General features: G+C 52.0%; 37 protein-coding genes, 8 long non-coding RNA genes and 2 pseudogenes across 109 annotated transcripts; 22 read left to right on the top strand and 25 right to left on the bottom strand.

Annotated features, from left to right (window-relative positions):
- Positions 1-22,727: 22,727 nt before the first annotated feature.
- WDR87 (WD repeat domain 87) lies at positions 22,728-39,967 on the bottom strand. Of its 2 annotated transcripts, none has more exons than XM_053906022.1 (6): positions 39,776-39,967; positions 34,233-34,346; positions 33,047-33,214; positions 29,798-32,664; positions 29,080-29,348; positions 22,728-28,707 (listed from the first exon to the last, which is right to left on the bottom strand). In XM_053906022.1, exons 2-6 carry the CDS (start codon positions 34,305-34,307, stop codon positions 22,907-22,909), a joined length of 9,180 nt encoding a protein of 3,059 aa, XP_053761997.1. In that variant the 5' UTR covers positions 34,308-34,346; positions 39,776-39,967; the 3' UTR covers positions 22,728-22,906. The 2 variants fall into 2 exon arrangements, with proteins under 2 accessions (XP_053761997.1, XP_053761998.1); XM_053906023.1 differs by lacking the exon at positions 39,776-39,967 and adding an exon at positions 39,337-39,514.
- SIPA1L3 (signal induced proliferation associated 1 like 3) lies at positions 39,957-277,368 on the top strand. Of its 6 annotated transcripts, XM_019432059.2 has the most exons (23): positions 39,957-40,233; positions 92,319-92,402; positions 133,429-133,496; positions 177,160-178,980; positions 182,428-182,558; positions 190,456-190,644; positions 191,490-191,664; positions 194,647-194,750; positions 196,503-196,660; positions 202,618-203,194; positions 209,937-210,211; positions 217,494-217,745; positions 218,741-218,878; positions 228,967-229,094; positions 235,482-235,600; positions 237,835-238,262; positions 252,868-253,089; positions 264,344-264,509; positions 265,264-265,513; positions 267,813-267,956; positions 271,959-272,094; positions 273,764-273,845; positions 275,079-277,368. In XM_019432059.2, the coding sequence occupies exons 4-23, from the start codon at positions 177,468-177,470 to the stop codon at positions 275,220-275,222; spliced, it is 5,331 nt and encodes a 1,776-aa protein (XP_019287604.1). In that variant the 5' UTR covers positions 39,957-40,233; positions 92,319-92,402; positions 133,429-133,496; positions 177,160-177,467; the 3' UTR covers positions 275,223-277,368. The 6 variants fall into 6 exon arrangements, with proteins under 6 accessions (XP_019287604.1, XP_019287609.1, XP_019287603.1 ...); XM_019432064.2 differs by lacking the exon at positions 92,319-92,402 and having other exon boundaries at positions 265,267-265,513; XM_019432058.2 differs by lacking the exon at positions 92,319-92,402.
- LOC128778096 (pancreatic progenitor cell differentiation and proliferation factor-like) lies at positions 78,361-80,408 on the bottom strand (annotated as a pseudogene).
- Positions 111,362-115,633, bottom strand: LOC109256592 (uncharacterized). The gene is made up of 2 exons (XR_002075716.2): positions 115,253-115,633; positions 111,362-113,030 (listed from the first exon to the last, which is right to left on the bottom strand). It is a non-coding gene; the product is annotated as an uncharacterized LOC109256592 (long non-coding RNA).
- Positions 277,369-279,701: 2,333 nt separating the features above from the next.
- On the bottom strand, positions 279,702-293,239 carry DPF1 (double PHD fingers 1). Of its 12 annotated transcripts, none has more exons than XM_053906017.1 (12): positions 293,077-293,236; positions 287,077-287,237; positions 286,869-286,976; positions 285,226-285,353; positions 284,878-284,967; positions 284,421-284,499; positions 284,091-284,222; positions 283,165-283,215; positions 282,952-283,071; positions 281,716-281,828; positions 281,012-281,135; positions 279,702-280,873 (listed from the first exon to the last, which is right to left on the bottom strand). In XM_053906017.1, exons 1-12 carry the CDS (start codon positions 293,217-293,219, stop codon positions 280,803-280,805), a joined length of 1,320 nt encoding a protein of 439 aa, XP_053761992.1. In that variant the 5' UTR covers positions 293,220-293,236; the 3' UTR covers positions 279,702-280,802. The 12 variants fall into 12 exon arrangements, with proteins under 12 accessions (XP_053761992.1, XP_019287737.2, XP_019287738.2 ...); XM_019432192.2 differs by having other exon boundaries at positions 281,024-281,135; positions 293,077-293,228; XM_019432193.2 differs by having other exon boundaries at positions 281,012-281,105; positions 293,077-293,228.
- Positions 293,240-305,717: 12,478 nt separating this feature from the next.
- Positions 305,718-310,206, bottom strand: PPP1R14A (protein phosphatase 1 regulatory inhibitor subunit 14A). Its single transcript, XM_019432188.2, has 4 exons — positions 309,780-310,206; positions 307,475-307,555; positions 306,830-306,862; positions 305,718-305,938 (listed from the first exon to the last, which is right to left on the bottom strand). The coding sequence occupies exons 1-4, from the start codon at positions 309,978-309,980 to the stop codon at positions 305,810-305,812; spliced, it is 444 nt and encodes a 147-aa protein (XP_019287733.1). The 5' UTR covers positions 309,981-310,206; the 3' UTR covers positions 305,718-305,809.
- An 8,135-nt stretch (positions 310,207-318,341) lies between these two features.
- On the top strand, positions 318,342-346,225 carry SPINT2 (serine peptidase inhibitor, Kunitz type 2). Its single transcript, XM_019432086.2, has 7 exons — positions 318,342-318,849; positions 338,644-338,814; positions 341,693-341,752; positions 343,048-343,101; positions 343,646-343,807; positions 344,122-344,160; positions 345,547-346,225. The coding sequence occupies exons 1-7, from the start codon at positions 318,744-318,746 to the stop codon at positions 345,711-345,713; spliced, it is 759 nt and encodes a 252-aa protein (XP_019287631.1). The 5' UTR covers positions 318,342-318,743; the 3' UTR covers positions 345,714-346,225.
- Positions 346,226-355,115: 8,890 nt separating this feature from the next.
- On the top strand, positions 355,116-355,988 carry CUNH19orf33 (chromosome unknown C19orf33 homolog). Its single transcript, XM_019432087.2, has 4 exons — positions 355,116-355,249; positions 355,368-355,480; positions 355,623-355,697; positions 355,822-355,988. Exons 1-4 carry the CDS (start codon positions 355,147-355,149, stop codon positions 355,930-355,932), a joined length of 402 nt encoding a protein of 133 aa, XP_019287632.2. The 5' UTR covers positions 355,116-355,146; the 3' UTR covers positions 355,933-355,988.
- Positions 355,989-356,112: 124 nt separating this feature from the next.
- On the bottom strand, positions 356,113-363,876 carry YIF1B (Yip1 interacting factor homolog B, membrane trafficking protein). 2 transcript variants are annotated; one of them, XM_019432084.2, is made up of 8 exons: positions 363,744-363,876; positions 359,455-359,693; positions 359,268-359,372; positions 359,006-359,084; positions 358,814-358,871; positions 357,554-357,709; positions 357,379-357,472; positions 356,113-356,495 (listed from the first exon to the last, which is right to left on the bottom strand). In XM_019432084.2, exons 1-8 carry the CDS (start codon positions 363,784-363,786, stop codon positions 356,340-356,342), a joined length of 930 nt encoding a protein of 309 aa, XP_019287629.1. In that variant the 5' UTR covers positions 363,787-363,876; the 3' UTR covers positions 356,113-356,339. The 2 variants fall into 2 exon arrangements, with proteins under 2 accessions (XP_019287629.1, XP_019287628.1); XM_019432083.2 differs by having other exon boundaries at positions 363,735-363,861.
- A 2,344-nt stretch (positions 363,877-366,220) lies between these two features.
- On the top strand, positions 366,221-377,631 carry KCNK6 (potassium two pore domain channel subfamily K member 6). Its single transcript, XM_019432090.2, is given in 4 exon segments — positions 366,221-366,811; positions 374,585-374,980; positions 375,102-375,241; positions 375,243-377,631. Coding segments are annotated over 4 exon segments (942 nt in total). The 5' UTR covers positions 366,221-366,489; the 3' UTR covers positions 375,327-377,631.
- Positions 377,632-382,020: 4,389 nt separating this feature from the next.
- On the top strand, positions 382,021-408,177 carry CATSPERG (cation channel sperm associated auxiliary subunit gamma). Its single transcript, XM_053906016.1, is given in 30 exon segments — positions 382,021-382,591; positions 383,252-383,535; positions 383,623-383,676; positions 387,154-387,298; positions 387,554-387,680; positions 387,864-387,936; positions 389,080-389,235; positions 391,630-391,801; positions 393,715-393,852; positions 394,871-394,930; positions 395,163-395,282; positions 395,752-395,790; positions 395,793-395,855; positions 395,960-396,089; positions 396,600-396,711; positions 397,687-397,845; positions 397,937-398,049; positions 398,800-399,052; positions 399,321-399,380; positions 399,463-399,661; positions 399,765-399,886; positions 400,011-400,091; positions 400,182-400,238; positions 405,218-405,374; positions 405,578-405,641; positions 405,792-405,887; positions 406,187-406,276; positions 407,298-407,390; positions 407,480-407,579; positions 407,662-408,177. Coding segments are annotated over 30 exon segments (4,068 nt in total). The 5' UTR covers positions 382,021-382,119; the 3' UTR covers positions 407,941-408,177.
- A 7,848-nt stretch (positions 408,178-416,025) lies between these two features.
- Positions 416,026-423,321, top strand: PSMD8 (proteasome 26S subunit, non-ATPase 8). The gene is made up of 7 exons (XM_019432161.2): positions 416,026-416,403; positions 417,413-417,485; positions 417,599-417,701; positions 419,473-419,638; positions 420,653-420,753; positions 421,912-422,023; positions 422,765-423,321. Exons 1-7 carry the CDS (start codon positions 416,041-416,043, stop codon positions 422,900-422,902), a joined length of 1,056 nt encoding a protein of 351 aa, XP_019287706.1. The 5' UTR covers positions 416,026-416,040; the 3' UTR covers positions 422,903-423,321.
- Positions 423,322-423,851: 530 nt separating this feature from the next.
- On the bottom strand, positions 423,852-427,796 carry GGN (gametogenetin). 3 transcript variants are annotated; one of them, XM_053906013.1, is made up of 4 exons: positions 427,505-427,779; positions 426,776-426,876; positions 424,945-426,619; positions 423,852-424,034 (listed from the first exon to the last, which is right to left on the bottom strand). In XM_053906013.1, exons 2-4 carry the CDS (start codon positions 426,855-426,857, stop codon positions 423,917-423,919), a joined length of 1,875 nt encoding a protein of 624 aa, XP_053761988.1. In that variant the 5' UTR covers positions 426,858-426,876; positions 427,505-427,779; the 3' UTR covers positions 423,852-423,916. The 3 variants fall into 3 exon arrangements, with proteins under 3 accessions (XP_053761988.1, XP_053761987.1, XP_053761986.1); XM_053906012.1 differs by having other exon boundaries at positions 424,945-426,876; positions 427,697-427,796; XM_053906011.1 differs by having other exon boundaries at positions 424,945-426,876; positions 427,505-427,775.
- Positions 427,797-427,939: 143 nt separating this feature from the next.
- Positions 427,940-438,490, top strand: SPRED3 (sprouty related EVH1 domain containing 3). Of its 4 annotated transcripts, none has more exons than XM_019432130.2 (6): positions 427,940-428,772; positions 430,273-430,360; positions 431,539-431,707; positions 431,809-431,885; positions 434,132-434,278; positions 435,036-438,490. In XM_019432130.2, the coding sequence occupies exons 2-6, from the start codon at positions 430,277-430,279 to the stop codon at positions 435,699-435,701; spliced, it is 1,143 nt and encodes a 380-aa protein (XP_019287675.1). In that variant the 5' UTR covers positions 427,940-428,772; positions 430,273-430,276; the 3' UTR covers positions 435,702-438,490. The 4 variants fall into 4 exon arrangements, with proteins under 4 accessions (XP_019287675.1, XP_019287673.1, XP_019287676.1 ...); XM_019432128.2 differs by having other exon boundaries at positions 430,273-430,453; XM_019432131.2 differs by lacking the exon at positions 427,940-428,772 and having other exon boundaries at positions 428,876-430,360.
- A 1,890-nt stretch (positions 438,491-440,380) lies between these two features.
- Positions 440,381-443,057, top strand: FAM98C (family with sequence similarity 98 member C). 3 transcript variants are annotated; one of them, XM_019432133.2, is made up of 8 exons: positions 440,381-440,484; positions 440,598-440,746; positions 440,826-440,960; positions 441,371-441,576; positions 441,816-441,893; positions 441,985-442,101; positions 442,447-442,614; positions 442,726-443,057. In XM_019432133.2, the coding sequence occupies exons 1-8, from the start codon at positions 440,420-440,422 to the stop codon at positions 442,867-442,869; spliced, it is 1,062 nt and encodes a 353-aa protein (XP_019287678.2). In that variant the 5' UTR covers positions 440,381-440,419; the 3' UTR covers positions 442,870-443,057. The 3 variants fall into 3 exon arrangements, with proteins under 3 accessions (XP_019287678.2, XP_019287677.2, XP_019287680.2); XM_019432132.2 differs by having other exon boundaries at positions 440,826-440,990; XM_019432135.2 differs by lacking the exon at positions 441,985-442,101 and having other exon boundaries at positions 440,826-440,990.
- Positions 443,028-456,505, bottom strand: RASGRP4 (RAS guanyl releasing protein 4). 4 transcript variants are annotated; one of them, XM_053906010.1, is made up of 17 exons: positions 456,391-456,505; positions 453,692-453,876; positions 453,173-453,278; positions 452,996-453,058; positions 452,303-452,434; positions 452,050-452,203; positions 450,704-450,877; positions 449,313-449,429; positions 448,251-448,526; positions 447,063-447,143; positions 446,880-446,984; positions 446,649-446,767; positions 446,394-446,538; positions 445,573-445,609; positions 445,334-445,468; positions 445,103-445,215; positions 443,028-444,370 (listed from the first exon to the last, which is right to left on the bottom strand). In XM_053906010.1, the coding sequence occupies exons 1-17, from the start codon at positions 456,411-456,413 to the stop codon at positions 444,326-444,328; spliced, it is 2,010 nt and encodes a 669-aa protein (XP_053761985.1). In that variant the 5' UTR covers positions 456,414-456,505; the 3' UTR covers positions 443,028-444,325. The 4 variants fall into 4 exon arrangements, with proteins under 4 accessions (XP_053761985.1, XP_019287668.2, XP_019287670.2 ...); XM_019432123.2 differs by lacking the exon at positions 443,028-444,370 and having other exon boundaries at positions 444,382-445,215; XM_019432125.2 differs by lacking the exon at positions 443,028-444,370 and having other exon boundaries at positions 444,382-445,215; positions 452,050-452,161.
- A 4,899-nt stretch (positions 456,506-461,404) lies between these two features.
- On the top strand, positions 461,405-577,249 carry RYR1 (ryanodine receptor 1). 4 transcript variants are annotated; one of them, XM_053906002.1, is made up of 106 exons: positions 461,405-461,579; positions 466,409-466,528; positions 467,589-467,693; positions 468,771-468,845; positions 468,924-469,002; positions 469,266-469,378; positions 469,703-469,796; positions 470,834-470,927; positions 471,083-471,157; positions 471,642-471,798; positions 471,925-472,089; positions 474,035-474,156; positions 474,654-474,849; positions 478,904-479,039; positions 479,122-479,217; positions 479,301-479,419; positions 480,304-480,437; positions 480,951-481,192; positions 481,750-481,942; positions 483,153-483,369; positions 484,953-485,057; positions 485,272-485,375; positions 485,770-485,853; positions 486,664-486,971; positions 487,807-488,009; positions 488,980-489,154; positions 489,319-489,527; positions 492,406-492,800; positions 493,756-493,888; positions 494,758-494,918; positions 495,347-495,512; positions 497,618-497,704; positions 497,865-498,091; positions 499,376-499,988; positions 501,488-501,751; positions 502,095-502,295; positions 502,636-502,747; positions 503,977-504,123; positions 506,364-506,637; positions 507,357-507,471; positions 507,559-507,691; positions 508,099-508,193; positions 509,469-509,604; positions 509,848-510,034; positions 510,125-510,233; positions 510,640-510,760; positions 510,857-511,026; positions 512,097-512,317; positions 512,407-512,497; positions 513,376-513,516; positions 513,915-514,078; positions 514,196-514,274; positions 514,549-514,638; positions 515,114-515,254; positions 515,654-515,728; positions 515,828-515,903; positions 516,204-516,327; positions 516,920-517,035; positions 518,611-518,678; positions 518,784-518,905; positions 519,388-519,437; positions 519,853-519,913; positions 520,020-520,258; positions 521,495-521,576; positions 522,118-522,248; positions 522,469-522,801; positions 523,604-523,844; positions 526,446-526,533; positions 526,613-526,705; positions 527,572-527,586; positions 528,783-528,953; positions 530,507-530,566; positions 530,852-530,989; positions 531,540-531,652; positions 531,858-531,954; positions 532,204-532,310; positions 533,889-533,940; positions 534,075-534,143; positions 535,529-535,628; positions 535,898-535,977; positions 536,071-536,147; positions 536,982-537,055; positions 537,715-537,732; positions 538,844-538,924; positions 543,676-543,764; positions 543,860-543,988; positions 544,085-544,189; positions 546,356-546,437; positions 549,889-550,076; positions 561,647-561,988; positions 564,362-565,168; positions 565,852-565,928; positions 566,446-566,599; positions 567,597-567,683; positions 568,505-568,756; positions 569,321-569,451; positions 571,289-571,331; positions 572,524-572,654; positions 572,760-572,820; positions 573,287-573,433; positions 573,673-573,807; positions 575,823-575,979; positions 576,395-576,459; positions 576,548-576,648; positions 576,818-576,869; positions 577,012-577,249. In XM_053906002.1, exons 1-106 carry the CDS (start codon positions 461,532-461,534, stop codon positions 577,105-577,107), a joined length of 15,123 nt encoding a protein of 5,040 aa, XP_053761977.1. In that variant the 5' UTR covers positions 461,405-461,531; the 3' UTR covers positions 577,108-577,249. The 4 variants fall into 4 exon arrangements, with proteins under 4 accessions (XP_053761977.1, XP_053761978.1, XP_053761979.1 ...); XM_053906003.1 differs by lacking the exon at positions 527,572-527,586; XM_053906004.1 differs by lacking the exon at positions 537,715-537,732.
- A 92-nt stretch (positions 577,250-577,341) lies between these two features.
- On the bottom strand, positions 577,342-593,155 carry MAP4K1 (mitogen-activated protein kinase kinase kinase kinase 1). Of its 2 annotated transcripts, XM_053906007.1 has the most exons (31): positions 592,896-593,150; positions 592,669-592,726; positions 592,459-592,549; positions 591,684-591,748; positions 590,116-590,171; positions 589,979-590,026; positions 589,760-589,802; positions 589,597-589,669; positions 588,851-588,982; positions 588,366-588,428; positions 588,177-588,258; positions 587,648-587,764; positions 587,323-587,401; positions 586,742-586,800; positions 586,622-586,665; positions 586,497-586,541; positions 585,812-585,854; positions 584,967-585,129; positions 584,786-584,868; positions 584,310-584,394; positions 583,023-583,099; positions 582,874-582,934; positions 581,971-582,079; positions 581,828-581,886; positions 581,522-581,625; positions 580,794-580,968; positions 580,460-580,522; positions 580,178-580,267; positions 580,024-580,094; positions 579,309-579,364; positions 577,342-577,520 (listed from the first exon to the last, which is right to left on the bottom strand). In XM_053906007.1, exons 1-31 carry the CDS (start codon positions 592,992-592,994, stop codon positions 577,451-577,453), a joined length of 2,463 nt encoding a protein of 820 aa, XP_053761982.1. In that variant the 5' UTR covers positions 592,995-593,150; the 3' UTR covers positions 577,342-577,450. The 2 variants fall into 2 exon arrangements, with proteins under 2 accessions (XP_053761982.1, XP_053761983.1); XM_053906008.1 differs by lacking the exon at positions 580,460-580,522 and having other exon boundaries at positions 592,896-593,155.
- A 1,097-nt stretch (positions 593,156-594,252) lies between these two features.
- On the top strand, positions 594,253-605,448 carry EIF3K (eukaryotic translation initiation factor 3 subunit K). Its single transcript, XM_019432171.2, has 8 exons — positions 594,253-594,391; positions 595,241-595,339; positions 597,189-597,309; positions 598,974-599,048; positions 601,491-601,557; positions 601,660-601,737; positions 603,752-603,877; positions 605,382-605,448. Exons 1-8 carry the CDS (start codon positions 594,333-594,335, stop codon positions 605,411-605,413), a joined length of 657 nt encoding a protein of 218 aa, XP_019287716.1. The 5' UTR covers positions 594,253-594,332; the 3' UTR covers positions 605,414-605,448.
- LOC128778032 (uncharacterized) lies at positions 604,338-614,447 on the bottom strand. The gene is made up of 3 exons (XR_008423356.1): positions 614,092-614,447; positions 605,662-605,975; positions 604,338-604,521 (listed from the first exon to the last, which is right to left on the bottom strand). It is a non-coding gene; the product is annotated as an uncharacterized LOC128778032 (long non-coding RNA).
- On the top strand, positions 610,815-681,631 carry ACTN4 (actinin alpha 4). Of its 5 annotated transcripts, XM_053905973.1 has the most exons (22): positions 610,815-611,075; positions 654,617-654,731; positions 654,989-655,108; positions 658,296-658,382; positions 659,418-659,505; positions 660,122-660,200; positions 661,397-661,478; positions 662,253-662,338; positions 666,654-666,746; positions 668,379-668,609; positions 669,196-669,343; positions 672,650-672,800; positions 675,301-675,409; positions 675,598-675,738; positions 675,813-675,995; positions 676,103-676,237; positions 676,987-677,166; positions 677,875-678,021; positions 678,863-678,943; positions 679,251-679,316; positions 679,899-680,057; positions 680,194-681,631. In XM_053905973.1, exons 1-22 carry the CDS (start codon positions 610,914-610,916, stop codon positions 680,350-680,352), a joined length of 2,802 nt encoding a protein of 933 aa, XP_053761948.1. In that variant the 5' UTR covers positions 610,815-610,913; the 3' UTR covers positions 680,353-681,631. The 5 variants fall into 5 exon arrangements, with proteins under 5 accessions (XP_053761948.1, XP_053761947.1, XP_053761946.1 ...); XM_053905972.1 differs by lacking the exons at positions 662,253-662,338; positions 678,863-678,943 and adding an exon at positions 663,570-663,655; XM_053905971.1 differs by lacking the exon at positions 678,863-678,943.
- Positions 644,836-649,223, bottom strand: LOC128778031 (uncharacterized). The gene is made up of 2 exons (XR_008423355.1): positions 647,020-649,223; positions 644,836-645,578 (listed from the first exon to the last, which is right to left on the bottom strand). It is a non-coding gene; the product is annotated as an uncharacterized LOC128778031 (long non-coding RNA).
- CAPN12 (calpain 12) lies at positions 681,488-695,166 on the bottom strand. 9 transcript variants are annotated; one of them, XM_053905979.1, is made up of 22 exons: positions 694,771-694,997; positions 692,720-693,926; positions 692,250-692,319; positions 691,975-692,093; positions 691,677-691,810; positions 690,763-690,931; positions 689,685-689,759; positions 689,529-689,614; positions 689,384-689,458; positions 688,593-688,756; positions 688,273-688,505; positions 687,973-687,984; positions 687,634-687,842; positions 687,446-687,488; positions 687,289-687,348; positions 686,714-686,771; positions 686,263-686,333; positions 686,100-686,162; positions 685,400-685,478; positions 682,320-682,436; positions 682,174-682,232; positions 681,930-682,081 (listed from the first exon to the last, which is right to left on the bottom strand). In XM_053905979.1, the coding sequence occupies exons 2-22, from the start codon at positions 692,954-692,956 to the stop codon at positions 682,055-682,057; spliced, it is 2,160 nt and encodes a 719-aa protein (XP_053761954.1). In that variant the 5' UTR covers positions 692,957-693,926; positions 694,771-694,997; the 3' UTR covers positions 681,930-682,054. The 9 variants fall into 9 exon arrangements, 5 of the variants coding, with proteins under 5 accessions (XP_053761951.1, XP_053761949.1, XP_053761950.1 ...); XM_053905976.1 differs by lacking the exon at positions 692,720-693,926 and adding an exon at positions 693,974-694,106 and having other exon boundaries at positions 681,488-682,051; positions 687,973-688,505; positions 694,771-695,000; XM_053905974.1 differs by having other exon boundaries at positions 681,488-682,051; positions 687,973-688,505; positions 694,771-695,000.
- On the top strand, positions 687,602-937,762 carry LOC128778030 (uncharacterized). Its single transcript, XR_008423352.1, has 5 exons — positions 687,602-687,716; positions 688,224-688,299; positions 688,586-688,778; positions 689,541-690,220; positions 937,749-937,762. It is a non-coding gene; the product is annotated as an uncharacterized LOC128778030 (long non-coding RNA).
- Positions 695,055-695,900, top strand: LOC109256648 (uncharacterized). The gene is made up of 3 exons (XR_008423354.1): positions 695,055-695,208; positions 695,336-695,421; positions 695,690-695,900. It is a non-coding gene; the product is annotated as an uncharacterized LOC109256648 (long non-coding RNA).
- LOC109256659 (galectin-7) lies at positions 700,993-703,698 on the bottom strand. The gene is made up of 5 exons (XM_053906000.1): positions 703,682-703,698; positions 703,230-703,294; positions 702,737-702,825; positions 701,765-701,966; positions 700,993-701,208 (listed from the first exon to the last, which is right to left on the bottom strand). The coding sequence occupies exons 2-5, from the start codon at positions 703,242-703,244 to the stop codon at positions 701,095-701,097; spliced, it is 420 nt and encodes a 139-aa protein (XP_053761975.1). The 5' UTR covers positions 703,245-703,294; positions 703,682-703,698; the 3' UTR covers positions 700,993-701,094.
- On the top strand, positions 704,894-708,217 carry LOC109256647 (uncharacterized). The gene is made up of 2 exons (XR_002075731.2): positions 704,894-706,947; positions 707,301-708,217. It is a non-coding gene; the product is annotated as an uncharacterized LOC109256647 (long non-coding RNA).
- LOC128778029 (galectin-7-like) lies at positions 713,707-715,974 on the top strand. 2 transcript variants are annotated; one of them, XM_053905988.1, is made up of 4 exons: positions 713,707-713,736; positions 714,141-714,229; positions 715,001-715,202; positions 715,759-715,974. In XM_053905988.1, exons 1-4 carry the CDS (start codon positions 713,722-713,724, stop codon positions 715,870-715,872), a joined length of 420 nt encoding a protein of 139 aa, XP_053761963.1. In that variant the 5' UTR covers positions 713,707-713,721; the 3' UTR covers positions 715,873-715,974. The 2 variants fall into 2 exon arrangements, with proteins under 2 accessions (XP_053761963.1, XP_053761962.1); XM_053905987.1 differs by lacking the exon at positions 713,707-713,736 and having other exon boundaries at positions 713,843-714,229.
- LGALS4 (galectin 4) lies at positions 724,280-731,157 on the bottom strand. Its single transcript, XM_019432199.2, has 9 exons — positions 731,026-731,157; positions 730,637-730,725; positions 729,125-729,329; positions 726,702-726,836; positions 725,508-725,546; positions 725,290-725,319; positions 724,923-725,011; positions 724,615-724,780; positions 724,280-724,533 (listed from the first exon to the last, which is right to left on the bottom strand). Exons 1-9 carry the CDS (start codon positions 731,068-731,070, stop codon positions 724,387-724,389), a joined length of 945 nt encoding a protein of 314 aa, XP_019287744.1. The 5' UTR covers positions 731,071-731,157; the 3' UTR covers positions 724,280-724,386.
- On the bottom strand, positions 732,512-741,350 carry ECH1 (enoyl-CoA hydratase 1). The gene is made up of 10 exons (XM_053905992.1): positions 741,218-741,350; positions 740,148-740,343; positions 739,921-740,009; positions 734,668-734,792; positions 734,532-734,580; positions 734,267-734,331; positions 733,552-733,622; positions 733,388-733,459; positions 732,988-733,138; positions 732,512-732,807 (listed from the first exon to the last, which is right to left on the bottom strand). Exons 1-10 carry the CDS (start codon positions 741,255-741,257, stop codon positions 732,703-732,705), a joined length of 963 nt encoding a protein of 320 aa, XP_053761967.1. The 5' UTR covers positions 741,258-741,350; the 3' UTR covers positions 732,512-732,702.
- Positions 744,245-758,796, bottom strand: HNRNPL (heterogeneous nuclear ribonucleoprotein L). 4 transcript variants are annotated; one of them, XM_053905985.1, is made up of 13 exons: positions 758,683-758,796; positions 754,127-754,245; positions 753,272-753,509; positions 753,062-753,147; positions 752,138-752,234; positions 751,982-752,054; positions 748,513-748,584; positions 748,121-748,401; positions 746,929-747,050; positions 746,423-746,624; positions 745,415-745,472; positions 745,217-745,312; positions 744,245-744,641 (listed from the first exon to the last, which is right to left on the bottom strand). In XM_053905985.1, exons 3-13 carry the CDS (start codon positions 753,494-753,496, stop codon positions 744,583-744,585), a joined length of 1,371 nt encoding a protein of 456 aa, XP_053761960.1. In that variant the 5' UTR covers positions 753,497-753,509; positions 754,127-754,245; positions 758,683-758,796; the 3' UTR covers positions 744,245-744,582. The 4 variants fall into 4 exon arrangements, with proteins under 4 accessions (XP_053761960.1, XP_053761958.1, XP_053761961.1 ...); XM_053905983.1 differs by lacking the exon at positions 758,683-758,796 and adding an exon at positions 756,233-756,512; XM_053905986.1 differs by lacking the exon at positions 758,683-758,796 and adding an exon at positions 755,525-755,741.
- On the bottom strand, positions 781,518-789,453 carry RINL (Ras and Rab interactor like). Of its 3 annotated transcripts, none has more exons than XM_053905981.1 (11): positions 789,435-789,453; positions 787,598-787,863; positions 787,238-787,397; positions 785,813-785,915; positions 785,475-785,547; positions 785,326-785,390; positions 784,919-785,068; positions 783,736-784,827; positions 783,345-783,476; positions 783,027-783,196; positions 781,518-782,944 (listed from the first exon to the last, which is right to left on the bottom strand). In XM_053905981.1, the coding sequence occupies exons 2-11, from the start codon at positions 787,645-787,647 to the stop codon at positions 782,885-782,887; spliced, it is 2,055 nt and encodes a 684-aa protein (XP_053761956.1). In that variant the 5' UTR covers positions 787,648-787,863; positions 789,435-789,453; the 3' UTR covers positions 781,518-782,884. The 3 variants fall into 3 exon arrangements, with proteins under 3 accessions (XP_053761956.1, XP_019287713.2, XP_053761955.1); XM_019432168.2 differs by lacking the exon at positions 789,435-789,453 and having other exon boundaries at positions 783,736-784,029; positions 784,408-784,827; positions 787,598-789,295; XM_053905980.1 differs by lacking the exon at positions 789,435-789,453 and having other exon boundaries at positions 787,598-789,297.
- Positions 784,978-787,020, top strand: LOC109256655 (uncharacterized). Its single transcript, XR_008423353.1, has 2 exons — positions 784,978-785,089; positions 785,709-787,020. It is a non-coding gene; the product is annotated as an uncharacterized LOC109256655 (long non-coding RNA).
- On the bottom strand, positions 789,783-807,448 carry SIRT2 (sirtuin 2). Of its 4 annotated transcripts, none has more exons than XM_019432110.2 (16): positions 807,304-807,448; positions 803,739-803,803; positions 803,374-803,422; positions 803,031-803,144; positions 800,264-800,305; positions 800,001-800,107; positions 799,842-799,898; positions 799,274-799,342; positions 794,679-794,808; positions 792,837-792,896; positions 792,516-792,571; positions 792,254-792,330; positions 792,112-792,163; positions 790,844-790,914; positions 790,655-790,721; positions 789,783-790,535 (listed from the first exon to the last, which is right to left on the bottom strand). In XM_019432110.2, exons 1-16 carry the CDS (start codon positions 807,431-807,433, stop codon positions 790,377-790,379), a joined length of 1,305 nt encoding a protein of 434 aa, XP_019287655.2. In that variant the 5' UTR covers positions 807,434-807,448; the 3' UTR covers positions 789,783-790,376. The 4 variants fall into 4 exon arrangements, with proteins under 4 accessions (XP_019287655.2, XP_019287657.2, XP_019287656.2 ...); XM_019432112.2 differs by lacking the exon at positions 803,739-803,803 and adding an exon at positions 806,382-806,428 and having other exon boundaries at positions 807,308-807,405; XM_019432111.2 differs by lacking the exon at positions 803,739-803,803 and having other exon boundaries at positions 807,308-807,448.
- Positions 807,690-815,626, top strand: NFKBIB (NFKB inhibitor beta). 2 transcript variants are annotated; one of them, XM_053905991.1, is made up of 6 exons: positions 807,690-807,954; positions 812,894-812,999; positions 813,286-813,412; positions 814,295-814,383; positions 814,473-814,733; positions 815,477-815,626. In XM_053905991.1, the coding sequence occupies exons 1-6, from the start codon at positions 807,776-807,778 to the stop codon at positions 815,570-815,572; spliced, it is 858 nt and encodes a 285-aa protein (XP_053761966.1). In that variant the 5' UTR covers positions 807,690-807,775; the 3' UTR covers positions 815,573-815,626. The 2 variants fall into 2 exon arrangements, with proteins under 2 accessions (XP_053761966.1, XP_053761965.1); XM_053905990.1 differs by having other exon boundaries at positions 813,079-813,412.
- CCER2 (coiled-coil glutamate rich protein 2) lies at positions 815,675-819,887 on the bottom strand. The gene is made up of 5 exons (XM_019432117.2): positions 818,059-819,887; positions 817,782-817,822; positions 817,540-817,627; positions 816,662-817,212; positions 815,675-816,017 (listed from the first exon to the last, which is right to left on the bottom strand). The coding sequence occupies exons 1-5, from the start codon at positions 818,132-818,134 to the stop codon at positions 815,928-815,930; spliced, it is 846 nt and encodes a 281-aa protein (XP_019287662.2). The 5' UTR covers positions 818,135-819,887; the 3' UTR covers positions 815,675-815,927.
- On the bottom strand, positions 820,354-830,015 carry SARS2 (seryl-tRNA synthetase 2, mitochondrial). Its single transcript, XM_019432164.2, has 16 exons — positions 829,709-830,015; positions 826,977-827,072; positions 825,822-825,851; positions 825,150-825,290; positions 825,013-825,067; positions 824,443-824,506; positions 824,123-824,228; positions 823,414-823,461; positions 823,094-823,202; positions 822,730-822,775; positions 822,271-822,358; positions 822,077-822,186; positions 821,283-821,376; positions 821,100-821,192; positions 820,914-820,979; positions 820,354-820,827 (listed from the first exon to the last, which is right to left on the bottom strand). The coding sequence occupies exons 1-16, from the start codon at positions 829,973-829,975 to the stop codon at positions 820,684-820,686; spliced, it is 1,557 nt and encodes a 518-aa protein (XP_019287709.2). The 5' UTR covers positions 829,976-830,015; the 3' UTR covers positions 820,354-820,683.
- MRPS12 (mitochondrial ribosomal protein S12) lies at positions 830,143-834,724 on the top strand. The gene is made up of 3 exons (XM_019432166.2): positions 830,143-830,264; positions 830,563-830,630; positions 834,020-834,724. Exons 2-3 carry the CDS (start codon positions 830,582-830,584, stop codon positions 834,388-834,390), a joined length of 420 nt encoding a protein of 139 aa, XP_019287711.1. The 5' UTR covers positions 830,143-830,264; positions 830,563-830,581; the 3' UTR covers positions 834,391-834,724.
- On the bottom strand, positions 836,029-862,051 carry FBXO17 (F-box protein 17). Of its 3 annotated transcripts, XM_053905998.1 has the most exons (7): positions 861,795-862,051; positions 847,869-848,051; positions 840,996-841,358; positions 840,072-840,183; positions 838,273-838,368; positions 837,363-837,498; positions 836,029-836,566 (listed from the first exon to the last, which is right to left on the bottom strand). In XM_053905998.1, the coding sequence occupies exons 3-7, from the start codon at positions 841,339-841,341 to the stop codon at positions 836,423-836,425; spliced, it is 834 nt and encodes a 277-aa protein (XP_053761973.1). In that variant the 5' UTR covers positions 841,342-841,358; positions 847,869-848,051; positions 861,795-862,051; the 3' UTR covers positions 836,029-836,422. The 3 variants fall into 3 exon arrangements, with proteins under 3 accessions (XP_053761973.1, XP_053761974.1, XP_053761972.1); XM_053905999.1 differs by lacking the exon at positions 847,869-848,051 and having other exon boundaries at positions 861,779-862,051; XM_053905997.1 differs by lacking the exon at positions 847,869-848,051 and having other exon boundaries at positions 861,795-862,048.
- FBXO27 (F-box protein 27) lies at positions 894,431-901,081 on the bottom strand. 3 transcript variants are annotated; one of them, XM_053905994.1, is made up of 6 exons: positions 901,007-901,081; positions 900,378-900,760; positions 900,111-900,222; positions 899,933-900,028; positions 896,019-896,154; positions 894,922-895,226 (listed from the first exon to the last, which is right to left on the bottom strand). In XM_053905994.1, the coding sequence occupies exons 2-6, from the start codon at positions 900,727-900,729 to the stop codon at positions 895,083-895,085; spliced, it is 840 nt and encodes a 279-aa protein (XP_053761969.1). In that variant the 5' UTR covers positions 900,730-900,760; positions 901,007-901,081; the 3' UTR covers positions 894,922-895,082. The 3 variants fall into 3 exon arrangements, with proteins under 3 accessions (XP_053761971.1, XP_053761969.1, XP_053761968.1); XM_053905996.1 differs by lacking the exon at positions 901,007-901,081 and having other exon boundaries at positions 894,431-895,039; positions 900,378-900,827; XM_053905993.1 differs by lacking the exon at positions 901,007-901,081 and having other exon boundaries at positions 900,378-900,825.
- Positions 937,763-939,625: 1,863 nt separating the features above from the next.
- ACP7 (acid phosphatase 7, tartrate resistant (putative)) lies at positions 939,626-955,547 on the top strand. Its single transcript, XM_019432200.2, has 13 exons — positions 939,626-939,939; positions 940,691-940,972; positions 947,002-947,202; positions 947,510-947,692; positions 948,578-948,701; positions 948,915-948,977; positions 949,075-949,189; positions 949,280-949,387; positions 949,478-949,535; positions 949,613-949,680; positions 949,791-949,862; positions 952,606-952,743; positions 955,161-955,547. Exons 2-13 carry the CDS (start codon positions 940,852-940,854, stop codon positions 955,224-955,226), a joined length of 1,317 nt encoding a protein of 438 aa, XP_019287745.1. The 5' UTR covers positions 939,626-939,939; positions 940,691-940,851; the 3' UTR covers positions 955,227-955,547.
- Positions 955,548-962,637: 7,090 nt separating this feature from the next.
- On the top strand, positions 962,638-1,007,406 carry PAK4 (p21 (RAC1) activated kinase 4). 7 transcript variants are annotated; one of them, XM_053905963.1, is made up of 11 exons: positions 962,638-962,795; positions 976,038-976,167; positions 996,501-996,574; positions 997,788-998,046; positions 1,000,815-1,001,273; positions 1,001,488-1,001,925; positions 1,003,251-1,003,384; positions 1,003,603-1,003,729; positions 1,004,878-1,005,003; positions 1,005,836-1,005,970; positions 1,006,402-1,007,406. In XM_053905963.1, the coding sequence occupies exons 4-11, from the start codon at positions 997,843-997,845 to the stop codon at positions 1,006,555-1,006,557; spliced, it is 1,779 nt and encodes a 592-aa protein (XP_053761938.1). In that variant the 5' UTR covers positions 962,638-962,795; positions 976,038-976,167; positions 996,501-996,574; positions 997,788-997,842; the 3' UTR covers positions 1,006,558-1,007,406. The 7 variants fall into 7 exon arrangements, with proteins under 7 accessions (XP_053761938.1, XP_053761936.1, XP_053761942.1 ...); XM_053905965.1 differs by lacking the exons at positions 962,638-962,795; positions 976,038-976,167 and adding exons at positions 987,999-988,201; positions 988,654-988,717; XM_053905961.1 differs by lacking the exon at positions 976,038-976,167.
- Positions 963,429-964,586, bottom strand: LOC109256629 (uncharacterized). Its single transcript, XR_002075726.2, has 2 exons — positions 964,406-964,586; positions 963,429-964,004 (listed from the first exon to the last, which is right to left on the bottom strand). It is a non-coding gene; the product is annotated as an uncharacterized LOC109256629 (long non-coding RNA).
- A 12,359-nt stretch (positions 1,007,407-1,019,765) lies between the features above and the next one.
- Positions 1,019,766-1,024,684, top strand: NCCRP1 (NCCRP1, F-box associated domain containing). Its single transcript, XM_019432122.2, has 7 exons — positions 1,019,766-1,019,815; positions 1,021,182-1,021,798; positions 1,022,410-1,022,472; positions 1,022,557-1,022,608; positions 1,023,189-1,023,284; positions 1,023,873-1,024,011; positions 1,024,144-1,024,684. The coding sequence occupies exons 1-7, from the start codon at positions 1,019,766-1,019,768 to the stop codon at positions 1,024,282-1,024,284; spliced, it is 1,158 nt and encodes a 385-aa protein (XP_019287667.2). The 3' UTR covers positions 1,024,285-1,024,684.
- Positions 1,024,685-1,025,530: 846 nt separating this feature from the next.
- SYCN (syncollin) lies at positions 1,025,531-1,026,933 on the bottom strand. Its single transcript, XM_019432207.2, has 2 exons — positions 1,026,524-1,026,933; positions 1,025,531-1,025,694 (listed from the first exon to the last, which is right to left on the bottom strand). The coding sequence occupies exons 1-2, from the start codon at positions 1,026,916-1,026,918 to the stop codon at positions 1,025,685-1,025,687; spliced, it is 405 nt and encodes a 134-aa protein (XP_019287752.1). The 5' UTR covers positions 1,026,919-1,026,933; the 3' UTR covers positions 1,025,531-1,025,684.
- A 32,499-nt stretch (positions 1,026,934-1,059,432) lies between these two features.
- LOC109256564 (interferon lambda-4-like) lies at positions 1,059,433-1,061,037 on the bottom strand. Its single transcript, XM_019431989.2, has 5 exons — positions 1,060,758-1,061,037; positions 1,060,297-1,060,368; positions 1,060,078-1,060,221; positions 1,059,743-1,059,841; positions 1,059,433-1,059,648 (listed from the first exon to the last, which is right to left on the bottom strand). The coding sequence occupies exons 1-5, from the start codon at positions 1,060,923-1,060,925 to the stop codon at positions 1,059,550-1,059,552; spliced, it is 582 nt and encodes a 193-aa protein (XP_019287534.1). The 5' UTR covers positions 1,060,926-1,061,037; the 3' UTR covers positions 1,059,433-1,059,549.
- An 11,549-nt stretch (positions 1,061,038-1,072,586) lies between these two features.
- On the top strand, positions 1,072,587-1,073,845 carry LOC128778095 (interferon lambda-4-like; annotated as a pseudogene).
- Positions 1,073,846-1,085,876: the final 12,031 nt, after the last annotated feature.

Raw genomic sequence — 1,085,876 nt, 5'->3', positions numbered from 1 at the left:
GAATGTGTTTAAATGTCAGGAGGAAGAAACCATGAAGGAGAGTGAAAATACAGAAAAGAGAGAGCAGGCTGCTACACCAAGCTAATGTGATGAGAGATGAGGGTTAGATTGCACAAGCTCAAAGACTCCCTAAAACTTCCTCTGCTAATTTAGGACTAGGAGCTCTGGGAAAATGGAAAATGCCTGACACTTCTGCCCAAAACCTGAGCTAACACTCCTTTCCACCAGGTTTGCAGTGAGAGGCATTTCACTTTAACCAGTCTTGGCCTCAGAAAGGAATGCTCTTCTCTTTTTCCCTACTAAAGCCTTTATTTTTTTAATTTTTAATTGAATTTTTTTAATGTTTATTCATTTTTGAGAGAGAGAGAGAGAGAGAGAGAGAGAGAGAGAGAGATAGAACACGAGCAGGGGAAGGGCAGAGAGAAAGGGAGACACAGAATCCAAAGCAGGCTCCAGGCTCCAGCCTAATAGCACAGAGCCTGACACAGGGCTCGAACTTAAGAACCCTGAGATCATTACCTGAGCCGAAGTCAGTCGCTTAACCAACTGAGGCACCCAGGCGCCCCTCTACTAAAGCCTTTTATTTTTTTTAATGTTTATTTTTGAGAGACAGAGAGACAGAGCACAAGCGGGGCAGGAGCAGAGAGAGAGGGAGACACAGAATCTGAAGCAGGCTCCAGGCTCTGAGCTGTCAGCACAGAGCCCAACTTGAGGCTTGAACTCACGAACTGAAGATCAAGACCTGAGCCAAAGTCAGATGCTTAACTGACTGCGCCACCCAGGTGCCCCAGGCCTTTAAAAAAATTTTTTTTAATGTTTATTTTTGAGAGAGACACAGAGCGTGAGTGGGGAGAGGGGAGAGAGAGATGGAAACACAGAATCCGAAGCAGGCTCCAGGCTCTGAGCTGTCAGCACAGAGCCCCAGGCAGGGCTCGAATCCACGAACCTTGAGACCAAGACCTGAGCCGAAGTCAGATGCTCAAATGACTGAGCCACCCAGGCACCCCAGGCCATGCCTTTAAAAAATAAAGTGAAATAATGAAATTCAAAAGGTTTTATAATGAAGAAGTGCAACAGAACTTCAGGGTGCTATTACTATGAGAAGTGAAGGAGCCATGCTGAGACTGAGGTATAGGACAGACAAAAAAGCAAAACTTCGCAAATAGACTTACGTTTACAATCCTAGATTCTGCCACTTCGATGTTTCCTCTTGCCCTTTAGACTTCTCAGACTGAACAAAGTCTTATCTCACCTACAGCCACATGTCTTAATGAGCTCAGTGGGACCACTGCCACTCAATATACATTCTCCAAGTTGGGAAAAACCTATGACTCACGTCGTACAAAATCACAGGCTTCCTGATTCCCTCTTCATTCCCTCCTAGTTCACACACCTTTATCTTCCACAGAAGATAACATGCCCCTATTCTAGAAGAGACAGACTCTCATCACAGTTTTCCACGGAGTGTCACTAGCTCCAACATCATAATGGTTCAGACTCCCTCAATAACCCCCCCACCCCCACCCCCCACACACGTCTAGTGATACAGCACTAACATTACTAAGCACCTGAAAATCCCCATATGAATGTGCTAAGTGCCAGGACGTAGGAGGAATCTGGCCCTTTGTTATAGTGGAGTGGGGTCACTACAGTGCACTTGGGATGGAGAGGGCTTAAAAACTGACCTTGTATGACAGAGTGGCATTCGGTCATATTACATCAGATTACAAGACACACTACTGTGTTGGGGTGGGGGAGGGTACAGTGGGAGGAGCTTGGCCTGTTTACACCTGCCAGGAACTGCTTGAAGGGACTGTTGCTGCATCGTCTCCCATAATGCCTTAAACCAGGGCTGTCAAAAAAAATAGTTAAATTTGAATTTGATTCCCAGTTAAACTTGAATTTCAGGTAAACAATATTTGGGACATACTTATGCTTTAAAAAAGTATCAGTGTTTTAACTGAAATTCAGACTGGATGTTCTGCATTTTTATGCGCTGAATGTAGCAGCCCTCCTTAAAAGCACTATTATACACATATGCAGCCACACAGCTAGATCGTGGTAGGGCCACACACTCCAGGCATGCCCTTGGCTGCTATGCCAGCCACCGGACATGCGGGCATGCGCCCGTGAGGCTCTGGCCTTTATGACAGAGGCCTTGCATCAGCGGCCTGCGTGTGCAGCTGGCTCTGTGTGCTGATAAAGGGTGTCCCTGTGCCCTGTACGAGGGGAGCGCCGGGGCCGCATCATGCCCAGAGAAGCCGCAAAGCAAAACCTGTTAATAAAAAGCAACAGTGATAGGAAACAGAGCAGTCAGTACCTAAATATTTCTCTGGCTTCTTTCTGCACCACCTCTCACAGAGGCAAGTAGGTGGCAGGGCGGCCACTGAAAGGCAAACCTGAAAGAGATCACCTGGGCCGCCCCGCCTCCCTCCTTCTCCTTTGCCTTCGGTTTAGACGCCTTGACGAAACCGATGTCTGAGCGGGTTGGTGTAGAGCGTGCACGCTGCCTGAGCGGCAGCAATCGCTCCCTTCCGCGCTTTCCTCCGTGAAATCCTCCGCGCGGGCCGCACCGCCGCCTTGCTTGGGCTGGTGAAAGCCACTACCAAATTTTGGCGGGAAAGCACGCGAGACCCATCCGCTACGCGTGCGTGCGGGCGGGCACACGGGTGGAGCTAGGGCGCGCGCGGGATTCAGATGCGCGTGCGCGCGCTGGCGCGAGAGGGCGCCATCCCAGAGGGCTCTGCACGCGACCCCACTTCCTACCTCGGGAGCGCGCGCAGCTCGCTCCGCCTCCTCCGTGGAGTTCCGCCGCTGCCTTCCTTGGTCGCGCACGCGCTCGGTTCCTTTTTTCGAAGGACTCGCGGCTCCTGTGCAGTTCCGAGCTGGACCCTGGAAGGGAGGGATTGAGAGAGGAGCGTGAAAGGGTGGCCCGGCGGGAAAAGTGCGGCACCTGCTTTGAGGCGGGAGACTTCGTCCCTCCGGGCAGGGGGATGGAAAGGCACTCAGCGGCCAGAGGCTTCCACCCCCGGTTTGGGCCGCGGAGGCGGAACTACATTTTCCGACGTCCCTGGTGAGATGCTCCCTAAGCCGTACCTTTATCCATCTCTGCCAGGCACGCGAGGGCTACCGACTAGATTTTCCAGGGTGCTGTCGTGTCCTGCAAACTGCAGTTGCCAGCATGATCCCTCCAAGTTACGGGAGTTTCGCCTTTGCCTTCAACTGCCCCTTTTCTAGAAAAACTGGAGTATATTATCGATATTTCCTGCTTCCAATTTCTTTTCTCTTGTTCTCTCTTGAACCCACTCTAATCAGACTTTTTTGCAGCTATCACTCAACTAAAACTGCTCTGGTCAAAGCATTACCAGTGATCTTCATTTTGCTAAATCTAATGGTCGGCTTTCAGTTCTTACTCGACTTATTAGCAGCACTTGACTGAGTCGATCTTTACTACTTCCTTGATAGACTCTTTTAGTTTCTGTAACCTACAGTCTTGTTTTTTTCTCCTACCCAGTAGTCAGTCCTGCCATCTCTGTTTCCTATCCTGACCTTTCCCTGACCTCTTCATGTTAGAGTTGTTCAGGCTACCGTCCTTGGTCCTCTTCCTTATTCACTCACTTCCTTGGTCATTTTATCCAGCCTTGTGGCTTCAAGTATCATCTATATATCATCTATATACTGCCAAATTTACAGTTCCAGTCTGAACCTGTCTCCTGAACTCCAGACTCCTATATCCAGTTGCCTGGAAGACCACTTCACTTCAGTGTCTGATAGGCATCGCAATCTCAATTTGTCCAAAATTGAACTAATGAATTTCTAATCTTCTTCCCAGTATCAACTTCTAACTAACTTGATGGTGCTTCCAGCTTTCCACCTGGCCAAGCGAAAAACCTTGGAATCATCTTTGACCCTTTTCTTTCACATTTATATCTTATCAGCAAATCCTCCTGGCTTTACATCTAGACAGATCCAGATCTGCTCAATATTTCTCACTTCTTTGGCTTCTCTCTGGTTCAAACCCACTATCAAACCCTCTGAATTATTGTAGTAACCTCCTCAGTTATCTCCCTTCTTCTTCCTGCCCCCATCCCCTGACTCTATTACCACAATTTATTCTCCATCAGAGTGTTGTTTTTTGTTTTTTTTTTAATGTAAGTTGGATTGTATCAGTCCTCTGCTCAGAACCCACCTATGGTTCCCATCTAATGCAGGGTAAAAGCCAAAGGCCTTAAATGGCCCAAAAGCCATTATAAGATATCAGGAAAATCTGTATGGTACCCTAGAACTAAGAGAGAGTACCCAAACAAGGACAAACTTGGAAGGATGGTCCCTCTTCCACGACGGGGGTTCAGACCTTATTGGAGAAAGTATATAGTTCAGCTCACTGAGTAGCAAAGAATTTTGCTGGTTTTCCCAGGATGGAACTGGTCTACAATATCTGGGCAGATAGAAACCAACCCTCTGGAGTGCAGACAGTCCACAGATGGTCAACAGCCAGTGGCATGGGTGTGCAGAGGAAGCAGAGGCTTGCTGAAAACCATCTAAGCTGCAGGCCAACAGCACAGAATGCGATCCACAGGTTGGGGCCCTGGTTTTCCCATTAGTGCAGGAAGACCAGACCAAGGCTGCAAGGTCACTGAGAGACGGCATGTTCTTGGTGGCTGGCAGTGGCAGGGCTCCTTTGGATATCCTCACTTCTATACTGCTGACACGTTATTCAGTAGCTGGTAATGGCAAGAGAGCCCCGTCCTCCAGTGTCCTTCCAGAGACCTCCACTGAGAAAGCTTAACGTTATGCTCAATGCAAAGGAGAGATGCTTAAAGGAACTCTATCCATAGGACAGAGCATATATTGAAGGGTAAATTTGAAGTTGAGAGGCAATCCATTGACAGCATTGTCTCTAACATGACAAGTACTTTAGCATGTGCTCAGGTCCCTTTGGTCTTCTCCCATCCTTGCCCCCTCCATTCATGTTGATATTGTCCATTGGATGTTTTCTTTATTTTATTTGACCTAGCCTTTTAATGCAATAATAATAAGAAACAATGAACAATTATCAAAATATTTGGTGACTCCTTTCTTCCCATTTCTCTTGTAGGATTATTCTTTTCTTATTTTTAATCCTTCTTCTAAAACCGTTTTCAAAGTGAGACTTTCTGTGACAAACCTCGTGAAGCCTTGTGAGCCTGAAGTTATTATTATTGTTGTTTAATTTTTATTTGAGAGAGAGAGAGCATGCATGCACAAGTTGGGGAAAGGGACAGAGGGAGAGAGAAAGAATCTCAGGCAGGCTCCATGCTCACCACAGATCCCTATGTGGGTCTTGATCCCACGACTCTGGGATCATGACCTGAGCAGAAATCAAGAGTCAGACACTCAATCAACTGAGCCACCCAGGTGCCCCCTGAAGTTATTTTTTTTATAAAGTCTTCATTGATTGCCAATTTGGCTATAAACGTGGGTATAAATTTATTTCCCTTCAATATTTTATTCCACAGTCTTCTTGCATCCAAGAGTTACTACAAAGAAAGCTAATGTCAACCTGAACCTTGTTCCTTTGAAGATAATCTATTCTTGGCAGAGTTTGCTTTGATTTTCTTAAAATGCACTATGCGTCTAGATTTGTGTTTTTATTTTATTTTGCAATCTTTTTTAATTTTTTTACTTCTTGGAAATTATAATTCTCTCTTCAAGTATTTGTCACCATTTTTATCTCTTGGAACTCTTATTGCCTGGCTGTGGGCACTTTTATTTCTGTCCTCTATGTCTAAATGGCCTTTATTTTATATTTTTTCTTTGTATGTTTCTGGCTGTCTTCTGGGAGAGCTTCTCAAACTGATCTTTCAACTTACTAATTTCTGTGCTGTATCTATCCTACTGTCTCATCTATTTTGTTGTTTATTTCAGTTATTACATTTTTAATACCTAAAACTGCCATCAAGAGGCAGTGGGTGTAGGATATTCAGAAGCACTAACTGGTAGGCTAGGCTACTACAACTGATAAAAAATGGAATGTGTAGAAGGTCTAGTGGTTTCCAAATCTGGCTGTTTGTTGAAGCCCTATTGTGAGCTCTTAAGAAACAAAGAAAACTCCCGCACTCGCAGACCTAACCTCCAGAACTCCTGCACCGCCAGAGGAACCACTGCCTTTGTCCATAGGTCAGGAATGGCGGGAATTGGAAGGATCAGCGGTTGGAAGGGATGTGGGGAGAGTGCAAACCAGAGGGGAATGGCAAGGCACTGCCTCAGTTTATATTATTCTGTGTTTTATATTGCAGATCTCTTCCCTGATTTGCTTAAGAGTATTTATCTTGATTCTTTAAAATTCTATGTTCACATAGTTCTGCTCCAGATGGTGTGTTTTTCCATCATGTTGTCTCCCTCTTAAGGAATTTGTGCTCCTCAGGTCTGTGTCTACTTTGGCCGGGGAGCTCATGTTCTCTTGGGGCAATCAACCTCCCTACCTATTAACATGTACTGAGAAAGGGCTGAAAACTAGGGAATGTTGTTGGCAGTTCTGGCGAGTTTGAGGACAGGAGAGGAAAGAGACCTAGAGTGGAGTGCCACAGGCCCCAAATAGCCAGTACTGATTATTCCCATTTGTTGATATTGCACTAGGAAACTTCTCTGAGCAGGGTGTCACCTTCACACCCTCAGGGAGAATCTAGAAAATTTCTAGATTTTTTAAGCATACATTTAAGTCATTTAATCCTCACAAGATGACTAACTGTCCATCAAAATTCATGTTTCTCCTCCCATAGTAGAGAACTGAGGTGAGGAAGGGACTGCCCAGCTAAGGCTGCTCAGCCACTTGCGTTTTAGTGAGACTATTAACCATTCCTGCCAATGGAATATAAACAGAAATGGTAAGTGTTGCTTCAAGGCCAACAGATTTGTTTTCTTCACCTCCTCTTTCCTGCATGCAGAGGACTCCCAAAGCCCTAGCAAGGGGTAGAACCACAAGATGGAAGAAATCAGGGTCCCCGAATGATGGATGGAGTATGTATGATCAGGGATATTTGCCGTGTATGCAAAAGAGAAATAAGCTTTAATTTCATTCAGCCATTGAAATGTTAGTGTTTATGTTATAGTAGCTAGGTCCAGATCTGTCCAATACTCTTCACTTCTGCTGCTTCTTTCTCCATGGTTCAAACCAGCTGACCTCTTTCCTGTGAATTATTATAGTAACCTCCTCATTTGCCTCTCTGCTTCCATTCCCTAACTAATACAGGTAGGTGTTGGTAATATACCCATTTTGGGGCACCTGGGTGGTGGCTCAATCAGTTAAGCATCCGACTCTTGATTTTAACTCAGGTCATAATCTCATGGTTAATGGGTTCAAGCCCCACATCCAGCTCTGCACTGACAGCACAGAGCCTGCTTGGGATTCTTTCTAGGCCCCTTCCCTGCTGCTCTCTTTCTCTCTTTCTCAAAATAAATAAAAAAAATTTTTTAAATACCCATTTTACAGATGCAGAAACTTGACTTCATTGGCAAAGCTAGGATTTGAATCCAAGCAATCTAGTTCTAGACTCTATACTGCTTTCTAAAATTCTACTGGACTAAAGTCTGTTTCTTTCCAACTGCATTTTACTGAAGACTGCACAGGATATCAGACACATGCTAATATCTTTACTTTTAATTTTTTTAAGTTTATTTATTTATTTTGAGAGAGGGAGGGAGAGAATCCCAAGCAATCTCCATGCTGTCAGCATGGAGCCTGACTCAGGGCTTGAACTCATGAACAGTAAAGTCATGACCTGAGCTGAAATCAAGAGTCAGATGGTTAACCTACTGAGCCACCCAGGTGCCCCTTTACATTTTTGAGCCTCCAAACCCACCAATTACTGACTTACAATAAGCGTGTGGTCAGATCCCAAGAGATCACAGGGAACTGTGACTATTTTGTGTCTCTGTGTTTTTGTATTCTATAAGATGGTTGGTCAGGTGCAGCCGTCAGAGGAGACAGAGGAGAGGCTCAGGAAACCAGTTTATTATACTCACAGTTCCTAGAGATGGGAGGCATGGCACACCACACAGAGCCACACGAGAAACACACCAGGGTGGTTAGGAGGCAGAAGACAGGACTCAGGGGAAGGCTTAGGCCGTAGTCTTTGTTGGGGGATTCTGAGGGACAGGCAGGGCAGGGCAGGATGAACACTTTAAGATTGGCTACTTTAAATGTTCTCATTAGGTTTTGGACCTAAGAGGTGGTCCCCCGTTGCCTGGCAACTGTCCCTGGCATGATTAAGCCAGAAGAATAGTGCCTCCTAGTCTTTTGTTTACTCTCTCCATTATTACTACATACCTGTTTTTCAACTGCATCAAGGTCTCCAATTATTGACCTTTCTCCCTATTCATCAGCCTCCTCTTGGCTTCATTTCCTTCTCTATCCAGCCTAGGTACCATGAGCATTTGATTTATCCACTCCTTTGCCAGTGTCCTTAATCCTCATTGCCTCTTTTTCCTCCCACTCAGCAAAACCTTCCACGGTAGATCAGCCTAGCTCTGCACATTGGCCAAGTGTTGACAGTTGCCCATTTTTTAAACCCTCTGCCTTGACTTGACCAAACTTAAGCGAGGTTTCTCTTCTCTCCCAGACAGCCCCTGACATTTAACTTGACCTCATTTCTGAGGAAGCGCTAAAATGCAGAACATCCTCCCTTAACAGCTCTTCCTGCGAATCGGCTATCAGCTGAACACAGAAATATTTCCTGTCAGATGAACCTGATCATGCTTGCTGCTTACCTCCTTACTTGCCAGTTTCCCCATAAAAGTTCCTGTCAGTCCTCCCTATAAAGAAAAAGCCTTTATCTGATTTAACCACATTTATTGCCCTTGCATCCGTGCTTCTATTAAGCACTCCTGGAGAATATTGCACATCCTTGGAGATTGTTGCCTTGCAGACTCAAGTCTTTTCTCACTCCCTGTACTCTCCCAGCAAATGACTTTTTACTTCTCTCAAGAAAGTGAATGTATTATTAGATGGGCGCTCTTGCAAAGATTCTTTGCTTGACCAAACTTTGTCAGGCTCCTGAATCTTCTCCTTGGCCCATCTATGCACTTTATTTTATTTTATTTATTTATTTAATTTCATTTATTATTTTATTATTTTTAACGTTTATTTATTTTTTGGCAGACACAGAGAGACAGAGCACAAGCAGGGGAAAGGCAGAGAGAGAGGGAGACACAGAATCCAAAGCAGGCTTCAGGCTCTGAGTTGTCAGCACAGAGCCCAACATGGGGGGCTCAAACCCACAAACTGTGAGATCATGACCTGAGCTGGAGTCGATGCTTACCCAGCTGAGTCACCCAGGCACTCCACCATCTGTGCACTTTAAAATCCAGTTTTAGGGGAGCATGGGTGACTCAGTCCATTGAGCATCTGACTCTTGGTTTCAGCTCAGGTCATGATCTCACAGTTCACGAGTTCAAGCCCCGCATCAGGCTCTGCACTGAGAGCGTGGAGCCTGCTTGAGATTCTCTGTCTCCCTCTTTCTTTGCCCCTCCCCTGCTCACACACACACTCTCTCTCTCTCAAAATAAATAAACATTTAAAAAAAGATTATAGCTAGAAGGAACCCAAGACACAGCATTACTAAGTTACAAGCTATAGCATTTCTCCTGGTAAAATGGCCACTATGATGAGTGCATAGATTTCATAGTTTTAGAACTAAATTTATTGGTGTTCACTGCGTTAATAGCTTGGTATATCACTTTCCCAAACCACAAGAGCCAGGACTTGTCTTTGGTCACACGGAAGCTGGCAGCTGATGCATATTACATTCACTTATTTAAGAAATACTTCTGGCGAGTTTAACTATGTTACAGGCACTGTACCAGGCACTGAGAGTAAGCAGTGAACAAAACAAAGTGATTTTCTTCATAGAGCTGACGTAAAATGGGGAGAGATAGATGATAAATACAGAAATGGCAGTTGCTAAGTACCGTGGAGAAAAATAAAGCAGAGTAAGGAGGACGGAGGATGTTAGGGGGAGAAAGAGAAGGGGCCTCTCTGATAAGGCAACATTTGAACAGAAATCTGAAGGAAATGAAGAATTAGCCATGTGTTTTTCTGGGGGAAGAACATTCTAGGCAAAGGACTCATAAGTGCCAAGGCTCTGCCTGGGAATTGCACGTCACGTTTGAGCAAGGTTGCTGCAGCGTGAGAGGAAGAGTGACAGGAAATGTATTTAAGAGAGGTGAGAAGAGGGACTTTTGCTTTAGATGACGTAGGCCTTCTAGGCCATTGTAAGGACTTTGACTTTTCCTCTTGGATGGGGCACAATTGGAGGATTTTGAATAAAGGAAACAATGTGATCTGATGTTCATTTTAAAAGAATCCTTCTGGTTGCTATGTGAATAGAATATAAGAGGTCCAGGGTATAAGACAAGTGAGACAAGTGAGTTCTGTTTTTTTCATTTAATTTTTTAATGTTTATTTATTTTTGAGAGAGAGAGAGAGAGAGAGAGAGAGAATGTGAGCGGGGGAAGGGCAGAGAGGGAGGGAGATACAGAATCCAAAGCAGGCTCCAGGCTCCAAGCTGTCAGCATAGAGCCCAACACGTGTGCAGCTCAAACTCCCAAATGGTGAGATCATGACCTGAGCTGAAGTCAGATGCTTAACCAACTGAGCCACCCAGGTGCCCCAACAAGTGTATTCTTTATAATCCAGATAAGATGGAACTTGGGATGGTAAAGCTAGATGGGGCCTACTGATGGATTAGATGTGGGGTATATGTGAAAAAGAGGAGCAAAGAATGATTCCACGTAGCTTGAACAAATGGAAGAATAGAAATTGCCATTTACTGAGAATGAGAAAAACTGGGGTGGAGTAGTTTTAGAGGGATCAGATCAGGATGCTTTAAGTTTGAGGCGCCTATTATACAATCTACATAGAGATGTTAAAAGGCAATTCGATATACTAGTCTAGGATTCAGAGTAGAGATTCAGGCTGGAGAGAGAAATTTGGAATGATCAGAATATGAAAGTATTCAAGGCCAAGAGGTGGGATGTCAGCCCCTTTGCGCCACCTCCTCATTTCTTTATTCGTACTGCTCACTCCCTGGAGTTGTCCAAATCTAGTGTCTCTTGGACCCCAATACAAACTATTTTTTGATCCCATAACTTTTCACTGTGCCTTAGCACCCTCACATCCTCACATCCTTCCTTATCATACTTGCCCATGGTCCATGATCCATCATTGTAACCACTCTCTGGAATAGCCCCTCAACAAAGTTGCCCCTCTTTCCCTGCATAATATTGAACTAGGAAAACCTCCACCTTAGTTAAATTCAATTCCCTGCCTACTGCAGGCTTGCATCCGTGCAGATAAACAGCTGGAGAAATATTGACCATGCTGACTTGTTTCATTGAAATTCTTGACCACTAACCTCAAATAGGAACATACTGCTGCCTGGCAATTTTACCACATGTTCCAAGTCGATTCATTCTGTCACTGTCCCAGATCTCCGTTTCGTTACTTCTCCTGAAACTTCTAGTACCTCCTTCCTCCTTCCCTTAGTTGATGACTTTGCATCCCATTTCAGTGATGAAGTGAGAAACAACCAGAAGAAAATTCTTCGTGCTCCCACTGTGACATTTATACTCACCTATCCATCCTTCTCTCACTTACTATAGATGAACATTTTACTCCATGTTCTTATTTAGGACCCACCCCTGTGATTGCACACCGATTGTTATTACTAACCCTCTTAAGGTTATTACTCTAGTAATTTCCTCCTGTCTCCTGGATCAGTCCCATCATCATATACATATACACTGATATCCCTCATCTTTAAAAAAAAAAAGTTCCTTTCTTGAACCCATATTCTCCAGCTAGCACACCATTTCTTTCTCTGCTCCCTTTGTTTTTCAACATTTTTTATTATGGTAAAATACACATAAATTTACCATGTTAACCATTTCTAGTATACACTTCATTATAAGTACATTCATAATGTACAGTCATCACCACCACCCATCTCCATACTTTTAGTCTTGTTAAACTGAAATTCCATTCCCATTAAAGTATAACTTTCCTTTCCATCTGCCCCTCAGCCTCTGGCAACCACCATCCTACTTTCTGTCTTTATGATTTTGACATTTATGATTTTTGTCTTTATGATTCTAAGTACCTCAGATAAGTGGAATCATACAGTATTTGTCTTTTTGCGGCTGCTTATTTCACTTAGCATAATGTCCTAAAGGTTCATCTATTTTGTAGCATATTTCAGAATTTCCTTTCTTTGTAAGGCTGAATAATATTCCATTATATGTGTATAACACCTTTTGCTTATCCATTCATCTGTTGCTGGGCTCTTGGATATTTTAGCTATTGTGAATACTGCTGCTATGAACATGAATAGCTTTTCAAAATCCTGCTTTCAGTCTTTTGGGTTTATAACCAGAAATGGAATTGCTGGATCATATGTAATCCTATTTTTAATCTTTTGAGGAACTGCCATACTATTTTCCATAGTGGCTTTACCATTTTACATTCCCACCAACAATGTGCAAAAGTTTTAATCTTTCTGTGTCCTTGCCAATGCTTGTTTTCTTTTTCCTCTTCATTTTTTATTAATAGTAGTCATTCTAATGGATGTGAGGTGGTATCTCATCGTAGTTATGATTTACATCTCCCTAATGATTGGTGATGTTGAGCATCCTTTCATGTGTTTATTGGCCGTTTGTCTATCATCTTTGGAAAAAGATCTGTTCAAGTCCATTGCCCATTTTTTAACAGGGCTATTTGTGTTTTGTTGTTGTTGAGTTACAGGAGTTCTCTCTATATTCTGGATATTAATGCCTTTATCAGATACATGATTTGCAAATATTTTTGTCCGTTCTGTAGGTTGCTTTTTTATTCTGTTGATAGTGTCATTTGATGCACACAATTTAAAAATGTTCATGAAGTCCAATTTTAAAGTTAAAAAATTTTTTTTAATGTTTTTATTTATTTTTGAGACAGAGAGAGACAAAGCATAAGCAGGGGGAGGGGCAGAGAGAGAGGGAGACACAGAATCCGAAGCAGGCTCTAGGCTCTGAGCTGTCAGCACAAAGCCTGACACAGGGCTTGAACTCACAGACTGTGAGATCATGACCTGAGCCGAAGTTGGATGCTTAACTGACTGAGCCACTCAGGCGCCCCTAAAGTATTTTTCTTTTGTTACCTATATCTTTGGTGTCATCCAAGAAATCATCACCAAATCCAAGGTTGTGAAGCTTTTATCATGTTTTCTTCTAATAGTTTTATTGTGGTTTTACATTTAGGTCTTTGATACATTTTGAGTTGAGTTTTGTATATGGTGTTAGGTAAGGTTCTAACTTCATTATTTTACATGGGGATATCCAGTTTTCCCAGCCCCATTTGTTGAAAAGAATATCATTTCCCCATTAAATGGTCTTGGCAACCTTGTCAAAAATCATTTGACCATATATATATGCAAGAGTTTATTTCTGGGCTTTCTCTTCTAGTGGTTTATATGTATATTTTATGCCAACACTACACTATTTTGATTACTGTAGTTTGCAGTAAGTCTTGAAATCAGAAAGTATGAATCCTCTAGTTTTTTGTTTTGTTTTGTTTTTCAAGATTATTTTGGCTATTTGGGGTCCCTGAGATTGTATATGCATTTTAGGATAGGTCTTTCTATTTCTGCAAAAATCATCATTCAGCTTTTCATGGGATTGCATTGAATCTGTAGGTCACTTTGGGTAGTATTGACATCTTAACAATATTAAATTTTCCAATCTGTGAACATGGAATGTGTTTTCATTTATTTACATCTTCTTTACTTTCCTTCAGCAATGTGTTGTAGTTTTCAACATACAAGTTTTTCACCTCCTTGGTTCAGGTTAGATGGTAACTATTTCACTCTTTTTGATGCTATTGTAAATTGAATTCCTTTGTAATTTACTTTTCAGATTGTTCATTGTTAGTGTATGGAAATAGCAACTGATTTTTGTGTGTTAACTCTGTATCAGGATACTTTGTTGAATTCATTTATTAGATCTAACAGCTTATTTTGTGTATGGTGTCTTTAGGATTTTCTACATAGAAGATCGTATCATCTGCAAACAGATAATTTTGCTTCTCCCTTTTTTCTTTTCTTTTCTTTTCTTTTCTTTTCTTTTCTTTTCTTTTCTTTTCTTTTCTTTCTTTTCTTTTTAATTTGAGAGAGAGAACACATGCACAAGAGTTGGGAAGAAGAGCAGAGGGAGAGAGAGAGAATCTTTTTATTTTTTATTTATTTTTAATGTTTATTTTTGAGACAATGCGAGAGAGTGTAAGCAGCAGAGGGGCAGACAGAGGGAGACACAAAATCTGAAGCGGGCCCCAGGTCTGAGCTGTCAGCCCAGAGCCCGATGCGGGGCTTGGACTCACCAACTGCAAGATCATGACCTGAGCTGAAGTCGGTCGCTTAACCGACTGAGCCACTCAGGCTCCCCTTGAGAGAGAGAATCTTAAGCAGGCTCCACACTCAGCACAGAGCCCATGTGGGGCTCAATCGCACGACCATGAGATCACGACCTGAGCTGAAATCAGGAGTCAGATGCTTAACTGACTGAGCCACCCAGGCACCCCTGCTTCTTCCTTTTCAATTTGGTTGCCTTTTATTGCTTTTTCTTGCCTAATCTAGCTACAACTTCCAGTACTTGATTGAATAGAAGTAGTGAAAACAGGCATTCTTGCCTTGTTTCTAATCTTAGAGGAAAAGCTTTTAGCCTTTCACCATTGAGTATGATGTTTGCTGTAAGTGTTTTATATATGGCTTTTACTATGTTGAGGTAGTTTCTTTCTATATCTGGTTTTAGGAGTATTTTTATCATGAAAGAGTGTTGGGTTTTGTAAAATGCTTTTTATGTTCAACTGAGATGATCGTGTGTATTTTTTTTCTTTCATTCGGTTAATGGGTGTATTACATTGATTTTTTCTTAATGTTTACTTACTTATTTTGAGAGAGAGAGAGCAAGAGAGGGGCAGAGAGCGAGAGGGAGAGAGAGAATCCCAAACAGGTTCTGTGCTCTCAGCGCAGAGCCCAACGCTCATTTTTCCTTCTGTTATTGATTTCTGACTTCATTCTCTTGTTGGAGAAGGTACTCTGTATGACATCTGTCTTTTAAAATCTATTAAGACTTGGGGCACCTGGGTGGCTCAGTTGATTAAGCGTCCGACTTCAACTCAGGTCATGATCTCACAGTTCATGGGTGCAAGACCTGCGTCAAGGTCTGAGCTGTCAGAGCTTGGATCCTGCTTGGGATTCTGTATCTCCATCTCTATCTGCCCTTCCCCTGCTCACACTTTGTCTCTCTCTTGTCTCTCAAAAATAAATAAAACATTTTTAAAAAATCTATTGAGACTTAATTTGTGGCCTAACATATGGTCTGTTTGGAAAATGTTCCATTTTTCACTTGAGAAGAATGTGTGTGCTGTTGTTGGGGAGAGTGTTCTGAATATATCTGTTAGATTAGTTGGTCTTTTGTGTTAAGTCCTCTATTTCCTTACTTCTGTCTGGTGGTTTATCCATTATTGTGAGTAGGCAGTTGAAGTCTCCAGTTATCGTAAAACTATCTGTCTCTGCCTTCAGCTCTGTCACTTTTTGCTTTATATATTTTGATGGGCTATCATTAGGTACATAAATGTTTATTTGTTTATTTTCTTTAACGTTTATTTATTTTTGAGAGAGAGAGAGCATGAGCCAGGGGAGGGGCAGAGAGAGAGGGAGACACAGAATCCAAAGCAGGCTCCAGATTCCAAGCTGTCATCACAGAACCCAATGAGGGGCTCAAACCCATGAACTGTGAGATCATGACCTGGGCTGAAGTTGGACGCTTAACCGACTGAGTCACCCAGGCGCCCCATAGGTGCATACATGTTTATAATTACTATATATTCTTTGTGTATTAAAACTTGTATTAGTATATATACTATCCCTTTTTATCTCTTGTAACCATTTTTTATTTAAAGTATACTTTGTCTGATGCAGGGGCACCTGGGTGGCTCAAGTGTCCGACTCTTAATCTAAGCTCAGGTTTTGATCTCAGGGTGTTGGGTTCAAGCCCTGCGTTGGGCTCCATGCTGGGCATGAAGCCTACTTTAAAAAATAAATAATTAACTAAATAAGTAAGTAAGTATATATAGATAGCCACACTTGCTCTTTTGATTACTGTTTTCATGGACTAGAATGTCTTTTCCCATCCTTTTCCTTTCAGTCTGTTTGTGTGTTTGGATCTAAAGCAAGTGTCTTGTAGAGAGCAAATAGTTGGATCATGTTTTTTTAACCCGTTCTGCCAATCTCTGTGTTTTGATTGGAGACTTTAATCCTCTCTCTTTCTCTCTCTCTCACGCACAAAAATAAACATTAAAAAAAGAGAAAATGCTACCATAAAATTTTTTAAAAATGAGTAAGTGTATTTATGGTATTAGAAGTCAGGGTACTGATTGTAGAAGAAAAGACATACTAATATGAAATAGGGACAGGCAAAAATGACCTCTCTGGAGATGGATTGAAATTGAAGGTATTGGTGTGAACTCATGGTCTCTAAGATATGTATGTTTATGTAGATAAGCATGTTTATGTGCACATGCATATATGTACATTTATATGTATTTATACATACACATACAGTATTTCCTAGCTGTGTCTGTTGAAAGGGCCACAAAGTCACCCCAGTAGCAATGAGCACACTTAGTGCCCAAGTCTTAATTGTTTCCTAGGGCAATTAATAAATTATCACAAACCAGGCAGCTTGAAACAACAGAAATGTATCCTCTCATGGCTCAGGATGCCAGATGTCCCAAATCAAGGTGTCAGCAGGGTTGGTTCCTTCTGGAGGCTCTGAGGGAGAATCTGTTTGTTGGGGAACATCATCAAAAAGATGTGACAGCTGATTGACCCATCAACTGGACCCAGGCACTCGGAGGCTCCTCACTCCCTCCTCTACTCTTGGAATGCGGGCTCTGCTTGTCTTTCCCAGAGGCTCCCAGAGGCTGCTCCAAGGACAGAGCCTTGAGATAATGATGTGGTGCTGAAGGCACTGCATGGTTTATGTGACTGAGCTCAGGGCCTCTTTATAAACTTTTAAACTTTGGAGATTTGGTGGGCAGGATCCATTCATCTTGCTGCTGCCAAGACAAGCCTCGTATATAAGTTCCTTTTGCCACCTACCAACCTGGAGTGCCGTCTTCCTTCACTCTCTCTCTGCCCTCTGTGTACAGGAACCCATTTCAGATTATACCTGGGAAGCTCCCAAGAGGGTTGTGAATCGTTCTGTGCCTCTCTCCTATCTTCTCATGGTTGCTGGCAGTCCTTGGTGCTCCTTGGCTTATAATTGCGTCACTCCAGCCTCTGTCTCTGTCATCACCTGGCCTTCTTCCTTGTGCATCTGTGTGTCTCCAAATCTCCTCTCTGTATAAGAACACCAGTCTTTGGATTTACGATCTACTCTAATCCAGTGTGACCTCATCTTAACTTGATTACATCTGCAAAGACTCTTTCTCCACATAAGATCACATTCACAGGTTCTGCAGGTTAGGGCTGTAATATATCTTTTGAGGGGACATAATTCAACTCACAAAAGAGTTTCTAATACCATTCCCCATTAAGAGGAACCAGGTCTCCCCAGAGAAATAGCTAATTCCAGAGCTGGAGAAGGGTGGATATAAGATGAACCTGGAATATCTTGTTATTCCAGGAAGTTATGAAGTGCTAAAAAATAAATGAGGGGGGCATGTTGCAAGGATGCAAGAGGCTGAGGGCTGACTAGAAAATTTGGTGGGAATGCTGCAGTCAGAAAGCCACTTTACAGCCATTGTGGCAATGATTAGATCAACCAGTTAACTAATTAAGAATCATGAATGGATATTCAATCCAAGGAGAAATTTTGATGAGGAGCCAAATATTTGATTTTCTTGGAGGAGAATAAACAATAAAATATAGTGGAAAAATTGGGCAACACATTCACTAAGTGATCAAAATTAACATTACCAATGAGGAGTAAATGGACATCATATGCTCCAGATATGATGCACTAGCAGGATGAACATCATCTATACAGTATTCTCAAGAATGCATAACTTTGATCTGTTTATGAAGAAACGCCAGATGAATCCAAAACAAGAAATGTTCAACTAAGTGTGGGGATGGGTAGGTAGGGAGACTATATTTTTCAAAAATGACAATGTTATAGTCAAAATCCTAGATACAGAAAATAGAATGGTGGGGTGCCTGGGTGACTGCATCCGTTAAGCATCCAACACTTGATTTCAGCTGAGGTCTTGATATCAGGGTTGTGAGTTCAAGCCCCACATTGGGCTCCATGCTGGGCATGAAGCCTACTAAAAAAAAAAAAAAAAAGAAAAAAAAGAAAAAAAGAAAGAAAGAAAGAAAATAAAGCAGAATGGAGGTTGCCAAGTATTTCAGGGAGGGGAAGATAGGGAGCTAGTGTTTAATGAATACAGAGTTTCAGTTGGGGAAGATGAAAAAGTTCTGGAGATGGAGGATGGTGATGGTTGCAAAGACGTGAATGTACTTAATGCCACAGAACTGTACGTTTAAAAGGTTAAAATGGTAAATTTTATGTCATGTGTATTTTACCACAGTAAAAAAGTGTCAATGTTGTGAAATGCAAATAAAGGCTATAGAAATGTTCCAGATTAAAGGATATTAAAGAGACACAACAACTAAATGCAATACATAACTATAGACTGGCTCTAAGAACAGAAGGGAAAGAATGTTACAAAGGATACCAGGTCAAGGGACAACACTGAAATTGGAATTTGGATGGCAGATTAAAGTATTATATCAATTGAATTTATGGAATTGATAACTATACAGTAGTTATGTAAGAGAATATCCTTGGGGCGCCTGGGTGGCCCAGTCAGTTAAGTGTCTAGGTCTTGATTTCAGCTTAGGTCATGATCTCACAGTTCGTGAGATCAAGCCCTGCATTGGGGGTCTGCGCTGGCAGTGTGGAGCCTGCTTGTAATTCACTCTGCCCCTCCCCTGCTTGCACTGTCTCTCAAAATAAATATTTTTTTAATTTATTTTTATTTTTTAACGTTTATTTATTATTGAGAGACAGAGAGCATGAGTATGGGAGGGAGAGACAGAGAGAGGAGGAGACACAGAATCCGAAGCAGGCTCCAGTTTCTGAGCTGTCAGCACAGAGCCCAATGCAGAGCTCGAACTCACAAACCATGAGATCATGACCTGAGCTGAAGTCAGACACTCAACTGACTGAGCCACTCAGGCGCCCCATAAATATTTTTTTTTTTAAAAAAGAGAATATCCCTGTTCTTGGGAAATACACACTGAAGTGTTTTACGTAGCTTACCAACAAATAGTTCAAATATTATGTAATACACATACATACCCACATACCTGTATGTGTGTGTATACAGATTGAGGTGGGGGTGGAGCTTGGGAGGAATGACAAATGAGGTAAAATGTTAACAATACTTGAATGTGAATAAGGCTATATAGGTTTATTGCATTATTTTATTTTTTCAATTTTTTATAAATTTGAAATTATTTCCAAATGAAAAGTATAAAAACAGAAACAAAACCCCAAAGAGTTAATTGCTTTTATTCCATTCTCTTTTTATTTTTTATTAAAAAAATTTTTTTAGTTTATTTTTGAGAGACAAAACACGAACAGGGGAAGGGCAGAAAGAGAGAGAGGGAGACACAGAATCCAAAGCAGGATCCAGGCTCTGAGCTGTCAGCACAGAGCCCTGCGCAGGGCTCAAACTCATAAGCCATGAGATCATGACCTGAGCCGAAGTCAGACGCTTAACCAACTGAGTCACCCAGGTGCCCCACTAAACCCACTCTAGTCAGGCTGTCTATCCCACAACTCCACTAAAATACAGTTGTCAAGGTTACCAATTACATCTAGTTTGCCAACTCCAGTGATCAATTCTTGGTCTTTTACTTGACCTATCACTAGCTTTCACACAGTTTATGATTCCCTTTATGAAACGTGTTCTCTGGAGTTCTGGACACCACTCTTTAATGGTTCTTCTCTCACACTCCTGGCTGCTTCCTGTCAGTCTATTTGGCAGCTCCCTTTTAGTCTCCCCCTTCTAAACATTGGAGTGCGCCAGGCCTAGAATCAAGCCATCTCGGAGTTCCTTTGTGATGTCTGGGTCCATTTCCCAATCTCATTCTGGTGTCTTTATTCACTCACCCTAATTTGAGCATGTGGTATTCTTCTAGGAAATGTAAGGTCCTCCTCCCTTTGAGGTCTTACCCAAGTTCAATTCCCTATTACCTGTTTCCTGGTTCAGAGCAGTTGATAGCTGTGCACAGTATGGGAAGTCTCTCATACTACCCTGAGCACACATTCTAGGAGAGGGATGTGGGGCTGGAAACTCTATTTTTAAAGTCCTGGAGAGGTCCTAAGTGTAATTATCCCTTCAGAAATGAGAAATCTAGGGTCCAGTGAAGGGAAGGCCCTTGCTGTCAGCCATTCAGCTGATTACTGGCAGTATTTGAGCTAAGGCCAAGGTGTCTCTGCTGTCTCCTTAAGTGGTGACTTAACGTATGTGTTTTAGGAACTTCAAGAACCTGATGAAAACTGCAGACTTTTTCCAGTGGTCAGTGGGGTGTAGCTAGTACATTCTTTTTCATCTAATTTCAGGAGCTTCGTGGCCCCTTAGAGCACATCCAGACCTCAGGTTGCAAACCTCTGCTACATCAGAAAAATCCAAAACATGGAGAAATCTACAGGATAACTTGATTCTGTATCTTCAACAAATCAATAGTGTGAAAAACTGGGGAGAGGAGAGTATAAAATTTAAAGATTAAAAGAGTTTTAGGAAGTAACAGTCAAATGCAGTATGTACACCTTGTTTGAATTCTGATTTAAACAAAGTGTCCCCCCTCTGGGGGACCACCACCGAAATTTACATAGAGTATAGGATGACTTGAAGGAATTATTTTCTTAGATGTGAAATCATTATGTAAGAGAATTTATTTTTTAGAGATGAGCATCAAAGTATTTAGGGTTTAAATGTCATGATGTCTGGGATTTATTTTATTTTTTTATGTTTATTTTTATTAAAAAATTTTTAATGTTCATTTATTTTTAAGAGAATGGGAGAGAGAATGCAAGCCGGGGAAGGGCAGAGAGAGAGGAGGACATAGGATCCAAAGCAGGCTCTGCACTGACAGCAAAGAGCCCAATGCGGGGTTCCTACTCACAAACCACGAGATCGATCATGACCTGAGCCGAAGTCTGACGCTTAACTGACTGAGCCACCCAGGTGCCCCTGGGATTTATTTTAAAATACAAAGAAAAAAATAGATGAAGCAGTTTTTGCAAGAGGTTTATGATTAAATCTAGGAGATGGGGATCTGGAGGTTTGTTTTAATACTATTCTACTTTTGAGATTGAAAAATTTTCATAATAAAAAGAATATACCAATAAGAGGATATCTAGAGTGTCACAGCTAGTACCAAGGTTTTGAGGCTCCCTAAAGAGCCAACCATAGAATTCCTGACTCTAGGACCACAGCAGCTAGATTGTGTGTGTGTGTGTGTGTGTGTGTGTGTGTGTGTGTGTGTGTGTGTGTGTTTTGTCACGGTGTCTTATTTTTGACTGGAGGACCCACTGATATCCTACAAAATGAGTTAGATAGGTATTGCTGTTCCCTTTCTGGGAGTTTCAGGGAATTTGTCCATTTCACCTATGTTGTCAAAATTATGGGCATAGAGTTATTCATAGTATATAGTCCTTATTCTTTTAATGCCTGCAGGGTCTGTAGTGATGTTCATGGCTCTTTCATCCCTGATGATGGCAGTATGTGCACTATCGTCTTTCTGACATAGACAAACAGAGGTCAGAAAGGAAGGATGAAGGATGAAGCATGCAGAGCCAGCTGGACCATCCTTATTTCTGCTGCCTGGTCAGTCATCTTTTTGGGGCTTCCTGTCCCCTCCCATAACTCTTATACTCTCCATGTGGACCTATACTGCTTGGCCTCTGAGGTGAATTCGCCTTCTCAGAATGTTCTCTTGCCCTCTACCCCTGGCTTCTCCCACAAAGCTAAACTCAGGTATAGAGAGTGGAATAACAAAGGAGAGCTTGGGATGAGGGGTAGAAAATGGCATAGATGGCTCACCAAAAGCTGATGGAAGGTTCAGCTTACCTGGAGAGAGGCAACTCTGAAGTTCCCATGGTAGGGAGAGGAGATCAGGGAAGGAACACAGTTACTGTCAGGGACAACTTCCTCCACTTTACCACCCCTTCCCTTTAACTTTTGTCTCCTTCATCGCTAGAGGGAAGGGATCATGAGATACACTCAGGGTCTCCTCAACACTCATCACACCTGCCGTTCGGGACTCCCAGCCATCAGCATGCAGAGCTATGAACAGTGGAGTAGAGTCTGCCTCCATTGCAAACCTCCAAACACTATGCTGGGTCTTCTGATTCTAAAGTCCATTTTCTTTCTACTATATCAGTGCCTCTTATATTAATGCCAGATCTTCATTTATTTCTGTGCCAGATACTTTCCTTCCTGTGGTCTTTAGGGGGGGATGGGGGGAAGCAAGGAAGGAAGAGGACAAGGACAGACTCTTCTGGCTGAAGGCCTCCAGAGGGTAAGTGCCCAATGCCTTTTGGGATCTTTTCCCACTCTGAGGAATATATATCTGGCCTCCCTGGCTACCTTTCTGGAGAAGCAATGTTTGAGGAACAGGGACACATATTACAGGGCCTGCTGCAAATGAGAGCCTCCTCTTTATTCCATATATCGAAGCTTGTTTCTGGAGCTGGGTAGGGAAAGGGCTTTCGCCTGGCCCAAACTCTATGTGGGCCCTAGGGATAAGGGTCTAGATTATGGTGACAAGGCCTTTCTCCAGGTGGGAGTGAAAAGTCCTGACCTCCCGTCAGTCCCAGATTAGGGGGTGGGAGCAATGATGTGGGGCATTTCCTTGGTGAGGTGAATATCCGCTTCAGGCAGGCTCTTCCAGGCGAGTTCTAAGATCCCATAGTGAGCAATGCCCATGGGAAGTGTGGTACAGACATTATTCTGACCTGGGAGGGACACCACCTCCTGGAACTCCAGGGGACCCTTAGAGTTCTGAGAGCCACCACAAAACAGGTGGTAAAACAACCTCTCCCCAGGAGCTAGGTCCGTGGCCCATAGGGCCTCCTTGTAGCTGATCTCTTGGGACTGGGGCTCCCCCCTCAGTAATAGCTCCTGCAGAAGCCTCTGGATTCGGGGTGACTTAAGGTGGTACAGGTCCATGAGCTGGTAGAACTGTTCCATCCAAGTGGCGCTGTCATCTGCATATCGCTGTTGCAACATCCTCAGAACATAGTAGAGTGCCACAAACGTCTCCCATTGAGGCAGCTCTTCCTTCTTCTTGGAGACGGCCTGTGCCTTCTTTTCCAGCTTGGGCAATTTGGGAAACCTGCCTTTATCCTTAAAAGCCCAGAAGTCCTTTTGAAACATCAATGCAAGGGTTTGTTTTTCCACTGAGGCCTCAGCACCTGGGAACATGGCTTTTGTGGTGGGATGAAAGTGTCTCCTCTCCATCTCCCTGAGAGCAGCGGACATCTGCTCTGCCCGTGCGCTCCTGTAAGGCTCTCCTAGAAGGTGCCAGTTTATACCCTTTGGGGTTGGAATCCTTTGGGTATCTAATGGAGGCTTTGATGGGGGGACAGCCAGAGGTTTTAACCAGCTTTCCTTTTCCTTTCCTTTTATAGGAGGGATCACTTTCAGGTACTTTGGACCCGTGGGCTCCTTAGTGGGTTTTGCACTTCGTGATTCCAGGACCTGCTTGTGACGGTTCACAATGGCTTCGAGTTGGGCCAGATGTATCCAGTCTAGGTTTCCCTTTGAGGTGAGGTCTTTGAGAAGCTGGCACAATCTGTGGAAACTATCCCTAGAAAGCTGTTCTCCTGCCTCCATCCGTTCTAGGACATGGTGGAGCCACTCTACATCCGAGAGTCTTACCTCAGCGCCTGTTTTCTTAGCCAAGATTCGGGGCACAGGTAATTGCACCTCAGTCTGTCTCCTCAGAGATGGATGATGCCACAAAATCCACTGCCACTTGGGCCCTAGTGGTTTGCCTTGGAGTTTGTGAGCTTCCATGGTCTTCCTCAATATGTGAGATAAACATGAGGTCTTGAAGTCTGGCTCTGGGGACTGCAAAACTCTATCCAAAACTTGGAGAGGTAAGGGCTTATGTTTCTTCAACAGTTCTTTTTTATCCAAAAACCTTGACTCTGGAAATGTCCTGGATGTCTCAAGTGTTCTGGCCTTTTCTTCCCAGGATACTTGTTTCATTGACACTGGCACTGGTATCTTCTCTTTCCTGTCCAAAGCTATTGAGATCAGTTTCTTGGAAGGGACTTTCAGAACTTTTAGTTGTATAGCACTGTCTTTGATATCAGGGATTCTTTTTCCAATAGAGGGGATTATTTCTCTTCCTCTTCGGTCTTTTTGTCTTTGTTCTTGAAGCTTAGGTAATTTTTCTTTTTTTAAGATCTCTTTTTCCTTGTCTGCCTCTTCTTCCAGTGAGCTTTTCTCTAGTGAGTCTTTCTCACTCAGACTTTCTGAATCTTCCTCACTGATGCTTTCCTCCTCCTCCTCTGATACTTCCTCCTCCTCCACTGACACTTCCTTCTCTTCCCCTTCCTCCTCCTCCTCTTTTTCCTCCTCCTCCTCCTCTTTTTCCTCTTCCTCCTCACCCTGTTCCTGCACCTCCTCCTCCTCCTTCTCTTTCTCCTCCTTTCCCTCCTCTTCCACCTCCACCTCCTCCTCCACCACCCCCACCTCCATCACCCCTTCCCTTACTGCCCTCTCCTCCACTACTCCCTCCTCCTCCTCCTTTTCCTCCTCCTCCTCCTTTTCCTCCTCCTCCTCCTCTTCCTGCACCTCTTTCTCCTTCCTCTTTTTCTTTTTCTTCTTCTCTTTCTCCTCCTCTCCCTCCTCTTCCACCTCCACCTCCTCCTCCACCACCCCCTCTTCCATCACCCCTTCCCTTACTGCCCCCTCCTCCACCACTCCCTCCTCCTCCTCTTCCTCCTCCTCTTCCTCCTCCTCTTCCTCCTCCTCTTCCTCCTCCTCCTGTTCCTGCACCTCCTCCTCCTCCTCCTTCTTCTCTTTCTCCTCCTTTCCCTCCTCTTCCACCTCCACCTCCTCCACCACCCCCTCCTCCATCACCCCTTCCCTTACCGCCCCCTCCCCCACAACTCCCTCCTCCTCCTCTTCCTCCTCCTCCTCTTCCTCCTCCTCTTCCTCCTCCTCAGACAAGCTCTCTCCCTCTATTTCATCTAATAGGCTTTCCACTTCCTTGGAAAAGCTCTCCCTACTTTCCCTTTGACTGGGAAGCTCTCCCTTTGTTGTAACCACTGTCTTTAGCTCTTTTCTCTTTCTCGACCTTTGTTCAAGCAGTGGTATTACCTCTTCTTCCTCTGTTACTGCTCCCTCCTCTTCTTCCTGTATGATTTCTCTCTGTTGTCTGGCCAATCTGCTTTCTTCCTTGGTTATTTCTTCCTCTTTCTTTATCATTCTTTTCATTTCCTTGGCCAGTTTTCTCTGCTTCTTAGCCAGTTTCTTCTCATCTTTGGTTATTTCCAGTTGTTCCTCTGAAAAATCCCACTCTTTAGCATCAAGTTTATTTTGTTCCTTGCCCAATCTCCTTTCCTTTGCAAAGAATGACCTCTTTCTCTTTGTCAGCTCTATTTCTTCCTGGGTCAGTTTCGTTTCTTCTTTGATAAGGTTTTGAAGTGCCGGTAAGATTTTGCCGCTCGCTTTTGATTGTTCCTTGGAAGTGCCCTCCCTTTCTGTAGCCAACTTCCTTATTACTTTGGCCAGCTTCCTCTCTTCCTGGGCATACACTCTTTCTCCTCTGGTATATTCCAGTTTTCCTTTGGCAATGTCCCTTTGCTCTGTGGCCAATATCCTATCTTCATATGCCAGTATCTTCTCCTCTAGTGACAATTTCTTCTTGATTAGTTCTAGCTCATTCTTAGTCAGTTTCCCCTGTTTTAAGGCTTCTTTGGTCTCTCCTGAGAAGAGAGTTTGCTTTCCCTCAGCCAGCCTCACCTTCTCTTGGGCCAGTTTCTTCATTTCCATGTCCAGTGCCTTTTCTTCCTTGGTGCTCTCCCACTCTCCTCTGAGGAGTTTCAGTTCTTGAAATATTGCCCTCTTCTCCACAGCTAACTTCATCTTGTCCAGGGATAGATTGTGCCGCTTCTCAGCCAGACTTTCCTCTAATTGGGCCAGCTTTTTCTCTGCCTTAGCCAGCTTCTCCTTCTTCTGGGAAAGTTTTTCCTTTTCTTCCATCAGCGTCTCCTCTACCTGAACCAGTTTCTTCTTGTACACATCCATTTGCTCCTTTGCTTCAATTAATTTATTTCTGTTCTGGGTGAGGTTTTCTTTGAACTTCAGGAAGTTATTTTTCTTCTGAGTAAATTTCGCTCTCTCATAAAGCAGATTCTCCTTCTCCTGAGCCAGAGACTTCCCCCTCCAGGCTAGGATATCCTTGTTCTTTAGGAGTTTCTCCTTCTTCTGGACCAATTTTTCTTTTTCCTGGGCCAGTTTTAACTTGTTCTCCATCAGTTTTTTCCTTTTCTGGGCAAGCCTTTCCTCTTCTTCCGGCAGTTTCTCCTTGTCTTTGGCCAGTTTCCTCTCTTCCTGGATCAGCAACTCTTCTTCCAGGGCCAGTGCTTTCTCTTCCTTAATCAGTTTCTGCTCTTGCCAGGCCAGTGTCTTCTCTTCCTGGCCCAGTCCTTCCTCCTCCTCAGCTAACTCCTTCTCTTCCTGGCTCAGTTCTTCTTCTTTCCAAGCCAGGTCCTCCTCTTCCAATGCCAGCTCCTCCAATTCCTGGGATAGTTCCTTTTCTTGCAATGCCAGATCTTGCTCCTTCTGCTCCAGTTTTTCCATTTTCTGGACTAATACTGTTTTTGCCTCAGCCAGCTTCCCTCCTCTCTTTGCTATTTTCTCTTCTTCTCGAGCCAGTGCCTCAGATTTCTTGGCCAGTTTCTTCCTTTTCTGGGCCAGTTTCTCTGCTTCCTGGGTTAGCTTCTCCTCTCTTTGGGCCAGTTTTTCCTCTTTGTGGACAAACATCCTCTCTGCCTGGGCCATTGTCCTGTCTCTTTGAGCCAGCTTCCCATATTCTCTGGCAAGTTTCCTCTCTTCCTGGGCCAGCTTTCTCTCTTCTTGTGCTAACTTCTCTTCTTCTTGTGCCAGCTTCCTTTCTTCTTGGGCTCGTTTTCTTTCAGCCTGGGCCTGTTTCCTCTCGATATAGGCCTGTTTATATTCTTTTTGGGTTTGTCTTAGCTCTTCTTCTCCTCCTCCTCCTTCTTCTCCTTCTCCCCATTTCTGAAAAAATTTTTCTCCCTCCAGGGTCAGTTCCTCCTCCTTATCCTTGAACTGTGGCTCCTTGGACCCGGCTGATACCTGTTCCCAGATCTCTGCCCACTCATCCCATCTCAGCTTCCTCTTGTCCTCATCCAGCTTTTTCTCATCTGCGAGTGGCTTCTTTTTATCCGTTTGTGCTTCCTCCTCTTCCTCAAGATGCTTCCTGTCCGAAGCTTCCTTCCATTCATTCCAGGATATCCTCATCTCACCACGGGCCTGTGTCCACTCATCCCAGGACTTCTTCCACTCCTGCCAAGACAGCTTCCTCTCTTCTGTAACTGGTCTTCCTTCTTGTACAACCACTCCCTCCTCTGGTTTGGCCATTTCCTCCACTTCCTGACCCACATCCCTCTCTCCTTTGGCCACTTTCCTCTGTTTTTTATCCACTTTTATTCCCTGCCAGACTGCTTTCCTCTCTTGTTTAAAGGGCTTCTTAAAGGATTTCTTCTCTTCTTTCTTTGATATTCGTTTTCCCTTGGTTAGGTAACCTGGTTCTAAAAACATAACTTTCTTTTTCTTGCCTTTTTTGGAAATCACCTGGGTTTCCTGCAAGTTTGGCATGTTGCTTGCTTCCTTTTGCACTTGCTCATGTGCCTCTGGTATCTCATCCTCCCTCCTGATCACTACATCTTCTCTAATTGCCCCCTCATGAATAAAAATTGGTTTCTCCTCTGGCCAGGCTACATCCCAGTTGCGGTCCTCAAGCAGAACGCCACTTTTTTTCTTCAAAAAGGGGCAGATCTCCTGAAAAAGTTCCCAACTGGGCTGCCGATCTGCCAGTACCTCTTGAGCCATGGTCACTAGCTCCATGTTTAGAGCTTCTGACATTTTGGTTTGGGAACCAGATATTCTCAGGGTCATAAGACGACACAGAGCATCCCGCCATGATGAGCCATCTCCAGGGGTGGCCCTGTGGCCAGGCACTCCAGAGGCACCTCGCCCTCTGGCCTTCAGCGTCTTCACAACAGGTTCAACCTTTACAGCAGACAGAGATTTCTCAACTGTAACTCCAGATTCTTTTGTCTTCTTCTTGTGCCTCTTTAGGGGCTTCTTAACTGTTTTTTTCTTGCCTCTTTTGTCATGTAATTTCCTCAGCATCTTCAGGGTCAGTGCAGTATGGTCCTTTGGAGTGTCTTCCTCTGGAGGTTGTTGTTCAGCATCTTTTGAAATCTTTAACACACTTACGGTTGAAGACCTTCCAGAACGGATGGCTGTATCCTTCACCTCATATAGTGCAGCTTCACTCTGGTCACTTTCACCCTCTAAGGGACCTGGTGCTTTGCCAGCCCCTTTTATTTTCTTGAGGGCCCGCCATAATTTTCGGGCTGCAGGGAAGATCATGAGACATAGATAAGGAAGGCATGGCATGGAAGGCTTAAGTCACACCCTTCCCACTAATGGCATGAGCTAAGAGGAATTGCCATAAAAGAAGTAGCAACAGAGGGGCTGAGGCTTAAAAAAAAAAAAAAAGGATTCTCCTTACTTTATTCCAGTCCTCCCCCCTCCCAAATCCTATGAACATAAGCCTTGAAGTCTCCCTGAGTTTGGGTAGATTCTTCCTAGGAAAGTTCTTTTGGTGAAAACATCTGTCTACTTGTCTCTAGTCCTACCTGGTTGATATCTCTTGACCCATGTTAGCCCTAACTGTGTTGCCTCTTGGGGACCCTGAGGCATGAACCAGATCACCCCATACATACTGTGCTTTTTTCTCCCTGCTCGGCCCCGTCTTTGGCCTTTGCTGGGCTTGATGGCAACTTCAGATTCTTTAGGAACTTCAGGTTTCTTGGAAAGGGACAAAAGTTCAGAAATTCTTGCAACCTCTAAAGAAAATGCAGGCTTTTTGTCTCCCTCTGACAAGGTCAGGTTTTCATTCAGTCGCTGCTCCACTTGAGTGTGAAGCATTTGTAGATCTGTTGCCTGCATCCCCAGCAGATGGTCCAGGGATTCCTCCCCAATCATTTCCCGCCTATGAAAGTCAAAGGAGATTCCTCTGACATGGTGAGTCAGAGACAACAGGGAGAATGAGAAGGAAAGAACTACCATGGAACAGGTTAGGGGCTTGGCAAAGTGGCTAAGAGACAGTGTATGTCGAGGTAAAGAAAGTCCAAGAAGAAAGAAGAAATCTAGAAAGCCAAGGTGGCAATGAATGGAGTTGTTTGTATGGGGATTGTAGGGGTAGGAGAAAAGGATGAACAGGGGAACTTCGAGAAGTAAGGGACACACAGGAGTAGGAGAAGAAATGGGAGACAGGAGTGAGCAGTGGGGATTGTCAGGAGGGTCTAGGAATGGAAAAAGACTATGAAAGAAAAAGGACAGGAAGAATGAATGCACAGGTACAAAGAGATAGTGAAGGAAGGGAAGGGGAGAAGAAAACTAGAGGCTAGTCAAGAATTGCAGAAGGCACAAAAAACTTACTGCATCTCCTGGAAGGTCTCTTGGTGCTGGATCAAGTTTAGGAGTGAGGACTTAGTGTGGATTCCAGTGTCATCCATGAGGCTCAGGGCCTTACTCCTCACTCTTTGGTCCTTGTCCATCAATCCTTGGGCCAGAGGCATGGCAAAGAGATGAGTAATCATTCCTAGACGCTTCAGCCCTTCCCAGGCTAGCTCTCGGATCAGTGGATTGGAATTGGTGGTATCATCCAGTAGATGATGGGCTGTTTCAGAGCGCAGGGCTGAAGACACCTCGTAAGAGGCAAAGATTTGCCCTAATGCACCAATACAGCATTGGTACTTGAGTGGAGAAGCATGGATCATAATGTTGAGGATCGTCTCCACCAGGCTATTAATAGCTATTTCACTCATCTTTTTGCCCAGCCAACTGCGGTTTGCCGAGTCTGTAAGGACACTGTAGGTTACATCCTTGGATAATCTCATTTGTATGAAGTCTTCATCCTCCTTTTCCTGTAAATATACTCCTCCGTCACTTACAAATTTTGCCCTACTGTGCCAGAAGAAGAATTGTTGGGACTTGTCCCATTCTATTTCCCGCATAGGTGAATGCAGGGTGCACTGGAGGAATATCGGACTGCCCTCTGGCCAAAGACGGGCACGAATCACTGAGTTGGGGATGTAGCAGTCAGGAGCCAACAGCCATTTCCGCCCTTTACCAAAGTAGCATCGCAGTATTTGGTAGGGGTTGAGTCCCTCCCAGGTAGTCAGCTGTAGTTGGGGAGGAACCACGTAATGGGAGTGATGAGATTTTCTCACCTCCATCGAATTGGTTTCAGAATCATGTCTGAAGGCAGACAGTACTATGGGACTCCCTTGCTCATCTTCTATGACATGGGGCACCGTATGGTCAAAGGCAATGGCCCGCTTATTGACCAGTTCCTCTAGTCCCACTAATTCCTGTTGCCCCTTTTCAAGGTAGATATACTTGGGCACAAACATGGTCTCAAAGGAGAAGAAAAAGCTGGGTATGAAAGGCTTAGGGGTCTCTAGCACTTCATCCGGCATGCTCATAAAGGAAAGGCGAGACAGCAGAGTTGGGTGAAGCAGTTTGAGACAGGACACCAGATAAAGACTCTGGTTAAAGGTCACAAGCAAGTCACCCCGGTCATTTGCAAAGCAGAGTGGGCCAAAGTGCAGTGATGAGTCCAGCATAGCTACAAGTCTGCCATGGAAGTTCCAGACCCGGACAGAGCCATCAATACCACCTGTGACAAAAAGACTCAAGGACAGGCAGACGTCAAAGGATGTGATGGTACACTGGTGCAGAGGCAATGTCTCTATGAACGCTGAGCCTTCCTGTGACTCAGAGGACAGGAAAGCACGGAACTTCCAGAGACGCAGGCAGTTAGTCTCTGTGATGGCACCCACAGAATTGGGTAAGAGTATCAGGTGTTTTAGGTGACAGCTGCTGAGGATGCTGGTGAGGGGCTTCAAACGTACTTTCTTCCCTTCAAACACTGCTTCTGATAGGTGGACGTAGTCATCCATTCCATAGGAGCAGAGCAAAGCATTTTCTCGGCTACCAAAAAGCCCTTCAGGCAGCGTAGAGAGTGCCAGTACAGCTCCAAAATGCATGAACTTCTCTATTCGGGCACAGCTGTGCTGGGAAAGCACTCTTATCACACCACTCTGGTGTCCAGAGAACATTAGTCCTTGTAGACCCCGACCCAGGTAGAAATGCCCGTAAGCCAGGCATTGTACCCAGTCTTGAGAATCGGGTGAGGTGCACAAGAGATACTTGGCCGGGCATGGGCAACGGGTCGTGTCAAACACCAGCACATCTGCGCTGCCTGTCGCTACAAAGAGCTCCTCTTTCTCTGGGTCATAGGCCCAATCCACAGCTTGGTCCAGGAGTGAGAAGGGCCAGGTGAGGAGCAGAAGATCCCCTGTGACTGGGGACACAAAGCGCAATAAGCCATCGTCAGTAGTGCACAGGATCCGGAAGCAGTTATCACCGCAGCGGACCCGACGCACCTGCTGGGGAGCAGAGCCACAGACATTGAAGAGGCTGTAGAAGCAGGGCAGACGGCGCAAGGAGAAAGAAAAGGTAGTCTGGCAGAAGAAAGTAATGCTGTCAATAAACTGGAGTCGACAGAGCTCCTCCTCGAGTTCGAGCCACCGCAGCAGGTTCCCGGAAGTGAGGTTCCACTCCTTGATTAAGCCTTCCTTGCCAGCCGTCAGCAGGGTGTGGGCTTCGGGCCGGCTGCGGATACAGACTACTGATGAGAAATGGGCCTTGAAACTATGGATAGAGTGGCCCCGAATGAGGCTCCATACTTGGATTTCCCCAGTGTTGTTCCCAGCATAGAGAAGGCCCTGGTCAAAACAGGTGAAGCAGCAGGTGATAGAGGAGCCACTGGTGGTAGAAGTGAACCTCTCAACCTCAGCTAGCTGGCCGTGACCCTGGCGCTCGAGGACCCTCACCATAGTTTCACACAGGGCCAGGAGGGAGCCATTGGGGCCATTCAGCATGATGTCTTGGACAAGCTCATCACCAGGCATGGGAACCATGTGGGCTATTTGGAGGCCCTTGCCACTCCGCTCAATGATCCAAGTGACAACGGCCCCCAGGCTGCCTGACAGAAGCATTTTCATTTCTGGGTCATAGCAGAGGCAGTTGATGTTAAAGCGGCAGGGCACTATACTCAGGGGTTTGAATGACCGAAAGTGGTCCCCAAAGAGCCTCAGGATCAGGTCGCCACAGTAGGCCACGAGGATGTGAAAGGAACCCGTGTGGACCATGGACTGGATAGGCGGCAACCGTTCAGTCATGGAGAATACTCTCTTCTCGACCATGTCCTCAGTTTTGCTCTTCATCCATACTATAGCCTAGAAGACAGTAAGATGGAAACTGCCTAGAAGAGATAGTAGAAGAGGAAAGGGCAGAACAGTCCACTATTTTCCCCCATTCTTGTCCTGAAGAGGACTTGGAAGACTCTAGAGTGTTTTTACCCCCTGGTTATGGGAATTGGGAATACGGTAGAAGCAGGAAGCTTGGGACCCCTTCCCTAACCTTAGCCTACTTTAGGGGAACCAGAAAATCTACTCAGTGGGGAGACTGTAATCAGAGAAAGGATGAGGGGGGAATCTTAGATCTAGGTCACTTTCATCAAGAGGTAGATTTTCCTTTGTTGGTCTGGGGTGAGAGCTTATGTGGGCATGGCCCCTGTAGAATGGGCTAAGAAGGAGAAGAAAAGCTAGGCAGTTTTACCTGTATTTCTTTTGTGCTTGTCACCCAAGAGAGGGAGGCAAAGAAGCTGGCATCGCTGAAGTAATGGCATATAAGCGGCATATTGTGAATATGGCGAGACTCTCTGAACAGTATCTGGGACCGGTCGCTCAGCACAACTACATCCTTGTTTGAGTCATCTGAAGCTTGCTGGGGAGAGGTATGGCGTAAGTGAAGAGGCCAGGGCACACAGGCACTAAGTATATTCTCACACAAGTCCCAACCGAAGCAGTTCCCAAAGTCATGCCTCGTGCCCATTACCCCCCCACATGCACAGCTTTATCCCTTGTAGGACACTCGCGCTTCACAAGCGAGCCACACAACACCCAACACAAGAGAGAACCGAACCTCTACAGGGCCTATACGGGCAAATTTCATAGTGTGAGCACAGGGGAAATCATGTCCCCAACATACCTGTTCTCTATGTCATAAAAGACGCATTTAACACATTACCCAGGCAAGGGCACCACCGTATACCTACATTATATGTAACAGAGTGTGACCAAAAAAATCCATGCAGCTTGAAGTTCTTTTTATTTTTTTTATTTTTTAAATGTGTATTTAGTTTTAAGAGAGACAGAGCGTGAGCAGGGGAGACGCAGAGAGAGAGGGAGACACAGAATCCGAAGCAGGCTCCAGGCTCTGAGCTGTCAGCACAGAAGCCCATACGGGGCTCGAACTCATGAACCACGAGATCATGACCTGAGCCGAAGTCGGACACTCAATCAAATGAGCCACCCAGGCGCCCTCAGCTTGAAGTTCTTAAAGCTTAAAAGTGCATAAAGACTTTTAGGACACCCTACCTGGCTTTTAAACTTGACAGAGGAAGATAGTGTGTGTATTATCCCACCGTGATAGAGCATGTGCTATGAAACATGTACCTGGGATGGTTTACACAGAGCCAACCATAGCAAAACTGAGGTTGGCAAATGTTCTGTCCGGTGCCTTCTCCCTTCTCTTTGAGAAAAATCTCTCTCCCCAAAGTGTTCACCTTCCACTATCAAAGTGTACTTGCAAGAGATCCCTAGACTCATTTGGAAATTGATGGCCCATCTCCTACTGTGCCTGCTTCCTGCTTCCATGGAAAAATCTATGCTCCTGTGAAGTGCTCATAATGATTAACACAGATAGAGGCCAATAACAAGTTTATGTCCTACATATACATTACCTTGTTTTTATGTATGATGTCATTTATGAGGTATTTAAAATCCTGCCACGGGGGAATGAGTCTGGAAGAAGCCATCACCTTGATTATTCTGCGTCAGGACCGTTGCTCAAAAACCTGTGGGAATCCAAAAGAGGACAGCTTAGCCATTACTACTTTTTGAGGAGCTAGGAAACAAAAATCAATTCATGAAATCATGTTTATTGAACACTCTTTGAATGTCAGGAAATATGCATAAGACCTGCCTTCTCATTTAATCCTGAGGTGCTACTAGTAAGGTAGGTATTACCCCACTTTATAGATGAGAAAACTGAGGCTTAGGGAGGATAAATAAAAGAGTGGAGGATTGAATCTCAGCATTGGCTGTCCTAACTCACTAGGTTATTACAGGTGAAGGAAGCAGGGAGAGGGGCCAGAAAGGAATACCATCATAGGCAAATAACATTTCTTTTCTGCTGGTAGTGTGTCAAGAGAGTATTTTGCAAGGACTAGGAGTAACCAAAGCGTGGTCCCTGGACTTCCACTATGGGGATTCCTAGGGAAGGGGCCATCTTAACATGGAGAACCCTAGGTTCTGGTCTAGACCTACTGAAGCAGAACCATGGAGATGGGACCCAAGGGCCTTCACTTCTGACAACTTCCCTAGGTGTTTCTATGGACATTCAAGTCTGACTACTGAAACAGAAAATTGAGAGGATGGAGCCCAGGACTAAGAGTCGACCCCACCTTGCACTGCTGGAGAAAGGATCCAGCCATTTGACTTTGCAGGTTTTCCCAGGCTTGTAGAATCAAGTATCTCTCTTACCCGTGATGCATCTGCTGTTCATCATCCTTTTCCTCATTCCCTTCCCCGTGGCCTTCATGAGGACAAACCTCTACTTTTCCTTCTTGGATTGGGAATCCTACTTTTTATTTCATTTCATTTAATTTATATTTTTAAAGTTTCTTTATTTTGAGAGAGAGCACACAAACAGGGCAAAAAGAGGGAGAGAAAGAATCCCAACCAGGCTCCTCACTGTCAGTGCAGAGCCCGACGTGGGACTTGATCCCACGATCCTGGGATCATGACCTGCGCTGAAATCCAGACTCAGCTTAACTGACTGAGTCCCCCCAGGCGCCCCTATTTTATTTTTATTTTGTTTTATTTTATTTTATTTATTTTAAAGTTTATTTATTTATTTTGAGAGAGTGTGCACAAGCAGGTCAGAGAGAGAGAGAGAGAGGGAGGGAGAGAGAGAGAGAGAGAGAGAGAGAGAGAGAGAGAGAGAGAGAGAGAGAGAATCCCAAGCAGGCTCCACACTCAGTGCAGAGCCTGACATGGGGCTCAATCTCACAACTGTAAGATCATGACCTGAGGTGATATCAAGCATCAGACGCTCAACTGACTGAGCCACCCAGACACCCTGGGAATCCTACTTTTAATAAGCCCCCTCTGTCAGGGAGTGTGGCATTACTGGTCTGACGATGGGCTTGTCTTCCTCATTTGTAAAATGAAAATATCAGTCTTGCCTACTTCACAGGATTGTTGCAAAGATCAAATAAGATAATTCCTGTGAATTCCTTTTTAAGTATACTCTGGAGCAACAAACAACGATTGCTGTTTTTAGACTGGTTTAGTTCTCAGACAAGTATTTCTTTCTTTCCAAACCATACTTCGTACTTTTCAGTTGCTCTGGAAACGTGACAGCTAAATTTATAGTCTGGTCAGCAGAGGGCACTAGAGGCTATCCTTGTACCTGCCAGATGAAAGAAAACTGATGAACTTTGTTTTAAGAAGTGGCTCCTGAAGTGTGATCTCCTAGGCCAGCAGCGTAGGTTATCACCTGGGAACTTGTTAGAAATGCAAATTATCAGGCCCCGCACCAGATCTAAAGAATTGGTAACTCTGAGGGTAGAGTTTTACAGCCTCTCCTGCTGATCTTTATGCCTACTGAAATCTGAGAACTGCTTACTTGGAGAGTATTTGGAGTTCTAGATCAGTTTGGCCTGGGCCTCCTGAGGCAAGGTCAGCAGAATCCACCCTCTGGCATGGCTAAGCCTAGACCCTGTGTTGCCACAGAGACTTGGTGGCTGGGTTTGGGGGGAAACAGTAGGCAAAACTTGTCATCATCCTCTCATGTGTAGAGTGGGTTAGAGCCCCCTCCCCCAAAAGTTTTCACACCAATCACTTGATTAGTTCTCAAAAGAATTTTGAGAGGGAGATAATATTCATCTCCATTATACATTAGGAGGAACATGAATTCAAAGGGGAAAAGGGAGCTGTTGAAGACTACACAGGGTAGGTCCAATCCACAATTCAGATCCAATCCATAGTTCAGGATTCTTCTATCATATCAGAGGAGGAAGAGGTTCTGTCAGCTGGTGCTCAGGAAACTCTCTGACCCACAAACCTAATGGGAACTGGTGACTGTCAGGCACTAGTGTGCCTCTGTCTCTACTGTCCCCAAGGCTGCATGCTGCCCTCCTGCCGTATCTTTCCTTATTCTAGTCCCCTGTAACCCTATACTTGCTGCTGTCTTGGGCCACATTTCAGGATCCAGTGTGAGCTGCTTCACATCCTGCACATCAGTGGATGGCCCAGTGGGCCAGTCCCCATAGCTCAGATTTACCCCACTGGCTCCTCGACGCCCCAGAGTTAGGGAGAGAGTAGTCATTTGTAACAAATTTGTAGTCACTGTCATCAGTTTCCATTGTTTATAATATCTGCTCTGGTCCAACTTCTCTTGACTAGCCTGCAAAAAGCAAGCGGTTGGGACCCTTTGGGGGCAACATTCCTTGGGGGTCAGTGAGAAAGAAGGCCTTCAAACCCCAAACCTGTATTTTTTTTGCCACTCTCTCCTAACCCACATACCAGCTTCCTCCCGTTACCCTCAGAGGATACCTCTCTCCTAAAGTTCACCCACATTTGGTTCCCTAATCCCATTATCTATCCTTCCAAGCAAATCTGGAGTGAGCTCCAGATGCCTTAATCCCAATAGTCTTGACTTTTTACTATCTTGGTAACCCAAAGATGATCTAATGGGAGAATTCAAGCCCTGCAGTCAATTTAGGGGAGTTTGTACTTGGGGCCAAGGTTTGGTATGCCCTGCTATGGAGACAAACCAGGTCTGTGACTGGCACTGCACCACATACTTTTCTTAGCTGCAGTCCACTCCAAGCTACTTTGTCAGTGGTGGTGGGATGGAAGGCCAGATTTCGGCAAGCTCTGCCTTTGTAATAAAGAGAATTGGCTCTAGGGGGCACTGCACTCCATGACACCATTGGGCCCCTAGGCTCCTTGCGGGTCATTCATGCTCTGTTATAGGAAGGTGAGGGCATAGAGTTCTTGCCCTGTAGAGCTTATAGTTCAGCAGGGAAGGCAGACACCAAAGAGTTGTCATAAAATTGATTACAATGAGAAATTCTGAGTAATGGGTTATATCATTCTTTGAACTTCTCTGCAACTTTTAATCTTCTCAAACTTAAATTATTCTATAGATGCAGTTTTAAGAAGGAAAGGAACACAGTGCTGTGAGTACATATAACAAGGAGACTTGGCCACCCAAAAGAAGAGTGATGTGCCCTCCACACACTGAGGTGGTCCCTGCATGGTGGCTCTCACATTAGGGAACAGGGGTGCAGAAAGCTGGCACCAGAAGGGCCTAATTTGGCAGGGGGGCTGTAATGCCAGAGGTAATCCTAGGAACTGATTAGGCATTTAAAATATATTGTTTTGTTTTAATTCTTATAATGATTCTATGACTTAGCTAGCATCCTCCCTTTAAACAACTTTTTAAAAAGGACATAGTAGTCTCTCTCTCTGTCTGCCCCTCCTCTGTTTGTGCTCTGTCTCGCTCTCAAAAATAAACATTGAAAAAACTTAAAAAAAAAAATGAACATAGTAAAAAAGAACCAAAAGATACTAAGAAGCACATAATGAAAACGCCACCTTTCACACCTGATAACTTGTTCTTGTTTCCCCTTCACAAAGGTAACCCTGGTTGTGTCTTTTTGCAGGTGTTCTATACATACTCAAGTGTGTGTGTAAAAAATATCCTTAGAAATGGTAGTACACTCCATACGCTGTCCTGCACCTCTTTCTCACCGAGTATGTCTCAGAGATTAACTCGTATTAATACTCAATAGCTCTGTCTCATTTTTCAGCAGTTGCCAGCTGCATGGTACTTAGCATTTATTTATCCAAACTTCTATTCATGGACTTTGGGCAGTTTCCAACCTTTTGCTATGACAACCTCTGCCACAAATGAGTGTCTTTGTTAATGCCTCAGAGTTTTAATTTTATTTCAGTTTTGGTTAAATGAAATTTTAAAATTGAAGCAATGTAAATGTTTTCTCTTTAAACATAACTTATTTTGGATATACAGGGTTAAATATTAATTTCACCTTCCTCTATTTTTTTAATGTAATAATTAAAATGGCAAATATGGTTGCATTGTATTTCTGTTGGGTAGTCCCGCTTTAGATTGTCACCGTCTGGCGGTGGTCTGATATGCCCACCGGACTTAGCTCCTTCAAGGTAGGCACACTGTCTTCTCGGTGTCCTCACAATCACCCAACCTGGCATGAAGTAGGTGTTTAATACGTTTCTGTTGAATTAATGAGCAAATGAGTGACCCTCTGCCCTCCCCCAGGAATATGTGCTTCCCTGCTTCAAGTCTTACTGAGCATCTTCTTGGAAGAAAGAATGAGGTGGGAAAGGTATCGAATGGGTTTTCTTGACAGAGGACCTTGCACTTCCAGCCAGTTCCCTCGGTAACCCCTATGGAGTTGGAGTGGTATCATCCAGTTTTTGAAAAAAAGGGTCGGATTCTAGATTATGTCAGCAGGTGGGCTAAATCTGAACAAAATTCCTAGGTGGTAGGTACCCAACAAGCACTAGACACCCTCAGAATGTGTGATCAACGACTGAAAGGTGGCTAACAGGGCCTCCAGGGCAGCCCTGTGGGTGGTGGTCCTGAGGCTTCCGTCGAAGGAAGAGCTCTGGAGCTGCTTGCGCAGGAGAGAGGCCACCACATCCGAGTCCCTACACACTCGGGCATCCCTGCCATCGGCGTGGGCAGGGAGGAGGGCGTGTCCTACTCTTCGAGGCCGGGGCTATGCCTATTACCTGTGACGACAGGACCCCCGACAAGGGACGGGTACGGCGTGTGTGGCGACACCCGGGAGCTCCTATGTGAAGGACTAGACCTAGAAGGAGCGCCTAAGGAGCGACCTTGGGGATGTTGCGGGAGGACTCGCCCGACAGAGCAGTTACCCCCCAACCCCGCGCTCCGCAGAGTGTCCGAAGGGAGAGGAGTGAGCGCGCGTGCGCACTGGCGCGCGCCCGTAGGAAAAAGCCCAGCGCGCGCCTCCGCGCGCGCGTTCGAAAGGGGAAAAAAAAAGTCTCCCCCGCGGGAGCCCGCGGCGTTTAGGCCGGAGTTGGCCGGCGAGCGCGCGTGCGCGAGCGCGCACAGACGCCCTCCTCCGCCGCTCCCCTCCACTGGGGGTCTAGCGCACAGCTCCGCTGTCCCCGCCTCTCCTGAGGCTCGCGCCCTCGGGGTAAGTACCTCGCGCCTTGCGGAGGCGGGGGGGTGGTGAATCCGCCGAAGGAGGGCTGGAGGCGGACAGGGCTGGAAGAAAAGGAAAAAGCGCCCTCGCGGAACGAAGAGCTCGGCCACCGGGCTGGAGTCTGCAGAAGCCACGCCTCCATCTCTCACGCCCCTCGGGGCTGCGGAAGTGCTCTGGAGACTGGAGCGGCACCGAGGAGACAGGTGGACTACCATTCCCAGAAGGCGGCGCGGGGCTGCGCCTACTGCTCCCGGCAGTACCTGCGCGCCAGGCTTTTTTCAGTTTGCTGCCTCCTAGGGCGAAACTACAGTTCCCAGGAGGCCTCGCGCGAAGCGGCTTGGAAGTGGGCAGCCTGGAAGTCACTCGGGCCACCGGAGCTGGCGGCGTCTCCAGCGAACGGCGCGGGGCCGGACGCCGCGGTCGTGGGGCCCGCGGGGCGGGCAGCCGGGACGCCCAGGTATGTGGTTTCGGGTGCAGGGGTGGCCTCATGCACGGGTGGCGGGGAATTGGGGTCCACTCGGACCCTGAGGGTCAGCGCGGGCTGGGGACCCGGCGGACGGCCGGGTGTGGGCACCGGTTGTTGGGGGCGGCGGCGCCGGACTCGCGCCCTCCGGACCCGGCCGGACCTGTGCCCACATGATTCAACTTTCGAGACGTGCTACCCAGCGCTGTATGAAAGCATGGAGTGGGCGTCGGGTACCGATGGGTTCGCGTCCTGCCTCTGCCACTCGGGAGCTGCGTTCTGAGGAAATCATACCGAACCTCAGTTTCCCCTTCGGTAAAATGGGGAGAAGAGTGTCTTTTGGTGGGGGATTCTGTTGAGATGTTGAGATATGGCGAATAAAGCATTTGGCACATAGAATGCACTTACTACGTGTTTGCGCTATTGTTGGCTCCCAAGAAATAGGGTGAGGGTATTATCCATAAGCATAGGGTTAGTTGGAGGTGTGCGTGTAAAGGGTCGAGTCCATAGTTAGCACTCAGTGCAGGATGGCTGCCGTTAACAGAAATTATTTTGAGAGCTTTGGTTTGGGAGGCAGAGACCCAGATTCAAATTTAGGCTCTGCCATTTACCAGCCGTGTGACCTTGGGCAACTGACTTCACCTCTCTGTGGCTCGGTTTCCCTATCTGTAAAATGGGGATTTTAATAGCAGCCACCTCATAGAGTTGTTTGGAGGATGCAGTGAGAATACTATGTGTAAAGTGCTTAGAGCAGCAGCTGGCACATAGTCAGCGTTCAATAAATGGTACCATTTGTTCAGCCTTTTCCCAGCATCCCAGAGACCCTTTGAGGGTGGGGCTCTGACTAGATCTAGGTCTGGGCCACTGGGGAGACCACTGGTCTAGTTGATTTCCTCTTCTACAGCCTCAGGGTCCTCATTTGTAAAATGGGATGACAGTGTCAGTCTCAGAAGGTTGTAAAGATTTGCTGAGATTGTATTCCTAGTCCAGAGCCATCTCTTACTAAGTAACAGCTCTTATGTATTATAATTGTTCTTCTTCAATGTTCTCCATCTGGCCCAGAGACTGTCTAACTGTGGGCTGTGACATGACAGCCCTGAGCTCCCCCACACATTCACTCCCAGCCTCAGTGTCCCATCTGTGAAATGGTAGTCATAGGTTTTTGTGCCAGGGTTGTTTTGATGATTCCAGGAGATAATTCATGTTTAGTGTTTAGCACAGGGCAGGGTGCATAGTAAGCACTTAATAAATGTATCTTGTTTCTCTTAATAAGCCTTTGCTGCTTATATTTATTTACAGAGCAGAGCAGGGATGAGGTTAGTGTCCCTCCCGCCCTAATTTTTACTCACGAAAGATTAAATTGTGGCACATACGTAGTATTAGAGCCTGAGAAGAGATGGTGCTGGCTGGCTGTCATCAGCCCCCTGCTCACCTTTCCCACACTCCCCCCCCCCCCCCCAGCACATTCACTCTAGTGCTTTCTGTACCACTCTAGTGCTGCCAGCACTTGATTCTGTCTCAAAGCCATATTAGCCAGCTCCACATGTGGGCCTGAGCTTCCTTGATGTCCTCTGGTGACTTTCCCTTGGGCACCATGAACTCAACGTATTTAACCTAAACTCCTTCTCCTCCCAGACCCAGTAGTCACCATCTCAGCAAATGGGCCAACACTGACCCAGTTGCCCAAGGCAGAAACTTGAGAGTTGTTCCTCTCCCCAGCCTTTCCAGGTCCAGCTGATGGGGGAGAAGGATGCCATTTCATAGAAGCACCATTTCATTGGCCTGTTTTGGCCTCCCATCTCGTGGGCACCGAAAGTGCACCTTGGCCACTAAAGATGGCTTTTCTAATAAGGTTGAGTTGTTTCTTTTAGATCACCAAGGATTAATGTGTGTAAAACATTAGTAAGGGGCAGAGAAGACCCTATGGACTTGGCCTGACTGCAGTGGCCACAAGTGTAGCATAAAGGCCTGGTTTCCAGGGGGCCCATTTTTACCAGTGAGGATGAGTGGTCAGTTTCTTTCCCAAAAGTTACACTGTGTCAGTGAATTGAATATCCTGTTTGGGAAGAAGGCCATCCTGGGCATTTGAGGCAGTGCACACAACAGAGAAGAGGCTGGAAAGGGAATTTATTACATCCCTGTGTAGGCTTAAATCTGTTCCCAGAAACCTGTCATTGTGATTTCATTTGATGATGGGAACCCATGGTCTCAATCACATTTATGATGGCCACCAAATTTACCTAAGTGGTTTTTTTTTTAAATTTATTTATTTTTGAGAAAGACGGAGTGTGAGCGGGGGAGGGGCAGAGAGAGAGGGAGACCCAGAATCTGAAGCAGGCTCCAGGATCTATCTGAGCTATCAGCGCAGAGCCCAACACCGGCTCCAACTCACAAACTGCAAGATCATGACCTGAGTCAAAGTTGGACACTTAACTGACTGAGCCACCCAGGAGCCCCCTAAATGTTTTTTTTTTTTTAATATGAGGAAATAAAGCAGTGACTTAAAGAAATCCTGGTCTTAATTTTTAGTGACAACAGCACATGGTTTTTTAGCAGTCTGTGCGGAATGGTCTAAGAGTTAAATGTGAGCCTGTTTTTCAGAGATTGCAGTTGTCAAGTGGTAAATCAAAAATGGAATTTAGGATGCGTAGATACTGGCACTTTTTTTTTCCTATAAAACACATTTCACCGATATATTTCAAATTTGGGTTTAAAAAATGACACAGGTTGGGGCGCCTGGGTGGCTTAGTCGGTTGAGCATCCAACTTCGGCTCAGGTAATGATCTAATGGTTCGTGGGTTTGAGTCCTGCATTGGGCTTTGTGCTGACAGCACAGAGCCTGCTTCAGATTCTCTGTCTCCCTCTCTTTCTGCCCCTCTCCTAGTCTCATGCTTGTTCGCTCCCTCTCTCAAAAATAAACGTTAAAAAAGTCTTTTCTTTTTTTTTTTAACGTTTATTTATTTTTGAGACAGAGAGAGACAGAGCATGAACGGGGGAGGGTCAGAGAGAGAGAGGGAGACACAGAATCTGAAACAGGCTCCGAGCCGTCAGCACAGAGCCCGACGCGGGGCTCGAACTCACGAACCGCGAGATCATGACCTGAGTCGAAGTCGGACGCTTAAGCAACCGACTGAGCTACCCAGGCGCCCCAAAAAAGTCTTTTTTGAAATGATACAGGTTATGGTAACAGCTTGACCTTGATCTGTTTAACTCTAATAATCTAAATTAAATGTATTTATGTGGGGGTTTTTTGTTTATTTTGGAGAGACAGATTGTGAGTGAGAGAGGGGCAGGGAGAGAGAGGGATAGAGGATCCAAAATGGGTTTTGTGCTGACAACACAGAGCGTTTGAACACGAACCCTGAGATCATGACCGGAGCCAAAGTCGTACACGCAACCGAGTGAGCTGCCCAGATGCCCCTAATGTATTTATGTTTTAATAAGAGAATTAAACAGTCATCTCCTTTAAAGTGTTTGTTTTTAGCTTTTAGAATGAGAAACTTTTGGACTAGTTCGTGCATTTGTGCTTTGTTTAAGACTGATACTGTTCTCATTGCTGAAGACTGTTCTGGTCATGGACTTACTTTTACTTTGCCTGTATGGGAATGGGTTGAATTTTGCTTTAAAAAAAGTTATGCAGCGATACACAACGCTTGTTGTAACATGTCAAACAACACAGATGTGTAAAGAAAATAACAGGTGCTGCCCTCCACTCTAAAATCCCTTCCCCCAAAGATAACCATTTATGCGGGCAGTGAGTATTCCACTGTCAGGTTTTGTAGATAAACACAATGGATATGCTTTCTGCCCTTGGCAATTTAGGTAGCTGCTCTCCCTTGCCTTTTTCTGTGCTTCTAAGGATGCACATATTGATTGTTTTCTTCCTTCTCCCTCGCCACTCCCCCAAAAAGGAGGGGTAGGGATCAAGTCGCACATATTTGTAACTTGAGTTTCTCAATTGATGATAGTCAAGTCATTATGTACAGATCCTACTCATTTTTTTTTTTTTTTTTTTTTTTGAGATTTTATTTTTAAGTAATCTCTGTACCCAACGTGGGGCTTGAACTTACAACCCTGAGATCAGGAGTCGCATGCTCCACTGACAGAGCCAGCCGGGAGCCCCTGACTCATTCTTTTTAACAGCTAGACCCACATTCACATTCTTCAGTATGAAGAGGCCATGCTTTATTCCCCCATTCCCCTGTCACTGGACATTTAGGTTGTTTCTGGGATGTCTTTTATCTTTGCAAAAACACATCCAGTAAGCATTCTGGTACATCTAGTGGCTAAAAGCTCTTGGACCGTGAACATAACAGACAAGATCCTCACTCTCCTAGGGTGTACATTTTAGCTGGGGAGACATGCAATAAGCAAGGTAATTTTAGATGGTTTAAGTGTTCTAGAGGAAATGACAGGCTGAGGGGATAGAGAGTGGCTGATAGGGCAGGCTGGTGGTGAAGAAGAGTTGGTTACATTACCTCAGATGGTACAGGAAGGCCTGCAGGAGCAAGAGGCACCAGCTGTGCCAAGAGCTGGGGGAAGAACATTCCAGGCAGCGGGAACAGCAAATGCAAAGCCCCAAAGGCGAGAACGAGTTAACTACAAAAACAGGATCGGTGTGGCTGGAGAAGGATGAAATCACATTTTTCAAGTTCATGCTACTTTAATTTTTGTAAAATAATAATAATAATAGCGCCTTCTTTTTTTTTTAAAGTTTATATATTTATTTTGAGAGAGAGAAAAAAAGCACAAGTGGGGAGGGGCAGAGAGAGAGGGAGAGAGAATCCCAAGCATGCTCCACACTGTCAGCACAGAGCCTGACACGGGGCTTGAACCCACTAACCGTGAGCCCACAACCTGAGCTGAAGTCGGACGCTTAACCAGCTGAGCCACCCAGGCGCCCCAGCACCTTACATTTCTTAGTGCTTCGTCTATACTAGTTGCTCTTGTAAGCATGTCACACTTTTTCTCAGCCAGTCCTCACCAAAGTCCAGTGAAGTAGATAAGTTTATGGGACTCACTTTACAGATAAGGAGCCAATTCCGGACTCCCGACTCTGCCCACATGCCACACTGCTGCTCTTCCCAGGCGCTGTTTACTAGGCCGAGGCAAGTTTGTGAAGTGGCTTCAGCAGTTCCTTTCGAAGTTGTCTGACCTGCAAAGCACTGTGGACTATATTTAGTTCATCATTCACAGACAGCAGGGGTGGTCCGGGGATGCTGTGGCATCGTTTCTACCGACAGTAAGACATGAGGGGGTCACTTTCTGTCGGGATGTTTGGTTGGTTGTTTCAGAACTGAAGGCCTGTCCTCAAATAAGGCAAAGTTGACTGCTTGAGGCGTGGTGCTGAAGGAGAGTGAACAAGGGGAGGGTCCCATTTGGGTGAGCTTTGATGGGGAACTTGGGCTGGTAGGGTGTTTCTAAGCACCAGGCCAGCATTTTTGACTGTTAAATATCAAATATGGTCCAGTAACTAAAAAGATACCTGGCTCTGCAGGTGCCGTAGCACCCTGCTCCAGCCACCATGACTGTGTCCATTTTGACTTGATGTAGCCTGGCCTTGTGGGTTGTTAAATATGTTGAACGCAAGCCAGGCCTGGCTAGATGTGAAGACAGCGGTGGATGCATTTTCAGACCAGGAGAAATGTGGAGAACATCTTTATCCAGCCATCTATGAAACATTTTGTTCTACCCTAGCCTGTGTGCCAGGCACCGTGCCAGACGCTGACAGTAAGGAGTCGAATGAGAAGACACTGGATGTCAGAGGTCTGCAACAATGTCCATTAGAAACCCACTGTGAGCTACCAACGTGGACCATACACAGAATTTACATTTTTATAATGGCCAGTTAAAAGTAAAAAGAGGGCCACCTGGGTGACTCAGTCGGTTGAGCATCTGACTTTGGCTCAGGTCATGATCTCCGGTTCGTGATTTCGAGCCCTGCGTCAGGCTCTGTGCTGACAGCTCAGAGCCTGGAGCCTGTTTCAGATTCTGTGTCTCCCTCTCTCTCTGCCCTACCCTGTTCTTGCTTTGTCTCTCTCTCAAAAATAAATAAACCTTAAAAAAAATAAGAGTAAAAAGAAGAGGAAGAAACTAATTTTAATCGTATATTTTATTTGATCTAAAATATTATCATTTCATATGTAATCAGTGTAAAAATTATTGAGATGTTTTACATTTTCTTCCCACACTAAGTCTTCACAATACAAAGTGTATCTTACACCTTTAGTGCATCTCCATTCGCGCCAGCTACTGAACATCTCAGGTGCTCAGTAGCCACATGTGTTGGACAGCGTGGGCCTGGGGTATGAGACTCACATAAATCAAGGGTGGTAGTTCACAGTGACAGATCAAAGATACTGTCCCTGTTTTATCTTGGTGAATAAAGGTGGGTGAGTGATGAAAAGCATATTAATCACAGGCAGGTATAGCTAACCCCACAGCTGTCATCCATCAAAGGTGCCTTATGGGCCTGGAATTGTGCTCATTGCTTGACGTGTGTGACTTATGTTCCGAGGTGGCAGGGACGGGTTATCCCTGTTGTACACGTGAGGAAGCTGAGCTCTGGCAATGAGAGGCCACTTGCTCGAAATTAGGAAGCGATGGAGGCTAAATTTGAACTCTGGTCCAGAGACCATACTCTTAAATCTCTGTCGGATATGCTGTATTCGTGTTTGAGGGGGATGGGCTCTGAGTTTTGAGCAAGAGAAGCCACAGGAAGGACTCATCACACAAAATGGATCCCCAGAGTTTGTCAGCAACGATCCTCGAGTTTATGTTGGTGCTGGGGTGCTGGTGTAGACCTGTGTGACTGACACTTGCACTCCTTACTTTGAGCTCCCGGTTTGGTGGAAACAGGTCTTATCTCCTAGGAAAGAGAGAGGACTTTGGAGACTGAGGAGCAGGGTGGGCGGGGACAGTGAGGGAGGCAAGAAAAGGGCCCAGCCTTTTGAAAGGCCGTTCTAAACTGCTTCTTTGGGCACGAGGCCTCTTTTCTCCTACTGCTGTGGACTCTGTTCCCCGAGGGTGTGGCCCTCTGTGGGAGCTGTGTGGCATCTTCCAGTGAGCTCAGCAACAGCCGTACTTACCCAGCACGTGAATCTTGCCTTTGCTCTGATCAAAAGTGGCATTGCTGGATGGGGGGAGTGGGGGGAGCGATGCCGCAGTGGTTCCCTCTTTCATCCATGAGAGTCATTGTTCTGGACTTCTAATTACTCTCCTGGTTCAGGGTTGCCCATCTCGGGGGCAGGATGAATCTGGACCTCCTACCCAAGTATGACAGGTACTGGAGATTCTCAGTTTGCTCATGTCCCCAGGTAGTGGCCTGGTGCCAGTCCCTGTCCCCTGGTGGTGACTCATGAGGGTTTTAACCTCTCCACAACTTTCCTCTCTTGCTGCTGGACAGTGCCTGGTATGTAAAAGACACTCAGTAAGTGTCTGCTGGCTGAAGTAATGATCCTAGCCAGCATTCACCAAGCTCTTACCGTGTATAAAGGCCCTGCTCTAAGTGCTTTTCTTGTAATTTCTCATTTAAGCCTCAGAATGACTCGATGGGGTAGGTACTGTTATCATCCCCCTTTCCCTGATAGGGAAGCAGGTCCTGAGAAGTGCATGTCCAAAAGCGGGAGTGTCAAAGTCAGGATTCAAACCCAAGCCATTGGCTCCAGAGTCCAGGCTCTTAAACACTCACTGTGCGGTCTCTTGTGGATGGACAGATGGATGAACGGGGTGGGCAAGCAGGACCATACGGACTAGTTCCAGCCTCTCCACTCCACGTGTGGTCTCTGTTCTCCTGTTCTGGGACAGCCCTGCTTCAGCTCTCAGGCCCCTTCGTGTCTGGAGGCTTGAACACCTGTCTGGGCACAAGATTTTTCTATGATTCTGGAACCTGCACTTCCCCTTTCTCTAACAAACGCTAACTGGATATTCAATATTGTTAAGGAATTCTTATTTTTTTAAAATGTGATAATGATACTGTGGTTCTGCTTAAGAAAAAAGTCCTGATCTTTAAGCATACATTCTGAAATACCTGTGAACTGTTAAGGTGTTCATGATTGGGTTCAAAATAATATGGGCAGGCCGAGAGTAGAGGGAGACTGTGTGTATGGGTGAATGAAGAGATGAAGTGAGATTGGCCATCAGTTAATAACTGTTGAAGCCGGCCGATGGGGGATTATTATATTCTCTTTTCACCTTTGTATGTTTGAAATGTCTCATCCTGAAAAGTAAGAAATAAGGACAACGAAAGTCAGAATTTGTGTATTTTGAGCTCAAGTGTAGGTGTGGGGAGTTCCCTGCCCCTGCCCAGTCCACTTGTATGATAAAAACAGGGTTTTTTGGTTTTCTTGTTGGTGTTTTCGTTATGGGAGTCAGTGGTTGGCCCAAGGCTTTGGAAACCCCTTAGGTAAAGCAATGTCCAGGAGCAGTGAGGACTCTGGAAGGTTCCAGCGGCCACACGCTTCTCCGGCTGCTCTGAGCGCCGGCTGCAGTGGCATCGGCTCTGTGAGTCAGTTTCCAGAGGTCCTGCTTCCCTGAGAAATGTCTCCCTGCAGCACCTTGACCGTGGGGCCCCTCCCACATTTTTTCCAAAGACATGTTTCAACAGGAGGCATCAGATCCTCCCCCAATCCTCCCCTCAGGACAAACCTGCACCCAATCCTTCCTTTGATGGGTCTCTGTTAAAGCCCCACATGGAACCAGAATCCGGCATTTGGTTTGCCTCTGGCACTGCAGTGGGAGGCAGGGAAGGTGCCCCCTTTCAGTTCTGACTTTTGCCAACAGAAGGAAAGGGGCAAGATGCAGCTTGTGACAGACAGACGGCGCCTGGGACCTGATGGTATTCCTCTTCAAGCCTACGGTTAGAACTCCTTCACGACACAAGAGTAGAGAGGCCCCTGTCGCATTTGTTCTTTTGGGGACTCTCACTTAGCCTGAATCCTTGTGTGGAAATGGCATGAAAAGAGGACACCCTTGTTTGGGGGTTTCTGCTTGGTGTTTGCCTCCCAGGTGGGTAGAGATGGTTGTTGTGAACCTGCTCTGGCTCTGATCCTGCTAGAGGCTGGCATGTTCCAGCTCAGGATGAGTTCTTTTCTCCGGTGCCCCGTGTCTCTACACCACATGCTTGGTTTGTGGGCAGGGGAGGCAGGAGAGCCCCTGCCTCAAACCCCTGCCCCCAGCATTCTCTTCGGTTCTGCCCTTTCTTTTTCTTTCAAAGGCTCTGAGGTGAGCCCAGTGTGGAGAAACCACTAGGAGTGCTGTCAGCAACTTAGCTTGATTTTCCCGTGTGTCCAGTGTAGACCTGCACGTGTGGGATCTGAGGGTGCCAAACCCCAAATAGTGACTCTGCATCTGATTTTTCAGCTTACTCATTCAGCGGGTGTTCACTGAGCTGAGCAGTCCTCCAGGAACGGGGAATGTGGCAGTGAGCAAGACAGACAAGCTTCTCCCCTCCTCGGGCTGTCCTTCAAGTGGGGGGTTCAAACAGTAAACAAGATGGTAGTAAGTGCTAAGCAGAAGAAATTAAGCAGGGAAGGGGGATATGAAGGATTAGGTTGGTAGCAGGTGTTGTGTTGAGGTTTTAGGCAGGAGGGCCAGAGATAGCCTCCCTAGGAGGTGACTCGAGTACAGGCCTGAAGGAGCTGAGGCAGTGTCAGCAGTGGGGGTGTCAGGGCAGAGGGAGCAGCCAGTGCAAAGGCCCTGAGACTGGGCCTGGTAAGATTGAGGAGCTCACAAGGAGGCCCTGTGGCCAGAGCAGGAGATGAGGGCAGAGAAGTGACAGGCTTGCTGATCTTGTAGGATCTGGTACAAGTGTGTCTTCTCTCTGAGATGGGGAGATATTGCAGGGTTGATTGATTTATTAAATTTCATTAAATTTTGAAAAGTGGCCACATGTGCATGAAACCGAAGGCGCAAAAGTAAGACAGTCACCTCCCTTGCTCAGAGGCCACCACCATTCCCGTTTCTTGCTGGTGACCAACTTCTTGACACCGCATTATTGGAGTGAGTTCCCTGGCTTGTATTAGGTTGAGCCATATGAAATTACCTTTTTGCCGTCCAGGAATGTGTGAATATTGGCAATTTTATGAGGTTCGGTGTAATAGCTTCCTTTGCACAGCCTGAGAAATCTGACCAGGGCTTTCCTGCTGCCGGGGTTAGTGGTCGGAGGCCAAGACTCCCCTCCCCCTTTCTGTATCCCACACTGCTCTTTCAGTGACCGGCCCAACAGTGTCAGCAGTGCCGGCGAATGCAGAACCCCGGCCCCACCCACAGCCCCCTACCCAGTCTTGCTATTAAGCCTGATTAGAGGCTGCCTCTTCCTGCTGGGACCTTACCTGGGGGTGGCGTTTGTCATTCTTTGGCTTTCTGCATCTTGGTGCCACCAGTTTTGAAATCACAGATAACTCCCAGAGGGAAGGGCAGCCCTGGACTCTTGCCAGATGTTTGGCATGACTCACATGGTGGGGGTGCTCTCTGGGGCCGGGCAGAGCTGGTGGGCATTCTGGATCAGTAACTGGGCAGAGTAGCTGGCAGAGTGTCCGTGGGATATCTGCTGGGGCTGCGGAGGTTCAGGCTGCGGGAGGAGGTCTGAGGAGTGATGGAGAAAGGCCTCAGCCCCTCCTGTGTGTCGCATCCCTGCACTGACCGGGACAGTGTCATGTCTCTAGAAGCCCCAGGGCCCTGGGCTGGGTTCTGGGTGTAGTAACATAAAGGTAAAGGAGTTCTGGATCCAGCTTTGGAGGAGCTCCGTTAGGAAGTTGTGTCAGTTGGTATGCCTTTGGTTGCAAACAATAGTAATAGCAACAAAAGCAGCACCGAATAGGTAATTTATATAATGTCTACCCTGTGCTAGGCACTGTGCTAGGTAGGCACATCCCACAGAGTGACTCATCCAGACCTCCCAACAATCCTGTAAGAGAAGTATTCATTTTATTCCTCTTTTGCAGATGAGGCAGCTAAATTTAAATAACTTGCCCAAGGTCACACAGCTAGAGAATGGTAGTGACAAGATTTGGACCCAAGGACTCTTGACTCCAGAGGCCTTGCTCTGAAATGACTTGTGTGCTTCTGCAGTGGTTCTCAAACCTTAGCAGACAGCAGAATCCCCTGGAATGCTTGTTAAATTACAGATTGCCAGGCCCCACCAAGAGTTTCTGATTCAGTAGGTCTGGCTTGAGAATCTGCATTTTTAACAAGTAGTCAGGTGTTACTGGGTGCTCCTCGGCCTGAGAGGACATCTGGAGTACCACTGATCTATTGCAGTAGGAAACCCAGATGAAATTGGCCTGAAGTCAGATTTATGATCTCATGCAACAAAGAAGCCCATGGTTGGCGCCACCTTAATTGATTGACTAAGCACTTCCACAGTGCCTGTAAGCAAGCCCTCTGTTGTGTCACTGTGCCATCCTTGGTTTGTCTCCTGTGTCCTCAGACTCTCCTCGTGGCCACAAGATGACTGCCACAGCTCCAGCTGTCATACCCCGACAAGGCTGCATCTAGTAGTAGAAAGAGGGCATCTATTTATCACTCAATGTTTATCTCTAACAAGTGAGGAAACTTTTCCTAGATACTCTGCCTCTCAGATTCTCCTCATATCTCATTGGCCAGCATTCTGGCACGTGACCACACCTGGGCAAATCACAAGTAAGAGCCGATCATGATGTAGTCTCAGGGCTGAGGCTGGAACTGTCCTTACCTGAAGCACATGACTGCTGGGAAGACAGTGGCTACAGGAATAAAATTGGAGTACTGTTTTTTTGTTTTTATGTGTTTTTTTTTGTTTTTTGTTTTTTGTTTTTTGTTTTTTTTGAGTACTGTTTAGGAAAGGACTTGGAGAAAGGGATGGAATTGGTAGGCAAACACCTGGGTCTGCTGCAGAAGTTAGTAAAACAAAGTGGAAGCATTGCACTCATACATTTTCATGTCATTGTACTGACCCGCTTTGTTTTGTAGTTACCTGAATCAGGACATCACTTTTGTTCTCTACTAATGTCCACCTTCGAGAAGATGTACGCAGAGTCCCTGTACTGTAGGAGCTGTCGGTCTTATCGGGAAACCCAATATTTTGTTTGAAAATAGAGGCAAACCCAAGCTGAGTGATGAGGCAGCAGTCTGAGGGGCAGTGTGCATGTGTTTGAGAGCATTTTCTCTGCTCAGAAACACTTGGCTCTCCCTCCTCTCTCTGCTCTTGACCAGTTGCTGTTCAAAGTGCTCCTCGCAGAGGCTCAGTTTCCCCTCCTGAGGACTGGCTCGAAAGGTGGTTGTATGGATGAAAGGAGAGGATGCAGGTCAGGTGCTTACCCCCGTTGCCGGCACGTGGTTGCTTACAAATATGATCTCTGCTATTAACACATGAGATTTATTAATTGAATAATTAAATTACTATTTAATGATCCCGCCCCCTCCTTCTAACAGCCTGTGAAAGTGACCATTCATTTTGCAGACTGAAGTTTCCTGTGGATGCCGATTAGTCCCACATATGGACAGACACAGTGTAAAGTTACTGCCCTGCCAGACTACAGAGGGACTGAGGAATGGAGCGTGGGCTTGAGCTGAGGTGGGGCTGGTAGTGATACTGACCTCCTAGGTAGTTGGGTGGATGCCGTGCATTAAAGTATGTAAAGCACTTAGAACACTGCAGTCCTGGCCCCCAGTGAGCACTTAATACACACCGTATAGGTGGTCCTTGGACAGGTCAGGGGTTAGGGGCACTGACCCCCCGCACAGTTGAAAATCTGAGTATAACTTTTGACACCCCCAAAACTTAACTACTAATAGCCTACCATTGACCTCAAGCATTACTGAGAACATACACGTATTTTGTGTGTTGTATGTATTTTATATGGTATTCTTACAGTGAAGTAAGATGGAGAAAAGAAATGTTATTGAAAAAGTCATGAGGAAGAGAAAATACATTTATAGTACTGTACCATAAAAACTACATAAATGGAGCTGCACAGTTCAAACCCATGTTCAAGGGTCAGTGGTATTTTTTTGTGGGTGAAAAGGGCAGCAAGAATCTTTATTTTTCTTCCCTTCAGCTGCCCATAGTTACCCCCTATTTTAAGGTATAAGCGGAATCTGATTGAATCTGAGGGCAGAATGTCATGACTATAGCTGATAGTTGTTGAGCATTTTTTGTGGGTTAGGCTAAGTGTTCCCCCATACAGACCTCACCAACTCTCACACACATCCCATTTTACAGATGTGGCAACTGGGACCCAGTTGGGGCGGGGGGGCAGTCTCTCATCTTGAAAGGGGATCTGGGTGTAGTGGTTAAGAACTGGAAACCCAGAGTCGCTGTGCTGGGATTACCTCTCTGCCCCACCACTTTCTTGCTAGGTGATCTCCACGCTGTGACTTCTCTATTTCTGAACTTTCTCACTTGTGAAGTAGCAATGATAATAGTACATCCTAGGAGGGTAGCTGTGTGGGCTAGGGGAAATAACTCCTAGGAAGTGCTTAGAAGGGTGCCTTGTGCAGAGTGAGTACCCAGGCTCTGGTGGTTGTTAATATCAGGCAAAGCCATTCCGGGCTGTGCTTCCAAAGCTGGCCGGAGGGGCCCAGAGGCGGTGCTTAATCATTAAGCTACATTGCCTCTGCCTCTGCCTGAGTGAGCAGACCGGGAGTCCGCACCGGGAACGGAGCCCACCTTTGGATTGTGAGGTTGTGAATGAAGCGGGCAGGTGCCAGCCCAGGGCAGGGGAGGCTGTGGGCACGGATGCAGCCCGGCTCAGTCAGTGAACAGGTGGCCCGTTCCTGGATCAGCAGTAACAGGCGAGCCGTCTTTGTTACCTTGGAGCTTTCTCTTAAGCCCATTCAGGCTCCTCAGACCACGTGTCTGGTGAGTAAGGAGTCCTTTTTTTTTCCCTCCCCCAAAGGGACTGCTGGCGAAACAGTCCTCTTTGGGAGCACGCCTGTTTGCGCTGAGCTCCTCGTGGGGGAACTCCAGTGGCTGGCGTGTTCCCGCGGCTATTGAATAAGTCGCTGTTAGGAGCTGGCACGGCAGGTTCCCGTTTCCGCATTCCAGACACCCACAGTAGGCCGAGCGGGGGAGGCACCGGCCGGGGGCAGCCTGCAGAGCTCGGGCAGGTGGCCTTGCCGGGTCCCGGCCAGTCACCTGCCAGCTCTGTGATCAGGGCTGCGCTCAGGACGTCTCTTGGGTGAGTGATGTTTGCTAAGTTTGGTAGTAACTTGTAGAGGAGAGAAAGGTAATGATGTGTTTCTTCTTTTCGGGAATTAGACTGGTGGCTTTTTTGTTTTCTTTTCCTCCCTTCCTCTGGCGTGAAGTGTTTACCTGTCTGCTCCTAACTGTGAAGAACGGTGGGCGGAGTATCGAGGGAGTGAGAAGAAAATGGAGGATATTTTCTCTCCGGAGAAGGAACCAATTGGTGGATGTTGAGCTCCTGTGGGATGCAAACTTCTGTGTCAGGGGCTGTGGGACATCCCGGCCTGGTACAGGGGAGCTGTGTGATCTCAGGCAGGTTCCTTTCCCTCTCTGGGCCTCAGTTTCCCCATCTGATGAAGGGGGAAGTAGGAGCAGTACCCATTCATCTTTCCAGTGAATCGTTATGTAAAGTGCTCACAGCCTGGGCAGGGAGTCGTCCTCAGTGTCAGCTAGCCCTGTGCCCCTGCCCCCCAAATTCCCTGGCCTTATCTTTGACTTCTTAACTGCTGCTGGCCGCACTCCAGCTGCTCAGGCCTCCTTCTGTTCCTCCCTGAGGGCCTTTGCCCTGGCTGTTCCCTTGGCCTGGAACACTTCCCCCAGTATCCCCAAGACTCCCCACCCCCTTCCAGGTCTCTGCTCAGATGTCACCCTCTCCGTGGGGCCTCTGTCCCTATTAAATAGCACTTTCTCCACCACTCTTAGTCCTTCACTGTGCTTTATTTTTCTTCATGGCATTTATTACTACTTGACATACTTGTTTATTATCTGCCCCTCCCCCCCCACCTGTAGGCTCCATAAAAGGGCAGGGACTTCGGTCTCTATTCTTGTAGAGCAGTTCCTGGCATGTGGTAGGTGTGGGATAAATTATTTTATGAATAAATTTATGATATCAGGTGCAACATTGTCCGAGGATGGATGACTGTCCCCATTTGGGGTTTGAGTTAGAATGCCCCCAGACCTGCAGCTGTGGGGGAGGTGGCATTCCCACACCCTCGCTTTGATTCTCATCAAGCCTGTCTGAGGCATCAGGGCCTCTGGCTTCCTGTCCCTCATCCCCTGCAGTCTGGAGAATCCGGGGCCTGCCAGTGGCTCATCCGGGCAGCCTGGATTCATGTGGCTGGGATCAGACAGCCTTGGCCCTGGTGAGAGTTGAGGCTGCGTGCAGGTTAAATCGGGTGGGGAAAGCTTTGTCCAAGACACTGCCCGCACGTGCACACACCTGCGTGTATCTGGAGAGCCCACTTAATCGCCAGGTCCTGCCCAGTGTTCCTGCAGTAAGGTCAGGGAATGCCTTGGAAATCAGAATTAACTGGCCAGGCATGGTTTATTGGTCTTCCCTGCTTTAACAGGCAGTAATTCTTGTTCGGGGGCTGAACGCATTGTGATTAAATGGCGAACTCGGAGAGTGTGTCGTGGCTGATCCCACCTCGTCAGTGCTCTGGCTCCTGGTGTCGGCAGTTGGTTCTGTAAAAGTGTCCTGGGCGGGGCTTCCCCAGGCTCTGCGGAGCGAGGTCAGTGGCCCTCTCAGATTTCTCCGGACGGCATGAGACACCGAGGCACCGAGGTGCTGATGGACTGCCGGCTGCATCCTGCACTGCCACACCTTTGGGCCTGAATGTGCCAGGTGTCCAAGGAACTGCTCCTCCAGCAGTTAACTGTGCCCTTTGAGCCCCAGGGGCAGTGGTGCAGTTTCAGTGCCCTTCCTGAAAGACTGTGGCTCTTCATGCTCAAGTCCCAGCACTGCCCGCACTCTGGGCACAGTGCTTGCCTTCTCCGGGCCTCTGTTTCCTGATCTGGAAAATGGGAATAATTAATAATTCCCACATTAGATGAGAAGTTCAGGTGAGATCAGGTGACCTAGTCAAGCACTGTATCTGGTGCATAGAGAGCACTCGCTACTTGGGGGTGATGATCATGAATTAACTCCAAGCTCCTCTTCAATTTTTTTCTGTCCCTAGTTTGTGGACTCCTCTCTGCCCCACCCCCATGTCAGCATCCTCCCACAGTCCTTCACCCATAGTAACAATCAAGTACTTATGTGCGTATCTTTCTACCTTTCCTCCCATGGTTATATAATCCTGTGGAGAGAAATAGTATCCTACAAGGGATAATATTACCCTCATTTTCTTGCATTTTGCTTTTTTAAAAATATTTTATTTTTGAGAGGGGGGAGAGGGAGAGAGGGAGGGAGAGAATGCGAGGGAGGGCAGACACACACACACACACACACACACACACACACACACACACACACACAATCCAAAGCAGGCTCCAGGGTCTTAGCTGTCAGCACAGAGCCCAGTGTGGGGCAGGATCCCACGAACTGTAAGATCATGACCTGAGCCAAAGTTGGATGCTTAACCAACTGAGCCACCCAGGTGCCCTGCATTTTGTTTTTCTAACATGGCAAAACCATATAGATATGCCTCCAGATTCTCAGATAGCACTCAGATTTGTTCTTTTTGATAGCAAAAGATGTGTGTAACACATGGTGGTGTGGGTGTACCATAATTAATTTGGCTAGACCATCACTGATGTGCATTCCCTTTGTTTCTGTTTTTTTTTCAAATTATTATTTTTATTGATAGCCTTCTTTAATTAGTTTGCAGGTGTCCAACCTGCTTAGCCACCTTGTTAACTTAAGCTCTAAGCCTTTGAAAATGAATATGAAGTAGTATTAGTATAATGATACCTCTTGCCCAGATAGAAGATGTGTTTTCTGAGGGTTCTCACCAGGTCCAGCACAGTGTTGAACTTTCTACTTTAAATGCTTTTTAATTATAAAAGTAAGTAATAGATTCATCACCCTTAATATGGGTTAGTTGTGTTTAATGAGTACTTGTTAACAAAATAACAGAAGGTTCATATTTTTTTTCCATTTTAAGGATCTTTGTTATCAATATGCAAGAGATTTTGTTGGGATCTTTGATCGATGGGCACATATCCTTTTTAGGTGGCACTTTAATTATGGGATATATTTGGCTTTGTGAAACTTGTACAGTGGTGTGCCCAGATAGAGGTTTATTCTAGTTTTCTATTGCTACATAACAAGGCACCCTAAAACTTAAATGCCTTAAAATGACAGACTCTGCTTTACTGAGGCTCATGCGGACGGCTCTTCTCCTGGGCTTAACCGGAGTTTCTTACGCTGCAGCAGACAAAGGGTAGATGGAGCTGGAGCACTCAAGATATCTCGGCCACATTGTGCCTTGGAGATGGCTGGGCCCCTCTCTCTGTAGTCTGAGGATCTCTTCTTCCGTGTGGCCTCACCAGCCAGTAGCTGGACTTACAACATGGCAGCTCAGGGCTTCTGATGAGCCTTCGTAAGGCATAGTCCAGAACTGGCCCAGCTCACTTTCAGCCTCATTCTGTTGGCTCAAGTGAGTCACAGGTCAGCCCAGATTCAGTGTGGGAGGGACAGTGGAAGACTTGAGTTCCGAGAGATGTGCCCACTGGGGGTCATCTTCAGAGACTACGACAGCCTTCGTTTTCTCACGTAAGGAGAGGTGCAGAGGTTAGCAGGGAAAGGTGGTGCTGCAGCTTACCATCTCTCCAGTGTCCCAGGCTCTTCTTTATCTGCACTGCTGCTGCCCTTAGCCTCGTAGCGAGAAGAAGGCTGTTCCACCTCCAGCCCCACATCCTTGTCACAGGCAGGAAGAAGCAAAACTCTTAAGGAAGGGAGACAGTACCTCTATTGTAGGACACCAAAGCCTTCCCTGAAATCTTTAGCTGACTTCTGCTTGTGTCACTTTGGCTAGAGAACTCCATGACGTGACCACCCCTAGCTACGGGGGAGTCATGGAAATGCAGTTTTTAAATTTGGACTTAACCACCACCCTAAATGAAGGGTCAGTATTGAAGAAGGGAGAATGGACATGAGAGTAGGCATCCAGAAGGGGTCTGTTCAGACAGCTAGAGAAGTGGTGAGGTGGCATCTTGTATTCGTTTATCATCTGTTCAGTAAGTACTTGGGATGAGCAGTGCACCAGGCTTCTTTCAGAGGCTGCAAGTATGAGGGAAGGAAGCACAGCTGGGGGTTAAACTGACCAGGATCATTTGTAGGCCTTCACTAGATCATTGCTCAGCTCATGGCTGTCCTCCATGTGCATGTTAGAAGTTAGACTAGTGAGAATCATAATAACCAGTCTCATTAAGGGCCTCCCTTGTGTAGAGGAGCTGTGAACCAACCCATTCAGTCTTCACAGTGGCCCCATGAAGTAGGCACTGTGATCACCCTTCCTTTTCTGATACAGAAACAGAGGCACAGAGAAGTTAAATAACCTACCTGCCTACTTACCGCAGCCAGGAAGTAGTGCAGTCGACGTGTGATCTCTGGTGGTCTGGCTCCGGAGTCCGTGAACCACTGCGCTATATTGTGTGAGTTCGTTATAGGAAACATTTCTTGTTGAAATGAATATTTAAGTGATGGCAGAACAAAACATGAAGCAGAAACCACCTACTACTTCATCCCCTCCGCTCCTACCTCCTGCCTCATTGGTCCCATATGTCAGTAACTTGGTGTACATGCTCTCTCACCTCTTTCTAAATATATTCCATTTTTTTAAAGATGGCCTTTGGACACGCAAAATCAGATTAATCGGAATCCTTGGTGCATGAAACACTGGTGTTTTTGGCTCATGCAAAATTGTCTGTTATAATTAACAGTAGGCTATTAGGACATTTTAATGTCCAAGGAATTTAATGCCCAGGAATTAGGACATTTTAATAACACATGAACCTGTGTGGTACTTCCCATTCCATACCCTGCCTCCTGTCCCAGAGGTGACCACCATCTTGAGTTTTTTATTTATCATTCTTTGTCTTAAAAAGAACTATTTTTGAACTTTATGCAAATGATACTGTACTGTATATAGTTTGGTGGGACTTGCATTTTTCCCATAGTGTTGTGAATCTAAGAGTGATCCAGACTATTTTTGTATAGCTGTAGTTCATTCTGGTTTTTTTTGCTGCTATATAATATTCCATTGGCTGAATGTACCAGATTTTTATGTTAGTCATTTGCATGCCAATGAACATTTCATTAGTTTCTAGATTTTTTGCGATTCATGGGCTACTGTGAATGTTGTTACACATGTTTCCTAGCATGTATTGACATGAATTTCTTTTGGGTGTTATTAGGCACGAGATTGGCGGGTCGTAGGATGTGAGCATCTTTGACTTCGCCAAATACTGTCAGACTGGTCTCTGAACGTTGCCACCAAGGGCTTGGTTTGGTAAAACTTTTTTATTTTTTGCCAGATATGAAATGAAATCTCATTGTAGTTTTGATTATACTCCTCTGAAGACTGATAAGGCAGAATATCTTTTATCTTTCTTCTGGATAAAACTTGCTCATCACTTTGCGGCATTTTAGTATTGATTTGTAGGTGTTCTTTTTTTTTTTTTTTTTTCCCCCAGAGAGAGAGCTTGCATGAGCAGGGGAGGGACAGAGGGAGGGAGAGAGAGAGAGAGAATGAGAGAGAGAATCTTAAGCAGGTTCCATGCCCAGTGCAGAGCCCAACACAGGGGGGCTCGATCTCACAACCCTGAGATCATGAACTGAGCAGAAATCATGAGTTGAACGCTGAACTGACTAAGCCACCCTGGTGCCCCTGTAGGTGTTCCTTATATACGCTCGACCCTTAAACAGTGTGGGAGTTAAGGGCACATACCTACCCACATAGCTGAAAATCTGTATATAACTTTTGACTCCCTAGAAGCTTAACTACTAATTGTACTGTTGACCAGAAGCCTTACTGATAGTGTCAACAATTAACATGTATTTTGTATGTTATACATATTATGTACTCTATCCTTAAAGTAAACTGGAGAAAAGAAAATGTTATTGAGAAAATCATAAGGAAGAGAAAATACATTTATAATACTGTATGAACTATGTAAATGGACCTGCATAGTTCAGACCTGTATTGTTTAAGAGTCAGCTGTGCTCTGGTTACTAATCCTGAGGCTGCAGCCTATTTAACCTAATTGAAAATGTGGTTCTCATGTCATTATTTCCTTGGTTGTTCCCACCCGTTTACCCTCTCCCCAGCTCCATGATAGCTCTTTGTGTATCTGCAAGCTCACAGTGATTCTTCTTTGGAATAGTTCTCAATTTATGGACGTTTTTATACATTTGTATAGATATAGGACTTGTTCCACTCACTCTGGATGGTCTTTTGATCCCAAGTGTGTCAGGATTAGGTTCAATTGCATATAATAGAAAACCGTATATAAAACAGAATACAATGGCCTAAGCAAGATAGAAGTTTCTTTCTCTATTACATAAAGGAGCCCAGTGATATAAGCAGGCCAGGGCTACATTCTTATTGTGGACGCAGGCTCCTTCTTCCTCTTGGATCTATCATCCTTGTCCTGCCACCTCATGATTCAATATGGCTGCTCAAGCTCCAGCCATTGCATCCCAGCCAGCAGGAAGGAAGGAATGAAGATGGGCACCCCTGTCTTTTTAAAAAGACTTAATGGAGGGGCGCCTGGATGTCAGTTAAGTGTCTGACTCTTGATTTCGGCTCAGGTTATCATCTCACAGTTTGTGAGTTCAAGCCCCGCATAAGGCTCTGCACTGACAGTGCAGAGCCTGCTTAGGATTCTGTCTCCCTCTCTTTCTGCCCCTCCCCCCACTTGCTCTCTCTGTCTCTCTCTCAAAAATAAATAAACTTAAAAAAAAAAAAGACCTAATGGAAGTTGCACACGATAATTCTACTTATATAGACTCTTGCTCAGAACTTAGGGTACAATACATAGTTGCAAGGAGTCTGGGAAATGTAGTCTTTATTTCACATGCCCCTGTCCTTAGCTAAACATCAGAATCTGGGGGCACCTGGCGTGGCTCAGCCAGTGGAACATGGCACTCTTGATCTCAGGGTTGTGAGTTCAAGCCCCACGTTGGATGTAGACATTACTTAAAAATAAAATCTTTAAAGATCAGATTCTGCTAAGTTAAAAGGGGAGACTAAACATTGGATTAGGCAGCCAGAGGCTTTACTAGTTCTGAAGTGTTCCTTAAAAATGGCTCTTTTTTTTTTTTTTTTAGTTTTTTAACGTTTATTTTTGAGAGAGCACAAGTGGGGGAGGGGCAGAGAGAGCGGGAGACAGAATCTGAAGCAGGCTCCAGGCTCCAAACTGTCAGCACAGACCCGGACGCAGGGCTTCAACCCACGAACTGCAAGATCATGACCTGAGTTGAAATTGGTGCTTAACCAACTGATCCACCCAGGTGCCCCTCCCTAAAAATGGCTCTTAAAGGAGCTGCCAGGCACTAGGATGGTACCTGAAGGTCATGTCGCTTTGGTTCTTTGATTTATTACACAAATATTAATCGAGCACCTGGTTTGTACAGATGCTGTTTTGGGAGCTGGGACGACTGTAGTGAACAAAACAAATGAAATTTCCACCCTCATGGAGCTTACGTTATAAAAGGGAAGACAGATAGTAAAGAAAGACATATATAGTAAGTCCAAAAGAGATAATCGGTGTGAAAAAAAATGAAGGTGGGTACATGGAATGAGAATAAGTAGCATGTGATGCTATTTAATTAAATCTCCCCCCAATTTTTTTTAATGTTTATTTATTTTTGAGAGACAGGGCAAGCGGGAGAGGGGCAGAGAGAGGGAGTCACAGAATCTGAAGCAGGCTCCAGGCTCTGAGCTGTCAGCACAGAGCTCGATGTGGGGCTCGAACCTATGAAGCATGAGATCATGACCTGAGCTGAAATCAGGAGTTGGATACTCAACTGAGCCACCCAGGTGCCCCTTTTCAAAACATGTTTTAAGGTTATTTAAGTAATCTCTACACATGCTCCTCCTACTGAGCCAGCCAAGTGCCCCTATTAAATTTTGAAGACTTCTGGTGCTGTTTGAGAGAGTGGGGTTAGGGAAGGCTTCTTTCAGAAGATGACATTGGAACAGAGGTGAAGAGAGGGAGTCGCAGAGCCATGTGGGTATCTGGGGGAAGAGCATTTGGGTGAAATAAGGGCCAGTGAGAGGTTCTGAGGTGAGAAGGTGCCTGGCATGCTTGAGGAACTTCAGAGTGCCTGCAGGGCTGGAGAGTGGTGAGTGAGGGAGAGATGGGGCGGTGGCCGGGGGGTGGGGGGCGGGAATGAGAGGGGTGATGGGGGCCGATTGTGTGGGGCCTTGGGGCCACAGTAAGGACTTTGGCTTTACCCAGACTGACACGGAGCTGCAGGAGGAAGATGTCATCTGATCATTAGCCCTTGGCGGTGAAAGTAATCACGAGCTGCTTTCTCAGCCACCCTCTCGGTTTAATCACCTCTAGACACTGTTTGAGAAAAGTCAATAATAGCTTCAGCTCTTCTTAGCTCATGACCACTCTGGGTTTATTTGTATAGGCTGCTGCCCACCCCCACGGGATTATTTTATAGTTAAATAGTTCAGTTTTTATCTATGAAAGATAAGATTTTTAAGGACACAGTGACAATATCATGGTCATGATTAAGGTAACTAACAATAATTGCTTGACATCATCTAGCATCCAGTACATTTCAGATCCTCTCATAAAAGTCTTAGAATTGATTTGTTCCAATCAAGGTCCACTGTGGGATTTGGTTCACATGCTTGTTAAGTGTCACTTAATCTGTGGGTCCCCCCGCCATCCCCATTTTTCCCCCCTTTTTTCTTGGATAGTTTATTTGTTGAGAAAAGCCACGTAATTTGCCCTGTAGATCTCCCACAGCCTGTGTCTGGGGTTGTATTTCTGTGGTGGTGGCTAACAAGTTCTTCTGTCCCTGTGCTTCCTGCAAATGGGTGGTTGGGTTTGGAGACTGGATCAGATTCAGGTGTGAGATGTGCACACACACGCATATTGGTGTGTGTTCTGGGTAGGGATGGCAGGGCATTCTCCTGGCTGTTGTGTGTTCTATCCTCAGCAGATGGGTAAAGCCTGTGTTCTCTTTCAGTGACGTCCTGTAGTTAATGGCTGTAAATAACCATTTCTGACAGCTGTGATTTTACTTAGGGTTTGCAGAAATTGTGACACTTGTAATTCTGTCCTCCTCTTCGCTTATTAGCTGGAGTATTCCTTTAGAGAGCAACCTTTCTCATCTATTATTTAGTTACCCTGAGGGTACTGACTCTTTTGAACTTTTGTTTACATTAGAAATGAGTATTGAACGACTGGGCTGGTGGCTTCTGATCTGCGGATTTTTCCTTCGGTGATCCAAATCCTCTTTGTTTTTGCATCCATTCATTCGATGTGTACGGGCCTCTACTGGCACACCTCATCTTGGATTTGGGAATAAACAGATGAACCGCCACAGTCATCTTACTGTTCAGGCGCAGCTGCTTCGGGCCTTACCTTTGACCAGGTGGGGCCCTGTGTTCGTATGTGTCACCCACCGTAACCAGGGAGAGATGACTCTAGGCCGTTGTTGACATTTCCATTTTTTGTTCTCTTTCCCTGGCCATGAATTTTTCAAACCTACAGCCTCTAGAGAGTTCTTGTTCCATGCCAGGGGATTAAGCCTTTATGCTTGGGGCAAGAGGTTTTTGAGCATTTGGATTTCTTCTGATCTGAAACTCTCTTCCTAGACAAAAGAACAAAAACTGGCTCTGCTCCACGGAGAGGCTCTCCTTCTAGTAGCCTGGCCAGGGGCGCGCTCTGACCCCAGGCACTGTTGTCTGGGTCATAAATTCTTTAGAGCACTAGCACGCATGAAATCATTTGGATGCCTTGGGATCAGTTACGCATTATATTGCACACTACCTAAGGGCTTTCTTTTCTTCTGGAGATTACAACACATTTACTCCCGGGGGGGGGGGGGGGGGGGGGGGGGGGGAAGGGCAGAGATTTGATGTAGAATGATGTAGAATTCATTAATTCATTCAGTCACTGACTTGTGCCTTTGGCAAATATTCATTGAGCATCACATGTGTTCCCAGTGCTCGGGTCAGAACCTGAGAAGGCCTGTCCTCCTGGGGTTTTGGTTCACATTGAAGGACACAGAAGAGAAAGTAGTAAACAAATTAATAAGGTGTTTCAAGTGGGGTCGAATCATGCTGTGAAGTGATGAAGCAGACTGATGAGAGAGCCACCTGGAAGGCGGAGAGGGCTGTGGGAGGCTGGGGGAGAGCTTTGTCGGGTAGTGATAGCAGCTGAGACCGTAATGGTACGAAGGTGCCAGCCTCTCGAAAGATCTGCGGGAAGAGGTCCTGGCAGAAGGAACAGCAAATGCATAAGTGCTGAGGCAGGAAGGAGTTTGGTGGGTGGAGGAACAACAGAACAGTGGTGTGGCTGGAGCCTTGTAGAGAAGGAGGTGGAAGGGTGGGCAGGGGTGGGAGCCGGGGAGAGGGCTTGGTGTTTATTCTGAGTGTCCTTGCTGTCATTGCCTCTGAAGGAGTGGCAATGGAACAAGGAGGGAGGCAGCCTTCCCTGGAGGGAGGAGAGGTGCCTGGCCTGCAGAGTGGCATTGGTGCTTGACAGAAGTGCATGGCCTGACAAGTTGCTAAGGGATTGGTCAGAGCATGGGGAGGGGAGTAGATTTTCCAGGGTTTCAGGCTTTGGGCTGCAGGTTTGGATGGATGGCAGTAATGACGGTCCCCGGCCCCCTTTAACTTGGGCTGGGGTGTCCTACTCACACACGTCTCCTGTAACCCTCTTTACGGTAGACTCTTACTCCCCATTTCGCAGATGAAGAAACTGAGGCCCAGAGAAGCGAAGCCCTTGATCCTTGTCCCTCAGCTACTTGGGTCTGGTTTGGAACCTCGGTGGCCTGACCCACAGTCTGACCTTACTCCCCTTTCTCTCACTCCAGCCACAGCTGTTAATTCATGATGTTGACACAGCCTGTGCCCAGGAGGAGCTAATGTCCTACATTTATGAAACCAGGAAGGGATCAAGTCCACATCGGTGGCCCTTCCACCATCCCCACTAACCTAGATCCTGTCGTGCCTTTTATTACATTATTTATTACAGGGCAGAAAACAGGGACTTTCTGGGTGCCGACACATACGTAACTTGACACTTGGGCCAGATAAGGTGTATATAGGCCCGGGACTTGGAGCTCCTGAGCCTGCTTAACTGATTGGGCTGAAAGCCTCCTTGCCCATCAAACTCTTCTTACCTCCTCCTCCAGCGATCCACATGTAAAGGGAGCTCACCCCCCACGGGGTGTGTGTCCTGTGTGATACCTCAGCCAGCCACATGGCTTTCCTTGGCATCTTCTGGGAGACAGGTGTGAGCCCACCCTCCATCTGCATGTGGAGCAGGTGAAAGGAGGTGCTGACTTTGGTCCTGCTTGTTCTCCCCTTGCATGCTCCTCTTGGAGATGCTGATCATCTCCTACTCCTTCTTGCATTTAGGTCGCTTGGCAGAAATTTCATATTGATCTTTTTTTTTTTTTTTTATTGATTTAAAACTTACATCAGCCAAATGCCGATTGTAAACATTTCAAGCAGTGGAGCAGTATGTAAAGCAAAGCATGGCATTTCCTTGTTCCTCTCATGTCCCTGGCACCTGGCCCTCCCCCAAGTGTCTCTCGCCTGCCCAGAGTGACATTAAATGCGCTCTTCTTGCTGTGCGTGCAGTAGATCGTGTTCAAGAGCCTGGGCTCTGGGGCCACGGTTCTTCGGTTCAAACCCCAGCTTTGTCATGTACTGATTTGGGCCTTTACTTAATCATTCTGTGCCACAGTTTCCTCATGTGTGAAATGGTGGTGATGGTCCTAACGTCTTGGCTTGTAACGATTCATCGTGCTAATATAGGTAAAAAAGTTAAGAGTGGCACCTGGCATGTGATAAGCACTCACGTTAGCTCTTTTTATTACACATACGTATGCCTATAGTTGTTTGTTGTACAAACATACTCTCTAGGTATGTTGTTCTACAGACGGCACTTTCCTTTAACAGTCTGCCTTGGAAAGCCTACTGTGGCAGTGGGTCAAGGTCAGCCACGCTCTTTTTGATGACTTCATAGTGTTCCATCCTGTCAGTGCCGTGTTACTGGACATACTGCTCACTTCCACCTTCCATATTGTAACTCTGAACATCTCACACACAAAAACCTTTGTTTTCTCCTTAGATTTTTATTAGACAAAGTTCTGGAGTTGCAATTACTGATACAAAGTGTATAAATATGTTTAAAGACTTGCGATATTTGTTGCTGACTTGTCTGTTTATTAACCATAGGTATTTCCTTGTTTGTTGCCTGTTTTTCTAGGGGGTAGTTTTTATTTCTTATTGATTTGTAAGGTATCTTTATATTACTGAAGGTAGGAATCATTTGTTACAGGTTGCAGATTTACATCCCCAGTGAGTTGTTTACCTTTTAATTTTATAATGTTACTAAATATCACACTCAGGTTTTTTTTGTTAATGTTGTTGTTTGCTTTTATGCTTTGGCCTTTAATTTAAGATGAGATAAATACTGTATTTTCTTCCTACTTTATAGTTTCTTTCTTTTTCTTTTTTCTTTTTTTTTAAGATTTTAAGTAATCTCTACACTCAACATGGGGCTTAAATTCAAAACCCTAAGATCAAAAATCACATGTATAGGGGCGCTTAGGTGGCTCAGTTGCTTAGGCATCCAAATCTTGATTTCGGTTCAGGTCATGATCTCAGGGTCATGAGATCAAGCCCCATGTCTGGCTCTGTGGTTGAGCGTGGAGCTTGCTTAGGATTCTCTCTCTCTCTCTCTCTCTCTCTCTCTCTCTCTCTCTCTCTCTCTCTTTCTCTTTCTCTCTCTCTGTCTCCCCCCCCCCCCACTTCTCCCCCACTGCACTCTCTCTCTCTCAAAAAAAAAGAAGAAGAAGACAAAGAATCACGTGTATAGCTTCATTGTTCACATCCAACATCTGGAATTTTTTTTTTTTTTTTTCTGGTGTTAGGTGGGATAAAGATCTTAAACCTACGCCCTGCCAATAGTTAATCAGTTATCTCTTGCAGTATTGATTGAATCATCTGTCCTTTCCCACTGACTTGAAAAGCTTAGTACAAGCCTGGTCCTGGTCTGAGTGTTTTTATTGTTCACCTTCAGCCCCTGCCATAACTCAGTGAAGCAGGTTGGTAATACCCACTTCACAGCGATGAAACTGAAGCACAGAGAGGTGACCTTGCTTACTGTCTAGCAACTTGGATGAGGCAGAGTCTGGTTTGGAATAGAGTGGATTTAGTCAATAACTGGCTGCCTTATTGCTAATGTATTTTCAGCGGCTTTTCCTGCAGTTCCTTGGCAAACTTTCCTTTTGTCCATGAGTGATTGTCGTCTTGATGGCCCCTCTGCTGCAGCTGACTGTGTTAGGCCTGCCCCCTGCCTCACTGCCCAGCCGGGGCTTCCACGATGATGATAAATGCCAGTGGAGGTCACAGGCAGGTGTGGGTGCCTCAGATGTTTTATCCTGCAGGACCGCCCTTGATGGGGGCCCAGTTAGGCAGGGCCCAGAATTTTTCTGAGTTCCTAAGAAGTCCACGGTGGCCAGTGTGTGGCCATGTCAGTGAAGGACTCATCTGTCCCCCATGGCTGGGCCCAACCAGGGAAAAAGCCGACGTCAAGGGTGACAACTTGAGTACATGCAGCAGTGGACAACATTCTGGGACCTTGATTGAGATGAAAAAAAAAAAGAAAGAAAAGAAAAAGACAGAGGTCTACCAGTGGGGCTGTGGGGAGCTCAGCAAAAAGATCTGGAGCTCTGTTGCTGGATCAGTAGAACTGGTTGCCCACCTGTGTGTCGTGAGGCCTGACATCAGACTGCTAAGCTTTGCAGCTTTGCCTTTTCTTGGCTGGGTGTCCTTGGGCAAGTAACTTAACCACTCTGTGATTAAGATGAACCTCAGCTTCCTCTTCTGGAGTAATAATGGCTCCTACCCTAGGTTCTTGTGAGGAATAAATGATCCCTGCAAAGTGCTTGGAACTGTGGTTGGCACATAGTAACCACTCAAACAAAGGTTAGTCATTGTTTCTTTCCTTGTCCCCTTTTCTGTGTTCCTGAGGGCGGGGATAAAGGTTCCAGGAGATGTACAAAAGTGTGTGCAGGCAGATATCATCACTTAGGTATTTCCTGAACACCTACGAGATGGCACACAAATGCTAGGGCCACAGCGGAGCCCAGGATAGACACAGTCCCCACACTTCTGGCCCTGACGTTCTCGAGTGGAACTGGACTCTAAACAAACATAAATAATGTGATGTTAGGTAGGGAGATGTGCTGTGAAGAAAACCGACCAGGGGGAAGGCTGGAGAGTGGCACAAGCTACTATTTTAGCAGAGGTGATCAGGGCAGACCTCTGAAGAGATGACTTTAATCAAGACCTGGATATGAGGAGCCAGCCATGGAAACATCTGGGAAAGAACATTCCAGACAGCATAGTAAACACAAAGGCCCTGAGGCAGGAGCTTACAGAGTGCATTCTAAGAAGTACAAGGAGGCCCTGTGGCCAGAGGGCTATGAGGGAAGGGAAGGTGAGAATGGCAGAAGATGAGCTTAGAGAGGGAGCCAGGTAGGAAGTTCTTGGCCTGGGTTCTTTGGGTTGAAAATACAGGAGCCCATGTCCGATCCATCCAAGCCTAGAATTCTGAGATGCATCCTGGAGCTTGGGACAGGCATTGTCTGCTGGTGTTGTGATCAGCAGACCTGGGGCCCAGCCAGTCTCCCCTCTCCATTTCCCACCTCTGCCTCTACATTCTATTTGGTTCCTTCCCTTTCTAGGCTTCTCCAGGCATCAGGGTGTCCCCAGGCTCCTTCCTTAATGGGGTGTCCAGGTCCCAGCCACAGTTGAAGACTTGACTGGCTGTTTCCATCCTGGAACAGGGGTCTGATCCAGCTTTGGTCTGTTGGCTATCTCTCCTCCAGTGAGCTCTGGCAAGGCAATAAGCATGACACACACACTTCTCATAAAATGAAGACTTTCTTTGCCCACCTGGCCTGGGGCATCATTCCTGTTCTTACATATGAAGCATTATCACCTTGTGGTGAAGAACCGGGGCCAGAAGGCCTGGATTCAAAGTTCAGCTGCTTGCTAGCTGTGTGACCTTGGGTTTATCACTTCACCTCTCTGGGTGTCAGTTTCCTCACCTGTAAAATGTGGATGGTAAATGTTTCTACCTCAAGGGGCCATTCAGAGCATTAAATAAGTTTACGTAAAGAATTTAGTTTGGGGCACCCGGTTGGCTGTTGATTGAGCGTCTGACTCTTGATTTCGGCTTGGATCATTTCACAGCTTTCTGGGTTCAAGCCCCGCATGGGGCTCTGTGCTGACAGTGTGGAACCTGCTGGGGATTCTCTCTCTCTCTCTCTCTCTCTCTCTCTCTCTCTATCTCTCCCTCCCTCCCTCCCTCCCCCCCTCCCCCACTCTCTTTTTCAAAATAAATAAACTTCAAAAAAAATTAAAAAAGAAAGTAGTTTGAGCCATAATAAGCACTCAAGAAATATTATTTATCATCGTCCTTATTTTTCCTCCATGAGTTGGATAGTGCTCTGTAGTTCAAGCTAGGACTTGGGAACAGAGTCTGGAATTGATCCCAGCTCCACCCCAACTAGCTCTGTGATCTCGGCCAAGTGAGTAGCTTCTCTCTGCCTCGTAGGGAGAATCACAAGCTGACAGGACTTGTTCACTGCATGGATGTGTGTTGTCTAAGGTTTGGGGTTCTCGTGAAAATGCCAGCGATCCCAGGTGTCTGGGCGCAGTGCAGCCCTGGCTGCAGGTCTCACCCCATGAGTGTGAACTGATGGCAGGGGTGATGTTTGGACCTGCCTCACCTCCTTCACAATGGCTCGTGCAGGGCCCTTCTCTATGTGGCATGGCAGCACAATGCTCCCTGTAAGCACGTCCTTCACCTCTTAGGCTGAGCTCCGTAAGAGCAAACCCAGGTCTGACCCACCCAGCCCCAGGCCCCCAGCAGGCTGTGCTGAGTGGGAGCACAGAAACACCTTCATCAGGTTTCTTGTCTTGTCAAAGACATCTGAAAAACAGCTCAAGAAGTGTCGTGTTTGTGTCTGATCATACCTGTTCCCTGGACAGTGGCACTCTGAAACCTGGCTGGGAATTGGCATCACCTAGGGACTCTTCCCAACAGTTGGGATTCTCTGGCTTTATTCCTGGAGCATCTGTTGGGGCAGGTGTAGTGGATATCATCTGCTGGTTTGGCCCAACAACCATTCATGATTGTTTTGTGGTTTTCCTTTTGAGGATTTGCTCCCCCACCATCCAGTTCATTCATTCACTGAGCCCAGCTGTATGTATGATACTACTTTCTCTGGTGGGGGAGGGGGATGGGGGTGGCAATGAATCAAAAGCCCTGCCCTTGAAAATGAAATGGGGGTAACTAACTATCTTAGAAGTTATAAATTATAAGTTATGCAATAGATAACTGTACATTAGCTGGCAGGATTATAGCACCAGCACTTTCTAATTTCAGTAATTACACTGTAATTGAGAGAATATCATTGTTCTTAGTAGACACCCACTGATTTCTGTAGGGGTTAAAAACAAGAACAAATTCAGGGAAAAAGGGAGGCAAACCACTATTAGCTGAACAATCATAAAAATGGCTAAGATATTTATCTTTTTTCAGTTTGGGGGTATTGTCATAAAGGCAGCCCTAACGAAATGCTCTGTTGTACGGAATAGGTTTCTGCTCAACAAATCAGTACTTACATTCACAATTTGAGTTTAAAGATTCTGGGGCACCTGGGTGGCTCAGTTGGTTACGCATCTGACTTCGGCTCAGGTCATGATCTCACAGCTCATGAGTTCGAGACCCGCGTTGGGCTCTGTGCTGACAGCTCAGAGCCTGGAGTCTTCTTCCGATTCTTTGTCTCCTTCTCTCTCTGTCCCTGCCCTTCTCATGCTCGCTCTCTCTCTCTCTCTCTCTCTCACAAAAATAAGTAAACATTAAAAAGTAAATAAAGATTCTGAAAACTTTAGTGTGTAGAATGTTTATAGATTGTTTTCATTTTTTTCTTTATATTTGTATTTTTCAATTTCTGGAGAGAACTTTTAGAAACAGGAGTATAAAAACAACTTAAAAAGCGCCTCCCCCACCTTCTTCCGCCTTGTGGAGCATTCTGGTCCATGTGGTTTGGATGTGGAACGGGAGCAGTCCTGGGCCATTCAGACTGTTCTCTTCCTCTCTGCCCCAGTGACTGGCTCAGGAAAGGGCTCATGAGTCACATCAGTCTGCTCAGAATTTATACATGTCTTTGGCGAGAGCTGCCAGGAAAGAGGTGCTTTCTTTCTACTGGGGTGCTGAGTTGTGGAGCATAAGCCTAATGTTGCTGGGAGCCATCCTTGCCCAAAGGGTCAGATGGAAAGAACACTGGAAGTGATTGGTTCTTGATAAATTCTTTGGGTAACTGGAAATTGGAATGACCCCTGAACTTTTCAGTAACGTGAAGCAGAAAATTGCTTTTTATTTTCTTCTTGAGCCAGTTTGAGTTGGGTCTCTGCCACTTGCAACCAAGAGTCCTTTAAGTGATTTGGTAATTCTTGTGGGCTCTAGAATCTGTACTTTAAAATTCTCCATAAATGGTTTGTATGAATCAGATGTTTGTGAACCACTTTGCTAGACTTTTCTCTGTGGTGGTCCTGAGACTTAAGGGAGCAACAGACTTGGCCTGGGGAACGTGTTAAAAATATAGAGGCTCTGTTCCACGCTGCTGGTGGTTCTGATCTGGGGCTTGGGAATATCTGAGTTCTGAGCAACGTCTTGGGTGACTAGACGTACCTCAGAGTTTGAGAACCACTCTTGATACAGTGCAGGGATCATGCTCAGCCTAGGGCCTTACCCACAGAGGGGACCCAGGGTCTTTCTCAAATGAATGAAAGTAGTATGAGTTAAATCTCTGGACAACAGTCCTTTCTTGCCTGTTACCCGGTCTTGCACACTATATCGTGCTTTAAGGGAAATTTGGTTAGATATGGGACCTTTATTAGCATAATGGTTTTTACCTGTGTGTAGTAGCCCCTCTGCTAACTTAGAAAAAGCTGGATATAGTGCATGCTGAAATGTTGCTTCAGATTCAGAACAAAGTCATCTCTTGAAGAAGGGTTTTGCTAATAGTGGAAACTATTTAAGAGGGTAATTACTGACTCAGTCCCGAGTAATTTATGGTGAATACTTCCCTCACGTGTGTGTGTGTGTGTGTGTGTGTGTGTGTGTGTGTGTGTGTGTACACACACGTGTGTGTGCCCATACTTACTTGGAGGTGAAGGAAGGGCCACAGCCCTTTTACTTGGGTGAAAGGGAATCTTTTGAGTTGACCCATTGGGCCAGAAAATCCCTTTTCAAATACTGTCTTGTAGCAGCTTTGCTTTTGAGGCCCCCGAGAGCTGAGAGGAAGAGGGTGTAGAGCTTGACTGACTGTCCTGTTTGGCTCTAACCCCAGGCACGTGTGACTTTGCCATTGTCTGGAGTCTTTCCCCCCCCCAGGATTTGTACCCCATGCTGAGTTCCTGTAGCTCAGCCACCAGGAATTAGGGCTGGGCTGGCCAGGATTATTCCAATTTGAACTGATCATCTTCAAATATTTTTGTGTTCCCTCAAAAGAATTTTGATAAACTATATCTCCTTGTGCATTATAAAGCTAACATCTAAAATAGTTGTATGGTAACTGTAAAATATTATTTGTGGGAGAAATAATGTAGTACATATTTTGTAAGGTGAGATAAGATGGAGATTGACTGTAATTGAAATATTTTATAATATGGTTAGATAAAGTAGGTTTTTCACTACCTTATTGTGTAAAGCACACAGAATCTGAAAGAAAAATCACATACATTTTCCCCTGGGAATTTTTTTCTAGGGGAATCAAAATTTTGATGGTCCTGCAAAACATTCCCTTTAAACGAACCAGGGCCACTAACCTATATATACTGCTTTGAGTATTCTGAATTTAGGGAATCCCAGCACGGGCCAGAATATCCTGTTTTTAAAGCCAAGATTCATATTTAACAGAAAGATGTGTAAGTCAGTGAAGGACAGGCAAGCCTGGGGGTTTAAGGAGCTTTCTTATTCATTAAAGACTACTTCCTCCAAACCAGTATTTTCATGTTTTGTGTTGTTTGGTGTCCTAGAGGCTTACACACCCCCTGAGCAGTGCTCCTTAGGATGAGGTGGGCAGGTGTAGTGTAGGGGGATGGACAACCGAGAAGGCAGGCTGGTTTGCAGTCAGATCAGTTTTGGGAAGGAGAACTTGGGGCCATTGAGGATCTGAACATTGCTTCCCTTAAAAAACATTTGTGCCCTTGGATCCATTAAAAGTCTGCATTAAACCCCTGGGGATAAACACATTCAAGCTTGAACAATGTCACCCCAGAGAATCTGGCTGTTTCTAATCTTATGGGAGGAAGTCCAAAGGTAGATGGCTTATAGATGGTTGATTGGTTCACTACCATCACCATCATCGCAGACCCAGTTTATCTCATTTCCTTGGTTCTGGAGACTTCTTCCTGTGTGCAACCCTAGCCTGATCCCCTGCACTCTGGCAGTGTTGGGCATCCTCGGCAGACAAGACAGTGTCTAAAGGAGTAAGAAGCTGGGCAGCTGTCTCCAGAAACCCTGGAAACACACTCCTTTTATCCTATTGGCCCAGTGGAGATAGGCCAGCCTATCTCCTAGACATAAGTAACAAACTAATATGTTAAGATGTAAAATGCTCAAAAAAAAAAAAAAAATCACTCCTTGAATACTAAACAGTTAATATGCTGGCTAAAAAACAGCTTTCACAGCCTTCACCCCGCCATTCCCCTCTGGTCAACAGCATCTCAAACTTGCATCTCTGTTGACCTCAGCCAACCTTTTCATGTCCACACATGGTTCTGACCTTCTACTGATTGTATTTAAAATGTAGTCTTGAGACTTCCTACTCATCATTTGTTAAAAATGTTACCTTGAGAGCATACAATTTTCCCATATAAAAATTAGATGAAAACACGTAATTATGTACATTCCACGAAGTTTGAATATTAAGAACCAAAAAGATATTTTACTGGGGAAAAAATGTCAACCTGGAAGACATTCTTTGCAGCACCCGTCATAAGCCCTCAATAAATATTGCTGTTGAGTGAATTAAGTGGTGAGTGAAATAGGAGGAAGTACAGGACAGTGGTTGAAGTGACAACTTTTTTTTTAAATTTTTTTTTTTTAACGTTTATTTATTTTTGAGACAGAGACAGAGCATGAACGGGGGAGGGGCAGAGAGAGAGGGAGACACAGAATCGGAAGCAGGCTCCAGGCTCTGAGCCATCAGCCCAGAGCCCAACGCGGGGCTTGAACTCACGGACCGTGAGATCGTGACCTGAGCTGAAGTCGGATGCTTAGCCGACTGAGCCACCCAGGCGCCCCAGAAGTGACAACTTTTAAGAGCCCTGGAATCAGACCTAAATTCTAATCCTGCCTCTGCTACCTTTCCACTGTGTGTCCTTGATCATATCATTTAATTTATCTGAGCCTCAGTTAATTTCCTAGTAAAAAGAGGATTAACTCAAAGGGTATTGAATTGGTAAGGATGGCTTAGGTTCTGCTGCTGTAACAAATAACCCTCATATCTCAGTGGCTTAAAAGACTTCTCATTGAGTCTCATTAATACCACATATTCTTCATGGTTTGGTGGTAGTCTCTGCTCTACATCGTCTTCATTTGGGGACCCAGGTACCACCATCTGGAACAGGTTTACTTATGCAATAAGGGAAATACAGGGGTTTGTACATCAGCTCTCAAATCATCGCACATGGAACTGACCACCATTGCTTCTCTTCATATTTCATTGGCTAAGGCAAATCTTATAGCCACTTCCAACTTGAGGATGGCAAGGAAATGCAGTTCTGCTCTGTGCCTGAAAAGTGAATGAGAAATAATTGTTAGAGTACTATCATCTAGGGGTGCCTGGGTGGCTCGGTCGGTTAAGCACCTTCTTCTTGGTTTTGGCTCAGGTCGTGATCTCACGGTTCATGAGTTCGAGCCCCATATCAGGCTCCGTGCTGACAGCATGGAACCTGCCTGGGATTCTCTCTGTCTCTCTTTCTGTTCCTCCTCTGCTCTCTCTGTCTCTCAAAATAAATAAACTCTTAAAAAAAATTAAAAAAAAATTAAAGAATACTGTCATCTACTACAATTGCCCTGAAGTTTAAATAAGGTAAATTGTATGAAGCTGTTATCATTAAGCCACAATAAAAGCAGGAAATGTAAGTGCTAGTTTGTTATGGTTGATTATGGCAGGAGAATAAATGATTACTACTTATAGCTTGCAGATTGCAGTGGGGCGGGTGGATGAGCTTGGTGACTAAGGTGCTGGCCTAGGTTCCAATATCAGATCCCCTACTTGCCCTGTTAATAAGAGTAGTTATAGTAGCAAACTCCAGGGGATGTGGTGATTTGATGTTCATGCATGGAAGGGATCAGTCCAGAGCCTGTGCTGGACACAGTCAAAAGTGGGTTGTTCACAAATAATAAAATACCTAGGAATAGGCTTAATCAAGGAAGTGAAAGACCCGAATGCTAAAAACTATAAAACATTGATGAAAGATATTGAAGATGACACAAACAAATGGAAAGGTACTCCATGCTCATGGATTGGGAGAATAAATATTGTTAAAATGTCCACACTACCCAAAGCAATCTGCAGATTTAATGTCTGTATATACACATGTATATGTATGTATATATGTATGTACGTACGTATGTATACGTACGTATATATGTATGTATACATATCCATTGTATGTGTATATATTGAGACTACATCAAAATAAAAAACTTTTTAAAACTTTTTTTAAATGTATACACACAATGGAATATTAGTCATAAAAAAGAATGAAATCTTGTCATCTGCAATAATATGGATGGATCTAGAGATTATACTGCTAAGTGAAATAAGTTAGAGAAAGACAAATACCATATGATTTCACTCAGGTGGAATTTAAGAAACAAAACAAATGAACAAAGAAAAAAAGACAAACAAAAAAGCAGACTCTTAACTATAGAGAACAAAATGATGGTTTCCAGAGGAGATATGGGTGGGAGGATGGGTGAAATAGGTAAAGAGGATTAAGAGTACACTTATCGTGATGAGCACTGAGTAATGTAATGTATCTTGTTGAATCACTATATTGTACACCTGGAACTAATACTGTATTTTATACCAGAACTGAAAAATTAAATTAATAAATAAAAATACATTTGTCTGGGGGAAAAAAAAGTAGGTTGTTACTATTGTTGTCATCAATATTGCTTTGTTAGGTGGCCCTGAGATAGCCTACGTAGAGTTAATTTAAAATTACTTAGCCACTTGTCTTTTACTTCTTTCTCAATTACACTCTATTTACTCTTTCCACATACCCTACAGGTTTTGACGTCATTTCTCATGAGTCATTCATTTCTAAATGATTTGCAAATTTTTTTAACTTTTTCAAACTTAAAAAAAATTTTTTTTTAATGCTTATTTTTGAAGGAGAGAGAGAGACAAAGCGTGAGCAGGGGAGGGGCAAAGAGAGCGGGAGACACAGAATCTGAAGCCAGCTCTAGGCTCCGAGCTGTCAGCACAGAGCCCGACGCAGGGCTCGCACCCACAAACCATGAGATCAGGACCTGAGCTGAAGTCGGACACTTAACTGACTGAGCCACCCAGGTACCCCCGAACTTTTTAAATTCTACACCCAATGTGGGGCTTGAACTCACGACCCCAAGATCTCAAGAATTTTTGTGTTCTACTGACTGAGCCAGCCAGGCACCCCTAAATAACTTGCAGGTTTTCTTTAATGTTTATTTACTTTTGAGAGAGAGAGAAAGAGGGAGAGTAGGGTAGGGGCAGAGAGAGAGGGGGGGACACACAGATTTCGAAACAGGCTTTAGGCTCTGAGCTGTCAGCACAGAGCCCGATGTGGGGCTCAAACTCACTGTGAGATCATGACCTGAGCCGAAGTTGGGTGCTTAACCAACTGAGCCACCTAGGTGCCCCGTGTGATTTGCAATTTTTAAACATCTTTATTGAGGTATGACTTTTTGCATCTGGCTTCTGTTACTTAGCATAATGTTTTTGAGATGTTCCATGTCTCAGCATGTATCAGTAGTTTACTTTTTTTTTTGCTGACTAATATTCTATTATATGGGTATGCCACATTTTGTTTATCCATTCGCCAGTTGATGGATCTTTGGATTATGTCCAGTGTTGGGCTGTTATGAGTAATGTGGTGATGAACATTTAGGTATAAGTCTTTGTGTGGACATATGTTTTCATTTCCACCTAGTAGAATTGCTGGGTCATTTGGTAACTCTTGTTGTTTAACTTTGTAAGAAACTGCCAAATTGTTTTCCAAAGTGACTGCACCAAAGTGCACTGCAAAGTGACTACATTGTTAGCAATGTATTGAGGATTCCAGTTTTTTCATGTTCTCACCAACACTTGTTATTATATCCTAGTGGATGTGCAGTGGTATCTTCCTGCAGTTTTGATTCACATTTCCCTAATGACTAATTGATCATCCTTAAATGTGCTTATTGGCCATATGTATATCTTCTTTGATGAAATAGCTCTTTGAATCTTTTGCTTATTTCTTCTTGAGTTGTAAGACTTCTTTATATGTTCTAGATAATAGTCACTCATCAGCTAATGTAATTTGCAAATATTTCTCCTAGTCTGTGACTTTTCTTTTGCTTTTTACTGGCTGCTTGGAGTTTATTTTCCACTTGGTGGAAGGCACACATTACAGGTTGTCGGGAAGGCTCACGTGTGGCTTTGATAGTAAAGTGTGGGGTTCTCTGAACTTCCTTTTTGGTGTTTTGCTGCTTTGATGAAAGAACCCAACTGCTTCTGCTTGCTGCAACCTGTCTCGTCTACTGGGTGGGGCAGGGAGGGGCTCTGAGGAGCTTAGTAGTATATCCTCAAGTCTGGTGGCTGGTGATGGCCACCCAGGACTGGGGCCTGGTGTTGGCTTCACCAGGCTGGCCACCAGGCTGCTTCTTCATGGCTTCCCAGGCCATGCCATAGGTGATCATGCCACTGGAGGCCTGGGGAGATTCCGAGCATTGTGGGGACTCTAACACTGTGGCCATGAACCAGAGAGTGGACTTTATGAAAAAGAAGCTTGCCCACCAGCATCCTGAGTGGGCCTTCGGGGGACTGGGTGGTGTAGGATGGCTTCCCCAGGGTACTCTGTACTTCTGCAGGAGCTGTTACTGGAAGTGGAACCCAGGCGGTGCTGGTAGTAGTTGTCGGTGGCCACGAGTGAACGAGCCGCTGGAGGGAGTGGCTGCCTTTCTGTTGCTTGTGGGCTGGTGGAAACCTGGGCGGCAACCCCCTGCTCATCCCCTGCTTAGGCCTCAGCATGTGGGGACAGGGGCGCTAGGCTATGGAGCCCGTTTGCAGAGGAGACCATGGGAGGAGGCTATACCATGAGACACGGGGTGTATGTGTTCATTTTCATTCATTCGTTCATTCATTCATTCATTTTGAGAGAGAGAGAGCACGAGCAAGGGAAGGGCAGAGAGAGAGGGAGAGAGAGAGAGAATCCTAAGCAGGCTCCATACTGTTAGTGGGGAGCCAGATATAGGGCTCAAACCCACCAACCGAAACCAAGAATTGGCAGCTTAACCAACTGAGCCACCCAGGTGCCCCAGTATTCATTTTCTAAATGATGTCTTTGGAAATGCAAAAATATTTAATTGCAGTGAAATCTGGTTTATCAATTTATTCTTTTATGGATTCTGTTTTAGATGTCATTTCTAAGAACTGTTTGCCTAATTCAGTATCACAATGATTTTCTTCTGTTTTTTTCCTAGAGGTTTTATAATGTTTAGCTCTTACCTCTTACCTTTAGGACTGTAGTCCATTTGACACAATTTTTGTGTATTATGTGACGTTAAGGGTCTCAGTTTATCTGTTTGCATGTGACTGTCCAATTGTCCCAGCACCATTTGTTGGAAAAAAGGCCGTATTACTACAATGAATTATGTAAGCACTTTTGTTGAAAATCAGTTGACTGTTAATGTTAAGGGTGTATTTCTGGGCTCTCAGTTCTGACCCATTGATCTAAAAGTCTGCCCTATTGCCAGTACCACACTGTTTTCATTATTGTAGCTATTTTTTTATAGTTTGTTGATAAATTGGGAAGTATAAACCCTTACTTTTGTTCCTTATCAAAACTGTTTTGGCTATTTTGGGTCCTTGCCTTTTCTTGTAAATTTTAGGATTGTCTTGTTAATTTCTGCATAAAAGCCTACTTGGATTAGATAGTGTTCATGTTGTTCTATATATAAATTCGGTGAAAATTCGCATGTTAACAGTAATCTCCCACTCTATGAACATGGGATGCTTCTCCATTTATTTTGATTTTCTTCCATTTCTCTCAGCATTTTTATTTTATAATTTTCAGTGTACAGGTCCTAACACTTTTTGTTAAATTTATTTACTTATTTATTTACTTAGTATTTATATTTGGGAGAGTGCAAGCCAGGGAGGGGTAGAGAGAGGGGGACAGAGGATCCAAAGCAGGTTCTATGCTGACAGGCTGACAGCAGCAAGCCCGATGTGGGGCTCAAACTCACGAACCATGAGATCATGACCTGAGCTGAAGTCGGACACTCAACTGACTGAGCCACCCAGGTGCCCCACTGTTAAATTTATCTTTCTCTTCTGGTGTTATTTCTTCTTGTCAATTGTCATCCTGAAGGACTTCCTGTCGTATTTCTTGTAAATCAAAATTTGGTAGCAGCTAAATTCTCTGTCTAGGAATGCCTTTATTTCACCTTGCTTTTTAAAGTATAGCTTTGCTGGATATAGAATTCTTGTTTGGTAGGATTTTTTTCTTTCAGCGTTTAGAATATGTTATCCTGTTGCCTTTTGACCTCCATGTTTTTGGTGGGAAATAAGCTGATTGCATGATGCTTCCTGTGCATGATAGGCTGTTTTTCCTTTTTCTACTTTTGTATATATATTAAATATAGTATATGTTACATTTATGTTTATATATATCTTTTGCCTCTCTTCCTTTTCTGGGACTTCCATTATGTTCACGGTGGTGTCCTTGATGGTGTCCCACATGACTCTGAGAGTGTTTATTTTTATTCATTTTTCTTCTGTTTTTTTATTGTTTGTTTCATATTGGTAATTTCTGTTGATCTGTCTTTAAGCTCACTGGTTCTTCCTCCTGCCATTTCAGATCTGCTGTTGAGCCCCTCTAGGTGAATTTTTTATTTCAGTTATTGTCATTTTCAACTTTAGAATTTCCCTTTAAAAAAAATTTGTTTCTTTATTGTCTCTCCTTTAATTATTTTTAGACATGGTTTCCTTTGTGAACATGTTTATGGTAGCTATTTGAAGTGTGTGTCTGCTAAGTTGAACTTCTGGGCCCTCTCAAAGACAATTTCTGTTAACCACTTCTTCCTGTGTATGGATCACACTTTACTCTTTCTTTGTGTGTCACAATTTTTTTAGGTCATACATTTTAGCAACTCTGGATTCAGGTCCTGTCCTTCCTAGGTCTTTGTTGTTGGTATATATTTTTTAAGGTTTTGCTTTTAAATCACTTTCCTGGGCCAATTCTTTGGCCTCTGCTGCCTCTCTCTCCTCATGCTTCTGCTATTTTCTTAAAAAAAAAAAAAATCTTGTCTTAATTTTAAGCATAAGTTACTAGGGGTTGCCTTTGGTTCAGTATGGTTTAATGGTCAGCTAGTGCTTGGTCAGAGGTTGTCCTGAAAAAAAAAAATAAGGCTTCCACTCTTGGCCAGTGGATCTGTGTGTGGGTTGGGGAATATTTTTAAGTTCAAGCAATTTATGAATCTGCCCCAGCTATTGCTTTCTGCTTTGCTATGTGGTGTCTTTTCTGCATATTCTTAAAGCCTCATGTTGCACCAGGTATATGTGGATAGCTAGGGCCCTCTCTAGTCTCTCCAGAACTTGTGTGCAGCCTTGTATGTATATGCATTCTTCAGATCAGCAGGGATGCAGGGGAGCTTACTAAGACCCACTATGGCTGTCTTATTCTGTGGATCTGTTCAATTCTGGCTTGTCTGTCTATAGGTCTGCTCCTTGCTCCCACCAGATTGTAACCACAGTCTAGCCGTGATCATGGTCTTTCCCATTTGTTTGCCACTGAGATTGCTGCTATTTCAGCAATCTCAGCGGGGCTTTTCCTTGCTCTGCTTGGAGTCAGTCAACCCCTACCCCCCTGCCCCCCAGCAGTGAAGTTTTCATGGCTTGCTCTGCTTTGGTCCGATTATAGCTCCGACTCTAGCACTGCTGGAGTGTGTGATGGGAGCCTGTGATGGGACATGTGACGATCATGTGATAGAAACAAGCTAAGTTAAATACTGCATACCTACACTGTGCATACTTGGAAGTTCAACAGTTTCCCTTGAATAAATGTTTCTCGGGTTATTGTACACCTTTGATTTCTAGAGTCCTCAGATGGCTGTATTTAACACTTCAGTTTTATTTTTGGATTTTAGAAGAAACAATTTTCTGAGCTCCTCATTTCATCATTCCAGAGATCTGGTTGGCAGTTTGACTTTTGATTTTCTGTTTATCTTAAGACATACCCAGAGGTATTTACAAATTTCAAATTTCAAATGCAAAACCTGGCTTTACTTTGTGATCTGTTGAGGAACTTTAAAAATTGTTTTTGGGGGGCACCTGTGGCTCAGTTGGTTAAGCATCTGACTCTTGATTTCGACTCAGGTCATGATCTCACAGTTTGTGAGGTTGAGCCTCACGTTGGGTTCTGCACTGATAGCATGGAGCTTGCTTGGGATTCTCTCTCTCCCTCTCTCTCTGCCCCTCCTGCTTGGGTTCTCTCTCTCTTTCTTTCTCTCTCTCAGAATAAATAAACATTTAAAAAAACTGTTTTTGTATTTTACTTTTTATTCTTTCTTACAAACAGTTGCAAACACAAGATATAGAGCAACATATATTATCTAATCATGACCAGTCTTATCTCATTTATATTCTGAATTCACCTTCCCCCCCGCTGCCCCGCCTGTTATTTCAAAGCACACACTATATACATTATCTCCTTTCACCCACCAGTATTTCAGCATGTAGTTCTAAAAGGAGGTCTTTCTTTTTCTTTTTTATAAAATTTTTAAATGTTTATTTATTTTTGAGAGAGAGCGCGTGTGCGCACGAGCATGGGAGGGGCAGAGTGGGGGAGACAGAGGATCCGAAGCAGGCTCTGTGCTGACAACAGCCCAAATGCAGGGCTCGAACTCACGAACCGTGACACCATGACCTGAGCCTAAGTCAGACACTTAACCAACTGAACCACCCAGGTGCCTGGAGAAGGTCTCTTTTTAAAAAACGTAACCACAATACCATTATTATCGCTAAAACAGTAGTAACTCCTGAGTAACATCAGGTAGAGTTGGGGAACTTTGAAAAATAAGATTCCCAGACCAGTGAGATAAGACTCGGTGGGGGAAGGTCCAGGGTTCAGGATAGGTTAAACTCTCCAGGTAATTGTGACATGCAGCCGAGTTGTGAACCATTCTTAGGTTTCTCGTTAATCCTTTCCCAAAATTGTTCTTCCTTGATAGTTTAAATGCATTAGAGTCAGAGTATTGTGATAGGAGAAATTCTCTTTTGGAGAATTTAAGGTTTATTTTTTTCTTTCTTTTCCTAACATAGAATCAGTTTTTATGAACATTCAATGGATATTTTATAAAGACTGAATCTCATCTGCGTTCTGGTAAAAGAGTTTTATATAAACCTTTAAAACCAAGTTGCTAGTTTGTGTTATTTGAATTTCTCTAGCCTTATTTTTGGCCAGCTTTATCTGTTACTCTCCTAAAAGAAGTGTGTTCTCACAGTGATTATGATTTTGCCAGTTCTTATACTTTTAAATATTTTAAACATTTAATTTCCTTCATAACTTTTTGCCATGTAGAGTGAAGGAAAATGGCAGCAGACTGTCTCCCTGCCGCCGCCCGTCCCACCAGCTCTTGCATTTTCCAGTCCTTAGTTGCACTTGGAATGTTTTCTGATGTTGGTGTCATCAGCTGTGTTGAGTTGACATCAAATGCCATTTCAGCCCTTCTGTCACAGGCCCTGTCTCTGCAGGGTTCATGTCAGAGACCCAGCCTTCAGCTGTGTCTTCAGTACAGCAGGACGTTGCCGCCTCCTGCCCACCCTCAGAAGCACCTGCTGCATTTCTGATCATTGTGTGTGGTAGGCACTTTGGGGAAATACGCACGTTAGAAGTGGCAAGCTGTGATCGAACACATGATTTTGCATGGCCCGGGTGTGTACTGGGCTAGTTCTCTACCCACTCCGTTAGTACCATTTGGTCTAGACACAGAGTCCCCCCCACTTCCCGGCTGTGTGATCCATGGCTCACTGTTTTTCCCAAAGGAAGTGCTAATAATTCATTTTGAATTCCTCTTGGGTTTTAATCCTTGGTCCAGAAATGATCTCTTTGAAGAAATGTTCCTCAGGAGGGAGAATCAGCATTGCAGGGAGCTGGCAGGCAGCTGGAAGGGAGCTGCCCTTCCCAGCTTGCCCCAGTAGCCATGGGCTTCTGCCAGTCACATGTGCCACCTGCTTGGGCTCAACAAGGGATGCTTTGCAGTAACTTGCTCAAGATGACAAGGACAGGTTTGGACAGAGCTCCCTTTCCTTAAGGGAGAGTGACAGGGCCTTGATTTCGCGGGGGCTGGAGGGATGTCATTTGACCAGCTCAGAGTGGTGGGTCGTGGACTCCTGATCTGGGATTCAGGAGCATTCCTGTGTCTTCTGGATGACTTCTGCCACAGGCCTACCTCCCTCTGTGTTGCCCATCAGAGGCCAACTCTGTTCTCCAGTCTGCCGCAGGAGGGAGAGGCCGGATCATGTCGTGCCAGCCATTCGGGGCGGGGAAGTGGTTTTGATTCGCCTCCACCCTCCTCTCCAGTGTTTTCTAATGCTCAGAATACTGGCCAGGATTGTCTTGCTTCTGTGTGGCCTCCAGAGACTTGCACCTCTGCAGCCATTCTCATTTGTTCTCCTCACCTGCCAAGCAGTCGGGGGTCGGGGGTGGGGCAGGTGTCAGTCGTGCAGATGAAAAACAGGGAGGGCTCAGGACTTTTCTATATCCCAGGGTTGAGGGCAGAGCCGTTCCCACAAGGCCAGAGGAGCAAGCACAGTGGTTGGAAACATGGCTTCCCAAGGTGGACAGACCTGGGACTTAACACTGCTGACTGGGGAATTGGCTCCAGGTTACCATGCCCTTCTGGGCCTCAGTTTCCTCTTTGCAGTATTAGTTTCCCGGGGCTGCCATAACCAAGTACTAGAGACTGGGTGGCTCAAACAGCAGAAATTAATTGTCCCGTTGTTCTAGAGGCTGCAAGTTAGAGATAAAGGTGTCAACAGGGCTGATTCCTTTTGAGGCTCATGAGGAAGAATCTGTTCCGTACCTTACTTCTAGCTTCTGGTGGTTTGCTGATAGTATTTGGCAATCCTTGGCTTCTGCTGCATCACCTTAATCTCTGCCTTTATCTTCACCTTGTGTTCTCTCTGTGTATGTCTGTGTCCAAATTTCCCCTTCTTGTAAGAACACTAGACATATTGGATTAGGGTTACACCCAGTGTAACCTCATTCTAACTTAACCAGCTACATCTGCAGCAACCCTATCTCCAAATAAGGTCAGATTCTAAAGTACTGAAGGTTAAGACTTCAACACATAAATTTGAGAGGGACATAATTCAACCTATCGCATTGGTCATACTGCCCATGTACCAGGGCTGTTGGGTTATTAGTTCATACCAATAAAGCACTTAGCTCCATTCCTGTCACATAGTAATTGCTCAGTAATGTTAGTCTTATTGAGGGGCTTTGATGACCTCCTCTCTCCATGGGACCGTTGCCATACCTCCTGATTGACTCACTGCTTCTGTTCAAGCCTCTTCCGTTCCATTCTCCAGAGATAGAAATGAAGTCACATCATAGCCCGTTCGTAAACACTCCAGTGATTTCCCATTTCTAGCAGTCAGGATCTTAGGGCTACAGGGAACAGAAAACCCAACCCAAACTGGTTTAAGGAAATTGAGAGATTATTGGCTTAACATAATTGAAGTCCAGGGGTAATCTGGTTTAGGTACAGCTTGATCCAGAGTTCAGATAATGTTATTACCAATACTGAGGTTTTTTTCTCCTTGATCTCTCAGATGGTTCCTCTGAGCTGTTTTTACTCATAACATTTAGGGCACCAAATGTGTGGGGTTTTTCCTCATACCAACTGATTCTCCAACTCTCCAGATGCCAACTGGGTATGTTGCCATTCAATTCATTTCTGACACTAACTACCCAGAGTTAGCACAGACCCTGCAGGTTAAGGGCTCAGTCCCACAAGACTGCCCCCACTTCAGACACCAGTAGAAAATTCCAGATTGCCACCTGTACTTTTGACCAACTGGCTGTAAATTGGGGTTCCAATAACCCCCTTCTCGGGTTTGATGATTTGCTGCTAGAATGGCTCACAGAACTTAGGAAGACACTTTCCTTACGTTTCCTGGTTTATTACAAAGGTTGTGACTAAGGAACAGGCAAATGGAAGAGATGCATGGGACAAGATCCAGGGGAAGAGGCACAGGGCTTCCATGACCATTTCAGGCACACCACCTCCCATGTGTTCACCAACCGGGGAGCTCTCCACACCTGGTGTTGAGGGGCTTTTATGGAGGTTTCATTATGCAGGTACTGTTGATTAAATCACTGACCGGGGATGGTTAGCTCTATCTCCAGCCCATCTCCCTTCCTGTAGGTTGAGGGATGGGTGGGACTGCCAGTTCCAACCCTTTCACCATGCCTTGATCTTTCTAGTGACCAGCCCCTTTCCCGAAGCTATCTAGGGGCCTCTCAGCCAAGGGTGGCTTTATTAGCATAAACGCAGGTGTGGTTGAAAGGGGCTTGTTAGGAATAACACAAGATGTTCCCATCACCCCTGTCATTCAAGAAATTCTAACGATTTTAGGGGCACCTGTGTGACTCAATCGGTTAAGCGTCCGACTTTGGCTCAGGTCATGATCTCGCAGTTTGTGAATTCCAGCCCTGCATCGGACAATGTGCTGATACCTCAGAGCCTAGAGCCTGCTTCAGGTTCTGTGTCTCTGCCCCTCCCCTGCTTGTGCTCTGTCTTTGTCTCTCAAAAATAAACAAACATTAAAAAAGAATTTAAAAAATACATATATAAAAAAAGAAACGTTAAGGATTTTAGAAGCTTTGTGTCAGCAACCAGGGACAAAGACCAACTATATATTTATCACAGTTCTGGTCTCAAGTTGGTTGTTCTCTGATAGTTACAAGATGATTGCAACAAATCTCAGCCTCAGCCTTGAATTATGAGGCGCAAGTCCAATGGAAAAAGAGAATGAAAGACCTTTTTCGTGGGACCTTCTCCAAAAGTTCTTAAATTCACTGTGTGTCGGCTTAGGTCACGTGCCACAACCATTACCATTGCCACGACGGGGGGAAGACAGGATGCCTTCGTGGGCTTTGTTAGGCCGGGGTCAGGGCTGGAGCTCCCTGGATGTCTATCTCGTGGCCTGAAAGTGGGGGCTGTCTGGACTCCAAGTGAAAATAGGGTGCTTTGTGGGAAGAAGTCCTTGTTGTGGCCTACACGTGCACCATGATGCGGCCCCTGCCAGTCTCGCTCACGGCGCAACAGCCAGGCTTTCGTGTAGTTTCTCAAACAAGCCAAGCTGTTTTCCTACCTCAGAGCCTTGGTATGTGCTCTCCTCTGACCTTAAAATGCTCTCTGCCTGTTGGCTTTTCACCTGGCCTTGTCCTTCTTTGTTTATTTTTTTAAGTTTCTTTATTTTGAGAGAGAGAGAGCATGCGTGCACACACATGAGCGTGAGCAGGGAAGGGGCAGAGACAAAGAGAATCCCAAGCAGGCTCAGTGCTGTCCACGCAAAGCCTGTCATGAGGTTTGATCACATGAACCGTGAGATCACCACCTAAACTGAAATCAGGAGTCAGCTGCTTAACTGACTGAGCCACTCAGGCACCCCTGGTCTTGTCCTTCTTATCCCTCAGATCGCATCCTAAATGTCAAGTCTTCTAAAAGGCCCTCCTGGACCATCCTGAATCTAAACTAGGGCCCCTGTTATTCTCACCTGGCAAGCCTTCAGAGAAGTTATCATATTTAATTATACATTATGTTTACCTTTACGTGTTTAATGTCTGTCTTCCCCACAGGAAGGTCAAGCCCAGGCCTATTTATATTCCCTCCCATTGCGTCCCCGATACAGAATAGGTGCTCAAAAAAACCCAAAAAAACAAAAAGGTTTATTAAATGAATGTGGTTGAATTGGAATAGTTTACTCATTTAAAATTACTGCTAGCCTGTCACTGAACTGGAGCAGGGAATAATGACTAGCCGGAAGTATTAAAAACCTGAAGGGAAAGTTTTACTAGTTGATTAACTGGAATGCATGCTTCAGCCATATTTTTGTAGGCCTGTTGGCAGTAATGATGCCCAGAACTTCCTTTTAGAGTCTTGGGGCCAGTTGACCTCTCACCTACATCTCCTAACAATGAAAACTTCACGTTCACTGGAGTATGACAGTTAACACATGTTTTTAATTAGCCTGTTAGTCATCTTATATCTGAGGAGGCCAGGGAGTGGAAAGCTAAGGTCAAGTGTTTTGACCACGCTGCTTACACTTCAGAATCTCTGCGAGGAGATTCTTGTCAAGGATGGAAGCCTTGTTCCAGGTCACCCCCTTCTCTCCTAAAGCCACAGTCAGCCTCTTAGTGCAGAGTGGAGAGGTCGCCAGTTTTCTTCCCTGGCAGAAGGCAGGTGTGGGAACGCTCAAGGACGTGGGGGTGTATCTTATGGAAGAGTTAATTTGGGCAGTCATCAGGTAAAGCAGAAATACTGTAGAGTGAGACCACCTTTAACCTTTCCTTAAGATGTCGAGCATTAGTTAAATAATAGATTTGGCTGCTGTCACAGACCCAGAATAGTAGTGGTGTAAATGAGAGAGCAGTTAATTTGTTGCTCATGAAACAGTTTGAGAGTGAGCAGCCCGGGGCTGACACGGCGGCTTCGCAGCGTCGGGGGCTTGCCAGTTTGTCACTCCCCATTCCCGGGATGTTGCCCTCATCTGCGTGGTCCAGGATGACTCCCCACCATCATGGGCATTCCAGCCCAGGGGAAGGGAGGATGTGAGAGAAGACAGAGCCTCCTTTAGTCTTAAGGCAGGACATTTTTTTTTTTTTTTTTACCTAAGATTCATACAAAATTTACCCTTTTGAGTGTACAATTCAGTAGTTCTCAGTGTATTCACAAGGTTGTGCCCTATCATCACAATCAAATTGCAGAACGTTTTCATTACCCCCCAGAGAAACCCAGAACCTATTCACTCCCCCTCTCCCCCTCCTCCCAACCCCTGGCAACCACTAATCTACTTTCTGTCTCCATGGATTTGCCTGTTCTGGACCTTTCATGTAAACTGAATAATGCAATATCGGGCCTTTTGTGTCTGGCTTCTTTCACTCAGCATAATGATGGCCAGTACTTCATTTCTTTCTATGGCTGAGCATTCCTTTGTAGGGGTGTACCACATTTCGCTTCTCCATTCATCAGCTGATGGACCTTTGGATTATTTCCGCTTTTTGGCTCTTCTGAATGAAGTGTGAACTTTCATTTATGTATAAATTTTTATGTGAACGTATTCTTCAGTTTTCTTAGATGTATACCTAAAAGTGGAATTGATGGGCCATGTGTAACTATGTTTTAACTTTTTGAAGAACAAGGCAGAGGTTCTTAATGTTGGTGTGCCAGGGACTTTCTGACGTCTACTTCTCAAAAGTGAAAGTAAAGAGGTCATCTCCATCTACCCCTCTAAATTACTGGAGTTCAGTTCCTGAATTCTACCACGCTTCAGAGGGGTGACCAGAAGTCATACACACCTCTTCCACTCCCATCTCATTGGTCTGAATTTGGTCAGGTGACCAAATTGCTGCAAGGGAGGCTGGGAACTATAGTCTTCATTCACATCAGCCATGTGCCTGGCTAAATGTAGGAGTTCAGTTATTAAAGGGAAAGGGAGAATGGGTATTGGGAGAAGTCAATATTACACTATACCGCATGCAGCCAGTTTCTTTCTGAGGTCTGTTCTTTCTTCTGAGAAGCACCTGCCAAAGGAGTTTGCCTTTAGAGGCCACGTTGTATGAAAAATGTGCTTTTTGAAACACTAGATGCTACTCAGAGGGGCAGGCTGCTCCATGATGAACTGAGCTTGCCTAAGGGAATAACATATGCTTGACTCTCATCTCACATTCACACCAGAACAAATGCTCATGAAGTGGAATAGTGGACATCTGTGCTATTTAAATTATTTGTCCTTTTTTAGGGGGTGAGAGGATTGAGGGGGTCAGGTGCATCATTGAATATGTGTGAGGTAAACATTTGATGCAACCTCTTTGTACCTTTTTGCTGTGCCATAGATGTGTGGTTGGCTTCTCAAATGACCAAATGTTGGTATTGTATTGGAATGCTTGATTCTAAGTGTCAGAACTCATCTTAGATCACCCAAGGCAGATGGGGACTGATTTATCAGCTCAGAATCCAAGAAAGTTAGCAACAAAGAGAGTGGGCAGCTTGGGTGTACAGAGGTAGGATATTGCAGGACACGTATGGCCCATTGGCAAAGTGACCTCCCCATGGTCTTGGTTGTAGGGGTTGAAGACCAGTGATACTGATGATAATAATGGTAACAGCTGGTCTTTATTGATCACTTACTGTATACCTGGCAGGGTGCATGGATGAATTCATTTTACAGCAACCTTGAGAGCTGGACCCTGCTGTGTCACCATTTTCCTGATGCACAGGGATTAATTGACCCGCTCAAGATCATGTTTGTTTATTTGTGGTAGAGGTAGGATTTGTCCCCAGAGGGTCCACTTGTGGCCTGTGCTTTTAATTTACCTTAGGAGGAAGGAGAGGGGGAAGGTAAAGTGCAGGAGTAGAGGCTTGAAATTCTGGACAGAAGAATGTGTGTTTACTTTCATGCCTTTGTTTCCCCAGTATTTATTTTTAACGATGACTTTTGAGTTTCCATAATTGTGCCATCGCACTGGTACATCTCCCCCCTCCTTAGCGCCACCATGTAAAAGCTCAAGTGACTACTGATCTCTTTATCAGTTCTAGGCCAGCCCTCAGCCTGGTTTCAGGTTTTAAGAGCCAGTGTTTTGCTGTCCTAGTTTTAAACATGAATTTTTAAAAAAAGCAGTTGATTTGTTACTAAGCACATATTTACGGCGCGCACCAACCAGGTGCCGGGGACACACAGGTACATCATTAAGCAAGTCCTTGCCCTCATGAAATTGACGATCTGGAAGGGAGGCAGAGGATTTAGACACTAAACAAATAACTTCACAAACATTGACTGCCACCGTGATAAATACCATAAAGTGAAAATATAGGGAACTTGGAGGGCATATTAACGTGTGGAGCAAAGGGCCAGACCCAGGGGTCGGGGAAGGTGGCGAGGGGGCTTCGTGAGAAGGTGTGTGTCTGTGCAGAGCCTTGAGGCCGAGAGGGCAGCATCTGGGCAGAGGGGAAGCAGACCACCTCCAGGGTGAAGTTGAAAGGCCTAAGTACTGGTCGTAACCTGCCAACTCCCACTGGACTCTGAGGAGAATGCCTGCCATCAAGGCTCCGCCCACCCCCTCCCCCCTCCCCCACCCCCCAGCAAGTCGGTTTCCTCATCTTTAAGATGGGAGCGGCGACTTTGGTCCTGGTGTCCACTGCACCGGTTCCTGTGAGGGGCAATTGAATATTGTAGACAAGACCTCTAGAGCTGCTCCAGGCATGCGGCAGGGGCTCTGTGGGTATTAAGTGATTAAACCTTTTATGTTGTGGGACTTAAAAACAGCTAATAGAAAACCAGAATCCAAGTTAGGAAAGTGCTTGACAGGTGGGCTACCAGACATGGGGTGGGGGTGTGAGGCGCAACCACTGGATACCACCCCCCGGGAGGCATTCAGAAATGTGTGGAGCCGTTTGGTCTCACGGTAACATGGGGGCCAAGAATGTTAAATTTCCTGCGATGCAGAAGACTGATGTCGTAACGCGGGATTGTTCCACCCAAAGTGCCGGCAGTGGTCCTCTGGGGACGGCATCCACTAACGTAGCTCTTTTGCTCTCCCTCCTGCTCCTGTTGGATTTCCTTCCCTCCATGGAAATATGGCTGCGTGTGTAGGTGCAGGCTGCCCGTGAATGCCCCGACCACCAGTTCCACCTCCTACAATGTTCACAAGCTACCCCCACCCTGTGGCACTGGGAAGCAGTGCCAGCTCACTGGCAGGTGTGAAGCCAAGTAAATAGTCCTGGTTTATCAGTCAGGGTTCTTGGGTTGCAAGCAATAGAAACCAGCCTGGACACGTGCACTAGAAGTAAGACTGGGGTCAGGCAGCCCTGGGGCATCTTGAGGCGGGTATTCGGGGCCACGTCTTCAGGGCTGTCCTGGCAGAGGAGGAGGCGGTGAGGTGGCAGTGAAGACTGTAGCTGGCGTGAATCCCAACCTCACTGCTGCTTCACAAGTTTCCCAGTCTTTCTGTGCCTCGGTTTGTCAGCTGAAAGGGATAAACATAGAGTTCCTGCGAGGACCCTGTAAGGTGACACTTGGGACTTTTAAAACAGTGCTGAGTACAGAGTATGTGGCTAGATGAAAGCCACTATTTTTATTTTATTCCTGTTATTATTATCATTATTTTGTTATTTGTGTCGTGAGTACGTTATTAGTAGCATTAGTGTTATTTTTGTCAGCAGCTTGGAATTCACATTCCTGAGGAAGAGCAGCTGATTGGCCCAGCTTGGATCATGTGGCTGGGCGGGGCCTGTGATTTGCCATGCTGGCCGCCCACTGCCCTACCCCCAGGCCCCTGGTTATTTGCCTGTTTTGTGCCATGGCCTGTGCTGAGCACAGAGGACACAGAGGAGACAGTCGTAACACAAGGTATCTTCCTGACAGGTCTCAAAGTTCAGAGGGAAAGAGCTGGAGAATGAGGATCCTGGTTAAGACCAAGTGCCTAGAACAACACTTGGCCCTTAGGAGGTCAGTAAATAGTTCTTTTTTTTTGTTTTGTTTTAAGTTTGTTTGTTTATTTATCTATCTATCTATCTGTCTATCTATCTATTTATTTATTTATTTATTGAGAGAGCGAGCGAGAGAGAGAGAGAGGACCAGCAGGTGAGGGGCAGAGAGAGAGGGAGACACAGAATCTGAAACAGGCTCCAGGCTCCAAGCTGTCAGCACAGAGCCTGACACGGGGCTCGAACCCATGGACCGCAAGATCATGACCTGAGCCGAAGTCGGATGCTCAACTGACTCAGCCACGCGGGCACCCCCCCCCCACCCCCAGTAAATAATTCTTGAATGAACAGACACACAGGAAAATGCAAGAAGTTTATGGGAACACACAACCAAAGCATCTACTCTCTATAGCCACCACTGATTTTAAAAGAAGCTCATGGTTGCACCTGCAGCTTCCAGGTAAAGCGCAGAGGGGCATGTGCCTGCATGTTCTTGCACACAGTAGATGTTTAATAAATGGCCACTGAATGATCTCCTAGGTGCGTAGCCCTGCAGCCCACCCAGTGTGATGGTTGGGGACAGACCCAGAATTGGGGAGCTGGCTGCCTTTTCTGTGGAACAGGATGTGTAGACGTGGCTCCAGGATGCATCTCTGTGGAATGCGGTTGCTAATACAAATGAACTTCCTCACGTCACAAGGCATCTATTATGTGAACAGTTGGATGACTCACTGTGGGCCTGGGCGGGCTCTCAAGGGGAGTTTCATAGCCGCGGTTACGTTTCAGGCTTCCCTTCAGAGAATGGCTTTTCTCCACAAAAAAGACTCTTAATAAGAAAGATAATAATAGCTAGCACTTACCAGGTGCCTGACACTGTTCAAAGGGATTAACCCATGGAATCCTCATTACATCCCATGAGGGCAGTATTAACATGATCCCCATGGCGCTGAGACTCAGGGAGGAAAAATACCTTTTGGGTTCCCAGCCAGTGAGGAAGAGAGTTGGTATTCTGGCCACGGTCTCTCACTCCAGAGCTTAGGCTCTTCACGCCATACAGTCTCCTTTCTCTCCGTAGTACTGAGTTTAAAACAGTATTTCATTAATTTGCACACGGTACCTCAGTGAAAAATAAAATCAACTTTCTTCCTTCCCCTGAAGCAGTCACAGAAGCAGAAGCAGCCACTGTGGCCTGTCTCCTTTCAGAAAGTCTCTGTGTATGTACGACTACTGTATAAATGCTGGCCAGTCTCTCATCAACACCGAGGGCAGCAGACCACAGTCCACGGGCCATATTTGGCTCCACTGCCTGTTTCTGTAGGACCCAGGCTTTTACACTTTTACATTTTTAACGGTTGAAAAAAAATCAAAAGAACATTTCATGACGTGTGAAATCACACGGCCTTTGGGCTTCCGCATCCATGAATAAAGTTTTACTGAAACACAGCCAAGCTCCTTTGGTTATGTATGGTGTGTGGCTGCGTCCACGCCGACAGCAGAGGTGAGCAGTTGCGACAGAGACCACATGGCCCCCAGACTTAAAGTATTTACTCTCTGGGGGCTCTTCGGAAAGGGTTTACTGATCCTTGCACCACATGCTTTCCTTCAATAGTGTGTCGTAGAGCACTTTCCTTGCAAGGTGACTGTGTTCCCTTCCCCCTCACCCATTTGTTTCATGGAGACAGCTGGGCTGCAAATTGTGGGCCAAGCTCAGGTGTGCGGCAGGAGGTGGGTTGGTTGGTGCATCCACTCACGCTCACCCTAAGCATTTCTTGGGCACCAGCTGCGTGGCAGGCTCCCGGTTGGCAGCCACAGCAGGTCTGGGCCTGCGCTCAGGAATCCACAGGCACGTGGGGGAGTCAGACATTCTCAGGCAGTCCCACCCAAGGATGCATTCCGGTGCCTTCTCTGACCCTCTCTGTCCATTACTCCTGCTTTGTTTTTACTTGTGACCCTTTTTAAAAATTAGGCCATGCATTTATATGCTTGAAAAGTCCACCTGTGTGTGTGTGTGTGTGTGTGTGTGTGTGTGTGTGTGTGTGTGGACACACAGTGACAGGTCTTTCTCTGCTACTCCTTTTCCTGCTTGCCTTGTTCCTCCACCCCTTAAGCAATCATTTGTATTAGTTTTTGCATATCCTTCTAAAGTGTTTTAATGCAAATACTGATAATCTATTTTTATACCCCTTTTCCTTATACAAAATGTAGCTAACACCCTATCCTACACTTTGCAGTTTTTTGTTTCTTTTTTTAAATCTCTGTTTATCCAGTCCAGTGGTTGAACACTAGGGGTTAATTAGGGGAGAGAGAAAGGTGTGTATTGAGGAAGAGCATGTATTGAGAAAACAGCATGAACAGCATGTGTGGAGGTCCTGGGGAGTGTGGCTTCCTCCAGGTAGAGGGAGGGCCTGTGAGCTAAAGCAAAGGAGGAGGGCCCTGTTCTGTCTGCCAGGGCCTGAAGGTCGAGGGAGGAACTGTGGCCTTGATTCTAGGAGCACCTGGGTGTGAGGTTCTGCTCTGTTTCCTTACATGCCCTGCTTTTCTCTGTGGCCAAGTGCATGTGGCCTTTATCACGTGTGGCAAAGGAGAGGCCAAGAATGTCCTTGAGATCAGGTTATTGACTGTGGTTGATAATGAAAGAAAATTTCTCTTGTAAGCTCTTCCTAGGAGTTGTGATCTAGCATCTAGTGGTTTGCAGGCCTGTGCCTCTGGCCTCAAGGGTCCTTACCAATCATGTGACACAGGACAAGTCCATCACCTCTCATCTTTTCAGTAGACACAGTCACGATGCCAACCACAGGGGTTTTTGGAGGGTCACACACACACCGTGCTCAGTTCCGAGGTTGCTACATAGTAAATGCTCAATATGTGGTAATGAGGGCTTCATTTATTTTTATAGGCTTGACTTGGGCTCACACTTAACATAGCTCACAATGAAGACTTTTGATTTGGGAGCCTGATCACCTGGATACTGATAACCCCTCCCTGCCAGTTACTGTCTACGTTGGGCAAGTAACGTAACCCCTGCGTCTTGGTTCTTTGCTGAGGAGGAAAGGAGTTAACATTTGTGTTGCACTTAAAATAGTGCATGCAAGTAGTGACCTCAGTGGATGCCAGCTATTATTATTATTATTGTTACTGCACACACTCTGCTTTCCGTCAGAGTCTCTACGTGAGACTCTGGGGAACTTAATGTCAGTGATAGCAGTGCCACCATCATTTCAGGGAAACAGTGCCCTTTGTTACCATTAGCACCTCACCACTTCAAAAAAACACCCTTCTACAAATACCTGGAGCAAAGGATTGTCAAGAATGGTAATTCCACTAGACTTCTCTTTATATGTCATGGGCCATATAAAACCACGTGACTGCCCTTAACTGCAAGGACGGCTGGGAAATCTAGAGTTTTCCTAATTGTCTCTCCCAGTAGAATAGAAATGCGTTATCACAGGGGTGCTCCGTAAGTATTTGCAAGTCTAACCATCAGGAGGGGCTCTCCTCCCAGCATATGACACACGTCCACGTCCACATTGTTGGGGTTGATTTGCAGAAAGTAACCTATGGATTGTGACAGAACTCCTGGCCTCCAGCCTGAAGTGCTGGAGGAAAGTTTGTGAGGGACACAGTTCTAAAGCCCCTTGAGTTGTATCCGTCTAATCAGGGCAACAATTATACCTCCTAGATCAAAGTCGAGAGGCAGGCTCTGGGGAAGAGTGCCTAGAGCAGCTGGAGAAAGGCTGCAGAACCGGTTTTTTTTTTTTTTTTCCGTGCAGGTCTGTTTACCTACTTGCCTGTTTGCCTAGAGGACCATCCCATTGGCTCCTAGAGGCCTTCCAGGTCATCACCTCCCTTGGGCTGGGCCTCTTTTTGCAGATGGCTGGGCCCCCTTGGGCCAGGGAGTGCCTACTGTGTGTCAGGGCACTGTCCAGGGTGCTGGAGATAACAGTAAGTAACACTGTGCACCGACCATGTGCCAGGCATTGCAGGTGCTTGGTTAACTCAGTTAACCCTCTCAGCAGCCCCAAGAGATGGGTCTGCATTAGGCCCATTACAGACATGTGAAAAAGCAAGTCTTGATTAAAAAAAACAAAAAAACAAAAAACGGGGTTCCTGGGTGGCTCAGTTGTTTGGGTGTCTGGCTCTTGGTTTCAGTTCAGGTAGTAATCTTACAATTCGTGGGATTGAGCCCCGTGTCAGGTGCTGTACTGACAGTGTGGAGCCTGCTTGGAATTCTCACCTTCTCTGCCCCTCTGCAGCTTGAGCTCTTGTTCTCTCTCTCAAAATAAATAAACTTAAAAAAATCAAAATAAAACCCTTACTTTTCATAATGTTCATTTTTTTAAATTGAATATCTGGTATTTCAGAATAACATGAACCTTTTTATTGATGGCTTATTTTGTTAGCCTAATTTTTTTTTTTTAGTATTTATTTATTTATTTATTTTGAGAGAAAGAGGGTGGGGGGAGAGAGAGAGAGAGAGAGAGACTATGAATGAGCCAGGGAGGGGCAGAGAGAGAGGGGACAGAGGATCTGAAGCTGGTTCTCTGCTGACAAGAGAGAGCCCAATGCGGGACTAGAACTCCTGAAACATGAGATCATGACCTGAGCCGAAGTCGGATCCTTACCCAACTGAGCCACCCAGGTGCCCCTAGCCTGATTTTTTTTTAATAGTGTTTGCTTTTCAGAGCACTTTCAGATTCATAGCACAATGGAGGATACCCCCTACCCATGCACGGTATGGGGGTGCATACTTACCCCACCCATGCATGGACCTCCCCTGTTATCAACATCATCCACCAAAGTGGTACATTATTACAATTGATGAACCTACACAGACATGGCGTCATCACCCAGAGTTCATAGTTTACAGACTCTTGGGGTACATTCTGTGAGTTTGGACAAATGTATAATGACACATACCCACCATTGTAGTACCATACAGAGTAGTTTCACTGCCCTAAAAATCCTGTGTGCTCCACCAGTTCATCCTTTCCTCCTCCTAACCCCTGGCAATCATCAGTCTCTTTGCTGCCTCCATTGTTTTGCCTTTCCCAGGATGTTGTATGATTGGAATAATACAGTATGTAGCCTTTCCAGATTGGCTTCTTTCACTTAGTAAATACACTTAAGGTTTCTCTATGTCTTTTTACGGCGTGAGTAATATTCCACTGTTTGGATGTACCAGAGTTTATCCGTTCATCTACTGAAGGACGTCTTGGTTACTTCCAGCTTTTGGAAATTATGAATAAAGTTGCTATACACATCTCTGTGCAGGTTTTTACATGAACAGAAATTTCTAACTCCTTTGGGTAAATACCAAGGAGCATGATTGCTAGATCGAATGGTAAGAGTATGTTTACTTTTATAAGAAACCACCAAATTGTCTTCCAAAGTGGCTGTACCATTTTGCATTACCATTAGCAGTGAATGGGAGTTCCTGTTTTCCCACATCCTCACAAGCATTTGGTGTCAGTGTTCTGGATTTGGCCATTCTACTATGTTCTGGATTTGGCCATTCTACTAGGTGTGTGGTGGTATCTCGCTGTTGTTTCTAAGTAAGCTCTATGCTCATCATGGGACTTGAACTCATGACCCCGAGAGTCACATACTCTACTGACTGAGCTAAGCAGGTGCCCCTCTTGTTTTAATTTGCATTTCCCTGTTGAATATAATGTGGAGCATCTTTTCATATGCTTGTTTGTCATCTGTGTATCTTCTTTGGTGAAATGTCTGTTAAGATATTTGGCCCATTAAGGGCGCCTGGGTGGCTCAGTCAGTTAAGCGTCCGACTTTGGTTCAGGTCATGGTCTCATGGTTTGTGAGTTCGAGCCCCACGTCAGGCTCTTTGCTGACAGCTGGGAGCATGGAGCCTGCTTTGGATTCTGTGTCCCTCTCTCTCTGCCCCTCCCCGACTTGTGCTGTGTCTCTCTCTGTCTATCAAAAATAAATAAACGTAAAAAAATAAATTAAAAAAAGATATTTGGCCCATTTTTTAAATCTTTTGCAAATATTTTCTCATAATCTGTGGCTTGTCTTCTCATTCTCTTGACATTGTCTTTAACAGAGCAGAAGTTTTGAATTTTAGTGAAGCCCAGTTTCTCAACTCTTTTTTTCATGGATTATGCCTTTGGTGTTGTATCTAAAAAATGATCACTATACCCAAGGTCATCTAGGTTTTCCCCTGTGTTATCTTCTAGGAGTTTTAGGATTTTTTGTTTTACATTTAAGTCTGTGAACGGTCCCTTTTGCATTAACTTTTGCAAAAGATGTAAGGTCTGTGTCTAGATTCGTTTTTCTGCGTGTGAATGTTCAGTTCCAGCACCATTTGTCTAAAAGATTATCTTTGCTCTGTTGTGTCATCTTTGCTCCTTTGTCAAAGATCAGTTGACTGTACTTATGTGGGTCTATTCAGTTCCATTAATCTATTTGTCTGTTCTTTTACCAATACTACACTGTGTTAACTACTGTAGCTTTGGTTTTTGTTGTTGTTTAATTTTTCTTTTAATATTTATTTTTTGAGAGAGCATGAGTGGGGTTGGGGCAGAGAGAGAGGGAGACACAGAATCCAAAGCAAGTTCCAGGCTCTGAACTGACAGCACACAGCCCGACTCAGGGCTCGAACTCACAAACCATGAGATCATGACCTGAGCCAAAGTTGGATGCTTAACTGACAGAGCCACCCAGGCGCCCCTTAACTACTGTAGATTTGTAATTGGGTATTATCAGTCCTCTGACTTTGCTCTTCTTCTTCAATATTGTTTTGGCTATTCTAGGGCTTTTGCTCTCCATGTAAACTTTAGAATCATTTTGTCAATATTCAGAATCACTGGGATTACATTGAATCTACAGATTAAGTGGGAAAGAACTGATATCTCTTTTTTTTTTTTTTTTTTTTGAGATGAGGTTTCACTGTGGTGCCCAGGCTGAAGGCACTGGCTGTTCATAGGCATGATCCCACTACTGACTAGCACAGGAATTTTGACCCTGCTCCATTTCCAACCTGGGTTGATTCACCCCTCCTTAGGCAATCTAATGCTCCCCTGCTCCTGGGAGGTCACTGTACTGATGCTGAACTTAGTGCTAACACCCAGTGGGCATCCTCATGCCTCAGCCTCCCGAGTAGCTAGTACTACAGGCATGCGCCCACCACACCTGGCTGGAAAGAACAGATACCTTGACAACACTGAATCTTCCTATTTATGAACATAGAATATCTCTCCATTTATTTAGTTCTTTGATATCTTCCATCAGAATTTTATAGTTTTCCTCTTGTACATATTTTGTTAGATTTATACCTAAGTATCTCATTTTGAGGGATGCCAGTGTACCAAGGTATTGAGTTTTTAATTTCAAATTCCACTTTTTCATTGCTGGCATATAGGAAAGCAATTGAGTTTTTATATTGACCTTGTATCCTACAGCCTCGCTATAATCAACTATTCCAGGAGCTTTGTGTTTTCTTTTGGTTTTTATTTGATTCTTTTGGTTTTTATTTGATTCTTTAGGATTTTCTACACTTACGATCATGTCATCTGTGAACAAAGACAGTTTTATTTCTTCCTTTCCAATCTGTATACCTTTTATTTCCTTTTCTTGTCTTATTGCATTAGCTAGGACTTCCAGCATGATGTTGAAAAGTAGTGGTGAGAAGGGGCATCCTTGCCTTGTTCCTGATGTTAGTGGGAAAGCTTTGAACTTTTCAAATCAACTACAATGTTACTGGGGCACATGGGTGGTTCAGTTGAGCATTCAGCTTCAGCTAAAGTCATGATCTCATGGTTCATGGGATCGAGCCCTGTGTCAGGGTTTGTGCTGACAGTGCAGAGCCTGCTTCGAATTCTCTGTCTCTCCCTCTCTCTCTGCCCCTCCCCCACTCATGTGCATGCACTCACTCTCTCAAAAATAAATAAACATTAAACATTTTTTAAAAAATTAACTAAGATGTCATAGACTTTTTTTTTCATTCATTAGTTCACCTAAGCCAAATGTTTGGAAGGTGGGGACCTTGCATCCACATCCCTTAGCCCAATTCTGACCACGCGATAGGTTTTAAAAACATTTCTGAATGAATAAGTAAATGATGCACGTGGTACAGTGAACAGCTAAACAGAACTTACATGGAGTATCTTCTGGGCAGATGTCAAATCAGGGTTAGAGAGGCACTTAGAGAGGTGGAGGGCAGTGACTGAAAGCAGACTCGAGCCATGGGCTGGAGGTTCAAATCTGCAGCTTACTTGCAGGGCAGTGCCCTTTTCGGGACTTCGGCGTTCTCATCTGTGAAGTGGGGATAATAATAGGACCTACCCCTGAGGTGGCTGTGAGGGTTAAAAGAGTTGGAATTGTCAAGTGTCTGTCTCACAGGCACATGTATAAGAGTTATCTATTGCTAGTGGGCCTTGTGTGGTAGTTTCGAACAAGAAGAGTGATTGAGTTTTAGCTTCAAGTATGTGGAGTAACAGCAAGCTCGATTCCAGGGGAAGGTGAAGCTCAATCCAGTTCAACCAGTGACTTCAGCCAAAAACAGCTGTCCAGCAATGATCTTGTATTTTATATATAAAATATAAAATTTTATACCCAACTCTGATCAACAAATTTGCTTAGTACAGATCTGGTTATAGAGGTGGAATTTGTGGAGTTGTGAGCAACTATGTGTGCTTTGTGGGAGAAGCTGGGAGAAAGATACAGCTGGGCTGAGTCTCCTGAGAATAATGAGTCACTTTCTCAGATGCCCTGTTTTTCCAGTCTCAGGGAGCACTGCCATAAGCCCTGTGCAGGGGTGGCCTGGGCAATGGTTAAGGGCCCTGCGATGCATTTGCTCCTTTACTAAATTGTGACCTTGGGCAAGTGACATCACTTTCTCAAGCCTTGGTATCTGTCTCCGTAAAATGAAGAACAAGTTCATCACAGGCTTATTAGTGAGCCTTGAACTAGTGAAGCACCTTGTACAGTTCCTGGCACATAGTAAGTGTGCATTAAAGCTGCATTAATATTATTGTAATTGTTTTTGTTGTTTTTATTGTTCTTTGGTTCCTGTGGAATATGGCTGGTCCCATTCTCCACAAATAGAGTTTACAACTCTAGCAAACTAGAGCCTGTTGTTCTGGTGAACCCTTCCGAAGAGAGTCATCATTTCCTTAAACTGACTAGAAATAAAGATTCATGTATTCATTCAGCAATATTTAGAGGGCTTCTGCTCTGTGTCAGACACTCAACTAAAAGAGGATACTGTGTGATATGAGCAATTGGTGAGAGAGGTACCTTAGTGGGGTTAGGAAGCACCTGTCTAAGGAAGTGACATTTGATATGAGATTTGAAGGATGAAAAGGGGCCAGCCATGCAAAAAGTTGAGAAAAGAGGGTTCCTGGCAGAAAGGACAGCAGGTACAAAGGCCCTGAGGTAGGAACGAGTTTGGCAAGTTGGAGGAACAGAGAAGAGGCTGGCATGGCTTGAGTTGGATGAACAAGATTGAGAATGTGATGGGAGAAGTTTGTAGGCCCTGAGTTTGCTCCCTGAAGCCTCCACTTTCTCCCATCCATGAGAGTGTTTGGAGGAAAGGGCTGTGGGAGGCTGATTTTGGCATCTGGGAAGAGGTGTGAGGGGACCAGAGGCCTGGCACCTGCCTTGCTCCAACTTTCTGAAGGCCCTTACTCAGAGACTCCAGTCCATGAGGAAAAGACCCTTCACCCCAGAGCTAGGTTCCCTGATTTAAAACACATTTTTTTTAATGTTTTTATTTACTTTTGAGAGAGAGAGTGTGAATGGGGGAGGGGCAGAGAGGGAGGGAGACACAGAATCCAAAGCAGGCTCCAGGCTGTGAGCTGTCAGCACAGAGCCTGACACGGGGCTCGAACCCACGAACCACGAGATCATGACCTGAGCCGAAGTTGGACGCTCGACCAACTGAGCCACCCAGGCACCCCCTAGGTTCTCTGATTTTTTTAGACAATAGTGTGGTTTACATTTTTATCCCAAAGGTGGTGGCTCAGCTGTGCTTTTTTTTTTTTTTTTTTTTTAATTATTTTGAGAGAGTGAGAGAGAGAATCCCAAGCAGGCTCTACACTGTCAGCACAGGGCCCTATGTGGGGCTCGAACTCATGAACCATGAGATCATGACCTGAGCCAAAATCAAGAGTTGGACACTTAATTGACTGAGCCACCCAGGCGCCCCAAGCCCAGCTGTGCTTTGATGCTCTGTGTCTGAAGCCTACTTTCTTCTTCCCCAAAGTAGGACAACCGAAAGCTAGCTGCCCTGGCAAAGTGCCAGAGAACAGCGCAGCCAAATGGAGCCTGTTTCTTGGGGGGGGGGTGGGGCAGGGAGGGGAGAGGCGGGGATTAATGAGCTCTTTCCTTTGTGCCAGAGGTAAGGAAGGTATTAAAATACCAAGGCTTGGTACAATAGAGCAGCAGGTAGACTCCTAGACTTGGGTTTCAGCTCTGACTTCCCCACTTCCCCACCCATGGGACCTTGGGCAAATGATTTACCTGTGCCTTGCCTTTGCTTTCTCATCTGTAGAATGGGGACAGTAGTTCCCGTGCTTAGAAAAGTGCACACAGGAAGTGCTGTCTATAATTATCATCACCTTGCGATTTTACGTTACAGTGAGATGAAGTCCTCTTTCCTCTAGTTGTTCATGAACAGTTACGATGCTTGGATTTGACTCCTGTTTCTCCGCATCGGCCAGATTCTTGCGCAGAAGCTTGGTGTCTGGTAGACAGCCAGGTCTCTGGTGCCAGAAGCAGCTCTGCCCCTGGGTGGTGGGGCGGGAGGTGGAGGGGTGGAACAGGTTATTTGATGCCAAGAAGCTGAGGGTTGATGGGATATCTGTCGCTAGAGATCGAGGGCTGTGTGGAACCTCCACCCTCCACAGTGGCTGCTCCCTCCAAAGGGCCAAAGGGCCAAAGACCCAGGAATGGAGATTTTCTCAGAGCTCCCTCATTTGCATTCACTGAATGTACCTGAGAACCACCTAGGAATCTTGCTAAAATGCAGATTCTGACTCATCGGGTCTGGGGAAGGACCGAGGGCCTGTGTATCCAAGGAGCTCCCAAGGGATACCAATGCTGCCAAATGCCCCTGCTCCTTGGACCACAGCTCCTCCCACTGGACCCCTCTCACTGAATCCAGTCTGCATTTTCACCAAATCCCTTGATGGATGATTCACTATTTTTTTTTGCACTTTGAGAGCCTAGATCCAGGGTTTCTCAACCTCAACACTGTTGGCCTTTTGGGTGGGATCATTCTTTGTGTTGGGGGCTGTCCTGTGCACTGTGGGACTGGCCACTGACCACGGGATGCGAGTAGCAGCAGTGCCCCGCCCCCACTCGTGACCATCGAAAGTGTCTGCACATGTTCTCTGGGGTAGGGGTGGCAAATCACCCCCAGATGAGAACCAGTGGTCCAAAGCCCTCAAGCCTAGCTGTGCCCACAGATGCAGCAGAGGTCGTGGCTACTTTCATTCTGGGTGGAGTCAGGATCCACACCAAGCCTTCCTACTCAGGACGCATTCTTTAACTTGTTAATGTCACCGCTCATTGGCGCAGCACATCCAGGCTGGGCCTTGGGTTTCCACCCACCCAGTGAAGGTGCTAGGTCCTTACTGAGCCAGCCTTAGAGACGAGGATTTGGGGTTCACTGCTGTGTTTGTTGATGTTGCTTAGAAAGACAACCATGGGGGCCACCCACCTGGCCTCTTGTTTGGCCTGGTGCCCGCGCATGAATAGAGCTCATATGTTTACTTAGGGTTCTGTGTGACGGGGTCCGGGAGGCACCTTCTCTGGTGTGTCCTCTGCAGAATTCTAGAGTGGTGTCGGCTCCTGTTTCTGTCACTGCTGAGCCACCCTGGAGTGTTTCTGAGTCATTTTATACCACATCTTGATCTCTGTGACCAGATGGACTAGATCACCAGACGCCTGGGGACAGAGATAGAGGCATCTTCTTTTGGTTTGTCAGGTCTGGCAGGTGGTAGGTGCTCTTGTTAAATAGATCTGAGGGCCTCATTCAGTCACTGGATGTCTCTTTGGGGGGCCTCTGGTGTGGCAGGCACCACCTTGGGCACGGCATGAAAGGGGAAAGCAGCAAATTGAGACAATCAGAGGGTTCTCTTCACACAAGACCCTGATCGTGGAGGGAGTGTTTATTGAATTCCGTCTCCTGCCAAGTCCCGGGGGTCTGGAACACTAGCCTCACCTTCATGGAGCTTTCTGTTTGGTCTGGGGGTATGGATGAAGTATAAACATATAAACAACCAAACAAGCCAAATAATTGCAAGTGGACTATAATTACTGCTGTCTCATGGCTGGTCAGCAGGTCTTTTGAGAGAGTCTGCTTTTTCTTGATGTGTAGCTGGTGGGTGATCGCAGGGTCTCAGAGGCCCAGTGGACATCTCTACCCACCTAAGGGGTGGGAATATGTTTTATTGGGTCACTCACACTAATAGTAGCAAACGTTTATATAGTTCTGAGTGCCAGGGCCGATTCTAAGTGTTTTAAATTCCCACAACTTTATGATGTTGGTTCTATCATTATTCCCCTTTAACAGATGAGGAAACTGAGGCACAGGGAGGGGAGATAACTTACCTTGAGATCCCACAGCTGGTAAATGGCAAAGCTGGGATTTGAACCTAAGCTCTCTGTCTTTAGAGTCCTTGCCCTTATGCACTCTGTGAACGCATTAGGCATTTGGACGGGACCAAGATGGCTCACTGGTCGATCTGTCTGGAGACCGGAGGAAGGCTCTGCTGGTGCAGAAAGGGGAGCACCAGTGGCAGACCTTCAGGGAAGAAACACCTCCTCACACCCCCAGAGCAAAGGTCATGGAGCAAAACCTAACAGAAGGGAAAGGGAGAGAGCAGTGTCACTGGTCAGTTACCATCACCCTGGAAAGACCTGGCCTGGTTCCTGGAGCTCCCCTGCAACATGAGTTCAGTGGGTCCATTGCTGAGGAGGGGGATGTGCTGATAGCTTCCTGGAGACCGTGCAGAGTAGCAGTTACCAGGAAAAGTGTGGCTGCTGAACTCTGTACTGCGCTGTGCTACCCTGTTACAGAGAAGACGGTCCACCCCATTTTCTCAGAGCTAGAGACTGATTTCTGTTAGGGGCTTGCTGGGAACAGGGAGATCTGGGATGGAGGTTGGGTATGAGGCTGTGAAGTCTTGTAGCCAATGGCTTCGGAGTCACACCGTAGGTAACTTTTTCCTGACTCCACCCTATACTAGCTGTGTGACCTTGGGCAGGTGACTTCCCCTCTCTGAGCTTCAGGCTCTTTGTTTTTAAAATACCTACATTATTGAGCTGTATGTGTATGGGAGTGGTGGTGTCAGTTCACTGAGGTCATCTTACGTGAAGTGTTTAGTCCAGAACTTGGCACTCCATGAGCACTCAGTACACGAGAGAGATTATGCTGTGGGAGGTAGTGTCACCAAGTGCTTAAGGCAGGGCCTCTGGAACCACCACTCCCAGCTCATTGGCCTTGGGCCACTGGCTTTAGCCTCCATGCGACTGCATTTCCTTATCCTAAAACAAGGGTAATGTTAGTCCCCTCCTCATAAGGATGCTGTGAGCATTCAGTGAGTCAGTACTTGTGAAGCATTTAGCACACGTTAGCACATGGGCTGACACTCATGGTAAGCCCCGTAAGCACGGGCTGTCATGATGGCGATCAATTAAGAACGTGAGCGTGAGGCCTAGCAACTAGGTGAGGAGAAACCTTCCACTGAATTATGTTATGAATGGGTTGGTTTTAGAAAACTACAGTTTGGTCAGCCTGCTCTCCTTTGGGCACGAGGGATGGCGACGTGAGGTTCTGTTTGGTTGTATCAGAGACTCTTGTCCTCCTTTCGGAGGAGAGTTGGCCTCTCGGGGCTGAGTGACATGAGCTCAGAGGGGACAGTGAGGAAGCCAGGGAGTGGAGGAGTGCTGTGACCTCCAGGAGTAAAGGAGGGTTCCATTCAGGTTCTGCTATACGCTGGCTCCATGGTCGGTTGTACATGGTGAGAGTGAGCACGAGAATTGACAGACCTGGGTCTCAGGTGTTCCCAGCTACTTTAGGCGAGTTCCTCAGGCTCGCTCAATATCAGTGGTCCATCAGTGTAGATCTTGGTCAGTGCTGGCTGTTGTAGGGACAGCAGAGTAGCGAAGAGGTCAGAAGGGCAGCCCCAGAGTCAGTCACCTGGGTTCAGCCCTGGCTGTGGGACCTTGAGCAAGTGACTTAATCCCTTCTGAGCCTCAGTTTCCTCCTCTGTGAAGTGGGAGTAATACCACGTGCTTCACATGGTACCATTTGAAGATCGTGAGTCAATCTGTATAAAGTCCTTAAAGCAGCACGTGGCACAGAGAATGTCCTTCATGCATGTTGGCTTTATTGCTGTTATCTTTAACCCATCCTAGAAGACAATGTAAGTAGCAGGTATAAACCATGGATGTGTCCCAGGGGAATGGCGCCCCAATGAGGGAGTTTGGGAGAGATCTCAGCCTCTGGAAGGGTTATTTAGAGCAGGCATTTGAGCTTTTATGTTTCTAGAATGGTGCAAGGTGCAAGGGAGAGAGCGTGCTGACTGGGAATGATGTCTTAGTGCCATGGGCACAGGTTTCCCAAGGTCAGATCATAGCACTAGATAATTTGAGGTGATGTATGAAGAAACACTTTAAACATTTTAATAGCTGTACTTTTATTTTAATGCGTAACAGGAAAAGAATTTCAATAGCACATCAAACCCAGTGTTCCATGGCTATTTCTGCTTTGGGTGAGGCTAACATCGGTATGTAAGCCAAAATAAAAGTGAATACAGTTAAGGAACAATGCAGAGTAAGTGATAGTACAGGTGGTCTGGGGATAGACATGGCAACAACGGTGCCGGTGTATGTAGATCCTGGCAGTTGGGACACATGACGGTTGAAAAAGCAGCTCCCTCGCGAGGTTGCTGAGCCATCAGGCCCCCGCTGCCCCTTGCCTCTTCTGCTCTTTCGTGCGACTGCAGTCACCTCAGATGGCTGTGGTTCCCTCCATCAGGTGCCAGGCAGGGGATAAAACGTGCCGAGTATTCGATGCTGGCACCTTCTCTGTCTGCAGTGGAGTGTAGACACTGTGGAATGGCCTTGAGCAGCTAACTGTGATAATGGGAACAGTCTTCAACCAACACTGAGTGAGTGCCAGCAACACGCTAAGCAGTTTGCATGCACGATGGCATCGAACCCTTACTCTATGAGACGAACTGCTGGTTGGGACACGTTGGGCCTCAGGTAGCGAGATGCCTGGTGATTCTTGCGTGAGTGATGGAGACAGTGAATTCTCTCGCTGCAAAGGATGGAGGAGATAAGCTCCGTGGCCGTTGCAGAGGCTCAGTGACACCTTCGAGAACTGGCTGCTTTCTCTCTATTTCATAGCCCCTGTGTACATCCGTTTCATCCCGGTGTTGGTCGTTGTGTGGTCATAGGATAACTGCCCTGGCCTGATGATCGCATCCTTACACACGGCGTCCCAAGCAGGGAATAGTGGCAGGGGAAGAGGCTTTTTCTTCCTGTGTCTTTCTTTTCCAAAGGGAACATGCTCTCATAAACACTCCTACCCCCGGTAGACTTCTCTTTATCTCTGAATGGCCAGCCATAAAGGAGCCAGTGATTGCCCCTGGTTACAAGGGAGGCTGGGAAAGTGGATGTCTCCGTAGTGGGGGGCAGCAAGGGACAAGGGTCGGGAGTGACCATAAGCTACACAGCTAAGTGTCTGCTGCAGGTGGATACTATTACTAGCTCCCCTCTATAGATGAACAAAATCAAGGATCAGAGAGATGATCCTATAGATCATCCTGTAGATGAAAAGATGGCTTGCCTGGGTCTTTATAGAGTTTGTAATGGCAGAGCAGGGATTTGAACCCACATCTTTCCTCCTGCAGAGCCTGTGGTCTTAACCCCCGTCTAGTACTGTCTTCGTGGCAGGGGACACCCAGATGGCCATAATGCAGGGTGATGAGTGGTGAGTGGTGAGCACCGAGTGCCGTGGGAACACAGAGGACAGAGATTCTGCGCTGCAAGGTCAGGGGGAGTGAGCTGGAGAGGAGAGAAAAGAGTGTGTAGAAAATCGTGCTCAGGGATTGCTCTGGCCTTTGAAAGATAAGTAGGACTCCTGCCAAGTGCAAGGGAAATGGCATGAGGAGGGTGGGCTCCAGAAGGAACCGAAGTGGGCATTGGGACAGTGCATGCTGGGTAGATTAATCAAGGCTCTTTGCATTGTCAGATGAATTTGTCTTGTGTCACTGGGAAGCCGAGAGGAGAGGAGCTTCAGACCTAGCCCAAGTAGGGGGCTCAGACATGTCATTGGGGCTCTGCTCCTATCCCTTGCTCCACTTGACTTCACTGTGCAAACAGGCTGGGTCAAGGTGCAAATGCTCCTGATCTATGAAGCCAGTGGAAAGGGGATTTCTTGTCTTCAGCATCTTTATACAAGCCCCAGGGAAGACTCTAGTTGGGTGTGTGCGTCCATTTGGGCCGCTATAACAAAAATGCCATAGATTGGGGAGCTTATAAACACAGAAATTTCTTTCTCACCATCCTGGAACCTTGGGGCATCCAGGATCAAGGTGTCGACAGATTTGTTGTCTGGTCAGGGCCAGCTTCCTGCTTCATAGATGACCATCTCTTTGCTGTGTCCTCACTCATGGCAGAAGGGGAGAGGGAGCTCTCTGGCACCTCCTTTAGAAACGGGATTGGCCAGATCACTTCCCAAAAGTCCCACCATCACACTGGAGATGAGGTTTCAGCATACAGAGTTGGTGGGGGACACAAATATTCAGTCTGTAGCCATCGGTCATGTGCCCATCCCCGAAGATGGTGTCTGAGAGTGGGATGAAGGATGAACACAGCCACAGCCTTGCCAGGACGGTGGAGCGGCATGGCAGCATGGTGGAGGGGCACCTCCTGACTGAGGAGGCAGAGCTGCTGGGCATGCCACATACGTCCACTAGTATCTGTGCTAGGTGCCTTCAGCTTCCGTACTTTAGTTTCCTAATCTGAAAAATGGGACTAATGTTATCATTCCTACCTTGTGCACAGGGTCTGAGGCAGATTCCACTTAATAAGCATCCGCCAGTATGTATAGGGAGTACTCCATGGAACCCAGAGCAATGGCTTTCCTAAGTGGAAAGCCTAAATTGCTACTTTGCCAGGATCTCGTATTACACACTGAAACTTAGATGGCTTGGGTTTGAATATTAGCTCTCGCACATCAGAGCTGTGTAAGCCTGGGTAAACAACCGTACTTCTCTGTGCCTCCATTTTCATATCAGAACCAGGGAGAAAAATGCTTAGGACACTTCCAGGCATATGGTAGAGGTCAGTAAATATTTTTTTGATGAGTGCACGAATGGAAAAGCTGAGTTGGAAGATACCTACAGGTTGTTAGACCTTTTTGGATTTGTATTGCCAGGGGGCCCTCCAGAAAGCCATTACTCCATTGGTAGTAGATGAGATGACCCATTTCCCTACACCTTTGTCAATACTTCTCTTTTAGGGTCTTGTTTCTCAGAAAAAAATCATTGTTCTCTTAATCCGTAATGAAACCAGCCTGATGTTATGGACACGTAACAAAACGTCCAAAGTTTTCAGAGCTGCAAACTGAAACATGTAAGGTAAAATGACGTGATGTCTGGGATTTACTTTACTTCGGCAAGAAGGAACGGGAGGAATAATAGATAAGGAATAAACGGAGCTCGTGTGGCAGAATCTTGGTAATTATTGAATCTGGGTTAGAGTACCTGGGAGTTCATTGTACCTTTGCACGTTTTTTAGAATGTTAACAGAACAAACCCAGCCCCACTCAACCCCTAGCGCGCACACACACACATACACACAGCCTAAAATTGAATAGTGGTGAACAGCTCCTACTGCACACAGGCAGTTCGAGGGCCCATTGGATAAATGACAGTCTTAGCCCTCGGTATCTTCCCCTCATCCTCTGCCTGGAGCCCCTTTGTGGAGAGAGCCTTTGGGCTCAGCAGCTGAAAGCGTAGTCACTTTCAAGCCCAACATAGCAATTTCTCCTGTGAACCAGGCATTCAGTGACCTTTTTCTGAAATGAGGGTTTTCTCTTCCCTCCCTGGAGGGGAGACAAACTCCCTGGTGATTAACCCCCGGGAAAACCCCCTTCAGACGTGGGTGTGGTTTTGCCATTCGGTGGAGGGAGTCATGAGCTGCTCTCATTCAGGGATCTGTGTGCTGGTGGCAAAAACATAACTGGCTGATGCTCCGCAGTGACCAGACACTGAGTCCAGCCCCGCTAGTCCTCTGAACACACAAGAGAAGGCCTTGCCTGTCCCTGCCACACAGGCTTTGCTCCCAGCCCCCTCTCCAGATTCACTCTTAAATAGGTGGTGGGCTGGGAGTTTTCCAGCAAGGCTTGTTCCCATCCCTCTGCAGCACTGGGAGTTAGGGAGGGGCCTTCACATCCCATCTGGTGCCGGGTGGAGTCTCAGTCAGTGGAGGGTCAACAGCCCAGGGGCTGACCCTGGACCCTCGAGAAGGGTCATCATTTAAGAATGTCTCTTAGGCAGCCCCGCAGGAGACCCACATGTGGATGTGGTCAGCTGTAGCTTCCGGCTCTCTCACTTGTGCTGAATTTCGGCAATTTCTCATTTCCTTTAGGAAACAGAATGAGTCTGGAGAGAAGTATGAATAATCATGATGACACGCTTGGCAGTAGGAACATTGGGAACCTTGCCCTGAAGCTCAGGGTTGGTGTCACTGTTGCCGAGGTCTTGAGCAGTGTGGACCAGGGAAAAGGGGACTCCTTGAGCCTCATGGCCTGGGTTCAAGTTCCAACACCACCATTTAACAGCCAGATGACCTTGGGAAAGTCACTTAACCTTTTTTGCCTCAGTTTCCTCATCTGTAAAATGATGATGATATCTGCCTCATAGGATTGTAAGGATTAAATTAGAGAATATCTGTAAAATGTTTTAAATGGCCTCTTCTGTAGTAGTTGCTCAGTTAATGCGGACTGTGGCAGTTACTGTTATGGTCAGGCACAGTTAGGATTGAGAACTGCTGGTCTGTAGTAGGGGTCAGGTGGAAGCAGAAATTGGAGGAGAGGAGCAGGGAAGGCTCCTTTCTCCCCACGTCTGTAGTTTGAGGAAATAGGCTTAATTTTGCCATTTGAAAATATTATTTTTCACTTGATGTTTAAAAGTCTCACAGAAAAGCACAGGTAGGAGACTTTAAAGGGGGGAAAAATCTCTCTTTCCATATTTCTTCTATACACACACTGTTCACACTAGAAAAAAAGACTGGAAGGAAGTAAACCAACATCTTTACAGTGGTTATCCCTTGGTGGGAAGATGATGGGTAACTTTATATTCTTCTTTGCACTTTCTTTATTTTCCAAGGTTTTTTTTATATGCATATATAAGCATATATTGCTTTCATAAGCAGAAAAAATATGTTAAAGGTAAGGAATCATGTGAGCTGTGGTTTCTGGGAAGGTTGGGTAGAATTCTCCCGGGATGTAGCAGGCTGTTTAATGTTTGTGTCCCAAGAAGCCTGTGTTCCAGAGTTCCTTGATGAGGGATACACTCCAGCTCTGTAACATTTCTACTCAAAAAGTTCTTAGTGTCAGAGCCGACTCATTATATGTCCCTCTACCTGTCCAGCCCTGCTTTAGATAGATAGTCACACTCTCTCCTATCCTTCTCTTGAGATGAAAGAACTCCAGTTCTTTTGTGGCTTTGACCTTGAGAAGGAGCCTCATTTTCAAAGTGGGCGTAACAGTAGTAAGTCCCTCATGGGGTGTCGTGCCTCTCAGTTCACTGCCATGTGCATACAGGTGCTTACATGGTAGCTAAAGTTATGAATCACCAAATCGAGAACAAACCAGTTGACTTCTTTATTCAGGAAGCATGGATTAAAGACCTGTTCTGGGCCAGGTACCAGTGAGCAAGGCAGACACAGCCCACCTCTCCACAGAGAGAGGGAGAAACACACAGCCACCCTGATGAGTCCTGTGTCCTAAATGTTCAGGATAGGATTTTTTGGAGCCAAAGAATAGGGGCTTCCCAGAGGCTCCCCAGAGAAGTGAAGTTTAAGTAACATATTCCAGGTGCAAATGGAAAAAATGAATTTGGTGGACATCTCTAGATAAGCTTCGCTTCTGAATGTTTCCAGCTGCGGGCAGGGAGCTCCAGATGGGCGTTGCTATGGAAGCATCTTCCAGTTCTCGCTTCCTGACGGAGTTTATTTCCGAGTTTCCCGTGCCCATGCCAGTTCCCAGCTGTAAATACAGACATGGTGGGGGTCCCTTCTTCCTGCAGTCTCAGAGCTGTGCAGAGAGCGGATGTGGCTGGAAGCCAGCCTGGGAGCCTCCTCCCGACAGTTAGTTGTGGAACCTGCCGTGTGGTGGCTTCTCTTCCATCCAGCCTCTTTTCTCTTTTCTTTGTCCTCTCGTGGGACTGTGCCAGCATGCCCCAGCCTGTGTTTTGAAACTTTAGACCCCAGCTTGTATTTGATGGAGAAATGAGCTCATGAGGGCTTCCTCCGCCACCCAGCTACCGGAGAAGTTGAGTCCAATCTCTTTTCATTCCGATCCCCCACTGAGGCTAGATTTGCGACCCTCCTGACAGAAACTGGGCTGGCTGTCCTTTGGGGACTGTTTATGAAGAAAGGGCTTGCTGACCTGAACAAAGAAACAGCAAACAAGATGGGGGAGGGGTGTAGCTAATTGAGACCTTTCAGTTACCCTTCAGTGCTTTAGAATAATAATTGCTAATGTGTGGAGAATTTACAATGCATGAGGTATTCTTTAAATCATTTCTAATCCTCTTAACAACCCAATGAAGTGTTTATCATTACTATCCCCATTTAACAGCTGGGGAAGCTGTGGCAGGGGCAAGTTAAGTCATTGGCCAAATTGCTGTTACTGCTCTTAGAGCACCTTAAGGCCTGTCATCTTTGCGGCTCAGGCAAAAAAAGGAGGATTTAACCAGAGCGTGCTGGATGGTCCAGAAAAATGAAAGCGAAGCCTCAGGAAGGATTGTGTACTAGTCAGTTACTTGGTTGCAAGTAACAGAAACACCATAAACCCAAGGGAAAGGATTGGCTCGGGCAACTGGAAAGTCCAGAGGTGGGGTCACCTTCTGGGCTGGTTGGGCCAGGAGCTCAGGGCCATCACAGTGACCCACTTTCTTTCTGTCCTTCCATTCTTCCCTCTGATAATTGGGTCATCCTCAAACTTGGCTGCCCTGGAGGTTGCAGACTAGCTGTCCCACTGGTCCAGGTTTAAGACTATTCCTGGCTGGAGAGAGAGGGAAGGTATCTGCCTCCAGTCACAGTGCAAGACATCAGAGCTCCTCTCTGATTGGACTACCACAGGTCCCGTGACCTTCCCTGAACCAATCACTGGGCAGGGTGGAATCACCAACGGACTGGTTGCTCCCACCCAGAAACTCCTAGAGGAAGAACAGAATGGGTGCTGGGAAGTGGCCAGCCTGTGGATTGGAACCAGAACACGAATGTCACTATCAGCATTCTTTCCCCATGGCTTCCCTCTGCCTGTGTCTGCTGTATTCATTCTCTTATATTAGTGTGACTGTCTGTCTGTCTCTCTCTCTGTCTGCCTTTCCTTCTAATGGCTGGGAAACCTGGTTATCCACAGACCAAGTTATACACCTTGCAGTACAGGCTCCTGCAGAGAATAACCCTGTATTCTCTCAGCCCAAGCCCAAAACAACCCAACAAATAGAAAATATCTCCCTTTCGACTCATTAATCAGGACCAGGAAGGGCTTCTCAAGACAGGCCCCGCTGAGGTCAGGCACTCTCCTTGGGCTAATCAGCTGTAGGCAGGGAGGGGTCATTGTTCACTCTGTCCTCTTGTGGGTACCTACTGTGTCCCCTTCCCAGGTCCTCTGGGCTGGGAGTTATTAAGCAAGACCCTGAGAACAGTGATTAAGCTGTACCTTTTTACTATACGAATACTAAAACTTCATTTCACTCCTGGGCCACTAGAGGATGAGGGGTGTCCCATGCAGTGTCCATGTTTCCAAAGCAGTACCCTGTAGAAAGGCCAGCCCAGCATGCCATGATCCCTGCCTGCCTCCTGCCCCTAGCCTCGTCCTGTGGGTCCCTCTGCATCTGCCAGCCAGCCACCTGGCCTGCTTTCAGTTCCTTCAATGCATGGCATTTGTTCCCTGCCCCTGGGATGCTTCCTCTTCTCCCGGTCTTCCCCCGCCCCTTCCGATTCTGGCCTGCCCTGCTGACTCTTCTTTCAGATCTCTCCTTAAACCTGACTCCCAGGGGCCTGCCCAGGCTGTGCTCCACCCTTCGTCCCTGAGCTGCTCAGCTGATGTATTCGGGCCTGTCATCCTCTCAATGATAGCAGCTCTGTGAAGGCAGGGACTACACCTATTTTGTTAAATAAAGGTGTAACACCTTCCACCAGATACATATCTTACTGAATCTTGCTGAGGAAATGAACAAAATTATAATAGTAATGTAATAAAAGCAGTAGTGATGGCGAGCAGTGGCTACTTCATAATAGGTATACTGCTAAGCACTTTTACGTACAAAGCTTTTTTTTTTTTAAGTTTATTTTGAGAGAGAGAGAGAGAGACAGGGTGAGTGTTTGCATGCAAGTGGGGGAGGGGCAGAGAGAAAGGGAGAGAGAGAAAATCCCAAGCAGGCTCCACTGCCAGTGCAGAGCCCAATGCAGGGCCTGAACCCACGAAATCATGAGATCGTGACCTGAGCCAAAATCAAGAGTCGAATGTTCAACCGACTGAACCACTCAGGTGCCCCTACATACAAAGCTTTTAAATGATTGCTCCCATTTAACAAATATAATAATGACAGTAGTTACTTATCAAGTAGTGAGTGCCAGCCATTATTCTAAGTCCCTTACCTGTGTCATCTCCTTGAATCCTAATGGCAGCCCTCTGAGGCCACATTGCTCTCATCCCGACTTCACGGCTGAGGTGCGTAGTAAACATAGTTTACATAAGTTGTTGGGCTTTAGTCCTTTTTCCTTTTTCTTCTTCTTTTATTTTAAGTATATGTGCTGCACAGTCCTTTTTCCTTCCTGGCGTGGGGAGGAAAAGCAGGAAGAGGGCGAGAGAGGTAGGAGGGCTTTGAATACTGGCGTGAGAATACTTGCCGGGAGGTGACGTGTTTGCCACACTGCCCCTGGCAGCATCTGTAGAAGTAGGAAGTGCCTGTTAGACGCAGAAAGGTTATTTGACATAAAAAGGTATTTGTGCGTAAGGCTTGTCTAGTGTTGGGCAGAGAGAAGATGGGACCATCACTTTGGAGGGGACTTTGGCAGGACCTGTCATTGTGACCCCCACACGTGCCTGTCCTCTGTCCCAGCAGTTCCATTTTAGGACTTTTGCCTATAGGCATTTCCAAGTGTGGGAAGTGATCTGTGTCCAAGGCAGCTCATTACAGCACCAATTGTCAGCAAAGATGGGAGCTGTCCCTCCATGTCCATCCGTAGGGGACTGGGTGAATTCAGTTGTCTGTACAGTGGAATGCAGAGGCAACCAAGGGGGACCACAGTCCTGAGAGGGAGTACCTTCCCTGTCTGCGGTACACCATCAAGTATGAAAAAGGAAAGAAAAAGGAATGTCTTCTAATAGTGATTCTTATATCAGAATCTGAGGGAAGAGCATAGGTTTTATGAAGGTGCCAGTCCTGGTCAGCCCTCGAGCACTTTTTAAAAAAATTTTTTTAATGTTTATTTATTTTTGAGAGAGAGAGAGAGAGAGACAGAGCGTGAGCAGGGGAGGGACAGAGAGAGGGAGACACAGAATCTGAAGCAGGCTCCAAGCTCGAGCTCTCAGCATAGAGCTCAACGTGGGACTCAAACTCGTGAACTGTGAGATCATGACCTGAGCCTAAGTCGAACACTTAACCGACTGAGCCACGCAGGAGCCTCTCAAGCACTCTTAACTCTCAGACTAGATCCTTCAGGTTTCTAAATTTTTTTTTTTTCAACGTTTTTTATTTATTTTTGGGACAGAGAGAGACAGAGCATGAATGGGGGAGGGGCAGAGAGAGAGGGAGACACAGAATCGGAAACAGGCTCCAGGCTCCGAGCCATCAGCCCAGAGCCTGATGCGGGGCTCGAACTCACGGACCGCGCGAGATCGTGACCTGGCTGAAGTCGGACGCTTAACCGACTGCGCCACCCAGGCGCCCCAATCCTTCAGGTTTCTACAGCGGGTGCTGTGTTCCTGGCTCTGTGTGTGTATATATTTTATATACAGACAGATGTATCCAAAATTGTAATATACGTATGCATGTGCTTATTTCATTACTTGATTCAGGTCTCTGCTTGAATGGCTGGGATACTGCCTCAGGCCTTCCCGAGCACCCTAAAATGGCCTAAAGTGACCCTCCTGTCATTTGCATCTCCTGTTTTATTTTTCTTTACAGCACTTACCAAGAGCCAAACCATAACTGATGTTATGTTTGCTTTTTGCGCCATTCTTAACATGTGAGCTCCTTGTTTTATTGCTATGTCTCAGCATCTAGAGCAGGGCCTGGCTCCTAGTATTTTTTAAGTGTGTGCGGAATGAATGTGAGCAAGCCTGAATAGTGACTGTTTTCCCCATGTTACGGATGTGGACCTGAAGCCCCCCAGAGGCCTTGCCATCTTTTCATGGAACAAACCGAATACCCACTGCTATTCTGACTGGAGAAGAGGCAAGAAATTTGCCCTGGACTGCCATTTATGCTTCTCCATTGACTCACATTTCCTTGAGAGAGGTGGATACAGGCCAGGGTCTCTTCCACTGGGGCCTCTGCTTGTGAAGCACGGAGAAGCGTGCATGGGTAGCTTGGATGATGATGTTCTGGGCACTTACCTCATGGAGAATAGGTAGAGGGAGAAAGAAACTTCCATTTGGAAGGCCTGCCTCCTCAGGAGGACCCTTCACTTCAGCCCTCTGCTTAATATCATCAGAGTCCAGTTTGCCCAAGGGACACCCTCAGACTTGAGAAGCTGAGAATGTCGCTTATTATTTCTTCAGTATTCCGGTTACTATGACAGCTTTGCTAACATCTTTTAGGCCTCCCTCTGTGCCAGGCACTTTGCCAGTCACTTGATACCTGTTAGCTCATTTAATCTTCCCAACAGTCCTGTCGAGGGTAGAAATTACTCCTCCTCTCCCCTCCCCTCTGTACTGATAAGGAAGCCTGGGACTCAGAAAGGTCTAGTGAGGAGTCATGGGTCACACAGGTGCTAAGAGGCAGTGCTGGGACTTGATTGTGGCTGTAGCTGACTACAGAGCTGGTGCTCTCCTGGCCACGTGGCCTTATTGCTTCTTCATCTGCTTTTGGGAATTCTCCCAGTGACCAGAAGGGAAGGGTCTGGTTTCCTATAATGGGGTATGGATTGTTAATCGTGTTGCAGAGCCCTGCTGGCCAGCACGAGGCCTTGATGGGTTGGAGGAAGCGGGTGGAGACCTTTTGCTTATTTCAGACAGACATTTGCCACACAAATGACCAAACTTCTCTTTCTCGTTGGGATTGGTTTCCATCTTGGGCAGAGGAGAGAGTTGGATAAGCGGCCAGAGGAATTCTGTCATCACCCAATCAGATCTGACCCTCCTCTGCTGATAACCCCTCCCATGGCTCCATCTTACCCAGAATAAGAGCCAAAGTCCTCACCTTGCCCAACGAGGCCCCACACAATCTGCCCCATTACCTGTGGGTCCATCTCCTCCTTCTGTTCTCCTCACTTGCCCTGTTCCAGGCACATGGGCCTCCTTTGTGCTCCACAGACACCCAGGTATGTGCCTACCTCAGGGTCCTTGTACTGGCTCTTCCTGCTACCAGGAAAGCTCTTCTCTCATACCCACGTCCTCCCTAACATCCTATACGTCTTTGTTCATATGTTACCTCCTCAGGGAGGTTCTCATCTCTCTTTTCTATTTTTCTCTGTACCACTTAACTAACCTATCTCTTACTTATTCTATTGTTCATCTTCCCCACTAGGATCATTAACTCCAGTGTTCTGTTCACCTGGATTCCTAGTGCCTAGAGCAGTGCCTGGCACCAAATGGGCACTCAGTAAACATTTCTTGAAAGCATGAATGAGCTCCCAAGTACAGAATGGTCCAATCTTGTATTATTGTGCTGGGGGAGGAAATGGGTGTGGGGGTGGTCCTGTTTCCGCTCATCAAGCCTCAATGAGCTCCTCTCGTGCCAGGCTGCAGCTCTGGGCTCCAAACGCCAAGCTAAATACATCCTAGTTCTCCAAGCTCCATTTAAGCCATGGAGGGAGGGTGTATCTGTTGGGTATAACTCAGATCCTGCACTCATGGTCTGGCTGCAGGGGAGGCTGTGAGAGCCAGTTCCTGGCCTTTGTAATATCTGATAATGGGAGGCAGGCCCGGCCTCCCACCAAGACCCATAGGTGGGAAATTCCCAAATCATAAGGAATACTATGGGCAGCCAAAATGTTTTTAATTCTTTAAACATTTTATTAAGCTCTGTGTGTAGATATATAAGCAAGGGCACATGCTGAAAGTGTGTAGCTAGATGAACTTTCACAAACTGAACACACTCATGTAACCTGCTCTAAGAACAGTATTTCTAGCCCCCAGAAGTCCCTTTCCTATTCTATCCCAGTTACTCCTCTCCTCTAGGCAAAACCACTCTCTTGATGTCTCACACCTGACTTTGAACTTTATGTAAATGCTCCTTTGTGTCTGGCCTTTCTAGTCAACATTATGTCTGTGAAAAGTCCATATCATTGCATGTAGTTAGATTTCATGCCTACTCACTGTATACAGTCACAGGGAGGCCTTACTGGCAGGAAGAAACCAGCCTTGAGAATAGCTAGAGCAAAATGTGCAAAGGCCCTGGGGTAGGAATAAGCTTGGAAGGGAAAGAAGGCCAGTGTGGTGGGAGCATTGAGCAATGGGTGAAATGGAAGGAGATGCAGTTCGAGGGATTTTTTAAGCAGAAAGCAATGTGATGTGATTCCTGTTTGATTTGATCACTCTGGCTGTGTGTGGAGAATAGAATCTAAGAAGGCAAGAGGGGACTCCAGGCCACCAGCAGGGATCTGATGGAGTTGTCCAGGTGAAAGATGAGGGTGGTAGCTTGGCTTAGAAAAGAGGAGGGGGCGCCTGGGTGGCTCAGTGGGTTAAGCGTCCGACTCTTGGTTTCAGTTTAGGTCATGATCTCACGTTTGGGGAGTTCGAGCCCTATATCAGGCTCCAAGCTGACTGTGCGGAGCCTGCTTGGGATTCTCTCTTCCTCTCTCCCTGCCCCCCCCACCCCGCCCCCGCTGCCTCTGTCTCTCTCAAAATGAATAAATAAGCTTGAAAAAAAGATACAGAAAAGAGGAGAAAAGAAATGGATTTAGGAGATATTTTTGGAAACAGTGGCAATAGAACCATTCAGTGAACTTGCCATGGAGGCCATGGAGGATGAGGGAAGGGAAGCCATAAAGGATTCTGTTGCGTGTCCGCATCAAAATTTGTTGGCTCATCCCTGCTAACAGACACTCAGGTTGTCTCCCATTTTCCTCACTTGCAGAGGCCGCTCCAGCCAACACCCACATGTACACATCCTTGCCGAGCTGGGTCTCAAAGGATCAAGGGCAAGGTCATCCAGACAGAGGGGACTGCTCGAGCAAAGGCTGGGGCTTCCCCTACACCAGTCCCAGCTCAGACTGGAGCGTAGGCTGCAGAACGGTAGCGGAGGACCTGAATCAAGTAGACTTGCTGCCTGTGTTGAGATGTTCTCCCATGCTGTCCCCAATACCCCCCCCCCCCCACCTTCCCCAGAGCTGCTTTCTCATCTGTTCCCCTCCCCTCTGCAGGTTAGTCCAGAACTTCGGCCAGCAATGCAGTAGCAGGTGTTTATATTGGAGTTGCTGCCATACGAGGGGCCCTTGCTCTCTGTGCGAGGTCAGCTTTGTTCTCCTGTCTCGTGAGTCACAGTGGGGCTTAAAGCATTGGCTGGCGAGGCCTTTGGTTTGGGGCCAGCCGTAGAGGATGCCTGGCCTGCAGGAAATGAATGAGAAGGCCTCCTGTGTGTATGAGCTTGATTCTCTTGGGTCTTCTGTCCCCCGTTCCCTCCTGTTTCTTGTCTCTGGCCTTGTTCCTGAGAGTGTGGGTTCCTCGGGCGGCAGCCACTGCAGGCCTCTCTCCCCTTTTCTGAGAGACTTTGGGCATTTGGGAGGCTCTAGGCCACTCGGCTAGAGAGGGCAGCTCAGCCAGCGTGAGTTGAAAACAGTGTGACCTGCAAGCGCCGGAGGAGACAGAGCCCCCTGCCCTTGTCTCCCTCTGCCGTCCGTGCCCGCAGGTCCCTGAAGATCTGGCTGCCACCATGGCTTGGGCTTCTTTTTTGTGCTATGGGGAAGGGCTGGCCAGACTGACGTGTCAGAATTAGCATCTCCGGGAATCTGCCTCCTACCTGCCCAAGGGCTGTAGAATAGGAGGAATTACGGATCACAAGAAGGTAACACCCGACATGTTTCAACTCATACTAGGTCAAAACAAGAAGGGGGCAGGACGGACAGCCTTGAGAAAAATACAGGGCATTAATGAGTTCAGCTAAGTACTCTCCCAGGTTGCTAGAGGACGTGTGAATCATTGCAGCCTCTTTAGAAGGCAGCCTGAAAAATATTTTTTTATTTTCGAATGAGCAGAATATGCACGTGATAAAACACCCAGATGGCACCCAGAAAGTAAGTCTCCCCCTGCCCATCCACTGTAACCTGGTTCCCCTCCCGCGAGGACACCCATTTCAGGTGTGTTCTTCCAGAGACTCCATACAAAACCAAGCGGATGCTACATACACAGCTCTACATCCTGATCTTGGAACCCCTTCCGTAATATAACTATATAATACCCATAAGTAGTCTTCAGTATAGCAGTCCTGCTCCTGAGAATCTACCCTATAGAAAAAAATGGCCCCAGTGCCAAAGGATGGTTATTACAGTATGGTTTTCAGGGGCAAACCAACCAACCCCCAGAAATAAAATAAATGCCCATTTTTCAGGGAATGATTGAGTAAAATATGGCACATCCATACTGTGGAATATTAGCTGCCAAAAAAAAACAAACAGTGGGTAAGACCCACTATTAGTTGATTTGGAGGCATTTTTGTGAGAACATTTAAGGGAAAGCAAGATTCAGAGGAGTAAATATGATATCCCATTTATGGAAATTATAATGACTAGTGTGTGTATCTGTGTTGTATTTGAGTGATGGTATCACACTCCCTTTCTCTTCCACGTCACATGGCCTTCTTAGCCCAGCGTTCTGTCTGGAAGATGTTGCGGTATCCTTAATTGTGGTCCAGACAAACTTCATACATTGGTCAATGTTAGAGATCCCTTGGGAGGGTGTTCCGGCCACAGGTGGAGAGTCCATGGTGTTGGTGAACCTTCACTTGGACCTCAGACTAGGAGAGGCTAACATGGGTGCTGCGTGAAAAGTCCCTTCTACCTGACCATGACAGGCACTTTGACCTACTTCCCTTTCTCTGTAGAATGAATAAAGCAGAGTTTGGTCCGCTGTTTGAAGCACTCATTGCTACCAGATCTGCTGCTTGTAAGAATGACACAGGGGAGGGGCATCTGGGTGGTTCAGTTGGTTAAGCATCCGACTTTGGCTCAGGTCATGATCTCACGGTTTGTGAGTTTGAGCCCCACATTAGGCTCTGTGCTGATAGCTTGGAGCCTGGAGCCTGCCTCAGATTCTGTGTCTCCCTCTCTCTCTCTGCCCCTCCCCTACTCATGCTCTGTCTCAAAAATAAATAAATGTTGAATGAATGAAAGAAAGAAAGAAAGAAAGAAAGAGAAAGAAAGAAAGAAAGAAAGAAAGAAAGAAAGAAAAGAAAGAAAGAAAGAAAGAAAGAAAGAAAGAAAGAAAGAAAGAAAAGAAGAGAAAGGAGGGAGGGAGGGAGGAAGGAAGGAAGGAAGGAAGGAAGGAAGGAAGGAAGGAAGAAAGAAAGAATGACACAGGGGAGTTAGAGAAATGGTAAAGTTGAGGCATCAGGTCCCTGGCTATGTTCCAGATGAAGCTTCTTGGGACAGGCAACACAGGTGATAATTTTCCTTGTGTCCACAACCAAGCCCACTGCACAAGAACCATGCAGTGAAATGTTTCTCACATCCCACTCTTAAACCAGATAAGTCCTACTGCTGGGGAAAGTGGACCTAGAAGGAATGTTCTGGGTGGACACATCCCCACAAGACCGTTGCATCGCACCACTCCAGGGGCACTGTTTGCCCTGTGGTTTGTGATGGCGGTGGCCCTGTAGATGTTCTCTATGAGACTTCATTCCTTCCCCTTTCCTACTTCTGGTTCCAGGATGCATTCTTCCAGGGCTCTGGTGTTTCCCTCAGAATGGGTGTGGCTGACAGTGGTTTGGGGCTAATGACCCCTTTGGGATATAACTTGTCTTCTGCTGGTCTTCACTTGCAGTGGGACTTAAAGGGAAAGGCATAAGGGTCAAATTGACCCAAATTCCTCCCCTGACTAAACCATGTTTATTCACACTGCTTTCTCTCCTTCTCCTCCCTCCCCCCTCTCCTCCTCCTCCTCCTCCTCCTCCTCCTCCTCCTCCTCCTCCTCCTTCTTCTTCTTCTTCTTCTTATGTTTATCTATCTATTTTGAGAGAGAGCACATGTGCAGACCGGGGAGGGGCAGGGAGAGAGGGAGAGAAAAATCCCAAGCAGGCTCCTCACTGTCAGTGCAGAGCCTGATGTGGGGCGTGATCCCAGAAGCCATGACGATCATGACCTGAGCCAAAACCAAGAAAGAATCAGACTCTTAACCCTCTAAACCACCCAGACGCCCCCTCCCCTTCTTGACTATATCTCTTGCTCCTCCCCACCCCCACTAAAAAGACAGAGAACACTTCTTGTCTCTGTTTTCTCTCCTACATGTTGTTGATCAGAAGTAAGAGCTCCCTTCTTTCTGGCTTACCTATTTCTCTGTGCCCCTCAGAGATGGAAGGACCTTGTTGTTACTGACTTAGAAGCTTGACCTTGCTTATGGTGTGTGTATGTATAAAAGGATGACCCTGAGGTTTCTGATTTGAGCAGATGGGTAGCTGGTGGTGTTTAGTGGACCAGTCTCTACCAGTGGATGGGAGAGAAACAGGTATGGGTAAGGATATTACGTTGATAGGTAAGGATCCGCGTGCGTATATATACGTGAAGAGAGAGAGAATTTAACATCTTTATTGAAAATACAAAAATGTGCCCCACAAAAAAAGCCAGGCAGTGATTTTGTTCATTTATTTAATTCATTTAACAGGCATTTGGTGACCTGCTGTCATTCTGTGCACAACCTGAAGCTGGCAGAAAACCACTTTGGAAAAATTCACGAGACACGTGCATCTTTCTTTTCAGCCTTACGCTCGTGGCCATCCCATCGTCAATGAGGCCTATGTGTCCTTGATTTGAAATTCACATCTTTACCAGCCTCCTTCTTTCCATTCCTCTGCCCTCGCCCTGGTCCCAGCCACTGCCTCCTCTCCTTGGGTATTACAGTGGCCACCTCATCGTTCTCCCTGCTTCTTTTAAACCCTGACCATCTCTGCACAACAGCCAGAGAAATCTTTCAGAAATGTAGATCGGAACACATCACTCTCCTGCTTCCCCTCATACTTAGAATAGAAAGCATGCGTATGACCGCGGCTCACAGGGCGCTCTGGATGTCTGCCACGTCCTGGAGCATTCCCTCTTGCACCACAACCATCTAGCCACACAGGCCTCCGGTGCATTTCCTTGAACAGCCTCCCACATTCGCCTCCATCTCCTGGGATACTTTTTTTTTTTTCCTTAACTTTCATTAGAGACTTTATTTTCAACATAGTGATTGAATCACAGTAGCCCTTTGAGTGCCTTTTAATTGAGATATAATTGACATGTCATAAAATTCACTCTTTTGAAGTACACAATTCAGTGGGTTTTGGTGTATTCACAAGGCTATGCAACCATCACCAGTATCTAATTCCAGAACATTTTCATTGGCCCCAAAAACAAAACAAAATTCATCAGCAGTCATTCTCCATCCCGCCCCCCGCCCCCATCCCCTCCTCCCAGCCCCTGGCAATCACTAATCTACTTTCTGTCTGTCTGGATTTGCCTCTTCTGGACATTTCATGTAAATGGCATCATACAATACATGGTCTTTTGCGACTGGCTTCCTTCACTCAGCATAATGTTTTCAGTGTTCATCCATGTTGTGCATGAATCAGTGCGTCATTCTTTTTATGGTTGAATAATATTCCATTGTGTAGATGCGCTGCTTTTTCTTTATCCGTTCTTCAGTTGATGGACATCCTGGAGACTCTTACTTCCACTTTTCACATGACTTCCTTCTCCTTTCTCTTCAGTTCTGGGCTAAAATTTACCCTGGTTTCCTACGTGGTACTTCTCACCATTCGTACTCATACATGTATTTGTTTGCCTGTTTGTTTATTTTCTGTCCCCTGTTCTGGACTGTAAGGTTTGTGAGAGCAGGGACTGTGCCTGCTTTTGTCTACCAGGTCTCACACCCTGGCGTGCACAGTGTCCAGCCTAGGGGAGCATTTCATAATTACTGAGTGAGTGTCTCAGGAGATCTCCTGTAGGTCTTATTTTACCTCCTCGTAGGGCAAAATGGTTGTAATCCGGTTCTGTGAGAAATTCGCTACCTAGCTTTCTGCCTGCTCTTGAGGAGAGATTGAGGGTCCTCTAAAGCATGAGGACACTTCAAATGGTGGCAGGTTTCTTGAGGGGTTTCTCTGGTGTGGAACTCTGTGGCCCATTGGCCGTCTGCCGTGTAAGACCATAATATCCTTTGAAAGTACACTCGGCTGCCAGTAGCAGAGACCAGAAATAATAATAGTTTACATTCCACGGAAGGTGGTGTCTCTGGTGATTAAAATGTCCAGAGGTTGACAGCCCTTGGCTGGTATGGCAGCTCCACAGATGTCAGGAAAAGCAGGATCCTTCTGTCTTTCTGCTTTACCGTCCCTAGCAGAAGGCTTTCATCCTAAAGGTGGCATCGTGGTCCAATATGACTCCTGGTGTCAAGCTAGAGAGTCTGAATCCAGATGGGAATTGGGCGGCGGGGTGGGGGTGGGGGGTGGTTTACAAAATTGTAGTCCACTCCATGTTTCTGGTGAGGAATTTTCCTTGAAGCCCCACAACAACTTCTGCTTACCTCTTGTTGGCCACCCCTAGCTGCAGGGCAGGTTGGGAGATCTTGCATTAGCTGAGCACTCGGAGAAGAAAGGGAAGGATGGCTACTGGGTGGGCAGCTAGCACCCAGTAGGTCTGTTTCCTGCCCACAGTACCCTGGGCCCTGGAGCCAGCTTCTCCTCCCTGGCCCGGACCTTCAAGCTTCCTTCCTTCCCTAAGGGGCCAGAATCAGAGCAGTGCCTTTCTCTGTGTGTCCAGTGGAGCAGAGAGTGGGGTTTTGAAGCTTTTCACAGACCTTCCATCCAAAAAATTCACCATGTCACCAGCAATAAGAACAATGGCAGCTCACCTTTATCGAACATTCGCTATGTAATAGGTTTTGTTCTAAATATTTTTCATAGAGGGGCGCCTGGGTGGGTCAGTTGGTTAAGCATCCAACTCTTGATTTCATCTTAGGTCATAATCCCAAGGTCGTGGGATCAAGTCCTGTATCAGGCTCTATGCTGAGCGTGGAGCCTGTTTAAGATTCTCTATCTCCCTCTCCTTCTGCCCCTTCCCTGTTTGCGTGCACGTGCAGTCTCTCTCTCTGTCTCTCTCAAAATAAAAAATAAAAACCTAAAAAATAAATAAATAAACATTTTCATAGAATAATTTATTTAGGCCTCACAACACCCCAATTATTATTTATTATCCCCATTTTATAGGTGAGCAAACTGAGGCACAGACAGGTTGAGTAATCCTAGATGTTCTTACTAATGATGTTTTTTTTTTTTCATTCTTCCCTTTCAATATATTATGAATAAGAGGATTAAAAAATAAAGACTGACCTATTTTGGTAGATTGACCACTCTTCCATCTTCCATCTGATTAGCTGAGATCTGTGGGAGTGCTTTGTGGAAAAGCACCCGGCAGTCAACCACATTGACGAGCTGTCTTTATGGAGTGCAGGAAGGGGCTTAACTGTTGGCACATCTAGCAAATGGCTGGTGACAGGAGGAAAAAGGACCCACAAGCTCTGCAAGATTTCGCCAGCCTGGGAGCCTGGGGCCAGCAGACCCCAGTGCAGTTGTGCCAGCGGGCTGGGCTTGGCCCTTAAAATCACAGTCTCCCCGACTGCTCTTACAAGTCCATAGGGAGAAAGAAGGCAGCTTGCAGTTCAAGTCCCCCGAGAATTAATTCAGACACCACGTCATCCCTGGATGCCTGTGACCAGTCACGCTTAGTGGAAATCTGATTCCCAAAGTTCATCTCTGAGTCCTTTTGAGACACTTTCAAATCCGTGTTCGTGGCCGCTCGCACTCTCCACAGCCCGTGGCAGCCAGATCCTGGCTGAGGCAAGATGTCTTAGTTAGGCGTGCATTTGGCCGCAAGTATCGGCCTGAAACAGGCAGCATTGTCATTTCAGTACATAAGATGCCGTGTGTCAAGTAACATCTGGAGGGAGAAGATGTGGCTCAATGGTGTGGCAGAGGGCATGGTCAACGCCAGCGCTCCTCTGGCTCTCTTACCCCCTCGTGGCCACAGATGGCTGCCGGACCCACTTTCCCAGGGGGCCAGGGCACCCAGAGAATTCAGTCCTTCTGTTCTGGCAGAGTAGTGTTCTGGAGACAAGTGGGACCCTCTCAAATCCGAGTAGCATCACACCTGCATTCCAAGCTAGTGAAGGGACAGAGACTGTGAATGAGTCTTTTTAAAACTTTTTTTTATTTTTGAGAGAGAGACAGAAAGGGCAAGTGGGGGAGGAGCAGAGAGAGAGAGAGAATCCCAAGCAGTCTCCGCACTGTCAGTGCGAAGCCCAGTGTGGGGCTCGAACTCACGAACTGCGAGATCACGACCTGAGCTGAAACCAAGAGTCAGACGCTTAGCCGCCTGAGCCACCCAGACGCCCCTGAATGCGTCTTTTTGTGAGACGGACACTCTCCTAGAATTCCTGAATGAGACATCTTCACTTACACCAACATGAAGATACGCTCCTGTGTTCTCTTCCAGACACACTTGTATTTTGATCCATCTGAAGTCGATGTCTGGATGTGGAGTCAGATGTGTTTCGGGGCTCAGCCCATACTCTTAACTGCTGTGTTTGGGAAGTGGCATTGTTGGCAGTTCTGGAGCCGGATCAACTAGGTTCAGATCCCGGTGGATTTGTGCCATCTACTTGCTGTGTGATCTTGGGCAAGTTACCTCTCTGTACCTCAGTTTGCTGGTCGGTTAGAAATGGGGATGCTAGCAGACCCTCTTCACAGGGTTGTTCTAAGGGTCAAACGAGTTGATAGTTAACTGAAAACAGTGCTGGCATGTAGTCAAATCAAAGCAAAAACCTCATGCTTTAAACCAGAGTGAGAATTTGCAAGGCCACATGGGTCTGGGAACTCGGCAGGGAATCCCAGTCAGTGGGGGAGTGAAGTGTGTCACTGAGGTTACCGTCTCTTCCTCTTTACAAGAAATTGCCAGCCGCGGTCTCAAAATGTCTGTTCCTGTGTATGCTCCCACCCGCGGTGACTGAGAGTTCCCCTTAGCCTGTAACTTCAATAGCATTCGGTGGTGTCAGAGTCTGACATTTTGGCCAGTCGGCTGTGCGTGAAGTGGTCACACGTTGCTGCCTTCCCTCAGCAGTTTCTCTGCAGAGGCCTGTCTTGAGCCACTCTACCGCGGAGTTACTTAGGCTAGGCTGGAGGTAGGACAGTGAAGTCCCCAGAGCCCTATGTCATGATGCTTATCCTCTGTGGGGGACAGGAAATGAGGATGTACGACCCTGGAAGTCAGTGACCCGCCCTAGTCATATCTGTGGACTGAATCAATCAATGAAAGAACTAGTGCTAAGTCGTTAGTGTGTTATTAATAGAATATAGGTCCTAAGAGAAAGCATGATTAATTGCAAGATGATCTCAGCGGCTGCCATACAGTGTAGCAGTTGAGGGCCTAGATTTTCCCAAGGCAAAGTCTTTTCTTCGCACAGCAGCTTTTCTTTGTTGGCAGGTGGGTAGAGACAGTTGAATGAACAGATATTTTCCTAAGTCCCTATTCCAAAGGTGGGATGAGGATGGGCATAATGGGAATCTTCTCTAAATGAAAGATGATTGAACCTCTTTATTAATAGGTGGGTAGGTCCCTGTGGCCCCAATGTGAAGCTCTGGTAAAGTCTAGAAAGGAGAAGGGAGCTTGTAGCAAAAGCCCCCAGTGAGCTGGGTTCTCCTTTACCTTAAGTCTTAGTGCCTAGATCAGCCACTTGCACAGCGAGCTGCGCGGAGGAGAAAGGTCTGGCTGCCCCCATGAGCACTTGGTCAGGAGGAGTGCGTGTGCCCCGGGCGATCTTAGAGGGTGGATGAACACTGGCCAGGGTTGTGTGTCCTGCTCTAAGACAGAGAGCACCAGAGGAAGCCACCATCTCTGGGCACAGGGAGAGAAAAGAGCCTCGTCCTAGCCTTTGGGGCTAGTAATCCTGCCCACTGGAAGGGCAGGTGCCAGATTACGGGTCGTAATCTCTGACCCGTCAGATCAGCCACCACTTCTTGACCTGGTCTGCAGGGAGGACCAAGCCAAGGGGAGTGGAGAGGTGTAAGCGGATGATTCTTTCCGTACGAGCTGAGATCAAAATCTAAGGGAAGAATAGAAATGTGAGGCCCAGAAGTACAGGAGCAGAAAGGCCCGGGTGCTCGGGCTGCTTTGGGATCAGAGAGCAGCACCCTGGCTGGTTGCCCCTGCAGAAGCACCTCACGCAGAGCCATGGCAATAATGCCTGCTTCATTAAGATGTCAGTGAGGATCAAAACCAAGGTCAGTAACATGTTAATACTTTGAAATGTGATAGAAGAGATCGGCTTTCCATATGTTACTGTGGAATGGTAGAACTTCTGTCGGACACTTCCCTGAAAGCCCAATTTTTAAAGCAGAAAAAAAGTGGAGCTGCTGTGTTGCTAAATGGGGGCATGGGGTTCCGCAGCCTCACCCGCTGCCTCCCCTTACCCTCTGCAGTCTCGCCTGAGGACCGTACCTCTGGACCCTCTAGAGAGGCCTGGCTCTGCCTCCCCCTGGGCCCAAACAAGCCACATAAGCGTTCTGAACCTCAGTCTCCTTATCCATCAAGTGGACAGTTCAAACTGGATCAGAGTGTTCTTCACCCAGTTCCTATGGACAGCAGCTTCAGAGCCCTTTAGCATTTTTGAAACACAATATTTTGTGGGGGTATTTTTTTCCCCCTCTTTCTGGAGAGACATGACATAGTTTTGTTTTGTCAGCTTCTTAGAAAAGATCGTGTTCACCGAAACATGAAGGAATGCTGTATTGATTTCTGAGGTCCCTTCCGGTTCCATCAGTCAGTGATTTCTGTTGTAAATGACAGAATCTTCCCAGCTCAAACTGGCTTAAACTGCACAAGGAAGTTAATGGCTTTGGGACCTGAAAGTCCCAGAGCTGGCCTGACTGGAGCCAACACTCAGGTATTCTTGTCAGGAAGCTATCCTTCTCCGCTTCTGGGTTCTGCCTCTGTCAGCTTTGACTTCTTTCTCCGGTACCCCCCCCCTCCCCCGACCTCCCAGGTGGCAGAGAGGCCTTCAGCAGCCCCTACCTTCCTTCCATCCCATCCCTTTCCCCCCAGTAATTCCAGCAAACTTTCCAGGGCCTACTCTGATTGGCCCTGCTTAGATCATGTGTCCCTCCCAGAGCCAATTGCTGTGGCTGAGGGGAGGAACCAGTCAGACTGTGAGTCAGGCCAGGCTATCCCCTCACCCCAGCTTCTGTCATCTAGGATTCTGTTTCTTGGTATAAACCCTGGGAAGCGAGACGCGTGGCCCCGCGACCAGGTGGGCTGTTGCTCTGGCGGGTGTGCTGGGATTGATGAGGCAAGTCCAAGGGCCTCTTCCCTTCCCAGGTGGTGTGAAGAGGGGCTCTGGGAGGTCTGGGGTCCTGGCTGAATTGCTGACCCTGTAGCCCACCTTTGCTGCCATTTCCACAACCCCTCAGCATCGTCCTCTCTGCTGTGACCCCTCCCATGTGTGAGGGACCCCACACTGGTGGATATGACAGCTCCCTCCAGTCAGAGAGATGTGGCACCACCACAAGTCACTGCTGATGTGACTTTAAAGAGCCATATACATCACTCTAGAGAAAGGAAGGAGGAAGAATGAGAGTGGCAGAAAAGCAATTTCCGCTGTATTTTAAAAGGCAGCTATTAAAATTTTACAGGAGCTTTATTGCAGGGGCTTTCTGATCATCCCAGGAATTTTTTTTTAATGGAAAGTCTGGTGATAAAGGAAATGTTCTGGGTGCTTCTGGTTCCCTCATGCCCTGTCAAGCATCTTGAAAACCACAGTTGTCAGGGCTTCATAGACCAGCTTGGGGGAAAGCCAACTACCCAAGAGACTATTTCTGAGTTTTTAAAGAGTGTGTGTTTTTCTGTATTTGCTGTTTCTATGTATAGTAACTCTGTCTAATTTCATTTTGTGCTTTCCTAAATGCCTTGGTAGTGAGCTATGGGAATTGTCAAGAACTGCACTCAACTCTGCCCTTCTGTGTAATTGAGTCATTTGGTTTTGTGAACAAATGGAAATTCAGGTCAACCTGCTTAAGTGTAAAAAGAAGCATTTGCACTTACTTCCTGGGACATTGTGCACTGAATAGCTTCAGGTGTGGCTAGATCCAGAGCCTCACATGAGGTTGCCAGGACCCTGTTTCCTTGTACCTCGTGGCTCTGTATTCTTTTGTGTTGGTTTTGTTGTCAGATAGGCTCTGAAGCCGCTCTGTATATATATCCAACCAGCTAAGCAGTGCCCCAAGAGAAATAAACCCATCTCTTTCCCTATAGTCCCAGGATATGTCCTGAGACTGCTTTTATTGAACCTAATCACCATGGCTTCAATGCCAGGGCCACTCCGAGCCATCTCTGAGGCAAGGAGCAGGAAAGAGGAGGTTAGTGGCTTTGTTGGCCAGACCTGGATTGTATGGCTAGCCCTCCAGGACCCCTTCCCATACAGTGTTCACAAGGATCTGAATCTGCCCCACACTTCCCGGTTATTACCTTCCCTAGGAATCTGCTCTGCCTTTTCCCTATTGGGATTCTTAATCCTGGGTCCATAGACCCTTGAAGGGTCCTTGGATAGAATTTAGAGGATCGCAAAGTTGGCTGAGAAAAAGGTTACATCTTTATTCCCTCTGCCATCTGGAATTTAGCATTTCCTTTTCTTCAGAATGAGAGCCAAAGCTACAGTTGTATTGCAGTACCTGTGACTTTGTCACCACTAGAAATTAAAAATATTTCCATATCACATTACGATTATTGCAGATATTGCAAAATATCACTTACACTCATCTGTTTCTAAATTACTATGGTTATTGGACACACCATTAGGATCTTATAATTTAAAGCATTCATAAAGAAGCACGAATATTACTGTATCTCAGATTAGGTTTTATTTTACAGATACTTTGATATCTTAATATAATTGGTTTCCTTTATAGCCTTGGGTATTGTATCTTGTTGACTTAAAAACATGATTCTGAGAAGGAGTCCACACTCGTCTTTGGCAGGCTGCCCACAGGGCTGTCTGGCATGAGAAAAGTTAAGAACCCCTTTGGGTTTCTCCAGGAACCTCTAGGAGCAAGATTATTGAAGATATCCTGATTCCTAGATTCTGGAGAGCTGGCTAGCTACTCGCTAGGTTTCCTTCCTGAGAGCTGGCTGGAGTTTGAGCTCAGCCTTGGTGTTTGAGTAGCGTTTGGGCATCGTGCTATTGGGGAAAGGGAGGCATTATCTGCCTGTAGTTAGCTCTCTCTTCATTGACCGCCATGGCCACTGGCTTAGCCACATGATCAGGAGTAGGTGAGTAGGCTCTGGAGCCAGGCTTCCTGGGTTCATCCCATCTGTAATATACTTTTGACTGGCCAGGCAGCTTCAGCTAGCGAGTTGTTTTTTTTTTTTTTAATCCATTCTGTGCCTCAGTTTCCTTTTCTATACCATGAATGTAATCATAAACGTCTATTTCTTAGGGTTATTGAGAGAGTGAAATGAGTTAGCACATGTCTGCTAGGACATGGCCTGGCACAGGGGGAGTGAGAGTCATTATTTAATGGCCATTCCTTATAGGAAGGTTCTGGATTATCCTCTCAGATCTCATCTCCCTGACTTGGTAAACCTGGCGTAAACAGAAACATGAGGGTGAACAATACAGACAGTGGAGACATTCATTCATCCATAAAATATCTATTCAAATGTGAACAACCATACTAAATATTCAAAAACATAAATTAATAATATACAGTTTTCATGATATAGCCATTCAAATATGAACAACCATACTAAGTATTTTAAAACATAAATTAATACTATAAAGTTACAAGTCAGGACAAGCGCTATTTATCTCTGCCACTTCTCTATTCAAAATTGTCTGAAGGAAATATCCTTATAATGGCCTTCCATCTGCCGCTATCACCTCCCTGCCCTCGTCTCCGACCACTCGCCCCCTCACTCACCCTGTGCCAGGCACATGGGCCCCTTGCTCCTCCTAAAATTCTCCATATACATACCCTGCCTCAGGTCCTTTGCACTGGCCATTCCCATGGCCTGGAATGCTCTTGCACAGAAAGTCACACAGCCTGTGGTCCTCCTGAATTAAGGTGTCTGTTCTGTGGCCACTCTTGCAAACAGCAGGCCCATCATTCTCCTCAGCCTGCTTAGTTTCCATCAAGACTGCTGACTACTCCCTGACTCCGCATCATGTATTTGTTTTATTGTCTTCCTCCTTTACTGGAATGTCTTCTCTCTGAGGACAGCAGTGTTGTCCTGGTCACTGGTGTTCCCTTGGTGCCTAGCACAGAGCAGGTGTTCAGTAAACATTTGTTGAGGGGGTGAATTTGTAAATGACAGAAACTGCGGCAGGAAGACTCAGACTGGCCAAAGACATAACCTTGTGTTGTTCTTCTCCACAGATGCACGGTCTTTGACATTGGCTCTCGTGGGACCCTCGAGGGACAATAGTGCCCAGAACACACTGAGGGTGAGTACAGTGTGGCTGTTTGCTTAAATTTTATAACTAGTCCACATAGGTCTCTATTATCTTTAAAAATTACTTGAAAAAGTATTGAGGGGAAAATGAAAGTCTCCTTCACTGTCCTATGCATCACCTGCAAGTCTAACACCTTCCCTGAGAGCTAATTACGTCAGCAGTCAGGTGGGTGTCATGACAGACCTCTTCCCGCGAATAGTCCTACTTAACGCACATGCGCACTTACATACTTCGCAGCACAAAGAGAAGAGAAGTCATGCTGTATGTGGGTGCTTCCACAGTGTGTTTCCACACCATCCCTAGCAGCAGAGTATCTCGGAGATCTTTGTTCGTGGCACACATCTGTGTATCACACTCTTTTTTAATTCAATTTTTTAAATTTACACAGAATAAAATTCACTCTCTGGCATAGAGTTCTCTGAGCGTAAGCAATTGCAATGTTTGTGTAACTGCCCACCACCATCAAGAGACAGACTGGCCCCCTCACCCACCCTGTGTGGATGTGCTGTTCCTCTGTAGGCTGAAGATACAGCGTAGGTACTGACACAGAATTAAAACATGTACATATGGCAAATACCTGTGATATAAAGATTTTGAATATGTTATAATTAGGTTTATGGGGACTTTGCTAGTGAACATCCTGTTCTGTGTCTTTGGCATAGGCAAAGCGATGGCACTCAGTTGCCAGTGGGGCATTCCAAAATGAGGGCGCCAACCTTTGTTGGCAGGATGCCATGCGGGTGCTTGGGAGTGAGGGCGCTGTCTGATCCTCGAAGCACCAAATGCCCTTAATGGTATGGCAAGTGGAGAACAGAAGATTCTGACGTCCAGACTCTGCCCGGTTTGTGTAACCATGATGTTGGCTAAGTTGCAGGGACCAGCGGGTTGACCCTTGGGAACCGAGTGAATCTAGACAGCAGCTTCTCTTCTTGGCTGCTTATTGGGTCTCTTCACCTTCCTTCATCCTGGCCCAAGGCTCTGCCCAGGTACCTGGAGCGTGTTCATGGAACAGTCTCAAGGGGCTGCATTTCCATCAAAGGATGCTTCTCAGCACAATTTCTTTATTAGCTCTTTTATTTTGAAGGAATTTTAGACCCCAGAAAAGTTACACCAAGCGTGCAGAAAGCTCACGTACCTACCCTTCACCCAGCATCCCCTAATGTCACCATCTTAGGCAGCCTTGGCACAGCTACCAAAACCAGGAAATGAGCACTGGTCCAGTACTGTGAACTAAGAGAGTTGAGTCAAGTTTTGCTAGTTTTCCACCGATGTCCTTTTCTTTTCTTTAAAAAAAATTTTTTTAAGGTTTATTTATTTTTGAGAGAGAGAGCAGGGGAGGAGCAGAGAGACAGGGAGACACAGAATCTGAAGCAGGCTCCAGGCTCTGAGCTGTCAGCACCGAGCCTGACGCAGGGCTCGAACCCATGAGCTGTGTGATCATGACCTGAGCCAAAGTCAGATGCTTAACTGACTGAGCCACCCAGGTGCCCCCTTGATGGCCCTTTTCTGTTCCAAGGTCCTATCCAGTATGCCACACTGTGTTTACTCGTCCTGTCTCCTTATTCTCATCCAGTCTGTAATGGTTCCTCAGTCTTTCTTTGTGCTTCATGACCATGCCAATAAATATGCCTTTGATCACCTACTGTTGTGTTCTAGGTACTGGGGATTCAGGAGTGAACAAAGCAGAATCCTTTCCCTGTGGGAACTGACATGCTACTGGAGAATAGAACAACAGACAGACAAGTGAATGTAGGAGAAGTCCGTAAGACAGGAATGGGGCTGCCTAGGAGGAACAGGAGTGATTTTAGGCGAGGTAATCCGGGAAGGCCTCTCTGAGGAAGCCCTGAATAAGAATAAGGCTCCCAACCTAATTCATCCACCAGCCAGCAGGAGATCTAAATAAATTATTTCACTTCGAAACAGGGTTTCAGGAATTGCAGCAACAGGACACTGTTTCCTCTCGGTGGGGCAGCCCCTTCTTAGCTGTCGCCTTTTGTTGCCCTGTAAAAATGCAAAGCATTGCCAGATCCTCTGACATTTTTTTTTCCTGATAGACAGCAAAAATGAAGAATTCTTGCTAGTCCAATAAACCCAAATTATGCTACATCAGATAACTTTTAGTGATTTGTGGATGAACATATTTTGTTTACCTTGTATTTGTTTATTATTATTATTTATTAAATTGCTTTTGTAACAAAAGATAACTGATTTTTCATTTTGGTAGTAATGTAGATTCCATTTTATTTTATTTTAGAGAAAGAGAACACAAGAGAGGGAGAGGGGCAGAGGGAGAAAGAATTCCAAGCGGGCTCCGTATGGAGCCCAACGTGAGGCTTAGTCCCACAACCCTGGGATTATGACCTGAGCCAAAATCAATAGTCAGATGCCCAACTGACAGCTCCACCTGGGGGCCCCAGTAGACTCGTGTGTGTGTGTGTGTGTGTGTGTGTGTGTGTGTGTGTGTGTGTGTTTAAGTTTAAAAATGAATTGGATTAGTGGGGCTCCTGGCTGGCTCAGTCGGTGGAGCATGCAACTCCTAATCTCGGAGTCGTGAGTTCAAGCTCCACATTAGGTGTAGACATTACTTTAAAACAAATAAATAAAAATAAAAACGCATTGGTTTAAAGAAAATATTAAGTAAATAATTGCATAGATGGGACTAGATACAGCTGAAAAGAAGAGCAGAACACGGTGACTGAGGCTCGGTAGGCACTATTCTAATTCAGTTTCCCACTCTTTCTCCTCTAGTTTGGGGGTTCTCATCCGGGGACCTGAATAGAGGTTGGCAAACAGTTACCACGGACAGGTGCCCTGAACCATTTGTGTTATGGTGGGTCCATCAGCCAGGAATGCTTTTAGCTACCAGAACGGAAAGCCCAGCTTGCAGCATTTTAAACCACCGAGCATTGATTTCTCTCCCATAACAACAAACATGAAGGTATTTGGTTAGTTCAGAGGCTGAGTGGTGTCCAGCCTGGAGCTTCTTTGATTTACTCGGCCTTCCCTCACGATTACAAGATTAGTGCTGTAGCTCCAGTCAGAACAAGGAGGGGAAGGCCAACACCCAGCCACACGTGTTTTCCTTTTCTGGACCACTTACGAATTCTCCCCAAAATCCTCCCACAAGGTTCCACTTACATCTCACTGGCCAGCAATGTGTCACGTGGCCTCCCCTAGCTCCAAGGAAGGTGGGAAATTTCATTTAGCTTTTTCAGCCTCTCCTGAGGAGGAAGCCAGAGGAAAAGGGAATTGAGAGTGTCAGTCGGGTTAGCCAGCCAACAGTGTCTGGCTCCACAGGGGAAGGGAAACAATAATAATTAACATTAATGGGTACTGACTCTGTGCCCAGCCCTTCTGTGAGCACTTTACACGCATGATCTCATTCACCCCTTGCACCCACCCTGTGAAGTCGCTGCTATGATCTCCCCACAGGAATGACTTGGAAACTGAGGCACAGAGTGGTAAAGCCACCTACCAAGTCAGGGAGCCAGGGTGGGGACCTTTGCAGTCTGTCTCCAGAGCCCTCGCTCTTGGCATTACACTTGGTTACCTCATAAGAGGTAACCTGGGGTCCCCAGACTGCTGGCTGTGTGACCTCGGTTTTAAATTCTTCCAGCAGGGGAGGAACAGGGCAGCGTGTTTTCTTTGGGGAAGTTTCGGTCATTACAAAGCTTTCTTGTGAATCACGTCCGCCCTGTGCTCTACCTTTCCCTGGTCCTGGTCCAGTCCTGGTGAGCCAGCACCGCACATCTTCCTGGCTTGCAGATGGCTGAGAAGGCTAGTCCTGGCCTCCCCTTTCCAAAGAAATCTTACCTGTGCTTTTAATGCATCTTTCTAGAATGAGGCTCAGGCCTTGTTTCCTTTTTTGGGGTTCTGCTGGTCGATTCAGCACACATTTAACGTGCTCCTTCTCTGTGCCTATTCCTGAGGGGTAGTAACCTCATGGCTGGTGGACCCTGCACTTAATGGGGCTCCTCCTCCCAGGAAGGAGGCAGGCCCTCAGTGACAGTGACAGCCCAGAGCAGTTCAGGGCTGTATGGGGGAAGCCCAGGGGATGGTGGACCCCGGAGGTGGCTAGCCAACCTGGAGGTCATCTGGGGCTCCTGGAAGCAGCTTTGGGCCTTAGAGAAGAGAGAGATTCATCAAGGAGCAGTTTGCCCTTCTCCACTCCCCCTGTCTTCAGTGAAACTCCCCTTTCTTCTTTCTGAATCGCCATCCCTTCCTCTGTAAAATTAGGGGTTTGGACTTGGGTTTCCATCCATCTGTCTCGTAAACATTGGTCATTTCCCATTTCCTGCTCTTGTGCTGGGCACGAGGCTTACAGGGTGGCCCTCCTGGAGAGAGAGTATTGTGGGAGAGATCTCTGGGTAAACAGCCTGGAGCGATGGGAGTTCTAATAGGGGAAAGCCACAGGACTGTGGGAACTTGGGGGGACACCGAACCCTAACTTGACATTTCAGGGCAAGTTTCTTGAAATCGAAATGGCGAAATCAGGAATGGTTTCACGTGGTAGCCAAGAGCAAGAGCTCCAGAGTCCGGCTACGCGCAGAGCAGGGAGTGTAACCCAGGAGCTTCCTAACCCTTGAGAATTGACAAGTGATTATGGGGGGCGCCCGGCTGGCTCAGTCGGTTAGGCATCTGATTCTTGATCACAGCTCAGGTCTTGATCTCAGGGCCGTGAGTTCAAGCCCCGCATTGGGCTCCATGCTAGGCATGAAGCCTACTTAAAAAAAAAGAAGAAAGAAAAGTGATTATGAATCTCAAATACTTAAGAGTAGTGCCTGGCACAAAGTAGCGACATAATACATGAGATGGTGGTGGTAGTGGCCGCAGTGACAGCGGCAGTGGTGGTGGCTTATATGCCTTAGCCTTGACTGTGTGTCCCAGGTTAGGCAGCTTCGTCTCCAGCCCGTAAGATAGTAAGCACTAGCTGGTGGTGTTAAGATTACTTATTTACCAAATAGGAGTGTTTACCTTGTGCCCAAGCTGGTATGGTGCCAGGATTAGCAGTGCTGTGCTCTGGGGACACGGCTCGTTCAGCTGAGACCTGGGCCAGAAATCGCACAGGAACAGAGCAGAGTGTCTCTGTTGTGTATTGGAAACCCACTGTTGTTGGCTTCCCAGTCCTTTTCCACCTAGCCAGTCCCTGGGCCTTTCAGCACTGGCTGCTAGCACGTGGGCTGCCCTTGACCTCTGCGGCCAGAACGCATGGATGCTCTGCTCAGCCCATCAGCTGAATCCCAAATTAGACCTGACAGCGTGATTTATTCTCTGGGATGGAGCTGGAAGGGCAGAACCCCAGTGGGTGATTCCGAGGGAAGGTTGTCAGCCCGAATTAGCCCGGGCCCTTTCATGCAGTCTTGCTGGTTCAGCTTCCTCTAGCTAATAGGGTTTTCCAGGGTGTTGCTGGCTTCTGAGCCTCCTCCTGTCCCCAGGGGCTGAGACTTGACTGTGATCCCTGAGGAGCTGTGTCTGATGAGGGCCTCGAGGTGGGCTCTTTCTGAAGGGAGTGGGTGCTCTGTGTCCTTTCATCGTTTGCATCAGGAATTGAAAGTGGCAATTCCCCAGGGAGTAGTCCGTCTATCCACCCCACCCCCACCCCCACCCCCACCCCCACCGCCTTCCTTTCACTGAGGTTCAGTTCTGGCAACAGGAGGCCACGCACAACCTTGATACTCACCTCCCAGTCTGTGATCACCCTTGTCTCTGGGTCTAGCTGCCTTCCTTCCATCTCAGGAATGCTAGCGATAGGCAAGCTTCTGCTGCGATAACAGGTTGACCCTGAAATCCTAGAAGTTGGAAATAACGAATGTCAATTTCTTACTTGTGACACAAGGTAGGTTAGGTTGGCAGGGGGCACTTTACCTTGTACCTCAGAGATGCAGGTCGATGTGGGCTCCAGTCTTGAAGCCTCATGACTAGAACACATAGCCTCCAGGGTCACCGTGGCAGAACAGGGAACTAGAGACTCCCACAGCACAGCACTTAGATGCTGAGGCCCAAAGTGACACAGTTCACTTCCGCTCGTACCCAGAACTAGTTACATGGCCCTGCCTAGCTGCAAGGGGCTAGAAATGTGGAGGTACGTGGGTATTCAGTGAACAGTAAATGTCCTGGCCACAACACTCAGGTGTGGTATTTATTAAGCACCTTCTGTGGGCCAGACCCTTTAGAGCTTTGGCAATACAAAGGGGTCCTCACCTTCCTGGAACTCATTCTCAGTGGAGGAAACAGAAGTTAAGTAATTACAAAAACAGCTGTGTGATTGCATCTGTGCTAAGTGCCCTGATGGAGGAACCAGCAGGGCATATCTAAGGGGAGTCTGATGTGTTTTGGAGAGATCAGGAGATGTCTGTTGTGAGGACTGACATTTGGGAGGAGGCCTGAAGGATCAGTAGACTTTAATGGAATGCGAGGGAGCTCTGGGCTAGAAGAGTTTGACTCTGCGAAGGAACAGGACGAAGGCCAGTGTAACTGCAGGGTCACTACAGGGAGAAGTCAGGAGGAGATGGGTATTTGGAACACCTACCTTTTGGAGCTGTTGCAAGAACTGAGCTCAGTCATTGTTTCAGCAAATACTGAGTTCCTGCCCTTTGGCAGGCAGAGTTTCAGGTACTAGGGGCAGAGCAGTGAACAAGACAGACAAATGTCCCTGCTCTTGTAGAGCTGAAGTTCTAGAAGGAGGAGCTAGACAATAAACAAGAAAAGCAAATAAGGTGATTTTACCTGGTTAAAAAAAATATATATGTATGACCAATACATAGGGTACTTTGTAATAGAGAGTGTATAGCTCGGATGTTTTTAGCTGTAAATGACAGAAAACCCCATGCATGCTGGCGTAGGCAGTCAGGGAATGTGTCCAGAGGTCCAGTCAGGGACCAAGTCCAGAGGTTCTTTGGGCTGTTTTTTGGGCTTGTGACATGGTAGCTCAACAGTGGTATTGAGGACCCAAGTTCCTTCTGCCACAGCTCTGCTGTTCCTGATGCCGCCTACACTTTAAGGCAGGTCCCTTCCACAGTCCTAGTGTGGCAGTTAGGGACACTAGGGGCACTCTCCTTTGGGAGCAGAAGCTTCTGCAAACTGTGTGTGCCCCAGGGACCTCTGCTAGCTCACTTTTGTGGGTAATGAACTGTAAGGGCGGTGGGAGGGCAATGGGGAGGCTGCTGCCATAGTCCAGATGGGAGGCGATGGAGGACAGGACCAAGGTGGGGGGAAAGGGGGGGCAGCTTGGGAGGTGGACTGGACAGGGCTTGCTAATGGCATGGCTGCTCAAGAGAAGGACTGCTGAGCAGACACACACACATACGCTGACACAAACGTCGACCTTGCACCGTCTTCTTCCTGTGAAAGCCATGGTACACATTTGCACATTACAGACTCAGAAATCTTGCAGAAAAGATCCTGCATCTTCGCCTGCGAGACCTTATTTTTTAAAAGACACTTAGTAACATGTTCTACAAAAAAATCTGAAAAATCTTGCTTTAATGGTTCTCATCCTCACCGCATATTAGAGTCATGTGGGGAGTTTTAAGAAACCCCAAGGCCTGGGCCCCACCCCAGACCAGTCCATTAGAATCACCAAGGGTGGGACCAGGCGTGGGGTGTTTACTTTAAAGCTCCCCAGATGTTTCCAGGGTGCGGCCAAGGGTGAGGACTACTACTTCATCGTATCCTTGGGTGAGCTTCACATTTATTAACCTGTATTGTTTGTTCGCTTCTCTGATTATCAAAGTAATGCTTGTTGTTTAAAAAGAAATCAAAGGACTCAATCCTCCAAGATGATCACGATTGCAAGCTAATGTGTTCCTTCAAAATCTTTTTAAATACTTGGGCTAAAAAAACCACATGTGTCCTATAACATGGTGTTTCCCATCTTTTCAAAGAGTTGGGTTTTTTTGGTTTTTTTGTTTTTTTTAAGTTTTGGGGCCTACTTGAAATGTTTAGGGATTATAAATAATATAATCAGCTGTCTACTTATATTTTTAAAGTTTATTGACTTTGTGACACATTTAGAATCACGATATCAAAAATGCTGAAATCTAAATGTTGCTTCCGTCTTCTCACATACCATGAAAACAGTGTTACATTCTCCACAGACATCCTTGTCACGAGAGTCACTTTTTGGGCCATTTACACATATTTCTAGCATCCATCATTTTCACGTTCATCTGAAGTGTTTATGATGTGGCACTTCTTTATTTTTTTTTTATTATTTATGTTTAAATGTTACTTATTTTTTTTTTAATTTATTTTTGAGAGACAGAGACAGAGCGTGAGCGGGGAAGGGACAGAGGGAGGGAGGGAGGGAGGGAGGGAGAGAGAGAGAGAGGGAGAGAGAGAGAGAGAGAGAGAGAGAGAATCTGAAGCAGGCTCCAGGCTCCGAGCTGTCAGCACAGAGCCCGACGTGGTGCTCGAACCCACAGACCTGAGCTGGAGTCGGACACTTACCCGACTGAGCCACCCGGGCATCCCTATCGTGGCACTTCTTGAACCTATGTATGATGTTTTCATCGGAGACTGTATCCCAAGCCTCAAGAACCCAGTCATATATATCAGTCAGGTTTTTTTTTTTCCAATTAATTTTCCTTTTAGTTGTGTATGGGTAATTTCTGAAGTACAGGCACTAACTTGCTATGTTACATTTAAAAAGAAAATATATTTTCTGGGGCGCCTGGGTGGCGCAGTCGGTTAAGCGTCCGACTTCAGCCAGGTCACGATCTCGCGGTCCGTGAGTTCGAGCCCCGCGTCAGGCTCTGGGCTGATGGCTCGGAGCCTGGAGCCTGCTTCCGATTCTGTGTCTCCCTCTCTCTCTGCCCCTCCCCCGTTCATGCTCTGTCTCTCTCTGTCTCAAAAATAAATAAATGTTAAAAAAAAAATTTTTAAAAAGAAAATACATTTTTTAAGGACAGTTACTGAAAATGGGTGAATGAATAAATGTGAATACATAAAAGTGATTACATAAGTACTTGTTTTTGAGTCAGACTAATCATCCCAATATGAATTAAAAATGTCAATTTAGGGAAATTAAATTTCACCCCCCACAGCGGCATTTTGCTTCAAGACAGGTTGCCTTACACACACTTTTTTTTTCCATTTTCAAAATTCTAGTTTAATGCCACTCTCTGTATCATAAGACTTTTACATCCAGTATTTTGTTTAGAATAAGTGGATCTGCTTACAATTATTTGCTCCTATTCTTTTTTGAAAGAATATTTAAAGGACCTGTTTAAGTGACTCACAACACTTGGGATTGTGATGTTGAGCCCTTGAGAATGTTTTCTAAATCTTTTATAACATATGCTGCCTTTTTATCGTTATCTAGACCAGCATCATCTAAGTTTTTAGGTGCTAATGTGTCTTTCCCAAATACCACTTTGTTCAAAATAAAATAGTACGAAAACTCTGAAAGACAATTCTTATTTCTGAGCATCATTTTTGGGGGGAAATCTTACTTTATACTTGGACAGTTCTTGTAATCAAAGTAAATTAATTAGGTTAAATACACAGAATTAGCTCAGTGGTGTTGGACTTTCCTGCCACGAGCAATATAGTTGGAGAGCCCGAGCTCTCCGACTTTCCCAGCTTAATCTCATTCATTCATTTATTCATCCACTCATTCAGCATTGATTAATTTCCAGTCAGCTACCCTAAGAACTGGTATAGATGACAGTAGTAAAAATGGCCTGTGCTGGAACCCCAGCCCTCCAGTTCCACCTGTGTGCCTATGGCTAAAGCACTTACCTTCCTGTGCCTCAGCTTCCCCATCTATAAACTAGAGGTAGTAATACTACCTACCTCATAAAATGGTTTGTGGAGAGTCAGGGATTTAAAATACAGATCCATGATCCCAGGTGGAACATGATTGAAACAGACTATCCAAATTATCCAGGGGCACCTGGGTGGGTCATTCCGTTAAGCGTCCGACTTCAGGTCCTGATCTCACGGTTCGTGAGTTCGGGGCGAGCCCTGCATCGGGCTCTATGCTGACAGCTCAGAGCCTGGAGCCCGCTTCTGATTCTGTGTCCCCCTCTCTCTCTGCCCCTCTCCAGCTCATGCTCTCTCTCTCTCTCTCTCTCAAAAATAAACATTAAAATAAATAATCCAAATTATCCAGAATTCCAAAACACATCTAGCCTAAGAGGTTTGGAAAGGATTCATGAGGTATGAAAGCACTTAGCATAATGCCTAGCACATAATAAATGCCATGTAAATGGTACCCATTTATTATTATTTAAAGTGCGTTGCCTCATCTTCCTTAATCATCATCTTGGAAATGCAAATGATAACCATAGTGAGATAACATTCCACACCCACCTCGATGGCTAAAATAAAAGACGATACAGGAGGAAATGAGGTCAGAGAATTAATGCAAAGCCTTGTAGGGACTGAGGCTTTGTCCTAAATGTATAGTGGGAGGGTTCTGAACACAGAATGGACGTGATCTGAGTCATGTTAAGAGTCCCTCTGGCTGTGTGTGGGAGCAGGAGTGGGAGCCAGGAAACTAGGGAGGAAGTTCCTGCTAATAAGTCCATGGTCCGGGCAGGAGACACTATGCGGGGATGTACGCAGGTCCTCATGTTTTCAAGGTGGGACCAACCGTAAGTATGAACGGACTAGGTGTAGGATGAGAGAGGGGCCGGCGAAAGACGGCACTAAGGTTTTGTCCTCACCACCAGGAAGACCTTGAGTTGGGGACCACCTGAGCGGAGGTTTGCAAGGAGAAAGCGAAGGTGGTGTAAAGAATCAGGAATATGCACCTTTGGGTCTGTTAAACGTAGGCAGCTGCCCGAGCTGGCTGGGAAGCAGTCGGTATCCTAGTCTGGAGTTGAAGGGAAAGGTCTCTGCTGCCGAAGGAAATGTAGGAGCCCTCAGCAAAGAGACAGTATTTAAAGCCAGGAGACCAGATGAGATCACCGAAGGATGCGTGTTGATAGAGAAGAGAAAAGCTGTCCAAGAGTCAGAGGCTGAGAAGGAGGTATCTGGGGGAGGCAGAGACCCAGAGAGCACGGAGCCTGGAAACAGCCTTGAAAGCTGGGGACATGACAGACAAATGGTTGATGGGCGCAGGTTCAAGAAAGAGCTTTTGGGTTTGTTTTTATTTATTTGTTTGTTTTATTCATTTTTGAGAGACAGAGACAGGGCATGAGCAGGGGAGGGGCAGAGAGAGAGGGAGACATTGAATTCTGAAGCAGGCTCCCGGCTCCGAGCTGTCAGCACAGAGCCAGACGTGGGGCCCGAACCCACAAACCCCGAGATCATGACCTGAGCTGAAGTTGGACGCTCAACTGACTGAGCCACCCAGGCACGCCATTTGTTTGTTTTTAGAACAGTTTCAAGTTTACAGAAAATTGATCTCACAAAGGTATGAAATGGATCCAACCTTAACGATAATACAGAATAGGTTGATGTCCCACCCGTGTGTTCCTCCTGCTCTCCCCTACCTCCCAATCTTTTTCCGAGACAGGGCCTTGTGCCCACCTTCCCAGCAGACACGAGCTGTGTGAATGTACGGCCCCGCGTGTTCTCTTTGTTGCTCTGTCGCTGGTGCTGAGGCCACCACATCTGACGCACAGTAGCCGCACAAGGTCTTCTCTGGAGGAGGGATTAGAACTTGAAGGAGCCCTTGCAATCAGAGGCTGTCACTCCAGAATGTGACAAAAATGTGTCTTCTGGACCTGGGCTTCTGGCTCCTCTGGGTATCTTCCCTCTTCCCACCATGGGTTTTAGGGGGAAGGAATAATCGGGAATGAAACCCGGACATCCGGGTGGTCCCCAAACTAACCATTTACTAAGTGCCCGGTCCCGTGGCGGGACTGACATGGCTTCCCCATCTGTAAATGGGATACTAACAGTATTGACCTCACAGAGCTGTTGCGTGGAATCAATGAGGTAATGCTGTGAAACACCGTAGGTGTAAGTGTGGGCTGTTGTTAAAAGTAATACCGTTACCATTCTTCTGACTTCATGGCACTCCCTCTCTGGTAGGGGAGATAGATATCAAATAATCACTCAAACAGCCACATAATTTAAGTGGTAAGTAAACTCTAAGGAAAAGCCAAGGTGCCTTGAGAGAATAGCAGGGTGGGAGGTGAGGGTCTTATTTGAGGCTCGGGTGGGGATGGGAGGGTCCGAGAAGACTTTTCTGAAGAAGTGGCCCCCAAGGATAAATAGGAACTCGCCCAGGGGCGAGGTGTTTTGAGCAGAGAGAATAGCCTGCAAAGAGGCCCTGAGATGGTGCACAGCTGAAGTGTGTTGGAGGGACCCAGGCCGGTGTGTCCTGGGGTGGGGCGGGGGTCGAGTCAGCAGGCCCAACACGTGGGGCCCAGTGATAGAGATTTGGACTTTCTTCCCACAGCTCCTGGGAGCCACAGAAGGGTTTTAAGGAGAGCAGTCATACTATCTGGTTTGGTTTCGTTTGGTTTCTTCACTCCTGTGTGTACTTTCAAGTCTTGGTGTCCTGACTCCTTCCTCAAGGACCGTTTGTCACGCCTGCTCAAGCCAGGGTCAGGGTCAGACGCTCCAGCCCTCGCCCAGCATGCAGCACCCTGAAGCGTGCTGTCTTCTGCCACTCAGTGTGCAGGGTTGAAAGGAGCTTTACATCTGGAGAAGGTGCCCTGGTCCAGGCTCAGGGATCCTCAGGAAAGACGTGGCTTGTCGATCCATGCCTGCCCGGCCACCGGGGGTGGGGGGGGCGCCGCATCGCGGATCACAGCAGCACCGCCTCTGTCTCAGAAAGTCTCTGGGCATTGCTGACCTGTGATCCCTTCCTCTCAGAAAAGAGACCAGCCTGCTCCCCGCAAAGATTGCCTCGTTTCACCCCACACCTGGAGCTACCGACTGCACCCTCCCTCCCCGGTTCCCTGTTTATTTTGTCAGATGCCAACCAATATGTTGTCTCAGTTCCCTCTCCTGGGCCAGGCCCCGGAAAGAGGTGGGACAGGAGGGGGAGGCGAGTTTCCAGATGACCTGTGTCTCCTCATCACTGCACAGGAAATAGCTATTTTGTGAGCCATTTGTTTTTGGAGGCCCTATATCAGTGCCCCAGCCCCTCAGGGTGGACCCAGGTGAGTCTGCCCACCTCCCCTTTGTCGTCCCTCCCCCCCCCCCCCCCCCCCGCCCACCTTCCAGCCTGGGAATCGTGTCAGATTCCTGGGGTGTGGAGAGGCTCAGGTACCCTGAGCATCTCCTCTGCGGAGTGACGTCTGTCGGTTGCTGGGTGAGTGGAGGGCCCTGCTGTCCTTCCTCTGCTTGCCCATGGCTGCCTGCTCCCAAAGCAAGGAGGGCTGTGACCTCAGGGGGAGGGGGCCTCCCTTCAGAGCAGTTGGATACATTGTGTCTCAGGAAACCCAGAAAGCTTACAGCCTGGGCTCCAGAGCTGTGCCACCCACGTAGTTGACAGACTCTTCTAGAGACTCTTAAACAGATGGGTTCCCCACCCAGGCCTGGTCCTTGCTGTTAAGTGTGTCACAGGTATTGATTAATTTAATCCTTCCCACAGCCCTATGAAGTAGGTACTGTCGATTTTATAGATGAGGAAACTGAGGCACAGGTAAGCCAGGTCACTTGTCTGAGCCACACAGCTAGAACGTGGCAGAGCAGGACTCAAACCCAGGCCGTCAGGCTTCATAATCACTGTTCTGTGACTGCCTGCCCACTCCCCTGACACTGCACACACTCTCCTTACCACATCACCCTGTTTATTTTCTCCTTAGCACTTACCAGAATCAGTTTGTTGACTTGTGTGTCACCTGTCTACACCCTTTAGCATGTACGATTGATGATACAAATGATGTGTCTTATTCGTTACTGTAAACCCAAAATAGTATCTGGGATAGGACCAGGCACACGGAGCTTCTCAGGCAGTATCAGTTGAAGGAACGAACCACAGTTGCCAGTGAAAAGGATGTGGAGATACTGGATCTCTCATAACTCCACGCACGGGAATGTCCAGTGGTACAGCCGCTTGCCAATACAGGTTGGCAGTGTCTTAAAAATTAAATCTATGACTGCGACATGATCCAACCGTTGCACTCTTGGGTGGTTATCTGTCCCTGAGAAATAAGACTAATGTCCACACAGAAACCTACACACAGTTGTTCACAGCAACTGTACTCAGAACAGTCAAAAGCTGGAAGCAGCCTCGAAGTCCTTCAGCGGATGAATGGTTGCACATACTCTTGGTACCACGCACCAGTGTGGATGAACCCGGGGAAATTGCGCTGAGCACAAAGTCAGTCCCAACTGGGATCATGCACATGCCGTGTAGGACTTCCACGGCTAGGGAGAAGTCAATGCCTGGCCACTAAGCTTCAAAGGACAGACTGACTCTCTAGTTAGGAGTAATGCAGCTGGTGACTAAGTTGAGGCCAGTGCTCAGTGATCACTCTGAAGATCCTAGGGCCCCTAAGAATTATGCTTCCTCGGGGCACCTGGGTGGCTCACTTTAGTTGGGCATCCAACTTCAGCTCAGATCATGAGTTCGAGCCCCACATCGGGCCTGCTGCTGTCAGGGTGGAGCCTGCTTTGGATTCTCTGTCCCCCTCTCTCTCTGCCCCTCCTCCTACCTCTCCTCCTGCCCCCCTCAAAAATAATAACATTAAAGAAAAAAGAAATAATGCTCCATCTATCTACTCTGCCTCTGCTCTCTAATGGAACAACAAAGCCTGGATGACAGTGCATCTGTTTACAACATGGTTTACAGAATATTTTAGGCCCAATGCTGAGGCCTACTGCTCAGAAAAAAAGATTCTTTTCAGAATATTACTGCTCACTGACAATGCACCTGGTCACCCAGTAGCTCTGATGGAGATGGACAAGGAGATTCATGCTGTTTTCACGCCTGCTGACACAATGTCCATTCTGCAGCCCACGGACCAAGGAGTCGTTTCAACTTTCAGGTCTTAATATTTGAGAAATACATTTTGGTAGATTCTAGCTGCCGTACGAAGTGATTCCTCTGAGCAAAGTAATTTGAAAACCTTCTGAAAAGGATCCACCATTCTAGATGAAGTTAGAACCTTCGTGATTCATGGGAAGAGGTCAAAATATCAACATGAACAGGAGTTTGCAAGAAGTTGATTCCAACCCTCATGGACGAATTTGAGAGATCCAAGACTTCGGTGGAGGAAGTCACTGCGGATGTGGTGGAAACAGCAAGAGAACTCGGATTAGAAGGGGAGCCTGGCGATGGGACTGAATTGCTGCGATCTCATGATAAAACTTTAGTGGATGAGCAGCGACTTCTTATGATGAAGAAAGGAAGAGGTTTCTCGGGATGGAGTCTACTCCAGGTGAAGATGCTGTGAAGATTGTTGAAATGAAAACAAAGGATTTAGAATGTTACATAGACTTGGTTGAGAAAGCAGCAGCAGGCTTTGAAAAGATCGTCTTTTTTTTAAAAGCAGTTCTCCTGTGGGTAAAATGGGTGAAACAGCATCACATCTACACAGTAATCATTCATGAAAGGAAGAATCAATCAGTGTGGCCAACTTCTCTGTTGTCTTATTTTTCAAAATTGCCACAGCCATCCCAACTTACAGCAACCACCACCCTGATCAGTCAGCAGCCCTCGACATCGAGGCGAGACCCTCCACCAGCAAAAAGATTACCACTCACTGAAAGCTCAGAGTTGATAGCATTTTTCATCAATAAAGGATTTTTAGGTGTTTATTTATTTATTTTGAGTGAGTGTGTATGTGGTCAGGAGAGGGGCATAGAGAAAGGGAGAGAGAAGAATTCCAAGCAGTCTCCACGCTCAGTGTGGAGCCCAACGTGGGGCTCAGTCCCAGGACCCTGAGATCATAACCTGAGCTGAAATCAAGAGTCAGATGCTTAACTGACTGAGCCACTCAGTCACTCCAATAAAGAGTATTTTTGGGGCGCCTGGGTGGCTCAGTCGGTTGGGCGTCCGACTTCGGCTCAGGTCACGGTATCGCAGTCCGTGAGTTCGAGCCCCGTGTCGGACTCTGTGCTGGCGGCTCAGAGCCTGGAGCCTGCTTCCGATTCTGTGTCTCCCTCTCTCTCTGCCCCTCCCCCGCTTGCTGTCTCTCTCTCTCAAATAATAAACATTAAAAAAAATTTTTTTAAGTATTTTAAAATTAAGGTATATACGTTATTGTGGGGTTTTTTTAAAGACATAATGCTATTGCACACTTAGTAAACTATACTATAGTGTAAACATAACTTTTATACACACTGGGGATACAAAAATTCATTTGACTCACTTTATTGCAATACTTACTTTATTGCAGTAGTCTGGAACTGACCCCACAGCATCTCTGACGTGTGCCTGTATGTGGTATCTCTGGGTATCTTACAAGTATATGTGAGTCTACAATGATCTCAATAAAAAATTATGTTTTAAAAAAGTTGCCAGAGAGACTGGAGGAGAGACAAAGGGGGAGCAGCGGGTGGCTGTGGCCAGAGAGGCTAGGGTAAGGGCAGGGCAGAGCACAGCACAGGGCCTCCTAGACCAGGGAGTTGAGAGTTTATCCCGAGGTCAGGTCTGGAAGGGGTTCAGGCAGGGGAGGGACCTGGCCAAATCCACGTTTCTGCAGGAAAGATTGGGGTGAAAGAATCTGGTAAGTGAGAGCTGCAAGAAGGGGACCTGAATGTGGGGACAAGTGAACTTGCTGGAGAGCCTTTTAGGGGTGCAGCTGCCCAGCCTCCCAGGGAGAGGAGCAGGGATGACTGACGGACCCTAACTTGCTGGGAGTTAGGTCCTAACTCCTGTGTGTGGCCACCCAAATCTGGAAAGGGGCTTTGTGTACAAGGAAGAGGTCCTGGCTCCAGCCTCCTCATTCATGTGGGACAAATGGCTTTATAATAACCCCTGGGCCACCACAGTTCCCTAAGAATACATGTCCCTGTGGTCTCCTCACCCCCCCCCCCAACCCCCAGAGATGGGGAACTCTAGGGGAGGGAACAAAGTACTCAGTTGATACGTGTCATCGGCCAGGCTCTGTGTCTTGTTTGGGGTGTGGGTTACACAGGTATAGACGTGTGTCAAGGTTCATTAACCTGTACATACAAAACAGGTACATGTATGCAATTATACTTCAGTAATTAAATATATTCCATCAAATAAGAATGATAAAATAGTTCATTTTTTTTATGTTTTTATTTTTTTGAGAGAGACAGAGACAGAGTGAGTTAAGGGAGGGGCAGAGAGAGGGAGAGAAAGAGAATCCCAAGCAGGCACCACACTATCAGCACAGAGCCCGACTAGGGGCTCAAACTCACGAACCATGAGATCATGACCTGAGCTAAAACCAAGAGTTGGACCCTTAACCAGCTAAGCCACCCAGGTGCCCCATAGTTCATATTTATGAAGCCTTTTCTCTGTGCCAGGCTCCATGCTAAACACTTGACACGTGTTAATTCATTTTACCAGCACAACAATTCTGTGAGATGGGTACTTCTCGCATTTTATAGATGAGGCAGCTCAAGGGAGATCACACGTCCCTGGTCACAGAGCTCCCTGGTGGCAGAGCAGCGATGGCACCCGGCACAGGCAGACTCCGGAGCTCAGGTTCCTTTGGTTTCCCAGTATTCTCACCCCGGCCTTTCTCCGATTCTGATGGGCCGGTGGTACACAGCAGCTGGGGAGGGCTCCTCCTGAGGGCCTCTGGCCATGTGCTGTTGCAGAGAGCCCCACGGAGGTCAGATCTTAGGGCAGCCCAGATCCAGAAGTGCGACCTTTGATTCAGGAACAGAGCCGCTGCGGGAGAGCCAGGCTGGGCTTTCTTGTGCTCTCTCATCCTCGTCCCCAGCCAGCTGGGGATTAACCGCCTGCTGTTCTCAGTAGAAATAGAACATAGGAAACTTGCTGCAGCTCAGCTCGGCTCTTGTGATGAATGAGGGAAGTAACCCTCTGTGGGAGGTTCTTGAGCCCTTGTGCACAAAGGACAGCACAGCTGGCTGTTTCTGCGGCATCACATGCGTGGTGCCATCTGGGCAGGCAGGGGACATGCAGCTTGAGACCTGTACATAATCTCCTTATGTTGGGATTCAGGGTGTCTCTGATGCCCCATTGTCCTCTTACAGAGATTTCTCCTTGTTAACAGAAAACGGCTGCCTAGTCTTTGGGTCTCCGTTAGGATGCATTTAGATGCAGGTAACAAACCCCCGGCATCATTTGGCTAAATAGCAAAGAAGTTTAATGTGTCTTAGATGTCCATCGGGCAGTGGCTGTCTGGTGGGTGGGATCAGTAGTTCAGATATCTGTCATCAAGGACTCAGGTTCTCAGCGTTAGCCTTACCTTAGTATGGAGATATAGATAGATAGAGATATATAGATATATCTAGATACAGATACATATAGATATATCTAGATACAGATATAGATGTACCTCTTTGTCCCAAAATGGCTGCCAGTGACAGGGCTACTAGCTTTCTTGTCCACAGACATTAGGAGAGAGAGAGAAAAAAAAAAGGCATCCTTTGTGGATTATAAATACTCCCTTTAGTCCGTGATTGGTCCAGCTTAGGTCATAATATCCCCACCCTTGCCAGGCCAATCACATCACCAGAGGAATGACATACCTTGATTGCCTTTAACCAGTTGGGGCCCATTATCCAGGAGAAGAGGGAAGTAGGTACTGAGTAGACAATCAAACACCTGCCACAGCTGGGAAAGGCCTCCAGACTCCTCCCTGACCAAGGCTCACTAAATTAAAAAACTGTCAGGCCCAACAGTTTGTGGCATTTAAGGACACAGAAGTATGATTTTCATTTTTTAGTGTTTATTTTTGAAAGAGCAAGAGGGGTGGGGGTGGGCAGAGAGGGGAGGGGGACAAAGGATCTGAAGCAGGCTATTCGCTGACAACAGAGTGCCTGATGTGGGACTCGAACTCACGAACCGTGAGATCATGACCTGCACTGAGATAAGAGTCAAACGTTCAACCGACTGAGCCACCCAGGTGCCCCTGCTTTTCTTTTGAAGAAGTACAGTGATTTGTGTCCAGTTTGTGCCTTCTGCCTCCCCTTCCACCCTCACATAACCCCACAAATGGGGAGCACGTAGAGTTTGTCTCCCATAGACTACTTGTCTTTTGGCAAAAACTGTGTTGCCTCCTTTCCCCGTGGGTAAGTTTTTCTTACTTTTTCCTTCATTCTCTGTTTTTCCTTCCATTCCTTCCCCACCCTGAGGTGTGAGTGGTGTGGTCTATAGCTATGTACATATCCTTGCAAAAAGATATACTGAGATTTGAATAAGAGCTTCCAGAAATGGTTTTGGGCTCCATATATCATTTCTTCCGGTTTTCACCTAACAGCATGTTTTTGAGATTAGCCATGTCACTGTGTGCTCCTGTGTGTTTGTTTGCCCTCTGAACGGCCATAACGTGATGTATATCCGTGACTCCTGACATTTCCAGTCCCCCGTGTTGGCACCCAGGTCACCCCCAGCAGACAGCATTCCGTGAATACCCACATACGTGTGTCCTTCTGAGTCCCTGGGCTTATATCCAGGAGTTGTGTTATGGCAGGAGACAGACAGACAGGCATCTCTCTTCCCCCAGGAATGGCCAGCCTCCATGAGGCTGCTCTGGCCCACACTCTCCCCAGAGTACAGGAGAGGGCCAGCTCTCCCATTGACTTGTCATCATTTGCTTTTATCCTGCCTCCTAATTTGTGTCAAGCCAATGAAGTTGGGGTCTCAGGTTTCAATGCGCTTATTACTGGTCTGGCTGAGTGTTACCTCCTGCCCCCTCCGGCACCCTCCTGCACCTGTACCCTGATTCAGGCTTCCCTTAGCATGAGTGGCCTATTCAGAGATGAAGGAAGGTGGGGGGGGCATGGTCATTAGGGGCAAACTCTGGAGCCCAAGCCAGGCTTGGGTTCAAATTCTGAGCCTGCCATCTAACCTGGCAAGTTACTTAACCTCTCTGAGCCGGAGTTTCCTTAAATAGAAAATGGAAATGATAGTGGTATCTATATGCTAAGATATACTGCAGATTTAATGAGATAATATATATAAAGCATTTTGGACAGTATCAAGCATATATGTGATATGAAAATATCAGTAGTTAGTATCACTGTCATCATTATTGAGTGTTGTAAGGTTTCTAAACATTCAAATATTTTACTCTCTCTTTTACCCTATCTTTTCTTTTTTATTTATTTACTTATTTTCATTTTTGTGAGAGGACACACACGAGCAAGGAAGAGGAGCAGAGGGGGAGAGAGAGAGAATCTTTTTATTTAAAATTTTTTTTAAATGTTTATTCATTTTTGAGAGACAGAACAGAGCACGGGCAGGGGAGGGGCAGAGTGAGAGGGAGACAGAATCCAAAGCAGGCTCCAGGCTCTGAGCTGTCAGCACAGAACCCAATGCAGGGCTCCACTGTGGGATCATGACCTGAGCCAAAGGCAGATGCTCAACCGACTGAGCCACCCAGGCGCCCCAAGAGAAAGAGGATCTTAAGGGGTCTTCATAATATCAGGGTGGAGCCTAAGATTCTCTCTCAAGATTCCCAACTCGGGGCTCAATCCCAGGACCCTGGGATCATGACCTGAGCTGAAATCAAGAGTAAGATGCTCAACTGACTGAGCCTTCCAGGTGCCCCATTACCCTCTCTTTTCTTTTAATTCACATCAGATTGTCTGCCTATGGAGGCATTTCTGGCTTCTGTCTGCTGGCTTCTTAGGGAGCATGAGAGAGATTATAGTGAAACTTGTACAAAGACAAATCAGGCCTGGATATACTCCTCTGTCCCACATTTGGGCAGCTGGTATCTATTCATTTCCAGGTATGTGATTGTATTTTTAATGTTTAAAAACATGGTATTTGAATTTTTAAAAATTTCAACATTATAGAGGTATATGAGGTCAACATTGAAAATGTTGCTCCTTCTTTCCTGGCACCCCCCCCTCCAGTCTTACTTCTGGGAGATAAAATAATGATTGTGAACAGTTTGCTGTGTCAGCCGTGTTGTTAAGGGTGTGAACCCTGGACCCAGATGCCCTGGGCCTACATCTTGGTTCCAGCACTGACTGGCTCTGTGACCTACCCTTTGCTGTTGCTGTCATAACACGGTGTCGCAGACTGGGTGGTTGAAACAACAGAAACTTAGGCTCTCCAGTTCTGAGATCTCCAGTCTAAGACCACGGTGCCATCAAGGTTGGTTTCCTCTGAAGCCTCTCTCCTTGGCTTGAAGGCATCTGCCGTATTGCTCTTGTTCCTCTGTGCACACGTGGGCCCCACACGTCTTGTCTGTGTCCTGATCGCATCTTACAAGGACATCAGTCAGATTGGATTAGGACACACCCTAATGGTCTCCTTTTAATTTACCCCCATAAAGGCCTCATCTCCAAATACAGTCACATTCCGGGGTACTGGGGTTAGGGCTTCAACATCTGACCTTGACATTCTGTGCCTTGGTTTCTTCATCCATAAAATGGAGACAGTACACTGTGTCTACCTCATTAGGCTTTATGAACATATGATATATAACGTGTACAAAGTGCTGGCACCCGCTAAGTGGTATATTCCCATTTGCACTTGGTGTTGGAATCACTGGGTCCACAGATGTACATGGTTTCAATTTAATTAACTGACAAATTGCCTTCAAAGGAGTTTCTGCCAGTTAGTACCCCCCGCCAACAGAATAGGGACCTGTTTTTTCTTGCCTGTTGGTTTTGTTTTAATAATGGAAAATTTCAAACATTTACAGAGGCAGAAAGAAGAGCACGCAGAGCCCACAGGTGCAGACCTGTCACTAGAGCCTGTAGTTACTGGCACCCCGCCAAGCATGCTTCCTCCAACCCCTTGCCTTTGGATTATTTTGAAGCGGTTCCCAAACATCGGATCATTTCGTTTGGGAGGGGTTTAAACTCCATGCTCACAATGTTCCTGTGCCTTATGGAAGAGAGGAGGAGATTTCCATAAAATAATCCTTCGTTTGTGTGGGGCTTTTCACTTTCCAGCTGCGTCTTCTCCCCCTCAGTCTCAGATGCCCCTAAAATGCAAGCAAGACAGGTGTATCTGTCAAGAAAACAGAATCAAGGTATTTCTAGGGATTACTCCAAGTATTTCAGGCAGAAGGAATTCGACACAGAGAACTTGTGTTAATGAGCGATGGAGGAACAGAGGAAAAAACAGGGACGGGGAGGCAGTCCTGAGACTAGAACCGGAGCTGGAGGGACACAAGGGGGAGGTGGCATTACTGGAACCCAGGGCAGTGGAAGTGTCTGAGACTCTGTCCAAGGTGGAGGGTGAGAGGGAGAAGCACGCCCATTAGCTGAACTTAACCAGGAATCCTGGGAAATGTAGTTCCCTGTGATTCAGAGCGGAACCGGCAGTGGACCAATCAGAGAAGTTGATACCCATTTAATGGTTGCGAAAACCAGAGTGTCTAAATGACCTGGTCAGGGGTATGTTGCTTAGTGATCTGCACCATCCTGGACACTGGGGTCCCTTGAGGCAGCTCTTTGGGCACTGCCTGCCTGGTGCTAGTCCCTGCTGCCTGGGACAGGCCTCCCTTGAGAGGCTCAAGGCCATTTGCCCATGGTTACATTTTCTTCCTTTGCTGGAGGAATCCTTTCCAAACTTCCCCCGCCCTGTGCTCACAAGACACTCCCTTTTGCTCTGTCAGAGGCCTGGGTTGTGCCGTGACCTAATGAAAACCCTCCTGAGGACCCTGTGCCTGTAGGCAGGGTGGCTCTGCTTGCCTGCAGAGTCCTGGGTGGGGGGATGCAGGGAGCCCCGGCGTGAGGCGCCAATGTCTCGGGCCAGGAGAGAGGCCAGAGGAACGTCCCAGCACTGAGCGATGCCAGCTGGCATTTAGCGGGCAGTTGTGCACCAGCCAGGCGCTAGGCACGTGGGGTGAGAGGTATACTGCGCATTCTCCTGGAGCTGCTGGCTTTGGGAGGGTGGGGGAAGCCGGGGGAGGGGCAGGGTGCCAGCTCTGTAGACCTGGGAGTTAAACAGCAGTGTGGGGGTAAAATAAAAGTGTAGGCGGTCAGTCATCCAAGAGAGCCCCCAGTCAGAGATGGCGAGGACTGCTAACGTTAACTGGGCCCTGCCCGTAAAGCAGGCCTGTTTCAAGCACTTCACACTTCACATAGATTCACTTCTTGGATTCTCACAGCAATCCTGTGAGGAGAGAAAGGCAGAGAGTTAAGTAACTTACCCGAGGTTGCACAAGCCAGTGTTCCCGGTGATCACCTGCGCTGGGCGCTGCTCTAGAACTTTACCTGTCGACTCCTTTAATGTTCACTTCAGCCCCGTAAGGGAGGTACGTCTGTTATTTCCATTTTATAAGTGAGGTAACTGAGGCACAAAGAGGTTAAGTGACTTGCCGAGGTCATGTGGCAGAGCTGGGACTCAAACTCAGGCAGCCTGCCTTCCGAATCTGTGCTCTTAACTGCTACGCTGCACCTAGTCAAAGATAAGAATTAACATTTGCTTGCAGAGTGCTTTCTACTGTACTTTCTCAGATTTCGTGTCCTTAAAGGGGAGACTGATCATGGTAGCCATGTGACGGGCAAGGAAACGGCAAGGATAAAAAGAAGCTGATGGTGATAGCAGCCAGCACACCTCCCTGGCATCCCACCAGGTCCTGTCCACATAGGGATATCGAAGTTTCCTCCCATGCCCTATGAGGTAAATACTCACAGATGAGGAAACTGAGCTGAGGGAGGTGAAACGCCCGTCGTTCAGAGCTGGGAGGTACGTAGCTGTACTCAGGTCCTGTGTGCGTCACATTCTGGATCATTCACCAAACACTGACTGTGTGCCGACTCTGTGCCAACTGTGCCCAGCACTGTGCTAGTGCTGAGGGACAACAGCGAACAAAACTGTCATTGAATTCAGATTCAGGCAGGACCAATGTCCACCAGCTGCCATCCATTCTGGTTGCCTCTTGCCTTTGCCTTACTAGTTTCTAAATATTTTGTATCTCAGCCTGGGATAGAAGTAACAGATACTCAGCAGTTCTGGGATGCTTCAATAGCTTCACATGTCAGAAGCCCAGGTGTTTGCTTCTGAAATCCTCTTAGCCTTTCCTCATGTTTGCAAGATGGTTGCTGTGGCTCCAGGTGTCACATCCTGTCATAGCCATGAGGCAGGAAGCAGGGAGCCAGTCAGGACCATGTTTCTGTCCAACCCCCCCCACCCCCCAGCAGACTTCTCGGCTCCAAGCTAGAAAAGTGAGTGTCTGGCTTTTTCAGCATCAATATTGGCAGGTAAGCAAAGGAGAATAGGATTGGAATGTTAAGGGGGGGCCAGTGAGTGTTTGCTCTGGCTTAGGAGGTGAGCTTTACATTCCGCTCAGGCCTGACCCCAGGTGTTTTTCTTCGTGCCAGGGACATTTGTGCAGTTATTCATACAAGGCAGGAGAGCCAAGAGGTTAAGAGCATTGACTCTGGAGTCAGTCAGCAGGATTCTTGGAGCCCAGCTTTGCCACTTACCAGCAGCATGACCTGGAGCTTCAGTTTCCTCGTGTATAAAATGGCAATGATAATAGTACCTCTGGCAAAGGAATGTTGTGCGGATCAAATGGGTTAATCTGCAGGGCACCTGGGTGGCTCAGTCGGTTAAGTGTCCAGCTTCGGCTCAGGTCATGATCTCACGGTTTGTGGGTTCAAGCCCCACATGGGGCTCTGTGCTGTCAGCCCAGAGCCTAGATCCTGCTCTTGATTCTGTGTCTCCCTCTCTTTCTGCCCTTCCCCTCCTCGCTCTCTGCCTCTCTGTCTCTCAAAAATAAACGCTAAAATGGGTTAATGTGCATAAAGTGCACAGAACAGCGCCAGGCACATTGTAGACCCATAGAAACGTTAGGCAGTGTGATCATTCTTTCTCCCGTTCACCAGATGTCATTGAACAGCCCTTGTAAGTGCCAGCACTCACTGGGAGGCAGGGGAGGAGGGGTGGGGCCTGCCCACAGGAGCTGGTCTCGTCAGATGCGTGTACATGCAGCACCCAACAGGAATGCCAGGTGGATGGCCTTTCCAGACACCACATCGGGAAGAGAATAGGCCAGACAGGGAGGGCACAAAGAGAATAGGCCAGACGGGGGCAGTGCCAGATGGGCGGGTGGGGGGGAGCGGTCAGGGAAGGCATCACTCAAGAGGCGGCTTGGGAAGTTGATCTAAGGAAGAGGCAGGGTTGATGTGCAAAGAGCAGGGCAGTTACTGCATGTGGAACCCAAGGCCAAGGCAGGGAGGCTGGGGTGCCGCTCCAGGGACATGTGGTTGGGAATTAGTTGGGAGTCCTGGGGGTGTTTGGCTATGAGTTGCATGGAGAAATCATCTTTGAATCCAAATTTAAAAAAAAAAAAAAAAAAAAAGATCATCTAGAGTTGGCAAAACCTTTTGGTCATGAGGAAAGGTCTTTGGAAGAGGAGATCCACAGCCTCCGCGATGGAAATAATGGAATCAATAATTGATCACTGAATTAGACACCATGCCCTGTGCTTCATATTTATTCCTCAGTGAGCCCTCCCAGCCTCCTGTGAAGTTAATGGTGGCATTTCTCTTTTCCAGAAGAGTCACTGGACCTTCCCATGCATTTAGTCATTCATTGCTCCTTTAGCAGGGATGTGTTGAGCGCCTGCCACCGGCAGGGGAGTGAGCAGCGAGAAGTCTAAGTTTTGTGGAGCTCATGCTTTTGCTGTGGGGGACAGACCAGCAAACTATTAGATGGAGAGGTGAATTGAAGCCAAGCTTTCTCGAAAGCCATGCTGTGAAGTGGTTAGGGATACAGGCTCACATTCCAGCCTTATCTCTTCCTGGCTCCATGTGACCTTGGGCTACTGACCTCCCCTCACAGAGCTTCAGTTTCTTTGTCTGTAAAATGAGGATCTGGGTAGGACCTCTATCAGTCAAGATCGAACTCTGATACAAGTAACAGGAAACCAACAAGCGGTGGCTTAAATAAGGGAACCGTTTTCTCTTGTACGAAGGAAGACAAGGGAGGATGGGTAGACTGGGGCAGGGCCTCTGGCTGGGAGAGTGGGCTCCTCTGACTCCTTGCCCTGCCATCCTCTGCATGTGGCTTTCAGCCTCATGATCACAAGATGGCTACCTCACCTCCACATATGGCATCCACATTCCAGGAAGGAGAAGGGTGGAAGGGCTGTGCTGGCTGTTGGAAAGCAGTAGCTTTACCGGAAGTTCTTTCACCCACCCCCAGCCTACTTCCCTTTAACCTCTCACGGGCTAGAATGGGACACGTAGGTAGCTGAAGCTGCAAGGGAGCCTGGCAAAGCAGGCTTTTTGGATGGGCACCCTGCTGCTCCAAACAAATTCGGGCTTCTCTCCAGGATGGAGAGCAGGTTTGGATTTGAACAACCCTGGAGTCCGTGCAGCCACAAGTATGAGACATTGAGCATCTGGAGCGGCCCCCTGGCGAGGGTAACAGTATTCTCACACTGAGGGCCTGAGTCCTTGCTCTTGTTGTCCAGAAATGACATCGCTTTGTGCTCAGTTTCTTCATCTGCCCATTGGGAGTGGGATTCCTTGCCGTAGGCTTCCTGAGCAGCATTCATGAGCTCATGAAAACCTGGATGGGAAGGAGTTTGAGGCACATCCCACCCGTAGGAGGGCTGGAGCTGGCTTTTGTTTGGAAAGTTGTCAGATTTTCTTTTTCTTTCTTTCTTTCTCTTTCTTTCTTTCTTTCTTTCTTTCTTTCTTTCTTTCTTTCTTTCTTTCTTTTAATGTTTATTTATTTTTGAGAGAGAGACAGAGTGCAAGCGGGGGGCGGGGGCAGAGACAGACACAGACACAGAATCCAAAGCAGGCTCCAGGCTGTGAGCTGTCAGCACAGAGCCCGACGTGGGGCTCGAACTCACAAACCATGAGATCATGACCTGAGCCGAAGTTGGACGCTTAACTCACTGAGCCACCCAGGCACCCCCGTTTTAGAGTTATTTTTTTCAGGCTTTCTTCTATGACTGCCTCCGTACGTGTGTATAAATGTTTAACGTCATAGTTTATTTAACCATTCTGTTGTTGGACGTTCAGGTTGGTTCTATTTTTTTTTTTTTTTTTAATTTATAACCAGTGCCATAATATTTTTTCTTTATTTCCATTGTTTCTTTGGGATCAGTTCCCAGAAGTAGCATTACAGGTTCAGAGGGTAGGAACATTTTTAAAAGCTATTGCCAGATTGCCTCTAGAAAGGTTCCCTCAACTGTGAACATTAAAAAAGAAAGAAAGAAAGAAGAGAAGGAAAGTTGTCCTAGCAATGAGTGGCCGATTTCATAGTTTCCTGGGCTCCTGTGGAGCCATCGCTTTGGGCTCCTCCTGAGGGCCCGGAGCCCCCTTCCAGCTCTTCTGCCTCGGTGTTAGCATGGGCACCCATCCCGCATGCGGGCCCTGGGCAGGATGTTTGATTACTGTGTTATGCAAACAGAGCTGCAGGCCTTTGCCATCTGCCAGCTGGTCCTCGGGTTGACAAGAGGCTTTGCACCTAGTCAAGGGTCAAGACTAGAGCCTTCCTGGAGCTCACTGTGGGATCGCTTACAGGGGCAGGGCTATGATGCGTGCTCCTAAGGGCAGCTTGGCCCCACAGCCCCCGTGCCACCACCCTCCCCCAAGGCCTCCTGCAGGGTGGGGGCAGGCCCTTGCCCCTCTGTCCCCAGCTGTTGTGTGGTGAATTGTCCCCAAACCCCTGCTGTGCGTGTAGCCCCCCTTCCCTGCCTCCCTGAGGGCTAGGAGGAAGTGCACTCTCCCCCAGCATTCCCAGGATGTTTGTACTTGGACAGGTGAAGTGGCTCTGCCGGTTCTGGGAAGCGGAAACCTTTTTTAAAGGAGAGAAAGTGAATTTTGAGCCAGGGGAGCAGAGAATGACTGGGGTGTGTTGGGGGTGGGGGCGGGGCGTGTGTACAAACACACACAGGTCTTCAAAGAGGGTCTTACTTGTTTTTTAAGATTACACGTGTAATAGTACAATCTCATTGTTTAAAAAGAATTCACCCAGTGCGAAAGGCTTTAAAGCTTTGTTACTGTGACACCTAACATTTGCACTGAGGAGTATGTAAATTGTAAATACACAGTTTAGGAAACACTTCTAAAGCAAGCACTTATGTAACGCCCTGGTCAAGAAAGAATTTTAGGAGCGCCTGGGTGGCTCAGTCAGTTAAGCGTCTGACTTGGGCTCAAGTCATGATGTCACGATTTGTGAGTTTGAGCCCCACGTCAGGCTCTGGACTGACAGCTCAGAGTCTGGAGCCTGCTTCAGATTCTGTGTCTCCCTCTCTCTCTGCCCCTCTGCCACTTGTGCTCTCTCTTTCTCTCTAGAGTCAATAAACGTAAAAAAAAAAAAAAAAAAAAATTTTGCCAGCAGCCCAGAAGCCTCTGTGTACCCCTCCATTGAACACCCCCTCTCACCCCCAGAAGCCACTCCTCTCCCAGACTTCCATGTCACCATTTCTTGCCTTTTGAAGATTTGTTCGCAGATGAGAGTATAAGTAACATGGTTTCATTTTGCCTGTTTTTCAACTTTATACAAACAGAATCGTAAATTATGCACATTGTTCTGTGTCTGCCTCTTTTGCTCAGAGTCATGTCTCAAAGCTGCATTCTGGCTTTGATGTCAGCACATTTCTGGTACCAGAGTTCACTTCCATTGATACGCAGGCTTTACAGATGCTCATATTTGTGCATTTTGTTTGATGAGTATTAGAAAAAATATAACGAATCCCGCACTGGTCTTATTAAGGTTTTAGTAAGTGAGTTGGTTGAAAGGACTAACTTAAGTAAATAATAGTACAGGTGGTCTGCGGGTGTACAGGTGAGGCACGTGACTTTGGGAAGTTTTGGAGCTTCAGAGTCAATGATAGAATCACACACACACACACACACACACACACACACACACTGTCACTCCCCTCCCTGGGGTAACCACTTACAGGTAGAGGTTGGCCTTCCAGATCTTTGCTCTGCATCATCCTCGGTGGATATATAGGTATAAAATATGTAGCATAGAGAATTTTTAATACTAATTTTTTTAATTGTAAGAGGGAGTGTGCCATTCTTCTGAATTTCTTCTGAATACATTCTTCTTGAGACTTCTGGGTTGATTCTCTGATTATAGCAGCCAGTTTCCTTGTAAGATTCCATGTCAGGGTAGGGGTGAGACTGGACAGGGCAGGCGTAAGTCCTTCCTGGAATATGAGAAATTAGGGGCTCTAACAATGCCACACGTGGCAGTGGTTCTTTTTTTTTTTTTTTTTTTAATCTTTATTTATTTTTGAGAGAGAGAGAGAGAGAGAGAAGGAGTGTGGTTGGAGATGGGGCAGAGAGAGAAGGAGACACAGAATCTGAAGCAGACTCCAGGCTATGAGCCATCAGCACAGAGCCCGATGCGGGGCTCAAACCCACAAACCGTGAGATGATGACCTGAGCCGAAGTTGGACACTCAACCAACTGAGCCACCCAGGCACCCTGGCAATGGTTCTTTTACTTAGCAGACAGTTTGGGATCTGCCTCCTGACTTTTTTTTTTCTTTTTTTTAAATAATCTTAGCCAATTCCTTAGTTTCTATCTGTTCTGGTAATTGCTGGGAACTTGGAATATGGGAGGGAGTTAAGAGGGACCAGGCTTGTACCTTAGGGGGGTCATCTCGGGCTCCTCCAGCAGTGCAGCAAGGTGGAGTATTGGGACCAGGGTTTGCTCCCAGGATCCCAGCATGAGCCTGATTTCTGTCTGAAAATCACTCAGGGATGGAGAGCAGGCATTTATTGAGGCCCATCCTGCTCACAGCTCTGTCCCTGCTTTTTAGAGATGACTGTGGTTATGGTGGCCATAGAGTCACCCACCTGGTTCCAGCCCCACTTCTGCCTTTAACCTCACTGAGTGATCTGGAACAGGTAACTTGCCCCTCTGAGTCTCACTGTTCCCTTCTGCAAATTGGGGAAAACCGTAGGGCCCTCCCCCTGGGATGCTCTGTGGGCTGAGGGGGGCCGCCATTGTAACCCGTAGCTTCGGGAACCTGACATTGGAGCAGGCCTCCAGTCTGGGTCTGGGTGGCACAAGTGCTCATTTTTGCTCTTTCTTTTGATGACTGGTCTCTCATGCGGAGTGGTCCTGTGAGAGGTCACAGGGCAGACCCTGGAGTCAGCAGACCCAGGGGGTCCAGACCCCCATTCCTCCTCTCATTCTCTTTGTGACCTTGGCCAAGCACTGTCTCCTCTCAAAGCTCAGCTTCCTGATTTTGAAACGGAGATGACGAGAGCACTGCCTCAGTGGGACATTAGGAGACGAGTTCAGTGTTCTGCAGCAAGCACTCCATGGGGCTGGGGACTGGCCCTCAGCAGCCCCCAGGGTCGGGGCAGGTAAGGTGATTATTGCTGGCAGATGGTGCCCCCCTGGCTAGCAAGGTTCACTCCCCTCCCCTCCCCTCCCCTCCCCTCCCCTCCCCTCCCACCACAGGGAGCCTTTCTGTTTCTGTCCACCCCCCCACACCCCCACCAAATCTCCTCAGGTGAGGAGAAGCAGAGCCTGAGATGCCCCCTGTCAGCCCCCTAAGAGCAGGATGGAAAGAACAGGGCTTTAACAGATGTTCTCTGACAAGGATTCCCTGGCTGTATTTAATCAAGATTGTCAAATATTGATTTAATCTCCAAGCCCAACAGATGTGATCTTAGCAGGCTTCGGTGGCAATTAGCTGGGATTAGTTCACAAGTCAGGCTCCGTGCTGACAAGACACTGTCTTCTAAAGGAGGCTCGGCCTGGTCACAGGAGTGAGCCCGTTGGGGGACATACTAAACACTTAGCCACCACCCCAAACAACAACAGCCGTGGGAGCAGACCCCAAAGCATCACCCCACACAGTGATAGTGGGGACTCTTGGGGCTCCAGGCAGCAGCTGTTTACCAGAAAGTTTCAGAATCAAAATAAATGTCACAGGTACACCAGTGCATGCGGCTTAAAAATGGGCCTGGCCAGAGCCAGTGAGATCCCGGTAGGCACGCCCGGCCGCTCAGAGCAGTGATTGTCCCCCTGCTTAAGTCTCCCCCGAAGGGGCTTCCCCGACCCCAGGCCCCTCGCCCATCCTCCAGCCAGTGCAGCTCTGTCGCATCGTCCCAGTGCACACGCTTGGCCTGCTGCTCCTGGGTGGGCCTGGCACGTGCCCATGCTCCAGGGGGCATCCTTTTTTCACTTTGCATTTCAAAGTCTCATTATTTGAAGTGACTAGGACGATGCCCAGAATTGGAACAAGATGCTTAATCCACATGCACTTTGGGGGAGGTGGCAACACCCTCGCCTAACCCACCCGACCCCACAGGGACTCAGAAGGGGCGCCTCCCATGGGCCTGGCTGTGGGCCCCCCAGGAAGGAGGGGCTTGCCCAGCTTCTTGCTCAAGACAGGCCACCCCGGGCCAGCCGGCTCCTGAGCCCAGAGCAACCAGGGCTCCTGCCAAGGCCACATTTGGTTCTATTTGTTTGCCTGAGATTTTCTTTTTATTGTTATACAAGTAAAATTTTAACAGCTAATACTTGTATGTCCCCGTGTGCCAGGGATATTCTGTCTCTACGTTCATTAACTCATAACATCCCTAAGAGTTAAGTCCTATTATTATCTCCATTTTACAAATGGGAAAACTGAGATGTAGAGAGGCTAAGTGACATGCCCAAGGTCTAGGTAATTAAGTGGCAGAGCTGGGAATTGAACGTGAGTATTCTTTGCTTCCAACCACTGAGCTACAGCCACCATATCAGGAAATCTCCAGGATCTGATAATAAGTAAGAAAAGCAACTATGAAGGCTGTTTATTTTTTTTTAATTCATCTCTCTATGTAAGCATGTAATTATACAAGCATTCAACCTACATCACTTCAGCCATACTAGTTAGCAAACTAAAAGAAGGCGACATTGTAGTTTAAGGATTTAAGTACAGCCTCTGTTTCACCGAGGGGCATGTGGATACAAGATGGGGTGCCCCTTCCTTCCCTCGGTGGGTCCGGATACAAGCAGCTTGCCAGGCCAAGGAGGAATCTCCACTGGGAGTTTTCAGACTCCACGAGCCCTAGGGGCAAGGTCAGCGTGGGGCCGATGCAAGGCTCACCTGTGGAGGTGAGTCTGGGCTTTTCAGGGCGTGGCGTCCCCCTGCCCATGATTCTCCTCACATGCTCACTTCCAAAAGTGAAAACTTAAAGCCTGAGACGCCCCTACCCTGTGCAGTTGTGAGCATTTCCATGTAGACACAGAGAGGAGGGTCTGGAAGAAAGCATGCAAACCTATTCACAGGGCTCCTCTCTGCGGAATGTGGATTCGGGGCAGGGCCTCATAGGGGAGCCTGAAGAGGGCCTTGAACTTACGGGCTTGTACAAATTCAAGCACAGACATGCAGAATTTTTTTAAAAGTTGTCCTTTTATCTCCACTCAGGTTTTACTCCTTAGAAGTAACCACTGTTAACAGTTTGGTGGGTGCCCTCCTAGGCCCTTTCCTTTATAGACATTTATGTTCTCTCTCTCTAATGAAATCTTTTATTTAAGCTCCATTATTTTGTTTGGTTTTATTCTGCAATTTGCCTCTTTCCCTCCACCAAGTGCACCATAGAGAAGAAACTCTGAAGCTAGATTGCCTGGGTTCAAATCCCAGTGACACTGCTTTCCTGCTGAGTGACTTGGGCAGGTTACTCAATCTCTCTGGACTCAGTTGCATTGGCTTTTTAAAAAAAAAAATTTTTTTAACATTTATTTGTTTTTGAAAGACAGAGATAGGTGCAAGCAGGGGAGGGGCAGAGACAGAGGGAGACACAGAATCCAAAGCAGGCTCCAGGCTCTGAGCTGTCAGCACAGAGCCTGACGCGGGGCTGGAACCCAGGAACTGTGAGATCATGACCTGAGCCAAAGGATGCTTAACTGACTGAGCCACCCAGGCGCCCCAGTTGCATTGGCTTTAGAATGAGGATGCTGTGGGGCGCTTGGGTGGCTCAGTCTGTTAAGCGTCCGACTTCAGCTCAGGTCATGATCTTGTGGTTTGTGGGTTCAAGCCATGCTTTGGGCTCTGTGCTGACAGCTCAGAACCTGGAGCCTGCTTCACATTCTGTGTCTCCCTCTTACTCTGCCCCTCCCCCACTTGCACTCTCCCCCCCCCCTCAAAAATAAGTAAACATTAAAAAAATGTTTTTAATGAGGATGGTGACAGCCTCTTCCTCAAAGGGTTTCATAAGGATTAAATGAGTTCATGTGTGTAAAGCGCTTAGCCTGGTACACAGCGAGCACTCCTCTAAGTATGAGCTGTACCCATTCACTTCCCGGCATGTGGGCATCTTGCACGCAGGACACCTGGCACTACCTCTGCCTCACTGTTTACTACAGCTGCATTGTGTCCCTGGAGTTGGGGTACCCAAATGCATTTAACCCATCCTCTGCCGCTGGGCTTTTAGGCTGCTCCCACCTCTTGCATATTACGGCAGTGTGGCGGTGTGGCTTCTGGCATGCACTGGTGGGAATATCTGAGGGACAGATTCCTAGAAATGGAATTGTTAGTTTAAAATAAAATAGTGTGTTGGGGCGTCTGGGTGGCTCAGTCGGTTAAGTGTCCCACTCCAGCTCAGGTCATGATTTTGCTGTTTGTGAGTTCAAGCCCCGCATCAGGCTCTGTGCTGACAGCTTGGGGTCTGGAGTCCGCTTCGGATTCTGTGTCTCCCTCTCTCTCTGCCCCTCCCATGCTCACACTTCGTCTCTCCCTCTCCCAAAACTAAATAAACATTAAAAAAAAATTTTTTTTTAAATAAATAAAATAGTGTGCACACCTAAAACTTAAGCACATAATTACAATTCATCCCCTTATTCCCCCCAAAGAAGGGGAAGAATCATTTGATTTACACACATCAAAGAGAACAGGCTTCTCAGGAACTCGGACTCCTGGGACCCTCTCCAGTTTGAGTATAATGACTGTAAGATTTAAAGAGAGAGCATGCTCTGGGTTCTTTGACCTTAAATAGGAAAGTGCAAGTTTTTATGGCGTGAATAAAAAATACCTATTTGGTCTTCTCTCCCCAGTTCCTGGCCCCAAGAGCTTCTAAAACCCTTGGAATTTTCTGAGTGGTTTGGGTGATAGGGGCCTCTTTTGTTCTTTAGAATAAGACCCTTTCAACCATACCTGAGTTTATGCTAATGAGGTGATTTTGTGGCCTCCTAGATAGCTTCTGGATGGGGGCTGGTTGCCAGGGAAACCAGTCCTGTGATTTGAGGCTTGAAACTTTCAGCCCCACCCCCCTGACCTCTGGGGAGAGGAGAGGGGCTGGAGATTGCATCAGTTCCCGATGGCCAGTGATTTAATCAATCATGCCCACACAGTGCGGCCTCCGTAAAACCCTAAACAGAGTTCAGAGAGCTTCTAGGTTGATGAGCGCATCCACACGCTGGGAGGGTGGTGCACCCCAAATTCCATGGCAACAGAAGCTCCTGTGCTCGAGACCCTTCTGGACTTCTTGAATATCCCTCCATGTGACTGTTTACTTCTATCGTTTATAATAAACCAGTAATAGTAAGTAAAGTATTTCTCTCAGTTCTGTGAGCTGTTACAGCAGAACCTGAGGAGGGAGTTGTGGGAACCCCAATTTGTAATCAAGTCAGGTAGACATGTGGGTAACCTGGGGACGTCCCCCCCCCCCCACTGGTGATTAGCATCTGAGGTGGGGGGGGCAGTCTGGCGGAACTGAGCCTGTGGGGTCTGTGCTAACTCTAGATAGTGTCGGGATTAAATTAAATTGTAGGACCCTCATTGGGGTCTGCAGAGAACTGGAGAGTTGCTTGGTGTGGAAGACCCACACATCTGGGGTCAGAAACACTGAGAGTAAAAAACAGATCAGAGTAGTACCTGGGGCCGTGGAGGGGGGCGGTGTTGCTCTCCTGTTTTGGGGCTGATGGCGCAGTCTCTGCCTCAGGGCTTCCTAATGAGATGTCCGGAAGTTCCATCCCATCCGTTTTGTTTCCTGGGGGAAGCTCCACAGTGGGCCTGTGTATGCTCGGGTTTCCAATAAAGCGGAGGAAGACATGGAGAGAGAAAACAGATTCTTAACCTGAAATCTGCTGAGCTGATGCTGACTTTCTAGAGTTTTTGTCCTTATGAATTGATTTTGAAGATAACTCGCATCATTTGTGTATCCACACAACACGCTCATTTGGGCTGCCACGTCTTTTAGAGCGCTGGGGGCAAAGGTGTGGGAGCCACACTGACAAGGTTTGGGGCCTCGCTGTCCTGCCTGCCTACCAGCGGTGTGCCACAGGACCTTTGCCTCATCTCTAAACTGGTCCTGCTAGAAGTCCCTGCTTTGTGAAGTTATCACAACACCTGTTAATACACGCCGAGTGTGTGTTAGCCTTGCTGTTACTACTGTCATCACCACATCATCACCCCCTACCCTGCCTGTGCAAGAACGCACATAGTAGACCCTATCCCACTGCAGACTCAGAGCTGCTCAGAGTCCCAAGGGGGACCAAAGATACTCAGAGGCTTCAAACTCCAGTGGGCTAACTCCGATAGTCCAGGGGGTGTGCAGACCCCTGGGAACTCACCAAAGGGAGGATGGGGAGGATTGTGTCTAGGGAATGGTAGGAAGGAAGGTAGGTAAAAAAAACAAAACAAAAAGGGTAGGTCAACAGCACTGAGGGACAAGGGTGTGGACAAGGCTTCCCAGAGGAGCAGTCCCCCGAAATACCTCCCGCAGTGGTCACCAGTGCCCTTCAGACCGATAATCATCATCATACGTGACCCCCTCAGCATCCAGCGCTGCGGACCACCTGCCCCTCCCCAAACCACCCCCACTGTTGGGGCCTGCGGGACACCTGCTCCCCTGCTTGCCCCCTGCATTTGCAGCAGATCAGGGCTTGGTGTCAGGCCCTCATTTCTTTGCTCTCTTCCTTCCCCTGTCCTCAGCCCTGGCTGCATATTAGAGTCAGCTGCAGAGCTTTTAAAAGGCTCTCTCTCAGGCCTGGTCCCCACCCCAGAGCAGCTGATTCAGACTCTCCGGGGGTGGATTGTGAACACCTATACTTTTACAAAGCTCTCCTGGTGCCTCTAATGGACAGTGGGGATGAGCACTCCCGCCTGCCTTGGACAAGCCCACGGGGCCTCGTACGCTGGCCACTCCCAGCTTTCCTGCCCGTGCGTGTCAGCCTCATCCATCGGCATGCCTGGTGCACGGCAGGCGTCCTCTCTTCCTATCACCTGGCACCCCACAATGAGCCCTCCCGTTGGGAGCAGCCCCCAGCCCCACCCTGTCACAACATTGTGTTCCTTTAAACTGCTGACCACCCTTTGAAGTTAACTTGTTTTCTCTCTTGGTTTACTTACTTCTCTGGCTTCCCTCTCCTGGGAGTAAGTCCATGAGGGAGAGGTGTGGTCCTGCTCAGGGTTGTATTTTCTTCAGCACCTACAACAATAGCACATAGTAGGTGCTTGAGAAGTCTGGTGAATAAATGAATGCATCTTTGGTGCTTGGTGTTTGTGAAATGAATGAATGAGTTATACATGCCTGGTCAGTGTTCAATAAAAGAATAAGTTTTTAGTGCTTTTTCTCTTTTGACTCAGTGAACTTTTTGGGCTAAATGATTTGGAAGAATGTGATAGGTGTTGGTCGTATGAATGAATAAGCTGTAAGGACTAGTTCTTACTGGACGAATGAACGACTTGTACCTGCCCAGAAACTGCTGAATTGCCAGGCGCATGCAGTGGGGTCATCATTCCCCCTGAGCCTCTGAGAGTAGCCCTCAGACTTGGTGCCACAACCCTGAAGTGTCCAGAGCTCTTAGGTCTCACTAAGTCCCCATTGCAGTGACTGGATCACATTTCCTTGAAGAGGTAATCCCTGGAGCAGATGGGGGCACCCTTGGACGCAGAGGTCTGCTTAGGAAGGAGACCTTGGATACCTACCTACTCCCCCATCCAAAGGCCTGTGCGGGGGCAGTGTACACACACACACACACACACACACACACACACTTGCACGTACACACACTCCACACATTACTTTCAGCTTCCTGAACATGCTTCTTCCCAGGGGCAGACATGCTAGGTCACCAAGCAAGCACCACCTACCCTCCTTCAGGTCACAGACCCTCACTGAGCTAGCGCTCCTCCTGGTCTGAGGTTGTCATCCATCCACTCATTTATTTAGCAGGTATTTGTTAATGACCTACTGTATGTCAGGCCTGTCGGGGAGAGGCATGCAATAATAAAGATTCTCACATTTCAGTGCCTCACAAACCTTACGTATGGCGGCCAGTTAATTACATGGTAAATGATGTACATACACTGAGGCAGGTAACCCCAAAGAGAAATGCTCTGTAAGAGTGCTCTGAGCACGGGGCACCTGGGTGGCTCAGTCGGTTAAGCATCTGACTTCAGCTCAGGTCATGATCTTGCAGTTTGTGGGTTTGAGCCCCGCATCAGGCTCTGTGCTGACAGCTCGGAGCCTGGAGCCTGCTTCTGATTCTGTGTCTCCCTCTCTCTCTCTCTGCCCCTCCACTGCTCACCCTCTGTCTCTCTCAAAAATAAACATTTAAAAAAAAAAAAAAAAGAGTGCTCTGAGTACTCAGGTTGGGGATTGAACAAGGCTCATGAGGAAGAAAAGTCATGTGGAGAAAGTGACATTTGTCCTGAATCTTGAGAACTATCTAGGTAAGGGAAAGGGCAACGTGGATGACAGGTACAAAGGCCCTGAGGCAACAGGGCGGATAAGCCATAGGCATGTGGAACTGAAAGAAGGACATTGTGGCTGGGACCCCCAAAGCAAGGAGAAGAGGAAAGGAGCCTTGAGGGCTGAGGTGAGGATTTTGAATTTTCTCATAAGATTTGAATTTATACTAAGATTCAAATGTGAATATGAATCCTAAGATTGCTCTGCCCGCTCCATGGCAAAGGGCACTTACAGGACCAGGAGCAGAAGGAGAGGTAATGGGGAGGCTACGGTATGTAGTCACCCAGCTCAGACTGGCATGGGAGAGCTCCCATGGGAGAGTCAGCAGGATGTGGGGTAATGGATTGGATATGTGAAGGGAGTTTCCAGCTGGAGTCCTTGGATGGAAGGAAGTGCCTTTCCCTGAGATGTGGAAGAAGCCAGTAGCTTCTGCTATTCCTATTCTGACAGATATTGTGGCATACCACTCTGTCAACACCAGTCTTCGATGTATGACTTGATTTGGCCAGTCAGATGTGAGAGCAGTGATACGTGTCATTCCTGAGCAGGAACTGTCGCATAGTTCGGCCATGTCCCTTACCCGTGAAATTGGCCAGGTCTCATGTAAGCGCTGCTCTGTCACCTGGGAGTAGAGCTGACATGAGAAGGCCCTTGGCCCGCCCCTGGTAGACATGCAGTATGAGCAAGAAGCAAACCTCTGTCGGGTAAGCCCCTAGTACATGGGGGTCTCTGTTCCTAGGCCATAACTTAGCCCACCCTGACTATTCTGAGAAGGAACGGGCTTTGTGGATGGGGAGAGGTCAAGGGTTCAGGTTGGGAATGTGCAGTTCGCAGTTTGCAGTGCATGTGAAATATATATGTGGTGATGTCAAGTAAGCAGTGGCTACCCGAGTCTGGAACTCAGAGGAGCAGTTGGATCTGGAGTTATTTTGCCCTGTGTCACCAGTGAGGAGAAGGAGAATTAGAGGTCCAGGACTTTGCCCACTGGGCAACCCGCAGGGCTCCTGCTTGAACTCAGGACTGCCTGACTTGAGGAACGAAGCTGCCGGATTAGTCCCAACTCTGCCACCTTGTGGCCACCTGGTCTTGGGCACATTACTTGATCTGTTCACTTCAGCTTCCTTATGTTAAGACAGAGATAATATCTACTTCATAGAGTTGTGGAATTAAGAGAGATAACAAATGTATAGTGCTTAGAGAAGGACCTGGACTCTAGAAGGATCACATTCATGGTAGCTGCTGTTATAGATGTTGTTTGGTTATGTAACTAAAACATCCAATGGTGGGAAGTACAATTGTGGTAGCTTTGGGTCCAGCTTGACTCAGACGAAAATGATGACTACAGCTCCCACATCCACCCCGTAACTTTCAACCCCTTTCACAAACGGTTCTTCCTTCTTCCCTCATGGTCACAAGATAGCTGCAGTGATTCCATCCCTCATATCCTAACTCCGGGTAAGAGGGTAAAGCACAGCCTTCAGCCCTAGGACTCTTGGCACCCATGTCACTGGGTCTCACTGGTTTTGATCAGGTTACATGGTCAAGAAGGATCTCCTCCTCTAGCCCACTGGGTGGGAGTCAGAGAACGCAGGTTCCCAAAGGGAAATCTGGGCTGTTTTTGTAAAACAGCAGAGGAAGCAAACCACAAGTGTCTGCCACTGGAAAGCTTGTGTTTTTCCCTTCTGCTCTGCCCTGGGAGGTTCTGCAGACATCCTGACTCCTTCACAGAAGAGCAAGGCCCTTCAGAGCCAGAACATTGAGGCCACTTGTCTGCTGTTTCAGCATCCAAGTTTTGGGGGCCTGATAAGGGAGCACCCTCTCAGCTCAGACTTCCCCAGCTTCTTCACAGGTGACAGTCTGGGAGCATTTACACAGGCACACTATTAGGTGCCTGCTCTTCTAACAGACCATGACATTTTTAGGGAGCCAGTGTGGCCAGCCCCAGACGGAAGTCCTCATTGGCCCATGGGCAATCAGAATGATCCCAGATTCTTGGCTTTCCCAGCTTTCCTTGCTCCTAGAATGGCCATATGTGACCACATTCTGGCCAATTAGACATAAAAGAAAGTCATTTGAGGTAGGGGGGATGTTCCGGCAAACATTCTCCTTCCTGATGAGGGTCAGATGGGTAAGAAGTAAGAACAGTCTCATCTCATCCCTTGCTTTCCCCCTTGCGCATGGTTCGGTGAGAAGGGGGGCTATGGCTGCCAGCTTGCCACTCTGAGGTCGGAAGCCAAAGATGTAAGCCAGCAGCACGCTGAGGGGAGCAGGGGATGATGGGGCAGAGGGGAAAAAAGTGCCTAATGTCATTGCAGTGTACCAAGAGTGGAGCCGCCATACCTGGTCTGCTTGTTACATAAGATAATGAAATACCTTCATTGCCTGAGCCACCATTGGATGGTATTCTGTTACTTGCAGCCAAATGCATCCCCACCTGACTCTCCCACTGCTACTTGCTTCTCGTCATGCTGCCGTCTCCCATTTTTCCCCATCCACCGTCCCCAGCTGCTTTCCTTGTACACAGCAGTGGGTATTAGTCAAGGTCCTCCTATGCCAGCAGCAGAAGCCACGTTTGACAGTCTTGGGCAGAAGCAGAATTTATCAGGGGCTTACGGACCACCAGGAGGCCAAGAGGAGCGGGCATAGAAAACAGGCAGGAACCAAGGAATACTGGAGAGAAGAAACTTGTACAGACAGGCGCAGAAGAGAACACTCAGCCGCTGAGCCTGCCCCTGGCTGTGCTTCAGTAATTGGGGGCGTGGGGAGAGGGGAGAAGATATATGAAGGGAGGAACCATAGTGATAGTAGTGGCCATGAGATAGGTGGTATTCTCCCCACTCTCTCCAGATTGAAATTGAATCACAGTTTCAGTAACCAGTCCATGGCATACCAGGACCCGAACCCAGGCAGTCTGGCCTTCATTATGGGGGGTTCCCCATCAGAAAGATGGGCATGCTTTTAGGAGGGGGGAGCCTGACAGCAGGCAGCTGGAAAGGGACCATTGTGCACCAGTCCCTGAATCCCAGAGAGGCTGTGGGTATCACTCAGCCTTCCGAGCATCACCAGGAGACTTGGCTACACCTGCTCCGGGAAGGGAATCTGTGGAAAGACACCAGGGCCTCAGGAACATCTGTGTGTTTTCACAGGAGGGAGCAAAACAGATTGGGGGTTTCTGACTGAGCTGGAAACAAAATGCCATCAGCAAAGCCCATCTGTCAGGAGGTGCTTGCATAAGCAGGTCGGGGTCACGTCTGGGCCACTGGTTTTCCCAGCCAACCCAAACGTGGCCTCAAAGGGCTAATCTGCCAGGCTTTCCCAGGCTGACCCAGAGGTGAGACTGCACTGCCAAGCATAAGGAGTGCCCCTGGCCAGGGGCACCTGGGTCAGTAGGTTAAGCATCCGGCTCTTGATTTCAGCTCAGGTCATAATCTCGTAGTTCAGGAGTTCAAGCCCCACATTGGGTTCTACACTGACAGTGCAGAGTCTGCTTGGGACTCTCTCTCTCTCTCTCTGCCCTTCCCCTGCTTTCGGGCACTCTCTCTCAAGATAAATAATCTTAAAAAAAAAAAAAAAAAAAGTGCCTCCGGCCAACCCAGAGAGGGGGCTTGGAGTGGGGGAAAAGAGGTCTAATTCCCCTTCCCAGAGGCAACCAATGTTAGCAGTTTCTTGAACATCCTCTTAGAGATCTTCTCTGCATGGTAGTTCGTTGTTGTTGCTGCTATTTTTGTTTTCAAACTGAGAGAAGTTGCATACAATTCAAGATTTCTAGTTTCTGGATTTAAAGATCCTGGGTGGCTCAGTCAGCTAAGCATCCAATGCTCTTAGGCTCGGGTCATGATCTCGCCATTCCCAAGTTCAAGCCCAATGTCGCATTGGGCTCTGTGCTGATAGCTCGGAGCCTAGAGCCTGTTTCAGATTCTGTGTCTCCTTCACTCTCTCTTACCCTCCCTCCTTCCCCCCCCCACTCAAAAATAAGTAAACATTAAAAAAAAATTAAAAATCCAGTGATCTGGCATCCACATTCCTGCAAAGCTTGGTCCCCAGAGCTGAGGCCCACCTGCTTCTTTAGAAGATATCTCTGCTCTCCAGCTCACCCAGGCTCACCTGGCCTTGCTCCTGTCTCCCCTAACCAACCCGACTCTGGGGGCTTTCCACTGCCTTCCCCCTTCTCTGCCCCCTCCCCTGTGTGCCTCCCTGCTACATCTTCAGGAATGCTCTCTTGGGAGCTAGGAAGACGGGTAAACTCTTGCTCCCGACTCCTCCCCCACCCCCTTCTGGTTCTCACTTTCTCAGGTGCTACAGGCTTGCCTCCCTGTTTTGCTCCATGAATAATCTGCTTCATGCTTCCCCCTGGGTCTCTCTCTGCCAGCTCACTCCATACCTAAGGACATGGGTTAGGAAACGCCCCCTACACACACACACGCACACACGTACACAGCCTTCTCCTTCCTCGGAAAGCACCATTAGTCATTGGTAGGCTTCCCTTCATAAGGAAGGCTTCATTGGAGAGTTGACATCATACAAGGGAGCCAGCCTGGTTAAGAACCAAGGAAGGATATCCAGATATCCTGGGTGGGGTTCGATATGTCAACAGGACAGAAAAGAAGGCCAGTGTGATGGGATCTAAGTCAGGGATGGGGAGAGGCATCAGGAGACTGGCAGGGACCAGAGCCTGAGGGGCTTGTGGGCGAGCAGATGAATTTAGATTTTATTCTAATTCGGTAAGGAGCCACTGGGGAGATCTCAGCCAAGAAGCGACAGGAGCTGATGTTCATGGTATCTATTAATCACATAGAGTTCCAGAGCCATCCCCTGTCCCAAACCTACCAGTGCTCATGGTGACTCATCTGTCATTTTTACTTCCTTTTTTGGTGGGGTGGCTGGTCAGGCAGATTGCAGGACAGATAGACAATAGTCCAGCCTTTACCTGCAGTACTCACAGGGGGTGGAGGAATGTGTTTAATGACACCACAATGGACAAGTCAGCCAGCCAGATTCTGAAAGTGGGGAACTCCACGGGTTGCATGACCTCATTCCTTCCACAAGTAAATAGCATCAAAATAAAGGTGATGGGGGGGAGGGGGACAGTAAAGAATAGAAGAGACTTAAGAAATATTATCTGCCAAATTAGAGTAGGGATCTTGTTTGAATCCTGATTTGAGCAAACCAACTCTAAAAGAAACCTTTGAGACACCGGGGGAAATGTAATACAGATATGAGGTATTACATGATATTGAAGAATTCTTGTTAATCTAGATGGGTGTGATGAGAGTATTTTTGGTTAATTTTTTAAAGGCTTAACTACTAGGAGTGGCTCAGTTGGTTAAGCATCTAGTTCTTGATTTTGGCTCAGGTTATGATACCATGGTGAGATCAAGCCCCACATTGGGCTCTGCACTGACAGAGTGGATCCTGCTTGGGATTCTCTCTCCCTCTCTCTTTGCCCCTCCCTGGCTTGCAAGCAAGTGTGTGTGCTCGCTCTCTCTCTCTCTCAAAATAAATAAACCTTAAAAAAAATAAAATAAAGGCCTTGACTGCTAGATAATATAAGCTTAAGTATTTATAGGTGAAATGAGCTGATACCTGGGACATACTCTAAAATATTCTGTCAAAAAAAAAAAAAAAAAAGTGTAGGAGTGGGTGGGTAGATGAAACGGAAATGGCGAATAGTTAATGGTTGTTAAAGCTTGTCGGGTGCTCAATAAATACACTATTCTGCTTTGGGTATGTTTTTAAAAATATTTTGTTTATTTATTTTGAGAGAGAGTGTGTGTGCACAAGTTGGGGAGGAGCAGACAGAGAATCTCAAGCAGACTCTGCACTGTCAGTGCAGAGCCCAGTGTGGGGCTCAAACTCACCAACTGTGAGATCTTGACCTGAGTCAAAATCAAGAGACGGACTCTTAACTGACTGAGCCACTCAGGCACCCCTGCTTTGGCTATGTTTGAAATTTTCTCTAATAAAAAATGTTTTAAATGAGTATAAAGCTGTCACACACAAAGTTTCTCTGGGAACAGTAACATCACATCTCACCTTTGCCTTCTCTCCTTTTTCAGCATGGCAGGGAAGACAGCCCAGCAGCCTGCTGGCCCTCGCCCACATCTACTGCTTGCTCTGTCCTGCTGAGCCGCCCAGTCCGGAGACCCTAGGACAGCACCTGCCTCCTGAGGTTGTCCCGGCTCGGTTGTCCACAGCGATGGTGGAGAACTGGACTCCACAGGCTCACAACCTTCCGGTCAGGCTTCAAGGGCCAGCATCCTTCATCCTGGGACTGGCGGCCCTGAACAATGGCTGAGGGCCAGGGGACCCCATAAAGTTACTCGGCAGCTCACGGGAGCCAGTAGCACTCCAGTGCCCGTGGACTATGACCACCTATCGGCCCATTCCCAGTGATGGTGTGGATCTGGCAGCCAGTTGTGGGGCCAGGGGGGCCGATGTCCTCCCCGGGCCACACGCAGGGGACTATGCTCCCATGGGATTCTGGGTCCAGAACGGGGGCATGCCGCAGCCCATTGGTGAGAGCCCAGTCGGCGCCACCACCCGCCCCAGTCCCACCACCCCTGCAGTGCCCAAGATGGGTGTGCGCGCAAGAGTGGCCGACTGGCCGCCCAAGCGGGACGCCCTGAGAGAGCAGAACAACCCAAGCCCCTCACAGGACGCAGACGGCACGAAGGCCACAAAGGTGGCCCATTCCATGAGGAGCGTACAGAACGGACAGCCTCCTGTCAGCACCCCGGCTTCCTCAGTGCCCAAAGCCTTCCACAGACTCTCCAGGAGAAGGTCCAAAGATGTGGAATTCCAGGACGGGTGGCCCCGGTCCCCCGGCAGGGCCTTCCTCCCCCTGCGGCACCGCAGCAGCAGCGAGATCACCCTCAGCGAGTGTGACGCGGAGGACGCGGGGGAGCCGCGGGGACCCCGGCACACAGGGGCCCTGCCCCTCTTCCGCGAGTACGGCAGCACGTCCTCCATCGATGTGCAGGGCGTGCCGGAGCAGAGCTTCTTCGACATTCTCAACGAGTTCCGCAGCGAACAGCCGGAGGCCGCGGGCCCCCAGCCCCTCAGTGAGCTGCTCCAGGCTGATCCGGGACCCCACGTCCCGGGGGGCGGCGGCGGAGCCAAGGGGGACCCCCGCAACGGGCAGCCCGCCAAGGACAGCCTCCTGGTGCTCCAGCCCGCCAAGGAGAAAGAGAAGGCCCGCAAGAAGCCCGCGCGCGGCCTGGGCGGCGGGGACGCGGCCGACTCGTCCATCTTCCGGAAGCTGAGGAGCGGGAAGACGGACGGCGAGGCCGGCCGGGCCCCGGGGGAGGCCGAGGAGGGCCGGAGCCCCCCGGAGGCCGGCCGCCCGTGGGTCTGCCAGAAGAGCTTCGCCCACTTTGACGTGCAGAGCATGCTGTTCGACCTCAACGAGGCGGCCGCCAACAGGGTGGCCACGGCGCAGCGGCGCAACACCACCACGGGCGCCTCGGCCGCCTCCGCCACGGCCGCCCTCTCGGCGTCGCGGGCCCACGGCCTGGGCGGCCTGGACGCCGCCTTCCCCAGCACGGAGGACCTGAACTGCAAGGAGAACCTGGAGCAGGACCTGGGCGACGACAACAGCAACGACCTGCTGCTCAGCTGCCCGCACTTCCGCAACGAGATCGGCGGCGAGTGCGAGCGCAACGTGAGCTTCTCGCGGGCGGCCGTGGGCTCCCCGGGCGGCAGCGGCGGCGAGGGCCGCCCCGCCGAGCCCGCCCTCAGCGCGCACCGCACCAACGCCAGCATCTCGGTGCTGGAGGTGCCCAAGGAGCAGCAGAGGACGCAGAGCCGCCCGCGGCAGTACAGCATCGAGCACGTGGACCTGGGTGCCCGCTACTACCAGGACCACTTCGTGGGTCGAGGTGACGGGGGGCAGGCGGGTGGCAGCGGCTTGTCCCCAGGACCCCCGCCGCTCATGCATTCCCTATGTGCGCCCACCCACATGGGGGGGGGGCGGTGGGGAGCAAGACAAAAAAAAACTTGATTAATGTGCAAAATATATAAGGCAGCATAGGGTGGCAAGTGCTATGGAGAAACAAAGTAAGGGAGAGGGAAATCGTGTCAAGGTCAGAGGCTTCGCTTGCAATAGGGAATGGTTTGGGAGGACCTCCTAGGTAGTTGAGTACAGAGCTGAAGGAAGGAGCTGTGTGGAGCTTGGGGACAGTGTTCCTGCACAGGGAAGAGCAAGTTCAATAGTCCTGAAACACTAAAGGAGGAGGGAGGAGGCCAGTGTTGCTGGGACAGAGTGGCTGAGAGAGTGTGGCAGGAGCTGAGGGAGAGAGGTGACGAGACACACAGTGTGGGACTTTGTGAGTCATGACGAGGACTCTCACTGTCTTTGCCCTGAGTGAGATGGAGCCACAAGAGAGTTCTGAGGAGCAGAGAAGGCCCTGAAGTGACTCAGGTGTTCACAGCCTCCTCCTGGGGGACAGATGCTGGGGGAGGGGGAAGCAGGGAAGCCAGGGAGGAGGCTGCTGTAGTAATCCAAGCAGGAGAGGATGATGGACACATCCAGGTTGGGAGCCCATGAGTGCGGGACTAAGCAGGCAGGTTCTGGATCCCCTCTGAAGGTGGAGCTATTGACGTTTAGAAGTTGTTAACATGAGGGAGACATGGGCTTCCTGCATCATTAGGTTCATCAGTGCTGGTGGGACAATTTGAGGAGACAACACAGCATCGTGCAGAGAACCCAGGCAGCTACAGGAGCCGGGCAGGGCTGGGGCAAAGGGCAGCTCCTGCTCAGCTCCAGCTCACCGTTGTCATGCAGGAAATACAGGCAAACCCAGTGTTGCCAGCCTTTCCGATCTTTCAGGATTCTCCTGAAATGAAGCTTTTTTTTTTTTTTTTTATGCGGATTCTCCTAATTTTTAAATGCTGACAACTGTATTGGTTTAGAATTGGAATTGCTCATAACTGCCAGTGACAGACTTTAACTACATAGAAGCTTATTTCTATGATATAAAGAAGTCTGGAGGTCAGCAGCCCAGGGCTGGTGTGGTTACCCCTCAGCATCAGTGGAATGCCATCCTTAGTGCATGTCCTCCAGCCCTCAGGTGGTCTGGTCCAAGATGGCTGCTGCAGCTCCAGCTGTCGCATCCATATTTCCAGGCAAAGAAAGAGGAAAGGGTAAAGGCAAAAAGGCAGATCTCTTGTCAAATCACCTCCCTTTAAAAAGCTTTCTCAGAAGCCCCATCCAGCCACTGCTGCTTATTGACCACTCCTATCTACAAGGAAGGCTGGGAAATACAGGTTTTCAACTAGACAAATCCCCTTTTCCTCCCCTAAGAATAGAGGGTTTTTCTTGAAAAGAAGGGCAGAATAGAATGGATAGGCAGCTAGTACTCCACAGCAACTATTTAAAAAAATTGTTTTCAGCCAGTGTCCTAGTCAAACCTAACAAATTTCAACTAAGTCATTCCACAGGGCTCAGAGTGCGTGCAGGCTCTGGAGCTCCAGCATTGGAGTCCAGACAGCCCTGGGTTCAGGGTGCCTGTGTCATAGCTTATTAGCTTGTATGACATATTTCACCCCTGGGACTCTGTCCTCACGTGAGGAATGGAGACGATTGTAGCAGCATCGCATGTCCCAAAACAAAAGGACACAGAAATCGAAAGGATGGGGAAAAAGAAAGTTCCAGACAGTTGCTAATGAGAAAAGTTGTGAATGTTTGTGCACCTGGCAACCTGGGTTAGGGGGATATAAGTGAAAAACAGATAAGGCTACAGGGAGAAGTAAACAATCAGTGGGAGACGCTGACAGGGTCTCTCTGAAATTCACCCATCTAGTGGTCAAGAAATCAGGCTGTAGAGGATTTGAATGACTCAGTCAAAACCTGATTCTACATTTTTGTACCTAACCAACAGAGAACACATTGTTTCCAACTCACATATAGAAATACCAACGTAAGATTGGTGAGGATCAAATAAAATTGTACATTAAAGCACTTAGTTCTTCATTGGGCAGATAGTAAGTACTCACTAGGGAGCTTTATTTAAGAAAAATTTTTTTTCTTTCAAAATTGGACTTCTTGGTAGCCCTGGAAGTTTATAAATTCCTCATCGGTCATTGTTCAGTGAGCGCCTGCTATATGCCAGGAATGCAGGGCGCTGGGTATGCTTCGGGAGAAAACAAAACAGAACAAGCCCTGCAGATGTTTAGGAATGAACCGATTATCTGTGGAGCAGATACTGCTTATGCTCTCTGACCTGCTGGGGAGATGGTTTAACCCAGTGCAGGTACTGGTCTGACTGGCACCGTTAATTAACACATTATTTAGGCCTTCGATAAGCTTTTGGTTCACTAAAAGCATCTCATGAGAACAGGAACCATCAGCTAAATATTCAGAGCACCGGGATGGGAAGGAATTTCTGGCAAGGGGTGGATGTTGACTTGAGTCAAGACAGGCTGCCGGTGGCTATCCACCACAAGCAGGAAACCCTTGGGTTACACATTGGAAAAAACTGTTTGCTGGAAGGATTAGAAAACAGCAGCATGTTTTAGAGAAAGGGGGAGACAGCTGCTCTTTAGGGGAGAGAACAGGAGACCTGCTCCATGATTCAGTGGCTCTATTGAGGGAGGGAAAAGAGTAGCGTTTAAGTATCCTAGGTGTGTAGAAGCATGGTTGGCTAAAAGCGATGCTTGGGGACTTGAATCATGGTCCCTTTTCTGTGACAAACATCACGCCCTGGGATGATAAGAGCTAGCATTTCTTTCGTGCTTACTGTGTACTTGGCTCTGTGCTAAGTGCTTCACGCCTGTTAACCTGTTTGATCCTCACAACTGTGCTGAGAGGTGTGTCCAGCCTTACTGCTCCCGTTTTCCTGATGAAAGTGCTGTGGAGTGCCTTGGCCTGGGCCGTCCATCTAACCTAGTGGCAGACACCCCGGATTTGAGTCCTGCGAGCAGCGCGGTAGAATAGAATCTTAACCGCTTCACAGGGCTGGTTGGCAGCTGAGCCAATGATGGACGTTTGCAAATCTGGGATAACCATAGGCTGTGTTTTTTACGTGCCAGACACTGTGCTAAGCATTTAATATTTGTAGTCTCATTTCACCCTCACCTCACATCGACTCGATGAGTTACGGGTAGTGTCAGGGCGCCCGTTTTTCGGATGGAGGAACTGAGGCTCAAAAAAGTTCTGTGACTTGGCTGAGGTGGCACAGTCAGGTCTTGCCGTCAGTCTCTCTGTCGAGTGTGGCCATGACCAGGCGGGAGGTTTGTGTGAGCAGGATCCCATGGGTTGCCCAAGAACCTGCCCCGGGCATCACCCCTCCTTCCCAGAGAACTCACTCTGAACGCTTCCCTCTCAGAACATGCCAATTACTTTGGTGTGGACGAGAAACTGGGGCCAGTGGCTGTGAGCATCAAGCGGGAGAAGTTGGAGGACCACAAGGACCACGGGCCTCAGTACCAGTACAGGATCATCTTCCGGACCCGTGAGGTAAGTGGCATCACCGTTATTAGTTTACGTAAATTACAGCTCGATAGCCCCTCACCCTCTGTGGTAGGTGCTTCCCCTGCTTCACCTCACGCAGTCCTCCTAATAACCTCCCGAGAGCACTTCTGTTCGTGTCTCCATTTTACAGAAGAGAAGACTAAGACTCAGAGAAATGAAGTGACTTGTATGGGCTCAGTGAATAAGGGGCCAGGCCAGGAGTGGGATCTTGGAGAGCCCACAATACTTACATTGTACAAGAGATTCACTCTGGTTAGAATAGGAAATAAAGGGAGACGTGTAAGGGATCCTTTCAGGATCATGAGATGTCCTGCAGAATGGAAAGAATTAAGGCAGCAAGCCTCAGGCACGGCAGGAATTGGGGAATCTCAGCCACAGCAGGCACTGCTGTTGGTGCCGCTCAGCTCAAAACACTCGCAGCGCTTTCAAGTCTGAGTAGAGAAACCCGTTGTCCTGGTTTGGGCAGAGGAGGTCTTCCCCTAGACTAAATATCAGCCGTGGCTAGGGAACAAGGCCTGCTGGGGGCATCCTGCTCAATTAGGACTCTCAATTGTAATTGACAGAAATCTAACTGGTTCAAGCCAGAAATAGAATTTTTCGGTTCATATAACTGCAAATCCGGGCGGGGTAGGGCTAGCTTCAGGCATAGCTGGATCCAGGCACTCAGATGATGTCACCATATTCTGCCTCCAGACCGCTCTGTTCCTCTAAGCTCTGCTTTTTTGCATTGTGAATGTCATTCTCTTCTCTTCTGCCACCAGCAAGCTCTCTCCATGTCATGGGAAAATGGAGACTGGCTGCTCAACTCTTCTACATCTTTGTACGTCTCCTCCACAAGGAAGAGACACTTGCTGCCAAATCTGTGGGAAGGACTCTGACTGGCTCTGCTTGGATCACGTGTGCTCCACTGGGACAGGGCAGCACACTGTAATTGACAGTTCAGTCGGAATCACCTGGGGGAGGCAGTTCTTCTGCCAAGAGGGGCGCTAGGCCAGCAAAAACAGCAGACTTCCAAAAGACCCAAGTAAGGAAGAGCTTTCCAGGAAAGGGATGGTAGTCAGCTGGGCAGGCCCCCCAAAGTGGGTCTCCTTCAGCCCTGCATTGCCCCATCCGCCTTGTTCCTGGCCTTTGCCCAGGTCCTGGTGGGACCCCAGCAGCCTGCTGCTGCCGCCAAGGACTTTGGGTGTGAGGCCAGCCGAGCCTGGACGTCATCCAGACTGGCAGATGGTACACCGAGGACCCTAGCCCCATCCCCTCACGGAGACCCTCTTGCTGAGGGGGAGTGGATGACACAGAGGCTTTGTGGCAGCTTAGAGGAGGCAGTCCCACAGTGCCCCCACCTCTCCTCGTCACCGGCACCTCTGTCACCCAGCCCCTCTTCCCTCTCCTCACCTCTCTGGCCAGATGAGCACTGGGGCAGAATGTGACGTGACAGCTCACATGGCATCAGATTGTGTCACGTCATCTGGGGAACTGCTGGGTGAAATAACAAACACTAGCAAATAATATTTCATTACAACTGCCGTGACATCGCAGATCTACTTAATAACACTGTGTCGGATGTTTTCTTTACCCTTTATGTACATTCATTCACTTAAGTGTCATGACAGTTCTGTGATGAAGGCCCGGTTGTCCTCATTGACAGATGATGAAACAAGGCCCTGAGAGGTTGAGGGCTTTGCCCAAAGCAGCATCCAGTAAGTGGCAAGGGGAAGAGTTGGCCTGCTCTCTAGCCCCACTCGGCTGCCTCTGGGATTCCACTGACGGGGCTCAAAACTGCACAGCAGACCCACTGATGAGTTACAAACTCAGCTTAGTGCCAGCGCTTTTGTGCTACTGTTTCTTATTAATAAAAATGGAATATGTAGAATGAATTTTTAAAATACCGGCCTGCACTGCATGTACTGGGAGTCATGAGACTTGGGTGCGGGGATGTTGGGTCGGGGTATATTGTTTCTGCTGTGGTTCCTATTCAGTGAGTTTGAAACCGGCTCAGTGCTGCTCCTGCCTTGTGCCTGCTTCCACGCACTTCCTAGCCCCAACACCCACAAAACAAGCCTCCAGTACCCCCCCCGCCCCAGGATCGGCATGAGGCTCTTGAGGCCCCAGGACACAGGTCCAGGATTCATCCACACGGCAGAGATTCACCCAGCACCACTACCTGTCATCCCTGCTGCACTCTTGTGGGGGAGGCAGACAATACGCACATACTTTGATAAATTACACAATGTGGTAAGTGATGACAAGGTAGAAAGTCAAGCAAGGAAGAGATAAGTGTAAGGGGCGGTTCAGTGTTTAGGCAGAATGGTCAAGGACATATCACTGGGAAGATAACATTTGAGTAATGACCTGAAGGACATGAGAGAAGGAGCCATGTGGACATCTAGAACAAGAGCATTCCAGGCAGAGGGAACAGCCATTGCAAAGGTCCTGAGGCATGATCACATCTGGCACATTGGAGACCTGGTATGGATTCCTAGTTCAGCCATTCACCAGCTGTGAACCTGTACACCTGGCTTCTCCTCTCAGAGCCTCAGTTTCCCTCTTGGGAATCCCAGTCTTCCCACAGTCCCTACAATCTCTATAGTCATGGATCCAGTGGGCTTACACATTAGGCAGTGCTTGGCCTGGCACTTGGGAAGACCCCAGTGAAGTTAGCCATTGGTAAGGGTCTCAGTCTACTGTCCCCTTGTCACATTCCTGGCAGCCCTGTGAATTTTGGCCCACCATGAGGTTCACAGCCACAACCGGGCCTTTTTCTAACCCCACATGCATGCAGGCTCAGCCCCGAGCCCAGCTCCTGGTGGAGCTGCCCTACTGGGCACTCAGACCTGAGGACCTCATCACCTGAGTTGGAGGGCGGGCAGTGGCCAGCAAGGTTTGCTGTGCCTCTTCCTCAAGCCCTTCCTATCATGGCGACAAGGTGGACAGTCCACAGCCCCCAGTAGTAACAACAACAGTATCCGCAATAATACCTAACACTTTTAACACACATTCTTGCCAGACAGTGTCCTAAATGTTTTATATGCGTGAAGCCCAAATCTTCTCAACAGTCTTATGACATGGGTCCCATTATTCCCATTCTACAGATGAGGATGGGAGGCTGAAGCCCAGGGAGATCATCATTTGTCAGAGTCACCAATGGCAGAGCTGGGACATGGACCAAAGCTTCCCGGGGCCTGGGCCCAGGCTCTTAACCACTCAGCACACTGCCTGTAGGGTTTGAATTCTAGCTCTGGGAATAGACAGCCCTGGGTTCAGTCCAGTTCTGCCACTTACTAACCATGTGACCTTGGTTTTTTACTAACCATGTGATCATGTTGGCTTTACCGCTGGATTCAGTTTCTTTATCTGTGAATGGGCTCTGTGCTGTTTGTTCCCTGTCTCCTAGAGCGGCAGGGAAGGTTCTCATGGACTCGCACACGTGAGGTGGTAGCCTGAGGCTGTAAGGCAGTGAGTACTCCAAGTGGTAGATGCTACTACGAGCCTGGCCTGTCACTGTCCCCACCACCCCCCGCCAGGGTCCGAGGGCCATGCCAGGAACCAAAGGTGGAGTTCACGGGCAGAGTTCTATCCTCCTGTCCACATGTACATATCTTAGGCTCCCGTAAACCAAGGTGTGGGGTCCAGGGTGAAGCGCCTGGGCTGTTTTCCAGGCCAGCAGGCTGGCCCGCCCCAGATGGCCACCCCCGGCCGCTGAGCAGACAGTCGAGTGGGCCCATATCTCCCGGCAGATGGGTTGTGAGCGTTGGCAGCACTGAGCTTCCCGCCAGGGCAGGAACAGACTTGGAGCTGGGCTCTGGCATCACACGCCTGAACAGTGCCCCCCTCCCCCTGCCCCGCCCAGCCTGGACAGGACGAGCCCTGGCCTGAGCCCTTTGCTGGCGTGTCTCTCCCAGGACACAGGAAAACCCCAGGCAACCAGGGACGGTCTGGCCTCCAAGCCCAACAAGTCCCCCTTAGCCCAGCAAACGTGAGTTTTTGATGGGCCTTGATTTTCTTAGGGTTAGAGGTTTGGATTTGTCATTTCTTTTTTATTTAAAAAGTAACAGTCACTCATTAAGAATTTAAGTATATAAGGAAGTGTACAAAGTAGAAAAGGGAGAGTCTCCTATTAAGTGAAAAAAGCAAGTGTAATAGTGTGAATCGACTAGGACTTCATTTGTATTCAGTAGGTAACTCTGATCGCCTGTGTGCGTGTGTGTGTGTGTGTGTGTTTATGGAAATAATCTCCAAAGCATATTGTTAAGTGGGGAGAAAAGTCAACTATAGCTTCCTATTAAAGGTGAAATGTAAATTCTTAACTATGCATATGGTTTTGTACAAATACATTTGACACGTGTATACATAATAATGGCTAACATGTATTGAGCGCTCACTGGATGCCAGATACAAAGCTGAGCACTGTATGTGGATTATCTTATTGAATCTTTACAGCCCTTTGAGAGAGTCATTATCTGCATTTTATAGATGAGGAAAAAGGCACAGAGAAATTAAGCAACTTGCCCAGGGTTACACAGTTAAGGAATGGGTAGAGTCAGGACTTGAATCCAGGCAGACAGACTCCTAGGTGACCTCCCAGAAGTCCCCGACGCGTGCACCCACCGCCCAGCAGAGAAAAATGCATCTAAGTCAGGAGCCAACAAAGAACAACCTGTGCAAACAGAAACCTCCCTGCATACATGGCCTTGAGACTTTTCTATGGCTCGTGTGACTGCTTACCCTCAGCGAGATGATGCCGGGTATCGTTGAGGATGAGGTCACACAGGGCCTTGCAGGCTGAGCAGGGTGTATAGATTTTACTTGGAGAGAAATGGGAAGCCACTAGCCCGTTCTGCACAGAGGAGAGGCGTGGTCTGACTCAAGCTGCTGCAGGAAGAGTGGCCTGGGCCGGGGTGGCAGTGGTGTGGGAGCAGGGAGACCAGAAGGCAGCTATCATCATAGGCCAGGTAGGCAATGATGACAGACAGGACCAGGTGGAGAGTAGAGATGGCCACTCGTTGTGCCCTGCCAGTGCCCTACTTAATCTCCCCAGCAGAGAAGGCAAAGCTGGGAGCTTTTCAAGTAGTGGCTTTTGGTCAAGTCTTCAGAGCCAAAATGTGACAGTAGGCCACCTGTCTCTAGAGTGGGAGAAAGACTGAGGTGCAGGACCATGCTTCTGCTTGGCCCCAGCAGAGGGCGCTGCGGGCCAGTGTCAGCAGGATACAAAAACAGATCCAATTGGTGCATTGATTGAAACCCACAATCCCAGGGCCTCCCAGACTGGCAGGGCAAAGCATCCAACATGGTTGCTTTTCATGATCTGTTTCAAGACTACTGTCCTTAGGATAAAAGCTACTTGTTTTTTTATTAATTACCAAGGCTACAGCTGGGAACTCCAGAACACAAGATCACTCCATTCCTTCCATGCATGCCTCTTGCCCAGGTCCTATTTGGCAAGCTGTATGCTTAGAGGCAATGCCGTGACACATTATTTTTGCCATCTCTTGTGTCTGTTGACTTAGGACAGGCATGTTTTTCCAGGTACTACTGATTAATCCTTCTTAGTCTTTTTTTTTTTTTTTTTTTGAGAGAGCGACAGAGCACAAGCAGGGAGGGGCAGAGAGAGAGACACACAGAATGTGAAGCAGGCTCCAGGCCCTGAGCTGCAGCACAGAGCCCTAGGCGGGGCTTAGGCTCGTGAACCACGAGATTATGACCTGAGCTGAAGTCAGATGTTTAGCCAACTGAGCCACCCTGGCATCTCATCCTTAGTCTTTGTATCATAGCTTCAAGTATATCTTGGGTGCTTGTAGCAATCCCCTGAGGGGGGGTGTTTTTCCCGGTATTGCTGCCAATACCCTGTCATGCTGCCTTGCTGGGGCTGGAGCTGCGTGCCTGGCCCTGGGCATGGCATCACCTGATGGTCAGCTCACGTTGTGGATAGAGAAGCCTGAGCTGGTACAAGTGAGGACCTGAAGCCACAGGGACTCTCAGGGCTAGCGGGACATGAATTGGTACAACCACTTGGAATATTCTTGGGCAGTTCAGGAAAATTAAAGATGAACATGCCCAGTGACTCTGCAGTTGCCCTCCTAGGTATAGACCCAGAAGAAGATTTGTTCATGTGCAATAAGAGGAGCTCCTGTGAGTGTTCCTAAGAGCAGTGTTCATAGCTGTCCAACACTGGAAGCGGTTCCCGTGCTCAACAGTAGAATGGAATAAATCCGTTGTGGCAATACAGCCGCTTCTCACAGCAACGTGGCCAATCTCATATCCACAGCATTGAGAGAAACAAGCCAGATATAAAAGAATACAAACTGCCTGAAGCTCCAAAACAGGCAGAAATAAATTCTGGAGTTTGAAGTCAGGGTGGAGTTGCCTTTGGGGAGGAGGGAAGGAGTTTTGGGGGGCTGAAAATACTTTTTTGATTTGGTGGGGATTACCTAGGTGTTCACTCTGTGATCATTCCTTTAGGTATGCTTCCATGTGTTGAGTACTTTACTGTATGAGGATGAACCTCACAGCCAAAAATAAAAATAAAACACTGTCAGCGGCGAAAGCTGTAAGTTTTGGAAAATTCAGGGCTGCGTGGGAATCCTGGTTTAGTCACTTAGCTGTGGTGACCTTGGAGAAGGCACCTAACCTCTCTGAGCTTCAGTTTTCTTATCTGCAACATGGAGATGATAAAACCTCCCCCTGAACAGACGTGTGCACGTAATTAGGTAATTACTGTTGTACCACTGCACCTTCATAAATGCGACTTTGTTATAAAGGTATATCAGTTAGAAACTGCTTTGCCTGTAGAGTAAACCTGAAGACCTGAGTAACCATAGCTAAAACAAATAGAGGGTTATTTTAATTCTCTAACAAGAAGCCTGGAGGTGGGCAGCTGCAGAGATGGACTTCTCTGGTTTTCTTGTTGTCTCTTTCCTCGCAAACACAGGATGGCTGCCACAGCCCCAAACATCTTACCCTCACACCAGTGTCCTTAGCAAGAAGAAATGGGCTAGTGGAAAGGGGCTTTCCTTTAACGAAGGGAAGCAAATGTGTCCAAGAAGTCCTTCCCCAGCTGAATTCCCCTCACATTTCATTACCTGTAGCTAGTCATGTGGCCAGCTATAGGAAAAACATGGAAAGCACCATCTGGGAAAGTGAAATGAGGTGGCCGTGATTGGCCTGACTAAAAGTTTTCAATCCTGGCTGCACAGCAGAATCATTTGAATGGCACTGAAAAGGTGTGTGTGTGTGTGTGTGTGTGTGTGTGTGTGTGTGTGTGTGTGTCTGTGTAAGTATACATTGGTATAAGTATGAATATGTATATGCACATGTACGTAGATGCCTGGGCCCCACCACAGACCAACCATGTTACTACAGTAATATGTTCACACGTGTTGTAATGAAGACAGTGTTCGTTGAGGGTTTGCCTTGTGGAGCCTGTTTTATTCATTATACATCTTACTAGCTGACATAATCTGTGTCCCCACTTAAATGCCAGTCGGGTGAAGACCAGTTGGGTCTTTGTTTTGTTTGCCGCACCCAGAACAGGGCTAGGTCTCGGGGGCACGTAGTCGGTGTTTGTTGACGGATGAAGGTGTGCTCCATCCGTTGTCTCATTGACTCATCCACTTAATCCTCCCGGCGCTCTTCTGGGCTTTGATGCCGTCACCGTACCCATTTCGTGAAAGAGAAGCTGAGGCCCAGAGATCTGAAGGCGCTTGCTCAAGATCACACAAGCAGGAGGCGGCAAGCTCAAGTCCTGGTCCAAACCCCGGGCTGGCCCTGGGACCCAAGCTTCTCTGACCATCGCACACGTTGCTCTGAGAATAGGACACCCTCCTGGGCTCTTGTTCCTTCCTGGGTCCTGAGAGCCTCCTGACCTTCTCTTCTCTCCCTCAAACAGCTCATCACCCTGCGGGGATCCATCCTGGAGGACGCCACACCCACAGCCACAAAGCATGGGACGGGGCGGGGCCTGCCCCTGAAGGATGCCCTGGAGTATGTCATCCCGGAGCTCAACATCCACTGCCTGAGGCTGGCTCTCAACACGCCCAAGGTGACCGAGCAGCTGCTGAAGCTCGACGAACAAGGGGTGAGCCGGGGTTCCGGGTGGGGGGCCCCTGGGACCGTAGCCTGCAGCCCCATCCTGGTACCTCTTTCTGTCTTGGTCTTTTTTGTTGTTGTTCTTTTTTCCAAGAATAGAAACCCACCTAACCTAGTTTAGGTAAAAAGAGGGATCTCTTAATCAAATTCCAAGGGAGCCAAGAGCAAGAATATGACTGGGTCTCAGGAGGAAAATGGTCTGGGGATGAGACACCCACCAGGTTTCATGGTGGGGGACAGGCTAGGGGGCATGTTCCCATCTCTGCACACTGGCTCCCTTTGCTTCTCCATCCTCCCACAGCTCCCAGAGTTTCTGTGAGAATAACAGCCACGTGCAGACCCCAGCTAGCTGACTCTTGGTCCCAGGAGAGCTTCTGACTGGCCCACGCTTAGGTCAGGTGTCTGTCAAGGTCCAGTCACCAGTGACCAGGAGAATGAGATACATAAAATAAACATGTGGTCACTGAGGGCCCACTCCCTGAAAACAGTTGACTGCACTGAGCCCTGAGCCCTGGAGAATTTCCTCTTGCCAAGTCTTAGCCAGTTCCAGTCCACCTCCTGTGGGCAGCCAGCCAAGGCAACGGTGTCTTAATTCTTGAGAGTGGCGTGGCCCTCCGTAGAGAAACGAGAGTGGGCTGTGCGACACCTTGTTGTGCCTCTCTGGAATGGGAGGGGAGGGGAGGGACAACTGGGATGTGCCCCCCACACCTTTCTCCCTCCTCTCTGGCTGCGGCCCCGAGTTATTATGTGACCCCAGGAGCTCCTTGGGCACCGCGCCTGAGAAAGCCCCTTTTTCCCCTCCCTCTGACGTCTCTGCCCGGCCCGCCTCTGCAGCTGTGCCGGAAACACAAAGTGGGCATCCTCTACTGCAAGGCCGGCCAGAGCTCGGAGGAGGAGATGTACAACAACGAGGAGGCCGGCCCCGCCTTTGAGGAGTTCCTCTCCCTGATCGGGGAGAAGGTCTGCCTGAAGGGCTTCACCAAGTACGCCGCCCAGCTGGATGTCAAGAGTAAGTGGCACAGTGGCCTCGTGGGGGAACCAGTGGGATCCCGGTGGACCACCACCCCACGGCCACCCCAGGGGCAAACGTCACAAGGCCTGATGATACCTGGGTAAGGACGCAGAGCCGTGGGAGCTCTCAGACTCTGCTGACGGGGGTGCAGAGAGTGCGACCGCTTTGGAAAGCAGTATGGCATGTTCTAGTAAAGTTTAAAGACCCACCTACCCTGTGAGTCAGCAGTTGCGCTCCTAGACATGTCCTCTGGGAACTCATGCACATGTGCGTTGGGAGATGTCCTGAATATTCATAACCACCAGTGCTTGGATGGTGCCCAGCGTGCACGGGCAGAATTGTGGTATTTCGTGCGGCAGAGAGCTGTGTGGCAATGACAGCAGTGAACTAGAGCTGCAGGCGTCAGCCTGGACGAAGGCCACGTACTTGATGTTGAGCGTGGACAGGGGGCCTCACAAAAGCAGGTGCCGAAAGATGGCTTTTATTCAACAGTGTATTGTCTGGGGGGGTTGTTCTGACGTAGGAAAACTACAGAAAAGCAAGGCCGTGATGGACATGACGTTCAAGGTAGTGGTTGCCTCCAGGGAGAGTGTGGATATAACTAGGAAACGATACTCACATTTTCACAAGAGTATTGGTGGCAGGCGGTCTGTTTCTTAAGGCAGGTGCGAGGTACAACATACCCGTTCTGGCATTTCCACACATAAATATGCATCTATATGCATAATATGTTTATATATGATCTATAGGATTAAAATATGTCCTGGCAGTTTTGGGGGGTTGGAAGAGTGATGTTGTAAATTGGCGTCACGGCTCCCTATGGGAAGGACCCCTTAGAGGTGAGCTGTAGCTGGGATAGTTGCTTAGGCTGAGTCGGGCCCTGAGCGATGGGGCTGTGGCTTGATCACTGGCTCCTCACCTTACCTGGCCATGCCTCAGTTTCCTCATCTGGAGAAGGGAGGCCCAGATGAGACCACGTTTAGAGACAAGGATGAAGTGTTAGGCGGGTGCTTATGGCTGTTGTCTGTTGAAGGAAGCAGTGGGAGGGATGAGCCATTGCTCGTTTAGGGGTGTTGGACCAGTGGCTTTGGCTGTCTCTGCCTCCGTTTCCTCATCTGTAAAGTTGTGTTTACCTCGGGAGCGCGGTGTTGAACTATCTTACTGAGCCCTCGCTCTGTGTCAGACCCTGGACCTGCCTGGCCTCCCCGAGCTGCCTGCATCCTGTCCGCTCCTGGCGCTCTGGAAGCCCGCAGCAGGAGTGGTTCCGCTGGTGATTCCTTCAGTGTGGGGGCAGTGTGCTCAGAAAAAGGAAGCGGAGACTTACTGTCCGCCTTCTCAGACAGATGCCTGCTCCTGAGGGTCAGCGTCCTGCACGAAGTGATGGCCATAGTCTTTCCCCCCGTCCCCGAGTTGGCCGTGAGCGTCAGATGCTGGCACAGTGCCTCACAGAGAATCAGCACTCGAGGGCACACCAGCCGCTGCCACGTGGCTTCTGCAGGAAGCGGATTTTCTCTGAGGATCCCAAGGAGCACGGTGCTCCCGGCCAGTCTCCCCAGCTACCAGACAGGGATGCCCTGGGCTTGCAGCCACCTGAAGGTCTCCTGGCTTCAGGCCTGGCTCTGGCACTGACCAGCTGTGGCTTCAGTGCCCTCACCTGTCACAGCTACCCCCCACCCTAAAATGTGAGGCCTCAAGAACGGGGACTCTTGGGCCTGTTCTACCACTGTTTCCCCAGCACCTTCAACTAGATAAAGCTTGCTGGAAGAATGGGCTTCCCGGGGTGAACATGACACCCTGGAGTTCCTGGCAACATGGTTCGTGGGCTCATTCACGCGCTCCACAGAAACCTCCCAGCCTTCCTCCCTGGGCAGTTCAAGATGATAGGAGCATGTATGGGGCACCTGATCTTATGTTGGAGTGGGGAAGGGCTCCTTGAGAACATGGCATGTGGCCTGAGGAGAGTGAGTTGGAATAAAGGAGGCAATGAAGGAGCCCGAAAGTATTCCAGGTAAAGGAACGGCACATGCAAAAGCCCCGAGGTCTAAAGGCTGTTGTCCAGGGAAGTTCATGTAGAGAGAGGATGAAGTGAGGAAGGCAGGCAGGACCCACCGTGCAGGGCCTTTAGGGCTGAAGTTTAGGGATTTGGGTAAGAGCAACACTGAGTCCTGTTAAGAAAACACTGGAGTCCCACATCCCGAGTTCCAGTCCAGACTTCACTGCGCATTGCAGTGTGACCTTAGGCAAGTCCCTCCCTCCCTGTGCCTCAGTTTCCCCCTCGGAAACATGGAGCCAACAATCAGATGTGCTTCTGCCTGGTCACAACCCCCTCCCGTTAGAGATAACCAGTATCCTGACTCTCGTGATTATCATTCATAGTTTTGCCACCTATACATGCGTCTCTAAACAGCATTTGTTTTGCCTGTTTTTGAACGTAACGCGAATGGAATCACACGCTACATGCTCCTCTTGTGTCTGGCATCTTTCATTCAACATTGTATATATGGGATTCGCCCATGTGGTGACTGTGGCTCGTTTCATGGTTGATCCATTCTTGTGACTGACATTTGAAGGTGTCTGTACCCATATCCCAGGGCACATGTGTACCTTTTCTCTGGATTATGATCCTAGGAGACGAAGTGTTGAGTCATCAATTAAGCTGATCTTTAGGTTCACTAGATGTTGTGAAAAAGTTTTCCAAAGTGGTTGCACCAATTCGCATGCCTGACCAGCCGCATAAAGGGCTCCAGTCATTCTACATCACCGCCAACCCTTGGTACGGTCAGACTTTTAATTTTTTTTTTTTTTTACCAGTCTGGTGGGTGTCTAACATAAGGTTTCCTTTTTACCTAAATTTATTTAATTTTAAAGAGTAGAGTGAAGTGAAAACATCAAGCTAAAAACTAACACAGATGGCATGTGGGCTGTGGCACAAGCCCAGAGGTTTGGGAAACGTGGTGCTAACTGGTGTTTCTGTTGCAGCCGACTCTACGGGCACCCACTCCCTCTACACGACATACCAGGACTACGAGATCATGTTCCACGTCTCCACCCTGCTCCCTTACACCCCCAACAACAGGCAGCAGGTCAGTGGGGCCCAGGGCAGGGGTCCCATGTGATTTCCAGTTGGTGCACAACTGAACCCCAAGGCAGTCTCCCTCCCCGCGGTCGTTAGCTGGCTGTCTGGCTGGCATGGGCTCTCCTGCTGCCGCCCATGGCCTTGGAGACCCTCTGCACCATGGTCACATCACCTGGGGGATGGAGGCTAGGTCAGGTGTCGTTTGAGATCAGTTTTTTCCTAGCTGTTCCTTAGCCACCCTGCTTGCCTGTAGCTACCCCAGCTCCCCTCAAGGTCTCTTGAGTCATCAGCGGTCCTGTGAGAAAGAAGAACAAACCAGTCAATGTTATTTCAACCAGAAGTAACAGAAATACGAACCAAATTGGCATAAACAATAAATGGGTTTTACTGGGTTATGTAACTCTGACGTGCCAGCACAGGGCTAGCGTTAGGTACGGCTGGATCCGGGGGCTCAAAGCATGTTAGGGACCCTTTGAATTTTGCAGCTCTGCTTTTCTTCATAGTGACCTTATTTTCAGGTCTTCCCAGGTAGTGGCAGAGATGCCCCCTAGCTGCCCTCAGCTCACATCCCACCAACGTAGCCACCCCAGTGGGGGAGACAGCTGTGCCTCCCTAGTGTCCCAGAAACGTTTCAGGGCTGAATCTTGTTGGACTATTCACTTGCCAGTCCCCGGGGCCTGGGGCAGGGAAGGAATGGGCTGACTGGCCGAGCCGGAAGCACGTGCCCACCCCTGGGGATGGATGGGGTCAGCTCAACTTGAAACGCTGATAGAGATCAGGCAGGTGCTTTCCTGCAGGGGAGGGACGTAGCTGTCAGGAGAAGAAGGAAAGGATGCTAAGTGGGCAAGAACAGCTAATACCTGCTTCCTGCAGCTCCTCTCCTAGATGTGCCGTGCAGATTCTGTCCTGAAACAACTCTTCCTAGTTTCTAAAGAACAGAAACCCCACAGACTTGTGGTTCAGCAAGTGTATATTATTTCCATTGGTACAGGTGACGTTGTAGATTTTATAGACCAGCAGTGGTCAGGTGTCCATGGCCTCATAAGGTTAACCTGTGAGCATTCTGTAAGAGCTGTGTGCCGTGCGCTGCTCTCACACCGAGGACACAGCAGTAGGCCGCAAACGAAACAGGCAAAACCACTGGCGTCGCAGGGCTGACGTGTTAGTGGGAAGGGACAGACCAGAAACAGAAGGAAGAGGGAAGAGCCACCGTGTGCCGAGTGTCGATAAATGTCGAGTGACGGCGGCAGGATAGTAGAGAGAGGGCATGTCGTGGGGACACTCAGCGAAGGCCTCCATGGGAGGGAGGTGTCTCAGCAAAGACCTGAAAGAGGGAGCCACATGGAGTTGTCTGGGAAGAATGTTTCATGCCGAGGGAACAGTCACTGCAGAGGCCTTGAGGAAACAAGGCATGTTTGAGGAGCAGCAGGAGGCCTGCGTGGTCGAACAGAGTAAGCGAGGGAGAACGTGGGAGGAGATGTCAGAGCGGCGGTGGGGGCAGGTGGCACGGGGGGCATGGGGCCCCCTGGGCCATGTGGGGACTCGGTCTTTTCCCCCGAGTGAGGTGGAGACACTGGAGGGCTCTGAGCGAGGAGAGACACGATCCGACCAAAGTCCGGGGCTCTCGCTGGCTGCGTGTGGGGACCAGACGGGAGAGGGGGGCAAGAACCACAGGGCGGTGGGAGGCTGCTGTGAGGGTCCAGGCAGGGCCCTCAAGCCAACTGGTGCCGCCCTCCTGTCCCCTGTTTCCATTCACCAGCTACTAAGGAAGAGGCACATAGGAAACGACATTGTGACGATCATCTTCCAGGAGCCGGGGGCGCTGCCTTTCACCCCCAAGAACATCCGCTCACACTTTCAGCACGTCTTCATCATTGTCCGAGCCCACAACCCCTGCACTGATAATGTCTGCTACAGGTATGCACCTCCCACGTGGGCCCCAGGGAACAGCCCCGGGACGGCCCCCAACCCCTGCACACACAGGAAGTCACAGCAGCCGATTCCCAGCCTCCAGGCAGCGTGCAGAAAGACAGCCAGCAGAGAGCAGCCGCCCAGGTGGGCCGGCTCCTGTGTTGCTTTCAGGGAAGCTTTGTCCTCACATTCCCGCGCCTTCCAAGAGAGCGATCCTCAGCGAGAAAGGGGCATGGCACCCCAGTGTTGATAAGGAGACCGTCGGGAATTTGTAGTTGCCTGGAATCTTTTGGTTGCAAGGGACAAAAACTCCTCCTCAACCTGGCTTAAGACAGAAGGCATTCGTATACATCGACTCCCAAATGACAGGTTCGGGCGTAGCTGGATCTGCTCCACTTTCCTATACATTGCCTCATTTGCTGGCAGCTCTGAGCTCGACATCCTCCCAGCTGCAAATCCAGCAAAAAGAAAGCTTTGCTTTCCCAGGAAAAGAAGCCCCAGAATTGCGGCTCACTGATCTGGTTGGGGGTGAGGTGCCCATCATAGAGTGAAACCACCCCTACGCCACGCCTGGGTAGCGGGCACAGGGCTGAGGCATAGGAGTGGTGGCCCAGGGGGAAATCACAAGTTGGAAGGACGGGGGCAGGGATAGAGGTGTGGTTCTGGTTCACAGATCAACAGGCGACACAGGCCGCAGGCTCATTCAGCATCCTCCCCAAGCCCCAGTTCTCACCAGCGGAGTGGCCAGCACCCAGAGGCCAGATGGAAAGCACTCTGGGTGTGGGGTGAGGAGAGAGCCCTCGTCCTTGAAAACCAGCTGATCAAGGACCTAGGCCCCGGGCCAAGGGCAGCACTTGCCCCTGGGATAGCACCGCAAGCTCCGGGGAATGGGCAAGGGAGCGCTATTTTCCATTTTCTGAGAACGGTTTGAAATTCAAAAGGTACAAAATGTAACATAAAAAAGTAAAAAAGGTCACAGTCTCCCACCACCCAGCTGTCCTGTTCGCGGTTTCTTGTGCATCCTGATGTTTTATACATACACCAGCACGTGCTTACAAGTATTCTTCTTCACCTCTTTAACACGAATGGAGCATAACACACGCTGTTCTGAATCCTGTATTTTCTCACCAATCCTTGAGATCTCTCCAAACCAATACATAAAGTGCTTTTTCATTCCATCGTGCGGATGCATGAGAATCTCCCCCCATCGATGGGCACCTGGGCCGTTTCCTGTCAGCCGCTCTTCCCCTCCATCCGGCAGCGAACAACCTTGCATCCGCTCTCCTTGCACTTGTGTCCGACTATACAGATGGGAGAATTCCTGAAACTGGAGTCCCTGGGCCCAAGGGTGTGTGCGTCGTGCACTGGTAGTCTTGAGGAATTGCCGGAATCTCCCATTTTCTTGTGTCAGCCAGGTGTGTGAGAGAAGGGAGGGGGGGATCCACCGCGTAGCGCGTGTGGTTCAGAACACTGTCCTGGATGTGCCGCCCAGGTGGCTGCTGGGAGCCAGCACACTGCATGGCAGGGCCTCCACGGGGCATCAGGCCACAGGCCCCCTGTGTCCTCACCCGTTTGCATCTGGTACTCTGAGCAGCAGCTACCCGTGCCCACACCTCCGGGCTGTGAGAGCCAGAGCTCACTCGGAGGTCCCACGTTCCTCGGCAGCTGAAAGGTAGCCCTGGTGAGGGAAGATGGAGTTGTGCGCGCGCGCGCGTACACACACACACACACACACACACACACACACACACACACACACCACAGAGGAGAAGGCCTCCCTCTCCTGGCACATCAGAGGCAGGGGGTTGAGCCGGGGGCATGGGGGTGGCCTTCCTCCCCTTCCCATGCTCCCACCAGGGCTGTCACGGCAACCTTCCACCAACCCCCCACCTTTCCAGGCCAGCCTTTGCATGGTGTCCAGGATGCTTGCTTGCTTCTGATTCACAAACCCTTCTTGTTTCTTACAATTTAATTTAAAATATTTTTATTATGCAATATTTTAAACATCCTGAAAAGCACAGAAAATAATATAACAGACACCCATGTGCCTACCACCAGATTTAGCAGATGTTAACATTTCGCCATATTTGCTTCAGCTCTCTCTCTTTTCTTTATTTTTAAAGAAAGAAAATGTTAAAGATACAACCAAAGCTTACCCCCTCCCACACCCTCTCCCTTCCTCTCCCCTCCTTCCCTACAGGCAGCTGCTCTCCGGACAGACCACACCCGGTCCCCTCTGTGTCCCCAAACACATTTCTGTGGCAGCACTCATGCTGTAAAAATGACTTATTAGCGTGGCCCTTGCCTCCCTTGAAGGTAGTAACCCCATGTCACATTCCCCTTCATGTATCTATTGTGACACGGGGCTTGCCATACAGTGAGCCTTAAAAACATTTTTGCTGGCCGGACAGATGCCTGGCCCAAATATCATAGGCACCGAGAAAAGAATTGTTGAATGAGTAATTGTGAATATTCTGGAAATACTTACTGAGCTACAGTGACCAGGTGACCTGGTGTCGCACCGTCTCCTGGTTGCGTGATGAGGTGCCGTCCTTTCCGGTTTCAATGTGCCGTTTCTGGGTGGCACACCAGCATCCCTGCAGCCTGTGGGGTGTGAAAACCCAGTCCATCCTGCTGGGAAGCAAAGGACCCGCTGTTCTGATTGTCCAGAAGCCTTCAGCAGCTTATAATTTCGTGGTTCTTAAAATCATGAATCAGGACTGTGGGGAAACCCAAAATCCATCACTCTACGCAGCCAAGTGCTGACCGGAGCCGTTGCAGCGCTGTTCACAGCTGTAACGTACAATGCGAACATACCGTTAATTAGAAAGACTGGCGAAGTCATCTGGTCCATCCCCCGTCCTGTAGGCAAGGCCACGCCCACACGGTTTTGCCCAGAAAACCTGCCTGGTTTGTGTGGCCTTTGAAGAACTGCACCCCTGGAAAGTGCCTTTTTCCGTCAAACCTGCACCTGCTGTGCATTGGTAGAAATCTGTTTCTTCCTGGTCTGTTCAAGTTTAAATCGCTATTTAAATCAATAGTGAACACCTATGCTGGTACTGGTGGACCAGCTAAGCTCAGTGTGGCATCTGCCCACATGGCACTCCTGCACTGGAGGAGTGTCACTGGACAGTGAACAGTGCAGCAAGGGATCTGGCCTGACCCACCTGGGGTGTGCAAGGGCTCCTTTGACAGTCTCCTGCCCCAGGCTCCTTCCAGTGCTTTCCTCATGGGGCAGCCATGGTGATCCTCGCAGGTTGTCAGTCTGGTTGTCACTTGTTGCTAGCACCTGTGTCCATCATGGACCCTCAGGAAGCAGATGCCTCCCTTAGGGTTTTAACTGAGGGTTAGTGAACAGTCCATTCACAGGTGTGCTTAGGTTAGGGGAACAAGTACAGGAAAGTGAGGCATCTGGGAACCACCAGCAGCAGGGAGCCATCACCCACCCCTTCGGCTTGAGGTTAGAGAGGATGGGAGAAGTTTCTGGAAGCTAGAGAGAGCTATGGCTCTGGGAGAGGGGGCACCAGGCAGGAGCTATCTATGGCTGTGAGTTGAAGGATCAAGGACTCAACCACAGCCGCTATCCCAGCCCAACAGGAAGGCCGTGAAGAGAAATAAATTCTTGAACCTCTCTCTCCTGTCACCTCCTGGTGCTTCCTGTTGACCAAATTCACTGGAAGCTGGAGGGCATGGGAACCCAGGTGAAGGTGATAGCCTGCAGAAACCTACCTGCCAGGGCACTGAGCAGGGCAGAGAGCAGCAGACACCAGATCTGGGGGTGCAGATCGTGACGAGCCAGCCCAGGTGGTGAAATGATTGCTTGGTCTCATGATCAAGATGAAAAGCGCTAACACGCCATCAAGGCCCTGCGAGGCCTGGCCCCCAGTGACCTTTTGAGCATCCGACTCTTCACTGTCTGGGCTCAGACCACCCCAGCCTCGTCTTTCACAGTCAGGCGTTGAACACGCAGTGCCCACTGCCTGCAGGGCCCTCCCCTCAGCTCTTCCTCTGGCTCCTACTCAGCCTCCGATCCCAGTGTAATAATCACTTCTTCAGAGAGGCCCCCCTGGGGTCTCCCTGTCCATATCAGGTCCTTCTGTTGTTCTGTCTGTACCCCATTCACTTCCTTTGTCTTTATAAATTAATTTGTAAGTTTGTTTAGTATGCCTCTCTTCCTGGATTATAAAGCTCTGGAGGCCAGGGACTGCTGTATCCCCAGCGTCCAAGAGAGCATCCCAGAAATGCTCGTCTCAAATAGATGCAGGAATGTTACGCTGCCCCCTTTGCCACGTTGGGGGAGGGTGGGGGCTTGGGAGTCAGAACCCAAACAAGCCTTACACTGTGTTTGGGTTCCATGGAATATGTTTTAGTTAGGAATCTCATTATTTAAAAATTACCCTACGGTGGGAAGAGAAGCATTAGGAAATCTCTCCTAACGCAGTACTCATAAGGTGAGGTTTTTGTGGAGGATGAATACAATCCTCTAAGAAAATCTTAGCGAGCTGACTGCTCGCTCATTTCCAGCAACTCATACTGCTTTTAATCATCATCATGTAAACAGCATAGCTTGTGGTGTCTCCACCGCCCTTTAACATCTTCCAGCCAGTGTCGCGCTCCCCTGCCCCTGGGTGGTGACTCTGGGAGGAGCCGTAGCCTCTCTGCCTGACTTCCTGACTGTAGAAATCGGCTGCTCTATAGCCACGGGAGTCTCCACTCAGTTTGGTCATTGGAACAACACGTCTGAGATACTCATCAAATCTCCGGATTTGACTTCTCAGCAGATTCTCCCACCTCCCAGCTCAGGGCTGCTCCTTCTCCCCTCTCCTCTGTTCCATGTTGACCTGTTTCTGGCCTGTCGAGGGTTGGAGCACGAGGAGGAAATGGGAGGCAGGGGAGTGTCCCTGGGACTGTGACCACAGCTGACTGCGAATTCTCTGGGCTCCCTGTCCACCCTCTTGGTCCCCCAGGCTCCTCTTGACTACAGGCTCACCTCAGAGGCCCCTGCTGCCAGCGAGAGTGGGTGCAGAGATGATGGTGTTCGCCACCCAGCTTTCTCCAAAGATGTTCCTTCCAGCAGCTCCCTCTGTAGTTTGCGTAGGGGGTAAGAAGGTTCATTGGTTTGGCAGAACAGGTTTTAGATTATTTCCTTTTTACTTTCTCATCCATTCGCTATTTTCATTTCTGTCACCACGGCACCTCGGTCGAAACTGAAGTAGGAAGGGTGCCTTCTAACCTCTCGTTACAATGAATTTTCAAAATAACCCACGTAGAGAAGATTTACAAAGTATGTTAAACAATGTCACACAAATGTTTGAAAGAAGTAAATCACATAAATGTCCTGTATCAGTCAGATGTTCCGATAATAATGCTATTTAACAAACCACCCCAAAACTCAAGTAGCTCACAGACATTAACATGTCTCTCTGGCCCACACATCCACAGGTCTGACTGGCCTTGGCTCCCGGCCACGGATTGGGTCCAGGTCTGCTACAGGTGTCCCTCATCCTTCTGGGGCCCCCATGGGGCATGTTTAGCTCCCGGAGAAGGCAGGAGCACAGGAGGCATGCCTTGCTTGAAAACCATTGGCTAAATCAAGTTACCCAGGATCAGTAGGGTGGGGACGTACCTCCCCTCAAAGGTGGAGAGGGAGGAGTGAGTGTTTGCCAAACTGTAACCTACCACATAGTTTGTATGTATGTAAGATGAGAATAATCGAAAGCGGTAGGAGAATTCTTCTTTGAACAGCAGTGGATGTTCTAACAGCAGTGGATGTTCTAGGAAGTAAAAAAAATGCATATCCACGCCCTAAGGCTATCGAAAGTTTCCAGTCTAGCCAGCAACTTACTAGTTAGACGTAACTATTTCCATTCCTACAAAGCACACTCCTGTATCTGATTGCATGTTTTCTTTCTGAAGGGAATCTCAAGTGCCTTTCTTTCTACCATCTATTTCTCCCTCCTCAGTATGGCTGTGACCCGATCCAAAGATGCTCCTGCTTTTGGTCCCCCCATCCCCAGTGGAACCACATTCCGCAAGTCTGATGTCTTCAGAGACTTCTTGCTGGCCAAGGTGATTAATGCCGAGAACGCTGCACACAAGTCTGACAAATTCCACACCATGGCCACCAGGACCCGCCAGGAGTACCTCAAGGACCTGGCCGAAAACTGTGTCTCTAACACACCCATTGACTCCACTGGCAAATTTAACCTCATCTCCCTGACCTCCAAGAAGAAGGAAAAGACAAAAGCACGGGCAGGCGCTGAGCAGCACAGCGCAGGCGCCATCGCCTGGAGGGTGGCGGCCCAGGACTATGCCCAGGGGGTAGAAATTGACTGCATTTTGGGGATTTCCAATGAGTTTGTGGTGCTCCTGGACCTTCGCACCAAGGAGGTGGTGTTCAACTGCTACTGTGGGGATGTCATCGGCTGGACCCCAGACTCCTCCACTCTCAAAATCTTCTATGGGCGAGGGGACCACATCTTCGTGCAGTCCACAGAAGGCTCTGTGGACGACATAAGGGAAATCGTCCAGAGACTGAAGGTAAGGGAGAGAGCTCGGCAGTGGTACAGCACTTCTGTGGTTTGGCCCAGGCCTTAGGGAACCACCCCACTTAGGGAACCCCCCACTCCCACCCCAGCCCAGTCAGTCAGGCCAGGACACTAACTGGCCCCAAGAGAACCAGAATTGCCACTTACACACTAGGGGGGCTTGTGGGCCCTGCACCCTGGGTTCTTTTCTAGGGAAGGTTTGGGCCAGGGATCCAAGGCTCTCCATTGTCATCACCTTGGGAAGACAGAGATGTATTTATTCACTCTAGAAGTTGATAGGAGATACAAGTTTATGCTTACATTCAAAATGTAAGGGTACTTTGGGGAAGAATTAAAATAGAATGAAAAGCTTCCAGGCCACTAAAGGATAGGGCATAAGCAGGGACCTGGGGAGAACATGAGAAAGCACAGTACAGGAAACAAACAAACAGAAAATTATATAGCGGGAATAAGTCCACATCAGTAATCACGATAAACCTGAGTGGCTTAACTTCCTCTGTTAAAAGATGAAGGTTCACAGTCTGGGTGAATTCTTACCCTAAACACCTGGTAGACCTCTCCGACTCAGACTGGTGGTCAAAGCAAGAGTGACAGATTTCAAGTCGGGTGACAGCTAGGTTGGTGAAGGCTTGAAGCACTGTGGTAGGAAGTACTCGGGCCACATCTGAGCTCTGTGAAAGGGAACGCTGTAGTCAGCAATGGGCTCTTGGTGGGTTTAACAGGAGGGCGGGTCGTGCATGTGAAATAGGGAAGGGTGCGTAACATGAGACCTGGGTTCTAGAGTCAGAAGGCCTGGCTTCAAGTCCTGGCACTGCCACTGGCCAGCCGTGCGACCTTGAGCCAAGTTCTTAACTGCTATGTGACTCAATTTCCCCATCTGAAAAATGGGAACAAAAATTACCATACGTCATGTGAAAGTTTTAAGGATTGGATGAGTTATGCCGCCCAGACAAGCTTGCCTGACTTGGTGGGCTGTGACCTCCAGATCCCACCATGTTCACCCTTCTGGGCCTTTGCACTGTCTCATTAAATTCAGGCTGCATTGATAAGGCCCTGCCCTCAGCTTTCCTCAGCCCAAAATTCATGCTTAGCTTTAGGTAACAACATTAGTTTTTGGTAGCAACACGGATGTGGGGTCGGAGACCCAGGGCCTCCATCTGTTTTATTCACTTGCGTATGTCCCATGCCTCCATCAGGACTGCCTGGCACGTAGTAGGTGTTCAGTAAATACTAATTGGTTGGCTAGTTGAATAAGTTTAATTGAACCCTGAGTCTGTGCTAATAAGCATTTTACGTGTGTGATCTCACAGTCTTTGACCACCCCATGGAGTGTAGGTACTGTTCGTGTCTCCACTTGACGAGATGAGGAAATTGAGGCTCAGAGAGGTATAGATACTCACATAAGGTCATGCAGCCAGCAGATGGCAGACTGGGATCTGAATCCAGGTTTTCCTGACTCCAGAACCTATCTGTGCCCAAACTCGAGACTGGTAGCTTATCGGCATCTCCACCCGGGTGTCTGTAAGCCCCTGAAACATGTGCAAGAGCAAACTCCTGGTTTTCCTCCCCTGCCCCCCAGAATTTTCCTGTTAACATAAAGGGCAAGTCCGTTGCTCCATTTATTGAAGTCAAAAGCCTTGGCATCAGCCTTGCTGTTCTCTTCCTCTCACACCCACATCCCGTCTGGCTCCGGTGGGCAGTCTCCAGCCACCCCGCCCCTTCCACAGCCTCCCCCAGCCTCTCCTGGACTCTGCAGTCACCTCCTCCCTGTCTCCCTCGCCTCCACCCTTGCTTCCCTATGTTCTGTCCTCAGTAAGGCAGTCCCAAGGGGTCTGGTCCCATCACTGCTATGCTCAGAACCGTCTGCCCACCCTAGGTGAAAGCCAGAGTCCTTGCAGTAGCACATGAGACCCCGCGTGATCTGGCATCCTGTCGCTCTCTCTGCCCTGGATACACAGACCTTTGCTGCTTCCCGAGTGTGCTAGGCAGGCAACCAGCCTTTCCACTGCCCGCACTCTCTCGCTGGAGCACTTTAGTCACGTGTCATCTTATCAGGGAAGCCTCATATGTAAAATCGCAACCCCCCACCCCGACTGAGCATATTCCACCCACTTACCCTGCTTTAATTTTCTCCATGGCACTTACCACCACACAAAGTGTATTTGTGTATTTGTCGTTCACTGCGCTGTCCTTAGCACTCAAGCCCGTATGCAGGAGACGCTCAGTGAACTTGTACTGAACGCATGGGTGTATCACTACCCTATAGTAATAGCAAGAGCGAACATTTGTGGAGGGCTGTCCGACCCTGCTCAGTGCCTGGCACGACTTGGCATTTTCTTCTTACAAAAACCCGGTGAGGGAGATACCATTATCATCCCCACTTCACGGATGAGGAATCTGGAACCCAGAGAGTTAAGTACCTGGGTTCTTTAACACGAGAGGATGCTTCCTCCCCAAATCCTGACAGCAGCTCACGTTTCTTGTGCAGTGACCGTGCCAGGCACCGCGCCAGGTTACACATTTTACCCACATCCTCTCTGTGCCACTCCGTCCCACACCCACCCCCGAGCCTACTGTTGGCGCAGTGTTTTGCAGCCCGTTACCGCAGCCCTCCTCACAATCTCAGTGCCCCAAAGCCCACTGAGGAACCAGGTGGCCAGGAAGTGATGACGTAAGCCATCTTCTGCGAAGGGACAAGCCCATCTTAAGTGACTCATGATGGCAAATCTGTCTGCTGCGCAGAGCCCTCCAGGGCAAGGAGTCCCTGCCCTCCCCAGCAGAGCCAGGAGTCAGACATCCTTCGTTTGTTAAGTTATGCCCCTGTCTCTGAGCCGGACAGTGCTGGGACACAGCAGTGACCATGATGGGCCGTGGCCGCCCTCCCGGGACTCCCATCTGAGGCAGATACCGAACAAGGAGTTACAAGTGCCGAGAGGTTAAAGAGGAAGTATTGAGGATGCCAGGGAACCTATCGTGGGGAGAGGTCTCAAGCCCACGGGTTGGATGTAGCCCCCAGACATACTCAGTTGGTTACCAAAGCTTAGCATTCGGAAGACTTCATAGAAGTGTGTCTTTCCGGGGGATCTGGCTGTGCTGGACGTGCATTTGCACAGGTCAGCCGAGGCAAGGCCATAAGTGCCCGCTTCAGATGGGGCACAAGTGCAGCATTTAGCCACATTCCACCAGCCTGCGTCTCGTGTACACTGCCCACCGAGTACCCCAGCTTGTGAGCCTGGGATGGGGGGCTCCCTGAGGAAACAACTTTTAAACCGAGATCAGAACAAGAAGTAGGAATCGTCCTGGTGAAGAATGAGGGGGAAATTAAAAAAGGGGGCAGCGGGGAATACAGCGTGGAAGGTAAAAGCAAGAGTTAAAAAGTCAGGTCTGTACAGGTCTTAACATCTGAAAGATAAGCAAAGCAGTTGTACCTGCTTCACAAGTGAGATAATGGTGAAATTGGGCATATGAAGGGCTTAATCAGTGCCTGGCACACACAGATCAGTCCCCAGGAAGATGAACTTTAAAAAGGCAGGGTTGGCCTGGCAGAGGGTCCTCTGAACAGGTATGTGTTTGGTCTCGTAAGGTGTTCCCTGTGCCGTGGGGCCTTTCTAGAATCTTGTAAACGTCAGGAATGCTTCTATTCTTCAGGTGGGGCTTCCTTTGGTTTGTGAGAAAAGCAAAGGGGACAGAATTGTCAGACATTTAAGAGAGCAGGGGTGCCTGGGAGGCTCAGTTGGTTAAGCATCTGACTCATGACTTTGGCTCAGGTCATGATCTCACATTTTGTTACTTCAAGCCCCGCATCGGGCTCTGTGCTGACAGTGCCGCTTGGGATTCTCTGTCTTTCTCTCTGTGTCTTTCTCAAAATAAATTAACTTTAAAAAAAAAAAAAGGTTTGGGGCGCCTGGGTGGTGCAGTCGGCCAAGTGTCCAGCTCAGGTCATGATCTCACAGTTCATGGGATCTAGCCCCTCACTGGGATTTCTGCTGTCAGAGCAGAACCTGCTTCGGATCATCTGTCCCCCTCTCTCTCTGCCCCTCCCAACCCTCTGAAAAATAAATAAACATTAAAAAAAAAAAGGGGGGGTTTTAAGAGACAGCAGCTACAGAGTTCAGTTACCGGCTCTCTCCTCTCTCCAAAATGATCGAAAACAGCTGTAGTGGGTCGCTACAGGCTGAGCTGCTAAAAGAGACCGAGAGATCCAGTGGCCAAAACAAGGCGGGAGTTTCTTTCTCTTGTAGTTAATGCCCAGGCTGCTCAAGGTGGCAGGGACAGCTCAGGGACTTACACCCCTTTTGTCTTGTGACACCTCATTTTCCTTCTGTATCGGTTGGTATGACTCCATATCCCCGTTCCTGTCTGTGGGGAGGCAGAAGGTGTGAGTGTGGAGGGCAAGCAATTTTATTTTGAAGAGCACAACCTAGAAATTCCATCACTTCCACTCCTGTCCTGTTGGCCAAAACCAAGTCATATGTCCGTACCTAGCTGTGAGAGAAGCTGAGACATGGGGGGCCTCAGCCGGGTGGCTGTGCGCCCGTCCAAATCTGTTTTGCCGTGGGAGGTCTTGGTACTGAAAGGAGGAAGGGAAGAGTGGAGAATGGACGGCAGTCAGCAGCCTCGCTGAAGCCTCTGAGGAAGGTCAGGCCCTCCCCACCCCCTCCTGGCCTGGTGTGGCCTAATTGGTCAGGGGCACAGACACACCAGACGTTTCTCTGTAACTCACAACCAGATTCTGTGGACACAAGGGTGACTGCTTCAAGGAGAAGAATTTTGACTCCCCAAGCAGAAGTCACGGGCTAGGATGAAGTCACAACTTTCTCTTCTGATGCACTGAACACCAGGCTTTCCTCTGCAACCGGTTTTTCAAACTTTTTAACTATGGAAAATGTCGAACATACACCAAAGTAAAGAGACTCACCTAGCGAACTCCTGGGCCTTCACCAGTTTTCCGCGATTATCAGCCAGCCCGTGGCCAGTCTTGTTTCTTCCTTCCCTCCCTTCCCTTCCACCTGATTATTTCGAAACAAATCCTAGACATCCTGTCATATCATCTGTACACATTTCAGCATTTATCCTGAAAACACACACACCCCCAAAAAACAACTGTCTTGTCATTGTCACACATAAAGAAGGAACAATAATTCTTTCTTGTCACATGAACAAGTTGGACTGTGAAATCAATTACTGGGTCTCAATCAAGAATTTTTGAGGACAGGATAGGAAAGAAGACAGAGTATCGCAGTCCATCCCAGTAAGTAAGGATAAGTAGTCCTTTGTGAGGTGTTGCCCCAGTGCTACATTTGTCCCCCACTTTCCAAATTCTCCCCATCTGCGTCAAATGTGGTTATGTCTTCAGGTGAGGCCTTTCCCGTCCACACTCTTCATTTCCTGCTACCTACACTCAGGAATGTGATCGATTTGGATTGCAAGGAATATTTGTGGGTTAACGCACGTGTGAATGCATAGACTGGTTTGTGACATACAACCTGCTTAGTGTGCATAGTGGCCAGAAAAAGTGTGAAAGCCACTGTTGTAACAAGTACGTTCAAATACCATAACTTCTAGCCGGGGAATGGCTTCTCACAGGCAATTTGAACTATTACACGTTCTCTTTCCTTAATGCAGTTTTAGGAGAGGGCAGACAGATCTCGATGTGACTTGTTTAATAGCCGTAGCCGTGGCTTGTTAGGTTCTTTTCTCCCAAGAAGAGGAGAGAATCCCTAAGGACATGCTGAAGGGCTGAGGTCCTCTTCCGCGGGTCCTCCTGTTTACAGTATACAATATCATGGCAAAAACCACACACGGATGAAGCAAGGCCTTGTGTGGTCTGGTCAGGTCCAGGCTGGAGGACGGTCTGAGGAGGAGATTGGGAAGGGGTTTGTGGCTCTGAGAATGAGGAAGTAAAGAATATGGCGCGAGCCCCCACCCAGAAAAGATCCCAGGATCTCTGGTCGGTTGCTCCTCTGGCTTACTTTGTTCAGAGTCACTGTGTCAGGATAAAATAGTTGTGGCTTAGAACAACAAAGGTTTGGGAGGGAGGGGAGGGGAGGTGATGGGCATTGAAGAGGGCATCTTTTGGGATGAGTACTGGGTGTTGTATGGAAACCAATTTGACAATAAATTTCATATATTAAAAAAAAAAAATAGAACAACAAAGGTTTATCTGTTGCTCACACTACATGTCCGTCTTGGGTTCACCAGAGATCTCTGCTCCACATTGTTCTAACTCTGGAACTCTAGCTGACCAAACAGCCATTATCTGGAATAATCCTGGTAGCTGTGGTAGAGGGGAAAGGCCTACGGGGGGGGGGGGGGGGGGTCTCACTCTAGCAAGTAAATGCCCCAACCTAAATGACATGACAGTTCCACTCACAACTCAAGTTGTGACCAAAACAAGTCCCAGAGCCCACCCACCCCAAGGGGCCAAGAAGTATAATACTGCCATAGCTGGGAAGGAGGGAGACCAGGGGCCTTTGGAATACATGGCTGGCTCCTGACTGCCACCATCTCTGCAAGCTAATAAGCCATATAGTTGTATATCCACATTTCGTCTTCAGAAGTCAGGGGTCCAGGCTGAGACTAGGTAGGTGTTTGTGCTCCTATACCCTGGCATCACCTGGGAGAGATGGGAGTCAGCAGGGTCTTTGGCCCCAAAGCGGGGAAATCTGTACAGGGATCGTCCAGAGCTGGCCCCCAAACAGCTTCTGAGGCTAGATCCTACCTGTCGCCTACAGGTCATGACCAACGGCTGGGAGACGGTGGACATGACCCTGCGGCGGAACGGGCTCGGGCAGCTGGGCTTCCACGTGAAGTATGATGGGACAGTGGCCGAGGTGGAGGACTACGGGTTTGCCTGGCAGGCCGGCCTCCGGCAAGGTAGCCGACTGGTGGAGATCTGCAAGGTGGCCGTGGTCACACTGACCCACGATCAGATGATCGACCTCCTGCGCACCTCTGTCACTGTCAAGGTGGTCATCATCCCGCCTTTCGACGACGGCACGCCCCGGAGGTAAGGGCATCTGCCCTGTAAGGTGGGAGCCAGGTGGGGGTTGGCAGCTTCCAGAGAGCCCGCGTGTGCCCCCGCCCCAGTACTGTCACTCGAGGGCCTTTCTCAGGAGGAAGAGCCACGACGGCAACCAGGTGAGAGTCCGTAACTATCAAGCACATACTGCGTGCCAGTTACGGTTGAAGCTCTGCAAATGCGTACTGTCCCATTTAATGTCTGTAACAGCCCCACGAGGTGGGCACTCTCATCAGTTCCATTTTGTAGATGATGCACACAGCGTGAAAAGTAGCTTGCCCCGAGGCCACACTGTACTGGGTTCACTCCTTCAACACATATTTATTGCGCCCCGAGTATGTGCAAGCTCCATTCGAAGCTGGGGATACAGCAGTAACGAGACAGAGCGCCTGCTCCCTAGAAGTTTGTGTTCTAGAGGAAGGGACAGGCAGTAATTAAATAGATATAATGCAGGACCAGGCAGTAATAAGGCTTAAGAAGAAAACTAAAGCAGAGTAAATAAAGGGCCTGCCCCATGGTGGGAGAACTGCTTACTTACATTATCAGGGAGGGCTACTGGGTGGAGGCAGCCTTGTGGTCTTCTCTGGGCCAGGGGGTCCCAGACAGAGTGTGGACAGAGGCTCCAAAGTGTGAGTGTGAGTGTGTGTGACACATCTGTCCGTGCAGCATGGAGAGACCAGTGTGGCTGGAACAGGGGTGAGAGGTGGGGGCAACCTTTGGGGGAGCTTATGGTCACAGTGACAGGCTCAGGTTTTACTCCACGGAAAGTGGGAAGACAGCGGAGAGTTTGTTTGGGTTTTTTTTTTTACTGGAACACTTCAAACATATTAAAAGTGTACTGAGCCCCGTTTCAACACTAAGCAACATGTGGCCAGTTTTGGGTTTTCTTTTTTTTCAATCTCTGTACCTCCCTATCTTGGATTATTTGAACCCCTATCTTGGATCATTTGAATCCATCCCAATGTTTAGAATGTATCTCTACTCAATAAGCACCTCTAAAAAATTATGATGATGCTTAAAAATTTTAACAGTAAGTCAGTATCAATTACCCATCTGTGTTTACCTTTCTGTTGTATCAGAGAGATCTTTTTTAAAAATAATTGTTTTGTTGGGGCACCTGGCTGGCTCAGTCAGTTAAGTATCTGACTCTTGATTTCGGCTCAGGTCATGATCTCACAGTCCCCGTGTGGGGCTCAGCACAGAGCCTTCTTAAGATACTCTCTCTCCCTCTCTGTCTGCCACTCTCCCCCTAAAATTAAAAAAAGAAAAATGTTTTTAGAAGAGTTGTTTTGTTAATCAGGCTCCTCCTGTTGTATGTGGTTGATGGGTGTCTTTAGGCTCTCTTAACCTATAAGCTTCTCCTTCCTCTTTTCTATTCCCCTTGCAGTTTAGTTTGGGAAGAAGCCAGGTTACTTGTCCTTCAGAGTTTCTCACTTCCTGGATTTAGCTGCTTGCATCCCTCTGATGTCCTTTACCCTGTTTCTCTAGCACATGAATTTCCTGTAAACTGGAGTTTGATGTAGAAGCTTGATCCAATTCCGGTTAAATTTCTTTTTGGTAACACCACTTCCTAGGTGTGTGTCTGTCAAGAGGCACCACGTGTCTGGTTGACCCTCCGTGAGTGACCCTAAGGGCAGCCGGAGGGTTAGATGGTAGCAGCTGACCCGTCATTATGCATTGTCCCCCTCAGCAGCTCTTCGACATGATTGCCTAGATCAGTTATTTTGTCATGCATCACATGGTACCGAGTGGTATTCTCAATTCCATCATTCCTCCTTCATTTATTGACTGAAATTTTTCTAAAAAGAATGTCCCTTCAGTAACTATTTGGTTACTCTGAGGTGTAATTTATTATATGGAAAAGGCAAGGTAAATGCAGCTTTCAGAATAATGAGTTGGTACCCTAGCAACCTCCAGAGGTGACCGGAGACAGAAAGAGAGAGAGAGAAAATCACTACCTTCCAAGTGCTGGAAACACAGTTGCACAGGAGACAGTCAAGGCCTTGGCCCTCATAGAGCTACCGAATGGATCAGGGGAGGCAGACGATAAACAAGTAAGCAAATAGGATGATTTCACATAGCAGAGGGGGAGGCAGTTGAGCATAGTGGGGAAGGCAGGCTCTACGGTGAGATTACCTAGGTTTGAATCTTAGCTCTGCCCCGTAGTGACTGTCGCCCTGGGCCAGTGGCCTCTTACCCTGTGCCTCGGTTTCTTCATTTGTAAAATGAGGACAGTAATAGGTCCTTTCCCCAAAGGCAGTTGGGAAGTTGGAGAAAAGCTTTGTAAAGCACAGAGAACAGCCCTTGGCCTGTAGGAGGTGCTCTAGAGACACCAGCTGGGAGATACTGGGTGTGAGGAAGTAAAGAGCGCTGCCCGACTTTGGACAGGGTGGTCAGGGAAGGCCTGAAGGTGAGATGGAGCCAGAAGAAAGGCCTTCAGGGGGGAGTGGCCATTACGAAAGTGAGGACAAAGGCCCTTGGCTTGTTGACAGACCAGAAAGGGGGTCAGGAGCAGAGTGAGCCAAAGGGGAGGTGAGGTGAGGGGACCCTGAGGGCTACATACATGTGACCTCACAGGGCTGGCGTCATCCTCATTTTACAGACGAGCAAGCTGAGTCCCAGAGTGGACCCGTCGCTTGCGCAGGGTTGTACAGCTACTAAGTGGCCGACAAACCTCAATCCAGGTGTCCCGGCCCCGCCGTGTTCCACCGCCTCAGAACGCTGTGCGCATGCCCAGGGGTGGTGGCTCCATCCGCCCCTTCTCGCTTGCTCTGACCTTGGTAGGGGGCAGTTCTGGGCACGGCGAAATCCTTCAGCCAAGGGCTTGGCCTCCCCTCTCCCACCTCCCCACTCTCCCGGCCTTGGGACTCCAGTCTAACCCCAGGCGTCCCCTTCTCTCAGCCCACTTGTGGCGCCTTGGCCCGGCCACACCCGCGCCGGGCTCTGCAGGGGCAAGTCGAGCCAAAGTAAGTCCGCAGGCGAGCTCCCCAGCAGACTCCCCCCCCCCCCCCGCCTTGCTTTGCACCCACACCCATGCCCACACGTGTGCACACGGTAAGCCAGCCCGCCTGCCGGACGACTCCAAAACTGGAGGTGCACGAGAGGCCACACAGATTCCCTGGACCTGCAGGTAGGGGCCAACTGAAGCAAAAGTGAAAGTCTGCAAGTTCCTTCTCCAGCTTTGGGGAGGCTTTGGGGAGACCAGGCCAGGGAGGGCATGACCAGACAGATGAGCCCCGCTCCCTGCCCTCATTAGGAGAGCTGTCAGCCTGCCGCCTTTATAAGGCAGCCACAGAAACAGAATGTCCTGTTTGCAAGGGCAGGTGTGGGCTGAGACTTGTGTGGTTTTTGTTGTTCTTCAAATGCAGAGGTGTCTGGCTGACCTCATTTGCAGAGCTGATAATCCCAACTCGGGGGTCTGTCCAGCCTCTTGCTGCAGCCCTGGCCTCTTCTGGCTCAAATGGCGAGATAAGCTCTGAGGGGAGACGCACAGGGATGGGCAGAGGTGCTGTCCCTGCCACCAGCCAGGCTCAGCATGGTGTGCATCTGGACCCCATGCTCTTCAGACACTGAATAGGGTAGAGTGAGTCATCCACACACTCCCAGGCCACAGGACGAGTTCTTGAGTGATCCCAGCACCACTGGCCACAGCTGAGCCGGGCCGGGTAGCTGCGAGAACGTCCCACAGCCTAATGAGATGGTCATGTTGATCTTGGGCGCTTGCACAGGCTCAGGAGGGATGTTCTCATCTCACTTTTCTCTGTCACTTCCTGATGGGGAAGGCAATCTGGGATGCTTTTATCCCCTTTAGTTAGACTCAGGAGCTCCAGTCAGGGGGTTAGAAACTCCTCCCTGAGAAGGAAAATTGAAACCACACAAGTAAGTAAGAGAGGTAAGAAAGGAGTCCCCGTGGCCTCCAGCAACTAGGCTGTTGGGAATTGAGGACAAGGAGGCAGTGAGGACAGAGGTCTGTGATCCTGGGGGCGGTCCTCTCTCAGATGCCTCCTGCATGTGGCTGAGGTTGGAACACGGTGTTTAGTGCAACACTATTGGTCAAGCACAAGACTAGAAGCAACCTAAATATCTAACCACAGAGGACCAGCTAAGTAAATCCTAGGGCATCCGTGTGATGCAATAGTATTTGATTGTTTAAAGGAAATAAAGTGAATTTGTTTGTGCTGAGAGGGCCTGGTAAGAAATAGTAATTGGGGGGGCAAAGAGGGAGGGGGGAGCAAGATGATATTTGGAGTTAAGTGTGCTATTCTTTTTATTTCTATTTTATTTTTTTTTTAATTTTTTTTAATGTTTGTTTATTTTTGAAACAGAGAGAGACAGAGCATGAGCAGGGGAGGGTCAGAGAGAGAGGGAGACACAGAATCTGAAACAGGCTCCGGGCTCCGAGCTGTCAGCACAGAGCCCGACACGGGGCTCGAACTCACGGACCGTGAGATCATGACCTGAGCTGAAGTCGGACGCTCAACCGACTGAGCCACCCAGGCGCCCCGATTTCTATTTTAAATACTGTTTGCATAGGATCTCTCTGCATAGATATACCTGCATAGAATATTTCTGAAAGAACAGACAAGAAACTGGAAGCTGTGGTTGCTTCTGGTGGGTGAAACTGGGGAACAGGGATAAGGGACAGGAAATGGCATTTTATCTCACTTTAATCTTTAAAAACAGTTCAATAAGTAGGAGCGCCTGGGTGGCTCAGTCAGTTGAGTGTCCAACTCTTGGTTTCAGCTTAGGTCACGATCTCACAGTTCATGAGATCGAGCCCCAGGTCAGGCTTCACATTGACAGCACAGAGCCTGCTTGGGCTTCTCTCTCTGCCCCTTCTGCCCCTTCTCTGCCTGCACAAGCGTGGACTCTCTCTCTCTCTCTCTCAAAATAAATAAATAACCTTAAAAAATACAATTCAAAAACCAAATCAACGAAGTGGGTTTCTCAAACTTTTCCATGTGTCAAAATCCTCTTTGGCAACTTGGTAAAATGCAAATCCCTGGGCCCCACCTCAAGGAAGATTCTGATTCAGGTGAGCAGAGATGAGACCCAGGTATCTGCATTCCTCTGCTGAGTTCTCAGGGTGGTTTAGGTGCCAGTAGTTCTCAGGCCGGTGGGGAACAGTTTGTTCCAGAGCCCCCAGGGAGGTGTGGCTGGACTTGAGAAGATGGAAAGGACACTCACCTCTGAGCCTGTGGGAACAGCAGACAGATTGGCCACAGAATCGGCTGGAGGAGGCAACAGCATCAAATCCTGTTTATTAGGCATGTGGCACATGCCAGACTTTCTCCTAATGTTCTAGAATGCTTGCAGCCACCACCATCTTACAGATGAGGAAACTGAGGTTCTGAGAAGGAAATCGTTCGCCCAAGGCCACGCAAGCTGTAAGTGGCAGGGCTGGGATCTGAACTGGCCATCTGTCCCAGAATCCCTGGCTCCCCACCGCCCTGTGCTGCCTTCAAGATTATTGGATAATGTTTCCCTCTCTGAGATCATGCCCAAGGACTCCTCGCCAAAGGCCAGGCTGTCAGTAACTGGGAGAGAAGTCACGGACCCAAGAAATCCACTCATTGGTTCCCACACCACTCTTCAGTGGGCCAGTGTGCATCGGCGTTAAAGTTGTGGCCTTTGGAATCAACTTAACTGTATTTAAATCCAGTTTCCACCTCTTACTGGCAGTGTGACCTCGAACAGGTTACTTAACTTCTCTCTCAAGTGCGGTGCAGTGATCAGGATTCTGGTTCCCAACAACAGAACCAACTCAAACTTTGTGAAGCAAAACAAAGCCTTTACTGGCTTCTGTACCCTGACAAACCAGGAGACAGAGCAAGATCTAGATGGGGCCAGATGCAGGGTCTCGGACGCCCTCACCAGGAATCTTCATCACCTATCTCCTTTTCTGTCACTGTCATTCTCAGGCCATCTCGCACTTGGTGGGAACAAAGATGACCCACCCTTCTTCACAGCTTCAGCTTAGGACTCCCCAGTGCAGCAGCCCCAGTGAACTAGATCCTTCCCCCAGGAGTTCCAAAAACCATTCCAGAGTTGATGCTGTCTCCGTGTAAGGCACATAACAGTCCTGTGCCAGTCGTGGTGTCCAGAGGGAGAGGAGTTTCTGATTGGCCGGGCCCGGGCGACGTTCTCATACCCGGAGCCGAGAAGTGCACGCAGACGTGCTCTCAAGAGAAGAGGTGTGAAAGCTGGGCCGGCCAGAGCAGCTGTGTGCGCTGCAGCACCGTGATGGTACCCTCGTCCGCCTCCACCCGGGCCTGGCATTTCTACGGGTTCTGCTGAACATTTGTATTGCTGTCACTCCCCATGTGATGCCTGGTGAGGCATTGGTGTCAGGAGCTAATGTTCCTAAAGAACACGGCGTGCTGGGCCCAGGTGCCAGAGCACCTACTCGGGTCACCTTTTGAAGACTCCCTAACAGCCACGTCCTGAGCCCCCAGCCACCAAATCCACCAGATCTCTGCCAGCCCTGAAAGTTCCCTCTAGAGGACTCAGGAGAGCCACAGAGGATCAGCTCGATGAGGGCACGAGAGCTTCCGGGCTCCTCCAGGCTCAGCTCCCACAGCTGTTGGGAGGTGGATGTCGCGAGCGCAGCCCCCTCCTTGGGCTCAGAGCCCCCTCCCGTGCCGCACTGCAGCAGCGGTGGAGAATGCCAGCCCAGCCTGCGGATCTCCCCGCCTCGAGCCAGGAGCACCGCAGTTTGCATGCCAGCCTGGTCTGGGGGGAGTCACAGGCCGTTCTGCATCTATTTCAAGGTTCTGGATTTCGTGGCTTTTTTTTTTCAATCACCCTGCAAAGTAGGTCACCTGCTCCTCTTCCAGCTGCCTTTGAGCTTCTTTGGAACAAGGCAGATACTATCCTTTGATTCTGAGGGCATCCGCCTTTCTGGCCCCGAGGACTGCTGTGGGGGAAGGGGGTGGGTGCTGAGCCATTCCATGGAGGACATTGGCCCACTTGAGGCCTGGGTGAGGGAGAAGGGTGAGGAAGGAAGGCAAAGAGAGTGTGAGGAGAGGAGATGAGGAAGAGAGGGCCAAGCGGTCAGAGCCTGGGTGTTGGGCCCTGTCCTGACTTCTCCGAGCTGCTAAGTTTCAGATCAATTTAAACGGTATCTCCTCGGCCTTTAAAACAGGCCTTCATGGTTCAGATTTGGCCAGGAAACCCAGCCCAGTGTGACGAGACGGCAGCCTCTCCTGGGCAACAGGCAAGCGTGCTGGTGGGCTGGGGCCCTTCGGAGTAACCGTGTTTTTCTTCCCAGGGGCTGGCTGGAGACCTATGACATGAATACCTCGGAGCCGAAGACGGAGCCAGAGAGCATGACCCCCGGGGGCCGGCCCCCCTACCGCAGCAACGCTCCCTGGCAGTGGAGCGGGCCCGCCTCCCACAACTCTCTACCCGCCTCCAAGTGGGCCAGCCCCAGCACCCCCGGCCATGCCCAATCCCTGAGCCGGCCCCCGAAGCAGACCCCCATGGTCCCCTTCCGGGAGCCCCAGCCCCTGCACAGCAAGAGGTAAGGGCTAAAGAGGGGCGCCACCCTGTCTCCCTCCCGTCTAGCTCCTCTGTGCTTTGCCCTTTTCTCTCTCCTACCCCTTTTTTCCAGTCTCCTTCTCCCCTCAGTCTTTCTCTCCTTCTCCTCCTTCTGCCTCCCTCCCTTCCTTCCCTTAAATTTTCATTACGAGCCTCTTGTGTGAGGGCCCGGTGCTGGGGAGCTCCATGTCGGAGGCTGGATATCCATCAGACCATGTATGATTAAAACTATATATTTTTTAAAAGATCAAGGGACTGAGAAGCACGAAATTCAGGGTAGTGATTGCTTCCTGGGGGAGGCAGGGAAGTGGAAAGCAGGCCTGTGTTGGTGCCATTCTAGTTCTTGGGTTGGGTGGTAGCTTTAGGAGTTGGGTTTTATTATGATGGTGGATACCTTGCAGATAAATTATTTCGAATGTAGTGTATGTTTAAAAATAAAGAGGGGTGCCTGGGTGGCTCAGTCGGTTGGGCGTCCGACTTCGGCTCAGGTCATGATCTCGCGGTCTGTGAGTTTGAGCCCCACGTCGGGCTCTGGGCTGACAGCTCAGAGCCTGGAGCCTGTTTCGGATTCTGTGTCTCCCTCTCTCTCAGACCCTCCCCTGCTCATGCTGTGTCTCTCTCTGTCTCAAAAATAAATAAATGTTAAAAAAAAAAAATTTTTTTTAAATAAAGAAAATTTTCCAAGAAGTGAAGGAATCCAGCTTGCAGAGGGGCATCTTGCTTCCGCAGCCTGTCAGGCCTCGGTCAGGGCTGTGGAAGCTGACCACTGCATCTGTAGTGGGAGAGGGAAGGCGGGGGTATCCTGGTCTCCCACCACCCTGAGGGATGGTTCAGCAGCCGTCCCTCCATCCTGATGGGAGGGTGGCAGATGAAGCCGATGGGATGTGGTTGGACCTGAGGGAAAGGTCTAGCTTCCCTCCTCTGAGAGCAGGAGCATTCTCACTCACCCCTACCTCCTTCCTCCTGTTTTTGTTCCAGGCCTGTCAGCTTCCCAGAAACCCCTTACACAGCATCACCAGCAGGGGCCGACAAAGTCCCTCCCTACCGACAGCCTTCTGGGAGCTTCTCCACCCCCGGCTCGGCCACCTACGCGAGATACAAGCCATCTCCAGAAAGGTCAGAGTCTCTTCACTCTTTCCAAATTAAGGAATCTGATGAAAGCTGGGGATCCTTCTTCCCCAGGAAATGTACATACCCTACAAGTTCATTTGCCATTTTCTGGGGTTTCTGGATCCCTGAAGGTCATCGGAGGACCTCCAGGAGGATTGGCTATGTCCATTAAGATTTTGGGCCAAGCTGTCCTGGGCAAGACTCACTGTTGGCTTTCCTTGTAGCAGAATTTCAGTTGCCATTTTCTTAACACATGTATCCCTTGTTTAAGCAAGACCATCTGCCTTTTAGCTTGGCCATTCAACGACCTCTCCAGCTCCTCCTATGCAGGACCAGTCCACCAGCATTACCCAGTTTTCCTGGCCTTTTAGACTTCAGTCCTGTCCCCTTGGACCCGTCTCCAGTCTGACAGCCTGAGGGATCCTCTCAACTCCTCCATGGTTCCCTCATGCCCAGGCTATCCAGCTGCCCTCAGCCCTGGTGCCCTGTGCCCTCCTTCCTCCAGGATCTCCATCTCAGGGGCAGCCGCCATATACCTGTGTCCTCAGGCCAGAGCCATGGGCTTCATCCTGGGTGTCTCCCTTCTTCCTCCCCATTACTGCGGTCCATCCATTCAGCCTCCTGAGCAGCTCGGCCCCCCACACCCTCCTCCTCTCCCCAGTGCCTCACCCTGGCCACCTCCCTGAGTCCCCAGCCCTCTGTCCCACCTCCTGTGGTCCACCCTCCACTCAGCAGCCACGAGATCTTTCCGTATCAGACCGTGCCCGTCCCCTGCTTCAAACCCTCCCACGTGTCCCACGGCCCTCAGGACACAGCCTTAGCTCCTCCCCGTGGCCACCAGGCCCCACCCGCCTCTCCAGCGTTGTGCAGTGCCACGTATCACCCTCCTTGGCCACTTGCACTTTCCTGAGTAGGCTGTCTGAATTTCAGAGCCCTCCTCCGTGTTCCTCCCTCTCCTACAGATTCTTCACACTCTTCACCCCACACTCCCCCATCCTGCCAGCTTGAGCATTGATGCTCCTCCTCTGGGAAGCCTTCCCTGAACCTCCCCCAGCACTAGGTGCTGCCACTCTGCCCTCAGTTCCCTGTGTGTTTCCTGACCGTGGGCTTGAGCATTCTCCCTCCATTCTGTTAGCGCAGTTAAGAGAACGTGTGTGCGCACACATATCTTCAAGATCTAGGACCTTCCCGGTTTGTACGTGACCGTCACACAGCACAGGGACTGGCACGTGGTAAATCCTTGGGTGGGGTGAGTGCGTGAGTTTGTTTAGATAAGACCCCCCACCGCAAGAGCAGGGATCTGTCCACTCAGCCAATAGGTCTCGACCTTCATCATGCCTCAGGATCACCCAGAAAGAGGCCTTGAAACAAACATTTCCTCGGCTTCACCCCTGAGGCTCCGACGTGCTAGGTCTGGAGCGTAGAACATACAGGATCGATGCTGCCAGTCCAGGGAACACACTCTGAGAGCCACTGAACTAAACCATTGTTGGATTCTAAGCCTCTGCTGTAAGATTGGGTAAAACGTACTTCCTCTTCTGTTTTCTAGCCACCACCATTGAGCTTTCATTCAGCAGCGGGTCTCACACCTGCTGTGTGCCAGATGCATAGAGCACTCTTTGAGCTCCTCACTTATCTGTGGGTTCCTGTGGTCACTGCTGCTGGCCGTGGGGGAGAGCGTGCCCTAGAAACAATGTGCACCCTGACAAACACTCTGAGAGTCTCAAGTCTTGGAAGAGGGAGCACAGCCCGGCCCCAGAGGTCAAGGCTGGCTGCCTGGAGGAGGTGACATTTGAACAGGGCTCTGAGAGATCACTAGGAGTTTGCCCCAGAGAAGAGGGAGAAAGCCATTCTAGGCAGAGCAAAGGCCACAGATGTGAGTAAGCACAATGGTGTGGAATACAGTAGGAATGGAGGGGAATCTGGTGTGGGGGGACCACGGGGACGCCTGGGCAGCAGCAGTAGCCAAGGATAGAGGCTAGAAATGGCAGTTGGTACAAAGTGATTGGGCAAGAACGGAGATGGTAGGAATGATGTTACTGGTAAGTCCAGGGAGCATTGTTTTTCAGAGTCTTGAGGTGTCTCTCCTTTATTGTTATTTTTAAGCTTTTTGAAATAAGTATAGATTCACAGGAAGTTGCAAAGAAATGCACAGGGAGCTCCACGAACCCTTCACCCAGCCTCCGCCATATAGTATCAAAGCAAGGCGTTGACGTTGGTACAACCCATGGAGTTTATTCAGAATTCGCCAGCCATACGTGTGCATGTGTGTGTGGCGAGGGTGTGTGGCTCTGTGCAGTTTTGTCACGTGTGTGGTATTGCATAACCACCACTACAATGTACACACTCAACTGTACCATCACCACAAAGCTCCCTCCTGCTACCCCTTTATAGCCACACCCACCCCTCCACCATTTGGCAACCATTAATCTGTTCTGTGTCTCTGTTTACTGCTATTTTATGAATGTTCTATAAAAGGAATCATATAGTATATATCCTTTTGAGATTCTTTTTCACCCAGCATAATTTCCATGAGGTTCATTCAAGCTGTTGTATCGATAGTCAGTTCCTCATAGCTGAGCTGTATTCCGTAGTTTGTTTAACCAACCATTCTCCCATCAAAGAATATTTGGGTTGTTTCTGGGCTTGGGCTGTTACAAACATTCATACTCTGAACACGCATGAAAACAAATTTTTATTTTCCTGGGATAAATGCCCAGGAATACAATTGCTTGCCAAGATATGGAAACAATCTAAGTATCTGTTGACAGATGAATGGATAAAAGAAACACAGGGCATATACACAACGGAATATTACGTAGCCATAAAGAGAGGAAGTCCTGCCATTTGTGACCACATGGCTGAACCTGGGGGTTTTTACACTAAGTGAAATAAATCAGACAGAAAAAGACAAATACTGTATGGTATCACTTATATGCGGAATCAAAAAAGTCAAACTTAGGGGGCGCCTGGGTGGCTCAGTCGGTTAAGCGTCCAGCTTCGGCTCAGGTCACGATCTCACTGTCCGTGAGTTCGAGCCCCGCGTCGGGCTCTGTGCTGACTGCTCAGAGCCTGGAGCCTGTTTCGGATTCTGTGTCTCCCTCTCTCTCTGACCCTCCCCTGTTCATGCTCTGTCTCTCTCTGTCTCAAAAATAAATAAACGTTAAAAAAAAAATTTAAAAGAAAGTCAAACTTAGGGCGCCAGAGTAGCTCAGTCAGTTAAGCATCTAACTCGATTTCGGCTCAGGTCATGATCCCAGGGTTGTGCTGTGCACTGAGCATAGAGCAACTTGAGATTCTCTCTCCTTCTGCCTCTCTCCCTCGCTCGTGCTCTCTCTCTGTCTCTCTGTCTCTGTCTCTGTCTCTGTCTCCCTAAGAAAAAACAAGTAAAATTAAAAAAGAATAAAAAGAGAGAGTGTAGGTCAATCGGGCTTTAAAAAAAAAGTCCCAAACTCATAGAAAAGAGAGGGTAGATTGGTGGCTGGTTGGGGTGGGGGAAATAGGGATATTTTGGTCAGGGGGTACCAGGTTTTGGTTGTAAGGTGAGTACGTTCAGAGGATCTAATGTACGTCCAGGCACGGTGCCAATAGTTAATAATTCTGCATTGTGCACTTGAAATCTGCTAAGAGCGTAGATCTTGGGCGTTCTCACCCCCAGAAAAGGCAACTACGTGAGGTGAGAGATGTGCTAATTAGCTTGATTGTGGCAATCATTTCACAGTGCGTACGTATATCAAATCATCACGTTGTACACTTTAAATATATGAGTTATATTTGTCAGTTATACCTCAGCAAGGCTTGGGGGGGCGGGAGAGATGCTTCTAGAGTGCTACTTGCTCAGCAAATGGAGAAGAGTGTTACTTCAGTGAATGTGTGTGCTGACTGTTCTGCAGCACACGTAGAGAAGTGTTGGGGGGGGCGGGGCAGGGAATACAATCGCTTGCTGTGTGGTAAGCCCATTTTTAGTTTAAAAGGAGCTGCCAAACTGTTTTCCAGAGCGCGCAGACCATTTTCCATTCCCGCCGGCAGCGTGTGAATGATCAGGCTTCTCCACATCTTCACCACCATTGGCTGTCGCCACTGGTTTTCATTGTAGCTATTCTGCTGGGTGCGTGAGGAGACGTCACCGTGGTCTAAATTTGCGTCTCTGTAATGGCTGGTGACGTCTTTTCATGTGCTTGTTTATTTGCCAACTGTATACCTTTTTAGGGAAGTGTCCATGCAAGTCCTTTTGCCCGTTTTCTAATCGGATGCAGCATTTTCAGCTTTGGAGAGTTCTTTGTATATACCGGACATGAGTCCTTTGTCAGCTGTGTGATTTGCAAATCTTTTCTCCCAATCTTTAGTTTCTCCTTTTGTCTTTTTTTTTTTTTTTTTTTAATATTTATTTGGGGGAGAGAGCAGGTGGGGGAGGGGCAGTGAGAAGAGGACAGAGAATCCCAAGCGGGCTCTGTGCTGACAGCAGCGAGTCCCGATGTGGGGCTCAAACTCATAAACCTTGAGATCATGACCTGAGCTGAAATTGGACCCTCAACTGACTGAGCCACCCAGGTGCCCCCATCCTCTCGTCTTCTTAACAAGGATCTGTCACAAAACAAAAGGTCTCAATTTCGACAAGGTCCCAGTTACATTTTTTTGCTCTTTATGGTTCATGGTTTTGTTGTAAAGTCTAAGAAAGAACTCTTTGCCTCAATCTGGGTCCTGAACATTTTCTCATTTTTTCTGGTTTTTCACATTTATGTCCATGATCCATTTTGACTTCGTTTTTGCGTAAGGTGAGAGGTTTGACTTTTTTTTTTTTTTTTTTTTTTGCCTCCTGACACCCAGTCTGCTTCAGCACCACTTCTGGAAAAGGCTGTCCATCTTCCATTGCATTGCTCTTGCTCCTTAAAGCAAAAAAAAAAAAAAAAAAAAAAAAAAATCGTTGGAAGGGGAAATCAATTGGGCACGTTTGTGTAGGTCTATTTCTGGATTCTCTAGTCGGTTCCACTGAGCTGAATGCATGATCTCAGTGAGTACTCCCAGTGACTCCACAGGTAGGTACTTCATTATCCCATTTTACAGAGGGGAAACTGAGGCTCAGTGAGGTGAAGCCACTTGGTCAAGGTCACTCTTGCAGGAAGTGGTAGAGCTGGAACAGGAACCCAGGCCCATGTGATTCTGGAGAACTGATACCCATGACCTGTCCTGCCAAAGATCTCTGAGCTTATCCTCCAAATCAGGGTAACATACACAGTCCCTTCTGGAGTCCCTGCCCCAGGAAACTGTTCAGGCTGTCTGGCATGAACAAGTGGGAAAAGAACACTTCTTCGTTAAACATCAGCCCTTCCCAGCCTATCCCTCTCTTCCCAGGACTCCACAGGAAACCCAGTTCTCAACAGTTTGTTTGTGTGGTTTTTATCTCGGTCAACATCTAGGTTCCAAGCTTTGCAAAGTCTGCTAGCACAACGCATCCCCTAAAGCCTCAGAAGTGTCTTTCCCAGTCAGTCACTAGCCCGTGGTAAGAGGCCTGGAAGCAGGCCAGGGCTGTACCGGTGTTAGCCTCAGCTCCTTTCCCCTCTCCTCTCCGCCCAGCTTCCCCAGGACCTCCTGGAACCCTTGTGACCCCTATGTCTCCTGCTGTCTCCAGTGGGCCTGCTACTTGCCGAGTTCATCAAGCTCTTAGAATTGTGACAGCCCTTAGACACAGAATCTGTCTGGTGCCCATCCTGGATTTACTGAGAGGTAGTAAGATGGCCTTTATCAGCCGTGTGAGTGTGGGCAAGTGACTTCACCTCTCCACACCTCAGTTTGCTCACATGTAAAATGTCTGTCCCTGAGCAGTGTTGAGAATATTCAAGGAGGAAACCCTTGCAGAGCACTTAGAACTGTGCCTGGCACATAGTAAGTGCTCCTTAACGGTTATAACAGTTACCACCAAGCGCAGCGCCTGTCCTGGCAGCGGGGGCAATTGCTGCCTCTGTCCTCAGGAGTTTGCCAGCCTCGTTGGCAGGGTGAACAAACCACTCAACTCAGCACGGGGCATTAGGACGCACAGTGCACCCGGCTCAGCAAGCCTGCAGGGGGCGGCCAGACCTTTGCTCAGCAGACCACCTGGATGGCTTTTCTTTTTTCTTTTTCCTGTTTTTCTCTGCCAGTTCCGTAAAGAATGGTGAGGAGGCATTTGACTGCAGGTGACAGAAAACCTAACTTGAGAAGGCGTGAGGCCCTAAAGGGGATTTGTTATCACATAGCCCAGAGGGAGGGTGGCTGTAGGGCTGGTTTAGGGAAGTCCTCAGGGACTGACTCCTTTAGAGATCCATGGTGGCTGTTGTGACCCCCAAGCAAAATCAGTGCCCTGCAGAAAAAAATGAAAGAGCTTCTGTTTGCTTTTGAGAGGAAAGGAGCTGGGTCTCTTGGGGCGTCTGGGTGACTCAGTCAGGTAAACATCCGACTTTGGCTCAGGTCATGATCTCACAGTTTGTGGGTTCAAGCCCCATGCCGGGCTCTGTGCTGACAGCTCAGAGCCTGGAGCCTGCTTTGTATTCTGTGTGTGTGTCTCTCTCTGCCCCTCACCCACTCATGCTCTGTCTCTGTCTCTCAAATGAATGTTAAGAAAAAAAGTAAAGGAGCTGGGTCTCTTACCTATCCCTGAACCATCCCCTGGCAGGGCCACATTGGACCCACTTGACTATCTTAAATTTGTCAGGATTTATTCAGGTCACATGGCCGAAGGATGGGCACCACAGGGGAACCTGGGCCTTACCAGCAGAGACAAAGAAGGTGACAGTTGTTGGTGTGGCAGCCAATAACGACGACATCATCCACCCACCTCACCGGTCATCTTGGAGTTCACCCACGCATTCCTCCTTCAGTCCGTGTAGGAGACCAGCAGAGCGGCCAGAGCCCTCCCCTCCAGAGAGGCTCTTGCCCGCGTTCACATCTGTCTTGGTACTTTCTTCCATGGCCACGTAGGAAGCCCAAAGCCAACATCCCGGCAGCCCAGCCCTGCCGACCTGAAGGCACTCCCCACCAGGCCTCTTCAGGGTCCGCCAGCACATCAGCTCCTGCCTGAAGATGCCTGAAACTATAGTTAGTTTCTCACCACAACCAAAACCCTTTATCTTTAAAGTGGTGTCATCTTCCAAGAAAAGGTAGAAGACTCTAACATTTCTCAGATGAGGTTGAGAATAGCTCTGATCTTCTCTTCTTCTGGGGATTTTTGCCCAGAGCCAGGCATGGTGAGGTGCCGGCATGTCCGCATTTCCAAGCAGCTTGACCAGGACTTGGCAACGTTTGAAACGGCGCCAAAGGGGACGTGCGCGTGCACACACACACACACGCCCCAAAGAACGGGCAGCATAGGTCAGTCATTTTACATTGGGATAATAGGGTTTGTTAGGGAATTACGTGATTGGACAAAGTACAGGTTGTCTTCGTGGAGGGACAGGAGCTGAGTGGTGAAGCATGGTAAAATACTTCCAGCTAAAGACAGTCCGTCAGTTAGGATCAGGTTTAACTGCATAATAGAGAAAACAGTGACTCAGGCGAGACAGTTTCTTTCCCCTGTGTTGTCAGAGACCCAGGCTCCTCCTCACCAGCTCTCTGCTGTCCTTGGCCTGTGGCCTACTGATCGTAAGGTGGCTGCTGGAGCTTCAGCCTTAAGGAGGTGACGAGGCCAGGCACCGCAGCACACTTGCAGAGGTTTCTCGGAAGTCCCATGCACCACTGTTATCACACTGGCCAGGCCTGCAAGAGAGCCTGGAAATGTGGTCTGTGAACCAGTTACGTTGCAGCCCCGGGTACAGCTGGGATTCTGTTCCCAAGCCACAAGCCCACGATAGATACTGGGGGAGCCTTCGCTCATACCTTCCACTTTCCTTGGGCTGACCCCGGCCACCGCTGACATTTTCCTTTAGTACTCGGGATTTGATGCAGACTTTTTGAGGAAGTGGAATAAACACATCAACACCTCAGTTTCCCTCTGTGGTGGAGCCACATTTTACCAGGCAGTTGGCTGGCTGCTGAGTCAGTATTGAATACTGCTGTGCTTTTTCTTGTTTTGGCTCTGTCTGCCTTCCTTGGAGGTAGTAGAAGTCAAGGTTTGGGGAGGTGGGGATAATACGTATTTTCTTGGCAGGTGGGTGGAAGTGGGTTTTCAGGAAGTCCGGGGCACCCCTGGAGCTCCCCTCTGCTGCCCGGGGGGCGGTGAAGCCTAGGGGTTTAGAGTCAGGCTTTGCAGAAACAGCCCTGGCTTTAGGCTGGTAGGATGGCCCCAGAGATGTCAGTTCACTCCTCTTTTCAGTGTTGGGGGTTCCAGTTTCTCAGCCTCCCAAGTTCCGAAGGAAGCAAGTTGGGGAAATCACAAAATCAGCTTCATTAACAGAGGCTCCGTGACTCTCCCAAAGTGCCGGGCCTGTGTCAGTGGGGTGTTCTAGCCACAAATAACTGAAATTTGGCTAGCCCAAACATTGTGGGAATGCATTATCGCACAGAAAAGGAGGCTCAGAAATAGGTCAGGCTCCAGGGAGGGTTAATCCAGCATTTCAACAACGTCATCAAGGGCCCAGTCCCTTCCGCCTTCTAAGTCTTGTATGCTCAGCATTGGCCTCGTCCTCAGGCTGCTAGCCTGAGGTCAACAGCGGGTCACGGTGTTCTGTCTGGACCCAGCAATACCCAGGTGAAAAAGAGAAGCCATCCTTCCTCGTCATTGCTCTCAGGAGCCAGGAGGCTTACCTCAGAAGCCCTCCCCTGCACACTTCCCCCATTTCAGTAACAAACACCTGAAAACGTCAGTGACTTAAATCAGCAAAGGTGTATCTGGTGCCCACGCTGGAGCTCCACTGCTGGTTGGCAGAGGACCTCTCGGGACCCAGGCTGCCAGAGGCAGCCACTGTCCCCAGGTCGCTTCCCTCACAGCTTGTTGACAAGACCAGGCTCAGACCCCACCTAGCCAATCTCAAGGGGCCAGGAAGTACGATCCTCCAGCCACGTGGAGGGCCAGAAGTATTTTCTGAGACGCTTCTTAACTCTCACAACCTCTCACATCATATCAGCTAAGATTGTGTTGTCTGCCTTTCCCTGAACCAACCCCAGGCAGAGAGAAGGGTTTCAGTCATGACTGGCTCTGATCTGTGGTGGAATGGATGTTGGAGGTGCCCTTGGGATTCATTCCAGGACATAGAGCTAATGCACCTGGGACGTGTGGCCATAGGGAGAACCTTCTGCTGATTCCTCCCTTAGGTCTCAGCCGTCGCTGTGGGTATACAGAGCCAGCCTCCGGGAGAGCCCCTGTCTGCGAGATAACTTTTGTTATTTCATCCACTCTGCTACCCTGTGAAGTAGAAAATGTCATTATCCCATTTTTCAGATGAGAAAACCGCAGCTCATACTAATGAGCACTTGCCTGACCAACGTCACATAGCTAGTAAGGGATGGGACAGGGGTTTGAGCCCAGCTCTGTCTCACTCTGAAGCCTGAGCATACAGCTTCTCTCCTGCAGCGCCTTACTCCGACAGAGGGATGTACACTGAGTTCTGGCCTGTTGGCCACTTCTCACAGCTCTGTGTGTGTCAGCCTCGGGCTAAGTGCTGGGCACACAGGACATCAGTCAGTCCTTTGAGGAAAGGCCTACTGCGATCACCAGCTTAGGAAAACTGTAGCTCGGGGGCTAGGAAGTGACTGTCCCTGGCTGAGAAAGAGGTGGTGGCGAGGTTTGAATCCCAACCTGTCCAGCTCTAGGCCTCCTGTACCTACAAACGCTTCAACCCGAGACAGGCGTGGGGGGCGGAGCTGCTGGCAACACCTCACCCCATTTCACAGCCAAGAAACAAGACCCCTGGGGAGCCTACCAGTAGGGCCTCCACCCAAGTGGCTTCTGCCCCTCCTTCCTTGAAGGACCCTGCATTGCCCGGCACTCCCTGGCATGCTTCCCGGGCGAGACTCATTCCTGACCCTCAGCTAATAGCACGTTTCCAGGATTACTCATCTAGGATCCCCTCCGCACAGAGCCTCCAGTGTATTTAAAACCCACCAGTGAGCAGGCCGTTGGGCTCAGATGGTTTTTGACACGCCAGCCCTTCACCCTGTGCTTGCCTCCTCTCGCTCCCCTGCAGGTATGCGGCCGCCCCACACCCGCTGCTGTCTTTTGATCCCCACTTCAGCCACGACGGGATGTCCAGCGGCGACTCCTCCTCAGGTGGCTTGACCAGCCAGGAGAGCACCATGGAGCGTCAGAAGCCAGGTAGGGCCTCCCCGGGACCGGCTGCACCCGCCTACCTTGCCCAGCGGGGCTTCCTATAATTTGCGAGGGGGCACACCTCCCCCCTGTCAGCAACGGATAGAACACAAAGGAAAGCTGTTGGAGCCTCATGTAAGATTAGGGAGGTCGCCCCAGAGAGCAGCAGGGACCAGTGAGCCTGATCCTCCTCTGTCCAGACACGGCGTCAGCAGATGGCACGCACTCAGGAGCCCGTGTACAGACGTGCGACGTGGAGGTGTCAACCTCCCAGGGAAACAGCAGAGAAGGACTAAAAGTGGTGCTCTCAGGGGAGCAGAACTGATTGTGTTCTGAGGCTTTTCATTACATAAACCCTCCTGTGCTCTTTTCTCACTGTTAGATGTGCAGCACATGCTGAGAAAAGAGCCAGATCATGAGTGTCCAGCATGATAACAGGTCACAAAGTGAACACACCCACGTCCCACACCTAGGGTAAAAGGCTGAACATGGCCAGCCTCCGAAAGCCCCGCAGGCCCCTCCCAGTCAGCACCCCCAAAGGCCATCCCTGCCCTGCTTCTCACAGCCAGACTTCGTTTTGCCTCATTATGAATTTCATGTATATGAAATACTCCTGCTGGCTTGATGCGTTTTGTGTGCACGTCTGGCTTCTGTCGCTCAGTACCATGTTATTGAGAGTCAGCCACACGGCTGTGGGAGGCAGTGCAATTTCTGAGTCGTTCTCCGTTGTTCAAATGACCCACAACGTATTACTCCGTTCTGGCACTGATGGACATTTGGGTGGCTTCCAGCTTGGGGCTGCTTAGACTAGTGCTGTTGGGAGTGTTCTCATACCGGTCTGTGCTGAACACACGCTCACACTTCCGCCGGGTATATGCCTGCAAGTGGAATTGTTAGATCACATGTTTAACTTCATGCAAAGCTGCCACGCCTTTGCTCAGAGTGACAAGCCATTTCACACTCCCTCCCGTGACAGAGGAGAGGTGTGGCCGCTCCGTATCCTCACCAACCTTTGGTGGACGCATAGTGGTGTCACATTGTGGTTTTAATTTGCATTTTCTGGTGCCTGATAAGACTGAGCATCTTCTGATCTGTTTATCTTCCTATGTATGATTAATTGTGGGCATGTACACTTTGTGGAATATTTGAAGTAGAATTTCACATAACAAACTTGTCCCCCCTTGGAAGTCTGAGAACTACCCGATGAATGGGTGGGTTCAAAAGAAAGGAAAGGAATGAAGTGTAAAAGAGCATTGACATTGGAGGCGGGGAGACATGGAGCTGTCCTCTTAGAGAGATAGTCGAGAATTTCCAGGTCAGCTTTCCAGGCAGCTCCAGGGGCTGACCGTGTCAGAGTCGCCAGCTCCCTCAGGCATGGTGGGACAGGGAAGAGGTTGTGTGTCCCAGGAGTAGCGGCCTGGGCAATTTCTCGGCCCCCCCAGCCCTATGGTTCCCTTAAACCAGGGAAAACAGTTGTACTTCAGGCAAGTAGGTCGCCATCCCGACTTCGCTCCCTTCTGCTGCCTCCGGGGCCTGCAGACATGGCTGGCTTCTCTCCTCCACACACCCGATCCTGCCAGCCACTGCCTGCAGCCCTGTGCTCTTCTCCACAACAGACAGATTTGCATCTTTCCTTCCCCACCCAGTTCAGAAAAAGAAAAGTGTTGCTTGGCAATTTCATTACACCAAAGTGTAAAATGGAGAGGAAATTTTTCCAACGTTCACCCAAACAAGGTGTCACAGAAACTCACCATTGTCTTTCTCTTCTCTCTTCCGTCCCCTAGGGCTTGGCTCCCCCCTTACTTCCTTGGGACCTTGTTATAAGTTGACTTAACACCACTACCCACCCCCCCCCCCCCGCTACACACACACACACACACACACACACACACACACACAAAGAAATCAGGGCAGTCTGTGATTAGAAATCATCATGAAGCCTAGGGGCGCCTGATGGCTCAGTTGGTTAAGTGTCCAAGTCTTGGTTGCATCTCAGGTCGTGATCTCATGGTTCATGAATTCAAGCCCCATTTTGGGCTCTATGCTGACAGTGAGGAGCCTCCTTGGATTCTCTCTCTCTCAAAATAAATAAATAAACATTAAAAAAAAGAAAGAGGTCATCATGAAACCTAGAATGTGCTCAAGACCCAGACAAGGTAATTCATGGTGGAGAATCGGGCACTGTGACAAGACATGGGGATTCACCCAGCCCTGATCATATGATGTAATCATAGTAACAGCAGGACAGTTTTGCATGCTTGTTATACACCCGGCGCTATACTGGGTACTCTCCATGCCCTCTTACTTCACATTTAATCATCTCAGGAATGTGACAGAGTGGGTACTTTTTACTGGCCCATTTTAGAAATGAGGAAGGTGAGGGGCGCCTGGGTGGCTCAGTCAGTTAAGCGTCTGACTTTGGCTCAGGTCATGATCTCACAGTTTGTGAGTTCCAGCCCCGCATCAGGCTCTCTGCTGTCAGCATGGAGCCTGCTTCAGATCCCCTGTGCCCCTCTCTCTGCCCCTGCCCTGCATGCGCATGCATGTTCTCTCTTTCCCTCTCTCTCTCTCTCTCTCTATCTCTCTTTCTTTCTCTCTCAAAAATAAACATTTTTTTAGATGAGGCATAGGAAGGTTGTCACTTGTCCAAGGTCCCTGCTGGTGAGAGGCATAATTGCGATTGAACCAAAGCCTATTGGGTGCTAGGACCCCTCAGCCCCCACCGTCCACAAACACCACCCACAGCCCCTCACCCACAGAGTGTGAGTATTTCTCAAGCTTGAGAGCACCCAGGTTGGGAAGGAGGCCCCTGAGTCACCAGCTGCCCGAGTCTGTGCTTGGCCACAGTTGTAGCACATCTCTCACAACCAAATTCATGTCTGTCACCTGCCTGGTATGACAAAGGAGATCATTCCATCAGGAGAGCCAGAAGGTTACCAGGGGCCATTCAGAGACCCAGTGAAGGGCTCAATATCAGGGCCTGTTAAGGACAGAACTGAGGACCCTGAGGCAGCGCGGGAGGGGAAGGGACCTGGTCCTCCATCCCACTGTTCATTTGACCTATCGCTAATGATAAACACCACACTGGGCACCACAGTGTGAGCCAGACGGGCACGTTCCCTGCCTTCTTGGAGCCCACAGTCTGGTGGAGAGACGGACAGTAGATGGGCACACAGTGATGAATGATCACTGTTAAGGCTGAATATCAAGTGGAAACTGTAACACAGTGCTGAGACAGATGGACAGGGTTTGGGGGAATCTCTGAGCAAACTACATTCAGGTGAGGATAGAAAAATGTTGGGAAGAGAACATTCCAGGGAAGGAGAATAATCAAAGACCCTGAGATAGCAGTGAGCGTAGGAGGAACAGTAAGGAGGCCGTGTGGCTGGAGAAGTAGTGGAGGATGAGGTCAGAGAGGGGACGGGGCCAGAGCATGTGGGGAAGACTTTGTCCTTCGCTCAGAGTGGGACAGGAGCTCCGTCCTTCTGAGCGAAGGAGGAATGGGACCTGGGTGTTCACAGGGTCCCTCTGACTGCCGATTCTTGCAGGATAGGTACAGGGGTGGTAGGGATGGGCAGGTTCTAGATACAGTCATTTAAAGGTAGAGTTGATGGCACTTCCTAATCCTCTACATGGATATGAGAGAGAGGAGACAAGGTTGATACCAGGTTTCTGCCCTGAGCAGCTGAAAGGATCGAACCACATGGACTGAGCAGGAAAGACAGTGAGTGATGCAGGTTTGGGGGAAGATAAGCAGTTGGTCTTGGCCATGTTCAGCAGGAGGTGCCTGGTAGCCACCCCAGAGGAGGCGTTGTGAGGTAGCCATCTATACGGCAAAGGTCTGAAGTCGGGAGAGGTCCGGGCCAGGGACAGAAAAATGGAAGCCACCAGTGTCATAGGTGGTACTTAAGGCTGGCTATGGCTGTCACAGGCTTGGCTCTCTCTAGAAACGTGGTTTCCAGCATGATCTGGCCACCTCCCAGAAACTAATACTTCCGGGCCTGTGGGATGCTCCAAAGAGGAAAACCATCTCCAGAGGTAGAGTAGACAGATGAAGTGTGGGCAGCCTCCCCGCCACCACGTGGACTTTCCAACCAGGCTGCTTTCTGTGGTGGCCCTGAGTGTCCTGCCCAGCCCACGCAGAGCAGGAGCCTTCCCCAGGGGAACATGGGCCCAGCGTGTAGTAGTGAGCTCAGGCTCCAACAGGCCTTGTGGGAAGTTCAGAGTCAGCCGTGTGACCTTGGCAGTGACCTCATCTGTCCCAGCTTCAGGTCCCTCCTCTGTGGCGGACATCCTAAGTGTCTCTCCTTCCAGCATGGTTTGAGGGTCCAGTGAGGTCACAGCTGCCCAGCCCTCAGCATAGGCCCCAACCCATCATTAAGAGAATGGCAAGTCCTGCTTCTCAAACACATGCTCCCCACCGATGCCAGTGGTGTCATTGCTGGGGAAGCACAGAGAGAGAGTGCAGATGTGGACGGCACACACAGGTCTCAGGCCCTCTCTGTGTGACATTGGACCAGCTACTTGAATTCTCTTGAGTTTTGACGTTCGTCACCTTTTGGAAGGGGTACTGATAGCCACCTCACAGTATTCCTTGGAGGACACAGCAAGATGATGTGTGCAAAGCAGTTTTAGTAATACCTGACACAGAACATGTGTTTAATAGGCACCGTTATTGTAATTATTTTTTTTTTAATTTTTTTAAAGTTTATTTATTTATTTTGAGAGAGAAAGTGCACAAGCAGGTAAGGGGCAGGGAGAAGGAGACATAGAATCCCAAGCAGGCTCCGCACCATCAGCGAAGAACGCAATGTGGGGCTTGAACTCACGAACCGTGAGATCATGACCTGAGCTGAGATCAAGAGTTGGGTGCTTAACCAACTGCGCCACCCAGGCATCCCTGCTGTAATTATTTTAAATACAGAAGTGATCAAAAGTGTGGGCCTTGGGGTTAGACCACCATGGTTCCTCTGTCCTCTGTTAGTGCATTTGTGTTTGATAGGTAGTAACTAGCCCTCCACTAGAGGGTTTTGGGGGTTGTTTATTTCTTTTTTGTTTTGTTTTTTAGGTCAGTTGCTAAGTTCAGGCACCTCGACTACCTGGAAGTTTAGACTAATTTACACCCATACCGACCATCACGATTTTAAACCTGTTTCACCTTTGAAGCAGCAACTCCAGTTGTGGAGTTCCGTCCCAACACAATCCCACTCTTGCTCAGGGACGCATGTAGAGGGAGAGCCACCCAAACGTTGTTGTAAGGAAGAATTGAAAATAGCCTACATGTTCATGGTTGAGGAAATGATGTCCGTTCAACATGATGGAATACTGTACAGCCGTTAAAAATAAGACAACTTTGGGGCGCCTGGGTGGCGCAGTTGGCTAAGCATCCGACTTCAGCCAGGTCACGATCTCGCGGTCCGTGAGTTCGAGCCCCACGTCAGGCTCTGGGCTGATGGCTCGGAGCCTGGAGCCTGTTTCCGATTCTGTGTCTCCCTCTCTCTCTGCCCCTCCCCCGTTCATGCTCTGTCTCTCTCTGTCCCAAAAATAAAATAAAAAAAAATGTTGAAAAAAAAAAAAAAAAGACAACTTTATGTTCAGTTACGTGAAGATGTATTACAAGGATGTAAAGGGAAAAGCAAGTATAAGTATGCTGTAAAGTAAAAAATCAAATTGTAGAACAGTGCTTAGTGTGACTGCATTTTTGTTTACCAAAATAAGTTATGCACATTTAACCAGCAAAGGATTGCTACCTTGCATATATAAAGAACCCTGCTCGCCAATAAGATAGAAGTCAATCCTATGGAAAAACGGGAAAAGAGGGCACCCGGGTGGCTCAGTCGGTTGAGTGTCCGACTCTTGATTTCAACTCAGGTCATAATCTCAGGGTTGTGGAATTGAGCCCCACATTGGACTCCACACTGAGTGTGGAGCCCGCTTAAGATTCTTTCTCTGCCCCCTCTCCCTCACTTGTGTGTGCTCTGTCTCTCTCTAAAATAAATAAAAATGAAAAAGAGAAAGAGAAAAAAAAAGAAAAATGGGAAAAAGATAGGAACAAGTAATTTACAAAATAGAAAATCCAGATGGCCAGTAAGGATGAAAATGTGCTCAACCTTCCTTGAGGATGTTGACAGAGGATGGTCCTAAGGCTTCAGTGAATTAACCCTTGTAAAGCACTAGACTGGGGTCTAGCACATAGTAAGTGCTTAGTAAATATTTCATCACTGAGTGTTGTTATTCCCCAAGACATAACTTGATGGGGTCATGGTGCTATATGAGCTGGGCAGACAAGCTGGCAGAGGGGTGGGACCATTTTTAGGGCCAGATTCATCAGGTGGACTCAGGCCAGGGCCTGAGTCACCTCTAACCGCTGATGTGTCTCCTGTCTTCCTGCAGAGCCTTTGTGGCATGTGCCCGCCCAGGCCCGGCTCTCAGCCATGGCGGGAAGCAGCGGGAGCAAGCACACCTCCAGGCAGGACGCAGCAGGCAAAGATTCCCCCAACAGGCATTCCAAAGTGAGTCTGGGCCCCACCTGCTTAATCCTGGGGAGCCAGGACTGCGAAGCTGGCTACTTCACTTCCCTGACCACTGTGGGTCTGACAGTGTCACCTGGGTGTGGGCCTCTGAATGCCATACGTGAGCACATCCTTCTCCTTTGCCATCCACTCCAGCAGAGGGGCCAACTGCTTGGTCTAGAGCCAGACAAACGCACAGCCAGCTCTAGCCCTCACCAGCCAAGTCATCGCCAGCAAATCCCTTTGCCTCCTTGTGCCACAGTTTCCCTACGATTACACTGGTCATGGTCAGTGTCTTCACCAGCTCAGGCTGCTGTAACAAAATACCATAGACTGGGTGACTGACAACAGAAATTTCCTTCTCACAGTTCTGAGGCCGGGAAGTCCAAGATCAAGGCTCAGGCAGATTCAGTGTCTGGTGAAGACCCACTTCCTGGTTCATAGATGGCCTCCTTCTCACTTCGTGTGGTGGAAGGGATGAGGGAGCTAGCTCTCTGGGGTCTCTTGTGTAAGGATGTAAATGTATGTATGTGGATTTAATAATCCCACTCACGAGGAATGGATAACTACATATAGGGGTATAAATATGTAAATATGTATAGGGATTTTATAATCCTATTCACGGGGGCTCTACCCTCATAACCTAATCACCTCCCCTAATGCCATCACACTGGGAGAGGCGCACCAGCGGTCAGCCTGTGGCAGTGAGCTAACTGCTCTAACAGATGGTCCCTAAATCTCAGTGACCTCACACAGTAGAAGTTTGTTTCCCTCTCGTATAACACAGTTGGGTGTGGATATTCAGTGAGCAAGCTTTCCACATGGTGATTCTGGAACCCAGGCTCCCTATCCCTTGTGGCTCTGCCGTCCCTCAGGGCCTCAGAGCCCTCTGCTGGGTCCTTGCCTGTTTCTGGCAGGTAGGGGTGGGAGAAAGAGGGGTTGGTGTGCGAAGTCTCTATAGCCCAGGCCTGGAAATGGTATGAATCGTTTCCACTTGTATTGCATTGGCCAGCACTCCATCACGAGGCCACACCTCGGCGCAAGGGAAGCTGGGAAATGTAGTCCCGAGTGCCCCGGAGAAAGGAGGTCGTTTTGGTGAGCACTTGGCAGTCTCTTTGCATCCCTTCATAAGGTGGGAATTTGATGGGTGCATTCGATGTGCCAGGCCCTGGGACCACAGTGATGAAGTGGACAGATGTGCCCAGGTGCTCCCAAAGCTGACACCCCAGTGTGGGCAGCAAGCAGTAAGCAGATAAACAGATGCATTCCATAACACCAGGAACTGGTGTTTGCTGTGAAGGATAACCAAGGCAGAGGTCAGGGCAAAGACTGTCAAGCACTACTGCTTTAGGGTGAGGTGGTCAGTGAAGGCCTTGTGAGGAGGCCTTGAATGAAGTAAGGGGCAGTCCATGAAGATACCTGAGGGAAGAGCCTTCCAGGCAGAAGCAATAGCAAGTGCCAAGGCCCTGCTCAGAGCACAGTGATCAGAAGGGAGGGGGCAGATGGAGTTAGAGGGCAGGACGTGGGACCAGACTGCACAGAGCCTCAGGGTGAGGACTCTGGCTCTTCCCATGAGTAAAATGGAGCCACAGGAAGGTTCTGAGCAGGGAAGGGACATGAAATGGGGCAAGTGTTCACAGCCTCCCTCTGGCTGCATATAGGCAAACCGGGGGCAGAGGTGAGTGGGAGACGGGGATGGGGCAGGAGGACCAGGGAGGAGGCTGCTGCCATGGTAGGTACAGTGGGAGGTGGTGGTGACAGGCCCGCGGTGGAGCCGTGGAGGTGGAGAAGTGGCAGGTCCTAGATCTCTTGACGATGCAGGCCACAGGATTTGCTGTTGGGCTGCACACAGGTGCGAGAGCAACAGCAGGTCCCGGCTGACTCCAAGCCTCTTGTGTGGGGCAGCCGAAAGGCTGGAGGGGCCTTTATTGGGGCGGGGAAGAGGGATCCGGGAAGGAAGGTCAGGAGCTCAGCTTTGTATGCATTGAGCTTGAGCTGTGGACAGCACGTCACACGCATACTGTCACGCCTCCCTCTGAACAAGCCCATGAGGCAGGGTTATCAACAACCCAGCTTCACAGGTGTGGAAACTGAGGCACAGGAGAGCTACGTCACTTGTCTGAGGTAACACGCTCAAAAGCAGGGGAGCCAGAGCTTGGGTGTGGGGAGGACCCAGGGAGGGAAGGTTGGCCCCCACTGTGGACTCTATGGATGACACTTCTCTTGCCTTCCAGGGAGAACCTCAGTACTCCAGTCATTCCAGCAGCAACACCCTCTCCAGCAACGCATCCAGCAGCCACAGCGACGACCGCTGGTTTGACCCCCTGGACCCCCTGGAGCCGGAGCAAGATCCCCTCTCCAAGGGTGGCTCTAGTGACAGCGGCATCGACACCACCCTCTACACCTCCAGCCCCAGCTGCGTGTCCCTGGCCAAGGTGCCTCGGCAGCCCAAGCCACACAAGCCCCCGGGAAGCATGGGCCTTTGCGGCGGCGGACGGGAGGCCGCCACGCGGTCCCACCACGCAGACAGACGGCGGGAGGTCTCGCCAGCCCCTGCGGTTGCCGGTCAGAACAAGGGCTACCGACCGAAATTGTACTCCTCAGGCTCCAGCACCCCTACAGGCCTGGCGGGGGGTAGCCGTGACCCACCAAGGCAGCCTAGGTAAGACACTGCTCTTCACCCCGGTCCTCCAAGCAGTTCTGACCGCCTTCTGCTTCCCCCACAGTCCTGACAGGGGGGTTCCCCTCCCTACAAGCATGCTGCTTGCAGATGGATGTGCTTACACACTAGTTTGCTTACAGAGTTGGGAGCCTCATGGACCACCCACTACTGCCCATCATTCACCTTCTAGTACCCTGGGTAGAGGGAAGGAAACCCCTGGCTGGCTGTTTCATCTGCCTCTGGTTTACTCTGACCCTCTCTCTTTCCCTCTCTCTCTGCTAAGACAAGTGGTTTTATGCTTTCTGGAGGTCACAGACTGTATGTGTTAGGCATGCATTCGGCTGGAGGTAACAGGAAATCTGACCCACAGTAGCTTTTAAAAAAAAAAATTTTTTTTTAAGGTTTATTCATTTTTCAGAGACAGAGCATGAGCGGGGGAGGGGCAGAGAGAGAGGGAGACAAGACACAGAATCTGAAACAGGCTCCAGGCTCTGAGCTGTCAGCACAGAGCTCGACGCGGGGCTCGAACTCGGGCAGTGTGAGATCATGACCTGAGCCGAAGTCGGACGCTTAACCGACTGAGCCACGCAGGCACCCCTGAGCCACAGTAGCTTAAACAGACGGAGCTTTAACAGTCCCCCGATGAGAACTCCACAGAGGGCAGAGCCAAGCTAGTACAGCAGCTCAGGGAGGGCCTCAAGGCCTGGCATCCTGTGTCTTCCTCTTCCACCATTCTTACCATACTGGCTGCGGCTCCCTTGTCTCCAGATGGCTGTGGTGCCCCTGGGGGGAATGGGCCCAAAAAACAGAGGAAGATGGCTTCTCCTAGTTCCCTTTCCAGGAAGAAAGCAACAGCTTTCCCAGAGCCCTTTGAACAGAGCGAGTCACAAGGAAGGCTGAGAAATCACAGCTTAACCCTCTAGCCAACACAGCGAAGGGCAGTGGTCTCCACACAGTCCCCTAGAGGGCTCTTCAGCACAGATTGCAGGACCCCACTCGGAGTTTCTGATTCAATAGGTCAGAGCACGGCCTGAGAATATGCATTCTTTTAAGTTCCTGGTAGATGGTGATGCTGCTGGTCCGGGGACCATCCTTTGAGGACCACTGGTGGAGAGGCAGGCAGGGGACCAAGGGAGAAAGACCTGGCATTGATGGGCCATCAGTCTGGGGCCTAGACTGCACACACTCTGGGCACCTTATGAAAGCCATGAAATGTCTCTCTGAAGAGCGCACTGAGGTGGAAAACCGTTCGGCAAGTCGCCAAGCTCAGCCTGGAGCACGTGCCCCTCACAGGTCTGCAGCCCAGGCAGGGGTCACAGTGCTGCAGTCCCCAGTGCAGACCCCAAAGGCCACAGCCTTCCTTCTCCATTCCCTGACTGCCCCTGAGCAGGGGCCAGCCCGGGACCCCATAGGGAGTCCTCGTCCCCTTTGGTTTCCTCAGGCCTTTGCCAGTCCTCAAACTACGGCCTCTGTCCACGCAGACCACACAGGACCCATGCACCCAGGCAGTGGCCTCAGACCTTGACCGCAGCCTACAGTGCACTTCTGTCTGTGTCTATGCAGAAATATCTGTGTTTAAAAAAAAAAAAAAAAAGGCGAAGCAAAAGTGACCCAAACAGTACTCAGCCTAACCGTGTGTGAAGCACTTTGATGTAGTCTAGTCTGTTCAAAATGTGAATGCAGCTCAATACCTCCTTCAGTGGTCTCATGATTTAGCAGTGGTTCTCTGACCGGTTTGGAAACTGCCGTGTTTGAGGGTGCCTGCGTTGTGTGGGTACCTCCCCTTGCCCTGGTCAGGGGCCCAGAAGGGTGAGGATGGAGAGGGTGTGCGGCCCAGTGGGTTTAGTCTCTGGCTCAGCCCATCTCCCTAGACAGGTGGTTCTTAATCAGTGAAACTCACAGACTCTGGAACAGCTCTTTCATTCCTTATTTATCCCTTCGTTTCACTCACAGATATTTCTTAGGGACCTGTTGTGTCACAGACACTAGGGTGGGAGCCGGGGTGAAATAATGAGCAAATTCAGATGAGGCCCCCCCCAGCCCCTCATCTCAGCCCATCATCCGCTGAGGGAGACAGACGACAATTAGGCCATCACTGAGACACCTGTCAAAGTGCACTCACCTAGAGGGACTCTGCACCAGGAGAATCCTGGGTGCCGCGGGGTCCCAGGTCTCAGCTCCGCTAGTCCCTGTACTGGACATAGGCCTGTGTTCGTAAATCTGAGTAACCGTAGGGTTTTGAAATCTGCGATATAAAGGCAGCGGCTCTGAGGAGAAGACTGTGGCTGAAGCAGGGAGTGGGTATAAAATTACCCTGTGTCTGACAGAAAGATTTGCTGAACCCAGGAATGAAGGGAATAAAATGGGAGAGGAGCCCACTACAAAAGAGGGCCCAGCGGTTGGGAGCTTTAATTTGCATACAGACAATTGATGCTAATTGCAAATCATTCTTATCTACTCATTAAGCTGCTTCCTGAAGTTTTCTCCTAGGCAACCAGGCTCTGGCATGGAACAGCATTTCCCAAAATGGGGTGCTCGAGGTGATTTGGGTGGTATAGGAGGAAAATGTTTTTGTTTTTGTTTTTTTTAACAGATAAATGTTTGCTTTAATGAGTATTAGGAAAGGTGTTACCTGCCCATCCCCTGCTTTTACAGATACTGTCTTGGACAAGTTGAGGAAAATTGAATGAGTTGATTTAAAGAAACATCTGCATGGTAGATGAGAGTATGGACCTCCACCAGGGTTCAAGCCCTCCTTCTTGCCTTGCCTTGGCTGTGTGGCCTTGGGCAAATGACTGAACTTCTCTGGGCCTCGGTTTCTTCGTCTGTAAAATGGGGGATAAATCACATACCTATCTCATAAGGATATGGTAAAGATTTAATGACCTACTGTGTGTAGGACCCTTAGAACCATACCAGGCAGTAGGCCTTGAGCCTGCCTGTCATTAAAATCACAGGGGATTGTTATAAAAAGAGGAGAGGTATGCCTCAAACTAACCAAATCAGAATGTTTCTCCGGGGCCATGCCTCTTTCAGGCAGTTCTGGGGACACCAAGATGGCTGAGACAGCCCCAGGCCTGCCCTCTCGGGGCTCAAAGTCCAACAGGGGAGACACACCTGTTCCCAGAGTGGTCAGGGCCAAGGTGAGGGAAGCACCTGGGATGCGGGAGCCCAGAGGAAGGGCCAGACCCCATTGTGTGAGAGGCTTTCCTAGAACAAAGAGGCTGATGCGAGCCAGGGGACTAGGAGGGCAGGGCATCCCAGATAGAGAAGGTGTGCAAGTCCCATGTGTGGGCCTTACTTGGCTGCCCTCCCACAACTTTCCCGTCTTGGCGGGGGAACCAAGTTCCCAGTTGGTCGCTGAGCACCTGAGCCCAAGAGGCCCACATGTGCCTCCACCTGCCGCCGGCCCGCGCTGCCCCTCACACCGGTCACCCCACCGGCCTTCTGCATCTGCTCTCGTTTATCTCTTCCCTTGGGCTGAGCTGGAATGACAGCCTGCTATCGAGGGCAGGCACGCGAGCTGCATAGCTGCCCCGGTCTCTGCTTGCACAGCACGTTGTAATAGAGCACCCGTGTTTATTCACACAGCGAGTGCTCATTGTGTGCCTGGCCCTCTGCTGGGCGCTGCGGGCACACACGGCCCCTGCTGTCCTGGCACTGACCCGGTACCGGGGAGCCAGCAAGCAAATAATGATCAAAGTAATAGATGAACTGTGCTAGGGGAAAGCCAGCAGAGGAGACCCACTGGGATCCATGAGTGGATACGGTCCAGGACTCAAAGGAGTGTCTAATCTAGCCCAAGGGGCAAAGGTAGGTTCAATGAGGAAGGGTCATTTCTGCCAAAGATAAGAACAATAAGGAGGTGGGAGCAAGTGAGTAGTTTCCGAGGGGCTGATGATATATTCTTGACCCAGGATGCAGTCACATGGTGTCTGCTTTGTAACTGTTTCTTCAATTATATGCATATACTTTGTACACTGCTCTGTGTGTCAGCTATTATACAATTTTTTTAGGTATTTATTTCAACAGAGACAAAGCAGGAGTGGGCAAGGGGCAGAGAGGGAGAGGGAGAGGGAGACAGAGAATCCCAAGCAGGCTCTGCACCGTCAGCACGGAGCCCGATGTGGGGCTCAAACTCACAAAACCATGAGATCATGACCCAAGCTGAAACCAAGAGTCAGACACTTAACTGACTGAGCCACCCAGGCACCCCTGTACAATTTTTTTTTAAAAAGAGAGAAGGGGGGGGAAGGGGGGAAAGGAAAGATGGGATGTAAAAGGGATGTCTCGATGAATGGGAAGGAGTAGCATGTGCAAAGGCCCTGAGGTGGAGAGGAAGGCGGATGCTGTTAGGTCACTGAACACAGGCCCCTTGGCTCAAGGGTAGAAACTGAGGGGCCAGCTGATAAGAGGTTTTTGGGGAAGTCAGCAGGAGCCAGACCATGCAGGGCCCTGTCCACCACATTACAGAGTTTGGATTCGATCCCAAGAACTGTGGGCAGCAAGGAGAGGTTTCAGCAGAAAGGGTAGTACAGGCGGATTTATGTTTTGAAAGATAGTGCTGGAGATGAGACTGGAGGCAGAGCCTCAGGGACAGGGCTGAGGCGGAGATATGAGTGAGAAGGAAGGGGTCTGGACCAGAGGACAGAGCAGCTACGCCTGCATCACAAAGTGGCATTGCTAGGACACCAGGAGGGAGGGAGACACAGGTCCAGGATGGTGCCAGGGAGCAAAGAGTCGAGGCTGACTGCTGAGTGTCAGGAGGCTGCTGCAGACAGGGTGGTGAGGTTCTTGAGAAGAGACTGGGGCAGGGTCAGCCCAGGAGGCACATTACTCTTAGGTAACAGGACGGACGGCCAGGAAGGCCTCTTACAAGGTTGTTATTTTGTAGGAAGCAAGAGATTGACCCAGGCAGAAGAAACAGCAAATGTCACGACAGTGAAGGTGAACTCATTTGCAGTGCTTAAGAAATGGCCAAGCGGGTGCGCCTGGGTGGCTCAGTCAGTTAAATGTCTGACTTCGGCTCAGGCCATGATCTCACAGTTCGTGAGTTCAAGCCCTGCATCGGGTTCTGTGCTGTCAGCGCAGAGCCTGCTTCGGATCCTCTGTCCCCTTCTCTCTCTGCCTGTCTCTCAAAAATGAATAAAACATTAAAAAAAAAAAATGATCAAGTGGCCAGAGAGGGAGGAGCGGACAGGGCAAAGGGGAGAGTGACAGGAGGTCAGTTGTGCACGGTAGGCCGGAACCCAGTTCTGGCAGGCTTACTGACCATGGTCAGCTGCTGGGATTTGATTCTGAGGGACATGGGAGCCATGGGAGGCATGTGAATGCACAGTCTGACTTAGTTTTAAAAAGATTACTCTGGACTGTTTGAAAGGTAGAAGGGATTGAGTTTGCCCGCAAAACTCAGGGACTGCCACCAGGGGGATGGGCCGTGCCGAGTAGGGAAACACCTATCCGGTCCCTCCCCGTGCTCCGGCCCCGCCATGGAAGCCGCCACAGCCTGTAGCAGCTTGTGCCCATCGATGATTTCAGTGACTTCGCAGACTCTCTCCCCAGACATTCGTCATGGGAGCCCGGCTTCCAGGCGCACTGCCAGGCGCCAGCGCCTGCTGTGGGCACCGCAGTGGGCTGAGTGATCCCAGGCGGGCAGCCACCTGGCCCCCCGCCCTCTCCTGAGGCAGCACACGCTTCAGAGCTCCCTGGGTTTGCAGAGCTGTGAAGGGGCACTCAGAGGCTCTCCACTCCACGTGGAGCTGACACAGCCAGGCAGGAAGTACGTGGCTTTGCCTCCCCAGGCTGTGCCAAGAGGGAGTCTCTGGGATACACTTCTGGGGGCACAGCTCTTAAAGGTAATGTGAGGGCCTTGGAACCCACTGGGGTCACACACAACAGAGATCCACTTGGGAGAATCACAGTCAGCCTGGGAGAGGAACCCAAGCCCTCTAAAGGAAAGGAGGGAGCAGTGCAAAGGCCCTGAGGTGAAAATGTTTCTGTCTGGGAACAGCTTCCCTTTCACCTGGCTGGAGCCCAGTAAGTGGGAGGAGCTGAGGGCAGAAGGGGCAGGCCAGATGGTGTGGGGCCTTGTGGGCAGAGGGGAGGACTCTGCCTCTGCCCTGAGTAAGGTGGAGCCACAGAGAGTCCTGGGCAGAAGCGGGCTGCGATCTGACTCGGTGTTCACAGGCTCTCTCTGGCTGTGTTCAGTGAGAGTGGGCAGGAGGAGACTGCTACGGCGATGGGCGTGGGGGTGGAGGGGGTGAGCATTGGCGGGTTTCTGCATCACTCTGATCCCGTATCCTCCCTGCAGACCTGCCACTTCTGCTCCCAGGCCACTGAGTGGAATGTGGCCACTCGAGACTCCTACACGATAACTCCAGCCACACGCGGGGACTGATTGAACTCTCAAGGTCATGCCACGCACTAGGGAGAGAGGGCAAGATTGGTCTAGCAGTTAAGGCCAAGCAGTGAGGGATTCCTGGGCTCTGGCCTCTGACTGCCTGCGTCCGGATCACAGCTCCAAAGCTGACCCAACCGTGTGATCTCCATCATGCTCCTTAGTTTCTCTGAGGCTCAGTTTTCTCATCTGTAAAATGGGAGTAATGATAGGATCTGTGGTCTAAGGCTGCCACAGTGAACCTACATCATGCACTGAAAGTACTTAGCACGGGGCCTGCGACGTAGCCGGCTCCAAAAATAGCAGCTGCTGCCAGGCTTTGTTTGCACGTATTACATATCTGTCGTGACTGCAGTTGTTGAAAGTACAGGCTTGGGGTTCAAAGCGGGGGTCTCTTGAGCCAGACTGGGTTTGCATCCTGGCTCCATCCCTACCAGCTGCATCATTTTGGGGGCAGGTTATTTAATCTCTCTGGGGCCTGGTTTCCCACTTGAAACACGGGGTTGGTGGTGGTTCCTGCCTCAGGGGGTTGCCAGGACAACTCAATGAAGATGCTTGGGGCAGGGCCTGGCCATGCTCACAGGCTCAGCACAGCCAGCCCTGTCACTGCCACCACTCTTCCTTCTGCGCAGGGGCTCAGCCACCCTAGGCCACCCATCAAGACTTGAGTGTAAGTGCAGCTCTGATTTCTCCATCCAACCCATGGTTTTTCAGCTTTTTTTGTAAGCCACAAAACCTTTTCCTCCCACAAAATCTTAAGTGCTTCCCTAAGACAGAACACAGATGAATGCATAACCTCTCCAGTGGGGGAGGTGGGGGTGGGATGGCCGAGCAGGATGCCCCCGCCCCAGTCCTGGCTGAGCCCAAAGTCCCGGCTTTTAGCCCCTGGGCACACCACGTTAACAGTGCACACAAGACCTCTTGAAGTGGTGCTGTCACTGCCTCATTTCTCAGAGGAGAAAACTGAGACTCTCTGAGGGGGAAGGACCCGAGCTCAGGTCCCAGCGTGTCACTCAGAGCTGGGATTGGAACTCGGGTCAGGTGGGCAGCACGGCCCATGTTCTCACCCCACCCCATGGTGCCTCTGGTCTTCAAGTCACAGCTGAGGCCCAGAGGGGGATACCTGTTCCTGCTGGTGCATCAGAAAGAAAGCATGCTCACTCTGGATTGGTGGGTGGGGTAAGAACTCCACCCCGTATGGGGCACCTGGGCTCATGGCCCCACCTCAGGGCTGGGTCAAAATACACAGCACGCTCGGGGTGGCGGGGGTAATAGTTCTGTGTTGAGGCCTCACAAAGCTGAAGACAGAGACAGTCATGGGAATGCCTTTGGCTACAAGTAACAGAAAATTCCAGCTTGGCTGAAGGCAGTCTGTTATCTCACAGAACACAAAATGCCAAGTTAGGGGGGTGGCCAGGATTGGGTGATTTATTGACTCAAAGACCTAAGTTCTTTCTCCTCTTTGTGTTCTGCCTCCGTCAGCCTCCACGCTGGCTCCCCTCATTCTCAAAGTGGCTGTCCTTCAACCAGGTAGTCACAGTGTCCAGTGGAAGAGAAGGTGATGTTTTCTGCAGGTGTTTTCTGTTTGTTTTTTTAGCAAAGAAATTTTTTCCCAAAGTCACCCAGCAGACAGCCCATATACGCTCTCCCCAAAGTCTCACTGGGCAGAAATACAGTACAGACCCATCCATACCCATCCCAGACAAGTGGCCTCACTCAGGATTTGCCCCCTGGGCGAGGTGTCTGGTCACCTTCCTCAAACAAAGGAGGAGTAAAGTCAGCCTCTGTTTACAGGTTGAGGGGGGATTAGGCTGACACCCAAAAGGTCTGCTGCAGGACCCGAAGCCAGGCAAGCCCATCTCGAAGGAGGCCGTGGATGGAGCTGGCTGGCTGGCGGACACAAAGGGTGTTCACCTTTTTCCCTTCCTGGTTTAATCATCTCTTGTTTTGTCAGCTCACAAAAGCTGAATGAACATGCCTGAGGGCAAGGTAGAGGAATGTGCTGTAGAAAGTAAAAGTTAGGGTGATCTATTCATAGAATGGACCCCCTGCGGCCATTGCAGAGAGGGGGGTTCGTGTGGACTGACACGGAGAGAGCTACAGAACGTACGGTTAAGGTGAAAGGGTGCACAGCAAGCTTATGATCTGCTGCCATTTATTTTACAAAGTGGGAAGGATACACACTCCCTCTCACACACGTGTGCTTGTGTGCGCACAGCTCCCTGTTGAAGAAGAAGAAAGGATGGGTCTTGGTTGCAGGGAGAGACTGAGGTGTCAGGCGGCACCTCTGTGCTCTGTGCCATTTGTACGGTTTCATTTGACTTTTATTCTGAACACATCATTACTACCTCCAGAGATAATCAGTTAGTGTAAACTCCTCCCCGAGATTTTTCTCTAAACCTGCAGCAGCCCAGTTCTTTCAAACATTTTTAAAAAATGTTTTTTAATGTTTATTTTTTGAGAGAGAGGAAGAGACAGAGTGCAAGCGGGGGAGGGGCAGAGAGAAAGGGAGACACAGAATCTGGAGCAGGCTCCAGGCTCCGAGCTAACAGCACAGAGCCTGACGTGGGGCTCGAACTCACGAGCCACAAGATCATGATCTGAGTCAAAGTCAAACGCTCAACTGATAGAACCACCCGTGCGCCCCTCTTTCAAACATTTTTGATCATTACCCGAAACAGGGAAAGCATTTTACATTTACAACCCCCCAACGGATGTCCAGAATGAAGCTTCACAAAGCACTTACCCTTACTGATGTTTTTTATTCCAGTCTGTTTGGTTTGGGGGCCTTTTCCCCCTTAATAATGGTCAGGAGCCACTCAAATGATTTAATGGCCCACAGTTAGGGAAAAACTGTATGGTTCCTTTTTGTAAAAAAGACAAAACAAAAAAAACTCAATAATAATACAGTGTAACTGTGTATGTAAAAAAAGGAAGAACAGAGTCATGCTTTGTACTGTGCCTTGTACTCAGACATCTGTCCTCGTTCATAAACAAACCTACCTTACTCTTTGAATTGGCTGCATAGGTTTTGATCATATGGGGGTACTTGGAACATCTGTTAATCCCTTGTTAAAAGATGTTCAGGCCTGGGGCGCCTGGATGGCTCAGTCGGGCATCTGACTTTGGCTTAGGTCATGATCTCACAGTCTGTGAATGCGAGCCCGCATCGAGCTCTGTGCTGACAGCTCAGAGCCTGGAGCCTATTTCAGATTCTGTGTCCCTCTCTTGCTCTGCTCCTCCCCTGCTCATGCTGTCCGTCTCTCTCTCTCAAGAATAAATAAAACATTAAAAAAAAAAAAAAAAAAAAGATATTCAGGCCGGGTCTAATTTACTGTTTTGGTTTTTTTTTTAAGTTTTTATTGTGTTAAGTAGTGGGGCTTGAACTCATGGCCCCAAGATCGAGAGTCGAACAAGCCTCCCACAGAGCCATCCAGGCACCTCTAACTTGATTACATACAGTGTTGGCAGTGAACATCCTTGTGTGTGCCTACAAGTACTTGGACAGGCTTTTCTGTCACACGGATTTCTGAGAGGTCAGATGTTAAACCACCGCCACTCATCCTTCACTTCTCAGCTCAGATGCCCTCGCCTCCCTGGGGAGGCTCCCTGGTCACCCTGCCATCCCTTCCTGGTGTTATACACTCCATGGCTCCCTGGACACCCCCCCACACACACCAGTTTGCAGCTGTGGCCACATGAATAGATGTTGCTAAATCATAGAAAGCATATCTAGTCAGAGCTTGCTTGTTTTAAAAGAAAAACATTTTTTTTAACGTTTATTTACTTTTGAGAGAGAGAGAGCGCGCGCACGCACACACAAGTGGAGGAGGGGCAGAGAGAGAGGGAGACACAGAATCTGAAGCCACCCAGGCTCCCCTGAGAGCCTGCTTTTTTTAAATCCAGTCTGACATCTCTACCTTTTGATTTGGCCATTGAAACATTCACATTTAGAGAAATCATTGGTAATTATTGCATTTACATTCCCTGTTTTGCCATTTTCTATATGTTCACTACCTTTCTTGCTCTGTTCTTCCTTTACTGCCACTCTTCATGTTAAATAATGTATATTAGTGTACTGTTTGGATTCCTCCTGCTTTTTTCAGCTATTTTTCCCAAATTCTTATAATATGCATCTTAACAGTGTAATTCAAATTTAGTAACTTGGGACGCCTGGGTGGCTCAGTTGGGTAAGCATCCAGCTCTTGATGTCAGGTCAGGTCATGATCTCACGGTTTATGAGTTCGAGCTTGGCATCAGGCTGTATGCTGACAGTGCAGAGCTGCTTGGGATTCTCTGTCTCCTTCTCTGCCCATGCGCCTCCCTCCCCTCAGCGTGCATGCACGCTCTCTCTCAAAAATAAGTAAGCATTAAAAAAAAAAAAAAAAAAAAGGGGCGCCTGGGTGGCGCAGTCGGTTAAGCGTCCGACTTCAGCCAGGTCACGATCTCGCGGTCTGTGGGTTCGAGCCCCGCGTCAGGCTCTGGGCTGATGGCTCGGAGCCTGGAGCCTGTTTCTGATTCTGTGTCTCCCTCTCTCTCTGCCCCTCCCCCGTTCATGCTCTGTCTCTCTCTGTCCCAAAAATAAATAAAAAACGTTGAAAAAAAAAGAAAAAAAAAAAAAAAAAAGACTTTATTGTTTAAAAAAAAAGATTTAGTAACTTAATTTCAATAAAATATAGAAACTTTTCTCCAGTATAGCCACATTCCTTTCCCCCTCTTTTGTGCTATATTTGTCATTTTATTAAATCTACATTTGTTATAAGCCCAACAATATAGTGTTGCTGTTGTTGCCTTTTATAATCTTCTATCTTTAAGGAAGTTAGAGAAGAAATAAAACATAAATCTATAGTCTTTAAAAAAAATTTTTTTTAATGTTTATCTTTTGAGATAGAGACAGAAAGACCGAGCACAAGCAGGGGAGGGGCAGAGAGAGGGAAACACAGAATCCAAAGCAGGCTCCAGGATTTCAACTGTCAGCACAGAGCCTGACACAGAGCTTGAACCCTCAGACTGCGAGATCATGACCTAAGCCAAAGTCAGAAGCTTAACTGACTAAGCCACACAGGCGCCCCCTCTATAGTCTTATTCTAACCTGCAAATTGACTTTCTTGGATCCTTCATTTCCTCCATATGGATTCAGGTCATCATCTGGAGTCATTATCTGTTGTTTTCTTCTTCTTCTTCTTCTTCTTCTTCTTCTTCTTCTTCTTCTTCTTCTTCTTCTTCTTCTTCTTCTTCTCCTCCTCCTCCTCCTCCTCCTCCTCCTCCTCCTCCTCCTCCTCCTTCTCCTCCTCCTCCTCCTCCTCCTCCTCCTTCTTCTTCTTTTAGATTTTATTTTTACGTAATCTCTACACCCATCTTGGGGCTCAAAGTACAACCCCAAAACTGAGAGTTGCACACTTCACCAACTGAGCCAGCCAGACGATCCTGGAGTCATTTTCTTTCAGCCTGAGGACTTCTTTTTATCTCACCAGGCAGATGAGCTGGCAATCAGTTTCTCAGTCTTTTTATCTGAGAATGTTTTTATTTTGCCTTTATGTGTAAAGGATAGTTTTACTGGATACAGAATTCTTGGTTGGCGGTTTTTTCTTTCCACACTTCGAAAATGTCATTCCATACCATTGTTTCAAATAAGAAGTCTGTAGTTAATTATATTGTTGCTTCCCTTTATATGATGAATCCTTTTTCCCTTGACATTTTCAAGGTTTTTAATCTCACCATTTGACTTTGAACTTTTTCTGGATGTGAATATCTTTTTTTTTTTTAACTTTAATGTTTATTTATTTTGAGAGAGAGAGAGAGCACAGCAGGGGAGGGGCAGAGAGAGAAGGAGACACAGAATCTGAAGCAGGCTCCAGGCTCTGAGCTGTCAGCACAGAGCCTGATGCGGGGCTCAAACTCATGAGCTGTGAGATCATGACCTGAACCAAAGTCTGACCCTCAACCAACTGAGCCACCCACTCGCCCCTGGATGTGAATATCTTTGTATTTACCATTCATAGGGTTTGTGGAGCTTCTTAGATGTGTAGATGATTTTTTTTTTTTCATCAAATTGGGGGAATTTTCAGCCATTATTTCTTCAAATCTTTCTTCTGCCCTTTTCTCTCTTCTCCTTCTGAAACTTTCATTGCACACGTGTTGGTTTGCTTGATGCTATTTCAAAGATTTTGGTATAGCAGAATGTCTTACTCATTGAACTAGGCAGGCAGATGGGAGGAGCCCCAGGCTAAAATGCCACAGAGTCCCTCTTTTCTTACCTGAAGTACAGCAGTTTTCCAAGCATAGATGATTCTTGCATTGCCATATGCCCTTGGTCAATTGCCAGAGTGCTGAAATGGTTGTTTTTGTCAATTTTGTGCTTTCTGGGGGGAGAATATTTGCCAGTCTCCTCATTCCATTATAGTCAAAAGTCCCACCCCTTCATATTACTACATTGACCTTCAAAAAGGATTTATTGACTTAGATGCCAAAGGCATTACTTTTCTCACTAAGTCCCTCTTACTTAAAATGGAATTGGAATTTTACTTAACTTTCATTATTTAGTTGCTTGTTTGTTTATTTATTGAGAGAGGCAAAGAGAGAGAATCCCAAGCAGACCCTGCACTGTCAGCACAGAGCCCCATGCAGGGACAGAGATCGTGACCTGAACTAAAACCAAAAGTCAGACATTTAACCCACTAAGCCACCCAGGAGCCCCAATTTAAAAGTTTTAGGGGCACCTGGGTGACTCAGTCATTTAAGGATCTGACTTCAGCTCAGGTCATGATCTCACAGTTTGTGGGTTCAAGCTCCACGTTGGGCCCTGTGCTGACAGCTCAGAGCGTGGAACCTGCTTCGGATCCTGTGTCTCCATCTCTCTCCGTCCCTTCGCCACTCATATTCTCCCCTCCCCCACCCCATCTCTCTCAAAAATAAACATTAAAAAAAAAATTTAAGGAGCACCTCGGTGCTCAGTCAGTTGAGCATCTGACTTCAGCTCAGGTCATGATCTCTCATTTCGTGAATTCAAGCCCCTCATCAGGCTCTGTGCTAACAGCTCAGAGCCTGGAGCCTGCTTCAGATTCTGTGTCTCCTTCTCTCTGCCCCTCTCCTGCCTGTGCTCTGTCTCTCTCTCTCTCACACACAAAAATAAACATTAAAAAAAAATTGGGGGAGGGGGGCGGCGCCTGGGTGGCTCAGTCGGTTTAGCATCCGACTTCAGCTCAGGTCATGATCTCAGTTCATGGGTTTGAGCCCCGTGTTGGGCTATGTGCTGAGAGCTCAGAGCCTGGAACCTGTTTTGGAATCTCTGCCTCCCTCTCTCTCTGCCCCTCCCCCGCTTGCGCTCTGTCTGTCTGTCTCTCTCTCTCTCTCAGAAATAAACATAAAAAATTTTTTTTTTAATTTAAGTTTTAAAAGTCACTTTGTCTCAGTGGAATAAACAGGTGGGTCCCCAACAGCTGGGTTCTGGTCAGCAGCATGAGGTTCATTGTAGTGTTAATTCCGTGGGAATCCAGCATTTCAGATACTGAGCTGGGGTTTTAGATTAGATCAGTAGGAATGGTGTCTGATGTATAGCGAGTGCTCAAAAAATATTTGAATGAAGAGGCTACTGAGCAAGTTATATTTTAAGTAAAAAAAAATAAAGTTTACAGAACAATGTATTAATGTCATTCCGCTTATATAAAAATACAGTCCCTCTACCCCCCAAAAAATTCTTCATGCTCCCCCCCACCCCAAGTAAAAGGTTCTACCTCTCTGATTGTATTCATGTGTATATTTGTAATGCATAGGAAAAGGGAGAGAGAGAGAGAGAGAAAGCACGAGTGACCGAGAGAGAGAGAGTGAGCCGGGAAACTGTAAACCTTGTTTACCCCTAGAGACGGGTAGGACCCCCACCTCTAGCTATGTAAGTCGTGCCCAGGAGACAGGGAACCTCGGGGTGCATCCACCCACAGGGGGTGACTGTTTTGGATTCCCAGTGGTACCAAATGTGCCAGAAGGGCATTCCTGGGGTGGGATTGGGGGGCGGGGGGGGGGGGACCTCCTAGGCAACTTGGCCTTCTCCCTATATAGATTTCTGTATTGGAACTTTCCACAGCAGCGATGTATTTGTATACCTCTTGTGCAAAGGAATTTTTTTGTTTCCTAAGAGTACATTTAAACAGATCAGTTCTGCATAATGGGGAACATACTTGATTGCTTATTTCTCTTGTTTTTACTTTGCAGTGACGTGAGCTCCAGGGCCGGCTACCCTGCTCAGGTTTACAAAACCGCCAGCACAGAGACCCCTCGGTCCTCCCAGGTGGCCCAGCCTAGCCCCTTCCAGCTGTCCGCCTCCGTCCCCAAGTCCTTCTTCTCCAAGCAACCCGTTCGCAATAAGCACCCCACAGGGTGGAAGAGGGCAGACGAGCCCCCGCCACGGCCACTCCCCTTCACTGACCCAAAGAAGTAAGTGCCTGGACGCCCGGCAAGGTTCTACAAGAGCCAAGCCAGGCGTCTCTGGGTGGGGAAGGAGGGGACACCTCACTCACTCATTCAGCAGGATGCTGTGCCAGTCCCACACTATCTCTGTGGACAGAGATCCCTTAGTTGGGTGTTCACAGGGCCCCTTGGCTGCCCAAGGGGCACAGCCTTCAAGGAGCTGCTATGCAGGAGACGGGGTTTGGGGAAGGCTGAGCAGGATGGAGGCTGAGAAGGGAGAGGAGGTGGCTTCTGGATGGATGAGCTGAAAGGAGAGCCGCCAGGGTTGCCTGGCAGACAAGGGTTAACGAGGGTTAAGAGGAAGGGCGAGGTTGAAGAAGACTCTAGGTCCTGTAGCCGGAAGGGCAGGCTTGCCTTGAGGTGAGGGCTGAGCTGAGGAGCAGGCTTGGCTGGGGGAGAGTCCCGGGCGGGTTACGTTCACGAAGCACAGAAGACATCAAGGAGGAGGCGGGGTAAGGAGTCTGGAGCTGAGGGGAGAAGTCAGGCTGGAGGGGGAAATTTGGGTGTCGTCTCACAGGGGCACGAGGCTAGAGGCATACCCCAAGGCCGGGAGTGTGGGTAGAGAGGAAGGGGGAGTGCAGGGCAGGGCCAGAGTCCTCAGTGTGCAGAGAGTATGCTCTGCATAGGAGGAGCCCGGGTGAGGAGCCCTGGGCATGATGGGCTGTGAGCTGGGCGTCGCTTTGAGCCTCATGGAGGTCCCCCAGGGTGCAGGAGAGAAGGGTAGGGTGGAATGGGAGGAAACTGTGTGCTCAGCTCATTTGAGGCATTTTGCTCTACTGTAGAGCAGAAGAGAGGGGAAGAGTGTGCATTAGGGAAGGATTTCTGTTTTATTTTTTTAAATATATATTTTTTTCAACGTTTTTTATTTATTTTTGGGACAGAGAGAGACAGAGCATGAACGGGGGAGGGTCAGAGACAGAGGGAGACACAGAATCGGAAACAGGCTCCAGGCTCCGAGCCATCAGCCCAGAGCCTGACGCGGGGCTCGAACTCACGGACCGCGAGATCGTGACCTGGCTGAAGTCGGACGCTCAACCGACTGCGCCACCCAGGCGCCCCAGGATTTCTGTTTTAAGTTAGAAGACGATACCTCACATTTACTGAGTGCTCACTGTGTGCCAGTCTCAGTTTTAAGCTCCTGTACGTGAATTAGTTCCCTGAGTCCTCACAACAGCTCTGTAAGGCAGACCTGCCATTCACCCCATTTTACAGATAAGGCAACTGAGGCCCCGAGTCACTCAGCTGGTAAGGGATAGAAGTGGTCCAAGGCTCCTCTTCCATTGGGTGTGGAGGGAATCTGCCCTCCTCCCCCAGTTCTTTGTAAAGTCTTTCATGACCTGGGTGGACCATTCAAATGTGTGGATGACGCAGAGCTCAGAAGGAGACAGGTGTCAGGAAGACAGAAACGTGACCCTGCAGATGTCCGCAGGAGAGGCTGGGCAACTCACACCGAGAGTCCAGTTCACACGCATCACTCACAGCCAGGGACACGCGGGAGTCTAGGCTCTGACCCTCCGCTCACCTCCACCCCCGGGCTGGATGACGAGGGCTCCATTGACCAAGCACACAAGTACCAGGCACCGGCTGCGGCATGTGCTTCGCCGAAACTCCTGCGCAGACCCTGCTCGGTCGGCTTCCTCCCTCCTCTGGCCTCCCATCCTCCCGCTCGCCCCCTCCCTTCTCCACTCCACTGGCCTCTGCTGCACCTCATGCTTACCAAGGCTAGGCCAACCTCAGGGCCTTTCCGGGGGTTCTCTAGTGCCCGGAAAACTCCCCCACCCCGCCCCAGATCTCAGGGCTGTCTCCAGGAAGCTTAGTCTGATGCCACCTCGTCAGATGGGCCTTCCCAACTAGACCTGGCCCCTGCCGTCATTCGGTCACTTCTCTCGTTCTTCTGGAGAACAGGTGCCATGTCTCGGCTGCCTGGCGCTCCGGGTGCTCCTTCAGTGAACGTACGCGCCATGCATCTCGTCGCGTTCTCGCTGCAACCCCGTAAGATACTACGAGACCCCCACTGTTCAGGGTAGCCAGAGGGTCAGTCCCTGCTGACCCCCTTCTGCTCTTCCACCACGGCAGCCGCTCTGGCTGTCCTTCCCCCGCGTGCGTACCTACTAGGGCCGCGCCAGTGAGGTGCCACAGACTGAGCGGCTCGACTCCAGAAATGTACTGTCTCACGGTTCAGAGGTCAGATGTCCGAGATCAGGGCACTGGCCGGGTCGGTTCCTTTTGAGGGCTGCGAAGGGGAACCTGTTCCAGCTGGTCTCCCAGCTGCTGCAGATCTGCAGGCCACCTGTTGGACTCCGTGGTCTGTAGATGCATCTCCCCAGCGTCCGCCTTCGTCCTCACGCAGCCTCCTCCCTGTGGGCGCGTCTCTGTGTTGGCGTTTCCCCCTTTTATGAGGACACCAGTTACTGGACGAGGGTCCATCCTCATTGTCTGAGACCCTATTTCCAAATAAGGTCACGCTCTGAGATACTGGGTTTGTACTTCAGCATCTTTTTGATGGGAGGGGACCCATAACACCACCTCTCAGGTCTTAACCCAGACACGCCATCCCTGGGGAAATTCGGTCAAGCCCACACCAGGCTCATCCCTTCCACTGACCTCATGCTTCTTCCCTTCTGCGGCACCTGTCCCAGGGTACATCAGAGCATCATTTCCTGGCGGCTGGCTTCCTCTCTGTCCCCCATGGTGGACTGAGAATTCCAGGAAAGCAGAGGTGCCATGAGCCCCACCCCGGGGCCCAGTACACAGTAGGTGCTCAGGTGATATGCCTGAATATATGATAACACTGAACAAACAAAAACCCACTTTTCCCTATGCTAAGACTCAAACAGGGCTTTTTATAGATGTGTATATTTGTATAAATGTATGTGTGTAAACTAAGTATATAAAATATATATATAAAAATATCAAATAGGGGCGCCTGGGTGGCTCAGTCGGTTGAGCGACTGACTTCGGCTCAGGTCATGACCTCACAGTTTGTGAGTTCGAGCCCCGTGTCGGGCTCTGTGCTGACAGCTCGGAGCCTGGAGCCTGCTTCGGATTCTGTGTCTCCCTCTCTCTCTGCCCCTCCCCCGCTCATGCTCTGTCTCCCTCTCTGTCAAAAATAAACAAACATTAAAAAAAAAAATTTTTTTTTAATATATATCAAATATTTGGGGACACACATAAAATAGTTTCATGGCTTCTTATAATATTCAATAATTTAGTTATAGATACATTTTTTTAAAGATTTTATTATTAAGTGATCTGCACCCAACATGGGGCTTGAAGTTACAACCCTAAGATCAAGAGTTACACGCTTCATGGACTGAGCCAGCTGGATACATTTTTTAAATCACATGCAGAAGATAATATGTTAATTTAGAATGATTGCTTTTGTCCACACACTCGCATTTCATAAAGTTGTTTTATTCAGATTCTCTCTGAGCATTTTGGAGATAGTGTCTTTATCATTGTTAAAGATACTTCTAAAAAAAAAAAAAAAAAAAAAAGATACTTCTGAGTCACCTAACCTAATTTTCCAGAAAACACCGTCTTCAAGCTAAATTATTTGAGGTTAAACATACCTTTTTTTTTTCCTGCCTATGAAGCTGTCACTGAAATTTAATCCCAAGGCACAAGAACTCATTTGCATAACTTATTTACCTCCGTATGTTAATACCCACTTTACCAACTACTGTCAGAAGCCCTTCCCCTACATTAGCTCATTTAATCCTCACTATGCAAGTACTTTGCATCCCATTTTCCAGATAAGAAAAATTGAGGTACAGAATGGTTACGTTACTTGCCCAGATTCACTCAGTTAGTTAAGGTTAATCACTGCAAATGTTATGTTCGTTCGTTGTGTAATTTGTCCCCACAAGGTCACCACATATTATGAGCTCATCACCCACCCCCACCAGGAGTAATTACCAAACCTGTCTTTCTTTCCTTCCCTTTTCCTTAATTCCGGTCAAAGACCTCTAACACGCCCCATGGAGAAGTGCTAATGGCCTCATCCAACGCAGGGGTTCTCCCTTTCAGCCTGACTGCTGGGCTCGGGCTGTACAGACCCAGCCCCATTGATCCTCCTCACAAGAGGGATCTGTTCTTACCTCCCATTTCCAGATGAGGAAACTGAGGCACAGTTAGAAGTACATAGCCAGGTTACCCAGCTTTCTAGCTGAGTAACGGAGCCAGGATTCATACCTGGCAAGGTAATTAACCATCAGAGTGTCTTGTCATATAAACCACCCAAGGAGGACTCCTGTGCAGGGCAGCGACTCCTATTTCCTGAGGACTAATTTCTTGGACAGAGCAGTGTCCTCTGTATTTGGGCACGTGCTCTAGTTGACCAAACGATGGAGTAAGCTAGTGAAGGACAGAGGATCTGTGCTGTGTCTCTCGTGCTCGGCCCTTCTGCTGCAGGCCCTGGTCAACACTGGGGGAGGGACAGGCCGACAGTTCTGCCTCAGGAGATGGCCAGACACCCCTGTTTTGACCACTTAATTCTGCTGGCCATCACAGAACAGCGTGAGGGTCAGGATGGGAATCCGTCAGCTGCCGACCCCCACCTTAACCCGTCAGTTTCCCTCTCTTTAAAATGGGGTGACAGTCATCCCTAGCTCCAGGGTTGTGAGGATTTAGTGAGTTAATCCATGGGAGCTTCTCCCCACCCCACCATGTTCCAGCAGCACAGAGCTTAGCAGGTGAGGGTGTGACCACGCCAGCGTGTTTCTCTACCGGCAGCGGCAGGAGATGCGAGGCTGGAGCTCAGATCGGGAGGTGGAGTCAGCAGCCCCTAGCCGTCCTGGGCATCTCCTCCCCGGCAGGCTGATCTTAACCCAGCTGAAGGGACGGCAGTGCCCCTGTGGGCTAGAGTGGCCCCTGGGCCACCCTAAGAAGCCTCCCCCACAAACAGGCACAGCCAAGAACAGGCCGCTGCTCTTCCAGGGAACGGCCATACTGACACCACGTGTCTCCAAGTGTCACACTAGTCAGCGACATTACACAGGGTTGTTTGGACCCATACAGGTCGGGCCCTGCCCGACCCTGTCCCCGCAGACTCTGGGCCCAGTAAGGAGGCAGGCCCTAGCGAACAGTTTCTGTTGTCACACTTAAGGACCCAGGCCCCAAGCATCCTCACGTAGGGCCCCTGAGGGGACGAGGGGAAATACCGTGTGTGGGGCAGCCTGGATAGCAGGAGCGAGTGAGCACTCGGGGTGACAGGGGTAGTCCCTGAGTCTGACCGTCTCAGTTCACATCCCAGCTCCACCAGCACCTGTCGGCATCGGTGCCCCCACCTGTGGGGTGAGGCGATGGTAGAACCTCTCTCACGGCAGCCGTGAGGAAAGAATGCAGCCACACACGAGACACCAGCACCGGGGCGAAGGCCCAGCAGCTCACCAGGAGCAGCTGCTACCACGACCCATGCACGGTCGAGCACAGCTTCCATCATGAGTGAATCTCACGGTGGCTCAGAGCATCCGGCAAATGTGGATGCTGAGTGTCCTCAACTCACTGTGCCTCAGTTGCTTGCCCCAGCCTCAAAAGGGGAGGACAGGAGTACCCATCCTAGAGGTGACATGAGGATTTCAGTGAATCACAGGGAAATGCCTGGTCACTGTTGGCTGGGCTGACAGGCACTGGCGTCTATTGGTTGACGGCTGGCCTTCGGGCTCCTTCCTTCCTCGGATTTAGGTCCAGCTCAGCGCAGCCACCAAAGGAGCAGGGGAAAGCCTGTCCCCAACATCCACCCCCCACTCCTCCCACGGCAGGGCAGGCCGCCACTGCTTGCTCCTACAGGGCTCTCCCAGCCATCCTTCCAGGAATATCCTCCCTCCGCCTGAGGTGCAGACCTGCTGTGTGTCCTCGCCAGCTGTGCTGGCACAGCCCCCAGCTCAGACAGGCTGACAGCGGTGCTAATTAGCTTAATTAACTCGGCCCCGAGGGAGCCGCCCCAGTTGGAGGCCAGAGCCCAGAGTCAGCTGGGAGCAGGCCCGGCCAAGTCAGAGCCGTTGGTCGCCTTCCACCTCTGGCCCTTGTGTCACAGGAAAAAGGAGTTGCTGTTGTCTGGCTCCTTACTGCAGAGCCTTCTTTGTAAGTTGCCTTTCTTTAGTTGCCTTTCTTTTTTCTCCACTGCAAGTGGTTTAATTCCACGACACGGCAAAGTCCCAAGTTCAGGCAACATGGGCAAATTAGAGATTATGTCCGGTGCTGTAGGGCAGACATCGAGAGAAGGCACATCCTTCCTGGCGTTTTCTTCATTTGAACTTTGAAAGGTAAAACGTGCGCAGGATAAAAACCAAACTAGTACAAAAGGGTTTGCAACACAAAAGAAGCATCTCTCCCTTCTGTGGCGCCCAGCGGCCCAGCGCCCCTCCCCACATGCAGCCATAGCTCTGTTTCTGCTGCATCCTTCCTGGAATGTTCCAAACATGATGAAGCCCCTGTGATCGTGCGTGCTTCTTCCCCCACCCTCCTCTTCATTTGCCAGTATGGTTCCCCGTCTCTACCCTTCTGCCTTTTTCTCTTTCTTGCTCTTCTCTTAACCTCGGTGACGGTTCCATGTTAGCACCAAAGAGGTGATCTCATTCTTTTGAATAATCAGAGAGCGGTCTGTTTTGTCCTCAGGGGTCATTAGGTTTTGACAATTACGGAGACCAGAGATCTTGAGAAAAAGGAAAAAGATCAGAATGTGCGAGCCCGGTTCGGTTGGCTTTGTTAACCTGGAACTGATACCACTTTAAATTATTGCTCAGAATTTGCAGTGTAGGAAATACGTTGGAAAATTCTTCCAGGAGGAAAAGAATTAAGAGCACAAATGATCGATTTGACTCTCCAAACTGAATTCCGTCGTCCTTTTCCCCTTTAGACGCGTCGTGGCAGCACACAGACAGTGTCGGGCCGCGGGACCGGCTGCGGATGAGATGTGTTGCCGAGTTGAGGGTTGGGGGAGGCGGTTGTAGCAGGATGTCCTCTGGTGAGCCAGCCTTCCCCCGCAGAATCAGGAATGCCCCCAGGAGAGTCCTGGAGGTCCTGGGAGCTGGGAAGGAGATTTTGCAAATAAACACAAAGGAAACAGAGCAGGGAAGGAATACTTGTGTTCTTTGGCTTAACTTTTTTTTTTTTTTTTTTTTTCAACGTTTTTTATTTATTTTTGGGACAGAGAGAGACAGAGCATGAACGGGGGAGGGGCAGAGAGAGAGGGAGACACAGAATCGGAAACAGGCTCCAGGCTCCGAGCCATCAGCCCAGAGCCCGACGCGGGGCTCGAACTCACGGACCGCGAGATCGTGACCTGGCTGAAGTCGGACGCTTAACCGACTGCGCCACCCAGGTGCCCCTGGCTTAACTTTTTAAGATATCTCTGTACTTTTTCCTCTTTCATAGAAGTCATTTAAGCTTGTTGTAAAAGGAAGGAAGAGGGGTGCCTGGTTGGCTCAGTCAGAGGAGTATGCGACTCTTGATCTTGGAGTTGTGAGTTCAAGCCCGACCATTGGATGTAGAGATTACTTAAATAATTTTTTTTTTTAAGAAAAGGAAGAGAGGGGGCACCTGGGGTGGCTCGGCCAATTAAGCGTCCAACTTTGGCTCGGGTCACCATCTCTCACTTCATGAGTTCGAACCCTGCGTCAGGCTCTGTGCTGACAGCTTGGAGCCTGGAGCCTGCTTCGGATCCTGTGTCTGCCCCTCCCCGACTCACACTCTGTCTCTTTGTCTCAAAAATAAATGAACAGAAAAAAGAAAAGGAAGAGAGGAAGGTTGGCAGGAAGGGGATGGGCAGGTGGGTTAGTGGGTTGGTTGGGAGGAAGGAAGGTTGGTTCTGTGTGATTCACACTGAACAGCTACTTCTGAGTGCTTGCAACATGGCAAGCCTTGTTCCCCACACAGAACAGGATGCAGATGGCTGCAGGTGAGGTGGGAGTGGGACCACAAGCACACAAGTGCCCACGACAAACTGCCAGGAGGTGAACAAGTGAAGCAGCACTCAGGATTGCGCGATCGAGCACATCTGGGCTGGGAGGGAGCGCCAGAGGGCTGAGTGGTCAGGGAGGCCTCTCTGAGGAGGCAACATTTGAGAAAAGCTGGATGGGTGAAAAGCTGCCATTCGTGGGAAATGCCACTGAGGACACTCTGGGCAGACACAACAGCCAGTGCAAAGGCCCTGGGGCAGGAATGTGTCTGGCATGTTTAAGGAGCATTGGGAGGCCTGTGTGGGAGGAGATGAGGGCAGAGGCAGAGGAGGGCTTATCGTCAAGGATCTCATGGCTGTGGTGAGGCACATTCTTAGAAAGTGAATCCCAAAAAAAAAAAAAAAAAAAAAAAGAAAGTGAATCCCCCAAGGGTACCCATCTTTTGGAGTTGAGAGTTTGGTAAATGTTAATGTATCAAACTAAGCTGTGTGTAAACTCAGTTACTGCTAAAAATGATTTCACGCTATACATACCACTTCTTTATTTCTGTGCTGTATCTGAGAGAACCTCTTCCGGTGTCATGTGGATCAGGTCTGCCTCTCTTACTCTGTGGGGCCATCGTCCTTCTCTGGGAGGCTTCACCCTTCCCCTTCCTGAAGGACACCCTCCCAGAAGTAGAGCCCCTCGGGCCGAGAGTATGCATGTTTGAAAGTGTTCTGCGGGGGGGTTTGCATCTGTCCCGGAGGACGGCCTTGTAAACGGTGCCCCTTTTTGCCATAGACAGGCTGAGGTCCCAGCCGGCAACCTCTCCAGGAGAGATGGGCACAGCACATGACATGCCCTGCGCTGAGTCCCACACATCACCCCCTTCCTTGCAGGGGATTCTGGAAAATGGCGAAACCCCTTTGGCATGGGGAGGGGTAAGCCCCCTTCCAGCTCCCATGGGAGGAACTCACTGAGGGCGTATACGCTTTCTGTGTCTCTTTTTTGGATCTAAAGCTTTTCATTTGCCCAGAGAGCACACTTCAGAGAACACCGTAATGGAGCCAGCATTACCCTAGACCTGGAATTCTAATTTGGGGAGGAATATGACCTGAGAAGAAAAAAAACTCGCCACCCTATCTTCCTTCTTTTGTTAAAATCCCAAGGTGGCAGCTGAGAAAATGAGAAAGGAAATACAGACTTCAAAACCCTCAGGAGCCCTAGACATCTTATTTCTTCCTGGGTTCAAAGACTTTTTCTTTCCTGAGTTACAAAATGATAAAGTCCAGGTGTCACCTTTTTTTAAAATAGTTGTTAAAATGATTATTATTGCGATAGCCTGCGATTAATAAACAGAGACAGTTCAGAAGGGTATCAGATAAAGAGGGAAAGTCCCTTCTCCCCACCTCCTAAAAAGACGCCTACTTCCCAGAGGTAATTTACCATTGTTCATGATTTCTCCCAGAACTTTTTTTCTGCATTTAAAAGATTATTACTAAGCCAAACGCGATGATGTTCCACACACCGTTCATCCTTTACATGCCATGTCTGTGGTACAAACATGGCGGTCAAGTACAGTGGTAACGTCTGTAGGCCCTGCAGCCTGGTGGCCTCGGCTAGAATCCTGACTCCTCCACTCACAGGGGCTGTGTGACTTTGGACGCCTGTTGTGTAGTTACTCTAGTCCCTTTGTACCTCAGTCCCCATCTGTAAAATGGGAGTAACAGTAATAGTGGCTCCCGGGGAGGCTGCTGTGCAGATTCAACGAGTTGTCGTGCATGGAGTCCTCGGGATGGTGGACAGGGCCCGGTACACAGTGAGGGGCTGTTAGCTGTCATTATTTCCCTCCTGGTGACACCTCTGGTCAGGGACCCAGTTTTCACCAGGAAAGTCAGACCTGAGCCCAAAGGCTGGGCCAGAGTCTGAGAGCTAGAGGAGGCCTCAGGGGAAGTCCCAGGAGTGGAGGACGAGGAGCCCCAGGGGAGCCAGAGGATGACGGCCTGTGGGGCCAGCAGAGGGGTCAGGGGAGCAGTGGAGGAGCGTGCGCAGTTCGGGGCCAGCCTCCGGTAAGCAGTTGGGAATGCTTCCCAAGCATTGGCTCTGTCGGGTGCCAGCTGGCACTTTCTAGCAATCCCCACAGTGCTGGGAGGTCAGCACGTTCTCCAGAGGATCGGAGAGGTGGTGTGATGTACCTGCAGCCTCTCAGCAAGAACGACTCAGACCCAGGCCTGTCCGCCTCTGGGGGCTCCTGCTTTTATTTTAGCCCCAGGCTGTGCCTCAGTGGCTTTTAGATGGCAGTGTTCTGGAAGGCAGCATGGGGTCCCAGTAGAAAAATGGGGATGGTGGCCATCAGGGGGCCCCAGGGCCCTGCCCCGGGTTCAGGTGCCTGATCTCTGGATCTTCCCAGCCACCCCATGATTCATGAACTCTCTTAGCCCATACGATGGGTGAGGAAAACCAAAGTTAGGGACATCTGACGATGGACCCTGGGGGCCCCGGCCAGAGGTCTGCTCTCCGTGGCCCAGCACTCACCCCATGGGGACTTGGCTCCCAGGAGATTATCCCTCTGTGAGATGCCATGGGACCCCATCTCTCCTCTGCAGTTGGAAGCCCTGGTCTGGGCCACCCTCATCTCTCACCCCAACAGCTTGCAGGAACTTTCTCACTGTCTCCCTCCTCCCGCTCTTGGCCCCACTTCCGTGAGGGTCACTTTTCCATCCAGCCACCAGAGTGATCCTTCTAAAACACAAATCAGGATCTCACACTCACCAGTTCGGAATCTCAGAGGCTCCCCAGATGTAGCCCCAGGTCTCCTCTGTGGCTCATTCCTGCAGTTCCTGCAGGATCTGTCCCGTCGCCTCCCAGACCTCCCCTCACACCACCCATCCCCTCCCTGTTCCCTCACTCAGGCCACCCCGCCTGTGGGCCCCTCCACTCCTCACTTACCAAGCTTGAACCCCTCGTAGCCCAGCACCTGCTGTTTCCTCTTCCTGGAGTGCTCTTCCACCCTGTGGGCTCCCTCCTGCTTCCCCCAGACTTCTGTCCATACATTCGTTGTCAGTCTCCCCGACTGGAGGTCAGCGCCATGTTCACTGCTATGTGAACAAGGCATGGCCCAGAGCGGGTTCCCAGAAGATAGAAACACTTGCGGGACGAGTGAATGGTGAGGATAAACGCTGCCCCCCCACCCCAGCTCACCTTCACCAGGTGACACGGAGAAGGCTGTGGCCCCTCACCCGGTGGCGGTGGCAGCCAGCCTTGGGTCAGGACCGCTTTGAGAAGCAGCTTGAACCCCCACCCCCCCCAAGACCCCTCTGACCCCGATCCTGTCATTCTAGGCAGGTGGACACCAACACGAAAAACGTCTTCGGGCAGCCGCGGTTGAGGGCGTCCCTCCGAGACCTCCGCTCCCCACGAAAGAACTACAAATCCACCATCGAGGACGACCTGAAGAAACTCATCATCATGGACAACCTGGCGCCGGAGCAGGAGAGAGACGCGGGAGTATGTAGAGGCCGCCCCACACACGCACACACAGTCTGGCGGGCCAGGCGGTCATGGGAGGGTGAGGGAGGAAGACAGGGCCCCCTGCAGTCACTCTGCCCATGGCCTCCACCTGGGGCACTGCCGGTCCCGTCTGGGTGTATGTAGCTTCGCAGTCAGGGGTCGGGTCGTCACATTAGTCAGGGACCTAATCGCAATGTAAGCCAGCCTCGGTAGGCACGTGGGGCATTTCTTCCACACTAGGGTAGCTCATGTGACTGGGAAGGGATGCTCTTAACTGGCTCTCATGTCCTTCTCATGGAGCCCAGGCCGGAAGCAGCCTCCACCCACCCACCCTGCACGGTCCAAGAGTGGAGGCGGGTTCCCAGGAAAGTCAGGCTCCCTTAGACACTGCTTCCCTTCACTCTTGTGCCCACCTACTCCTGGTTGGCTGTGCTCTCCTGTGGGCCCAAGCTGGCCCCAGTCTCTCCAGGGCGCTGTCCCCAGCGGTCCCCACTGATGACTGGCGTTGCCTTCCCTGACCTTACCTGGAACGGGAGAGTGGCTTTGGCCTCTTGAGGGCCAGAACCAAGTGGGGCGTGACTGGGGGAGGAGCTATCCCCAGGGGAAACTTGGGATTCTTTGAGCAGAAAGGGGCAAAAGCAGATGCCGGGGGGGTCAGAAACACAGCCATCCAAGACGGGAAGGTGCCTCCGAGGACAGTGACCGTGAGCCAGGCCACGACCGCGGCCCATGACCCACCCTGTCTCGACAGCAGTCCCCACAGAAGAGCCTGCAGCGGACGCTGTCAGATGAGAGTCTGTGCAGCGGGCGGCGGGAACCCAGCTTCGCCAGCGCTGCCAGCCTGGAGCCGGGCCTGCCCAGCGATGTGCTCTTCAGCAGCACCTGCGCCTTCCCCTCCAGCACGCTGCCCGCCCGCCGCCAGCACCAGCACCCCCACCCCCCTGGCGGCGGCAGCCCCAGCACCGTCCCTGCGACCGGCAACGGCTTCCCAGAAAAGAAATGTGAGCCCGGGCCCCTGGGGCTGGCGGGGGAGTCTCCCTGGCGATGGGAAGCGGGGGAGGGGGGACAGTCAGCACTGGAGATCCTCAGTGTTGGTGTCATCCATGGTAGGGAGGTGGGTGCATAGGAGTTTCAGTCGGGTACCGATGGTGTGGCACAGGGTGTCCCACAGAGCAGGGGATTGTCGGCCAGGCACCTGGGGGGTCACCTAGAAGTCTGGAGTGCCCCAAAATTGGAGTCATCTGAGACCAGAGAGAGGGTGTCAGCACCCCCTGCTGCAGCCTGGAGGGCCGTGAGGATCAGGCCTTACAGTTGCTGCGCCCCCAGATCCTGTCCCAGCACCAAGCAGATGGCTTCGCGAGTGTTTATTTACTTACCTGATTCCCCCCAAGTCTGCCAGCTCTTGGAGGGAGGGGGTGTAGGGATATGACTCATCCATCCTTTGACTCATCCAGCGACTGCTTACTGAGCATCCCCCACGAGGGGGGCACCGTGCACATGGCCCCCATCAGAACCGGTGCACCATTTCGGGCTGGCCCTGCCTTTGGTCCACCCTGCAATCCCTCATTCACAACCCCAAACACTCTACAACTGAGAGGTCATGCAGAAGTTTGGGCCAAGCTCACTGAGCAGCAAAACCCAACCCAGACGGACATGAGGCTATGTATTTGTTGTTCTTCTTTACCCCATCTGGTGTGAGTGACCGTGAACTTCACTGCAGAACACTGTTGTGTTGGATACGGGGTGCTGCCCAGCCGTTCTGGGTGTGGTATGTTATAGCACCTGCACAGCTTTCTCCGATTCAAACAGATCTTGACTTCGGAGATGTGTCCCCAGGGGTTTTGGCCGAGGGCTGTGTCCTGTATTATTGGGATGGAGCCTCCCAAAGCCTCCTCTCACTCAGTCCCCATCTCAGCTCGAGGCGAATCTACCCCTCACTGCATTAAACTGAGACTCAGATTAATACGTGGAAAACGCTTAGCACGATCCCTGATATGCGGGAAAAGCAGTAGCTATTTATTATTTTGTTAGCATTCTACCGTCTGGAGCAAGCATTTTAATCCATCGCGAGTCAGGTTTGTACCTCCGGACTGCAGAGCAGGGCTAGAACGGAGTATTAACAGGGACCTTCTAAACCCCAAACCCTCATGGGGTTGGGCTTAGAGCAGGGTCAGTGCAGGCCACGCAGTCCAAAGGCAAATGTCACTACCAGGCAGTGTGAATGCGGGCGAGACGTCTCGCTCTGAGCACAACTCAGGGCCGTAACAGCACCTCCCTCCTGGCCAGTTGGAGGTGAGGCTGGGAGATGATCCCCATGACACAACCCGGCATGGTGCTCAGCAGGAGGACATGTGGTCAGTCAGGCCTGGCCTTTCCTGCCTGAGTCACCTCCTGACCTCTCGGTGCCTCACGGCAGTCCTCTGTCCCCTCCCCTTTGGCAGCTGTGAGGCATCAGCAGGCCGAGGCCCGGGGCCTACAGCTGGCACGTGGGACTCAGCCGATGGCTGCGGCAAATGCGGCCGCTGGTGCTGTCACTCCCAGGGGCCTCTTTCTCTGCCTGGCCTGTCACACGAGGACCCAGCAGCTCTCCCCACGGTGACCCTGCCATAACCAGACACTGTCCACGCACTAACGACCTGGATTTATGTCTGCGGGCTGGCGCTGCGTCCTCCGCTCCACACCTCCAGAAGCAGACTTCTGGCCTGTCCCCTGCCGTCCCATCTCAGGGCCAGCTTCCGAATCCTGAAGCTCCCCCTGCACCCTGGCTCACACTCACATCCCCTCTTCAGGAAGTACTTTTGCAAGTACAAAATAGATCCAGGGGCTGCCGCTTGTTCCCCTGCCCCCACAGCCTCACCTGTCCTGTCCGCTCTCCTCTCCCTCCTGGACCACGGCAGCCTCCTCACTGTCTCCCCGCTCCCCGCCCCCACACGGTCCGTCTTCTACACACAGCCAGAGAGAGCCCGTGAACACCTCTGTTGGGTCACATCCCTCCCTGCACAGAGCCACCTGAGTGGCTCTGTGTCACTCAGCAAAAGACAAAGTCCTGACCCACGAGGCCCCACAGTCCAGCCCCATCACCTCTGATTTCACCTCCTGCTACTCTGTTCCTCTCTCTCTGTCCCCACCCTCGTAAACACCTGATACTCCCACCCCTTTTCCTGCTGGCATGTGTCATCTTCTAATAATTGTATTAATCGTTTGTGCTGTAACAATTCTGTAATGTTACACACTACAGAAAGTTTGTTTCCTTCACGTTGTCATTCTCCCCCATCTCCCGTCTCCACTCTTGCTACCCAGCCACCATCTCAGCCTCGGAGCTCTCGCTGGCCGATGGGCGGGACCGGCCACTGCGGCGCCTTGACCCCGGGATGATGCCACTGCCTGACACGGCCTCTGGCCTTGAGTGGTCCAGCCTGGTAAATGCAGCCAAGGCATACGAAGGTAGGCGCCTTCTGCCCAACCTGTCCTGGTCCCTACCGACCCCCTGCTGTGTTCTAGAAGGATCAGTGGAGGGCCTTGGGGCTTTGAAGTGGGACACGCTCAGGATCCAGAATTAGGGGGAGCAGGGTTCACATCCTGCCCTGTCACTTATTCACTGTGCAGTCCTGGGCAAGTGTCTTTGTCTCTCTGATCCCGTTACCTCATCTACGAAGCAGGAATGTGACCTGTGCCCACTGCCCAGGGCTACGGTGAAGATTACAGGAAACTGTGTGTAAAACATGTCAGGCACAGAACAAGCCCTCAAAAGACAGTGCCTTATGTTATATCACCGGGCAGACTTACAATAACCCAAATTGCATTTAGATTTGCTTTGGCTGCAGGTGGCAGAAAACCCAAGTTTTCTTGACTTAAATAGGCAAGTTAACAATGACTTAAATAGGCAAGGTTTTTATGCAGGTTAAAAGTCCTGAGGTGGGTGGTGTGGGCCTGGTGTGGCACTTCCACAAATTCATTAGGGTGCAGGCTCCTCAAACCCTCTGCTCTGCCATCTCCAGGGAGCCTTACCCTCATGGTCCAAAATGGCTGCCAGAGCTCTGGCCATCATGTCCAGCTCCAACCAGCAGGGGAGAGACACATCCCCTCCATTTAGGGACGTGTCTCTAAGCCTGGCGCTCCCCCTGCACTTACTTCCCAATGGCCAGAATATCACACACAGCCCCACCTAATAGCTTCAGGGCAGGCTGGGAAATGAGGCCTTATGCCCAACTAAAATTTGGGATGCGTTATTATGGAAAAAGGGAAAACAGGTGACAAGGGACAGCTAACAATCTCTGCCATTTCTTTCCCACGTGACTTGGGCGAGCAGCTTTATCTTTCTAAGAGTCAACTGTAAAATGGGACTTCTGGTGATCCCTAACACACATGAACATGTTCTTCTGGCTCATTTTTTTCAGTATTTTTCAGACTATAGCTTTGCTGTCCTTCCTCCAGGAGGCTCTCCCTGATATCCCTTAGTCTAGATTAGGCACCTGCTCTGGGCTCCCACAGCCCTGACCCCTCTGCCTGTGCCTCCTCCCTCCCGGCCCTGACCTCAGGGCCTCCGCTGTCTAATGAAGGGTCTGTGTCCCCACTGGACTCTGAGGGCAGGACCTGGGGCCAGCTCGGTCACTACTGGCTTCCCAGCATGGGTCTGGCTCAGCGCAGGGTGCCTTAAACCAGACCCATACGGTACATGACCTTCATATTTCCATGTTTGGGCTAGTCCACATCTGGCAGGTGGCCCTGGAGGAAGCTTCCCTCCTACCGTGCAGTCTCTCCCAGTCACTGGGGGAAGGCAGTCAGGCCTCTGGTTATGGGTAAGGTGGCACAGGAGAGCAGTCAGGGAAGACGGAAAGACCAGGCCAGGCCTCTGAATCACCGGGAGGGGAGTGGCTGCCAGCAGGGGCCCAGTGCTGCAGGCAAATTTGACCCTTCAGAGGCCTGACGCTCTCAGTGGGGGACAGGGTTGCTCCATGTGGCGTTTCCAGGAGGAGGTGACCGCGGGCCACCATGACGTTACAGAGCGTCTCTAGGGAGCCAGCACTTTATCACAGACATCACTTCTATTCTCTAGTGTGAGGGATGTGTTAGGATTCCCGGTTACAGATGAGGAAACTGAGGCTCAGCCACCAGAGTCACCTACCTCCCTGGCCAAGGGCACACAGGGCAAGGATTTAAGCCCGGACCCGAACGTTTTCCAGAAAGATGGGCATGGTTTCCTTTATAGAAAAGGAAACTGAGATGGCTCTTACACTTTTAAAAATACACTCAAGCTCTCTCCTAATAAAATAGATGCAAGTCACAACTCACTGAGCTACGCGTCCTCACCAGTCAGAACTGCAGAGATGGAGTTCGAGAGCACTGCTTGCGGGGGAGGGGAAAGGGGCCCCTCGCACGTGGCAGGTTCAGTGTAAGGTGGGTGCGAGCCCAGTACCTGCTGCCAGAGTGAAAATGCACGTGCTCTGTATCCCCACAAATCTCGGGGGTCTTGGCATGGGGAGGCCTTTCCTCTAAGTGTGACCCAGTTGACCGTCGTCCCGTGGTGCCTCCAGCCCGGCACAGACTTCATGCTCACCCACTCTCTGAACAGCTGTGGTGGGAAAGCAGGGACAGTTTGGGGGACAAAAAGGGAACTGCATATATTATACTGGTTCATTTATTGATTCCACAAACCAGACGCTGCTGGCCCCAAAAGTTTCATGTGCCCCGCCCCCGCCACCACCACCACAAGTCACGGGTAGTGTCGGGCTGAACATTACTTGGGTCCAGGACTTTGGGAGGGAGGGGCACAGATGGGGCCCAGCAGAGGATGTGAAAAGTGAAGGCACGGCGGTCTCCTGAGGGAGGTAAGGGCAGGCGTGGTTTAAAGGCAACGCACAGCCCACTGCCTGGGTTTGAGCCCCAGCTTCGCTGCTGCTGAGCACGGTGGCGACCGGTCCGCCTCTGCTGCCTCAGTCTGCTCATCTGTAAATAAAGTCGGATGATATTCCTACTGCAAAGTGGTTGTTAGCGTTAATGAATTTACGTAGGCTCACGGCACTTGTGTCATCATGGGGCGCCTGGGTGGCTCAAGTCAGTTAAGCGTCTAACTTCAGCTCAGGTCATGATCTCACAGTTCACGAGTTCAAGCCCTGCGTTGGGCTCTGTGCTGACAGCTCAGAGCCTGGAGCCTGCTTCAGAATCTGCATCTCCCTCTCTCTCTCTGCCCTTCCCCCATTCACGCTCTGTCTCTCTCTCTCAAAAATAAAACATTTAAAAAATTGTTTTAAAAAAATGAGTGGCACCATTTATAGCACCTGCATATTCCTGAGGGCATTTGGGTTTTCAACCCCAGACTCAGGGTCCAGGAAGAGAACCTAAGGGCCTTTATCAGCTGTCTTCTCCAAGTCTCCACAGGGGCCCCAGGGGGTCTCACAGCTGCCTGTGGGGGGAGGGGGGCCTCATTCCCTGGGTTTCCTGAGCAGTGGGCTCTTTTTTTGATGGGGTGCAAGGGGAGTGTGGGGGCCATGTCCCAGGAGGAATGCAGGGAGAGGTGCCAGGGCCACCTCCTCTCCACCCCGTCCCCCCGCCCCCAAGGTCCAGGCATCCTAGGGCCAGGATCACTGGTTCTGTGGGAAGCAGCTGAGAAGCTCCAAGCCTCTCCCTGGAGACCCAGATGCCAGCAGATGTGTGGAAGGCAGAGCTGTCCAGACACTGGTTCCCAGCTGTGGGCTTATGAGAGGGGCTGGGGCAGCCAAAGCCCCCTCCCCAGTGGCCACTCCATTTACCCCCAAGATCAAGCCCTGCATTGAGCTTTGAGCTGACAGCTTGGAGCCTGCTTGGGATTCTCTCTCTCCCTCTCTGCCTCTCTCCCACTCACTCCCACACTCTCTTTCTCTCTCTCTCAGATAAATAAACCTCAAAAAAATAAAAATGCAGGTGCTCAGGTTGGGACCTGGGAATCAGAGCTTTAACAGCCATGTGATTTCTTTTCTCTCCTCGGTATACATGGTATTCTGTCTTCTCTTTCTGCTTTTGAAATTTCACAGAGCTTCTCAAAACTACAGTGCAAATGAATCCCCGTGTACTTCTCACCCAACTTCAACCCCATCCTCTTTTGGCCACTTTTTTCATACCATTTGTTTGTTGATGAAACCAGGTCATTTATGCTGAATTTGGGTGGTTACTCTGTCACGCTGCCATTTAACTTGTTTCTGTCCCTTGCATTTTGTATAAACTGGTCACTAGTCTACAGGCTTGCTCAGCATCAGGATGAGATTTTGTTGTTAGTGTCAATTTGGTTTGGTTTTTTTGGTTGGAGCCCATCCTAAGTGTGTGATCTAACAAAAGTGATTGGGAGTGTCACGGAGGTCTGGGTGGGAGGTGTGCTGGGAAAGGTGGTTGGTCGGTGGGGCGGGGGAGCAGAGGGAGGAGGCACTGGAAGCCCTGCTGACTCCTCTCCCCTCTCCCGTCTCTGCCCGGCAGTGCAAAGAGCTGTCTCACTCTTCTCCCTCAACGACCCAGCTCTGAGCCCGGAGGTCCCACCTGCACACAGTCCTGTCCACAGCCACCTGAGCCTGGAGAGGGGGCCCCCAACCCCCAGGACCACCCCTACCATGAGGTGAGGTTTCCCTGGGAACACCTGGTGGCCCAGCAACTCGGATCCCTGAGGGTGGCCGGCCTGCCCCGTGAAGGAGGGGGACACCAGGCGGATGAGAGACAGCAGCTGCTTGCCCATCCCCCACGCCCCCTTGGCACAGCCAGGGGGGCGTCTCCCCTGAGGGACTTGGGAGTAACCCACACACCGGAACCCAGAGGTGACCTTGTCCGGGTTAGCCTGGTCCTCGTGGGTGGAGACAACGCAGCGTCATCCATATGGTCAGTCGACCTCCAACTTCAAAAAACCTCTAAGTGGTGCCCCCCACTGCATCCTCACCCACCCCGGTCCCTTCCTCCCTGCCTTTGATCCCCCCCCCCGCCCCCCGTCTGCCCCTGGGTCTCCTCCGCACGTTGCAGAATTCTGAGGATGGCCACCTGATAGTTACTGTTCGCCTCTCCCCTGGCACGGCCCGCTGGGCCAGCTGTGGAAGCGCTGACGGAGGCCCTACCCGCGTGAGGCTTCCCGGGGAGAGAAGAGGACATGGGTCATCGCACGTTTAGTGCAACAGACTTGACCGCACTAGGTTGGCAAAAAATACAAGGCAGGCTCACACCAGAGGTGCGCTGTACTTTATGGGCAAATTAAGTAATTTTCGAGGGAAATTTTGACTCTCCTGGGTTTTGGTGTTTTGTTTTTGTTTTTGACTCTTCTTCACACCCCTCTTTTCACTGGCTTTAGAACTCAACCTCCACCAGAGATGTGGCCCGACTGTAATCACAGGAACTCGGCACTTACAAATGTGCCAATACAGTGAGGGCGGGAACAGGCTGGGTGTGGAAAGGGCAGGACTGTGGGCTCTGGGCGAGCTCCTGGATTCCCTCCGCCCCTGAGCTGACCCTCTCCCACCTGCCCTGCAGCTGCAGGCCCCCAGGAGCCAAGACTGTGGTGGAAAGAAAGGGCAGGAGGGCTCAGTGTCTCCTCTCCGCTGCGGCAGCACACCCTGCCCCGCCCCCCACAGTGCCTAGTGGAGCCCCTACAGGGAGGGGCTGCCCCTCTCCTCCTCAGGGGCCGGGCAGGCCAGGGCTGGGTTCCAGGGTGCAGAGTCCCCTTCTGCCCAGCGGGTAATGACGAGGTGACCTCCCAGACTACACTGGGCGCGGAGCTCTGTTAGATCGAGACTGTGCATAGCGCAGGGCAGGCTCTCTGTCACGGGGGCGCCGTCATCGTCTTTGTCAGTGTCCTCCATTCCCGTCCCCGAGGGCAGGCCCCCATGTTCAGTGTCCCGTGGCAGACACCGTGCCCAGGTCTGCGAGGTGCTCAGTGGATGTGTCTGTGAGGTGGGTTCTGGTTTTGCTCTGTGTGAGGCGCTCACACCTAAAGCACACGCGTGGTTCAGGCCCCGCAGGGGAGGCACACGTCAGGGCGGGCACATGCACAGCCATCCACAGGCTGCCACAGCCCTCCGTCCACATCCACAGATGTACTGTCTTTGGGTAAAGCGCAGCAGGGAGGAGGGCTGGCTCCTTTCTGGCTTCCCCCAGAGCCTCCCTCCAGGCATCCCTCAGGACCCCAGCAAGGAAAGGACTCTCCAGAACTTCGGGGACAGGAGTGTCCCGTACCCCCTGTTCCTCCGGAACCCTCCCTGGGGGCCGGTGGGCCTTGGGTCTCACCCTGCCCCTTGTCTTTCCAGCGAGGAGCCTCCCCTGGATCTGACAGGCAAGGTGTACCAGCTGGAGGTGATGCTGAAGCAGCTGCACACCGACCTCCAGAAGGTAAGGCCGCCAGGCGGCCAGCCCTCGTGGCGCACCCCCCCGTTCCGCCCCCCAGACACTCGGGTGTGGGGCGTGGGCAGTGAGGCTGCGGCACCTGTCCCCACCCGACCCCTTCCACGCTGGGAGAGACCACCCAGCTTTGAGTGTCGTCCTGAGTAAAGAGTAGAAGGTGACCGTGCCAAAGGCTGGGAAACACATGGAGGAAACCTGCCTACAGTCTCGGAGGAAGAACACATTGGCCCCAGCCTTTTTGGGGGGCAGGGGGATGATATTTATCAACCAATGTAACTGTCTGCCTTGTTGATCTAGCAGTTCCACTTGTGGGAGTTTGTCCAGCAGAATTTCAAGCATAGGTACAGAGATCCATGAGCAAGGATGCTCATTGCTGCTCTGTTTGCAATAAAAAAAATTGGAGCCGGTGCAGCTGTCCCTCCACGGGAGAACGGTTATATAAAGGACAGGACACCCATGCAGTGGAATATTCTGCAGCCAATTAAAATAATAGCAGGAATCTGTGTATTTACTCACATACAAAAGAAGTCCAGTAACTTAAGTAAAAACTGAGCAAGCTACAGAACTATTTCCTAGAACATTGTCATACTTTAAAAAAAAAAAAAAATTAACATCCACAGGGCAGAGGGTTATCTAGAAGGCAGCGTTCCAAATTGTTCATTATACGTACCTCCAGGGTGTAGAAGAATGAGGAGAGAAATAAGGGCAGAGAACTTCCACTTGTTGCTTTATATACTTTCGGGCAAAAAACCAAAAAGGTGGCAGAGTGTAATGTGGAAGCCTCAAGCACAGGAATCATAGGGGCCCAGGTTCAAATCCGACCCCACCATCTAATACTGCCTGAGCTTGGACAAGTCAGCGGCCTTCAGATGTGACATGTCCTGGAAGGGCGTCTCTGAAAGGCCAAGGGAGCCTGTATGGCGGGCAGCCTGCGCCCGCATCCCAAGCTCCCCACTTTCCGTTAGGAGAGGCTGGGTTTCCTCTCTCAGGAAACTGAGGCTAACAGTCCCCGAGTCCTTAGATGGCCATGAGGGTAAAACGGGGTGGTGGTAACTACAGTGAGGTCTGTTGGAAGAGTTGAGGAAATGGGTCCAGAGAGATGAGGCAGTCTGCCCACGGTTACGAAGCCGCCGAGAAGCAGAGCTGGGGCTTGAACCCCTGGCCGCCTGGCTCAGGAGGCCTCGTCTGTGCCCACCCGCTGACGCTGGCCCCACTCCACAGGAGAAGCAGGACAAGGCCGTGCTGCAGTCGGAGGTGGCCAGCTTACGCCAGAACAACCAGCGCCTGCAGGAGGAGTCACAGGCCGCCAGCGAGCAGCTGCGCAAGTTCGCGGAGATCTTCTGCAGGGAGAAGAAGGAGCTCTGAGGCGGCGAGCCGCCCCCACCCCTGCCCGGGCCAGCCGCGGGCTCCCGCTCTCCTGTCTCCCTTGGCTCGCTCCCAGTTGCGGGTGTGACCACGATAACCCAGCCAGGGCCCCACCGCCCTCCTCGTGGACACGGAAACCCTGGATGGCCGCAGGCCCCGCCCCGGGCTGTGAGCTGTGGTCTGCTCAAGGTCCTCCTGCCCCACAAGATGACATGGTCTCAGGCCTCCCTCTGAACTGCCCATCTCTGGTCCCTGGGGACTGGACCGTGCCCACGCCGCACCCAGGAGGCCCATCTAGCCTCTTCCTAGGACCAAGCCATCAGAAGCTGTAGGAAGGGGAGAGGGAGGGCAGGTGTGTGTCTCCAAACCCCGCAGCTCCAGGAGTCCACAAACCAGGTTTCTTCACCACGTGCAACGGAGTTTGGGCTTGTGGGGCCAAGCCCCCTGCATGAAAAACCAGTGTGAAACTGGCCCGTGCTTCCCCTCGGCCCCAGAGAGATGAAGGCCTGTGTGGAAACTGGCCAGGGGTCTCAGTCCCAGTGCACTAGCTCCAAATGGCACGGACAGTATCCCCTCCCAACCTCGCTCTTCCAAAAAGCAGCCAGGAGCACTTTGTTAGAGTTTCACTTCTTTCTTGGGACCCTGGATGGAGAGAGGACACCCCCAGCATCCAAAGTCAACTTCTTTGAGGGGAAACTCTATTTGCACACTCGGGACTGTTTATACCGTCTTTTTTCTATCCGCCCCTCGACCGCCAAAGGCCACAGCGCCCAGGCCATGCCACCTTCCAGCTACTGCCCTGGCCCCAGGCAGCAAAGCCCTGTCTCTCCTCCCCAGGCCCCGCCAGCTCCGACCGCACAGCCAGGGCCTCTTCCGGGCACCAGGAGGGGCTCCACGCAGCCCTCCGGTCAGGGCTGGAAAGAAAACAGCCTGCAACTCCTCTCTGGTTCTGTTTTCCCTTCGCAAGCGGACGCCCGGACACCCTCACTGTGCTTCCCGGGGAGTGCTTTGCTGTGTGAACCCCCCCATGAGACGCTGGTTCTCTAAAGGCAATAAGGGGCAGCTTGCCAGGCAGCCGAGCCAGAGTGGTACTACGCTGTTCACCCAGGAAACAGAGTTTCTTTTTTTCCTTTAAAAACAAAAAAAAAATATATATATATATATATATTTATTTTTTCATGTAGAGTTGCGCCAGAACAAGTCTGTATGGCCACAATCTGTGGATTCCCCCAACCTCAAGCTGAGGATCAAGGTGTGTCCCCCGTGGACTGGGACTCAGTGGGAGGACTCAGAGGGATAAAGTCAGGGTGGGCAGGTGGGTGGCCTTTCCCATTTTGGGAGGCCCCAGGCAGGGGGAGCTGGCCCGGCTCCGAGCAGCACCCTCTGGGCTGGAAGCCAGCAGCAGGTCGTCCAGCCTTTGTCCAGAGACACCCCGCCCCCTGCTTTCTCTTTGAGGCCAGAAACCTCAGGGCAGGGGGCTCCGGAACTGCACAGGACACAGAGAGGTGCCGGGCTGGACAGGGAGGTGCCACACTGGGCCGGCCGGCTGGGGCAAGAGAAAAGGGCGCTCCTGTCTCCCTGTGATCAACCTCTGACCCCAGCCACACCGCAGTCCCTCGAGAAGCCCTCAGCTGCCATCTCCTTTCCCTCACCTGTGGTGTGAGATGAGGGCTTCAAGGTGGGACCTGCTTGGTCCTCAGTCCTGGCCAACTACTGTGATATCTCTGCCCCTCTTCCCCACCCCTTTTTGGAAGGGTTCTCCGGGACCTCCCCACCGCCTTTTCCTCAGACCCTAACCTGGAGGCTGCCCCCCCTCTTTTTTTTTAAGTTCTCCTCATCTCTTCAGATCATTTGAATCATTTTGGGGACCTAATCATGTACATTGACAAGTGTAAATTATGATTTTTGGTTTTGTTTTCTGTTATTTTTTAAGGATCTCTGCAAAACAAATCTATTTAATTTGAGGTTAGTGTTCAATCTGAAGGCTTGAAGATAGCAGGGGTTTTTTTTCATATGCTGATTTCATTTGGATTTTTTATTCTTTATTGTCTTTTTTTTTTTTTTTTTTTTTTTTTCCCTATCCCTGTCTTGAGATTTTTCTGGCATGTTTCTGGAGGTTTCAAAGGAAATAAATGTTTCATAGAAATGGCTTGTGTGTTCACTAGCTGGGCAGCTGCCTGGAGTCACTCATGGGAGGGTGTGGTCCAGCGTCAGCCTCCTTCCCCATCCCCCTGGTCCCAAACGCCATCTCTCTCCCTCTCTCTCTCTCTCTGTCTCTCTCTCCCTCTGTCTCTCCCTTTGTCTCTCTGTCTCTGTCTCTCTCACGCACAAACACACACGCACACACACCCTTCCCTAAGAACCAGCCTTGAAACCCAAATGACAGGAATCCAACACTGAGAATGTAAAAAGTCCTTAAGTTAAAAAGGGAGCTTCTACTGAAGAAGTCATATACTGGAGGCCAGAAAGCCAGACCTAGCCCACGGAGTTGCGCTGGTTTTAGATTTAGTGGTCAAACTTTTAAAAATCTGGAGGTTGGCCATAAAGCCGGATTTCCAGCTTGGTAAATCTGCCCTTTGAAAGCGAACTCAGAAAGAACCAAGGGGCCCCTGTCTCCTTTGGCTGCGGTCTCCCCAGGCCACACCCTCCCGGTGCTGGCTTATTTGCATGTCCCCGCCCCCATCGGTGGGAGTAGGCCTCCCGCTGCCAGTCAACTGGTTGGTGGTTTCGGGTGCAAATCAGCCCCTGCTTCCAGGCCAAGGGGAGCACAGTGAGGTGGGGGTGTCCCATGACCTCACCCCTGGGTCAGGCCTCCCTCTAGGGGCTCTCCTAGCTGGGGAGAGGCCTTAAACTCCTGTCCTGGATCTGCATCTGCCCTGGTGAAACACTTGCGGTTTGACCTGGGGATCAGGGTCCAACCGATTTTCTGAATCTCAGAATTCCACGTGAAAATCCAAGGTCTGGACTCTTGTGGGAAGTCCGGATCTGAGAAGCGGCCCAGCCTCTCGACAGGGCTGGCCAGGTGGCTAGATCTTCCTGACCCACCCCACCTACTTACCTGTCATGGAGTGTTCCATCTCTGAGCTAAAACCTGATGCTCCTCTGACTCAGCCTCTCCCCTCCCCCCCCCCCAAAAAAACATCTTTTTCCAAAACGGGTATATATCCTTTTTCCAGAGGAGGTGGACCAGCTATTTCCACATCTAAAAATTCTAGAGTGTTCCAGACACTCTCCCAGTCTCCGCCCTTCTTGAGGCCCCATCTCCTCCCCATTCGGCCCTCCCCCAACCGGCATGGGAACCATGGAACAAGCTGTTCTCACATTCTCTCCTGGAGCCTGTGACACACACCAACGTCCAACGCCCCGCAACTCGCACCCACACTGTGCCCTGCTGGTCCCTTCCCCATCTTGATCTTGCCCCAGTTTCCAACTTCCTCGGCCATCCCACGAGTGCCCTCTTGCACCCTCCTCCCCATCTCTCTCCCTCCCATCACCCCTGGCTCTCTTCCCCAGCCAACCTCTGAATCCTTTATACCTTTGGCTCTCTCCCCGTTTCTCTATTGTCCCCCCAAATTCTTTGTCCTTATCTCCCATGAAGTCTCATCTCTGTGTCATTGTCCTGAGACTTGGCCTGTCCCTGGGTCCTGACTGTATCTAACCCCAAATGTGCCTCCCTCTTATTCTTTGGCCTCTCTCCTAATTTATGTGCCCTGGTTCTCTACTTCCCCTCACCGAATCTCTCCCGCTTCCCTAAATCACCGGCTCCTTCCTCCTTCTGTCTCTCCCTGATGTCTCCCTCTCCCACTGAATCTCCATCTCTCTTCTGTTCTCCCCCCTCCCGTCACTCCTGTGGCTCACTCATCTACCTCTCTCTCCAGATCTATTTCTTCCCTCTCCTGCTCTTTTTCTGATTCTCTATAAATGTGTGGCTCTGTGTCTCTCTCCTGATCTTTCAGTGTCCTGGTTCTCTCCTCATCCCACCTCGCCCAAATCTGCCTCCCGCCCAACCTCGTGTGCGTGTCATTCTCTCCTTGGTCCTTTCCCCTCCGCTCTTTGCCCCACATCCGGATGGGGGACCCCAGGTGAGGCGCTCTGGGGACCCAGAGGAGGTGCTCTGGGCACCCCCACCGCCTACCATAGCCCGGGAGGGGCGGCCTCTTCATCTTTCCATCCCTTCCCCCAGGCCCCAGCTCCCGCCTCCCCCCTCACTGCTGCTCACTGCAGCTGCAGCAGTCCGTTGCCAGGGCAACCACAGCTGGCTGGGCGGGAGCCCCCTCCACCCCATCCCCCCTCTCCTTTCCCGGCGAGGCTGGGAGGAGCTGGGACAAAGCCAGAGAAAGGCGGGGTGCAGGGGGGAGATGGAGGGAGATGGAGGTCGGGCCCGCTCCAGCTGTTAACCTTGGTCAAGTCTCCCCCTAGGAGGCCCCCATCTCCCCTTCTTGGTGGTGCCCCAGTCCAGCCTGGAGAACGAGGCAGTCGTGGCCAGAGGGGTCAGGCCCAGTTTAATACACAGAACAAGTTAATTCACAGCAGAGGCAGGCAATAAAGGAGACTCGTTTACAAGGGAGGGGGCATGCCTGGATTGGGGGAGACCCCCCCAAACCCACCACCTCCCCCCACTTGCAGTCTCAATTTCCCTTTTTTTTTAACCCGAACAACAAACACACACAACCACAAGAAACAACCACGCCCCCTCGCTACCCCCAAAATGGCCAGCGAGGGTGGCAGGGGGCAGCCCGGCCTGGCCGGTGGGGAACTGGAGCAGGGGAAGGGGGAAAAACTAGTCCATTGTAGAGTCTGTGCTTCTCATTCCAGCAGGCGCTGGGCAGGGGCCCGCCTTGCCCGCCTTGCCCCCCCAGCCGACGCCCACCAGCCAGGGCAGGCGGCAGGCACAGAGCGGGCAGGGTGGGGCTCTCAGGGAGGGAGCAGGAACGGAGTTCAAAACCATGGTTCACGTCATGCAGTATCCACGGTGGGCACCAAGAGGGGGCGAGGGTGGACACCACACCCACCTGCCCTGGGCACGAAGGGGGACGGTGCCCACACTGGGTGAGGAGGTGGGACAGCTGCAACTCCAGAAACTGGGGGGTGGGGCTGGTAGGCAGGAAGCTGGCATAGACCGGTGCCCAGTGGATGCGCTCGGCAGCACCCCCTCCACCCAGCCAGGCCTTATAGGACTCTTTGTATATATTAATTTCTTTTTTCTTTCTTTCTTTTTTTTTTTTTTAACTTTTTGACTTTTTCTTTAGAAAAACGCTGTGTCCGTGCCCCGGGCTGGCATCTACCACCCCTCATGCCCGCCCAGAGGCGGGGTATGGCTTTGAGGGGAGCAGAAGCCCCCGGTGCCCATTCGCCAAGGGATGGGGAAGGAGGGAGGAAGGGAGAGGGGCCCTGCTGGGCCCACCAACCCACAGGGCAAACATTCCACCTGCACAGAGGGAAGGGGGTGGCCCCGCCCCCTCTCAGGCTTCCCCTGTCCCCCTCCACTGTGGGGCACTGAGGGCGGAGAGAGCGTGGAGGAGCTCCGAGAGGCAGATAGGTAAGCACCACCCCAGAGGTCCGGGTGAGCCAGAGCCAGGCCTAGGTGAGGGTGATGTAGGCAGAGGCCTTCTCTTTCAGGTGCCGAAGACAGAGGTGACAACTCCAGCTCCCTGTGGGGGTGGCCAGAGGACAGGGATTTAGGCCCGGGTCCCCAAGAGGCTGACCCAACCTCCCAGCCAGCAGACACGGTCTTTGGTCTTCAGCCGGAAGACAGCTTTCCGACCCACCCGCCCCCGTGTCATGCCCACCTCTTCTCTCACCTTCCGGGGGCTCCGCCATGGGGGGGCTCAGGCAGTACATGTGGTAACCCCGATCGCAGTCGTCACAAAACAGCAGCTGGTCCTGGGGGGTGAGACCCGCCCAGCTGGCACCCTGGGGGCACGGGCACCAGAAACCGGGGTGGGGGGCTGGGGCAGGGGTAGGTCAAAGGGACCGGGGAAGGCGGTCCCTCCCACGAGAAAGGGCTCCGAGACGGGCTTCGCATCACGGAATCTTTGCGAAACCCTGCTTGGCCAAGCAAAACACCCCTGTGGTCGGCCGGTTTGCAATTCGCAGTCTGGGTTTTATAGATTCTGTGGAACACTTCAAACGCCACCGAGATGGTCTGACACCAGCTCTGGAAGCAATGGACGTTGGGTTCAGTTCCCAGCTCTACTAATTTCCTAGACGTGACCTCGGGCACGTCATTTCCCCTCTCTGAGCTCAGCGTCTTCTCTGCGGAGTGGGAACGAGAGCACCTACCTCGGAGGGTGGTTGGGAGGAGTCAGAGAGATGAGGAGCACTAAGTGCCGGGCTCAGTTAATGGACACTAAGCAATAATAATAATACAGGTTACTAGTGTTCACCAGGGAGGGGCTCCAGGGAAAGGCTTTAGGCCCGACTGGCAGAGGCGGAGGTGCCGGACGGGAGGCCACCTGGGGGCATGTCCCAGGGGAGGCGGGCGGGCACTCACGTCGTTCTCCGAGGTGCCGCACAGGCTGCAGGACTTGCACTCGATGCACTGCCAGCGGTAGGTCCGCACGGCCGCCGTCATGTTCACCGTAAACTGTAAACATGAGGGGTGTCCTGGGGGCCAAGGGGCAGGGATGCAGTTAGGGCTCACCACGCCCCCGGTGGTGACTGACCCCCCCGCCCCCGGGGAGGAGACGGCTCGGCCCCCACCCCTGGGTCCTAGGGCCGGAGGAGCTCCCGTGGCCCACAGCCCGACCCCGCCCCGCGCACGGTGCCCAGCGACCGTACCGCAAGCAGCGCTGCCGCGACCGTGGCCACCAGTCTCCTACCAGCCACCATGGTAACCACATTCTGCTCCCCAGAATACCATGGCAACCGCATTCCATTACCCGCAGTGCTGTGGCAACCACTTTCTACCACCCACAACACCCGGGCCGCCACATTCTGTTAGCCGCTGTGCTGAGGCAGCCACATTCCATTACCCACAGCAGAGTGGCCGACAGGTTCCGTTAACCACAGTAACGCGGCAGCCACGTCCTCCCAGCCACGGCGCCGTGGCAACCGCCTTCCACAGTGGGGTCCCCACGCTCTGGGTTCCCTGTGACCCAACGCCCGTCCCCCAGGACGGGCGGGCGACCGAAGTGTTCCCGGCGGTACCAGCGCGACGCCGATCCCACAGCCGTCGCACTACCCCAGTGCGGAGACCCCCTCAGCCGCCACCCGGTGCCACAGGTTACGTTCCACGCTACCCCCGTTGCCGTGACAACCCTATCGCACTCCCCGTGATACCATGACAACCACAATTCATTACCCACCGTGCTGAGGCAACCACAGTCTATTACCTACAAGCCCACCCTGGGAAACCACATCCCACTAACCGCAACTCCGTGGCAAGCGCCCTCGGTTATCCACAGTGCCCAGGCAACGGCCATCCATTACTCACTATCACGGTTCCCTACCCACAATGCCTTGGCAACCACCTTTCACTGCCCCTCGTGCCATGCTAAGCACGTGCTACGACCGGCAACGCCGTGATGACCGCATCCCATTATTCCCAGAGCCTCTCTGACCACCCCTCCCCCTCCCAGTTTCCCAAGGTCCTCAGCAGTTGAGTCCACTCCACCAGCTCTGGATGCCCCCAGCCCCAGGCCGCACTTCTCCGCCTCCCAGCCTCCAGATCGGGACTCCTGGTGTCCCCTCCCCCCGGGCCCCCAGCAACCTCAGGTGAGGGTATCACCTGATCGCCCACAGTCAGCACAGGAGATGAGGTCCTCGGGACACCCCGTCTTCTTGGAGCCACCCAGGCAGAAGTCACAGTAGCCGTTGGGGATGACAGTGCCATCGGGCGCCTTCTTGGCTGAAAGACAGCAGGCGGGGGGTTGACGTAGGCGGGCGGGGGCACCTAGTCAAAGGTTGCTGCACAAGTAGGGGCAGAGGGAGGCGTCCCTACCTGTGTGTTTCCTCTGTGCCTCAGGGACCCAGGCCAATTCTTTGTAAAACTCTGGGGTTGGGGGGACAGAGAGAGGGGCTCTCACCATAGGCAAGGCTCCACCCTGCCCCCCAGCCTCAGCCCCGGGATGGACCCCTTTATCCAGGCATGGGGGAGGTAAGGAGAGAGAGTAGCTACCCCAAGTTGTGGCCGCGGCAGAACAGGGATGGGAGCCCAAATAATTCTCATCAGGAGCCCCGAACTCTTTGAGGACAACTCACTCTTTATTAGGCAAAACTGGCAAATAACAGCTTTAGGAAGAGCCCCCCTGCTTCCCCTTTCTACCACACAACCAGTGCCAACTAAGCCCCGACTAGATAAAAACTGGGGGTACCACTGGCCAAGATCTGATATGCAAACAGACGGATGTTCACAAGAAAAATTCTGAACACAGAGGTGCCCGGTGCGTGGTGAGGACGGGGTGAAGAGACCGCCCTCTCCCACCAAGAGGTGGGCGCGAAGACAGTTTCTCCGCTGGCGGAGCCTCTCCCGAGCCCTCTCCCATCCCTCGGCTGTCAGGGCTGCCACGAGATTGGCACGGGCAGGCGCCGAGGGCTCCCAGGCCACAGACCCTGCCCCTCAGCCAAAGCTTAGCAAAAAAGGGAGAACGGGAGGCAGAGAGGGAGGGGAGTCATCTATCACCCCCCTCCCCAAGCTCTAATTGAAACAATAAATCAGACCCAGAAATATTACGCCCGGCCGGGAGCGAGGGAGAGATGGTTGGTTGCCATGGCAACCCCAGAGCCAGCATCCCCATGGTCGGTGGGGGGAGGGGACCGCTGAGCTGGAGATTTTCCAGAAATGTCTAATGTGCCCCCTCCCTCCCAGGCTCCTCAGCCCCCACTCCCGGGGCCCCTCACTACCCCACAGCCCGCCTGCCTGCTCACGTTTATGGTTGTTTTTCCGGTGGAAGGGCAGGGCGTGGCGCTCGGCGTTCTCCTCCCCCTCCTCCTCAGCCAGGTGGGTGTGGGTGTAGTGGTAGCTGAGCCCTGGCCGGTTCTTATACCGTTTCCCACAGACTGGAGAGCGAGCAGGGAGGGCCGGTCAGCCCTCCCAGCCCATGCGGCCTCCACCCTGGCCTCGGGGATCACACCTCCCCCCTCTGCCAGAGGCCTGAGCATCCCCTCCCGCCGGGCTCTAGAACAGGAGGGAGGGGGCCAGCAGGGGAGAGGTCCCTAGGCCCCACTCTCTCTTTCCCCCTCTTCAGAAGGACTCACTATCACAGACATACGGCTTGTCTCGGTCCTCCAGGGATGCGGTGTCCTGGCGTTTCCGGAGACCCCCGATGCCATATGCCTGGGGGGAGAGGCGGGATGAGGGGCCAAGAAGGGAGGCAACTGAAAGCGTTTTCATCACTGGAGCCTGAAAGGCGAACCGCAGCTCTGCCACTTCCTGACTATGGGCCTCGAGTAACCCCCTTGACCTCTCAGAGGCTTCCTCATGGGTGTGAAGGCGGCTCCGACCCACTATACAATCTCTGTTTTGCCAATGGGTTCATATATCTGAGCCTCAGCGTCCTCTTCTGTGCGATGGGCATAAAATCCTCTACCCCTTCAGGCTGCTCTGGCAATTAGGTGAGGCCAAACCGGGTTAGGGTCTGACCACGATAAACGCTCAGTGTATGGGATCCGTCACTGAGGAGAGAGGTGAGGGAGAAAGATTTGGGGGTGATACCTTTCCTTTAGCCCTGTTCTTCCTCCTGGGAATGTCATCCTCCAAGTCTTCCACCTCGAGATCATGTGGAAACTCCAGCAGCTGCTGTTTCTGGACACCAGAAGGGAGACTGAGGTCAAGAAAATGGGGGATGCTGTCCTTCTCTGTGGGAGTTGCGGACACAGCTGGAGACTGGGGGCGCAGGGCAAGCAGGGAGGTCTTCCGAACAGAGATGAGGTGTGGAAGGATGCGACTCAGGAGGCCCAGAGGCCCTAGGGAACCAGGGGAGATCGGAGAGCGGGAACAGGGTGCGCCAGGGCAGGTGGCGGGGGTGACAAGGCGGCCGGGGCCCCTGAGGGGTGGTCCCACCTGGCAGTCCATAATGGTCTCCTCCTCCTTCAACTCAATCTTCTTCTCCCCTGTCTCAGCACACAGCAGCGCCTCAAGGACAGGCCCTTCGGGGAGGCCACCCTCCTTCTTCAGGGGTGCCTCACAATCTGGGGACAAGGCCATGGTGGGAGGTCAAGTGGGGAAGTTGTCCCTGGAGGATTTCTCAAACTGCCCAGGTTGGGGAGCCATGCCCTTTGCTTCAGGAAAGAGGTGTTCCCACACTCGACCAGCAACAGACTCAAAGATTCAATCACGCATACTGGGAAGGAGGCCGAGACCTGGGAAAGACACGGCCAGGCCCTCGGATCCGCTCAGACACACTCAAACGGAGACACGCCAGACCTTCCCTCACTTACACCTGGATGCACGTGGAGAAACACAGATTCTCAAACAGGGTACACATGGGAGATACAGACGGATCATCTGGAGACAGCCAGACACACAAAGGAGGAGATACACCCAGACACTCAGATACACCCAGTCACGTAGAGGAAACATATCCGAACCCTGGGATACACCCAGAGACAATCAGAAAGAGACACTAAATCGTCAGCTATACCCAGATCCACGTAAGGAACACCCAGCCAGACCCTACCAGACATGTGGACACACACAGGGGAGATCCAGACAGACACATCTGGAGAGAATTACTCAGATGGACACACACGGACGTACACGGGGGAGCCACACACGGCGCCTCTGAGGCAATCGACACACCCAGAAAGACAGGCAGATGGACACTCCATGGCGCCTTGATCGGCTTAGGTCAGCGGGCTCTGCTCTGGTGGCAGGGTACCCGCTTGGGATTCCGGCTTTCTCTCCGCCCCTCCCCAGCCCGTGTGGGCACTCTCTAGATAAACAAACAGACAAACAAACTTAAAAAAAAAACCCACACAGATGGACACTTCAATATACCCGGACCCACACAGAGGACGAGGGAAGAGAAAGAGCCAGTGACTCTAACAGTGCTGGTCACATTCAAGAAGCGATAAGGCCAGACGGTCTGGTTGGACCAGCACACGTGGGCAGAGATACACCTGACATAGCAGATACTGGGGGAAGAGATTCTCCCAGACATTCCAAAGCATCCAGACACTCAAAAGAAGAGACACCAGACACCCCGATGCACTCAGACACACCCAGAAACCACCGGACCCTCTGGGAGACCAGACACACACGAGATGAAACAAACCCGCTAATGTCCTTGGAAACACCTAGAAAGAGACACAGATACTTACATCCACTCCACTACCGACGCAAAGGCTTACCACCAGACACTCTCACACACGCACACACACTCAGGCGCCCACAGGAAGAAAGACAGCCGCACAGCAGCACATCCCAGTTCACCGGGGAGGAGCCACCTAGGCACCTAACAGATAGCACCGGGCCCCGGAATACACCTGGGCCCCAGTAGGAGAAGCCACGTCCAAGTCCAAAGCAGTCACTCAGGGAAAACCGGAGAATGTCTGGACTACAGCCAGACACACACCTGCAGACACTCGCTAGAAGGGAAATAAAGGCAAATGCTCAGAACCACCCAGGCGTCACCACACACGGATCAGCGTTTGCCCTGGGCCCGGCTGGGGCCACCCAGGGGCACAGGATGGAGCTCCACCCACCGATCTTGTACTCGCAGGGCCGGAGTCTGGGGTCCTCCAGGATGTTAAGTCTCCGTTTCTTTCTCCAACAGCGCGCGGGGTACGTGTAGATCTGTCCCGGGGCCAGACCTGCAGGTGAGGAGGGCGGTGAGGACCGAGAACGCTGCGGCCGGCCGCAAAGCCGCTGCCCCGCCCCGCCCCACCCCGCCCCTGCCCTCCCAGCGGGTACCAGGGCCGCGGTGGGTCTTTTCCATCCAGATGTAGCAGTTGTTCTGGGCCACGCCGGTCTGCGAGTCGAGGAAGGGCAGGCGCAGGCTGCGCTCAGCGCACAGGCGCGCGTTGTAGCTGCGGCAGTGCTCAATGGCCTCGCGGTAGAAGTCCTCGCCTAGGCTGTGAGGGCGAGCGAGCGGGCGAGTGGCTGTCACCAAGGGCAGGAGCGCCGGGTCGTCCAGCACCCCTCCCTCAACGCGCCGCTCGGGAATGGGTGATCCGACTCCTCCAGTCTCTCCCCTCCTGTGGCTCCTGGACTCAGGAGCCCCCAACCTGAGACCCAAGCAGGCCCGGAGCCAACCGGTAGATACACACACATGATGTAGAAACAGACAAAAATACACCAAGACCCATCCATACGTGCACATATCAAAATACACAACACAAACAAATCACACAGGATTCACACACAAAGAGAGACATAGCCCAAAACTCACAAAGGAGAAACAGACAAATCTCACATACGTGCACACACAAATATCTACTGAAAAAAACACAAACATCGCAGATACATAGTGTGGGACAGGCACAACACACATATATCCACGCACAAATACACATCACATATCCAAAGACACACAACATAAACAAAGCACCCACACAAAGACACACAACATGCAAACAGATCACAGACACCACACTTCACACACACACTCATGCAACCAAAGACACACACATACACAAATGTTAGAAGCAATGTTAAAACAAACTACCCACATGTGCACCTACACACATATCTAAAGACACAACACAAACAAATCACACACGCACACACACACAATGTCCAGGCACACTATACAAAGAAATCGCACAGATTCACACAGGACACACACGTACACACAATCATAAAGATACACGATATAGAAAACCAACATCTAAAACACCACATATCCAAACACAAAGATATACACGTATACAATATAGAAACAGGCAAATCCACCCATATTCACACAAAAATGTACACATAAATACACGCACAACTACAAATCCAGACACAGAACACAAATGATGCGGCTTCAAAGGACATGTACATACACTCAAAGACCCAAATATCCCAAGATACCTGGTAGACTGAAAGATATTAAACACATATCCACACACATATCCAAACACACACACAAAAAAAAACAAAAAAAATAACAGTACAAACAAGTGACACACACTCCACACGCCAAGACAAAGGTAGTGTGGGCTTCACTTAAGTTTACCAAGGCTCCCGCACCTCCAGGCCATTTCACTCTCTCCCCAACCCCGGGGGTCGCCGGGCGGGACATGACCCCCTTCCCCGAAAAGGACCCGAAGAGGACTCCGAGCTCCCCACACCCTCCGCTCGTCCAGGAGCAGCGCATCGGACACCGTTCTTGCCAGAGACCCATGATCGCACACATTCGCACCCCCGCGCAGCACGGCCCACGGTGACAGCCCCCCAGACACCCCTTCGGCCCCACCCCCGGCCGCCACACACACACGCCCGCGCAGACCCGCCCGCGCGCCCTCCCCCACCTCCCGCCGGCCCGCAGCACCTCAGGGGGCCGGGGATGACCGTGGCCATCTTGCTCCCCGGGTCCTGCCCCCAGCAGGTCCCCGCCGGGTCGGTCCTCCCAGCGCTCGGGCGGGCGCTGAGGCCGCCCATCCATTCATTCCCGCGGGGCGGGAGCACCGGGACCACAGCCAATCACGACGGCGGGGCGGGCCCGCCCGGGCCATGCTGGGAGTCGTAGTCCCGGGCCCGGGGACCTGCGGGACCCCGCGGGGAAGCGGGTGCAGAGGTGGGGCCCAGGGAGCGCGCAGTCACTCACACACGTTCGCCCAGACGCACGTCTAGTCTCCCGGGCGGACACTCACACATGCACACCTGGACTCGCACACACCCACATACGGCAGTTTACACACACATTCACACGTATACTCACAGCCTCCCACGTAGACTCACGCACACTTCACTCCCACACCTTTACAGACTCACGTACATTTACACTCACACAAACACTTCAATGCCCTGAGACTTAGAGGTACCTAAGAGGTGCCCATACAGACGTCCACCGGCTAAGCCTGCGCTTGGCTCACTGACACCTCCCCCTCCCCCCTCCCCCCTCCCCCCTCCCCAGTCCCTCCCAGCTCCAGAGAACCCTATCTAGTCCCTCCAGGGCTGTCACTCTCACAGTGACCCCGCCCTGCTCTATCCCTTCCTTCCACGGGCTAGACCGCACAGTGCTACTTTGCAGCGGGAGCCACACCTTGTGGATTCAAATCCTGGCTCTGCCATTTGGTGGCCATGTGGCCTTGGGCAAATGACTTAACCTTTCTGGGCCTCGGTTTCCTCACGTGTAAAATGAGGATGACACCTCATTGGATTGTCGTAAGGATTAAATGAGTACATATGTGTAAAGTGTTTTTAAAAGGTACCTGGCAGGTAGTAAGTGTTCAGTAAAACTTCACTCATTCCACAAAGAGGATTTGATATGTAGTTAAGGTGTAAAATAGCCAACCCTTCTAGAAAGAATAATACCCTGGGGCGCCTGGGTGGCTCAGTCGATTGAGCGTCCGGGCTGCCGCTGGGGTCAAGATCTCACAGTTTGTGGGTTGGAGCCCCACGTGTTGGGCTTTGCGCTGATAGCACAGAGCCCGCTTCCACGCTGTCTCCCTCTCTGCCCCTTCCCCTGCTCACACGCGGGCACGTGCGTGCACGCTCTCTCATAAAAATAAATAAGCTTTAAAAAAAAGAAGAAGATGGAGGAGGGAGAAGAGGAGGAGGAGGAAGAGAAGAAGAGGAATGCCTGGTACATAAAAGATGCTCAGTATTTGTTGAACGAGTAAATATACTGAGTACCCATGATGTGTCAGACACAGTTCTAAGTACTTGATTCACTGGTGCAATTCTCATAATGACCCTCTGGGGTGATGCTATTTTTACCCCCCATTTTCCAGATGAGGAATCTGAGCCCCTGGTGGCTCTTTGAAGGTGGGACTAAGGGAGGGACTCACTCACCTAGATATCTGTACCCAAGTGCGTTTTTACTTCCTTCTTTTTCCCACTGTCACTCACACAGACTGTACCCTAAGCGATCCCCAGATAGTGAGCTGACCCACCAAGCTGCACCAACACTCACCTGGACCCCCCCTCGCGCCCCCCCCCCCCCCCCCCCCCCCCGTCCAAAGTTTGTGTTCAAGTTTGAGCCCCTGCGTGGATTAAAAACGCCCACAAATGTCCTTGTCCACCAGGGGGCTCTCCGGCAGACAGACTGCATAATAGCCTTCACCTCTTTTGTCACTTGATGCCCCTACCTACCCTCTGGTGAGAGACACCCCCAAGGTCTTCCATACTTATCACTTCTACACACACACACACACCTCTAGTGTCTCAGACCCCTCCCACAAACCACAAACCCTCCCCCATCTCCCCCAGATAAGGCCTTGACCTTCCCCCTCCCCTACCCGCAACAGGACAGAGTAGGTCTCTGCTTCATATCTGGTTGAGAGTAGGTGGCAAGGAGAGTAAGTCGGGATGCTTACCTGGAATGGTACCCACATTTTCACTCTGGTCTTCAGGCCCCTCCCCTGGTTACCCCGTATCTCATCCAGAGTAAGCCCTCCCCCTCTGCCCAGCAGCTCAGCTCAGAGAATGCCCTTGCCACCTTCCTCTCTCACCTCCCACCACCCACACATGCTTACACTTGCTCCCCACACCTCCAGCCTCAGACACCCCAGCTCACTCCTGCCCCACCCCAGAACCCTTGCATCCATTTGATCGGTTTGGAGGCTGAGTGTAGAAAACTCCATCACCTCCCCGGAAGCCCTTGTTCACCAGCACGATTGAGCCCCCCACCCCCCACCAGACCCAGGCTGAAACTTGCCTCCCTTTCCCTACCGCTAGTAACCCTCACAGATCCCCCTCCCACACTTGAACTCCCCTGCCCAAGCAGGGGAGTTCCACCCCCTACCCCCACCCCTGCAGACGCCTTAGAAGATGAGAGCAAAGAAGGGCACTGGCACCCGCACCCTAACGTTGCCCAGGCCCCCGCAATGCCCTATGTGGGAACTGGACCGCAAGAGAAATCAATATTGATGCTACGACTACTAATCACTACATTTAGTCAGGGTCAGGCTCTGTACTAAGTGCTTTGCAAAGATCACAAGCCCCATGGGATAATAGGCTCTGTTAGGAGTCCCCAGTACACAGATGGTAACACTGAGGCTCTGGAGGAGGGGGAGAAGGGAGGGGGAGAATTAGGGCTCAAGATGAGGTTTGAAACCAGGTAGTCAGAATACCCAGCCTCGCACTCCTCCAGCCTCCCACTCCCAAGGGGATTTGGCTCCCATTCTTTCAGAAGCCAGTGTCTGCCCTCAACCCCAGGACCTGTCTGAAGAGGAGAGCAAAGAAGGGCAAAGCAGGGCGCTGGCACACCCACCCCAACGCTTCCTCTGACCTCCTCCCAGAGGTCCCGCCAGGGTCAGAGGGAGGAGGCCAGAATGCCTGTAGATCCACCAACCTGCACAGGAACCCTGTCCCAGCCAGCTCGAGGGTGTTCCTCGTGGGGCACACCTCCGTCTGTGTGTTAAGACAGAGTGAGGGAAGCAGAAGGGTGTCACCGTCACACACCTCCTCACACTGACCCCGGCTCCGCACACGCCCTGCAAGCTCTCCTGCTCACCGCAAAGCCACACGTGTAGGCGCGTGCCTATTAACCTCCGCCCCACTCCTCTCCCAACAGACCCCGCCAGAAACCAGAAACAACTGGGGGCCTAGGGTCCAGCCATCAGGCCCGGCCTTTAGGAGGCTGGGGGGCGCTCCCGGCCCCTTCCCCCTCCCCACCCCCCAACACTCGCTGCTCAAGGTCAAGGCGGCGAGAGCAAGAGGTTGGGGGAAGGGGGGGAGGTCGCCACAGTCCCTTTGTGCGGCGCCGCGGGCGTTCGCCCTCCGCCTTCTCCACCCCCACCCCCACCCCCCCACCCCCCGGGCAGGGGCGGAGGGGGAGGGGAGTGCCGCGCTCGCCAGCCGGGGAGGGAGGGCGGGAACGGCCGCGCGCCTGTCACTCTGAGCCCGCTGTCACCGCCGGAGGAAAGGGGGTGGGGAGCGCTGGGACCCGGGAGTCCAGGATCCCGAAGAGGGAGCGAGAGAGAGAGATGGAAAGAGAGAGAAAAGAGGTGGCTAAGAGAGGAGAGGGATGGGACAGAGCTAGGCTTGAACCCGGGCGTCCAGGTTCCCAGCCACCGGGCCCAGGAGGAAGCTAACGCTCGGAGGAGGGACGCGGACAGGGAGAAAGGGAGGGAATCCCCCGAGATTGAGGGTGCTGCCAGCATCCTCTCCCGAAGCATCCGGTCCCAGATGCTCTGGTTAGATGTGTATGGGCGGGGAAAGGGAGGAATCCCACGGTCTAAACTGACCTGGGCGTCGGAGCTTCTAGGTCCCGAAGACCCGGGGAGGAAAAAAGGGAGCCAGCAGGGATCCGACCGGGAACCCCGACGTCTCAGCTCCCACCCTGCGGCCACGCGGGCCGAGGTCCCCGGAGAAGGAGAGAGGAAAGAGAAAGGTGCTCTGCTGAGGGGGAAGGAGGGTGGTGAAGACCCCGGAGGCTGAGGTCTGGACTTGGGCGTTCGTACTCCCAGCCCTATGCCCCCCGGCGCCCCCGGAGACACGGAGAAGGAGAGATGGAGGAGGAGGAGAGGGAAGCCCCTACCCCCACTCTGGGTGGGGAAACGGCCTCCGCCACCCCCCAACCCGCGCCACATTCCTTCACTGACAGCGACAAAGAAGAGACGCCCCCGCGACCCTGAAGGGGCTCCCGCCCCCAACCCCAAGGGGCAACAAGGGGCGGCAGGTCCCCCAGCGGTGGGGGGGACGAGCTGGAGGGCCCCCATTAAACTACCTTCCGCGCGCTGCGTCCCCCTCCCCAAGAGGCGGGGGAAGGGCCAGGGGTGGGGGGCGGGATGGAGGGACGTGAACGGCGGGGACACTCACGACTTGAGCGGGTTCTGAATGGCGGTGGCCATGGCCCGCTCGGCTGGGCCGCCTCCGGCCCGGGGCGCTGCTGCCGCCGCGCGCGGGCCCAGCCCGGCCTGCGCCGCCCGCTCTGCCGCCCAGCGCGCTACGATTTCATTCATTCTTGGGGCTGCGGCGCGAGCTGAGCGGGGCGGGCCGGGGGCGGGGCTCGGCCAATCCCCGCACCTCCCGGCGCACGACGGGACGTGGAGTCTAGGGGCGCACAGCGGCGCCCGAGGGCGCCCCTGACCGGACTACACGTCCCAGGGGGCGCCGGGAGGACCACACGCCCATTGGCTGCTGGGGATACAGGGCGGGGCTGGGCTCGTCCCAGAGCATCTTTTCCGCCTCCCTGGGGGTGCTCCATTCCCACCTCGGGCTCTCCATCCACCAGGAACCGCGGGCGCGGGAGCAGGTGGCCCCTGGCTTCTGGGTCTCCCCAGGGTATGTGGATGACCCAAGGATCTGTTGTGTGTTCTTGTCTATGCCTGCTTGTCTGGGTGTCTCTTCTGTGTAAGCCAGCCTGTAAACGAGCACAGAGGTTAATCGGTGTCTTTGTTCACTTAATCAGTGCTTGCCAGGTGCCGGGCACTTTTCTAGGCACTGGGACACAGAGCAGTGACCAAAGTCGCTGCCCTCAAGCAGCTCACCTTTTAGTGGAGAAAGACAAGATGACAAAGAAGAAAATAAATAGACAAAATCAATTTAGAAAATTATGAATGCTATAAAACGGCTTCTCTGAGAAGATGACATTTGAGCTGAGACCCGAGAAGTTCCAGCCAGGAGACAGGAGGGGAAAGGGAACACGCTCTGACAAGTGCAAAGATCAGTGAGAAAGCTGGTGTGATCGGAGCAGGATGAGTGAGGGGAGAGACAAGGTTGGGGACAGGGCAAGGACCCAGATCATGTAGAGCCTTGTAGGACATTACAAAGAAAATGGATTTTGTTCTAAGTGCAATCAATCATCGACTCTCTTCTTTTTCACACACACACACCAAGCCCATCAGCGAATCGTGTTATCTCTACATTCACAAAGCAGATCCAGGATCTACCCACTCTTCTCCCTTCACACCCTCCACCTGGTACTGTCCACCACTGTGTCCCGCCTGGACAACCCCATGTCTGTTCTCCCCATGGCAGTCAGAGTGCGCTACCTAAAACATATGGCGTCACAACGCTCTTGGGCTCAAAACCTCCGGGGGCTTCTTTCATAACTGGAATAAAGTGCAAAGTCCTCAGTCCGCCCTCAATGCCCCAAGTGATCCCCTCCCCAACCTTCATCACATTTCTAACCTCATCTCCCTCTTTCCCTCATTGGCTAACTTTGCTCCAGTCACACCGGCCTCCTCCCTGTTCCTGGAGCATTCCAATCCATGTCAGCCACAGGATCTTTGCACTTACTGTTCTCTCTGCTTAGAATATTCCTCCCCGATATCCACATGGCTCCATCCCTCGCTTTATTCAGGTTTTTGATTAAATGTTACCTCCTCAGATCTAACCTCAGCTAAAATAGCATCCCCCATAACTCTGTCCTCTGAAATGCCTTTTCTTCCAATGCATACCATAGTTTGTCATCTTGTACTAAATCTGTTTAGTTATTTGACTTAGTGTCTGTCTCTGCCCATTAGAATAATAGCTCTGTGGGGCGCCTGGATGGCTCAGTCGGTTAAGCGGCCAACTTCGGCTCAGGTCATGATCTCGCGGTCCGTGAGTTCGAACCCCGCGTCAGGCTCTGTGCTGACAGCTCAGAGCCTGGAGCCTGTTTCGGATTCTGTGTCTCCCTCTCTCTGACCCTCCCCTGTTCATGCTCTGTCTCTCCCTGTCTCAAAAATAAATAAAACGTTAAAAAAAATTAAAAAAAAAATAGCTCTGTGAGGGCAGGGATTGTTGTTCCATCCACTGCTGTCTCCCCAGTGCCTAGAACAGGGCCTGGATGGGGCGCCTGGGTGGCTCAGTCAGTTAAGCGGCCGACTTCAGCTCAGGTCATGATCTCGCGGTCCGTGAGTTCGAGCCCCGCATCGGCCTCTGTGCTGACTGCTCAGAGCCTGCAGCCTGTTTCAGATTCTGTGTCTCCCTCTCTCTCTGACCCTCCCCCGTCCATGCTCTGTCTCTCTCTGTCTCAAAAATAAATAAATGTTAAAAAAAATTTAAAAAAAAGAACAGGGCCTGGAAAATAGTAGGTGCTCAATAATTATTTGTTGAATAAATAAGTGAATCAACTAGTTGTCATGCTCCATTTGTCTCCTCGCCATCTACTCTGAGGCACACAACTAGCGGGGACAGAGAGTCAGGTGGGGTCCAGACTGTGCCCCACACAGACACTTGGACAACCTGAGTGGGGGGTGGGGTGCTGCATTAAGGAAACCTTCCCAGCACAGGGTCTAGAGTTCAAGGCAAAGAGAAGGGAGAGGTTAGCAGGCACATTCACTCCTTTCTAGAGGATTATGGTCCCCAGCTCTGTGTGGGCAGGCTGGACACAGCTGTGCTGGCTCTTCCCCGGGCTCTTAAGCTCACAGTCCAGTGGGTTAAGAGACCCGTCACCACACAATGGCCGCCAAGAGTGGAGGAAGCCCAGGCAGAGGGGTGGAGGCTGGGATAGAGAAGCACAGGCGCTGTGGGAGCCCAGAGGAGCCTCCTGACCCAAAGTGGGGCTTGAACTCATGACTCTGACATCAAGAGTCATATGCTTGGGACACCTGGATGGCTCAGTCAGTTGAGCATCTGACTTCAGCTCAGGTCTCGTGGTTCACCAGTTCGAAGCCCCGCATGGGGCTCTGTGCTGACAGCTCAGAGCCTAGAGTCTGCTTCAGATATGTGTCTCCCTCTCTCTCTACCCCTTCCCCGCTCACACTCTCTTTCCTCCTCTCAAAAATAAATAAACACTAAAAAAAAAAAAAGTCTCATGCTGTACAGACTGAGACAACACCCTGGGGCGGGGGGGGGCTTTTGTAGGAGATTCCACGAGAATCCTTTCCAAGTCCTGACCCCTTGCCCTCTCCAGACACAGGGTAAGTGTCTGTTCTGACATCTTGGGGTCCTGATGCCTACTCTTCCCGTCACTGGAGTTTTGGGAACAAATACTGTCCCTGGAAGTCCCAAACTTTGGTCACTTCACTTAACCCTGGAGCGCAAGCATCTGGCCACCAGAGGGCACTGTGGCTCCAGTCTTTGTCCACACGGGTTGTTCTGAATCCTCAGACCTGGGACAGATACCCAGGTGGCAGTGGGGCCACTAGTGGAGACATGGTCCACCCACCCTGAGCCTCAGACCCTGCCCAGCACCCGGCCACTGGTGTCTGACATCCTAGCCCAAAAGCTCCTGTGGAATCACTAGGAGACCCTCTGTTCCAGACTCCTGGGGGCCCCCCCTGGGCTTCTGAGGAAGACGCTATTGCTAACCTCCCACCCCACATCCCTCTCTTCCCCACTAATCTTCCGAGTATCCAGCCCTCCCCTAAACCTCCCTTGGGATGTTCAGACATGACCTTCAGAAGTCTCCTGACCGGATGTGGATATCAAAGTATAGACGCGGGGCGCCTGGGGGGTTCAGTCAGTTAAGCGTCAGACTTCAGCTCAGGTCATGATCTCACAGTTTGTGGGCTCGAGCCCTGCATTGTGCTGAGAGCAGAGAGCCCACTTAGGATCCTCTGTCTCCCTGTCTCTCTGCTCCTCCCGCGAATGCGCTCTCTCTCTCTCTCCCTCTGTCAAAAAATTAAACACCTGGGTGAGGGGCACCTGGGTGGCTCAGTCCATTAAGTGTCCGACTCTTGGTTTTGGCTCAGGTCATGATCTCACGCTTTGTGAGTTCGAGCCCTGCATACTCTGTGCTGACATCGCGGAGCCTGCTTGGGATTCTCTCTCTCTCTCTCTCTCTCTCTCTCTCTCTCTCTCTCTCTGCCCCTCCCCCACTCGTACTATTTCTGTCCCTCTCTAAATAAATAAATAAACTTAAAAAATTTTTTTTGAAGTACAGAGGAGGTGAGGTTGGGGATCACACAATACCAGGGCAACAACCATAATGATCCATAATAATAACAACAATGATAATGTACAGTCTCATTGGTTTAGCTCTTCCTGTGTGTCAGGACCTGTACTGAAGTGGGGTTTTTTTGTTTGTTTTTTTTTGGTGTTTTTTTTTTTTTTACAGGTTTTACATCACTGAATCACACCGACCACCCTTAGGGAGCAGGACTTACCACCTCAGCATCAGACAGGCAATTTAGGCTCAGAGAGACAATACCCTCACCAAGACCTCCTACCCGTCAGGACAGGGAGAGCTAGGATTTGAACCCAGGTCTGACTCAGAAGTTAAACTCACCTTTCTTCCCTGCGCTCCTCTGAGCCGGGAGGCTAACCGACTTCCTGCGTCAGAATCCACTCAGGCATTCTGTGAAAGTGCCATCCCTGCCCAACCCCGCCCCCCAACCCCCCCCCCCCCCCGGTCCTAGAGATTCAGGGTCTCTGTCAATAGCCCCCACCACCCATCCCGAACCAGCCCCCACATCTCTCCAATGACCTCATGGCATGAGAACCACTGGGTTAGAGCGTGAGGACAAACACAGAGAGAAGACACAAAATACAGCTGAAGGGATGACCGTCAAGCACTGGGCTGCCGCGGGGCCTGGGGAGGGGGGTCACAGCACAAGCCACAGAGCCGAGAGTGGATGGCATGGGCTCCGTGGGCCAGTGTCCCGTGCGCCCCTGTGGCTCTGCGGGAACTTCCTCAATCTTTCTGGAAGTTCAGTATCCTCATCTATAAACTAGGATTAATTATTCCAGCTTCACGGGTTTGTGGTGAGGATGCTGGGGGTCCACGCAAAGCACTTAGAACAGCGCCGGGCACACCTCACGCGGTAAATACCCTCTGTGGTCCTCATGCCATAAATTCCTGTGGCTGAACACCTACTGTGCACCTCACCTGGGCTCAAGGTTTTGCACAGCAGCCTGGCGGGGGTGGGGCATTATTCCAGCCCCCCCCCACACACACACCGCCCACCCCCCATTCTCTGGTCAGAGATCACAAATACATCTCAAACGCTGGACTTGAACTCGGGTGTGCCGACCCCAAAGCACCCTCTGCGCGGCCCTGACGGGGTGGCTGTGGGAAGAGTCCTGGTCACTGAGCACTCTCACCGGCTAACTGCCCACACTCACGTGACCCTTGCAACAACTCCTGAGGCGCGGAGCTGGTGAGACCGCTGTCAGGTAGGGAAGGAAGGGAAGGAAGGGGAGGGGAGGGGAGAGGAGTGGAGGGGAGGGGCGGGAAGGGCAGGGCAGGGAAGGGAAGGGAAGGGAGCCCGTGGAGGGCTCCAAGGATAATGGAATGCTGTTTTAGAAGGATCCCCATGGTCTCACGTGTGGGCCGAACTGCGGGAGCAAGGAGGGAGCACAGAGACCCACCAGGGAGGAGGCTGAGGAAGTTCTGCCGGGAGGACTGGGCAGAGTGGGGGTGAGGAGGAGATGAGACGTGGCAGAACTTGGCTGCTATGACAAATGACTACAAACTCAGGGGCTCAAAACAACAGAAATTTCAGGGAGCCTGGGAGGCTCCGTGGATTAAGCCTCCAACTCTTGGTTTCAGCTCAGGTCATGATCTCACAGTTCATGGGTTCAAGCCTCACATGGGGCTCTGTGTTGGCAGCATGGATTCTCTCTCTCTCTCTCTCTCTCTCTCTGCCCCTCCCCCCACTCTAACTATCCCTGTCTCTCAAAAAACAAATAAACAGTAAGTAAATAACATAACATAACATAACATAACATAACATAACATAACATAACATAATTCCTTCCCCTCCAGTTCCAGAGGCGCTAGGAGAGAATCAGGTGGGCGCCTCTCCCAGCATCTGTGGCTGACGCCTTTCCTGGGCTTGTGACCGTCCACCCTCCACCCTTCAAATCTCCCTCTGCCTCTGTCTTACACGGACCCTCGTGATTGCGTTGGACCCACCAGGATAACCCAGGATAATCTTCCCTACCTCAAGATCCTTAACTTCATCACGTCTGCAGACTCCCTTCTGCCACGTGAGGTAACATAGTCACAGGTTCTAGGGATTAGGACACAGACATTTCGGGGGGCCATTTCTCTGTCTGCCACACTACCCTGTTGAAAATCACAATCGGGGCGCCTGGGTGGCTCAGTCGGTTGAGTGTCCGACTTCGGCTCAGGTCACGATCTCACCGCTTGTGAGTTCGAGCCCCGTATCGGGCTCTGTGCCGACAGCTCAGAGCCTGGAGACTGTTTCGGATTCTGTGTCTCCCTCTCTCTCCGCCCCTCCCCTGCCCCCGGTCTGTCTCTCTCTCTGTCAAAAATAAACATTTTAAAAAATCTTTTTAAAAAGAAAGAAAACCACAACCTTCCCCTCCCTAGCACTTCCAATCTCTTTGCTGTGTCTCATTTTTTCTCTTTGCTTAATTTTCCCCATAATTCTCATCACCTTCTAATATGTAATTCACTCATTTATAATATTGTCTATTATCTGTTTTGCCCTGTTAGAGTGTAAGCTCCTGATGTAGGCAGACATAGAATGGGTGCTCAGAAATACCTGAGACTGAATGAATAGATTGCTCTCCAGATGCCTGGACCATGAGCCGCTCCCACACGCAGTGCATGGGGGCCCTATTTCCCCAGGCCTAGCCTAGTGTTTATCCAGTTCACTACCGTGTGTTACCACGCACTCCATGCATGCTTGCTGGTCTGTTCTGTTGGTCAATGCCACTGCCAACACTTGGTATCATCCAGCTTGCCTGCTTGCTTGCTTTTTCTTTCTTTCTTACTTCCTTGCTTTCTTTTCCCTTTCTTTCTTCTTTCTTTCTTTCTTTCTTTCTTTCTTTCTTTCTTTCTTTCTTCTTTCCTTCTCTTTAAAGATTTTACCTTTAATGGGGCTCCTGGGTGGCTCAGTTGGTTCAGTGTCCAACTCTTGATTTAGTCTCAGGTCATGATCCCAGGTCGCGGGATCAAGCCCCACATCAGGCTCCAAGCTGAGTGTGGAGCCTGCTTAAGATTCTTTCTCTCTCCCTCTGCCCCTCTCCTCTGTTCACACACTGTTTCTCTAAAATCAAATAAAAACTTGGGGCACCTGGGTGACTGAGGCGCTTGAGCATCCGACTTCGGCTCAGGTCACGATCTCACGGCTCATGAGTTCCAGCCCCGCATCAGGCTCTGTGTTGACAACTCGAAGCCTGGAGCCTGCTTCGGATTCTGTGTCCCCACCCCCCTCCTTACCTTCTCTGCTTGTGTGCTCTGTCTCTGTCTCTCAAAAATGAATAAACATTAAAATAAAGTAAAATAAAATAAAAATAAAATAAAATAAAATAGCAAAACTTTAAAGATTTTACCTTTACCTAATGTCTACACCCAACATAGGGCTCAAACTCATAACCCCAAGATCAAGAGTTGCAGGCTCCACCGACTGAGCCAGCCAGGTGCCCTGGTATCATCCAGCTTTCTAATTTTTGCCTGATCAATAGGTGTTACCTGATATCTCATTGTTGTTTTATTTTTTTGTTAAGATTTTTATTTTTAAGTGATCCCTACACCCAATGTGGGGCTCAAACTTACAACCCTGCTCTGCCAACTAAGCCAGCCAGGCACCCCTCTCCTTGTTTTTGTTTGTTTGTTTGTTTGTTTATTTTTGAGGGAGGGAGAGAGAGAGAGAGAGAATGAGTGGGGGAGGGGCAGAGAGAGAGGCAGACACAGAATCCGAAGCAGACTCCAGGCTCCGAGCTGTCAGCACAGAGCCGGATGCAGGGCTTGAACTTACAGACTGTGAGATCATGACCTGAGCCAAAGTTGGATGTTTAACGGACTGAGCCACCCAGGTGCCCCTCCATAGTTTAATTCTTTACATTTAGGTCTTTACTTCATTTAGAGTCTTTGTGTGTGGTGTGAGGTAAGGATCCATTTTCTTTTTCTCCATAGAATGTGCAAGTTTTCCTAAAGTCACAGTGAACAATCCATCCTTTCCTCCATGGAATGGCAATGCAACCTGTCTCGTCTTATGTCCCTAAACGGGCCTGGGTCTGCCTGTCTGTTCTGTTCCTTTGGTGCATGCACCTGTTCTTGTATCCCACTGTTTTTTTTAACTGTGGCTTTGCAGTTGGTCTTAATATTTGGTAATGCAGAATCCCCTCTTCCTTTTTTTTTTCCCTCAGGGGAGGGGCAGAGAGAGAGGGAGAGAGAGGATCTCAAGCAGGCTCCCAGCTGACAGTGAAGAGCCTGATGTGGGGCTGGAACCCATGAACCATGAGATCATGACCCGAGCCAAAATCAAAGTTGGACACTTAACCTGCTGAGCCACCCAGGCAACCCTAGACCCTCCCTTCCTTTTTAATGTTGACTTAGCTATCTGTATACCTTTATTCCTCCATATAATTTTTTAAATATTTATTTATTTTTGAGGGAGAGAGAACATGAGCAGGGGAGGTGCAAAGAGAGAGAAGGGGACAGAGGATCCAAAGGAGGCCCTGCACGAACAGCAGCGAGCCCGACGTGGGGCTCAAACTCACAAACCATGAGATTATGACCTGAGCCGAAGTCAGACGCTCAACCGACTGAGCCACCCAGGTGCCCTGTGCCTCCATATAAATTTTAGAATTGGTTTATCAAGTATTTAAAAAAAAACATTTTGATTAAGATTGCTTTAAACATGTGGACTAATTTTGAGAGAATTGACATGTGGATAATATTAAGATAGCGTATCTAAGGATATGGATGGTTTCATTTTTTTCAGAATACCTTCTGTATCCTTTATTGACATTTTAATTTTTTTTTTAATTTTTAACATTTATTTATTTTTGAGACAGAGAGAGACAGAGCATGAACGGGGGAGGGGCAGAGAGAGGGAGACACAGAATCTGAAACAGGCTCCAGGCTCTGAGCTGTCAGCACAGAGCCCGACGCGGGGCTTGAACTCACGGACCGCGAGATCATGACCTGAGCTGAAGTTGGCCGCTTAACCGACTGAGCCACGCAGGCGCCCCGACATTTTGATTTTTTTAAGGTAATCCCTGTGCCCAACATGGGGCTCCAGCTGATGACCCTGAGATTAAGAGATGCATGGGGCACCTGGGCGGCTCAGTCAGTTAAGCGTCTGACTTCTGCTCAGGTCATGATCTCATGGTTGGTGAGTTCAAGCTCCACATTGGGCTCTGTGCTGACAACTCGGGAGCCTGGAGCCTGCATCAGATTCTGTGTCTCCCTGTCTCTCTGTTCCTCCACTGCTCACACTCTGTCTCTCTCTCAAAAATAAATAAACATTAAAAAAAAAAAAAAAAGAGTTGCATGCTCTACGGACTGAGCCAGCCAGGCACCCCTAAAACTTTGTTTGAATTGGTTATTACAGGGGCACCTGGGTGGCTCGGTTGAGCTTCTGACTCTTGATTTCAGTTCAGGTCATGATCTCACTGTTCACAAGACCAAGCCCTGGATCAGGCTCTGCGTTGACAGCATGGAGCCTGCTTAGGATTCTCTCTCTCTCTCTCTCTCTCTCTCTCTCTCTCTGTCTTCCTCTGCTCCTCCCCAGCACACCCTCACTCTCTCTGTCTCAAAAATAAACGGGGGAGGGGGGATAACAAAAAGAAAGAAAGAAAGAAAAATAAACATAAAAAATAAACACGAATTGGTTATTATAGTGTTACAGAAATGATCCTGATTTTTGTAGGTTGATCTTATATCAACCATGATAATCTCTTTGCTGACTTGCTGCCCTGCTTATTATGAGGATGAAAAGTATTTCTAAAACATTTTAGTCACTTGTGACTACCAGCCGAATCATTGACAAAAGCCCATTTCTAATATTTATCGTTCTAATTAGCAAAGCCTCTGGTGTTGATCAGATGGATGAGTGCCTGGTAGCAGCTGCGTCTGGAGCCTGCTCTTTTAATTAAAATTCATCTGACACCTTCTCCCCCCCCCCCCCCCCCCCCCCACCCCCGCCGCGTTCCCAGAGTAACTAACCTCTGGGGTGCAGTTTAAAACCAACTCACATAGCCACGAGGGGGCGCTGAGACCTCACTTCTATACGAGGAGGCTTACTGTGTGCGGAGAGAGAATGTGGCCACCAGGGGGCACTGTTTGGGGGCAAGCACCTACTGTGTGCCCGACACTGTTCCAGACATGAGGACAGCCATACTCAAGGCAGGCAAGGAGCTAATATTCTGAAGGTTGGGGAGTGTAGACAGACAATAAAGTAACAGATTGTGTCAGGGTGTAATAAATTCTATGGAGAAACTAAATCAGGGTGACAGGATAGTGACAGAAGGCGTGGCTCCTTAGATAAGGGGCTCACAGAAACCTTTCTGAGATTACATTAAAGGAGGATGAGGGACCCTCAGAGAAGAGTGCTCTGGGCAGAGGAAATGTGTCTGTGGTCCCGGAGGGAGTGAGGTGGGGAAGCGGGAGAGTGCAGGGAGGAGTATATAGGGGAGGGCTTTGGCTTTTGTTCTGAGACCAAGCGAAGCCCACGGAGGGGTTGTGATATGAAAGGTCTCCCAGGTGGGTTGTTTTGTGAAAAAGAGCAAGGTTGGGGCAGAATCTAGGTTCCCACTTGTTTGTATTTGCATAAAGAAATCGTAGAACAATACCTAGAAATTGATTTTAAAAATGATGAATTGGAGGAAAGCGGAAAAGGGAAGGGAGTGGATGGAGACAAAGGGGAGAGCGAAGGAAAGGTGTTATCTGGCTGCTGAGTGGGAAAGACAGAGGCAGGGAGCCTGGTGAGGAGGCAAGTGGGGCAGTTCAAGGGTGGCAGGTCAGAGACACGGTGTCCTTTGGGGCTTTGCCACATCAGAGGGCTTGAAAATCAGTGTTCCCAAGGTACATCTGTGCTAGCCAGGGATGATGCTTAACCGACTGAGCCACCCAGGCACCCCCTGAGATATCCTATCTAAAGGGCAATACAGGGGCACCTGGTTGGCTCAGTCAGTTATGCATCTGGCTTTGGCCCAGACCTTGATCTCATGGTTCATGACATTGAGCCCCATATTGGGCTTTCTGCTGTCAGTGCAGAGCCTGCTTCAGATCCTCTGTCCCCCACCCCCTGCCCCTCCTCTGCTCACACTCTTTCAAAAATAAAATGAACATTTAAAAATAATTAGATAGGACATCTCAGGAGTATGAGCAGTCACTAACACTGTAGTATGAGTTAGTCAACCTCTTCCTGACACTGAAGCATAGCAATCACCGCTATGGTTTATAGGAGCATTGTAGGGTAGGAGTTGAGTAGTTGGGCTCTGAAGTCAGGTGCAAGGGACTGAAGACCAGTGCCACTTTCCAGATGTGTGACCTTGGGCACATGATGGCACTAAACTTGGCCTCAGTTTCCTCATCTGTGAAGTCCCCATTTTCCAGATGAGGAAACTGGGAAGCTCAACACATGGGACACCCAGGACTTTAGAACCTAAGTTTTGAGCACAGACCACCTCCACAAAACGAGGAACCAAAACAGGTTGTGAGAGGGAAGTTCAAAGGGTTCCGTGGGCCCCAGAGGATGTTCTGGGAGATGGGCCCGGGTGATCGGATGCCAGGAGGGATACCTTCATCTTCCACACATTCATTCTCTATGCATTTAGGTGGAGGAAGGGAGACACTGAAGCCTGAAGTCTGTCTGTGTAGGGACAGCAAGGCCACCTGAAGGGCTGGACAGGCAAGGTGTCCCTGCATTCCCCTCTTCTTCAGCCACGTCTTCTCTTCCTGCCAGAGCTCAGACCCCCTGGGATGGGTGCCTGAGCCTAGCTGGGCTGCTGGGTGGCACGGGGTAAGGACAGGGGCTGGGACCTCAAATCCAGTCAGTAGTAGAGGCAATATGTGAAGTGTGCTTTGCCCTGGGGGGTGGGGGGTGGGGTGGGGGTGGGCGGGGGCAGAGATCCCCTTGCTCTGGCCCTGGCCCACCCCGTATCCTGACTGTACACAGCCAGGACTACAGGTACAACTAGATCTGTTAAAATACTGAAATACTTCTAGTTTGGGTTAAATAGCTACCACAACTTCTGAGCCCTAGCCCCTCCCCTGTAACCCTTCAGGCCTCCCCCTGCTCCAGCCCAGGGGCCTCCCTGATCCAGCTCCAGGGGATTTGTACATCCTGATTAGCCGATGGCCCTGCCAATATTTGGTATCTTCCCCGGCTTAGCCTCAATGTCAGTCCCTCCACCCACAAGGTTCAGAGTCCTCCGATAAGGGTACCCGTTTCACACAAACTCCCATGCATCCTTCAAAGCCTTGCCTCAATGTCACTTTCTTCAGGAAGCCCCCTTAAATTGGTCTGTTCATGGCGTCTTGTGGTGATGTTGGGCACGTTTGGTTTTGCACGTCTCCCATGATGCAAGGACCACAGACCATCATTCCCACAGGAACCCTGAATGACACCTACTGGGGCCTTGCTGGCTTGTGCTGGGCCGACCAAGGCTGGTGGGGTGGGGGGGTGGGGAATGACAAGATGAGTCCCGGGGGGCAGGGGTGCAAGGTCAGCAGGGCCTGTTCTCATGCTCTCTGGCTGAGGCGTGAGCCTCCATCTGTCGGGCCAGCTGCGGGTGCTGGGACACGAGGAGACACAGCGGGAGAGAGGGAGGTGTTGGGGGAGCTCGGGGAAGCCCAGTGATCAGGGAGAGGAAAAACAGGCACGCAGTGTTGTTATAGAACCATTACATACAACTTATAAACAAGCCAGGACGGTGTGGAGTGAAGGGGAGAAGGGAGGGGGCCGCAGAGGCGAGAAGGTCAGGGTGGTGCGGTCCGGGCCGGGCCCTGGAGGGGGCTCAGGCTGCTGTCACCAGAGGGGCTGGGCTGGCGGAGACCTGGCTGCTTGTGGAGGCCTCGAAGCTTCACCAGCAGCTCCTGGACGAAGTCCTGAGGACAGGGCAGGGGTCCTGAGAACATGGGGAGGGGTGGGGCCAACCCCACCCACCCAGCCCCCATTCCCTCTGACCTGGTCAGTGAGAGGGAGTAGGGGTAGTTAGGGAGGGGGACGAAAGGCAGAGACTGGGAAAGAGAGAGGGAGACACACAGAGAAAGACAGGGAGAGAAACAGAGAGAGTCGGAGAGAAACAGTGAGAGACACAGGGAGAGATAGAGACCCAGAAACTGGGACCAAGACAGAGACAGAGACAGATGCAGAGGGAGAGACGAAAGGACAGAGAAGAAATAGCCACAGAGAGACATCAAGAGGTTTCTCAGGCCAAGAGATCACCAGGAAGGTCCCCAGGGACAGAGGCCTTCGCTCCAGGGCAGACAGACACACAATGACGTTTGTCCCTCAGGCAGCCCAGAGCCATTTAGAGAAACATGAATATTTTTCCCTTTTAAAGCAGGGAAGGAAGTGGGAGGGGTTGGGCCGCTCAGCTTCAGGGCCTGCAGGGGTGGGAGGGCCCCAGAGGTGGGGAAGGGAGAAGCAGCCCAGGGAGGGGAGTAGGGGATACCCGGAGAGAGGCTGAGCCCAAAGACTGGAGGCCCCAAGGAGAGAACAGCAGAGGAAAGGCAGAAACCGGAGACAGATGGGGAGCGTCTCAGTGGGGAGGAGATAATGGGGCCCCAGTGGCAGATGGGGAGAGAGGAGCCAGGGTGAGGAAGACAAAGACACCACTGGAGATGAGAAAAGGGCTGAGCGACACAGAGGGCTCCCCAGAGTTCCCTCTGACGACCCTGGGCAAGACAGCGCCTTCCCTCCTCCCCAGGGACCCCCTTTTCCCCCAGGATGCAGGGGGCCAGAACAGGGCCTGCCGCGTGGGAGGGCAAACTCACCTCTGTGGGGTTCTTGCACGACTTCAGGAGTCCCTAAACACCCCAGCCCCCCGAAAAGAAAGAGAAAATAGTAAATGGCTAGCACCTAATCCCCTCCAGCCCCTTCTTTCCCAACAAAGCCCCGAGGCAACAAGACAAAAGGAAGTCAGACTCTAGGGTGGACTTCCCATCTGGTTTCAAGAGAGGAACATGGCCCAAGGGTCTTACGGAGCAAGGAGGGGCAGAGGGGGCGTGGTGGAGGGCGTTAGGGTAGAGTCCAGAAACTCGCACCGTGACCAGCTCTGAATCCAGAAAGGGCCAGAAGGTCACACAGTACTTCCTGTCTCTGGGAGAGCACAGGTCCTGACAGCAAGGTCAGAGCAGTCAGACTGCTTGGCCTTGACTCCCAGCTCCGCTCTTTCTGAGCTGGGGCCCCGAGCAAGTGATTAAATCTCTCTGGGCCTCATTTTCCTCATCTGGAAAATGGGAGATAATTATAGTGATAATAACAAAACGGAGATGATAAACCCTTGACAGGGTTTGTGAGGATAAAATGAGTTAAGTGCAAAACAACTGGAACAGTGCCTGGCACATACTAAGTGCTCAATAAACCTGGTAACTATTGCTGGGGCGGCAGCTTTCCCCCCCCACCCCACCCCCACCTACCTGGATCTTCCGGCTTCTCTCCTCTTCACTCTCTAATTCCAACAATTCATCAATGTTGACCTCATCAGGCATGTCTGCCTCCTAAGGCAGGGAGGGAGGGGTGGTCAGGGTCCCTTTCCTGTCCCTCCCTCGCCTTTGTCCAGGGCTCTGGAGAAGCCCCACCAGCCCCAGGGCCCAGCTGGCGTGTTCTGGAGCAACAATGTGGCAGTCAGGGACAGCACCGCCAAGGCGGGACATCTGGGTGTTGGGGGGGGGGAGGGGGAGGGGTGACAGATGGGTTGACAGAGGCCAAGGGGCCTGTACCAGCTCAGATGCCTGGGCCCCAGGGCCCAGAGAGCCTTGGGGCTGGCACAGGTCTCTCCTCTTGGCCCCAGTTCCCATAGTGGGAAACAGGCCTGGTCGAGTCTTGGAATGTCAGATTCTGGGATTCAGGAGAGGGGCTGGCTCTGCCCTTTCAAGGAAAAGTCTAAGCACTAGGTGTGGGGGAGGGGAGCAGGCAGGCCAGAGCCTCCTGCTGGGGGGCAGCCCCTTGCCCAAGAGGACAGCAAGGGTGGGTAGGGATCAGGGCAGCCCCCAGGGTCAACAGTGTGCCCTGGTCAGTCCAGAGAGGTGGCCACCAAAGCCCCCCAGAGTGGATGGGCGGGATGAGCCACGAGCCCAACTGTAAGCAGCCACGAGGGGGATTTCTAGTATAGCCTCTTGGGGCAAAGAGCCAAATGCAGGCTCATTATCCCTGTGGGGGACAGAATCCAGCTGTCAAAGCAAGAGATCCCTGAGGCTACAGATTTTTTCCTCCCCCACCCAAAGTGCTTCTGACTTCACTGTGGACCTCAGGGCTGGCTGGTCCTGGGTTTGTGTGCGGAGAAGGGGCAAAGGCAGGGAGAGTCTAGAAGTGTGTCACACAGCCTGCGCGAGGCTCTGCGTGTGAGCCAGAGCCCGATGCCAAGGGGCTGGGGCCGGCCCAAGAGGCAGAGGTGTGCGGCCTCGTGTGTGTGTGTGTGTGTGTGTGTGTGTGTGTGTATTGCACGGGGGGCCTATGGTCCCGTGACTGGGAGGCGTGTGGCTCTGGCTTAGCTGTGTCATCGTCAATGTGTCATGGCAGCTATAGCGCCCACTGTCTGAGGATGTCACCTACCACTGGCAACTGGACTTCTCTGTCCACTTCCAGGAGCCTACCCGCATGTCAGAACAAAAGGACCCCACGTCACCGTGAGGGGCCATGGCTCCTTCCGCCTCCAAGCCGTGCTGAGGAGCATTTGTGCGTCCTGCCGGTACAGCGACACAACCATCAGGTCCCCGTGACTGCGTTTTTGTGTTGCACAGTGTTGACTTCAAGCAGAGACTCCAGCCCAGCGCGTGAAATGTCTGTCTGCGGCCTCTGCGTCAACACCTCAGGCGGTAGCTTCGGCCCCGGATGCCCACGGACAGGACGGCGGTAATTTCTGCCGTCGGGCATCTGTTTCTACCTGTGTCGCTTGTGTGGTTTTCTGTCCGGGTGTAGCGGTCATTCCTGTGATTTTATGTCTGTGAGTGGCTGTCGCATCTGCCATTGTGTTTGCCACGTGGTTATTGGTTTTGCTTTTAGGAGAAAATGGGTGGCTGTTAGTTGAACCATTTGGTGTCCCGGGGTAGGTGAAGCTGGGACCGTCTGTGAATTGCTACACTGTGTATCTATGAAGAGCTGTAACCGGAGCCCTTTTGTGTGGTTGTTGTTGTAACTGTGTGTCTGCATGGGGCTGTGGCCTGTGCTAGGACGCCTGTGGGTGCCTGGAATTACGGCACACGTTGATCTGTAGGTGACCACAGCGAGTGTCCTTGAGAGTCTGTACGTCTGTACCTGGCTGTTGCTTCTGTTGCTGTGTCTGCTAGTGGCTCTAACTTGTCACTGTGCACGTCTGTAAATGCTGTTGCTTCCTTTGCTGTGCGTCTCGTCTTCTTAGTATCTTCCCCGTCACCATATCTATGTTTGGCTTTAAGACCTCCTCCTCCCCCAACTTTTCTCCAGATATGGCCGCTCAGGCTCTGCAACTTTGCCTCCTCACCCCCCGTGTGCTCAATCACTGGCCTTCCCCAGGTGTTTGGACACATCTCTGGAGACCCAAGTGTGTGTGCGTGTCCACAAGCATAGTGCCATGGAGGGGAGACACTAGGGCCAAGGAGTCCCATGAGTGCCTGGTCCCTTGCGTGCGTTCTCTTGTGTGACCGAGGCCAGCACAAGCAACCAGAGACCCGAAGGGCGTAGAGTGTGCGGGCCCGGGGTCTGTGGGTCCCTCCCCCCACCCCTCCATACCCCTCCCTGCCTCACCCTGCCGCGGTACAGCTCCTCCAAGCGCCCGTCGATCCACTTCTCCACGTCCAGCCGCCGCTGCAGCTCCCGCCGGTCATACTTGACGGTGACACGCGCGTGACGTTTCTGCAGCCCCCCGGGGCTTCCCCCCGGCCCGCGGGCCCGCGACGGAGACTGCAGCTTGCTCAGCACCCGCTTGCCCAGCCGCTGAGCTGCCATCGCGGTCCTGGCCCCGGCCCCCGCGCAGCACTGTGCGCTTTCGCCAGGCGCCCAGGGGGCCTCTTACGGGCCGGGGCGGGGCCGGCCGGGGGCGGGGGCTCGGGCTCGCCCGGGGGCCAGCTCCGCCCCAGGCGCCCGGACCTCAGTTTCCCCGCCTGCAGCGCAGGGACTGGTCTCTGCACCGAGTAAAGCCCGCAGCCGTGCACGGTCTAGGTATGGGCGCGATCCCGGAGTCCCAGGCCGGGGCCCGGCGGCTGAGGCTACCGGTGGGGGGGGGGGGGGGGGGGGCGGGGTCCTGGGACAGGCTCTTGGGGACCCGGCCTTTCTGCGCCCCCTGGCGATTGCAAGGGACGGTGCAGGAGCCCGCGTGCCATCTTTCTCTGCAAGGGAAAATGGAACTAGAGTACTCACAGCACATCATTTGTTCGTTATTTCAATTATTCCTTCACCCACGCAGCCTTTCGTTCATTTATTCACTCATTCTATTCAACAAGTGTGTATTCATTTGACATCATGTCGTCTGTTAGCTTCTCTCTCATATCAGGCTCCCTAAGCCCGATAGCATCCAGATGGGTAATAACCACTCAAGTTATTACCAGGCCCCTCCCCAACACCCTTCCCTACGGGTTTCTTGGTGACCTGTGCACAGGGAGAGGGCACCTGCTCCCTTCAGTCCTCTCAACTTATATATATATATATATATATATATATATATATATATATATGCAAAATCTCAGTAGTATACACACACGCACGTGCGCGCGCGCACACACACACACACACACACACACACACACACACCAGGCACTGTTCTAGGCACTAGAGATAGAGAACAGAAGACAAGCCCAGTCCTCAGGGACTTGATATCCTCGTGGTGGAGACAGGCTGTAAATACAATAAGTAAGCACGATTATACAGCTTATTAGAATATGACAAGTTCTATGAAGGAATACAAAGCAGAAAAGGGGAAATGGAATGAGGGCGGGGTTGCAATTTTAACAAGGGCGATCACAGGAGTCCGTTACTTCACCAATATTCCCACTTCTTTTTTTAAATTAAAAAAAATGTTTATTTATTTTTGAGAATGAGAAAGAGAGCATGAGTGGGAGAGGGGCAGTGAGAGGGGGAGTAACAGAGGACCTGAGGTGAGTTCTGTGCTGACAGCAGAGAGCCCAATGCAGGGCTTGAACTCATGAACCATGAGATCATGACCTGAGCTGAAGTCGGATGGTCGACCAACTGAGCCACCCAGGCGCCCCACCAGTATTCCCACTTCTTTTAAAATTTTTTTATCAAGTTTATTTATTTATTTTGAGAGAGAGAGTGCACAAGCAGGTAAGGGGCAGAGAGAAGGAGAGAGAGAATCCCAAGCAGGCTCCACACCATCAATGCAGAGCCTGATGTGGGGCTTGAACTCATGAACCATGAGATCATGACCTGAGCCGAGATCAAGTAGGAAGCTTGACTGAGTCACCCAGGCACCCCCAGTATTCCCACTTTTAATTTTAAGCAGCAAAAATGATACTTTAAAACTTAAGTTTGGCCATGCCCCATCCCTGCTTAAAACTATCCATAAGTAGGCAACGGTTCCTTAGCTATGACACCAAAAGCATAAGCAACAAGAGAAAAAATAGATGAACTGGACATCATCAAAATTTAAAAGTTTCGTGTTTTAGAGGACATAATCAAGAAAGTGAAGAGACAACCCACAGAATGGGGAAAAAATGGAAATCATATTTCTGATAAGGTACTTGTATCTCAAAAAATTTTTAATGTTTATTTTTTGAGAGAAAGAGGGGGGGGGAGGGGCAGAGAGAGAGGGAGACACAGAATCTGAAGCAGGCTCCAGGCTCTGAGCTATCAGCACAGAGCCCGACGTGAGGCTCGAACCCACTAACGGTGAGATCATGACCTGAGGCGAAGTTGGATCCTCAGCTGAATGAGCCGCCCAGGGGCCCCTGACTTGTGTGTAAAATAAAGAAGTGGGGGGGCACCTGGCTGGCTCAGTCAGTGGAGTGAATGACTCTTGATCTCGGGGTTGTGAGTTTGGGCCCCATGTTCAGTGCAGAGATTACTAAAAAACAAAATCTTTAAGGGGCCCTGGGGGGCTCTGTTGGTCGAGCATCCCACTCTTGATTTCAGCTCGGGTCATGATCTCACAGTTCGTGAGTTGGAGCCTCATATTGGGTTCTGTGCTGACGGCTCAGAGCCTGTTTGGGATTCTCTCTCTCTCCCTCTCTCACTGCTCCTCCCCACCTCTAAATAAATAAATACATACATACATACATACATAAATACATAAATAGGAAATACCAAGTGTTGGCAAAGATGCAGAGAAATCAGAACCTTCATACGCTGATGATGGGAATGTAAAATGGTGCAGCCACTTTGGAAAACAGTCTGGCAGTTCCTCAAAAGGTAAAACTCAAGAGTTACTGTATGACTGAGCAATTCTACTCCTAGGACTATACCAGAGAACTGAAAGCATATGTTCACACAAAAACTTGTACGGGAATGTTCATAGCAGCATTGTTCATAATAGCCAAAAGGTGGAAACAATATAGCCCATCAACTGATGAATGGATAAGTAAAATGTGGTACATCCATACAATGGACTGTTATTTGGCAATAAAAAGAAATTAAGTACTAGGGTGCCTGGATGGCTGCGGTCACTTGAGCATCTGACTTCTGATTTCAACTCAGCTCATGATCTCTTAGTTTGTGAGATTGAACCCCACATCTGGCTTAGTGCTGACAGCACAGAGCCTGCTTGGGATTTTCTCTCTCTCTCTGCCCCTCCCCATGCTCTCTCTTGTGTGCTTTCTCAAAATACGTAAATAAATAAACATTAAATAAAAAGAAATTAAGTACTGACACATGCTAGAGCATAGATGAACCTTCAAAACATGCTAAGTGAGGGACACCTGGGTGGCTCAGTCGGCTAAGTATCTGACTTCGGTTCAGGTCATGATCTCACATTTGTGGGTTTGAGTCCCATATAAGGCTCTGTGCTGACAGCTCAAGAGCCTGGAGCCTGCTTCAGATTCTCTGTCTCCCTCTCTCTCTGCCCCTCCTCTGCTCACACTGTCTCCCTCTCTCCCTCTCAAAAATAAACATTAAAAAAAAAAACAAAAAAAAAAAAACATGCTAAGTGAGAGAGACTAGATTCAAAAGGCCACATGTTGTATAATTATCTGTAATGTCCAGAACAGGCAAATCTACAGACAGAAATTAGATTGGTGGTTGCCCGGGGATGAGAGAATTGTGGGGAAGGGGAGCGACTGCTGCCGAATATAGGGTCTCTTTTGAGGATGATGCTATTTTCTCAATTGATTGTAGGGTTGGTTGCATAACTTTATTAACACACTAAAACCCTTGAATTGTACATTTTAAAAGGGTAAATTGTATGGTATGTGGCTTATATCCCAATAAAGCTGTTACATTAAAAAACAAAGAACTCTCCATAGCTCCCCATTGTCCTGAGGCATTCAAAGCTCTGCCAAGCATGGGGTGTCTCTCTGAATCAGATGGGGGTCCCCAATGTGGGGCAAGGATCAGGTGGAAGCCAGTGGCTCAGAGGTGAAAGGATTCACCTGAAGCAGAACAAAGGCGACAGAAGTTTATTGAATAGGCCCCAAGGGAGCAGGGGTCAGGACAACAGAGGAGAGGCTGTCTGCAAGGAGGCACTGGGTGGGGGCGTATTTAAAGTGAGAAGGTGAGGAGGTATGGGGACATGTGGAATTTTCTCTTTCTTAGTAACTGTGCCTGGTTGTCAGGAGCCCATTGGTCAGGTAGGGCCTACGGGTATTTTGAGGTGGGTCTCCCGATGGGCCCTTCTGTATTCAGCCAGGTGGTGGCTGTGGGCCCTTTGTCCTTGATCAAGTTTCCATTGCTGGAACCTGTTGTTTAAAAGCAGCCTCTATAAAGTGTGGTCCCATCTCACACCTTTGCCCTAATAGTTCCTTCCATCAGGGAAGCTCTTCCTGAGCGTGATATCAGCAGGGTTCATTCCTTCATCTCCCTCAAATGTCATCTGTGCAGTAGGGTCTTGTCTGACACCCTATCTTATATTGTAACTCCCGTGCCCCCTCACCTGGCTCTGTCTTATCCATAACATTACATTTTAGCATTGTATACAATGTACTCGTTTTATTTATTGTCTGTTTTGCAACTGCTGTGCCAAAGGGCAATAGGTGTGGTCTACCAGAGTACAGGCAGAAAGGGGGTGCACTGTCCGCAGAGAATTTAAAAAATAAATGAAAACTGGCCAAAAGTTGGCCCAGTTTTTATTACACCATGCGCTGACAACTTCTAAGCAGTAGAATAAAGCAATAGAAATAATCCTCCAAAATAATCCAAAAATCTTTCATTGGTTTACTTGTAAACAATTGACACAATTACTGTTGAGTTTTAATAAAAGGCTTCCTGTTATTTTTATTACTGTATACTTTAGTAAACATTGTATTCGTAATAGTTTTCTATTGTTACATAATAAACTACCACCAACTTTGTAGCTTAAAACTTATTGTTTCGTGGTTTCTGTGGATCCAGGCCAAGCATGGTTTAGGGGGGCCCTCTGCTCCACCGTCTCACTGAGCTATAATCCAGGTGCCAGCCAGGGCTGCTGTCTCATCGGAGGCTCAACTGCGGAAAGATCTGCTTCCAATTGCTTGACCTAATAAGGATGAGGTCTTCATTTTCTTGCTGGTTATCAGTTTGGGCTGCTCTCTGCTCCTAGAGGTGAAGTCCTTGCCATGTAACTTTCTCCATAGGTCCTCTTACTATGTGGCAGCTAATTTGTTTCAAAGCCAGCAAAAGAGAGTCTCTCTCTCCAGTCCACTAAGAAGGAGTCTTGGGGGAAAAAAAAAAAAAAAAAGGAGTCTTGGGGTGCCTGGGTGTCTCAGTCGGTTAAGTGTCCGACTTTGTCTCTTTGGGAATCCTCTGTCTCCCTCCCCCACTTTCAAAAAAAAAAAAAAACATTTAAAAAAGGAGTTTTACATAATATAATCATGAACTTCCTTTGCCATATTCTATTGAGAAGAAGCAAATCCCAGGTCCTGCTCACCCTTGAGGGGAAGGGGGTTATACAGCCCATGAGTATGGGGGCTACCCAACATCTGTTTGCTACAAAGTTCTAGAGAAGTTAATGTAGAGAATTCCCAGGGTGACTGCTGGCTCAGTCAGTAGAGCATGTGGACTCTTGACCTCAGGGTCATGAGTTCAAGCCCCACAATGGGGGTAGAGATTACTTAATAAATAAATAAATAAATAAATAAATAAATAAATAAATAAAGTTAAAAATAATTTTAAAAATAATTTAAAAATATAGAGAGGGGCGCCTGGGTGGCTCAGTCGGTTAAGCGGCCGACTTCGGCTCAGGTCATGATCTCACGGTCCGTGAGTTCGAGCCCCGCGTCGGGCTCTGTGCTGACAGCTCAGAGCCTGGAGCCTGTTTCGGATTCTGTGTCTCCCTCTCTCTGACCCTCCCCCGTTCATGCTCTGTCTCTCTCTGTCTCAAAAATAAATAAACGTTAAAAAAAAATTAAAAAAAATAGAGAGAACTCCCAGGTATACAGTTGACCTCTGCCATATGAAGATTCAGGTTCATTTTGATAGTAAGTTCATAACAATTTGGTATCATTTGGGCTTGTACAGTTTGAGTCTCCAATCTCTGTGATTCTACATAATCTTTCATTTAAGTGATAATAGATTAGAAACTAAAATGATAGCACAATGATTGTAAAGATGAAGAAATTATTCTGTCATTCTACATATTCTTTTGAAATTTTTATTTAAAATAGTGAATCGGTATGAACTGCAAAATGCAGTATTTTTATTTGGTAAGTGAAAATTTTCATTCATAAATGAAATATTTTCCTGAATTGAGTAATATCTTTGAAATTGAAATTTATTCATTTTCAATTGTTAATTTTAAAACTAGAGAACATATAAAACGGTGATTCTTACATGATTCTTACTGAAATAATTTTCTGGTAGTGAGGAAGAGGTATAAAAAATTATCCACGGGGCACCTGGGTGGCTCAGTCGGTTAAGCATCTGACTTCGGCTCAGGTCATGATCTAGTGGTTTATGGGCTTGAGCCCCCTTGTTGGGCTCTCTGCTGTCAGCATGGGGCTTGGAGCCCGCTTTGGACTCTGTGTCTCCCTCTCTCTCTCCCGCTCACTCTTTCTCTCTTTCAAAAATAAATATTTAAAAAATTGTTTCAAAAGTTATCCACTCCAGGTGTCAAATATGCTAGTTCCACCACTGTTACCAACATTACAAAGTGAGTTTCACCATGGCAGGAATTTTACTTTGTTCACTCTTGTATCTTCTCCAGCATTTACAGCAGTACCCGGCTCATGGTCGGTGGTCAGTGAATATGCTGAATGAACAGACAGATGCCTGAATGAATGGATGAATGAACCTGTGATTCCTCTCCAGCCTCAACTCTCACCATAGTCCTGTCTTCCAGCTCAAGCTCTGCCTTAGTGGGATGGGATGGGGGTCGGGGATTTGGGTGCTAGAGAGACCTTTGTCCTCACAGATTCTTGACCCTGGGTGCTAGGACCTCACTGCGAGATTAAAGAAGATGGTGGGCCAAGAATTTTTTGTTTTTAAGTTTATTTATTTTGAGAGAGAGAGCTCACACATGAGCAGGGAGGGGCAGAGAAAGAGGGAAAGAGAGAGAATCCCAAGCAGGCTCTGAGCTGTCAGCGCAGAACCCGATATGGGGCTCCAACCCACAAACCATGAGATCATGACCTGAGCTGAAATCAAGAGTTGGATGCTTAACCGACTGAGCCACCCAGGTGCCCCTAATTTATTTATTTTATTTTATTTATTATTAAAAAAAATTTTTTTTTAACGTTTATTTATTTTTGAGACAGAGAGAGACAGAGCATGAATGGGGGAGGGTCAGAGAGAGAGGGAGACACAGAATCGGAAGCAGGCTCCAGGCTCTGAGCCATCAGCCCAGAGCCCGACGCGGGGCTCAAACTCACGGACCGCGAGATCGTGACCTGAGCTGAAGTCGGACGCTTAACCGACTGAGCCACCCAGGCGCCCCTATTTGTTTATTTTAGAGAGAGAGAGAGAGAGAGAGAGAGAGGGAATGAACTGCACTGTAAGTGCAGAGCCCCATGTGGGGCTTGAACCTATGAACCAAAAGATCATGATCTGAGCAGAAATCAAGAGTCAGACGCTTAACTAACTGAACCAGCCAGGTGCCCCCCAACAAAATTTTTTAAAATAAAGATAGGGGCACCTGGGTGGCTCAGTCCCTTAAGCGACTGACTTCGGCTCAGGTCACGATCTCTTAAGCTTGTGAGTTCCAGCCTGGCGTGAAGCTCGGTGCTGACAGCTTAGAGCCTGGAGCCTGCTTCAGATTCTGTCTCTGGCTCTGTTTGCCCCTCCCCTGCTCTCTCTCTCTCTCTCTCTCTCTCTCTAACACAAATAAACATTAAAAAAAAAATACAGTAAAGAAAATAGTGGGGGCGCCTGGCGGGCTCAGTCAATAGAGCCTGGAACTCTTGATCTTGGGGTTGTGAGTTCGAGCCCCAGGTTGGGTAAAATTACTTAAAATCTTTAGAAAAAAATGCACAAAACTGCTTAAGGTAAACACCATTTTGATAACTTAATTAAGGCTCTCCACATATTATTATGACAGGAGGGAGGCTGAATAGTGGGAGTAGCCCTGTATCCCTTAAGGCACTGTTGTCTTTCTTGCCTCAGGACTTTTGCGTTCGCTGTTCCTGTTGCTTGCAATGTGGAATGTTCGTCCGTCAGCCCTTCTTATCCTTCAAGGGTTCATTATCAAAGCTGCCTTTTCACTTCCACCGCCCCAGTCCCTGATCTTTCAGTCTGCGCTTCCCCGTCACTCCCCCACTCTAATCGCTCCCCCACCCTATACTTCTGTCTTCACTACTCTCGGCTGTTCCAGTCTGGTGAGGAAGGGGCCAGTCTGACGTGGTCACTGTTGGATTTCCAGTAACGCGCCAAGTAGGCGCTCAGTGACCGCTGGCATGTAGAAAGGAGTAAATTCCTCGCCCTCAAAGGGGGGCTGAAACGAGGCGGGCTTCCAAGCCTGGAACCACAGGTTCTGCACCCTCTCCTCCCACCCCGAGGCCCAGCCCAGGAGCGAGGGTACTCGGACGTCACCAAACCTCGGAGCAGGTAACAGGAGCCTCGGGGCTCAGCAGGTTTGCGTTTCCTCACCTGCTAGGTCCTACCCGCGGCGGAGCCGACGCAAGCCCCGCCCCTTTCCCCCAATCCTGGGGCCGGCGCAGGTGCTCCGGGGGAGGAGGACTGCCGCCCAGGTGCCTGCTCCCTGCGCCTGCGCTCTGCGTGCTCCGCCTCGCCAGGTGCGCCCCGCCCCCTCCCCGGCCGGCCACCTTCGGGAGCTGCTTCGAGGCGCCCGCCATTGGCTCTACCGCCCACCGAGCGCTTGTGGGTGTGGTGGGGGTCTGAACGGTGGGAGAGTCGGCGAAGGGTCGCCGGAGGCAAGGAACGAGAGAGAGGCGGGCTGAAGCGTCGTGGGCGTAGCGGACAGACCGTCCGCGCACCGAAGGTCCGACAAGGGGTAGTCCCCGAGACTCCGGCGGGAGCGCCAGGGCGGCACCTCGCAGACCCTCTGGGAGCGCCAGCACCTGAACACGAGGCTCCCCAGTGCGCGTGCGCGGCAAGGGTCTTCCCGCACCTGATCGCGAGACCCTAACGGCCAGCCGCTTGAGGCTTCGCCTGCGCTGCCGGGTGGAGCCCGTCATGGCGCAGCTGTGTGGGCCAAGGCGGTGCGGGGTGCTCCTCGCCCTGCTGGCCTCGCTGCTCCTTTTCGGGGCTGAGGCGGCCGACGGAGAACGTAGCGTCCACGGTGAGGGCCCGGGAGGGTCTCCTGGGAGGAGCGGGAGGCAGAGAGGCCGAGGGTGGGACATTAGGGTCTGGCGGCTGCGTTGGGGTGCGAAGGGCCTTGGGTGAGGTATGATCAGGGCGAATTGGTGGGAGAGGAAATTGGGGGCGACCTGGTGGAGCGGGGGCGTGGTGGAGCCGGCTGCGGGAGATTGAGTCTGGGGAAGAGGTTTGGGAGCCTTTGGGAGTGAGGACGAGCGGCGGAGCCCGGGTTGGTAAAGTTTCCTGCGGGTGAGGGAGGAGACTAGGGCTAGTGACCAAGAAGGAGTGGCACTGGCCAACAGGAAAAGGGTGAGAGGCTCAACAGAAGACCAGCCACTTCCTGTCAGAGGAAAGTTCCATGGCCCAGAAAAGCCCAGGGAGGCCAAGCCTGAGAGGGGGTTGGATTAGGTGACGCAGTTTTAGCCTCTGACAAAAAGCCCCCTCGCCCACCTCTTTGGATATTGGACGACCGCCCCCGGAGAAATTTGCAGTAGAGCGCCTCCAAAAAGAAAGGTGTTTCAAAGGAAGGAGAAGCAAAGCAAAAATGTTGGAGGGGAGAAACGTTACCAGGGTGCAAGACTGGGCCCTTTGGTATAAGAAGAGTATTGGCATTGAGAAGCTGGGGTTGGGTTTGTGAAACTGGTCCTTAGAAGCTGGCGGAGAACAAGGCCCAATGTTAAACCTCTACATTTTACGGAAGTTTGGCCTGAAACGTCTTTTTGAACAAGTGTTATAATCTCAACTGCTTCAGACAAGGACAGCCAGGCTTTGTGGGGGGGGGGGGGGGGGGGGGAACACTTTTGAAAGAAGAATTCATTGATTCAGCAAAACTTATTGAGCCCCTGCTATATGTCAGGGATGGTGCTGGCACCAGTGGCACATTTGTAACTTCCAACAAGCCAGGTCCCTGCACTTGGAGAGCTTATATTTTAGTTGGGGGGGGGGGGGTGGGGGGGTGGGGACCGAGACAGTGAGTAGGTAAACATTTAGATAAAGAGCAGCCACCGCAGTATTAAGTTACTAAGAAGTAAATGAACAAGGTGAAGTACACAACAGGATGATGTAAGATGATGGGGGCTGCTCAGCTCAGGTGGTCAGGGGACGTCTCTCTGAGGAGGGTGACATCTTGAGCCCTAACAAGAATGAGGAGGCAGCAGCCACATAAGAACCTTGTGGATGAGAGTCCAGTTGGAGGTGATGGAGTACAAAGGCTTTGAGGTGGGGGGCAAGCCTGGGGGTATTCAAGGAAAAGACAGAGAACCATCATAGCTGGAGCAGGAGGGGGTGGGGGTGGGGAGATAATTGGAGGAGGATATGAGGTGGGAGAAGTCGGGAGGAGCCAGGGGGCTTTATAGGCCAGCATTTTGGGTGGAAGGAGAGAAGGGATGTGTGCACACCAAGTCATCACCTGTGGTGACTTCAGAAGACTGTTAATGTCCCTACACTGGAGGCAGGAAAAATGAGCTAACGGGGATATCACGGGTTGGTGGGAGAGGATTAAGTCCGTAGGTTAAGGAATCAAGAATACAAGCGTTGATCATTCTTGCAACCTGAACTAGAATTTGACAGTACTCCTGGACTTTTTTCAGTGATGTGATTATGTTAGGATGTACCTTCCAGTTACCTGGCCTGGATTTTCTCAAAACTGAGTTTAGGGTTAACCTCTTGCTTACTCTGAGCTCCCGTGTGTTGTTTAATCCTTGAAACAACCTGGTTTGGTGGTGAAGTTACAGGTCTTGCCTCAGGTCACACAATAGTAATTGACAGAGTCACGCCTTCTCTTTTCCCAGTGGCCTTTCTGGTTGCTGTAGACGGCTGGACCTCCTGACCTTTCACAAGTACTGCTGTCTGGCTGTGTGAACTAACGACCTTGCTTATCTGAAGTTCTGTTTGTTTGAAAGCTTTCAGATAGTTTAATTTGAGGCAGGAGGTAGTTTTGATTCCCCACCCCGCTTTCCTCTGATTGCTTTGATTTTTCTCAGGCAGCAAGGTCTTCCACTCAGAGCGAGGTGTTTCTCCAGCCACTTGCAACTGCATAGGTGCCACTAGATGAGTATGAGGCCAGGATGGTTCGAGGGTCACCTACCTGGGTGTGGAAATCACTGAGAATGAGAGGCAGCGTGGAAGACCGTGAACTGAGAGCTGAAGTCATGAAGTGAGGAGTAGTGATCTCAGTTAGCAGGTGATACACAGGGTGGGGTATAATCTACTTTAATGATGAGATTAATGGCTAGGGTTTGAGAGGGCAGGAGGAGAATGGTGTAGAAGCAGTTCCAGGAGCAAGGAGCCCTACTCTCTTGGAAGGGCACAAGAGAAGGCATGTCCTCAGGGGAGAGCGGAGTTTGGTTAGAGTAAGAAAGTGACGAGAATGTTGAGAAAGAAGATTGAGGAAATGAAAGATTTTTGCTTACAGTAGTTGGTAAGTCCTGGAAACCCCGGGAGTTAGGGAGAAGAGAGATGGGAACAAAACAGGATGTATGGGGACAAGGGGGGTAATTCAGGAGTCTGTGGCTGATGTGATAAGCAGGTGATAGGAGTGTCATGTGGTTTCAAGACTGACAATGTTGAGCAGGTGCTGGGTGTTGGAGGGCGGATAGGAAGGGGCATGGGATGTAGTGACACTTGCAGGCTAGACAGTGTCCTGACTCCAGACCTCTGCCGATGGAGGTGGGGAAGAGCTGGTGCTGCTCTGGGTGTTTCTAGCATTCAGGGAGAGTGCCAGTTTGCCGTGGAAAACACACAGATTATAAACTGTTCATTCCCAAGAGGCCTCAAACAGGCTTTATGTGACTTGTATAGTTTGTAGAACTGGGGAATTTTTTATGGAAAAATTTGTCTTGGGGCTCTGCCTGAAAAATGTGAAGATGAGCAGCACCAGGTCAGTGTTCCCACATAGCTCCTATAGTGCTCCTTTGGAAAGGGCATAGACTACTCTCCCTCAGTCTTTATGCACTTGGCCTGCCCACTGTATCTCTAAGCATTTGAGTTGTGACACCACGCCCCCCATCTTAAGAATATGCCCAATTTTGGGGCGCCTGGGTGGCTCAGTTGGTTAAGTGTATGACTCTTGATTTTGGCTCTTGGTTTTTGCTCATGATCTCACGGTTTGAACCCTGCATCAGGCTGACAGTGTAGAGCCTGCTTGGGATTCTCCCTCTCTGCCCCTCCCTCATTCACTGTTTCTCTCTCTCTCAAAAATACATAAAAATAAATATTAAAGAAAATATGTGCCCCACTTAGTAAATGGAGGTAAAAAAAAAAATAACAGCTCCTTATAAATTGTACAGTGTGGTATGTGTGTGTGTATCATCGCTGTTAGCAAGGGAAAAGCCCTTATCAGGTGGGCACATATGTGTGTGATTTTTTAAATATCGTCCTAGGTGATAAATCCTGTTACTTGGAGTGCCCCAAAATACGTAATTTTAATTTTGATCAGTACAAGGGCAGATAATACATTTGGCCCTTGACCAGCACAGGGTACAGTTGAAAATCCACATGGAACTTTTGATTAGTTCCCCCAAAACTTAACCTACTAATAGCCTGCTGTTGACTTATCAATAATATAAGCAGTTAATTAACACATATTTTGTATATGTATTAAATACCGTATTCTTAGAATAAAGTAACCTAGAGAAAAGAAAATGTTATTAAGAAAATCATAAAGAGGAAAGTCAACTGTGTATTCCTTTTCAGAATAGAACCTCAGCAATTCCTTTGGGAAGTTTAAATGTAGTTCCTGCTGCCAGTGACTTTATGCCTGAACGTGGGCATCAGAACTCACATTAATGGTTACTGGGCTCATAGTCCTTTGTTGATTGTTCTTGGGAATTTCCACTAGAGAAAAGTTCAGCAGCCTTCATTTGAGAGCCTCCACTGCACTTTCAAGTGATCTTCAGTTTCCATCAACCTCTTGGGTTAATTACAGTTCCCCCAGAACTTTGACTGAATGGTCAAACTTTCCAGCACTTCTCCAGTAAGCATGTTATTAGTCACCACTCCTTTCTCTTCTCTTCACCCCCACAGATGGTTGTAAACTGAGTGGTTGGAGATCTGACAGATGAGAGCTAACGTGCAGTTGGTGTTGGTGATCAGCTGAGGGTTCTCCCAAGTAGCGTCTTGTATTTTTGCCCTTCACAGAAGAAGCACTTGTTTTGCTTGCTGTCGAGACAGTTTGATTCCAGGACAGTCTGAAATATTTATTCATTGATTTATTCAAGACGTATTTATTGAACACTTACCAAGTGCCAGGTACAGTAATTTCAGGCGCTGGAAATAGCACTGAACAAAACAAATGACCTCCTGATCCATGGCACCTACCTCGGAGAGGAGGACAATACAGTAAACAAACAAACAGTGAATATATATGTGGTGACAAGTACTGTAAGAACAGTAAGATGTGGTTTGGTGTGTCTTAGTATTGAAAACATGGCCTTTGAGATACAAATGATAACAGTCTCTAAAGACAATGAGGGCCTTACTTTCAGGTCCACTGAGGGCAACGCAGCCCCTTTCCACCAGAAACATTCCTTTGCTCTGGTCAGCATTTGAGAGCTTGGCCTGTGATAGAGAAAGCAAACTTCTCTTTCACCTGGCTCCTGGAGCACTCCTCATTTCACCTATCCCCAAAGTCATTGCAACTCTCAGGCTTGTCTTGAGGTAGTTGGCCTGGAAGCCGAGCCTCTGCTACGTGCTGAGGCTAGACCGAGGCTAGCTGAGTGGTGAGGTAGCCCGTGATTCATGTGAGAGGGGAGAGAAGCCTGGAGGGGTCACACTGAAATGACTTCATCAACCCCAGGAAGCCCGGTGGCCTACTGGTGACATGACTAAGGCAGATTTCACAGATGACCCCAGAAGTATTAGCATGAGGATTATGGGTGTCTTTGTGCAGTCCTGGTCACAATGTCCTTTCACGTGTTGTTTCTGACAAGATCTTTTGAAAACTGAAAAGGAACGCTGGAACATGGATGCTGAGTCCCGGTAACTTTGAAATTATTTGAAGTACATTTTCCATTATTAGAAATCCATTTTTGAGATGAGGGCAAGAATTTAAGCTGTTTTACACACTAGTGTTTGAGATGGATCTCACCAAAAGGGTCCTGGGTCCATGGCTTCTGAAGTCCTTGAGTTCATAGGTCATATTTTGTGTGTGTCTTTACGTCTGCCATTTAGAGTCTAGAGCATGCCCTTAAGCAGGTGAAAAAATACTAGATTTTATCAATAATGACCTTTCAAATGGCCACTGCACATAAATAAGTATACAGTATGTCCGTGGTATTGAAATTTAATGGGGTGATTAGGGAAACATTTCTAAAAAGGTCTTTAGGGGGTGATAATGGAAAAAAATCGAGAAACACTGTTCTAAGGAGAGGATTTATTAGTTTTGATCAATATGTGAAAATGGACCACTATTCAGAAAATGTTAAGAATTCCTGAATGTGAATTAAAAAAAATTTTTTTTAATGTTTATTTATTTTTGAGAGAGAGAGAGACAGAGAGCATGAGCAGGGGACGAGCAGAGAGAGAGGGAGACACAGAATCCAAAGCAGGCTCCAGGCTCCAGGCTCCAGGCTCCAGGCTCCAGGCTCCGAGCTCTCAGCACAGAGCCCGATGCGGGGCTCAAACTCGCAAACCGTGAGATCATGACCTGAGCTGAAGTTGGATGCTTAACCGACTGAACCACCCAGGTGCCCACCCTCCCTGAATGTGAATTAACAGGGAGTCCCACCCATTAAAGACATTGAAACTTTCCTTCCAAGTTATTCAGATGGGCTACTGTGATTCTAGTTACAGATTTAGGTAAGGGTGGAATTTATAGTCTTGTGTGAGTGATGAATATGAGGTGACAGTGGGTAGGAATGGTGGTTTGCATGGTGTTGGTGTTTATAAAATGTAAACTTATGTATCAAAATGTTATATCTAAAATGCCAAGATTTTATATCTAAAACAAGATTTTATGAGTCTTATAATTTAAGTTGGGTTTGTCATTGTAAATGTTCTTTCCTTATAAATACCTAGCAGTTATTTTGAAGTTTCTGAATTACTTATCCTAATAATGACAACTTCCAGGCACCCAAACCTAGAGGAGATGGGTAGTTTTCTGTACTGAAAACAGAAGCACTTAAGTATATAGAACCTGCCCAGCTAACCAAGATACGTGGATTTATAGATCACTTTCAAATAAGGCTGGTCACAGAATAAATGTCAACTTTGGAATTTGGCATGGTAGAATTAAAACAGCCAAGAGTTCATCTCTGATATTCAGTACTTCTCCACTTACACAGAACTTTTAAAATTCTCTCGTTCCTTGGTGAAAAGATACTTGAAGGTCCAAATGGGTAACCAGGGCATTTGTGTTTTTATTTTCCCCAGGCTCTGAACTCTTAATCTCCAGTAACGTGCAGTTGCAGGACTTTGATCCATGTGATAGTTTGCCATTGTCTTACTATGGGTGCAGATAAGGGATGGTGTCACTTTAAGCATGGAAATGGTCACACAGCAGAGAAACAAAGGGAGGAGTGCTGATGGTTGAGTTGGTTTGATCAACTCCAGCTTGAGGTGGTACTTCTGGTCTTCCTTATCCCTGGGTCGCATCAGTCATCATATTCGGTTGGACTTTCGAGTGAACTGTGTCATTCTTTTTTATCTTCATTCCCACTGTCCCTTTATTGGTCTGGCCTTCATAAAAATATAATATCTACTACTTATTCAAAGCTTTGTGCTTATAATGGAATACAAAACTCCTTTAATCTTTAACACTGTTTATGTTTTTGGTCGGTGGGTCAAAGATATTCCTCCCATTTGAGTTGTTAAGAACTGCATCCATCCGCACCCGCAGAATGTATCTCAGTGGAGCCTATGGAGGAGAAACTGACTGAGCCTCCTTACTTTACTGCTAACCAGTGAATTCAAGTTTCAGTGAGTGAATGCCCTTTCCCAGACAAGTTGCTGTCAAAGCAGCCTCAAGATTAATAGTGTATTCCAGACCAGGCGATACAAGTCTAGATGTCACAAAAGGGGACTTTTTGCTAACAAATTTGCCGAAAAACACTTTTATACTAACTATATCCAGAATATGTGTAAATCACACAGAGAGACCCTCACTTCATCTTGGGCTGAGTTATATTTATAATGTCCTCAAGATAGTTCTCTTGCTCACATTCTTAGTTTTACCCTAAACGAAATGGATTTTAAAGAGAAAACTCTCCTGTTTTCTGCAGAGTATTTCTGACACCAGATGAATGGGCTTTTCCACATCAAGCAGTTTTCCAGTTCTAAGTGAACACCTATTTAACTCACTTCTGACACCGACTCCCTGGAGTTAGCACAGACCCCGAAGATTACCAGCTCAGTCCCACAAGACTGCCCCCTCCCCCATCTTCAATTGAAAGTCCTAAGTTGTCACCTGTACTTCTGACCTACTTGCTATAAATCAAGGGTTCCCACAACCCCTTTGGGTTCAGTAATTTGCTACAATGGGTCACAGAACTCCAGGATACATTTACATACAGATGAATGGCCAGATGAAGATCTGGAGTAAAGGGTCTGGGGAGGGTCCCCAGCACAGAAGCTTCTGTCCTCGTGGAGTTCAGGGTGAGCCACCCTCCTGGTACATGATGTGTTCACCAACCCATCTCTCCTAACCCCTTCAGTTAGGGTTTTTTTACTGAAGCTTCATCCTGTGGGCATGATTGATTAACTGAAACTCCCTTTCACCTCCTCTTCCTAGAGGATGAGGGTGGGGCTGAAAGTTCCAACCCTTCAATCTTGCCTTTGTCTTTCTGAAAACCAGCCCCCATCCAGAAGCTATATAGGGGCCCCCCAGCCACCAGTCATCTCATTATCACTCCAGAGATTACCAGGCTCTTAACTCTTGTGTTAGGAACCCAGGTCAAAGACCAATTATTAGAACAAAGGTGCTCCTAGCACTCAAGAAACCACAAGGATTTTAGAAACCTCTGTGTCTGAAGGTGCGGTTGGGGGGGCGGGGGGCGGGGGGCAGTGACCAAATCTATCTCTTACTATGTCACAGCTACACTGGATTCACAATCAGAGCTTTGCTTTATCTTCCTGAGCCCCCCAAGATTCTTCCATTTATATATTCCAAGCTTCTAAAATCTGCAGGATTTTTTTTTTTTTAAACCAGCCAGGCCTAAATCAGTGAACATGTGGCTTGCTGAATTAAAGAATACGGGTTTAGGGGCGCCTGGGTGGCTTAGTTGGTTGAGCATCCAACTCATGATTTCGTCTCAGGTCATAATCCCAGGGTTGTGGGGTTGGGCTCCTCACTGAGGATCCAAGCAGACGCTTGGGATTCTCTTCCTCTCTCTCCCTCTCCCTCCCCTTCTCCCCTCCCCACCTCTGTCCCTCTCTCCTGCTTACACACAGGCTCTCTCTCAAAAAAAAAAAAGAATATGGGGTTTATACATTTTCCAGCTTTATTGTTAGGTTAGTATGTGTTTATTGAATGTACTGTTGTTCCCATGTTATGAATGAGGAAAAAAACAGGGAGGTTAGGAAGACTGCGTTAGGTAAGACAGTGGATAATAATGGCAGCCAGGGATCCCTCCACACATAGATCCTTTACCAGAATGAGGATCTGTCCTACACACTTTTTCCAAATGACTTTCATATGTGTCACTTCCCATACCAGAACCTTTGGTCATTTCCTTTGTACCTTGTGTTGGCTTACAAGCCCTTTGAATTTCAGGGCTTGTAATGTGATTGAAATATTTTATGTTATGTGATTTTTTTGACTTTTGTTTTTCTGCCCAAGCGAGCCTTGTTCTAATTATAAACCCCTGAAGGGCAAAAGACCGCATCCTCAGTCAATGCTTTCTAGGGATGACTACTCAGCCCAGTTTACCTTGGAGGGTTCCAATTTATGCCACTTTATGTCACAGAGTGACTATTAAGAATGCCCCCTTTCATTCTGAAAAATGTCCTCATCTGGAGGGTACATTGTATGGTGACCCTGTTTACATACAATAGCTATTCACCAAACACTTGTTGCTTCATACTGCTCAAGATCCTAAGGAATTTAGCACATTCAATTTTATTTCTCATGTAGTTTAAAATTTTTAACCAAAATTTTTATTTTGTTTTATTTGTTTTAATTTTTAAAAATGTTTTATTTATTCTTGAGAGAGAGAGAGCGCCCGCGCACACACGAGCAGGGGAGGGGCAGAACTAGAGAGGAACACAGAATCCGAAGCAGGCTCCAGGCTCTGAGCTGTCAGCACAGAGCCCAACGTGGGGCTCAAACTCACAAGCCATGAGATCATGACCTGAGCCAAAGTCAGGCGCTTTACAGACTGAGCCACCCAGGTGCCCCTTTAACTGAAAATTTTACACAGCAGGGACCATATTCCACTATCCTGAGAAAAACACTGCTGACCCTTAACAACAACAACAACAAAAAGTAATGTATTCACAAGATTAGAATACTCACACTGTGTATTCTGGATGGAAAAAAACTGGAAAAGTCTCTCTCCCTCCTTCAGTTCCTTTCCTTAAAGGTAAATTCATACACGTGTCTAAATTAAAAGTTTAGAAAGCAATTACAATACATAAACCATTCTCCTGTTTTTCTCCTCAGTCTTAGACATTTTTCTATACCAGCACACACATATTTGCCTGTCTTTAACAGCGCTGTTATGTGCATGTCTTACAAGTTACTTAACCAGAACAAATAAGATGTCTTGATGGTGAATTTTCAGCTGTTGTAGGTCTGCGAACACCAAGCCCTCTGGGAATGTGGTAACCGTTGCCCCTGTTGTTTGAAACACTTGGATTAAATGACTCTTGATTGCTTTATTTGCTTTTTGATACTGAGGAGTGAACTGTGCTCTTATTTTTTGTGTGTAAAATAAGATTTTCAAATGTCTGAGAATTATTATAACAGGTAATTTCTCTTTCATCATTGTCTTTAGAATTTTAAGTTGCTTTAATGGAAAGAGTAGTGCTGTTTTTAGCAATGGGAGGGTATGCTACAGTGTTCTTGGCAAAGGAAAAACCTGAGGAATGCATGGTCAGTGTTGTTATAAGAAATGTGAACCCTAGGAGTCTATTTGATAGCTTCTGACTGCACGTATAAGGCTTGCTGAGTTCTGTAATGACAGGGTGGAAAATCTGAACTGGGTGTTTTTATAAACACTCTCTAAAGAAGAGATTAAACGGTATCATGGTTGCTGCCTGCGTATGGCCTAAGAGCTATTTACATTTTTTAATGTTTGAAAAAATCAAGAATCAGTAAAAGTTACATGAAATAAAATTTTAGTGCCCATAAAGAAGGTTTTACTGAAATGACAGCCATGGTCATTCATTTACATGTTTGTCGAAGGCTGCCTTCATGCTACAATGCTGCAGTTGAGTAGTTAGAACAGATTGTGACCCACAAAGTCTGAAATAAAGGCAATCCCTGTTTTGCATGGTTTCTGGCACGCACGGATTTTAGTTACCAAGTATATTAACTCTGGGTACTTGGATAAAGTACAAGTTTCAGCTCTTCGGTCACAGATCACTATGTAAATGACATATATGCATGGTGATTGATCACTGTATATCTGTTACTCAGTTTACACACACAGCAAATCATGTGGTTTTCTTGCCTCCTTGTTTCCTAGTAATAAACCCGTGTTCCAGTTGATTAACCTGTGGTTAATCAATAAAGGGAATTGACCAAAAAAGATGAAAAGTGCAACAAAGAGAAAAAGTGGTAATGCTGGAAGCAAAATTCCAGTGGAACAGGGGCACCTGGGTGACTCAGTCAGTTGAGCGTCCGACTTCGGCTGAGGTCATGATCTCACCGTTCACGAGTTCATAAGTTCGAGCCCCGCATTGGGCTTGTGCTGACAGCTTGGAGCCTGGAGCCTGCTTTGGATTCTGTGTGTGCCTCTCTCTCTGCTCCTCCCTGGCTCATACTTGGTCTCTCTCTCTCTCTCTCAAAAATAAATAAACATTAAAAAAATGAAAAACAAAAAATTCCAATGGAGCATAAGCGGAGTGATAGAAGAACTCGCTTACTTTGGGAATGTCGAAACTGCCTTGATTTGGAAGACTGGATGTGCAGCCAGAGAAGCCTAGTGAGGGTCCACGTATCAACAGAAACAAGGAAAGTGGTGACAAAAACAATGATGTTCCAGTGGAAGTACCACTGGCAAAAAAAACCCACAAAAAGTAAAGCACCTCTCAGAGCAGTTGTGATATTGAAAGAGAAAGGATAAAATGTTGGGAGCTGATCCAAACCTAGAAAGATGTGTGACAGTTCACTAAGACTAATTGAAACGATGCTTGCTCCATGATCAGAAGTTATAGGACTAAAGACCATCACAAGCACTGTTCAAGCTACTCTTGGTAATTTTTTTTTTTTTTTGCAAAGAAATTTAAACACTTTAATTCTCAAGTTTCTAATGTTTTAGCCACATTGTACTAAGTAAATATTAATTTTACTGTTCATTCTATACATTTTTAACCCACAATTTTTAATGTTTTGACAAACAAGTTTAAAGGTCATGAAGTTGGTTTCCATACTTTCATGCAAAGCAAGTACTGGCTGTGTTCACTATTTGGCCAGGTATAAAAAATGTTTTCTGAGCTTTGCTCTAGATAAACAGATGGGTGGGAGGAAAAGGACCATTTTATGAGTGACTTCAGGCTTGTGAGATGATCCCAGGCTTTTTGGCCTGGTCTCAGGCATAACAGTGAAGCAAGGAGTCAGGGTTGTTCACAAAGCTGGAGGCATCACAATTCCCAACTTCAAGATGTAAGACAAAGCTGTAATTATCAAGACAGTATGGTACTGGCACAAAAACAGACACTTCGATCAGTGGAACAGAATAGAGAACCCAGAAATGGACCCACAAATGTATGGCCAACTAATCTTTGACAAAGCAGGAAAGAATATCCAATGGAATAAAGACAGTCTGTTCAGCAAAGGTTGGGAAAACTGGACAGCAACATACAGAAGAATGAACCTGGACCACTTTCTTATACCATACACAAAAATAAACTCAAAATGAATGAAAGACCTAAACATAAGACAGAAAACCATCAAAATCCTAGAGGAAAAAGCAGGCAAAAACTTCTTTGTTCTCAGCCGCAGCAACTTCTTACTTAACATGTTTCCAGAGGCAAGGGAAACAAAAGCAAAAGTGAACTATTGTGATCTCGTCAATGTAAAAACCTGCACAGCAAAGGAAACAGTCAGCAAAACTAAAAGGCAACTGATGGAATGGGAGAAGGTATTTGCAAATGAAATATCAGATAAAGGGTTAGTATCCAAAATCTATAAAGAACTTTCAAACTCAACACCCAAAAAACAAATAATCCAGTGAAGAAATGGGCAAAAGACAGGAGTAGACACTTTTCCAAAGAAGGCATCCGGATAGCTAACAGACACATGAAAAGATGCTCAACATCACTCATCATCAGGGAAATACAAATCAAAATACATGTGTGCTGTTTCGAAGGGACGCGTGCACTCTAATGTTTATAGCAGCGCTATCAGCAAAATGGGCATTTGGGTGGCTCAGTCGGTTAAGTGTCCGACTTCAGCTAAGGTCATGATCTCACGGCTTGTGAGTTTAAGCCCCACATTGGGCTCTGTGCTGACAGCTCAGAACCTGGAGTTTGCTTCAGACTCTGTGTCTCTCCTTCTCTCTCTCTCTGCCCCTCCCCTGGTAGCACTCTGTCTCTCTCTCTTAAAAATTAAAAAAAATAATATAAACAACAGATGGACATAAGGGAACGGAACCAAAAATAATATAAAAACAGGGAGGGGGACAAAACATAAGAGACTCTTAAATATAGAGAACAAACTGATGGTTGCTGGAGGGGTTGTGGGTGGAGGGATGGGCTAAATGGGCAAGGGGCATTAGGGAGGACACTTGTTGGGATGAGCACTGGGTGTCATACATAGGGGATGAATCACTGGAATCTACTCCTGAAATCATTATTGCACTATATGCTAACTAACTAGGAAGTAGATTTAAAAAATAAATAAAAATAAAGAAGTCAGGGTTCTTTAGTCTGTAGCACCCATGGGAGTAAAAAGCCTGTCAAAGGCTAGACTCCTAGGAAAGTTCTTTTTGCTTGTTTTAGAAGTAAACTTAATCTGTGTATAAACACATGAATAAAAGAAAACACCAAGTTCAAGGCAGTTGTTTATTCAGGGGAGAGAGAGAAGGTGGGATTGAAGTAAGGGGTATACAAAGGTTAGAATTTGTTAACGCTGAGAAGTAGATATACTTGTGTTATGGTATGTTCTCCGGTTTTCAGAATATTTGAAATGGTTTATTAACTTAATTTTTTTAGAGTAGGCACAGCTACAACTATACATTTTTGGAGAATTAGATACTGTCTTAAGCCTGTAGAGTTAAATGAAATTGGTAGTGCCTGGGAGCCTAAAATTCCTATGATGTCCTTGTTAGCAGGTGACAGCAGGTTATTCCAGCCCATTGCACATGGAGTGAAGGTGTCTGAGCCTTTGGTTTGTTGTCTTGGTTAAAGCTCTAGTGACTTTAGAACCAGAGGAACCTGTTTTTCATGGCAAAGACCAGGCTGTTTGGCAATTTTATAATAGCCAATGTTCAAAATGCCTGCCAGGGTTTCGTAATTTAGGTTCATATTTCAGATAATATGTGATTTTTAACCATTTCTGATGCTTTTCCAAGAGAATGTTAACTAGTTCCTAAAGACAGGAATTCCATTTTTACATATTCTGAAGCAAGTAGATACACATTTGGTGCTCTGCAGCTTTTTTCCATTTTTCTTACTCTGCATTTTGAAAACTTACAGGATGTATTTCATTTTCCACTAGAATTTGTGAGCGTACAAATAGGACCTGAGGCATTTTTCATGATTGTTTTCCAGTGCTATTCTAAGACCAATATATTGTTTTGTCATCTCTTAATAGTAATTTTTATTACTAATATTTATTACTATTTTTTATTAAATAGTAATATTTATTAGGGAATAACTTCCTGAAAGTTTGTCCTACCAGGTTCCTCTCAGCCTTGACCAGTGGTGCTGTCTGTGACCTTGTCATTAAGTGTGACTGTAAACAGGCCCAGCAAAGGGCCTGGCCTTTTGAGCCCTCAGATTGTGATGAAGGCCCTGAGGAATGTTTTGGCTTTTAGGCAACTTCAGTTTCATGTTTTCCCCACTGCCTGTTACTATAGTGGCTTTTTCTTTCTGTCCATCTGAGGGGTGGTTATGTTAATACTCAGGCTCTGATTGGACCACTATTAAAAATAGTGTACATAATGTGCCTGGCATAATGCTTAGTGAAGGCAATAGGTGGGGTTTCAAAAAATAAGTAAAGCTCTACATTCCTTTTTCCTTTTTTTTTTTTTTTAAGACTTGTTTGTTACTTTTTGATAGTGCGAGCTGGGGAGGGGCAGAGAGAAGGGGAGAGAGAATCTCAAGCAGGCTCTGTGCTGGCAGCACAACCTGATGTGGGGCTCTATCCCCTGAACCACGAGATCATGACTTGAGCTGTTAAGTAATCTCTACAACAAACTTGGGGCTTGAAGTCATAACCCCAAGAATTGCATGTTCCATCAACTTAGCCAGCCAGGCACCCCCATTTTGGTTCATTTTTATTTTAACCTGGATCTACCAAGGTACAGTACTTTAATTAAAAGTAATTTTTTTTTTTTTTTTTTAAAGGAAGATGATAAGTCATGGAAGCCATGTTACATACTAAAGTATTTCTGGCTTTTTGTACAAGCCTTTTGGAGAACAATGAAAGGGAGTGGAGAATGTATGGCCTGTGCTTCCTAAAAGAACATTGCCTCCTTTAAAACAAACAAAATTATTTATTTATTTATTTATTTATTTATTTATTTATTTATTTATTTAGAGAGCATGCACATGAGCAGGAGGGGGGGGGCAGAGGCATAGAGAGAGGAGAGAGAGAATCCCAAGCAGGCCCCGTGCTGTCAGTGTGGAGCCCGACCCAGGCCCGATTCCACAAGCCTGAGCCAAAATCAAGAGTTGGCACCTAACCAAGAGCCACCCAGGCACCCCCCAAAATTCTTTTTCATGAGTTCACTTCTTAAGCCTAGTGAATAAAAATTTGTATCATAGAGGCTTAAAAGCAGTTGAGTTAGTAGAAGCATGTGACAAAATGAGAATTTTCTCCATTTGACAGGGTACTTTCATACTCAAAGAAAGGATCTGTCTTGACACAGTAGGGTGTGGTTAAATTTCATCTTTATTGAACCTAGCTTCAGCCAACTAATCTGCTACTTTGAGCTCTTCTACTCTAATGAAATTTGTGTAAAAAAAGAGAAGCTGTTTTTATTAAGAAATTTTCAAATGTATACAACAATAGTGAAAACAGTTCTTTTTATTTATTTATAGTTTTTTTTAATGTTTATTTTTGAGAGAGAGAGAAACAGCGTGTGAGTGGGGAAGGGGCAGAGAGAGAGGGAGACAGAGAATCTGAAGCAGGCTCCAGGCTCTGAGCTGTCAGCACAGAGCCCAACGTGGGGCTTGAACTCACCAACCAGAGATCATGACCTGAGATGAAGTCAGATGCTTAACAGACTGAGCCACCCAGGCGCCCCTGGGTGAAAGCAGTTCTGTGAGCCCACGTGGACTATCGTTCAGCTTCAGTAATTGTCCACATTCTGTCTTTACAGGCTTACTGTATTTTTAGTCCCAAGTTTTCTCTTAATAAAGATACATTTCTGAATTCGCCTGTGCAAAGGAAAAAGTGAAGTCCCCCCCCCCCCCAATCCCCTCTTACCCCACCCAGGGAACCTAAAAATAAGGCTGTTTTCTGAAACTTAAACTATGAAGTCAATATGTGGTCATTAAGAGCAGATGTGAGCAGCTGTCTGGGACATAATGGCCTCTCAGCCTTGCAAGATTTGTTAGGAAGGGACCATCACATCTACAGAAAGAATGTTCCAGTCAAAGAAGCAGCAGTCAGTATCAGCAGTCAGGAAAGGAAGTGTCACAGAGGCACATCTTGACTGTTTTCTTGACCGAGGTGTGTCCTGAGTTGTCTACTGTGTGGTTCTGGCCTGCCTGGTAGATCCTGATGGAGAAGGATGTTCATAGGAATTCTGCTGTAGACTTTTCCTTACTCTGACTCCAAGTGACATGCTCCATTTCAGCTTGCTTTCCGAGGTGGTATGCTGGTTCATATATATATCCAACCTGCTTGACAGTTCGTCAGCATCCTCTTGTGTGCTTTGCTAGCAAGGATCACCGTCCCTGCATCTCATCAGCTGGGGCACTAAGAGTAAGCGTGTGAGTTTACAAAAATAAGGGCCAGATTCTGGGCAGTGCGGACTTCACCAAGGTAACTACTATCCATCCCTAGATAGGCTTTTCTTTCTTCTTTATACACTCAGCCTTCTCTACCTGCACAGAGTGTGTATCCGGCTCCCTTGCTTAGGAAAAGCTACCGAATTCCCACCCTTGATACAGTGGTCTCCCCGTTGCATTCTCTGTTATGGTGTCTGGTGGTTCCCCCCTGGCTGCCTTGAGCTTTGTTCGACATTGTGTCATGTTTTTGTTTTAACTGAGATGTAATTTACCTACTATACAGTTCACCCATTTAAAGTATGCTATTCCTGGGGTACCAGGGTGGCTCAGTTGAACATCTGACTCTTGATTTCAGCTCAGGGCATGATCCCAAGGTTGTGGGATTGAGCTCCGAGTTGGGCTCTGTGCTGAGCGTGGAGCCTGCTTGAGATATTGTCTGTCTCTCTCTCTCTCTCTCTCTCTCTCTCTCTCTCTCTCTCTCTCCCATTCCCTTCCTCTCCCTCTACCCCTCACTGTGGCTTGTACTCTTTCTCTCAAAAATAAAAATAAATAATATTAAAAACAAAGTGTGCAATTCCTCCCTTGGGTTTTTTGTTAAAAAGACTGTCCCTGAAACTGCTCAAGAAGCAAGGACACAAAGCAGTCAGTGATCTCCAGGGTGCTCAGCTTGGCAGGGTACTGGATAGGCTGTTGCTTCTTCTGTAGCAGTTGGGTCCTCCCTGCCTTGATGTTGTTTTCAGTTGTGGTTCATAAGTGGATCCTGTGGCTCTTGTCCATCTTGTCTTGTTCATAGCGGTGCCACCTCGGACATTTGACAGCCACGGGGGTTGAGTGGATCGTACACCAGAGAACCCTTTTCCTATCGTATTTTCCTTGGGCCTTTGTTGACTGTGTATGGTTTTTTGTTTGTTTTGTTTTTGAGAGACAGCGAGCTGGCAGAGAGAGAGGGAGAGAGAGAATCCCAAGCAGGCTCCATGCCATCTGTGCAGACCCTGACACGGGGCTCAAACTCACGAACTGTGAGATCATGACCTGAGCTGAAATCAAGAGCCAGATGCTCAACCAACTGAGCCACCCAGGTGCCTTGATTGTGTATGTTTTGTGATCTTTGGCATGTTAGCAAAAGTATCTGCTCCAGGTGCACAATCCGCCGATTCTGGTTGATGTGTTACGGACGGGAGGTGCCCCTAATTTTTTTAACTGCCTTATTAAAGTATTTACATGCCATAAAATCAGTTATTTTAAGCATACGATCCAGTGATTTTTAGTATATTTACAGAGTGTACAATCATCTCCACAAATTAATTTTAGAATATTTCCATCATCCCCAAAAGATCCTTGTGCCCATTTGCAGTCATCACCATCCCCCAATCGCCCAGCACCAGGCAGACACTAATCTACTTCCTGTTTCTCTTGATTTGCCTTTTCTGTACATTTATAAGATTCTACTCGTATGAAGTGTCCAGATAAGGTACTTTTTAATTGGTGTTTTAATGGATGGTTGCTTTCAAATTAACAGAAAATTTCTTCAGAATATGCTTTTTCTGCTGTACTAGTTACCTGTGATTTATTGGTGTGTGTGGGAGTTCCTTGAGGTGTTTGTTTTGCCCAGTACTACACCCTTTTTTATCCATAGATTGATGTTTTGTCGAACATTTGGTTTCACGCCCATTAGACGTAAGACATATTTTGGGGAAAAACAAGATCTTGCCCTATGCTTTTGAAAGCTGTCCCCTAGTTAGTGAAGTAAACCTAACAAACATGAAAACAATTAGAGGAGAGTAAATGACAGCTTATAACTTATTTGAGATGTTAATTGAACACCCTGCAGATTGGAATGCCCTTCTGCCAGAAGACAGACGGGTGGAGGCCAAGGAGTAGGAGAGGTGGTTTGGACTCATGATCCCAGAAAGATGATAGGTGGTACTGGGCAGACATTGGATCACATTGTCAGCTCACTCCCTTTTCAACTTGCTTTCCATCCTCCTGACTCCTCCAGGAGAAAGGCTCATTTTGGTGCAGGAGACCTCCAGCACTTGCTTATCTCTCTCTCTTTTTTTTTTTTAAATGTTTGTTTTTATTTTTGAGAGAGACAGAGACAGAATGCGAGTGGGTTAGGCGCAGAGAGAAAGGGAGACACAGAATCCAATGTGGACTCCAGGCTCTGAGCTGTCAGCACAGAGCCTGACACGGGGCTCGAACTCATGAGCTGTGAGATCGTGACCTGAGCTGAAGTCGGACGCTCAACCGACTGAGCCACCCAGGCGCCCCTCTGTCTTTTTAAGAGAAAGCAGATATCTAGGTCTTTTGGAGGTATATGTAGCTGGCTGGAATTCTGTGACATTTTTGTTTGTTTCCTTTGTACTAGAGTGGGGTCAGATTTGGGGGCACCTTGAAACCCATGCCCCTCTTGGAATGCTCAGATGGGAGCCATTATAAGTGTTGGAACGGAGGAGTGCCCTCAGCTGCCTTTGGAGTTGGGACAAGGGTTAGCAGCTTCCTTCTGAGGCTTGTGTGGAAATTTCAGTGTGAAGTGGCTGACTTGGGCAAACAGTGGATAAGGAAGGTTAAGACAGGTCCAGGTCCTTCCTGACCTCACCTTGCCGGCTCTGGTCTTTCAGTGCTAAGTTCCCCCTTGATGCCTGGTGTGATGGGCACATACCCGGAAGGATCCTGAAGTGTGATATGTTCTTTTGCCTTTGAAAGCTATATTTCTTTTTTTTTTTTTTTTTAATCTTTTTTTAATGTTTATTTTTGAGAGAGAAAGAAGAGAGCAAGCAGGGGAGGGGCAGAGAGAGAGGGAGACACAGAATCCTTAGCAGGCTCCAGGCTCTGAGCTGTTAGCACAGAGCCTGATGTGGGACTTGAACTCACGAATCTCAAGATCATGACCTGAGCGAAAGTCAGACGCCCAACCGACTGAGCCACCCAGGTGTCCCTGAAACCCATATTTCTACCTTGGATGTCGTGTGTCTTAATTTTTTTTATTTTTATTTTTATTTTTTTTTTTAGTGTTTGTTTATTTTGAGACAGAGAGAGTGAGCAAGCGGAGCGGGGGCAGAGAGAGAAGGAGACACAGAATCTGCAGCAGGCTCCAGGCTCTGAGGTGTCAGCACAGAGCCCGATGCGGGGCTTGAACTCACAGAGCCGTGAGATCACGACCTGAGCCGAGGTCGGACGCCCAACCGATTGAGCCACCCAGGCGCCCCTCGTGTGTCTTTAATAAGTTGAGGCAGGGACAAAATCAACGTGCAACTGAAGTATAGTTAAGTTGGGTGGGTTGGTGTCTTTGTTATTAGGTGATGGGTTTCTTTCCTGTGCAAGGAAGGAATCACTAAGCCTAATGGCAACACTTTAGAAACCACTCACGACTCACGGAGAATCTGTGCTGGATCCTGGGCTCTGGGAAACAGCGGGCCTCCTCTTACAGGTCTGTGCATGTTCTCCGTTGGCAGGATTGCCCTATGAATCCAACTGGTCTCTCTGCTTTGTGTTTTAGAATTCTGTCGAGTTTCGAAGATAGTGGGAAGATGCCGGGCCTCCTTCCCTAGGTGGTGGTACAATGTCACCGATGGATCCTGCCAGCAGTTTGTGTATGGCGGCTGTGAAGGGAATAACAATAATTACTTGACCAAGGAGGAGTGTCTTAAGAAATGTGCTGGTGTCACAGGTAAGACAGTGGTCCTTGGGGAAAGGGCGTAACTTAGAGACCATTTATTAACTTGGGTTGTGGATGCCTTTTGCATTTTGCTAGTTCTTCACAGCTAAACCTGGGGGATGTTTTTAAAAAGCAGAAGAAAGGCCCAGTTTGAAGGTCACCCACATAGTGGTTTCACAGCAGTACTCTCCCTCCTCTTCCCAGAAGGAGAGTAGGCCACAGGCTCGAGCTGGGGGAGGGGGACATGACCACATGACCACCTCTTCTCCCCGACTTCCCTTCTCCCACTGCTGAGTGTAAGTCCCCCACCAGGCCTGGCATAGGAGAGTCCTCCAGGGCCACTCAGACAGGTTGCCCTCCTTGCTCCCTGGGCATTTGGGTTATTTTTACCTCTGGGGCAAATGCCTTGAGGAGCTTACCCAGCCAGCCAAGTTGTGAGTCAGATTAAAAGCAGAACAGACTTTCTGGAATCTGTCCTTCTCCCAGCCCTTACCTGGGAGGGACTCAGTGGAGTCAAGAGAATGTTGACTTTGAGAGCCTCATAGTTTAAATAAGAACCTAAAGCCCCACAGCAGAGGGTACTGGCTCCGAACTGAGCCGTGAGGGCCTCCTTGAGGGCTGTGGCAGTGAGACATTGGTCCTCTGGGGTTTGATCCCTTCCAAGTGCTCTAGAGACCTGAGGATTTGGTTAGCCGATAAAATGTCATCGGCGATCTCCCTAACGTTGTTACGTGACTTTTCTCATCCTTTCTTGATGGCACGGCATCACTGCTCAGGCCCTGGATCAGGATTCTGTGAGGACGCACCGGTGCCCTCAGTACTCCCACGTGCCGCCAGCCTGTGCGCCTTGGGCCAGAGGCAGGTCCTGCATCCTTGTTGGGTTTCATGTCTCCTCATTCACTGGCTATAATCTCTCTTGGCTTTGAGAGCCATTCAGAAGTCAGATACGCTTATTAAAGTTGTGTATAAAGAGGGGGAAACAACAGTGGCCTTGGCTGTGGCCTGAGGTTCAAAACATCGTGCTTGAGCACACAAGTCCACAGTGACCGAGTGCCTCCAGGAACCGTTTACTGATCTTTGTGTGCCGCTGCCCAGCAGACACTCAACAAGTATTTGGATGGCTGAGGGCTGGGTATTGCTTTTGGATCATACAGGCTAGTCCCTCACCTTTTGGGAGCAACTGGCAACCTTACCAGATGGTGACTGAGGAGAATACCATTTATTATATTTTTTTGTGGTCAGCTGTGACCGGTATGGGAACAGGAATTAAAGGGAAATATTTTTGCTGCCTTTTCTGTCAAGAGTTGACTGTCGCAATTGTACCTGCCTGTTCTAGTTTCTCTTTACTTTTTCAGGAAAACAGTCGGAAGTTTTAAGAACACAGGCAGTGAACAGTGGGCACTCAGGATGTTGCCATGAGGGGTCATGGGTGGTTGTGTTTGCTGGAGAAGGCAGACAGCTGTCTCCCTAGAGGTGGGCCGGAGTCTGAGGGCCCAGAAAGCTCATTTGTTGGCACCTGAGTGTGGCTCCACTGCATGTGTTGTTGAAGCACTCTCTCGTGAGTCTTTCATTGAGTCTCGTGAGGAGAGCTGGAGCAGCCAGGGCAACTAGTCACGGGGTCTTTTGCCAGCATATTCTCTCCCAGGCGGCTAACCTCTATGGGAAGCCGAATGAGAATGTCAGCTTATTAATTTATAATGAGAACCAGAACTACCCTGGGGACCAGACACTTGGGTCTCTGTGCCTGCTGCACCTGTAGTCCATGTAGGCGAGCCTCTCAGGCAGATTCCCAGGAGGTTGCTTGATGTGGACAGAGGCAGAACAAGGGGAGCTGGTTTGTGATGTGAATGTTCAATGGCATCAGGTTAGGCCGGCCCCGCGCCTCCGCACAAGGTCTGCAGGGACCAGCGGGGAGGCGGAGGAGCCAGGTTCTGTCCCTCCTGGACCCTGCCCACACTTCCTTGTACTTCCTTAGCGGGCTAGCCTCTCCACCCCTCCCCCCATAACTTGGTGTGTATGTGTGAGATAAAACATACGTACCATAACATTTACCGTTACAACCATTTTTAAAATTTTTTTTTAAAGTTTATTTATTTTTGAGAGAGAGAGAGAGTGAGCATACAAGGCAGGGAGGGGCACAGAGAGAGGGAGACACAGAATCTGAAGCAGGCTCCAGGCTCTGTGCTGACAGCTCACAGCCTGATGTGGGGATCAAATCCATAAACCATGAGATCATGACCTGAGCCGATGTTGGATGCTTAACCAACTGAGCCACCCAGGGACCCCCCGTTATAACCATTTTTTAAATGTACAGTGGCATTAAATACATTTCACACTGTCTCACTTTTTTTTTTAACTTTTTTTTTTAATATTCATTTTTGAAAGGCGGGGGCGAGGGGGCAGAGAGAACAGGAGACACATCAAAGCAGGCTGTAGGCTCTGAGCTGTTAGCACAGAGCCTGACATGGGGCTCGAACCCACAGACCGCGAGATCACGACCTGAGCCGAAGTCGGATACCCAACCAACTGAGCCACTCTGGTGCCCCTATGTACTCACTTTTTTAATTCATTAGGTGAGTTAATGCAGTTAAACAGATTATTTGGTCTCGGAGGCCATTCTGTCTTTTTAGAAGTCACTTCATACATCTTTGCTCTGATTCCCAGGGAGTTGATCTTAAAGTTTCACCCACAAGGGCAGTCTTGGTTCCTTATTTCTAAAGTTCTAGCAGGCTTGTGGTCCAGCATGTACATCAAAGGGCCCACATAAAGGAGAAACGGGAGTCACTGTGAGAGGTGCATGGGACCATGGCTGCTCAGGGACTCTCTTTGTTTTGTTTCACCAGGCAGTCTTGAGGTGCACTTTCTCACCATGTTGTTTGTTCCCTTGTAGAGAACACCATCGACGATCTGGCCACCAGCAGGAATGGAGCAGATTCCTCTGTCCCAAGTGGTAGGTTCTTAAAACAACCGAGGATATGATGAGGACTCTCTGGACCATGAGGACATTTGTAATTTGGGAGCAGTACAAGGGCTTCCGCCTCCTGGTCTGTTTATCCAGAATTGGCAAACAGGGCTTCTGCCTGGGCTGCCAGCTTTTGGCTCCTTTCTGGCATCCTTATGCTGGAAGTTCACATTGCCCAACGGGCAAGAGGGCCACGGGGTTCTACACTGCTTCTGGGTTGGCCTCTGCTTCTTCCTACAGGACAAGGGACTGTGGATGTTGCTGTTGCCTACAGCTCAGGCCCCTTCCTTCTCTCTGAGCTGGCCTCTGCCTGCTGTGCTGCCTTTACTGCCCCACCCCACCTCTCCTTCCCTGATCTGTCTCCTTTGTTCTCTGTCCTCCTTGCTGTCTCCCTCCTGTGCTGAGTCCTCTGTCTTCTGCCATCCCCGCCTCCATTCCCACTGCAGTCCTTGATCCTGAGCTTTGTGTTAGCTTGCTTTGTAGCGCTGACAGCAGCTGCCCCATTCCTCCTTTATGCTTAAAGGACTCTGCATGTATCGGGAGCCTGGGGTGAGTGGTCCAGATGCACTGGCAAGTCCAACCCAGCTTTCTTGAAGGCCAGTTCCCAGGCAATGGGCTCTGCTGGGCAAGACTTGCTGTGGAGGGAGGGAATCTGTGCCCGCCGCCCGCCCCATTTGAGGACAGCTCCCGGGGCCAGTAGCTATGCACTGATTGCAGCCTTGGCTTTGGCCCTCTGGTTCTGACATCGGTGCTCACGTGTGAGTGAGCATTTATTAGTTCAGTGGTTGGCTGGCTTGTTAGAGTCCCTCTCCAGTTTTGCTAAGCCAGGAATCCTGTGACTGTCCCAGCCATTGCTTTGTCTGGGTTCACTGTTTATTTACAGGAAGGTCTCCAAGGTCATCCAGAATCTCAGGCACTGGCTTGATAACTCTGGTTTCCATCCTATTTCAGAAGAAAATATCCCAGGAGAAGGAGGGGCCTCCCTATGTCAGAGAATGAATGAACAAGACCATCTTCCTCATCGCCCCACAAATTGTGGCTGGGATTAGTTTCCATAGTAACCCTGAGGCATAAGGCAGGCCTCTCCATCCAGCATTCATTCCGGTGTGTGTTGTAGAGCCCGTTAGGAGTGGGAGGTGACAGACCTGACCGTGGAGGGGGCTCCATTCCTGCTGGGTGCCAGCGTGTCGTGCTCCCTCAGTGGGCCCTGTAGACTCAGCCCCAGCCAGGCTATGTGTCCTATGTCCAGCCCAGCCTCCCTGATCTGGATGTTTGTGTTTTAGTTCCCAGAAGGCAGGATTCTGATGACCTCGCCAGTGACATTTTCAACTACGAAGGTATAACTTTTAAAAAATATTTATGGGGAAAAAACATGTTTTCTTACTTCGTTGGGAATTGAGACACACTTGAGTATTTCCACTACAGAAGTTGTAGAGCAGAGCTTCCTGACCTTTTCCAGGTGGTAGAACCCACAAGGATGCCCCAGGCCTGCAGGAAGTGGATGTGCCACAGCATGTAGGCGGGAGCTTGACTTTAGAGAGGCGATATGGCGTGAGGCTCTGCCTCTCACCACCTGCATGGCTGTGGGCAGATCACTGTAGCTCTGCCTCTGAGTCCCCTACGACAGATCTCTTTGAGACCAAGAACAGTGCCCGACTTAGAGTGATCTCTATAGCAACAGAGTCCGGCTGTAAAGAGAAAGATATCTGAAAACATGGAGGAGTGTCAGTTGGGCCAGGCTGGCCACGTCTGTAATTTATAAGTTCCTTTAGCAGAGAGTTGTTTCTCTGTTGGCAGCAGTGTGACTGCTCTGGAGCATTCCAGCTTTGTTTCACGTCTGGGCCCTGCTAATCTGTACTCCTTGGATTGTATCGCTCTCAGAATACTGCACTGCCAAAGCAGTCACTGGGCCTTGCCGTGCGTCCTTCCCACGCTGGTACTTTGATGTGGAGAAGAACTCTTGTGACAACTTCATCTACGGAGGGTGCCGGGGCAATAAAAACAGCTATCTGTCCAAGGAGGAGTGCATGCACCACTGCTTTGGTGAGCCCGGCTGATTCCTAAAGCCAAGAAACGGTGGGTGGATGAGGCCACTGGTCCATTTCCCCATCCCTAAAAGGAAGGCCTTGGAAATGCTGTCCGTTGGACTCTGCCATTCTCTGGCGCACTTGTGGGGAACAGGTGGGCTTTGGGCCTGGCTGTTGCACAGACATGTCCTAAGCCCCCACCAGGGTGGCAAGGCCCTCAAAAGAGCTGGAAGAAACCCCTCAGAAAGAGCCTCCTGGGCGCACCTAGTTGCTGGCAGCTCTGGTGGGGAGGGCTGTGAGCTGACCTGAGGGTTGTGTATTCTCTTCTAGGCAAGCAGTTGTATCCTGTCCTACCCCATGGCACTAAAGGTAAGAAGCCTCTGGCCCTCCTCCACCTGCTTTCCCTGACCAAGCTCAGCTGTATTTTTGCAGGCTCTTGTTGTCCTCACATGTAATCCTTCACTGTAAACACCTTTTTTGGTTGAGAGTCATGTTTCTGCACAAGAATGGTCAGGCAGCTTGGAACATATGGTGGATGTTTGTCCCACTATGCAGTGTAATAAATGGGGGCTGAAGGGAGGCGGTCTCCGCCCAAGCAGCCCCAGGGTGACTGGAGGACAAGTCCTACTATTATTTTAAGACTTGTGGGGTCTGCTGCACATGGGCCTGAGACTGGCTCCAGGTTTGGAGGGAACTTTGCCGCTGTGGGGTGTACTGAGCTGGTCACTGGTGACAGGAAGCCGCAGAACCCTTGCTGTGTGTGGGCAGAGCGAGGTAGGGCCAATGCTATTGTCCCCAAGCAGTCTGGTCTGACAAGACACCTGGCCTCCTCTCACTTTTGTTTCTGATTGTGAGCTTGAGTCACGGATGGTGGTGTCTGCGCAAAGGACCTGCTACACTGGTTTGACCTCTTTCCACCTATTTCCCTGTTAAGGAGCCCTGACCTGGCCTGCATGTCTGCTCTGTTTTAGAGGAGGAGCGAAGCTAGAATCTGGTTTGCCAGGCGCGGGGGTGCAGAAAACAGCCCGGGTTTGGAAGGTTGGGGGTAGAGAAAGAATTGCCCCTGTCAGTTCTGTAGCCAGAAGGGGAGAGGGAGCCAGGGAGCTGTCACAGAAGGCCACATTCTTTAGGTGGGGCCCCACCTGAAAAAAAGCATCTTCGATGACCAGTGAGACTGCAGTGGAGCAACCACTGTTAAATTTACCTGGGCAATTAGCACGAGGGTCCCCTCCCGGCCCCGCTCCGAATACGCCCTTGCCTCCACCCTTACTTCATTCCATAGGCAACCAACCACCCCAGCCACCTGCAGGGCCACATCTTTCTCCAGCTGGTCAGTGTGCCGTGTGAACACAAAACCTTGGGGTTTTATGTTCACACACTTGCCAGAGGTGTGTGCTTTTTACATCATGGTACACAGTTTTTGGCTTGGGACTCCTGTATGGGTTGCCCTGAGAGGTGGTAGGAAAATACAGAGTTGAAGTGGGGTTTCCTTGTTCAGAGAGAACACAAATACCCACTCTGTGTGCACATAGCACGACGCTTCCTTTTTTCAGTAACCTGCTTCTCCAGACACTAGAGATTCCTTGAGAACTCCCCTGGCGGGCAGTGCCAGTTGTCCACACCCTCCCAGGTGGGAGTCACAGGGGGTCTGGCAGAAGGGCTGCCAGTCCTTACCCTTCGTGAGCTGTGTGCTGCCCTGCTCTGGCTGTGGTCCTTCTCATCCTGCCGGTTCTGAGGCCTTTTTCTCCTCTCCAGTGGTGGTCCTGGTGGGGCTGTTTGTGATGGTCCTGATTGTCCTGCTGGGGGCCTCCGTGGTCTGCCTGATCCGGGTGGCACGGAGGAACCAGGAGCGCACCCTCCGCACCGTCTGGAGCTCTGGGGACGACAAGGAGCAGCTGGTGAAGAACACCTACGTCCTGTGAATGCCCTGCCAGCAAGAAGCCGCCCTTCCTCGGGTCTCCCTGTTGATGAAGAGAACCTGGGAAGGGAGGGGAGACAAGTGCAGAATGTGTGTGTGCTTTTTAAAGTAGAGTGATTGGTTTGTATTTGTGCGATCATTAGGGCTTCGGGTCTCTTTATTTCTCCAGAAGGTAAGAGGGCTGCTTCCTGGTCTCCCGGCTGGGTCTGCTTCGAAAACCCTCTCAGAGGTGGGTTCTGTCTCATGTTGCAAGTGGTCTGGCCCCAAACCAGAGTCGGCTGCTCTTCAGTTTAGTTCTTTGCCCCAGGTATTAGTTTTCTTTGCTTACCTTGAATCCTGTAGTGTCTTTTCTCATCACAGAAGTAATGTTTTAATAGCTTTCTTTGTTTTTTGATTTGTGTGTGTGTGTGTGTGTGTTTTTTAAGTAAGCAGTAACAAATTTTTTTTTATTAGGCTTCTGAAAGGAAGAGAATAAAATGTACAAGCTTAATAAAAAGGGCCTTCCCTTAAATTTCAGCAAGTGTTTTTTTTCTTTATGGGACTGCTGATTTAAACTCTACCAAAATTAACACAGAATACTATGTAAGATGTCCCATTCTAGAAATGAACTCCTTAAAAAAAAAATCTCATCTTTCAGATCTTTCTGAATGAAATGCATCTTACATTGCAACTGTATGGCTATAAAATTTGACCAAACAGGGGCACCTGGGTGGCCCAGTCAGCTAAGCGTCTGACTTTGGCTCAGGTCATGATCTTATGGTTTGTGGGTTTGAGCCCTGCCTCAGGCTCTGTACTGACAGCTCAGAGCCTGGAGCCTGCTTGGGATTCTGTGTCTCCCTCTCTCTCTGCTCCTCCCCTGCTCACACTCACTTTCTCTCAAAAATAAAATAAACATTTTTTAAAAATTTAAAAATTTGATCAAACACTTAGCCTTACCACCTGTGGTAATCTCTGATATTTCCTTATTCTGTTTCACTTTTTAAGGAGTGCCTGAGTGGCTCAGTTGGTTGAGCATCTGACTCCTGATCTCAGCTCAGGTCTTGATCTCAGGGTTGTGAGCCCAAGCCCTGCATTGGGCTCCATCCTGGGGGTGAAGCCTACTTAAAAAAATAAAATAAAATTCTAGCCATACCCTACTGAATTGATTTGTTTTTAATAATTATTTTTTTAAGTGTATTTATCTGTTTTGAGAGAGAGAGAGAGAGAGAGAGAGAACACGTGAGAGGGAGAGAAAGAATCCCAAGCAGGCTCTGCACTGTCAGAACAGAGCCCGATGTGGGGCTTGAACCCACAAACCGTGAGATCATGACCTGAGTCAAAGTCAAGAGCCAGATGCTTAACCGACTGAGCACCCCAGTGCCCCAATTTTTATTTTTTTATTTTTTAAATAGTGAGCCACTATGAACTGTAATCCACACCTTGAGGGTACAGGAGGGTGGGAGTGAGGATGCATCCTATCCAGGGGAAGACAGACCTTCCTGAGATTGGAGTGGTTTTGACTCCAGTCACTTTGGCATCCATGGTTTTCATCTTTTCCTGTAGCTCTGCAACCTTCCTCAGGTGTCCCACGTGTCCCTGCAATGAAATGAAGACAGGGTACTGCCTGGCTGAATTTGGCTTCCAGACTTGGCCCCAGTTGTGCCTACCTGTGAGTGTTCCCTTCCTGTCTCTAGACTCTGGAAGCCCTTCCTTCCTCCCCATCTTCCAAACATATAGTCCTGAGCATGGAGTAGCACCAGGACGACCCATGGGGTCAGGCAGGCAGGCGGTCTGGGGCTTCTCCCTGTGGAGGTGACTCAAGGAGGTAAGGTGGGCCTCAGTCTGGGACTGGATAGAGGTGACAGTTTTGGAAGTTGCTTTGGTCCCCTTCCCTTCACTCTTCCTAAAAATCCCCTCAGGCTAAAAAGTTCACATTCTGTGCATTAGGGTAAAGACTTGTATCCCGTTGGGCTTAGAAATGTATTTAGAGGTAAGTTGGGCAAAAGCCTGCCTCATTTGTGGAAGACCTTGCTTGTTGGTTCTGGCCTCTCCCTGCCAAGCATTCTAGGCAGCTTGGCAGTCTAGCCTCGGAGATGATGGTGAGCAGCTGAAACCTGCCTGCCATGTCCCAGATAAATTGGGACCCAGCTCTGGGAGAGCCTGTGGTCCAGGCAAAGAGGACCTTGAAACTGGGAAGAGACTCTCCGCCCACCGTTCCAGGTGTGCAGCAGCGAGCAGGCCGCTCAACTCCTCTGAACCTCCGGCTTCCTCACCTGTGCTGTGGGTGGGTGTGAGGGCCACATGAAATCACGGGTATTAGGTTGCCCAAAGTAAGTGCTCAGCAGGGGCGCCTCCTTCAGGGGGCTGGTGTCCACCTCTGCCTCCTCAGTAGCCAGCAGCTCTCCCCTGCACCCCCCTGCCACCCCATGAGCCACCCTCAAACCCACTCATGGCTTCCGGTGTGGGACCTTGAGTCCAATGATGCCTCTGGCTGAGCAGGGGACCTTTCCACCTACATAAGCAAGAGTTGTCTCTCCTTCATAACTGAGTCACGTGAAAGAAAAGAGTTGTTTTTGGATTTTAAAAGAAACTGTTGGGAGTCACTTTAAAGTAATTCTTCTGCAGTAGGAAGATCATCAAGTGAATTCTCTTTAACACCATCAAGACCAGTTGAGCTTGTGTAGGTTTTTCATACAGTGTACTCTTTATGTTTCTGACACAGAAGCTGTCACTCTGACTCACTTGTGCGGAAATGTGTCCCATGCGTCTCGTGGTTTGGGACGCCCCCACGGCCCCACTTGCTCCCGGCTGATTGACTACATTGGACCTCTGGACCCCTCTTGGTCTGCCCGTGGTGTCTCACTATCGCACTATTCCCGTGTGGTCAGTCAACTCCTGCCGGGCCACTGTGGCCCTTGAAACTAAACTGTGCCTGTTTTCGACTCTCTGGACCATTTACAGGCTAACGGTATTGGCTAACAATGTTTGTTGGAAAGGCTGCCCAGCAGTGGGCCAGTAGCCAAGGCATTCAGTGGTCATTTCACAGCCTTTGTCATCCTTGGGCTCCTGGTATCACTAAGAGGTGGAATGGATTTTTAAAAAATCAACTCAACAAAGACCTGTCACTGTCTCCTCCTGGTATATACACTTTAGTAAGGCCATTTGTTCACTGACTGTAGCTGTCCCTAGAATGGGACCATTGTTTCTAGGCCATCTCCTGGGTAAAGACCGAGTCAAAGGGGCTGGGAGCTACATAAACGATTTTGAAAATTTGGGATTCTTTCCTCCTCACTGCTGCATATGGTGCGTCTTTCCGCCCTAATGTCAAGCCCTCCTGATTGGTGCATCCTCTGGGGGGTTGGGGGGGTGGGGTGGGCAGGCCGACCACAAGGGGCTTCAGAGATTGGAGTTAACGTTGAAGAGTCTGCTTGGATTCTCCCTGGGATGACTGGTCGTGCATCGTGAAGACTGGGGCCACTTGGTGGTTGAGTGCCCTGCGTGCCGGATCTCCCTGCAGCGGTCCATGTCGTTGCTGTGACTTTGTAAACATGCTACTAGTTCATTCTCAGGTGACCTTTACAAACAAAAGGTCTAAGGTGTGAGTAGGTGATAGAAGAGGGGACGCTATCCCTACTGGGACATGGGGCGCCTGGGGGGGCTCAGTCAGTTAAGCGTCCGACTTCAGCTCAGGTCACGATCTCAGCTCATGGCTTCAGTCCCTGTGTCAGGCTCTGCGATGACTGCTCAGAGCCGGGAGCCTGCTTCTGATTCTGTGTCTCCTCCCTCTGCTCCTCCCCAGCTCGTGCTCTGTCTCTGTCCCTCTTTCACAAAAATAAACATTAAGAAGCAAATTTATACCTACTGGACAGGAAACCCTCAGGGACAGGGCACCTTAGACCCTGATGGTAGGAGCTGCAACCAGTGCTCCGTCCTGGAGGTCCAACACCACAGCCTGCCAGTCACCTGGCCTGCCGAACCCTGCACCTGGCAGTGTGGCCTGTCCTGGGCGATTCTGCTGTGCCCGGTGCCATCAGCAGCAGCTCCTGAATGTGATCCCCACCCTGCACGTTTACAAACACACGGACCTGCACAGACTCGTTCCACTCTGGCTGATAACAAAATCACACACTTCAGATGCCCAGGGAGCCATGGCTTATGCCGTACATAGTGATTGAGGCGACAGTACTCCGTGGCACTGCCCACGTGCTGGTGTCCAAGTCAGGTTTAACCAATCCTGAACCAGAATCAGTGCCCTGTGCTCCAGTAATCCGTGTGTTGACATGTGGGAAACGACGAGCCATAATGTCTCCCCATTGGGCACAAGGGTTGCTTTTGGGCCTTGTAATTGGTAATGACGCCAAAGAACCGAGGTCAGTCTGAAGTCCCTTGGGTGGATCCTAATGGATGATAATATTAGTGTTGGACTCCATCCTGACGTAGGCCCTGCTGATTCACAGCTGGAGGCTCGACGACAGGCCGGCCTCCTATCAACAGGACTCACCGCTGCTTGGAGTCTTGTTGAGATTGCTTTAAATGCTGCGTGAGAGAAACAGTGATTCGGTCTCGGGTTCTGTTAGATGATTAATCAGGGTGGCATACTCGTGTGAAAATTCACCAGGAGCCAGGAGGGGTGGCTTGTCAGGAGAGGTGTGTCTCATGCGGCTACAAGGCTTCCTGGGCGTGCCAAGCATATGTGACCCTGCCAGCTGGTTACCTGGGCCACTTCTCAGGGTTCGGTTTGCAGGGAGTGCCTTTCGGGATGAGGTAATGGCTCCCTCTAGGACAAAGAGCAGGCTTGCTTGCTGCTTCCTGTGAAGCAGAAGGTTCCCCAAGCTCTGCTCTTGTAATGCAACCCATCGCCCCCATCGGGCAAACGAACCCGACACAAGCTGATGCTTTAAGCTGCTTGCCGTAATAAAGCCTTTTGTCACTGACCCAGGAATCTCAAGGCTTCTGCCAGCATTTTGGAAACAGTTACAGGCTGACTTACTAGCTTGCAAATAGAGTGACATCAAATCCCAGACACAACAGTCAGCTGAGTGGTGGCCAAGCCTGGCTTTCCCTGGCCGGGCTGTCAGCCCCTTGGCACATCCCAAAGGGTGGCCCATCAAGATGTTCTGATCATTAGTTTTCCAGAATGTACAGGGCCAGTGCAGCACTTCTGTGGGAAAGTAAACAGTCTCTACATACTGTGTGCTTAAAGTCCTCCATCTCCTGGGATGTGGTTAAGTTCAAAGAAAATATTCCAGAACAGGGATTATGATGTTTATAGCACCAGGACTCTGTTCATGTCAACTTCAGGAAAGAGATGAAAGCGGACCTTGCACAGCAGTTACTTTTCCAATGAGCAAGGTCAGTCCTCAGATGAGGAGCACAGGACCCCCACGGAGGACTGTATCCCAGCAGCCCACCCCCCTTGGCTTCCCTGGCCACTAAAGTTGGCATCCAGCAACCTCTTCATAAATTGCAGTGATTAAATAAAAGCTTTAAGGGCCTCCGTGACTCTCCAAAGAATGTCAGCTGGAGAAATGTTAGAGGAAGGGTAAGCTGATTTAGTAGTGAATGACCATATTGCGGGACAGTTGGGGACACAAGTCCCTTTTTCCTACAAAGAAGGGGTTGCTTACACCCTCAGAACCAAGTCATTTTAGGCAGAAATAATGTGGAAACACAGGAGGGCAGAGCTGTTAAGAGATCAGGGGCAGGCAGGGCCAGGGGAGACATAAGCTACTGTCCCCGCACCTGTTAGCATGGTACACAAATACTGAATGGAGGGATTATTTTCTCAGAAGCAGGACAATCTTTAGCCCTCACCTGTTTCTCATCAGGCATTTGTGTTCACCTTCCAGGCTTTAATCTGGTGTCCATTTGTCAATCTTCTGGGTTAAAGCAAGGGAGTAAGTGTATATTCACTGCCACCAATAGGGAGTAGTGACAGGATCCCGCATCTGTTTTCCCTCTCTTTCTTCCAGGAAAGTCCCCAGGTTTTACCTCGGTACATGGCTACCCAGCTAGGAGCTGGGAGATCATCATAGTCTCCCCTGCAGCTAGACGTGACCATGTGTCTGACCTGGCAAGAGGGACATGTGCTATTTCCGAGTGAGGTCCTTAAAGGAGTTGGTGGGCCCTCCATTTGCCCTTTCCCTTCCCAACAACCCAGTGATGGAAGCCAGCTTCCCTGTATGTCCAAGGGCATCCCTGGAAGGATACAGGACAGAGGAAGGAGCCTGGGTCCCCGAGTGATTCTGTGGGAGAGAAAAGTGAAGCTATCTTGTTAACGCTTTCTGTTCTTTTCCACACCCTAACTACAATACAGTTAGTACAATACAGCCAGGAGTGAACAGAGGGGAACTTGGAGGATCAGGCCGTGCCCTTCCCCAGAGCCACTCACCCTCCCCACAATCTTAGCAAAGTAGTAAAAAGCCAGCCACTTCATCTTGTGTCTGGAAGGCCTCCCACTACTGCTCTGCAACCTACTAGCTCAGTGTCGTTGGGTGTAAAACCATCTTTTTGAGGTTCAACTGCCTCATACAGAACATGGGATCCTACTGCCAGTTTAATGAGTAATCTTAGGAGATTGTGTTTGTGAATAATACAAACTACCGTTTATTGAGCATCCACTTACCTTGTGCCAGGCAAAACCATCACTTTCCGAGGGAAGTCTTCCACCGTACAGAGGGCAAAACAGGCAGAGTGGTTGACTTAATTGTCCACAGAGCAAGAAGAGAGAGAGTGAGGACTCACCTGTGAGCAGACTGACCTCCACAACCCACGCTCATAGCCACTCTGCCTGCTGTAACCTGCCATCGCATTAGTAGAGTGCCTGGCATCAGGTAACCTCGCTAATTCACCAAATGACAGCACGCACCCTTTCTGGGTGCTGAGCAAAGCAGACAAGGTCTCCAACCCACGTGGAATTTACGTTTTGCTTGGAGAAACATTTTTTTCTCATATCCTGCATCTAGTTGTGGGCAAAGCCACAATCATGATTCACCACCTCTTCTCACTCAGAGTAAAGATCAAAGATCTTTGATGTACAAGTCCCCCCACTGTCCATCCCTCCTGACCTACATTTCCCCCTCCATTCTCACTGCCATTCTGAACTCCTTGCAGCTCTTCATCACACGGGTACATTCCTGCCTCAGGACCTTTGCACTTACCATTCCTGCTGCCTACAACACTTCATGTGCTTGCATTTGCTTACCTCCTTATCCAGATCTTTACTCAAAGATTTCAGTAAAGCTTTCCCTGTTAACTCTTATCTGAAATCCAGCCTCTTCCCAACAGACCATATAGTTATTACCTAGCCCCCTTTTTAGCAGCATTTTTCTTCTTAGCACATATTACTTTTTAAAACGTAGCTTTATTGAGGTGTGAGTTACATAAAACTCACCCATTTCAAATGTGCACCTCAGTGGTTTTTAATAATTTCATCAAGTGGTGCAATTATCACCATCAGTCAGTTTTAGAACGTGTTTTCATCCCCACCCCAATAAGATCTCTCATGCTCAAAGTCGGTCCCGTTCTCCACGCAGCTAGCTCCCAGCAATGGCTAACCTGCTGTCTCAATAGCCCTTCTCGGAACACTTCCCATGAGTGACATCCTACAATACGTAGTCTCTTGTGTCTGGCACCTCTCACCTCGCATGTTTTTGAGGTTCACGTGTGATGCAGTATATGTCAGTTCATTCCTTTTTATGGCTGAGTAACATCCCAGTATAGATACATTTTATGTCCGTTTACCAGCTGATGGGACATCTTAGTTTCCATTTGTTTCTAACATTCTGTACATTTTACGGGGCGCCTGGGTGGCTCAGTCGGTTGGGCGTCCGACTTTGGCTCAGGTTATGATCTCACTGCTTGTGAGTTCGAGCCTCGTGTCAGGCTCTGTGCTGACAGCTCGGGGCCTGCAGCCTGCTTCGGATTCTGTGTCTCCCTCTCTCTGTCCCTCCCCTGCTCACACTCTGTTCTCTCAAACAAACAAACAAAAAAAATTAACATTCTGTACATTTTACTGTGTTTCCCCCACTGGAATGTCAATTCCATGAGGCTGGAATTTTTGTTTTTGTTACCTCTGTATCCCCAGCACTTGGACTGCGCCAGGCACATAGTAGGTACTCAACAAATACACGATGAAGGAACTGAGAATAAGGATAACTCCAGATAGAAGTAAGCAAGGACTATGCTGACCATCAAGCAGGGGAAAGAGGTTAAAGGGACGGGCAACGTGGAGCCGGCAGTCAGAGCCGGCCCCCCTGAGGAACCCACTCCGGAGCAGAGGCCGCAGTGCACAAGGCTGATCACCCCCCGTTCATCATCATCCCCAGGCCTCAGTCATCACTGCCACCTGGATGCCAGCCCTGCCTGCCCGCTCCTGCAGGTATGGCAGCCCAGCTCCTGGTGGCAGGGCTGGACCAGGGAGGGACCCGCGAGGACACTTAGCCTCACAGCGATGGGAGCAGACGGCTCAGGTCTCCCAGCTTCGCCCTTGGACCGACTGGCCAGGCCCGGCGCGAGGAGGGCAGACTGGATTCGGGGGCTGTCCCTTCCTCTGAGCGTTCACCAGGTGAGCCACAGGAACCAGGCAGAGCCTTGGCCGTGAGCCACACTGTCTGGGTGTGAATCCCGCTTCTAGCCCATCCGTACTACATTGCCGTTCATCATCTTACTTCAATGTTTGGTCCCTCAGTTTTCTCATCTGTAAAACGGGGATAATAACAATACCCACCTTTTCATTGAACAAACCAAAACATTATTTTACAAGCACTTACTCTGTGCCAGGCACAGTCGTAGGAAACTACTCTTTTTGATCCTTACTACAACCCCATATGGTAGCTGCCGTTTACAGATGAGGAAACCGAGGCACAGGGAGGCAAAGCAACTTTCCTGAGCTCACACCACTACTAAGTGGTACAGTGGGGCTTCGAATCCAGCGGGCTCATTCCAAGTTCATGCTCTTCACCCCTTTGGACACTGCTGCTCACAGAGCCATCCAGGGGTTGTTGAAAGTGACTTCAGAGTGTGAAACCTTTGGAACGGTGCCTGGCATGTGGTAAGTACACAGGGAGTGTTAGCATGATGACGGGACACAGGTCATGGGGAGGCACCCTCCCTCTCGTTCCTTCAAAAGCAGGCATCTGCTTTTGAAAAAAAAAAAGCAGGCATCTGCTTTTGAAAAAAAGGCTTCCCTTTTGAGGGAAGCAGATGACAGTTCTAGCCCCCTCCCCAGAAGTCTACAGCTAGCTGCTCATACACTGCCCTCCCGAACCCATCCACACAGTTCCCCCTCACTTGCCAAGTCCACCAGGTGGGGTGGAAATACAACAATTAACTGAGGAAATCCCCATTTCCCACAGAGGAAAACTTGGGTGGTCCCGGGGAGGGGCTGTGAGTCAAGGCTAAGGACTCTGAACAAGGCTGGGTGGGGCTCCGCAGAAGTCCTCGGGCAGGCAGCTCCCATGCTCCTCCCCACACCCCTCCCTCTGCCCTCCTGGCACTACAAAGGCCCTCCTGGCGCTCCCCACATACCTCCTCTCACCATGGAGTTCGACCTGGCTGCAGGTGCGCTCCTGGGAGGTGGGGAGTTTGAGGGGCAGGGGGCCGGGTGGAAACCCAGAAACCTCCTCCAAGGGCGCATCTCCTTCGCCCGGACCAGCCCACCCGACTTCTCTCTCCACAGCCCTGGACTCCACCTCCAAGAAGCCACAGGGGACAGCCCAGGTGGGAGACCACAAACACAGCACCCCCAAAGTTCAGGGCCCGTCAGAGGCCGGGGCGGCAGATAAACCGAAGGTAAGTCACCTCAGGACCAGGCACGCGCCTCCCGGTGTGAAGGTGGGGTGTTGCCTTTGAACCCAGGGTCCCGCGAGCGTTGGGGCTTCCAACCTGGGGGCGGGGTAAGGGGTCCTGGCCTCACTGTCCCGCCTCCAACTAGCATGGCCACGGTCACCGCAGCTCCTCAGACTCCAGCAGCAGCAGCAGCTCCGGCGACTCGGACGTGGAAGCAAAGGTAAGAGGCTTTCCCCCTCCCACCGGCATTCCAGGTGAGGGCAGAGTCCCGGCCCACATGCCGGGCGATCGTTCCACCGATGGAACCGTCTCCTCTCCCATCCCCACCGCCCTCGGCCCCACAGCCTCACGCTGCCGCGTCGGACAAGCACAAAAGCACAGCCGGCAAGGTCAAGAAGCCCAAGGTGAAAAAGCAGAAGAAGAAAGAAAAGGCGAAGAAAGAGGTTCCTCACTGACCGACCTGGGCGGGGGTCTCATTAAACCTTTTCTCGGCCGGACGGCCGCCTTCCGGTCTCGAGGTGCTGTGGTGTGTCGGCCCCGCCCCGCCCCCCCCCCCCCCCCCCCCGTCCCCCTGCCCCGGCCTGGCCTGCCCCCTGCCGGGCAGCCGCGCGCGCCGCCAAGGAGAGGCCGCCCACGCCGTGCCCATCACGGTTTATTGTTTCCTGAACAGCGGCCGCACCGCGGGGCGGCCTGTGCAGCTGGAGATCTCAGCACCTCGGCGAGGGGAGGGGGCGGGGTCTCGGGAGGGGGGCAGCGCCGGTACCAGGGCGGGGGGGCGGGGCCCCCGGGGGCGACGGGCAGAGGGGAGGCGGGCGCAGCCGGCCGTCCGGAGCAGCAGCTGGAGGCGGGGGCCGGGTCGCCCTCACCGCACCAGGTGGAAGGTGAGCCAGTACATGAGCAGGGGCTGCGCCGCCGCCACGGCCATGGTCAGGTACATGCGCAGCTGGTTCCTGGCCCCGCGCACCGGGACCCCCTCGGCCGCTGCCTCCGCCAGGATCTTCAGCCGCAGCGTCCGGATCTGGGGCGGGAGGGGGGTTCACCCTGAGTCGTCGCCGGGGCGGGGCGCCTGGGTGTACTTCCAAGCCCTGCCTCTCTTCCTCCACGGGGGTGGCTGGGCTCAAGTTTCAGCTCATGGGGAGCCCGGGTTCCCCCCAAACCTCCAAACAGATGGCGAGGACTTCCTCCTACCCAAGCCTTGTGAGAAAACGTGACGGTTCCAAACTCCAACGGCAGGAGAGTCCCCTGAGATGGGGACTTCGTGGGGCACACCCTGCCTGAAGAGGTGGCTGGGCTCAGCCACGGCTGCTGCCACGGGCTTATGTTGGCCCGAGGACAATTTTTCAACACAAGCCAGGATGATTTAAAAAAAAAAAAACCAACAACAAACTTTTAAATAATGACACCTAAGTCAAAGTTTATCTGAGGGTCAGACTTGGCCAGTGTTTGCCCTCTGCTCCTCACATATGCTCACACTGCATCCTCCCAGTACCCTGAGATGCAATCATTCCCCTTTTTACAAAAGGGGAAACAAGGTTAAAGAGGGGAAGTGATTTGCCTGGGACCCAGAGAAGCTACTGCCAGGGGTACTGAAACTTTTTTCATCCTAACAGACGTTCTGGCAGGAAAGCCCACCATGTAAGGAGTGTGGAGTGAGGGCAAGAGCCCACTTTAACAGCCCAGCGGGGCTCCTTCTCTTCCTTCAGGCCCAGCTTGGACACCCCCTCTTCCAGGAAGCTCTCCTGACTCCCAGGCTGGGGTAGCCACTCCAAGGCTGCTCAGTGCAGCAATGTGCCTCTTGTATCAATTCCCAACCTGACATCCTCTGCTTGGATGCCTCCAGGGGACCCCAACTCTGAGGGCTTGTGCCCTCAAGCCTCATCCTCCCCTGAACCCCAGCTCACCATGAACACAAAGATAGACACGCAGCACCAGCCCAGCACCAGGTAGTAGCCAATCTTCCCAAAGAGCAGGCCCATAAGGACCCCGCCAATCATCCTGGGAGGAGAGGGGAAGGCTGGTCTGAGGGAGAGGACTCAGGGCTGGGGCTGGCAGGGGGGAAGGGGGAGGGGTACTTACCCAACATATTTGTAGCCCAAGAAGGCCACCAGATCGATAGTGGTGAGGTCGGTGTTGACAGTGACCAGGTAGAGACTGAGCAGGATGGCCAGCACCTCCAATGTCAGCCAGGCCAGCGCAGAGCTCGCCTGCAGCCCCAGGAGGTCTGGGGAGAACCTGCCGGCACCAAGCTCTGTCACTTGGCTGACCGGCTCCCACCCTCCCAGAGGATCCACCTGCAGACAGCCTGTGTTGGGTGGGTCTAGAGACTCAACAGTGACCAAGATGGATCTGGACCCTGCCCGCACGGAAATGTCATTCCAGGGAAGGCTGACCTGTCCTCAGTGACAGCCCAGAGAAGCGAGGGCTGGGATGAGGGAAGCACAGGGCAGGGGAGTTGCTGGACCCAGCTGGGAGAAAGTATCAGAGAAGACTTCCCAGAGGAGAGGATACCTGAGCTGAGGCCCGAAGGAATAAGGAGCTGACTGGGGAAGAAGGACCATGGTCTCTGCCACATCCCCATTGCCTCAACAATTAATGGATTCTAATGACAATTGTTTTTGATGCCACAAAAGAAATGAACTGGGGCCCATGAGCAAGAGGTGGGGGCTTGGCCCAGGCTGGGGGATGGAAAGGCTTCCCCGAGTAAGTGCCATCAGAGTGGAGACGTTGCAAGTGAGCAGGTGCTGAGCAGGTGACGCAGGGAAGTAACATACTCCTGAGTCAAGGCCCCGGAGAGGCAGCACCAGGCCCTCTGGAGGATGGAAAGAGGCCCAGAGTGGCACAGCAGAACGAGGAGGGGCAGAGCGAGGCTGTGTGGAGGCCGTGGAGTGCCAGACTAAGGGGCCAGGGCTTGATCTGGGGAGGGGAGAGCTACGGGCAGCTTCTGAGCAGGGTGGGACTTGGCCAGGCCCACATCCCAACAACACCTTTAGCCGTTGCAGAGGGGATGTGGGCAGGGCAAGCTGGTGAGGAGGCAGTGAGGACAAGCGTGATCTGGTGATGGAGGCTAAGAAGGAGGATGGAGTTAGAGTCGCCCACTACAGGTGTGGTGATAGGCTACACATGGGTGGAAAGCGAGGGAGGAGGGCAGGGTGACACTGAGGGTGTCACTAAGGGCCCTGTGCCAGGCTGGCTCTGAGGGCGACACCAAGGGCCCTGCGCCAGGCTGACTGGGAGCACGGTGGGGCTGCCCTGAGAGAGGAGATCCAAGACACCTTCCTGACTGCCCCTCAGCCCCCCAGCCCTCACCCCGCTCTGCCTACTCCAGGCCTCCCTTACCTATCCTGGGTCCCCAGCGCCAGGCCAGCCACCAAGACATAGGTGATGAAAGCCATAGCTGTGGGAGGCAGACACACAGACACGGGTCAGAGGAAGACGGACCATCCTGGGCCACTAGGCACCTAAACCTCTGCCCTAGACGTGCCCACCCAGAGGGAGGAGGGTGCCGGGCGGTGACGGGGAGGGTGAAACCTGGAATGTAGAGGTCAGGAGCATTGACGTCAAAGCGGGGGGCGACTGGTGTGTCCTGCTGGTACTGTACTTCCCAGTCCTGTGGGGAGAGTGGGGGGAGCAGCAGGACCCCCAGAGCTGGGCTCCTGCCGCACGGCGCAAACCCACCCAGCCTGCCCCTCCCTCACGCCGGCCCGGCCTCTGACTCACCCTCTACCCTCCACCCCCACCCGGAGGCCCTCCCTCCTCAGACCCTGTTCCCCTCGGCGGAGGCAGTGCTGACCTGGTGCAGGTAGGGGAAGAAGAGCAGGCCTAGCTTCTTGCCCACGTACATGGTGTCCACGGCAAAGTAATACTTGAGCTTGGTGACGGGGATGAAGCGGTCAATCTGGGGGGAGGGAGAGCCCAAGCCTGAAGCCCCGGCCTCACGGCCCCCGCCTTCCCCCGACGCCCACCAGCCCAGAACTCACGTTCTTATCCACCAGCTCCTTGCCCTGTGCGGCCAGGCTGCTCCCGTAGGCCATGGCCATGTTGGACACAGGATCGGCCAGGAAGGCCTCCTGGGGCGATGCAGAGGCTGGCGCGTAGCCCAGGCCTCCAGGTGCCCGCTGGGCCCCATAGCCCCGGCTCTGGGCCGAACTTGTGTCATCGAAAAGCTGGTGGGGGTCAGCCATGCCCGGCTGGGACACCGGGATCCTCCGCTTTGACGCTGCAGGGGAAGAGGAGTGGGGAGCCTCACTCATTCTGCAGGTGCTCTCCTCTCGCGGCAGTGAGGCACTGGTTTTGGTGTCAGATGGGCCACCCGGTCAAGTGCAGGCAGGCTCTGTCTGCCCGTCATGTGTCCATCCAAATAACAGTGATGATACGTTGATGGCTACTAGGTACTTGGCCTACTGTGTACCAAGCCTTTTACAAACAAGGTCTCTGTGTCTCCCTTCATGCCCTCCTTCACTTGTTCGCTCCAGCCACACGGCCTTCAATGTTCACCGGAAACACCAGGCCCGCTCCCACCTCACGGCCTCTGCTCCGGCCGTTCCTCTGCCTGGATGCTTCCCCCCTCCCCTCTGCCAGGTCTTGGCTCTGTGGTGCCTTCCCACCCGACCATCCTGTCTACAACCGCATGTCCCTTGGCAGCAGGGACATCCCCCGCCGCCCACCCCCTTCCCCGCTTCACTTACATCGAGAACTCGGTGCCGGCTGACATGTTAGCTGTTTTATTTTGTTCACTGTCTCCCCACTAAAATGTGTGCCTCCAAGGGGCGGAGCTTCGTCTTGTTCATGCATGAACCCCTCGCCCCTAACACGGGGCTAGGGCAGGTGCCTGACAAAACCCTGCGAGGTAAGAGGCTATCTCCACGTCACAGATGTGGTAACCGAGGCTCAGACAGGGGAAGTGACTTGTGCAAAGGGCCACACTGAGTGAGTGACAGAGCAAGAGTCTAGCCCAGGCGGGCCTGATAGCTAGGGCAATAACTGAACCACGCACCAGCACTCAGCACATACCAGGCTGTGTGCTCAGCACTGCGGATGAACTCATTCAGTCCTCACTGAAAGTGGGGCAGCCCCACTTTGTGCCAGTGCTATCACTGTCCCCACTTGACAGACAGGAAAAGCGAGCCCCAGAGAAGTTCAGGCCCTTGCCCAAAGTCACTCAGACAGTATGAAGCAGAGCCGGGTGTTAGGTCTGGAAAAAGTCCCTCTGGCTTCCTGTGGGGAACAGACTGGGGTGGGAGGCAGGAAGAGGGGAGGAGGGAGAGGTATGGGAGCAGGGTGGGAATCGGGATGGAGGGGTGGGACAGTGATGGGGAGGGGGATGGGCTGCTTCTGGCCAGATTCTGGAGGGGGTAGGGATGGGGCCTGCTGGAGGTGGGCTTAGTTAGGGTAGGGTAAAGAAGAGGGAAGAGAAGGGGAATATGGACAGGGCGGATTTGAACCCAGCACTCTGGCTCTGGGGCCCCAGCTCCTCAACCGCAAGCAATGCCACCACAGCAGATACTTACGGAGCTCCTCCTATGTGCCAGGCGCCCTTGTGGGCACAGGGGAAGGGTAAGAGGGTTACAATGGGATGGGGGAGAGGAATCAAATAATCTGTGTCCTGGCTTTGCACTTCAGTTCTCTCTTCTGTAGAACAGAGTCAATGGCCCAAGGCCAAGGGACACTTATAGACTCCTCAGCTCCTGGCCTGGCACATAAAAAGTGTCAATTCCTGTCACCTGTTATGGATCACTAGTCCCTCAACTCTTCCTCTCAGTTATCTGCAGCCTGAAAACAGACCCAGGTGTGCTCAATCCCACAGCAAGCGGCACTGGCCTGGCCCCTTATCCCCAAGGCCCACTCTCCTTTCCCCTCTCCCACTTCTGAAAGTTTTGGTGCAAGCCCTTCTTCCCTCCCCATCACTCCCCAAGCCCTTGATATTTGGGGTTCTGGCCCCACTAGCCTCCTAAACACCCCTCTGCACTGCCGGGCCAAGACTGTTAGCCACTGTCATCCGACCCAGGCCCTCGGAAGCATTCGATGCCACTATCCCAAATGCCAATCTCCAACTCTCTGCTCCCTTGGTTTCTGAGACACTGTACCTAAGTCCTTCTCTTTCCTGAGCCCCACAAACACCTCCTGAGCACCCCTATGTCTTAGGCTCCGCTGCAGGCATGGTGGATATAGCAATGATCAAAAAGACAAAAACTCCTGGGACACCTGGGTAGCACAGTCGGATAAGCGTCTGACTCTTGGTTTTGGCTCAGGTCATGACCTCACAGTTCACGGGTTTGGGTCCCACTCTGGACTCTGTGCTGACAGCGCAGAGCCTGCTAGGGATTCTTTCTCTCTCTGCCCCTCCCCCACTGTCTCTCAAAATAAATAAACTTAAAAAAATTAATTAAAACGACAAGAACTCCTGCATTTGCGGAGCTGACGGTCTCGGGATGGGTCCCTCTCCAGCCTTGGCTTATTTTCAGCTCTCTGAAACATGGGGCCACATTTTCCACCCTTCTGGCTTTGCCTCTCACCTAGAGCAATCTCACCCACCTTGGGTGCCTTGGGCCCTGGGCTCTGTCTCCAGTTGCCACCTCTCTCCTGGCTCCACATCCATGTGTGGCCAGTTCCGGACCACGCCCTCTGGCTGCCCCTGGGGCCTCACGTCAGTGTCCAAGCCCCTGACTCCCCTTCTTTCTGACATCCAACCGACTAGTTGCTGGTTCTCGCCCACTGTGGCTCGGTGCTTATCCTCTCTTTTCAGACCTTGTCATCTTGAGCCTGACTTCGATGTCCTCCTACCAGGTCCCCCTGCCTATTCTTGCCCCACCAACCTTCTCTCCGTCAGCAGCCAGATTTTAAACGCAAAAGAATATTTCATGTCTGCTGCCGAAGATCAGTCCCCACTGTGCTGAGAATAAAAGCCACACGCATGACCCAGCTATGCCAACCACCCTGGTTTGCTACCTCTCCTGGGGCTCACAGTGCCCAGTCGCACTGGCCTCTCGGGCCCTGACTCTGCCAAGCTCCTGGCCCACACAGACTTTTGAACATGCACGGCTATCCCTTTGGAACATCTCCCCACGATTAACACCTGCCAAAACAGCACTCAGACCTCAGCTCAAGTGTTTCTTTTGCAGAGACCTTCCTCACTCCTCAGTATAAAGCACCAGCCTCACCTTGTTCTCATAATATCCAGCGTTCTTTTTTCCCTTCTGAGCATTTACCACATTTGCTAACTATATATACATTTGTCCACTTGTTTACTGGGTACAAGCTTCCAACGCTTTTCCTTCCCACCACAAATCCCCTTCTCCGGTCGAATTCCTCACAAGACATACCTCTTTCAGGAGGCATCACTGACACGCCCAGCCTGGGTCACACGCCTTACGTGGACTACCACAATCCCTCCATCCCGGCCCTGACCCCTCTGCCTGTGCTTCCCCCATCAGGTTACCATCACTCTAAACTGCCGCTGTCTTCTGCTTTCTACTGGTAGTGCATGAGGACAGGAACCAAGGCTGTCTGGGCACTGCTGTGGCCTCGGCAACACCCACCACAGGGCCAGCCAGGCACCTTATTATTATGGTTGAAGAAAGGAATGAGCACATGGTGCCTCTGAACCCCCAGATTTTCTTGCTGACTTACTTGTTCCGAGTTTAGTGTCTGCCTCGCCACTAAACTCTGAGTTGTAAGTTAACAAGGACTAGTGCTATGCTAGTTACTACCAGGTACCCAAATTCCAGCAAAGGGCCTGGCACAAGGGGAGCTGCGGCAGGACATGCTGAAAGAATAAATGAGATGTACGCACAGTCACGGAGATGAAGAAGAACTTAAAGAGAGATACAAATTAAGAAAAACGGGAAGAGGGGGTGAACAGTCCAAGATATATAGGTTCAAATCTTATGTGAGAAGTAAACATGGCCCTCTGAGCTCACGAAGGGCTTGAACGCTGTCCTACGGAGCGTGGGCGACAGACGGAGGCCACGGAAGGGTGGGGAGAAGGCAGCTCGCTAACTGCAAATGAATGAAAGTCGTCTTTTCCTGCACACCACACATTATCCCGCCCAAAGTTTTCTTCCAAAGGAATTTCCTAAAGAAAAGAAGAATCCACCCCAACGCGCCCCCTACCCGGACCTGGCATCTTAGCGCTGTGCACACCCTGAAGCTCTAGATCCCTGACCCCGTGACCTCCGACCTGCAGCGACCTCGCCAACTGCCGCGGCAGCCCCGCCACGCCCCCCGCCAGCCCGCCCGATCTCCTCGACCGGCCACGTACGCCACTTACGCTGCCGGGGCGTCCCCGCCGCCGCCAAGCCTGCCGGGTGCATCCTTTACCGCCGCAGCCGCTGCTGCCGCCGCCACCGCCCCAGCCGCTGTTCGAAATGTGCCCGCCCGGCTCCCTTAGCCACGCCCCAGCGACGGCGCGACAGCCAATAGGCATAACGATCGCATAGAGGCCACGCCCCTCGCGGAGGCCTGGACCAGTTGGCAGCGGGCAAGAGGCGGGGAGCGGAGACCCGTGGTGTAAGGCGAGAGTCAGCACTAAGGCGGATAGGTGGGCGGAGCCGAGGACAATCCAGGAGTAGGCGGTCTCGCGCATGACGAGAAATGTAGGTATCGGGACAGGAGACTTCTGGGAAATGGAGTTCTCTTTATAGACGGACGCTCAATTTGGATCACAGAGAGCACTGGAGAGCCAGAGAAGGGTGTGGAGCAGGAAAGGAGAGATCCATTTGTGTTCTCGAGGGCCTAAGAGGAGTTATGCAGACTCTTACGCTTGTACAATTAAAATTACAATTTTAATTTTGTATTAAAGTGAATACATAGAGTGAGAAGAGGACACCCAGTAAGTCAGGTAGGAAGAACCAGGGGTCTTTCTTTGGAGGTATCTTTAGACATTTATCCAGAGATTCATAAAAATACTCTTGCGTTGTGACCTGGCTTCCCCTGTCTGCCAAAACCACTCTGCAACCTCCAGCAACACATCACACACACCCGCAAGTGAGGAGCCTTAAAAGTTAGGTTTCCTCAATCTTCTCTCTGTCCCTCAGTCTCCCCCTTTTCTGTCCCTCGGTCTCCTCCACTTATCTCAGGCAAAAATAATGGTAGAAGTGACTTCTGGGCAGTGATAGCACTCCAGAAGGATGTCAGCAAGCGTCCCTGTCACTGTGGCTTTCCCTTTCCTCCTCTGAGATCTTGTCTTTTCTAGGAAACTTGAGGACTGTTTCTGGTTTCTCAGTTATGAGTCCTGGCTCATTCGCGGTCCTTTTACATGAGTGAGGCTCCCCCATTCCCCTTCTGCACCTCTGGCGTACCATCTATCCCTCTGGCTCCACTGCCATTTCTTCACCTTCAGTTCTCCCTTCTAAGTTCTTCCGTGACTATTTTGTAATGTTCACAGCATTTTATTAATAAAGCAAGTGTTTTGGCTTCCCGTTGGCCTCATATTTACCCCTTACCAGTTTTGGGATTAGTCCATTTTTAAGCCTAAATATTCTCATCTGTTTAATGGGCATAGTATAGGAGAGGATGAGGATTCAGTACAAGCCCACTGTACAGGACCCGGCATATTGTAAGTCTTTGATCACTGGCAGCTACAGTTACTGGTTTTATTATCAAGTGTCTCTTCCTGTGGGTTGTCAGCCTCAAGTTGGGCTCTGCCCCTAGAACTGCCACAGTTTCATAAATAGAACCAGCTAGGGTGTGTCTGAGCTGGGCGCTAAGCCCCACTCCTCTGCCATTCTGATGTGGCGGGGATCCTGGCTGCCCTCCAAAGGCCTGAAGGGAGAGTGCTGAGTTACAGCTGGAGGGGGATGTGAGGAACAAACAGGGAACCGGGAAGGAAAAATTTCCCCTTAAACAGAGGTGTGATTCTGGTTCTGCCAGAGAGACCCCGGCTCACTCATATTCACCTTTTTTTTTTTTTTTTTTTTTTTTTTAAATAGGCTCCACACCCAGCACAGAGCCCAACACGGGCTCTGAGACACACAACCCTGAGATCAAGACCTGAACTGCCATCCAGAGTTGGATACCCAATTGAACGAGCCACCCAGGTGCCCCTAACTTTTTTTTTTTTTTTTTTTAACCTAATTCCCTTTAATGTCTCAGCTCAGATATCCCCTTCCTCGGGTAGTTTTCTTGACCTCCCCAAACTGGATCAGGTTACCTCTTTGGGTTCCTGTGGGCTCCACAGTCCTTTAGGCTTCCCCCATCCCAGCTCCAGTTACTCTCCTGTGCTTCCCTGATCACACACCTGACCCTCTGGGCTGTGGCTCTGTTGAAGCAGCAACAGGAGCTGAGAGCTGAGAGCCCCCTGAGGGCCACGTCTAGAACTCGAGGACAAGGTCTAGAACTGTCTTGGTCGCTGCTGTATTCCCCGCATCACTCACCATAGGGTCAGGCACAAAGTAGGCGCTGAGCAAAGATCTGAGCTAAGGCACCCCACTCTGTCCATGGGGGCACAGACGACGCCTGCCTCTGTGGTGTCCCTCATTATACAAGCGTCCCCTCCGGGTGGACGCAACCAGAGCACGACGTGGCAAATGGAGCAAGGACTGGATTTCAGTTTGTCCTCTTGTCCCCTCAACCACGAGCCTGGATGCAGTGCGCGATCTTTGCCGCCCGGCGCGATGGCCCTGAGGAGTTGGGGAGCAACTTCTCGGTCTGCGAGAGGAAAAAAGTTAGGCTTTTCTCTAACATAGGGAGCCGCGACTCCTGGGCGGAAGAGAGGGAAGGAATGGAGGGAATGGAGGAACCCCCCCGCCTCCTCCGCCCTTCCCGTCCCGTTGGACTCCTGGGTCCGGGAACGCGCGGCTCCGCCCTCACACCTGGCGCTGGGGCGTGCCTCAGTTTACCGGAGGCGGGGCGTTCCTCCACCCCCGCCCCCCTCCTTTTCCCTCTTCCTCTTCGGGGCGCTAGCAGCCGCGCCTCGAGCACTGCCGGAACTGAAGCTGGGCTCCTGGCGGCCCGGAGGCGGGGGCCACGTCAGCGGGGCGGCGGGGGCCGTGCGAGCGCCGGTCGCGGCGGGCGCCATGCGGCGGGGCGCACTCCTGGCGGGCGCCCTGGCGGCCTACGCCGTGTACCTGGTGCTGGGCGCGCTGCTGGTGGCGTGGCTGGAGCGGCCGCACGAAGCTCGCCTCCGGGCCGAGCTGGAGACGCTGCGCGCGGAGCTGCTGCGGCGCAGCCCGTGTGTGGCCGCCCCCGCCCTGGACGCCTTCGTGGAGAGGGTGCTGGCGGCCGGACGGCTGGGACGCGCCGCTCTCGCCAACGCTTCGGGGCCCGCCAACAACTCCGACCCCGCCTGGGACTTTGCCTCCGCTCTCTTCTTCGCCAGCACGCTGGTCACCACCGTGGGTACGTGAGCGCCGCCCCACCTGGGGACCCGGGAGTCATCATGAAATACTCTTACCCCAGCGGATCACTCGCAGTCCGCTCTGGAACTAGAATCCCCTGGAACACCCCCCGCGCCCCCCCAACGAGGATCCAGGACCCACACCGGTGGGATCCGCCTCCCTTGGGAAGCCCCCATCCAAGCCCTTCCTCCCAGCAGGAAACCTCCCCCCGTCCCACTTCCCTCCTGGACTAGGGCTGCCCTCAGGGTACCTTCCAGGGAGCATCTGGGACCCCATTCCTCTGCCGGAAACCCCTGGGAGCTCCATCCGTCCAGTCCCCTCTGGGCCTAGGACTACTTTCAGAGACCTCTAGCGAAGACCCAAGACGGTCCACCTGAGACCCTCTCCCCCTCTGGACCCGGACCTCAACCACACAAGGACCTCTGCCCTTCTCTCTGGGCTCAGACCGCCATTCCCTCCAACACTATCTCCTGAGTCTCCAGATATGTCCTTCGGGGATGCCCCTTGGGAAATCCTACCCCAGCCCCCTCCTGACCCTGGTGCCCCAGCAAAGACCTTGAATCTCCACACCCTCTCAGGGCACCATCACTACAGACTTTACTTCCAGTACAGACCCCTCAACAAGGACCAGGGCCCCGGGTCGGTGATTTCCAACCCCTCTGGACCTAGACCAGTCCCCAGCAAGGGCCCCCATCCTCCTCCAGACCAAGGACCACCCTCATCCTCATATTCCCCATACTCCCTAGCAGGCAGCCCTGACTGCAGACACAGGACCCCTGCATCTTGACATCTCCCCTGTACTGGGAACCTCCAAGGCAGGGTTTTCCTCCCAGAAGGGCCACCCCCATTCCCTCTGTACCTGGGACTTCCAATTCAGCAGCTCCCAACTGTGGATGTATGAGAGGGACCCATCATGGTGGGAGCTAGAGCACCTCCAGGAAGGACCAGTGACCTTCCAACCAGAAGCTGGTCAGCCAGGACTTCCACCTCTCCAGTCCCAAAACCAGCTCCAGCAAAACTTCTAGCACTTTCCAAACTAGAGACTCTCCATAGGAGCCTCTTTGAACACCAGAACCCCTAGATGAGGCTCTCACCACTCTCTGGACCCTTGTACCCCTCAGTAAGAGCCCCAGAGCCACCTGGACCTTCTCCCAAGGACCCCAGTGCCCTCTGCACACACTGTCTTTGAGAGCCGCATCCTGCTTCACACACCCCCCTCCACAGGAGGCCAGCTGAGGGACTGTGCTCTCCATACCTGCTACCCCTGTCCGCCCTGGATTGCCTAAGAATGGGAATCTTCTGGAGATCTGACACCCCTCCAGTCTTCTCCAGACCCACCAATGGGACCTCCGTCTGCACTCCAACACTGCCCCAGCCTGCTTTGGGCCTGAAATTCTCCCTTCTATCAAGGATGCTCCAGGACCTCAGCACCCTGGAACCTTCCCCAATATCCATTCATGACCATTACTGCTTTCCACCCTTCATACTCTCCACCAGGACCTGGGACACCTGTCCCCTCCCATCATCCCTTTAGCACTGTCTACCTGCATCAGGTCCCCTCAAGCATCCTTGGGCTCAGAAACCCCCTTGCCTGACGACTCCTGTCCTGATCCCATTTGTGATTCACAAGATGTCCCCACTGGTGCCTGTCCCCTCCTTCCTCTGAACTCAGGATGCCAGCCCCAAAACAGGATCCATTTCAAACCAGGGCACTGGGACTCCCCAGATCCCCTTCTCTGAACACCACCGCCCCCCCTGCCTCCAGCAGATGGAACTGACCTCCTCCCCCCAGCCCTACCCTGAAAGTCCCTTCTTGCTTCGTGGCCAGACCTGGGAAATTCCTTTGTTGTCAGGTTCTGCGGGTCCTCCCCACTGCCCTTACCTAGCCCCCAAACTTCCTCTTTGTCTCTGCAGGGGATTTGGACTGGGGGAGGAGACTGCGACAGGCCCAGACTCTTAACTCCCCTTCCTGCCGGAAGTAGCAGGTGGCCTAACCTTTGGTGCCACCCATTGTGTGGTGCCCATTGTGTGGACCAGCAAGCCAAGACCACAGACAGCAGAGCCAGGATGCTTCTCCCAGACTCTCTTCTACAAGCTGGCTGGGCCGGCCCGACCTGCTTCTGGGCTTCACTGGTCACATCAGTGTCTCCCTTTGCCTCCTCCCAGATCCTGGCTTCTGACAAGTCGCCCCAGGCAGGACAGGTGCAGAAGCCAAACTCAAGGCAGGCACACGCAGGCTTCGGTTCCCACTCAGCTGCTGCTCCTCTGGGCCTCAGTGTCCCCCCTCATCTCTTGAATGGAGATCATCGATCGCACTCCCCACCTCACAATAGTAGTGAAACCCATAGAGTACTTAGCACACACGGGCTTTAACTAGGTCAGTGCAGCAGCCTTGTGGGGCAGGTGCCATTTGCGGCAGTAGAAACTGCAGTAGAAACTTTTTCAGCAGTAGAAACTGAAGCCCAGAGAGGTTGGATGATTTGCCCAAGACCACACGGCTAGGAAGGCGTAGAGAGATGGGAACTGAGGCCATGAGGCCTCAGAGCCCCATGCTTTTAACCGGTACACCATGCTAGGTTTCATAGGCTTGCGTGAAGAAGGGTGATATTCCTGTGTATTGTGAAAGAAAAGTTTATTCTTTTTTTTTTTTTAAGTTTATTTATTTATTTATTTATTTTGAGAGAGAGCACAAGTGGTGGAGGGGCAGAGAGAGAGGGGTCAGAGGATCAGAAGCAGGCTCCGTGCTGACAGCAGAGAGCCCCGTGTGGGGCTTGAACTCAGGAACCATGAGATCATGACCTGAGCCGAAGGCAGATGCTTAACCTTAATTGACTGAGCCTCCCAGGTGCCCCCAAAAGTTTATTCTGATACTTGTTAAAAATGGTAAGTTACTGGGGCCCCTGGATGGCTCGGTCGGTTCAGTGTCCAACTCTTGATTTCGTCTCAGGTCATGATCACAGCTCAGGTCACGATCTCACGGTTTGTGAGATCAAGCCCCATGTCGGGCTCCACACTGAGCAGAACTTGCTTGGGATTCTGTGTCTCCCCCTTTCTCTCTGCCCCTCCCCCACTTGCTGTCTCTCAAAAAATAAACAAACATTTTAAAAAATGGTAAGTTATTGCAATAGGGGAGTGAGACTGACCTCAATTCTGAATATAGCAAAGACAGCTGGAGATTTAGAGCCAAGAGTGGAGTGAGGGGTCAGTGGATAGAAAAGTTACCAAGAGGCGACACAAGGGGAGGGGGATTCTTAGTAAACTGGCTTAGGATCCCTGCTAAAACCGGGCCTAGTCAAGAAGAGAGCTCAGAGGAACCTGGCTGCCGTTTGGTCAGGGAGGGAGTCCTTGCGGTGCTGGTGATACCTGAGGTTTACTGAGCCTTGGCTATCATTGTCATTGTTGGTGAAGCCAGGAGGCCTGGATTTATCTAGAGAGGTAGAAACCACAGCATCTCTGGTTTTGCCTTAGGCCGGCGTCTTTGGAGGAAGACCTGGGGCCTGGAATCCATCCAGGCAGCCTTGCTGCGGTTGAGGCCAGGCTGGGGTGGAAGAGTCAGCCCACCCGGAACTGGGAACTGGGAACGGGAGAGAGGAAGTGAGCGTTACAGTCATGCTAACTCCTTCCGTGCCCTTGCTAAGTGCTATGCCCAGTTCCAGCCTGGAAGGATTATTGCAACTGTGCTTGAGGAAAGGGATTGTTTTGAGTCCATTTTGCGGTACTCGGAGCAAACTGAAGCTCTGAGGGAAGAAACTCCTTGGCCAAGGTCACACAGGGAATAAATGGCAAAGCACTGAGTTGGACTCTGCTCTGTGAGGTACAGTTGAGGCTCACAGCCTCCATTCTATGCTAACTCCGTGATGTCTCTGTTTATAAGGTTTTTGTGTCATTAGCAAAACTATCATTTCAGCCAGGCCACTGGAGTTTCTCCATTCAAATCCTTGTAATTAATGAAGGTTGGAGCCATATGTGAGGTGATAAACCTCACATAACAGTTGCTTAAAAAGATGAATGTTTGTTTCTGGCTCATATTCAAGGTTGTCGGTCCAAGACTGGAACGGTGCTGCATCATTGGAGACCCTTGTGCTCCTCTGTGTAGTTTCCATTCACAGGGTCACCTCATGGTCCAAGATGGCTGCTCAACCCCAGTCTTCATGTCTATGTTCCAGCCAACAGGAGGAGGGAGGAAAGAAAGGGGATAGGCATTCTCCGCTTTTAAAGGACACTTGTTTTTAAGTTTATTTTGAGTGAGAGAGAGAGAAAGGAGGGGTAAAGAGAGAAGGAGAGAGAGAATCCCAAGCAGGCTCTGCACTGTCAGTGAAGTGCCCGACATAGGGCTCGAACTCACCGACCACGAGATCACGACCTGAGCCGGAATTAAGAGTCAGACGCTTAACCGATTGAGCCACCCAGGCGCTTGAGGACACTTTCTAGAAGTTGCTTGCTTCTCTCATGTATAACTCATTGACCAGAAATTATTACAGAGTCATTCCGAGCTGCACAGGGGGGATGTCTTTATCCTAGGTGCCCATGTGTCCAGCAAGACCCAGAGGATTCTTTTTTACCCCAATTTTTTAAAATGGTGGTAAAACATACATAACAAAATGTACCGTCTTAGCCATTTTTAGGTGGACAGTTCGGTGGTATTCAGTACATTCATATTGTTATACAACCGTCACCACTATTCATCTCCCTTTTCATCTTGCAGATCTGAAACTTACAGGGCACCTGGCTGGCTCAGTCTGTAGAGCATGGGACTCTGGTTCTTGGGGTCATGAGTTCAAGCCCCACGTTGGGCTTACTCAAAAAAAAACCACACACGCACACATACTGAAACGATACCAGTCAAACAATTATCTCCCCATTCCCTGCTCTCCCCAGCCTCTGGCAACCACCATTCTAATCTTTCTGTTTCTTTTTTTTTTCTTTTTTCTTTTTTTTTTTAATTTTTTTTTTTTTAATGTCTATTTATTTTTGAGACAGAGAGAGACAGAGCATGAATGGGGGAAGGTCAGAGAGAGGGAGACACAGAATCTGAAACGGGCTTCAGGCTCTGAGCTGTCAGCACAGAGCCTGACGTGGGGCTCGAACCCACGGACCGCGAGATCATGACCCGAGCCGAAGTCGGCCGCCTAACCGACTGAGCCACCCAGGCGCCCCTAATCTTTCTGTTTCTATGAATTTGCCTACTTTCAGCACCTCCGACAAGTGGAACCCTATAGTATTTGTCTCTTTGTGATTAGCTTGTTTAACTTATAATGTCCTCAAGGTTCATTCGTGTTATAGTATGTGTCAGATTGTGCTTACTTAAAAAAGGTTTTTTAAATGTTTATTTATTTTTGAGAGAGACCTTGCGTGCGCATGAGCGGGGCAAGGGGCAGAGGGAAAGGGGGACACAGAACTCTACACTGTCAGTGCAGAGCCCGATGCAGGGCTGGAACCCATGAAATGTGAGATCAAGACCTGAGCCGAAACCAAGATTCAGATGCTTAACCCACTGAGCCACCCAGGCACCCCTCAGTTCTTTTGACTATATCAAAACCAGGGACCTTTTTGTATGGAAGACAGGCGCAGATGAATGTCTGCTCCTGTGTGGGGTGTTTCCACATTTTCATTGATCACAGGGTTGAATCTGTGGTCTTTGGGGCGAGACGTTTTACTGTCAACGTAAACCAGGGCCCTTACCACCCCAGTCACACTTCTGACCCTTTGGTTTGATTTTTTTGTAAAATGAAAAGACATTTTATTTGAAAAAAATTTTTTTTAACATTTATTTATTTTTGAGAGACAGGGAGAGCGTGAACAGGGGAGGGGCAGAGAGAGGGAGACACAGAATCGGAAGCAGGCTCCAGGCTCCGAGCTGTCAGCGCAGAGCTGGGTGTGGGGCTCAAACTCACAGACCATGAGATCATGACCTGAGCTGAAGTCAGACGCTTAACCAACTGAGCTACCCAGACGCCCCAAATAAAAAGAGATTTTAAATTATACATTGCCAAAGTAAGCCGGTATCTCCAACACCTGAATTCCCCTTTATCATCTTTCTGTTTTTTTTTTTTTTTTATAATTAAAAAAAATTTTTTTTTTTATTTTTGAGAGAGAGAGAGAACAAGTTGGGGAGGGGCAGAGAGAGATGGGGACACAGGATCTGAAGCAGGCTCCACACTGTCAGCACTGGGCCTGATGTGGGATTTGAACTCTCGAACTGTCAGATCATGACCTGTGTGGAAGTCGGAGGCTCAACTGACTGAGCCACCCAGGTGCCCCGATCTTTCTGTTTGCAGCACTCACACCCACGCTAACCTTCCTGTGTTCCCGCAGCCCTCCGGTAACCCAGTGGGACTTGGCACACCCATTTTAGAGAAAGAGATTCTAAGGCTCTGAGCCAAACTAGAGCCTGCACCCTTCATTCATTATTTTGACTATTGATCAAGTGCCCACTATGTGCCAGGTACCAGGGCTATGGCGGGGAACAAAACAGACAGGAGCCCCTGCCCTCGTGGAGCTGCACCCTAGCGGGGAGACACTAAGCAAATAAGGAAACCACATAGTATGTCAGAAGGTGGAAGTGCTATGAACACAAACCAAAAATAACAACAGTTAGGGAAGAAGGTATAACAGTTCAGGTAAGGTGGTAAGGGAGGGGAGGCCTCACTGAAAAAGCTGACATTTGAGCAAAGACCTGAAGGAAGGAGAGGGAACCAGCCCTGGGGTGGGGGAAGAGCTTTCCACGGGGGGGGGGGGGGGGAACAGTCAGTGCAAAGGCCCTGAGGTGGGAGCCGTGCTGCCTCGTTAGATTGTGCGGGGTCTTGTGGGTCATGATGTCCTTTTACTTGAGTGGGATGGAGCCAAAGGGGGGCTCTAAGTGTGGGAGGATCATGACCTCACTCAGGTGTTCATCGGGTCCCTCTGGCTGTGTGTGGGGAACAGACTCCTGGCAAAGGTCAGGGGAGAAGGGAGACCAGGGAGAAGGCTGCTGATTAGACAGGCCCAAGGTGGGGCCATGGGACTGAGGTGCGGTAAAGCGAGTGGGTTCAGGATCTATACGAAGTTTAAGACAACAGGACTCACTGACAGGTGGAATATGGATGTGGGTGAGAGAGTCAAGGACACGAGGCTCACGGCCTGAGCAGTGGAGGGTTGGATGTGCCATTGATGAAGTTTTAGGGTGATGGGAGAGGGGGTTGGAGCTGATGGCCAAAAAAGAATTCTTGAAGACATCTTTGGTACAAAAAGGTGATTGCATTAAAGTACAGGGACAGGACCCATGGACAGTTAGGCTAACTGGTTATGTACCATGGACTTGGGGGAGGTAAAGTCAAAAGGGAAGTTTCCAAAGAGACTTTCATATGCTAAGAAAGACTCACCGCTTACTGGAGGCCTAGCTATTGTCAAGCTAAGGTTGTTCTTCCCTCCAGCAAAGCATTAAGACAGTAGGGAGTTCCTGAACTTTAGGCCACTGATGGGATTGCCTCTTTCTTATAAACTGTTGGAGACTCTTCCCAGTTTAACCATTTGATTTTTGTCCTTTCCTGTTTTGGGGTAGCCTGGAGCATCCAAGGAATATCACACATACCCCCTAGCGGCAGGGGGAGAGGGCAGGTAGGCTAGTTTGTACTTCGCAGGGCCCTCGGCCTGCCCTATGTTCCCTCATCACCATCACTTGAGAGACTGTGGGAGGGGCAGTTTCCAGGGTGAAATTAAGCGTCGCTTTAGGGTGGCCGCGGACTCCCAAACGGAGGTGCCAGGCGGACAGAAGGCTTTCCCCTTGCTCCCGCAGGCTACGGGTACACGACGCCGCTGACCGATGCGGGCAAGGCCTTTTCCATTGCCTTTGCGCTCCTGGGCGTGCCGGCCACCATGCTGCTGCTGACGTCCTCAGCCCAGCGCCTGTCGCTGCTTCTGACCCACGCGCCCCTCCTCCGGCTGACCACGCGTTGGGGCTGGGACCTCCGGCAGGTGGCCTGCTGGCACCTGGTGCTCCTGCTGGGAGTCGTAGTGACCACCTGCTTCCTGGTGCCGGCTGCCATCTTCGCGCGCCTCGAGGAGGGCTGGAGCTTCCTGGACGCCTTCTACTTCTGCTTCATCTCTCTGTCCACCATCGGCCTGGGTGACTACGTGCCCGGAGAGGCCCCCGGCCAGCCCCACCGGGCCCTTTACAAGGTGCTGGTCACAGGTGAGTAGAGCGGCCGGCCGGGGACCAAGGGTGGGGCACGGCCTTGTCCCGGAGGGTCTGGGGGGCCCGGCCCTGTCCCGGGGGTCTGAGTTCACCTGCCGCCCCTCCGCCGGCTCCGCAGCCTACCTCTTCCTGGGCCTGGTCGCCATGATGCTAGTGCTGCAGACTTTCCGCTATGTGTCCGACCTTCACGGCTTCACGGAGCTCGTCCTGTTGCCCAGTCCTTGTCCCGCCAGCCCCGGCGAGGATGACGACGATCGGGGTGGACATCGTGGACCCGCAGCCGGAGTCGCAGCAGCAGCTGGCCGCCGGCTCCCACGCCGACTACGCCTCCATCCCCAGGTAGCCGAGGCCGGGAGGGCCTGGCCCGCGGCTGAGGGGGCCACGTGACTGGCGCTGCCGTCCTGGACCGTCCGCGAGCGCGCGCCCGAGCTCTCGAGGCACTGCCACCGGCCGGCCGTCCTTTGTTGGACGTGTCCCTGTCCCAGGTTCCACCGCCTCATTCTCCCGCCCCCCCCCCCCCCCATCTCTCACTCCCCACACCCTGGGCTCTCTGGCTTCCCTCTCACTCTCCTTGTGTCTCATTCTTTTACTGACTTCACCTGCCTCTCCCTCAGCCGCTCATCACCTGCCAGTCCTAGCAGGCTCTGGGCTCGGACCTCATTCCGGGCACTCGACTGGTCACTACACTGTGGGCAAGTGGCTGCCCTTGTCTGAGCTCGGATGTCCTCGTCTAGTCAAATGGAAACGATACGTCCACTCATCCCCAACCCCCTCCCATGAGCAGGCCCCAGGCTGAGCGGTGCTAGGGACACTGCAGTGGTTGGGATGGCCCCGGGCCCTCCTCTCACGGGTTCCTAGTCCAGCGAGGTAGACAGACCTGTCCCCACACAGTGACGACCCAGAATAGGCAGGACTGCGGTGGGGGAGGCAGGGTGGCCGGCAGCGCGTTCGAGAAGGCCCGGGCAGAGCGGGCAGGGCTGAGGTGGATGGAGGAAGCACGGGGACTCTGCCCGATCCAGCCCGCAGGGTCAGGGAGATCTTTCTAGAAGAAGGGTTAACAACTCGGCCCTGAAATCTGAGGAGTAGTCAGGGGAAGAAGGTGGACCTTGTTTTATCTCAAGTGTCCCTCGGGAGCAAGACCCACGTGGCGAGCGCGGGGGTTGGGCCTGCGCCACAGAACCCTCCTCAGCAGCCTGGCAGGCAGGAAGCTGAGACAGGATCCGAATGGCACGGACGCCACTGGAACAGCTGTTCCCGTTTCCCGGGCACTGACCGCGTGAGTACTCTGGGCTCTGGAGCCAGCCTGCTTGGGCTCAGACCCCAACTCAGCTGTGTCGTGCCGCTGTCCTCGGGCAGTCACTTCACCTCTGTGATTCTCAGTTTTCCTCATCTGTAAAATGGCAATGATAGCAGTAGTTACTCCGAAGATGACTTCACAGAGGCTGCCGTGTTATGCTGTGACGCTTTCTTTGGCCAGGTTCCGTCCAGGGTTCTTTACACACGAGGAAGATGATGTCATCATCCTTTTCCACTGAGGCACTGGGCGTGGAGGTCCCGTGTCTTAGACACAGAGCTGGGAGGGGACTGATTTTCTGTATACTGCCCCCAGATTTGCCTCCTTCCAAGATGGTACATCGGTCATAGTTCTTGGCGCCACAGGCCCTTCTACTCAACTGTTACCTCTACCAAGCCCCGTGGAGGTTACAGAAGGGATAGGGTGTTTGAGCTGGACCTCGATAGCATTCAGGAAGAGAGGACACTTGGAGGCATTCCGGGCAGAAGGAACCATGTGTGTCTAGAGGGAGGAAAGCGTGTCAGATATCAGCTTCTGGCAAGTGGTTTACTCCAACTGGACTATGGGGTGAACGGGGGAAGGAGAGGAGGCGCGGTGGACGTGCGCGCATCTTAAGTATCCTTAAATGACCAGCTTGGGAACTTGGCGTCTTTCTCGAGGGTACTAGAGAGCCATGGAAGGATCTTGAGCAGGAGAGGGCTATGGTTAGGTTTGGGCTTTAGCTGCTATGTGGAGGTGGACCAGAAGGGGAAGACTGGGGCCGGGTGCACAGGGGAGGGTGGGACAGGAATGGAGCGGGAGATGATGGGGCTGGGCAGGGCTGAGGAAAGGGGGAGACGGGCAGTGGAGGTCATGCTCGGGAGGCCAAGTGGACAGGCCTTGTGTAGGCCTTACAGACTTGGGAGGGACAAGGCCAGGCAAAGGCCCCAGGATGGTTGCCTGCCCCTGAGATGGGAACCTGGGAGAAGACAACAGGTTTGAGGGGAGACACTGAGGCTTGTTTAGAACATGGTGGGTGTGAGGGGCTAAAGGGACATCCAGAGGAAGGCATCAGGTCACAGGAACCTCTGGGCAGAGCCTCAGGGTGTGGTTGAGGCTGGAGACAGATGGGGGAACGGAAGGCCCTGAGTGTGGGTGTGGCAGCCGTGGGTGGGAGGAAGAGAGAAGACCCACCTTGAGAAGTCAGCCTTTGGGTATTTATATATTCATGTCAGTAAGGAAACGCTTCGGATGAGCACTAGGCATTATATGGAAGTGATGCATCACGAAATTCTACTCCTGAAACTAAATTACACTATATGTTAACTAACTAGAATTTAAATAAAAACTTGAAACATTAAAAAAAAAAAAAAAAGTGAGAGCTTTGGGCTGCAGGTAACAAGATCCTGACCAGCACTGGCTGAAACAATGAGATGATCTCTATTGCCCGTCACCAGAGCTGGGGAGAGCTCTGGGCAAGAGACAATCCACAGCTCCAGGAGGGTCTTGGGGCCCAAGGTTCCCAATCTCCTTGTTCAGCGGCCCTCAGCTGAAGACTTGGCTCCACTTGGGCTCTTCTCATGGCCCCAAAGTGACCGCCACAGGTCTGGGCATCACAACCAGACACAATAACTTTTAGTGCAAGAAGAGGGGGGCATCTCTCCCATATTGTCCCTTTGGAAGCAAGGAAATCTTTTTCCAAGTGCATCTCCCCAGAGACTTCCTCCTCTAGCTCATTGGTTAAAATTAGCTCACATGCCCATTCTGAACCAATCATTGGCCGGAGTGATGGAACCGCCGTGATTAACTTGGATGCCTCAGGATTCCCCTGCCACCTGAAACTGAGGCTGGGGCTGAGATTTTGGTCTGGAGGCTGCTGAACGTGGGAACAACACTGGGAAAAACACTTCTTCTTTTTTGTTGTTTATTTATTTTTGAGAGAGAGAGAGAGAGAGAGAGAGAGCAGAACATGAGCGGGGATGGGGGGCAGAGAGAGGGGGACACAGAATCTGAAGCAGGCTCCAGGCTCTAGGCTCCGAGCTGTCAGCACAGAGCCCAACCCAGGGCTCAAATTCACAAATTGTGAGATCATGACTTGAGCCAAAGTCGGACGCTTAGCCCACTGAGCCACCCAGGCGCCCCGCACTGGGCTTCTATTAGAAAGGCAGAAGGGGGAGAAAGGGCAGATGTTGATTAACTGGCAGTCAGGATCATCATGTACAATTGGGCAGGTTGGGAACGACATAAGGGATGTCCAGATGGCAGGGTGGAAACAAACGGGGGCTGAAGTTCAAGACTGAAGATGACCGAAAGGGGCTTCTTTTTCTAGTTAACATAAAGGCCCCATATGGCAAGCAGTGACCCTTTTTTTCCTTAATGTTTGTTTATTTTTGAAAGAGAGGGCATGAGTGGGGGAGGGGCAGAGAGAGAGGGGGACGGAGGATCTGGGGCGCGGGGTGGGGGGGGGGGAGGGGGGGGCGGGGACAGCGCAGGCTCTGCGCTGACAGCAGAGAGCCCAATAAGGGGCTCGAGAGATCATGACCTGAGCTGAAGTCAGATGCTCCACCGACTGAGCCACCCAGGCGCCCCAGCAGTGACCTTTCAACTGGTGTCCTCACACAAGAGAGAGGAGCTTACAAAGGAGACAGAAAAAGGAGACCCATAGAGGAGTAGGAAAACCAGGAGGGTAGGGAGAATCCATAAGAGATGAGAGAAATTTAAGGAGAATTCACCATTGTCCAATCATGCTAAAAAGTTACACAAGATTGTTTTAATAACAGTGATAGAAAACCCATAGGATTTACTATGTGCAGGGTGCTGTTCCAAGCTCTTGATACATAATTTATTTAACCTTCTCAGCAACTCTATTAGGTACATTTTCTACATGTGACAGTGGAGGAAAGGAGGCCCAGAGAGGTTAAATAGCCTGCCCAAGGTCACGCAGGAAGTGCAAGACTGGGATCTGAGCAAAGTTTTGGTTGGTCACCTTGTCCCCCAGGAGCGCAGAAAACATCTGCTGTCTAGCTCTTTGCCTGCTTCCTGGCTCCTCGTGGCCCACCTTGCTGCTAAAGTCAGCCGCTGGCTGGGGAAGGCAGTCACTGCTCACCTTGCAGGAGGTGCCTGTGTGATCTGCTTCTGCTCCTCACTGCTTCTCCTTCCAGGTTCCTCTAGAACAAGAAACCACGCCCTGTTCAATCCAACACACAGGGGGGAAAAAAAAGCGTAGGCTAAAAATTCAAAAGGTACAAAAGACTGTACAGTAGAAAGTCAGTCTTTCTCCTACACCCAGGCTGTGTTGACCGATTTCTCAGGCCTTCTGGGCAAATAGCAGTATCCATGTGTGTGCATGTGTGTGTCATTTATTTTTTCCTTCACTCTATTCAGGTGGTACCTAGTATGATAAGGTGGTTATAATTACAGACTTTACAGGCAGAGTCCCTGGGTATAAGTCTTAACTCTGTCACTCTCAAGCTCTGTGACTTTGGGCAAGTGATTTCACCTCCTCGTGCCTGAGTTTGCTAATCTGTAAAATGGGATGATGACAGCACCTACCTCATGGACTTCTTAGAGAGTTAAGCAACTTAATATCTGTAAATCTCTCAGACTAGTGTCTGGTACTCAATAAATTGTTGACTAATGATTACTGTCTTCATCTCTGCACCTTAATTTTTTACATTATATAAGTCATCTATATCTATGTCTATATCTTTTATATACTTTTTAAAGTTTATTTATTTTGAGAGAGAGGGACCAGAGGAGGGGCAGAGAGAAAGGGAGACAGAGGATCCAAAGCAGGCTCTGTGCTGACAGCAGTGAGCCTGATGTGGGGCTCGAACTCATGAACTGGGAGATCATGACCTGAGCCGAAGTTGGACGCTTATCCAACTGAGTCACCCAGGCACCCTTATATACTTTTTCTAGCACTAGTCTCATTTCTGCACCTTGCTTATATCACCAACCCAGTAAAATTAGGAGATCATTCCTGAGACATACGAGTAGGTCTCACATCCTTTTTCTATGTCTGCAGTGCCTCCTCTAGGACACACATCCTGTAAATTACCTTAACGTCTCACTAATGGACATGTGGGTGTTTGCCAATCTTTTGCTGACATAAATGATGCTGATCTAACAGAGGAACCTCCCCCTGGTAGGGCTGCATTCCTGAGTGGGGTGTGGGGAGGGGTGCCCTCTGCACCGAAGCCTCTGTGACTCTGTTCATGAGTGTAGAAGGGCTCAGGTACATAGCTTGTGAGTTTCTTCCCTCAGATGAATTCACTCCTCTGTGGCCTGTGGGGCTGGGGCAGTGGGGATAGACTTCCATCAGCTGTCATTTACATAGGACATCTGTTCTGTGCTGTGTTGGACAGAGTTGGGAACAACAGTGATGGAGAGAACCCTAGGTCTTGCCCTCATGGAAACTGTGATTCATTGGGAAGCAGTCATGGCCTAGTGTGGTCAGGGGAGGGATGGGGACTGGTCATATATTACAGACAAGACACCAGAGAAGGGAAGTGGTCAGCCAGTGACAAAGTATGGAGTAGTGTTCCAGAGGCTGCTACTGCGGGGAACACAGTCTGGAGGAGAGAGAGCAGGCTGATCAAGGATATTCAAGTCCCTCCGTAAGACTGGCGGTAGAGGGCACAGGTCTACAGGGAGAACAGAGATGAGCTGGATGGGAAGAAGAAAAGGGATGAGATTATGCAGCGCTCTGGAAACCAACTGGATTATTTCCCTGAGGTCCTGGGGAGACACGGAGGGCTTAAAGAACTATTTCTCAAGGTGTGGTCCTCAGACCATCAGTATCAGCATCACCAGAAAACTTGCCAGAAATACCAATTCTCGAGCCTCACCTGAGACCTACTGAATCAAACTCTGGGGGGTGAAGCCCAACAACCTGTTGTGTGTGTGTGTGTTTGTTTGTTTGTTTGTTTTTCCCAACAACATGTTTTAACAAGCTCTTCCAGCGAGTCTAATGCACACTAAAGTTTGAAAATCATAGATTTAGGGTAAAGTCAGCTTTGCAGTTCATCAAAAAGTCATGGTCTGAGTCCTTAACTGTTAGGCATCAGAATACAAATGAAAATTGTTAATCTACTGAATTTATCTGCCAGGCACTCTCCAATGTTATCTTCCAGACTGCCCACAACTCCATGAGATGGTTGCTTGCGTCCGTGTTTTGTAGAGGAGGAGGGTGTTAAGCCGCAGTCGGATTCATTCCCACAAGGAAATCAAACGTGTTTTTAGGAGAATTTTTTTATACAAAAGCCCGATTGCGCACAGGACGAGTAAGGGCTACCAGAACAACCAGCGGGAGCTCCCTGAGGACCTACCTATCACAAACTCTTGTCTCTAGCACCCTCAGCCCCCCAGGCCTCGTACACCAGGGTATTGAGCCCAGCTCTCACCGCGCCACCAAGTCGCAGGCGCCGGTTGGGACAAGCGTTACCGTGGAGACAGGCGCGTGGGGCCGGCAGGTCTCGGGAAAGGCGGAAGTAGGTTGTGGAAGTGTGGGCGGCCATTTTGAAACCGGGCAAGAGGGGCGGGACTGGAGCGGCCAAGTGACGGTTGACCGGTTTTAACTAAGTGACTGGTACCGCGGGGCGGGGAGAAGAGGGAGGTGCCTGGGGCCACCCCAGGGAGGGATGCGGGGGGCGGGGGGCGGAGAGAAGGGGAGGCAGGGGGGAGGCGAGAAGGGGAGAGGCAAAGCAAGGGGAGGGGAGTCCAGGGACCGAGCATCGGAGGGGAGGGGAGGGGCGGAGAAAGGGCGGGGCGACGAGCAGGGAAAGACTAAGCCCAGAAGCGGAGAGATGAGTAGGGGCGAAGCCGCAAGAGGCGGGGCGTAGAGCCGGTCGCTGTCCAGGGCATGGAAAAGTGTCGTGAAAAGAGAGAGTGGGGTGAAAAGGTGTCGCGTCTCGGGGGGAAGGTGAGGATAGAGAAAGTGCTGACCGACAAGGTAGCGCCGGAGTGGAAGGAGAAAAAGGTGCAGGGCGAGGAGAAGGCGCGGGGCGAAGGGAAGGCCAGTGGCGAGAAGAGATCCCAAGGCAAAGGGAGGGTATCTAAGGGGGATGGGCGTGGTTTTAAGAGGGGGCGGGGCGAGGGGCAGGCTCGAGAAGAACAGCTCTCCAAGGACCAGGGGAAAGGGCGGGTCGATAAGGAACGGGTCGAAGAGCTAGGATGGGTCGAGGAACAGGGGCGGGACAAGGCGGGGAAGCAGAGGGAGGAGCAAACTCCAGGAGAGAGAAAGGGGCGGGGACAGGGAAAGGGGCGGGGCGTGGGGAAGGTCTGGGCCGAGGATCCAGAGAAGGGAGAGGCTAGATACAGGACTCTGTACCAGGGTAGGGCCCGGGCCAGGAGAAAGGGGAGATGCGAAGAGATGTGGGGGGGCGGGGCAAAAAGTGGGGGCGAAACCAGGTGCAAGTGCAAGTGCAGGTGCACGACCAGAGGGAGCAGCAGGACTGGAGAAAGTAGGTGGGGCACAGACAAAGTCAGAAACAGTAACCGAGACCCGGTGAAGAGTAGGGGCCAGATGCAGAGCAGAGGCAGAGCAAAGAACAACTACAGGGCGAGGTTAAGGGGTGAAGCGAGGAGGCGAGGCGAAACCAGGAGCAGGGGCGTGTCCAGGAGCAACAGTAGAGGAGGGACCTGGACTAATAGTAGAGGTGGGATCCAGAATAGGAGCAGATACAGCACCTTGGTCAGGGGCGAACTCTGGAGTAGAAGCGGAGCAGGAAGCAAGTGCAGGGGCGGGGCCAGAAGCAAGATCAGGGGCGGAGCCAGAAGTAAGAGCAGGGGCGGGGCTAGAAGCAAGAGCAGGGGAGGGGCCAGGAGCAAGAGCACGGGTGGGACCAGGAGAAAGAGCAGGGGTGGGGCCAGAAGTCTGAGCAGAGGTGGGGCCTGGAGCAAGCGCCAGGGGAAGCTCAGGAGCGAGGTAGCATCTCAGAAGACGGCTTTCCGGCGCAGTCTTGCTGGCGGGTGTTGACCCCCCCATTCTCCAGGTTGGAGCCACGTTGCGCGCTGCCCCGCGATGTACCCTGCTGGCCCTGCGTGGCCGAAACTCCGAGTCCTGCGGGCGCTGTGGGCACTACTGGCGGTGCTATTGGCACCGTGGAGGCTGTGGGCGAAGGAGGATATCCAGGAGTGTATCTGGCACGTTGTTCTGATCAAGTTCGAGGCGGTAGGCGAGGAAGGCAGGAGCGACCGCTTTTTTGATCTAGAGCCCCTGGAGAGCCTGGACAGTGTGTTCAGCCTGCTGGTGGATGCACCCACCGACCAGAGCGAGGTGAGGGGACTGGGGTCAGGTGAATGGGAGAGGTCATGGATCCGCACCCCACTGGGCTCTGGACATTTGCCCAACCTCTTCTTGCAGAAATACCTGGGCTTCCCATACTACCTAAAGATCAACTACTCCTGCGGTGGAGAGGTGAGTGCAGCAGAGGTGAACTCATTCTGTGTGGGCCCAGTTTCCCCAATCTGTAACATTTTAATAGTGGTGGCACCACCAGACCCTGGGGACCCTAAGGATTCAAGAAGATTCCCAGTATCCCACCAGACACATAGTAGGTGCTCAAGTAAGGTTGTTTTTTTTGCCATTAAAAAAATCGAGATGTAACTCACATAAATTCAACAGTTAAAGTGTGCAATTTAGTAGTTTTTAGCATATTAACAAAGTTGTGCAACCATTACCATTATCTAATTCCAGAACACATTCATCACCTTAAAAAGAAACCCTGTACTCCTTTCCTCCAGCTTCTGGAGACCACTAATCTCCTTTCTGTTCCTATGAATTTACTTATTCTGGACATTAAATGTCAACGGAGTTGTACAATAGGTAGCCTTTTGTATCTGGCTTCTTTCACTCGCATGTTTTCAAGTCTCATCCATGCTGTAGCATATATCAGTATTTCCTTTCTATGGCTGAGTAATATTTCATTGTAAGGACGTGCTACGTTTTGTTTATCCATTAATCGATAGATATCTGAGTTATCTACCTTTTTGGCAATTATGAATAATGCTGTTATAAAGATGTGTGTACAAGTTTTTGTGTGGACATATGTTTTCAGTTCTCTTGCTGGGTCAAATGTTAACTGTTTCACTTCTGAGGAACTGCCTGATTGTTTTCCAAAGCCCCTGCACCATTTTACATTGCCATCAGCAACGTATGAGGGTTCCAGTCTCTCTAAATCTTCACCAACACTTGTTCGTCTTTTGGTTATAGCCAAAAGATGTGGGTGTGAGGGGGTATCTCATTGCGGTTTTCATTTGCATTTCCCTCATAACTACTGATGTTGAACATCTTTTCCTATGCTCACTGGCCACTTCTCTATCTTCTTTGGAGAAATATCTATTCAAATTCGGTGCCAACCTGGGTTATTTGTCTTTTTATTGTCGCATCGTAAACTTTATGTATTATGGATACTAGTTCCTTATCAGATGTATGATTTGTAAACATTTTGTCACATTGTGTGGGTTGCCTTTTTACTTTCTTGATGGTGTCCTTTAAAGAACAAAGGTTTTATGTTTATTGAGGTAAAATTCACATACCATAAGATGGCACCAAAGTTTTTGACCTTGATGAAGTCCTATTTATCAGTATTTTCTTTTGTTGTTTGTGCTTTTGGTGCTGTCTAAGGCTATGCCTGGGTCATGAAGATTTACTCGCGTGTTCTAAGAGTCTTTTCATTTTAGCTGTTACATTTGAGTCTCTGACCCATTTTGAGTTACTTTTTGTGTATGGTGTGAGGTAGGGGTCCAACTTTTGCATGAATATCCAGTTATCCCACTACCATATGTATAAATGAATTGTTTTGGCACCCTTGTCAGAAGTCACTTGACCGTAACTGTAAAGGTTTACTTCTGGGTATAATTCTGTTCCATTGCTCTGTATGCCTGTCCATATATCAGTATCACATAGTCTTGATTACTGTAGGTTTGTAGTAAGTTTTCAGATCAGGAGGTTTGAGTCCTCCAACTTTGTTGGTCTTTTCCAAGATTGTTTTGGCCCAAGTAAGTTTTTTGTGGACAGTGGAGGGTTGTGGCCTAGAAGCGAAGTTTTGGTGGCAGCAGGCCGGGGTTTGAATCTGCCATTGACTTAACATTTCCTTGGAGGAAGTGTAGCATGATAGTTAATACTGTGGGCTCCAGAGCTGGGCTGCCCGTGTTCAAATCCCAGCTCTGCGACCTAATAACTGTGTGATCTCTGGCAAATTCCTTACTTCTCTGTACCAAAGTTCCCTCGTCCTTAACAAGGATGCAATAATGATCATACCCACTCGACAAAATGATTAAATATGTGACAGCCACTGAGCGCAGTGCCTGGTTCATAGAAAGGGCTCCGTGAATGCTAGCAACAAGTTTGTAGAGTGTGACCCTGGGCAGACAGTTTTACTCCACGAATCTTCTCTCCTTATCTGTAAAAGTGTGATAATAATACTTTTCTCTGGCCATTCAACACCTTCAATGAGTCAGATTCTTTTTTTTTTTTTTAAACAACATGGGGGATATAATGATTAACAACATGGCTAGATTTTTCTTATGGATTCAGGCTACCAGGGAAGCGATCGGCAAATAAATACATAAGATAATTTCTGGAGAGTCATCAGGGTGAAGAAGAAAATAAAATGTCCTATGTTAGAAAGGAGGGTGTTACAGGGTGGTTGGAGAAGGTCTCTGAAGAGGCTTGAACAGAGACCTGAGTGATGAAAAGGACGACCATGCGGAGACTTGGGGGAAATATCCCAGGTCAGGGGAATGGCTAGTGCGATGGTCCCGAAGAAGGACAGCTGTGTGTGAGGAGTCATGAGTGAGGGGACAGTGGGAGGAGGTGGGGCAGGGAGGTGATGAGGGCCTTGTGAATCACAGGGAGGGCTCTGCTTCCACTCTGAGTGAGATGGAGCCCGTGAGGAGGTTCTGAGCAAAGGAGGGCCCGATGGGACTCCAGCGTTCCCAGGCTCCCTCCTGCTATGTGGGGGTGGGTGGACAGGGCAGGGGCAGGGAGACAGTGAGGAGGCTGACTCAGGGTCTAGTTGAGGGTGGACAGGACCAGGGTCACTGCCGACAGGAGATCCCTGCCTCACCAGCACCTGCTACCGTGTGGTTGAAAAACTCGGAGATAGGGCCGGGACAGGTACCGTTGGCAGGGTTGACAGGGCCCTGGCCGAGGCATTCCTCAGGATAAAGGGCTGTGCAAAGGCGGCTGGACCCATTAAGTCTCTCTCCCTGGTCTCATAGGCCACCCCCCGCTCACAGCGTCTTGAATGCACCTTTTTCTTGGGGCTGCCTCCAAGCCTTTGTTCATGCTGTTCCACACACCTGGCACACCCTTCTCCTTCTGTCCTTTCTTCTGCACCCTAAGCCCTGACTGCCTTTCTCCACCCAGCAAGTGTCCTGGCATTTCCAAGAGCTGGCCCTGACTGTCTCCTTCCCCTCCTCCCCCGTTCCTTTCTGTGTAACTGCCCCATCCCCCCTCACCCACAGGCCCCGGCCGCCAAACCTGGTGGGGATGGCAGAGTCAGATTTCTACATGGGGCTAAAGCCTCAAGGGTGGGACTGGGACCCCTGGAGTGAGGGAGGCTCATTCCCACTTTCTCATTTGTGCACATCCCATGCCACCATTCTCTGAGTGTTTCCTACATCCATGTCCTGTCTGAGGATGATGGCCCTGGCCTCACCTCCTCCAAAAACACCTACTGACTCCCTTCACAGCCCCTGGCCCCTCTGCCTGTCTCCTAGCCTGGTCTGTCACCTCCCCAGCACACGGCCTACACCTTGTTCTCCGACCTTCCCATGGTGGAGACTGTTCTCCCACCCAGTCCCAGAAGATGGGCTGCTAAAGGTGGGCTCAAGGCAGGGGTACCCAGAACCTCTCTTAAAGACACATTTGTGGCCACCTTGCCCTCAGTCCTCCGAGGCCCAGGTCCGCAAAGGCCACCTGACAGGGCTGAAGCCCTTGGTGCTGGTGACCTTCCAGTCCCCAGTCAACTTCCATCGCTGGAAGATAGAGCAGCTACAGATCCAGATGGAGGCAGCCCCCTTCCGCAGCAAAGGTGAGCCTGGAGGGCACCCGGCGGGGCCGTGGCCTGGCAAGGGTGTGGGGAGCTTGCTGGGGGCCTCAGCGGGAGGCTGGTGTCATCAGAGGGGCCCGTGGCCTGGCGGGAGCATGGAGGTTTTAGGGGGCCGCGGTGGGGTCTGTGACCTGGAGCAGGGACACGAGGAGTTACAGGGAGATCCCAGTGGTCTGCGGCCTTGGTGGGGGGCCACTGGGAGGCCCGGCAGCCTCAGTGCCCACTTCCTGCCAGCAGAGCGGTGCAACGCAGAGGAAGTGTGTGCCATGAGCTGGTACACGCCCATGCCCATCAAGAACGGCAGTGTGGTCATGTACGTGGATGTCCGCAGCAATGGCCTGGGGCCCTTCATTCAAAATAAAAGGTGCCCTTTCCCAGGTCCAGGGCAGCGGGTAGGCTCTGGGAGGGTCCTCCTAATCTCCAGATCCCCGAAGAAGCCAGGAGGAGACCAAAGGGAGGGAGTAGGGTAGGGAGGTGGTTGTGAGCTATGGCAGGAGCCCCTGAAACCGGAACCCTCACCTGTGCCCTGCCCCACCCCTGCTGCCAGGTTTCACGTGAACATCAACGGCTTCTTGCAGAAACAGCAAGATAACACGCTCCAATTCACTGTGGGAAACGAGGTGAGGGGCGCAGGTGGTAGAGAAACGTGGTAGAAAACGTGGGTTAAAGACAGCAGGCTGGGGCCCCAATTACTTCCCACACAAGCGGGAGACCCCACTTACAGAGTGCTCACTCTATGCCCGGCCCTCGGTGGAGGGCTCCACTGAATACGCAATCACCTTCGGTCTTCGCAATGACTCCGGGAGGGAAGGTACTCTCACAGACCCATTTTCGAGAGGAGAAAACTGAGGCCCCAAAGGGATGGAGCCATTTGCCCACAGTCTGTCAGCACATGGAAGGAGACTTGAAACTGTGTCTGCCTGTCTCCTGCACCCATAGTCTTTTTATTTTTTATTTTTTTAACGTTTATTTTTGAGAGTGACAGAGTGTGAATGGGGGGGGGGGGGGTGGAGCAGAGAGAGAGGGAGACACAGAATCTGAAGCAGGCTCCAGACTCTGAGCCGTCAGCAGCGAGTTGGATGCGCGGCTTGAACTCACACGCTGGGAGATCATGACCTGAGCAGAAGTCTGACACTTAACCAACTGAACTACCCAGGCGCCCCTCCTGCATCCGTGGTCTTGATCATGGTGCATTCATCCATTCATTCATTCAGCAGTTCATTCGGTGAACACAGAGACCCAGATAGAGCTGAAATTCTAGGGGGAGAGACAGACACCATATAGTAAACACGAAATCAAGTAAATTCCAGAGTAGATGAGAAGGTCGTAAGTGCTCTGGAGAGCGTTCAGAGGCAAGGGGATTAGGTCTGTGCAGGAAAGGATCGCACGGTTAATGGAATGGTCAAGAAAGGCACAACTGAGAAGGTGGACATTTGAGTAAAGTCTCGGAGGAAGAGAGGAAGGAAGCACGTAGATAGTTGGGGGAGAGCATTTCATATACGGGGAACAGCCAGGGCAAAGGCTCAGAGGTGAGCGTGTGCCCGGTGAGCCTGTGAAGCAGTGAGGAGGCCCACGTGGCTGGGAGAGAGCGAGCCAGGGGGAGAGCGGTGGTGGATGGCGTCAGGGAGGTGACAGGGACAAATCGTGTGGGGCCTCATGGGTCAGGTGAGGACTTTGGCTTTTACCCTAAATGAGATGGAGCCATGGAGGGTAGGGGGAGTGTTGAGCAGCCCTCCCGCCCCCCCTCCCCCCTCCCCCGGCAGATCTTCAATCTGATACCCCGGTACTTCATCAATGTCCCGTCGAGGCCCCTGTGGCACACCGTGAACCAGACACCTGTGCTCATCCTGGGTGGCATTCCCGATGAGAAGTCCGTCCTGCTGACCGACACCAGCTTCACGGACTTCTTTCTCGTGGAGGTGAGTGGTGCAGGGAAGGCGCTGGGCTGGGGCTTCTTGAAGGGTGCTGGGCCTCAGCCCTTCAAGAGTGGGCCCCGGAGCTGTGGAAAGAGTCCCTGAAGCCATAGCAGCTCCCACGAGAGGCAGAGAGCGTGAAGGGAAGACACAAGCCTCTGCAGCCAGACCCTCTGGCTCCAGATCCTGGCTCGGCTCCCCGCTGGCTGTGTGACCCTGGGCCAAGTGATCTCACGTACCCAAGCTTCGGATTCCCCCTCTGCAAAATGCAAACGGTATTTCTGTTTTGTCTCATGGGATCACCGTAAGGATGGTTCACGTCAGTCGGACACAGAACGAGTACTTTGCCAAAATTGAACAACGATGCCATTGTAATACCCAACAAAATCAGCTATAACCCTTTCATACCTTCTAGCAGGGTCTTACTTAGTCCGTTCTCGCCGGCTACCTAAAAATATCTCAAAGTTTTTATCCGAATCTAGTTGACACACGATGTCACGTTAGTTTCAGATGTACAGCATAGCGACTCGACGTGTTTCTACATGTGCTGTGCTCACCGCAAGGGTACCCGCCGTCTGTCCCCACCCGACACTCTTCGGGTATCATTGGTTGACTATGTTCCCTATGCTGTTCCTTTCATTCCTGTGACGTAGTCATGCCCTAACTGGAAGCCTGTGTCTCCTCCTCCCCTTCTCCCCACCCCTCTCCCCTCTGGCAACCACCGATTTGTTCTCGGTGTTTACAGGTATCATTCTGCTTTTTGTTCGTCTGTTTTATTTTTGAGATTCCACATGTAAGTGAAATCGTAGGGTGTTTGTCTTTTTCTGTCTGACTTATTTCACTAGCATCATGCCCTCTAGGTCCATCCATGTTGTCACAAGTGGCGAGGTCTCATCTTTTTATGGCTGCGTGAGATTTCACGCGCATATGCGTGTGTGTGTGTGTGTGTGTGTGTGTGTGTGTGTGTGTGTGTACCACATCTTCCTTATCTGTTCATCTATGAACGGAGCCAGACTTCTTCCATACCTTGGCTATAGTAAATAATGCTACAATAAAACATAGGGTGCATATATTTTTTCAAGTTAGTGGTTTCATTTTCTCTGGGTAAACAGTAGGGAAATTACTGGATCATAGGCTAGTCCTATTTTTCATTTTTGGGGGGACCTCCATACTGTCTTCCACAGTGGCCGCACCCTTGTGGTTTGGATTGGCATTTTCCCGACGGCGAGCGATGGTGAGCACCTTCTCATGTGTCTGGCCGTTGTGTGTCGTCTAAAAACATCTTTTGAGAGTTGGTTTGTTGTTGGTTTGTTTGAAGCAAGTGTTTGAACCAACACACTGCATTTGGTTAAGGCTCTTGTACTCTTCTCACCTGTACGCCTGCATCCCGCTCCACCCGCTTCCCCTCATCGACCGCCTTCTTTTCAAGCAGTGAAAGCACCAGGGCTTTCATCCTATGGGATCTGGCCGCTGGCTTCTTCATGGAGTGGATGCACTTGCTCCTCTGGCCCCTGTGTGGCTCAGGCTGCCGTAAATAACAACACCGCAGACCGTGGGGCTTAAACAAGAACTTATATTCTCACCGTTCCGGAGGCTTGGAAGTCCAAGATCAAGGTGCCAGGAGAGGCCTCTCCCCGGCTGGCAGCAAGTGCTTATATGGCCTTCTCTCTGTGCCCACGAGAGCAACGAGAGAGATCTCTGGTGTCTCTCCCTCTTCTCATGAGGAGACCAGTCCCAGAGGATTAGGAGCCCACCCTTGTGACCTCAATGAACCTTAACTATCCCCTTCATGGCGGGGTTAGAAATTGGGAGTGGGGACACAGTTCGGTCCATTAACGCCCCATATAGTTTTTGCCCGGAAACTGGTGTGGGGCTCTAGAAGCGTGATGGATTTTAGTTCAGCCTTTTGGGCAACGACGCTCCACTGGTGGTGCTTTCCCACCGTTAGTGAGCATCGCCCATGCTAGCGATTGGTCAGTGAGCTCAGATAGCGTCAGCCCGACAGCCAGCCGTGTTCAAGGTAAAATAGGGTTGTTTCAGATGTGCCCCGAGCCAAGCATGCGATCTTTGGGATCCACATAGGTGCAACCCCGGCTGTGACCTGGGGGACTGAGGTTGTTCTGCACCGTTGAGTGTGTTGTGCACTGCCAAACTCTGGGGAGAAACACAGAGTCCCAATTGGCTCTGTCCTGGGTCACCTGCTTTCCTTCCCCTTGTCAGGGAAGCTCGGCCACAAGGTACTACTTGACGGTGAGCAGGGAGGGAGCCCTGGGGGCAGGTGTCTGTGTCCTTCCCAGGCAGTTTTCAGAGCAGCTGTGTCCCCTGAAGGCAGGCCGTGGGGGGGTGGGGGGAGCCGAGGCAGGCCTGCTCACCGCTGACTCTGACTCCGCTCCCCCACAGTTGAACATTGACAGTTGCTGGGTAGGCTCCTTCTACTGCCCTCAGGCCAGTTTCACTGCCACCATCTATGACGCCATCGCCACCGAGAGCACTCTCTTCATTCGGCAGAACCAGCTCGTCTACTACTTTACGGGCACCTATGTCACCCTCCACGAGAGCAACCAAGGCAGTGGTGAGGGGGTCCCTGGCATCTCAGGAAAGGGGTCCTGCCTGTGGGAGTCCCAGGGAGGGCGCCTCAGGGAACCCATCCACTGGATGCCCCCGGGACTGGAATTGCATGGGTGGGGAGGGGGGCGTTGGAAGGACTTTCCAAGGTCCTTAATGGTCACCACCCACCCTATATGGCTTTTTCCTACCCTCTATATGCTGGTGTGAGGCTTTCCTCTGGACCTGTGAGCGAGCAGAGGGTAGAGGGAGGTGTGAGAGGGAAAGAAGGGAGCAGAGAGAGAGCGAGAGACACGTGCGTGCACACACACTCACACACACACACTCACAGAGTGTCAGAAAGGCAGAGAAAGAAATGCAAGAGAGATGCATAGCAAAAGAGAAGTTGGGGAGGTGCCTGGGTGGCTCAGTCAATTAAATGTCTCACTTCAGCTCAGGTCATTATCTCACGGTTCATGAGTTCGAGCCCCTCGTTGGGCTCTCTGCTGTCAGCACAGAGTCCACTTGAGGTCCTCTGTCTCCCTCTCTCTCTGCCCTTACCCCGCTTGTGCTCTCTCTTTGTCTCTCTCTCAAAATAAATAAGTAAACTTAAAAGGTTAAAAGAAATTTGGGGGATGGGAGAGAGGCCGGGAGGGTCAGAAAGGCAGAGAGAAAGTAGGACGGGCAATTGCAGAGGAAAAGCCTGAAGGAGACTGATCACGAGGAAAAAGAGAGAGACTTGATTCAGCCTTATCTTTTATTTATTTATTTTTAACGTTGATTTATTTTTGAGAGAGAGAAGAGAGACAGAGTGTGAGCGGGGGAGGGGCAGAGAGAGAGGGGGACACAGAATCCGAGCACAGCCTTATCTTTTAAATGATACCCAAACCCTTCTAGTTCTTCTCAGCTTTCCCCCCTATTAAGTGAGAGATGTCATTTTATAGGGTTACAGAAACTCGTATTATAACCTGCATTTCATTAGTTAAGGCCCGTTCCCAACAGCTTCATTTTTCTCCCTCTCTCACTTAGGACATTGACAGTAGGACGAACCAAATTAAAATGGACTTAAGTCAAAGAAAGGGGTGCTGGGGCTCCTGGGTGGCTCAGTCCGTTATATGTCTGACTTGATCTCAGCTCAGGTCTTGATCTCACACTTGTGAGTTCAAGCCCTGCGTTGTGCTCCCTGGTGGGCATGAAGCCTACTGAAAGAAAGAAGAAAGAAAAGAAAGAAAGAAAGAAAGAAAGAAAGAAAGAAAGAAAGAAAGAAAGAAAGAAAGAAAGAAAGAGGGAGGGAAGAAGGAAGGAAGAAAGAAAGGAAGGAAGGAAGGAAGGGAGAGAGAGAAAACAAAAAGGAAAGAAAGACAATGAGAGAGAAGGGGAGAAAGAAAGAAAGAAAGAAAGAAAGAAAGAAAGAAAGAAAGAAAGAAAGAAAGAAAAAGGAAGGAAGGAAGGAAGGAAGGAAGGAAGGAAGGAAGGAAGGAAGGAAGAAGAGGGTGTTTTTGGCTTAGATAGGTGCACTTGATTTCAGGTACAATTGGATCTAGGTGCTCACTGTAGCTTAAACAGGCCCCTCCTTGTGATAGCCTTGGTGATTGCCCCCCTCCACCTAGCAACCGTGGCCTTCTATCCTTTCAGGGGCTCCAGGAAAGAGCATCTCTTTGTTAGTGGTTGCAAGCCAGGACTGTCTCTGATTTGTCCGGCATGGTCACATGCTCAGCTGAACCCACTGCTCTGGCCAGGGGAATACGAGGGCGGGTTAGACTAATCTATACATCGTGGACAGAGTATGAGCAAGAGGGATTTACTCAAAGGTACTGGGCCCTATGCCAGGGGCCCCTCAGACACCGCACGGAATAGCCATTAAGGCCGTGGAAATATGGATGAGGGTCAGGTCCCAGGTCTATAGACATGGGTCTGAGGTTCCGTGCTGGCCCCACACAGGGAGCTGGGTTCGTGTGTTGGCCAACGAGTGCATCAAGAAGCTGTGCCCTGTACATGCCCATGGCAATGGCTCAGAGTACATCATGGCCCTCACCACTGGCAAGCGGGAAGGCTACGTCCACTTTGGGACCATCACAGGTAAGGGTTGGGGCCTCTGGCGGCCCAAGAGACCACTCCATACCCTGGCATCTGTGAGAATTCCAACGTCTAGCGCCCATCCCTCACCAGGCGCCCTCAGGAGGGGTCCCAGGCTGGAGGTTGTCCCTGTGAGTGGGAATGGGTTCATGCATTTACAGGGGTGGGACTTGGGTGTGTTACATATCTTTCATGACGTGTGTGGCTTCAAAGGACAGAAGCCCAAGCCAAAAATCGTCTAGGCATAAAGAATTTGCAGACTTAAACAAGCGAAAAGACTAGAGTCCAACTTCCGGCATGGCTAGGTCCAGGGGCTCCCAGGGTATGTCATCAGGATTCTATCTCTTGGCAAGGTAGCGTAGCACAGTGATTATAGCACAAGTCTGGGGAGAGATCGCTTGAACGCACCCAACCCAAGTCACCTGTGGCTTTGGACAGGTGACTTAACCTCTCTTTTTGGTCTCGTTTTCCTCATCTGCAAAATGGGGCTAAGGATTATATTGGCACCTGCCTCATTGGGTTGATGAAAGATTAAATAAGTTGGCGTGTGTAAAGGTCTTAGAACAGTGTTAGGGACATGGTGGCTGCTCTAAAAGGGTTTATTATTATGAACCCTGAGATTTGGCCTCATTCTCAGGTAGCTACCCCTCTCCTGGGGGCTAAAGATGGTCCCAGGAGCTTGGGGCTCACACGTCCCCGTCCCCGCAGGTGGAGTCACCCCAAAAGAATGAAAGCAGCCTCTTCCATTAGCTCTAGCAGGAATCCAGGGTGCACTCTGATTGGCCCATTCTGGGTGTGTGCCCGGACCTGAGCCAGTGACTGTGGCCAGAGACAGACCTACTCTGGTAGGTCAGGTGTGAGCGAGGGACAGGTCAGGGTGAGGCCCGCCCCCCTGAAACCCCAAGGACTAAAGGGGGCGGAGGCACCGGCCCCAGGCCACCCTGGACGGTTGGAGACCTGGCGTGGTGGGATGCCAGATGGGCTGGGAAGGGCCTGAGCACCGCCCTGCCCTGCTCCGCAGATGGCCGCGTGTCCTTCGAGTTGCTGCCCCGGCAGCGGTCTGTGTGCGAAGGGTTACAAGGTACCTAGCTCCCAGAGACCTCTGCGGCGGGCGGGGGTGGGGATCAAGGGTGTGGCAGAGCAGGGAAGGGGGGGGAGAGGTCCGTGTGAAGAACGGTGTCTTGGGAGGGGTGGGGAGTCACAGGGACGTCTTGGGAGGGGTGGGGAGTCACAGGGACGGGGTGAGGGTTACGGAGACCGGGGGGGGGGGGGGGGGGTCCGGGGCTGCTCTGAGCCCGCCCCCTCCTACCCAGTTGTGAACTGCTCCATAATTTGGGCCGTGTTCATTGCTGGAGACTACAATCTACTGCTGCTCGTGCAGATGGAAGACCCCACCACCAGGAAGTATTTCCAGGTGGTCAGCTACGACCTGGGTAATTGGGATGCTGTTGGGGGGCTGAGTGGGAAGGGCCAGAAGCCCAGATTGTGAACCTCCTGCCGGTCTGTGGGGTCCGTGCTAAGGCAGACAGCGGGTCCCGGGTAAGGGGTGGTGGTGGAGCACAGACCCGGTGGGATGGAGAAACAGAGGAAACCAATGTGACTGGAACAGAGGGAGACTAGGGAGGGCGGGAGATTGGAGACGGGAGCAGAAGTCAAACCTGAAAGGGCCCAGTGGCTCACAATAAGGAGATGTAATTTTATTTTACCTGAACAGAGAATAGGGCTGCCATGTACAGTTGTGCAGGCTGCACACTGTACTCTCCAGCCAAGAAGTCAGAGGAGGCAAGTCCTGTGCCCTGACATATGCATTTAAAGAAAACTTAAGGGCTAACAGGCCCAGATGAGAAGCCACTGGAGGGCTTTTGGGAAGGGGTGGGAGGCTGGTGACTTGCCCAGTTTCAGGTTTTGAAAGCTCAGAGCCTCAGGAGGTTTTGCCGTGTTCTCCCCGGTTGCAGTCAGTAATTACCTGGCCATCCTCTACACCATCCCGGAATTCATCCCTGACGGTAGGAAGGGAAGGCAGGGGGGTCTGAAAAGTGGATGAGGGCCGGGAGGGACCTGGATGGCCCTCCCCTCACTGCTGTGTCCACTCTGCCTCTCCCCCGGCCAGCTAGGGGCCTGGAGTTTCTGATGCTCCTAGGGACAGAGTCTCATACCACCTTCCTGATGGTACCCAAGGGCATGTTCTACAACCAGTATAGCAACCTGCTGTATATCTGGGGCAACTTCCTCCTGCAGAGGTACGAGGCCGGACGTATTCTGCCTTCTCAGCCCCATTAGGGCGGGGGTCCTTTCTGGAGCCATCAAGTTGTCAGAGCATGCCTAAATTCAGAAGTTACCAGGATTGGCATGGGGGAAACACGGGCTGCGGGGATGGTTAGGGCTAGGATGGGGAAGCTGATATTGTAAAGATCTGAGAGGCCTTTCTTAAATGAAAGCTGATGTTAAGGACCCAAGCTGTGCGAAAGGCACTGTCTGGGGGAAAGGTTCGGACACGTTGCACCCCTCAGGAACTTAGGGGCTGTTGGCAAACCGCTGGATGGGCCAATTGCTCCTGTCTCCAGATGGGCGGGTCACCCAGAGGCTGGGGAGCAGGACCCGGAATCCCAGGCTTCCTTGCGTGTTCTCCTAAGGCTGGCAGAGAGCTGAGTAAACAGTTCTCGGGTCATGTTAGGCCTGGAGTTGGGGGAAGCAGATATCCTCCAGGGGCCTCGCCTGGGTGTCCCTCGTTCCCATCTCTGCCCCCGCAGCTATAACTATGAAAACTTCATCTACCTGGCGGACTTCCCCAAGGAGCAGTCCATTAAGTACCTGGTCAACTCGTTCCGTGGGGACATGGCTATTGTCACAGAGACTGAGGAGGTGGGGTACCCTGCTCCTCTCCCCAAACCCCAGCGGTCTCTCTTCTCCCTCTGTCAGGGGAAAAGGGTTCAGGGGAGGAAGTGTCCTCAGGGATCCCGTGGAAGGGCAGCTGAGGACCCTGGAACTCAAAGAGAAGTGGTGTTTTCTTCCAAAGTCTTTCAGCAGAGTTAAAGACTCAGAGTCCTGATCTGATTTCCACAGAGGGCCCTCTTTCTTTCCATCATGTGGTTCATTTCATAAATATTGAGTGCCCACTGTATGCCTGACCCAGCGCCAAGGATACAGTGGTGACTGGGTCAGCCGTGGACTTGCCCTCAAGGGTCACAGGCCAACTGGGAAGACAGTGTTTCCCAGAAAGTAACGATTCAGGGGAGGCAGGGCTGCAGTGGGGAAGATAGTATCTCAGGACAGATGTTCAGAAAGGGGGTGGGGCCCAGCTTCCAATTCAATCTGTGTGTGTGTGTGTGTGTGTGTGTGTGTGTGTGTGTGTGTACCAAGGAGGGCTTCAAAGAGGAGGCTGCGTGGAGGAGGGACATCCTTAAGGTTGGACGGACTCCTCCAGGCCGAGTCTCAGAAGGGGATGAGGTCTAGAGTCAAATGTGTTGGGGGGGTGGGTATCAGTGCGGAGATGGGAAACTGAGGCCAAGGGGATGGTGGGTCCCTGGAGGGTGCAGAATGAGGAGAAAATAGGGCTTGCCCCTAGGAACCCTGGCCTGCAGGGGTGTATACATTAGGAATGCTTCAGTTTCAAGCCATAGCCACTCCAGCCAACGAAACGTTGGAGACAGTTATGGCGAGCGGGGGCTGGAAGCAGGGGTGGCTGGGTTGTGGGAAGTCGAGATGGCATTATAGAGAGAAGGTGTGCGCGCTTACCTGGCCTCACCCCCAGAGAATGGGGCCACCACGCTGGGCGGAGAGGTGGGGCCAGAGGTCCCCGCGGCCCTCACACATACCCACCTGGCTGTCGCACCCCAGATCTGGTACCTCCTGGAAGGCAGCTACCGGATGTACAAGCTGTTCCCATCCAGGGGCTGGGAGGTGCACATCAACCTACAGGTGATGCACCAGTCCTCCGTCTACACCCCCAATGAGACCATGGTCACCCTCTTCTACGAAGACACCAAGCTGTACCAGGTGCCAGGTGGGGGGGGGCACGTGGGAACATGGGGGAGCCTCAGGGCGGCTGGCTGACACCAGCTTACCCGGCCCTGCCTTCCTGCCACAGCTAGTGTATCTGATGAAAAACCAGCAGGGCCAGCTTGTCAAGAGACATGTGCCCGTGGAGCAGCTTTTGATGTACCAGCAGCTCAGTAATCACTACTTCTTTAAGCGGCAAGGGTGAGAAGACACTGGACCCCAGAGCTGGGTGCGGCCCACACAGAGCCCCTATTCCAGGAGAGAGAGGGAGCCACCCCCAGGGCTGTGACGGGGGAGCTTAGGGTCGCTGGAGGCTCCAAGGAGGGGCCTGACTGAGACTGAGGGCGGTGGGAGCATCAGGGAGAGCTTCAAGGAGGAAGAGGTACAGGAGCTGTGAGCTAGAGGGTGAGGAAGAGTTAGCCAGGGGACACGACGGAGAAGGGGTTCCAGGCAGGAGGAGCCACATGTGCAAAGGCCCTGAGGAGGAAAGGAGGTTGGGCGTTCAAGACTGAGAGAAAGTACAGTGCAGACAGAGTGCAGTGCTGGTGGCAGGGTGGACAAGGTGAGCCTGGTGGTCACAGGGAGGGTCCTGGGGAGCCATGATGGGACTAAAAGGAGGGACCGCATGGCCAGATGCAACTGCATTCAATAATGATCTATCTGGTCACCTGAGAGGAGCCCGGGAGGCCGCTGGGAAAGGGGTCAGGGAGAAAGGAGGTGGAAGAAGGCTTGAGTTGGGAATGGGGAGGAGGTCTAGGAGAAGGTCCAGAACGCCCGCCTGAGGGACCCAGGGACGTCCCGGAGAATTTGTCCAGGGGCACCGGGGGCTGAGGCTGAGCAGGAGGGTCAGGGCCGGATTAGACCCGGATGGCAGCGCAGAGATGGGAGGCGGACCTGGGGGGGCTCGCGGAAAAGTCAGTCGCCCCCCCCCCCTTGCCCCCCGCCACCCAGGAGCCACCTGACGCTCTCCTTCACCAACTTCTGTCCGTTCTCGGTGCTGCGCCTGCGGGACCTGCCCAACCCGCAAGTCTACTCGCGCCAGGAGCGCTACCAGGCGCGTCCGCCGCGCGTCGTGGAGCCCTCGGGCTTCCACAACGAGAACTCGCTCGCAGTCTACCAGGGGCTCGTCTATTACCTGCTCTGTCTGCACTCCGAGTACCACAAGGTGGACGCCTGGCGGGGGCCGGGTGTGGTCCGAGGCGGGGTGAGGAGGCTTAGAAAGCAAGGGCTGCGTGGCTCGAGAACGGCTGTGGAGGCCGGAACCGCCTGGGGGAGTCTGAGGCTAAGGGGGCAGGGGGAGCGGGCGAGCAGGGCCTCGGAGAAGCGGCTTTAGGAGTGTGGCTGCGGCGTTGGACGTAGGGCTCGGGGGCAGGCCAGGGGCTGTGAGCTTCGGCTTTGGGTTAGCGGCCGGCATGCCGCCGGCCTGGGGCCGCCTCCGCTGCCCCCGCTCACGGTGCCCGTCGTCCCCGCAGCCGTACGCCGACCGGGTGCACGACTCCACCTGGAGCTGGTCGAACAAGAAACAGGACCAGGTGCGTGGAGAGGGCTGGGAGTCGGGGGTGGGGGCGGTGTCCGCCGTCGGGGTCCGATTTTGCCCCACATCCGGTCCACCAGGATTACTACTTCTATCTGGCGAGCAACTCGCAGAGCCCGGGGAACGTGTACATTGACATGGCCAGCTACGAGAAGATCTACGACCTCAAGGCCGACTACGAGCTGCCCGAGCGCATCTTCCTGGACAAGGGCACCAGCTACGTCTTCTCCGTCTTCCTGAGGGTCGGGGGGCAGTCGCTGGAGTTCACACCCGAGCGCGGTCTGTGGCGGAGGCCGGAGTGGAGCTCGAGGGGCGGGGTCTGCGAGCCCAGGGGCGGGGTCTGGGGGCGGGGCGAGGCCCTAACCCCTCCCGGTGCTTGCAGTGCTCACCTCCGAAGAGCTGAAGAGCACAGTGGATCTGGGCGTGGTGCTGGCCGACCCGGGCTGCATAGAGGCGGTGGTGAAACAGAAGTTCCTCATTAACCGCAACTCGGTGCTTTTCCGGGTGAGACTACGCGGGGAGGGCGTGCCGGGGTGGGGGCGGAGCGACCGGCGCTGGGCACCTTTCGAACCGTCCCCGGGTCCTCAGGCAGGGTTGTTGACGCCTTCATTTCTGCCCCCAACCCCAGGTTACGCTCAGTGATAAAAGGTCTTGCTTTGACCAGGGCCTTAGTGGACATCACCTCTTGGAGACCTCCATGTTGCTCAAGGTTCGGTCCAAGTCTGGAGGGGAGGGATACGGGAGGAGGGAAAAGACCGAGCCTGCGGAGCCCACCATCATCACCGGCTCTTACCCACAGGTGGCGGGCGCGGTCGGACATTGCTTCCAGAACACACACCAGGGACCCCGCATGCAAGTATTGGACTTTGGGAGTACTGGGCCCTGTGCTAGGAGGGAAGGGATTGGGTCGAGACCCAACAGGACTGATTCTGAGTCTCCCCTGGGAAATCCCACTAATGCACTCATAATTTCTTCCTTTTCGTTCATTCACCCACCCACACATCCACTCACTCTTTTCACCCACTCATGTTTGCAGAAAGGGCTGCCTTTGTGGTTGTATAGATTGCACCCAGGCTTGTATTTTCCTTCTAATATTTTTCTGCAGGGGGCAATAAAGCATCTGCGACACAGGACTTTTGTTCCCAAATGGCACAAAGGAGTCATGTGAGCCAGCTTGGCCCTTCTTTCACATGTGACTCTTCATTTCCCCACTCACATGTGCGTTCTTCACTCCATGGGGTCCTTAGTTCCTCACTTGCTCACACATGCAGTGTCCCTTTTGCACAGAGACAGACACTGAGGCTCAGAGATGTGCAAACATCTGCTCAGAGTAACCCAAGGAGCTAGTAAGTGGTAAAGGAGGGACCTCACCCAGATGCTTGTTCTCACCCACTTCCTTGCCCACTCACCAGCAGACAGACTTGCTGCTCCTCCCTCCTGGCTTGGTATATGGCCCAGAACAGTAAAATGGGGGTTGTAGGGGTGCCTGGGTGGCCCAGCCAGTTACGCATCCAACTCTTTTTTATTTTAATTTTTTTAATGTTTATTATTTGAGAGAGAGACAGAGCCTGGGCAGGGGAGGGGCAGAGAGAGAGGGAGACCCAGAATCTGAAGCAGGCTCCAGGCGCTGAGCTGCCAGCACAGAGCCCAACGTGGGGCTCGAACCCACAGACCGCGAGATCATGACCTGAGCATCCAACTCTTGATTGCCGCTCAGGTCAGGACTCACAGTTTGTGAGTTTGAGCCCCACCTCAGGCTCCGTGCTGACAGCTCAGAGCTTACTTGGGATTCTCTCTCTCCTTCTCTCTCTGCCCCTGCCATGCTCATGCTCTCTCTCTCTCAAAATAAAGAAATAAACTTTAAAAAATTTAATAATGAAAAAAAGGTTGTAATAGCCCCCAACTCCTTCGCAGGGAGGGAGGAGAGCAGGGAGGAGTGGCTGACCACAGCATCCAATAAGTGTTTCCTGATATCCTTAGTGATATGCATTATTTTCCTCTTTATCATAACCCCAGAAGGTCAAAGTTAAGGTCCTTATTTTTGACCCAACAGATTCCTTCTGGGAATCTAATCTGTAACATACTGTTACAGAAAAAGGTTGCAAACAACCTAAATGTCCACTAATAGGGAAGCGGTTAAATAAATCAGGGTGCATCCATGCAATGGAAAACTATGCAGCTGTAAAAAAAAAAGTTGGGGGGCAGGGGAACAAAGATCTCCATATACTGATATGGAATAGTCTCCAAAACATATTTTATTCTTTTTTTATGTTTTATTTATTTTTGAGAGAGAGAGAGACAGCGAGCACAAGCAGGGGAGGGGCAGAGAGTGGGGGGACAGAGGATCCGAAGCGTTCTTTGCTAACAGCAGTGAGCTGGATGCGGGGCTCGAACTCACACACCATGAGATCGTGACCTGAACTGAAGTCCGATGCTCAACCAACTGAGCCACCCAGCCACCCCAAAGTGTTTTTAGTCTTAAGAGAAAAAAGCAGGGTACAGAACAGTTTGTATAAACCATTAGCATGGAGGAGGTTAATTGAGAGCATATATTCACACTGGCTTTTATTTGCATGAAGAAAGTGGGAAAATAAATGAGAAAGTCCTTATAGTGGTTTGCTCCCCTGGGGATGGAGGAGAGGTAGGACAGTTGGGGAACAGGAATGGAAGTGAAACTTTTCACTGTGTGTGTGTGTGTGTGTGTGTGTGTGTGTGTATCCATGTGACCATGTTACCCATCTAAAAATTAAAGTTTAAAGAAAACCTATCAGTACTTTTTTTTAACAGAATATTTATTATTTATTTTGAGAGAGAGAGAGGGAAGAGAGAGAATCCCAAGCAGGCTCTGCACTATCAGCATGGAGCCCAATGAGGGGCTCGAACTCATTAACCGTGAGGTCATGAGCTGAGCCAAAACCAAGAGTCAGCCGCTTTCAACCTACTGAGCCAGCCAGGCCCTCCAGAGGGTGTGTATTTGGAAGTCTTGGAGCCTCTCCCTGGCTCCCAGTGCTGGGGAAAAAAATGGAGACTGAAGCTAATTGATGAACCGTGGCTCCCTGATCTGTAAATATGTTGGATGAAGGAAAGAACAAATTAATTTGCACATAATAGGTGCTCAATCGGGGCGCCTGGGTGGCTCAGTCGGTTAAGCATCCGACTTCGGCTCAGGTCATGATCTCAGGTCATGATCTCATGGCTCATGAGTTCGAGCCTCGCGTTGGGCTTTGTGCTGACGGCTCAGAGCCCGGAGCCTGCTTCGGATTCTGTGTCTCCCTCTCTCTCTGCCCCTCCCCCACTTGTGCTCTGTCTCTCTCTCAAAAATAAATAAACAAAAAAAAAATAGGTGCTCAATCAAATTTGGCTGGATGAATAAAGGCTGGGAGCTATCTCTCAGCAGGCCCCAGAGATGGGCCTCCCTCCATGGGGGAACAGGCTGGCCTCAAGGGGGTAGACTGGGAATAGATTTCACTTGGTGCACACAGAGCTTATGCATTCCTTCCTCTGGTGCTGGCTGAGTGCCCACCACATGCCAGCATTGTTTTAGGTGCTGGAATTAGAGCCGTGAACAAAACAGAATTCCCGGCGTTGTGAAGCTCGTGTTCTGGCGAGGGAAAGTGTATTTGTTTCCCGGGGCTGCCGTAACAAATTACCACAAGTTGGAGTGCTTATTCTGTCCCAGTTCTGGAGGCCAGAAGTGTGAAATGAGGGTTGGTTTCCTCTGGAGGTTCCAAGGGAGTCTCTGTTTGCATGGCCTCTCTCCTAGCTTCTGGTGGCTGTTGGCAATCCTTGGCTTCTAGATACATCACTTCCCTCTCTGCCTCTGTCTTCACAAGGCATTTTCCTTGGGTGCCTGCATCCAAATTTCCTTCTTCTTCTTCTTCTCTTTTTTTTAACTTTTTGAAAAAGTTTATTCATTTCTTTTGAGAGAGAGAGAGAGAGAGAGAGTGTGTGTGTGTGTGTGTGTGTGTGTGTGTGTGTGTGTGTGCGCGCACGCGCGCGCGTGTGCACATGTGTGGGAGGGGCAAAAGTCGAGGGAGAGAGAGAACCCCGAGCAGGTTCCCCACTGTCAGGGCAGAGTCCAACATGGAGCTCGAGCTCACGAACCGAGAGATCATGACTTGAGCTGAGATCAAGAGTTGGAGGCTTACCTGACTGAGCCACCCAGGCGCCCCTAAATTTCCCTCTTCTTATAAGGATGCTGATCTTTGGATTAGGGCCCAGCCTAATCTGATGTAACCTCATCTTAACTTGATTACACCTGTAAAGACCCTATCCCAAATTAGGCCACCCTGGCAAGCACCAGATCAGGAGTTCAACATATCTTTTTGGGACACACAGTTCAACCCACAGCAGAGAGCCAGACAATAAGGAAGAGAAACAAAAGATATTGTGTGCCAGAGGTGACGAATGGTTAGGGGGAAACAAGTGGGCAGGGAGCATGGGGGAGATTAGCATTTTGTGTGTTTTTTTGTTTGTTTTTAAAAAAATTTTTTTTTTAACGTTTATTTATTTTTGAGACAGAGAGAGACAGAGAATGAACGGGGGAGGGTCAGAGAGAGAGAGAGAGACACAGAATCTGAAACAGGCTCCAGGCTCTGAGCGGTCAGCACAGAGCCCGATGTGGGGCTCAAACCCACAAATGGTGAGATCATGACCTGAGCTGAAACCACGCAGGTGCCCCTATTAAAACTTAAAAAAAAATTTTTTTTTAACGTTTATTTTTGAGACAGAGACAGAGCATGAACAGGGGAGGGGCAGAGAGAGAGGGAGACACAGAATCTGAAACAGGCTCCAGGCTCTGAGCGGTCAGCACAGAGCCTGACGTGGGGCTTGAACTCATGGACCGCGAGATCATGACCTGAGCCGAAGTTGGCCGCTTAACCGACTGAGCCACCCAGGCGCCCCGGAGATTAGTATTTTGGACGTCTGGATGGTATAAGGGTGAGAGAGAGAGAGAGAGGCTTCTAGGACAAGATTTTAGCCTGAACATGGAGGGATGAGGTACCATTAACAAAGATGGGTTGTGGATAAACTGAGTCTGAGATGCCCATTAGACCTCCCAGTGAGTGAGTGGCTGAGAGCGGTAAAATCTTGGGCCCAGGCCTAGCATGGGAAGTGCTGCTTCCTCTATGGCCACCAACCCCTCTCCAGTCACTGTCAAGCCCAGGCCACAGTCTTTGGATGCCCATGTCCCTTTGGCGCTTGGATAGAACCCTTGGACCCTACCACCGAAATGGGCCAGAGGCTGTTCATTCTGAAGACAACGTCATAGGAATTCCCTGACCCCTGACCCCCATCCTGGGCTCCGCTTCCCTCATATATCCCAGGCTCCTCCCCATTCTCTTTTATGAGAATTCAGGCCCAACCTGAGCCCGGTGCAGACCGCCTAGGGGTTGGCCGCTCCACAGGTATGGGTGTTAGTGGTTTTGCGTGTCTTTTGCTGGAGGCAGCAGGAACCAACCTGTCTCAGTTCCCATTCCGTCTCTACCATCACAGGCCTAGCTTTGGGTGAGGAATAAATGGCTTGACCTCTCTGTGCCTCACTTTTGCCATCTCTGAAATGGAGATATTAATACTCTACCATGCCAGGCTTGTTTTGAGGGTTAAATTTGAGTTCGAAGTGCTGGGAACATCACCCGGTGCCTTGTACACAGTAAGAACTACATAAACTTTTGCAGTTATTAGAGTATTGTTTTAATAATAATAACGATCAAATGGCAATGATGAGGGTGAGCCTGGCAGGAAGTGGTCCTGTGGGGGGGGAAGGGTGTCCTCCCCGTCCAGCACCCCCCCCCACCGGTCCCCCCTCCCCAGGACCGTTCTGCTCCCACTTAGGGCAACTTGATGGTCCCAGTGCTTATCGGCTGCCCTCCGGGCAAGCGCCTGGCCTTCGACATCACCTACACCCTGCAGTACAATCGTCTGCAGAACAAACACTACTTTGACTGCGTGAGGGTGGACCCCGAGATGCCCTGCTTCCTCTTTCGTGATGGTGCGTGTCCAGTCCCCTCGCCTCATTTGTTCACTGTCCTCTGTCCCCAGCACTCGGCCGCCTTCCCTCACTGCTTGCTCACCTCCTCACTCCTCCTCCGCTCCTCCCCTTGGTCCTCTCCTCTCTCCTTCCTCCCCTCCATCCTGCACTTCTCCGGCCAAAAGCTAATTTCTTCGCCTCCTGGTCTCCCTCCGACCCCACAGTCTTCTACCCTTTCTTCTTGATCCAAGACTTGGTGACGGGAGATTCGGGCAGTTTTCAGGGCAGGTAAAGACATAGCCAAGCCAGCGACTGACGGGCGTTGGGGGGCGGGGGGGGGTGTGGGAGTGGGTAGGGGGACAGAGTGCGGGCTGGATGGTAGAGGTGACGCAGGACTCCGGACACCGAAGCCATTCCCCGCACCTCTTGACCTGGCAGCTATGTGCTGAAGGTGGTAGGCGGCGGGCCCACCCTGGACACCATCAGGGAATACAGCGAGGAGGAGATTTACCGCTTCAACAGCCCCTTGGACAAGTAATTCCTGTGGGCCCGGGCCCATAACCGCCCTCCTCCTGCAGACCTCTCTTGCTTCCCAGCCACAGACCTCACCCTTGCTGCAAGCACCACCTACCTCGGTGTCTGGGGCCCTGCCCCAGGAGCAGGCTCCTATGCTTGCCCCGCCCACCCCACTTCGTGAGGCCCCGCCCCCCTGAGGCTCCCCCTACCCCTTCCCTCCACCGCTTACAGAGCCAGCCTCTCTCTGCACCTGCGGGGAGACGGGGCTCCCCTCTCCCCGCCCCCCTCCCCAACTAAGGTTACACGGTCCTGCACAGGACTCACAGCCTCATCTGGACCACCAAGAACACCACGACCACCAAGGACTCGGCCTTTAACATCATGTCCCATCAGAGTCTGGGCATCGAGTGAGTCCACGGCCTGGCTGCTGGTCCCTTTATCCCCCACCTGCCCAGAATCTGCCTGGGCTATGCATCCCTTCTGCCTCTGGGAGATCTTTTGAGCCTCAAGCCCGGCTGACCGTCTTCGTGTTCCTCAAATGGGGTTGACTGTCTGCAGTGCTGGGCCCTCTTACTCTTTCTTCAGGCCTTAGTTCAGATGTCCCTTCATGGGAGGTGGGAGGCTTTTCTGACCATTCTGAATGGGGTATTGGCTCCCACGTCCTCCTGTATTTCCCCCTTCTCACCCTCACGTCTCTGCTTGTGCCTGCCCCATCTGAACCTGACCCCTCTCGGCTGTCACTGTCTCTGGTGTGGTCTGTCTCCCTCATAGGTCCAGGTCCTGATAAGACTAAACAGTATCTGTTGAATGAGACAATGAGCAAATTCATTCATTCAGTCACAGTAGGCATTTATTGGGATTTGAATGGCGGTCATGATGAATGAAGAAAACAATGGAGGAACAGATTAGTATATAGGGACTCAAAAACGATTTTTGATTCAGTGAAAGGAAGAGAATGGTGCCATGAGCAAACGAGGGAAGCGAATGAATGAGTGGAGCAACAACTTTCCCCTAGTCAGTATTCAACTTGCATTTATCGAATAAATGAATAAAGGAAAGAATAAATGAATGGAGATGTGACTTTGTGCCCAGTAGGCACTCAAGGTATATTTGTGGGATGAAGGAATGAGAGCAGCAAGGAATAAACGAGGACTTGGCACATGATAGATACGCAACCCATACACTAATGGAGGAATCACAGACGGAGACGTTAAGACAGGAGGAAATGAGTGAGTCAACAGCCTGTCACGTGGTAGGCACGGAGTCAGTCTTATTGGATGAACGAATGAAGGAGTGAATCAAGGAAGAAGGAATGAGATCGCACCTCTCTAGTGCGCACCCAGAGTTTGTGGGCTGGAGGGAGAAATCAGAGGTTGGCATGTGCTAAGCGTGACTTGTGTCGCACGTTGCCTGAACTCGGGTCCCCAGGTGGCTGTGTCTGGAGAACTCCCCATGCTACGACGCCGTTCCCCATACGATCTTCGCCCCTGAGTTCTTCTTCAAGGTGCTGGTGAGCAACAGGTGAGCCAGGCATGTGTCCCAGGGAGACTTGGGGGCTTCCTATGGGGTGCCCGACTCCTCCCCCAGGCCTGAGCCCCATACCCCCTCAGAGGCGTGGACAAGAGCACATACTGTGACTACCAGCTCATCTTCCTGCTGCACATCCACGGTCTGCCACTCAGTGCCAAGCGGGCCTTCTTCATCCTCATGGTGAGTGGCTGCGAGGAGCTGCCCTGCTGGGGGAATGGGGCTCTGAGGCCGCCCAGCCAAGCCTGTCGTGCGGCGTCCGCAGGTGTCATCCAGCGTGTTCATCGGTCTGGTGACCCTCTACATCATCTTCTGCCTCCTGTTGCCTGTTATGGTGAAGGCCTGGAACAGCCTCCGCTGGAAGATCAACAACATCATCATGTCAGAGTCCTACTACACCTACACTTCTAGAAATTGCAGTGGGACATCTGAGACCAGATCCACGGTCAGCTCCAGAGCCGGCTCCAGTGACAGTTCCAAAGTGGCAGAGGCGAACCAGCGTGCACCTGAGCAGACCTGGAAGAAGAAGCCGTTGGTTACCTGAGCCACTTGCCTGCCCCCATCTCCACCCGTGCTCTTCCCTCACTTCCTGGGCCACCTTGGAAATGCATCTATCACCCATCCCAGGCCCTTTTTTGTTTTGCGTCAATTTCCACTTCTTCAGACCTAAATCCTCGTTTCAGGATTAGCCGTGGGCTTGTAAGGACTCACGTTCAGTTAGTTTGTACCACACAGCCATATAGGTCATTAAAGTCAAAATCCTTCTGGGCCACCTGGTAAATGGCGGCTTCTGTGTGTGCCTGTCGACTCCGCCCCTCCTCGGGAGGCCCGCAACCTCCCTACCCTCCAGCAAGGTCTTCCGTGACCCAGGCGTGTTGCCATGGCTTGCATATGTTCTGATTGTTCAGTGCCCAGGTTTAGTGCCGGTCATTTAATCTTTTGAATTCCAATCTCTGTTTAGTGTCTAGCTTAAGGAGGGCACTCTGGAGAGGTTAGGATTTTTGATTTAGTTGCAAGTAGCAAAAATTTCACTCAGATGGCCTACATAGAAATGGTAATTTATGGGTTTTAATAATATAGGTTTCAGGTCAGTTTGATGTCAGTTCAATGTCTATAGGACTCTGGTTCCATTTCCCTGTAGCTTTCCCTGACCTTCCCTTCTCTGAGTATGGTCTCTAACCTCAGGCTTGCCCCCCTCACAGTCTGAGGCTGCACATCCGCATATTTTATTGTCCAGAGGATGAAGGGGGTGGAGCCCAACATTCCTAGGCAAGTCCCAGTCAGTCACTCAGATTGGATGGGGGTGGGTCCTGAGCTTACCACTTTACTACTCACGCTGCCAGAGGTTTAAGCCAATTGGAGCCCACCCCTGGAGCTGAGGGCAGTCCCACCCTAACCTCTTGATTAAGTGTGAGGAAGGACAGTCCTTGTAAGGAAAATGCGCTATCAAGAAGGGAAAAGACCAAAAGGCAAAACACCAAAAGCCAAAAAACCCAAGAACACAACTGCACCTTGTACTCTACCCCCGTCCGCCTAACAAGCTCAACGTCAGCTTCCCCAGAGATCTTGGGTGAAGTGACTATGGAGGCTCTCTGACCATACCCCTCTACTCCCCTGTCTGGGAGTAGAGGCCCAGGGGACGCATATTCTGAGGGGCATTAGGGCAGACAGCTGGACCAGCTTGTCCGTGATGAGATAGCATAGCTCCAGAGCAGGCAAGGCCACTGAGGTCATGTTTTGGAGCTTGGAAATTATCAGGGGAGTACTCAGAGCTGAAAGGCCAAAGGATATGGTTAGATGTAGAAAGATACTCCTGTAGAGGACAGCTCAGACTGGAGCAGAGATCCCAGGGAGGCAGTAGTCCAGAGACCTGGGCAGAAGAGGATGGGGCCAGACCAAAGCCTGGTGTAGGGTGGTGAGGAGGCAGCAGGTGGGAGAGATGCCCAGAAACCCCAGTGAGCAGGCCATTGGGCTAGAGGGCTACGAAGGAAGTGGGAGCAAAGGAGGCATTTAAGAAAAGGTCCAGGGCTCTGCCCTCAGGACTGAGGGATAAAAAGGCTGTCCCTGAGATGGAGACCAGGGAGAAGGAGCTGATTTGGGGGACAGACTGAGGCCTTTGGGGTCATGGCCAGTATGGAAGGGCTGAGAGACTTCTGGAGGACACCATCCAAAAGGCTGCAGGAATTTCAGATCTGGGGCTCAAGAGGGAGGTCAGGGATGGTCAAGCAGTATAGCACAATAGCAGTTAAAGACTCATCTATCAACAAAATGAATTGCATTGATGCAATGAGGGAAAGCGTAATATCCTGTTTTGTGCTGTCTTAGTCCACTCAGGCCGCTATATCAGAATATCACAGGGGCGCCTGGGTGGCGCAGTCGGTTAAGCGTCCAACTTCAGCCAGGTCACGATCTCGCGGTCCGTGAGTTCGAGCCCCGCGTCAGGCTCTGGGCTGATGGCTTGGAGCCTGGAGCCTGTTTCCGATTCTGTGTCTCCCTCTCTCTCTGCCCCTCCCCCGTTCATGCTCTGTCTCTCTCTGTCCCCCCCAAAAATAAATAAAAAACGTTGAAAAAAAAAAAAAAGAATATCACAAACTGATCAGCTTACAAACAACAGAAATTTGTTTTTCACTGTTCTGGGGGCTGGAAGTCTAAGATCAAGGTGCTGGCAGTTTCAGTGTTGGGTGAGAGCTTGCTTTCTGGTTCATAGATGGCCATCATTTTGCTGTGTCCTCACCCGGTGGAAGAGGTAAAGGAGGTCTCTGAGGTCTCTTTAATAAGGGCATTAATTCAATTATGGGGGCTCCTAAAGGCTCCACCTCCTAATACCATTACATTGGGGGTCAGATGTCAACATGTGAATTGGAGGCAGGGACACATTCACTCCGTGGCAGATCTCTTTTCTTCAGCAAAATATACTTTCTCCTCAAGGGCACATGGAACATTCTTCAGGATAGAGGATATGTTAGGTCATAAAACATATCTTAATAAAACTAAAAATACTGGGTTAAAGTGTCCTATTAAAAGGCAGAGACTGGAAGATTGAATTTAAAAACAATGATCCAGGGGCACCTGGCTGGTTGAGTCAGTAGAGCATGCAACTCTTGATCTCAGGGTTGTGAGTTCAAGCTCCATGTTGGGTGTGGAGATTACTTAAAAATAAAATCTCTAGGGGAGCCTGGGTGGCTCAGTCAGTTGAGCACAGACTCTTGATTCCAGCTCAGCTCATGATCTCACGGTTCAAGGGATCGAGCCCAGTGTTGTTGGGCTCTGCGCTGACAGCAAGAAGCCTGCTTGGGATTCTCTCTCTCCAACCCCCCCCCCCATCCCCAGAATAAATAAACTTTAAAAAGTATTTAAAAAAATAAAATCTTTAGGGGTGCCTGGGTGGCTCAGTCGATTGAACATCCAACTTTGGCTCAGGTCATGATCCCGCGGTTTGTGAGTTCGAGCCCCGCATCGGGCTCTGGGCTGATGGCTCAGAGCCTGGAGCCTGCTTTGGATTCTGTGTCTCCCTCTCACTTCCCCTCCCTTGCTCATGCTCTGTCTCTCAACAATAAATAAACATAAACAAAAAGTTAAAAAAATAAATAAATAAAAAATAAAAATCTTTAGAAAATAAATAAAAACAATGATCCACCTTTATGGAAATAAAAATGATTATAAGAGAATATTATGAAAACTGTACACCAACAAATAAGATAACTTAGATGAAATGGAAAATTTTCTAAAAATTTAAAAACATAAAAACTACTAAAAAACATAAAACATAAAAACTGCTAAAACTGACTCAAGAAGAAATAGAAAATCTGAGTATATTGAGAAGAGGTAAGGAGATTGATTCTGTAATTCTAAAAATGTTCCAACAGGGGGCTCCTGGCTGGCTCAGTCAGGTTTGATCAGCGCAGGCTGATCTCAGGTTTATAAGTTTGAGCTCCATGTTGGGTGTAGAGATTATTTAAAAATAAAATATTTTTTTAAATGTTCCAACAAAGAAAAGCCCAGGACCAGATGTCCCTACTGTTGAATTCTACCAAGCTTTTAATGACAAATGATCACAATGCTTATCAAACTCCTCTGAAAAATTATAGAGGAGAGAACATTTCCTAACTTATTCTTACCCTCACACCTTTATAACAAAGCCAAAGACATTACAAGATAAGAATATTAAAGGCCAATATCCTTCATGAATATAAACATGAGAATTCTCAACAATATACTACCAAACCAAGTTCAGCAGCACATTAAGAGGATTACATACTACGAGCAAGTGGGATTTATCCCTGCAATGTAAGAGTTCAAAATACAAAAAGCAATCAGTGTAACACATCACGTTAATAGAATGAAGGAAATAAAATTATTATTATCTCGATGCAGAAAAAACATTTGATAAAACAGTCTTTTATGATAAAAATACTCAATAAACTAGGATTAGATGGGAACTTTCCTTAATATGATAAAAGCAATATATACCAGTCCCATAGCTGACATCATAGTAGTGAAAGATTGAAAGCCTTCCCTTGAGATCAGGAACAATCAAGGATACCCACTTCTACTTAATGTAGTAGGGGAAGTTCTAGCCAGAAGAATTAATCAAGAATTTGATTCCTTTCCCAGTTGGAAAGGAAAAACTAAAGTTATCTTTGCAGACAACAGAATCTTATATGTAGAATACACACCCCCCCACACACAAACTGTTAGAGCTAATAAGTGAATTCAGTAAACTTGCAGTATGCAAAATCAACACACAAAAACCAATTGCATTTCTACACACTATCAATGAACAATCTGAAAAGGAAGTTTCAAAATAAACCCCAATTCTATTCACAACATCAAAAAAGAATAAAATATTTAAAAATAAGTTTGTACAAAGAGGTAAAAGACCTGAATATTGAAAACTACAAAACGTGGCTGAAAGAAATTGAAGAACACTTAAACAAATGGAAAGACATCCCATGTTCATGAATTGGAAAACTTAATATTGTTAAGATGATGGTACTACCTGTATTCGTTTGCAAGCGCTGCCATAACAAAATACCACAGATTGGGTAACTTAAACAACAGAGATGTATTTTCCCACAATTCTGGGGCTTAGAAGTTTAAGATCAAATTGTCAGCAGGTTTGGTTTCTGAGGCCTGTCTCCTTGGCTTGCCAGTAGCTGTGTTCACATAGTCTTTCTCTATGTGGTCACATCCCTAGTGTCTCTCTGTGTGTACAAATTTCCTCTTCTTAATACAGACTCTTGTCAAACTGTATTATGGCCCACCCTAATTGGCCTCATTTTAACTTAATCACCTCTCTAAAGGCCCTATAGCTAAATACACCCACACTCTGAGGTACTAGGTATATATTTTGAGGGGATATAAGCCCATAAGAAGACCCAAAGCGATACACAGATTCAATGCAATCTCTATCAAAATTCCATTGGCAAATTTGCATACACAGAGAAACCCACCCTAAAACTGATATGGAATTTCCAAGGGCCCTAAATAGACCAAAGTATCTTGAAATAGAGGAACACAGTTGGGGGTGCCTGAGTGGCTCAGTCAGTTGAGCATCTGACTCTTGTTTTTGGCTCACGTCATGATCTCAGGGTCATGGGATTGAGCCCTGCATCAGGCTCCACCAGCATACTGTTTTGATTACTCTAGCTTTGCAGTTTTGAATTAGGAAGTATAAGTCCTCCAACTTTGTTCTTTTTTTTTTTTTTAATTTTAGAGAGAGAGAGAGAGACAGACAGAGTGTGAGTGGGGGAGGGGCAAGAGAGAGGGAGACACAGAATCCGAAGCAGGCTCCAGGTTCTCAGCTGTCAGCACAGAGCCCGATGTGGGGCTCAAACTCGTGACCTTCGAGATCATGACCTGAGCTGAAGTTGGACACTTAATCGACTGAGCCACCCAAGTGTCCTTAGAGCATGTGACACTTGATCTCAGGGTCATGAGTTCGAGCCTCACGTTGGGTGTGGAGCCTATTTAAAAATAAAATCTTAAAAAAAACCATAGTGAGATATCTCATCATACCCATTAGGATGTCTATAATAATTTAATTTTTTAAACATTTATTCATTATTGAGAGACAGAGACAGAGCACGAGCATGGGAGGGGCAGAGAGAGGGGGAGACACAGAATCTGAAGCAGACTCCAGGCTCTGAGCCATCAGCACAGAGCCCAATGTGGGGCTTGAACCCATGAGCAGTGAGATCATGACCTGAGCCAAAGTCGGACACCCAACCGACTGAGCCACCCAGGTGTCCCAAATGTCTATAATAATTTAAATAACAGGTACAACAGGGGTTGGCAAGGACATGGAGAAATTGGAACACTTGTACAGTGGTAGTAGGAAAGTAAAATGGTTCAGCTGCTGTGGAAAATAGTTTGGTGGTTCCTCAAAAAGTTAAACATAGAATTACTATATCATCCAGCAGTTCCGTTCCTAGGTTTATCGCCCAAAAGAATTGAAACCATGCTGTCAAACAAGTACATGTACATGTATGTTCACATCAGCACTTTTCACAAGCCAGAAAGTGAAAACAGCTCAAATATTCATCAATGGATGGATAGATAAACAAATAGTGGTATACCCATACAATGGAATATTATTCAGCCATAAAAAGGATGAAATACAGATACATGCTGCAACATCTATGAACATGAAAAAAAAGGCTAAGTGAAAATAGCCATATACATAAGGCCACATATCAAATGGCTCCATTTATAGAAAATACTTGGAACAGGTGAATACACAGAGACAGAACGCAGATTGGTGGTTACCAGGGGCAAGGAAAAAGGAGGGAATTGGAAGAAATTGCTTAAGAGACATGGCGTTTCCTTTTGTGGTGACAAAAATATTTTGGAGACAGAGGTGGTATTTGTACAACGTGGTGAATGTACTAAATGGCACTGAACTGTTCACTTTAAAAGGGCTAATTTTATTTATGTGATTTTTCACTTCAATTATATATATATATAATGGTATTTACCAAGGATAAATATAGAGCAATAGAATATAACAGATGACTTAAAACATTGATGATTTAAGAGATTATTGAAGAGCTTTTAATATGACACAAATGTCTTTCATTTTGGTGGGAAAGCAATGGTTTATTTAACAAATAGTTCTAGAAAAATTGACTATGAAGATGAAATCAAATTTAAATCCCTACTTCACACCATATGCAAAAGTGAATTGAAGATTAATCAAAATTACATGTGGAAAAACACAATTATTTTAGTAAAAGAAAAATTAGAGAATATTTGTTTTACATTGGCATGGGAAGAACTTCTAAGCAAGATAGAAAATACAAAAGTCACAAAGGAACAGTAACATAAATTGACTATATAAAAATAAAAATTAATGGGGCGCCTGGATGGTTCAGTTGGTTGAGTGACCTGACTTTGGTTTAGGTCATGATCTCACAGTTTGTGAGTTCCAGCCCCGTATCCGGCCCTCTGCTGTTAGCACAGAGCCCGCTTCAGATCCTCTGTTCCCCTCTCTCTCTGCATTTCCCCTGCTTGTGCTCTCTCTCAAAAATAAAAAATAAACTTAAAAAAAAAATTAAGGGGCACCTGGCTGGTTCAGGTGGTAGAACATGTGACACTTGATTTCAGGGTTCTGAGTTCGAGCCCCACATTGGGTATAGAGATTACTTAGAAATAAAATTTTTATAAAAAAATAAATAAAAGGACAAATAAAAATTTTTCATAGTGCAGCACCTGGGTGACTCAGTCAATTAAGCACCCAACTTCAGCTCAGGTCATGATCTCACAGTTGGTGGGTTTGAGCCCCGTGTTTGGCTCTCTGCTATCAGCACAGAGCCCACTTCAGATTCTCTCTACCTCCCCCCCCCCGCCCCTCCCCTACTGGCACACTCTCTCTTCTCTCAAAAATAAAGTTAAAAAATTGCATAGCAAAAGATAAGTAAAAAATGTATATTCAGAAAATAAACAATAGACCAAAAACTAGTCGCAACAGACAAAAGGTTTTATCTGCAATATACATAAGTACTTAAAAACTTATAGGAAAAGGACCACACCAAAAATTTCAAAAAGGAGGAGCTCCTAGGTGGCTCAGTCCATTAAGTTACCGACTTCTGCTCAGGTTATTATCTTGGGAGTTCAGGATTTCAAGCCCTGCATCTGGCTCCGCACTGACAGAGTCTCTCCCCTCCCCCCAACATGCCCCTCCCCACTTGTGCTTGCGCTCTCTCTCAAAAACAAATAAACTTAAACAAAGAAGTGTTTAAAAAAATTTCAAAGAGGAAATCCAAATGTTCAATAAACAGGAAGGATGCTCAACTTCATTAGTATGTTAATACAAACTAAAGCAACAAAATCTAGTGCTTATCCCTTAGCAAACCGGCAGGAAAAAGAAGCTACAAGGTCTAGCAGCAGTGATGCTACCATCTATAAAATGGAAATGATGGCACAGAGCTCTACCATCGCCCCCTCCTGGCTTAGAGGAGCTTCTGTGAAGGTGGAACCTTGAAGACCGAAAAGCAGGGTCCGGAACGCCCAGGCTGAAGCCAGTGCAGCCATATTGGTTACGGCAGGTGGGGGAGTCGTTGCGACCGCTGCCATTGTCAGTTAGGGCAGGGGCGAACTTCCGGTCACCATCTTGAATGACAGCAGAGGCGGAGCTCTGACTGACATGTTCATTAAGGGCCGGGCTCCAAGGGCACCGCCCCGAGAGCGACTGAACGCTAACCGCGGCGTGGCGGGGCCGGCAGCCGTAGCCCCGCCCCCGGCTCTGGGCTCCACCTTTCGGCCCCACTTCCGTCGGGCGAGAGGCTTTAGGCGTCGCTGCCGTAAGTCGGGGAGGAGGTTTGCCGCATCACGGAAGATGGCGGCCGCGGCGGTGAACGGGTCGCCCGGCGCCTCGGGCTCAGGGCCTGCGGCGGCCTCGGGCGCAGTCCTGCAGGTCGCGGCCGGCATGTACGAGCAACTTAAGGGCGAGTGGAACCGCAAAAGCCCCAATCTTAGCAAGTGCGGTGAAGAGCTGGGCCGTCTCAAGGTAGGGTTCGGCGGGGGCCTCTACGAGGGGTCTAGACCCAGCCGAGTTCCCGGCCGTGAGCGAGACCAGGGCGGGCAGGGGGATCCAGTAGGGTGAAGGATTCGGAACTGCCAAAGTGTGCGCTTACAGGGGTGAAGAAGTGAGAGAGGTTTGGAACGGATCAAATACGGCCCCACAGTGGGGGGGGGGGGGGGGGGAGGTGTGATGGAAAATGTTTTGGTACAACCGAGTGAAAGGTTAATGTTTTGGTGTTTGGAGGCCTAGCTGAGAGTACCGGGGTTTTTCTCATGGCGGGGGCGGGTGGGTTCTTGACGAAAGCAGGTGGGGAATGAGGACCGGACAGGGTGATGAAGGAAGCCTGAGATGAGGGGTGTATGGTTAGACCAGACCAAGTCAGGATCGGAGATCTGGAGGTTAGGGACGCATCTGTGGGGATGGGAGGGAGCAGCTGAGTTTTGAAGGCAGGACTGAACCTAGAAAAAAGATTCTTATAGAAGAGGACCAGAATGGTGCCCAGGGCGCTTCAGACCAACCGTGTTTGTGAAAGAGTACAAGTATTGTGGGCTGGACCAAGTCCCTGAGCGAGGTGTGTCGGATAAGGAATGATGTGGGCTGGATTATGGGGGGGATGTTGGCTCCCCTCCCTCCCTGGTGTAGATCTGAGGGTGGATGGGAGTTGATAGAATGTGGGAAAGGTCTAACAAGAACTGAAGGTGCTAGTGTCCCCCCACCCCTTTGATTCCATTGAGTCAGGCATGAAGTATGTCTCCTGTTTACCTAGTGGGGCTATTAATAATTGTAACATGAGGTCCTCCTAAATGGGCACTCCGTGTGCCCAGGCCCTGTTCTGAGTGCTTTATGAGGACTGACTCCTTTAAAACTCACAACAACCTTATGAGTCAGGGATGATGATTAGCTCCATTTCCTAGGTGGGAAAACTAAGGATTAGAAAATATAAGTAACCTGTTCTTGCAGTCCCATCGTTTTCTTTCCCTGCTCTCCTTGTCAGCTGGTTCTGTTGGAGCTCAACTTCTTGCCAACCACAGGGACCAAACTGACCAAACAGCAGCTCATTCTGGCCCGTGAGTGTCAACTGGGGTTGGTGGGGAGGGGTGATGGGCTGGCGGTGATGGGAGGAATGGTGGTCAGGAGAGGGACTCAGTCACCCCCTGAGAGCCTGCTCTGTCCCCCACAGGTGACATTCTGGAGATTGGGGCCCAGTGGAGCATCCTGCGCAAGGACATCCCTTCCTTCGAACGCTACATGGCCCAGCTCAAATGCTACTACTTTGATTACAAGTGAGGATGGGTCCTGCCCCTCGTTGGGTGGGGGCAGGGAGTTATATGGTAGGCTTTTTTTTTTTTTTTTTTTTTTAATTTTAAGTAATTTCTGCACCCCTTGTGGAGCTTGAATTCACAACCTCCAAGATCAGGAGTCGTGCATGCTCTACTGACTGAGCCATGCAGGTGCTTTTTTAAATCGCTGCTGGTCCAGCCACTCAGGTCATCTTCCTTCACCCTGGAACTCCCTGTTTGCCTAGCTGTGTCTCCAGAAGCTGCAGGGTCAGGTGGTTGCCCTGGAGGTCCTTATCCTGGGATTGTACCATCCAGTCTCTGTTGGCCTCCAATCTGTTCCCTTCTCCACATTCCCACACTACATTTCCACTGCCCGCTCCTGTCACCTTTCACCTGCCCTGGCTCCAGCCTTGCCCCCTTGGATTCATCCCTCACGGCAGCCAGTAGAATCTTTGTGATACTAAATTTTGACCAATGTCAGTCCCCTACTTGGAATCTGTGATGGCTTTCCATAGCCCTCAGGCTCCAGACTAAACTCTTTCCTGTGGCCTCCGATGCTGTATCAGCCCTGACCCCTCTGACTTTGCTCCCCCCCCCCCCCCCCCGCCCCCATCCTGCACCTGTCTCTCCCACTGGACTCCTAAAAGCAGAGGGATTTTGGTCATTGCTGTGTTCCAGTACTGCCTAGCATGAGGCTGGGCATAGAGCAGGGATTTGCTGGATATGTGTTGAATATAAGACTTAATGATTTTTAACTCAATGGTGCCTGAGTGGATTAATGATGAAGAATTTGATATCAGGGGTGCCTGGATGGCTCAGTCAGTGAAGTGTCTGACTCTTGATCTCAGCTCAGGTCATGATCTCACTGTTCGTGGGATCAAGCTCCACATTGGGTTCTGCACTGACAGCTCAGAGCGTGCTTGGGATTCTCTCTCTCCCTCTCTCTCTGCCCCTCCGCTGCTTGCACTCTCTCTCAAAATAAATAAACTTAAAAGGGGGGGGCACCTGGGTGGCTCAGTTGGTTGGGTGTCCGACTTCAGCTCAGGTCATGATCTCGCATTTCGTGGGTTCGAGCCCGGCGTCGGGCTCTGTGCTGATCGCTTGCTCAGAGCCTGGAGTCTGCTTCGGATTCTGTGTCTCCCTCTCTCTCTGTCCCTCCCCTGCTTGCGCTCTGCCTCTCTTTCAAAAATAAATGAACTTAAAAAAAAGTAATAAAAAAAAAAAGAATTTGACATCAGAAGTCAGGCAAACCTGAGTTTGAAAGTCATTTTACCACTTCCTGATTATGTGATCTTGTGCAAATGACTTCACCTTCCTAAGGCTCATTTTCCCCCCTAAAGGAAGAATGATAATTCTTAATATCATAATCGTAGCTAACACTCACACAATATTTATTTTAGCCAAGTACTGTTCTGATCATTTTATTTGTAGCCAGGTACTGTTCTGAATATTTTACTTGGATTAAGTCATTTAATTCACTTAACCCTTATTCGTTTGACCCACCTTCTATGAGATGGATGCTGTGGTAGTACTCATTTTACAGTTAGGGAAACTGAGGCTAAGTCACTTTACTGAAGTAAAGTCACTTGCTTGGGCCCATGTGGCTTGTGACTTCATGCCTCTCTGGGCTTCAGTTTCATCTGACTACCAAGGCCCTGATACTTCTCCAAGGAGACCGCACAGGGCCATCATCAGGGTCCCTGGAGCCTAGAGTGGGCGGGGCTCCTAGGCACTTAAGCCTTCCTTACCTTGTTTCCCCCACCCTGGTCCACAGGGAGCAGCTCCCCGAGTCAGCCTACATGCACCAGCTCTTGGGCCTCAACCTCCTCTTCCTGCTGTCCCAGAACCGGGTGGCTGAGTTCCACACGGAGTTGGAGAGGCTGCCTGCCAAGGACATCCAAACCAATGTGTACATCAAGCATCCTGTGTCCCTGGAGCAGGTGAGGGGGCGATGGGAGGGGCAGGTGTGAAGGTGGTGGTGCAGGCACAGACATTAGGGAAGACTTCCTGGAGGAATGGGCAGGGTTCACCTGTTGTTGGCTCATTTGCTCATTTGTCCACAGCTGTTGAGCCCCAGCCATGTGCTGGGTTGGTTTTCAGACCACTGCAAGCAGAACAGGCTGAAATCCATGATCTGGTGGGCATGACATTCAGATGAGGAAGCCGACAGTACATAAAAAGATTTTTTTAAAAAGGTTAATTTATGTGGTCTGTCAGGTATTAAGTGCTATGAAGAAAAAGTAGCAAGGAGGGTGGTGAGTCGGGGCAGGGGTGAATTTTTTGATAAGGTGGTCAGGGAAGGCCTTGCTGAAAAGGTGACATTCGAGGAAGACTTGAAAGGGGTGAAGAACCCAACCATACGGACATCTGGGGGGAAAGTGGTCTTGGTAGAGGGAGCAGCCAGTCCAAGGTCCAAAGGCAGAAACATGCCTGGCATGACTGAGGGAAAGCAGAGGACAGTATTTCTGGAACAAGGTGAGCACGGTCAGGGGAGAGCCTTAGTACCTGACGTTAGGAAGGAGTTCCTAAGGCTGAGGTCTCACGGGAGGATTTTGTTGGGGTTGGCGGGGAGGATGGGAGAGAGAGCAGTTATGGCCGGCAGCACAGCTAGAGCAAAGGAATGGAGGAATGAGCTTGGGGTGGATCCAGCTCTGTCTCTCCTGTGATTGGAGGATAGATAAGATAATTAGCTACCAGTCCAAGGCAGGTTGGAGAAGGAATGTGTGTGTGTACGTATGTGTACGTGTGTGTACATGTGTGTACATGTACAAACCAGGGAAGGCTTCCTGGAAGAGGACGTGTCCAGTCTGCCTGGGGAATGCATGACTGTATGGCAAAGGGTGTTCTAGCAGAGGGGATTATGAAGGCACTGGGGATATGGTGGGGCCTCAGCTGGTAGCCCTCTGTGCTACCTCTTCCTCATCCTCTTTTCCTGCCCACCCCCACCTCTACAGTACCTGATGGAGGGCAGCTATAACAAGGTGTTCCTGGCCAAAGGCAACATCCCTGCTGAGAGCTACACTTTCTTCATTGACATCCTGCTTGACACTATCAGGTGCGTGAGGGGCCAGGGTCCTGTGGGGTTCGGAGAGAGCTGGGACTCGAGTCAGAAGGCCCCAAGTTGAATCCCATTCTGGCCATTTGTGATCTGGGGAAGCTGGGCATATCGGTTCTCCTTTTCTGTGAACGGGAACTTGTCATGAGATTGTGGAAAACAGCCCTCATTTTACTCTGGGCCGTTAATCCATGTGCCCATATGTGTCAGATCCAGGGGTGGGCTTGGCACCCGGACAGAGCTCGGCAGACGAGAAGCAAGCCTGTCGTAGAAGTGCTCCAGCCCGCGAGGCATGTGACCTCACCTCAGATCACCTAAACTGTGGAACCCTCGGCTTCCTCTTCCTTAGAAAGGGGCCGTGAAGTCCCACTAGCCCCTCGGGTTGCTGCGTGCACAAGAGACATCGCACGGGCGGGTGGGCCGACATTTCCATGTGCCTTGAGGAATAAAAGGGTCCAGGTGGTGGTGGAGCTAGTTCATGGAGGCAAAGTGCCAGACTGAGCTGGGTTTCCATTTCTTGGATGGCAAAACCAAGCCCAGAGATGTGGTGGGAGTGAAGAGGGGATTTAATGAGTTTAAGCTGTTTGCAATTAATATTTTGGCTCTCCAGAATGAACAGGGAGTGACATAATGAGTGTCTGCTTACCTACCACTTGGTCTGGGAGATAAAATGCCTCAGAAATGGATGCATACACTCCCTGTCACTGTTTTTGCCCCGGCGCTGTTTTTCTACTTCAGTGTTGATCTTGGTACCTCTTAACAGTGGTAGCAGGGAACCCTCTCAGGATCAGATCTAGAAATGGGGTACAGCACCCTTGTGTGTGTGTTGGGTGGGGTGGGGGTGGGGGAGCGTTCTGTAAAGAGGTCCTCTCACGTGAATCCCAGGCTGGGTTTCAGACAGTCTGAAGTCCTCATGGCTGAGAGTGGGATTCAGAGTGTGGGCCCAGGAGTCTGAGAGCTCTGGACCCTATTGTGGCCCTGGCTTTGCAATTCTGGTCAAGCTATTCCCCGTCTCCAAGCCTTGATTAAACGGGGCAGGTAGCATGTTCCAGCCATCAGTGCTGAACTGAAGGGTCAGAGCTCACACCTGTCAGGCCGGGGAGGACAAGGCCTGGAGAGTTGTCTGTGCTCAGTAATGAGAGTCTCATCTTTCCCCAGGGATGAGATTGCTGGGTGCATCGAGAAGGCCTATGAGAAAATCCTTTTCACTGAGGCCACCCGGATCCTCTTCTTCAACACACCCAAAAAGATGACGGACTACGCCAAGAAGGTGGCTGGGGTATAGGGCAAGGGGCCGTGGGGTCAGGGGTGTGCTCACAGCAGGGTGGGATGGCCTAGAGGGACACTGGAGCAGGATTGCTGAGGTCGAAATCCATCTGTGTGACCTCAGGCCGGTTGCTGAACTTCCCTGAGCTTCAGTTTCCTGATCTGTAGAGTGGAGCTAGAATTTAACATGTGGGATGAGCACAGCACTTGGCATGAGGTGGAGGTGGACACGTGATACCTGTTGAGCTGTTGTCCTTAACAGAATTCCTTGGAGGTTGCAGCTTTTCTCCACTAGACTTTGCCTCACTCGGCCTGGGGTATTTATGCAGATGCAGTGCCCCTGGAGATGGTTTATGCATGTGGTGTACTCACCCCAGTCACTGAGCAGGGTCAAGAGCAGAGCGGAAGAGGTGGAATTGAACTCGAACAATGGTGACAACTGATCTTTAGTGATCGTTTACTCTGGGCCAAACACTTCTCCGTGCTTTAGAGGTGTTGATTCACTGAATCCTCATAGCAGACCCAGGGAGGTGTGTGATCAGAGTCCGTGTCTCAAACATGGAGAAACGGAGGCACAGAGAGGTGAAGTTATCTGTCTAGAGTTGTGCGGGTAGAGCAGGTTGGTAGAGTAGAGCAGAGTAGGGTAGAGTACCAGCAGGCCCATGTCGGTTCGTGCTGGCTCTATGGGGTGGGGAGGGAGCCTGTGTGATCACCCCACCCATCTGTCATCCTTCCCTTTCTGCAGCGAGGGTGGGTTCTGGGCCTCAACAACTACTACAGTTTTGCCAGCCAGCAGCAGAAGCCAGAAGATACCACCATCCCCTCCACGGAACTGGCCAAACAGGTCATCGAGTATGCCCGGCAGCTGGAGATGATCGTCTGAGCCATCAGGGGCTGGGGTGGGGCAGGGCTTACGTTATTTAAAGCAGTTGCAGTGCAGGGCTCCCCCCAATAAAGGTGGATTGACATTCTCTCTTCCAGGCCCTTGTCTCCCCGGGCGGAATGATGGAGAGACAAGTTCCTTATCTCTGAAGAACTTAGAAGTTGGGGGGCCCTCTGGGGTCTGAGATAACCCTCTGTTGGGTCAGCCTCTGTCCAGTGGCCATTGCTCAGGGTTTCAAAACAGCTGCCCACTGCAGGGGCCCAGTTGCAGAAGGAGCCCCGGTCCCAGGCAGAGGGACGGTAGTAGCCAGCCGTGGACATACAGGGAGGCCAAGCTAAGGCTCGAGTTTTTCAGCGAAGGGGGTGAAGCATCACAATTTTAAAAATGTTTGCAACTAATTAAACCAGTTTGTTAAATGACCTATGAAATGGAACCCGTCTGTGGGCTACCAGTTTGAGACCTCTGTGGAACCATTGGTGTGGGCCCTAGCCTGGGATTGCCCTGGTTCCCACCCTTCCTGAGCCAGTGCTGTGACTTACGACCTCCTGTACCGCCCCCAGCCTGTATCTCCTGCCTTGAAGTTCTCGAGAAGGTATTTTAAGGCAGAGTCCAAATCTGGCTGAGCCATTTGTGGGATGTGGGATTTTCAACAAAGTCTTCCAGAGTCCATTTTCCCTGCTGTAAAAATGGAATGATCACCCCTGCTTTCCAGAGTGATTTGTGCTGAACATCTGAACTTGGCACCGATCAGCTCAAATGGAGCTCATGGGGTTAAGGGTAATGCGACCGTCTCACCTCTGGGCCCATCAGTCTGGATGCTGGATCAATGGAACCTCCGTTCTGCTGTTCTGGGTCCAGTCTCCCTGTTTCCAGGATGTGCTGCTTTCATGGAGACCTCTGCCCTCCCGATCCCATCCCTTCGACCCTAAGCAAGTGACTGACAGGTAGCTAGATATCTAGATGGTTATTTTATTGTCAAGGAGGGGGAGGCAGAGGGCATTGAGCAGACTGCACTCAGTTGGAATGGGTGGCCTGCAAATCGTAGTGCTCCAGCCCGGCCACCAGGGAGCCAGCCAGCTTGATGGTGGCAACCCAAGGCGGCTCGCTCAGGTGGTTGGTGGGCGTGCTCAGCCTAGGGGGAGGGTAGAATCAGCAGGGCATTGCCATGTGGCCAGGCCCTTAACCCTTATAGGTTTCACTTTCCCCATCTGTATGAGGGGCCATGTTTGAGCATCAAAACAGTCTAGGGCAAGGCTGTATCCATTCAAATTTAAAAGGGGGGCTAAGGGTTGCTGACTCTGTGTTCTGAGCATCCCCTCAACCTGTCCTGCCTCCACTGAACCCCAAGGGATCCAGAGCAGAGGGTCTGCCAGTGATTCAGAGTCTCAGGAACCAAGGTCAGATGGACCCTGATGACCAGATCCTGAGATTCAGAGTGTGTGTGTGTGTGTGTGTAGGGGGGTGGAAGAGGTGTAACTGAAGGATGCTCTCTGGCTCTAAGGACTCAGGTGTAGCCTCTGCAGCACAAGGACTGGGGCATCAGTGCCCTCTGGCTGCCAAAGCCTTGCGTCAGGAGAAGAGGCTGGAGGGGTCAGGAGTGCCAGGGGCTAGGCCAGGACTTTTCTGGAGGCATGCATTCCTCCCCTCTGCCCCTCTCCCTGAAAAGCTTGGGACATGGTCCTTCTTGGTGCCCTCAGGACAGGGTCAAGGCCTTGAATAGGATCAGGCCAGCTGGCACCAGCTTCCCTCCCTGATGGCTCCAGAAGGTCACAGGGGCAAGGGTCAGCTTGGAGATCTGGATACCAAGAGGTTGGGCCTAGGTGTTCCCTCTCCCTTGTCATGGGTCAGGATGGTGTCAAGTTTCTTCTAGGTCCCCAGGGGATTGGAACTCAGTTGGGTTTGAGATACAGCCAAGGGAAGGGTAATGGTTCGGCTGGAGTCAGGACACCAAAGCTGAATGGGTCTCTATCCAGGAAAAGTCGGGTTCAGGACTTTTAAGAGGTATTCCCTCCCCTCCCTACACCCCGACGACCTTCCCTCACCAGGCAGATACGTTGCGTGGTAGACGGCGATGACGCAGCTGGTGGCGGCAGTAACACTTGCAGGGACAAGAGTTAAGCACCTGGAAGGGCGGCCAGTGGCGAGTGGTGCCCGTGTTAGCCATCCCTGCTGGAGGAGCCCCGCCGCCACCACCCCCTCCACCTCCGCTGTCAGTCACGGTGGCTGCAGTACGTTCGCGAGGACCATCTCCGGGGGCGCCCGCCGCGCGGGTCGCACCCCGGGCTGCGCGGGGACCCTTGTTCCTGCGCGTGCGGGCCTTGATGGGCGCGGGCGCAGGCAGCGTTGGCTCCGCTGTGGTGGGAGCTGGAGCCGGGGATGGGGCCAGGGCCGGGGCCTGGTCGGCAGCCAAGGCGAGGGGCAGAATGGGAGCCGGGGCGGGAGCCAGGGTCGACTCCAAGTGGCCCGGGACTGGGGTGGGAGGGCGGGCCACAGGCGGCGGCGTTGGCTGGAGCACCGGCGGCTGTGGTGTGGGCGGTGGCGCGGGAGGAGGCGTGGGTGGTGGCGTGGGCGGCGGCGGTGGCAGCAACTCCTGTGGGCCTGTTGGCCCGGGGCTCGCAGGCTCGCCGTTGGTGGGCGCCGGGAAGATGAACATAGGCGGCGCCAGCAGGGCTGGTGCAGGCCTCCGGGACCCCGGACCCGGGTGCGTCTGCCCTGGTGGAGGCGGTGGGGAGCCCCAGGGCCCTGAGAGCGTGGCCGCGCGCCGTCGGGGCGCCCCGACACTGCCGCCGGTTCCGTTGAAGCGGAAGTGGCGTTCAGGGCCATCGGGAGGGCTCGCCCAGTCGAATTTGGGCTTCGAGCCTGGAAAGGTGGTGTAGGGTGGCGGCGGAAGGGCCCTGGCATGGGACACAGGCGCCGAGGGGGGTCCAGAACACCCCTCGCCGTCTCCATTACCGCCTTCTGCTTCTTGAGACTCCCGAGGGACCTCTCCCGAGGGTCGAGAGGGCCCAGGAGCCAGAGACCCCTGCTTCAGGACTTCGGCGTAAGAGATGGAACCCGAGGCAGCGGAGAAGAGTCCTCCTCCTCCGCCTCCGCCTCCGCCTCCGCCCCCGCCCCCGAGCGAGGCTTTGGCAGCTGAAGAACTCGACGCTGCCGCAGGGGCCAAAGGGGGCCCTGACTTGAAGGTGACTTTACACAGCAGGCTCAGGCCAGACTCGGAGACCGCGGGCCGGGCCATTTCGCCCTCTCCTGCTTGGGGAGGTGCCCCTCTGCGGGCTCGCCTGGCCATCTGGCCCTCGCTGCCGTGCCCCACCTGGCTTTCTGTGGGGGTTGTGGCGGGTGTGGCCAGAGCAGGAGTGATTCTGTGGCCCGGGGGCTGCCGGTCGGAAGGTGGCGGTGGCGGTGGCGGTGGCGGCGGCGGCGGCTTCCGCGGCGCCAAGAAGGGCGGAGTAGGGGATGGGGCCCTCGGGAGAGAGTCGGGGTCCTCTCCAGTTCGTTGCCGGGGCGGCGGCGGCAGTGGACGAAGGCTCGGAGGATCGCCCTGGCCGCGATGGCTCGCCGCCAGCAGACCGCGGATCCGGGGCACCGGCGCCGGAGTGCCCGTGGGTTTTCGCCACTTAGACGGCGCGGGCAGCAGGGTCCCCACGGGGGGCGGGGGTGGTGTGGAGACCGCGGCCGCAGCCGCCTCCTCTGAAAGGGGCGTCACTGGCGAGGGCAGTTCTAAGGTCAGGGGCAGGGGCGAGGGTGAGACCTGGGGCTCCGGGGGTACCAGGATTCCCGGGGGCGCGGAGCTGCCAGGGAACCAGACGCCCAGCCCTCGAGCCAGGCGCATGGCCGGGGAGGAGGGGGTCACCTCGGGCTCCACCGGGGACGTACGGCGGGAGTCAGAGGAGCGGTCCGAGGCCTGCTCTTTTCGGGAGCCTCCGCCCGCGGAAGGCTCCGACTGCACGTTCCCCATTTCTGACGGAGGTCGGGGACTGTGATCGGAAAAACTTCCGCCAGTCAGTCCGCCCAAACTGTGGGGACTCTACGAGGCTGACTGTATTTGGTCGTACACGTCCGCGCCAGACCCTCCCCTGTGCTCCAAGATCCGTTCAGGCACTCGTCTGTCACTAGTCTCTCGCTGCATTCCTGTTCTCTGACTCTCGAGGCTCAAGCCTTCTTCCCCATCGCCCATGCAGCTGCTGTCAGGCCTTCTCCCTCATGGCCCCATTCAGCTGCTATTCAGACACTTAGGCTCCATCCTCTTAGTGTACTCAGATTCGGTCCCTGTTCCCCCCACCCAACCCTCACCCCGGCTTGTCCCTCAGGTCACATCCCTACACTTTGGCCATGTCCCCGGTCTCCAGGCTCTAAGACACAGGTCTTGCCCGCTTTTCTGTCAGTCTGTCAGGCCACATCAGTGATGATGATGGTGCTCAGTAGCCTACAAAGCCTGCAAGGAGTTCAAGCTTCTCTCCAGGCCTTCAAACCTGGCTCTGGAGACCCAAGCCCCGCCCATGCTCTTTGGTCCCGCCCCCGATTGTGTATCGGGCCTCATCAACCCCGCCCCGGCCTGGCCTCGCCTCCGCGGTTTTCTTGTCTTACTAACCCTTCAGTCCTCACCTCTAACCCTCCGATCCCTCTCTCTGTGACGATCATTTGAGTCTCTCCCTCTTCCCAGGCAGCGGCAGATCTTCGGGTCTCACTCTTAAACTTTTACGGCTCCTGGTCTACCAGCCTCCTTCAACACTCAGGCCCCACCCCTTCCCCCAAGCTCCGCCCTGGCCCCGTCTTCGCCCAGAGGTTCCCACTCACCGACTCCTCCAGCCGACCAAAGTTCAGACCGCGGCCCCCTGGGCCCAGGGCAGGGCGGGGAACGGCCGTAGCAGAAAATAACCGAAAAGAACGGGGGTGAAGCGGGTGATGGCAAGTGGGCGAGACAGCGGGGGCGGACCCCGAGATCTAGGCCCCGCCCCCGGGCTCGAGGCCCCGCCCTCCTGTGAGCCAGCAAGGGGCCGGCCCCTGACGAACCTGGATCTCCCTTTGAAATATTCCGCTGTCTTCCTCCCCGCCCCCAGACCTTGTGGCCCTAGGCCCCACCCCTTTAGTACGTTGTCCTTAGCTCCTCCCCTTTATAAATGCTCCGCCCCCTTCGTTATTCCCTCCCTCGAAGCCCCGCCCGTTACGGACACCGCAACGTAGCTCCTCCCTTTAGGCGCTCATGTGCTCCGCCCATAAGGCAATTTACTTCTAAACTCCGCCCTTTAAGGACCCCCACTGCATCTCTTCCCAAGACCCTCTCCTCCCTCAGGCCTGCCTAGAAGGCTCAACCACCGTGGACCCGCCCCTTCCATGACGCAAGTGCTTGTCCGCGCCCTCGGCGTCCTCAACGACTCTCCTTCCCAAGGCCCTCTGGCCCCGCCCCCTTGCGAAGGCTCCCTTCTCGCCCCACCCCTTTTCGATCCCTACCAGGTAGTCAGCCCCTCCCATTTAGAACCCAAAGAGCAGACCCTCACCTTTTTAGAACCCTGAGAACAGGCCGTGTCCCGGACCCTTCCCCCCATCCTCAGGGATCAATGGCGCGGATGAGTGGGAAAGTGGGGTGATCTTCTCTGGATCCCGAGAAAATGGGGGCTGGGGGGCTGTTCGCTGGAGCCAGTGGCGGGCTCTAGGACCCAGCGGGCAAGTACGCCCGCCTCGCGCTTACCCCTCCCCCAAGCCGCCCCCTCCCCCTCACCCATCTTCCAGGTTCCCCCTCCCTCCCCCGTCGCCCCGGCTCCCGGTGCCCGTCTCTAGCGCCGCCGGAGCCAGCGAGGGAGCCGGAGCGAACAGGAGGAGGAGGAGGAGGAGGCCAAGTCGCCGCCGCTCGGAGCCCGGCCGGAGCCTCCCAGGCAGGTGCCAAGGGGGGCGAGGGGGCGGGGGCTGACAGACTGCCTGTCCCGGTGAGGGGGCGGCCAGGACCGCGCTGCTCCTCCTGCCCACCGGGGCGCCCCCAGACCGAGGCTGGAAGGACAAGGGGTTGGGGGCCCCTAAACTGCGCGGCAGCCATTTGGGGTATCAGTCTCCATTTGGGGGCCTGGACTTCTCCGAAGACGCCCCATTCATAAAATTCCGAACTGGACCCCTACCATTGAGGAACTCTGGGGACCACTCCCCCAGGGAAACAGATGTGTGGGGAGCGTAGGGCATTCAGAAATCCCCGCGTCCCATCCCAGCTAGGCCCTGGGGGACCCCTGCCCTCTTTCTCTGCTTCACCTGTTGTCGGGGGAGGCGGGCGGACAAAGGAAGCAGCATCACGTGACTGCTCATTCACAAAATCCCATCCCATTGAGAAAAGGGGGCTGGGGGCGCTGCGACCGCCCCTTACCCTCCCGAAGGGCTGGGGAAAACCGGCAGCCTGCAGGTGGGGGAAGGGGCTAGAGCTCGCTGCCTGGGTCCCTAAGGTTCAGACGCCAGGGTCCCTGCGCTAGGTGGTAGTGAGGGGCTGGACGCTGATCACGATTACTGGGCGGAGGGCTACGTCCCCTGAGCTGGGGGGCGGGGTAAGATGGTTCTGAAGGATGCTGGGGCGGGGAGGGGGAGGAGGAGGGATCAATTCTCCACCTCCCCTCAGTCTCTCTCCCTTGCCTTCCATGGGCTGGGACCTGAGGGAGCAGGCTTGATTTTTGTGAATGAAATGCACTCTGGTTGTGTCTCGGTCGTCCGTTTCTGGCTTCCTCTGCCTCCATCTCCCTTTCGGCCTCTCTCTGGCCATTTCTGGTTCTCTCCCTGCTCCCTGCCCATCTCCCGTTGCTGGGTGACTCAGTGAGCTTTGCATCCGGTCTCATTCATAAATCCGGGAAGGGGTGGGGGGAAGAGAGCCTGGGTTTCTCACCCAGCCAGTGGCCTGGGCGGCCGAGTGTGGAGGCAGCGTAGGGGGATCTGGAGCTGAGTTGATGGGCTCTAAGAAAATACATATGCGCAGGCACCCAGCTGTGAGGGGGAATGATGGGTGGGGCTGTGGGAATGTGCTGAGGGATGAGAAGGAGACTGGGTTGATAGGGGAAGAGCAGGGAGGGGGAAGGGAAGTGGAAAACTGGGGCTGTGGGGGTCAGGATGGGAACGATGGGGAAAGGGACGAAGGTGGGTGCGGAGAGAAAAGGTGGATACGGAGAAGGTAAGCATGGGAGAAAAGAGGTGGCATGAGGAAGAAAGAAGCCATGCTGGAAGAAGGTGGGCATTGGGGGTGGGGGGAGAGGCAGGTATGTAAGGGAAGGTGAGAATCGGGGCCTGACGGTGCAGTGGATCCAGATGTGAGGGACGAAGAGGGAGATGAGGCTTGGGGCGAACGCTGAATGGCAGAGCGGGATCGGAGCTCACTGACTTTGTCCCTGTCTCCCCACCTCCTGCAGGTACATGGTTCAGGTCCGAGCCGTGGTGATGGCCCGAGATGACTCCAGTGGGGGCTGGCTGCCTGTGGGGGGCGGGGGCCTCAGCCAGGTGAGCGTTTGTCGGGTCCGAGGGGCCAGGCCCGAGGGGGGGGCCCGCCAGGGGCACTACGTCATCCACGGGGAGCGCCTTCGGGACCAGAAAGTGAGCCACCCCGGGGCGTGGGGGTAGGGTGGGGGCATGGGGAAGTAAGGGGATGGGGCTGGGAGTGCAGAGGTGAAGTCAGGTCGTCTCCCAGCCCAGAATCAACCTGGGGTGTGGGATGTGGTTTGGAAGTGAATACCTGTCTTTGGATAAGAACTGGGAGTTTGGGGAATATCTGGGGTATTCGGCAGGTCCTGTCCACTGCCGTTGCCTGGAGGGCTATCACAGCAGCCTCCTCGCTGGCCTTGCCCTGCTCCTGCTCTCTCCCTCAACCGCAGTCTGTTCCACAGGGGCCCTGCTGACCCCTGACTCAGAACCCTCCTGTGGCTCCATCTTGCTCAGAGATCCTTGCCAGGAGGCCCTACACCACTGGCCCCTGTCTGCTCTAAGTATATGGAGGCATTTGGTGGGGAACCATCTGGAAGCGTCAAATAGGGTTTCCAGTCCTATATGTGGGTTCAGCAGGAGTATCCTGGGCTGTCTGGCATGAGCTGGAAGGACACTGTCAAAGTTTCAGCAGGGGATGTGGTAGAAAGACGTGGATTGTTTGAAAAGGCTTGGGGGATGGGTTGCATCTCAGAGCCGAGGTCAGAAGGAACAACCAGGGGGATTTGAAATGGTGTGAAGGAATACAGTGACGTTGGGCCAGGATATGAGGAAACATCTAGGGCGTTGACCAGCATCTGAGGGGGAAATCTATGGGAGTTTGATAAGAATTTGGGGGTAGTGTTTTGGGAGATTATTGGGGCATCAGAAGGAGATTAATAGTAATACCTTGAGATGTTCAGCAATGTTTGGGGGGGTATTATTGAGTCAGAAGGAGGGATGTTGGGTTATCAGAAGAGGCTACTAGGAAAAGGAAAATGTGGAGACCAAGGGCTTGGGGGAAATATTGGAGCATCAGAGGTGTGCTCAATAAAATTGGGGAGTGGTGTTGGGGTGTCGATCAGGGTTCAAGGGTACACCTAGGGTTGAGAAATGAAATTTGTGGGATGCTTAGGTATGCAGATAGACTGAGGGTTAAGAGGAAGACACAGGCATGTCTGGAAGGGGGTGTCTGACCTGCCCCCTCCCTGCCCCCTCAGACCACCTTGGAGTGTACCCTGAGGCCAGGCTTGGTTTACAACAAGGTGAACCCCATCTTCCATCACTGGAGCCTGGGCGACTGCAAGTTTGGGCTGACGTTTCAGAGTCCCGCAGAAGCTGACGAGTTCCAGAAGAGCCTGCTGGCTGCACTGGCTGCACTGGGGCGAGGTGAGCGGTGCAGGCCGTGGTACTGGGGGATGGGGTGGAGGGGTGGGAGAATCTGGAGCCTGGCCTGGGGAGCTCACTGTCTGCCTCTCTCCTTGCCCCAGGCTCGCTCACCCCCTCTTCCTCCTCCTCTTCCTCCTCCCCTTCCCAGGACACCGCAGAGACTCCCTGCCCTCTGACGGTGAGTCTCCTCCAGGACACGGCTCTGCTGGGGGTGCCGGGGGGCTGTCTCTATCAAACATTCTTGAGCATCTCTGTATATCAGGCACCATGCCACATGCGGGGGACACAAATCTGGGCCCAGACTGTTAGTGTCAACTTAATGCCAGCTATCCTTGTTTTCCCATTCTGTCGTGGGTCACACATTCATTCAAGGGTATTTATTGAGCACCTTCAGTAAGTAGTGTTTTAGGCACTGGGGATACATCAGTGAACAAAACAAAGTCCCTTTCCTCATGGAGCTTCTATTCTAGTGTGGAAAGGCAGAAATTTTTTTAAAAATTTACTTTAGAGCGAGAGAGAGAGAGAGAGAGAGAGAGTACACGCATGAGCAGGGGAGAGGGGCAGAGGGAGAAAGAGAGAGAATCTTAAGCAGGCCCCACACTCAGTACGGAGCCCCACACAGGACTCAATCTCATGACCCTGGGATCATGACCCGAAGCGAAATAAAAAGTCAAATGCTCCACCGACTGAGACACCCAGGCGCCCCAAGGCAGAAACTTTTTTTTTTTTTTAAAGATAAACTATCTTTTACAGTAAACAAATTAATGACAAGTCCAGCCTTCTAGTTATTCAGGGTATAATCCTTGAACTCATCCCTGACTTTTCTCCTTTTTTATGCCCCTCATCCAATCTGTCATCAAATATTGGCCTCCCTTTCAAAATGATTAGAATTTGAATGTCCAGCCTCACCCTCCAGCTGCAGCATTCCCACCAGCTTCCTATTGCCAACTGCCCCCCTCCTCTTCCCTACTGCCTGGAAGTTCCCCCCACACGGCCAGAGAGACGCTATTGATATCTGAGTCAGATCATGGCCATTCCTCTACTCAGACCCCTTCCAGAGCTCCATCTCACTCAGGGTAAAGGACAAAGCATATAAGATCCCATAGCATCCGGCCTCCTATCCTCCGTTTTGCTCACTCTGTTCCAGCCACACTAGCCTCCTCACTGTTACTCCTACACAGCAGACACGTTCCTGTCTCGGGGTCTTTGCACCGCTGTTCCTTCTGTCTTGGAATACTCTTCCCCAAATTTCCACACGGCTCGTCCCCTTATTTCCTTCAGGGTTTTTATACACATATCGCCTTTCCTGAGTAAGCTGTTTAAAAATCGCGTCTTCCAATGCTCCTTATCCCGTTCTAATTTTTTCCCCATCTTCTGGATATTTCCCTTATTTCCTCTCTAAATAGACAATTTTCTTACCTGTTAGCATATTGCCTGTCTCCTGTGCTAGAATGCCAGCTCCAGGAGGCAAAGATCTTTTGTTGCTTTCTTGCTGCATCTCCAATGCCTAAAACAGTGCCTGGTATACAGTAAGTGTTCAGTAAATATGTGTCGAATAAATTTATTGAATGAATAAATGCACATAATGTCAGACGCGATTTGGCATTTGCTGGGAACAGTGGGAGTTGCTGAGACTTAGGAGAACAAAACTGGTTCCCGGGGCAGAAAAGCCGGAGTCCCAGGGTCAGGGGAAGATGTGGGTGGGGCTACCCAAATCACGCAGACAGTTCCCACGTACTGAGTGCTCACTGTACTTTCCGCTCTCTGAGAGTTACGCTGTACTTTCCACGCTCCGTCTTACGTCCTCACAGTGGCCTTTGTGAGCCTGGCATGTCATGGGTGCTCAATGAATGTTTACTGAAGCTAGTAATGGATGAAGTCAGAATGATCCCCAAGCTACAGAAAAGAGTCCGAGGTCTGAGAAGTGACGTTTCCGTTTGTAAGGGACGGTTGGTTTGGGTGAGGAAGGAGAACACTCCTGGTGGGTGAAGCTGCCCCCGTAAAGGTGTGGTGGTGGGAATGAGGCAGGAAGGTGGCTGGCCGGCCAAGGGAGAGGGGTTCTGGGAAGGGAGGATATTTTGATGTTCTATAGGTTGGTGAGCTGAGCAGATAAGAAGAGGGGGTCAAATAACAATAACCATTTCCAGTCTCCCCATACTTCAGGCATCCTCATGCCCTTTACAGTGGGCCCTAACCACATCCTTATGAATAGACACTATTATGATCCCCATTTTGCAGAGAAGGAAACTGAGGCTCAAAGAGATGAGCTCACTTGCCGGAGGTCACACAACCAGTCAGTGGCAGAGCCGGGGCTTGAACCGAGGCCTGTCTGGCCGCAGAGCCCTCGCTCGCCACGGGAGGGGGTCTATGTGAGGGCATCGGCTGTGCCGGGGGTTCGGCTCTGAGGCCGCCAATCTCCTCCAGTCCCATGTGGACAGCGAGTCCTCCTCCAGTCACAGCCACCAGGAGACGCCTCCCACCGCGGCGGCGGCGGCCACTATCATCACCGTGGAGTCAGCTTCTGGCTTCGGGCCGGCCACGTCCCCCCAGCGCCGGCGCTCCTCCGCTCAGGTGCGACCTCTGACCTCCAGCAGAAGTCTGGGGCTCCGGGTGAAGTGGGGCAGGGTGCTGGGCCCCGAGGTAGGCGGGAGCTGAGACCCCCAGAAGGGCAAGAAAACCACAAACAGATCCTGGGGGCCGGCTGACTTGAATTGATGGCAGTCGTGGTGGGAGGGTGCTTGGAGACTTCGGTCCTTCCGAGGGTTGGGTGAGGGCTTCCCGTGTCTCCTGCGCTCTTGAAGATTTTGGAAAGTTCTGAGTTCTGAACTCAAGGGTTTGGGGGACGGCGGGGACAATCTTCGAGTATATGAGGGAGTTTTTTGTACTCATGGAAGGAGTTCTTTAGACTGCTTAATTTGTTAGGAGGGCCATGGTATCCAAGGAGGTTAAAGCTCCCTGGGGACCAGATTCCTGCGTCCTGAAGGAGGAGATGGCTGGGGTCCAGAGCTCCCAGATCTGGGAGCTGGGACTTCCTGAGTCTTGAGAAAGGACAGGCCTGGGAGCCTGGACCACTGGGTCCTTAAGGTGCGGGCTTGGTGCCTTTGGTCTGTTCTTTGATATCCTCTGTCCCCTGTGAGAGGAGTGGGCTGAGGGCTTGGAAGTCAGTGCCGGACCCACACACTCAGGATCCCAGGACAGCCTCCTAGGATGAATGAGGCCTGAGGCGGGGTCTTTGGATTCTCAAGTCCTCTGCGACTGGGATGGATTGTGGTGGAGTGTGGGGGTCACGGGCCCTGCTAACCTGTTCTCCTGTCCCTTCGTCCCGCAGAGCTACCCTCCGCTCCTACCGTTCACGGGGATTCCGGAGCCCTCAGAGCCCCTGGCCGGGGTAGGGGGCCCGGGCTGGGGCGGCCGTGGCTATGAGGATTATCGGCGCGCTGGGCCGCCCGCACCCCTCGCCCTGTCCACCTGCGTCGTGCGCTTCGCCAAGACCGGCGCGTTGAGGGGTGCAGCCCTGGGGCCTCCCACCGCGCTACCCGCCCCTCTCGCCGAGGCTGCGCCCCCAGCGCCCCCGGCTCGCCCACCACCCGGCCCCGGCCCTGCCCCTGCGCCGGCCAAGGCCTCCCCGGAGGCAGAGGAGGCGGCGCGCTGCGTGCACTGCCGTGCGCTCTTCCGCCGCAGAGCTGACGGGCGTGGTGGCCGCTGCGCGGAGGCCCCGGACCCGGGTCGCCTGCTGGTGCGCCGGCTCAGTTGCCTGTGGTGCGCCGAGAGCTTGCTCTACCACTGCCTGTCAGACGCCGAGGGCGACTTCTCGGACCCGTGCGCCTGCGAGCCGGGCCACCCGCGTCCCGCCGCGCGCTGGGCCGCGCTGGCCGCCCTCTCCCTGGCGGTGCCCTGCCTCTGCTGCTATGCGCCCCTGCGCGCATGCCACTGGGTCGCGGCACGATGTGGCTGCGCTGGCTGCGGGGGTCGCCACGAGGAGGCGGCGCGGTGAGGACGGCCTGGTGGGTCCAGTAGCTGCACCGAGGACCCAAAATTGAGGGTCCAGGACCCTGGACTCTGTTCGGACCCCAAACCCAAACCTAGGCACACCCGGAACTTGGAGCTTGAGTTTGGATTGAGAGACCCCAGACCTGGAACCTGGACCCCAAATCTAGGACTGAGAGACCCCAGACCCAGCTTCATTGGGATGTCTGTCCAAGAGGTCCCAGGCATCCTGAGTTCTGGTGTCCCCATCCTGCCGCCATCCCCTCCCTGACCTAGACTGAGGAGACTCCAGGCATCCCCCACACTCTACACCTCGGGCAGGCTGGGGAGCATCTGTATCCCTGAGAGACGCAGGGCCCTGCACCCCAACTCCCTGTTCAAATAACCAACCCAGACCCTATCATGCCTGACGCCATGAACCCTCAGATTACAGCCCTGGAGTTAGTCAGGAGTTACCAGTACCCGACCCTGCCTGTATACAATTCCTCCCAGATCATGAGACCATAGAACCCAGATTCACCCCAGAGGGTCACCGAATGCTCACCTAAAACTTGGGGCACCCATATCTGAGATGTTCTTGTAGCCTCCAGGACCCCTGAGACACCAAACTCTCTTACAATGCCCTGAGTCGTTCGATATGCCCAGATGTTCTCTGACCAAGATGACTTGGGAGACCCATCTCAGAGTCTCTCCCATTCCCCCCAACCAAGATCCAGATGTCAGACTCCAAGATGCTCTGGGAGCCAAGGACCAAAGACCTCTGTAGACCCACCCACCCCAAGGCAGTGTTCCCAGGAGCTTTGGATCTCCTATAGGGGACTCTGATGTGCCTCGTACTCCCCTATGTAGTACTGAAGGCCACCAACACCTTGGGGCCCAAGACACTGGTCCCAAGTCCTTTTTCAAAACCCATTAGACTTGGATTTCAAGCCCCATAATAGTCTGGAATCTTTGGCTGCTTTGTATCCACAGATCCTCAATTCCCTAAAAGCTGGAAGCCCAGCTCCCAGAAGATGGGATGTTCATGGCAACCCAGACCTCTGACCCCTTGGCCCCCAGCCCCTGAGCGACCCCAAGGTGCTTTGGGAGCACTGGTCCCAAGACCCCAAGGTGCCATTGATACCCCAAATTCAGGGCTCAAGCCTACACAACATTGGGATGGTCCCTGCTCAAGACCTTGGTCCCTCCATACCAGAGACAGAACTGAAGTGCCCCAGGGCCATAGCACCTTCAGATCCCAGATTTCTTTGGACTCAAGCCTCTTAAGCCTGATATTCCCCAAGACCTGGTGCCCTTGAATCCTGATGTCTATAAGCCCCTGAAACCCCAAGGTCCCAGACCTCTGAATTCAAGTCCTAAGGATCCCAGCCCAAGCCCCCAGCATCTCACAGAACTACCCTTTTACTAGGGTAAAAAAACAAACATTTTGAGCTCATGTTTCTGAATTCCAGAACTACCCCAGAGCTCCCCCACTCCCATCTTTAGGACCTAGCATTGCCATAGATGATTGCGCAAGCTGTTCAGTAATCAAAGCCACACAGTCAAGGTGGGGGTGTGGCTGGAATTCACACTGCACTCTGCTGGCTACACTGTGCACGAAGTCACTTTTTAGGCTAGCTATGGATCTACACACACAGACACACATGCACACCCCTTGCACTCAGCCCCAAGCCTGACCTTGAACCCAAGTCCTAGTCCAAACTTCTTCTGTTCTGCCCTGTTAACCCCTTCCCTTCCATCTCAGAGTTGGGGATTGCTTTGCGAAGTTTGAAAGCCTATTTCATGGCCCTCTGTGATCCCTCTTCTGGGCAAGGGGGTTGCCACAGTCTCTTTCCAGAGTGGGATGGGACTTCCAGGGTACCTCAGATCTGATGGCCTGAATGGGAGGATCAAGGTCTTGGAGCAAGACAATCTCAATGCTCTGTGGGCTTGGGACCTGCATCTGGTCCCAAGCATCTGGAAATGTGCACTTACCTTTCTTCATTACCCAGACTTGGATGACCTTGTAGGAGTTCAAGGGATAGGTCAAGGGGGTCAGAGGGCTAGATCCTTCTGTCACTTCCTTTAAATTATTAACTATTTATTACATCCGGAACCTGTGAGATTCAGCTCTCCCAACCAGACCCTGGGATGGGTGAGAGAACAGGGGGATGTCCCTCCCATCCCCACTCTGCCCAGCTCTCATCACTGTCAGACCCACCAGAGCTGAGGGCGGAGGGACCGGGGGCTGGGGCAGCCTGGGTCCCCATCCCCCTCTCTGTGCCTCGGTCTCCTCCCTTCCGTGGTGGGCGGGGGGAAGCTCCATTCTTAACCTACCTCGTTTTGGGGAGGGGTGGGACGGGGACCAGAGTGCTGTAAGGTGCTGTGGGATCTGCGGATGAAGCGGTGGGAGCCGGGGAAGGTTCCCCCGGCCCCCACCTCCCAGCACCGCCTCTCCCAGGTCTCCCGGTCCTGCTCCCTGCTGATACCCACCTCTGATCCATGATTCCTCTTCATCACCCCCAAATCAGGGGTGCGTGGAGGGCTGACCCTGGGAGCCAGGAAGACCTCAGACCCTGGAGCCCCCAGGCCCAATTTCCCAGCTGCCTGCCCCTCAGATTGGATGCTTGGCCCCCAGATTTGGGGGAGGCACCCCGACATTTATCTTCCTGATCTCGATTCCAAGCCAGTCTGTGACCTCAATATTGTTATCAGTGCAGGCTGCAGTGGTGGGGGAGGATGGGGGCCAAAGACCCAGCCTTGTCATTGGGGAGGGGGCATGAAATATTCGCTCCAAGAAACGTCTGTGACAAAGTCTCAGCCTGTGTCCTTTATTTGCATTGATACACCCCATCCATCACCTTCCTGAACACCAAGCCAGTCTCCTACCCAATTCATCCTTTCTCCACTTCCTTTAGTCCCAGGCAGGCCCTCCAGCTGAGTTGCACACATTCAGTCACTCAGGTACATTTACTGTACACCCATTATATGCCAGGCCCTGTCCTAGGCACTGAGGATGAAGCAGTGAACAGAACAGACAAAACCCCTTTCCCACAAGAAACTTCTGAACTTTATCGTGGAGGAGACAGTAAATGACATGTTCGAAATGATGTGTACTATAGAGAAGAATAAAGTGGGGAGGGGGGTACAGTCATTTTTAGCCAGGGTGGTCAGGGATGCCTCACTGAGGAGCTGACATCTGGACAAAGCCTTGAAGGTGAGGGAGTCCTGCGGACGTCTGCAGGGACATTCTAGGTAAAGGGGAACTGTTCCCTGCAAAGCCCTGGGGGAGGAGCATGTCCGGTAAGTCTGAGGGACATCGGGGAGTGAGTTTCTGGGGGGGAGGAAGCAAGGAGGAAGGTACTTCAGGGATGAGGGCAGACCTGTGCGGGTCCTTGCAAGCCATCGCACGGACTTTGGTGTTCACCCTGAGTGTGATGGAGATACAGGAAGGCTCCAAGCATGGGAGGGATGTGACCTGACTCAGGTGTTTACACGTTCCCCCTGGCCGCCTGCGGGGAAGACACTGGGAGTGGGTGGGAGGGAGATGGAGAGGCGGCTGCTGTGATGGCCCAGGGGGAGACTGGCACCAAGATCTGCGTGAGAACAGTGGAGGCAGGGAGAAGTGGGCAAGATAACGGATCTATTTTGAAGACAGAATCCACCAACTTAAAGAGTTTACAAAAAAAAGGAAAGGAATCAAGGCTGTGATTCCAAGGTTCCAACTTGAGCAATCTTTAATGTCTTGTTAAAGTCAACAAATGGTCCCAAGTACCCAGCCTTGGGGTAGGCAGGAGCATGCAGGATTAGGTCATGATTTTAACAACAGCAACAAAAACAGTAGCGGTCCTAACAGCAGTCCTAGGTTAAGTGATTAAAAGCAAGGACTCCAGGATCAGGTCTAGTTTGAGTCCTGGCACCACCACACATTCTCTCGGCCGTATCCTCTCTGAACCTCATGTTTCTCCTCCCTAAAACGGATCTGAGATGCTTTAGTAGCACACACAAAATATTCAATATATGTTGTTAGTTACTGAGTACCCCGGGATGTCTACTAAACATGTACGTACAGGACTCATTCTCACGACTAGTTTTATCCTTGTAGAGCTAGGAAGCAATTTGGCAGGGAGACACAGGTGGTGAGTGGTGGACTCAAACCCTAATCCTAACCCAGGGTGCAATCTCTTAATCACGACGGGATATTGCACCTGCTCCCTTTCCAAGGCCTAGGGAGCCAGAGGGGTGAGGGCCCAACTCCCGCATCGTGATCGATGAGAAGGAGGGCCTCGCTCTGTTGGGGGTGCGTGTGTGAGGGGGTGGAATGGTGGAAACAAGTTTCTGCATTTGGAGCGGAGCTGGGAGGACAACACTTGGTCTAGGGTGCTTCAAGAGCAGAGGGCATCTGAGGGAGGATGAGAAAAAGGCAACCGAAGTTTCTAAGCTGCAGCAATAGCGACACCCGCTGGCCTGTCGCGACAGCTGGGATCCTGAACGCACGCGCGGGATTCACAGAGCTGGGGGATTCCACGGTCCTGACTGAGTTACCCGAAGGGCGGCGCTCTAGGTCTCCGCGCCGGCAGGTCTGGGGGCGGGCCCTACTGCCTCCTGCACCAATCGGAACGCCGAAGGCCCTTAGGGGCCGATTGGACGGAGCCGCAGCAGGGCGCCGGGCGCGCACGCCGCTCCTGGGGCGGGGCCTCCCTCCGGCCGGCAGGGGGCGCGCGCCTGGAGAACAGGCAAGCTTTCATGGAGGGGGCGGAGGCGGAAGCGCGGGAGTGGGTCGCTGTGGCCCGGGACCTGCAAGCCTTAGGGTAAGGGGAACGGGGGGGAGGTGGTGGCTAGGGGCACAGGAGGGGACAGGTTTGCCCTCAGAAATTCCTACTGACCTCTCCAGCCCCCTCCCGCTGCCTCGGCCCCGCCACAGGTATGAGGGTTTCTCGGGGGCGACGTCGCTGGGCACCTCGTGTCCAGACTTCAGGGCGCTGTGCGCGCGGCTGGCGGCGGAGCTGGCCACTCTGGGCGCCCTGGAGCGGGAGCGGGAGGAGAGCGCGGAGGTGCTGAGGGCCGGCGACGGTACGTGTGGAGCGGGCAGCCCGGAGGGGTGGGGCCGCGGAGGTCGCCGCCGCGCCCTGACGTGTCTCGCCTCCTGCAGGCCCCGGCGCAGAGGAGGCATTCCTGCGACAGTTGGCCGACCTGCTGCGGGAGTTGCATTGCCCGGACTGCGCGCTCTGCGGCGGAGACTGCGCGACCGCGCTGCGGGAGCGCGGCGCGTGCCTGCGCCTGCTGCGTGAGCCGGGGGCTGGCCCAGGATGCGGAAGTGGGCGAGGCTACAGCCTCTAGAGGGGCGGGCTCAGCACCTTGGGGTGGAGCCAGGGTTCCCCTAAGGGGGCGTAGTCAGAATTGAGGCGGAACCGGAGGGTTGGAGGTGGTGGGGTTAGAATTTTGACGAGAAAGGCCTGATGTTTGAGTGGGTTGGGTTTGCTGTTGCGGGCCAGGTGTTTCCGATGTGGGCCGGGTTCGAAGTGCGAGCGGGGGACAGGGTCTCGAAGTGGGTGGAGCTTATCCTGGAGGTAGAGCCGGGGTTCTAGGTGCGGAGAACTAGAAGGCGAGAAGCAGATGGAACTTTCTGACCCCGGTGGGTCGGTGGGTCGGGTGGCAGCTCTCCTTGATTGCACCGCTCCTTTTTCCTTCTTTTAGGCTTTCTCTGTTCAGAACTCCAGGCTGCCCGCCTCCTCCGTCTGTACCCGCGGCTGGATTCCAGCCCCGCACCGCCCTGTGGGGAAGGGGCAGAGGAGGGAGATGACGTGGTTCAGGAACTGGTCCTTACCTTCCAAGCTCTGGGGCTGCCCAGACCTACGCCTGGGACCGCTGCCAGCCGGCTGCTGTGGGAGTTGCATGACAAGGTAGAGAGCTGGAGTCCCTTCCGCACCGGGGCCACCCCACTTTCCTTGTGGTAGGGGGAGTCCTTTCTCCAAAAGCGGTTCTGGCAGGAGTGCCCCAGCCACGGGGATATTTTTCTAGAGCAGTGACCACCATTCTTGATTCCGACGCCTGGGTCTTCAGGACCATGGGGAACTGGAATGCACGGAAAGTACATCTGGTTTCTGCCTCGTCAACCTCAGACTCCTCCTTCTCCCGTCAGATCTCTGAGCTGCTGCCTTCCCTGCCCCCAGGATTCCTGCAGCCCCTCCTCAGCAACCCGCTGGATGCACCCAGATGGGTAAGACTGTGTGTGGCTGTATGCCAACAGCGTCCTCACCCAGAGATGAGAGTCAGGGGGACCCCTGGCATGACTGAGGCCTTTTTCCCAGGAGGCATTGGAGTCTCTGTGCCAAAGGCTGAGAGATCAGTACTGCTGTCGCCGCTGCCTTCTCCTCAAGCGCCTGGACCTCACAACATCTGCCTTCCACTGGAGCGATCGGGCAGAGGTGTGGGCATAGAGGACCTTGGCAGGAGCAGGGAGGACCGGTTGTGTGGGCCACCAGTACTGGGAGGAGGAACGAAGGCCAGGAATATTTCCTTATACCAGGTTTTTAGATTCTTGTAAGGTTTGGGGCTCTAGAATGGCAGGGCCTCCAGGGCATTCTAAAATCTAGAGGCCCAGGACATTCTAGAATTCCCAGCTTTGAGCTGGGAGTGTCTTTGGAACTATACATAACTCTTGTTTAGAGATGTGGGGGGTGAGACCCTAAGTGGAGAAAGAGATGCTTCCAAGATGGCAGATGCCACCTGGGGAGGGCTCTTGGGCACCTTTTCCATGCCCCCCTCCCCAGGCCCAAGGAGAAGCCATGAAGGTAGTGCTGATCCCAATTCGGGAGGCTCTGAGCCCAGAATCAGATGTCTCCATCGCGCATGTCCTGGCTGCCCGAGCGGACCTGTCTCGTCTTGTCCCAGCCACCAGCAAGGCTGCCCGCCGAGGGACCTGCTGTGCCATCAACAAGGTGGGCACCTGGGGGTAGGGAAGGGCCCCAGCATCCTTGGCCTTCACACTTGGCTCTCTGGTCTCCGTGTTCATCTTTCTTCCCTGAACCTCAAATCTGATCAACTCTCAGGTGCTTATGGGCAACGTGCCAGACCGAGGGGGCCGTCCAAATGAGCTGGAGGCTCCCATGCCCAGCTGGCAGAGCAGAAGAGAGGACGGAGGTGGGCGGAAGGCAGGCCGCCAGAGCTGGGGTCGCAAGAAGAAGAAGAAGTAAAGGGGAACTGGTGGTTGAGTGGGGGGGATCCTCTCTGCCAATCCTCGCGGAGTCATTTTGAGAGTTTATCTTGGCATCTGGCTCCCAGGCCCCACATCCTCTGTTCCTAAGTTTCCAGATGTCCTTCCCCCATCCACCACTCAACAGCAAGGACCACGTTCTCTAGAAAATAAATTTAATTTATGACAGCTGTAGGACCTGTCTCTGTGGGGTCAGGCCAGGGGTGCTCAGGTTTGAGAAGGGGTAGGGGTGTCTATGTCCACTGGGTTTCAACAGGCCCCTGTTGCTCTGACCCTCATAGTCCTTTGCTCTTTAGCAACACATCTTTCCCTTCCTATGGGCATAGGGAAGGAGACATGCCGGCATTGGACGAACAGTTCTCAGGTGCCCACCATGTGCCAGCCCCATTCTAGGCACCAGGAATACAGTAGCGAAAAGTATAGATTATAAAAACCCCTGCTGTCCTGGAGCTGACATTTCTGGTGACGAGGAGCAGACATTCAACAAGATAAATAGGTAAAAAAGTATTGTTTGTCAGATGGGTAAAGGACTTTGGGGAAAAAACAAAGCAGGAAAACAGGAGCAGGACTGGGGGTGGATTGCAACTTCGAGTATGGTCAGAGGAGCCTCACTGAGAAGGTGACATTTGAGCTAAGTCCCAAAGAGGGAGCCATGGAGGCCTCTGGAAGAGCACTCCAGGCAGAGGGAACTGCCACTGCAAAGGCCCTGAGGTAGGAGTATTTTTGGCACGTTCAGGGACCATAGGGTTCAGTGTAGCTGAAGCAGGATGAGTAAGGGGGTGGGTGGTGGTAGGTAAGGTCAGAGAGGTGACAAATCGATTGTGGGAGGTGGGCCACAGTGAGGACTCTGGCTTTCCCCGAGTGAGACCGAGGCGTGGAAGGGCTCTGAGCAGAGGAGGGACTCAGGTGTTCACAGGCTCCCTGTTCCATCTCTACTCCAGCCTTCTCTCCTGTCTCTGGAGCCCCAGAGTTAGGAACTCTGCCCAGCCTATCCCCTCCCATCCTGACCCATGCTGTCAGTGTAGCATATTGGTAAGGAGCTTCCGTTTTAGAGGCAGACAGAAGGCCAGGGTTTGAGTCCTGCCTCCAACACTTAGGAGCTCTGCCACCTTAGAGAGCAGCTTAACCTCCCTGGGCCTCAGTTTCCTCATCTGTAAAATGGAGATGTAAGGACTCGGTGAGATGATACTTAGGTCTAAACATATCCACCATGAAACCACACAGATGCTAAGTGCAGGAAAACAGAATACAGGTTGTAGGCACTCTGATGCAAAAGAAGAAACTTTTGGAGTAAGAAATGACAAACTCTTCGCTGAAGGCAGTGTGGATGCGAAGGAGGTGACGCCTTTGGGGGTCCTGCTGGAGGCCGAAGAATAGGACTTGAGACTGACTGTGGGGGAGGTGAGAGAGGTCAGACCCAAGCAGGGTCTAGGAATTCAGCGTGGAGGGCTGGGTGGGCAGGGCCGTCGTTCGAGGGGCACCTGGAAGGAGGAAGACATTGGGTGATGCGGGGAGTGTATGGTGTCTAGGAGAAACTGCGAGGGGCGGAGCCTCACCCAGACTTCTGTTTAGTGGATGGATGAACATCGCCAGGGATGTTCTGGCCTTTTTTTTTTTTTTTTTTTTTTTTTTTAACTCAATCTGAAGGTCTGTACCTTTGAAGAGTAAAATTTATTCCACTGACATAAATTATAGCTCCTGGTGAATTCGGCCTTATCTTTGTCCTTTTCTTTTTTCTCCTCAAAATTCTTTTTCTTTTTCTTTTTTTTAAATGTTTATTTATTTTGGAGACAGAGACAGAACATGAGCGGAGAGGGGCAGAGAGAGAGAGGGAGACACAGAATCCGAAGCAGACTCCAGGCTCTAAGCTGTTAGCACAGAGCCTGACGTGGGACCCGAGCTCACAAGCTGTGAGATCACGACCCTGAGCTGAAGTCGGATGCTTAACCGACTGAGCCACCCGGGTGCCCCCTCAGAATTCTTTTTCTGTTCTACTAGTGGCTAGCCCCTCTTCCCACCCCACCAGACTGAAATTTTTATTTTTCCCTCAACATTAGAAATTAGCCAGTATCTATACTCTCCTACCCAAGCAGGGGAGGACTCTTTCACCTTTTTGCTTTGCTATGCTTTTCCAAATCTGCCTTGGTTCCCCCAACCAAATGGCCTGGTCTCCCCTGTATCCAGCTGGCGGTAGGGGGGCAGTCCCTCCTCACCGTCTGTGGTTCCCAGGAAGGGTGCGGGGGCTCTGTCTGAGTCCAAGCATGGCGCAGATAGTGCCCCGTCTCCGGCTCCAGGGATAGTGTGTAGGAGAGATTGTCCTCTGTGCCTGTTTGTGGGGTGACGGGCGTGGGTGGCGTGGTTGCGACGGGAAGGGCCTTGTGACCTTGAAGTTAATCCCCATCCACCAGGCCCCCTTCCCAGGACTGCCACACCCTGGGTCTTACCACAGCTGGCGTGGGGAGCTGGTGTGGGTGGGCCAGGGGCTCCTGGGGGGCTCACATCGCCCTTGGCCCCTGGCCTTTTCTTACACTCCACCTTCACACGGTCTCTGCAGTGTTTGTGGCAGCACAGCCCACAGTCTGAGGCAAGGTCAGCAGTTAGCGGCCAGAGGCCCAGCCTGGGCCCCCCAGCCGCCCAGCCTGTAGGTGCTGGATCCCCTCCCCACCACTGATGCCTCACTCACCCCGACAGCGGTAGCCTTGCTTGGTGACGCCCCAGAGCTGGTAAGAGAAAGCAGAATTGGTTACCTAGGCGAGGGGAGAGGGCTGTGGATGGGGGTGGGGTTGGTCTCTGGAAGCATGGAGACCATGTGGTTTGGGAAATTCTCCAGGCTAGGGGCTTAAGGGGGGATCTGGGGATTAAAGGGATTTGGAGGTTACTGCAAGTCTAGGGAGTCATCTAGGATATTAGAATTAAGTAAAATCTGGAATGAATGAAATGTACATTCTATGGGCAGGGATTGGGTTTCCTGTTGCCTGCTTGAGCCCCCCTCCCCAGCCCTCAAGTCTAGAACTGACTGACACACAGGAGGTACTCACTAAATATTTAGTGAATGAAAAATAGGTTTGGAAAAGTAATCCAAGGTATGTGAATTCGTTTTGGTTTGGAGATTGAGAGATCTGTCCATTATCCAGAATTTGAGGATACCTTCAATTTGAAAGTTATCCAGGGTCTGAATTAATCTGGATCCTAAAGACTTGGAAATTGATTCTGTTTGGAGATAATCTACAGTTTTGGATACCCATGGTTTGGCAGTGATCCAGGATGGAGATCATCTGGGATTTGGGCATTATCCAGACTTTGGGTATATCCAGTTTACACGGGATGTGGGGATTATTCGAGCCTGGGGGCTTTTCTGGAACTTGGGGATCATCTGGGACTTGGGGACTGTGAGCCCTCCAGGGCAGGGCTGGCCTTTTGAGTCCAGGACTTAAGGAGTTAGGACTTGGGACTCTTCAGGGGGGATGGGCACTAGGGGTGATGATAGAGGGGCAGGGTGCTCACGAAGCCACTGCAGCTGTCACAGAAGGTGGGCTTGCGGAAGGTGACTTCATGGAAGGTGTGCAGGAAGGCCAGGCCCAGCTTGGAGCAGATGGCGCTGGCCCGGAGCAGGTACGCCGTCAGCTCTTCTCGGGTGAAGGAGCCATTCCTAGGGGCACAGACCACCTCAGCATGACTGGCCCCCTTCTCCCAGACTCGCGAGTCCCGGCAACCCCAGCATCCTCATCTTTGGGGGACCCAGAGGTCGGGAGTGCTTACCCCGGGCGGGGCGGTGGGTGAAGCCCATGGCAGGCGAAGGGGAAGTTGCCTGAGAATCGCTCAAAGTCCTCCTGAGAGATGGTTCCTCGGCCTTCAGGGTCATAATTCTTGAACACAGACTTCAGAGGAGCATGGGGAGGGCAGAGTAAGGCCAAATCATGATCCTCAGTCTTAGATCTCGTCCTCTGCGTCGGGACTGTACAGATACCTTCCCTCCTGGCCCCTCCTCACCTCCACCAGCTGCTCCACGTGCTGACCCAGGGTGACCCTGTCAGGCTTGGGTGTCACGCCAGGGGCCCACTCCACCACCAGGGGCGCTTTGAAGGGGGAGGGTGGCTGGGGCAGGGACAGAGGGGCACAGTTAGTCAGTGCATGGGCTGGGGCCGGGGCCAGGGGTCAGGGGTCAGTTCTCACCAGACTCTTGGGGCAGCGGGGCTCCCGGGCATAAGAAAGCTCATAGATCTCGTCCTCCGTGTAGAAGAGATCCAGGGAAAGCTGCGGGTGGGCAGGGCATTACAGACCCTCCTCTCCAGCCTCTGCCCTCGGCCTGCACCCTGCCCGGATCCCCACTCTCATCCTCCTCCCGAGCCCCTCTTCTCTGGGGACTCCTAGGGTCCTCTCTCCCACCGAGCCACCATTCAGTCTCCACACCCCTGTTCCCTAGTCCAGAAATGCCATCTTCTCACTGAGGCCTTTTTTGGTCCTTTTTAAAATTGTAAACCCCTGTCACTTTCCTTGCTGGTTCCTACTTTGGCCTTCTCTATGGTACTTATCCTCCGAAAGACCATATGATTTACTCACTTACTTTGTTTTATTGGCTGTCTCTCCCCTACCGGGAAGTCAGCCCCACAAGAACAGCAGGAGGTTTTTGTTGTTGTTGTTGTTGTTTTCATTTTGTTTTGTTTTTTCTGACTTGCTCACTGCTGTGAGCCTAAGTGCCTAAAGTAGTGTCTGGCTCACAGCAGGTGCTCAATAAATATTTGGGCTTGATAGCCTTCTAGAATCAATAAAGCATAGGGCCTTGGGCCCCACTCATCTCAGGGCAAGGCCAGCTTCACAGGCAGGCCCCATACTTTGAAGGGCCCCCATTTCATTTAATGCCCTGCTGTCATCGTCTTGAAATTCTTCAGAATTTTGAACAAGGAGCCCCACATTTTCATTTTGCGCCGGCCCTGCAAATTATGTAGCTGGTGGTCCTGTCTTGGGTCTGCAAATCAGTCTTAGACCTCATGGCCTTCAGAATCCCAGTCTCTCTCAATTTGTAGCTCCTTGGCAAGGAGGGGGGAGGATATATATGTTGTTATTTATGTTATATAAATAGAACGTAGCTAGAATCGCACACCCTCAATCTCAGGATGTAGTATGGTGGTTAACAGGTTAACACACGGGTTCTGAGGCTGAGCTGCTTGGGTTCAAATGCAGGTTTTACTGCTGTGGGACAGTAGGCAAGTGACTTCACCTTGTGGACCTCAGTTTCCCAATCTGCAGAATGGGTGCCACAAGGGTGCAGATGCTCTCGCGCCCAGGACTGTAAACCCCTGCACCCTCCAGGCGCAGTCTAGGGGCGCCCAGCCTGGGCAGGGGTGGGGCGGGGCGGCTCACCGTGAGCAGATGCAGCAGGTCCTCGTTGGCACTGCAGGGCGGGTGCTGCCTCTGGAGGGCTGCCAGCTCCTGCAGCCGCAGGTAGAGGTTGTTGAGTTTGGGGAGGTGCAGGCGGCCGTCTGGCAACCTGTCGGGCTGTGCCTCATGCAGGGACACCAGATCTTTGAGGTGCACGCCCAGTACCGGCAGCCGGAAGCCCGTGCAGTCAGCCCAGGTGCGGCGGTAACGGGCGTAGTTGTTGTGGGCAGCGAGGAGCTCAGACAGTTCTAGCAGGGCCTGTGGGGGAGGGGCGTATGGGGGGGGGAGGTTATGGGGGAGGCCATTTCTGCTCCCTTAGCCACCCGCATGAGTTCCGGACTCCCAGGGGTCCAATGGCATTTTGGACAGCTCCCCGAGCCCCCTCCCGTCCCCCATTGGCCTCAGCAACCTCCTCCCCCAAACTGCTTTTCCTTTTGGGTCCCCATTTCAGAAAGCTCCGTATCCCCCATTCCCCAGGCTAGTGATTTTTTTCCAAAACCGAAATCTGATCGTGCGTGCTGTCATCATTACCAAACCTTCCCAACTCCCCATTGCCATCTGGATAAAGCCCAGACACCTTAGTTCAGCTCGCAGGTCTCAACAGGATCCCCCACCCTGGGCATCTCCAGTCTAATTTCCTGCCAGATCCTGACTTCAGCCATACGCTGGACTCAAGAGTACCTCACTCTCCCCGTGCACTTCCCAGGACACGCCTAACCCATGCTCCTCCCATGGGTGGCCTAAATTTGGTGTCCTTAGGGGCATCATTTCACTCCCCGCCTGGACTGCAGGTTCTCTGCGTGTCTCCCTCCAGTCCTGCTCAGGACCGGAAACACGGAGTAGAGAGGGGTCAGCATGATGCACGCATGGTGGAGGAGGGAGGAAGACAGGCAGAGGACAGAGCCTGGGGGTCTGTCGGATTTGGAGGAGCAAGGTCTCCAGGTGGCTCCAGGGCCCCTAGGTGGATGGAGGGGATTGGGAGAAAGTGCGGGGTGGTTCAGGATAACTGGCCGCTGGAACCCTGGGAGAAGAGTGGGGGTTCACCTTGGTGCTGTCAGGGCTCAGATGAGCGTGGGAGTCCTTGAGTCTGGAGATGGCACTGTGACACAGGCCCCCCGTGACCGCCATCAGTGTGTTGAAATTCTGGAGCTCGTGGAGCCTCTAGGAAGGAAGGGTGATGCTGAGATGGTGGGGTCACATGGAGGATAGGCAAAATGGGGTTTCACGTGACAGCATCCAGGTTGAGCTGGGGTGTCAGGCGTGTGTGGGTATGGACCAGTGTGGGCATCAGGTTAGATGTGTCAGGCAGGGGTGGGCCGCAAGCAGGTATATGGTCATATATGGGCATTAACGGGGGGGGGGGGTCGAGCAGGTGATGTGAGTTCAGAGAACAGTGTGGCGGGAAGGGGGTAGTCAGGCAAGTGTGAGGAGTTGGACAGGTTTGGGGACTAGACAGGTGTGGGGGATTCAGACAGATGTCAGGGTGCTGGGCACCTGGGGGTCAGGCAGGGAGACAAGACGGCCTGGGCTCTGGGCAGGAGTTAGGAACCGGGCAGAGGTGAATGGGGCCAGAGTGAAATGGAAGGGTCAGAAGGACATGAGAGACAAGTGTGGGGTCAGCCGGGCATCAGGGGCAACTGTCTCATCCTCCTCTTTTTCAAGTTTGCAGGGCAGAGGTCGCTGTGGGGAGGAGGGCGGGGGGGGGGGGGAGCCAGGGAGGAGTGGAAGACACTCAGCCGGAGGAGGCCAGGGGCAGACACTAGAACCTCCAGGTCTTAGGGGCCGGACAGGCGGTCAGGCAGACAGGCGAAGCAGTGCGTTGGAAGACGCGAGAGGAAGGGCGTGGTCTGCGAGGAAGTACGCAAGGGGGCGTGGCCACGGTGGGGGCAGGAGGCTTCCCTTTTCTCCAGAAAGGAGAGAAGGTATCTATTTAGGGAAGGGGAAGAGAGGGGTTGTGACACAGTGGGGCTGGGCCAAGGACAGACCTGACGTGATGGGGAGGGAAGTATGCAGCCGAAGGGACGGCTGGGGCCTAGAGACCGAGGTGAGGGTGACGCAAACGTGGGGGCATGGAAGAGACGCTTTCACTGCCCCGTAGGCAGAATATTCGGGCATGGGGCTTGGGCAAGGGGGGGGAGCATCGTCAACAGCTACGTCTAGGACCAAGGAAGGGAGTGCCGGGGCGGGTTCGACGTGGCGCTATCCAGGCCAGGAAAGCGCACAGTCCGGGTTTAGAACCTCGGGACTGGGGCCTCGGGGGCGGAGTCAGGGTGGGCGTGACGCGAGGAGGCGGGGCCAGGATGTGGATGACGTCACCACTCGCGCGGGTCAGCTGTGGCCGAGGGCCGGGCAGCAGGAATGCGAGGGGGGGTTGGGGGGGTGGGGTCTGAGAACTGCGGGTGGCGGTTCCCTCAGTCCCTGGGGGCGGGCCTCACCTGTGCCACTTGGATGAACTTCTCCAGCACCTGCGCGCGCTGTGCCGGCCCGGGACGGCTCAGCACCATGACCTGCACCCAGCGGGACACGCTGTTGCTGAGGCCTACGGATCCCTCCAGGGCCGGGCAGCCCCGCACGGAGCCCTGCAAAACGTAGCCCCGCAGATCCTGGGGCTGGGGGTGAGGTGGGCATCAGGGTGGGCAGGGGTGCCGCGGCCTTGCCGTCACACGCCCATCCCCCTAGCAGTCGTGACCTCTGAGGCCCTAGTCTGGCTGTCACATGTCCTTGACGTCACCGTGGCCCTCTCCCTCTGAAGAGAAATATTTAAATAAAGTCAGGCACTGTTCTCAGTCCTTTGTTATATTAACTAATTTAATCCTCACATCAACTCTACGAAGTGAATACCGTGAATATATTATTCACATTTTAGAGATGAGACTGTCAAGGCACAGAGAAGATAACTTGCCCAGGGTCGCACAGGCGAGAGTCGGGGTGGGAACCCAGTCTATTGCCCCTACCTGTATACCTGGCTGGTATGCCGTCAGCAAAAGGAAGAATGGCAAAGAGACACAAAAGCGATTTCTATTCGTTCTGCTCAAGGGGTCAACATTCCATGCCCACATGTACTGCACATGTGTGTGTGTGAACAGTCAGGATATTTCCAGATGAAGGAACTGGTGGTGACCTTCCCTTGAAGTGGCGATGGCAATAGCTAATACTTACACACACACACACACACACACACACACACACACACACTTATATATACCATAAGTATACTTATATAGAGGTTGAAGCACATGAAGTGATCATTTGGGTAGGTAAAACATGGCAAAATACAACAATTTCAAATGGTTCTACCAGATAGCATTCACTCTGGACCGGGCACTGATCCTACGAGGCAGGAACTGTGAAATCCCCCTTTTTATAGATAATGGAACTGAAGCACAGTGAACTTCAATGCCTCCCGAATACATTAATAATTAATAAAATATTCTGAGCACTTACTTACTACTGTGCCAGGTAGTGTGACAAGCATTTTTAAGCGGACATTTTAATTGAATTCTCCTGACCATCTACTGAGGTATGGGGACCGCCATCTTACAAATGAGACACGTGAGTCCCAGAGAGGCTGAGAAACGAATTCAAAGTTACACAGATAAGGAGGGGCTGCTGGATTTGAACCCAGGGGTTCTGTCCTCAGTCAGCTTAACTCCTTTTACTGAACCTTCTGGCACCCATCTTGAGAGTCTGAGATCCCTGCCCAAAGCCCATGCCCGGGCCCTCTGACTTTTGGAGGCTCCCCCACTCCTAGTCCTCCCCAGCTCGGGGAGGGCGTCCTCACCGTGATAGCCTGGAAGGAGCGAAACTCCAGGTAAGTGAGATGCTGAGCCAGCTCCTCCGTCTCCAGGTGGTCGAAGAGCAAGGACACTTTGCGCTTTTTGCCGAGGCCTGGGCTGCTCAGAGGGGGCGGGGGGCCAGGGCCCCCGGGGCTCAGGCTGGGGGCAAAGAGGGGCAGGGTACTGGATGGGTGCGGGGTGGAGGACGTGAGGGTGAGGAGAGAGGCAGCCGAACGGGGGTGGGGAGGGCTGACTCACAGGGTGGAGGAGTCTCCCAGGCTCCTCTGGGCAGAGTTGCCCTCCTGCTCCACAGTGGCCCAGAAGCGCCCGATAACCTCTTCTAGCTGAGGCTCTTGATGCACTGTCTCTGGGTGTTGGGTCAGCCAGTACCTGTGGGTAGGTTACAGACAGGGGTGGGGGTGGGCAAGGTCTCTAAAGGAGGTCTCTTGGGCTGAGGAATCTCGGGCCAGGGGTCTCTGGAAGGTCAGGGTTTGGAGAGGCCCCAGCCTAGGGCTGTCTCTAGAAGTGGGACAGGGGGCCTCTTAACACAGGCTGGGGGATCAGTGGAAGATAAATTGGGGGGATCTCTTGGAGGTGGAATTGCTAGGAAGCAGGATAGTGGAGGGGTCTCAGGAACTAAGCCAGGGACCTCTGAGGAGTGACATTTGGGGAGAACAAGGTGAGGGGGTGTTAAAAGCTAGGCCGGGGTATGCGAGAGGTGGGGGTTTGGGGCATCAGAGCTAGAGGTCTCTAAGAAGTGAGGGTTCTAAGGGGCAGAACTGGGAGGGTCTTAGGAACCAAAGCGGGGCTGTCTCAGAAGCGGTATTTGGGGGAGCAGGGCTTGGATCTGTGGGGGATTGGGCTGGAGAATCCCCGGGAGGTGTGTTTTGGGGGGAAAGAGGCCGGTGGGGACCCCGGGTCATGGGAGTAGCGTTCTTGACCCCACCCTACCTGACCAGGTGGCAGATCTGCAGCCGCCTCAGCTCCTGTGTGTCCCCTGTGGCTTCCTGGTACTTGAGTTCCGGTCAAGGCTCTGCCAACCTGCCTGCTCACCCTGCCCCCATCTTCCAGACCCGCCCGTCTCTGCCCTCCGCCCTCCACCCGCTGCTCATGGCCCTGGGAGGATATAAGGTCAGCAGGCGGGCAGCGAGGTGGGCGGAAGGCAGCACCCAGCTGTGCATGGCCAGTACCATGTTGAGAACGTGGTCCCCACGGCGCAGGCTGCCAGCTGAGTCTGGGGGCGGGAGGAGGGGACTCTGTCAAAATGGCTCCTGGGCCAAAGACTGCAGAGTCTCCACAGCCAGTTGGACTAGCTGGTTCCGACTCCGGCTCTACCGGTGACTCCCTGCATGAACTAGGGCAAGCCACTTAGCCTCCTTAGGGTGTCTCAGTTTCCTGGTCTGCGCTGTGCGTAGACCAGCACAGTACCTGGCAAGTCATGGTGTGGATGGAAATAGCATCAGACCTCCTCCTCCTCCACATCTCGGGAAAAAGAAACGCACGTGTTTCTCTCATCCCTAATGTAGTGCTTGAGATTCACTCCGCACACACTTGCTCCCATTTTATACTCCCGCCCCCCCCAAACTGAGGCCTACAGAGAGGTGGGTGCTTTACCACCTGAGGGCCAGGGAGGCTGGGGACACTCACCGAAGGACTGAATACATTTCTCCAGCAGCTCATCTTCGCTGCAGCCGCCCTCATTCAGCATGCCCAGAGCCATGGAAGCCATGACCTTGCTGATTTCCCGGGGGCTGGGGCACGTCTTGTGGCGCCGGGCCTGTCGGGGCCGGCCCCGCCCCCCTGTCTTTGCTGGGCATTCCTGGTGGGACTTCCTGTGGGCACACCCCCCAGGGAATCATGGGAACCCCTTCCTTTGGGCCGACCCTCAGAATTCTTCTTGACCCCCAAGACCCGAGGCATTATGGGAGAAGCTTCCCAAAGGCAAAGCCCCAGACGAAGCCTCCTGACCTACCATGGACTCATGGGAGAAAACCCCTGCAGTATTCCAGATAATGGGAGCCCTCTCTTACAGGTAAACTCAAAGGATTACTCCTGCCCCCCTCAGGGAATCGGGAGAAAAGACTCTCAAGACCACCCTGAACCCCCAGGAAATCATGGGAGAAGACCCCCAGGATTACTACAGACCCTACAGGGAATCATAAGAACTCCTTCCTCCAGGCATTGGCTCCAATTCCCCTTAACTATACAGTCCCAAGGCATTTTGGAGAGACTTCCTGTTGGCCGACCCCTGGGACGACTCTTGACCTCCCAGAGAATCATGGGAAAAGACCCCCCCAGAATCATTCCTGTCCTCCCCAGGTTCTGCCTTCAGGGAGACTCTTCCCAATTGCCCTTTGCTCTAAAGCACTGCCCGCTCCCTCCCCCAGCCCTCGGGAAAGCAGCAGACCCTGAGATCCCATCTGTCATCCCTCTCCCAGCTGGAGCCCCCACTGAGGTGACACACCCCTCCCCCAAGACAGTATCTTGGTGGGACCTGAGTCTTAGCCACCAGCCCGGGTCCCTGGGTTTGGAGAGAAGATACAGGGGCAAAGTGGCCTCACCAGGGCTCTTCAGAGCTGGGCAGGGTCCCTGGGGCTGAGGCAGCTTCAAGGAAAGTTTAAAAATAACCCTCGCTCTGCCTTGTGCCTCCCTGAGGCTCGTGTTCCAGTTGGGGAAAGAGGGTAATGGAGAGTCAGGGGTGGTGGAGGAAGGAGGCAGCAGAATTCAGGGTGGCACGGCCTTGGCTCTCACAAAATGGGATTAGAGACACTTATGTTGGCTGTGTGACTTTGTGCTGGTCACTTCATTTCTCTGGGCTTCGGTTTCCCCATATGAAAAAGGAGAGTCGTCCTGAGACCTTCCCAAGGAATTTATTATGAACATTCAATGCCTTGCTCTTCAGAAGTGCTAAATAAAGGACTTAGTTCACTCAGGCTGTTAAGTGGCCAGAGATGGGAAAGTTGAACTTGAGATAGAGAGAAAGTGATGGGGCAAACCAGAAGCCAGGCCTGGGGCGTGGGGTGAAATCAGAGACTCTCCTAACGAAGGCAGTGCCGTGTCCCAGGGGCATCATAAGGGTTCAGGGAATCAGTATTGACTGTGGTTAGCTGGTATCGACTGAGTTCTGAATACTTTTTATTTTTATTTTTTATTTATTTTATTTTTTATTTTTTTCTTTTTCTTTTTCTTTTTATTTTGGGGGCGCCTGGGTGGCTCAGTCGGTTAAGTGTCCGACTTGGGCTCAGGTCATGATCTCACGGGTCAGTGAGTTCGAGCCCCATGTCGGGCTCTGTGCTGACAGCTCAGAGCCCGGAGCCTGCTTCAGATTCTGTGTCTCCTTCTCTCTCTGCCCCTCCCCCGCACACGCTCTGTGAGCGCTCTCTGTCTCTCTCACACACACAAAATTTTTTTAATGATTTTTTTATTTTTAAGTAATATCTATACCCAACATGAGGCGCGAATTCGCAATCCCGATATCAAGAGGCACATGACCCACCGACTGTGTCAGCCAGGCGCCCAGCAATGTGTTTTACAAGCCCTCCAGGGGGTTCTGATGCACACTCGGGCTTGAGAACCACTAGTCAGACTGTCTCACTGAGGACTTCTGGGAGGAAGAAACCAGGGCACAGAGCAGTTAAGTGACTTACCTAAGGTCACACAGACAGGAAATGAGGTAGCCAGGTCTCCACCAGTAAACTGCTGGCTATTATAGGGAGGGGACCCCTTTACCCATCAGAGCCATGCCAGAGGAGGCCGGAGGAGCTACCCAGGCTAGGGACCCAGCCACCATCACCCCTGTGAGGACAGGAAAGCAAGCTTGCCCAGGTGACAAGATGCCCATTCCAGAAGCTGCTGGGCCCTTACCTGTGGACCGGCTGCTCTCTGGAGCGTCTGGAGCAGCCAGGAGTGGTTTAAGAAGCAGGGGAGCCGCCATGCCCTGCGTCACACTCCCCTCCCCCGGGGCAGGGCCCTGCGGGAGCCTGGAGTTTCCAGTCCAGGGGCAGGGGGCAGCGAGGGAGCGACTGTGATGGGGAGCGAGGAGGACCCCAGGGAGGACAGAGACAGCCAATCTAGGGAGCAGGGATGAGTGGGGGCGGGGTAGCAGAGGCTACAGAGCAGCTCAAACTCCAGAGACAGCGAGGACAAGACCCAGGGGCTCATACAAACAGTCCTGGCCCAGCGGCTCTGGACTCCCTGCAGCATCTTTCGCCTGGTGCCCCCTGCCCCTGCTCCTGTCGCTGAAGGAGCCCAACACCCTACCAGCCGCCTTAGTACTCCCCGGCCTTCCCGCGCAGCCCGAGGCGCGCTTAGGGTGCTCCCAGTCTTCCTGGGGAGGGTCCTCTCACCTCTTGCTGTCTTTCCTGTTCATGCTTCCTGGTGGGGGGAGGGGGTCTTGCCAAAGTCTGGCTCAGTTCTTCCTCCTCCCCAGTGCTCCAGCTTCTTAGCCCCTAGGGAGCTGGGGCCTCCTCTGGTGCTTGGGAAGGAAAGAGGAACTTCCCCTCCCCACCCAGCCCCAGGCCAGGGGGAAGGAAGAGGCTGGGGAGAGACCAAAGGTCCCCCCTCCCCCCACACGGGGATCCCTTCAGGCTGAGGTTTCCGGTGCTGCCAGCCCCCACCCCCAGGCGGCCAGCGGGCTCTCTATCTCCCCCATCTTTTCTGTCTCGAGACCCGAGATTCTCTGTTCCCTCACTGGTCTGTTCTGTCGCTGTCGTACTTCAATGAGAACCGTTCTTTTGTTTTTTCTTTAAGTACGCCTAATATGACACATTTATGCGAAAACACGTACTCAGAAGTCTATTTCTACAAGGACATGTTCACGTATGTAATACACAAAGGTGTGAGTGGAAAGTCACAAGACACGGTACTTCGTGTATTTCTTATGTTTCTTTTATTCCTGATTTTAGTTTTAATGAGGCCATTTGTGTCCCAGAAAACATTTTTATTACCTTTATTGTGACAAACCCTGAGGCAGCGCCTACTGTATACCACACAATGTTACAGGGGCTTTAAAAAATCAACTAATTTAATCACGACATAAACTTAAAGACTGTTATTTTATTGTGAAAAACATTATAGATGGAGGTAAACCCTCTGGGGAGCCCCTTCCCCGTCTCACTGTCCCTCTTAGGCAGGGGACCCGTAGCACATACTGCTGGGGGACATCTGCTCTGTGAGCTATGCATTTGTTGAGGTACATAAATACGTGCTCCTAGAAACAGACTCTTCTTTCGAGTATGTTTTTTTTCTTTTACCTAAGTGTGTCATGCTTGACATATTTTTAAGTTGACGTACAAAAAAAAAGCGCAGATCATACGTGTGTAGGGTGATGAATTGTGATAAGCTGAATGTGTCTACGTGACAGTCACGAAGTCAAGAAACAGAACATTCCCAACCTGCACGAGCCCCCTGCATAAGCCCCAACCCAGCGCCTACCTCCTGAAACTTACCAGTAGCCTAATTTCTAGCAGGATAGTTTTGCCTAGTTTCAAGCTGTTGATAAATGGAATGATTTATTGTGTCTGACTTCTTTTATTTAGTCCTGCTTTCGTGATGCTTTCATGTTATACCTGGTTGTAGTTTATTCCTTTTTGTTATCGTATAGTCTTCCTTTGTGTGACTATTCCATGATGTATTGATCAATTTCCCCGTAATGGACAGCTGAGAGGCTTCTGGCTTGGGGCTATTGTGACTCAGGCTACTGCGAACATTCTAGCACCTGTCTTTTGCTGAACGTTAAAGGGTGCAGTTCTGTAGGTAGATACCCAGGAGTGGAATAAATGGGTCAGAGTAATTAATATGCTTCTGCCAAACCTAGGATGTTAGTCAATTCAACCAAAGTTCTCTTAGAAGTATATTTTTACTCCTTTCTTTTTTTCACTAAAAGAAGTCACCATGGACTTTTTTTTTTTCATGCCAGAACATTTAGACAAGCACAGAGCTCATTCTGTTTAGCTTTTCCATTACGTGATATACCGTATGCTCTCAGGCCCTCTCTCTCTCTTCCTCTCCCTACCTCTTTACCACCCCCCCCCCCCCCAGTCTCAAGCAGTGCCGTCCATGATGTGCTGTCTGTCAGCCCATCTCCCTAGTATCTGCGAGGTGATGTAACGCTGTTGGCGGAGTCTAGCTTGTGGTGTCTCCACACCCCTCCCCCTCCCCCAGAAGTCTCAGGGAGGGAGATCAGTAAAGCCCCTCCCTCCCCCCCCCCCACCCCCCACCGCAGTAGCGCAACTCTCAAGACCTGCAGGGATGGTTAAAACCAACAATAACACCATCAACCACAAAGGAAAAGACTTCTGAAGCAAACCACAAAAACTCATAAGGCAGAAAAAGGATGCATTTGATAACATCCAAATAACGATTTCTCTTAATGAAGGCACCATGGGACAAATATCCGATAAGACGGCAGAGTGGGACAACGTATTCAGAATGTCTAAAATCAAGGGGGGGGGGCACCTGGGTGGCTCAGTGGGTTAGGTGTCTGGTGTCGGCTTGGATCATGATTTCACAGTTTGTGAGTTCAAGCCGTGTGTCAAGCTCTTTACTGACAGCTCAGAGCCTGCTTCAGACCCTCTGTCTCTCTCTGTCTCTGCCCCTACCTCACTCACGTGCATGTGTTCTCTCTCTCTCTCTGTCTTAAATATAAATAAACATTGGGGCACCTGGGAGGCTCAGTCGGTTAACTGACTGACTTCGGGCTCAGGTCACGATCTCACAGTTCCTGGGTTTCGAGCCCCGCATCCAGCCCCTCATTGGGCTCTGTGCTGACAGCTCGGAGCCTGGAGCCTGCTTCTGATTCTGTGTCTCCCTGTCTCTCGGCCCCTCCCCTGCTCGCACTCTATCTCTGTCTCTCTCTCAAAAATAAACAAACACTAAAAAAAAAAAAAAAATTCAAATATAAATAAACATTAAAGAAATAAAAAAAAAATCAACGGGAAATTAATCTTTAGAATGTGAAAGTCGCAGCTGCAAATCAGCAAGAGACACAGCGGCTCTGATAGAAAAATGGGCCAAGAGTGTGAGCAAGTGTGAGCAAACCCAACTCTGACAGGCACCTGAGAAGATGCTAGAAATTCTTGGTAACTGACCAAGGAAGTGCAAATTAAAACAACGGTGAGTCACCCTATTGGTCTGGCAAGATTGGAAGTTGAGGACAGTCTCCAGGGAGCTCTGCAAAGCCCCCACAGCCACAGAACAGGTGTCCGTAGAGCTGCATGGGTAGGTCTTAAAACACAGCATGATGACTGACAAAAAAAAAAAAGAAACACTATTAATATCTTATGATATAATGCACAATGACACAGAATAATTTTGTTATACATACAATTCTAAGGAAAAGCTTAATATTTAACATACCATGTATGTATAATAAGCATATAATTATATCGGACTGTGTAATTACATTAGCCCAAATATATAATTATGTAATTATGCATCATGTAATTCAAGAATATGGTACAAACTTATGTGCTATATATGACGATGATATTAACATTTCAATATTTAACTATTTAACACATAACAACATATACACATTAACATTTTATGTGTAATTTGAGCTGTAAGGTATTTTTTTGAAATATTTATTTTTGAGAGAGAGAGAGAGAGAGAGAGACAGAGATAGAATGTGAGCTGGGGAGGGGCAGAGAGAGAGAGGGAGACACAGAATCCGAAGCAGGCTCCAGGCTCTGAGCTGTCAGCACAGAGCCCGACGCGGGGCTCGAACTCACAAACCACGAAATCATGACCTGAGCTAAAGTCGGACGCTCAACTGACTGAGCCACCCAGGCGCCCCCAAGGTATTGTTTTGTAGAACTTACTAGATACCATTACATGTTAACAATAATTTTAGTATTATCAATAAGTTACCTGTATCAGTAAGTTACTATGTCATAGGCTCTAAAAGGTTCCCCCCCCTTTTTTTTTCCTAAAAGGTTTCCTCATGGGATCTTCCCCATGACCCCCGGTTGTGGGAACTATTCCAAATTCGCCCAAGTGACAGATGAGGAAACTGAAGCCCAGCGCCACAAAGGTGCGTGACTGACAGGAGGCCCAGGTGGGTATGATGTCCTGCACTGGGGCTCCAGGCCCCACAGCTGCCTGTTTTAGGGAGCTGCAGAGCCCCTCCGCCCGAGCTCCCCGGAGCCTGTGGGGACCGGGAGGAGCCGGTGCCCCCTCCAGGCCCTGGTGGGCCAGAAGCAAGAAAGAGCTGGTTACCCCAAGTCTCCCCTATTTACAAAGCCCAGGGAGCTCAGCTGCATGAAGGGATGGCCCAGCTAGTGGCCCTCGGCGGCTCAGGCTGCCCCTGGGGAGGGAGGTTAGAACTTGGGAGTGGCGTGGGTTGGGGGTGCTGGGCCCCACCCTGGGGATTTGGGTTGTTGTTATAATCAGGAGACTTTATGCGACTATCAAGACAACAAAGTGGGACGGTTAAGAACCCTAGCTCTGGGTTCAGACCCTTTGCTCGGCCTCTGTGCGACCTTGGGCAAGTCGCTCCACCTCTCTGCGCTCAGCTTGTCTCATCTGTAAAATGGGCACCACAAGTTACTGACTTCACAAGATTGTTGTACGAACTGCATCATTCATTCCAGTCGTGTCCTTAAAATTATTCATGGTGAGGACCATGCATGTTGACTTCCTCCTGTAAATGATGGGGACAACAGCAGGATTGGTGTGAGAACCAAACGAGATGCAGTGAAAATATCTTAGTTTGGGGTCTGAAATACAACAGGCCCACGAAAGACACCTCCTATGGCAATTATTCCTGCCTCAAAAGATTTTATCACGATGATGATGATGTCGGCAACACTTCCATAACATTTACTGTGCACTGGTACTAAGTGCTGTAAACACATTATCTCATTTAATCCTTACAAAAGCCCTGTGAGGTCCGTATTATTAATATTCTCCTTGCCAGTTGGGGAAACCGAGGCGCCGAGCTGCGATGTGACTTGTCCAAGGACACGTAAGGGAGTGGCGAGACTGGGATTCGGATCCAGACTGTCTAGCTCAGTGCTTTTTTAAGCATGGTGCTTTTTAAAGTCGGGAGACCTGGTGTGCATACCGGCTCCGCTGTAGGACCTATAGCAGCGGCTTCCCGGCTCAGAGCCTCAGTTTTCTCTCTGTGAAATGGGAGAATGACGGCATCTTCCTTACCAGGGAGGTGGAGAGAGGGCAGCTACCTTCCAGACTCTCCCGCTACAACCCCCCACCCCACCCACGCGTACCTCCGGCCGAGGTTTGGGGTCTGCGGGTGGGGCTCCGGTGAGGGGGCGTGGCCTTGGACGTCCTGGCCCAATGGGAACCGGGAGGGGGCGGGGACCTCCTCCCAGCTCTGTCCAGCACGCGAGTCCTCCTCGCAGTTCCATCTACCTCGCGGGTGCCCCAGAGGTCTCCGACCCCAGCCCACCCCCAGCCCACCCGCCCAGCCTGCGGCCCCCTCTTCCTATTCCCCGATCTCAGCCCGTGCCCCTCGGGCCTCGACATCATGGGTGACGGAGGAGAGGGCGAGGATGAGGTCCAGTTTCTGCGGACGGTGCGTATCTCTGTGCTAGGGGTCTCTGGGGTCATCTCTCCGGTCCCTCTGAGTGTCTCTTTGTCTCCGGGTGTCTCTGTCCTGATTGCTCGTGGTCTCTGAGTCTCGCGGTCTATTCCTCCGTCCCTTGGGTGACTGTCACTCTGTCTTTCTCCTTTTTTTTGTCCCTCAGTCTCGCTCACCTTTCTCACCATAGAGAATTAGAAGAATTTGGGACTGCAGAATGGGGAGGGGGATCTTCGGCCATCCTCTCTTCTGACATTAGCTATTTGTCCCAGAGAAGAGGGGCCGCTGAGACAACACCCCCCCCCCCCACCACCCTGGAAGCCAGCACTTGGGGAAGGTGGTTCTAATTCCTGAGCTTAATTTAGCTGTTCCCCTGCCCTGCCCACCCCCCCCCCCCCCCCCATCTAGGCCTAATTCTCTTCTTGCTGTAGACTCTGACCTAATTTAAATTCTTGGGAAGGGGGCTGGGGTGGGTTGGGTCATCTAATTCCTTTGAACTCCCAGATCCTGAGGGTCTCCTGGGGTTCCCTTGGGTTCCAGGTCTTTCTTCCCTCCTCCCTTTTGGTAGGAGGGCCAAATATGGCTGCTAATGGTCTCTGGGTAGTGTCTCTCCCTATTCATCTCTTTGGGTTGTCTCTGTGTCTCCGTCTCTCCATCTCTGCCTTCCTGTCTCTCTCTGTCTCTGTCTCTGTCTCTTTGTTCTTTAGCTTTAGGCTCTCTGCATTTCATTCTGCCTCTCTAGCTCTGTCTCTCCTGGCATCTCTGATCCCTGGCTGGGGGGCAGGGATGGGAATTGGAACAACAGGTGTCCCTCCCAGAATAGCTGGCTTTTCTGGGGACTGGGCAGGGGACAGGGAGAGGATAGGGGGGAGGGCCTGTCTATCTCAGAGTCCTTTCCACTTCTCCCTCCCGGTGGCTCAGCTGGGTGTGGGGCCGTGAGTATGGTTGGGGGGATGATGTTCTCTCTTCTGGGCCAGGTCTGCTGACCCTGCACTAGCCCCTCTGCTCCTCCTCCCAGGCCCTGGGAAATGCTGACACAGCATTCCAGGCCCCAGAATAGGACCCTGATGAGCTGGGTCCGGTTTCCTGGGAGGGAGGACCGGACAGCTGGGGCTGGTAGTGAAGGATAGGGACAGCTGGACATTCGGCCATGGGAGGAGGCCTAGCTTCACCCTAGACTCTTGCCCCAGCTCCAGCCCCTTAGCAGACACCATGGGTTGGGCTCACCCCTCCTCCCTGGTCCTAATAAGACCATGGCCATGGCCATGAGCCCTTAAGCAGCCACTCTGCGTCAGGTCCCATGCCCAGGGCCTCGGCCTCCTGAGATATCTAATTATATCCTCGGCTGCCCTATCTTCTGAGGTAGGGCCCTATCTTTATCTCGCTGGGAGATTTGAGGGAAACCAAGGCCTGAGTGGTAGAATCACTTGCCCAAGGTCAAGGCCAGGAAGTGTCATCTCTGGGTGCCTCTGGGAGCCAGCCTTCCCGCTTTCCCAAGAAGAGAACTGAGCTCAGACTTGCCAGGTTAGCCTGTGCTGGGTTCTGGAGGTCTGGCCCCGGCATCTCTTGTCCCCAGACTAGGTCTGTTTTCGTGAACTTTACTGAGATCACGTGGCTTTTCCCTCAAACACTTTGGACCACATCCCACCAGTCAGAAATACATTTTATATTGTCACCTACTACGTGCAGATGCACACATATTTTAAAAATCCAACTTCACCGAGGTACAATCGATATCAATAAATCGTGCCCATTTTAGGCGTCCCAATTCAGTGAGTTTCGACAAACTTTACACACCCACGTAACCACCATCATAATCGAGACATAGAACCTTTCCTTTACCCCGGAAAGTTCCCTCTTTTCCATTAGTCACTTCTAGGCTTTCATATTCAATATATGCTCCTTTGCCTCTGCTGCTTTTGCCCGGCGCATTTTTGACATTTATCCACGTGGCGCATATCGAGAGCTCATTTCTCTTTGTTGCGGAGTGGCATCGCGCTGTGTGGATATGCCACAATTTGTCTATCGGTTTACCTGCCGACGGACATTTGGGTTGCCTCTAATTGGTGCTGTTAGGGACAAATCGGGTGCGTTCACACACACCTATTTTTAACTGGGACGAGTTTCATAAAATGTAGGCAGCCCTTGGAACCGAGGGGCATGTTGCTATGTGCTGTTCTTGCTCCGCTTTATTTCACCTTTTAAGCACGGGGGCACGGCCCCCCAAATGATTTCATTTCCCCTTCGTGGGTGGCGACCTCTAGCCGCGCGAGGCTGGGGTGTCTCAAAGCACGGCCCACGTCAGAGCCTGCTGAGGGCTGGTAATGGTCCCGGTTCCCCGTCCACCCCAGATCCACTGAATCGTGCTCTTAGTGTCGGGCGGGAAACTAAGGCAGGAAGGAAGCTGCATTTGTAACCAGGCCACCTTCCTTCATTCTGCTGCAGGAGAAAGTTAGAGAATCTTGGTGTGCTGGGTAGGCTTCCAGTCTCTGGGTTACATGCTGGCTTTGCCATTGGCCTGCTTCCTAACTTCGGGCAAGTGATTTTAATGTTTCTCTCTGAGCCTCAGTTTCCTAATCTGGAAAGTGGGGACGAAAATAGGTACCATAAGGACTCAGGGGATCCACGCAAAATGTCTCCGAGCTCATCTCCTCCCGCTTCCTTGCTCGTGCTGCCGCCGCCATCCCGTCTCCCTTTCTATTCCTCAGCGCCCTCAGCGCCCTCCAGCCACAGGCCTTTTGCACAGGCTGCCCCCTCTTCCTGGAACGTTCTTCCCCCAGAGATGAGCAGGCCTGATTTCTTCTTGTTATTTGGACCAGGCTCAGCTCAAATGTCACCTCCTTGGAGAGGCTGTCACTTCACCCCCTCACTGATGTCACACACCCCTAACCCCCAAGGCCACTCTCCTACATCACCCTGGGTGATTTCTTTTCCACAACACTTATCACTGACATTCAAATCATTCACTTGTTTATTGCCTCTCCCCCACAAGGATGTCAGCTCTGTGAGGACAGGGACTTTGTCTGCTTCATTCGCTGCTCTGTGTCCAGTCTAGATCAGTGCCTGGCAAGAGCGGACGTTTAATGAGCGTCTGTCAAAGGAATGTAAAAGCTCGGAGCGTAAGGCCTCGCAGACAGTAAGTGTTTAATAAGTGCAAGCTCTGTATCCCTGTGCACACGCGAGCGCCCAGCGCGTGCCGGGATGTGGGGGTTGGAGACTAAAGGGCAGAGCAGTTATGGGGCCTCCTGCCGACACATCAGACGTCTCCTTCCTTCCCGGCTGAGGGCAGACGGAGGGCTGTGCGTGTGCTTCGAAGCCCAGGACTGGGGCACCTTTGCATGAGATGCCGGATGGAAGGGCTGGAGGCCGTGTGGCCTCGGGCGGGACGCCTAACGCCCTGGAACCCGTTTCCTCGGCTGTAAAAGGAAACAACCGCTGCCTGACTCAGCGGTGAAGAGCCGGAGTCTCTATCATTCTCGACTGTCGGAAAAGTGTCGGCCCCTCCTCCGCGTACATTTATATCAGTGCTAAGTGTAGATACGGGCAACTTCACTAACACGTGGAGAGGTGGCCTAGTGTTCTAAGAGTGTGACACAGAGAGCTGGGATCAAATCCCAGCTATGCTGTGTGACAGCGGTGTGACCTCTGGGTCCCAGTTTCCACAGGTTTCCCTTCTGGTCACCTCCGAGGGTCGCTGTGGGGATTCCGCGATGAGTTCGTATGTGTTAAGTTCTTGGAAGGGGACCCAGCCCATCGAAAACGCTTTCTTTTACTTACAACTTCAGCTTATAATCTCGAAAGCACTTCAAACTTCGAGAAAAGCTGCAAGGTTACTTCAAAGAACCCCCACGTGGCCTGAAGTCATTTCCCCCACAGGTTAAGATTTGGCACCCTTGATTTACCTCTCCCCCTCCCTCTCTCGGTCTACACTTCACTTCCCCCCTCAACTCTTTGGGGATAAGTTGCGGACGCGGCACCCTTCACTCCTAAAGTACTTCAGTGTCTGTTTCCGAAGAAGCAAGGGCAGTCATACAAAACCGCAGCACGGTTATCAATGTCAGGAAGCGTAGCATTGCTCTGATGCCATTATCTGTCGCCGTCCTACCTCGGCGTTTACCGGAGATGACAGGGGGTCCATTGCGGGATGTCCCTGCCCACCCTGGAGCCAGTCTGGGCTCTGGAGCTGCATTCACGTACCATTAGGAAGAACTCCTCGGGGGCGCCTTGGTGGCTCAGTCAGTTGAGCGTCCAACTCTTGATGGCGGCTCAGGGCATGACCCCAGGGTCGTAGGATCGAGCCCCGTGTGGGGCTCCGCACTGAGCTTGGAGCCTGCTCGGGATTCTCTCTCCCTTTCTCTCTCTCTCTGCTCTCTCTAAAATAAAATTTAAAAAAGGGAAAGACAAGAAAGCACTCCTTAAATGATAGCCATTACTGAAACAATACACAAAAGAGAAATTAGAGAAGGCTGAGCTTAAAAGCCATTGAACTTGGGGTGCTCATAGTTTCCACCCCCAGTGGCTCACCTTGGGGGCCCTACTGGAGCCAGCTGGACTGGGGTTCAAATCCCAGCTCGTCCCCTTAATCAGTCATGTGGCCTTGGAAAGCTGTGCCCCCTCCTTGAGCCTCAGTTTCCCCATTTTAAAATAGGGATGACACTCGTGCCTGTCTCGTGGGGCGTGAGAAGTGTGTGGAGCCCTGGGCACAGGCTCCTGTGTGATGACTTGTGAGGTGGGTGTTATCAGTCGCCACCTGTCCCGTGAGGAGAGGGGCGGGGTGATGGCACGGTGTCTGTGGGGGCCCTGACCCCGAGCTTTGCCCGCAGGACGACGAAGTGGTCCTGCAATGCAGCGCCACGGTGCTCAAGGAACAGCTCAAGCTCTGCCTGGCGGCCGAGGGCTTTGGCAACCGCCTCTGCTTCCTGGAGCCCACCAGCAATGCCCAGGTGTGTGTGGGAGTGTGGGGGTCTGTGGGGGCAGAGGCCAGGGTCCAAAGAAGAGGGGTGTGGGTCTGAAGAGAGGGTGCTGCTAGGAGAGAAAACAGAGAGGGGCTGGGAGGGAAAAGGGGCTGAAGGTTCCAGGCAGGCGGGAGGGGAGGTCTGAGGAGGGAGAGCAGGGGACCTGAGGGAAGAGGGAGGGTGGCTGGGGGCATGGAGGGCCCTGAGTTCAAGGAAGAGGGGGGGTGAAAAGGAAAGAGGGCCAGAGGTCGGAGGCAGGTAGGGGTGGAGAAGCAGGGGCTCGGGAGTCTCAGGAGGCAGGTGTCTAAGGGGGCAGAGGGCCTTGGATCCAAAGCCAAAGGGCCTGGAGGGCTGGGGGACACTAGCGGGGGACTGGGGGGCTGACTGGGAAGGGAGTTAGAGGCTGAGAGTGGAGGGAGCCTGGGTCTGAGGGCGAGGTGGACTCAGGGTCTGAGAGAAGAGGTGACCTGGGGGGTGAGGGCAGGGACTGGGAGAGGGAAGGGACGTGGAGTCAGATCGCGGAGGAGGCCAAGGGTCTGAGCGGGTTAGAGAGTCTTGGATCCAAGGGGGAGGGTGTCTGGGAGTCAGAGGACTGGGTGGGAGACTGGGGAGGGAGGAGAAAGGTTGGATGTGATTTGGAAGCAGGGTTCACGGGCGTGTGAGGGAGAAGACAGGAGTTGGGAGCGTCTGCTGGTGACAGCAGGAGACGGGGGGCGGGGGGCTCCTTTGGGATTGCAGAAATTCGGGTTATCTGCAGGGGGAGGCATGTCCTGTGGCGTTGGAACAGGTGCAGCGTGTCTGAGAGAGGGCTGAGGCTCGCTTTGGGATTAGGTGGGGGGTGGGAAGCTTCCGTGAGGCTCGGCTAGGGTTTAGGTGTTTGAGGGAAGGAGGCATGTCTTCTGTGATGCCGGTGTCCGCGGGGGTGGCAGGGTGCAGGGGCTCCTCCGGGGACCGGGGCCAGGTCTGGGTCTCCAAGGGGTGTGGGTATTCAGACCGGCGCTCAGGGGCCTTCGCGCCCCCCACTCACATCCCCCCCCCCTCACCGCAGAACGTGCCCCCCGATCTGGCCATCTGTTGCTTCGTCCTGGAGCAGTCTCTGTCGGTCCGGGCCCTGCAGGAGATGCTGGCCAACACGGTGGAGGCTGGCGTGGAGGTGAGGCTCCCGGCCTGGCGGGGCGCGGTGGCAGGGCTGGGTGGGAAGCCACGGGGGTCGCTCACCGCCTGCTCTTCTTCCTCTCTCTGCCCCGCCCCTCACAGGCCCTCAATTTGGATAAGTGGGTAGGTCTGGCCTTGGGTGTCACCTGCCTCTTCCACCTCTCCCGGCCCCAGGCCCTGCTCTTGGGCCCACGTCCTGCACACAGGGGCTGGGGGTCTCCCCCACCCCAGCTGTCAGGGGCTGTGGAGCCCAGACAGGCCAGCCAGGAAGGAAGGAAGGGGGTGGGGGCTTCTGAGCCCCCCGACCCGTTCCCGTGCCTGCTCCTTTGTCCTCTTTCCCATCCTTCCCTCCGCCCCTGATCCCAGCTCTTCTCTGCATGGGACCTCTCCTCTCACCTCCCCCCTGCCCCAAGTGTGGGTCACCTCTGCTCCAGGAGTGGGTCTGCCGTGTGATTAGGTGGCCCCATCACATGGCGCCCTCAGAGCATGGGCATGTGAGAGCCAGGATGGGAGGCATGACGCCATCGAGTGACCGGGTGTATATCCGATGTACCCACCCCGGGAGGGGCCCGGGCTCCTTGTGCTTCGGCGTGTGTGGCGGCGCAGGGCGGGGTCCCTATGAGGATGTTCAAATATTTAACACCTGGTAGGACTACCCAGGCGCACATGGGCTGCCGCTCAGCTGTCTTATGACAGGTTACGGCGAAAGGGACCAGGGTCCACGGAATACGAGTTAGGGGGGACTCTCAGGAGACCAACCGGAAGAGCGGTTCGGCCTCCCTGAGGGACTCTGGGGCCTGCTCAACAGGATGAAGGAGGCAGGGAGGACAGAGCGGGCTTTGGGAACTAGAAAACACCCTACCCACAGGCTTCTCAGAGACACAGCCCCTACTTCCATGAATGGGGAAACCGAGGCCGAGAATCTGTTGAGGGTCTGAGCTAAGGCTTTCTGGTGTCCGGGCGAGCATGGTATTTTATGGGGAGCGTATTGCCACGTAGGATAGGCCGGACGCCTGGTGGGGGGGGGGGGTCTGGTCTCACTCTGTGCCCTCTCTCCACCCCCTCCCCCCTGCAGTCGTCCCAGGGTGGGGGACACAGGACACTCCTGTACGGCCATGCCATCCTGCTCCGGCACACGCACAGCGGCATGGTGAGTGTGAGAGCGAGGGGGCGGGGGCAGGGGCGGGGCGAGGGCCGGGAGGAGGCTGACTCCCCTCTGCGATCCTAGTACCTGAGCTGTCTTACCACCTCGCGCTCCATGACCGACAAGCTGGCCTTCGACGTGGGACTCCAGGAAGATGCCACAGGTGTGGGGCTGGAGCGGGGAGGGCGGCGACGGGGGCGCTGCGGCCAGGGGCCGAGGTGGGGAAGGTGCAGGCCCGGCGGGGGCAGGGACGGGGGCGACGAGGGAGACTCGGACCAGCGTGGGGGGACCCGAGGCAGAGAGTGTGAGGGCGGGAGGCAGAGAGGGGGTGGTCGTGATAAGAGAATTTGGGGCCGAGGGCTGGGGACCCCTCGGGGAAGGGCATTCTGGGTAGTCCTCATCCTGACAGCCCTGCCCCCTCCCTAGGGGAGGCCTGTTGGTGGACGGCACACCCGGCCTCCAAGCAGAGGTCGGAAGGAGAGAAGGTCCGCGTTGGGGACGACCTCATCCTCGTCAGCGTCTCCTCAGAGCGCTACCTGGTGAGCAATCCCGCCCCCCACCCCCCACCCCCTGGCATAGCTACTACTGCCCAGGGCTGGGGGCGCACGGGGTCCCCCGTCTCCCGGTCACTGATTTGCCAGCTCTCTGGCCCCAGCGGTCGGTCGCCTGATTCCTGGTTTCCCGACCTCTGACATCCATTTCTGGTCTTCCGGGCCCCACTGCCCAGTTTGATCTTGGTTTTCCGATCTGTGATCTCTGATTTTCTGTCCCCTGTCTGCCGGCTTCCACCTTTGGTTTCCGGCCTCTGACTCCGGACTATTCTCACCCACCGTCTCTGACCGCCACCTCCCGGCCGCCCCCAGCACCTGTCGACGGCCAGCGGGGAGCTCCAGGTGGACGCCTCCTTCATGCAGACACTGTGGAACATGAACCCCATCTGCTCCGGCTGCGAAGAGGGTGAGGGTCCCAGACCTCCTGTCCCTAAACGGAGACCCCCAGAACAGACCTCCCACCTTGCCCGTCAAACATGTCCATACTGACCCCAAATCCAGAACCCTGGAGTTCAGACTCTAAACCCCACACTCAGTATCAGACACCCAAATCTAGACTCCAAAACTCACATGCCCCACTCAAGGTCCTGGAGGGCAGACCCTTAAACTCAGATCCAAAGCTTAGAGCACCGCATTTGGAACTTAGCCCTCAGATCCGCAAGCCTTAGAAGGCAAATACAGATGGAGACCTCAGCTCCCCACACCCAGACCCCCACATTCAAACTCAGATATCCAAGCCAAGACCTCTAATTCCGACGCCAAATCTCAGCCAACTGACCTCAGATCTCCAAACTTTAACCCCAGACATCTAAAATCATCTTCCAAATTCTTCCCGTGCTAAGATCCCAAAGCATGACCCCAAAACTTTGACCCCAGCTCTTAACACCCAAACCCCACACCCAAGCTGAGACTCAAACCACAGATCCTGAAACTCAGGCCTTAATGTCAAACCCACCAACTTCTAACTCTGAAGCTTCTCCAACTCAGACTTCGAAACTGTCGACGATAACTTCAGACCCCGAACCTCAGAACTCCAAAATCAACCTTCAAAGTTCAGACCCCAACCTCAGACCCAACCATCAAACCTCTAAACCCAGACCCCAAATCAAGACCTGACACTCAGAGCCCAATATCCAGAAATGTTAGACTTAAACCTCTGACCCCCAACCTCAGAAATCCAAACTCAGACCCACATTCCCCCCCCAACCTCAGCCCTGTATACCCAGACCCCCAAACTTAGATTCCCCACCTCGGACCCCAAATCTCATACCCCTGCTTCAGGCCTCAAACTTAGCCCAAATCTCAGACTGCCACTTTAGATCCTAAAACTCAGATCCCCAACCTCCCACAGGGGAGAAGCAGGACCCCTGAACTCCACTTTGGCTCCCAGGCCTCTCCAGGGCTCCAGCCCTACAATGAACACTTTCCCTTGCTCCTTTCCAGGCTATGTGACCGGAGGCCACGTCCTTCGCCTCTTTCACGGACACATGGATGAGTGTCTTACCATTTCCCCCGCTGACAGCGAGGACCAGCGCAGGTCTGGGTTGGAGACAAGAGGCCCTGGGGTGTTGGGGCAGGAGGGGAAGGGTAAAAGCAGGCTCGGGCCACCTGGACCCTATGGGTGGGGTTGGGGATCACATTCTGGGAGGAGGGCGACTGAACCCTTGACCTCACTCTCTCCCGTGTCCCCAGACTCGTCCACTACGAGGGGGGATCTGTGTGCACCCATGCCCGCTCCCTCTGGAGACTGGAGCCACTGAGAATCAGGTGGGAGGGGCTGGGGCTGGGGCTAAGAGCTCCTGGGGGGCCTGGGAGGGGAGAGAGGGTCTTGAAGGAAGATCTGAGAAAGAAACTGGAGGATTTTGAGGGGAAATCTGGGGAGCCCCAGAAGGTGATGAAGGTCTTCAGGGTCCCAGAGTCCTGGAGGAAAAGGACCTAGGGGAGGGTGGGCGTTCCTGAGGAGAGATTGGGGATCCCGAGTAAAAGTGTGGGGAGTAGAGGGAGAGAAAGTGGTGGGTCTGGGGAAACTGGGAGCACTGAGGAGCCCTGAGGAAGTTGTGAGGGCCTGAGATAGGACTGGGGTTCCCAAAGGAGGGCCAGGGGGTCCTAAGAAAGATTTGAGGGCCCCAAGGAAGGTTTGGGCCCCCCTGGAAGAAGGCTGGAGGCTTGATGAGGTTTGGACCAAGACTGTGGTGTCCATGGGAGGACTGGGGGATCCTCTGACCCCCCCCGGCACCCTCACCCTTTGCAGCTGGAGTGGGAGCCACCTCCGCTGGGGCCAGCCTCTTCGTATCCGGCATGTTACCACTGGGCGGTATCTGGCGCTCACCGAGGACCAGGGCCTGATGGTGGTCGATGCCAGCAAGGCCCACACCAAGGCGACCTCCTTCTGCTTCCGCATCTCCAAGGTCGGTGGGGTCAGGGTGCCCTCCCTCACTTGGGGCCCCAAATCCGGCCCCAGCCTCCATTCTGCAGTCTCTCCCCGATTAAATGCGCAGGCAGAGGAGGCTGACCTCTGTCCCCTGCCCCTGCAGGAGAAGCTGGATACGGCCCCCAAGCGGGATGTGGACGGCATGGGTCCCCCTGAGATCAAGTATGGGGAGTCACTGTGCTTCGTGCAGCACGTGGCCTCAGGCCTGTGGCTCACCTATGCGGCCCCGGACCCCAAGGCCCTGAGGCTTGGCGTGCTCAAGAAGAAGGTGGGTGCCTGGTGAGGGGAAGGGGCGGGGGTGCTGGCAGGGGCAGGAAGGAGACCGAGAGGTGATCATGCTTGAGCCTCTGGGAGTTTGAGGGTAGGACTGAGAGAAAGATGGGGACTCAAAGACAAACTGAGATTGAGAGAGGAAAAAGAAAGAGGGATAGATATACAGGGGGGAGAGGGAGAGGAAAAATGGGATGGAAAGAATGAATAGAGTGAGGGAGAAGGAGAGAGAAAAGGGAGAGAGAGGGAGAGGGAGAAAGGGAGAAGGACAGGGAAAGAGAGAGAGGGAGAGAGAAACATAGAGACAGAGAAAAGCAGAGACAAAAAGACATGGAGACAGAAAAACAGAGAAAGATAGAGACAGAGAAGCAGAGATGGAAAAGACAAAAAGAGACAAAGACAGTGACAAACAGACCAAGAATAACATTCGGCAAATTATGGAGTGTCCCAGTTGTTCTAGATGTGTGTGTGGAAAAATAGATGAGATATACAGACCTGTGTCCTGCCCTCCCAGACTCAGACATGGTAAATAAACCACCTGTAATGAAGTACATAGCATTCCAGCTGCAGAGTGGAAAAGCTACTCTGGGCAGAGGGCATGGCATGTGCAAAGGCCCTGAGGTTGGAATGAGGTTGATTTGTTGCAATAACAGAAAGAAGATCCAGTTTGGCTGGAGCGCAGTGATTGAGGGACAAGTCTTGGAAGATAAGGACAGAGAGGAGATGGGAGCAGATCATGTAGGGCCTTGTGGGCCATGGGGAGGGTCCCACCTTTTACTCCTAGTGAGATGGAACCCCAGTAGAGTTTTGAGCAGGCCAGGGAGGTGACCTAACTCAGGTTCCTTAGCTGCTCGTGGGAATAGATAGGTTTGGGGTGAGGCCCAGAGTTGGAATAGGGAGCCCAGGGAGGCGACTGCTGCCATGGTCAGGTGGGAGAAAACAGTGGACAGGACCAGGGTGGGGAAGGTGGCAGATTATGTGTGTAGCTTGAGGGCGGAGCCAACAGGATTTCCCGACAGACTGGATCTCGAGGTGAGAGGGGCAGGGGTCGAGGATGATGCCATGATTTTTGCCCTGAGCCACTGGAAGGATGGAAATGCCATTAACTGAGTCGGGGACAGCCAAGTGTCAGCAGCTCAGGATGACAGGGATCCAATGTGTAGAACAGAGCCCCTCGATAAAGAGTGAATGAGTGGGAAGACTAGGGAGATGCTCGTTTCAAAAAAAAACGAAGCTTGTAGTTGGATACCTGAGCGGAGGATATAGAAATGGGCCTGGTCCGAGGCGGGTAGTGGGAGCCGTCAGCGGTGGGTGGTATTTACAGCCACAGGACTGGACGAGGCGCTGGGAGGTCAGCTCAGGAGAAAGCTGGAAGATGGTCTCATCTTACAGAGAGGCTTTCAGGCATTCAGCCTGGGACATGTTAAGTGAGGGTGTCATTACACCTTTCTGGTGGGAGGGTGTTAAGTCAGCAGTAGATACAGGTGGAAAGGGTCTGGCCTGGAGACAGACAGATAGACAGGACAGTCAGAGAGGGAGACACAAACACAGAATCAAAGGCGGATAGAGACAGAAGGCAGAGAGAGATGGAGATACAGACAGAGTGGGAAAGACAGGGAGAAAGAGACAAAGCATGGGGTAGCGATGTGAGACGTAGGGAGAGAGACAAAGACAGAAACAAAGAGGGGCAGGGAGATGGAGCCAGAGGCAGAGGGGAGACGGGGGGGGGGGGGGGGGGCGGGGGCGGGGGGAGGGACAGAGAATAAGAGTCAGATGAAGAGGGATAGAAGGGGGTGTCTGGCAGAGAGATTTAGTGGAGGATGGGGGCAGCTTTGGGGCTAGAATCTGGATGGAGATCTGGGGGCAGATGATCCGTCCTTGGTGCTGGGCCCACTCCTGACCTCTCTGCCCGCCCCCACCCCCCCCCCCCCCGCCACTGCCAGGCCATGCTGCACCAGGAAGGCCATATGGACGACGCCTTGTCACTGACTCGCTGCCAGCAGGAGGAGTCCCAGGCTGCCCGCATGATTTACAGCACCGCTGGCCTGTACAACCAGTTTGTCAAGTGAGCCACTCTGCCCACTCTGCCCCCCCCCCCGCCCCCTGCGGGGCCACGCCTTGACCCCCAGGCTCCCCGTGGTCATACACCTGACCCCTCTAATCCCACCTCTGACTTCCACACCCCTAACATACACAGGATCCCTAACCTCTAAACCTCTGACTTCTGTACACTTGACCCCTAATCTGACCTTGACAACCATGATTTTGACTTCACATCCCTGATCACCCCTGACACCCAGATCCTTGATCCTGGACCTCCCCAGCCCTGACACCTGCTTCCACCCACCCCCCTGTGCTTACACAGGAGTGAGTCCCAGTCCTAGCTCTGTCGCTGGCCACTGTGTGGCCTCAGGCCAATGTCTGTCTCCGAGTCTCAGTCTCCCCCTCTGTAGAATAGGTGTGTCTGTAAGAGTCCTTTGGGGACAGGGGGTGGGACTCGCGAGCGCCTCAATGATAGTCAGCGCTCGGGGCTCCTGGCTGACAGGTGCGCCGTCCCCACAGGGGCCTGGACAGCTTCAGCGGGAAGCCGCGGGGCTCGGGGCCGCCAGCTGGCACAGCGCTGCCCATCGAGGGTGTCATCCTGAGCCTGCAGGACCTCATCGGCTACTTCGAGCCGCCCTCCGAGGAGCTGCAGCACGAGGAGAAGCAGAGCAAGCTGCGCAGCCTGCGCAACCGCCAGAGCCTCTTCCAGGAGGAGGTGGGGCCGTGGCGAGGGCGGGGCGGGGCCTGTGGACGCGGGGGCGGAGCCTGAGGGAGGGGTGGGGCCGCAGCGAGGTTGGGGCGGGGCGGGGCCGCGGGGCGGAGCCTGAGGGACCTGAAGGCGTCTGTAGTGGTTTCAGAGCCGGCGGGGCCTGTATAAACGGGGCGGGGCCGCAGGCCTTCGGGGAACAAGTGAGGGGGCGGGCCTTGAGGAGAATTTGGGGTGGTGGGCGGGGCCTTGAGGGAAAGGCAGGGCGTTTGTCAGAGCAGGGGCGGTGCGGGTGGGAGCGAGTTGCGACCGGAGCGAAGGGGGTGGGGCAGGCCTGATCCCTTACCCCGGAGTGGGGCGGGGCCTAAGCGCAGGTCTGTGCCGAGGCGAAGCCTGTAGAAGCGGCCAGGCCTGGGAAGAAGTCTGAGGATGACGCTGCGGGACTCGGGAGTGGGGGGGGGAATGGTGTCTGTGGGGGCTCGGCCCGCAGTTGGGAGGACTGAACCAAAGTGGGGTATGGGAGGAGGCGCAGGGCCAGAGGTGGGTTTTGGGGCGTCAGGGAGGGTCCTCTGCTGGAGTCAGGAGCTGGGGGGGTCCGTGTGTTCTGAGAGCAAGAAGGGAAGAGATGTGGAGCGGGCTCCGCCCAACAGGGGGTCAGAGTGAGGGGGACCGCACGGGGTGGGAGGAGGGGACTGGACAAAGGCCCCGAGGTCTGATGTCCCCACCGGGTGATAGGGGAGCATGTTCGTTTAAAGGCTAACAACTGACCCTCCTCCTCTCCAGGGACTCCCCAATCTGATCCAAAAGTGATAATAGTAACAACAACGAAACTTATTTGTGGAGTGGAATTAGTATAGGCCAAACGTTTAGAACCGTGCCAGCACGTAGCAGATGATATATAGGTGTTAGTGGTTATTATTACTTTGAATTTGGCCTTTATTGTGTGCTAAGGGTGCTATATACATGACATCCTCCTGATAACCCCATGGGGGTTGTAATTCCCATATTACAGATGGATCACAGAAGCTCAGAGAGATTAAATAACAGCCATCTATCTCCCCAACAAATATGCCAAGGGGTACAGCTGTCAGCAAAACAGACAAAAATCTCTGTCTTTATGGAACTGACATGTGAGGAGGATAGATGATGATCAATAAAATAAGAAAATTACATGGTATATAAGATGATAAGTACTGAGAAAAAAATAAAGGAGGGAAGTAGCAGGGAGTGCTGGGGTTGTTGCAATTTAAAATAGAGTGGTCTTGGGGAGCCTGGGTGGCTCAGTTGGTTAAGCATCCAACTATTCGTCTTGGCTCAGGTCATGATCTCACAGTTTGTGGGTTTGAGCCCCACCTCAGACTCCGTGCTGACAGTGCAGAGCCTGCTTGAGATTCTCTCTCTCCTTCTCTCTCTGCCCCTCCCCTGCTCACTCTCTCTGTCCTGCTGTCAAAAATAAATAAATTTAAAAAAATTTTTTTAAATCCTTAAAACAGAGTGATCAGTGGGCGCCTGGGTGGCTCAGTCGGTTCAGTGTCCAAACTCTTGATTTCCGCTCAGGTCACGATCTCAGGATCGTGGGATTGAGCCTAGCACTGAGCACCAAGTGTGGAGTCTGCTTGGGATTCTCGCTCTCCTTCTTTCTCTGCCCCTCCCCTGCTCACGCGTGCTCTCTCAAAATAAATAAATAAACTTAAAAGAAAAATACAACAGGGGCACCTGGATGGCTCAGTGGGTTGAGCGCCTGACTCTTGGTTTCAGTTCAGGTCACGATCTCACGATTTTGTGGGTTCGAGTCCTGCGTCCAGCTCTTCACTGCCAGAGCAGAGCCTGCTTGGGATTCTCTGTCTCTTTCTCTCTGTGTCTCCCCCACTTGCACTGTCACTGTCTCTCTCAGAATAAATAAACTTTAAAAAAAAATAAAAAATAAATAAAATAGACTGGTCAGGGAGGGGACCTGAGTGAAGAGAGGCAGCCACATGTACACCTGGGGGAGGGACAGAGAGGAGACAAAGGGGAGAGCAGTGCACAGGGAGTGTGCTTGGCAGGTTCTAGAACCATGAGGAGGCCAGGGCGACTTGGGACAGGGTGAGCTAGGGGCAGAGTGGGAGGAGATGAGGGCAGAGAGGTGACGAAGGCCAGGCTCTGGGTGAGGACTTTCACTTTGGGAGCCACAAGAGGGATGGGTTCCCTAAAATCACGACTAGTTAGTGACTCAGCCACTCTGTGTGACTCCAACCGCCCTCTACCCCCGTGTGCTGCCTCTCTTACTAGTGATAGGGGCCCCCAGCATAAAGACACAGTGATTGTCACAGTAGCGCTATACGTAATGGCCAAAAGCTAGAAACAGCCCAAATGTCCACCACCGGCATGGATCCGCAAATGTCGCGTGTTCACACACACAGCGGATATGGATACTACTCCACCACGAAAATGAAGGGACTACAGCCACGTGAAACGGTGTTCTTGAACTTAAAACATAACACCCAGCAAAAGACTCCATGTCCAGAAGAATACTTATTGTGTACGCCAAGTTCAAAAACAGGCAAAACTCAATTAGACTGTTTACTGACGCATACATAGGCGGTAAAAATAGAAAAGCAAGGAGAGGATTTCTACAAAAGCCAGGACAGCGGTTATTCCTCGCAGAGAGGTTTGTGTGGTCAGGAGGGGCATCCAGGCGACTTCTGCGTGGCTGGCGGTGGTCTCTTTCCGGGCTTGGGTCACGGTTGCACAGGTGTTCTTTGTATCTGTTGAGCCATACACGTTTGATGTTTGGTGTGCACAGATCTGCCTTTGCAAATTTGCCTACTTGCTAAAATCTATTTGTGACCCTCACATCAATACTTGCAACATCTTCGTGGTCACATGTGAACATGTGGGGAGTGGCAAAAAATTTGTGTCGGTGGCCCTCATGTTCCCGGCTGAGGCTGAACAGGGTGATGCTGCGCCTTCTTGTTTCAGCAGTCGGCCTGTAAACAGGTGTCCTTTTCATGGTATATTTAGTGCCACATTTTCCACACGCTGGTGTTTTTTTGTTGAGTTCGCTGTTTAAAGTGGCCCCCAAGTGTAGCGCTAACGTGCTGTCTAGTGCTCTCGAGGGCAAGAGGCTGTGGTGGGCCTTATGGAGAAAATAAGGGGGGGATATGCTTCATTTAGGAGGAGTTAGAGTGCTGTTGGCCGTGAATTTAATGTTAATGCATCATCAATATATATTAAATCAGTGTCTTTAAACGGACACACATATGTGCCAAGATTATGTATTGATTGACGAAAACGTGATTCAGAGCAACTCCCCGTGTTTTCCCCGGGAGAGGTGAGTGGTTCAGGATTTGCTAACTCCGTGTTCATGGTGACTTTATAGAACCTAACTACCGCGAATAACAAGAGCTGACTGTATGTATTATTGTATGTGCTTTTCTGTATGCCTTTTATAATTCACAATAAGAGAAGACAAAGTTTAAAATGTAAAATGCAAAAAAAAAAAAAAAAAATCTCTCGGGTGGTTGGCGCGGAGAGTAAACTGAGCCAGCTAGGACCCAGAGTGGGATGCTTGGAAGTGGATAGGATGGAAAGAAAACTTCGGGAAGGAAAAGCACAGTCAGTCCTGATGGTCTTTTTTTTTAATGTTTATTTTAATTTTGAGAGAGAGAGAGAGCACAAGCAAGGGAGGGGCAGAGAGAGAGGGAGACACAGAATCCGAAGTAGGCTCCAGGCTCTGAGCTGTCAGCACAGAGTCGGACGCGGGGCTTGAACCCACGAACGATGGGATCGTGACCTGAACCAAAGTTGGACCCCTAATTGACTGAGCCACCCGGGGGCCGCAGTCCTGATGTTAATAAGGACGTGTTATGTTGGGAACCGAGGCAGAGAGGACAAGGACGGATGTGGGGAACTGAGGAGGAGAGGAGGGTGATGGGAGTGAACGGGAACGTGGAGCTAATGTTGTTGGATCTGGGAACATAGCTGCTGGTTGTTGAAGTTGAATGAATTAGCAAATCCAAGAAGGGCAAGGAAGAGAGGGCCTGGGACTCCCATGGTGACCCGCCCCTTTTCCCCACCCTAGGGGATGCTCTCCCTGGTCCTGAACTGCATTGACCGCCTAAATGTCTACACCACGGCTGCCCACTTTGCCGAATTTGCAGGGGAGGAGGCAGCCGAGTCCTGGAAAGAGATTGTGAACCTGCTCTATGAACTCCTGGGTAAGGGGCCCGGTTCTGGCTTCCCCTAGAGCACCCCAGCTCCTCAGTGCCATGGGGTCTGACGCCTCTTTGCCACCCTCAGCCTCTCTGATCCGTGGCAATCGTACCAACTGTGCCCTCTTCTCCACCAACCTGGACTGGCTGGTCAGCAAGCTCGATCGGCTGGAGGCCTCCTCTGGTAGGAGAACCCAGGGGGAGGGGACAGGGGCTGGCACAGGGGAGGGCCGCAGTCACTCGCCTACCATTCTGCCACCTGCACAGGGATCCTGGAGGTGCTGTACTGTGTCCTGATTGAGAGTCCTGAGGTCCTGAATATCATCCAGGAGAACCACATCAAGTCCATCATCTCCCTCCTGGACAAGCACGGGAGGAACCACAAGGTTGGCCCCTCGCCCTGACCTCTCATCCCCTGAACTCTGAACCCTGACCTTTTCCCAGGGCCCCGGAATTCTCCACCTCCCTCACTCCCTTTCTCCTCCCCATCTTGTCTCTTACCTGGACTCCACTCCCACATGCTTCCATCTCAACACAAGGGTCTTAAACTTACAGTTCTTAAATGGATTCTGGGCCACAGGTGTGCTTCATTAGATCTCTGCAACATTTTTATTTTTTAATTTCTGATTTTGTAGTCTTTAGGTGGGCTGCATATACGCCCTCCAGCTCGCCACAGGTCCTACCCGTTTCTGAGAGAGACAGAGAGACAGAGTGTGAGTGGGGGCGGGGCAGAGAGAGAGAGAGGGAGACGCAGACACAGGATCGAAGCAGGCTCCAGGCTCCGAGCTGTCAACACAGAGCCCAACGCGGGGCTCGAACTCACAGACCGCGAAATCATGACTTGAGCCGAAGTCGGACCCTCAACCGACTGAGCCACCCAGGCACCCCGCCCCGCTGAACAATTTCTAACCACCTCACACATGTACATTATCACCTGGCACCCGAAGACACACGTGTGCAGCCCCTGCTGATCTCCTCCTGATCACTAACCAACCTTTTCCCTCCTCCCTCTGACTCCTCACCTCCTACTCCAGTCTCTCCTTCCTTAACACTGCTGACGTCTTACCCCAGATCCTGCGGCCCCCGGCCTGACCTTTCTCTTTGACCCTTGACCTTCCTCTGTGAGCCCTGACCTCGCACTTCCACCACCTCCTTGCCCATCAAAATCTCCACCTCTTGTCCTGGCACATTATCCTTAACTTCTGGCTTTCCACCCTGGATTTCCCCGCCCTGGTGCTCTCACAACCTGACCTCTGACCTCGACCTCCAGGTGCTCGATGTGCTGTGTTCCCTCTGTGTGTGCAATGGCGTGGCCGTGCGCTCCAACCAAGATCTCATTACCGAGAACTTGCTCCCTGGCCGTGAGCTTCTGCTGCAGACAAGCCTCATCAACTATGTCACCAGGTCTGGCCCGTAACCCCTGACCCCAGCCTGACCTCACCCTGACCCCAGACCTCTTAACCCTTTCCCAGATCAGAGACTCCACACCCAGGTGGATGTCCCTTCCTCAGTCTCCCACCCCAAGACTTAACACCTGGTCCTCACAGATGTCCTCTCTTGCCCCAGCTCACCCCCGGCCCCCCCTCCTCTTGTCCTCTCTCCCTCTTCCATTTCTGCCTCTGTCTGTTCCTCTCTCTTTCTCTGTCTTTTTCTGCATTTGCTCTTTTTGCTATCTATCTCCCCCTGTATCTGTCTCTATTTCTCCTCCATTTCGTTTTCTCTGTCTCTCACCCATCTCTCTCTATTTTTTGAGGTCTCTGTCTCTGCTTTCTCTCTCTCTGTCTCCATGTCTCTGCCTTCTGTTTTTCCTGTGTGTATCTCTCCTTCTCTTCTCCCTTCCCCCCCCCAACCCTGCAACAACCTGGCTTTGCTCCCCACCTCTCCCTCACCCCCTCTCCTGTCCCATCTTCCCTGCAGCATCCGCCCCAACATCTTTGTGGGCCGAGCAGAGGGCTCCACACAGTACGGCAAATGGTACTTTGAGGTGATGGTGGACGAGGTGGCTCCGTTCCTGACAGCTCAGGCCACCCACCTGCGGGTGGGCTGGGCCCTCACTGAGGGCTACAGCCCTTACCCCGGTGGCGGCGAGGGCTGGGGCGGCAACGGGGTCGGTGATGACCTCTATTCCTACGGATTTGATGGGCTGCACCTCTGGACAGGTACCTGACCCTTCCGGGGACCCTCATCCCCGATCATTGGCCCCAGAGCTTCTCAGACTCTCACCATACACCTTAGGCTTCTTGGGATCTTGATCCCCACGAGAGGCCAAATTTTGACCTCTGATTCCTAATTTTCCAAGACCCCAACCCTAACGCTTCCAGAATCTTGCCCCTAACCTGCTTCCTCATAGTCTCCAGAACTCTGACCCCAGGAGATGTATGATCTCTGACCCAAGAGATCCTTGAAAACTGCCCAGATCATTATGACTTCTGACCCTTGACTTCCAGCCCCCAAGGGTTCCAGAATTCTAACTCCAGGGTGACTGTAATCTCTGACTCCACAGCTCTCAAGACCCTAACTTCAGGGGAACCTTGACCTCCTCCCTTATCTCAGAGATCCAGGACCCTCCATGGGAACACTCGACCTTAGGGTTTCCAGGATCCAGATCCCATAAGATTCTCTAATATCTGACTCTTGCCTCTTGAGACCATTAGACTCTGACCAGTGAGGTCTTGAGACCCCTGACTTTTGACTCTTCCCTGTGACCCTGGCGCAGGACACGTGGCACGCCCAGTGACTTCCCCAGGGCAGCACCTCCTGGCCCCTGAGGATGTCGTCAGCTGCTGCCTGGACCTCAGCGTGCCATCCATCTCCTTCCGAATCAATGGCTGTCCTGTGCAGGGCGTCTTTGAGGCCTTCAACCTGGATGGACTCTTCTTCCCTGTTGTCAGTTTCTCGGCTGGTGTCAAGTGAGGACTTGCCTTTGCCCCTTGCCAGGCCCCAGACCTGGGACTGTCCCAAGACACCTTCCCTAGTTACAACATGGCCTACTATAAGGCCAGGAGCCTACCTTCACTGGGCAGCCTACCCTCAGGACTGACTGGTCAGATCCCTACGGGAAGGTCCCAGTGATCTCTACATGGTCCCAAACACTTTAGTGTCCTCCCATTGATCCAGACCCTCCCAAAGACCTCAGCTTCTTCCCAACCCCATATCCTTCCAGCGACTTTCACGTGTCCTCCAAATTGCACAATGACCTTCTAATAACTCTTCCAGTTAATTCCCAAATGATGTTAGACTCTCCCAATGACTCTATGTCATTCCAGTGACCTCCAAATGACTCCAGAATCTGACAGCTCTCTTCCAATGACCCAGACCCTCCCAATGACCCCCCAAATTATCTTGGATTCTCCCAATGATTCCATGCTTTTAACCGCTTTTCAGTGATCCCAGCATCTCCCAGTGATCTTCTAATTATTCCATGATCCCCCAGTGACCATAATTCCTCAATATCCCCAATTATTTCAAAGGTCTCTCAGTAACTCAGTCTTTTCCCAATGATCCCAAGCTCTGTAAAGAGCTTCCCAGTGTCCATTCAGTGGTGATTAGGGTTATCTCATAGTTACACCAGATTTTCCGTGATTTCCGGATGACCTTCTTGGTCTCCCAGAAACCTTCAGTATCCTCAAACATTCTATTGAGCCAAGGTCTCTTCCAGTGGATCTTTCTATGATCTTGCATTAACTCCCAATGAACCCACACTTTCCTTTTTTTTTTTTTAATGTTTATTTTTGAGAGAGAGAGCACAAGTGGGGAGGGGCAGAGAGAGAGAGAGAGAGAGAGAGAGAGAGAGACAGAGTCCAAAGCAGGCTCCAGGCTCTGAGCCGTCAGCACAGAGCCTGACGCAGGGCTCGAACTCACAAGCTGTGAGATCATGACCCAAGCTGAAGTTGGACGTTCAACCGACTGAGCCACCCAGGTGCCCCCTCCTTTTTTGATTTTCCACTGATTCTCGTTGACCTCAGACATTCTCTTTGACCTTAAATGATCTCCATGACTCCATGGCTGCCCGGTGATCTTTCCCAGAACTTTCCACAGATCCCAGGATTGCTCCCTTACCCTGGGAGCACAGATTCTCCTTGTAATCTGCCTCACCAGTAACCCCACTCTCCCACTCAGGGTACGGTTCCTTCTTGGTGGCCGCCATGGCGAATTCAAGTTCCTCCCTCCACCTGGCTATGCCCCATGCCATGAAGCTGTGCTCCCTCGAGAGCGACTTCATCTGGAGCCCATCAAGGAGTATCGGCGGGAGGGGCCTCAAGGGCCCCACCTGGTGGGACCCAGCCGCTGCCTCTCACACACTGACTTTGTGCCCTGCCCTGTGGACACTGTCCAGGTACTGCCTGCCCTGCAAGGGTTTCCTGGTGAGACAGACTCCCTTAGGAGTCAGGGAGGTGGGGAGCTGATTTGGAAGCTGGGAATCTTGTTGTTTAACAACAGATTGGGAAGCTGAGGCAGAGTGGAGGCAAAGAACTCTCGGAAGACAGAATCCCACCTTCTGGGAGTCCTCACTGTAGCCCCCTAAAGAAAGGACAATTATTAAAGTTTTTGGGTTTTTTTTTTTTTTTTTTTTTAGAGAGAGCATGAGAGCATGTGCACACACACCAGGGAGGGTCAGAGAGAGTCCCGAGCAGGCTCTGTGCCCACAGCACAGAGCCCCATGTGGGGTTCGATCTCACAAACCGTGAGAACCATGACCTGAGCTGAAATCAAGAGTTGGATGCTCACCCGCCTGAGCCAACCAGGCGCCCCAAGAAAAGACTATTATTGCCCCTGATTTACAGTTGAGGAAAGTGAGACCCAGAAGAGTTAAGCAACCTATATAAGCCACACAGCTGATTTGAACCCATGTGCGGATTCCAAAGTTTGAGATCTTTTCCACTAGTCTGTTGGCATCCCTTCCATCTGGGCCTTCCCGCTCCTCCTGTCCCAACTTGAACTCCCCACCCCCACAAACATGTCCCTATCAGAGGCCACATAAGTTGTGTTCAAGAGCCTGACCACGAGGGTCTGATTTTCTGTGTGTTACCGTACGTATGTGGCTTTACTTCTCTGTGCCTCAGTTTCCTCATCTGTGAGGAAAGGGGATAACAACAGAACCTACCTTGTCTCACAGTTGTGGAGGTTAGATGAATATCTGTGAAGCGCTCAGCACAGTCCTGAGTAAATAGGAAGGACTCAATACAGTTAGTGTTATCAGTAGCAATAGTGATATTATTTCATGGTGAACTAGCCATCCCCTGTAGCCAGGACAGAGCCTGGGCCCCCTTCTGGATGTCTCCCTCCTGCTCCCCCAGCTTCTCAGCCTCATGGGCTGTCCACTTGGCCTCCTGGACATCCCTCCCACCCCCTCTGCTTCCCCCCATGGCCTGCCCTGGTCCGAACGAACCATCATTATCTCTTGTCTGTAGAACACTAACAACATAAATATTTATTATGCACCCACTGTGCGCCAGACACTTACATAAACGACGTAAGATTGAGTAGTTATCTGGATTATATCACTGAATCCTTATGAGGTAAGTATTGTTCCGATCCTCATCGTACAAAGAAGGAAAGAGACTCGCCCATTCATTCAGCAACCACTTTCCAAGCATCTCCTCTGAGCCTGGCTGTGGGATGGGCTGGGGAAGTGGTGGAAACTGAGGCAGCCCCAGGCCCTGTCCTCATGGAACAACCAGTCCAAAGGGGGAGAGAGTCCCAATTCCTAGATAATTCCTTAATTCCATGATTCGAAGTCCTTACTCAGCTGGACTGAGTGTCAACCCTGGAGTCAGGTGATGGTGATGAGGAGCAGGGCTCAGAATAGCAGGGAAAATCTGGGGGAACCGTCCAGGGCTCATACGTGTCCTTGGGGAGAGGGGTCATGGTGCAGCCTGGAAGGAACACAGGGATCTCATGACCGTTCCCTGCCTCCAGATTGTCCTGCCTCCCCATCTGGAACGCATTCGGGAGAAGCTGGCAGAGAACATCCATGAACTCTGGGCGCTGACTCGCATCGAGCAGGGCTGGACCTATGGCCCGGTGAGGGGCCGCCTGCAGCATGAGGGACTCAGGCTAGACTTGCCGTTGGGGGAGTGAGCAGGGAGGGGCCAGTGGTTGGGGGAAGGGACTTTAGGGCACCAGGACGTCCTTGGGGTTCTTGTGGCAGAACTAAGGGCAGGAGGTCAGGGGCCACAGTCTGGGAGTGTTGGGGGGAGGGAAGGGACCCTGAAAGTTGACACTGGGGTTTCTCCAGGTTCGGGATGACAATAAGAGGCTGCACCCGTGTCTTGTGGACTTCCACAGCCTACCAGAGCCCGAGAGGAATTACAACCTGCAGATGTCGGGGGAGACGCTCAAGTGAGGGGGGGGGGCAGGGAGCAAGGGTCTGGGACCGACTGCTGGTGAGGAAGAGGGCAAGGAGAGACAGGGATTGTGAAGCAGAGACAGACAGCTAGAGAGACTAGAGAGCTAGTCAGTAAGAGAGAGAGAGAGACGTGGAATCAGGGAAAGAAGTAAGTGGACAGGAAAAGATGGGCACCGTCAAAGAGATACAGAGACGAAGAAGCAACGCCAGACAGGAGTCAGAGAGACAGAGACTGAGACAGAGGGATGGGGACAGACACCCAGAAAGTCAGAGCAAGAGATGTGAGAAACCGACAAGGGCGGGGGAGGAGGGAAGCCAGGCTGGGGGAGGGGAGGCCAGGGGCAGGAAGGCTGTGTGAGGTGACACTGCCCTCCCACCCCGCCCCAGGACGCTGCTGGCACTGGGCTGCCACGTGGGCATGGCAGATGAGAAGGCGGAGGACAACCTTAAGAAGACCAAACTCCCCAAGACGTGAGTGCGGGTGGCCCAGGTCCCTCTGGGGAACAGAGCTTGGTGGGGGGGGGGGGGCTGGGGATGACGTGATAAGGGCTGGGCAGTTGAGGGGTCTTGTATGAGGCTGAGGTCAGAGACAAAGGGTCACAGGTTAGGGTGAAGGTCATAGGACAAGGGGTCAGGGCCCTGGAGTCAGTGGTGAATGTCCTGAGGAGGGGTCAGGATTATGGAGGCAGGAGTCCCAGAGGGACAGTGGGTGTGAGTCAGGACCCAAGGTCAAGGTCTGCCATGGAATCAGGGAAAATGAGAGAACAGAGGTCATTTCTCCAAGTCAGAGTCAAGGAGTCAATAGAAAGAGGTGAGAAGCTGTTGGAGTCATAAGTGAGGGTCCCTAAAATTATAGGTGAGAGGTCCTTGGGGATAGAGGTCAGGGTTCAGGGGTCAAGGACTCCAAAGCCAGGAATTTGAAGTGATAGAGTTCTGAGGTCAGCGGTAAGAAACCTCAAAGTTAGAAGTGAGAGGTCAGAGTTCCAGGGTTGAAGAGGAGGCTGCCAAAATCACAATGCAGGGGTCAGAGAGGCCAGAGGTCAGTGGCATGAAAGCCCTTGCTAGGCTCACAGGATCCTGGGTAAAGAAGCCAAGTATCTCAAAGCTTATTCGACAGAGTCATAGAACCCTGATGTCAGAGATCAAAGGTCAGCAATTCCAAAACTCAGAGCTCAGGATCATGGAATCCTGGAGCAAGGGTCAGAAGTCAGAGATCCCACTGAGCAGAGCCCAGAGGTGGAGGTGAGTGTCTCATCTCACCAAGCCCTGCCACACCCACAGGTACATGATGAGCAATGGGTACAAGCCGGCGCCACTAGATCTGAGCCACGTGCGGCTGACACCGGCGCAGATGACGCTGGTGGACCGGCTGGCAGAGAATGGGCACAACGTGTGGGCACGAGACCGTGTGGCCCAGGGCTGGAGCTACAGTGCTGTGCAGGACATCCCAGCGCGCCGAAACCCTCGCCTCGTGCCCTATCGGCTGCTGGACGAGGCCACCAAGCGCAGCAACCGGGACAGCCTCTGCCAGGCTGTGCGCACCCTGCTGGGCTATGGCTACAACATTGAGCCGCCTGACCAGGAGCCCAGTGAGTGCAGACCTCAGGTTCCTGACCCTGACTCCTGCCGTGATGCAGACCTCGTCCCTTGACCCTTGATTTCTGGCCTGACTCAGCCCCTGAATGGGCTACATCTACCACATTGAGCCTTTCTGCACTCCATAACCTTGACCCTTACTCTGACCCCGACCCTGAACCCAATCTTGACCACTGACCTTCATCATACACAAGCCCTGCCTGGGCTATGGCTATAACACTGAGCTGCCAGGTCAGGAGCCCAGTGCGCACTATCCCTAATCCCTGACTCCAATTCCTGACCCCCAACGCTGACTCCTAACCTCTAACCTCTGGACCATAGCTTCAACATGGAGCCACCCAGCCAAGAACTCAGAGAGCTTCTAACCCCTACCCTTACCCTGACCCCTGACCTATCCCAATCCCAACCTCAACCACCCATCCTGGCTGTGGTCCCCAACTCCAATTTCTATCCCCTCCTAGAGCCTGACTCTGACACTCTCTCCCTGATCTGGCTCTAGGTGCTTAAATCTAAACATCGACCCTAATCTTGACCCTTAACCCTAGACCATGACAGTGACAGACCCGACTTTCTGTCTCTGTCAGCATCTCTTCTCTCAGGGCTCTGACTGCTAAGGAGAGGGGGTGGGGGAGGAGTCTCACTGAGTAGGTCCTTTCCACCTCTGGCTAGTCTGAGATTCACCAGTTCTCCTATAACACCAAGAAATCGTCCCTCTTCCCCCAGCCCCCCAAGGCCCTTACCTTCTCTGGTGTCTCCCACCAACCTCTCAGTGCCTTGGGATCCGCTCCCCACCCAGTCTCTGACTCTGCTTGGCCCCTGACTCTGTAGGTCAGGTGGAGAGCCAGTCTCGTTGGGACCGGGTGCGCATCTTCCGGGCAGAGAAATCCTACGCGGTGCAGAGTGGCCGCTGGTACTTTGAGTTCGAGGCAGTCACCACCGGTGAGATGCGAGTGGGCTGGGCGAGGCCTGAGCTGCGGCCTGACGTGGAGCTGGGAGCTGACGAGCTGGCCTATGTCTTCAATGGGCACCGCGTGGGTACTCCCTGGGCTCCCTTCTGCCAGACCCTGTGGTCCCTCCGCACAACTCATACACTCCAGCCCTGCCTCTGTCTGTGCCCCACTGTCCACTCATCCCTGCATCTGCCTTACCACTCGTCCATCTGTTCACCCATCCCTCTCTGTCCATGCACATATCTATCCATCATCCATCTTTCCATCCAACCATCCATCTGTCTATTCATCCATCCACCTATCCACAAATCCGACTATCCACCCATCTACTCATCTGCCCAAATAACCACTTACCCATCCACATTTCCATCCGTTTATTCATTTTTTTGTTAGTTTAGCCGTTCACTTATTTAAGCAATTTGTGATTTCACTTATCGATCAAATCATTTGATGCATGCATCCATCCACTCATCCATTTACCCACCTGTCCACCTATCCATCCATCTACCCACCCACTCATCCATCTATCTGTCTATAATTTCTTCCTTCCTTGTATCAACCAATGTAGAGTAAGCTTCCATTCCATTCTTCCTTCTGGCCGTGCACCCTACTTCCCATCCATCCATCTCGTTATCCATTTACCTATTCTGGGGGCATATAGGTATATGTGAGTCTGTAGAGGGGACATTGGTAGGTTCACTTTTCCCTTCCATCCCTCTAACTTACCACGGCCCTGAACCCCCGACTACCACTTTGGTGGTCTGCATAACCCTAGCACCAGCCACGGAAAGAGTAGAGAACGCAGGCAGAAGGGATGGGATACAGAGATCAGTGGGAAGGGAAAGCATGAAAGCCTATCCTTTACATTCCAAAGATCATGGATGCAAATATGGGAAAAGATGGGGACCCTGTGGGGGTGACCCCTTGTCTGTCCCACATGTCTTGAACCCAGTGCCTTGCATGTGTATCTTTACATGTCTCTCCTCGCTTCTGCATGTCTCCATTTCTCTGTGTCTCTCTCACCCCACATCTTCCCCTCACCTCCTCACAGGGCCAGCGCTGGCACTTGGGCAGTGAACCGTTCGGGCGTCCCTGGCAGTCAGGCGATGTCGTGGGCTGCATGATCGACCTCACAGAGAACACCATTATCTTCACCCTCAATGGCGAGGTCCTGATGTCCGATTCAGGCTCTGAAACGGCCTTCCGGGAAATTGAGGTTGGGGATGGTAAGGGCTGGCCTCGTGGCCCCTTTCTGGTTTTCTTTCATCTGACCCTACACTGCATCCCTAGTCTCCCCCGTTCCATCCTTTCCTTCCACAGTACCTCCTCCCCTCCTGCTCCCACTCTGCCCACCTATCCTCACCCCTGCCCATCCATCCCCTCCCACCAGGCTTCCTGCCTGTCTGCAGCTTGGGACCTGGTCAGGTGGGTCACCTGAACCTGGGCCAGGATGTGAGCTCCCTGCGGTTCTTTGCCATCTGTGGCCTCCAGGAAGGCTTTGAGCCATTCGCCATCAACATGCAGCGCCCGGTCACCACCTGGTTCAGCAAAAGCCTTCCCCAATTTGAGGCTGTACCCCTTGAGCACCCCCACTATGAGGTGAGGACTGACCCCACTCAATACCCTCTGATCTGCCTCCAAACCTTATTCTTCCCACAATTCCCTTCCCCAAGTGTCTCCTTTTCTTCCGTGTTAGCCCACAAACCATGTAGAAGGGCATGTTGGGACAGTTGAGCTCCCAGGGCTACCTTGTCAGGTATAACCTCAGCAAACTACAACCTGTCTGAGCTCCAGGGACCTTGCCTATAAAATAGGGGGAGGGGAAAAAAGAAGAGCTGGATTAATCCCTCCCCATCCCCTTCTGAATCATTTAAATACATTGGAGATATCATGCCTCTTTTTTTTTTTTTTTTTTTTTTAATGTAAACTCTATGCCCAGCGTGGGGCTTGAACTCAGGACCCTAACCTCAAGAGTTGCCCACTCTACCAACAGAGCCAGCCAGTTGCCCCCATGATGGTTCTTTATCCCTAAACATTTCAATATGCATTTCTTCAGAACAGGCTATGCTCTTACAGAACTGCAATTACAGAAGTCAGGTCATGAAAATCAGGAAATTTAACACCAATACGTACTATTACTTAATTCATGATCTGTATTCAAATTTTAGTAATTGTGGTGATTAAAAAAATTTTTTTGGTACAGAATCAAATCCAGGATTACATGTTGCATTTAGTTGTTATGTCTCTTTATTCTTTTAATAATTATTTTTAAAAATTTTTTTGAGGCGGGGAGAGAGAAAGCATGAACATGAGCAGGGGAAGGGCAGAGTGAGAGGGAGAGAGAGAATCTTAAGCAGGCTCCATGCTGGGCGTGGAGCCAGATGCAAGACCCGATTTCATGACCAATTGTGAGATCATGACCTGAGCTAAAATCAAGAGTTGGATGCTCAACCAACTGAGCTACCCACGCTCTCCTCTTTATTCTTGAATGTAGAACGTTCCTGAGTCTGTCTTTGTCTTTCATGACATTAACATTTTTGGAGAGTACACACCAGTTATTTTGCAGAATAGCTCTCATTTTGGTTTGCTGAATGTCGCCACATGATTAGGTACAAGTTACACCTATTTGGCAGAAATACCAAGACATTGTGTCCTGCCTGATGGAGAATATCAGGAGGCACATAATGTCATTATGTCTTATTAGCAATTACATTAATTTTGACTGTTTGATTTAGGTGGAGTCTCTCAGATTTCTCCACCATAAATTAATTTTTTCTCTTTGTAATTAATCAATAATTTGTGGGGAGGCATTTTGCAACTAGGTGAGAATGGATGGGTTTAAAGCAGGGGAATCTCCAGTTTGGATGTGACTCTTGGAAAGGTCTCCATTGAGAATGGATTGTAGGGGACAATAGCAGAGGCAGAAAGACCAGAGCCAGAGGAGGGAGAGGCTGGTGGAACAGATGTGGACCTCCTAATTCCTGCTACTGCCAGATGTGTTCTCAACCCAAAGAACAGAATGCTAGACAGCCATGAGAATGAATAGACTAACCTACACACAACCACCCGGGTGAATCTCACAGACATAATCCCGAGAGAAAGAGGCCAGGCACAGGGTGCCTGGGTGGCTCAGTCAGTTAAGCGTCAGGACGCTTGATTTAGGCTCAGGTCATGATCTCATGGTTCGAGTGATTGAGCCCTGCATCTGAGCTGACAGGGCAGAGCCTGCTTGGGATTCTCTCTCTCTCCTTCTCTCTCTGCCTGCATCCCCCTCCCCCATCTCAGCAATAAATAAATAAACATTTTTAAAAATTTAAAAAGGAAAGGAGCCAGACACAAAACACATCTTGTAGGATCCCATTCGTAGAAAGTTCAAGAACAGGCAGAGCTAATCTATGGTGTGCTAAATCAGGAGGATGTTACCGTGAAAGAATACCTCCGAAGTTTAGTTACTTTGCACACAAATCACAGGAGGGAGATGGTCAGTAGACTCTTGCCCAAGAGCAAAACAGGGTCTATAAGAGATGGGAGAGAGTAGAGAAAAAGACCCTGCAGACGTTCTGAGAACAGCAAATCTTGGCCACAGTTTCTGGGTAAAATTTGTTGGCTGGCAGAAAGGGAGCACAGAGGTCTTGGTATTTGGTCTTTGAAGAGAGACACCAAAGAGTGGGAACCACTCCAGTTGTTTTTGGAGTCTCCAGAAGACCTTGGAGAGCCTGTCTTTGGAACGTAGAGGCCAGGCACCTGCTCTCTGTCAGCTCCTGCCTCTTGTTTAAGCCAGGCTGGTACATTTCTCTCATCAGAATCCCTCACTGCCTTTGAGAGAGTGGTGTCTAAGTGGGCACCAAGGGGGCTCCTGAGGGACTTGGTCAATTTTGTTTCTCCATCTGGGTGCTGGGCACACAGGTGGGGCCACTCTATAACCTCGTCATGTTGTGCATTATGACACGCCCCCTTCCCTTAATGTTGTGTCTCCATATACAGAAAGTTTAGCAAAAGTTCATCTGGGGAGCCTTTACAAAACTCTGCCCCTTCTGGCCTGCTCTCCCTGAGACTCTCCCCAAGAGACCAGGAGGGCAGGGCCTTTGTCCTGTTCACTGATGTGTTCCTGGCACTTGGAACAGTGCCTGGCACACAGTAGGCTCTCAGTAAGTATTTGTGGAATGGATGGATGGGTGGATGACTTAGTCTGGAGTGAGACACACAGGTAGGTCTTGGAAACTCCCCAAGTGATTCCAGTGGATTCCAGTGTCTGACCAGGGCTGCCACTGTACAGGTGCCTAGACAGAGATTGGCAGAGGGCTGAACGCACCCCGCAGCCAAGCTGTGTGTCCCACGGGGAGCGCATCCGCCCAGAGGAGCGAGTCTGGCTGATTCTCACAGGTGCTCTAAGGCCTAACGGCGGCTCTGTGAGTACCAGGTTTGGGACCCATGGCCTAGCCTGCCTGCCCGGCTCAGTCTTCCTGCTTCCCTTCAGGTGGCCCGCGTGGATGGCACTGTGGATACACCGCCCTGCCTGCGCCTGAGCCACCGCACCTGGGGCTCCCAGAACAGTCTCGTGGAGATGCTCTTTCTCCGGCTCAGCCTTCCGGTCCAGTTCCACCAGCACTTCCGCTGCACGGCTGGGGCCACGCCCCTGGCGCCCCCAGGCCTGCAGCCCCCCGCCGAGGATGAGGTCAGAGCGGCAGAACCCGACCCGGACTATGAAAACCTGCGCCGCTCAGCGGGGCGCTGGGGCGAGGCTGAGGGGGCCAAAGAAGGAACTGCCAAGGAGGGGGCACCCGGGGGCAACGCCCAGGCTGGGGCAGAGGCCCCGCCCGCCAGGGTGGAGAACGAGAAGGATGCTACCACAGAGAAGAACAAGAAGAGAGGGTGAGTCAAGGGTGGGGCCAGGGTGGGGTTTGGGACCCCCAATTAGGTAACCTCAATAACTTGAGGAACCCCAATGTATCCCAGAGTGGCCCTATATATGTTAAGAGGAGTCAGAACACTGAGGGAGACTATCATGCCACAAGTGAACCCCATTCTTTTCCTGGGATGCCCTCATTTCCTTGAGGATGTAAAATCAGAGTACCCCACTATATCTATGGAGAACTCCCCTATCCTTGGGGGTACCTAATGGGCCTCAAAGCATTTCACCCAATGGACTTCATTATCCATGGACACTATAGTGGACAGACACTAAAATATCATGGGAGAGTTGATGGTACCCCAGGGTATCCCAGTGAACACCACTGGTCTTCTAGATTGGGGTCACTTCTCTGTGTCAAATGTGCCCCCAAAAAGCTAACTTCAAAGGAGACTCTCAAAAGGCATTAAACCTGATTTGAAGCAAATGTGTCTTCCTCTACTAGGCAGTGGTTTTCAATGGGATGTAGTTCTGTGTCTCTCGGCGGGTGTTTGGACGTGATGGACGATGTTGGTCATCACGGTTTGTTGAGGTGGTGGTACTGCTCCAGGAATCCTACATGCCTTCAGTGTATAAGACAGTACCACACAATGAAGAATTGTCCTTTCCCAAATGCCTTTAGCACCCATATGAGAAATGCAGACTTGGGGAACCACTGTAGGCCCCAAAGGGAACCTCCATGTTCCCAGAGGCACTTTTAAATTTGGGTGACTGGGTATCAGCAAGCACAGAGCACAGATTCTCCAGAATGGATTATGCGGACACAGTTGAGAGTTTTATCCTTCAAGAGGCGAGGTCTTGGGCATTAGAAATGGGATGTATTTAGGATGGACGGGGGGCCATGAATGTTGTGGTGAAGAGGCCTGGGGGGACTGGGCTTGAAAGCTGGCTCTCACGGTAGCCTTTCCTCATCACCAGGTTCTTATTCAAGGCCAAGAAGGCCGCCATGATGACCCAACCACCAGCCACTCCCACTCTGCCTCGACTCCCTCGAGAGGTGGTGCCTGCCGACAACCGTGATGACCCCGAGATCATCCTCAATACCACCACGGTGTGAACCTGGGGCCCTTAACTCCGAGACCCCTCAGATTTCCAAATTTCATGCTGCCATCTCTAGTAATTTCCCTTCCTGGGGACACCCTGATATGTACTGAAGTCCACAAAATAGAGCACACACTGAGTTAATCCCTTGAACTCCTGAATCCGTATAGCTAGGGGTCTAAAAATTGCAGGGAACACCATGAAGCTATAAGGCACACTGATAAAACTCCCAGGGATCCCAGAATCCAGAGCATATAGCAATGTGGACTTGGGACCTCAATATTTGGGTTCACCCATATAAACTCGATACCCCCAAATTTAATAGCTACTCTCGTATATTCCTGGGAAGCAAAATTGACAATGATCTCAATAAAGTTTAGGGATTTCCCAAATCTGGAATGTTTTCTGAGACAGGTAGCTTCGTGGTTAGGATTATGGGCTACCTGGGTGCCAAGTGGGTAAGTCACCTCAACTGCTCTCTATGCCTTCTCCTTTATGGAAGCTTTATGGTTCTCCCATCAGTAAAATGAGGATAAAAGTTGTACCCACTTGATGGTGATTATAAAAGTTAAGGAAATTAACTTGTGAGTTAACTTGTAAGTTAACTTGTTTGTTAACTATTATTTATCAGTAACTTTGCGATTTGGAGAGGGACCCAAATTTGGGGGTATCACAAATAGTCCCAGAGGATTCCCGAGTCTAAAAATATATCAGTAGACACAGAAACAGGGACATAGACCCAGGGGGTCTCAAAACCAGTAATTTATTGTTGAACTCCCAGAGGACACTGCAAATCCAGAGAGGCCAACTTAGAGTCCCAGGGAAGCCCTGTGTCACCCGCCTTCCAGACTGACCATTGATCCCCCTTTGCCTCTCTAGTACTATTACTCCGTGAGGGTCTTCGCTGGCCAGGAGCCCAGCTGCGTGTGGGTGGGCTGGGTCACCCCCGACTACCATCAACACGACATGAACTTCGACCTCAGCAAGGTCCGGGCAGTGACGGTGACCATGGGGGACGAACAAGGCAACGTCCACAGCAGGTGCCCAGGAGGGGTGGGGACAGTGGGAAGTGAGAGGTCAGTGCTGGGCACCTGGCTCGGCAGCTTCCCTCCCCCTCTTCTTCTCCTCTTCTCTTCCTGTTGACTTTCCAACAATGGCTCCTGCTCTTGGTTTTTTCTCCTCTTCTTTTTCCATTTGTTCTTTTCCATTTTCTCTTCCTTCTTCATCTCACCCTCCCCTTTCTACATTTCCTCCTTTCCCTGTTCTCTCTTCCTGCTCTTCTTCCCTCTCTTCCTCCCAGAACCCCCAGCCAACTTCTAAGAACCTTCACTCTGAGGGGCTCAGGGTTTCGGCATCAGGTCTGCAGGTGGTGGGGGTTTAGGTATGGAGCTCTGAGGTCATGGTGTCCTGGGAGTTTGGGGAAGGAAGTGTCCAGAGTCCGTGCACTGACCACTCCTGTTTCCTCCAGCCTCAAGTGCAGCAACTGCTACATGGTGTGGGGCGGGGACTTCGTGAGCTCGGGGCAGCAGGGCCGGATCAGCCACACGGACCTTGTCATTGGCTGCCTCGTGGACTTGGCCACTGGCCTGATGACATTTACTGCCAATGGCAAAGAAAGCAACACCTTTTTCCAGGTGAGCCCGGCCCTCAGCAACTTAGCAACAGTGTTCTCATGTCCCACTACACTGGGATGACCCTTCCAGACCCCCTCTGAGGACAGATCCCAGAGAGACAGGACAAAAACAGCTCCTAGTCTGCCCTCAGGACAGGCCAGACCTGGGTAGTTCCGGGGGGACCACCTAGTTAACCTTGCATTGAACTGACACCCAGAACGGAGGAGACAGCCTTGACCCTGGAGAGTGGTCCATATTCCCTCTTAGGCCAGGTGACATCAATTGCCAACCTTTCACCAATCAAGGAACACCCTAGGATGAATCCTAAGGTAGCCTTTTCCTTTTCAACGTTTTACGATGAAAGATCTCAAACGTACAACAAAATTAAAGGAATCGTACTTTGAACACCCACATACCCACTACCAAGAATCTACCACCTACACTGGCTTTATGACATATTTATCCACCTATCCACCCATTAATCCATCTAACTTGGATTCTGTAAAACTTTATTTTATTTTTATTCTTTAAACTTTACTTATTTTGAGAGATCGGGCAAGCAGGGGAGGGGCAGAGAGAGAGGGAGAGAGAGAATCCCAAGCAGGTTCCATGATGTCAGCCCAGAGCCCGATGCGGGGTTCGATCTCACAAACCGTGTGAGATCATGACCCAAGCCGAAATCAAGAATCGGATGCTTAACCGACTGAGCCACCCAGGCGCCCCTAAAACTTTATTTCAAATGGAGAATTTTCAAAAACATGCAAAAATAGAATAGCGTACTGAACCTCCATGTCCCCACCACCCAGCTTCAACGAGTACGCACTCACAGCCAATCTCGTGTCGTCTTTAGCCTCCACGCCCCCCTCACTGCCATACACTCTGGATGGTTTTGAAGGAGTCCCCAGATATCTTTTCATCTCTTTTCAGTATGTATCTCTAAAAAAATAAGGATTCTTTTAAAAAGCATGACCACAATACCACTTGGATCTAAAAAACAAACACGAACAAATCCAATAATTCCTAATTAATTAACCAAATATCCAGTCCATGTTCCCATTTCCCCGGTTGTCTCAAAACTGTCTTTTTCCCATTTGTTCATTTGAACTGGAATCCAAATAAGATCTTCTATTTTAATTGGTTGCTAGATCCCTCGAGTCTCCTGTGTAGATTTTCCTTCCAGCTCTCTCTCTCTTCGAAATGTGTTTGCTGAAGAAACCAGGCTGTCTGTCCTGTAAAGCTTTGCTTCTCAAAGTGTGGTCCCTGGACCGGCCGGGTCTGCCTCACCTGGGGGCTCATTAGAGATGCAGACTCTCAGGGCACCTTGGGTGGCTCAGTCGGTTAAGCGGCTGGCCCTTGGTTGCAGCTCAGGTCATGATCTCACGGTTTCATGAGTTCAAGCCCCGCATCGGGCTCTGCACTGGCAATGCAGAGCCTGCTTGGGATTCTCTCTCTCTCTCCCTCTCTCTCTCTCTCTCTCTGTCTCTGCCCCTCCCCCCTCAAAATAAATAATAAAACTTAAAAAAAATTTTTAAAAATGCAGAATCTCAGGCTTCCCCCCAGACCTGCCCAATGAGAATGCCAAACTTAATCCTGGGAGATTTGTGTGTCTACCGCCATCGGGAGTGCCGGCCTAGCTTCTCAGTCTGCATCTGGCTGTCGCATCCCCCTGGTGTTGTTTTAACATTTTCCTCTGTCCCCTGTATTTCCTGGGAGCTAGGAGACGGGTCCAGAGGTGCGGTTAGATTCAGGTTGGGCAAGACGGCTTCACAGACGATGGTGTTTGTGGTGTGGGGGTTCCGCTGCGGAGATCAGAGGGGCTGGAGGGAAAGCGCAGTCAGAAGAACTTTCTGGGTTTTGAAGCATGAGTCTTGGGAGAGAAGTGGGAATGGTGGCGGGCATGATATGCACAGTGATCCCGGGGGAGCTGGAGGTTGGCCTGGCCGGATCAGAAGGGGGACAGCCCGTGAGCAGCCTCGGGGTCATTGGGGCGCTTTCAGTGCCTGAGTTTGGATCCGTAGACACCAGCAGGATCAAGCTGGGGCAATCGACCCCAGGGTTCAGAATCCACGCTCAACATCACCTCCAGGTCACCCGCTTCCTCATCCTGCCCTCTTCTGTCTTGCCAGGTGGAGCCCAACACGAAGCTGTTTCCTGCCGTCTTTGTCCTGCCCACCCACCAGAATGTCATCCAGTTTGAGCTGGGGAAGCAGAAGGTGAGGGTGCGGTGATGGGGCAGGCTGAGGCAGTAGGTGCGGGAGGTCAGGCTGGCAGAGTGGCTGAAAAGTGGGACAATCCGGGAGGTCTCCCTGGAAGCAGAGTGGCAGGACAGAGAGGGCTGGGAATCGTGACCGGTGAACACCTCTGTGCCTCCAGAACATCATGCCTCTGTCAGCCGCCATGTTTCTGAGTGAGCGCAAGAACCCGGCCCCGCAGTGCCCGCCTCGGCTCGAGGTGCAGATGCTGATGCCTGTCTCGTGGAGCCGGATGCCCAACCACTTCCTGCAGGTGGAGACGCGGCGAGCCGGCGAGCGGCTGGGCTGGGCCGTGCAGTGCCAGGAGCCACTGACCATGATGGCGTTGCACATCCCTGAGGAGAACCGGTCAGGGCCGGCCCAGACCCGCAGGGGTGGGACGGGTGTTGCAAGCCCTCTGGGGTCCAGATCCCCCTCAGTGCACCCCTCCACCCGTACCCCAGGACTCCAGACAACACCCCACTAGGCCCCAGACCTACCTCAGGGAACCCTGACTCAGCACGGGCATCCCCAGATAAGACAACAGGGGACTCCAGACCCACCTCAGAGGGCTTTAGGCCCATATTAGTGGACCAACGACTCACCTCCAGGGACCCCAGACCTACCCCACAGGGCTCCAAGCCTATGTCAGGGGGCCGGGTCCACACTGAGGAGCCACACAACACTCCAGGAGCCTCAAGTGCACCTCGGAGGGTCACGGACATTACTCAGAGGGGCCTGCACGCGCCCCCGGTTGTGCTGGGAGACACGCCCACGGAGACTTCCGGATGTGTCCCGTGGGGATCTCAAGCCCAGTCCAGGGGACCCAGACACACCCGGGGTAGAGATGTGTTCACATGTATGGCAGGAATGCTCTTAGTTACTCTGAACACACAGTCCAGTCCCAGACTCACTCCAGGAGGCTGTAACGTGTGTCATCTTCCTTTTATTCGTTCATTCAACAAACGGCTCTGAGCTTTTCCTACGTGGCCAGCAGCATTCTGGGCTGGAGACACCAAGCTCTTGTGAACAGACACTCCAGCAATGCTCACGTATAACTCTGGGGCTCAGACTTGCCCAAAGGGACTCAGGCCCGCCTCCGGGAGTCCCAGATTCACTCACTCACTCTATCTATCCATCATCCACCCATCTATCTATCTACCTGTCTGTCTAACAAGCATTTATTGAACACTCACTATGTGCGAAGTCCTGTTTAGGTTCTGGGAATACAGCAGAAAACAAAAACAAACAAACAAAACCCCAAAAGGCAGACAGGTCCTGCCCTGGTGGGGTCTACATTCTCGTTGCACTCAAACATAGCCAAGTTACTCAGCCCTGCCAGAGGGAGGTTCAGTTTCCATTTGGGAATCCCAGACGTATCTTAGGGTCACCAGATCTCCTCTGGAGATTCTCAGATACTGAGTACCAGACCATCCCAGGGATCCCAGACATATCCCAAGGAGCCCCCAGACCACCTAGGGACTTCTAGAACCGTGGAAAGACCCAGCTCCACACACCTCACAGCACCCTGACCCAGCGGGCCCCCCGGGAACCCCTGCTGGGGTGGCCGCCACTCTCACCGGTACCCCTCTCTGCCTCTCTGTGCCCCTGCTTCCCACGTCCTCTGCTGGCTCTGGCCCGTCTCCGCCGCAGATGCATGGACATCCTGGAGCTGTCGGAGCGCCTGCACCTGCAGCGGTTCCACTCCCACACCCTCCGCCTCTACCGCGCCGTGTGCGCCCTGGGCAACAACCGCGTGGCGCATGCTCTGTGCAGCCACGTGGACCAGGCGCAGCTGTTACACGCCCTGGAGGACGCGCACCTGCCGGGCCCGCTGCGGGCGGGCTACTACGACCTGCTCATCAGCATCCATCTGGAAAGTGCCTGCCGCAGCCGCCGCTCCATGCTCTCTGAGTACATCGTGCCCCTCACGGAGGAGACCCGCGCCATCACTCTCTTCCCGCCCGGAAAGAGTGCCGAAAACGGCCCCCGCCGCCACGGCCTGCCTGGCGTTGGCGTCAGCACCTCGCTGCGGCCTCCACACCATTTTTCACCGCCCTGCTTCGTGGCTGCCCTGCCGGCCGCCGGGGCGGCGGAAGCCCCGGCCCGCCTCAGCCCCAGCATCCCTCTCGAGGCCCTGCGGGATAAAGCACTGAGAATGCTGGGGGAGGCCGTGCGCGGTGGTGGGCAGCACGCACGTGACCCTGTCGGGGGCTCTGTGGAGTTCCAGTTTGTGCCCGTGCTCAAGCTCGTGTCCACCCTGCTGGTAATGGTTTCCTCCTGCTTCCTTCTGTCCCATTCTTCTTCCACATTCCAAACAATCCATCCACCCATACGTCAACCTCCCTCTCATTTGTGCCTCCAACCGCCCGTTCATCTCTCCATCCTTCGTTCCCTTTTCCTCCCATCCGTTCATCTGTCATCTGTTAATCTGCTTATCGTTGTTTTCTCCCTTCTTTCCATTGGTCCATCCAACCATCATTCATCCATCTATCGATCCATTCATCCTCCACCTACCTTTCCATCCATCCAGTTATTCAAACGTACTCCCATCTTCCCATCCACGAGACCATCCACTTATTCTTCTATTTTCTGCCCACGTACCCATCCATCCATTCATGTACCGTCCATCCAGTTTTCAATCTAGTTGTCCATTCATCCTTCCGTTTACTCATACATCAGTACACCCACTGTTCCATCTGTTCATTTACCCACCTACCCACTTATTTATTAATCTGTCTTTCCTTTCATGCATCCAGCTATCATCCGCCTTCCCCCTGTGCATCCATCCATCCACCCATCTACAGATTCATCCATTCCTTCATCTTCCACCTACCTGTCTGTTCACCGATGCATCTCTCAATCCATATGTATGTGGACCCATCCACCTACCCACAAATCCGCCCAACCATCTACACCCATTCGTCCACCTCCCATCCACCCATTCTTCCTCCTCTATTTCATGGGCCCTTTCATTCACATACCCATCTAATGACTCATGAATATGTACATCCATCCAAATTTTCGTGCCCAAACTATCCACCCATCCATCATCCAAGCATCCCATTTCATCCCATCCCCTGGCTATTTACCCATTTATCTGTTTACCCATCCACTCATTTACATACTCATGCACCTGTCACATCATCCATCCACCTACCCACCCATCCATACACTACATATCCTGTCATCTATCCACCCATCTCTTCCTCCACCTTTACTTTCATCTTTCCATCCATATCTGCCCATCAATTTCTCTCCCCTTCAGACCTCTGATATTCCATCTGTTAAGTCAGCCACCCAGTCCCCCCTCCCCCACTTACCCATCTCTCTTTTCCCCACTGTTTTTCCCTTTCATCTACCTTCTCTCCCTCCGTCTGTTAGCGTTTTCATTATGTTTACTGAGTGCTAGCATATGCTAGGAGCTATGAAGGCATCCATCAGGGTAGGGCATGGTCTGTTTCAGAGTCACATATGCTCAAGTTTAGGAGAGAACATTTGCTAGTGAAGGGAGAGGCACTCATGTTTGGCTCTGTGGTCTGGTTGGCTATGTGCTTAGGTGGGACACAGGGTGTGGATCTGGGGGGATCTTAAGGAGGCTGGAGAGCAGGGCAGGGGGTGACATTTCTCTGTGTTGGAGGAATCACATCTAGCCCATGCAGGAATGAGTTTGGCATATTCAGGAGAAGTAGGTTGGGGAGTGAGGCTGGGACTTAATTTGAGGTCTTGTGGGCCACAGTGAAGGATCCAGGCTTTGTCCTATAGGTGATGGGCATCTTTGATGATGAGGATGTGAAACAGATCTTGAAGATGATTGAGCCTGAAGTATTCACTGAAGAAGAAGAGGAAGAGGAAGAGGAGGAAGAGGAAGAAGAAGATGAAGAGGAGAAGGAAGAGGATGAGGAGGAAGAGGCACAGGAGAAGGAAGATGAGCAAAAAGAGGAAGAGGAGACAGCCGAAGGGGAAAAAGAAGAAGGCCTGGAGGAAGGGCTGCTCCAGATGAAGTTGCCAGAGTCTGTGAAGTTACAGGTAGGCTGGTTCTTCCTGTTCTCCAGCCTCCACTCATCCAGGCTGGAAAACACAGGATCTGGTGGGGGATGAGTCTGGACCTTGCCCTGAGGCAGTGGGGAGCTATGGAAGTGCCACAGGTGGTTGGCATGCTTCTGGCTTCAAATGGCCTCTCTGGTTGCCATGTGGCAAGTGAATTGGAGGGATGAGACCACGGAGAAGTCTGGCTTAAGGATCCAGGCAGGAAATGACGGCGGCAGATGGGGCAGGGCCATGGAGAGGGGAGAGGAAGCAAGAAAAGTTTTTAAGGAAGTCCTGATGGTCTCACTGCCGTCATCCCTACTGCATGGCTGTCCTCCCACAGATGTGCCACCTGCTGGAGTATTTCTGTGACCAAGAGCTGCAGCACCGTGTGGAATCCCTAGCAGCCTTTGCGGAGCGCTATGTGGACAAACTCCAGGCCAACCAGCGGGACCGCTATGGCCTCCTCATGAAATCCTTCACCATGTCCGCAGCTGAGACTGCCCGACGTACTCGCGAGTTCCGCTCCCCACCCCAGGAGCAGGTCTTCTGACCCCTGATCCCAGCTGGCATTATTTTTAAATCCCAACATCAACCCCTCCCCCCACTCTGATCGCTGATGGTACTAAACCTCCAAGCTCAGGCCTGACCCCTGACCCTGTTGATATATTTATCTCTTACTCTTCTATGTCTCTCTGAACCAATAGGACCTCTTAGTAGGACCTCAGACTGACCCTGACTCCTTTCAAACCTCTAATTTCTCAGATAGTCTTCATTAACTCATGGCCTTAGACAGGGACTCACAATTGGATCTTTGATCCTTGATCTCAGAATTTCTGCTCTTGAGCTTCTGACCCTCATTCTAACTTACGACCTTCCCCTAGATAAACATGCTATTGCACTTCAAAGATGGTGAGGATGATGAAGATTGTCCTCTCCCTGAAGAGGTCCGGCAGGATTTGCTTGAATTTCATCAAGACTTGCTATCACACTGTGGTAAGAGAACAGAGAACCCTTCTCCCAGACTTTCTCTTGTGACCTTTCCTGAAGTTTCCCTAAGATTTCCTGATCTTAAATATTTACAGTTTTGGTGCAATGTAACTTTTGGTTGAACGAATGAATGAGCAGATATATTAGTGAACAGATAGAGGATGAGTGGAAGGATAAGCTTATAGGGGTGTTTGAGCGGATTATATATGGATGGATGGCTATCAGCAAGTGAGTGATGAGTGTGTAAATTGGTGGGTAAAGAGATAAATGAGTAAAGAAATGGGTGAAGAGATGACTGAGTGGACATATGGATAAAGAGAAGGATGATGGATGGATGGATAGTTGAATGATTAAAAATTGAATGGAGAGATGGTGGGTGTCTGGTGGGATGAATGGATAATTTCCATTGTTTCTGATAACTTAGTTAATAATCTTACTGAGATTCTTTTATATATGATGAGTTGTTTTTCTCTGGCTGACTTTCAAGTTTTCTGTTTGCCTTTGTTTTGAAACAGGTGGGTATGATGTGTCTAAGTGCAGAGCTCTTTGATTTTATCCCACTTGGAATTTGTTAAGTTTCTCGGATGTATAGATTCATATTTTTCATCAGATTTGAGGGACTTTTGGGCTATTATTTCTGCACATTTTTGTGGCCATTTTTCATTTCTGTTTCTGGGATTCCCATTATGCATATATTGATATATTTTGTGATGTTCTGGTCCACAGGCTCTAAGGTTCTGTTAGTTTTTCTTCATTCTTTTTTATTCTTCAGACTGGATAACCTCTATTGTCCTAACTTTAAGTTCACTGATTCTTTCTCCTACCAGATCAAATATGCTATTGTATTCCTCTAGTGATTTTAAAAGTTCAGTTATTGTAATTTTCAGCCCCAAAAACTTCTATATGGTTATTTTTTTATATGACCTGCCTCTTTACTAATATTCTCTATTTGAGGAGTCACTATCATCATACTTCTCTTTAATACTTTAGACATGGTTTCCTTTAGTTCTTTAACCTATTTACAATAGCTGGTTTAAAAAATATTTAAAATGCTTCAAAGAATGAATAAATGAACAAACATATGAACATATAGAGAAATAAATGAAGAACCCAAGAGGGGATACATGAGTGAGAAATGAATGAATGAACCAATGAATGAACAAAGAAGTGAATGACTGAGTAGATGAATAAACAAACAGATGAAGGACACCCTCTATCTTCTTGACCAACTCCAGGAATTCAGCTGGAGGGAGAGGAGGAGGAGCCAGAGGAAGAGGCCACCCTGGGCAGCCGCCTGATGAGCCTGTTGGAGAAAGTGAGGCTGGTGAAGAAGAAGGAGGAGAAACCTGAGGAGGAACCACCTGCTGAGGAGGCCAAACCCCGTGAGGACTGGGGCCTTAGGGAGGGACAGGGATGGGGCAGACGGCCTTGCATTTGGGGAGCCTCTGGGTCCAAGACAGGCCATGAGGAATAGGGAAAAGGGAGGGGTGGATTAATGAGGGAGGAGGAGTGGGAGGTAGGGTGAGAGAAGAGGCATGCTGGAAGTGTGGCCGAAATGTGGGGGCTGCACAGGATGTGTGTTGGACCGGTGTGCCATATGGCCTGCCAGAGCAGAGACATACATCCCACCTCGGGATGGTGGAAGCTCCTATACCAGCATGGCTTCTGTGTTCTCATGGATTTTCTTTGTTTTTCTCTTTGTTGGTTTTTGTTTTGTTTTTTTGTTTTGTTTTGTTTTGTTTGTGAAACAGTTACTATGACGAGGGATTAGAAACACTGTTATGATAAGTGTTGGGCCAGTGGGTCATTGTGCAAATTATACATCAGCTCTATCCAACAAGGACAGAATCCCTGATGTTGGTACAGGGTTTAATTCTACAACAGTCAAGGCACTGTTGGCTTGGCTGAGGAATATTGTAGGGGGGAAAAGTCACAGTCTCTGTTCTTCAGGAGTTTAGAATATTGTAACAGATACACATATACATATACCATAATGTCAGGTGGCCATGGGTGCTAAGGAGAAAAATAAAGCTGAGTGATAGGAGACAGTGGGATAGATGGAGGGGCAGAGTGGAGGAGTGAGGTATGCAAAGATCTGGGAAGATGATTGGTACAAAGGGAACAGCCAGTGCGAAGGCCCTGAGGCAGGAACATGCTTGGTATGTTTCGAGGCCAGTGTGGGAGTGAGCAAGAGGAGAGGGGCAGGAGATGAGGTCACCAGGGCAAGGCCCAAACTTTAAAAAAAAAAGTGGGGGGGGAGGTGCTGGGTGATTCAGTTGGTTGAACATCCAACTCTTGATTTTGACTCAGGTCATGATCTCATGGTTCGTGAGTTCGAGCCCTGCATTGGGCTCTGCGCTAAGAGTGCAGCATTCTCCCTCTCTGCTCCCTGCCCCCGCCCCCCCCCCCCCAACTCTTGCTCTCTATCTTAAAATAAACAAATAAACTTAAAAAAAAGAAGAAGAAGAAGAAGTGCCAGGGCCAGATTGTGTAGCGCTTCTGGAAGGTCATGAATTGATATGACACCATCATTCAGTGTCAGTGCATGGAGGTTTCTCCTAAGCCTGAGACACATGAGACCTCTGTCTTTTCTCCCCCCAAATCCTGGAAAGGAAAAGGGTTGGGAGAGAGAGGCAAAGAGAGAAATGGATGCTGGATGGCAGGATGATGAGTCTCAAGGAGGGACTGGGAAAATAAACCCGTTAACCTTGACATCATTTTCAAATGACACCAAATGACATCAAATGACAGTTTTTCTTTGTGTCTGTTGTCTCTCTGGAGGAAAAATCAGCAGTACTTTTATTTATTTTTGTTTTTTTAATGTGTATTTATTTTTTTTTTAATTTTTTTTTCAACGTTTTTTATTTATTTTTGGGACAGAGAGAGACAGAGCATGAACGGGGGAGGGGCAGAGAGAGAGGGAGACACAGAATCGGAAGCAGGCTCCAGGCTCCGGGCCATCAGCCCAGAGCCTGACGCGGGGCTCGAACTCACGGACCGCGAGATCGTGACCTGGCTGAAGTCGGACGCTTAACCGACTGCGCCACCCAGGCGCCCCTAATGTGTATTTATTTTTGAGAGAGAGACAGAGTGTGAGTGGATGAGGGACAGAGAGAGGGAGACACTGAACCAGAAGCAGGCTCCAGGCTTTGAGCTGTCCAGCACAGAGCCCGATTCAGGGCTTGAACTCGTGAACCGTGAGATCATGACCTGAGCCGAAGTCGGACGCTTAACTGGCTGAGCCACCCAGGAGCCCCAAAAAATCAGCAGTATTTTTACAGAACAAGTGGAATTGCGACTTGTGCTTTCAAAGGTGCATTATATATTTGAAAGGTGCTTATAATGGTGCTCTGGTATTTTGAATGATACATTTTTTTTTCCTCTTGAAACCTTTAGGGGGCCCTTACTGTCTGGGTATTAGGGTGAAGAGAACAGGGAGGCTCTTAAAGCAATACAAAAAAAAAAAAAAAAAAAGATCTGCCAGAATCTGCCCCCTCCTGGCAGGTGACGGTAGGGACGGTTAGTAACTGCGAAGCCCTCTGGAAAGAGGGGCCCTTGCTCCGTTGTTCGGCTCAAGGCCGCAACCCGGCAGTGCGTTCTGACCCTTGCGTTCCCTTCCCAGAGTCGCTGCAGGAGCTGGTGTCCCACACGGTGGTGCGCTGGGCTCAAGAGGACTTTGTGCAGAGCCCTGAGCTCGTCCGCGCCATGTTCAGCCTCCTGCACCGGCAGTACGACGGGCTCGGGGAGCTGCTGCGTGCCCTGCCCCGGGCATACACCATCTCACCATCGTCCATGGAGGACACCATGAGCTTGCTTGAGTGCCTGGGCCAGATCCGATCGCTGCTCATCGTGCAGATGGGTCCCCAGGAGGAAAACCTCATGATCCAGAGCATTGGGTGAGGCTCTGAGGCTCTGCCCCTTCCCCTGACTTTGCTCTTCCCCTGGGAAGGAGGGGAGCCCTCCCAGCTCCAGCACGTCCCCCTGGCTCGTGTCCCCCGGATGCAGTGATGTCTCCTTCCTCCGCTTCGGGCCCATCCTTGCGGCGGGGTACTTCTCCCAGTAGCTGGCCCATCTCCCTGGCTGAGGTCTCCTCCCCTTACGTCTCCATCCGACCTCTGGGGTGACAGCTCTTACTCACCTGTGACTCTTGGCACAAGATTGACCTTCTCTGAGCTTCATCTTTATCTCTGGGCCGGGGAAGAGCCGTGCCTCCCTTGTGGAGTCACAGTGAGGCCTAGTGAGCTCCTGCGCGTAGGGGTGGTAATGATGATACGAATGACAGCATTGAGCACTCACTCGGTGTCAAATGTGCCTCATTCGGTCACTCAGCAAGCGTTTATTGAGCACCTACTTTGTGCCAGGCCCTTTCTAGGCATCTGGGGATACGACATGCAACATGGCGAGGGTCTCTGCTCTAGGGGAGCCCACCTTGGATCCATGCCTCAGTTTCCTTATCTGTACAATCGGGGTAATTTCATTCCTGCCATCCAGAGTAGACGTAAAGATTGAATGGGTTGGGATCTGTGAAGGGGGACGGTGAAGGCTCTGGGGGCTCTCCCTGGACTTGGGTCACACCCGGCCCCTGGAAACGCCACCGTACTCTACCTATTCACAGGAACATCATGAACAACAAAGTCTTCTACCAACACCCGAACCTGATGCGGGCACTGGGCATGCACGAGACAGTCATGGAGGTCATGGTGAATGTCCTCGGTGGCGGCGAATCCAAGGTAAGGGGCCTGTGTGGGCCGAGGAGCTCAGGGCAGGGGGCCACGGGGGGAGGCACTGACCAGCGGCCCGCTCTGCCTCCCCCCCAGGAGATCCGCTTCCCCAAGATGGTCACAAGCTGCTGCCGCTTCCTCTGCTACTTCTGTCGCATCAGCCGGCAGAACCAGCGCTCCATGTTCGACCACCTGAGCTATCTGCTGGAGAACAGTGGCATCGGCCTGGGTGAGAACACCCGAGCCCGGGGTGGAGGGAGAGCTGTCCCCCGGGGCCCACGCTCAGCAGTCTATCCAGGCATCCATGTCTGCTGGCTCGCTCACTCGTTCGGTCATTCAACAAACACTCACTCTCAACCCACCCTGGAGGTAGCCCTTAATGAGCGGTGCTGAGGGTCCACCCAGACAGCCGTGGCCCTGGCCCTCACAGGGCTCACAGTGCAGCGTGGAGGACACACAGTGACCGCCCAGGGTGCTCAGCCGTGGGATGGGGAAGCACGGGCCAGTGGAGGCACCTGACCCAGGCTGTAAAAGGGATGGTCAAGGAGGGCTTCCAAGAGGAGGTGAGACAAGCAGGAGTGAGACTGTCAACTACAATCCTCTAAAGAGCACTCTCTCTGCCTCTCGCCCTCACAGGCATGCAGGGCTCCACGCCTCTGGACGTGGCAGCTGCCTCTGTCATCGACAACAATGAGCTGGCCTTGGCATTGCAGGAGCAGGACCTGGAGAAGGTGTGGAAGGAGGAGGCCTGGCCTCCGCCTGGCCCCTTGGGGCACCTGCTAATTTGGGAGCCAGTCTATGGGATGGTCCGGGATTGAATCAGAGGGGGAATAATTTGCAGGGAAAGAACAAGGGCCCAGTCACTCACCACAGGGCCGAGTGCAAATCCACGCTTCACCCTCCCGCAGCTGCATGACCTTGGCACATTCCTTGCCCCCCACCCCGTACTCCCCGCCCCCCACTACTGTGTGTAGCAATGAAGGGCATGGGCTCTAGAGTTCAGCACCTTACAATAACTCCCCTTGCTCCCTTGCTGTGTGGCCTTGGACAAGTGACTTAAATTCTCCAGGCCCCTGTCTCCTCATCTGTAGAATGAATATAATAATCCAATAGGGTTATTCCGAGCACAGAATGGGTTAGTCCATGAAACCATTGATAAAACAGTAAGCACTCAACAAGAGTTATCTGCTCGTATAGTATTACTCGTCCAACAAACATTTACTGAGCACCTACTACGTGCCAGACCTGACCAAGGCAGCAGGGGTACTACAGTGATTGAGACAATCAAAAATTCTTGTCCTCATGAAGCTGACGTTCTAGTTGGGAAGATGAATAATAAACAAGATAAATAAGTAAAACATATAGTGTATTAGCTAGTGACGAGTGTTAAGGATGAAAAAAGCGAGCAGGGGAAAGAAACATCAAGTGTCAGGAGGGTGTCCAAGTTGAGACAAGTGTGATCAGAGAATGCCTCCCTGAGAAAGTGACTTTCAAATAAAGCTCTGAAGGAGGAGAGGGGCCATGTGGACATCAGGGGAAGAGCATTCCAGGCAGGGGAACCGCCAGTGCAAAGACCCCGAGGCAGAAGTGAGCTTCATGAGTTTGAGACCAGTTTGGTTAGAGCAGGGGGAGTGAGGGGTTAGGGGTGGGAAGTGAGGGCAGGGAGGTGACAGGGAAGATTGTGCAGAGGGTCTTGTGGGACCTCTCCATTTTACCTGGAGCGAGATGGCGCCACAGGAGGGTTCTAAGCAGGGAAGGGACGTGGCCTGACTCAGGCTGTTTGCAGGGTCCTTCTGTGCGTGGGATAGACTGCGGGAGCAGGGAACCCAGGCAGGAGACCATGTGACGGTCCAGGTGGGAGGTGAGGGCTCAGGGTGAGGATTATCGTTCGCCGAGAGATCCAGACCTGAATGAGGTCGCAGAGCTCCAGCGACGGGCAGGGAAGGGAGCCTTGGGGAGGAGGTGGTGCGGGTCTGGCCTCCGTCTGAGCCCGTCTCCACTCCCAGGTCGTGTCCTACCTGGCGGGTTGTGGCCTTCAAAGCTGCCCCATGCTCCTGGCCAAAGGGTACCCAGACATCGGCTGGAACCCTATTGGCGGTGAGCGCTACCTGGACTTTTTGCGCTTCGCCGTCTTCGTCAACGGTGAGTCAGGAGTTGGCGGTGGCGGGACAGGAGGCCGGGGGTCCCCGACCCAGCCAGCCTCCCTCAGGGTGTGGTCCCGGTCCTGGTCCTGGCTCGGCAGGGATTCCTCCAGGCGGGCTGGGGCAGGGTCCAGAGGCCAGTGGGGGCCCGGGGTTAACCCTTGAGGTGCTGGGTCCTGGGCTGCCGGGGCAGGGTCCCCGGGGCCGCGGCTCATGAGGCCTCCGGACCCGCCGGAGCCGCCAGGTGAGAGTGTGGAGGAGAACGCCAACGTGGTGGTGCGGCTGCTCATCCGCAAGCCCGAGTGCTTCGGGCCTGCCCTGCGGGGTGAGGGCGGCTCGGGGCTGCTGGCCGCCATCGAAGAGGCCATTCGCATCTCTGAGGACCCGGCGCGGGATGGCCCGGGCGTCCGCAGGGACCGGCGGCGTGAGCAGTGAGTCTCCCACCCCCTTCTCAGCGGCAGAGCCCAACTTCCCCGTGCCCCTTGCTGCCTCCCCCACACGCCACCCCCCTCCTTCTGCAGCTTTGGGGAGGAGCCCCCCGAGGAGAGCCGGGTGCACCTGGGACACGCCATCATGTCCTTCTACGCTGCCTTGATCGACCTGCTGGGACGCTGTGCGCCGGAGATGCATGTGAGAGCTGGAGGTCCAGGGACAGGGAGGGGCACGCCTGGGCGACCTCGAACCTCTTCAGTTGGGCACCTGACGACACTGACGGAGCTCTCGTGATGTGGGTGGTCTCAGGCTAGCCAATCCTGGGGACACACCAGTGACCAAGACTGCCCTAGGCCTGGCTCTCACGGAACTCCCAGTCCAGCGGCGGGGGGGGGGGGGGGTGCGGGGACCAAGCACTGAGAGCCGGGGACAGTCGGGGCTTCAGCAGAGGAGCACTAGGAGCAGAGGAGTCAGGGCTGGGAGATCGAGAGCTCGCCCCACGAGGAGTCCTGCTCTGCCTGCCGGTGGGTCAGGAAGGGATGGATGGACTAACGACCAAATGGGGCAGAGGGTGCTGGATGACGTGCCCCCTTCCATCTTCCAGCTAATCCAAGCCGGCAAGGGCGAGGCCCTGCGGATCCGCGCCATCCTGCGCTCCCTCGTGCCCCTGGATGACCTTGTGGGCATCATCAGCCTCCCGCTGCAGATCCCCACGCTGGGCAAAGGTGCAGAGGGGGCAGGACTCGGCAAGGAAGGGAGGCTGGGGAGGGAGCGGGTGGGGCCGAAGGGCAGCCCTGACCCCCTGCCCTCGTGGCCCGCAGACGGGGCTCTGGTACAGCCAAAGATGTCGGCATCTTTCGTGCCGGACCACAAGGCATCCATGGTGCTCTTCCTGGACCGGGTGTATGGCATCGAGAACCAGGACTTCCTGCTGCACGTGCTGGACGTGGGGTTCCTGCCCGACATGCGGGCGGCCGCCTCGCTGGACACGGTGAGCAGCCCCGCCCCTGCCGAGCCACCCTCCCCGCCGCCCGTGAGGGTGCAGGATGGTCAAGGGCACAGCGGCAGCGCTTCTGTTTGTTCTGGGCATGTGTACCTATCAGAATCCTCCCTCCCCACCCCCCATCAAGACAGAAAATGAAACCAAGAGGAACTCTGAGTTCTGGACGAGGGTGGGTGGAAATCTTCAACATCTCATCTTTCTTATTTAAGAAATGATCATTCTCGGTGATGGCTCAGCACCAAGGAGACAAAGACTTGCGCTCAACAGCAACAATAATAGTTATATAGATATTTAATAGTTATATCGTTAGAGAATAGTAGGGGACAAAGCCGAGTAAGATGAAGACTGAGAACTGACCACTGATGTGGCCAAATGGAGGTCACTGGTGACCTCGATGAGCACTTTCAGTGAGGCGGTGGGGTAAAAGCCTTACTGGCGAGGGTTTACGAGGGTCTGGCAGGTGAGGCATTGGAGACCGTGAGTGGACGTGACCAGCCCAAACCAAAGTATGGGAAACTCCGTGGATAAATGATCCAGTTTTTCTGGCAAATAAATAGCACTGAAAAGAGGAGGAAAGGAGACCGTTACAGATGAAAAGACCTGAGACCCAGCAGCCAAATGCAGTAGGGGGGCCTTCCTGGTGCCCTGATCCAAACAATCCCGGCTACAAGTGAGACACTTGGAGAAAGTTGGGGAAGGACTTTACGCGACTGTTAATTCTGTTAGGTGCGAAAACGGCAGCGTGGGGTGTTAAACGGAAGCAGGTGTCTGAATGGAGACACAAAGCTGAATATCTATGGGTGGAGTGGTAAATGGCTGGGGTTGTATAAAAGTATCACAGGAAAAAGGGTGAGGGAGAGGACAGAAGCATGCAGAACTTTGTCTGCAGGGCTGTCTACTCTGGGTAACGAGGGCTCACTACTTGGTGCCTCGGCCGCGGTGGGTTTGAAAATTTGCATGGTTCCAAGAGATCGTAGAGACTGGGAGGAGCAGGTGTGGGGGGAAGATCCGAAGCCAGGGGCGCGAAGCGGGCCTGAGGCCCCGGCTCTGCTCGCCAGGCCACTTTCAGCACCACGGAGATGGCCCTGGCGCTGAACCGCTACCTGTGCCTGGCGGTGCTGCCGCTCATCACCAAGTGTGCGCCGCTCTTCGCGGGGACCGAGCACCGCGCCATCATGGTGGACTCCATGCTTCACACGGTGTACCGCCTGTCCCGCGGCCGCTCGCTCACCAAGGCGCAGCGCGACGTCATCGAGGAATGTCTCATGTCGCTGTGCAGGTGGGGCGAGGCCGGGGGGCGGGGGCGGGCCCGCGGGGGGCGGCCGGCCTGGGGGCGAGACCCCCACCGCCCCGCGCCTGTCTCCGCAGGTACATCCGCCCGTCCATGCTGCAGCACCTGCTGCGGCGCCTGGTGTTCGACGTGCCCATCCTTAACGAGTTCGCCAAGATGCCGCTCAAGGTGAGTGAGGGCGAGCCCTCTCCGGCGTGCGCCGCCCTCGGGCCGCCTCGGGGCTCTTTTGTGACGCACCGCCCGGCCCCGTTAACCCGCCAAGCGAGGGCGGCGTCCCCACGGAAACCTCTGAGGCGTTCTCATTGCCGCACTAGGATTTCCAGGACGGTCGCTTGGCGTCGTCGGGGCCTCTAACGCTCCCTAGTTAGCGTTTAATTTGCCTCACAGTGAGCCAGTCCTCGCCTAGATTAGCACGTCTTTGCGTGAGCACACCGCTTTTCCTAATCAGCGCGCTTACTCGCACGCCCAGACCACCAGCCTTACGCTTTTCCAACGAGTGCATTCATCTGAATACATAGCACCACAGCTACTCTGAATATTCGCAGTCTTTCCTGTTAGTTTTTTCGTTTGCATGCTGGTTTGCATAAGGAGACACCCCTTGTCTGGACTGATTTACACAATACGTCTGAATCAACCCCCATTTCAGATTTGCCTATTGGATGTGGAGGTCCTCTTCCCAATTACCATATATTTGCATGGGGCTCTGCGTGTATTTGCCCGCCATGGTAATTCACAGAAGCGCAGATCACTCTGTCCATACGTCCGTTTGCACACAACCCTACCCGTGGATTAATCTTAACATACTTATTTGTGTAAAACGACAACAGACAAACCCGGCCCTGGCCCAATGCCTATCCTGACTCCACGTTAGAGCGCTGAATTATCATAAAAGGCCCCAGACCACTCCCCAATAAGCACTTTCCCTTAGTACCTGCATGACCCACGTCCCCTTCATAATTTAAAAGCCCCGGCCTCCTTGGCTTTGCTTTTGCCGGCCACCTACTACGCGCCCCTCATTTGTGTGTCGCCCTCTTGCTCCCACCCAGCTCCTCACCAACCACTATGAGCGCTGCTGGAAGTATTACTGCCTCCCCACAGGCTGGGCTAGCTTCGGGGTCACCTCAGAGGAAGAGCTGCACCTCACTCGTAAACTCTTCTGGGGCATCTTTGACTCACTGGCCCACAAGGTCCGGGCACGTGGGGGGGGCACCTAAAGGAGCCTGCTGGGAGGGCTTGGGGGCCAAAGTGGGGGGGTCCAGAATGAAATTACCAATTCAGGGGTTCAGGGAGGGAGCTAGTTCTGCAGGTTTGGATCCAGGAGAATCTAGGAGTTGGGTCTCTGGTTTGGCTGTTACAGAAGAGGCGATGGGCGCTAGTCTGGGGGCTTGGAGAGGGGTGATGCCGGGGTGGTTTGGAGGGTCCAGGTGGGCTGAGGTTTGGGTTTCAGGGGGAGAGACCATAACTGATGTCTGGGGGCTCAGGGAAGAGGGGTTGATTAGCAGAGGGGTGAGTTTGAGGCCCTAGGGCTCCAGGATTTGAAGGCTCAGCCAGGCCTGCAGTGACCCCCCCCCCCCGGCATCCCCAGAAGTATGATCCAGAGCTATACCGCATGGCCATGCCCTGTCTGTGCGCCATCGCAGGGGCCCTGCCCCCCGACTACGTGGACGCCTCGTATTCATCCAAGGCCGAGAAAAAGGCCACGGTGGATGCTGAAGGCAACTTTGACCCTCGGCCCGTGGAGACCCTCAAGTGAGGAGGCCTGGGGGCAGGAGCGGGGTGGGGACCGGGGACCGGGAGAGGGAGAAGGATTCGGACATGGAAGGATGGGCCAGCGCTAACATCTGCCCACCCCATCCCCCCTAATAGTGTGATCATCCCGGAGAAGCTGGACTCCTTCATCAACAAGTTTGCGGAGTACACACATGAGAAGTGGGCCTTCGACAAGGTTGGCGTCAGGGTCCTCCCTCACCCCCCAGCAGCCCCCGTTCCTGCCAGCCTTTCTCAAGACCCCACCTGCCCCCCCGCCCCAGACCCAGGTCTTCCCTGAGGCCCCAGATTTCCCTGGGACCCCAAACTCTTCGGAGACCCCAAAGCCTCTTCCAGAGCCCCCCGCCCCTCCAGGGTTTCCCCTCTGCGTCTCCCGGGCTGCTCTCTCCTCCTCATCCTGCCCCCTGCCCCCACCTCCATGGTGGTGCGACCTGTCCCCTCTCCACCTCCAGATCCAGAACAACTGGTCCTATGGGGAGAACATAGATGAGGAACTGAAGACCCACCCCATGCTGAGGCCCTATAAGACCTTTTCAGAGAAGGTGAGCAAATCTCAGGGCCCAATGCTGAGGGTCCAAAATGAAACCTCCCAATTCGAGCGTTCAGAGAGGAGTGAGGCAGCTTCATCAGCTTGGATCTAGCTGGGGCTGCGGGTTAGGGCTCCGCATGCATGGACTTTGCCCTCCCTCAAACGTGGCTGCCTCCCCAGACCCCGGACTTCTAGTGTTCCTTCTCTTAGAAAGAGTCAGACTGGATTCGATTCCTTGACTGTGCCATTTAACTTCTCGGAATCTCCAGAGTAAAATGAGATCATGAGAGTTTTGTTTGGGAGACTCTGTTACAGAGCAGGTAAGAGACCGGAGTTCGAATCCGAGCTGGACCACTTCCTCCTAGCCACGTAGTCGAGGCTTTCCACTTCTTAGGACACTGGAGGCCAGTAAGGCTGAGGCAGGGACTCCTCCCTCTACCTCCCTCCCATGCCATCTCACCACCTCCACGCCTTCCTGTCCACCCCAGGACAAAGAGATTTACCGTTGGCCCATCAAGGAGTCCTTGAAGGCCATGATTGCTTGGGAATGGACGATAGAGAAGGCCAGGGAGGGAGAAGAGGAGAAGACAGAAAAGAAGAAAACGCGGAAGATATCCCAAAGTGCCCAGGTGGGGGCGGGGCCGGGGCAGAGGGCGGGGTCATGGGAGGTGGTGAGCGGCGGGGGCGGGGCCAGGAGAGTGTGGGGCCAGGCGGGAGGTGGGGTTGAAAAGGGAGAAGGGCCAAGGAAAGGACGTGGGCGGAGGGGGGGCGGGGGTCAGGGAAATCTTGGGGGCCCGGAGCCAGATGCCCGCCAAGGCTGAGAGATCTGGGAAGGGAGTGGGCGTGGGTCTGAAGAACTGCGAAGGGCAGAGGAGAGAGGGCGTGACTTAGCGACAGGGCCTTGGGGGGGGGGGGGGCGAAGAGCAGGGGTCTAGGGCCAGTGGAGGAGGTAAACTGGGTAAACTGTGTTGGGGCCCGGACTTCCTGCTAGTCCATCAAGCACCCCCATTTCTCCCTCGTCCTCCCAGACGTATGATCCGCGAGAAGGCTACAACCCCCAGCCCCCGGACCTCAGCGGAGTTACCCTGTCCCGGGAGCTGCAGGTGAAACCCCTGATCCTTTATCTAGAGGCATGGAGGTGTTTGTTGGGGTTGAGAAGGACATCCTCTGAGTCCGGGCCTTGACTCTTTCGTCCATTCCAGGCCATGGCAGAACAACTGGCGGAAAATTACCACAACACGTGGGGGCGGAAGAAGAAGCAGGAGCTGGAGGCCAAGGGTGAGAGCGTCCGTCCCATCCCCGCACAGGCCCTTCTTCACCGAAGTCCCCTAACTCCAGAGTCCCAAGGGACTAGAGTTGTGTGACTTTGAACCATTGCTTTCGCCACCCCCGATAATAACAACATCTACTACCATAGGGCTGTGGTGAGCATATGACGATCCTCTGAAAGCCATGATTCGGTTCCCTTACCTCTGTTTTTATTACTCTAATTATGCGTGCTCTCAGCAGCAAGAACCACTTCAGTGAGAGTGGCCTGGGTCTCCCCAGTCCTCTGATTTCTGGTCTTTGCGGCTCCAGGTGGTGGGACCCACCCCCTGCTGGTCCCGTACGACACACTGACAGCCAAGGAGAAGGCACGAGACCGAGAGAAGGCCCAGGAACTGCTAAAGTTCCTGCAGATGAACGGCTATGCTGTCACCAGGCACGTGGGCTGCAAGCCCGGCCAGGGAGGGGCGGGGAATGTGAGAGGAACGAGCCAGGCCAAAACTGGGAAAAGCTGGGCTGGGGTAAAGCGGCGGAGCCAGGGAAGGCAGGTGGCTGAGAGGGGTGGGGCCCGGAGAGCAGAGGTGGGGCCAGAAAAAGGAGGTGGCTATGAGGGTGGGCCCTGGAGAGTGGGGGAGGGGCCAGGGAGAGGAAGCCAAGATGGGGGGGCCTCCTCAGAGCGGGGAGCAAGGTCAGAGAGTGGGGGGCCGGGAGGGTGGGGCCTCGGGAGAAGAGTTAGGACCTGGGAGGGGAGGAGGCTAAGAGGGTGGGGCCTGGGGGACTGTTTGGGGCCAGAGAGGGGAGGGGCTAGGCCTGGGAGGAGAGGCAAGGCCGGGGATGACAGGAGGCTAAGAGGGCGGGGCCTGAGGGGAGGCGGGGCCTGAGGAGGAGAGGCGGGGCCAGGGAACCGCTAGGAGCTCGAGGGGGACCCGGCGTGGGGCAGAAGCCTGCAGCGGCCGGCCGTAGGAAAGCAGAGGGGAACTGGAGAGGAGCGGGGAACAGGGCTGACCCCTCTCTGCCTGTCCACGCAGAGGCCTTAAGGACATGGAGCTGGACACGTCTTCCATCGAGAAACGGTTCGCCTTTGGCTTCCTGCAGCAGTTGCTGCGCTGGATGGACATTTCCCAGGAGTTTATCGCCCACCTGGGTACGGGGGAGTCCCTCCCCATGCCTGCCATAGCTACAGGTTCACCCAAGGACCCGGCGCATGCATTTCTCCTTCCCTCCCCTCACCTCATTATTGTGCCAGACACTGTTCCTTCCAGGTGTCGAGACCACAGCAGTGAACGAGACAAAGATCCTTGTCCTCCAGCGTTTACATTCCTGTGGTGCCTTCAGACGATTAACGTCAGATACCTTAAGTTTTTAGAAGGCAGTTAGTGTTTGGGGAAGAAGAATACACTAGAACCAGCTAAGGAAGACTGGGAGTTGTGGGGGGGGGGTGTTGGGGGAGTGGAGCCCTTTAAATTTTAAATAGAGTAATTGGGAAGACCTTGAAGGAGCTGGGAGGGGGCTGGCCATATATCTGAGGAGAGTATTCCAGGCAGAGGAACAGCCAGTGCGAAGGTTCTGAGAAGTCCCTGGGGAAACAGGAGGCCCAACTGGCTGAAGCAGAGTGACTGAGTGCGGACAGCGGGAGGAGACGGGGCAGATCATGTAGGGCTTTGCAGGCATGGGGAGGACTGTGGCTTTTTACCCCAAGTGGAATAGCACCACGGGAGGGTTCTGAGCAGGAGAGAGCCCTGACCTGCTTCAGGTGTTCACAGACTCCCCTTGGCTGCATTAGGGACAGATTGTAGGCGTAGGGACCAAAGAGGGTGAGGATTGGGCAGATTCTGGGCCTCTTTGGGGGATGGAGGCTGTTGGTGTGCCCCATACGTGCCTCTTACACCCCACTAAGAATCACAGCTGGCCCCTAGAATCCCTCCCAGCTTCCCCCAGAGATCCCAACATTCCTCCCTGAGAGCCCCCCAGGACCCCCAGTCCCCCTCAGATGAGTGGCACAGCAGGACGCACTCACACACCTCGCCTCGAATCCCACATGCTGATCCTCCATGCTGAGCGCCTCTCGGCAACTCCCTCTCCTCTCTGTGCCTCGGTTTCCCCATCTGTCCACCGTAACCAGTCACAGTTCTGTCCTGTTCTTGCTGGGTGACCTGGGCTGAGTTATTTCATCTCAGTTCCCTCATCTGTAAAATGAAGGAGGGGACCAACTGTACAGACCTCCAAGTTGGGAGGAGATCGTGCGAGGGCCAGGGACATTATTAGCATTATTATTATCATTAATTATTACTCTCACTGTTATTATTACCTGAAATTGACTTCTGCTTTAAAATTAATTCTAGTCTGCCAACATTGACTTCTTGTTTCATTCATTCATTCATTCATTCATTCATTCATTCCACATTGACTCAGTGCCAAGTACTGAAGTTCAGGAAGAAGAGGGCTGGTGAGGAAGCGGATGTTCCATGACCTTACTCCATCCTAGTTTATCCTCTTCCCCATTTTCAGCCGCAGGAAGGGCTTGATCAAGGAGTTAGGGGGAAACACAGGAAAGACAGGAGAGAGAGGTTTACCTCAAAGCCAACAGAGGTGGCTTTATACCAAGCATTAATCTCCCATCTTTTCCTCCCTTAACCCTCGAGTCCCCTCCCTCCCTAGGCACCTTCTGAGTTCCCCAGCCTTGAACCCACCATCACCTCTCTTTTCCCTCCGCCACCAGAGGCTGTGGTCAGCAGCGGACGAGTGGAAAAGTCCCCCCACGAACAGGAGATTAAATTCTTTGCCAAGGTGAGAGGTGGACTGAGAAGCTGGAGGGGGCTGGGGACTGGTGGGCCCCTTCACCCAGTCCCCCTTCACCCAGCCCGCCTCGTCTCTTCCCCACCCCACCCCCAGATCCTGCTCCCTCTGATCAACCAGTATTTCACCAACCACTGCCTCTATTTCCTGTCCACACCGGCCAAAGTGCTGGGGAGTGGTGGCCACGCCTCCAACAAGGAGAAGGAAATGATCACCAGGTGGGCTACCCTGGGACCCCTGACCCCGCCTCCTGACCTCGCAGGATTGCAATCCTGGACCCTGTCCTCCCAACCTGGGACTGTCTGGGCTCTGTCCTGGGTGTTGGGCACTGACCACTCTACCTACAGAGGTGACTGAAGGGTGAGGGTGACTCCCTGTCCTCTTGTGCCCAGGACCGAGGGGTCTCCCAGGATGTAGGACTTTCAGGCAAATGGGACGAATTGGTCGCCCTGTCAGAAAGGCAGACCAGCCTCCCCACCCCCCAGCACCCCCGTGTCTGCCCGTTACTCTCAAGCTTGCTCATCTCTCTGCCCCTTCCCCACCCTTCCTGTCACCTTCGTTCTCTTCTCCACCATCCTATGTCCTCCTGGCTGTGTCTTCTGTCCCTCTGTCCCTGTCCCTAACTGTGCCGCTGCTGTCCTTGCCCCGTGGTGTCCTCACTGTCTGTTTCCCCCGTCCTTATGTCCCTTTCTTTCTTCAGCCTCTTCTGCAAGCTTGCGGCTCTTGTGCGGCACCGAGTTTCTCTCTTTGGTAAGTAGCTCCCCGCCCCCGGTTCGTCTCTCTAACCTTCCCTCTCTCCCTGCAATCTCCAACCCCACCCTGAAGAAACAACTCCCGGTTCAGGCCTCAATTTGAACAACCTCCACCGTGTTGTTCCTCTGGACCCAGACACGGACTGGGTAGTCCTAGGGACAGGGCTGTGCCTGGGACAGCCCTGGGCCCTGCCCTCGTGGAGCCCCCAGGCCGGTGGGGACACAGACTCATCCTCAGACAGTGATGGCCCGAAGGTCAGGGCTAGGATGGGGGAGGTGCAGGCAGAGCGGGTTGGGGGAAGGACCAGGTCCTGTGGGGGTCCAGGTGGAGGTGGGGCGGGGGGGGAGGTGGATGTAGGGGAAGGCGCTGCCCTTGTAGCCCTTCCTCACCCTCTCCCGTCTCCCTTCCCCAGGGACGGATGCCCCAGCTGTGGTCAACTGTCTTCACATCCTGGCACGCTCCCTGGATGCCAGGTATGGGGCCTGGTGGCCACCCCCGCCCCAAACCCCTGTTCTCCTTGACCTCCTGAAATCCCGAATCTCAGATTCTAGAACTGGCGCGCCCCGGCTTCCCTCCTAGGACGGTGATGAAGTCAGGCCCCGAGATCGTGAAGGCCGGCCTCCGCTCCTTCTTTGAGAGCGCCTCAGAGGACATCGAGAAGATGGTGGAGAACCTTCGTCTGGGCAAGGTGTCCCAAGCACGCACGCAGGTGAAGGGTGTGGGCCAGAACCTCACCTACACCACGGTGGCCCTGCTGCCGGTCCTCACCACGCTTTTCCAGCACATCGCCCAGCACCAGTTCGGAGACGATGTTATCCGTAAGGACCCCTGACCCCAAGGGCAGGGCTGGGGCCGGGGGTGGGGTGCGATTCTGCTGACACCAGCCATCCCCGTGGGCCCGACAGAATCCCCAGGTGTCTGAGTGTGCATTCAGTGAATTGGTAGGTAACAGAATGAGTTCATGAGACAGAATGAATTAATGAGGATATAAGCTCAGCAGCTTTTTTTTTTTTTAACGTTTATTTATTTTGAGAGACAGAGACCGAATATGAGCAAGGGAGGGGAGAGACAGAGGGAGACACAGAATCCGAAGCAGGCTCCAGGCTCCGAGCTGTCAGCCCAGAGCCCGACACGGGGCTCGAACTCACAGACTGAGAGATCATGACCTGAGCCGAAGCCGGACGCTCAACCGGCTGAGCCACCCAGGTGCCCCTGTTTAGAGAATTTTAAAGTGTCCAGAAGAGCCAGAAGAAGAGACTTGTTCGCAATTTGCCCCGTTTGCTTAACCTTTCACTTTATGAGCAAAAGTATTTGCAGACCTTTTTGTTGAACTTTAGAATGTGAGTTCCACAGACCGTGACACCTCATCCCTAAATACTGAGTCTGCACCTCCTGGAATGAGAACCTTCTGTCTGTCATGTAATCACAATATCATTATCACCACCTAACCCGACTGTGCTTGAATTTCCCTCATTACTCTCAAAATGTCTTTGATTTAAAAAAAAAAAATTCAGAATCCAGTCAGGTTTTTTTCCTTGCATTTGGTTGTTATGTCCACGTAGTCTCTTCAATCTAGAACTGCCCCCTTGCCCTCTTTTTATCTCGAGACATTAGTAAAGTTGCTGAGGTTCCTAACCTGGTCTTCTGGGGGTCGGCAGGGGGATGACCTAAAATTATCGTCAGGGTTGGATGTTTGCATTTTTCTGGAGAGTGTCCATCGCTATCATCAGAGAGATCCATGACTCCCCTCCAAGGAAAGAACAGCCTTTACTGAGTGCCTGTTGTGTGCCCTCTTCCAACTGGTTTCCAAGCATTAATCTTTGGATCCTTACAACCACCCCATGAGGAAGATACTGTAGGTATCCCCATTTTACAGATAGGGAAACTGAGGCCAAGAGAGTGTTGGCACTTTGCTCAAGTCACAAAACTGGTAAATGGCAGGCTGGCTCTCGACTGCCCAGCTCTTACCCAGTATTTGGAGGTGAGGGAGGAGGGCGGGGGAGGACGGAGATGGTGGGTGCTTCCCCCACCCTCACCCTCCCTCTCTCTCTCAGTGGATGACGTCCAGGTCTCTTGCTACCGAACGCTGTGCAGTATCTACTCTCTGGGAACCACCAGGAACCCTTACGTGGAAAAGTAAGGAGAGAGAGCCATAGTTTGGGGCTGGGGTGGGTGCTGGGGGGATGGGGGGAGGAAGGAGCAGGAGAAGATGGGGGTGGGTGAAAAACAGAAATGAGCAGTCTTCCACGACGGACATGCTCGGCGGCAGCTGCAGTTCACCGAGGTGGCCACTTGAGGGCACTCGGGGGAAGGCCAGTGAAGGAAGCCCGATCGGCCCCAGGCGCCTGCTGGCCAGGATGGCAGGTGGCTCCCTGCCGGGGTGCAAGCTTGCCCCGGCAGGAGGCACGCAGAAGTGAGGGTGGTACACAGGAGCCACAGCACGCTGGGGGCACCGAGGAGGGGCCCCGGCAGTGCCCGTGTGGGTGGGCTCTCCTGAGCTGGGATCACCAGTTAGAGCGAGAGGGCACATGAGAACCCAGGGAAAAGGCCACGTTCGTGCTTTGGGTGGACGGCTGGGCTCCAGAGAGTTCTGGGGAGACGCACTCCTATGGAGACGGAGGCTGGGACGCAGCACCGGGCGGGGGACGTGTCAGAGCCAAGCAGGCCCCTCTTCCAGGCTGCGGCCGGCCCTCGGGGAGTGCCTGGCCCGCCTGGCAGCGGCCATGCCGGTGGCGTTCCTGGAGCCTCAGCTGAACGAGTATAACGCCTGCTCCGTGTACACCACCAAGTCTCCCCGGGAGCGGGCCAGTAAGTGGTGTGGGGCTGGGGCGGGTGTGAGGAAACGTCCTACCCAGCACGGGCCGGGGGAGGGCCCGCTTTGGGGGGGCTCCGAGGGCTGAGGATTCCCCAGGTTGGGGGCACTCCAGACTGGAGGAGTCTGGAGCCCGTCGGGGCCCGGGTTTGTGGTGGGGACACCGAGGTCTGGGAGTGATGGGTTGGAATGCCCTGACCCCTCTGCGCACCCCAGTCCTGGGGCTCCCCAACAGCGTGGAGGAGATGTGTCCTGACATCCCGGTGCTGGAGCGGCTCATGGCGGACATCGGGGGGCTGGCCGAGTCGGGGGCCCGCTATACAGAGATGCCGCACGTCATCGAGATCACGCTGCCCATGCTGTGCAGCTACCTGCCGCGCTGGTGGGAGCGCGGGCCCGAGGCCCCCCCGCCCGCCCTGCCCGCGGGGGCGCCCCCGCCCTGCACAGCTGTCACCTCTGACCACCTCAACTCCCTGCTGGGGAATATCCTGCGAATCATCGTCAACAACCTGGGCATTGACGAGGCGTCGTGGATGAAGCGGCTCGCCGGTGGGTCTGGGGGGGCACCAGGCTCCTGAGGACTGGGGCCGAAGCGTCCTGGGGCTCGGGCCCTTTGATCTCATGGTCTGAGAGGGAGATCCCCAGGGTCTGTGTTTTCCTGGGAGTTGGCAGGAGTCAGAGTCCAGGTTTTCTCAGGCTCAGAAGGCGAGGAGTCATCACAAGCGGTCAGAATCTCGTGTTCTCAGGGTCTGGGATGGATGGATGGGTCCTGGAAGTCCTCCAGGCCGGATTCTGAATTGCTAGAGCCTTGGAGAGGGTTAGGAATTGGGTCAGAGGCCTGGCTTCCTTATACAGAGGGTCAGAGAACCAGGTCACGCATCAGGGGCCCTGATACGGAGGGGTTTGTAGGTCAGAGGTCAAGAAATGAGTCTTTAAAGGGATGGGATTCCTGGTTCAGAAGTTCTCTGTCAGAAACTGGGCCAAGCTAGAGCTTGGGGGCTGGGCTCAGAGGCCGGGGTCAGAGGTCAGAGGCTGGGGTAAGAAACCAGGGGTCATAGTCAGAAATCACACAGTGAGTTAAGAGTTTGGGTAGGGGCTAGGTCACAGGTCAAAGATTAGGGTGAGAGGTCATAGGCCAAGGTAAGCTATCAGGTTATGAGTCGGTCACGGGGGGGTCAGAGGTGGCTGGCGTCACAGGTTCAGGTCAAGGGCTGTGATTGGGACCAGGCGTCAGGGGCTGTGTCAGAGGTCAGGGCCCGAGCTCAGGCGTGGGATCCAAGGTCATAGGTCAGGTGCTGGAGTTAGAGGCTGGCCGGCAGCGCGTGCCCCTCCGTCCGCCTCGCCCCTGCAGTGTTCGCCCAGCCCATCGTGAGCCGGGCCCGGCCGGAGCTGCTGCATTCACACTTCATCCCCACCATCGGGCGGCTGCGCAAGCGGGCGGGGAAGGTGGTGGCCGAGGAGGAGCAGCTGCGCCTGGAGGCCAAGGCGGAGGCCCAGGAGGGCGAGCTCCTGGTGCGGGATGAGTTCTCTGTGCTCTGCCGGGACCTGTACGCCCTCTACCCGCTGCTCATCCGCTACGTGGACAACAACAGGTCAGCGAGTCCCCGCCGTCCCCGTGCACATTCAGCCTGACCTTGGGCTTCCCGGAGCCCCATCTGACCCGTCACCTTCTGAGTTACTATAAACTTTTTCCAGCTCTCACCCACCCACCCCCCAACCTTCTGACCACCCCCCCATTGCCTCTGGCCCCACAAAATCCAGCCCGCGGGTGTCTGCTCCCCTTCTTCTCCTTCACACCTCCTGAGGCCGAGCCCCCGCGAGGCCGCCTCTGGGCTTGGGTGGATGGGGCTGATTCGCGCAGTTAGGCCCAATGGTCAGGCCTTCCTCTGTCACTGAGGGGAAACGAAGACGGTCCAGATCTGGCCAGCCGGACTTTCCTCAGAAACAGGCCTTTAGGAGAAGCAAGAGCAGGTGCGGCACCTGGGTGGTTCAACCCATTGAGCGTCCAACTTCAGCTCAGGTCATGATCTTGCAGTTTGTGGGTTCAAGCCCTGCATCCGGTTCGCTGCTGTCGGTGCAGAGCCCGCTTAGGATCCTCTGTCCCCCTCTCTCTCTGCCCCCCACCGCCACTCATGCTCTCTCTCTCTCAAAAATTAAAAAAAAAAATTTTTAAGTCAATAGCAGGGGCACCCGGGTGGCTCAGTCAGTTAAAAGTGTCCGACTTTGGCTCAGGTCATGAACTCACGGTTCATGAGTTCGAGTCCCGTGTCAGGCTCTGTGCTGACAGCTTGGAGCCTGGAACCTGCTTCTGATCCTCTGTTCCCCTCTCTCTGTGCACCCCCCTGCCCCACTCATGCTCTCTCTCTCTCTCAAAAAATAAAAAAAAAATTTTTTTAAGTCAAAAGCAAGAACAGGTATCAACCAATTGCTAACATCTCCCTAAAATCAGAAGCAGGGTTCAGAGAATCATTAACTCCTAGGGGCAGCCTAATCCAGGGATAGTGAATACGTTTCAACTCCTAGTTCCATCCTGGTTGAAAAGATTTTCAGGTTGCATCAGGGCTTTGTAAGAAAGGGGGCTCTGATTGATTAGCTATGCCTGTCACGGGAGCAGAAATGGGAAGCATTGGTAGGAATGTTGTATACACCCATGCACACCCCTCTTCACACGCACGACGGGGTGTATTGCTGTAGTGTAGGTTCCCAGGAGTCCGTGCACCGCATCGGAGAGTTTGAACAAATAAATTGTGGTGCATTCCCACCGTGGAATACTACACGGCAATGAAAATGAACAAATTATTGCAGGATACAATGATGTGGATGAATGTCACAAATGTCAGGTCGAAGGAAGCCAGGAAAAATAAAAATAGAGTACCTATTACATCTATTCATGTAACGTTCAAGAGCAGACAAAAATAATTCATGGTCAGCATAAGGGTCATTCAAGTGGAGGGAAAAAGGAGTGGCTGGGAGGGGTGTGAAGATACTTCTGAACCCTGGAAATGTTCTATTTCTTTTTTTTTATTTCTTTTTTTTTAATGTATATCCAAATTAGCATATAGTGCAACAATGATTTTAGGATTGCTTAGTGCCCCGCACCCATTTAGCCCATCCCCGCTCCCACACCCCCTCCAGCAACCCTCTGTTTGTTCTCCATATTTATGAGTCTCTTATGCTTTGTCCCCCTCCCTGTTTTTATGTTATTTTTGTTTCCCTTCCCTTATGTTTATCTGTTTTGTCTCTTAAAGTCCTCATATGAGTGAAGTCACATGACTTTTGTCTTTCTCTGACTAATTTCACTTAGCATAATATCCTCCAGTTCCATCCACATTGTTGCAAATGGCAAGATTTCATTCTTTTTGATTGCCGGGTAATACTCCGTTATATATATATATATATATATATATATATATATATATATATATATACACACACATACACACAGCATCTTCTTTATCCATTCATCCATCAGTGGACATTTGGGCTCTTTCCATACTTTGGCTACTGTCGATAGTGCTGCTATAAACATGGGGGTGCATGTGTCCCTTCGAAACAGCACACCTGTATCCCGTGGATAAATGCCTAGTAGTGCAGTTGCTGGGTCGTAGGGTAGTTCTCTTTTTAGTTTTTTGAGGAAACTCCATACTGTTTTCCAGAGTAGCTGTACCAGCTTGCATTCCCATATATTTTTTTTAATGTTTATTATTTTTGAGAGAGAGCACAAGCAGGGGAGGGGCAGAGAGAGAGAGAGGGAGACACAGAATCCGAAGCAGGCTCCAGGCTCTGAGCTGTCAGCACAGAGCCCGACTTGGACCTCGATCTCACAAACTGCAAGATCATGACCCCAGCTGAAGTCGGACGCTTAACTGACTGAGCCACCCAGGCGCCCCTATTTTTTGACTTGGGTGGTGGTTACACCAGTGTGTTCACTTTGTGATAACCATCAAGCTGACACTTTATGTTATACTTCAATAAAAAGGTTAGAGATAGAAAAAAGGACTTCCTTTTTTTAAAGCAATGGGTAAGATGTTTAGATCATCTGAATGGCCAGCTTACCCTAGAAAACTCCATCCCATCCCTCCCGTTGGAATCTCCAGGTCCCCCCATCCCCTCCCCTGAGGGCTCTGTGTGTGGCGTCCTCTCCTGGGGGGCCCTGACCCCATCCCTCACCGGCCCCTTCCCTGCCCACCCAGGGCGCACTGGCTGACGGAGCCCAACCCCAGCGCCGAGGAGCTGTTCAGGATGGTGGGCGAGATCTTCATCTACTGGTCCAAGTCCCACGTGAGTCCCCGTCCGCGCTGGCCCTCCTTCCCATGACCCTTACTGCCCCGTCTGATCCTGACACTGCCTCCCCCACCAGAACTTTAAGCGTGAGGAGCAGAACTTTGTGGTCCAGAATGAGATCAACAACATGTCATTTCTGACCGCTGACAACAAGAGCAAAATGGCCAAGGTGGGTGCTTTGCTCTGAGAGCACGTAGCAGGGAGGGCGGGAGCACCCTCCAGGCCTTCCCACCTAACCCCTTCACCAGCTAGCCTTCCCTGCCCTGGCCACGTGCCCGCAGCCATCACAGCACCCCATCTCCCCCCTGCCTCATCTCCTCCCTCCTCCTCTGTCTTTTCCCTTCCCCCCATTTCTCTCTTCTTCCTCCATCTCCTCCCTCCTCCCCATCTCCCTCCTCCTCATTCTCACTCCCTATCCCCCTCCTCCTATCCCCCTCCTCCCTATCTCTCCTCTCCCTCTTCCCCATGCCCTTCCTCTCCCTCTGCATCCCCCTCCTCCCATCCCCCTCCTCCCATCCCCCTCCTCCCTATCTCTCCTCCTGCCTATCTCTCCTCTCCCTCCTTCCCATCCCTTCCCTCTCCGTCTTCCCCATGCCCTGCCTCTCCCTCCCCATCACCCTCCCCCTCTCTCTCCTCCCCATCACCCTACTCCTATCTCTCTCCTCTCCTCCTTCCTCTCCATCTCCCTCCTCTGCCTCCTCCCCGCCTCATCCTTTCTCTCCTCCTTCCTCCCCTCTCCTCCCACTTTCCCCTCCTCCATTCCTTCCCTCACCCCAATATCTTCCTCTCCCATCTCCTCATTATCCCATATGCCCCCGCTCCTCTACCCTTAACTTCTCAGCACTGCCCTCTTCAGGGGCCTAAAGACCAAACCCACCCGCCCATTTCCACTCGGGGTCCGGAAATGCCCAGCTAGGGGCTGTGTGTCGGGCTGGGGCAAGGGGGCTGGGGTGGGGCCCACTTGAAGTTGGGCCTAGGGATCTCTGAGGGGCCGGGGTAACCCTTCTTGTCTTTGTCTGCACCCTGACGAAGCAGGCGGGAGATGTACAGGTCAGCCCCACGTCTGGGACCTTCCGCATGCCTCTTGGCTTAATTCCCTCTTCTCCCCCACACCCTGGCTTCTGCATCCCCTCCAGAAAATTCCTGCCCCTGTTCCCTGCCTCTCGCCCTTGGCTTTCAGCCCCCATCCTTCTCTCCCCCATCCCCACCCCCAACCACCCATTCCCTTCCCAACGCTCAGCTTTTGCCAATTTAACGTTGTTTTTTTTTAACTTTTGTTTAAAAAAAAATCTCTCAGCTTTCCTCAAAGCAGCGAAGCATTGTGGTCTGAGGTCACGGGGAATGGGAATGGGGTGGGAAAGGCACGCGCATGGTTGGGCTTAAGGCTTGGGCTCCGGAACCAGGCAGACTTGGGTTCAAATCCTGACCCTTGGCAGTTGGCTGTGCGACCTTAGTCAAGTGTCTTATTTTCTGAGCCTTGGATGGCATCTGGCCGGTGGCCCCCGGGGCCCCGGGGCTCTGCATGTGGTCTCAGCAGTGTCTGGCTCACACACAGGCCGTGCTCCGTATTGCGAGCCGGAGTGAATGTGGCTCCGGCCGAAGTTTGCCATTGGGGCTTCTCGTTGGCATGACTGGGGTGGCCCTGGCCCTGGGTCCGCACCCAAGGCTCCAGAACACGACTGTGGGACTCTGTGCCCCGTGTTTCTGCTTCCAGACCTCTCTGGATCTCTCTTACATCTTCTGTCTTCCTGTCTCCTTGTCTGCCTGAGTCTCTCAGTGTCTCTCTTTTTCTCCCAACTTCTTTTGTCTCTTGAGACTCTTTACGGTTCTGCATCTTTATTTCATTCTGGGGACCTCACTCTCGGGATATCAAGTGTAGGGTTGCGCATGTTGTGGGGGAGGGGAGGTGCCGTACTAAAAGTTGTTAGGGGATTCTGGGAGAAGACTGCCAGAGGTTGGGAAAGGTCCAGAATTTGGGGAAATCTGGAATTTGGGATAGAGGTTGGGAACTGGGGACAGAGGCTCGGTCTGGGAGGGTCTGGGGTGAGGGCTGGGGGCCTGAAGTGAAAGATCAGCAAGGTCTGGGGTGGAAATGGATGCGGGCTCTCAGATGGGGGAGGAGATGCCCGGCACCCAGGCTGCGGGCTGGAGCCCAGGCCGTGGACAATGGCACAGGTTGGGGCTGGGGCCTGGGGCCTGGGGCCGGGCTGCGAGTCGGGCTGGTGCTGAGCCCCATGTCCCCACAGTCAGGTGGCTCGGACCAGGAACGCACGAAGAAGAAGCGCCGAGGGGACCGGTACTCTGTGCAGACGTCACTGATTGTGGCCACGCTCAAGAAGATGCTGCCCATCGGCCTGAACATGTGTGCGCCCACTGACCAGGAGCTCATCGTGCAGGCCAAGAACCGCTATGCCCTGGTGCCTGCACAGCCCCGTTATGGGAACCTGCCAGCACCCTGCTCAGCACCCCACCAAGCCCCCAGGACCCTACTGAACCCCCAGGATCCCACTGGGAGTCCTCTCTTGGGACCCTAATGAATCTTTCTCCAGGACACTGAGGACTCATGGGATCCCCTGGGATGCCCTGAACCTTCCCCTAGGTTGCTGAGAATCCAGGGCTCTGCCCAATATCCTAAGATATCTTAGGATATTGGGCAGAGCCCTGGGACCTAAGGATCCTAATTGGAACCCCATCGAAACCCAGGAATATCATTAAGACCCCTGGGATCCAAGGACCATATTGAGCCTTCAAGGACCCTCCTGAACACCTTCCCCCAGAACCATGCCTAACCTGTTAGGACCCTGAAGGCCCTACCAGAGACACCATGAGCCCCCCTGAGACGCCTCTGAGTCCTCCACCAGGACCTCCCATTGGGACCCATTGAGTCCCCCATGATCCCACCGGCCCTCCCCTGAACCTCTGGGTCCACACTGAGCTCTCCAGCTCACCAGCTCTTTCCCTCAGGACCCTGCTGACCCCGCCCTCTGGGCTCTGTTGACTCTCAGGGTTCCAGTGAGCACTCTGATCTTAAGTACCCCCCAGGATCCTAATGGCTCCTTCCCCAGAACCACACCCAAACCTGTGATGTATCAGGATTCCTGAGATCAACTGATCCCACTCTCTGAACCCCCTGAGGCTCCAAGGAGGACTCCCAGGATCCCATGCACCCTTAGTATGGAATAGCACCCCCCAGCCTTACCAGCCTTACCTGAGAAGTCCTTCCAGGACCCTGCCCAAGACCCCTTGAGTCTCCCCAGGACTCTGCTAAACACCCTGACAACCTATTAACTCCTCTGGGGCCTCGAAGACCCCTGACTCCCCCTGGTATCACAAACACCCTCTTTCCTGGAGCCCTAAAGTCTCCTCCCTTCAGGACCTCAATCTCCTCCTAGGACCTGCTGAGTCTTGCCAAGAACCCACGGAGCCCTCCAGGGCCCCTCTGACCCCTCAGCTTGGTCTTTGAGGGCCCCTCTCTTCTGGGAATCCCCCCCCCCCTGCTGACCCTTCTTTGGCCTCCATGAAAACCCTACTGGTGACTTGGTTGATCTGCCTGATCCCTCATGACCTCTGCTGATCTTGTTGTCTCCCTTATACTCCCCCCCCCCACCTCCTTTGATCTTCAAAAACTCCCTGCCCATCTCGCAGCCCCACTTTGACCCCCCACTGACCTCCAATAATCCCTCGGTGGCCTCATTTGACCTTTGAGGGCATTCTCTCATCACTCCCTACCTCCACTCACATCCCCACAAGGCCCTTCTAATCCTTACTGTCTCTTCAAGGTGCATCTGTGGCCTCTAGGACTCCCTTCTGACAATTCCTGACCATCGGACCCTTTCAGTTTCTCTCAGATGCCCCCCTCCCCACAAGCCTCTCACCAGCTGCTGGGATGATGGGCCTGGAAGGGAGAGGGAAGTGGGTTAAGGAGGATGCTGGGCCATCAGAGTGACCCGGTCTGGCCATGTCTCCCCAGAAAGACACAGATGAGGAGGTCCGGGAATATCTGCAGAACAACCTTCACCTTCAGGGAAAGGTACCCTCCTTAATCTGCAACCAAAAGGGGCACGTTAGGACAGTAGCAACAATAATAGCCAAGTACACTTACTCTGTACCAGGCAGGGTGAGAAGGACCTTAACGTGTGCTCACGCACCGAATGAATGGTCAGAATGAATGGTCACGGCACCGAAAGGGGGGCGGGGCAGCCAGAGAAGCCCACCTCGAGCGAGCGGAGGGGCCCTCAGACGAGCCCGGCTGGGGAACCGGGAGCCAGCAGGGGGAGGGACCCTCACGCCGGCCGCCCTTCTTCCCTCCCGTCAGGTGGAAGGCTCCCCTTCTTTGCGCTGGCAGATGGCCCTGTACCGGGGCCTCCCGGGCCGTGAGGAGGACGCCGACGACCCCGAGAAGATCGTGCGCAGGGTCCAGGAGGTGTCTGCGGTGCTCTACCATCTGGAGCAGGTGGCTGGGCTGGAGGGGTCTTGGGAGGGGGCGGGGAGCTGGGGTGTCTGGGCGGAGCAAGGGGCGGACCTTGAATCTGTGGGCGGGGTCTGAGGGTGAACCTTGGGCCTCTGGGTGGAGCCTGGAGTTAAACGCGAGGCTTTAGAAAGGAATTTGGGAACCCCACGGGAAGGACCTGGTGCTTAGATCTCGGGCCTAGGGGCGGGGTCAGGGTCAGAATTTGGAGTCTAGAGTGGGGCCTGGTGAAGACGCCTTGACTCTGGGCAGGACCGTGGGTGGGTCTCTGGATGGTGACGGGCCTGGGTAGTGACCCTGGGCCTGTGGGCGGGCCTAGGACAGACATTTCGGTCTGGAAGCAAAGCCCAGGTTCGAACCTTGACTCTCTTGGTACGGCCGGGGAGTTCCTACAGCCCTGTGAGTTGGGCCTGAATTTGGGCCTGGGCATAGATGGGCAGTTTCACCCAGGGGGTCTGGGGTAGGAATCACATCGGGGTAGAGGCGGGGACATGACAGATTGCCGCCCGCGTCCCCCCCTACCCCGCCCCCCCAGATCGAGCACCCTTACAAATCCAAGAAGGCCGTGTGGCACAAGCTCTTGTCCAAGCAGCGCCGGAGGGCGGTCGTTGCCTGTTTCCGCATGACCCCCCTGTACAACCTGCCCACGTAAGACCCCCAGGGTAGAAGGAAGCTTGAGGGGCGGTGGAGAAGGGCTGGCTGAGGAGGCGGGAGGACAGAATGCCGACCCCATGGGGCGTTGGGGAATGGTTGGGAAGGTAGATGTGTGGAAGGACAGAGGAGGCGTGGAGCGGGGATGGTCTCAGTGATGCCACACACCTCCTCTCCTCCCCCCCCCACCCCCACCCCGCAGGCACCGTGCATGTAACATGTTCCTGGAGAGCTACAAGGCCGCATGGATCCTGACCGAAGACCACAGTTTTGAAGACCGCATGATAGATGACCTTTCAGTGAGCTGGGGCCTGCCTGGGAGTATAGGGGCAGGGCTGGATAGGGCTGGGGGTCAAGGCTGCTGGCTGCACATTTCCGGGGGTCACCCTTCACCTTGAGGGGTATGGGGAGTGGCGGCCCCTGGCTTGGGTGCAGCATGTGGGGAAAGAGAGAAAATCCAGCCACAGCCGGGCTGTGTGTGTGTGGTGGGGGGGGGGAACAAGTGGGGACTCTAGAACCCCCTTTCCCAAGCCCCACCCCTCCCCTAGAAAGCTGGGGAGCAGGAGGAGGAGGAGGAGGAGGTGGAAGAGAAGAAGCCTGACCCCCTGCACCAGCTGGTCCTGCACTTCAGCCGCACTGCCCTGACTGAAAAGAGGTGAGGACCGCCCCCCCCTCAATCCTGGGGAAGGAATCTGCTTCCTCCCCGCCCCTAGCAACCACCCTGCTCCTCGAGGCAGACCCTGTGTGTCCTAGGGGAGCCCCACAGCCCATCCTTCAATGTCACTTTATGAGGACAGGCAGGGCCACCGTGGACCATTTTGCAGGCTGAGCACTTCACAAGGGCATCGCTTCTGAAGAGTTCACATCCTAGGCAATATCAGCGTAGGCTTGTCTGGATGAAAGTGTCTTGCTCAGACAAAATCAGTAAGTTACGAGAAAGAAATCAGCACGTCATAACAAATTTCCCACAGATGGAAGAAAGGAGAAGAGGGCTTTTTCTGATGCACACAAAAGCTTTGTACAGGCTAATGACAGTCTTGGGACTAAAACAAGGGTGCTGCTGGGAACAGTAGTAACAGGCAACATTTATCAAGTGCTTATTATGTGTCCGGCCCCGTGCTGGGCCCCTGACGTATCTACTCTCTCACTTAATCTTCGCACTACGAGACGGATACCACCGTCAGCTCCTTTTTGTGGATAAGGAAATCGAGGCGTAGGGATTTATGTTTCACACATCCACGAAGTCAGGAGGGAGAAAGTCCAGGGCTGGGCAGCGGCACGATGGCAGATGGGGACCCGGGCTCTGTTCGGGCTTTCTGCCCTGCCATTCTGACCTTTTGTCTTGTGGTCATAAGATGGATCGCTGAACTTCCAGACACAACCACATGCCAGGCAGAAAGAAAGAGAAAGCCTTTTGTTCCCTCTGAGCAAAATCAAGATCTTTTTTATCCAAGAAAAGGCGCTCTCCTTGGTGGGCTTCTGTACATCTCTCATCTGCCAGCATTCTGACATCAGGCCACCACCAGCTACACGGGACACTGGGACACTGAGCGTCCTGTTTTCCATCCTTTGGAAAGCCATGACTCTGGAGTTATATTATCCAGGGTTGAATCGTGGTACAAGCTGTGTGGCTTGGCCAAGAAGGATCTTTGTGCATCTGTAAAATGAGGCCAGTAGTATCTACCTAATAGGATTATTGTGAGGATTAATTTGTTAATACATATATAAAGCACTTAGAACAGGGACTAACTTAGAGTAAATATTCAATGGGTGTTGGCCGTTACTACTACTACTACTATTATTATTATTATTATTATTATTATTATTATTATTATTATTATTTTTGCTGAGGACACCCAAGAAGGTCATAGTGGTCAAATGAACCAACAGGTGGCAAAATGGCCCTAGAAGCTCCAGGTGTCCATCACATCATTTTGGCAACCCCAGTGGAAAGGGAGCACATCTACCAATAGTTCCAGCAACACTCCCAGAACGAGTTCCAGTGGACCAGCATGAATCCCATAACCATCTCGTATCTATTTATTACGGTGGCCAAGCAGATCGAAGATACCAACTGGCTCATCCTCAGTCACATGCCCACTCTGGCCGTGGACAGTCTCTCCCACCCAAACCACACAGCCTGAGCATGGCTCTCCAAAGGAAAACCGGAAGCTGTTATGAGATGGGGGTTCTCTCCACCAGGTCCTGACTCTCTCCTCCCTTACTTCCTCAGCAAACTGGACGAGGATTACCTGTATATGGCGTATGCCGACATCATGGCAAAGGTGAGGCCCTGCCCCCATCCCCCAGGCCAGGCTCCCTTCTCCCCAGCTGCAGTGCCTGTCCACTGACAGGGTTGGGGGTGAACTGGGGCGTCTGCCCTGTTCACCGCCATCCCTAACTGATGCCCCATCCCCAGAGCTGCCACTTGGAGGAGGGAGGGGAGAACGGCGAAGCCGAAGAAGAGGAAGTTGAGGTTTCCTTTGAGGTAGGTGGGATCAGGAGGTCCCTGAGAAAAGGATAAGGGACCCTGCCTTCAGTCATTCCTCATTCATTCAGCCTGTGTTCACAGAGTAGTGCTCTGGGCCCAGCCCTGTGCTAGGTGATGTTGGGGACACGGCAATGACTCAGTTTACTGGCAAGACAGATACATCGAGCAGACAGCAACAATATTCATGGTGGTGATGAGGGAAGCTCCAGGCAGAGGGGTCAGGGTCGGGGAATCCAAAGAGCTCAGGGAGACATGGGGGGGCGGGGGGAGTTTAGGGGACTGTGGAAGCCCAAGCAAGGTGCCTGACCCAACCTGTGGGGGAAGGGTGTCAGGGAGGGCTTCTCGGAGGAGAGATGTCTGAGCAGGAAGATAAAAGGAGTGTGCCAGATGAAGAAAAGGAGAAAGGTGTTTCAGATAGGGGGAACAGCATGTGCAAAGGCCACGCAGTGAGAAAGAGCTGGTAACCACGCAGCTGACCCATCCATTCATCATTAAGGCAGTCAGTAAGCACTTCCCCAAGTTTCTTAACCGTTTTTCTGCCAGGGTCCCTTTTGGCGTCTGGTGAAGCCTCTCTTAGAAGTATGTTTTTAAATGTATAAAATGAATTCATAGCAGAGGAAACAAGGATCAAAATATTGTTTAAAAAATTGTAAGACAGTCATAACTGCCTTTAGGGTTAGGGTTAGGCATCCTTCAAATGACACGATTTCACAGTGGGGCCAGTAGCTACAGTAACTGATGAGTAATGAACATAAGCAGTGTTTTAAGATGGCTGCAAAAATAACGCGGCATGGAAACATCTGTGGTCCTTCTTGGTGACACAACCATGGGTTCTAATATTGCTATGATTTATAATGGAAGGAAATGCTCCGTTTCAGTCAGAGGGCGGTAAACATAAAAATATAATTTTTCCCCTGTTCAAGGCCCCTTTGGGGGTCCATGTGTGGGTCCAGGTTAAGGTTGCTCCGTGTCTGGCCCCGCACTGAGCACAAGAGACAAATCGTGGACTTCAGTCCCAGGGGATAGAGGGAGTTCACAATTAAAGAAATGAGGTGTGGGGACGCCTGGGTGGCTCAGTCGGTTAAGTGTCCGACTTCGGCTCAGGTCATGATCTCGCGGTTCTGTGAGTTCGAGCCCCACCTCGGGCTCTCTGCTGGCAGCTTGGAGCCTGCTCCAGATCCTCTGTCTCCCTCTCTCTGCCCTTCCCCAGCTTGCGCATGCGCTCTCTCTCACATTTTAGTAAGCGTTTTAAAAATTAAAAAAAAAAAAAGAAAGAAATGAGGTGTGGTTGGAGCAGGGAGGGTCAGGGTGAGGCTGTGAGGGGAAAAGGCGGGCTGGCGAGCCTGGACTCACTCGGTGCCGCGGGCCTGGCTCTGCCACAGGAGAAAGAGATGGAGAAGCAGAGGCTCCTGTACCAGCAGGCGCGGCTGCACAACCGGGGAGCCGCGGAGATGGTGCTCCAGATGATCAGCGCCTGCAAAGGTGCCCTCGTGCAGGCCCTCCTCCCGAGCACACGCATCCTGTCCCCACTCCCCGGGGCACCCTCGCCCACCCCGCATGCCTGTGCTTTGCACGCCAGCACTCACACATTCCACTTGCCTCGCCATGTCTCACCCGTCCCTCGCCCTGGCATGCTGCTCCCCCCCTCCCACTTCTCCCACGTACCCTGGGATGGCTGTTTTCTGGTGGGTGGAGAACAGTGCTCTCAAACTGAGCGGACCCTCTTATGCCACCCTCCGTCCCCCCGGCAGGAGAGACGGGCGCCATGGTGTCCTCCACCCTGAAGCTGGGCATCTCCATCCTAAATGGAGGCAATGCTGATGTGCAACAGGTAACAGGAGAAGGGACTTGGGAAGAGGGCTAAGAGGGGTGGGAGGTTCCTGTGTGACTCCCAGCTCCTCCTCCCCGCCCACCCCTTCTGTAGAAAATGCTGGATTATCTGAAGGACAAGAAGGAAGTTGGCTTCTTCCAGAGTATCCAGGCGCTGATGCAAACATGCAGGTAGGGTCTAGGGGACATCTTTCAGTCACGCTCTTTGCGGTTGCTGTGCCCCCACTCGGTACCACCGCCAGCAACAGAGGCCCACTCAAACTAGCTCAAATACCAGGGAGCCGATCATCATAACAATAGCGAGAGGCTTTAAGAATGAACAGTTGGAGGGGCTCCTGGGTGGCTCAGTCGGTTAAGCATCCAACTTCAGCGTGGGTCATGATCTTGGTTTCATGACTCTTGGTTTCAGCTCAGGTCATGATCTCACGGTTGCTAGGTTCGAGGCCCGCATCCGGTTGACAGTGCAGAGCCTGCTGGGGATTCTTTCTCTCCCTCTCTCTCTGCCTCTCCCCTCCTCATGCTGTGTCTCTCTCTCAAAATAAATAAGTAAACTTCAAAAAAAAAAAAAAAAATGAATGAACAGCTGAAGCCCAAAGCTTGTGGAGAATTCAAGGGGCACTGAAGCAGCAGGGAACTGGGGCTCTCTCTGATGACCCCTATTAACTTGACTACTACCTCTGCCTTTGTTCTCTTCTGGCAACTGACTCCTCCCCTCCCCCACCAGCTTTGCTAATTGAGGGTTTCTGTTTCCTCCTGATTTCAACTTGTGCATATTTCATCCTGTCCCCACCTTACTTGTGAGCTGCGGCCACATGGCTTCTTCCAGTTCTGTTTCTGCTTCCTCTCGATGATTTCAGCTCATTCCTGGTTTACCGTGGCCCTCCACTCGCTAACGGCAGGGTGGGGTGGGGGTGGGGGTGGGGGCGTTGCAGGGCTCTGAAAGAGGGCAGAGGCCTCAGCCCATCTTCCCCATCTTTCCTTCCACCTCCCCCGCCCCTCGCACAGCGTCCTGGATCTCAACGCCTTCGAGAGACAGAACAAGGCGGAGGGGCTGGGCATGGTGAACGAGGATGGAACCGGTGAGGCCCTCTCTTGGGCTTCCCTGTCCTGGGACATCCTCTTCCTTCGGGATCGCCCCCTCGCCCACATTGCCCAAAGCTCCCTTCCTCCAAGACTCCTCCGCTCCACAGCCATCCCCAAGCTCCACCCCCCACCCCCACCCCCACCTCCCGTGCAGTGGTCCCCAGGCCTGCCCCCACATTCCTCCCGGGTCTCCCTCCTCGGGGTCCCCACCCTTGGCTGTCCTTCTGTCCTGTGTTCTCTCACCCATCACCACACCGACCCCTGCCCTCCACGTGCCCCAAGTCTCCCACCCTGGTTGCTGTTCTCATTAATGTCCCTAATCCGGGTTAATCGAGTCTCCTCTTTGCCGTGTTGTGACGTGTCTAACTTTTCTGCCCTGATCCTCGCCTCCTGCCCTTCCACCTCGACTTGTACACCTGTTTTTCTCTTCCCTCTTCTTTCTCTCCCTCCACTTTTACCCTCATTTCCTACTCTTCCTTGGTTCCATCTGTCTCCTTATCGGTCTGATTCTCTGTGGTTGTTCCTCTCTTCGTGTCGATGTCTTCTTCATCTCTGACTGTGTCACTATTTTTCTGTGTTTGTCTCTGTCTCCTTCCTGTCTCTTTTTTTCCCTCTTTTTTCCTGCTTCCTCCTCCCATCCTGTTGGCTGCCCCAGTCATCAACCGCCAGAACGGTAATTCCCCCAGCCCATTCCCCTTGCTATGCTGCTGCACCCCTCCCTTCTAACCCCCAACTGCCCCCCTCCACCTGGGGGCTGAGGATCTGGGACATCCAGGGAGGGAGGAGCCCTTCAGCGACGCATCCCGCCGGCAGAAAGTCTTGAGATCAGGGGTCCAGAGACCAAGATTCGGGTCCCCGATTAGCCACTAACAATACCCGAGACTAAGAACAAGTCTCTTCCCTTCTATAAGCCTCAGTTTCCCCATGTGTAAAATAGAAGCTAGAGAAGATGGCAAAGATCCCTTTCCAGCTGGATGTTCTCAGACTTCCAGACCCAGATTCGCAGTCCCGGGGTGGGGTAATCCCCACTCCCACCTACCCCCGCTCTCTGCGCCCGCGACCCCAGATTGGTCAAGTCTGTGGTTCCCATACGCCAACCGGATTGGTTGCCCCCAGCATCCACTCTGATTGGTGTGCGTGCCTCCTCTGCGCCTGCTCTGGTTGGCCCATCCCTATCTAGCCTCCCTTTCTCTCTTCCCTCCTCTAGAGCCCACGGTGACTGGCTTCTTTCAGATGCCCATTCTGATTGGCCCATGTTTACACACCTCCCCCCCCTCCCCCGCATCTCCTGGATTGGCTGATTTCAAGGCATCTGAGCCAATTGGCTGGCTTTGGATCCACTCCCTGCCCAATCCCCTCCTGCTCAGAGCCTTTGCGTGAAATTGACTCCAATCCCCTTAATCCATTAACTCCGCCCTCCGTGGCCCTGGATGGGGGCTGAGGGAGATACCAGCTGCCTGAACTTCTGCTGGGTAGGCAGACATTCCCAGACGGCACACAAGTGGTGACGTCAGAGGAACACAGATATTTAGAAAGACACTTGAGGCCCCAGCTTCATGACTCCGGACCCTTCAGGTCTTCATTTGCTGATGCCTCTGAAATCGGGACCCCCTGGTGTCATGGATGCCCGTGGCCCTCACAGTGTCTTTGAAGTGGCGGCTGCTCCTCCCTGCGCACCCGTGCTTTGTGCATGCGTGTGCAGTGTGCAAGGGCCGTATGCATGTGTGCGCTCTCCCCTGACACATCTGACGCTTTCTGGGCCCTGCCCCCCCTCTTCCACCTAGGAGAGAAGGTCATGGCAGACGATGAGTTCACCCAAGATCTGTTCCGTTTTCTGCAATTGCTCTGCGAGGGGCACAATAATGGTGAGGAGGGGCGGGTGGGAGAGTGGATGAAGAGGAGGCCAGGGTTTGGGGTCAGTCTAGAAGGGTTGCCTGAGTTAAACTCCAGGCCCCTCCCTCCTTATCAGAGGTGGCCTCACCACTCGCCCTGGCCCCGATTGTCCTCCATCCTTTATTTTCAGCCATTATCAAGCCCTGCCCACCCACCTTCCTAAATCGCTCTTGAATTTCTGGAATCTAGCCCCTTTGCTACACTTTCACCTCTTCTAGCCAGTCCAAATTCCCCAAAAGAAATCTGCCCCCAAACCTACCTGCCCCCAGATCAGTTTGCCCAAATGAGCAATTAGCCACATGGCATTTTTCCACAGGCATTTTGCAGCAGCTGCCAGAGTTAAGTAGATGCAGTAGATTTCCATACTTTGGTTTTGGGGCGGGGGGGGGGGGGGGGATCACATGGCATTTAAAAATGAGTTTATTAGAGTCACTTCTTAATTTCACTTCTAAAATACTCTGCCAGGTGGAAGGCCTTACAGATCCTTTCCTAACTTAAACTAGAGTTTCCCCAACTTTTTTTCTGGTTCAGGCGGTTTAACCAGATCAAGGCTGACACAGCAAGCTAGTGAAACATACATAGCTCACAGCCTTAAAGGGACCATCAAACTTCTGTACAGCAAACTTTCTACCCAATGCCATTTCCTATAACAAATATGCAAGTCTCAGGGTTGTGGTTGTGATACTTAGCAGGTAATTGTGAAACCACAGACTGCCCAGAAACTAAGCTTCATGACAAGAATGGAAGTAATCATAAATCTAACTTCCATAGAACCTGCATCCCATTTGCTAATGTTGGTGAAGGTAACTCATATGTAAATTTCTTTAATCCACACTCTTCTCTGTTCAAAGGATAAAGCAGGATCCATTGCTCTGCATTCTCAAAAGCTCTTATGTCCACAGCCAGTTTTTCTTCAAGGTTCATGAAATACTTTTGTGCCATGTGACTAGGACTTTGTTTAATTGTAACTAAGGTGGAATCAGTCTTTGGGGTTTTAAATGAATTTTATTCCCTGGATCTATGATTATTTGGAAACGAGAAGGTGCTAAAGGGGGGAATTCCTCTCTCCTACCAAATTTACAAGCCAGTCCTCTGCATAAATTCGTGGACCCATTAACCAGCCCAATCAAATAAACATTTGAAATATCTTTCAAATCTCAGGTGCCTCGCATGTCTTGAGTATTTGGTGCCATTCGAAGTAGACAACAGGTTTTTCTCTTGTACCTGTCTGAGACTATGTTCTTGGTTGACAGCTTTTTATGGGAGAGGGGAGCTGTATATGTAAACATTTAGGCATATAGCCCAGTTGAAATTAACACAAAGGAGTTAGAAAACATATACATTTGCTTCTAAAATATTGAATATTTGAGCATAATCTTCATCTACAGTGTGAAACCAGGCAAAATGGTTTATGAAATAGAAGTGATTATGATACAGCAATTACGAAACAGATGTCAGATGGACAGTAAAACTTTGGGGGGAAAAAACCTTTCAAGGGCTGGTAAAGCCATCCTGGGCAACATGACATTGCCATGAACGTGCAAAGGACTTAGCTGAAGTTTGTTTTCATTGCCTTCACAATTTGATGATCATTTGGCAAATGGGTCTACAGAGGTGGTTCTCAAACTTAAGAGGGCCTCAGAATCACCTCGAGGCCTTGTTAAAATACAGATTTGAGGGCTCCGCCCCAGATTTTCTGATTTAGTAGTTCTGGGATGGAGTCCAGTAATTCTTGTCTCTGACAAGTTCCCAGGAGATGCTGAGGCTACCGGTCTGGGACCCACACTTTGAGAATCACTGCTCCAAAGTGCAGCTGTTAACCTCAGCACTCTTTAAGGCTCTTTAAGAACAGCTAATGTTTATTGAGCCCTCGTACCAGACGGCTATCCTAATTTTTTTTTAATTTGGAAAAAGCATTTATTTATTCATTTTGAGAGAGAGGGGTGCCTGTGTGGCTCATTCGGTAAAGCGTCCAACTTCAGCTCAGGTCATGATCTCGCGGTTTGTGAGTTCCGGCCCCATGTCGGGCTCTGTGCTGACAACTCAGAGCCTGGAACCTGCTTCCGATTCTGTGTCCCTCTCTCGCTCTGCCCCAACCCCGCTCCTGCTCTTTCTCTCTCTCTCTCTTTCAAGAATAAATAAAACATTAAAAATTCTTAGAGAGCGCAGTGTAAGTGGGGGAGAGAAAGAGAAAGAGAGAGAGAGAGAAGGGGAGAATCCCAAGCAGGCTCCATGCTGTCAGCACAAAACCTGATGCGGGACTCCATCTCACAAACGGTGAGATCATGACCTGAGCCAAAATCAAGAGTCAGACGCTTAATTGACTGAGCCACCCAGGCACCACTGTCCTAAGTTTTTTATGTACGCCAAAGCATTAAAAATTCACAAGAGCTCCATAAAGTAGGGTGTGCTGTAACCACCATGTTACATATGGGGGAACTGAGGCACAGTCTGTGCCACACATAGGGATTCAATAACTTGCCTGAGGTCACACAGCTGGGAATTCATACAGCCCACTCCTACTTACCTTTCCCGCCTCAGTTGAGGTCCCTTCCCCCAGGGAGCCTTCCTTGATTACGTCGTCATCAGCTGAGTTAGGCATCTCCTCTGGGCGACTGCAGCCGCCTAGGTTTCCCACCTCACAACCCTGATCATTCTGCTCGGTATTCCCCACCACCACCACCCCTACGACCCATGAACCCATGTTTCTAATTATTATTATTACTAACTTCTCAACCGCAACCAAAATAGAGAGAATGGTCTAATAAATGGTACCCATCACTCAGCTGTAGCAGTTATCAGCTTTTTGCCATAGAAGAATGTTTTTCAAATAGTGGCAACCAATGCACCAGAGGATCGTGAACCCGTGTATTTCAGAGGCTCTCATCTGAATTCCACGCTGATATGCCTGGGGAGCATAGTTTTAAAATACACTAAAGCCCAGTGTTCATTCACCCTCAGAGATTGTAATTTATTTTTTTTATTTTTATTTTTTAAATTTTTTTTTCAACGTTTTTTATTTATTTTTGGGACAGAGAGAGACAGAGCATGAACGGGGGAGGGGCAGAGAGAGAGGGAGACACAGAATCGGAAGCAGGCTCCAGGCTCCGAGCCATCAGCCCAGAGCCTGACGCGGGGCTCGAACTCACGGGCCGCGAGATCGTGACCTGGCTGAAGTCGGACGCTTAACCGACTGCGCCACCCAGGCGCCCCCAGAGATTGTAATTTAATTGGTCTAGGGTTGGGGCTTGAGCAGGGGGACTTTGAAAAGCCTCCGGGTGATTCTAACATGCAGCCAAGGTTGAGAGATTGAGGACTACGAATGTAGTGAGTTAAGATAATTTTTTTAAATATAATTTATTGGCAAGTTGGCTAACATACAGTGTATACAGTGTGCTCTTGGTTTGGGGGGGGGTAGATTCCCGTGATTCATCGCTTACATACAACACCCTGTGCTCATCCCAAGAAGTGCCCTCCTCAATGCCCATCACCCATTTTCCCTTCTCCCTCACCCTCCACCATCAACCTTCAGTTTGTTCTCTGTATTTAAGAGTCTCTTATGGTTTGCCTCCCTCTCTGTTTGAAACTATTTTTTCCCCTTCTTGAGATCAGAATTCTTTTGTAGGTAACTAGACTAGCACAGGACAGAAAATACCAGAATACATAGCACATGTGTGAGTATGTGAAACTTCTGTTTTGGGTATATGTGGATATAATTTCAGTTTAAACACATGTACTGAGTTTTAATGTAAAATGGTTCCCCTACTGTAAGCTGCAGTCAGAAAAGATTGAAAAATTACTACACGAGAATATAAACTTCACAAGGACAGGGACTTTTTCTTTTACTGCTGTATTCCCAGGGCCCAGAACAGTGCCTGGCACATCGTAAATGCTCGATAAACTTGTAGTACCGAAGAATAAGTGGCCAATCTCCATCTCACATTAGCAGATAGTATGTGCTCAATAAATAGATATTGAGGGGAGCCTGGGTGCCTCAGTCGGTTGAGCATCCGACTTCGGCTCAGGTCATGATCTCGTGGTCCGTGAGTTCGAGCCCCGCATCGGGCTCTGTGCTGACAGCTCAGAGCCTGGAGCCTGCTTCCGATTCTGTGTCTCCTGCTCTCTGCCCCTCCCCCACTCATGCTCTGTCTCTCTCTCTCTCTCTCTCTCTCTGTGTCAAAAATAAATAAACGTTAAAAATAAATAAATAGATAGATATTGAACAAATATCCAAAAGAAATGGCAGATATTTATCTCTTCTGGCTTTGGCTAGGTGCTCAGTAAATATTTGTTGGATAAATGAATGAATAAATAACCAATCTTCCATCTCCCCCATCACATAGTAGGTGTTCGATAAACATTTTTGGAAACAAACGGAAGACTGAATCTCCATTTTCCCCTGCTATACTGTGGGTGCACAAGAAAGGTGTTTGCGCAGGGGGGAGGGGGGGAATGAATGAATAAATGACCCTCCACCATATCTGGCATGTAGTTGGCCCTCAATAGTTATTTACATAAATGAAAAAATGATCCTCATCTTCCTCTGACACACAGTAGGTACTTGATAAAGATTTATTAAATAAACTAACGAGAACAATTAAATGCCTCTGGCATACAAGAGGCACTCAATAAACCTACTGCATAAATGAATAAACGACCCACTGTCCACCTCCCCTAGCACACGGCAGACTCTCAATGAACGAATGGCTTTTCATCTCCCCAGATTTCCAAAATTACCTACGGACACAGACAGGGAACACGACCACCATTAACATCATCATCTGCACGGTGGACTACCTCCTGCGGCTGCAGGTGAGGCTGTGAGGCCGTCCAGGTGTGACCCGGGTGGGGGGTTGTGGGGCCCCGGTTGGCCCCAGCACCCCTTCACACCCCGTCGGTCCCCCCAGGAGTCCATCAGCGACTTCTACTGGTACTACTCCGGCAAGGATGTCATTGAGGAGCAGGGCAAGAGGAACTTTTCCAAGGCCATGTCGGTCGCTAAACAGGTGTTCAACAGCCTCACCGAGTACATCCAGGTAGGACCCGCCCTCTGGGGCGGAGCGAGGCCCCCCCACCCCCTATCCCCGCACCCTGCGCCCTGCTTGGCGCTCACTGCAGCCCTCTGCCCCCAGGGCCCCTGCACCGGGAACCAGCAGAGCCTGGCGCACAGCCGCCTCTGGGACGCCGTGGTGGGATTCCTGCACGTGTTTGCCCACATGATGATGAAGCTCGCTCAGGTTCGAGACCCTCTGTTGTTCTTCCTGCAGCTGTTCTCGGGCATCCCCGAAGCGGCTCACTTCCAAGTCAGTTTCTCACCCAAGTCCCGCTGGCATGTGCCAGAAGAGTTCCCTAGGGGTGGCCAAATCCATCTTCCTTCTGGATTGGCTCTCTGCATGACCCCGCCTCCTCCTCTGCCACCACCAATCGGCTGGCTTCCCATGCACACTTCCATTGGTTTGACGTTTGGGCCCCGCCCCCTTGGGCCCGGAGTTCCTCTATGATTGGTTGGTGTTCTTTTCTCTGGGGTGAGGTCCTCTCAGACTCCGACCTCCCTGGGGATAGAAAGGGGGTGTCTTTCTAGAACAGGGACTGGGGCTGAAGGAGTGTTTTGCTTCTTTATTCTGCCTGCGGCAGATGACGCCCATCTCGGGCACCCATGATGTAAGGTCCCTGTCGAGTCCTTCTCCCATTTCTAGAATCCTGTGTACCCTTCCCCTATCACCCCTGCCCCTTTGCAGTCTGGTCAGTGCCTCATGCTCTGCTTCTGTCTGGTAAACATATTCGAGGCTGTACCGTCCGCATCCTGAACGGCATAAATGTAACAGTGTTCCAGCAGATGGCAGTACTCTGTACGCCGAATTATAATTTCCCCGCAGGAAGCGTCTTGAGGAAGGGGAGCCTTTTTCTAGTTACTCAAAGGTGCCACGGGGGCTGGCAGAAATCCTGTCTGCTGTCACCTGACTTTTTGAAAGGAGCTGAACTTGGAAGGCAATTCCTTAGTTTCAGTGCGGTCGAAGTTGTGTTATTGGTGTCATCTTCAAAGTCTAGCGAGTACTGGTATTTTAGTCTAGAATTCCAAATCCTGCAGTGCTAATGCATTAGCCAAGGACCAGGGCTGGGTTGCATGGGCTGGGAATCCAATGCAAAGTGATGGCCTAAGCGGGGTGGGGGTGTGGGAGGGATTTATCAGTTCACACCAGAGATCCAGGGCCTAGAGTGATGTCAGCTGAACTATCTGCCTTCTCTGGCTTCATTCTCAAGCAGGCTCTTCCCCGGACTGAAAAAAAAGGTGCCCCAGGCTTCTATGCACCCCCCTCCCCCCAAAAGCTCCAGGGGGAAGATAATCCCTCTTTTGTCGGAGCTCCCACTTGGGATTCTCTGTTTGGACCATTGGGTCACATGCTCTTCCCAGAACCAATCACCGTGGCCAGGGGAGGGCTCTGATTGGCCAGATCTGGTCACATACCCACCTTTGAAACCAGCAAAGTGGGGTTAGCCCCACTTGCTCTGAGACTGGGATTGTTTCCGGAAGCAGGGCGCTGCCTCGTGCATCACCGGCAGGCGCACACCACGGGCACCCACAGAGTTGGATTTTGAGATTCCGGAATGTTGGGAGTTCAGAGTCAGAATGCCGAGCTTTGGAACTGTGTTAGAATTAGAACTCTAGAAGGAGCATTCGGGTAGAGGAACCTTACGTACCCTTTATCCAGCATCCTTCCCCCTTCTCCATTGCATTAGGTAGAACCAGATGAAATGACCACTCGGTGGGTCAAAAATGCTCACATATTAGCAGTTTTATGTAGCTCAACAGAATACCTGTGGGGACCATGAGGCAGAACTCTGACCATGTAGGAAGTTTCTGTAGGCACTACATGAGGCACTGTGACTGGGGAGGCAATGTGCCCCCACATTCTTCCCAAATTGTTCACCGAAAGGCATGTGGCTGAGTCCTCCAGCCTTTTTCCTGAACCCAGAGTCTTGCTTTTTCCATCACATAGTCACTCAACAAACATGGATCAAGCAGCCACCATAAACCAGGCACAGTGCTGAGCTCTCACCCCTTCCCAGCTGTGTCTCCCTACCCAGTACGTGCCCCTCTCTGTCTCTCTCAGCTCCAAGCTTCTCTCCCAGCCCTCCTTGTCCGCCAGCTCTTGCCCCCACATAGCACCCGTTGGGCCTGCTTACCCCCCAAAGTGCCAACCCCACCCCCACAATCTTGTCTCTCTGCCCCTTCCCCTGCTTCCGAGGAACATGTGTGGAGTCGGGTCCCCTCGGAGGTAAGAGGGGGAGAAAAAGGGGTCTTAGGCCCCGTGGGGTGGGTCAGGAGGGGTGGAAGCAGCTGGAGGTGGGGAGGCGTCTCTGCAGAGACCAGTTATCCCATGGTTGGGGTGTGGGGTCTCTAGGACTCGAGCCAGATCGAGCTGCTGAAGGAGCTGCTGGACCTACAGAAGGACATGGTGGTGATGTTGCTGTCACTACTAGAAGGTAAGTGCCCAGCGGGTGTGGGTAAGGGGAGGGTACAAAGGTACAGACAAGCAGGGAATGGCCCTCGGAGACCCAGGAGACCCTAACCTTCAACTTCATCCCACATCGTGTCAGGGTCAATGGGTTGATGAAGGAGTCACAGTACCAAACTCAGTAAACCCTTACTGAGCACTTATTATATGCCAACTGTACACACTTAGTTTTGTGAATTCCCGGGGAAATCTTAATAAGGTGGGTGGCCTGGACACTCTTTAAAATGTATGTACCTGGGGCGCCTGGGTGGCTCAGTCGGTTAAGCGTCCGACTTCGGCTCAGGTCATGATCTCACGGTCTGTGAGTTCGAGCCCCGCGTCGGGCTCTGTGCTGACAGCTCAGAGCCTGGAGCCTGTTTCAGATTCTGTGTCTCCCTCTCTCTGACCCTCCCCCATTCATGCTCTGTCTCTCTCTGTCTCAAAAATAAATAAACATTAAAAAAAATGTATGTACCTAATAGTTATCTATGTTCATTTGTTAAATGTGTCACTTAGCTTTTGCTGCCTCAGGAATGTCCTCAAAACTTAGTGACTTAAAACGACCATTATTTACTGCTAATGAATAAGACATTTTAACTGGTAGACAAAGACTTTTCTACAGAGATTCACAGTGTCCTCATTCCTTTCCATGGTTGCATCATACTCCATTGTGTGAGTGAACGGTGATTCATTTAGCCACACCCCAGTCAGCGGACATGCAAATTAAAAAAATGTTTTGCTATTACAAAAAATGTTGCAATGGATAATCCTCCTACAATCTTTCAATGTTTTTGATGTGTAGTCATTAGCTTTTAAAAATTAGAAGGTTCCTGGGGTGCCTGGGTGGCTCAGTCGGTTAAGCATCCGACTTCGGCTCAGGTCATGATCTCACGGCTTGTGGGTTCGAGCCCTGCACTGAGCCCTGTGCTGACAACTCAGAGCCTGGAACCTGCTTCCGATTCTGTTTCCAGCTCTCTCTGCTCCCCTCCCCTGCTCGCTCACTCTCTCTCTCTCTCTCTCTCTCTCTCTCTTTCTCTCTCTCCGTCAAATATAAATAAGCATTTTTTTAAAAAATTTTTAATGTTTATTTATTTTTGAGACAGAGAGAGACAGAGCATGAGCGGGGGAGGGGCAGAGAGAGAGGGAGACACAGAATCCAAAGCAGGCTCCAGGCTCCGAGCTGTTAGCACAGAGCCCGATGTGGGGCTTGAACTCACAAACCTGAGCTCATGACCTGAGCTGAAGTCAGACGTAAATAAGCATTTTTTAAATTTTATTTTTTATTTTTTAAAATTTACATCCAAATCAGTTAGCATATAGTGCAACAATGATTTCAGGAGTAGATTCCTTAGTGCCCCTCACCCATTTAGCCCATCCCCCCTCCCACAACCCCTCCAGCAACCCTCAGTTTGTTCTTCATATTTATGAGTCTCTTATGTTTTGTCCCCCTCCCTGTTTTTATATTATTTTTGTTTCCCTTCCCTTATGTTCATCTGTTCTGTCTCTTAAAGTCTTCATATGAGTGAAGTCATATGATATTTGTCTTTCTCTGACTGACTAATTTCACTTAGCATAATACCCTCCAGTTCCATCCATTTAGTTGCAAATGGCAAGATTTCATTCTTTTTGATTGCTGAGTATTATTCCATTGTATATACATACCACATCTTTTTTTTTCAACATTTTTTTTTGGGGGGGGGACAGAGAGAGACAGAGCATGAACGGGGGAGGGGCAGAGAGAGAGGGAGACACAGAATCGGAAACAGGCTCCAGGTTCCGAGCCATCAGCCCAGAGCCTGACGCGGGGCTCGAACTCACAGACCGCGAGATCGTGACCTGGCTGAAGTCGGACGCTTAACCGACTGCGCCACCCAGGCGCCCCTACATACCACATCTTTATCCACTCATCCATTAATGGAAATTTGGGCTCTTTCCATACTTTGGCTACTGTCGATAGTGCTGCTATAAACATGGGGGTGCATGTGTCCCTTCGAAACAGCACACCTGTATCCCGTGGATAAATGCCTAGTAGTGCAATTGCTGGGTCGTAGGGTAGTTCTATTTTTCGCTTTTGAGGAACCTCCATACTGTTTTCCAGAGTGGCTGCACCAGCTTGCAATCCCAAATAAGCATTTTTTAAAAATCAGAAGGTTCCGTAAAAAAAAAAAAAGCAGGGAAGGAGTGCCTGGCTGGCTCAGTGGAAAGAGCATGCGACTCGATCTTGGAGTCATGAGTTCAAGCCCCATGTTGGGTGTAGAGATTAAATAAATAAACAAATAAACGTTTAAAAATAAATAAAAATCAGAAGGTTCCCTTTAAACATCAGATTCCCAGCTTTTCATGAAAATTGGAAAGATTTGGTGACCCTTCCCCCCACCCACCCTGCCCACATTCTCGCATGGCAAAAAATCAGCTGCACCGGCTTAAATAAGTAAAGTATATCAATGTCAAATCTAATTTTGATGACTGCACTATGATTATATTAGAGAGTGTTCTTGTCTTTTAAGGCATATACACTGAAATGTTCAGGATAAAAACACCATGTCTGCAGCTTACTGTGGAATGGCCCCAGGGGAAAAATAGAGGGGGGAGTAGGGGAAGGGGAAGAGAAGGGAGAGAGGGAGACAGGAATTAGGCAAATGTGGCAAAATGTAAATAGTCAGTGAATCTGGAATAGGAGGGTCCCCTCGCACTGTTGCAACTTTCACGTAATTGGAAGCCATGTTAAGATTGAAAGGTACAGGGGCGCCTAGCTGGCTCCATCCATGGAGCATGCAGCTCTGATCTCTGGGTCGTGAGTTCAAGCCCCAGGCCAGGTGTAGAGATGACTTAAAAATAAAAATTTTTAAATCTAAATAAATAAATAAAATGGAAAAGTACAAAAAGAAGCTGAAGCCAGTTTGCTTCAGACAGGGGTGGGATCCGTTTACCAGAGTCTCCACTTCTCCCTGCCCTCTTAACTTTGGCCTACCTTGCTCATCTACAGATCTGCTTGACCTCAGAGGACAAGTGGAAGGCTTAGGCGTGTGAGCTCTGAGGTCATGCAGCTCTGGGTTCAAGTCCTCCTCACCCCCTCGTTGGCGATGTAACCCTGGGCGTGTGACTTTCTCTGGGTCTATTTCCTCATCTGGAAACACAGATAGTAACACACTTCCCCTGCACTTGGCGTGGCATCTGGGACCTGCTGTTAGCTTATGCCACGGTCAGTTTTATTGAGGACTCCCCCACCTATCAGGGAGGGGACCAGCCAGGTTCACACATGATGCTGATGCAGATCAGGAAATGAGCTGTGCCCTCTGAGGCGAGGCTTGGGAGCTGGCCAGGGAAGCTTCCACCAGCATAGGGGATCCTGGTGGCTCCTGAGCTGGAGAAGGAGCGCAGCCCAGGGGGGCTCCAGAGAGGAGGTTCCACCAGCCACACTGACCAGGGCCTGCCCACAGGGAACGTGGTGAATGGCATGATTGCCCGGCAGATGGTGGACATGCTTGTGGAGTCCTCATCCAACGTGGAGATGATCCTCAAGTTCTTCGACATGTTCCTGAAACTCAAGGACATCGTGGGCTCTGAGGCCTTCCAGGACTACGTCACCGATCCCCGTGGCCTCATCTCCAAGAAGGACTTCCAGAAGGTGGGTGCTGGAAGGCGGGTGGGTTGGGGGCACCAAGTGGCAGCCATGCCCCGCCTGGCTGCCTGCCTCGGGCAAGAGACTTCTCTGTGAGCCTCAGTTTCTTTAGCTGTCAAGCGGGGATAACACCGTCTTTCGGGTTGTTTTGAAGATGAAATGCATTAACACAAATGAGAACCTTTATTTCTGCTATCATTAACAGTCATCATATCATAATCATTATAGGTAACAGTTATTCAGTTGAGAAACGCTTGCTGCATTTCTCCTGCATGCCGGGCCCTCTTCCGGGGCCGAGACAGACACAGCCCTGCCTTCACGGGGCTTGTAGTCTAATGGGGGAGGCAGTCACCAATGACCATTACAGGTCAGGTAATGAGGCTCTTAGGAGGGAAGTGCAGGAACCAGCTTCATCCAGGAGCCCACTCACCTGCCCTGTCAGTCCTCCCAACCCAGCGCTGCCTTCTCTCCCTACGGAACCCCAGGTAAGTTACTCGTCTGCTCTGAGCCTCAGTTTCCTCCTCTGTGAAATGGGACTAGGATAACAACACATCTCACAGGACTGCTGTGAGGCGGACGGTGTGTGGACAGTGCCTGGAACACGGGAGCCCTGAAGACATATTACCTACCGTTACTCCTGCCCGATCTCTTCCGTCACCATCGTGTTAAGTTTTTTTTTCTTCTGAAATAACTTCTGGCCTATAGAAAAGCTGCAGGAACACTACATCGAATTTCTGATTACCTTTTCACCCAGATTACCCAAACGCTCGCTTGTTACCACATTTGCTCTCTCATGATTCCCCTTTTCTTCTAAATACTTGAGCGTGTATCTCCTGAGAGCAAGTGCATTCTCTTACATAACCACAGAACAATTAGGCAAATCAAGAAATTAGCATCGAGGGGCACCTGGGTGACTCATTTGGTTAAGTATCCGACTCTTGATTTCGGCTCAGGTCATGATCTCACAGTTTGTGAGTTTGGGCCCTGCATCGGGCTCTGCGCTGACAGGGAGGAGCCTGCTTGGAATTTCTCTCTCTCTCTCTCTCTCTCTCTGCCCTTCCCCGCTCTCTCTCCCTCAAAATAAGTAAACATTAAAACAAGGAAATTAGCATCGATATGATGCTGCTATCTACACACCTTAGTTCAGTTTTCACTCGGTGAAGAAATTATTCTCCCTGCTAACGACCCGATCCGGGACTGCATTTAGACATCCTGTCTCTTTAACCTCCTTCAATCCAGAACCCTTCCTTGATGTGTCTCTGTCTTTCATGACCTTGATATTTTTGAAGAACAGAGACCAGTGTTTTAGAGAATGCTTTATAATGTGTGTTTGTCGGGATTTTCCCCGTGACTCGATTCAGGTTACACATCTTTGGCAGGAATATCATAGAAGTCATGTGTCCTCAGTGCATCATATCGGGAGGCGTGTGACGTTGGTTCTTCCTATCGCTGTTGGTTGTAGCTTGGCTCGCTTGGTCCAGGTGGTGTTTACCTGCAAATGTACCGTCCTTCCCTTTAATATCTGCTGAGGATGTGCCTCGGGACAATGCAAATATCCTGCTCACCCTCCTGGGTCAGCATCCATTGGTGATTCTGCCTCAAGCTGATGGATGGTGGGCTTCTTTTTCTTTCTTTCTTTCTTTTTTTTTAATGTTTATTTATTTTTGAGAGAGAGAGAGAGCAGGGAAGGGGCAGAGAGAGAGGGAGACACAGAATCCGAAGCAGGCTCCAGGATCTGAGCTATCGGCACAGAGCCTGATGCAGGGCTCGAACCCAGGAGCCACGAGATCATGACCTGAGCTGAAGTCGGACACTTAACCGACTGAGCCACCCAGACGCCCTGTTTTCTAATTTCACTGCACCCTTTACCTTTATTAGGTACCATTTTTCTGTCCTTGTTCATTTATTTCTTTTTTTAGGTTTATTTATTTTGAAAGAGAGAGAGAGCAGGGGAGGGGCAGAGAGAGAGGGAGAGAAAGAATCTCAAGCAAGTTCCGCATTGTCAGCGTGGAGCCTGATGAGGGGCTCGATGTCACAAATCATGAGATCATGACCCGAGCTGCAACCAAGAGTCGGACGCTTAACTGACTGAGTCACCCAGACACCCCCATTTATGTATTTTTTATACCAGGGTAGACTCCTGCTTCTTATTTTAACCCAGAGGTTGCAACAGTTGCTGCCCATGCAACAAGCATTTAAATAAGTCCAGGGTCTCCCAAGTTACAAATAAAGTGTCCCCGCCCCCCAGTGCCCTCGGAGAGCCTCCCGTGTCTCTCCTTCTCAGCCAAGCCTTCCAAGAGCCGTCTACCTTCGCTCCCTCCTTCGTCACCTCCCACCCCTTCCCCAACTCAGGGCTTGCCAGCTGCGGTCCCCGTCACTCTGCGGAAACTACCCTGACCGAGACGGCCAGTGACCTCTTCACCCCCTGTCATCTTCGGGCATCTGCCATGGTTGGCCATTTCCTTCCCTCGGCGATGCCCGCTTCCCCGGGCATCTGTTCCGCACACTCGTGGGACCACTCCCCGCTCCCCTTCCCCCCCCCCCCCCCCCCCGCCAACCTCTTGCAGCCTCTTAATCGTTGCTATTCCTGAGCCCTCCAACCTTCCAGAAGAAGAGCCGATAGTTATCATGTTCTCACTTTAGGCCGGGTCCTGTGTACCAATGAGTTAGTTCATGCGGTCCTTACAGCGACCCTAAGTGGTAAGGACTGTTTAGTTTGGTCTTGTTTTATCCTCATTTACAGAAGTGGAAACTGAGGCACAGGGAGCTGAAGTGAGTGCTCTCCGCGTCACACAGCTCACGACGGACAAAAAGTGGGGTTAGAACTCGGGCGGTCTGTCTCCAGAGCACAGATTCATCCCTTAAGCTAGTCTAACAAATAGTGAACGTGACCTGGGTTCCAGCTCGTGGCTACAAGTCCCAGCCCTACTCTCAGGACGCGGGTCCAGGGAGAGAGTCCCAGTCAGTGAGAGAACCAAGAAGCACCATGCAGGAGCCAAATACACATCATGTAATTGTGTAATGATTCTTCTCAGAAAAGGAAGCCATCAACAAAACGAAAGGGCAGTTTATGGAAAGAGAGAAAATGTTTGTAAGCCACATATATGATGAGGGGTTAATATCCAGAACAGGCAAGGAACTTACACGACTCAATAGCAAACAGAACAAAACAAAGAAACTGATTTTAATGTTTTTATTTTTCGTCTTGAGAATGAGCGAGCATGAGCGGTGGAGGGGGAGGGAGGGGGCAGAGGATCTGAGGTGGGATCTGTACTGACAGCAGTGAGCCCAAGGGAGGGGCTCGAGCTCATGAACCATGAGATCCCGACCTGAGCTCAAGTCACCAATTTTAACCTAATTTTAAAATGGGCAAAAGACCTGAAGAGACATTTTTCAGAAGACATACAGGGGCACCTGGGTGGCTCAGTCGTTTGAGCCTCTGACTCTTGATTTTGGCTCAGGTCACGATCCCGGGGTCGTGGGATCAAGCCCTACATTGGGCTCTGCACTGAGCGCGTAGAGCCTGCTTCAGATTCTCTCTCTCTCTCCCTCTCTCTCTCTCTCTCTGCCCCTCTCTCCCACTCTCACTCTCTAAAATACATTTTTTAATTTAAAAATAACTAAAAATAAAACTTACAAAAAAAAAAGAAGACATACAAATGGCCAACAGGTACGTGAAAAAGTGCTCGATGTCACTCATCGTCAGGGAAGGGCAAATCACACATACAGTGAGCTACACCCGTGAGAGGAACCAGTCCCCAGAAGACAGGAGAGAGCAAGTGTGGACAAAGATAGAGAAAAAGGAACCGTCGGGCACCATCGGTGAGGATGTAAATGGGTGCAGTCACTGAGGAAGACAGTGTGGAGGATCCTGAGGAAATAAAAATAGACCCACCATAGGATCCAGCAGCGCCACTGGGTGTGTATCCCAAGGCAATAAAACCATTATCTCGAAGAGCTTTCTGTGCTCCCACGTTTGTTACAGCATCGTTCACAATAGCCAAGGTATGGAAATTACCTGTGCATGTGACTGATACAGTGGCTATTATGTATTCTTCTGCCTTTAAAGAGAAGGAAAGCCTATCACTTGCAACAACACGGATGAACTGTGAGGGCATAATGCTAAGCGCGTGGTATCACTCACGCGTGGAATCTTTTAAAAGAATTGAATTCGTAGAAGCAGAGGCTTGAAAAGGGAGTGGCGTGAAGGGCTTGGGAGCGGAGGAAACAGGGAGAGGTTGGCAAATGGGTACAGACGTTGAGTTATAAGGTGAATTTAAAAAATGAACCGGGTAAAGATCCCTGTTGACTGTTCAGAGGTTCGCACGTTAACAAGATTTGATGTGATGTACACATCTTACCGCTCAGTATCCTCTCGGTTTCACAGAGTTATAATCCGTAACTTTAAACGTGCGTTGGGTTTTTTTTTTTTTGGAATAAATAATACGTTCGCATGACTTAAAAAGCAAAATGGAACAAGGTATGAAGTGGGACGTCTCACTCCCACTTTCTCAGCCCACTTCCCCCCACCTCCCCACTGCCGTGAGTAGCATTAGTTTCCTTTGCATCCTTGCGTTGTTCTTTTCCAATTTTGTTATTCTCCTCCTTTCTTGCATAACAGTCAGTGAACTACATGCATTGGTCCATATCACTTAATATGTTCTGGAGATCAGAGAGTGACCTCATTCTCTTTTCACAGGTGCTAAGTATTCCACTTTAGGTATATATTATAGTTTATTTGATTATTCTTTGTTGACAGACACTTGCTTTGTTCCTAGTCTTTTGCTTTTACAACTCATGCTGTAGTCAGGGCTGCCATGGATAGTTGTGCGAGTTGTACACTGTACAGAGGTACAGTTTATAGCCCAGATATTGTACATTTGTACTGCAGATAACCAGCAGATGGGAGTAAGTGCGCCGAGGAAGGCTCCATTTGGACCCCTAGCAGTGCTGGCTACAATTGCCCCTGTACATACATCATTTTTTATGTGCAGTTGTATCTAAGAATATTCCAAAGATTTCTGGGTTAAAGAGTAAATGCATTTGTCATTTGGAGAACTTTTGCCCTCCATTTTTCCCTCTCAACAGCAGCATGTGAGCGTGCCTGTTGCCCCACAGGCTCGCCACCAGACCGCATCGTCAAATATCTGGATTTTTGCCAATCTGATAGGTGAAAAACAATATTGCTGTGCAGTCTTAATTCACATTCCTCCAGTTATGGGTGCAATTAAGCATCTTTTTATGTTATTTCTTTTGCGTCACTTGTTCGGTGAACGGACCATGTCCTTGGCTTATTTTTCTATTGGGAGGTTGGTGTTTTTCTTCTTGCTTTCTAAGAACTCTTATCAGGCTGATTATAACTTTGTGAGTGGTCGGAGTTGCACCTGTTTCTCCTCGCTCGTCATTTGTCTTTGGACTTTGCTCGTGGTGTTATTATCATTGCTTTGGCTGTGCAGAACACTTTTGCTTTTCATGTAGAAAATCCTTTGAAATATTTTATTAATTTTTCATGAAGTAGATAAGACAAGCACGTACCACTATGGTTGAGGTCACCTTTGGCCCCCCACCGCCAACCCTGTTCTCATCCCACCTTTCCAAAGCCTGCCACCGTCATCCACTTTAGTTTACATCTCTCCGGATGTTTATTTCTGCATTTCTGTTCACATGTGGATCTGCATTTTTAAAATATAGCATCGTTTTCTGGTTTCCCAAGTTCTTTGTGGTTGATGGAGCACGGTTGGCAAAGCGTGTCTTCGTTGATAAGTACTCGGCAGATTCCAAAGCATCTCCTACTATTCATTTATTCTTGGTCAGTACTGTTTTGAGGTTTTCCTTTCCTTCTTTTTTTTTTTTTAGTCTGGAAATATTTTTGTATGTGTCTCCTAAGTTCATCCATTTAAAACGTACAATTCAATGGGCTTTTTTTTTTTTTTTTTTTAGCATACTCACAGAATTGTGCAAACCATAGCTACGATCTAAGTTTAGAACATTTTAATCACCCCAAACAAGAAACCCTGTACCCTTTAGGTCACTTCCCATTTCCCCCACCCAGGGGCCTGGCCACTGCTAATCTACTTCCTGTCTCTATGGATTTGCCTCTTCAGGACACTTCATATAAATGTAATTGTACAATACGTGGGCTTAAAACGCTTTTCTCTCATAAGGAAAATTCCTTTTCCTTTTACAATAACAAACCACAATGTCATTATAACTCCAAACCAAAAAGGAAACAATGAAAACAGAAAGAAAAAATATCCACAACTCTTTTTTAAATGATCAAATATCTAGTCCATGTTCACATTTCCCAATCTCATAAATATCACATACAATTTAAAAAATTTTCTGAACCAAGATCCAAACGAGGCCCACCCACTGCTCCTGGCTGATCTTTCTTTAAACCCCCTTTTATCTACTGCTCTCCAGCACTTTTCCTTTGCCTTGTAGTTGATCTGCTGGAGACCCAGGTTCTTGGTCCTTTAGAGGAGCACCCACTGATAGAAACGCGATGTGAGCAACATACATATTCTAAATTTTTCGAGTACCCATGCTTTAAAAAAGTAAAAAGACACTCATAAGGTCATTTTCAACAATACATTTAAAAAAAATTTTTTTTAACGTTTATTTATTTTTGAGACAGAGAGAGACAGAGCATGAATGGGGGAGGGTCAGAGAGAGGGAGACACAGAATCTGAAACAGGCTCCAGGCTCTGAGGGGTCAGCACAGAGCCCGACGCGGGGCTCGAACTCACAAGCCGTGAGATCATGACCTGAGCCGAAGTCAGACACTTAACCGACTGAGCCACCCAGGCGCCCCAACAATACATTTTTTTTAAACAAAATTTTAATGTTTATTATTTTTGAGAGAGAGACAGAGTGTGAGTGGGGGAGGAGCAGAGAGAGAGGGAGGGGGACACAGAATCCGAAGCAGGCGCCAGGCTCTGAGCCGTCAGCACAGAACCTGACGCGGGGCTCGAACCCACAAACCGTGAGACCATGACCTGAGCTGAAGCCACCCAAACGCCCCCACAATATATTTTATTTAACCTAGTACATCCAAAACATTATTTCAACATGTAGTCAATAGAATAAGTTATCCAATATTTTAAACTCTTTTCTCATGCTGAGTCTTTGAGGTCTAGTGTGTATTTTATGCTTTCGGCACATCTCAGTTTGCACCGGCCGTGATCCAAGGGCTCAGCAGTCGCACGTGGCCCTTGGCTGTCATTATAAAGTGCCTGTCCCGTTTGTAGAGTTTCCCACAGTTTTGATCTGGCTGAAGCAACCTTGTAGTGTCATGTAACATGTTCCTCATTCCCCTGTGTTTCCTGTAAACTGAGACTTGGGTCAAGAAGCCCATCAGACTCACGTTTGGGTGTATTTGTTTGCCTTGCCAGCACATCCTCTGCGGGGCACCATACGCTTCTCAGGAGGCACGTCCTCTCCTGGTATCTCTCCTTCGGTGAGGTCAGCAGCTCCTGATGTTCGACACCCAGACACATTAGTGCTTGCGAGATTGCAAAATGACGATATTCTCGTCTCTAAAAGTTTGACCATTTAGATTTTAGGAAATATGTTTCCTGAACACAAAGCATCATGTGATTCCCAAGCACTTTACAAACCTCTGTATTTCACATGTTTTTCAGTTTCTTTGTGGTTTAGGGGCACCTGGGTGGCTCAGTCGGTTGAGTGTCCAGCCCTTGACTTTTCAAGTCGTGATCTCACAGTTTCGTGAGTTCGAGCCCCACATGGGGCTCTGTCCTGACCTCGCACAGAACCTGCTTGGAATTTCCTGCCCCCTCCCCCCCCGCCTCCTGGTTGCGCTCTCTCAGTCTCTCTCACAATAAATAAATTAACATTTAAAAAATAATAGGGGTGGAGCGCCTGGGTGGTTCAGTTGGTTAAGCGTCTGACTTCAGCTCGGGTCATGATCTCACGATCTATGAGTTCAAGCCCCGCATTGGGCTCTGTGCTGACAGCTCAGAGCCTGGAGCCTGTCTCCGATTCTGTGTCTTTCTCCCTCTCTGCCCCTTCCCTGCTCACGCTCCATCCCTCTCTCTCAAAAATAAATAAATATTTAAAAAATTAAAGAAAATGATAATAATAGGGGTGCCCAGGTGGCTCAGTCAGTTAAGTGTCCGACTCCAGCTCAGGTCATGATCTCGCTGTTCATGAGTTCAAGCCCCACGTCAGGTTCTGTGCTGACAGCTCAGAGCCTGGAGCCTGCTTTGGATTCTGTGTCTCCCTCTCTCTCTGCCCCTCCCCTGCTCATGTTCTGTCTCTCTCTCTCTCTCTCTCTCTCTCTCTCAAAAGTGAATAAACATTAAAAATAATAATAAGCAAGTTCAGGATTTTTAAAAGGACTTTGGAATTTTCAAAAATTATAAAAGGTAAAAACTCTTCTCTGTTTCCAGGATGCTAAGGTCACTTGACAAATATGTACTGAGCATCTACTCTGTGTAACAACAAGCAAAACAGACAGAGATCCCACCCTCAGAGCAGATGGCCCAGTGGGAAGGGGCAGATGAAAATAACTAAATAAACAAAATAATTCCGGGTTATAATCTGAAGCCTGAAGGAAATGAGCGGGGTGGCATGTGGGAGAGCATGGGTGGAGTAAACCCTGTAAACGGGGTGATCGGGGGAGGCCTTTCCAGAAAAAAAGCATTGAAGCCGAGAGCTGAAATGTACCATGTGGAGGTGGGGGAGGTTGTGACATCTAGATAAAGGGACAGGGAGTGTAAATGCTGCATGGTGGGAACCAGAGGGGTGGCAAGGAGGCCAGCGTGACCGGAGAGGGCTGTTGCTGGGTAACAGGGAAGGGGTGGGAGGCAGCAAGCCACGCAAGGCCTGGTTGGCTGCAGGGGAGACTCAGACTTTTAACGTGAATGAGATGGGAGTCAAGGGACAGCCTTGAGCGGGGGAGGAGCGTGTCCTTAGATGTTTATCCGCTTCCCCTGGCCGTGTGTGGGGACAGACAGTGGCTTGACGGGGAACGGGGCGGTCAGGGAAGAGGTTGCCGTGAGAGGCCAGTGGGAGACAATGGGGGACAGAACCGGTGCGGGGACAGGGAGGGGGCAAGTGTGTGTGGGCTCTAGATCTGTGAAAGCAGAGCTGACAGATTTGCTGATGAATCAGGTGTGGGTGGTGAGATAAAAAGGAGGAATGAAGGGTGACTCAAAGATTTTTAGCTTAAGCAGCTGGGTGGGTAGCGATGCTATTCCTGAAATGGCTAAGACAGTGGGAGGAGAGGTTTTGAAATCAAGAGTTCAGTTTGGGCCATTTCCAGGTTAGGGTAGAGATCCACAAAAAGATGTCAGGTAGGGCTTCAGCTGTTCAGTGTCTGGATTCCGGGGAGAAGTTAGGGCTGAGACGGAACCTGGGCAGTTATCGGTGTGGGATAGTGTTTAGAGCCCTGGGCCTCAATAATATCTCCGTGGGGAGTGTACATCTCACGAAAGGGGTGCAGATTCCAGGCCTGGTGCCCCCCAACCTTTAGAAGTCTGGAAGAAAGGGGGACTCCGGCATAGGAAACTGATAACAATCAGAGAAAAGAGGTATTTTGAAAGAAGGGGAGCGTTCAAATGGATGAGGACAAAGAGAGCCACAGATCACAGGAGCAGAGTCCAAGACTGAATGGAGGGGATGAAATTCCAGACACCCCCCCCCAGGGAGGGGGCGTTTTAAGAGGGACAGTGTCACTCCGCATCATAAGGGGAGGAGGCAGGTTGGGGGGGGGGGGCGAAGGTACGTGGTGAGGAGTTCCTGTGTGATTATGTCTCCAGGCTCTGTGGTTTCTAGAACCCTTCATCATTTGCAAAGCGTGTTACTCATTTAGAAAGCATTTTGCAAAAGTTCTTGGCTACAAAGCACTTTTTAGAGCCAGAAAATTTCGCTTCTGTTCATACCCCAGAGCAGAATTTCTCAAACTGCATGCTGCAATTCATCTGTGGGGCATGAAATTCATTTAGTTAAGTCGTGACCAGCATCTTTAAAAATAAAACAGAACACTGCAGTGTTGCATAGCGAAAGTCAGAATTGTGTCATGAACCCCCTTTTTTTTTGAGCCACACTGCAAAATGCATCCTTACTGTGGGTGCAGTCAAAACATTTGAAAAAGTGCCCCAGAGAACTTCTCGTAAAAAGGACATAAGAGATCAAAGCACAAGAACGTTCAATGAAAGTGGGGTCTGTAAAGTAAAAATCTGGAAACAGCCTAAATGTCCACCATCAGGAGAATATATAGTGTTACATTTATTTTAAAAAAATACCACACAGCAGTAAAAATGTATTTGTTTGATCCATATATCAACATGCATAGATCCTGAAAATATACAGTTGAGTGAAAAAAGCAAGTTTCAAATTACAGGATTATAATAGCAATTTTTTAAATTAAAAAAGTGCACAGGATACTATGTATTTTTTTATTTTTTATTTTTGGTAACATTTTATTTATTTTTGAGAGACAGACAGAAACAGAACACAAGTGGGGGAGGGGCAGAGAGAGGGGGAGACAGAATCCGAAGCAGGCTCCAGGCTCTGAGCTGTCCGCACAGAGCGCGATGCGGGGCTCCAACCCACTAACCGTGAGATCGTGACCTGAGCGGAAGTTGGCGCTTAACCCACTGAGCCACCCAGACGCCCCTTGGATCCTATGTATTTTTGTGACAGAATGCCAGGATATAGATAGTAGAAGTATTGACACATGTTTGGAAGGATCCATCAACTCCAGGATAGGGGTTACTTTGGGAGAAGGTGGGGCTGGGGTGGGGGGAGGGGAATGGAACAAAATTGCAAGGAAGGCTCCAATCATACCTGCAATGTTTTAGTTCTTAAGTATGTAGAATTTGAAGAACGTGTCAGCATGACCCATTGTTACTTCTGGGGTGACGGGCACATGACTGTTCCCATTTGAAATTCAGAGCCCCCCACTGTGTCATCCGTCCATCCTGTAGTTGCCGGAAAGGGGTGGGGACAGCACAAAAGGGCCTTGGGGAAGGTTTGGGGCGGGGGTGGCGAGTATTAGCGGGCCCTAGCCTCAAGGGGCTGGCCTGGAGGAGAGAGTAGTTACCTACAAGGGCTGCTCACTTTTGAAGGAGGCACACGGCCAGCACAGGGAGGAAACCAGGGAGGGAAATGCTGCAGCTCCATTCTTTTCCTGCTCCCTGACCCCAACTGGACAGACCCAGCTGCAGCCACAGGGTCCCAGAGAGCCTCCGGTGTAGCCCACAGGTGCCATCAAGTGGGGAGGGTAGACAGCAGGCCAGCAGGGCAAACCAGGATGCCACATGGAGAGCCTGGGGCACCGTTTCTTTACCAATTACTACACAAGAGCTGAGTTTCGTCAATTCACACCTTACCACCTCTGAAAAAGGAGTGGATGGGGGCTCAGCTTTGCGGAAATGCACGATTTCGGTATTTGAATGGCTGGTTCAGCCCTGTCTGTGCCAAACTGCCGGGTTTCAGCCTTGGGTGCTGGTTGCGATTCTGGAATCTTCTGTCTTTACGAAAAGTCCACATTGTGGCTCCCCAGGCCACCCCTCTGACCTACCCCCCGGCTCACCCCTGCCCACTCCCAGGCTATGGACAGCCAGAAACAGTTCACGGGCCCCGAAATCCAGTTCCTGCTTTCCTGCTCCGAAGCGGATGAGAACGAGATGATCAACTGTGAGGAGTTCGCCAACCGCTTCCAGGAGCCAGCCCGCGACATCGGCTTCAACGTGGCGGTGCTGCTGACCAACCTGTCCGAGCACGTGCCCCACGACCCGCGCCTGCGCAACTTCCTGGAGCTGGCGGAGAGCATCTTGGAGTACTTCCGGCCCTACCTGGGCCGCATCGAGATCATGGGCGCCTCGCGCCGCATCGAGCGTATCTACTTCGAGATCTCGGAAACCAACCGCACCCAGTGGGAGATGCCTCAGGTGGGCAGGCCTGCGCACGTGCATGCTTGCCTCCTCGGGCTTCGGCGCATGCTCCTCGCACGCCGGGACCCCACAAGCGTGTACCCGCTTTGTACATCCGCTGTGCAGGTCCTGAGGGCCCTTGCTCTGCTCATGCAAGCCCATGCCCACCCTTTTGTACACACTTCACGGGCCCTGCTGTGCCCTTGCACGTCCCCGGGTCTCCCCTGCCCACCTCTTGTAGATTTAGCCCACACGGGGATGTACACCCCTCCTACATGCAGCAGCGTCGCTGTGCCCTCGCAGGCTTGAACGCCGTGCCTGCCACCTGCACGCTCACCCCAGGAGTTCTAGCTTGTCCTTACAGTTCTGTTGCAACCACACCCACACTGTCGCCTACTGGAACACTTTGGTTATCCGTGGTTATACACCCTTTGCTCACCTTGCCGCCGGCCCCCGGTGTGCCTTCTCTCGGCCCTGGCCTACCCGTGCCCACTCTTTTGCACACTCACCCTGGGGGCTCTGGGATGCCCTGTCATGCTGGTCTGCCCCTCACCAGTCACCCCCATGTGCTCTCTGAGGTCCTGTCACACGATGTCCGTTTATTTGGAGTCCACATGTGGGTGCACATCTCTTGTACGCTCGCCCCCAGGATAAGTCCTGACACACCATATGGTTGCCCACCCCTCACATATTCACCCCCGCCTGCCCTCTCTGTGGCCCTGGCGTGCCCACGATCACTCATGCACACTCCGACCACCCTCCGGCTCACCCATAAGAGCCCCTGAGTGTCCCCGATGGCCAGGCTTACTCCTTGGCCTCGTGTGCCCCATCTCAGCCTCTCATGTGCCTGCCCACAACTGTCTGAATGTGGCTTACACACTCACTTGCCCCAAGAGTACACTCGTGTGGCCCTGGCAGGCCTCCAGCCCACCTCCCACTTAGCTTGCATGTTCCCATTCCCTGTTCTCTCTCTCTCTCTCTCTCCCCCCCGCCCCCCCATTCCCACGTGTCCTCACACACCCTCAGCCTCCAGCCCTGCCTCTGTTGCCCTGGTGGCCCTCCTGCTCACACACACTGCACATCCCTTACACTCACGCTTCCCGTTTGCTCCTCACCTGCATGTTCCTCCCACATGCTCTTGCACACCCCTTCCCATCTCCTACTTGTAGCCCATGAGGCTCGCACGCCCATCCCCTCCTCATAAACTGGGCCCCTCCTGTCTGACACCTGGCTGGAGCCCACTTGGGCTCATGTTCCACACTGAACCCCGTCCTCATATTCCAGGCCTTACTGCACTGACTCTCTGGTCCCCCCTGCACACTCATGCCTGCCTCACGTGCCCTGATACTACCCACAATGGCACTACCCTCCGGTTCGGGCCCCGGGCCCTTGCGTGGCTGACCTGTGTGCCCACGTCCACGTGCACACTGGAGCCCCAGGTGGTCGCATGCTTCCCCACAGCCTCCCCTACTGCCACGCGATTCCTCCCTTAACCACAGGACGCTTGGACATTTTGCACAGTCGCCTGTGTCCCTTGGGACACGACTGCATACTCCCCACCACCTCCCATCTGGCACAAAGGTGGTTGCACCATCCTTGCCCCAGGATGTCTGCCGCATCCCCGCGTCCGCAGGAAGCCCCGGCTCACCGCGGGCCCTTGCACTCCTGTACATGCGGTGGGAAGCTCCTCCCACCTCCCCCCCCCCGCCCCCACCTCCTGCCTCTCACGTGCTGCCCACGTGCACACTCTTTCGCTTAGTGTTACTCCTCCAAACACCCACTTCTGCCTGCTCACCCCCTCCCATTCCCACTTTCTCCTTCGGGTCAAGAGTCCATGCCCGCGGCCGCGGACCTCCGGTGCTCTGCAGCCATATAATAACACGAAGCGCTATGTGACATTTATTAGGCACCGGGCACTGTTCTAATCCTTCGGCATCTATGAACTCATTGAATCCTCACCCCAACCCTGTAACTGAGGTCCTACGATGATCCCCACCCCCCCCCCCATTCCAGAGAGGGAAACTGAGGCCCAGAGAGTTCCGTCCAAATCGCCCAGCTACTCGGTGGCAGAATCAGGACTGGAACCCAGACAGGCTGGCGGGCTGCGGAACTTTGGCCCTCAACCACTACGCTCCGTCTCTCGAAGGAGCGGATACCACTGATTCTGGAGCCAGCCTGTGGGGGAATTCGAGTCGTCTGCCACCTCTCAGCTGCGGCACCCCCAGGACGCGACTCGCTAGGCCCCCGTCTCCTCATCTGCGAAACGCGGATGAGAGTCCCTCTGTCTGGGAGTGTGTGCGAGGACGAAACGAGTTCCTCTGCGGGGAATGCTCGCGGCGCGCCCCCCCTCCCCCACCGCGCTCACCCCGCGGCGCCCCGTCCCGCGCGCAGGTGAAGGAGTCCAAGCGCCAGTTCATCTTCGACGTGGTCAACGAGGGCGGCGAGTCCGAGAAGATGGAGCTCTTCGTGAGCTTCTGCGAGGACACCATCTTCGAGATGCAGATCGCCGCGCAGATCTCCGAGCCCGAGGGCGAGCCCGAGGAGGACGAGGACGACGGCGCGGCCGAGGCGGCCGCGGACGGCGCGGAGGAGGGCGCGGCGGGGCCCGAGGGCGCGGCGGGGCCGGCGGCGGCGGGCGTGACGGCGCGCGCGGCGGCGGCGGCTGCGCGTGCGCTGCGCGGCCTCAGCTACCGCAGCCTGCGGCGGCGCGTGCGGCGGCTGCGGCGGCTCACGGCGCGCGAGGCGGCGGCGGCGGTGGGCGCGCTGCTCTGGGCGGCGGTGGCGCGCGCGGCGGGCGCGGGCGCGGGGGCGGCGGCGGGCGCGCTGCGCCTGCTCTGGGGCTCGCTCTTCGGCGGCGGCCTCGTGGAGGGCGCCAAGAAGGTGACGGTGACCGAGCTCCTGGCGGGCATGCCCGACCCCACGGGCGACGAGGTGCACGGCGAGCAGCCGGCCGGGCCCGGTGGCGAGGCGGACGGCGAGGGCGCGGGCGAGGGCGCGGGCGACGAGGCGGAGGGCGCGGGCGACGAGGAGGCGGCGGCGCACGAGGCGGTCCCGGGAGGCGCCGACGGGGCCGTGGCCGTGGCCGAGGGGGGCCCCTTCCGGCCCGAAGGGGCGGGCGGCCTCGGGGACATGGGCGACACGACGCCGGCGGAGCCTCCCACGCCCGAGGGCTCCCCCATCATCAAGAGGAAGCTGGGGGTGAGAAGGCCGGCGGGGTCCCGGGGGCGGGGGTGGTTTGGAGACGTCGGGGCTGAGAGGGAGGACGAGCCCGGGAGGGAGACTCAGAGACAGAGGGAGGAGAGAGAACCTGAGAGACAGGCACGCAGAGACAAGGGATAGAGAGACACACGGAGACTCAGATGGAGACTTAGAGAAAGGCTCGCAGTGAAACAAGTAGTATTTCTGGGAGAGATAAAGATATCTGGAGTTAGAGACAGGAGAGACCCAGAAGCCAAATTAGAGGGGAACGGGGACCAGGAACTAGAACAACCCAGCACAGGGTCGGGGACACTGGGAAAGCCCCTCAGACAGAGACAGATGGTTGTGAGGGTTTAAGTAGCCCACATCCTCAGGCCCTCCCTCCAGGAGCGCCAAGGGGTGCGGTGTCAGGGGGATGGGAAGCCCTGGGGAACCAGAGCTCCACTTGGAGTCAGGCTGACTCTGCACAGTGCTTTGACAAGGCGGTCCACTTCTCTAAGCCTCAGTTTCCCCTCTGGAAAATGAGACTCAATCCCTCTTCTGATGGGAGGAGAATAAAACGTAGATTGTCTAGGGGAAATGACCGGGAAGGGACACAGGCAGGAACAGGCAGATCAGCTCTGAGAGGCACTTGGGGGGGGGGGGGGGGGGGGGCTCCACCCTGATGATTGCCCCACCGCCAGGTGGATGGAGAGGAAGAGGAGCTGCCTCCAGAACCAGAGCCCGAGCCGGAGCCGGAGCCGGAGCCTGAGAAAGCCGAGTGAGTGGCCTTGGAGTCCAAGGGGCCCACCCTCTAGCACCGCTTCCCTCCTGGATCAGGAGTCTCCTGAGGTCGCACCGTGTCCTCAGCATCACCCAGCCCAGGCCAGGGCCAGAGGAGGGCCTCTGAAAGGGAGTGGGGAAACGAGTGTTCCTGTCTTGCCCCCAAGTCTTCATGTGGGCTGTTCCCTCCGCCTGGAACACTTTCTCCCATGTTCATCTGTTTTCCTCCTCTTTTCCATTTTGGCTCGCGTGTCTCCTCCAGGAAGCTTGCCTTGACACACATCCCCCACCATCAGGTCAAAGAGGTGTTTCTGGGCCCCCACAAAACCCCGAGCCTCCCCCATCCTGGCCCTGACCATTCTGGGCCACCGCTGCCTGGTGACCAGTCTGTACCCCCATTGGACTGAGCCCCATGGAAGGGCAGTGACCCATCACTGTGTCCCCAGTGCATGGCTCTGAATGAATGAATGAATTTCCCAGGCACCTCCTCACTCTCTCTGTGTCCTGCCCTGCAGTGCTGAGAATGGGGAGAAGGAAGAAGTCCCCGAACCCCCACCAGAGCCCCCCAAGAAGACAGCACCTTCTCCACCCCCTCCAAAGAAGGAGGAGGCTGGAGGCGGGGGTTTGGAATTCTGGGGAGAACTGGAAGTGCAGAGGGTGAAGTTCTTGGTGAGGACCCGGCAGGGGTTTGCTGACACTCCTCCCCCACCTCCCCTCCCCACCCTCACCCGTGCCAGGCTCATCTCTCAGAAGCAGCCAGGCTGGCTTGAGGGCAGAGATGTCCCCAGGCAGAGTCAGGACCTGGTGACGGGACAGCATTTCAGGTGGCTTGGCTCCTCGGCCTCTCCCTGTTCAAGATCTTTATTCCAACCTCCACACTTTGCTCATCTGGGGCGCCCTGCCTAGGCTTCCCACCCCCATCTGCCATCCAGAGCTAAATCCAGCCAAGGCCATGGTTCCGTTCCTCCCACCATGACCTGTTTCTTGGCCCTCGGCCTTCGGGTCAGAACCACCACACCAGTCCCAGCCACTCCTGTTCGGGGTGGGGGGGCAGAACTCATCTCCTCATCCAGGCCAGGAAGAAGAGAGGGAGTTTGGGAGGACAGGGCTCAGGGCTCTGCCTGTCCTGCCTCCTCTCCAGGCCCAACCTGACCTGAGGGGCTGAAGGAAACATGTTGGAAGGAAGGTGGTCCAGTGAGGATGCATGGGAAGAACGAGGAACAGGAAGAACGATGGAGAGAAAAAGAGGGAGGGAGAGAGAGAAGTAGCTGCCCTCTGCCTGGGGTAAAGACAGGGCGGCCTCACACAGGAAGCAGCATAGCAGAGAAGTTGGGAGTGTGGACTCTGGAGCTTGAGTGCCTGGCCTCAAACCCCAGGTCTGCTGCTGCTTGGCTGTGTGCTCTTGAGCAAGACATCTTGCCTCCCTGAGTCCCGGTGTTCTCATCTGTGAAATGGGTATATCTGCTGTGCTCACTCCATTAGGGGTGTGGTAAGATTACACAAGTTTCATGTGTATAAAGCTCTGAGCACAGGTCTTGGTATACAGTAAGCACTCAATGACTAGGAGGTTGTGAGAGCAGATTTCGGATTGTGGGTGGATGATGGGGTGAATTCTCCAGGGAATAAGGTGGACCGTGAGCTCTTTCTCTTTCTCTCCCCATCTTAGAACTACCTCTCCCGGAACTTCTACACCCTGCGATTCCTTGCCCTCTTCTTGGCATTCGCCATCAACTTCATCTTGCTGTTTTATAAGGTGCTCATCACGAGGGGTCAGGAGAATCAGACGCTTACCTGGGCTGGGGGAGGGGGGTGACTCTGCCCCTACCAGGTTCCCAGGGCCCCCGCAGTGAAGGGACAAGGTGTGGGGTTGGGGGTTCCGAGGTGGGTTCTGCCTGGACATCTGGATCTTGGGACCCGCATGGGAGTGTGGGTGGGTATCTGGGCGCATCTGGGACAGACGCCTGACTGCGTATGGCAGTTAGAGCAGGGAACCGGTTTGGAGTTCCATGCTCAGCTCTGCCACGTGCCAGTCTTGTGCCCCTGGGCACACACCTTCGCCTCTCAGCAACATGCACTGATTCAGTTAAGCTTTTTTGCGTTCTCGTAAGTTAAAGAGAAATTTGCGGGAAGGAGGAAATGGGCAGCTCAGGGAATGGAAGGAAAGGGCTAAGAACCAGGCCTCCTAAAGGACAAAAGGACCCTTTGGGGTCTCGCCAGGGATCTAGATAACAGGACAGAGAAGCAGTTTTGCAGAGTGGCTCCTGTGGGATAGAATCCGGGCTCTAGCGCTCACTGGTGGCATCACGTGAGGCAAGGTGCTTAACCTCGCTGTGCTTCAATATCCTCCTCTGTAAAATGGGAGACGGACTCTGATTTACTAGCTAGGGTTCTGGACCCACCCTCCATCTTGATTGACAGCCCTAACGAGATTGTCTCCGACAGGGCCCCCCCACCCCCCCCAACAACTAACCTCTGCAATGGGGGCCGTTCGTCTGGTCAGTGGGTTCTGGGTGGGGCAGAGCAGGTGTCAGGACACCAGGGTCCCCGCCCTGACCGACCTCTCCCCCGCCTCAGGTCTCAGACTCTCCACCAGGGGAGGACGACATGGAGGGCTCGGCAGCCGGGGACCTGTCAGGTGCAGGGTCTGGCGGCGGCTCTGGCTGGGGCTCGGGGGCCGGCGAGGAGGCGGAGGGTGACGAGGACGAGAACATGGTGTACTACTTCCTGGAGGAGAGCACGGGCTACATGGAGCCTGCCTTGCGTTGCTTGAGCCTACTCCATACGTTGGTGGCCTTTCTCTGCATCATTGGCTACAACTGCCTTAAGGTGGGTCGTGGCCATGATTCTGGGGCAAGGTCTTGTGAAGCAGGGAGAGGTGCTGGGCCACTAGCTGACAGGGTCTAGGGCAGGGGCTGGGGGGACCTCCTTCGGTGGTTGGGAAAAGGGGGCCTGGGTACAGGATTGGGGCCTCCGCAAGGACGCTATTTAATATTCAGGGAACTAATGTGGGTCACAGCTGAGGAGCAGGTCCTGTGTCTATGTTAATTTCTGGATCAAGAGGCAGAACTTCTCACTGGGTATATTACTTCCTGCATACTGGTCAGTTGGTGAATTAGTGGGGCCCGGCGGGGTCTGTGGGGCCTCAGACATAACGTGGGTGCTAACAGGGGCACGTGGATTCAGGCACCACTTCTGGGCTTTCCTGATTTTTTCCCACCACAGCCCTGACCCGTCTGCCCACCTTTCCCCAATTACTGCCCTGATTGCTCTGGAGAAGCTCCCCTGATGTGGGGTCTCACACCTGCTCCAGCAAGATCTCCTGGCTCCCGCTGAGGCTGTGGTCTCCTAGGGAGCCTGACGCCCACCCCTTTGCCTGCCTGCACAATGTAGGTGCCCCTGGTGATCTTTAAACGGGAGAAGGAGCTGGCCCGGAAGCTGGAGTTTGATGGCCTCTACATCACGGAACAGCCTGAGGACGATGACGTGAAGGGGCAGTGGGACCGACTGGTGCTCAACACGCCGTAAGGCCCGGTTCCCCTCTGGGGGTGGGGGGTGGGAACAGAGCTGGGTTTCCTCCCCAGGCCGGGCCTCGGCCTCAAAAGACCAGTCGCTGCCAGTCCTGACTCAGTCTCCCCAAGCCTTAGTCCTCCTGTCCATTATTTAGACAAATCTCCCGTGTGTTAAAGTACCTGTGGGGGTACTGGTAACACATGGGGATCCCTGGGGCCCAGACCCTGGAGATTCTGGTTCAGTGAGTCTGGGGTGGGGCCCAGGAACCTGCATTGAAACCCTGCCCCCACGTGTGATTCTTACCCCGCTGCCACAAGTGGGAAATAGGAAATCATTTTGCTTTTAAATTGACCCCAGAGAGGGAGCGAGGGTGTGTGAGAGCAGTGTGGTGGGACTCTGGACCCCCTCCGCGCCCTCCCAGCCCACTCCGTTCCCCCTCTCCCCCACCCCCGATCAAGTCCAATTTCGTGTGTTCATGCAGCAGGGGCTCATCATCTCTAGAATAAGAACGCAAGGTCGGGCAGCCTGGGTTGACCACATGCTAGCTAGGAATTCTTGGCCAAGTCATTTAGCCTCTCTGTGCCTCAGTTTCCTAATCTGTAAAATGAGGACAAACAATAGCACCGAGGGTCTTGTAACAATGAAACGAGACGAACTCATGTGGTTTTCGGGGTACAGTGAGCCCTGGATAAGTGTCGGAAGTTCTTTTATCGTGGGGTCCTGCCCAGGAGAAGCGGTGAGAGGAGGGAGAGGAACCACACCAAGGACATCCTGTGCTCTCATCGTCACCATCGAAGGCACATTGAACTTCTACGCATTCAAGCACACGTGCTTAACGGAGAGAGAGAGGGAGAGACATCTGTTTAAAGTCGGGTCCGCCCAGGACCTCCACGTCTAAATACCGTTTCCCACAAAAAAGGAACCAGGCTCCTTGGAGAAGCGGCAGATTTCAGGCCTGGGGCGGGGAAGTGCAATCAGCCTGGATCACCTTGTGTCAGAAAGCAAAGCTGTGCTCCGTGGAAAGCGTGCAGCCAGGGGAAGGGGCTCCCGCTGGACAATTCAGGGACAATTTGAGCATCAGTAAGGATAGGAAGTGCCAAGAATCGAAACACATCAAATAGGCGTGAACCCCTGGATTCATAAGTCTCCACTCCAAACCCAACAAAACTCCCAGCAAGCCCACCCCTGCAGGATTTTAGGGCATCAACTTGTCAATCAGAAAAGTGGGAACGAGGGGCAGCTGGGTGGTTCAGTCGTTTGAGCGCCCAGCTTTGGCTCCGGTCACGATCTCACAGTTCGTGAGTTCGAGCCCCGCGTCGGGCTCTGTGCTGTCAGCACGGAGCCTGCCTGGGATCCTCTGTCCCCCTCTCTCTCTCTCTGCTTCTCCCCTGCTCACTCTCACTCCCTCTCTCTTTCTCTCTCTCAAAAATACATAAAAATGTGAGAAATACATTAAAAAAAAAGAAAAGTGGGAACGAAAGGGTCAGACTCATCCAATAAGCCTAAACAGGGTGAGAGAGCACATCACTCCCTTGGCCGCCGGAGCAGGGCCAGGCTGCTGGCTCGGACTCTGCCCTGCCCTTCACGCACCAGAGCTGCCTGGCCCCCCGTGCAAGCCCGCTGCCTCCCATGGGCCCCACCAAAGATGGCAATGGGGGTAGCGGTTGACCCGGGGAAAAACTTCGCCTGGCACGAGGCCTGCGGAGCCTGACTCCCCGTGAGACGCAACCCTACCGCGCGGGGTCCCCTGTGAGAAAAGCGTTGGAACTTCCGACCACCCTGGCCCGGCTGGTGCCTCTGGGTCCTTCTGGCCCTGACACCTCGGGGTCTCTCTGTCTCTCTCGGCAGGTCTTTCCCCAGCAACTACTGGGACAAGTTTGTCAAGCGGAAGGTGAGGATGTGGATGGGGAGGTGGAAGGGTCTCCCAGGCTGGGTCTCTCTGGCTGCCACCTGGCCGTCCCAGTCCCGTCCCAGTCCATCCCACTTGCTTTGTGTGCGACCTTGGGCAAGGGGCTTTGGCTCCCTGAGGAGTACCTCAGTTTGCCCGTCTGGAAATGAGCGTGACAATCACCCCCTCCCTCTGTGATGACATAATATGTGTTATGAGCAGAGCACAGTATCTGGCTCAGAATGAGTACTCAGTTAAATACTAGTTAAGAGAGAAGAGGTGAGGCATATTATTTGAAGCACACAGACTCTGGAGCTGGATTGCCTGCTTTTCTACTCCTGTGTCAGCCTTTCAGTGCCTCAGTTTCCCTAAGATTCAAAGTGAGGTAGTAATAGGACTGACCCCACAGGGTGGTTGTAAAGATTCTGTGGCCTACGACCCGAGCAGTATCTGGCACATAGGGAAAGTAGACAAATGTCGCCTGTTACCATCATTCATTCACTCAACATTTATCAAGCACCTGCCATGTGCCAGGAATCCAACAGTAAACACAACAGTGATTCTGACACTCGAGCTGGCAACACAGATGATGAGCACATATATAAGGTTTAGGTGGTGATAAGTGCTGTACAAGAAAAAAGCAGTGATGGAGGGTGGGGAGGGTGTGTGTGTGTGTGTGTGTGCGCGCACGCGCTGGCCAGGAGAGGTTGCCCTCTCATGTCCGGTAGGCAGGAAAGGGCACACTAGTTAATGAGGTAAAGGAGTGAGTCAAGTAGAAATCTGGGGGAAGAGTGTCCTAGGCAAGAGGAATAGCCAGTGCAAAGGCCCTGAGGCAGGAATGTGTCTGGTATATTTGAGGAACTGCAAAGAGGTCTGTGTGGCTGAAGCAGAATGAATGAGGGGGGTGAGTGGGAGAAGAATTCACTGATGGCAGAGACCCAATTATATAGGGTTCCTTCACTACCACCTTAATAATAATAAATTATCCCTATTAATTTGGTTAGTGAATCAACTGAAACTTTATCACTTTTGGACCCTCCCCCTGAGGATCTGAAGAAAGCTCTGAACCTTGTCCCTAGAAAAATGCAAGCCCAATTTCTCACACTAAGTTCAGAATGTCCCCAGAATGCCCCACACAGGCTATGCCCTCCCCCACCCCAGCCACGTCCACATGTCCCCACAATCCCTGGTACAGGTCCTGGACAAGCATGGGGACATCTATGGGCGGGAGCGGATCGCCGAGCTGCTGGGCATGGATCTGGCCACGCTGGAGATCACAGCCCACAACGAGCGTAAGCCTGAACCACCACCGGGGCTGCTCACCTGGTAAGCCAGGGGCCATCCTGTACAGGCCTGGGGCCATCAGGGAAGGTGGCCAGGGACTGAGCCTCTCAGGCATCCGCCCGTCCTTCTTCCTCCCACCCCGTATAGGCTCATGTCCATTGACGTCAAGTACCAGATCTGGAAGTTTGGGGTCATCTTCACAGACAATGTGAGGAGGGGCTCATAGGTGGGGGGTGGGCTGCGGGAGGAGGGCCTTGGGAGGGCCAGGGGCTCCACCCCCAGTATCCCTGACCAGGGACCGACTCCTGAGCCCCCATGCACCTCTGGTCCTATGATACCCCCTGGCCCCCCGAAGCCCCTTGTCCCTCAGGTGCTCTTGATTTCTCAATCTGTGTCCTTCAGCAGAGGGCTCCCCAGCTACCCTTAGGATGGCTTCTCACCCAGAGTGCTCCATTACTGCAGAGTGCTCCCAATCCTCCAGTCGCTCCCTAGGCAGAGATGGCATCGTGACTCCCAGAGCACTCCCATGCCACTCAAATGTTCCTGGACCCCCTGTTCCCAGAGTGCTCCCTACCCCCCCCCCAAGTGCTCCTTGGCCCTCATGAACACTCCCCTCAGGAGTGCTCCCCAGGAATCCTGCACGCTCCCTGACCCCTGACCCTGTGTGCCCACAGTCTTTCCTATACCTGGGCTGGTACATGGTGATGTCCCTCCTGGGACACTACAACAACTTCTTCTTTGCGGCCCACCTCCTGGACATTGCCATGGGGGTCAAGACGCTGCGCACCATCCTGTCCTCCGTCACCCATAATGGGAAGCAGGTGTGGCAGGGGGCCTGCCTGGGGGGTGTGAGCCAGGCAGGGATGAGCTGGCAGCCTGAGTAGGGGTGGAGGGGTGAGGGTCGGGCGGCTCCGGCGAGGAAGGGCAAGGCTGGGCGGGCTGAGCCAGGGTGGGTGTGGGTAGTGAGACCCCGGAGGGGGGGGCCACATTGACCGACTGGGGGTGAGGACCGGGGGGGCCGGCCGAGCGTGGAGCTGACCAGCCCCCTGCGCACCCCCAGCTGGTGATGACCGTGGGCCTCCTGGCGGTGGTGGTCTACCTGTACACAGTGGTGGCCTTCAACTTCTTCCGCAAGTTCTACAACAAGAGCGAGGATGAGGACGAGCCCGACATGAAGTGTGACGACATGATGACGGTGAGCCCCTCCCCCAGCACTCTTGGCCTGGTCACTGACCATCTGGCCCTTAGTGTTCCCGTCTGGGAGGGGGGTTGATGGTAGTTCCCACCTCGTAGACTTACTGTGAGGGTTCCATGAGGTACTTTGAACAGTGCCGGGCACGTGATCGGTGCTCAATGAGCGTCAGCCCCCGTCGTCATGTTATTTGAGCCTTTAAAGCTGTTGTTATTGGAAAGGTGCTCAGACACGGTGCCCCTGTCGCTTGCAAAGCATGTGATTTGGGGCCGGCTAGTCAACCTACTCACGCTCTGGTGTTCCTCCCCTGTAAAACGGGTGTGTGACAACAGTGCCTACAGCCTAGGGCTGGTTTTAGGACCCAGTGCAGCTCCCTTAAAAGTCTTACAATGGTGCCTGGTGTGTATTAAGGATTACATAGGTGTTAGCTACTCTCATCGTTATCGATAAAAGTTTCACCCAAGTATGCGACTCTTAATCTCAGGGTTGTAAATTCAAGCCCCACATTGGGCGTAGAGATTACTTTAAAAAAAAAAAAAAGAAAGAAAGAAACATAGGGGCGCCTGGGTGGCTCAGTAGGTTAAGCATCGGACTCGATCTCAGCTCAGGTCATGATCTCATAGTCTGCGAGTTCAAGCCCCACACTGGGCTCTGTGCTGGCATCATGGAGCCTGCTTGGGATTTCTCTCTCTCTCTCTCTCTCTCTCTCTCTCTCTCTCTCTCTGTCTCTTTCTGCCCCCCCCCCGCCTCTCTTTCAGTCTTTCTCTCTGAAAATAAATAAATAAACTTTAAAAAAATTTAAAAATACATACATATAAATTTCACCCCAAGTACCAGCATGCCCTGCTTGTTTATACTTTCTCTTCTATTCTGAGAACAGTGCTCATAACGCAGATTGAGCTGACCTTACTAGAGGCACAGGCCACGGTTGGAAGAATTGTCTCAAGGCTTCATCTCACAAGATGTCCTGTAATCTTGCACCACGTTCTGAGGGCCTAGTCCAGCTCTTCAGCCTGACATTTGAGGCCCCACCAGACCTAGTCTTGACACCCATAGCCCTATTCTCACCAGTCACTGGCCTTGGCTCTTAACCAAGACAACTGGGAGCTCTCACTTCTTGGGGACACAGAAAGAACAGGTGTAAAGTCTTTCCCAAGTGCCACGCAGACCGTGCCCTCCTACCTGTTCAGAGCCTTCTCGTAGCTCCCCAATGCCATGGGATAAAATTGAATCCCTCACCATGGCGTCCGAAGCCAGGGAAGATCTAGCTTTGCCCGAGTCTCACCACAGTCTTTCTTGCTTTTGGCCGTCTGGCTGCCTGTTTTCTTTCAGTTCCCCTAAGACCATGTGTTTCCTCCCACCCAAGCCCTTTGCATCTGACATGCTCTCCATCCTCCACCACGGGCCCCACGGACACGCCCCTCTTTCACTTGACACGTCACCTTTCAACTTAAATGCTGCCTCCTACAGGAAGCCCTCCCTAACCATTGGCTGGGCCTCATTTCTCTCCCTGCTCTTTCTCACAGGAGCTCTATTTTCTAACCTCACCGAACCTCTTTCGGTTCCTCCCAGGAACAAAATATATTCTTTGCTCCCCAGCGGTGTCAAAACACATGTGGTTTTCTCTGCCTGGAACACTTTCTCCCACCTAACACCTCCTTCAAGTCCCAGCTCACACATGTCCCCTCTTCTAGGGAAGTCTCGCCTGATCACCCTGGCTGAGTCAGCCTTTCAAAACTTCAAAGCTGCCTGTGCTTCCCCCACCTGCCCCCTGATCACACTGTGCTTCCCCGCCCCGGCTCTGCCCTTTCTGCCTGTGCTCTCCCTATCACAGCCATGATCACTTCTGGGCTGTCACTATCTGATGACATGTTTGTGAGCCCTGTGAGGCCAGGGCCCAGAACTGTCTCAGCCACTGCTACGTCTCCTGCCCCCTCAGCCCAGGGCCTTGGAGGTACTTGGCGGATGTCGAATGAGGGAGCGCATGACCGGTAGGCTTCTCTCCCTTCCCCCCACAGTGCTACCTGTTTCACATGTACGTGGGTGTCCGAGCTGGTGGGGGCATCGGGGATGAGATTGAGGACCCGGCAGGCGACGAATACGAGCTGTACCGGGTGGTCTTCGACATCACCTTCTTCTTCTTTGTCATCGTCATCCTGCTGGCCATCATCCAGGGTCAGTGCTGGTCGTGGTTGTGCGAGTGGGGGCTCGGTGCCCAGAGGCAGACTAGCTCCTTTAAGAGTGCAGGCCCAGGATCCAGTCTGCCCGGATTCACATCCTGGCTCTGCCTCTGCCTCTTCCTACTGGGAGACTTTCGGCAAGTCGCCTCTCTGGGCCTCAGTTTCTCCATATGTAAAATGGGGCTATTAATGATACTAACCCCGCAGGGTTATGATGAAAATTAAGTCAATTCCTAGGTGTTTTACCCATAATAAGTGCTCAATAAATGCTAGGTATTATTATCTTCAGGAAGCAGGGTGAGATTAGGGAGAAGGAGGACGGGGGGCAAGGCTCCGAGGTAGGTAGCCAGAAGAGGGAGGAGCCCGAGCTGGGTCAGAGGTTGGGCGTTGACCTGCGCCCGCCACCGCAGGTCTGATCATTGACGCTTTTGGCGAGCTCCGAGACCAACAAGAGCAAGTGAAGGAAGATATGGAGGTAGGTCAAGTCTGGGGGTGACCCAGAGGGATTGTGGGAGGCTGGGGGACGAATGGGCCCGGATTCTGATGTCTCCCACCACCCACAGACCAAGTGCTTCATCTGCGGCATCGGCAGCGATTACTTCGATTCGACACCACACGGGTTTGAGACCCACACTCTAGAGGAGCACAACCTGGCCAATTACATGTGAGCATAGGTCCATTGACCATTCAAGGGATGGGGGTGTGGCCGACAGCGAGGTTGGGGGGAATGGGCACTGGCCAGTTAGGTGTGGCATCCAAGTGGGTGGATTCCGAGCCAATCAGGAGAAAGTTAGTGTAGTCCTCACCTGTCTCCACTGCCCTTCCATCCCCAGGTTTTTCCTGATGTATCTGATAAATAAGGATGAGACAGAACACACGGGCCAGGTAAGGGGGTGTTAATGGGAGGACAGCGGGCAGGGACATGGAGAATTTTAATATAAGGTCAAGCAGCAGGTGGCAGTAAAAAGCTCATGTCAACATGAGCTTTTGAAGATGTGACCAATTCTTCCTCATGCCCCAATCCTAGGAGTCTTACGTCTGGAAGATGTACCAAGAGAGATGCTGGGATTTCTTCCCAGCTGGCGACTGTTTCCGCAAGCAGTACGAGGACCAGCTTAGCTGAGACACCCCCAGCTGGCCCTTCACCCGCACCTCAAGTGCCTTATACTCACAGCAAGTCCCTTAGTCCCAAACCCCGCCCCCAACAGCAGCTGGGGGACAGGTGACCATGTACTGGAGAAATAAAGTCTGTGCTACACTCCTGACATCGTTGTGCTGGATCGTTGACGTATGAGGTATGGGTGGGCATCTGGGAATCTTCCCTCCCCTTCCCCCCTTGAAGAACAAGATGACAGCAGAGGCTGGAGTCATGTTTATTGGGAGACAAGTGCACGTCATGATCACTAATGTATGTCCGTAGGGGAGGGGGGTGCGGGGACTGGTTCCTAACACCCCCCCCTAGAGACTCATTCCTGGATGTAGAGGTTGCTGGGGGCCGTAGGATCATCTGCTGGGCGTGTCTCCACCACCACAGGCCTGGGGAAGGAGGAGAGAAGTCAGTTCATTCATTCATTCATTCATTCACAAAGGAGTTGATAGAGCCTGTGCCAGCACAGTTCTGGACTCTTGCAGTGATGTGCAGAGACAGTCTCTGCCCTTGAGGAGGCCAAAACGAAGACCAGCATGAATCAGTGAATAACATGACTGCAAACCACTCATGTAATGGAACACATTGCATGGAAACCTATCCCAAAGGGCTGGCCAGCGTGCCCCGAAGAATAGCGGGTGGAGCCTGAAAGAGGCTCAGGAGGGAGGGAGCTTGGTGAAAAGTCAGGGAAAGGTGTTCTAGACAGAGAGAACAGCCTATGCAAACGCTTTGAGGTGGGGGAGAGCTTGGGGCTTGGCTGCAGAAGTCAAAGTCTTGTGTGCTGTGGCCAGGACGGGGTATTTATCTTGTATTTATCTTGTGGCCAGGATTGGGTATTTAACGGGAAAGTTTAAATGGGGAGAGTGACACAATCGGATTTAGATTTTAAAAGACCGCTCTGGCATGTCAAAAGGCTGCAAGAGATCCTTGAAGGGGCTCTCACCGGCTAAATCTGGGAGTTCTCGTGCCTCGAAATTAATCATGATACTAATATAGATTGTAACCCACAGAATAAAATGGAAATCCAGGAGACTGTGCTGAAATACACACACACATACATACATACATGGCAGAGAAAGGACCGTTTTCCCCACAATAGCATGCCAACTAATGAGTGCAGAAATAGGAAATCCCCACTGGGTAACTATCCTAAAAATATATTCAGGCAAAAATCAATAATAGATACTAAAAGCCGTGAGTAAAAGTCTGATAGAAACGGTATAATTACACAGTCTCAGCAAATCACCACAAAAGATACTTTTTTTTAGCACAAAAGTAACTTCTAGTGGAGAAACCGGACTCACCCCACCTTCCCCAAATGTTCAAAGATGGCGTGACCAGTACTGGGACAAACTGACATGATATGATGGACTGACGACCCGCCATCACTTCCGCGGTACCCCTGCCCCCGAAATGCTTAACCTGGAAACCTCAAACCCAACTGAGGGACATTCTGGAAAACAACCTTCCTGTACTCTTCAAAAGTATCAAGGTCACGAAAACTGACCAGGCTAAAGACTAAAGAACTGTTCCAGGCTAAAGACTAAAGAAACACCACTCTTAAATGCAACCCATCATTTTGAATTGTCTCCAGGACCAGAAAAAAAAAAAAGTATTATTTTTTGGTTATAAAGAGTATCATTGGGCTAACCGGTGAGACCGGGTATGTGGATTAGAAGGTAGTGATGTCTTGCTGTCATTTTCTTGATTTTGACAGCTGCGCTGTGGTCTGTAAGAATGTGTCTTTGCTTGGATTTAGGAAACAGTTCACACCCAGATAGAAAAAAAATGACACATATACAAAAGAGGATAAAATATACATGATAAAAACAAAGCACACACACACACACACACACAAAAACAAAAACAAAAACCAACCAAAAAGCTAACATCTGAGGAACTGGATGAATGAAGGGGATACGAGAATTTTTAAATTTCTTTTTGCAACTTCTCTGAGTCTAAAATTATGTCAAACTAAAAAGTGAAAATTAAAATTAAAAAAATAAAAATGTCCCCTTGGCTGCTGTGTGGGGAATAAGGCACAGAGATAGAAGCAGGGAGACCAAGAGACAGAATGCCCAGGCCAAAGATACAGGTGGCTAGAGAGATCTCAAGACACCTCTCCAAACTGGAAGCCCCCCTCCCCGGTTCCGTGTTCCCCTTCCTTAAGTCCATACCTGGGGGAGCCAAGAAGACGGAAGGTGAGGGTGGGGTCTCTCAGCTCCTGCAACAGCTGGGGGAAAAGTGTGTGTTTCAGTATCTAGAAGACTCTTCCCCTTTCCCTTAAAGGGAACGGGGGTGGGGGAGAGGTCTCTAAACTTTTAGTCTTAGATCCAGAAATAATTCTAGTTAACACCATTCACCAGCTGTGTGACCCCCCAAGCAAGTTCCTTTTCCTCTCTGTGCCTCAGATTACTAACCTGTGAAGTCACAGGACCTTCCTCATATGTGATGGTGAAGATTAAATACAAACACGTATGGGCAGCATCTGACACATCTATGAGCTAAGGACCATTTTTCACTCCATTTTCCAGATGGGGAAAGTAATGCATGGGAATGTTAAGTCATTTGCTTGAGGCCAATCAGCTGGTTCCAACCCAGGCCGTCTGTTCATGTTCTTAACCACCCACATCTCTCTCTAGTGACCTCCATTTTATAGTTGGAGACTGAGGTTCAGAGAGAGTAGACTCTCTCGCACCAGATCCCCCAGTGGCCTGGAATGAGCTCTAGACCCAAGAGACCCTGGGGTATAGAAGGGGACCTGGCTGAACTGAGACCGGAGGAAGCTTCTAGTCAGGGCTTCCCACCCTGACTCAATTCTCCTGATCCATCTGATGAACTGGATGCCTGATGGGGAAGGAGCGGAGTTGTGGGCATTGGGATGAAGCTTACCTGGTCTGAGCCTGGAGCCCACACCTGCACTCCATGCTTCCAAAAGGCCTGGAGCCGGCCCCCGACCATAGCTGGGAGACAAGCAGTGCCTGTTACGCTTGGGTATCACTGAGCCTCCATTCTGGACCGGGGGCCCTCCCATCCCTGCACGTACCCACGGCCTCTACTGCTTCAGTCATAGGGATCTCTGGAGTTCGAAGTCCCCGGACTGGGTCTCCCTCCGGAGTCACCAGCTTCAGAGACCCTAGAAGAGGGTAGAGAGAGGGCTATAAGAGTGAGGCTCAGAAGGATGCTGAGAGACTGTACAATAAATTCACTGAGAAGCAAAGCAGGACAAGGGCAAGGCCCGGAGGGGCTCAGCATTTCTGAGAAGCACAGGGTCTGCGAAGCTGAGATCCAGGAACAGTGGAGAAAAGACTGGGAGGAGGGTCCTTACCGTCCATCAACACCATCACCTTGTCTTCCTCTACCTGGGTCACCTGCACCGGTCCCCTGTGCTCTGTTCGACAGGCAGAGGTTCAAAGACCAATTCCACCTGCTTCTGCCTTCCTCCGCTAGGCACCCTCTCCGTTCCCAAGCTAAACCCCGCCCATCACAGCGGTCCCGACGGGTCCTCAATCTCACCGGCTGTATGCATCCACCTCTCTCCCCTCGCCCCAGCTGCAATCCCTTTCCCAGTTACCCCAGTTACATCGCAGGCTAAGCACAGCCCAGCCGCCCAGCCCACCCCCTCCCAGCAGCCCCGCCCCCAGCGAGCCTGCCCCACCCACCTGTGCTCATCTCGCCCAGCCAGCAGGAGAGCGCGCCGAAGCGCACGGTGTGGAAGAGCACCGAGTTCGCCGGCCGCCCCGGGCTCACGCCGATGCAGACGGCGGGCAGCTCGGAGCCCGGCCCGGTCAGTAGAGCGAACACTGGAAGGGGCGTCGGTAGCGGGAACAGCACCTGCTGCAGGCCGCACAGGGAGGGGCGGGCTCAGAGTCGTGGGGCGGGGCCTGAGAGGGGACGGGCCTGGGAGGAGAGCCTGCAGGGAGCTTCCCAAGTATATTTCCTGGGCCCTCGGTTTTGGGGGATGGCACCTAGAAACTTCAGGGGGTAAGGCCCCAGAGGCGTGAGGTGATGCCTCCTTAGAAATGGGTGGATGTGGCTCAAAGTTGGCGTGCCTTGTTTGGAGCGTGCCGCCTTAATGACAGCGAGGCGGGGTCCCCGGAGGGGCGTGACCTCACAGGCAGCAAAGTCTCCTTAGAGTCAAAGGATCTGAGTGGGGTCCCCTTAGAGACCCGAGGAATGGGGCATAGGGCCTGAAGGATAATTAGGCTGGAGTGAGAGGCGGAGCTTAAGGATCCGGAAGCTCTCCGAAGGGGGAGCGGGGCCTCGGGGGAGATTGGAGCGGGGCCTCGGGTAGAAGCCGAAACTTCATGAAACTCTCAGCAGAAGCGTAACAAGTGGAAGGCCCTAGCATGCAACCTCACAGAGTCCCCAGCCTCAACAGCCCCCCTACCCGGACCAGCAGGAACTTGTTCATGGGCTGGTACCACTGAAGCAGGACCACGGACGTCTCCAGTGCGCCGCACAGGAACGGGCCCCCCGAGTTCGCACCCTCCGCTGTGGGAGATGGGTAAGGATGGGTTAGGGTCAATCTTCTCTCCCCTCCACCCCCCCCCCCCCCCAAAGGGCACACAACTTCCCCGGGCTGTTGACAGCCCGCCTTAACAATGTAACCCCCTTGGGTAGATGCAGTCCCTGCCCCGCCACGCCCCCTTTCCTCACGTTCCCCCCACCCCACCCCCTCAGGATTCTCTCTCACCCACGCAGCAAGCCCGGCACCCTTTGGTGTCCTGGATCTTGGTGGAGACCATATTCTTCCTGCAGGAGAAAGCACGTGTAAATGCGGAGGGGCGGCAGGAAGGGGGGATTGCGGGGGCCTGTGGCGCCACTGGGGGCTGGTACCTTGCCAGTAGCCGGTGGGGGCTCATGTGAGCGATGGGGCTTCCCGCTCTGGTCTCCTTGCGCTCCAGCAGGCCCAGGATGCTATGAGAATACAGGTGGGGGGTCTTTCCTACGGCGTATGTGTGTGTAAGGGGAAGCAGGCAGTTAACGGACACCAGACACAGCCACCTTTCTCTGTCCCTTCTCTTGGCCCTATCCCTTTGAAACTCCCAAGGCTTCAAGTCTCAAACACTTTTATTTCTTCGTTTTCCACTCAACATATTGTAAATGTCCACCTTAGGCCAGGTCCTGTGCTTGGCTCTGGTGAACAGTGGTGAGTAAAATGAGTATGTTCCCTAGCCTCCCGTGCTGGTAGCCGCAGGAGAAACTATGGACACTTAGCCAGCCAGGTGAAGGTGCACACGCTACTAAATTTAAGAAGAAACCGGTCTAGAAATTCTCTTGAAGTCTGTCATCACAGATGTGATATTAACTAACTCATGAAGCCGATTTGGCTTGGTGTTTCCCCGTCAATTAGAAATTCTTTTAGGCAAAATGTTTACAAAACAGTAACACAAAATTGTAACCTCTATCTACTCCCTCACTCTATTTCACAAAAGTGTGGGATAAGTTCCAACTGTCATCTAAACGTCAAAGAAATGCAAAGACTTACTGTAGACCTTACCTCAAAACTGACTTGAGGTGGGACTAGTGTGAACCCCATTTTATGGGTAGGGAAACTGAAGCCCAGGGAGCAAGTCCCACAGTGAAAAAGTGGCTGAGATTTTTAACTGCGGGCTCTGTGAAGGGGGAGCCTATGTTTTTGTTTGTTTTATTTTGTTTTCAGCTGTGCCCATCTACCTCCCAACCCCCTCGACCCCTTAACTTCTGACCCCACTCCCCCCACCTGACCCACAGCCAGACCTGAGAGGGACATGAGGACATTGTTGATGGAGTACACCCAGGTAGTCCGGCTAGGAAAGAGCTGCAGAGAACGAGGCAGATGGCTCCCATAAGACCCCAGCAACCCCCAACTCCAGCCCCTGCCCTCGGTCCCCCATGTCTGTCCTCACCATTTCCAGTGTGGCCTCCTGATCATTCCGGTTCAAGATGAAAATGCCTTCCTCTGCCCCCAGGAGCAGGTGCTGGTCTGTGGGGACAGACACAAGGACACTGGAACCTGCCTCATCCTGGGGGGGCCTCCCAGACCCTGACCTGACCCCAAACACTGCTAGTCTGTCCTCCAGCCCTGACGCTCAATTCTCTCTTACTCCCAGCCTCTGTCTCCCCAAATCTGAACTCAAACCCTGACCCAGTGCCAGCTCAAGCTGGTCTCATTCTTATCTACCTCTCAAGGCCGGACCTGCAAATCCTGACCCCTGTCCCCTCAACTTTGACCCCAACATGAGTCATGCTTCCCCACATAGCCTTCGAAGTTCCATCCTTCTCTTCCCCAGTCCTGACCCCCAAATGCTAATCTTGTCTCAACACTGATCCTCAAACTCGGGCCCCCTGAAATGTGGCTTTTTCTGTCCAGTGTGTCCCCCTCAAACTCTAACTCTGTTTTTTTTTTAAGTAAGTTTTAGTCATTTTTTAAAAAAGATTTTAAGTAATCTCTACACCTAACATGGGGTTTGACCTTACAATCCTGAGATCAAGGGTTGCCCACTCCACCGACTGAGCCAGCCAGATGCCCCTAATGCTGGGTCTTTAACATTTACCCCTCACTGACCTTGTCTCCACATCTCTCATTCCCAAATCCTTTCCCTTTCTGCCTACATTCCCATCCCCCAAACTTCCGACTCCAAAATGCAGACCCCAGCCTCTGTACCGTTAACCTCCAGCTGAGGTTAAAGGGTCCAACTTATACCCCAAACTCTGACCATTCTGTTATATCTGATATTCCTGGACCCTAAACTCTTACTTTCCTAATTTTCACCCACAAATTCATTTTCACTCTACCCGTATTTGATCCCCAAACCCCAACTGTAACCCTGGGCTCTGGTCCTGCCTCAGTTCTGCCCCTCCCCATCCTATTAAGACCCTCCCCAGGGGGCGCCTGGGTGGCTCAGTCAGTTAAGCTTCTGACTCTTGATTTCAGCTCAGGTCGTGATCTCACAGTTTGACTTTGAGCCCTGAATCGGGCTCTCTGCTGTCAGCACAGGGCCCCCTTCAGAACCTCTGTCTCTCTCTCTCTCTCTCTCTCTCTCTCTCTGCTCTTCCCCCATTCTTGCATGTGCGCGCTCTATCTCTCAAAAATAAATATTAAAAAAAAAGACCCTCCCCCACCCCTGCCTCTGTGCCTCCATTAAGGGCCCTCCCCATCCCCCTTCCTTTCCGTGACGCTCCTGAGTGCCCACCCTTGGTGGAGGGGTGTATCCAGGCAGCCGTGCTGTGGATCCGGAGGGGGCAGCCATTGAACAACTTCACGAGAAGGGCACATCCCTAGGCGGGCCACGGGGGGCAGAGCAGCAGATCCAACAAAAGGAAGGAGGGGACACGAATGTGCAGGGGTTAAGACTCTGACGCAAGAGCACCAGCATTCAAATCCTGCCTCTGCCTCCTCAAAGGTTTATGACCTTGGCAAGCTATGTACCCCTCTCTGCCTCCGTCTCCCCATCTGTGACATGCGAGATGATGTCACTGCCTGTGATACCAAGCTCTATCTGTGAAGGTTTACACCACGTGTAAACATGAGATCGGGGTCTGGCACAAAGGCACCGCTCAACAAATGTCACCTAGCGTCATTGTTACTCTTCCTGTCCCCACACACTATCCCACCCCTAGGCACCCCCAGGCATCTAGAGGTGTGAGTCCTCAACACAGCTGGTCTCACCTTTCTCTTCATCTTTTCCTTCTTGGGGGGCAACAATGGGGGCTGACCAGGGTCCCGGGGGGTTGGGTTCCAGAGTGAGGGTTCTGAGACAGGGTGGGGGAAAATCAGTCCCCAAAGCACCCCCCTCCCCTGCCCAACCCATAACCCCCTGCCCACCTCCTGCCCCAGCCTGCCCCGTTACCTGAATGGGCAGTTAGGTGGGGGCTTTGGGTGGCTGGGGGAGGCCCGAGATGGGGGGTGCGTGGGGGAGGCCCACTGGCACACCGGACCAGCACCCCGGGGCTCAGTTGCCCATCATCCCCAGTGCCCCCGGGACCCTCATCTGATGAAGAACGGAACTTGGGCTATGGAGATGGAGAAGACGTGTGGGGAAATACATTAGATCCCAACCCTGCCTCTGCCAGAACTGACCTTGCTCATGGCTCTGAGCCCTCAATGTCCCACTATCATTCCAGGCGTCAACCCTGACGCCCACAACACACTCCATCAACTAAAGAGTTAATGCCAGGGGCGGCTGGGTGGCTCATCAGTTAAGCTTCCCACTTTGGCTCAGGTCATGATCTCCAGGTCCCAGGTCATAGTCTCCAGGTCCCATCAGTTTGAGCCTTACATTGGACTCTAGGCTGACAGTTCAGAGCCTGCTTTGGATTCTGTGTCTCCCTCTCTATCTGCCCCTCCCCCGCTCGCTCGCGCGCACTCTCTCTCTCTCTCTCTCTCAAAAATGAATAAACGTTAAAAAAAAAAAAAAACCACAACTAAAGGGCTAGTGCCAGCTAGCTTAGTCCTGGGACCAGTGTCCCTCTGGCTAAATACTTTGAATTCCCATCCTGAGGTTCAAGGATGCTCCTTCCCGACTACCATGTGTTCAGCATCCTGGTCTCCCAGACTTCAAGGGACCTAGTGTCCCAGACTCCAGCCTTAGAGTGCCCAGTATCCCAGCCTCTAGGGACCCTGGCCTCCTGGTCCCCAGCCCCCAGCCTCAGCCCCCCGCCCCCGGCCCCCAGCTCCGTTGGCCCAAGGCCTTACCTTGGGAGGCAGTGGAGGAGGTACGTCATCTGCAGGGGTGGGGCTGGAACACAAAGATTGGGGAAGCAGGCAGAGGTGTCGGTAACAAGGACTGGGGGCAGATGGGAGTGGTTTGGGACTGGAGGTCTGAGAACAAGAGGGTGGGGGTGACTCGGTCTGGGCTGGAGCTGATTGTTAGGGCTGTTAGCATAGCCGTGAGGATACTGGCAACCGCAACACGGGCTATCAAGTGGGGACAACGCGTGAAGCCTGAATCTTCACAGCCACCTCGTGATGCAGATCGTGTGAGCTCCCGGGGGCCAGGTTCTCACTCGGTGCTGGGCTCTGCCCATGAGCCCACTGCAGAGGAGATGCACAGAACGGATGGGTGGGCGAGAGGCGGACCCAGGCCTGGGGGCTGGGCTGACTGCAGGCACTGAGGTTGGGGTTTGGTGTTGAGGGAAATTTCCAGGGGGGAAGATGCGGGTGAAGGCTGGGCTTTGAGGGTTAGGGCTGTGGCGGAAAGTCTGGGGCCAGAGCAACATCTGGGAGCTGAGGGCTGGAGGCCCGGGGCTCGGCGCGGGTGCGGCTGGAGGAGGAAGGAGAGTGGGGGCGGAGGCTGGGGTCCGGATGGAAGGGACATGGCGGCTGTAGGAAGGTGAGGGTGGGGGAGGGCCAGTGGGGCTGGGGGCCGCGCCTCTCTTACATGTCCACGTCGTCGTAGTCATCGTCTGACTCTGACGGCTGCCTCCTGAGGAGCGACAGGCGTGACCGTCAGGCGGCTCCCTCACATATCCCAGCCCCCTCCCCTCCACACCGAGGGTCCCTGACCTAGGGCTGCTGCTCCTGAAGTCTCCAGGGGGCTGTAAGTGGGCCTGTGGGATAGTAAAGGGTCAGCAGTGCCTGGCGGAAGGGGAGGGCATCTGAGGTGAGCGGGGGGAGGCACCTCACCGTGTGGGCCGTGGGTCTGGACTCCATTCCTCTGAGCTTCCGGAACTGCATGTGCCGCCCTGGAAGGGAGGAGGGTAACACAGTGAGCCGAGGAGATGGATCTGAGAAAAGGGGAGAATTTGGGGGGTTGAGGTCAGGCTCTTAGGACTGGCGCTGTCCCTTGGTCGGGTGGGGAAAATCTTGGTTTACAGGATCTCATGTGGGGGTCAGGGTTTGGGACCAGAGAGATGGGGCTCAAAGTTATCCAGTGCTTGCTTTCAGCTTCCACTTGGGTGGTGGGGATCGGACAGAGATTTCTGAGGGCTCTTGGGGGGGGGGTCCTTGTGTTATGGGAAGTTTCATGGAGTCTCTACAGTCATTCTGTAGCTCAGCTGGTGATGAGGTTTTCTGGAGTCTCTTGCGGGGTCAGATAGTGATAAGGGTCTCTGAGGGTCTGTGTGGAAATGACGAGGGTCTCCGGGGTCTATCATGAGATCAGATGGTGGCGATGAGGGTCTCTGGCAGGATCACAGAGGGAAGAACGGTTCTCTTGGATCCATTATCGGGTCAAGTAACCCCAAGCTTAAGGCGTCTCTACTTACGACAGCAATCAGCATCTGGGATCCCTAGAGAGCTGGATCGGTGAGTGGACCTGATCCTCCGGGGGACGGCAGGGGGCACCTGGGCAGAGTGGCAGCTGCATCAGGACCGTGGCCCTCCCCCAGACACCCCTACCACCCTGCGAGCCCAGCCAGGAGCCTCTGGCTCTCCCACAGCCCTCTGTGCCCCCAGCCCTGTGCCCAGCTCCCCATCCCTCCTCCCCCTTTTCCTTCTAAGAGAGGCCCCAGGAAAGCACTCCAGGCCCGGCGCCCAGCCTAAGCAAAGGCTGGGAGGTTCCAAGGCTTTTGTCAGCCGGGGCGCCCTCACCTCAGGCTCCTCATCTTCGATCTCGACAACAGGGGCCCCCTTCCCTGGATTCCTCAGTTTGTCAAGAAGATCTAGAATCAGGCTTCTATTTAGCCTGGGCTGGGACACCAGTTGATGCTGGAGAGGGGGAGGACGGTGTCAGCAGACAGAAGGCTGGTATTGGGGACACGGGCTCAAGAACCTAAGGTAATCTGGGGGCGGGGGGCAACTGAGGAAGAAGGCAGGGAACTCTGGGAAACTGAGGCTGGGGGATTTTAAGGGGTTGGAAAGGATTAGAAGAGTCTAGGGTTCCCAGCAGGGGCCCTTGGAGAATCCCACAGGTACCTTAGCAGGGGGAAAGGGCTCCCCCTTGAATTCCTGAGTATACCCAGGACTGGGTCTGGAGGCCCTTGGGAATCTGTGAGTTTTAGCAACTCAGGGTATCTTGGCAAAAGGTCTAGGGTACATTTTGGAGAGTTTGGGAGAGGTCCTGGGGAATTCTGGGGGTGAGTTTGGGAAGGGCTTTTCAGGGAAGGGAGGGGAAGTTTACACTGAGCATCTTGGTGGCACCGGGTCGTTTCTTGGGGTTCTTAGTGAGGGTGACTTTGACAAAGTTGTGGAAGGCAGCCGACCTTAGGAGGAAGAAGTTCTGGGGTGAGGAGACCAGAGACTCTCCTATTATACCGTGGTTTCTGGCTCTGCCCTCCCTGGCCCTCCCTCACCCTCTCCCCTCTCCTACCATTTGCCTTTTTCTTTTAGCCTGGGGGGCTGGTAACCACTCTTCGACATGAGGAAGAGAACTCTGGAAGAGTAAGGAGAGGACACGGTGTTCAGACTCTCAATGACTCGAAGGGTCCCCAAAAGCACGGAGATCACCAGGGAGCAAAGCAAGGGACAGAACAAGAACAAGGTTTAGGTTTTACAGTGCACTGGGATGTCCCTTCCAGGGGACTCTGCTGATCACAGGACAGAGCTACCGCAGTTATGAAGAGAGCCTCGGGGAATCCCTGCTGCGGGGGTGGAGGGCTGAAGGGGGTGGAGCCCTCCCAGTGTGGAGGGCTGAAGGAAAGGCTTTCTGGGTTGACAGGCTCCTTGGGGGTCTGAGATGGAGCTCAGAGGAAGGGGTGTCCCCTGTAGGGGGCCTTGGTGTGGGGCAGCAGGCTGGGGGATGGCAGTCAGGGTCAGGGCGGGGTGGGGCCTCTGGGCCCAGGGGGACTTGCCTACCTGAGAGGGTGCACGTCAAAGAGCGGTGGCTGTAGCTCGGCTAGTTCAATGGCAGTGATGCCCAGGGACCAGACGTCACACAGCTCATTATATCCCCCCTTCAGGGCCACGGCTGCCACTTCTGGAGCCATCCTGGGGGCAGAGACCCTCAGAAAGCCAGCGGTGACACAAGGCGGGGAAGGGGAATACTCCTTGGTATGAGGGTGGGTGCGGGAGAGAGACAGAGAAGGAGAATGGGGCACGGAGAGAACCAGATGCAGAAAGAAACATCAAGGTGAAGAGACAAACAGAAGTAGAGACACAAAAAAGTCAAGACAGGAGGATCAGAATAAAAACCAATACAAAGAGGGGCGCCTGGGTGGCTCAGTCGGCTAAGCGACCGACTTCAGCTCAGGTCACGATCTCATGGTTCACGGGTCTGGGTTTGAGCCCCGCGTCTGGCTCTGCACTGACAGCTCAGAGCCTGGAGCCTGCTTCCGATCCTGTGTCTCCCTTCCTCTCTGCCCCTGCCCTGCTCATGCTTTCTCTTTCTCCCTCTCTCAAAAGTAAATAAAAACATTTTTAAAAATTAATACCAAGAGATCTAAGTAAATGTAAAACTCGAGAGAGAGCCAAAAAGAAAACAGAATGTTCAACAGAAAAAGGCAGAGGCAGGGAAAGGGGCCGGGAAGGAGATTCCCAGTGATCCAGGTGAGGAAAACCACTGCCCCCACTCCACCCCCAGCTACCCGCCAGGCATCCCTCACCAGTAGGGCGTCCCAATGAAAGAGAGGCGTCGGGCCAGTGTTGCCCCAATCTGGGCCGAGATACCAAAGTCAGCTGGAGGCAGAGAGAGACATGGTGACCTGGGGTCCCCTATCCCCTTGGTCCCCAGCCAGACTCCCCCCAACCCCCACCAATCACACTCACCCAGTCTGACCTCCCCAGCGTCATTGATGAGGATGTTGGCTCCCTGAGGGGGGAGGAGGGAAATTAGAGGCTGTCAGAGACACCCCCCCCAACCCATACTGCCTCCATCCCCTGGCCCTTCCCAACTGCCCAGCTCAACACCACCCTGAGCCCGCCAAACACCACTTCCGTCTCCTGGGCCCCCCACCCACCAAGGCCACTTTTCTGCCCCTAGACTACCTTGATGTCCCGGTGTATCTTCTTCTGTGAGTGCAGATAGGCAAGTCCCTGGGGAAGAGAGTGGACATGGGGGCTGTGAGTGTCCGGGGGCTGGAACAGGGCCCAACCCGACCCAGGCCCACCAGACTTCTCCTCACCTGGAGCACTTCCCGGCAGACATAGCTAATCTGGAGCTCTGACAGGGGGCCTGTCACTGCAAACATCACACCCGTGGCGTTGGGTGGGAACCAGGAAACCTGGGAGCCCCTGGCCCCCACCCACACTGGCTGAGATGATGCCACGTGGGGAGGGAAAGCGTATAGGATAAGTGGGAGGGGGAGACGGAGGGACGTCCCCGGGCAACGCAGGGAACATGAGGCTGGAGGGAGACAGATTCATTAAACAGATATTTACTGTGTCTACTGGGTACCAGGCACTGTGTTGGGGCACTGAGGAGACAGCTGTGGACCAGAGACAGACATCCCTGCCCTTGTGGTGAGAACATTCCAGGGAGACAACAAACAAACAAGATGAGTAAAGCATAGCACATGAGATGCTAATAAATCGTAAGAAAAAAAAATAAAGCAAGAAAGAACAACAGGAAATATGTGTGGGAAGGGGTATGACATTTTACAGGGTGGTCGGTGAAGTCTACTCTACTCTGAGAAGGTGACGGGGTGAAGACGTGATCAGTCCAGCTTGGAGGGGAACAGGAGAGCAGGTGCAAAGGCGTAGAGGTGGGAGAATGCCTGGTGGGTTTGGAAAGCAGCAAGTGGGTGGAGCAGAGTGGGGGAGGGAGAGAAGTGGTAGGAGGCGAAGTCTGGCAGCTTGGGTGCAGGTGGGGGACACACTGGGGAGCTTGGGCTTCTCTTTGGAGGGAAATGAAAGCCCAGGGGGGGCTCTGAGCAGGGGGTGATGTGACTTTGCAAAATGAGGAAAGGCAGAGGGACACAGACACACACACACACACACACACACACACACACACACACACAGAATGAGACAGAGAAACAGAAAGACAGAGAAACAGGAACAGATCCAAACTGAGATCGAAAAACATGAAGAAAGACGTTCTGAGAAACATAGAAACACAGAGGGGACAACAGGGAGACAACAGACAGAGAGAAGTGGTCGGAGACCAGGTTCAGCGGACTGGCTGTGTGGGCCACTTCCTCTCTGAGGGCCTCAGTTTCCCCCCTCTTTGATGACTTCTTAATGAATTTCTTCCTCTGCTAACATTTAAGATCTTGGGTTCAAAGGAGACAGAAAGATGACCAAAGACAGCGGTGGCCATCAGAAATTGAGAGGCGATCAGAGACCCACCCCCCTGCTACCCTCAAGTTTTCCAAAAGAGTGAAATGAAGGTTGAGAGAGAGAATCAGGAATCCAGTCACTCAGCCAACGAAAACGTGGACCATACTATGGGCCAAAAATGCAGAAATATTCAAACACCGCCACAGACACATTGGTGAGAAAATGCAGATGGGGGAAGATGGGAGGGGAAAGCAGAGGGGATCACTGCATGCAGAAGGATTGGGGCTGGACTGTCAAGTCCTGGAGGACAGGGCCCAGGGCCCACTTGGTCACTACACCATCTAGCACCAACCAGGCCAGGCCCCAGGCCCAGAGTGGGGCTCAGTGCGGGAAATGTGGACCAGAAAGACAGTCCCAGGAGACACAACCCCAGAGACACAGGAGGGATGGACCCCCTTGCCCTTCCTCTCACCTTGGTAGATGTCCTGGAGAGAACCAGCCCCACAGAATTCCATGCATATCCAGAACTTCTGCAGCCTACGACAATTCAGGAGTAATAACAACGGCAGTAATAAGTCATTATCGTAGGACAGCCCGGCTCACTGTCTGTTTTGTTCCAATTCAACAAAAACTTTAACGTAACAGCTGTCATCCACCTCGCCCACCAGAGTGAGATCATTCCACTTCCATTTTACAGGTGGGCAAGTTGAGGCTCTGAGAGAAAATGTATGTTCAGGGTCAACAGGACTCAAACCCACATCTTTGGACTCCTAACCCCGGAGGACTCCTAACTCTGCTGTCCCATGCTAACCCAGGAGACAGGGCAGATATCTCCCAGGTTGCGCAGGTTAAGGGAGGGATAGAGGGGCCCAGGGTGTCAGGTCTGGGGGACAGAGGTCATCACTAGGACATCAGGGATATTAATTTAGGGGTCAGGGGATTTAGGGAATTAAAGGAGCAGAGAGTGGAACCGGGGCACCTGGAAGGCAGGATGATGAAAGATTGGTTTTAAGGGGCCTTGTTTTCAGGTTTGGTTACTATGAAGGGACCACTGTTGGGGATCCCCGCTCAGAAATGGGCGTCCTGAATTGGAGAATGCTCTGGTCAGAAAAGTGGGACTTCAGACTGGGGATCAAGTTGGGGGGGGGGCAGTTTAAAAACAGGGGTCCAGGATTGGAGGTCGGGAATGGGGATTCCAGGCTAGGGGCCGGGGAGGGGGGTCCCAGGGCAGGCTTGAGGCTCATCACCAGAGATAACTCCCATGGTAGGCCACGATGTTGGCATGCCGGCAAGTTTTCAAGATGAGGATTTCCTTCTGAAGTGTGGAAACATCATCGTCTGTGAGGAGGGACAGGAAAGAAAAGGCCGCTGCAGGGGAGGAATATGCGGGAGGCAATACCGTGTCCCAAGAGGAGGGGAAGGGGTGTGGGGAAGGAGCTGCCGTCTCCTCTTCTCACCAGGCTCCATCTTCACCATCTTCACTGCCACCAGGTCCCCCGTCACCTTGTCTCGAGCCTTGTAAAGGGGAAGTTGGCAGTCAGGCAGGCTCCATTCGCCCGAGTTCCTTCTCAGCATCCCTGACCAAAGCCAAGGACTGGGACTCTCTCTCATCCCCTTCCCTTCTTGGGCCTCATCCCAAAGTCTCACTGGTTTAAGGGTGATGGAGAAGGAGGGGTGTCCTCACCTTGAAGACTTCTCCATAGGTGCCGCCACCGAGCCGCTGCAGCAGGTCGTAGTGGTCCCGGGGATCCCTATTAAAGATGTCGGGGTCCACGAGGTCCATCCCTGGGGGCTGGAGCTGGGCCCGCGCCCAGGGGCCAGCAGGGCCTCAGGGCTCGAGTGTGGCACCTCCCTCCCTCCCCACAAGTCCTGCGTCCTGCACCCGCCTTGCTTTGCCTCCACCGGCTGTGGCCTCCCCCCTCCCCACTCTCGCTTCCTGCCCCAGCACAGGGCTGTGCCCTGCACAACGCTGTGCAGCCGGCTCCACCCCCTGTCCCCTGGGCCCTGAGAGCCTGTCGGTGAGGGGCAACTTGCTTTGGGACCCAGGGGACCCCCCCCCCTCCAACTCAAGGGCCCTGGGCTGAATGTAAACCAGATGCAAACTATCTTATGATCTGGGGGGGGGGGGGGGGGGGTGCCCTAGCACCCCCTCCCCCGTTCTGGGCGGTGGCTAAAAACCACAGTTGAAACTGCTGAGTGCTTGAGGAGATTGAGATGGCAGGCCCGCACAGAAGCGGTCAGGCAGTGGTGCCTGCTCCCTGTTGTGCATATATATACTTAGTGGTACGCGCTTATGCACCCACCGTACGTAGACCAGTACCCATGCCTGGATACCTGTGTGAACACATGTGGATGTACTCAGAGCACATACCCCTATGTATATGACACATGCTTGTGCATTCACGCCTACAGTGAGCAATCCGTACGCATATAACTCAAGACAGAACGCATGGGGCACTAGCCTTCACCGGCAAGACTGGAGCCAAAAGGGGATCGAGCGCCATCCGGCAGGGTCCAGGAGCCCTCACTCCAGCCGCTGTGGAGCAGGACACCAGCTTTGCGGGTCCCTACCCCGGGAGTTGGGGCGGAGCGTGAAGACCAAGTTCAAGGCTTGAAACTCCAAAGCTCAGGATGCCAACTGGGGCAAAGGGGACCTCAGGGAGCACCTCCCTGGGAACTTTGGCTGTGGCCCAAATTAAGGACTACTACGTGCACCCCGGCAGTTTTGTGACTTCACGATCACGCGCAACACGACGCGCGGGCGCGCAGCTAGACAGCCGTCTTCCTCCTCGGGAGTTCGCGCGCACGTTCTAGGGGCTACAACGCGGTACGCGAGGCCCGGGAAAAACGTTAGCCCCGCCTCCTCGCCCCGAGAGGGCGCCTGCGTACTGAGCTAGATGAAGCCTTTTCTCTCGCTGTAGGTCCAGCTCGGGTGCAGCGTATGCGCACGCGCCACACTGCGCCTGCCGGGAAGAGTCACGTGACAGCTGTCGTAAGCGCCTCAGAGAGGAGACAGTAACGTAGTTTCCGTTTCCACCCCTTCTTCCTTTTCCGGTCCTGGCGGACGCCGGTTCGGTTGGATTCTCGGCTCCGGGCCCCGGTGTGGGAGGCGACCGTAGTCATGGCGATGTTTGAGCAGATGAGAGCGAACGTTGGCAAGTTGCTCAAGGGTATCGACAGGTCTGAGCCCGGTCGGAGGGAGCGTTTCTGGCCAGGCGGCGTGGTGGAGAGGATTTTCTAGAGACAGCAAGGGGTGGTCGGGATCCTGGACTTGCTCGGCAGTAGGCTTTCCCACTCTTCCTGGCGGAGATGTTTAAGGAAACGGCGCTGCTTGGACCTACGGACAGGAGATACAGCCTTGCCTACCTCTTACTGCTACCCCCCCCCATTTTAATTGCTTTAAGGTCTCTCTGCTTCTCAGCTTTCCCTCTCATAGCCTCAAGATTCCCGTGACTGTGTTCCTCAACCTCTCACTGCGTGTCAGTGCCTTTCCATGTCGTCTTTCTTTTTCCTCTCATGGCATTTATTCAGCACACGTCACTGGAATCTACTCTGGCAGGCTGGGCAGTGCTGGGGACCAGAGGTGACCAAGACAGCTGCAGGCCATGCTTTCGTGCAGTTCTCAGTTCAGAGTCCAGACAAACCGGACAGTAGGCAGTGATAGTGGTCAGGGCTGGAGTGGGAGAAGCTAAAAGGAGTCTGGGCGCAGAGGGGGAGAAGGGGGTGAGTGGCAAAGATGTCCAGGAGACCAGGTATACAGGTTACAATGACTGATTGGCTGAGAGGTTAGGGGTGCATCCTAGAAAGGACCCAGAGCTCTGATGGGGTTCAGAGCTTAGGCTTAGGTCTGGAAAGTTGGTAACTGTTATTAGAGATTATATGGCTGATTCAAGACTTTAGTAGAGTTAAGTGGTTACTGCCAGATTTAGAGGGAAGGAGGAACAGATTGCAGTGCCCCCCCTCACCCACCAAAGTGACTGGTCTCAGCCCCCGTCTCCTCACTGCTCACCCATCTTGATTCTTCTGTAGGTACAATCCTGAGAATCTGGCCACGCTGGAGCGGTACGTGGAGACACAGGCCAAGGAGAATGCCTATGATCTGGAAGCCAACCTGGCCGTCCTGAAGCTGTGAGTGTCTGCCTCCATCCCCGCCTCCAGGCCAGCGACCAGCAGGGTACCACTGGCAACATTGGATGAGGCTGAAGTTGGGGGTAGCCTTTGGGATGTGGCTTTTCTTGGTGTGCAAAACTAGGAAGCCAAGGGAGTTGGGGCAGGAGGAAAGATGGTTTTTAAAAAAGTAATTACAGGGTACCCGTATAGGTTAGTACAAAACACAAACGAATAGCTAAGTTAGTACAAGTGAACCCCCATGTGATCACCACCCATAGCGTAGAGTTGAGTGTTGCCCAGGGCCCCAGGCCCTTTGCCTTGTATGCTTTGTGCCACCACCTCACCCCCACCCTGGTGACCACTTTAGGCTCTCGTGGTCTGGCTTCGTGTGAGTTTACCACACTCGCACGCATACTGATTAGCTTAGCTTAGTTTCGTTTGCTTTGAACTTGACGCAAATGTAGTCAGACCGCGTGAGCTTTTCTAGACTCGGCATCTTCCTCGTCTCGCTGGGTCTGTGAGACCCATCCATTTTGTCTGCAGCTGCAGGTTTTTGTTTTTGCTGTTTAGTGCTCCGCTGTGTGACTGCCTTAATTGTCCATTCGCTTGTTGACGGATAGTCGAGTTCCTTCCTCGCGGTGCTTTCTCAACATACCGTCAGTTGTGTAATTTTTATATATTGTCTCGATTCTGACGTCTGGGAAATGGAGATATAACAACACATGTACTGATGGGGTCGTCTAGATCGTTTCTGATGATAACTGCTGCTCAGTGGGTGCTTCTCATGCGGTAGCTACCGTGCTGTCAGCTTTTGTGTGTTTTAACTCGGATGCTATACTGCCCTTGTGAAGAAGATAGGGTCGTTCTTGTCCCTTTTTTCGAGGGAGGAAACTGATGCACAGAGAATTTAAAATAGGCAGTCCAGGGTCCCTTAGCAGGGAAGTTTAAATCCAAGCAGTCTGGACCGAGAGCTGCTGGAGGGGAGGGGGGTGGGTAACAAGGTGACGGGTGTTAATGAGGGCACTTTTTGGGATGAGCGGTAGATGTCGTATGTAAGAGATGAATCACTGGGTTCTGCGCCTGAAGCCAAGACTACACTGATGACGAACTTGAATTTTTTTTTTATTATTACTATTATTTTAATGTTTGTTTATTTTTGAGAGAGAGGCAGAGAGCATGAGCAGGGAGGGGCAGAGAGAGAGGGAGACACAGAATCTGAAGCAGGCTCCAGGCTCTGATCTGTCAGCACAGAGCTCGACGTGGGGCTCAAACTCATGAACCACAAGATCACGACCTGAGCCGAAGTCAGATGCCTAACCAACTGAGCCACCCAGGCGCCCCAACTAACTTGAATTTTTAAGGGGATGAGGGGGGCTGGGTGGCTCAGTCCGTTAAGCATCCGACTCTTGGTTTCTACTCGGGTCATGATCTCGCGGTTAGTGAGTTTGAGCCCCATGTCAGGCTCTGCACTGACAGTGCGGAGCCTGCTTGGGATGCTTTCTCTCTGCCTCTGCTCGTGTGCTCACTTGCACTTTATCTCTCTCTCAAAAGTAAAAAAAAAAAAAAAAAATCCAAGCAGTCTGGTTCCAGGCCCTCAACCACTATTCCAGACTAATACTTACATTGTCATTTGTGAACCACTTAACAGCATCCGCCTTACTGGGTGGTTGGGAGGATTAACCGTCCCCCATCTGCAGAACAGGGACGTAGGTGAGGGAGGTTAAGGTCACAGAGCCAGAATGCTGTGATTGGGAATGGAGCCCAGGCACGTCCAGCTCCCAAGCTCTGGGCCAAAGCGCTGGGCATCTGATGAGACCCAGGGACCGGCAGATGCCACGATTGATGTGTCTCTTGTTCCCCTTCTCAGGTACCAGTTCAACCCAGCCTTCTTTCAAACCACGGTGACTGCCCAGATACTGCTAAAGGCCCTCACCAACCTACCCCACACCGACTTCACACTGTGCAAGTGCATGATCGACCAGGCACATGTATCCTTCTCATTTCCAGGCCGGGCGTGTGGGCGAGGGGGGAGGGCAAGGTAGGTGAATTCACGGGGAAGGGTCTGTGAGTTCAGCCGCAAACACTTGGGTGCCTGCTCTGGGCTTGCAGTGCTGGATGGGACATTTTGGTGGCTGAAACAGGTCTGGCCCCTGCCCTCACAGAGCTCACAGTCCAGTGGGGGAGTAGGTCCTCTATCGATGACAGCCTGGAGAAGTCAGGGGTTGGGGTTTAGAGGGGCCAGAGGAGAGGAGGCACCTGCCCCTGCCTGGATGTTAGGGAAGACTTCTTGGAGGAGGAGACATCCGAAAGATGAACGAAATGAAATATTAAGGAAGGGTGATCAAGCAGAGGGAACAGTACGTAAGGAGGCCTGGAGGAAGAGAAGAGCTTGGTGCTCTTTCAGAGGCAGTAGAGGAAGTTCAGCGCAGCCTTACCACAGATTTCAAGATACGTTTTGGTCAGACTCAAAAGGGCACTAGGAAACTATAGAAGGTTTTAAAACCGCAGAGTATTATGGGTAGGTTTCTGCCTTAGAAGGATTCCCATGAGGGTTCTTGCTGATTAAGGAGGAGGAAGTGGGGCCTGAGCACCAGGCAGGAGTCATGAAGAGCTGAATTGACAGCTGTATGTGGCACACTGCTGGCCTTTAGTGACGGTGTTGAGTGAAAATGAACTGCCCCCCCCTCCCCCAATCTTGCTCTGACCTGCTTTTTTGTGGCTGGTCCAGCACTTGGCCGGGTGGGCCTCCCTCTGCCCGGCGATCACTTGACACACTTGGCAGAGCCACCCCATCCACACCGTGCCCCTTGGTGCTGGCACTCCCGGTCCCCAGGGCTGCTGCACGCAGCCAAGCTGAGAAGTGGTGGCTTACGCCTTGAACCTGCACTGCCAGGTGTGTCCGTGGGGGGTCTACCTTCTGAGAAACTGTCCACCTTCTCCAGAGGTCTGCTCTGGTGGCTTAAAAAAAATAGGCTGGGGTGCCTGGGTGGCTCAGTCGGTTGGTTAAGCGTCTGACTTTGCCTCGGGTCACGATCTCACGGTTCGTGAGTCCAAGCCCCGCGTCGGGCTCTGTGCTGACGGCTCAGAGCCTGGAGCCGGCTTCAGATTCTGTGTCTCCCTCTCTCTGCTCCTCCCCTGCTCGTGCTCTGTCTCTCAAAAATAAATAAACATCCAAAAAAATAGGCATATGGTATGGCGTTACAAGTACAGAAAGAGTGTATGGTGGAAAAAGACAGTGGCTTCCTCCCTCCCCTGTCCCGCAGCCACCCCACTCCCCACCGCCAGGAGACAACAGTTGTTTGCAGTTCTTGGGTACCCACCCTGCCAGGGATCCCCTGGGGACGCACAAGTACAGTTGTGTGCGTTCATGTCCATATGCTCCCCACCCCCACGGTGGCGCTCATGCATGCTGGTATGCATCTTGCTTTCGTATCCCAGCGTGCCTTGTCGCGCCTCCGCGTCGGTTCTCAGAGAGTTGACTCGATCCCGGTATGTGGACAGGCCAGTCGCTGACTTAATTGTCTCCTGTCCTTGGCTCACCGTTTGCCTTCACAGTTGTGCTTCGGCGGACAGAAGGTGGGCGCGGGGAGATGGCTCGGCCGCGGCCTCCCGAGGCTCAGGTCTGTTTTCCCTTAACGCTTTCCTGTCTCAGCAAGAAGAACGACCAATCCGACAGATCTTATACCTCGGGGACCTGCTGGAGACCTGCCACTTCCAGGCCTTCTGGGTAACTTGGCTCCCGGGGCGGGGGGCAGGGTGGGCTGCTGGGCCCGGCACGGCAGCCTGCTGAATGGGATGACCCTGCACATTTGTCGTCCGCCTGCACGGTGGTGGGCGGTGGCTCCTGTGCCCAGGGCTCTGTGAGTGTGACCGCGTGGATTTGTCATCCTCGCAGAGTTCGGACTCCCACGTCGCCCCTTGTGCCCCCAGCACCCAGGGCAGGGCACCCGTGCGTGCCCCCACATCTGTCCTTCCTGCCGAAATCCTCCACCCTCTGAGTGCTCCCTCCCCTTCTTGCTCTAACTGGGGCCCCACCCTCCACTTCTGCAGTGGCCCAGCGGGATGGCCGGGAGCCATCGTTCCCAGATCCCGTCTCCCCTTGCACACGCTCAGTCCTGAAGCTCAGGTGTCGGCACTTCCTGCCCTGCCTTGTCGGTTTCGGCCCCCTGACAACTGCTCCTCCTCTCGTGAAGGACGGAGCTCCTGTGCACTGCCCCACTCCTGTCATTCTTCGATGCTTGAAAAGCCAGAGCGGTGATCCTTCCACCACCTCGACCTTCGGGTTTTTCCAGCCCCTGTCTTCCATGTGGCCTCGGCCCCTGCCTCCCTGTCACGCCCTAGATCAGCCCTCAGCGTGTTGGACCCCTAAGGAGTTTAAAAAAAAAGAAAAAGTACCGGTACTTGGCTTCAGCCATCAGAGCCTGATGTGACCGGTGTGAGTGTGGTGTAGGCTTTGGGGTCTTAAGCAGTTATCCCAGATGATCCGGATGCCTGGCGAAGGTTGGGAGCCACTGCCCAGTACTTGTCTTCAGTAATTGCTCCCTTCTCTGCCTGCGAACGGCAGACGTTTCTACCCTCTGACCACTTCCTCCTAGCTTCCCAGCTCGCCCCTGCGAGGTCTCCAGCCTGGCAGTTCTTGGGCCTGGCCGTCATTTCTAGTCCTCTGTTCTGCTTTCTCCTTTAGTGTAAATTGTGCGTCTGTATCTGAGACCAGAGAGAGGGGCTGGAGGAGGGCCCCCAGGGAGCACGTGACAGCCCAGCCCCACAACCCTCGACCCTCATCCCCTCCCAGCCTAGGGCCTTGCTCCTTGCTCCCCTCCCGGCTCTTTGCACCTTCTCATCCCCTCTCCCCCATCCCGTCTCATCTCAAGGTCAATGAGGTGACCTTCCACCTCATTTTGTGGGAAAGTCCAAGCAGCCAAAGCAGAACTCTCCCACACGGTATTGCCCTCAGCCCCGACGTGTGCTGGCGGCTGACCGAGCACTTTTCTGTTCCAGTGGGTGAATTGTCCCTGCTCCCATCTCCGGCCACCCCTCCCTCTCCTCGGGCGCCGTTCCCCTTCCCTCTCGCCCACTCAGTGCCACCACACCCGCGGCTCCCTGCTCTCTTGTAACAGCAAACAGGGCCTTCCCAGATTGTTCTTGTCACCAGAGAACACGTCCACCGTGTAGTTCGTTCCTAGCCTACAAAAGAGAACTCTCCCTTGACCTTCGCCCTCCCTACTACCTCTGTCTCTTGCCCCTTTCCTCTGTTCCCCTCAGAGCAGAAAGGCTCCCGTCCCAGGAAACCCCTCGGTGTCCAGCAGAGCGGTCCCATCAGCTACCCTGCTCCAGGGGCAGGCTGCTGGCGCTCGGTCTCGCCTTCCCTCCCTGCTCACGTGACCCCACTGCACTCATTCCATTCAGGCTCTCATGACCAGCCTTCTGCCCCCCGGTCCCCAGCACACACAGTGTGGAGCCCACATTGTCTGCCCCGTCGGCTGCCTCTGATGGGGTGGTCACGCTCCGCTCCCCCGGGCCTTTCTATCATTTGGCTTCTCTGTATCCTGCCTCACTGGCTGCTCTTTTTCATTGTCCGTGTGGGTTCCTCATTTTCCTCACTAACGTGGGTGGGAGCCCTTGCTGGGTTTGAACAGAAACCTGAAGGAAGTGGGGGTGCTGGCCATGGGGAAGGAGAGTTCCAGACCCAACACCAGCCCGCACGAAGGCCTGGAGGTGGGTGGGTACGTGGTATGTCTGAGGAGCAGGGAGGAGGCCCCTGTGGCTGGAGAAAGGGGCCGAGTGGGAGGAGGTGATAGGCAGGTCCTGTGGGGCCTTGTGGGCCATGGGTGGGACACTTGACCTTTTCAGATCCGAGTGAGACAGCAGGGGGAGGTGGGTGAGCACAGTTAGCGAATCTGTCTCTGTTCCCTCTTTGGGTCTGTGGTTTCTGCCTTCTGATTCAAACCCTGGCTCTGTGATTTGGGGCAAATCACTTTGCTGCCCTGAGCTTTGGTTTTTTATCTCTAAAATGGGCATAAAGCAGTAACTTCCATCATAGGATGGCACGCAGAAGAAAAGTTGGCATGTGGGGTGAATGCTCGAGTGTTAACTTCTATTGTTAATTTCATTAATCTTAATATTCTTGGTGTTATTAACATTGTCGTGAGCATTATCTTTGCTTTCCCAGCAAGCCCTGGATGAAAATATGGACCTCCTGGAAGGTATAACTGGCTTTGAAGACTCCGTCCGAAAATGTAAGTCCCTCTCTGTGCCTGGGCTCCCCAGGGGGAAGGGGTAGGGAGTGGCAGCAGGGTCCTGGGGTGGCCCTTCACCATCTTTGTCCCTGATCTCTACAGTTATCTGCCATGTTGTGGGCATCACTTACCAGCACATTGATCGCTGGCTACTGGCCGAGATGCTCGGGGATCTGACCGGTAAGGCCTCTCTGGGTCCCTGGTGCCAGTCTGGGAGGCTGGGGGTAGTCAGGGGCAGTGGGCCTCCACCAGTTCCTCGGCTGGTCCCACCCTTGCTTCATCAAGTCATTCGAAGGCACAGCCCAGCTCATTACTGAGGGAGTGAGGAGCTGGCGTGAAACGTACTCTTCCGTGGAGATCCTGTGGCGTTCATTTATTCTGCCTAAGTTCTCTGAATGCCTTCTCTGTACCAGGCACTGTTCTAGGCCTTGGGGATACAGCAGTAGCGAAACAGAATGGTTCGGGTTTGCTCTCATGGGAAACAAATAACAAGATGAGATGCGTGTGTTTCGTGTCAGCTCGTGGGGTGAGGTGGCTAGGTCCCTCAGTGGAGTTAGGCCAGGAGCCTGAAGGCCAAGCAGACGAGGCTGCTGAGGCAGGGACGCGCGAGTCTCATTCACAGAGCGGCCAGGGTGCCTGGCGGAAGCACGGTGAGCGAGGAGCAGAGAGGTGGTGGCGGGAGGGAGAGCCTCAGATGCCACGGGGCCTCTTGAGGACTTAGTCCTTTGTCCTGAGTGATCTGGAGCCCCAGGAAGGTTCTGAGCAAGGAGGGACATGATCAGATTGGGTTTTTTAAAAAATCCTTCCAAAAGAAAGAAAGAAAACTGTGTTTATGCAAGAAGGAACACAGAAAGAAAAATAAAATGAAGAAAAGTGGTTATTCCTTGGAGGGTCAGGGGTGAGATTTGTCTGAGTACCTTATTGGGTAGTTCTGCTCTTTGATCCGGGTAGGTGTACATGTGTGATTTTAGTTTTTTTTAGCAGAAACTAACTTTTGTTGGACACTGTTTCAGGCACTGTACTAAGTGCTTTACATCAGATATTTTATTTGTTTACTTATTTATTTTTAAAGTTTATTCATCTTTGAGAGACAGAGCATGAACAGGGGAGAGGCAGAGAGAGAGGGAGACACAGAATCTGAAGCAGACTCCAGGCTCTGAGCTGTCAGCACAGAGCTCGACGCGGGGCTCAAACCCATGAACCATGAGATCATGACCTGAGCTGAAGTAGGCCACTGAACTGACTGAGCCACTCAGGTGCCCCAATGTTTACATATTTAAAAGTGAAATTAGGGGCATCTGGGTGGCTCAGTCAGTAGAGCATCTGACTCTTGATTTCGGCTCAGGCCATGATTTCACGGTGGTGAGATCCAGCCCTTCGTGGAGCCTGCTTAAAATTCACTCTCTCTTAGCCACTTTGGGTGGCTTAGTCGGTTGAATGTCTGACTCTTGATTTCAGCTCGGGCCATGATCCCATGGTTCGTGGGTTAGAGCCCCGAGTTGGGCTCTGCACTGACAGGGTGGAGGCCGCTTGGGATTCCCTCTCTGCCCCTCCCCCGTACTTGCAGGCTGTCTCTCCTTCTCAAAAAAAAAAAAAAAAAAAAAAAGATTGTCCCTCTTCTGCTCGTGAGTGCACTCTTCCTCTCTCTTAAAAAAAAAAAAAAAGGTAAAAGTCAAAAAGGGATGAAACTGCTTTCAGACTTGAGTCTAAAGAGAAGCAGATCAATCCGTATCAAATCGCTAATAGTCACACAAAAGAGTGACTTCAAGGAGCTGGACCCTCTAGCTGAACGTCCTTACTGGCGTATTTTTTAAGGGCAAAAACCAGACTGCAAAGAAATTCCCAACTGATGATCTGGGCTTATTGTTAGTGACAGTGATGACATAATTTTGGAACCATTTCAAAGTTGCGTGGAAGAGCAGAGAAGGAAGCTCACTACTGTTGTTAGACACGAGGATTTGCCCTGGGGAGAGAAAAGTGAAATAGAAAATAAAAGAAGTTTAGCCAAAAGCTCTGTAAGGTAAGGGTTGGAAAGCTAAAAGGCTCCCTCTGGCTGCCGTTTGGAGAATGAACCATAGAAATGCAGGAGACACTGGTGGCCGGGAGTTGGTCAGGGAGGGTGCCCTGGCCTTCGGCTGCCTGGTACTGTGGGCTCAGGGTGACTGAGCCCCTGCACCGCCTGTGTCACCTGCAGACAGCCAGCTAAAGGTGTGGATGAGCAAATATGGCTGGAGCGCTGATGAGTCGGGCCAGATCTTTATCTGTAGCCAGGAGGAGAGCATCAAGCCCAAGAACATCGTGGAGAAGATCGACTTTGACAGTGAGTGGTGCCTCCAGGCCTCGGGCTGTGGGGCTAAGGAGATGCCCTTCGATAGACCAAGGCTAGGGCCCCCAGGGACTTGGGTGGTTACGTTCTGGTTCAGGGCCAGGAGATTTGCATCTGCCAGACTCCATGGACCTGTTTTCCAGGCCTCCCTGCTGAGGGAGGGATGGGGGGGTGTCCTTCCTTGGGACACCTCAGGGCTTGGACGGGCCTTGCAGGGTGTCTCCACACCTTTACTGGTCGCGAGGGCTCTGTCCTTGGGGGTAGTGCCAGTTCTGGAGTTGGGTAGCTGGGTGGAGATCTTGGTTCTCTGTTTCTTAGCTGTGCGCCTTTGGGCAAGTGATTTTACCTCTCTGTGCCTTAGTTTTCTCATCTAAAAAGTGGGGATCAGAGCACCAGTCATTATGACAGATACTACGTGGTTCCTTACACTTCTAAGTCATACGGTCCTCACGTGAACCCTGAATGGTAGGGGCTGTTATTGTAAAGTACCGAACAAGATCATAATAACCTACCTCACGGAGGTATGAGGGCAAAGTGAGACCATCTACGTAGAGCGCTTCGCAAAGCTCTGCCGCGTCAGCCGTGGTCATCGCTGTCACACACACGCTGAACTAGCACAGGCCCCACAGATCCCTCAGCTGAGAACAGAGTGAAATAGCTGTGAGGTTAGTGCTCTCACCTGCTCAGTACATGTGTCTGAGCGAGAACCTGGGGCCGGGGATGGGCTGCTCCCTTGCACCTTGGGTCTCCTCCCCGTCCCTTGGTACGAACCTAGTGTTTTTAAAGGTATGTCCTGGTACAGCATGCCTTCTCAGTACAAACCAGCTGATTTGGTACTAACTTAGGAGCATGATCGAGTGGAAAATCAGCTCTGCGCTTAGGGACTGTGGCCCTTCACTCTAAATGAGAAGTGCCCCCTGTGTTGGGGCTCAGGTGGGAAGTCACTGGAACAAGGGGCTCTGCAGTGAGGAGCTGGAAGTCCAGTGTTTCCGGCGTCTTGCACATAGTATATAGTCAATGTCACTGTGAGAGTGGTGAGAATAGCAAACAGCTTGTACCAGGCGTTGCTCTAAGCACGTCATTTAACCCTCTGATTGTGCGTGTGTATGTGGGGGGGTGCTTTATGCAGTTGGGGAAACTGGTTTTAATTAACTCGCGTGAGGTCACCCATCTGGTATGAGGCAGAGTTGTGATGAGGGCTTGGGTGTCCTTGCTTTGGTCCCGATTTTTAACTACTGCCCCGACTGCCTTTGCGGGGCACCTGGCTGGCCCAGTAGGTAGAGCATGAGCTCTCGGGGTCATGAGTTCAAGCCCCATGCTGGGCATAGAGACTGCTTTAGACAAACAAACAAAAACCAAACTGCCTTGTGAAGGTGACCAGGGCCCAGAAGGGGTTTGCGATCTGCCACCCCTGCAGAATTGTGGGTGTCATGGCTGCTGGCTGGAGGTTGGTCTCCCGTTCTTCCCGTTGACCTGCTGCCCCTTCTCTCCTCAACAGGTGTGTCCAGCATCATGGCCTCCTCACAGTAACTCGGCAGGCGCTTAATAAAGATTTATTGACTTCTCATTCCTGTTGTCTCCTGCTCTTTGGCTTCCTGCCTCTGCCCCTCGCCCCCCAGAGGGAGCCCAGGAGCAGGCCTCTGCCCTCCCTTTGCAGGTGCCCCCTCCGCCCTGGCTCCTGTCCAGTGGCCTGGGGACTTCGGGCTCCTCTCTTCCCTCTTCAGGTTTCCTTCCCTGCCCCACCCCGGCAATCGACTTTCCACCCCCACCTTCCTGACCTGTCAGGTCACAAGTAGTGAGCGGGCGACCGAGTCACCCAGGAGGAGGAGGAGGTGAGGAGGATGTAGGAGTCCAGCCTGGCGGCTGGGCGTGGGGCTCTTCCGCCCTCTCGAAAACCCAGGTGAACAGGAGCGGCTTCCCGGTGAAGGGAGGCTCCACCTTTGCCCTTTGGTCTCACGTGTAGGCGCCAGAGGCTCCTCAGCGGCCGGAGGATTGAACGGAGGAGGATTCAGTCGGCCTCCTATCCCGGCTACTGTTCACACCGTTGTGTGTCCTCGGCCTGGTGACTCTCCCTCTTCCTCGGTTTCCTCATCTGGGAACGGGGAAGAACGACGCCCATTTGTGTCGAGTTGGGGAGTTCCATCAGCTCTTGCCAGTAACATTCTCTCGGGGCCTAACTTGTTCTTGGCTCTCAGAAAACAGGAGTCATTGCTAATTTCAGATCAAGAGTTTGGGGGCACCCGGGTGGCTCGGTTAAATGTCCGACTTGGCTCAGGTCATGATCTCATGGTTCATGAGTTCGAGCCCCACGTCGGGCTCTGCTGACAGCTCAAAGCCTGGAACCTGCTTCAGATTCTCTCTCTCTCTCTCTCTCTCTCTCTCTCTCTCTCTCTCTCTCTCCCCCCCCTTCATTTGCATTCTGTCTTGTCTCTCTCTCTAAAAAATAACATTAAAAAAGTTTGTCCCCAAGGCTGCAAACTAGTCCTCACCATTCTGCTGAGAGACATTACAAGAAAATTGGGATTTTTGGCTAGGCCATTCTCCCCCTGCCCTACCACCCCATCCCCCAGTCCCAGCCTACACCAGCCAGGAGGCCTAGCCAATGTTAGTTGATGTGTACCTGCGCTGATGATTCCTATTTTACATAGGAAATATTTCAGAGTCTTGGCAGAGTGACCTCGGGAAAGTGTCTTCCCCTCTGAGCCTGCTGTCTGCAGGAAGAGGGGGTGGAGACTATAGTGACTGCCTTTGGGGGAAAGTGGAGGAAAGGAAATGCCATAAGATGTCGAGTCCCTGGTGTAGACTGGCCGCTTCATTCTTGTAAGCCATGAGGCGTGAACTTTGCCTATGGGGAGGGCAGTGGCTCTGCCCCAGCTGTCACCCTTCTCAGCCCTCCCTCCTCTGCTTGCATGCACACCCATCATTCTTTTGAGGACACTGACTTGGGGAGCCGGGGTAGGGCGGGACACCCTTTGCCCTGGGTTCCAGACCTGAGCAGGAGCCAGGAACTAGGGTGTGCCCGAATCCTGGGGACAAAGAGTGCTTCTGTAACTAGTGACGTGAGAGCCAGCTCTACGAGGTGGCAGCTCATAGTGGCTGCTATTTGAGTTAGCAAAAGGCACCCCGGCTGGATGAGTATGGCTCCCGCTCAACCCACTTGACAGGTGCCTTTGTGTAAAATACAACCTGCACAACTGACCGTGGCTGCTCTGCAAGGAAGAGGAAATGACCTCTACCTCTTTTGAAACCACATCCCTTCCTGCTTAGTCTACCTGCTTTTGCTCTAGGAGGATCCTTTGAGCAACTAAGAACTTGATCTAGAGAAAGCCTGCCTGGGTTCAAACCCCAGCCTAGCGCCTTTTGGGCATATTGGCTAACCTCCCTGTGCTTCAGTTTTACAACCAAGGAGAGTGCCCACTGAAGTCGTTGCTGTGAGTTAATGCTTTAGAGGAGTTTAGAACAGTTTGGCATATAGTTAAGAGATGATACACCTGACACCTGTCATGCTCACTTGGGCTTAGGGGTGTTATTTCATTTGCTTCCATAGTCCCCTCTAGACACCCCAGTATCTGTGCGTGTTCTCACTCTTAAGAGGACATAGCTCTTTTTCGTCTTGTCTCACTAACTACAATTAACGATGGAATACATCAGGGGCGCCTGACTGGCTCCGTCGGCATAGCCCGCAACGCTTGATCTTGGGGTCGTGAGTTCAAGCCCCATGTTGAGCACAGAGCTTACCTAAAAACATAAAATGTTGTCACAAATAACATTTATCAATAAATAAAGGGAGCCTTTAAGCCTCACTGACGGCGGGCCAAACTCTTCAACTCTGAGCCCTTTGTGTGGAAGATTTTTCTGTGTCTGTCGGAAGCAGGCAGGGTGGGGCAGATGGCCCATAGCCCCAGTGGCTCTCCCTGCCAACTAGGCCCAGCATAAAAGTTCTGGATTTGTTCTCCAGGTCACAGCCAACACTCCTGGATCTTTGGCCAGATCCTGGCATCCCTTGGGAACATGGGCTGCTGCCCGGGCCTTGTCCGCTTCCTTTGCGTGCCATTGGATGCCTTCCAGTGACTTTGAGAGAGGTGGGGAGAAGTCTGTGGGCTCCCATACCTGGAGGAGCCATGTTTTCTCATCCCCATTCCCGGTAGCTGACTGTGACCTTTCACACTGTGGGCCAGTTCCTGCTCTAGTCAAACTTGAATGCTTACCTTCTTACCTTCCCTGAATCCAATCAAGTTCACACTCCCCTGTCCCTCACGTCCAAACCTTGGGAACCATCTTGAGTCTGGATTCTTCCCTCATTCTCATGGCCACCCCCTGCCCCCATCCAATTCAGGACAGTAAGCCCTGTCAGCTCCACTTTCCCACATCCTTCCACTGCCCCACCTGCATAGCTCCCTCCTCCTCCAGGACCCTGGCCCTGTCCCCCCCTCACCTGGACCGTTGTGGCAGCCTCCTGGCTGGTCTCCCTGTGTTTACTCCACCTACAGTCTGTTCCCCTCCTGTGGCTGCTGGATCCTGTAAACACTAGCGGATCCCAGCCATCCCCTGCTTAGGGTCCTCCCTTAACTTCCCATTGCATTTCCAATAAAATTCGAACTCCTAAGCATGGTTTTAAGTCCATCCATTCATTCACGTAAGATTTATTAAGCTTCTGTCTTGTGCTAGACGCTGCTTCAGAGACTAGGGATACAGCAGTGACCAAAGATCCCCACTCTCATGGGCTGACGTTCTTGGGAAGGAGACAGATAAACACGGTAAATAAGCCAAATGGTATGTTGAATGGTTATCAGTACTCCGGAAGAAAAGCAAAGGAGGGAAAGTGTAGGATGCTATTTTACTAAGGTGGTCAGGGAAGGTCTCACTGAGGAGGTGATATTTCTGCAGACCTGTAGGAGAGGAGGCTGTGTAAGCCCCAGGGATCCAGTAACTGGGAACAGTGTTCCAGGCAGTGGTAACAAGGTATCATCCAGCACAAAGGCCTGAGGCTGGAACTGGCCCGGTATGTTTGAGGAACACCAAGGAGGTCAGCAGTGTGGCAGAAGCTCAGAGATTGAGAGGGAGAGGAGGAGGTGAGCTGAGAGAGGAAATGTGGACAAGATGGGGAAGACCTTGTGAAGCTCCAGGGGTCTCTTGTTCCAAAAGCGGGGCTGGGCTGGGCCAGGGCAGGGAAGACTTCTTCTTCAGCCTTTCCTCCTTTCCTTGACTTTGACTTGTACTCAGTGTTGCACCAAGGAGGGGTTCTGAGTAGAGGAGGGAGAGACTTGATTTGACTCAGGTGTTTACTGGCTCCCTTGGGCTTCCTGTGGGAAAGAGAGTGGGGTTGGGGGACCAGGAAGGGGAGCAGGAAGCGGGTGAGAGGCCGGTGCAGTGGTCCAAGGAAAGACAAGGCAAGGGTGGACAGGACTAGGGTGGGGCCATGGGGGGGGGGGGAGGAATGGGTGGATTTTGTATATACTTAAAAAAAAATTTTTTTTTAACGTTTATTTATTATTGAGAGACAGACAATGTGAGCAGGGGAGGGGTAGAGAGAGGGGGAGACACAGAATCGGAAGCAGGCTCCAGGCTCTGAGCTGTCAGCACAGAGCCCGACCCGGGGCTTGAACTCACCAACTGCGACATCATGACCTGAGCTGAAGTCGGTTGCTCAACCAACTGAGCCACCCAGGTGCCCCTGTATATACTTTTAAGATAAAACTGACAGAATTTCCTGAACTGGATGTAGGGTGTGAAGACAAAGAGGAGGCAAGGGTGAATGCAAGGTTTGTGGCCTGCAGAGCTGGAAGACTGCAGGTGCCATTAACTGTGACGGATGGGGATGACTGTGGGGTGATCAGGTTTGGGAAGATCAGAAGCTTAGCTTTGGATATTTAAATTTGAGAGGGCGGGGCGCTTGAGTGGCTCAGTCAGTTTAGTGGCCAGCTCTTGATTTCACCTCAGGTCACGATCTCATGGTTGAGATTTAGCCTGGCGACTGGTTCTGTGCTGACAGCATGGAACCTGCTTGGGATTCTCTCCCTCTCTCCCTCTCTCCCGTTACCCCGTCCACATGCTTTCTCTCTTTCAGAACAAATAAACTTAAAAAAATTTTTCGAGAGGGCTATTAATGTGGCAATGTCATTTATCTGTATTTATTTGCTTATATATTGTTGCCCTCCCCCTTCTGAGCCACTTGAGAACTAATCATGCTTGTCAGGCTTAGCACTCCATTGCCAATGCCCAAGAGCAATGCCTGGCACACTGTAGGTGCTCAGTGAATGTTTGTGGAATGAATGAAGAACAGACAAGCCTCCAAACTCCTTTACCTTCCCAGTCAGCCAGTATCTATTCCAACCCACCTAATTCTCATGTCTATTTCATGAATCCTTCACGTCTGTGTTCAAGTGTCCTCCTTTTCTGAAAAGCCTACCCTGAGTACTTTTTAAAAATATTCCATTCATGCTTAATTTTTCTCCATAACACTTATCACCTTGGAATATCCTTCCTAAAATTTTGTTTGTTATCTTCCTTCACTACAAGGTAGTTCCACAAGGGCAAGGATTTTTGTCTCTCTTGTTTAGTGTCAATGCGTAAAACATGATCTGGCACACAGGAGGCGTTTAATAAATATTTGTTGAAATTGTGTTGTCGAATGAGAATACAGGCCCCAGCAGGTTAAGGCTTGATGGCGGGACCCGCCTTATGAATCATTCATAAATGGCCCCGCCCACAGGCGGAGAACGCGCGCTCACGCGGGAGCGGGGACGCGGCTCGTACTTGGGCCGAAAGGGTGGTCCGGGAAGTGGACTCTGCGCAGGCGCCGAGCTCCCCGAGGCGGGTCTCAGCCCTTTCCTGGTTAGGAGGCGCGCGCGCGCGCGGGAGGGCGGCGGCGGCGGCGCGGTGCGCAGGCGCGGCAGGCAGTGCGCAGGCGCTGGGGGAGGGCGGGCTGAAGCAGCTGAAGCGGCGGCGGCGGCGGCGGCGGAGGCTCGGGCAGAGGGGCGGGAGCTGCGGCGGGAGCGGACGGGCTGGTGGGCGAGCAAGAGGCGGCGGAATGGTGGACTACCACGCGGCGAACCAGTCGTACCAGTACGGCCCCAGCAGCGGGGGCAATGGCGCCGGCGGCGGAGGCAGCATGGGCGACTACATGGCCCAAGAAGACGACTGGGACCGGGACCTGCTGCTGGACCCGGCCTGGGAGAAGCAGCAGCGCAAGGTGCGCGGCCCGCGGGCCGGACGGGCTGGAAGGGGCGCTTCCGAGGGAGGCTGGGGGCCGGAAAGGGGGTTGGAGGGTCTTGAGAGACAATTGGAGGGTCTGTGATGGGAATCGGGGGTGTTGAGAAGGAATTGGCGGGATTGGGAAGGGGTTTGGAGTCCTGAGAAGGAATTGTAGAACTTGGGCAAGGAATTGAGAGTCTGAAGAAATCATTGGCGGCCTAGTAGGGAATATGGAAGTCTGCAAAAACGAATCAGAGAGCCCGATGAAGGAATTGGACGGTCTGGGCGGGATATTGGGGGAAATCGAGAGAAGCTTGTAGCCTCTAAGATGGAATTGGGGTCTAAGGCGGGGTGGAAGGTTCAGAGGATGGTTGGGGGTGCGGAGAGAAACGGGGGAGTCTGGAATTCGTGGGCCAGGATGGAATTAATGTCGGGGAGCCTGAACAGGAGCTCGAAGATGGAGGGGGTTATTTGGAGTGCAGAAAGGTCCGAAGGTTGGGGTTGGGGAGAGTTCTAAAGGGGATGGAGATTCTGGAAGTCTGAAGATGGAGTAGGGGTGCTAAGAAAGGAAGGTGGAGTCTGAAGAGTAGTTGGGGGGGGGGACCTGGGAGACTTGGAAGATGAGAGGGGCAGAGGAAAGAAGTGGGTGTGAGACTGTGGCATGGGGTGCGAGGATGGGCAGGGGTGCGAACAGAAGAAGGGAGCTGTAAGGAGTGCTTGAGGGGTTGAGGATTATTTGGAGTGCCCTGTTCTAAAGGGAAGAGGAGAAGATTGGGAGGCAGGAGGAGTGAGGAATTGATGAAGAGGGTGAAGGGGATGGTCCCTGGAGTGTTTGAAGAGGGGATTCTGAAGAACTGATTCAAGGTTGAAAAGCTAGGTAGGGGGTTGGATGGAGCCTCAGGAAAAGGTAGTGTGGAAAAGGTAAGCATGGTGGAGAGAATGTGAGCGACGGAATGGCGGGTAATGGGAGGGAGGTTAGTTTAGGAAAATGAAAGTCTCATTAGGAACACAGTGTGTGAGATGGACCGAGGAAGAGGAAGGAATTTGGAGGGGGGAGGGCTTTTAGAGGCGCAGTCCCGGGACTGCAAAGTGGGGTGGTGGGGGGAGGGAGAATAAGGGAAGAAGCGGTGAGTGTCCAGGAAGAATTGCGTCTTTGGGGGGAAAGGGGTGAAGGGACCCTAAAGCAGCGTCTGTTTTCAGGTGGCATGTTGGGGTGTGGAAGCAACTTAGGGGGGACCACAGTAGTGAAAGGGAGATCAAAAGGAGTGGGAGGCCCAGAGGAGGTATTGGGGGGGGGGATAATTCAAGGTGGTTGAGGAGGGGAGCTCTCATGATAGAAGAGAGGGTTTGAGTGTGTGCAGGAAGAGCCAAAGAAAGGAGTATGTTGAGTGTGTGTGTGTGTGTTGGGAGGGGTTGTGTAACGTGTGTGTGAAGAGAGTAGCAGGTACTTGAAGTTAGAGGCTTTTAATATGTTCTGGAGATCGGGTTTCCTTCCCAGGTTTGTTACTAATCAGTTTTGTGGTCCTGGGCAAGACTCTTGCTCTCTTAGTACAGTTCGTCATGTGTAAAATGAGGAGGGGTCGAAGGAGGCCCTTCTGTGATGCTGCAAAGATGGATGTGTATGGTATTGGGATTTTGGAGGGTGGGCTTGGTGGAGTTTTTCAGGAACGTGGCGGGCAGACTCAAGGTGTTTGAGCGGTGAGCTGAGGAACTAGAGTGGAGAGTGTGACTGGAAGCCTCTTGAGGGTGTGAATTGGCACTCAGGGTCTCTTGGCAGCCCCCCCCCCCCCTCCGCCCCCCAGCATGGAGGGAGAGGGTGAAAGGAGCAGCTGTTCCAAGGCAGCCTGGGGTGGGGCCTGGCATAACCTTGAGTAAATTCCCAGCCTCTGCTTGAATTTCCTCATCGGTAGTGGGGGTGGTGGTGGTCTTATCCATTGAGCCACCTACCTCAGGGTGGGCAGCTTGAGATAATCTGAACTACAAATGCTTTTTGAGGGTAGAGAGAGGTCTAGCCAGCAGCCACAACAATAATTTATTGCCTGAGGCAGTGCTGGGTTGGAAAAGGTTAAGAGTTGCCAAGAGACTTGGAAAGTCGGGAGGGGGACAGGGGGCCACAGGATTATTTTTGAGAATTTCTGGGATCTGTCTTCTCCAGCTCCGAGTGCATGGGAAGGTGAATCCCTCTTTTCTTTCAGGTACTGGAGGTGAGGGAACCTTCCTTTTCCTTCCCTTCTGTCTTCTACCCTTCCCCAAATGACTCCTTTTGCTAGCTCACTTCCACTCCCTTCTGGGAGTTAGGGTGTGTGCTCCTTCGTGGTTATAGTCTCCCTTGCACACTGGGTGAGGCCGGGGCGCCATTCATGTCTGCCTGGGTGGGAACGAGGACTCAATGGAACCCCAAGGCCTTGCTGCTCTGTGTTATTTTCCCTCTTCCTTTCCTTAAGGACTGGGCAAGGTTGAGGGAAAGGGTCGCTCACAGCGTCCTCTAATACAAGTTGCTTCAAGTTCTTGGTGAGGACCAGATTCTAGTATGTCCAGCTTTATACCTACTGCAGCAGATATTTACGTGTAACTGTTCTTTGCAGGAAAATATTGCTTCGCTGCTGTGCACTCTCCTGTTATGGATCAGGGATCCTTTATGAAGGGGGGGGAGGGGGTAATGGAAAAGAATATATACATAAGTTTGGACTGTCCTTTCCCTTCTAAAAGGACTCCCCCCCTCCCCGCCCCCTGCTCCTTCCAAACAGTCTGGCTGAGTTTTTCGACATTACAGTGTCGCTTTAGTGAATAACAGGTTGCCCTTCTTGCCTCTCCAAGGCTGAGCCCCTGGCACTTGTGCGTATACTCACATACTCTGAAAATCTGTGTCCAGGATAGCTGTAGTCCCTTCAAGTGTGTGGAATTGAATTCTTCTAGGGATTAGGCAAGAGTTGGTTGAGTCAGGGTGTGTGTGTGGCTTCTTCCGGTGAAGCCATTTGCCCTGACTTCTGAGACCCCTGTAACCAAGGCATTACCTGATAAGTAGGTTATGCAACATTTCTGATGTGGAAGGTCCTAGATTTTCTCCTGGGGATGGGCGAAGGACTGGTCTGGTTTCTGAGCAGATTCTCCAGCAATTACAGTTCTTGGCCACGGTTCTTTCTCCTAGTTGCCAAAAGGGGCCTGGGTAGCCTTGCTACTACCCCTGCTCTCCAGGACAGGAGAGGTCTCTTGACAGCTCGTCCAGAACCTCCTCAGTAGATCAAGAAGAAATGCCTCCTTTGCTGGGCTTGCATGTTCATTGAAACATCACTGCTCACAGGGCAGGGCCTCACTGTTTAGATCCCTGACCTTTGGCTCTGGCTGTATTAAGGGTGAGTTAATTATTTGAACGTTCTGATGGTGTTTTGTTTTTCTCCGACAGGTTTTTTTTTTTTTTTTTTTTTTTTTTAAGGCTAACAATAGACGCCCCAAAGTAGCCATCTGTTATTTTGTTCCATTACTTTAATTGCTTCCCTCTTAGGATCTGGCTAAGACTGACAGGTCCTTAGCAGCTTTTAAAATTAAATAACATACCTACAAAAAATAAATAAATACATACATAAATCGATGATAAAAACTTAAACGAGCCTAACTATCATCTAGAAATGAGACTGCAAATATGGGAGGGGGACAGCTATGCTCTGCTCTCTCGGGAGATGGGTGGGGGAAGCCACTGAGCCACTAGCACTCTATTCCCTCCCCATCCCCTGACACTGTTTCGGAACACAGCTTTTCTGATGACTGCCAAAGAGGGGAGGTGTTGGGGGAATGGCCCCGGGAGTAACAGTGCCCCTGGTAGCCACTCACACTCACTCAGTCGAGAGCTGGTCTGTGAAGTGGGAGCGGTGCCTGCTGATACATCTAATCCTAGGCGGTCCAGGGTGGCAACCCAGGGTTGCCCTCTGCCTTTTGAAACACCCTCCCTGGTTCCGGCTTCCAAGACCAACAAGGAGGCTACCCTGGCAGCAGGGAGCTGACTCACCCTCCAGGTTGGGACTGGGGCTAAATGGTTTTATTTAAGGGCAGCCAGTTGCCTGGCCTCAAGCAGACTTCCTTGTGGGGAAAGTGTTTGGTGACATGTTGGAGGAAAACAGCCCTGGAAATGAGGGTGATGTTTTAATATCGGTGTTGCTGGTGCTGTTAAACTCCCGAGATGCAGTCAGGGAGGTCATTTAAGAGGTGCGAGTGCACTCTCAAAACGTCTTTTTAATCAGATTTCAGGGGAGCAGGGACCAGTCTGCATTCTGGTCTTAAGCCTCTGGGGTGGGGACCTCTGTCATTTAAAATTTAAACACGTACTCCAGCCATGGCAGACTTTGGCCAGACGGCACTGTTTTTCAGTTACCTGAGTGAGTAGCAAGAGTAGCAGAGGACAGTAAAGCGAGTGGAACCAAAAGAGAATTGATTTGAGAAGGCGCAAGGAATTTTTGAGACTGTTGAGATGAATACGTTTGGCTTTTGCTGTATTGGTTGACAGTGTGCTGGGATTTGTACAAGCCTTTGGCCAAATCTTAGGGTTCTTAAAACAAGGATTCCCTTACTGCCTCCACTGGGGGGGAGGGGAAGGGCAAAAATAATAAGCGAGCAGCAGTTTGCTCTAGTTATCAATTGCTCCTTCAAGTTTTCTGAATAGCTAAGTAGCAACATGTTTAGCTCTTCCCTGGCATTTTGTATATTTTAACTTATTTACTGTGTGTGAGAGAGAGACAGAGTGTGCACGCGAGCAGGGGAGGGGCAGAGAGAGAATCCCGAGAAGGCTCTGCACCGTCAGCTCAGAGCCTGATGCCGGGTTTGAACTCACAAACTGTAAGATCATGACCTGAGCCAAAATCAAGAGTCAGACACTGAACTGACTGAGCCACCCAGGCACCCCTAGTATATTCTAGACCAGTGTTTCCCCCCAGTTTATCCCTGTTTCCTTCCCTTAGTGATGTCCGTAGTCTCATCAGTCACATTCAAGTCCCTTCCCTCAGTTCACTCCCACTGCTTTTATTTATGTATTTGTTTTATGGAATAACAAAATACTCATGTTACCTTGTTTAAGCTCCTCTTCACCCCTTTTCTTTTTCCATGGAAATAAGAGGCAAGTGATAGCAAGGTGGTCATTCAATGGCAGTGGTGGCTGAAACACAGGTAGGTAGGCAGGCAGAAGTTTCTGCTTGAGCACATTTCAAATTCTGTCATCCATGGAGGTTTGAAAGAAGTCTTTATAGCACGGGTGGTTTGAGAGTCCAAGATTAGTCCTCGTTTAGGATGAGTTTAAAGTTTAAAACATCAAAGCACAGTTATAAGGAAACTTAGTTTTACAGTGTTGGCAGTCTAGACGCCAATGGCCAGAATTTGTTATAAAGTGTCCGAAAGTGGCACAGTAACATGTGCTTTTCTTCAGGAAGGTTTATGAGTTACATTTTAGTCACTATCTCAGGTATCAAGGAGTGTTGGGGTTAGTGGATCAAGAGAAACAATCGTTTTAAATTCCAGACTCTGTACAGAGTCATCTTATTGGGTGGAAAATTAACCAGCTGGCTGGGAGGAGAAGGATCTTGCCTCCCTCCATCCAGAAAGTGAAATCTTCATGTGAATTTAACTGGCAAGGGTGTCTTTACATCCGTGCTGGTGGGAAGTTTTATCCAAGTAGCGGTCTCCCTGGGATTATAAAAATCTGAGACATTTGTCTTGGTGTTGTGCCTTTTTTGGTTGTGTTCTTTCCCGTCCTTCCCCCTCCCCTTCCTCTGTAAACAATCGATGCATTAACTTGGAATGTCCAGGGAAAGTCTTGAAAAGCTGGTTGGTGTAACTTGGTTGCCTTCTCTTTAGTGTGAGCAGCAGTTACTCTGGAAGAAGCCAGTGGCCTTTTTCTTAGGTGTACTTTATTGAAGTGACTGGGAAGCCAATGGATTGAGCTTATTTGGGATTTGCTATTTGCCGCCTATTTCTGTGCTGGCATCTGCATTTCTGGGATGAGCCCCATCCCCCCAAGAGTGAGGAACCATCCTGTGTTTCCAGAAGAGACGTGGTTCCCCCAGCCAGAGGAGCTGCCGCCCCTGCCTCCTTGCACCTGCCCTTGTCTCCCTGTTTCCTAAACTTTAGTCATTTGTGATTTTTTCATACCATTTAAAATTTTTTATACACTTAAAACTTTCTTTAAGTCAATTTGCCTTAGTTTTAAAAGGAAAAGTTATATAAGTATGATAAATGAAAAACTCAGCCTCCCTGGCCATAAATAGAAGGAAACTGCAAAAATAAACATGCTGAGAACCAAACAATGTCCTTAAATTCTAGCTAAGTTTTATTCCCGCTGAAGGCTCTGGGCCTGAGGCCTGCTCTCTCTGTTAAAAAGAGGGATTGGCAAGTGTCAGTGAGGTGCTAAAGACCACAGTACCAAGCAGAGACTTTCTCTTTGAAGTAATCAGAAGGTTTACAAGAATATCAAAGGAATAAACTCATGGTGATTCAAGGGTTAATGTAGGATGTGAATAATCCTCAAAATCTCCCAAGTGTGCATGCCACACTTGGAAAAAACGATCTCATTCAACCCCGGAAACATTCCGGGCAGAGTGACTTACCCAGGAACACACACCCCACCGTGCTGTACTTGAACACATCACTCAAGATCACAAGACTCTGGATTTATCTCTGCTTTCAAATGTTAGGCGTTTTTGTTTGTTTTTGAAGAAAGCAGGGCCACTTTGTAAATACAAGAATTGTGGGCTTATCGCTTGCTCCTCACACAGCTTTCTTTTTAAGGCTCTGGCTTTCTTACACATACACACTGAAAGTTTGGCTGCCCCCAGGAATAAACTGCACTGCTCTCCTGTTTGGGTATCTGAATCTTAGATTCTAAAAGGAAAGCAGTGCCCTCCTGCCGAGTTAAGAAAGGCTTATTTAAATGTTTTTCTTCCAAATAGCAGAGCAGAACAGATTCTTTGTTTTCCAGTGGAACTATGGACACAGGGCAGAAGTAGTTGGAAGTGGCCGTTACTACTTGGGGAACACAATGAAGTCATCTTGGGAAATATCGTTGACGGTGTTGAAATGATTGAATGGGATGCTAGAACACCAGCCACACAATAGCATTTGTGTCTTCAGCTTCGGGCAGGAATAAAGAAGACATTGTGGTTTGTTTTATGCTTTTTAAAGTCCCCCCCCCCCCAAGGTGTGGGTCTGAGTGATGTCTGTCACTGGCTTTCTAGTGGGTTTTTCTTTTCATCTTTCCCCCCCTCCTTGATGGCTGTTGAGAGTGGGTGGAAGCCACATTTCTAGGTGGATGGGAGGCCGTGCCAGGGGCAGGCGGTAGGCCTTGCTCCTCGTTCTCCACAGATGAAGAGAACACATTTGGTTTTTTAATCTCCAAAAAAGCCTAAGATAGAGGGTTTTCATATCCTACCTCCCGAGTAGTGACTCTGATTTACAAATATCTTAATTAGCAGCCATCCAGGAGGGGGGCATAGCAGGAAGTAAAATGGATATATTTTTTTTCTCTTTTTAAAAAAATTATGTATATTTCATTTCGATGGCAGAGAAGGCCAATTTGAGATTAGAAGAACCATCACGGGAGGAAGCTTGAAAGTGATTCAACCACCAGCCATGCTGGGAGGCTGAGGGGGTGTCACTCTAGGAGAGTTTGTGGGTCTTCAACCTGTGTTATTGAAACGACAGGCTTTTACCAAATGCCGAGGGTGGTGTTGGAAGTCTGCTTCAGTCAGTGTCATTGCCTCAGTCTGTGCGTGTGTAATAGTCAACATGTAAGTCTCTGTGATCAAAATCTGGGTATGAGTAAAAGGTGTTTAGTTGATGTCACCATGGAAACTGAGTCACTTATTGTTTTGGGGAGCGCCTCCATCCCAGAGGCAGCACTAATGGTGGAATGTTGGGCTGTTGGGCAGAAATCTGCCGCCAGCCGGTCTCCCAGGAAAGTCTCCACAGGCACCGTGGCCGTGCTGGGTGGGTGGATGAGAAGCTTGTTTCCTGGTGCAGGAATCGGGCCGGGCCATTTTATCCCTGAAGGGCGTGCGTTTGCGCATGAGAGCGGGAGAAGAAAAAGAGTCAACCATGAAAGCCACTGTTGGCTTTGTGGCTGGGATGTGTGCTTTTTCTCCAGGCATTTAGAGTTGGAATCCCAGCTATGTGACTTCTTAATAGCAGGGCAGAATGTGCCTGCATCTTTTGCCTGCTTTCACAAACACTGACAAATTAAAAAGAACTCTGAAGTTTCCAGCAAATCCCAAGTGCAGTTCATTCCATGATAACATTAAAAACAAAAAAATCTACATCCTTCCTACCCCAACTCTGACAGTAAATAAACTTTTTTCTCCCTGTTACTTCCCCCTCTTTCCTTTAAGGGATTGAATACCTTTACATTAGACTCTGAATCTGATGAAAATATTTAAATGCTTTTACAAAGTACTTATTTGGCTCTTGCTGGCATGGATTGTGTTTGGAAGAGTCAGGTTTTCTGTTTTGTTTTGTTTTGTTTTTTTAATTTTGTAGGCTTGTATGGTCTTCCAGTTCTGCCTTATGATATAAACTCAGTTTCAGAATTCAAAATGTCTGGAAGCAGCTGGTTTTCCAGGCTGGTTCAAGGGCGGTCTGATGAATCAACCCTTCTTACAGGCTGTCTGCTAACCAGTCCTGGAAGGTCTCCAGACGGTAAACATCACCAGGATTGTGAGGCAGGTTTTTTTTTCTTTTTTTTTTTTTTTGGTCATTTGAGCTATGCTGCCAAGTCTGGGAGGGTTTGACTTTCTGTAAAACAGAAAGGTCTGTATCAAGATGTCTTTTTCAGAGATGTCAGGCCTGAAGTCACCCAGCGCTATGTCTGCTGGTAGAGTGAGAGGAAATACCTAGCCTGATTTGGGGAGTGCATTCTTGACCATTTTGGGAAACCGATTTTCCCCTTCCTTTTGTAACTTTCTTTAACTCACTGACACAAAGGCAGTCTGCAGAAAAGAATCCAGTCCGGCCATCCATTCTAGGGTCGGTTGGCCCCAAGCTGCGTAATGTCAAGGAGCGGCGCCCGGCTCTTACCTGCTGCCCAGAAACCCCCTAGAGATTCAAAGGGAACAAGCTTTCACCATAAAAATAGAAGACTCACTGCTCATTGAGTTCTCTTTTTGCAGCTACCTTAGACTTGAGAAAGTTCTGGGCCTCTTTAATAAACAACCACAAAGCAATGCTTGCCAAATACGGCCTGCTCCAGGGCTACAGGGTTAGCTTAGGAGACAACTTTCTTGCCTAAAAATAAATGCGTGTTCCTATCAAACATTCCAAGCATTGTTTAAACATGAGACTTCTGAGTAGTAGTTCAGGCTTTGTGGGTTCACTTATATCAGAATGTGGGCAGTTTGGGGAGCCAGCTCCCCATTTTGGGATTGGCCAGTGGCCACCAAGGAAATCAGATGACCAAATGCAAACCATCTTCCATCTCATTTCTGTATATTCTTGATCTATTTATAGGCTGATGGGGGAGACAGAGAGCAGGCATATAAGCAAAACTAGGCAATTTCAGACAAGATGGTGTGATGGGGGTGTCAATTAAATCATAATAATCGCTAGCGTGTTACCCTGTGCTCGACTCTACCCTACGTGCTCTACCTGGACTGCGAGGTAGGTGTTGTTACCCTAACCGGACAGGTGCGGAAATGGAAGTTTAAGTCACTTACTTGAGTGATAGTGCCAGGATTTGAACCTGGAAGGTCTGGTTTTCAAGCCTGTGCTCCTGTATCTACATATACTACAGTCTGGTGATTGGGAATGGCTTGGGGAGAGGTGGGTGAGGGGACTAGGGCACAGCGCAGGCACTTTCGATCAAGAGGAAGATCTTGGAAGACATGATATTTTAGCTATTCCCTAAGGGATGAGGGAGGGAGCCAAGAAAGCATTATGGGTAGGCTGTTCCAAGCAGGGGGACGAATGTGTGGAGGCCACGAGGAACAGAAAGAAGGCCAGAGTGGCCAGAGCAGGGCATGTAGAAAAGACAGAGCTCTCTCAGAGCTTGTTTGTTGGAAATGGCGATGAGGCCTAGAGTCTACAAATTCAGTGCCTCTTCGATTCCATTAGTCCAGGAACCTCATGCTTCCAGGATTCTGGCCCTGCACCCCTTTCCTCTCGGGGCCCCTGGACCGGCCAAACCAGAACTGACTTCTGAAGTGGGAATCCTGGGACTGTGGAGCATTAAACTAAACAAAAGCTTCAATTATCTCTGTGCTCATTGCTGCAGTAGACACCTGTGTTTGATTAAAGCGTTGGTAACTTTTGAATCTGGCGTTTTACAGCACCGTGGACTCATGTGGCCTTGTACTGTCTCTCGTAGAGAACTTAACTCTTACCCTCTGAACAAATTCCAGTCCCCTTCAGTCCCATCAAGAGGCCGCTTGATTTATAAAGCATCTCTGGTAAAATGTTGTGGTTGCCTCTTTGAAGTGGGAAGCCAGGGAGCCTGATTTTTTTAACTGGCTCTTCTCCTGGGACTTCCCTTTCTCTGTAAATCCCTCTTCCATTTACTCAGTATTTCCGCCTCATTTCTTTTGGTCAGGTGCAGCCGTAGCTAGCGTGGTCCTAGTTCCGGGAGACCTACATGCAGGCTGATTGGTTCTGAGACGTTCAGCTTTCCGTACCCCACTGGAAGCCAATCCAGTAACACCGTGGATTTCATTTTGCCCATGGCTCCCCATCTGAAGGCACGCCTGTCAGACTAGTTATGTGGCTTTCACTCAGGGTGGGAGGAACAGCGAAACAGCTCTGGGCTGTCGGTGGACACTGTGTACACACAGCACCCAGCAAGAAGCTGAGTTCACAGACCGTAAAGCGTCCACCTTGAACGTGGGCTGGGATTCCCTTTGGCCTTCCCTTTGTGCAAGTCGGCAGCAAAAATCAGCCCTGTTGACAGACTAGAAAGGAGTGAATGAATATGAAACCACCCTGTGATGGCATGGCCAGCCAGCTTCTTGGGCTGGAAAGAAGATGGCGAGGTTTCCACTCTCCTGGCAGAATACCCATGTGAACTTGTTAAATCTTTTAAGTAGCTGTATAGGAGGGGAGATAAGTGCATGTGTTTTTACCCTTATCCCCTTAAATACAAAAATAAAACCTCCCCTTTATAAAACCAGTTCAGAGTGGGAAGAAAGTGTAATGGCAAATGGAAAACGTGGCCAATTATATGGAGTCCTACCCCACGTTTGGGATACAGCTGTAAGTTTCCACGGTGGGTGGCTTATTATGCATTTATGCTGAGCTGAACCTGCTCCAGGCTGTTCCTGCAGATAGAAAAGGAAAGCCTTGGGGGTGGGGGGGGTGGGGTGGGGGTGAAAGAGCTGTCTCTTTCCATCACACTGTAAAGACTCAGAAGGTCTTTTGAAAGACTTTAGCACTTGTCACTTAGGTAGCAGAATTGGGGGCCGCAGAGCAAAGTGGGTCTGCATTTTATAGCCAGCCAGCATGTTGTGTAACATGAGTTGGGGCTTCATGGGCTGTGGAGTCCAGCACTCAGGTAGAAACATGACCGGCAGGGCCAGACAGCAACCCTCGCTGGGCCCCTCTGCAGAGCGGAGCTCTGCACTGAGCCTTCAGGGGTATGAGAGAAACCGGAGACCTAGCCCATGCTCTCAAGGAGCTCACGGTGTAGATGGGGAGAGAGCAAAGCCGCATGAGACTTCAGAAGGACACTAAGCGGCACGCCGACGAGCCCGCAGCACTCTAGCTGTGTCGCGGGAGAGCAAAGGGGTGAATAAGGGCAGGTGGGGTCAGTCATGGAAACTTTCATAAAGGAGGTGAGTGTTCAGGAGGGGTCGGCCTTTGCCCCAGCTGTGCGCAGGTTTCTGGGGGAAGTATTAGGGGGTCTCTTGTGTGCGACTGAACAGTAGCCCTTAGATGTGTCTTACGAGCAGTCCTACCACTTCCTTCCGCTGATGAGCGTTGTCTTTGGGGAGTTTCACGTTTGAGGCTCCATGCTCGGTATATCTTAGCCATGCCTTGAAACCTCTGAACAGCCAGATCCCAGGGTCCGAATCCATATCCGTTCACAGGGCCTGTCACTTTCGCGGCTGTCGTGGGCAGGCCAGATGTCCCACGTGGGAGTCTGCCCTAAGCCTTTCCAGGGCATTTGTCTTCAGCTTGCTGATGGTCCCTTCACAATAAGCACAGGCCTGAGAAAAAGAGAGAGAGAGAGAGAGAGACTAGCTTCTTTGGTCCAGGAGTCTCTCCAAGCCTTGCGCCTCGTGGCCCATCCGGGTGTGTGATGTCACCACTGCCTCCTAGTCCAGATGACCACTCAGTTCTGTACTGAGATCACAGAAATGAGTAGGGTTGGTCCCCGACAGCCTGGTTGGTTGGTGTGCCACAGTTAACATGCTGTCCCTGGAATGAGGGTGGCCTGGAAGCGTTCTGCCTTGAAAGTTTATTCTTGCCTGCCAAGCTCGGCTTACAGGTGCTATTTTTTTCTTTAAATAAATGCCTTAGAGCCGGCTTGTGGAACTTAGACTTCCCATCCCAGGAAATACTCCAGTGTGTTTAAAAAAAACCAAAACACCATTCATTCAGGTGCTCATGGCCAACTGTGTGACTCAACTAGTGCAGTGCCCTTGATATGCTTTTCCAAGATTGACATACTTGAGTTACAGTCTGTGGCCCCACTGCAAGATAAGGTCAGGGTGGCTGCCCCATGCCTCGTTCTTTGTGTGGTTCCGGGTTGGGTCTTTCTCCCTTCAGTCATGATGCTTGAGAGCTGTGACACAGCTCGGCTCATGCAGGTGAAGTAGCGGCTGAAATCATCCAGTAGGACCTGGCCTCCTCCTTTAGACTGCCTGGGATCAGTAGGTTTGCTGTGGAAGGATTTGGTGGCAATGGTGAGGGGGGCAGGTGTCCCCCGGAATGAGCCAGTCTTTGTAGCTTGGCACCTAACTCTTTGTGCCGTTATGGAGAGAGAGCTGCAGAATAGTAGCAGAGCCGGTGTGTTTCTTTATCCAGCTTACGATGGCTGCAAGGCGGGGTCTGCCTGACCATCCTTCAGGGGGAACTTTTCCCCACTTCTGAAAGGCTGCAATGGAAGTGGACTTCCTTCGAGGACAGAACCTGGGGCTCATCAGTTGTCGTTGGAGAATGCTGGCTCTGCCCACCTTTTGGGAGAGCTTTCTGGGGGAGGAGTTGCAGAATTTATAGGGTCACCAAGTTTCATGCGCGAACCCAGGCTCTGGGAAGAGCTGCCTGCTTAGCTAGTGGGTTAACCGATAGCACCCAGCCTACCCACCAGACTAGAGGAGGCGGCTCAGATGTCACTGGGATTCAGGCTGTCTCTTGGCCCAAGCAGCTGCAGCCTGGGAGGGGGCGTTGAGGGTGCTGAGCTCCTGTGGGAGGGGGTTCCTGCGCTTCCATCTCCATACTTGGTTCTGGTGACGGGACCAGAGGAAGTGAAGGGTGTGCGGTGGGAGGAGGGTCAGAGCACAGCCTTTAGAGGGAGACAGACCTGGGTTCTGCACCCATGCCCTCCACCTACTGGCTGTGTGACCCTGGGCAGGTGATAGAGGTTAAACCTCAGTGTCCTCCTTTGAACAGATCATCATCCTACCTCAACAGGCTGATTCTAGAATTAAATGAGATAGTATATGCAAAACACCTGGCCCAGTGCCCGACATTGTGCTCAATAAATGTAGCTTCTTAATGATTACAGCGGCTCACCATCCTGCGTGCAGGTGGGCCCTGCTGCTCGCATCTTCTCTTTTTTTTTTTAAATTTTTTTTTCAACGTTTTTTATTTATTTTTGGGACAGAGAGAGACAGAGCATGAACGGGGGAGGGGCAGAGAGAGAGGGAGACACAGAATCGGAAACAGGCTCCAGGCTCCGAGCCATCAGCCCAGAGCCCGACGCGGGGCTCGAACTCACGGACCGCGAGATCGTGACCTGGCTGAAGTCGGACGCTTAACCGACTGCGCCACCCAGGCGCCCCTCGCATCTTCTCTTTAAAGGAGTTAAAGGGACCTGCTGAGACCTGCAGTTCAGTGGAAAGCCACAACATGTGCCCGCATTCCTAAGGTGCCCCCCCAGGGAGCTCTGAACCCTAAAACCTAGCCAGTACCTTCAAAGACGAATCCTCTGTCAAGTGACAACCCGCACTTGAGCCGTAAGTGACACAACCTCTCCCCAGCTTCTGAGGCTATCTGTGCCTCATTGCCTAGGAGGTAGCTTCTTGTTTCTGAGTTGCGAGTCCTGAACGGTTTCGTGTCTGGATGAGCCATAGGCAGTGCTGGCAAGGCTTTTTCATGAGTAACACACAGCTTGTTATTAAGTTTGGGATAAGCCCAGGGGCTCTTTCCCTGGGTCCCCTTCTTTCCCTGTCCCCTTTCCTGCAAAGCAAAAAAAAAAAAAAAAAAAAATCTTTATCCAGTCAAATTAGAAACAACCTCCAGCTTCGGGTCAGCCTGCTTTCTCTCAACTGGTAAGATGTAGAAAGAGGAGGAGCCTTTCGCTACTAACCCCCAAAATAATGATCCAGAAATGCTATCAAACGGCATAGAGGCGTTCGGGAGCCTGCGCCCAGTTGCTGACCCGGAACGTGGGACCTTCTCTAGGGGGCTTAGCAGAGCCATGCCCCTTTCAGGCTCCTTCCCCGGTGCTTCTCACGCCTGCCGCTCCATCCTCTTTACCGCCTTCCTCCTGCCCCCCCTTCCCGAGGTCACTTCCTGATGCCATTCCTCAACTTAGCCCCTATCCCCCCCAAAAGCAATCAAATCCATAACCTAATAAGGCAAAAGAATGAGGAGAATGTCCGCCTCCCAGCCTCTCCCCTAACAGGGCGCAGGGCCGCAGCAAATTTGGAAATTGGAAAATGTTACAATGGAGGGGGCAACTGACTGGTGGGAGGGCTGGGCGTGCAGGCGGGACCCTGCCGGAGGGCCACCCGGTTTGCGCCTTCCAAATCCGGCCGTGCACACCCCTCACACGGTAAAGTGTACCGAAAGTAACAGCTAAGTCAGCTGCACCTCCTGTCGGGATTCTCGCAAGGAGGAGAACCGGAGAACCGAAGGCACCGACATGAAGAGTCCTCAGTGGGAACCCCCTCGGAGAGGCACCCCTCGGTCACGACTGGGACTCTGCAAATCCAAACACTTTCTCCCTCTGAGATGAGCAGTTTTCTTCCCCTTGACTGTGCCAGGGTTAATTTAGCCTGAGCGTTAATTAAAACATGTCGACACTTAGAGTGGGGCCCCCCCAGAAACCTGTCACCCCTCCTACATCATTATCCTGGGCAAATTGACCTCTGACGCAGTTTCCATTCTCCACTCAGGAGGAGGAACGAGCCCCTCTCTGCCTGGGAGCCTGGGGTGGGGTGGCTGGCTGGGCCAGACCTACTTTGTTTTGGAAGGTCAAGCTTAGTAATTAACCTGAACGCTTCTGGGAGGGGGGTGAAGGAGAAGGAACCAGCGCTAAAGATGTGCCAGGTCTTTCAAATTGCTAATTATCAGCAGGCATGAGGTCATCCGTAAATATATCTAATTCTTTAGCTGTAATTAAGGCACTCATTAAAAGCGCAGGGAAGTTTTGTTTTTTTTAAAGGAAAAAACACAAAAAGCCTTTGTTTCGACTTGACAGGATGGCTCAAAACAGGCGGAGGACTCAAGGCACAGGACTAGTTTCCTGCCTTAAGAACCTTTACAGGAAATTCACTGAAAACAATATTCTTGACCCTGCCAAAGAGGCAAACCTGGGGTGATGTCATTGTTTGAAGCTGTCACTGTGAGCCTGGCTTTGGGGGAGGAGGGTTGGTGGGATTAAAAAAGGAGTATGAGAGAGAGAGAGAGAGTGTGTGTGTGTGTGTGTGTGTGTGTGTGTGTGTGTGTGTGTGTGTTTAGCTGTCTGTACAAGAGGCAAGTCCATTGAAAAGCAGGGCAGGAGGGAAATCACAAGTGGGGGTCTTTGAAATATTCTTAGCTGTATTCAACTTTTCCAAGTTTAAAAAATTCTCTCTTACTATTTTTGCTCCTCAAAACGCTGCTGCCTTTTTTAAGAGACAGCCTTTTCTGAGCTGTTCCGCATTTAGTGCTTTCCTTTATAGTTGGATTTGTGGCCCACAAGGCAGGGCGCTGAGTTCGGCACTAGGTAAACGCCGCTGCTTTTCTGAGAACAAGAGGCTCCATCCTGGAGCGTGGAAGCCGAGACACAGGACTAGTTTAGTGTATCTGTTTCTTCCACAAAAACCATTCTGGAAAACTACCCAATGCCAGTGAGTTGGCATCTATAAGTTGTTAATCTTCCCATGTGCCTCCAGGAACCGTCTGGAGCATCTCTGAAAAAAGGACAAACTTAGCATCTTGTCATTTTTCTTCTGGCTGGAAGTCTAACAGAGAGGCATAAACACAGTCTTAAAATGAAAGCAACAAAAATAAACTCAAACCAGCCCTGCATGAAGACATTAATGCAAAATATGCAAGCTGGCTTACTAGTTATGCGGCAGAAGACAGTCATAAGAAGATCCAGGCCTGGTTAAGGCGAGTTACGTCTTTTGAGGTGTCTTTTCCGTAGAATTCCAAATAAACCACGGGTGATTTACACAGATGAGGTTATAATACGGTGTCTCATTTCATCTTTGCATAGTCCAGTTTCTCGATAAACCTCTGCAGTGCTAATTCAGGAGCAGGGTACAGTTTAGAGTGCCCCCCACATGGTCCTCTCCTTAAACAACATCCTAACAGCTTTAGAGGGAAGTTTGGGGATTCAGTAGGAAAGCCATGTAAGTTTCCTGGCGTTCACATCCTGTGATCTGTTAGTTTTCTTTTTTCCCCCCACCCCTCAGCTGTTAGGTTAGAGATATAGCAAGAAAGAAAACCAGCGTAGCTCCTGTCCTCATAGAAGTTACATTCTGGAGGGGAAGATGGGCAATGAAATCAATAGTGAAAATGAACTGGATATTAGGGTGACATGTGAATGTGGCCTTTGCTTTACTGTTTTCTTCGACATTGACCTCCAGGTGAGTCCTGAGTGTTTGGTTCCTGGTGTGTGGTTTCATAAGTTCCCCAAGGCTGAAGAGTCACCTTGGGATCCAGCCTTTCCTGGAACTATCCTGGTTTGAGACATGTTGCTGGAAAGAAATAACAGATGTAGGCAAGAAGGATGCTCCTCCTGGTCAAGGAAGCCAGAGTACGCCGGTGTCCCCTACCAGTGGCATTTAGACTTTGTGTGGGGGAAAAGCCTTGGTGGCTCAGTCTGGTCTTGAGTGGACGGATAGAAGAGTCTCGAAGCTGTAAGCCTGCTGTTTTTACTTAGATTGTGTGTGTACGTGAGGCAGCTGAGGGGGAGCTGGTGGAGATCATGATGGGGTGGTGGCAAAAACCACAGCCATTGCCTGGGAAGATTGTTGCCCTTGGGTTTGCTCGGGCCACTGCTTGATTCTGGAGCTGCTCTGGGCATCTGGAGCCGTGGATTTATGGTAACTGGCAGGAACTGAGCCCCGCATGGCCTCGGGAAGTTGGTGAGGTTAGCACCGCTTTTTGATGGGCTGGTAACAGTCCCAGGGCTGACAGGTCATGCTTGTAGTCCTGGGATTTTGTTCTTTGGGAGCACTCTGGAAATCATCTCTTGGAATGCTAGCTCGCTTGCTGATGAGGTAGAAGCAAGAGTTGAGGGAAGGAGGGAGAGGCAATTGCTGCCCAGCCAAAAATCTCAAGGCTCGGTCTTCAATGTATGGAAACTTTAGTGCTTTTCTGATCTTTAGTGGAAATAGCTGTTCACTCTTAGCACCAGTTGGAAAGTGTTGGCAGCCAAAGGGGGGTCATTCCTCTTGGGCCCCACGGAGCCAGTATATCCTGTGTGTCTAACATTTTCCTGACCATACCTTTGCCCCATCTCAGCCTCCCAGCCCCACTATTTGGAAAGAATGGCTCCTAGGTCTCCCAAGGAAATTAGTGTTTGTACTCTAGGGAGTTGGGGACCACGTAACACCCTCCACTCCCACCTGGGATTTCAGGTTGTCTCTGGGTCTTTGGGAGCACAGCATGGTGGGGTGGAGGCCACAGGAAGCTGGAAGTTGTGGGGAGGGGGTGCGCTTTGTCCTGGCCTGTAGCTTGTCATTCTGGGTGGGTGGTCCTGTCATTTGAGCCATTGTGAGAGGAATGGATGTGAGTGCTCCTGGTTTTCCTCTGGAGCTGAGAGACTGCTGTGCTGGATTATCATAGGGCAGGTGACAAAAACCAGTGAAGCAGCCTGGGTAGGGGTGGGGCAGCCACAGCTCAACTCCGTCTGATTGTGGCCAGGTGTGAATGAAGGCCTGGGACTTCATTTCCCAAGAATTTGGAACATAGTTTTATGAGGCAATTAGTTCAACTTAAAAGAAAAAAACCTGCAAACCATACAAAATGGGGCCTTTTGGGCCCCAAGAGTTACCCATTTGTGACCTCTGACCTTGGACATTTGCATGCTCTTGATCCTGTCTGCCTTTCCTTCGAAAGTTCCTTCTTTCCTCTTGACTGGATTTCTACTGCTTAATCCTCTTATTGGGAAGGCGAAAATCCATTTTCTTTTGCTCCTTGTTGACAGCTCTGATAAAACGTGGTTGAAATGAGTGGCAGTGAAAACGAGTTGCCTTATCTGTGATTTTCCATCTTTGGACCCTTCCATCTCCTTCCCCTCCACCCCGCCCCCCTTACCATAGGTAATTAATTATTAGTAGGCTCCTCAAAATTCCTGTCACCGTGTGCTTGTTTTTAGGACCTGGCTCCATGTTTCTGTGAACAAAAATAACAGAAAGTGTTTTTTTGTTGTTTTTGCTTTAGAAGGCCCCATACAGCACTTGGATACAAAGGCGGCTGTTCTGCACACACAATGACCCGGTGAACAATGCCAACGTTCAAAATAAACAGCCAGTTCAAAGTTTGCACCTAAGCAGCAGATGTACAGAAATACTCAGGATGGATCACTTAAATTTGACTTCTGGAAGATACTGGCAATCTAGGTTTTGTGAAAGAGACCCAATTCTGAGATCTTTGTAGAAAGGCCACAACGTGACACTAATTACTGATGAGGTTTGACGGATTTCTGAAAAATAGGATATACTAAGTGTGCAGTAAATTTGTCGACTTAAAAAATTTGACACTTACCCCTGAAAAATTCATATATTTTTTTTTTCTAAGCTCTAATTGAGGCCCTTGTCAGTTGTACGAATGGTCCCACAGAAAAGGATCCTTGTTGAACTTTGCATTTGGACTCGTCTGTCTGGGAAAAGCCAGGAAACTCTCCATAAAGGCATGGCTCTCAACTTTAACTTTTTTGGGCTCTGTTGCCTCCGCACTGGCTTGAGTATTTCCTGGCTCAATTGTTTTCTCAAGCTGGCCTTGAGTCCTTAGATGTTATTTGTGTGCCTAGAAATAGCTGGAGGAAAAATGGTTGTAATGCTTCACATTTCACGTTGCTCACAGACTCTCCGCGGATGGAAACTCTCTCTGCAAGGGAAAGCGCTTCCCACCCAGAAAACCCGCTGGGTGCTGGAGCCTTCACTATATACCCCGGTGAGGAGGATGAGAAAGCTTCTAGCTGTCCACAGACTGTCAGGCCAAGGTTCCTTAGGATAGGACTCAAAGCAGTAGAAGTTCTCCTGTGTGGGCTTCGCTGCCACTCATATGGACCATACGGGGCAGGGGGGAGGGGGTGGGGGACAAGGTTGTGTATTTTTTGATCTATGTCCTTTTGGTGGATTTGGAATGAACGGAGGAGGAAGGGAGTGAATTATGGAGAAGGGAGAGGTGAAGAAACACATCAATAAGGAGCAGAGGGTGAAGCCTTCTCACTAGTTTTAATTTATTTTACTTTTTATTTTTCCTTCTCACCAGTTTTAAGTAATTGATCCCATGATTGATGGAGAAGATGGGGTGGTCCATCCACTAATTGTGTGTGTGTGTGTGTGTGTGTGTGTGTGTGTGTGTTTTAAGAGCTCTGCATTTTTTTTCTTAATGTTTATTTTTGAGAGAGAGAGAGAGGGAGAAGAGCGCACATGGGGGAGGGGCAGAGAGAGAGGGGGAGATAGAGAATCTGAAGCAGACCTGCACTGTCAGTTCAGAGCCCAACACAGGGCTTGAACTCATGAACTGTTGAGATCATGACCTGAGCCACCCACGTGCCCCCACCCATTCATTATTTACTGAGCATTTATCCGGTATGTGTCTGTCATAAACAGGTTACTGGGTAAAATCAAATATGCCTTTCTGTCCTCATGGAGCTTGTAGCCCAGTGGGGAAGATTGGCCCTTAAATAGCAACAACAGCAAAAATCCCAAATATTTAGGGTCTTCCAAGATGTGATCACTTTTATGAAGAAAAAGAGCAGAGCCCTTTAAGAGGGTACAGTGGGGCAATTTGCTGTAGTTTGAGTAAGAGCCATTAGGGGATGGTGACTGGTTAATGAGACCTGGAGGGTGAGCAGCAGCCAGTTGGGGAGAAGAATGTCACAGGCAGGAGTACCTGAGGAGCATGGGAAGAGAGGGAGAATGGGACCAGGGTGGCTGGGCCGAGTGCGGAGGGTAATGTGAGATGAGGTCGGAAAGGTGACGGTAGCCAGAATGTGCCTCCAGTCAGGATCTAGGGTTTTATTCTAAAATTTTTTTTTATTTTACATTTATTTATTTTTGAGAAACAGAGTGAGACAAAGCGTGAGTGGGGGAGGGGCAGAGAGAGAAGGAGACACAGAATCTGAAGCAGGCTCCAGGCTCTGAACAAGCGGTCAGCACAGAGCCTGATGCGGGGCTCGAACCCACGAACTGTGAGATCATGACCTGAGCCGAAGTCAGACGCTCAACTGACTGAGCCACCCAGGCGCCCCAAGGGTTTTGTTCTAAATGCAGTTGAGAAAGCTTTGATTCTATAAATACTGATTTCGTGCCAGTCACTGTTTGGGGCTCTGAGTACACAGCTGTGAAGAAAACCAACAACACCAGCCCTTGCCTTCATGGGGCTCCCAGTCAAGTGGAACACCATGGAAGCATGTCTGTCTGTCTGTCTTTCTTTCTTTCTTTCTTTCTTTCTTTCTTTCTTTCCGTTTATATATTTATTTTTGGGAGAGAGCACACAAGTGCAAGCAGGGGAGGGGCAGAGAGAGAGGGAGGGAGGGAATTCCAAGCAGGCTCTGCGCTGGCAGCTTAGAGCCTTGGTGGGGCTTAATCTCACGAACCCGTGAGATCCTGAGCTGAATTCAAGAGTCGGACACCTAATTGACTGAGCCTCCCAGACGCCCCGATTGTGTTTTTCAGTTGAAGTGTGGCTGATGCACAATGTTTCATTAGTTTCAGGCATATGGCAGTAGTGATTGACAACTCTGTATGTTTTGCTGTGCTCACCACAGGCATAGCTGCCACCGGCCACCATAGAACACTATCACAGGACCACTTACTATGTTCCCTATGCTGTACTTTTTATCCCCATGACTTACTCATTCCATAACTGGAAGCCTGTACCTCCCACTCCCCTTCAGCCATTTTGCTCATCCTCCTTTCTCCTCCCCTCTGGCAACCATCGGTTTGTCCTCTGTATTTGTGGGTCTGTTTCTGCAATTTATTCATTTGTTGTTGTTGTTGTTGTTGTTTTTTAGATTCCACATAATAAGTGCGTATTTGTCTTGCTCAGTCTGACTTGACTTAGCATAAGTCATCCACGTTAGGTCCATCCACGTTATTGCAGATGACAAGATCCCATTTCTTTTTTATGACTGAGTAATATTCCAGTGTGTGTGTGTGTGTGTGTGTGTGTGTGTGTGTGTGTGTGAGAGAGTGAGAGAGAGAGAATATACCATATCTTTATTCATCCATCTATCGATGAATACTTGCTTTGCTTCCATATGTTGGCAGTTGTAGATAACGCCACAGTAAACATAGGGTTTCAGCCTTGTGTTTTTATTTCCACCTTACAAATGAGGCAAAAGATTCAGAGAGGTTATGTGACTTGCCCAAGGGCACTCAGTAAACAGGAGAACCAAGAATCATACCGTACTCTTGTTTGTCTTTCTGGGTATTTCTCCCATGCCGGGGCTGAGTGGTTGGTTTGCGTCTCTCTGACTTCATGTCCCTGGTAGTAGGACTTAGAGCAGAGCTCATGGCAGTCCTCCACGGACGTCAGGCATGTATTGGCACCAGAGCACCTACGGTCTGGGTCCTGGAGAATGGGGTATGGCAAGAGGACAGAGTTGGTGATGCCCCTGCTTCAGTAGCTGAGAGTCATGCCAGTCCACGGGCATTTCACCTTCACTTCTGTGTCTTAGATTGGATACAAGCATTTGACTGAGCAGCACATCCAGGGGAGCCTGTCTAAACAGTGGTGTGGTGCTGGAGAGTTGACTCTCTGGCCAGACTAGGTGATGGCAGTAGGAGTTGTTCTCTGTGTTGCTGGTGGGAGGTGCCCAGCTACATTCCTTTGCAGACAAGCACAAACTAGATATTTTTGAGATTGAAGGCCTAAAACCAGCCAAAGAATTAATTCTGGTCTGAAAAGCATATGGTGAGAGTACAGCTAACCTGGCTTGGTTGTTGCTTCCTCGACTTTGTCGCTTATTTAATAAGCCTAGAAATATGTCTCAAGAGGAAGGATTTTTGTGAACATCTTAAGCCATGTTCCTTATGGCTGACAGTAGAGGCCCCCGGCTAGCTAGGGCTCAGCTCCCATTTTGCCGTCGTGTGCACTGTGGCTCGTGAGGTGCTGGGCAGAGGTTTCAGCTGCCACCATGGGGTTTTCTGATGAAAGGTCAGCTAGGTGGACCCAACTCTTCATCACCCAGCTAGGAGGCCTTGTAGCAGAGCAAGAGCAGGGCCTGGACACAGGGGCTCCTGCGGTGCACTGCGGGGCCAAGCGGAGGCCGAAGTTGGACCTGCCGTGTTCTCAGGCTCTCTCTGGCCTCGGAGGCTGTAGGCACGAACATAGGCCGTGAAGCCAGAGAGGCTCTAATGCTGATCCTGGCCCTGTGCTTACTGCCCGAGGCACCTTGGGCAAGGAAGCCTCGATTTCCTCACCTACAAAATGGGGCCAGTGATGTATCTTCCTAAGGCTTGTCAGGATCCAGCGAGGTGATGGTGTGGGGCTTGTCTGGCATGTTGTAGAGATCAGTATGTGATGGCTGTTTTAATTACTAGTCTGTCTACTAGGGTGGAGGTTGGGATGGAGTCTTTCTGAGGTTTCATCCTGTGGGATGTAGAGTCCCAATAAGAGTAGGGTGGGGTCAGGGACTATTTTTCAACTAGGAAACTGCAGCCAAAGATCTAAAGGAAGAGTGCTGTCTTAGGTGTAAATTTGAAGCCAGCTGCTCTTTGAAGATTGGCCTTGAGTTCTAGCAAGTTCAGCTGCTAGGTATGTCTGCATTAAGCATTGAAGGGGTCCTGGAAGTGAGTTTCCTAGAAAGAGGCAGCAATCTATTACTCATCCTGATTATGTCAGACGCAGGGCGGTGGATGGAGCCCCTGTGGCTTAGGGGCAGACTCCGTATTGCTGGCTGAGAAAGCCAAGCCGGGGGAGAACGTGCGCCTTGTACGGCAGTGGCCTGCGAGTGGGCTGCAGACCTCGCTGAGAGAGGCCGGTGGGCCCCTCAGGGCCTCTGAGGGGGAAGCTAGTGAGGTATTCTGTGTCCCTGCTGAGCACCGCATGTGTCCTTCCCTCTGGGAAGCCCCCCCCAACCCCCCCTCTGGCAGGACGTCTGTGGCCGGATGTGGAAGGTAAACAGGCAGCCAGCCCTTGTGCTCTACACTGCAGACAGGCCCAGAAAGGCCCCAAAGGCGCAAGCTGCAGCTTTTCATCTCAGGAAGCCCTGAGGTCCTCCTGGCTCTCCTGAAGCAGCCTCACTGTCCCTTTGCCAGGGCAGAACCAGGTGCTCCAGCGTCTGGGTGCCAGCGTGGCCAGGTGCTGATGATGCAGTTTGAGTAACAACCCCGGGCCCTCCTGTCCACTCTCTACTTGGGAGCCAGATAACATCCTGCTTGAAATCTCGATCGGTATCCCTTGCCCTTGGGACCAAATCTGGAAGTCCCCTCGGCCCTGTAGGACCTCCTCTCCCCTTCCCGTCCGACCACTATGCTCCAGGCACACCAGCTGCCTCTACTCCATACTCTTTCCCACTTTCCTGCCTTCCCTCTCCACATCCCCAATAATCCCAGCTCTTGCTCATTCTTTTTTTCTCATTCTTTTTTTTTAATGTTTATTTTGAGAGAAAGAGAGCACACACGTTCAGGGGAGAGGCAGAGAGAGAGAGAGAGAAAGAGAGAGAGAGAGAGAGAGAAAATCCCAAGCAGGCTCACCACTGTCAGTGTAGAGCCAGACACAGGACCTGAACTCAGGAACCAAACCATGAGATCATGACCTGAGCCGATATCAAGTCGGGACGCTTAACCAACCGAGCACCCAGGCGCCCCTTTTTTTCATTCTTTAGATCTAAGTTTATACTCCTCTTTGTTGGGAAGTCGTACCTGACCCCTCCAGCCTAAGGTTCGGTCCCTCTCTTAGGGGCATGTCTGTTACCTCTACTTATCCTTCTAGGTTGAACCAACCTTTGCTCTCTCTGCTCACCGTGAGACTGTGAGGGCCTTGAGAACAGAGGCTGGATCTGTTTTGTCCACTGCTGTATCATGGGACAGGGTCTGCCAGATACAGGTGCTCAGTAAATAAATATCTATTGAATGAACAGACAGATAGCCAGCCCATCAGCCACCTCTCCACCCATCACTTGTTTTAATGTCTCTTGTGGGACAGTGCCTCTGCTTGGTGTTAGGGGTAGAGATTGATTGCCCACAAGCCATCCTCTGAGAAGGAGGGTACTGTCACTCCCCAAGACCAGGCCGTCTCTGCAGGCCAGTTGAATCCCATCTAAAAGCTGGCCCTGTTGTAAGCTGTGTGCTCTGGAAGGTCCTAAGAAGTCCTCCCCTGGGTCACTTCCAGCCACAGTAGCCAGCTGTCCTCACGGAGTTGAGCATCAATGCCTGTAGTGATGAAGCACAAATAGGATGCTTTTTGAGTGGGGAAAGGGGGGAAATCATCGTTAGAACAGAATCCTATTCTGTGCAAATATTTAACAAGCTAGATGTCCACACATTGTGTGCCAGGCACGGGTCTAGGCAGCAGGGACACAACGGTGATCGTGACAAGAAGGCCCCTGCTCTCAAAATGGTACGGGTGGCTAAATGCAGGGAGACCTGTCTTTTTTTCTTTTTTTAAACTTTTTCTTTTTAGACAGAAATTGCTACCTGTAAGTCAAATTAACTTATATAGTAAGAGACAGTGAAGTGTTTTGTTTCTAGGGATAGCTAAAAACATCAAAACATAGCCCTGTGGTTTAGCAGACTAGCCACCTTCCTGAAACCCAGCTCACTATTGTACCGTGTTCTGAGGTAGCCCACTTGTGTCCGTGTCCTGAGCTGAGCCTGGAGACAGACGTGCAATACCAGGAAAGGAAGCGCGGTCCGGGCTATGTTTGGTGGTCATCGTTATTTCTGGAGCATTGGCAGAGAAGTCCGTACCGCGGAAAATCTAGAGAAAGATAGGCTACACGATGTGGTTGAGCAGAATTCGATAGCTGCCCGTGACTCTCCAGGCCATGGGACCCAGAACGACAGGCCACCCTGTGTCTGCTGTCAGGCTTGGCCTTGAGCTTTGTCTGCCTCGTCCCTCCACACCTCGTCACTGTTGGTGAGAGCCATCCTGGGGAATCGGCCGCTCTGTGTTCCCGAGTCTGCGCCCCTGGGACCTTCTCTCTGTTCCGGACACAAAACCTGAGACTGTTTTTCCTTTTAAATGCAACTTTGTTCTGCAGGAGAGGAGAAAGGCAAGAAAGAGATTGCTTGTTCATTTGACGATAGTGAGGTGTGGTCTGATACCCCTTTGAAAAGGGCCTCTTTGCCCCAGCGGCCTTTACTGGGTAATGAGAGGAGGGGCGCCCAGGGAACTCAGTGGGAAACTGAAGCCGGAGGGGAGGGCAAGTTCAGCTTCTACCTTGGAGCAGTGGAGTCTGCGTCTTTGTAGGAAAACAGAATGGTGCCGGATGGCCCACAAGGGAGGTTCTGTCCTGGGAAAAAGAAATGTCCTTGGATGTTGGCCTTGGGGCATCTAAAAAATCTGTAAGCCTTTGCTCCTCACTTCCCGTATACTTCTCAGCCCGCACAGCTCCTGGAGTCTGCTCTCCGCCATCTCTAGAGACTGGCTGGCTTCCACCCCCGAGGGGTGTGTGCGGCACTGCCTGGTCAGGACGGGTTTGTCCCTTCCCGTGTGCCTGGCATTGTGCTAGGCGCTGGGGATTCAGGTGGTGGCGCCTGCCCTCCTTTCTCAATCTCTGTGCAGTGCGTGATCTTGTCAAAACCCTCACACGCACCCACATGAACACGTGTAGAAGTAGGGAGAATCGTAGGTACCCATCACCCAGCACAGCAGCAGTTGTCAACATTTTGCCAAACTTGTTTTCATCATCTCCCAGCACATTCCCCACTTCAGATTATTTTAAAGGCCACTCCAGACATCACTCATAAATGCTCCAGTGTGTTGGTCTGATATGGGTATATGTGTTTTATATAACCACGCCGTTACACTTGATGCTTCTGACCATGTCTTAAGGCAAAACCCAGAAACTCCTCCCCTTTGCCTTTCTTGACATCACCTTCTTTCTACTTTTCCGACTCTTCCTTCCCTCCCCTATCTCTGGCTCCTTTCCCTTTCCCTGCTTCTTAAATGTGGGCATTTCACAGTGTCCTTTTTCCCCCGGAGGATTTTATCCACCCTCCTCCCTGGCGTCTGGTCTCACCTCTCAGTGCATGACTCCCGTGTCTCTAGTCCCGACACACCTAGTCTCCCATGCAATTATTTGCTCACACATCACTGTCCCCTGTTGGACTCTGACGTCCTTTGTGGGAGAACCTGGTCTATCTCCTCCCTGAACGCCCCGCACCAGCACCGCGCCCAACCACGGGAGAAGCTCAGGAGATGTTTGAATGGGTGACCGAGTGAGTGAATGCCTGTGGCATATCCCAAACCAAACTTGTTCTCCAGAGCCTGCCTCGGGTCTTTCGTACCTGGCTTTGACATTGCCCCGTCCGTAGGTCATCCAGGTCAGAAGCCTGGGAATCATCTTTTGACTTCTCACGCTGTAGCAGCAGCCAGGTTTTACTGATTTCTTTCTCTGAATCCTAAGCTTCCTCCTTTCCTTTGCCACCGCTGCTGTCCTGACTCAAGACCACACACTTAAAAGTGCAGATTGTAGTCAGGCTTGGCATGACTTGCCGTGCCACGATTCGCTGTCTTGAGCTGTGTGACTTCGGGGAAGTGCCTTAACTGCTCTGTGAGGATAGTGCCTGCCTCCACGGGCTGTGGTCGGACCTCAGTGAGTTAACACTGGTGTGCCCTTTGCTCCACGCCTGTTACCCAGGAAGTGCTCTGACATCCGCTCCCAGCATCATCCCTGTGGTACCGTCCTTGCCCAGGCCTCCTGCCGCGGCCTCCCAGCTGGCCTCACTCCAGGCCCCTGGTTCATCTTGTTAGTGCCGTGAACATTATCTTTCTGAGACTCACATCTAATCGGGTCACTGAGAAGCCTGCCCCCACTGGCCAGAGAGCAACTTCTGAGTTCTTCAGCCTCTGTCTACCTTCTGACCCCAACTGACACCATCCCCTGCCACTTCTGAGGGGTCCCCAAACATCTGCATGTTTGTGTTTTTCGCTCTTGATGTTCCCACTACGTGGACCGACCTTCTTCCCAGGTCATCACCCTATCAGAATAGTGCTCCTCTTTCACAGCCCAGATCAGGTGTCACCTGCCCTCCGCTGTCCTCGGACCATACCGCCCGCCCTGCAGCGACTGGCTTTCCAGTGGCCCTCTCCAGCAGGACTGTGCACACCTCCAGGGTGGAACTGTCAGGTTCTGCAGGTCTCCCCAGACCCTTGGCTGTGATTCTCTTTACCTGAATCTCTGCTCCCCCAGGAAGTGGGAAAGCTACCTGAAGGCCAGTGTCACCTTAGTAGATGTTTAGTAAAAATAAACAGTATTTTCCATGGTCTCCGCCTGTAGCTCTTTCTTTTTTGTTTTCTTGTCCCAGAGGAGAGGGTGCTATGGAAGTTAGAACTCATGGCAAGGGTTTGCTCCCACCGGAGAGAATGGCCGCCTACCTTGGCAACCCTGCTGTGAATTCGGGCTGCCTTTCTGTGGTTCTCCCCATCAGGTTCCATCTGTGGGCACCAGGCCAGACCCTGGGCGAACTTTGGGATACAGGCCTTCTTATCTTCCCTTTGTTTGTCGCTCCACCTTCCAGAAGGGAGCAGGCCTCCACCGTCAGGAATGGCAGCACATGTGGTGTGTGCCTTCCTCCAGCCGCCTGCCACCCACGGAGCAGAGAGGATCAAAGGCTTTAGCAGGGGAGGGGTGGGAAGGGCTTTCACGCCAGCGGTGCCAGAACTCCTCTTTCCCCTTCCGGAGCCCCACGGACAGAGCCGGGTCTTCCACTTGATCCGGTGGGATGTAGGGACTACCGTGGAAGGGCCGCAACCATTTGGAATAGATTTTGCACGGAGGATTTAAGATTTAAGGCAATGACATTTTTCAGCAGCACAACTGTTTTTCAAGTTGAATCTCACATGTCTCTGCCATATTATAAAATAGATAAAAGGAGCTGCTGAGGTTAAATTTGAGGAGGGGGCTCCTGCCCTCACCCCCGGCACCCCTGAAGGCAGAGCTCTTTGGGGGATGCTGTTTGAAAATCGCCTCTTGGTATGACTTTCAATTCTCCGCTCTTGTTGGCCATGGAGTGTCCCTTTGTGAAGCCCATCGTGGTTCGCCCTCAGGCCTCTGTGTTTCTAAAGAAGGTAGCCAAGGGTGGTGCGCGGGTGATGGTCACCTCGTAGCCCTGGCTTCCTGGTCGTGTAGAGAGCAAGGTTTTGACAGAGGGCAGCACGTGATAGTGGTTCTGCCTTCGGGGTCCTCTCCATCTTCACTGCTGTAACCCTGCCATCCACACGGCCACCAGGGGGGTCTTCCTGCACCATAAGTCGGGTCATGCCGCTCCCCCTGTGAGATCCTCCAGAGACTTCCTGTTGGTCTTAGAATGAGACCAGACCTCCCCACCCCGCCTCCACCCCCATGGCCTGTAAGACACCCTGTGAACCAGCCCCTTCTGCTTGTCCTCCCTCTGTTCCAGCCATGCTCCTACTCAGTCAGTTGGCTCTTGTTTGTTTGGGCTCATTAGTCACCTCCACAGAGAGGTCTTCCTTGATTGGCTGAACTTGATTTTCACCTCAGCTGCCCCCTCCTCCAGTTGCTCTTGCCACATTGCCCTGTTTAATTGCACCACCACAGTCCAATATCTTCTTTTCTGTTTCTTACCTCCTCCACTAGAGCAGAAACTTCGTGAGGGCTGGGAAGTTTGTCCGTTTTAATATCAGTGCTCAGAATAGTAGGTGGCATGTGTAGACACCCGATACATTTTTTTTTTTTGAGAGAGAGAACATGCAAGAGAGAGTGGGGGGGGGGGGGAAGGGCAGAGAGAGGGGGACAGGGATCTGACATGGGCTCGAACTCATGAACCTTGAGATCACGACCTGAGCTGAAGTCAGACACTTAACCAACTGAGCCTCCCAGGTGCCCCAACACCGAATACATTTTAAGATTAGAATAAATGCTTGAGAGTTTGGGAAGGGCTCAGAGAAGTGTCTCCTCCTTCTGTGGGGCCGGGGGCTGCCTGGGAAGGGTGTTTGATGCCAGCATTTTGGACCCAAGCTGGGATGACTCTAGAATCCTGGGAGGCCCAGCTACCTTCTTTGGTTCTCACACAGTGTCAAGGCACTGAGACCTGACCATCTTGTTCCCTGCTGGGCGGAAAGCCTGTGCCTGGCAGCGCAGCTCCCGTCTCTCCTTTTTGGACTCCCCTGGGAGAAAGCAGGTGGTTGGGGCTCTCTGAACCCATAGAGGACTGGCTGTTCTGCTCCAGCCTGAAATTGATTTCCTCCAGGCCCTGCCTTGAACCAGGCCCTGTGAACAGAGGGAGGGGTCTAACCCAGGCCTCTCCTGCCACGTGTGAGGAGAGTGATAGAGCCACTTGGCCTGGGAGCCACCAACCTCCCCCCACTTCTCTAAAAGGCACACAATGGCAGTTGGGCTGCACCTTTGTTTTATGAGTCACCAGTGATAGCCTGTCATAAATTGTTATTTCCTATACTTTCAGAGCTTTATCAGGCCTCTCCTTTGCAATCCGGGATTTGATGCAGGGTCAGTTAACACATTGTGTCGAAATCTGTCATTGTGCCCATATAAGGCAAACTCCTCGGGTTACTTTTTACCTTGGCAGAATCACAGGAATGTCAAGGTAACCAGGCCACCTCAGCATAGCTCTGATTCTCGTTGGGTCACCTGACTAGCCCTCCCTCTCCCATGACTCACCCTGCGGCCCAGCGCTGGGCCTCTGGTGCTGGCGGAGGATGGCATTGGCCAAGGGCCTCCGGGACTGCATTTGGTTTTGTGTCTTCGTTAGAGTGGATCGGATGAGAGAAAATATGTGAGGTATCTCACATGGGGCCCGACACGGCAACAACCAGAAACAGAAAGCAGGCTCAGCCAGACTTGAGGTTGGTTAGGAGACGTGTGGATCCTGACCCTGACGCCTCCCAGCTGTGTGACTGTGGCAGATTGCTTCAGCTTTTAGCCTTATCTGTGAAATGTCGAGCACTGAGAACAAATTCTGGTAAGCAGTAAGTGTTCAATAAATGTGAGTCACTTGTACAGTTAGATTAGGGTGGGCCTTATACCCGACCCAGTCATAAAAACACCTCTTGCTGTCTTCGTCGAATGTTCGGCTCCTGAGCAGCACTGATGGGGCAGGTGGAGCTGGTAGGCTGAGTCCTCCCTGGAAAGCCGAACCCACATCTTCACAGTGGTGCTCCATTACCTCCCCTCTTCCCAACGCACACGTGCACACAAAGGCACTCCTGTTGTGATGGGGCCGGGAGTCAGATCTGCCCCTGAGAGTGGCAGGGACCTCCCTGTCCTCTGACATCACACTGCTCCTGGAGACAGTCGCCCCTTACTGCGGTTTGGCGGGGCCTCAGTGCCAGCCCCAGGAAGGCCTGTAGGTGGGGCGAGCCAGAGTGAGAGTCTAGCCCTGTCACTGTGCCAGGGTAAACGGTTTCACCATTTTTAATGGAGCAATTATGAGTCAGAGGTTTCAGTCTCTCTTTACTGGTTCCTCCCAGTCCTGTAATTACCCTTTGGCTATAGAACCTTCTTTTCGTTTTTCTTTTTTTTTAAAAAAAATCCTCCTGAGACATTGGTTGATATTGTCTGTCTTGTATATTCAGGGGGACTAAGATGGAGTGAATATGGTAAAGGAAAAAAGAGGCCCCCCAAATCGAGAATGATTTCTTAACCCACAGAAATCGTGCCCCCCATCCCCCACCGTCACAGGGCCAGGAAGTAGAGCTAGAGCCTGCTCACATGAGGCTAAGGTCTAGAGTGGATAACTCTGAACGCCACCAATTACCTCTTGGCAAACTCCAAAATCTAAGCCAGGAATTTCTGGTCTGAGGCACCTCCCAGATTGACGATGGATTCATTCACTCTCTCAGCCAGTACTCACTGAGCCCATGTTCAGTGCCAGCCCCAAAGAGGAGTTGCACTGAGCCTCAGGAGAGGGTGGGCAGGCTGACGAGTACCCAGCACCTCCATGGGCCGCCTGCCAGGGCTGGTCCACTCAGAGATGAGAGGAATTGATCACGCAGATAAATGCCCTATATTCTCGCGGCCTGCTTCTCAAAGGGATCATCTTACTCCCAGGCCTGAGAGCGGGAAGCCAGTGGGTCAGAGCGCCCATGAAACAAGTGCATGTCCGTGAGCGCCGCCCCAAGCTCCGGTTTCCCCCACTGTGTCAAGAGCACAGATTTTCGGACCAATCCAGTTCTGCCCTAGCCATGTCACTCACTCCAGACACCCCTCCCTGCCTTCACTGGAGGAGGTTTCGGACCTGATCGGTGGACCATTAAGTCAGAATGTTCCAAGAACATTCCAAGAAAAAGGAAAAAGGATCACCAGGGAGTTTCGTGGTCAAAAGCGAAACCTGCACCACTGTTAGAAATCACTTGTAGGCCCAGCATGATTGCCCTTCCGCTACCAAGGCCCAGTTTGTGGATCATGTAAGTTCCAGCAGGAAGCAGGCTGTCTTGCTAGAAGGTGAACAGAGGGAGAAATGGTGGTGTTTGCCCATATGCCCCTGCCTGCACACTCTTCTCACTTCTCAGTTCTGTTGGGGAGTCACTGGGGTGGGCCTCGGCTCAGGACAGAAGCACTTGCCTGAATGACACTTGCGTCCCCTCAGTGCCCCCTCTGACCTTTTCTCCCCACGTGCCAAATGCCTGTTATCTAGATAAGCAAGTTCATAGGTGGATTTGTCCATGATAAAATGTTGATTCTAAAGACTGGTTTTCTTAGGCACCTGTTCGGATTCCAAGACACACAGTCTCGGGGCCAGAATTGGCTCACTTGGCTATCTTTTTGAAGGATCAAAGTTTAAACCAGACGATCTTTAATCTCCCTTCCTACCCCGAAACCTGAGCTCAACTGTAAGCCATTGAAAGTAAATGGGGTTTTTGTAGCTCAGACTCCCTGTTCTCCAGGTGAAGAGCCCCTGTGCCTGATCGTTTCACAGCAAAATGCCACACTGGGCCAGAGGAGGTGGAGGGCATGTCCCCAGTCTGCTGCTGCCCTAATTTAAAAACTGTCTTTTGGGAGGTGGAAGTTTTCTTTCTCTTTTAAAGGTAGCTATTTCAGGTAGGCCTCACCCATCTCTTCTTCCTGTTAAAAAGCTTTCTTTTGAGAGCTGAGTGCCGCCTTCCACCTCCACCCCGTGGCCCCCACCTGCCTTTAGTTCAGACCCTTATCTCCCTGTGTACTCTCTGTGGGGAGGGCAGGCTCTTCCCCTGTGGGGAGGACCCAGTTCTTTGCAGTGTAATCTGAGTAGCTTTGGGTTGGTTGGTTGGTTGGTGGGATAGCTCCTGAAAAGGTCTGTTTGAGAATAGGGCACCTCCCTACCCTGGGCTGCCTACCCCCTGCTTCTCTGAGATTTCTTTTAGCCCCAAGGTCCAGTTCAGTCTAACAAATCCAAGGGCTGCGTAGTTCTAACTGGGCCTCGTATTCCTTCCTCACTTAGAGAATGCGAGAGTTTAATAAATTAGAGTGGTGGTTCTCAACCCTGGCAACGTTTTAGGCTCACTTGGTAAGCTTCCTGAATTCTGTTGCTCAAGACCCACCTCCAGGTCCTTCGTTAGGCCTGGGGTGAAGTTTTGGCATTATTATGAAACTCTGAGGTCCATATATTTATTGTCAATTGATTTCCAGCAAGAGTAAAAGACATATTCAATGGGGAAAGAGTAGTCTTTTCAATAAATAGTGCCAAGACAACTGGATATCCACACGCAAATAATGGAGTTGGACCCCTGCCTCACACCATATACAAAATAACTCCAACTGGATCAAATATCTAAATATAAGAACTAAAACCATAAAACTTAGAAGAAAACGTAAGCATAAATCTTTGTGACCGTGGGGGCACTTGGGTGGCTCAGTCGGTTAAGTGTCCAACTCTTGATTTTGGCTCAGGTCATGATCTTACAGTTGTGAGATTGAGTCCTGCATCAGGCTCCGTGCTGAGTATAGAGCCCGCTTAAGATTCTCTCCCTCTGTCCTTCCCCTGCTTGCACATACATGCGTGTGCTCTATCAAAAATAATAATAATAATAATAATAATAATAATAATTTTAAAAAATCTGTGTGATCTTGGATTAGGCAATGTTTATTAGATAGGACACCAAAAACACAAGCAACCAAAGAAAAATAGTTATATTAGACTTAGTGAAAATTAAAAACTTTTGCTTCAAAGGACACTCAGAAAGTAAAAGTAAAAAGATAATCTTCAGGATGGGAGAGAATATTTACAAATCATATATCTGATAAGAGTCTAGTGTCCAGAATATATAAAGAATGCCTGCAACATATCAATGAAAAGACAACCAGTTAAAAAATGGACTAGAAGACACATTTTCCAAAGAGGTTAATCAGATGCTCAACATCATTAATTATTAGGGAAATGCAAATGAGACACCACCTCACACCCACTGGGAAGACTATAATCAAAAAGTCAGATAATAACAAGTGTTGGCAAGGATGTGGAGAAATTGGAATGCTCATATGTTGCTGATGGGAATGTAAAATGATGAAGCCTCTTTGGAAAACAGCTTGGTAGTTCCTCAAACGATTGAACGTAGAGTTGCCATATGATCCAGCAGTTAGACACCTAGGTATATACCCAGGGGAATTGGAAACACGTTGGCGCAAAAGCTTACACATGAATGTTCGTAGCAGCATTATTCATAATAGCATAAGTAGGAATGACCCAAGTGTCCATCAACTTGAGAATGAATGGATAAACAAAATATGAGACATCCATAAAATAGAGTGTTACTCAGACAAGAAGTGATGAAACACTCACTGATACAGGCTACAACGTGGGTTAACCTGGAAAGCACAATGAAAGAAGCCAGACACAAAGGTTACATACTGTATAATTCCATTTATATGAAATGTTCATAAAAGGCAAATGCATAGAGACAGAAAGTAGATTAGCAGTTGCCAGGAGCTAGCGGGGAAGGGGAAATAGGGAGTGCTCACAGTTTGGGGGTGATAAAAATGGTCTGGGATTAGATAGTGGTGATAATTGTACAGCCTCATGAATAAATTAAAGCTCACTGATTTTTATACTTTAAAAGGGTGGGGTTTATGGTATGTGAATTACAACTCAGTTTTAAAAAATTGGCTCTCCAAACTGTGCACTTGATTAAAAAGAATACACGCATACCTATGATACAGCAACTCTGCTTCCATATTGCGTTAGTTATCTACTGCTGGGTAGCAAATTGCCTCAAAGCCTGGTGGCTGAAAACAATATTCATTGTCTTAAAAACTGAGAGAGAGAGAGAAAATAACAAAAACCAGAAGAGCTCACAGGTAATTCTAAGGTACAGCCAGGGTCGAGGACCTCTGGACTTCAAGGATCTCGGGAAGTGTGAAAAACCAGGTCTGATCATTATATTCCTTTGGTTTGGTAGTCGCGTGGCCAGGCTAAGGGAAGGGAGGTTTGGGGGAAGACCACTTTGTGTCAGCCGCCAGAGTGTAGCCAGCAATACTGGGGGGGTGTGGCTTCGCCCCTTTGGAACAGGAACTACACAGTAACGAATGGAACATCTACTGATCACTTACTCTCCGCAGCCTGTGCGTATTGCCCTATTGAATGCTCACACCGTGCCTATTACCTTCATTTTACAAAGGAGGGAACTGAAGCTGAGGGAGATGACCTCTGTTTTCTAAGGCCTCGCACAGTAAGTGGCGTGGCGAGGCGAGGATTTGAACCCATGTTTGAGATTCGAGATTCGAGAGCCCTTGCTCTGGAGCACTGTGCCACTCTGTCCTCTCCTCAGCCTGCCTCGTAGCCTGCCCACTGCTACCCACCGCCTAGGTCCCGCCCTTGAGCCAGGGTCTCTGCAAGTCCAGTGGCCTTGATGCCTGAGTGAATGAGGCTCCTGAGGGCTCGCTCCTGTCCTTCTGTTGGAGTGGCAAGCCGCGAGCAGCATCTTCCGTGGCTTGCGTGTGGAATATCTGTAGCCCCAGGATTTATTTTTGTGAACTTTTGAAAGCAAGCAGTTTTAGCCCTAAATCTTGGGACTCTCACCAGTACAAAATGGGAGTAGAAACCATGAAGTCATAAATGACTAGACGTGAGAGGCCCCAAACACATTCCATTCATTGTAGGATTTACTAAGGACCAACTGTGCAAGGCAGTGGGGTCCTGCGGCAAACAGGACTCGGCTCTCATAGAGATTCTGGTAGGCTTGGGAGGAAGACTGGTTCTGGACAAAGGACATAATTTCTGAGAGTAATAAGTACAATGAATATGACCTACCGGAGTAAAGTGATTGCATGGTGCAGATGTCAAGGGCAAGGAAGACCTGGGGTGATGTCATCTGAGGGAAGTCCTGAGTGATGAGAAATAACCGGCCCTGTAAAGACCTACAGGAAAGTTTTCGACGAGCGCTTATCGCGAGGTAGGAACTACACGCAAGTCAGTCCGTTGGAGCGACAGCGTGCTCGCTTTCTGGTGCTTTACAGGGTGACTGGCCGAGGCAGGAACGTTGGCTGCCGGGGAGGGGGTGTGGGGGAAAGCTGGTTTCTGGATGGACACGCAGGACCTTTGGAATGCTCACTACTCCACTCTGCGGTATTTATACCTCTCCTCCGACTGGGAAGTCAGAGCTTTTTTGTGTATGCTGAGAAAAGTCCGAATAAGGCAGCGTCGGGCCAGGACATAAGCAACATTCCATATTTCCCTGTAATTGCTTTCGAATTAGGTGATGTCGTCATGGGGCAGGCACACACAGCATGCCTGCTCTGTCCCTGGCTGGCTATGGATTGAGTCCTGGGCGGGCAGCTCACTGTGTCCCCCGTGCTGCGAAACCACCAGCCTCAGTTTTCCGTGCTGGCGGGGCTGCATCCATCTACGTTGTGGCCACGTTATCATGACCAGTCCGATATCTGTTCTCAGCCTGCTCCCTGGTTTCTGTCCCCTTCAGATCTGGTAAAGGCAGTGGGTCTTCAAAAATAGTACTCACACATACGATCTCAGAACCGTCCAGAGGCTCACAGAGCCCCTCGCTCCCTGGACGGTCCGTGTGGATGTTGCCAGGGTGATCGCCTTTTTGCCTGAGCCACTGGCAACCCAGATTCCCTTCGGCTGAGCTGTCGGGCCCTGAAAGGGCCTTTATGGTGGGAGCAGTTTCTGCTTTCAGGAACTGAAAAGATGCCCCGCTGGGGCTAGGCCTTGTCTGAAGCCTGGCAGTGGCCAGGCAGATGGGCGATAAGAAGGCTGGATGCCTGTCCTAGGAATAAATAGCCGTCCCTCCCTTGTGTCCAAGCCCCAGACACCCTTCCTGAGGACCCGTGGAAGCAGGAACCATGGGCAGCATCAGAGGCCACAGCAGGCAAGGTGGGAGTTCAGGAAGTGGGACGGCGCCCTCCCCCTCAAGGCAGCTGATGCCCCAGCGGAGCGGCAAACCCGACACGGTATTGCAGAGACGGGGTCTGAAAACTCCCGGCACCGTAGGGAGCCCTGTCTTGCCTCCGTGTACCCTGGGGGAGTTTGCCGTGACCAATTGCAGTCAGTCCTGGGCCTCGTGGGTCAGGCTGTCGGCCCGGGCTGTCCCGCGAAGGGGGTGGGCAGCGTACACGGTGGAAGGCGGGGGGTGCGGTGTGAGGCAGCAAAGAGTTTTTCCTAAAATCGTGTGAAGCGTGGAGTCAATGGAATCCACATGTGAGCATCTGCCGCGTGAGTAGAAATAGTGCAGCCTTCGACCCTGGTCCAGGAGCCCTCTTTGCCGGGGCCGATCCTTGAAGCCAGCATGCTCGCCCCCCGCCAAGGGACTGGGCTGAGCCTGCTTCCAGACCCAGACTGACTTTGCAAGAGACTCCCTTTATTCTGGGTTCAGTGGAATCCCAGCTCCCAACAGACACGTCCCTCCACACCACCCCCTTCAGTACTATGACCGTGTTTTGTAACAGGGACCGTGTTTTGTAATAGGAAGTCGTTGAGAAGAAGAGGGAAGGAAAGTTTTTTCAGCTGGGCGGCCTCATCCCACCAGGACCCTTTCCTCTCGCACTCACCATCACTGTCCCCACTGGAATGCCACTTGGTTGCTCTGTCTTAAGATGTTTGCTTCGGATTCAGTACTGCCCCAGAGTAGACAGGGTTTACCTCTTTGGGTTGGAGGAAGGAGTCATTGATGAATGGCTCATTAAAGCCCCCTGCTGCCACATTCCCGGCTGCTTAGGTCACCTCCAGAACAATATCCATCATTCATTCACCCAGCCGCCCCACATCCTGGCCACTGGGAGGGGTCCTTGTGACACAGGAAGGACTTTATGACCAGTGATGGCCTCCTCTCCCTCCCCCCACATACAGAGTGACAAAGCAGAAACCGCCCAGGGGCCCCTCTGAAGCTTGCCGTCCCCGGTGCACCACCGCACTGGGAGTGGTGACTGGGTCCCAAAGGAGCCAACAAGCTCCTCTTTCTCTTCTGCCGGCCCTCCCTCTCCCCCACTCACACCCTGTGCTATTTTAGCAACCAGAGAAGAATCTTGAACAGGCTGCCAGTGTGCAGAGGCAAGTTCTAAAGCCTCTTCTCTGTGGTTTTTTTTTTTCACGTGTGTTCTCAAAGACAGACAAGTCCACATCCTTCCTTCCTCCCCAGATAGGCCAAGGTCTGGGCGCAGGCTCCCTTCTCACAATGGCAAGGACAGGCTGGGAGCAACAGGGCCACCACTGGCTTTGTTTTTGCTGCCTCACAGTGGGTCCAGGCCACCCTTGAAGAAGTAGGGGAGCTTTTGGAGGCATAGCTCTGCCTGCCCGCCTCACTCTGTGAGCTCCCCTCCAGCTTGGGGGCTGAGGTGGGGCTGGGGCCATCCTAACTCTGCTCTGCTGGCTCTGCTTTGCCAAGCGTACTTAGCGTCCCACTCAGGCCTTGTGGATGAGCAGCCGCCCCTTGTTTGAAACTGTTGACGAGCTCTGTGACCTTGGGCAAGTCACTTACCCCTCCTCGCCTCAGTTTCCTCATCTGTAAAATGGAGATGATAGTTTACACGACCATGAGGTTGGAGGTTTTAAAGAGTCCCTATGTAGAAATGGTAGGAAGCAGTAATTAGCGATGGTTGCATAATTACCTTTAGCATGCCCCCCCCCCCCCCCCGAATGTAAATTCTGCATCTGTTTCGCTTCTTCCCATGCCCAGTGTCTAGTAGGGGTTCCAAGTTGGAAATCAAAGTAAATTCATTGAGCACCTGAGGACAGGGCCACTGTTCCGAGTCCGTGCTTACCATGAAAATGGCCTTAACAATAAAGCCTAGCTGAGCTCGATGCTCTTTGTCTTTTCCTCCTCCCATAGGGTGCCAGTAGCTCTGGACAACCCCCCCCCCCCCCCAATAAAATAGAAACGCTGAGCTTGTCTTTCTCAGTCACGACAGTTAGTATCTCCAGCATGGCTCCTCTGTCTTCCTCCCACTGCCGAGTTTCTCTTGGAGGCTTTTTACTCTCTTTTTTTCCTGGTCCTCACGCATTGACCCTTGCCCCCTTCAGCTCTGTCCTCAGCCAGCAGCAGCCAATGTGACCTTTGGAAGGCCCCGTGAGGTAGGCCCCACCAGCCTCATGGCACAGCGGCTCTACCTTGTTCCCTCTTTTTCTCTCTCCAGCCTCCTGGAGGGCCTTTGCACATGCTGTTCTTGTTATCTGCACAGTCTCCCTTATTTTTTGTCTTCACTCATTCTCAGTCCTATCAGAGTGGGAGAATTACCTCGGAAACTACCCTGTGTCTGCCCCTACCTAGATCAGGAGCTTGCATGCTGAATGCTCTTTAGCTCCCTTTCTGGGGGCAGCGGGGAAGAGGGCAAATGCATGACACCTTGGAGTGGGGCCTCTGGGGCTCAGAGGACCTGGCTTTAGGTCCGGCTCCGTAACTGCAGGTGCGTGACTCCCTGTGGTCAAGTCACAACACCTGTCCGACCCTCGGTTTCCTCATCTGTAAAATGAGCCCGTAGTGGCTCCTACCCCACAAGGTAGGTATGCAGCTGGGAGAAATTAATACGTGACAAAGTGCCTAGAACAGTGCCTGGCACGTAGTGAGCTCTATAGAGGTGGCCGCTCCGGTCATTACTATTACTTTTCCTGCGGCTGTTATTTCTGTAGCTGAGCGGTCGCTTGATTACTGACATCCTCTCCCTGTTCAGACTGGGTGCTCCACGAGAGTGCAGGCTGTGTCCACTTTTGCTCACTCCTGTGTCCTCGACACAGGACCTGGCCTGGGGTCGACCCCCAGCAAATGCTTGTCAAGGGAATGGACGTATTCCAACCCCACGGGGGCCTGGGGCATGCGGAGCAGTGGGACCTGTCGGCAGTTGGGCTCTGTAGCTCAATGCTCTGAGAATTTTGCACAGCGGTGGGTGGTGTGGTGGGCACACGAGGCCTCTGTCTATTGAAACCACCCCTCCACACTGTCTACCCCACGCATCTTAGCCTAAACCGGTAGGGAGAGAAAGTGTCGAGTAGAGAGTCATTCTTGTGGCCAACTAGGAACAACCGAATGTTTAATGTCCCGTTCAGATCCCAGCTCCTGCTGCCCAGTCACTGCGTAAAGAAGTGGTGGTCTGGGGTTGATTCGTTCCCTGAAGATGGCCTTGTGAGGGCCTGTTCTCCTCGTCTGTGAGCCTCGAGTGTCAGCACGTGCCCGTCATCTTCCAGAAGGAGAAAATAGCCACGCGGGGCATAGGGGTGGGAGGCCTGTCGGTGGGGTTTCCATTCTGTCTGTGGCCGGCTCAGGAGAGAGTTCTTCCTTCTCGCTGCCCAGGCCAGGCAAGCGGATACGCTTCCTAAGCACCTGCTCGGTGTCCTGCTGAGGACGCTGCCTGCTTCCAGCTAGGGACACAGAAGTACAGGGCATAGTGACCGTTGACTTGAAAATAGGTCTTTTTTTGGACATACGTGTAATCCTGAGTGCTAATAGAATCTGTGCCAGGCACAGTCTGAAGTGATTAACTTGCATTATGTTGTTCGATCTTCATTTAAGAGAAGTTAACTGTCCCCACTTCATCATCGGACAACGTGAGGCTCATTGCTTATCCAGGGCTACCCTTCGGGCAGGTTGCCTCACCGGCAGAGGCCAGAATTGAACCCAGGTCCGTGTGAGCCCCAAGCCCCAGAGCTCTTACGTGCTCCCCAGAGAAGATGAGCAAAGGATGGGGTACACGTTTGTGAGGACAGATAGCCTGAACCCCACGAGGCGAGTTTTGTTCCCAGCCTCCACAGGACGAAGGTTTCCTGCAATTTCATTTCCTCTCCAAACCATGGAGGTGGGGTAAGGGCCTTTGCAGAGAGGGGAGCAGCCACTGTGCATGCAGACAATTCATCTGGCATTAACTTTATGCCAGGTACCGTGTCGGGTGCTTTAAAGCCTCTCCCCCACTTAATCCTTGCAGCAGCTACGGGAGGTAGATTCTGGTGAGTCCATCCGACAGAAGGAAACCGAGGTGTAAGTAGGTCCGGGAGTTGGCATTGAGACCCAGACCTGTGCCCTTTGAGAGCACGTGGGCATAACCCAGGCAGGCTGAGGTGATGAGGGCTGCCATTTAGACACGTTTCTGGCCCTGCGTGCAGACCAGGGGCCTGCATCTTGGCCCCAGCAGCACTGGAGCACTGGGGAGCTTGCCCTCTGGGAATCGCCCTCTTCCGTCCTCAGCCTTGGGATACGATCGGTCGCTTTGCCGCTCGCAGGCATCTTTCAGGTACACGCACGGGCAGAGGCCAGCTTTCCTGGCCACTTCCTGCCCCAGCCCGGCCTGCTGCCGCCCGCTGGTTTGTAGGACGGCTGAGTCGCGTCTCGCTGCCCAGCACCGCAGCTGGCCGTGCCTCAGACATTACAAGGGCATGTGAGATGTGGGACGGAAGTCCTGCCCCCTTGGAGCTTGCACACGTGCAGGCAACCTCTAGGAACACACGGAATGACTAGAGAATGCTTTTGAGAGCCGCCGGGGGCTGCGTGGTGGCCAGGGCAGACAGGGGAAGGAGAGGATACTCTGGAAGCAGTGGCAGGATTTCAGGAAAGGAGGAGATCTGGGGAGGCACAGCGACGACCGGGGCCGTCATGTGCTCTGCGGGCTCCGCCATCGCGAATCCTCACGCTGACCGTGACTTGGGTGCTGTCCTCGCTACCACGTTACAGACGGGGAGGCAGATGTTAAGGAAGGTCGGATGATCTTTCCATATGAGTAGTGTAACCAGCAGTCTGGCTCTGGTTTGTCTGAATTCAGAGCTGTATAGAGGGGGTTGGGGAATGAGGCAGAGAAGGCACATTCCTGCTTCCTCAGTGTGAGCACCCGCTTGGTGGCCAGAGTTCAGGCATGTGCGGAGGCAGAGGACAACACCCAACTGTGAGAGCCCGAGAGAAAGGTGCTATGATACCTGTGCAGAGGGGGGAGCATCCGAGTCAGAATCGGGCCGGGGTGAGCCAGTCGGTGTGGACGTCTCAGAGGAGCTGCGCTTCAGGCTGGTCTTGAGGGATCGGCAGGTGCCGGTTTAGGAGAGGCGCAGGCAGGGTACAGGCACCCTTACTGAGGGGACAGCTCCACACAGGATGGGGTCTGTGTCCCCCGTGCAGAGGAACTCTTCACATCCACCGTTTGGGTTTGGAAGGAAACCTCACGCCCATCCTTGCTGCACGCGTGTTGATTAGGTGGCTCCTTTGTCTGGGAGGGGCCTAGTGTTGCGTCTGAATGAGCAGGAGTGGTGACAGTTGTCAAAACACATGGTGCTCCGCCAGAGGCTCCTTGGAAGCCCCTCGCCCCCCACGTGGCCTCTGCCTGCGCCTGGGCACGGAGCGTGTGCTCGTACGCTCCTGGCCCTCCGCCCACATCCATGCTGGCCACTGCAGATGGAGGCGGCAGGGCGGGGTGCGGGTTATGGGGGTTCTGTGAGAAACAGAAGCGTGGCATTTTTCCCAGACCCTGCCGTGGGAGGCTAATTGGGCCAGTTCCCCCAGAAGGTGTCTAGACGCGTCCACCTTTAACCGATGTGACGCGCTTCCCGGGGGCTGATGTCCGGTGACATGCCCGGCCAGCGGGGCCTGAGTGGCTGGCGCCCTGTGCTGGGTGTTCTGGAGTTGGGATTTGGGATTTGGGTTGCCGTTTGTGGCCCTCTGTACCCGAATGCATCCTTTCATGTCCCAGCGTCTGCGTGCCCTGTGTTTCAGACACTTCCTCGGATATGGCTGTCTAACTCTGGCGGGGGGTGCCTACCTCCACTTGCCTTCCAGCCTCCTTAAGCTCCCCTCAGGTTTGGAAGGGTGGGATGTGGAATGTCCTCCAAGGAATGGAGGCTTGCGCAGGGCTCAGAGGCTCTGTGCTCCCGGCCTTTTAGGGGAGGCGCTTGCTGCCAGGCCACCCAAAACTCCAAGGGAGACTGACTGGAAGGAAACCTTACATTTTCAGCAGGCTTTTCTTTTCCATCTGCTTTCCTGTCTCAGGTCATCTCTGTGCCGGCAAGGGCTCCTACCTGAGAGGCGAGGAAGCCAGCCCCGGCTGGGACCTGTGGTCTCATCTGCCTGCTCGGGTCGGGGGAGGTGGTGAAGGGCTCTGTGTGTCTGTCCCAAAGAATGTAAGAGCGGGGACCCTGTGTCTCGTTTCCACACCCGGGGTCTGGCGCTGGGTCACATTTGCATGACTGGGTTCTAGTCCATGCTGTGCCACTTATCATCCAGACAATCGTGCGGCGGGTCTGCTAACTACCCTGAGCCTCGCTTTCCTCAGATTGACTTGCCTGGGTTGCTTAAGGACCAGAAACAGTGTATAGGAAGGCCCCGTGGTGGCCACTGTTGTCCCAGGGTCAGGGTGGTGGCCCAGCCCTTTTGTTAGAAGGCCCCAACGGTCACACTGACCCTCCAGGTCTCTCTCTCGTGCTTCCCCAGACGTTCACAGCCTGGTGCAACTCCCACCTGAGGAAGGCTGGCACACAGATCGAGAACATCGACGAGGACTTTCGAGACGGGCTCAAGCTCATGCTCCTTCTGGAGGTCATTTCAGGTGAGGCTCCTGTGCAACGCAGCACACCCCACACCCGGAACAGGTGCCCTGTCCCACGTCCAGGGGACTCGGCCCACCCCAGCTGTCCCTAAGCTGCCGGGAAGAGACTGAGGCTTTGAACGACTGCACTGCAGCGCATCCAGGCGCCGGCCTGTGGGGGGAGGGCGGGCCAGAGTGCCATGGCGGCCAGTTCTGGAGGGCAGTAGGGACATTAAAGTTTCCCTTTCTCCCCCTCTTTCTCGGGGTGTGGCTCTCAGGTGAGCGGTTACCTAAGCCGGAGCGGGGCAAGATGAGAGTGCACAAAATCAACAATGTGAACAAAGCCCTAGACTTCATCGCCAGCAAAGGAGTCAAGCTGGTCTCCATCGGAGCAGAAGGTGAGCGGGGATGGGACAGCTCGGCCCCTGGCTTGCAGGCTCAGAGCCTCAACCTCCGTACTCCAAGCAGGAGCTGTGTGGGTGGCAGAGAGAGCACTTGGTGGGGTATAAAGCCCCAGTATATACCCCAGCAGTGACCACAGTGACTGTCCTCGATGTGATCGTTGGGTCCCCAAGCTCCTCCTCCCTTCCACCCACAGAATAATCTAACACTCGGGAATCCAGTGCCCCCAGTTATGCAGGGCAGGCCTCTCCTGCAGGGCAGGAATGACTTTGTCCTGGACCCTGGACACCCTCACTGGCCCTTGTGCTGGGCCTCAGAAACACTGACAGTCACATCACCTGGCGTCCCTGTGCCTGGAGCACCTTTGCCCTTTGGCCCTGCCTGGTATCTGGAGATCTCAGGGGAGAAGGACTTTCGAGGCCCGGTGTCAGGGCTCTGGGGTGGGGAGTGCAGGTCCAAAGGTCAGTAACCAGACTTTGCTGGCTGCAGGGCCTGAGGGAGTTTGGCCCCTGACTGGATACCCAGGACCCTCTGTGCCCCGTGGGGACACCCAATACTGCGATTCTTCGTTCTAGACCTTTCCACTAGAGCAACAACACGCTGCCCTCCGGCAGCCAGCTCGTCTCGAGCTCACAGGCGCTTTTGGAGACGAGGCGAGGCCTGATGGAGCCCAGAAGCTCCCTGTCAGCTTGCACTCACAGTTCAGCTCATTAGAGCAGGATTTCCTACACCCTGACATCCATGTTGTCCCAGCCTCTAAAAAACAAAGAAAACTAATTGCTGTTAATGACAGGGCTCTGAGAGGTTGGCCAAGACTTGAGGCCAGAGTGTGCGTACTGAGTTCCAAGGCTCTGCCCCGGCTGGGACCTCTCGGGGAGGGGTGCCAAGCGTCACATGCCACAGTTGAGGTGGTTGGTGTTTGTTTAAAAAAAAAGCAAAACCCCCAAAATCAGTCGGCCTTCAGATTTTCTGTCCTTGCATGGATCTTTCCTCCTGGCTCCACTCCAGCCTTCTGCTTCTCACAGCTGCACTTATTTTGCTCAAATGCTAGCCTGTAAATACAGAAGGGGTTAGAGGAGAGACCCGGTGGCATGCATCAGTCTTCATTTGGAGAAAAACTCCGTCTAGAAATGTTCTGCGTTCATGCCCAGATTGGTTCACTCCCAGTCCCTGTGACCGCTGGGCCCCGGGACAAAGCTGGAAAGCAGCTACTAGAGGTGCCCCGAGGGCTTCAGAATACCTGAGAGCCCCAGCCCCTGCCCTGCCTCCCATCGCCCTACCCTCCACATGGTCTGGGCCGTAGCCAAAACATGACTGTCTTGTGGGGGCACAGCTGTAGGTCCGGGAAGCATCTGGTGCATGTGTCATGAGAGAATCCGTCTTCCGCCTCGTGGGAGCTCTCTGAGCCCTCCATGATCAGCTTCCTTGTGCAGCCGGCTGGGTGTGGGAGCTCCAGCCGCCTGTCCAGACTGCGTGCATTCCCCTGCTGTGGAGTGCCTGGCACTTGGGAGGAACGCAGCATAGGTTTCCTGACTGGATATCTGCCCTTGCCCCAGGCTGGAGAGACTCTGCCTGGTTTCCCTGTATGGGGTTCTTAGCCCTGGGAAAGGGCCCGGCAGACATTGTGTCCTGCCGTCCTTCCCCTGCCTCTGGGCAGTGGACTGTGCTTGTTTTCTTATCCTGACACTCTCAAGACGAAAACCACCCTCTGCCATCAACCTGTGGCTTCTAGGGGGCGGAGGGAGGTTCTCCTCCGTTGTGGCTGATGGGCCCCACCCTTTCCTCTCGAGTGTGTCCTTGGGGAAGGCCTGGCCCTGTCCCCTGGGTGATCACTTTACCTCCTTTCCAAATCAAGCCCACCCTGGAGTTTTCTGTTCTCGAGGGTCTGTGGGCAAGGTCTCTCTTCCTGCACCTGCCGTGCTGAGACGTTGGAGGGTGGAAGGCGTTTAGAGGGCTGCAGAGGCACATCTGGCTGGCAGACTCAGGGATGAGGCCACTTGCACTTCTCTTACCCAGCAGTAGACACATGGCGCCCTGAGTGTCGCCAAGATGATTTTTCCGTAAGCTACTGAAGCTGAAGACCATGTGGTACAGACCTTTGAGGCAACTCCCAGAAGTTTGAGAGTAGTTGTTCGGTTAGTGAAGAAAGCATGTACCTTCCCGGCCGAGCCTGGGGGCCGCTCTCCCTGTCCTGCAGCATCCTGTCTTTCACAAGGGCCGAGGCCAGGTACTGAGGGGCGATCTCAAAGGCAGGCAGTGAACAAGTAAACCAGCACATACGTGGTTACAAATGATGGTTAGCATGTGAGGGGCAGAGCAGGGTGCCGGCGAGAGAGGGGCACTGGGCGGGCACCTTCAGATTGGTGGTTGGTGGGGGTTATTTCGGAGAGGTGACAGCAGAGGCTTAGGGGGTGGGAAGGACAGCCACCCGAGGAAAGGGTCAAGGGGTGCACTTCGTGGGTGGACAAAAGGCGTGAGGTCCTTCTAGCAAGAAAGCCTGGCTTGCCGAAAGGACACGGCCGGGGTGTGCCGGGCATCAAGGGGCAGGGTCACCCAGGGCAGGGTTTGTAAGTGGGATGTGAGAACATGGGCTTCATTTTAGATGTAGTCGGGCTTCGGGCAGGTGAGTGGCACAAATCTGATGCACCTTTTAAAGTGGGCACCCTGGCTGTTGTGTGGAGGTAGACTGCACGGGGCACGGAGGGGGAGGTGGTGTGTCGAGCTCTCGGGGGGAGACCACAGTGGCCTGGACAACGGTGGCAGCAGTGAGGTTGGAAGGAAGTGGGCAGACTGTCAACAGTAGCGCGGCACGCACCCGCCATGGGGAGACGCACCCTTGACGGCACGAGGGAGGTGCACACAGAGGGCCGGGAGTGCGGGCCCAGCGCCTGGGACACGTGTCAGGGAGGAGCGCTCTTTTGAGCTGGGCGAGACGACGGGCTGGCCGGGTGAGAACAGGCCTGTGTGGCGGACAACACGTGCATGGGGGCCCGCAGGTGCTGAGCATCAGAAGGCTTGGGGGACGGTGCTTCCCAGTGTCCGTGTAGCATCTCCCAGGGAGGGTGGCGGCCAGGCCTGGATGGCTCCCGTTGGACCATCGGAGCTAATCTCTACGTAGAGCCAGAAGGAGTCCCCTCTGGTTTCAGCAACCTTCTCACCCTCTGCCCCCTTCCGTGCATGCAGAGATTGTGGACGGCAACGCAAAGATGACCCTGGGAATGATCTGGACCATCATCCTCAGGTTCGCCATCCAGGACATCTCTGTGGAAGGTGAGAGCCTAAGGCCTGGCAAAGAACAGCCTCTTCTCCCTGTCCTGGTCCTGTCCAGGTTGGGGTGCGTTAGATGGTGATTTGGGGGTTTTGTCTTCATGCTTGAGGCTCTTCCGTGTTTCCCGGCATCACTCACGGGGCCTGGCCCCGAGCAAGAGTGGTTAGTGAGATCTGGCCCGGGCTGCGGGTGAAGGGTCCCCGGCCAGCCGCCCAGCTCTGGCATCCACCCAGAGCCCTCTGGCTCCCATGGTCTCCGTCTCAGCAGACCCTCACACGACCGTTGTCGAGTGGGCATGAATGTCCCCATTTTCCAGTCAAGGAATCTGAGTCGCAGAGCAGACCAGTGGCAGGGTCAGGCCTGGCCTGGTTTTTTTGCGTTAGCACCTACATGTTTCTGTTTGACACCCCCACCCTCAGACCTTTGCCTCCGTGAACCTGGGGCCAGTCCCTCCAAGCACATGTGTGTGCCATGGTGTGAGCACAGTCATCCCGGCCAGCTTGGGGAGCGGGTTCCCGCAAAGGCCGCAGCGGTGACCCTGCACTCCGCGCTCCCGGAGCCGCCCACGGGGAGCAGATAGATGCCCTGGACCCCTCCCTCACCACTTCCCTGAAGCCGCCGCCACATCCGGGAGACCCCGGGTGTGCAAGGCCCAGCGCTCAGGCCCCTTGGCTGGTTCTTCACCGTTCAGAAGAGTCCAAGGCCAGCATCAGGGGCTTGTTTGGCAGTGTGTTCTGGAGGGTAAAGGGACGGGCTTTGCGGGCAGAGACGTGGCGCGGCGTCCGGCCCTGGCCTGTCCTGTCACTACCACTTCCTGGGGTGACCCCGGGCAAGTGACTTCTCCGGGCTCGGTGTGCAGGCCAGCGGTTGGGATCAGCAGAGGTCTGCCGGGTGTCTGGAACACGAGGGCCTCTTCCTGCTGGCCCTGCTGCTCTTCCGTCCGACTCCTGTGCCTGGGCTGAAAGTCTCGTTCGACGGGGCCGGGTTGTGGGGATGGGGTTTTGAGCCCGTGCTCACCATCCTTGTGCGTTCTGCAGAGACCTCCGCCAAGGAAGGGCTGCTTCTCTGGTGCCAGAGGAAGACGGCCCCATACAAGAACGTCAACGTGCAGAACTTCCACATCAGGTGAGTGCCCGGCCAGAGCACCCCAGCCCACCGCCTTCCCTCATCCCGCCCCAGGATGGAGTCCCGTCCTCCCATTTGGCCCTCTTTCCCTTTCCCTGGTTCTGTCCCACGGGTTGGGGCGCACGCACTGGTCTCCCACGGTGGGCTGTTGCCCTCCACTGTAGGCCCATCCCGTTCGGCGGGGTTTGCACGTACAGGGCTCAGCAGGTCATGGCCATCCCAGAGGCCAGCACTCACTCATAAAGTACTAGCCACGGGTCAGGCGCCGGGCTAAGCGTTTACGTGTATTCGCTCATTCAGTCCTCATAACAACCCAGCGAAGCGTAGCCACTCTTACTGCCCCGTCTTACAGACATGGAAACTGAGGGAGTAGGAGATTATGGGGCTTGCCCAAGGTCACACTGACGGTAAGTGCCAGAGGCGGGATCTCACCCCAGACCAGCTGGCTCTAGCAGTCATGCTCATGGCCACTCTGCCAGACGGTCTCCTTGCAGTGCCCGGCGCACGCACTCCCTCAGTAAATGGGAATTAATTGTTCCTATGGGTGCCCCAGGCTGTCAGCACTTACGTCATGGGGAGAGGGCCCTCCTTTTAACCTTTGTCTTTCCATCCCCAGCTGGAAGGATGGCCTTGCCTTCAATGCGCTGATCCACCGACACAGACCCGAGCTGATCGAGTATGACAAGCTGAGAAAGGTTTGCCTCTTGCACATCCCTCAGTGACCCAGAGATCCACAGAGTCTGACCCTGACTCTGGGTCACCTCTTCCACGCCCGTCTATTGCTGGCATCCGAAGGTGGATTCTGTGCTCACATGGGCAGGCTAGGAGAGCCTTGTGCCAGCTGTCACCAGGCCCCAGGCTTGGTGGCTGATTCTTACCTCCCTTGCTCCCCTTGGGGACTATCCCCTTCTCCCCTTATGGGCATTGTGACTGCCCACGGTTATTTTGGGGCCTGGCCGGCCGTGCCTTCTGGGTCCCCTTCCTTAACCTTTTAGACTCTAGAAGCATTTCCTCTCTGCCTAGTGGAGAAAAGGGCTGAAGAATTCCAAGCCATCACTACCAGCAGGTGTTTCCCATACAGGTTCCCATTCTCGTTTGCCTTTACAAAGCTTGTGAGCCTGTAAAACCAAGGTCCTGCCCTCTAGGAGCTCCCAGCCAGTGGAGAAGGTGGGATAGTGTGTCCAGAGCAAACCAGCCCCATGAGGCCATGCACATGTGCTCAGGCTGAATGAGGGTGGGAAGTGGGTAGGGCCAGAGAGGTACTGCAGAGGAAGGAGGCCATGGTGAGCTGGCATGGTCCAGGAAGGGCCTCTGGAGGAGGAGGCAGCCTAGAGCCAAGGGGAGGGCATTCCCAGTGGGGGAAGCACGAGCCTGCACTTGACCTGTTCAAGCTCCTCTGAGGAATCGAATTGGGCTCTAGCTGAACATCAACTAAGGCACATGAGCGAGGGTCTTTAATCCTAGGAACAGTGGGGAGACCGTGTGAAGGCTGGACCATGGGAGCTCTCGGCTTACCCCTGACCTGTCGCCCCCCCCCCCAGTGTTCTCTCAGGTCTGGACCACACTTTCTGGGTTTCAGGACAAAGGTCTCAATCTGGGGGCCGGAGGGCTGGAAGTTGTGAGAAAAGAGCACACCTGCATTTTCTCTGGGGGAAAGGTCCACGCTTTTTCCCACAAAGATTCCCAGACGCGTTCCTTTGAGGATTGACTGTATGTGGGTGCCCTCCTCCCCAATCCCCATAGCAGCGCAGGGGGCCGAGAAGTGCCTAAAGAAGCCTTTCTAGTCCTGCCCCTTTCCAGGATGCCTCCCTTCCAGGCCTGCCTCGTTCTGTGCTTCTGCACCCTGCCCCTGACAAAGTCCTTCCTCCCTCCTTCACCTCCCTCCTCCCAGGATGACCCTGTCACCAACCTGAACAATGCCTTTGAAGTGGCCGAGAAATATCTAGACATCCCCAAGATGTTGGATGCAGAGGGTAAGTACATCCCTTTTGTTCAGTCACCACCCTGTTCTGCGGGCATGTGTTGCGGTAACTTCAAGGAGCTGGCGGTGCCAGTGAGAAGGGCTGGATGAATCTGGGTGAACCGGGGACAGTGGTGCCGCCTGGGAGCCAGAGAGGGAGCAGTCTGAGCAGACCAGTCAGGCTCAGGGATGGGGAAGCAGGGGAAGGAGGAGCCGGAAGATGACTGGTTGTGGGGCCCACGTCTCAGAACAGGACCCGCGTGTCCTGCTGGAGCCCTGTCGGAGTCCTGCCCCTCTCGTGGGATGGGCAAGCCAGGTGGCCAGGGAGGGGCTGGCTCCTGCAGACATCCAAGGCCACTGTCTTCCCTGCTTGCCCCCGGCGTGGAGTCTGGAGTCCATCAAAGCGGAGTGTTTGTTTTTCCTTTCCGGCTTTGCTCCGTTTCCCAGCCGTGCACCACCCCCAGCCAGGACCCATGTCTCTGGCCTCTGGTGGCCCTGGGGGTTGACTGTCCAGCAGCCCCTTGAGGCCACTCTCAAAGAGAGGAAGTGGCCTCATTTTAATCCAGTTCCCACAGCCTTGGCCTTCCTAGAGACCACAGGGAATGGAAGGGCTGAGGGTATGGACAAGTCTCCTGGAGTCACTGGGGGTCACTGAATCCATTCTGAGGGTCCTTCTCCTGGGATGCCTGTGGCCTTAGGAGACTTTGGATCCCAGTGAGTGACCACCTCTCCCCCGCCCCCCGCCCGCCCCTACTTGGGCAGTTTAACCCTTGTCGTTCACTTACAGACATCGTGAACACGGCCCGGCCCGACGAGAAGGCCATAATGACCTATGTGTCCAGCTTCTACCATGCCTTTTCGGGAGCGCAGAAGGTACCGGGCAGGGCCAGGCAGGCCCACCTCGCCGCCACTGCCCAATGCCGCCGCTGCCTCTCGCCTCCCACGCTCACCTCATTTCTCTTGCAGACGGCAGTGGCCTCTCTCCGACTGGAAGCCATCCCCCCCGACTCCAGGCGTCACTGCCCGTGTAGTCTTTGCTCACAGTATCTATTGAGTGCCTGACCTGCGCCAGGCTATTCCAGGCACTGAGGATACAGTAGTGACTGAGTCAGGCAGGATCCCTGCTCTCATGGAGCTTACATTCCAGTGGGCATGACCGACAACAGACATGTCCACAGATAAAAAGTCATTTCACATGGTGATAAGCACAGTAGAGCACGTAGGGCAGGATGGTGGGATAGAGATGTCTGTGGGGCTGCTTCAGCTGGGGGCCCTGACAGGAGGCTTCTGCTGGGTGACGTGGGCAGCCACTTGGAGTGATGAGCAGGTGCTGCCGGATGAAGATCAGCAGGAAAAGCATTCCAAGCAGAGGGTAGAGCAAGTGCAAAGGCCCTGAGGCAGAAATGAGCTTGGCTTATTCGGGGAAGAGTGGAGAGGGAAGAAATGAGGTTGGAGATAATAACAGTGCCATGGTGTGTAGAATCACCATAGTCTGAGATCCGGAGTTCATTCTGAGGGCCCTAGAAGACCGTTTGGTGGCCTGTTCTGGGGTGGTAGATAGTTAATGTAAGATGTGATCTTACTGATGTTTCCAGAAAGATCAGTTAGCTTTTGACTCTTCTAGCCCTAAACCAGTCTTTTTTTTTTTTTTTTTTTTAATTCATTACTAGAGAGAAAGAGAGAGAACAAGCAAATGAGGGAGCGGCAGAGAGGGAGAGGGAGAGTCCCAAGCAGCCTCTGCACTGTCAGTGTGCAGAGCCCAACGCGGGGCTCGAACTCACGAACCATAAGATCGTGACCTGAGCCGAAATCAAGAGTCGGATGCTTAACCGACTGAGCTACCCAGACGCCCCTTCCTTTGCCAGTAGCTAGTGTCACAAACCCAGGTCTGGTTAGAAAAGGACTCCAGCTATTCAGACTTCCCTCTTTCCCGCTACGAAACCTCAGCGGTACGTGCCCACACAGCCGGAGCCGGGGTTTGGCTTCCAGTCCAGAGCAAGCGCTATTCCTCCCGCATGAGCCTAGGGTCCGGCCCCGGCCGCCCTCCCTGCATCTTTCACTCTCTCCTGCCTCTCTCTCTCTCTTTCTCTCTCTCTCTGCGCAGATATTGTAGGCACTCTGAGGCCAGATGAGAAAGCCATCATGACTTACGTGTCCTGCTTCTACCACGCTTTCTCGGGGGCTCAAAAGGTGAGCTGGGGCGGGAGCACCCCTCGCTGCTGTGCCTGCAGACTTGCCCTCGCTGTCCCCCGCATGTCCCCACCACCCACTTGTGGTTGGAGCCCCAGCATGGGGACTGACCTGGGTCGGGTTCTCGTGACTGTGGGCCTCTGGTTCCACCACTGAGCCGGCAGTCCAGTGCGGCCACGGCACCGATATTCTCTCCGTGAATACGTTCCCCCCCTCCCCTGCCAGGAGGGTGGTGGCGTCCCAGCGGCTCTGGGCGGTCGAATCCCAGCAGAGCTGCAGTGCGGGCACTCGGTTGCCCTGCCCTCTCCGTGATCCACACCCGGCCGCTTGCCCGCCGCACTGGCACCTCACTGGGGCTCCTTCCCTCCCAAATGCCCCAGGAAAGGCTTGGCATGAGCAGGTTAGACTCTCATCTCAGCCTGTACCTGCCCACCCAGTTTGCCAGGCCCCTGTCCCTGGTGGCCCCGCTGACAGGAGCGGAGCATCAGAAGTGTCTGTTCCCAGCAGTGGCTGTCCGCTTCCATGGGAGAGAGGCCTGCTTGGAGGCCTATGCACCTGTGTGCCCTCCCCTTGCCTCCTGGTCTCTGGTCTTGGGCAGTAGTATCCTCCCAGTGACTTGATTTTTGTGTCACCGATTAGAAACAGGCAGGGAAGAGGAGAAATTAGCTCTTGTTTCTTGAACACTTACTACGTGCTGGCAGTCCTCCAAGGACTCTGCACCTACAGGTTCTGGGACAGTCCTGCACACACCCCCGGGGCGTGGGTGCCAGTATCTTCACTTAAAAGGGGAGGAGGCTGAAGTTCAGAGAGGTCACAGGGCAGCGGCTGCACCTGCTATTGCCTGTGGACCCTGCTCTGCCACCTCTTGGCAGTGTGACCTTGGATGGGTCACTTCCTCAGTTTCCCCATCTGTAGGAGGGTGAAATGAGTTCATGTAGGCACGGGGTGATTTAAAACAGCGCTGAGCCCCGTAAGTGCTCAGTAAATCATCGGGTGGCTGGAACAGCCTCGCAGGGCCCGCCCGTGCCCACCGTGGTCCTTCCAGCCCCGTGGCCAGAAACAGCTTCTCGTAGCCTCTCACCACCTACCCAGCGTGTGACTGCAGCTCCTGTTTGGCGTGTTCTGCTGGAGGGCAGAGGAGGGGGGTGGGGGCGGGCAGCCACGGAAGATTCCAGGACTCAGACCCTGACTGACAGCACGTTTGCCACTGGACTGGCCGCTCTGCAGGCCCAAGCCAGCCTCGGCCCACCACATCCCCCCTGTCTGCCCAGACTGCCCTCCTGTGCTTAGAGCCGAGCTCCGCTGTGGTTGGGGCTGGGCAGCCTTGAGGGATTTGTGGGAGTGGATACTGGCAGGAAAGCTCAGGCCAGAGCACTGGGCGTTTTTGAGGCAGCTGGGCCCCTCTTATGCGAGAAGCTGTTGGGAGCTGCCCGTTCACCAAGGGACGTGCCGCCTCCAGGCTTCTCCAGCGCCGAGTCTGGCTTCCTCCGGCCTGTGTTTACGTCTCAAGACAGCCTTGTGATGCTTTTATTATTGCTTCTTGTCCTCGGGGACTCCATCCTGTCTCTTAAAAGAGTGCTCTCTGGCATTTGTTTTGTTTTATAAATACAAGGTGAACCCCAGGCCTGGCACCAAGCATGCCTGTTCCCTCCTGATAGTTTATTTCTGGTCAGTAAGCATTTACTCCTTATTCCCTTGTTCACTCACTCATTCATCAACTCTGAGTACCTAAAACATACCAAGCCCTGAGCTGGGTGCCAGGAATTCATCTGTGAAGCAGAGCACCGCTGACTAGCAGCTCCTGCCTTCGTGGGTCTGCCCGGCACGGTGGGTCTGAACATGGGGTGCCCGTTGTGTCTCCGAGCCAGCGGTCAGGGACTGACCTCTGGGACTCCCCCCACAAGCTGTGACCTTAGCTTCTGCTTCCTGCACTCACCGGGGCTGGATGTTCATTGGCTGAGGCCCCTGTGCACCTCATCTCTGAGGAGCAGTGCCTGGGGCTGCTGCTGTGTGTCCTGCGGCGTGACTCACGGTGTGTGCCCGTGTGCGCACACACCAATCTCCGCTGGCCCCCGCTCACCTCCCCACTGGTCCCAGAAGCAGTGTGTGGATGGGAGAGGCTGGGCGTCGGTGCCTGCCGCTCGCGGGTCTGGAGCCATCCCCAAGCCTCTCTGTTTTCCTTCCCCGCCACTCTGTAGACCCTCCTCACTATTTCTGTTCCTGTTCTGTTGCCGTTTCAACTTCTCCTCTTGGACCCTTTCTGTGCTTCTTGAAAGGTACCTGGTCTCTCCTCTCCCCGTGTGGCGCCCCCCCTTGCTCTCCTTCTTCTCTACTCCTTGCATTCCCTCCCCCCGCCCAAAAGCAGGACGAGGGAGGACGTTGTCCTGTAGTTCTGAGCAGAGACTGGTCAGTCTCCACCACTCCCTGCCCTCTGAAGCGTGGCTCCCTTCTGCCCCCAGGATTGTGACTTCTGCCCAATGAGCCATCAACACCCACCTCCGAGGGGGGAATTAGGAAAGGGACACGTGTGCTTTGCCTGTGCACTGACCACGGACTTCTCTGGAGGGCACCATGCAGCTATCCAGTGCTTGGCCTTTCTGCCATGGACCTTCCCACCCAGGGCGAGACTCCAGGGCCAGGCCTAGCTAAGGTCCCCTCCGACACACAAGCCTTACCCAGCCTTCCTCCCTGAGGACCTGTTTATCCACTTCCCCGTAGTGGGAGGGCTTTCCGGCCCTCCGCACCTCCAGGGTCCAGGCTGAGGGGCCCAGCTGTCCAGGGAGGGGGTGGTGCCTTAGCAGTAGGGTATGGGGACTCCGCCGGAGCCCTTCAGGACACGGCTGCTCAGGGTGCTGTCTTGCTGGAGCTGTGCTTCTCTCCTTCCTTCCTTGGGGAGTGCTGTGGGCTGTGGATGAGCCAGCTTCCAGGGGATGAGCCCATCAGGAGGGAGGGTCACCAGCCCTCAGGCGGCCCTGACTGTGGTCTTCCTCTGCCCCAGGCGGAGACTGCTGCCAACCGGATCTGCAAGGTGCTGGCCGTGAACCAGGAGAATGAGCACCTCATGGAAGATTATGAGAGGCTGGCCAGCGACGTAAGTGCCACTCCTCCTGCCCCTGGTGGCCCCACTAGAGCAGAAGGATTGGGTCGCCTCTCGTTACCCTTGGCCGCAGGTCATGTGAAGCTTGCAGAGGGGCGAGCAGGTATGGCAGTGACACTTTCTAGATGAAGCCGGTATGTGACCTTCCAGGCTAGTTTCACAAGGCCTAAGGGTCAGGCTGGCGTGTCACCTTGCTCCCTGGCTCCCTCCGTCTTGAGCTTGGGTTCTTACAGAGGTACTCAAGGAGAGTTCTTGAACACCCCACCAGACACGGTGACAGGACTGGAGCTTGTCGTGGCGGGCCCTGTGCTCTCCACAACCGCCCTGGGAGGAGGGAACTCCTGTTACCCCCTTCTCCAAGCGGAGAAACAGACCCAGAGAGGCTCAGGCACCAGGCATGTGGCTGGTGCAGTAGAGAGCCAGGGTTTGAACCCAGGCAGTCCCACTCCAGAGCCTGAACCCACAAAGTCAGCTGGGAATGTGGGTGTTTAGTAATTGTCTTCTGGATTCCCTCCTGTGTGTTGAAAATTTCCATATTAAAAAAACAAAAACATTGAAGCTCCCCGAGAGCCATAGTTTGACTGCTCTTCCAGACTAGTGGTTCCCAGACTTTGAAGTTTCATGGATCAGGAATATTTGGAAAAGTATTTGACAGCCAAACTCTAGTGACCAGCTTTTTGTTTTGCCAAGTTAAGGGTATTTTTAAAAGAAAAGGCTAACCAAGGTGCCTGATTGGCTCACTTGGTGGAGTGTGCAACTCTTGATCTTGGGGTTGTGATTCGAGCTCCACGTTGGGTATACAGATTACTTTAAAAAAAAAAATTAAAAAGAAAGAGCTACCATTTGTTACCACCATCCATTCTATCACCAAGAAAAAGTTTGAAGGTTATATCTTGGGATCCCATCCCTTCCTAAGAAAGGGCATTTGGCTCCTTGCATCAAGATATAAAGACACATAGATACCTTTTTCCTTGCTTTTTTCTTTTTGCCAGAACTTGGCATTTGGGAACCACTTCTTTTAAGTGTATCTACGGTAGACAATAGCTGGTTTTACTCTTCTAGAATGCCCGGTTTGTTTGCTTGTTTATACCCGGGCCTCACTCTATATGACAGATACAAGCGGCTCATCAAAACACACGTCACTTTTTTTTTTTTTTTTTTTCAATTTTGCTTTCAAATTGAAAGGCCGTGCGTGGCGCCCTGGCCTCCTTAGAGGAAGCCTGGCATGCGGTGGGCCCTTCCCTTGATGCGCTTACGGCCCACGAACGAGGAGGCAGTGAGACGTCTCTCTCAGACGATGCTGAGCTCACTGAAATGGCGCTAGTGAGGTCATGTGGTGGGAGGTGATGGGAGGGATGCTGGAGTTGAGGCCCCCTTAGATCCGAGAAGAAGGAAGACCGGGAACAACGGCATGAACAGGAAGTGAGCAGAGAACAGCACGGTGGCTCACAGGGGGCGTGCATCCCCGTACTTCCCGGCCGTAGGATCCCAGTGGGGATCATGGGGAAGCCAGGCTGGGGAGCGGGGGTGATCCCCGAGACGGGGCCCCCGAAGACCCATATCCCTCGCACCCGTGCGCGGGGCGAGGCCCTTCCCGGCACCCTGAGGCTTGTCGCGGGCCCACAGCTCCTGGAGTGGATCCGACGCACCATCCCCTGGCTGGAGGACCGCGTGCCGCAGAAGACCATGCAGGAGATGCAGCAGAAGCTGGAGGACTTCCGGGACTACCGGCGCGTCCACAAGCCGCCCAAGGTGCAGGAGAAGTGCCAGCTGGAGATCAACTTCAACACACTGCAGACCAAGCTGCGCCTCAGCAACCGGCCTGCCTTCATGCCCTCCGAGGGCAGGATGGTCTCGGTGAGCGCCCGGGGGGGGGGGGGGGGGGGATTGGGGCCCGGGAGGCACAGCCCAACTCCCAGGCCAGCCTGTGGCCTGCAGAACTGCAGAGGGGCGGCTCTATACCACCCCGGGCTTATCGCGGGGCCAGCGCTGCCTTTCTTAACTAAGAGGCACAGCCTATGGGGTGCAGGGGTGTGGTAGGGGGCCCGCTTGACCCTTCACCGCGGTCCACCTCCCCCATCGCTCCTTAGAATTTTAAACCCACCCCCAAACCCACACCTTATTTTGTGTGGCATTATTTCACTTTGGACCCCCAGTTGGCCATGATTCCAGACCACCATGTGCTCAAGGCCCCTTTTCAGGAGAGGGATGGTATTCAGCGGACAGTCACCGGGCTCTCATAGCGCCATCCATGGCATTCATTCATTGTCACTTATTCATTTAATGCAAAAACTGGATCGCACCTGCCGTGTGCCGGGGCCCGTCTAGGCATCTGGATACAGCAAAGCAGGGGATAGAGGTGACCCCAGCCCCTTGCTGCTGCCCGCCTTCACCTCAGCATCCCTGGCCCCTTTGTGAGCCCTGTCCTCTCGTGTCCTCGTAGGATATCAATAATGGCTGGCAGCACCTGGAGCAGGCAGAGAAAGGCTACGAGGAGTGGCTGCTGAATGAGATCCGCAGGCTGGAGCGGCTCGACCACCTGGCAGAGAAGTTCCGGCAGAAGGCCTCCATCCACGAGGCCTGGACTGACGGTACGGTCCCCCAGCTCCCTCAGGCACACGCACGTGTGTGCACGCACAGCGCCTCCTGTGTTGTTGGGTCTGTTTGTCAGACCCCTCTTCCTGCTGCTTGGGGACGAGCCTGTCAGAAATGCCATTTCTGGGTTCACCCGGCCCCAGGCAGCAAGCGACACTTTGGAGCCAGGTCCTCCTTGCCGCCCCCCCTGCTCTGGCCTCAGAGATTACTTCCAGGTGGGCCCCTTCCTGGATGATTGGAGGCTGTCATCTAGGAATGCGGCCGAACCTTATGCGGCTCCATCGAGAAGTGACCCTATCCCTGTCCACTCTGCCGTGTCCTCCCCGAGGATGGTGGCCGTGCCGGGGCAAGGGAGTGGGCTCTCCCATCCCTGGAAACCTGTGTTCAGATGTCCCGCCCACCTTCCCTCTCCTACTCCTTTGTGGCTGTGGACTTCACACTGAAGGGCCCGTGCTGGTTGGGCCTGTGTGCCTGAGCTTGGTCCTTAAGGGCAAGGCCAGGGAGCCGCCTCTCAGTTCTGTTGCCTGAGCTGCAGATGGAGCTTGCTGACCACCTGCGCCCCCCGTGGGAGCTCCTCCTCCCCCGCAGCCACCTGTTCCCTGGCTCCGGGTGTGGGATCCCATCGCGTCCCCGGCCCTCGGTCAGGACCCGCACCGTGGTTGAGATTCCGAATCCCGGAGGTCTGAAAGCCTTTGGAAAATGGCCAGTGCCTGGGAAAGCCAAGAGCCGGGACTCGTGCCCTCCCACTCTGGCCGCCTCCCTCCCGACTGTGCCCTACCACCACCGCTCTTCCTGGCTGATGTCACGCTTCTTGTGTTGCTCAGTGTGATGTTTCATCCTTCCACCCCCACCGTCCCCCACGAGGCCCTCACTGAGCCTCTGGGGGCTCCTCCAGCCCCCATCTACCCAGCTGTGGGGCAGGCGGCCCCAGCACTGGCCAGATGCTGAGATCTTGCTAGAAGCACCCATTCGGAGCCCACCCCACCCCGCCGGCCTTCGAGCATGCAACTCTGCGGGATCCGTAGACCTGGGCCTACGTCCCCCGTGTCCCTGGCTGCAGTTCGACCAATGCCCTCCTCACACCAGTGCAGGCCTCCGTTTTCCAGCAACAGCCGCCAGATCCAGAGCAATACCCTAATCCAGCCTCTGCTGGGGAAAGAATGCGGAGGAGGCGATGAAGAGCCAGCTCGGGCCAGGGATGCAGGCGCCTCCTTCTGCCTTGCAGAGGCGGCGTCCACGATGAGGGGGGGGTTGTCATCTGGTTCATCCGCTCATTTATTCATTCATTCGCCTCTTTCTTGAGCACAGCAGCTTCCCAGGTGGGCGAGGTCCCTGCCCAGGGAACTGACGAGCCAGCCGACCCTGGCATTTCTTTAGTCGGGGGGCCCTTGGGCACACAAGTGGGTTTTACAGCATCCGTGTTCCCCAGCTGGACTCAGCTCGCTCCTCCTGTCATTATCCATGTCCTGCATCTCCATTGTCTTCCCACCGGCGCTAGGTGGCTTCCCCATGGACCTCCCTTGGCCCATGTTATCAGCTCTTCAATCCCTCACCTGGAGCCGCAGGAGGCTCTGGGAAGATGGTTTCCTGAGGCCGAGGGGTGTGGGTGTGATGGCCCGCCAGAGTTCCTTTCCTGGGAACGACTGGGACTGGCCTTCACTCAAAGGAGAAGTTGGCTCAGCCCCTAGCCAGGGCCCAACTGGTTCAGCGGCCTCCACACGCCCCTGTCGCACCCCTGCCTCCCTGCAGGCGCTTTGGCATCTGGCCTTCCGCCTCGCGTCAGCCTGGAGCCCCCAGGCGGGCTTGCCCACTCTCGTTCCCAAGACCTGAAGCTTCTGTCCCCTGAACCACTCGATTGTGCAACACGGGAGGACAGACTGACCTCCTGGCCCCTCTGTACTCCTGGGATCCAGCGGGTAGCGGCCTTCTTTCCCCGGAGGGGTGGGCCCAGAGAGCGGGTTGAGCCACCATCATTCTGTGCCTCCCTCACCACCCGCCACAGCCTGCCGGGGCAAGGGTCCAGGTGGATGCTTTGCAGAGGGTTTTGGATTCTCTGGGGGAAAAGATAAAAATGAGCCCCTGGGTCCCTACTGTGGCTTCCCCTTGGCCTGAATCCAAGGCGTCCACGGCCCCGGGCCATTCCTCCCGGATCCCCCCCCTGCCCGTGCACCCCTTGCCAGCTCTGTTGCAGAAACTCTGCTGAGGCAGAGAAGCGGTAACCTGCTATTTGTGGTTCCCACCCTTGGGAGACAGCAGTTTGGGGAAGGGAATTGCAAGCTTGCCTTTGTGGCTAAGCCTCCTGCCCCAGCGCCAGGCCCTGTCCTCGGGGTGGAGGAGATGCGATGGTGCTGGTTCGGCGCCCGCCCTTCCCGAACGTCACCTCACTGAGACTTGACACTGGACACCGCCGTCGGCCCCATCTTACAGATGAGGGGACAGGTGGGGAAAGGCCACGTGCCGTCCCTCCGCTCTGCGTTGCCGCTCTGGTGCCAAGCTGAGTGAGGAGTGGGGTCTCTGAGCTGCCATTCCAGGGGTACCCCGAGGCGGCTTGCCTGAAGCAGAACCCCTTGAGGAGCCGGGGGTCCCAGTCACCTTCCCAGGCTGGCATTCCGCTCCCCCCACGTCTGCGATACCACGCCGCACCGTGCTTGCAGGGCTTACTTACTTGAGCTGTCCTGGGGTATGTAATTAGCCAGGCTCCAGGACTAATAACAGTGTTCCTCTCTTCCTTCAAAGGGCCTGACAATGGGCCCCACCTCACTGCACACAGAAGGCCCGTGGGATGGCGTGGGACACGTAGGTGTGTGATAGGACCCCACCCCGAGGGAGCCTGGCCTCTAAGTGCCAGGGGGCAGGCACAAGGGGTGGGGCCCCTGGAGAACTCTGACACTCTCACACTTGCCCTTCCGTCGCTCCGCTGAGGCCTGGGCTGCACCCCCTGCCGCCTCTCCAGATGTCGGCCCTCCACAGATGGGTCCACCTTGGCAACCGTGGGAGCACTGTCCACTTCTGGTCCACCAATAAAGGGCCCTAAGTTCGGAGCACGCAGGTTGGATTGGGATATCTGTCTCAGACCCACTGGCCCCACAGTGTCTCCTAGCTCCGTCCAGGATATACTTGGGCTTAGAGATCCCTTGAAAAGGCAAGGGAAAAGGTTCTGGAAGTTTCTAGCCTTCACAGCACCATCCCCAGTGAGGCAGGATGTAAGGTCCGTACCCCGTTTCCTTCCCTGTGGTCAGACGACCCTCTGGACTCCCACTGCCCTGTTGTCCGAACACCTCCTGCTGTCTGCCCCACCCCAGGAAAGGAGGCCATGCTGAAGCATCGGGACTACGAGACGGCCACCCTGTCAGACATCAAAGCCCTCATCCGAAAGCACGAGGCCTTCGAGAGCGACCTGGCCGCACACCAGGACCGCGTGGAGCAGATCGCAGCAATTGCCCAAGAGCTCAAGTATGTGTGGCCCGTCGTGTCCCTGCCCCACTGTGGGGGCAGCGTCCCGAGTCCAGCCCTCTCCACCCCCACCGTCTCGTTTCAGATGGCAGGGAAGGGCCTTAAGGGATGATGCCCACCTTGTCTTAACCCCAGATGAGGATAGTGGGACCTGTATTCTCAGGCAGAAGGTCTCTGACCCCTTTCCTGATTGCTTAGGCTGTAGTAGTCCCTGAGACTCTACCTTTTGCCTGCCACACCAACCAGGACCCCCACCCCCACCCCGTGATGGGGTGGGCGGCCTAGCCCCCGCTGTTGCCACCCGCTCCTCCCTAAGGGGACTGGTCTGCACAGAGAGCCCATTGTTCTGCCCGGCCCCTTTCCTCTCTCGCTCAGAATACACTTATTGTGCGAGCTTCCAGGCAGCCGGGTTCTTTGCCCTCCGTTCCCCGCCCCAGTCAGATAAACTTGTGCACACAATTAGTACACTGAACCTCCAGAGCCGGTGAATGGAGCCTTATTCCACCAGCACAGCGGCCAACGGCAGGGACGGCCCAGGGAGCGGGAGGCCGAGGCCATTACTTCATGGAAAATCTGCAGGCCCTGGAGGGGCGCTCCCAAAATAGCCGTCTGCTCAAAAATAGGATACTTGGCCGGAGCTGCCCTTTCCGCAGACACCCCCACCCTGCCGGTCATCCCTAAAGTTCTGCTTGCTCCTATGAGGCCAGCAGTGGTGCCTGGTGGAGCCCCTCGCCAGGCAGGGCCTGTTTCCTCCCTGACTCGCGCCCTCAGCACTGCCCAGTTGCTTTGAGGGTTGCCCATTTGCTCACTCGTGAGGCCTTCACCGTATTGGGAAGACACAGTCTCTATTGGTCACTGTTAGGGGCACCCCTAGGGGTCTTGCAGCCTCTTCTAGGGTTGAGCCTCTGTCCCTGGCACACCCAGGTGGAGGAGAGTGAGGTCACATGCGAGATGTTCATAGGGGTCACGGGAGGTGGACGTGTTCCACCACTGACAGGCGAGCTCCTAGAAGCTGGTGGGAAACAGTCTTGGAGTAAGTCCGTGGGCACCGAGAATGCTGTGTGGGACCTGTTACCCAGAGCCAGAGCCGGGGAGCAGGTGGTCACTGAGCTTTTCTGGACCATGGTGGCCCTGGACTGTTTGGGGTGCTGTCTGTTCCCCCCCGAAGATGAGTCAGAGAGCCAAGTGCTGGCCAGGGTGAGCCTGGACAGACAGCCTGGCTGAGCGTTGGTTAATGACAGCAACAAAAACTCAGAGCACTCGGCGCTCTACACGCACCAGTTCGTGTAATCCTTCAGCAGCCCCATGTTATGGAAGGGGAACTGAGGCACAGAGAGGCCGAGAGACTTGCCCAAGGTCACACTGCTGGGGAGTAGTTGAGACAGGACCAGAGCTCAGGCTGCCTACCCCTCTGTGGAGCACAGCCTTGTTGCCCCTCCTAGCCCCTTCTGGCCCCTGTGTCCCATCTGCCTATCAGAGTCACCAGACGGTCCCCAGCCCCATCCCATGTCCTGTTCCTCCCAAAGTCGTTCCCTGCTGCCCACCCCTCATCAAGCCCCCAAGGTTTTGCCTGTACCCCGACTCCCTGGGAACCTGCCACTAAGAGGATCCGGTTCTGGAGCCCAGAGACTGATGGGAGGAGGGGCAGGAGGCCATGCTCGTGGCTGAGGGGCCAAGGACTATTGTGACAGTCCACGTTTTTCTTAGGTATGTTACTAGTTGCTTAGAATGACATCGCAGGCTCATTATCCATTTTTTCTTAGTGCCCATTAAAATAAAATAAACCCCTTTAGGGGAGCCTGGGTGGTTCAGTTGGTTAAGCATCTGACTCTTGGTTTCAGCTTAGGATTTCAGCAGCACTGACAGCACAGAGCCTGCTTGGGATTTCTCTCTCTCTGTCCTTCCCCAGGTCTTTCTCTCTCTCTCAAAATAAATAACCAAAAAGATTTTTTTAAATGAATAAACCCCTTTAACCTCGCTGTTGCTACACTTACCTACTGGGTGCCAGGGACTGCTCTCAGCACTTCATGTGCACCAGATAACTGGATCTCCACGGTATCCCCACGCCTGTTTCACAGATGGGAAAACTGAGGTATCCAGAATAGGGAATTCACGCATCCGCGGTCACACAAGTAGAAAATCAAAGAGCCGGGATTCAAACCGAGGGAATTTGGCACCCATCCTTTAACCAGCGTGCTCTGCTAGACTTTTTTAAGCTAACAAAGCAATTAGATACAAGCTTCGTTGAGGGCCACACTTTGGGGGCCTCTGCATTAGTGTGTAGTGAGCCCTCCACCCCCACCCCTGCTGCCCCTCTGTTACCCCCTCCTACATTCCTCCTACCTGGGGAGGGGCATGGGCTAGCGGGGTCATTGAAGACTGATCACCTTAAATGTTCGTGTCCCCCGGCACCAGGGGGAGGGCGGGACCCAGCACAGCCTTGACTGCCCCCTGCTGGGTGTCATCGCCCATGCTCTCCCCCCCACCCCCACCCCCGCAGTGAGTTGGACTACTATGACTCCCACAATGTCAACACCCGGTGCCAGAAGATCTGCGACCAGTGGGACGCCCTTGGCTCTCTGACCCACAGCCGCAGGGAAGCCCTGGAGGTGAGGAGGGGCGACGTCCCCCGTGGAGCCCTGTGCCCCGAGACTCTCAGGACTGGGGGAGGGTGTGGGCAATGCCTGGACTCTTGAGCTTCCCCTGATGCTCCCTGAGGGAATATTCTCTGACCCTTTGGGGCCCTCGACCACCATCCACCCGCTCACCTCTGTCCCTTCCCTGCCCCGTATACCAGAAAACAGAGAAGCAGCTGGAGACCATTGACCAGCTGCATCTGGAGTACGCCAAGCGGGCAGCCCCCTTCAACAACTGGATGGAGAGTGCCATGGAGGACCTGCAGGACATGTTCATTGTCCACACCATCGAGGAGATCGAGGTCCGCTCCCACCCGCGCTTCTTGTGGGACTTCCAAGGGCCCGGGCTGCCCCTCACTCCTCCTCCTCCTTCCAGGGCCTGATCTCCGCCCACGACCAGTTCAAGTCGACACTGCCAGATGCCGACAGGGAGCGGGAGGCCATCCTGGCCATCCACAAAGAGGCCCAGAGGATCGCCGAGAGCAACCACATCAAACTGTCGGGCAGTAACCCCTATACCACCGTCACCCCGCAGATCATCAACTCCAAGTGGGAGAAGGTGGGCAGGCTCGCCGGTGGGACCAGGGCAGGGCTGGCCGGGTGAGGGCCCCCCCCCCCCCCGCCCCCTGCCGACTGCTGGTGCTCACACCCCCCGCCCTCCCCCAGGTGCAACAGCTGGTGCCCAAGCGGGACCACGCCCTCCTAGAGGAGCAGAGCAAGCAGCAGTCCAACGAGCACCTCCGCCGCCAGTTCGCCAGCCAGGCCAACGTCGTGGGGCCCTGGATCCAGACCAAGATGGAGGTGAGGAGCCGGCGCCCCTCGCAGCAGGTCCCCAGGGCTCCCTGGTGGGTCTGCCGGGGCTCCCGCTCCAGGAGCGACAGCAGCCTCAGGATTGGGAGAGTCAGTGATTTCATTGCTGGAAGTGGCAGCACCAGCCAGAGGGAATCTTGGTGGAGGAGGCAGGTGGAGGAGGGTTTGAGCCTCGGCCCTGCCCTGCCCGCTGACCAGGAGGTCAGGTACAATGTAACTTTTCCTTGGTGTTCTCATCTCCGAAAGGGGGTGGAAACAGCCCTGGCACCGCCTCAGCAGATGCTTAGGGCACTGCTCCGTGGTGGCCCCGTTACGAGCACTGGTGTCTCGGGCTGGGCGGTCCGAGCACAGACCTCTATGGCGGGCTCACCAGTGACCCTTGGGTCCCGGCCCAGGGAGCCTGTAATGATGCTGATGGCAGCTCTGGGTGTGCCTGGTGTGCCTTCCGAGTGCTCGCCGCACGCCAGGCACCATGCTGGGAGGGGGCTGCGTGGCCACCGTGGGAACTCACGCTTCAGGTACTCGTGCTCAGAAGCACAGATTCTGAAGCCGGCCGGGCCCGGGTCCAGATCCTGCCCCTGCCTCTCACTGTGAACAGTTGCCATCTTTGGGCCTCACAGGGAGTCGAGGGAGTGCGGAGGTTGGGCATGGCGAGCCTTGGTCCGGAAACCGCCCCCGTGGCCGGTCGTGGCCGAGCGTCCGGTAGCCTCCCCGACCCAGCAGCACCCCGTCCCATGCAGGAGATCGGGCGCATCTCCATCGAGATGAACGGGACCCTGGAGGACCAGCTGAACCACCTGAAGCGCTACGAGCGCAGCATCGTGGACTACAAGCCGAATCTGGACCTGCTCGAGCAACAGCACCAGCTCATCCAGGAGGCGCTCATCTTCGACAACAAGCACACCAACTACACCATGGAGGTAGGCCCGCCGGCCGCGCGGCCCAGGCCTTTATTCCAGACGGTTTTGCTCAGTAGAAAAGATGTCTGCCGCTTTTTCTCTCTCCTTTTTCTCTGACCGAAAACACTAGATCAAGTGTGTCCGCATTTTTAAAAAATCAGTTTCCCGCAATTCTTCCGTCACCACGACAACACGGCCTCAGGACGCCCCCTGGAAGAGCCGGGAGGGGAGCACCTGCCCCTCTGTGAGCTCAGCAGTTTTGTTCTATCCAGTCAGCCCGTGCACCCGCTTGCCGTGCCTGGGTTGAAGCGTCAGCCTCTTGGTAGCCTGAGCTTGTCCACGGTGACGCTTTACACCGTGAAAACGCACAGATCAGAGAAACCCGGTGTTTCCCCAGAAAGCTGGTCAGACGCTGCCCACCATACCTCTGCGGCTTCCACGTGGATGCCGCACAGGTGCCGGGCCCTGGCCCTCACTGCTTCCGTCACAGGAGGACCCCAGCGCTTGGCAGGGGCACGGGGCGGTGCCGGGCCAGTATCCCCATGTGCACACGCGGTGCGCAGGAGAGCCTGGGGCTGGGGGCGTTTGGGAGAGCCAGGGCCAGCCCACCTCCGGGCCGCACGCCCTGTGTGAGGAGGGCCGGGTTCCAAGCCCCTGGCGGCCGCGGCTGCGGTAGACTTGGAGGCCGCCCCGGCCTGAGCCGCGGTCATCCCCTCGCCCCACCCCCAGCACATCCGCGTGGGCTGGGAGCAGCTGCTCACCACCATCGCCCGCACCATCAACGAGGTGGAGAACCAGATCCTCACCCGCGATGCCAAGGGCATCAGCCAGGAGCAGATGCAGGAGTTCCGGGCGTCCTTCAACCACTTCGACAAGGTGAGCGGTTTCCTCTGCCCCTGGCGTCTTCCCTCCCTGCTGTCGTCGTCCCATCCTGCCCCCACCGTCTCTGCATCTGTCCGTTCACCTCACAGTGCTGAGTACCAGTCACCACTCAGCGGGCTGGCAGGGCCCTGGCCAGCAGAGGGGGTGCAGGGGTGTGTCACCTTGACCCACAGCCTAGGTAGGGTTCCTCAGGATGAGAAGGGGGGCGGGGTCCCAAGTCCTGGCCCCGGGGCCGTGCGTCCTCGCCAACCTGCCGGTGAGACCCTGGGATGGACTCGGTCCCGGCACACCCGAGATCTGAGACCTGACCGTGCACCTGGCCCCCGCACACACAGAGCATTCTGAAAATTCAGGTCTGGACTGGCAGGCCCGCTAGGAAGGCCCTGAGGGCCTGAGTTGGCTGCAGTCCCCACCCGCCCTGCCGGGCCCCGCGCATCACGAGGTGCACGCTCAGCTCTGCACTGTCTGGCGGGGACCTGGTGTCCCAAGCAGGATGGAGTGTAATCTTTTTCTCCCACCCCAAATCCCGGAGGCCAGGAGAGTGCCCTGTTCCCCCCCGCCAGGAGCCCCAGGACTCAGTGCTCAGTTCTGTACCACTCAGCTCCCACCCCTGCTCTGGCCGAGGCCTTGGGCGGAGGCCTCTGACCGCCCTCCCCCCGCTCCACCGTCCCTGGCCATCACCTTGTCCGTGTCACCTCTAACTCTGTGTTTCCCCCCCGATGTGTTCCCCTCCCCCCGCCCTCTGCATGTGACCCTGGCCCCTCTCCCCGCGTCTCCGTGCCGGCCTGGTCTCCACACCGCCCCTCGCACACACCCGCCTTCGGACACCCGGCAGGACCACGGCGGGGCGCTGGGGCCGGAGGAGTTCAAGGCCTGCCTCATCAGCCTGGGCTACGACGTGGAAAATGACCGGCAGGTACGCGCCCCCCTGGGCCCCAGCGGACTGTGGCATTAACTGCTCTTCTCTCTCTCTCTCCTTCTCTCTGTCTCCCCCCTCCCTCTCGCCACTCCACCCCTTGCCATGTGTGTGCCATTTCACCGGCTCTCTTGCCTCCTCCCTGCCCTGTGTCTCTCTGGACACCTTCCCCCTTACCTGGTCTCTCGGGGCCACCTCTGTCTCCCCGGCTCCCGCCACTGTCCTGTTTCCCTGCTGTGCACATGGGGCGGCCCCTCTTGCCTACTCTGGGCCTGGCCTCCTCTGCTGTCCCTGCGTCCTCGAGCAGAAGCAGACAGGCAGCATGGACTCCGATGACTTCAGGGCTCTGCTTATCTCCACAGGATACAGCCTGGTATGCAGCCTCTGCCTCCCCCTCGCTGCTGTGCCTCTCCTCCCCCACTCCTCTACCCCCTCTTCTCTGCGCAGCCTCCCCCCTCCTCCTCACCGCCTCCAGAGTTTCCGTGTCCTCGGGGACACTCCCCCACCAGAGCAGCGCGGCCTCACCGCCTCCTCCTCTGCTGCCTCTGCTGGGCTGGGGTCTCTCCGATGACTCCCTGAGCTGCCCACCTCCTTTTCTGGAAGTCTCCGGAGAGAGGAGGTCAGGCCTCTGGCTCTCTCCCCTTTTTCTTTCTCTTTCTTTCTTTCTTTCTTCCCTACCCTCCAGAACTAAGTCGTGAGCCTAGGGCTGAGGAGCAGTAGACTTGTTTGATCCATTCCCCAACTCCCACTTCCCAAAAACGTGGGTGGGGAGGACAGAGGGAGCGTATCCCCAGTCTGGGCGAGTGGGCCCTTGGCCTGGGGAGCCAGAACCCGTGGAGGCGGGCCGATGGCACGGGCTGACGGCAGGTGGCCCTGCTCTCCTGGCTCCGTTCCACTAGGCCGGGCCCTGCCCCGCTCCAATGCAGCCTGTCCCCCACCCCACTCCCCCTTGCAGGGTGACGCTGAGTTCAACCGCATCATGAGTGTGGTTGACCCCAACCACAGCGGCCTCGTGACCTTCCAAGCCTTCATTGACTTCATGTCAAGGGAGACCACCGACACAGACACGGCTGACCAAGTCATTGCCTCCTTCAAGGTCCTGGCAGGGGACAAGGTAAGCAGGAAAGGAAACCCCGGGGGCACCTGGGCTCCCGGCAGGGAGGGGCCCTTGCAGCCAGGACTGGGAGAGGGGGGCTGGGCAGAGCCGGTGGGGGTGGGGGTGGCTCACAGTCCCACCCTCCCACCCCTAGAACTTCATCACGGCCGAGGAGCTGCGGAGAGAACTGCCCCCCGACCAGGCCGAGTACTGCATCGCTCGCATGGCGCCGTACCAGGGCCCTGATGCTGTGCCTGGCGCCCTCGACTATAAGTCCTTCTCCACAGCCCTGTACGGAGAGAGTGACCTGTGAGGCCCCCACTGGAGAAACCCCAACCGAACGCGCCCTCCTCACAGCCTCCAGGAGGGGCTGGGGGAGCCCTCGGCCCTTCTCCCCGCTGTGGGGGCCTCCCAGGTCCTGTTCCTCTGACTCTGTATCTATGCAAAGCACTCTGTCAGTTCTTTCCGGGGGGGTGGGGGTGGGGGTGGGGGGTGGGGTGGGCAGGGAGGGGCTGGGGCAGGCTCTCTCCTCTCTCTTTGTCTGTTGGCCCCCTCCCCCTGCATAGAGGTGAGGGAGACTTTCGGGGTCAGCGCTTCTGGTCTGGTAAATATATATGATGTGTTGTTTTGTTTTTTAACTGTGTGGAGGGGACCGTGGATTCCCACAGCAAAACAGGTCCCCTCCAGGCCCTAGGAATGCCCCCCACACTTTGTCCCTTCCCCTTGCCTACCCCCACCCACCACCACCACCACCACCACCACCACCACCACCACCACCACGAGGTCCCTTCAAGGCCTCCCACATCCAGGCCAAAGCCCTACGTGCCTTGTCCAGGAACCGCCCTGGCCTGCCCTGGGCCCTGCAGTGGGCCCAGCAGAGGGCGACACAGCTGCCCAACAGGAAAGAGGACCCCGCCTCGCTCCCTTCTTCCCTCTCCCCTCACCTGCGATTGCCAGGAGATGAGGGGGTGCAACTCAGCACCCTCCTTTTCTGCAATGGAAGAGTAGGGTTGGGCAGACCAGCCTCTCACCCCCACCCCCAGCCAGCCCCCGCCTTGCTTTGTCCAGACATGTATATCTCTCAGATTTTTCTAAGGACCAAAAAGCAAAAACAAAAAAAAAAAACAAAAAAAAGAAAAAAAAGAAAAAACACAAAACAACAAAAACAAAAAATGCACACACAAGAAAAACCTATAAAAAAGGAATTAAAAACTTTCAGAGAATTACTATTTACTTTATGAACTTACGGATTTATTATATAAATATATATTCACCTAGCAACACATCCTTGCCGCCTTCTGCTCTCATGATGAAGACATAGCTGATCTGCTGCCCTCCCCCAGCCCCTTCCCGCTTTTCCTCTCTGCCGTCTGTCATTGGGCATGGGTCTCTGGGGACCCTCCCGAGGTGGAGGGTGGGCTGCTGGCCTGGCCGCCTGTTAGTTGATGGGTTTTGCTCCCTCCCCCTCCTCCCCCCTCCCCATTTTTGAGTTTATTCTGATTGATTTGATTATTTTTTTTTTTTCTCGGTTTCTGGATAAACCACCCTTCTTGGGGACAGGATAATAAAACATGTAATATTTTTCAGAAGGATTCCTACGGTGTTCTCTCTTTTTCTGTCTCCCGTCTCCGTTCTCTGCTTAGCAGAGCCACGGGAGAACCTCTTCCCAGAGCAAGGCTGGGCCTGGGAGATCCCCGTCCCCGTGACTGTAAAAATGGGTGCTACCGGGGACCCGCTCTTGCCAGGCTCCGAGCGCTAAGTCGCGTAGCCTGCACGAGAAGAGTGCCGTCGCCATCCCCGCGTCCGGATGGGGAGAGCAAAGCGCAGAGAAGTGCAGGGAGCTGCGTGGCCAGCATCGCCCGGCTGGTGGGCACTGGAGCCAGAAGCCGCTCCAGGCGGGCTGGCTCCCGCGGCGACGCTCCGAACCGCCGCATCGCGCCAGAGCACCGGCCCCGCGTGCCAGGCAGAGGCGGAGGGGGTCCCGGCGGCTCTTCCGCCTCCGGCCGCAGGTGCTGCTAGGAGAAGGTGGCCACCTCCATCCACTGGGGGAGAGAGGACCGCCGGCTCGAGGCAGAGGTCCCCGGGGAGGACGCCCACCGGCCGCCCCGAGCCGCTCCCTCCGGCCCAGGCTCACCTGTCTGCGGGTCAGGCAGACGACGCCCTCGCCTCCCTCCAGCTGCCGGCTGCAGTGGCCTGTGCGGAGAGGGCGGGCTGAGCACCCGCCGTGGCGCGTGGGAGACCTCCTCCCCCCCGGCCCACCCGCGCCCGGGCGGCACTCACGGAAGATGCAGGTGAGCTGGGCTGCGCACGACACGAAGCGCTCGAAGTCCACCTGCAGGCGGCTGTCCCGGTAGCGGCTGGTGAGGGCCTGGGTCAGCTGGTTGTTCAGGTGGAAGCCTAGGGGAGGCCACCGCTGAGCCTCGGCCGTCCCCGTGAGCCCCATCTCGGCGCCGCGCCCCACCGCGAGTCTCCCCGGGGAAGACACCGAGCTGCTCCCGCCCCTCGAAGCCCAGCTCTGCCTCGTCCCCCGCCGTGCGGCCGCGGGCAGCTCCCTTCACTTGTCCGCGCCGCGGCTTTCTCCTCTGTCAGACGGGGACGGTGACGGCCCTGACCCCGCAAGGCTGTGCGAAGATGCCCCACGTAGAGCTCAGAACAGTGGCACACAATGACTGTATGTCAGTCTTATTGTTCTTTAAATTCTGGTGAGTTTCTGCTAATGGACCCTGGAGGATGTTTCTGTGCAGCAAAACGTCGTCAGTCCCACACAGAGCCTCTCTTCATACTCCTACCAGAGGCAATTTCTAAACTTTAGAAATCACCTGATAAAAATCACCTCTGATGACACATCTCAATAGGCTTTTGACAGACCGCATTGCAGGTCAGGTAACCCTCCGAGAGGCAGGGCTGCAGGACGGCTCCCCCTTCCCCCACGTGGCCACATAAACGCAGTTCTGAGGACGATTTCATGGACTTCTGCCACCTCCTAAAGCCCATCTCTGCCCCCTGTTCTGTGCCTTCGTTCACCAAAGAAACGCTTGTCTGGTGCCATCACCTGCTGGGCCTTGTGTGAGGTGCTGTGAACGGCCTGGAGGAGGTCGGGGGCCTGCAGCCCCACCCTGGCAGTGTGACCTCCCACAGCCCCCCGGCCTTCATCTGGCCTGAGCCGGGGGGGACCCTGGCCGGAGGAGGTGGGAGAGCCCAAGGAGGGGCCAGAACCCCTCAGCTGCCCCCTCACATTCCTACTGACCTTTCATGCAGACTGCTTCCTCTGGCCACTCTCGTGTGCTGCCTGGTGTGGGGTCCTGCCCGGGATCCCCTGCCGCTTGGGAAACCCCTCACGCGGTTCACTAGGTCCCTGCTGCCCCTCCCCAGGGCCCCCATTGTCCTTAACCGCCCGGTGGCCTTCGCAGACCACGCCTCATCTACCCCTCCAACCCCTCCTGCACTTGGACCTTGCGCTTTGTCTTGCCTCCCTGGTACACGATGTTCCTTCTGCCCAGAACGCTCCTAAGCCTTGTGCCGCCTCCTCCAGGAAGCCCTCTCCGATCCCCCCGCCCTTCCCGCCTGCAGCGTGGAGCACCTCCTTGGCTCCCTGTGTCCACCCCGTCCCCACCCTGACCCCTCTGGGCTGTCCCTGTCCTTGGTGGCTCTGGAAGCCGCTGGAGGTAAGGGAAGGGTTTCCGGTCACCAAACCCCCAGCGTCAGCCGGCATAGGGCCAGGAGCAGAGCAGGTGTCCGGGGAACACGCAGAGTGTGGCTGAGCTGCAGCAGGTCACTTTTCTTGCTGACCTCCCGCCCCGAGACCTCCCCCCATCTCCAGGGGCCCCCGGAGCTTGCTTCCTGCTGGTCCCCTCCCCTGCACTCCCTCCTCCATACACAGTGGGACCTTCCCTTTGCTCTTGGTTCCAGCCCCCCACATACCCTGACCTTGGACTTGCCTTATCTCCTTCCTCTCCTACATATTAAAAAAACGATTTTTCAAAGAGCCTAGGTCCTCATGAGGCCTCATAGAGCTTTGCTTTCTCACCCCACTGATCTTTCCCCTCTGACCACTGCCTCCCCACCCTCCTCCTCTGGCCACACCAGCCCCCTCTCTCATCTCCATTACCTGGCCCCTTGAAGCTGTTGCAGCGGGGCCCACGCTCTGATCTCAGGGCCTTTGCACAGGCTGCCCCTTCTGTCTAGACCGCCCCTGGTCCTGTGTCCCCGAGGTTCAGTCTCCCTTAGCACCCTGGTCCTTCCCTGGCCGCTGTGTCCCAGGCCACCACTCCCCCCCGCCCCCCCCCCCACACACACACACATACACCTGCTTTCTTTTCCCGCCATAGCATGTGTTACCATCTGACCCAGATGATCTTGTTCGTCGTCTGTCTGCGGCACCAGAACATCAACCCCCACCCGCAAGAGCACTTTATCAGTCTTCTGCCTAGATTAACACCAGGCACGGACGAGAGGCCCAGTAATACGAACAGCACAAACCCTCCATCACCCCTCGCTCTCGCCTCTGCTTCTGTCCGCCCGGGACTCCATTTCTGTCTCTGTGCCACACCTCCCAGCCTTCTGACTCCATCTCCCCTCCGCTTGGGCTCTTTTCTTGCACATCTCTGGACTTCAAAGGTTCTCCCCCAGGGGCCCCCTGCCTCTCAGACTGGGTCACAGGCTGTCAGGCTTGCCTCCCGTCCCCCCGTGTCTCACCCTGGGCTTGGCTGTGGCAGACGAGCCCTGGGTGGGGTGGGGTGGGGGGGCGACAGGGAGTTCCCTTCTGGTCCCAGCCCCTCCACGCACGCACATCCCTAACTTGCTTCAGAGCCCAGGGAAAGCCTTGCTCCCTGGCTCCGCCCCCTCGGGCTGGATTTCGTGCTACACAGAGGGAATGAGGCTGTTCCTCTCCTGGAAGAAGCCAGCCTTTCCTAGACCTTTGCCGGGGCAGTGACTAGAAGCAGGTTCCCCCCAGCGCTGAGCCCTGTGGGCTCCTCCCAGCTGCCCTGTGTCCTGGCCATTTTACACGGAGACTCCATCAAGGAGATGGACTCAGGTGCCCAGGGCCCCCCCGGGAGTAAGTACAGGCAGGATTCCAGCCCAAACTCAGGGGACTATGGGCCATTTTACCGCAATGCCCTGGGGACCGGTGCCCGTCAGACACGGGCTCCCAGGCTTCCCCTCTCTTCCCCTTCTGGGAGGCCCTGCTCCAGGCCCCCAGCACCCTCCCAGGCCCATCCCCCCTCACGCCCCGTCTCCCGGGGGCATCCAGTCCCGGCCAAGAGCTGGCAGCAAACTAAGGTGAGCAGGCAGCCAGGCCTGCGAGAGTACAGCGGGTAGGAAAGGGAGCAGACCCGTCCCCGTGGCACCCCCGCACACACCTGCCGCATTCAGCGCCAGCCTCAGCTCGTACGAGTTCATGGTTCCAGAGGCGTCCTCATCGAACTTGTCAAATGTGGCCTGGGCAGGGAGGCACGGGTCAGTCCCACCCCCCGAGCCCCCCAAGCCCCCTGAAAAGGGGACCTTGGAGGCCAGTCAGCCTGGGTTCCCACCTAGCTCCCTTTCTTCCTGGCTTCGGGCCCTGGGCAAGCAGCTCTACCACTTTGAGCAGGTTGCCCAGTCTGTGAAATGGGAATACTAGTAACAGCCGGACACATCGGGATTCCACCCACCAGGGGCTTCGAGAGGGCTCGGCACAGGGAGGCCCTGGACCACTCCCTCCTCCCAGGGCCGGAGAGGCGGGAATTAACACCTCCCGCTGGTAGACAAAGGCCCCTCAAGGGGAGGTGACTTGCCTAAGGTCGCAAGGCCAGAGGGGGGCCCGACCTGGGAGCCGGGATTTCAAACCAGGACCAGAGCCTGTGTTTTCCACCCATGAGCCACTTAGTGCCCCTGGAGGGACCACAGAAGGGCAAGTGGGACAAGGCCAGATCCCTCCAAGTCGTCCCTCCACGTTGGTATGACGTGGTCCACTTTCTCCTCCCCTGGGGCCCCGCGAGCCCACAGGAGACCTATGTCCTCGTTAGTAAAAGTGCCTTACCTTCCGGGAGGAGGTGGCTCCCCCAACCACCCCCCCCTTACCTGCCACTCCAGGAGATGGCCCCAGAGCTGCTGGAAGTGGTGCAGGGTGAGGCTTCGCCCGTTCTGGGGATGGGGCATCTGGTTAAAGTCATTGTCCCCAGAAGGGGGACACGGGCCCCAGCATGCCCATCCTCCCTGTCCAGGTACTGCCCCCCTCATATACCCCAAAACAGCGCAGCAGCTGCTCACAGGTCCTGAGCCCAATCTCTCGAGGGGTCCGGGCGTGGGACCTGGCTGCAGGAAACAAACGAAGCCGAGTACTTCCTGTGAGCTGGCCGTCATCACAAGTGCTGGGGACTGCCGCTATCCCCTACCACTGTCCTCACGCCAGCAACTGAGGCTCAGAGAGCCAAGTGACCGCCGGGAACTGGCAGAGCCGACATGTGAACCCAGGCAAGGGGATTCCAAGTCCCCTCGTGGCAGCTACGCCCCCTGCCTCCCTTAGAGAAAGGGGGTCCTTTTGAGTGGGGTGGCCTCAGTCCTGCCACAGGCCCCACACGTGGGAAGACGCTGTCACGCGGAGTCCAGGGCTCCCGTGACCTGACTCCCAGCAGCATCATGAATTAACACATATGGGGGGGGGTCCGTGGGGTCCACCCCGGTCCCCAACTCACCAGGCTCCAGGGCGATGCTTAATAAGGTCTGGAGCTGAGGGGCGCTGAGTGCTTCCTCCTGCTCAAGGAGAGAGAAGGTGTGAGGCCATTCACTCAGGCCGTTCACAACACAGCACAGCTGGGGGCTGACCAAATTAGCATGCTGGCTGGTGCTGGGGACACCGCAGTGACAGAGAGCTCATGGTCCAGGGAGAGCTAGAGACCTGTCCCCAGAGCAGACAGGGCTGCAGTGGAGAAGCACTGGGCCCCTGGAGTCCACAGCAGGCCTGCAGTTGACCAGCCCCGGGGGGAGAGTGTGGGAGAGCTTCCAGAGAAGGGCATGTTAGAAAGATGAGACTTTAGCTGGGGCAGGGGGTGTGAAGGGAGAGAGGGCCATCCAGGCAAAGGTACACAGACTGAGCAAAGGCCCTGAGGCAGGGAAGAGCTGTGAGCACTTTGAGAGCAGAAAGGAGATTTAAGCACAGAGGGACGGAGAAACTAAAGCAAAATGAGACACCCAGGAGGGTGGGGGTGGGGGGGTGGTCGGTGTCCAAGGGGAGGGGTGGACCCCCTCCGTCCTGTCCCCCCATCCTCACCTCTCCGGCCAGCTCCTGAAATAGCTGCTCCAGCCCCAGCTCCAGGGGAACGTAGGGGACCTGTGGGGCAGGGTGGGGGTTGCGTGGGGTTTAGTGCCGGCCCAGAGGACCCCCACCCGGTCCTGCCCCGCAGTGCCCATCCCCTGCAGCCCCTCACCAGGAGGGCGTGCAGGTCGGCGCTGATGACGTCATCGATCTCCCTGCAAATGACACAAGGGAAGTGGGGGAGGGGACGCTCTCCCCCCCCCCCCCCCCCGCGTCTGGGGCCCCGGGCAGATCCCCGCGGGGGTCCCGGGAAGCGGGGCCCTGGGGCTCCCGAGGGCGGGTCCGGGTGCCCGGGCTCACACGGCGGTGTGGCGGCGCTCGGAGAAGACGCGCAGCGTGAAGTCGGCCTCGTCGCCGGCGCGGGCGGCGCTGGGCACCACCAGGTAGTGGCCGGGGCGCAGGCGGCAGCGGCGGCTCACGTCGCGGCGGGCGCAGAAGGGCGAGCGGTCGGCGCGCAGCAGGCCGGGCAGGAGCGCGCGGCTGCGCGGGGAGTCCCACAGGCCCAGCAGCTGCGGGGCCAACGCGGCGCGATCGTGACCGTGACCCGGGCCGCCCGCGGTCACGCTGTCCGCCCGCCGCCCTGGCGCCGGGTGCCCGAGCCCCCGGGGCCGGGATCTGGGGGTCCCCGCCGCGACCCACCTCCTCGGGGATCTGTAAGGAGGAAGAACGGGGCGAGTCAGAGCCCCCCACACCTCCCTCTTCTTCCCATTCTGCCATCATCACGCCCCTGCCCCTCAGTCCCTGTCCCGGCCAGCCCATCTGCGACCCCCTCTGGACCCGGCTCCTGTCTGCACCCTGGGCGACCTTCCCTGCCCCTCGTTCCCCACCCCCCCACCCCCATGCCCTGGGCTCTGTCCTGTCTCTGACCTCCACCCCTTCGGCCTTCCCAGCCCCTCCACGCCTGTCCCCTGCTGCTTCCGCTAAGCCTTGGGGTCCCACCTGGAACACGTGGAAACCCACGGTGAGGTAAGTGAGGCCCTGGGCCCTCAGGCGCCTGCGGTTGCGCTGGATGAGTGACAGAAGGACGGTGCACTTGGGGATGCGGCCACCCCTCGCAGGGCCCCACGCTCCCGCCGCCCCCCAGCCCCCCCAGGGCCCCTCCTCATCATCGTCCTCTTCCTCATCGGGCTCCAGCAGCGTCAGTCGGAACTGGGGGTTGGTCCAGAAGGTCTCTAGCGGACGGGAGAGAGGGGGTCACCCGGCCTGCCACGGCCCTCCCCCCCCCTTGCTCGCTTCTTGGGGCGCCCTCCAGGCCTCACCGTTGCCAGGCTGGCTCCCGCCAGAGTTGAAGCCCCGCACCCAGCGGCCTTGGAAAGTGTGGATGTGCCAGCCACCCCCCGCTGGGCTCGGGCCCAGCACCTCGGGGCTCAGCGAGCAGACCTGGACCGTGTTGAAGCATCGGACGAAGTCCTCCAGCCCCATCCTGCCGGGTGGCCAGCGCTCAGGTCCTCCCCAGCCGCCACCTCCCCGGGGCCCCCGTCTGCCAAAGACCCCAGGATGACTCCCCCACCCCCACCACAACCCTCCCTGATTCCTCAAACATCGCCAAGTACCCATCAGTCCACCAGACGGTACCGCGTCTCCGGAAGGGACCCCAGATCGCTGAGCCCCCCAGCTCCCCCGGATCTCTCCAAGTCCCCGGCAATGCCCCACAGACAACCAAGCTCCATACATTCCTCCCCAATATTGCCAAACTGCCTTCAGCCCCCAAACATCAAGACCCTCGGGCTCTCAGCAGCTGGTATCCTTAAGCCCCTTCAAATGCCCCCGACACCAGCAAGCCTCCTACAATGGCCCTAAATGTTAGCCAGCCCCCTTCAGCCCTCCAAAGATTACTGCTTTTCCCAGTTCCCCTAATATCACTGCGAATTCTTCCTCGACTCCCCCAGATAGAACCCAACCCCGAAGTTACCACCATATGGACAGTTTCTAGCTGTTAAGACTCGTCCCCGTGAACGAGCCCCATGTCCCTGCGAGCAGGCTTCGCCCCCTCCCTGAGCCCCGGGGGCCTGGCGCTGGTCCAGAGGCAGGGCTGGGCTGGGCTCCTCACCAGAACTCGCCATCCTCCTTTTTGACCAGCAGGGCGTCTCGGCACTCGGCGGGGAGCGCGTCCCAGCGTGGGCAGCTAGGGAGACTGGGGGGTGAGGGGAGGGCGGGCGGGTCCGAGCCCCCCACCCACCCCAGATCCATCCCACCTGTCGCTCCAGGCCCCGGTCCACTCCACGCGGCCCCATGGGTTCCGCAGCCGCAGCAGCCGCACCTTGGTGAAGCCCAGGGACACCTGAGGACGGCATCATCCGTGGGCGGTGGCGCCGAGGCACCCCTGTAGCCCGTTCACGGGGGATACTCACCTTGTATGTGCCCGTGACTGAATACGCGTGTCCCTTCACCAGCCCGTCTTCGGTGCGGTACTCGCCCCGATCACTCTGGGCGGAGGACAGGGGATGCTGAGGCCGCGGTGGGGGGACAAGAGAGTGGCTGCTCCTCTCTGCCCCCCCCCCCCCGCCCCCTGCTCCTGCCACCACAGCAGGAGTCAAGCAGACCTCCGAGAGGGTGTCGGATGGGGGAGTGAAGGCGAGAGGGGAAGGAGAGAGAGGAAGAGGAAGATGAGACAAAAATACTTGGAGAGGGCAGAGAAACCCAAAGGACCGGGAATCAGTAACTGAGCACAGGATTAAGCAAATGAATGAGTGAAGGAATTAGACCAATTCAGCGAATGACTATGTGATGGGTTCACAGATGAACATATGACTCAAGCTGAGCCCATGAAAGTCAATCCTAAGACTTTTGCTGAAATTCTCAGAAAGAGGCTTTGCCTTAAAAAAAAGTGGGGGCGGGGGCGGGCGCCTGGGTGGCTCAGTCGGTTAGGCCTCCGACTTCAGCTCAGGTCATCGGCTCAGGTCATGATCTCGCGGTCCGTGAGTCCGGGCCCCGCGTCGGGCTCTGGGCTGTCAGCCCAGAGCCTGGAGCCTGTTTCAGATTCTGTGTCTCCCTCTCTCTCTGACCCTCCCCTCTTGATACTCTGCCTCAAAAATAAATAAACATTTAAAAAAATTTTTTTTTAAACCACTTAAATAATAAAAACCACTGGGGTGGTAGGAGGGACCCGCAGTTGTGGGAGCCCTTTGGAGCCCATGAGAGGAATGCCCGCCCAGGAATGAAACTAATCCGGAACCAGGAATAGAAAAACACATTCTCAACATCCACTGGATGAGCACCTGGATTCAGCTGTGCCTGAAGCCCGTTTGGTTATGAGAGCAAATACATTTCCTTTTGACTTGCCGGAGTTGGATGGGTGAGAAAGACCAGCCAGCAGTGAACACAGAACAGAGAAGAAGGCACAGGAGTCCACCCCCCCCCCAACCCTTCTCAAGCCCTGACTGTGCCCTGGTCCTGATGGGGGTCCCCATGAGGGTGTGACTCTCTCACCAGGGCAGTGGCGCCCACGAGGGACTCCTTGGCCAAGGCATGGCGCAGGGCGGAGAAGAGGCCTGGGGTGTCTCGCCTCAGGTAGAGTACCTCGCCCACGCCGCCTGTGAAGTCCACGAAGGCCTCATTCATGTGGCCGCCTCGCATCACCTCATAGGAGCCGTGGAGCCTGTGGGGGCAGGTCCGGGGTGAGAACGTCTCGGGCACGTATGAGCATCTCACGCACCGTCCCCGCGCCGGGACCTGGGGTCCCCTGGGGTGCGCGGGTCCAGGGGGCCAACCCTGACATCTACAGCCTCCCAAGGTGGGTAGGGGACTGTGGCACAGTCTGGAAGCCCTTGGAGATTGGACCTGTGGTCCCTGGGCCACACGACTGTGTGATGTGGGAGATCACAGGAGAGCTCTGCCAGAATTCTGGGCATCCCGGGAGCCGTGTCTGAAACTCTGAGTCTCCGGGAGATGTCCGCGTTGGGGGTGATCTCTATGGGGCTTGTGGGGGATTTCAGAGCCACAGGGTGGAGAAAAGCAAAGATCGAGGGTTCCATGGACTCCACTCAATATTTGGGAGGTGCTTTGGGCTTCCCAGTATAGTAGGAGAGATTTTTTCTGGATTCTCAGGTCCCCCAAGGGGGGAGATCTTAGCTCTGGTGGCTCCAGGGCCCGAGAGAGGAGATTTCAGGCTCCTGAGGAATTGCGAGTGTTGGCGGGTCTCTAGGAACGTTTTGTGTGAAGTGTGGATAGAGGGAGGTATTGATAATTTGGAGGCCCTCGGGGGATGGTGTGACCTCGGGGGCCTGGGAGCCGTGACGTGGTTTGGGACCCTTGGCGGGCCGTGTAGAGGGTCCCAGCCGTCCGCCTCCGGGGACCCCTTGTGGGGTGGGGCCTGCCGGCTGGGACGTGTGCTGGGTCCTTACTTGGCATAGGCCTTTTCCAGGAGCGGGGCCCAGAACTCGTTCCGCTGATCTGAGCGCACGAATATCAGCTTCCCGTCACGCACCGGCAGCCTGTCGTCCACCACGACGTCCACCCAGCGGCCAAACTGCCAGAGCTGGTGCGAGAAGGGCAGGGTCCAGGCTTCCAAGGACCCCATCCTCCGACCCCAAGCCCTGCCGCACCGGCCCATGGATTACAGCCCCAAGGGGACAGTGTCAACGGTGACATCCATGTCACCGTGGGGGAGACTGAGGCATGAACAGAGGTCCTGAGCTCTACCTGGAAGTGGAAGACACCTGCGTAGCCCCCTTGGAACCCCTGTCCAGGGGGCACCACCCGGCACAGGAGTCGGGGATACAGAGTGAGGGAGGCAGCGGCCGCAAGAAACCAGCAGTTACCTGGGGGGGAGAGATGAGGACTGGGGGAGCCTGGAAAGAGGGAGACTGAGGCGTGGGGAGAGGAGAGCCTGAGGGGGAGACCCAGGGGCCGAGCCGGCAGGGTCCCAGCTGCAACTTGCCAGATCTGGGGGCCCCAGAGGGGTTCGGTGGTCTTACCTAGACGCCCCTGACACACGTCTGTTCGGCTCATGTCCTCACAGATGAACTGGGGCTCGGCGCAAAACTCCTGGGGGGGTTGGGGGATTCCAGGCCTCAGCCAGGAAAGGGAGGGAAGGAGCAACCGAGAGGTCCGATGCCTGGGTCCCCTCCTGCCCTCACTGCTCCAGGGCAATGAGCGCCTCCAACCCCGGGAGAGGCTCGTAAAGCCCGTGGACAGGGATTCGGCTTCCCTGGGCCTCGCCAGACCCAGGAGTCAAAACAGCCAGCCCTCCTCCTCGTATCCGGGGCTCCCAGTCTCCTCCTCCCTCAGACCCAGGGGCCCAGCCCCCACAGCCCCCTCCTCCCTCAGACCCAGCGGCCCAGCCCCCACAGCCCCCTCCTCCCTCAGACCCAGCGGCCCAGCCCCCACAGCCCCCTCCTCCCTCAGACCCAGCGGCCCAGCCCCCACAGCCCCAGCCACACATTACATGGGGCCTCAGCCATTCCACCCCTTTGGCCTTCTCCGAGTCCGGCCCCAGCTCATCGTAGCCAAGGGCATCGGGGCCAGCAGGGAAGTAAGGATCGCGGAACAGGATTCCCTCATCCAGGCAGGCTGCTCGGATCGCCTCGTATCTCTGGCCCCGAAAGGGCTTCGGGCCCCTGGTCCCAGGCCCTGCCTCCTCGTCCACCAGTTGGATAGTGACCCTCCTGCTGCCACACGCCATCGGGACACTCTGGGCTCCCAGGCTGGCCCCCGGGCCCTTTAACCTCCTGAGTCATGGGGGTGGGGCCTCCCCTCCATCAGAGCTCCGATGGGGGTCTTTAGGCAGCGAGGAGCCTTCCCTTATTAATACTAATTGATGGTTTGGGGTGCTAGGCAGCGGGGACGCCTCTTCTGTGGTTTCCTCCCCAGGGCGTGGGGCCTTCAGTTGTGGCTGGGCCAGAAACTTAATGGGCTTGGCCGACAGCAGGAGGGAAGGCGGGCAGAGCTGAGGGACAGAGAGTCCTGGAAGGAGGTCAGTGTGGGGGTGTGTTTCTGCCATCTCGTCCCTGCCCCTCCCTCTGTGGAGCTGGGGCCGCAGGGGTGAGGAGGGCGGCGTGTTTATCCTGCGTGTCTCCATCTCTCCTCGTCTCTCCATCAGACGGTTTCTCTCTCTGCCGTGGTGTCTCTCTTCTCTGTCTCGGCCTCACTGTCTCTGTCTCTGTCCATCTCTGTTGTCTCCTCTTGTCTTCCTCTGCTTTTATTTTTCCTGTTGTTGTTTTTAGCTCTTAGTTTTTGTCACTATATCTGTGTCTCTGTCTGTATCTCCCTCTGTCTCCATCCCTCTCTCCGTATCTCTTTGGGGGTGTCTCGTTCTCGCTGTACCTTCTGTCTGGTGCATGCCTCCCAGTCCGTCCCTCACCACCCTTTTCTCTGCCCCTGTAGCTTCTCAAGTCACCCACGGTGGACCCCGGGCCCCCTCTGGCTCACTCGTCCCGGGCCACCAGGACCCTGTCTCCCCCTTCCCCGACACGGCAGACCTCGGCCTGTTTGCCCCACACAGGGCTGACTGTGGAGGGCCCACTCTGCACCTACCTGCCCCGGGTCGGGAGGTGGGCCCGCCGTGACCCTGACCGTGACCAGTGACACCCCACCCTACCCACGCGCCGCTCAGGGTCCAGTGGAGCGATATTTCCCCAAAAGGAAGCTGGAGCCTTTGGAAGAAGTGATAGAAATTGGTTCTGAGAGGCCACAAACTCACCAGTCTGGGTCCTGGCAGACTTTTACCCCCAGCGGGGGTCCCCTGCACTGTCACCTCTGTGGCAAGAGATGTCCCTGAGTCCTCAGGCATTCTTCCCTCCGAATGGACCGAAAGACACTGTCTGAGCCCCTGGCTGTGCGGCCACCAAACAGGGATCATAAAACAGGGTACCGTCCTGTAGAATTGCCAAGGCCACCCCCTCCCCCCCCCCCCTGCCATGTGAGGCAGGTGACAGTGGTTTGGAACACCTGCCAGGGTTAAGAGCCAAGGGGCTGGGGTTCGTGCCACTTACAGACTGTGTGTCTTGGGCAAGTCACTTAACCTCTCTGTGCCTCAGTTTCCTCATGTCTACAACAGGAACGATAATAATAGGACCAACGTCAGAGGGTTGTCGTGAGAAGCAAATGAGTGAACCCGCGGGACATGTTCAGAGCAGCACCTGACACGTGGATGCTCAGGAAACAGCTGTTCCCAGTGCCTCTGAGGCCCCCATTCCCACCGACAGGTCACAGCCCTTTCCCCTGTTTGCCCCCCAAGTACTACTACTAACAGTAGGAGGAAGCATTGAATAAAACCTGACTGACACCTGGCAGTGAGCAGGAAACTGCCTGTGGAGACTGTCAGATCACAGACCGTTTGCCACCTGCCCGGCCCCTCCTGGCCTCCGTCCGCAGGTCCCCGCAGGTCCCCGCTGGCCACAGCTCTTCCTAGCTCCCTGCCGGCTGCCTGCCCTGGTGCAAGGCTCTGATCACATCCCACGAACAAGAGTTCGCTTGATTCTCCATCTCCCTCCTTACGTCCAGGGTCCCAGATACGCCTTCCCTCGCCAACGAAAGAAAAACGCATTGATGCCAGAGTCCTGGACGTCTGTTGCTTTGGGAGCCGAGTATCCTCCACCGATTTTTCTGGAATCGGCACCCCCAATACGTTTTGGGGACCCAAGGGTCCTTTAGTCTCAAGCCGTGTGGCTCCAGGACGGCTGGCCCCTCCCCCTAGCTCCGGGGAGGAGCGTTTGACCCAAACCAGCCAATCGGAGCAGCGCAGCCCTGGCCACACCCCCTGCTATTCCCGGGAGACTCCGGACACGTGGCTTCTCTTTCTCTGGGGCCACGAAGCTGGTGGGAGGGAAACCCCGAGCAGCCAGACTCCACCTCGGCCACCTTTGTCCTGAGACCCATCCTGAGAATGACAGCGCTGAGCAAAGCACCTCCAGGCGACAGGGAAAGAAAGATTCCGTGAGCATAGTCTCTCAATGCGGATGTGCTTGAAGCCAGACTTTTACATTCAAGGAGCCAAGAAATTCTGCCCCTCTCTTTTCCCCAGTTTTAATTTCAATTTAACGGTCTTTTTCTTTGTCACTAGAAACCAAAAGAAACCTTTCCAACCTTCCGGGCATGATTTCTGCAACCATGCCCAGGACACTAATTCCCTATGGAGTAAGAGATCAGGTACCAGTTTCCTCCATTTCTACCCCTTACATAACCCGCAAAGTGTTCTTGCTTCACCAAGTTAGGGCTGCACTTGAGCCATTAAGACCAATATATATATATATATATATATATATATATATATATATATATACCTAACACACTATCATGAAAAGGAAAAGCCCCACTCCCGGGTGCAGGAGGTATCTGTTACACGCTTAACAAATAGCAAATGCTTACTGCTTTTTTTGTTTTTAATTTTTTAAATGTTTATTTCTTTGAGAGAGAGAGAGAGCAAGCAGGGGAGAGAGAGAGAAGGAGACACAGATTCCGAAGCAGACTCCAACTCTGAGCTGTCAGCACAGAGCCCGACGCGGGGCTCAAACTCATGAACCGTGAGATGACGAGGAACTGAAGCCAGACGCTCAACCGACGGAGCCGCCCAGGCGCCCCAGAGCATGGCTTGTTTTTTAGTTTTTGGTTTTGTTTGTTTAATATTCTCCCACCTCCAATTCCTGGCAGCTACTGATCCCTCCCCGGGGAGAACTGAGATCTGAACACAATACTGGGCTTACACCGATTAGCAGCCGGAGGCGAGTGTGCTGGAGAACGAAGCCCACCCCGACAGGGGAGCAGAGCGGAGACCTGCCCTGTCTGGACTAGCCAGAGACAGAGCAGTCGCTGACGATGATTCATAGGTAGGAACAAAAATAGATTTGCAACCTGTCCTATAAGGTGGGTTTTTTTCAATGTATATTTATTTTTGAGAGAGAGAGGGAGAGGGAATTCGAGCAGAAGAAGGGCAACGAGAAGGTGAGAGAGAGAATTCCGAAGCAGACTCTGCACCGTCAGCGCAGAGCCTGATGTGGGGTTCGAACCCACGATCCATGAGGTCATGCCCTGAGCTGAAATCCAGAGCTGGACCCTTAACTGACTGAGCCACTCAGGCGCCCCTGATGTAATTTTGATGAAGTCCCCGCAGGCTATCCTTCTAGGTGCTCTGAACTCACCTTTCATGAAAGGTTCATTTCAGGGGCACCTGACCACATCCTTGAGGACCATTCAGTTAGCCATAGAGCTAACCAGGCAACTAGGGTCCTTCTGGAACCATCGAGCAATCACAGGATGATTTAGAATTCATGCCTTGGGCACCATTCCTGAAGGTGAATGATGAAGGTTCAGTAGATTCTGTTATTGTTTTTTGTTTGATTATTTTAAATGTTTTAGTTTTATTCTATTTTGAGAGAGAGAGAGAAAGCACAAGCAGGGGAAGGGCAGAAAGAATCCCAAGCAGGCTCCTCACTGAGGATGCGGGGCTTGAACTCACGAACCATGAGATCATGACCTGAGCTGAAGTTGGACGCTTACCCAACTGAGCCACCCAGGCGCCCTGAAGGTTCACTGGATTCTTACATGCTGTTCAAACAAGGGTGGCGAGTATCTGAAATATTTGAGCCAACATTGCATGTTACCAGTTTCACCAATAACAGCCCATTTTTACACACATTACATTAATTTTTCTTTTCTTAAGTAAACTCTATGCCCAACGTGGGGCTTGAACGCATGACCCTGAGATCAAGGGTCCTTTGCTCAACCGACTGAGCCAGCCAGGGCGCCCCCACTAAGTTAATCATTAATAAGCCACTCGATACGCAAATGAAAACCCACTTCTAACATTCGTCATGCTAATTAATGGAGTCTCTTGTGTTTCTCAAAGGTAAATAGGTGAAGCTCTTGTATTGTCTATCGGACTTTTCACCACATGCTGGCTATTTTGGAAGTGCGGATTTCAGCATAGGTCACCTGAGGGTCCCTAGAGCATACCTTAATGACACATGTATTTGTATTGTCCTGTGTCTTAGGTTGAGTTCCTTAGAAGCGGGCCCAAAGACAAAGAACTGCCTGCAAAAAGGCTCTTGTGGACCCTGAGGCGATACCCCCAAAAGGAAGTGAGGGGGGCAGGATTGGGCTGAGGGACGACTTGGTTGAGATAAGCCTCAGACAATGCTATGAGGAGACTTGGAGCTGGGGTGGCCACTCTACTGCTTGTCCCCAGTTGAAGCAATGGGATCAGGACCCGTTTTATCTCCCAGGACCATCCAGTCGCTGGCAGGGATCAGCCCCTGGGAGGGGCATGGCCTTGGGTGAGGCCGTTCTCTGTGACTGAGGGCACATCCAGTGAGGGGCACAGCGGAGAGATGTAGCAGCCTGAAGCCCCAGCCTCCTAGCTCTGTCCATGACCTAGCTCAGGTCATGATCTCACAGTTCGTGAGTGGGATCCTCGCATCAGGCTCTGTGCTGACAGGTCAGAGCCTGGAGCCTGCTTCGAATTCTGTGTCTCCTCCCTCTCTGCCCCTCCCCCACTTGCTCTCTCTCTCTCTCTCAAAATAAATGAAAAACATTTTTAAAAATGCATATAATTATAATGAATAGAATATATTATCAGAGCTATGTTAATAGAATTAAATTATGTTGTTATTAAATAAGAAAGAATGACACAGTAAACTAAGTATATATAAGTTTTTAATACAACAAAGTAAGTGGAAGAAATAATAAACACAAAAGTAAATGTAAGTGAATTAGAGAATCAGAGAAACAATAAAATGGATTCAGGCACTGTTGTATACTAAAACTTACAAACTATTGTTGAAAGAAATTAAAGAAGACTTCAGTAAATGGAAAGATATCCTATGTTCATGGATCCAAAGACTTAATATCGTTAAGATGACAATACTCCCCAAATTGGTCTACGATACCTATGAAAATCACAGCTGATTTTGTTTTTCAGAAACTGACAAGGAAATTCTGAAGTTTATCTGGAAAGGGGCACCTGGCTGGCTCAACTGGTTGAGCGTCTGACATCGATCGGCTCAGGTCGTGATCTCGCGGTTAATGAGTTCAAGCCCCACATCAGGCTGCTGTCAGTGGTGGATCCCTCTTCAGATCCTCTCTCCCCCTCTCTCTGCCCTTTTCTCGCTTGTGCTCTCTTACAAATAAATAAACAGATAAAACTTTACGAATACTCTCTTACAAATAAATAAAAGCAAGAAGAAAAAACAACACATACATCTATGATCAATTAAATATTGAGAAGTGTGTCAAGACAATACAATGATGAAAGAATAGTCTTTTCAACTGGAAATCCATGTGCAAAAGAATGAAGCTGGGCCCCTTCTTCACAACATACACACAAATTAAATCAAATGGTCTATATATTAAATATATACACATATTTGAACTGGCAAACTTTTAAAAAATTATCTTCTTTTCTTTTTCTTTTTGAGAGAGAGAGAAAGAGTACAAGCTGGGGAGGGGCAGAGAGAGAGAGGGAGACACAGAATCCAAAACAGGCTCCAGGCTCTGAGCTGCCAGCAGAGAGCCCGACGCGGGGCTTGAACTCACGAACCGTGAGATCATGACCTGGCCGAAGTCGGACGCTTAACCGACTGAGCCACCCAGGTGCCCCTGAAATGGCAAAAGTTTCTAAGTACAGCACAAACCTCAATTTTTTCCTGAGAATAGATTGCCAACATGCTGCGTTTTCACCTCCAAATACTGTAATATGTAATGATACTTTGTATAAACACGAACATTCTCCACTATGCACAAGGTAAGATGGAAGTGAAAACGGGGGGGGGGGGGGGGGGGGGGCGGGCGCCTGGGTGGCTCAGTTCGTTGAGGGTCGGACTTCTGCCTAGGTCATGATCTCGCCATTCCCAAGTTCAAGCCCGGTGTCAGATTTTGTGCTGGCAGCCCAGAGCCTGGAGCCTGTTTCAGATTGTCTCTCTCTGTCTCTCTCTTTCTCTCTGCCCCTCCCCTGCTCATTTTCTGTCTCTCTCTCTCTCTGAAAAATAAATAAACATTAAAAAAAAGAAGTGAACATCAGGAAATTAACACGGATGAATCACCATCATCCAACCTAGTTTACCAGTGGTGCCAACAATGTCTTACTTTTTCACTATACTTTTTGAAATTTGTCCCATACGGGTTGGTACCCAAATTTCCTTTTTTTCTTTCTGTTTTTTTTTTTTTAATCCTTATTTATTTTTGAGACAGAGACAGAGCGGGAGCAGGAGAGGGGCAGAGAGAGAGACGGAGACACAGAATCCGAAGCAGGCTCCAGGCTCTGAGCTGTCAGCATAGAGCGTGATGCGGGGCTTTAACCCAGGAACCAGGAGATCATGAACTGAGCCGAAGTCCCTCGTTTAAGCGATGAAGCCACCCAGGCGCCCTCAAAAAATTCTTAAACGTTCCAAAATTACACGACACAGACAAATAAAATAAAAATTAGTTCATTTAACAGACAGCCCTGGTGTACCAATGGCTGTAGATATTCTCAGGTCTCCCACTGGGAGAGGAGGAACCACCCAAAATATACAAAGAAGGGCCCAGAAAGAAGAGGGGCTGCTGCAGGTGGAAGATCTCAAGTACAGAAAAAGTTCAGATGCTGAAAGGACTCGAATTCGCCCAGATTTGGAAGTCCCACAAAGTTTTGCATCCTCAGACGAAACCAGGGTAATCCTACCTCCAGTACCGACCGCCAGCGTGGCAACTTCGACAGAGGCCACAAGGAGGCGACGTGTACCTCGCAAGGAAGCCGGTAGGAAACTACGGGCAAAACCCTCCAGGGGCGTGGCTCCAGACTTGCCCAGACCCGGACCCGAGCCCCAGCCGCAGTGGGGGACCGGCCAGCGCGCCGGGTCTCCATCTCATAATAACGGACCCAGCCTGGCGAGTGTCGCATCGCGGAGTCACGACTTCCCTCCACCCATAGCCATTAAGTGCTGAGTAGTCACCTTCGACTAGAAAATCGCCTGGCAGTGGGGGCTGAATGGGCGTCTGCGTGAGCGCCCACTACCCCGACTCCCTGGTTGTCACACCTCAGGGCCAGGGCCCGGGGCCATCTGTGAGCACAGGTGGAGAAGGGTGGATGTGGGGCTCGTGAGGCCTGGTTGTGGTGTCCCCCTGCCTCCGCACCGCTCCACAACCCCCACTCGTCCCCACGCAGCTCCTCCGGGAGGTGCCGATTCAGTGCGCGTCTGCCCCGGGGACACGGGCGGGAGCCTGTCCCCACTCCGCCACAGCTGGGAGGCCGGCGACGCCCATCCGCTGCCCCGCCCACCCCGCCCAAGCCCGCTCCCCGCACCCCAGGCGGGAGAGCGGGGATACAGGTGAGACGAGGAGGGCAGCGGCGCGGGGAGCCCGCACAGGCCCAGGCACCGTCGCCACCATTTCGGGGTCTCAGGGACCAGACGTGCGGGGACTCGTTACCCGTTTGCAGAGGCAGCGGCTCGGAGCTCCGATGTTCCGCAGAGGGGGCACCGAGGGGAGCTTGAGCCCGCTCCAAACCCCCATCAGCTGTCCCCACCGCACGACCGCCGGGCCGGGCCGCCCCGCAAAGCGCCGCTGGACACCAGCCAACGCCCACCCCCACCCGATCGCGACCCTCCGGAGGCGTCCCGGCCACACATTGCCCTCCGAGGCCGCGGGGCCCCACTCCCGCCCCGGCCGCCGCATCGCTGTGACCCTTCGTCAGGGTCTTCCCCGCTCTGAACCTGCTCTCCGCGTCCAGACGAAGGACACCCGGGCACAGACGGGGCGCACACACGCGGGCTGAAACTTTATTTGCCCTCCCGCGCCCGGGACCCCGGACCCCGGACCCCCGACCCCCGACCCCGCCGCCCGCCCGGAGGCTCAGAAGATCTTCACCGACTGCAGCTGCAGGTCCCCGCCCACCTCCAGGAGGCGCACGCGCGCCGGCGGGATCCGGTAGCGGAAGTGGTGGTACTCCGAGTCGCCGACCACCGCCTGCGGGGCCGAGAGGGGCGGGGCGTCAGGGGCCGGGGCCCCGAGTCCCCGGGGCCGAGAGGCGCCCCGATGGCCGTACCTCTTGTCGTGGTCCTCACCTGGGCCACCTGTCTGGCGCGGACGCGCGCTTAAGGCGGTGGCTGTTACGGCCCCGCCGGCGGCGTCCACGGCCTCCCTCCGGCCGCTCGCACTGAACGTGGGGAAGGGCCTGGGCGCTGGACGCTGTGCAGCGACCACTCCCCGAGGACACGCGCGTCCCGGCCCAGTCGCCCAGCCATCGGGGCCCCTGCTCCGGGACACCAGGGCCCCGCTTCCCGCTAGGGGCCACCCACCCTCTGGGCGCTGGGCCCTTGCCGCCCGGTCCCTGCCACGGCCACACCCCTGCCTTCGGGCACACGTGGGCTTGCGCCAGGGGAAGAAGAGGGACGGACCGGACGTGGGCCCCGCCTTGGCCGGGCCTTTGCCCCCCACCTCCACCAAGAGCCTTCCTGGCTTGCCTGGACTGCAGGCGGGGCGGGGGTCTGGGCGCCCGCGCCTGTGGGTGGCAGGGACTCACCTTGAACCCTTCTTCGGTGGCGATGAGGAGCACGTCGAAGGGCTGCCCATGCTGGAAGGGAATGCCTGAGCCGCGCTCCTCCCGGCCCCAGGTGCCCTGCTCCAGGCTGTTGAAGACCACCGTGGACTCGTCCAGCCGCGGGTTGAAATGGAGGGCAGCCTCCCCGCCCGGCCCCTCGCCGCACAGCAGGTTCACATAGAACCTGGTAGTGGGGGGAGGGAGGAGAGGATAAAGGTCACAGGCCAAGAAGCACCCTACCAAGATCAGGGACCAATGTACAGGACTCCCCACCGCCAGGCCGTGCCAATTCATAGGCACCGGAGAACGTCCCACGCCACAGGGGGAAGGGTTGTGGGCCGGTGGCCAGGGACCCACCCTCCAGGGCGTCCAAAAGCTCCAGGGACCCTGGACCCACGTGCACCTAGCGAGGGTCACTATGCTATGGCCCCGGGTGCCCCTCATTTCCAAAGCCTCTAACGTTTGCCGTGGAGTCACGATGCTGACGGCCAGGGTGCTCTCTGTTCCTAGGGCATCCCCGTTGCCAGAGGGCTGGGCACAGCACCACGGGCCCGCACCTTTGCAGGCACCGCAGATTCCCAGGAAGCCTGCCCTTCCCAGACCCGGAAGTCCTACGACCGACCGCTTCGGCCTCCCAGGTGCCCAGGGCACCTCCAGATCGCAAGACTTCTTTCCAGGGTTCTGGCATTCAGACTGGGAGCCATAGGACTCTAGATGGGAGCCCTGGGATGGCTCTGGAAGCCCCGGATCCCTAGGGAGACGTAGGGACCCAGCTACACAGTCACGGGACAAGTAAGCGAAGACTTCAGATTCCAGAAGGTCAGCGATGGCCCGGGGAGTCTAAGACCCTATGGGCCAAGGTGGCTCTGGTGCCCTCGTGTCTGGGCTGCAAGAAGTCTGAGCCAGCTGAGCCTGGACACCTCCCAGCCTTACCTCTGGGGCCTGGGGTCTCACCTGCCGGCCTTTTCCGGGACGACGCCGCGAATCCTCATCACGGTGCCCACCCGGATGCCCTCGGGCAGCGACGTCTTGTGGGGCACGTTCTGCAGGTTCAGCGGCGGGGAGTCCGGAGTCCGAGGGAACCAGGGGCGCGGACGAGAGACACACGTGGGTCGGCCCCAGGCAGAAAGCATCCGGGACCCAGATCGGCAGAATCCGTGAGAAGAAAAGGCCCAGAGACCAAGGAGAGAGAGCCAGAGCCAGACAAAGAGCGGGAGAGCCAACCACGAGGGATCAACGGAGAAGGGGAGAATCCAGAGAGGCAGATGGGAGCATGGGGATGGGTCGGGTCCACCCGGGAGCCACAGCCCAGACCCTTGGTAGCACACCCTGGCACCCACTTTGTCCTTCCCGGCGGGACACCTCAGCCAGGCCCAGCCCCTCCCCGAGTCCGGTGCCGCCTTGGGTCCAAGCCCCCCGGGCCCCGACGCCCCCCGAAGGCACTCACAGAGCTTCCCGCCATGGCTGGGACGCTGGGGCGACAGGCGTGGCGGTGGGTATGGCTGCTGGGACCTTAAATAGAAGCAGAAGCAGGGCGTGGCAGCCCCCGCTGACTCACCCCCAGCCATTTCCACACCCACCGCCCACACCTGGCACAGACCCTGGCCCTGGGGCCACCCGGCGGCCCAGCGCCTTCTTGCTGGGCCCGGGACTTCCCTCCACTCACTGAGGGTTCCCCGTCCACCGCCCGCCCCCTCCGTTGAGCTAAGAATCCTGAAGACAGTTAAGGACCAACTGCCAAGGACAGAGGGCCCCCAGGGGGCCACCATCCATCCCGAGCTATGTCCCTGCCGCTTGGCACAGAGGAAAGGGTCTTTGCCCATTTTATCTTGGACATCTGGGGCCCCGAGAGGCCCACCCGGGGCTGGAAGCGGGGGCCCCTCTCTCCCAGGCTGGGACCTGCGCCTTCGGCTGAGGACGCGTCCCCCAAAATTCCAGCTCACGCTCCCTCGCGTGACGGTGACCCCGGCAAGGACAACAGAGGTACACGCGGGGCTCCGGGGGGCAGGACATGTGCCTGATGAGCCGCGTCTCCCGGGGCCTAGAGCAGCGGCTGGTACACGGTCTGGGCTCCTCAAGTGCTCCTGAAAGACGAATAAGGAGTGACACCAGCTCCTGGTCTGAGGCCCTGGGCGCCTGGCACACACAGGACCTCCCCGGGCGCTCACCGCTAGCCGAGCGGGGAAGGAGATCACTCACCCCCACTTCACAGACCAGGAAACCGAGGCTCAGACACGGGAGGCCATTTGCCCGAAGGCGCACGGTCCGGGCGATCCCTGGGTGAGTGTCTCTCTGCCCTTCTTCAACTCTGGCGGGTTCTGCCTTGTTTCTTCTGTCCCTGGGAATGCCCTGGTGTCTCTCCCTGGCCCTCTGGCTCGGACTCTCCCTCCCTCCCGGGTGGCCCTGTCTGCTTCTCTGCCTCAACGCCATGTCTCCTTCCTCCTCCCAGAATGGCTGCCGCTCTCCCAGCCAGGTTCGGGTCAGGGGAGGCAGAGGGGGGCCGTCCTGGGACCCAGCCGCGCCCTGACCCAGGAGCAGCGATGTGGGATCCTCCACTCAGGCCCACAGCCCAAGATTCCGTAGTCCAAGATTCCAGAAGAAGAATCCAGGATGGGAAGGGTGGGGTCAGAGGGAGAATGCTGAAAGAAGGTTCTGGAAGGTAGGGAAGAGGCAGGGTGGGGCAGTCACCCTGAGCAGAACCCCCTCCCAGCAGCCCAGCAGGCCTCCTGTCCACCCCTGCCACCCCCTCCCGGCCTCCACTCCTGCCCCCCCCCCCCACCCAACCCTCCAGGGGGAAGAGGCCTGGGGCAGAGACCAGAATGGAAACTCTGGGTGGAGACAACCAGACTCAGAACCTGATCTGCCACCCGACTGTCCCCCAGGCCTCCCAGACTCTCTCCATCCCCACACCACGTGAGACACCCTGGGGGTGGCAGCGGGCGGCGCAGTTTGGGGGCCAGGACCTCACACAGGGAGGCCGGACAGCTGCGAGGCGGGTGGGGGTGGCTGCAAGCACCCCAGTGTTCAGAGGAGAAGAGGGAGGCAGAGAGTGGGGCACCCTCTCAGCCAAGGTCCCACAGCAGGGAAGCAGCCCGGGGCTGGGCCGGGGCCCAGGTGGGGGCAGGGCTGGTCACCAGGACTTCCGGTAGAGAGGACAGGGGGCCCGAGGCCGGGGCACCCACACCCGGGAGCCGGCGTCCCCGAATCGAATCGTGGGCTCCACCTGTCTCCGATCTCAGGTTCGGGGTGTCCCCCTTGGCTGCCTTGCTCTCCACGTGCTCTTGGGGCCCAACGACTCGTCCTTCCCCTGATGTCTTCTCTGGGGCTGGATGTGTCTTCACAAGCCGCCAACCTGCAAGTCCAAACTCGACTGTGACTTCGCTGTGGGCCCAAGTGTCAGCAGTGGATCTGTTATCAGTTGATGGCGGGCTCGTTTCTCAGAAGCCAGGCGCGCGCGCGCACGTGCCGGAGCCCCATTCTCTGGTGTGGATCATCTCTGCATCGGTTCTGGAATAATACTTTCAGGAGCACTGTTTCCATTCCCAGTGAGTCGTAACCGTGCCTGTGTCTCAGTCCTCGTGCTTTTTCCTGAGCGATGCCTCGCATTCCGAAGACGCTCAGGTTGTAACAGAATGAGGGTGGGATTCGAGAACCGTCCGGACCTGAGCAACCCCCACCCCCACCGAGTTTCCCCGAGCCCCAGAGACAGCCAGCCCCCCTCCGCCCACCCTGCCCGGGACAGCGCTGCCAGTCTGGGCGTCCCGTGGCCACCGTGTCATGTGTCCCGGGAGTGGAGAGGGGTGGCCAGCAGGCTGAGTCTGCGGACCTTCGCCCTCCTGCAGGGAACAACTCTGGAGACTGAAAAGTAACCCCGTGTACCCACCGTGCTTGTGGGCATTGAAACCCCCAGGCTCTCTGCCAGGGTCAGCGTGTTGGGGACTTTGGGCCGGTTTTGTACACGGCGAACATCAGTGCGGGGGCCGCTTTGGTTTTGTTTTGTTTTGTGGAAAGATTTTGGTTTTGAGGTGATCTCCACGCCCGGCGTGGGGCTGGAACTCCCCACCCAGAGATCCGGGGTCCCAAGCTTCACAGAGCCAGCCAGGCGCCCCGCGGGGCTGCTTTGGTTTTGTAAGTGAACCTTCCAAGGAGGAGAAAGACACTGCTCAAATCTGACTCTTTCTTAAGCGGTGAATCCACTGGAAACTTACACTTCTATTTCTGGATGGAATACATTTCCCCAACCCCATCACCACCGAGGGAAGCATTTTCTGTCATGCTTGCTTCCATTGATAAACTGAGTTCGTTAAACTCTCTTACGTATTTTCAGCCGCATGTGGGACTTTAGCTTGTGTTACGTTTTAGGTTTTTCCATTGTCCATAAATTCTTCTAAGCCATAAGTAATTTTTCACTTCACACCGGATTTAGCAGTGCAGGGACTTGCTCCCTCCTCTTCCACCTTTGCCTCCTCCTTCCCTCCCTCCCTCCCTCCTTCCTTCTCTCCCTACCTTCCCCTCCTCTCTTCCCCGACTTTTCTTCTCCTCTCCCCCCCTCCCTCCCCTACCTTTTTTTCTCCTCCCCTCCCCTTTCCTTCCCTTCCCTCCATCCCCTCTGGCCACTCTCCTCATTTCCATTCCCCTCCCTTCCCCTCCTCTCCCTTTCCCTCTCTTTCCCTCCACTCCTCTCCTCTCTCCTCTCCTCCCCTCCCTTCCTCTCTTCCCCTTCCCTGCCTCCCTTCCTCTCCCTTTGCCTACCTGAAGGATCGGGTCCTAGAGTCTTTCAGGTGGGACAGCACTGCTTCTTGTGGGTGGGGATCTGGGTGGCCCTAGTGGGATGAGGGGGTGCGATTCCACTGTGGTGTCAGAGGGAATGGGTGAGGAGGGTGCTTGGGGAGTGTGGTCCTCAGGACCAGGGTGGGGGGTGGGTTGGAGAGGAGAAATCGGAACGTGGCTTTGATTTGGCGTCAGGCTTTCTTGGTTTCCTTGGCCTTCAGTTTGAAATGGCTCCTCAGTCTTCCTTTGTGTTTCAAGACCTTGACACTTGAGAAGCTTGGAGGCGGATGTACCCTCATCGCCAGCTACAGGTGAGGCACTGTTGGCTGAAGAGCCACAGAAGCGACAGCGCCTGCCTCCTCCAGCTGCCTGGCCCCTCGCGTGTCCCATGGCTGGTGAGTGGTCTTGGATCACGTGACTAGCGGAACCTCCCCGGCCTCCCCTCCCCACCGTAAAGTTACCCATTTGTCCTGTGTCATCAGTAAGCATTTTGTGGGAAGCGCCTGGAAATTTTGCAAAGCTCACGTTCTTCAGCAAACTTTGATCATTTCTATCGTTTCCTCCTGCACATCTGCTATAGACTGAATGTTTGTGGCCCCCAGATTCCCTTGGTGAAACCGCGTCCCCAGGGGAATGGTATTTGGAGATGGGGCCTTTGGGAGAACATGAGGTCACGGAGTCCGAGCCCTGGTGAGCAGGGGTTGGTGTTCTTCTAAAGGGACCCCAGAGAGCTCCTTTGTCCCTGCAGCCATGTGAGGACAGGGCAAGAAGGATCCATCTATGAACCAGGAGTCAGGTTCACACCAGACGCCCGATATGCTGGCGCCGTGATCGTGGACGTCCCAGCCTCCAGAACCACGAGAAATAAATTCCTGATGTTTGTAAGCCGCCGGTGGGTGGGATTTTTGTTATAGCAGCCCCGACAGAGTAAGACCACATCAGTATGGACCCATGGACTCATGGGGCTGTCCAAGGAGCCCCAGTGCTGTGAACGCTTCCTCCTTTCCCGACCCAGGAAGCTGTTCCAGGCGATGAGGGGCTGTGGGGCAAGCTGAGGGCAAGGTGCCGGTTAACAGCACCCCCCCCCCCGGGGGGATATGTGTGATATTCCTTGCACACTCTCCACTACCCAAAAACAGGAAAGGACAAAAAAACAATGGTTAAACTGGTAAGAGTCTCCACCAGTTTATAAGAAACAGGCAATCCCATCCTGCCTAAAGTCCAGGAACTCCTTACAGTCTTTTTTTGTTTTTTTAATGTTTATTTTTGAGAGAGAGAGAGAGAGAGGGAATGGGGGAGGAAGACACAGAATCCAAAAGCAGGCTCCAGGCTCTAAGCTGTCAGCATAGAGCCCATCGCAGGGCTTGAACTCACGAACGGAGATCACGACTTGAGCCTGGCTGCTTAACCAACTGAGCCACCCAGGGGACCCTGAACTTCCTACTGTCTTAATGTTAATGCTTTGCTAGAGGGAAAAACAGCCTTAGATTGACAATAGGTAGGCCTCCAGTAAGACTGTAAGCATGTGAAAGTCTCTTTGGAAACTCTCTTGACTTTATCTACCCGCCCCCCCACCCCGTAAAACAGTCACCCCCCCCCCCCACATCTGCAGCAGCCCACGGGTCCTGTCCCCGTGCTTTAATAAAATCACCTTTTTGCACCAAAGACCTCTTCGAGAATTCTTTCTTGGCTGTCGGCTCGGGACCCCACGAGCCCCCCGTCACCCCAAAACTTCATCCCTGGCACATCTCATGCCTTCCCATTTGAGCCTTGGAGACCGCCTTTTCTACACATTTCTTTCGCAGAGAAAGGTGCAGTCCTTAGGAACCAAGATCTGGGCGCGGGCTCCGCTCCCAGGCCTTGTCAGGGGGACAAGGTAGGGGATGTATGAACGCAGACACGTATCTATCCATCGGAGGGGAGGCAACACGGGACGTCTGCCCTCCAAGGAGTGTTCCCGCTGGGCCCGAGACTTGAACTGATGTATCAGGCGGACAGGTTACCTAAGTTTAAGTCACACTAGAGCCCTCAGCAGGAAATGAAGCCTCGAGGGGATGGCTGAGCGCACGTGCTTTCATATTAAGTTGAAGGACAGAGGCAACTGTGGAGAAGTAACCCAGCCGTTATGCGGGACGCTTGGAGTCACTTTCACAGGGCCTGTTTGCATGGAATTCTCTGGGTCTCAACTCAGGATGAGAATGTCACTCTCCTACTGGCACACGGTAGGTATCTGTCACGTGAGAGTTTTTATCTCCTGTTTTCAGGCAGCAAATGGGAGGGTAGAAAGCCCTTCTTCCCCTGTTTTGCAAGGGCTATTAGTTCAAAATAATCCTTATGCTAAAAGGGCATATTTGGGGGTGGCACGTTTCGCACCCTTCAACAAACACGTTTCTACATCCGTATTTCTTTCGCTTTGGGTGTAGAATACTCACCAGTCACAGACGGGCAAAGGCTGCATTCCTACCTGGCCCCTGGTCAAATTCATAGAGACACAAAGTAGGAGGGGGGGGTGGAGTGGGGGGCGGGGGGCCGGGCAGTTAGTGTTTAGCGGGTCCAGTTACAGGTTTGCAAGATGAAGAGAGTTCTGGAGACGGATGGTGAGGACGGCTACACAACAGTGCGAATGTATTTTGTGCCACTGAACTGGACACGGGAAAAATGGTTAACATGGTGGGGCGCCCGGCGCGGGGGGGTGGGGGGGTGGGGGTGGGGGGTGGGGGGTGGGGGTGGGGCTCGGTCGGTTCAGCGCCCGACTCTTGGTTTGAGCTCAGGTCATGATCTCACCGTTCGTTTGTGGGTTCAAGCCCTGCATAGGGCTCTGTGCTGGCAGCTCAGAGCCTGGAGCCTGCTTGGGATTCTGTGTCTCCCTCTCTCTCTGCCCCTCTGTGCTAATGTGCAAGCACGCGCATGTTCTCTCTCTCCCCTCTCTCTCTCTCTCTCTAAATATATACAAAAAATTTTTTTTAATTAAAAAAAGGGGAAATTCCACACATCCCCATCCCCACACCTCCTCACCTTCTTGCTTTAAATACGCCCCCGCCCACTGCCTCCTTGCACACAGCCTCCCCTCTGCTGTCCTGACCGCTGCTCCCTTGGGGCCTGTTCAATAAACTTCCGTCGCCTTTGTTCTGCCTCAGGTGAATCCTTTCACCTCCATGCCACTGGCTTCCACGTGATCCTCACCCACGTTTGGGGACCCCCATCTGATCGAGAGACAACCCATTGAGACACCACACGTATATATTTTATTTTATTTACTTTAGAGAGAGCGCACAAGCAGGGGCGAGGGCAGAGGGAGAGACAGAGAACATCTCAAGCAGGCTCCGTGCTCAGCACCGAGGCTCGATCCCATGACCCTAGATATGACCTGAGCAGAAACCAAGTGTCTGACGCTCAACCGACTGAGTCACCCATATTTTTATATTTTAACGTAATAAAAAAGATGTTAAGGAGACGCAAACCCCCCACCCCACCCCCACCCTCCAAAACCCCTCATGAAATACCACCAGTCAGGTTCATGGTCATTTTCCCCTTTCCATGCTAGAACTCTTCCCTCTGAATGTCACAGAAGAGACTCGCCTTCTGTGGTGGACACCCACCCTGCAGTCACTCCCGCAGGGACCCTTTCCTCCCCAGCACAGACACCGCCACCGACTCCCCTGCTGGGGCTGGGTTCCCAAGGTCCAGCCGCCCCTCTCCCCTCACCCCCACCCTAGGTCCTGAGGACCACCCCCTTCGGAGCGCCCTCCTCACTCACTCCCTCTGACACGACAGCAGCGGGAAGAGCGTCCCCTCCCCTCGGCCCGGCTGCTATCCTGCCCCATCCCTCCCCCCACCAAGAGGCAGCACCTGTCCCCCCACCTGATGGCCCAATCCCTCAGCCAAGGAAGGAAAGCAAAGGGAAGGGAGGGGAGGGGAGGGGAGGTGAAGGGAGGGAGGGGAGGAAAGAAGGAAAGGTGGAAAGAACAGGTCACTGGACTCCCACCTCAGGCGTGGAAACGGACCCCTTATTACTTGGAAATGATCCCTTATTACTTGGAAGAACTGAGTGGACGATGGGAAACACTTCAAATTTAATACATGGTCGGGGTGGGGGGGGCACCTGGCTGGCTCAGTCCCTTAAGCACTCAACTCTAGATTTCGGCTTAGGTCAGGATCTCAAGGTTCATGGGTTCCAGCCCCACCCCCAGCTCCTCCCGACAGTGCTTGGGATCCTCTGTGTTCCTCTTTCTCTCCATGCCTCCCTCTCTCTTCCTCCATCTCTCAAAATAAATAAACTTCAAAGCAAAAAACACGGTAAATCCCACATGCGGCTGAAAATACGTAAGAGAGTTTAACGAACTCAGTTTATCAATGGAAGCAAGCATGACAGAAAATGCTTCCCTCCGCGGTGATGGGGTTGGGGAAATGTATTCTATCCAGAAATAGAAGTGTAAGTTTCCAGTGGATTCACTGCTTAAGAAAGAGTCAGATTTGAGCAGTGTCTTTCTCCTCCTTGGAAGGTTCACTTACAAACCCAAAGCAGCCCCGCGGGGCGCCTGGCTGGCTCCGTGAAGCTTGGGACCCCGGATCTCTGGGTGGGGAGTTCCAGCCCCACGCCGGGCGTGGAGATCACCTCAAAACCAAAATCTTTCCACAAAACAAAACAAAACCAAAGCGGCCCCCGCACTGATGTTCACCGTGTACAAAACCGGCCCAAAGTCCCCAACACGCTGACCCTGGCAGAGAGCCTGGGGGTTTCAATGCCCACAAGCACGGTGGGTACACGGGGTTACTTTTCAGTCACCAGAGTTGTTCCCTGCAGGAGGACGAAGGTCCGCCGACTCAGCCTGCTGGCCACCCCTCTCCACTCCCGGGACACATGACACGGTGGCCACGGGCCGCCCAGACTGGCAGCGCTGTCCCGGGCAGGGTGGGCGGAGGGGGGCTGGCTGTCTCTGGGGCTCGGGGAAACTCGGTGGGGGTGGGGGTTGCTCAGGTCCGGACGGTTCTCGAATCCCACCCTCATCCTGTTACAACCTGAGCGTCTTCGGAATGCGAGGCATCACTCAGGAAAAAGCACGAGGACTGAGACACAGGCACGGTCACGACTCACTGGGAATGGAAACAGTGCTCCTGAAAGTATTATTCCAGAACCGATGCAGAGATGATCCACACCAGAGAATGGGGCTCCGGCACGTGCGTGCACGTGCCTGGCTTCTGAGAAACGAGCCCGCCATCAACTGATAACAGATCGACTGCTGACACTTGGGCCCACAGCGAAGTCACAGTCGAGTTTGGACTTGCAGGTTGGTGGCTTGTGAAGACACATCCAGCCCCAGAGAAGACATCAGGGGAAGGACGAGTCGTTGGGCCCCAAAAGCACGTGGAGAGCAAGGCAGCCAAGGGGGACACCCCGAACCTGAGATCCGGGACAGGTGGAGCCCACGATTCGATTCGGGGACGCCGGCTCCCGGGTGTGGGTGCCCCGGCTTTGGGCCCCCTGTCCTCTCTACCAGAAGTCCTGGTGACCAGCCCTGCCCCCACCTGGGCCCCGGCCCAGCCCCGGGCTGCTTCCCTGCTGTGGGACCTTGGCTGCGAGGGTGCCCCACTCTCTGCCTCCCTCTTCTCCTCTGAACACTGGGGTGCTTGCAGCCACCCCCACCCGCCTCGCAGCTGTCCGGCCTCCCTGTGTGAGGTCCTGGCCCCCAAACTGCGCCGCCCGCTGCCACCCCCAGGGTGTCTCACGTGGTGTGGGGATGGAGAGAGTCTGGGAGGCCTGGGGGACAGTCGGGTGGCAGATCAGGTTCTGAGTCTGGTTGTCTCCACCCAGAGTTTCCATTCTGGTCTCTGCCCCAGGCCTCTTCCCCCTGGAGGGTTTGGGGGGGGGGGCAGGAGTGGAGGCTGGGAGGGGGTGGCGGGGGTGGACAGGAGGCCTGCTGGGCTGCTGGGAGGGGGTTCTGCTCAGGGTGGCTGCCCCACCCTGCCTCTTCCTTACCTTCCAGAACCTTCTTTCAGCATTCTCCCTCTGACCCCACCCTTCCCATCCTGGATTCTTCTTCTGGAATCTTGGACTACGGAATCTTGGGCTGTGGGCCTGAGTGGAGGATCCCACGTCGCTGCTCCTGGGTCAGGGCGCGGCTGGGTCCCAGGACGGCCCCCCTCTGCCTCCCCTGACCCGAACCTGGCTGGGAGAGCGGCAGCCATTCTGGGAGGAGGAAGGAGACATGGCGTTGAGGAAGAGAAGCAGACAGGGCCACCCGGGAGGGAGGGAGAGTCCGAGCCAGAGGGCCAGGGAGAGACACCAGGGCATTCCCAGGGACAGAAGAAACAAGGCAGAACCCGCCAGAGTTGAAGAAGGGCAGAGACACTCACCCAGGGATCGCCCGGCCGTGCGCCTTCGGGCAAATGGCCTCCCGTGTCTGAGCCTCTGTTTCCTGGTCTGTGAAGTGGGGGTGAGTGATCCCCTTCCCCGCTCGGCTAGCGGTGAGCGCCCGGGAAGGACCTGTGTGCGCCAGGCGCCCAGGGCCTCAGACCAGGCGCTGGTGTCACTCCTTATTCGTCTTTCAGGCGCACTTGAGGAGCCCAGACCGTGTACCAGCCGCTGCTCTAGGCCCCGGGAGACGCGGCTCATCAGGCACACGTCCTGCCCCCCGGAGCCACGCGGGCACAGTGTTGTCCTTGCCGGGGTCACCGTCACGCGAGGGAGCGTGAGCTGGAATTTCGGGGGACGCGTCCGCACCCAAGGCGCAGGTCCCAGCCTGGGAGAGAGGGGCCCCCGCTTCCAGCCCCGGGTGGGCCTCTCGGGGCCCCAGATGTCCAAGATAAAATGGGAAAAGACCCTTTCCTCTGTGCCAAGCGGCAGGGACATAGCTCGGGTTGGATGGTGGCCCCCTGGGGGCCCTCTGTCCTTGGCAGTTGGTCCTTAACTGTCTTCAGGATTCTTAGCTCAACGGAGGGGGCGGGCGGTGGACTGGGAACCCTCAGTGAGTGGAGGGAAGTCCCGGGCCCAGCAAGAAGGCGCTGGGCCGCCGGGTGGCCCCAGGGCCAGGGTCTGTGCCAGGTGTGGGCGGTGGGTGTGGAAATGGCTGGGGGTGAGTCAGCGGGGGCTGCCACGCCCTGCTTCTGCTTCTATTTAAGGTCCCAGCAGCCATACCCACCACCACGCCTGTCGCCCCAGCGTCCCAGCCATGGCGGGAAGCTCTGTGAGTGCCTTCGGGGGGCGTCGGGGCCCGGGGGGCTTGGACCCAAGGCGGCACCGGACTCGGGGAGGGGCTGGGCCTGGCTGAGGTGTCCCGCCGGGAAGGACAAAGTGGGTGCCAGGGTGTGCTACCAAGGGTCTGGGCTGTGGCTCCCGGGTGGACCCGACCCATCCCCATGCTCCCATCTGCCTCTCTGGATTCTCCCTTTCTCCGTTGATCCCTCGTGGTTGGCTCTCCCGCTCTTTGTCTGGCTCTGGCTCTCTCTCCTTGGTCTCTGGGCCTTTTCTTCTCACGGATTCTGCCGATCTGGGTCCCGGATGCTTTCTGCCTGGGGCCGACCCACGTGTGTCTCTCGTCCGCGCCCCTGGTTCCCTCGGACTCCGGACTCCCCGCCGCTGAACCTGCAGAACGTGCCCCACAAGATGTCGCTGCCGGAGGGCATCCGGGTGGGCACCGTGATGAGGATTCGCGGCGTCGTCCCGGAAAAGGCCGGCAGGTGAGACCCCAGGCCCCAGAGGTAAGGCTGGGAGGTGTCCAGGCTCAGCTGGCTCAGACTTCTTGCAGCCCAGACACGAGGGCACCAGAGCCACCTTGGCCCACAGGGTCTTAGACTCCCCGGGCCATCGCTGACCTTCTGGAATCTGAAGTCTTCGCTTACTTGTCCCGTGACTGTGTAGCTGGGGTCCCTACGTCTCCCTAGGGATCCGGGGCTTCCAGAGCCATCCCAGGGCTCCCATCTAGAGTCCTATGGCTCCCAGTCTGAATGCCAGAACCCTGGAAAGAAGTCTTGCGATCTGGAGGTGCCCTGGGCACCTGGGAGGCCGAAGCGGTCGGTCGTAGGACTTCCGGGTCTGGGAAGGGCAGGCTTCCTGGGAATCTGCGGTGCCTGCAAAGGTGCGGGCCCGTGGTGCTGTGCCCAGCCCTCTGGCAACGGGGATGCCCTAGGAACAGAGAGCACCCTGGCCGTCAGCATCGTGACTCCACGGCAAACGTTAGAGGCTTTGGAAATGAGGGGCACCCGGGGCCATAGCATAGTGACCCTCGCTAGGTGCACGCGGGTTCAGGGTCCCTGGAGCTTTTGGACGCCCTGGAGGGTGGGTCCCTGGCCACCGGCCCACAACCCTTCCCCCTGTGGCGTGGGACCTTCTCCGGTGCCTATGAATTGGCACGGCCTGGCGGTGGGGAGTCCTGTACATTGGTCCCTGATCTTGGTAGGGTGCTTCTTGGCCTGTGACCTTTATCCTCTCCTCCCTCCCCCCACTACCAGGTTCTATGTGAACCTGCTGTGCGGCGAGGGGCCGGGCGGGGAGGCTGCCCTCCATTTCAACCCGCGGCTGGACGAGTCCACGGTGGTCTTCAACAGCCTGGAGCAGGGCACCTGGGGCCGGGAGGAGCGCGGCTCAGGCATTCCCTTCCAGCATGGGCAGCCCTTCGACGTGCTCCTCATCGCCACCGAAGAAGGGTTCAAGGTGAGTCCCTGCCACCCACAGGCGCGGGGGCCCAGACCCCCGCCCCGCCTGCAGTCCAGGCAAGCCAGGAAGGCTCTTGGTGGAGGTGGGGGGCAAAGGCCCGGCCAAGGCGGGGCCCACGTCCGGTCCGTCCCTCTTCTTCCCCTGGCGCAAGCCCACGTGTGCCCGAAGGCAAGGGTGTGGCCGTGGCAGGGACCGGGCGGCAAGGGCCCAGCGCCCGGAGGGTGGGTGGCCCCTAGCGGGAAGCGGGGCCCTGGTGTCCCGGAGCAGGGGCCCCGATGGCTGGGCGACTGGGCCGGGACGCGCGTGTCCGCGGGGAGTGGTCGCTGCACAGCGTCCAGCGCCCAGGCCCTTCCCCACGTTCAGTGCGAGCGGCCGGAGGGAGGCCGTGGACGCCGCCGGCGGGGCCGTAACAGCCACCGCCTTAAGCGCGCGTCCGCGCCAGACAGGTGGCCCAGGTGAGGACCACGACAAGAGGTACGGCCATCGGGGCGCCTCTCGGCCCCGGGGACTCGGGGCCCCGGCCCCTGACGCCCCGCCCCCCTCGGCCCCGCAGGCGGTGGTCGGCGACTCGGAGTACCACCACTTCCGCTACCGGATCCCGCCGGCGCGCGTGCGCCTCCTGGAGGTGGGCGGGGACCTGCAGCTGCAGTCGGTGAAGATCTTCTGAGCCTCCGGGCGGGCGGCGGGGTCGGGGGTCGGGGGTCCGGGGTCCCGGGTCCCGGGCGCGGGAGGGCAAATAAAGTTTCAGCCCGCGTGTGTGCGCCCCGTCTGTGCCCGGGTGTCCTTCGTCTGGACGCGGAGAGCAGGTTCAGAGCGGGGAAGACCCTGACGAAGGGTCACAGCGATGCGGCGGCCGGGGCGGGAGTGGGGCCCCGCGGCCTCGGAGGGCAATGTGTGGCCGGGACGCCTCCGGAGGGTCGCGATCGGGTGGGGGTGGGCGTTGGCTGGTGTCCAGCGGCGCTTTGCGGGACGGCCCCGCCCGACCCGGCGGTCGTGCGGTGGGGACAGCTGATGGGGGTTTGGAGCGGGCTCAAGCTGACCTCGGTGCCCCCTCTGCGGAACATCGGAGCTCCGAGCCGCTGCGTCTGCAAACGGGCGAACGAGTCCCCGCACGTCTGGTCCCTGAGACCCCGAAATGGTGGGGACGGTGCCTGGGCCTGTGCGGGCTCCGCGCGCCGCTGCCCTCCTCGTCTCACCTGTATCCCCGCTCTCCCGCCTGGGGTGCGGGGAGCGGGCCTGGGCGGGGTGGGCGGGGCAGCGGATGGGGCGTCGCCGGCCTCCCAGCTGTGGCGGAGTGGGGACAGGCTCCCGCCCGTGTCCCCGGGGCAGACGCGCACTGAACCGGCACCTCCCGGAGGAGCTGCGTGGGGACGAGTGGGGGGAGGGGTTGCGCGGTGGGGAGGCTGGGGGACACCGCGACCAGTCCTCTGGGTCTCTGCGCGCTCACGAGCCCCCTTCCCACCTTTCTTTCTACCTGTGCCCCTGGCCCTGCCCGAGCGACAACCAGGGAGTCGGGGTAGTGGGCGCTCACACGCAGACGCCCAGTCACCCCCCACCCGCAGTGGTGCATTTCTGGTCTTGGGCTGAGTCGCCACCCTGCAGGACCCGTCTCTGCAGGACCCCGCCGTGTGGTAGCCTAGCTCCAGCGTCGCATGATAGGCTAGGATCCAGAGCCCGGGACAATCCCCACCCACGCCCCAGGCGGGCTGTCCCACGCTTGGAGCCCGCCCCAGAGGTGACAGACCTCCCTTTCCCTGGGCCGCTGTGGGCTTTGCAGTCCTCACAAGCAGAGGACCGTTCCTGACCTGACAGGAAGCAGAGCGTAGGGTCTGAGCCTTTTCAGGACCCATTTTCTGCCCCTGAGATCCTTCCGGGGAAACCACCCTCCCCATACCGAGCCCTTGAGACCGTCTCTCTGGGTGGGATGGTGTAAGGAAGGGTCCCCTCTTGCAGTGGTGGACCCGAGAAAGTCTGAATTCCCCTCGTTCCCCAGGGCTCATTGTTGAATGACTTAGCATTCATTTTTATTCGCCAATGTCAAGTACTTGTAATTAACAAAAGTGTTTCTAGAGATAACACATGGGTAGGGTGTAAATTTCCACAGATAGCAGTGGAGAGAAATTGTAGTTATTGGCACAACTGGCAAAGGTGGTCCGAGCGGTGCCTCAGTGGCTCAGGTAGTTAAGTGTCTGACTTGGGCTCAGGTCATGATCTCCCAGTTCAGGGAGTTCAATTCTTCCCCACCCTCCTCAAGCTCTGTCCTGACTGCTCAGAGCCTGGAGCTTGCAGCCCACTTCGGATTCTGTGTCTCCCTCTCTGTCTGGCCGTCCCTGGTTCGTGCTCTATCTCTCAAAAATAAATAAACATTAAAAAAAAAAAAAAAAAAGGGTGGTCGGGGTCCCCGGATTAGATGGTAGTGATCTATCCCTGTTAATTTCTTGATTTTCACCTTTGCCTTAGAGTGGACAATCAGGAGAATGTTCTTGTTTGTGGAAAACACACAATAGAGTATTTGAAGGTGATCAGGAAACATGTTGTCAACATACTCTGGAATGGGTGGTAGGAAAAAAAATTATTTTAATTCTGTATGCCAGACAGAAAAGAGTCTACTCCATTTTTTTTTAAGTTTATTTATTTTGAGAGAGACAGAGAGAGACAGAAACAGAGAGAGCAGGAGTGGGGGAGGAGCAGAGAGAGGGGAAGAATCCCAAGCAGGATCCTGGCTGTCAGCATGGAGCCCCAGGTGGGGGGTGGGGGGTGGGGGGGTGGGGGGTGGGGCTGGAACTCCCAAACCCTGAGATTTTTTTTTTTTAATTTTTTTTAACGTTTATTTATTTTTGAGACAGAGAGAGACAGAACATGAACGGGGGAGGGGCAGAGAGAGAGGGAGACACAGAATCGGAAGCAGGCTCCAGGCTCTGAGCCACCAGCCCAGAGCCCGACGCGGGGCTCGAACTCACGGACCGCGAGATCGTGACCTGAGCCGAAGTCGGCCGCCCAACCGACTGAGCCATCCAGGCACCCCCCAAACCCTGAGATCTTGACCTGAACTGAGATCAAGAGTTGGAGGCTTGGGGCACCTGGGTGGCTCGGTTGGTTGAGTGTTCAACTTCGGCTCAGGTCATGATCTCAGAGTCCTTGAGTTCAAGCCCAGCGTCAGGCACAGCTCAGAGCCTGGAGCCTGCTTCTGATTCTGTGTCTCCCTCTCTCTGCTCCTCCCCTGCTCATGCTATGTCTCTGTTTCTAAAAAATAAGCAAGCATTAAAAAAATAATAAAATAATCTTAATAAATAAATAAACTTGTAAAAAGATATATAAGAATCTCTGCTTCAGTGGGTGGTTTTAAGGATTGAAAGAATGGTTAGCCCAGTGACTAACACGTAGTAAGGATTCAAAAAAATGTTAACTATTGATTTCTTCTTTTTTTAGCGATTTTTATTTTTATTTTTTAACATTTATTTATTTTTGAGAGACAGAGCAAGAGTGGGGGAGGGGGAGAGAGAGAGGAGACACAGAATCCGAAGCAGGCTCCAGGCCCCGCGCTGTCAGCACAGACCCCAACACAGGACTTGAACCCATGAACGGTGAGATCATGACCTGAGCCGAAGTCAGACACTCAACCGACTTGAGCCACCCAGGCGCCCCATTAAGATTTTATTTTTAAGTCATGTCTACACCCAACATGGGGTTCAAACTCATGACCTCGAGATCAAGAGTCACACTCTATGGAATGAGCCCACCAGGCGACCCAGCTCTTGATTTCTTCTTTGACACATGGGTCATCTGGAAGGGTGTTTTTATTTAATGTTTATTATTTTTGTGAGATAGAGAGTGAGCAGGGAGGAGCAGAGAGAGAGGGGGACAGAGGATCCAAATAGGGCTCTGTGCTGACAACAGAGAGCCTGATGTGGGGGCTCAAACTCATGAACTGTGAGGTCATGACTCGAGCTGAAGTCGGACGCTCGACCAACTGAGCCACCCAGGCGCCCCTAGAAGGGTGTTTAATTTCTACATACTTGGAGATTTCCTAAATTTCTCTTTATGGTTGGCTTCCAACATAATTCCGTTAAGGTCAGAGAACATACTTTCTATGATTTCAATTTGCATACATTTATTACGACTTATGGCCTTATTTTATGGTCTTCTCTGGAGAATTTCCAAGCGTGCTTGAAAATAGTGTGTGTGTGTGTCCTGCTTTTGGTAAGCGGAGTGTTAGCTGTTAGGTAAAGTGATTGATAGTGTCTCAATCCTTACTAATTTCTGTCTGGTTGTTCTATCAGTTGCTAAAAGAGGGTTACTACAACTTAATAGCTGTTCAATAGTCTATTTGTCATGCATTTTGAGATCTCTTGTAAATATACGTTTTTACTTGATATGTATACATATATATATGATATATTTACTATACATGTACGTGTGTGTGTGTGTGTGTGTGTGTGTGTGTGTGTATCTGATGGATTGTCCCTTTTATCACTACAAAATGTCCCTCTTTGTCTCTAGTACAATTTCTTTTACATCTATTGTGTCTGAGAGTAATTCTGTCCTTCTTACTCTCTCATGGTTACTCTTGGCATGATATATCTTTTCTCTTCCATTTATATTCAACTTACTGGTGTCTTAGATCTAAAGTGTGTCTTTTCTTTTAATCTTTTTTAATGTTTATTTATTTTTGAGAGAGAGAGAGAGAGAATGTAATTGGGGAGGAGCAGAGAGAGAGGGAGACACAGAATCCGAAGCAGGCTCCAGGCTCTGAACTGTCAGCACAGAGCCCAATGTGGGGCTTGAACTCACAAACTGAGAGATCATGACCTGAGCTGAAGTCAGTCGCCCAACCGACTGAGCCACCCAGGCTCCCCCAAAGTGTGTCTTTTATAAACAGCGTATACTTGGATCTTGCTTTCTTTTTTTTATTATTAAAAAAAAATTTTTTTTAACATGTATTCATTTTTTTTTGAAAGGCAGAGAGAGACAGAGTGCAAATGGGTGAGGGGCAGAGAGAGAGGGAGACACAGAAACAGAAGCAGGCTTCTGTTAGCCCGTAACTCAGCACCATAAAATTTGTATGATCTTACACGGTTTCTGAAGTTAGGATCCAGGAGTGGCCTACTTAGGTGGTGTGGCTCTGATCTTCCATGGAGTTACATTCAAACATATGTGGAGTTGCAATCATCTGAAAGAAGCTTTCCAAACTATGGCTGTGGCCAAACTCACCCATTGCCTGATTGAGTATGGCTCACAGGCTAAGAATAGGTTTTACATTTTTAAATAGGTGAAAACATAAAAGAAAGGATATTTCAAAACACTAAAACACTAAAAATTATATGGAATTCAAGTCTCAGTACCCATAACTCAAAGGTTTTTTTTTTTTTTTTTTGTAATGTTTTATTTATCTTTGAGAGACAGAGTATGAACAGGGGAGGGGTAGAGAGAGAGGGACACAGAGGATCTGAAGCGGGTTCTGCACTGACAGCAGTGAGCCTGATGAGGGACTTGAACTCACGAACCATGAGATCATGACCTGAGCTGAAGTCGGAGTCTCAATTGACTGAGCCACCCAGACGCCCCCGTGACTCAAGTTTTATGGGAACACAGCCAGGCTTCTGCATGTCCGCATTGCCTAATGGCTGCTTTTTCGATTCGTTAGTGCAATCTCTGCCCTTTGATAGGAGTATTTATTTCATTTACACTTGGTGTAATTATTGATACAGCTGGCTTTACGGCTGCCTTTTTTGCTCTCTGTTTTTACTCTCTGTTAATCTGTCACTACCTTCTTTTGTGTTAAACAATTCTTAGTGGACCGTTTAAATTCCTCTATTGGTTTTTTTAGCAGTATTTTTTGAAAGCTGGTTTTTGAGTGGTCACTCTAGTGATTACAATGTACCTCTTTACTTATGACGGTCAACTTCATTTTTCTTTTAAAGATTTTTTTAAGTTTATTTATCTATCTTGAGAGAGAGAAAGAGAGAGAGCGTGAGCAGGGAGGAGGCAGAGAGAGGGAGAGAGAGAGAATCCCAAGCTGGCTCCATGTTGACAGCATGGAGCCCCACGCAGGGCTCAGACTCACAAACCGTGAGATCATGACCTGAGCTGAAATCAAGAGTCGGACACTTAATTCACTGAGCCACCCAGGCGCCCCAAAACTGATTTAATTCCAGTAAAATATAGCAGCATTGCTCCGTACATCCCTATCCCCTCCCCTCCTTGTGTGCTATAATTATTATATACGTAACATAGAGATGTGCTATGTACCCTACAACCTAGTATTATCACCTTCACTTTATACAATCCTATTTTAAAAGAAATCAAAAGAACTAAACAGAAAACATATATTTATATCATTAAAAAATATCTATCTACATACTTCTAATTTCTGGGGCCCATTTCTCCCCGTGGATTTGAGTTTCTGTTTGATGTCAGTTTCAGTGTGAAGGACTTCCTTTAGCATTCCCTAGAGGGCAGCTCTGTTAACAATGAATTGTCAGCTTTCATTTATCTGGGACTGTCCTTATTTTGCTTTCGGTTTTGAAATACAGTTTTGTTGAAGATAGAAGTATTTGTTGATAGTTTTCTTTTTCTTTTAGCGCCTTGAGTCATGAAACTGCTCAGCTCCTTTCTGATCTTCTCTGATCCCAAAGACCTTGGGTTGTTTTTGTTTTTTTTTTTTTTTTGGCTTTTTTTTTTTCTTAATGCTTATTTATTTTTGAGAGAGAGAGGGAGAGCAGGGGAGGGGCAGAGAGAGAGGGAGGCGGAGGATCCGAAGCTGGCTCTGCGCTGTCAGCACAGAGTCTGATGCAAGGCTCGAACTCATGAACTGTGAGATCATGACGTGGGCCAAAACCAAGGTCAGATGCATAACCGATTGAGCCACCCAGGCGCCCCTGACCTTCATTGTTTCTACAAAAGGGTAGCTATTAATTGTACTGCTGTTAACGCTGTACAAGACGAGCTGTTCTTCACTTCCTGCTTTCAAGGTTTTCTCTGTCTTTTATGTTTTTTACAGCAGTTTGACAATAATGGGTCTAGGTGTGGATCTCTTTGTATTTATCCTATTTGCAAGTCATTAAACTTCTTGGATCTATAGATTAATGGCTTTTGTGAACTTTGGCAAGTCTGTAGCCATATTTCTTCAAACATGCTGCAGCAGCGATAGAAAACCAAACATGACCTCTCCAGCTCTTCCATCCCTCTTGCTGAGCCCCTCCAGGCTCTGCTACTGATTTGTTCCTCCGCTGCCATCCCTGGGACATGCCAACCTGGGTAGTGGCTGCCCTAAGCATCCAACTTCATAATCTCTTAGTTGGTTAGTTAGAGCCCCACATGGGGCTCCCTGCTGTCAGCGAGGAGCCCGCTTTGGATCCTCTATTCCCCCCCCCCAACCCCCCGCTCTGCCCCTTCCCCCTCTCTAAAAAAATTTTTTCTAATTAAATCTCTCCAGATGATTGCGATGTATAGCCACATTTGAGAACTAGATTAGGGGAATAAATGAGACAATAAACAGAATGAATGAATGAACGAACAAATGAATAGACACGGAGAAATGCCTGAATAAATGGATATGTGAACAAGTAAGTGAGGAAATGACAAAGGAATGAATGAATGGGTGAATGAAAGTGTAAACAAATGAACAAATGATTAAATCCATGCAAGGGTGCGGTGGTAAGAGGATGATTGGCTGGATGGTAGATGGTTAGTGGACAGATGGAGAGAGGAAATGGTAAATGAACAGACAAATAGTTGGAAATGAATAGAAGAATATATCATAAAGATATGGATGGATGACATGATAGGTAGAGAATGAAGAAATCGATGCCTAGTCAGAGGGATCAATGGTGCATGGAGAGATGGATAGATGGATCGATGGATGGATGGATGTGATGGAAGGCAGAGAATTGCACGGACAATTGGAGGGATGAACAGATGAATGAGTGAATGCAAGTTGGATGTAAGGATGGCTGAATGGACAGACAGATGGATGAGTGAATAAACAAATGGTTAGATGTTTGAATGGATGGATGGTCAGATGGCTGAGTGAAGGGTTGGATGATGAATGGATGTACAAACGGCTGGATAGGTGGAGAGTTAGGTGACGGTGAGTGGACGAATGGTTGGATGTTTATTTGCTTTTTTGTGTTTTAGATTTAAAAAAAAAATTTTTAAGTAATCTCTGGGGTGCCTGGGTGGTTCAGTCAGTTGAGCGTCCAACTCTTGATTTCCTCTTGGGTCACGATGCGAGGATTGTGGGATGGAGCCCTGTGTCAGTCTCCACACTGAGCATGGAATCTGCTTGGGAGTCTCTCTCTCTCTCTCTCTCTCTCTCTCAAAGTAAATAAATAAAAGTTCTAAAAAGAATTTCTTTTAATTAAAAAAAAAAAAGTAATCTCTACATCCAGTGTGGGGCTCGAACTCACAACCTCGAGGTCAAGAGTTACTGCCTCACCGACGGAGCCAGCCAGGCGTCCTCGACTGTGTATTTAGGTGGATAGATGAACATATGCTTGGATGGATGTTTGGAGAGATTTATGGATGTGGCGATGGATGAATGGACAGGTGGATACATGGACGGATGGAAAAATGGGTTGTATAGTGACTAAGAGTGTAGCCAGACCACCTTGATTTGAATCCTCATTCTGCCATTTATGTGCCGTGTGACCTTGGGCAATTTGCTTTACTTAAAAATTTTTTTTAATGTTTATTTAACTTTTTTTTTTTTTTTTTGAGAGAAAGAGAGAAACAGACCGTGAGCAGGGGAGGGGCAGAGAGAGAGAGAGAGAGACACAGAATCGAAAGCAGGCTCCAGGCTCTGAGCTCTCAGCCCGGCTGACGGAGCCACGCAGGCGCCCCTGCTTTATTTTAATTTGCCTGTTTCCTCATCTTTTCCAGAAGTACGATAATAATAGTTCCTATCTCCTGGTGTTTTTGTGAGGAGCAAATGAGTTGATACACTTCAAGCCCAAGATCTGTGTCTGGAATATTCCTAGATTTATTGTGATGGGAAGATCGATGGACAGGTGATGAGGTGGCTGAATGGACAGTGTATGATCGAACCAAGGAAGGAAGGAACAGCGATACGGACGTTACGGACACGCATGAGACACCCTCAGACATTTTATTAAGGGCTTAGAAGAGAGTCCTGTGGGCTCTTTCTCTCTGTGTCCCCAAGAGTTATGGCTCTGGGAGTAGATCAGATCTGGATGTAGGACAAGTTGATATCACCCTGGATCTCTAGGACGTCCACGTTCTGGAAGGCCGAGAAGCGATGGGAATAGTCGAAGAGGTGCTGGCCGTTGGCGTAAACCTTGAAGCGATCTATGCCACAGCGAATGGACAGCTGCAGGGAGAGGGCAGGCTTGAGGCTAGGGCCAGGACACAGGCTCTGGAGGGAAGGGGGCGAAAGAGACCCCCGACTCACATCAAAGAATTTCCCAGGACCAAATGGGTTGTAGGAGATCTTCTTCTCCTCGGATCCCCACGAACCATTCAGGTAGCTGTTCCGGACCACGGTATCCTCAGTCAGACGGGAGTTAATGTGCAGAGCCATGTCCCCCGTGGACCCCACGATGAAGTTGATCGCAAAGCTGAAGGCAGAGAGGGAAGGAGGTGGGAGTCACACGGGGGCCAGTGCCTGGTTCTCCGAGGGAGGAGGGGGCCGGGGCCCAGACTCCTGGGTCTGAAGGAGGAAGCGGGCTGAGGATCCCCGCTTCAGTGCAGACTGGGTACCTCTTGCCTGTAGGGGGTATAAAGCCCTTGACTATGATGGTTCTTCGGGCTGTAAGCCCCCCTTGCAAGATCCTTCTGAATGGCACGGGCTGTGGGAGGAGAACATGGGGTCCTGTCACCTCTCAGGTCACCAGAAGCCAGAGGCAGGGACAAATTTTCAGAGATGGGTGCCCACTCCTAGGAAATATCCCCAACTCCCGTCCCCTCCTCACTCTGGCCACCAACCCCACCCTCTCCCCGCCTCCCGCCCCAACACCCTCTGCCCACTCTATTTCCCACCCTCTCAGAGCCCCCCTGCCCACCGTCGGCTCCGGCTTCCCCACAAACTGCCCACCACAGAGCCCTAAATGCCCACGGGACACGTTACCGGGTTGAAGATTGGGGGTCCCTCCATGGTCTGTGAGGTGAGGAAGGAGAGGTGTTATTCTAGAATATTTGACAAATATTTATGGCACACCAACTATATGCAGGTGTATCTCTGGGTGCTGGATTAGTACAACTGGGGGGCCCACCTCCTTGACCCCCCTCGCACTTCTCACCACCCCTCCCCCCCACCCCAAGTGGCCACCCAATTCTCCCACTTACAGGCAGGTTACTTGGCAGTTGCTGGGTGTGTCCAGGACCCTATACAGATGAATGGAAGGCAGAAATGGTGAGGGGGGCTGGGGGTCCTTCAGCTGCCCCAAGACCTCCTCAGGCCACCAAGCCCCCACCACAAGAATTCCATCACCCATCGACAGGTACTTACTGGGTTTGCCGGCGTGCCCATGGGTGTCTGTGGGCACAAAGGCAATGTGTGTAGGAAGGCAGGCAATGAGGGAGACCCTAAACTAGGGCCTGGGGGTGGGGGGTGTCAAGGATGCCTGCCCAGGGCAGCCCCACGACCGCGGTCCAAGAGAACTCTGGGGTCAAAGAGTGGCACCCAGGTGGCTCATTAATGGAGAGGAAATTGCCACGTTTAGGGATCTTCGGGACACAGTGACCCTCCACCCCTTTAGGGTGAGCCTGGTGCATTCTACTCTTGCACCCTCCCTGGTCCTGCTCCCTCCTGTCTCTGTGCCTCGGTTCCCCCATCTGTAAAATGGGTCCGATGATCATCAGAGCACTTTCCCCGAGGAGGTGGGGGACGGGGGCGTACAGGCTGGGGAGTAGAGAGCCCTCAGCCGAAGGACATGGCTGGCGTCTAGAGTCCAAGTGCTGCTATGGGTGTTTTGGTGCCTGTCTGTTCACTGTGGACGTGGGAATGGGGTTTCTAGGTCATCCCGTGTGTCTCCGCTCAGCTTTCGCAGACGCTGCCCAGTCATTTCCAGGGGAGTGTCGGGCCAGTTCCCCAGCCTCGCCCACACTCGGTATTGTGTGCCTTTCCCTTGATAGCTCTTCTCGCCGGGCGGGGGGAGGTAGCTCGTTGTGACTGGAAGTGAGTTTCTCTCCGGTGACTAGCAATGTTGGGTAACTTCTCATGGACTCGCCTACTCTTCCAAGTGGCTTTTGTTCCTCCTTATCTTTGCTCCTTGACTCAGCTGACGGACTTCCTCCTCCTCCCGGAAGCCTTCCCCTCGGACTCCCCAAACCTCCTGTCTCCCACCCCGGCCTTGACCGCCTAGAGCCAACACTGCCTGGGGAAATGTCTTGTCTTCCCAGTGGATTGTCTTAGTTGCCTCTGAGTCTGTGGCTCAGCCAGCGAAGGGCCTGGCACGGAGCAGGTGCTCGGGGACATAAAGGGGTGAGGGAATGAATTAAGGAAGGAAGCAGGCACATAAGTGAGGAGACACCACCCACCTGGCTTGGCGGGGCGTTGCCGCCAATGAAATTGATTGATTGAAGCTCCAGGTCCCCATCCACTTGCAGGTGGGTGACCATCTGCAGGGGCAGCCGGTGCCCAAACTCATAGAAGGGATTTCCATTTACCACCACCTGGAGGGCAGGGGGTGAGGTCAGAGTCAGCCCCCATGACCTTGGGAAAGCAGAAACAGGAAGCAGGGAACAGAGATCTTTTTAACTCGGAGACGCGTCTTGGGGACGACGAGCTGGGATAGCCACAGAGTCAGGAATCTCGGAGTCTGCAGGTCGGAGGTCAAGGCGGGGTCAAGGGGCAGCTCAGAGACCGGTGGCTGGGAGACAATGGAGAATGTAGTCAGGAGAGCGATGGCGAGATAATCAAGTCAGAGTTTTGGTTTCGGCGCCAAAGGAGATGGGCCCGAGTCTAGCTCTGACGCGTTGGCTGTGTGACCTCGGGGAAGTCATTCCACCTCTCTGAGCCTTTGGAGGCTCACCCTGGGATTGATGGGAACATTAAAACCCAGCCAGGCATGTCAAAGGCGTTGTGGAAATCCTGTGTGGAGCCTTGTTATCATATCTCAGCGTCCTTGGTGTCCTCACGGTTCTATTTATGGCGCCAGGCAGGGGGCATGGGGCTGACAGCCAGCTCCGGAGGAGTCTTATTTCTGGACTTAGGTGCTGGTGCCACGGGTGTGTTGTCTTTGTGAAACACCAGCGAGCTCTGTACACATGGCTCGCACTCTTTTGTGCACTTCAGTAACACGTTTTAAAAAATACTTGCGATGCACCCAGGTGGCTCCGTCGGTTAAGCGTCCGACTTCGGCTCAGGTCACGATCTCACGGTTTGTGGGTTCGAGCCCCGCGTCCGACTCTGTGCTGACAGCTCGGAGCCTGGAGCCTGCTTCGGATTCGGTGTCTCTCTCTCTCTCTGCCCCTCCCCCGCTCACCCTCTTTCTCTCTCCCTCTCAAAAATAAACAGGCATAAAAAATTTGTTGTAAATAAAGCTTAAAAGAATTAAAAAAATTAAGAAAATTAAAAATACTTGCATAGGGGCACCTGAGTGGCTCAGTCAGTGAAAGCGTCCAGCTTCAGCTCGGGTCATGATCTCATGGTTCGGTTCGTGGGTTCGAGCCCCATCTCTGGCTCCGTGCTGACAGCTCAGAGCCTGCTTCGGATTCTCTGTCTCCCTCTCTCTGGTCCTTCCCCACTGGCACGCGAGCACGTGCTCTCTTTCTCTCTCCCAAAAATCAAATAAACTTAAAAAAATACTTGCATCATAGTAGTCACAGAGTGTGGGCCTTATCCGGAGGCGGAGTCAAAGTGCAGACAAGACTCAGGTCATGATCTCACAGTTCGTGGGTTCGAGGCCTGTGTTGGGCTCTGTGCTGACAGTGCGGAGTCTGCTCAGGATTCTCTCTCGCTCCCTCTTTCTCTGCCCCTCCTCTGCTTGAGCCCTTGCCCTCATGCTCCCTCTCTCTCTCAAAACAAACTTTAAAACAACAACACGTGGGGCGCCTGGGTGGCTCAGTCGGTTAAGCGTCCGACTTCAGCTCAGGTCATGATCTCAAAGTCCGTGAGTTCGAGCCCTGCGTCGGGCTCTGTGCTGACAGCTCAGAGCCTGGAGCCTGCTTCGGATTCTGTGTCTCCCCCTCTCTCTGGCCCTCCCCCGTTCATGCTCTGCCTCTCTCTGTCTCAAAAATAAACATTAAAAAAATTTTTTTTAAATAAATAAAAAATAAAACAACAACACACCTTAAGGTATTTATGAGGTCACCGGATGGCTGACAGGATGTGAGGACCCCAGGAAGAATTGTCAGTGCTTGAGGTATGGTAACGGCCTTCTGACTATGTTCTTAAGCACTGAAATATTTATGAACGAAATTATATCTGGGATTTGCTTTTAAATCAGATGAGAGGGAAGCGTCAGGGAAGGATGCAAACACAGGGGCCTGGAGCTCACGACCACTGGAGCTGGCCAAGGGGACCAGCGGGTCACTGCACCCGCGCCTCCTCTTGTGTATGTTCAGAATTCTCCAGAAGAAAGAGCAAGAATACGCATTTTGCAAGAATGCAGAGGAACAAAGCGATCTACGTTAAACATGACAAGGCTGCCCACAGTAGAGGAATAGGAATGAGGAACGTGAGAAAAAAAAAAAAAATTGTTTAAGAGAAAAAATGTTTAATAGGCAGGAAAGAAGGAAAAGAAAAAAGTGAGGTGGGAAGGGGGAGGGGAGAGGGAGGAGGGGAGGAGGAGGGGGAGAAGGGGGAGAAGTAGGGAAGGGGAGGAGGGGGGAGCAGGGGGAGGCACAGCTGGAAGAGAGGAAGAGAGGGAGGAAGGAAGGTGGAGAGGGAGGGAGAGGGAGGCAGCGGGGAGGAGGAAGGGGGGTTAGGGAGGAGGGAGGCCCCGCCCCCAAGCTCAGACCTTGTAGTGCTCGGCCTGGACCATGAACACCAGCTCAAAGGCGGTGCCCTTGCGGAAAGGCATGCTCCTTTTCTTCTCCTCGCTGCCCCATTTGCCGCCTTGCATGGAGTTGAAGACCACCTTGTCCCAGCCATCGAAGCGGGGATTGAAGTGGAAGGCGATATCTGACCCCGCGTGCTGCCCCGCCACGAAGTTCACGGAGAACCTGGTGGGACAGGAAGGGCTGTTCCCCCGGCCCCACCTGCCTGCTCACCGGGCCCTCCTCCTGGAAGCCCGCTCAGACCTACCGGGTTCTCACTTCCCTGACGGGGCTGGAGGGGGGTTGGGGAACGACAAAACGGGACAGCACACTTGGGCACTGCTGACCAGAGAGAGGGGGGCGGGGGTAGTGCCCTGGAGTCCAGGAGGACTGCCGTGCTCATTCCCTTCCCTTAACCAGACCACCGCCCCCCCCAGCCCCTGCCAACTTTAAATAAGACTACAGCTGGGACTCCTGCATTTCCAAGGGCCGGGCATTGTCCTAGGAACCTCTCTGCTCCCTCCCTGACCTGGAGGCCTTTCCCCACCAGCAGCCAGGGGGGACCTAGGAACCCACACGACCCACCCCTTCCCTCAGGCCAGCATCCCTGAAGTTATTCCAACTGGGCACACACACCCCCACCTCAGGGCCTTTGCAAGGGCTGTTCTTTCTATCCGCCTATACTCCCAGGCTCCCTCCCTCCTCTTCTGTGGGTCTTTGAAGGGTTCCCACCCGCTACCCTATTTAAAGGGACAATGCCACAGGGTCCCTCCCCCCCACATCCATTCCCCAACTCCTTTCCCAGTTTGTCTGCTTAGCACTTATCACCACTTTGATTTTTGATTTTGATTACAGATTTGATTTTTGTCTTTCACCTCTCCGCTCTACTAGGATGTCAGCTCCATCTTGGGCCTGTCGACTGCTCTGTCCCCAGTGCCTAGGCACACAGTGGGCCCAAAATGACCAAAAAACCAACGAGCGAGAAACAACAATGCCTTCAGCTCGCTTCCATCTTTATCACCATTTTAAGGCCCTAAAAAAATGTTAAGACTTATTTTAGTGCTTACTTTCCAGTTTTACACATTGAACCCTCAAGACAATCCCGTTTTACAGCCGGGAATCTAAAGCACAGAGAGGCATGGTGCCTTTCCCCGGTCACACGGTTGGCCAGTCACAGAGCTGGCCAGGCCGAGCTCAGAGCCTGTGATCTGAATTCATGCTATCACGCCCATCAATTCCAGTCCAACATCCCAGCTCCCGGGCTGGGCTGCCTCTCTCCGTGAGCCTCCCTGATGCCTCCCAGCCCCCAGGCTCCCTGCTCCTGGTCACCAAGTCCTGGACGTCCCAGGGGCTAGGGCTGATCTTTGGCCATGGGGTGCAGGGGCACAGAGCTCCCCTTTCCAAGCAGGAAGGAAGAAGGTCTTCTGCATTAGGGCGGAAGCCCCTGTTTGTAGCCCCTCCTAGCCTAGCCTGGCTGGAGGGGAGTGCCTTACCTCTTCATGTGCTCGCTAGCCACTCCTTGGATGTAAACAGACATTCCGATGCAGAGACCACCCGGGATGGGCTTGTTATAGGGCAGAGTCTGTGGAAGTGGTCTGGTGAGGCTTTACCCCTCATCGAGAAGCCCCCCGCACTCTCATTGGGACACTAGGGGTGAAGGGTCCGCGGGAAGGTGAAGAGAGCCGAGCGTCAGGTGTGGATATGAAGAGCCAGGGCGTCAGGATGGGAGTAAATCAAGCCCCAGGGTCAGTATCGGGTAAATCAGAGTCAAGGTTGGGGGCGGGGGCACCTCTGAGGAATCAGGATGAGAGGAAATTGGTGTGTGAGGTTCAGGGTGAAACTAAGCTGGGGCCTGCGGTTGGGGCCTGAGCCTCTATCTCACCGGGTTGTAGGTGGGCTGGTAGCCGCGTGCAGGGACATAGGCCATCTTGAGAGGCAGGGCTGGTGGCTCGTCGTCGTCCGGTGAGAAGAGGTGCAGGAGTGGGGAATGGTGGCAGATGGCAGGAGGGGGGTGGCTCTTATACCCGAGGATAAGGGAGTGGCTGGCGGGGCAGGGTCCACAGGGCCCCTCTTCCGGGGCATTCCCGGCTCCCATCTTTTTCTAGGGCACCCCCTTGTGTCCCTTTTCTTACTAGCCTCACTGGTAACCAGTCAGAACCCAGTTCATCTATCTGGGTCAGGTCAGGAGGACTCAGGTCAGAGCCCCCTCCTTCAGGCCCTTCCGCAAAGAGGAAGTGTAGTGAACTTCAGCCCCGCCAGGGCCTTATCAGAGCCCATAAAAGCCTGCCCAGACCTTTGTTAGCAGAGGGAGGGTGAGTCCAGGAGGGTTGGGCAGGGCAAGGCTGCAGGCGCGACCTGTGACAGATGGGCAATGGGAGTGGGTGAAAGCAGGGAGGAGCTGGATGCCCTGGACACTCTTAGGAACTGCGGAAGGCATTTGCATGCCCACTGCATGCCGGACCCGTGCACACTGGACTGTATAGTTTTTAATTAATTAAATAATTAATTAAAAAATTTCTTAGCATTTCCTCATTTTTGACAGACAGGGCACGAGCAGGAGGAGGGGCGCAGAGAAAGGGAGACACAGATCCCAAGCAGGCTCCGGGCTGTCAGCACAGAGCCGGACGCGGGGCTCGAACTCACAAACCACGAGAGCTGAAGTCGGCTGCCCGACCGAATGAGCCACCCGGGTGCCCTGGACTGCACAGATCACGACTTCTGGAGCCAGGGGTGCTGGGTTCAGATCTTGCCTTGGCCACTTCCTGGCTGTTTGGTCTTGCATTAGTTTGGCCTGAACCTCAATTTCCCGATTTGCCCAACTGTAAAAGGGGGATTATTAGTAGTATCGACCTCATAGAAGCCTTGAAAGGAGTCACTCAGGGAATAAATGCTCAGAACAGGACTTGGCATATAGAAGGCATTAAATTAATCCTTGGCCTCTTGCATTCGTTCTAAACGTAAACCCAGGAGGTTGGGCTTATCTACGGACATGAAAACCTGAAGTTTAAAGAAGTGAGGCTGTTGGCCCGAGACTCGGTAGCAGCAGAACTCTAGCCAGACTCCAGCGTCGCATCCCATTAGGCTATGCAGTGAGTGGGTGCCAGGCAGGGTGAAGGGTGCTCTGGAGCCTGGAGCAGGCAGGGAAACCAGCCGCAGCCCTTAGGCCCGCAGAAGGCACTGACTTTTGCTTGCCCCGCCCCTGCCAGACTTTCTATTGGCCCTGGGCTGCCCACTGCCAGCTCTGAATGGGCATCGCCTGCGTGGCTCCCATTCCCATTGGCCGAATCTCTGTCCCCAACATTCAGCACCGCTGTAGGTGCATCTTGGCTCCTTGCTGCCTCTCCTCTCTTTGCAATAAAGACACCGGGTTCCTTAAGTAGCTTTATTGTTTGGGTGAAGATAAGGCCCTGGGCATGAGGAAATCAGTGTCCCAGCTGATCAGGCATGAAGATCAGGCATGAAGGCACGGAAGCGACGATCCTCACTAATCCTCCTTCTCTGTGGATGAGGAAACTGGCATGAGGTGGGACAAGGGGCAAGGCCTGGCCCGTGGGGGCTCTCAGAGCTTGGAGAAGTTCACGCTCTTCAGGTCCTTCTTCTCCAATGCAGCCTGGACAGACTTAACGATGTCCTGGGTTTGCAGCATGCTCATGTTCCAGGTGGCCTGGATGAAGAGGGTGGAGCATAATGGCAAGGGCAGGGAATGGAGTTGGGCCAATGAAAAACAGGGAAGAGACAGCGCACCAATCGGAGGGCAAGGCCTGCAGAGGTCTGCTTGCAGGGGCCCTGATTGGTCGCTCTGGGACTGGAGAGGGGCTGTGATTGGCTGGACGGAGAGCCTTACCATGTAGTTGAGACTCTCGGCCACGGAATGGTTGCGGGAATAGATCAGGTTGACTTTGGTGCTCTGCACTGCCACAGGGCTCTTGGTGGAAATCTCTTCCGCCAGGGTGAAGGCTGCCTCAAGCATGTCCTCCTTGTTTGGGAACACCCGGCTGCGGACGAAGGGAATCCGTAATGGGGTGTGGGGGGTTCTGGGAAGGTTCCCACGGATGAAGAATTGGCCAACCACAGTGGAAAGCGGAAAACCGCCCAGTGAGAGAGACCAATCAGAGCAGGGCACTGGACCCCAGAATAAAGAGTTGGCCACCCAGAGAGTGGAATCTGTGAAGATACACGGGGACCCAAAGAGCCCTGCCCAGGTTGCGCCCGAGCCTTCAACCAGCCCAGGCCTCGGCCCCTACCTGACCAGACCACTGCCCAGGGCCTCATCAGCCATCATCTTGCGGGAAGTGAAGGCCAGCTCGTTGACCAGGCTGCAAGAAAGCGGGGAAAGCCTATCAGGGGACGGCCCTCATCCTGGGCCCGGGAGATGCCCGGGGTCCCCTCCCTCGGCTGCTCCGCTCACCTCTGGTTTCCGATGACTTTGGGCAGTCGCTGCAGCGTTCCCACATCAGCTGCCAAACCTATGTCCACCTCCTGGGGCGGGCCATCGTATTAGAGCTTGGTTTGTGCCCGATACTGCCCCCCACCGTGTAACCTCAGTGCCAGTGAAATTCCGTATTTACTGTAGAGGCACATTCCATACCCACCTCAGAGACTGCCCCCCCCCCCCCCAACACCCCATTTCATTGCCATCCACATGCTTTTACTCAGGTAACTTCTTTCAGCCTAGAATACAGCCCACTTCCCAATTCCTCTGCCCTCCCAACTTCTTAGGGTCGGCCACGTCTATCTCCAGAGGGAAGCCCTCAAACTCTGCCCATCTGACCCCCTTCCTGCCTCTACGGGTTCCATCCTGTCTGCGTCCTCTCCAGGACTGATCCCAGCAGCAACCCCAGCCGCATCTCCACCCCCGTACCTTTACTCACTCCTAACCCCACGTAGACTGCATGGCCTCCCCTTGACTTCCTTCATGGCCAAAGTGTTACTTTTTAAGGTGCAGTTCTGCTTGACTCTTCCGTGAAGCCCTCCGGGCTCACTCCAAGCCCTCCCTTCTCCCCCCCCCCCCCCCCCCCCCGCTCCCTTAGCCTCCCCTGTCACTGCTCTGCCCCCACCCAGCCACTCGCTGCCCAGCTCTATGCAGGATCCGAGGACACAGAAGCTCGGGGAGGACGGCTCACCTTCACCTGGAAGAAAGTATCCTGGGCACAGTACCGGATGTCACACGCAGTGACGAGGTCCACGCCTGCGAGGTGGAGGCCAGGGGCATTAAGCAACCACAGGAACCAACCCCTCCTCCCAGGTGGTGGGGTCGCACCCCTGGACCGAGTTGAGCTAGCAACTGATCTGAGGCTGGCGGTCAGTGGCCGAGGCGGAAGGGCGGCAGCCCATAGGCGCCCGGCCAGCGTGGGTGCCCGGATGCGTGGCGGGTGTCTGCGTACTCACCCGCACCAATACAGGCCCCGTGGATGGCGGCGATCACCGGTTTAGGGCACTGCAAGGGAACGGAAGCCGGTGGTGGTCAGGGCTGGTCTGGAAGAGGTGGACGGGGCTGGGGGTGGTGCCCTGCCTGCCCCTGCACCTTCTCGATGACATTGAAGCTCTCTTGGTATCTGCTGATGAGGTTACGGAGCTGCCAGCTGATGCGGGCCACATCATCTCCTTGGGGCTGGAGGATATCCGAAGCCATGTCCGTGAGGTCGATGCCTGGTGGGGAGGCACGAGGAGGCTCACGTAGTACCCCCCCTCCCCCCCAGGCACCCTCCCTCCCCATCCACTGCCCCAACTAGCGGTCAGAACTCAGACTTGGCAGATTTGAACCCCCACACCACCGCCAGTGTTTCGAGAAAGCCGCTCACACAGGGCTTTGCCAGGGATCGCATATGGGGTGTGAAATACATAAATGCTGACATTGATAGGGCCGTTACTCACTTTATCCTCACAACGACCCTATGAGGTGGCTATTACCATCGCCAGTTTTACTGGGAGTAAACTGAGGCACCGGACATTAAAGTCACTTGCCCAAGGTCACACTGGCTCGTGAGTAACGGCACTGGAATTGTAAGCCCGGGACCATGCACTGGCTCCAGAGGTCATGCTTGTCACCATTATGCCAGATGGCACAGGAGACAGGCTTTTGGCAGGAGTCGGTGGTGGGAGTGGTCCCTCAGAGAGAAGACTCGAGAGAGAGCAAGTTTCCGTGGCTCCAACTGCAAGATGATCCAAAGTCTAACCTTTGCTCCACTAATCCTTCTCCATGACCTCTACTCTGGCTAAAATACTTTCTCCTGGGCTCCCTGTTCCCTGCCCCGACCATTTCCCACACACAGCCAAGAGAACTTGTGAGCATGTCAGGGGGCCTTTTCTTCCCTCCCACCCCACTTACTTAGAAGAAAATACAAGGTATGTGCCGGGACCTTACCAGCCCTCCTGAACACTGTCCCTAGCCCATTCCTTTGGGCACAGAGGCCTCCAACCGTTCCAGGGCCGCCTGGGTGGCTCCGTCGGGGAAGCATCTGACTCTTGGTTTCAGCTCAGGGCACGATCTCGTGTGGCTCGTTGGGTTCGAGCCCCGTGTCAGGCTCCACACTGACTGTGCAGAGCCTGCTTGGGATTCTCTCTCTCCCTCTCTCTGTCCCTCCTCTGCTCTCTATCTCTCTAAATAAATAGATACACTTAAAAAAAAAAAGAAGAAGAAGAAGACTGACCCCGTCATTCTGTCCAGGCCACGGCCCGAAAGTCATCTCCTCAGAGAAGCCCACCTCAGCCACGCGGGCTAAACAGCAGCCCCGTCATCCTCTATCTCATTTTCTCTGTCTCATCTCCTACACTGCCCTCTTGTTACCACAGAATTACGTGCTTATTTCGACGGCCCATCTCCTTTTCCAGGACGTGAGCTCTATGAGTGGAGGAGTTTTGTCTTTTTGCCCACTCCCGCATCCCCAGTGCCTAAACTGAGCCCAGGGCACAGGAGGTGTTCAGTAAGCGAACAGTATAGGCAACAGTCCCTGCCCTCACTGAGCTGCCCCTCAGTGGGGGGGAAGACAAACGAATAAGAAAATACAGGGGCGCCTGGGTGGCTCAGTCGGTTGGGCGTCCAACTTCGGCTCAGGTCATGATCTCACGGTTGGTGAGTTCGAGCCCCGCGTCGGACTCTGTGCTGACAGCTCAGAGCCTGGAGCCTGCTTCAGATTCTGTGTCTCCCCCTCTCTCTGCCCCTCCCCTGCTCATGCTCAGTTTCTCTCTATCTCTCAATAATGAATAAACATTAAAAAAAATTTAAAAAAAGAAAAGAAAATACACTTTGTCGGGTGGTGACAGTGCTGAAAGAAAATTACAGCAGGGAAGTGGAATGGAATGTGTGTGTGTGTGTGTGTGTGTGTGTGTGTGTGTGTGCAGTGAGGGCTGTTGCAGTATTAAATGGGGTGGTCATGGACCCTCTCATTGACAAAGTGACTTTTGAGTGAAGATCTGAGGAAGGAGAGGGAGGGAGCTATGGGGCTAGCTGGGATCAGAGAGTTCCAAATGTCAGGAAGGGCCAGCGCAAAGGTCCTGTGGTAGGAATGCCCCTGGGCTGTATGAGGAGCACGGGGCGGTCAGCATCGCTGCAGTGTAGTGAGTGAAGGGGAAAGTGGGAAGAGTCAAGGTTGGAGAGCTTTAGGGGGCAGAGGGTATGGGGCCTCACCGGCCAGGGGGCAAACTCTGGCTTTTTCTCTGAGGGAGGCCTTGCCAGGAGATGATTCTGAGCAGAATCATCCTTCACTTTTTTCTTCCTGGGGTTCATCCTTCTCGTCCCTTTGCCTCTGAACGATGCTATCTGACAAACCAGGAAAACCATTCCCACATCTGGCTACATCCCCAATCTTCTGGGGCTTCACTGCCTCCACAGCTGGTTGAAAGAAGTGAGACCTGAGAATTTGGGGCTGAGGGGTAGGGCTAACTTGGTGCACGTTAAATACGAGGAAGACAGGATCGCGCCCCCGCCCCCAGCCTTGGCCAGGCCACTTCCTCCTCTGGGCCTTGGGTTTCTCCTGCACAAAATGGGGGTAACACCCTCCTGAGAGCTGATGGAGAGATGGCAACAATTAAAGGCGAGAGACAGCCCCAGAGGCCCTTCACACCCCACTAATGGCATCACAGTTACCATTTCGGCACCTGCTGGCTTCTGCGCCCACGTCTGTGAAGCCTGGGCGGCTCCGCAGAACCCATGCTGACTCCCAGAGCAAGCCCAGCTTGGCACTTGGGACACCTCCTTTCAGTGGCTTTTCTGGCTTCCCTGCACCACCGGGACGCGCACGCCCTGGCTTTTCCAACCCCTCGCAGTAAAGGACCGCAGACCACGGGGTCAGGTGTCCCCCTCTAAGGTACGAACTACTCGGAGTGCCTGGGTGGCTCCGTCGGTGAAGCGTCCGACTTTGGCTCAGGTCACGATCTTGAGTTTCGTGACATCGGGCCCCTTCGTCAGCTCTGTGCTCTCTCTCTCTCTCTCCCTTTCTCTCTGCCCCTCGCTCCCTCGAGCTCTTAAAAATATACATAATTATATACATAATACATATAATATATGTACGGACCTGTATATGCGTATATACATATATTATGTATGCGTAATATGGTACGGACCTGCCCACCTATGACAACTGCACGCGTGGTGTGGGTGGACAAGATATAAACCACTGCCCGACAGCATGGGGCAGATTCTGGAGGACGGAGGACGTCATCACTTAATTTCTTTCTTTCTTTCTTTTTTTTTTTAATTTTTTTTTTTTAGCATTTATTTATTTTTGAGACAGAGAGAGAGGATGAGCAGGAGAGGGTCAGAGAGAGAGGGAGACACAGAATCGGAAACAGGCTCCAGGCTCTGAGCTGTCAGCCCAGAGCCCGACGCGGGGCTCGAACTCATGGCCCGCGAGATCATGACCTGAGCCGAAGTCGGACGCCCAACTGAGTGAGCCACCCAGGCGCCCCTCTTTTCTTTTTTTTTTTAATTTTTTTTTTTTTTAACGTTTATTTATTTTTGAGACAGAGAGAGACAGAGCACGAACGGGGGAGGGTCAGAGAGAGAGGGAGACACAGAATCGGAAACAGGCTCCAGGCTCTGAGCAGTCAGCACAGAGCCCGACGCGGGGCTCGAACTCACATACCGCGAGATCGTGACCTGAGCCGAAGTCGGACGCTTAACCGACTGAGCCACGCAGGCGCCCCACCTTTTCTTTTTTTTTTAAAGCAGGCTTCACACCCAGCGCAGAGCCCAACGCAGGGCTTGAACTCATGACCCTGAGTTCAAGAGCAAGAGTCAGGACGCTCAACCGACGGAGCCACCCAGGCGCCCTAGGAAGTTATCACTTAAAAGAAGGGACTGGCACCAAGTGAGGTGGGGGTTGTTAAAGTTTCTAGACTGAGGCGAGGTTGCAAGTGGTGCTTGAAGAACCAGAAAACAGAGTCCAGGGTGACCGTAGCTGCTGGAAAGTGTGGGGGGAAATTCCAGAAAAGAAGAGAGAGCCAGAGAGGGGAGCCCCAAATTCTGTGGATAAACTCTGCCCGAATCTCTTCCTGACCCATGAACCATGCATGCAGCCCAGCAAGAGATTTAAAAACTGATTCCAACTCGGCCGCTAACACAGGAACCTCCACCCTCTCTGCCGGGTCCAGGATAGCATCCAAGTTCCCACGTCCTTCCATAGTCCAATATCCAGGGTGCAATCCAAACCTATTCCAAATGCAAACCAAAAGAAGGATGAGACCCAGTTGTTCACGAGAAAAGACGATGAACAGGGATTGACCCCAAAGTCACCCAGATGTTGGAATCGGGAAACAGGCACCTGGGTGGCTCAGCCAAGTGCCAACTCTTGATTTTGGCTCAGCTCACGATCTCACGGTCTATGAGATCGGGAACCCGCATCGGGCTCTGTGCCGACAATGCGGGGCCTACTTGGGATTCTCTCTCTCCCCCTCTCTCTCTGCCCCTCCCCTGTTCGTTCTCTCTCTCTTTTTTGCTCTTGCTTTCTCAAAATAAATGGGTAAGCTTTAAAGAGTTTTAAAACAGTGGTTATAACTATGATCAACAGTGCAAAGAAAAACGACAAATAACGAGATACGCAACTTCAGTAGAGAAATGGCAAAATATAAAAAAGAACCAAATGGAAATTTGAGAACCGAAAACTACAGTATCTGAAATTTTAAAAAAAAAAGATCACTGGATGGGCTTCACAAGCAGAACAGCGATGACAAAGCAGTCAGTGAATGTGGTCAGTGGAAATTATCCCGTCTGAAGAACAGTCCTGTGGCACAATAAAACTCCGAATAGACATGTAATTGGAAATCAGTTCGTGTGTGTTAAATAATTATATGAAAGCATCTTATTATAATACACTTTAGTGACATGAAAAAAAAACAACAACCGAGAGGTTAAGGGCCTTGGTCAAGATCAGACTTCAAAGCCCATCATCCTGTCCATATTCTGTTGGACTAACTTTGAGATTTGAATGCTTTAAATTAAAGAGAAAAAAAAAAGATAAAAGTGGAAGTTAGAAGCTGGTTAAAACCTTAATTAAGAAGCATTGTTTGGGGCACCCGAGTGGCTAAGTCAGTTAAGCATCCGACTTCGGCTCAGGTCATGATCTCACGGGTCATGGGTTCAAGCCCTGTGTTGAGCTCTGTGCGGACAGCTTGGAGCCTGTTTTGGATTGTGTCTCCCTCTCTCTCTGCCCTTCCCCCAGTTGCGTTCTGTGTGTGTCTCTCTCAAAAATAAATAAACATTAAAAAAAAAACAAAAAAAAAAAACATTGTTCCATTGCCAGGAGCAGTGGCAGGGGTGGGGGTGGAGGGCACCCGGTACCTGAAGTGAACAGTTTTCCTGCACCAGAGATCACCACAGCCCGGCAGTCAGGGTCTTGGGCTATCTTGCTGAAGCACTCTACCATCTCTCTGTGGAGGGGCAAGGAGGGAAGGGCTGCGTATCCCCTGCCCTCAGGTCACCCGACCCCCACGCCCCACCCCTGCCCACTCCCTCAGCCCCTGCCTCCTCCGGCAGGCAGGCCTCCCTCGGTGATCTGCAGGCCCTACCTCCAGCAGGCCCTGTTGATGGCATTTCTCTTCTCAGGCCGGTTGAGCTGCACGTGGAGAATGTGTTTCTGAGCAGCGGTCACTCGAAGGGACTCATAGCTGTGGTCTGGCGCTTCTTTGGGGGCCTCTTCTTGTGCTTTGGAGCTCATGGGGCGAAGGCTAAGGCTGAGACCCTGAGGAGTGGGAGCCATCAGGCCTGGGGAGAAAAAGGAAAGAAGAGCCTTTGATGACCCCAGATTGGGGTCACAGAGCCATCAAGGGCAGAGGGCACACATTACTTCTCAGTGATGTCAGATTGGGGAACACAGGCCCCTAAGAAACCTCGGGGCAGGGGCGCCTGGGTGGCTCAGTCGGCTAAGCCTTGGGCTCTTGGTTTTGGCTCAGGTCATGATCTCACTATTCGTGAGTTTGAGCCCCAAACTGGGCTCTGCGCTCACAGCGCAGAGCCTGCTTAAGATTCTTTCTCTCCTTGCCGCCCCCCCCCCCCCCCCGCGCTGTGCCACCTCACCCCCACTCGCTCTCTGTCTCTCTCAAAATAAATAAACTTAAAAAACAAAAACAAGGGGCGCCTGGGTGGCTCAGTCGGTTAAGCGTCCCACTTCAGCTCAGGTCACGATCTCACGGTCCGTGAGTTCGAGCCCGGCGTCGGGCTCTGGGCTGATGGCTCAGAGCCTGGAGCCTGCTTCCGATTCTGTGTCTCCATCTCTCTGACCCTCCCCCGTTCATGTTCTGTCTCTCTCTGTCTCAAAAATAAATACACATTAAAAAAAAAAATTAAAACAAAAACAAAAACAACTTGAAGATTAGGAGTGCACTTGTCAGTGGCCCCAGTGCCTGCACTACTTCGGACCCTTTAGCATGGGAAGGAGGGACCCCAGACTGGGAATACCAAGCTGTCCGTCACCCTATTGTAAGACACAGCCTGCAGAATTAGGGAGCTCTTTGGCTGGAAGCACGTGCACCCCTGTGTTGAAAGCGCTCAGACCGTGACCCGGGACAGGCTTCCCCACCCTACGGTGGCTACGACAGCACGACAGAGCTAGGGACTCCCAGAGGCCGAGGTGACTCACGCCGTATCAGCAGATCTCGGAACCTGAGAGAGGCCGCCATCTCTGCCACCTCCGCCACTGAGTTGTAGTCGGGAGTGACCAGACAGAAGGAAGTCAAGGGGGCGGGCGCGAGGCCACCATGTTTGGCGAGGGCATTGATGCCGCAGCCTGACTGGCGGTGACGCCAGTATTTCCGCCATCTTTACTAAGGGCAACCGGAAATAGTTTTCTGAGTTCGCAGATTAGTTTAGAAATGAGACCTTTGCCCCAGTAGGAACCTGGCCTGTTGCTGCCGGATAATTCATCAGGGGACTGTTTTATAATGATGGAAAAGTTGGAAACAGCTGAAATGTTCAAGGACGTAATGGCAGAATAACTGCAGCGCTGCAACTTTGTAATCATGCCCTTGTACTATGTTAACTGAAAAGAAAAAAATTATCTAGTACTGAGTATAACCCACATAAGGGAATGAAAAGATAGACAACAGACGAGCCAACAACGGGCTGTCTGTGTAATCTGTTTGAGCTCTCACACCAACAACAGGTCGCACCATTTTTCACTGTATGCAAAGGAAACCGGAGCTTGGGGAAGGAAAGTCGCTGCTAGTTCAAGGTTATCTGGGCTTTAGGAGTAAAGAGGGGATTAATGTGGCTTTGAAGTTCATGTTCTTAAAATAATTTCTTTAAAAATAAAACCGGGGAGTCTAGGTACCTCAACTGGTTGAGCAGCCGAATTTGGTTCAGGTCATGATCTCCCGGTTTGTGAGTTTGAGCCCAGCGTTGTGCTCTGTGCTGGCAGCTTGGGAGCCTGGACCCTGCTTCGGATTCTGTGTCTCCCTTTCTCTCTGCCCCTTCCCCGCTCATACTCTGTATCTCTCTCTCTCTCTCAAAAATAAACATTAAAAAGAAATAAAAAAGTTTATGGCTGCAAGGAGACTGTAGTTTCTCCTTTCCAGATGCTGTCTGCAACACCCTGGTGAAGCAATTTATCCCATATATGCCATGTGACTTCAGATGTTAACCTGTTTTAAAACCTCACGGTTGGGGGGGGGGGGTGGGCAGGTGCCTCGGCAGCTCAGTCAGTTAAGTATCTGACTTCAGCTCAGATCATGATCTCATGGTTCGTGAGTTCAAGTCTTCAAGCCCTGCATCAGGTGAGCATGAGCCCTGCTTCAAGTAAACACAAGCTCTGCTTTGAGTGAGCCCTGCTTCTCTTTCTCTTTCTCTGCCCCTCACTCGTGCCCTCTTTCTCTCTCAAAAACAAAACAAAAACTTCACAGTAAATCCCTGGGGCTCCTGGGTGGTTCAAGTCAGTTAAGCATCCAACTTGGAGCCCAACGTGGGGCTTGAATTCACAAACCACGAGATCATGACCTGAGCCGAAGCCAGCTGCTCAACCTACTGAGCCACCCTGGTGCCCCTCAGACTTTGGATCTTGGCACAGGATCCAAGGGATCGAGCCCGATGCTGATAGCATGGAGCCTGCTTGGGATTCTCTCTCCCTCATCCCTTGTCCCTCCCCCCACCCCAGCTCTTGTGGTCTCAAAAGAAACTTAAAAAACAAAATCACAGAAAACTCCAACTGGTTTTTCCTAAAATATTTTTTACTCTGAGAAAGAGAGAGCGCGCGCGTGTGCGCGCACACGTGCCAGGCAGGGGTAAAGAGGAAGAGAGAATCCCAAGCAGGCCTGGTGCTGTCAGGGCAGAGCCCAAAATGGGACTCGATCCCACAAACTGGGAGATCATGACCTGAACTGAAATCGAGAGTTGGACACTTAACCAAATGAACCACCCAAGTGCCCCAGCTAAGACTTTATTATTTTAATGTTTATTCATTTATGAGAGACAGAGAGACAGAATGTGAACGGGGGAGGGACAGAGAGGGAGACGCAGAATCCGAAGCAGCCTCCAGGCTCTAAAAGCTGTCGGCACAGAGCCTGATGCGGGACTCCAACTCATGCACTGCTAGATCATGACCTGAGCTGAAGCCGGACGCTTAACTGACTGAGCCACCCAGGCACCCCGCTAAGATTTTATTTTTAAATAATCTCTACACCAAATGGGGGCCTCAAACTTACAAACCTAAGACTGGGTCACGTGCTCTTCCAAGTGGTCAGCCCACCGCCCGTGGGTTCCTTTTCAAGCGCACGTGCCAGACAAGGCACAATTAACTGTGCTTTTCACTTGTTCTTCTGGGAAGACTTCCCTCCAGCGGGAGTCAAGGTCCTTCAAGTAGGCTCCTCCCACCCTACCGCCTGCCAGGCCCCACCCCCCACCCCCCACACAGGTTCCTCTACAAGGATTGGGAGAGCACCCATCACACTGCAATGCTTACAGGAGCTAAAGATTAGATTTCACCTTCAGAATCAGGTAATTTAGGGCCCGTCCCCAGGAGATACTGCGCAAGGGGTAAAGGAGGAAGCTGTGAGGTATGACACACAACACTGTTCAGCATGGGGCATTTTGTTAAAAGAAACCCTCAGGGCGCCTGGGCAGCTCAGTCCATGAAGAGTCTGACTTGGGCTCAGGTCATGATCTCACGGCTCGGCTCGAGTTGGGAGCCCAGAATTGGGCTCTGTGCTGTTACCAGAGACCGCTTCTGATCCTCTGCCCCATCTCTGCCCCTCCCCAACTCCTGCTCTGAAAATAAACAAAACCCCCCATCCAGATAGAACTTTTAAGGGGAAAAATAAATCACCAAAAATTGTTAAAGGGATTGGGGACACTTTCACCTTCATCTGAGGTCTTAATTTCCAACCTTATAAAAACACGTGGTGACTCGGCAGGATTAAGGCTTGTAGTTTGCTCTCTCAACGTTTTAAATTTCAGCAACATTTATTTTTAAAGTGACTCTCCTAACTAGATTGGGCTGGGCAGCAGGGCCCATTAAGACCACCTCCGGCCCTCCCAGAGTTTCCTCAACAGACCCGCCTCCTCCCAGCAGCCTCCTGGGGCTGTGGGCCTGGACCCCCAAGCTTCTCTCTGGGGCAGCAGAGGACCAGGTGGGAGGGATGCGGACACACCCTCAAATGCCAGTAAGCACGCAGTGTATTTTCCAAACAATTTTATTGAAATGTGCCAAGAGTACACGGGCAGCACAAATGTATGAACAGGAAAAAAAAAAAAAATCACATGTACAATAATTTTTTAAAAAGTGAAGGTTAATCTTGGGAGATATCAGTTCCCCTTCCCCTCCCCCTCCAGACTTCCAGCGTTTCCATTATGGTTAAGCCTACTAACCTAGCATTTAAAAAAAGGAATACAGGAACTTTTGCAAAAAAAAAACAAAACAAAAAACCCAAAAAAACAACAAAAAAACCCAAAACAAACAGCATAAAGGAAAGAGAAATGTTTTCCTGCTCAGATGGGGCTCTTCCTAGGCACCTATTAGGAGGCGTGCTGAGCGGTGGAGAAACACAACTTCAGGGTGTAAGGGTACGGACCATCTGCGAGACAGAAAAAAGAAAGATTCGTCTGGGCCCCTCTCCAGAGGCTCTAACCACCCAGCACCCCCTCTTTCTGCCCATCTCTCCATTTCTGCAGACTGACTGCAGGGAATCTACCTGATCACTGCCCAATGTCAGACTTAAACAACAAGCCCAATACTGAAGGCGCTTTCCTCTCTTCCTTCGATTCCATGGAGAATCCTAGTCCCAGCCCCTTAGCGGACTCCTTTTACCTGCTGGCCAGAATAGCCCCTTTCCTGGGTACTGAGCCAGCCTCCGTGACAGGCACTACTGGGTGTTTACTGGCAGCTTCTGACGCACAGAACGCCAGTCCCAAGGGGACAAGTCTGAGTAAGTCTCAGGCTGGCAGAGTGGGTGGCAGCCAACAGCCGGCCTGGTCCTCCCGTGGGGACCATCGGTCTAATCTCCTGGCGACCAGGTCCCCCTGCCCGTGTCACGAATGGTGAAGAGATCTCTGGGGGCCCTACCTTGGTGGCACGAAGGTCGGCTCTGGCCCGAAGCCAGCCTACCATCGGGCCACGAAGGGAACGGCTGCAGGACACACAGATACTCACTTGGGTTTTTCATCTGGTAATGATTCAGGAAGCCCAAAGTCTCCAGGGCGTCGCTCTTGGATTCCCACTCCAGCAGCCCCGAGGAGCTGCGCTCACCTGGACACAATGCAGAGGTTTTAGGCCGACCTGAGCAGGAGGCAGGGGGCCGCCCATGCGCAACCAAGGAGTGGGGAACAAAGGCAAGGGCCGTTTACTCACTTTTGCCTGAGAATACTTTCACAGAAGATGGCCGTTTCACTCCCAGCTCATCGCAGATCTGCAAGAGATAGAAAACACGTTCAGAAACAGGAGTACCGCGTCGCAGGATTCAAGCAGCCCCGGACGGGGAGCACTTACAATTTTCCTGGAGCATTTCTAAGCTTTGATCACACAACATACTCTGAGGTGGCCCATGACCCAAAACGTGTTAATTTTTTTTTTATTTAAAAAAAATTTTTTTTTCAACGTTTTTTATTTATTTTTGGGACAGAGAGAGACAGAGCATGAACGGGGAGGAGCAAAGAGAGAGGGAGGCACAGAATCGGAAACAGGCTCCAGGCTCCGAGCCATCAGCCCAGAGCCTGACGCGGGGCTCGAACCCACGGACTGCGAGATCGTTACCTGGCTGAAGTCGGACGCTTAACCGACTACGCCACCCAGGCGCCCCCCAAAACGTGTTTAGACACACTCCTCTATGTTTTTATTAAAGTTAACTATCGTCATTATGGTAGTAACTATTACTGTTACGTTGCCAACAACGGAGAACCTGCTTTTTAAAATTCCCGTCTCCAGCCACTTGTGTTGCTGAACTGAACAGCAACGTCTGAGGCCACGACAAGGTCTGAAGTCCATCCGTGCCATTCAGCCCTCCGCCCTCACTGCCCTGGTTTCCTCAAACTAGGCCTTCACAGGCTCCTCCCCTCTGATGTTATCTAGCCCCCGAAGGGCCTGACAACGTGGATGTTTGAGACTGGACTCTGACCACCGCTCTGTAACACCAGGGGAGGAGAAATCCTTTCCAGCAAAGAAGCCGCCCATCCTCGCTTGTGAGAAATGCAAACTAAGTCTGGTGTCAGTCTCAGCCCATCTATCCTGGTCCCTGCCGCAACCCTGGGACCCAACCCAGGGCCTGGCAGAGAGCAGGGGCTCCACAGAGATTTGCTGGAAGGCTAGAACAAACAGCCTATTCAGACGGCTGTGGTGAAGGACCAACTCCACAGCACCCACCTCGAAGAAGTTCTCCTCGGTCACCTCCAGAGGGGCATTGAAGAAGTGTAGCACGTTGCTCGGGTGCTGGATGCGGTTCTTGGCTGCCTGCTCTGGAGTAGAGAACCGATTGTTCCTGGACTCGCTGAAGTCTTTGTAACTGCAGGACCCGTCTTCCAGCCCGTATGACTGCCCGGGCATGATGGCTGGTTGCTTGGAGACACTGTACCGGGGAAGGGGAGCTCTTTGTCAGACCCCAGGCCCTCCACCGGCGCCTCGTTCCAGTCTGCAGACGCCGTGCGCCCCAGGGGGCATCGCTCCACAGCAGAGGCGAGGCCCACACACTTTTTCCCACTGCTTCAGCTGAACCCTGGGGAGTGTTCCCACCACACCCCACTCCTGCCCGGACAAGCAGCCAGCCTCGCTGTGCGCCTCTGCCAGGCCCTTTCCAGAGCAGCCACATCCCACGTCCCTTCTTTCGCGGTTCCTCGCCGACATTCCCACGCCTGAAGAGACGAAGTACCTACCAGACGTTCAGCTTCTGCCCGAACATGAAGTTGTTATTGAGGTGAGTGATGGCTCGGTCCACAGCATAGCCGTCAGCCATTTCCACCATGGCGGCCCCCGGCTTGCTTTTCATGAATTTCACCTGGAGGACGGCACCCGTGATCAGCGCCATCGCCCGACCTCCAGGGACCCTGCGCCACCCGTTCGGAGCGAGTTCGAAGCAAGAACTCCTGACTCTGGAGCGAGGCTTCCACCTCCTCACTCGTGAATGATGTTTCAAGAGAACGGAGAAGCGGGTCTGACCCACAGTGAGTGCTCAGCTCAACCGTGTTTCTCTAACCTCAGGCCGTGACCCCGGGAACGTGCACCACTTAACAAGCACAACAAAAGCCAGGGGGCATGGCAAGAAAATAAAGCATCCGGCTCTCTTGGCTCCTGTCCGTCCCCTTCTCTGCCCCTCTCCGTCCCCTGCTCAGGTGTGCGCTTGCTCTCTCAAAAATACATTAAAAACAAAAAAGTCTCTCTGTGGGTGATAGCATTAAAGACAGTAAAAATTGGTAACAGAGGCACTAAAGCCCAGTTCTCTGGCTCGGGAGTCCCGCTCCCACATAAAAGCCTGTGAACCTGGGCAAGTTATCACCCTCCGTGCCTTCATTCCCCTGTTTGTCTAATTAAGGATTCTGGTGCAATGCAAGTTACTACACGCCAAGCACTCTTAATAGTGCCAGACACACAAGGGAACGCTCAACCTGCACTTGGCCGCTAAGGCTAGGCCAGGGGCCGCAGGCTCAGACGCCTCCAGGACTCAGAAGGGTCTGACAGAGAGGAAAGAGGCAACCTGGTCAGAGGTGAACAGCCACCTGTCACACAGGCAAGGCAGGAAGGCCCAGTGTTGCCAGTTCATCTTAAGTTTTCTGGAGAAAATCCTCACTCGACGATCTTTAGCCATATGAAGTTTTATAAATCACATCCTTGTAGTATGAAGTATCAGCGCTTTGGTCTTAAAATGTTCTGGTCAACACCCCCAATGAATGAGATAACCACACCCACACGGTGAGGGCCAAACAAAATGCCTGCAGCTGGTCCCCTGCCTAAGTGAGTTCCTTCTCTTTACCAGCTCGCCCCTAGCCAGGCTCCCTCTCCCACGGGAAGAGCATGAGGCTCGGGCCTGCCAGGTCTACGAGGAAAACGACGCACCGCACAGGAGCTCACCTTCTCCACGTTGCCATACAAGCAGAAGACATTGAAGACCCGATCACAGTTCATCTTAGATTGATCCAAGCCATAGACCATGAGCACAGGGCTGTCGGCGTGGGGGCCATACTCGGGTGGTGGGGGAGGGGGTGGGGGGTGCCCATACTGGGGGCCGTAGCGACTTGGGCCCCGGCGGTGACCCCCCACTGGTGGGCCCATCCTTCTCCCTTCGTAGTGAGGTGGGGGGGGCCCGTAGCCCTCATCATGGTAATGGCTGTGGTACCCACCGTGGGGCCCTCCTGGGGGGTGGGAAGGAAAGAGAGGGAGGACGGGTGAGAATTTGCGCGGCGGGCGGCGGGCAGGGGCACATGAGCCACGGGAGTCCACGGAGGGGAACCCCCTGCCCTCACCATATTCTGCGGGGTGATCTCCCAGGAGAGGGGGCTGTCTCTGGCGTTTGTTAGGGTTGCTGCCAGGGTCACCTGTGGACAGAGAAGAGAGTCAGAGCCTAACTTGGAAAAAAGGGGTCTTCCCTCCTGACTAGGGGCTAACCTCAAAGTCCTTTGGTTCCTGCAAGCCTTAGGCAAACCCTCCCTTCCTCACCCGAGCTGCTGGGGCCTCCTTCCTGTGGCCTGACCCCGGGTGGGCATGAAGCCCGAGCCTCAAGGCTGGAGCCCAGACTTCCCTTCCTCGGCCCATACGGAGCAGCTGGTTTCCTTTCTCTGAGAAGGATGAGGCCTGCCTGTGGGCTCTCTCCCCTGCCCGGGCCCAAATGGGAGGCCCAGCTCTGGGGCCCTCTGGGAAGCCTGCGGATGCTACGGAAGCTGTCAGGTCACGGAGGCCGACAACAGATTTCTAAAGTAACTCCCAGTGAAGGGAGAGGAGCGAAGAGCAGGCGGACAACCAAGGGAGGGCAGGACGGACAGAAGATCAAATCTGGCCCCGGAAGTCCCAAGGTTCTAGGGGCTCTCGGCCCACCCAGCTCTCTGGGCCCCTTCTTCCTCAACTCTGGTCCTCCCCCCACCCGAATCCCGCCCCGTCACATCAGACCCAAGGAGAGGGACCGTAGGAAAGGACGAGCAGGGCAACATCAGAACCAGTTCAGTTGAGCAGTCGCATACAAGGCATCGACATTCTCAGACCCGGACGATGGCGCAGATCCACCCCAGACCCCAGGTGCGACTCATAGTCGCTACATGAATTTAACGCTTCAGCGCCAGACACTGTGCTAAGTGCTTTACAGACATCACCGCTTCTGAAATTCCTCACAACAACCCTATGAGGTAGGTACTATTTCAGCCCCGTTTTACAGATAAGGAACCTGAGCGCTTAACTTTCAACTGAGCAGTTAAGACACGTGTTGGCCCAAGGTCACAAAGCAAGTTAGCGGCTGAGCCGGGATTTGAACCCAGGTCTGGCAGACTCCAAACCCCACGGCTCGAGACCAACTGCCCTTTCCTGCCACCCAGCCTGGGTTTTTGTTTTCAACAATCAGTCATTACAAAGATGGAAAAGGGCTACTTACAGCAGAAGTACAGAGTACAATGTCCATTTGTCACAAAAAACAAATCTGTATTTTCTCTTACCATTGGACGCTTCAACAGTGAGTTAGCACAGTTCTGAAAGATGGCGTCCCATCAAACATACACTGCGACCCTGCATCACATGGTTTTACAGTCATAAATACAAGTTACGGTACACATCCGCTACAATTTTTTTTTAAGAATTGTTTTTTAAAAGTCAATGCTTTGATTAAATCAAAAATGGCTCACAGATGTTCTGTCCTCAGAAGATACCAGAAAAGTGGAAAATAAAGGTGTATGAAGTGGGTAGTGTCCCTCCGTGTTGTCACCTCCTCACATTGTGTGCTGCAGTGCGGTGGTGCGGTGCTTCTGGCTGTGTAGCGCTCCGTGTGCGTGTCTCCTGGTTGTGAAGTGTGCCAGTGGCCCCACTATGCCCGCGCTTTTGGCCTTGGGAGCGCGCCCGGTTACCCGCCAGCAGGTAACTGTGTACCTCTGAGCTGTTTGGCTGTCTGGTTTTAGATCTGGTTTTTTTTTTTTTTTTTGATTTTTTTTTTTTGTTGTTGTTGTGGTTTAAGTTTTTTGTTTTTTTTTTTTGGTTTCTGATCTCCGGTTGGTGCAGATTATGTTGGCAGCCGATGACTGCGGAAAAAATAAAAATATCAAAACAGAAAAGAAAAAAAAAAAGGCCCTCCCCAAACCAAAGGACTTAAAAACAAAAACCAAAACCAAAAACCAACCCATATGGCGAGGAATGGAGAGAGGATCCTATTGTCTTGGAGGCCCATGGAATCTACTTCAGTCTATGAAACGTTCTCCGAAAAGAGCGCCGCTGGCTGGCTGGGAGAGCTCTGTTCTCTGTGTTTCCTACTTCTGTGTACATTCTCGGGTTCAAGTTTGCTCGGATTTTGGCTTTTTAATGTTTAATAAAAAAGCAGTGTCTGCTGCCATGTTGCGTCTCTTTCTCTCTTTGTCTCTGTCTGCCTCTGTCTCTGTGCTTGTAGCTGTTCCTTGGAGCACGGTGTGGTGTTCTTGATGTAGTGAGCTCAAGTCTGCGGCTGTTTCTGGGGACGTGGTGGAGGCTGCATGTTCTGTTCTCTCCAGGAAGAGCTAGTGGTTTCTACCCTGTGTGTTGGTGAGCAATGTGCAGAGGCAGAGCCGCTGAAGTACGGTCCCCGAGGGGTGGCGAAGCACCGCCTCACTCCAGGTCACCTCATCAGCTCTTGTGTTTGACCCCCAGCCTCGGGGCGGCCAAAGCTGAGAGGCATCGAAACCAATGCACAGCCGGCCCCTGCCACTAGCCCCTGCCGGTCTGCACATCTTCTATTTGTGTTCCTTGGAGAAGAAATGGTTGGTTGCCATGTTTCTGTTAGCGGTCATGTAATGCCATTGCCCGCTCTGGTACATTCACTCGGTCACCAATTTGCCTCTGATCTCTGGAGGGGCGGCCATGCCCACAGCGCCCATTGTGAGGGTCCTGGGGAAGAGTCTAGCCCACCCTGCCCACTGCTTCCCAGCTGCAAGGGCGAGCAAGACGGGCCTGCCTGGGAACGGGGGCCTCTGGCCTCCCAGAGCCTGTGAGAGGTCAGCGACCAGCCTCCTCCCTCAGCCCGCGGCCTAGTCCGACGTAGCAGACCAAGACAGAGATGGACGGTCCTGCTGAGGGGGTGCGGCTGGTGTTCAAAGGCAATCCTCCACCTCTCCCTCCTATCCAAGGCAGACCATTCTTGACAGATTCTAGGAAGGGGGTTGTCCATTTGGGCCCCCCGCAGAGATGCTGAGTCCCCTCTACAAGTGAGGTGAGGCGTGTCCGCCCTGCTCCAATCCGGGGTGTCTCACCTCCGCAAGGTCAACTTGCTCAAAGGCTCTGCTCCGAGGGCCCAGGAGCCCTCACCGCCTCCCCCGGCTGCTCCCCGCCCCTCCCCCCACCAGCAGACCCTCTCGGTAGTGGAGAGCAAGAGCACCATTCCTGGCCCGGTGAGAATGGAGTCAGTGACCCTAAGCAGGGTCCCAGAAGGGAAGCAGCAGAATCCACCTGGGAGCCGCTATGGTTTATAAGCCATCGCCATGCCCTGTGCTCAGTGAGGGCCTGCTCCCCACCCCGTCCGAGCCTCTGCCTTGGCTCTACACCCTCCGCCACATCAAAGGGCCCCCAGCAGCAACTAGAACCTACAGAGGCCCCTTCATTCACCATCTCCCACTGGGGTGTCTTTTCCAAGAACTGACCGCCCCCCCAGGCCCTCCCATGTCCACAGGGAGCCCAATGGCATTACATAACCCTGAGCCCGGGTCTATGAGGTGCGCTAGTCAAGTGAAGGCAAGGCGGGTGTGTTTAGAACAAAGTGGCCGTCAGGATTACCTTGTCCACTGAGATTGGGGTTTGTGTAGTCCCAAGTATCCTGATCGTTCTTGAACACATTCAAGCGTGTAGGCTGCAGAACGAGACACAGCTTGAAATTAGCCAGGCCCCAGCTCCTCTGGAAGTTGACTAGGGGCAGTCATTTCCCAGACCTACCTTTGCATATTCGATCTTCAGAGTGCAACAGCCCGAATAAATGTCAGCCCCGTTGAGTGAGGCTTTGGCCCGCTGAGCACTCTGCACAGAATCAAATGTGAGTACAGTTAAGGAAAACCGCGGGATGGGTGCTCTCTGGGAAGGGCTTTAAGTCGTCCCAGAAAGGGAGGACGAGGGAGCACCCGAAGGCCATACTGCAGACGCGCTCTGGGATCATCAGTTCACTGCCCAGTCACCAGCCGCCTGCATGGAGGTGAGCTGGAGGGCTGCGTGGGTGGGCCGCCACTGCCCAGAGTTCCTGTCATCTGCACTCCCGGCCCAGAGTGGCAGCCGGCCCCCTCTGCCACCACCCCAGGCTTAGCCACTTTCTTCTTTAGCCCAGTCCTCTCCTACTCGTGCCATGTGCTTTGACCAAAGCTGGACAACCTCTGAAACATCAACCAGAGGATGCTCCTGCCTCGGAGCTCTGTCAGCGGCTTCCCACTGCACCCTGACCCATGCTTTAGAGCACTACGCAGGACGCCCTACTGACTTCTTTCAGCGCCTGCAGTGAACCCTCACCCCGTCAGGCGGCAGGCCTTTTGCTTCCTCCTAAGGCTAAGCTCCCGCCCACCTGAGGACCTTGGCAGAAACCAGTTCCTGTCTTGAACACCAGCTCCTACCTCCTCACAGAAATAGATCCACCCTGTCAGGTCTCCTGGTCATTGCCAGCCCCCCATTTCTACCCCTACCGCACTTCTGACCCTGAGCTTTCCACACTACGTTGCAGACTGTTTATTAACGACCCCTCCCATCAGACTGGGGACTCCATGAAGGCATCTGGCAAGCACTCAGAAGTTCCACACTGGTTGAAAGGACAGAACGCTGCGGAGCCTTGTAAGAGCCCCCCACCTCAAAGAACACCCCTCCCCCAACAAAGGATATTCCACCATGGCCTGGACGCCATTCTTCCGGAAAATAACAATTCTCTGGACGGGGCCACAAGGATTGCAGATAGTGTAAAGAACATCCTGTAAAAAGCACACGGGCAAGATGAAAGGGCACTGGCAGGTCAATCTGGCTCAGATGAGGGGACAGGAAGGGAAGAAGGAAGATCTCACAGAAGCATCTAAAATGAGGCTCGCTGGCACGCACCGTGGTAATTGAATAGATTGGGTTCAGGATGGTAAAGAGAAGCACGCTGTTGACGCTCCGGGAGTCGTCCGAGTCCCCGGGGCGGGAGATCTTCTGGCTGGTAGAGTAATTGACGAAAGCTGGGTGGCCAGCAATGTAGATTTGGTTGTCGGCTGCGTAGTTCACAGCGTTGCAGGCCCCCAGCACATCTTCAAACTCCACCAACGCTTGTCTCTTTTTAGGCATTACTACCACATAGCTGGCAAAGAGAACACAGGTTTCAGTCCTCCCAGAACACAGGCAAGAGGAAGACGTTCCACTTTCCGTGAACTGACTTCTGTCTCTTGACCCCTCTACACCTTCATCATGGTTTCCTGACCTCAACACCCTGCGCCTAAGTGGCACAACAGACAAAAGAGATGGTACCACCTCCTCTGAGAAGCCTTCCTTCCTGAACCCTCCTCCCTTGACTGAGTCACATGCCTTCTATGGGCTCCTGGACTTTCCTATCACAGTGCTGACCACTCTGTAGGCAGCTGTCTGGGAGGGGCCCAAGATGATCTCATTTGCTACTCTATTTCCAGCACCTACAGTGTGACAAATACACTTAGTAACTACTTAGTAACTACTCGCTGAAGGGGAGACTGCTGCCTAGAAACTACAGGCAGGAGAAAAAAAAAGACAACAAAGACATGGAACTTACTAAAACCTGATCCCAAGTATGACAGCCAAAACCAAGAGTGGAGGAGTCCCAGGACACAGCCAAAGGACCCTGGGCCACACCGGCCACCTCACTTCCAACCAGAAATTAAGAATGCATAGGACACTAAGGAGGTGACTTCTTTATGTCCAACCCCGGGGCTCTGATAGGAGTACCTGATGGGTCCAAATTCCTGCAAGGCCTCCACAAGGTCAGCTTCCACCACTCCGTCGATCAGGCCCCTGATGTGGACAACTGGGGAGGCAGGGGTTTTGTGTGGGTCATCGTAGTTCTCCTGAGAAAGGAAAACAACATCACTTCATTTCCTGCTGTACAAGATGGTGGCCCACTGCCCTCTGTGCTGTTGGGGACCTCATCCGATGAGACACTTAAGTGTCACACAGGGCAGACAACAAAGGATGGCCATACAAACCAATCAGCCTAAAAGGGTTTGGGGCCAGCTAAGCACAGGCCCTGAGTGGGTGGCTACTATCCCTATGGTTCCTGCTGCAGCTTCTGAGGAAGGCAGAATGGAGAACAAAGCATGTCCCACACCTTACATTCCTCCTAGAACTTTTCTCTTTCCACCCATCAAGGAAACCCTGGGAAAGGCTGGGATGGAGAGGGGACAGCAGTTTGCAAGAAGGGCTCAAACGCTACCCTGCTGCAATCTGAATCAGAACACTCCCGCTGCATCCAACCGTCTCTTTGCCCTTTCCCCCCCAGTGAAACAAGTTGCCAACATCAGTCAGCCAAGTATTACTGTTCCCCACACTCATCCCCACGTCCAGTCATGGTAAAACAGCCCGTGACCCAGAAGCTGTGAAAGCCAGGGCAGTCTTGACTGCTTCCAGTCTTTAATAACCCACCAAAATTTGTGTTGGAAAATACTGCCTAGGCCAGCCTGAAGAAAAAGACAAAAAAGGTCCTTCAGAAAGAAAAGAAACTCCAACCCACAGCAGCTAAAAACCAAGATCATTCCCTTGCAAGAAGCATCTTTCCACACACGCACACCACACACACACACACACACAGAGCAGTCTTCCGAAATCAGGAGAAAAGTAACTTTCTAGTGTCTGCTGGGCTCTGGGCCCAACCTCCTGTCTGAGAGCCACCAAGCAGAAGCCCGTGGAACAAGGGCAGAATTGGATCCTATTTCAGGAATGAACCACACAAACCACAAGAGGCACACCCGCCTGATGATGGTTACCAGCTCAGCGGTTTGCAGTTCCATTGCCCATAAATTCTAATCCTGTCCCCTCCCCCCCTCACTAGCTACAAGATCTAAACAAGTTTACTTCATCTTTACAAGTCCAGAATTGTTAATACCGCCCTGTAGCTCACACAGAAAGAACTCTTAAAGATCTGGTTAGGGTATTTTTTTAATAGTGTGCAACAGGGCCTGGCACAGATTAAACCACTAGTAAATCACAGCTACCGATCACCACGAAACCCTGGAAAACCCTGCAAATGGCTGAACGGGAGAGGACTTCATGAGGAGGAAATGGGCTCCGAGCCAGGAGGAACAAATGGTGGTCCTTTCCGACTAGGAGACCAAAAACGTTCACTCTCACCCTCAGGGAACATTTTGGTTCAGCAAACCAACTGCATGCATCCAGTTAACTCCCGGAAATTGTAAGCAAACTTGTGGCCGTTCCAAAGTTAGTTCAATTCCCAAACGGCTAAAAAAGACCTTCCACAAGCCTTCCTTCCGGTGTTCACTGCCCACAAAAATGGGGACACATTCCGTTCTGGGGGAACAGCCTCAAATAAGATCAACTTCTCTATTGAGACAAACTATGACACTACATGGATTAAACAGAGATCGGGCAGAATTCCCCACCCAAGCGCGGAAAAGGCCACCGCCCACCCATTCCCCGCTCACGCGGTGCCACCCCCGCCCCCACAACCGCCCACGAGGCCCGAGGAGAAGAAGTGCGCTTGCGCATGAGGGCCGTGAATTAAACGATAAAGGAAAAAAAAACGGCCCGGCCGCGTGCCTGGCCCCCACACCCCAGCCCGCGGCGCCTGCGCACTGCGCCGCCCGCAGCGCGAGCTACTTCCTCCGCCTCCCACACCCCCGCTCAGAGTAGCGCGCACGCGCAAGCGCCTGTCCTCGCGCAAACCCCGCCGTTTGCCCAACGCCTGCCCCTCCCCCACCCCGTCACAGCGCGAGGGCCTGGGCGCGTGCGCAGAGGCCCCCCCACCAAATGAATACCCTCAAGGTGGAAATTTTTCCCTCCCTTCTCGGCCGTCCCCGGCGCCTAAGACCCTGGCCTCACCCCGCCGCCGCCGCCCGCCGCCCCGGCTCCTCCACCGCCGCCGCCACCGCCTCCGTGCTGGTCGCCAGCGTTGTCCGTCTTGAGCCGCTTAGGGGCTCGGCCTCCCTCACTGCCGCCGCCGTAGTAGCGGCCACCGCCGCCTCCGCCGCCCGCCGCCGCCATCTTCACCATCGCTCCCGACCGCCTCCGCTGCTCGTCCGGCTGCTGCCTCTGCTCCAACCGCCGACGCCGCTTCTCCGCCCGGGGCAGCAGCCTCCGCGACATGGCGGCGCAGAACCCGCCTCCCCCCGCCTCTCATTGGGGGAGGGACACGCCTGTCACCCGCCGCCCCCACCCGATAGGGGGAGCCACTGGTCCCGCCAAGGGGGGAGGGGAAGCCTCCGCACGCCTTGCGCACCTATTGGATACAGCCCACGCCGTTCTGCAGGACGGCCCGCCCTCGTTTGTCTGGAACACTCCTTATAGGCGAGTGCTTTCTGCCAGTCATTTCGCCAATCCCACCGCCTTAAAATAAACTCCAATCTGATAGGTCGGGTTTCTGGCACGGCCTGGCCTCCTTTGGAGCACCTGATAGGAACGGCGCTCCCCACTCGCCTGAACAGCGCCGCCTTCTTTCCACTTTCATTGGCTTCCTCACTAATCCCTCAAGCCGAAACTTCTTAGTCTTCCAGTCACAGCGACTACCTTCCCGCGCCACTCGGCGAGGAGAAAAGGAAACCCCTCCCTTTTGCCACTCTCTAGTGGCTACTGCAGATGCCCGTCTTGTTCGTCTCTACTCGATTAGTCAATGAAGAGTGGAAAGGGTCCCCTCACTAGACAGTAGGACCACCGGTGGGTTTTGATTGGGTGAAAAGGCGAAGCCCTCCCCAGGCCGGGAGGCGCTCTTTGGCGCAGTCAAGGAAAGGATCGGAAGCGAGAGCGCAGGCGCGAACAGGCTTTCAGGCGTCTCTGGAGGCGGGGCGACCCTCTAAACGGGCGAAGGCCTGCAGTACCCCAAGTATTTATTAACATGCTGTGAGTTGCGCCCGAAGGCTAGACCTAGACAGAGGGGCAGCTGCCAGTGCAGCTCTGTCCCCACCACTATACCTTATTCCTCTCCACCTCGGGCCTTTACGATGCCGGAGGAATTTCAATAACCCAAACTTAACCCTTTCGGTATAAAACCATTTGCTAGTGCTGATTGTCTTAGGACCCTGTCACGTTCCCGGGGGTCATTTCACTGCTCCACCTCTAAATTCAGCCACAATAGTGCCTTTCAGTTTGCACACAGGGAAGGACCTTCCACGCACCATTTGACCTTTGCCCGTGCAGGTTCTTCCATCTGGAAGACTTTGCCCACTGCCCCTCCTGCCGGAGGAGTAGTCCGTGCAGCAGTCTCCGCTCTGAAAAGCGTTCCTAGTCCATACCAGTCCTGACTCCAGGCCTGCCCTGTGATAACTCCTGACCACTCCGGCCAGTGGTTTCCACCCGACAGCCCTGACCTCTCTGGCTTGCCACAGTCTAGGGACTCTACTGCGTGGAAGTCCCGCGTGGGTAAGGGAGAGACAAGTCCCGCACGCGGCACAGCGCTTTCGCGCTCTGCAAAGGGGAGTCCTGGTGTTCTACTCGTCCGGCGGGGGCGGGACTTCCTTCCGTGGAGACGGGGTAGGGACACCACGAAGATAATGCCCTTTCTCAGAGTCTCTAGGGTCCAACGACGCCCAACAGCCAGAACTTAGGGGCAGGGCCGGAGGCTGAGCAGGATCCCGCCTAAGGGCTCTAATGTTATGGGGCTGACTGCTGGAGGTGGGAGACGCTGCGCTTGCAGAGGATCGAGTCGTGGGAAGTACGGGCGACCGCCCCAAAGATGCTTCGGAACATTCCCAGTGGGTGAAAGAGGGTTCCCGAAACAGGAGTTCGAAATGGGGTCAGTGGCACTAAGCGAGTGAGACAGGACTGGTGGGTCTGCGGGTTTGGGAAGATAAGAAAGTTGCGAGCGGGCCGATGAGGATCTAAATCAGTTCCCAGTCACACTGGGAAGACCCGAAAAGGCAAACCGAACGCACCGAGGGGCGGCGCAGCTCCTTCAACACGTGATCCGCGCGAGGGAAGCGAGGCGGGGCGGGTCCCACTGAAGGGCGGGGTCGCGAGGTCCCGACGTCAGAGGAATGCGGTGGGGGGAGGGGGGAGAGGGGCCCCTCCCCTCCCCGCCCCCGCGCCCGGCCCGTACGCCCCTCGCGCCGTCGCGCGCGGCCGGGACGCGGCGGAACCGTTCTCGGCGCCACACGTTCCGGGTCGCTCGCCAGCGGGCCCGCGCCCACGGCGGGCGACCCGGCGGCCGCGTTATCTGCACCGCCTCGCTCCCGGCCTCCGCCCCTCCCCCACCCCTTGCGCTCCGGCGGCGGGCGGCGGGCGGCGCCTCCCACCCATCCCCCTGCACCCCTCCCCGACCCCTCGCCCCCAGCCCCTACCAGCTCGGCGGCGAGCCTGGCCGGCCGTCCGGGATCGAAAAGAGAGCAGACACTGGGAAGTTTTGGGGGAGGGAGGGGCGGGCCTTAAAGGGACCACGACCTCTTTTCAGCCTGGAAAAAAAATACGGGGTGGGGGTGGGGGGAGAGATCGAGAGTTGCTCCGCGGTTGAATGGAGGGAATAACGCCAGAAAGGAACGGAAAGACTTATGAGCCTTCACACGTTACACGTTAGGGATCCGGGTCCCTTTTCCCCAAACACCCAAACCCCTCAACACCCCGTCACACACACGCACACACACACACTTTCCATCTCTGAAAGTCACGCCGTTGTTTGGCAGTGAGGCCTCATTCCTCCTGGTCAGCCAAGTGTTGTGTTAGTTGAGGTTAATGTTGGGGCGCACACTGTACAGATGAAGAAATGAGCTCAGGGGACGCAAGCGACTAACCCAGGACCCCCCGCTTGTAAGTGGCCATAGCGGGCTCTGCCTGCCGCTGAAGACGAGTAACCACCACCGCACTGCAGTACCTGTTGTGGTTATGGGGGCTGCAATAGGCAGTGGAGTTTAAGAGCCAAGGCTCTGGGGCCACCAGCTTCAAATATGGAGGCTGCTCTTACAACTCTTGTGGCCTTGGGAAAGTGGTTTAGCCTTTTGGGGCCTCTTTCCTGATCCAATGGTAATAGCGCCTGCCTTCTAGGGTGGTCTTGAGGGATGGTGAGAATGTCTGGAAGCAGAGGGGCCTCAGGCCTACCCCCATTTCACAGATGAGGCAAAATGAGGCCCAGAGAAGGGAAAGACCAGTTGACATACACAAGGAGACCTAGTCGCTCCCTTCCTTAACACCCACAAGAAGTAATCTGACCCTTGTAGGCCCATCCATGCCTAACCCTTTTCCACCTGTTGTTGATGGGGCACAAACAGTGACTTTCCTTCTGTTCATCAAATGCTCAGAGCTCATTTCTGGCTTTGCACCGGCTCCTCTCTCTGCCTAGAATATTCTCCCCGATCTTTGCTCCTCATCAGACAGCCCGTAGCTCAAATGTCACTTCCTCACCATCCAGCACAGTTAGCAGCCATACATTACTAAAACCATGGCTCCCCATTTATCTCTCCCTCTTTGTTCTTTTTTTTTTTTTAATGTTTATTTTTTTATTTTTGGGAGACAGAGTGTGAGCTGGGGAAGGGCAGAGAGAGAGGGAGACACAGAATCCGAGGCAGGCTCCAGGCTCCAGGCTCCAAGCTCCAAAGCTGTCAGCACTGAGCTAGTTGCGGGGCTTGAACTCAGAAACTGTGAGATCATGACCTGAGCCGAAGGCGATGCTTAACCCACTGAGCCGCCCAAGCACCCCTTTCCCTGTTTGTTCTTATTGCCACGTGAGGACGTCTAGTTATTTAATTTCTGTCCCTTCACTAACTCTGGGCTCTCTGGGGGCTAGAAGTGGGTATGTTTTAATCATTCTAAGAATCTACCCTAGGGTCATTCATTCATTCATTCATTCATCCCAGGGGTGTTTATTGAGCCAACACTATTGGGGGGCACCTGGGATAAAATGCTCTACAAGGTACAGAAAACTCCCTCTGTCCTGGGGTTACGTTCTTTTTTTTTTTTTTTTTTAATCCAAGTTAGTTAATGTATAGTGTAATAATGGTTTCAGAAGTAGAATCTAATGATTCATCACTTATATATAACACCCAGTGCTCGTCACAAGTGCCCTCCTTAATGCCCATCACCCATCAGCCCATCCCCCACCCAGCTCCTCTCCAGCAACCTTCAGTTTGTTATTTGTACTTAAGAGTCTCTCATGGGTTTGCCTCCCTCTCTGTTTTTCTCTTATTTTTCCTTCCCTTCCCCTATGTTCATCTGTCTTGTTTCTTAAATTCCACACATGAGTGAAATCGTATATTTGTCTTTCTCTGACTGACTTATTTCGCTTAGCATAATACATTCTAGCTCCAGCCATGTTGTTGCAAATGGTAAGCTTCCATTCTTTTTGGTCACTGAGTAACATTCCATTGTGTGTGTGTAACATCTTCTGTATCCATTGATCGGTTGATGGACATTTGGGCTCTTTCCATAATTTAGCTATAGTTGACTATATACTTTGGCTTTGTTGATTACATTCTTTTTAACATTTTATTTATTTTTAAGTTGGTTTATTTTGAGAGAGAGAATGCGCCTGTGAGCAAGGAAGGGGCAGAGAGAGAGAGGGAGAGAGAGAATCCCAAGCAGGCTCTGCACTGTCAGCGTGGAGCTTGCCGTGGTGCTCAAACCCACAAACCATGAGATCATGACCCGAGCCGAAACCCAGAGTCGGATGCTCAACCCACTGAGCCACCCAGGCACCCCTCTTTTTTTTTTTCTTTTTAACATTTGTCAGTTACTTTGAGAGAGAGCACATGGGGGAAGGGGACGGACAGACAGAGGAGAGAGGGAGAATCTCAAGCAGGCGCTGACGTGGAGCCCAACATGGGGCTCTGTCTCCCCGAGATCATGACCTGAGCCAAAACCAAGAGTCAGAGGCTCAACTGACTGAGCTACCCAGGTGCCCCTCCTGGGGGTTATATTCTAGTGAAATACTTAGGTAAGACATTATATCACATGATGATAACTATTATTCAGAAATTAAAACAGGGAAGGAGGATGAGGAGTGTATGAGGGCAGTTTGCTCGAAAAGGTATTAAGAGAAAGCCTCACCAAGAAGGCAACATTCTGGCAAAGGCCTGAAGCAGGGAATTAGCATTCCAAGCAGAGGGAACAGTGCAAAGGCCCTGAGGTGAAAATGTGCCTGGTGTGTTCCAGGAATCGGCTTTGTGGCTGGAGTAGAATTGGGGGGGGGGGGGGGGGACATGATAAGCGATGTTGCCAGAGAGGTGAGAGAAGGGGACAGTCCTAGAGAGGACTGAGGGGGCCCCATGGGCTTGGGGAGGACTTTGACTTTTACTCTCAGGTGGGGCCACTTCAGGCTTCCCAGCAGGGGAGGACCCTGACCTGGCTCAGGCCTTCACAAGAGCCCTGTGGCTGCATGGTGTGGGCATGGGAAACACACGCAGGAGGTGCGACGGGAGCCAGGAAGACAGGGAGGGGGCTGGTTCGGTGGAACAGTCTGGAGAAGAAGGTGGATGGGATCCGGGTGGGGCCGTGGAGGGGCTGAAGTGGGCCGGTTGTGGATCTGGTTTGAAAATAGAGCCCACAGGGGCGCCTGGGTGGCTCAGTCGGTTAAGCGGCCAACTTCGGCTCAGGTCATGATCTCGCGATCCGTGAGTTCGAGCCCCGCGTCGGGCTCTGTGCTGACAGCTCAGAGCCTGGAGCCTGCTTCAGATTCTGTGTCTCCCTCTCTCTGACCCTCCCCTCTTCATGCTCTGTCTCTCCCTGTCTCAAAAATAAATAAAACGTTAAAAAAATTTTTTTAAAAAGAAAATAGAGCCCACAGGACAGGCTGAGGGGTCACATCTCCCCGTGATTCAAAATCATCCCCACTGCAGAGCTCACAGTGACGGCCAAGGGCCCCAGCTCCTTTTGGTGCTCTCTCCACCGTGAGATGCCGCTTTTGGAAAGAGGATCCTTTCTCTCCCTTTGACGCAGACCTGTCCCATGGCCTCCCAGGACCAGTCGTCCACATCAGTGATAGTTGGGGACACGCGTACCTGCTCTCAAACACCTGCGGCTGGCGGTGGAGCTGGGGGGGGGGGGTTCCCCTGGCCTGTAACCTTTTTTCTCAGCTGCCAAAATGTTTTTTTTTTTTTTAGCTTTTATACAATTCTATTTGTAAAACATCACATACAACTAAAGCTAATTTGATTCTTAAAATCAAAGTTCATTTAGTGATAATATACATTTGATAACAAAATTGTAATAAAATACTGACATTTGATAGTTTACACAAAGTATCATTCCTGTAAATATCACATCGCATGTAAAATTTCATTAGGGGGCACCTGAGTGGCTCAGTCAGTTAAGCGTCTGACTTGATTTCCGCTTGAGCCATGATCTCATGGGTTGTGAGTTCGAGCCCTACGTCGGGCTCTGTGCTAGCGGCTCGGAGCCTGCTTAGGATTCTCTGCTTCTCTCTCTCTCTCTCTCTCTCTCTCTCTCTCTCTCTGTTTCTCTCAAAAATAAATAAACATTTAAAAAAATAAAGTTTAATTAGAAAGTTCATAGTTCACAAAAGTACACGTGTTTTGTCGATAGCTCACAAGAACATTATCATAAATTTACTCAAGATACAGAACAAAATTCACAGGCTGGGCAGTACTACAAAATTTTATGCTGAATCCACTAATATTTTTGTTAGTAAGGTATACCTGAAATAATTGAGATTACCAATGAGTTGACACTTTATTGTATAACCAAAGTCCATACTGGTTTTACATCTAGTAATCAATTATTTCACCAATAATTTAAATGAGAAATCAAATCAAGCCCAAAACACCATTGACACACACCTGGGGTGCCTGGGTGGTTCGGTCAGGTAGGCGCCCGACTGCCGCTCAGGTCATGATCTCGTGGTTCGCGGGTTCGGGCCCCGGGTCGGCTCCGTGCTGACAGCTCAGAGCCTGGAGCCCGCTTCAGATTCTGTGTCTTCCTGTCTCTCTGCGCCTCCCTCGCTTGTGCTCTGTCTCTCTCTACCTCTTGGAAATAAATAAATGTTTTTTAAAAAAATTTTAAAAAGATAGTGGTATGTAAGTGGGAGAGGTTGGGTGACTTCAGCAAAAAGCACACTTTATTGCATAATGTGGTGTAGTTGATAGTTTAGTGGGAACATGTTTGTTTAGTGGTGCCCTGAGCAAAATACATTAAGTATTCTGAGTCGAGGCATCGTCACCTAATCGAAACTCCTTCATACGTTAAAATTTCCTTTTTAAAAAAATTTTTAATGTTTATTTATTTCTGAGAGAAAGAGAGAGACGGAGCGTGAGCAGGGGAGGGGCAGAGAGAGAGAGAGGGAGACACGGAATCCGAAGCAGGCTCCAGGCTCTGAGCCGTCAGCACAGAGCCCGACGCGGGGCTCGAACTCACCAACTGCGAGATGGTGACCCGAGCCGAAGTCGGATGCTTAACCTTTTTATGAAGGTCATTTACTATTCATATATATAAAGAGTTGCTTCACTGTTTTCTGGTTTTGCTCCTAGAAGTTTTATGAGACACTATATGGAACCAAAGCCTTGCTTAAAAATTGTAACAAAACACCCAGATAGTGAGCGCTCAGCTTAGCAAATAAAACATTAGCGGCATCTTGGGGTGCTCTCCATGTCCTTGTTCGACCACATCCACATCTCTGCACTGAGTCATAATTGCCATCCTGAATTTTGTCTCTATAGTGTTCCCGCTTTTGTTTATGGTTTTATGTACGCCAGAACAGTCTATGGTTTTGTTTTCCCAGTTTGGAGCCCTAATAAAAATGAAATCATATTGTTTGTAGTATGTTTTTGAGACTCATCTCTGATGGTCTTTGTTTGTTGGTTTGTTTGTTTTAGAGAAAGAGAGAGAGAGAGCGTGAGTTGGGGAGAGGGGAAGAGGGAGAGAGAGAGAATTTTAAGCAGGTTCCACGATCAGTGCAGAGCCTGGTTCGGGGCTCAATCCCACAACCCCGGGATCACGACCTGAGCCGAAATCAGGAGTTGGACGCTGAACCAACTGAGCCACCCAGGCACCCCCCAAATACGTCTTAGTTAATTCAGTGCTACGTAACGTTCCGTCGTATGATGTACCACAATTTATCAATTCTACTGATAGCGGGCGTTTGGGTGGTTCCTCGATATTTGGTTCTAAGGAAGAAATGCTTGGTCTCTCCTAGATACTTCAAGATAAAGGCAGAGTGGGATTTGGGACAGAGGTCGGCCCTGACCAAAGTTGAGAAGGACCGTTGCCGTTGGCAGCCAGCGCTGCTCCCCTGGAAGCAATTTCAACCCATCATGAGGTAGGGGTACTGTGATGGCCCAGGAAGGGCCTTCTTTTTGGTTCTGACTTGTCACTGTGTTGATTTCTCACAAACTCGACCCACTTTGAAGTCATAATCTAGCCACTAGGAGGACATTCAGGATGGATCCCCCCTTTCTTGCGTTGGTTGTCTCTTCCGCTTTAACATAAATAGTAAAAGAACCGAAAACAAGGATTGAATGTGACACATTTTCCTAGAACTTGGCTCCCTCCAAGACCTAAGTCTTTTCTGATTTTGGCTGACTGAGCTTCTTGACCCACCTCCTTGGTAAAAATCAGTGATGTTAAGGGCTGTTAGCGCTGTTAAAACTACAGAGGGATAGGGGCGCCTGGGTGGCTTGGTCGGTGAAACGTCCGACTTCGGCTCAGGTCATGATCTCACGGTCCGTGAGTTCGAGCCCCGCGTCGGGCTCTGTGCTGACAGCTCAGAGCCTGGAGCCTGTTTCAGATTCTGTGTCTCCCTCTCTCTCTGCTCCTCCCCTGTTCATGCTCTGTCTCTGTCTCAAAAATAAATAAACGTTAAAAAAAAAATTAAAAAAAAAAAACTACAGAGGGATACACTTAGAAAATGTAGAGAGACGGTGTCAACGTTGAGACCTTTCTGACGGACAAGGTGCCCAGAAGTAGCATTTTCGCCCAAGCCGTGATTTTTTCAGATGTCTTAAAGCTAGACTTCCACCCCTACTCCCACCTCCGTATTTGCTCTTGTAAGCATGATAGTCTTCCTTAATGGTGGGGCCATTTGTTTGGTAAATAAATATTACATTATTTCCTTCTTTCTTTGGGTTTCTTCTGCTGTTCTCTTTCAACACTTCTTCTGTTGGGAAAACGCGTTAATTCAAAGGTTTTCTTCCTTTCCATACAAGCATTTGAGGATGATGAGAGAGCGAGGGGCGGGCTGAGGACAGTGGGAAAGCTAGCGCACCCGTCTCCCTCCAGGTGGGAGGTGTGTGATATTCCTCAGGCACTCTTGGCTGTCCCAGGACAAAGGCAAGGAAAGAAAACAAATGACTAACTGATAGAGATCACAGTCTTACAGGACATCAGTTTACAAATGTCTTGGTAAATTACAAGAAGAAGGCAATCTTATCAATAGCTTAATCTCCAGAAACCTATAGCCTCAGTTTCCTCAAGCCCCAGCATCACCCCTCCATAGTGATGTGGGGAATGAAGGCAAGGAGGAAATGGCAGGTAAAATTAAATTTCCTCATTACCTGTAGCCCATTGACAAACACTGGAGGCAAATACAGACTAGAACGTTTCTCCAGGGACCCCGTACCGTGCTGTCCTAAAGTTAATGCCTTAGTAGAGGGAAACAACCTTAGCTGGACAATAGCGAGGCTGCAGGGATCTTAGGAGTCCTCTTTAGCAGAGCAAAGTCCTTCTGGAAGCCTCCCTTTGCCTTTACCTCCCCCAACTCCTTAGTATATAAGCAGTCACTCTTCATAACCCCAGCGCAGCTCGTTCTGCCCGTGGGTCCTGTTCCCGTACTTTAATAAAACCACGTTTTTGCACCAAAGATGCGTTTAAGAATTATTTCTTGGTCGTTGGCTCCGGACCCCACCCACCATCACCCTAAAACCTCATCAAGGCTGTGACTTTCCCTCTCCACGCTGACTTAGCTGCCTCCTCCAGTTAAAAAAAAAAAAAATTTTTTTCTTAACGTTAATTTTGAGAGACAGAGACAGAGCATGAGTGGGGAGGGGGCAGAGAGAGGGGGAGACACAGAATCCAAAGCAGGCTCCAAGCTGTCAGCACAGAGCCCAACGCGGGGCTTGAACCCACGACCTGCGAGATCATGACCCGGGCTGAAATCGGACGCTCAACAGACTGAGCCACCCAGGCGCCCCTACGTTTACTTTATCTTGTTGAAAGTGAGTCTGTTGGGTGTGTGTGAGCGCGCGCGTGCGTGTTCACATGCCATTGGAATTGCTGGGGGAAGAAACGTTCCAGGCAGAGGGGAACCGCAAACACACAAGCCCTGAAGTGAGAACTGAAGCGTCACCCGGTAGAACAGTGGTGGCGTGTGTGAGAGGAGACGAGTTCGGAGAGGTGATGGGGACAGGTGTGTGGCCTCCAGCGGGACATGGTGGGGATGCGGACGCTGGCCTGGAAAAAGAACCACGAGAGTGACAAGGGGCTGGCGTGTTGATGTTGACCCTGACGTGGCTGGTGCCTTGAGTTCCCATTGGTGGTCGCTTGGTCAGAGGACACGGCGCATGGGTGGCTGGGGGCGGTGGTCTGTCCTGCCTGCAGCGGTGTGCACATCCAGCCCCTGTGCGGTTTCCCCAGGCGACCCGATCCCAGGCGATCAGGCCGCGTTCTTCGGCGCAACTGTGTCATTTTGGATTCTCTGGTGCTTTGGGCAGGACTCAGAGGCTGTGCCGGGGCCCTTCTGTGCCCAGGTCCTTTCCAGTGGATAGCGGCAGCATTAGGTATCCTTCCTGCTGACGAAGACCCAAAGTGTAGACCCAACTCTTTCCAAAAGCCAGGTGAGAATTGCCAGAAATTACAAACTTCAGATTCACCTTAACGTTGTAAGCGAAAGTGTTGTGATCAAGAATGAAAAAGAAAACCAGATCAGATTTAAAAAAAAAAAAGCGTTTTTATTGAGATACAGCCACTCTTTTAGAGAATGCAACTTCGTGGTTTTTGTTCACGAGGTTGGGCAAAGGTCACCACTGTCTAATTCCAGAACTTTTTTGATCTCTCCACATCCTTTAGCAATCACCTGCCTTCAACCCATAGCAACCACGAACCTACTTTCTGTCTCTATGGATTTGCCGCGTAAATGGAATCCTAAAATACGTGACCTGTTGCGCTCAAGGCCCACCCATGTTATGGGATGTCCATCATCCCTTTTGGTGGCCAAATAATATTCCGCTGTATGGACGTACCACATTGGTATTCATCAGATGAATGCAAATTCTCCATGACTCCGGCTCCCAGTTCACTGGCTTCCACGCTGCCTCTCATCATTCTCCGTGATTTCCGCACCCAGGCAGGTGGCCCTCGAACCATCCTGGCCTCTTGGTTCCAAGACCTCCTCTTCCCCCGGGACCTCGTCCTCCCCCCCCAGCCCCTCCCTCCCACGGGCGCCCCTACACCTCGTCTCAGTAACCGCAGCCTTTGAGAACTTCAGCTTCACGCATCTCACCCACTGCCCATCGTAGCCTGTCTTTCTAGTTCATTCCCTCCAAAACCTCAACTCCAACAGTTCGCTGACCCCCAATTTCCTCCCAATTTTCCTCTACCCCTCAGCCCCCTCATATCTTTACAGAGATTAAATTCCTTGACCAACAGATGATGATCACCCCCTCACACACACTCTCTGCTTCCCCATATTCATCTGTTGAAACTACATTCCTTATTAGATCTAAGTCTCCACCTGTGCGGCTGAATGTGGGTGGAGAAAAATACACAACCCTGGTAACTGGCCTTGCCTTAACATATTTTTTTTTTCGAATGTTTATTTTTGAAAGAGACAGCATGAGCGAGGGAGGGGCCGAGAGAGAGGGAGACACGGAATCCGAAGCGGGCTCCAGGCTCCGAGCTGTCAGCACAGAGCCCGAGGCGGGGCTCGAACCCACAAGCTGTGAGATCATGACCTGAGCCGAAGTCGGATGCTTAACCGACCGAGCCTTCCAGGCGCCCCATAGCCTTGCCTTAGACTCATGCTCGCCCGCTTGGAGCGGACCCACAGTGCTGCTCAGCAGGTTCGTCTGTGTCCCAGTTCCCCTGACTCTCCCAGATGACTTCTCCTCCACCCCGAAAGACCTTTCTCATCCTTGCTCTCAGCAGTGACCTCCTTCTTGCTTCCTGAGAGAACCACAGCCACCTTCCCACGGCGCCCCCCCCCCCCTGAATCTTCACCCCTCCATTCCACCTTCTCTGTGCCTGGAGGGGGGGCAGAGCCAACCATATTCCCATCTGCTGGACACCCCCCCCCTGCCCCGTGCATATTCTCCTTTTTCTCTTCCCCCCATTCAAGAAATGGGTCCCCTGGGGGCTCCAGGGTTCCAGAGAGAAATGTGACAGGCCCAAGAGCAGAAATAGGTCAGCTCTCTTTTCTTTTCTTTTCTTTTCTTTTTTTAAAAGCCTCTTCAGGGCTCTAAGCGGAAGTAGCTTCATGGTCTGTTGGGTTTCAGATAGAAAGTTCAGGTGCCCTCAGGGGCTAATGAGTGAAGCCAGCTCAGTAGAGGAAAAATTCTCAGTTACATTAAACAGTTGTGACACTACCCCCCCCCCCCCCACTTATAAGTGACACACAAGCAAGCACATATATTTAAAGCATACAAGTTGATGAATGTTGGGTTATACATAAACCTGTGAGGGGCACCTGGGTGACTCAGTTGCTTAAGCATCCGTCTCTTGATTTTGGCTCGGGTCGTGATCTCACAGTCCGCGGGATCGAGTCCTCTGTCTGGCTGTGCGCTGACAGCATGGAGCCTGCTTGGGATTATCTCTCTCTCTCTCTCTCTCTCTCTCTGCCCCTCCCCTGCTCGCTCTCTGCCTCTTAAAAAATAATATGAAATGTTTAAAAAAAAAAAAAAAAAAGAAAAGATCATGATGGTGAGAATGAACACATCCATCGTTCCCGAATTTCTTCATGCCTCTTGGTAAACCCTCCACCCACAGCCCTCCTCCGCACACGCTCCGCCCCGCACAAAGACAGATCTGCTTTCTGTCACCATTGGTTAGTTTGCATTTTCTGGAATGCAATTTATGTAGTATGTATTCCCACGTCTGGCTTTTGTTGTTGTTGTTGTTGTTGTTGTTTTTCCACCCAGCATCATTGTTTTGAGATCCGTGCGTGGAACAGGTTAAGTCACCCCAGTTGGTTTATTGAGTCACCTGTTGGTTGGGCATTGGGGTTGCTTCCAGTGTGGGGCCATTACAAATAGGAGTGCTTTGAACACTGGTGTACAAGTCTTTGTGTGAACATCTGCTGTCATTTCTCCAGCGTGTACCCCTAGGAGTGGATGCGTGGGTCGTATATGGGAGTTACACATCTAACTTTTTAGGAAGCTGCCGAGCGGTTTTCCCCAAGTCATTGTACCCCATGTCATTTATTTCTTCATCACCGCCACCGCCACCACCATCATCAACAACCGGTGAAAATGAGTCTCTTTCTGAATTTGTTCATTCCTTCCTTTAACGGGTATCTATCGGGTACTGCTCCGTGCCTCGCCCTGTCCTAAGCCCTGGGAATTCAGCTGCGCAGAAGGCACACAAAATTTCCCGTCCTCGGGGGGAGACGACGGTTGACTCAGATGCTCTCTCAGCACAGGTGACCTGGTGTAGAGGTTCGGAGCACACAGGCGCTCAGGAAATGGATGACCTGGGTCCGAATCCCGGCTCTGCCATTTCCTAGCTGCGTTGGCCTGGGGCAAAGCCTCTTATCTCTGAGTAACAAGGGAATGGGGATCGTGCAGTCTTCACCACCTGAGGCTGTGGCATTGTTGGTTCGCAAAACTGGCCCCTACACACAGAGGACAAGGGGGGGCCAAAGAAAGAGGCGGACCAGTCCAGATGGGTAGGTGGCAGGTTTCATAAGCAAGGGAACTCACTTACAAGGTTTGTCTTGGGCGCCACAAGAGGAGTGGGTCTCCCCACCCACCCTCCAGCATCTTAAAGTTGGCTTTTAATTTTTTTTTTTTTTAATGTTTATTTACTTTTGAGATAGACAGACAGACTGCGAGTGGGTTAGGGGCAGAGAGAGAGGGAGACACAGAATCCGAAGCGGGCTCCAGGCTCCGAGCTGTCAGCACAGAGCCCGACGCGGGGCTCGAACTCACGAGCTGCGAGATCATGACCTGAGCTGAAGAGGGCCGCTCAACTGCCTGAGCCACCCAGGCGCCCCCCAGAATCTTCAAGTTTATACAGAGACCTTAACTGGACTCAGTCACGTATACCATCCACGTGGTCTCAATGCCTTACTCTGTCAAGGCTGACGTCCTTGGAACAGCTCCCACTGCGGGAACAGTGAGCAGAGGTACATTCCGTGGTCGGGGGAGGGAGGGAGGAGCCTCTGATTGGCTGAGTCCAGATCATGGGTCAACCAGCAGTCCTGTCCTGTGTGACGTCCCCCCATCCTCCACCCCTCATGACCGACTCTTACCATCCTACACATACCCCCCACCCCCCACTGATTTATAAAGTCTCCCAGGCCAGGGGTCAGATTGCTGAAGGTGTTCACCTGTGTCCCCATGTGATTTAATAAAGACGATGTGCTAGCTGCCTTATCGGATGGGAACACACAATGTTCTGTTTGGAAAATGACACAGGTGTCTCCTTGCCAAGCAGTGATCATGTCCAAGGCCATTCTGTTTTGGCGGACAGCTTTCCTCATTAGAAAGATTTTAGGGTTCAGTAAAGACAGGCTTTGTTGGCTGCCGTTCAAGATTTGCTGGGTGACTTTAGTAAGGGCTTCTGTGTGTGCTATAATGTCCTCCTGACCAGGGGCGCCCGGGTGACTCAGAAGGTTGAGCGTCCGACATCGGCTCAGGTCATGATCTCGTGGTTCATGGGTTCGAGCCCCACATCGGGCTCCGTGCTGACAGCTCAGAGCTTGGAGCCTGTTTCGGATTCTGCGTCTCCCTCTCTCTCTGCCCCTCTCTTATTAGCGTTCCGTCTCTCTCTCAAAAAAATTAAAATAGGCATTAAAAAAATAAAAACAAAATAACGTCCTCCTGCCCAACCGAGGGAACAAAGATGGCCGCCAAACAATGGTACCAGTGGAAAGACATGACCACCTGGCCTTGAGGAGAGGGAGGCTGGCGGTTTTAGGAACTTGACCTGGTTGTACATACCCTACGCGCTGGGCAGGAGAGGCAGCACTGTCAGGAGTGAAGAGATGGACCGGGGGCTGGGTGGGCCAGACCAGGACCCCCACCTTCTCTCAAGGGGGCGTGCTCCATTCCGGGTATAACACATTAGCACAGGTCCCGCTTGCAGCAGGTTGGTGGGACCCAGTGGAGATTGAGGGGATTCCCCCCCTCATTCAGGGATTCGAACGAACCTCCCCATCCCGGGGGATGTCTCATCGCAAGTTCCAGTAGAGAACGCAGAGAACGCCTCTTTCCGGTGTGATAGGGTTCGGTGTTCTCAGCAGCCAAGCATGTCGACCTACAGTGAGAATTGGGACAATGGCTGTTTCCCATGACTTCCATGCCTTTGTGGTGTTGGATGTCTCAGCAGGGGTGTCTAGTCTGGCATATGAGGCAACAAGTCCTACTGGTTGGTCATTCAAATGTATTAACGCCTGGGGACAGTATTTAGTTCACCCAGCCAGGGTGGTTTTACCTGTTAGTAATTTAATCTGCTGTGTTTTTTTTTAATGTTTATTTATTTTTGAGAGAGAGAGAGAGAGAGAGATAAAGAGAGAGAGACAGAGCACGAGTAGAGGAGGGGCAGAGAGAGAGGAAGACACAGAAGCCAAAAGCAGGCTTCAGGCTCTGAGCTGTCAGCACAGAGTCCGACTTGGGGCTCGAACCCACGAAGTCAGATGCTTAAGCAGTCAGATGCTTAACCGACTGAGCCACCCAACTGTCACCCTGTGACATACATTTTTTAAAATTATGACTGATAACACTATACCAGGACCTATCAGAGTTTTAGGAATTTCATACAAATACAAAGAGAGTTTAGCATCACTTCCTATCTGCACTGTTTCCCATGTAATTTATTTTTATTTTTTAAGGTTTTATTTTTAAGTAATCTCCACACCCACAACCCTGAGGTCAAGAGTCACATGCCCTACAGACTGAGCCAAACAGGCGCCCCTCCCATGTAATTTAAAACATAAAAAGAAACCTAATTAGTTTAATATCTCTCTTTTATATGGAGACAGAACACACCTTTTGAGATGTTCCAGGGACCATCTGGAAAATCCCAGAGTTAGTTCAAGGTTAACAAGACTTGGATTTAGATATGATTTGGGGGAAGTTTGTCAAAAATATCAAAAGGTTCTAAAGCACGTGATTAAAGAGGATCATAGGTCACTGTGAAACGATCCTTAGTTATTCATTTAACCAGAGTGACAATGAGAGTAAGTTACATAATTGTAAAAACACTTAGTTCTTTTAATAGAGAAGAATCCGTTTTCTTAAGTCATCAAAGACCTGAAAAAGACAGCAAGAGGCACCGGAGATTATTTTGATAAGACTTGGAATCTGTTTTCCAGGCAGATTACCTAGGTAAAACAAAACAAAACAAAACAAAACAAAACAAAACAAAACAAAACTTTCATAATCCCGTCGAGAACAGAGCACCGGTCCAAGAAAACTGTCCCTTTAGCAGCGAGAAAATTACATTTTGCTTTTACGTAAGCACATCATTGATACTGAAGCTTATTTGTCTTTAAGCCAATTAAATAGAGCTCTTTTACAAATTAATTTTGGCACCACCCGTGGCCAAAAGGAAACCCGTGGAGGGAGGAAAACCACATTTACATAGCATACATCTATAGATGTGCATAAAGTGTAGACAGAGACCCCATTCTGTCTACCATTCCAGAACCTCAGCCCTTGACGAGTAATCTTCTGGAGGCTGTGGACTAGCGAGGGAGCTTCTGTGGCCGCCTGTATTTTATTTATTTATTTTTCAAGATTTTATTTTTATCTAAAAAAAAATTTTTTTTACATTTATTTATTTTTAAGAGACAGAGAGAGACAGAGCACAAGTTGGGGAGGGGCAGAGAGAGGAGACACAGAATCCAAAGCAGGCTCCAGGGTCTGAACTGTCAGCACAGAGCCCGACTCAGGGCTCGAACTCACAACCCATGAGATCATGACCTGAGCCAAAGTCACTCAACGGACTGAGCCACCCATGTGCCCCTTAAAGATTTTATTTTTAGATCATCTCTACACCCAAGGTGGGGCTTGAACCTATAACCCAGAGAGCAAGAGTCGTGTGCCCCACCAACCAAGCCAGCCAGGCACCCCCCAGCGGACTGTGTTTTAAAAAGCCTTTTCCCCCACTTTTCCCCTCAGTCTTACGCAATTCTGGGCAGTGCTTACATGGCAAAGGCATGATAAGATTTACATCCTCAAGGGACAGGGAAAGAATTGCGAGTTTTCTCCTAGTAGTTTTGGGACACATTTCTCTATTATCAGCAGTCTAGGGGAATCACTATTTAACATTTTCCTTTGTTTTAAGGCTCCAACGGTATGGGGCACGGGGTCCATCTCATTGTCAGGCGCCACAACATCCTCCCCTTTCCTCTCGTCACTTTCCCAGGGATTGTAGCTCTTAAAAAATTTCTTTTAATGTTTATTCATTTTTGAGACAGAGAGAGAGAGAGAAAGAGAGAGAGCCAGAGCGTGAGCGGGGAAAGGGCAGAGAGAGAGGGAGACACAGAATCCAAAGCAGGCTCCAGGCTCCGAGCTGTCAGCACAGAGCCCCATGCGGGGCTCAAACCCACGAACTGTGAGATCATGACCTGAGCTGAGGTCGGACACTTAACTGACCGAGCCACCCAGGCCCCTGGGATTGTGCCTCTTAGCGTCCTAATCAGGCTTTGCACAAGTGCTCAGCTCTTAATCCGGGGCGGTTTGCGCCCTCCTAGCTTTGCCCAGCGGCACGCTACTTAGAATTCTAAGTCTGCAACTTATTATTACTTTGTTTTCCTACCGTGCTGTGAGCCCCGAAGCCAGCAGAGTCACGGACAACCGCCTTCCTAACTTCAGCTCTTCCGACTTTCTAACCCAAGCTTCAGCCTCTGGTGCGCACTGCCCAGAGTAGCGGCCGGTCCACTGCGGCAGCTCCGTGCGCTGTGTGATGTGGGCAACAAAGGCAAAAGAAAAAGAAATTAAATGTCCTTGCAATTTACAGTCCGTTGACAAGTCCTTGAGACGGGCAGGGTGACCTTCCTCTAGGGTCTCAGCTGCCTCTATGAAGTTGATACTTCGCTAAGGGCAAAAGGCGATTTTAGCCCAGTACCCCCACCCCCACCCCGAATCCTGTAAAGCTACTTTAACACATAAAAAAATTCCTTTGGAAACTTCCCTTATCTCACCCCGTCCCAAGCTTAGGGCCCACTGATACACATCTGAAGGGTCATATGACTCAGGTTTTATTAAACAGTGATAAATGACCTTTTCCTAACAACAGCTAGCCCCCTCAAGGTCCTGGAAACCTCACTTCCAAAATTCCTTAGAGACATACCCCGTCCCTAACCTCCTCCCAACCCGAAGGTATGTTATCAGTCACCAGTCACAAACCCAGTGCAGCTCTTCCTGCCCAGGGGTCCAGTCCCTGTGCTTTTTTTTTTTTTTTTTTTAATTTTTATTTATTTTTGAGAGAGAGAGAAATAGAGAGAGATCGTGAGTGGGGAAGGGGCAGAGAGAGACAGAGACATAGAATCCCAAGCAGGCTCCAGGCTCTGAGCTATCAGCACAGAGCCTGACACGGGGCTTGAACTCAGGAGCTGTGAGATCATGACCTGAGCCGAAGGTGAACACTCAACCAACCGAGCCACCCAGGTGCCCCAAAGTCCCCGTACTTTAATAAAACCACCTTTCTGCACTGATGACGTCTTTTTTTTTTTTTTAATGTTTATTTATTTTTGAGAGACACAGAGTGTGAGTGGGGAAGGGGCAGAGAGAGAGGGAGACACAGAATCCGAAGCAGGCTCCAGGCTCCGAGCTGTCAGCACAGAGCACCATGCAGGGCTCAAACTCACAAACCTTGAGATCATGACCTGAGCCGGAGCCGGACTCTCGACCGACTGAGCCACACAGGCGCCCCTCGTTAATTGTTGGTTTGCGAACTGGCCCCGTACACAGAGGACAAGGGGAGACCAAAGAAAGAGGCGGACCAGTCCAGATGGGTAGGTGGCAGGTTTCATAAGCAAGGGAACTCACTTACAAGGCTTGTCTTGGGCGCCACAAGAGGAGTGGGTCTCCCCACCCACCCACCCACCAGCATCTTAAACTGGACTCAGTCACGTATACCATCCACATGGTTTCAACAACACCTTACTCTGTCAAGGCTATGTCCTTGGAACAGCTCCCACTGCAGGAACAGCGGACAGAAGTACATTCTGTGGGGGGTGGGGGGTGGTGGGGAGGGAGGGAGGAGCCTCTGATTGGCTGAGTCCAGATCATGGGTCAACCAGCGGTCGTGTCCTCTTGATGACATCCTGGAACAGGCCTGCAAGCCACGAAGCATTAGCCACGATCATGTTGGGGCAGCCAGAGAATCTATAGGCAGAGCACAGGATGTTCCTCAACGGGGCGTGATGCGGTGGGTGGCTCATTGTGATTTTGATTTGCATTCCCCGAAAGATTGGTGAGAAAGAGCATTTCCTCGTGTGCCTATTAGCCATTCGGGTATCTTCTTCGGAAAAATATCTATTTAAGTCCTTTGCCCGTTCTTAAATGGAGTGTCTGTTGCTGACTTTTAGGGATCCTGTGTATATTCTGGATATTAACCCCGTGTGATTTGCAAATATCTTCTTCCATACAATGGGCTGCCTTTTCACTCTGTTGATTGTTTCTTTGGACGCACAGATGTTTCTAATATTACATTCTTTGTTTTGTTTTAATTTCTTTTTTTGTTTTTAAGTAATCTCTACCCCCCAGCGTGGGGTTCGAACTCACCACCCCGGGATCCGGAGCTGCATGCTTCCCCGGACTGAGCCAGCCAGGCGCCCCACGCTTTTCACTTTGCTGTTGTCCAGTTTTGTTTTTCTTTTGTTGCCTGGTCTTTTGGTGTCATATCCAAGAAATCATTGCCAAATCCTTTGTCATGAAGCTTTCCCCCTATTTTGTTCTTCTCAGGGTCTTCTAGTTTGAGTTCTTACATTTAGGTCTTTGGTTCATTTTAGGTTCATTTTTGTTTGTGGTGTTAGCTAAGGGTCCTCCTTCACACCTTCTCATGGGAAAAGGCTGTTCTTTTCCCATCAAATGAGCTGGGCACCCTTGTCAAAAATCATTTGACCTTACATGCAAGGGTGTATTTTTAGAATTTGTGCTTTTAACAAGTTGCTGCCGGAGAACCGCTGATATGCATATATAGTATCAGATTAAAAGTAAAACAGGAAGGGAGGTTATACTTTTTGAGAAGTCACAGACAAGGTGACCCCTGAACAAAACTTTGCCAGAAGCAAGAGAGTCAGAGGCTCGCATCTGGGGAAGATGTTCCAGGCAGAGAAGAAAGCCGCGCAAAGGTCCTGGGGTGGGTGCGTGCCTGGCAGGCGCGGGGAACAGCGAGGAGGCCTATTACAAGGAGTTACGTTTTCCTCCCAGGTTAAAATTTCCTCCCACCATGGTCAGACGCGGGCTCCAGTTAGAGATCAAAAAATAAAAAATTTAAAAAAATAAAAAGCTGTGTCTCTCACAAACCTAAATTTTGGCCTGAGAGGTGAACCTGTGATTTATTTTTAAAATTTCCTTCTGGCTGCCATGTGGGTGGGAATCGGAGGGGATCCTCGGGACTAGGAGCCCGGAGACCGTGGAGGCTGGGCTAGACCAGGATGGGCGGCCATGGAAGGGGAGGATGGGGTGCACGGGAGGGGGAGAGGGAGGTGTCCAGGATGAGGATCCGGGCTCTAGTCTAGGGACTGGGGGATCATGAGGGCCCCCTGTAATGGGGACTAGAAGGAGGAGCTGTTTTGGGGGAGATGCTGTGGCCGGTTTGGGACATCGTGGGAGTGGAACCCCAAGAAAAGGCATCCAGCCCCAAGCCCAGAGCTCCAGAATGAACCAGACGCGGGGTGTGCCTCCACAGCCCTCCAGCAGGGGTACCCCAAACATCCACCACTTGCGTTTCACGTTCGCAGACGCTGCCACGTATCCACGCATCACCCACGGACTTAGTTACCGGGTAATTTTCTTGAAATCAGTTCAGATTTTTTGTTGTTGTTGTTAATTCAACACATTTATTTAAACGGGAAATGTCAGGGGCGCCTGGCGGGCTCAGTTGGGACAACATGTGACTCTTGATCTCAGGGTTGTGAGTTTGAGCCCCGCGTTGGGTGTGGAGGTTACTTAAAAATAAGATTTAGAAAAATAAATAAAATAAAATAATAAGCAGGAAATGCAGGAAATGTCATTTAAATCTAGGAGGTGCAAAGCCAGTATCAACTGTCATAAATAGAATATGGCAGCACAAATACCCCAGTGACTCAGCAAGGACCAAGAAGAGGTACCGAAAGCATTGGGTGAAGGGCTGCTGGGGACAGGTTCTTCACAGGGTCTCAAAGTATCACCCACAGGTGACATCATTCAAAGGGGGGGGAGATCTGGCAGTCACTTCCTGTTGTGGGCAGAATTATGACCCCCCCCATTCGTATTTTTTTTTTAATTTTTTAAGTTTATTTATTTTGAGAGAGAGAGGGGGGAGCACAAGTGAGGGAAGGACAGAGAGAGAGGGAGAGAGAGACAGAATCCCAAGCAGGCTCTGCACGGCCAGCGCAGAGCCGGATGCGGGGCTCCAACTCACAAGCCATGAGATCGTGACCTGAGCCGAGATCCAGCATTGGCTGCTTAACTGATGGAGCCACCAAGGCGCCCAGGAAATTCCTATGTTGGAGTCCAAACCCTCAGTTCCTCAGAATGTGACTGTGTTTGGAGCAAGGATCTGCAGAGAGCTAATTAAGTTAAAATGAAGTCACACGGGTGGCCATAATGCGCTATGAATGGTGTCCTTATAAGAAGACACGGACAGGGCGCCTGGGTTGCTCAGTCAGTTAATTGTCCTACTTCGGCTCAGGTCATGACGTCACAGTTTGTGAGTTCGAGCCCCGCGTCGGGCTCTGTGCTGATAGCTCGGAGCCTGGAGCCTGCTTCGGATTCTGTGTCTCCCTCTCTCCGTCCACCCCCCCCCCCCCCGCCCTCCACTCATGTCTCTCCCTCTCTCTCTCAAAAATAAACATTAAAAATTAAAAAAAAAAAAAAGAAGAAGAGACTGTTACTAATGTAACATTGTGTATCAACTACGCTTCAATGTAATAAACAAACAAGTAAATGTTTTAAAAAGGAGAAGAGATCAGGACACAGACACACGCGAAGGGAAAGCCGTGCATGTGAAGACGAAGGGAGAAAATGGCCATCCACAAGCCACAGGGAGAAGCCTCAGAGGAAACCAAACCTGCCAAGGCCCTGATCTTGGACTTCCAGCCTCGAGAATCTTTAACCACCCCATCCGTGGTTTGCTACTATGTCACCTTGATCAAACCAATATTCTCCTAACTCCCCAATATTCTCCTAACTCCCCAATATTCTCCTAACTCCATGGGCACAGTTAGCACCACTGATCAGGGGGCCCCTGACGGGCTGTACCGAGAGGAACACAGTGTCCCCCCACAGAGTACGCTTCTCTGAACTGCGGGACTGGCATCTAATAAGGACCAGAAAAATCCAGAAGGTGGGATGGCCCACAACACATACTCACCCAGAATACAAAGAACTTCTACAGCTCAACAACAACAAAAACCCAAATAACCCAATTTAAAACTAGGCAAAGGGTTTGAATAGATATTTCTCCAAAGACGATGTACGGATGGCCAGCAAACATATGAAAAGATGCTCAGCATCACTAATGCAAATCAGAACTACAGTGAGACACCCCTTCATGCCCATTACGATGGCTACTCTACAAAAGAAACAAAAGTGATCATGGAAAGTAGATGTCCGGAAGCATGTGGAGGGATCAGAACTCTTGTGTTTTGGGGACGCATGGGTGGCTCAGTCAGCTGAGCGTCTGACGCTTGATTTCAGCTCAGGTTGTCATCCCAGGGTTATGGGATCGAGCCCGGCATGTGGCTCCATGCTGAGCACGGAGGCTGCCTGGGATTTTCTCTCCTCTCTCTCTCCCTCTGCCCCTCCCCTGCTCCCTCGCTCTCTCAAAAATAAAAATCGGTCACACGACAACGTGAATACAGTTAACGCTACGGAACGGCACACCTAAAAACCACTTTAGAGGGTAAATCTTGTATGATTTTTACTACAGTGATAAGAAATATATACACACGTACATAAGCGCATAATAAATAAACACAATACAATTCTCAGTGTCCTGCTTGCCCTGGAGGTTCTGGAAAAAGGAGATGGTCCCCTCACATCTCTTGGGTCTCTTGGGATGCAGCTACCCCACTGAGTTGTGTCTGAATCGTAAGATCAGAGGCCACATCCTGTAGCTCATCACCCCCCACCCCCCATCCCTGCTTCCTGCCCCACTCCCCAGTGTAGCCATTTTAAGCTTTCTGGCTTTTAAAAACAATTGCAAAGAACTCCTCCCTGGCACGGTTTTTTTTTTTTTTTTTTTTTTTACTTGATGTCTAAAATTACAGAATTTTGATTATGAAATGCAAAATGTGAAACGTAAAATTTTAATGGCAATACGTCTCTTCATGAAATGGACTGAGAGGGATTTGCCTATTTTTCTAGTTAATTCCTGTTATCAGTAGACGCATGTCCTTTGTCGCTAGAACAGGACTGGGCTGGATATTCATTCTACTCCCTTTTTTTTCTCTCTTTAAAAAAAAATTATTTATTTATTTTGAGAGAGAAAAAGCACGAGTCGGGGAGGAGCAGAGAGAGAGGGAGGGAGAGAGAGAGAGAGAGAGAGAGAGAGAGAGAGAGAGAATCCCAAGCAGGCTCTACCCCGTTGGGGCTCGAACCCACAAACCATGAGATCATGACTTGAGCTGAAGTCGGAGGCTTAATGGACTGAGCCACTCAGGCGCCCCAATTTTTCTCTTTTATACGAAGTGCTGAGTCACTGGTAGGTTTCCCGCAGCTGCTGTAAGAAATGACTACAAACTCCGTAGCTGACGACAACAGAAGTTTCTTCTCCTACAGTTCCGGAGGCCAGGAGTCTGGAATCAGTATCCCCAGATTGAAATCAAGGTGTTGACAGGGCCTCACTCCTTCTGGAGGCGCTAAGAGAGAATCAGTGGGCGCCTCTCCCGGCATCTGTGGCTGACGCCTTTCCTGGGCTTGTGACCGCCCACCCTCCACCCTTCAAGGCCACGTCTTCAAATCTCCCTCTGCCTCTCATAGGGACACGTGGGATTGCATTTGGAGCCCTCCCCCAGACAATCCAGAATAGCCTTCCCATTTTAAGATCCTTGACTTAAAACATCTGCATGGGGGCACCCGGGTGGCTCAGTCAGTTAAGCGTCTGACTTCGGCTCAGGTCACGATCTCACCGTCTGTGAGTTCGAGCCCCTGCGTTCAGCTCTGTGCTGACAGCTCAGAGCCTGGAGCCTGCTTCGGATTCTGTGTCTCCCTCTCTCTGCCCCTCTCCCCCTCATGCTCTGTCTCTCTTTCTCGCTCGACAATAAATAAGCATTAAAAATAATTTTTAAAAAATCTGCAAAGACCCTGTTCCAAATAGGTACCACTCATGGATTCCAGAGGTTAGGACATGGGTATCTTTTGGGGAGCCATTTGCAGTGTACCCCAGAAACTCTGTCATCGAATCATTCAGCAAGTATTTACTGCACACCTACTGGGTGCCAGGCATTTGTCTAGGCACGGAGAATACAGCTGTGAACAAGACAGAGATCCCTAGCCTCCCCAAGGCAGTCTAAGGCCACACTGTCCAAAATGGTAGCTCTAAGCCCCGTGTGGCTATTGAGCACTTGAAACGTGACTGGTCCCAACGGAGATGTGGTGAAATGTAAAATACACACTGGCGGGGCACCTGGTTGGCTCAGGTCACGATCTCATGGTCGTGAGATCGAACCCCACCTCAGACTCTATGGTGGGAGGGCGTGGAACCTGCTTGAGAGTCTTTCCCTCTCCCTCTGCCCCTCTGCTTGCACACTCTCTCTCCTTCAAAAACCAAAGAAAGAAAAAAAAGAAAAACATGAAAAAAGTACACACTGAGTTTGAATATTTAGCACACACACAAAAAGAATGTTAAATAGCACGATGAGTTTTGGATATATTTTTTTAAAGATTTTTTTTTATTCAAAAAAAATTTTTAATGTTTATTTTTTAGAGAGAGACAGAGCGTGAGCAGGGAAAGGGCAGAGAGAGAGGGAGACACGGAATCTGAAGCAGGCTCCAGGCGCTGAGCTGTCAGCACAGAGCCTGACTCGGGGCTCAAACTCATGGACGGTGAGATCGTGACCTGAGCCAAAGGTGGACGTTTAACCGACTGAGTCACCCAGGCATCCCGATATATTATTTTAATTTTTAAGTAATCTCTACACCTAACGTGGGGCTCGAGCCCACGACCCTGAGATCAAGAGTCACACGCTCCTCTGACTGAGCCAGCCAGGAGCCCCTAATTTTTGGATATTGATCACATGTTACGAGTGAGAACCTTTGGGATACACTGAGTTAAATCCAATAGGTTATTAAAGTTAATTTCACTTGAGTTTTTACTTTTCTGTAATGTAGCTACTAGAACATTTAGAATTGCTTATCTAGCTTGCATTGTATTTCTCTTGGATGGTGCTGTGCTGTTCTAAGGGACGGGAGCCTATGGACAATTAACACAATAAATATGTACATTTTATGGTATGTTAGGAAGTGATCATTTCTATGGAAAAAAAAATAAAGATCGGGGTAAGAGAGTATATCAGCTTCCTGTTGCTGCTGTAACAAATTACCACAAATGTAGTGGCTCAAAAAACCACAAATGTATTATCTTGCAGTTCTAAAGGTCAGAAGTCCAAAACGGGTCTTAGGGCCTAAATCAAAGGCCGAATTCTTTCTGGAGGTTCCAGGGGGAAATCCATTCCCCGTCTTTTTCAGCTTCTAGACAAGTCTTTGGCTCCTGGCCACATCACTCTGACCTCTGCTTACAAAATCACATCTCCTTCTCTGACTCTGAGCCTCCCACCTCCCTCCTAAGAGGACTCCTGTGATGTTACCGGTCCACCAGGATGATCCAGAATAATCTCCCCATGTCAAGATCATTCATTTGGTCACATATGTCAGGTCCCTTTGACCATGTAAGGTAACATATTCACAGATTTGGGGGATCAGGAGGTGGATGTCTTGGGGGGGGGGCATTATTCTGCCTGCCGCAGGGAGGGTCAAGCCAGAGGAGGTACAGTTTTACACAGGGTGTCTGGGAGAGCCTCCCCGAGAAGGTGACAGCCACCTAAAGACCCGAAGGAACGGAGGGACGGAGCGATATAAATACTAGAGAATGGAGTAGCCAATGCAAAGGCCCAGAGGTGGGTCTGTTCCGGGGAACCTCGCCGCCTCCTGGCACCTAAACCAACAGGGGTCAGAAGTCGGTGCTGTCCTGGCGCCTCCGGAATCTTGCCTGAGGAACAGGAGGATGTGGGACCCCTTATCATAGTCCGTCTCTGGGCACAGTGTCTCTTGCCCATGGCTCCTCAAAGGGCAGTTGGACCTGTGGGGAGAGGCAGGAGCCTGGGTCAGAAGGGCAGTGGGTCCAGCGGTCCCCTCCACCCGCAGTCCGGAGGGGCGATCACCTGGGCTCCGTGGTCCTGTCTGCCCTGTCTGTGCAGTGTTCGCCGGCTGTGCCACTGGCGCAGGGAGGCGCGGGCCTCAGAGCTGAGCCCCTGGGGAGCGCGGCCCACGTCGGGCTGGTAGTGAGCAATGTGGTGCAGCGCCCCAAACCACGTGGTCAGGTAGTACCCGGCTAGGGGCAGGAAGGGGTGGTCAGCGCAGCTCTGGGGCTACGCTGGTGGCCCGAGGTCCCCCTGCAGTTTAACCCTTGCTGCAGGGCGAGGCTGTTTGGCCCCAGGGCGCCCCCTGTGGGGTCCCGGCGTTCCGGGGTGGGGGCTCACCTTCTCCCCGCAGCTCGTCCGGATCCAAGAGCTCCATAAGAAACTCCACGTCCAGCTGCGTCTCCCCAATGTGCGGACTCCAGATCAGTTCTTCCGTCAGCGCGGGCAGGAAGGCGTCGGCCCCCAGGGGCTCTGGCGGAGCAGGACGGGCTCCGAGGTGGATGGCGGGCGTGCAGACCCCTCCGTCCGATCCCCAGAACACGAGGGCGGGCTGCCCTTCCACCTCGCTGGGCCGGCAAACGCCTCTCGGCGGATCCCCAGGCCCGCGTAGGCGCCCCCTGCTAGAGCGGGTCACCCTCTCCCCTCGACGGGCACACTGGCGCCTCCCACCGCGCCTCCCCGATCCTCCAGCCACCGCACATCCGGGTAGACGCGGGTAAACCTTCTTTACCTTGGTCCTTGCCCTGAGCCAGGCCCGCGTAAACGTCACTGCACACCTCCAGCAGCAGCGCCACCTTGCGGCGTGGGGCGCAGGCGGCGTGGAGGTGCTCCAGGCGCGCGTGGATGCGGCTCCGCAGGGCGGGGGCGGGGCCCTGCCCCTCAGGCCCCGCCCCCGCCCGCAGGGCTGTCTGTCGCTGCCGCAGTCGCCTCAGCTCCCGGGCTCGCAGCGTCCGGAGTCGCGTCCACAGGGCGGGCTTCAGGGGCTCCAGCACCGCCCGGCACAGGGCGGCCTCCAACGCGACGCCTGTGAGGGGTTGAGGTCGGTGAGCGAAGGGCCGCCAGGCTGACCCACGTCCACCCTCTCGCTCCACTTGACCGTACCCTCCGCGCCCCGCCCCCCCCCCCCCCCCAGCCCTCCCTGGCTGCTGGACGCCCACAAGTGTAGACATGGGTGGGAACACGTGTGCAAGGGGGAGCCTGGGTGTGGAGTATGGCTGTCGCCCATGTGAGAGATGTTCCCGTAGGGAGGGAAAAGCGCGTGAGTGGAAAAGCACACAGGTGCACACGGATGGAGAGAAAGACGTTGGGTGTGAAACACACACGTAGTGCCCGGAGATGGCAAACGAGAACCCGAGTGGGTCGGGGCATTGGCCATAAATTCCCTCCCAGTCCTCCTTATTACCAAGATCCTCCTCCTTCTGGGGGACCCCAGGCCCCCGGCTCCCAAAGACAGCCCTGACGTCCGGGTCCTTTGACAAGTGATCCTGGAGGTCGGTAAGGAGGTGCCGCACATCCTGAAGCAGCTCTGTGGCTGGGTCCCCGGGCCTGTGGGGGCCTCCAGCATTTGAGGTGAGGCGGGCTCGAAGGCCCTGGAACTGCCTGCCCACGTAGTTGCTCCGGGCCCTGGCCAGAGCCTGGATGTGATGGGTGAGAACATCGTCAGGTCCTTTCTCTTCATCTTTGTAGCTGTCCTCGTCCTCGTCCTCGTCCTCCTTCTCTTTCTCCTCCACCAGGCTGGCTAGGGTTGGCCCAGGATGGTATCCTTCTGGGCTGAGCGGGCCTTCGACCCAGGAGACCCGGTGAGGGGCAGGGTTCCTGGGGGCTGGATGTGAGGAGAGGGTCGGGTCCCGCAGAACAGCGGCAATAGCTCCCTCATCCTCCAAGGGCCCAGGGCCCTGCCCCACCCAGCTAACCTGAACTGTGTCTTTCTGCAGTCCCTGAAGGTGTCTCTGCGGTGATCTGCTCCAAACCCCACCCTCCGTGGGTCTCCAGGTACAGCTTGTTCACCACCGAGAGCACCTTCTCTGAGATGTTGAGTTGGACGCCGCCGGTCTGTGGAAGACCTGGGAGCCAGCACAACCGAGGTGTCCCAGATGTCCCAGGTGCCAGCCCTGGTTCCTTCAGGGTACCAGGAGAATTAATTCCCAGCCTCATTACTGAAGGAGCTGAGGCTTCGTCCCTGGTCCCTTGTCACTCAGGCCCAGGAGTCGAGCCTCCCACAGCTCTCTCAGACCCCCATTCTATCTTCCCTCAAACATAGAAGTCTGGTTCCTGAAGTGCCATCCTTCTGGACCAAGGAGCCTGGGAGGTGGCCTCTCACCTGTTTGTTGGTCTCCTGGCCTTAGAGTGGGAGGGGGCAAGAGCAGTGTTCTGGGCAAAACATCCCTGAGAAAAGATAATGGGGAGCTGCAGTGGGTGGGATGCCTTAGAGATGGATCCCCCTTAGCCCTTTTGACGGGTAACCTGTACCTGCTGGCTGATAGGAAAGCCAGGAGATGGGGCAGGTCCGGCATACAGAGGTTAGAGTATTCCAGAGAAACACCTGAGGGTTGGGGGCAACAAAGGGCAAGGAAGAAAAGTTGAAGGGTGGCAGCCTCATCTTCCCTGGGACTCTCTCTTCCTCAGTTCTGCAGTCCCCCAAGAGCCCTTCAAAACAGGGAAATTTCTACCCCTTGAAGTCCCCATCTTTTCCTGTGTCTTTAGGCTTGCATCCCACTTATGCCACCAAATAGGATTTGGGAGATTATTTTGGAAGCAAAGCTCACCAAATTTGCTGTGGACTGGAAACTCAGGAGTAGGCTCCTTACCTCCAGGAAGCTTCTGGATCTGGTAGGTGCAGACTTCTCCTGGTGAAGCTCCTGTCCTCAACACCAGGACCTGGCTGGAGTTGTGTCCTGTGACCAGGAAACTCTGGTTCGGGGGTGGGGGTGGAGGCAAAGGTCATCTTGGAGAGGATTTGTGCAGATGTCTGTTACTTTTGCCTGCCCAGCATCCCATTTCCCTTATGTTGGGTTCCACACCCAAATTTCCTCTAGAGAAACCCACTTCCTCCCTTAGTGCCCGTGGGTGGGACTAACTCTGTCCAAGCCCTAGGGGTGGTCTGTGACCTGACCTAGCCAATAGGATGACAGTGCTTTCTAACCACTGTGATTGGTTCAGAGATGGGCATGTGAATCAGGCCCGGCCAATGGAAATCTTCCACGAGGTTTTTGCTGGAGCTCTTTGGCACAAGGACTCTTTTCACACTGGGATTGCTAAGCTTGTGAGATGTGGCCCTGAGCTGGGGACAGCCATCTCTGCCACCACAAGGAGGGAGCCCCCTCGAGAAGGAAGCTGTGTAGACCCTAGTTGCCTTATCCTAATCCGTTCCCTATCCCTTGCAGAACTGCAGGGTTGTGAGGGCCTCATCTGCCCAGCCGTAGAAGATGGATAATGACGTAGGTGGTGTTTCTCACCTCGGGTTTTATAACTCCCAGGGGAGCTTTAAACAATGTATTGCTACCCGGGCCCCCTTCCATATGTTTTGAATCAATTGTGAAGGCTTTTGGTTTTCCTGTTTCTTTTAACCGGCACTTCCTTTCTCGTCTTCCTCCTGCCTGGAGCTCACACACGTGCTTGGACCCGGGGCAGCCACTGGGCTTCCATGGAGGAAGTCCAGGAGAATTGCAAAAGCTGGCCTTGATGTCACTCGAGCTGTTAAACTAGAGCCTGCAGCTGCCTTTCTGGTACAAAGAGCAGTGCCTATTTGCCTAAGCTACTGTGTGGATCGAGTGTTTGTTCCTTGAAACCCCAAACGGTCGGCTTTCCCCACAGTTTAAAGCAAAGCCAAGGGGCGCCTGGGTGGCTCAGTTGGTTGAGCGGCCGACTTCGGCTCGGGTCACAATCTCACGGTTTGTGAGTTCGAGCCCGCGTCGGCCTCTGGGCTGACGGCTCTCTCTGCCTCTCCTCCACTCATGCTCTCTCTCTGTCTCAGAAATAAGTAAGCATTAAAAAAAAAAATTTTAAGCAAAGCCAAGACATGGGATGAAGAGAACTTTATAAGTCGTCTAATGCTCAGGATCCAGACATGGCTGAAATTCCCTTTCTTCCGGGGTTTTCAGCCCACTTTTCAGTAAGTGGCCTTTTTTGGTTTTCCCGGTTTGTGCTGTTTGTCACCAGCAAGCGGCGGAGTCCTGACTGACCCACGGTGTCATGGGGAGGGTCAGAGAGGGTCCCCGGCTGTGAGTACTCACCCCCGGTGGCCACAGCTCAAGAAGGGCTCCCGCATCCTGAGTAGCCAGCTCTGGGATCTGCCACACCCCCCGTGTCCTCTGCAGGCGAAGGAGTGGCTCTGGGGTCCCAAGGACCCCTAAGGGGGCCTCACCTGCTCCATTCACCTGTGGTGGAACCATCCTGGGACATGCAGGGTCCAGGAGACCAGAGGTTAGAGGTGGGCAGTTGGACACTAAGGTGGGGTCCAAGGTGCAGGAAGGGGCAGCCCAGGGGCGAGATGAGATTCAGGGTCCTATGGGGGGGTGTGGGCATTGGATGGCTGGAAGGGCCTTCTGAATCCGGGGGCAGGAGTTGGAGACCCCAGCCCCCGCAGCTCTCACCTCTCCCCATCGATGAGGCCTGCAGAGGCCTTGTCCTCCGGCTGGGCCATCCTCAGGATGCGGGAGGCCAGCAAGCCATGGTCTGGCCTCTGGCAGGGAGGAAGGTAAAGTTCAAGGCTGCTCCAATCCAGGGGTAATATTCACGATATAGCAGAGACCCTGACTGATCAGAATGGGCCCAAGGCCCCTCGCTGTGCCGGGTGTCAGTTCTTCAGCGGCTGGCTGGTGGGGAGATGTGGGGATCCCAGAAGGAAGGCCCGTGTGTCCTGGTGGGGAGGGGACAAGGGGAGGACCCAAACCGACAGCTATTTACCAAGTGGTACAGAAACACTTCAGATTTTGACAATCGGTGCTGCCATAATACAGACGCGGACCAGTTGAGTAACAAGCCCGTGTCTGGACAAGTGCTCCGCCCATGGTGGGCACTCTGTAAACGTGCCATCATGTTACAGACGTCCTCTCTTCCTCCCTTCCCAGACCACAGAAGGCCTCTCAGATATTCCCGCCCCCACCAACATTTTACTGTGAAAGTTTTCAAACGTTCAGAAAAAAGGAGAGAATTTTACAGGGAACATCCATACATTCACTACCTAGATTTTATTGTAACCACTTTGCTTTTTGCTTTGTAACACATCTGTGCCCTCTATCCACTGGACCTCAACTCTTAATTTTTAAAAAAGGTTTTTTCTGGGCGCCTGGGTGGCTCAGCTGGTTAAGCGTCCAACTTCGGCTCGGGTCATGATCTCATGGTCCATGGGTTCGAGCCCCGCATGGGGCTCTGTGCTGACAACTCAGAGCCCGGAGCCTGCTTCGGATTCTGTGTCTCTCTGTATCTCTGCCCCTCCCCCACGCATGCTCTGTCTCTCTCCATCTCTGAAAAATGAATAAATGTTTAAAAAAAATTTTTTTTTGAAGATTTTTTAAGTGGGCTCCATGCCCAACATGGGGTTTGAACTCACAGTCCTGAGATCAAGAGTCGTATGCTCTATGGCTGGGCCAGCCAGGTGCCCCTATCAGGCCTCAACTCTTTTTTTTTTTTTTTATAATTTTTTTTTAATGTTTTATTTTATTTTTGAGACAGAGAGAGACAGAGCATGAACGGGGAATGGGCAGAGAGAGAGGGAAACGTAGAATCCGAAGCAGGCTCCAGGCTCTGAGCTGTCAGCACAGAGCCCGACGCGGCTCAAACTCACGGACCGTGAGGTCACGACCTGAGCCGAAGTCGGATGCTCAACCGACAGCCACCCAAGAGCCCCTGGGCCTCAACTCTTAAAGCCAATACACAATCCTAGCTACAGTGGGTTATGACTCAAGGTGAGCATTTTTGAATATTTTCCCTGCGGCAGTCCCAGGAGTGAGACATCTGCGGCCATTCATCTGTGCACCCAACAAACACTTAAGAAGTACAGGCCCAGACTGGGGTGCCAGCCCCGGGGGGAAGGTGATAGACAGGACGGGCCCCTGCTCTCAGGGTCTTCCATTCTTGCTTGGGGTGGTATAGGAGGCGGGTAATAAATAGCCTGCTGACCAGAAACCCAGGGTTTGGGGAAGGGTGGGGACAGTGAGCAGGTGCTCAGTCCAGGGGAGAGCAGGCAGGAGGGGTAGGGGCAGGGAGGCAGATGCTCGCCTGGGTCCCACAGAGGAGAAGACGTGGAGGAGGGGGAGGAGGAGGAGGAGGAGGAGGACGGAGAGGGGGAGGGGGAGGAGGAGGGGGAGGGGGAGGAAGGGGAGGAGGCCGGTGGCGCTGGCCAGGGCGGCATAGGGGCAGCAACCTGATACCGAAGGGAGGCAGTGGGGGGTGACAACGGCCAGCTGCTCGGTCCCTGGGGACCCCTACCTGTTCTTCGAGGGGAGGCCTGGAGTAGCAGGAAGTGAAAGTGTTCCTCACAGAGAGAGGAAGCTGAGCGGGTGGGGGAAGAGGCGGGGCTGGGGGGGGTATCTGAAACCAACCTTCCCCTCTTTTGGGGGCTCAGACCTTAGGTGACTAGGCTTTGGAGGAAGGGACTCTGGCCGTCTGGGGGCCCACGGGGAAGAGCCACGGGGCTGTCACAGGCCCCGGAGTCCCGTCAACACCCTCTGCTGTTTCTCATAAGAGCCTGCAGGTGTTCTAGTCTCCATGCCACCCGCCCTCCGGCTGCTTCCCCGTGTGCCCGCAGAAAGGAACTGGGAGGCTGGAGAGCTGATCGTTAGTTGTTTTTGTTTTTAATTTGTCTCCAATAAGCAACATTATCTGCCCCTCCCCGCATGGGAAGTGGGTCCCAAGGGAAGGGGACCGGCACCCGCTTCGGGCGTCGGAGGCACAGACCAGGAAGGCCTTCAGGCTCAGCTCCCCCCACTGAGTGGGAGTGATGTTTGAGGGGCCCGCCCAGGGTAGGTTGGACTGGCCCTACTTGGCCACAGGCCCCGAGGAGCAGTGGAGGGCATGGGGAGCCCTGGGAGCCCTGGGAGCCCTGGGGCCCGGGGCAGAATAGTTAGGAGTTTAGAGGCGGCCCTGGCCCGGGGAGCAGTTAGAGATGAGGGGACGTTGACCCTCGGCCCTGCGGGTGGTTAGAGACCGCGGGCTGTTACAGTCGGGCTGCCCAGGCCTCGGCCCCTGGGAGGTGTTAGAGATCTGCCAGGGTCAGGGGGCTGGGAACCCAGTTTTGAGAGGAAGTGGTTAAGAGACTGGGACGAGGTTCTGAGCTCCCCAGATGAGAGCCGCAAGTTAGAGGGGGCCAGGGCTGGCTGGGGCTCTGCTGTCCCAGATTTGCCGGGCATCCTTCCCCGGGGGACGTGGCTGTCACTGGGGTTTCTCTCCCTCCGAGGTTCTGGCCTCCTCCTTGTCAGGAGGTGGGGACTTCCTGGGCGAAGTTGAAGGGTTGGGGTTAGGGCTCCCCGACCCCGCCTGCTGGGCATCTATGCTGGCATGCTCCTTCCGGACGAGGTCCTCCAGCTCCTTCTGTGGGGGGCAAAGTTCACCGAGGTCAGAGGTCACCATGCATCCTGGGGTCAGAGAACCTGCGGGGCAGGGGACTAGGGACTGGGCTCAGGGTGGGCCGAGGTGGCCCAACTCCTTACCTTCCATCCAAGGAGGTCAGCAAGGGCCAGGCAGCCCTGGTCACAGTCACCCAGCCAGGCCACGTCCCTGTGAGTGGGACAGTCAGAGCTCCCAGGCTTGTCCCAGGCCCCTGCCCGCTCTTCCCAGTCCGTGTATCTTCACACCCTCCCTCTCACCTTGGCCCTGACCCTCACAGGCCCAGGACTCACCGGTAGGCCTTCTTGGAGTCGAAGTCCATGCCTCCTCCCAGGCCCATCATCATCCCCAGGAAAGGGTCAGTCTGGGGGGGGGGGGGGGGGGGCGGAGCTCAGAGCACAGACCCTGGAGCCAGGTGGCCTGAGTTTGTTCCCTGCTCTGTGACTTTGTTCAAGTGACTTGGCCTCTCTGAACCTCAGTTTCCTTATCTGTAGAGTAGGGGCAACTACCAAACCACTCCTAGCCCTGGACCGTCGGCGGGTTAATACTTAGAAAGTACTTAGGGGGCGTCTGGCTGGCTCAGTCGGTAGAGCACGCCACTGTCTTTTATTTTTTGATGTTTATTTATTTTTGAAGGAGAGATAGAGCACAAGCAGGGGGGCGGCAGGGAGAGAGGGAGGCACAGAATCTGAAACAGGCTCCAGGCTCTGAGCTGTCAGCATAGAGCCGGATGTGGGGCTCAAACCCAGGAACCGTGAGATCATGACCTGAGCTGAAGTTGGACGCTTAACCGACTGAGCCACCCAGGCGCCCCTAGAGCACACGACTCTTAATCTCAGGGTCATGAGTTCAAGCCCCATGTTGGGTGTGGAGCCGGCTTAAGATAAAAATTAAAAAAAATTTTTTTTTTCACATTTATTTACTTTTGAGAGACAGAGAAAGACAGAGTGTGAGTAGCGGAGGGGCAGAGAGAGGGAGACACAGAATCCAAAGCAGGCTCCGGGCTCCGAGCTGTCAGCACAGAGCCCGACGCAGGGCTCGAACTCACAAACCGTGAGATCATGACCTGAGCCGAAGTCGGACGCATAACTGACTGGGCCACCCAGGCGCCCCAAGATAAAATTTTTAAAGATAAAAATAAATACAAAAAGGAAAGTGCTTAGGACAGCATCTGGCACATGGCATGTTTGGCCTGTTGGAGGAAGCAGCCCTCCCCAGGGATGAGGGAGGGAGGCCACCTCAGGAAAAGAGCCAAAAGAGGGAGGGGGCGCCTCCCGACCAACTCGCCCTGACTCTTCACTTGCAGGAGGCACAGAGCTCCTGTTCTGGCTCGGGTTGCTCTGAGTTGGGGTCTGTCACTTGGTTCAGAAGAGTCCCGAGCGACCCAGGGGCCTGTAGAATCTCCGAGTCGAGGTGGCCTGACCTCTGATCCTCTGGGTTCTGGAATCCCTGGCCTGAGCTGAGGGGTCCCAGGTCTCCAGGAAGGCAGCGAAAGGGAAAGTGGGACCCGGGTGGGGAGGGGGAGGGGAGAGAGGGGGGGCTCCAATAAGAGCCAACTCACCTGCCCGGTCTTCTCCTTGTTGATGAGCAGGCGTGGGGTAGACAGGGGTGCCCTGGGGGGTGGCGAGCCGAGTGGTAAGGACCTGTCCCGGCTCCCCCCCTCCTCCCCAGAGGCCCCCCCGCGGTCCCCACTCCCAACCTACTTGCCGATGAGGGATGCAAAGGGCTGCACCTGCAGCGAGGTGCCCATGATGAGGAGAAGGTCCACCTTCAGGAAGTCCTACGAAGCGGGGGCGGGGGGGGGCCGGTGAGGGTTCCTGAGGCTCAACCGACTGAGGCTGCGCCGCCTCCCCCTGCTTCCCACCCGCAGCTAGTTGGGGAAGCCACCTGCCCCCGGGGAACGCCCGGCTGCCCCTGTTTCGGGGGAGCGGGGAGCGTGGGGCGGGCGGGGGATGGGGCACTTACTGACTGCATGCAGGAGAAGAACCTCGCCGGGAGGTTCTCACCGAAGAACACGATGTCTGAGGCAGAGTTGGATGGACACACAGACACAGACACAGAAAGAGAAGGTGAAATGGGAGGCAGAGACAGTCACATGGAGAGAGAGAGAGAGAGAGAGAGAGAGAGAACAGGCAGGAGCAGGAGGCAGACCCAAGGGCAGCGGGGGCAGGAGCTATGGAACCCCTTCTCCGTGGGGGCAGATTCAGGGCACTGGTCAGGGACAGAGGGTGGCCAGGGGTGGGGTGGATGGGGCTCGTGGTGGGGGCGGGGGGGGGCCGGTCTCACCAGGCTTCACCACGCTGTGACATTTCTCACACTTGGGAGTCACCTCGGAGAAGATCTTCTCTGGGCGTGGGGAAGGGGAAGGGAGAGGACGACGTGAGCCACTCTGGGCCCCGGGGTGTGGGGCTGCAGCCTGCCCGCCTCCTTCGTGGTCAGCACACACGCCCCAGACCCTGGGGGGCCTCCGGGGTGTCTGCCCTGCTCCCCTCTTAGAGAGCCGCCCCCACCTCCCCCAACCCCAGGATTCCCGGGGTGTCTCCCGGCACCAGGCTACAGCTATTGAATTAAGAATAAACACAAGAACAGATGAACGAGCAGAAACCTGTCCTCAGAAGGGGCAAAGGATCCCGCCCACCCCCACCTGGGCGAAAAAGCTCTCCTGGTGGGTCTGGGAGGGGAGCCCTATTTTCTCCTGGGTGAGAGGCCTAGCGCATCCCAGGCCTGGTGCCAGAGAGGCAGGAATATGCAGATGACCCTGGGGTGGGGACACTTCCTTAGGCCCAGCTGCTTCCTGTCCCCTGGCTCTGTGACAGCCACCTCCACACACACACACACACACACACACACACACCAGCCTTATGACAACCACGCTCCTTACTGCTTATTGATTAAGGACGCTGGGACGCGCTGGGACACGCTGTCACAGGCAATCCACAGAGCCCTAGCTGATTTGTCCCACTCTTGGTTCCTTCCTTCGACACGTATTGACAGAGCACTGTTTTACTGCCTGTCATTTTCTGAGGGATGTCGGCATTGACAGCAGGAGATTGTGCGGGCGGCGCGTGGGCCACTGCCGCCAGCGACCCGGGACGGGGTCGCGTGCATCGCCCCCCCCCCGCCCCCCCCCCAACGTGCGCCAGAGCTATTCAAGAATCGTCGCCCCGGGGGTGGTCAGCTGGCGTTTTAGCAGAAAGGCCACACTCCGGAGGCCCCGCTACAAATGCTGCAGCTGTCCCGTCTCACACGGACACCAGGGGCTTTGTGAAACCAGCATAAAGAGTGTCACAAATGGCTTTCCCTGGGTGAAATGCGTGACTTCTCAGCCGCACAATGGATGTCAGGCAAAGGCTCTCACTGGCATTCGAGAAATGTGGACCGGCCGAATTTTTTGCCGCCCCCCTCCCTTTTTTTTTTTTTTTTTTTGACACGCTGCCCTTCCACGAACAGGGACTCGGACTTTAGCAAGCCCCGTAGCCTGCGCCTCTAGGGCCAGCCCTCCGCCTTCATCCCTGACCGAGCCTCACACTCCTTGGAATCTGCTTGCCCTGTGCCTCTAGCACAGGGCTGTCCAACGTGATGGTCGCGGCCCTGGCTTTTAACGTCTCAGCTCATAAAAACGACAAGAAAGGTGAAAAATTCAGTTCCCTGGTCACCCTGGCTGCCATACTGGAGAGCGCAGATGGGGAATATTTCCCTCCTCTCACTCTCAGAAAGTTCTACCAGACGGTTCTGCTCTTTGCAGAACGCAGCTGCGTTTGCCTCCAGGAGCCCCTCGTGTACGGTCAGATCAGAGCCCCTCAAAGGGCAAAGGGCGAGGGTGTCATGACCGCAGAGAACAGACCAACCGGTGGCCCCTGTGCCAACGCGCATCTGTGCGGGTGGCTGAATTCGGTCCGGAGCTTGCTTCCGTTATAGCCTGCTTGTGAGCTGGCGCTGGGAGCGATGAAACCCCGCTGCCCCCTCCCCTCTTGGGGGGCGGCCACTGCCTGCTAAGAAGAGCCACAGAGCAGGACAGAACGGGTGCCCGGGGGGGGGGGGGGGGGGGGGGGGGCGGGGGGCGTGGAGGCCCCGTCGGTGGCTGCTCGGCAGGGGGCCTGCCCTCGAGGAGAGCCCGGGGCGCCTCACCTTTCATCCAACTTAGCGTGTACTCCTGTCGGCAGAGGGCGCTGGTGCAGTGTGACGTGTAGAAGGTGCCGTGGGCCTCCACCAGGTCCTCGGGCTCCAGCCCCGCCACCCGCTCCAGGGTGTCTATGTTCTGCAGGGAGAGGAGGCAGCGGGAAGAGGCTCAGCAAGGAGACACATCCCTCCGGGGCAGCAGGCGGAGCGGGGCGTTGCCAGGAGGAGCCCGCAAGGGGCGGGGTGTGCCCGTAAACTCCTCCGGCCGCCCCGGTAGTGCCACTGAAAGTGTCGAAGTCGCAGATGACTCAAGGTGGGGCCCAAACTCCTCTGTCTGTGAGCCCAGGCCCACGGCCACCGTCAGCCCGCATGGGGTTCTTCTGCACACTCAGACACCTCTCCTAACGTCTTTCCGGAAATTTGTTTCGTCAGGGCCGCACAGCGTTAGTGCCACCTGCCAGAAGTTTGTCGAAACTAAGGTACAAACCTACAATGCCTCCGTTGTAAACAGAGCCCCCTCAGATGTGGCATCCTGGTGCAGTGCGCAACCTGCACAGCTGTATGTGGCAGGCCTGGCCAAGCAGCAACATAGATAAAGGAATCAGGAGGGTTTATTTGGTTCTTTGCCATCACTGTCTTCCTACTTAGCAGTCGGCTTTCTCGCCGGGGGCTGTTTCGGAGATGTCATATTAACTTGCGTTCTTTTAAGACACAGGTATTCTCCGTGTCAGATCAAGCAAGGCTATTCTTCTCTTCCACAGAGACATATGTGCTCTCATTTTGCTTCGAGCACGCAGCCCCTTGGGAGCAGCTTTTGTTTGCCCGCGAGGAATGCTGTAGAGGCAGGTGGTGACACAGCACACCCGCAGACGCCACACAGAGACGGCCGGTCACGTGCGGCCCGCAGCTGAGACTCCGCGAGCAGCCAAGAGGATTCTCTTTCAAGGGCAGACGGCCCCAGCCGCTCTCTCTGCTCCCTGCCAGCGATCAGCCTGTTCCCCAAATGCACAGACAAGAGCCACTGTTCCCAGACTCTCTGCAGCCTGTCCCCTCCCCTGCATTAGTTTTGCCTTTGTTACTTGACTCAGTCTACTGCCTCGCTCGCTCGTGAGCCAGCAGTGTGCGTGCAAAGAAATAAAGGGCCTGTAAAAGAACTACTTAAATGCCTCTGTTATTCTCTCAGGCCACTTTTGATAGAGAAACCACAAACAAGAAAACAATGAGGCTGACCTGTATGTTCCGATATTCAAATGATCTCTCCAAGATGTTAAAAGGCACAGAAGAACAAAGGCTATGGGAAAACTATATATGAATGTGTCTATTTGTTTGCCTACGTATGGATTTTTTTTTTTTTTTTAGAGAGAGAGAGAGGGAGCAGGGGAGGGGCAGAGAGAGGGAGAGAGAGAATCCCAAGCAGGCTCCACACTGCCAGCGTAGAGCCCGACACGGGGCTCGAACCCACGAACCGTGAGATCGTGACCCGAGCCGAAGTCGGACGCTTAATCGACTGAGCCACGCAGGCGCCTCTGAAGTCTGGATTTTCATCTGGAATCTCTTGCTTTTTAGACCTTGGCTCACTTTTTGTTTCAAAACACCGTGTCCCGCCTGATGGAACGAAGGCAATGGCAGCTTTGAAAAAGCTGGGGCGCCTGGCTGGCTCAGCTGGTGGAGCGTGCAAGTCTTGATCTCGGGGTTGTGAGTTCGAGTTCTCACGCTGGGTGTAGAGATTACTTAAAAATAAAATTGAAAGAAAGAAAGAAAGAAAGAAAGAAAGAAAGAAAGAAAGAAAGAAAGAAACAGAGAAAAAGAAAGGAAGGGAGAAAAAGAAAGGAAGGAAGAAAAAGAAAGGAAGAGAAAGAAAGAAAGAAAGAAAGAGAAAGAAAAGAAAAGAAAAGAAAAGAAAAGAAAAGAAAAGAAAGAAGTAGCTATGGAAGGGTCTTCCACACAAGAAGCTAAAGAAAGCCAAGTACAAGCCCTGTGTGGAGTGTAGGTGCCATGTATATATTTAAAGGACCAGAAGCTGCCTTGCTGTGGCGCTCACAGTGGCTTGAGCGAACAGGGCGAGTGTTCTCATGTTTGAACGGATCCTTGTATCTTGAGATAAAAATAGCGTCATGCGGAGCTCCAAAAACGCTGTGTCATCGCAATTCAGAAAGAAGTGAAGACAATGTGTTCCAGAAAACTGGGTCAGTGACTCAAAAAGCGGCCGAGGTTGACGGAGAGGGTGACAAGTGTGAAAGGCAAAGAACGGTTTCGTGACACATGAGAGGGGAACATGGTTCTCCACGTTCATCTGTTTTCTGTAATAGGCCCTTCTGGAGCGGCAGGTGCAGTCAAATCCGTGCACGAAATACCGCGAGTAGGGGAGAACCGCCTGCGCCTTCCCCCGGACCCCGGCACGGATTTATGCCGGTTTCCACGCACACACAGCCTGCAGTCCGCTTGCTTCCCAGGGAGGGCTCACGGGGTTCTGCCTCAGGCACAGCCGGGCAGTGAGCGCTCAGGGCGGCCTGCCGGCTCCACCTTCAAAACAGATTGGTAACCCGCACACTTCTCCCCTCCTTGGCCCCCACCCTGGGCCAGCCTCCATATTCTCCTGCTTGGACCGTCGCAGCAGCTTCCTCCCTGGTCTGTCCCCTATATGCAGCCGGAGGGACTCCTGGCTCAGGTCACGTCCCCTGTCCTGCGGCACCGTCCTACTCAGCGGCGTAAAGGACAAAGCCCTTCCTGCGGCCCCAAGATCCCCCGCGGTCTGTCCCTGTCACCTCACTGAGCTCGCCTCCTCCATTCTCTACTGCCGTCCTCTCTGCTCATTCAGATCCAGCGTCTCGAACACGCCGAATACGGTCTCACCTCAGGACCTTTGCCCTGGCTGTTCCCTTCGGCTGGAACACACTCTCCCCTCCAGGTCTTTGTCTAAATGGCCCCTTCTCAGTGAGGCCTTCCCTGACACCTTGTTGACAAGATGTCCTCCTTATCCATCTTGCCCAGTGTCTCTCTCCCCACATGAGATAAGCAGCTCTGGGGGGGCGGGGATGTCGCTGCCAGCAGGGCCTGGCACGGGGCCTGCGTTCTGTAAACACTCGTGGCGGAAGAGGACTACGAGGGCCGTGCTGCAGATTTCAGGAAACCGTGCCCGGAAGGCACTGGGCTTCGAGTGAGCGTTTTGTATCATGTGTGAGCCACATCCCGTGGATAAAAAAACTGACTCTGGGAAGAGAGGTCGGGTTTTTGCTGAGCCGGGGGGGAGGGGGTGGTGGTGGTGGTGGTGTCCCCCTGGAAGGAGGCAGCTGTCCCTTCCCCGGCTGCCACCACCAGTCCTGGGCAGCTAGGCAGGAGCGCCTGACCCCATCTGAGAAATCTGGACTTAAAAATTCATCCTCCCCCTGGTGGCAGCCTCGCGGGCTGCAGGCTCCACGCAGCCAGGTGCGGGGAGAAGTATTAGGACTCCCGTTCACGCTCACGTATTCTCTCTCTCTTTTATAATTTTGGGTTCTGAGGTCTCACGTAGAGCGTGATATCACTGCTACATTACGTAATGTATTAAAAATAATTGTTTTTTTGTTTAATTTTTTTTTTAACGTTTATTTATTTTTGAGACAGAGAGAGACAGAGCATGAATGGGGGAGGGGCAGAGAGAGAGGGAGACACAGAATTGGAAGCAGGCTCCAGGCTCTGAGCCATCAGCCCAGAGCCGGACGCGGGGCTCGAACTCACAGACCGTGAGATCGTGATCTGAGCTGAAGTCGGACGCTTAACCGACTGCGCCACCCAGGCGCCCCAAAAATAATTGTTTTAATGTCTTTATTTTTGAAAGAGAGAGACGGAGGGAAAGCAGACCGGGGAGGGACGGAGAGAGAGGGAGACACAGAATCTAAAGCAGGCCTCAGGCCCGAGCCCGACGCAGGGCTGGACGCAGGGCTCAACCCCACGAGCCGGGAGATCATGACCTAAGCCAAAGTCGGATGCTTACCCGCCTGAGCCACCCAGGCGCCCCACATCGAGTAACTTCAATGCGTATTCACAGGTACTCGTAAAACACGTATTCATAAAACGAAGGTAGAGGCGCAGTTTTTACCGTTAGGGGTGCGAGACCCCCAAACATCTTGCTGACTAGTCCAGAAGCCAACAAGGTGAGCCGTCCTTGCCAGAGAACCCCAGGGCGAGGCCTCGGCTAAGCACCTGACACGCGTGAGCCATGGCCCGTGGCACGTACAACGCCTTAGGGCACATTATTTAAAGGTGCCCCTTCCTAACGGCTCCGTGTCCAGCAGGTGGAAAACGGTCATAATGCACAGATCCGGTTAGACCGAGTCACTCCGCGGCCGGGTGCGGAAACCCCTAACCAAACACGAGATCTACAGTGCCCGTGGCAGCCCCCAGACGTGAGGTCCTGTCTCACTACGCACGGGATGGCTCCCAGAGGAGCTCGCTGTCGCGCCACCACGGACCCGAAGGGTGAAGCTGTCCTGGCCTCTGCTTCACAGAAGGGGAAACCGAGGCTGAGAGGGGCTAAGGGACGCACTACGGGCCAGGGGGCGGGGCACTGAGGCTCCAGGACCACCCGGCCAGCCCTCCTCCCAGGGACGCCCACGGCCGCCTACCTGCGTGTAGCAGCGCAGAAGCAGCCCTTTCTCCTTCAGCAGGCGGATGAAGTAGTGACAGACGGTCGGCTGCGGGGGAGCAATGGGAACATCGTGATAATGACACAGCACGTTCGGCATGGGCCAGGAACTGTTCTAGGCGCTCTGGCTGTTTTACCTCATGGAACCATCACACGTTGGTCTGGGGGGGGGGGGGTGGGCGGGGGGGGCGGGGCACGGACCGGCACCAGCCCCATTTCACAGACGAGGAAACTGAGGCACAGCTTGTAAGATCGCACAGGTGCAGAGTTGGGATCCGTACACAATCGGCCTGGCTCCCGTCTGGGGTCTTACGTGTACTGTTAATTCAGGTAAGTCTTCCAAGAGGTTTCATGGGCTCTCATCAGCTTCGTTTTACAGATGAGAAAACTGAGGCTCAAGGTCACAAGGGCAGGAAGTGAGCGACCAGGAGTTGGACCCAGGCAGCCTAGAGCCCATGCGACATTTGTCTGAGAGGCCCCAGGGGAAGCCTTCCCATGCCTTGCTGTTCCCCCACGCTTTCCTGTCCACCAGGGAAAAGAGAGCTCACCTTGAACTGTCCGGGGTAGAGTTCCTTGGCAAGAGCAAAGAAGGGCTCTGGATGTTTCTGTGGGAGAGAGAACCGGAATCCTGATGGTGAGCTGAGCCCTGCGGTCAGGGGATCCCTTCCCCCCACCATTACAGACGTTCCTCCCCGGGCGACACACACCTTGAAGTAGCCAATCTCAAAGATGGCCTCCGGGTAGGGAAGACGGTATTTCTCCAGGTTGGCATAGAGGCCCGTGGATGGGGAGCGGAAGTCAGGGATGCCCGCGGCTGCGGGAGGAGGGGCGGGGAGCGATGGGTCAGGGACCTCGGCCCCATCTATACCACATCCTCCTCTGTCAAGGGCCCAGACGTGGCTCCCCCCCAGCCTCTGAAAGGGGGGGCCCCCAACGTGGGGATGGCTACTGGGGGAAGGGAGGCACTTACACGTGGAGATCCCAGCTCCCACCAAACAGATGACCCTGCGACCTGGAGGAAAGGAGTTTATGCATCATGTGACAGTGTGCTCAGCTCCCCAACGACAACGTCCTAGCCCCCAAGACTGTTTACTCAGTGCCAGGCCCTGGGGCCAACGTTTCAGATGCGTGGGTGGCCTTCCCAATCACCTCGAGGCAGGGGGAGTTAACGCGCCCATTATACAGATGAAGAAACCAGGGGAGAGCAAGGGTCACACAGTCAACTGAAGGAAGAGCCGGCATGGGGACAAGGAGTCTACGGGTTGACATTATGCCAACTTAGATTCGAGAAAAGGCCACTCGGAGGGAAGTTTCTCCTTCTGACTAGTTCTAGAGAAAGCGCACGAGATCTTAGTGAGAAGGCTGGGGGGCACAGGTGTCCTGGCGAAGAGCTACAGCTTATTGTAAAAAAAACCTCTGGCCACACCTCACCTTTTCTTCCCCCTTAACTGTTTGTTTGTTTTTGAGAAAGAGAAAACACAAGCGGGGGAGGGGCAGAGAGCGAGGGAGACACAGAATCCGAAGCAGGCTCCAGGCTCTGAGCTGTCTGCACAGAGCCCGATGGGGGGCTCCAACCCGCAAACCGTGAGTTCATGACCTGAGCCGAAGTTGGGACACTTAACGAACTGAGCCACCCCGGCGCCCCCACGCCTCACCGTTTGGACACAGTCTTGGATGACCATCTATTTCTAGCATATCATACACATTCTTTCCTGCTTACCGGTGAGGAGGGAGGTGTCTCAGTTCAGATCTCCCCTCTGGGCTTCAGCTTCCTGCTCTGTAAATTGGGCATCCTTACAGTACTGCCTTCACGGGGCCGTCGAGAGAACGAATTCGTTCATGTAAAGCTTAGATCAGTGCCCGGCACTGAGCAAACACTATATACGTGTCTGCTGTTATTCTTTTGAGTCAATTGTACTTCGTGAGACCCAGGATTTGTACACATGTAGGCACTTTGTTCCGCCATTTTCCCCAGCTTTCAGAAAAGAAGATAGGAAGGGGGGCCTGGGCGGCTCAGTCAGTTGAGCGCCCGACTCTTGATCTCGGTTCAGGTCATGATCTCCACTGTTCGTGAGATCAAGCCCCGCATTGGTCTTGGTGCTGACAGCGTGGAGCCTGCTTGGGATTCTCTCTCTCTCTCTCTCTCTCTCTCTCTCATTCTCTCTCTGCTCCTCCCCCTCTCAAGATAAATAAATAAACTCAAAAAAATGATAAGAACAAAAGAAAAGAAAACGGGAAGACACGGTAGGAGCTGAATCATTGCAAAAAATCCTCGGGGCTGTGCAGAAATAGTCCTATCGCCTCGTCAGCTGCTGGCCGGTGGACAGCCCTGCCACGCGGTACCCTGGCACCTGCCCATCGCTGATGGACAGACACAAGTGTGAGGCCCCTGAACCGGCTACCTCCGGCGTGTCCTGTGCAAAAGAGGACGGCAAGGGTGACGAGGCCCTCCGCTCCGGGATGCCCTCGGGCCAGGCACAGCTGGGGCCAGCTGGGGCCACACGGGAGGGAGCACGTGGTCTGGATTCAGGGGGCCTGGGGTCGAGTCCTGACTGCCTCTTGCCAGCTGTGTGACCCTGCAGCCAGTCACGGCCTCTCTGGGCCTCTGCTTCCTGCTCTGTCCAGATCACCCTTGTGATGACCTCACAGGTACAATGTGAAGATCAAATGACAGGGCGCCTATCAAGCGCTTAGCTCGGTTGCTGGCATATGGTGAGGGCTCGGTTAACTGCTGTCCTTCACTGTTGCCCCTCGTAGGCGGCCTTAGAGACAACTGTCCTAAAACCCAGGTGCAGGAGGACGGAAGGAACAAAAGCTTTGTGGCCATTGCCTGTGTTCTCTACGGGGCGCACCCTGGCCAGGAGGAGCCCTGCAGACGGCTGGCCGGCCTGCCCCGGGAGAGGGAGGCTCAGGGCACGAAGCCTGGATGCCTGAGCAGGGAGCAGGCAGCAGCCCGAGGACAGGGAAACGGGAGAAGACGTCCCCAACAAAAGGCTGTTCAGGACCCTCAAAGGGTCGATTGTTCTAGTTGAGGACTGCCGAGGGCCCGGTTTCCCAGACTCTGGTGACCTCAACTTGCGAGAAATATAAATGACACTGACACGGTGACCTGGTAGAGAGGCACCCACGTACCAGCCCTGAAACACGCTTCCCGTAATACTTGTCATAGGGTCCGCGGATCTTGCTCTGTTCCGGGCCCTCTTCCAGGCATTTCCATCTCTGTGGATTTATGGCACCCTAAGGACCCTACGAGGTATTCCTGTTGGCATCACCTTCATTCTATCAAACAGGCCCGGCCGATCAGCAATGGGTGTGTGACCCGGGTCTGGCCAATCAGGGACACGGAGATGGGTTTTGGGATAGGAGTCTGACCCAACGTGGCCCCAACAGGAGCCACTCTCTGCTCTTTGGCCTGAACCATTTTGCTCGAACCACTGGAAGAAAGATGCCCTCTTCGGTGGGAGGGGCTAGTCCTGGCCTTCGGGACTGCCAGGTGCCACCTCTACCTCAACATGAACCCCGGACGGGGTTATTAAGGTTTCTGACATCATGGAAGCCTCTGAATCCAGCAGTGCTCAGTGCTGGGTTTTAGTGAGAGGGGCGGCACCCTCTTCCCGGTGTAATAAGCCGTGTGCGTTGGGCTCCTCGTGTTACTTGCCAACAAAAGGTGTGAATGGCGAACGGCTCAAGTGGCCGGGGCAAAAGCAAGTCAGGGGCAAAGCAGGCCCGGGTCTTACAGCGCTCGCTCTGCATGTAGCGGGTCACCCCTTCCAGGGTCAGCTCGTCCAGCAGCCGCTCCTTCTGGGTGCCCAGGCCCAGCGTCTGGGAGAAGAAATGCCGCAGGAAGTCCACTGGCCAAAAAGCAGAGAGAGAACAGCAGGGTGGGCGTTCGGTCCGGGTGCTCAGGGGCCCCGCCCCGGGATCCCCCACCCACCCTCCCGCAACCAGGGACCTCGGGCGCTGGCTCTGCACCCATTATGACATACTTTGAACGTCACCTTCGGTGGCGGCCAGGGGCAGAAATGGGATCCCTGCCCGAGGCGGCTCCCCCGGGACCCCGTTCCCGGGGAAGATACTCACTCTCGGCCTCTCCGCCAGCCGCTCCTCCCTCAGTGTCTGAATCTGAGTCCTGGAAGGGGTGGGGGTGGGGTGAGCAGGCCCCAGAAGTGGGGTGAGGGAGGGAGGAGAGGGGAGGGTGGCACCCGGGTCTGGGGGAAAGGCCTCCGGCTGGGAGTGGGCCCGAGGAAGTGAGGTGCGGGGTGGGGGGCCGGCGTGCGGGCTCTGGGGTGGGCTGCCTGGGCTGGAAACCTGGTCCTGCTACTCCCGAGGAGCGCGCAGCGGCCTGTGCGTTCTCGGCTGTTCTGAGCCTGACGCTCTGTATCTCGGGAATGGAGCTCGGAGGGCACTGCCTCGGAGGGCCACCTGAGATGAAGTGGTTAACCTACGACAGGTGCTCCAAGCAGCAGCCGGCGGGGTTCCGGTGCCCCTGCAGCCCCCCTCACTCCGGTCTCTCCTGCGAATGATGCCAGTGGAGACGCCTCGGTCCTCACCCTGGGGCCCTGGGCTCTCCTGCTCGAAGCCCCGGACACCGCCTTTCCGACACATCCATCTCGTTGTATACTCCTCCCCTCGATCAGGCCCCCAGATGGCGGGTCTGAGACTCTGTCCTGGGCCTTCCCTACTTCCTCTCTCCACCTTTCCTGGGCTAGCTGCCTCATGGCCTTGGCCCGGGCATTGATGATGCTACCTCTTTGTCCCCGGATACGGGGTTCCCGCAGCCTCCTGGATGCCTCCCCCGAAGTGACCCCTGCCCTCTCTTTCCCACCGTGTTCCAAACTGGCCTTAGCATCTCTCCTGAACCTGCTCTTCCTCCTAGGTCCTAGCTCAGCGTGGCTTCTGTCCCCGAGTCTTTGTTTCCTTCTCCTGCCCTCCTGCCATGATGCGTCCCCCTGCCCAGGGCTCCACCTGGGTCCAGCCTGTTCCCCCTCCGGGGTCCCTGTCCTGGCCTCCTCCCTGAGCTCCCAGCCTCAGCCTTCACCTCCGATCTACTCGACGGCCCTCGGGGTGATGGCCTGGCTGTGTCAGGCCACCACCCCCTCGGCTCCAAGGGCCCCTCTTGCTGGCTTCTCCAGTCTAACCGTCCAATCACCCCCGCGTATGGAGTCTGACATGATGTCAGCTCCAAGATGGCAGGGACTTTTCGTGTTCGCCGCCGGATGCCCAGCACCAACCAACAACAGGGTCTGGCCCCTGGCAGTTGCTCCAGAACCATCCACCACTGAACGAACGGATACCTGCTGTGCGCAGGGCTGGGTCCTGCAATGGACCTCGCAAAAACCACAGTTCTGACCAACCCATTCTCCTGCTTAAAACCCCTCCGACCAGCCCCTCCCCCATCATTCTCTGCTCTGGTTCCAAGCCTTTTTGAATAGGAACTGCCCTTCCAAACGTATTTACATTTTTTTTTTTATTATTATCGCTTTCTAAGATTACATAAGCTTTGCAAAAACTCTGGCCATTAGACAATGTACGACTTGAGGCGCTTGCCTCGAGTTCCCTCACCCACCCCGGGTCAATATAACCACTATTAACAGCAGAATGGCAATCGCTCTAGATTTTTTTCTCTGCCTATAAAACTCACTATTTTTCCAGAAATGGGTCCTACCATAGTACGATGCTGCACCTCGCGGTTTCCGCAGAACAATATATTATAGATCCAGCTCCTCTTTTAAAAAAGCTACATAGTGTTGCATTGTAAGGACGCACTATACTTCATTTAACCCGTCTGCTGACAGGCATTTGGGCTGTTTCCAGTTTTTGGCCTGTCACAGACAATGCTGCAATTTACATCCTCGGATCTCTCTTTCTGGGACTGAGGATCCCTGTTGAACATTAAAACTTTTGCTGTGACAGTGGTTGAGCCCTAGGAGCCAGGCGAGGGAGAAGCCCTGGCCTGGCAGGAGGCTTTTACCCCCTCAGCGTGGCCCTGCCCCGCATCTGTCAGGGGCTTTAAGCATTCCAGCTTCGGCGCTGCCCTACATCTGAACAGTGATCTCGCGTCTGTGGGTGGCCTGGCATTCTTTCAGCAGCGGACAGTGAGGCTCTGTGGAAGGACTCGAGGGCCCTGCCCCGCGTGTGGGAGCCACTTGGCCTAAGCGGGAGCCGGAGGTGCTGGTGGGGCCTTCAAGCCTCTGTGAGGTGTCCTGTCTACCTCTCCCTGAGGTGTCCGGAAGGCAACGTGCCGGGTGCTGTAGGTTGCAAAGCAGTCCCTGCTCTTCTAGCTGGGGGACAGAGGACAAGTCGCTTAACAGCTCTGCCTCGGGCTCCTCATCTGTAAAATGGCCACAATAGGCCTTGCTCCCCCCAGGGATTCTGGGAAGACGACATGAGATGATGTACACAGAGCCCTGAGCAGAGTACCTGGCTGGAATAAGGACTCAATAAATGCTAACCTCGAATATAACAAGCTAACCACTCCCAGCCACCTGACTGCTGACCACATTACACACTTCGTGTCCCCCAGTCTTTGCACAAGCTGTATCCTCTGCGTGGAGTGCCATTTCTCACTCTGCCTAAGAAAATTCTAAGTCACTCTTCGCTCACTGTGATGTGTCTGTATCTCAGTCTGACTCCTAGCCCAGCCTGTGGATTCCTCCTGGGAAGGGACTGGCTGGAATCCCTGTGGCCCCACGAAGTTTACTCTTCCTTGAGCTACTTTCAGAATCACCCTGTAGGGTCATTTTCTAGTCACTTGTCCATGAGATCTGTGAGTTCTGTGATCAAACTGGGTATCTGTCTCTTCCATGCCCAGCATAAATGAAGTTCAGAAAGGACAGGGGTAGGGGGCAAGGAAAGAGAAAAGTTTGGGAGGGCAGGCCTGGAGTTAAGGGGGCACACCCCTCTCTGACAATTCCCAGAATCCACCATTCCCCAGGAGGCTGAACCGGGAGTTGGGGCAAGGGACTGGGGCAGTGAGCTGAGGGCCCTGGGGTGACTGTCTCCCCTCTGCCACCTCCCCCCCCCCCCCAGTGTGGGGTGCGGGAACAAGTGCATCTCTCTCCTTCCCTCCACCCTTCCCCAAATCTCACCTGAGCCTCCTGCACCTTCCCTGCCTGGGTCTCCAGAGGGTCAGAGGCTGGGGGAGGAGGGGGAGCAGACGTGGTTACAGTGCGGGGCGCAGTTAAGGGGGAATGAAGGGCTTCAAAGCAGAAGGGCAGGGGGCAAGAAGACCCACCAACCTAATTATAATGGGGTGGGAAGTGGTGGCAAAAATGGGGCAGAGGGAGGGAAGGGATGGAGGGGGAAGCAGATATTACAGTGGACAGTACTGGCAGGAGAGGTGGTTAGTGAGGGACAAAGAGCCTGGGGCAGGAAGGTTTAGGAGAGGGAGGAGAAAGTAAGGCATACAGGGCAGGATGAGGACTTAGGAGAAGTGAGGAAGGAAATAGTGAGTGAGTGAGTGAGTGTGTGTGTGTGTGTGTGTGAGCGCGCGCGAATCCAGGGAGGGTTAGGTTTACAAACAGAGGGAAGTTTAAAAAGGAAGACAAGAGATAAGAAGAGATACTCTGACTAGAGACGAATTTAGAAAGGGAGGTGCAGTGGGGATGGTATGTTTAGGAGGGACGCAGGAACTAGAGGGAAGAGATAGGAAGGGACGCCAGGGGTCCCCTAGCATCCTACAGTTCCCCCTAACAACCAGGTACCCTCAGCAACCGGGTCTGCGGCAATCTAAATCCTTAGCAACGAGGGTCCCCAGCAACCAAGGTGCGAGAAACAGGCGATCGTTAGTAACTTGGGGGACGTGGCAAACGGACCCTCAAAATCTCGCGACCCAGAAACCCAACAATCTAGCAGGATGGATCACTTGGCAACGACCTCCCGTACCCCCAATCCCACTCTCCGCCATGCAGTCCCAACCTCCAGCCCCACCATGCCCATTCTCGGGCCCCGGGGCCTGCAGCCCTCAGCCAGGCCCCGGCGCGGCCCGACCCTCCCACCGGGGCCCCCGACTCACGGTCCGGCTCGGCCATGGGCGCGGGGCGGGGGCCCTCGGTGCTGTCACCGACTGCTCTGTCCCGTGACGGCACCGGAAACAGGAGGGGCAGAGACCTGGCAGAGAACTACAACTCCCAGCAACCATCGCGGATGCATACAGGCTTTCACACAACGTCCGGGGAGTGGCTCTTAGGTTAGAAAGACTTGCGGACAGGAGGACTACGAGTCCCAGAGGGCTCCGCGCCGGCAGCCATGTTGGTAAAGGGCGCCCGGAAAATGTGGGAATGGGTAGAGAGTCGCGGTCCATCTGAATACTCTGATTGGTCATGGTGTGGTAAGGGGGCGGGGCGCGTACTCTTTACCTCACTCTGATTGGATAAGTCAGGGGGAGTGTTGGGGAATTCCCCGCAGGGCGGAAGCGCCAGGACTTCAGGCAGAGCTTAGTTATAGGCGGGCGGCCGCTGGGACCCCTGAGGCGTCGGGGGCTATGGCGGGGGTCGCGTGCTTGGGGAAAGTTGCGGAGGCCGACGAATGGTGCGACAGTGGACTGGGCTCTCTGGGTCCGGACGCAGCAGCCCCCGGAGGACCGGGGCTGGGCGCCGAGCTGGGCCCGGGTCTGTCGTGGGCGCCCCTCGTCTTCGGCTACGTCACTGAGGATGGGGACACGTGAGTGAACCTTAGGCTGCCAAACCGGGCCCGAGGATCCGACGTCTGATTCCTTATTAGTCTCTGAACCCGTCTTCCTAACCTTTCACTCCTAAGTCTAACTTGTGATGCTTGACTTTCTGATCCCTAACCGCCAAGCCCTCACCTCAGTAAAAGCAATTTACTGTCCAACTTTGATCTTAGCGCCTTAATTTCTGATCTTCCTTTCTTGAACTCTGGTTCATAGAGAGCTCCACATCCCTATCCATTGATCTCAAAACTCTATTGATCTTCCTGACCTTATTCCTGAGACCTTTGTTAGAGCTGTAGTTCAGACAGCCCCCCCTCCTGACCTCCTACCTCCAAATATGATCTTTGATCCTTAGCTCCTGCTTTATGAGCCTGGGACTTAGATTTCCAAAATTAATACTTGGCCTTGACTCCAAGATTCTACCTTCTGAGCACTGATCTTAAAATCTTACATTCAAAGAGAAAACGTAAGCTCCATTATAGCAGGGTTCACGTGTGAAATATTTATTGAACACTACCAGGTTCCAGGGCCTGTTTTAGGTGCTGTGATAAGGCAGTGAAGAAAACAGACAAAAGCTTAAACCCTTGTGGAGTTTGCGTTCCAAGGGTGGGTATATCGATAGGACAGATGGACTGACAGGAAGACAGGAAGGAAGCGGGGAGGGAAAAAAGGAGAAAGAAGGAAAGAAAGGGTCAGAGAAGGAAAGAAAGACACAAAGTGAGAATGAGCGAAAGAGAGAGGAAAGGAAGAAAGACAGAAAAATGAAAAACAATATAAAAGAAAGGCAGGGAAATGGTACGTCTGAAGGTAGTAAGGTATTTGGGAAAAAATAAAGCAGGAAAATGAGACCAGTGAATTATTTGGGGGGGGGGGGGAGGACTCCATGTAGAGGGACAATGGTTGTAAAGGCCCCTGTGACGGATTGTACTGGGTTTTTTGTTCATTGTGTTCACTCTTCTGTCCTCAGTGACCGAACAGTGCTTGACCCATAATACGCACTCAGGAAATAGTGATCTTTTTGGAGAACCAGCTTAGGTTTCATTAATTTTCTTTATTGGATTTTTGCTTTCTATTTCATTGATCTCTGTTCTGACTTTCATTCTTGCCCTTCTTTTGCTTACTTTGGGTTTAATTTGTTCTTTTTCTTTTTTTTTTTTTTTTTTGTTTCTTGAGGTGGCAGCTGAGCTTATCCATTTGAGACCTTTCTTTTCTAATATAGGTGTTTCATGCTATAAATTTCCCATAGTACTGCTTTAGCAGTCTCACAAATTCTGATATACTGTGTTTTCATTTTCATTTAATTCAATATACTTTCTAATTTCTCTTTTGATTTCTTCTTTGGCCAGTGGATTATTTAGAAGTATGTTATATAGTTTCAAGGTATTTGGAAGGTCTTCCAAATGTCCCTTTTTAAATTGATTTTTAAAAAAGTTTTATTTATTTAAGTAATTTCTACACCCCATGTGGGGCTTGAACTCATGACCCCAGGATCAGGAGTCACATGATCTTCTGACTGAGCCAGCCAGGTGCCCTTTTTTTTTTTTAATTGCTTTTCAATTTAATTCCATTGTAGACTGAGAACATACTTTTTGTGACTTGAATCCTCTTAAACTTATTGAGAATTGTTTTATGGTGGAGAACATTATATGTGCACTTGAAAAGAATGGATATTCTGTTGTTGGGTGCAGTGTTCTCTATTTTTTTAAAAAAACTTTTTAATGTTTATTTATTTTTGAGAGAGAGACAGAGACAGAGAGAGTGCCAGCAGGGGAGGAGCAGAGAGAGAGGGAGATACAGAATCCAAAGCAGGCTCCAGGCTCCGAGCTGTCAGCACAGTGCCCGACGCGGGGCTCGAACCCAAGAGCCATGAGATCATGACCCGAGCTGAAGTCGGATGCTTAACCGACTAAAATTTTTAAGTAATCTCTACTCCCAACGTGCGGCTCAAACTGACAACCTAGAACTCACAACCATGCTTTATTGACTGAGCCAGCCAGGCCCTCTGGCTTTACTAACTTTCTCTTTGTTCTGTTATTTAAATGGTTGGCCAACTGTGGCCTCCAGGCAAAATCTGGCCAGCCATCTGCTTTCGTAAGGCTGTGAGCTAAGAATGGTTTTTACATTTTCAATGGTTGAAAAAAATCAGAAGAGAAGAATAATAGTTTGCCGCAAGTGAAAGTTACGTGAAATTCACATTTCAGACTGCACAAAGAAAGTTATGTTGGAATACAGCCATGCGGGGTCATTTATATACTGCCAGTGGCTGCTTTTGTATCACAAGGGCAGAGCTGAGTAGGTTAAAAGAGACACGGTAGGATCCACAAAGCCTAAAATCTTTAACTGGCCTTTATAGAAAAAGTTTGCTGACTTCTGCTTTTTTTGGCTTATATGTCATATCACATACGGTAAAAGATGAAAGAACTTCAGAAGAGAATATATTTCCATTTGTCCCCTCCTGGCCTCCACGTTATTGTTGCCATACATTCTATTTACACGTGTGTCCTAAACTCCCCCATACTTTGTTAGTATTTTTGTTTAAACACTCAACTATTTTTCCAAATTACCTTCTGAAGAGCCTTACAGTAACAAGAGAAAAAAAATCTTCCATATTGACCCACATAGTTACTATTTTCAGTTTTCGTTATTCTTTTCTGTAAGTTCGTATTGTGGTCTGATGTCATTTTCCTTTTGCTCGCAGATTTCCTTTAATGTTGCTTTGGCGATATGGGTCTGCTGCTGATGAGTTTTCTCGGCGTCATTATTTTGTCTTCGTGTTTGAAAGACGTTTTCGCTGGGTTAAAGAATTCTGGGTTGACTGTCTGAATACTTGAAAATGGTGCTCCATTGTGTTCCCTTGCCTTATTTTTATTTTTCTGTACTTAAAGTAGTTTTGTCTCTGGCTCGTGTGAAATTTTTGTTTTCATCATTGGTTTTGAACAGGACTTTTATGTTGGGCCTTTGCATAGTTTTGTTTTTTTTTGTTTTTTGTTTTTTGTTTTTTTCAGTATTTCTTGTTCTTGGGAGTCATTGAGCTTCTTGGATCTGTGGATTTGGAAAATTAAATTAAGTGTCTGACTTCGGCTCAGGTCACGATCTCGCAGTTTCTGAGTTCAAGTCCCGCAACCAGCTCGGTGCTAACAGCTCAGAGCCTGGAGCCGGCTTTGGATTCTGTGTCTCCGTCTCTCTCCACCCCTACCTGCTCGCAGTCTGTCTCTTTCTTTCTCTTTCAAAAATAAATAAACGTTAAAAAAAAAATGTTCTCTTGTGTTTCATTAAGAATAGCTCTTATTGTGAAGTCTTCAAGTTTGCTAATCTTTTTTTCCTGCGGTGTTTAATCTGCTACTAATCCCATCCAGTGTATTTTTCATTTCAGATGCTATAGTTTTTATCACTAGGAGTTTGGTTTGAGTCTTTTTTTTTTTTTTTTAATCATCCATGTCTCTACTTAACTTTTTGAATGTTTGAGATTCACTTATAATGAACTCTTTTAATGTTTTTGTTCGTTAATTCCAACATCTGGGTCATTTCTGGGTCAATTTCAACTGATTGATCGTTCTCATTATGGATCATGTTTTCCTGCTTATTTGCCTACCTGGTAATCTTTGATTAGATGCCAAATATTGTGAATTTTACCTTGTTAGGCCAGCAAGTTGTGGATTCCTATAAATATTGTTGAGTGTTGTTTTGGGATGCAGTTAAACTACTTGTAAGCAATTCGGGCTATCTGGGTGGCTTAGTTGGTTGAGTGTCTGACTTCTGCTCAGGTCACGATCTCACGGTTAGTGAGTTTGAGCCCCACATCGGGCTCGGTACTGATAGCTTAGAGCCTGGAGCCTGCTTGGGATTCTGTGTCTCCCTCTCTCTCTCTGCCCCCCTTCCTTACTTGCCTTCTGTCTGTCTGTCTCTCTCTCTCAAAAGTAGATAAACATTTAAAAAAAAAAAAAAAAAACAACCAACTACTTGTAAGCAGATTGATCCTTTGGGGTTTTGCTTTTATGATTTGTTGGGTGGGTCCTGAGCAGCCCTCATCTAGGGCTTATTATTCCCCACAACTGAGGTAAGAACCTTCCAGAGTATTCTACCCAAGGTCCTTGGGTTTTTCCTAGTCTGATTGGTGGGAACAGGCATTATTCCTGGTCTCCTGTGAGCAATGGGCATGTTTCCCTAATCTTTTTGGATGGTTTCTTCACACCCCTGCGTTAATCAGCACTCTCCCAAATACTCGAGAGGCCCCTCTGTAGACCCCCCAGGGTCTCTCCCTGTTCAGCCCTCTCCTCTTGGGTTCTCTGTCCTCTGACTCTAGCTGCCTGCCTTCCCCAGCCTCCACTCCTTCTTGCCTCGTATGCAACCTGCCAGGCCCCTCTCTGTGCGGTGTCTACTCTCAAGACGGTAAACTTGGCAATCAGTTGAAGGGCTCACCTCATTTTGTTTCCTCTTTAGGAATCATGGTCATTCATTGCATGAGGACTAGTATCTGGAAAACTGTTGCTTCCTATACCATAGTTTGTCAGATTTTTTTGATTGATTCAGACGGGAGGGAAATCTGGTCCCTGTTATTTCGTCTTGGGAGGCAGTAGAAGTCCTACTTAATACACACCTATTAGGGGCGCCTGGGTGGCTCAGTCGGTTGAGCATCCGACTTCAGCTCAGGTCATGAACTCGCGGTTCGTGGGTTCGAGCCCCGCACCGGGCTCCACGCCCACAGTGCGGAAGCTTGCTTGGGATTCTCTCTCTCTCCCTCTCTCTGCCCTTCCCCCACTCTCACTTTTTCTCTCTCTCTCTCTCTCAAAGTAAATAAATAAACTTAACACATTTTTAAAAACCAAAGCACTGATTAAACAAATATGCTGACTTAACTGACCTGACCCTCCTAGATTCCTGACAGTTGGTTCCAGACTTCTATGCTCTGCTCCCTGTTTTTGTCTTCAGGGCATTGCACTTGGCGGTGATTCATCAGCATGAGCCCTTCCTGGATTTCCTCCTAGGCTTCGCGGCTGGCACCGAGTATCTGGACTTACAGAATGACCTGGGCCAGGTGAGCCCCCCGGGGACAGTTTAGGGCTTGGGACTGGGTTCTCCGTGCACCCCCTGATCCCTGCCCTCTGCTCCCGCAGACAGCCCTTCACCTGGCAGCCATCCTGGGGGAGGCCTCCACAGTGGAGAAGTTGTACGCGGCGGGTGCCGGGTTGCGTGTGGCGGAGCGCGGGGGCCACACGGCACTGCACCTGGCCTGTCGCATGAGGGCACACGCCTGCGCCCGTGTGCTACTCCAGCCCCGTCCCCGGTGCGCCAGGGGAGCCCCCAACACCTACCTCGCTCAGGGCCCCGACCGCACCTCTGACGCCGACCGCCTGCCTGTCTCCTCGTACCCCGACCCCGACTCGGAGAAGGAAGATGACGAGAGCGAGGAGGATTGGAAGCTGCAGCTGGAGGCTGAAAACTATGAGGGTGAGGGGTTCTCAGGCACCGGGCAGGGCTCGGGCTCCCAGGCGGAGCGAGAATTCCTGGCTCTGGGCTCGGTTCTCCTGACTCAAGACCCAGCCCCTTGGGGAATAATACCGAGGCTTCAGGTGCCCAGGCATTGGGAACGGTCCCCAGTCGAGCCCCAGATTACTGAGACTTGGTCATGTGGAACTCGGCACCCGGACCACGTGGGGCCCAGACCTGTCACCCACAGGCCTGGAGCCACTAAGATCCAGTTCTTGGGTCCAGCTTGCCCAGCCTGAAGGCACAGCTCCCACCCTCTCACCAGCCACAGGTTCCAGCCCGCTCGGGACGAGGGAACTCAAGGCCCAGGTTCCCAGAGGTTGACACTGGGTTCAAGGACAGCCCTCAGCCAGGCCTCATGAGAAAAAAGGCATCTGAGTCTCGGCTCCCCCACCTCTAAGCCCGACTGCCTGGACCTAAGCCCCTTCCACAAAGGGACTGAGATCACCCAGGACCCCGTGTCTAGGACCCACTTCACCTTCTAAGGTTGCAGGCCCTTCAACTACTCGGGACCCAGGAATTTGGGGTCCAGGCCCTTTGTGAAGTAAAGACCAGAGACTCGGTCTCCTGGTCCCAAGATCCAGGCCTCCTGTCCAAAGCCCCCAGGCTCTTCATCCATAAGCCCCAGACATGCCACAAGCCGGGCATTGGCACCCCCAGTAAGTTCCAGACCACCGAGACGTAGGCATTTGGGCTGCAGAAGCCTCTTTGACATACCCAGGAAATCAGGAGCTGTACCCCAAACTCAGTCTCCTCAGGCCACAAAGCCGTCCCCTGGGACCTTGGCATTTGAGGCCCAGGCCCCTCACCCCCATCGTCCGACACCTGTCGCCCTGTCCACAGGCCATACCCCGCTTCACGTGGCCGTCATCCACAAAGATGCAGAGATGGTCCGGCTGCTCCGGGAGGCTGGAGCTGACCTCAACAAACCGGTGAGCTGCCCTGGGGAGAGGATGTGGCAGGGAGGCTTGGCCCCCAGAGTGGGGCAGGGCCTCCCTGACCCCTCTGTTGCGCCTCGCAGGAGCCCACGTGCGGCCGGAGCCCCCTGCACTTGGCAGTGGAGGCCCAAGCAGCCGACGTGCTGGAGCTTCTCCTGAGGGCAGGGGCCGACCCTGCCGCCCGCATGTACGGTGGCCGCACCCCACTGGGTAGTGCCACGCTCCGGCCCAACCCCATCCTCGCCCGCCTTCTCCGTGCACATGGAGCCGCTGAGCCCGAGGACGAGGACGACAGACCCGGCCCCTGCAGCAGCAGTAGCGACAGTGACAGCGGGGACGAGGGCGTGAGTGGGGGGGCAAGACCGGGCGGCCCGGCCGGGGGGTCAGGGTAAACGGGCAGGCGGGAAGGGGGAGAAGAGACATTAGGCAGCACGTTGAGACTGACCTCGGGCTGCTGTGATTCGAGAACTCGGGCGGCTGTGCGGGGAGACCTGGGCAGGGGTGGTGGGGAGCACGCGGGTAGTGGTGGTGGGGAACCGAAGGCAAGGGCAGAGGTGGAACTCGGGCAGAGTTAGAGAAAAGACCTCGATCGTGGTGACTGGTAATGGTACTGGTTGGCAATGGTGGCTGACAGCGTAGGGAGTGATCTCACAGGGCAGGAGTCGGAGAACTCAGGCTCCGGGAAGCACTGATTCCAACCCTGGCGGCAGTGGGGAGAGACCTCCGGTGAGGAGGTTGCGTTGGAGAACCCAGGTGGCAGAGACCCCACTCTGGGCAGGGACGATGTTGGGGGGGGCGGCGAGGAATCTGGGTAGAGGCAGAGGGAGGGGGCGGAGGAGGGAGACCCCAGTGGCTATGGCCCTAAGTACTGGCAGAGCAGTGGGGCCGGAGCCCAGGCAGTGGTGGTGGGAGAACACAGGTGACCTTGAACGTGGTGTGTGGAAAACTAAGAGCAGGGAAGTTGAAGGATGACTGGGCGAGCTGGGGCTTCGAGACAAGACCCAGCTGTCGGGGTGGGTGGAAGCAGCTGGACAGCAGGCGGGGTGACAGCCGCCTGAGCCCCTGTGCCTGCCCCCTTTGTCCCCAGGATGAATACGACGACATCGTGGTCCACAGTGGCCGCAGCCAAAACCGGCTACCTCCCACCCCAGCCTCGAAACCTCTCCCTGATGACCCCGTCTGACCTCATTGTTAATAGGATTTCCAATTTAATAAAATCCCAGTTCTGACAACCAGAGACCGTTCCCGGGTCCCCGTCTGTCTAACATCAAGTGCCACACGAGCCTTAGCGGTTTTCTTTGTGCTTTATTCACTCGGCAGGGTTGGAGTGGGTTACATGGGTGGCCGGGTGTTTCCAGAGTCGGTTGGAGCCCAGCCCCTCTACCCAGCTCAGACTCGGCCCCTCGGGCCTGGTCGCGTGGCACACCTGTCCCCCCATTCCTGCAGGCTGGGGAACGGAGTGGGGTGTTAGGCGAGCTTTGGGGGTCAACAGTCATAAGCCATAGGGTGTGTCAGGAAGGAGGACGCGAGGTCGGGGGTCATCCCTCCCTCCTGATCTCCTCCCCCAGAAGCTCCGTTGCCTTCTTTAGCTCATCTCGCACGTGCTCCAGCCGCACCGTGTCATGCTCCTGGGGGGATCAGAAACGGGTTGATCAGCACACCCACCTTCAAGGGCAGGCCCCCCTCAGGAGTCACCCATGAATGTGGGCCATGTCGGTTTGCATGCCGGCAGCCGGCAGCGGTCCTCTGGTCCCCACGGACCGCGGTGGTGACCGCAGTGGAAGAGTTAGACCGGCCGACGTGGCCAGCGAGGCAGTCTGCGTGGACCGCCACGGCCAACGACAGCAGGTGTGGCTAGTAAAGGGGCCCTGACCCATTTGTGAGGTGCTGGCCGGTTAGGCTGCTGCCGCCAGTCACGGGGACGTCTTTCTTCCCACGGCCCAGCGGTGGTGTCCACCTGTGGTCCAGCGAACCGAGCACGGCAGCCACTTTTCACGTGGCCAGACTGCGCGTTACTGACTACGGTGGCGGCTCACTCGGACGCCTCCGCGCGATTCTGGTGGCCATCTTGGTTACTGTACTCTTGGTGTGGAAGCCATCTTGGCCAAGCAGGGGCCTTGCTCGGATGTCGCTGCCTAGTCCTGGTGTCCGTTCCGGTCACCATGGTCCATTTGCGGTGGACAGTGGCCGTGTACGGCCCAACTGGTACCCATTTGGTAGTCGATTCCACGGGCCGTTTGGCCTACCCCGCTTGCCCGTGGCCTCCACTCACCTCCCTCTCGGAAGCCTCTTCCTTCTCCTCCTGCTTGGGCCCGGCTTCTGGCTGGCGGAGGCGGTGGTGATGCGGCGAGTCCTCGTGCCTTTCTCCTCCACCCGCCTCGGCCCCCTGCCACAGGCCGTGGCCCGCGCCCAGCACCTGCACACCCTTCTCCTCGGCCTCAAACTGGGCTGTTTCCTCGTCACTGGCCTGCTCTGCCACTCGCTTGTGGGGCCGCCCTCCACCCTCTGGGCGCCGCTTCCACGGGCCTTCGAAGGGTTCCACGGGCCCCCTCTTCTTCCTCTCCTCCTCCTCCTCCTCCTCCTCCTCCTCCTCCTCCTCCCGCTCCTGCTTCTCCTCCTCCTCCTGGTGGAGCCGGCTATGGAGCTGCTCGCGGATGGTCTGTTCCCGCACCTCAGACTTGTGGGCCCTCTCGGCTGCCTCTTCCTCATCCCTCGCTTCCTGGCTGGACCTCATCTTCCCAGCCTCTTGCTTCTTGAAATCCCCAACCAGCAGGCCTTTCTCTTTGGTGGACACACAGCCGTAGGGCTCTGTCTCACACATCTCTGGTGGAAAGAGAGAGGATGCTCTCTGTGCAGCAGAATCGGGAACCGGACCTGGAGGAGTTCTGGGGCCTGCCCGAGGCCCCACAGGGGGGCTGCCCAAAACCGGGAGAGGAGGGTCAGGTCTGGGGGATGTTCTCTGCCCCCATCCCGTGCCTCTGCAGGGACCCCCCAGGGTGGTGCTGGAGGCCGGACGGGACACCGGGCGTGCCGTGCCAGCCCAGGCAAGGGGGCCCTGGGATGAGACCACCTTTCTTCCAGGCAGCCCAGGCCGGAACCCCGGGTGGGGTGGGGGCTCCCAAGAGGCTCTGGGGCCTGGGCCCCCCTTACCTTTGTGGAGGAGAGCTGTGCAGGGGCTTCTCTGGGCCTGGCCCAGCGTCAGCACTTCTGTGACCACTTCTGCCAGACAGCGGGTCAGCTGGGCGTGAAGGGTCAGAGGGGAGGTTGAGGGTAGGGCAGACGGGAGGAATGAGAGCAGTGGGAAGTTTGGGAGGGAGATGATCATGGAGGCCGGTCAGGGAGGGCCAGGGTCTGGGGAAGATGAGGCAGGGCAAGGGGTCTGCACTCCTCACCTCTTCCTTGGAGGGTCTTGGCGCCAAGGGAGCAGCGGTGGCTGTGGAGGAAGGAGGTGGGTGCTGGTACCCTCGGTACCCCGCGGGCACTGTCCTCGGTGCTGATCCACGGTCCCCTCCCCAGCCTACCTGCCAGGTGCACCGTCCCTACCTGGAAGCTCAGCCCGTGAAGTCTCTAGTCCAACCCCAATGGGTGCACCGTTCCCGCCCCCCGCACCCCCAGTCCCTGGTCCCTGAGCTGGCCGCAGAGGTGCCCTCTCCAGTTCCTGGCACTCACCGGCCCCCGGCAGCAGCGCCAGAAGCAGGGGCAGCGGCAGCAACAGCAGCACGGAGGCGGGCCCGCGGCTCTGCATGGTGGGGCGTCGGGACCAGGGTGCTCGGCGCCGCGCGGGACGGCGCGGCAGCTCCTTATAACCCGCGCCAGTGGCCCCGCGGGGGAGGAAGTGACGTCATCACCGCCCCTTCCCCGCCCGCGCCAGGGTGACAGCTGCCGGGCGGCCACCTGCCCGAGACCCTCAATTATTCATGGAGACCCACGTCCCGCACCCGCTCCTCTTCCAGCTAATGGTCCCGGAGCGTCAGCATGGAGGGAGGGTGCTTCCCCCAGAGAGACACGGTCTGTTGAGCTTAAGGCTGCACGGGGAGGGCGACCTGAGTTCGAATCCAGCGGCAGCCATTCACAGATAGACCTCAGGCAACTCCTTCCCTTCTTTGGCCTTTTCCTCATCTGGAGATTTGGGGGTCCTAAACCTACTTCCGCAGAGGTGGTGGCTGGGCTCCGCCTGAATCCCAGCTCCACCACGGCCAGCTGTGCAGCCTGGGAAAACTGCCAGACCTCTCTAGGATTGGTTTTATGCTTTGTGAGACAGGGCGGGTGGCCACCTGCCCCACAGGTGAGGGGTAAATACATAACGGGTGCATAAGATCATTTAGACAGTGTCTGGCCCTGGGAACTACACCCGTCCCAGCACCCTCAGTCCAGTAGCTTTTATTGAGCACCTACTATATGCCCCACCCTCTCAGAAAGCCCGGGTGACAGCAGTGAACAAGCAGGCAAACTTCCCCGTCCTCTTGGGCCGACATTTGAGAAGGGGAAGACACAACACTCAACTCTGCGCCTATAAGGAAGGAGGAAATGACCACAGACTCCTGCATCACACAGTGCGAGTGGCTTTTCCTTTGGCCGGCCAGGGAAGTCCTCTCTGAGGAGGTGATATGTGGGCTAAGGCCTGAGTCATAAAATGGAGGCAATCACACAAGATTGAGGGGAAGAGTAGCCACAGAAGGGACTAGCCAGCGCAAAGGTCGGAGTCAAGAATGAGTCTGCAGACTGGGGCGCCTGGGCGGCTCAGTCAGTTAAGTGTCTGACTTCAGCTCAGGTCATGATCTCGTGGTTTGGGAGTTTGAGCCTCACGTCAGGCTCTGTGCTGACAGCTCAGAGCCTGGAGCCTGCTTCCGATTCTGTGTCTCCCTCTCTCTCCCTGTTCCCCCACGCTCACATTGTCTCTCTCTCTCTCTCAAAAATAAATAAAGATTAAAAAAAAAAAAATGAGTCTGCAGAGTTAGGACAGCAAGACCAGAGCACGAGAGAGAGGAGGTGGGTTGAAACGGAAGGCAGGGGGCAGACCACGTGGGGCTCTGTGGATCACGGGGACAGCTCTGTCCTTTCCCCTGAGATGGAGCTACATGAGGGCTCCAAGCAGTGGAGGGATGTGACCAGACACAGGTGTCCGCAGGGTCGCTCTGGCTGCGTGGGGGCGGGGGAGCGAGGAGATGGTGGAGGGGCTGTCGTGACTCTCCAGATGGGGAGAAAACAGTGGACAGGACCGGGGAGGGACCAGGGAGGGACCGGGGAGGAAGAGAGTAAGGGCGGATTCTGGTAATGGTTTGGAGAAGGAGCCGCCAGGGTCTGACCTACGTGGGCACGAGGGGAGCAGAGAGTGACCGAAGGGCTGTGGCCTGAAGAACTGGGAAGGCAGTTCCATGTACCAAGACAGGCACAGCGAGGGGAAGAGTGAGTTCTGCTTCGTGGAGTTTGTGCTGCCTACTGGACCCCCCCCCCCAGCCCCCTGCAGTGGAGATGGGGGAGTGAGGTTGAAACTGGGGTCAGGGGAGCCTGGGTGGCTCAGTGGGTTAAGCGTCCGACTTCGGCTCAGGTCATGATCTCACGGTCCGTGAGTTCGAGCCCCGCATCGGGCTCTGTGCTGACAGCTCAGAGACTGGAGCCTGCTTCAGATTCTGTGTCTCCCTCTCTCTCTGACCCTCCCTCATTCATGCTCTGTCTCTCTCTGTCTCAAAAATAAATAAACATTAAAAAAAAAAAAAGAAAAAAAAGAAACTGGGGTCAGTGCAAGGTGCCCCTCGTCCTAGAGCAAGGGAGAGGCCTCGCATCCTCTCAGTTCCTGAGGTGGCCCCCAAGTTGCCCTCCGTGTGCTCTGGGGGCTGCTGGACATTCTTGGCCATGGTCCCTGTGGCCACAGACCCTATGATGGTTTAGTACCTCTGACCAACTGCCCAGCACCCCCGTAGGTCAGCCAGGGTCATGTCCCTTGCTCACAGATCCACAAAGGCCTTGGTTCTGACCATTTATTGGGGACTTTTCTGCTAAGTACTGGGGGAGGGAAGAAGGAAGGACGTTTGGAGGCCTCTTCCTCTCCTTCCCCCATCCCTACAACTTTTAAATCCCCAGGCGTCCTGCTTTCCGGTGCAGGCTGGGACCACCAGTGACAACAGGGTCACCGGCTGATTCTGAGGAAGTACGGAAGTAGGAAAGGGGCCCGGGCACGGAGCCGGTGTGAGGAATGCAGATGTCAGGACGGGCTTAGGAAAACGGGTCCCAGGTCTCCAGGGTCCCGAGCTCCAGGAAGCGGCAACAGCCCTGCTGACCGATGAGGGTGCGCTCTCAGCTCGAAGCGGGCCGGCCCGGGAGCCTGGGCTTCTGGGGCTGGTTGGGGCCGATGTACTGGAGAGGCACGTGGGTGGGGGCCGTGATCCGATCGGTGCCAAGGTAGGGCTGGAGGGCAGGGGGCACGAGGACCGAGCCGTCCTGGGGACAGAGCAGGCCTCAGGATGCTGCCACTGACCCGGGCCTCCACCCTCGGACTCCCTGGGTGGGATCCTTCCACCGCTCACCTCCCGCTGGTTGCTCTCCAGGAGGGCGATGAGCAGGCGAGGGACGGCACAGGCTGTGGCGTTCACCTGGGGGAGAGGCGTGCTCGCATCCGCGACGACCTCTCCTGCCCCGGAGAGGCCGAGGGGGTGTGGGCCTCAGGGAGTGGAGGCTCTCGGGAGGGTGGGCGAGGGGGGGCGGGCGCTTACTGTGTGGGCAAACTGCAGCTCCCCGGCCTCCTTCTGGAACATGATGTGCAGCCGGCGGCTCTGGAAGTCCGTGCAGTTGGAAGCACTGGTGACCTGGGTGCGGGGAGGGGTGGGCTGAGAGGATCACCTGTGGGGGGTCCGGTCCCGGTCCCCCACTGCGTCCCCACCGTGGCGGGAGCTCACCTCGCCAAAGCGGCCGCGGCCCGGCATCCAGGCCTCGATATCGAACTTGCGGTAGGCGGGGAGGCCCAGTTCCTGGGTGGGCATGTCCAGGACGCTGCGGCGGAAGAGAAAGTCGTGGCGAAGGTCAGTGAGAGGCAAGAGGTGGCGGCAGTGGTGGAGGAGGAGGGGGAGGAGGGAGAAGGCACGGGGGGTGATGGAAGAGAAGATAGCCAAAAAAGAGGAAAATGGAAGCGAAAAAGGAGGCGGAGCTGGTGGCGACGAGGGCACAGAGGCGAGGCACGGGGCAGTGGAGAAGGCGGAAGGGGAGCGGATGGGGGGGGAGGACGGGGAGGAGAGTGGGCACGTGGCCACTCTCGGCACCCTGGGTCTGTAACGGGTCACCGAGAGGAAAAGCGCACATCGCCCGGCCTCTCTGGAAGCCAGGTGTGACGAATAGGACGGGAGGGCGTGGGGCCACCCACCAGGTCCTGCCTGAAAGGGAAGGGGGCGCCCCCGCCCTCCCCGCCGAGCCCAGGAAGTAAGGAGCCCCTTGGGGTGAAGTGCCGATGACCGAGGGATGGGAGCCACGAGAGGGAAGGGGCCCGGGTCCCCATCCCCGGGGCACCCTGTGCCATTCAGGCTGCTGTCACCGTCCTATGGTCCCACATGGGACGTTACAGACTGACAGATACATATCCCGCGTGTATTCCTGACACGGGGCAAGGGGGCGGAGGGAGAGGAGGTGATGAGGGCGTGTAAGGTGGGAGCACCTAGCCAGCCTATCCCTCCTCCCTCACCCCCACCCTTCTCCGCACCGGAAGTGCAGGCCCAGCTCCGTCAAGATCTCCATCTGCAGGGACAGGAACTCCTCCAGCAGCTGTGAGCTCTGCTCCAGCCCAGGGCCTGTCACCCCGAACATCTCCACCTGGGGCAGTGCAGTGGGCACAGGAGTCAGAAGGCCCCCGGCCACCGGAGTGAGCCCTCCTCCCCAGGTCGCGGCTACACCAACCTTGGTGAAATGATGCACTCGATACAGTCCCCGTGGCTCCTTCCCTGTGTCTGTCTCAGCCCGGTAGCAGGTACTGGAACAAACCATCCTGGGTGGGGGATGGGGGGGGGGTGGGCAGGGGAAGTAGAGTCAGGGAGGGGAGAGGGAATGTCACAGTGGGGGACAAGATCTAAAGGAACCGGACATCGGGGCGCCTGGGTGGCTTAGTTGGCTAAGCGTCCGACTTCAGCTCAGGACACGATTTCACGGTCTGTGAGTTTAAGCCCTGCGTCCGGCTCTGGGCTGACCGCTCAGAGCCTGGAGCCTGTTTCGGATTCTGTGTCTCCCTCTCTCTCTCTGACCCTCCCCCGTTCATGCTCTGTCTCTCTCTGTCTCAAAATTAAATAAACGTTAAAAAAAAATTAAAAATAAATAAATAAATAAATAAATAAATAAATAAATAAAGGAACTGGACATCACCTGATTGGCAGGTCCCTGAAGGCCACGGAGTGGTCCATGAAGTAGCCTGGGAGGAGAGAGGAACAGAATGTGTCAGCCAGGATGGGTCACCACCATCCACAGGAAATCTCTGTGACAATTAGAAAAGGTGTCCTCTCTGGTAGACACGACCTCCCGTCAGGGCATGGGGCTGGATCCTCACTGTACTGTTGTGCAGTTAACAACCTACACAACTGTACAGGCTGGCCCTGGGGGGTCACTGAGACATCCTAGGCAGGCAGCTATCACCCCCAGGATGCTCCTGGTTATCCCCCTACAATCCCTCCCGCTCTGAGGACACTGGAGGTATCTTCACCCCTGCTGCTGCCCCCAGGCAGGTGCTTACCAGCGAGCCCCACCTCTGCTGTCCCAGCCAGGTTGAGGTCTTCGAAGCGGGATGGGTCGATATTGTAAATTTGGGACGGGTTGGCATTTGGTGTCATCCCACAGCCTTCCTGGGGAGGAGGCCAAGCCACACAGGTCAGGGGACAGATAACCTCAGCCTCCTTTTGCAGGAACAAGCCCCGCTCCTCCCCAGGAAGCACCTGGAGTTGCCCACCCTCAACCCAGTCCCAGGGCCGTCTCTGCAGGGGAGACAGGCTGTTCTTCACGCCTGGGGTCCCCGGAACAGGGCCTGGCACGCAGCTGGGTGCGGGGGGCACTCACAAACACAGCTCCCCGGAGAAGGTCTGGCACTGTCATGGGAGTGAAGCCCTGTGAATGGGAAGGGGGCGGGGTGAGGGCACGGCCAGGACCCCCACCAGACCAGAGACACTGCAGAGTGGGCCAGTGACTCCCGCTTGTCCTTCAAAACCCATTCCGCCTCAGAGGAGATTGAGGGAGGCTTCAACTGGCTTGGAGCCAGTAGGCTTGGAGCTGGCTTCGGGACCCTGGTGTCCCTGCCGCCAGGGCCCTGTCGGTGCTTTGCGGTTTCCTCTCACTGCATCCCACACAGGGTAGCGGGAGGTGTAGTTAGAGCTTTCTGTGGCTCCCCAGTGCCCTCAGGAAATGGCCTGAGGCCACGGTCAACAGCCCATGCCTTCAGCCCCCGCCAACCCCTCCCATTCCAGCAACACCTCCTTTACACTACGGCAGGTGGTAAGGTCCCAGGCACAGGCCCTAGGGCCGGCTCCAAGCAGCAGCCGTGAGATCTTGGGCTAGTTACGCCCTCTCCGGGCCTTAATTTCTCCATCCCTGAAGTGGGGATAAGAGCATCTACCTCATAACGTTGCTATAAGAATTAAAGTGTCGGTAATACACGTAAAGCTCTGAAATAATGGCTGGAGCACAGGGAACGCCCTCCTCCCCGTCTTGAGCCCTCTGAGTCACTGTCGACGTCACCCCCTCCAGGCAGCCCTCCCATCCCGACCCATACCCGCTGGATGAGCTTGTTGAGGGTGAAGTTGACCAGGCCGTGCTGCAGGAGGGCCCCAGCCCCACGGAGATAATAGGAGCGGTGGCCGGACACGTGGGACAGGCGCCTGGGAGACAGACGGGCAGACAGGCGGGTGTGTGTGCGCCGGGGCTGGTGGGGGAAGAGGGGGACCCGAGCACCCTGAGGCAGAAGCCAGGTGCCAGGCGGGGGACCAGGCATCAAACATTCATGCGGGGTGAGGCCCGGGCGGCTCCACACCTGGTGCCGAGCCAGCTGCTGGGGCGGGGAGGGCGGAGGGGGCGCGAGCGGGCGGAGCTCACTTCTGCCGGATGATGTCAAGTTTCTCCGCGATTTCCAGGTGGCCCCGGGGTTGGAAGGAGAATGCTGGATCCGGATGAGAAGCAGTGGAATAAGGAGTCGGGAGAGAGACACAGAACAGGGACACAGACAGGATGAGAGAGCCAGCAGGAGGGAGAGGCAGTAAGAGGGAGCGAGGGAGACAGAGGGAAAGGGAGAGGGGAGAGAGGAGAGAGAGAGAGAGAGAGAGAGAGAGAGAGAGAGGGCAGCGGAGGCGGGACTGGCAAAGGGAGAGATGGCGAGAGACGCGGAGCCGAGGTGGAAAAGGAGAGAGAAGGGAAAGGGAAGAGAACATTAGGAGGAGGTGAGAAAGAGGTGGGTGGGTACAGAGAATCAGAGCCAGAGAGAGAGAGAGAGAGAGAGAGAGAGAGACACGAGTCAGGGAGGAAAACCCAAGGGAAACAGCCAAAGCGAGCCAGGGACGGACTGCCATACACACACAGGGCAGAAGGCAGGAGGAGGGGAGCACCGGCCACGTCCCACACCCCAGGGACACCACCCAGCCTCGGCTCCGGGCCTGGGGGCTGGCCCACCTGGCTTGTCTCCGACCACGTGGAGCACCCGGGCCTGGCTCTCGTCCCCGACGGGCTGCAGGGACACAGCGGGAGTCACGGGGAGGGTGGTCCCGGGCGGGCCCCTGGGCTCCCCCGCCACCCAGCACCGCGCTCACCACATCCGGGTGGGTCTGGTTGGGCAGCCTCAGCGCCCGCAGGTAGAACTCCTCTTCAAGCTGAGTCTCCTTGGGGTACAGGACCATGAGCTGCTCGCGGATCTCTCGGCCGTGGGCCCGCAGACTCTGATACTGGGGGTCCTGGGCAGGGGGACAAGCCGGGTCAGTCCAGGAGAGGGCGGGGGGGTCCCTCAACCAGTCTGACCTTGGGCCTTGCCGGCACAACCCCTGTGGTCGGCACCCACTCTCTCTTTGGCCCAACATCCTGAATTTCTGTTTGGGAAATTCCCTCACCTCACCTCACCACCACATGGCAAGTCCAGGGGGCCGTGACTCAGCCCTGGCCTACCAGAACATTCTAATGCCTGGGCCACAGCTACTGGCTCGAAGACAGGCACGCGACCCGAGCCCCAGGACCAGGGGTGCAGCGATCAGGGAAGCGGTCCCCTTCGGGCCCCACCCCGCCTCCCCTTTCTCTAAGGGCAGAAAGCCGGTCTGGGAACAAAGGGGGAACTAGAACCAGATATAAGCCAGCCTCTTAGGTTTCAGGAACCAATAGATTCACTTGGATCAATAATCCTGTTTGTTGTCTTCGGTCACGAGGTAGGAATCACGACCCCCGTGGCACCTGCCCACTCCCCCCAGGGGCAGGACACCGGCCCTCGGGACTACCTGTTGCACTTGAGTGTTGTCCCGGTTGACCTGGTAGAAGAGAGACGGAGAGGGTGATCAGGTTCGTGAAGCTGGGGCCGGGGAGGAGGGAAGAAAGGAGGGGTGAAAGGTCAAACAGGGCCGGGTGGGGTGGGGTGAGTTCCTTGCTCTGCGGGTGCCTGGCTGGACAGACCTTCCTCCCCTCCGTGCCTCAGTTTCTCAGTAAAGCCGGGAGGAGGCAAGGTAATGGAAGAGTAGCCACACCCGCAGCTCTGTTCATCGAGCCCGTCCCTGCTCTCACACGGCTCTCACGCGGTCCTATTTCTTCACAACCTGCTCCGTGAAGTTGGCATCGGCGTGCTTCCCGTTTCGTAGATAAGAAAATCGAGGCTAGGAGCGGTAAAGCTGGTGAACCTGAACCTTCCTCGAGCCAGAGCGGCAGGCGGAATCAGGCAGACCCGGGTCTGAATGTCGGGTGCCTACCCGCTCCGTGTCCCTTGGGCAAATCTCCTTCCTGCTCCGAGCCTCGGTATTCCCACCTGTGAAATGGGATAACGGGACCTCCCCAGCAGGGCTGCTGAATGGCTTCCCCGAGCAGATGAGTTGGCGCTCATGGAACGTGAGCTGTGACCAATTTTGTTGTGGTCACCGGCTGCCTGCCTGTGATGCACGTAGTCTGGGGCCTGGCACTTACATAGGAGGGTCACTGGGAGGTGTAACTAGTTTTGCAGTCGGCCTTCGAGCGGACTGGCGAAAAGCAGCCCGGGTGCCTGGGTGCGAATCCTGCCTCGCCCACTTTCCGGCTGCGACGCTCAGGCACATGCTAACCTCTTGGGAGCCTGGTTGTAAATTGGGTTTGTATTGTTCCTGTCTCACAGAGTTGGGAGGGTTCAGAGGAGGAAAGCATCTAGAACAGTGTCTGGCACACAGTGATTGCTATATAAACAGCTGCTATTATTTTTATGATTACTCTTTTCAGCCCCCTGAGGCAGATGCTCTTGGCTGTCTAGCCCAAGACTACTCAAGCCACAGAAGTCCTGTTTTCTGCCTCTGGCAGTCATGTGAAGAGACACGGTACTACGCGGCCATCTTGGGCTGTGAGCGGGGAAACTGAGGTCAAATCAACATAGTGAAGCCTCACCCACCTAGGACCCCCTCCCTTCCCCTGCCGCTCACCATCAGGGCCCGTACTGCCTCAGCCACGGCCCCCTTCTCTTCCTCCAGACTCCGGATCTGCTCCCGCAGCTGCCTCAGCTCCTGCCATGCTGAGATCTGGGGGAGGACACAGGAGGGAAAGGGGTGAAGGGGCCACTGTCTCCTGCCCCTTCTCGCTGGAGCCTCCCCCTGCTGGCCACCTGGAGCCCAGCAGCCAGGCTCTCCTCGTTCCCTTCTGTACTAGGCTTCCTGATGTAAAGCACACGGCTGCCCAGACGTAAGACATTTCCCAGCCTCCTTTGCAGCTACTTGTGCTCACGTGTCCAAGATCAACCAATGGACGGGAGTGGAAGGGGAGAGTGTGACTCTTGGGTCACCTCCTTGAAGACAAGCCCCCATGCTGGGGTTTCTCTCACTCCCCTTGGACTGGATGACAGGCTCTGAAGCACAGCCAAACCGGACAGCATCCTAAGGGACACGGAGCAGGAGGGTGAAAGGACCCAGGCGCTGAGGGGCACAGAGCTGAGGCCCCGCCAGCACTCCCCTCTGAGTGTCAGAGAAGAGAGAGGCAGCCTCTGTCCTATGGGGCTGCCACGCTCAACCCGCCCCCTCCAACAAAGCAGGCTCAGCTCTGGTTCACGGGCACACCTACTGCCGTGAGGTGCCTCTGTGAGCCCGCAGCCCTGGGCAAACCCCTCTGTCCTCTCTGGCTGCAGTTTTCCCTCTGATAAAATGGTGCAAACAGCACTGTCCTACCTCCCCGGGGCTGGCAACTGGGAGGGGGCGCAGGCCATAAGGTGGTTTGCTGCCCACTGGGTGGCTCCCCCGGATGTCCCCTGGACACTCACTATGTGCAAAAGTAACTCTAGGAAAAACATCCCCCTCCCGAATCTGCTCCTCCTCCAGGGACAGCCCCACAAACTCCCATCCCCGGCCGCAGGACCCTGAGCCTCCTGCCGGATGCCACCCCAGCCCTGTGGCCAGGTTCCGTGTCCCAACGTTTCTGCCTCCTGAACGTCCATCGCGTCTGTCCTGCTCCCATCCCCTGACTCCTGCCCCTCTCTGCTCCAGATCCTGTCATCTGCCACGAGGACCGCTGTGCTATCCTCCCAGCCTTCAGGCTCACCTCCTCCAATCCAGCCAGAGCTCTTACACAATCCCATTCCTGCCTGGAGGCACCCATGGCCCCCCAGTGCCCCTAGGAACAATTCACGTGCCTTGTTATTGCCCATAAAGCCACATGCCATTTTCCTCTTCACATTTCATGCCCTAAAGAAGTGTTTTTCGAGCTTTGGGATGTGATCCATTAGCGGGTTATAAATAATTCAAGACTGCTAAACCAGCACTTTAAGAAACTGTGGTAAAATATAAAGTTTAGCATTTTATGGGGCGCCTGGGTGAATCAGTCGGTTAAGTGCCCGACTCTTGGTTTCAGCTCAGGTCATGATCTTATAGTTTGTGGGTTCAAGCTCTACATCGGGCTCTGTGCTAACAGGGCGGAGGCTGCTTGGGATTCTGCCTCTCTCCTGCTCACTCTCTCTCAAAATAAATAAATAAACGTTTAAAAAAATACATAAAGTTGGGCGCCGGGGTGGCTCAGTCGGTTGAGCGTCCCACTTCAGCTCAGGACATGATCTTGCAGTTAGTGAGTTCAAGCCCCACGAACTCTGTGCTGACAACTCAGAGCCTGGAGCCTGCTTCCGATTCTGGGTCTCCCGCTCTCTCTGCCCCTCCCCTGCTCATGCTCTGTCTCTCTCCCAAAACTAAATAAACATAAAAGATTTTTAAAAATACATAAAGTGTAGCATTTCAACCATTTTTAAGAGTACAGTTCAACGGCACTAATGTGCAGCCATCCCCACCGTCCATCTCCAGAACTTTATCTTCACAAACTGAAATGCTATACCCATTAAACACTATCTCCCTGTTCCCCTCTCCCCAGCCCCTGGCAACCATCACTCTATTTCCTGTCTCTGTGCATTTGACCACTCTAGGTACCTGGCGTGAATGGAATTATCCGGCTTTTGTCTTTTTGCGACCGCCTTAGTTCACTTAGCGTCATGTCCTCAAGGTTCATTCATGTTCTAGCATGTGTCAGAATTTCCTTCCCTTTGGAAGGCTGGATCATATCCCACTGTGTGTACCGTAGGCCATTTTATCTATTCGTCCGTCAGTGGGCACTTGGGTTGCTCCCAAGGTCTAGTAATAATGGTGACTGCTTCTTGTTCCCTGGCATGTAGTATTATATTATTCACCACCTCATTATCAAAGCCTGGGACATAGTAGATGCTCCCTAAGCAGCTGTTCGGCAGAACCATTAATTAAATAATTATTTAAGTGCTTGCTACCTGTGGGGCAGGTGCGGGGTTCTTACTCTCCAGAGGCAACCCCCTCTCCACCCTCGTCTAATTCACATCCCTGCCCCTCAATTTCGTCCCCCTCCCCTATTTTCTTTTGTGGTCTTCAGGAAGCCTGGCAGGAGGCTGGAGCACAGAGAACATCGGCACGTAGTTAAGTTCCTAAGCGCAAAGTAGGTACTCAGTACGCTTTACGGAACAGGCGCATGGTGGGTGGGTACACAGTAGGGCCCTAGCACTCCGTGGATAACTGGCACATCTATGGGTGCCAAGCACAACATACTGGCTAAACTTGGGAAGAAACGGAAATTCCCGCAGTAGTTTCGCCCCCTGCTGGACAGTATCTCGCAAGCCCCGTTCCGCCCCGCAGCTGACGGCCGGCGCAAGCGCACTCACGATCGCGGGCAGGTCTTCGGGCCGCAGCTCCCCCTTGCGGAGCTGCAGGGCGCGCGCGGCCTCTTCCGGGCATGCGCACAGAGGTTCCATGTCCAGATGAGGGAGCGCGCTGTAGCCCTCGCGCGCGTGCTCGTACAGGAGGTTCCGGTCTCGTCTCTCCGTGGCAAAAGTTCTTTTTGGGCTATGGCTGCAGATGCAGCCTCTCCGGCAACGAAGACCCCGACCAGCCACCAAAGGCCACAAGCGCCGCGCCATGGACGCCGCCATCTTGGACAGGGGACAAGGAGTCACGCACCCTTCGTCCCGCCCCCTCCGCGTTTAGACCAATTGCAAAGCAGCCGTCCTGCCAATCAGACCCTGGATGGGGTGAGCGCCTCTCGAGCCTCAAATACAGTTCGATGAGAAAAATCGACTGTGATTGACTCTGTCTTTGACCAATCGTCATCTGTGCCCCGCCCCCTCAGCGTACACGGGAGGCAGAACCAGCCAATCCCGGCCGGGCTGACCTCCGGAAGGGGCAAGAGGCAGATTCGGCGTGCCTGCGGACCCTGCAAGGGTCGGTGAAGTTGATGGAAATCATTGGATTCCACCAGTCTCCCCGGCCCTCTCCTCAGTTTATCTTCTGCTTCTGTGTGCGGGGGGCGGGAGAGGTTGTTGGGTGCCCACTCAGAGCGAAACTAGATTTACCGAGGGAATTTCTGTCAGCAACGTGTGGGGTTGCGGTTAGATCGTCAAGGAAATTCCTTGGATTTAATCAGAAGGCTCTGAGGACGTGGTGGGCAGAATTTGGGCCCTTGTCCGGCTACGGCCACTTTTCCCTTTTTCCTTCCTGATGCTCATATCCCCTCACACAGGGACCCTGCAGGCGGTGGGATGTCCTGGTCCGGTCTTCTCCGTGGCCTCAACACGTCCCTAAATTATGGTAAGTTAGGGGCTTGAGCTGCAGAGACGCAGCAGGATAAGGGCTATCCCCGCCGGGACTTGTGTGCCTCTGCCGCAGCCCTGGGGGAATCAGGGGTTAAATTAGGGATGGATGGATACACGGTGGGTTTTAGCAGAGCTCGGGCTGCGGGGGCAAGAGGTGGGAAGTGGTTGCCTTGGGGGCTGCTATGCGTCGTCAGGGGGCATCAGGAGTTTGGGTCAGTTATTGATTTCTTCAGCAGGTACTTATTAAATTCCGTGGGTGAGACATCCAAGCAAAGCGCTTGACTCATTCATTCAGCTGATATGTATTTTTTTTTATTTTTAATTTTTTTAAAGTTTAAATCCAAGTTAGTTAACATATAGTGTAATAATGATGTCAGGAGTGGAATTTAGTGATTTATTACTTACATACAACACCCAGTACTCATCCCAACAAGTGCCCTCCTTAATGCCCCTCCCCCCATTTAGCCCATCCTCCCCACCCTACACCCCCTCCAGCAGCCCTGAGTTGTCTGTATTTAAGGGTCTCTTATAGTTTGTCTCGCTTTCTGTTTTTATCTTAGTTTTGCTTCCCTTCTATCGTCATATGTTTTGTTTCTTATATTCCACGTATGAGTGAAATCATATGATGTTTGTCTTTTTGTGGCTGACTTATTTTGCTTAGCATAACACACTCTAGTTCCATCCATGTTGTCGCAAATGGCAAGATTCCGTTCTTTTTGATCGCTGAGTAATATTCCATTGTGTGTATGTGTATATACCACATCTTTTTAAAAAATTTTTCTTTAATGTTTATTTTTGAGAGAGCATGACTGGGGGGGGGGGGGGCGGGGAGACACCGAATCTGAAGCAGGCTCCAGATTCTGAGCTGTCAGTCAGCACAGAGCCCGACATGGGGCTCGAACTCAAAAAGCAAGAGATCATGACCTGAGCTGAAGTTGGACACTTAACCGACAGAGCCACCCAGGTGCCCCTTCTTTATCCATTCATCAGTCGATGGACATTTGGGCTCTTTCCATACTTTGGCTATTGTCGATAGCGTGGCTATAAACATTGGGGGGCATGTGCCCCTTCGAATCAGCGTTTATGTATCCTTTGCATAAATACCTAGTAGTGCAATTACTGGGTCATAGGGTAGTTCTATTTTTAATTTTTTGAGGAACCTCCATACTGTTTTCCAGAGTGGCTGCACCAATTTGCATTCCTTGATGATGAGCATCTTCTCATTGTATCTGTTGGCCATCTGGATGTCTTCTTTGGAGAAGTGTCTATTCGTGACTTTTGCCCATTTCTTCACTGTATTGTCTTTTGGGTGTTGAGTTTGATAAGTTCTTTATAGATTTTGGATACTAACCCTTCATCTGATGTGTCATTTGCAAATATCTTCTCCCATTCTGTCGGTTGCCTTTTAGTTTTGCTGATTGTTTCCTTCGCTGTGCAGAAGCTTCTTATCTTGATGAAGTCCCAATAGTTCATTTTTGCTTTTGTTTCCCTTACCACTGGAGACATGTCAAGTAAGAAGTTGCTGTGACCAAGGTCAAAGAGGTTGTTGCCTGTTTTCTCCTCTAGGATTTTGATGGTTCCTTTCATACGTTTAGGTCTTTCACCCATTTTGAATTTATTTTCGTGTGTGGTCTAAGAAAGTGGTCCAGGTTCATTCTTCTGTATGTTGCTGTCCAGTTTTTCCAGCACCATTTCCTGAAGAGACTGTCTTTTTTCCATTGGATATTCTTTCCTGCTTTGTCAAAGACTAGTTGGTCATCCGTTTGTGGGTCCATTTCTGGGTTCTCTAGTCTGTTCCATTGATCTAAGTGTCTGTTTTTGTGCCAGTACCATACTGTCTTGATGATTACAGTTTTGTAATACAGCTTGAAGTCCGGGATTGTGATGCCTCCTGCTTTGGTTTTCTTTTTCAACATTACTTTGGCCATTCGAGGTCTTTTGTGGGTCCATACAAATTTTAAGATCGTTTGGGGTGCCTGGATGGCTCAGTCTGTTAAGCGTCCAACCGGCTCAGGTCATGATCTCCCCCTTCTGAGTTCGAGTCCCGTGTGGGGCTCTGTGCTGACAGCTCAGAGCCTGGAGCCTGCTTCGGATTCTGTGTCTCCCTCTCGCTCTGCCCCTCCCCTGCTCTCACTGTGTCTCTCTCAAAAATAAATAAACATTAAAAAAAAATAATACAAAGAAAATTTTAAGATTGTTCTAGCTCTGTGAAGAATGCTGGTGTTATTTCGATAGGGATTGCATCGAATATGTAGATTGCTTTGGGTAGTATCGACATTTTAACAATATTCGTTCTCCCAAGCTGACTCGATATGTGTCTCTCGTGGCAGCCTTTACACACCATACTCAGGAGGGAGATTCGATCATGGTGTTTGTGATACAGTGAGGCCACTGAGCGGCAGTCTTACTCAAGGGCACGCCACTAGGAAGAGACTCCTAGGAACGTCTCAGCCCCTTTGAGGATTCTGCTGTAATGTGAGACACAGAACATGAGCCAGGGCCTTCCCTGGATGTGGAGGGAGCATAAAGTTTGTGTGTGAAATGAGTGTGCCAGGGAGGAGGAGGGACACCTCCCGGAAACACCCCACTGGGTTGCTGTGGGGCGGGCACAAGTTAATACAGGTACGATGCATAGAACAGTACATGACATGGTGTGAATCTGTTCGCTTTTTTTTTTTTTTTTAATCTTCATTTATTTTTGAGAGAGAGACAGAGCATGAGCAGGGGAAGGGCAGAGAGAGAGGGAGACACCGAATCCCAAGCAGGCTCCAGGCTCCAGGCTCCAGAGCCCGACTCAGGGCTCCAACCCATCAACCCACAAGATCATGACCTGAGCTCAAGTCAGACGCCCCACAGACTGAGCCACCCAGGGGCCCCTGAGTCTGATTGTGTTTGTTACTTTTTTTTTTTTTTTTTTTTTTTTTAACGTTTTATTATTTATTTTTGAGACAGAGAGAGACAGAGCATGAACGGGGGAGGGGCAGAGAGAGAGGGAGACACAGAACCGGAAGCAGGCTCCAGGCTCCGAGCCATCAGCCCAGAGCCTGACGCGGGGCTCGAACTCACGGACCGCGAGATCGTGACCTGAGTCCAAGTCGGACGCTCAACCGACTGAGCCACCCAGGCGCCCTTGTTACTGTTTTTAAACAGCATTAAAGTCAGTATCTTCCTTGCGAATAAAATGAGTTAATTCACGTTAAACGTTTAAGATAGAACCTGACCTGTGGCGGTTGCTCAGTAAACGTTATTGCTAATATTAGCAACCACCTCTGGACGTAAACAAATCCATCCTTGTAAAGTGCTCGCAACAGGGCCTAGAAGTCTTACGCGTTGCCTTCATTGGGATGATAACCCCCCTGCGCCCTCCCGGTTGTGTGTCTCCAGGCCTAGCCCTGGTCCCGCAGCTCGGGGCCGCCCGCCCCATGGCCACCCTGAACCAGATGCACCGCCGGGGGCTTCCGAAGCGGCCGCCTGCCCCTCCGGGCCCCACGGAGGGCCGGCCGCAGCTGAAGGGCGTGGTTCTGCGCACGTTCATCCGGAAGCCCAAGAAACCCAACTCGGCCAATCGCAAATGCTGCCGCGTGCGGCTCAGCACCGGCCGAGAGGCCGTGTGCTTCATCCCCGGAGAGGGCCACAGCCTGCAGGAGCACCACGTCGTGCTCGTGAAGGGCGGCCGCACCCAGGACCTGCCCGGCGTGAAGCTCACCATCGTGCGCGGCAAGTACGACTGTGGCCACGTGCAGAAGAAGAAGTGACCGCCAGGGCCGCCGGCGGCCGGGGCTTCCCCCAGAACGAGAACCTTCCTCTCCGGGTGCCTGTGGAGTCCTTGGGAAGCTATCCCAGCCCTGGAAGCACCTGGTCCTTGATTCAAATCCCGGCCTCGCCTCTTCCATCTGGAACGCTGCTTGCCTGTGGGGGTTCTGGGTGTGAATTGGGAAGAGGCACCCCCTGGCCACACCCTTGCCTTCCCGGTAGAGCGGTGGCTCCGGGGGGCCTCTTCTGTTGGGATAAGGCCCTGGCTCTGTACTGCCATCTGCTGGGGAGGAATGGCAATAAAAAACGCCCCTACCCCCATGGTTGTGATGTGAACCCTCCTGCACGGTATTTACCCTCTGCGTGGTATTAGCCTGTGACATCCCCCGTGGGCCTCGATTTCCTCCGGAAAATAGCTCCACTCACATATCCCCCTTCTTGGTATAAATTCAATGCTCTAAGTGCATAACACATGCTCCCCTACTTTAAGCTGCTGGTAGGCAGCGCTGGGTCCACCCTGTGCCCTTCCCCGCAGGCCCAGGATCTGTGCAAAGAGAGCCCGGCCCTCGAGCTTCCCCATCTGTGGAAGGGGCATTGAAAGGATCGGTCGGGATGCGCTGCTGCCCACATGGGAGCTGCTCTCCTAGGTTATTTTCAGACTCAACACCCACCTGGATCGGAATCCTGCCTCTCCCTCCTTGTTCTGTGACTTCGCGCTGTTCCCGCGCTGGGCCTCAGTTTCCTCCCTCAGGAAGTGGCACCGGGAGTGATGCTGACCTCACCTGATCACGCGCTTGACCATGTTCGACTTAAAGATTTGGGAGTCGTCCTTCTCACGGCTCTGTGCGAGTCCTGCCTTCCCTGCTTACTGCCCAGGTGACCTTGGGCAGGTCATGTAAGCTCTGAGCCTGTTTCCTCGTGGACTAAAGAACAGGGCCTGCATGGAGCTTAGCATACCTCCTGAAGTTCTCACGGCTGGAAATATCCCACAAGGCCTCTTAGGATCAGGGCTGGGGGCAGACGGGGCATTGACTACAGACAATGGTCCCCCATCACTTCACGTTTCGCACCAATTTTATGGAGCCAGTTTGTTGGCTGTGCCCAGCCGGGGAGATGGCAGGAGACACGAGGGGAGGCTGCCAGGAGCGCTCTCCCTTGTGGCACGCTGGCTCCAACGGTATGTTGCCCAGCAGGAGGGGAGCTGCGCCTGAGGTAGGAGGCGGGGTGGGGGACGTAGTTTGGGGATCTGCAGGGACTCAGGAATTCTGAAAGAAGTGGCCCCAGCCTGGTCCAAAGGGCAGGTGCCGATGGGTGGTGCCCACAGAGGTTGCCCAGGGCCCCACAGCTGAACCTCAGAGACTCCCAAAACTACAGAAAGGGTTCCTTTTGATGTCCCTGTTGGTCACCTCAAGGACAGACCACCCTGACTCCCAACTCCCTGCTAGCGATTGGCTTACCCCAGACGGTCAGCAGTTTTCCCTACGATTAGAAATCCTGGTTTGGCCTGTTTTTTGACCCCGGCTACCAACTGATGTCCACGTATCTAAGCAAATAATTTGCAAAGGAAACCTCTCTACCCCCTGACTCCCCACCCTCTACCCCAGAAAGCTGTGAGCAGTCTTGTTGGATCTCTGGTTTCTTTTTGTTTCTTTTAGATTTATTTTGAGAGAGAGAGCATGAGCGAGGGGAGGGCAGAGAGATGGAGAGAGAATCCCAAGCAGGCTCTGCACTGTCCACGCGGAACCCGACACGGGGCTCGATCTCACAAACCACGAGGTCACGTCTTGAGCTGAGATCAAGAGGCAGACACTCAACCTACTGAGCCACCCAGGCGCCCTAGATCCCTGGTTTCTTGCACAGCATGTGTGATTCCATGCTGAAGCAGCAGCAAGTGGGGTTCACTGGAGGTGTGCCAGGAATGGGCCACATGGGACCCTCACTGTCCACAGGCATCCGGCTCCCGACTGCAAAGCCGTCTTTGATGATGTCTGGCAGATGGCAGTACACTCTGGAAGGCTGGCTCAGGCTGGTCGGCTAGGACAGGCGGACCCTGACCCTCACACTGGAGTGGGTCACGAGGGCGCCGTAGTGCCCTACCCAGGAACGCGTGTCCCTCCCATACTGCTCGAAAGACACGTATCGGATGCCCTTGCCAAAGTTGGTGAAGACGTGAGACACCTGTATGGGGAAGGAGAGCGGGAGGTTGAGGAGCTGTGGGGCCCTGTCTTCCTCCACCTCAACAGGCACTCCCCAAGGATCAAGTAGGTACCAGGCCCTGCTCTAGGTGCTGGGACTACAGCAGGGAAGAACAACCTGGTGAACCTGACAGTCTAGTCGGGGACTCAGACCCTGAAGACAGCTGGGGGTAAGAGGCAGAGGGTAAGGTATGCAGGAGGGTGGGGTTGTAAAGTGAGTGAGCAAAGGCATCACTAAGGCAACACTAGGGCAGAAACCCGAAGGAGGGGAGAGAGCCATGCGGGGATTAGGACAGAGACAAAGAGTGTTTGGAACAGAGGAACGGTCAGTGCAAAGGCCCTGGGGTAGAAGTGTATCTGGAGCAAATGAGAGAACAGGAGATGGGTCAGCGAGGTAAGGGGCAGATCACGTGGGGCCTTGTGGGCCACGGAAGAACTTTGGCTTCTGGCGCTTCTTATCCTTTGCAAAACTTCTTTACGGAGATAATATTCACCTAACAAAATGCACCATTTAAACTGCACAATTTAGTGGCTTTTACCTATATTCACAATGTTATGTAACTATCACCACTATCTAATTCTGGAACATTTCCATCAGCCCAGAAAGAAGCCTCATATCCGTTAGCTGTCACTTCCAATCCCTCCCTTCCCCTAGCCTTGGCGATCGCTAGTCTGTCTGCTTTCTCTCTGTAGGGATTTGCTTATTCTGGACATTTCATATAACTGCACTCCTACAGGATGTGGCCTCTTGTGCCTGGCACAAGGCAGTCTGGACCCACCTGTCGGCAGCCTCTCTCAGTCCACTGAAGGACCGGGTTGGGGGAGGCCGAAAACTTGACCACTTCGTGTTCGTACACGTCCAGGAGGCGGACCCGGAGCCGGTAGATGCAGCCACAGTTCTCGCGGGCACCCCACCTGCCAGGTCGTGGTGAGCCTTGATGTCCCCGCCACCCACCCGGTCTCTGGGGCGGGGAGAGGGAGGCTGAGGACTAAGCCTCCCTGCACTTGGGTGAGGGTCGCACACACCCACCCTTCACATGGAGAGATCAAGTCCTGGGAATTTGCGGGGAAGAGCCTGGGGTGGATTCTAGAGGCTTTGTGGTGTGTGTGTGTGTGTGTGCGTGTGTGTGTGTGTGTCTGGGAGGAACCACCGCCCCCAGGGGAGGAGAAGCCTGGGTATTTCTGGGGAGGAGCCAGAGCCCCAGGGAAGAAGCCAGACTTTGATGGAGGAGTGAGAGCTTGAAGGAAGAGCCTGAGTGCTCTGGAACCAGTGCCCCCATCCCAACTCTGCCCCCCTGAGTCTCAGTTCTCAGGGCACAGTGCTCCAAACCTTCCTGGAGCCTTGGGTGTCCACAAACCCTTAGGGTCCATACTGAGTGTGGGCGATGAGGGAGGAGTGGGCGAGATGGGGCACCAGCCAATAGCCCCCATGTCAACAACCCTGGGGCCTGCTGACGGGGGACAGGGAAGAGTGCAGAGTGGGGGCTCTGGGCTCATCAAAACCCTGCCCCTCCCTGCCTCTGCAACTGTGAGAGCATCACTTCCCCGCCCCCCCCCCCCCCAGCCTCACTACAGGAGCACAGTAGCAGTGGCCAGCCCGGGGGGTTGATGGGGGCCCAGGTGAACCCCTTCTGCGCGACTGCTGCCACCACGGGTGACGCTTGGGGCAGGTTGCCATTCTTTCCTCACCAGTCGGCCACACAGATCTCAATCTGGGCGCTGTCCAGCAGCTCCTGCCACACCCCCTCCATCACCAAGTCCACAAGCTGCCTCTTGAAGCACCATCTGGAAAGAGGAGATGGTGAAGGGATGAGGCAGAAAGTCACAGCCCAGAAATCACCTCCTCCAAGAAGCCTCCCTTGGGGTTTGCTCTACTAGACAAGATATATGATGGGCTGGGCAATCCCATTGGCCTCTCACATCCCCTCCACCATTCTCCACCAGGCTCTAGGCTCCGGATACAGGCTGACCTGTATGTCCCTAACATTTGTGGGGACTGCGACAGGAGTACAAATGGATGCTCAACATTGAGCAGGCAATCCTGGAGTCTCCTAAAGTGTGGAGGCCCAAGTCTGAGGGTGTACTGCCTGTGTGGACTGGTCTCCCTTACTCTCCCCTTCCTGTTGGGTCCCAGATGGGTCCCACCTCCCAGATGGGAAGCTCTAGCAGGAGGGAAGGGAGAGAGGAGAGTAAAATCAGGTTATGTGGCCTCCTGGCTCTCTCCCAATGGATCACCATGGGACTGCTATGTCTCTTCATGAAAGGATACAGCTCCAGGGGACCCTCTCCTCACAGCCTTCTCTGTCTCAGGTTTAGGAGCTGCGTCCTCCCCTTACCTTTGTCAGGCCCAGGGCTGGTAATGCCCCTTCCCCTCACTGTTACTAGCCTAAGGTTCACGCAGTCTCCCCTGTGGTCTGCCTACCCCTTTGTAAACAGTGCCCCCCCCCCAATTTGAACATGCCGTCATAATAGAAATAGCGGAGTGGAAGAGAACAGAGTGCTCGGGGACAGACCTAGGTATATTTGGCAACTTCGTTAGCGATAGAAGCGGCACGCCGTATTCAGAGGTGGATTAAAGATCTAAATGTGAAAGATAAAACTATGAGGCTACTAGAAGAGACTATGAGAGAATACTGTTGGGTAGGGACTGGTTTTTTTTTACACAAAATTTCAAAAACACATTCCAAAGCAAAAAAGCGATGCATTTGATGCGTGAAAATAACAACCAAGAACACCAGGGACACAGCTGATACACATAGTAGATGGCCAGGACGGACAAGGGGCTAAAATATACGAGGAATTCTCGTATAACAGGAATAAGACATCAACCCTAATAGAAAAGATGAATGGGCAATTTCCAAAAGAGGGATTCCAAAAGGCTAACAAGCACTTGGAGAGATGCTTAATTATTAGTAAATCAAAACATGCAAATTAAAACGTCAATGAGACATCACTTCATGCCCAATATACTGGCAACTACTAGCGAGCTGGATGATGCCACATGAGAATGGTTGAATATGGGGGGAGGGAACAAGGAAAATGGGTAAGAGGTAGGAGAAGAGAGAGAATCAACCAGTCAACTGCTCTGATGTCTTCATAGAACTTATCACCATCCGAAGCTCTGGAGCCAGACCACCTGGGCCCAGATCTCAGCTCCGCCATTTACTAGATGTTGGCTACGTTTTGTGCCTGTTATAAAGTGGAGATAATCATACTATCTGTGTCACAGGGCTGTTGCCAGGATTCAGAGTTATATGCAAATGTTTGTCGTTTTGTTGTCATTATTATTTCACTGTTTTATGTGTTTAATGTCTCCCCACCGCATTTCTGAATTTTCCTGGTATCTCCCTGGCATATAAAACAGGGCCTGGTACTGGCAGGCCCTCAACAAATATTTGACTGAGTAAATCAATGAGGGAAAGAGAGGATGTAGGTAGGGTCCCCTTCCCAACTCAGGGCCCTTGCCCCAGGGATCAGGGGCCACTCACTGGAAAGAAGTCACGAAGCAGGTCTGGGAAGGAGCCCCCGGCACCAGTGTTAGGTTCTTTTCCACGGCCCAGCCATTCCCGCCGTGCTCCACCTCCCAGCCTCTGAAGCCCTCTGTGGGATACAACAACCTTGAAGACGAGGAATTCACCTGCCGCTCGCCCAGCCGACCGCCCGCCACAGCTCAGCTTGCCCCGCCCATCGACTCCTCCCTCCTGCGCTCCGCCCCCGGTTTCTTCCACTCTGGCCCCGCCTCCCAGACGCGGGCATTCCTGTTCCCACCCTACCACCGCGTCATTCAGCCCTGTCCTTCCACTCAACTCGTCCTCAGCCCCACTCGGCCCCGCCTCCAGTTCTGTCTCCCTTCATCTACTTCATTTACCCACTTGGGCTTCTCCCTGACTGCGGGCTCTTGCCATCAAGGTCCCATCCCCTCTTACAGCAGCCTCCTGGCTCCCCCTGCCTTGGGCCCGCCCACTCGCTCAGTTCCCCCTCCCCACAGGCTCTCAATGCGGCTTCATATTTCCATGCAAGCTCCGCCCCCGCCAGCCACCCAATTGGCTTTCCCCGAGTCCTCCCCGGCTCCTCCCCCCTTAACCCCGCCCACTGTGTCTACAGTCCAAGCACGTGTCATTCCTGCCAGGGCCCGACTCTTGGCTCCTCCAGCTTTCTCGCCCATCCAGTTCGTCTCCCTTCACTGCCCACAGCACCTGCCCCCACCCCCCACCCCGGTCCATCTCTTTCCCCCCACCACCCTGGCCAGTTTCCCAATCTCCTCTTCCCTCGGCCACGCCCCCTGGCTACCTGCCCGGCCCCGCCCCGCCTCATTATCCTGACCACGCCCACTAAGCCTGGCTCGGGCCCCCCACCCCCTACAATGCTCCGGTCTCCCCGGCCCCGCCCCTGGCTCCGCCCCCGGCACGCACGCTCTCCGCAGGAGTTGAAGATGAGGTTGCGGCCGAGGGGTGCGCGCAGGCAGTAACGCGCCAGGGCGCAGAGCGGGAACTCCTCGTCCTCGTTGTTGGGCGGGCAACGCTGGGCCACGGCGTAGAGTGCGCGGCCCTCGGCGCTGCGGTCGCGGGCTAGCTGCAGCAGCCACACGGTGGGCCCGTCCACCACGTCGCGCCAGGCGCGGCACACTGCGCGGCAGCGCGTCACTAATGCGCGCGGCGGCACGTGGCTCAGCACCTGCACGAGCAGCTCCGGGGGCAGCGCGTCCAAGGCTATGGGCTGGTCCGCGGGCAGCCGCCGCCGCGAAGGCCGGGCGCCCATCTCAGGCCGCCGGAATCCTGCGGGTTGAGAGGGGTCAGCAGGTCAGGGCAGTTTGGCCTCCCTTCATCTCTCCCAGGACGCAAGGTCCCTGCAGCTTGACCATGACCCCACCAGCTCCGGTGGAGGACCAGGGGACTGCTAGGGCCGTGAAAACCGGGTACCTATTTCCTGACCGTTCATTGGCTCTGGGGCGATCGGTTTCCCACCTTTCCCCCTCGAGCAAAATACCCCTGGTCTGACCATGACCCCCACTACCGCTCACCACGGCTTTCATGTCTGGCCGGTGCACTTGAGTCAGGCTAGTCAGTTTACGTGTATGACCACGAACACACAGAACAACCCACCTAGGAGGAAACCATCTCCACCCCCATCGCCCAGCCGGCTCCCAACTCCTCGGGCCTTTGGAACTTCTGAACTGTCTTCAGCAAAACCCATTTCCTCGCTCTCTTTGCTGAACATTCTTGTCATCTTGCTCTCACCAAACCCCAGCTCTCCTGTGACCCTTCCAAATGGGTGAATCTTGCTCCTTGGTGCTACTTCCAGACCATTCTTCCATCCTCCCCTGAAACTCCCCAGCTATGATTCTGGTGTCATCAGAATAGGCGGTTCATTAGGCCGCCTTGTGCATCATCTGCTGACCCAGATCACTACTCACTTCATGACTTCAGCTTCAGGCTCACTGCCACTCACGCTGCTCTTCTCAACATAACCTAGGTCATTTCCACATCCAGGTACATGATCCTTCCTTGGGCCACCAGCCTCTCTGTTCTCTGACCTGGTCTCTTCTCAGCCCCTCCCTTCTATGGTCACACCTAGACCTTGTCTCAATAACCAGGTTCTTCTCAAGACCTCAATCTCCTTGCCAACCATCACCCTTTCTCTCTCCAGCTCTTTCCTTCCAGTGCCCCAGACCCCCACAATCCTTCCAGCCCACTGTGATTCCCCCATCCTTTGTGTCTACCTCCTTTTCACTGCCCCTCACCACCCCCCCCCCCCAGTCCTTGTGTCTTCCTTATCCAGTTTAAACTGCTTAGATACTCATTAAAAACATTCTTTGCATACATCCTGGCCTCTGGCTTCCTCCCACACGTGACCTTGGTTCAATCAGCCCCCTGCCTACCCACTTTAAGGTCGCCAAAGAACACACAACTCCACTGGCTGGTCTCACTTCAAGGTTGTGAACTTGACCCACAAGGGCCGCCCAGCCCGGCAAGCAGAGACCATTTCTCTTATCCACAGGCTCCTCCTCTCTATACATAACTATTTCGCACCTTCTCCCCCAGCGCTAGCCTAGCTTATCACACCCTGCCTTCCACCTCTTCACTTTCCCCTTGCTTTCTTATTTTGCAGAAAAAAATACAAGCAATGAGAAGTGAACTTTCACAGGTACCCATCACCCAATCTACCAGCTACCTGCCCCGTGGCCTCTGTGCTTTCCCCTCTGATTGCCCTGCAAACGTCAGCCCCCGCCCCCAGCCCCCTGCTCAGCCTGCTCCCACCCCTCCCGCTCACTCCAGGCCTCAGTCTCAAGTTCTCCTCACTCTCTGCCACGCCTTGGATTCCCCCTTCGCACTGGATCATTCTCAGCAGTCCACACACAGTCATCCCTCTCGTTTGAAAACAAACCCTCTCTTCACTTCACCTCCCCTTTCAGCTCTGGCCCCATTTCTTTGCTCCTCTCTCTCTCTCTTTTTTTAAATTTAATTTTTAAATGTTTTTCTTTAAAAAATTTTTTTAACATTTATTTATTTTTGAGAGATGGAGAGAAAGACAGAGCATGAGCAGGGGAGGGGCAGAGAGAGAGAAGGAGACACAGAATCTGAAGCAGGCTCCATGCTCCGAGCCATCTGCACAGAGCCCGACATGGGCCTCGAACCCACGGACCGTGAGATCATGACCTGAGCTGAAGTAGGATGCTTAACCGACTGAATCACCCAGGCACCCCTCTTTGCGGTAAAACTTCTCAAAAAAGCTGTCTCCAGGCTCTGCCTCCATATTTTCTACTTCTGTTCTCTCTTAAATCTTGTCTCATCAGGCTTCGCCCCCCTGACATGCCAAGGTCACCAGTGACCCCCTCGGTGCTAAATCAAAGTCAGAGTTCAGTCCTCACCTTGCTGGACCTGTTGAGCAGCACTTGCCACCAAGGGTTATTCCCTCTTCACTTGGCTCCAAGCCCCACAACCTCTGGACCCCTCCGAGTTTGCCTGGTGGCTCCTGCTGAGCCTCCTTGACTGTCCATCCTCCCTCTGATCTGGCAACGTCAGGGACTGGTATCTGAACCTCCTGTATTCCCCATCACCACTCACTCCCTTGGGGATCTTGCCCATTCGTACACTTCCCACCTGGCTCATCACTGTCTCCCTGCTTCTTTCCCCAGGTGTCTGTTCCTCACTAGTAGCCAGGTCGGGGTGAGCACCTGAGTCAGGTCCTGTCCCTGTCCTGCTCAGAGCCTGCCCCCCGCCCCCCCGACTCAGGCTCCACCTCACTCAGAATAAAGGCAGAGTCCTCACTGTGGCCCACAAGCTCCCACACAGTCTGCCCCCATCACCTCCTTGCCCTCATCTCCCCCTTACCCCCTCTGCCCAGCGACACCAGCCCCCACATCCCAGGCCCTTCGCATGGGCTGTTCCTGCCACCCGGATCCAGAGGATTTCTAGGCTCACCTCCAGACTTCAAGTCTTTGCTCACATATCAACTTCTCCATGAGACCATCCTTGGCCGCCTTGTTTACAATTTCAGGGCCTCCCGACCACCACCTACTCCCCCTTCCTTTGTCCTTATTTTATACCTCTCTAAAGCTCTTATCACCTCTTAACACACCACACGCACAAGTATATATAATCTACTTTACTTTCTTTATTGCCTGTCTCCTGAACTGCATTATAATCACCATGAGGAAGAGTTATTGTTTCTTTTGTATATTACACACCACACCGTCCACACCAGTGCCTGACACATAGTAAGTGTCCAATGAACAGATGTTCACGGAATGAACAAATGAATCATCACATCAGAAACCCACTCCACAGATGAGGAAACTGAGGCATGGCAAGGTGAAACACCTTTATTTAGCAAGAACTCAGTGATGGAGCTCAAGACCTAGTGAGAAACTCATTGGATTTTCTCCATCGGGGCAGAACTGCCTAGCGATGAACACCTTGTGGCTGGATCCTGGCCAGCCTGGGTTCAAGTTCTGGCTCTGCCGCTAGGTGGTTATGTGACCAAGGTCACATCACTCAACCTCTTAGTGCCGTTTCCTTCTCTGAGCACGAGGATGTTAACAGTACCTACTGCACGGGATTGTTGTAAAGATGAAACGGGTTCATGTTTGTAAAGCACTTAAGAAAAACCGCTGGTGTCTCAGAAACGAGTGACATTAAATTAATATTGAACGCCAAATTATGTTAGTCGCTATTATTATTACCCATCATAAAAGAATGACGAATAGCCATTTAGCTATGATTTTTTCATCTGGTGACATTTATTGGGCCTTTATTAAGCGACTGTGCTGCGCATTTAAGCTGGGTCATCTCACTGAATCCCATCATCTTGCGTAATGGGCAAACCGATCACAGGAGGTTGCCCCGGGTTAACAGGCTCCAACGATCTAATGCTTGTTATGTTGTTATGTTGTTATGTTGTCTAACGTCGGGAGGTGCTCAACTCGTGGCAGCTGTTATTATTTTCAAATAAGTTGATTAAGGTTTTGCTAAGAAGCCTGCCACGGGCTAGTGATCCACCCACATGGGTCCTGATACCCCCCTTCACCCTGATTCGGTGATTGGTTATAAGACAGGCTTCAAGAGACAGGGTGTGCTTTTCCCCAAGTGGTTCTTAGTTGCATTAATAATTAGCAACAATTTAATACCAAGCTTACCAATTTGCCTGTCATGGACGCGAAACTCATCAGAGTGTGGTTTCCTGGCTTGGCTCTCCTTAAGAATGTGCTGATCAAAAAAAAAAAAAAAGAATGTGCTGGACACTGGCGAACAAGGGACCTCTGGAGCTGGGGTGGCCTCCTCACAAGATGAGTGCAGGCAGACTTTGCCAAGGAGCAAGGACCTTCAAGTGATGTACCTTAGGAGCCCTGAGTATACAAAATGCTTGTCTGGGGCGGGGGTGGGGGGCGCCTGGATGGCTCAGTCGGATAAGCGTCGGACTTCAGCTCAGGTCATGATCTCAGTTTGTGGGTTCGAGCCCTGTGCCGGACTCTGTGCTGACATCTCAGAGCCTGGAACCTGCTTTGGATTCTGTGACTCCCTCGCTCTCCGCCCCTTCCCCGTGTGTGTGTGTGTGTGTGTGTGTGTGCACGTGGGCACTCTCTCAAAACTAAATAAATAAACATTTAAAAACAAAACAAATTGCTTAAAGGGCCATAAGGAGCCTTATGGCCATAATGTCCACACGGCTGAATGCCAACTACTGGCTGAGCCAGTATGGGACATGTAAGGCACAACAATGCCCTGCTGTCAGAGTGTTTGGGGCTGCGTGTGTTGGGGCGGGGGGGAGGGGTGTGGTTATTTTACTGGCCGGCACAGCGACCAGGGGATGCTACTGGGAGGCAGTTTCCAGGACCCGTGACGCTCCGCAGACCACGATGGCTATAGTAACATATCCCACGTCACATGCTTTGCTGGGATTCGACTGCCCTCCATTAAGAGTCCACACCCCTCCCCTTAACACGGGCAGACCTCTGTGACTGCTTCAACTTTCAGAGCACCACAGATGTGACATCGCTAAGGGATTTCCAAGACGGGGTCGTAAAAGATACAGGTCACTGCCTGGCTCTCTTGGGACAGGTGCCTTGGGAGCCCTGACTCCAGTGGGTGTGCGGGCTACATGGTTAACAAGGAGGAGAAAAAGAGTCTGGGTCCATAGCATTTACTGACGTCTGGGTAAATGCACCTGCCGCCGCTCATCGCAAGCTACCAACATGAAGTCCCCGAACTGTGGGGCTGGAGAGCTGCCCACAGTCTTGCTCTCACAAGCCGGCTCCAGAACACCCCTGCCCGAGTCATTGCTTAAGTCTGGCTGCCCTGAAGTCATCGCACTGGAGAGACCCCGTGAATTCAGGCGGAGAAAAGTCTGGGGAGCCCCAGCTGTTTGAGTCACGTCCCGGGGGCTAGACACAGGGGCGAATAAGCCTTCAGGTGACCCAACCCCAGTCACTGTCAAGACGGCACTGCGTGTGAGCCTCTAAGAACAGCTTAGCTGAGCCCAGCCAACCCCCAGAGCCGTGAAATAAAGGTTATTGTTTTAGGTCACTATGTTTTCAGTGGTCTGTTATGCAGCACTAACTAAATGGGACAAGGCTCAGTGACCTGCTCTGTGTGGGATGGGTACCTTCCACAAAGAACTGTCCTGCCCCCAAAGCCAAAAAGAGCCCCCGCCCGGTAAGAAACAGCGGGCACCCTGAGTGCAGACACAGACCTATCTGGGTTCCAATCCCGACTACCCACTTCCTTGCCTATGAAACGTATTTATCTCCTTTGAGCCTAGGGAACGCAATTCGGGAATAGCATGTGTTTTTGGTTTCTTTGATTTTTTTGTTTTAAGTTTACTGATTTATGTTGAGAGAGACAGAGGCAGGACAAGCAGGGAAGGGGCAGAGAGAGAGGGAGAATGCCAAGCAGGCTGTCAGCCTGCAGACAGCGCAGAGCCCAATGCGGGGCTTGAACTCACAAAATCAAGAGTCGACCCTTAACCGGCTGAGCCACCCAGGCGCCCTTGATTTTTTGTTTTTGAACAATGCTGTTTTTAAGTACTGACTACTAGCGTATTATTATTTTTTAATTCAGAAATCTACTTTATTTATATTTGTTGCCTGTTTACGGGGCTAATTCTTTTTCTCCATCGTTTTCTTTTTGGTGGTAAAATCCATGTAACATAAAGTTTAGCATCATAACCCTTTTTAAGTGTACAATTCAGTGATATTAGATATATTAACGTGTCACCATCCCTGGCATCCATCTCCAAAAGACTTTTCACCTTGTAAAACGGTAATTCCCCACCACCCCCTTCCCTCTTGCCCCCGCTAACCACTGTCCTTTTCGTCTGTATGATTTCGACCACTCTAAGTAACTCACGTAAGAGGAATAATAATCATACAGCACCGGTTTGTGATTGGCCTGTTCACTTAGCGTAATGTCCTCAAGGTTCATTCGTGTTGTAGCATAAATCAGAATTCCTTTCCTTTTTAAAAAAATTTGATGAGAGAGTGGGGCAGGGGCAGAGAGAGTCTCCAGCAGGCTCCATGCCTAGCGTGGAGCCCGACTCGAGGCTTGATCCCACGACCCTGAGATCATGACCTGAGCCAAAATCAAGAGTTGGATGCTTAACCGACTGAGCCACCCAGGCGTCCCAGAAGTCCCTTCCTTTTTAAAGCTGCTTAACATTCCATTTTGCTGACCCATTCATCGGCTGTTGGACATGGGCCGGTTCCACGTTTTAGCTATTCTGACGATAGGTATTTTTGTTGGTGTGATACCTTTATTTCATTTTATTTAACCATCCGGAGTCTTTTGCACCTTGAGATTGTGGTCGATGACACGATGGCTCACTTCATGGTGACCACATGTGCTGAACGGCAACAACAAATTCTCTGCCATTGGGGCGCCTGGCTGGCTCCTTCGGTGGAGCCTGCGACTCTTGATCTCGAGGTCGTGAGTTTGAGCCCCGCGTTGGGTGTAGAGATTACCTGAAAATAAAATCTTAAGAAAAAAAAATCTCTGCTAAGAGAATTTCAGGCAGCATTAAAAATTCTAACTGGGCAGGGGCACCTGGGTGGCTCAGTCGGTTGAGCATCCGACTCTTGATCTCAGCACAGGTCATGATCTCAGGGCTCGTGAGTTCAAGCCCCGCATCGGGCTCTGTGCCGATGGCGCAGAATTCTGTCTCCTTCTCTCCGCCCCTCACCTGCTTCTGCGTTCTTTCTCAAAATAAATAAATAAACTTAAAAATACATGTATGCTTTTTTCTTTTTTTTTTTTTACATTTTTTATTTTTTGAGACGCAGAGAGAGAGAACAAGCGGGGTAAGGGCAGAGAGAGAATGAAACACAGAATCCGAAGCAGACTCCAGGCTCCGAGCTGTCAGCACAGAGCCCGACGCGGGGCTCGAACTCACGAACCGTGAGATCGTGACCTGAGCCGAAGTCAGACGCTCAACTGACTGAGCCACTCAGGCGCCCCGAAAATACATATATATTAAAAAGAAATTCTAAGCAGGCAGAGATGTACTCATTTAGAAAGGATTTTGTTTCCGTTTCCTGACCCGAGGCCTGGCTATATGTGTGTGTTAAATATTCATCAGGCTGTACAGCTTGAGTCTTTTCTGTAAAAGGTTTAGGAGAAACACTAACAATAAGCAGAGATGGCAGTCCACGGAAAGGGACAAAAAGATGTCAGAGAAGCTCTCCCCGGACTTGCCAAACAAAATATGGGACTATTTAAAGCGAAGGCGTCCCTGGAAACTAGTAAGCTCGCTTATCTCTCTCCTCAGCAGTTCCTCAAATTGTGTGGGGCCAGTGGCCTTTTTATAGTGACTGGAAAATATTGCCCCAAAATACCCCCATGACTCAGTGATGACACCATTGACATGGTTTGTTTGCCGGAGTCCACTCACAATAACCATTATTTTATGATTTTTTTTTTTTCTGGCTCTGGGAGTTGCCTGGGCGCAGGTCGGCAGTTCTCGGGGGCTGGAGTGCAGCTGTCATTCGGCAGGGGTGCGGCTGGGTCATCTGAGGGCTTATTCAGTCCCCTGCCTGGCGCCTGGGATGGGGAGACTCGAACAGCTGGGGCTTGGCAGGCTTTTGTCTATCTCCATACGGTCTCTCCAGCTAGAGCCTACTTTTGCCAAAGGCCAAATAATACAATTTCATTTTCTTTCTTTCTTTTCCATAAATGTTTATTTTTGAGAGAGAGAGAGAGAAAGAAAGCGCGCGCACCGGGCGGGGGGAGGGGGGCAGAGAGAGGGAGGTAGACAGAGGATCCGAACGGAGCTCTGTGCTGATAACACAGAGCCCGATGTGGGGCTCGAACTCAAGAACTGTGAGATCATGACCTGAGCCGAAGTTGGACGCTTAACTGACTAAGCCACCCGGGAGCTCCTAGAATTTCATTTTCAAGACTCATGAGTCTTGAAACTTGAAATGAAGTCTTCAAGACTTCATTAAGGGGTCTTCATTTTATAGGATGTTCATCCTTCATTAATTTTATTACTGAATTTGTATTGATTTTACCTTTATTAATTTTAGCATCATTTTTAAAGATTATTTAATTTTTTCAATTTTTATTTATTTTGAGAGAGATGGAGAGCAAGTAGGGGAGGAGCAGAAAGAGAGGGAGACAGAATCCCAAGCAGGTTCCACACCACCAGCTTGGAGCCTGACCTGGGGCTGGAACCCACAAACTGCGAGATCATGACCCGAGCTGAAGTCAAGAGTCAGGCGCTCAACCGATGAGCCACCCAGGCTAAAATTTTTAGCATTTTAGCATTATTGTGAGAAGGAGAGAGAGGGCACAAGTGACTGAGGGGCAGAGAGAGAGAGAGAGAGAGAGAAGAGAGAGAGAGAGAGAGAAGCGGGGCTCACCCCAAGCGGGGCTCGAGCCCACAAACCACGAGATCATGACCTCATGATCAGATGCTTAACATTCTTTCCTAGAATCCCATACAAATGGAATCATATAACATACCCGTTCAGCGCGGGTGCTGTGGGGAGTTGGCAGAGCTCAGAGGGGGCAGGGAGCTCCACATGTGCCCACTCCCCTCCCCTGTGTACCCTCTCCCCAAGGCGAATCCACAGAGGCATATACTGCCTCATAGTTCCCCTTGGCCAAACTGGAGTTTGGCCATTTAAACTTTTCTGTGCCGGCTGACAGGTTGAATTTCCCCAGTAGAGGGCGCCAGAGGAACATGACAGGAAGAAGGCTTTTTTTTTTTTTTTTTTTTTTTTTTTTTTTTCCTTTCCTTCCAGCTTCGTCGCCCCAGGGCAGCTTCTCAGGCACCTGCAGCGTGCAAGCTTCTCCCGTGCCTGCCAGCACCCCGCGGCCAGCGCCGTCCCCTGGCGCCCCCCCTCAGGCGGTTTCCTATTGCCTCGAGCGCCCCACTTCCTTGCGAACTGCCTTCCCCAGCATCCCGCTGGACAGACTTCTGGCAAGTTCCAGAGGGGGGCCTTTCCAACAAGTTCAAGGTGCAGCACGACGGGGGCGGGGGGGGGGGGGGGGGGGCGGCTCCTATGCCCTTTGTGAGCCTCCTCCAAGAGTTCTCGAATGAGATCAGGGTCTGGGACTGTCATCTTTCTCAAGCTCTCAGTCTTTTTTTTTTTTTTTTAATGTTTATTTTTGAGAGAGAGCGTGCAAGTGGGGGAGGACTGAGAGAGAAGATCTGAGGCCGGCTCCGTGCTGACAGCAGAGAGCCTGATGCCGGGCTCCAACTTGTGGACTGCCAGACCATGACCTGAGCAGAAGCCAGAGGCTTAACCGACTGCGCCACCCAGGCGCCCTCAAGCTTTCAGTCTTGGATCACAGAGGTGGTACTGTTCCTGATCTCTGCTATTTCTATATTCTTTAGCATTCTCTTCATTTCTTAGTAGCTATTTTCCCTGCTATAATGAATAATTCTGTCTATTAAACGTTCTCCCTTCAATTTACTGCCTGGTTTCTGTCTCCTGATTGGACTCTGGCTGATACATCCAGTATGTTCCCCTGTGTCTGCTTTCCTTCAGGATAACGTCTCTGTGATCGGCCCACGTTGTTGCATGCGTCAATCGGTACTTGGATCCTTTTTATCGCTGAGGAGTATTCCATGGAGCAGATAAACCACAATCTGTTTATCCACTCACCATGATGGGACATCGGGCTCTTTCCCGTTTGGGGCTGTTATGAATAAAGCTGCAATGAACATTCAGGTACGAGTGTTTGTATGGACATACATGTTCATTTTTCATGAGTAAATACCTAGGAGGGACATTCCCGGATCATACAGTAAGTGTATATTTCACTTTACAAGAAAACACCCAATAGGTTTTCTCCGCAACAATGGGCCGTTCTCAGTCCCTTCAACGATGTGTTCTTAGTCCAGTTGCAGTTGCCAGGACCAGGTGTTGTCAATCGTCTTTTTAATTTTTGACAGAATGGCTTGTTTTTCGTGCCCTCGGGGGAGTTTCCTCTACCTGACATCCTCCCTTATTAATTTTAAGTCTTTGCTCTTGAACCATAGCGCTGATGTTGTTTCTCAATAAGCCGAGATCAGAATTCTTGGCTCTTAAGAATTACATGCAGGTTCGAAGCTTCGATGTGGCTTCCCTTTCAAGAAGTCAGACGAGCTGCTGATAATCAGGGCCTATGCTAGCTTTTATCAGTCTTTGGGTTGATTTCAAAAAAGATTTTTTTAGTGTTTATTTTTGAGAGAGAGAGAGCAAGTGGGGGAGGGACAGAGAGAGAAGGAGACACAGAATCTGAAGCAGGCTCCAGGCTCCAAGCTGTCAGCACAGAGCCGGAAGCGGGGCTCAAACCCACGAACTGTGAGATCATGACCTGAACCAAAGTCAGATGCTTAACCAACTGAGCCATCCAGAAAGGATGCCTTTTTATTTAAAAAACACATTTTTTTTAATGCTTATTTATTTTTGAGAGAAATAGAGTGTGAGCAGGGGAGGGGCAGAGAGAGAAGGAGACACAGAATCCGAAGCAGGCTCCAGGCTCCGAGCTGTCAGCACAGAGCCAGACATGGGGCTCGAAGCCACAAACCGTGAGATCATGACCTGAGCCGATTGGACACCCAACTGATTGAGCCACCCAGGCACCCCGAAGGAATGCCTTTTATTTTTATTATTTATTTAAAAAAATTTTTTATGTTTATTTATTTTTGAGAGAGAGAGAGAGAGAGACAGAGTGTGAGCAGGGGAGGAGCAGAGAGAGAGGAAGACACAGAATCCGAAGCAGGCTCCAGGCTCCGAGCTGTGAGCACAGAGCCTGATGTGGGGCTTGAACTCACAAACCTCAAGACCATGACCTGAACCAAAGTCAGATGCTCAACTGACCAAGCCACGCAGGCACCCCTGGAAGGGATGCCTTAAAAAAAAAAAAAAGAAAGAAAGAAAGAAAAGAAAAAGAAAATCTTGGCTCAGTCGGTTAAGCGGCCGACTTTGGCTCAGGTCATGATCTCGAGGTTCATGGGTTCAAGTCCCCCATGGGGTTCTGCACTGATATTGCAGAGCCTGCTTGGGATTCTCTCTCTCTTCCTCTCTCTCTGCCCCTCCCCAACATGTGCTTGCTCTCTCTCTCTCTCTCAAAATAAATAAATAAATTTTAAAAATACTAAAAATAATAATAATAAATAAAGCTTTAAAAAAAAGCCATCCCTTCTGGGTGAATCCAACCCTGGGGTAGCCTGGCCTGGCAATGAGAGCAAGGGCTGGATTTGGGCCCCCACTCACACTGCTGCCCCTGGCTGGCCTCTTAACAGTAACAGTCCTATGTGCCTGATCCTGTGCTAAATGCCCTGGAAACGGTATCCCAGGAAAACCAAGTTCAAATGCCTCCAACAGACAGGCAGTACCCTTTTCCTTTTTTTAAAGTTTATTTATTTATTTTGAGGTACAGGGAGCGAGGGAGGGGCAGAGAGAAAGGGAGAGGGAGAGAGAGAGAATCCCAAACAGGTTCTGCCCCATGAGCACGAAGCCAAAGTGGGGCTCGAACTCACAAGCTGGGAGATCTTTTCCTGAGCTGAAAGCAAGAATAGGACGCTTAACTCCCAGACGGGCAGTATCCTTTTTAAAAAATTTTTCTTTAATGTTTATTTATTTTTGAGAGAGAGAGAGAGAGAGAGAGAGAGCGCATGAACAGGGGAGGAGCAGAGAGAGAGGGAGACACAGAATCCAAAACAGGCTCCAGGCTCCGAGCTGTGAGCACAGAGCCCAACGCGGGGCTGGAACTCACAAACCACGAGATCATGACCTGAGCCGAAGCCGGACGCTCAACCGACTGAGCCACCCAGGCGCCCCTGAGACGGGCAGTATCTTAAACGAGGCCGCTGGGTAGGAGGAAACAGGGAGTGGTGGCGATTGGCAAACCAGAAGGTACAGCCAGCCTGAAGTCTGTGCCAGTCTGTACTCTCTCTGGCTCCTTTACCGCCAAGTAGGAAGGTTGGCCGGCTTTGACCACATCTTCCAGTTTGTTCAAAAGAAACTGGAAACCCCAGTTTTCATGTGAAGTCACCCAGTTTTTAAAGGTTAGCAATGCATTAGAAAAAAGTTAAGGCACCGTATGGGCCGGATAAAAGACAGATCTGCAGACCCAGGAACTAAATGGGTGTGGCCATTTGTGACTTCTGTATTATCCCAATTGATCACACCAGGAGGAAACTGAGGCCCGGAGAGGCAAAATGACTCCCATAAGGTGACACAGCAGTCAGACGTGGACCGGGGATTGGAATCTGGGCAGCCTGATCTCCCTCTCAAAGGGCGTCCTCTCTATGGACGGCAAAGAAATGCAAAAGCAAAGTAAACAGGAGGCAGCCCATCCACAAAAAAGGAATGCCACTATTTTCCAGAAAGACAGAAAGCAGACCCAGGTGTAGGGGCCAGGGTCAAACTCAAAGTGGCCACAATGGAGCCTCAAGGAGGCTAACCCTAACCTCAAGAGGCTTTGGACCCAGAGCCAGGGGTCGAGGGGGGCCAGGCTGGGGTAGGTGTGCAGGTGGAGAGTGAGAGAGCAGAGTGAGGACAGAGGTCGGCCAGTCTTCGCAATGACTGCGCCTATGGGCTCCCCACTCCCTCTCCTGCTCCCCACATGCTTCGCCACACAGGTCTCCGGCTGCCCAACATTCATCCACGGGAAACACAAAACCATACTGGAGGACTGTTCTCTAAAGAAACTGCATGAAGGCAGCTCTTCCTGCCCACGGATCTTGTCCCCGGGCTTTCATAAAATCACCTTTTTGCACCAAAGACGTCTTCAAGAATTCTTTCTTGGCCGGAGCCCATGACCACCACCCATACCCCCAAAACCCCATCAATCGCAACCTGAGCTAAAACCAAGAGTCGGACGCTTAACGGACTGAGCCACCCAGGCGCTCCTATTTTTCACGATTCTAAATGTCAGCAAGGTGGTTCTTCTGTTCTAAGCCAGCTCGGTTGGACCGAATGGTCTGGAAAGGCCTTATTCAAATACGTGATGATTGGCAGACTGGATGTGCTGGAGAGACCTCAGTGGCGACTGCTCACTTCTACTTTAAAAGATCTCTCCGGGCGCCTGAGTGGCTCAGTCGGTTGAGTGGTTAAGCCTCCGACTTCGGCTCAGGTCAGGATCTCACAGCTCGTGAGTTCGAGCCCCGCATCGGGTCCTGTGCTGACAGCTTGGAGCCCGGAGCCTGTTTCGGATTCTGTCTCCCTCTCTTTCTCTCTGCCTGTCCCTCCCCTGCTCACGCTCTGTCTCTCCCTCTCCCTCGAAAATAAATAAACGTTAAAAAAAGAAATAAAGCAACTGCATGAAGCCTCTGGGAGTGAGCTCCCAGCAAAGACTGGCTTCTCCCTCCTAACACCAAGTGCTGTCCCCAAACACAGTTCTCAGTCATCCCTTCAACTAGACTAAAAAGCCAGTGGGAAAGCAGGACTATATTTATAACAGCCCCAAATTTCAAAACAGTTACTTATTTTTTAAGATTTTTATTTTTAAGTAATCTCTACACCCAACGTGGGGCTCGAATTCATGACCCCGAGATCAAGAGTCATGTGCTGTACCGACTGAGCCAGCCCCATCATACCAGCTACTTTGATTTAAAAAAAAAAATTTTAATGTTTATTTATTTTTGAGAGACAGAGCGCAAGTCGGGGAGGGGCAGAGAGAGAGGGAGACAGAATCCCAAGCAGACTCCATGCCGTCAGCACAGAGCCCGATGCGGGACTCGAACCCACGAACCGCGAGATCATGACCTGAGCCGAAACCAGGAGTCGGACGCTTAACCAACTGAGCCACCCAGGCGCCCCAGAAATTCTCAATCCTTTCTAAACAAGGGGCCCATACACGCATTTTGCATTGGGCCCTGCAAATTGGTACATTTGCCCTGGGTACGTTTAGATTAGAGAAGATACTCAAAACACAGTAAGAACAGGATATTATAAAAGGAAGAGTGTTTTCTAGAAGAAAAAAAATTCTCCAAAAGTAGATTGGATGAGTTAGAACCCAGAAAATACCTCTCTCAAAAGGGAAAAATTAAAGGGGCACCCGGCTGGCTCAGTCAGTGGAGCATGTGACTTGATCTCATGGTTTTGAGTTTGAGCTCCACGTTCTTTTGCAGAGATCGCTTGGAAAAACTTAAAAATATAAAATCCTAGAGGCTCCTGGGTGGCTCAGTCTGTTGAGCATCCGACTCTTGGTTTTGGCTCAGGTTATGATCTCGTGGTTTCATGGGTTCGAGCCCTGCATTGGGCCCTGCACAGGCAGTGCAGTCTGCTTGGGATTTTCTGTCTCCCTCTCTGTCTGCCCCTCCCTTGTTTGCACTACCTCTGTCTCTCTCAGAATAAGTAAATACACTTAAAAAAAAAAAAAATCTCAGAAAAAAAGGGAAAAATTAAAGCTCTGACAAACTGCAGGAAAAACAAAAAACTGCTTAAGAAAATCATGGTCCAAATACATACACTAAACTGTATCCATGTTATGTCAATTTGACAATATGCAAGAAAAAAGAATCAATTTGACCTGGAGGCTAGAGACATTCTTACTAAAATAGGGGCATTCTTCTTAAAAAAAAAAAAAAAAAATATATATATATATATATATATATACATATATGTACACACATGTATGTATATGTATATATATATCTGAGTATATACATATAAATATATATATACACCTCACATATAACATTGTGTAAATTTAAGGTGTATGTGTTGATTTGATACATTTATGTATTGCAAGATGATTACCACTGTAGCATTAGCTAGCACCTCCAATCATGTCACTTAATTATCGTTTCTTTTTTGTGGTGAGAACATTTAAGATCTGGTCTCTTAGCATAAGGACTGTCTTCTCAACAAACGGTGATGGGAAATCTACATGCAAAAAGATGAGTTTAGGCCTTTACCTCATACCACACACAAATATCAACTCAAAATAAACCATACACCTGAATGTAAGAGTTACAACCATAAAAATTTTTAGAGGAAAATAGGAGAAAACTCTAATGATCTTGGGTCAAGCAAAGACTTCGTAGGTACGACACCAAACGTGTGATTCGTATAAGGGAAAAATGGATGAATTAAACATCTTCAAAATTTAAAACTTTTGCACTTAAAAGACACCAGTGAGAAAATGAAAAGACAAGCTATAGATTGGCAGAATATGTCTGCAAATCATGTATCTGATAAAGGACTCGTATCCAGAATATATAAAGAACACTTAAAATTCAACAGTGTGACAAACAAACCACTTTAAAAATAGACACAAAATTTGAGGAGACATTTCACCAAAGACGATATGTGTATGACTAACGAGCACATGAAAAGATGCTCAACATCATTAGTCATTAAGGAAATCCAAATTAAAATCACGATGAGACACCATGTCAGGCCCACCGGAATGGCTACTGTTCAAAAGATTGGCCAGTACCCGGAGAAACTGGAACCCCCGCATGTTGCTGATGGGAACGTGAAATGGGACAGCCACTTGGGAAAACAGGCAGTTTCTTTGAAAGGTGAACATTAACAAAAACAGCTCAGCATAAACTTTCCACGAAACACAGCAATTCTACCACGAGGCTACCTGCCCACGAGACATAAAAACACGTGTCCACGCACAGGCTTGATTGCAAACGTTCACAGCAACGTTATCTGTTTGGAAACGATCCGAACGTCCGTCCGCTGGTGAATGGATAACAAAACGTGGTCTATCCGCACAACGGCACACTGATCGGCAGCACGAAGAACCAAGAATGGGTACACACTACGATATGAATGAACCCCCAAACAGCATGCTAAGTGAAAAAAGCCAGACACACACACACACACACACACACACACACACACACACACACAAACCCCACATACTGTATGATATATTTACATGAAATGTCCCCAAAGGACATATCTAAAGTTACAGAAAGATTAGTCGTTGCCTGGGGCTGGGCTGGGGAACGGGGAAGTGACCACAAATAGAAATAGGCACGGGGGATATTTTGGAGGTGACAGAAATGCTCTAAAACTGGTGATAGCTGCACGACTCTGTAAATTCACTAAAAAATCACTGAATTGCACACTTTAGAGGGCTGACTTTTATGGTATGTAAATTACACCTCACTGAAGCTGTCGGGAAAACCCTGGAAACTCTACAGTGAAAGCATCTAAGACTTAAATATGGTAACAGAACAGACTGTAGATGTTATCAACCTTGACACTGTGAAAATAAATGTACAAGTAACAAAAGATGGGAAACTAAGGCGGGAGGAGGGGAAACCAAGATGCTTGGCTCACCTGCTTCACGTTATGGGACTCAAAAGTTGCCAGAATAAGAAAAAGAAGTGAAGCATAACATCTGAAGTTACAAAGGTCAATAGCGACTAATCTTTAAAAAGTACAATTATGTTTTTATGAGTTTTTTTTCAATACTTATTTATTTATTTTGAGAGAGAGCGCGCAAGGGAGAGCAGGGGAGGGGCAGAGAGAGAGGAAGAGAGAATCCCAAGCAGGCTCCGCCTGCCACAGGGCTCAACCCCACCTGAGCCAAAACCAACTGAACCGCGCAGGTGCCCCTAAAGCAGACTCCACCCTGTCAGCTCAGAGCCCGATGGTGGAGTTCAAACTCACAAACCGCGAGATCATGACCCGAGCCGAAATCAAGAGTAGGACGCTCAACCGGCTGAGCCACCTAGGCGCCCTAGATGGGCATTTTTTACTGAAGTTGAAAATGTGTGCCTGCCCCAGGACCCCGCCATTTGACCCCAGAGCCGGGAAACACACACTAGAATGTTCATGACACAACTGTCTCTAACAGCTCCGGTCTGGAAATGACCCACCCATCCACTGGAGGATGTAGGAGTAAATTAAGGTAGTCACAGAACGGCGGCAAGGCACCTAGAACGTTGAGTCCTGGGACACCCGGGCAACTTGAATTGCGTGGGGCAGCCCTGGTCTACGACACATACCCTGGTCCCCAGGGTAATTCGGGTAATTCCAGACCTCCACTACTTCTAAAGTTTCCTGCTTGGATGATAAACTATATACTCCCACCCATGGTGCTACTCTTAGAAAGTTCGCAAACAGGCTAAACTAATAAAGTGTCGTTAATATCCACACGTGGGAACTAAAACCATATAAAGAAGAACAAAAGAGGGGCGCCTGGGTGGCTCCGTCGGTTGAGCGTCCGGCTTCGGCTCAGGTCATGATCGCACGGTTCGCGAGTTCAAGCCCATCGTCGGGCTGTGTGCTGACAGCTCAGAGCCTGGAGCCTGCTTCGGATTCTGTGTGTGTTTCTCTCTCTCAAAAATAAAAAAAAATAAACATAAAAAAAAATAAATAAAAAGAGCAAAATAGGAACGTGAGTATCATAAAAGTCAGGGCTCTGGTTTCCCCTGTGGGGAGGGAGAGGTCTATTAACCAGGTGCCCACAGGGAAGCTTCTGGGGGCTGACGATGTTCTTGCTGCTGACCTGGGCCCTGGTTCCATATTTTACAATTATTTGTTAAACTGTTCATCTGTTTTATATACTTCTCTGTATGGATGTTATAATTCGCCATTTAAAAAATATTAATGCTATCAATAAACACCACTGATGTTATTGAACCCAGGAAGGAAACAGTCTCACTGCATCTTTGCGCAAATTATAATTCACATTTGCCAAGTGCTCTCTTTGGGTAAGGCACTCTGGAAAATTCTTTCTGTGCATCATCTCATTCCCAGGAGGCAGCAGTGATATTTCTGGGCAAGGAGGCATCACCAGGCTAGTAAGGGACATTGCTTTCGGAAATTGCTGGTAACAGCCCGCAGAGAAAGTGGCATTGTGGGGAAGGTGCGTGTCGCAGGTTCTATATGGTCAGTCACTCCTGGGCCAGCCCCACCCCAAACTCTTGTTCATGACCTTGGGGGAACGGGCTTCCCTCTCTGAGTGGATTTTCCTCTCCGTAAAATGAGAAATGTGCAGGTTCCCATCTCCTCTCCCCAGTCCCCAAATCCAAAAGCCTGGAAAACCGGAAGTCTTTCCCAGACCCATTTGGTGGCAGGGCTGAGTCACACTGGGGTGAGATTTGACTATCCCGGTGAGTATGTCACACATTGGTCACGATCTCACGGGTGGTGAGTTCCAGCCCCGCATCGGGCTCTGCTCTAATAGAGCTGAGCCTGCTTCGTATCCTCTGTCCCCAGCTCTCTCTCTCTGCCCCTCCCCCGCTCACACTGTCTCAAAAATAAACATTTAAAAAAAAGGAAACAAGAAAATAAAAAAAGAAAGAAAAAGCCTTCATAAACTACCAGCTACGGTTAACCGCACAGTAACTGCTCTCGGCCGGTGGCAAGGGCTTTATCAAATCTCACAGAAGCCTCACGAACAGCTCCAGGAGGGAGGCGCCATTTTTCAGCCGGGGAAACTGAGCCTTGGAGAAGGGGAGCCACGGACCCAAGGTCACCTGACACAAAAGCCGCAGAGCCGGGCTTTGAACCTGACTCTTGGTCTCAGCTCAGGTCACGATCTCGTGGTTTGTGGGTTTGAGCCCCACATCGGGCTCCATGCTAATGGTGCGGAGCCTGCTTGGGATTCTCTCTATCCCTCTCTCTCTCTGCCCCTCCCCTGCTCTCTCTCTCTCTCTCTCAAAATAAATTAATAAACTTAAAAAATATTTTAAAAAGTAAAAGATAAAATACTGCCCCCCCCCAAATAAAATAAAAAAGATCAAACACTGCTTCCCCCTTTCCGTGCTCTTAAAGATATTGCTTTCATATATATAGGAAATAAAAAGGCAGACTCATTTCTATTTGATTTGTGAATCACATCTGTAACTTGATTGGATGAAAAAATTCGTATTCAAATAAATACAAAAACTTTATTAAAAAAATATTGGGGCGCCTGGGTGGCTCAGTGGGTTGAGCACTGGACTCTCGGTATTGGCTCAGGTCATGATTTCACTGATGGTGAAATTGAGCCCTGCGTGGGGCTCTGCGCTGACACTGCAGAGCTTGTTTGGGGTTCTCTCTCCCTCTCTCCGCCCCTCCCCCACTTGCGCGCGTGCATGTGTGTGTGTGTGTGTGTGTGTGTGTGTGTGTGCGCGCAGCGCGCGTGTGCGCGCTCTCTCTCTCTCTCTCTCTCAAATAAATAAATAAACTTACAAAATATTATTAAAGAAGGAGCGCTGGGTGGTTGAACCCTGGACTCTTGATTTCGGCTCAGGTCAGGATCCCAGGGCCCTATGTAAGCCCGGAGCCTGCTTAAGATTCTGTCTCTCTCCCTCTGACCCTCTCCCCTGCTCGCGCTCTCTCTAAAATTAAAAGAAAAAAAAAATTATTAAAATAGATTCATCAGCCAGGCCTCACAAAATGAGGAGTCAAACAGATCCTATCAATATTTCATAGAACAAGAAAGACGTCTAAAACACTTTTTTTGACGTTATGAAAGCAGCCAATAGGGAAGCTGCGAGCAATGTGTGATTAATTACAAATAATTTTAACTGGCCGTGGGGCCGGGGTCTGCTGCTTAAGGGGCTGTTTTTGCTGCAAAGCTTCGTCTGCCTTATTTGTCTTTTGTTCTTGGGTGGTACTGGGGCACTTTAAAAAAGTATTTATTTTAAAAGTAGGTGCTTAATATTGCAGCCTTTCAAAATTGCTAGTTAACAGATGCTCTCTAAACTTGAAGGATCCAGACTGAAAGAACAAGATATGGAGCGTTAAGAAATATTACTGAACACTGCAAAAGTTAACTTAGAAGAACAAAATTTAAATCGGGAGGAGCGGCCGCAGCTAAAAACAAACTGTGCCCAAGTTGCTAAATCGAGAAACGGGGCTCTGAGCCTTCTGATTCACCGATTTGGCGAAGGGGCTGCCAGCCAGAAGAAACAGAAGAAAACCAGACCTGGTAAAAGGGGTCTGGCCTCTCGCCGGCTGCGGAGTACACGTGTTGGTCGGGTACGTTTTGGGGGGAGGGGGAGTTTCTTCCACCGTGGCCTCTGCCCAGGAGCAGCCGGGTGGAAGGCGTGGGCGTCAGAGGACCCGTTTTAAGCCCTTTCCGCACGACCTGGGGCTTTCAAACGTGCGTCCGTGCGACTCTGGACTTAAAGGGGCGGACGTTGGCTGGGACAGCCTAGGACCCGGGCAGGGCAGGAGAAGGGGCGCTGGGGAACAAGGACTCCGGGGGGACCCGCCCCTCCCGCGAGGGCCTGGGGGCGTTAGTCCTTCCCCGGGCGCCCCGGGGGCGAGTGGGGACGGGACACCCGTCCCGACCTGCGTCCCTACCTGTCCCGACGCTCACCTGGCGGCCCGCTCGGAGGCGGCGGCGGGCTAAGATCCCTTTCCCCACCCTGCTCTGGGAGGCAGTCAGGGGGGCTCCCTGGGATCGGCCCCGCCCAGGGAGCCCCGGGACCCGCAGTCTGGGCAGTCGGTCCTCTGCGGGGGCCGGCGGCTCCGGGATCCGCGGGCGGGCGGCTGCGGCGGGCGGGAGCGAGGCAGGGGCGGGATCCGGGAGGCTGCAGGCGCCGGGGGAGGGCCCAGCTGCCGCCTGGCGGGGCGGGGAGGACGCGCAGCCCCCGCGCTCCGGGACCCGGGGGCCCGCCCCTTGGAGAGCTTACACTCCCCCCCCCCCCCCCACACCACGCGCGTCCCTGCTGCCAAGCGCCCGGCGATCTGATACCGGGTCCCGGTCCCCCCCCACCCCCCCAGCCACCTCCTCCCAGCGAGGTCCACCTCCCCAAGAGCCTCCGCCGCGGGAATGGTTCCAGCTGCCTCCTACCCCCTCAAATCTTGTTGCCTCCTCGTTCCGGCCTCCTTGCCTACAGCCGCCTCCGCCATTCAAAACGTCTCTCCCGCCATCTGGCCAGTGCTGTAAATGGCTTAGCTGTGACTCCGACCCTGGGCCTGGTTTTGAAACATTGGATCAAGTTCCTATCCCCAGGGATTCTCTCGCATTTACACTGCGTCCCCAGCGTAGAGTCTCAGAAGCCCGGCTTGTGCTTGAGGAGGACCTCTCTGCCACGCGTACTTCTCTGCGGCAACGACAGCCCGCGTGCCCCCACTTTGGAAACCTGCCCCCTTCCCTGAAAACCACTGAAATATCCGAGGTTCAGTAGCAGCAAGGATGGGACCACGAACCATTTCTGTCTTGACCTCCTGGGCAGTCACATTCCTTCCGATAGCCCTAGATCGCCCAAGGGACCTCAAAGGACTGAGCTGAGACATCCTAGAGCCAGACTTCGGAACGCCAGGCCTTCCTCCCGCTAGCAAACCATTGCTGGTCCTAGTTCCCCCAGAGCTCGCTCACGGCAAGCACTGTGCTAAAAGCTGTATATGCATGACCCCAAAGACGCCCCTCGTGAGAAACTGAGGCCCAGAGTTAGGTGGTCTATGCACGCGTTGCAAGTCACTTGTTTGGGGGTCACGTAACAGGCAAGGGTTGGACTTGGGTTCCCCAGGCCCCCTCTGCTAGAAGCCTCGGCGAGGCACCACAGCGCCATCGTGAGGATGGCGTGGATCCTGCGCGTGTAGCGCTCAATAAATGTGACCTCTTAATGTACCAACCGCCTCACCAAGCGTTTCTACTGTACTCAAGCATTTTTATTTTTATTTTTATTTTTAATTTTTTTTCAACGTTTTTTTATTTATTTTTGGGACAGAGAGAGACATAGCATGAACGGGGGAGGGGCAGAGAGAGAGGGAGACACAGAATCGGAAACAGGCTCCAGGCTCCGAGCCGTCAGCCCAGAGCCCGACGCGGGGCTCGAACTCGCGGACCGCGAGATCGTGACCTGAGCTGAAGTCGGACGCTTAACCGACTGCGCCACCCAGGCGCCCCTTTTTCTTTCTTTTTTTTTTTTTTAAGCATTTTTAATATCGATCCACACACGGTCCCTTACTTAAAGGGCTTAGGCTATGGTTGGAGTCCGGACTTTTTTTTTTTTTTTTAACGATTATACCATATCCGGTGTTCTGCGGTATTCCCCGCAGGGGCTGGTGGGTGCTCCACATCACGTGATACTTCTGTTTCAAAGCGTATAGAGAGAGGAAGACACACTAAGTGGAATAGAAGTTGTAAATAACCTGATGTCAGTTTAGTCACGTCTTCCTGCTCGAAGAGCTTGGGGGCCTAATTCCTGAAGAAGGTTCCTTTGTGCATAAGAGATTGTGGTGATGAGTTTTTACATGGATACCATTACTAAGCACCTACTGTGAACCAGGTACAGACTACATAGATTATGCAAGTTCACAGGCACTGGACAGTTTATTTCAACAAAGAATGCGGTTTATTACAGATAAATTAGAAAAAATACAGAGGGTCCCCAGTAAAATAATTGGATCATCAAAGGATGCTAAAAATCATTGGTAAGATGTTGCAGAACAGTCCAGAATTATTACCCAACAGATGACTTATGCACTACAAAGGGGGAAAATGTACCTACCCACCCTCAACCAAATGATCAAACAAATCCGCAACAGTGGGACAGTAAGACATCAAGTATCTCTTTTTGGTTTTTCATTTTTTAAATGCTTATTTATTTCTGAGAAAGAGAGAGAGACAGAGCATGAGCGGGGAGGGGCAGAGAGAGAGGGAGACACAGATTCCGAAGCAGGCTCCAGGCTCTGAGCTGTCGGCACAGAGCCCAACGAGGAGCTCGAACTCATGAACCTCTAGATCATGACCTGAGCCAAAGTCGAGATCATGACCTGAGCCGACCTGAGCCGAAGTCAGACGCTTAACCAACTGAGCCCCCCAGGCGCCCCGACATCAAGTATCTCTTGATGTGACACTATAGGAAGTACACAAAATTGGGGCTCCTGGGGGGCTCAGTCACTTAAGCTTTCCACTCTTGATTTTGGCTCAGGTCATGATCTCATGGTTTGTGGGTTCCAGGCCTTTGTCAAGCACTGCACTGACAGCTCAGAGACTGCTTGGGATTCTTTCTCTCCCTCTCTCTCTCTCTCTGCCCCTCCCCTGCTTGAGCGCCCCCCCCCCATAAACAAATAAACTTAAAAGAAAAAAAAAAAAGAAAGCACACAAAATTATCCATGCAGAATTCTTGTGGAAAAAAAAAAATAATAAGTTAACCCTGCATTTAATAACAAGGAAACAACCAGACATGGAAAATGGGGAATATATACCAGGTAACTGGTCCGTACTTTTCAAAAAAAGTCAACATGACAAACCAAAAAAGACACCAGAGAGACATCACCCGAGCACGGTGTGTGCACCCTGACTGGATCCTATCTGGTGAGGCTTGCTTGTTCCTTGTCAATCTCAGAAGAGGGACAAGGCTAGTGTCTGTAGGTGATGCGGGGGTGGGGGTGGGTGGGGGGTGTTTCCTGCTATTAATGCTGGACCGTTTCCCTCCAGGCCTCTGCCCTGAGTTGGAGCATGAATGGAAGCTTTGTGTCTGCGTGTGGGCCTTGCGTTCCGGCTGGCCCCACATGTGGGGGCGAGAGGCCAGGAGCCCACTTCTGGTTGCCCCTCCCACCCTCCACGAGCACCAGAATAGGACCGGCTTTTTTCAGAAGCCAGCACCCACCCTAGTTAGCATCTCAGGCTGTCAGAGAGCTGGACCTCTTTGGGGAACCGCCCTCTGGTTCTGATTTCCCTGCATGTGAATGTTGGTAGTCGGGTAGAAAGGGGAAGACGGGGTACAGAAAGCATGGACAGACTATCATCTGAGCCTGTCTTAGCTACGTTTTCTCACTCTCGTCTGCTCCCTATTACCCTGGTGGTGCTGGGCTCCCTCTCCCCTGCAGCCCTTTCCTGAATGCAGTGACCTCCTCACACCATTCATGTCCCCAAGCCTCTACCTGATCTGTCTACCAGAAATGTGTTAGGATCTCTCGTATGTGGATGGTGTCTGTGGGGCTGAATAATGACCCCCTAAAGACCTAATCATGCCCTAGTCCTTGGAACTTGTGAACGTCACCTTCCAGGCACAAGGGATTTTGCAGATGTGATTGAGCTGAGGATCCTGACATGGGGAGGTGGCCCTGGGTTACCTGGCTGGGAGTAAAGCCCAGGAGTGAAGGTGGCCTCTAGAAGCTGGAAAAGGCAAGGACGCGGCTCTCCACCCAGTGCCTCCGGAAGGGACCAGCCCTGCCAACGCCTTGACTTTAGCCCGGTGAAAGTGGTGTCGGACTTCCAACTCCCGGAAATGTACAAGAAGAAATTTCATAGTTTTAAGCCACTAAAGCTATTGGCGATTTCTTGCAGAGGCTACGGGAAATGAATACAGCTTTCAAGCCCAAGCCCATCGCCATTGTCGGTTGATTTCCCTTTTTATTCACTTACTTTATACAAATGAGGGTGTGTTAAGCATCTGATTACTGAGTGATCCGAGGGGGTCACTTCGTGGTCTCACTGTGTGGTCAGTTCCCTTGTGGATGAGGGTCGAAATGGACAAGGCGGGAGTCACAGACGGGCAGCTCTGGGTGGCATCAGGCCTGCAAGTAGGTTTCGTTCAGCTCCAGTGTTTTTAAGCTTCTCGTTGTATTCATTTTGATCAGGATGATATATTTGCGTTGTATAAAATTTTAAATGTATTAAAGAGGTTTCCAATGCTAATTTCTCTTCTGCCACTGCCCTCAGCTACCCCCAGTTTTCCCCTGGATTCTGAGATTCTCATGCAGAGATTTTTTTTCTATACATATACAAGGAATTATACACACCCTGTAAACAAACAACAACGTACCGTATACTCCGACACTTTGCATTTATCATTGAACAGAGTTTCATGGTCTTTCAATATCACTGTGTAGAGAGCTTCTTTTTTTTGTTTTTGGTAACAGCCACATAGATCTCCATTGTATGGATGTACCTGATATTTTTCTCTTGTCTCTTATTGACAGAAATATAGGGTGTTTCCAATATTTCATGATTACAAACAGTGCTACCAAACTCAGTGTGTGTCATCCAATATCTTTATGATCAATTCTACTATATCAAACAGTATACATTTCTAGAAATAGAACCACCAGATCAAGAGGTATGTGCATGGTTATAATTTGTATTTTATTTATTTGTTTATTAATGTTTTTTAATGTTTTGTTTAATTTTGAGAGAGAGAGAGAGAGACAGGGACAGAGGGTGAGGGGGGGAGGGACAGAGAGAGGGAGACACAGAATCCCAAACAGGCTCCAGGCTCTGAGCCGTCAGCACAGAGCCTGACGCGGGGCTCGAACTCACCAACCGCAAGATCATTATGTGAGCCGAGGTCGGATGCTTCACAGACTAAGCCACACGGGTGGCCTTATTCATTTTATTTTATTTATTTTTTGTTGATTTTTGAAAGAGAGAGTGTGTGTGTGTTCGAGAGCAGGGGAGGGGCAGAGAGAGAGGGAGAGGGAGACAGAGAATCCGAAGCAGGCTCTGGGCTGACAGCAGAGAGCCCCATGTGGGGCTGGAACTCACACGAGCTGTGAGATCATGTCCTGAGCCGAAGTCAGACCCTCAACCAACTGAGCCACTCTGTGCCCCAAGGCTATAATTTTTAAAAGGCACAAATAAGGGCGCCTGGGTGGCTCAGTCAGTTAAGCATCTGACTTCAGCTCAGGTCATGACTCATGATTCGTGAGTTCGAGCCCCGTGTAACCAACCACCCAAGTCAAGAAATAGAACATTTCCAGGGGCGCCTGGGTGGTTCAGCCAGTTAAGTGTCTGACTTCGGCTCAGGTCATGATCTCCCAGTTCGAGAGTTCGATCCCCGCATCGGGCTCTATGCTAATAGCTCGGAGCCTGGGACCTGCTCTGGATTCTGTGTCTCCCTCTCTCTGCCCCTCCCCCACTCACATTCCGTCTCTCTCTCTCTCTCTCTCTCTCTCTCAAAAATAAATAAACATTAAAAAACGTTTTTAAAGGCCCAATAGCCGGGTTGCTGAGGTTGTGCAGAAACGGAAACCCTCATACACTAATCATGCTGGTGGGAATGTAAAATGGTGGGGATGCTTCGAAAAACAGTCTGGTAGTCCCTCAAAAAGTTGGACGCGGAATTGCCACGTGACCTGCAATTCTCCTCCTAGGTATATACTGAAGAGAGCGGAAAACCTCCGTCCACACGAAAACACGTACACAAATGTTCGTAGCGAGATTGTTCATAATGGCCCAAGGTGGAAACGACCGCCACGTCCATAACGTTGCCACGATGTCCTGGCAGAATGAAGAAGTATAATGTGGGGGAGCCACACGGTGGAATCACCGGAGTGGATTATTCGCCCGTAACAGGGAAGGCCGTACCGATCCCTGCTACAACATGGATGAACCTTGAAAGCACATGGCAAGTGAAAGGGGCCAGATGCAAAAGACCACGTGTTGTATCGATTCCTTTTACGTGGAATGACCAGAAGAGGCAAATTTATAGAAACAGAAAGGTTGCCAGGGGCTGGGGGATTGGCGAGCATGAGGTGATAGAATGTTCCGGAACTGGTGTTGGTAATTACCCAACGTTGTCAGGGTACTAGAAACCAGTAGGTCATCCCCTTTTATTCTTTTTCTTTCTTTCTTCCTTTTTTTTTTATTGAGAGAGAGAGCAGGGTAGAGGGACAGAGGGAGAGAGAGAGAATTTTAAGCGGGCTCCATACTCAGCACGGAGCCTGACGCGGGGCTTGATCCCACAACCCCGGCATCGTGACCCAAGCTGAGATCAAGAGTCCGATGCTCAACTGACTGAGCCACCCAGGTGCCCCTGAGTCATACACTTTTAGATGATGACATTCTTTTTGTTATGTGAATTATATCTCAATAAAAAAAAAGTGATACTTACAGTATGTGCATAAAATATTGTTAGCTGCTGCAAAATTACCCATTCCTGACCAGTAATGCATGTGAGCAGCCATTTTTTGTTTTTGTTCTTTTTTTAAAGTAGACTTCATGCTGGGCCCAGGGCCTAAACTCTTGACCCTGAGATCAAGACCTGAGCTTGAGATCAAAGGTTGGACATTTATGCGGCGCCTGGGTGGCTCAGTGGGTTAAGCCTCTGCCTTCGCCTCAGGTCATGATCTCACACTTCGTGAGTTTGAGCCCGGAGTCCAGCTCTGTGCCGACAGCTCGGAGCCTGGAGTCTGTTTCGGATTCTGTGTCTCCCTCTCTCTCTGCCTCTTCCCCTGCTCTCTCTCTCTATCAAAAATAAATAACATTTGGGGCACCTGGGTGGCTCAGTCGGTTAAGCGTCTGACTTCAGCTCAGGTCACGATCTCACAGTCCGTGAGTTCGAGCCCCGCGTGGGGCTCTGGGCTGATGGCTGGGAGCCTGGAGCCTGCTTCCAATTCTGTGTCTCCCTCTCTCTCTGCCCCTCCCCCATTTATGCTCTGTCTCTCTCTGTCTCAAAAATAAATAAACATTAAAAAAAAAACTTTAAAAAAAATAAAAAATAAAAATAAATAAATAACATTTAAAAAAATTTTTAAAAAAAGAGTTGGACATTTAACCACTGAACCACCCAGGCCCTCCCGTGTGTTCTGTGTGTTATGGCGATTACGAAACCAATTTCTTGTGCGCGACACGCGTTGCGAATGCGCTGACGCCATGCGTTTACATTGGTTTCTGTGTTATTGTCACTCCAATTTGTATTCTTCTTTCCTCTGGGAGTTCGATTTTATTCACTCAAGGAGAAGAGGCAGGGTTACTGCCTCAGAGCTGCCGAGGTTCTGGGGGCAGGTGGGTGGCCAGTGATTCAGGATCAGTGATGAGAATAGGGCGGGAGGAGGGGAGAGGCGGGGGGGGGGGGCGGGGGGCAGCGGAGGGGAGGGGGGGGTAGTGGGGAGAGCAACGTGGTCGTTGCTCAGGGACTGTCCTCGGGTTTGGCTCTGAACAAGCAGATGGGTTTTGTTTACCGTCCAGGTCATGCTTCCTCTTAGTGTCGAGAGCACCTCGCACGTAGAGCAGGCTGGTGGGCCTACTCTGCTCTTCTTTCTTTCTTTCTAATATTTATTTATTTTGAGAGAGAGAGAAAGCATGAGCAGGGGAGAGGCAGAGAGAGAAGGAGACACAGAATCCCAAGCAGGCTCCAGGCTCTGAGCTGTCAACACAGGCTCGAACCCACGAACCGAGAGATCATGACCTGAGCCGAAGTCGGACGCTCAACCGACCGAGCCACCCCAGGCGCCCCAGCAAGACCTGTTTGTTTCTATCCAGTTAAACCCAAAGCCTTTCACCAGGGTGGCTTAATGAAACCCCAACTTTTTCATTGTGGTAAAAAATACATAACACAAGTTCTGCCAGTGTCGCCCCCGTTTTTAAAGTTCATTTGTTTTGAGAGAAAGAGAGAGCGTGTGCGCGCACGAGCAGGGGACGGGCACAGAGAGAGGGAGAGAATCCCAAGCTGGTTCTGCGCACGGTCAGCGTGCAGAGCCCGACTCGGGGCTTGAACCCACGAAACCATGAGATCGTGACCTGAGCCAAAATCACGAGCGGGTCGCTTAACCTACTGAGCCACGCAGGCATCCCTGTTTAGTCTTTTTTTTTTTTTTTAAATGTTTATTTATCTTTTGAGAGAGACAGAGACAGAATGCGAGTGGGTTAGGGGCAGAGAGAGAGGGAGACGCAGAATCGGAAGCAGGCTCCAGGCTCTGAGCCATCAGCACAGAGCCCGACGCGGGGCTCAAACCCACGAGCTGCGAGATCATGACCTGAGCCGAAGTCGGACGCTCAACCGACTGAGCCACCCAGGTGCCCCTGTTTAGTCTTTTTTAAGCGCAGGACGCAGAGGCATTAGCTGCGTTCATCATGCCTCCCAACCATCACTATTCCGTTTTCTTAAATTTTTCATCGCTTCACACGAAAACTCCATACCCGTTAATCGGTAATTCCCCATTCCTTCCTCCCCACGGTCCCTGGCAACCCCTGATCTGCTTTTTGTGTCTCAATTTGCCTATTCTAGACAGTTCATGTAAGTAGAATCATATGATATTTGTTCCTCTGGGTCCGGCTTCTTTACGTGCGAACATAAGGGAAGGGAAGCAAAAATAATATAAAAACAGAGAGGAAGACAAACCGTATGAGATTCTTAAATACAGAGAACAAACTGATGGCTGCCGGCGGGGTGTTGGGTGGGGGGATGGGCTAAACAGGTGAGGGAACACTAAGGAGGACACTTGCTGGGATGAGCACTGGGTGTCCTATGTCAGTGATGAATCACTAAATTCTATTCCCGAAAACATCATTACACTATACGTTAACTAACTTGGACTCAAATGAAAACAAACGAACACACAGCTGGCCGCTCTTGTCTTAGTGATGGCAGAGTTAAGGGACCAGTTAATAAATCAGCAACACATCTGCACGGGTGACAATGTGCAGATTTGCGGGGCGGGGAGTTCAATGTAAACACATTTCAGAGAGAGGAAAATCTTCTGAACGAAACAGGAAGTTGGCAGATGATGGGGTTCAGGACACGCTACCCCAAAATATGGCACCTTGGCAGATGGAATGGTTTAAGCTGAAGGAGTCTGAGACAATGGCAGGCAGGAAGGTCACTCCGACGTCCTCCCTCTTTGCCCTTTTTGCCCGAAACAGCTCATAAAACCCCCATGTGAGGGCGCCTGGGTGGCTGGGTCAGTTAAGCATCTGACTTCTGCTCAGGTCTTGATCTCATGGTTCGTGAGTTCGAGACCCGCTTTGGGGTGAGCATAAGCCCTGCTTCTCTCTCTCTCTTTCTCTCTTTCTCGCCTTCTCTGCCTACCCCACTCCCTCTCTCTCTGCCCTCTCTCTCTCAAAAACAAAAACAACATGTGACAGCTGCTGTCCCTGTACCCAGAAGAAAGGAGCATCTACGTCACTTCTCTGAGGACAGGAAGAACCCTAACCAACAGGCCTTGCTAAGTCTGCCCCGGTTACCAGTTACCTCAGAGTCCTTGACCTACCACATCCCTCCACGACTGCCCTCCCTTCGTCAAATCTAGCGTAAAAAGGCACCAGCCTGTTTCTTGGGGGCCTCCTTGTCTCATGAGGGTTCCCATGGCACATAAAACTTAACGCGTGTCCCCTTCTGTCAATCCGTCTTCGTCAGTTTAATCTCAGACCCTGCCAGGGACCCTAAGAGGGTCAAGGAAAACTCTCTCGTCCCCTACCTGAGAAACCCATTTCGGGGAACGGAGGGCACGAGAATACAGCTATAATAGGAACTGGCACGGACAGTCAGGTATATTCGGGCTACAGGCAGAGGGGCGCACACAGATCTGAAGGTATGCACGATGGGGTTTTGGGGTGATGGTGGGGTCCGGAGCCGACGGCCAAGAAGGAATTCTTGAAGACGTCTTAGGTGCCAAAAGGCCATTTTATCAAAGCAAGGGGACAGGACCCGTGGGCAGAAAGAGCTGCACTGGGGTCGTGTCGGGTAACTGGTTACATACCTTCAGGTTGGGAGGGGGTCAGGGATAGAGTGAGTCTCGAAGGTATTTGGGGAGCAAGGTTGCCGGGACCTTGAAGGGCTAGCTGTTGCTAGGGAAACGCCATATTACTATTTAGTAGAACCTCAGTCATGGGACCCTTCAGATGTATATGTGGGGGCCATAAGCTTGGAGTATGATAGCCAGCGTGTATCTTGGGGGAGTGGAGATAAAGGAAGTTTCCAAAGGAATTTTTCTATGTTAAAGGAGACTTAGAGGAGCCTGGGGGGCCAGGATACTTGAAGCCAAGATTCCCTTTCGCCCCCGGGGAAAGTGTCAGCATGGGGCAGCTGAGCTCCTAGAGGTCACTCTGCCAGTTTCAAGGACTTGTCAATGGGCTGTGGGCAGTAAGGGAAGCTCATTTTTCATTCGCCTTAGTTTCCCACATCACCATGGCAAGCACTTAAGCCCCTTTCCTTTGTTCTCGGGGAGCCAGGAGTGTCCGAGGAATATCACACAGATCCCCGCTGGTGGGGGGGGGGGTGCCAGCCTGCATTTTGCCCTCAGCTCTGTCCCTCGTCATACACGTGGCGTGAGCACTGAGAAAATATTCCCAGGGCATGCACCGTCCAGGGTGCGCTTCTTCCCAGGTAGGAGCGTTGGCACTAAGGTCAGTGTCGCGGGTAGACAGCGGTGGATGGAGGGCGTGGGGGGAGCAGAGTAGTGCGTGGGGTGCTCCCTCCCTCCCTCGGTCCCACACAAATCTCCCCACGTGGTCTCTACCGGATCGTCTATGGCCGCTATAACAAATCGCCACACACTCAGTGGTTTAATGTTTTTGGTTTGGTATTTCTGAGAGAGAGAGAGACAGAGTGTGGGGGGGCGGGGGGGCGCAGAGAGAGAGAGAGAGGGGGAAACCCAGAACCCGAAGCAGGCTCCAGGCTCGGAGCTGTCAGCACAGAGCCCCACATGGGACTGGAACCCACGGACCGGACCTCGAGATCATGACCTGAGCCAAAGTCAGACCCTGAACCAACTGAGCTGACCAGGCGCCCCAAACTTAGTGGTTTAAAAGGACCCATATTTATTCCCCCACGGTTCTGGAGGTCAGAAGTCCAAAATCGGTTTCTCTGGGCTGCACACAATCATCTGTAATTGTTGGTTCTGAAATCTCAGGTGCCAGCTGCTGGGCTAAGAGCCCTATGTACGTGGCTTCTTTTTTCTAATATTTATTTATTTATTTTGAGAGTGAGAGAATGGGGGAGGGGCAGAGAGAGAGAGAGAGGGAGACAGAGAATCCCAAGGAGTCTCCAGGCTGCCAGCACAGAGCCTAACGTGAGGCTCGAACTCATGAACCATGGCATCACAACCGGAGGCCGAAATCAAGAGTCGGATGCAAATAGGGGCACCTGGGTGGCTCAGTCGGTTGAGCCTCCGACTTCGGCTCAGGTCATGATCTCACAGCTCGTGAGTTCGAGCCCCGCGTAGGGCTCTGTGCTGACAGCTCAGGGCCTGGAGCCTGCTTCGGATTCTGTGTCTCCCTCTCTCTCCGCCCCTAACCCACTCGCATTCTGTCTCTGTCTCTCTCAAAAATAAAGATTAAAAAAAAAAGCCGGATGCAAACCAACTGAGCCCCCCCAGGCGCCCCGGTACATGTAAGTCTCCTAGCAACCTCTGAGGAAGGTTCTCCTGCTGTCCTGAAGGTACAGGCCCAGACAACTCCAGAAGGGGAGAAGCCGGGCTCCGACCCGGGAGCCTGCACCTGCCATCCTGGGCTGAGCGGTCCAGAAGCAGGAGAACCACGATTACCCTCAGGTGCCCCCCTTCCCAGGACAGAAGTTTCCTGAGACTTTGTATGCGTTGAATCCTGTAAACTGGTTCGTGGAGCTGTTGAGTCTCCGCGAACTCCTCCCGACGTCACTTTGTGAAGTTGGCCTCCCCAGCCGGAGAGGCGCTGCTGAAGCAGAGGACGAAGACCCCGGGGTGACCCGTTGGTGCCTGCGCCCCGCGGGGGCTCCCTGAACACCGTGGGCTCGGGGCCTGCCTGCGCAAATCATACTTCCGGGGGAACACCGTGCATCGTTTTCTCTCAGGCCGTCTGGCCAAATATCGAGTGTCTGTAACCGGGATCTCCTTTGAAGATTCAGGCTTAGAAAGAAAGGCAGCCAGTAGCTTTCATCACGCTGGCCAGCTGAGTCTGGGAGCCAGAGGCCCTGCTGGCCCAGGAGAAGGGAATTTGAGAAGAAATGTACGAATCTGGGGGTGCCTGGGTGGCTCAATCCTTTAAGCGTCCGACTCTTGGTTTCGGCTCAGGTCATGAGCTCACGGTTTGTGGGTTCGAGCCCCACATTGGGCTCTGTGCTGTCAGCACAGAGCCAGCTTCTGATCCTTGGTCCCCCTGTGCTCTAGCGATGATGTGTCTTATGATTTATATGAGAGAATATATATATTTATTGACAATTATAATATGTTTTTTGGGGGGGAAACCAAAGGTATGTACTAGGTAAACCAATTTATAAGATCTTGGTTATCATTTTATCATCCATCAGAATGAGGCTAAATAAAAAAAAAAGAGGGTGTTGATTAGGAGATGGATGAAAAGATTATTACATAATCTTTTTGGGTTTCGGAAAAGCTGAGATTTAGCTGTTCTCACAGGGACCCAAGTTAGAAGTTTATTTTGCTCTCCCTATTTCTTCCCACGCTGATAAAATGGCCTTGCTCCGTGAAATCAGCCGGGGACCTCGGTTCCTTTTAGGCGTTGGTCTCGGCTGTGTGATCATCACTACCACACTCCACATGACCCTGCCTGGCTGCAAAGGAATGTGGGAAATGTAGGGTTTCTTTTTTTGGGGGGGGCGTGTCTTATGCCTAATCAAAGTCTGTTACTATTGTGTTAGTTGGTTAGCTACTGCTGTGTAACAAACTACCCTACTCCCCCCACCCCGAACTTAGTGACTTAAAACAACAGACACTATCGTATATTTTCCGTGGTCAGGAACGTGGTGCCCCTGGCTCAGGGTGTCTCCCAGCAACTCATCCTGGGGAGGCAGATGGCTTCTAGACGGGCACAGAGGACACAGCGTCCGTGTGAGCGTTCTGGTGTCATTGGGGGAGACGTTCGTCCGCGGAAAAGACTGATGACTGTTTTCACTTAATCTTCAACGTGTTAAAATTGCCAACAAAAAACATCATCTTCCTTAACCTTCGAAGTGTTACTTCCGAATATTGTTCTATTTAGAAATCTAGTAAATTTTAACGGTTACTTTTCGGGGAAGTGTTTGATTAATGTTCAACCAGTTCCAGTTCCAACGGCTTCATATCCCATTTAGAATCTTAATTAATTTCCCTTAAGTGTTCTGCTTTCACAAACTTAAGCCATTCGATTTTCTTTGGACGCTCAACAGAAGCGCCTAAGAAACAAAACCTTCCCAGGGACTTAACTCTCGTAATAAATTATAAGAATATCAGGATCTTTTCAACATTCCAGTACCGTTTACTCACCTAGAAAAATTCTCTTTCACGTTTCAGTGAAAAATTACAAGTCTGGAATAATGGATTACTCAATTATGCACTTTATGTTGGAAGGCTTACATCTACAGGATAAATTTGTCACAGTTTTTGCTTATGCCAACTTCTTTTAAGCATTACAAATACTTTAAATGCCAAGTCTCCCGGATGATTCTTAACCATAACACAGAAGTATTAATTCTGTGGGCTCGAGTGACTTTCTCCCTTTATTAATTAATTTATTGTTTAAGTAGGATCTCTTCCCAACCTGGGGCTTGAACTCAGGACCCTGAGATCAAGAGTCAGGTGCTCTACCTCTGAGCCAGCCTGGCGCCCCAGCTTTCTCTTTTTAATTATAAGCCTGGCTTACAATTGAGCATTAAAAGACACTCATAAGGAAAATTTTATTGGCAAGGTGAGGTTAAGTCTTGGCCAGAGGTTTGGGGCTGGAATGGAGCTCTGATTTTCTAGTTATGGAAAAAAAAAAAAAAAAAGGCAACAGAAAAACACCCCCAAACAACCGAGCCCTTTTTAAATAGTTACCATAACAAAGGGGCTCTGGGGCTCTGCGGCTATAAAGTTTTGCATCTCAGCTCAGGGTGTACCATGACCTCATATGTGTCCATTTCACAGTAAGTGAAATCACAGCGAGTGAGTCCCCGGCACTACCGGCTTGCTCACAGCTGGATCGGCGTCAGCTGCTCTGTCTCCGGCCAGCTCCTTGCCGCGTCCTTTCCCCGGTCTCCAGTCTCGCCGTCAGGCCTGGCCACGAGGCCTGGAGACAGTTAAACGATCTCCAGTGTGTTGAAGGCATCCCTCACACTCCCTCTGTCTGGTTCTGTCGGGCCCAGGCTGAAGAGGGGGTCGTGAACGGGGCGGTCCCGGAGGGTCCCTTGGGGATGAAAGATCAGGGATCTGGAGATTGTCCCCGGGATGAATCAGCTCTCACCACAATGGCACGCCGGGAGGGTGCAACTAGCCTGGAATTGACCAGCCTTGTGGTGGGGAGGTGGAGGGGGGGGCGAGTTGCCTGGGTCCTGCCTTGGAGGAGCTACATGAGTCAGAACCAAGGTGAGAGGTGATCCTGCCCGACCCAGAACCCACTGGCCCCAGAAGTAGGGCGGATTCTGCGTACCTCTTGAAGGAAAGAAACTGCCTTTGAGTTGGATGCGGTGTGGGAGAAGGGGAGAGAGAGAAGTCCAAGGAGGAGAGAGAGAGAGAAGGCCAAGGTCTTGGATCCGAGTGGCTGTTGAACACAGGGGCCTTTTCCTGAAGGTGGCCTGGGGAAGAGGTGGGGGAGAGGGGAAGGGCGGGGGCCCAACATCAGTTTTTTCTGGGCGTGTGCTAGGAACTTCAAAGCACGGTGTCTTTTTTCTTTTTAAGTTTGTTTATTTTGAGTGAAAGAGAGCGAGAGAGAAAGAATCTCAAGCAGGCCCCTCCCTGTCAGCGCAAGAGCCCAACGTGGGGCTCGGTCCCATGAACCTTGAGATCGTGACCTGATCTGAAGTTGGGCACTTAACCGGCTGAGCCATCCAGGTGCTCCTGGGTTTTACCTCTTTAAGATTTAGCTTGGGCTAATTACTGCCCTGGAGAAGTCAGGGAGCCTAGGCTGGGGTGACTGGAGGGGGGAGGTGGGGATGGCTGGGGAGACCAGAGGGAGGCAGGAAGTGGATGCTGAGACTTCTGAGGATCCCTCTGGGCACGATGATGCCCTCAGGGAAGATTTCAAGGGCAAGGCCGCTGAGCCAGTGTGGGCGCGTGGCAGGGACAGGCACTGCTGGGCAGCAGGGCTGTGTGAGTACGGGGCAGGGGTGAGTAGGCTGCAGGAGGCCGGGGCACCTTTCTTACTCCGACTCCTGCACAAGATGCCTCGGATCTGTGGCACCGTAGAAATGACACATGGGGGAGTATGATCCCTGCTGCATCCGGGAACGGCCCTGTGATGGGCCATGAGTCCCCACCAGCCCCAGGGGGGCGGTCCACAGCCAAATTATGTCATGGAGGAGCCTCGCTGTTTCTCTGTCCCCTCCATCATCTTTAGCACATTGGCTTTTATCCTCCAAGACGACAGCCTCAGCTGCACGTATCGTAACCACACAGAGGCGGGAAGAAGTGGGAAGTCAAGGTCACCCAGCAGAGCTCCCGCGCTCAGAACTGGTCACATGGCCACCTTTTCGGCACAGGACTTGGCAAGAGCAAGCATCCAGCCGAGGAGGACAGGTGAGCCGTGGCCGGCAGACGCTAGGTCATCTCCTGAGGCTGGCCGTTGCTCTACTGACAGAAAGATCAGGGTTGTTAGCCGGGAAGGGGGGACGGTCGGCCAGTAACACCCCTGCCACAGTGGGACGAGGGGCGGCGTCTGCGATCTTTACTAATGTCACGGTCGGGCAGCGCCCAGTCATTACTGACCCAGGCTGGGCACTCCAGCTGGGTTTTAGAAGCCCCCTGTGTGCCCCTTTGGTGGATTACGGGGCGACGAGGTGGTGCCGAGGAGGAGCAAAGGAGAGGAGGGCACTCCGCAGCGGATATTCACCAACCCGTGCAAAGTGTTGCAATATTTTAACGACCCGTGTGGCGGACAGAGGGGCCTGGCTCCAGAACCCCATAAAGCCAATCGAGAGCTCAGCCTCATCCCCCATTTTCTCCGGGATTCTCTAGGGCTGCACAAGAAGGCAGAACGTTTTGCATACGAGGAAACAGGCTTGGGGAGGGGAGCCGATTGGAGCTGCCCGAGAGGAGTTACGGTGGCTTCTTAGCACTAAGAACGCGCCTCTACTTTAGGAACAATAATAATATTATAGCAGTAATCTGTCGGTTGTCCCTCTGGGCAGGACCTTGTTCTAAGCACATCACACATGTTAACACACAACGTAATATGCAGGTATATACGTTATATAGGTACATAGAGGAAACAGTGTAGATACAGTGTTAACACGTAGATACTGTTATTGGCGCCATTATGTAGAGGAGGAAGCTGTGAGAAATCAAGTGCTTTGGGGGTGCCTGGGCGGCTCAGTCGGTTAAGCATCAGACTTTGGCTCAGGTCACGATCTCGCGGTCTGTGAGTTTGAGCCCCGCGTCGGGCCCTGGGCCGATGGCTCAGAGCCTGGAGCCTGCTTCCAATTCTGTGTCTCCCTCTCTCTCTGCCTCTCCCCCGTTCATGCTCTGTCTCTCTCTGTCTCAAAAATAAATAAACGTTAAAAAAAAATTAAAAAAAAAACATTAAAAAACATATTAAAAAAAATTAAGTGCTTTGCTTAGGGCAGTGCTTCTCAACTGGGGTGATTTTGCCCCTCAGGGGACATTTGGGGGTATCTAGAGACATTTGCGGTTGTCACAACTCAGGGGAAGGAATGCTACTGGCAGCTAGCGGCTAGAGGCCAGGGACGCCGCCCAGCCATCTACGATCCCCAAACCGAGGATTGTCTCGGCATAAAGGTCAGTAGTGCCAAGGTTGAGAAACACTGTCTTAGAGACACGCGCACCTGGGACCCCCGAGGCGTGTATGAGAACGGTCACAGCGGCAACGAGTGGTTGTCCCCACACTGGCGATGTTGCGCATGTCCATTAAGAGTGGAAGAGGCGCTCGCACTGTTGTTTCTTCACGCGATGGATGAAATTAACAAACAATCGCTATCTGGATCAAAACGGTTGAATCTTATCAATGTCGAATGAAAGAAGCAGGTCATAGAAGGATACGTGCTGTATCCTTACATTTACATAAAGTTCAAAAGCAGGGGCGCCTCGCTGGCTCAGATGGGAGAGCACGTCTCAACTCTTGATCTCGGGGTCGTGAGTTGTAAATTCAAGCCCCACGTCGGGTGTAGAGATTACCTAAAATAAATAAACTTCAAAAAAAAAAAAAAAGTTCAGGGGCGCCCGGGTGGCTCAGTCGGTGAAGCGTCATGATCTTGCGGTCAGTGAGTTCGAGCCCCCAGCCAGGTTCTGGGCTGATAGCCTGCTGGGGATTCTGTGTCTCCCTTTCTCTCTGCTCCCCCCCACCCCCACCAACTCTGTCTCTCTCTCAAAAATAAACATAAAAAAAAAAGTAAACACATACATACACACAGTCGTTGACATGTAGGGTTTCCCAGGAGACAGACTCTGAGTTGGGGGTCTGCAGAACGAGCAGGTGGTTAGTGGGGGGCACTCTCTGGGACACCCGTGTGGGGAAGGGAGGCGTCAGGGCGCTGGGAGAAGCTGATAAGTTTGCAACAAGGGCCCCAGTCCAGCCTATGGGGAACCTAGAACTGGGATGGCCTTCTGGGTTGTCCCTAACTGAGGCATCGAGGCAGGCTTTTGCGCCTCCTATGGACCAGACATAGAATGTGAGCTGCCCCTCAGAAGCATAAGCTTGAGCAAGATGGTTCTCTACAACTGAGGGTGCTGTCCAAATGCTCAGCTGCCAGCCGCCGGCGTTCTTGGCAGCTGGTAGAAAGAATGCCTCCATCCTGAAGAGGGGGGTCTGAACCGCATGTTAGAGCTTCCACTCCACCTTTGTACCTATGACAATTCTACAGGAAAAATGCAAAAGAAAATTGGGGTGCCTGGGTGGCTCAGTCAGTCAAGCATCCGATTCTCGATCTTGGCTCAGCTCATGACCTCACGGTTCATGGGATCAAGCCCCGAGTCGGGCTCTGTGATGACAGCATGGAACCTACTTGGGATTCTCTCTCCCCTGCCGTCTCTGCCCCTGCCCTGCTCTCACTTACTTGTATACGCTCTCTCTCTCTCAAAATAAATAAATAAACATTTTAAAAAGAATTTAAAGTAATATGTATTAATGTAATACACCATATTAACAAATTACAGGGGTCCCTGGCTAGCTCAGTCTGTAGACCATCCAACTCTTGATCTCAGGGTCATGAGTTCAAGCCCCATGTTGGACATGGAGCCCACTTAAAAACAACAACAAATGATAGACGAAAAAACATTGGATGGAATTCAACACTCTTTTATAAGGAAACCTTTATGACCAACTAGAGATAAAATGGAATCATAAACCTGATATAAGGAGTCTGCCTGTGACAAACACCCAAGCTAATTAGAGGCATTTCCTGTAAAGAACCAAGAGGAAATTTTAGCAAGTCTGCTGGATGTAAGATCAACAGGCAAAAAAAAAAAAAAAAAAAAAAAAAAAGAATAGCGTCCGGAAAATAAAAGCAATGACCGATGAGAGAATGTAATTCGTAGAAAAGGTTCCATTCTCTTATACAACAGAAAAGTAAGATGCACGGGCCAAAGGCCAAGAAAAGATGTTGGAGCTCATTTTGGAAGAAATGATGAGGCTTAATGAAAGGACGACAGGGATGACCTAAGCAAGGAGACAGATACTATGTCATACAGGAGTTAAGGTGAATGAATCAGACCAGACACAGAAGGACAACTATTGTAAGATTCCACTTAAACGAGGTGCCTGTAGGCAAATGTATAGAGACAGAGAGTAGAGTAGAGGGGCTGGGAGGAGGGGGAATGGGGAGTTAGTATTTAATGGGTACATTAATTAATTAATTAATTAATTAATTAAAATGTTTGGGGTGATGACAAAGTTCTGGAAATAGATGCTGGAAGTTCTACCACGTTGTAAGTGCGGTTCGTGCCCTTGAATCTTAACACTTAAGAATGGTCAAGGGGCGCTTGGCTGGCTCAGTTGGTGGAGAGTGTGACTCTTGATCTCAAGGCCGTAAGTTCGAGCCCCACGTTGGGTGTAGAGATTACTCATTAACAACAACAACAACAAGGTTAAAGTGGAAAATTTGCTATGTTTTGGCAATGACCCCTGAAGGAACTATACAAAAAAAAAAAAATTAGATATATGTAAACTAATTCAGCTATGTGTACCGAATGTAACGTTGAGTGAAAAAAAGGCAAGCTTTGAAAGGTACACGAAAAATGACATTCTCTGTGAAGATTAGGATTTTTGAAAATGTGGCCAGGTGTCATAGAGACTCAAAATCATAGTAATTGAAACAAGATAGAAGTTTATTTCTCTCTTCGGGAAAATTCTGTTGTAGGCTAGGCAGGTGGGGCATGAGGGTCGGCTGTTTCAGGCTTCTCATTCTGCCGACCTTAGGATGTGGCTCTTGTCCTCATGGCCTATGGTGTGGTGCCAGCCATCACGTCACATCCACCTTCCAGGAAGCAGGAATGCTGAAGAGGTGGGGCGCCTGGGTGGCTCAGTCGGTTAAGCATCTGACTTCGGCTCAGGTCATGATCTCACGGTTTGTGGGTTCGAGCCCCCCCTGTCCGGCTCTGTGCTGACGGCTTGGAGCCTGCTTCAGATTCTGTGTTTCTCTCCCTCTCGGTCCCTCTCCTGCTTGCACCCTCTCTCTCTCTCTCTCTCTCAAAAATAAATAAACATTAAAGAAAAGGAAAAGAATACTGCAGAGGAGATGGAAAGACCATGCTTCCCTCCACCTCGAAGTCCCATTTCAGAGAAGTTCCACGCATTCCTTTCCTTTACACCCTGTTGGCTGGAACTTAGTCACATGGCCACGCTTGGCTCCAAGGGAAACTGGGTGGTTTTTATTTATTTATTAAAAAAAAATTTTTTTAATGTTTATTTTTGAGAGAGAAAGAGAAAGAGACAGAGTATGAGCGGGGGAGGGGCAGAGACAGAGGGAGACACAGAATCCGAAGCGGGCTCCAGGCTCTGAGCTGTCAGCACAGAGCCCGACGCGGGGCTCGAACCCACAGACGGCGAGATCATGGCCTGAGCTGAAGTCGGACGTTTAACCGACTGAGCCACCCAGACACCCGGCGTCTTCTGTCTTTAGAAGGGCCCGCTCTCAAGGTTGGTCCCTGACTGGCATCTGAAAATTTGGCTTTTGCCCTAACCGTGCCCTAACCTTTAAGGGTGGTTTACTGTGGCTAGACTATCTGTGCAAACAATTGGCTTATAGTGAACATAGCGTGTACCTGGTTCCTAGCATGTAGCAAAATTCCAGAAGGAAACTAGCATGAACCATATCGTTCACACAATTCAGGCCCCGTGAATTCAGATTCCAAGATTCCAGATGCCAGCCAAGGGCCAAGGTTGCACATGGGCCTTTTAATTTTGTTTGTTTTTGTTTGTTTGTTGAGAGAGAGAGATAGAAAACGAGCAGGGGAGGGGCAGAGAGAGAGAGAGAGAGAGAAGCCCAAGCAGGCTCTGCACTGTCAGCAAGGACAAGTAGGACTCGAACTCACTAACTGCAAGAGTCTGACCCAACACTTAACCGACTGAGCCACCGAGGCTCCCCCTGTGTATTAAAAAAAATTTTCCCTTCCATCTTTTTTGAAATGTTTTTTATCTATTTTGAGAGAGAGAGAGAGTGTGTGCTCGCGCGTGAGTGTGCGTGAGCTGGGGACAGCCAGAGAGAGAGGGAGAGAGAGAATCCTACGGAGGCCCCGAACTGTCAGCGCAGAGCCCGAGGTGGGGCTCGATCTCACAAATTGAGAGATGGTGACCTTAGCGCAAGTCAAGAGTCGGCACTTAACCGACTGAGCCACCCAGGTGCCCCACCCTTGGGCATTTTTAAAGCTACCCACAAAACACTATGGAGAAAGAGAAGAGAGAGGCGCCTGAGTGGCTCAGTCAGTTGAGCATCCAAAGCTTGATTTTGGCTCAGATCACAATCCTAAGGTCATGGGATCGAGTCCTTTGTTGTGCTGGGGGCTGAGTGTGGAGCCTGCTTTGGCTTCTCTCTCTCTCTCTCTCTCTCTCTCTCTCTCTCTCTCTCTCCCCCCCTCCCTCTGCCCTTCCCCCTGCTCATGCACACTCTCTCTCTCAAAGTAAAAAAAAAAAAAATCAATAATAAGACAAATTGAAGCTATGCACCACCTGATGGGATACAACGAGGACCAAAAGTCACTTCTGCGATTTTCTTGCCAAAGACGCTTCATCTGAACCGAGGAGGAAACATCAGACAAAACCAAACTGATGGACATTCTATCAAGCAAAACCGGGTTCAAGCCTGTAAAGCTCACGGAAGCACAAAAGAGCCAGAGGGACGGTGCCAGGTGGGAGGAGGCTACAGAGACACGACAGCTAGAAGCCACTGAGCCTGAGTTTGGCCTGGATTGTCGTGCTACAAAGAACATCGGACATTTGGCAAACTTGAATGGAATCTGAAGATTACAGGAAAGGTGTTGGGCATCCCCAAGACCACCCCCGTTTGGAGCTTTCCTTTTCTTTCTTTCTTTTTCTTTCTTTCTTTCTTTCTTTCTTTCTTTCTTTCTTTCTTTCTTTCTTTCTTTCTTTCTTTCTTCCTTTCTTTCTTATGGTTTATTTGTTTGTTTATTTATTTATTTTAAACGTTTTTTTAAAAATTTTTTTTTTAACGTTTATTTTTGAGACAGAGAGAGACAGAGCATGAATGGGGGAGGGGCGGAGAGACAGGGAGACACAGCATCAGAAGCAGGCTCCAGGCTCTGAGCCATCAGCCCAGAGCCCGTCGCGGGGCTCGAACTCACGGACCGCGAGATCGTGACCTGAGCTGAAGTCGGACGCCCAACCGACTGAGCCACCCAGGCGCCCTTAAACGTTTATTTTTGAGAGAGAGAGAGAGAGAGAGCATGAGCGGGGGAGGGTCAGAGAGAGAGAGAGAGACACAGAATCCGAAGCGGACTCCAGGCTCGAGCCCGACGCGGGCTCGAACTCACGGACCGCGAGATCAGGACCTGAGCTGAAGTCGGATGCCCAACCGAATGAGCCGCCCAGGTGCCCCAATGTTTATTTATTTTTGAGAGAAAGAGAGAGAGACAGACAGACAGACGGTATGAGCAGGGGAGGAGCAGGTGGGTGGAGTGGGACACAGAATCCGAAGCAGGCTCCGGGCTCTGTGCTGACAGCACAGAGCCTGACACGGGGCTCGAACTGATGAACTGTGAGATCATGACCTAAGCCAAAGTTGGATGCTTAGCCGACTGAGCCACTCTGGCACCCCAGATCTTCTAGAAGGACTCATGGGACTCAGCGTAAGGTTGCAGTCAGCTCAGATTTATTACGGCAACGTACTAAGGATACGCGGCCAAGTTATCCAGGGAAAGGGCGCAGCTGGGTTACCTGACGCTCCCTCCTCCCCCTGAAGGGTCACTGAGCACAACAAAAACGTAGCAACATACCTGTGGTATCTGCCCAAGGAAGCCCGTTAGGATTTCAGCATCCAAGGTTTTGACGGGGGGCCACGCGGGCAGCCTCTGCGAGCATGGACCAAACGTTTCGGATCCAAGAAGGAAGACACGTGCTCGGCACCAACCACGTTGGCACAGTCCCAGCTCAGTGAACAACGCTTGTCAAGCCGGAAGTGAGGGGAACGGCCCGGATGCCACGCTCCCAGATGCCAGCCACTGGCCGACCTTGTGAGCAGGTCTTTCCCAGGATCGCTCTCTCAGGCCCGCTAAGCTTCTCTGCACCCGCTCCATCGACCTGAGGCCAAGGCACGTTTGCAGCAAAATTATCATCAGTATCATCATCGCCCCACAAGGCGGCGAGGCCACTCGCAACACTGGCCTCAGCTAGGCCCCCGGCGTCCTGGATTTAGCCAGTTCCGGTAGATCCCATTAGCCGTAATGGTCTGTTCTAGAAAGCCAAGTGGCTTCTGCAAGTTTCCGTAGGAACCTCTGTGCCTGGCCCGAGGCATCACCTTAGGCCAGCAGATGCCGGTCACCAATCTGAAGCGGACTGGACAGGACACACAAGGAACAACCCCAGAGGGTACACGGGGGACCCCTGGAAGCAAAGACCCTAGCCTTGTTAGGACACGCCAAGCGGGACACGCACCGGTCAGGCAGGACAGGTTAACGGGGCCTCCTGCGTGGCCTCCGCCCTGGGCCTTCTCCCCCCGTCCCCCCAGGGTTGCCAGACGAGTCCCGACGGTTCAGCTCAGGCCTTGCTTTCAGAGGGACCGCCTGAAGCAGGCAGTTCCAGGCACTGCTTTTCCGCGAGGCCCGGTTTGTGAGCGTGGGCACCTGCTGTTGTCGCCCAGCGGGCTCTGTCAGGGGTGACCAGTTGGAGGGACAGACACGGCGGGGGCGGGGATCCGAGTCTGAATTCAAAGCGGTCTGGCAGCTTAGAAAGGCAAGAGCTGGCATTCCCTGGCTTTTCCCCTGGGGGAGGGGAGCAGCGCTTCCAGGAGAAGCTCTCAAAGACACAGACCACTGATGTCTCTCCCTCAACACCGGTCCCTCCCAGGTACCCAGACTGTGTTTTTCCTTTTTTTTGTTACAAAATCAGTGTGGCTGGCTCAGTAATCATCACTTGACATTGTTTCCCCAAACTTTTTAAAAACATTTTTTCAAGTTGATTTATTCATTTATTTAAAACAATTTTTTTTAACGTTTATTTATGATTGAGAGAGAGAGACAGAGCATGGGCATGGGAGAGGCAGAGAGAGAGAGAGGAGGAGACACAGAATCCAAAGCAGGCTCCAGGCTCCGAGCTGTCAGCACAGAGCCCGACACGAGGCTTGAACTCACAAACTGTGAGATCATGACCTGAGCCGAAGTCAGATGCTTAACCAAGTGAGTCACCCAGGCGCCCCTTAAATGTTTTTATTTTTGAGAGAGAGAGAGAGAGAGAGAGCGCACAAGTCGGGGTGGGGCATAGACAGAGAGGGAGACACAGAACCCAAAGCAGGCTCCAGGCTCCGAGCTGCCAGCACAGAGCCAGATGCGGGGCTCGAACCCACGAACTGTGTGATCATGACCCGAGCTGAAATCGGACGCTCAACCGACTGAGCCACCCAGGCGCCCCATTCACTATCTTGATAGTGTCCTTTGATGCACACAGTTTTTAACTTTGAGGGAGTCCAATTTATCTATGTTTTTGCTTCTGTGGCTTGTGCTTTTGGTGCCATATCTAAGAATCAATTGTCACATCCAAGGTCATGAAGATTTACCTCGTTATTTTCTTCTAAGAACTTTATAGCTTTGTGTCTTAGATTTAAGTCTTTGATCCACTGTGAGATGATTTTTTCTAGATGGCGTGAGGTAAGGATCCGACTTCATTCTTTTACATATGGTCGTCCGGTTGTCCCACACCATTTGTTGAAAAACCAATTCTCTTCCCATTGGATGGTAATGATATACTTGTTGAAAATCAATTGACTGTAGATATGAGTTTATTTCTGGACTCTCAGTTTTATTCCACTGATCTATATGTCTGTCCTTATGCCAGTACCACACTGGTTTGATTACTGGAGCTTTATAGTAAGTCGTGAAACCTGAAAGTGTGAATCCTCCACTTTTTTTCTTTTTAAAATTATTTTAGCATTCTGGGGCTCCTTGAAATTCCATATGAATTTTAGGATAAGCTGGTTCATTTCTGCAAAAAAGGTAATTGGAATTTTGATAGGGATTATATTGAATCTGTAGATCAGTTTGGAGAGTATGGCCGGCCGTCTTACCAATACTAAGTCTTCCAGTCCACAAACATGGGGGGATCTTTGTCCTGACCCTTTATCCAGTGAGCGGTCTGGAAAAGATCCCTCTCATTCTGAGGACAGCTGCATTTAGTAAACAAGCTGCCTTCCAGAAGTTCATGCATCAGGAGAAAGAGGAGGGAAGTGGATTCACTGTGAGTTCATTGTTGCAAACCGCAGCTGAGAAAGCAGAACACAAGTCGACAGCTGGGCGACATTCCCCGCCCTACAGGGGTCCAGAGTCCAACCTGTTAGGAGTGCCCACAGGGGTCACAGTCCTGGGATATGACCTTCCCCAGCTTGCAGCCTTTGGCAGGGATCACAAGCTAGGACTGCGTTAAAAGTTCGTATCCGCACCAGAAAGAGAGGGCTGAGCAGTAGCTTGATTTTAGACAGTTCCGCTAAAAAAGAAGCCTTTTCCTGTGGGCATTCTTAGGTGACCCAGATGGTCCAGCCAGCATCCAGGATGTTTGCCCAGCTTAGGGTCCCACGGAGGGGCGTCTTAAATCTGCCAGCCTCCCAGAGTTAAGCCCTGTTCCTTGAGGGCATGCCTGCTTTCCACGGAGCACAGTTCAAGCCGAGAAGGAAACAGTCCACAGCAGACAATGTCAGGTTTTGGCTTAGAGTCAGGTCCAGGCAATTAGGATCTGTGAATTCAGGAATCCAAAAAAGCCCGAGGCTTTTCTTTGGCAGAGGCAGAGCTCTGTGAAGGAACCCGAAGATCTTGTTTCAAGTCCAAATGATGAGAAAAGCTTCCCTAAGCCCTTGGTACCTTATCAGTGTTAGAGCTCAAATTGATCTACTCGAAAGGATACACTCCAAGGCAGTGAGAAGACAGGGAGCGCCTGGGTGGCTCAGTCGGTTGATGCGTCTGACTTCGGCTCAGGTCACCATCTCCCGGTTCGTGGGTTCGAGCCCCGCGCGGGGCTCTGTGCTGACAGCTAGGAGCCTGGAGCCTGCTTGGGAGTCGGTGTCTCCCTCCCTCTCTGCCCCTCCCCCACCCACGCTCTGTCTTTCTCTCTCTCAAAAATCAATAAACGTTAAAAAAAAAAAAAAAAAGAAGAGCTACCAAGACACGTAGAACCTTAAATGCATTATCACTAAGCAAAAGAAGCCAAGCTGAAGAAGGCTACATAACTGTATGATTTCAGCCATGACATCCTGGAAGGCAAAACAAAGGAGCCAGTAAATGATCAGCGGTTGCCAGGGGTGAGGCAGAGCAGTGAAACTATTCTGCACGATACTATAATGTGGATACACGTCCACTACTGTGCGTATCAGTGTACGTTCGTCCACACCCATTCAACCCACTCAACGCAGGACATCCAGGCTGAACAGTGGACACTGGGTCATAAGTAAAGTGTGGATGTACACCCGTGGATTGTCACAAGAGTCCCTCTCTGGTGGGAGTTGTTGGTAGCGGGGGCGGGGGGGGGAAGGTGGGGGCTGGCCTGTGTGCGGGGAGAGGATATAGGGGATCGGGATCGGCGCTTCCTGCTCAGTTTCGCTAAGAACCTGAAACTGCTCTCAAAGAAAAATTCTGTTTAGGGGCGTCTGGACGGCTCAGTCGGTTAAGCCTCGGACTCTTGATTTCGGCCCAGGTCGTGATCTCGTGGTTCGTGAGTTCTGTGCCGACAGCGTGGAGCCTGCTTGGGTTTCTGTCTCTCCCTCTCTCTCTCTGCCCCTCCCTCACGGGCTCTCTCTCTCTTTCTAAATAAATAAATAAATAAAATGAACTTTAAACATTTTTCAAAAAAAAGAAAAATTCTGTTTAAGAAAAAAGAACTAACAATCAAACAAAGGCAGAATAAAGACTTTTTCAGGTATACGATATATACGTGTGTGTGTGTGTGTGTGTGTGTGTGTGTGTGTGTGTGTGTGTGCGCACCAGGCTGGAAAATCAACAGCCACGGAGGGCCGGGCATGTGATTTCCACGAGGCCTCATCAGCAAGCTAAAACTGTTCCACATGTTATCTGCTTGTAGACTGAAGATGGCCTCTATTTTCATATTGTCTCCTTTTCTCCAAAGGCTCTCATAGGCCAAAATTATAGCAAATATCATTTACGGAGCCTTGTACTCGTTCTGTTTCCAATACCCCCATTGGCGGCAAAAACAAGACAGTGTCACACACACACACACACACACACACACACACACACACACACACACCTTGTTTTTTGTAGCTTTCCCTGACCCGGATAATCTCTCCAGAGTATATTACAAGCATATGACATTATATTGTTTCGTATTCTCTCACGAGATGATCTGTAGGGTGTGGGGGTGCAGGCACAAGGGGAGACAGAGGAGAGGCTCAGGAAATCAGTTTATTATACTCACAGGTCCCAGAGACAGGAGGTGTGTCGCACAGGGCCGCATGGGAAAGACACAGTGTGGCCAGGAGGCGAGAGGCGAGACCCAGGTGGGGGAAGGTTTAAGCCACTTTTGTTGGGGCGTCCTGGGGAAAGACAGGGCAGGATGAACCATTTGGGACTGGTCAGCGTGCATGATTTCACGACTCAGACTACAGGGGTGGTTCCTAGTTGCCTGGCACCCAGCCCTGGGGTGGTGAAGCAGAGGAATATTGCCCCCGGGGGTGCTGGAGCCACACGGAGGAGGTCTGGCTCTGGATTGGTTTGTTTTCCTACCACGGGCAGGCTCCTGTAGGGTTCTTTGTGGTCTCTAAGAATCGGCCAGGAGGCACACTGTCTCCCCAGTCAAGAAGGTCTTTTAAGCCGTCAAGCTGTCATAATAAACAGAAAACACACACACACACACACACACACACACACACACACACACACGGGTATATATACATATACGTAGACATTGATCATTGATTATTTTAATCATACATCCAGATGAAATGGCCGTTAAAATACAAAGCCATTTTTCAAATTTCCCTTTTTCTTTGAGATATAATTGATGGATAGCATTGGATTATAAATTTTCCCCCCTTTCCCCCACCTCATTACAAGTTTACTCAAATCCCTAAAAGTAAATTCAGCACTGGGGCGCCCGGCTCGGTCGGCAGAGCATGCGACTGTTGATCTCAGGGTCATGAGTTCAAGCCCCATATTGGGCTTGGAGCCTGCTTGAAAGAAAGAAAGAAGGAAAGAAAGGAGAGAAAGAAAAAGAAGTGGAGAAAGAAAGGAGAGGAAGAAAGAAAGATAAGGAGGAAGAAGGAAAGAAAGAAAGGAAGAAAGAAGTAAAAGAAAGAAGGAAAGAGAAAAAAGGAAGGAAAAAAGGAAAGAAAGAAAGTGAAAGAAGAAAGCAAATAAAGAAAAGAAAGCAAGCAAGCAAAGAAAGAAAAAGAAATAATCTAGCATTTAATTCAGCATTTACCAGGTTAACATCACGGCTGCTCAGAGATCCCGGTGGGGTAGGAGGGGCTGCTGTGGCCTCCAGGCTGAAGGGCTGGCAAGTTTCTTTTCCATGGTGCTCCCTTGGGCTTACCTAAAACTTTGATCCACCCAGGGAATGGATGTAACCAGTTGTCCTCCCACTTAGAGGAGAACACAAGGCAAACTTTCAAACCTTTTAGTTCAACTAAAGTCTGTCTTTGGGGAATTTGGCCCCTTTCTCCTCCCACCTAGAGTAGACAGCAACTACAAACTAACATTTACTGTCTTTTTTTTTTTTTTTTAAATATTTTATTTATTTTTAAGAAAGAGAAAGAGAGCACGTGCAGGGGAGGGGTAGAGAGTGAGGGGGACAGAGGATCTGAAGCCGGCCCTGCACTGACAGCAAAGAGCCCGATGCGGGGCTCAAACTCACCAACCGTGAGATCATGACCTGAGCCGAAGTTGGACGCTCAACCGACTGAGCCACCGAGGTGCCCCACGTTTATTGGCTTTGACCCCAAACTCATCTGGGGGAATGTTTGGGCCTTTTCTCCTCCTGCCTGGGAGAAAGTGGGAAACACCCAAGGCATCACCAGGCTGAGTCATTTTCTTCACCGTGGCTGGCACCTGCCCAAGTCAGTGAGGGGATCCTGTGAGCCAAATCCCCAAGGGTGGGACCTATTGTTTTAATTCCATAGGTGGCTTATCTCTTACAACAGACATCACCTAGGTGTCTTCATCCCTCACTCCTCTCCCTTTTCCCCAGATATTTTAGTCAGGATCTTCAGCCCCACCGCTGTCACCACCGTGCGTGTGTGTGTGTGTGTGTGTGTGTGTGTGTGTGTATGTGTATATAATCCCAAGATGACCCTCATGCTCAGATATTTGCCAGAAACGCTCCTGAAACTCAGTATATAGTTATACTCCCTCCTGAGACCGCAGTGGTGTAACTGCACGCACAGCTAGATAATAAGGGGGAAAGACAGACAGCCTGGAAGAATCCATGTGCCGGTTCCTCATGTCCTCTCCCTTCCCTGAGGGGTCACACAGAGTGTACTCCTGACCTAGCAGGTGTGTGATATCCAGGGAAGCTCATCAGAGATTCAGGACCCTAGGGTTTCCCAGGGTTGGGGGGGGTCCTGGCTCGTACCCAAATTCCAAACTCCCAGAATGAAAGCAAGCGTTTACCATAAACCATACTAAATATTTGTGCAACGAGCCACCCTCACCGGTTAGGTAATGGCAGGGAAAACTTCCAAAATTCACTTTCCCAGATGTCAGCCATGAGCCAATGTTGCAATCAGGCTTCTCTCTCTCTTAATTAATTAATTTTTTTTAAACGTTTATTCATTTTTGAGAGACAGAGAAAGACAGAGTGCAAGCAGGGGAGGGGTAGAGAGAGAGGGAGACACAGAATCCGAAGCAGGCTCCAGGCTCCGAGCTGTCAGCACAGAGCCCGACGCGGGGCTCGAACCCACGACCCGTGAGATCATGACCTGAGCCAAAGTCAGACACTTAACCAACGGAGCCACCCAGGCACACTGCAATCAGTCCTTTTTACGGGGAGGCCAGCTAGGTTAGCTCTTTGGGGGCAGTCACTGAATTGACATGACCGTCATGGTTTGCATTGCTATATTGTAGTCTTACAGGAGAATGACCTCATACATAGAGAATACACACTCAAGAATTTTGCTGTGATGATGAAAATGTATTAGGTGTTTCAGGGGCAAAAAATCTTTGTGCCACACCTACAACTTCTCTGTTAAGTTTGAAGTTGCTGCAAAATAAAAACATATTAAAAAAATAATATGGAAGAGCGGAGAATCCATGGGGATGTGTGGATGGAGGACTGGCCATAAGCTGGTAAAACTGTTGCTGGGAGATAGATACACGGAGGTTACAATACTCTTCTCTTTGCTTTTGTTTATGTTTCAAATTCTCCGTGACAAAATAAAATAAGCGAACACTGTCGGCAAAGATGCCTTTAAACATGGTTATTTCTGGGGGCGCCAGGCTGGCATAGGGCATGTGATTCTTGATCTCCGGGTTGTGAGTTCAAGCCCCACCTTGGGTGTAAAGATCTCGTTAAATAAATAAGTAACTAAATAGGGTCGCCTGGGTGGCTCAGTCGGTTAAGCATCTGACTTCGGCTCAGGTCATGATCTCACGGGTCGTGGATCCAAGCTCTGTGCTAACAGTGCAGGGCCTGCTTGGAATCTCTCTCTCCCCCTTTCTCTCTGCCCCTCCCCCACTCTCACTTTCTCTCTCTCTCTCAAAATTAAATCTTTAAAAAAATTTACAAACATAAATAAAAATAAATAAAAAGATTAGTTCTGAGGGGGGGGGAAACGGCATTGGAGGGCACTTTACATGTCTTCTTGTATTTCTTCTAATACACATACACACTCAGAAAAAGAGAACTACAGATAAGCAAAATAAATACAAAGTCACCACTACCAGAGATCATCACGGCAGTAACCCCGTAACCCTGTAGTTCACTGACTTTTTGTTGTTTTTTTTTAAATTTTAAGTAAGCTCTGTGCCCAACGTACGGCTTGAACTCACAACCCTAGATCAAGAGTCACGGCTTGAACTCACAACCCTAGATCAAGAGTCACGGCTTGAACTCACAACCCTAGATCAAGAGTCACATGCTCTACTGAATGAGCCAGCCAGGTGCCTCCATAGTTAATATTCTTATTCTTCCGCATATATACACCTACCTACCTATCTATATACACATGCACATTCAGAACGTACTCCAGGATAGAAATACGTGCATGCACGTGTGTATGCATAAAGTAGTATCATTTAACTTGGGGGCACACACACACACACACACACACACACACACACACACACGTAGGTGTATACATACAATATATGTGCCAAAGTTAAATTAAATTATATGGCTGCTTGGGGCGCCTGGGTGGCTCAGTCGGTTAAGCATCCAACTTCGGCGCAAGTCACGATCTCACAGTTTGTGGGTTCAAGCCCTGCGTCAGACGGTCAGGCTCTGAGCTGACAGCTTGGGGCCTGGAGCCTGCTTCGGCTTCTGTGTCTCTCTCTGTCCCTCCCCCGCTCATGCTCTGTCCGTATCTCTCTCTCTCTCTCAAAAATAAATTAAATTAAAAAAAAAATTATACTGCTGCCTTTTTTTTTTTTAAAGCAATGGCCTCTACCTTTTCCTTCCTGTAAATGTTTTTCATATTCCTCATATCCAAATTCCCCCAGTTGACCCAAAAATACTCTCTAGAGCTGAATTGTCCAAACCAGTCTTTACTCCAGGCCCACACACTCCATCTGGTCACGACTCTTAGGTCTGTTTCAACCTGTCACAACTCCTTTTTTAAGAAACTGGCAAAAAAAAAAAAAAAAAAAAAGCGCCACTTCTGGGCTCGTCTGGTTGCCTCTTTGCCGGTGTTTCCCTTCTATGGCAAGACGGGGCTGACGGCCTGACCCTCCAAGTGAGCAGTTCCGGGTGGGATACGGTGAGACCCACTTCATGTGGATCACATCAGAACACCCAGAACACCTAGGGGCGCCTGGCTGGCTCACTCAGTAGAGCACGCAACTCTTGGTCTGAGGGTTATGAGTTCAAGCCCCACGCTGGGTGTAGAGATTACTTAAAAATAAAATCTTGGGGCGCCTGGGTGGCGCAGTCAGTTAAGCGTCCGACTTCAGCCAGGTCACGATCTCGCGGTCCGTGAGTTCGAGCCCCGCGTCAGGCTCTGGGCTGATGGCTCGGAGCCTGGAGCCTGTTTCCGATTCTGTGTCTCCCTCTCTCTCTGCCCCTCCCCCGTTCATGCTCTGTCTCTCTCTGTCCCAAAAATAAATTAAAAACGTTGAAAAAATAAATAAATAAATAAAATCTTGGGGCGCCTGGGTGGCTCAGTCGGTTGAGCGTCCGACTTCAGCTCAGGTCATGATCTCACGGTTCACGAGTCCGAGCCCCATGTCGGGCTCTGCGCTGACCACTCAAGAGCCTGGAGCCTGCTTCGGATTCTGGGTCTCCCTCTCCCTCTGCCCCTCCCCCGCTCATGCTCTGTCTGTCTCCCTCTCAAAAATAAACATTAGAAAGTCACAACTGTGTTGCCGGTGTGATTACTGTACCTACGTCCACTGTCTGCCTAATACTTTTGACCCTGGTTGAAAATCTTTGTCTGAATCGATGGTTTCCTTGGGGCTAGGGAAATAATACTGTTCTAACTCTTCCGTTCTTTCCTACTAAAACACCTTCTATTGGGGTTTTCTTCTGTAGTTTTCCCTCCTCCACCGGGACAGTTTGTTTTTTCGGGCCAAGTAGTAACCAAGACAGTAACATCAGACTCATATCGAAAAGATCCCAGGTACTTTTGGCAAAATAATAAATTTATTACATATGACCGGCAAGGTAGCCGTTGCGGATATATTATTCTCCCAACGTTCGCGAAACGTTTCAAAGTAAAAAATAATTTTATACACCACACAATCCCAGGGGTCCTTGAGGGTCTCCAAACGTTTTTTGAGCTAGTTGACTTTCAACTGTGAGATCTGGTCCCGGCCCCGAAGCTTCAGGAGGTGAAGTTTGCCACCCAAGGTGGCTGGAATCTTCCCAGCCACAAGGACAAGATTCTACTTCAGAGATGAGGGGGGTGCCCAAAAGGGACCAATGAAACCCCCGAAGCAGAAACAAGAGGAGACAAGGGTAGAGGGGGGCTGGGGTTGAATCAGAGGACCTCCGGGATGAGGGTGAAGAGCCCTCTCCAGGACCAGCACTCCTGGGTGCTCACCTGTGTCGTCCCCCCAGCCCTACAACAGCAGTAGGTAGATGTGATGGAGGAACTTTCTTCCTTCTAGTAGTTTCTAGAACCTGAAGAGGGGGCCCAGCAGGACCCTTGAATGGATTCTAGAGTATCCAGGATGCCAGGAGGTACATGTCCTTGGTTCATAAGAAGGCCTGGCCAACGGTCCCAGGTTCTGGAAGGCATAGGTCAGGTTGTTTTGCAAGGAGAGCGCTCGACTAAGACAGACGGGCCCGCACGACCACGCTGGAGTTGGTCACACGAGCTCCATAGTGACCTGCCCAGAACTGTGTGTCCTGGCCCCAATGTTCGAAGGACACAAAGCGGACGCCTATCTTGATGTCAGAGAACACGTGGGTGACCTGCAGGTAAAGGAGAGATCAGCCCGTTGTGCCACAGCCTTCTTCTCGAAAGCTGGGAGTGGGGCTCTCTGGCAGATGGAATCACACGGTTCCTCATTCTAATTCCCGTCCCCTTGAGCCTGGGTGGGTCTGTCTGTAACCCGGAGGGTGGCGGAAGTGATGCTAAGTGACCGTCGCCGAGTGAGTGCCAAAGCTGGGTCAGAAAAGGCAAGGCAGCTTGTCTTGGATTCTCTAGAGCCCTCCTCGAGGGATCCTGAGCCACCAGTGAGCAGTCTGGCTGCCCTGAGGTGGCCATGCCACGAGGAAATCCAAACCAGCCCTGGCAGAGACAACGCACACCAAAGCTCTCTGGGACTCGACGAAGCCACCAGCCGCTGTTCACACACACGGGAACCAGAAGCACCCAACAGAGCCCTCCTTATAGAAACCATGAGAAGATGGGGCGCCTGGGAGGCTCAGTCAGTTGAGCGTCTGATTTCAGCTCAGGTCGTGATCTCACGGTTCGTGAGTTCGAGCCCTGCGTCCAGCTCACCGCGGTGGGCGCGGAGGCTGTGGATCCTCTGTCCCTCCCCCCCCCCCCCCGCCCCCGCCAGCCCCTTCCCCGCTCCCTTGCGCATGCGCTCTCTCTTTCTCTCTCAAAAATAAACGTTAAATAAAAGAAAGGAAACCACAAGAAGTACCAAAATGACTGCTGTTGACGTAAAGCCACTAAGTTTTGGGGTCATTTGTTACGCAACAGATAACCGTCCCAGGCCCCACCACCCTCTCCCCGTGTCCCTGTCAGAGACTCACCTGAAAGCAGACATTGTTGTTCCACTGCTGGATGGGAACAGGCATAGCAGAGAATTTATCCAGGACCGTCTGGTTGGCATCTAGAAGTTGGACAAGGAGTCGGTACATACAGCCACTGTCGTGTCGGGCTCCCCACCTGTGGAGGGAGGGAGGCCTTGAAGGCTGGACTAGCCCACTTGTCTCTTTGGGTGTCTGCCTGCCTCCCCCACCCCCGAAATGGTCTCCCCATGTATGCAAATCCAAAATTTGCATACACAAATTTTGTAGCACGCCCAGCGTCCCCTGGGAGCTTGGCCCCACCGAAGACCCCATGAAGCAGAATCTGCATTAAACTGAGTGCCCCGGCTGGTCTGCAAGCACATCCGTTTTCTGAACAGTGACCTGGAGCCCTGGTCTTCAAGGCACCTCCTCCCGTGTTATTAAGGTGACGGTGGAAAGTGCTCTTTCTACGTTTAAATGGTGGCAAAAGATGTACCGCTGTCCAATGTATACACCGACATTTTATTTTTCCATTTTGTTTTTATTAAAAAAAAGTTTTTAATGTTTATCTGATCTTGAAAGAGAAGGACGGAGCATGAGCAGGGAAGAGGCGGAGAGAGAGGGGGACATGGAATCTGAAGCAGGCTCCAGGCTCCGAGCCGTCACCACAGAGCGGGATGCGGGGCTCGAACTCATGAACCGTGAGATCATGACCTGAGCCGAAGTCAGCTTAATCTACTGAGCCATCCAGGCGCCCCTGCATGTTGATATTTTAAAAGATAATTTTCATGTCAGTCATTTAAAACGACCAGGGGAGGGGTGCCTGGGTGGTTCAGCCAGTTAAGTGTCTGACTTCGGCTCAGGTCATGATCTCACAGTTCATGAGTTCGAGCCCCGCATCGGGCCTCTGCGTTTAGCGCAGAGCCTGCTTTGGATCCTGTGTCTCCCCCTCTCTCTGCCCTTACCCCACTTGTGCTCTCTCTCAAAAATAAACAAACAAACAAACAAACAAAGAAGAAGCCAGATACAAATTATATGCCATAGGACTCTCTCTGTCCCGAGTACAAAAATGGACAAAACTTACCTATTCTAACAGAATTCAGGACGGCAACTACTCTCGGGTGTGTAGTGATGGGAAAGGGGCTGGTAACACGGATGTGTTCACTTTGTGATAACTCACTGAGCTGCACACTTAAAATATAGACGCTTAAAAAAATAAAATAAAATATGTACCCTTTTGATGCTAGAAGTCAAAGTTTACAACTTAAGGGTAACGGACTACAAAAATACACAAATAAGGAGCGCCTGGGTGGCTCAGTCGGCTGGGCGTGATCTGGCAGCTCGTGGGCTCCAATCCCGCGTCGGGCTCTGTGCCGACAGCTCAGAGCCTGGAGCCTGAGTCGGATTCTGTGTCTCCCTCTCTCTGCCCGCGCCCCCCCCCCCCACTCATGCTCTTTCTTTCTCTCAAAAATAAACATTCAAAAAACTGAAAAAAATACACGTAAGTTTCTTCCTTCAGAGACTTCACATTGTTCTTAGAATCGGACGTCCGCTCTCCATCTGCCACACAATTTTGTCCTCATGTGATAGTGACGTTTTTATTTTCTCCTGACTTTTTGGTTGCCCTTTCACACCGCTCTATGCCAACCGCATACCAGAATGTGTATTTGAATAGAAATTGATGGGGGCACCTGGGTGGCTCAGTCGGTTAAGCATCCGACTCTTTTTTAGGCATCTGACTCTTGATTTTGGCTCAGGTCAGGATCTCACGGTTGTGAGATCGAGCCCCGTGCCCAGCTTCGTGTTGGGTGTGAAGCCTGCTTAAGGTTCTGTGTCTCCCTCTGCCTCTCTCCTACTTGCACGTGCTCTTTTTCTCTCAAAACAAAACAAACAAAAAACAAAAAACAAAAAAAGAAAAAAAAGAAAGAAGAAAAAGAAATTAAAAAATTTTTTTCCTGTGACCATAAAGCTGTAAGCGTTAACATTTTTCCTTTGGGACTGAATTATTACCCAGTAGTGGTTCCCGGCCTTTGCTGTGGATTGGAATCATCTGGAATTGTGGAAAAGCTATTGCATAGAAAAGAATTTAGCCTTGTCCCAAGGTACGGACGGCCTCTGCTCTCAGCTTCTGGGAGGTCATCTCTGGGCCTTTGGAATATCATGGCTGCCGGGAGTTACCTTTGTCTGCCTGGGGACCTTGGGTCATACTGGATACCCTACCAACATGATTCCAGCGACGGCTGGCCGCATCCACAACAGTCCCACCGTGGCAGCTAGCCACTCCAGAAAGAGCCAACAACGTGGCTTAGGACACGTCAGGCAACATCAGTTGACCAGGAGGCTGAGACGAACCACATGATGAAGCACCGACAGAAATTCTGGTGCTTAGGCGCACTTCCCAGGTCGGCAAGGTTCCATGTATACAGTCACATGGATGTACAGGACAGTAATGCATCCTGACTCCGTGACCAGGGAACAATAGAAGGTCTGGGTTTGGTACTTCCCGTGGATGATGCCGGTTAGGTTTTCCTTGTAATAAACTGTAATTACATAATAGTTTGGTGAGTTCTAGGAGTCTTTCCTGTGAATCACTGAACCTGAGGGTGGTTTTGGGAATCCCCCAGACCTGCAGCGGGCGTCAGAAGTAAGGATGGTCCTGGGGGTTGCAACCCTCTAATTTTACAGTCGGCTCGAAACTTCTCACAGATCCTGATACCTGGCTCTCACCCCTAGACACTCGGATTTCATTGGTATGGAGGGTGACCTGGGCGCTGGGAGTTTTCAATGCTCCTGCGTAACGCAGAGCAAAATTTGGGACCCGCTGATCATTACAATCAAATGGTACACGGATGACCAGAACAGCACACAGGCTACAAAAGTTTGAAAACTACCGATTACATTAAAAACCAATTTTATTGTAAATTCCACCCCCCCCCACCCCCCCACCAATGAGATGGATTTGCAGGGCGGGGGGAGTTACGGTGCCTTTAATTAAAAGTGAATTAGGTAAGGCTGAAATTTCAAGCGGTCACTCTGCCTGACTCTCCAGAAGTCTTTACATCCGGGGGGACCACACACCCTAGTGAGGGGCTTGGTTTTTCTGTAAAACTGGTGGACTGTGAGAAAGGGCCAGGAAAGGACAACCATATGATGGTCCCCTCCAAGATGTGATGTGTAGCTGATAATTTTAGAACAGGGAACACAGCTGTAGCAGATCTGGAACTGCCTCCCTTAAAAATTATCTGGGTCATGTATCCCTTGAAAAGTCTTCAGGTACTCCAGTTTCAAGACCATCACTACAGAGCACGATGAGCTCTGGAGTCGGAGGGGTCTGAGCCTCATGCCAGGTCTCACCGAGCCCTAGCTGTGCCACCAGGGCGAATCGCCTCCTCTTTCGGAACCTCTCAAATGCTCCTGAAACTCTCTTAAAAGATCTGAGGTCTTGAAATACACATTCTCACAGGCTCAAGGCTCAAAAAACAAAACGCTAAAACAGTTCACACTTATAAAGCGCTGGCTATGTACCTGACATGTAACCCTACCTTGTAAAGATGGGGAAACTGAGGCACACTGTGACTCACCCAAAGCCAGAAAGTTGCGGAGCCACGATCTGGACTTGGAAAGTCTGGCTCCAGCATGTAAACTTAGCTAACTATCCTCCAGTGCCTCCTCCCATGGCAAGGAGCATCTCATTCACAGACCAGACTGGTCTGGGCCAAGTCCTCTGTACTTGGATTCCAATCTGGCATCTTGCAATCCAGTTCCCCGGGAGAGGGGTGGAGGAGGGGAGGGGTTAAGTCATTGGCCTCCCTGATCTTCACTTTATCTGTCAGGGTTTGCCAGAGGAGGCCTAAATGAAGTCACCCGTGCAACGGTCACGGCGCGGCGCAGGTGGTCAGAGCTGAGCAAAGGGCTGTTTTTATCATCATACTCACCAGTCGGAGACACAAATCTCAATCTTGCCACTATCTAGCAGCTCTGGCCATAAGCCCTCCTCCTCCAGGTCCAAGACCTGCTTCTTGCGACACCAGCTAGTAAAGAGGAAGAAAGGTCACTAGAAGAGGCAGGTCTTGCTCACAACGGCCCTGGCCCTTGCGGGGTAGGGGCATTCACCTGAAGGAAGACACGAAGCAGGTCTGCGAGGGGGCCCCAGGCACCGTTGACCTGTTTACCTCCACCACCCAGCCGTCCCCACCGTGCTGCACCATCCATTTCCGGAGGCCTTCTGTTAAATAAAAAAGGCTTGCGCCCAAGTTCCTCGCCCGCCCACCAGCCGGCCGCCGCCTCCCACCGGCTCCGACGAGGCTCCGCCCCCGGCCCCTCCCACCGGCTCCCCGGAGGTAGACCGCCCCCACCCCCCGCCCAGCCTGCGTTCCCCACCCTGGCCGCAGGGATTGCGGATGAGGTTGCGTCCGATCGGTCGGCGCTCGCAGAAGCGGCCCAGGAGGCAGGGCCGGCCGTCGCGGGCGGGGGGCAGGCAGCTGCGGGCGAGCGGCAGCAGGGCGCCGTGGTCCCGGGCCAGGATGAGCAGCCACAGGGCCTGGCCGTCCACCAGGGCGCGCCAGCCCCGACACACCCGGCGGCAGCACCCCAGCAGCGTGCGTGGGGGCACGTGGCTCAGCACCACCAGGAGCAGCTCGGGCGGCAGTTGGCTCAGGTCCAGCGCCTCCTCGGGTTCGGGCTCCGGCGCGGGGACCCGGGCGGGCCGACCCCTGGAGGCCGAGGCGCCCATGTTCCCCACCCCGCGCCAGGCGCGGCGTTGACTGCGGGAGGGAAAGGTCGAGGAGTCAGGGGCCCGCAGCCACGGCGGCGGCGCGCGCGCGCGCAGCCTCCGCCGGCCCCGCCCCCGCCCGCCGCACCCCCGGGCCGCCGGCCGCCTCCTCGGCCCCGCCACGCCCCGTCTCAGTCCCCAGGTGCCGAGCCCCAGGCTCCCGACCCGTCCTTCCCCGCAGCCCCTCCACCCCCGCCCCGCGCCCCCCTGCCAGGGCCGGCCAGCCCCCGAGTCCCACCTTGGGTCGGCGCCGGGGCCCCTCGCCCGCTAGCCCTCACCTGTCCCCTCGCACCCCCCCTCCCCGCCTCCACCCTTTTACTCGCCGGCCCCTCCCTTCTTCGCCAGCTTTCCCACTCCCCGCCCCATCGTCCCTCTGGCTGGTTGGTCCCCGCGCTCCCCTCCCTCCGGCCTCCCAGGGCTCCCCCGCCCCCAGCCAGCCCCTCCCTCCCCATCCCTATACTTGCCAGATCCCCTCCTTCGGGGGGGGGGGGGGTCTTCCCACGGTGGGAGAACCACGGATCCCGACCTGACGCCGCAGACTGGGGACGGGTGGGGGCCGCCGGGATCCTGGGTCCGTCCGCACCCTCCCGCCTCTTGGAGTGTCCCTTAACCCGGCCGGAAGACGCCTGGCGAGGAACAACTGCCGTTATTTTGGTTCAGGCATCCGGGCGGGAGGCCCCCTATCGCTTCGACTGCGGTTATTTTGGTTCAGGCATCCGGGCGGGAGGCCTCACGCCCGTTCACTCCTTTAAAAATCCCCATCACCTTTATGGCGGGGCAAGGTTAGCCCCATTTCACAGGCGAAAACAGGTGGGGTAGGAGCCAAACGCATAGCTATCTGGCTCCAAAAATGGGTGTTCTCACCAGAAGTAACTCCAGCCAAGCTTTACGGAGCGTTTTACTACCAGTCAGGGTAGCAACCCCCTGAGGTAGGTACTGCTGTGTGCCCCTTCACAGGCGAGAAAACAGGCGGGCAGACTTGCTTTGTGGTCACCCAGCTAGCGGGTGACAGAGCTGGGATTTGAACCCGGCCAGACTGGCTCCAGAATCCCTTTTAACCTCTATACTAAGTCTGTCCCAGTAAGAGCGAAATGTAAGCCACACATGTAATTATAAATATCAAGAAATAAAACCAGACCTGGATCCGTGTCCACGTGGAGCTTATATGATGAACAGAAGACATAATCAGCAAATTGTAGAGTGTTGGGGAAATAATTGAAAATACAATCTCCTGCCAATCCCGAGAAGCTTCTCCATAAACAGAAAAGAATGAAGCAGTTTTATCATTAAGCTTTAAGCCAGACTACAGTGCAGTGGGGCCATGATGAACAATAGATCTGACATGCAAATTACATAGTGTGTTAGAAGGTAATTAATGCTGTGGAAGAATAGACTAGGGAGGGCAATAGGCGCCAGCAGCCCGGGTGGGAGACCCTTAATTCTGAGACGTAAATTGACTATTACACTGGCCTGTTTCTTTCCAGTGCATACATTTTCAATAAACTTTTGATGTTTTCAAACCCGTCCAAAAGTGGGACAGAGTAAGGAGCACCCAGCTCCAGCTCCACAGTTACTCCTGGCCTGTCTGGTTTCAGTTCCACTCCTACCCGATTGCTCCCCCCCCCCCCCAATTTGAAGCAAATCCCAGCCATTACACCCTTCTGTCCATAACTGAAATTGTTGTTTTCACGGAAGAAGTAAACTGCGGAAATCTCTTTGATGATGAACTTATGAAAATTGGTTATGACCCATATGTGAGCTCAAAAAGGTTCCTTTTTTTTTTTAAGATTTTTTTTTTTTTTGAACTTTAAAAACAAAGTAGGATAAAAGGACAACACTGACAAGTCAGATTCCTTCCCTTCCCCAGTTTTTCTCCGAGGCAATCTCTGTGAACTGGAGTTACATCCCAAGTTGTACTCTGATTAAAGAAGAAAAACAGGGGCGCCTGCGTGGCTCAGTGGGTTGGGGGGGTCTGACTCTTGATTTCCGCTCCGGTCATGATCCCAGGGTCATGGGATCGAGCCCCACATTGGGCTCCGTGCTGAGCGTGGAGCCTACTTAATATTCTCTTCTCTCTCTCTCTCTCTCTCTCTCTCAAATAAAAAAAGAAAAGAAAAACAAGGTGGGGCACCTGGCCGGCTCAGTTGGTAAGGCGTGCGACTCTTGATCTCAGGGTTGTGAGTTTGAGCCTCACATTGGATGTAGAGATTATTTAAAAATAAAATCTTAAAAACAAAACAAAATAAAAACAGATATAAAGAAGTCCCTACCATCCAGAAGGTAAGGTAATAGTGATTACAGAATAATGGCTCCCAGGAGGGTGGTGGTGTGCAAAGAAGCCCAGGGGCCATTTGGGAAAGCTGTGGGGGCATTTTGGTGCCACAGGAATGGGGGAGGGTGTCGCTGGGAAGTCGCACACAGGACAATGTCACTCAGCAGAGAACTGTCCTGGATTCCTCCTCCTCATCGAGGTCCTGTGCATTCTCACATAGGAGGAGGAAAGCCTGTTAACCTGAACCCAGAAACCAATTCCATTTTGCGTGTGAATATGAAGTGTGTTAACACAGTTGTCCCAGAATTCAACTCCTGGGTCAATTGGAAGGCCACTTGGCTGGGTGGGGACTTGAGCCGTTATTCTTCAATTCACAAAACCAGAAAATCTCTGAATCTAGTTTTATGGAGCTTCAGGGATCCCCACAGAAGGGGAGGAGTATCCTGGGGCTATATCGAATCCCGGGGGTGGGGGGTGGGGGGAGGGACTTTGAAAATGCAGTTTCTGAATCATCAGGTCTGCCTGGGTGACAAGTTCCCAGGGGGTTTGGAAAATTGTGTCTCTCCTTTTGTCTCACCTTTTACATGATACTTAGGGTTATTAACAACATTTTAAGAATTATCTGTGGAGGCAGGTTTCATTATCCAAGTATTTCCTTTCAAAATAGTAAAGGCAGCTTGGGAAATGATCTACTATACATCAGGGCGTTGGCTCTGATGGGGATGGGGTGGGAAGGGCCTCCTGGGGTGGGGGGGGATACGGGGCATCTCTCCCCAGGAGGTGTGTTTGGGAGGTTGTTGGGGGGAAACCTGCCAAGCCAGTTTGCAGAAATAGAAAACTCTGGAACCTTGGGGCATTGGGAGGTAGGCTGCACAATTAATTCCAAGGGCATTAAAGGCTCGACAGCTTGGCTCCCATGCCCCCCCTCTTCTGTCCAGCCACTGGCTGTATTTTGATCCCAGGAAAGGAAACTTGACAGTGAATTGGTCTTTTGTATGGAGGGAAAGTGGGAGGGAGCAGGTGAAGGGTTAAAACTCTGCTCTTTGAAGGGTGGAGAGGTGTCTGGACCGAGGCCAACTCCCCAAGGTAGGATTTGTCCGGACAGCCCTCAATCGGGGATAATCTAGCTCCTTTCTTAAGGCGATTCAGCCCTCCGTGGACCGCCCACCTTTCCCTAGGGCAGGGGAGAAGCTAGGACCTCAGCATAAAGCCCTCTAGGCTCTCCACGCAATCCAACCTCTCGGGGGTCACCACGCATCCCCAGTAATAAACTAAAGAGCCACAGAACCCACAGACCTTCTTTGCCCTCAAGCAGTAATACCTCCAACTGAAGCCACTCTTCGATGTAATCAAGACCTTAAGGAAAGTTGGACCAGACCCAGTTTTCAAGGTTAAACACACCAACAAAATAAGCAGCTCTGAAGGATCAAAACAGCAGCCTACCTGGAGGGGGACCACACCTAGCAGCCTTTGAAAACAAATGGGGCCAGGTGTGAGGGGTGTGTGTGTGTGTGTGTGTGTGTGTGTGTGTGTGTGTGTGTTGGGGGGAGGGCAGTGGGTTCAGAGTGTCTGCAGGGAGTGGGGGCGGTGAGGAGCAGGAGAGGCTGGGAGGGACTGCCTGGGACTGTCTAGCTGGGATATCCAAAATAACAGATCAAGTGAGCATTCAAGTGTGACAATGGTATGTATTGTGGTTTTGTTTTCAAAGGGAGAGAGAATGGGGCGCCTGCTGAGCGTCCACCTTAAGCTCAGGTCACGGTCTCGGTCTCGCAGTTCATGAGTTCCCTGAGTTCCGAGCCTGCGTTGGGCTCTGTGCAGACAGCTCAGAGCCTGGAGCCTTCTTTGGATTCTGTGTCTCCCTCTCTTTCTGCCCCTCCCCTGCTTGCACTCTTTTTCTCTCTCTCTCTCTCAAAAATAAATAAATGTTAAAAAAAATTTTAAAAAAAGAGAGAGAGAGAGAGAGGCCTTATCTTTTAAAGATAAATACTGAGGGATTTTGGAGGAAATGCTATGATGTCTGGGATTTTTCAAAAATAATCCAGTGGGAGGAGCACTGGGGTGGCTCAGGTCATGATCTCAGTTTGTGGGTTCGAGCCCCACGTGGGGCTCTGTGCTGACAGCTCAGAGCCTGGAGCCTGGTTTGGATTCTGTGTCTCCCTCTCTCTCTCTTGCAAAAAGAAATAAACATTAAAAATATATATATTTCTTTGGGGCACCTGAGTGGCTCAGTCGGTTGAGCATCCGATTCCAGCTCAGGTCATGATCACGCAGTTCGTGCGATCGAGCCCCCCATCGGGCTCTATGCTGACAGCCCAGAACCTGGAGCCTGCTTCAGATCCTGTGTCTCCCTCACTCTCTGCCCCTCCCCCGCTCTCACTTGATCTCTCTCTCTCTCTCTCTCAAAAATAAATAAACATTAAAAAAAAAAAAAATTCCTGAGCCACCTCAACAGACTGAAACTCAACAGACTGAGCCACCCAGGAACAAGGACTTCCTGGAGAAATGACTGATACCCTGTCTGAAAAAGAAATGGTACAAGTGGGAAGATATGAAATGAGTGAGGAATGGAAGATTTGATAATGAAGAACAAGATGTTTCCTGGACCTGAACAGAAAAATAAGGGACTTAGACACCATGAAGGATATTTATGTGCACTGACTGGACAATAAATAAATATCTAAGTACCTCTTAAAAAAAATTAAAAAACAGGGGCGCCTGGGTGGCTCAGTCGGTTAAGCATCCGACTTCAGCTCAGGTCATGATCTCACGGTCCGTGAGTTCGAGCCCCGCGTCGGGCTCTGGGCTGATGGCTCGGAGCCTGGAGCCTGCTTCCGATTCTGTGCCTCCCTCTCTCTCTGCCCCTCCCCCATTCATGCTCTGTCTCTCTGTCTCAAAAATAAATAAAAGTTAAAAAAAAAAATTAAAAAAAAAATTAAAAAACAAAAGATGGTAAATTTGACATTTTACTGGAATTAAGAGTTTTTTACATTTAAAAATATTAAGGGACGTCTGGGTGGTTCATTTGATTAAGCATCTGACTTCAGCTCAGGTCACGATCCCACGGTTCATGGGTTCGAGCCCCGCGTCGGGCTCTGTGCTGACAGCTTGGAGCCTGGAGCCCGCTTCGGATTCTGTGTCTCCCTCTCTCTCTGCCCACCCCCCCCCCCCCACTTGCGCTCTGTCTCCCTGTGTCTCTCAAAAACAAATGTTAAAAAATTTAAAAAATATATTAAAATTCCACTGACAGAAGCAACAAAAACCTTGAGGTGGTTTCGAAGAAACCCAACAAAAGATATGCAATCGTTTATGAAAAAGTTTATAAAACTTTATTAAAGGGCAGTAAGTAAGAGTTAACTATTGACACACAGAAGAAGATCTACACAGAGTCACAGGGACAAATGCAAAAGCACGTCCTCGGGGCAAACATGAAATTGCAGGCTGGTCGGCAGAATACGACATTCACACAGAACTCAAAAATGCATGAAACAACGCCATGTAATAATTGTGGGACACGGGCGCTTGGGTAGCTCAGGTGGTTAAGCGCCTGACTCTTGATTTTGGCTCAGGTCATGACTCTCGGTTCATGGGATCAAGCCCCGAGTCGGGCTCAGCGCTAACAGCGGAGCCTGCTTGGGATATTCACTCTCTCTCTCTCTCTTAAAATAAATAAACATTTAAAAATAATAATTGTGGGACAAACGTGTAGAAGCAGCCAGGGCTGGGAGGAGGGGGTGGGATTGGAGGAAGAAGATACGCAGCGGGGCATCTGGGTTGTCAGAACTAGGATTTGAAATCTGGCAGTCTTGGCTTCAGGATCCCTCTGGGCTCAACACCAAGTTCATGGGTTCATGGCACCTGCCTCCACCTGAGCCCAGAGTGCCAACCCCTAGCTGAGACTGACTCCTTCCTCCGTCCCTGCCCTGACCAGATGCCCCGCACAGCAGGTAGGATGTTGGCTCGGGAAACCTCAACCATCATCCAAGGGTAATCCAGGCAGCCCCGGGCGTCCCCATTCATATGCCAGAGACAGAATCCCCATCAGGAACCTACCTCCCCAGGGCAACGACATCCCCACTAATGCCGATTCCCTCCACCAGATCTGGAGGCAGGTGTACCCAGCCCCGGCCCTCCTGAGCTAAGCAAATCATTTGTCTTCTGTTGGAAATTCAGTTTCTTCCCGAATTAAATGTGGACTGTCACCTTTACTCCCTGAGTCGGGCAATGATTTCCTGATATGGCCCATACCAGGAATCATGCAGCAACCCCACGCAGAATTCGTTCAAATGAACTGTGAGCCTCCGAGGAAACGCCACGCTTAATTCACAAATTCCACAAGGGTTTATGGAGCCCTGACTATTTGCCAGGCTAGGCACTGGGGACACAGGAGCCAATGCAACAGGCAGAGCGTTTATCCTCTTGGAGCGGAAAACAAATACATAGGTGAGGATGTAAATAAGTGAACAATGGAGGGGGATGGTAAGTACTATGGGAAAAGAAAATAAAGCAGGGGAAGGGTCCGGAAGGTACAGGGGGCGAGGTTGCAGTTTCAGACAGGGCAGTCAGGGCCCCCACTGAGAAGCTGACATTTGAACCGCGATAGAAAAGGGATCAGGGATGAAATCATATCAATATCTGGGGAAGGAGTACTCCTGGAAGGGAAAATAGCAAGTGCAAAGGCCCTGTGGCAGGAGCAAGGAATAAGAAGGAGGCCTATGTGGCTGGAGTATAGGGGAGAGTGGTTGAAAATGCCCTCAGAGAGGTGATGGGGGCAGGCTGTGGGGGCTTCGTCTTTTCCCCTGAGATGGAACCACGGAGGGCTCTGGGCGGGGTGGGGGGTGACCTGTGACCTGACCTAGGTGTTCACAGGCGCCCTCTGCTGCACGTGGGAACAAGAGGAGATAGCATAGGAAGCAGGATGCTGCCGTGATAAAAAGGTGTCTGAAGAGGAGGGTAGACTGGACCTGGGCACGGGCATGGGAGCAGGAAGTGGATGCTTCTGGATAGATTCCTAAGTGGAACCGGCAGGGTTTGCTGGAGAATGGGTGTGGGTGCGAGAGCCGCACCGAGGATGTGTGTGTGGGTCCCCGGGGCAAGTATGTTTTTGTGGAGTCCCTGGCTATAGAAATGACTCGATTGGAAATGTGTTGAAAATTCATGGACCCAAGTGAGGTCTAGTGAGTTCCCATTCACGATCTAGAAAAATGGGCCCAGAAGAAGTACTTACATATTTCCTTGTCCAACCCGTGTTCTTCGGAGTGTCCGAGTACTGCCCCTTCATGTTCTTTATCACCAGATGTGTCACTTCTGGATAAGCTAACAGCCCCCATCACGCAAGAGAGGCGGCAATCTGCTATGACTCACCGTTCCTGTCTCTGCTAATCTCTAATGCCATTTATTTGGCTCTGGTTACGCCATCACTCATGACGCTGCCTCATCCCTTGTGACATCGGGAACACGGGCTTCCGGTGACTCTCTCAAAGGCTTTCCTGGGCTTTGCTGATGACCACACATGCAATTCTTCACCAGGGAATGCAGCAGGGAAATGCGAGTGAGAATGTTTCTGGTCATGTTGAAAGGTCGTATTTGGAATTTTGTAGCATAAATGCAGGACACATCTTCCCAGCAGGTCTTTCTTTCTTTTTTAAATTTAATTAAATTTAATTTTTTTTTTAATTGAGAGAGAGAGAGAGAGAGAGAGAGCAGGGGGGAGGGGCAGAGGAGAGAGAGAATCTCAGGCAGGCTCCACGTTCAGTGAGGAGCCCGTCAACGAGGAGCCCGACTCGCGGCTCGATCCCACGACTCTGGGATCATGACCTGAGCTGAAATCAAGACGCTCAGCCCTCAACCGACTGAGCCACCCAGGCGCCCCACCACCGGGTCTTTCTTACGCTCTTCAGGCCAGACTTCCTTGCCCATCGCCTGGAAGGATTCATGGTCCGGATAGCCCTGGGAGGAAAAAGGTCTTACCAATTTCTGACCGTGGAGAAGACACCAGCCAGTCCTTGGAGAGCCTGGGGTCTCGTTCTGGCCGCAGGAGTGACAGGCCATGAATAATGGTCTGTTTCTGTGGCGGAAATAAAAAGATCTTCACAGATAGCAGAGAAAGAAATAGGTAATTCCTCTCTGAAGGGACGTAGCCTTATTATCAACCCAAATTTACTAAATAACTCCTTCCACAAAATCCAATTTACCAAATCTTTATTAAATACAATTCTCAGATAATAGGCTACTGTCGAGGAGCAAGAATTTCTGGCCCCTCAAAGGTTTTCCAGCAGGACTAATAAGCAAACTGATATGTGGGGCACCTGGGTGGCTCAGTCGGTTGAGCGTCCGACTTCGGCTCAGGTCATGATCTCGCAGTTCGTGGGTTCAAGCCCCATGTGGGGCTCTGTGCTGACAGCTCAGAGCCCGGAGCCTGCTTCAGATTCTGTCTCCTTCTCTCTCTGCCCCTCCCCTGCTCATGCTCTGTCTCCCTCTGTCTCTCAAAAATAAAAATATTAAAACAAATAAAAAAAAATTGACATGAGACAGGTGAGTGAGAGAAAATCAAATTTTATGGGCATACATATGGGGAATCCACATAGACATGGAAATTCCAAAGGCGGTCAGGCAAAATGAGGCCTGTGTGTCATTCTGGAGAAGGGGGTCGGGGTCTAGAACTTCAGAGGGAAGGAATATACTTGACGGGTGTGTTAATTAGATGTTTGCCCTACTTACGGATGGGTCAGCCAGATAAAAGTTATCTATGTTAATAACCATTATTCTGGGAAAGGCCTTCAATTCAGATGCTTCTGGGTGGTTCAGGGAGGGGCAAAGATTTCTCTCGAGGGACCCCTGCCTGGGTGGCTCAGTCGCTTAATAAGCGTCGGACTTCGGCTCAGGTCATGATCTCACGGTTCCTGAGTTCGAGCCCCGCATCGGGGTCTCTGCTGTCAGCACAGAGCCAGCTTCAGATCTTCTTTGCCCTCTCTCTCTGCCTCTCCCCTGCTGGTACTCTTTCTCAAAATCACTAAAGAAACTTAAAAAAAAAAAAAAAAAAAAAGAGTTTCTCTTGAGCTTGTTAGGGTCTCAAGGGTCTTCAGCTTGAAATAGTCCACGTGCCAAAGGGGGCACATTCCGGGGCATCCATCCTGAACTCCACCACTGTTTAGATCAGAAGAATCAGAATACAACCCGGCTGTTTAAATCATCTGTATTCTGATCAGGAAACATACGGAGGGGTTGCATCTTTATTTAGCCTTGTAGAGGAAGAAACCTCGGATTTTTCCTTCTTCTCTGCTGTGTTTCTCCCCTGCGGGCTTCCTTTACTACTCACGCAGAACACTCCCCTTCTGATACTTCTGGTCACCAAGCATGGTGGCGGTTTTTCCAGCAAGTTCCCAGTAAGTATCACTTACCGCAGTTCCGACACTGTCCACCCACAGATGACGTCAGATCCTAATGGTTAGGGGCTCAGTCCCACGAGACTTCTCCCCACCCCCGGCCCCTCCTCACTCCAGATGCCACTCTCAAGCCCAGGTTATCACCAACCACCTGCAGAGGTCACAGACTGGAGGTCCCAAAGACCCCCTTCTCGGGTTCTATTAATTTGCTAGAGCAGGTGACAGAGCTCAGGGAAACACACACTTACCAGGTAAGCCTGGAGCCTGCTTCGGATTCTGGGTCTCCCTCTCTCTGCCCCTCCCCAGCTCACACTCTGTCTCTGTCTCTCTCAAAAATAAATACATATTAAAAAATTAAAAAAAAAAAAGATATCTCTAGCGCTCTTATCACCTAGGAAATGACAAAGGTTTCGGAAGTTCTGAGCCGGGAGGCGAAGGCAGAGCCCAATATAGATATTTCCTACTGTCTCGCAGACTATACATTATGTTTTGTTTTTGTTTTTCATCGCTACTGTCGTTGACTTCATTTTATTTATTTATTTTTAAATGTTTATTTATTTTGAGAGAGGGCAGGTGCACAAGCAGGGGAGGGGCAGACCGAGCGCGGGACAGAGGATCCAAAGCAGGCTCACCGAGCCCGATGTGGGGCTCGAACTCAAGAACTGTGAGGAGACCTGAGCCCAAGTTGGACACTTAACCGACTGAGCCACCCAGGCGCCCCTCCCTCCTTTAGGTGGTTTTAACAGAAGCCCTCAGAGGACAGGTGAACCCTACCTAGCCCTCAGCCTAGAACTGGGGGTGTGTGTGGCAAGACTGGGCCCGCTGCTGGCCGCTGGGGTGGCGACCCTTGTGCTTGGGGGCGTCCTTGGGGACGGGGGCTGGGGCCACAGGGCCCTGAGGACTGTGGTGTGGACCCGGGACTCAGCTCCAGAGTCAGATGATCACTCAGAGCCCTGAGCTTGTCCTCTGTCCGAGTCAGTGAATGAGAGGCGCCCCATATCAATAGGGCAGCACTATTGTGGAAGCCGGCCAGTGGGGCCCCCCGGCCAGCGGGGCCCCCCCAGCCAGGGGGGGGCCCCGGCTTGCTAGACCCCACTGCTCTCCCGGAACTGGGGTCCAGCCAACTCCATCAGGGCAAGAGTCCGAGAGTTCCTCCGGGCTTCCTGCTGACCCCATGCGCACAGGGGTGGTGGCGTGGGTAGAGATAGAGCCTTGGAGAGCCCCCTAGCGGGGGGAGAGACAGGATGGGACCCACATGGGTCCCGGCCTGAAGTCGGGGTACCTACCCAGACAGCACTGCAGTCCTTGGCTTAGAGAATTTCGGGGAAGGCTCTACAGAGTGCAGGGCAACCCCCCCCCACACCTGGTGGAAGGACACTCCTGATGGGGTGTGAGAGGAGCAGAAAAGTCCAGGGGGCCGCCAAGGGGTCCGCTTAAAGAAAGGAAGAGGGGCGCCTGGGTGGCCCAGTTGGTTCAGCGTCAGATTTCGGCCCAGGTCAAGATTTCACGGTTGGTGGGTTCGAGCCTCACGTCGGAGCCAGCTTCGGATTCTGTGTCTCCCCTTTCTCTGCCCCTCCCCTCTTCATGCTCTGTCTTTCTCTCTCTCAAAAATAAATAAATGTTTTTTAAAAAGGGGGGGAGGACACCTGGGTGGCTCAGTCAGTTGAACGTCCAACTTCGGCTCAGGTCACGATCTTGCGGTTCGTGGGTTCGAGCCCTGTGTCGGGCTCTGTGCTGACAGCTTGGAGCCTGGAGCCTGCTTCAGATTTCTGTGTCTCCCTCTCTCTCTGCCCCTCCTTTGCTTGTACGCTGTCTCTCTCTCTTTCAAAAATAAATAAACATTAAAAAAATTTTTTTAAAAAAAGGAAAGAGATTGGCTGCCATTTACAGAGAGCTGAAGGAGGGGGAAGAAGCTAGTGTGGAGCGGGTAGGGAATCAGGACTCAATTTTGGGGAAAAGGAGGCTCAGAAAAGTTAAGCCCCAGAGCTCAGAGTAAGGATGGGAACCCGTTTCGTCTCGACACCGCCTGGCCCACCCAACATGAGGGAGCATTTTAAATCACATCGGACACCACGGCCCGGTGCACACATGCTTCGTCAACAGTGTCGGTCATCCCATGATGGGCGTTCTGACCCCCTTTGAGGGGAAACAGTAAGAGGCTCAGAAAGATCTTGGGGCACCTGGGTGGCTCAGTCGGTTAAATGTCCGACTTCAGCTCAGGTCATGATCTCACACTCCGTGAGTTCGAGCCCCATGTTGGACTCTGTGCTGACAGCTCAGAGCCTGGAGCCCGCTTTGGATTCTGTGTCTCCCTCTGTCTCTGCCCCTCCCCTGCTCATACTCTGTCTCTCTCTGTCTCAAAAGTAAATAAACGTTAAAAAAAAAAAATTAAAAAAATAATAAATAAAAACATTAAAAAAAAAAAAAAAAAGGAGGCTCAGAAAGGTCTCGGGCCAGGCTTCAGACCCCAGAGATGGCAGAGATCAGTCCAGACCTTGAGCGTGTGCTCCCAGATCTGTTTCTCCCCTTCTAGTCCCGGCCAGGTTTTCCTGAGGCTCCCTCCCTCCCCTCCCCTGCCCTCCTCCCTCAGGGAATCCAGGGGCCTCACTCCTGCTATCTTATTTGCGTTGTTCAGAACCAGGTGGCCAGCCCTGCAAGGACCCCATGCAAAGGCCCATGAGAAAGGCCCTTAAAAGGAAGCATCACGCTGCCTGGGACACTGTGAAATGGCAGCTGTGTGACCGTCCACATCCCCAGGACCCAGGCGTGCCCAGAAGCGTGGTTCCTGTGGTGGCGACACGGGCGCCCCCCAATGTGGACCGTGTCCTAGGCCTGCCAGGGCCCCGGGCCAAGCGCGCCCCTCCTCATTCTCTCACGCCACATCCAACCTCCCAGCAAACCCCATCCCGTCCACCCTTGCCCTCTGGTCCTCGCTTGGACCCCTGCACCAACTCCAGCCTCTTCGACTTCATGGCCAGTTTTCTTGTTGACCAAGGATGGCGCCATCATCTATGGGGGGCTGCCTGCTTCCTTGTTCTCATTCCCGTTGTCTCCCCGGAACTCCCCTTAAGTGCAAGGGGGCCCGTGAGTACGTAACTAATATTCTGGGTCTCTCATGGGCCAGGTGGCGTAAGCCCACCACATGTCCACCTCGGCCGGGGCCGGTGTAACCACCACGGGGAGGCCGGCTGTGCCGGTCAGATGTTCTGGGTCTACGTGCGGTGGGCACTGTGGAGGCCTCCTCGCCCCCCGTCCAGTCCCTTGTCTGCTGAGGAACCCCCACAGCTGGCGGGAGCCTGACTCAGTCCGAGGGGCTGTTCCTGATGAGTCTAATCAGTGACCCCCCCCCCCATTGCCCTGGGCAATAATTGGTTCAGGAATGGGCACCTGACCCAGTGCCAATGGGATGCAAAGGGATGTTTGCCGGGGGGGTGGGGGGGGGGATGTCCAGGAAAATGTAGAAAAAAGGATCACAGATCTAAGAAGATTTTGTAGTTTGCTAGATGACCCGGAAGAAAGAATGAGGGAAGCCGCCTACAAGTTGGATGACTACCACACTCCCATAGCTTGAGAGGTATGGCTCGGCAGCTGGAAAAGGAGGAAGTAAAAGATCAAGGATTTCCTTTAGGACCATAAGTTATGAGGCAACCTGCTTGTGGTGAAATCTCACATCGTTGGGAAACAGTGTGTGGACTATTGACTTGGCAATCAAGCCATAGATAAGACACCATTTTGCAAAGCCATTAACAAAGGTACTCATGACACATTAAAAAAACATTTTTTTTAATGTTGGTTTATTTTTGGAAGAGAGACAGACAGAATGCAAGCAGGGGAGGGGCAGAGGGAGAGGGAGACACAGAATCGGAAGGAGGCTCCGGGCTCCGAGCTGTCAGCACAGAGCCTGATGTGGGGGTCGAACCCACGAACCTGAGCTGAAGTCAGACGCTTAACCGATTGAGCCACCCAGGCGCCCCAACAACCTTTCATTTTACAAAGGGATTTGTATATTTGTATATTTATAAAGGAAATTTCCATCTACAGAGAGGTCTCCCCCTCCTTACCGGGAATAGGGCGACTGTTTACAACGGTCATCAGGATTCACTCTGCGTAACGAATCTTACTAAAGAACCCTCTTTATGATACTTTCCCTGGTCACCTTCTCTTAACTTGCCTCCCCCTCCCAACAACCTCCGTGCCCTTTTCCTTTATTTTAGCCTCAGATGATCTATAAACCCAAGTTCTAAGCACCCCTTTGGCTTATCCACCGCTGGATGGTCCCATACATAATGTGCTTTGCACATGTTGGTAAATTTCTGTTCATTTTTCTCTTGTTTATCTGCCTCTGGTCTGTTGAATTCACAGGGCCCGGATGGATAACCTAAGACGGTGTTAAAAAAGAAGCAGCAGTCTCCAAATGGAGTCCCTGTGCTAAGCCCATATTGCCAAACCAAGACTTCACACCTAACCTAACTGCACTTTCAGACTTCCCTAGGAATGTCATCTTAACCAGTCAGTCTGGGATTTCCTGGTGGGCACTGGAGAGGGAATCCACCTGATAGCCTGTTTCATCCCCCAAAGAAAGGCGACTTGCCCCAAACAAACCTATTTTGAAAGCTTATGACTTCTTTGTCCCACTCCCCACCTGCCTTTAAAAATTTTTTTTTAATGTTTATTTATTTTTGAGACAGAGAGAGACAGAGCATGAATGGGGGAGGGGCAGAGAGAGAGGGAGACACAGAATCGGAAGCAGGCTCCAGGCTCTGAGCCATCAGCCCAGAGCCGACGCGGGGCTCGAACTCACGGACCGCGAGATCGTGACCTGAGCTGAAGTCGGACGCTTAACCGACTGAGCCACCCAGGCGCCCCCCCCCCCCCACCTTTAAAAGCCTCTCCTTTTCTGCAGCCCTGTGGAACTCCTTTTATTTGCTAGATGGAGTGTTGCCTGACTTATGAACTGTTGAAAAAAGCCAATTAGATCTTGGAATGGACTCTGCTGAATTTTGTTTTTTAACATATTTGGTGGCAGTGGTGGGATCTGAGGCGAACTTCATTTTATTTTATTTTATTTTATTTTATTTTATTTTATTTTATTCATTGTGAGAGAGAGAGAGTGCAGAAAGGGCAGAGAGAGAGAGAGAGAGAGAGAGAGAGAGAGAGAATCTCAAGCAGGCTCCACACTATCAGCATGGAGCCTGATGTGGGGCTCAAACTCATGAACTGTGAGATCATGACCTGAGCCAAAGTCGGATGCTTAACTGACTGAGCCACCCAGGCGCCCCTGAAGGGAACTTCTGACGGCATCTGGGCACAAGGAATGTAGGCATGGTACCCTGTGAACCCTTTGAGTTCTCCTGAATCATCATTCTGTGGGTAAATTCCTCTTGGTTCTGAGTGAAACTGTGTCCCATAGGGTTAATGAGGTTGAAACTGGCAGATAGCCTTTATGTGAGAAGTAAGGGAGATGATTCATTTTCACAAATAACAAACAAAAGCTGTGCTTTCTAGGGGTGCTTGGATGGCTCAGTCATTTAAGTGTCCGACTTCAGCACAGGTCACGATCTCATGGTTCGTAAGTTCAAGCCCCATGTTGGGCTCTGTGCTGACAGCTCAGAGCCGGGAGCCTGCTTCGGATTCTGTGTCTCCCTCTCTCTCTGCCCCTTCCTCGCTAGAGCTCTCTCTCTCTCTCTCAAAAATAAATAAACTTAAAAAAAAAAAACCAGCCAAAGGAAAAAACTGAAATTAACAATGAAAAACCTTCCCCAATTCTGGTAAATATCAGAGCTCCAGATGGGATTCCTTAGCAGAAGCCAGCTAAGGGGGAGAATCTGACCCAGAGTCATCTCTCCTGGATCTCTGTCTGTAGTGGGCAGCAGAAAGAGGGAAATAAAATCTCTTTTGCACTCTCTTTTGGAACGCCTCTGGAGTCCAAGGAGTTGTTAACATGCTGCCAGAAATATTTACTGCTTGACCTGGCTAAAAACTACAAAGAAACCCTGTGGTCAGAAATTGGCCAGATGGCAGAGCCTGATAGAAACACATTTTAAGGCCTTCTCCCCTAAGCTGACAGAAAACTATGCATCCAGAGGGAAAGAAAATCCTGAAGCTCTTGTACAAGGACAACCCACGGTGTCATTTAAGCTACAAATCCAACGCTTTGAGGACTTGAGAGCAACTGTCCTTATCTTACAAATCTTTGCACAACTAGAAATTCAGCTCTGGAGGCAGTTCAAAGTTCACTTATTCCTTCCCCGCCCCCCCCCCCCCCCCCCCAATTCCAAAACTTCCCCTATTTACCTTAAAAGGCTTCTAACTTGCATTCTTCCCTGTGCCTTTGAGATGTAAATGTTAAAGTAGAACTTCAGGGAAATAATTAATATCAAAAGGAAAACAAAAAGTGGGAAGGTCACTTGGAAACCTGCACTGTGGGGTCCGTTTGTGTTTGTAGGTTAATTTGTGTCTGTGTGCTTGCCTTGTGTTGTAGATGTGTGGGATTTTCTACCTTGGGGGGGAGTATTACCAAAATTAATTTGTAAAAGACCTCTATTTAATTGGCTTAAAGAAAATCAAGCACAAAGGAATAAGTATTCATAAAAGTTCTTGAAAATATCATAGAAACTAAGCCAACTACCGATCAGGTCCATGTAGTGTGGGATAATCTCTGTTAAAATCTACCTGAAGTTTGCTTTAATTAAAATACACATTTTAATTTTTTTGTGTTTTATTTATTTATTTATTTATTTATTCATTTATTTTAATTTTTAAAAATGTTTATTTTTAAGAGAGAGACAGAGAGTGAGTAGGGGAGGGGCAGAGAGAGAGAGGGAGACACAGAATTGGAAGCAGGCTCCAGGTTCGGAGCTGTCAGCACAAAGCCTGATGCAGGGCTTGAACCCACAAGTTGTGAGATCATGACCTGGCTCGAAGTTGGACGCTTAACCGACTGAGCTACCCAGGCACCCCTTTTTTTATGAGCATGCGAGCAGGGCAGGGGTAGAGAGACAGAGACAGAATCTGAAGCAGGCTTCAGGCTCTGAGCCATCAGCACAGAGCCCGGTGCAGGGCTTGAACTCAGGAGCAGTGAGAACATGACCTGAGCCAAAGTTGGACACTCAACCGACTGAGCCACCCAGGCACCCCCAAAATACATATTTTAATTGTTTTCAGAGTTACCAGCATTAGATATAACTGTCTAGTGTCTCATAAAGCTTTTTTTAAAAGATATATGCTTTTTAAAACTTTTTTATTTTTATTTATTTTTTAATTTTTTTTAACGTTTATTTATTTTTGAGACAGAGAGAGACAGAGCATGAACAGGGGAGGGTCAGAGAGAGAGGGAGACACAGAATCTGAAACAAGCTCCAGGCTCTGAGCTGTCAGCACAGAGCCCGACGCGGGGCTCGAACTCACGGACCGCGAGATCATGACCTGAGCCGAAGTCGGCCGCTCAACCCACTGAGCCACCCAGGCGCCCCTAAAACACTTTTTTAAAGTTTATTCATTTTACGAGAGAGAGAGCACAAGTGGGGGAGGCGCAGGAAAGAGAGGGAGAGGGAACCCCAAGCAGGCTCTGCATCGTCAGCACAAAGCCCAATGCATTGGACTCATGAACCATGAGATCATGACCTGAGCTGAAGTCGGATACTTAACTGACTGAGCCACCCAAGCACCCCAAGCTTTTTGTTTTTTTAAGTAGACTTTACACCCAACTGATGAGGGAGCATAAGGCAAGTTGAGGGCCAAGCACAAGCTAAGCTAATCCTCCCTCCACCCTACCTGGGATGTGCGTGATAGTCCTCAGGACTCCTGGCTGCCCAAGGACACTGGAAAGGACACAAAACAAATGGCTGACCCGAGAGCGGAGGACCTGAGTCTCCTTCAGTTCACAAACATCTTAGTAAATTACAAGAAAAAGGCAATCTCATCAATAGCCTGATCTCCAGAAGCCTGTGGCCCTCCCCTCCATAGTGGTGTTGGGGACAAAGGCAAGAAGGAAATGGAGGGCAAAATTAAATTTCTTTATAACCTGCAGCCCATTGACAAATACTTGAGACAAATACAGAGTGGACCATTTCTCTGGGAACCCCTACCGTCCTAACGTTAATGCTTTGCTAGAGGGAAAAAGCAATCTCAGCTCCACACTAGCTAGGCCTCCAGGAACCTGTGAGTCTTCTTTAGTATATGGAGATCTTTTAAGAAACTTCCTCTTGACTTTATCTCCCCAACTCCATGGTGTATAAATGGTCACCCCTCACACTTACAAGGCAGCTCTTTCTGCCCACGGGTCTTGTCTTCATGCTTTAATAAAATCACCTTTTTGCACCATAGACGTCTTCAAGAATTCTCTCTTGGCCATGGGCTATGACCCCACCATCACTCCGAAACCCTATACACAATGTTGGAGCCCAACGTGGGACCTGAACTCATGACCTGAGATCAAGACCTGAGCTGAGACTGAAGAGTCAGATGCTTAACCGACTAAGCCACCCAGGCGCCCTGCTGGTGTTTTTTTTAAGGTTTATTTAAATAATCTCTACACCCCACCTGGGGCTCGAACTCATGACCCGGAGATCAAGCGTGGCATGATCCTTCGACTGAGTCAGCCAGGCGCCCCTCTCATAAAGTTGTTGCGCGTGGTGTAAACATAGTTGTGGAGTCTCTCCCGTCGAATGGTGGCCCCCCAAATGTGGTCGACCCTATCGAGTGGGGGCAGGGCGATGAAAGAATTCACCTGAGGCAGAACAAAGGCGACAGAAGTTTATTGAATAGGCCCCAAGGGGGCAGCGGTCAGGACAGCAGAGGAGAGGCTGTCTGCAAGGAGGCAGTGGGTGGGGGGCGTATTTAAAGTGAGAAGGTGAGGAGGTATGGGGACATGTGGAATTTTCTCTTTCTTAGTAACTGTGCCTGGTTGTCAGGAGCCCATTGGTCAGGTAGGGCCTACGGGTATTTTGAGGTGGGTCTCCCGATGGGCCCTTCTGTATTCAGCCAAGTGGTCGCTGTGGGCCCTTTGGCCTTGATCAAGTTTCCATTGCTGGAACCTGTTGTCTGAAAGCAGCTTCTAGGGGGTGCCTGGGTGGCTCAGTCTGTTAAGCATCCAACTCTTGGTTTCGGCTCAGGTCATGATCTCGTGGTTTCGTGAGTTCGAGCCCCACATCTGGCTTTGCAATGGCAGCATGGGATTCTCTCTCTACCCCTCCCCCACTCTCGCTGTCTCTGTCTCTCTCAAAATAAATAAATTAAACTTTAAGAAAGATAAATAAAAGCGGACTCTACAAGAATTGTTAACAAGTAAATTAAACAGACGTAGGCCAAATAAAAAGGTTTTAGGTGGACTTTTTTTTTTTTTAATGTTTATTCATTTTTGAGGGGGAAGCGAGGGACAGACGACCCAAAGCAGGCCCCGGGGTGACGGTGAGAGCCTGATGCGGGGCTCAAACTCACAAACCTTAAGGTCATGACCTGAGGGGAGTCAGACACTTAACCTACTGAGCCACCCAGGCGCCCCAGCTCTGTTTTTTCTAAGATGCCTCTTGCAAACAGGGCATCTTAGAGCTGATGAGACGGAGCGCGTGGAAAGGCAAAGAAGGGTGTCTGTAGCACAGAAAGCACGCCAGGGAAGTGTTAGTCGGTATTATTACTATTTAAAAAAACATTTTTTTCTTAATGTTTATGTGTTTTTGAGAGAGAGACAGAACACGAGAGGGGGAGGGGCAGAGACCGTGAGAAAGAGACACAGAATCTGAACCGGGCTCCAAGCTCTGAGCTGTCAGCACAGAGCCTGACTCAAGGCTCGAACACGCGAACGGTGAGATCATGACCTGAGCTGAAGTTGGACACTCAACTGACTGAGCCACCCAGGTGCGCCCCCCCGCACCAAGATTTTCTTTTCTTTTTTTTTTAAACGTTTTATTTATTTTTGAGACAGGGAGAGACAGAGCATGAACGGGGGAGGGTCAGAGAGAGGGAGACACAGAATCGGAAGCAGGCTCCAGGCTCTGAGCCATCAGCCCAGAGCCCGACGCGGGGCTCGAACTCACGGACCGCGAGATCACGACCTGAGCTGAAGTCGGCCGCTTAACCGACTGAGCCACCCAGGCGCCCCAAGATTTTCTTTTTTTTTTTTTTTTTAACATTTTTTATTTATTTTTGGGACAGAGAGAGACAGAGCATGAACGGGGGAGGGGCAGAGAGAGAGGGAGACACAGAATCGGAAGCAGGCTCCAGGCTCTGAGCCATCAGCCCAGAGCCCGACGCGGGGCTCGAACTCACGGACCGCGAGATCACGACCTGAGCTGAAGTCGGCCGCTTAACCGACTGAGCCACCCAGGCGCCCCAAGATTTTCTTTTTAAATAATCTCGACACCCAATGTGGGGCTCAAACTCAAGCCTGAGATCAAGAGCCTCATACTGTACCCACTGAGCTAGCCAGGGGCCCCAGCAGTGCAGCTGAGTGAGAGAATGACCTGATTCTTATCTGACGTGTACTTAAGTATTTAAGATGAATGGTCATCCTGTCTACAACTTACTCCCGAATGATTCAGGAAAAAAAAAAAAAAAAAAAAAAGGACAAAACAAACATGGCAAATCATTCACAGTTATTAAATCTGGACAGAGGTAATGGGTGGGGTTTATTATACGGTTCTATCCACTTTTCTGTATGTTTGGAACTTTTTAGTAAAAACGGGTTTTGGCAAACAGAACACCCATTATGGCAGGGGATTCTACTGACCAAAGGCAGGGCTGGAACCCCCCAGGGGCTTTCAGAAAGGATGGGGGTCCCACCTGATGCTCGATGGTAGATCTGTGCCCCCCGAGCTATGGACATGTTGTCCCCGTCGCAATCCAGCCCCTTCTTCCTGGCGTAGAGAACCTCAGTTTTATTCAGGACCAGACAGTAATATTCTCAGGGATGTTCTCAGGGAATTCGTTTCATTTGAGGTAGAAATGGCCAGGTCTGTGGGAAGAATGATGGGGGCAATCTGGGTGACTTTATCCTGCTTGATAAAAACTAGGAGACACACATGCCTCCTAGAATCGGGGGCAGGTATCTATGATCAGAGGGGGCGTGACGAGGAAGACGTCAACGTGAAGCAATGTCCCATTTTCTGGCCTGGTTGTTGGTTATGTGAGTGTTTGCACTATGATAATCCATTTATGCTGTATGTTTATGGACTTTTTGGTGTGTATGTTATAGTGTTGTTACACATACTGTGTGTGTGTGTGTGTGCGTGTGTGTATAAAATGTTTTCTTTCCTAGGGCGCGTGGGTGGCTCAGTCGGTTTGAGCATCTGACTCTTGATTTCAGCTCAGATTGCGATCCCAGGGTCGTGGGATCGAGCCCTGAGTTGGCTCCACACTGAGTGTGGAGCCTGCTTAAGATTCTCTCTCTCTCGGGGCGCCTGGGTGGCTCAGTCGGTTAAGCGTCCGACTTCGGCTCAGGTCATGATCTCACGGTCCGTGGGTTCGAGGCCTACGTCGGGCTCTGTGCTGACACCTCGGAGTCTGGAGCCTGCTTCCGATTCTGTGTCTCCCTCTCTCTCTGCCCCTCCCCCGCTCACGCTCTGTTTCTCAGAAATAAATAGATGTAAAAAAAATAAATAAATAAAAATTTTAAAAAAAGATTCTCTCTCTTCTGCTGCCCCTCCCCTACTCACGTGCTCTTGTGCAAGAGCACATGCTCTCTCTCCCTAAAGAAAATATTAATAATAATAAAATAAAGAAATAGAAATGTTTTCTTTCCTTCTTGTGGCAAACGTTGAGTGAAGACACAGTCGTGCAGGAGACGCTGGCGGCCATCTTGGGACAATTGGGTGGCAAGTCCCAAGATGGATGACAGCATGCTGAGGATGATGGAGGAGAAAAATGGACAGAGGTGTCCCCCGCTGTCATCACTGAGCCACTGCACCAACCCAGGTGTGACATACCTCCTGGTTAGGAAGAGGGAAAAAATGCCCTCCATCTTCAAAGGCTCTTGGAATTGGGTTTCCTTTACTGTTTCCCAGAGCATCTTGGGAATTGCGGTGGGGGTCTCCAAAGCCACCCTTGGGTTTGGTGATTCACCAGAAGCAGTCACAGGACGCAGAGGGTGTAATGCTCACAGTTAGAGTTTACTATGGTGAAAGGGAAAAGGTGCATGGTGAGAAATCCAGAGGAAACCGGGCGCAAGCTTCCAAGAGTCCCTCCCCCCCCCCCCCCCCCCCCGCCCCCAGCGGAGGGACCAGGATGCAGCCTAGGTCCTTCAGCAATGATGGGTAACAGCTCATGCAAATATTGTCCACCTGGGATGCTCACTTGAACCTAGGAGTCTAGGGTTTTTTTGTTTTTGTTTTTGTTTTTTTAGGAGTCTAGGGTTTTTACTGGAGGTTGGCCATGGAGGCACGCAGTGTTTGAAGCCTGACTCCAGAGCTCCAGGAGGAAAGGAGACGTTCAACTGCACATTATATTTTCTTTTCTTTAAAAAAAAATTTTTTAATGTTTATTTACTTTTGAGAGACAGAGAAACAGAGCACAAATGGGGGAGCAGCAGAGAGAGAGGGAGACACAGAATCCAAAGCAGGCTCCAGGCTCCGAGCTGTCAGCACAGAGCCCGACGCGGGGCTCGAACTCACGGACCGCGAGATCATGACCTGAGCCGAGTCGGAGGCTCAGCCAACTGAGCCACCCAGGCGCCCCTCAGCTGCAAATTATATTTTCTGCACCAACTATCTAGACAAACAAGCGTCAGGGTGGTTCGAGCCCCCAAGTGTGCAAAAACAATCTTGTCATAACATTCAGAGAGCTCCATTGCCGGATGCTGGCTAAGGGCCAGTAACGAAAACAGGCACCTCTTGGGACTGCGTATCGGGCCTGCTGAATGAACTTTTTTTCCTACATAAATATAATCATCACTTTCATTCTTTTCTTCGAGTACATGGAGGTCCAGAGGGGTTAAGAAATGGAACGTGCCCAAAGCCACCCTAACAAATGCTGACGCTCTTTAGTCTCTGGCATGACTGCTTCCAGTTGGCCACACCAGTGGGACCGCCTCTCCAGACCAAAGAAAACACGGATGTGGGGCTGGATTTGGCCCCAGGGCCTGCAGCCCTCATCCCTGGGATATCGAGATTCCACTGAAATCCTTATAAGGGAGTACGAGGGGGGAGAAATCCCCAAAGGTAAAGGAAAGGATGTCAGAGGAAGGCCACACAAAGGGACAGATATGTCTCAACACACTTCCCAAAGATGGAGCTCCACTCGTTGGGGGAGCAGTGGGCTCTGGGACGGGAAGAGGGGCTCAGAACTTGCAGGAAGGGCTTAGAGGGGAGGGTCCAGGTGGCGTCAGGGGGCAAATGGAAAGGGGAGCTGGAAACCAGCTGTGTCAGCTGGCTGCTTACTCCCTCCTCCCAGGCGGCCCCACATTGAAACCCCGCCCTGGGAGGAACTATTCTATAAAGCAATACTTTTGGGATCGTGGTTATTTCATTATATATTTTTTTAAGTAAGCTCCACGCCCAGCGTGGGGCTTGAACTCACAACCCTGAGCCCAAGAGCCACGTGCTCTACAGACTGAGCCAGCCAGGGGCTCCTGGAATTGTGACTGAGGATCATTCCTGGAGTGGCCACCTCTCCCCTGGGGGCATTGGGGAAACTGGAGGAAGGTTTTTATTACAAGGATTAGGGGGAGCGACCATCACTTCCTGGACAGGGGACCAGGGCACCAAGATGCCAAATGTCCCATGAGGCTTCCCACAGTGGCCCCGGCAGAGGGTCCCACACTACAATCCATGACACATTCGTGGGAGTTAAGAACCTGCTTATAATTACCCGAGTCCAGCACTGAGCTCCGTTTACTTATAAACAAAGTTACACATGTTCCAGAAATGCACACACCGCTCGCACCAAGGGAAACAAAGTTACACATGTTCCAGAAATGCACACACCGCTCGCACCAAGGGAGGTTCGTTCATTGTTCGCCACTGGGTTCTTCGAATCACAAATACAGTATACTGTGTCTGTTTTGTTTGTGGCAGTCAGAGAGCATTCAGGAAGATTCTGCCCCGAGTACGTACTCCCAGCCCCATCATTATGTCTTGAAGCTTTATCGGGCCTGAGTCTTTCATTAGTGTATTACAAATTACTTTCCTCTTATTCTTTCCTTATATCACAATAAGGGCATTATCTTGATTAAAAAAAAAAACAACTTTTGGTATGTGGGTAGGTTATATTATCCACAAATTTTATTTCGGGGTGCTGAAAGGAGCATTAAAAAATATTTATTATAATACTAATCTACGGTGATAAAAATCAGAACAGCAGTTACCCCGGAGGGTGGGTGGTGGGTGGTGAGAGGTTTGACTGCAAAGGGGCACAAAAGAACTTTCTGGAGCAATAAAAATGTTCTTTACCTTGACTGGGGTGGTATACAACTGTCAAAAGTCATTAAACTGCATACTTAAAGTGGGCTCGTTGCATTGCAATTGTAATGCAAATTCTAACATCACTCGGGCTGAATGAAACACCAATTTAAAAATATTTGTGCAGAAAAAATTCTAAGTACATATTTGTTACAGAAAGGAGGTAATGGATCTGCTGAGGCTTTGAAATTGATTAGGTGGATTTGTGCGGGAATCCGAAAACAAAGATGAAACAATAGCAGAAGAGATCATTTCATCCAGTGCTGCTTTTCACACAAGTTACGCAAAACTTTCAACTAAATCATAAATGTGCAGATGTGGGTGCAGGTTGGGTTGTGATGTGAATACATCTCTTATTCTGAGTTGCAGTCCAAAAACTTCGAGGGGTGCCTGGGTGGCTCAGTTGGTCGAGCGGCTGACTCTTGCTTTTGACTCAGGTCATGATCCCAGTGTCATGGGATCGAGCCCCATGTAGGGCTCTATGCTGAGTGTTGAGCCTGCTTGGGAATTTCTCTCTCTCTGTCTCCCTCTCTCTCTCTCCTCTGTCTCCCTCCCCTGCTCACACTCTCTCTCTAAAAATAAAACAAAAACCAAAAAACTTTGAAGACCACACTCTAAAATAGAAATCGCCAGACTTTCAAAGCGATCCCTCCTATTTCGGCACAAAGCAGATTCAGGGCAATGGCTTCGCTCATGGTGGTGGACGTCAATCTGTCCCCTCACATCGTTATCTTTTTTTAAAGTTTTTAAAGTTTATTGTTTTTGAGAGAGACAGAGTGGGACTGAGCGGGGGGGGGGGGGGGGCAGAGAGAGAGGGAGACAGAATCCAAAGGGGGCTCCAGGCTCTGAGCTGTCAGCACAGAGCCCAACGCGGGGCTCAAACCCATGAACCGTGAGATCATGACCTGAGCCGAAGTCGGATGCTCAACCGACTGAGCCATTCAGGTGCCACCCCGCCCCCCACATCATTTTCTTAATAGATTCTTTTACAGCAACCTTATCAGATGTGATTAGATTAAATCATTCTGGCTTTACCTGAGAAGCTCATCAGTCAGGAGCTTGTGTCTGAAGCTTGCAAGAAGATGAGATACAGGGAAGGGAGAAAGAAGGTGATGGGGTAAAGAATCAGAATCTTAATCTTTCATAATGAAAACTTAATACATAATGTCTAAATTCGATCAATCCAGCCATTAACAATCACGAAATGGGAAAAATACAAGTCATATCACACACAAAGGGCTAATTTTCCTAACATGCATACAGATTACTAAGCTTTGGAACGGGAAGCTCGTCGTCACCATCACCATCAATAACAGCAAAAGGTGGAGAAACAGAGTGGTTTGAGACTTCTTAAGAACAATACAGATTTTCCTTGACTTCCGATGGGATCATGTCCTGATGAACCCATCATAAGTTGAAAGTACTAGGGGCTCCTGGGTAATTCAGTCGGTTGGGCTTCCGACTTCGGCTCAGGTCATGATCTCATAGCTCGTGAGTTCGAGCCCCGCATCGGGCTCTGTGCTGACAGCTTGGAGCCTGGAGCCTGCTTTGGATTCTGTGTCTCCCTCTTTCTCTGCCCCTGCCCTGTTCATGCTCTGTCTCTCCTCAAAATTAAATAAACATAAAAAAATTTTTTTTTAACTTGAAATTATTAGAAGTCAAAGACACATTTATTTTTTTAATTTTTTTTAAATTTTTTTTTTTAACGTTTATTTATTTTTGAGACAGAGAGAGACAACCATAATGGTTGACATTTCTTTTTATTTTTTTAAGTAAGCGCTAGGTGCACGTAGGTGATAAACTATAAAGAAAAGAAAAGAGGGGCGCCTGGATGGCGCAGTCGGTTAAGCGTCCGACTTCAGCCAGGTCACGATCTCGCGGTCCGTGAGTTCGAGCCCCGTGTCAGGCTCTGGGCTGATGGCTCGGAGCCTGGAGCCTGTTTCCGATTCTGTGTCTCCCTCTCTCTCTGCCCCTCCCCCGTTCATGCTCTGTCTCTCTCTGTCCCAAAAATAAATAAAAAACGTTGAAAAAAAAAATTAAAAAAAAAAAAAAGAAAAGAAAAGAAAGAGTAACACAAGAGGCCATGATAATGGCGACACGGGACTTGGGTGGGGCACACAGGTGGTGCTCAGACACTGAGGATGAGCTCGTTCCTTACCCGGGTGACGAGTTTACGGGCTTCTAAATTGTTATTCTTTAAGCTGTACACAGGGGTCTTACAACTCTGTACTGTGTTCTATGAAACCGAATACAATATTTGGGTAGTGTCTTACACACAGCCTGGTAGTGACCTACCACCAACGACACCCCAGCCAGAGTGAACACACGTATCACAGGCATTCGGTTCTGTGTTCTCAGGGAAAAGCCTCCCCTCCAAAACAAAACCAACTCCCTAAAGGGTATTCTACTCAATAAACATGCGTTTCACCATTTTCTTGCTCCTTCCCCTAGCACAAACACCTTTCTCGTGGTAGCTGTGCTCCTAGTTTATAATAATACCCATTTCTAAGATATCATGGGTCCGCGTTCAGTAGTATTCTGTTATTGTTCTCAGATTTCAACCTCACCTCAAGCTTTATCTAAATCACCGTTCAGTGATCAGCTCTAATGTGTGAGGAAAAACAGGACGTCTTGCCCAGAGGTAAGCGGCTTAAGCCATCTGTGGTGGCTGACCCAGAGGCAGGCACTTTATGCTTGGCTTTCTTCATCTGTGAAATGGGTATAATGAAATCCCTACCTCACACCCTTGTTAGGATGTGTAAAAACACTTAAATGTGGTGGGTTTTTTTGTTTGTGTTTTCAACATTTATTTATTTTTGAGAGAGAGAGAGAGGGCTCAAGTGGAGGAGGAGCAGAGACAGAGGGAGACACGGAATCCAAAGCAGGCTCCGGGCTCCGAGCTGTCAGTACAGAGCCCCACACGGTTCGGTTTCATGAACCTCAAGATCACGACCTGAGCCGAAGTCAGATGCTTAACTAACTGAGTCACCCAGGTGCCCCATGGATGTGTGAAGCACTTAGAATGACACCGTGGCACCCACTGAGTACCCTGGAAATGTTCTTCTTTAAAAAAAGACAAAGAGTTTTTAAACGCAATTAAAAAAATTTTTTTAATGTTTATTTTTGAGAGAGACACACAGAGAGACAGAGCTCGAGTGGGGGAGGGGCAGAGAGAGAGGGAGACACAGAATCTGAAGCAGGCTTCAGGCTCTGAGCCATCAGCACAGAGCCTGACGCAGGGGCTTGAACTCACGTGCCGTGAGATTATGACCTGAGCCGAAGTTGGACACTTAACAGACTCGTCACCCAGGCGCCCAAAGGTCATTTTAAATAACATCTGTTTTTAACTCTTATATAGTTTGGTTTTAAAGTCAATCCTTCCCTACCCTTCTCAATGTGACTCCAATGCAGCCAAACAATGGAACAATAGATAGGTGGGTACATACTGATGAAAGCTCACATGTGTTAAGGGTTTACTCTGTCCCAGGCCTCAATTTCTGGATCTTATGGAAGCATCACTCCCACCCCACGACTGGACAGTGTTGGGAGATGCCCCTGAACTTGAGGCGTGAAATCCAGGATGTGATGGCTCATGTCTATGGCCAGAGGGCGCTGGAAATGATTCTCAGCTCTTCTTACTAAGGCATATATCTCAAGTTAGTGAGTTCACTTCTCCGAGCCTCAGTTTCCCGTTCTAGAACACGAGGGTATGAGGAGGAGGGTGGAATCTACACAATCCCACTCATGGCACCTGACACATAGTGAGCACCCACTGGCTCAGGTCATGACTATACGGATGAAGCCTCAGGTAGGCGGGAGACTGAGTGTTCGGGGGGGCTCCCCTGGGTCTGTCACAGGAAGCTTCCATATCCGATAGGGTGAGTCACCCTTCCTTCCTACCATAATTTGAGGCAGAGTGGCATCTCCCAGGAGGTGAGCGGTGTCCTGGTCACACCCCTCACCTCCAGTGGCTCACAGATCCCCTGACACGTGACATCATAGTCAGGATGAAATAATGGAGCCAAAGGTTTGGATGAAAGGAAGTTGTTCTCTGTTTGCCTCTTCCTCTCAATCTCAAATTCTTTTTTGTTTTTTTAATTTTGCAATGTTTACTTATTTTTTGAGAGAGAAGCAGAGAGACAGAGCGTGAGTGGGGGAGGAGCAGAGAGAGAGGGAGACACAGAATCCGAAACAGGCTCCAGGCTCTGAGCTGTCAGCACAGAGCCCGACGCGGGGCTTGAACTCGCGAACCGCAAGATCGTGACTTGACTCGAAGTCAGGCGCTTAACTGACTGAGCCACCCAGGCGCCCCCAATCTCAAATTCTTGAACCTAGAACTTTCGGGTTCCTCTTGAAGCAGCGGGGCCCTAGGGAGTAGGCAACGGCCTTGGTTACCCCCGGTGAAGAAGGTGGTGTGGAAGTAAAGATGGGCTCATGTTCTCGATAGTGAGGATTCATTCACGTATGCAATCATTTAACAAACCTTTCTTGTACACCTACCGTGTACCAGGCAGACAAAATCCTCGCCTTCCTGAAGCTGACAATCTAGTGGGGAAGTCAGACAGACGTAACACCAGGGGAAATATTCTAATCTGTTAGAAAGTGAGGAGTTCCACGTGAAAATACTGGGCAGGGGGAACTCAGGGCAGGGTCAGCAGACTGCAGCCTCCAGATAAAATCTAGCCCATCATTCGTTTTTGTACGGTTCCCAAGCCAAGAACGGTTTTTACTCCTTTCAGTGGTCGGGAAAAGGAAATCAACAGAAGACTTTGGGACCCCTAAAATTTGCATGAAATTCACATGTCAGGGTCCGTACATAAAGTGTTATTGGAACACAGCCACGCTCGTTGGGTTACATAGTGCCCGTGGCTGTTTTTGTGTTATAACCCCGGAGTGGAGTAGCTGTGCCAGAGACCACATGGTCTGCAAAGCCTAAACTAGTTAATAGCTTGCTCTTTACAGAAGAAGTTCCCAGATCCCTGGCTTAGGGGATTGCAGATGGTATGTGAAGGTGGACTGCGATTTTACATTAGAAAGTCAAGGAGAGCCTCGCTGACAAAGTGACACGGGGGTAGAGCCTGAAGGAAAGAGGGAGGGCTGCTATGCCAGCATTGGGGAAGAATGTTTCAGGGAGCGGGGACAGCCAGTGCAAAGGCCCCGAGGTAATGTGTCTGCTGTGTTCAAGGCACAGTGTGGGAGCCCTCGTGTCTGAAGCAGAGAGAGCACGAGGGGGCGTGGTGAGAGAGGACAGAATGGTGACGGGGAAGGTTGTGCGGGCTGGGCCACAGGGCGGACTCCGGCTTCTATCCTGAATGAGACGGAGCCACAGGAGGGCTCTGGGCAGGGGAGGGGACAGTAACAGTCTGGTTACACGTGGGGAAGGCTGCCGGGTCAGGCTGGGGGCAGGGAGACCGAAGGAGGGAGCTGCTGAGATAGTCCTGGAAGGAGACGATGAGTAGATGCTGGGGAAGGGAGAGAGGCGGGCAGATTCTGGATAAATCTGAGGGTGGAGCTGACAATATTTCTCAAGAGATAATATCCCAACCGCGGAAAAGTCTTTCCTAAAAGTGCTCCCGTCCTAGGCTTTCAAATCACTCCCGTCAGGGTTTTAGTCGCAGCTCGACTACGTACCACCTATGTGGTCTTAGGTAAGTCGCTCAATCTCTCTCAGCCTCAGTTTCCCCACCTGTTAATGGGGCTAATAACCGGGGTGCGGTATCAACGAGCTCATTCATGCAAAGCGTCCATCATGATGCCTGGCACACGGAGCGGGCTCCCATGCGAGGCAGCTGCCGTAATGAGGATCGTTCCCCACGAGGGACCCCAAGATCTGTGGGCCCGGGTCACCGTCCCTGAGTCGTAGACCACCTTCCTGGAAGGAATCTGTCCATTTACCGCCCACCTCCGCTGGATCCCTCCCTCCTCCTCGACCCCCGCCCCACCAAGTCGGTGACCCGAAGACCACACAGCGAAGTGCTAAATCTTGCTGAGCCTCAGTTTCCTTAGCTGTAAAATGGGCCTCCTAACGCCTGCGTTACGGACAGTCAGGGCCATGAAACTAACTATTCCATATACACATCAAGTGCTCAGAAATCCATTGCCGCTCTGTTTTTCCCATGGCCATCAGCAACAACAGCCACGTGGGTCTCCTCAAGTATTTTCCCCGGCACTGTATTAAGAAAATTCTCAAACACACAGGAGAATTGAGAGAATTTTACAAGAAACACACATGTATCCACCACCTGGATTCTACCATTAACATTTTATTATTCTTGCTTCATCACGCATCTGCGGATTCCGCTGTCCAGCCGTCAGTCCATCTTATGTTCTTACGACAAATTTCAAAGTCATGAAATATTTCTCTTTTTTTCTTAATGTGTATTTTTTTTATTTTTATTTTAAAAAAATTTTTTTTTTAATGTTTATTTTTGAGACAGAGAGAGACAGAGCATGAACGGGGGAGGGTCAGAGAGAGAGGGAGACACAGAATCCGAAACAGGCTCCAGGCTCTGAGCTGTCAGCACAGAGCCCAACGCGGGGCTCGAACTCACGGACTGCGAGATCATGACCTGAGCCGAAGTCGGCCGCTTAACCGACTGAGCCACCCAGGCGCCCCTTTAATGTTTATATTTGAGAGACAGAGACAGAGTGTGAGCTGGGAAGGGGCAGAGAGAGAGAAAAAGACACAGAATCCAAAGAGGCTCCAGGCTCTGAGCTGTCAGCACAGAGCCCGACACAGGGCTTGAACTCACAAGCCGTGAGATCGTTCCCTGAGCTGAAGTCAGATGCCTAACCGACTGAGCCACCCAGGCGCCCCGAAATATTTCTTTTTTTTGACATATATATTTTTTAAGTTTAGGGAGAAAGAGAGAGCAGGAGAGAGGGGTAGCAGGAGGGAGGGAGGGAGAGAGAGAGAGAGAGAAAGGGAGAGAGAGAGAGAGTCTTAGGCAGGCTCCACGCTCCTCAGAGCCCAACATGGGGCTCAATTCCACAACCCTGCGATCATGACCTGAGCAGAAATCAAGAGTCAGGTGCTCAACCGATTGAGTCACCCAGGCGCTCCTCAAAATCCTGAAATATTTCTATTAAGATTTTCGAGGACTCAGTTTGCACCAAGCATTGTTTTTATCACTGTTCTTAGTTCATTACCTCCACTTGCTCACCCAGTTCTCACATCAACCCTCTAAAATATGTCAAGTATGCAGTAGAGTGCGTTATTCCCATTTTACAGGTAAGGAATTTGAGGCACAGAGAGGCCAAAGACTAATAGCTGCTAAATGTTGGAGTTGGGTTTGAACCCAGACCATCAGGCTACAAAGCCCTAGCTTTTAACCATTAATGCCATATTGCTTCTCCTTAGTATGGGAGAAGCATGCCACCCACTGGAGTATCATGCAGCCAGTATCAAAGAATGTCGAGAAGAATCCAGTAAAAATAATACAGGACTACGACATGATCATGATTCAGCTCAGATCCGGTGTCTAAGAAAAAATATGCTCCGAGGAGGGGCACCCACTGTCACCAGTGGTAGCTCAGGGGTAAATGGACACTGACTGATTAAATAAAATCGTTTGTTACTCATTGCAGCTACTATTAGTTGAGCTCTTTCTTTGTGCCCCACCCTCTATCACAGGCTTTACATGTTGTATCTTTCCAAGCACTTGTAAGGTAGGCACTGCCATATCCATTTTAGAGATGAGGACACTGAGACTCTGAAGGGCAGGACTTGCCCAAGGTAACTCAGCCCATAAGTGGAAGAATCAGGATTCGAATCCAGGTCTGTCAGTTCCCTGTGCTGATAAGCCTTTCCGGCTCTTTCCAACGTCTTATTTTTCAGTAATAAGATGATTTAATTCCATAATGGAAACTGCTCTTTTAAGAAGACATCTCCTTAAGAAAGTAGACTCATTTATCGTTATTGTATTAGCCATGTGTATTATTTTAATACAATTAAAAATCCTACCTCACGCCATAGACAGAAATCAGTTCCAGGGGCACCTGGGTGGCTCAGTAGATTGAACGCCGACTTCGACTCAGGTCATGATCTTGCAGTTCATGAGTTCAAGCCCCACATTGGGCTCTGCACTGACAGCTCAGAGCCTAAAGCCTGCTTCGGATCCTATGTCTCCTTCTCTCTCTGCCCCTCCTCCACTCACTCTCTCAAAAACAAAATAAACATTAAAAAAATACAATAAAAATCAGTTCCAGATAGACAACCAACTTAAATGTAATGCAAGATGATAAAGATTTTGGAAAACAACGTAAGAGAACATCAACATGTTTCGGAGGCATGGAAATATTTCTTAAACAAGACATAAAAATAATTATTCATAGGAAAAGACTGAGGAATTGGACTGCACTAAAGGTAAGACCTTCTGTTCATTAGAAATGCCATTAGAGGGGCGCCTGGGTGGCTCAGTCGGTTAAGCGACCGACTTCGGCTCATGTCATGGTCTCGCGGTCCGTGAGTTCGAGCCCCGCGTCGGGCTCTGTGCTGACGGCTCAGAGCTTGGAGCCTGTTTCAGATTCTGTGTCTCCCTTTCTCTGACCCTCCCCCGTTCATGCTCTGTCTCTCTCTGTCTCAAAAATAAATAAATGTAAAAAAAAAAAAATTAAGAAAATGCCATTAGAGGGGTGACTGGTGGCTCAGTTGGTTGAGCATCTGACTTCAGCTCAGATCATGATCTTGTGATCGTGGTTTGTGAGTTCGAGCCCATCAGGATCGCTGCTGTCAGTGCAGATCCTCTGTCCCTCTCCGTCTCTGTCCCTCCCCCACTCATGCTGCTTTCTCTCTCTTTCAAAAATAAATAAACATTAAAAATTGTTTTAATGTCACTAAGAAAATGAAAAGACAACCTGTAGAGTAGGAGGTGTTCATAGTATAAACAACTAACAAATGGCTTGTGTCCTGAGTATATGAAAAACACATCCATTTTAAAAATGGACAACCCAATAGAAAATTGGGCAAAACACCTGAACAAGCACATTACAAAAAAGGATATTCAAAAGGCCAATATGCAAATGAGAATTTTATTACTCATCAGGAAATGCAAATTAAAATTACGATGAGCTACCAATGCACATCCACCAGAATGGCTAGAAACGAAATGGCTGACAATGCCAAGTGTTGGTAAGCAATGGAAATACTCCAAGATGGCCAGAGGGAGAAGATATTATTACAACCACTTTGGAAAACTCTTTGGTAATATCAACTAAAGATAAACATACATGTCCTATGATCCAGCCATTCTACCCCTGGGTTCATACCCAAGAGCAATGTGTAATAGGTTGCCCCTTTTAATAACTCAGGAGTTAGGGGCAGTGACCTTCCCATGCAGTCAAAAATCTGAGTATAACTTTTGACTCTCCCCAAACTTAACTACTGAGAACTTCCTCTTGACGGAAAGCCTTACCAATAACATGAACAGTCAATTAACACATATTTTGTATGTAATAGGTACCATATTCTGTATTCTTACAGTAAAGTAAGCTAGAGAAAAGAAAATGTTATTTCAAAAATCATAAGGAAGGGGCACCTGGCTGGCTCAGTCGGTAGAGCATGTGACTCTTGATCTTGGGGTTGTAAGTTTGAGCCTCACACTGGATGTAGAAATGACTTAAAAATAGAATCTTCAGGGGCCGCTGGGTGGCTCAATGGGTTGAGCATCCAACTCTTGATTTCATCAGCTCAGGTCATGACCCCAGGGTTATGGGACTGAGTTCCATGCTCAATGCAGAACCTGCTTAAGATTCTCTCTCTCTCTCTCTCTCTCTCTCTCTCTCTCTCTCTCTCTCTCCTTCTGCCCCCCTCCTCTTCTCATGCTCTCCCTCTCTTTCTCTCTCTAAATAATAATAATAATAATAATAATAATAATAATAAACATATAAAATAAAATCTTTTAAAAAAAGGGGGGGACTCAAATAAATTTTAAAAATCATAGGGGCGCCTGGGTGGCTCAGTCAGTTAAGTGTCCGACTTCAGGTCATGATCTCACAGTTCATGAGTTCCAGCCCCGTGTCGGGCTCTGTGCTTACAGCTCAGAGCCTGAAGCCTGCTTCAGATCCTGTGTCTCCTCTCTCTGCCCCTTCCCCACTCGTGCTCTGTCTCTCTCTGTCTCTCAAAAAGAAATAAACACTAAAAAATAAATAAATAGGGGCGCCTGGGTGGCTTGGTCGGTTAAGCGTCCGACTTCGGCTCAGGTCATGATCTCACGGTCCGTGAGTTCGAGCCCCGCGTCGGGCTCTCTGCTGACAGCTCAGAGCCTGGAGCCTGTTTCGGATTCTGTGTCTCCCTCTCTCTCTGCCCCTCCCCTGTTCATGCTCTGCCTCTCTCTCTGTCTCAAAAATAAATAAATGTTAAAAATAATTAAAAAATAAATAAATAAATAAATAAATAAATAAATAAATAACAAAAAAATCATAAGGAAGAGAAAATATAGTGATAATACTGTACTCACAAAGTCTACGGACATGTGGACGCATACAATTTATTTATTTTTTATATGTTTATCTTTGAGAGAGAGAACACAAGCAGGGGTAGAGCAGAGAGAGAGAGAGAGGGAAACACAGAATCTGAATGAGGGTCCGGACTCTGAGCTGTCAGCACAGAGCCCGAGCATGGAGACCGACGTGGGGCTTGAACCCACGAACTGTGAGATCACGACCTAGGATGCAGTCAGACGCGCTTAACCCGCTGAACCACCGAGGCGACCCTGGACCCTCACAGCTTAAAGCTGTATTGTTCAAGGGTCAGCTGTATAGGTTGACCACTCTATGCTGTGAACGTACCAGAACAAAATGCTCATTATGTATCATTTGCGAGAGCAAAAAGTGGAAACAACTTAAATTTCCAGCCACAGCTGGTGTGTAAACATAGAAACACATCGTGGTGTATTCGCACAATGGAATACTACTCGGCAACGAGGACGAATGGATTGCGTCACGCACCCAACCTGGATGAATTTCACAATCGTAGCGTTGAGGGAAAGAAGGCGACACAGGAGTTCATACTGTAGAATATCATTTACATGGTGTGGAAAAGAGGCGCAATGAAACTCCTGTCTCTAAGGAGGCATACTTAGGCAGTAAAACCTAAACCAGGTCAAAGTCAGTCCAGTAGGCACCTTCTCAGGGACGGAGAAAGTAGTGCCTGGGAGGAGGTGGGGAGGAGCTTATGGAAAGCTGGTAGAATTTGTTGCCTCACCTGGGTGGTGGTTATACAGGTACGGTCCCTTTGTCCTAATTCAGGAAGTGGACTACTTGTGTTTCAGGTACCCTGCATATGTACGTCGTATTTCACAAGGAAGAAGATTCAAATAATTTAAACATGATTTAGAGGGGCGCCGGGGTGGTTCAGTCGGTTGAGCGGCCGACTCCGGCTCAGGTCATGATCTCACAGTTCACAGGTTCGAGCCCTGTGTCGGGCTCTGTGCTGACAGTTCGGAACCTGGAGCCTGCTTGGGATTCTGTGTGCCCACCCCCCCCGCCCCTGCCCCTCCCCTGCTTGCACTCTGTTTCTCTCTCTCAAAAATAAATAAACATTAAAAAAATTTTTTTTTAATGATTAAGAAAAGGAAGCTCATCACAGCCTCAGGTTACAAACTGAGCAGACCAGATGTCTATGATATAGTAATCATTGGAAGGGACGTGCGTGGCCCTTGCTTTGTGCTGTTGTTTATTATCTGTTACCTTATTTCATCTTTATTACAACCCTCTGAGACAGTTACTACCATTATTCCCATTTAACAGATGGGGAAACTGAGGTCCGGTGAAGTTCAGTAACTTGCCGACGTCAGTCAGCGCTAGAGCTCGATCTAATCCCAGGCCGTCGGGCCCCAGAGTCTGTGCTCTGTTCACCACCACGAGACTCTCTCCTCTCTAAGGAGAAGCAGAAATAGGGAAGTAGAAGGCTATTTCTCAAAACACAAAGCTGTCTGATGAGAGGATCTGGAAATCGTTCTATGGCCGGCTGTCCGGACAACAGGGGAAGGCAGTGGTGGGAGTAGGGCTGGGGGGCAGGGCACAGGGAGCTGTGAGCCCCTCACCCACCACATCAGAGACCAGCAGGTATAAACAATTCTAGTGGGGCTTATTTATTGTTATTATTATTATTATTATTACTTATTTATTTTTCTACTGGGGCTTTTAACCGGAGCTGCTAGATGGAATTCAGCGGCTACGTGATTTTGGATAGGAAAGCCAATGACCTCTTTGCTTTCACTGCCCTTTAACTCAACAGTCCTCAAAGAGTGGTTGGGGAACCCCCGTGAATCCCCAAGACCTTTTTCAGGGCGTCAATGAGATCAAAACTCTTTTCTTTTCTTTTTTTCAAGTTTATTTATTTTTGAGAGAAAGAGAGAGTGCGTTCATGGACGCATGCACATGACTGGGGGAGGGGCAGACAGAGAGGGAGAGAGGAAATCCCAAGCAGGCTCTGCACCACCAGCCCAGAGCTGCAGGCGGGGCTTGAATTCACGAACCCGGAGAATGATCTGGGCTGAAATCAAAAGTCCGACGCTTAACCCACTGAGCCACCCAGGTACCCCAAAACTATTTTCATCATAATACTGAGATGTGTTCGTCCTTTTCACTCTCCGAAGGCTGCTCGACCTGTGGTGACATCATTGATAGGACGGCTAATGAAATGTGCGCATGTGTATTCTTGCGTTTGAAAAACTGCTCATTTTAGGGGCACCTGGGTGGCTCAGTGGGTTGAGTGTGGGACTCTTGATTTCGACTCAAGTCATGATCTCAGAGATCATGAGATGGAGCCTGGCGCTGGGATCCATGCTCACAGTGCAGAGCCTGCTTGGGCTTCTCTCTCTGTCTCTCTCTCTCTCTCTCTGCCCAGCGCCTCAAAATAAATAAACAAACTAAATAAAAACTTCTCGGGGCACCTATGTGGCTCAGTCGGTTGGGCATCTGACTTCAGCTCAGGTCATGATCTCGCGGTTCAGGAGTTTGACCCCCCAGCATCGGGCTCTGTGCTGACAGCTGGAGCCTGCTGCGGATTCTGTGTCTCCTTCCCTCTCTGCCCCTCCCCTGCTCGCACTCTGCCTCTGTCTCTGTCTCTCTCAAAAAATAAATAAACAAACTTAAGAAAAACATTTTAAAACCTCTCCTTTTATTTTTCTTGCATGACAAGTAGCAATGGATATAACCTGTGTGTGTGTGTGTGTGTGTGTGTGTGTGTGTGTGTACACAAAACGTCTTTGGGGTCCTCAATAATTTTTAAGAGGCTATAGAAGGGCTGCTGCGATTGAAATTTACCATGTCCTTCTGTCCTACTTTCAGACTTTCAGCTCTGCCACGAGAAGAAATCAAAGACGTTTTCAAATCCCACTGAGTCATTGCAAGCCACTCAACCGTCTTCTGCACATCCATTAAAACTTTGGAGTTTGCCATAATTTTCTGAACCTGCACTAGATCCTGAAGTTTAATGCATTAAGAAAGAAGCGCACATCTCACCGTATCATGTATTTGTTTTAAAAATGTTTCAATATTGGGGCGCCTGGGTGGTTCAGTCGGGTAAGCGTCCAACTCTTGATGTCCGTTCAGGTCACGCTCTCAGGGTCGGTGAGATCGAGCCCCACGTCGGGCTCTGTGCTGACAGTGCAGAGCTTCCTTGGGATTCTCTCTCTTTCTCCCACTCCCTCTCCCCTCTGTTCCTCCTCCACTCGCACTTTCTCTCTCTCTCTCAAAATAAATAAATAAACTTAAAAAAATTTTTAAAAATATTTCAAGATCTATAATTCAGTAGCATCGGTTTCCTTCGTAATCCTGTGTGTTTATTTCATGCCTGTAAAAACATGATTCAGGGAAGGGCTTCACCAGCCCGCCGGAAGCTCTTTAGCACAAAAAAAGTTTAGAAGCCTCAACTTCTGCAAGAAAAACGAAAAGCAAGGGCAACTTACAATTGGGGGTGGGAGTGGGAATTGAGGGTGTTTGAGGATGAAAGAATTGTGTATTGTTACATTTTAAGCTGTAAGGGATCCGAACAGTACAAAAGGCCCATCTGGAACCCCGCCCCCCTTCAGTGTCACTCCGAAATCTGTTGTACCCAACCTGGGGAAATTGCTGTACCTTGAATTACAAAAACCAAGTAGGTGGGGTCATTTTATCTGCTGCTGGGAAGAGAGAACAATCGAAAACCTGGACCCTTCATACTTTTTCTGCTGCTGGAGGAACCCCCAAACATATTTTGTGGCAAGCCACACTCAACCTCCGAACAGCTCCAGAAGGTTTACTGGAAAATTCTCACTTGCTCCCACCTAGACCTCAGACCCATTTCTGGAGTTCATGCAATAATAATAATAATAATAATAAAATAATAAAGCAGCTGATTCTTATCCAGCCTTTATTCTGGGCCAGGCCGGTTCTCAGCCTGAAATTGCCTCACCTGGTTTAAGCCTCACACCCGCCCATAAGATATGCACTATTAATACCTTCGTTTTACGCGAGAAGAAGCCATGGCTCAGCGAGGTTAAGCAACCCGCCGAGGGCGCACAGCCCAGAAGCGGCACTGTCTTTCTTGGATTTGGATTTTGTGTTTTCATTGTGCCCCGAGGTTGAGTGGGGGTTGCGGGGGGGGGGGGGGGGGGATGGGAATCCGTGAGCTAAGCTTGGAGAAGGAGGAAGGTGGAAGGGGTTTAGAGGAAGACGAGCCGGCTGGAAAGGATGGGGGAATCGAATCGCCTGGGTCGCAGACCCCCGCTGCTGGCACACGTGGGTACCGCGGGATCTGGCAGCTCCAGGGGTGGGAGCCAGCGTCCGTGCCCTGGGGGCTCCGCAGGCGCGGGGTGGGGCGCCTGGGGGACCAGCTCAGCCTTACCTGTCTCGGCGCTCATCTGGTGGTCAACCTGGAGGTGGTGGCTGCGGCGTACCAAACCTTTCTGGGCCCCCCATCCCACGCCCCGCCCTGGGTAGGGGGGTGGGGCGCCCAGGACCGGCCGGACCTGTGTGGCCCGGGGCCCGGGTTGCCTGGGGAGCCTGTCACCTCGAGAAGGCAGGCTCTTCCGGGGCTGGGACAGCTGTGGGCGGCAGGATGCCACGATGCCTGCAAACTCATAAATACCGCCGCCGCACGGGTGGCCAGAGACGCGCGTGCGGGCAGCTGGCGCCCCCGAGGGTGAGCCGGGGACCGGGAGGGCGTCCCCCGCCCCAGCTCCCGGCGTCCGGGCTGACGGTCCTGGCCCGGCTGTGCCCCGGCAGGTCCTGGGGGAGCTGGAGAGCGAACGGGAGCCGGCCAGAAGGGGCTGGGGAGAAGGGGGGTGGGTATGCAGGTGCAGCGCCGGGGGCGGGATTGGGGTCACCGAGGCAGGATGGGACGCTGGGGAGAGGGCAGAAAGGCTGGGGCCGCCTCCGGGAGGGTGGAATTCCGGGGGGGATCTGGGGTTGGAGTGGGGGGTTGGGGTCACTAACACCACTGGAGGACCACAAAGAGAGCGACGACGAGGTCTGAGAGCCGAGTGCAATGCTAGGGGTGGAGGTAAAAAGGTGAAAAAGCTGCGGTTGCTGAGAGCAGGCGGAGTGCTGGTTACGGGGTTGCCAAGGGCAACTTGCTACCCCGAGCCCCCACCCCACTCCCAAACCTGTCACCGAGAGTGAGCTGCGCTTAACGGCAGGAGCTCTGGGGCCGGGACCCCTGGGTTCCAGTCCCGGCTCCATCACATCCCCAGCTGTGCCCTGAATCACTGTTGCTCATTTCCCTCCTGGGTGACACAGGGGACACCCGGTGACACGGGGATCATCACAGTAGCCACCACACATAGGAATGTTGTGAGGCGCCCGTGACTTAATCTATGCAAAGTGCCTAGCACACAGCGAGTCTCGGGACATCGGGCGCTTGGTAATGATCAACACACTTGTTTTCCCTGCAGCATCCGGATAACCGTCCTGCCTCCCTCCCCCCAGCATCGCCTGCGCTCCCTCCACTCTGCCTCCCAGGCTCTTCGAGTGTTCCTGATTTGCGCGCTGTTCCGGAATCTGAGCTACTGTGGACCCCTCCCCTCCCCCATCTGTCCCTCACCGTCCCCTTACCATGCGCCTCCTTTGTCTCTGCTCGTCCTGCAGCTGTGTGCTCCTGTTTTTCTCCCTCGGAGTCCGAGGGGCCCCAGAGGCTCCCAGGGCCCCCCCTGAGCAAGTCCACCTGTCCTACCCGGGTAAGTTTCTGTGAGCACTTCCTGGGCATTTCCCCGGGAGGCCCAGTGGGTTGGGGGCTCCGGAATCCCGTGCCAATTGTTGTGGGACCTTGGGCTTGCCCTTCCTGAGCCGCGGTTGTCTGCCTCTGTTAAATGGGGGTTCCGAGCAGTGGTGCCTCTGGCTGTGTGGGAAATGATTACCGCGTCCACCCGGTGGTAAGCATTCCCCAAAGGGGGCTGCTATTGTCCCTGCCCATTGTGTCCCCACAAAGCTGCCTCCTGATCCTTGATCTAGAGGCCGTGGTGCCCTGTGGCGGTAAGGCCTTGGACCCTGGAGCCTCTGTACCCAAACTTCCCGGGTTTTAATCCTAGTGTAAGTAGTTTAATCTTACTTACCTGCTGTGTGACCATGGGCCAGTGACTTAACCTCTCTGGTCTCAGCGTCCTCATCTGGAGAATGGGAAAATGTTAGTGTGACCTCACGGCGGGGAGTAAATGAGATATTACCTGTGAAGGGGCAAAGCGGAGCTTGGCCTGCGTGCATCCATGCTTCTCCCACATTTTTGTCTCAGGGCCCCTTGGCACAGCTAAAAATTATTGAGAACCTCAAAGACCTTTGGTTTATGTGAGCTATAGCCAAATATTTGCATCTTAGAAACTAAAACTGAGGCATTTACAAATTTTAAGTCATTTAACGTGAACACTAATAAATCCGCTCTGCATTAGGTAAATGGCATTTTTCATGAGATATTACTATGCAAAAGAAAAGAAATTTCATGAGAAGAGCAGCACTGGTTTACATCTTTCTAAGCCTCTTTAATGTCTGGCTTCATAGGAGACAGCCAGATTCTCCCCACATCTGCTTCTGCTGCTGTTTCAATAGGTTGCTTTGGATGATACCTAGGAAAAAAATTTGGTTTCTCACGGGCACTTGGTTGAAACAGGGAGGAGGCTTTTTTCATTATTATTTTTTTTTTAATTTTTTTAATGTTTTATTTATTTTTGAGACAGGGAGAGACAGAGCATGAACAGGGGAGGGTCAGAGAGAGGGAGACACAGAATCTGAAACAGGCTCCAGGCTCTGAGCTGTCAGCACAGAGCCCGACGTGGAGCTCAAACTCACGGACCGCGAGATCATGACCTGAGCTGAAGTCGGCCGCTTAACCTACTGAGCCACCCAGGCGCCCCTCTTTATTATTTTTTTAATGTTTTATTTTATTTTTGAGAGAGAGAGAGAGAGAGAGAGAGATGGAGCATGAGCAGGGGAGGGGCAGAGAGAATGGGAGACACAGAATCTGAAGCAGGCTCCAAGCTCTGAGCTGGCAGCACAGAGCCCTCTGTGGGGCTTGAACTCATGAGAGGTGAGATCATGACCGATGCAGAAGTCAGACCCCCAACCGGCTGAGCCACCCAGGCGCCCCCGGAGAGCAGGCTTTTAAAAGGAGTTTCAAATTATTGTGCCTATAGCTTTTCGATAGCGCACCAAATCTCAGCACACAGCCCTGTCTGTCTTTCAAATAATTTTAGCTTTTTATTTTGCAATAATTTTAGACTTATGGAAGAGTTGCAGAGAGAGTGCAGAGTTCCTGTACCCCCTTCACCCAGCTTCCCGAAATGTCAATGTCTTACGTACCCATGGTACCGTTGTCAAGGCTAAGAAATTAACATTGGCATCATATCACTAACTGAACTATGGACTTCACCCATCTTTCCACTAATGTCTTCATTCTAATCCAGGATCCAACCCACGACTCCACACTGCTTCTGACTCTATGTCTCTAATCTCCTCCTCTCTGTAACAGCTCCTGAGTCTTTCCTTGTTGTTTTTTTGTTTGTTTGTTTTTAAAAAAAATTTTTTTTAACGTTTATTTATTTTTGAGACAGAGACAGAGCATGAGCGGGGGAGGGGCAGAGAGAGAGGGAGACACAGAATCAGAAGCAGGCTCCAGGCTCTGAGCCATCAGCCCAGAGCCCGACGCGGGGCTCAAACTCACGGACCGTGAGATCGTGACCTGAGCTGAAGTCAGACGGTTAACCGACTGAGCCACCCAGGCGCCCCTGTTTGTTTGTTTTTTTAATGTCCTTGACACTTGAGGAAGAGTGTGGCCTAAAGGTTAGTTGCAATGTAGAACCTGAAACTCACAAACACACTGCTTTGGCGTTTGTTGACCAGCTGACCCAGGACAAGGCACTTTGCCTGGAAGCCTCTGTAAAATGGAACAACGATAAAACCCATCTCATGGTGCTGCTGTGGAAATCCAGTGGGATGACAGCTGTCCCTTGTTTGGCCTGCACAGTAACAAGAGCAAATACACTCTTACTAAGTCCCTCAGATAGATAACTCACTTCACCTCAAATTGGATCTTATGCTGTAGGTACTATTGGTACTCCCATTTTACAGGAGCATAAACTGAGGCTCGTGGAGGTGAGGAGTCTGACCCTGGGTCACGCAGTCTGGAATTTGAACGCAGGCAGGCTGGCTCAAGAGCCTAAGATATTTGTTTTAAAACTTTAACTTGTACTCATTAAAACAATTTTTTTTTAATATATTTATTTATTTTCGAGAGACAGAGCGCAAGCGGGGGAGGGGCAGAGAGAAAAGGAGACACAGAATCCAAAGCAGGCTCCAGGCTCCGAGCTGTCAGCACAGAGCCCAACGCGGGGCTCGAACTCACAAACCGTGAGTTCATGACCTGAGTTGAAGTCAGATGCTTAACCGACTAAGCCACCCAGGCGCCCCCCCCCCCCCACCCCGCTTGTACTAATTTTAGATTTAACAGAAAATTAGAGTTTCCTTCTCCCCCGGTTTCTCTTAGTGTTATGTTAGCGTCTTACATAATTACGGTCTGATTAAGCCGGGAGGTTAACATTGGTACAATACTATTAACTGAACTAGAGACCCTGTTCCTATGTCAGCACTTTTTCCGCTTGGTTATTTTGTCATTCAGCATTTAGTTGTTCTCCTTAGTCATCTCCAATCTGCCAGTTGCAAAGTCTTTCCTTGTCTTTCGTGCTCTCGACATTACTTAGCACTGAGCAGTTATTTTGTAGGGTAGCCCTCATTTGGGGCTGGTCAGGCATTTTCTCAAGATTAGGATGAAGTTATGGGTTTTTCTGGCAAGACTATCACCGCTGCGATGTTGTGTCTTTCCCGGTACCTGTTATCAGAGAGTTCATGATGCTGACACAGTTTATGGCTGTTACTGAGGCTGTTAACCTTCACCGCCTGGTTACAGGGGTGCGTTGCTGGGTTTCTCCAGGGCAGGATTTTTATTCTTCCCTTTGTGGTTAATGAGTATCTTGGGGGAGATTCCTTGAGACCATGCAAATGAATGTTTCTCTTGAAACTTCCTCCAGCCAATTTTGGCAGCTGCCAGTGGATCTTGCCTGCAACAATTGTTAGGTGGTGTTTGCCTAGTTGTGACTTTGTAACTTTCTAATTCCCTGTCTCCATCTAACGGAAACTTTTCTGTAGGGAAAGCTGTTCCTTCCCCCCTTCATCCATCCATCCATCCATCCATCCATCCATCCATCCATCCTTTTATGTCAGTATAGACTTACAGATACCCACTGTTCCATTGGTTAAATATACAGTACTATTGTTATTTACTTTGTGGCTCAAACTGTCCCAGATTTGGTCTTCTGGATTTCTTTCAGATTGGCTTCTGTGTTCTTTCAACAAACCCCCATCATTTTTGGAGCACTTCCTCTTTTTCTGGGACCATAGGTTATTCCAGGCTTATCTTGTATATTTCCTGCCCCATCTTTGGAATCAACCGCTTATCCAAGGAGCCCCAGTTTCTTTCACTGGAGAATGGGTATTTAGAAACTAAGATCTGAGCACTCGGTGTGCTCGCGGCTACCGAGGTATCATTGCTTCCAGGCCCTTTCACAGAGCTAGGCAGCATGTGTGTGTGTGTGTGTGTGTGTGTGTGTGTGTGTGTGTGTGTGTGTTACACGCGCATGCGCACATCTGTATTTTCACGTCTATCTGTGTGTATACACTACATACCATGAGATCATGCTGATACCTCTGATTCTAAATCGAGGATTTATTTTGGCCATTTTCTTTCCTTGTTTGTAATTTCTCTCGCCAGCTTCGAGAAACCTACCTTCCACTTCTACAACATGCTTGCTTATTTGCTCAATGCGAGTATGGGCATAAAGCGGTTCTGGAGAACCTTTAGTAGGTGACAGCGTGTGTGTGGTCCTTTTCCTCTGTAGTCCTTTTATTTTTTATTTTTCTGAAAGGAGAGAGGTTTTGGGTTTTTTTTTTTTAAGGTTTATTTTATTTATTTTGAGAGAGACAGAGACAACGTGGGTCAGAGAGGGGCAGAGAGAAAGGGAGACCCAGAATCTGAAGCAGTTCCAGTCTCTGAGCTGTCAGCACAGAGCCCAACGGGGCGCCCGAACCCACAAACCGGGAGATCATGACCTGAACTGAAATCAAAAGTCAGGCACTTAACCGACTGAGCCACCCAGGCGCCCCACCCCTGTTCACTTTTTAAGTATAGTTACCTCCATTGGTCGGTATTTATATTCCATACTGGCTTCTCCCCACCTCCTTGGTGGCTTTAATTGTTAGTTTATTTGGGGCGTGCGTGAAGGAAATTTGAAGCGGGACTATAATTCTAAGAGTCAGAATTACACAAAAAAGGTAGTGTTTTCTCCCCTGGTCTTTCCTGTTCCGTTCCTGTCCCCCCCTTTTCTACCCCATCCACCCCATGTAAGTAACCCATCTATTTCCTTTCTGCTGTATCCTTCCTGTATTTCTTTGGTAGAAACGAGTAGATAACTTGTGTATATCCTCTTACATGAAGAGTAGCTGACTATAGGCACAAATAAGGGAGGGGCAGAGAGAGAGAGGGAGACAGAATCCCAAGCAGGCTCCAGGCTCCGAGCTGTCAGCACAGAACCAGGCGCGGGGCTTGAACTCACCAACCGCGAGATCATGACCTGAGCTGAAGGCGGACGCTTAACTGAGCCACCCAGGTACCCCGACATTTAAGAATTTTGAACGGTCACTTAAAAGTTTGGATTTCTGGGTGCCTGGGTGGTTCAGCCCGTTAAGGGGCCAGCTCTTGATTTCGGCGCAGGACGTGATCTCACGGTTCGTGGGATTGAGCCCCGCATCCCGCTCCGCGCTAAAGCATGGAACCTGCTTGGGATTCTCACTCTCTCTCTCTTTCTGTCTCAAAATAGATAAATACATTTTAAAAAATGTTTTAAAAAGTTTGTATTTGTGTGTACATCTATATATCTATATCTATGTCTATATCTATATCTATGTCATGTAAAACCACCACATAGAGACTTACTCTAGAAGTTGACAGATTTCGTGGCACTGGGCCCACATGGTGGCTGTCACCAGAGCCAGCGATGGCCGCCCCTTTGAGATAGGGCAGGGTCTACAGTTGGCCACACACACCATAACTCCTTGCTGCCTTATTCCTTCCAGCTGGCCCTTGTCTCCGTTTATATTACCCAGCAGGCTTCTAGACATCTAAATTTATAACCCCTAAATAATATCAGGTATGGGGGTGCCTGGTGACATTGGGGAGCCTACCTGAGATTCTCTCTCTCTCTGCCCCTCCCCAGCTCGCACTCTCTCTCTCTCTCAAAGAAATAAATTAAAAAAAAAAATTTTTTTTTTAAGTCATGTATGTAAAGTGGCACAAGGTCTGCACAGAGTGAATAATGATATTAATAATGTAATCCCAGCTGCACTGTTGCAGGCGCTTTACTTGTATTTACTCACCTAAGCCTCATCAAAACCCTGTAGAGTAGATATTATCGTCATTCTACCTTACAGGTGAGGAAACTGGGGCTCAGAGAGGTGAAGCGACTTGCTCAGGGAAGCACAGCTTAGAAACGGCAGAGCCGGGATTGGACTTGGGGAGCTCCGGAACTGTGTCCCTTGACTCCTCGGTGTTCCGGAGCTCTTAGTTATTGGCCCTCGCTCTCTGTGCATCCTTCCCTTCCCCCCCTCTCAGCCCCCCCCCCCCCCCCAGGCCTCACCGCCCAGCCCCACTCTGTTCCTTTCTCCCCAGGTGAGCCAGGCTCCATGACGGTAACCTGGACCACATGGGTCCCCACCCACTCTGAAGTGCAGTTTGGCCTACAGTTGACGGGGCCCCTGCCCCTCCGGGCCCAGGGCACCTTCAGCCCCTTCGTGGATGGGGGCATCCTCCGGCGGAAGTTCTATATACACCGAGTCACGCTGCGGGGGCTGCTGCCGGGGGTCCAGTACGGTGAGAGGGCCCCCGGACCCAAGTGTTGAGGGGAGCAGGAAGAGGAGTGCGGTGTAGACTAGAAGCTACTACCACCAGCAGGGGGCTCGGGCTGGGCTGGTAACTGCTCTGTTTACCCGGACCCCATTGTAGGAGACCTTGAAGATGAAAATGGAAGGCGCTGGGGTCCGGGGCCGGGTGGACCAGAGGGCACGGGTCAGAACCCTTCGATTCCCCACCGCCTCCCCCCACCAGCTGAAGGTGGATGGCGGTGGAGGAGACGGCCGGGGGTGCCCCTCGCTGACCACGACCTTTCCCTTTCCCTCAGTTTACCGCTGCGGCAGTTCTCGGGGCTGGAGCCGTCGGTTCCGCTTCAGGGCCCTGAAGAACGGTCCCCACTGGAGTCCCCGCCTGGCTGTGTTTGGGGACCTGGGGGCTGACAACCCGAAGGCCTTACCCCGGCTGCGCAGGGACACCCAGCAGGGCATGTATGATGCTGTTCTCCATGTGGGTGAGGCATCGGCAAGGGTGCGCCCGGAGGTGTGGGGTGGGGCGTGGGTGGGAGGACTGTTGAGGGGACCTGGCCGGGGCCAGTGTGGTTCTGAAGGGACCGGGGATGCGCCTGACCTTGGCGATGGTGTCTATGGTTAACCAGAACGCGCGGGTGAGAATCCCAGCTCCAACACGTAGAGCGTTGCTTTTGTCCTCTGCGTTATTCCCCTGTGACAGCTGAGACTGGGTCAGAATTCACGGGACTGTCGTCGTGACTAAATAGTTGACATTGCCCAGCATGCTGTAAGTGCTACATGTTCATTGTCATTATCATTGCTGCTGTGGCTTCAAGGGACAGGGAAACAGATGGGAGATGGAGATTGGGGCTGATAAGGTTCAAGGCCGCAGACTCTGGAATCAGACTCTCGGGGCTTGATTCCTGGGTCTTTACTAGCCAGCCTTGTGACCTTGCACGGGCCCCCTGGGCCTCAGTTTCCCCGTTTGAAGTGAGGTCATAATAATATCCACCTCAGAGGGTGTATTGAAGATTCAGGTGATCAAGAATGTAAAGCATTTGGAACTGTGCCTGGTACGAAACCAGTATCAGACTGTGTCGGTCTTAACATCGTTGTCCTGGGAGGGGACAAGAGGGCGGGCAAAGATGTGGGCCGGTGTAATCAGAGCACAGGAGACCAGCACGGTCCTGCGGGGGGGGGGGGGGGGGGGGCGCTCAGACCAGAGTTTCGGGAAACAGTCCCAAGGGCACAGGTGGGTGGGTGTGAGGTAGGGATCGGAGAACCGGGATGGCTCCGAGCCGGAGTTACAGCCGACTGAGCAGCTGTCTCAGTCCTGGCAGAAGGAGAGCCGGGCCTGGGTCCTCACTCTCTCCCCGCCCGCCCCTCAGGAGACTTTGCCTACAACATGGATCAGGACAACGCGCGCGTCGGCGACAAGTTCATGCGGCTCATCGAACCTGTGGCCGCCAGTCTGCCCTACATGACCTGCCCTGGGAATCATGAAGAGCGCTAGTGAGGGCCGAGGGCTTCAGGGTGGGCGGGGGCCTGAGCGGTGAAAACAGATGTGTCCTTCTTAGTGTCTCACCTTAGTCCCTCGTGCTGCAGCTGCTGATTAGTGGAGATAAGGGCTAGGCTGGGAGCCAGACCCAGCCCGGAAGTGGGGAGGTGGGGGTGGGACCGTAGAACCCAGAGTCTCTTCCCACCCCTTTATTTCCTTTTATCCAGCAACTTCTCTCACTACAAGGCTCGCTTCAGCATGCCGGGGAACAACCAAGGCCTGTGGTACAGGTAATCTGGGGGACCTGGGGGACTGGCTCCCCTCCCCCGAAGGGCGGGAGATGCAGAGGAGACCCCGCCTTCGACCCATGCCCTTTGACCCCTCCAGCTGGGATCTGGGCCCCGCGCACATCATCTCCTTCTCCACCGAAGTGTATTTCTTCCTCAATTATGGCCGCCACCTCGTGGAGAGACAGTTCCACTGGCTGGAGAGCGACCTCCAGGTAACCTGGCTGGAGGTCCCCTCTCATCCCCTGACCAGCCTGCCCTCCCCTCCCCTCTCCCTGCCTCTCACTCCGGGCCCTTCTCTCCAGAAAGCCAATAAGAACCGGGCGGCCCGGCCGTGGATCATCACCATGGGCCACCGGCCCATGTACTGTTCCAACGCAGACTTGGACGACTGTACATGGCATGAAAGCAAGGTGGGGACCCCCTCCCCGGGGGCGGGGTGCCGAGCGCCACGTGGGGGGCCGGCCCGATTCACCACTCACCTCCTCTGTCGCCCTGCCCAGGTTCGCAAAGGCCTCCTTGGCAAGTTGTATGGGTTGGAGGACCTTTTCTACAAACACGGTGAGTGACCCGGGGGAGTTCCCCGCCCCCGATCTCTCCAGGGTCAAGGGGCTTGACCCCCGCTTTTTCTGTCTCAGGGGTCGACCTGCAGCTGTGGGCTCACGAGCACTCGTACGAACGGCTGTGGCCCATTTACGACTACCAGGTGAGGCTCAGGGAGGGCCAAGGGCCCGTGTGGCCGGTGTCAGTGGACCCCTGGACGCCCCGGGGTGTGGCCTGTTGTGACATGCCCCTCCTCCTCGCTCCCTTCTCCAGGTGTTTAATGGCAGCCGAGAGATGCCGTATACCAACCCCCGAGGCCCCGTCCACATCATCACTGGATCTGCTGTGAGCAGGGCGGGAAGGGGGCGCCTTCGGCTTCTTGCCTCTTGACTTTCATCGCCTCTTGTACTGGCCTCGGTGCCAGGTGCTTTGTATAGTCACCATCACCAACTCTCAACCCGAGAGCGTTAGGTGCCCCTAGTAGCATGCCCATTGTACAGATGTGGACACAGAGGCACAGGCAGTCAGATGCTCGTTCAGTAGTGGGTTCAGTAAGTGGCAGGGGTTGCCCCGGTCACCGGATGATCCAGGGGCACCGGGCTTATCATTATCCTCATCGCACCTCAACTCCAGACTAGTCCCATTCCCCCGAGCTTCTCACTAACGACCGCCCCCTGTTCCGGGATCCCACACTGTGTCCAGTATCTTGTGTCTCCCGAGTCTTGTCCCATCGGTGACGGTTCCTCCGTCTTCCGTTGTCGTTCATCCTTCACATTGCGGAAGACTCCCGGCCAGTTGTCTGGCAGAATGGCCCTTGGGTCTGGGCATGTCTGACGCTGAGCCTCGGGTTATGCATTCGGGGCAAGACAGTGCCCGGACGTCACCCAGAAGTGATGGTGTGACCGGGGATGACGTGCCGTCTGCGTGTCTCATTCCTGGAGGTGTTTCCCTGCGTCACCTGGTGAAGGAGGTGTCTGCTGGGTTCCTCCACCGTGAATGTATTATGGCCCCCTTTCTAATTAATAAGTGTCTTCAGGGAGATACTTTGCCGCCATGCAAATATCCCGTCTGTCCTCAAGCTTTCACCCACTGAGTGTTGAATCCCTTGGCGGGTCTTGCCAGCAAGAATTATTACTGTGGTGTTCTAACGGGGAGCTTCTATTTCCCGCGTTCCTCCTAGATTTATTAATTAGAAGCCTCCCATGAGGAAAAGTTGTCCCTTCTGTTCCATTTATGTAGTTAGTTATTGATTTATACCAGTCTGGACTCCCAGGTAATGATTCTATCCTGTGGGCGATAATCTGATACGACCGCTATTGCCTTACTGCTCCTGTTTGGGCCACTGGGAAGGCTTCCGGTCAGGTGCTGTGTTTTTTTTCCCACGTGCCCCTGTCATTTGGTGAGCACTTCCTTATTTTTTGGCGCTCCAAGGTGCTCCAGGATCATCTTGTGTTTTCCTGCCCCCCCGCCCTCTGCCTTGCAATCACTCATTTCTGCAAGGAGAGAGGGCTTGTTTTTTAAGCCAGTTCTTAACAAATCAGGACGATCAAAGTAAGAACCACTTGTGACAAAAGTTCAAACAGTGCAGGGGGCAGGAGGTGAACACCAGCTCTCCACACCCCTTCGTAGTCCTACTCTGTTCTGGCTCTTGGATGGCATTTTAGAATGTTCTCTGCATGTACAACGGAGTCATTGTCTTGATAGAGATGTGTTACTGTATTGCCCACTTTTAAAAAACAACTTGGATCATGCTTCATACCCTAGGGGTTCTCAGCTTTGGTGCGCATACCATGGGGAAGTTTTAAAACTCCCATGTCTGGGCCCCACTCCACAACAAACATGAGAATCTTCGAGAAAGGGGCCCTGACATTGGCCCCGTGTTGGCCACCACCTGGAGCAGGAAATAGACTGTGGTCAGCACCAGAAGACTCGTCATACCCCTACGTGATCGCTGTTCTGAACTTTAATCAGCAGAGATTGGTTTTTTTCTTTGATTTTAAATTTTGACATTCCTTCAGACTCCCAGAACAGTTGCAAAAATACAAAGACTTTCCATATCCCCTTTACCAACATTTCCCAAGTGTGAACATTTAGCTGCCTTTGTTGTAATCTCTATGTTATTTTATTTGCTGTAGTTATTATTCTATTATTAATGTTCTATAATTTTATCTTATTATATATAATTATTACTAATATATATTATTACTCCTGGAGAGATCATTTGGGACTCTGCCAATATCTGGCTATTCCTCAAACTTTCACCATTAGTTTCACGATCTACTGATGATTCTTGCTTCCATCTGTTATTACAGTGATGGCTGCTTCCATCCGTTATTATAGTGATGGCTGCTTCCATTAGTTATTATAGTGATGGCTGCTTCCATCCGTTATTATAGTGATGGCTGCTTCCATTTGTTATTATAGTGATGGCTGCTTCCATTAGTTATTATAGTGATGGCTGCTTCCATCCGTTATTATAGTGATGGCTGCTTCCATTAGTTATTATAGTGATGGCTGCTTCCATTAGTTATTATAGTGATGGCTGCTTCCATTAGTTATTACAATGATGGCAGTCCCTCATGGTCTCTGCTCATGTCGCCTGGTGTTTGTTGTTTGTAGAGGATGAGCACACCCTCTCCCCCAGGCACTGGTGATTTAAAAAGCTTTCTTGGGGAGTCTGCTGTGCAGCCAGTGTTGAGACCCACCGGTTTTTATCTATTTTGCATTTTCCCTTTTATTATCCATCTTGGCCACCTTTCTGTAGAGCCCTGCTTTGTGATGGCTGTGCTATAATTTATTTAACGGACCCCCACTGATGGGCATTTGGGTGACTTCCAGCTCAGGGCTTTTACAGAAAATGCTGCAGTGGGCAGTCTTTTCCAGCCATGCACTTTTCTAGAAGTCAGAGACCCAGGGCACAGGAAGCCTGGCTGGGTCGAAACCCTCAATGCTGAGCATCAGTGAGGTCAAGTCTTAACGGATTTTGCCCTCCTTGGGGGCAGGAGGGTCCTGGCCCTGGAGGTTGTTTCTGCTCCTTGTGGGTCCTCCACCCTCCCCAGCCCTGGGTCTGAATGATTCTATCTGGCAGGGCTGTGAGGAGCGGCTGACCCCCTTCTCCCTCTTCCCGCGGCCCTGGAGCGCCTTGCGCGTGAAAGAGTACGGGTACACGCGGCTGCACATCCTCAATGGAAGCCACATCCACATCCAGCAGGTGTCCGACGACCAGGTCAGTGAACAGTGGTCCAATCACCTCCCTGAGTAACCGGGCCTGGCGTGTTCTGGAGTCAAGTGGTTAAAAACAGGGACTTCAGGGGTGCCTGGGTGGCTCAGTCGGTTAAGCGGCCCATTTACTCTCAGGTCATGATCTCCCGCTTTGTGAGTTCGAGCCCACATTGGTCTCTGTGCTGACAGCTCAGAGCCTGCTTCGAGTTCTGTGTCTCCCCTCTCTCTGCTCCTGCCTTGCTCACCCTCTGTTTCTCTCTCTCTCTCAAAAAAAATGAACATTAAAAAATTAAAAAAACCAAAACCAAAACAAAACAAAAAACAAAAACACACGGACTCCAGAGCTGGAAATCCTGGGTTCAAATCCTGCCTCTGCTACTTACCAGCTGGATGACCTCGAACAACTTATTTCAACTATTTGAGCCACAATTTTCCCATCTGTTAAAGGGGATGATAATAGTTGAATGACTTATGATAGAGAAGTGCTGAGAACAGTTTCCCAAACATGGTAAATTCCATAGGTGTTTATCAACATGAAGCAGGGACTGAAAGAGGTGGGAAACCAATATGACATGTGGGTGGCTGAGACGGCTTAAGGTTAGATGCACCCAAATAATCACGGTTCACCATTATTTTTGCCACTGTAATTTTATTTTTTTTATTTTTTATTTTTTTTATTTTTTTTTCAACGCTTTTTATTTATTTTTGGGACAGAGAGAGACAGAGCATGAACGGGGGAGGGGCAGAAAGAGAGGGAGACACAGAATCGGAAACAGGCTCCGAGCCATCAGCCCAGAGCCTGACGCGGGGCTTGAACTCACAGACCGCGAGATCGTGACCTGGCTGAAGTCGGACGCTTAACCGACTGCGCCACCCAGGCGCCCCAACCACTGTAATTTTAAAATAATAATTATGATGATGATTTATTGAGCACCTGTTGTATATCCGATGCTGTGCTAGATGCTTTCCATCTCGTAGTATTTGAATCACGAGAACCATCACATGGGGTGGGTTTTCTTTCCATTTTACAGATGAGATAACTGAGGCTTAGAGACAGGAAATAATTTTCCAAGGGTCACACAGCTGGAGGGTGACAGAGCTGGGATATGACCCTGAAGACCATATTCTTTTCTTCTTCTTCTTCTTCTTCTTCTCCCCCTCCCCCCTCCTCAACTATGTTCTTTTTATTATAAATAACTTCCATTTATCGAGCCCCACGCGCTCCGGGGGTAGGCTTATGTGTTATCCCATTCGGTTCTCCCAGTGTGTAGAATATGGAAGTTAAGGCTCAGAGTTGGATAATGTGCTTACAGTCATGGAGAGAGAGCCGTTGCACTGGGATGTAAGTGAGGTTTGTCTGACCCTGGGGTTTGTGCTTATAATAATATCCGACACTTATATAATCCTTGCCATGCTCTGGGGCCCCTTCAGAAACATCCTTCGGGGTGCCTGGGTGGCTCAGTAGGTTGGGCATAGGCCTCTGGGTTTCTGCTCGGGTCATGATCTCACAGTTCATGGGTCTGAGTCTCAGGTCCGGCTCTGCACCGGCAGAGTGGATCCTGCTTAGGATTCTCTCTCTCCCCCCTCCCCGCCCCTCCCCTACATGTGCACACACGCACTCTCCCTCAAAATACATAAACTTTTAAAAGTATAAAAAATAAAAATTGGCGCCAAAAAAATAAATAAAAATAAAAAATAATAAAAATAAGTAAAAAATAAAAATAAATAAAAGTAAAAAATAATAAAAATAAGTAAAAAATAAAATAAATAAAAATAAAAAATGATAAAAGTAAGTAAAAAATAAATAAAAATAATAAATAATAAGTAATAAAAATAAGTAAAATATAAAATAAATAAAAATAAAAACAATACAAGTAAGTAAAAATAAAATAAAAAAAAATAAAAGTAAATAAAAATAAAAAATAATAAAAATAAGACGTAAATAAAAATAAAAAATAATAAAGGTAAATAAAAATAAAAATAAAAATAAAAATAATAAAAATAAGTAAGAAATAAATAAAAATAAAAAATAATAAAATTAAGTAAAAATAAAATAAAAATAAAAAATAAAAGTAAATAAAAATAAATAAAAATAAATAATAAAAATAAGTAAGAAATAAATAAAAATAAAAAATAATAAAAGTAAAAAATAATAAAAATAAAAATAAAACATAAATAAAACATAAATTTAAAAAGCCCTCTACAAATAATCTCATTTCATTCCTACAAGATCTATGATGTACGTGCTATAACTATCATGCCCATTTTTCAGATGAGGAAAACTGAGGTTCAGAGAGGTCTAGCAATTTGTCCCGTCTCACACAGCCCATTAAAGGTAGAGCTGGAATTTGAATCCAAGTCCGTGGCCCTGGAGTCTGAACGTCCAGCTGTCATTACCTCCTTTGTTTTTGTCCCTTGCAGGACGGGAAGATTGTGGACGACGTCTGGGTGGTGAGACCCCTGCTTGGCCGGATGATGTACCTCTAGGCCCAGGGGCAGCCCTGGTCAGGAGCCCTGGGCCTTGGTGCCTTGGCTAGTGTGACCGGACGCTGCCCAGGCCCGGGTGGAGAGTCAGGGCGGGCCTTGTCTCCCAGCCCTTCTGAGGCCCCATGTGGGGTGGACACAGCCCTCCGGGAGCTGGGGCCGCTCTCCCCTCCTGGAGAGGTGGGGGTGCCCTCTGGCTGTAACGAGAGGGCAGGTGTACAGGCACCGAGGGAGGCGGGCGCCGGGCAGCCCTGCTCTCCTGCATAGCACTGACGGGGCGGGGCGCCCACGGGGCCTCTGGAATAAAGAGGCTCATCGCTGCGACTCTGCACTTCCGCTGGGGGTGCCCCCTGGCCGGTCTCCTCTCCCTCCCGCGCATCACCGGCCCCGAGTCAGCAGGGTGGGCACGGCCGTCATGACACCACTCTCCGGCAGGTGGCGCTGGTGACTCTCTCCTGGGCGGGCCTTCCGGCCCAAGGCGTGCCAACCGGTGTTGCTTTGTGCCTCAGTTTCCCAGCCCAGCACTGATTTATCCTGGAGGGGAGAAGTGTTAACACTCCTGCCTCCAAGCTAGTGGTGCTTACACGGACCTGCCTGTTTTCTTCCCCTTTCCCCTTCCTCTTCTCAGCCCCCTCTGTCTTTCTCCTCGACCATTATTTACTGGGCGTCTACCGTGTACCAGGCCCTGTTCTCAGCCCTGGGGGACCCCTGTGAACAAGTCCGAGATCTCTGCCTTCACGGAACTCATGCCCTAACCAGGGGGTCAGAGAGCAAACACAATAAGAAAAATCGGAAGCAGGGTAGCTATTGATAAGTTCTCCCCCAAAGCAGGGAAGGGCCATGAGGGGGGACACTTGTAATTTTCACCAGGACAATCAGGGAGACCTCACTGAGAGGGTGACATTTGATCTGAAGGAGTCAGAGGGAGTAGCCACAGGAGCAGAGTGTTCTGGGCAGAGGAACAGCCAGTGCAAAGGCCCTGAGGCAGAAACGTGGCTGGCCCTGCCGGGGTGTCGAAGTGGAAGTGGAGGCCGGGGCGGCTGCGGCAGAGAGAGTGAGGGGGAGAGAGGGGCAGAGAGGGGTGACAGGGAAAGATCAGAGGACTTTGTCCTCTATCCTATGTGCAGTGGAGCCACAGAAAGGCTCTGAGCTGGTGACAGACCTCTGACTCCGGGAATCCAAGGCCGAGCTGGGCTCCAGCCCCAGGGCTCAGGGCTTCCCTGAGGGAGCCCGTGGGTCCCCAGCTCTGCAGGCTCACCTCGTCTTAATCACTCTATGAGCTGCACGGGCTCAGCTTTCTCAAACCAGCCCATCCCCGGGCTGACACTTTCTGGGAGGGTGGGTCTGTCTCCCCCACTGGACTGTCCATCCCGGGAGGGCGGTGCCCAGGGCTCTCCCCGGCATAGCCCAGCACAAGGTAGGTGCTTAATAAATATTTATTGCCTTACTGATGGCCACCATATGCCAGGCTCCGGCGGGGCGATGCCAGGGACACGCCGGGGACAGCAATGAATCCGCCCCCGCCAGGCCCCGTAGGAGTTCATGGGTGAGCAGAGAAACACAGTTACCCAACGCGGGTGACAAACAATGAGGGAATGCCACAGAGGGGTGCACCCAGCCCGTGAAGTCACCCGCTGGGCAGTCGTTGCCCTGAGCTGGTGCCCGTGTGGGCCTGGCCTGTTCCATCCCAGGCCTGGGGGAGGCTGTGAACGTGCCTGGGCGGTGGGGTCCACAGAGAGCAAAGGCCCGGCACTGGGTTTGAATCTCAGCTCTGCCCCTTCCTGTGGGGTGTGAGGTCACCAGCCCACTCTGAACCTCTGTTTTCTCATCTGTCACAAAAGGAGGATCACACATTATGGGGTTGCCTTGGGATTAAATGAGTCTGAAAGCCTTGGTGTTGTGTTGTGTTCTTCTTTTTTTCATGGTTTTCACTTTTTGTTTAAGCTTATTTATTTTAAGAAAGAGAGAGAGCACAAGCGGGGGAAGGGCAGAGAGAAGGAGAGAGTCTCAAGCAGGCTCTGCACCATCAGCACCGACCCCGATGTGGGGCTCGAACTCACGAACCGTGAGCTCATGACCTGAGCCGAGACCAAGAGTCAGATGTTTAACAGACTGAGCCACCCAGGCGCCTCTGTCATGTCCCGCATTTAATTAGCTAGCGGGGCTCCTGGGTGGCTCAGTCGGTTGAGCGTCCCACTTCGGCTCCGGTCATGATCTCGCGGTTTGTGAGTTCGAGCCCCGCATCCGGCCCAGCGCTGACGGTGCGGAGCCTGCGTGGGATGTTGTCTCTCCTTCTCTCCGCCCCTTTTCTGCTTGTTCTCTCTCTCTCTCAAAATAAGTAAATAAATAAAAAACTTAAAAAAAAAAAAAAACCCACACGGCATCCCACCCCCTACCTCCCATCACCTTTCCCTGCTTTATTTGCCTTCAGATCACGTTTGCTTTGGGACCCGCTATGGAGATACATCTTTCATGATTTATTCTTTATCTCCTCCATCGGGAACTGAGCTCCTGGGGCACGGGGGTTTCTGCCAGTTCTGTTTACCCCTGGAGTGCCAGCACCCGAAACAAAGCAGTTCCTCAATAAACACTGCTTGAGTGAATGAGGGAAGGCAGGAGACGGGCAGACAAAATGCTCAATGCGGCACCTGGCGCTGAAGGAGCAGGAAATAAATAGGAGGAACGATGGTAATTTAGGTGGATCAGATGAAGGCCTGGCCCTCGGGGTTCCCACTGTCGGGTGCGCAGGAGACAGGCACGTCTGGCCGATTGCAACACCTGTCGTGTGTGACATGCCCAGCAAGTGACGGGTTGCAGGACGGAAGCCCCTACAGCTTCTGGGAGGGCGAAGAGGAGCGAGGCTTTTGGGGCTCCACAGATGTGTGTCCAGCAAGCTGGGGTGAGTGTCCCCAGGAGGGGCGGCGGTTTTGGCCCTTGTGAGGCTTAAATTCTACTGGGAGAGATAGAGAAGAAACCATGAACAAAAATACTATCATGCGAGCCTCCCGGATGGCGATCAGCACTGCGGAGAAAATACCCTGGAATTAAAGCATTGGGATAGACTCAGTCGGTTGAGCTCCGATTTCGGCTCAGGTCATGATCTCGTGGTTCGTGGGTTCGAGCCCCGCGTCGGGCTCTGTGCTGATGGCTCAGAGCCTGGAGCCTCCTTTGGATTCTGTCTCTCTCTCTCTCTCTCTCTCTCTCTCTGCCCCTCCCTTCTCTCTCTCAAAAATAAACTTTAAACCTACATAAATAAATACATACATTTGAAAAATAAAGTGTCCAATTTGAGGAGTTTTGGGCCATGTGTATTCCCATGAAATTGCCACTATAATCAAGACCCGGAACATTTCCACCACGCCCAAGTTTCCCTCCTGTCCCTTTGCCGTGAATCCGTCCTGTTGTCCCCCAGCTTCAGGCAACAGCCGATCTGCCCTCTGTCACTAAAGATTCGATTTACCTTTTCCAGAAAGCTAGGAATAGAACTGTAAGAAGAGACTGGCTTCTTTCACTCAGCCTAACACATTCGCAATTCATCCACGAGGCCCTGCTTATCAACAATTCCTTCCTTTTTATGCCGAGTAGCGTCCTGGAATGGATATATGGCAACCCGTTTATCCGTTCGCTAGTTGATGGACGTTTTGGGTTGTTTCCAGTTTCCGGCGATGTGAAAGCAAGCGCTGTGGAAAAAAATAAAACAAAAAACCCCGAAACCCCCAAAACAAGCACCATGAACCTTCCTGTACGGGTCATCGCGGGAATATATGGATTCATTTCTCTGGAGTAAATACCCACGCGTGGGATCGCTGGGTCCTGTGTCTTCTGCGCTCTTTTTATGGCGGCAATCTTGTATTCCGTGACACGTTTCGAGCTCCGCTTGTCACCTTGTTTTATATTGTCCATTGGTTCATGTGTTTATTATTTATCTCTCAAGCATTTATTCTCTGAAAAAGAAGAGAACTGGTTGGAAGCCTAGACCCTGAAGCCAGGCTGCCTGTGTGGCTTTGGAGAAGTTACTTAACCTCTCTGTTCCTGTTTGCCCATTTGGAGAATGGGAGTAACAAAAGTGCATGGGATGGTTGTAGGGATTAAATGAGGTGGTGCGTGTAAAGTACTTAGCACAGGGCCAGTCACTTGAGTGTCTGACTCTTGATTCCAACTCGGGTCATGATCTCACGGTTTGTGGGTTCAAGCCCCGCGTCGGGCTCGGTGCTGGCAGCTCGGAGCCCGGAGCCTGCTTTGGATTCTGTGACTCCCTCTGTCTCTGCCCCTTCCCCCACCCCTCTCACTGTCTCTCAAAAATAAATAAACATTTTTTAAAAATCTGCTTATTAGTGGGGTGCCTGGGTGGTGCAGTTGTCTAAGCATCTGACTCTTGATCTCGGCTCAGGTCATGATCTCGCAGTTTGTGAGTTGCAGCCCCGAATCTGGCTCTGCGTTGATGGTGCAGAGCCTGCTTGGGATTCTGTCTCTCCTTCTCTCTCCCCCTCCCCTGCTTGTGTGCATGCACTCTCTCAAAATAAATAAATAAACTTAAGAAATTTTTTTGAAAATATGCTTATTAGCGGACCGATGCAGTTCAAATCTGTGTTATTCAAGCATCACCTATACATCCGCATATATTCCTTTGTCTATGTCTTTTTTTCTCCCTTTAAGAACAATTCCAAGAAGAAGAATTGCATCAAAGGGTTGACAGCATTATTAAGTCTCTTCATGGATATTACCAAAAGCCTGCCCCAAGATCATAGTCCTATAAGTGGGGTATGAGAGTGGCTGTTATCTGGTATTCTCGTCAGCACTAATTATGACATAAAAATTTTTCTGAGAGATCAAAAAAGGGATCTGTTTAAGAGTTTAATATCCATTTCATTCATTTGATTTGCCAATTCCATTTTTTTTTGTATTTGTTGTATTTTAAATTCGTGTTCATGTGTTTTGCCTGTTTTTATGTTGTATGTTCATCTTTCTTACTGATTTGAAAATGCTCTTTACATATGAAGGACAGAAAGCTTTGTCTGCCATCTACGTATCGCCACTCATCTTTTCCCTTGATGTACTGAAATTTACCATTTTTATGAGGCCAAGTCCTCCTCACCTGTTTCCACCTATTGGGCGGTCACCTCCTCGCTACCTCCTCCAGGAAGCCTTCTGGAGGAGGCTGATTTTTTCTCTCAGAGCCCTGAAGAAAGAGGGTCTAATTGCCCATCCTGAGGAAGCCCTGGGAGTAGGTCTACCACTGGGCTTGTTCCGGGGGTCTGATCTCTGACCGAGATGCCCAACTAAGTTCCAAGAGCCTAATGCCCTACCTTAAAGAGGGCCTCAAAGAGGCAAAGGCTACCCCCGGCCCTCCTCCCATCACTCCAACCTGGATCGCGTGCCGTCATCTTCGCTACTGGACTTGACTTTTAAAAAGCGGAGACTCTGTAAGACATACAGATTTCAAAAGAGCACAAAAGCAAGAATGTTTAATCCTGGCGAGGATACCTAAAAGTGCACGTTCCCTCTGAACGCTGGTGGGAACGTGAATTGGATCCTTGGAGCACAATTTGGCAGCCTGTGTTCCGGGCCGCCGGGAGGCAGCAGAGGGCAGGTAGCGAGAGCCTTGGCTGGGAATCAAAGGTGGGGAGGAGCCCTGGCTCTGCCCCATTAGCTTGTGTGACTTGAGCAAATAAAGTTACTTCTCTAAGCTTGGATTTCCTCTGCGAAGCGCAGGCACGAATAATCATAGCCCCTGTTGTTAAAATTACACAGCTTAGCTCCAGGCATGGCAACTGTTACTATTATTAAATCTTAAAGTTGTACATTTCCTTTGACCCAGCAGTTCCATTTGTGGGAATTTATTCAAAGGAAATAATTAGAGATGTGCACAAATATTTAACTGCTTGAATGGGGGGGGGGTATTATTTATAATAGCAAAATATTTATCAGAGCTTCGATGTTCAACAAGAATGAGTGGTTAAACAAATCAGAGTTCATTGACAGGGTGGCATCTGAAGCCATTAAAACTAATGCTCTCGAAGAAAATGACATGGGAAGATACTGGTGATATTTCCCATCTTGTTTTTAAAAACATATAAAATTCTTTATAAACATATGCCTCTGATTCTGTTAAAGACAAAAGGGGTAGGTAAACGTACAGAAAAAAAAATGACTCATGCAATCATCCATTCATTGCCTTCACAGGCATTAATTAAATGCCTACTATGTGCTAGACACTGTTCTGGTGGGGGGGTGGGGAAGAGGCAGAATGCACTCAGCGTTTAAGAGTATCTCTGTGGGGGTGGATTTAGGAATCATCCAACCACCCCATTCAGTAAATGTTTATTGATCATCTACATACCAACAGTGCAAGGGTACTGGGGCATGCACAGTGAAGAAAACAGACAAAACCCATGCCCTCCTCGAGCTGACATTTCAGTAGAGGGAACTACCAAAAAACAATAACTACAATTAGCTAATCATCTCGTTTGTTAGAAGGTGATTACAGCAGAGAAATATAAAAAAAAAAAACAAACAGACAAAGTGAAGGGTTTAGTAGCTTGAGAGAAGGTTGTTTGCTGCTTTAGTTAAGGTGCAAAGGTGTAAGATCACTGATAAGGTGATACAGGAGTAAAACACTGAAGGAGTCAAGAGAGGGAGCCCTGGGGTACCTGGGGGAAGGCTACTCTGGACGGAAGGAACAGACAATGCAAAGACTTTGAGGTGGGAGAGCACCTGATATTTTTCCGGAAGGGCAAGGTGGCTGGCGCCCAGTGAGTGAAATCACAGGACAGCTTATCTGCGTTTAGCTTAAGGATTTTGTTGTTTTCTGGTAGTTTCTTTCTTTCTTTTTTTTTTTTTTTTGACACATTATTCACTTTTTAAAAACTTATTAAAAAGAGTAAGATCAAATAGTGTCTTGATTTCAGGTCAAGTTCCTGAACTCAGACAGACTGTCGTTCAAAACTCATTATCTATGTCCTGTAATCCTGAGGCAGCTAGGTCACCACTTTGAGCCTCAGTTTCTTTATCCGTAAATTGGGTATTAACAATAAAATAGGGATTTAGCGAGTGTTTAGCGGAACGATGCAAGTAAAGCATTTGGTCGGGTGTCTGGCACATAATAAGTTCGTCATAACTGTTTCTGGCCACTATTGCGCATTACCGCTTTCCACCCACCAACTCTTTTTAGTGTAAGGTGGGTCTGTTACAAAAGAATAGTCATTTCCCCTTTAAGAACTCGATCCGGCGGGGAGCCAGCTTCCCGGCACCCTTTCCAAATTTTCCAATCCCCGCTTGGCATTTTCATCCCGAAGGCCTCCGATTGGACAATATGCACCAATCAGAGGCTGGAGCGGGTTCTGCCAGCGGCCCAGCTCCGCCCCCGAGTGGGCCCTGCCCCCTGCCCGGTCAGCCCCGTTGCTATGGGGACTGGTGGGCGGTGAGGGGGGAAAGCCCCGGATGTTCGTTGGGGATTTAACATGGCGGCGGCAGTGGCCGCGGTGGCGGCGGCGCAAGAGAGTTGAGGGCCGTGTGAGGGTTCGGAATTCCGAGTCGAGCAGCTAGGCCGCGAGCGACTGCAGCGCCGATCCGGTAGGATAAACGGTCTGGCCAGGGGATTGGGGTGGGCCGGGCGATGGCGGTGGGAGATCGTTTACACAAGTAGGGGGCGGGGCCGCTGGGGTCAAAGTTCACTCAGGAGGGAAGGGTCGCGTCCGAGGGGTCGGGGGTCAATATTGCTGGGGAGGGTGGGGTAGGGGAGGTCAGAGGTCAAACTAGCGAAGGGGGCGTGGCGAAGGAGAGCGCAAATTTCGAAATTTAGAATGGGGCGCGTTCGAGGGGGCTCGGGGCGAGTGTCAAAAATGGGGGTCAGAACTCATCACTTGAAGGCCGGGTGCGCCTACCAGGGTCAGAGATCACAGCTAAGGGGGTCGGTGGTTCGCAGGTTTAAGGCAGCAACCAGCAGAGCAGATGCATGAGATTTAGGTTGGGGGACCTCTTTTTAAGGGATCAAATGTGGGGCGTGGCCAAAGGAGGGCAAAGGTCAGAATCTGACAGATGATGTATCTGAGGGTCCAAAGTTAAAACCCTAGAGGGATGCATTGCTGGGGAGGACGGGAGGAATGTCCCAGAGAGAGGTCAGGGATGTCCTGGTGGAGTAAAAGCCCCCTCCCACAAATAATGGAAATAATAGCAAACACTTACAAATCGCTATGTGCCAGTTCATTTAGATGCTTTACATATGTTTAATCCTCACTACAACCTTACAGGGTTGGCACTATTATTAAGAGCCCAAGTGATTAGCCCAGGATCATCTAACGAATAAGTTGTGGGCTTGGGATTCAAACTCTGGAGTTCTGGGCGCAGAATGGTACGATGCTCTCAAACATAATCTTGTCTATCATTTAACGACGGCTAACGCTGTTCTCAGTGCTGTTTCATTCTACCACAATCTTGTGAAGTGGGTACCGGATAGACCCACTTTGCAGATGGGAAAACTGAGGCTCAGATAGCTTCTGCTGAGTAACAGAGGCCGATTCCAAGCTGGGTCTGACTGATTCCAGAGCTCCTGCCCCCAGTCCTCATACTGTAGATTGTTGAAGGTCTGTTCCTGGAAGCAGGGGGCCGGGCAAAGCTGAGCCACTCCCTGGACTGGAATGGATTGTCTCTGGGCTTCTTGGAAGGGCGTGATCTGGGAAGAGAAGTTCCCTCGGACCTATGGGAGTGGGGTGTTTGTGGGTGGCCCAGAGTTCAATGAGTCTGATGGGCTTCTGCCTGGAGAGGGTGTCCTTGAGTGGGACCCTGTACAAAGTTGAGTATTCTCTGTACTGAAAGCCCCAAGCTCTCACCTTGGTCCTCAGTCGCCCCCACCTCATTTCCTCCCCATCCCTCCTCGAGGTCCAACCCCACTGGCCTGTTTGCTGTTCTTACTCTCTGTGGGCATATGCCACCCTCCAGGGCTTTGACCTTCCTGTTCCCTCTGCCTGGAATCCTTTCCCCACCCTGCCCCCTCACTCCCAGTCACTCCACCCAGTTCTCACAGTCCCTCACACTCTTTATCTCACTATCTTGTTTTCTCCCCAGCCCTTTGCTCTGTTCTTACTTGGTTTTTCAGGGCACTGTTTGTCCCCTGCCTCCTCCCCAGAATGTGGGCCCCCCACGGCAGGAGTTTCTCCCATGTTGTTCCTTCCCTGAACACCCACCTGAAGCCCTGCCCGGCGGTAGAGGATGCTCGGCTGTTGGTGGTCAAACGATGGTTGCTGCTGGGCTCCGGGACCACACCAGTGGAAGAGACACGGAATCCCTGGCCTCCAAGGGCTCTCGGCATCCCTTCGTGGGAGCAGACTGGCAGCAGACCCCCAGCCAGTGACACATGGCTTCATCCGTACCCCTGGGGTGCCTGGCCTGGGAGGGGCGGTGGAGCAGGGAGGGGACGGGTACCTGCCCTGGGTCTGTGGAGCAGTACTGGGGACTGGTTCGGAGCGCGGGCGCTGGAGCCGGGATTCACACGCAGCTCCAGCGCTCACGGGCCGTGACTGTGGGCAAGTCGCTTAACTTTCTGGGCCTCCGTTTTCTTCGTCTGCAAAATGGAAATAGCGATAGTGGCCACCTCGTGGGATTGCCGTGAGGGTGCAAGGTGTAAAGCGCTTGACCCAGGACCTGGCACACGGTGGGCGCTGTGTTAGCGTTTGTCTTCCTTGGGAGGACCTCACTTTCCATCCGCCTCCTGGCTTTCTCAGCCAGCCGCCCCGCCCCCTTCTGGGCAGGGTCACTGGGTGGGCACACTGCCAGGCAGCCCCATGAGGTCAGCCCAGCCTCGTGCCCTCGCGGTTCCAGCTTGCTCAGCATCCCGGGCTTGGCACAGAAAAGGAGGGACGGGGCTTTGGCACTGGGGACCCAAGTTCGGGTCCCTGCCCTGTCACCGGCCGAGGGACCTTAGGCAAGTCATTTCTTACTTGCCAGTCTTATTCCTGACGATACATTTTAGACTAGGGAAGAAAGTGAAGCATTCAGTATAACAGAGCACTCCCCCCTCCAGCTGGGGCCTGTGAGGAGCTCAGAGCTTGCAGTGTCGAGTTCATTGCCCCGCCCCGCCCCCTCCCCAGCCTCCCTGCCGGCGCTGCCCTGCACTGGATTTGGTGTTCAGCGCTCCTCTGCGGGTCTTCCTACTTTTACTGCCTTTGAGAGTGTTCCCGAATGAGAGCAACAGCCCTCAACCCTGGCTGCACACTGCAGTCCCCTGGAGAGCTTTCAAAAATGCCGTTGCCCAGGCCAGCCGTAGAGATTCCGACTTGGATCCGCTTGGGTCTGGGGTGGGGCTGGCATCAGTACGTGGCTCTGGTGGCCCGCCGGGGTTGACCGCCGCCGTTTTCCGGTTTCACGGATCATGTAAGTGGTATCCCGGTGAGCAGCCTGCTTTTCCTGCTCACCGTTAGAGTCCGCCTGTTGCTCCGCGAGGATGTGTGTCGCGCTAGGACTCACGGCCTCGGCCGTGAGTGTTTCTTTTTGTGATTATGCCACACAGGAGTTACCTGTTCACCTCTTGGTGGACATTTGGGTGGTGTCCCATGGGACAGTGACGGTGCTGGGTCGAACATTCTAGAACGTGTTTCCTTGGATACCGTGGCCAGAGTCTCTCGCGGGCATGGGACTCGCAGTGGAACTGCTGGACCTTCCAAATTGCTGTCCTAAGCAGTTGTACCAGTCTGCTTTCCAACCAGGCTTGAGGGCTCCCTTCACGCCACGTCCTGCTTTGGGCGAGTTCATGGCCCCTGCTGAAATGGCTTTACTCAGCCATGAGATGGTGGCTTTATGCCCACCCCCCGCCCCCGGGCTGGCTGGGAGCAGTTGAGGAGGTGGTTCACGCGATGGGCTTAGCTGGGGCCTGACACCCACCGAGCCCCCACACCCAGGCTTTTGCCCTGTAGGGCATCCGGGGCAGTGACCACAGCTTTGATGCAGCTCTTCTGGGGAGGCATCTCTCAGGGCTGACCGTGGGGAAGGAAACCGTACTGACTTGAACCTCCTCAGGAACGGGGCAGGGAGGAAACAGGTGAAGTGTGGAAAGCGACAGGCAGAGCCTGTTACACTCCTTGTGTGTCTGACCACGGGTCCCACTGGCAACCAACACGGCCCTGGCCCTGCCTGCATGGATTTTAGCATACCAAGGACACGGGCCCCATCCCCAGACAATGACGGCCCAAAGCGTCAGGACTGGGATGGGGAAGCACAAGCAGAAGCGTCAAGGTTAGGATCCGGGAAGCACCTGGCCCAGCCTGGGGAGTCGGTGAGGGCCTTCTAGAGAAGGAGACATCTGACCGATGAGAAAGAGTGAGCCAGGCCTAGAAAGGAGGTGGAAAGAACAGAGCGGGTAGTGGGTATGGGAAGTGCAAAGGCCCTGAGATGGTCAGGTACCAGCACGGAGGCCAGTGTGACCAAGCAGGCACTGAGCTCAGGGAGGCGGGGAAGATGTGGCAGATACACGGGGGGCCGACAGGCTGAGGCGAGGAGTGTGGGTTTTGTTCTGTGTCTAATGAGGATCATTGGAAGGTTTCAAGCAACATTTGGTGTCTTTCTTTAAAAAAAAAAACAACAACTTTTTTTAAAAGTTTATTTATCTTGAAAGAGAGAGTGAGAGAGCACAAGGTGGGTAGGGGCAGAGAGAGAGGGAGAGAGAATTCCAGGCAGGCTCTGCGCTGTGAGAGAAGAGCCCAACTCAGGGCTCCAACTCATGAACCCTGAGATCGTGACCTGAGCCGAGATCAAGAGTATACTTAACAGACTAAGCCACCCGGGCGCCCCCATCCCGTTTCTCTTTTATAAGGGTTGCTCCTTTTGCCATGTGGGGCCCAGATCATGGGGGGCGGTGGCAGGGAGACCGTAGGAGGCTGCTGTAATAGTCCCAGCAGATGAGGGCGGAGAGGATGAGGGTGACAGTGATGGAGGAGGGATCTGTGTGCTGTCGAAATTGTGGGTACTTTCCACACATTAACCCACTGGATCTCCACAGACAGCCTACGAGGTAGGTACTGTTATTGTCCCCACTTTAGAGATGAGAAAACAGACCCAGAGAGGTAGGTGACAAGTCTAAGATTACACAGCAGGCAAGCGGCAGAGGTAGGACGTGAACTCCAGGCCTTCAGACTCTGGAGTCACTGCCTGCTGTGGCTGTCCTCAGTGGTTTGGAAGTGGTTTTGATGAGACAAGGTCTCTTCCTGTCCAGTTGGGCCTGACCCAGGCTCCTCTTTATTAGATGGAAGCTCCTTGGAGGTCTGTTCAACCTGGGCTGTTTCTGGGCCCCGGGTCCCTACCTCTCTCGGGGCCCCCCACAACCCCTTCGCTCTCTTATCCACTGCCTCACCCCTCCTTGTCCTGCTGGCTCACAGTAGACCAGACTTCCTGGCCAGACGCCGGTCGGGGTGTCCCCAGCAGCTGTTTATCCCATCACCCGAGCCAGGCGGCCACAGATGCTGCCAGCAGGAAGCGGTCTCCTTCCAAGTCACGGCCAGGGAAATGGGACCCTTCCCGCCCCAACCACCCTTCCGGGGCTGGGGCTTGTTGTCCGCCGGCCGCCTTGGCCCACAGGAAGGTGTGGGGGGAGCAGAGGGGGGCAGAGGGGAGCTCTGCCAGGTCCCAGGGGAGCTGGCTGTGGCGGACGAGACAGAAGCCACCCCTCACCGCAGCCTGTCTCCTGGGGCCCTCTGGTCCTGCCCTGCCTTTCCCCAGGTGCTGCTGCCGTCCTCGGGCAGTGACCACTTCCGTGCCGGGGGCCACGCCATCCACAGCATCCCTGCTCCCCCTAGCTGGGGCCCCTGGGAAAGAGCCGGAGCCTCCCGGCCTCACGTTCCTCACCTGTGAAATGGGCCGTTGGGAGGGTTGTAGATCATGCTGGAAAGCGCTTAGCACGTTGCCCGGCCCACGGTGAGCTTGCGGTAACAGTTTAATAGTTCAACAATTTTAACAGTCTCCGTTTCCGTGCGCCCCGTCCTCCTGGGCTGCGGCGTCCTCCTCGCGGGCTCCCAGCCTCCGGGGCGGCCAGGCCAGGCGCTGGCTGTGCTTTTTGAGCATCCTCGCGGTGGCTCTGCCCAGGGGCCCGGAGGGGGAGGGCTTAGTAACCTCATTTCTCTCTGCCAGCGTCTTCTTCGTTTTAAAGAGGCACGTTTTTGCTCCGTGTGTGCATTGTCCCCTACATAAGAGTTGCAAACCTCCGCACGGCACAGCAGGCTACAGGGTGACGAGGAAACCCCGCTCCGGGCCTGGCTGTCCGTCCCCTTCCCAGAGACAGCCATTGTTCCCGGCGTCTTTTCTTTTTTGCGACGTCTGTTCCTACACACGATCTGCCCCCTTTTGTTTCTCCCCAGGTGGAGCCGACTTACCATGTTGGTATTCCCTTGCAGTTTTCCCCCTTCCGTTCTGTGGAGCGCTCTCTGCGGCCGTGTGATGTCCCCTGATGCGCCTGTGTTCGCGTCAGTGGCCGTTCCCGCCCTTCCAGCCTTTCCCTCTTCTGGACAGGGCTTCACGCGTGTGAGCGTGGCTCTGGGTGCGGCTCTGGAGGAGGGCTCGGGGGTCTGAGGTGCGCACCCTGGTAGCTCTGCCCGTAGGGCTCTGGCCTGCCCGTTTACACCCCAGCCCCCCAACCCCGGGGTCTGGTGGCTCCGAGGTTTCCTCGCTGGCGTTGTTGGGTGTTACCTGATACTTTGATCTTTGCCTGTCATGTAAGGTCCTGATTTTCATGTGAATGAAATGGAGCATTTCTGTGTTTGTTGAAAGCCGTCCAGGTTTCCTTTCCCGGGAGCTGTTTGTGGGATTTTTACTTTCCCTGAGAAGGGGAAACTGAGGCACAGGCTGGCAACCCCGGCGCAAATAAGTGGCAGATCCAGGACTCGAACCCCAGGCCCTCCTGGCTCCAGTCTGGAGTTCTTAACTTGAGTGACACGGTGGAGGCTGAGGGCATGGACTCTGGCGCCAGCTTTGCCCCTAGTAGCTGAGTGGTCACTTAACCGCTCTGTGCCGTGGCGTCCTTATCCGTAAAACGGGGACGACGATGGTACCTCGCCGAAGGGCTGTTGTGAGGATATAAATGCATAATCTTCAGGCAAAGTGCATCGAAGGCGCTCAGAGACTTAGCTGCTAGTGATAATACGCATAGTCTCACCCGATACCAGGACTGTTCACGGGCCTCCCTCTGCGTGCTCCTGCGGACTTATTGGCCCCCGCCAGCACCCTCCAGATCGGGGCGTTGCTGTTAACTCCCCTTCCACAGGGGAGGAGATCGAGAGCCCGGGAGACTTGCCTGGGGTCACTGCCGAGTCTGCCTCCTGACCACCTTGGCACACGACCTGTGCCACCCTCAGAACTAAGCCTGAGGGCTTAGAAGGCTCTCCCGCGCCCCCCTCCCCCCCCCCTTTGTGTCTTCCCGGGGTTCCAGGCCCTCCCTGCTTCCACCCCCAGGTGCCTGGGGCCTGGCTCTGGAAACTCCTGATAAAGTGGCATTGTCCTGCGGTTTCGGCCCGGCTCACTTCCCCAGTCTGGTTTCAGCCGCTCCCACACAACGGGAAGGGAAGCGGGCTGCTATCCTGGGCCTCCTCCCGCCCTCCTCCTGCCCCTTCCTCCCCTCCCCTCCCCTCCCCTCCCCTCAGCAGTCAGTGCTGGGAATAGGGAGAAAGTAGGACATGGCCGGAGGGCAGGGCTCTTCAGCACCTGCCCCTCAGGTGAGGACCCCCAGGCCGGTCTGCCTCCTCTCTCCCTAGGGACCCCTGCTCTGCTGCCCGCGGGCACCCCCAGATCTTCCACAGCAGCCTGACCCCGGATGATTTGACTCCGAGATGCCGTGTGTGTCTATGTATATTTATGTGCGTTTATGATTCCACTACTTTTATACGTGTACCAATCGTGAAGCGTAATATGCCTCCGGAAATGCGCGTAAGCCTCGATTTCACATAATTATAGGAGGAACCGACACCTCACCACACCCGGGGCGAGACAGGACACCTCACCCTGGAAGCCTCCACCCCCACTCTCTCCATCACGACCCCAGGAGTGATCACCCCCCTGACCTTGGGGGTCCCTGCGTCCCTGCTTTTCTGGAGAGTTCTTACCAGGCATGCACCCCCCACCTTTGCCTGCTTTTGAACTTCACATAAATGGAGTCCTCCGGCGCGTCCTCGTTTGTGCCCGCCGTCTTTGGTCCGCAATCTGGGAGGTCCAGCCGTTGCCTCTAGTGTGGCAGGCCCCTCGTCCGCCGTCACTGCTGTGTAGTATTCTGTCGTTGTAATAAACCAGAACGGATCTCTCTGTCTCCTGCTGTGCAGGGTATAAATGTCCTCGAACTCGTCTGCTGGGGCACGTGTGCATGCTTTTTCCAGGGAATCTACCCAAGGTGCCTTGCTTGGGTCAGAGGTAGGGTATGGTACCAATGTGCACTACGCATCCTCACCAACGTTTGGTCAAACTTTCTTTTTTAATTTTTTTAAGTTTATTTGAGAGAGAGAGAGGCGAGGAGGGGCAGGGAGAGAGAGAGACTGGAGAGAGAGAGAGGATCCCAGCTAGGCTCTGCAACAACATCGCAAAGCCCCATGCGGGGCTTGAACCCACGACTGAGAGATCATGACTTGAGCCGACACCAAGAGGCGGACAGGACACTTAACCAGCACCCCCGGTCGGTCAAAGTTTTTAACTGAGCTTGGAACATTTTATATTCTGTTCTGCAGAAGTAACATGTGCTTGCTTATCATTGATTGGAGTCCTCTCGTTATTCTGTCCTTCCCATGTTCCTGTCCCTGCCAGCTCTTACCCGTCCTTCCAGTAGGAGTCAAGTGCTTATTCCTGAGTAGGTGCTGTCACCACGGGAACCAGAGGTGACCACAGTAGGTGGCCCTTAGTGTACCCTGTCTTAGTGCACAGACCTTGGTCAAAGGTCGACACACAGGTAAAGGAAGCCAGACTCCCAAGCCCCCGTCGTCCCCCAGTGACCCTGTCTCATCAACGGGCACCCCATCCATCCTGTAGATCCGGCCAGGAGTCTGGTATCATCCTGACTCCTCTTGTCCTCTTCCTTTGCATCCACCATGGTAGGAAAGCCACTGGCTGTACCTTCAGAAGAGAACCTTTCACTCTCCCTGTGTCAGCCCCTACTTAATGCACTCTCTTCCCCCACCTCCTCACTCCCCGCACCCCCGCTGCCCCCACAGTCCATCCTCCCATGAGGACAGAGGGAGCTGGGGTCACATCGTGTCTCTGCCTGCTGGGGACCCTCCTGTGGCTTCATCTCTTTGGGGCAGGGGCGGGGGGGAGGGCATGAGATCCTGGCCCAGCTTCCTTGCCAGCTTCCCCTTCTCTCCTGCCATGCTGTTCCTGGAACATTCTAGGCTGGGTCCTGCCTCAGGGCTTTTGGTTCATGCTGCTTCCTCTGTGACCTGTCACCGTCTCTTCCCGCCTTCCCCTGCTTGATTTTCTTTGTAGCACTCATCCTACATTACATTACATTAGGATTTGTGGGTCACTTGGCTTATTGTCCTCCCTGCCCCTCATAACTTGGCTTCATGGGCCGGGGGGTAAGCGTGGGAGACCCTTACCGTGTCCCTTGCTAGAACCTCAGCTTGATGTGTATGTGTCGTGATTGCTCAGTCAACGCTGGTGGACTAAATGTGAAAGCAGGAATGAATGAGCTGTGCTAAGCTGTGAGTGCTGTTGTCACCTGAGTGCAGTGACCAATGACGGGAGATCTGCCCCAGGTAAGGAGGGAACACCACTTGAAGGGTGGATAGAGGTTGGCTGGGGATGGGCATTTGAGGCTGGGAGAGCGCAGGGGCCTTCGGGGAATGGAAGGGTAGCAGTGTCAGTTCTGTGGTCAGTCTGGATTTTGAATGCAGACGGCCACGCGGGCCTCTCCACGTCCCGGTTCTTCTCTAGAATCGAGGCCACTCTGGGTGTTCTAGGGCATCTATGAAGTTCTGCTCCTAACATACTTAGCTGATGCCTGGCGTATGAATATGAACGTGATTGTTTTCGTTTCCCTTCCACAAATACTCTGGCCCTTTGTGGCCTCCAGGGACACAGTGGTTGGTGGATAAACAGATCCTGTTGCTACCCACTTGGCGTCTGCCTCTTGGACTTTCAGCCTTCTGGGGCATCCCTGCTCAGAGGCAGGGGAGGGCCTGAAATGACCTCAGGTCTGGGGAGTGCTTATTCCCCAGACTGATTAATAGGGAAAACTAATTGAAGGTTTGCACGTACCAGGCCCGGCGCCCCACGTAGCACTCCTGTGCGTCTGCTCAGTGCATCCCGAGATCCCAGAAGGTGGCCATGACTATTTGACCCCTTTCATAGAGGGTAAGGGTGGTACCAGTGGTGAGTGCTAGCCTGTCCTGCAAGCTGGTGCTAAGCAGGTCTGGTGGTATCTCCTCAGCCTGGCGATTTGCCTTTCCCTGGTGGCCGGTCAGGTGGAGCAGCCTTTCACCTGTTCCTGGGACATCTGGAAGCTCCTCTCTTGTGAAGAGCCTGTTCAAGTCACTTGCCCATTTTCCATCAGGCTGTCTGCATTTTTATTTGTCAGTTCTTTTGAGTTAAATCCTAGGTTCTGGATGAGAGCCTTTGTTTCCGAGATGCTATAGTATCTTCTCCTGGCCTGCTGCCTGTCTTTTTGCCTTCTTTATTGTGTCTTTTGATGAACAGAAGCTCTTAATTTTAATGTGGTCAAATGTATCACTCATTTCCTTTACAGTTTTATAGTCCTGCTTCTCACCTTTAGTCTTTCTTTGTCCTGGGTGTGTGTGTGTGTGTGTGTGTGTGTGTGTGTGTGTGTGTGGTGTGAGGTAGGCATCCAGGTTCATATTCTTCATCTGGATCCCCAATCCTCCAAATACCATTTATTAAAAACAGGCTGACTTTTCTCCACAGTCGGGCTTATCATAGATCACGTGTCTGTATAACTGGGTCTCTCTCTGAGTGCTCTGTCCTTTTCTCGCTCTTTTGGCCTATTCCTGCATCACTACCATGCTGCCCTAATTTCTGTAGTTGATAAGAAGTTTTGATCATGGGGAGAGCAAACACTCTTACTTGTTCTTCAAGAGTGTCTGGGCCATTCCTGGCTTCTTGAGTTCTATTTAAATATTAGACAAGCATCTTGTCACACACACAGACACAACCTTGTGTCTCCCCAGTCCATGAACATGGTATATTTCCCCATTTATTTGTCTTCTCTGACGTCTCTCAGGAACGTGCCCTGCTTTTCCAGCACTTGGACTTTTCCAGTCCTTGCCCACCTCTTGTTGGATTTATTCCGAGGTACTTCATGATGTGGCCGGGGGAGTCCGTGCCTTCCTCTCCCACAAGGTGCCTTGCACCCTAGGTTTGGCCTTTGCCAGGTGAGGCTCACATTAGGGGCAGGAGTCCCCCTTCCCCAGACCCTGCTTCCTCCCTGGCATCACTCCTAGGCCCTGGAAGAAGGCGGGCAGGGTGCCCGGAGAGGAGGTTGTAATTTTCCTGAATGATTTCAAGGGCTAATTAAAGGTTTTCCTTGACTAATCAGCTTACAGTTTAATTATCGGGGAACAGGCTCAGGGATGCGGGAAGCAGCTCTGGAGGAGTCTCCTCACAGCGTGGCAGGAAGGAACCAGGGCCCAGCTGTACCCCTCTGGGGTGGCAGGACCTGGGGATACCCTGGCACCCTCCAGTGGGCCAGCTGGTGTTTCCCATCCCCGTGAAAGAAGAGAGGTGGAGGGCAGCTGGTGTGGCTGAGGTCAGCGTGGGTTCCTTCTCCGCCTGACATCCTTCCACGTCTCCCACTGCCTGGGGGCGAGGACCCAAACCTGGAGCCCCCTCTGGTGGACCGGGCCCTGCCCCAGTCTGCTTGCCTGCTGCACTTAGCCTTGCCCACCTTTGTTAAGTGCCCTCATCTCAAGTATTCCTCACCGAGTCTTGAACTAGAGGTCACCCCCTCTGGGAGGCCTTCTCAGGTCGCCCCTCCCCCTGCCCCGCCCACCAGAGCAGGTGATAAGGGTGATCAGGGCCACTCACTCCACCCCTGCTAAGTGCTGGGCCTGGCGCCTGGTCCAGCATGTGAGCTGCAGAGAACCCAAAAGGAGAAGGGGTTCAGGACGGGCCTTCCGAGAAGCCTGGGAGGGCTGGAGGACTGAGGGCTAGCTGATGCCTTCCCAGGGGAGGCTTCTGGCTGGGTCAGGCGGAGGTGGGCTCCTGGGAGTTTGTGCAGGGGGAGGGGACCCGGAGATGGCCGTGCCAGGCCCGCCTGCATTCCTCTGCAGGCCCCAGATTCCTGGTGGCCCGAGGTGGGGGAGGATGAGCAGGCAGAGGGGCCTCCCAGGCAATGCCCCTGCCCCTCCCCGGCCCTCCTTTCTACTTCCCTCCCCCTCTGTCATCAGTCTGTCTCACTTTACAAGTCCCACCTCTCCCCTCCCACCCCCCCAGGCCTCAGGCCTGGAGCTGTGTGTCCTGCCCAGCCCCTGACATCCCACTTACCCCCCCCCCACCCCATGCACTTTAAATCACCTGGGGGGGTCGAGCCCAGATTGTTTGTTTGAATCCCAATCTCTGGCTGTGGGGCCCAAGCATTGATTAGTTTTTGTTTTGTTTTGTTTTAAGTTCCCTGGGTGACTAGCTAAGATGAGAGCCACCGGCCTACAGAAATGATAGCAAATGTGTTCACTTCTGCAACGCTGGGGGCACTTTCCAGGCTCCTGACATGGCGTGATTGAGCCACGTCACCCCCACAGGCGCACTGTCGGAAGATAGGACTGTTGTTCCCACGTTACAGATGAGGCCGCTGGGCCCAGGGAGGGCTTCCGTGCTGGCGGTACAGCCTCTGCCGCTGTCCCGTCTTCCCATCCCTGGGTCCTCCAGGCTCCTGGAGGTGGCCTTCTCTGTCTCCCTGCCCTCCTCCTCTCTTTCTCCCCATGTCTCTCTGCCTTTCGCCTTTCTCCCCCTTTCCCCGGCCTCGATTTCTCACTCCCTCCTCCGAGAGTCGAAGCTTGTCCGGCTTCCCATTTAGCCAGGATCCTGCTGAAGCCACAGAGGGAGATGGTGTCCACCAGCCCAAGACAGGGATGGGAAGGATGCTGGCGTCACCCTCCCAGCCCCCATCACCTCTCCTGGCACCTGGAGTGGGGGTGGGGGCAAGCGTCCCACTGATATTTGCGGGTACTGGGGCCGGCTTTGCTGCCTCGCGGGAGGACTGTCCGGGCAGGCGGCAGACCCTGACGTGACCGATCCTGTGACCCAAGATCCCTCCGCGGGCCCAAAAGTCTGGTGGTGCCCTCTGTGGCCAGTTACCATTTCAAGCTCCTGCGGGGCAACCCAGGGTTTGGTTTCAGCAAAAGCTTATGCTCAGATGTGGAGGTTGCATCGCGGGGGCCTTTACTATTTGAGGAGAATGAGGGGAAATGGGTCCTCTCCCACGCCCACTCAGGGCAAGGGCTCCCCACTGGGCCTCTCCGGTTCTGGCAGAGCTTCCCCTGGGGCCCCGGCCGGGCCCCGGAGCCCCGGATGCCGCAGCGGCGTCGGTTCCCACATCTGGAGCAGGAGATGGGTTCCCGCTGCCTCCTGGGAGTAGCTGGGAGGAGTGAGCGACTCAGTGGCGTGTGTGATGGTCAGCACAGCGCTGCCATCCGTATGTCGTCATGGTGGCTTTGGCCGCGATCGCTGTTACAGTTATTAGAGGCAGGACACGTGTTTGGATTTAGTAATGAAAGATTCACTGGGCGGGCAAGCCGTAATTCTTTGCTGTTACCAGTAGGTCACATTTCCTTTTGCAAAACGTGTAAAACCTTTGTGTAGAAGTGTTCATTCATGCTCAGAGGGGTGGTCTCATGCCTTCCCCAGGTCCCTGTCACTGGCTCTGTCACCGGCATCCACAGTTACCAATGATGTCACCGGGCTTTTTCATCTCGTAACGCAGTCCCCACCTCCCTGATTGTTTCAAAGCAATTCCCAAACGTCATATACTTTAGCCGTAAGTTTTCCCAATTTTCCTCCTGAAGGAGATTAAAGAGTCTAAAAGAACAAACCCACAATACTGTTGTCACAGGAAAAAAAGAGCTGGTAGTTCGTTAACATCCTCACATTTCTCCAATTGTCTTATCATCCTTTTTTTCAATTTGTTCATTTGATTTGGAATCCAGACAAGGTCTGTGCTTTGCATTTGGTTGACAGGCCCCTTAAGGCGTCTGTCGTCTGTGGGACCTCTCGTGTCAGCGCTTTTGTGTGCTTGCTGTTTGCATTGTGTATCTATCAAAGACCCTAGTGCTTTGTCCCCTCGAGTTTTCCACAGTCTGGACCCAGCCGATGAATCCTTGTGTCTCTTAACGTGTTCCTCTGTCCCTTGTGCCTCCTGTAAATTGGGACTTAGGTCTAGAGGCTTGTTTATATTTAGGTTCTGTTTCTTTCCCAGGTGGTACTATATGTATGAACATCAGGTCAACATTAGTGCCTAGGGGGCGCCTGGCTGGCTCAGTTGGTTAGGCATCCGACTTCGGCTCAGGTCATGATCTCACGGTTCTTGGGTTCGAGCCCCGCATCAGACTCTGTGCTGACAGCTCAGAGCCTGGAGCCTGCTTTGGATTCTGTGTCTCCCTTTCTTTCTTCCCCTACCCCACTCACACTCTGTCTCTCTCGAAATGAATACATGTTAAAAAAAAAAAAAACTTAAAAAAAAAAAAAAGATAAAATAAAGTAAGTTTCATTAAATTTTAAAAATTGAGTGGATCGAAAGAAAAATTCTTCCATTGCTCCCAATCAGACTGGTATCCGGATACAGCAGAGTGGGGTGGGGCGGGGGTACCTGAGGACAGAGGCTCGGGAACTGCTGGGGCCTGGGCAAAGCGCTGTGTGTCAGCCACCAGCCTCCACGAACTGTCTGTCGTCAAGAGCGCATGGCTTCGGGTTCCTGCTTTGCCAGGACCCCTAGGCCCCCAGCTGAGAGCCATCCCCATCCCCCAGCCCCATCCTTGAGTCACCCCCTAGCTGGCCACTAGCTGGCCTGGTGGTCATTTAGGCACAGAGCTGCTCTCCTGGCCTGGCTCTGCCCTTGGCCAGCGGGGCCAGCCTGGGAAGCTGTCCCATCCTCCACCCGCTTCCTCGGGGACACGATGGGGACCACTCCTCCCCAGGAGGGCTGTGGTCAGGACTCAGCCAGGCGGAGACCGTGCAGAAAAGGGTGTGATGGGAGCTACTTTTCTTCCACAGTCCGCGCGGGCTTCCTTGACCTCAACTGTACCACTGCCCCCACCGCTCCCGGCCACGCTGGCCTCCTCGCACATCCTGGCGTGTCTCAGGCGGGCTTCGGTCCGGGGGCCTTTGTGGTGGCCATCCCCTCTACCCTGGGTTGCCTCGTGGCTTCCTCCCTGCCCTCTGGTCCAGCTCCAGTGCCACCCGCCTCGGAGACCTCCCTGACTGTGCTCCCTGTCGTCGCCCCCTTGTTACGTCCTTTTTCGTTTACATGTGTATTGTCTTATCTCCCCCACTGGAACTTAAGCTCTGGGAAGGAGGGACTGTCTTCTTTACTGCTGTGTCCCCAGTGCCTAAAACCGTGTCTGGCGCTCACTGTGTGCGCAATAATTACCGGGCGCATGAAACGAGAGGATGAACACGGTTACGCGAGCAGACTTTGGCCTGCGTCAGACCTACCACGGACTCCTGGCTCTGATACACGCTGTGTGACCTTGGGCTGGCACCTCCCCTCTCTGAGCCTCACTTTCCTCCTCTGCAGTGTGGGGTATTAACAGCACCCTGCCCACCGCCTCGTTTTGGGCCAGCAGGGCGCCCGAACGGAATGCTTCTCAGCTGGCCTCGCTGCCGTCTTGTGTCTCCAGCATAGGGCACTGATGAGCCCGTAAAGTGTCCTCCAGGGGGACACTTCACTAAATCTTAACTCTGTCCTTCTACTCTGTATGACTGGCTGTTGGTGCCCCAGGGTAGGGCAGGGCAGGGACACATTCCCTTGGCCAGAAGGGCTCACTCACTGAAGAGTGATGCACATGGGACACGGGAGCGTCCAGGGTACGGGGACCCCGGCCGTGGCAGCATCCAAGGGCTCCAGGGCTGGCTGCTTGCAGGCCTGTGCCTTCCTTGAAGGAAACAGGCCAAGAGCTGCAAGGGGCCAAGGAGGACTGTTGTGATTATGATAGCAGTTTACAGCTTGTGTGTGTGTGTGTGTGTGTTGAGGGATAGAGAGAGCTCAAGAGAGGGAGGTTGTCTGAAGGTACAGGTGCATATAGAGGAAGCTTCCAGCTGTCGGAATTGCCGTCCCTGGTGTTTGCCACACGGGAGTGTAAAATAGGACATGTGTAGAGAAAAAGTACATCACCCCCTGTTCAGTTTCATGAATGATTCTAAGGTGTACCCCCATCTAACGACCACCCAGATCTGGAAGGTAGGTGTCACCAGCTTTGTCAAAGAAATCCAACCGTCTTTTTTTCCTTTTACTTTAAAAAAAATGTTTTTTAATGTTTATTTATTTTTGAGAGAGAGAGACAGAGACAGAGTGTGAGTGGGGTGGGGCAGAGAGAGAGGGAGACACGGAATCCCAAGCGGGCTCCAGGCTCTGAGCTGTCAGCACAGAGCCCCATGCGGGGCTCGAGCTCACGGACTGTGAGATCATGACCTGAGCCGAAGTCGGACGCTTCACCAACAGAGCCACCCGGGTGCCCCTTTTCTTCCTTTTAATTGTTGCTTCTATTTTTGTGAATTTTGAGAGCTATCAGATGCCCCAAGAGGACAGGGAATCACCTGACGGCCCCCCTTAGTCCCTCTTGCCCAGCTGAGAGGAGAGACACCCTGGCCCTGGGGAAAGCCCTCTGTGCCCACCTGCTGGTATTCAGGCCTCACCGTGGTCCCTTGGTGCCTCCCTACACAGTCTCCCATGTTGCTCCGCAGCTTTTAAAGCGGAGTGTAATGACACCAGACCGCCAGCTCTCGGCTGTAATTTGCTCTCAGTATTTTGCTCTCGAGGTTTCTCTAGGTGGACAAATGAAGTCCTGTGCCAATAGGAATGTTCCCCAGTGCGGGTCGGAGCTGCCTCCCCCGCCCCCACAGTTGCCAGATGAAAGCAGCCCAGCCCTGGGGGAGCCTCGGGAGGGCATGGGGGGGGGGGGGGCGGTGGTTTGAAACCTCAAGTGACATCGGCATTTTCTGTCCATGGAGGGCACTGCTGGCTTCCCAGGTCACCACATGGGACTCAGTCACAGGCCCTTGACATGTAAGGGGTCTTCACTGAGCACCTGTAAGAGATAAAGGAACTCTGGTATCATCCGGGGTCTGTTTGTCCCACTACAGAGGAACCGATTGCAGGCTGAGGGCCAGACGGTCTCTTCTCTTGCCTGCCCCCTGTGCCCCTCTGCTTCCCCTGGTAGCCAGGCTCATCCAGCCTTTCCGGAGAGGCCCTCGGGGGTGGAGATGACTATCAAAGGCTCTGAATGCGTTCCCCGGCTCTGCCGCCGCCTATTGGCTGGGTGACCTTTGGCATGCGGCGACTTCCCTCTGTTGGCCTCAGTTTCCCCATTTATAAAATGGGACTGTATAAAGATTATTTCATCCACGGAAAGCACTCAAAAGAGACTGGCACGGAGAATCCTTGTACTGAGTGCGAGCTGTGTTATTGTCCTCACTGCCACTCACTCATTGATTTTGTAGATATTCCCTGAGTGCCGCTGTGCCTCCTGCTCTGTTCTGGCTGACGCCGGGGAAAGGCTGGTGGCCGGTCAGCCCATGGTCTTTCCTCATGGAACTTGTGCTCTAGTGGTGGAGACGGACAGCACCAGTCGGTGACAGCCAGAATGACCGTGGAGCACAGATCACTGCCTTGGCTGTGGAGGAGGAAGCCCAGAGAACTGGGCTTAGGAAATCAGGGAAGCCTTCTTGGAAGAGGAGAATTCTGAGCTGAAGGCTAAAAGAGGCACAAGAGTTAGTATGCGGAATGGTGTTCCAAGGAGAGTGAATCGCATGTTCAAAAGCTAAAAGGTGGGCAAGGGTCTCTGGCATTTTAAATAAATTATTAATATATGTATATATTTTTAAAATAATATACAAAAATATATAAATATATAATATATATAACATAATATATTAATATATTAATTATATAATATAATATAAATATGTATAAAATATATAAAAATATATATATTTTAAATTATTTTTATATATATATATATATTTCAAACGTTTATTTATTTATTTTTGAGGAAGAGGTAGAGAGCAAGCAGGGGAGGGGCAGAGAGAGAGGGAGAGAGAATCCCAAGCAGCCTCTGTAATGACTGAGCCACCCAGGTTCCCCTCAAGTATTAATATTTTTGACTAAGCTTTTATCTCGAGATAACCGTGGATTCACTGGCAGATGCAAGAAATAACACAGAGAAGGCCCCTGTTTCCCCAGAGGTAACATCTTGCAAACACTATAGTTAGTACAAGACCACGACCAGGATAATGACATTGATACAGTCAAGAGACAGAACATTCCATCACAAGGTTCCTTCCTGATGCCTTTTTATAGCCACATGCCCTCCCTGGCACGTCCCTAACTCCTGACAGTCACTCATCTGTCCGTTCCCCATTATTATAATCCTGCATTTCAAAAATGGGATGTACTGTGAAACAATTTTCACAGCCCTGATGTAAAGAACTGTAACAATAAGGAGAATTTAAAATATAAAATAAAGCAAAAAAGCTTACAGTTTCAAAAAGAAAAGAATGTTACGTAAGTGGAATCCTACTGTATGTAACCTTTTGGTTGGCTTTTTTTTTTTTAACTCAGCCTAATTCTTTGGAGAGTTCCCCAGGTTGTTGTGTGTATCGACAGTTGGTTCCTGGAGCGCCTGGGTGGTTCATTCGGTTAAGTGTCTGACTTGGGCTCAGGAAATGAACCCACGGTTTGTGAGTTGGAGCCCCACGTTGGGCTCTTCGCTGACAGTGCGGAGCCTGCTTGGGATTCTCTTTCTTTCTCTCTGCCCTTCCCCCACTCGTGGACACTTGTTCTCTCTCTTTCTCTCTCTCAAAATAAATAAACATTAAAAAATAGAATAGGTATTTTTTAAAAAATAGTTGGTTCCCTTTTCTTGCTGATGAGTGTCCCATGGTATGGACGTACCACAGGTTATCCTTTCACCCATGGAAGGACCCTCTGGGTTGTTTTCATTTTGGCGGCTATTACAAATAAAGCCGCCATAAACAGTTGCATACAGGTTTTCGTGTGAACGTAAATTTTTGTTTCTCTGGGGTAAATACCCAGAAGTGCACTTGCTGGGCAGTATGGCCAGTTGCACATCTAAAGAAATTGCCAAAAAAAAAGAAAAGAAAGAAATCACCAAACCGTGTACCATTTTACGTTCCCCCCAGCAGTGTGCGAATGATCGTTTCTCTGCATCTGCACCCGCATTTGGTGTTGCCGCTGTTTTCGATTTTCGCCGCTCTGTTAGGCATGTGAACGGTAACTCATTGTGGTTTTAATTTGCGTCTGTCGCCACACATCCTTTCATGTGCTGACTGCTGTCTCTACACCGTCTTTGGTAAAATGTCTCTTCGTGTCTTCTGCCCATTTTCTCCGGGGGTTGCTTGGTTTTTTTACTGTTGAATTTGGGGAGTTCTTCTAGAGACTAGTCCTTGGTCAGATGGGTGGCTTGTAAAACTTGTCTCCCAATCGGTAGATTGTCCCCCCCCTCTTGTGGACTTCTGCAGAGCAAAAGTTTATAATTTTGATGAGGTCTGCTTTATTAATTTTTCCTTTTATGGGTCTTTTCATATCCAGTCTAACATTTGTGCCTAGCCTTAGATCCTGAAGGTTGGTTTGGTCAGTTGGTTTCTGAAAGTTTTGTGGTTTTATATTTGAGTCTGTGATCCATTATAAGTTAACGTGGGTGCAAAGGGCGGGGTTGAAGATCAGGGTTCATGATTCCAGCACCGTTTACGGGAAATGCCCTTTTCTCCCTTGAGTTGCTTGTGCTTTTTGGGGGGCCAGAAGTAAGTCACCACGGCGAGATCCTACTTCGCGCCTCCCAGGATAAATGTTACCAATAAAGGGAAAATAAGTATTGGCAAGGATGTGGAGAAGCCGGGAGCCCTCACGCATCACCGATGGGAATGTAACACAGAGCAGCCGCCGTGGAAAACAGTCTGGTAGTTTTTCAAACGGTTAAACATAGAACCATCACGTAACCTGGCAGTTCTACTCCTTACGTATATACCCAGAAGAGTTGAAAGCAGAGGCTTGAATAGATATTTGTCCATCAGTGTGCGTAGTTGGATTGTTCACGATAGCTAGAAGGTAGAGGGAACCCAAGTGGCTATCAACGGATGAATGGATACACAAAATATGATGTGTATATATACAACACAGTGAGTTATTTTTCAGCCACAAAAATGAGTGACATTTTGAAAAATGCTCCCACGTAGATGGACCTCGAAAACATTATGCGTAGCGTAAGAAGCCAGACATAGGAGAAGTGTTGTAAGATCCCACTTAAAGGAGACGCCCAGAATAGGCAAGTTCCCGGAGAGAGTAGAACAGAGCCTCCCAGGGCCTGGGAGGCAGGAGGGAATGGGGGCTGCTGTCATGGCTACAGGGTTTTTGCTGGGGATGACGAAAACATTTTGGGTGTAGACGGTGGTGATGGTTTCACAACACTGCGGAGATACTTAATGCTTCACAAATGGTTGAAATGGTAAATATTGTGTATATTTTACCACAAAGAAGGAAAAGCCAGTGTTTGTTTATTTTAAGTAGTATATTTATTGATTTTGAGAGAGAACATGCGTGTGCCCGCAGGAAGGGGCGGAGAGAGAATCCCAAGCAGGCTCCTCACTGTCAGCACAGAGCCCGACGTGGGGTTCGCCCTCACCAACCGCGAGATCGTGACTTGAGCTGACATTGGGAGTCGGACGCTTAAGCGACAGAGCCACTCAGGCGCCCTGCAAAATGAGTTTTTTAAACACCAGTGTGTATATTTGCGCGGGTCTGTTTGCGGGTCCTCGCTCCGGCTCGCTGACCCGTGTGTGTTTATCCGCACTGATTACTGCGGCTTTGTGAGTGGGCCTTCACATCAGGGGGAGTGAGGCCTCCACTTTCCTCTGTTCCAGAATTCTTGGGCCTGGGGCCTGTCGCTTTTGGAGTTCCTCTCAGGCCCCCTTGTGTGGAAGGTGGCACTGTGGTTTACCCAACTTCCGAGACCCCCTTGACGCCTGCCTCGTCCTCAGCCCCTGTATCTGACTCCTCAAGTATCGCCCCGGCCTGTCCCCCTCTCTCTGCGTCCCGCTGTCCCGGCTGCCTTCATCAGTTGCCTGGACCGATGCTGTGTCTTGTCACTTGTCCCCCACACCCACTCAAGCCACCTCGATCTCGTCCTCCGCAGACAGGACAGCCAGAGTTCTCTCTGGCAAGGACAGGCCCCTCGCCAGCACCCACCCGGCTCCCCCTGGCTCGCCTGTGGCCTGGCTGCTGCCCCTCTCTGGCCTTGCTCCGCCGCATTCTCGTCCCTCCAACCAGCCTGGCTCAGCTGGAATTTCACATTTCATGTGTCTGATCCTTGATCAGGGGCCCCAGCGGGCAGGGACCAGGCTGCACCCCCGCCCCAGCCCTGGTGACACAGGGCAGACGTGGATTGGATTTCTCTTGACAGAAACCCTGAACGTGGGCAGGAGTTTGCACCCGCGACTGGGGGGAAAGGGAAGGTGAGGATATGAGCCCAGAGAGGCTGGGAGAGCCTGGGGAACCCTGGAGAGGGGGTGGCTTTAGCCGTGCGTGCCCGCTAGCGTTTCGGCAGGAAAGGGACATAGATTGGATTTACAGAGGTCTCCCTGGGCCCGTGGAAAATAGGCAAAGGCTTGGTGGAGACACTCGGCGGGAAAGGAGTCTGATGGCTTTCAGACTACGATGGGGTGTGCATCCTAAGTAGAAAATGCAAATGAAAAGTAGGCCGAGAGGGGCCAGACCTCCCCTATCTGACAGGCAAGGAGCGAAGAGAGCGAGACAGCACCCTGGGCTGGGAGGCCGAGGGGCTGTGGGGGGTGGGGAGCGCTCACGTGGGCGGCTTGGCGGTGATGGTCCTTGTCCAGCGAGCCCACTTGTCAGCACGTGGCCCACAGACATGCTGGCACACCCATGAAGTGACATCTGCACACGGGCGTCGTTTTGCCACACCATTTGTAAGAGCAGAAGGCTGGAAACCACCTACCTGGCCCCGTGGGGACTGGCTCGGGCATCCCGGTCCTTCCGCGCAACAGCTCAAGTGCACGCAGTGCTTTGCAACGATCGAGGCCTGGAAAATCACCTAAGACACGTAAAGACTATGTATATAATGTATGTATATTATACATACATAAACCCACACACGGATACATATATACACATATGTACTTGTGTCTAACATCGTAATTTTATTTATTTAAAAAAATTTTTTTAATGTTTATTTTGAGAGAGAGAGAGAGAGAGAGAGAGACAGCACAAGTGGGGGAGGGGCAGAGAGAGGGAGACAGAATCAGAAACAAGCTCCAGGCTCTGAGCTGTCAGCACAGCCTACGTGGGGCTCGACTTGGGAACAGCAGATCCTGACCCGAGCCAAAGTCAGACCTTTAACTGACTGAGCCGCCCAGGCGCCCCGGTAACATAATTTGAAATCGTTCGCCTGCAAGCCGAGGAGGGTATCAGGCACGAATGTGTAGCGTAACCAGTTACTGTGAAGGGGAAACCCACCTAGCGCCCCCGCCCCAGGAGAAGCAGCAGCTGGCGCCAGCCCCCCAGGACCCCCTCTCAGGCCCTCCCTGCCCCAGAGGCAGCCCCTCCCCTGACTTCGGAGACAGTCACCGCCCGGTGCTTCTCCTTGGGTTTCGCCGCCTCTGTCGTCATCCTTAAACAGCGTATTTCATTGTGTCTAGTTTTGAGCTCTTTCTAAACCAAGTCACGGGACGCATTGTTTTGCGGTTTGCTCCTTCGCTTTCGACTGTCCATTCACAGGTAGCTGTGGCTCATTTCTTCTCACTGCTGCGTACCACCCCGTGGAGCCAGCACATCCCAGATCGTCATCCGTCTCTGGGGGACAAGCGCGTGCGTCGCTCCCAGTCTCTCTAGCTGATTCCGACTGTGCTGTGGGAACTTACCCGTGTGCGTCCCTGAGGCCAGCAGTCCGCTGGCCGGGAGAGCTCCGTACATGCCCGGGAGAGCGCTTTCTAGGTGTCGAGGGAATGTGCCCGGGAGAGCACGTGCTAGGTCCCCAGGGTGTGTCTTCACCTCCGCTGGGTGCTGCTGAGCTCCTCCCCCAGGCCGCCTGGGTGCTGCTGAGCTCCTCCCCCAGGCCGCCGGGAGTGCAGAGGACCCAACGCACGTTTTTGAGAAAAGCAAGGTCGGGAGAGTATGCGTGGTGGGCTGCCATTTCTGTTTTGCTTTTGTTTTTCAAACGGTGTGCGAGCACGTGTGCGCACACGCGTGCACACGCGCGCGCTTGTGTAGGCTCTCTCAGGAAAAAGAAAAGAAACTGCGTAGAGGTTACCTCTGGGGCTGAGCTGGGGCCGCCCGGGAGGGCGCCGGCCTGTCACTGTTTACCCTTTGGTGCCACTGGCTTTTGAACCCTGGGCCTGTGTCCTATAGAGCCAGAAAGAAGGAAAGGGAAGAAAGGGGATGGATGAAGCCCAGATGTGACGGAAGGTGATGAATTTTGCATGGGTTTATTGGTTTAGTCTGTACTTGGGGGTTATGTACACAGAGCCGTATAACAATCTGTTCCGGTGTGAGATGATCCGGGAGCCGCCTCTCCTTGCCCCTGAAGCCTGTTCCCAGGAGGACCCCTTGTTTCCAGTGTGGCTTCTGGGGAAAGCGTGCTCCCTCCCTCTCCCCCCATCCCTTCCCTTGGGACCTAGTTTCCCTTGGCTGGCCAGAACTGCCCAATCCAGCCAGCCAGCCAGCCGGCCCAAACCTGCCTGTCCGGTCTGGGAAGGTCTGGGGGCCCACCCACTTGGCTCCTCTCTGGGCGGCTGCCTGACAGGTGCCCCACCCCATATAGGAGGGCGTGGCCTGGGATCTAGGACTTCTGGGGTCTCCTAGACCTGCCCTGCTGTGGCCCCCCCATGCCGGACCCAACCTGGGCCTGACTGGGAGCCCCTGGCTTGGTGGGTGGGTGGTAGACAGGAGGGAAGGTGGGGTTTCCAGGACCTCGGAGCCGGTGCGGTCCTCCTGGTCCCAGTGATAAAGTCCTCGGGGAGTTGGCCACTGTGAGTCGTCTCTGTAGAGGCGCCAGAGCAGGAGAGTGGGAAGGACACAGGCTTCTCTGTCCACCTGCCCGCCTGGGCCACTTGCTCGCTGTTCTCACGGGCTTACCATCGACTGGGCACCTGTCCTAGGCCACCTGTGAGAACCTGAGAACCTGGTCTCCGCCGCTCACGGGACCCCGCCCCCGTGGGGAAGCAGTCCCACTCGACGTCAGTCCCTGGAGCAGGGAGTTTTGTCTAGTTTGTTCGCGCTGAATTGCCAGGGCCTCCAACAGGCCGGCCTGGCAGGTGCCGGGAGCTCCGGAAATGTGTGAACGAATGAGGGAGACCGACATGGCAGAGACAGCGTGGCCTGGAGGAGTCGGCACCAGGATGGAGTCTGGAGGAGGTACCAGACCCAGCCCAGTGTCAAGGAGGGCTTCCTGGAGAAGAAGGTGTCTGAGGCAGGGCCGGAAATGTGGATGGGGACACAGCAGGCAGCCCCACCGTCTTGCCCCCCAAGTCCCCTGTCAGGGAGAAGACAGACAGACACAAAAAACACATTTTATGCAGTGCGCTCTGACCTGGGCCGGCCAAGGCTTTGTAGAGGAAGTAAGATCTGGAAGGGGAGGGAAGAGGGAGGCAGAGGTGGGGCGGGGTGTGCACACACCTTCTAGGTTTCCCCTCTCTAAACATCTTTCTCCTGTGTGGAATGGGGGTTCAGGGCAAGCCAGCCTCATGCTCAGGACAGCTGGTGAAGGGCACAGAGGCCTGTCCGGGAAGCCTGGTGCCCGATCTCCCTGCTGGGTGCCTGGGGCAAGTGTTTCAACCTCTCTGGGCCTCAGTTTCCTCCATTGTAAAAGGACCCTGGTAAAGTACCTCTCCCTTTTAGGGCAGTGGTGAGTGTGTTGTAGGTGCCGAGAGCGGGCCCAGCCCAGAGTCAGTTCTTGGAGAGTCGGGCCCCTCACTTTCAGAAGGTGAGTTGCATCCTGGAAGACGGGAGCCAGCGGGGCGTGAGGAGGCCCCAGCCCTCCCCGCCTTTCTCCCTCCACATGTCCACCATTCAGGCCCACCAGTCCCACTTTTGCGCCTAGAGATGTCCATGTCAGGGGTCCGCCGTGACCTTCCCTGCATCTAATGAGAGAGTGGGGTACAGCAGGAGAGGCCCCCTTCGCGGCCCCTCTCGGAGCTCTTGCCGGAACCACGAGGTGGCCGGTGGGGGCAGAGACAGCAAGCTCTGGATCTCCAGCCGCCCCTCCGCATCAGAGGGGCCCCCCACCCTGACCAGCGCCCCCCTCCCCCAGCCCGGGCTGTCATCTCAAACCTGGCTGCCTGGCCAGCCACTCTCAGGTGCTCAGCCCCATGCTGTGTGGCCACTGCTTCCCTGGCCCCTGGCACCAAGCCTGGCATGGGGGTGTGGGGTGCCAGCGGGGAACTACCCCGTTGAAGCAAAGGGCTGGGGCTTGGGTCCCCCGTTGCTGTGTCCTGCCCAGGTCCTCCCTCTGCCGGGGCAGTTGTGGCCACGTGGCCCCGGCTTTCCAGGCTCGGCCCCTCCTTCCCTCTGTTCCTCCCTCCTCCCTCCTCCCTCCCCCCTCCGTGGACCGGAGCCACTGCCAAGCTCGACTCCTGCCAGGGCGGGCCTCGGCACCACCCGCTGCCAGAGAGGCTGGGGTGCAGAGCCAGCCAGCTCTCTTTGGTGGGCACCTGCGTCGTGGGCCAGGGAACCCCTTGATCCCCGTTCACTGCTCTGCCGGCTGGAAGCCTGTCTGCTGGCCTGCCCCAGTGAGGGTGGCCCGGGACAAGGGAAGAGGATGGTGGAGGTGAGCCGACCCTGGCCTCGGGCAGCAGGGGAGGAAAGGGGAGGACCACATGGGGCGTGGGAGGGCAGTCCTACCGCCTGGCGACCAGAGCCACCCGGGCCAGGGTAACACGTGCTCAAGGGCTCACACCGATCCGGGGCCAGGGGCGAGGTGGCCGTGTTTCCACGTGCTCAGAGGCAGGTGTCTGTCTCCTGGGGCTTCCTGCGTGCCTCAGCGCAGGCCCCTGAGCACCTCTGTGGGGGCACATTCCTGGGGCCTGCTTTCGTGGGGGTGGTCCTGAGGGGCTGTGCCCCGCTGGCTCACCCCGGATGACCCTGGGGTTGGCCATGGGTGTGCCTGGGTCTGGTGTGGGGTCTCATTACCTTCTGTGTGTGGAGCTAGGGTTGTGTGGGTCTCGGGGTCTAACTCTGTCTCGGGGAGTGTTCCTGAGTATGTGTCTGGGTCCTTTCTAGGTAAATCCGGCAGTTGTGGACCATCTGGGATTGTGTATATGCGCGCGGGTGCCTGTGTTTTAAGGTGGGTGGCTGGTCTGTATGGTGTATCTCGTTGGCATGTGTTGTGGGTCTCTTTCGGGAGTCTGTGCATCTCGGCGGGGAGTGGGGGGTGGTCTCTGTACTCTGTGTGGAGAGGCAGCTGCGGGGCTGCCGATTATCCTGGCCCTTCCATTCTGGTTCCTCCGGGCCAGACCCTTCTTCATGGCCGCTTCTCCCACTCGGAGCTTGGCCACTCGCTGCTGGGGCCTATATTCCGGAGGCGGGAACTAAGGCTCAGGGTGGAACGTCCTTTCCTGCTCCGAGGCTCCTATACGGCTGCTGTCACCAAGATGCGGTGGGGCAGCTTCATGTACTTCAGTGTCTAGGGCTCCTGTGTGTGTGTGTGTGTGTGTGTGTGTGTGTGTGTGTGTGTGTAGGGGGGAGTTGTTTGGTGGGGGGAGGAGGGGGGCTCCAGACGCTCTTTCCTGCCTGTGACCCCCTCCCTCCTTCCTGCCCTCCCTCAGGGGAAGAATGAATGAAGTCGAATCGGATTTTCCTGGTCCCTGGGGGCTCATCCACACTTTCAGGCTTGTTGTGGCCTCTGTCCCCACCCTGGGCACCTCTGGGGGTGCCCTTTGTGTCTGTGTCCTGTTGTGCCTGGTGGGGGGTGCGGGGCACCGGGCCCGGGGCTGCCGGAGGAGCCGCCTGGCCTCCTTGGGGCTCTGGGCACCTGCCCGGCCCAGTTGGGCACAGGAAATACTGTCTCTTCATTCAGTCCCGCTCTGAGCTGTGCCCCACCCTGTGTTGGGCAGGGCTGGGGACCCAGAGGGGCTGAGATGGCCCCAGGCCCTGCCCTCTCGGAGGGCTCCTGGTGCAGCGGGAGAGGCAGACCCGTCGTCGGACAGTGCAGCCCGTTCTGCTCCCCATCCGGGCCCTGCAGAAAGCCAGGCAACAGAGACAGGCTGGCACCCCTGTGCTGGCCAGGAGACGGCTGTGCCCGGCCTCCTCTTTCATTTATTTGTTCCCAGCAGCAGGTTCACCCGTAGCGAGGACCCGCTTGGTGGTGGGTCCTGTTCTAAATGCTTTTCACGCGTCGCCTTATTCCGTCATCCAAAAAGTACCAGGAGACAGGGACTGTCGTCATCCCTGGTTTGCGGATGAGACCCAGAGAGGTTGAATCACTTGTGCAGGGGCGCACAGCTTGGGAGTGGTGGAGCCGGTGACAGAGCTTGGGTGGCTCACTCCTAACCACCCACCGCCTCCCGAGTCCTTGCCTGACACTGTCTGCACAGAGGCCGGGTTGGGGGGGGGCAGGGCTGCTCCTCACTCCCCAGACTTTCCCAGGCCAGGGGGACCCCAGGATCTGTGTCATCTCATGGGATTTCACCCGTTATGGGGACCAATGGGTTTCCTGCGGCATCTGTCACTGTATGACCTGCCTCTTGCCTGTCGCCAAAATAGGCTGTCACTTCACGTTTGGAGCCTCGGCAGCACAGCGTGGCTGGGGTGGGCCTCCCTGGGGTGGGCAGGGCCCCGGGATAGGAGCGCGGTGGGCGCCCCTTGTGGTGTTTGGAACACGCACCAGCTTCTTCGCAAAGAGCCGGATTTGGTCTCCAAAGCCCGGACCAACTCCTGCTGGAGCCTCAAGGTCGGACTTGCAGGTGGTGTGAGGCAGGGATCGGGGACTGATGTCCACTCTCCGCCTCCACCAGCCTCGCCTGTCCCCCCTCAGGGTCTGGACGCATCACTTGGGCAATGGCATCCCTCCTTTGCTCCACAAATACTTGTTGAGTGCCTACTGCTCCGGATGCCAAGCCTACAGCAAGAATGAGACAGAGACCCCTGCTCTCAGGGAGAGGGAGCCTCTACTGGGGGGAGAGGAGGAGGAGGGGACCAACAGTCCACATGTACACGAGGTCAGGTACTAATAAATGCCACAGAGGAGGATAAAGCAGGGGTGCAAACTTTGTCAGGGGTCAAGAAAGACCTTTCTAATGAGGTTTTATTTGCACGGAGACCCAAATGTCAGGAAAGGGTGAGCCACGCAGCTCCGGGCAGAGGGAAGCATAGGTGCCAAGGCCCTGAGGCTGGAACACGCTTGAGGTGTCTGAGACAAAAATGCAGGAGGCGAGCGCAGTTGTAGTGAAGAGAGTGGGAGGGATGAGGTCCTGAGGTTGAAAGAGCCCAACTGGTCTGGGGCTTGGTAAGTCCCAGCGGGGAGTTTTATCCAAGGGGGAGGCCTGGGGAGAGCCATTGGTTTACCGTTGCTTCTGGTTCCCTCCTAACCAAGGCAGCCTTTCTGATCTTGGTTCTGGTTATCGGCATAGAGTTGTCTCTGCTGTCGTTCTTGTCCCATAAACCTCTGGGGTCCTTTGTCTGGAGCAAAGGCCTTGGCTGGAGCTTGGGACGCAGGGAAGCAGGAGGCAGAGGGGGTGGTGACCTTCTCTGTGGGTCAGAGTGGGCACTTTTGTGACCTGGTGCTGGGCAGCCCTGGGCAGTGACTTCCCCTCTCTGGACCTCAGCGTTTTGGTTTGGGAAGGAGAAAGGAAGAGGAACTGTGCGGAGGGCTCGCTGTGGCCTGTCTGCACGCCTGGTGCCGCACGCCTGGTGCGGGCCTGGGCCAGAGTCGGCACCAAAGCATGCGCCCGTCCCCTCCATCCACTCGGCCACCAAGAAGGAACAGCCCACGCTAGGTGCTGGGACCGAGCCGTAATCAACTGAAACGTGGGTCCCGCCTGTGCCGAGCCACTGACTTAGTGGGAGACAATAGGCACACTCATGACTGTGTAACTTGTTGGGTGATGTGAAGGGCCGGGAGAGGGTAGGCGGAATGTGCCAGGCACCGGGGGTGCGGCGATGGGCAAGACTGGACCAAGCCCCCGCCCCCGTGGCGCGCTTGCCGCAGCCAGTACGGAAAGTGGTGTCGGTCCTCAGGAAGTCCCGTCATCGCGACCATTACCACACGCCTGGAGCCTGCCCGCTTCTCCCTCCTGAGCCCCCACGTGGGCCTGCCCACCCCTGTCTTCCGCTGGACCGTCACGTCCTGCACCTCCCCGGGCTCCCCGCTCCCAGTCTGTGCCCCACACGTGGCCATGGGGAGCCTGTGGACGTGAGTCAGGCCACGTCCCTTCCCTGCTCAGAGCCCTCGTGTGGCTCTGCCTCACTCCAGGGAAAGGACAGAGTGATCCCCGTGGCCCACGAGTCCCTACATGATCTGCCCCCACCGCCTGCCCCGCCACTTGGCCTCCTCTGCTCTGACCACACCTGGGGACATTTGTCCTGACTCTTCCCTCTGTGCTGCCCTGCCCAGTGCTCTTCCTCCGGGTATCCCAATGATTCCCTCTCCGCTCCCCTGTCAGGTCGCTGCTCAAGTGTCCCCTTCCCAGCCACGCCCCCCCCAATCACTTCATTGAAAATTCCAACCTCTCCTGACCCTCAACACTGTCCTGACCCTTCCTTTGTGTGTGTCCTCAGCGCTTACCATCTCACTTACTAGACGTTTTTCTGATTCAGCTCATTTATCGACAGTCTCCTTTCCCCTAGACCGTGAGCTCTGCACGGGCAGGGAGGCTTCTGGCCGTCCTGACCACCGCTAGGAGCCCCGGCCCTAGCCTGGCAGAGATCAGCCCTCAGTAGCTATCGACGGTGGGTGGGTGCAGGAGCGTGATGGGGTCCTTTGTGGGTAGAGTAGGTCTTGTCAGGCCCAGAGCTCGTGGCAGGGTCTGGAGTCAAGGTCCCTGAGGATTCCTTGGAGGAACTCAGCTCGGGGCGGGAGACTGGGAGAGAGATTTGGACTGGGGAGGGCAGGGTGCTGTACAGGTGGGCACCCAAGAGCTGAGCACAGGTATGGAGGTGGGAAGGGTGGGGGATTAAGGGAGGCAGTGAGGATTCTGCTGGAGGCCGGGAAAGGAGGCCGGACTCTCCTTCCATTGTCAGAACACAGCCAGGGGAGATGGGGTAAACTGAGGTGAGGAGGGACTTCCCAAAGCTAGTGGGTGAAGGTCTTGACAGAAGGGTGAGTGGGAGCCACGGGTGAAAGCCCTGAGTGCAGGCCGGGGCCAGTGAGCCCTCCTCCGTGGTCCTCTTCCTGATCGAGGGGTTCGTTTGGGTGGATGTGAAAGCGAGACTGTGATCCTGTCACATCCCCTGTTCTTTTCCTGGGCCCCTGGGGTCCAGCTAGGTCAGCTCCCAGAACTGCAGCTTTATTCAGAGCCTGGGGGAGGGAAGGGGACAGGAGGCAAGGAGTTTTACACGCGCATGCGCACACACACACTCCCCAGACACAGCTTCATCCCACAAGTGGATCTTGCTCTCCCCCTGGGGCCAATTTCCATGGTGGGGAGAGTTTGGGTGGGTGGGAGGGTGGGTATCATTTTCTCCTGAAAGCTCAGAGTATAGAACCAGTGAACGCAGGGGTGACTAGAAAATCTGAAGCTTTTGCTGGGACAGGTTGGAAACCGCCTGTCCCACATGCTGAATAATTCAAAAGACTTCTTTTAATTGCAATGACCGTACGAGAGTAGAATGCAAAATGGGCCTGCGTTCTTGGGATCAGACCCTAGACTTCAGAGGCATCTGCACGCTGTCCTCCTCTATTCCCTCTGTCTGACGTTGCTGCTTCACCCGCCGCCCCTGGGTCCCAGGCACATCTCCGCCAGAGTTCCCCAGGGACGGCCCGGGCAGAGTCAGAGGTGTCCAAGCAGGGCTGTAGCGTAGTGGGTACAGATGAATCAGTTCATTCACCACAGGTTCCTTGAGCGCCTAGTGTGGGCTGGGGCCATGTTGTAGACGGGGTACACTGGGGAGGAAGACAGAAGACAGGTGCAAAGAAAAAGGCATAGAGGGAGCCGGGACAGGAGCAGGGATATTTGAGCACAGACTCGGGTAGCGGGGAGGAGGGAGGGAGCCATGTGCAGATCAGGGAGGATGAAGTTCCAGCAGGTGGGGTGACAGCCAGTGCAAAGGCCCTGAGGTGGGGACACATCTAGGGTTTGAAGAAGAGCAAGGAGGCCCATGTGGCTGGGGCAGAGTGAATGAGGGGGCAGAGGTGACAGGCCGATCAGGCCATGGGGCCACACGGAGGAGCCTTGGGGGCCAGCAGAAGGCTTAAGGAGGTCGACCCCGTAGTAGATCCCCCTGTCTTCTAGGCCCAGCTCTGCTTGGTAACCTGAGCAAGAGATTTCACCTTTGTGATCCTCAGTTTCCACATCTGCGAAGTGGGAATGAGAATAGCTGCCCCACCGAGGTCATAGGGGGTCCGGAGCTCCTCATCCGCATCTGCACAGGGTCACGGGGGCCCTCGTGGTGGTGGTAGTGACGGAAGTCCCAGAGCTGAGCCTCCGTGTGGCACATTTGGTGGCAGGGACTGGTTTGTGGACATCTTTCCTGCTTCAGATTGTCCTGCCGAAGGCTGCGGTAAAGGCAGATAAGGATGGGAGGCAGGGGCAGGAACCCCACTCTACCCTTGGGGGCCTGGGACGGGTCAGACAGGGAGTAGGGACCCTCAGCCCCAGGAAGGGTCAGGGCAGGACCTGAAGGGCAGGGTGTGGGTGTGGACTGGAGGCTTGAGTGGGAGGGAGAAAGGCTCCCTGGTGATGACGATGATGACGGAAACAATGGCGTCCCTGTGGCCCTCCGGGCAGGCCAGGCAGGGAAGAGCCTGGACTTTGGTGCCCGCCTGCCCGAGTTCAAATCCCGGATGCCCTGGACAAGGGACTTCCTCTCTCCGGGCCTCAGGCTCCCCATGTGTGAATTGGGGCCAGTCGGTCGTGAGGGCGGAATGGGACTGGGGGCAGAGGATGCCGAGCAGAGCCTGGCACACACGGACCTCCGAGGGGGCAGCCGCCTTTATTTCCGAGAACTGGCCGGGCACGGGTTTCAGGTTAACAGTCCTGGAGACTCGCGTCCCCCACTCTGCTGCCAAGCTGTGTGACCTGGGCAAGTGGACCGTGCCCTCCCCGTGCCTCGTTTTACCTTGTCTGTAACGCGTAGTGGCTGCTTCCTCGTGGGTCACGTGTGCAGATTACATGAGGGACTCCGGGCAGGGTGCTTAGAGGAGGGACCGGCACACAGTGGGTGCTCAGGTCAGTGCTGCCCACAGCTGCTTTCGGGCCAGGCGGTCAGGGCCTCGTGTTCTCACTTGTGACTCCTGTAGGAACTCCAGGAAGCAGGCACTGGCATTATTGTCTTTAACAGAGGGGGAGACCGAGGCACAGAGTGGCCGAGCGGCCGGCCCCCAGCCACACAGTGAGCCCCCGAGGTGGGTTGGTTGGCAGGGGCAGGAGCCAAGGCGGCACAGGGCACAGCAGCCGGGCTGCTCAGGGGCCTGGGGACTCGGTGGGGGCGGGGAGCCGGGCAAGGGAGCCGCCAGAGCTGGGAGCTGTCCCAGGGTGGAGCCGGGGCCTGATCATTATAAACACGGCCAGTTCCTCTGTTTGTCCCGCCCTCCATGAGGTGCCCAGAGGGAAGGGGTGGCCCCCTGGCAAATATCCGGAGGTGTGTCCTTCCATCCCCTTCCCCTGCAGGGGTCACGCGAGCAGAGGGCAGGATAAACAGGCGGGCTGCAATGCGCAAGGGTGGCTTGGGGCTTCTGGGGAGGGTTCTGAGTTGGCTGTCCCACCTTGCAGGCTGCCTCCCGCGTGCCCTGTCTCCGTGCTGAGCTCCTCCCACCTCAGGGTCCGCCCCTCCCTCTCCCGGATTTAGTGAGGGGTCACGTGGCTAATCTTATGCCCCTGGAGTGACTTGGTGCCTCGGGCTGTGGGCTGCTGGGTGGAGGATGGGTAGGGCTGCGTGAGAGAGGCCAAGGTGAGGTTGAGGCTGGGCCTGGGGCCCGGTTGGGGCACCTCTGGGAACACAGTGAGGAGGCGGAGGCGAGGCTCCGGGGTGACAGCAGGGAGGATGGGGGAAGGTCCGGCCGTGGGGACAAGGAGAGGTCGGGTGCCAGGAAGGGGGGGACAGCCGAGGGCAGAGAGGCTGGAGAGCCCGGACAGGGATGGAAGTCTCCCGGGAAGGATGGGCAGGGGTCAGTGGGCTGGAACGGGGGAGAGACATCGAAGGGGCTCCTGGCTTGGTTGGGGTCAGAGAAGGGAAAGAGGCAGGGGCAAAGGGGCACCCGCCCTGGCCAGGGCTTTCACAGCCCACTTCCTGGCAGCCAGGGGCCCCAGAGCAAGCTGGGAAATTGGACCTGCTCGGGGAGCCCTGGCCAGATCTGGCTGTGGCCACCTGCTGCCCAGGAGGCCCGACCGGTTGAGACAGGTTGTCTGCTGGGTCCCCACCCCCTCCCACTGGGCTCCTGCTACCAGACCGGTTCTCCCAGATGGCTACCCACTGATGGTCCTACCTCTGGGCTAGGGGTGGCAGCCTGTTCTAACCTCACAGAGCTGCTCCCACAGGAGAAGAACAGGGAGGGAGGAGAACCGGGGGCTGAAGGGCCGCATCCCAGGCACGCTTGAGAGTGTCCTCATTAGGTCACAAGACTTACTAAGCTTGGGGCCGACCCTGTGTCAGGCACCGTGCCAGGCTCTGGCGGGCCAGCATGAACCAGACGGAGATCCCCGCCCAGTGCATTTCCCCTCATCCTCTGGGCCTTCGTTCACACGGGCTCTCTTCTGGGAAGCCTCCCCTGACCCCCACCCTACCATCCTTCACGCCAGTCTGGTACTCCCTGACTCCAGCCCTGACCGCTCTGGGCTGTCAGAGGGCTATCTTGGTCACCACTGTGTCCCCGCATCAACCAGTACGTGACTGGGCACAGAGGAGTGGGTTATTGGTGAATGAATGAATGAATGAATGAATGAATGAATGAATGTTTTCTTCCCATTTTACAGATGAGTAACTCGAGGCCCCAAGAGGAGACGTCACCTGCCCGAGGGCACTTCTAGCACAGCCAGCATCAAACCAGGTCTGTGGGACTCTGGGGCCCATGTGTGGGACAGGGGAGCAGGACCCGGGGCCCTTCCTCCCTCAGACACTGCAAGGAATACTACTCACGAGAGTCACACACGTGGACAAGGCCCTCGCTCCACGCCCGGCTCCGCTCCTGTTAACTCAGTTAATCCTCACAGCAGCCCTGTGCGGGTTGATCCGAGGCACAGAGAGGTCAAGTCACTTGCCCAAGGTCACACATAGTAAGTGGCAGAGAGAGATTTGTGCTCTGGCCATTTGACTCCCCTTGCCCTCATCGTCCTGGTCTCCCTGTGGGACACTGCGATCTGCGCATCTCCCCTACAGCCCCTTTGGTTGTCAAACTGGCTTTCATTGAGCATTTATGCCTTGCCTGGTACTGTGCTAAGTATTCACCTGGAGACCACGGCCCCTAAAGGCGGGCGTGGTTTTGTCTGCTCGTATCTGCTGCACAGAACTTTCCCCATTGTGTGAACTCACTTCGGTGAGTCTCGGTCCCTTCATCTAAAAAGTGGGAGTGTTGCGGTGAGACTCCTAGGGGTCGCGCATAGGACAGGGACTGTGATTGGGTAGGTAGCCAAAAATGTGTGGGGTTAGCCCAGATTCCGGGCTGGGAAAGCAGAGGTGGCTGAGGCCAGGCCTTTAGGAATCGGTCACTGAGCACACTCTGTGTGCCTGGCATGGTTCTGGGAATGGGGTGGGACACAGAGACACTGGGCAGGTGAGACCTGGCCTGTGGTGCTGATATTCCGGTGCTGACGGGTATAGACACGGAGCTAGTAAACACAAGAACAGTGGAATTTCCAGACGTTAAACGTGTTATGAAGTGATACCATGGAAGGCTAGTGGGGTGGTCTTTTACTTGAAGATTCACCAACAACTCCGAGACTTGAAGGAGGGGAAGGAGGGAGCCATGTGTGGATACTGGGGAATAGTGTCCCAGGGGGAGGGAACAGCCAGTGCAAAGGCGCTGAGGGTTGAAAACCAGTGTGAGCGTAAACAAAGGGGAGGTGACAAGGGCAGGTTGTGTGGGGTGGGCCACCGGGAGGACTCGGCTGAGGGCTCTGAGCGGGGGCAGGTGTCCGCAGGGTCCCTCGGGCTGCATGTGGGAGACGGGAGACCAGGGAGGAGACGAGGACGGACAGGACCAGGGCAGGGCCGGAGGAGCAGAGAGGACTGGGCGGGTTCTGGTGAGTGGCCCCCTCCCGCAGGCCTGCTGATAGGAGCCCCAGTCTGCGCCCTCGTGGTGCCGAGAGCCTCAGCGCCATGTTTGGGAAGAAGAAGAAGCGGGTAGAGATCTCCGCGCCATCCAACTTCGAGCACCGCGTGCACACGGGCTTTGACCAGCATGAGCAGAAGTTCACGGGGCTGCCCCGCCAGTGGCAGAGCCTGATCGAGGAGTCGGCCCGCCGGCCCAAGCCCCTCGTGGACCCCGCCTGCATCACCTCCATCCAGCCCGGGGCTCCCAAGGTAGGCCAGCGCCCACCTCCACCCCTCCTGCCCCACACCGTCCCCCCACGGCGCCCCCGGCCCTCAACCCCACGCTTGATCGACACATCCCAACCGTCCGCCCCAATCCTCGTCCCTCCCCCCCCGCCCCGTGCCGACCTTTCACTCCTCCACCCGCTGATCCCTCCCCTTGCCTCTCAACACTGACCGCTACCTTGACCCCTGCAGCAGCCCCCCACACCAGCCTCCGAGTCCTGCTCCTCTCCCTGGGCTCCATGCCCCTGTCCCCAGTACCAGAAACTTGTCCTGGGGCGAGGGACAAGATTCCCCCCCCCCCCATCCCCCATGGTCAGGGCTAGGCTCCGAGGAGCTGCTGACCCAGCCCCACAGTCCCGGCCAGCTTCTGGAGGACACCTGAGCTGAGCCCTGAGGGACGCGAAGGAGTCATTGTGCCAAATGGAGAGGAGGCTCGGCTTTTAGTGGAGGAAACGGTCCAAGTGAAGCCTTGGGGGTCTTTCAGTTTGGGGCTTTGGTTTCCTGCCACCTTGGGCAAAAGGGTGGAGTTGGGATTTGAACGGAGGTCTTTTTCCAAGGCCTGTGCTCTTAAGCCCTTTCCTGTCTGCGTGGTCCAGGCGCCCAGGCGTGGCCCGCGGTGAGGCTGGCCCGGTGGTGGCAGGGCGTGAGCCTGCCCGGCCCGGGAAGCTGGCTTCGGAGCGTGGACTTCACCCCAAGGGCAGTGGAAACCAGGAAGGGCCGGGGGCCAGGGGCATGCAGCCAGGGTTGTTCTAGGGGCGGAGATGGGTGTGCCCGTCCGCGGGCCCAGCGCCTGGGGACAGGCCTGCAGCTGACTCATCCTCTCCTGGTGCCCGGCCCCTGCCTGGCGGGAGGGCGCCCTTAGTGATCCGCGTGGCATGGCGGGTGGGGACACAAGGGCGGACGCTCACCAGGATGACAGGAATCTCCATCCGGTGGCCCACCGAGGTGTGAGGGCATCCCACGCAGGCCTTTTGAATACTTTGAAGTCTTTGCCACCGCTTAAAGCAGCCGAGGCTTCACCTCCGGATCTTTATTTCTGGCTCTCCTGGGCCCCACGCAGCCCCCCTCAGTTCTACCCCTGGCTGGTCCCGTGGCCCCTGGAGCACTGGCTGTGGCCTCCCCGGGGGAGGCCCTACAGTCTAGCCCCTGCTTAGCCTGTCGGCCGTGAGCCCTGCCAGGAGGATGAGGTGCCTGGTCGTAATTCATGCTGGTGTTCGCTGCCCTCGGCTGGGAATCTCTCCAGTCCTCCCGGGCCCTCCCCCAACCCCCAGGGACTTAGCCTCTTATCCCAGTGCCAGAGTCTGAGCGGATATCTACCTTCTTCACTGGGCTCCTGGGCAGGGCCCGCTTCTGCGCTGGTAGCCAGGCCCAGGAGAGGCAGGGGCAGGGGCGCTGCGGCCTGTAGGTGGCTTTTGTGTCATGGTGTTTTCTGCACAGTAGAGGCAGCTCCGGCCTGAGGCTGCCTGGCCGCCCTGGGCCCGCGTCCCCGCATAGCAGTGACTGACTGATAGCAGAGGGATGGGGGTGCTTCTCTGCTCCCCGCGGCCTCCTCCCAGCCCCCCTCACTCACTCACCAGTTCAGCCAGTGTTTACCGAGCACTGTCTGCATACATCCCAGACACTGTTCTAGGCGCTGAGATGTGCAAGAGCACAAAAACAGGAAAAGACAGGAGCTGCCTTCGTGAACGTTGCACTGGGAGTGCAGGCGATGGTCAGCTTATGAGTGCTTCGTGTCTGCTGGTTTTGAGTACTCCAGAGAAAAAAGAAGGCAGGGAACGGGGAACAGGGAGGGTTAGGGGCAGGCATTTTAGACTGCGGGTGGTCAGCAAAAGCTTCCCTCTGAGACGCCGAGCAAGCCTGAAAGAGGGAAGGGAAGGAGCTGTGGGCATACTTGAGGGGAAAGATGTTCTAGGAAGAGCGGACAGTCAGTGCAAAGGTCCTGAGGTGGGAGCGTGCCTGGTATGTTTGAGGAGGCCTATGTGTCTGGAGCTGAGTGGGGGCTGGGGGAATCCTGGAGGCCTTGACTCAGTACTCGAGGGAAGAGGTGGCCATGGCCCGGATCGGGGTGGACTTGGCAGGTGAGGCTTGGGTGGATTCAGGACACACTCTGGGTCCACCGGGCCCTCGTGGGAATTTGCATTTGCCCCCGCTGCTCCTGGGGCACTCTTGCCCTGCGCTTCGGGCCCGGTCCTTCCCGACTCTCCCTGTCCTCCACCCTCGGCTTCCAGGGAACCCAAGAGTGTGGTTTTGGGGTTGACGGCCCTCATGGGCTGCAAGGGAGGAGGAGGTCCGAGCTGTGCCTGGCCCTAGCTAGCATCCTGTAATTTTCGGCTCTCCGGGGCTGATTATGGGGTGGTGTGGGCTCTGCACTCCTTCCCCTCCGGCTCACAGGGCAGAGGCCTGCTCCCAGCCTGGAGAGCAGAAGACAGGGAGTGCTTCTCAGGGGGCCCAGCCAGCCCAGGGGCCACAGCCTGCCCTGTGGGAGGTTAATCCTCCAGCTCTCCTCTGGCGGTAGACAGACAGATAGACAGACAGACAACTCACTGGTATGGGAGGGGCTGCAGCCTCCCCCCCCCCCCCGCCGGTGCCTCCCCCAACTGCCCGGCCCCATCATCACCCCATGGCATTTCTTCATTCCGTCTCTGTCTTGTCTTTGTGTGTGTTGTGTCGTGCTGTCCTTGTGTGTCGGATCCACGTCCTGTGTCCTCCTCTTCCTTGCCCGGCCCCCATCCCGCCATTGCCCCGGACCCCAGACCATCGTGCGGGGCAGCAAAGGCGCCAAGGATGGGGCCCTCACGCTGCTGCTCGACGAGTTTGAGAACATGTCGGTGACACGCTCCAACTCCCTCCGGAGAGACAGCCCGCCGCCACCTGCCCGAGCCCGCCAGGAAAACGGGATGCCCGCAGAGCCGGCCAGCACGGCCAGAGGGGCCCCAGAGAAAGCGGGCGGCCAAGGCCGGGTCGCCGGTCGCGGCGAGGCGGGTGGCGGCAGTGGTGACAGGCGGCGGGCGGGGCCAGAGAAGAGGCCCAAGTCTTCCAGGGAGGGCTCGGGGGGACCCCAGGAGTCCTCCCGGGATAAACGCCCCCTCTCTGGGCCTGACGTCGGCACCCCCCAACCTGCCGGTCTGGCCAGTGGGGCAAAAGTGGCAGCTGGTCGGCCCTTTAACACGTACCCGAGGGCCGATACGGACCACCCGTCCCGGGGTGCCCAGGTAACCAATCCCCCTGCCCCAGGACCTCCCGCCGTCCCTTTTTCCAAAGCTTCCCCTGTTCCCCACCCACCAACCCCAACCTGTGCCCAGCCCACTGTCCATCTCCATCCTGACCGCCATGTGTCTGTCCCGCAGCCAGGGCCCCTGTCCTGCTCAGGGAGCAGAGCTGGCCCCTGTCCCCTCCACTGACAGCTGCCTCTCTTTTCTGTTGCAGGGGGAGCCTCACAACCTGGCCCCCAATGGGCCGTCGGCAGGGGGCCGGGCTGTCCCCCAGTCCTCCTCCTCCCGGCCTCCCACCCGAGCCCGTGGACCCCCCAGCCCAGGAGTGCTGGGCCCCCATGCCTCCGAGCCTCAGCTGGCCCCCCCGGCCCGCCCCGTCACCACCCCCGCCGTCCCCCCCGCCCCTGGGCCCCCCGGGCCCCGCTCGCCACAGCGGGAACCCCAGCGAGTATCCCACGAGCAGTTCCGGGCCGCCCTGCAGCTGGTGGTGGACCCCGGCGACCCTCGCTCCTACCTGGACAACTTCATCAAGATCGGCGAGGGCTCCACGGGCATCGTGTGCATCGCCACCGTGCGCAGCTCGGGCAGGCTGGTGGCCGTCAAGAAGATGGATCTGCGCAAGCAGCAGAGGCGCGAGCTGCTCTTCAATGAGGTGGGCCTCGGGCCCCCTCCTGTCCCCTCCTGTCCCCGCCGTCACCCTCCTCTTGGAGTCCTCCACCAGTGGGTTTCGAGGCCCGTTCTGGGCCAGCCCCTGTAAGGGTGGGGATGGGAGAAGGCCGTTCAGGGCTGGGGTTCCCTGGGGCTGGGTTCTGGGCCTATCCCCTCTCCTTACTCCTCACACCTCCCCGGGCTGTCCCCTCTGCGCCCCCGTACCCCCCGCTGCATCTCTGTCCCGTTACTGGCCTTCTCTGAGCCCCAGGCCCCTCACAACCTCCCAGACTGGCCCCAGGGTCCCAGCCCTGCCCCTTCCCGGGTCCCCTGTCTCAGAGAGGTCCCACCCTCCCTGACCCCAGCTCAGAGCTCTGGCCCCTCCTCGTCTCCCAGCCCATCAGCCCCTGCGTAGCCCCAGCCTCTCCCTCTTGGCTCTGCCCGGCCTTCCCCTCTTGGGCGCCCCCTGGGCATTCCCCACACAGCCGCTAAAGGGCTCTTTTTGACATGTGACACGTGAGACTATCCCATGCCCGCGCCCCACCCCTCAGTGTCCTCAGGATGAAGGCCTGGCCTCTTGGCCGAGCATTTGAGGTCCAGCCCCCACCTAGGCCCTTGGTTCTGTCCAGCCTCTGGCTTTGGCTCTTGTGGCGTCTGCCAGGGAGCTTGTGACAAAGGCAGACTCCCGGCTCCTTCCCCAGAGGAAGCAGGCCCCGGACTCTGATGCAGGAGTCCCAGGACGGCAGGCCTGGAGGTGGTCTAAACTGTGGCTTTTGCCTCCCCGTCTCAGTACTCCTCAGCTGTCCCCATGACCCTTCCCCTGGCCCCCCAACATTACAGGGCTCCAGCTGCACCGGGAGCTATTCAGCGGGACCCCTGCAAGCGGCGTGTTCCCACCCCAACCCCCGGCTTTGCCTCGCTAGGCCCTCTGCCCCTGAAGTCCATCCCCCCCAGCCTTTTATTCTGACCTTGGCTGATAACCCGCTTGTGCTGAGGTCTCATCCCGGTGCGTAGATGTTCTCTTCCCGAGTCCCTCTCCCAACACCAGCCTGGTCATCAGGGCCACTCAGAGACCAGCTCAGGACTGGTCAGAGAGCAGGATCCGAAACTGGGGTGTGGGGGGGCGCCCCCCCACCACGCAGGCATCAGGCCTCAAGCTGCCGTTGGGGTCTGTTGGCTTTGGCACTGGGGCAGGCGGTCCAGGATGACCCTGGTGAGCGGGAGTGACAGGTGGGACTGGGCCTGCGGCATGGCGGGGCCCAAGCCCGGGGCGGGAGAGGAGGCGGGAGGGTGGCCCTCCCCACCCCGCTGACCCAGCCCGGTGCCCAGGTGGTGATCATGCGGGACTACCAGCACGAGAACGTGGTGGAGATGTACAACAGCTACCTGGTCGGGGATGAGCTCTGGGTGGTGATGGAGTTCCTGGAGGGCGGCGCCCTCACCGACATCGTCACTCACACCAGGTACCGCCAGGCAGCTGGACCCCGGCGGGCACCCAGCCTGCTGCCTCCCCAGGCTCTCCAGCGGGAGCTGCGTCCCCTCAGACCTGTCCCACGACAGGATGAAGTCCCCTCGGACCCCTTGGGGCGGGGCCGCGTCTCGGGGCCGGGAGGGCCGCGTCCCCCTCGGACCCCCGGCCGGGGCCCTGTCTGCCCCAGTCGCTGACCCCCATCCCGCGCAGGATGAATGAGGAGCAGATTGCCGCCGTGTGCCTGGCCGTGCTGCAGGCCTTGTCTGTGCTCCACGCGCAGGGCGTCATCCACCGCGACATCAAGAGTGACTCCATCCTGCTGACCCACGACGGCAGGGTGAGGAGCAGGGTGGCTCGGGCTTCCCCCGCCTCTCCCCAGTTCTCCCCACCTCTCCCCAGCTCTCCTCTGCTCCGAGGGTATCTCTGATCCCGGGTTCAGTGGCTCAAGGAGCAGTAAGTTTGCGCCTCATGCAACAGTCCGGAGTCGGGTCCGGGGCGGTGGGGGGCTCCGCTCACGCATCCACGGGGGGCCTGGGCTGGCGGAGTCTGCCTTCAGCACAGGATGCTGGAACTGTGGTCTCGCATTGGGCCCAAAGAGGGGAGAGGGCGTCTGAGTGGCCGGCCACTGCTCTCGGCCATACGCTTCCTCCTCCACCAAGAAACTGTTCCTAGCAGAGCACCCAGAGGTGGGCTGTCGACCGCCATCCCGCCTCCCATCTTCTGGACCGACGCTCCAAATTTGAGGTCCACGGATGAGCCTCCCGGGGCCCAGAACCTGCATTTATATTTTTAAGAGTAGATGTGATTTTCAGCGGGAGGGGGTCCTTGACTTTCACCAAAATCTTGTTGGTGATTCGCCTGTCCTCCCCCAGGAAGGTTAAGCCATTCCAGTAGAGGTAGGGGTGGGAGCGGGCCCTGTTTCACTGGGAGTCTCAATTGAAATCCACCAACCCCTAAAGCCGTCTGCAGACATGTTTGGGGGACATCTGGGAGCCTGAAATTGTGTGCACGCCGTGTGCGTATATTTCCTCGGGGTGAGAAGATCCACACATACCCTCAAGAATCTGAAGGGGGCTCGTGGCTCCAAAACAGGTGAAAATCCGTGGTTCTGGGAACGTGGTTGTTGCCACGTGGGCCACACCCCTCCTGCCCTCGTGGGCAGGGCTGTGCCCCTCTCACCTAAAGATGTGCTCCCTCCAGGGACACCGGGGCCCAGGGCATGGGCCTCTGGAGCCAGCCGTGATCTCCGCCCCCATGAAGCATCTGTAACCTGTAAGGCTTGGGCCACTTCCTGCAGGAGTCCCAGGGCAGACCCTGTCAGGGAGGCAGAAGGTGTGATCCTGGGGAGGTGACACACCTGAGGGCCCCCTGCTGGCAGATGGTGGAGCCACTCAGTGGTCTGGCTCTAACCTCCAGGCTGCAGGTGGACACCGCTCACTCCCCCCTCCAGCACTTCTGACCCCCGCTGCCTGTGCCCTGTTGCAGGTGAAGCTGTCGGACTTTGGGTTCTGTGCCCAGGTGAGCAAGGAGGTACCACGGAGGAAGTCACTGGTCGGCACGCCCTACTGGATGGCCCCAGAGCTCATCTCTCGCCTCCCCTATGGGCCAGAGGTAACCCGGAGGTGGCCCGGTTGTCCGGCTGTCGGCCCTGGCGTACAGCGTGACGGTCCGAAACAGCTGGAGTGCTGGGGGCGGGGTGGGGCTCAGTCTGGGAAGTGGGTCACCAGGGATGGGCTTGTGGGAGAGGACGTAGGCACGCATGTGCTCTGCGCATTCGTCCCTGATTGGGTGCTAGTTCGGAGCCACGCCCAGGGCTGTGAGTGACAAAACCAGCTCAAATGGTTAGCTGGGTCTGGGTCCCAAGAACTGTGAAGTTGGGCATGGTGACCGGCTTCGGGCCCAGCCATCCATGAGCTCTGTCCGTCCCCAGCCCCGACTGCTTCGGCGTGGTCCTCAGTCAGGCGGGCACCCCCCCTGTTGGAGCAGAGCTGGCCCAGCCCCTCGGTACATGGCCACGTCCCCACCCCACGAGCGTCGCTGTTTTCCCGGATATTAATCTTAGAATTGACTCTGATTGGCTCTGCTTGGGTCATGTGCCTATTCCTGAACCAGTTACTATGTCCCACCTGTGCCGATTGGGCCCCCTGGTCCGGGACCCCAGGATGCTCTGCAGAGGGAGGGAGGGTGGGTTGCTCCCCCGAGGAGACCTGGGCGTGGTTAGCAGAAAAGTGAGGGGTGCTGCGTGCGCAGAACCCTTCGAGGGCTCCCTGCGGGAAGAGTGTGTGGGTCTGGCAGGGTGGGTGCCAGAGCGGGTGTTCAGGGCCCAAGGACCCCAGTCACAAAGAGGCAAAGGCAGAAGCAGGGCCCCTCCCCACCTCCGCGGCTTCCCCCAGCACCAGCCGGTCCCTGCATAGCTCAGCCCTACTGTCCTTCCCCACTACAGGTGGACATCTGGTCTCTGGGGGTGATGGTGATCGAGATGGTGGATGGGGAGCCCCCCTACTTCAACGAGCCACCCCTCAAAGCCATGAAGATGATTCGGGACAACCTGCCTCCTCGACTGAAAAACCTGCACAAGGTGGGCCCCGCCCGGCAGGCAGGTGGTGTAGGGGAGAGGACGCTCTGTGCTGAGCTCCCCATCCCCTACCCCCGCGGGTCCCCTGAGCCCTCACCGACCGTCCCACAGTGGTTGTGCTTAGGCTGGCCTGGCTGAACACACACAGCATAGCCAGGTGCAGGAGAGGAGCCTTCCTGGTAAGGGAGAGGTGCCCCCAGGGCTCAGCTGCGGTCACCTCCTTACAGACCTTGAAAATGCAGAAGAAATGAGCCCCTGGTTGGATTTGTTGCTCCCCCCGGGGCCCGACCCTAGTACCCATGGGACCTCCTGGCCCCCTCCCTGGGCAGTGGGTATTGTCATCCCATTTGACAGAGGAGCACGGAGGCCCAATGGCAAGTGAGCGGTGGAGCTGGCACTCAGATCCCCCGACTGTCTCCCTCTCTTCCCCACAGGTGTCCCCGTCCCTGAAGGGCTTCCTGGACCGCCTGCTGGTGCGTGACCCGGCACAGCGGGCCACGGCGGCTGAACTCCTGAAGCACCCGTTCCTGGCCAAAGCGGGCCCGCCCTCCAGCATCGTGCCCCTCATGCGCCAGAACCGCACCAGATGAGGCCCAGTGCCCTGTCCCTGAACCAAAGAGCCCCTGGGGTCACCCCTGCCCTGCCGCAGGCCAGTAGGGGGCCGGCCCCCACTCCTCAGCCTGGGAGACACTCCATGTGGCACCGCCCTTCTTGCTGGGGGTGGGGGGGTGTGCAGGACCCTACTACTGAACTCCAGTTTTGATTTTGTGACTTTTGAAAAAACACAGGGACTCGTGGGAGCACGTGAGGATCCCAGGACCCCCACCCTCGGGGACAGGCCCTCCCTGTGTCTTCCTGTCTCCAGGAAGGATGGGCAGCCCCCCATCACTGGAAGTCATCTGCAGTGGGGGCTGCTGTGGGTGGAGAGAACACTACGAAAGGTGTGTGTCTGCGTGCGTGTGCTCACGGGTGTGCATGTGTGCGCGCGTGTGCATGTGCGGAAGGTCCATCCGCTCTGTCCTCCAGCCTGCGAGTGGGTATCGCTGAGACCTTACCTAGCATACAGCGCAGCCCCCTGTCCCCGCCTGAGCCATTGTGGGGGCGGTCATGAATGTCTGAAGAGTGGCCTTTTCCCCAAGTCCTGCACCCCCTTTCTGTGGCTGGATGGGGAGACGGGGGTCAGGGCTTCCTGCCCATCCCCAGCCTCTGCAGAAGACGACTACTGCGCCTGGACAGCCTCCTCTTTTCTAGAAGTCTATTTATATTGTCATTTTATAACACTCTAGCCCCTGTCCCGACTTGGGGACGGATGGCCCCTGTCTTGTGGGGCAGCATCAGGGACAGAACCACCACTTGAAGAATCAGGTTCCTGTCCCCTTGGAGCCGCCCCACCCTCCCCTCCCTCGAGTTAGTTTTACAATTAAAATGTTTTCTTGTTTTGTGTGTGTGTGTGTGTGTGTGTGTGTGTGTGTGTGTGTGTAGCCCCACCCCCACCCCCACCCAGGCCGGCTTGGTGTGGAATTGGGAGGGGTTGGGGTGGAGAGAGGGCAGCCTCTGCGGGAGTTCGGGTCAAAGAAGCCAGTAGCACCCCCCTGACCAGGGGCCCGGATTCGCTCCCCGCCCCTGCCTGCCAACGGCCAGGTTCCCGGAGCCCATGTGCCACGACCACCAGTTTGCCAAATCTGAGATTTGCTGGAAACTTGTTTCAAAGGTTGTCTTGAGCACGTCCAGTGGATGGAAATGATCCTTGATGAGTTGACGTTCGAGTAAATTGACCATTCAGAAAATCGGTCAGCGGGCAGGTGGGCTTTTGAGGAATCGGTGGAGGCAGATGGATCCTGAGTGGCCAGCTGGAAGCTACTCCATTGGCCAAAGACTTCCCTCCACATCAGGGTCCCGGTGGGGGCTGAGCCTGGGTCTCCACAAGGGGCGAAAGCCATTGGCTGACGTCACGATAACCGCGCTGCCTCTGAATCCTGGTCACTGACCGCCCTGGGCTGGTCCTGGGCTTGCCTGCGCGCATCTTCCCAGGAACCCAGGAAGTGGTGGGGGCGGCAGCACGGGGGGAGCCAGTCGCATCACCATTGGCACCCGGGACCTCAGCCTGGTTTGTAGGCACGAAGTATGTAGAGATTCCAGCTCGGGCCACACCTCCTCTTCCCCACGGTCACATGACACCCCCTCCTCCGCCCCCAGCATCCCTCTCCTCGGGCCCTGAGCTCCCCAAGGATGGGGCACCGTGTCTGTGATCCGGGCCGGCCAGGAACACGCACTGAGGCTAGATGGGGAATCGGGTCGAAACCTACCAAGGGCGACAGCTGTTGCCGAACGTGTGAATGTGTTGGAGTCTGGGTGGAGCTGTTAGGTCCCTGGGAAGAGCCAAAATTGGTATAAGGAGGAATGGAAAACAGGAAAAGTCCAAAGTAACACACACCCCCGTCCCCCGCCAAACACACACTAACGAAAAAGCTTGGAGCTTAAATGCTTTTACAAATGAGTTCTACCAGACTTGGATCCAGTAATTCCTACCTGGTACAGTTTGTTCCAGGAAACAGAAAAAAGATAGAAACCCCCACTCATTTTAGGAGGCTGGTAAGCCTGTGATTCTAAAACCAGCGAAGGACGGTGAAGAACAGAGCCGCCGTGCTCACAGCCTGAGTGCCTTGTTTCCCTGGGGCCCCCGGGGCCTCTCCGGGACAGGCCACTGCAGGTGAAGGACGGGAAGTCCCTTGTAGGGCCATTACATGGTGGAGGCGACCCAGCTGTGATTGTCCCCTTCAGTCACCATCACTGCAGTTTAAAGAATGGTTTGGGGTGGCCTTGAGGATGTCTCTGCAGGCCCTGTGCCCCCATCCTGCTGTCCTGCCTCCGCAGAAGGGGCTCCTGTGACATCAAAGGCCTCTAGTTGTCTCAAACAAGAGATTTAATACAGGGGATTAGTTACAAAAGTATTGGGAAGTCTGTGGGAGCCAACAGGGCCAGTAACCCGGCCATGTGTGGGGCTAGAGGAACAGAAGGGCTCCAGTGGCACCACCAGAATCCCGGAAGTCCCCTCGTGCCTCTGCTGCTGGGGGAACAGGGGTTCTTCCAGCTTCCCGCCCCCCAGCACCGGTGCCTCCTTCAGGCAGAACCCTACTGACCCCAGCTCACAAGGGGGTCCGTGCAAGTTAGTTCTTCAGGCTTCCAGCCTCGGCAGGACAGGGGAGCACTCAAGGGCAAGTGTGGCACAGTCACAGCCGGCCTCTGAGTCGACCTGGTGCCACGCAAGCAGCGAGGGTTACCTCGCTCAGCTCCAGCAGGGGGTGCTGTGCTCTAAACTGCAAAGGCCTGGGAGGGGGAAGTCAGGATGTATTAGCCTGTAGGTCAAAGGCATGTTTAACAAAAACCCAAGATGAGTGAGTGAAACAAGTCAGACCAATGGTTGTCCCAAGTGTGGTTCCCAGACCAGCAGCATCCCTGGGAACTTGCTGGGAATGCAAATTCCCAGCCCCCCACCCCCCTTCCCCGCCCCGGTTGAATCAGTGGTCCAGAGGACTGGAAGAGGTGGGCACTCCCCTTTAAGGACATGACCAGAGGTTGCACCATTGCCTCATTGGCCAGAGTTTAGTCACATGGTTTCCTCCAGTGGCTAGGGAGGCTGGGAAATGTAGTCTTTATTCTGGGCAGCTGTGTGTCTGGCTAAAAAGTCTATTAGTGTAGAATTGTGATTCTCCACCTCTCCTGTTCACTAGACTCACTGGGCTTCTCCGGAGAACCCAGAGGCCGACCCACGTGTATTCAGGAGCTTAATATACAATAAGGATGGCCCCACAAAGCAACGAGGGAAAAATAGTTTAATAATAGTGTTGGGGAAATTGGTTCATTTTCTGGAGATAAAAGAAAACTGAACTCCGTACCTAACACCACAACAAAACTCTAGATCTGTGCTGTCTGGGGCAGTAGCCGCTAACCACATTTGGCTATTTAATTCTTTTAATTAATGAAGCCAAATGAAGCATTCCGTGCTGTGGCTGCGGTAGCCACATTTGACATCCTCAATTGCCACTTTTAACCAGTGCTACTAATTTGATGATATAGATATGAAAGCTTTCCATTATCTGAGTTCTATTGGACAAGGTTTCTCTGATGGATTCAGCATCCTCTGAAAAACTATAAAGGTGACAGAGGAAAATACTTGGTGACCAGGAGCAGAGAAGAACTTAAAACTCCATTGGAACAAATTGTAAAGTAAAAAAAAAAAAAAAAAAAATTAATTTGACTATGTTAAAATTTAAAGCTTTTGTTCAAGGAAGGACATCATGGGCAAATGTAACAGGTTTCAGAATGGGAAGAAATATTTGCAAAGTCTAACATGGAGATTTGTGTGTGTGTGTGTGTGTGTGTGTGTGTGTGTGTGTGAGAGAGAGAGAGAGAGAGAGAGAGAGAGAGAGAGAGAAGAGCGTGTGAGCGAGCAGGGCAGAGGGAGAGAGCGAGAATCCCAAGCAGGCTCCATGCTGAGTGTGGAGCCCAACTTGCGTCTCCACCCAAAACCCTGGGATCATGACCTGAGCTGAAATCAAGAGACACTCAACTGACTGAGCCACCTAGGTGCCCCGAGAAGATTTTTTTTTAATGAGAAAAAGAGTGACCCAAATAGGAAAATGGGCAAATGGTATAAACAGGCAACTTATAGAAGAAAAAAAATTAAAAAAACACAAAAGACCAATCAGGGTGTGTACAAGAGCACAAACTCAATGGTAATTAGAGGAAGACAACTTTCAACAACAAGTTGTCACAAGTCTGCTAAAATTAGAGTGTGGTTTAGTCTGATGAAGTAAGTATTGCACATATGTATCTCCCAATAATTCTGCCTCTGGGTGACTTCCCAAAGAAATCATGGGACCGGGAGGGAGCGAGCACGAGGATGTTCGCTGCAGCAGTGTTTATGGGGCAGGAGCAGGAGGCGGCCTGGGTGTCCATCCTAGGGCAGTGAGTGGTAAACACGGGCTGCACACCAGCTCGTGCCGTGCTCAGGACCCAGGGACCAAGTGCGCCCATGGGTAGGGGGAGCCAACCCAGCAACGGAAAAAAGTAAAATCAAGATCTATAGTACCAGGCTACGTGTGTCGATTACAAATTATGGGCATAAAACAATAATATTCATTTTTCAGGATTAAAAACAAGAAAGACTCATTTACATAATGGTATGGCTCCCAGTGGGGAGGAAGGGGGAGGGAGAGGGAACAAAGAGGAAGAATAAATGAACAAGTGAGGGGTTTGGGGAGGAATAAAGACCTTCAAGTTTATGCTGATGGTCTGTCCTATGAACAAAGGGCAACCCTCTTTGGTATGGCTTGGGACCCAGTCACGGGTATTTGAATGAAAATTATCCAGGTGATTATACACACACACACACACACACACACACACACACACACACGCAGAAAGTGGGGGAGGGGGGACAGAGGATCTGAAGCAGGCTCCACACTGACAGCACAGAGCTTGAGGCAGGGCTCGAACCCATGAACTGTGAGATGACCTGAGCCAAAGTTGGACGCTCAATCGACTAAGCCACGCAGGCACCCCTGTGCAGGTGATTCTAACGCGCAGCCAGGATTGAGAACAGGAACATGGTGTGGGGGCCGCCCAGCACTTTGTCCGCCACAGTGTCACTGTTGGGCTCAAACCTCGTGCCTGCCTCCTGCCAACACCCCACAGCTTATGAAGAGGGGCCCAGGAGAAAAAAAAAGAGCCCAGGGAACCATCTCATGCCTTCCCCCATTTCACAGATGTGGAATCACAGAGGGTAAGGCCCTGCCCCGGGTCCCGTGGCCTAGGAGGGCCAGGCCTAAAGTCTCAGGTCCCTCGTTGGTTTCTGTGCCAGGCCCTGGGTGGCCCAGACGGTGGGGCTGCAGCATTGAGCACGACAGACATGGTCCAAGAGGCTCAGCCTCCGAGCCCCGGGGAGGCTTTTCCTTGAGAAATTCCCATTTTCACGTGAGAGCTCTTCAGTCTTCAAGGTAGGCAACCGATCTGGCACGTTGAACAGTATCGTGTGGCCCAAGCAAAATCAAGGTCATAACTAACATTCGTCAAAATAGTCCGTGTCCAGGGCTTTGCTGAGCTCCGAGTTTATCTAGTTTAACCCTACAGGGTGTTGAAAGGCGCCCCTTGCGGCCTCCCGGAGATCCGTCCACGCGGAGCCTCCAAATCCCTTCTGTGGATAAAGGGCCCTTGCGGGCGCGATTAAGGGTTTTGAGATGAGATCACCCTGGTTCATGGGGCTGGGCCCTGCATCCAGTGACAACGTCCTGTCCTTAGAAGGGAAAGCGGAGGGAGGTTTGCGATGCCGAGAGAAGGCACGTGAAGACGAGGCGGACACGGGAGGCCTGCAGTGTGAACAGCACCGGCGGCTCCCAGCTGCCAAGAAGATTCTCCCCTGAGAGCCTCAGAGGGGGCAAGACCCTGCTGACGCCTTGATTTTGGACTTCGGCCTCCAGGGCTGTGAGACAGCACCTTTCTGCTGGTTTAAGCCACCAAGTCTGTGGCGATTCCCTTACGGCACTCTGGAAGCTAATACCAGCCTCCCAGGAAGTCACCAACCTGAGGTCACACAGCCAGAAGGTGCGAGAGGCGGGATTCGAACCTAAGCACGTGGTCTGGGATTCTCTGCACATCACTGCCCTGTCACAGCCTCCTGGACTGGGCAGGGCTCCCTTCACTACTGCGCCTGAGGGGCCACAGGACCCAGTTGGAGATTGTCACCATCTGTCTCCCCCGGGGGGGCTGGGGGTGGCCAGTCAACTGGACTAGGGCCAGGCCCCAAAAAGGCTCAGGGGAGAGATGGTTGCTCAAGAAGCTTTAGGGCCGAGAGGTGTTGGGGCTGGGAGTGACTCTGGACAGCAAACAGGGTCCAGGTCTGTGGTTTGGGGAGGTGGGGACAGCTCGCGGCCTGTCCCTAGAATGTCAGACGCATCACAGAAGTTTGGGGCCCCCGGGTTCAGCAAAGTTAGAATCTCTCCCTTTCTTCCTCACTCCCTCTCCTCCCTGTACCTTTGTCTCTGTCTCCGTCTCTGTCTCTCTACCTTATTCTATCGCTGACTCTTAGTATTTAAGCAGGTAACCCAAACCCATGGAACAAAATGTAAAAGATTCCAAAGGGGATAAATTGCAAAATCAACCCCCCTCCCTCCCCCGCCCCCCCTCCCTGGAGGCGACCCCTGGTACAAGTTTCTCTACAAGTTTCCCGCAATCTCCTTCCAGAAACGTATGGCATGTACCAGGAAATCCCTCCATGCATACGCAGATATGTGTCCTACTTTGCACAAATGTTAGCATAAATGTACACAACCTTCTGTGCTTTGCTTTTTCCTAACACTCTATGGTGGCGGTGGTTCCTTGTTAGTACGGACACAGCAACCGCACTCCTTGTTGATGGCTAGAGTACCATCCCGTGGAGCATATGAACCGTGAGTTACTGAAACAGTCCCTGTTGATGGACTTTTCAGGAAGCTTGCGGTTGTTTGCCGTCCTAAACAATGCCTCGGTACAGATCTTGTACGAATACTTTGTATTTGGCACAAGGGCAAATGTATCTGAAATACACATGCCTTGCCTCTTCCCGCACCTGCCGCTGGACTCCCACCTGCCCTCTGCCCCAGGTAATGACTTCCGGGTGTCTCTAACCTTCTAGATCCTTCCCTGCCCCTGGCCAAGCTCATCCCAGTCTGTCTTTATCTACACCTCTGTCTCTGTATCTCTTTGCTTCCCTCCCCACCACTCTCCCCTCCTCCTCTTCCTCTCTCCCTCTGCCCCTCCCATTTCCCTCCTACCCAACTCATCCCTGCCTCTCTGTCGCCCCCTGCAGTACGAAGCTGGCTCCCCGCATCCTCCACCAGACTCTCTCCCATCCTCTGCCCCCTCCCGACCTGGCTGGGCTTCCCCACCCCCTGCATCCCTGGTGGAAAACCTACCGTCTGTTTCTCAGAGGCCCCTGGTACCTGCCCTCCAAGAACCCCACCATTCTCTCTCAACCAGTAGGATTGGGCCCTGGGGGTGACACTGGTTTTGCCGTGGAAGCGGTGGGAGCTAGACTCATGCACGTTGGATGCGGTTCCTTGACTGGATGGAGCCTCGTCCTCCTGCCTTCTTGTCCTCCCTGCTCAGCAAACAGAGCAACCAGTCTGTCGGCGCTGAGCTAAAAACAAAACAAAACAAAAAAACAAACCCGCCCAAGGCCCTGCCCTGGTGAGGCAGACATTCTCATGGGGTGACACGGTTCATGACCAAGTGAACATATCCACATACTCATAGGTATTTATAAATCATACAAAATTCAAGAAAGAAAGAACGGGGTGTGACGACAGAGAATAGCAGGGGGTGGGAAACTGACCTTGGCTGGGGAGGGCCCAGGTTGCTGTTTATGCACCAGTAGGGAACAATTGCCAGGATATACTGTTGGGTAGAATAAAGGCAGAAAGGTGTGTGTTATGAAGAGGTGACGTTTGAAGAGAAGATGGAGTGGAAGGCCTGGTAGGCAAAAGGGGCAGCCTGTGCAAAGGCCCTGAGGTAGAAAGGAAGTTGGAAGGTCAAGGACCAGCAAAAATATGGGATACCACGAGTGAGGGGAGATTGTGGGCTACCTCGGATAGCACTGTGGGGAGGAGTTAGCTCAATATTATAGATGAGGAACTAAGGCTTGGAGAAGGAAAGTCCTTCGCCCAAGGACACACAGCATAAGGGTGGCGACTGTTGAGCTCAGGCAACTTTATGGTCAACCACCAGCCAGTGGTTCCCAGTGTGGGATCCCAGGCCAGCATCACCTGTTGGCCCACCCCAGAACTACCGAATCAGAAACTCAGGGTGGGAGCAGGGTTTGGAGCCCGACAGTCTGCGATTAATAAGCCTTCTAGAAGATTCTGACACATAGTCAAATTTGAGAACCACTGAACCAGGCTCTCTTGCCTTCCCAGACCTCTGAGGAGGTCCTCTGAGGGATTCCTGTCTGTCGTGGGTTGCATGGCGACAAATGGCAGTCCCCCAAAAGATATGTCCCCAACCTAGTCCCCAGAATCCGTGAATGCTACCTTACTTGGAAAAAGGGTTTTTATAGATATAATCAGGTTAGAGAGCTTGAGGTGGAAAGGTCATCCTGGATTAGTCAGGTGGGCCCTAGATTTAATGACAAATGTCACTGACCTATGCGAGTGAGGCAGAGGGGCCTGGGTGGCTCAGCCTGTTGAGCGTCCGACTCTTGATCTCAGCTCATGTCATGATCTTGTGGTTCGTGGGATCGAGCCCCACACTGGACTCTGCCCTGACAGCAAAAAGCCTGCTTGGGATTCTCTCTCTCCCTCTCTCTGCCCCTCCCCCCTCAAAATAAATTAACTTTAGGGGGAAAAAAGAGCAAAGCAGTGGGAAATCTGAGAGTGAAGAGGAAGCAGCATGACCACAGAGGCAGAGGTTAGAGCGGGGTGGCCACAAGCCACGGAACACGGCAGCCACCAAAAGCACGAGAGGCAAGGAAGGATTCTCCCCTAAAGCCTCTGGAGGGAGCGAGACCCTGCCGACCCCTGATTTCGGATTTAGAATAAGCTTCTGTTGTTTCAGGCCACCACGTGTGTGCTCATTGGCTGTGCAGCCCTAGGAAAGTCGTACACCGTGTGTAATGGGGCAGACGGACCGACAGACCCCAGCGGGACTTCCCACCTGGGACGAGATGGAGCCCTGTCACCGTGCCCAGCACAGCCTTCATCTGTCCTCCTCCCGAGGGCTCTGAATCCTAGGAACGGCAGTTGGAGCTGCCAGAATGCAGAGAGGGGGCAGGGGCGGTGTCCGGGTAGCTCGGGACCAGCTCCATGACTTAGAGACTGGACTGCTAACCAGGATCCCCTCTGAGGCCTTTGGGGCTACGGGAGGGGTTTTAAGGAGAGCAGAGCCATGGTCAGATGGCTGGTAAGAAGGGTCCCACTGGGGGCCAGGTACTAGCATGAGGACCTTGGACCCCAACCTCAGCCACCCTCCCTGGGGATGCAGACTCTGGGGCCAGCCCGCTGGGGTTCAAATCTCAGTTCTGCCACGTCCTGGCTGGGTGACCTTGGGCAGGTCACTTTACCTCTCTGTGCCCCAGTTTCCTCCCGGTGAAGTGGGCTTAATAATAACAATACCTACCGCAGTGAGTGCGTTACGTGAATACACACGAGCGCATTGGGCAGTGTCTGGTCCAGAGTAAGCGCTCCATAATTGCGATCATTATTGTTGTTATATCTCATTATTTTCTTCCGCTGTCGACACGGTGGTGCCTCCCAGATCTGGGTCTCAGCCCGGATCTGTCCCTCAACTGTGGCCTCGTATATCCAGTCACCGCCTGGCACCGTCCCTTTGGATGTCCTGCACTTCACACAACCTACATACAACGCTCGATTTCCTGTCTCTCCTCCCCAAGCCCGCATCTGTCCCGCCTTCCATATTCCCCTCTCTGATAATGGTGCCACCATCTGTCCACAGCCCAGGGCCAATCGAGAGGGGATGCTGAACCTGTCCTCTGCCTGTCATTCCATGACCCCGCCCTGGTCCTGTGCACCCTCATCTGCCTCCTCGCTGTTCCCCTGACCACTCTCAGCCAGAGATCATTTCCCAGCTGAGACCTTCCCCGGGGTCTCATTTAGAATGTATTCCACCTACCTACCTACCGCTCCCTACCTAAGCTACCCCCCAATGCCCTACATTCCTCTGTTCCAGCTGCCTGGGCCTCCCTGCTGTTCCCCAAACACACTAAGCTTGGTCCCACCCCAGGGCCTTTGCACTTGCTGTTCCTGCTGCTTGGATAGGCTCAGCTCTTTCCCTTTCTTCAGGTCTCCACTCGAATGTCACCTCCTTCGAGAAGTCCTCCCTAACTACCCTAGTTAAAGCAGGCTTCCTGCTCCTCTCCTCCGTCCTCACAGTCTGTTCTTTTTTCTCAAAGCACTTGATGCTGTTTGTTAATTAACCAGCTACCCCTGGACTTGTTGAAGTCCATACCTCCCCCGACAAGGCCGGAGGCTCCATGAGGACAGGAATCTCTCTGTTCTTCCACATTATCTCCCCAATGCACAGGGCTGGGGGATATAAGTAATAGTGGTACTTGATAAGTATTATTACTTATTATTATGTAATACTTAAGTATTTGTTAAAAGAATAAGAGGTAGAAAGGCAATGGGAAGCCAGGGATCCTTGTTTGCTTTGCATATATTTTTTTCTTCACACGAATAGTAGCATATAAGGTCCCCTGTCGGTCACCGCGCTTTTTTCACTTAATAAGCTTGTAGATAATTTCTTATTAGTATGTAGAGAGAGTTGCCGTATTCTTTTTGTTTTGCTTCTTACTGAGGTATAATTTACAATACAACACACCCGTTTTATTTTATTCTGTTAATGTTTATTTATTTATTTTGAGACCCAGAGAGTGCGTGCGGGGGAGGGGGAGGGGCAGAGAGAGATCGGGAGAGAGAGAATCCCAAGCAGGCTCCGGCTCGAACCCACGAACGGTGAGATCATGACCTGAGCCGAAGTCAAGAGTCGGATGCCTAACTGACTGAGCCACCCAGGCGCCCCCCCCCACCCCCCCGCCCAAACACACTCATTTTAAACACACCGCTGGGCGAGTTTTGCCAAACGTATTCACACACATATATAACCACCACCACTAAGACAACTGCCTCATCCTCCCAGAAAGCACCACCCCCCCCCCCCCGCCGCCTCGTGCCTCTTTAAAGGGGACCCTCCCGGGTCCAGGGAGCCAGCAACCTCCCTTCTTGGATTCTAGGTGACTGCCGCCTCTTCTGGCATTTTCCCTAAGCGGAACCGCAGAGCACGTGCACACTTTTGCTTGGCATTTGCCACTCTGCGTGAGTGTGTGGTTTCGTGCGTGCTTGTATGTTTCGATGCGTTATCCCTTTTCCTTACTGAGAGGAGAGAGCATGGGCACCTTGTGCTGTTCTCAGCTTGGAGCTGTTATGAAAAAGCGTGGCGTGTGGGCCTTTGTGTGGACCTGTCCACCCAGGGGCCCCACGTGTCTGACTCTTGATCTCGGCTCAGGTCATGACCTCACAGTTCATGAGCTCCAGCCCCGCGTTGAGCTCTAGGCCGACAGTGTGGGGCCTGCTTGGGATTCTCTCTCTGTCTCTCTCTTTCTCTCTGCCCCTCCCCTCCTCTCTCTCCCTCTCTCTCAAAATAAATTACACTTAAAAAAATTGTCGAAGTGATTTCCAAAGTGGTCCCGCCATTGCTCATGGTCTTGAACGTTTCGTGACCCATGAGAGGTGCCCTTGAGGAGGGGCGCTATGTCGGTCACCCAGGCCTCGGCCTATTTGGAAGATGGGTCCCCACACTAAGACCTTTATTCCTTGAAGGTGGAGACAGGGGGACATTTGAGGTCTAATGTTGAAAGCCGCTTGGCTTTGCAGGGCCCCGGGTTGTGGCCTGGATTCCTCAGATTTAAGTAAGAATGTTTCTCATAGGAGTGTCAGGGGGAGAGGTGCTTCTGAAATTTTGGATTCTGGGGCCCAGAGGGATTGAGTCAGGCGCCTGGAGTGGCACCTGGGAAGACACATTCTGCATAAGCTCCCTGCGTGAGTCTGACATGCTGCAAAGTTTGGGACACGGAGTCTGGGGGGGGTGAGTGAGGGGGAAAGTCATTCAAGGTGGAAAGAACTTTGGGAACAAAATCCCTGATGGGAGAGCACAGGTTATGGGGGCAGGGACCAGAAATCCGGGCCTCGAATGTCAGTCCAAGAGTGCCTGAGGGCACTGGGGAGCCATGGTGGTTTTAAGTGGGGGAGTGTCTGCTTGGGTTTGGGCTCTTGTAGGACCCCTCTGACTGTATCCGTGTGTGTGTGTGTGTGTGTGTGTGTGTGTGTGTGTGTGTGATATAGAAGGGGGTGAGGACCCAGGAAGGAGACGATGTGAAGTGTGGTGTGGAAACCATGACAGGCCGGGGGGCAGGCGGGGCAGGGGTGTAGACCCCACTCTACACACTCCTTGCCGCTCTTCCTTTTAGGTCTCTGGCCCCAGGCCACTCCCTGCCTTGGATTCTGACCCAGGAACAACTGTGACTCCCCTCGAAAGACACTCCCGCTCTTCTCTGCCCTTCCTCTTCCTCCTCCCCCACCCCTGCTCCTGTGCTCCCTCTCCAGCGAGGTCAGGTGGGCAGGCGGCCAGATATGGGTGCATAGATATGGGTGTGTGTTGTGTGCTTGTGGCGGCCGGGGGAGTGTCTCTGGCCGTGCGTGTGCCAGGAGCTCTGCGAGTTTTTGGGAAACCCCTGAGGCCTTCCTGGTGCGTCTGGGTGCCAGCCCTTGAGGGCAACAGTTGGTCTGCTCCCTCCCATGGGTCCCGCCTGCCACCCCCCCCCCCACCCCGCCCAAGACCCTAGCTAATTCTCACCTTTCCCAGGACAGGTCATCTCACCTCTTGCCTCAGTTTCCCAATCTGTGAATGAAGGAACCATGGCTAGATCCCCCCTACCCGGGCTTGTTGTGAGGTTCCATGAGTTAAAGACAGACACCCAGTAAATGTGACCATCATCTCTCGCGTGCTTCTGTGCGGGTCAGTATTCCTCCCTGGGGGTGGGGGGATTTGATTCTGTGTCCCCATCCGTGTGCCTCCGCGGAAACTCTGGTGTATCCACCTGTGGACCCGCCAGCTGTGCAACCGCGGATGAGTTACTAGACCTCTCTGCGTCTCCGGTTCCTCATCTGCAAAATGGGTGCAATGACGGACTCCATTTCCTAGGGAGGATGCGGCGATCGAGTTAATTACTCCACCTAAAGAACGCGGAACAATGCCTGGCACGCAAGCAGCCCTCAATTACACGAGCAGCTTCATTCGGGTGTGAGCTCAACTCTGAGTGTCTGGAACGTGTGTCTGTCCGCATCTTGCAGGAATCCGGGGCAGGAAGTGCCCGTGGAAGCATACGGGGTTATTTAGGGCAGCATGGGACCAGGCCTGTGAGGGTGGCCTCTCTCTCCTCATCTGTGAATAACAACACACCCCACACGGGGTCGGTGCGCCGGCAACACAGGCACTGGGTGCGCAGGGCCGGGCCGCAGCGCCACCCCTGTGTGCTGCCGCCTTTCCTGGGTCTCCGAAGTGCAGATAATAGGGGCGTCCACCTCCCCTGTTGCTGGAGGACGAAATGAACCCATAAGCACTTAGAACAGCACCTAGTACACAGGAAGCACCCACTGTGAAAACTGTCGCCTGTAATCCGTGCGGAACTCTGTGCCTGTGCTTGCCTGGGCCGGTGTGGGACGGGGCCCCGGAGGATGTGGCCGCGGGCATCCGGCCCTACAGGTTCCTCCGGCACCCCACTTCCTCCGCACCCCGACCTCTTGCCCCCACCATCGCCCTACCCCTCACTCCAAAATCCCCAGGACCTCTGAGGAAAGAGGGGTTGGCAGTGCGTAACCCCTGCCCCTGTCCCGGGAAGGGGTACAGGCCCCCCCAAACCCAGGTGGGGTTGCTGCTCCCCTCTCTGCTGCTCTCTCAGGGCTTCCCTGGGGTCCCCCATCTCCTGCCTTCACATCTGTCCCTCTGCATCTCTCTCTGAAAAAAAAAGTTTATTGGGGCACCTGGGGGGCTCAGTCAGTTAAGCATCAGACTTCGGCTCAGGTCGTGATCTCGCGGTCTGTGAGTTCGAGTCCGGCGTCCGGCTCTGCTGACAACTCAGAGCCTGAAGCCTGTTTCAGATTCTGTGTCTCCCTCTCTCTCTGCCCCTCCCCCCCCCATTTCTCTCTCTCTCTCTCTCTCTCTCTCTCTCTCTCTCTCTCTCTCTCTGTCTTTCTCTCTCTCTCTCTAAAGTTTATTTATTTTGAGAGAGAGAGAGAGAGAGAGAGAGTGCGTGCAGGGCAGATAGGGAGAAAGGGAGAATCCCAAGCAGACTCCACACCATCAGCACAGAGCCCTAAGCGGGGCTCGAACTCACAAACTGTGAGATCATGACCTGAGCTGAAATCAAGGCGCTTACCTGACTCAGCCACCCGGGTGCCCCTGTCAGGGTCCCAAGGGTATGGCCCAGGTGAGGGGGGAGGAGGAAGCAGCAGAGGTAGGACCTCCCCCCACCTCCTACCCTCTGGATGAGAACGGGGTGGGGGCAGGAGGGGGTCTTCCTCAATTGACCTCTGAACCCTGCCATGCCAGGTCTTGATGAGGGCGGGGGAGCCCTGGTATTAGCTCTTTTGTCACACGCTTCTCCCAGGGCCAATGCCTGGGACCTCGGCCGGCCCCGGGGAAACTGCGGCAGGAGGCTTGGGAAACTGAAGCGGGGCTGGGCGCCTGGACTCCTGGGTCCCGGCGGAGGAGAGGACCCGGACTCCTGGTCTGAAGGGGCAGGGGACTGGGGCCCCGGACTCCTAAGTCTGAGGGCGGAGGGCCTGGGACCGAGGGCCTTCCCCCAACACACCCGTCTCTTAAATGCCCGCCGAGCGCCCCGCCCCTCCCGCCCCCAGTTAACCCCGAGCCCCGCGGCCGAGCCCGGCACAGTCGCCCGGAGCCCACAGACCGAGCAGGTGCGCGACCCACACGCGCTCGGCAGCGGGATGGACACCGACCAGCCCGAGAGCCCCCGGGAGCCGCCGTCCCCGCCCCCGCCGCCGTCGCCGCCGTCGCCGCCGTCGCCGCCGTCCCCCGCGCCCCCCGAGTCCCCCGGGTCCCCCCGGCCCGAGCAGCCGTCGGAGGCCTACGCCCGGCAGCTGCTGCTGGAGGAGTGGGGGCCGCCCGGCGGGAGCCTGGAGCTGCCCCCCCGCCTCACCTGGAAGCTGCTGTTCCTGCGGCGGCCGCTCTACCGCAACCTGCTGCGCTCGCCCAACCCCGAAGGTGCGGGACCCGCAGGGCACCCGGCCCCGAGGCCCCGCCTCTTCCGCCGCGCGCGGCACCCTCGCAGCCCTCCGTCTCTCCTTCTCTGCCCTTCTCGCCTTCTCTGCATCCTTCCCCGGCTCTCCCGTCATTGTGCCCCTCTCCGTCTCCTGGCGCCTCTCTTCGTCCCACCTTGCACGGCCCTCTGTCTCTGTCTGTATCATTTGCCCCTGCTATGTCCCCTTGTGTCTCTTTGTCTTACCCCGTATCTCTACCTCTCCCTGCCTCCCTCCGCCTGTATTTCTGTCTCTTTCTCTACGTGCCTCTCTTTCTCTCTCGGTCCCTCTGTCTGTCACACCAGGACGCCCTCCTCCTTCCACCCTCCCTCTTCACCGCACCGTCGCTTTTTCCCCCCGGACATTCTCAGGGCTCTGGCAAGGCTCTGACTCACACGTCGCTGCCAGGCAGGTCCGGTCTGGCACAGATTCCTGCCCTTCCAGCGGAGCCCTCGGGGGGGGGGGGGGGGGGGGGGAGGGAGTCCGGTGGAGGCGGGTAGGGGTGGGACGGGGTGGGGGGGGGCGCTGGAGGCAATTTCAGCCTGCCCGAGGCTCCACTCACCTTGTGCATTTCAGGCATCAACATTTATGAGCCAGCACCCCCTACTGGTCCCACCCAGCAGCCCCTGGAGACTCTGGGTGAGTGCTGGTGGCGGCGCCCGAGGGGAGGGGACAGTCCTGGAGAATGTGCTTGTTCTAACGCTCTGCTCCTCCACCTGCCAGGCAACTTCCACGGCTGGTACATTAGGACCGAGAAGCTCCAGCAGAACCTCAGGTGAGCGGCCGGGATGCGTGTGGCCTGCATTTGGTTCCCTGCCCCAGGGTCTGGCTGCGGGACCTAGAGAAACTGACTTTGCCCCTCTGGGCCTCAGTCTCCTGCTCGGTGCACAGGCTTTGGCATAAAAGAATGCTCACAAAACACAAGGGAGGGTCTGGCTGGCTAGGTCCCGCCCGCATGTAGTAGATGTTCAATAAATAACAGGTCTTAGTGTTGTTTTCTCCACTTTTTTCCCCCCGGGAGAGGGAGTCACCAGGTCACTATTGATTCTCCATCAAACCGAGCCTCATTTCTGCACATTAGGGGAGACGGTGTAACTCAGGGCCTCAGTCACACGCGCCTGGGTTGGGATCCCTAAGGCCAGTGACTTCCCTTCTTGAGCCTCTGTTTCTCATCTGCATCCTGGGGTTCCAAAGGAATGGCCCTCAGAGGGGAATAGAGGAACCCTCAAGGTGCTGACTGAGTGCTCGGCGCCCTTATGTGGGTGCCCTTGATGTCTCTGCGAGGGCACTAGGACCCCAGCACGTCCCAGGCCTCACCTCCCCCCCCCCCCCCCCCCCACTGCCCTGTCCCGCAGCTGGACCGTGAAGCAGCAGTGTGTGGATCTTATGGCCGAGGGCCTCTGGGAGGAGCTCCTCGACGATGAGCAGCCAGACATCACAGTCATGGACTGGTACGTGCCCCTGCCCGGCCAGCCTGTCCCCGCCAGCTCACGGGATGGGCTCCCGGATGTGGAAACCTCACCTTTCTTCCCCTTTGGTCTGAGCTCATCACCAAGGCCGGCTCGCCCGCTGCAGGACCCAGCCCCGCCCACTGCACTAGCCCCTTCGCCCTGAGACTCCCAGCTTTTGAGATGGGCCAGGCCAGAGGCTGGTCCTTCTTTCTGAGATGCTCGGCACCCCCTGTTCTCGAGATAAAGCCCTTATCCTTTGGGGTTCCGTCACGCATGGTTACACAAGAATCCTTTCCTGACTACCCTCGAGCTGGGGCAGACGCATTATGCATTATGTGCCCCCAGACCTCCCCCCTCCCAGCCCCCACCATTCTTGGTTTCACTGGTGACAGGTCTGCCTCCCCCATCAGACTGTGACTCCCGCAAGGGCGGGGTGTGGGGCCATCTTGCTGTGTGGCCAGCACTGCCCGGCCCCGGGTGCACAGAGCGGGTGCCAGTGAGCGTGTGCTGAATGGCCATCAGGGCCAGGGGTTGGGGCCGGGACATCGGGGCCGCAGTGGCAGCTGAAGGCCTGGACCCCACCCCCAGGTACGAGGACAGCCGGCTGGACACGTGTGTCTATGAGCTGCACGTCTGGCTGCTGGCAGCCGACCGCCGCACGGTCATCGCGCAGCACCATGTGGCCCCCCGGGCCTCCGGGAGAGGCCGCCCCGGCTGCTGGATCCAGGTGAGGCTCTGTCCCCGGCTGCCATCCCCAGACACGTGTTCCTGTCACCTCAGAGAGGGCAGAGGGCAGGGTAGGGTAGGGATCGCAGGTCCCTAACAAGGACTTCTCCCCTAACCCTGGGTGCTGCCACAGGTGTCCCACGTGTTCCGCCAGTATGGCCCTGGCGTGCGCTTCGTCCACTTCCTGCACAAGACCAAGAACCGGATGGAGCCTGGGGGGCTGCGGCGGACGAGGGTGACGGACTCCTCCGTGTCCGTGCAGTTCAGGGAGTGACTGGCAGACTCCGGGCCTGTTCTGACCCCCGGTGTCACTTGTCCACAGCCTTGACGCTTTACCCGATCCCTTGGCACCTCCCTGACCCTTCGGCTCTGTGGCCTTCTCTTCGCACCTCCCTGGTGCTCACCACCACCTGTTCCCTTAATCCCTTCATGACCCCTCAGCTTCTCCTTGATCGCTGACCACCTCCTGGGCCCCTTATTCCTGCCTGGCCCTCGGCTCCCCCCTTGGCATCTTCCCACACCCTTGGACGTCTGACTCGTTGGCATTGCTTCCGCACTCTCTGAGCTCCATGAGGGCAGCGGCCACTTCCTCCTGAGTTAGTGCTCGACAGGTAGTAGGTGCTTCGCGCATCCTTGTGGATCGATGAATAAATGCGTGTGTGCGGGGATGCGGAGTCTTTTCCCTGGCGTTTGCTTCTTCAGAATGTCACTGAGTTCACACCGTGATTTTCCAGCACCCCACAGCCCCTGTGCCCTTCGCACCTCCCTTGACCGCTGATCTCTCCACATGTCCCCAGTTTACAGCCTCTTGGGGCCCCCACCTGCCTCTTCTCTGGCATCTCTTAGTCTCAGACTGTTCCCTTCTCCCCGCACCCCCAAGTTCTCAACCCCTAGAGCCGTCCCCATATCTTTTCCCCCAAGACCCTCATTTCTCCGTCTCAGTCCTCCAGAGCCCCCGAACCCAGCAAGGTATGGTATCCATCCGGGGCCATCGTGCTGGGGACAGTGGCGGGACAGACTGCAAATCTGAACTAAAATTTTTTCCATGTGTTGGGGAAAAAGAGATTGAAAGTCTTTAACCACCCCTAAACCCGGGGCTCTGGCCAGATCACGCAGGAGACCCCGATCTTAGCCTGGGCAGGGTCCTTGGAGGCCTCCTGCTGTTCCATGCGTGAATCCTGAGGGAAACTGGAGGTCCCTGGCAGGCCAGAACAGTTGGGGGCGGGGCGGGGGGGGGACATTCAGGGGAGGGCTATCTACCAAAAAGTGTGGGAAGCATTTGAACGTTTAACAGTCAGCCAACGGTACATGTCACACGCGTGTCCTGTGGATGTGTGCCTTTGTGCACACCTAAGTCCATGGCAGAATCTATGAGTATGTCCCCACCTACAGCATTGTCCCAAGTATAGGCTGATGCAGGCCTCACCACCCTGCTCTCTCCCCCGACCTACCCCCCCACCCCCCGACCGCCCTTTCCAGGGTGGACTTGGGCCCCAAGCACGAGTAGATGGCAGGCAGGGTAACTTCACAAGCACACTCTATATTGCAGGGAAGACAGGGTGGGGAGGGGGCAGGAAGAAAGTTCTCTCCTCCTGGGACTTGGGGCCTTCAGCATACCCCAGGTGAGGGGCCTCTGCACTCTGTGGGGGTTGGACACGAGGTACCTCTAAGGCATCAGTAACACCTGCAACAGAGTCAAAAATTGTCACCAGCGGGGGATGCCAGGGGCTCAGAGATCCAGGGTGTGGGGGCTTCCGAAAGCCTGAGATGGGGTGGAGGGCTGGGGCTGGGCTCTGAGTTCAGGACCTAGGTGTCCTGGGAGCTCAGGGCGCTCTTGTAGGGGGAGGGACCCAACAGGTGGAGAGAGCTCTGACTCGGTGTAGGGCCCCAGGGTCTGTGAGCTTGCATGCGAGAGTGCAGAGTGGGCTCAGGGGCCTCCAAAGTTGGGTCTGGAGGCCTCCAGAACCCTAGCAGGGCCTCCTGGGACTGGTTTCCAGGGCGGAGGCCCATCTAGAGGGTCTAGGTGGATGGGGAGCATGAGGGTAGCTGGGGGCTTCCTGGAACTGGGTTTGGGGTCTTGCAGTGGGTCAGTTTAGAGTCTGGGAGTCCCAGAGTTGGGTCTGGGAGCTCCAGGACCCGACGATCTGGGGGTGGGACGACTGGCTTCGGTTCTGGGGGCTCCAGGGTGAGAGGATTGGTGGCTCCCCATCCCCAAGCCAGGCCTAGGACTGCCAGGCTCTGGACGGATCCGCAGGTGGAGGATTCAGGAAGGTGGGAGGCGGGCTGGAGGGTGGGGTCAGCTGCCGAGTCCGGGAATCCCAGAGCTGGGTCCGAAGGGCATGGCCTTGCTGGGGGCAGGGTGCGGGGAGGGGAAGGGGGTCCTCCGGGATTGGTTCTAGGGATTGGTTCTAGGGAGTCCCCACGTGGGTCGGGGGCGCCGCGTAGCGGGGGCGGGGGGGGGGGTGCGGTTCGCGCTTTGGACGCGGAGGCGGGGCCGGGGCGCGGGCAGGCACCTGCAATAGAGCGACGCGATGGTGTTGGACCAGTCTCCGAAGATGCCCTTGCGGAACTCTTCCAGGCGCGGGTAGGCGCCGGCCGAGAACTTGCGCGTCTTGCCGGCCTTGCCGCGCAGGGACCACACGGTGAGCTCGCAGCGCGGGGCCACCACGAGCGAGGAGGCGGCGTTGTTCCAGTCGGCGGGCAGGAAGGGCAGGTCGGTGCCCGGCTCCACCGACAGCTCGGCGCCCCCGCAGCAGTTCTCGTAGTAGGGGTCGCTCTTGTCGTAGAGCTTGGCGCACGTGCGCGTCCCGTCCGGCCTCTTGAGGTCGGCGGGCAGCGGGCAGGCGGCTCGGATGCCGGGGACGGCCACCAGGGCCAGGGCCAGCAGCAGGGGGCACAGCGGGGACATGGCGACACTTCGGGCCGCGTCCCCTCGAGCTTTTATGCGCCTGACCCGTGGGAAGGGAGAAGCTGCGAGATAAGGACGCCCTCCCTCGCCTCCCCCTCGGGGAGGCCTTCCTAACCGAGGCCGGAAACCCACAGCCGATGAACACGAGATGGGCAGATTTGTATACAACCTAGTAACTTTCACGTGGCAAACGTTATTTTTAAAAAGTCGATTAACAGGACTTGAGGACGAGTCTCTTGTAACTGGAGGGCAGCATAGCCTTATAGGTATAGGTACGAAGAGCTCTAGAAAACCGACAGGGATTGGAAACCAACCCCCCCTCCGCCCACTTCCAAATAAAGAGAGGTCAACGGAGGGCGGGGTGGGGGTGGGGGGCTGGGTTTCCAGGCTGGGCAAGTCCCCTTGTCAGGACACAGGACCTTGGGAAAGGAAAAGCTGGAGATAAGGAGAGAGTGGCCCTGGAGGGAAGGGAGAGGAGGGGAGGAGAGGAGGAGAAAGATCCCACTCCCCCCAGAACAGGAGAGATTCCCAACCAAGGTTGGAAACCCAGAATCTGTGAATTAGACATATCAGGACAACACTTGGTTTTTACCACCTCAAGGCAACGTATAAAAAGGTGTGGGGGTGGGGGTGGGGGTGGGACAGTGTATCAATGATAGCTATAATATATAAAGAGTGCTTACAAATGGACAAGAAGATATCAAACAACCCCCCTCCCCAAGAAAGGCAAGCCTTGGAAGGGGAGAGGGGAGGAACAGGAGGCTGCCACAACCTCCTCCCCATTTCCCAGGAGCCAGAAGATTTGCTTAAGAAGACTGGAAATCTTGAATTTATAAGATAAACAGAGGACCTATTGAGCTGTAATAACATGTAAACCTTTTGTATAGCAACAAACACAGCCTAAACAAAAACCTTTTAACCTGGGAAAAAGTAGACAATTCTTGTAACATACAGTAAGCGGTGACCAATCACAAGCAGAAATGACACAAGCCGAAAGGAAACTTAAGGAGCAGCAAAGGAAGGGAGGGTAGGCTGGGACCTCACAGGGGGACAGGGAGCTGGGCATCTGAGGGCCTGGCCAAGACCCTTCAGAGACTTTGGAGTTCCTGGCTGCCTGCCAGGCGAGCACAGAGTGAAGAGTGGATGAACCCATCAACAATCAGTGTTTCAAGTCTGTGGCTCTGTGGGTAAGGCCAAGTCTGGCCTTGGTTTCCTCATCTGTAAAATGGGTGATATTCCGGGCACCTGGGCGGCTGATTGAGTGTCTGACTCTTGATTTCGGCTCAGGTCATGATCTCACAGTTGGTGAGATTGAGCCCCCTGTCGGGCTCTGTGCTGACAGTGTGGAGCCTGCTTGGATTCTCTCTCTCTCTCTCTCTCTCTCTCTCTCTTTCTCTCAAAATAAATAAACATGAAAAAAAATTTAATGGATGATACATTGTACAATAGGATTGTTATGAAGATTACAAAGGGTGACGGAAAGTACAGGGGGAGGGGGTAAGTGAACGGCCTACGGAGCCAGGCTGCCTGGGGCCAAATCCCAGCTCCTCTTTGAGCAGGGCCCCAGGGGGACAACGATGGGATCCACCTCAGGATGCTGGCATAAGGGGTCAGTGAGTTAGTCCCCGTGACAGCACTAACGATAGGGCCCTTGCCAAGTGTCCTGTGGGCATTTGCCATCACTGTTACTACGTCGGCCCTGAGCACGGTGCCTGGCACACAGTAAGAGCTCAATAAACACAAAGCAGCACAAGTCTGCTCTTCTCCCCGACCAGCTCGCCCTGCCGCCACCCCCGGGGCCCCCAGATGCTGTCTCCCCGCTTTGGCCAGGGTCATGCAGGGGTGAGGAGCCAAAGGCTAGAAACACTTGGAAGTAGGTTCAAAGTTTTGACTCTTGTCACTCTGTTGAGTGACCTTGGGCAAGTGAACTCACCTCTCTGAGCTTTGGTGTCCTCCTACCTTCAATGGGATGATAGAAAAGGACAATAGAAATTTACTATGGGGCGCCCAGGTGGCTCAGTGGGTTGAGAGTTCAGCTCAGGTCATGATCTCATGATTCGTGGGTTCGAGCCCCGCGTCGGGCTCGGTGCTGACAGCTCAGAGCCTGGAGCCTGCTTCGGATTCTGTGTCTCCCCCTCTCTCTCTGCCCCTCCCCCACTTGTGTGCTCGCACCCTCTCTCTCTCTCTTTTGCTTTCTCTCACTCTCTCAAAAATAAATGTTAAAAAAATGTTTATTTATTTTTGAGAGACAGAGACAGAGCATGAGCGGGAGAGGGGCAGAGAAAGGGAGACACAGAATGGGAAGCAGACTCCAGGCTCTGAGCTGTCAGCACAGAGCGGACGTGGGGCTTGAACCCACGAACCGTGAGATCATGACCTCAGGCGAAGTCAGACATTTAACCGGCTGAGCCACCCAGGCACCCCTAAACATTTAAAAAAAGAAAATAACTATATAAAGAAATCTATAACTGACATAATTAAATCTTATTCATAAACATTAGGAACAATCCACATAATTTTTATTTATACATATAATATAAATACTTAATCTGTAATACTGAACAAAAACATTATCAATATAAATATATAAAGCACAAAGTACAGTGCCCAGCACAGGGAACAAGCTCCAGAGACGGGAGCAGTTATGACTGTCTTATAATGATGATTTTGAGACCCTGGATCCTGGCCTGGCCCTGCCCCAAACCAAAACCTGGATCCTTCTCTCTCCTTTCCTCCTGTGAGCCCATGAAATCTAATCTCCAGCCGCTAACTTCCCAGCCGGCCTCCTTGACCTCAGGGACACAGAGCCCCCACCCTCCCAGCTCTGCATGGGTCCCTGGACTCAGGGATGGAGACAGGAAAGCATAGTGCTATTGGAGAGGGCCACGAACATCAGACACTGTAGCGACACGGGACAGCAAAGATACCCTGATGGGGAGACAGACCCAGCGACAGGACCCCTGGCTGTGGACCATAGCACACAGCCAGCATCAGAGAGAACCCACGGAGACCCAGAGCGAGGGCACGGCATCCCCAATCCGGGGACACATACACGGGCAGGGGAGGGGAGGGACACGCTGTGACACAGTCGACCACTGATGGTCACTGAGACTCACTGGTGAGTTCTAGAGAACAGCACGCACTCAGCGCAGACACAAGCTTGGACACAGTCGGGGAGAAACTCTGTCCCCGCCCCCGGACAGAAGCACACCCACCATCAACAACAAGCCCCCAGCCCTCAACCACTCCCGCTCTACACCCCATGAAATCTCCAAAGCACAAAAGTCCATGCACATTTCTGATGTCCCAGAGTGAGCACCCACAAGCATCTTCACCCAGAAACAATTTCCTTACTGTTTATTAACACAAACTGGGCAAATAGTAGAAAAGTAAACATCTCCTTTTTTCCTTTTTTTTTTTCAAAAAAAAAAAAAAAAAAATGGAAGAATGCCCTGCCCTTGAGGAACCCATGAGCCCTTGAGAAAGTCGATCAATAATTTGAACATAATGTGAAGAGAGTTAAAACGGGGCATTGCAAAGGACTCTGGGAATACAGTGCAAAGAATAGCCAGTTTCCCCCTTAATATCCACTGGTATATTTGGATTTGTATCATCAGGAAACAATCTTTTCAGAGCTCACAACCTGAATGCCACATTTTTCACAAGACCGTAAAAAAGGAGATTGGTGTGCACGTGAAATTGCCACCAGTAGAAAAAGGAAGTATTTGTCTCAATCAAGGTGGTGCCTGAACACAGACAACATTATAGGTGGCACACCGTTGAAATGAAAATGCTGTCTGTTGCGTAAGTACAGGAAAATATTCAGATCAGTACTCAAGTTCAAGTTCACACTGGATCAGGGGAACTCACTACGCTTCTGCAATGACATGTCACTGGTGGGATTATTTCTGTATAATCCTTAAGGGCTAATATGACCACCCCCCCCCCCCCCAAGCAGCCATAATCCTATGGTTTGGAAATAGGGATTCTCAGAAGTGTGGTCCCCGGATCAAGGGCATCAGCATCCCCCGGGGACTTGTTAGAAGTCAGTGCAAATTCTCAGCCTCACCCAAGTTGGATGAATCAGAAACTCTAGGGGTGGAGCCCCACAATCTGAGTGTTAAATGCCCTCCTGGTAATTTGATGCCTCCTGGAGTTTGAAAAAACGCTGGGTAGGGTTTTGGTCTTCTAAGTCTCCGCAGGTCACTGACTTTATTACATCTAGAATTTTCTGTATTGACACCTCAAGTTTTTCAGCTTCTATAAGACGTATTTCACAGAATTTTCCTGATTAAAAAAAAACACTTTAGCCATAGAAAAAGGGACAGGTCTTGAGGGTCCCAGGGGGAGCCTCATAAGGCCGTGCCTGGAACCGAATGCCTCACATGAACTTGAATCTTCTCCAACACAGACAGAAGGTCAGTCATCATCCAACTTCAGGACGTGGCTGAAGACCGTATTCTCAGCTACACCGGCCCCAGGTGAGGCTCCTTGTTTCCAAGCCTCCCTTGGATCCCATGGCCCCCTTGCGGTCTAGGTCAAGGCTACTCAACCTTCACTGCGCCGCAAATCGCTTGGGGAGGGAGGGGGGAGGGTCTTAAGAAACCGATCCAACAGGTCTGGGTGAAGGATCTAGGCTCTGCATTTCCCGCGAGCTCCCGGGTGCCGCCAGGCTGCTGGGGGCCACTGAAGAAGCGTCTCTCCCCGGCCGAGACAGGTGTAGCGAGAATGCAGCTCCAAATATGGAACCTGTCACCAGGAGGTCGTGGCAGGATTTGGGAGGTGGGCAAGGCCAAGTGGACGCCCGGGCAGCGGTTAGATAGAAAGAGAAACTCCAATGAAAGTTCAGGAGGAAGGCTGTGGAGGAAGCGAAGTCCGAGACTCCTCGGGGCTGGAACAGCGTTGGCCCAAGAGTCCCTGCAGCCGCGGGTGCGGGTGCGTGTGCGGGTGCGGGTGCCGGTGCGGGTGGAACCCTGGGCGGAGCCCGAAGCGGGGCGGGGCTTCGGCGGCTGCGGGACGGGTTAGGGGAGGCAGGGAGCCCTCGCGAGGTGGCGCCAGAGCACGGAGATTCACCAGGCAGCCCGGGCGTGCCGGCGTCCAGGTTCAAATCCCGACTCTGCCCTTCACGAGCTCCGTGCACTTGGGTACGTTGAACAACCTCTGTAGACTTCAGCTTCTTCGTGTGTGAAGTGGGGCTAAGACACGAAAGCTAGTTGTAGCTTCTTAGCTTTGAGGCTTGCATGGGACGTTTCCTTTTTATTGCTTATATTCGTCGTTGGTATATTTTTTTGAGAGGGGGGAGGGGCAGAGAGAGAATCCTTTTTTTTTTTTTTTTTTTTTCAGAGAGAGAGAATCTTAAGCGGGCTTCATGCTCAGCACAGAACCCCAGACGGCCCTGGATTCCACGACCCTGGGTTTATCACCTGAGCCTAAATCAAGTGTTGGTAGCTTAACCGATTGAGCCACCCAGGCGCCACCACCATTACACTTGCATGGGGACTAGGGATTAGAGCATGGACATCTTGGGGGGACAGTTACTCTGCCTATCGCAGATCAGTATTGAGTTTTACTATAAAGGAGGAGTAGTCTCTCTTGTGTGAAGAGAGGCAGTCGCCCAAGCTGTCTGGGGCTCCAGTGTCAGGACCCAACCGCCTTCTATACTGTGGCTCCATCGTCAATATGTGGGTTCCTCTTCATGGTCCAAGATGGTTGCTTGCGCTCCATCCTTCACACCCACAATCCCAGACAACAGGTGGACAATGGGAGGGAGGGAGGCAAGAGTGAATGCCTTACCCTTTAGGTCTTTCCCAGAAGTGCCACATGACACTGAACTTAGCTCCAGGGGAGCACATGATGCCACACGAAGATGAGTCTTGACTCGGGTTAGCCATTTGCCTGCTGACAGACCAAGTTTCCTGTTCCTAAAGAAAGAACAAACATTGAAGGATTGTCACAAAGCTTGGGTAAGAGGCAGGTCGAGGGATGGCACGAGAGGCGGATAGGGGACAGATGTCCAGGAGAAGAGAAAAGGGGATCCAGCCTGTCCACAGCCTGGGTGTGGTAGAGAGAAGGCTGACCGCGGTGGGCTGATTAACGGCCTCCAGAGATATTCTGGTACCAATCCTGGAAGCTGTGAATGTGACCTTATTTGGTAAAAAGAGACTTCGCAGATGTGAATGCGTTACAGATCTTCAGATGGGGAGATTGTCTGGGATTACCTGGGTGAACTCCAATCGCAAACACATGTCTTTGTAAGTGGGCAGTCGAGGGAGACTTGACCACAGAGGGAAAGGTGTGACAGCCGAAGCAGAGATTGGGGCGCTGTGCTTCGAGGATGAGGAAGGGGCCCGAAGCCCAGGAATGCAGGCCACCAGCGGAAGTTGAAAAATGAAATGAATTCTCCCCTGGATCCCCCCCGGAGGAATCAACCCTGCCGACACCTTGATTTTAGTCTTTGAGGTCTCGTCTTTTCCTTCTGACTTCTAGAACTATCGGAGAGTGAATGCTGTTGTTGCGGACTATTAAGCTTGTGGCAATTTGTTACACCAGCCATAGGAAATGAATGTGGTGACTCTGCCCTAAAATGTCTCATGTCCCCTAGGAGAGCTAACTGGGGCAAGAGATCCCCTGAGGAATTGGGTGTTGGCTAAAGTCACAGTGATTATGGGCCCAGCAGCTCCACTTCTGGGTATTTACCTGAAGAAAACAAAACACGAATTCAGAAAGGTATCTACGCCCCCATGTTCATCGCAGCCCTATCTACGATAGCCAGGTCATGGAAGCACCCTAAGTGACCACCAGTGGAGGAAAGGATAAGGGAAATGTGGTATAGGTACACGATGGGATGTTATTTGGCCATGAAAAAGGGAAATCTTGCCGTTTGCGACAACCCAGGTGGACCTTGAGAGCAACATGCTGAGTGAAATAAGTCAGAAAAAGACAAATAGCGTAGGATCTCACTTATGTGTGGCGCATGAAAACAACACACACACACGCACACACACACACACACACACACACACACGCAAAACCGAACTCACAGAAATAGAGAATTGGTGGTTGCCAGAGGCAGGGCAGAGGTAGAATGTGGACAAAAATGGGTGGAAAGGGGCAAAGGCACTGACTCTTCGTTATGAGATAAATGTCACGGGATTGTAACCACAGCATGATGACCACAGTTAAGAATGCTGCAGCCCATATTTGAACATTGCTAAGATAGATCTTAAAAAGTCTCATCACAGGAAAGAACATCGTAGTAATGTACAGGGACGGATGTTAACTAGACCTAGTTGGTGATTATTCATACGTACCGACGTCGAATCTTTATGTTGTATGGCTGGAACTAATATAATATTCTATGTCTACTATACCTCAAGTCTTGAAAAAGTGATCGTGGGGGTAATTGGCTTTACTAATGAGACAAAAAGACAGTGCCCTTGGGGAGATTGCATTCCACGTGGGGAGACTGGCAATAAGCAAAAGAAAATAAATGAAATGATTGAATGCCACGTGGTGTACATGCTACGGAGAAAAGTTAATCAAGCAGCGGGCATGGAACAGAGTAGGAACAATTTTGAATGAGTGGTCAGGGAAGCCTCAGGAAGAAGCACTCGAGCAAAGACTTGAGGAGGGGAAGGAGGGAGCTATGGCAATGCTGGGGGAGGGTGGGGGAGCATTCCAGGGAGAGGGAACTGCCAGAGCAAAAGAATATTTAAGAAATGGTAAGGAATTTGTGTGGCCAGAATGGAGAGAGGTAAGAAGAGAGAGGAGTAGATGAGATCAGGGAGGTCAGGGGGGCAGGTCTTGTGGGGCCTTATATGAGGACTTTGTCTTTTACTCTGAGCAAAATGGAGCCAGGAGAGAGCAAGGGAGGTCCTGGCCTGACTCAGGTGTTCACAGGGTCCCTCTGGCTGTGTTTGGGGAACAGACTGGGAGCCCAGGGAGGAGGCTGCTGCCATGGTCCAGGGGGAAGATGGTGGACAAGACTAGGTGGGGGCAGTGGAGAGAGTGAGAAATCGTCAGATTCAGCATATACTTACAATTAGAGCCAACTGGGTGTACTAACCAGATGTGAGAAATGACAGAAAAGAGAGGAGCCAGGGATGATTCCAAGGTCTTTCGCCTGTGGGTCTGGAAAGATGAGCTGCCACTTACTGGGCTGAGAAAGATTATAGAAACAACAGGGTTAACATGAGAAGAGCAGGAGTTACGTTTGGGGTATGATAAGTTTGAGAAGCCCATTGGACATCTAAATGAAGTTGTTCGGTAGTCACTTTGATGTATAAGCTTGGAGTTTAGGGGTGAGGTCTGAAGATCAAAATTTGGGAGTGGTATCAGTCACTTTGTGCTGTGTAATAAATAATCACAAATATCTCAAAACCACAATAACCACTTCCCGAGCCCAGCATCTGCAGATCAGCCGGGGGTGGCTCTGATAATCTCTGGCAGATTCCGGCCAGGTTCAGATGGGTGGCTCTGCTTCAAGCTGTGGGTCTGGCTGGTTCAGATCCGAGGCCAGCCTGAAGGACAGCAGCAAGCCAGGGGAGCTCTTCTCATTGCCATGGCCAAAGCCCAGGCAAGTGGAAACCCATGAGGCTTAGCTTAGCTTGAGAACGACACATCATCACTTTTAGACATACATCATTGGCTTTAAAAATCCACATGACTTGGTCCAAAATCGAGAGGCAGGGAAGTAAACTCTGTCTTCAGTGAGGCCATGCCAATGATGTGGATTTGGGGGTGCGGAGGAGAATTTGCAGCAAGAATTCAATCTGTCCCAGGAACCATGACTGTAGAGGCTGGTTATGTTCTAAAGCCATGAGAATAGCCAAATGCATTACAGATTGAGGAAAGATAAAGACCAGGATGAGCCCTGGTATATTCCAATGTCTATAAGTGGGAGAGGAGGAGCATAATCAGAAAATAAGACTGAGCAGGAGCCACCAGAGAGGTAGAAGGAAAATCAGGCAAGTGGGAACTAGCGAAGAGTATGTTTCACAGAACAAAGAATCATCACCTATGTCAACGATTGTGAGTAGATCATGAAAGATTGGACTGAGAATCAACCACTGAGTTTAGCAATATGGAGATGATTGGTGGGCTGGAGAAGAGCTAAATCTGTGGAGTGGTAGGATGCTGTCCCTTTTCTTCCTCTGGATATTGCCAAGAGGATGTAATGTCTGGAACTGTAGTAGCTCCCGTGTGACCATAAGTTGGCCTAACTTAAGGGTGAAGCTGAAATGCTGAGAATGGCAAGGCTGAGAGATAGGAAGAATCTGGATTATTGATAACATTACTGTGAGTTCCTGAATTAGCCAACTCTTGGCCTATTTTACCCTTAGACCTCTGGTTATATGAAATTACAAATTCCTGATCGTTTTGAGTTGGGGTTTTCTATTATTTAAGCAAAAAAAAAAAAAAAGTCCTGATAAACATATTTGCATTTAATACACAATGGTATGGTTCTTTTTGTTCTACAACTATATGTGATGTTACAGTATTTCGTTTAAAAAACAACCGGGACACCTGGGTGGCACAGTCGGTTAAGCATCTGGCTCTTGATTTCAGCTCAGGTCATGATCTCATGGTTGTGGAATCGAGCCCCATGTTGTGCTCCCCTCTGAGCATGAAGCCTGCTTGAGATTCTCCCTGCCCCCCCGCCCTGCCCTCTGTCTCTCCGCCCCTCCCCCACTGGCATGCACTCTCTCACGCGCTCTCTCTCAACAATAAAAACCACCACCACCACCATTACCTATAAGTGCTGAAGATGTTAACAGGCATTCATCAAGATCCAAGGGATGGAAGAAACCACCCTGCTCTGGCAGATAGCGGTGTTCAGAACCATGGAGAGCAGCCAGTGGCGCTGCCTTCAGGGTGCAGTAGACTGGCTCTTAGAGGGGTTTCCGCTGGCCAATCCCTTTCTATGGATCACTATTCAGAAGATGGCAAGGGGACCTTTAGAATTAGAGTTTTTGTTGCTATTGGCTTATGAGGTGGTCCAGTGTGGATCTGAACTTGAGCTGTTTTCTATGCACAAGAACAAAGCTAATTTGTCCCTGTCCTTGAAATTAGAGTTGGAGATATGACTTTAGAATATATTAGACTGCCTTATTCAAATTATGTTCTTACATTTATTTGTTTGTTTGTTTGTTTGTTTGAGAAAGAGAGAGAGAGAGCACACAAGGAGAGAAGAGGGGCAGAGGGAGGGAGGGAGAGAGAATCCCAAGCAGGCTCCACGTTCATCATGGAGCCCAATGTGGGGCTCGATCCCACAACACTGGGATCATGACCTGAGCTGAAATCAACAGTCAGATGCTCAACTGACTGAGCCACCAAGGTGCCCCTGTGCTTACTTTTTAAAGTGAGGAATCCATTTATTGGGAGGGAATTAGAAATCTCTGCCCTATTGACCTCAGTCTTGGTTATGTCATTTGTTTTGTCCAATGAAAGTATGTGTACCATTTTGGAGCAGATGCTCTAAGAATAGACCACCATGTACTGTAATCTCTCGACTCTAAGACCAGCAATATCCCAGTTAGGGCTACACCTTTATCCTGGATCCCAGTGAGGAGCTGGGACTCAGCCTACCCATGATAGTCATATTGAATGAGCAATAAACATTTGTTGTTACTGGCCACTGAAATTTGAGAATTATTTGTTACGATAGCATAACCTGGCCTATGTTGACTGATAAAAGAGTAATCAGCAAGAAGGTGGTTGGTGAATTCATGTATGTATGAATATATATCATGTATATAGAAATGTATAAGTCCAGAGAGACCATAAAGAGGGAAGCAAGAAAAGGGACAGGACTCTGAGAAGCTCTAGTATTTAAGAGGTAGGAAGAAGAAAGAGAACCAGAAAATGTGACTGAAAAACAGCAGCCAGAATTTGAAGGAAGATAAGAAAAGTATAATATCACAAATATCAAAATGGGAGAGAGTTACAAGAAGGAATTGATGAAGAATGGGTTCTATGCTGCTGAGAGGCCATCTGGGGTGAGAACTAGAGAGGCAATCACAGGATTTAGCTGTGAAGAGATTGTTGGTGTTGAGTGGAGCTCTTGGCAGAAGACAACTGTAGGGGCTATGGAGACTGGGGTAGGTAAGGAAGTGGAGCCAATGGAAAAAAGATATGGAGAAATAGTTGGAAAGAAACCTATGGACTAAGAAAGGTGAGCCTGATGATGGGCAAGTACTTGTAAAGAAGGTTTTGAAAAATAGAGGAAGGTATTTTATGGGGGAGTGAATTAAGAGGGACCAGGATCAGGCACTGGCCCAAGTCAGGCAGAAAGGGCAGAAAGACACTTCACCCATGGGGACTGAGGAGCAAGGTAGGAGAGTGGTGTAGATGATGAGGAATTTCTACCTTGCAGCTTCTGGAAGGTAGAGGGAAAGGTAATCTGTATGGAAAGAGAGAGGAAGTGATGGAGTAGCGAATATGAGAAAGAAGAGATTTGAAAGAGCTGGAGTGAAACGTTCCAGATACAGATGTAAAGAAAGAGTGGTGTCACAGAGATGGGAGTGGGCAGAAGATCCTGGTTCCCCAGACTGCAGCCCCAGATTATCCATCTTCCTGACTCTCCTCCATGGGTACTGAATGCAAGGATACTTTGGCACTTCATACCAACTGCAGTCCCAGGGAATGATGGTGACAAATAATCCCATGCAGCCAGAATTCTTCAGCTTTGAGGGAAACTCACCTTTCACTTCCACGTGTATCATTAAGGATGTTTTGGCTACAAATAGCAGAAAGTACTAACTCAACTGGCTTAAAAAGTGAGGTGAATTTGTTATCTCTCACACACACACAAAAGTAATGAATATAAACACAAAACTCTTTAACAAAATATTAGCACATAGAATTCAGCAATAGATCAAAGAATTATACACCATGATCCAATGGGGTTCGTCCAAGGATGCAAGACTGGTCAGTATTTGAAAACTAATCAGTATAGGAGCACCTGGGTGGCTCAGTCGGTTAAGCGGCCGACTTCAGCTCAGGTCATGATTTCCCACTCCGTGAGTTCAAGCCCTGCGTCGGGCTCTGGCTGACAGCTCAGAGCCTGGTGCCTGTTTCAGATTCTGTGTCTCCCTCTCTCTCTCTGACCCTCCCCCGTTCATGCTCTGTCTCTCTCTGTCTCAAAAATAAATAAACGTTAAAAAAAATAATAAAAAAACCTAATCAGTATAATCCACCAAAACAGGCTAAAGAAGAAAACTCATGTGATCATATCAATCAATGCAGAAAAAACATTTGCCAAACTTCAACACTCACTCATAATTTTTAAACACCTCTTATAAAAATAGGAACAGATAAGAACTTCCTCAAGTTGATAAAGAGCATCTACAAAGAGTATCTACAAGTAGATAAAGAGTTAACATTACACTTAATGGTGAAAGATTGAAGGCTTACCCTGTAGAAGAGAGAAAATGTGCCTTCTCAGGCCATTCTTATTCAATGTAGTACTACAGTTCCGTCCAGTGCAATAAGGCAAGAAAAGGAAATAAAAGTGTAAAGGGTGGGAAAGAATAAATAAAACTGTTTGCAAAGGACATGACTGTCTGCATAGAATGATGTCCACAGTGTAACATAAATGACTTCTTGGTGACAACTCTGAGATTCCTCCCAAGAGATTTCCACCATGACAATTGTCACTCTGGATTGGGAACCACAGTAGGTTTAGGGGAAGGAACCACAAACACAAGATTGACACATATCCTTAGAAATACTCAGATACAGACCCTAGGTTCATGATAAAGCCCTTGTCCCACTGATCTGACAGCCACAGCCTCCATCCAGACATGTTATGACTTGGCATCACAACTGCTTGTTTAAGTAGCTTGCAATGAAATCTTCCGCTACTTGCAGCTGAAAGCATCCTTAGTGAGCCTGTCACTCCTCACTCATTCTTTCATAAACTCTATCATCCCCTCCCCCCTTCCTTTGCTGCCCCCTCCCCCCATACACACTCAGAGGGCCACAGTCACTTGTGCAATCGTGCAGTCATTTACACAGTCACATACAAACAGGGTCAATGTCACAGACCAATAGTTTATTTTCACACATTTTATGAAAAGCATGAGATAAACATCTTTTGGGGGCTTCATAAACAAATAGGGATCTGGAAGCAATAATCTAGGGGAGATTGTTTGTGTGGCAATAATATCTAAGGGACACGCTACAGGTGGGTCTCAGTGATCAGACACAAGGGTCTTCACTGGTGACACCTTTCAGGTCCCGGATGAGGAGGTAGAAGAGGTTGAACATGACAGAGGCCTCCAGGCAGCTGAGGGACTTCAGTGGGGAGGAAGGGATGGGTCAATGACTATCATCTGGGCTCCCAGCTGTCCCCAGATACCAGTCACTCCCTGGTCACTCACCTTCTTCGGGGCCTTGTGGAGCTGGGAAAGCCAGTGGTGAAGGCGGCCTTGGGTCTGGGGGCCTGCTGGGGCAGAGGAGGGTGACATGTGAGGCAGGGCCCAGGACAGAGGGGGACGTTCAGGTGCTCAGAGCGCAGACACGGCCTGGGTGCCCCCAGTGCTCACACAGGCCCGGAGTTCAGAATGGATGTGGCGCAGCATGTGAAGGGGCTGGTCCAGGATGTCCCCCTGGGATGCGTCAGCCACGGTCCCCAGGACCTTCAGCGTCAGGGCCAGCTCAGCCTCCAAGGCCACGGGGCGCTCCCACACCGGGGGACAGGAGACAGAGGCAGGTGAGAGAGGACAGGTTGGGAGGGTGAGGAGAGAGGGGCGGTGAGAAGGAGAAGGGCAAGGGGACAGGTGAGGGCAGGGGTGGGCCTGACTGTCCCCTCACCTACAGCTGCCGCAGCTCTCGGGGCCTGGGGAAGAGGCAGGGGCGGCAGGTCCAGGCCTGCGGGGCGAGTGACTCTTTCTGGAGAGCAGAGGCAGAGGTGGGCCCCGGCAGGAGCAATGAAGGGGACACTCACAATGGTGTCCTCCCTCTAGGGCCCCGCACCTGGCTGCATTCCCGGCTCCTGAGCCTCTTTCACCAAGAGAAGGAGGAGGCTGCTGCCCTGGGATCTGTTGCCCTGGGGCCTCAGTCTCCCCTTCCGGGTGCCAGCTGCAGCTCTGTCCCCGGTGACGATGACAGTGCCTAAATTTCCACGTCCTCCTGGGAGCTCATTCTTGCCTCAGCTCTGTGTCACACCATGTGGCCCAGACAGACGGGCCATCTGGGCTGACATGGCAGAACACAGCCCAAGGTTGTCTGGGGAGCCAGGGGAAGCCCCAGGCTGGGGAAGCTGGGGGGCAGAGCGGGGCCAGGGGAGCCTGGGGAGGGGAAACAGACACGGGAAAGTGACCTCCTGAGCTGGACACTCCTCAGGGCTGGGGCGGCCTCAGCCCCACAGTCAGGGGTTACAGGTGTCCGGGTGGGGTGGGGAGCTCATCTCTGCAGGCTGCCCAAGCGTGGACAGGAGACAGCGAGGGGATACCCAGAAAGCATCTCCACGAAGGGGCTGGAGGCTTCTGGAGGGAGGCTGCTTACAGCAGAGGGATGACCCAGGGAACCATGCAGGGGGAAGGGTCAGTAAGGCAGAGACAGAAGAGGAAAGCTTCTCTTGGGCTCCCCTTCACATGATACCAATACGAGATGGGAATGAGCATCTGCTAAGGACTTCAGGTGCGGCTGAGGACGTCAAAGGACCCAACCGATTGTGGAATAAAGGCACTCATTCCTTTATTTCTTTGTTCAGTCATTCAGCCGATCATTGAATCAAGAATGTATTCATGGGGCGCCTGGGTGGCTCAGTGGGTTAAGTGTGGGATCAAGGCTCAACGCAGAGCCTGCTTAGGACTCTCTGTCTCTCTCTCTCCCTCTGACCCTCTTCTCTGCTCGTGCTCTCTCTCTGTCTCTCTCTCTAAAATAAAAAAAGGTGGGGGGGGGGGGCGCCTGGGTGGCTCAGTCGGTTGAGCGTCTGACTTCCGTTCAGGTCATGATCTCACAGTTCATGGGTTCGAGTCCCACGTCGGGCTCTGTGCTGACAGCTCAGAGCCTGGAGGCTGCTTTGGATTCTGTGTCTCCCTCTCTCTCTCTCTCTCTCTCTGCCCCTCCCCCGCTCATGCTCTGTCTCTCAAAAGTAGATAAATGTTAAAAAAATTAAAAATAAAATAAGCTAAATTAAAAATAGTCATAGGTTCCAGGGACTGGAAACACCTGTGGGGGCCACTATTCAGTCCACCGCTCGTCTGTTGCGAATGGAGACAACAGACTACAAGTGTTGGCAGAGCTTGTGACTTTATCACCAAAAGAAATCACAGATGTTTTCTTATTATGTTATTTTCCAACAGGCATCTTGCAATATTATTTATGCTCATCTCTACTTTCAAGTTAAAGTAGCTATTAAAGCTGCCACGAGTAGCTTTCTATTTAATGCATTAGCGAAGAAGCACATAAATTACCATATCACGGGTTTAAAAAATATTTTGATAGCCGCGTTACAATAAAAATTGGATTTCTTTGTCCTGTGTCTTTTCCTTTATTTCGAGAAGCTTTGCAAGGCTGTCATGAGGTCCAATGCGCGAAAATGTTTAAGAACGCCTGCCCTCTGCCTGAGTGGCTCAGTTGGTTAAGCATCCGACTCTTCTTTTTTTTTTTTTTTTTTTTGAGTTTATTTATTTATCTTGAGAGAGAGAAAGCAAGCAGGGGACGGGCAAAGAAAGAGACAGAATCCCAGGAGGCTCTGCACCGCCAGCACAGAGCCCGATGCGGGCCTCGAACTTACAGGCTGTGGGATCATGACCTGAGCTGAGTCGGTTGCTTAACCGGCTGAGCCACCCAGGTGTCCCAAGCATCTGATTCTTGATCTCAGCTCAGGTCTTGATCTCAGGGTCATGAGTTCAAGCCCCCTGGGCACGGAGCCTATGGAGGGGGGCAGGGAGTGAAAAACTGGGTCTCTGGAAAACTGGGTAGAGATGTTCTGTCAACTGGACCACGGCCCTCAGGGCTGTAGGGTGGAAGAGAATTATGCTTCCGTGGGGTTTTCTCATCCACTGGTTTCAAGAGTCTCTTTGTTACAGCAGCTCACCCTTTATGCAAACTCTTTAGTATGAATTGTCTAGAGTTGTTCTCACTCGTGGGGGCATATCCAGGATTAAGTGGGGCTTGAAGCTTACACCATTCAGGGGCTCCTTTTGAAAAACTGAATGGGAATGGATGCAGCCACTAGGGAAAACAGTATGGGGGGGCGTGTCCTCAAAAAATTAAAAATAGAACTACCATATGACCCACTAACTGCGCTTTGGGTATTTACCCCAAGGATAAGAAGACACTAACTCAAAAGATATACACACCTCTGTATTTACTGCAGCATCATTTGCAATAACCAAGACATGGAAACAACTTAAGTGTCCATCAATGGATGAATGGATAAAGAAGGTGTGGACTATATATAACAAGAGAGTATCATTCAGCTACAAAAACGAAGGAAATCTTGCCATTTGTGATAACATGGATGGAGTTTGAGGGCATTGAGCTTAGTGAAACAAGTCGGAGAAAAGCAAACCCCATATGATCTCACTTCTATATAGAAGCCATGTATATCTATGTATCTGTATCTATATCTATATCTATATCTATATCTATATCTATATCATCTATATCTGTATCTATATCTAGCTTCTATATATAAACAAAAAACAAAAAACTCACAGACACAGAGAACAGACTGATGGTTGCCAGAGGCGGTGAGGGGGATGAAGGTGGCCAAGATGGGTGAAGGTGTTCAAAAGGTACAAACTTCTGGGGTGCCTGGGTGGCTCAGTCAGTCGAGCGTCTGGCTTCGGCTCAGGTCACGATCTCGAGGTTTGCGAGTTTGAGCCCCGAGTGGGGCGCTGTGCTGTCAGCATGGAGCCTGGATCCTGCTTCAGATTCTGTGTCTCCCTCTCTCTCTGCCCCATCCCCACTCATGCTCTGTCTGTCTCTCTCTCTCAAAAACAAAGAAACATTAAAAAAATTTTTTTAAAGGCACAAACTTCCAGTCATAAAATAAACAGCTATTGAGGGTGTGATTTACAGTGATTGTAGCTAATAATACTGTATTGGGTCTTTGAACATTGCTAAGAGAGTAAGTCTTAAAAGTTCTCATCTCAAGAGAGAAAGTTATAAGTATATATGGGGATGAATTGAGGTGATCATTTCATAATGTATACAAATATCGAATCATTAAGTTGGACACCTGAAGTTAATATAATGCTATACATCAATTTTATCTCAATTTAAAAAAAGGAAACAGAAAGGGAAAATATTTTTTTAATGTTTCTTTATTTTTGAGAGAGAGTGAAAGGGGGAGGGACAGAGAATCCCAAGCAGGCTGCGTGCTGTCAGCGCAGAGCCCAACGTGGGGCTTGAACTCACAAACCCTGAGCCCATGACCTGAACTGAAATCAAGAGTTGGATGCTTAATCAACTGAGCCACCAGGGGAAAAGGTTTTATTTTGCTTATTTTACACAAACTTGTAACCCTGTGAACCTGCGGAGAAGGCCCCGCCCCAGACTGGGAAGGGCCATGCAAAGGTGAGGCCCTGAAGCTTGGGCTGTGTTGTGAATACGAGTGCCTGGTGACGCTCCGCTCACATCCCTTCTTCAAGACCAGCAGACTCAGGCCCCAGCGGCTGGGAATGGCTCCCGGCTGCACCCCACCCCCCCAGAGGGGAGTGCTGTCAGCTCCAGGGAACTGCCTTGCCCCAAAATTAGTCCCCCTCCCAGGGAACTGGGCGTGGCCAATGGTTGGCTGACTTAGAGATACCAAAGCCTGAGTCCCTGGCTTCAATTTGGGACAAGTCTGAGGGGCCATTTCAGCTGCAGAGCTCTCTGTAGGATGGGCTAATGTCTTGTGGAACTGCCTTGCCCCCCACAATCCTGCCTTCCTCATATTCTTACAGGTGCACCTCCCAAGAGCCCTCCCCAAAAAGCCTTCTGCCCAGGGGTCCCTGGGTGGCTCAGTCGGTTGAGCGTCTGACTTCGGCCCAGGTCCTGATCCCAGGCTTCGTGGGTTTGAGCCCCACATCGGGCTCTGTGCTGACAGCTTGGAACCTGGAGCCTGCTTCGGATTCTGTGTCTCTCTCTCTCTGCCCCTCCCCCGCTCATGCTCTGTGTCTCATAAAGATACATTAAAATTTTTTTTAAGATGAGGTCATTAGGTTTGGCCCTAATCCAATACAACTGGTGTGCTTATAAAAAGAGGGAGAAGAGACACAGAGGAAGAAGGCGGCCATGTGACAACGGAGGCCGAGATGGCAGTGACGCACCCCAGGAATGCCAAGGATTGTTGGCAAATGCCGGCAGCTGGAAAAGATGAGGAAATTCTCCTGCACAGGTTTGCAGACGAAAACCTGAATGGCCCTGCTGACACCCTGACTTTGGACTTCCAACCTTCAGAACTGTGAGACCACACACTTCTGCCATTTTTAAGTCACTCGGTTCGTGGTGCTCTGTTATGAGAGCCCCAGGCAAGTAAAATATTACGTCTATTATTTCTACGTAGAAATGCTAGATCATGACGTCCTGCCGGACGTGTCTTCCAAACTCCGTGCTCAGCGATACCATGTTGGCAGCCTGGTGTCAGCCATCGAAACTGGAAAATGCTACAAATTAGAGCTTTTCTTCTCTGAGAACCAGTCGGTAAACATTTACGGGAAGCCACTACCCATGGCCGTTACCTTGGTTAAGAGGGCACTGGTTACAGGTGACAACTCAGACCTTTTGATAATCGTGGAACACAGAATCTGAATGAATATCGATGCCATTCTGGCCCTTCCGTTCGAGTGGGGGGCATATGGAGGCAGGTGATACATGGCATCCTGACCCAGGTCTCCCTCACAGAGCTGTTACAATGGGGAAGGGCTTCTTATAATAGAAATATCTGCAGCTGGCCCCTTCCCATCCTGATCATCGTAACTAAGAAACAATCATCACACCCCCGAGGGTATGGCAGAGATCAGTGCCCTCAGACACGAAGAAGGCAAGAGTGGTGATCCCATCATACCCTCATTTAGTTCACTTGCCTGCTCCCTTTGAAGCCCGTCTAGATCATCGTGGATGACAGTGGATGTGCACATTCAATCAGGCATTAGCCCAAACTGCAGCTGCTGTGCTGGACAGGGTATCTTTGCCAGCGAGAATGAACACAGCCTCACCGTGTGATATGTGGCCATTGCCCTGGCAAATGCAGTCTTTCTGTCCCTTATGGAAAGGAGAATCAGAAGCCGGTCGCATTTACTCAGGATGGCCAAGATGCATACTTAATCTGGCCCCAGGGATATGTTAGCCCATCCTGTCCTCTGCCATGACATTAACTGCAAGGACCTAGACCATCTGGACACGGAACGTCATGTTGGCCCACACTTTGACGGCAACGTGCTAATCAGATTGTAAGAGGAAGAAGTGACAAGTATGTGGAAGATATCCTCCCGGGGGTGGGAGGGAAACTCTTCAAAGGTCCGGGCACCTGCTCCATGGGTCAAGTCACACCTCTTCCTGCTAAGGAAAGGGCCCAATACCACTTAGGCATGTTTGGACTCAGCAGACAGCGTACGGGAATAATGCTCCAAGCCATAAATGTGAAACAGTGTCAGCTTCGAGTGGGGTGCAGAGAAGAAAAGCACTCTGCAGCAGGTCCAGACTGTGATGTGAGTCCTCTGTCACTTGAAGCATATGATCCAACAGACCCTATGGAACTTGAGGTATCCGTGGTAAGAAAAGACCACTTGTGGCATTTACACAAAACCTCAATGGGAAAATCACAATGGAGCCCACTAGGGTTCTGGAGCAAGGTCAGGGCATCTACAACAAAGTACACTCCATTCATAAAGCGGTGTCTGGCGTGCTGCTGGGTCACAGTGGACAGGAAGTTCAATGTCTCGAGACATCAAGTGACCAATTATGAGCTGTCTGACCCACCAGATCATAAGGCCAGGTGATCTAAGCAGCCATTCATTGTAAGATCTAAGATCTAAGATGAGGCACAGGCAGGGCCAGAGGACAAGTCTGCTTCATGAACAAGTGGCCCAAGCTTCCATGTCATCTCTTGCTGTTATATGGCTGCCTATTCCTCTGTTCACATGTATGGCCACACGGCAGGGGGTTCTTTGTGACTGGCCCATGAGAATGAAAGAGGCTAAGTTTGGCCCATGGATGGATTGGCTCAGTACTTGGGGCTAAGATGAAAATAGACTTATGTCTCATGACAGCCCATTCAAGGGTGACCCCGAAAGACAGCTTTGAGAGGAAACCTTGTCAATAGGCACAGCTCCAGGTGGTAAAGCTGATCATCCAGTATGTGGAAATAGAAGTAGCCCAAGGTGACTATGCAAGAATTTATAAGCACTAGCAAATGGCCCTGACGCTTGGTCAGCAGCTTGAAATTAGCCTGAAAAAGACGAGATGACCTCAGATGGGGACATTTGGGATAGAGGTATATGGATGGACACAGGGGAATGGACACACAGCATATTTTGGTTTTGCATGTCAACGCCACCGGAGAGCATCTACTACAGAAGTGACACTAATCAACAAAGGGGAAGTAATGATTTGGCCAGCTGACATCAGCGGCCTCCATCATCAGCCTCCCCAGATCTGCTACCATGCGCACATGAATGGGGGAGCCATGGTGGCAAGAAGAAGGCCATGGATGGGGCCCAACAGCCTGAGCTGCTGCTCACCAAAACTCATCTGGATAATGCCACTGCTGAATGTCAAGCCTGCTAGCCAGAAGCACCGTGGACTAAGAAGACCAACCTGCCACTGGGTGATAAGTTGATGACATTGGATCCCTTCCACCCTGAATAGGACAGTGATTCATCCTCATCGGGATAACCCAGCCAAGGGTTTGCCTCTCCTGACCTCAAGGCCTCAGCAAGAACTACCATCTGAGGGATATCAGAATTCAGATCCACCAACATAGGATCCTCCATAACACCACCACGAATCAAAAGACTTCATAACAAAGGAAGCCCAGCAGTAGGCATGCAACCATGGGATCCACTGGTCCCATTTCATACCTCACTACCCAGAAGATTTGGCCTAATAAAGCTGTGAAATAGCCTCTTAAAGATATAGCTGAGGCTTCCACCTGCAATTGAAATTCTGCAATGGAAATTACTGAGTATGCAGCATACACCACAAATCAACCATCACCATATGGTATTGGGCCCCCAGAAAGTAGAAAAAATGAGTCCGGGATCCAAAGAGCGAATGCAAAAATCGCATTGCTTACCATCATTTCCACTGACCCACCTTAGAAAGTCATGCTTCCTACCAGAAAAATTTAGGTTCTGCAGAATGAGAGATCCTGGTTCCCAGTCAAGGGTCCCTTCCACCTGAAACTCAGCAAGAATCCCATTGAACCTTAAGTTCTGATTGTTACCCAGCCACTGCTCTTCTGCTAAGACACCAATGAGCAACATTTTGGCAGGGTAAATTGACCCTGTTGTACAGTGGAGATGGGGAAGCATATGTTTAGCACTCAAGTGATCCACTGGATCTTCAGTTCGGTTAATCTGTTGGCCAGCTTTGATGGGGAAAAAAAATGAATAGGTAGACTGCAGCCATAGATTGAGAAGGTCATGGTAGCAAGGGCCTCACACCACTCTGGGATAAGGGTCTGGGTTACCCATCCAAGCCAGTAGAAGTTCTAGTCGAGGATGAAGGGAATCTACAATGTGTGGTGCAGGAGGGAATAATAAGTATCAGTAACTTGCCTGTGACCAGCTGCAGAAGCAGGATGTAGATCATCCTACTAAACCTTCTTTCTCAAGTTCCTCCAGAAGACTGGACCAGCCAGAATCTTGGAAAAACTGTTCCCAGATGGGACAAACTGAGTATATGGAGCAAGCGGCTCGACTAAGACAAGGGGTGGACTGTAGTGGACACTGTGGTGGTCAGAGCCAAGCTGCCAACAGTGCACAGCCAGGTCCCTCCATGGAAATTTCCATCATCCACTGGGAACCAGCTGGGACTATGTTTATGTTCCAGTTCTTGGTGGGGGGGGGGGTGTCCCACAACCACTAACTGACTGATATAGAAACGGAAAGGCCTGAACTCCTTGTGTCAATTTGGAACAATTCCAAAGGGCCTTCCCAGCTCCAGAGCTCCCTGTAGGACCTCGTTTTCAAGTGTATGGTGGTTTAGCTTCCCCCTCTACCCAGTCCTGCTCTGCACACTCCCTTGTATGTCTATCTCCTGAGAATCCTCCCCAGTAAAGCTTGGGCTAGGAGGCTCTCATCTCATAATCTGTTTCCAGGAAACCCAGCCAAAGGTGAACTTTGTTAGCTTTATGGCAAATCTGGTTCAGCCCCCTGGAATCTCCCCTTCCATTTCTTTTCTCCTGGTCTCTCCCTTCTTTCTGTCCTCCACATTATCACCAGCCTGGAAGTGGCCTTTGTGGGAATGGTTGAATATCAGAAACTTCTTGATGGGGTAAGAACAGAGCCACCTTCCCTAGTAAACCACAAAAATCATAAAGCAAAAATGTTTGTAACTATAAAACTACCATTAGTACATGAATGATGTAAATGAAATATAAAAGTGGTAGCTTTATTTATTTTACCAATTTTTCATCAAGAAAGCAAGGAAAACAAAAAACTATGAGCATTTGTTACTTTTGAAAATGCTATTTTAAACTAACCTCTGTCTTTTTATTTCCATATGGCATCTCTCTCCTCCTCTACTTCATTGACCCCCATCTGTGTTCCTGTCTACCCTCATTCATAATTTCAGGGAGAGTCTGTACAGGGGTGTAAAGAAAACCACTGGGTTCTGTCGTGCAATAGTGTTGAAGAACCAGAAATAAGGATGGTCTCAGTAAAAAAAGTTTTACTTTTCACATTTACTTTTGTTGCCCATTTTCTTTTAGAGCCCATATATTATAGTGGTTAAGAGCACGGAGTCTGTCAACAATAATTTGTTTTGGGGCGCCTGGGTGGTTCAGACGATTAAGTGTCCGACTTTTGGTTTCGGCTGAGGTAATGATCTCACAGTTTCATGAGTTTGAGCCCTGTGTTGGACTCTGTACTGACAGTGTGGAGCCTGCTTGGGATTCTGTCTCCCTTTCTCTCTGCCCTCTCCCAGTCACACTGTCTCTGTCTCTGTCTCTCTCTCAAAAAAAAAAAAAACAAACCCCACAATAATTTGTTTCAAATCCTAACTTATTAGCTGTGTAACATTGAGTGGGCAATTTACCTCTCTGTTCCTCACTATTCCTGGCCTCAAAATGTATGTGGATAATAGTACCTACAACATAGGATTATTGTGTGAATTTAAGGACTTCACCTTGGGATAGTGCTTAGAATATGACCAGATCCATTGTGACCTGTCACCAACTTCTTGCTATTGTTATAAAACAGAATGGTTCTCTTTTTTCTATTATTATATTTCATGTCAATTTTTGCCAATATTGACAAGGAAAGAACATGTAGTGTGTGTGTGTGTGTGTGTGTGTGTGTGTGTGTGTGTGTGTGTGTCTGTGTGTGTTAGTAAAGTTGGACCATTCTCCTGCATGGCTTTGGGCAGGGAGAAATCACACAGATTCAGGACCACGGAGAGTGGTACTAATTGGTCTTCTATCCCCTAATACTAGGCACTGGGCAGCCATGGACCCTGGGCAGACATTCACATTCATTCACACAGCATCGTACACACTTAGAGTATTGCGTGGAGGGAAATTGTGTCTATTGTGGTCAAACTGTATTTTCCAGCAATCTATCTTATATGCTCTGCTGCAGCGTGACACTTCCACTCCACCATCAAGACTGAGTTTTACTTTTCACCAGTCCCTCAAATCTGGGCAGGGCCTGAGACTGCTGGGACCGATAGCATTTAGTGTCTTTTCTGGACATGGCCCTTAACTGGACTCCAGCATTCACATCTTGTCCTTTAAACACCGTTTGGAGGTCAGCCAACCCCATTGTAAGAAGTTCAACTGCCCAGGGAGTGCAATGCTGGGAGAAGTCTGAATCGCATGGAGAAGCCACTTACAGGTGCTCTGGTAACTCTCCCTGCCGAGCTCACAGCCAGCCATATGAGTGAGCCATCAATGGCATCCAGCCCAGTCAAAACTTCAGATCAATCAAATCCCAGCTGACATGTGGTCTGCAACCACAGGAGAGACCCTGAGTGGAATCACTCAATTGAGAGGGAACCAGAGAGGGAGAAGGATAGGACAAGGACAGGTGAGAAGGCCCTGACTACCTTCCCCACACACAGCAATTCTGGACCAATTCTGGTCCAATTCTGGACCAAAAAAAAAAATTTTTTTTTTTAAATAACTATTTACAAGCACTGGAGAGAAACTAGAGGCAGGCAGAAACTTGGAGAGGATTCAACCTTTTAAAGACAAGAACGCGGGGCGCCTGGGTGGCTTGGTCGGTTAAGCGTCTGACTTCGGCTCAGGTCATGATCTCACGGTTCGTGGGTTCATGCCCCGCGTCGGGCTCTGTGCTGACGGCTCGGAGCCTGGAGCCTGTTTCAGATTCTGTGTCTCCCTCTCTCTGTGACCCTCACCCATTCATGCTCTGTCTCTCTCTGTCTCAAAAATAAAATAAAAACGTTAAAGACAAGAACACACTGTATGAGATCTAAGTTTACATGGCTTTTCCCCTAGAGACGCATCTCTGTCTGTGCGGTAAGAGGCAGCCAGAACTCAAGCAGAAAATCGTAATCATTCATTTGAGGTGTCAGATGCCAGAGTTTGGAGCTTCCAGAGCAGGTAGAAATTGAGAGAAGAAATCTCAATATGGAGGGAGCTCCAGAAAGAAAGGACCTCGGTCTATATATAACTTACCCTGAATTTTCAATGTGCTGAAAGAAAAAAAGGCTGTCAACACAGAATTCTATAGCCACTGAAAATACCCTGGAAAACTGAAGGCAAAATAAAATGACTGTTCTCATTCTTGTCATTCAGCAAGAAAGGAGAAAGGAGAAAGAGACGGGCATTGCCATTTCCTTCAAAGGAATGACTCATGAGGTGCTCAGATCACTTTCACTCATATGCATTGGGCAATACCCGCTGCTGTCGTTGCAGAGAAGGCTGGAAAATGTCTTTAGTAGAGCGCTCTTGGATCCACTTAAAACTTAGTTTGTCTCAGTAAAGGAAGAAAGAGAGAATAAGTATAGATACAGCTAGCTGTAATCTTTGCCACTTCTGGTTTTTTTGTTTGGTTGGTTTTTTTGGTCCGTTATGTGATTGTGTGATGGCTGGATCTGTGGCAGCCATTTTATGATCATGATGAGAGACAGTACTGATACACTGAGGAAGGAGGAGTAGCCGGGTGGAAAGAGTCTAGAACCAGTAAGACGTCATGCCCTCTAGACCAGCACTGTTCAATATAAGTATTATGTGAGACACATATGTAATTTTAAATTTCCTAGTAGCCACATTTCAAAAGTAAAAAGAAATATATGAAATAACATGTGACCAATAAATATATGAAAGAAAAAGAAAATAATAGAAATATTCGTTAAATATCATATATTTAAATATATCATATCTGCAAATATAAATATTTATAATATTAAAAAATACATAATTTCAACAGATAATCTGTGTAAAAAATTGTTTTAAGTTTATTTATTTGAGAGAGAGAGAGCATGCACATGAGTGGGGGAGGGGCAGAGAAAGAGGGAGAAAGAGAATCCCAAGCAGGTTCCTTGCTGTCAGCACAGCGCCTGATGCAGGGCTCGATCTCACGAACAGTGAAATCACGACCCGAACCAAAAGCAAGAGTCAGTCGCTTAACCGCCTGAGCCACCCAGGTGCCTCCAGTGTAAAAGTTGTTAAGATTTCAGCCTTTTACGCTGAGCCGAAATTCTGTACGCACATCTATCTATTCCCTGGCTCTGTCCCTCTGTCCTCAGAAAGAGTAGAAGCAGTGGTGTTCCTGAAGCAATCAACCCACCTCGCACCCAGATCTCCGTCTCCAAACACTGTGCTCCACTGAAAATAACCAGATCTCCTCGGAGAAGCGGCTCTTTACAGACCTGGAAGGGGCGGGGGGATTACTAAAAATTGTATTCCAGAAAGCAAGGCGGTGCTCAAAGAATGACGGGAACACACACAAAGACACAGGCGCCCTCTTGTACCCTACTGTCCTAATCCGGAACAACTGAAATACCAAAGTAACGGATAGCAAAGAATTACAATCCACTGAATAAAATAAGGAGTCATGAGTCTGTGCTGATGGAAATCCATCGGTAAATACATAAGTGAGGGAGGAGAGAAAGGCTCTTCCCAAGAGTAGAATGCCAGCGAATACGTGTAAAAAGAGAATCGCTGGTCGGTAACTGTCCTAACAGCAGCCGTCAAACGACCACCGTCAATGGATGCCAACATGGACGGGTCAGAGGTAGGGAAGGAATACGCATTTACCTAGTCTCAAAGTCTCCTCACTTACTTGTTACAAAGAGAAAAAGAGTAGCTTTACAGTGGGGAAACTTGGCAGGCCCGATGTGAAAAAAAATTTTTTTTTAATAAAAATTCCTCAATTCCTGCAGAATGTTCTATACTTAGAGCACAGCTCAGCTTGCACCAGCTACATTTCAAGTGCTGACTAGCTAGGTGTATGTAGCCTGTGGACCACCCGGGTCAACACAGCTTCACACGAACCCTGCTGTTCCAGACTTCTCGTTAAATACGATGAAAGAGGGGCGCCTGCGTGGCTCAGTCGGTTGAGCATCCGGCTTCGGCTCAGGTCATGATCTCACGGTTTGTGAGTTCGAGCTCCGCGTCGGGCTCTGTGCCAACAGCTTGGAGCCTGTTTTGGATTCTGGGTCTTCCTCTCTCTCTGCCCCTCCCCCGCTCGTGCTCTCTCTCTCTCTCTCTCTCTCTTAAAAATAAATATTAATAATAAAAAAAAAAGAATCCTGATCTTAAGAGACAGAATCTTAATCTCTTAAGAGAAAATCTTAAGAGCCTCTTAAACTCAGCAGGGCTCAATCCCACGACCCTGGGATTATGACCTGAGCCGAAATCAGGAGTCGGACGAAATGTGGCCGAAGGGGAAGTCAGAGGGATTCGAAGCATGAGAAGGACTTGCCACACGCTGCTGCTGGCTCTGACATGTAAGGATCCGTGAGCAAAGACCACAAAGAGGCCACCAAGAGCTAAGGGTGGATGGGTGTCCACAGCCCCACGAGGGAGCAGGGATCTCAGTCTTACAACTGCCAGGAGCCGATCCTGCCAATAACTTGAATGAGCTCGGAGACAGATTCTTCCCAGGGCCCCGGATAAGAACCCAGCCAGCCGCACTTTGTTCGGCCTCGTGAGACCCACGGCGGAGAAACTACCGAGCCCACCTGGATTTCTGACCCGCAGAACCGTGAGCTAGCAAATCCGTCTTGTTTCGAGAGGCTAAATGTGTGATAATTTGTTATGGCAGAAGAAAAAATATTTCTCTTAAAAAATTTTTTTTAATTTTTTTTTCCTGAAAATTTTTTATGTAATTATTAATTTTAAAATTGACATCCCAGTTAGCTAGCATATAGTGCAATAATGGTTTCAGGAGTAGAGGCCAGTGATTCATCCCCTATGTATGACACCCAGTGCTCATCCCAACAAGTGTCCTCCCTAATGCCCCTTCCCCATTTAGCCCACCCCCCCCTGCACCCACAACCCCTCCAGCAGCCCTCAGTCTGTCCTCTGCATTTAAGAGTCGCTTATGTTTTGGGGAGCCCGGGTGGCTCAGTTGGTTAAGCGTCCGACTCCGGCTCAGGTCATGATCTCACGGGTCGTGAGTTCGAGCCCCACATCAGGCTCTGTGCTGACCCCTTGTTCAGAGCCTGGAGCCTGCTTCGGATTCTGTGTCTCCTCCTCTCTCTATCCCTCCCATGCTCATGCTCTGTCTCTCTCTGTCTCTCAATAATAAATAAACACTAAAAAAGAAACCAAAAGAAAACAAAAAAAACCAACTTAAAAAAAAAGAGTTGCTTGTGTTTGTCCCCCTCCCTGTTTTTATATTATTTTTGCTTCCCTTCCCTTATGTTCATCTGTTTTGTATCTTAAACTCCTCTTATGAGTGAAGTCATATGATATTTGTCTTTCTCTGACTGACTAATTTCACTTACCATAATACCCTCCAGTTCCATCCACGTAGTTGCAAAAAAAAAAAATTTTTTTTTAATAAAAATTAAAAAGGGGCGCCTGGGTGGCTTAGTCTGGTAAGCATCTGACTTCTGCTCAGGTCATGATCTCATCGGTCATGAGTTCAAGCCCCACATGGGGCTCTCTGCTGTCAACATGGAACCCGCTTTGGAACCTCTGTCCCCCTCTCTCTGCCCCTCCCCTGCTCGTGCGCACCACCCACCGTGCACTCTCCCAAAAATAAATGTAAAAAAACCCTCACAAACTTAATCCATACAAACACACACACAGTCCCACACCACGAGGAGCGTTTTTTTTCCTCATTTTTTATTTGCACAATGTTTACAAAAAGTAGAAAAATAAACATTTTATCAGGTCCGAGTTTGAGAATTCACGCACATCAATTCATAAATCATGATTTGGTGGCAATGAATTAAGAAAAGTAGGGGATGCATAAGTAATAGCTAAGGTGTTGGGACAGGGTGCAGGTGGCTGTCAGGGGTCACACACACAGGTCTCCACTGGCGACACATTTCAGGTCCCGGGTGAGGAGGCGGAAGAGGTTGAATAGGACAGAGGCCTCCAGGCAGCTGAGGGACTCCGGTGGGGAGGAAGCGATGGGTCAGTGACTGCCTGTCATCTGGACTTCTGGTTGTGCTCAGGCACCGGTCACTCACCTTCTTCGGGGCCTCGTGGAGACACTGCACCCTGTGATAGAGGCGGCCTTGGGGCCGGGGGTCTGCTTCAGACTGAGCCGAGACCTGGGGGCAGAGGAGGGTGGCGTGTGAGGCAGGGCCCGGGACAGAGGGGGACATTAGGGTGGGTGGTCAGAGAGCAGACACGGCCTGGAGCTCGGAGTGCATGTGGCGCAGCGTGTGAAGGGGCTGGTCCAGGATGTCCCCCTGGGACCCATCGGCCACGGTCCCCAGGACCTTCAGCGTCAGGGCCAGCTCAGCCTCCAAGGCGCTCCCACACCTGGGGATGGGAGACTGAGGCAGGTGAGAGAGGACAGGTTGGGAGGGCGAGGAGAGAGGGACGGTGAGAAGGAGAAGGGGAGGGGGCCGGGTGAGGGTGGGGGTGGAGGTGGGCCTGACTGTCCCCTTACCTGCAGCTGCCGCAGGTCCCAGGTCCTGGGGAAGAGGCGGGGGTGGGGCGTCAGGTCGGGGCCTGCAGGGCGAGTGACTCTTCCTGGAGAGCAGAGGCAGAGGTCGGCCTGTCAGCCTGAGGCACGGCGAGGAGACCACCCCAGTAGGACTGGATGGTGCTAACAACAGGAGGTTAAGTTGCAAAAGGACTGGCAGGGTCCCTCAGAGTCTGCCCACTGCAGGGCTGATGGGGGGGTTAGCCCAGGGAGGGAAGGGTGCAGGTCCCCCGCTGGGGGAGTGAGGAAAGGTAACCCACAGAGGGAGGGGAGGAGGTTAGCCCGCAGCTCTTGTGGGGACAGAGACTTGAACTGGGCCAAGTGGCAGCCCCCGGCATCCAGGAGGGCCCCGAGGGGCTGGGGGCCGGGCACTGCTCCCGTCCCGGTCTGGACCATAGCAATGAGCACCAGCGTGCGTCCCACAGCCGGATCTGTGATACGGAAGGACAGAAAGGCGAGGGCTAGGGCAGCATCAAGGGCCGAGGGGGAGGGCTCTGGGGAGGGGAGGGTCGTGGATGGTGCTGTGGGGCTCGCTCGACTTCATTCCTGGACTCTGGTCTTCCTCAGCAGACGGGGGACTCCAAATGTCAAAGAGGCTGTCCCCCGGGGTCCTCAGTCTTGTCGGGCGTCCTCTTCCGGATCCCAGCTGACTGCTCTGTCTGCGTCCCCCAAGAACTTGCAGCTCTGAGACGTGTCATTCCTGCCTGAGCCCCATGGTGCAGCTTTTAACCTGGACAGATGGGCAATTCCGGCTGATGTAGGAAAAGTGAAAACTTTCACTGCCAGGGGAGGCCCCCAGGCCGGGGAAGCCCAGAGCCAGCCGAGCATCTGGAGCGAAAGAGAAACCGGATCCAGTGTTTGCCTACGCGAAGGTGAGTTCCGAAGGTGAATCCTCAGGGCTGGGGCAGCGCCGGCCCCACCGGGAGGGGTCACGGTGCCCTGAAGGGACTAGCTTCAGGACTGGGGTGGGAGGGGACAGAGGGACTTGCCTTTCTACGGGACTCCCTAATATAGGGAGGGGAGGGGTAAGGCACCCTTGGTGGGTGGTGCCACAGGGAACTTGAGACTTCCAAGAGGGAGGCGGTTTAGGGGCGGGGAGAAATCCCAGGGAGAAGGCTGTCTGGACGCAGGCAGAGAGAGTCGAAAAGCTAAACATCCAAGAACAGAGAGGACACCAACCCTTCCCCACCTGTCCTCACCTGCCATTGATTGACAGACAGACAGCCCGCACACCTTCCATCATCCAAGCACAGAAAGACCCAGGGATCTGACGCTCTGCTAAGGAATGGGGGGTGGGGTGTGCCCAAGGACTTCAAAGGAACCAGCTGGTCACCAGTGGTGACAAACGCCTTCATTGATTCACCGGGTGCTTATTCGGTCCCCATTTTGTCAGGCACTGCTCAAGGTGCCAGGAATTGAGCACCGAAAACAAACAAACACAAAACGACCCTTCACAGAGCTTGTTACTAGAGAGGAGTAAGAGACAGTGTCCGGGGTTGGGGTTGGGGGTGGGGAGCGTGGCGTATGTATTATGTCGGGTAACAGAAAATGGGGGGAAAATAATGCCGAGATGAGAGCAGAGTGCGGGATTAATGAGGTGGCCTGAGAAAGTGACATGTGAGCAAAAGCCTAAAGGAAGGGGGGGAGGAAGCCATGTGAACATCTGAGGGTCGAGCCTTCTGGGGAAAGGCAGCAGCCAGTGCAAAAGGAAAACAGAGACACCCCCCCCCCCTTTTGTCGAACACTTCTGTGTCTCACCAGGTCACGGAAGCTTTGCCACAAGGCAGTATTGAATGCCCGTGAGAACACCAACTGCATATTGTGCTTCGCCTGCCTTGTAAATAGGTAGTAACCTGCGGGGACTCAGAGAGGTTAAGAGACCTGCCCAAGGTCACACAGCAAATAAGTGGTGAGGGCAGGGATTTAGTGAACTTGGTCTGACACCTGGACAGTAACCACTGCAGTCTCTGGCGTTTGTGTAGCTGGAAATTCTGGACCCAGAAGGGATGAATTTTTTGGAGGGAAGGTGTTGGGTCCTTTCTGACACGTGATCCCTGCCTGCAGTCCTTTCCCTCATTGATAATTCCAGAGAAAGGGTAAACAGAAGTCCTCAGTTGGGAAAATCTTTGAGCTCTGATACAGAAAAATGTTTCAAAGCCAAAAGCAGGGATGTACCCCAGTCACCTACCAGGGCATTGTCAATTTCTGTCAATTGCAAGGGCCTTAATTCAGGGGAGAAGACATTGGATCAACAGCGAATTCTGAAAGTGGATAGAGTATCTCAAAATTCCTAAACTTCAGGCTTGTTTTTCTTAGAAAGGAAGTTCAGTGGGGGTGATTCAGAGCATAGGTTCTGAAACTAAAGGGTCTGGGGTTCAGACCTGGCTCTGACTTTCACTAGCTGTGTGACCTTGAGAATGAGGATCACAGTTAGCAACAAAGATCGCCAGCCCACAAATCTGGACAGGTTTAAAAAGCACAAGTGTGTACTTCTCTGTGTGTGGTTATTTAATGGAGACCATTTATTAAGACCACACTATGACCTCACCTGGAAGCTTTATAAACACTATTTCAAAATACATTACTCATTTGCAAGGACAGTATCATAATGTCATTGCATAGATGAGAAAACCGAGGCTCAGAGAGAAGCAATTTGCCCAGAGTTACTCCATAATTAAATGGCAGGGTCAGAACTGAAATTCAAGTCACCTGATCTCCCTGGTTCAGCATTTTTTTTACTGGACAGTGCACCCCAAAATGGTCACAAGGAAACAACCAATGCAAATGCAATAATATTTAATAATTGGCCATAAATTAACACCCACAGACAGAATTGCAGATACACACAGGAATTTTGCAAATACAAAACATGAGTAAGTAACAGAAATGAAAAAAACTACAATAATTTAAGGACTTTAGGCCTTTCCACTACCAGATCCCTCAGGGAACGTATGCCGCCTCCCCACTGGGGAGATTCAAGAATCACAGATTCAGACAATCCCAAAGTGGGCGTTGAAGGTTCAAATCAGGGCCTGGGACCTGCCCTGGGAGAGGGGCGCTGGGATTCTGGGAACCACAGAAGTAGAAACTGGTACATGGCACGTGGGAGTCAAGGCAGACTCCAGACTCAAGTCTCTTCCTGCCGCACCAGGCGCCTGGAAGATCATGCGTCCCACGGAAGTATCGCTGCATCCCGGGGAACTCGTTCTGGCCTTGGGAAAAGCACCCGCACCTCTGGCACCCAGTGCCGGTGGGTCGAGGTCCCGCCAACCGAGGCTGAGGATCTCCCGAGCTGGCTGAGAGACCCGCCTGCTGCAAAGGACCCCCCCGAGGGCGGGGCCCGAAGCCTCCCGCCCGCAGAGCTTCGGGTCCCAGGCCCGGCCGAGCCCAGGCCGGATCACAGACAAGGCCCCGAGTCTGCCACCAGCCTCAGGTCCCACGTGAGCAGGCGCAGGAGGTTGAAGACGACGCTGGCTTCGTGGCACCCAGGCGAGTCCTGGAACGCGGGAAGGAGGCGGAGACGGGCTGAGCCAGGAGTCCGAGCTCCCATCCCGTCTCAGCCTCGCACGGCTCCCCCCCTGCAGACTCACCGCCTCCCCGCCCGCTGCACTCGCAGCTCTGCGTGTTTGGGGACGCGTCCTCGGTGGCCTGAGGGACTTCCTCCAGGAGCCTGGCCGGACCAGCTCGAGCTGCAAGGGGAACAGGAGGGACGTGAAGACGGCGAAGAACCCAGTGTCCCTGGGACTCTGCCCGTGAGTGACTCTCCCACCGCAGACCAAAGCCCGGATAGGGGGACACCGAGACGACGCGAATCGTGTCTGGGCCGGCTTTTCGGTTCGGGGGACAGATTGGCTTCGCGGGGAGGCCCGGGGGCGCAGAGCGAGCCGGAGGGGCCGGAGGGGCCGGGGGCGCGGGCGGTACTCACGCAGGCCCCCACGTCCCGCCGCGCGGCCGCCAGCAGCTCCAGGATCGGGCCGGTGCCGGGGAACCGCTCCGGGCTCCGCAAGCGGCTCAGCACGGCCTGGGCGTCCTCGAGGCCCCGGGCCACCAGGCGAAGCCGCGCGCACGACTGTGGGGAGCAGGCGGGAGTTAGAAAGGCCGCGCCCACCGTCCGCGCCGCCCCGCGACGGCTCGCCCGCCTCACCCAGGGACGCGGAGGGTCCCTCCTTGGGCGAAAGGAGCAGTTGCGCGGCCTCCAGCTCAGGGTCTCCTCCTCCTGTGGGACAAGGGTCGGGGTGAGGCTGAGCCTCCTCGCTGCGCTCCCCAAGCGCTGGGAAGGCGGGGATTCCTACACGTGGGACGCTCCCGGCCGGGGACGGTTGTGCGGATGGTGCACTGAACCCCGTAGCTCTCGGAAGGCCTGCACGGTGGGTCAAAGGCACCCCGCGGTCGCCTTGCGAAGCCCGGCGCCCCGACGTGGAACCGAGTCGGCCTGGAGGGGGCGCCCTTTGGGGCCTGGCACGGAGGCAGAGCGTGTGCTGACCGCAGGGGCGCCCCGCAAGACGCCGCGGTCTGAATTCTGCCCTGAGATCCGAGGCGCGCCTGCTGGGCGCTGGGACGCAGGGGGCCCTCGGGGACGGGTGGAGAGGTCTGGGCGTCACTCACGTAGCGGTCCCTCAGCGCCTTGACCGCCGCCACCGCCCTGGGGTCCAGCGAGCGGTAGTGTGACAGCAGGCAGCGCCGGGGTGTCGTCACGCCAGGGTCCGCCGCCTCGCCCGCCGTCACCAAGACCCACAGCCCCACGGCCACCGCGGCTGCGCCTCTCGGCCCCATCTCTGCTCCTGCGCAAGGCGAGGCGCCAAGAGTCCAAGCCCCTGCCTCTGCTTGGCGTCGCGCCGGGACCGATGCTCAGAGCGCGGGCCCGAGACACGCCGCGAGCCCGCAGCCCCCTGGTGCCCTCGGCCCGTCTCCGCTCGCCGCTCACCTGCACGCTGTCCTCGGTGCCCCCTCGTGCTGCTGCAGCGCCCGCCTTCCGCTGTCCCCAGGCTGGAGCCCACCTTCGACAGCGACAGCGGCGCCTGCAGGGTCCATGCGGCTTTTATGTGCGGGGCTGGGAGACGGTGAGCAGCCGGACTTCCCCGTCCGGAGCCGGCTAAGCTTTCCGAACGTCAGCGCTGGGGCGCCTGCCCGGGGCTGAGGACTTTACCCGCCTGCGGGCGGGTGCCAGCCGTGGCTCGGCCCCAACCCTCTGTCCTGAGCCAACCGCTTGGGTCTGTTTTCTGGACAGCTGTTTGACTTGCGCGCCCGCGCTTGCCTTTCTTCTGCACTCTAGGAAGGAACCGAAAACATAGTTTTTCCTTCCCGTTCGAGGGACAAGAGTGGCAGGTGTCCCCACACCAGTGCCTGCCCTCAGGGAGCTCCTGGGGCAGGTTTGTAGTGCCCTGTGGGCAGCGGCTTCCTGGCTTCGCAGTCTTGTCTTCCTCTGTTTCTTTTTTTCCAAGAAAAAATTTATTTATTTATTTTGAGGGAGGAGAAAGAGCAGGGGAGCGGAGGGGCGGGTAGGGAGAGAAGGAGAGAGAGAGAGAGAGAGAGAGAGAGAGAATCCCAAGCAGGCTCTGAGCTGTCAGCGCAGAGCCCCACCTGGGGCTGCAGTAGACAAAGCTGAGATCATGACCTGAGCCGAAATCAAGAGTCCGCACTTGACTGTTGAGCCACCCAGGCGCCCCTTGTCTTTCTCTGTTTATCTTTCTTGTCTCGCCCTGAATATTCCCCCTGGGTTCTCTTGGGTTTTCCTCATCCGGGTCTTTGACAAACTCTCTCTGGCTTCCTTGGCCTGTTCTTAAATGATATGTATTCCTTTGCCAATTATAAATGTGCGTTTGCTGTTGAAAAGTGGAATCACGGGGCACCTGGCTGGCTCAGACCCTCGACTCAGGTCATGATTTCACAGTTGGTGAGTTCAAGCCCCGCGGCGGGCCCTGTGCTGACAGTTCAGAGCCTGGAGCCTGCTTCGGATTCTGGGTCTCCCTCTCTGTCTCTCTGCCTCTCCCTGGCTCGTGCTCTGTCTCTTTCAAAAATAAATAAACGTTAAAATTTTTTTAAAGGACTTAAAAAAAAAAGAAAAGTGAGATTACATTTTTCTCAGTCATTGTTCATAATAATCGGAGCTAATTTGTACTAAACACTCTCCCTGTGCTGGGCCCTACTTGAAGCTCTTCTCTTGTATTTAATGCTTTATTCTCCCCAGCAGCGTTGCCACAAAGGTCCTTTTATTAGCTGACATTTTATCAGGGAGGAAGCTGAGGGACAGAGAAACCGAGTCCTGCCTGAGCTCGCATAGCTTGGAGATGTGACTTTGGGACTGCCGGTGTTATTATCGGTGATGCTCTACAACCTATATAGACTGGTCTGTGTGCAGAATAGCTTAGGTATGTTTTGGCCAAGTTCAACCAAGCTTCCTTCATGAGACCACCTCTAATTTATTATAATTACGTTCATTAATAAATATTGATAATTACAGGCAAGTTGTGACTCTTTCAGATGTAGGTCTTCCTCAGCATCAATGAGAAAATTGTTTTGTTTTTTCAGTGTTTATTTTCTTATTCAAAGGTGTAAAGGTTTTAAGAAACGTCTACATGGTTGATATGTAAGAACTCTGGGTGGTTAGGCGTCTGACTCTTGATTTCAGCAAAGGTCATGATCTCAAGTTCATGGAATCAAACCTCCCCCCACCCATTAGCTAGGAGCTTGCTGCTTGGGATTCTTGGGGTTCTCTCTCTCTCTCTGGCTCTCCCCACCCACACATGCATGTGCACGCGCACGAGCACACGCGCATACACACACACACTTTCTCTTAAAATAAATACTAAAAAAAAAAAAAAAAAAAAGATAAGAACTCAGAAAAATCATGAGAGAAATTCTATGGAAATGTTAGAAAGGATTCCCCCAAAGTGTCCATGCAGCCTGTTTTCCAAGCTTCCATTACCTCTCCCCCACCCATCCCCACATCCCCCATTTCAGTTGGAGATTTGGATAGTTCCGGAAGGTGACTTTTCCCCCTCCCCCATCCCTGGGATGGGATATGTGACCTGGCTGCAGCCCTTTACCACAGTTGTGCCCCTGGTTCCAGTGACTGGGTTTGTCGTGGATACATGACCTAAGCTAGTCCAATCAAAGTCAGACATCTTGGGAGAGAGGCTGTCTTCGACCTCTACTGAAGAAGTCCGAGTGTAAAGCCGGGGAGCTCTTAGCACCCATCTTGGAATGTGTAAGGGGGAACAGCTTCCCCACCTGTGGAAGGAAACCCGAAACATAAAACAAACAGAACTGGGAGGTTCATGATGTCCTACAGGATCAAACCTTACCCGAAGCCTTCTCTTAACTCCCGCATTCTGGTTTTATAAGTCCGTAAACTGTCCACTGTCCAAGGTGGCTTGAGCTGGGGTTTTGGTTGTTTGCCACCTTATTAGTTAAGGTTATATCGCCCCTGACCGATATCCACTGTGGGGCTGAAAAGCAACCACATGTCTCCAAGGACCAAAGAAGTACAAGTAAGATTGGTAACAGTGAGAGGAGTGGAGCGCTGGGACGGACTCAGGGAAGCAGACTCAGATTCTGGACAATCAGGAATCCAGCTATGAGCCCCACCAGGCACGTTATTGAGCTGGAATTACGTGCAGTAGAAAATAACATTTAATACTCTTGTACATTTGTCCCCTCAACATTTCTGTGTTGAAATCCTAATCAGCAAAGATGATGGTATTGGTTGGTGGCACCTTTGGGAGGTGAGTAAGTCATGAATGGGGTTAGTCCTCTTGTGAGAGAGACCCTACGGAGCTCCCCAGCTCCCTTCTAGCACGTGAGAACTTGGCCTCCCAGAAGAGGGCCCTCACCTGACCAGGCACCTGCTCTTGGACTTCCCAGCCTCCAGCACTGTGAAAAAGAAATTCTGGGGGCACCTGGTTGGCTCAGTCAGAAGAGCATGCAACTCTTGATCTTGGGGGGTGTGAGTTTGAGTCCCACGTTGGGTGTAGAGATTACTTCAATAAAGAAAATTTGAAGAAAAAAAAGAAAGAAAACTTAAAAAAAAATCTGTTGTTTATAAACCACCCAGTCTGTTTTGTGACAGCAGCCAACCGGACTAAGACAAATACCAATCTAATAGCTTTCTTGTGACCCACTCACTGTGTGTGACCCATACTCTGCTAAAAAAAAAAAAAAAAAAAAAAAAAAAAAAAAACAAAACTGCTTCAAGGGGCGCCTGGGTGGCTCAATCGGTTAAGCGTCAGACTTCAGCTTTTGATCTCACCGTTTGTGAGTTCGAGCCCCATGTCGGGCTCTGTGCTGACAGCTTAGAGCCTGGAGCCTGCTTCAGATTCTGTGTCTCCTTCTCTCTGCCCCTCCCCAGCTCACGCTTTGTCTCACTCTGTTTCTCAAAAATAAATAAACATTAAAAAATATTTTTAAAAAATGCTTCGAGCATTTTAGGAGCAAAAACCAAAAAAGCTGTTTGTGAGTCCAACTCAAACATGATTGAGAAATCGGGTCAGTCCTATGTTGCTGGTAGGAACGTAAAAATGGTAGAACCACTCCGAAAAACAGGCTGGCGGTTTCTCATAAAACATGCAACTGATAGGTCCAGCCAGCAACTGCTCTCCTGGACCGTCACTCCGGGGAAATGAAAATGTATGTCCACCCAAGAAGCTGCATGCAAATGTCCATAGCGACATTAGGAAGAGCCCCAAACTAGAAACAGCCAAGATGTCCCTCAAAGAGTAAAACAAGTTCTGCTACATAGATACCAGGAAGCAGGGAGGAATAATTGATACACGAAAAGAAACCTGGATGAATCTCCAGGGAATTACACTCCGTGAAAAGAGCCATCCCAAACGGTTACACACTGCATGATCTTACTTATAGAATATTTCTGAAATGACAATATTTTAGAACTGGAGGCTAGATTAGTGGTTGCCAGGGGTTAGGGACAAGGTGGGTTGTGGACAGGGACAGGCGGGTGTGGGTTATAAAAAATAAAAGCAACTTGGGGATCCTTGTGACTGAGTTGTTTTGTCTTGACTAGTGGTGGATACATGAAGCTACACATGTGATAAAATTGTGTGGAACTAAATGCACACACACACACACAGACACACACTGTATATGAGTAAAACTGAGGCTGAGAGAGAGGGAGAGCACAGGAGGGTCAGAGAGAGAGGGAGAGAGAGGATCCAAGCAGGCTCTGCGCTGTCAGCATGGAGCCCGACACAGGGCTCTATCCCACGACCCCAATCATGACCCGAGCCGAAATCAAGAGTTGGACACTCAACCAACTGAGCCACCCAGGTGGCCCCAGGATCTCTCAATAAGATGCGTGGATTGCATCAATGTCATTTGCCTGGTTGTCATATTGTACTATAATTTTGTAAGATGTTTTCACTTGGCGGGGGAGGGGAAAGAGCGCATAGGCTCTCTCTTGTATTATTTCTTACAATAGTATGCCAAGCTACAATGATCTCAATAACAATTCCAATGAAAAAATACGCCGGATAAAAATGAAAATTATCTGAAGCAGGTGACCTGCTCACATGTGCAATCTGGGCAAAAGTGGGCAGGTTAAGGGAACCAGCACCAAGGGGTGGTGTTGCACCCAGAAGCTAGCAACATGGAGAGCTCGTCTATCCATTGAGGGGCGAGGCTGGGACAGAGGAACAGTAACACAGCCACTGTCAGACATCAGTCCTGCACGGAGGGAACCAGGAGAATGGAGAATAGATACCCCAACCTTGTTCACCTCCCCCCTTCAGTCTCCTGCTGAACCCAACCTCTCCTGGGCTGAACCCAGCCATGAGCCAGAGCTCACCGATGCCGTGTCTCAGGGCTCAGTACAGGCTGAAAATAGATCTGGTCAGTGGCACAGTAGCAGAAGGTTGGAGGGCCAGCCCAGCGTTTTACTCAGCCATATCAGCAAGTCTAGAGGTCAGATCAACAAGCTCTAGCTCTTAGAAAGCTCTCAAATTTTTTTTCATCCTACCAGGAGTTAAATAATGGATGAGCTAGCATTTCCCCCATATCCAATGAGTTGATTTTAGGTTTGTTTTTTTTTTTTAATTTTATCTTTAAGCAATCTCTACACCCAGCCTGGGGCTAGAACTCACGACACCAGGATCAAGAGTTTCATGCTCCACTGACTGAGCCAGCCAGGTGCTCCGAGTTGGTTTTAATTTTTAATTACTCAGGTAGATTTCCTTCTCCTTGTAAGGAATTAAAATATTACTGATAAGGTTAAATATTCCAAGGATTATCTCCTCAGTTCCCATGCCCTCCCCAGAGATACCCCACTATCTATGAATCTATTTGAATACCTTTTTACACATTTTCAGGTACGTGAAATAGCTTGCAAGGCAAATATTTGTGTGTGATTGTGTTGATCCTTTTTATTTTCACATAATTTCAGATTTGCATGCAGTTGTAAGAAATAATACAAAGATCCTGTGGGCCCTTTACCCCGGTTCCTCCTGATGGTAACATCTTGCAAAAGTATAATACAGTTTCACATTGATACAGTTAAGACACAGAAAATTCATCACCACAAAGGTCCTTCCTGTTGGCTTTTCAACAGTCACAGTCAAACCCCTCCATCCCCTCCTGAAGCCCTTGTACACACTAGTCTGCTCTCCACTTCTTTCTTTCTTTCTTTCTTCTTTTCTTTCTTTCTTTCTTCTTCTCTCTTTCTTTCTTTCTTTCTTTCTTTCTTTCTTTCTTTCTTTCTTTCTTTCTTTTCTTTCTTTCTTTCTTTCTTCCAGAGAGAGAACAAGCAGGGAGAGGAGCAGAGACACACTCAGCACGAAGCCCAGTGCCGGGCTCGATCCCACCACCCTGGGATCGTGACCTGCCTGAAAATCAAGAGTCAGATGCTCAACTGACTCTGCGACCCAGACGCCCCTATCTGCTCCCTGTTTCAACATTTCTGTCATTTTAAGAATGTCATATAAATTGAGTCATAATTCGGGGGGATGGGCTTTTTGCACTCTGCATAATTCTCTGGAGCTTTCCACAGATAGTTGCATATCAAGAGTTTGTTTCTTTTTATTCCTGAATGTTATTCCATGGTACGCATGCACTATAGTTTGTTTAACTGTTTAACTGTTCAAGGACATCTGGATTGTTTCCAGTTTGGGGCTGTTACAAATAAAACTGCTATAAACGTTCACATGCAAGATGTTGTAGGAACATAAGTCTTCATTTCTCTGGGATAAATGCCCAGGAATACAATTGCTAGGTCATGTGGTGGGTGCATGTCTGGTTTTTTAAGACACTGCCAACCCTTTCTTCCAGAGTGGCTGTACCATTTCTCCATTCCCGCCAACAACGGGTGATCAATCTCTCCTACATCCTCACCAGCATTTGATGTTGTCGTTATTTTCTGGTTTAGCCATTCTGATAGCTGTGTAATGAGTGCTCATTGTGGTTTTCATTCGTATCTCTCTAATGGCTAATAGTGTGTCTTTTCATGTGCTGATTTCCCATCTGTGTATCCTCTTTGGTGAAATGTCTCTTCATGTCTTTTGCCCATGTAGACTGTTTACGTTTTGTTAAGCTTTATTTAAGTAATCTCTACACCCAACATGGGGCTCGAACACACGACCCAGAAATCCAGAGCTGCCTGCTCCACTGACTGAGCCAGCCAGGCGCCCCTGGACTGTTTAATTTCTTACTGCTGAGTTTTGAGAGTTCTTTGTATATCCTAGATACCAGTCCTTGATCAAATACGTGGTTTGCAAATATTTTCTTCCAGTCTTTAGCTCGTCTTTCCATGCTCTTAGCATGGTCTTTCCCAGAGGAAAAGTTTTCGATCACCTCCAGTTGATGAATTTTCCTCTTATAGACTGAGCCTGTGTCAAGTCTAAAAACTCTTTGCCTACCTCTGGATCCCAAAAATGTTCTTTGTAAAATTTTTTTTTCACTAAAAGTCTTATAGCTTCATAGTTTACATTTAAGTCCATGATTCATTTTGAGTTAATTTTTTATTTTAAGTCTGAAGTTTAGAGCAAGGTTCACGTTTTGGCTCCAGCACTGTTGGTGGGAAAGCCTACTTTTCTCCACTGAACCGCTTTTGCACCCGCAAGTACTTCTGAACACAGTAGTGTATTGTTCAGCAGTGTACTTTTTTTTTTTTTTTATCTCAACTCTGCTTCCACTTGGCGGTGTGATCTTAGGAAAGCTCTTCCCTCTGTCTCGCTCTCTCTCTTTCGAGTTTTTATTTATTTTGAGAGAGAGAGCGTGAGCATGTGCGCATGTGAGTGGGGCAGGGGCAGAGAGAGAATCCCAAGCAGGTTCCTCGCTGTCAGCGCAGAGCCCCACGCAGGGCTTGATCTCATGAACCCTGAGATCATGACCTGAGCCAGTATAGAGTTCGACGCTCAGCCAACTGAGCCACCCAGGCACCCCAGCAGTGTACTTATTTTCACTCTATAATATATGGTGAAGATTCTTCCACGTCAACACATATAGATCAATTTATTCTATTTAACTGCTGCAGGCCTCACTTATCCTGGAGTTCATGGACCCCTCCCCCCCCATCACCACAGTAAGACTCAAGGGAGAGTGAACTTGCATGAGAAAAAGATGCATTTTCATCTTCACTAACCTCTGAAAGTTAGTGTTTCTTTCCATTAGGAACGTAAGCAACGGGGGGGGGGGGGGGAGGTGGGGGGAAGGAATGTAAGCAACAAAATACAATCGGATTAGCAGAACCTGTGACTTTGTTGCTAAAAGAAACCGCAGATATTTTCATGGCACATTACAGACGGGGCACATATCTTAACATATCACATGCTCTCATTACTACCTCTCAAGTATAGCAGTCGTGAAACCTACTGCAATATCTTATTACTTAATGCATTAATAAAGAGGCATGTGTATTATTGCAAACTTGTTCTTAAGTTTTGGTAACTGTGTTTCAATAGAATAGTGTTCTTCATAGTCCTGTGTACTTATTTATTTACTTATTTATTTTAGTCCTGTGTATTTAATGTTATGCATTAAAAACACATTTGTGAACCAAGGCGTGATTATAGCAAGGTTGCAGGACACAAGATTAATATACGAAAGTCTCTGGTTTTCTTGTATAAAAGTAATGAACAATTTGAATTTGAAATTTAAAACACCATTTATGTTAACACCTCCTCAAAATGAAATACTTAGCTACAAATCTTTTTGAATAAAGCATGCAGCCCTTTCATATTATTTTTTAAATAATTTTTTAGGTTTATTTATTTATTTTTTTTTAACGTTTATTTATTTTTGATACAGAGAGAGACAGAGCATGAACGGGGGAGGGTCAGAGAGAGAGGGAGACACAGAATCCGAAACAGGCTCCGGGCTCTGAGCGGTCAGCACAGAGCCCGACGCAGGGCTCGAACTCATGGACCGTGAGATCATGACCTGAGCCGAAGTCGGACGCTTAACTGAGCCACCCAGGTGCCCCAAAGTTTATTTATTTTTTGAGAGAGAGACAAAGAGCGAGAGGGCTTGAAGGAGGGGCAGAGAGAGAGAGAGAAGGAGAGAGAGAGAATACCAAGCAGCACAGAGCCTGACATGGGGCTTGATCTCACAAACCATGAGATCATGACCTGAGCCACGATCAACAGTCAGACACTTAACTGACTGAGTCACCCAGGCACCCCTTAGCTACAAATCTTAGTGAAATATGAACAAAATCTAGGTGAGGAAAACCACAGAACTCTAATGAAAGAAATCGGAGGAGATCTACAGAGATACTCCATGTACATGGATAAGAAGACTCGATATTGCCAAGATGTCAGCTCTTCCCAAATTAATCTCTAGTTTCAACACAATCCAAACAAAAATCACAGCAAGTCATTTGTGGATATTGACAAACTGAAAATCCATACAGAGATTCAAAAGACCCAGAACAGCTAACGCAACGTTAAAGGAAAAGAACAGAGTGGGAAGACTGACACTCCCTGACCTCAAGGCTCCCTATAGAGCTGCAGTAATGAAGACAGTGTGGTGTTGGTGAAGGGCTTGGCAAATCAGTGGAACAGAGTGGAGAGCCCAGGAATGGACCCACACAAACACAGGCGATGATCTTTGAGAAATACTCAAAGGCAAATCAATGGAGACAATAGAGTCTTTTCAACACAGGGTATTGAAACAAGTGGACGTCACGTGCAGAAAAACACACGGATCTACACACAGACCTTATGTGTTTCACAAAGTTAATTCAATACGTGTCATAGAGCTAAATAATAAAATGTAAAACTATGAAACTCCCAGGACACCGCACAGGAGAAAATCTAGGGGACCTTGGATTTGGTGATGACTTTCTAGGTACTTGGCAAGCACAACCCATGAGAGAAAAAAATTGATGAGTTCATCTTTAGTCAACTTGAAAACTTCAGCTGGGAAGAGAATGAAAAAATCGCTCCCTCCCTTCTCCACCAGCCTTGAGAACCACGGCTTTGACAAAACCTGGAAATAACATCAGTGCCCACCAAGAGGGGATTGGTTATTAAATGATCCCTTTAGACTGGAAGCCTGAATAGTGGTCTGTGTGGGATGTTTTCCATTGCCACTCCAGCCTCACTCTTCCCTCCTTTCCAACCTGTGCCAGACCCCAGGAGGCTGACCTTTGGCCTCAGTTGGGTTCAGCCAATTGGAAGCCTCGCAGTAAGGCCAGGGCGAGGAAAGGAGAGTATTCATCCTCTGAGAGGTGAGAGTATATTTTATCCCCAGGCTTCCTCCCTGCAGGGCCACTACGATTTGTCTATCTGTCCATCCTGTGAACAAGATTCTCCTTCCCAGGCCAGGCAGCCACTCCCTCCTCTCCCCTGTCCCTTCAGGGTTAAGGATGACAGATCTCTCCCCCATCCAGGGCCCCAAGGCCGTTCACTACCCTTAGCCCTTTACTTTCACTCCCCAAACCCTTTGTAGATACTCCTGGTATTAAGCCCACCTCAAATTATCCTAAATTGATTGGGCCATCTGTTTCCTGCTGGGGCCCTGATACAGTATAATTAAAGATGCAGAGAAATGCAAATGACAGATACTCGTAAGACATAAAAAGCAGGCTACCAAACTGTACACAGCCTGGTTTCAATTTAGGAGAAATTACTCCTAGAAAGAAAAGAAAAAAAAAAAAAAAAGGAGGGGGGGAAAGGAAGGAGAGAGAGCCCTTCACAGAATTGCTACTAATTGACAAAAAGAATTACCTCCAAGAAGTGGGATTAAAGACTTCCTTTAACTCTCCAAGTCGTATGTGTTTGTAGTGATCGAATCTTTGAATGTGTTACTTTGGGAATCCGAAAACATATGTGCAAACAAATAGGCATACACTTTCCACACACTGGAAACACGGTTCCAGAGCCCGGATGAGGGGGAGAGGTAGGTAGTGAAGTTAGAGGCGGGAATTTTTTTCTCCTTTGTGCACTTCTGTATTTTCCAAGCTTTCTCCCATGAATCTGCATTGCTAATTTTATCAGAAAACAAAGTAGTAGATTTTAAACTAAAATAAGGAGATTGAGACAGACAGCGAAATCCTAGGCTGGATGTTTGTCAGCAAAAGGAATCAGAGGCATATGGAGTTAGACGAAGTCAGAGACACAGACAGGAAGGAGAGACAAAGGAGGCCTCTCCAGACCGGAGGGGGGGGAATGGAATGAGATGAACAGAGATGGAGAGACAGGAGGGGACTGAATCAGATACTGCGGGGGGGGGGGGGGGGGCGGCAATTATGGCTTAGAGAGTAAGCCCTGGGGCTGGACTCTGGGTAGGTTCAAATCCAGCCTCTGTCCACTTACTGTGTATCTTGGGAAAGTTCCTTCACTTTACTGTGCCTCAGTTTTCCCATCTACAAAATGGAGGCAATAGTAGGACAGCCCTTGCAGACCCATTGGAGCATTAAATGTGACACCTGCATATCGATGACTTAGAACAGGGTCTAGTACCCAGTAAGAGCATTCTAAAGGCCGCTTAGTACACTAGAATGGAGATAAGGACACCCAGGCTGATGACAAGAGGAGAGGATTCAGGCGGGACAGAGACCAGAACTGGTGGCAGTTCGTGGGGCCGAGCCACGGCTGGCACCGGTCCGCAGGCGGGTAAAGTCCTCAGCCCCGGGCAGGCGCCCCAGCGCTGACGTTCGGAAAGCTTAGCCGGCTCCGGACGGGGAAGTCCGGCTGCTCACCGTCTCCCAGCCCCGCACATAAAAGCCGCATGGACCCTGCAGGCGCCGCTGTCGCTGTCGAAGGTGGGCTCCAGCCTGGGGACAGCGGAAGGCGGGCGCTGCAGCAGCACGAGGGGGCACCGAGGACAGCGTGCAGGTGAGCGGCGAGCGGAGACGGGCCGAGGGCACCAGGGGGCTGCGGGCTCGCGGCGTGTCTCGGGCCCGCGCTCTGAGCATCGGTCCCGGCGCGACGCCAAGCAGAGGCAGGGGCTTGGACTCTTGGCGCCTCGCCTTGCGCAGGAGCAGAGATGGGGCCGAGAGGTGCAGCCGCGGTGGCCGTGGGGCTGTGGGTCTTGGTGACGGCGGGCGAGGCGGCGGACCCTGGCGTGACGACACCCCGGCGCTGCCTGCTGTCACACTACCGCTCGCTGGACCCCAGGGCGGTGGCGGCGGTCAAGGCGCTGAGGGACCGCTACGTGAGTGACGCCCAGACCTCTCCACCCGTCCCCGAGGGCGCCTGCGTCCCAGCGCCCAGCAGGCGCGCCTCGGATCTCAGGGCAGAATTCAGACCGCGGCGTCTTGCGGGGCGCCCCTGCGGTCAGCACACGCTCTGCCTCCGTGCCAGGCCCCAAAGGGCGCCCCCTCCAGGCCGACTCGGTTCCACGTCGGGGCGCCGGGCTTCGCAAGGCGACCGCGGGGTGCCTTTGGCCCACCGTCCAGGCCTTCCGAGAGCTACGGGATTCAGTGCACCATCCGCACAACCGTCCCCGGCCGGGAGCGTCCCACGTGTAGGAATCCCCGCCTTCCCAGCGCTTGGGGAGCGCAGCGAGGAGGCTCAGCCTCACCCCGACCCTTGCCCCACAGGAGGAGGAGACCCTGAGCTGGAGGCCGCGCAACTGCTCCTTTCGCGCAGGGAGGGATCCTCGGCGGCCCTGGGTGAGGTTGGCGAGCCGTCGGGGGCGCCCGATCCCCGAATTTCCCGGGCACCTGCGCGACGCTGGAGCTGCTGGCGGCCGCGCGGCGGGACGTGGGGGCCTGCGTGAGTACCGCCCGCGCCCCCGGCCCCTCCGGCCCCTCCGGCTCGCTCTGCGCCCCCGGGCCTCCCCGCGAAGCCAATCTGTCCCCCGAACCGAAAAGCCGGCCCAGACACGATTCGCGTCGTCTCGGTGTCCCCCTATCCGGGCTTTGGTCTGCGGTGGGAGAGTCACTCACGGGCAGAGTCCCAGGGACACTGGGTTCTTCGCCGTCTTCACGTCCCTCCTGTTCCCCTTGCAGCTCGAGCTGGTCCGGCCAGGCTCCTGGAGGAAGTCCCTCAGGCCACCGAGGACGCGTCCCCAAACACGCAGAGCTGCGAGTGCAGCGGGCGGGGAGGCGGTGAGTCTGCAGGGGGGGAGCCGTGCGAGGCTGAGACGGGATGGGAGCTCGGACTCCTGGCTCAGCCCGTCTCCGCCTCCTTCCCGCGTTCCAGGACTCGCCTGGGTGCCACGAAGCCAGCGTCGTCTTCAACCTCCTGCGCCTGCTCACGTGGGACCTGAGGCTGGTGGCAGACTCGGGGCCTTGTCTGTGATGCGGCCTGGGCTCGGCCGGGCCTGGGACCCGAAGCTCTGCGGGCGGGAGGCTTCGGGCCCCGCCCTCGGGGGGGTCCTTTGCAGCAGGCGGGTCTCTCAGCCAGCTCGGGAGATCCTCAGCCTCGGTTGGCGGGACCTCGACCCACCGGCACTGGGTGCCAGAGGTGCGGGTGCTTTTCCCAAGGCCAGAACGAGTTCCCCGGGATGCAGCGATATTTCCGTGGGACGCATTGCTCTATAATCTTCCAAGTTTGTTGAAGAAGAAACTTCAAACCTTGGGCGACTTTGGGCACTGTCCCCCCACCCCCACCCCCCAAGCACCTAGAGGCAGACTTACTTATGTCATTGCCTGGGTTACTCTGACCCGAGCAGGGCCGGGCCTCTGATTTGAACCTTCAACATCTCCTCTGAGATTCTATGAATCTGCGTCTTACATCTCCCCGCCTGAGCTGGTCTCATTTCTTGAGGGATTTGGGGATCGCAGATGTCAGAGCTCCCAGGTATTGTGATATTTTTGGATCCTCCTATTCATGTGTCCTTCTGCTTGTATGCGCTGTGTGCCTGTGGTGGTGATTCAGATTCTCCTGCTGTTCACTTTCACTTATTAAATGGTGTTACACTTACTAGTGCAAGCAATCGTTTGGAGATGGTGTGAGGCAGAGGAAACCAGACTTTGGACTCAGACCTGAATTTGATACACAGACGGGATGTGTATTTGCCCAATGACTTTTAGTAAGATACTAGCCTTTTCTGGCTTTTAGGTGTTTTTTTTTTTTAATGTTTATTTTTGAGAGAGAGAGAGAGAGTGGGGGGGGGGCAGAGATAGGTGGGGTGGAAGGAGGGGGTGGGGGGAACAGAGGATCCAAAACAGGCTCTGTGCTGACAGCAGAGAGCCGGATGCGGGGCTGGAACCCACCAACCGTGAGATCGTGATCTGAGCCGAAGTCCGTCGCTTAACCCACTGAGCCACCCAGGCGCCCCTGGGGTTTTAGATATCCTCATCTGAAAATGACCTGCTGATATTTCTCTTTGAAAGGTTCATTTGTCATCCATCCATCCATTCCATCATCCACTCGTTCTACATGGATGGTATTTGTTGGTTGCCAGTTATTTACTAGGTATTGGGGATATAGAGCCACAGCCATGTTCTCAGGGAGCTTCAGACTGCCGAAGGAGCTGATCCTAAAAGTTTGAGTAGCAGAGAGGAGGCCAATGTGCTGGAGTCCAGAGCTCCACAGAAGGGCGGCTGGGAGTGAGATTAGACAGGTTGGACAAGGGCCAGGTCTTATGGTGTCTGTGAGTCTTTGAAGCGCTTGGATTTCCGGGAGTTTACAGAGGGAGGCCTTGCAGCGTTTTAAGCCAGGAAGCCACTGCTCCAATGTATGTTTCTAAAAGTTCTGGCCTCATCAAAGGAGAGGGGACTGGCTGGCCTAAGAGTGGTTGAGGGAGTCTAGGAGGGATATGATGGTGAGTTAGACCTCAGCAGGGCAGGGAAGATGGTGATATGTATTCATAACTTTTGTGGATTAGAAATAATATATACAAAGCAATTAGCACCTGACCCGAGAGGTGGAAATATCTCCAGCATGATAAAGAAGACAGAATGGTTGTAGTGGTTAAAAACGTGAACTCCGAAGTCAGAGAGATCCTAGAATCTCAACTCCGCCTACTTAGTTACCGCGTGATCTTGGGCAGATTACTTCAACTCTTCATTTCCAATTGATAAAAGAGTTATGATATCTTTCCTCAACAGGTGGTTGTGGGAATTAAAAGCGTCCAGTCATATCAACTGCTAAGGCATAGTCCCTGGCACAAAGTAAGGACTCAACATTAAGTCAATTTAGCGTTACTTTTTAAAAAGCTTTAACATGTAAACTGTCAAACAAGAGAGGAAGTATTATCCTAGGGTCTTATCTGTAAAATGGATAAAGGAGACATAGCTGTTCCCAGCCCCCCACAAATTTCTCATGTCTTTTTGGCAGATTTCTTCCCCCATGTTATTCTTGGGTGAATCTTGATTGACCTAAAACCAATCATGGGATTCCCATTCCTCTAGGGATTAGCATAGGCATGACTATGTTCCTATGTATATCAACCAGGTTCTCTGCAGCACACCAATGTCATGGTTGAATGAGACATTTATTTAAGCAGCGATGTTCATGGTTAAAGGAAACCAACAAAGAGAAATATCCCAGGCCCAGCCAATGGCCAGAAGCTATTACCATTCCTAAATCAGAAAGGACGTGGGAGGGAGTGATTATCAGTCCCTTGACAGAGAATCTGGAAACCTACTTCTGCCAGCACACAGCCCAGCAGGGATGTAGACAGCGGAGTAAACACCCAACTGCTCTCCCTAGCCCCCACAACTCTCTACTGACACCTCCCATGGGCTAAACCCGGCTGGAAGACAGGAGGCAAGCGACTAGGTTACAGTTGAAGTAATCCAGATTCCGAGACCTAGAACAGAGCAGACAGTGAATCTAGATGAGAGAGGACATGTTGCGTGGTGATCTCGTTCTGGCAGATGATGAGGGCGATGTGGCTTGAGGGGAGACAGGTGCTTGTATTGTTTCATGTGGGAGGCTGATAAATGGTTCTCCAAAAGATATCCACATCCTAAAACTAATCCCAGGAACCTGTAAATGTGACCTTATCTGGGGAGAAAAATGGTCTCTGCAAATGTGATTGAATTAAGGAAGACGTGAGGTGAGACTATCCCAGATGATGGGGGGGGGGGGCGCTAAATGCCATGGCAAGTGTCTTAGAAGAGCAAGACAGTGGGAGATTACACACACGAAAGGGGAGGAGGCAGGGTGCCTGGCTGGCTCAGTGGGTGGGGCGTGCGACTCTTGGTCTCAGGGTTGTGAGCTTGAGCCCCATATTGGGTGTAGAGATTAGTTTTTTAAAAATCTTAAAAAAAAAAAAAAAAGAGGAAGAGGCAATGTGACCACAGAGGCAGAGGTTGGAATAAAGGGATGTGGCCACAAGCCAAGGAGACTGGCAGCCAGCAGAAGCTGGAAGAGGCAAGGAGGATTTTCCCCTAGAGCCTCCAGAGGGAGCATGGCCCTACTGATAACCTTGATTTTGGCCCAGTGATACTGATTTCGAGCTTCTGGTTTCCAGAACTGTGAGAGATTGAATTTCTGTCTGACACCACAAAGTTTGTGGTAATTTGTTACGGTAGCCATAGCAAATTCACAGCATTCATTATAGAGACTAGAACCTAGTCTCGTTAATTTTTGCAAAAAGGGTTTTATCACAGGATGTTAAACGGCTGACAGAAATGTCAGGAAGGTTGAACAAATAGATTCTGTATGGACCATTCTGGTACCACTTCAAGAGCCAAACCATAGATTGGGCTTCTCAAGGGCCCGCTTCTTTTCTATGATCAGGACCTGGACTGCTTCATTGGGAATTGGCTTCTACTGGCGTGTTCAGGAAGACAGCACAACCAGAAATCTGTCCCAGTGGGACAGCTGCCATCAGGAAATGCCTGTGATTAGAAAGACCACCACAGAACGGCATAGCCTTTCATGATGGCGGAGCCATCGGGTGAGTGGTTTCTAGCTCATGTCCACCATTCAGATCTTGTATGAGGGCATCTGACTAGACAAGCTCAAATGGAAGAAGGCAGACCCTGGCTGCAGGGGTGTCTGGGAAATGTAGTTTTTAAACCTTCTAGCCTCTGCAAGCATCAAGGCATAAAAGAGGGAAGTTGAAATGGATGTTCAGCACCAACCCACCACATCCAAGACAGGTTTCCCAGCAATTACCAGGAAACACAAGGAGATCCCTTCTTCCCCTTCTTCCCCTGAATGTCTCTGTGTCTCTATAAGATGCCTGGAACTTCAGCAGCCATCTTGAGACCATGAGGGTCTGAGAACAAGCTAATTCCCTTTAAAAAAAAGCAGATCAGAAAGATGGAAGGAATCTAAGTCCTCCATACTTCCTTTTTTTAAAGTTATTTATTTATTTTGAGAGAAACAGAGATAGCGCAAGCTGGGGAGGGGCAGAGAGAGAAGGAGAGAGAGAGGGAGAGAGAGAATCCCAAGCAGGCTTTGCACTGCCAGCGCAGAGCCCAACACAGGGCTTGAACTCATGAAACTGTGAGATCATGACCTGAGCCAAAACCAAGAGTCAGTCACTTACCCAACTGAGCCACCCAGGAGCCCCTACATACTTCTTTTTTAAAAATTTAGGGGCGCGTAGGTGGCTCAGTCAGTTGAGCATCCGACTTTGGCTCAGGTCAAGATCTCACAGTTCATGGGTTTGAGCCCCACTTTGGGCTCTGTGCTGAAGCTCAGAGCCTGGAGCTGCTTCGGATTCTGTCTACCTCTCTCTGTCCCTCCCCCGCTCATGCTCTGTCTCCATCTCTCTCAAAAATAGATAAACATTAAAATTTTTTTTTAATTTATTATTATTTTGGGAGCATCTGGGTGTCTCATTTGGTTGAGTGTCTAACCCTTGGTTTCGTCTCAGGTCATGATCTCATCATTCATGAGATCAAGCCCCGCATCAGGCTCTGCAATGAGAGCACAGAGCCTGCTTTGCATTCTCTCTCTCCCTCTCTCTCTGCCCCTTCCCTCCCAAATAAATAAGTAAACTTTAAAATTTTTTATTATTTTTAAATTCAAGCATAATTAACATACAGCATTATATTAGTTTCAAGTGTACAACGTAGTGATTCAACAATGCTATACATTTCTCAGTGTTCATCAAGATAAGTGTACTCTTAATCCCCTTTATCTATGTCACCCATCCCCCCCATCTCCTCCCTCCATACTTCTTTGACCTTCTAAAATGCACTATCCACCCCCACCCCCACCCCCAGCCACCTATATTTAGACTCCTTAATTGTGACAAAATACATTGTCCTTAATGCTTAAGCCCATGAAACAGGGTTTTCAGTTATTTGCAGCCTGGTGACCTGAATCAGGCAAACTTTCTGTTTGGAAAGAGAAGGGCCTTCTAGAAGAGCACAGTTCTTTTATGTAAATATTTAGCAGTTTGCATGTGCTGGTCACTGGAGACAGTGTTGATAAGACCTTGTCCTTGTGGAGGTTTGGATTCCCCTTTTCATCCATTAAGGTCTAACTAGATCAGGGTGCCTGGGTGGCTCCGTTGGTTCAGCATCTGACTCTTGATTTTGGCTCAGGTCATGATCTCACCGCCCATGGGTTCAAGCCCCGAATTGGGCTCTGTGATGGTGGCTCACAGCCTGCTTGGGATTCTCTCTCTCTCCCTTTCCCTCCAGGTCTCCCTCCCCCACTCATTCTTGCTCTTTCTAAAAATAAATAAATAAGTAAACAAACAAACAAACATTAAAAAAAAAAGATCCAACTAGATCACCTCTTCCTCTGAGAAGCCTTCACTGGACCCACTAGTAAGTCATTCTTTGCTTTTCTTCTTACACACTTTGCACATGACACTTACCAAGTTTATGTGAGCTCTTTGGTAATGTGGCCTCTGAGCCCTCAGAAGGCTGGGACAGTGGGCCACTTTGGATTCTAGTATCAAGGGCCAAGGCCTTGACTCTATAGCTATCTGGAACATATGATTAATGAATGAAGGAATGAACCAACAACTATTATGAAGTCATCACCCCTGAGCTGGGACATTACCTTGGGGGATCCCCTAGAAGAGGGCATCCAATTGCATTGGGACTCTTAGTCATCATCAAGAAATGTCCTCTTGGGGTACCTGGCAAGCTTAGTCAGTAGAACATTAACTCTTTAAAAAAAATGTGACTCTTGATCTCAGGGTTGTGGGTTCTAGCCCCACATTGGGCATAGAACTTACTTAAAAACTATGTCCTCTTAGGGGCACCTGGGTGGCTCTGTTGGTTAAGCGTCCGACTTCGGCTCAGGTCATGATCTCACAGTCCATGAGTTTGAGCCCTGCGTCGGGCTCTGTGCTGACAGCTCAGAGCCTGGAGCCTGCTTTGGATTCTGTGTCTTCCTCTCTCTCTCTGTCCCTCCCCCACTCACACTCTGTTTCTAGCTCTCTCAAGAATAAATAAACGTTAAAAAAATTAAAAAAACAAATATGTCCTTTTAAAGTACTTTCTCCATTTAGTCAATAAACATCTACTGAGTACCTACTCTGTGCTAGGCCCTGAACTGGGGGAAAATGGGACACTGTAATGACCAAGAGAACCCAGGTCCAGACCTCACCAAGTTCAGTTGATCTGAAACTCTCCAGCACTTGATATTTTCAGTCTTTCTGGTTTTAGTCAGTCAAGTGGGAGAGTAATGGTAACTCATTGTGGGTTTTTTGTTTGTTTTTTAAATGTTTACTTACTTATTTAGAGAGAGAGAGAGGGAGTGCATGCACATGCATGAGGGGAGGGAGGGGCAGAGAGAGAGGGAGACAGATCAAATGGGGCTTGATCCCACGAACATTGAGATGACCTGAGCTGAAATCAAGAATCAGAGGCTTAATAGACTGAGCCACCCAGGTTCCCCTCATTATGATTTTAATTTGTGTTTCATGACTAATGCTGATGAGCAGGGTTTCATATTCTTATTTGCACCCCACATATTTTCTTTGGGGAAGTGTCTGTTCAAAACTTTTGCCCATTTTTACTGAGTTGTCTTATTATTGAGTTGCAAGTTTTAAAAAATATGTTCTGGATGAAAGGCCATTTTATCAGATCATTGGCAAATATTTTCTCCCCATCTGCGGCTTATCTTTTCATGTCTTAACCTTGTCTCTTTTTAATGTATAGCTTTACTGGGGTATAATTGATACACCATAAACTGCGTATGTTTGTAACAAGTTTGCAGTTTGATCAATTTTGACATATGAATACGTCCGTGAAGCCATCACCACAATCAAGATAGTAAACATACCCATCAGCCCCTAAAGTTTCCTCATGCCACTGTTGTAACTGTTCCCTCCTGCCCTTCCTTGTTTAAAAACCCCTCCCGAAATAAGTCGGAAAAGGGTCATGTATACTCTATGACTCCATTTATAGAACAGTCTGGAAAGGGCAGAACCAGGGACGCCTGGGTGGCTCAGTCGGTTAAGCGTCTGACCTCGGCTCAGGTCATGATCTCACAGTTCATGAGTTCGAACCCCGAGTTGGGCTCTGTGCTGACAGCTCAGAGCCTGGATCCTGCTTCGGATTCTGTCTCCCTCTCTCTCTGCCCCTTCCCTGCTCATGCTCTGTCTCTTTCCGTCTCTGAAAAATAATAAATAAATGTTCAAAAAATTTAAAACAAAAGGAAAGGACAGAACCACAGGGATGGAAGTCAGATGAGACTTCCAGGGCATGTCCCAGGTTGGCCCGCCCTGGCCCCAGAAACCTCTCATGCTCGGCTGTTCCTTCTTCTGCAGGCCGATGATGACACACACAGATCATCCTGCAAGGTTAATCCCCATTTAGGAGTCTTTTTCTATTATTTTATTTGTTTTCTATTGCTGCCCTAATAAATGACCACAAATTTAGCAGTTTAAACAACACATATCTTGGATCAGAAATCTCATCTGGGTCCTCGGCTTAGGGTCTCACAAGGCCAAACTCCAGGTGATGTTAGGACCACCTTCCTCGCTGCAGGCTCTGGGGAAGAATCTCCAGGTTGTTGGCTGAACTCCACTTACAGTTGTAGGATTGGGGTCTCTGCCTCTCACTGGGTATCCAGGGGCAGCAACAAGTCTTTGCTCCAGGGGCTGTCTGCATTCCTTCTCCTGCTTTCCACGTGGTCCCTTCCCTTCCAGTAACCCTGGGTGCCCCCCCACACACAAGTTGAATCTCTGACTTCTCCTTCCAGCACATCTTTCTGACTCCAGACACAGAAAGTCCTCTGTGTTTAAGGGCTCATGTGAGAAGGGGCGCCTGGGTGTCTCAGTTGGTTGAGTGTCCAACTTCAGCTCAGATCACAGTCTCGAGGTTCTTGAGTTCAAGCCCCACATTGGACTTACTGCTGTCAGTGCAGAACCCGCTTCAGATCTTCTATCCTTCCCTCTCTGCCCCTCCCCAGCTTGTGCTCTCTCACAAATAAATGAAGCATTTGAAATAAAAATAAATCAAATACCTTTAAAAAAGGGAGGGGGGGTTCATGTGAGTAGAATGGGCTCACTCAGATGACTCAGGATCATTTTCCTGTCTTGTTGCCTGAAACCTCAGTGGCATCTACAAAGTCCTTTTGGCCATGTAACATACTTCTGTCACTTGTTTTTCTCATCCACCCAGCAACTTCTCAGGACCTACTTCATCTTCCAGACAACCTGGGTTGGCTCAAACTGACTTTGGCCTCTCCAGGAATCAGGACCTGGACAGTTGAGGAGAAATATTCCGCCTACCAAACATTATGGAGTTGCTAGAGCTTTTCATGTATTCTGGATTTGAGAATTTTATAAAGATATGTGTTTTTTAAATATTTTCTCCTAGTCTGTGGCTTGTCTTTTTATTTTCTTAACAGTGTCTTTCAAGAGAAGTTTTCAATTTGGGGGGTTGCCTGGTGGACTCAGTAGAGCATGTGACTCTTGACCTCGGGGTCATAAGTTCAAGCCCCACATTGGGTGTGGAGCCTACTTAAAATTTAATTTAATTTAATTTAATTTAATTTAATTAGAAGTTTTAAATTTTGATCAAGTTCAAGTTCTCAATATTTTCTTGTATGGTTTGTGCTTTTTGTGTCCCATCTAAGAAATTCCTGCTTAACCCAAAATCACAAACATTTTTTCTTCTTAGAAGCTTCATAGTCTTAAAATTTACATTGAACCCTGATTGCTTTTAAGTTAATTTTTGCATATGGAGTGAAGTATGCCGTGGGGGGTGGTATTTGTTTGTTTGCATGTAGATGCTCAGTTATTTCAGCACCTTTTGCAAAAACCAATTGACCATATGTGTGTGAGTTTCTGGACTCTGTTCTAGTCCCTTGATCTCCGTATCTACCTTGCGCCAATACTACACAATTGTCTTGACATCACTAGCTTTATCGTAAGTCTAGAAATCAGATGATGTGGGTCTTCCAATTTTTTTCTTTTCAAAATTATTTTCTTTTCCATATAAATTTAGGTATTTGCCTGTCCATTTCTCTTTTTTATGTTTACTTATTTATTTTGAGAGAGAGAGAGAACACAGGGGAGGGGTAGAGAGAGAGGGAGGGAGAAAGAATCCTTAGCAGGCTCCACACTCAGTGTAGAGCCCAACTTGGGGCTCGATCCCACAAACTGTGAGGTCACGACCTAACCCGAAATCGAGAGTTGGACACTCAACCAACTGAGCCACCCAGGTGCCCCAACCTGTCACTTTCTGAAATTAAAAAAAAAAAGTCTCCTGTGATTTTGATTGGGATTTCATGGAATCTATAGGTCACTAGGTGCCTGGGTGGCTCAGTCAGTTAAGCGTCCGACTCTTGATCTCAGCTCAGGTCTTGATCTCAGGATCATGGGCTCAAGCCCTGCTTTGGGCTCCACGCTGGGTGTGAAGCCTACTTAAAATAAATAAGCAAATAAATAAAATATAGGTCAGTGGAGTACGCATGGACAGCTTAACAGTTTTGAGTCTTCCAACCCATAAAAATGATACAGCCCTCTATTTTCTTTGATTTCTTTCATCTTCTTTTATTTATCTCATTAATTAGTTTTCGGCACACAAATCTTGTTACATTTATTCCCAAGTACTTCATATTTTTGATGCTATTATATGTAGCACTGGCAAGTTTTCAGCATCTAATTGTTCATTGGTAGCATATAGAATTACAGGTGATTTTTGAATAATGACCTTGTTTCCTGTGACATTATTAAGCTTCTCAATTCTAATAGCTTGTGGTTTTTATTTTGTAGACCTCGCGGGATTTTCAATGTAGACAATCATGCTGTCTGTGAGTAAAGACAATTTTATTTCTTCCCTTCCAATATGTATGCCTTATCTTTCTTCTTCCTGCCTTTCTGCACTGACTAGAACCTTCAGCAAAATACTAAATAAGATGGTGAAACTGGACATCCCTGCTTTATTCCCAATCTTATGCAAAAATAGCCTTCCACGATTAAGTATGATACTAATTTTCCCTTATCTCTTTTCCCTTCCTCAGACGTGAAAATTATGCCTGGAGTTATGACAGCCATTTTGCCACTAATGAGAGAAAAGCCAAGAAAATCTGTTTTGACATCGTTGAGCCACTAAACTAAAGCAGTCATCTCTTCCAAATTGGTTTTAATGTGAGGAAAAGAAATCCCTGTTTGGGGATATTCTGCTTCTTGCAGCCAAAGGTATTCCCAAGGTGATACAGTCAGTATTGCCCAGGATAGGTGTAGGACATTAACTCAGTGTCAGGTAATTTGTGGTTGACCAGATGTCCAGAATCAAGTGACTATTCCAAATCCTCAAAGTTTCCAACACCATTAGGCTCTTAATATTATTGGAGGGGAAAATTAAAAGTAACCAACTTGGGGCACCTGGATGGCTCAGTAGGTTGAGCATCCAACTCTTGGTTTCAGCTCAGGTCATGATCTCACAGTTCGTGGGTTTGAGCCCCAAGTCAGGCTCTGTGCTGACAGTGCAGAGTCTGCTTGGGATTCTCTCTCTTTCTCTCTCTCTGCCCCCCACCCCCACTTGCTCTCTATCCCTCTCTCTTTCTCTCAAAATAAATAAATAAATAACATTTAAAAAGAGAGAGATGCGAACATTAACTTATTCTGGGTACACGTGGATTGTTTTCTCTGGGAAACTCTAGGGTGGACTGCCACACCCACCCTTCCTCCTAGTATCAGAAAAGGCAGGGCATCCCACCTCTGTCTTCTCATCTACCCAACAACCTGCTACCCCTTCCGGGGAACCTGGATTTGCTGAAACTTACCTCAGCCTCTCAGTCTCCTACATTTGCCCCAGTCCTTTGCTCAACCCCTGCAATCTGGCGCCCAGCCTCCCCAGCCCACCACGACTGCCAGTGGTAAAGTTTGGGGAGCCTTTTATTTGATGGGATGAGGAGGAGAGATAATTGGTGAAGCAGTATCCTTTCCAACCTCCTTGTACTGCTTCATGCTATATTATAGAAGCTGGAATGCCAAAAACATTTCCCTAACTCCCTTTCTGTTAGTTCTGGATGCAGATGAGGTTCTGCCAACTAGGTGCATTCACAGAGCTTTGAAAGGGAGAAGTGAAGTGTAAACCTTCTATCCACTGCTTTGATTTTCTTCTACAGCAGCATCTCAGGTTTCAAGATTCACAGATGTCAAGAAACGGGGGGACAACTTTATAATCGCTGAGCGCCAATCACAGGGTACATTCCTGAAGTCAACAGTTCCGGTGATAAACTCATGACTCTGCCTCTTCTTTTACTTTTGGCAATGTTACTCATCAGAGTACAGTCAGGAAGAGAGAACCACTCTAGGTATTTCAAGTAACAGCGTTTAAATTCAGAGATTTGGTTGCATAGGTGTTTGGAAGACTAAATAAGCAAAAAAAGGAATATCAGAGTAACCCAAATATCAGTAATGGAATAAATCAGCTACCACCTCTGGGACTGAAGAAACAAAGAAGACAGTTGGTGTTCCCAGAATCTAGGATCTTCGAGATAAAGCCCCACTTGATGGGGCTCTCAGACTATCAAGAGCTGGTGCTGGAAACTCCAAACCTCCAAGAAGGCACCATGGCAGCTCATGCTCAACTTCTTCTTCTTCTTCTTTTTTTTAAGTTTATTTTTTTTATTTTGAGAGGGAGAGAGAGAGAGTGCATGCACAGAGGAGGGGCAAAGAGAGGGAGACTGAGAATCCCAACAGGCTCCATGCTGTCAGCACCGAGCCTGCCGTGGGGCTCAAACTCACGAACCGTGAGATCATGACCTGAGCCAAAATTAAGAGTAGGACGCTCAACCAACTGAGCCACCCAGGAGCTCCATGCTCAGCTTCTGAAGGGAGTTCCCTGCAGCAGGTGTCCAGGCTCTGAATAGAGAACTGTGAAGCTGATTCTCTGATCACCAAAGCTACATTCCGTGGCGCTGGGTCTTTGACCATCCAGGGTGCATGGCACATTGGCCTACTGGTATACTTTAGGGGCTACAGAGCAATTAGTACTAGGAATAC

The sequence above is a fragment of the Panthera pardus genome, unplaced genomic scaffold (assembly GCF_024362965.1).
Source record: "Panthera pardus isolate Hobbes unplaced genomic scaffold, ASM2436296v1 HiC_scaffold_18, whole genome shotgun sequence".
In the NCBI taxonomy this organism is placed as follows: domain Eukaryota; kingdom Metazoa; phylum Chordata; class Mammalia; order Carnivora; family Felidae; genus Panthera; species Panthera pardus.
The sequence above is the reverse complement of the archived record's forward strand: the minus strand, read 5'-3'. Positions and strand labels throughout refer to the sequence as shown.

What these genes read in the sequence shown, in the direction of transcription:
- WDR87 (XM_053906022.1), bottom strand. Translation starts at nt 34,307, where the DNA reads ATGGCTTCTTCCAGACTCATTCCCCCGTGGCAGGATTTTAAATACCTC. An exon ending in ACATCATACATAAAAACAAG is followed by an intron (nt 33,215 to 34,232) that starts GTAATGTATATG and finishes ACCTCTCCCCAG; the next exon opens with CAAGCTTCAGATGACTCAAA. An exon ending in AGCAGGGAGAAAAAAGCACA is followed by an intron (nt 28,708 to 29,079) that starts GTATGTATGGGG and finishes TCTTCCCTGCAG; the next exon opens with CCCGAAAATTATGGCGGGCC.
- SIPA1L3 (XM_019432058.2), top strand. Translation starts at nt 177,468, where the DNA reads ATGACCACCTATCGGCCCATTCCCAGTGATGGTGTGGATCTGGCAGCC. An exon ending in CGCCCAGCTGGATGTCAAGA is followed by an intron (nt 191,665 to 194,646) that starts GTAAGTGGCACA and finishes TTTCTGTTGCAG; the next exon opens with CCGACTCTACGGGCACCCAC. An exon ending in AAATCGTCCAGAGACTGAAG is followed by an intron (nt 203,195 to 209,936) that starts GTAAGGGAGAGA and finishes TGTCGCCTACAG; the next exon opens with GTCATGACCAACGGCTGGGA.
- DPF1 (XM_053906017.1), bottom strand. Translation starts at nt 293,219, where the DNA reads ATGAATGAAATCGTAGCGCGCTGGGCGGCAGAGCGGGCGGCGCAGGCC. An exon ending in CAAGCCGTATGTCTGTGATA is followed by an intron (nt 284,223 to 284,420) that starts GTGAGTCCTTCT and finishes CTCGCTCTCCAG; the next exon opens with TCTGTGGGAAACGGTATAAG. An exon ending in TGCTGACTGTGGGCGATCAG is followed by an intron (nt 281,829 to 282,951) that starts GTGATACCCTCA and finishes CTTGGCCCCCAG; the next exon opens with GACACCCCTCATGTTTACAG.
- PPP1R14A (XM_019432188.2), bottom strand. Translation starts at nt 309,980, where the DNA reads ATGGCAGCTCAGCGGCTGGGCAAGCGGGTGCTGAGCAAGCTGCAGTCT. An exon ending in AGAGAAGCCGGAAGATCCAG is followed by an intron (nt 306,863 to 307,474) that starts GTAGGTGGGGGT and finishes TGGGGTGTTTAG; the next exon opens with GGACTCCTGAAGTCGTGCAA. An exon ending in CGTGCAAGAACCCCACAGAG is followed by an intron (nt 305,939 to 306,829) that starts GTGAGTTTGCCC and finishes CCCTGTCCTCAG; the next exon opens with GACTTCGTCCAGGAGCTGCT.
- SPINT2 (XM_019432086.2), top strand. Translation starts at nt 318,744, where the DNA reads ATGGCGCAGCTGTGTGGGCCAAGGCGGTGCGGGGTGCTCCTCGCCCTG. An exon ending in TGACATTTTCAACTACGAAG is followed by an intron (nt 343,102 to 343,645) that starts GTATAACTTTTA and finishes TATCGCTCTCAG; the next exon opens with AATACTGCACTGCCAAAGCA. An exon ending in CCTACCCCATGGCACTAAAG is followed by an intron (nt 344,161 to 345,546) that starts GTAAGAAGCCTC and finishes TCTCCTCTCCAG; the next exon opens with TGGTGGTCCTGGTGGGGCTG.
- CUNH19orf33 (XM_019432087.2), top strand. Translation starts at nt 355,147, where the DNA reads ATGCTCCTCCCCACACCCCTCCCTCTGCCCTCCTGGCACTACAAAGGC. An exon ending in GGAGTTCGACCTGGCTGCAG is followed by an intron (nt 355,250 to 355,367) that starts GTGCGCTCCTGG and finishes CTCTCTCCACAG; the next exon opens with CCCTGGACTCCACCTCCAAG. An exon ending in GGGCGGCAGATAAACCGAAG is followed by an intron (nt 355,481 to 355,622) that starts GTAAGTCACCTC and finishes GCCTCCAACTAG; the next exon opens with CATGGCCACGGTCACCGCAG.
- YIF1B (XM_019432083.2), bottom strand. Translation starts at nt 363,786, where the DNA reads ATGCACCCGGCAGGCTTGGCGGCGGCGGGGACGCCCCGGCAGCGTAAG. An exon ending in GCCCCGGCAGCGTAAGTGGC is followed by an intron (nt 359,694 to 363,734) that starts GTACGTGGCCGG and finishes CTTCCCCTGCAG; the next exon opens with CGTCAAAGCGGAGGATCCCG. An exon ending in TCTTCCCCTACCTGCACCAG is followed by an intron (nt 359,085 to 359,267) that starts GTCAGCACTGCC and finishes CTCTCCCCACAG; the next exon opens with GACTGGGAAGTACAGTACCA.
- PSMD8 (XM_019432161.2), top strand. Translation starts at nt 416,041, where the DNA reads ATGTTCATTAAGGGCCGGGCTCCAAGGGCACCGCCCCGAGAGCGACTG. An exon ending in AAGAGCTGGGCCGTCTCAAG is followed by an intron (nt 416,404 to 417,412) that starts GTAGGGTTCGGC and finishes TCTCCTTGTCAG; the next exon opens with CTGGTTCTGTTGGAGCTCAA. An exon ending in ATCCTGTGTCCCTGGAGCAG is followed by an intron (nt 419,639 to 420,652) that starts GTGAGGGGGCGA and finishes CCACCTCTACAG; the next exon opens with TACCTGATGGAGGGCAGCTA.
- GGN (XM_053906012.1), bottom strand. Translation starts at nt 426,857, where the DNA reads ATGGGGAACGTGCAGTCGGAGCCTTCCGCGGGCGGAGGCTCCCGAAAA. An exon ending in CCACGCAACGTATCTGCCTG is followed by an intron (nt 424,035 to 424,944) that starts GTGAGGGAAGGT and finishes CCCTCCCCCTAG; the next exon opens with GCTGAGCACGCCCACCAACC.
- SPRED3 (XM_019432128.2), top strand. Translation starts at nt 430,277, where the DNA reads ATGGTTCAGGTCCGAGCCGTGGTGATGGCCCGAGATGACTCCAGTGGG. An exon ending in AGCGCCTTCGGGACCAGAAA is followed by an intron (nt 430,454 to 431,538) that starts GTGAGCCACCCC and finishes CTGCCCCCTCAG; the next exon opens with ACCACCTTGGAGTGTACCCT. An exon ending in AGACTCCCTGCCCTCTGACG is followed by an intron (nt 431,886 to 434,131) that starts GTGAGTCTCCTC and finishes AATCTCCTCCAG; the next exon opens with TCCCATGTGGACAGCGAGTC.
- FAM98C (XM_019432132.2), top strand. Translation starts at nt 440,420, where the DNA reads ATGGAGGGGGCGGAGGCGGAAGCGCGGGAGTGGGTCGCTGTGGCCCGG. An exon ending in GGCTGGCCCAGGATGCGGAA is followed by an intron (nt 440,991 to 441,370) that starts GTGGGCGAGGCT and finishes TCCTTCTTTTAG; the next exon opens with GCTTTCTCTGTTCAGAACTC. An exon ending in CGCTGGATGCACCCAGATGG is followed by an intron (nt 441,894 to 441,984) that starts GTAAGACTGTGT and finishes CCTTTTTCCCAG; the next exon opens with GAGGCATTGGAGTCTCTGTG.
- RASGRP4 (XM_053906009.1), bottom strand. Translation starts at nt 456,413, where the DNA reads ATGAACAGGAAAGACAGCAAGAG. An exon ending in ACGTGGAGCAGCTGGTGGAG is followed by an intron (nt 446,768 to 446,879) that starts GTGAGGAGGGGC and finishes GCTCCTCTGAAG; the next exon opens with TCTGTGTTCAAGAATTATGA. An exon ending in CACCCACCGCCCCGCCCGGG is followed by an intron (nt 446,539 to 446,648) that starts GTAAGCACTCCC and finishes CTGTGCCCCTAG; the next exon opens with GAATGGCTCCTTCACCCGAG.
- RYR1 (XM_053906002.1), top strand. Translation starts at nt 461,532, where the DNA reads ATGGGTGACGGAGGAGAGGGCGAGGATGAGGTCCAGTTTCTGCGGACG. An exon ending in GCAGGAGCTGGAGGCCAAGG is followed by an intron (nt 515,904 to 516,203) that starts GTGAGAGCGTCC and finishes TTGCGGCTCCAG; the next exon opens with GTGGTGGGACCCACCCCCTG. An exon ending in ACTACCTCCTGCGGCTGCAG is followed by an intron (nt 543,765 to 543,859) that starts GTGAGGCTGTGA and finishes CGGTCCCCCCAG; the next exon opens with GAGTCCATCAGCGACTTCTA.
- MAP4K1 (XM_053906007.1), bottom strand. Translation starts at nt 592,994, where the DNA reads ATGGACCTCGTGGACCCCGACATCTTTAATAGGGATCCCCGGGACCAC. An exon ending in CTAAAAGAAAAAGGCAAATG is followed by an intron (nt 588,259 to 588,365) that starts GTAGGAGAGGGG and finishes CTTCCTCCTAAG; the next exon opens with GTCGGCTGCCTTCCACAACT. An exon ending in CCCCACCGGCTACTGGCAAG is followed by an intron (nt 581,887 to 581,970) that starts GTACCAGCCCCC and finishes TTTCTCCTGCAG; the next exon opens with GAAGAATATGGTCTCCACCA.
- EIF3K (XM_019432171.2), top strand. Translation starts at nt 594,333, where the DNA reads ATGGCGATGTTTGAGCAGATGAGAGCGAACGTTGGCAAGTTGCTCAAG. An exon ending in AACCTGGCCGTCCTGAAGCT is followed by an intron (nt 595,340 to 597,188) that starts GTGAGTGTCTGC and finishes TCCCCTTCTCAG; the next exon opens with GTACCAGTTCAACCCAGCCT. An exon ending in GGAGAAGATCGACTTTGACA is followed by an intron (nt 603,878 to 605,381) that starts GTGAGTGGTGCC and finishes TCTCCTCAACAG; the next exon opens with GTGTGTCCAGCATCATGGCC.
- ACTN4 (XM_053905973.1), top strand. Translation starts at nt 610,914, where the DNA reads ATGGTGGACTACCACGCGGCGAACCAGTCGTACCAGTACGGCCCCAGC. An exon ending in CCGAGGGCAGGATGGTCTCG is followed by an intron (nt 668,610 to 669,195) that starts GTGAGCGCCCGG and finishes GTGTCCTCGTAG; the next exon opens with GATATCAATAATGGCTGGCA. An exon ending in GCCGCAGGGAAGCCCTGGAG is followed by an intron (nt 675,410 to 675,597) that starts GTGAGGAGGGGC and finishes CCCGTATACCAG; the next exon opens with AAAACAGAGAAGCAGCTGGA.
- CAPN12 (XM_053905974.1), bottom strand. Translation starts at nt 692,956, where the DNA reads ATGGCGTGTGGCAGCAGGAGGGTCACTATCCAACTGGTGGACGAGGAG. An exon ending in TCGTGGGCGCCACTGCCCTG is followed by an intron (nt 689,760 to 690,762) that starts GTGAGAGAGTCA and finishes TCCTCCGCCCAG; the next exon opens with AGTGATCGGGGCGAGTACCG. An exon ending in CAGTCACGGGCACATACAAG is followed by an intron (nt 689,615 to 689,684) that starts GTGAGTATCCCC and finishes TGCCGTCCTCAG; the next exon opens with GTGTCCCTGGGCTTCACCAA.
- LOC109256659 (XM_053906000.1), bottom strand. An exon ending in GTCCCGGAAAAGGCCGGCAG is followed by an intron (nt 701,967 to 702,736) that starts GTGAGACCCCAG and finishes CCCCACTACCAG; the next exon opens with GTTCTATGTGAACCTGCTGT. An exon ending in CCACCGAAGAAGGGTTCAAG is followed by an intron (nt 701,209 to 701,764) that starts GTGAGTCCCTGC and finishes TCGGCCCCGCAG; the next exon opens with GCGGTGGTCGGCGACTCGGA.
- LOC128778029 (XM_053905987.1), top strand. Translation starts at nt 714,051, where the DNA reads ATGCTTTCTGCCTGGGGCCGACCCACGTGTGTCTCTCGTCCGCGCCCC. An exon ending in GTCCCGGAAAAGGCCGGCAG is followed by an intron (nt 714,230 to 715,000) that starts GTGAGACCCCAG and finishes CCCCACTACCAG; the next exon opens with GTTCTATGTGAACCTGCTGT. An exon ending in CCACCGAAGAAGGGTTCAAG is followed by an intron (nt 715,203 to 715,758) that starts GTGAGTCCCTGC and finishes TCGGCCCCGCAG; the next exon opens with GCGGTGGTCGGCGACTCGGA.
- LGALS4 (XM_019432199.2), bottom strand. Translation starts at nt 731,070, where the DNA reads ATGGCCTATGTCCCTGCACGCGGCTACCAGCCCACCTACAACCCG. An exon ending in ATACCCCCTACAGGCAAGAG is followed by an intron (nt 724,781 to 724,922) that starts GTACCCAGTCTG and finishes CTCTGCCTTCAG; the next exon opens with CTTTGCGATCAACTTCATCG. An exon ending in GTCCTGGGAAATTCTTTGAT is followed by an intron (nt 724,534 to 724,614) that starts GTGAGTCGGGGG and finishes CTCTCCCTGCAG; the next exon opens with CTGTCCATTCGCTGTGGCAT.
- ECH1 (XM_053905992.1), bottom strand. Translation starts at nt 741,257, where the DNA reads ATGGCGGCCTCTCTCAGGTTCCGAGATCTGCTGATACGGC. An exon ending in ATCAACAGGGCCTGCTGGAG is followed by an intron (nt 740,010 to 740,147) that starts GTAGGGCCTGCA and finishes GCCCCTCCACAG; the next exon opens with AGAGATGGTAGAGTGCTTCA. An exon ending in ATACTTTCTTCCAGGTGAAG is followed by an intron (nt 733,623 to 734,266) that starts GTGAGCCGTCCT and finishes GGCCCGCCCCAG; the next exon opens with GAGGTGGACATAGGTTTGGC.
- HNRNPL (XM_053905982.1), bottom strand. Translation starts at nt 756,496, where the DNA reads ATGTCGCGGAGGCTGCTGCCCCGGGCGGAGAAGCGGCGTCGGCGGTTG. An exon ending in TGTATGGCAACGTGGAGAAG is followed by an intron (nt 747,051 to 748,120) that starts GTGAGCTCCTGT and finishes GCCGTCCTCCAG; the next exon opens with GTGAAATTCATGAAAAGCAA. An exon ending in GGGCAGAAGCTGAACGTCTG is followed by an intron (nt 746,625 to 746,928) that starts GTAGGTACTTCG and finishes TCCCCGGTACAG; the next exon opens with TGTCTCCAAGCAACCAGCCA.
- RINL (XM_053905981.1), bottom strand. Translation starts at nt 787,647, where the DNA reads ATGGCCCAGCCGGAGGACAAGGCCTCTGCAGGCCTCATCGATGGGGAG. An exon ending in GGCCTCATCGATGGGGAGAG is followed by an intron (nt 787,398 to 787,597) that starts GTGAGAGCTGCG and finishes TGCATGTCCCAG; the next exon opens with GATGGTTCCACCACAGGTGA. An exon ending in TGCAGAAAGACACAGTTCAG is followed by an intron (nt 784,828 to 784,918) that starts GTTAGCTGGGTG and finishes CCTCACATCCAG; the next exon opens with CCCCCAGGAACCCTGCCCCT.
- SIRT2 (XM_019432110.2), bottom strand. Translation starts at nt 807,433, where the DNA reads ATGGTTGCTGGGAGTTGTAGTTCTCTGCCAGGTCTCTGCCCCTCCTGT. An exon ending in GGGAGCTGGGATCTCCACGT is followed by an intron (nt 800,108 to 800,263) that starts GTAAGTGCCTCC and finishes CTCCTCCCGCAG; the next exon opens with CCGCGGGCATCCCTGACTTC. An exon ending in TCTACCCCGGACAGTTCAAG is followed by an intron (nt 799,343 to 799,841) that starts GTGAGCTCTCTT and finishes GCTCCCCCGCAG; the next exon opens with CCGACCGTCTGTCACTACTT.
- NFKBIB (XM_053905990.1), top strand. Translation starts at nt 807,776, where the DNA reads ATGGCGGGGGTCGCGTGCTTGGGGAAAGTTGCGGAGGCCGACGAATGG. An exon ending in GTCACTGAGGATGGGGACAC is followed by an intron (nt 807,955 to 812,893) that starts GTGAGTGAACCT and finishes TTTTGTCTTCAG; the next exon opens with GGCATTGCACTTGGCGGTGA. An exon ending in GGAGGCTGAAAACTATGAGG is followed by an intron (nt 813,413 to 814,294) that starts GTGAGGGGTTCT and finishes CCCTGTCCACAG; the next exon opens with GCCATACCCCGCTTCACGTG.
- CCER2 (XM_019432117.2), bottom strand. Translation starts at nt 818,134, where the DNA reads ATGCAGAGCCGCGGGCCCGCCTCCGTGCTGCTGTTGCTGCCGCTGCCC. An exon ending in CAAGACCCTCCAAGGAAGAG is followed by an intron (nt 817,628 to 817,781) that starts GTGAGGAGTGCA and finishes CTTCACGCCCAG; the next exon opens with CTGACCCGCTGTCTGGCAGA. An exon ending in AAGAGGCTTCCGAGAGGGAG is followed by an intron (nt 816,018 to 816,661) that starts GTGAGTGGAGGC and finishes TGATCCCCCCAG; the next exon opens with GAGCATGACACGGTGCGGCT.
- SARS2 (XM_019432164.2), bottom strand. Translation starts at nt 829,975, where the DNA reads ATGGCGGCGTCCATGGCGCGGCGCTTGTGGCCTTTGGTGGCTGGTCGG. An exon ending in ACAACACTCAAGTGCAACAG is followed by an intron (nt 825,291 to 825,821) that starts GTAGTCCCGAGG and finishes CCCCCTGCCCAG; the next exon opens with GACCCCCAGTATCAGAGTCT. An exon ending in TTCAGGGACCTGCCAATCAG is followed by an intron (nt 822,359 to 822,729) that starts GTGATGTCCAGT and finishes TCCCCCACCCAG; the next exon opens with GATGGTTTGTTCCAGTACCT.
- MRPS12 (XM_019432166.2), top strand. Translation starts at nt 830,582, where the DNA reads ATGTCCTGGTCCGGTCTTCTCCGTGGCCTCAACACGTCCCTAAATTAT. An exon ending in CAACACGTCCCTAAATTATG is followed by an intron (nt 830,631 to 834,019) that starts GTAAGTTAGGGG and finishes GTGTGTCTCCAG; the next exon opens with GCCTAGCCCTGGTCCCGCAG.
- FBXO17 (XM_053905999.1), bottom strand. Translation starts at nt 841,341, where the DNA reads ATGGGCGCCCGGCCTTCGCGGCGGCGGCTGCCCGCGGACCAGCCCATA. An exon ending in GAGATCTGTGTGGCCGACTG is followed by an intron (nt 837,499 to 838,272) that starts GTGAGGAAAGAA and finishes ACGACCTGGCAG; the next exon opens with GTGGGGTGCCCGCGAGAACT. An exon ending in CTGAGAGAGGCTGCCGACAG is followed by an intron (nt 836,567 to 837,362) that starts GTGGGTCCAGAC and finishes TTCCCCATACAG; the next exon opens with GTGTCTCACGTCTTCACCAA.
- FBXO27 (XM_053905994.1), bottom strand. Translation starts at nt 900,729, where the DNA reads ATGGGCGCCTCGGCCTCCAGGGGTCGGCCCGCCCGGGTCCCCGCGCCG. An exon ending in CCGCAATCCCTGCGGCCAGG is followed by an intron (nt 900,223 to 900,377) that starts GTGGGGAACGCA and finishes TTTATTTAACAG; the next exon opens with AAGGCCTCCGGAAATGGATG. An exon ending in ACAACAATGTCTGCTTTCAG is followed by an intron (nt 895,227 to 896,018) that starts GTGAGTCTCTGA and finishes CTTTACCTGCAG; the next exon opens with GTCACCCACGTGTTCTCTGA.
- ACP7 (XM_019432200.2), top strand. Translation starts at nt 940,852, where the DNA reads ATGCGCCTCCTTTGTCTCTGCTCGTCCTGCAGCTGTGTGCTCCTGTTT. An exon ending in GGGAATCATGAAGAGCGCTA is followed by an intron (nt 948,702 to 948,914) that starts GTGAGGGCCGAG and finishes CCTTTTATCCAG; the next exon opens with CAACTTCTCTCACTACAAGG. An exon ending in GGACCTTTTCTACAAACACG is followed by an intron (nt 949,536 to 949,612) that starts GTGAGTGACCCG and finishes TTTCTGTCTCAG; the next exon opens with GGGTCGACCTGCAGCTGTGG.
- PAK4 (XM_053905961.1), top strand. Translation starts at nt 997,843, where the DNA reads ATGTTTGGGAAGAAGAAGAAGCGGGTAGAGATCTCCGCGCCATCCAAC. An exon ending in GACATCGTCACTCACACCAG is followed by an intron (nt 1,003,385 to 1,003,602) that starts GTACCGCCAGGC and finishes CATCCCGCGCAG; the next exon opens with GATGAATGAGGAGCAGATTG. An exon ending in GACTGAAAAACCTGCACAAG is followed by an intron (nt 1,005,971 to 1,006,401) that starts GTGGGCCCCGCC and finishes TCTTCCCCACAG; the next exon opens with GTGTCCCCGTCCCTGAAGGG.
- NCCRP1 (XM_019432122.2), top strand. Translation starts at nt 1,019,766, where the DNA reads ATGCCTGGCACGCAAGCAGCCCTCAATTACACGAGCAGCTTCATTCGG. An exon ending in GCAGCCCCTGGAGACTCTGG is followed by an intron (nt 1,022,473 to 1,022,556) that starts GTGAGTGCTGGT and finishes TCCACCTGCCAG; the next exon opens with GCAACTTCCACGGCTGGTAC. An exon ending in GCCCCGGCTGCTGGATCCAG is followed by an intron (nt 1,024,012 to 1,024,143) that starts GTGAGGCTCTGT and finishes GTGCTGCCACAG; the next exon opens with GTGTCCCACGTGTTCCGCCA.
- SYCN (XM_019432207.2), bottom strand. Translation starts at nt 1,026,918, where the DNA reads ATGTCCCCGCTGTGCCCCCTGCTGCTGGCCCTGGCCCTGGTGGCCGTC.
- LOC109256564 (XM_019431989.2), bottom strand. Translation starts at nt 1,060,925, where the DNA reads ATGGGGCCGAGAGGCGCAGCCGCGGTGGCCGTGGGGCTGTGGGTCTTG. An exon ending in AGGCGCTGAGGGACCGCTAC is followed by an intron (nt 1,060,369 to 1,060,757) that starts GTGAGTGACGCC and finishes CTTGTCCCACAG; the next exon opens with GAGGAGGAGACCCTGAGCTG. An exon ending in GGGACCCTCCGCGTCCCTGG is followed by an intron (nt 1,060,222 to 1,060,296) that starts GTGAGGCGGGCG and finishes TGCTCCCCACAG; the next exon opens with TCGTGCGCGCGGCTTCGCCT.